This window comes from Coloeus monedula, assembly GCF_965178545.1.
Source record: "Coloeus monedula genome assembly, chromosome: 8".
Taxonomy (NCBI): domain Eukaryota; kingdom Metazoa; phylum Chordata; class Aves; order Passeriformes; family Corvidae; genus Coloeus; species Coloeus monedula.
In genome coordinates this window covers 8,117,914-9,271,346 of record NC_138788.1, presented here as the reverse complement: position 1 = coordinate 9,271,346, position 1,153,433 = coordinate 8,117,914, and the positions used below count along the sequence as shown (strand labels likewise).

Below are 1,153,433 nucleotides of genomic sequence, written 5' to 3'. Positions count from 1 at the left end.
AGTCAGCTGTGTTGAAGGGTGTAAAGAGACAGCAAAACCAAGAGAATGGCTGCCAAGTGGAGGATACAGGACACAAATAAATCTGCTAGGATGAGATGAAATATGAACTAATAATAATTTATTCCAAATGCTGCAGGGGTTACAGTGTGAACCACTTGTAGAGATATTCAGATGAGATGAAATTTGTAGGCTTTCCCCTGTATAATTTTTATAGACACAGCAGAGGTGAAGGAAGGCAAAGCTGTTAGCTACACAGAGAGTACACACAAGGGTTTTGAAGTGCTCACAAAGAAATTCTCCCTAATTAATATATGCTTTACAAGTCTCTTGTAAGTAGATGAGCATGAACAGCTGTAGTTCTTTTTATAGATACAAACTAATCTCTAATACATGTTGGAGTTGAAGGATACAGAGAACAACATGCTGTGGATTCGTAAAGCTCTTCAAGCCATGGAAGTATTCTTTTCATACCCTCTAAAAGTGGAAGGGAATGCAGAAGTGTGGGTATAGTCTTGAAGAATACTGCTTGGGACAAAATCGTGACTGGAGCAAAGGATGTAGCTATTAGTGACACATATCATACACTCCTTGTTAACACATCAAACAGCACGTGTGAGTTAGACCTATTTTCTTGACAGGTTCAGTCTTTCGTGACCCATATGAAACAGGCAGCATTTGCTAATGTTTCTTCCCATCTTTTACTAGGGTCAATGGCCTCCATGACAAAGAAAGAATTACATGTTTCAAGCTTTTAAATATTTTTAAAAGCCTAAGCAATAAGTCATTATAGAACTCCTTAGACTTGAGGAATATCTTTGAACACGCTTCCTGTTTGAAGATGTTTTCTCTCTTCTTTCTCCTTATTGCTAGCTGTATATATTATCAGTTTAATATTGTCCTCTGCTGGGAGACGATACCCTGTTGTGGTAGGTGAAGGAAGAGACTGTAATAGCTCCTTCCATCTCTAATGCCTATGATTTCATGTACACAAAAACACCGTGGATTTTGAATAGTGTGGTTTTTTTGGCAGTTTATTACCAGCCTGAATGCCTCACTTTTTTTCACGATCTAACATTTGTCTACTGCAGAAGTCATTATCACCTTCATTTTTATTTTTAATAACCTTCGTTTTAATAAACCTCAGTTTGACCTAAGTTTCCAGAAGTTTACTTCAAAACAATGCCCCAGACCTTCTGGAACCCACTGATTTTTCCCCTCAAAGTAATAAGCTCATTACATTTCTATTGATTTTATGGCTTTTTCTGATATGACATAGGGAAGAATTGATTTACTTAGGACAAAATGTCTTGCTGGGTTCCCTCCATTTTTGTAGCCAAAGGGAGAACTGCTGGAGGGCCTGTGGGGAAGAGCTGTTTCAATAGCTCTTTGTGCCCTGTTCTTTTGGGCTCAGCCCCACTTTGGACTGACTATACCTCATAATTCTTGTGGTGTAGATTGATAGGAATTGCAAATTAATTTTGTCTGTTTCTTCTTATGCTCTAGAAGAGACACCAAGGAAAAGCTGAAAATCACTATTGATAGAACTCTTTCCCTTCCCTTTCAGTGGAAAGAACTACAATCTCATGGATTTAGTCACTGCAGAAGAAAACCCTCAGCTGTACAAATGCTGCTGTTTAGAGAAGGGGAAAATGAAAATGCCAAAGTGGGGATGGTGTGGATTCCATACATCTTTAAAACAACTATTTTTGGGGAACTAAACCTTCTCCTCCCAATATTTATTTACTCAGAAAAGCACATCAAAGGGTAAACAACTTTGAAGTATCAGAAAGCAGGTGTATTGACTTACCCATAAGACATTTCAGTACAAACATTGCTTTGTATTCTGCATTCTTCTCATGAAACCTGCTAAAGGAAAGTCAGAAGGAGTTTCATAATAATCTCCTATATCTCTGGGGAAGTTAGCTGAGAATGGGTTAAAATCATCTCTTAAACCACTGTTAGAAAAGAAGCTAAGTATGGAAAGGACTACAGCCTTGTCCTGAAGTGTTACTGCTTTCTCTTTCCCTGGTCTCAGAAATTAAAATAAAGATCTGAGACTTCAAATTACTGCTAAAGTGCATTGCCTGTCATTGGATTGTAGAAGAAAATGGGGGGAAATGTGTCATTAATGAGAGAAGGGAGCACCGACTGTGTATTTAAGTTTACATTTGTCGAGAAACTTCACATTAATGAAGAAACTATCTTCAGGAAATAATGTCCATTTCCCCCCAAATTTCTCATCTTTAATTCTATAGTAGCTTTGAAGTTAATACACTAAGTGAACAAAGCCAGTTCTGAATATCATACTTCCCTTCCCTCTCAGGTTAATCCTAGGAGGCTTCTAGGTAAGGTCTGTGTAGTGATGGGAACATATGTGAGCAGAGTAAAATCCAAATAAAAGGAATTTTTTTATGAGCTGCATGAAGAAGAAATATTAAAATTACATGTGACTCAGATCAAGATGTGATCCACTGGAGAGAGTTCTGATGCTGAAAAGATCAGTCCTCGGTTTTTTATCCTTGCTTGTCTTTTGCTGTGTCTTTGTAGGAGCGTTTCAGACCAGTCTAGGAAGTTATTCTGGATTCAGCCAGTCCACAGCTGTTCCAGAGCTGTTGGCAAAGGTGATATTCTGGCTTGCACCACTCACTTAACTGCTGGACTTCTTGTTCTGCTTGTGACTGTTGGACTTAGGGTACAGGAAACCAGAGTTGTATCTAGAAGGCAGCTCTACTCCTTGGACACTGCTGCATGTTATTGTAATACTGGGTATCTGGGCTGAAGATGATCCCTGGTGAGACTCTCTTTTTCTTTGTCCAATACTGTTCAGGCTCTCACTTTTCTAAAGGATGCAAAGATTTACAAGGAATGGACAACACAAACATCTACAAGGAGACCACATTGAATCATCTATAAAAAGGTGGCATATATTTAGATAAGCACTTTGCTGCTCCCCATAGCTGATTCAAAAGCAAATTTAAGTGATGGAGGGAAGAGTAGATCTGAACATTTTTTTAAATATTTCATTAATAACTTATGAAAGAAAACCCCACCTGTTAAACAATTTAATGTACTAAAGCATTAAAGACTTTGCAATTGCTGATTAAGAGCTGGTCTACTTTGAATAAAGACCGCCTAGGCTAATGAAAGCACATTCACCTATGAACAGAAATACTGTGAATATGCTCAGACAGCCTATGAATTCAATCAGGTAAGGAGTTTCTCCAGAAAGAGGGACTGCTTAGGGTCATTGGGCAAGAGTAATGTAAAATGTAGCATTAACAGCATGGGTAGTTTGAAGGGGGAAGCAAACTACATAATGAGGTAAAAATTGAGGGAAAGATTAATTAGCATTTTTGACAATAAGCCATGTTAGCTGTCACTTGCACAGGACCAAAAAATCAGTTAGGATGAGGCTCACAATAGCTCATAAGAATCACTGCTACCAATAGAGACAATGTAAGGTGGTTGTTTTACATTGGGGTTAGTGCTGCAAAGATAGTGCTGCAAAGCCTTGTTTTCACCTGCTGGCTCTTTGCTTTTATTTCCATGTCTGCTGAGAATTAAGGCAAGTTCAATCACTTGTGGGAGTTGTCAAATATTTTTACCCGTATGCTGTAGCTGTGTTAGATGAAGAAGAAACAGACACTAGCACAACATCTTAATGAATAGGTGACATGGTATGTTTCAAAAACTGACCTTGCTTTCCTCCAAGCTGCATGTTTTAGATGTTTCCTGCAACACAAAACAGAGAACATTAAATAGTAAACAACATTGCTTTGTACAGCAGTACTTGCCACAGGACTAAGGCTGTCTCATAGGTACAGCCATCAGAATGGCAGTCTCAGATTAGCATATACATCATAAATACAAAGATGGCACAAAATTAATGCTTCCATGCTCCACTAAGGAAATCACAGACCTCATCAGAGAACTTACTAAATTCAAGAAAATACTCAGGTTCCTGGAAGAAGTTGGACTTCAGAAGAATTCTATAGTGCCTATGTTCTCCTTCTGCTTAGTTTCAGCAATGGTCTACCCTTTGTGGTCATGTTTTCTGCATTGTGCTGGGAGTATTGTATAATTTTTGCACCTCAAAAACAACTTAATTTGTGCTCAGGGACTGGGATTGTCCTTATTTTTTGTTGCCAAATATTAAAATAATAGTTCTTACAGTAGGTGTAGCCATGTACTCTGTGACATTCAATTCCACCATCAATATGTCATCAGCATCTACAGCTGTCTGAAAAATGAACACAGATAAGAAAGACATAAATGGCATATAGCTATGTCATAATATCTGACATGCAAAATGCATAGGGGAAAGAAAGAGGAAAGCAGAGGACTGACTGAAAAGTAGTGATATGTTAAAGACAGCCCTGTTTTTTACATCTTACCACATGTTCATTTGGTAGCAAATGGTGAGACAACAGAAAGATCAACCAAGTAATTTGGACAGTGAAAGACAAATATTACTAAATACACGCTTAAAACCAAACATGAGACAACTCTCCATTCAGATGCTAAGTTCTCTAAAACAGCAGCAGAAATGCAATGAAGACAACTGAATAATGAACCAGGGTGGGAATAAAAAGCTGATGGCCTTTTACAGCCTCTAAGTCATTACTCATTGTGTTAACTCAGGTTATCCGCATCTTCTTGGCAGGAACCTTCATTATTAATTATGATACAATGTGCAGATTTGTTAACTTGCCAGTTGTCAGAGAATTTAGGTATCACACAGTCTATTACCTTCTCACAATTCCCAGAATCCTGGCTTGTCAGTTTGGCTCTTATGTCACTAGTCTGAGTTGTATCTTTTTCTGTTTCATAGGAAATTTGTCTTCTGGCAAGTCTGGAGAACATACTGGGAGTATCAGTTTCTGTTTCAGTACACCCCTAAAAATAATACAGCAAAAACATTTACCCTAGGTCTCTTAGACTGTCATCCAATTTTCCCCAGTTTTACCTAGACAGAAATTGTAAAAGAGACAGGCATTGTATAAAGGACATTTAACAAAAGCTCTGCCATATATGACTTCAGAAAATGTTTGCTTGTAAGAAGCACAAACAAAACTATCAAGTCTGTTGCATCTAAAATTTGGCTTACTTTTTTTTTCCTCCACAGGATGCACTGCAAAATTTGAAAGAAAATAGTGTTTTGTTACAATCTATTGGTGAAACTTCTCCGATGCCTCTCGTAGCTCCAAGGAGATAGTGTTTCCACAGTACTACCAACTTAGGAAGCACAGGTATTTGGAGGAATTAGGGACAAAGTTTCCAAAGTGGCTTGGATGGAAGCAGAAATAAATGGAAGGAAATGTCTCAGGACTGCAGAATCAGTTAGAAATACTTTGTTTCAGGATGGAGTCCTGGGTTTATAAACTTTGTTCCAATTAATGGGAAAACAAAACCCTGTTACTGAGGGAGTCTGTTGGTTTTTAAGAATCAAGACTTGCAGTGTAAGAGACGCAATATAAAAATGTTCCTTTTCTGTTACCCAGTTTTAAAACCTTCCACTTGACTGGAGGCTACCAGCCAGAAGAATTTCATTTTGACTGGGCTGAGAAGTCAAAAGAACAGAGAAGGCAAAGAAATTGAAATGTCATTGTTAAAAACGACTGTCAGAATTTAGTGCTTAGCTGGATTAGATACAATTATTATCCTGACTGTAAAATGAATTGCCAAGAAAATGTAATTTCAGTTATTTGGAAATTTCGTTTAAAATAATTGCAATGAACTAACTAATATACTTATTTAGTTAGTAATATAACTTTGAGTTACAGGAGAGAGCCTGGATGCCAAATACTTGCCCTGTTTTCAGCTGCTGTGTGAAACATTTGTTTCCACTTAGACTGGCAGCAGCAAGCTGTTGGGGTCTTCTGTGAGAAAGATTCTGTAATGGATTTACTGATTTGTCTAAATTTGATGATTAATATGTTTCCAAATACATCCCACTTTCAGAAAGCATTATCTATTTCATTACAATCTTGCTTTCACTAGAGAACTATTTAGTGACTAGCAGTTTCTTCTTTCTGTGTCCAGACTGCAAATCTGTGGTCAGACAAGCACAATTACGATTGCAAGTACAACTGGACTTTTCAACGGAGCTCTGACTGTCCTCCTTTACTTTCTAAAATTCCTGTTGTTCCATCTTTCCACTCTTCCTTCAGTGTCACCAACCATCAAGAAGAAAATTATCTACGTTCTGCTTTTTCACTTCAGCCTTCTGTCTTTAATTTTGCTTTGTCTCTCCACTTTCTCTGGAGCTTTTATAACGAGCGCCATAATGCATTTCATCTAAAGAATCTACCACTTGGAAGGACTCTATATGAAAATGAATTACTTTGCAATTAAAAATGGGTGTATGGGAAGTGGCTCCCTTACTGATTCACTGTCAGAGAGAGAAGACAGTCTCATTTTTCCTTTCTGCAGCCCACTTATCTCAGAAGACTGGCTGGTTACGGTCGCTCGTCTGGAGGAGTGGTAACTGCTGAAAGACCGTGAGTCTTTAGGAGAAATTCTCAGTAGGGGTCGAAGGCAAGGAACATGTGTTGCAATGGCTCTTCTAATGGATAAGAGGGAGAACCAGTCAGATTTTTTCTGTTAGCACAAAAATTCAATCATCAAAACAATGCATTTATTCAGAGAGATGAAGTAATGCTGCATGGACTGGAAAATTACTGGGTACAAAAAGAGTTTTCCAGATATCAGATATCTCATATACAATCACCCTGCAAGATCACTTATTCACAGTGTTCTGCAGAACTGAGATTTATTGCTTGGAAGGGATAAGGGCATTAAAATATAACTCTTGGAACTGAAGGGAGCTATTACAACGATGTTTTATATGCTTTCGGCTTAATCAGGGCAAAAAAACCATTCTGTCCCTTTAAACCGAACCTCGCAGAAGTACTACATAATGAATTATTTTAATCTTCCCCTAAGCAGCTATTCTAGCTCCTCTTACACATCTGTTTGCTGGCTATCTGTAGAGTTGTACAGAATGTGCATTTATATTACTGTATTACTTTGCTCATATGCAGTGTTAGGAAACTGGCCTAGCTTTCCTCTTCCTGCCAGTCTTCCCCATGTAGATGTTCCTGCCCACCTCTTCTCTATCCAGTTCCTCGGTAGTTCTTTGTAAGTGGTGAAACAACAGCCTATCTGTGGCTTTGCTGCCATCCGTCAAATCTCACTGCCTGCATCTGAACTTGGAATGATAATGACCCTCCGTGTTATTACCTGTCAGAGGAAATATTATCTGAAATATGAAAGCCTTGAGAAACATGAGGAGGATGCACAAAATAGGGAAGAGGTGGTTTGGCTTACTGTATTGCCTCTCTCACTGACCTGGTTAATGTAACAAAGTGCTATTTGCAACACTGCCCAATGTCTGCCTCTCCCACAAAGACAGTTAAAAATTTATGGTGCTTTCCTTTGAGATGGAAAGGTTTCCATCTTTTATCATGCAATAGGTAAATACAGATCAGTATCCATAAGCATCTCTAACTACCATCTGCTTAGTAGTTTGTTCCAAGTACAAATTCCGCTGACATTTCTGTGGCATTGAGAAGTGTTCCTGGGGAGGGCAAGGCTGTCCTACAGAGTTAAAATGAGCAGGTGAAGGAGAGTTCAGGTACTAGACTTAAAACTGACAAAGTTACTCTTAGATTTTCTTTTCTGTATAAAACATACCTTGTTTAATAGAGTGAACTTACCTGTATTTGGGGTGAGTGATGGCATAAATGATGGGGTTATGGATGACAGAAGCTTTGGCAATCACAGCTGGTATGGAGTGCATGAAGGGTGTTAGGACATGGGAATACCTAGAGCAATGCAAGCACATCATATATTTACTATTGAGTTCTACATTGTCTATGTAGTTACACAGTGGCAAGACAATGGCTTTATTAAGGCTGTACTCCACAGAGTAAAAGGGGAGTTCGGTACCAAAACAGTGAGAGAACAAATTCTACATCCTTTGCCTTTAAAGATCAACATCAGCCTAACTGCATTTCTGAAAAATAAGGTTTTCTTGGGGCTTCTCTTGCAGCACTTCACTAGTATGACCCAGGATGGTGGTAACTACTGTGTTGTTTTGCCTAGGAACAATGTCAGCCTTTAAGAAGGCTTCACCACCCTGGTGAGGAAGTTTTTCATCATACTGTGGGAATATTTTTGCTCTGTCATAAGGTGGAAATGGTTTGCCAATTGCAATACAGGAATCATTTTGTCAGCTCCCTGAATGTTGAGATGCCATTTCACCTCTAAGGCTTTTCTCTGATAAGGATGTTCTCCATGTGCAATTTTTAACATAGCTTCTCCTGATCATACTTTAAAAGCATTGATTAGAGGTATAAATCGTCACAGATTCTGGATAACACGCAACAGTGTGACCGTACTGAAATTGAGTTTTTGACCCTGAGCTGAGACGGTGCTTTGGTAAGGCTGATGGAGAGTTCAGCTAACAGAAACAAACAATGGCAAAGCCTTGAGTTTAAGCTAATCATTCTTGTGTTTAAGCTAATCATTCCCAGAAAATGAAACCTGTAGACCAACAATATTAGTGAGCATAACTGTGTGCTGGCACACTATTCTCCATTCAAAATATTTTCTAAAGGAATTAAGGTTCTTCCTTCTTTTTTCATATGGTATTGCTCTGTCAGATGAATTATCTTTATTCCAAGTCTATAGCCACAGACTCCACGTCTGCCTCCCATATGTAGCATGCAGTGATTTTATCTGAGTCGATTGCAATAAAATTTCACAGAAGACATCCAGGCTTGGTCTGTTAATCTCTGAAAAATCCCAGAAGGATTGCCTAAAAGACATAGTTCAGAAATGGAAAAAACCTGACTGAAGCTATGTTGCTCCCCAGATATCTTCATAAGCAGAATTTGAAAATACTAATTTATAAGATACTGCAGAGTTATAAAATTGTCCATTTGTTCAGTTTTTTGGGAGTGTGAGGCATGGAGCAGAAGTCAAGTTCAGCAGGTACTTCACCCTCCTAAGGTAGATGCTGAATTGTACATGACAGCCCAACAGTTCTATGTAGCTAAAGTGGTAAACTTAAAGCATCCCCTAATTGATTTTCTTTTAGGTCTGTTGCAGTACTGCAAGGTAGCTGTACTGCATTTCCGTGTCTCCTTGCTCCTCCTCTGTGTCTAACTGGTCACATGTCACCAGTGTTGGATGTCCAGCACCTAAGTTCCCCTTTGACAGGAGATGGGACACTAGGACATGTGTGAAGGATTCATATTTCTGAGTGAGGAACATGTTTCATGGAGAAAATGTTTGTTGCAGTTTGGAATTACTCCTCTGCATACAAAGGGAGAGAATCCACTTCCCTCAGTATTTTTTCTCCTTAAACCTAAGAATTTAGAAGTGTTGTGTTTAGGAAATCACCTTCCTAAGCTGGGTTTGAGATGAGGCCCTGCAGTGGCCTCTTCCTTGGGTGTGTAACAAAAAGCACCTTTGTCTCCCAAAATGTTCCATCATAAATAAATTTGGACTGTGTGTCAGTTTTAGGAACACCTACTTTTTATTTCTGACTTGAAAAATTCAAAGAGGAATGTATTGTACTATCATAGGAATCTTCCACTTGGGGTTTTGCGGGTGACAAGGCTTCCTAAAGCAGATAGTCACACACATTTTAGAGAGGCTAAACTGAAGCACAGGAAAATTCACATGTTAGGGTGGGAGAAATAGCCATGTGGAGCCAAGGCATCTGGATTCCCAATCCATTACTTGTGCCTGGATTGTATCAACTATAGTCTGGTGTCAGGCTATGTGTTTTAATACTGTCATGCTTCTGTTGAAATTACTGTATAAAATGCTGACAATTAAATAGATGAAGAACGTGCTTTGATGATTTATATTTATGATCTTTTATATCTAGCATCAAAAAGCTCCGAATTCATGTATGTACTAATTTTGAACTTGCTTATACATGTAAGGAATTTCAGCAGTTTGATGTAACACAAAAAAATGAATATATTTTTGTAAGTTAAAGAAGTAGAGAAAAAAAGAGAATCAACCCCTGGGAGGATCTTTTTGGGGCCCTTTATTTAGCATTTTGGTGCTAAATAAAGTTAAGATAGTTCAAATATCCTAGCACAGAGAACGCATTCAGAAATCTTCAGCATGGCAGTTTATGTTGCCAGTAATAATATTCTTGTTTTCTTTCTCCTTTTTTTGTTTTAATTTTCTTAAATTCAAACTAAGAAAAAAAACAGTCAGCATGTGCCCCATTTGTTAAATATCATTCCTAAATAGTGAATGTTTTGGACACATTTCAGACATTAAACTTGACAAGTAGCTTTGACTTTCATCTGTCTTTTACAATTTCACATCTTTTGCATTCACTGAATGTTCCTCTGCTGATACATTTATAATTACCCAGCAAAAGCTACCAGAGCAACAACAGAGTATGGTGACCAGGAAATGACAAAAAACAAGATGACGATCAGTGCAATTTTGGCCATCTTCCACTCATTTTTCATCCTCTGATACTGTTTCTGGAACTCTTTATTTCCACGTTTGCATCCAAATGTCTGAACAGACCTAGGGAAAATAAACATACAACAGCAAAAAATGAAGGTAGGGAAATGAGCAAATAGCTTCATGAAGTGGGGAAACAATTACTCTTCTGATACTTTAGGCTAAAATTCCTGCACTTTTATTGTATGTTAATGCAAGTATGTGACCCGTCCTTCACAATTCGATGTACTTCTGTTGCACTAATCAATGGGAAAATCCACATGTGCTTCAGTGAAGAAAATAACCCTGTAGCAAAAGAATTTCCACATAAACCAAGTATTCAAGCCAATTGAATAATGCTGAGTTAAAGACAGTTAGAGGAGTCTTTGCTTTCTTTGGTCCAGTTTTGCTACCTTGCTGTCACTTTGTACTTCTGAACTAAGTGACCAGATCCACTGGGATCTACAGGATTGGTACCTACAGATGGCACATGGAGTGGCAGGCTGCCCTTTACTTTTAAAGCAATCGCTTTTTGTTTCAGAGTCCTGTTGCTAAATTTTTGTTCTCCTTTTCACCCTTTTCTCTTTTTAAAAATTTGTAGTTGAATTTCATCTATTTTTCTGTGAAATATTTATTGATACACTGTCATTAGGTGTTTCTGAGGTCCCTTTTGTATTTATTCTGGTTGGTTAATTTCTGTACTCTTTTTCCGTGTCATTAGATAATATACCGATCAGCTCTGGCCTAAATTCAGGAATGGTTCTTCTAAGAATCACGCTTCTTACCATGTTGACTATTCACAGAATTCTCGTTTGGTTTCCTGTTTCAGTTGTGCATACAAAATAAATGTGAGAAATGCCCCAATTTTCTTCTGTTCTTTCTTTGTTTTAAGAAAACAGTCACTTAAACACAAGGATAAAAAATTGGGACTGTTGGCTACTTACTTGTTGGCCTTCTTGATAGCCTCAAATATAGAGACATAGCTGTATATGATAGCAATCAAAGGAATGAAAAAGACAAAGCAGAAAAGCAGCATTGTGTAGGCACGGACTGATGGTGTGAAAGTCATGTAGTCCCAGGAACAGGAAGTCAGCAAACCCTCAGGAACATATGCACCTAGGAAGAAAGACAGGAGAAGGCATAAAGCATGAAGTGATTGTTATTCTGGGTGCAGAAATTACAGAAGATACTCAGAATAACATGGGATTTAGTCCTAGTCTCTAAAAGGGAAAAAAAAGGTTTAAAAGGATAAACAATTCTTCATGTAAAGCACTTTCCTATTTTCTTTTGTTTCCCTATTGTATTTATGTTTAGTGGTCTAAGGCTTCAGCAAACTGAATAATTTTGCTTCAGTTCTTGAATATTGTTTAAAACTCATCATAGTCAAAGGGAATCTCTCCAAATACTTATTTGGGTCTTGGACCAGACCTATGTAGGTTTTAAGTATCTCCATTTCCTGTCAAATGGCTTTCTTCCTTAGGAGTCAAACCAGTTGCTCTAGGTACCACTTTTCTAAGAACGTGCAGGTAAGAGAAATTTACTGGGCAAAGTATGACAGCTGGTTAGGGGTCAGTAGCTCTGACCGAGGAAGCTGTGACTGGTTGGGAGAGATGGTCCCAAAAGGAATTGCCTTCCCAAGGCCCGGTGTCTTCCCTCAGCTGCTGGCCAGGAGGGCCCTTGCAGAGGCTGTCAGCTCTTTAGTGATTGTCAGCTCATGATTTCAGCTCAGCTCTGCAGGGCTGCCTCTAGGCCACACCAGCAAGAGACGAGAGGCCGTGTAGCTGTTCCACACGAGGCAGCTTTATTGGTCTGTGCTCCGGCGGAGGGGAGCTAGGGACAGGCAGCTCTCTCTACCTTTGCAGGGGCAGAGGGCTAGCTTTATAGGGATACAGGGGGTAGGTGTCAGAGGGTAAAGGCCAATGGGTTACAAAGGATCTTCATAGGGTCTCCCAGAGGATTCTGGGTCTGTCATCTTCTCGCCGTAACTGCAAAGTAGCTGCCTTCCCAGGGGGGGTCCTGCTGGGAGATTGCTCAATCGCCTTGTCTCAGCAGACGCCCCTCCAGGGCAGTGGATGGGCATACCCCACAGCAAAGGAAAAAGATTTACTGTGTGGTCCAAATTATTTTGTCATGAAGTAAAGCTGAGTAGAAGTAAAAAAAAAACCCAAAAAACCAACAAAACATGCATACATAATGTTCTGCCTGAAATAAAATGTATTCTCTTTAAAGGAACTATTTCGAACTGCTAGTAAATGAATTGGCAATAGCAATGTCTTTTTACTTTGTAATTTTAATTTTAGCTGTTTATGCTGATATTTTCTGCTCAGCTCTTAAAAATATTGCACCAGATGTTCTGAAATGCATCTAATTACAGTGTGAGAGTTCATACTGTGGGCACTATTACAATCTAATTACAAGATAATAACACCCTGCAAGCAGTTATTCCACCTTCTTCAACTGAAAATCTATAATCTAAGGCTATACTGTCATTTTGTTATTCTAACAGCTCCTCACTCAACTAAAGACTGCTTCTGTCAGTATTGCAGTTTGCCTGCTTAAACATGCTTCATGTTTGTGGGGGACCAGAACAGCAATAATACGACAGTAACAAAATTCTACTGAAATTCTACTCAGTACTTGAGTTGGTTGTTGCATCCTTTACTAGTCAAACATTTCTATGTTCTCACCTCCGTTGGCAGACACATTCTCTTCTGGAATTAGGGAGCATAATGATGGGCTGGGGTTTTGAATGATGAGTTCATTCTAACTTAGTGACTGGAACTGGTGACTCACAGAAAATAAACTTAATGGTAGTGAGGCAGATTCAAATGAGGAAGAATAACAGAAACTCTCTTTGTCACAAATTGCAACGATCAAGGTGCTGTATGAATGTTCCTGAATGTTCCGATTTCCATGCGTAAAATTCACATTTACAAAAGTATTTTCGTTACTACTAAATGCCATCCTTATTGGAAGCCAGTGACAACACCAATGACTGAATGGAGAATGTGGACAATACCAACTGCAATTTTTCCATCCAGAACACAGTCAAGACTTACTGAAGGTCTACTTGCACAAATGCTCAGACTGTATTCCTCCTTTATGTGAATAAAAAGAAGTAGATTGACACTGCTGTCTTAGCACCTTTGAGGATGAAAATTCATCAGACATAACACAAATACATTTATTTAACTTTTATATTGTTGAATTTGGTTCAATGGAATAGACATGGGATAACGAGCAGGCGCATTCTTCATAAATTTTGGCCATAAATTTATCTACTGTTCTTTATGCAGTTAAGTAATGTACTCAAGGAAAAGCACTATTATATGGCACTGTCATATAATATGCTGCAATGCACACTGCATTCTTTTCTTTTGATTAGAGACCTTCAGTTTCAATATGTATTTCATCTTTTTTTTTTCAAATTGGTTTATTCAACCCTCTTCTGTACCTTTAAGTGGTCTTTAATCCAATACTATGAGGGCAAAAAAGTTTAATTCCATTTCACTTACTCCATCCAAAGAAGGGTGGGAGACTCCAAGCCAAAGAGTACAGCCAGACTCCTACCAGGATTATTAGGGCCTTCTTCTTAGACGTCACTCCAACAGAAGCCAGAGGTTTTGTGATGACAAAATATCTGTCCAAGGCAATCACCGTCAAAGTGATCATAGATGTAATGCCAAAAAGAGCTCCGCAGAAGGCATACAGCTCACAGCCTTGCAATGAAGATGACAGAAGTAGCAGTGAAATTAATCTACCCATGCTAATTAATTTCTAGGAGAGTTCAAGTCTGAACTTATGAACTAATGTCTTCTGGAATTTGTAAAGCAATGAAACTTGAGTTTTCCTGCAGTGATAATGCTACTTCAAAGCTGCTGTCTGTCTTGTTAATTACATTATCCATGGAGATAAACTTCAAAGATTTTGTTTGCTTCAATTGCTGGAGACAGTGATACTTAACATATTGTCACTCACTGATTTCTGATGTTTCTAGTGGGATCATTTCAGCAGTCCATTAATATCTTGTTTAACTCCAGTTTTACTGCAGGTCCCATAGAAGCAGCTGTTTTGCTTAACAATGGGATATAGTTACTTTGGTGTCATGGAACTGTTCATATCTCAAGGGCAGTAAAACTGAAGTAAATATGAATACATTAATGAGTAATTTAGCTGAAGTAAATATTCAGACTATGAATACATTAGTGAGTGATTTAATTGTTCAAACAACCTAATGATTAAAAGCAGTGGTTTGGATTAGTTTTAACATGTATGCAAATGAACACTTAATGGAAGTAAAATAAAATATGCTTTTGGTCATCAGAGATCAAAATAGCAATTTTAGTTCTGTGAGTTTCCTCTCTGTCAGTACCTGTTCAAGAGGCAAAGATTAGTCTTCTTCTTACAACAGTTATATTGGAAGAATGGAAGCACCTTCATTTCACATTTTCTTACTACACAGGAAGTGTTAACATTTCTGTTAACTCTGTGAAAAATCAGGCTTTCCAGGGTTTCTTGCCTCACTTTGCCAGGTGCAAGTCCCAGAGCAGGTTATTCAGAAGGGCTTTTAAGCTGGTGTGCTGAGGGGCAGTGCTTCTTTGTCAGAGGACTCTGACAGTAACCAAGTCATGAGGTGATTGGGGAAGAACACTGGAAAGAAGCTTAGTGCTGTGCCTCATGTTGCCAGTGGTGCCTTTGTATCTGTCTCATGAATGTAATTTTCCTCTCAGGACGGCAGTATATTTGTGTCAACATTGAAACAATGTTGAGAAATGTTCTCAATATTGCAAGAGTACCTGAGGGTAGATGGATTAACTGCCACTATGGTAGGAACATACACAGTGAAATCTTAGAAAGAATATATACAAACCTTTCTCACCAAAAATCCAGTGTTTGTAGAGGCTGTTGGTGAAAAAAACCGGAGACTGTGTAATGGACATCAGGAAGTCACTAATAGCTAGATTGATGATGAGTATGTTGGCTGGAGTTTGAAGGCTCCTACTCCTACAGAGATCAGAAGAAATGTAGCTAAACACTGCTGCACTGTTAATGATGCCATTACTCGTTCCTGTGAGTTCACAAATACCAAGGAACACTACATGGTAAGCTAAAGCAGAGTACTTCTCGTTTCCCTCATGAGGGAACACAAGCAAGGCTCAGTTGTACACTCTTATACTCCTGTACACTTTATAGGATAGTTTTGATAACCAGCTCAGTGACTGGGATAAATCACACTGTTATTTAAATATTCTAACCCAGCATTCTAACCCAGGGCACTGCATGTCCACGATTAACAGGAAATTAAAGTTGATGTACACTATGCATTTCTGGATCTGGGTTGTGTTAAGCAGGAGAAGGAGCATGCATTTTCCACTGCTGATAAGATCAACAGTGACTTCCGAATACAAGGATTAAGCAAACTCACTATGTACCACATCAAGCACCTTGTTTTACATCAGTTCTTCTCTGTGACACTCATTTCACTGGCCCAGACTCTGTCTTTAAAAGAGCAATAAGCAGTGTATTCTGCCTGCTTTTGTTATAGATAGTATTACAGTACACTCTTTTAAAGGATACACATAAAAACTCAACTGAGAGCTCTTCAGTTTGGGGCTCAGTGTAACTATTTAGCTCCTTTCTCAATTTCAGTCTTAGACTTAATTGAAAAATATGTGAATAAATGGTGGTTCTTTGTACTGGTCCAGAATCAATCACTAGGATCACCATCCCCTGTCTGTCAATTTAGAAGCAAGGATATATTATTAGTAGGTGCCTATGGGTTGTGTGTATTTGTTTGTAGTCCACAAAGTTACTGAACACATTTCTGTTTCAGGCAGCTGGTTTTCTTATGGTTTGCCATTACTTAAGGCTGCTTCATAAGCACCTAAACTGTTTTCTGAATTTCTGATGTACTTGTTACTTAGCTATCAGTATCCCTTTCTGTCTTCATATCACCTTCAAATGAAGACAAGCTGTGTCCTCCAGTGGAAGTGTAAGTGCCATAACTGGATTTCCTGTATGGGACCAGCCAAAAAGCTAATCTGGCTCATGTACTTCATCCTCACATATCGGATCTGCATGCCAACACCTTTTCTCTTCTTAAGGCCACTGTCATTCTTTCTTAAGTGTTGGTATCTACTCTGAATCAATGTGCTGAAACCTACTGCTTAATGCACCCCATAAATACAGGCTTGAGACGAAGAATGGCTTTCGTCCACACTCCAGTGATCTAAGTTAGCACAGCCAAATTATCCTATAATTTGTTGCTGTTACTTTGGTTTATTACATTAGTGCCTAAAGACCGATCACACAGTAGAAGCTCACTGGCTTGGACATCATGTCAATGCTCTGTCCCAGTGTGACAAATCAGACACAGAATGAGGAGTGAACAGGAATGGTGAACACATGACATTGTTGTCAGAGATCCAATTTCCCTCAGATATAAAAGTTGGAATATGGCTTTAGCTAAAAGGAAACAAGCCAAGTGTTGGAAAATGTGAAAAAAAAGAAGTGACATGGCCACTAATGAACAGGGGGGAAGAAAGAAACTGACAAGCAAGAAACAGAAGGAAACATCTAAGATAGAGCAGATTTGTGGGATACAGAGGTGCAAACCAGCCCATCAATCCAGTGCAGACACAGCCAGTAGAAAAAAAATTCATTGTAACATTTCTGCTTTGGCCACGTTTCTATTGCTTGGAATATCAGGCAGTTCTCTGCTATTTTGGTAACAATTTTGCTATGGCTGTGGTTAATGGGAAGAAGTCAGAGGGAAATTCCAGGTTGCTACTCTTTTCCTACAGCAGTGTCTCTTGGTGCATTTTACTCTCTCAGTAGTCTGATAGTATTCCTGGACTGTGTTTGCAGAGCACAGGATAGAGTTCAAGTTCATACATTTGAATATTTTAAAAGACTTTCAAAAGAAAGGTACCTGCAGAAAGCGTAGAAGACCAGGAAATTACCCACAGTTCCTGTGATCCCCACTATAAGAATGACAACTCCAATTGTATAATGGGCATGGTCTGGGACATCCACTGTAGGAAAAGCGCGAGGAACATCTTGCGCTGTCATCTTCTGTGGAGCAAACAAGAGGTCATAGGTATATTACCAAACCTTTCTGAATAAGCTGGCATGTGCTTCTCTAGAAGGAGAAATTGTCAAGAATGCAAGAAGACAACAAGCAAAAAAAGTCAGAATAAGTGAATTGCTTTCATATTCCATTTACTGTTGATCATCTTTGGGGGATAAATATGCCATCAACAGTGCAAAGGAGGGTTTGCATGTTTACTGTCGATTTAGAATGCTGGTGACGAAAAGCAACCTATTCTCTCCCAAAAGAAAAATAAGGATATAAAGGAGAAAAAAAGACAGGAAGGGACCCATTTCATTGCATCTGATTTCAGGTAGTTCAGTATTTAACAAGTAAGCTTCCTATAGATTTAATTTCAGGAAAGTTTCTGTACCTGTGAAGTACAATTTCAGTTGTCGTCTGACATCACTGGCTAGACTTTGCTAAGCAAGTAGAAATGTTCTGTGGATAAATAGGCATTTACTCCTTTAGCAGTATGGCTATTTCATTTTTCCCGCTGGATAACACTGAATTGTGAGCTGCCCTCAAGAGCTAATTACCAAAAGCCTGGCAGCTTGAACAAATGTCTTTTGGAAACTAAACTAGGGATCAGAAAAACTAAACCACAAATCCTTTATCCTTATGCCTGGTCTCCACACCAGTTTCGGTCTGCCTGAATCAAGGTATTTTGCTCTCTGTGAAGTATTTAATAAACCACTTGATTGAAGCGTTTGTGTCTTAACCAGTTAACAACTCACCGCAAAATTCAGTAGCCAAGTCTGAAGACTGCAGTGCTGGAAATGGGTATTTTTCGACAATAGAGGCAGACATTACTTCTGAATACATCTGTGGCATTGGGCTGAGGTTATTATAAGCAGTGTGCCAGTATGTGCAATGTGCCAGTAGCAAGAGGTGAACCCAGGAGCCTGGAATTCTGGAAGAGATTGTCTTTGCTTTGTGTGCTGAAGATCTGCCCACAGCAATCCTCAACCACCAGAGTGCACTCCCTGGGTTTCTACATTAGCAGCAATAAAATGCTGGACAAATACTCTGATCTTAGAGAAAGAAAATGTAGCTCTGGCTGTTACTGTAATTGGAGCAGAATGCTAAGTTTGATACACTAACTGAATGACCGTATCATGGCATTTATGGTTCAGGTTCCTGCAGCAAAGTGGAAGTTGGTGTAACATCATTAACATCAATGGGCATCTTGCCCAGGTAGAAATTGCTGTGCTCAACACACTGCCAGTAAACTAACAAAAATAATCCCATACTAATAGCAAGTAGATAGGAAGAGTCTGAGATAAAACTCTTTCAAGTAAATGAGATCAGGCGTTCTTTGGTTTGGGTTGGTTTTATTTCTCCTTAGCCTTTTGGCTAGAACATTTTTAAACTGCTATTCTGCAGAGAGTTAATGATGATTATTAGTGGAATGGAGATTTCTGATGTTTTTTCTGCCTGTAGCTATCCATTTAATCAGAACTGGATCAATGTAATAGAAATGAAGCAACTAAAGGAGCTTGTTTTGGCTACGAAGAACAGATTAAAGTAGCTTTAAGTTGAATTAAATTTGTGGAGGGGGGACTAAGGACAAGGAAAAATTTAAAAGAGAGATAAATACACAGAGAAATCACAAGAGAGGCAAGGTTATTTAGGGGAAAGTAGAAGACTTTAAAAATTACTTATTAATGAAACAAGTTCAGAGTCAATAGAAATGTCAAGTGTGAGAAAAAATAAAGGAATAATATTTATATCGGAGCAGTGATAGGGCATAAATTATAATACTACATATATGATCAAGAAAAGGTGCGTGGCAAAAGGAATAAATTAGCATTTTAGTGTGGACTTCCTGTAGGCCTTGGATTTTTACCAGAGGGTTCAACTCTGGCTGTTCTCTAAGAGATAAAAATCAATTATTAAAAAGAAGTCATTTCACTGTTTTCATCAGAAATACAATTACTAAAGTCAAAGACAGGTACTAGTTGATTGAGAAGGCATTAGATCAGACCTAAGCACTTCAAATCCATCTCTAAGTTGCTTGCATACACACAGCTTCCTTACTAGAAGACAAAAATACATGCCTGTATCAGGTTCAGCTCTGTGTCTTCTATGGGAACTGCACATCAAAAGAAAGGACAGGGAGAAAATGATAGTGCTTTGAGAAAATCAGGTCAGCAGGATAATCAAGAAATCAGATCATTCCCAAAGCTTTTCTCTATTTAGTTTCTCCAGTGCATTAGCCTTGTTTATTCTGTCTTCTATTGTCATCCCACAGTATGAGTACTTGGTTAGCAGGGGAGAATAAAAATCCCCCTGTTGCAATCCATATTGTAGCACTTGTCCTTTGGGAATACTCTGAACAACTATTTCAGTTGCAGTGATAATACACAGCAGTGTTGCCTTGCATGTTTTTCTGTTCAACCTTCTTTCTATAAACACCTCGTAATGAAGATATTGGAACTGGGACTGGCCCTATTTAACATTTTATTGGCAACATGGACAGTGGGATCGAGGGCACTCTAAGCAGCTTTGCTGACGGCACCAAGCTGTGTGGTGCAGTCAACACGGTGGAGAGAAGAGATTCCATCCTGGAGAGGGACTTGGACAGGCTTGAGAGGTGGGACCGTGCAAACCTCATGAAGTTCAACAAGGCCACATGCAAGGTCCTCCATGTGGGTCAGGGCAATCCCAAGCACAAATACAGGCTGGGTGGAAAGGGATTGGGAGCAGCCCTGGGGAGAAGATCTTGGCAGTGTTCATAGGATCATAGAATGGTTTAGGTTGGAAGGGATCTTAAAGATTCTCTAGTTCCAGCACGCCCGCCATGGACAGGGACACCTTCCACTGGAGCAGGTTACTAAGAGCCCCATCCAGCCTGGCCTTGAACACTCCCAGGGATGAGGCATCCACAGCTTCTCTGAGAAATGTGTTCCTGAGCCTCACATCCTCACAGTAAGGAATTTCTTCCTAATACCTAATCTAAACCTGCCCTCTTTCTGTTTGAACACATTACCCCTTGTCCTACCACTAGGTCCCTGTAAGATTTTCCCCTTCAACTTTCTTGTAGTCCCTTTAGGTACTGGAAGGCTGCTCTAAGGTCTCCTCAAAGCCAGCTCTACCCCAGGCTCAACAATCCAACTCTCTCAACCTCTAGTCAAGATAAAAAGCAGGTTTTATAACTTTTTTTGGGTGTGTATGAAAACAGGCCTTTGGCTAGAGCTGTGCAAGAATTTATGTTTTTAATCTCTGAAAGGCATATAATTTATTATTGATTTACGCTATAGTTTTGCAGAATCAATTTGAGAAGTGCCACACTGGTTCAGACAAGTATTCCTGACAAAACACCAGCCTGCCTTTAGCCAGGACTGGACATTTCATAGAGATGCCAAATGTGCATAATGAACAGTGGTGTGAGACTTTAAGTAGTCTTAGTAATTGGTTTGTACCCTAAACCAGAGTTATTATCTCTTGGAAAGGAGAATTTTACTCCTCCATAAATTTTAATCTTCCATATATAGGTTTAATCCTTTGCTAAATCCTATTTTGTCATTTGCCTCAATAGCTGCAGAGTCAAGAAGTTATGAAGTTGCTCTATGTCAGTGTGTTTCCTTCCAGCAAGTTAAAGTGTGTCCTGGTAGAAGCACTAGAGTAGAGGGAAGCAGCTAAGTTTCATGAAGTTTGCCTTCTTAAAATGCTCACTGTTTTCCCTAAAGGAATGTTTGTTTACTACCTACAACGAAACAGCTAAAACAGAACTGTGTTCTCAGTCATCTTTCAGTAAACTTGACTGAGACTTACAAACCTGAGATGCCTTATGGGAGTTTGGAGAAAAGCAAATGTTTTATAGATAAATATGTCTAAATCCTTGCTGCAGCACAATATGGAGCCTTATTATTCTACATTTACAGCCTGCTGCCACACCTGCTTGCAAGGGAGGCAGAATTCTTCCTTGAGGGACAATCAGAGGAACCAGCTTGCTTCTTTAGGAAGAGACAGACTAAGGTTTGGTGCAAGCAGAGAAGGGAGTAAAAATAAATAAGCCACAGGGCAGACTTATTAGGGCACATAGGGCAGAACTTGTATTTCACCATGAAGTTTGTCAAAACCCTCCAAGACACTAATGGAAAGACAGTTGAAAAGGAATTCCTTTGCAGGCCAAACCAAAATCACGATTCTTAAGTGATTTGTCCAGGTAACAAGGAAGCCTAGATCAGATATTAAACCCAGGAATATTTGATGCCTGCATCTGTTTTGTCTTGGGGATCCATTTATCGTACAGTTTCCTAAAAAGAATGCTTTCTAAATAGTTACTTCATAATTAAATAAAAAAACCCCAAATGAACCAAACCAGCTAACCTCTGAATAACTTCTAGTAGAAGATATACCATTTTTGAAAATCCAACACACATCCCCATAGCATGAGAAAAATATTTTTGTATAAGTGATAAAAGGACAACATGCAAAGAATTGAATTCAACTATTATTGAGAAAAAACATCTGTTCTTTTGCAGAGTGAGGGAATAAAATCATATCACTTAATTACCATTCAGTTGGAGGTATTTATTACTGAAGTCCTACTAAAGCTAACAGTGATGATGGCAGGAGCAAGGCCATGCAAGCAAATACTCATGCTAAATATAAATCATACGTGATATAGCCCACTCCTCACAGTCTCACAATGGCAAGAATATAAGATCAGGTTTAGAGTTATGGTTACAGGGAAAGAAGAAATTGTCATAAGGTCATTTGGGCATTTGAATATATTTCAGTGCTGATTCTGATTGATTTAATTGTATGACATCAATTTGAAAGCCAGGAGCAGAAAAACTCTGTCAAGGACACTTTTTCAGCTACTTCTGCCCTGAACATGCAAGATGGATTGTATCTAATTTGGTGTAAAACAAGACAACAAAAGGGAAAAGAAAATAGGGAGTGCTATGTGGTTGCTTCTGTGAATTCATCTAACTTCAAACTGTTACTGGTTTTGCAGAATGTTATAATGGAATAGAGCCCAGTTCCAAAACGTTGCAAGTTTTGGATGTCCGGGATGAACTTTGGCAATATAACAAGTGTCTTTGTTTCCCTACAAACCCAGGTAAGGAAGCCACTTACACAGTATGACTTACACAGCCAATGATAGTGTTAGGCCTTTTACATTACAACAAATTACATAGTTTAGAAAAATTATCTGACCAGAAACACTGTAATTTCCTGGGGTTCCTTGTGTGGTGTTTGTACTGCCTACCTACAAGAGGCCTCAAACAACTGATAGCACTTATTTTCCTTTACAGGTCTTTGCTCTGATTTCTGAGCTTGCCTCTGTGGGCACTTGCTCTGTGACGACAGGCAGCACAGAGAGGAGTGTAATCCCCCCTCAATTATGGTTTCAGCAGGGTGACGCTAACTGCTAAGCCCTCTTTCCAGTAGACAGCAGGGCTTTCCATAGATGATGCTTGTCCTGTTGAGCAATTTGGATAACAGATTTTGTATCCTATCTTCCGGATTTAATCTCAGCCACAAGCAGCACACACTGCTTTCACTCCTGAAACTCTCTTAAGCCAGTCTTTATGTCAAGTTAAAATGTAAAATTTTGGCAATACAGACACTTGTCCTAGGGAAAGGAAAGGGACAACTAATTAGATCTTTCAGTAAAATAAGGACAAGATCAATTTTTAATTTTCCAGTGTAAATCACTTTGTCCCCAGAATGCTTTTCCATTTTGCCATGAGCTCTCCAGTCCCTTTCTCTCTCCCTGCTATGTTCTGCTGTCCTTTCTCATGTGTTATCCATCTAACTTAGTTTTGTAAGTGCCTTGGCTCAGGACACTTCTTTATTTTTCTGTAATATACTGCAGATATCCAGGTTTTATTAAAAAAATAGATTTTAAAAACTTGAAAAATTAGGTTGCTTTGTGTTTTTATTATAAACTTTTAAACAGACTTTTGTAAAAACAGCACATGAACAAAACCTGCAGTCCTAATAATATTCTGAGAGGCAAAGTCAGAAAGAGGACTTCTGAACTCCTTTGGTTCAGGCTTGTGGGGTGGGATAGAGAAAATTTTTAGCAAACCCAAAAAATTCCATCCTGAAGTGTCATCATAACAGATTCTCACCTTCCCACTTCCAAGGAAGATTTCTTTCTCTTTAGTATATAAAAACTCAGAAAGAGCTTTGATAGGACTTACCTGAGAAAATGGTCCAAACAACTTTCTTGGGTAACTGCATGTAACAACTCTTTTAACATTTACATAAGCACTCCACTGCACTTACAGATTATGACAGAAATTATGGGGATTTCCACCCTGAATAACAACACAAGAGAGCATTATGTTTGAACTGTTATAATGTACAAGAACATCTTGTTTTGATAGTTTGCAACATATTTGATGCACTTTGCTGTTAGACATTCCTGCTTGTCTTCTGCCCATGCAACTCTACTGAAAAACAGTGCTTATACAGCCTTTTCTGAATTAAATAAATAGTTAAAGGAATAAAAACAAGATTTAAAAATTTTCATTATGTTGTTCATTTTTGCACTACAGCATTAAATGTGTACACGCTCCTTAATTGTCCATTTACAGTCCTATAAATGCCAGCCTTGCCAGAGATCTACATGCTACAGCTTTAAGTGACAGAAAACACTTACTGTTGGGGGTCTAAGAGGCAGATCCATCAGGGTGTAGGCATTGGCTTCTGAGTCATTCCATGCATTGAAGGACTCCACAGTTTTGGTGCTCTTGGTGTCCTCAGAGGGACAGGAGATCCCCTTCTGAATGGGCTGATTATTCAGGTGCACAAAATCTAAGCAAAAACCAAGAAAGAAGAGCTGTCCTCTGAATTTAAGTCAGCCACTTTACCTTCGTGTGTGTGTGTGTGTGAAGCAGGTTGTTAGATTCCTTGGAATGGTGTGAGATCCAGTGCAGAGTTTCTCACTAGAGCTTCAGATTGCTTCAGTCCATCATCAGCTTAGCAAAGGGCAGCAGCAGCTGCTGCCATTTAAATACAGGAGAGGGCAGAATCCGCACATGCCCAGTTTGAAGCTTGTTCCATCCTGATTCCAGCTTCACTTTAATGACAGTATAAAACTGATGCTCACTTAAAAGTGCTGTTATCTGGTTTTTTGCCTTTGAAAAATTTATGTCTGAATTCTAATGCTATAACCATACTATCTCTGTATGAAGACAAAGAAGTTAAAAGGTGGAGTTCACTCTCTGTCTTAAATATTGGACCTTATGGTTCTTTTTCACCATATTGGTGAATTAGTTTTTTGCAGTCTGCTTTTAAAGAAGATGCATGTGTACAGTTCTGCTGAAATTGTCAGAACTCAAATAGATTCTGATATTTAACAATGTGCTTGTGTGCACTTCTGTCTTGTAGAATTTAGGTCATGGTTGTTTGTTGGTCCACTTCTAAAAATAAACAAAACATACGGCTAAAACCTGACATCATTCTTTTCTGCTCTTTAGTTAAAAAAACCCAAACCAAACCAACCCACACAAATACCCTAGGCAGAAAACAGCAACTATCCACCTGTTTCAAGAATTGCCTGCTTTCTTTTCAGTTGTGTTTATGTAAAGTACACACGAACAGACACTTATTCACACAAATCTGGCTTTACATTCCACTGTGTAAAGAGAGATGAATTGCTGTATTCCCAGTTGAAGGCCCATTACTGTTGTAAAGTGAAGTTTAATTGCAACAGAGAATTAGTCAGTGTGTGACAAAGCTCTTCTAGCAGATACTGCAGCCTGAGTATTACAGAATTTAGGCCTTCCACTCACTGTCAAAATGACCCTGATGCAAACTATTAGCTTCACTGCAGCTGGTATTAAAAATAGATGACGTGAACTGTTCCCGGAAAGCCTTTGTGAGAAGGCTGTGTTAGTAATGGTGGGAACTGCATTCCCCCAGCTCTGCACATGTACCTTTCCTTAAATGAACACCTGCATTACCTAACCATAAATGGAAGGATTGCATTTTTTTGCATGAATGGGAGCTGTGCCTCTAATGAAAGGCACTCACCTATAGCGTTGCATTTCCCTTGATAGTCATTTAAGGAGGGAAGCCATCTTGTTGTCACCAGGCCACTGAACATTACCCAGCACAGATGCTCCTTAGACTCTACAGGCTCTCAAACTGTGACACCTTAAGAATAGTAATTAGCAGGCCCATTATGAAAGGCAGAGAGGTTTCATTGAGTGTCCCTGTCCTGCAGTGTTGGTAGACACAGCCAAGCAAGATTTCAACCAGCTGTGGCAGAACTGCAGAGGTGGCTGATCGACTGACAGGTTTGACCTTTGCCAATGTCTGAGATTCTATGGTCACTTTTTAGAGTGTGCTTTTCCCTTCTCTGTGTGTGACATCAGATACATGAATATCAGGGCAATGGTGGATGTGACATTAATGGTATGAACTTCAAAAGACATCAGTGTGAACTCAAAATCCATCCCAAGCACATACACAGTGCTTGCACTGTAAGGATGTTGCAGCAAACAATGGTGTTGGACATTTTGAGGGACAGAACCTTTTTGGAAGATAATTTTGCATTTTACTACTAAATAGTCAGGAGACGTCATTAGAGAAAGCCACAATATGAAACTGGCAAAGGCTCATACTATCTTCAAATGAAGCTTATCGAGGGAGTAGAGCAGAAAGTACATAAATGATTGATGTGCAGAGAAATGAGACAATGGGAGGTCTCCCATGTGTGAACTCTGTGCTCAAAGGAGTTGCTTACAGTTACATCCTGATCTTGTCAAATTGATAGGACAAAGTTCAAGACATACAATCTTCAAGACAAGCATAAATGCTAGATCAGATATGATCTTTGACTTGACAGTCTCATTTTCTTTGCTTAGATCCTCTTCATTTTCTGCTTTACGTCTTAGTTTTGGACAATGCCAACACACAATCTGTTTACCTACAGCTTGTGCATAAAGTTTTCCTTTTCCTTGAGTCACAGATGACATTTTTCTTCCTTCTTATTTCCTCTCAACAACAAGTCAATGCACTGAAAATATTTCATTTCCAGTTAGCCTGGAAGCATCAACTTTTTTGGCATTTTTAGGAGAGCCCGTAATATATTTAGAAGAGTAATGAAATCACAGAATAAATATAATATTTTTTTAAAGTAAATTAGACATTATAGAAGCTGTCTGTCTTCTTGCTTCATTAGATTTGGTGTTAATGTACATGCCTTTGCAGAGAGATTACTTTGATTAGTTCACCAGTTCCTGAGAGCGTATTATGAATGAATATGCAGTGTAAAGGAGAGAAAGGAAATTTTCCCACTGGGAAGCAGATGCTAGTCCAAAGAGGGCTACTCATTTGGTATCCTTCCTTAGCCTTAGGACTGTGTTTCTGTGAATGCTAGGCACTTGCAAGCTAGGGAATTTATTTCTGAAAATTGGACCCTAACACTCAGATTGATGGCCAGTGGAGATGTTCTCACACGATGGTAGTTGCGTGATCCTTTATTATGGCCAATTGCTAGAGGCGATTTGGCTGCCCTGTTGTATGTGTGATAATGCAGCTTCCATGGAAGAAGAGGAATCATCCTAGAACAGTATAAGGTGTGAAGCATGAGACATCTCATTCTCTGTCCCTAGGGCATGGGGAGTCAGACAGAGACACATAGCAAATCATTCACGAAACTTTTTTCTCTCAGGTTTGCTTTGCTTTACATGCAGTGTTAAACCAGAGAGAACAGTTCGAAGTATTCCATTGAGCAATAATTGTTTTTCTTTATAGCTAAGGCTATTTCACTTGAAGTTATCAAAACATTACACTTGTGGATCTGGAGGGAAATTTGGCCTCTCTCTCTCTCTCTCTCTGTGTCCCTTCTTTATTCTCTACCAAAAGCTTACCTTAGTTGTATCCCTGGGAAGCCTAATGGAGAAAACATATCAGTTTACGACCCAGGTACTTTCTTTCCAAAGGCATCAGCTCATCCTAAAGCTTTCAAACATTTCTGCCACAAGTTTTGTGTGTGAAACATGCAGAAAGTTCACCTGGCTTATGGCCCAGCTCGGAATTGCCCTCCAGTCACTTCTAGAAAAAGGAAAACCTATCCACCATTAATCTCTCAGGATTCTGTCACATTGAACTATGGTGAAAGCAGCCTTCCCACCTTGAGAGTCCTGCCTTTGGCTGGATGCCAGCTACCCACCAAGCTACTCTATCCCTCCCCTCCTCAGCAGGATGAGGGGGTAAAGGACAAAATAGGATGGAAAAAACCTGTGGCTCAAGATAAAGGCAGTTTAATAAAACAAAAGAAAAGGTGTGTGGAAGCAGAGGAAAAGAAAAGACTTATTCTCTACTTCCCATCAGCAGGAGTTGGCCAGCGACTTCCCAGGAAGCAGGGCTTCAGTAGGCACAGCAATTATTCCAGAAGACAAACACTGAAAGAACAAATGCACCCCACCTCTTCCTTTCTCTTAGCTTTTATTGCTGAGCAGACATCGTATGGTATGGAATATCCCTTCTGTCAGCTAGATCAGCTGTCCAGGCTATGGCCCCTGCCAAGGCCTTGCCTGCCCACAGGCAAGAGGGGAGTGTTGGAGAGACAGCATTGCTGCAGTGCCAGCACTGCTCGGCCATAGCCAAAACACTGGGGTGTGAGCAGCACCTTTCTAGGTACCAACACAGCACAGCTCAGGGAGGGCTGCAATGTGGAAAATGAGCTCCAGCTCACCCAGACCCAAGGCAACCTCTTGTTTCTGATAATTTACTTCTGTTCACAGATTTTTATAAATTACAGGCAAAAATAGCAGAAAGACCATGGACTCTTGGACCCTTCCAGGAAACTGAGAAAATTGTCTAACAGAAAAAGGGAAAGATAATGCCTGGGTAAAATTTAATTAAAGTCCAAATGAGTATAAGATTTCTTTCACAATGATGGGAAAAGAACTCATTGTCCTGTTCTTTGGTGGGGAGCTGTGGGTGGAATTAGGTTTTAGCTCATCTACAGGAATACAGAGTGCACTGCAAGAACAGGTACTCTGCTGCCTACAAGATAAACAGACTGTTTTTGGGAAATGCCAGGAGAGTTAAAAGACCAGGGGCATAGTCAGCAAGGCATTAATGACTTTAAGACATCTTTACAAAGGCTCACCTGGGCTTCTTTAAATTATCTGAAAGATCACCTAGGTTTCCAAGGCCAGCATGAGGAAAGAGGAATAGACTACTCAGAAATGGGAAAGGTAAAGTCCCACTTTTCTTTGAGTGCAGACACAGGTCTAGGGTTTGAGTTACCACAAAGGAGGCATGCACAGAACAAAGCTGTTGGGTATTGTTAATAAGTTGAGTGATTTTATTTTTTTCCCCATTGTCATGTGGGGAATGATAGTGACAATTCCTGAAAACATCTTGGGGAAGGCAATTCTCAATGCTCAAAATATGCTCTGCTTGCCCACTAGGCATGCTAGGTAATGGTATAAGTGATGGGATACAGAGAACAACTATTGATTTTTCATTTGAGTGTCCATCCATTTGCAGTACCTGCCTTTCAAAAGGCAATATCACACTGTAAGATCTGAGTCCATAGAAGCCTTCCCTACACACCCTCCCCTGTACAGTGTGAGCCCTGGGTCTCTGGTTTAATATTGCTTCTCAGTGGCTGCAACATCTGAAAACATGTTTCTCTCAGAAGCATTTTTAGGGCCCTATTTTTGTACTGGTACCTGCAACAAATGTATCTGCTTAGATATGCAGGTAAAAACTGTTTGCTCATTTTACACGAAACTCTGGTTTCAACCATCTACGTTCTTTTTTGCCTTTTAACAGCAAAGATCTGTCAGAGGGGAGCTCTCCCACTTCTTAGCTGCTCTCAGAGAGTGCACCGCAATTTTGGCACCCCAAACAACAAGGCAGGGAGAGAATTGTGTAATATATATCTTCTGTGTGCTCTATTAATCATAAAAATTAAATTTAGTTCTTCATGCCTGCAGCAGCTTGGCAAGGGGACAGGAGGCAAGAAGACCCTTTGGAAATAAAATTGTTAAACTGAGTACAAAGTTCTGTGTGGCCTTTCATGGGAGCATACTCTTGGGACTACTCAAAAATCAATAGACAAAATAGAAAACAGTAAATCAAATCAACATGGTTTCTGTTGTGCTGTAGAAGTGAATAATTCACCTCATGGGTAGTTCTAATTTTGTAGGGTAGCCAAGATCTATGGTGAACAGCAAAGGCACAAACTGTAGGGCGCAGCCAGCAAGCTCTAACACTGGGCTGTTCAGCCCCACAGCAGGAGAGGGAGTGTCCCAGGGCTGGGTGAAGTACACAAGGGCCAGACCAGAAAGGATGGTTTAGAAAAGTCCCTTCAAACACAAGTTTTTTTATAATATGCAGCAAAACCAAAATCTTTTCCACTGAGATGAAAAGATTCTATCAGTGACCTCTCCAACAATCTGAATGTAGCCCTGTTAATGGCATTAGGCTGCAACTCTGTGGCAAGGCACAATCCAGAGGCTGCTCTGCCTTAGTTCCTCCAGCTGTATTTCCAGCTTCCTCTTGGGGTTTATGGCTTCAAGGCCAGGTAGCTTGAAAAGGTCAGCCCACTGTTCCTCTTGTTCTTCCCCACAGAATGTGAACACAAAGTAGTTCACAAAGAGCTCTCAAGACCAGCCAAGCTGGATTTGCAGTGCCTCCAAAAAAGCTTCTTAACCCTGATTTATGGACTGAACTCTCAGATTCACCCTTCCCTGTCTCCTATGGCTTACCCTCTGTGCAAGGCCTACCCTTCTCCAAGGAACTCTGGTTAGCCAAACTCTTTTCAAACAATTTCAGCTGGAAGCTTCCCTACTTCCAGTTCCCAAATAAGAGCTCTCACCTTCTCACATCTGTGAACTAAAGCCGATTGTGCTGGTGCAGTTTAGTACCTACTGTAGTCAGGGAGAAATCACATTTAAAAACAATTGAAAAGTTGCTGTATCATTGCAGAAAAAAAGAACCTCCCCATATTTTTGGTCAGATACAAAACTTAAAGAAAACTTCCCTTATTACGCTCTTCCTATTAATAAACCATATCTCTATCACAGACAAGCCAGTCTACAGTGGGCTGAAATGTAGGGTCAGCACATGGTGGTCTCCAAGCTGCTTGGTCATTTTTGCTGAAAACAGGCATTATGAAAGATTTGCTTATGCAGAGATGCAGCAGAATTGTGTGTTTCCCAGCTACAATACCACTCCAATAAGAGGAGGATTACTGACAGAGAAGGGGTAAGAAGTAAAATTGCAGAGAAATCGTATCAAGCATTTTCCCCCTGCTGAAGTGCTAGCTGCCACTAGAGGTGCACACAGTGGCCAGTGGCAGACAGCAGTGCCAGGATTTGGTCAGCAGTGGCAGAGAGCTTATACTGCTTTCAGGAAGAACTACTGGTACCATTTGGTTTCTGATTGTTGGTTTTTTACTCCCATCTGCTTATGTGGTAGTTACTTTTGAAATAGAAAGAACTCTGACTCGAGCCTCTCATGGGAGGGGTTGCAGAAATATGTAAGATGGGGGACAGTCATGGAGACAGATCTCTGATGAATAGACTGAAGAAAAAGGAACAGTATAAAGCAATTTGTACCCACACACAGCAATCAAAATGAAAACACTGACATTTGAGAAATAATAGTTCACAATAACAAGAGGGTAAACAAATCGTGGTGTCATTGAATATTAAAGAACTATCATCTTCCTCCTTAGATAACAGCACTGTTGTCCACAAATGATCTGCAGAGAATACATATGCTGCCCTGATGTCTCTACAATTATTTTTTCTGGCACATACTGTCTTACAACATCCCTGTGAAAAAAATTCTATCATTTCTAGAAATAACATCAGTGGTTATGTATGGGGAAAAAAGCAAACCCCAATTGTCAAGCCACTGGTGAGAGAAAATTCTGTTGCTGCACTAATAAGCAGGTGTCTTAACTCTCAGCAACTCCCAGCCATTGCAGCTGCCCTGTTTTGCTGTTCTAGACTGCACTGTGCTTTCAGGAATTGGGGCAGGATGAGAAGGAAGACCACTCACTAACATCACCAAATTTTCAAAATCTTGTATTTGAATTGTTTCTATAAACAGCCTGCAGACTGAGTGAAAATTAAAATTGCCAGAGAATATTTTAGCTGAGTCGGTACAAGATTTCAGTGTTGTACACAAAACAAAAGGGCCAGCAGTAGCCTGCACCAAATTCTGCTTCAGCTGCTGCAGTGTTCAAGATTTGGGCAGGATTCTATAATGGCCACTGAGAACAGAGACATTATGAGGAGTTTGTCCCAGCTGCAACTTGAAACTTCACACAAAGTCTGAAATCAAAGAGACCTAATGCTTGGGCTAGAGCAGAATCCAGTGCAGATCTACTATCAGAGCTTCTCAGTGTACAGAAGTGTAAAGCCATATGCCAGTTTCTTTATAAACTCTTCTGCCAGGGCTGTCATCCAGCCTGTTATCAATGTGGACTCTGATTTCCCAAGTGTCCACATGAGGCCTCTAAATGAACAGATCCTTCTTTGTTTAGCTCTGTGGTGTTACGTTTATTAATACCTACTCTGCTAAATGCCTCCTCTGGATCCTCAGTGACTTCTAGTTCAGTTGCCATGACATCCTTTTACTCCAACCTTAATTAATGGAAAGTACAGGACAGTTATCACAAAGTTGCAGACAGGATACAAGTGTGCAAGTGAGACTGTGTTCAACTTAGTCTAAGCCCTTTTCATTTTGATCCTATCCTCTCCCAGCTCCTTTCTTTAACTGTTGTTGCCCTGCATCCCTTTCTTTGACATCTCTCCACCTTTCTTTTATCTCAAATCAGATACATATTCTGGTTTTCACTCTTTTTCTCCAGCTTAGCTATCATCTTTCAGACAGCTCTGGCTTGCCAGCTCTCTCATCCTGTCAAGCCAGTGATGCCCATTTCCATCATTCCCTGAACACAGTTTCTGCCATGCATGATTTGCTTGTCTCCATGCAGTTCTGCATGCTGGTGGCAGTGGCAGTGAGAGACATTGATAATAGCTGGGCTGCAGGCAGACACAACCTGCTGGCCATATTGACACCACCAGCATATATTGTCCGATTTTATCTGCCCCTTTCCTACCAGTACGCCTCCATTTCTTGTCTCCTTGTACTTGATAACAAGCTCTTTGGAGCAGAGACTTTTATCCTATTCTGGGATCATGTTTGGACTTGCTTTACATTTCTAAGCATCAGAATAATGCAAATGTAGTGGACTTCCATTTTCTGGCAATGCCATGAATTCGCTTAACAAATACACTCTGCTTAATTTTTTTGGTGATGAACTTGTGAATAATTCAGTATGACTACAAGAAAATACCAGTGTTCTGTTTTAATCAAAATGTGGACAGCTGAAAATGGTTTTCAGAGTTTAAAAAGCAGAAGAGTAAGCCTTCTGAGTAAACAAACATCTCAAAAGCAAACCTGTATGAAGTGATAAACACTGGCACTGATCCTCAAAGTCAAGCTACAATTTCTCACTTTAGTTTTATGATTCTGCCTACTCCCTTCAGAACTAGCATTCCTGCTCATGACTTGCAGATGATGTTGCAAACCACAGAAACATAATTGGGTGATAATTTTGCTGCACAGCAGACAAACATAGACAAACATGTCATCTCTACTTACTGTAAGAATTTTTCACTGAAATAATATCCTGAAATTCATATATGTGATTAGGAAAGCTGGGCACTGCACTCTTCCTGCTCTTTCAGATGGCTACAAATGTGCTTGAAAAAAGAAAACACATTAACAACATACAGCCTTGAATATAGACTTGAGTCCCCAGGACACTTGAGCAATTTTGCACACCACCATAGAGTTTCCTTCTTGTACAAACTGAAAGTTAAGGATGTCACCAGTAGGGAATGACTGACATCCCCCTGTGTAATAAACAGGTGGATTCATGGTGAGGAACATCAGATTTAGACAGGCCTTATCTCACTCCCGAGTGAATGACTCAGCTACTTCTTTTCCTAGGGAGAAAAATTAATGTGCTCTTTTCTAAGCAGAGTTTCAGTAATGGGACTTAAGACCACAGAACAACTCAACAAAAAATGGACATTGAGAGGCATTTCTCCCTGATCACAAAAATATTTTCTTTGTGTGTTTCTACCCCTTTTTGCAGGTTCAGTTACATAATGTAATTTAATAATTATTCTTACTCTCTTTTTCCCCCCACCAAATCAAAACTCTATCCAGACAAAAAGTTAAGCCTTTGCCCTTAATACAGATATATTTTACATACAAATGCATTGCTGCTGCCTTTGACTCAGGAGGTGAAAATGCTACTTTTTTAGTGTTCATTTATAGTAACTAATTGTCAGGGAGAAGAGGTAAACAAAATACAGTCACTTCTGTCTTCACAAATTTAAATGAAGCTCAACACATCCTAACCATGCAATCAGTACAAACTCCTGCTATTATATTCCTGACTATGGACATACTTAAAAGCCCACAAAGTCTCTTTGTTTTCAAATTCATTGACTTGTGGCACAGTTACTTCCTTGGATTTCTTTTAGAGTGAGAGAGCAGGGCTGTTTGTCTCACAGTTCACAGAGAAACATCCTTGGGCAGTAATTGGAACTTGTTACCATCATTAGAAAACTGCAGAGAGCTCAGCCTGCTCTAGTATATTGCAGACAGCAAGTAAATAGTGATAATAGTTGGTTACTCCATGAACAAAAAAACCTCATGGGAGCATTCTTATGTTCAATACCAAAGAAGCTCAGACCTATTTTCTGAGCATGAACAGTGGAGTATGAGAATGGCCATTCTGAGTCAGTCCAAAGGTGTGTCAAATCCCACATCCAGTGACTGAAAGCAGCATGCCAGGAAGGTGTGCAAGAATATGGTGAGATTTCCCTAAAATACTCTTTCAGCCTCAAACAGCATGCAGCTCAGCAAGTCTGTGCTTCTCAACCCATATTTCAGTGATCTAAATCAAACATTGATGGGGCTTTTGTGGGTTCGTAAAAGGATTCAGGATGTAGGTAGGAATGTAGTTTCAATTGTCAGTGTAAAAGTGTGAGAAAAGAAAGGCTGCAGTCTGAACCATGGAGTTATTTTGGTCCAAGCTAAATTGCTCTTTAGCTTGAGCACAAGCACAGAAATCTGAAAGCTAACACGGCCTCTCTCGGAAAGCTTTGTATAATTTAAAACACAGTCATACTACAAAACCAGTTTTCAGCCCAGCTTAGCAATTCTCTTTATGATATGCAAGTACCTTTCAAAAGAGTTGCCAGAATGAACCAGCTGAGACCCAAGCTCACTTTCCTTCCTTTCTTCTAATTATTGGAAAAGAAATTATTCCTCTTAAAATGAATCCTTGCTTCACCAATTTTAATGAAACATTTTATTTTTTTTAATATCCCAGATAGTCTTTTTAAAAGCTCAGCTTTTCAAGGTTTGATGATCAGATCTGAGATTCACATTCCAGAGAAGTGCCTGCAACTGAAGCACCCAGACTATCTGAAGATTAAGGAACATGGTTTTTGTGTAAGAACTAGGTCTAAGAATGGAGAAGCTGAATAGAACTAAAAATCTAGCACAGTAATGCAACATAAACAGTCACTATGCTGGGAATAGTTTCTAATCACTGCTGTTTCTCAAGCTTTCCTTGTACTTTTATGGTGCTTCTGAATTTCTTACTTTTACTGCTTATTAGACATTATAGCAGTAAAAGACTCATCATGATTCACTGAGCATGGAAAAATAATGAAGGGGAGACTATTAAAAAACTGTTCTTCATTCTCCAAGTTTTCTACTGGGACGAGGTTATTAATTTTTGGTAGCCAGTAGAGTTACGGATATATGAGAAGCATCCACTCATAGGGAGATGATTGTTTTAGTACTTTAATGATCATCTGTGCATGTGCATTTTGGAGCCCTGGTTCTAGAACTTCACCTATATATTTATTGTGAGGTCATTTAATGTACTTTTCTGAAAGTACATATGTAGGAGTCAAAGATGCTGGTGATCTTTTGTGCAGGGTACTTATCTAACTAAACTCTGAGGAATAATTTGCAATTTGCTTTCTTAGAATTTTATGAGGCAGAAGATTGACACTGTTTAAATTCAGGATACAACCTATTTATTTACCAAAAGATATAAACTATTCAGTTTATTTAAATTAATTTTAATCTTTTTACTTCACAGAAAGGAAAACTTTTTAAACCACTTGTCTCCAGCTGAGGAACTCTCTGCTCCACTACATACAGAGTGTGTCACTCTGTTTCTTTGCAGAAAAATAAGGGTTATTAGGTGACAGGTCTAACAGAAAACCACCACCCAGACACATGAAACTAAGTACCTTTAAAACTTCTATAACTTCTCTTTTACAATCACCTGCACTTTTATATGAAAGTCCCAAGTCTTAATTTACACAGGCATGTGATGCTTGTGTTTCTGTCCCACAGCTGATGGAGGTGATACATTCTCAAGGCTGAGAATTAACTTGACTGAATCTCGCAGACATTTGATAACCTGGTATTGAGTAAGATTTCCCCAAAATGCCATTTAAGTACTTAAAAACTCCTGACTTTGAAATATGGTGTAGATTATCAGTGCTGACAGCGAAATACGAAGTCAAATTATTATAGCCATGCAACAGAAATAGTGAGGGACTTAAAGTGCAGGTGATGAGCTATACACTCTACTAAAGAGTAAAATGCCTGTAGTCTACAGGGACATAAGCTATCAGGGAGCTGCAGAACAGCACACGTAAAAGAGCCAAAGATAGGTAACTTGTACTGAGCAGAGGTGCTAATGACTAAAGTTTAGGTATTCAACATATAAAGTAATTCAAAAGTGCAAACTAAATGTTATCTAGAAGAACACATAGAGTGTAATAAGTTACTAGTTAAACAGATAAAAGGAGTCAAAGTTCATAGTCTTTGAATTTAAGAGACTGGAGAGCTGGATCTGGGTTTATGGGGCTTGGTCACAAACCCAAAGTGCACTGTATTGCCCTGCATGAATCGTGTGAAATCCAGCACCAAGTTATCCATACACCTGGGCACTACAGAGAATCTGGAACCTGGGAGTGGTGTGATAAGGAGCTGCTTCAATGACTGAAGAGCCTGCACAGTGCCAGCAGCAGCCCGTGATCCCTGGGGAGCAGGAGGAGCCATGGGCACAGTCAGGCTCTGGAAGGAGCAACACACATGAAACACCATCCTCTTAACATTGAAAAAAACACTGCTGCACGTGCATGAGTTTCCCATTTCTGTACTACTTTATACTTTCCAAAGTTTAGAGCAAATTTCTCTTATAGAGAAGATAGATGGAAAGCACCTAACATTTAACAAAGTATTAGAAAAAACATAAAGGGGACAGAAAAGAGCAAAGGAAGGGGTCAGCAAGGAACCGACCAAAGGCAGCAGTAAGGTACCATTCATCTAACAGAGGTGCCAATCCTTTACTCTCTAGGAACAGAAATAAATCTGCTTTCAGCATTAATCAATAATGCCTGAAATCAATAATACATAGCAGACTAATGGAACCGAAAGGTCATTAGTGGCATGGAAAGCTTACTTACTAAAAGCAACCTGCATAAACACTGACATAAGCACTAGTCAGAGAATGGACAACCTTGCCTGTAAACCCAATATTATATCTTCAAGTGATATGAAAAGCAAATTCTGGGGTTTGAGGGGGTTTTTTTTGCATGAAAAGAACTGTCAAAATAAGTCTCTTGATAGGTCCCTTTCAATATTTTTTGCCTGAAGCTTCTAAACTAAAAATATCTTTGTTTCAAAAAGCTTATGAGAGGATATTCAGGGTTTTTTCACGTTACACCAGTGAAAAATATCTAATTGAACTGTTTTTTCTTAAGGGACAACAATTTAGAAACAGTTTACTAAAGCACTAGCACCAGAAGTTAATATGGGAAGTAATGAAATACAGTAACTGTGCCATGTTGCTATCTTCCCCTTTAGCTATGTGAAAAGCAAAATACTTTTATCTATTTTATCTACAAGAAAAGGCTGTTCCATTACAGGAATGTTTTGTTGCAGAGTTTTTCTTACTCTTGACATAGAAAGAAAAGAACTGCAAGTGCTGTTATAAGACTAATAATTCAAAAGTATCTTGTATAAGGAACACTCAGTGACACAAAATATGTTATTCCTAATAATGTTTCTGACATAATATTTATGTGAGAGGATTATAAATTTGTAAAACAAGTCTGTCACAGGAATGATCTGTGCAAAAAAGGGACTCCTCTGAAGAGCAGCTGTACTCAGACGAATGGCCTTTGAATGTCCAAAGCCAATGGAGAAGGTCTCTTGCAGGTTTTGCTCACCAAAAGATTGATATCCCTAATAATGAATAGCACACAAAGAACAAGGGAAGAGGTATCTTTCTCACTGCCACCAGCCACAAAGGAGGAAAACCGAAGACAGTTTTCTGGAAAAAATGAATTCTGAAATTCTGTATCAAATATATTTTTAAAGCAACCAGCAGACATTTGAGACTTCCAAAATTTAATGCAAATGCTGGTCATGTTACTTCCCTCCTCCTTCTAAAGGTTTATTATGGCCCCACTACTAGTTTACTTCCCTTTGTTTTATCCCTTTGGTCCTTTCTTTTTGTGCCTAAAAGTTATCATTTCCTTGAAAGGCAAGTTAAAAACTAAACTATCTGGAAAAAGCAAATTAGGTTAAATCACAGCTAATGCAAATTCTATTAACAAAACTATTTTCAAAAACTAGGCAAGTTATAGATGAAAAGGTATAAAATAAGATTGCAGAAGGTCTGTAAGAACCAGTGTGATAACTTAATATAACTGGGATCACTTAACTTCTATCAAACCTAATAATGTTATAAAGCTTATGGTAACTGAAACTAAAGCATATGCTAACTCATTGTCATAGGTTAGCTAGCTAGCTTGATTTTAATTTTATGTGTGTGGTAGATTAAGGCATAGCCAGTTTTAACAGCCCCTTTGTTGGCCAGGAAAGTAAATATTAATATGCTCATTTCACTAATGAACATAGAGCCTCGCTAAACAAGTGAATAATTAACAGCACTCAATCCCTACAGGTCTGACCAGAGCCCACTTAATGCTGTCCCTGCTCTGCTCCGTGGGGTCCCGCGTGCCCCCACAGACGCACGGGTGGGTTCAGTGCTACAGTCGGTAGCAAAGAGTCGAGAAGGGCATTTGCTTGCGTTCCGCCAGGAGCATTTATTGCTGCTGCACTGTCGAAGGTTGCAGAGGCAAATGTGAACATGATCCCAGAGCTCACAGTTTTATCCGGGGGCGGGGAAAAGCCGGGACTAGGGAACGGGCAGCAATGGGGAACTCTGGGGGAGTGACAAGGGGTCGAAGCTAACAGCCAACCGGGGAATCCAAACTGGGACAGATTAACAGAACAAGCATCCTAGGAGAAGCCTTTTCGGTCACCCTAAAATGAAGTGGTCCTTGTGGTACTAGGGACTTGTCTTACCGAAAACTGTCTGTCCCTTGTAATGTATGTTCACCGGCCACCACACCCACTTGTGTTAGACTAAGGCACACTCTGGTAAAAGCAAAACTTCGAGGTGACTTCTCAGTCCAAAGAGCTCCAGCCACCTCTGAACATATGTTAAATCCCACCACAGCAGACATCGGAGGGGTTGGGTTCTTTCAGGAGTTTGTATACGAAGAGAAGAATAACTTTGTACAGTACTGCACACACACCAATCTGCCAGTGCAGAAGATGGCATCCTAGGGGTTGGAGTCCTGCTGAAAAGAAATTGAGTGTAACTGGAAGAAATTAACAGTAAAATGGCCTCCTAATATTACACTTGTTACTGTTTAAATAGTGTTTTGTGAAAGATTGATAGTTCAAGCAATAGTTCATTTACCCAGCTTACGCTGTTCTTGTTCCACTATGAATATTGCCTTAGTGATGAAGTATTTCTTTTGTCACCTTTTTCACCTTACTCTGTTCTTCTCATACCAATGAACTTTTCTTTTTCCTCTCACCCTTCATTCCTTTCCATTTTCCCAAGTTGTATCTCTCATTCACTCCATTCTCTTATCCTTTTTTTCATTTCAACATCTTTTAGTCTTTGAGGAAGAACAGTTAGTTTTGGAAGAAAATGGAAAAGCACAAAAGTAAGATATTTTTCTTAACAGGGAACCATACCTACAGCAAACTAATATGGGATAGTTATTGCTTGGAACATCAGCCAGTCCCACTCTAATTCTGTGTCCAAGAGCTCTTTGCTCACCCAGCAGGCTAACAAAGACACAGACTTTTTAACAAGACCTTTAAAAAGCTTTCACTTAAATATTTGGTGCAGACTTAGGGGCATTTGTTTTTTTGATAATGAAGGCAGCCTCCTTTGAGGAGAATGACATTACTTAATTATAAGATGAAAACAAGAAAATGTGGCTTTCTTCCCCCAGAGTAAAGACACACTCCTGCATGTTGCTGCATATAATGCACTAGTTGATTTTAATATAATTTGGAAAAGCCTGTGCATATTCTGAAAAATAATCAGCAGTTTGAAAGAAGTCCATGCCCTGTACTATCAGAATATCGTTATACAGAATTTATTTTATAGATACAGCTGTTTTGTTAAATAGATGTTGACCTGGTTATTTGTAAATTAGTTCAAGAACAGCATACTTCCGCTTTTAGAAGCTAGACAAGGAGAGTAGGAATATTTTCTTTAAACCAATAGCGTTAAGGTGAGCTTGTTGAAGTACTATAGAATCTGTTTTACAATCTAATACAGTCTATTGAACACTAAACAATGAAACTAGGATTTGTTCCTTCATTTGATTACACTGTTCCAGCAAATACAATCACAGAAAGATTAACTACCTTCTGATATAAGACACAGGGCCCAGCCAGAGGCAGCTGTTAAAGTTTCCTATCTTCACAAGCAATTAACTGTGTCCAAGTAGTGTCTTATACAGAAGGGATAGGCAAGAGCTTGGTCTGCATGAAGAGAGCTAATTTTGATTTCCTTGAGTACAGTTTCATTTGAATAGCTAGTGATTTTTAATGTGACTGCATTGCCAAGCATAATACCTTTACTTACAACCTATTTTATTACATGACAAAACTACAGGGCCTTTTTTCCATCTTCTGCAGTAGGATACCCAGTGTATATTTTTTGCATTATAGCAAACATCTGGGTTTTTTTAAGTGAAATGATAGCTCCAACTAAGAAAGGCTTTCTGATAATAATACAGCAAAAAGCATTTTAACAAAGACCTCTTTTTCTTGATTATCAGTTGTGATGAAAGACATAAAAGAGCCTTCTGTAAAGAGAGAAAAGCAACCTTCTCTGGTTGAACTTGTCTTTTACCTTAACAGAACCTGTAGAGGTCCAAGTTTCTCAAACCTCTCTCCCTTGGTTCTGCTTGGGAAGTAATGTTTGATATAGTCTCAGTTGTACACCACTTTATTCCACTACTGCCACTTGGTCTAAGCAATTCTCAGTGCTTGAAAAGCGAGTTACACCATGACTCTCCTACTGTTCCTTAATACGAATAGATTATATTACCTGTTAGATTCTGATTAATCACTAAGTAGATCTCTAGGACATTCAATTTTAAGAGAAGCACTTACTCTTTCTGTTACTTCAAGCCACATGTTCTAGTGGACAGAAATTGTTCAGGTATTATGAAAAAGTATCATATGGTTTTTCTAGCCAGCTTATCAATTTGACTACAGCAAGAGGAAAAAGCAGCAAAGCAATTTCTTAGTTATTGGAGAGAAGACTGAACATTCTGACAGTAATGATCAGGAGAGTTAAGACAAAATATCTGAAATGTGAACCACCCATGAGGAGCTCACTTCGTAAGGAAGTTCCTCAGTTGGGAGCTGCAGAAGTGAACAATCTGGGTCATCAGTGACAGACTGAGAACCATTGCTATAACCCACAGCAAGCATCAAATTCCTGCTCTTAACATACTACAGTATTGTCCCATTTAATAGGCAAATTTTAATTAGCAAAGACAGCAGCAGTTAGTCTGTTTGTCAAGGGTTCTGGGGCACTGTCACAAGACTGGAGCTATACAAGAGAGACCAATTAATGAAAAATTAAGTTTGAACATGAATAGCCTTTCCTAAACAGAGCTTTATTGCAAGGGCTCTAACTTTAGCTTAAACAATAGAAATAATTATCAGTTGCCTTTGCTAGAAGCAATTTTTAGATGTAATAAATCAATACAAGATAACATACATCAGTGATTCCTACTTGCTATGTGTCACAAAATTATAAATTGAGAAGACTTGTGCATACTTAGTGAGCCTTGTTACCTTCATCTCAACCCTGAAATTCAGAGTTGTTGACTAACTCAGGGAAAGATTACTTCTCCCAGTCTTGAGAAGCTTAAGGATCATAGCGAATGCTGAGATTTCTAGTTTGGTGCATACCAGGAGGGATGAAATTGTTTATTTACTTATCACTTAATAGCAAATACCCTTGCTTTCAGCTATTACAGAATTAATATTTTATCTCTAGAAAAAAGATTAACACCAATTTGAGTTTCATATAAGAATCACTGCAGTTTATACAACAGTGATTTCTAATGTGAATGAGAGCTTCACATATATAAATAGAAGAATACGTTGCTAATATATTATTGAAAAAATTGAATAGGAGGCTTTAAATGAAAATTGACTTAGTATTTCTAAAAAAAGCTGACTGCAATAGTCTGAACTAGTTTTCAAAGTTCCCTAGGAACAAGGATCACAGGATCAAGGTCTTTTCACATAAAATGTTTTTAGTCATGGATCACCAATGGAAGTATCATTGAATTAAGCGCATTCATAAAAGCCTTACCAAGTTAGTACCACTTATTTATAAATATAAAAGAACGGAAAAAGTACTCAAAGTATGATTTTCAGCAAGTAAAGCTGGTGTTAAAAGGTCTGCATCAGAAAACACTAAGGGGTCAGCACTGGAAATCAAACAGAGCAGCACAACCAGGAGAACAGAGACCTCCACCAGCCAGGGTCCAGCCCCACTTTACCTGAGAAGCTGCCAGGTCGAGGGAGAGCAGCAGGAGTCCAAATCCTTAGGCACACTCCCAAGGACAAGAAGGCAGAACCAATATTAAGCTGAGAAAGTATGTTAGACTATTATTTGCAAGGATAATAAGGGCAAGACATCTCAGGGAACTACTCTAAAGTCAAATGAAGAAGCCAGAGCCAAAGACCAAAAAACACCAAGACACAGCAGGGCTAGAGCTGTGGCCCAGCAGTAGTCCTGCAGAGAAAAAAGAAAAGGAGCATCCAGGGCTGAGCTAAATGAGCTCCTCATCAGGAGGGGTGGGTGGGTGCAGCAGGTGAGGCTGGTCAGGGCAATTAGGGCCTGTTAGTTCACACCAGGTTCTGAGAGTTTGAAAACACTTCTGCTCCCCTGAGAGCAGCTGGTTTGCTAGTGTTTATAGCTCTTCTTTTACCTTTTCTTGCCAGCCGCACTAAGGTAAAAAGTTAAAAAGAAAGCATCTTTTTCAAGATTACAGTGTGATCACGCAAACTTAAATTACATCCCCAAGTATTTCTTTTTGCGTTTTAAATTCACCATGGTTTCTCTTCAAGTTCCTGATGTGAATTATAGTTAAGTGATTTTCAGCCTCTCTTTTGCTCTCTGTAACTTGGACTTTAACAAGCTGTCAGATCAGATAGACATGAGGCCGTTCATGCTTCCCCTTCATTTTATCGACGGAGCAAATGAATGCTGTGAATCAAGTACAAAACAGAGGACATGTCAACACCATACAATAAGCACCATGCAGAGGTGCTAGTTTGGATAGTGGAAGCAGAATGGAGATGTCAGTACAGCACTTCTTCCCAGCTAGTTACTGCTGTTGAGCAGTGCTTTTCAGTAACATTACCTGTTCTAATCGTAGTGCTGCACTTTCTTCCATGACTTCTTTTACCACTTTTAGATTCTTTGCATGGCAAAATAGCATATGGTATAGGACACTAATAATAACAAAGGGAAATGCATGGGGATAATAGTCAAGAATCTGCACCAACTTGTACTCTGGGATGTCCTGATGTTAGATACACAAAGATCTCTGGTATTGGGAAGAACACACACATGTAGTGTGTTCTGCAAGGTGCTTTGGGATAATTTTTAAAATAGCAGTTGGAGGGAGAGACAATTGGCCACATTGATTCAAAGCTCACACTTTAAGGCTCCTGCCATTTTCAGAGCAGTAAACCAAATGGATGCAAGTGAGCACAGGCAGAGAAAAATGTTTTGAGCTGTCACAAGGCTGTGAGGAATGTGATCACATGCTGTGTAGGCACAAGTCATGTGCAGAGCCAGCTGTGCCAATAATCACTTGAAAATTAAATTGTAAGAGCAATGGGGCCTGTGATATCTGTTTGAGACAGTATAATTCCTCAGATATATCCTAGGTCTGTGCAAATACAGTGTTTGCTTAGCTGTGAATTCTCTGAAGCACTGTGTTGTGGTTTTTTTCCTGCTTAAGATGAATGAAGAGGTGTCAGGCCTGAGTGACAAGGCTTAATGATCCAGCTGGCCTCATCTGAGACTCCCACCCACACACTCTGCTTATTAACACCCAGGAGTGCTACTTAAACTCAGGTCTGAGCCTGTACAGCTCCAGTGGCTACATTTCTATGTGATATAGTCTTTTTTTTTTTAGTGCTGGTAATGCTTTACAGCTTGTGGAAATCTCTCTGCTTCTTCTTATTTACTGTCCTTCAGACTGATCCTATAGTTTGTCATTTATGTAATGCGTTGTCATATCGCTTCCTAAAGGTATGGTTCTTCCTTTCTGTGTAATGAGCTAGTTTAGAGAACTGAAAATAAAGTGCAGCAAAAGTGAGTACAGGAAGCTTGTGGAGGCTGAATATGAGTGATGTAACACTCTATTCTGGCTTCTTTAGATATACCTATTAAACTACTTGTGATTTTCTTCCTAGCTGGTTAGGAGTTGGAGGGGTTTGGGCTGCTTTCATTACTTTAGAAAGCAATTTCAAGGCAATTGTTTTAGTGAGGATTTCTACTTTATTTGGTGTTTGATGTAGCCCCTGTTATTAAATCCCTAGAGTATAATAAGGAGAGGGCAATCTATATAGCACTGGATTACTCTGTGAGTGTTTTGACTTTGTCTTACCTTAAAGGTGTTAGAAGATAAAGGTTTGTTATGGTGCACCATGGGCCAAACTGCAACTCAAATGTGACCACTTTAGTTGCATCGGTCAAGTCCTACCATGCTTTATGAGGGAGGCCTGCCATGCCAGATGCTCTTCTCATAAAGCAGGCTACTGAGAAAAGGGAAGTAATAACATTCCCTTTTCCCCAGTGCCACATTTCTCACCGCAGAATGAGCTCTTTTTATTTGCAAGCTGCAAAAGACTGTAAGGGGCAAGAGGTTTCCATTCTAAGAGTGTCAAAAAAGAGGGTTTTCTCCCCTTTAAAACCGCACAGAAGAAAGAAAGAAAAGGTAGGAAGGAAAAAGTACATCCAAGTACTATCCTTGTAGCTTAGAAATTGGATGTGAATTAAGAGTCACGTAAAGCTATTCAGAAAGTCCATAGCAGAAATAGATGCTGCCTGATTCCCAGCTTTGTCTAGAAGTCCTGTCTGTCCTTGCTTGTACAGATGGCTATGTTATACTGGAAAGAAAAAAGGAAATTATTTCTGCCTTATGGCTACTACTAAAGAGGAAGTCAGTGGTAAATTGTGTGTTTGTGGGTGTGAATTTGCTGAGGGATGACCCAGCTGGAGGCAGAACTGCAGCTCCTGGTTATAACTGCCTGGAAGGCTCTGATGCTGCAGCAGGTACAGCCTGGTTAGGTGCAGGCTATGGCAGCAGAGGCTGCCTCAGCAGCATAATTATGCAAAACAGACCAGATGGTTTTGGCACATGGAATCTATTTTTTAACGCTCAGAGATACTAATGGTGATCTTCATAGGTGTTGTTATAGACAATATTTAAAGTGATTTAGTCAACCCTGTCTGATTACCAGATACTCTAGAAAAGGCAAGGAAGGAAAATGGTATCTTCTTCCTGAGACAGAAGAATCTGTTTTCAGTGTAGGATTAGTGTATCAAGTATATTTCTTTTCCATCAGGATAGAGGAGAACCCTGCCGTTGAGCAGGAAAATTACTTTCTTTTTTCCCCCTGTACTTCTACAGTTTTCACAGTGCCTTCTTACAAGTTGTCTGCAGTTTGTTTTAAAATCACTTTTGCCTGACAAGACACTGATTTTTTTTTTTTTTTTGATTTTTTTTTTAACCAATGTTTTGTGTGCTGTTGATATGATGTGTAATCTGCCATGGAGCCATGGTCATAGGAATTAATGTTCAACCTAAATCACCAGTTTTTCCAGTGTGTGAGGCTTGTGTATCTCAAAGGATACTGCTTTGCATTCAGCCTTTGTGCTGTTCTCTACCTTCTTAGAGCCTTTCTTCAACCCTTTAAAGGCCTTGGTGTTTCCCTTGGGCCACAGTCTGTGAATGGTCTGTTTACCTGCTCCCAGAAAGCTTTAAATTCTTCTGCTTCTGTGGTCCCTAGTGCAACACCAATACCTTGGCAGAGCAGTACCTGGCTTCTCTTCTCATGCTTTCAGTCCCTAATACTCTGCGTGAATTAATGTCTCATACTCTGTCATAACTGTATCAGGAGGAACAGTCCTGCTCTGACAGGGAAAAAGATCATATGCAGGAGAGGTGCAGCTTCTTCATCTGGCAGAACTTTACATTGCAGATTGCCATGTTCAGGTTTTTTCCCAAGGAATATAAAAGACAAACAGTAAAACACCTAGGAAGGAATAACAAGTTGCTTATTAACTTTGGCTAGGAGCTTTTATTTTTTTTAAGTGTTTAGGGAAACTGAAGCTAAAAGCAAGCCTCTTGTTCTCATTGCTATTTTAATCTGAAGTAAGAAGTTTTTTGTGTGTAGAAAAACCTTTAGATTCATGTCTATCTTAAATGCTCCCTAATTACTGATGGATTGTAAGCTATCAAGTAAATATTAAATATACACAGGCTTTTATATAAGGATTGACAATTGCAAACAGTGGAAGGGGTAATACTCTGGCGTGTCAAGGCCTGTTTACTGAGTAGCTCTTAGGTACACTTGTACAACAAGCAGAGCCATTCAAGCCTACCCAATAGAAATAATTCTCACTGATATTTGGAGCTGTTATGGGTTTATGACAGGGCCTGCATGGACATTTTCCAAGCCACAAATTATATAACAGAAGAGGTTGGGAGCAGGCAGTGGATCTAGATATTCAAAGTCAGCGTGACACAATGCACTGTTAATAAGTAATTGACTGTGAATGCTATTCTCTACATGAAGATTGACTGTGCTCTCTTTTGGAATATAATTACTTAACTCCTCTCCTGAAACAGAAATCAAATATTTGTGGGAGTCTTCTGGAGATGAAAAAAAACACTCTTTTTTTGGTTAATATAGGAATGGATTGTTATAAAATGTATTTCTTTTTAAGTATAAAGTAATGTTTGAGTAAGTTGCAGTCATATGATGATGAATCCCTGAGGATTGTTGGCTTTTGAGAAGGTGTAAGCTTGATTTAAATTATTGGCTTGTATGAAGCAAAGAAATATGATGGTGTGGTGCTGTGCACTGGGCCAGACTTCTGGTGCTGGGGATTTGCCTGTGAGGACTAAACAAAGCTTTTAGTCTAGTTTATTTATTCATTCACATTTGTGCTTGCTTTCCTTTAAAGGAATTGAACCACACTGCCTTAGAAAAACCAACACTTTCTGCTGATTTATCCCAAGAGCAAGGTTGTATCTAGCTGGGTCAAATCTAAGTACAGTGATGGAGACATAGCATGAGTGCATTGGTGTGCCATCCGTTCTGCTCTTAAACATGTCAGAGAAGCCAAGGGGGAAAATACAGAATTAGGAAAGGAAGAGAATGAATGTGGTAAAGAGAGATGGATGTGGAATGCCAGAGGCACAGTGAGCAGATGAAGAAGACTGAGTGAAGAATGATGATGGGAAAGACTGCATGCTTTCTTTTTGTGTAAGAGTAATGGAGAGGTGTGGGGTTTGCCAGTTCTCACTCCCTGTCTTCAGGATAGTTACAGATATGACTGTGCAGGAGGACTGACACTCGGCAAGATGCTTTGTGTCCTGCCTTCTATATCTGCTGCCTGGCCAAGATAAGTATGCCTGGCTGACCTGGAAGCCTGCAGACCATGTCTGTTGTTGCTGTATTTGATAACTGGTGCTCTTGAACCTATGCAACTACAGATGGACTTTGTCATGCAATCTGAGGATTGTCTGTGCCAGCAGTACTCTGAAGCCTCAAGTGGGACTGCCTAATGTGTGAGTGCCAATCCTCCCCCAGGCCAAGTCCCTGGAGTCCCTGCTCCCTAGGTGCAGGTACATCTTTTGTAGCAAGTGACTGGCTATTAGATAGCCAGGTCTGACAGAAGGAACAATAGATCCCCTGTTGTTAGAGAACAGCAGCTGCACATTTTCCTCAACCAGGCAAAATCAGGAGTATGCCTTACACAGTTCTTTGCAGGACTCCATCACCTTTATGATCAAATCTTCAGAGTTTTGAAAAGGCAAACCATTGCACATTAAAAGGTGAGCATTGATGGATAACCATCACATATTGCTCTGGACTTGCCGCTTTCACCAGCGTTTCCATCTGTGGTAGTCTCTTTGCACTGTGTGAGAGCTGCAAGTTAACTAAATGTCACATTGTATTGTGTTGTGTGATGTGTTGGCAAACTCTGCAGCAGAGTGGCACCAACGGTGCCAATAGTTAAACTGTTCCTAGTGAAGTTCTATTTGCATTCCTTGTGAAGTGCTACTGCAGCTTCTGCAGGATTCAATTTCATTTCTATTTTTGTATCATTTTCCAAGTCTGTAGTTAATATTGACTGACAGGGCCAGCTGAGAATCTTGGGATTTCCTATTACAGATAATTAAGGAAAATACTAATTCATACACAGACAGATGCCTTGTTGTAAATTGCACTGCATGAATATCTTTGCCTTCACTGCTAATTCTGTTTCCTACTGATTACTGAATCTGACTCATTGTATAAGCTGCTAGGGGCATGCAGCAGGTTTCCAGCCAGGAGATGTGTAAAGAAAGCTGGAGAGAAGCTTGGTCTTATGTTTTCTGAAGTGTTGCTTTTATGGGCCAGTTGTCTGAACTGTTCTGTACCTAAGATATGAGAGCTTGTATTTTATGCTTTCTTAATGGAGCTTGGAGGAGGACCTGGAAGAGAGAATTGCATTCATCAAGGACTTTTCCAGTTCACCTTATTTATTTCCAAATTGGTGTTTGGTTTTGTTTTAGGTTAAATTTAAGTGTCCTGTTTTGCTCAAAAGAGAGATTGCCATCAGGGAGCAGTAAGAACAGGCTGCTCTGTAATGTAGGTGAGCCAGGAGCTGAGGATGACAGCAAGGCAGGTGTAGGAAGTGGCCTCACCAATCCCACAGGACTTGTGCAGGAAGAGCAGAGAAGGCCCAGTGGCAGCCACAGCCATCGTGAGACAAGTCTGTAGTGCTGAGTTGTGTCAGGGTCTAATGAGAAAGCTGAGTTGGGGTCCAGATCAGGAGGGCATGTTAATTGTCAGCATAAACATGTAACCAAGTATTTGAACAAGCAAGTAGCTGGTGATAGAACTACAAAGCTATCTTCTTCAACGTCTTGTGGAAGAGATCTGTTTCCTGAGAGACTGGCTGCTTATCTTGTCAGAAAAAAGATCTGATAGTAATCCCTGTTCTCTAGGAAGGAATGTGCTGAAGTCTCCCAAGTCATAACTTGTCAACAAGCAGAATGGTAAATGTTGATTGTAATGTGTCTAAGTACAATGAAACAAGAGTGGAGAGGAAGGAGATCTGTGCTTGTCTTGCACCTTCTCAAGTGTCTCCTGCAGAGGGATATGAGACCAGGTTTGCTGGAGTCACACCACTTTGCTCCCATCTGCCCATACTGGGTACCAGCAGGAGGGACACTTTGGCAGTTCTGGCTTTTCCCATCTTCTACCTGACAAAGTAGTTTGAGTGTGCAGGCTCAGGCAACAAACACCTGCCTGCAGTACAGGTGTGACCCCCCAGTGAGTTAGTAGAGTTGCTACTTTGGTGAAAGACTTTCCAGTTGGAAACAGACCAAACTTTGTCATCAAGGAAACACACAAGTATGGCCTGAAGCAGATCAGAGGTTACCCTTCAGCAGTTCATCCAGATGAATTTGAAGTCCTGTTCTTTCAATGTCCAAGTTACCAATTTGAGGGCGTTCTGGATGAATTAATGCTGCTAGCAACATGCTTAACAGTGACGTCCTTGTGCTGTGGAGAAAAATACAGATTAGATTCTGGGACTTAGTATGAAAGATGGGAAATAAGTACAAAAAACCAGGATGTAAGTTTAATGTGATATGAATGTACTTGGTTGAGGTTGCTGAGAGTCCTTAAAGACAAGGATATGGCAAAGACCAGTAACTGGGTTTGACAGGTTCCATTAAATACCTTCCTTTCTAGCTCTGCTGTGTCTCTACTTTTACCTAATTTTATAAGTTCACATCTCAGCATGGTTAACTCTGATTATGGTCATTGATATCTATTCAGTGAACAGCTTTTTACCAAGCTTTGCTTCCAAGACTCCTAACCCCTAAATGTTAGGGCTTGCTATTAACTAGTGGCAAAACAAAGGCAATCCATGCACCTCCTGATTGCTACTAATTCCTTATATCCTCTCCCTTGGAATACTGCAAGAACAATGTCTAGCCATGCACACTTATTCTGTTGATATGAACAACCCAGTGAGTGCTGAGACTTGTATTTTCTATCCATGCACTCCAGCCATCCCTCAAAGCAGGGTCAGCTCTAAGGTCAGACCAGATTGTTCAGGGCTCTATGCAGGTAGGTCTGGAAACCTTCAAGAATCAGAACTGCACAGTCTCTCTGGGCACCTTGTTTCCCTGCCTGCCTGAAAAGGTTTTTCTGTACCTGCAGTTGGAATTTCTCCTGTTATTACAATTAAGTTAATATTGTAAAACAAGCATGTTGGATTGTGGTTCAGGAGTAAAGTCAGATGCAGAGCACAATGGTGAGAATATACATGGGCCACAAGGGAAATGCTGCTGATGGGAACAGAGGCCAATGTCTGTCAAATCTATTCTAGTCAGGATCCAGGGCCCCTACTCATGGTACTTAATTGCACATGGAGCCCATTGTCTGTAACTCAGCCAGAGTAGAGGCTGCTACAGAAACAGTGCTGTAGCACCAAAAGTACCCTGAAGTAAAAAGTATCTGTAAAAGTTGTACTTGATTAAATTTCCATACCTTGTTTTCCTGAGGAGTTTGACACATTTTTCTCCCCTGCAATCTAGGCATGATTCGTGTCTCTGTCTGCTGCTCATATCTTTGTAGAGCAGCAAAACCAGCATGAAATTGATGTGATCTTCTTTCATTGCTGCCCAAAAGGTTCTGAATAGCAACTGTGGAACAGAGTGGGCTTGTTGACTTCATTCTGCAGCTGCATGAAAAATCTGCCTCTAAGCCTGCAGCTTCAAGAAGACAGCACAGCATCTGTTCACATAAAAGATAGCTTTGAGCTTGTCTTTTTTAAATAATGAGAAATGTAAACTACTGGGTTTGAATGGAAACTTGGAAACAGGTTACTTGGCTTCCCTCATTTGCCAAGGAAAGCTTTCCACTTATCTTTGACAAAGGACTGGATGGATTTTCTTCAATTTCATTTAAATATTTTTGTTCTACATGTGGAGAAATTAACATCTAATTTACTAGAAGCTTCAATCCTTGTATAATGATTATATTTTGTGAATCTCTGTTTAGCCAAGGTACAAATTCTGATTTTTATGGGATGGTTCTTTCTATGTGTACCTTTTTATATGCATTTGCTTGTCACCATGATAGCTTCCTATCAGTTTGTCAACACTATGCACTTCACAGAAGTCGTGGTTAACCCAGGGCCTGAATGCAGAGTGCCAGGGAGTGACATCTGGGCATCTGATTTCCATAGGATCATGCATAGTTCTGCTCTGATAAAGTTTAATGCATCATGTTTAAAAAAACCCCAAAACAACACATTCTTTGAGCAGATCTTGAAGTTGCAACATACTGCAATTTCTCTAGTATCTACCTATTCTAATTATGTACACAGGTTTGTAAACCCATTATTATGGACATGTTTGTAAAATCAATATTGAACTATTGCTTAGCAGGTTTATAGCCTGACTTCTAAAAATGTTTCTACATTTCCTTTAGAAATTGTTGTCTTTATAGTCCAGCTTAGAAGTTTTGTTATTGAGTACTGGGAAAAGCATTTAATTGGCAAATATTCTACCATAAAACCAAATTGCCTTGCTCCTATCTGTCTGCTTTCCAGTAACCTATAACAGTATTCCTGCCTGTGCAAATCTGGCTGATGTGTTCTGTCAGAAGCGATTTTTCAACTTAAACTTTGGTACTCAAAAGAAAAAAAAAAAAAATTCTGTGCTTTCTTTGTTCTGAGATGCCTGGGTTGATACTTTGAGAGTTGAGCTGATTTGGGTGGTGGGTGTTCATTGCCAGGTGGCCTCACCACTCCATAACAGAGCATTTTTGTAGTCTTGGGACAGTTTGCACTGGAGGCTGTCAGACTTAACCAAAATAGACTTTTGGACAGGAAGCTTCAGTTCCTCAAAGGAAGGATTTGCAGGACAAAGAGGTAAAAACTTCATGGTTTGTTCAGCCATATCTGAAAGTACCTCAGTGTTAGAGATGAAACTAAGATGATTCTCAGCCTGCCAGGGGTAGTAAGGGCAAATTTTCCTAATGCATTGGGGATGGCTAGAGCTCTACCAGTCATGGTTATTGCCAGCTGTTTGGCAAGACTGTGGTTTGGAAAACTTGCAGAGGTTATTTCTATGTCAATTGCATAAGGAGTCCCTCAGTCCCAGATTGTCTCAAACAGCAATGTTCATGTCCATACACAGAACTAGTTTACACAATGGAGCCCAATGTAGATAGAGAGATGAGTCTGGTGCCCAGAGCTGTAGTACTGCTTTTCCTTGTTGTGTTGCTTCTGCTTGTCCCAGCTGGCAACTGAGGTGTCTGAGTGTACATCATGCATATTGCATCCATTTTCTGTGGGTAAAGCCTTGCATCAGGTGAGGTTTTATTGGAATTCTGGTCCCAAAACTGTCACTTAGGGAATTTATTGGTATTTATTCTCTTAAAGTGCTGGTTGAAGTTATAGTCAGAACTATCTGTATGACCTGCTAGACTAACACAGCTGTGGCAGACCAGTTCAGCATTACAAACATCAAGGAGGTGTCAGAAGAAAAGCCGTGAGCCCAGTCAGTTGTGCTACTGAGGAGACTTTCATTTTTTGGAATCTGTCCTAAAAGGAATGCACCTGAAACCATATGGAGAGGTATTAAATTATTTACTTTTTGACTATAGTTATATTAATGAAATACTAAGAGTAAAATTGGAAATATGTCCCAGTGTACTCCAGCAAGCCAAAAACGCACTGGCCTATCTTAATCTACAGCTGCCATTACCAAAATGACTTGACAATACCTTCAGAGTGATAAAAATGCAGTTTCAAGTAGTTATTAATCAGAGTCAAAATCCAGTTTTGAAAAATAAATACACTGTTTCATTAACTCTAACACCCAATTGTAGCGTGGTTCATAGCCTGAGCTGCCAAAAATTTATTAGTGATCCTAAGGGCAGGTGCATAAATTAATGCTGCTGCGTGTTCAAGAAACGTTTGGTAACTTCTTTATTTACCAGTAGGTGTCACTGGAGTCCAGCAGAGAGCTATTACTGCTTTAAAACATATTTCTGCTTAACCGAACCTTTATTTCATAGAGGAACATTCAGTATTTGTACATGCTGATGTACATACAATAAAAATGAAGAACTGTGATCAATGCTTTTTCAGCTGTTTTTTCCTATCTTAGCCTCTTAAAACTGTTGGTGGATAATTCAATGGTTTGAGAAAGATTTCTGATTGGTTTTTTCCTCTGCAGCATGCCTGAATCTGGTCCAAGCTGATAATGACCAAAGTGACTATTTTATACAAAGATGACACCACTTAACAGTGCCTGTATGATTACTCAGCCCTTGCCCAATCCTGCATTTGGTGGCGGGGAGAAAATGGAAAATCAAGCCAAAAGACCTAAATACTACTTTTTTCTCTCTTTTTTTGGGACCTGTGTTGAAAATTAGAGTCTGGGAACTGAATGGGACAGGAGGGACTTGTCAGCCACAAAACAGCTCTCTGCAAGACTGAGAAAGCATTTAAGGAGCAAAATTTCCTATACCTTGCATTATAAGACACAGCACTGTGCTGATGAAGACTTCTTAGGATTGAGCTAAAGTAGATTATGGAATGATTTTTTCCTTTTGAATGAACTGTAGTTCTTGTCTGCTGTCTGTTTGCTTGACAGCTGATCAGCAAAAGTATTTTGATTGAGATGAGCTTTCAAGTATGCCTAAATATCTGAAAGGCACAAAAAAGCACCAAGTAGACACTGGCATGTTGTTCAAGCCACTTGGTCATGCACTAAAAGATAAGAGGGGAATTATATTTTGTTTTCCCTCAGCCATGGTACAAGGCTTATTCTTTGAAAAAACCACTGTGGAGACATTTTGAGTCAGTCAAAGCATCTTAGTTTGAGCCTAAACTCTTGCATCAATAAGTCCTCCAATTTCTTTCAAATGTTTACCAAAAAAACAAAAAAAGACTGTGCTGCACAAACATTCATCTCAAAATTTCAAGGTCACATATCCAACAGAGAAGTATAGCATAAGGAGACTGCCTGCAGGCCAGTGTGTTATTAAAATAATAATGTGGTTTTGGACTGTAAATGCACTGCCTGCTCTGTTGCCCTTAGATGTGGCTGATCCAGTAATGAGTCATTTCCATGACATGTCTAAAGAACCAGTCAATGCACAGATGTTTTTAGCCTTTTTTTATCATTAGCTACTTTTCTGAGTGTACTCTGCTGCCACTCATTAACAGGCTCTCTATCATGCTGTGGTGTGATCTTTGCTCATTGCATGGGCCATGGTTGTATCATATGCAGGGAACCTGAAGTGTGAACAGGTTTGCAAAACTGGTACAGTGTAAGGCCCTGGATGTAGCAGGGTCTTGTGCAACAGGCATTGCAGCTTTCTTCGTGGTGCTGCATTGTAATCTGAGTAAAGGTGAAAGTAATTTGTTCAGGGCTGTATTCTGGCAGGAAACTAATGAAGTTACTAACTGATATTTTGTTGCCTCCTACATTCCCATGAGGAAATCTTCATTTAATTTTTTTTTCAATTTTCATTTTATCAGCTTAATTTGCTAGCTAGTACATTAATTCTGTCATGATGTTCAGGGACACGTCCATCCAGACCTCATTAGTTGCACGAGTTTTAATTCTCTGTGGATTTTCTTTTCCAATTGTAGTTGATGTTGCTGTCCTTGGTAGCATTGCTCACAATCCTCAGTGGCCACACATCCTGGTTCTAGTGCACCAACAGATTTGTTGATGTGATATTGCTGGTGTTTAATGGTTTGTAACTGCTGTAGAAGTGCTTCGTTACTGGCCTCTTTCTAAAAAGTAGAAGCAAGTACTTGGAAAATACAAAGGTGAAAACAAAACTTTCATAAATTAAAACTCAAAAGGTAATTTTACAGCATCTGCACATGAGAGCCATATGCAGACCCAATTATCAAAACTAAGAGAACAAAGGCAGACGAAGTGTTGGTCATATACCTGCCCTTTATAAAAGATGAAGGAAGCAAAGTAGCAAAATAAGGAACAGAAATGGCTGCTCCCTATTGCTGGAGGAGGAATAGAATAGGACAATGACAGTTGCACCAATGCGCTTGTTATAAGAACCAATTTCTTGTTGGGTTCCCATGTTTTCTTGCCCCAACGAGCACTGTGTTGGTGCACTTTGGTAGCTTTCCTTAAGGGCTGTTGCTACAAAGATGTGAAACAGTAATATCTTAAAAGTAGACCAAAAAAATTCAGGAAGAAGGAAAGGTTGGTATTCAATCTGGTTGTCCTACAAGGCTGCAAGAGATCTCAGGTATTTGAGAGGGACAGCACCCTTTTATTCCTTATAAAACAATGGGAACTTGCTTTGCTCAAAGGACAGAGGAACCTAGACTTTCTGTGTGGATTTTAAAGTGAGGCTGCATCCTTACTACAAATGCCTTTGTTTTGGTTGTTTTTTTCCTGAATCATGTTGGCACATCATAAAATCTTCAGTGGGAAACAACACAGGTGGTTACTTTCTCAGCAGAGCTTGCTGAGAATATACTGCATAGCAGAATAAAGTTCTGACCTTGATGATTATATCAAGGTGAAAGCTACTTTGTGCTTTCTCACTAGTGTTTCACCACAGGTTTTTCCAGTAGACTTACAGACTGATCACTTAGGGAAAAAAGCTGCACAGAAAACCACTGAGAATTAGCCGTAGGTGAATGACTGCTGTTGGTTCGTCGAGTAAAACGAGTCTTTCCAGAGGCTCTGACATTACAGGGACGATGCTGCCACTCACATGATTGCAACAGATGGGTGTGCAGGCCAGAGAGAAGATGGAGTAGCACAACTTTTTCTGCTGTCTGGGTCTGATTCAGTAATGCCATGATCCAGGGAATTTGTTTTTTTAAATCGTGGAGAACTGGCCCTTTGCTGCACACATATAAGCGTTCCTTTGTTCTGTCCAGCAGAGCTCATTTCAACCTTCCAGTTACTAAACTTAATGCCTTGGCTTGACCTCCACATATGAGGAGGCAGCTACAGAAAATTATTATCCAAAGCTGTATAAAAATCCCTTGTTTGAGTGCCTTTCAGTCCTTCTTCTCAGGGTTCAGCATCAGAAATTAGCGGTACATTATCCATTGGAAATACCTCACTAAGAAAAGCTGTATTCCTGACAGAAATCATACTTTGCTGTACACTGGATTGCAGATCTCTCGTCTTTCCTGCCCCTGTGCATTCTGCTTTAGTGTTTGCTTTGTTGGGTTTGTATGGCAAGGTTTTGGTAGCAGGGGTGGCTTCTGTGAGAAGCTGCCAGAAGCTTCCCTTGTGTCCGATACAGCCAATTCCAGTTGACTGCAAGATGGACCCACCACTGGCCAAGGCTGAGTCCAACAGTGTTGGTGGTAGCACCTCTCGGATAACAGGTTTAAGAAAGGGAAGAAGAGTGCCCAAATGCAGCCGGAGAGAGGAGTAAGAGTATGGGAGAGGTGGGCAGAAGTAAAGAAAATTGGTAACAAAGTTAAGCCTGCAAAGAGAGACGGTGCAGAGAAGGTGTTTAAAGATTTTAGTTTCATTTCTCATTATCCTACTCTGACTTGGTTTGGTAATAAATTTAACTAATCTTCCCAAGTAAATTCTGTTTTGCCTGTGACAGTAATTGGTGAGAGATCTCTTCCTGCGCTTTTCTCAACCCATGAGCCTTTGTCCCCTGCCCAGCTGAGGAGAGCAGTGACAGAGTGGCTTTGGTGAGCACCTGGAATCCACCACCTCTGCGCTGAGCAGCTGCTGCAGCTCTCAGTACAACCCTGCTGTTCTTGCCCAGTCCTGTGTGGCTGCTGGGGGTGGTGTTGCTGCCCTTCCTGCAGCATGTTAACGGCCATACTAAAGTCTAAGTCACTGCTTTTGGAGAAGTTGACTAAAATATGGTAATTAGTTACTTCATGTGTCTCTCTACCCTCCCCTCACCTTTGCTGTGCAAATAGCAAAGAGGAAATTCTCACCCCAGTGAATCGAAATGGCAAAGGCCTGTGTGCTCTCACCCGTGTGTGCCTGTCACATTTGAAGGACAGCAACAGGAGCAGGGTGACATTTTGAAAAGAAAAGCAAAAAGCACCAATATGTTTAGCATTGTAAGTGGTGCTAATTGGGACATGAAAGCACTGCAGCAGCTGTGAGTGCAGCAGGACATCCTCTTCACCCCCCATCCGTTCCCACCTGGACAAGAGGTAAGGAAGGAAATACCATAGGAAGTTCAGAACTTGGAAGGCAAACAGTGACTAGGCTAAGATGCAGAGGAACAGGGAAGAGGCAGAGGAGAAGATAAGAAGTGAACTGAGAGACTTTCACAGTTGTGAGGAGAGCTGTCTGGGCATGAGGAGTAATGGGGAGAGCCTTCCTGTGAGCTACTCTTTCCTTCTTGGGTAGTGCTTCACAGGGAAACAGGGCAGTGGATTATGGTCTTATTCCCTTTTTGTGGGAAAAGGACTGGAGCAAGGGTGTTATATATATTATACTGTTAATTCATGTACCTGACATAAAGGATACCTACTGTCCTTTTAAAACCTGTAGCCTCAAGCTGATATTACCGTCAAATGCTGTGCTTTGTCCATGAGGCAGCACTGAGAAACCTTCCTGACAGCTTCTGGAAGGATATGACTGTCTTCATCAGCCCCAAGTGTATCTGCTGCATGGGAAACCTTGTTTTCCTACTGCATTGCCTCCCTTTTCTTTTGGAAGAAACTGAAACAATTTAAAACATTTTAATGTTTTTGAAAGGCTCTGTACTAGGCTGCAGCTCATTTGGAAAATTCTGTTGTTCCCCCCACACAGGTCCTGGCACAGAACCTCAGAATGAGAACTGAGAGGGTTCTAGAGTGTATTAAGATTAAATGAATCCAAGTAACTGTTCCGTCCCTCCTATATGTTCCTTCTGCTATTATGCTTTTATCTCTTTTATCTGTACAGTTGATGCATTTGAGCTGTGTTTTTCAGGGCTTTCTGACTTTATTATAAATAGCAAAGTTGATGGTTTCTCCTGGGGGGTGTGGGGGGTGGGCAGTAATGGGAAGCTGTAGGATTCACTTTGGCTTTCTCAAAAAACTTTTAAGGTAGAAAACCTACAGTTTGAAGATGGCTGCTTATCTCCCACTGCTGTTCTCATGGAGAAAAATGCCAAACTGGAGTATTTCATGGATTGCTTTTTTTGTGAAAGGATTTGTGTGGTTGGTGTTTTGTTTCGGGGGGGGGGGGGGGGGGGTGTTGTGTGAAGGGAGATTGCAACTATCAGTAATATAATTTCAAGAAGCATAAAATGCCTATTAAATGCCACTCTGAGAATTAAACATACCTACTGCCAAACACAGATGGGATTTGGCTTTTATTTGCTCTGCCATGGTACTTGCATATTTGATGTGAGCCAGATGAAAATGGAAATAGCAAAGCTTAACATGTTAATCACCAAGCTTACTAAGATACAGGGTGTCAAATTTTCAAAGTAGCTGAAGTATGTTGGGGCAGTAGAACTGGCACATCTCTGATGTTCTTGAACACAACGAGGTTTGTTTTTCCGTCATCATCTTAGTAAAAGGCTTCACTACAGACTTCTGCTGGTACCCAAGATAGAACAGGCAGCACACAAATGAGTTTAATTTATCCTCTGTTAGTCATGGGAAATTCCCTCATGACCATGGATCTGCAGTGGTTTGGATTACTCTGTGTGGGGTTTCTGCAAAGACTGGAAATACTGCTGGATATATGAAGCCAGCCCAGGGGTATAAGGTGTGTAAAAGCTTTCAAATGACATCCACTTACTATCATTAGACTGTAAAATTCTCTACATTACTGTGTAAGTGACTTAGGTAGCCCAGGCTTTACACTGGAAACATTTAATTTTAACTCTTCTAACTTCATTTCAAAATAGAAACTATTTCCTAACGTTTTCTTGATGTCACTTCCTTACTCTGGCCATATTCTTAACTTTTTCTGTTTCTCAGGACAAACTTTTATGTTGTAAAGAACTTCTCTGAGCCTCAGTGTTTTGAGCTCTCACAGTAGTGTTTTCCTCTTTGTGTAACAGATCAGTTAGTCACCAAATAAGACCATGCAAACTCAAACAGGTTTAGATATCCATTTTACTCTTAGACTTTAAATGAGCTAATTAGTAGCTCTGATCAAGAATACTCCCAGGAGAACAATATTCTCACTTTCTATAGTCAAATTATGAATTTTAAAGTTTGTCACCTGTTTTTTGGTGGCCCTTCAATAACTGAGTCAGTTAGTGAGATACAGATGAGCTCGTAAACTTTGTCTGAAACACAGCACAAACCTCAACCATATTCCAAATGAAGCTTGTACTTCTCATTGCAAGGCCCAGTTGTTTTTATCTCCGCTTTCTCCAGCAGCACCAGTTGTATACTGGCTTTGGAGAGCCCGTTCACAGCATGTTTGTGCTACAGAAGTAATGCCTGAAAGCTCCAACACATCAGTAGGGATCAGGGAAAGGCCAGATTTACTCTCAGGATCACTAAACAAAACCATAGCCTTGCATCTTCTTACTGAAAGGCAGTGATTTTGCATTGGGTAAAGTAAATATAAAATTAAGAAAAAACCTAGAGGTCCTGAGACAGCTCTAACCTCTTCTGTGCCGTGAAATCAGCCTTTTAGATTTTGTCTTTAATTCTGTTGTTCTGCATTTGGGACTTGTACTGTAAAGCCTCAAATGACAGCTTGAGTATGAGCACGTGTTGCGAAGCCATTTTAGATACCACGGGTGTAGTTTCATTTGACTTTTCTGAGATCCTCACTCCTCTGAAAAATGACCAAACTACATCTGTATGAGGTTGTTTTTAAATGCTTTTCTGGTCATGCATCCTTAATTTTCTATTCTACAAGGATTTTATTAAATACTGCCTACAGAATGTAAAATGTTGGATTTGGTGACTGTTTGATGCCCATATGTATTTGTTGCATGACACAATCTTTGTGGAGCGTTTTTTTAATCTGCACAGTGTGTATCATTAATTAAAGCCTCAAAGGTGTGCATAAATCTAACGCATGTGGGTGGATGTAACAGCTTGTGGAAGTGGGAGCATGTGAAAGCCACAATTTCACAGCGTGCACCGAGTGCGTTCCGCGGGCCCTCTCTGCAGAGCATGTTTCCTCCCTGGAGCGGATGTGAAGGCCGGGCACTGTGCACCCACTGTGAGTACCAGCCAAGCGCGGCCGTGAGCGCGAGGGGCTCGCGTGCCCTGGACGAGGCACCGCAAACTTTTAATGGAGTCCACGCAGGGCTGCTTCAGTGCCTGCTGCCTTCCCGAACTCCCGGGCAGGGTTCTGACCTTCCCCGGCTCCAGCCGGGCCGCTGTGGCCCGGCTGCTCCGAGACCCTTCGACGTGCCCGGGGACCCACCTGGGCCCGAGCGCCATCGGGGTGGGGCCGGTCGGGACTGCCCGCGGCGGGCCCCGCTGGCCACGCCTTCAGAGCCTCCGCGCGGGCCCGGGCGGAGGCGGCCGCGGGGAGGCGGCGGGTCCCTCCAGGCCGGGCTCCCCGTCCCGTCCCGGCTGGGGGCGCCTCGCCGCGGGGACCCGCCCGCCGGCTCCGGGGGCCGTGCCGGGGCCCGCCAGGGCCCGCGCCGCGGCGCAAACTACAACTCCCGCCGGGCACCGCGCGGACGGGCGCAGGCGCGGAGGCGGCGCGGGCGGCTGAGCGAGGCGCGCGGCGATTGGCCGCGGCGGCGGCGGGCGGGGCGCGCGCGGTGACGGCAGGAAGGAGCGGGGGCAAATGGCGGAGAGATGGTCCCGGGGCCCGTCCCGAGCGCGGCGATAATCCCGGCGCGGAGGAAGCGGCGCCGGAGGAGGCGGCGCCGGGGTCCCTGACGCCCGCGACACTCCGGGAGGGTCCCGCTGCCGGAGAGGCGGAGGCGTCCCGCCGGCTAAGCGCCTTTCGCAGGTGGCGCATCGGCGGCCCGAACCCGCGGCCGGAGCCACATCGGCCGGGCCCACGCCCGGCACCCGCCGCCACCGCTGACGCCGAGGTGGGTGCCGGGTAAGGGGGCGGCGGGGGCTCTGCGGGCCGCGGAGCGGGCCCCGCACCCCGCGGGCAGGAGCCGCCGCGGCCACCGGCGCTGTCCCGCCTGGAGGGGCGTGTGGGGCCGCCGCCCCCGGCCCGTCGCGAAGTTGTGGGGCGGGAGTTCGCACGGGGGTGAAGTGCGGGCTGGGGCGGGGGGGTGCGGCTCCGCGGGCTGCATTGCCCGGCCGGGCCGCGGCTGCCCCGGGCACTTGTGTAATGTGGGCCGGTGGTGCGGCGGGGCGGGGGAGGCGGCCGGGCGGGAAGGGAAATGACATCAGGGAGCGGTGGGGTGACCCGGTTCCGCTCGCACCCCCCCGCCGCAGGGGGAGGGAGAAAAAAAGAAACTGTCACCGTGGGATTTCATCAGCTCCTTCTGCCTCCGTGCATTTAACCTATTTTTCTTGTCTTTGATTATGTAAGAGGAGCGGTGTAGAGAGGAGCGATGCGTAGGGGTGGCTGATGGGCTTCCTGGGGAATTACCGGGTTTTTTGTCTCCAGCTGATCCGCCGAGTTAGCGCTGGGAAATGCGGGAGACCTGTGTTTCGGGTTTTTACTTGTATTTACATTGCTTGCACTGCTCCAAATGGTGCAGCACAATGCAGGAGAGGGAGGCAGGGAGTGGAAACAGAGTGAAACTGACCAAGTGTTTTACTTCCCTCTGAGTGAAAAATCAAGAGGAAATTGTAAGTAAAGAGTAAAAATCTTGTTCTGTCCATGCTCTCATGTAAGGAGGCATCTCTTTATGTCTTTAAATTTAATCTCCATCTAAGATACGAGTCTATAGCATGGCATATTTGTATTTTCCTTATACTGGTCTTTTAACCTATGCACATCATACTGAGTATTAATTTGGGTTTTGATATTTTGATTTAAAACTTCTAATGAGATGGTCTTAATTTTAAAATTTATAAATAGGAAAATGGGGTTCTACTTTCTGAAAATGAACTGCTCTTGATTGCAGGAATCTTCTCTTTGGGACTACAAGCCACAAGCCATAATTTAAATCTGTCGTTATCTTTACATAGGCTGGAAATGTGGTGTCAAAAATACTTGGAGAACTTTTTATAATGCTTATTATATTTATTTGAGTCTTGAGGATTTAGTGTAGGAGAATGTGCTGGGGTGAGTGAGGTAGTTTTTTCTTTCCTGTAAATTGTATAGAAACAACATGAGATATTAATACATATTTTACTTTAGCTTCTATCCCTCAAAAACTTGGCCTTTCTGGTCTAAAATATTTTGGTTACTATTACAAATATTTACAAGCATCAGCAAAATAAAACTGGTAATTTAGATTTAGTTTGCTGTTTGCTTTCTAAAGTATGTGTAGATAAAAAATAGAAAATTTGAGCTACCTACAGGGGAGGAATAAAGAAGTTTGGCAGTGATGTGTGTGGGGAAAAGAGGAGATGGGGTTAAAGAACGCTGTCTACTAGGAGCAGCCAGGAGCCCTCTGCATAGTGGGCTTTTGCAGCAGAGTTCTGCTCAGTAGCTAAGCACTTGCCTTTACCTTCCTTTGGCTGGACTGCTGGGGAGAGGAGCCTTTCCCAAAGTGGGTGTTCTGTCCTGTTGCTCTTCTGCATTGCATTACCATCTACCTGGTAAACTTCTAAAGTTCAAATTTGATCATTTTAATTCACTTAAAATTTTCTGCATGGATTTTCTCCCCATTAATTGCTTAGTTTGTATGATAAGTGAAGGTTGGTCTGGTCTAATAGAGGGAGACTATTATTAGTGAGACAGTCTTTCTAGAATGAAGTGATAGAGGGACATTTCTGGAAAGCAGTCCCGCAATTTTGGCAGAAGCAAGACTGGCACTTCAGGTTGAGAGACTGTGACTCTTGAGATGAAAACTAAAATAGGAAAGACAGTATACCACATATTCAGGGGAATAATAATAAAAACAGTTGCATTGAACAAATAGGTCATGAAAAGTTCATTAAAAATTATCTTAACTGCCATTTTTCATATACTTTATATAAAGTTAGTTAACACTTTAAAAGTTAGATTTATTTGGTTCTTTAGCTTAAATAACTCTTTGTCTTTTTAAATACACTTTTTTCCAGGATGGAGAGGAATTTAAGAGAGAAAGATGGGCTTGATTAGATTCAGGCTGACTGTAAGGAATTGCAATTTCCTATCTGTGTTTGGGCCAAAAAGAGAGAAACAGTGGTTCACAAAACAGATATGAGGGTTTGGGGTTTATGTTGTCATTTGTCTGGTAGTTGAAGTATGTGTTTTGGGTAAAAGATCCCCAGGTGGCCTGTCTTCCTTCTTGGTTTAAACAAAAGTAGAAGACACATGCAAGGAGCTCTTAAATGTGTTCCTGTTTAATCTGTTAATTTTAAACTTCTGCTCTTCTGAGCGAGCTATCTGTGAGGTGGCTGTGCTCGTAAGGGCCAGTGAACAGTAATGGCTTACACTGGCCTGCTTAGGGTGTCCTCCATGTTCTTAGAAATCAATTGAGCAGTTCCTCTGTTCCTGCCCCTTGATGAGTCAGATTTACTCCTGGGGGATTGCTGCGTGCCAGTCCTGACCAGGACTGATGCAGATGGCAAAAGCCACATCATGTTATCAAGTAAAACACTTGCTAAGTGAGTCTGAGTGTGAGAGGAGAACATGGGATGGATTTGTCATCATTCTGATTAGTTAGTATTTAAAATATATCTACAGCAACTTGAAATATTCTGGCAGTTTTTGTATTTAACTGGCAAGAGGTTTTTAATGCTGTGCTCTAGGGGGGACCTGCATGTTCATATGTGGTGAAAATACTGCCGAGTTGTTTCGTGAAGTCTCAAGACAGTGCTTTCTATACTTGTAAATATAACATTAAAGCAAAGCAATGCCATTCTTAGCAGACTTCTCCTAAGGATCCATTGTGCCATTGGTTTATAAATGTGCAAGCAACTGAATTTTGATTTATTTTAGTGGATGGTTAATGCAGAAACTTTTGCCGTAATGACAGTCACATGTGAATGAGTGAGTCTGGAAAGAAGCAGATGATGGATCTGTTGCTTGTGTGGAATGTACATGCCTGGTGCTTGTTGGCCCGGTAAAGGGTGGAAGTAACAATCATTTGTACTAGAAGGTTGGTGAATTGATGTTTCTGCTTTCTTTCACAACAGAGAATATGAAACAGGAGCCAAAATGACATCCCGATTTGGAAAGACCTACAGCCGGAAAGGGGGAAATGGCAGTTCCAAGTTTGATGAAGTATTTTCCAACAAACGGACCACCCTTAGTACAAAATGGGGAGAAACCACCTTTATGGCCAAATTAGGACAGAAGAGGCCCAGTGTCAAACCAGATATTTCCGAAGTTCCTAAAAAACCCAAAGTTGAAGATGAAGTAACGGAGGATCCATTTGGATTTGACAGCGATGAAGAATCTCTTCCTGTGTCTTCAAAGAATGTGTCACAGGCTAAAAGCTCCTCTCAGCTGGAACCGGGTGAAGCTGCTCAGTCTGAGGACTTCTCTCCTCTACTTGAAGCAAACAGCAGAATTAATCAGCCAGACAGTGGAGAAAATGTTGCATCCAGTAAGTGCATACCTTTTGACAATACTGTCCCTCTCTTGAAAGAAAAGAGCACAAGCAGAAGTGTGGAAGATGGAGAGTGCAAGGGCAGTAGTGCTAAACTTGTAACTGCAGGTACGTTTGCTCAGCTGTCCATGTACTTCTGTATTCCTCTGATTTTTGCTAATCTCCCTTTAGACTGTGTGTTTTCTAGGGATTGTTAGGTGTTCTAATAAAACTGTGGGGCAATTCTTAATTGTAAACAATTGTAGAGGATACTCTGTTTAACTAAAAGCACTGAGAAGCATTCTGCATTTTACACACAGGTCTGAGGTCTTTGGCTCTGTAATCTGTGTGCCTGCAGATCGAGATACAGGGCTTTAGATTCAGTGCAGTATGTTAGTCCACTTAGTCCAGTTATTCTTTAAAACTGAATAATAATATTCCTTTTCTAAAATTGCTGAGTGCCGTTGTGGTTTTTAAACATGTATTTTGAATAGTGATGAGTTAGTGGTAATAGAATGCTTTAATTTATTGCGGGTGTGTGTTTACTGCCAGGTAGGTGCAGATACAGCTTAGAACATGCTTTGTTTCGTTGTTTGGGTGGAAAAAGTAGGTTTCTGAATTTCAGCTGCACAAACATTTTTTCGTTTATTATTAGCACAACTATATCAATATGTACATAAAAAAACTTCAGACCTGTGAAACTGAATTCTGTCAGACTTCTTTGTGGAGGTGTTTTTGGGCTCTGGAGTGTTTGTAAGGTATCTTAATACTTTTCAGAGGAGAGTTTCCAGGGCCCATAGAGCTGAACATCACTGTAATTTTCTTCAAGTCGTTCTTGGAAAAGATCAGATGTTATATCTCATGAGAGGTTTTTGTATAATGGGCTGATTAAACCACAGCTTCTACAGTTGGGTAGAAGATCACATTAGATGCCTAGATGAAGATGACACCTACTGACTTGCTCTGGGTTATCAAAATCAATTTTAATGAGAAGAACTTACATAACTTTCATTTCTCAAATACAGTAAACCCTAGGATCAGAAACTTGAGTGGAGTTGTTCAGTTGTAATGCAGTAAACAAGAAGATACCAAATGGTAGAAGATGGGCACAGTTCAGTTATTTGTAATACATGTGTTAGGGATGTAATTCAAGAAAACCCAGGAAATGCTTATTTGAGTTGTAGTTTGACAGACACACTGGTGGGATGGGTAGTTGTCTTTTGATCTTATTTTTGCTGCTAAAATATTTCTTGTTTTCATATGATTTTCAGCAGCTGTCTCTAACTATGATTCATCTTCACTCTGGAAATAAAATTTACGGGATTTTAAAGTTTGAATATAGTTTTCATGAGAAGTGGAGTAAGTTCATCCCCCAGTATTTGGTAGGAGAAGAAATAGTAATGAGTTTCCTTGGTTGTTAATGAGAGATTGTAGTAGAACAGGTTTTATAGTGAAATGGTTTCCTTGTAGACAACCTTTGTCAGAACAGTATTTTTCAGGTTGGAAAAGAAAGTGAGAGAGCAGTGGGAAGAAAATGTGAAAGAGCTCTGAAAATTCATAATGCGTGAAAGGCCAAGAGAAACAGACTTCAGCAGTTGCATTGGTACTTCCTGGTTCCAGTCCTGTGGAAAATAATACAATATTTAGCACAGAAAAACTCACTAATTTGATGCTTATTTAAATTCTAGAACTCCTTGCTAGACAATACTATGTGTATCATAAATACACAGCTCTGAACAGAAGGAAGCTGATGCATCTTGGTGGATAAGTCCATCCAGCTTTTTAATGTGGTGGTGGTCTAGGTGCTGAGGGGGAGGTTACTTAAACAACAGTTTACTGAAGGAATTCTATTCCTGCAGGATTCTCTGAATTGTTACTGATTGCAGTTCAGCCAGAAGTACAAGGTGGATCTTGATGTGATGGTTCTGTTCTTTCAGACTCTTACTACATTCTGTTGACACCCAGTCAAATGAAGATAAAAACCCTTTCAGTATCTTTCTTCAGAAGTGAAATTCAGCTGAGAATGCATCTTTGCAGAACGTGCTAGGAGGGTCTTTGGTTTCCTTACCCTTATTTGAAGACTGCAGTCTTGGTGATAGTGTTTCTTTTTGTCAGTTAGTGTAAATAAAACTTGGATGGTTTAAGGTGCTGTTATGCTTGTGTGTAAACTGATCCAAAATAAATAAAAGTTGTCTCGACGTTGCTCGGCACACTGAGCAATTAGAGATAGTGGTATATAGTCAGCCAGTGTAAATGTAGGTACTTCAAAGGCTTCTTTGTTGTAGTGACTGTTGCGTAAAGTTTGATGGGGAGGCTCTTTCAAAGCTGCAGAGAGTTTGATTGATTTGGGGTAGGGTTCTGGAGGAAGAAGGGGCTTGGGAGGAGTGTTATAGTGTATGTACCCACGTCAGCTGCTTACATGTCCTCGCCCTCCCCGTAATAATTTTACCCTTCCTGGTGACTCTTGAACTCTGCCAGGCTTAACCAGATTTGTCCAAAGGGCTTATAGATCCTTGAGACGGCAAGCTTGACTATTCCTGATGAGGAAAGAAAGGGTTGGGGGCTGGGAGGGGAAGCAGGCAGGTAGAAGAATGTTGATATTCCCAATGTAAGGGGGACTGCAATGTGAGCTCAACCTTAACCTGCATAACAGCACTGTATCTCTGGGTGTGGGAAGCTAGGCTGTGTTGGTACTGATGTTGAAGAAAGTGTTTGTTAATTTGTTTTAAAGTGCAGTTTGTTAGTCCTTGTCCTCATACTGCCTAGACAGTGCATGAATGAAGGTCTCAGGACTCCCAGAGAGCGTGAGCCATCATGGTATCTTAATTCTTAACCTAGGTAGGATAATGCTGAGAATTAGACTGAGTTGAAAAATGTGACTTACCACGGCTATGTACAGACTGAGAGGTACAGTTAGTTCTGCTCCAGTTGTACTACCCTGCCTCAGTGGCCATTCCTTTAGGCATTAAAATGAAGATGATGCATTGTCAGTTAATTTTAGCTAATGTTTGGTATTAAAAAGCAGTTGATTTTGGGGTTTGTTTTAGTAGTTGTGCAGCCATGTAACGCAGTTGAGGATCTGTATCTTTTGTTTAAAATGGTAGAACTTACTGGTCTTCCTTTTTTTTTTAATAGCCGTCAGCTAGTGCTTGTACCAATCTCATTGTAAAGGCTTTGAGAAGCTCTTAATGTGGAAAGCTTCTCATAATCTTACCCTAATGTTGCTTGATCAAGACTTAATGCTGTCTGAAGAGTGTCTATGAGTAATCCTGTATGTAGCAGGTAATTTACAGATAGGGGTTTAGGTAAATTTGAAACAATGAAGGACTGTTCAGTATTAATAGTTACTGTTAGTTCATCTTTGTGAAGGTAGGGAGAACTTGGTAGCTGGAAAGTAAGTTGTGTCATTAGAAAAATATCACACTGGTAATTCATATAAAGCAAAAATGCAGCTACCTCATTAGAAAATGAGGTTTTTATGAGAGAGTCTTACAGTAGGGTACGGTGAAAACCTTCAGAACAATATTTGGATTTTAGAAACAGTCTGGTGGGATTATTTTTTTTTCATGACTGTTAGACTTACTCTTCAAGGCATAAACCCAAATAGTATTTCACACTGTATTTATCTGCACACAAGGTTTGATATAAAAGCATGGCCTTCAGAGCAAATTTTCTAAGCTTGCTCTTTTAGAATATTTGTTAGCTTGTAGGTTGAATTTAATTTTTCAGATGAAAATTAATGTCAAAGTTTGATGAATTTTAAGAGTTGGTATGGCATTTCATAATTATATTTGTGTATCACTGTGTTTCACTTTGGATATCTACCTTGCCTACTCTGGATATTTCAGTTTATGGAAATAACTTCTGGCATTGTAGTGCGAGCTTGCATTTTGACTCTGGGTGCTGTGATGATCTGCTGGCTTTTGCTTTTGTGCACGGTGCTGAGCTCTGTAACTCAGGCCTTTGGAGGGTCTGGTCAAAGGGTTTGATGCTCTTCAACAGAGAAGGCATTTGGGTTGATAAATGTTTGTCATCTCTGCGTACCTCATGTTCCTGTTCATGGAGTATGAGAGAATATTCCTTTTCTACATTTATTCTAAGTGAAAATATTAGGTATTTAATCATGCATTAATGGAGAAATATTTCAATTGAGCATGGATTAAGTCTGGTTTGTTTTAGAGCCTATGAATTTATTTCTTGAAAATGTGTTTTGCTTGCTGTGGAGAAATAGAATGGCTTAAAATACCTTTCCAGACTACAGAACAGCGTAGGAATTGTGTCCCTTTCTGCTGTGTTGTGATGTTAAGTACAAATTTTGTGGTTATTGTGTCAGCAGTGACCTCTGAGACTCTTTAAGATTAAAAGAACAAATTATTATTTTTTTCCCCCCCTAACATTTAGGGCAATAATGAAAACAGCTATTCCTCATCTTGCCATTTGTTACTATGTACTGATATTTAAACAGGTTTTGTTCTGGCAGTAGTTTTGCTTTTGGTGCTGTAAGGGAGCATTTGTCTGTTGACTGCTCTTTGATCCTTTTGTTTTTCTGGGTAGTTCTTAATGCCCTCATTTTTCACTTGGGACCAGTGCACTTACAGGTAGCAAATCAAAATGGCAAGTGCAGTTCTTCTTGTGCTTATGCAGGAGCAAAGGGCTGTGGCTGTGCTCAACTGCTTCTTGGCCCAGGATGCAGAATCTAGTTGTGGTTGGTTGCTGGAAAAGCACAGAGAGTGCAGAGTAAATGCAGAAAATGGATGCACTTGAGAAAGGGAGATGGTTTGTCATCGAGTCTTCCTGACATACTATCCTGATAGTACCTTAGTGACTGTGCAAAGCCTCTGCATCCTGATTCTGTGGGTGGGGAGCCCTGTCTTTAGAGTTAAGTTTCAACTTCCCAAATGCAAGTTTGTTACGTAATTGCATTTGGCCACCAGATTCGTCAGAGTATTCCTTTCAAATTGCTCTAAAACTTCTGTTTTGTGTTTAACACTGACATAGACATTTAAGATAATAGTTAGGCTGGAGTAGTATCTTTTTTCCTCTGCAGAGTTTTGGAATGTAAGTTATTTACTTTGTGAGAAAGAATTCCAGTTTAGTCATTTTCTGTCCAAACATGGAGCAGAGTTGGGGGAACCTGAATGAGGTCTGAGCATTTGGCAGTCTTAGGAGACAGCTGGCAGCACCCGTGATTAAAAAGGGCTGCAGCTGTGCTCTGGCTGGGTCAAAGCATTAAGAAACTGATAGCAGAGAAGGGGAAAGGTCTGCCAGAAAATATGTGTGCCCATAGAATTTCAGTGTTACGAGGTTTGTTTGGATGGCAGTAGTTATGATGGGTATGCAGATAGCTGGGGTTTGTCCACAGCTCCTCTCTTCTTTAGTTGCTTTTTGGTAAGTTTTCCCCTTTTGAAGATACTCCTTTCCCCCTGCATACAGAGTTTTCTTACTGTGTCAGTAGCACATGTTCAAACTGGTGTGATTATTGTTTTGGTTTTTTTTCCTCTGATACTTCTGTGGTGGTGGCTTGTTGGTTTTTTTCCTGGGGTGATTTTCAAAAGTCTGAAATGATTGAAATTCTGTTTAACTCTCAGTGTTTATACTTGTTTGCTAAAATGGCAATACAGAAAAAAGACCCCAGTGTTTAGGAAAGAATCTGATCTCTGCAACATATTTTTCCTAATGACAGGGCAGTTCATACTATGTATGTCCATGCACAGAGTACATGAAACTTTTTTCCCTTAATCTGTAATTGTCCTTTCCTATACAACAGTGAATTTTGCGATCCATACTTCTAAAATCATTCTTTCTTCATGGACTTGTACGATGAGCAGTTAGTTTTTAAAAGGTCATACTTTTGACTGCTGCTTAGTTTTCATGTTTAAAAAGCTGAAGTAACTTTGCATTCAAAACAGTTGGTCAGTGCTTGTGGAAGAAAAAACCCTGTAAGGTGCATGCCTCTCAAGTGGGCCAAAGCATGCAGGCAAGCAGAAACCAGTTGGTAAGGAAGCCATTTCAGACTTAAACTGCTGAGGTCTTATTAACTGGACAGAAAATGTTCTTCAAGTTCAAACTTGGCTCATACTGCCTTTTAAGAAACTGCTACTGTATTTATTAAAGGTTTTTGACATACTCATGAGTACTGTCTTAATTCAAACTGACTTAGCCTAAGTATACATTTGTTTTGACAATTTTTAATGCTGCTGTGTTATTATATGCCTTTTTTTTTTTTCCATAGCAGCTCATCCTAGAAAAGTTAGTGATAACAAGTGTTTCTGGTGTGTGTGAGCCCCTCGTGTTGCCCATGACACTTAGTAGTGGTTAATTCCTGGCTTTTTCCTCTTGCTCTGAGCAACAGATGCCCTTCTGAGCTTGGAGCGAGGAGGAATGTGTCTTCATTGGACTTACCACGAGAGGTGAACACATGTCAGACTGACAACTCTTGTACTACGAAGTGCAGCAGTTCTTCTGCCCATTGTGTTTTTCCTCCTGAGGGTTTGCTGGGAAGGCAGTTGTGCTGAGCACACTGTGCTTGGTTTGGCCAGGTACACATGTACAGATTGATAAGAAGGTGGTATTGAGGGATGCAGTGACTTAAGGTACAATGAAAGATGAGAGATACAAGAATATCTAGTGATTGCTAGCCAAAGAACTAGAAGAGGAAGGGGTAAGACAGTATGTTGTTACTTCAAAAACCATCTGTCATACCATTAAAAATACTGCCTGAGATAAAGGCAAGGGATTAGTTCAGTGAATGTTTTCTGAACAAGAGGGAAGGTGGCCATGTCAGCTTTGCATCCCTGTGAAGGGCTTCCACTTCCATTTAAATACAGGGACTCTTTACAAAGTTGTACACTGGCTGTCAAGTGTACCAGCGTGACACAACTTCTCAGAATGCCTCCTGGTCATGCATCTTCCCAGTGGAAAAAAGTATGTGAGGAATAATTTGTATGGCAGAAACAGGGGTGCAGGGTTAGAAGCAATAATGCAGTGGGTAGGGTTCAGCCATTCCCGGGCCCGAGCCACAGCACTGGGGGTGTCATGCCAGCAGCACGTTCTGAAAACATGAAAATCTTGCTAGGCTTGGGCAGTGAAAATAATGGTCTAGTGGAGATGCTGAACAGTGTGTTATCAGACTGACAGGCTGCATCCAGGTGATTTGAGAGAAGGTGTCTAATGTATCTTCTGCTTTATGTTTAGAAGAATAGCTACCTGAAACAAAGATGTGGTGTCACTGAGAACTTAGTCAAGACTGTGTAGGAAACGAATTAATTTTTTTCATATAAATTGCCTTAGAATTTTGATATTTAGGGTGCTGGAAAGGAAACAAGACAAGCAAACGATTCTTAAGGAAAATAGTGCTGTCACAGCAGTAAATTAATTCCCATCACTTTAGGGTTTTCTGTGAATCTTTTTCTGCAAAAGAAGCTGCCACCTAAAACATCTGCAGAGTCATACAATGTCTGTCCCACCTGCATGCAGACTTGTTGGGAATTCATTTTGATTCATAGATAGTAAAGAACCAGAATTACTTAAGAATTTGTAGTCATAGCTATGGATGTGGTTCTACAGTTTTAGCTATTTTAGATATGTCAACGATGAAACTGGTCTTGGGAGTCTAATCTTCTGAGACTCTTATGCTTCCTGCCTTCTGTTCATACCTGCTATCAGGCACTGCTTTTCAAGATGTCATAGGCATCAATGGATACTGACCAATTCAAATAAATTTTGCCCATTTCATAAATAGTGTATTTTATATCCATAGGCTTTTTTTTCTGAGTTTCCAAGTTCTTCAGTCATAGACAGAAAATGGAGCAAAGGAGTTTAGTCTGTAACTTTTCTCCTTACCAATCAAAACATTTCATTTCCAATGCATAATGAAATTTGTTTCCTAATTTGGAAAAAAGCATAACTTCTTTGCAGTTCCTGGTTTTCTGATCAAACCAGAGATGACATTGTATGTGTCTCAGTTGGACTCTCTTCCTGGAAATGAGAGATGTGATGCAAGGACCTGATAAAGATTTCTTTTCCTTTGACCTGGTCAGCTGCAAGGTGCAGAGTGAAGTGATGTAGCTTTATGCTTGAGACCGTTGGTGATGATGTAATGGAGCCATAATAAATATTTCTGAGAGCTCAGGGACATCAGGCAGAGCAGTAGCTCATAATGAGCTTAACAGACTGTTCCCTCCATCCTGTGTCAGTGATCTGTTCATGAGCTGTAGCCTGTTAATTGTGTGTGCCCTCAGTAGCTGCAGGGCTCTGAAGGCCTTGCGTACAATTTTTGTTGGTTTAATCTTACTGCCTTCTTTTTCTTGATGTTTTGTTTTCTTGCCACCACATCTTAGTGTCTATTGGAAGAGAAATCAAGAAGAATGTAAAATTGGCATCATGCCACCTGCCTGCTCTCAAGATTTCATTGCTTCTGATTACCTTTAATATTTGCAGTGAATTATGTGCACTGTGGCCAATACTAAAAGAAACCTAGTTTAAGATTGTAGATTTGTTTTCTGTGAATATTAATCATGTTTCTCTCAGTATTAAAATGAAGGCTTGTACAGCTACTTACGCAGCAGTGAAGGAGCATAAGAGTTCATGCTGCAAAGGCTATGGAAAGGCAGGTGCCTTTTGTTTATAGCTTGGAGGATACTTTGCTTAGCTTTAATTACAAATGCTAGAAATGAGAGAAAACTAACCCAAAGTTCAAGTTAGTAGGGCTAACATGTAACACTGGCAACTGGTCCATGAGTACATAGGAAAAAGTAAGCACTTATTTTGCATATGTGGTATTTTGACCTTGTGGCATGGTTTTTTTAGCATGCCAAGCCTAATATTGATTGTCCTTTTGTGTTTTTCAGTTTCCTACTAACATTTGTGCTATTCAACTGGTTTTGATTAAACTCAGAGTGGTAAAAGAGATCTCAAAGACGCAGTGCTGTTTCAGGTGTCATCTGTGCCCTTGCCTCTGTGTTGCCTGCATGGTGGCAGGGCAGACGAGGTTTTAGCTGGGTCCCTAATCCCTGGGGAGGCAGCAGCGAGGGGCCGAGCCGGCACATGGAGCTGGCACATGTCGCGGTGCGTGATCCGCAGCGGGTGCTCTCCCCTGCCCGGCCACACGGGCCGCTGTTAAGGAGGCTGCGTGAGCTCATGCTTGAGTTGTGGGGCAGCTTTGCCCTGTGAGCCCCGAATCTGTTCAGGATAGAAATTTACAGTAGGAGACATTGTTTTCGCAGCCCAAGATCCTGCTCTGTGCTCCAAATAACTTAAAAATAGCAAATAAGGTTCTGCAGCTCTACCATTGAATTGTTAGCAAAAGCATATAATGTTTGACTGTAGGTAATTAGTGTTAGATTGTTAATGATGATTTGGTTTTTATGGAGCTGAAAATTATGTTTTCAGACTTGGAGCCCAGTAACTTAGTCTTGTAAGTTAAATGGAAATGAAAGAAAAGCGAGACTGGGACTAGGCTGGAGGATAGATGGACTATGGTTGCTTGGTTTTCTTGCCCAGAAGAGTGTTTGATTTCCTAAAGGATTACTTTGTTTTGGGTTCCATTTTGGTATATGCTATGCCTGAAGGATCAGGGTATGAATTGTTAACTCTTACAGCTTCAGTATTTGGTTGAGAGAGTGTTTTATCTTTTCTCCAAACTTCAGTGTTTCCTCGTCAAGTAAGAAGTCTCTGTCAAACTTTATTGTTATAGGTACTTAAAGAAAAAATTAAGTTGAAATGTGAGACATTTTAATGTCAGAATTTTCAGATGTTGAGCTGAAGGATGTAGGTTTCTTATGTCTAAAAAAATTAATTTCTCTTTTTTTTAAAAAAGTGGGTTTTTTCAAGTCTAGAATTGCATTCATCATTTTGTCCATGATCTTGAAAATGAAAAGGAAGGAGGTAGTACCACTGTCTACTTGCAGTAGTCACGAGGCATTTACTGTCTTTGTAGGATGTATAGAGTAACATTTGTTCCGTCTAAGAAGTGAGTGCTTACAGTGTTTTTTAAAAATGAGCTAGGAACAGAATGTTATCTTTATATCCATCTAGTCTAATCTGTATAAGCAGAGACACATACTTGTTAAATGTTTAAAGGTTTGTTACTGAAAAAGCAGTGGGCTTTTGACAGCTCTTACATTCCTGCTGTTTGAATGTTTGCCTATATTGCCTTATGTAAATTGAATATCTTGCATTGTCTGAACTTGAAATTTTGTCTCTAGGGGTAACTTTACCAAGGTTATTTGGAACAATAATTGTCATCACTTAAGTATAGTTTTACAGATTTGGTAATATGCATCTGTGTGTGTGTGAAAACATCTCATTGTGCTTGGTGGAAAGAGTGGGAGTTTTACTTGTTTGTTCTTGTTGTTTTTTTTTTAATTCATCAGCAATGCTGAAGACACCTCTGTCTTGTTAAGTAGCATAAAATAAAGCACGAGGCGTGTATAAAGAGATATGTTTATCGCTTCACGTTTGATACTGACATGCCAGTCATTTAGATTGGTTCTCTTATACTCTGGTAATTAAGTTTTAGAGATTTAAACAGAAAATAAATCATGATTACTGCAGAACATTGTTATGGTTCCTAGGTATATGGTGCTTTTACTTGGGATGGGGAGTTATATGCTGTTGCTGATTTTAAGTTAGTTGGGACACTTATTCTGGTATTTGATCCCCAAAAGAGCCTAACTGCAGTTAAAAATGGGAGGAGATGTTCCATGCTTCTCTTGGACTACAGAATATCTAGTAATTCACAGTTGAACTAACTTTACTCATACTTTTTTTCCTACAGTCATGCCAGCTTCTGCTGTAGTAGTTGCTACCAATAAATACTGTAATTTTCAAAATCAGAGTTATTTGAATTGCTGTTCCTGTACACCTTTGGGCAATTAGGAAGTGATTAGCAGTGCTTTCTGGTATTGAAGGTTTGGGCTGACAGCTATTGACCCACTGATGAGGTGAGAACAGTGGCTTCACAAAGTATCCTTTGAGGAGGTATTCCTCTAAATGTCACGGCTTAGTTTTCCAGTAATGCATTGTGATGATCCAGTTTTAAAGCCAGACTTTCTACCTGGTGTACACTAAACAGTTTAGTGGTTACATTTTCCATCAGCCTTGCTTATTACTGGAGATGGAAAAACCTCCCTGGTGCAGTTGCTAAGACTTTTGAAGTACTGTGTGTTTTTAAAATTTTGGTGCCCCAAAATGAAGGGGGAGGTTAACTGCCACTTTTTTGCTGTTTAGGAGTACCTTGGTGTGCTGTATTAAATTAGGAACTGAAAGGTAAAAATGAGATGCAACGCTTTGCTGATGCTTACGGAATCTTCTCAGACAGCTTCAGGTTTTAAATTTAATTTGCGGTTTTTCACACCTAAGTGTTGTGGTAGTCTTCAGCTTCACAATAATATTAAACATATGGGAGAAAGGAACATACTGTACACTGTCAAACTCCCTCCTTGGTTACAGATTCATTTTGGTTGTTCCTCTTGGATTATCACAAGCATGAGATTGAAATGGGAATAACAGTATTACTTGTATAACAAATTGATATGGAAAAAAACCCCCCGAGATTCCATCACTGAGATGGCAGGGTTAGGGTTCTGTGTTCTTTGAGGAATTTAGTTTTGAGTTTTGCATTTCATGTATTCTGTGAAAAGCTTTTTTTATTTCTACCTGAGTATGTATACTTCTGTGACAGACCTCAGCTGGACTCCCAGAAAACTTAGATGCAGTTTGTCAGGTATTACTTGTTCTGGTTCCCTGAGGAATTTTAGCAAGGATTAAACCAATTTCCTGCAAAACTGGATTTAGTAGCCATTTCTTTTACTAGAATTTTCAGTATCTTAAAGTTCTTCTATAAAACATATGTGCAAGGATGGCATTTAGATGATGCCATTTTTAATTTGAAAACAAGTGAGCCAAAGTCTCTGGAACAGTGCCAATGCTCGTTTCCCTTGTCAGGAGGTTGAAATCTTCTAGTCAGTGCTGTGCAACTTCTGTGCCACTTGGGTAAATGGAAGCTGATGAAATTTAATGTGGTCAGGATTAGTGCTGAAGAGATGCTTAAGCCTTCATTTTACGGATGAGTTTAGGAAGCCTTTGCTGCCTAAAAAATTTGAACCTTTGAGGTTGCATTCTGCCAGTGGAGCCCCTTTTATTACTGTAGCGTTCTGCATGTGTCTTCTATGCATGTTCTCTCCTAGCATTTCTGTTTTCACTTGGCCCTGTCCCAGTTGCTTCTGGGTCTCCAGTTTATCCCATCATGTGCTACTCTTCTATGCACCAGAGTCTTCTGCATTGTCAGACTTATCTTGCTTCTCCTGGCTCAGGCAGCCATTCAATGCCAGTAGTAACGGCAGGCACCTGGGTTCCTGTGCTTGGTGATACTGTCTCAGAAATTTCCAAGAAATTCTTAATTCCTGGAAATAACCCTCTTATATTGCTGGGTATCTCTGTGTGTGTGTGATGTCAACAGCAGAGGATGGCTGATGCAGTCACTATGAAACTCTGGTACCAAATCCACCAAGCTTTTGTTGGTATTCAGGGAAAACAAAGGCAATGGTTTGCCCACCAGTTTAGAGGACAACAGGTGGAAGACTTAGTACTTGCATTACCTCCTGGCATTACTGTTGTGTGGGTGTTGGTTGGCTGGAAACAAAAACTTACAAAAACTGACTTCTTAGAGTGGAGCGTGTTCTGTTGGGCAGTGTAAGATGTGAGTGCAGCTATGGGTTGGAAAAGTGCAAGAATAATTTCTGGCAGCAGCTCTTCTTCAGAGATGCAGAAATTAATTGCAAAAACCTGAATTTCAGAAGTGTTATAATTAAAAATGGTGATGAGAATTGCATTTTCTTTATTTCTTTTGTAAGTCCAAATATTTTCACTTGAAGCAGCAAAATGCAGTGACAGTTGCTGAAGCTGTATGCCTTTTTGTTCAGGGTCCAAGAAGGAAATCATTTTCTTACATAGTGAGAAAATGTGTAGTTGTTCTTTATCTCCAATTATTCAGTGTAAGTCAATTGTGTGTGAAACTTCAGTAATTTGTCTTTTCTGAAAATTTCACCACAGAATTTCTCCTTTTTTATGTAATTTGCCTTGGTAAATAAGTGGTTGTATTTAGGGTTTACCACTGTCTTTTTCATGATGCACATATTTTCAGTGGTGCTTAAAGTTATTTTTTTGGTAGAAATTTCAAGAAGACTTTATTATAGCAAAACCTTTAAACTGGAGGGCTTAAAAAATATAAACCAGGTGGATAAAGACCTCTAATTTTTTTTGTCAATGATCACCGAATATTTTTTGTTGTATTGTGACTTTTCAAAGTTGCCCACATGGGTGACTATTTTTTTAATATTTGATTTTAGTAATAAATACATCTTTTCTTGTAGATAAAATCCAGAACTTGAAAGAAGATAATGGGAACAGTCATGTAATCTATGACAATGCTGAAGAGAGTAATAAAACCAATGCTGAGACTACAGACACTTCTGGATGCAACACCGAAGCCAAGGACTTGCCTGATTCTTGGGACTCCCACGTGGGAAAAACAGCAGACTCTCCGTCAGAAACATCTCAGACCAAGGGGCCACTAAGAACTCACTTGTATGAATGGGAGGATGAAACTGAAAACACCAGAACTGGAGAGTATATATTAGCTTTTGACAATGAACATCTCTCAGAGGTGAAGAGCAAGGATGAGGAGTGTGATAAAGAAGATAGTGAAAATCCAAAGGAAGCCATTAGTGAAGAACTCGTGCAAACTATTCCTAGGCCAAGCAACTGTAGGACATATTGTCGATCCAACAAAGCAAAACTGCAGGGGGCAACAAATTTTGACAAGCTAATGGATGGCACTAGTCAGTCTTTATCCAAAGCAAACAATGAGTCAAATAATGATGGTCTGAACCCAGGAAAAAAAGTTTCTTTAAGTAGTGGGACCAGTTTTAGAGGGACGGTTGGACGGACTAGAGACTACACTGTTCTCCACCCATCTTGCTTGTCAGTTTGCAATGTCACCATCCAGGATACCATGGAGCGCATGGATGAATTCACCACAGCAGCCCCGACTGACCTGGGCGAAGCTGGGCGCTTAAGGAAAAAAGCAGACATTGCTACCACAAAAACTACAACCAGGTTCCGACCAAGCAATACCAAATCCAAGAAGGATGTCAAATTAGAATTTTTTGGGTTTGATGATCAAGACGAGGGAGGGGGAGATGAAGGCGCCTCTAGAAGTTCTGGGAGTTCCAATTACAAAATCAAGTACTTTGGGTTTGATGACTTAAGTGAAAGCGAGGACGAAGATGAAGAGTGGCAGGTAGCAGAAAGAAAGGCAAATAAAAAGCGAAGTAGAGCTGTACCATCTGCTTCACTACAGTCAACCTCTGATGGCAATGAAAACTGTTCCCAGGATAGCCAGCTCAGTACTAATGCAGGTCAGTAGAACTCTTTTGGAATACATACGTGACATTTAATTTTAATTGACTTCGATATTTTGTTCTTTTTGCAGTGTACCTAGGATTTTGTCAAGCAAATTCCACTGGTTTGGAAATCTAACAGTTAAATTCACTTGAAATCTGGCAGTTAAACTCACTTCTCCTGTGGTCCTGTGTGGTGTTTCATGTCTCTCTTGAAGTGTGTTTTATGGCTCTTGATCTCTTGCCAGAGGCAGAGGGTTTTTTTCTTTTCAAACAGAAGATTCATACCTTTTCGGTGTGTTGAGCATACAGTATCTATACCTGGAAGCAGGTATCGTCCCACAGAGCCTCCAGATCAACCCACAATTACAGAGCTGAGTGCACATATTTAAGTAGCTCTGAAGAAACGGGAAATACCTTTTTCTGCTTTTGAATGTGTTTTTAGGCAGTTTGGACCTTTTATCTGAGGATGCAAGACTCGAGGGAGAGGCTGTGGGGACCCGTGGAGTGCCAGTCAGATAACTGGCTTTGGGAGAGCCTCTGATATTTGTATTTCTGCTCTTGTTTTCAGTTTTTAGGTATCTCTCTCCTATGTACAGGTTGGGGAGGTGTGTGTATGTGTACTCACACACATATATATGAGTAAAACTGTACACATGGCAGTTGCTGAGCAAATTCTGGTGGTTAAAATCCTTTGCAAAATGAGACTTGCTTGGTGGTTGGTTGGGTCCTGTTGGTGAGGAATAACTTTAGTGGCAGGTTGCTTTTAGCTCTTTTGCTTTGAAAAAGTCTAATGCCAAAGAATCACTTGTGTTGGAATAAATATTTCAAAACACTGCCACTGTTCTGTGGAACATTTTGGTCCTCCTTTTTGGAGCATGAAGCATGAGAAGTTTTATCTGCTTACTGAAGTTGTTACATTTTAAGACTTGGGCAAGATGTATTTCATTGTGATAGAGAGAGAGGGTTTCAATCTAGCCTCGCAAATGTTGGAGAAGCTCGGCTTTTTTTCCTACAAATAGCTTCTGCTAATATAATCCAGAAATAAAATTTCAGAGGAAAAAATGTTCATTTCTCTGTTCTAATTTTAGCTGTTTCTAAAACCAGAATTTTCTGTAAGCCTTTTGATCAAAAGTGAATGTCACTGCTTGGGGTTTTTTGTGGATTTGAAAGGAACAAATGGATACTGATGCTGTGCGAGAAGATTGTGTTTTCAAACAAAAAAGACCATGATTTGTTTTCATAAAACTTAGTTATGATGAGTCACTTGGGTTCCAGCCTCTTTGGAAAATGGGTTTATCTTACAGGGCTGCTTAAGAAGTACTCTTAGTCCCTGTCTCTAATGAGTCTTTGTTCAGCCATTTATTCCAAGGGAAAAATTTGCTTGTGCAGTTAATGCAGCTGAGATGCTGACCCATCAAATAATCCTTTCAGCTGCTGTCCTCAGAAGTCTCAAAATATCTACACTTTGCATTTGGCACTGCATTCACCAAGTAGGCCTTTATACTCCAAGGTATCACAGGTCGTTTCCCTGAAATATTTTCCTAAGAGATTTCCATGGCACAGGGAAATGTAAATTAATGTTTTGTTTGTTCTTAATGCACTTCTCCACTCAGGTAAGACCTACCTCTCAGTGCCTCTGCTGAGAGGTGCTTCCCCTTTATTTTGCATCTCCTTTCCTCATTTGATTCTTGTTTTGTGCTACTGTAGGCAGGTGAGATTTGACTTGCAGGGATTTTTTTTTTCTGAAATTTGAAAGGGTGATGTCCTGTAGGACAGATTATGAAAACAGGGAGTCTGATGCTGCCCTAAAATCTGTGGGACTCCTTGCTAAAGTTCACACTGTCTTCTCTCAGACCTTTGCAAATTTTGAGCATGATGGTCACTCAGAACAACCATGTTAAGAGTCCTTAAATGTAGTGATGCTGAGCCGGAGAATTTATCAAAACCTTCTGGATCTAAGCCTGAAGTTGCAGTAAAAAGTGTCATTACTCTGAGTATCTTTACATACTGGAAAAATGTGACTTCTGCTTCCATGAAAAATGCCAGCTTTGACTCCAAGCCTGAGAAAAAGCTTTCAGAACACCTTGCATAATGTAACTCTGTCCTGAAATGATCAACAGTACTGAGAGGTGCTAATGCTACCTGAGTTCTGTATGTGCTGTTGTGTTTTTTGTACTAATGAATAAATCCCCAGATAAAAGTCCAGTGTTCTATTCCAGGTTGACAGGTGAAATGCCAGACTGCCCTGGAAGAATTTCAGCCCTGGAAGTTCCTAAGACTGATTTGGGTGTTCCATGCATAAAGAATGTTACATGGCATAGTCAGTTTTTCAAGAAACTTGATGCTTTTGATGCTTTCTGTCACAGCCTTACTTTGCCATAATACTGGTTGGGTTACTTGCCATAATCTAGGTGTATTTTTATGAAACATATTTTAGAATCTTAATTTAAAGCATCTGACAAAGATTCTGTAAAGGAACATTATAAAGACTATTCCTTTCAGTCTAGTAGTTCAGAGAGGGAAAGTAAGTTTAACAATACATACTTAAATGCTTCTGCAAATGAAATTTAAGAAAGCGCAAAGACTACAGGAACAATATTTTTAGTGCAGGAAGAGTTGCAGAACAGATTAATTCGATTTTGGCTAGACCGTCTTCCATTGAAAATCGTTTTCTGTTGCTCACTTCTATGATAGTCTTTTCTGCTGAAGTGGTTAAAAAACACCAAAAAAACCCCAAACAAAAGCCAAGGAATTAAAACCCCCAACTCTGGAAAAGAAAGCTCCACCTTTTAAATTCCTAGATGCTGTTACCACATTTTTCTTTTTAATGAAAATACTTCATAACTTTATTACCCTTAGATTTTTGCTGAAGCATTGAGTTCTAGTAAAAGTTTACTTTTTATTTTGCCATTGCAACCTAAAATTCTCTCAATTGACTCTGTAGCAGCCCAGTGAAGCAAAAGCCCCTTTGGCTTGTGAGCCTCCCAGCTGGATCCTGCTAGAATGCCAGGGGCTAAAAGTACTGGTGAGACTTTCCTAGATTTGAAATTACTTTTGTCATATCAGTTGCCAGAGTACAGGGTGACTCCAGTGAGGAGAAGCTTTTAATACTGGAAGAAAGTGACTGACTTGACTGTAATAATCAATGGGGAGTTGTATCCATGAGAAATCTATATTGCAGCTTAGTCTTTTGCTTTGTAAATCAGTTCTGATATCCAGCTTAACCTTTGTGTCATCTATTCATTTTTCCTTTCAGTGATCAAGATGAGATTCCTATAGTCTTTTTAGGTAATGTAGCTTTTATATATCAGCATTTAGCACTTGGTTCTGGGGAGCCAACGTTCCGTATTTTTTTATGCTTAATTCCTTTGCATCTTCTCAAAAAATGACTCACCTTCATTGGGTAAGTGTTTTAAGCCAGTTAAAACTGCATCAAAGTCCTCAAAGGCAGAGTCCTGTTTGGATTTCAAAATCTTTTGCAGAATTACCCTGAGACACTTTAAAAAAACTATGTTGTTGTTCCCCAGGAAATTTACTGTGGTTGTTGCCTTAGTTGGTCTTTCAACATCTTTCCAATTCTATCCAAGACAGGCAAATTATCTCAAAGATTATAAATGCCTTGAAAATGGTTGGACAGAGGGGAAAAGGCCTCACATGCTCCCATACTGAGAAAAAGGTCAATATGACCAATTTCTCTGCGAGGGGGCAAAAAACCCTCTAAAAACCATACAGGAGAGAGCCAGTGGAAATCAAGCTTCAGTAGGGTCACTGCTTACCAAACTACTCGTGCGTTTGCCTCACTCAGTTAACAGAAGGCTTCTCCCCCGACCCTATTTAGTTTGGATTAAAAGTCTGCTAAGATAATGCATGCAGAGTGCTTTTCAGGTATCTAGAAGGCCTCCAAAAGCATTGCTCAAATAAAAGTATTCCAGGTAATCTTACAAAACTAACAAGTGTTTGATGTGCTAGCAACATCAGAAAATGCAGAATTATCCTATTGTAAGTAGGAGTTGAAATGTTTTTATCAAGAAGTTTCTTTGAATTTAAAATTGCCTAAGTTAAATGGGATAGTTCAGAATCACATAGGAGTAGAATTCAAACAAGGAACCTTAAGATGGTGTTAAAATTGTAGCTTCTTTGATCCAGAGCACTGTTAATCATTATTGAAGGCAATGCCAGGTCCAAGTCTTAGCACAGGGCACAAGTTACTGTCCTCATTTGGTGGGTGAAACATTTTGTGTTTCTAGAGTGACTTGCATATTTGTAATGGCTGTTGTCAAGTAAATTACTTTTTAGCCTTTGATTTACAATAGGAGAGTCCAGTTCTCTTGGTTTGACTTTCTTTGAGAATTGCATTCATGGCCTGACTTCTTCCAGAACACTTCAGGATGTATAAGGTTGCATATCAAAGCAATTTGATTTTAGTCCTTAAATTGCCTTCAGCAAGGACTAAGTTGTCTTTTACATAGGTTTGGAAGTAAGTTTGCTTTATTTAATGGAAATTAGTCTGTAGTATTCTTCTTCAGTTACACTAATTTTATCAAACATCTTTTAAAGTCAGTTGTTTTCAGAGGGGCTGTTGGTGCTGTGTTCTTAGGCTCTTGTGCTCACATGACACAGCTACACTGCAAAGCAGTGGGATGGAATGTGAGAGGCTGGTTCCAGGAGGTGCCTTGCTGCAGGCATCCTGCCAGTCCTGGTGCTGCCAAGCCCGTTGAAATTTACTGCAATTTGGGAAACTCTGGAGCTTTATTTTAAGAATACTTATATTCCTCAGACAAGTTTTGTGTCCTTGGGAGTGCCATTAGAAATTTGGTTGCCTGCTTTGCCTTTGCTTGCCTTCTTACCCAGCTTGGCTGGTCCTGTGTACTGGATGTGAGTGCACTTGGGATTAGAGTAATTTATCCTGCCTGCTTGTGTTTTTGCAGTGCACTTTTCAAACAGTAGCAGCTTCTCAGGAATAGATTGGTTTTCTAAACAGTTTATCAAATGAAACAATGCTTCTCTGTGACTGTCTTTATTTCCATCTTGAAATTTGTGGTAACTTCTGGTTTGTGCCAAATAAACCCTTTCCCTTGTCTCCGAGGGAAAATGCTTCAAACAAAACAACACAAGTTTTAAAAAAAAGAAAAAGGACAAAAATTTGATGACTGTATTGCAGATTTACAGTCCAGGTACTGGAATCAGTGGTAAGGCAAATATCAAATCCATTGAAAGGCCATGTCAGCAGTTCCTTCTAGCTGACTCTTTCCTGAGCTGATGACCGTATTGTTTTCCTGTTTACAGCAGAATTAGCAAATATAAACAGGCTGCCTTCATAAGAAGTGAAGCAAGATCAATTCTTCAGTTCTGTAATTGTAGTGTGTTCTTCTAAATCTCTTAATCTCACCATTTTGAAGAACCCAATCTACTGTTTTATTCATCTACTGCTCAGAGCTGTAGCAGCAAGCCAGCCATAAGTAAGCTCATGTTAAAGGTAACCTGGGATTTACAGGAGTATGGGATGGGAAGCAGTAGCCTGAAGCTTACCCAGTGGGCAAGAGGTGCTGTAATAGTTGTGACTGTGTACCTTGTCATGCTTCTATGCATTACTGCAATCCAGTCAGTAAGCCTGAGCTGCATCCAGGACGGTGCTTGGCATTAAAGCTGGTGTTTCTGATGAAGATTGATTTTTCATGATGTAATTTCAGAAGCTATACATGTGAAATTGTCAGATGCAAGAAATGCTCTAGCAGCTCAACAGCTTTTAAAATGGTTGTTTCATGTCTGTATTTACCTTTAACAGATCTGGAGTTTTCAGAGGATGCATCTGGTGTGCTTGAAGGCAATAAGAAATCCACAAATAAACAAGGTGATAAATCTAAGGAAAACACCAGGAAGATTTTTAGTGGGCCAAAGCGGGTGAGTAATGATGCTGAGACCAATGCAAAGTTCTTATTTTAATACGCTCCTCAGTATTGATGTTTCTTCTTCGATATGCAACGGGGCTTTTGTCCCAGTTTATCTCTGCACTTGAGATCTATATGTTGGCCTTTAATATTATTTCTGGAAAAGTAAAACATTCAAGTGCAAAATTTTTGTATTTATTATTGGAAGTTTCACTTTTCAGGTTCACATTACTATTATGGAGAACCAGACTTGTAATGTAGATCCATTCCCTGGAGATGATTGTTAAAACAAAGCATCAGTAAATGCTGTGTATTTTACTTTGTGGCTTGTTGGTGTTTTGGGGGGGATTCTTTTAGTCTCTTCTTTGTTCTCTCAAGGAATATCTATCATATTACAGAATTGAACTTTGCTTAAAACTTCAAATTAATTGTGCATTGGTATGGTCTTTATGAGGATAAGTGCCTTTATAGCATTTGGTGAGATTTCCCTTTAATTAAAAAAAAAAAAGTAACCTATCCCACCCCAGCCTTCCCAAACTGTGTAATATTCAGTGTGAATTTGCCCTTTCATAGCATGAAAAGAGCTTATTTAAAATGTTGATTTTAGGTTTGGTTTATCTTACCTGTCATTATGGGGAACTCAGTATTTTGAGGCTTTTAAAAATGTGCATACAGCAAAAATAGAGTTTAGCCACCAGGTGAAAGTTTGCAATAGGGGGATCCATGTCATCTCCATTAAATGAAGCTTTTATGACCTGAATGTCCAGGACAACCATTCCAATGCTTAAGGCCTTTTCATGAGCTTTTTGCATAAGTTGTCCCTGTCTCACCATTGTTGCAACGCACAACTGCTCTAGTAGGAGAAGGAGGGAAGTGAGCTTGTATTTCTGCTTTCCCTTTGAGTTCCATAGGTTTTGCAAGACCTGGCAGTTGTATGGTATTATAGAAACTGTCTTTTACATGTCTTCAGAATGTGCTCATCAGTCCAACAGTTCTAAGAAGCTTTTAAAATTATTTTACCTAAGGATTCCTAGTAGTTCCTCGTGAAGATAGCTAATTACTTGTGTTATATGATAGTTTCACTTGAAGTAATTTTTCAAGGTGCCTTTTTTGTTTCGGTCTTCTAGAATCAGAAGATTTATTATCTTCCCAGTTGTGTTGATATATAATGAGTTTTCATTTTAAGAAATAAATCTGTGAGTGGAGAAAGGATGACAAATCTGGTTTAGTTCTCAAAACATTCAGGGGAATATTTTCATGTGGGAGGATACATGACCAGTAGGTCCTGTCAGTTGTGATGCCCTTTGAAAAAGAAGTGTCACTTGTTGCTTTGACTTTGGACAGAATGGGAAGCTCTTGCCTCCAGAGTTCAGAGTTAGATAAGCGAGGAGGGCGTTTTCAAAACTGAAATAGTATTTCTTGAAGATGAAAGTTCCTCAGCTTTTGCTGATTAAATAATCATTTTTAAAAATACAGCTTCTTATCAGTGAACAAGTTACAGTACACTGAGAAACAGAAGTACAGGAAGTGTAAATTTAACTGTAACGTTTTCAGCTGTATTTTTTAACAGCATAAAACAGCTGTGGGTGTTCTGGTAAATACAGAATTTAAAAACTAATTTAAATATTTATATGCTTCAGATATTCTGTAATAGCATTTCATGTGTTTCGTGTTTAATTTTTATTCTTTAAATCCCTGAGATTTTATGTGAAAATTTATATGAAAATGTAATTAATTTTGACTATATATATAGTGAAATTACGGGGGGGGGGGGGGGAGCCTTAGAGCAATATCATATAAGAGAGAGTGGTTTCGACTCTAGAAAATTCTCAGTTGGGAAAAAACTTAATTCAAGTGGGAAAGTTGAGAACGAAGCGGGTTTTTTGACCCTGTAGTGATATAATGGAACTAGAAGTAGATGTTGCTGTAATTGAGATTCAGATTTTAAACTTTAATGTTCTCTAATCATACGGCTGTTACATGGAGTTACTAAGGAAGCTTGTAAAGCTTGTTCTGATGGTAATTAGAGATGCTATAATTATCTTCCTAAAGTATGGGTATAGACTCTTAATCTTAGTTGTATCTTAAGGGAATTTTCATTCTGGGAATAAAAAAAAAAAACAAAAAGAACTAAAGTATTAACCTGATCATAATAACTAAGCAATCTTAAAAAAATCTCTGGAACTTCTTTACTGTCTCAGCACCATTTATTTTTTCTTGTAGGAAATAGCAGATGCAGTATTAAACATTTTCTGTTAGGTGGTGGTATTCAGAGCTGTGACACTGCATCAGACTGAGCTGTCAAGTAAACATCTCTGTTACTCAGGAAGCAACAGGTGCTATCATTAAATTTCAGCACATCCAGAAAGCGCAAGTATTTTTTCCAGTTTGTATTCAGCAGATCTCTCACCCACGTTTGTGGTTTTGAAAACTTGACCATTGTCTCCTAATGCTAAAGTTCAATTCTTGAGACTTTGAGTGTATGTACAGTAAAATATTACCAACGTCATTGACTTAGTGAATAACAGTGTTTATAAACACTGCTTTTATTTACCATAAGGACTGAAATCACTGCCTGGTTGCAGTAGCTGCAGACATTAAGATCGGTGAGTAAAGTCTCAACCAGAGCCATGCTTTTAAGTGAATGAAACCTCTTTATCCTGAGCCTGAGTTACAGGAGGAGTGTTACATTCCATAGCAACATAATTAAGTACTTACAGTGCGTAAATATTGGCATTACTTGAGTTGCAAATCATGGGTGTGAAGTATACATGAGTAACATCTGCAGAAGTTTGTTTGCAGCTGTTTACGATTTTAATTCAACTGGCTGGGTAACTCATGCTCTAGCATGTATGTTCGGGAACTCTGGATACACCCACCTGCTGGCCCCTTTGAGCTTAGTTCCCCTTCTACAGATGAAACTAATTTTCCATTAGCAGGCAAACCCAACAGAGTAGACAAGAAATTTTTTGTTGCTATGGTCCAAATCTACTGAGAGTAAAGACTTGAAAGTAGGGAGCATAAAAATTATTTCCTGAGATTTCTTGCTCCTGCTGCTTTCCCAACAGAGTTTAGCTAGTCAGCAACTGAAGAGAAACAGTTTTCCTAGGAGTACTGTGGCATGGCTTTTTGTGGTCTTATGCAAAATATCCATCTCTAATGGGAACCTGAAAAATGCCAACTTAAAAGTGTGAGATAAGGAGAGCTAGTCTATCCCCAAACTTAACCTTTTGATTTATCAGCCCTAAAAATTAATGATTCTGTGTAGTGTTTTGTGTCAGTTCGGTGTTTGTGTTGTCCAGCATGTTACTAGGGACCACCATCCTCTGAACAGCACATTTTCTGGGATGGCCCCTCTGCTCTTAAAATGTATAATGAGTGATCTGCAGCTCTGTGCTGATCCTAGTTCTGCCTGTGGCCGTAGGAAGTCAGCCTAGACCTGGTGAATAATGATTACCTTTGAATATCTCAAGGTAAGAATTTAGATGGAGTTGCAAATCATAGTTAAAAGGTATGGAGCCTTTCAGCTTGAGGGGCCTGGGACGGAGAAACTATAATCTTTCTGTTACTGCTCTTCAGGACTGCTGAGGCACATGGGAAGACTTAGGGAGCTGCATGAAGGAGACAGAGGAGGTACAGCAGGAAAAAAAGCACTGACTCTCTCAAGTTGGCATGACTGGAAGCAGACTCAGTCTTATGTTTTCTCAAAGTAGCATGAAATTTCAGTTAGATGGCTGCTTTATCAGTATTTTTTTTTCCTCTCTTTTAGAGTAGGTGAATTTTAGAAACAAGTCCTTTTGGAATTAATTTCTTAGATGTTGATATCTTTTGCACTGAGTATATTTCATGAAGCTTCCATGCTACTATAGAATGCAATTTTAGCACCTATAAAACACTGAAATTTTCTTGGAAGTGTGAAATGTGCTTTTTGTGATTGGTAAGATGAGGAAGAAAGTGCTCACTTCGTGGTCAGTCTACGTTGGTGATTCATGGACTACTGATCAAACTAAAAACTAACCTGAAGGCTAATTCATTGCTTAATGACTTATGACTCCAGTTAAAATGGGCATATTTCAATTAAATACTAACTTTTGCAATGAAAATTTACTGTTTATAAATTACTTTAAGCTAGCTCAAATTTTTTTCTTACTCTCTTGTATTGCTCTGCCCAGAGAAATGTCTTTAAATTCACTTGTTGAAATCTTAGCCCTAGAAAACCTGCCTGGTTTGCGACGGTGTACACATTCCCGCATGTACCCAGTGAATGGGAATACATCAGTGGGCTTTTTCTTTTCCTCTCCTTGTGCACACATTGGCTTGTACATACAGGAAAAGGTATGGTAAAACCTCTTTGCCACTAACCTGATTATCTTGGTCTTTCCTTTGGCCCATTCAAATACTGGACCACAGAGTTTCCGGTGTGTGCTGGTTTTGGCTGCAATAGAGTTGATTTTCTTCAGAGGAGCTCTTACAGGGCTGTTTTGGGTTTGTGCTGAGAACAGTATTGGTAGTACAAGGATGTTTTTGTTATTGCTGAGCAGCACTTACACAGAGCCAAGGCCATTTCTGCTCCTCATCCCACCCTGCCTGCCAGGAGACTGGGGGGTGCGCAAGGAGGCTTGGGAAGGGACAGCTGATCCCAGTGACCTAAGGAATATTCCATACCGGATGACATTGTGCTCAGCAATATAAAAAGCTGGAGAAGAAGGAACGGGGCACACACCTTCGGAGTGATGGCCTTTGTCTTCCCAAGTAGCTGTTATACACAATGGAGCCCTGCTTTCCTGGGAATGGCTGAACAGCTGCATGTCCATAAGAAGTGGTGAATGAATTCCTTGTTCTGTTTTGCTTGCATTCATGGTTTTTGCCCTCCCTGTTAAACTGTCTGTCTTTATCTCAACCCTTGTGTTTTCTCACTTCTACCCTTTGGATTCTCTCCCTGGTCCCACTGGGCTTCAGTAAGCAAGGCGCTGGGTGGGGCTTAGTTGCTAGCTGGGTTTAAATCACAACAGTCCTTTGAGGCTCAGTGGGTGTGAGATAGTGACAGATTTGATTGGGATGTGCTAGATCAAATTGATAGCTGCTAGTGCAATTTAGCTTTTAATTGGCAGGTGTCTGCTTGCCATGGGGCTCCCTTGCCTTGCTGTATGGCATGGCCTAGTGCTCGCTAGCAGCTGCTTTTGGCTTTCACTGCTTGCTATGCCTGGGAACATTTTGGTAACAGTACTTTTAACAATGGCATTGCTTGAAAGTTCCTCCACAAGTGTAGACTGCAGTTGCTAGGAAAAGCTGAGGTCCTCTTGCATTGCACATCAAAAACCAGCAACCAAAAATACCCAGTCCCAAACCCAACAAACCCCCATCTAGTATAAGGACTGGTTTTACCTGAAGCAGGCAAAAAATACTGGCAGGAGGACCTGGTTATACTGCTTTTATTCTCCCTTTGCTCAACCAGCTCAGTCCTGTTTCTTCGTGCCTTCAGTTTCCCAATGTTGTGTATTACTATAAAAATAACTCACTAAAAAAAGAAACATTTAACATAAATCTTATTCCAGTTCACTGGGAGACTCTAAACCATTGTATCTACTCAGTTGAGGGAACCCAAGAAGAAAGATTAAGTCATCTTAACCTGGTTAAGTCAACATTGCAACTGAGAAATGCTCACTAAACACAGTGGCGTTAGCAGGATTACTTGCAGCACTTTGATCAAGTGACATTAGTAGTTAGTCATGACAGTAGTGTCGAATACATGAATGAAAGCATTGCTGAATTCAGACATGGCTTAACCAACAGACTTGTGCTGAACTTTGTATCCAAGAGAAAAACTTGAGCCAGTCATAACTGTGTAACTATTTATTGCTTTTCATGTTTTAGTTAAGTTTTAAGAATAACTTCTGTACCCCACAAAGTACAGAAATGCGTGCAAGATTTCCGAGTGTGGACAGGTAAGTTGGAAGGACATGTTAAATCAATACTGTGTAAAGAGCACTTATTTCCAGTTACCAAGTGCTGAACCAGGAAGAAATTTTCTTTTTTTCTGTGTGACTTTAGTCTGATGTGCAACTAGTCCTTAGTTCATTATGTAAATGCATCTTTCTTTTCCTATAGGCAGTTTTTTTTCCATGAGGAGGTCAATTTCCTCATGGAAAATAAAATACTCCTGTTATAAGGTTAGGCACTGTCAGAAGCTCTCAATACCTGAAAATAAAACTTAATGTGTGAATCTTTGTTTCCAATAGGATTCATTGTAATACGTGTTTTAAGGGTATAAGAGATCTTTTACAGGTTGATGGGAGCTTTCTCCACTGGTGTTTCATGCTGACTAGAAGGAGCTATAAATACCAGTTTGAAACAAATGCTGGGTCTAAATAAACCAGAAGTTCAAGATGAAATGCTTATACCTGGTCTTTGAAAGTGTTATGAAATTGGAGAAGTACGAACCCGTGCACGGCCCTGGGCTGGCTGAGTGATCTTAGGGCTAATGTGACAATGACGTGTGCGTGGGAGGGGACAGAAACTAGGCTGCACTGTGGTCTGTATTTTTCCACTTAGCTTGTGTTATACTTTACAGTAGATGTTTATCAAAGGCATCCTGCAAGTAACGTTATTTTTTTTGCTGGCCTGCAAATGAATCAGCATTTCCCCAAATTGGGTTTTTAAAGAGTGTTCTTTCATTTTTAAGTTTTAGAGTATGTGAACTTTAGTCTATCTTAAGTGCACAAACCTATGTGATTTTGCTTAATTACTTTTCTGTAGCTTTTTTAAAATAAATAGTCCTGAAAAAACAGCAGTGAAATCATAATTCAGAAATTTTGCTTTATCAGTCAAGTATATAGCCCTTTCTATACATATAATGGTAGGATCAGAGTAGACTGGCCAGGGCTCATTTTAGAAGTAGCTGCTTGTCTTCATCTCGCATAACCATTAGCTAAAGAGTGTCCTTACTCTAAGGATGAACAGTTGTAATAAAGCATTTTTTTCAGTGATATTATACTGCTGACAACTATGCACATTGAGCTGGTCTTTGCATCCTAAGCTAGGAAGTCAAAATTGCTTGGTTTTGAGAGGAAAGATTATTAGTTGGCGTAAGCTGTTTTGACTCCATTGAGGAGTCAAGCTGAATTTGGGCAATTGAAATATTCTGAGACATCTCAGTTCAGCGCTAAGCCCAGTCGGTCTGTCAGCAGGCTGGCAAACAGTGCTGGGCAGAGCTGACAACCTGTGACTGCCTGTTGCTGCTTCTGCAGTGCATTCCTTTCATTTGCTGGTTGCTGCTTCTGGCAGATTGGCTGCCCAATCCCAAACTGAAGTGGTTTTTGTGGGGATTTTTTTTGTCCAAATATGTTTCGTTGGAATGATAAACAAGAGGTGAGCTGTTCTAACTGCCAGCCAGTTATAAACAGCCTGTGTAGTGTAAGCAATTTTTATATTGCTGGAATAAAAATAAATTTAAAAAAAAGATAAAATACTATAGAAGGTGAGAATAAATCTGTTAAACATCTGATTTGTTTAAAACCAAAGTCTCATATTGATACTATTATTTCACTTAACATTTGCAAAACTGAATTCTTCCATAAGCATATTTATTTAATACTGGCTTCCAAGTGCTTACCATTTAGGGGCTTTTTTTTACTATTATTCATGTAAATAGACTAAAACCAATCCTTACTGTGTAAACTAGTAAGCAGGATACTAGTCAGGACTGGCAGGTTTTTAGATTAGTCACCTAAATGGAAGAATGAGGTACCTGCTGTAATTTTACTGAATTGAGTTGGGGTTTTGCCATCTTGGAGTCAAAGTAAATACCAGGAGTTGGTCTCCTCACTTCAAGATAATCATTTGATGCTGATCAAAATTATTTTCTTCTCACTCCTTCATATTAAACTGTGGTGAAGAGGGTGTTCTGGTAGATGCCAAGCTGAGATCCTTCCACCTGGCGAAACTGCTTCCTCATGTGTCTTGCATATGCAGCTGTTGGGTAGAACTGTGGTAGCAATATTCTTGGACATGCCTGTTTGCTAGGTGGTGTTAACAGCGATGGTAGCAGCTTTGTCTGAGAAGGGTAGGGATGCAAAGTGAACAGGCTAAGTCCTCATAGAGGCAAGAGGAACAAATGAAAAATAAGCATGGAAATCCTTCTCCCCCTGTGCGTACTTGGGCTTTGTGGGAAGTAGAAAAATCAAGTTGAATGGAAAATGTTTAATGTCACAGTGGAAACTTGGCATTTTATACTTCCAGTTCCTACTGGTATTAGCTCTAAGGCAAGAAGCAAAGATGCATTAAGGCATTTTTGAAACTAGATTCTCCCTTGCATCCTCACATTCCCTGCAAAAAAGCTCACACACATCAGTTTTGTAGTTCCAGTAATTAACTTAATGTTTTACTAATTTGGCAATACAGGGTAGCTGTGTAGGATAAATGCTACATTGCACAAGGTCTCAGTCCGTAGGAAGTTCTAAAATGGGAAAAACGCTCAAAGAGATTAAAATATACCAGTTTCATTTGCCAGTGGGAGCTTAATTTATATGCAGATGAATATGCAAAATTGTCTTCACAGCTCCTGTATACTGTATGAGCCTGGTTGGTTCGCTCAGCTCTGTCTGTGACATTCGATAATTGCACGATGTGACGTGCGCACGTCTTGAGGGGGAAATAGGTGGTGTTGAGGGCCCAGTGTCCTTGTTACATGCATTTCAAAATTTTACTTTAAATTAGCTTTGTGTTGACCTGATGAGGGCAATGCCCAGTAACAGCTGGCATGATGTAGGTGCTCTCTGGAGGTGCATCTGAAGTTTGGTCACATTGAGAAGCGATCAGGTCAGTGTCCTCAGACTCAGTGATGCAAACCCCAGTGTTGTAACTGAGGACATCTGGGAGATTTATTTGGACAGTGTTTTATATTGATCCAAATGGAGATGCTGCTGTGGGTGTGTGTACACCCCAGCCGTATGACCTCTGGAATTTCATTGCAGTTACCATTTTTAAGGTTTTCGTGTTAGTAGATTAATAACTTCGGGTAGATTAAGATTAATGGGGGGAGGGGAGGGGGTCACATGTGTCTGTGTTTGCCTGCTTCTCTCTGCCTTTCGCAACCAAGGGAGCAGGAAATTTGTGTGAGCGATTTGTGCTGGGAAGTGTTTGTGCCAGGGCATTCCTTGCAGGCAAGTGCAGGTTTTTCTTTTCCCTTAAGGGAAAGCGTTATGTTTCCAGTATTGTGGTGATATGTCTAAACTATTGTATTCTGTCCCTTTTAATTAGACTTAATACAGGTTTCAGGCCAAATTACTGACCGTAACCATATGGCTTCTGCTTCTGAGCTGACCAGTTTTGAGTACACTCGGCATAAGCAGCATACAGAGCATCATTGGCTATTTCTGTTAATGAATCTTGTTTATCAAATTGTCCTGTTTCTTAAGTTCTGTTTTCACGTTTCACATCAGTGTTGCACCCATCATCTTGTTGTGCTCTGTGGGCCTCCTTTTGAGCTTCAAGGAAAAAAAGCATTTTGCAGTTCTTCAGAAGTTTGATGCAAGAAAAGCTTCAGTGACTTTTTTTTCTCCTGCTCATTGTGTTGTCTGATACTCTTCAACCTTGTCTGACTAACAGCTTGTAGTTGTCTGGCTCTGTGTGTGCATAATGTGTTCTGTGTTTAAATGGAATAGCACCTCACAATTAAGTGATTCATGGCAGCCAGAGGTGATTTATTGGCACTAATCTGCTACTGTGATCCAAATAATGGTGATTCGGTTTAGACTTTGAACACTGGAGAAATGACTTGGTGCTGGTTCTAAACTGCTGTTGGAAACTGCTGTCTTATCTGGAGTCCAGATTAACTTTTTTCTATTCTATACGCATGGCTCAGCCTGTGCTGAATTGATACTCCGTCTTCCTACTTTGAAGTGTGATTTCTTTTTCATTGCTCTGAGTGATGTTCATCCCTTTCCCTTTTCAAAAGGAGCAGTCCATTATGAATATTTCTGTGCTGCATAACATGCCTGTTATGTTTTTCCTGTTCAAAGTGAGACATGCAGGACAGGGTGTACTCTTAATGATGATGAATACAGAGTGGTAAATCATATATTTTGTTTATTGGGGTTTTTTGGAACTTGTAATTTTGACAAGCATCTGGCATACAGTGTTACTGAATGCACTTCAGATATAAACAATTCATTTATCAGGATATCTGTTAAAAATGTTCTTGGGTTTTCTTTTGCCATTGTCTTCTACCTTGGAAAGCATTCTTGCCTGCAGATAGGTGCTCTTTCTCATTTTGCTGGTATTTTCTGTGTGACTCATGTCCCTGGCTCTTATTTTCTGCTATTCTTACATCTATGAATGGCAGGCAGTGCTGCATCAGTATGTGCAGAGTGCCAGCTCTAGAAAATTTCAGCTTTGATGTTTTCAGGGATGGGAGGTTAAGCATGACCCATAGTTGATGCCATTTGGAGATGATATTATAAAAGTGACAGCTCTGTGCATTTTGTAAAATCCATGGCATTAATTCTGGTTTTGTATCTCCACTCATCCCCCCAGAACCACATGCAGAATCCCACAGTACCGTATGCCTTATATCCTCCCTGGAATATTTGCAGTCTTTCAGACATGTATCTCTGTGTAAGCAGGTGTCAGTTCTAGATGTACAAAAAAAGGAAACTCCTCTGCTATTCAGCAGAACCTCTTATAGCTGATTAATATTGCAGAACTTCTTTGCCTTAAGAACACAATTCAAAGGAGCAATGTACTTCCACTTGCATCTCTTCTAAGTTAATCTTGAGAGAAGGAATTATTAAAGAAAAGTCTGCATTATTTGAATAATTGCAAGATTTTCTTGTCTTTAAGAGAAGGTTTCATAAATTACTCATAAATTACTGCTGCTTAAATATCAGTGTTGCTTGTTCTAGAAAGGTTGTTACAACAAGCAATTGAGTTGCCGTTAAAAAACCACCCCAAAACCAAACAAACCAACCTCTTCTCTTTTGTGATCGAGCCCTTCTGAAAAGTCTTTCTTCACTAGCACTCATTTGATCTTTGGTACTTTTCCTGGCTTCAGTTCTGTCACACAGTAATCCAAAGCAAGTCCACACAGTGCTTGCTGGTTGATCAGTATTGGTGCAATTTCTTTGCACTTGTTCTGGAAATTCATCCTAATTCTGTGTTGCAAGGGAAAATGGGAGGGTTGCTTTAAGAAGTGGTTGGAAAGGAGGGATGTATTTGCTGTGTCAAAGTCCATATGAATTGTGAGAGAGGCCCCAAAGTCTCTGCATAATGTGTTAGAAATACGTTCTAATCAGTTCTTCGGGAAGTGGTATTGGATTTTTGCAGGTGTTTTGGTGGATCAGCTGTGTACAGGCAGTGGGAGACTGACTGGATGGCAAATGGTAAGGTGTCTAAGGAAGTGCTACTGGGAAGGTGTGGAATGATGGGCCAATCACGTGCTTAGATCTTTTCTGATCTAGAAGTGGAAGATACTACAAGGAATTGTGGCTAAAACTAACCTTCCATAGGTATTTGAGGTTTTAAGTATTACTATTTCCAGCTACACTTCAGGCTCTGTACAAGAGAGCTGTTAAATGCAGATGTCCTTGTTTCTCAGAACAGGCATTTATTGGTGGCATTACTTGTTTCCTTATGTAAAAAGTAGCCTTTTTTCTCTATTGCACTCATAATGCTGAAGTTGTGAAGTGTCATGTCACAAAACACTTCAGGATGCCCTAGCTTTTGATTTAGTAAGGGAGTAAGGGAAATTGGAGAAGAAAAGCCCATTTTTGACTGTTAAATAGAAAGCATGCCATCTTTGGAAGCCTGTGAGCCCTGGGTATTTAGAAGGAATTTGCTTTTATCTGTTTGCCCTGTTGAACTCTTTCCTACGCATCAGCTGTTGCCCTCTGCTGAGGGAAACACACGAATGCTGTGTGGCCCTTTGGTAGCACTGACACAGCTGTTTGTGTACTTGGGTGGAACTCCCTCCGGAGCACTGAACGTGCTTCCTGTGGGCTGGGCCTCCTTGCCATGTGCGAGCAGCAGAGGTGATGGGAAGAGCCAAGGAGACTGCAGGCACTTGTGTGGTGTGGGCAGCAAGGGCCTGGCCCAGCTGCTGCCTCTCCAAGACAAGCTCAAACCCAGCGAGACTCTGCTCCTGCTGTGCCTGCCAGGGACTGTGTTTGGCTGCTCATGGAGCACATGGCCTGAAGGAAAAGGAACACAAGGTGGGGCACAGGCAGAGGCTTTCAACCCAAACTGGTCTGTGATTCTGGGATAGCCTGTGCTGTGTGGGTTAGTTGACAGAGTGTATTACTTCCTTGAATTATCGCATATACCAGGATAGGGCACTCAAACTTACACCCTCTCTTTCCAGTCTTAAATATGCACTGAGATGAAGTGTGGAGCAATTCAAGAAACAAAAACACTCTGTGGTTCTTTTCCATTGTAGATATCTGTGAAACTTGTATCTTTCTTGATTAAAAAAAAAAAAAAAAAACCAAAAAGCAATCATCTTTCTTTGTAAATTGTCCTTCCTTTGTTCATTGCAGACCCTGAGTCAGATTCCAGGTAAATATTTGCTGCTCTGAAAGGTATAGGAGAAAAGAGTTAACATCTGAACCATTTTTTAACCTTTTTCAGATGGAGATCCATATGACACTTTCTTCCTATTTGTGGGCCCAGATGTCCTCTTGTAACTGTAGTATCCTGAAAATGAAACTGGTTTCTCAGTTTAACGTTTTGAGCTGAACAGATATTGTCTAAAAGAGCTTCCTTGCAAAAACTGATGGAACTTAAGATAATAATTACTCTATACATGTTAATGAATGGTATATGAGCACTGCTCTAGGAACATAATTTAACAATCCAAGTTTCTCATGACCGCATCAAAGCACGCTTTAGGAGGGAAAGAGGCTTTTCTCTTGTGTGGAGACTGGAATGGTTTAGTGCTTTTGGGCTCTGAAAACTCATAGCTGAGGCTTTCATTCTGCTAATATTCCTTGAAATTTTGTTTGGTAGGGCTTTCTGTTGTGAAGAATGGAAAGATGCAACACAGTAGAGTTTTACTCTGCAATAATACTTACAGAATGACTTACAGAATTGGCTTTCTAGCTTTTGACATGCCAGAACCTTGCTGCACTTCATGGAGTGGTGCTCAGTCCCAGCTGGTACTAAGGCTTGCCACATGTAGCCCCTATGTGGGCTGTACTTGAGCTTGTATTTGGGTTAAATAATTGATGTGTTGTATTTTGACAGAAAATGTGTATTTGAAATTATTTTTTCACAATTAAAGTGCTATGTAAGTGCTGTGAGGAAGCAGGTACTTACAGAGTTCACTTGATACGTGGTGTGGTGGGAAATAGTGAAAATTGTAATGCTGTTTTAGTCTAGAATAATATTATGCAAGTAGATTGGTAAACTCAAATGCTAGAAATAGAATTCTGTCTTAGCTTCCTCTGAGGAGTACATGATGTTTTCCAAAAATTCAAGGACAATAAATTTTGATGCATTTTGATTTGCCTTGACACATTTTTGAGCAAGAGGAAAAAAAGTCCTCTTAATTTATTAATATGGATTAAGGCATTTCGTTTGAGTGTTTGTATTCTTCCTAGCATCAAAGTCTATATCAGTTCTGCATTTTGATTCTAAACCAGTCATATTTCTACTGACATGGTGTTTGCTAATATGTTTTTTCCCTCAGAGCTGTCAGTTTTTGTGTATAGGAAGGTTGCAGACCTTTTGCCTTTGAATAAATTTAAGAGATGGAACAATTGAAAAATTCTTTAAATGCATACATATCATGTCTTTTGCCATTTGAGTGGGTCTGTATGTCTTTAAAACCATCAGATGCTTCGAAGTCTGATTTTCTGATACATGTGATATTGAGAACCTGTGTTGCTGGGAATACAGCAGGGAAAATGAGGCTTATTTTCCTTGTTTGGCTACAGCATCACTACAGTAATTTTTGAAGTGTATAGTGACTACTGGTAATTGACTTAAGAAATAATTTTTATTTTTATCTTCTAGTCTCCCACAAAAGCAGTATATAATGCTAGACACTGGAACCAGCCAGAATCAGAGGCTCTGCCAGCACCACCAGCTTTGAAAACTCCCAGTGTCCCAGTAAGTAGACTGTTGTTTTTTCTCAAGTTTACTAAATCTCCTTTCAAGACTTACAGATTTTTTTTTTTTTTTTAACCAAGTTCTTGCTATCTGGTAATGTCACAGTAATTCAGAATGAAGTCCACTTTGTGATGTGAGCCATTGGAATTTGATAGAAAAGAAATTGTCAGTGGAAATACTATAGAATAGGATCTTTCATATCACTTCAATATAGAGTTACAAAAAGATACTTCAAGTTATGTTCCCTAATCTGCTGAAGTTAAGCTTTCTAACAATGGACTCCATTTCGTTTTCTGAGAGAAGTCCCAGGATTAACTTACTAATGACCACAGAGGTCAGCAAATTGCTAATGAAAAAGGAAAAAGTTGAAAAGAGCTATTTCATTTCTTTTTCCTTTCTAATGGAGTAATGGTGATTGCTGACTTGAGTCTTTAGATACTATGAAAGAAACCATTTTCTGTGTACAGTCAGAAATGCTAATGCTGAAAACAGTTCTTGAAGTTTGTTCAAAAGTCAGTGGTTGTTTTGAGACTCAAGGTAATTGTTTTCTAAATCTTGAGACTCTGAGAATCCACAGTCTTTGGCTGTTATTTGTAGAAGTTGTTACTGATTATGCTAAGAGAGCATTGTACATTGTCAATAAATGTAATTTCGTTTGGTGCCTTGCTGATAGTATTTGCCTGAGAACAGAAAATCAGAAAGTAGATAGTTTTGCAGTGATAACTCTTCAGCTTTGTTGTTGTCACCAGTTTGTGGTTGTTTATTTTTTGTTTATTTCTTTTTTTTGGTGGTTGTTTGTTGGTTGGTTGGTTTTTTTAAATTCTACCTCTCTTTGTGGTGTTCTGGTACTTCTTCCTCTTTGATTTGTGGTTGTTTTTGATTGCCTCCTCACAGTAGTCTGAACAGCCTTCTTTGGATGTTAACTGCACTGCCTGGAAAATGCAGATAACTGATTTTAAAATAACCATTTCCACTAGAGTTTGAGGAGAGAGCAGAAATTTCAGCCCTGTGTTTTTCCTTAACCCCTTTCTCAGTTTAAATTATGTACCTCTGAACTGAAGTTTTTCTTGCTTACTGAATCTATTGATACTGATTTTTGTGAAGTACTCAGCTGACGTAAGGGCAGATTTTGTGTGAGTCTTGTCAGACAGACTTTGAATATGGCTTTTTCAAGCTAGGGAAATGTCTGGATCATTCATTCAGACAGTCACTTTTGTATTCTGTCATACTTCCACTTTGTATCTGGAACCATCAGAATATTAATTCAGGAATGTGGTAGAGATTTGGCTGAACAAACCACTGAGGGGAATTTGTATCTGCTGCTCATGTTGTGATGTACATCTGAAGTTCCTTCAGATGCAGTTTTTAACCATGATTTACATGGGTGTGAGACTTAAAAGTTACAAGGTAAATGAGCCTTGATCCAAGTGTTCACTGGTAGTTCCTGCACATATAATCCTGCCTCTTTAATTTCTGTAGAAATGTGTCACCTGAAGGTTGGGAGAAATCTCTCTCAGGTTATGGTGAGAAACTCACAGCGTGCAAACTGCTTATGCCAAGTACTGTCTTGGGGCCTCTCCAAAGCTCCCTTGGAGTTTGGTTTGAAGGGGCAGCCATTAACCAAGACTTGGATGAGATCCTTCAGTGGCTCTCCTGTGTTCACAGACTGATAAGATCAATCCTCCAGTATGTGTTTTAAACTGGTTTTTCAGGGTGGTTAATTACCATTTTGCCACTGGTGCTTAAGTGAGTGGATACCGAAATGCCACACAGTGCTAGAGGCAGAATGTAAGGAATACTTCAGTAATATAGCAGCTTCTTTTGGCTTTAATTTTAATTTAAACTATCAATGTGCAGTGCAGAAGAGGGCTTTCTCTCCAGCTATCCCCAGCAGTAACAGCTCATGCATCTTCTATGCCTGCATATTAATTCTATTTTTTCAGTCACACTTTTAAAAGACTCATTTTTCTGTGTAAGGAAGCTAAGTACATGATGTTACTAAGAGATTCAGGGTGAGTAAATGCCCACTGGCATTGGCACTTGTACATTTAGAATTTGGCATTTGGAGGTCTTTTTCTATGTGCCTTGTTTGCTGTAGTTTGTCTTCATGTCAGATTTTGTGCCAAAGAAGTAATCTAAAGATAAGCTGCACTTTAGCTTTTAGTGGCCTCAAACTAATACAGCAAAGTAGGCTGAGGAGAAACCAGTAATGCTTGCCTGAGTTGTCTGGAAACCTGTCAGTAGTTATTCTAGAGCTGACATCAAGCTCTCTACTCCCTGTAGAACAGGTTTTGCTGTATTCTGTGCTATGGTATGATATTCCTCAAATACTTAACAGCACAAATGGGGATAAGAGAATACTGAGTGTGCTCTACCTGTTTGAGGCCTGCTCTGTGTGGCATTTGTTGTGCTGCTACAAAATGTATATTGGTAGTCTCTTGCCTTCAGGCCAGGTAGAGTTTGGAGTGTGAGGCTGGAGGGGTTGGACAGGAGTGCAGTGTCCCTGGCAGGCAGGGCCAGAACAGCTGGCTCAGAGTCCTGCAGGCCAAGCTGGGCTGAGGCAGGGATGGCTCAGGGCTGTGCTTGGATCCAGACCCAGGTACTTCTTGAGGGCTCCATGGAGCAACCAGCTTGGTCATTCCTGGAAGCTCCAGTGCAGAGGGGTAGGAGACTTCAAAGAGCAACAAATAACTGCCTATAAACACTGAATTTGTTTGGTTTACTTACCCTAAAGCTTAAGGAACCAATATAAAGGACATCTTAGTCTTCTGCTGGTTTTAGTTTCAGAATTCTGCTGGAGCTTTCCTGATACTTAGAGATGGGTTTTTTTTTGTATTGAACACACTGTCACACAGCTTAGGTACATCTTGGTAGTGCAAGGAAAGGACTAAACAGTCCCAAAATGTGAGGTTGACAATTGCACACCTGTACTGTTTCCTGATGTATTTAGTGTATGTTTTCATGCTCAAAACATCTGCCCATTTTAGCACTTTCTTATTAATAGGTAAGGCTATCTTCAAAGGAGGCAATTCATAAAGATGATGGAGTTTTTAAGGCTCCTGCACCACCTCCCAAAGTGATAAAAACTGTGACAATACCTACTCAGCCCTATCAAGAGATAGTAACTGCATTGAAATGTAGGAAAGAAGACAAAGAAGTAAGTATTCTTAACAAATTTTTAAGATAAAGAATTACTAGTAATCCTAACTACTGAAGGAACAGTGTCAAAATGAAATTTGGCTTTCCTATTAAAAATAATATTTTTATCTAAATAGTTGAATGGCCTTTATTAACATCTTAATGTTTCCTTGCACTTAAAACTGAAAACATTTTTAAACTGTACTTGTTAAGATTATAATCAATCCCAAGAGTGACTTACTTAGGTCAAAATATTTGTCTTTTCCAGTTATACACTGTTGTTCAGCATGTAAAGCACTTCAATGATGTAGTGGAATTTGGTGAAAATCAAGAGTTCACAGATGATATTGAGTACTTGTTAAGTGGATTGAAGAGCAATCAGCCCCTAAACACACGTTGCCTTAGGTAAGATATCTTAATATAAAACACTGTACCTATATTTAAGAGATATTGAATTAAATACACATCAGAGAAGTGACCGTGCTTTAAAATGTCATTGACATTTACCTGGCACTTCTGCCATGAAGAATAAAATTTGAAAATAATAATAAAGATTGTATCTTGTGAATAATCAAAAGCAGTATGGCTATGAAGATGAAATAGAAAACTATGCAGTAAGAGACATCCTACTGCAGTAAGAACACACTTGTTATCCTTGCTGTAAATTAAAAAAGTACCTTCTGATAACTTCTCTTTGTTTAGTGCATCTTATGTGTGGTATCTGTTCTGTTTTTAATGCAAATTCAACTCTAAAATAAAATCCCTAAGACTGCAGAGTTTGATCAAAATCTAGAACTAAAGTAACAGTGAGATAGTGTTTAACTCCAACTGCCTGTTCTTCATCTTCTGTTGAGAAATAACATAACTGGCACCCACTAGAAGGACTGAGACCTAAATATTAATTGGAAGCTTCTTTAACTTGTCTTGGATTACTCACTGCAGTCTTAATATTCAAGTTACACATTATTGTGAAGTAAGCAGCAAAAATGTTAGCCTTGCTTTGAAAAAGTTTGAGACTTGATACTGGTGTGAGTTGCCTGTACATGAAAGTATTTATAATAATATTAAATATAATAGCCATGCAATAATACTTTTCATATACCTAAATTTTCCTCTCTGTTCAGTAAAATAAAGTAGTAGAGAAGGAAAAACTTGAATCCTTGGAGAGAGGTGATGGCAGTGCTTTATTTGTGATTTGACTGGCTGAGAAAAAGCTTTCTATGCCTCTCAGATAGCTACTTTAAAATTTATTTGTTCCTCCAAAACTAGCAATGAATATTGTTGCTGGAGTTTAAATACAAGAACTCTATAGTCCAGTTTGTATATACACTATGATAAGAATAAATTACTCCTATGATGACAGTTCAGGAGCATTTTTTCATGCAAGTGTTCCTTATTTGCTCATGTGGCAAACTTACTAAGATTTTAAACTAATTCTTTCCAAATTTATATAATGGAATGTAACTTGTATAAACACAACAAAAATCTTCTCTTTCAGTTAACAAATTAAAAGAAAAGTGTTTTTCCAAAGGAAATTAATGTCTAAGGATAGGAGTAGACATAAAAGACTCAAACAGATAGGTAAGCTCTAACTGGAGCTGTTGTGACTGGAGACAGAAAGACCACTTTTTCTTTTAAACACCTCACTGGGTGAATCTCTTACAGGCAGATTCCTCAGTAATCGTGGAAGACTTGATTGCAGAATCCCTCCCACATTAGTGCACATTTAAAAGCAATACATTTTTAGCAGTTGTTATGTTGCACTGTGCTAGAAATGGCAGACAGCTTACAGAGAAAGCATGGGGAAGGCTGCCGTTTTTAAAATAAACTCTTATGCTAGTCACTCATTAGACTGATAAATTTATCAGATTTTTTCTGAAATCTATTGGGTTTTCATTGATCATAAATGCAGCAGTAAATATAAAAGAAAAATTTTCTGTATAAGTAATGTTACGCATAAGTGTGACTAGTCAGTTAGTTAGATAACCATTAGATAGCAATGGAAGCTCACATTTACAATTTCTGATAATGCCTTGGTCCATAATGAGCTCTCCCATGTCTCTAAATCAGAGCTTTATGCTTCATCCATGGCACTTTCCTTTCAATATAACTATTGGAAATTTTCAGCTTTTTTTTTTTTTTTTTTTTTTTAGAAGCAAATTCAGGCAGCCCTTTAAAATCCTGGTTTTACTGGTTTTAGCCAAGCTTAAAATAAAGCAGACATAGTTTGGTGCTGGTAAGCAACTTGAATAAAACACTGCTCACCAATCACTGTTCGCCAGCTGCAAACCTGCCTTACACAACTTTTAAAAGAAACATTCCAACAGTTTGCCAGGGTCTGAGGCATGTGGTCAGTCATGTGTTGAAGACTTGTGTCTCTGCTGTTCTTGTTACATGTGGTCATTTCAGTTGTTCTAACAGAGAGTTAATTTTCTGCAGTGTAATCAGCTTGGCGACCAAGTGCGCCATGCCCAGCTTCCGCATGCATCTGAGAGCACATGGGATGGTAGCCATGGTTTTCAAAACACTGGATGATTCCCAGCACCATCAGGTATGGATATGTTGTGGAGTTGTGGATTTCATTGAAGTTTGGTGATACCTGTCTGCTGGGTGGGGATTTTGTTCAAGATCAGGCATCCAGTATAGTGTGCACTGGTATGTGTTGTGTGTGTATATATATATAGAGTATAGTGTATATCATGGTGCCTCTGGGATCAGTGGCTCCATTTTAGAAAGCATTCATTAGTGGTATGAAAAATTAGAGCACCTGTGTTCAACTTAAAAATTCCTTATTCCACTGTGTATGTGCTTCTGGGTTTGGAAATTATTTTTTAAAAAATTAGGGATTTTGTAAAAATGGACTGTGCTTTGGATTTTTTTTTTAATGTATTCTTTTAAGCTTTTTTTAAGAATTCTATTGTATTTTAAATTCTTTCAAATATGTTTGAAAGGAATCCTTCTTCCTTATATTTAGAGGTGGCTCTAAGTGCTCGTCTCCAGACTTGCTTGTATGAGAATTACCACCTCTTCTGTAGCTCTTGTAGGGATTTTTTCATGTCTGGTGCCTGTGTCCTTGAGCACTGCTGTAGTTGCAGGTTTAGAATGCTTTGAGCATATATAATGTGCTGTTGGATTCTAGGAAAGGTAAATTTCAGCTATTTATGGTAACATGACCTGGGAGTTAAACTGAAGCAGTTTTATTTTCCTTCTTATTGATGTTACCTCTGTGGGGTATTCCTTGAGATATTTTTACAAAAGCTGAAAAGATGAGATTTTACTTTGAATGGGTAGTAGATATGTATATCAGTTAGGTTTATAATTTTCTAGAATAGCTCTAGAAGAATGACATACAATACAGAATGCAGCTTTGCACCCACAGAAATAGACATTTCAGAGGTGGTATTTGACATCTTACTGTAGGTGGGGGAAAAAAAGCTGTAGTTGGAAGTAACTGATTTAGAATAATAGGTTATCTTCCATTTCCCTCAAAAATTAGCAATGGCTAACTGTAAAACATAGACACTAAGTTCAAGGAGTTCATTATTTTGTGAGCTGTCAAAATAGTGCCAAGTGATACTAGAAATAAATGAAGTACAGTCACTCTATTTAGGACAGTTGCCACCACTGAGTTGCAGGAGATTGGCAGAGGACAGCTACAGTTCCTTGGAAAATGTACAAGCTTGCTGGGTGTATTTTTGGCTGTGTTTTAACAGTTACCATTATTCCTTCATTTTCAAAAGAACTAGCACATACAGTTCAAAAGGAAATTGCATGCTATTATTAGTCTGCAGTAACAAAAAGCATTGATTAAGTTCACTATTTTCAGTATATTTGATGAAATGCTCCCTTTTGTCAAAGAAAAAAAATTGGTAGTTAATGTTTGAATATAGTTACAGTACATTCTTGGTACAGGTTTTACAGTACTGTGAAATTAGTGATCAAACTAGTCTTGATGAATGCTAATGGATATGCCCTAACTACTGACAGTATGTGCTTCAACACAGTCATCTCTGGATAAGCGTGCTGCCTTTCTGTACTACCCTTTCATTCACTAATTATTTCACTGAAATTTTAATTTTTTCCAAGTGAGTAGAAGTTTCTCCACTAAATCTCGTTTCAAAGGAACTCAAGAATAATAAATCACACTCAACTTTGCATGCGTAGCTCAAATCCCCGTAAGATAAATAAGGACTGAGCTAAAAATGCACAATTATTTGGTTAATATTTTCTTCAAGTATTTTGAAGATGGGAAAACTGCCACAATGACATTGTTAATGGAAACAAATACGGGCTTATACTGCATTCATTGTTCTGATACAATGGAATAGACTGTGTGTGTAGGGGACTCTTAACATACCCATAAGGAATATAAAGTAGCAGTTGCAATACTGGCAGTTGGCATTTCTTTAACCAGCAGGGAAAACAAAATAACCAGCTATCTTACTGAGCTATGCCCAAAAATAACCACATGAAAATTACTTGTTCCACCAAATTTTTCTTGTAGACTTGTGTTGAAGCATAAGTTTTTAATTGACTTTGTCTCTTTGGTGGTGCTCTGTAAAGATTTTGAAGTATTATTAATTTTTAAAGTAAAAACTATATTTCTATTATAGCTGTCAGCAATTAAGCACAGAAATGTGGTTTTGTAATGTCTTCAGTGTGTGAATAACTTTAAAAAAGATAAAAGTGCATTATATGTAGTGCTGAACCCTAGAAAATAACCATCTGTTCCCACAAGCTGGAGTATTAATAGAACAAGCAAGAGAAGACAAGGATGAGAGTGGGTGTAAATGGTCTTCCATTTCTGGAGTGTATGTTCAAACTAGGATGTTTTCCTGAATTCTGTAGCAGTATGGAGTGCAAATCCATAGTTAGATATGCCATGAAATTTATGTCTAGAGCAAATTCTATTTATTTTATTTTTTTCTCTTCTCTACATTTGTTTGGAAGCAGAATGTGTTTTATATATCTTGAGGAATAGAATGGGATGGGGGAAGCTCACCCAAAAAGACCACTCCTCTACTGTGTTCTGTAAGGGTGGCATTTGGAAGGATTGATTTGCTTCTTTGGTTGGTTTTTCTGTTCTCTTAGGATACTGATGAAAAATGAGTTGTACCAACAATTTTCCCCTCATTCTGAGCTCAGAATTGTGTGTACGATAGGGCATGAGATAGCTTTCACTCAGTGTGGTTAATTAAACACTTAGGGAAGATCTGTGCAAAAGGCAGAATTGTTTTCAAGATGAAACCAGATGAGGCCCATAGGGAATAGGAGAAACCAGTCTTAGAAAACCTGTATCATTGGTATGAAGCTAAAGCATGTTTGTTCCATGCTGTGAGCACCATTCACATTTGAGGTCCTTACTTTTATATCATCACTATTTTCCTGTTGCACATCAGCATTTGGAGGCTTATTGGCCTGAATCCCTCCTGTGTACGTGCTGTGGCAGGAGCCTGGCTCTTGTTACACAGAGCTGGTCCATCCTTCTTGCTTTTCCAGCAGTCTTCCTGCAGCCTGAAACCCCCTGCATCGTGTCTTGGTCCCTTGTGATCGCGTTTAAGTGTCTTGAAAGCTGCGTGGCAGGTCTGAAGGGAAGTGTTGGCAGAGCTGATGCAGAGGGAGAAAGAGCCATTACTCCCTTCATAGTGGAAAGCTGGTTGGGTTGAAAAGAAGAGAATCTGGAACAGGCAAGGGCTTGGTACAGAGGTTTACAGAATGAGTGTGATTGCCCTTACCAGACTTTGGAGTATCTGTAAAGCATTTCTGAGTAATGATCTAAGAACAGTCTCTGACTTTTGAAATGCCTGAATAATGGCAGCCCAGATGATAAATTCAGCAATTTACCTCTGTTAACTGCTGCCTACTTTCTTGTTGATAGAAACCCCTTTGGGGCCTTGAGCATTTATTTTTAAGCCCGGAAACTCACCTAGATAATGCTGATCGTTAAAAATCAGTTGGTCATAGATGTTGAAGTCCCACATTGGCTGAACAATGATTAGCTAACCTTTGGTTTCTCTGGAATGTGTGTACTCTGTGTCCTGTTTTAATCACTCCCATTCTGGAAGAACCCAATTCTTCAGGGAACCTGACATGTATAGTTTAAGCCAGCTGCAAGTAAATGAAGGGAAAACAATTCCTGTAATTAAAATGATAAAATTACAAGGCTTATTGGAGAAAGTTAATGAAAATTCAGCGTGACCAGTGTATACCCTGTGCAGACAGGTCTCATAGATTCTTTCTCCCTTACCTCTGGCAAGGCTGGAGTAGTGATTAAATGCTGGGGTAGCAATGTTTATAGCTAAGAGTTTGTTGTGGGGTTTTTTGACAACTCTGTTGTCATGTATTCATGAAAGATGTAGATTTGGAAACTCTTGCTTCCTTCCTTCGGTAGTTCATATACATGGTAGTTGGTCACATTAAAGTCTTTATTCACCTGAGGATTTCCTTGACTCAGACAGGAAGGAGTTTTCACATAGCTTTTGATAGACTTGTCAGCTGCTTAATCCTGTTTTGGAAACGCTGATACTGCTTAGTATGACCAGGTATGATTATTACCTACTTCTAAAATAAACAGAGCAGATAATGATTGCTTTGGTGGTTGGCTGAACTCGAAACAAGATGTTAATCTGCTATGACACAGAATGCTGCTCTTTCCTGTTGAGCTGTACAACATTTATATTCCAGAATTAGTTTGTTTCCATGTTTAATTTACCTTACACAGAAACAATTGTGATGGATGCATGCAGCATATTGACTCTTGAGGGTTAAACTCAGTGGGACACACCTCCCACCCCCACCCCCAGCTCCCAACTCCTCCAGTTATTGCCAGAGGTTTCTGACAGTTTTGTGCCGAGCACACCTCTGTTTCCAGTGAACATTGCTCCTCTTTCCTGTAACTTGGAGCTCTGTGCTCAGTGCAAGGGCTGTACTTAGACACCAGGAATGAGTAGCTTTGCTTCAGTGTTGTGTGTCCCTTCCTGACAGTCAACTTCTACCTTGGCTTTTCTGGATCCTTATGAAGGTAGAATTTAATTCCTCCTTCAAGAAGAATTAGGTGTCCTTTAGCCAGTCAGGTGTCCCTCTACACCAATTCTGTGTAAGATATGGATGGTCAGGTTAATAACATTCATGTGTGAAGGACTGATGGGGATGAGGCACAGGGGGAAGCTGGTGTATACTCTGGCTACTTCCAAAAAGCAGAATTCCCCTGGAAATAAAATGTGTTTATTCTGGAAAAGTTTGGATAAATTATTACCTGACAGACCTGTTTGCCAGAATCCAAATTTATGTCCCCAGGCACTCCCCCCCTGCAGACATTGTCCCCATCATCTCTGGATTTTCTGGTGCTGTCACCAGTTCATCCCCTCGAACCAGAATGTTCACCTACCTTGGTGTGTGCCCTGGGCTTTTTCATTTTGTTCCCCTGCCATCTGTCTCTTTTGCAATACTGTGTTACTGGAGTTACTGTTTCTTACTGTGTCTGCAGCACTGAGTCCCTAAAAAGCAGAAATCCCTGCTTTTCTACTAGGGCTTTGTAAATACATTGAGTGCTTTATGTCTCAGTTTTATTTGTTAGAACACATTAGTAACTTGCTAGAAGGAATCTCCATTCAGTAGTGAGTGCTCATGCAAGTGCTAAGACTGGGACCTGTCAGGCATTTTCTTTTTTAAGTCTTTAGCTTGTTTATTAAAAATGGTAACAGGTCTGCCTAAAATGATTAATAAAAGCTGTTTTTTTTCTTTCTCTCCCAACCCAAGAATTTATCCCTTTGTACAGCAGCTCTAATGTACATCCTGAGTAGAGATCGCTTGAACATGGATTTAGACAGAGCTAGTCTAGATCTGATGATACGGCTTCTGGAATTGGAACAAGATGCTTCCTCTGCCAAGCTGCTGAATGAAAAAGACATGAATAAAATTAAGGAAAAAATTCGGAGACTATGTGAAACTGTTCACAACAAACATCTTGATCTTGAAAACATCACGGTGCGTAACATGCTTTTATTGGAAAGCCTTGGCAGTTGTGGAATGCTTAATAAAATGGAACTTGCAAGCATCATCCTTCATCTCATATCCCCAGAAAAGGATTCCTGGTGTTTTATCTGTCTTTGATGTATACTTGACTGCACTGCAAGTGTTTTCTTCTTTAAATTTGAAATTTCCTTTTTCAAAGGTTGTTAGTAGGGTAAAGTTAGGATGTTCTTCAGCTGTATGAGTCTCCATTTGCCCCTGCTAAGGGTAGCTGGTTACAGGGAGCAGTTGCAAACAAGTAACACTGAATAACTGTGTGTTTGAAGACCACACATAGGTTATTTGACTCCATTTCCTTGCCTGAGTTTTGTAAGTACTTTCACAAACAAGTAGGGGTTTGTGCATGGGAATAAGAGTATTGTGTGCTAAATTCAAAATGTCGTGCAGGTTTTCCCATTAAAAAATCATCCTGCAGGAACTGATTTTTCCCTGCCTGAAGTGTTGTGGCAGTTCTGTTGCTTACCATGAATGTGGATGACTTTTTTTCCTTCCTTTCTCAAGCATGCTTGCTCTTTATGAAAATACCTTCATCTGCAGCAGAGTGAACTGGTTCTGTTTTAAAATAAATTTGGCCATGGTTTGATGCTAGCATCAAGCTATCTTAGGAAATAAAAAGAATAAGTGGTGAGGCTTTTTAGAAGAGTGTATTTAAAGAATTGATTGACAGATTGATTAGATGGGGGGCCATAAATGACAAAAATAAGTAATGTGTCTTTGCTTTTGCCATATTTCAGTATAGTGGATGTTAGTATGATCTTGATTTTTTGACATCCTGTAATACATTCTTTGCAAGATCCTTATTAGGGTTTTTTTTGCCATTTTTTGTGTAATGCTTATACCCAGTGGGAGAAGCTTCTGATTTACTGCTTATGAAGTGAGCTTTTCAGAGCTTTGTCTGTGCAAGTGATGCTCCAACTCCTGGCAGTAATCTGCAGTCAGGATTGTGTTCCATATTCAGTTAGACTAAAAGATGATGTGCCTTGTTCAGCTGGCATTTTCTTTTGTACCTTTTGGGACTTTTGTGTCAGCTTAGGAAGAGTTTTGTTGGGGTGTTTTCCCTCCAAGTTCTGGTTATGGAACAGAGAGCTGAATTGGTACCAAGAGTCACTATTCTGTAGCTTTAGCAAGAGGTGAATTTTGGGTGGGGAAGATAATATCCATTACATCACTGTTAACCTTGGTAGTCAGATCATGGTGACAACGAATTATAAGTTTCAATTTTAGGCTTGTTTCTTACAGATATATGAAAGGTGCCAATAGGGAGCTTGAATTAACTTTCTGACCTTGGAAATCTGCAAAGGAAGAATGAATTTGAGATTATGTTCTGCACTTTCAGTTTACAGTCTGAAAATACCACCACGGAATGAAATTTGTTCTCTGGGTGGTGATCAGCTAGGATTTGGTATAATCAGAGTCTTCTTTCAGTGCTGTTTTGGCACTGAAGGCAGCTCACATAGCAGAGTTTGTCAGTGCCAGGATATCTCTTGCACTATAAAATGTAAGACAGCTCCCTTTATTAAGCATGGAACAGCTGGGGCAGGTTCCTCATTGCTAAAGCATCCAGCCACAAAGACCACTGTCTCCTGCTTGAGCTTTTCTCATATTAATAATCTGATCTAGCCTGTTGCTTTTTTATGAACTATAATTCTGTTCTCGTGTTTTCTTAGACACAGATTTTAAAAGGAGAGGATATATCAAAAGGGAGGGACTCAGTCTTGTGAGGATGTTGTTCATGAGTAAAGAGCATTAATATCCTAGGCCATCAGTTTCAGCTGTTTTATTTGAGGGTTTTTCCCTGAGGCAGCTCTGTTTCTTAAATTTATTTTGAGCTGTTGCTGTAAATGCATTGAATACTGTAGTACCTCACAGATGGAAACTGGTTTCCTTCCAGCTGCACCATCTAGAAGCAGAGACTGTATAGTATTTTGAGAATATTTGCAAGCCAAATGAGATGATTAGGTTCTCTTCCGGTTTAAAATAGTAGCAATGGTAAGTTGAGACAATAATGAACTTCATATGTTGAAGATGAAGCTGCTTTCATGTAGATCCCTGTCATGAGATACAATAAATAATCTCTGTTTTGTACCAGATGACAGGCAGAAAATGCAAACAAAAATGCAAATCTTTTGGGGGTAAAGTAAAGCTCTGAGCCTTTTCAGACTGACAATATCCAGTGAGAAACAGGAGGATTGCAGCAGATGTTTTTTATACCTCCAGTTTGTGCCTAACCAGTCACACCTTCGTTTTTTTGAATCTTACGCAGACCAGGCGAAGGTGATCAGTTTGCCTCCAACTTTCCACAGACACCGTTGTGTGTCTGTCTAGACGTTAGGCTGGACTAATTTTTGAATATTCAAAGGTTCTGTTTTCTTTAATGTTAAAATGTAAACCCAGAAACTGAAAAGGAGGTGTGTGCAGGTGGAATTTGTTCTGGGCTTGTTGTGCTGGATTAGAAGAAGATAAAACCTGAAGAACTTGGCCTTCACCTCAGCAAATGGCCCTCACCTGTCAGGGAGCACAGCCCTCTGTAGCTCATGCCTTTGCAGCTACCACCTCACTGTTGCATCATAACAAAAACCTTCAGGAGTGACTTCTCTTTTCAGATGGTAAAAGATGGTATTCTGGTTTTCACTCTCAGCATAAGGCTGAAAGCTTAAGGGAACCATCTTTTGAGCCTTTTGGTGTTAAAATTTTGTAGTAATTGACCAAAAAAATTGAATATAGTGGATTACTTTTCCTCAAAAGCAAAAGGGTTACAAGGTTTCATTGCTTTTATTAACAAAGAAAAAAGAAAATTAATGTTCTTATTAAGTATGTACAAAGATTATATTCTTCTGGACTTATTTGAAGTCTTATTGCCCTTTAGTAGAAAACGAATCACTGTATTTAAAATATTGTGTGGCCTTTGAGCTTTTGTTGTGAAGGTATTTAGGAAGTTAACTGTTGTAGATTTGCTGCTGCTTGTATTCTCTTGATCCCCACAACACTTTGCTGACCCAGATGCTTCCATTTGCCCTGGAGAAATGCTGTTACTGTTATGCTAACAGTGACAGTGTGCTGCAGGGCTTGCTCCTACAACCCAGAAACACCTTTGGGTGGTAACTCTTCTTTATCTGATCTTCGACTCTGTTTTCCTCCTTGGAAATCAAGTAGTTTGAAAGCCAGGAAAGCAGCTGGAGATGCTGGGGGTTGGGGGGAGGGCTTATACTAACACAATGGAGCATTTGCTCAGGCCTGATGAGTACTGTTGTACTTCCATTTGTAGGGAGTGAATTGACCATTACTGTTGTTGAACTTATATATGTGTTCCTTTTTTTTTTTTTCAGAGAAGTGTATCAGTAAATAGAATAAGATTTCCTACAGTGGTTCAGTTTAACTGCTTTATTCTGTAGGTTTAAAATTAAAAGCACAAGATACCTACATTGGAAGCAAATGTGATCTGTGAGCAGCAAAGCCTGTCTATCTGAGAGACTGAGAAGCTGTGTTCACTGGGGATTTTCTTGATTTTTTTTTTTACTGCTTGGCTGATTTGCCATTTCCTTCCTCCACTTGTTTCTTTTGATACGAAGAGAAACAGACGACAGGAGTGTACTTGGGTTTTTAAGCTATTAGTAAAATAAATTTGAAAAGGCAAAGTACCTTTTTTATCAGTACTGTCCTTTTTTTAAGATACACATATTTTCCAGTCTGTTCTTGCTCCCTCTGGTGGTTCTTCTACTCAAAATCTCTACTTTCATTTTTATGGTTTTCATGTGACATATATTTGTATGACTTGATATATTGGCTACAGCTGCAAATGATGATTTCACTAATTCCAGAACCTAACTCTTTCAGACTGGGCATTTGGCAATGGAGACATTACTGTCTCTCACCTCAAAGCGAGCTGGGGACTGGTTTAAAGAAGAACTGCGACTTCTGGGTGGTCTGGATCATATTGTAGATAAAGGTATAGTGGGGATACTGCTTTGACAGCATGAAAAAAGAGTGAACTGTAGTAAGATGTTTGCTTTTTGGAATGTTCATTTCCTGTGGTTAAAAATAGAAATATTATGTATTTTTCTTAGCAGTGTTAAAAATAAAGTACACAATTCAATATGAAGTTACTGAGAAATATTAGTGACTTTAATCTGTTGCATGTGGGATTGAAGTTAGTTTTCATATTAAAACAGAATGTGAATGTAAAGTGTTGCATTATAATGTGTAAATGGCTTAAGCTTGGACAGAATGCTGTTGCATATCTCTGTACAGCACACTTATTCTAGAGTAGACTCTCCTTTATAGTCTTCTAGAATTATTTTCAGACCAGATATTTTTAAACTAAGTATACCAAAGGAAGTAAACCCTTCAAGAAGAAATTGGGGGGGGGGGGTTAGGGGGGACAGTTGATTTCATTATTTTTTCAAAGATGTGTCTCAGTTACTGTGTTTTTGATCAGAATCTCACAGGTAGGAAAAGGGACATTTTTAACTGAATTCTTGACCTGAATAAAGCTTGGTCTTAAATAAACAGAGGGAGAACAAAGGAAGGATTGGAGAGATAAAAGTATTCAATTTGAACACGGTTTCAGGCTTGTAAAGTGTGGGAAGTGTGTGCTTGCCCTATCTCTTTCCTCTTCTAAAAGACTCTCTTAGAGTTAAGGAACACAGTCATGTACTGGACACTGTTTTTGGAAGGAGAAAATAAAATACATGGCTAGGTGATTTGTAACAACAATCTCAAACTTGTAAAGACAAAATTGTAAGGTTTGGTTTTTTTTCATTTACATGGAAAAATGAAAAATTTTGGAGTGCTCATCATGAATTCATGATTGTTTCCTGGCATTGGAGGTGTGCAAAGTGTAAAACAAGGTTGATAGCAACTCTTGAGTAGCTGGTTGGTTTGTACACCTAGCTTTTGAAGACCTCTTACTTATGGAGAAAAACAACTTCTTTTTGTGTTTAGTTAAAGAATGTGTGGATCACCTAAGCAGTGATGAAAACGAAGAGAAGTTGGTTGCTTCGTTATGGGGTGCAGAGAGATGTTTACGGGTCTTAGAAAGTGTGAGTATGAGCAGATCCTTTGCATTTCTGAAAGCTGCTTCTTAAGCAGACCTGTTCTGGTTTACATTCTTTCAGTATGGAGTCACATTATAGCTCTATAATGTTGATTATTTTTTCATAGACTGTACTAACTTTCTGACGCTTATCAGTGTTTCTGTAATGTTTGAAAATTTAATTTACTATTCTGTGTGTGTGTACTGAGTTCCAAGATTATTTTTGGTAAGAACAACTGAATGTAACATGATTCTTTTTCTTAAGTTCCTACAAAAAGCTGCTGTTTATGGATGTTGTTTTTGAGGCATGAGTTTGACTCTCTAATGTGTGTCTAGTAGTAACTGATCATTATGGAAGTGGGATTTTCTTAGAAGCAATAAATCAATTTTAAGAATTGCTACTTTGAACCATCAGCTGGGGAAGTGCTGAAAGAGAAAATTGCCCTGAAAGGCAAACGAGTCCTGTCATCAGTTGAGTGCGTAAATGCAGATGGTAAATATTTGAGAACTTGGAAGAAAATCAAAATACATGGTGGTACTTTTGTAGAGTTTACTTGACAGGAATGGTGAGTGTGTTTATCTGCAATGCCTTGTTTTGCCAAGTTTAGTGTTTGTTCCTGGTTTTACTGTTTCTGTTGTGATACCTGAAGAAAGCAGAAGAGCCTTGTTATGTTCTAGCTGGACATGTCCACACATCAGAAAACAGCTGGGATCAGAGTACAGGTTAATGAATCTTGCTGAACACCTTAAACCCAAATTAGAGGGAAAGTAGCTCCAGTGGTCTCTTGTTTTCTTCACTAAAATAGAAGGACGGACTTAGAGTGTAAATGCAAGCTAAAAACTGAGAAACAAGAACCATTGCTGAAGGGTGACTTGAAAATTGTCTTTACCTGTCTTTCAGCAGTGAGAAAAAAAAATTCAGATTAATTTTCTGCTTTTATATTCAATAGATGGAATTGCCAAGCAACAGTAGAAGAGCCTTGTCTAGTGTTAGAATATTCAAATTTGGATGTACGGGTGTTTGTGATGTAGTAAGATCCTTCGGAACTTGGCAGAGATGACAAAATCAAAACATGCCAAATCATGCAAGTCCAAGAGAAGAACTTCCACTGTTTCTCAAAGTTGATTCCAAATTTCAGTCAAGGGAATCAGAGAAGACCTTGTGTGTTACGGTTGGACGTGTAGTAAGCTCTCAGAAGTGGATTTGATGTCAAGTCCTTAAAATACCACATATATAATTGTATTCTGTGTGCACACTTGGGATACTGTAGTCCCAGAATGTGGATTCAGGGTTCTGCTGTGGCGAAACGTTCTGCTGCATGGTTTCTGTGCTTCATCAGGGAAGATGGGTTTATCTTCAGTGCCACAATTACTTAGAGATGAAAACTCCCAAGGAAATACTGGAAAATGAGAAGTGAAAGTTTACACTGGATAATAGCCAAGAAATGTGGAACTGAATAAAGTGTAGTGGTAGTAAAAGGAAATGCTTCTCTTTCGGGGAAAAAAACCTCCCATTTTTAATACTACTTTCTCCTTCTCTCTTTAGGTAACTGTGCATAATCCAGAAAATCAGAGCTATCTGATAGCATACAAAGACTCACAACTCATAGTCTCCTCAGCTAAGTAAGTTGTTTAAAAAAAAAAAAATCCCGAAAACCCCTAGTTTTGCAAAATACCTCACATGATAAGGAAAAAAAAGAAATGGTTTATGCCGTGGTTTATATTTGGGACGAATAACCCCAAAACTTCCACTGTTGCTTTTCATTGAGTAAAGTTAATGTAGATGGGGGTATGGGCAACTACCTGAGTACTACCAATGTGTAATGCTGCTACTGTTGGGTCTGTAGAAGCTGCAGACTGCGGGTTGAGCTCCTGCTGTACTAAGTAGGAACACAGAAGAAGGTGAAGCGACATTTATTTATTGTGTTTTCATTATGCTTAAGTGTTTACTGGAATGGAGCATAGCAGAATTGACAGTGTAACTAAGAATCAAAATAGTGATATTTTGTTCTGGCATTTCTCCGTGGCAGAGATTCTTGTACAAACACCTCTAACCCATTTATCAATCTGGGTGAGGTCTCATTTGGCTGGCAGAGCCTGTCTGCACCTTGTATTGCTCTTTGTAAGAGAACAAATGCAGCTGAAAGTTTGACTCTGCAGACCTCATTGGAAACATGATTTCACAGTTATAGGTTAGCTATTTGGAGTATTTCTTTAAATTAAAACAAAGCAAGCCACAGTTTAATATGTTATTTAAACCAGTATATATTTCTGACACTTCAGGTTTTGTTTGTAATGGAAATCAGTGTTGTGGTTTAACATGAAACTAATGTTATGCAGTAGAATCGTGCCTGTGGTCTCTTAGTGTTATAAGATTAAGATTTTACTGCTGGGAAGTCATGTGTCATTCCTTACTGAGTGGAAATAGCTCTGAGAACAAGAGAACATGCTGGTAACATTGTCAGAATCATGTTGTATCTTGATGGTCGGAGGATATGAGAGGCTGGGTTTGTAAGAAGAGGAGATATCTTTTCTAAGACCACGTGATGAAGCTGGAAAGGAAAATTAACTAGCCCTTGAAATATCAAGCTGATAAAGCTCTGAGATTTCCAGGTTTTTGTTTTCACAGTTTTCAGTTGAGCTTATAAAAGATTTTGTAGGTGATAAGTTTATCTCTCCCTACAGACTGGGTATCAGAAAAATTCTGCATAAAGCTCTGTGTTTAAGGTTTTTTTCCTTGTGAAACAAGTATAAAGGTGGAATGCTCTGTATGTTGTAAAGATAATTTTGTTCTGCTCCTTCTCCCTGCAGAGCACTGCAGCATTGTGAGGAGTTAATCCAGAGATATAATCGTGCTGAAGACAGTATCTGTTTACCAGACAATAAGCCTCTGCCCCACCAGAATGTAACTAACCACGTGGGTAAAGCAGTGGAAGACTGCATGAGGGCCATCATTGGGGTCTTGCTCAACCTGACAAATGATAATGGTAAACCAGCAAATTTTTTGCATATTCTGTGGTGAAGTGTCAAATATACCATGAGTGTATATATTTTTCTGTATTGATTATGGCTTTTCAAGTCCAGTATAATAAAGCAGTTATGCATGGTAGGTGCCCTGAGTAATTTGTCTTTGTAAGCTGCGTGAAGAATTGCAAGTATGAAAAGTTCAGATGAGGGCTTGGGCTGAGAGGGGCTGGTTTGTCATTAGGGCCAGAAGGTTTTTATTAGGCTGCTTACCATTATGAGTGTGAGTGTTTTCAATATTGAGCCTCTGACCTCTCTTTGTTTGCAGAATGGGGTAGTACAAAAACAGGTGAACAAGATGGTCTGATAGGCACAGCGATGAATTGTGTGCTTCAGGTTCCAAAGTTCCTACCTCAAGAACAGAGATTTGATATTCGGGTGCTGGTAAGTTCTTGTGCTTGTTACATCAACAGAAAATGGTTTGCCTCCTTCTTGTGCATTGAGCTGCTCTGGTTCCTCATTAAGGAATAGTTTCCCCTACAGTTTTCAGTAACCACATGTATACCTAAAGTGAGGTACTTAAAGTTTCTGTCAGGATTTTGTGGGTTTGACGGGTTTTTTCCCTGTATTTGGTGGGAAGAAGTGCACTGCTTGATGAACAAAGAGATTTAGCTAAGTAAGTATGTGAATTACTAATTTTCAAACATCTTTTCAGTTGTGGAAAAATTGAGTTAAAGGCTTTTTCAGATTTACCTCAGCATATATAAAATGGGTCAGAGTGGCCTAAATAGCAACAGTGAAACTGTGTATGTGAAGGATCTCTTAAGAACATAAGCTGAGGGTTGGATACCTGAATCCCTAACCTGTAAATGAATCTTCAGCTCCAAAAATGTTTTAATGTTCAGAATTGGAAAAACAGAGATTCCTGCATAAAAGTTCTCCTGTACAGGCATCTCTGTTTTGCCTTGTATTTCATTAAATCCTGATCCCTGTCTATCAGACTGTTTCATAAGTTGTGTATTCTCAGAAAGATAAGGCCTGAAGATGTTTATCTGAATAGATGTTTTTTGCTAAATTACCTTTTTTTGCAATGTGTGTAATCCTTCTTGACTTTGCAATCTTGCAGGGATTGGGTCTGTTGATCAATCTCGTCGAATACAGTGCCCGGAACAGGCACTGCCTTGTCAATATGGAAACATCGTGTTCTTTTGACTCCTTGTGTACGGCCGAAGGAGACGAAAGCCTAAAGATAACTGGACAGATTGATGCTGTTCAGGCTTTAGTGCAGGTGAGAAGTGTTTTCCTGCAGTAGGTACCATTTCTCACTATCAGACTGGCAGGGTTGGGAAGGGAGAACTCGGCAATGAAAGAGTGCCAGTTTTTCTGTTTAGCATTTGAGGAGTGGAGCAGACGTAGGGGGAAGATTGCTGCTCACAATCCTGATTTCTGCAGTACTGTTCATTACAGAAACAGCCTCCCTGGTAAAATACAGTGATTTACAGACATCCAGTAAAACTTTTCTTCCTATACAATTTATGTATAGTTTTATTGTTCCTAGATTATTTACTTTGACTTCTGTTCTAAATCAGCTGTAAACAACTTTTCTTTTACATGCTTTGCTTCCATAGATTTTTTTGAAGTCCTATGTTTTTGGGAGTTTGAAGCTTTAAGTTAAAAAATAGGATCATCCTTTATAAAAGCAGTAAAATACAGATGTAATGATTATGGATGTGAAACAGCATTCTTAAGTTGACTAGCTTATTAAAAAAAAAAAGAAATCCACCAATAATTTTGGTGACTGAGTTTTACCATGCAAACTAAAATGAAAAAACTGTAAGAAAATTAGACTTCTTGTTTCAGTGGAGGTAATTTTATGGATGCTTTTAACAGTTGTATTTAACTTTGTGAAATAGCTGTCCAGCAGCAGACAAAAAAAATCAATAAAAATAATAATATTAAAAATCTTAATGTATATAGCTTGGCAAAGCAATATTTAAAACTGGTGGTTGTATGGTTTGGAAAACAATTAATGAGGAATAAGTGCACAATATGAGATTCCTGGGTCATTCACATTCTTGCTAAGTCATTTTAAATTACTCCTTCATATTTTTGCTCTAAGAAAACCAAGAGGGGATAGTTAGCATGAAATGAAAATGAAAATTGGTAGAGAACAAAAATGGACAGGAAATTATGGCAGCTTTTAGTCTTCAAGCCATGTCTCAAGGAAAGTGATTAAACATTTATGATGCCCAAGTGGAGCCTGGCAAGTGGTTCAGCACCAGGGAGGGAGGCTTTGCTGCGGAGCACAGCACTAGTGTTGGGCCAGATTATATTTTACTTTGAAGAGGAAAAGCTTATCATTAAGAAAAGTGTTAAAGACTAATTGTATTAAGGGGTAAATTGTGAACAGAAAATAAACTTGTAAGTATTAACTGAATGTGTTCAGGGTTTAGTTTCTAACAAATTCTCCTGGAATTCCCCCATTAGCTGTTCCTGGAGTGTGAGCGAGCGGCACAGCTGGCCGAGAGCCAGACAGACGAGCTGATTAAAGAAGCTCCCACTTCTCAGCATGATAAGAGTGGGGAATGGCAGGAGACAAGTGGGGAGATCCAGTGGGTCTCCACAGAGAAGTCAGACAGTACTGAGGAGAAGGATAAGAAGGAGGAAGATGATGAAGAACTTGATCTTAATAAAGGTACGTTGTCTGGCTGTGATGAGCTCAGAAAAGGCAAAGAACAGTACGATAGAATAAAATCCCACCTTGTCCTCTGCTTCCTGTCTACATCCAGTCTTTTGGGCTGAGATTTCCTCAGTGTATCCCAGGTGAAACTGCTGCAGGCCATAGGTGGGAGCCATTTAGATCTGAAACATGAGAAGCAAAGGAAGTTAGGCTACTTTTTGTTTTTAATAGTACCTTTTATCTGTTTCTTAAAAAAACCCAAAAGAAACAAAATCCCAAACCTTTTTGGGACACTCCATGTACAAAATATTCTGGAAATGATGGCTTTTAGGCTGTTCTCTTGTTCTTCTGGAATAGTCCTTGAAAGTTACCTGCCTTCGTTTTGTTTTCTAGGGTTCTTGTTTCAAGCTACTTTAAGGGTTGGGCTTTTTCCCCTCCTCTCCCTGTTTGCACTTGTGCCTCTTCTGTCCCCACCTGCTTTGTGTCTGTCTTCTCACTTCATCAGTGGTATCTGAGGTACCTGTGTAGTGCCTTGATGTGCTGCATCTTTGGTAGTTTGTTCTGGGAATTTGAGTATCTCTGACCTGTTACATAGTTTGTCTCTGGAAAATGAGTCTGAAACATCATTCCTTCTTGTTCAATCCTCTGATAGTAGATGCAGTGTATTACTTTAATAGTTTTTTTAACCTTATGTTAGTAGGTGTAGTATATTACTTTTTCCAGCTTTGTATCCTTGTGTCTCTTTGTAGCTCCATCAGTTGCTGTCTGCAGTTATTTGTAGTTTTTCCCAAAATGCTGAGTCATCAGCAAAAAATGCTGTGCCTGTTATGCTTAATACAATAAACTACCCTGGGGGGAGTCTTAAAGGCCTGTAGCATCACATGAAACATTTACATTGGTAGTTTGGTGTGTTCAGCATACAGTTTGCACATTGAAATGGCAAATGACAAAATACTGTGCAGCAGAATGAGTTGAAAGTGAATTAAGACCATTTTTTTTGTCAAGAATGTGCTACTGAGTCAGTAAGTGTGGTGTTTCCTGATCTCTGAAATCTCAGTCCAAAAGCTCGTTTTGCTTGAGAAAAAAGTGTTCTGGGAAGTGATAATGAAAGATTGTCTTTGCAGCAGTAAAAGATACCAGCTGCTTAGAGAGTACAATACACTGTTGTCTCTTTTACAGCTCTTCAGCATGCTGGGAAGCACATGGAGGACTGCATTGTGGCCTCATACACAGCCTTGCTTCTAGGCTGTCTCTGCCAGGAGAGTCCAGTAAGGAAATAAGTTGATCTTAAGTCCAGTATAATCTTTAATGAAGTGATAATTTGCTGTATTGAAAGGGGTTTATGAAATTTGGCTTCAGTGTGAACAAGTACATTGGTGAAGCTGCACTGATGTACACAGCTTTGGGAAAAGTTGCCAGAGATATTCCATCCAAAACAAATTCTCTGAACATCACTGTGTTTATCAAAAACAGTTGGAATTGAGTATTTGACCTCTTTTACCTCTCTCCCCTTACTTGTAGTCAGCAGAAGAATTTACTTTGGAAAGGCAGAGGAAAACCGGCTAAGCCTGTTCCTTCTCAGTAGTTTTAGTAAGCAAGTTACCATCAGACTAACTTATTATCAGTCTGCTTTAATTTTTTCTTCCACTGAAGTCACATGAACTTGTGTATGTTCCTATTAGTTCAAGATAATTGTCTCAGATTGGAAATACGTAATAGAAAGCTGAAGTTAAAAATATGGAACTCCAGTGGCTGAGAACTCAATAATATGTTCACATGAAAATGAGTTCAGACCTTCAGGCTTGTCTGAATTTACCATGGTGGCAGAAATGGTCTTCGAGGTGCTGTTCTGTGCCTTTGGACTCATCAGTGTCCGTAACAGTTTTAGTGTTCATAGTGAGACTGACAATAAGATCAGTAATTCTCAACCCTTTGCAGTTGTAAAGGGAATGATCTCATGGGGGGTTTAGTTCTTCTAGGTCCTGGGGAGGTCTGATAGTCCTTTTTTTTTTTTTTTCTTTTTTCTGTTTTTTAGGAAAAAGCCTCAACAAACCAACAGTGAAAAATTATTTTAGCAATTGATTTCTAGAAACATACACACAGTAGAGATATGAGTATCGCTTGAGAGAGACTTAAATCATAAAGATGGTACCAAAAGCCATCTTAATAATGCTGTGAATTTACTTGTCTTAGTGCATCTCACATGCAGAGTATTATAGTTCTGTGTCAGAAAAATATTTCCCAAATGTAAAAAGATTGTTTTGTTTCTTAGATCAATGTGACTACTGTGAGGGAGTACTTACCTGAAGGGGACTTCTCGATAATGACCGAAATGCTCAAAAAATTTCTCAGTTTTATGAACCTTACTGTAAGTAATACATATTTTAAATTGATGTATGTAAATATTTTTGTTATTTTGTTTTCTGTTAATATTTAATGCATTTTTAGAAGCATTAACATTTTTCGGTTTGTGTCTTCATAAGAGCACGGGCAATATTCTGTTTTTTAATACTGAAAGCCCATTTGTCTGTCATTGTATTGTGATTGGTCAGGAAGATACTTCTGAATTGTCTGCCTGAACCTACTTGCTTTTACTGACACATAATTGTAAATACTAAAATTCTGAAAACAGAATAGCTCTCAGATATTTGAAGGAGGTGCTACAAATGCTTGTTTGTTACTTGTGTTTTCTGTTGCATTTCCAGTGTGCTGTTGGAACAACAGGCCAGAAATCTATCTCTAGGGTGATTGAATACTTGGAACACTGCTAGATACTTAACTTCCGCTGCAGGCACTCTAATGCTGGAGCTACCCTTAGACAAAAGAAGAAGTCATGAAAGAAGTCCTTGAAGGATATACCAAGAGCATTCATCTGTGTCATTCGTGTTCGGATTTTTAAGGCTACCTGGTCTCTTAACCATGCATTCAGCATTTTCTAAAAGACAGTTACTACATCAATCTGCAACTATCAAAAATGAGGGGAAAAAGGTTCTGAGGAAAGTAAATAAAGAAACCTTGCTGTTTATGATGCAGTGCAGTATTTAAATATTTTTGGCAGGGTTTACCCTCCCTATCTTTTTTTCTTGCTTTGTTCGTGACAAGTTTCAAGGGGAAAAACTTGCTGCTGATAGTGCAACTGCTGTTTACTGTTGAGCCACTGTTTCATGCCAGCCAGGTGCAAAGGCAGCTTAGCTACTGAGGTATCAAACAAATGTTCTAATAAAGAAGTTCTGGACAGCAGCACCGCTCCTATCTGAGTTTAATTTGCTCTTGCTTTTTTATTACGAGATTATTCCAAAATCATAAAATATAAATTTTTAAATACTTTTGTGATTTTAACTACTGTCTATATTTAAAATTTGTTGGAATCCAAAGAGGCGAGGATTGGATAGTTTATTTTTTATACTGTTTTGATTGAAATTAGGTCACTGAACTATTTGTCAGTTCTAAAACTCCCATGGCCCATGTACTGTAACCAGCTAGACCATAATGCTTTGTAGTTCCAAGAGCATGCAGACCCATAAACACACAAAACCATTGAGGGTACGTTATCCACAAAAGGAATAGTGACTGTAAAAAGTTGTGCCCTGTTTAAAATGCAAATGAAATGAAGAAAGAAAAAAAAAAATTTAAAAAACACTCAATCCCAGGGTAGTTTACACTTCTAATAAGCAAAAACTTTGAAATGCTGTTTTAATTTGTTTCAAGGAAGAACTCAAGGTGTGTTTTATAATGTTGAATACAAAGAATTTGGATGCTTTAGGGGGAAGAATTTTAAAGAAGCTAAAACACCAATGGGGATTAACGGTTCCAGCTGACATAATCTTTCTATTTCATCCTTCTGTAGTATGACAGAGTTGAAATGCATACAACAAAAAGCCTTAAATTGCTGATATAGCTAAGATTTTGTTCAGTCTGAGGTCTAGTTCACAGCAAAGCATTGTGTTTGAGGACTTAAGTGGAACAAAGAATCCCAGAAAATACATGACTTTTTTAACAATTTTTTTCTTGCACTCACTATTCAGACCAACAGAATTGATTATTAATTATTTTTATTAAGGTGGTCTTGAATATTTGCAGACTGTTCTGCGATCTGCTTCGTTGACATTTTTAATACCTTTATAGGTAGTTACATCATGTTACTCCATTGAATTTGTAAAACTTGAAGCCATAAAAATATTAGTTCTATGTATAATGAGGGGGAAATAACAGGAAATCTAACCTGCTTTTAGATCTTGTGTTATCTCCGTGTATAAAGTTAAGAACTTGTGCTTTTGTATCAGTGCCAGCTGTAAATTTTTTTACATACAGTGGCTGCCTTCTATGTCTTCCTATTTTTGATAATGCAGATTGTTGGGAATTCTGTAAGGAAGTAACTGATTAATGGCAAAAATCTTACGTTGGTCATATTTTTTTGCATTTTCTCTCATCACCTTCTAAAACTTAGTGTATCAGTGTAACTTAGAAAAGTTTTTGAGGTTGTATTCCCCTTCCTTAAAAAAAAAAACCAAAACAGTACTGAGAGAGGGAAAAAGGTGTATGTAAATGATCTGCATCAGGAGGAAATTAGTAAATATTTGGCCCATCTAGTTTTCGGATTTTAGAGATTTTCACATACATAATGAGATTTCAAATTGTCTATGTAGTTTCCTGTGGAGAGATGGCAAGAGAAAAGAAGATGCAAATGTGATGATGGGGGAAAGCAGGGACAACTACCTTTCTTTGTTACACTGGTAATTGTTTGGGAATTGATTTACCTCAGTGTTTAACAGGTTTTTTTTAAATGTAACTAATTGTCAAGCACTGACAAATGCAGATTTTTTTTTTTTTTTGAGGGTGGGGGGAGAAATCACCCTGTGAACTGCAGTGCATTTTTGTGTGTTAGACCCTCAAATAACTCTGCATTAAAGGGTACTTGAGGCCAACTTGCAAATTAAAGTTTTAAAGTAACTTTTTTTCCATTGTAAATATTTGTGTAAATACTCTCAATTGGAAATTAGAACAGTAGAGTACTTTTCTGAATCCAATCCTATTTTTATTTTATACAGTATTTCTCAGCTGTGATCTTTGGAGCAAAAGCCAACGGCAGGAAAAATAGTTTGTACCAGTTTCATGAAGTATGTCTTTGGGTTTTTGTAAATAATTTTAACTCAAATAAAATTGCTACTTTCAATACATATCTTGTCTTTTAACATGCAATAAACCACTCCTCTGAGTGATTGCAGAAAGAAGGCAGTGTCAGGTAAATTGCTAAAAAAAAAAGTGGTAAAAAAAAGGGTGAAAAAAGTAATAGTGGAGCATCCTGAAGGTAGTGCTTTGCTTTTCACCTCTGTGTTGGGAGAACAAAATTCAGTGCCTGGAGCTGAGGCTGTGGTCAGTCTAAACAGCCAAGGCTGGAAATTTTCTGGAGATGATGTATTGTGCCTCTTGATGCATTTTGGAGTTCTCTGCACAAGTTGCCATTGATCTTTCAGTAACAACTCTCGGGGCTGTAGTCAGAATAACATAAATGTGATAGAGCACAGGGAAAATGTGCTGATTGTTCTTATGTGCAAAGTTCTTATGGTGAGACTTTTCACATCATGGGGGGTGCTAATGGCTTAAGTGAAAAGGGAGGAAATTTCCATGAGTGGTGCTCTGTTTCTTGATTAATATGAATGATGCTTTAATTTCAGGGTGGATGTTTTCCCATGGATTTTTCCTTAATTGGTGCAACTAGATATGGGTACAATATGCAATAATTCATGAACTGTAAAGCAAGTTGAATGTGATGTGTTATCCCATTGCCACTTTGAACAAGCAGCAGCTGTAAAAGAACGTTACTGGAGTTTGAAACATGGAACAGTGTGTTATTAGTGTGTGGTACTCTAAGAGGCAAATGCAGCTTTATGTAAGCAAATGTTTAAAAAAAATCTGGTAAGAATATTTCCTCCTATTTTGTTGGTAGTTATGTAATGGACGCACTGTGTGTGAATGCTCAGGGGTGACATCAGCATTTTCAGATTAACAGGATAATTGTGAAGCTTCTACAGAAGACTGGGGAGTCCCAGCCTTTCTCATAAATTATTATCCTTTCAATCTGGTTTGAAATGCTTGATTTGCATATGAGGAAGTGATGTGGCCTGATGTGTATGGCACTGATTTATCTCATTTTTCCCTTCTGGACATCACTAAACAGAAGCCAAAGTGTACTTGGTTATCTGGGGCTATAACCAGGCAAGCCCATGTGGCTTTTCCGGTAAAGTTTCTTTCCATGAATGTGGTACTTCTCTTGTTTAAAGAGCATGGAAAACCAAAAATGTGAATTTGAGTTCAAAAGATAAAGAGGACTTAGGTAACTGCTATTCTTCTGCATCAAGCCTGCCCTTAAAGGATGGCCCATTAATTGGCTTTTTGAAGGTAATGAGATTGGAATTTGCCCTGAATTCTGCTAGCCAAGTGTTTTCAAAACCAGGCCACTGTAATTTTTGATGCTGCTGCTTCTCTTCCTCTGTGTAATGTTAATTTGTCTTTGGGTAAAGGACACTACTGGATTCTTTTAGCTGTGTGGAACAGAAGCCTTTCATACATATTCTTTTTTACTTGCCCTAAAGGTCCCCTATCTAAGGGACTGTAATTTATTAAGATGTTTGCAGCATCAGTAGGTTCAGATAGTCTTACTGTAAATAAAAGTGAAACCATTATAAATAATGCAACTGCTAGGAGTCCTTACCCAAGGGTGGATTGGTTTACTAATGCCACAGGATCTTTATTCCAGCTGTGGAAACTGAACTGAATGTGCAGCTATATATGCCCCAGGTTGCCATGTTTGGTACGGTACAACAGCACTGTGGTGCTGCAGAGGGGCTGTAAGGAGCCCTGGGAGCAGCAGCTCTTGGGAGGAAAGGGAGCTGCTCTGGAGAGAGCCTGACATTTAAGAGGCAGACGTGTCACATCTCTCACCTACTGTCTTTACACTGTATCTCCACACTGCCTAACCCGCAACTTGAACTTCGATTCATCACTTTGGAGAAGTAGAGGCCAAAGACTTTCTCTCCACGTGTGGAAAGCCAGATTGCTAAATAATGAAGAATTGTGCAGGCAGTAGTACCTATTTCCAGAATTCTGGTCTGTCTTAGGTGGACCAAAGTTACTTAGAGGAAGGTTCATTGAACTTTTGCAGAGTAAAATCAGGTGATAGCTGAAAGGGGACTCTGCTTAGAGTAAAAGAAAGAATTACAGGAACTTGACTTAGATCCACTGTTTAGTGTGGGAATCCTGACAGTTTTCTGTATTGTAAGACAAGATTAGCTGTGTCTCTGTGTTTGGCTTTTAAAAGTGGGGAGGAAGAGTGTTAACCTGGAGTGTGAAGTGGAGGAACTTAGTTCATTCCACCTGTAAAGCTGACCCTGTGATTATGTCCTAGAACAAGAGTTATTTTGTTTCTCACTGTTTCTGGTACATAAGGCATTAAAATCAAGGTGAAAAGCATTACTGCAGAAGTCTGAATGAGAAAGGGAAGGAAGAAGTTGATTTGTGTCAAATGGTACCATTCAGGAGCTGTGCACACACCTTACCTCTGGGAATGATGCCAAAGTTGTGGAACTGTGGGGTTTTAGTCATGGATGTATTGCTGGGCTCTTACCCCAAATATGTGGCTCCTGAAAGCATTTCTGGGGCAAGAAGTTTTAAAATATGCAGCCAGAGTTGTTTTCTGATCTGCTGTTAAATTTATAGTGTGTTTGAATTGGAAGTACAAACCGCAAGGAAAACTTTGAGTAAGATCACTTTGTGTCACAGCTCTTTGCAGAGGCATGAATTGGAGTTCAAAAGCTTGATATTCAGGTTACTGAGCCTTAAAAAGTAGTTCAGTAATGTGTTATATAAAACTGCTGTGTAACATCTGGTGTCATTTTGCTGGCTCATATTTTAAATTTTTGTCTTCATTTGATAAGGAATTTTAAAGCAAAGCTATTTTACCCAAATTAAAAATATCTAGGTTAAAGTGCTATAATGAAATTACACTTTAGTGGCAGAAATTGAACATTGTAAATTAAATAGAAGTGATGCAGTTATTGTTTGTAGTCTCTTTTGCCCTAGCTATTCTTAAAACCTGGGTATAAATTTTTAATAAGAAAAAAATTCATCTTCCTAGTGGAAAAATCTGACTGGAATTTGTGTGCTGAGTGTATTCATGCATCTCAAACATCCAGTTTCAGACTGGAGCTCTATATTGCAAAACAATGGCTTTTTATTTGTGATATCTTAGATTATGGTGAGAGCCTTACTGAGGATTTTGTGAGAACAAATTTGTAGCTATTTTATCACAGATAATCACAGAAGTTCCCCCTTTTTTATTGTAGGTTATAATGGTTATTCAAGTATAATTTCAAATGTGAGACAAAAGCACACATGCAGGACTTCAAATTGTTTATGTATTCCTGTAGAATATAAATTGAAATTGCTGGGGCAAACCAGTACTCTAGAATGATTTGTTAGTCTATTATACATCCAGTCTAGGACTGTCAAAAAAAAAATTCCCAAAACCTAAAATCATTTTGTTGAGAGAACTAAATTTTGATGTTCCTCACAAGAAGAGACAAATATACATCTATCCAGGTGTTGTTATACAGTGTTAAGAAGTTTATATAAAGATTAAATGCATGGTAATTTTATGTAATATTTGTGATTAGCCTTCAGAAGTTCTCAGGAGAACTGGTGTGTGCTTTTTGATTACCATATATGATGTAGCTTCAGCATTTTTTAAATCTGAAAATCCCATAGGATGGATGTGCTTTGGCTTCTGAACTTTGCTGCCTGGGACCAAGTGAAGCAGCTCTTGAACCACAGGTGTCCACACAATCCTACCCTTCCCTGTACGGATTTTACCTGGTCACCGTTTTCAAAATGCTCAATTCAAAGCCTGCTAGCCTCAGTCAGTCCTGCATTGTGGTGATGGTGTTTAAAGCTGAGCTCAGTCTGTACCTTTTTCTGCAAGAAATCCTCAGCAAGACCAAAAGTGCTCTTGCGTCAGCGAGACCCGGGGACCGGGGGCACAGTGCCAAACCCGTGGCAAGGAGCTGGCGTGTGCACGAGGGGTGGCTGAGGTCACTGGCAGCGGCCGTCTCGGGCTCTGGCTGTTCGCAAACAGCTCAAGCTGTTCACAGAGGAGTCTGAGATGGAAGGGGGGAAGGCACCTGTTCAGGCTGTCTTTGCACCAGGTCTTGCTGACATCAGAACTCCCCCATGTTTCCCAGGCTGATTTCAAAACCCGCCTGGTTGCTGAGCCATTGTGACTTTCATTCCAGTGAGAGCAGCACATGGACCATTGCCATGGACTTTGTCTCATGGGTCTAAGCAAGAAAACCCATGAATTAAGATTTTAGAAATTATACACCCAAAGGCCAGAAGGAGTTCTATGAACCCAGATTTCATTAACCACTCTCATATGTGAAATTCTACTTAGACTTTGTCAGTGTGTGGTTTGACTTCCCAAACCTCTTTGAGAGGCAGAGGTCATCTTCCTTTCAAACAGAATTTTTGGCATATGCAAGACAGGGATACCTGGAAGAGCAGGACTGTTCAGCACGTCTTAGTCGCTGTTCTAATTGATGAGGTTTCCTCAACAGCAGTAAATGTCAAATTATTTCAGGAGCATGTGGAATTGTTGATGTCCTCGAGATAAATTAAGAATTGTAGAGATTCAGACTTGAAAAAGAAAATGATGTTTCGGCGATAGCATGGTAAAAAGTTGTCATCTGCCTGTAACCAACAGTGGGGAAGGAGAATAAATACCCTTGGTTAACAAGCTTTCCCTGGAGGTGAAGTCAGAAACACAGAGGTCTCACAGGATGGAAGAACCATCATGCAAGTTATGGTATCAGAAGCTGGATCAATATCTGGGCCTGGTATGTGGTTGCACAGCCTGTTCTGAAGTGTCAAGTATTTCTTGCAAGAGGAAGGTACTGCTGAAGGCTCTGAGGATCTCCAGATGGGTGAGCAATTAGCCTGTGTCTTGCTTCCCAGATGATATTCCAGGAGTACTGCTTGCTGTCCAGGATTAGGTTGCAGAGCATATCATCTACAAGCAGTTGCCTTGGAGATTCCATACACTGCTGAACCAGAAGCAACTTGTTACAACATTTGAGAATTTGGCAGGATAAGCTGAGGTCAATGTTCTGCTCAAGGTTTGGCAGTGCACGGTGTAACATCTGCGAAGTTTTATCTCAGATTAAAGTTCTTCAGAACAACACTGGCACTCAGCTGCCAGGTGCCTTCCTTGGAAGCTGCTTTGCTTTCTTCTTTGAGTGCAATTGAAAATTGTGGAACATGCCTATGAAATGTCTTTGCATCATTCTCTACTCATCTTCCCCTCTCTCATTTCAATCACTGCTGAAGTAAGATTTTACATGAGAGAAGTCCTTTGCAGGTGTACATCCGCGTTGTTCTTTAGCACCAGGAAGAAACTGATTCTAGACTTTCTCTTCTACTCTGGAAGCTGGTGGGGGGAGAGGAGGAGATGTGAACCATCCTGATCTAAAAAGACTGTTAATCAGGATGCTGAGGTCTGCTTCTATCAGTAAGGTCCAGGCTGCATCATGGCATCTGGCTTATTGCCCACCTTTCCAGTGCCAGTTCCACAGAAACACTGAGCAGACATGACGTTCAGAATCCTGAATTTTCACACCACAGTTGGGACCAGCACTGACTGTGGCACTATGCAGTAGTAGTAGAAAACGAGAGGTTTACTCAGAAGGGAACTCCCCAGCCATGATGCCCAGTTGTAAGAACAGATACCAGAGCAGAACTCTGGTTATTTGAGATGCTGTGAAAGGTGTGAAATTCATAATCTTTTGATGTCAGTGTTTCCGAACAACCATCATAAGCATCATACTGCAAGGAACAAGAGGAAGGTTACAGGTATTTTGCTCTTTTTACTTGCATGAGGAGAGAACCAGGAGCACAGGAACATTAACAACACAGGTTCAAATCTGTCGTGCCAAAACAAGCTCAAGATCCTGAGCTCAAGAGCGACATTTTGCATTAGCAGGTTTCACGCTGATTCCTTCATCTTTGTAGAAACACAGTAGCTGCTGGAGGCATGTTGTGCGTCTGCCTCCTCTGATCACCCCTGCAGCTGGCAATAGCCCCCAGGAATTATCTTGTGGAGTTTCTGTGGCTCTCAAAACACTTGAAGGGTTGTTCCAGAGTCCTGTCTCTGTGACGCTCTGCCCGTGGCAGTGGGGGAGAGCTGAGCTCTGCTTGCTGTGCATGTGTGGGCAAAGGGGGTGAGTGTGTGTGCTGGGCTCCAGAGTGCTTTATGCATGTGAAGAGCTCTGTAAATGCACCTGGAGCCTTTCAAGGGGGATGCTGCAAAGGCAGAGCAGAGTTCACTGCTACTCTGAAGCTGTGATACTGGTTTATGCTGCCCTGGTCACACTGGCTGGGAATTGCTCGTGCTACTGCATAACAGGTACCACTCTGGTCAGACTGCCTGAGTGTTGAGCGGAGATCTTCTGAACATACAGATTGGTGGTAATAAAGTGGGATTTGAGATGAGAATATGAGATTCTATGAAAGGCAAGTGATAAGGTGTTAAATTGTGCCCTGCACAGGGTTAAATGGATTATCAAACATGAGAAAAGCCACCACACCTGCTGGAGTAAACAGGTGACTTTATGAAAGAGATGGTGCATGCATGTAGGATATGTGTAGTGTTTCCTTGCAGCAGTTCTGCTTAAACACAGGATTTACTAAGGAGACATCACCACCCATGTCTGCCAGACATACAATGCTCTGCTCTTACTCTTTGTCACTATTTGCAGAGGATCTGAAGACAGAGAGCACACTGATTAAAAATAGACTTCTTGGAAACTTGTTGGAGGGAGAAGTGTCAGGGAGGTGTCCTATCCAAGCAAGAACTGTGTCAGTATGAAAAGAGCTATCATTATCATGCTCAACTGGTGTGGACCAAGAGCCCTAAGGCTACTCAGCAAGTGACTGTGGTTTGTAACATGTCACTTGCAGCTAGAACTAGTAGAAAGACTGTGATTTCTTAAAGAGCTTCAGCAATAGCCCTACTCACCACAAGCTAGCAAGTTTAACCTCATTCCAAAACAAATTTTAAAAGTTACACACTGTAATAAAACATAGGCAGCTGGTGAGGTACTTGTCTAAATATTGGGGGGAACAAGAGAAACTAAGGATTGCTCTTAAAACTCCAGAGGAGCTTACAAGTAAGCAGGCAGGTGTGACACAGTTAATATAAAACCATGCAAGTGTTTGTTGGAAGAAACTCTGGAGATCATCTAGTCCAGACTTGTGCTCAAAGACACTTCAGGTCAGCCCTGGCTTTCCCCCACCAAGTCCTGAAACATCTAGTGATGGAGATTTCACAGCCTCTCCCAGTAATCCACACCAGGGCTGTGCTTCTCTCCTAGAGAAAAAAAGTAAGATGTACTTGTCAAGTTAAAAAAACCCAAAAACAATAACAAAACCAAACCAAAACAAACAACCCCATCCCCCCAAAAACAACCCCTAAAAAATGCAAACCCAACAAAAGAACCAAAGCTTCCTCGCTCCCCTAAGCTGTGGGTAGAGACAAAAGTCTTCTATTGGACTGATAACCTTCACTCCAAGGCTTTAAAAGAGAAGAGCTGAGCAGAAATAGCAGTCTCATGCCTGCAGGAAAGGAGGACTCTACTTTACCAACGGCTTGGGCCGAGTGCTGCGCTGTTGGTTGGGTTCATCACTGCCCTGACAAGAGGAGGGGCTGGCTGGGAGGGGTGGGGAATGCAGGTGCTCGGCACGCTGCGGTGTTTGGGTGTTTGTGGTACAAATCTGAGTGCCCAGGCTCTACTGAATGACGGCCTGATTGGAAACCCAATGAACTTGTCACTGGTAAGTAATGCACGGGAGGAAAAACAGCTGTGTGCTACAGCAGGTTAAACTGCAAAGTAACTGTTGCCTGCGGGGGCGAGTCTTGACTATTCAACTCCGACAGAGAGCAGAACGACAATTGTAACTTTAGGTGTAATTAGCAAACAAATAGAAGAAAGCAAGAACCATCTTTATATCACAGGCTGCATCCCTGATGTTGCCTTGTTTGGAACTCAGCATGGATTTTAGGAAATAGCGAGAGGCAGATACTTTATCTTCTTTTTTCTGCTTTATACCCTCAATCATCACCAACGTGGAATAGCCAGAAGAGGTTAAATAGCCCAGAAGTCTCCAGCTTGAAGAAATCATGACTGGCGATAGATGACTGGCAACAACAACAAAAAAATCAAATATTATGTGGAAAACATGATTAGAAAATGACTGCTTCTTCCAGTGCTCTCCTTTGTTCTTTTAACAGGGAGTCCAGTGCAATTACCAGGTAAAAGATTTTGAAATAAGCAAAAGGAAGTACACTTTAACACAGCACAGAATTAAACTGTGGAACTTGCTGCCCCACAATCCTGGCAAGAGTTTGCTCTGAATGTTTTGCTGCTGAGCAGTAGCCTTTGCATACCAGTGCATGAGGGAGCAGTGGCAGCTCTCTCTGGTTTCTGCAGAAGCAAGAATCTCCTTTCAAATCTTGCCCCAGGCACCCTGACTGTGCCATTCCATGTGTGTTCTGCAGTGAGCACAGGCAGCACAAGCAGCTTTATTGGAACCTAATTCCTCAGTTACCCAGCAGTGTCCCAGACACCGCTGTGCTTCAGGATTAGCTGGGCTTAAAGAGTCATGGCCCTGGCTGACAATCATGGAGAGGCAGACTGGCCAGGCCTGGCTCCCTCCATGGGGCAGGGAGAGAGTTTCCACCCCACTACTTGGGTGGTGACATGGGTCTTTTCCCATTTCTTCCATACTTCTGGCATGTATTTTCCAGAGCTCACCATATGCCTGTTCATCCCCTTCCCGCTTCTTTTCTAGCTCTAATTTCCCTTCACCTCTCTGCTTTCTCCCAGCCTCCACATGCCTATCACCCCTTCTATAAATAATTTGTATTCTTTTAAAAAATAGTCCAAGTCCCCTCTGAATAATCTGGTACACTCATATTGCATTTCCAAAAATACTTAAATGCCACAGACAGACAGACATGCCTTGGCAGCAAATCTTGCTCCCACTTTGACCCTGGGTAGAGTTCCAGCTTCTGATGGCTGGAGATGGCCTCCGTGCAGCGGTCAGGCATACCCCCTAGGGCAGCGCGGGTCACACGAAACCAGGCTGGTGAGGAACCTCCTTAGGCAGCCTTTCCGCTGCTCCCCGCTTGGTGCACCACGCGTGCCTTTCGGGGGAGCTCAGCTCTTCCCTCAGTGCTGCTTTCCCTGCGGCAGCCTCGCTGACAGCGAGGGATGTGAGATGGATGTGCAGCCCCGGGGCTCAGCGAGGGGCAGCCGGAGCAGCCGGCTCGCTCCCGGGCGCGCTGCCAGGAGCCGGGCTCGGGGCACTCCGAATGCTGACAACAGCAGTTCAGGGCCCTCAAAAGTGGCACCACTGAGCTCAAGCCCTGGGCTGCCACACGCCGCTTGTTCTGAGTCCATCCAAGGATGTGTGAGGGCTCCTGGTTAGGAAAGTCAGGCTTCTTAATTGCACGTGAAAGTGACCCAAATTCAAGGAGCTGCTCACAGAAATGTATACTGCTCTGCTCCGAGGCCAGCTCTGGGTTAATTATTGAGGAGTGGTATTTTTAGTAAGCATTTGCAATAGATTCCGTATGCCTGAAACCTTGTTCCCGTGGAAGTTCATCACAATGTCAGGTATTTCATGAAATTGAACCTTTATTCCATGTAATTAGTAGAAATGTTTCTAAACACCTCTTTGAATTCTTTCCTGCTCCCTCCCCACGGGGAAGGCTAAACAATGGTGTGAGTTCTAGGCATGCTTTCTAACATCACAGAATGGCAAGTTTGGCCAGCATATAAATATAAATGCTTAGAAGGTGGGAGGCAGGAAGAGTTGGTTTACAACAAGATGAAGATTCTTTCAAAGAAATGTATAAATGTTTAAAGTTAAATTCAACAAATAATCTGCTATTCTGCCAATAAGAAAATCTGCACTTTTAAAAACAAATAGAAAAAATAATTGCAACACTTGCAATCTTTCCTAAAAAAGAGAGAAAAATCCTTAAGCAGTGGCAGCTCTTGGTATAATTTGCCTAAATTCATACACTGATTTACATGTAAGAGTACATTACCATGACAACTTATAAATCTTGCTAAATTCTCTTCTTACTACTTCCATTTTTTTTTTCTTGCTGTACTTTCTTCAAGAGAAGTGACCTGTAGTCTGGGATCTCCTCCATACACAAGGTCCTTAATCCTGCATCTGTAACTCTGAGTGCACTCTGACTACTACTGTGACAACACAGAGTAGGTTGAAAGCATGTTACCCTCAAAATCCTGTTAATCAAGGAAGAGAAAACACACTATATATATATACTTACATACAAAGCCAAGAATTTATTATAGCTGAAATCTTAACTTTAAGAATCATTATTAGTCCAGACCTAACTATTTCTATTACAGAAAAAATCCTTCTATACAGAAAGAATTGTAATAATAATAATAATAACAACAATACTGCTAGGTCTCTTATACTCACAGTTCCAGCTTCTTGCCCCTCTTCTGGTGTTGCACTCACCCTGCCACTTCTCAGGGTCCTCAGGTTGCTGCCTTCAGTGTGGTGAAGGGTGGTAGGGGTGCTAAGGCATGGGGGGTCTTTTGGCTGGGAAGGATGTGATGATGGCTGCACCTTTCTCACTCCAGGATTCACCTGGGGCCTTTTTAATGTTTGCCAACAAACTTTCACACCTTGCTGCTTCATCACTGGTTTGCAACCCACAGGATATCCAGATTTGCTATACATGATGTATCTTGCATATGGTGGAAACTTGTTCTTTGTTCTGTTATGCAAGAAAAGGTGATTTTGCCTAACTCTAGGTCTGTGTTTTTAGTGGAAAACAATGGTTGGTTTGTTTGTAGCTGTGGGGTTTCCAATGCAAGCCCGTGCCTCATCTTTTGTCATCTGATGCCTGTACTCCTCCCCACTGCATCCTGTGCCTCCTCCTCTCAAGGTCTCTGCTACCACCCCAAGTCTGTGTTTCTCCACGTGACATCATTATGTTGGTTGTATCTTCTTCTGCACAGAACAATGACTTGTCAGGCCTGTCTGTGCACAACTACTGTGGTACCATACAAGGATAAGCAAAAGTAAAACCAACTCATCCATGACCATGTGCTCTGAAGAAAAAAACCGCTGCTACAGCTAAGCCAAGTTAAAAGAAAACTTGCAGGTGGGTCAGCAAATGTTCTGCCAAAGCAGGCAGGGCGTGACTCAGTGCTGAGGCCTCAGAGCAAAGCACATGGGCTGTTCCCAGCAGTGGCAGTACCTGACACGAGGCTACAGGCCACCAGCAGGCCACTGTCTCATCAGCAGGATGCACAGAGTGCTGCTGTTAATTCTGCTGTGTCACATTCCAGCTCCAGCTGCAGCAGTGCCTGATCAAAATAATGTACAGGTGCAGAGCAGCAACATCTGGGATCTTAATTACTGCTCCTACAATAAAAGAAGCCAGCCTGGTGTTTCAGTCTTGCTCCAAGTTGACTGGGCAGATGCTTGAGTGGAAAAATAGCTTGCTGGTGAGATCAGCCTGTTCAATCCAGGCAAGTGAGAAGAGCGCTTGTTGTTAAAATAGAAGGCAAAATGAGGCAATTCCTCTGCCTGTCAAATAACTGGGTAAATCTTCTCAAAGTCTTTGCTCCACATGCTTTTTTAGATTTGGTTATCTCTGTCCTATGAGAGTAAAATATTCTTGGCAGTAGAAGTGCTGCTCTCACAAGTACCAAGTGCCAAGCTTTTAAAAATTAGTACAACGTAGAGAACATGCTTTATTTTTATAAAAAGGTTGTTGAAACAGCCCAAGTTTCAGACAGGCTTTTTTAAAAAAATAATACTTTGTCTTTTTTCAGGAGCTATGCCTGGTTTTCACTGGAAGCACCATGGGGCTGGGAATCTCTCTGCAGCTACAGCTGTACTATTTCTCTGTATCCAGGGGTGGGAAGCAGTAGTCCTGGCGTGCCTCCAGCCAAGAGGGGCTGAGGCACAGCTTGGCGGGCAGACCACGGTGGTTTGTGCTTGGCCAGAGGCCTCTTGAGTGACTTGGATCAAGTGTCCTTTCACGTTCCCCACCCTGGGGCACTCCAGAAAGTCTGTCCAAGTTAATGAGAGGCAGGCTGCACAAGCTGAAGCTTCATTAAACCTACAGCACGGCTGCTAAGCCCATGCTTTAGTTTAATTCACAAATGGGATTGAGTCAAGTGTTTACCAGCTCTCCCTGACCCCAATCCCCAAAGGCTCGCTGTGTTTGGGCTCTGAGCTTAAATGCCTCTGCAATCCTGCTTCTAGGCCAGGCTGGAAAACAGGACACGCGTGTTTCCCCATGGCAGTGGCAAGACCCCTGCGTGAGGTGAGAGCTCATGGAGGGCCTGTGCCCTGGTTTCAGCTGGGATGGAGTTAATTCCTCCTTTCTGGCTGTTACAGTGCTGTGTTTTGGATTTGGAATGAGAATGGTGTTGATAACACACCGATGTTTTGGGTTTTGCTAAGTCGTGTTTATCCTAAGTCATTGAATTTTTACTTTTTTTTTGTCTCATGCTCTACCAATGAGAAGGTGCACAAAAGAAACTGGGAGGGATGATCCGAACTGGCCAAAGGGATATTCCACACCAGAGAACATCATGCCTGGTATATCCTGGGGGAGTTACCCAGAAGTGGGGGCTGATCTGGGTTTGGGAAGGTTGGCCTGGCATAGGCCAGTGGGCGGTGAGCAATTGAATTGTGCACCACTTGTTTGTTTCCTTTTCATTATCATAATTACTACCATTTATTGTCATTTCTGTATTTTACTTTGTTCTCGACTATTAAACTGTTCTTCTCACAACCTAGGGTTTTACTTTGATTCTCCTCCCCACCCCAGCAGGGTGAGGGGGAGTGAGGGGGTTGAGTGAGCAGCTGTCTGGAGCTTTATTTCCAGCCGGGTTTGACCCACGGCACCCCCGCACCGCGGGGCTCTCTGGCTCCGGGCTTCCTGTGGCAGATGGGGCGGGCAGGAGGAGCCCTCCCCCGCCCTTCCCTTCCCCTCGCACCGCGAGCAGCTCCTCGGAGAGGGAGGGAGCCCAATAACCCGTCAGGGGGAGATGGAAGGAAACGTGCCGAATATTCAGTTTAGGTTGATTTGTGGCTGCTGCTCCCCTGGGTGCGGCTCTGGGAGTTGGGGGTCGTTACCCCACAGCCTGAGGTGCCGCCCGAGCCCTGGGGGGACCTCACCTGGTGATGCCACTCCTGCTCACAAAACCTGTCCTGGACGGCTTCCCTCGGAGTGTCTCCGGGATTCCAGGCTGTGAGCGTGGACGTGGGGCCGCGGAGCGCCTCAGGTGTGCCCCTGAGGGGAGCGCCGAGCCCGCGGCCCGGCCCGGCGCTGAGGGAGGAGCCGTGCCCCGGCCAGCACAGCAGCGGGTGCTGCCCGCAGCCCTCAGGGCTCGGCCCGCTGCAGCCCGACGGCGGCCGGAGGCTTCCAGAACGTTCCTCAGGCAGGTGAGCGGGCTGGGCTCTCGCCACCCCATAGCGCTTGCGGGTCCTGGCCAGTGTTTTTTTTCCCTGTTTTTTTGGGACTGGTGGCAGCCCTGTGCCCACACACGAGCAGGAGGGCGCTGGGCACCCCGTGCGCCTGAGGAGGGCCGTGCTAAACTCACCCTGCGTGACCCTGGCCGGGTGTTTCGCTGCTTGTATTTGCTCTCAGTAACCACCAGGGGGGTGACATGCTGGAATTTTACTTTCCGAATTGCAGAAATGAGGCGTTACGTTCTTTAAAGGTCAGAACTCAGGATAAAACTCTGCAGGTGAAGAAGATGTTTTCTTTTGTGAGCTATCCATGAGATAGCCGCTTGTCTGCTGTTCTCCTGGGCTGTGTTTGGGGCACGCTAGCTGCACTTAGCTGTGAATTTCCTGTGGAAAATTTCCCTCAAGGAAAAAGCAGTGATCTGTTACAGCTGAAACTGTGTAAAAATAGTCGTGAATTCTGGGTTTCCTGATGTGAAGAAAAAAAAAAAATTGTGTATAGTTGAAGTATCCAGTTTCACTAATATTTACAGAAATATGTTTATTTCACTCTTTTATTTGGAAATTTACATTCTCCTTTTTCCTTAGGAGACCAGACAAAATGAGCAAAACATGTTTCTTCATGTTAACATTCACACTCTGAAGGTATTGTGTTGCCTCTGCCCCAGAGTAGGACTGTGGCCCTCCCTATTTCTGTAGAGATTAGAAGAGATTATTTTGGGCATTACTGGACACCCATAGTAGACAGCTAGGAAAGTTACTTGGTGTCACACATTCCTTGGGAGCTTGCCAGCACGTGAATCCATGCCTAATTACATGGTCCATTCACCTGCAGCTCCCTCAATATGAAACACTGTTGTTCCTGTAAGTGTGCATTTCACATGAAAGGACATAAACATCAAACTGGAAACTAAACATGAAATAGACCCTGGGCCCCAGGGATGCACTGGGGTTAAGGAAGGCACACTCCTCACCTCGATGAAAAGGAAACAAAAAAACGAAGATTGAAATGTTACTATTTGGGCCTCTACAAAGATTCTTCATTGCATATGTGCAAATAAAATTATGGAGTACTCACAAAAACCCCAGTTAGTTGCTTTGGCTAGTGATCAGTATGCTTACATCATTTAAGATCTTTGCATAAAACAGAAAATGGCCTAATTTAACACAGCAGAAACTAAGGGGGTGATGGTTGGAGCTTAAGCAATTAATAATTAAGAAGTAGGAGATAGAAGATACTACCTGAGAAGAAAACAGGCTGTGTAATGTAGAAGTGACTGCTGTGCTGCATACACAGGGAAGATGGGGCTTGTACACCGTTTCTGGGCAGCACTCTGTCAAAATGCAGTTGCATTGCAGATGTAAGACTCCAGTGGAAATATGTAAACTGATAGAAAAGGATCACTCTTTTACCTGTTCTCTTTACTCAGTTTTGGAAGCTTAGGAGGTTTTTGACTCTTAAGGAGTCTCACTGTCAAAAGCTCTTTCTAATTTCTGTGGTTACACAACGGCTTAGATGGAATACACACCTTGCTTTGTGGGGTTTTTATTCCTGTCCCTGTCCATTACACAAGGAACCAGAAGGGTTGTAAGTGGCTCCTTGCTAAAGTCCAGGCATGCAGTTTCTATTTTAAATCTCAAGTGTTTGTTTTTTGTGCTACAATACTGCTGACTTTGCTATAGTTATACATAGTTCCTTGCCCTCTGTCCAAGACATTTTTAACTCCCCTGTTCTATTTTAAAGAGAACTGAATTGGAGAAGAAACATGCTTCTAATTCAGTCTTCTTTTTAACTTCAGTGGAGATGGAAATTGAAGTTGCACTTGAGGGGAGAGTAGTAGATGGACCAGAGCTACTTAATATCAGAGTCATAATTCATACTGCTCATATCTCATCTTGGAGTACAAACTGTCCTGCTCTTGAAATGTCAATGCTTTCTTTCCCTATTTAAAACAGGGATTCGATCTTTTCATCTTGGAAAAAGAACTTGGTGTCTTCGTTGATTTCACAGTACAAAATATTCATGCAAGGCCTGACTTCTCAGAGGACTGAGGAGGCAAATGTTAGCACAATAGCAATAATTTAAATCAGAGGTTTTATTTCTGCTGAGTCACTTCATTTTTACCCTGCATATTTTTAGATAATAAAGCAGTTTGTTACTAACTTTTTATATGCACTTACAAGCACAGGAAAGCTTGTGAGTAGGCTGCATTTGGGATATTCAGTTGCAGTTGAGCCAGGTTCCTAATTATAACAGTTTAATTGCTACAATCATGGACTAATCCCAGCTGCTGTGTGAACTTTAGATCGACCCCTCAATAGCCTACTGAATTCAGTAGGAGTTTCTCTTCTAGTGAAAATTATGAAGGTTTAAAAAAGGAGGAGGTCATTGTCTTGTGGATCCATGTGTGCTAATTGTACGGCTTCTGACTGCTTGTCATTGCTCCCTGGCTATACTTGCTTGCCTTCACAGCTTGTTTTCCAGCTGAGAAGTCCCTGTACAGCTCTAGTTCTGCTTCAGAAGAATATATGTCAGATTCTGTGTGAACTCAACAAGGAGCGATTTCGTCAGCTCTGTCATAGGTAAGATGCTGTAGCTGCGCTCTTCCCCTGTTTTTAACTGACATAATAGTGCTGTCAAAATGTTGTTGTGCAAATCAAGCTGCAGTGTGTTTGCAACATCAGTGCTAATGTGGCTGGCCTAGCACTTCCTTCTAATTACAATTTGCATATTTTCAACAGTTGGCTGAGCTGCAGGAGGTGCTGAGATGGGCGAGTCATGTTAGGGAGGCTGGGAAGGAGTTGGAGAGCTGGTTCCAAGCACAGTCTGCAGTGGACCCACAGCGCACAGCCAAACAGATCCAAACTTTCCTGCTGGCACACACAGGAAAGAGGGAGAGAGGGAGGAAGAGGGGACAGTTATGCAGGAGAATGAAAGCTTGCAACAGCAAGGACAAGGCCATGTTCACCTACGTAGACCATGGGATTCTGCTTGGAAACCCAGTCTGCTGGGGGAGGATGGGTTCCATCTGTCAGAGAAGGGGAAGAGCATCATCAGTCACAGGCTTGCCAAGCTGGCAGGCAGGGCTTTAAAGTGTCCATGGGAAGGCACCTTCAGCCCATCCCACTCCTACCAGCTGAATGCCAGGGCCAGCAAGAGATGCCCAGAGCCTGGAGAGGGATCACATGTCAGCAGGGGAGCCCCTGAAGAGCAGCACAAAGGAATTCCAGCCAGTCTAAAGCTTCACTGAGGGCTACATTTAAATGCCTCAATGCAAATGCATGTAGCATTAATTAAGAGGAGTTAGAAATGTGTGCAGATCTACAGGGCTGTAATCCTATTGGAATCATGGAGATGTGTGGGATGGATCCTATGACCGGAGTATTGGAATGAAAGGACACAGGCACTTTGGGAAGGACAAGCAAGGGAGACAAGGAAGGGGTGTTGCCATCTATATTAATGTCCACCTGGAGTGCACGGAATGCTGCCTGGGGATGGATGAGGAGCTGGCTGAGAGCTTATGGGTCAGGATAGTGGCCAGCAAGACTGAGTGGAAGACACAGCCCTGGTCTTCATGTATTCTTTCAAACACGCCAATGTCTGTTGGAGGGACAACACAGCAGAGCACAGGTAATCCAGGAGGTTCCTGGAATGAACTGACGTTAAATTCTTTCTCCAAGTGACAGAGGAGTCAGTGATGAGAGGTGCCGCACTGGTTCTTGTTCTCGCCAACAAGGAGGGGCTGGTGGGGAATGTGAAGCTCCAGGGCAGCCTTGGCTGGAGTGACCATGACATGGTGGAATGGTGAAGTGTTAGGACAGTGAAAAGGGTGCACAGCAAGCTCACTACCCCAGACTTCAGGAGAGCAGACTTTGGCCTCTCCAGGGATCGGCTTGGTAGAATGCCATGGGATAAGGTCCAGGAGGGAAGAGGGTTCCAAAATGATGGTTTATATTCAAGGATCACTTCTTCCCAGCTTAGTTGACACTATGTGGAATCCTGTGACAGAGGCAGTACAGTTTCTTAGCTGCCTACTTACTTGGCTACAGAGATCCTGCAGAAAACTAAAAAGGCCTCTTGGACAGATTATATTAATGACTGAGTTCTGAGATCTGTACTGCAGTACTTCCTGAAAATTTGCTGTGGTATGTATCAGTATATGAGGCAAACACTTTATCAGGCTTATAGCAGACCTCAGAAAGATTCATTGGGAGTGGTAGGGATGGGAAGAAGTAAATACTTACCCATACAGGCTCTACAGTGTTTTTTGTCACACGTGGTACGCAGCAGAAAGAGGAACCAGACATTTTTCTGTGATAACCATAGATTCTGAAATGAGAAACAGCAGGCATGGAAATTCAGCCAATAAAAAGATGGTATATCTGGCTGCTCTGGAGAGCTTTTAAGCCTTTCAGACTTATGTCTTCATAACTGAAGTGTTATCATGCATAGGTGCTGTTTAGCAAAAACGTAACTCAAAGAATTTTCCACTTCAATGACTGATGTTTTGCAACAGGGAATGATGGAGTAGGGAGCACTGACTGATTCCTTTCTGCTTAGCTCAAGAATCTCCAAAAGCTATACATTGTTAAGTGACTCTCTAAATTGTGAACATCTATTACTATTAGGTTTCACAGCAGATTCTTTTCTCCTTTGCTAAGCCCCTCTGAATCTCCAGCAAACAATTTTCATAAATTCTAGGTTGAGATCTTTATCAAAACTTAGTTGGGGAACATGGGACATGACCATTAACTGCACTTCTCAATGCAGTTGTTCTGTTGAAATGAAATGCCTCAGTTCCTTCAGTTTGCACACCTCTCAACCCAAAAGGCAATATCCAGGTTTTATGGTTAATATAAATTACAATGTCCTTCAGAGAGAAGTTGCTGAGATTTTGTTGCAAACACACATTTCCTTTAGCATAAATTCTGTGTGGCCTACAGGTCACAGACCAGTGGCAGCTGCCTTTGGGCAGCTCCTGTGCTTCTCACCTTCCTTATACACACCTACTTCTGGGGAATTCAGGCAGGTGTTCTCTAATGAGATCTTTTGGAACAAGAATGGAGGTGGTGCAGATTTTCTTGTGCTGTCCCTCTCCTACCTTTTACCTCTTGTGTCTGAATTGACAGCTTGGGAGCATAAAATCAAGTGATTGTATGGGGGAAAAGGGATATGGAAATGCTAAATGAGCATTTAGCTGTTCATTTATCATTGGTAACCTGTTTGTTTGGGGCAGACATTGCAAGATTAATTGGCAAAGAAGCCTGAAGCAGAACTGGCTGGCAGGGAGCCCCATATTGCACGGCACCATGGCTCTTTCTGCCTTGCTTGGAAGAAAACATGGTAACTCACATCCACAGCCTTGAAATTAATCCTATTAGACACTCTTTTGAAAAAAACCAAGAGGCGTGCAGCTTTCCACTTGGATTAATCCAGTGTGAATCTATTGTAAAGACAGCCCCTCCCATCATGCCTTGTATTTCCACATGCTCTTGAATGAAAATGAGCTTGAGACTGTTGCAAGTTGCAACTGTTCCAGAAATCTAGGAAGATAGGGAGAGGATGTGACAGCTTGGTCTGTTTTGCTTATTCCATTAACAGACCATCCAGGGAATAGAAGAGTTCGAGAGATGAAAAAGGAGCTGTCACTGTCCTTGATGACCCCTGATGGGTTTCAGCTTTTCATAAGAACAAACCATCCACTCCTGTGGTGAGGGAAATAACCTTTTCCATAACTGAAACACCCCAGGTACTCTTTGTCCAGGCCTGTCCTCTTCCTCAGACCCATTTTAAGGCAGGTGGATATTCATGGGGGTCTCTTCTTGGGTACAGATGTGTTATTATCACCCTTCAGGATGGACACCAGTCTTGCAGTGATTTACTTTTCTTCTCTGCAATAAAACAGAAAAGCCAAGGGTTAAGAAAAAACTTTGGTGCCACTCAGTGGACTGGGAAAGAGAATAACATGAGTGAAACAAGCACCTTTGAAACACACTCCTAAGTTAGAGTAAGCCCCGCAAGAGGAGAAAATACTAAAGGCTAAGAGAAAAATAAGGAGATTGGGAGGGAAAATATTGCTTCAGTATTCCTGCACTGAAGATTAGTAGTGAGACTTAGAGAACCTAATTGCAGCAAAGTCATACACATACTCCACATTTGCAAGCAAGTGAAAAGAAATTATTTCAGGTCAAGGAAAATGATCCCAGACCCTGCTATATCTGGTAGTTTTACTGGCAGCAGAAATATGGTGATTCTTTTACTTTATGTATGCAGGAGAAGTGTTAAGAAGTGGGTGTATCTGCTGGATTTCAATCCATCCTCATTAGCTCTACTCCCATTACAGTCCCAGAAATGTAGGCCTTGGGAAGAGGCAGCGTTTGTGTTTCCTAATGCCCTCTACAGGGTCTCAGAAGTAAAACACCAGCTTAAAATACAGAAATGTGTTGTATTAAACATTATGTAACAGCAGTTTGCACCCTGTAAGGAAGAAGGCTGAAATATGTTAATAAGCAATACACTGCTGAACACTATACTGCTACCTTTCTACAGCTAAGCTGGAAAATTGCACATGTAAGTATCTTATTGATTAAAAGAGCCTTTAAATAACAACAAAACTGCACAGTGATCCCTTCTACTTTCTGTTATCAGTGGATGTGTTGCAAGCCCAACAATAGTCTGCATTTTGTGAGGCTGGAACAGGCTCAGATTGCTGTTCCACTCTTCCTCCTGGCCTGAAAACAGAATTCTGTTTTTTTTAACGTTGCCATTTGAATCTACACAGTTGTTGGGAAATCAACATATTCCTATCTGTTAAACACTGCTTTTTACTGTGAATTTGGCTCCGCTTCTGAAGAGTCAATAACATTTGAATGCATTCCAGTTTCCATTGTAATTCATGCTTGGAAGTTTGGCCAGGCTGGAAACTTGGAGAATAGCTTGGGTTACATGAAAACAAACATTGCAGAGCTGAACACAAGGCCCTTAAAATCAATGGGAGACCTTTTCTTTTGACTGCCCTGGGTCGTGAGGCCAACCATGGTTTGCTCTCTCCTTGGACAAAAGGTTTCAGGCAACTCCTTGCACATTCCCGTTTGTGTCATTCTCAATGAGTCTCTGCTGGGCAGTTACAAGGACAGGGCTTGACTCAGCTCTGCCTCAGCATTCTTACAGGCTGGATCCTTTTTCCCCAGTGTAAGTAGGGCTGCTATTACTCAGTATTACTTACACCAATTTCTGTTAGAGCATCTCTTTAGTGGTTTTTAGCTCAAATAAAACATTTGGTCTGAAATTTTTCATACTGATTTTTTTTTTCCTGAAATAGAAGTATGTGTAGGTTTTTAAAATTATTATTTGTTTGGGTAGTACTTTCTTATTTTGGAACAGAAACTTATACAGTAAGAATGATGCTTCATATCAGGGAAAACCTTTTTACTCTGTAGCCAAATCCAAATGAATTTTCAGTTATCAAAAAATAAACAAATGGGAAGGTCTAAGCAGTATGATGAATGCAATATGTCTGTGGATACTGGGCTTTTTATTGCTAGGTCCAGCTATAATATCAGAAGAGTGTTGAAAATCCACACTGGAATTGGACCTGATGCCTACCCGTGTGCTCTTATGTTTTGGACTTGAATAATGTCTGACTATTTTCAAAACGAAAATTGGTTGGTCGGTGGTTTTCTTAAGGCAGATGTTTCCTTTCTCACATAGATGAGTAATTAACTTGTTTTTAAGTCTCTCATAGCAACTTTGCAATACTTTTTGTATTTTTAGCGAAAGCTGCTCTTGGCATATGGGCAAAAAGGAATAATACCCTTCAAAATAACTGTATCCATCATGTTGCATTATTAAGAGAAGAGGCTGAAAAAATATGATGCTCTTAGACAGTTATGTAGATAAATGGCTTTTGACCCATCACTTCCAGTAATCTATCCTTCTTTTAGGAAAATGGGTAGGTGCAATTTCTCTCTCAAGAAAGATTTAATGCCACAAGAGGCAGGGAAAATATGAACCAGTCTGTTGCTCTTTATTCCCTGGCCAGTTTCAATCCTTAGGCCGCTCTATATTGGCTTCATTATCCTTTTACTGCCAGATATTTATCACAGGATTTATTTTTCCATTGCACTCTTCATGAAACTGTGATAAAGAGCTTATTTTACTACCTTAAAGTCTTCAGAACACACAAGATTAGAATTTGCAAGTATTTAATTCAGGATAATTTCAGAAGAGCAATTACATTTGCAATTGTATTTTGGAAGACAGGATCATTGTGTATATTTTTCTTGTACTGTAATAAGTAAATGTGACACAAATCTTCATTTCCATGATATAACTCCCTTGAGAGTGGTATTGGAGATAGCATTTAAATCAAAGTTCAAAGCTTAGATGTCAGCTATGATGTCAAACTCCTACTGACTTTGAGTGTGCTGTAGATAAATTAACCTGTAAGTTGAATTCCTGAATCTACCCCAGTCTGAGTGGTTTGGGGGTTTTTTATACACTTTTTTGCCTATAATGGTGAAACTAGCTTCTAGACCATTTTCTATGGAATAAGGGACTCTGCAAGTTCTGTTACATTTTCTCCTTTTATTGACACACTGAAGATAGCATGTAGTGACAGCCAGACTCAGCTCCTGCCCTCATCTGCAATCAGGAAGATAATAAGGTGCCTTTAAATGCTTTTCTTTCTTTACCTCTCTTCAAAATAAAAGTGTATCAATAGAGAATACTATAGCAAACTATGCTGGCTTTGTAATTATAATGGCTATCAGTTGAATCAGGTAAGATTAATTCACTGCAATTGCTTCTCTATTGTGTTTTTTTTTAAGGATTTTGCTTCACAAAATGTGTCTTCACATGAATACATTTTAAAGGAAGTATCACAAAGCATTTTGTAGCATAAAATGGGTTTCTCTGATGTGTGGGTGACAGCTGAATGCCAGAGTGGACCATTCAATAATTGCTCACAACTGGGGGAGCCCTGGTGGTCCCACTGGGGTCAATTACAGAGCTCAGGTCATTTGCAGATGAGTGGCTGAGTAAGTGATTAATCAGGCATGGCCACTGATAATGGGGGACCTCTGTGTCTTACAGGAGACTGAGGGCATGCAGTAGGCCTTGTCCTGCTTGATAGCTTTTCCACTGAACTGACTGGACAAACAATTAGACTTCTCTAAGCTTGTTTCCCCTTACATCAATATCAAGTGTGTTTCCCTTGTCTTTCAGTGACCTTACAATTGATGTATTCTCTGTTTGATCATGAGTAGCTGGCCAGGGCCAGGGGGGCAGTTCATTGCAGTCACCTGCTTGTTGGTTTTGTTTGATGATAATTTCTTTAGATTCATTATTACTAATTTCCATTAAATATTTTAAGCTGGGAGATCAGAAGCAGAGTTGAATGTCAGATTTTTTACCTGTAATTAGGAAAAGAGATGGAGAAAAGAAAATTCAAGTTGATCTCATATAAGCTGTAGGATGTAAGATAGAAACTGTGACCCTAAAGTAAGAAGTGTTTTGCTTAGAAAAAGAAAAAAAAGCTTACAAGCACAAGTTGCCATTTCATACCTTGTATTATTTTTGATGCTGCCAGATGAATTTTTTTCCCAGACTACTCAGAGATGCTGAGTTCTATTTAGCCTACAGAAAATCTTGGCTTTAAGAGAAAGTTACTAATCTGATCACTCAGTCATTCACTCCAGAAGGCAGGTAATGATGGAGGTATTCAGTGTGTATTTGTGGTGATTCACTTTGTAATTATAACCTCCTTAGACTGGAATAATTATTTTACCTTCATCCTTTTCTCACCTTTGCTTCTTTCACCTACTGTACGTACAATTTTAACTGACATAGGGCATAATTTTTGAATAAAAATCTTTTAAAAATCTTTCCCTTGAAAACTAGCTTACTTTAGGTTTGCATATTGTTCTACTGCCTAAAACATTATGGGTGATGGTCAATGGGAGTCGTTTGCAGTTGCTGTACAGCTTTCTGAGTCATGATTTTCTAGGCTCAAATGACTGTTCTTTCAGCAGACCTGTTTCTGTAATGCATTTTTTTTTTTTAACCCTGTTGAGTTAAATCAGTAATTTGGACAGTTCATACTGTGTTTTTCTAATAAGGGACTTCCAAATATTCACAGATATACAGATTGTGCTAGAAGGTGTTACTTTGTTGGAGAAAAACACAGCTATGTCTCAAGAGGGGAAACATTTGAATCTTTATAGACCTAGTCATAAACCTGGATATGCAGGTGATTATGGCAGGTGGATATGGCAGCCAGACTGAGTTCAGTGAGTCTGGGCTGAGCTCTGCCAAACTATTTTTAAAACAGATACACAAAGGAATGAAAGGCATCTTCATGTTCTACACTGGGCACACTGTGTGGATGATCCCATGTGAGATCTTCCAGGTTTTCCAGCCCCCCACACCTGGCCACCATTTCACCCTGTGCACTGACACCACAGCTGTTCTTGGTGAGCGCTGTCATGTGAGGGAGCTGAAAGGTGAGTGCAATGGGTTGGCCTTTTCTAATCTTTTATGATTCACCTCACCTGCCTCCTCTGTGTTATTAATCTGAAATGCTCAGTAGAGCTGAGGAATTCAGTATGTTCAGCAGGGTGAATTTGATCCAAAATGCTGCCCTGCTGCGTGATAGGGAATACATTGAAGGGGGTTAATATTCTATTCCAGACAGTTCACAGTTCCCCCTGATTTATGTATGGATATTTAAAACTATCCAATGAAATATTTCCCTTGCTCATTCTTGGCTTCTGCTGATCTTTCAGAGTCAGTTTCCTGGATTCTTCTGTCCTTAGGTGTGAGCTGGGCAGCATAAGACACATAAACATTCTGTTGTTGGTGCTTATGATTACCTTACAAGAGACAGAGAATTTTATGTGTATTCTCCAGGATTCCTTAAAATGTGCTGATCAGAAGATAGGCATGTCCGTAAGCCAGCGCAGTAGAGCAGCTGTGAAATAAAAACACAATAGTACACAAAGCAGACTTATTGTAGGACTGGAGGTTTAGTTTTCAAAAGCCTCTAGAGAACTTTGGAAAATGAATCCTATTGAGAGTCAAAAAGATTTATATGGTTAAATCCTTCAGCCATTTTGGAAAAACTTCTCATAAATGAATTAATATAGAGAAAATCAATGTATTCACTTCTAAAGAAAACAAGTTCAGAAAATACATAGATTTCACATGACAACAGGCAAAACAATCTGAAAAAATTATAGATGATATAAAAAAAGAAAAAGTACTCCAAAGTTCCTTTTAAAATTTATTTTTCAATATATATTTTTGGTGTCTGGAATTTTTTTTTTAAGCATACTTATCCTAACCAATGTCTAAATCTGGATTGATCCTAAGTGTAACTGCTGTGACTTCAGGGGTTCAAATTTTGCTCCTGAAGTTTTAGGGAAATAGATTTGGAGCTGGCTGGAGCATGTAATTCTCCATTATCCTGCAGTGGATGTTGTCTTTGTCACTGCTGCCTTTCATTGAAAGTCTATAACACTGCGTTATATCCAGCACAACCACATAAATCGCTTGCTTGGGAAGATGGTGTTTGCCTGCAATCTGTCAAGCAGAGCCTAGCCCAGATCATTTGCAGTCTGATACATCTGCACCTTAAATCCAAAAATGCAGGGTGGAGCCCCTTAGTCAGATGACAGTTCCACCAGCTCTGCTTCTCACAGGTTCTTTCTGTCAAGGTTCTTTTTCTGTTGGTGTGCTCAGTGATGAAGAGTTGGTGTGCTCATCACTCTGAGTTCAAATGCTGCTGGTCATCCATCCTTATATGTTGTAACTACAGTGCTGAGAGTTCTTCCACAGCTCAGATGTGGAACTATATTGTGCATGTTCTTGGATAAATTTTAAAAGAAAAAAAATCTGGTTTTATTGTTTGTATTCCAAGAAAGCTCTGAAGAAACCCCCAGATTTACATATGTATCTTAGCTTCTCTTTCCATGCTTTCTGAAGGTGTGCAGTGAGATTGCTTCATTATGTTCAAATTTTGTCTCAAATACAAGGGGTTTAATTTAATTTTAAATAAAGGTCAAGATTTCTTATGGATAATGATGCAAGAGAAAAACAGGGAATAGCATTACCTTGGGACCTTCCCAAGCCTTTAGTACTGAGAAAGCTATTCACCATCTCTTTTGAGTTTTAAGACAGAATACCTGGCTATAAAATGTGAAAGGAAATAGGATAATTGCTGTCAGAATCCAGTAATAATTGAAAGAAAGGAAACCTTGAGAAAAAAAATTATGAAAGTAAAAGGCACTTTTAAAATGGGGAAATTACAACAAGGCAGTGAAGTTGTTTAAGACAAGCTGTAGTTACATCAGCCTGGAGCTGAGATATTCTGAGGCCTGGAGGTTGTAGAAGGTCTGCAGCAATTGCAGGCAACAAGAAGAATGGAGGAAAAAAAGCAAAGATGTAAATGCATCACATTGCCTATGTGAGGGCTAAAGCTGAGAAAATAATGTTTTGAATGAGAGAGACACACTAGGACTGCAGAGATACACTAGGACTGCAGAAGGATGTTTCAGTCTCTGTAGCTCAAGGGCTAATTTCACTCTGACTGAGGGAGTGAAGGACCAGAGGGAGGTTGTGGTGTTTGAGAGATTGGTTAGGAACTTTTAGAAAGTGAGGAAACAACAGGAACAGAAATAGTTGGGAAAAGAGAGCATCTCTTTTGAAGGTCTATGAGCTTCCCTTGTGATGGAAGAAAGAATATAGTAGTTTCTGTGCTCAGTCAGAATAGATGGAATTGGCAGTTTGGGAAAAATGAGAACTGGTCAGTGATTAAAGCCACAAGACTGAGACACTCGAGTGTCACAGAAGTACCACTCACTGTATGTGCTCCACAATCTTCATTCTGTCTGAATATTCACTGTGCAAGTAAAATTTTTCTGTAGGACCTGCACAGGTATAAGTCTGTAAGGTCCCACTTTCCTGTACTGAGACACTTACCACAAGCAAAGAGACCAAGGGAAATCACTGGTTTTCACAATGCTGGGGACAGATACAGTTACAGAACAAAATTCTATATGTGGCTGCCTAACTCCACTGTAGGACAAATTTAGAATATAACTTTTCACTGAGGAGATGGAGAACCTCGAATTTGTGAGAGGAAAAGGCTTAAAAATGTGTTCTGGACAATTAATGTGGTGGCACTGTACCCTGAAATGAGATGTTTAATAGAGACAGCAGAGGTATTACCAGTACATATACCAGTATGCCCTTACATGACTGTAGGAAGTGAGAGCCTCTCTGGAGGCATGAATGCTGAGAGTTTGCAGTTCCCTCTGCCACTGGCAGCGTCTGAGACTGACAGAATGTTGCCAACTAATGCCAGCTGATAGTCCTGAGAGACTCTTCAGATCAGGGACCCTGCAGCCAACATAAGGGAACTGCTTTATTTTCACAGTAGCAGCTCTCAGTTTATTTTCATTCTTGCAGAGGGGGTAAAACTACATTAGTTATGCAAAGAAAAAAAGGGGCAAGGAGTTATTTATCTAAAATTCAAATGGGGGATTATCTGCATTACCATCTGATAATGGAGGCGCACAGAATTAAAGACAAAGGTACATGCCTGTGTATGTCAGACCTTTGACTTTCTAATCCTGCCCAATTGCTGCAGTTAGGATCTTAGAGATTATTTTTGTGAGCTATTGCTCAGCAAAAGCAAAACAGATCAACCATAGTTTGTAGAATTAGATCAGCCCTGTCCTGAGGCATCCAGCACAAAATACAAAGCTTCTGGCAAAAATAGAGAGAAATATAACCAGCTTGTCCTCCTTAAATCTAAGTGAAGAAAGTGCATCTGGTGTAGCCATAAAATCAGAAGTGACTTGTTTTAAAAGGAAGGAAAGAATCAATTTGTCATTCTGGAGCTGTTTTTTTGCAGAGCAGAATTGCTGGAGGGATCAGAGTAGTCAGCGGTAGAGAAAGACTATTAAATGAGTCCACTCCTCTGCACTCATGGACGTAATCCCTTGATGCAAATACATGGTTTATTAAGGCTGCAGTGTACTGGCTGTGGGAATCAGACCTCTAATAACATCATCCCTGGAGCTCCGGGGGAATAATGCTGCTTCTCTTTAGAGGTGAGCTGTGGGTGGTTGTGCACCAATGCTGTACACTGGTAAAAGGGAACTCTCCTTGCTGCTAAGGCCATTTGAAAGGAGCTATGAGTGTTCAGGTTAGCTATAGGCATTAAGTGCTTTTCAGATATGTTCACTTGAGACAAGCTTAAATTCTCCCAGCAATATGTTGAATTTCAGATTCCATTCTAGTAAAATTCAGCCTAGAGGGGAAAGTTCCTATGGATGACATACCACAGACAGGTGTGAGAAGATTCAAAAATTCCATGCTGTTCGAATATCCATCAACTAGCTAAATAAAAGACCAAGAGAAGAGACCTAGCAAACCAGACTGAATGCAGGGAAGAGGCTTAGAGAACCAGGTAGCTTTGTATTTGTTATGGTTCATATTTCAGTAAAGACTTTTGTCAAGTTCTCTGTCCTCCTTTCTTCTCCGTGGGATGTAGTGACTAACAGCAGAGTTGGAAACACAGCCATGTCCTACAGATGTCTGTGGTTGTGTCTGGGCCAGAATTTCGTTCCTCCTCCCTGTACTCCAGGCTTTTGCAGCTGCCATGGCTCCCATCCATACTAAAGACACAATGGTAGGAGCACCAGGATACATAAACGGATGGGCTTAAGCTGCTGTGTTTGTGTAATGCAGTGCACATTGAGGGCCTAAGCTCTGAAACCTGGAGACAGCACAATTGCATCAATGTCTAACTAGCATCCAAAGAGTGAGCTTGCACTACACGCCTCATTTTTAACTGAACTGATGTTTTTGTTATCACAAGAGACCCAGTTCATCACAATAGAAGTAATTCATCCTTCACTTGCCTGCCAGATCCTTGGGCCTGCTTCACTTTTTTTCTATTGTAAGAGATGATGTCTTTGCAAAGGCAAATGAAATACAGCTGAGAATGTAATTTTGTTCACTACCTGGTACTTTACAAGCTCAGTGTAGCATAGGACAATACAGAAGAGAAGCCCTGAAATTGGGACTGTTGGTTTTCCCTGTATTTTTGTTGAGGTTTCTGAAAGTTGTATTTCACTACAAGTTTCAGTTTGACTTGCTGCCAGGACCCATAAACCAGGGAAGAAAGCCCCAATCCTCAGAAATCAGCTCCTGCTGAGGATGTTAAATTGGTTATTCAAAAATCAAGACATTTGCTAACTACTTTTTAAAATATCAGTCTTACTATAAAGCCTATTGCTAATTCTTCACCCATGTACATATATACAGTGTCAGAAATTTTGGATCTGAGATAGCACCACTTTACAGTTTGGATGTTTACCTTTTAGAAAATTAGTTACAATCATTTTTCCCCTGCCTAAAATAAATGTGAGTGGAAACATCAAATTAATCATAGGTACAAAGACTGCCTGTAGTGAGGTAGCTCATTAAGCTTTCTTTTCCTGAGCTCCATGTTTCTTTCAGAATTTTAATCGCCATAGTTTTGGGTGGTTTTTGGGGTTTTTTTGGAGTGTGTGTAGTATTCTGCAACAATGAAATGCTTTGCTGGGTCATTTATCATCCTTTGTCTTGAGGAAAGTCTGTACAATTACCTTTGTGCTTGTGTTACACTCTAAACTTTTATAATCCAGGTTGCTAGACTTTGTGCAGGGGAAGATGCACATTAGAGAAGGTGCACCCTTGCTTCTGAAAGCCCATCCTTGTCAGTTATGTAATTACATCCCCTGACACAAAATAAACTGTTTATTTTCCTGGTGCTGATCTCAGGCTTACAGCACCACCTACAAGTTACTTTGAAACTGCAGACGCAGGTTGGTGTCTTCCCATGTTTGTGCACCCTCTGCCATGACGTAGCTGCAGGTGGCCACCCTCCTGCAGCCCCATGACTGCACCAGTGACTTCAGCCCTAGCAATTGGCTGCTAATAAGGATACCGTGGTTCAATGAGTTTGTCTGTCTTGGGAGCCACTGAACTTTGCTCAGTTCTGAAGATTCCCACATCCCCTTTATTCCTCAGCTCTGAATTCTAACTAGTGAGGGAGGAGGAGCCATGGAAGGCACTAAGGGTGGACCATATGCCAAAACTTGGTAAACCGGTGTCAAAGGCAGTGATCAGGTCCAAATAGATTCCGTATGGCAAACAAAAGCATTGTTTCATCACATGGAGATTGACACCAAATCATTTGGGTTTTTTGGTTAATTTTAAAATTGCTCTATCTCAATTTTACAAGTTTGATTACTTAGGTTTCGTGAGGGTGAAATTAGTCACACTCTGGCAGTGGGATAATTGAACTGCACACACCAAATACTATTGAATTGTTGCAATAGCTGTAATGGCTTTGGTGGAGTTTTTTCTTCCCTTTCTCAGAGTACAATATCCCTCATGTACTTTCTTGGCATTATGTGCAGTTCAGGAGATGTTTATCTGTAGTTCTCCTGTCAATTAACCCCTCTCCTTAGTCCAGCTGATAAGTTTTACTCTGTTGGAAATTGTGATGATATACTTCATTCTTTCATTTCTGCTAAAGAATGTATGTTATTTATACTCACAAAAATAAAAGGCACTTACCAATATGGATACACTCTGCAGCTGTTGGAAAAGTTCACACACTGTTATTGCAATACCAAATGAACTCTGCATTCGTGCAGGCTCTTCTTGCTGTTGTTAAGCAGAAGAGGGAGATTATGATGTTCTGTTTTAGGAAAATATTGTTTAAATTGAAAAACTTTCAGCATGTCTCTTAGTTAAACCTATGTTTATGAATTTATCCAGTCTGAATGTTAGTTATGGCTTGTTTGATGTACCTTCATCTAAGGCTTCTTCCACAGTATCTGTGAGACAATCCCATTCAATGTCTCAGACATGAACACAGACAGGAACTTCTTGACAGTGACTGACTCCCGCTGGTAAACTTTGAAAAGTATATTGTTGAGCTGCTATTCTGCAGACACTTATTTTATTTCTCCTCCCCTCACTTCTTCTTTTTAGTTGTCAAATAGTTTTCCGTGGGGATGAGATTCACTCTTCCAGAATTCATAGGCTCCTGGTGCTTCAGAACCACTGAGGTGGGTATGGCACAAGAATGTGGTTTCAGGTGAGGAGAATAAGCAGCAGGAAGAGAAGAAATGTCAAGTTATTATACAGGTTTCATATTAGCTACCATAACAATACAACCAAAACCCAAACCTCCGAGTCTTAGCAAAGAGGCCAAATTGTTTCTAAACTGAGAATAGCTCAAGTTTGGCATAGCATGTCATGTGCTCTCTTGGATTCTGTTAATTTGACAACCAGATTATGAATTTGTAGAAAAGAAAGATTTGTTTTAGTAGTGTGTATTACAGGTTTTTACTGAGCATTTTATTCTATGTTGCATGTAAGAGAGACATAGATTTTTTGAAATACAGTAACAGATGACAACTCCAGTCCAATAATTTAACAAAATCTGTTACCCGACATAAGTGCTTTAGATGTCTGTGGGAACAGCTGTAATAATTACTTAGTTGTTTACCTTGATGTCATGCAGAAAAGAGGGAAGGCCAAATGATAGCAGATGTGGAAGCTTTAATTACAAGGAAATCAAATGAGGGCTTCAAATTTGGGTTTAAGATGCTGGCAAAGCTTTCTGCAGAGGCTCTGCTGAGTCAGTCACGTTTTGGAGGAAGTCTTGTGCTGTCCTTGCACACATTACAGTTTGTTTGAACAGAACATGTTTTTCTGGCAAGACTCTCCTTCCCCCTGTCCTTAATGATTTCAAGAAGAGCAATGGAAGCACTGCTCTGAGGCCTCATTTAGCTCAGCACCTTCTCTGCCCAATTAGCAAATATCCTGTGTCACTGACTGATAATTAGTGTGACAGTAGTTCTTTAACTAATTACAACCTACTGACTCCATCTTGAAGAGTATTAATTCCAGTTATCAGGGTATAATATATGGAAATGCTAACAAGAAGGATTTGCTTGCATTCTGATACAGCTGCCTTTTAAATGAGGACTAAGTGTTGCAGGTCTTGTCCCACTGTTCCTATCTTATCACTGACATTGATATATTCATATTGCTTAAACTGAATCTCTGCATGTGCACCTTGAATGGACACCTCGGCGTCCTTGAGTGGGTTCCTTAGTGTGGGTTTGGATACATAGACCTAATTGGAAGCCTTTGTTTGCAGGTTAAGAAATTAACCTGGATCCCAACTCAAGCCACCAAGCACCTCTGTCCCCTTCAGCAGCTGATTTACCCTGCTTGGTGTCTCAGTTTTCCCTCTGCAGAATGAGGGTAGAATAAATTCACTTGTAAGATGTGCGAAGTGCAAAGGTAATAAACGCTTCAGCAGACAGGACCACAGATCCCAATTTCACAGCCCCCCTAAGTACACTGTGAGGACTCAGCCTTTTTTTTTGATGCAGCAGCACATGATGGTGAATGCTATTGATTTAGTGATCCCACGTGTAGTACAAGCGCTTCAGTTCCGGTGCTTTCATCCCTCCCATTCCAGTGACATGGGATAGTGTTCTGTGTTTAACTGTAGCAATACTAATCTCATAAGCTTGCAGTTAAGATAAGAATTATTATCTTTCTAGAACAGATGAAATGTCTTGGGTATTGAGGGCAAGAAAAGTTGTACCATAACTTTATTTTATTCCTTAATAAGGAGAAAGTGAAATAGAAGGATCTTAGGGCTGAGCTCCATTAAAGCTTATTGGACTACTGCATTTGAAGCAAAGAAATTTTTCTCTTTTTGTTCCAATTTTATCCAAGCATTTGAAAAACTAGGGAGGTTTTTTCTTTTAAGTATTCAGTATCTTCATTTTGCATTTCAGGAAATATATCCTCCTGTTTTTGGTTTTTTAGGTTTTTGTTCCCTGGTTGATGCAAGTCGTCTCCAAAAAGTGTGATTAAATTATCCATTTGAGAACCATCCTCCTGCATGTATAGGAACCTTTTCATCCCTGGAATTACGGCCTTTTAAATTTATTTGTATTACCTTTTTATTCTATACCCACAGCTGCTTCAATTTCTCAACATTGCTTTATAGTCACACCTTTGTCTACCTGAGTGTATTTACCCCTCCAATGCACCCACTCAAATCGCCCACTAAATTAACTCCATACAAAAACTTCAAATAAGCTACAGATAAAAATTCCTGGTTTCAAATATATTTAAACAAACAAACCAACCTCCCTATTGAGAGCCTATGAGAAATCTTGAATTGCTTGCTTTCCTGCAGAGAACAATGTGGCTTGAAAAATAATGTGTGTTTTACTGTTTCTACTCTGCAGACCACGTGTGGGATACAGGCAGAATCTGAGAATCACTGAACATATTCACAGCTCCGTGCACAGGAAATATGCAATCAGACTGTCCATCATTGTGCCATCAGATTCTCCTCTATGGTCACAGATGACTCCAATGGATAGTAAATGCTGGCTTCACAGCTGACTTCTCAATTACAAAAACACTGCTGTCCTTGCATCTAACTGTTCTCACATAATGCAGGCTCCCTCCTCCAGAACTCAATTTCACTGCCACTGAACCAGTGATAAAACCTGAGCACTGACAGAAGAACAATTGGCATTCTTGAAGGTAAACATGGAACCTTATCACTTGGCTTCTGCAGATTGTGATAGGAAAATGAGTGCTGGGTAGTGACAATTCAAGATGAGAGATTGCAACAAAGGGGGAAGAAAAGTCTCTGTACTGATAATGGAACTACTTAATAGTTCTGATTTATACAGGACTTTGTGCTAGTAATCTCCCAAACAAATTGTCACAATTATTTACATCTCCTAACTGCTCAAGCAACACAAGAACTAACAATATTTTTCATTTTTACCTTACATTAGCTTGGATATTTTTACCTAATGGATATAACAGCAGAGAATTTGACAAGGCTAGGCAAGAATTCTAAATTATACTGTATGAAGGGCTTGTATTTAACTCTTCCAGCTGTTTCCTTTGCTCAGCAGGTCACAGGTGTTAAAACTCAAGAATCTGAGTACAAGTTATCTTGCTTTCTAAAGAGGTTGGCCTATCCTTTGCCCCTCAGCTTTTGTTCATAATTTCTGCAGTCCTAGAGAATATATAATATTGATGGTCAGATCTGAGGCACACTGGCAGTGCTAGCTATGATAGTATTTTTTCTGTTTAACAGTATGCCGTGGTTTAGCCTGTCCAGGCACTTGTGCTTGTGCTCTCCCTAGAGCTAATTATGTCAAGTGCAAATTCACTCCTATGCAACTCAGTTTATAGTTTCACATTTGCCTAATAGGACTCCTCATTTCCCTCTACTGCAAAATCTGTGCTCAGCTGGTGTTTAATCCTGTTCCTGCTTGTGTTTTGGCGCCATTTGCAGCTCTGAGAAAAAAAGATAAGAGTAGGTGTGAATCCCTCTCTAGTGCACTGGGAGTTCAAAATCTATTTAGCTCAAGTCCCCTCGAACACTTACTGGTACAGGATTAATATCCTGCCCAGTGACAGGGAATAGAGATCACAGCTGTCTCCTAGTAGGGCTGCCACTCCCTAAGGGACCTGCAGTGAGTAACTCCACTAAAGAAGGCTTCAGGACTGCACCATGTCTGCTAGATTTTACATTATGAAGCTATTTATCATGAAGAGCATTTATTTCTTGGCCAAGGTAGGATCAGGTGGATAAATTATACGATGTGTATCCAGAGCTTAAAACTTCTCTGTAAAATTGAAAAAAGGCAGAGATATTCCTCATGAAGGAAGGAAGAGTGTTAATCGCATTTACAGCTATCACTTCAGGAATGTTGATAAGATGCTGATAGCTAAGATAACAAATTGCATCCCCATGTTGCATTCCAGTTCCACTTGTTGCATATCTACAGCGTGTCCCCGAAGCAGGGTTTCTTTTTTGACCTGCTATTTCTATGAAAAAAGCTAAGGGAGAGTGGAGCATTAAAGCTGTGTCCTCCATTTTTATAAAATATCAACCTTGTGTCGAGGACAGTTGTGTTATTAGCACAGGCTGTATCCTAGACTTGCTTTGCTCTTGCCTGAGTCTTCTGATGTCAGGATGAGCTCCAGGTGCGGCCCTTTAGAACAGAATTGCTGTAACTGAGCCCACCACAGGGTACACGCAAAGACTTCAGTGTTCCTTTGAAACGTCTCAGTATTGTCTTTGCTGTGAGTGGCTGCTGCAAATTAACGTGGTTTAAACCTCCTTGTTTGGCAAATAGAGCAGCGTGAAGAAGTCTGGCTGTAGGAATTGCTAGGTAATGCACTTTGGTTTGTTGCTGCTGTTAGAGGGGAAAGGGACTTCTGACTCGTTCCCTTGAGAAAAGAAATACATTGCTAAGCCTTGAGTTACGGAGGCTTATTTGGCATTTGCCTTAAAGCTATGCCAGCCTCTGGCACAGAGGGGCCTGGATCTTACTTTGAGAAATGTTTTACCTTGTAAAGAAAGTCCAGCATTGACTTCAGGTGGGGTTCAGTTACAAACTTTTGTTAATCGTACTCAGTCTGGAAGGATGGGGAAGTTGGCGTTCCTGTCCAGGGTTGAAAATTTCTTTAATGTTTTGGGGAAAATCTCATCTTGGAATGGGAGCCAGTGCATATAGAAGCTGTGTGCTGCTTTAATTAAATTCTTAAAAAGCTTGTTTACGTTGGTAAAGATATCTTTGAGGTAATAGCTGGCCAATTCATGTCAGGAACATTGGGGACTCTTTCATTCTGTTCTTTATGTCTCCTATATTAAAAAAGCACCATGTTACACTAACGTGACATGAGCTTTGTACTGCATGGATTACAAGGCGCTAACGGGGGAATGCATTGTCCAGTTCTGCTCTTTTGAATGTTCTTTAGGATAGTCCTCAGGTTCACAATTATGTTATATTAAATAACTTTTTGTTTGCTTGTTTAAAAGAATTATGCTTTTATGTAGAGAGTGTATCATCAGAACAGACAATGAAAAAGAATAGACTTCTTTTATGTTCAGCTCTCTCTTTCATGGGGTATTTGTGAGCCTATCTGTACAAGCTTAATAATGCCTTAATCTGTTTTTTTGCATTCACTATGAAATAAGGTTCATAGAAGCTTATGATTGCAACCTTTATTTTGAATCAAGGGGGAGGGGAAAACACACCTGAAAATACTGCTTTGGGATAGTCAGATGCTACATTCTCTCTAGTTATACAGACAAACCCTGTTTAGCTCTTGGCAGTGTGTATGACTATTCCAGCAAATTTAAGGATATAAAATAATCATTATTTCAGATGCCTGACCAGATGAAAATAACTTTTAAGATGCATTGTCACATTGTGAGCCAGTTGAAATGTTACCTGAGTACAGTAAAGAAAAGAGAGCTGGAATACAAGCAGAATTCAAAATTCTCAGGTTGGTGTTCGTTCCCCTCAGAGAAGTGATTACTGCAGCACTGACTAATGGTGGTGAGTTCTGTCCCACTGAGAATATGCAGATAGGTACTGGGATGCTACCAGATTTTGAAGTGTTATCTCCTAGCACAGTAATTCCTATTTCTTCTTTCGCCTAGGATGTCTCTTTTTTTTGGGATGTTTCAGTGCAAAAAATAAAAGGCAGCTGGGAGAATTGAAGTTTTCATGTGGGCCCTAAGTGGGATTACCTGTGATTGGCTTGTCACCACAGGGAATATTCCCAGATGATAGACAAGCAGTGTTGTCCCAGGTAGCACAAAACAATCCTGCTTCACTTGGCTGCTTCTAGACCATCTTTTTCACTGTCATTCTTCCCTTTTTATTTGCAGATGAGATGGGGATTAGGGTCAATAGGGCTTTTCTCAGTTTGTTGTCATGGGCATTTTTTCCTTCCCCTCTCGATGCATTCTTAAACTACTTCTGCATCTATACCCTATAACAGTGAAAATTAAGTCAAAATAGCCACTTGATTTTCTGCTGTTATGAACAGAAGTGTTTGGAAAAATTTCTTACATATGCATGGGACTTTTGTTCCACCTAAATTTCTTTTTGCCTCCCCAGAAAGGGGCAAATGAATTTGAAGTTTGAATTTAATCTTTTCTGTTTTGCTAAATGGAAATTCAGCTTTCACACTCACTCTCCAGCTAGTTAGCACCTTAGAAAATGATGCCATTTTCACTAATGGATTGTTTATTTTGAATCATTCTGAAAGATACACTATCGTTCTTGGATAGAAATGTTCTGCATGGCGGTACATTTAGTGTGAAATATTTGACATTTTAAAATTTGTTTGAAAAGGGAAATGGATTAAAGAGTTAATTTGTTACAGTGTATTTCCATGATGAAAAATTCAGAAGGTCTTGGGCTCCCATTTTCAGGTCAGGAGAGATTTTAACTTTCACAAATCAAAATGAAAAGGATTTCTACATAATGCATGAATGATGTATCACTACAAAGGAAAGTTTTGGTTGTCCTTTCCTAACTAACTTCTCTTTACTGCAGGGGGCAGGAAATAAAGGAATAGGCACACGGGGATGCTTGAAGGATTAATAAAATAGGAGAGAAACTTTTACTTCCACAGTAAATCATCAGTTTGAATCCAGCAAAACCTGTCAGTACTGAGCAGCTGCTTGGTGGTATTTGGTTGTTGCCAGCTCTCTTTATCAAGAGGATGATGACACTGCAGTAGCTTGAGACAAATTGAAAAACTGTTCAGTTTATAAAAATTCTTCATCTGAAGGCCTAGTGAGTGTGTGATATAAACTGTGGAGAGGAATATCATTTTGGACTGAAGGGGCCGCTGTGTAATACAATCCTTGCAATAAACTTAGACTCCATTTCAGCACCAGTTAGGCTGGGTATTTGCCCCCTTTGCTCCATGGAAGGCTGCTCCAGATTTCTCTAATGGCCTTCTTTCCCGTCTGCTCTGGGCTGACTTTCCTGCTTTAGACCCAGGGGCATCTTTGTCCTGCAGGGCAGACGGGATACATCACAACAGTTTGCACCCTGTTTGAATAGAGCAGTCCAGTGTCAGTAGCAAATGCTCTGGTCACTGAAAGACATCGAGCTTTACCCTCTGTGAATAAAATTAATCTATAAGTGGCTCCAGTACTTGGAGTTCCCTTCTGCTTTAGAAAAGCAGAGAAAAAAAGAGCGTTTTTTGTTTTCATCTGAATCAAGCCTATGTAATAGGTGTGACTTAGGAATTTGTTTTGAGTTGTTTGACCTCTGTTTAAGTTTGAAATTAGAGTCTGGACATTTCTCAAAACAAAATCACCCAACAAAGAAAACCTTTATGAAATCAGGAACCATTTAAGAAATCATTTGATGGATTTTAAATTTTATTTTTCTGCTTTGACAACTATTGTCTTAGGGATCATTCCAACTCTGTTTAGAAGAAGTTCAGTTCTAAAGAATAGTTGTAAGATAGCTTTGTGTTTCCCAGGGGTTGGGAATCATGCATGTAATTTTTCAAATTAATGACAAGACTTGGATGGAGTGTGTACTCTTAGAACAAAACTGTCTTGTTAAAAAGCACTGTGTTTAGACAGCTTGCAGCAACAGGAGATTAAATTGCTGGATTTGCCTTTTATATGGCTTGATTGATGAGAAAACTCTGCTGCAGTATTCATTGTTTATCAAATGCCACTCGGCTAGCGGCACTAACAAAAACAAATATTTATTGGGTGCAAGATTAAAAAAATGATATTGCAGAAATATGTGACCAGTTTCTGTAAAGATTTCTATATCTCTGTAGGGGCAAAAAGTTCAGATGTGCTGAAACAGTAATGAGAGGCACTGTGCAGTGTAACCAGGGAGACATCAGGCACTGCTGCCTTCACAGAAAAGAGGTTCTTGTTGGTGATCTCTTACTGAAGGACACTGCAGGAATAACCTGCATGTCTTTATAGAATCAAATGCTTTCCCTAACTGCCTTCTCTTCTGCTCCTACTCCTTTCAAAAATAAGCAACCCCGTCCTTGATGGATGTTCTGTTACTGTCGCTGGTCACATGTAGCTTGCTCTGTGAGGGGTTACACCTGTGTATTACAATTTATATCCACCCAGCTGCAGCACTTTTATCCACAAGTGGCAGTGGAAGCTTATCCATACAATTACCTGGTTTAGGCACTGCATGTGTTGTTTTGATAAGGACGGTGCTGCGGACTGTGTTATCAGAATGAGTAGGAACCTGAAGGTGGATTTTCACAATGGTAACCATTTGGGAAAAACACAGTTCTCATATGGTGACAAGTAAATTATGGACATATTTGATATACTGTCTATACCCCCTATGTGTAGAAGAGGATTGGCTTTTAGGATTTTTGTGTATGTGCATAAGAACAGATTTGGGATTCCATTTGCTCTGTAATTGCACACCATGAATAATTAACAGTTACGACCTGCTTATTTGCAGGGGATCCTCTGTGTGTTTGTAGTTTGGGGTGGGTTTGTTTTTTTTTTTACTTGCTTGTCTAAATATGGTGTTTGTAAAAATGAGTCTCATATTAGCTGTAGGTTAATGTAATGTAAAAGACATGCTGGGCAAACATCCCCTAGCCAGTCTGGAAACAGCTCTGGTCTGTGAAGTGTTGTCTTGGCTAGTTTACATTGTTTCCCAGGGAGTCAGTTTGAACTCTGTTCTTTTATTGGTTTATTATTTTTCAGAATGTAATTTTCAATACATTTGTATTCATGGCAATGGACAGTAAGTAATTTAACACCTGCTATCTACAATCTCTGTCAGCAAATGGCCTTCTCCTAGTGGGATTTATAGTTACTTCATGTTTCAAAAGCGGAGAATTTAAATTCTGTTTGCTGTGCTGTGAGCAGTTATGTTATGTATTTTCTTTCCCTCTTCCTTTTAGTCTGGTCTTAAACTAACACTGCTGCTTTTATTCCAAAATGGAAAGAAAACCCAAATCTTGAAGGTGTTTGTAATTGTTTTATCCTGTCAAGGTGTTTTTCCTCTCTAAAATAGGAAAAGGTGGGAGCGTGGGGAAGAAAATGAAGCAAAAATTAACCCTAGTCCTACTGATGCCTTTTCCTGGTCTTAAAATCTGTGTCTCTGTGTCTCCGTGTCCTCCCCCCCCCCCCCCCAACATTGGGTATAACATTATAGGTGTTACTAATTAGCATATCTATCAAAGATTCCCCAATGAGAGGCTCAAGTGAGCCCCCCTCCCCAAGGAACCTTCCCCTGGATGGTTCTATCTTGGTTTACAGAATATGTTCTGGAGAGGACCTTGGGGTCTGGGGCACACTGATCCCTAGCTATGAAGCTTCTAAAATGTTTAGTTTCTTAGCTTGACAAACAAGTCCAAGAATGTAGGCAAAAAGCACTAGGAATACACAAGTTGTAAAAAGGGATAACAGGGGTATAAAAGAAAAGGCAAAAATCCTCATGGCATCACTACCTTATTTACGGTGAATATTTTGTAGGCTTATTTTCTTAGACTCTACATTGTGTTCTCCTACTCATTTCTGATGAAGAGTTTGTGTGGGGCAAAACTGAGGTGTGAAGATGTAATCCCCAGAGGTAAGGACTGTATATGTGTGTTTGCACAGTCCCTGTTGGGAGATCTGACTTAAGGTCTTTTGCATTGCCTTTCTGTTCTGTTACAACTTCCAGTTGGGGTTTCATTTAAAAAGTGTACAGAAAGTGTAAAATGAGGGGGGAGAATGAGTTGGTTTTTTGTTTTTGTATTTTGCTTGTTTGTGTTTGGGTTTTTTTTGAGTGTTTGGTTTTGGCTGTTTTTAAGAGATGAAGATATATCTCTTATACCTCTCATTTGAAATAAGTGAATGAAGCATTTGTGACTGATTTGTTTGGTTGTTTGAGGGTTTTTGTCCTATTTTTCTAATACCTAGTCTGTAGACAGAGAGTGTATGTTACGCAAGAGGCTTGGAAGCTGCTTAAGGAGGAGCAGCTGTGCTCAGTGCCTCGGTGGAACACTGAGCATAGAGGAGGATTGCAACGGGTGGGATGTTTTACACAGGAGCTGTGGTAACTTGGAGCCTGTGGGGGATAACTGCTTCCGCAGGAGACAGCCTGCAACCTCACAGCAGCAGTTGTATGGAGCAGCTGAGGTGATGGGACTGAGCTGGGGACTCAGGCCATGCATTATTGTCAGGTCTAGTGGAAAAGAAGAGTTTAAAACACCTCAGAGAACTGCATGTCAGAGACATCATGCAGCCAGTCCCTAAGTACACTAGAAAAACTTGGTTTGGATGCTGGAGCCCCCCCCTCCCTTTAAACTGTGATCCTTTGGTAAGGTAGGCCATGGCAGGGAGTTAGTGTTACTTCTGTCCAGGGGAAGGCTGTCTCACAAACAGGAAAGGACCCTGATCTGGGAGTGTGTCAGTCTGGTGCTGTAGTGCACTAAAGCTCACCTCTGAAAGATAAAACCAAACCAACTCCAAACAAACAAATTATTGGATGGTATATACAATAAAGCCCCAGCTCTGCTTTACCTTTGCAGAAGCAAATACAGTTTATGGTTGCTTAAGAAGGGCTTTCTATTACCATATGTTGAATTTTGCAATTTCTCAGCCTTTCTGCTCAGCATCTGTGTGTCTGAGTAGCAGAATCGTTGCTTGGAAACTCAATTGTCTTTTTGCATTTACTGGTAGAAAAGAGTTTTCAATTCCAGTAACTTGATTGTCATGACTTGTACATAGATCTAAAACTCCTTAGCAAAGGCAGTTTCTCTACTGGCAGGATAAATACTGCAGATATACAAGAAGTGCTTAACAGTGTTTTCAGCAGGGGTGAAGTTTTTCCAATGTGTTTGTATTGCTATTGAGATAAAAAATAAGTTGCATGGAAATGAACTTATTGTATATGTGCCAGTATCAATGTGCCATTTCTATGTTTTTTTTCTTGTGGAGTAGAAAACCACCTCTGAGAGTACAGGCTGCCATCTGACTATGAGCTCCTTTGAGCAGTGTGTTATGGACAGTTATTCACAGCTTGGCAAGAAGATTTTCTGTGGGGATTTTTGGTGTGATGGAACACTTCATGAGTTGGGTTCCTTAGGGATTCTTATTTCCAAGGGTTTGGTGTGAAGGAAGTGAGAAGGATATAGTGATCATTGCCTTGTTTTCTGCATTGCTTATTCCCCCCCTCCTCTCTGTTGCTTGAAGTAACATGAATTTCACAAACCTTGCAGGATCAATACTTATACTGCATACTAATGTGTTTTGGAGAACTACAGTGAAGATGTGGAACATGGAATGACTTTCTTTGTTCATAGTGTGGTTTGAGAGAAAAATAACAGCTGCAGTTGACACCTTCAGTTGTGCTCAGGAACACCAGCATCTAAAGGCAGCTCCACCAAAATGAAGAAAGCTTACCAGGGCTTTTGATCTTATTGCCATGTGAGTTTAAATACTGGATCTTAGGCTGTGTGCTCTAAAGCCATAGCAAAGAGTTATTTTTCACTTAGTTTTCAGGAGTTATCACAAGGACTGAAAATTGAGGTAAATGACAGAGTAGGCTATATGAAGTGTTAGATCAATACTTGAAATTGGCACATGTAATGACAGCTTTGAAACTGATGTGCATGTGAGCATGATTGATAAGTGCATTGAGAGCCTTTTAAGAGAAGCTTGGGAATTAATTTTGTTTAAAATGGAAAGAAAACAGTATTGGTACAACACTGTGTACTACACTTTATGGTAAGTGGTACAAATGGAGGTTTCAAAGAGTATTTAAGTGCTTTATGCTATTTGTTATCCTCAAGAGTAGTATTAAAATCAGCATTCTAGGTTACAGAGCTTGTGGGATGTGTTTTCCCTTAGGACAGAGAGGAGATGGGAGCCTTTGTGGTTTGGCTGGTGCTTGGATTCTTTTTTTTTCCCCATCTGTGGGGGTTGTCATTAGCAGTTAAATATATCTGGACTTAAGAAACATCTGTTTAACATGATATGAACATAGGAGTTCATACATTTGTAACTTTAAAAAGTCTGACTCTGCACTAGAAAGTCACCATTTAATCAGTATTTCCCCATCACATCTCTTGTAAAGTTTAGTGACTTTGACTTTATTCTGTGGACCAGAGTGGTCTGAAAGTGTGGGATGATATCAAGGTATTTAATTACCCCAGCTATGCCAGTGCAGTTAGAAGCCAGGCTGTTTGCACTCCTGAGAAAGTGATTTGGCAGTGAACTGGGATTGTAAACAGTAAAAGGAGAACAATGTGCTGCTTCAGTACTTTGCCATAAAGGGCTGTTCTTGTTTTCTTGCAGAATGTAACCACTGAAAAAGAAATGCAGCTCCCCAGTTAGAGCCAGCCCCTAGTTGAGGGCTAGATTATTGTTTTCCATCTGTGGCTTGGATGTTTTCAGCCAAGAAGGGGGAAGAGAGCAACCTCCTTTCCTCCTTTTTAGAATTCTTTCCTTTTTTTGAGGATCTGGGATCTTCAGTATTGGACCCTTAGGCTTCTTTGCTGAGAAGTTATTTATTGTCAGGTAGGAGGTAGGACAACAGTTCTTGCAGAATGTTCTTGCTAGACTTTATTCTTAAAATTGACCTACTGGAGCAGATTTCTTAATCTGGCATGTGTTCCCAAGCTCTTTCCTGTATGAAAACTCTAGCTCTAACTTCTCACCGGACACTTGGAAATTAATTTTTATGACCCAGTGTTGTGTATGTTGGCTATAGATCTTTTGCTCTTTTAAAAATCACTGAAGTAGTGGGCTGAAATTTTGCTTTGGCATAATATGAAAACAAAGATGACCTTCCCTTTTCTGATGCAGTTATTGGTGGAGTTGTTAATCCTGGTGTGGTTTTAATGGCCCCTGTTGTTTGGATCTTCTTAGCAGGCTGACCTAATGTCTGAGCATGTAGCTATGTTGAAATTGGCCTAAATGAGGTTAACTGGAAAGAGGAGAGCTGTTGTTGGCATGAAAGGTGGGCTACAGAGAGGTTTAAAGTAAAACTCTGACTTACTGAGAAGTTCAAGCAGAAAACTGTGAAGTACATTAATTAAATGCTAGTAGTGAGCAGGTGGGGAGCCTATGTCTAAAAAGACGGGGAGTTGTATGGCATTTTAAAGAAAATCTGAACAAGACCTTAGGAAATAAGTTACTTGCTTTTTTATTATTGATTTTTAAAAATATTTTTTCTTTTGCCTTGTTGTGATAATATGTAAAATTAAAAAAAATAATTCAAACAATATCAAAATACCTCCTCCAACCCAGAGGGCTTTTATGCTCATGTGGAGTTTCCTAAATGTGAAGCAGTCCCAGACTCCTGTTGTTGGTGTAAGATGAGGAATGGCAGTGCCACTGGCCAAGGCAGCATGGACATGCTTGGAGGCCTGGCTGAGACAGCCTAAGCACAGCTGTAACTCTGTGCTAGTATCTTCAATGACACAAAAAGAGGCTTCTTGCAAACCTGATGATTTTCAGGATCCGTAAATATTTCCAGTTGGGGCCGACAGATACTGAACTTGAAACATTGTGACATTAAAGATTAATAAAAGACTTTGGATGCCAGTTGGGGAGGATTGTATATTTTTTCTACCTTTGTTATACTACACCTTTATGTCTAGAAAATGTGCAGTTAAATCCTTGACCTTTCATATAAAGCCTTGAAAGATCCTGTGGCACTTTACATGTGAATAATGTGACTGCTGTGAGGGGGTTGGTGTTTGGTAATTGAATCTAAATTGATTTATTCTGTGATGCTGTCTTAAATATGCTGCATACTTCTTGGTAACAAAGAGTAGGAATTTTGTTCTTCTTTTAATTTTTTTTTTAATTAAAAAAATTTAAAAATTTATTCTTTTTTTTAGGCTTCTAGTAGATTCTAGGGTAAGAACTCCTATTTTGTGGAGAAGAATCTGTGTCTGCTAGCATGGTACAAGTATTTTAAAGATGAAACATAGAGAGGCACATGCCATACTCACAGGATATTTTTCTCTTCCATCACACTGGCTTTATCTTGCCATCTTTTGAAGGTGAAGCTCTCTGCCAGCAAGATTGCTTTAGCCTTGAAGGAAATCACACTCTTTGAGAAGCGGCTTGAAGTAGACCTTGTTCTACCCAGCACAAAAATAACAGTATCCTACCCAGAATCAAGTGAGTGTGAAAATGAATTGCCCATGTAAAATTTGTATGAATGGTTCCTTAGGAAATACTTTTCTTCACTTTTCAAATAGCAGCAATAAATATACAGCAAGGAATCTGTTGGAAGATGTTCTGCATTTTACTTTCTCTTCTGAAACATTTCTCCAGGTTGCTAAGATGGTGGAGTTCTTTAGAACAGATTTTTTTTTTTTTTTTTTAGTGATGTCATGTATATTAGTTTTACCACAGAAGATACCGAAGAAGAATTTCTATGATTCTGGATCCAAATGTCACTTTTGTACCACTCCAGTTGTATGGGGTTCTGTTCCTAAGGAGTAGAAAGAAAATAAGCTGCTTTGGAAAGAGTTATTTTGTAGTATGTTAATTGGACAGCAATAAAGTCCTTCCATGCCTTTGCCAGGATAATTGTTTTAGGCACACCATGACTCACAATATTGAACTAAGAAAAGTTGCATTTCCATGTAGGCCTTAGTTTTATGTTGTCTTCAGTGAGGATGGTTCTTAGGCTGCTCGGGGTCAGAACTCAAAAAGACCTATTGTAAGGGGTAAAAATTTTTATCCCATATCTCAAGTAATGGTCTTTCCTCTGTTTAGTAACCACCAAGTATGCATAGTCTGTAAAAGAACACCACTTAAAGAAGAAAGTCTCAGAACTAACCAGGTAATTCTGTTCACCTGGTGGAAATAGTTTGCTCTCTCTTAGATCCAGGATGTATCTTGGGTTTAATCTTGTTCTTCAGTTTTATCCTGGAGCTGGGGCTGCGTAAGTCAATTTTTCCTGTGTTGGAGGCAAAATGTGTGTATTTTCTTAGTATAAGTTAAGTAAGGCTTCCTATAAATTCAGTGTAGGAGCAGGGGAGCACGGCATGAGGAAGTGCCTCTTGGGAGATTTGGTCAAATAGTCAAATACTGACTGTTTCTTCCTAGCATAATTCTGCTCCAAGATGACATCTAAACAGAGAGGGAGCTTAATAGGACGGTATCTCTTCAAAGAGTAGACATAATTTCTCTAGTAACGTGTATTTTTAACAGCACCACCTGGTGACTCCTGTAGCAATATTTCCTCATTAAATTTTAACGGCTGAACTTGTTTCTTTGGGATAGGTGACACAGCTGATTCTCAGTCATATTGGTTTGTCTGTAGTTGGGATTTATGCTTATGTGATAGTGGTCATTGATTTCTCTTTATTTGGGTAGGTTGATCTTATCTTGCTGTCTGTGATTTTCCACAAAGCCACTTGCTGCTGTGAGCTTTCACAGCAGTTAAAACCAGTTGTTACCCAGACATAGTTAAATCAAGGTAATTGCAAATTATTTGAGGAGGAAGAGATCACATCAGTCTTCAGAAAACATACAGATGTCCAGATATGTCTAAGATGCAGCTAACTACTATGTGCTAACTAGCAATCTATTAACTTCAGAGGTTAGATTTTGTTTTCTGTGTCATGTCCTGTGCCCCCAATTTACTTTGTGAAAAGGCTCTATCAAGTTAGCTTTGATGATAATAACCGGTTCACAACAAAGTGAAATCTGACTTGCTTAGTGGAAGCTCAGATATTAGCTAGCTGTCAGACTCTGCTTCTAATATAGATAGGATTCTAATAAAATATTTCAGGCTTATGAAAATAAGAAATAAAATATTTCAGGCAACATGTCTGTCATTTTTATCATATCCCACATGGAATCACTTTATGAGCTTAACCTAATACCAGCTGCAGATTGAAACTGGAACATAAATAGTAAGCTGAACCTGTCATGCAGGGTGATTATCTAGAAGATCATTTTAATACAAGGATGCATAACCACCAAGAAGAAAGCTGAGGGTTCTTGAAAGTATTCTAGGGACAGCAGTGAATGAAGGGTAAGGCTTCTTTTCTGCTTTTCCTTGTAGGCTTTTCTTCTGTTCCCCTGATAAGGCCATGTGTGACATGGCTTGGCAGGGATGACCAGGTCCCAGTGAAGTCCCATCACTGGTCCCCAGAAGGAGGGTCAATGTGGGTTTAGAAAAACCAAGGTAGAAGGTCCCTGATAATTTGTTTGCTCCTAATGAAGCAAGGGGATCACAGGGCAATAATAAGAATAAGAATAAGAACTTCAAAATCTGCAGTTTTGTTGCAGCAGCAGTTTCCCAAGAGGCCAATTGCAAGAGGCAATACTTTGGACTTCAAAGTGATTTAAAAGGCTCTAATTCCCTGGACTTGTTCAGTAGAAGTCACCATGATAAAGTTGATATGAGAAAACACAACAAATCAGTTTTCAGTTGCTTTAAAGATGGGTTTGAACTGTGATTGAAACAGGGTAATCAGGGGAAACCTCTCACATTTGTGATGTAACTTTTCTTTAAAGTAGCCTTAATGTAGCCTGTAGGAGAGGATGGATAGCAGGTGACAGATAAAGACTTCCCCGTGGTTAGAAGGGAGGCTTGCTCTTGGTCTGCAGGACTGATTTATTATTATTCTGTAAGAAGAAGATTGGAGGAGATTGTGCAAATGGCTCTGGCTTTACTTGCACTTAACTGAGATATGTTTAGGAAATTGGCACTAATAGTGCAATATCGTAGTTGTGTGGCTTGCGGATTTTTTGTTTGTTGGGAATTTTGTCAGGAACTTTTTATTTTAAACCTTCAGAGAAGATGACACTTGTAGAGAGCACTTAAGTTGTTCCTAACTCTAGCAATGAATGATTAGCTTGAATTTCTACTGCTAAGTGCAGGGAATTGGTAACTGTGAGTAATTAATGACATGGTCAGCTTGTTGCTTAATTTCAGTTTCTTCTTCTTCTTGTCCTGATACCACGGAGAGGATGAAAGTTAGCATCTGAAAGAGACAAAAAAAGAAGGTGTCAGAGTAAATGTGTCTTGCACATGCACTTAGCCCATGGAAGCCCCTACAGCAGCCCCGTAAATGAAAAATGCTAATTGGATACACAACAGCATCCAAAGTTCTGTGGAGAAATACCTTTGGGCATACCTCTACCCGCTTACCCCCAAACTTCTTTGGACCCCCTATTTGTGTTGCACTATTTCATTCTAATTCAGGTTTTAAACTCTTAATGTTGGGGGCTGTGGGGTGTTCTGGTGCAGTGCTTGGGTGGACATTTAGTAATAAGCGCTTCTTGCTTCCAGTAGAAACAGAAGTGGATATGCAAAGCAGTGGAATAGATGAACAGATTTTCTTCAGGGATGTCTAGAAGTGTGTGGGAATTTCCTCCTTTCTGCTTACTACAAAAAGATGCAAAATGTTTTCCCTCCCCCAGACTGCGTGCTGGATGGTATGAAAACTGAGTTTAAATGTACAATTTGTGGAACGCCTTGCAATTTATTTTGACACGAAGTCGATGTCACTAGCTAGAAAGCAACTTCTTTCAGAACTGAGCTTGTGGGGAGGAATTCCCCAGCAGCGTTCCCACGATGCACGTGGCACTTGTGTTTCTGCTCTCCGGTTACCTTCCATGTCGGTACAGCAGGCACAGGTGGAGCCTTTCAGTCCTCCGCTTTTCCAAAAGAAAGACAATGACTTTTGCAGACAGGGGATGGCACTGTTGCACTGTAGCTTCTCAGCCTTCATCCAAAATGTCTCTATTTATAAAAAGGGCTTGGTATTTACCAGAAAGGGAGCAGATGAACCAGATGCATTGCTGCAGGATTTTCTTGAAATAATTCTGTATAAAAGAACAGATTTGGGTTTCTGAGAAGTTTATATGTTGATAAAACCCCCAGAAGAATGTGTTAACATGCATCTAAATTGGATGTTAGCAGTGGACGCAGTTTAAGGCACTCTTACTTGTTTTAGATTTAAAATGAAACCAGCAAGCACTTGAACTCCTTTCTACCCTTCTTTTATTCTAGAAATTGCAAACTTCTTCTGTCAGAAGCCTTAACAAATTGTTATCTTCTGCAATTCACCCAGAAATTCCTTAGGGCAAGAGGCCAGTTCTGAAGGATGCCTGGTCCACGTGGGCAGACGCCTGTGGTGGGTGTGGAAGCAGCATTCAGCTTGCTTGTCTTGGCTCACCACAGTTGTAGGAACGTGGCAGATGGACCAAAATTATTTCTTTGGAGGGATGGGCTTTTTCCATGTAAGGCAGGACAGATCTTGACCAGCGCCTTCAACTTTGGCTGCTAGATGAGTTCAGTCAGAGCTGTCACTTGAGCACTGACATCATCACATGGCAGTGAGGTATCTAACCCTGCTTCAGTCATGCCACGATCCTCAGATGGAGTCCCATCTGGGATGTGTTGGTAACAACCTCAGTCTTGAGGTGATGAAAGTGTAGGTAACAACGGGGAAGTCTGCGTTCAAAATACAGATGGTAGGAAAAGCTGAGCAGGCTGTTGCTGAAATTAACTCAACAACTCAGTCCCCTTTCTTGGAGGAGCACAGCCACCTCTCTCTGTCTTCTAGCAGTGCTCTGCAACTCCCTTAGTTTTACCCGTAAGGTGGCTGTCTCCTGTTCTCCTGCATCTTTGTTTGAGCAAGGCCTGGGCCATAGTCCAAAGGTAAACCATGCAACTTGGATGAGGTATAGTTGTAAAGCTGATGTGTCTCAGTACACGAGAAACACTGGCATCTGTGCTTCCTCCCCAGGCCCCCTGTCACTGACCAACCCCTTCAAACTGGCAGTATGAAATCTCTAGTGGAGAAAAAAAAAAAAAGGGCCAAGTCCATGACAATTGGCAGGAACATCATCTGAAGCAAAAATATGAAAGCTCTGAAAAATTAAACTACATCAAAGTCTTTATCTTTCACTCAGTTTTTTTTAAAAATTTTTCAATTCCTCCCCCCCCAGAAATGTATAACTGACTTAAATAAGTCTGTGTGATGAGACATCATTGAGTATTTTTGGGAGGAGAGAGGGACAAGACACAGATTAATTTGGTCAGACCATTTCACTGGCACTGCATTTAAAAAAAAGTTTCAATGATGTTTGGTTTCAAAAGAAAAATTTAATATGTTTGCTATACTTAGTTTTGGACAACAGAAAATATATTCAGCTTGTACCCACCTCTCCTCTACCTTCCTGCCAGCTGAGGGAAGAACTGAGAGGGTGACATGCTTTACTGGAGCTTGATTTCTCACTTGAAGGACAAGCCCTATTGCTGCCTGATGAGGTGTGTAGGTGACTCAACTCTGAGGCCTTCCTACTCTGAGGAAGTCAATTTATTTTCTGGACAAGATAAATCAGATTAGAGATAACCTGTATGCTTTTGTGAGAATATCAAAGGCAACCAATCAAGCTAATAATAGCAGCATTATTATAAGACATCTGATTCCCATCCATCACTAGAAAGAGATAATTAGCTAAGAAGTCCCTTGGATTATTCTAAATCCATACCTAGAATACAAGGGTCAAGTGCAGGGAAGGCATATATATGCTAAGAGCAGTTTCACCATCTGTGCTGGAGAGAGGAGATTAAATGTTGGTTGGTTATTTTGCCATACTCTGGTGGTGGCTTGTGAAGTGTGCTCTTTTCAAAACTGTATTCAGCTGGTCTTTCCTGAGGTGCTGGTGGTCACTGCTGGCCAGGAGTTTGATAGTTGTCCTTAGGACTCCTTTAGAAAGAGAATACATAGGTTCAAAGGAAAAGTGCTAAACTTTTTTCTTTCCCCCCTAGCACTCCTTGAATTTTAGTGAGTCAGTAAGTAGCTGGAACAGGCTCAGGGCCAGCAGGGCAGCCAGGGACCTGTCTCAGGTTTCTCATCTACCTGCTGGCCATGCAGGGCCACCACAATCATGTTCATCATGTGTTGGCCTGGTAGTAGCATGAATAGAAACACACTACAAGCGTCCCAGCTTTGTTTCATGCTGGGGCTTCCATGCCAGAAGTAATGTTCTTTCGGGTGCTATTTTGGACAGAGCCCTCTTTGTTCTGTTTGTTTTGGTTTGGTGTTTGAACTTAGAAGAATATTCCTCAAAAAATATGTTGGAACAAAGTGAATTTTTTGCCTTTAAACTTCACCTTATCATGCAATATCTGTCTGTGTGTGTAGTTAGGTGATGACTTCTTCCTGGGAATGGGGGATGGAAAAGATAGAAGCACTATTGGAAAATTATTTCAGTTGAGGTAAATGGATGGTCACCAGTGATGATGATTTAACTTCAAACAGGTAGAGCTAGTCTGGAAAAATCATTAAAATTATATTGTAAACCTAGTAACAATGAAGTAATAGAGGAATAAAGTGAAAGAATTTAGAGGAGAAACAGTTATCTGGATTTGTAATGCCAGGCACTTTTTTATAGGTACTAACACGATTAGAACTAGAGGTATCATTATTTCCATTTCAGAAAGGGCGAAAGAATGCACAGATGCTGAAAGACTTCAAGTTTACTCACTACTGCAGGTCAGGCCTCCTAAAAATATTAGAACATAGCATTACCTAGGAGTTAAAGAAGAACTGAACTTTTTCATTTCCAGAAATAAATTGTTAACCTAGGACTTCAAACTCACCCTATGTGTTAGGAAGTGTTCTATGGAATGTCACACAAAACTCCAAGTGTTCTGCATTAAGAACAGGCCAAGGTACATGATCATGGTGTTCCTCCTGCACCTTATTTTTTTCTTTCTTCTGACAACACTGAAATCTCTCTGGAACATCCTGTCTGAGCCCCAAGTGTCTTCAGCAAGGTTCTGCCTGTCATTCATGATGAGGAATCTCCATGTGAAACTAATTTAGGATATGTGGCACTTATGCTTTAAGAGCTGCTGAAATTGGGCTGAGTCAAAATGTTGATGACCTACCCGGCACTGAAATGAGGCTGATGATGCGTAGTGGTGAAATGCTTATTTCAATACTTAGCTGATGATGCACTATTTATTTTAAGACTATTGAACTGTGAGGTTCTGATAAGGTTTTGAAAGGCAGCTATGAAATGTCCTGATTGTATATCTGCCACCACTAAAGACGAATCAGAACTCTGCAAATATTGCTGGATTCCAGTTGTTTAACATCTCAACTTGGTTCTGAATTGCTGTACCTTAGATATGCATGTGTCTACATGGAGACATACCTGATTATGTAGAATATTCCATGTCAAAAAGTCCTAGTTTGGACTTCAAGGTGTAAACTCTGTCAAAGCTCTGTTTGGATAGGGATTTTGGACATAAACCTCATAAAGTCACTGTTGAAAAATTAACTCCACCTTACTTATTCCTTTACAGAGTGAGAACTCACACCAGTAAGATTAGGTTGTGGATTTATGGATAAATATTCAGAATTTTCCTTCCCAACATCCTTGTGTTAGTGTTGCCTCTAAATGTTGCATTTAAACTACAGGCCTGAAATAATAATATTTTTTCCTCCTCTGAAGGTAAATTCCTTTAAATTACATAATATTTATATGCAGGAAAACAAAATAAGGGACAATTTCTTTGAAGACATTGGGTTTCTAAGCTCTGGGTTTGTGACTATGAAACCTTCTTAGAGTTAGTCTAGGACTCCACAGATTTCCTAGTAGAGAGTTAATGTTTCCCTGGAGAATGCAAGGCTTTGCTGCTGGGCTTCCCTGGACAAGTCCATTCTAGCTGTCTGCCTAGAACATAGTCCAGCACATGGCACACGTGGGTAGAGTCATGCCTTTTTTTTAAAGCATGTGTTTGCCAGACATGCCAGAAGCCTGATTTTTTTTTTTTTTTAAATTATGTTCATTGAATAACAGAGTTTCAACTGAACTTGCTAAAGAGTTTAAAAAAGGCAAATGAAAATCTGCTGGAACTAAGTGCATAAGGAATTGAGCCAGTTTTGGATATGGTTTATGACTAGCAATGGTTATTTGAGAATATAATATACTTTTATCTTACTACTGGGAAACTCAGTTGCCCTTTTTTTTTTTTTTTTAAATTGGGAGATAGTTTTAGATTTTCTTCTGGAAGATTTTTTGCACCAGCTGTATAATATGAAATTAGGGAATGAATTTAGAAATTCTCTGATGTGCTTTGGGAACTGTCTCACAGTGAAGCCTGGTGTGGCACATAAGCCTACTTACCATGTCTAGATCCAAGAGCCATATAAAAGGTTCTCTCTGTTTGGTAGGATCTGTGTGACCACTGTTACGGAAATTGTGCTTCATAACTTGTTAAACAATTCCTGTTGGTGCCTGAAGTATCTAACAGCATGATGTGTTTTAGTTGTTAAACAGTGTATTGCAAATGAAAGATCTGTTTCAAGAAACTGGTTGAGTGATCCTGTTTTCCTCTCTCATTCAGTGACTTGGGCTGCCATGCTGTCTGAAGGTATCAACTGAAACAAATGTCTTCCAATGCAACTGTGATTTAAACTTGTGAAAATAAAGTGTGAGTGATGGTCACATTAGGACTAGTTTTCAGGATGGCTTTTTTTCATAAAACTGTTACAACTTTCAAATAAATAAGGGCTTTCTTTAAGCCACTTTACCATGATCACTCATAATTTGAAAATAAAATACGCATTTTTCACTTCTTAAGATTGGAAATAAGTGCTTCAATTATCTTTTCATTCACCTGAGAGTGTTTGATCTGCAATTAATACTGCCTCCCTGAAAAGAAGGACTTGAGTTGTGTATTAAAGGTCATTGAGTTGTAGACACCGATAATGAAACTGTCTTTGGGAATGATTAAAGAAGCCAAACAATAGTGGCTGTCAGCACTGCTTGGGCTGTTGGATCCCTGCATCCTTTCTCTTTAGAGCAACTGATCAAAGGCAGAATTGACAGCAAAGTCACGTTTTTTGAGACGAGAGGTCTAAGGGATGGCAGGTTCGAAAGTGTAATGTGCAGGGGCTGAGGGAAAGGATGTGTGGGAAGGAAGTGTGTTAACCAGATGGCTCCACTTTACTGTTTTTGGGAGCCCTTGAAGAGAGTGAGGGGGAGATCAAGGCAGCAAGTTCTGCCTGAGCAGGGTTTTCAGCCAAAGGGAGCTCTGTGTGTGCTCTTCGCCTCGCTGGTTCAGCTTGACAAGGCTCAAGGTACACCCTGTAAATAAACTCCCTGCTACTTTCCATCTTTGGAGCACACTACTCTTGAGTTGGACACTGTATGGTGCTAATATGGATCCTCTTTCTTTCTGGAAATGTACAAGCTTTTATTTGCCTTTCCCTTCAGACCAATTAAAAAAAAAAATCTAACTTTCGTAACTGTTTAATTTCAGTGCTTCTGTTGATTAGCACTTCCAGTTCCATGGGAACCACTAAGTATTGCCTACTTGATATCTGTGTGCACCTTGGTGACCTTTAGAACAATTTAATTAAAGTGATGCAAAATTCCTCTGGAGACCTGTCTCTCCAGGCTAACAGTGGATATTATCATCCTCTAGGGCTCCATTTAGGCGGGATCCTGTGACTTTTTAAAGACAAAGCAAATAGGGATTCTAGGCTACTGCAAAAGAACAAAGAGAAAAGTAGGGATGAAAAACTGTTGCATAATCTGTAACATTGCTCTAACAACCTTACCAGTAGTTACTACTAAAATACTTTGTGGTAAATGTTATGTGAGCAGCCTTTAACCTAACAAATGAGAGAAGGGGGGAAAAGAGATATTATTAGCAAGCATAAGATGAATCATGACTATATATTCTCTAAAGTGGTGAAAACAATATCTATTTGTGTTTTAGTTGAACGAGATTTCAGCGTGTGGGTACATTGATTATTTATTTTCTGCAACTTCAGATAACCACCATTAATTTATATGAGTATGAACAAACTTTGAGTAGTGCTATTTGAGTTAATTGCAGGAATTTTAAAAATATTAATTTAGAATTATTGGTGCCATTTTAGTTCTTCATCTCAGATGTTCTTGATATTATTCATTATTCCTCATTACATTTCGTGAACTAAGTGAGGTTGCTGTTATTTGTGATGACATATGGTTAGCTGAATTGCCATGATCTCCTGCTGAACTTGTCTACCATTAGTTTAAGACTCTTGGAATTTCATAAGAATGCGTCACTGACGGCAGATTGACTAGAAAACCAGTATGTTTCCTTTATATGCAGAAATAGGAACTTCTCCATGCCCAACCCAAAAACCACAGTCCATTTGCATTTAGTCTTGATCTTCTGGCTAAATTCCAGTGCTTACTGTATGCCGTGTCTCTGAGAGAAAGGAGAACACCAGTTGGCTTTTTGGGTGCATCACTGAAAATACGGATATTGTGAGTTGTTTGGTTTTCATGAAACAGCTTTTGGTTGTTTCTGTTTTTTGTTTGTTTTGTTGCTCTTCTTGATGGCCTTTCTTAGCCTGAATGAGTCCAGGCTATAAACAGCACATGTTACTCTTGGTGTACGAAAAAAATCAAAGTTTTTGTCAAGACTTTTCAATTTTTCTCAAATATTTACATCAACCTGTCCTAAGCGTAACACAGTGTTTTTGGTAGCAAGGCAGGGATTTCTACTATTTCTCTAGCCTTTGAGGGAGAAGCAAATCCTGTGTTCTGGGATGGAAGGCATTATATTCTTGTTGGTTCAGACATCAAACTGCTTTGTCAAAGTGCTGTAGAGAAATGGCAAAGAAGAGAGTTCCTGTCCTGGGCAGCTGTTGCTTCCAGTTATCTGACAGACTGATGGAGAAACACAATGAGGAGCTGTGGCAACGCAGGGGTGAAGGCTGAGGCAACAGCAGAGACTGCAGAGGTGAAAGCAATTGAAAGTGGGAACAGAAATCTTAGGTTGATCTCCCTAAGAAACTGCCAAAGTATAAATTGTCCCTGACAGTGCTTAGCTGTTTCTTCCTGTGTTTGCTTGCCCTGTGAACAGCTGAGTGTTTAGGGGTTCTGTTGGAGTCAGAAGTCCTAATTAAACCAGTGATATAAACCCCTCCAGCTTTATGCCGATAGGAATACACAGTGTCCCACTTCAAAAAAATCAATCACAATTTCATTTAATTGCATTAAAACCAGAAGATTATGCTCTAAGGGAACCTAAGATCTGGATATTGGGCCATTTGATGACTTAATTAGGAATAGAAGTCAATGCCAGTCAAACTTATTAGAGCTGATACACTCTAATATTGACCTTTATTATGAATGCTTTATTTTCATGGTTAATATGTAAGGAAAATGCATCCTTTAGGTACTGACAAATTTAATGCAGATGTATCTGATTCTAGCTCTCTGTTATAAGAAAGATTTTTTTTTTTCCTTTTTGCCTGTGGCTTTGTTTAATTTTTTAGATAAAAAAGTAGTTGCTATTTTTCCTGTAGTTGTTACAGATCTCTTAGAGCTTCTCTCATGAGATGCCTTCTCTCGTGGAGATCAAAGAACAAAATCACTTCTGTCACATTTGTGGATCATTGCAATATATAATATTGTGTGTGTTGTGCTATTTAAATGACTGATCAAAATCAATTACATGAAAGTATAAATTGCTTTTTAAGTAGATTAGAATAAGAAGATAGGAGTTGCACTATTCAGGATGTGTACCCAACCTGCTTCTTGATATTTAATGGCTCAAATTCTCCTAACCAAAGGCATTAGTATTACATGTTGTATCACTATTAACACTGCTCAACTGCAGCTCCTGGAGTCAGAAATCCTATATGTTAAAAAGAAACCAACAGATGGCATTTTATAAGCCTCGTGTTTCATTGTCCTATAAATAGAGATTATCAAATGCATAATGAGCACCCAGCAAGAATAATATTCCTTCTCTTTTAACTACTTTATTAATCATAAACAAGCAATTAATACCTTTCTTTGCCTCTTGCTGGTAGTTCTGTATGCAATATATCTTGTGTTATTATCAGAAGACAGTGCTCATCTGTGAGTTAACATTTCAAGTGGGACAGAGAGAACACAAGTAGCACCCACTTTTTTTTGGTCTTCTGCTAATCATAGTCCTGTAATGTGCATATACTGGTATTATGATTATACTGTAGTTTTCATTAAGGATGGATTTCAAATGGTTAGAAACCAGAATTTCTTTTTCTAGAAGGGAGGATGGTAACTGGCAATTAGGTATAGCATAAGTCTTAGCTGAAAGGAGGTGAAAGAAATTGCTTTTAAAATAATAATAATGTCAGGTAGACAGAGATTGCTTATGGATGGTAACCAACAGTGAAGGAGAAATGTCAAAAGATGGTTATGGGAGCATTTGCAATGTAGAAAAATCAATCTAAAAGAGCATTACATAAAAACTGTGCCTTTTATTATGATGCTGCCTTAAGACTATTATCCTGTGTCGTGCCGTTATGAGGTTCTTTCTGTTGTAAAGTTGCTCTACCTTCTCTCATATAACTCCCTTAATGCTATTTACTGTCTTTTGTAGAAGGAAAGCAATGTGCTGCTTTTAGTCATGTAAGAAGTAATGAACTAAACCATCTTGTTAAAAGAAAATAGATCAGCAAATCAAAAGTGTGCTTTGAAGAAGAGAAGGTATTACACAGAAAAGAACCCTCATTATTTCGTATATCTCCTTTCGTTGTGCATTCAGAGCCCTGTCAGCTTATATAAGGCCTTGTTGGTGCTACATCCATGAAGAGGTTTTGGTTTTGCATCAGCAGTTCCTAGTGATTCCTTGGCAAAGGTTAATGTCTCCCCAGATTACAGGCCATCTGGGACTTCCTCAGCTCTCAAAAGGACATGGCATTTATTTTGGTTTGTGACATTCTGGGGTTGATATGTACACATGGAGAATCATACTTACTTTGAATATTTCTTTATTCTAGAAAATACGGGCTCTTGTGAGGAAAATTTCTTGCAAACGTACAAAGGGAAGTTTTGTTCTTTAAATAATTGTTTTCCAGTGTTTGCCAGCAGACAATGTCATGAAAGGAATAAAACTGCCTCTTTGTCTTACTGAGGAATGAGACCAGTAGCCTGATAACAGTTTTGTTAATGACTATTCCTCTGTTAGTCAAAATGCATAAAGAATGATCCCAGAGCTGTGATTTGGACCTGTGGCCATGAATGACTTTTTATGGGTGGAACTTGAGCTTACACTACAGTTTTTGGCACAGCCACTCCCCTGCCCCAAGGCCTGCGTTGGGTCTTCAGGTTCCTCCTTCGAGCCAGAGGCTGTGCTGTGGCCATAGAGGACTGGGTTAATCCAACCAGGGACACGGTGTTGGAAAAGGAGTCCACAGCCTGGGCTATCCCTGGGATGAGCCCGCACACTCAGTTCTTGCGCAGTCAATCAGTTTGCTGCCTTTGTCTATGAGTGTGGTCATTAAATTGTAAACAAGGCGTTGACTTTTATATTCCTGTTGTCTTTTTAGAGCAACGAAATACAGAAAGCTGGATTCCGTCCTAATTTACATATCTTTATCAAAGTACTAGAGTTAAAATACTGTTTTGCCGGGGTATTCTTGATAAACTTTTCACTGGTGGGGAAAATGAAAAAGAGCTGGAGAGGTGAAAATCTGAGCTACTTAGCAGTAGCTAAGAACTCAGCCTGGAGAAATTTCATGCATTTCAAACTGGCCAAGATTGACGTCAGACCCATTTGGCTTTGTTTCCTCACCTATACTTTGTCTCTTGAAATCCAAAACAGCATCCTGAGCTGCTGCTTGTGCTGCTTGCCAGCCTGGTTTGTGAACTACAGAGAAGCTAGTGCTGGCTGTGGCTTTGTGTTGAAAAGGAGTTCACTCTTCCTTTAAACTCCCTCTCCCTAGCATTAATCCAAAGCAATTAATTATTTTTCCTGTGAGCTAGAAAGCTTATTCTTCTTGTGTGCTGATTTGGTTATCAGTAGCTGTATTAATTTGGTGATCTGATTCTTTGAACCTATTGGTTTAATTGTAACTGTTCACTCAATATTTGTCATTGCATTATTCCATCTTTAGTTTAGTAAAGCTGTAGAATGAATCAGCTTAGAACAACTATAGTTATTTAAATATTTTTTTCTTGTTCAGCCTTGAAATCAAATCCATAATTGCACACAGTACAGATTTATTCCACTACATTGCAGCAAGATGAGCTCAAGGTTACAGAAACCAACAGATGAGAAATTTGCTTGCCTCTTGTTCTTGTTTTGCCACCAGTGTTCAAGAATTCCTTTTAGACTCCGTCAGTATTCTGAATTTGTTTCCCCTCTATAAGCAATATAAAGTCTGATTGTGTGCTAATGGAAAATCGTTTGAGCTGCTGTGTTGCCACCTTCATCAACAGAAGGGTGTTTTCATCCTGTGCACACACATTCACATGATTCACTCCTAACTGCAGAGAGTGAGAACTTCCGCTCCAGCATTTAGAAGTCTAAACAGAAGAAATCATTCACTCTCCTTTTAAAGTGCATCCTCTGAGGCCATATTAGTTAAAGCACAATAAAATATGGAGCTCAACACTGATGGAATCGAACGGGCTGCTGCCACTGAGGGACAGAGGTGCTGTCAACCCGTGGTGTAGCCGGTTAGCAGGTGGCATGCAGAAAACACTCTCTCAAGCTCTGTAGGGAACAGGGTGGCTTGCAGTTTCTGTCTGCTTAACACTGTTAGACAAATCCAGGGATTGTTCTCCATCTAGTGGCAGTTGGTCCAATGATTGGCCTACAGAGCCAGGGGGTGGAGCCACATAATGGAAACGTCTGGATTTGCGGGTTTTTGCTAGTAACTATCTAGATAAATATGAGTGCATGACTGCCTGATTATCTGTGACTCTGAAGGACCTGGCAGATTTTTATCTCTGCTCCTGTGGTTTTGTAGTCAGGCAGTGAGGTGGATGGGTGGGCAAAAAGAAAAGGAGTGGTATTGCTGATGGAGGGCTTTGGCTTCTGAGCCCAGAAATGCTTCTGCTGAAAACAACACTGAGCCGAGATTATAATGCAAATTTCACCTCAGATTATGACACAAAATCCATGCATCCATATCAACTTCCACTTTGAACAGAGAAAAGGAAAATTCTACATTATTAACATATACCAGGCAGTGCCAAAATTTTGTTGAATTGAGTGTCTTGGGCATGCTGGACTGAAAAGAAAAACATGAATAGGAAAAGATGTCTTTTGAGTCAAGTATTGCACCCAGTAATTACATATGCCTGTCAGGTTAAGGAAACAAAGTTATGAGGTTTGTTTTCTTAAATGGAGGACAAGATGGATAGCTGTGAATGGATAAAATGCACAAAGAAGCAGTGTTTTGCAGGGATATGTCTTGTTATAATTGTTCTTTTCTTTAATAGCTCTTCAATGTGGAATTAGAGGGAGGTAAAGCTCACTAAGAGGTGTCTGGAATGTATTTATTAAGAGGGTTTTTTTATGTGTGTAAGGCAAAGGTGATCAGTAGCTAGTTTGCAGCTAGTCTGAGCTTTCAAAAGAAATCCAGGTAGGTGCCACAGAATGCCAGGAGTAGAGGAGTGACTGAAGCAAAATTGTCCAGCTGCTCTGCATGGTGTAGCAGTGCTGGGAGCAGCTGCATTCTACTGGGTGGGGTAAGGATCCCTGGCAGTGAAACAAGGAACCTGTGCAGAAGTGACAATTTCACTGCGGTGATACCAGGCCAGTCTGGTTTTCTTCTCTTGTTGCGTGGAAATTTTGATTTTGCTCAGTGCAGGGGGAGGGGAGGGGAGAAGTCATTCTGTTGTGTGGACTGTTCCTGAATCAAATGCAGAAGGTTTTTGGGGTTCATGAGGACTATTGCATTTGCTGCTGATCCTCCCGAGCACCTTTCTGTAAGCCCTGTTAATTCAGTTGACACAGAAGAAGGTGGTAGAGCAGTTATGGCTTTTATTCATTTATTTTAACTGGTTTGCACTTAATTAAGGGACATCCATGAATGCAGGTTGGAAAGAGAGGCTTGGAGTAGACAATAGGATGGCAAGCACCGCTCTGCCACCTGTCTCTCCTAAAGGCATTTTACTTGGTGAATTATGGGAACTATGTGAAATGATTAAATAATGGATGCATCTTCACTCAATATTTCTACTGGATTTCTTTAGATCGTGACTGTAAATCTGCTGCTTGAGAGGGAAACCTCTCTCTTAATATGCCCAAGTAGGTGGTGAGGTCAAAGATATCTGAACAAACCGGAGAGGAGGGTAAAATATAATTTATTCATAATGGTAAGTCCATCAAAAGCATAAATGACTAACAACAATTTAGAGATAGTGTTCCAAACAAGGTTCAGAAACAGAATTTTGCTTTATTGTAACACATGACACAAAGATCCCTCTGTACCTGTGATTCTTGTATTTTGGTGCTTTTAAGTCCTGAGTGAAACAAGGAGCTTGTGGTATAAAGGGGAAAGACTGGCTACTCTTGTGTTTTCACCATGTACTCTGTGAGGAAAAGGGTATTTAGCTGCTTGGGTAACAGGTTTTGTGGATCTGCAGATAGACCAGCACAGGGGATGGCATCCATGCACATCCCCGTATTTCTCTAGGAGAAAGCCAGAAATGGAAAATTATGGTTCTTGTGCATTGTTACAAACAACCCACTTTGCAAACGAGATTAAGCTGGCAAACCAGTTAAGATAACCAGGAGGTTTTTACCAGCTTGGGAACACAAAAGCACAATCTGCTCAGAAATCTTGGAGAGGTATTTAAAGGTTATTTTTGGAACAGGGCAGGAACTACCCCAAGGAAACTGGTCAAGTAATGATATGGTGGTGATAAGTCTGGAAGGCTGCTTGAGAGCGTGAAAACTCTGTAATGATTTCATACCCTCCAGTATGTAATTTAAAATGTAGGTGTAAGGATATATTTTGGGTTTGAGGTTTGGGGCTTTTTCCTTGCCCCCTCACCCTGCATAAATTTTTTAATGTAAAGTGTTCTTCCAAGAGTGCTTTTCTTACTTGGTTGTGGACTCTTGCATGACTCAGAGCAGTACATGAAGAATCTTCCTATGTTTCCAGGGAACAGAAATCCCTACCTTACTATGCTCTAAAAGGTCAAATTCAATTTAATAAATTTATCTCTCTGGAAAACAAGCACCTTTTTTTAACTTGTGAAGGGGAAAAAAAGAATTTGCATTTTGAAAACAATAATCCAAAGTATATTATAATTATGTAAGTGTGAATGCTAAAGGCTTCTATTACTGAAACCATGCTGGTGTAAATCCTCAGTACATGTTGAAGTCAGTAGCATTATTTGTAATTCTATTATATAGTCTCTGTAAAAAAAGGAGAGCTGCTGGGAAATGAAATTCAAATTTGGTCTTAAAGTGCTTATCTAAGGGCTGTATCCTGCCAACATTTTAAAAATAAGAGTTGTAATCAATGCCATTGCTTAAAAATCAATGTTGCCTGGTCTAGTCATGTGTGATAATACAGCACTGCAGCAAACAAAGCTATTTCCACTGCAGACTTGCATTCGGATGGATAGCATGTAGCTGTAGTAAAATATATTGCTGTATAGTGCAGCACAGTTTGGACTGGGAGCAAGGTAAAAGTGTATTTAGTGATATTAAGAAGACATTGGAGAGCGTGGGACCTTTAGAAGCTGTTGGTCAGTGAAGTTTCATTAGGGCTCAGTGACAGGGTCTGTGACTCATGGAGGGCTGGATGCTTAAAGTGGTGCCTGTTTTTTATCCTCTCTGCCCTTTTCATATAAACGCTTTACTGCAATATCTACAATTTTTCAGAAGACTAGAAAAAATGTTTGGGCCTTTTTATACTCTTTCTCGGAACTGTTGAGTCAAGTATATAGAGTAATAGTTTAAAGTTCACTTTGAATAAGAATCAGTAAAGAGAGATGTTTTCAGATGTTGTGTACCAGGAACCAAAGTATTTTGGAGCTCTTAAACCAATTTGTACTTTTTCTATAGCTTAAACTTCTACACTATGGCAATAACACCCAAAGGTGCTATGGGGAATGCTGCAAAGTGAGCTGGTCCTGGGTTTCCTATTTCCACTGGCCATACTATAGACTATGGCAAACAGGTCTATGCTACACTTATGTTTTCAGCTGACGCTGTGGGAATGGCAAGGCATAGGTGTTGAAGGGATGAGGCACCACTAAGGTGTGGCTTATGTGACTCAAACCATTGGAAGGGTTGTGAATGCCTGGGTATGTTCATAGAAATAGTTTCTTTGCAGGAAGCAGCATAAAATGCCAACAGAAAATCAACCTGACATAAACAAACTTCTTGACATGGGGAAGCCTGGGTTAGAAAGCTGTTCTTGCACACAAACACCTTCTACAGCCTAAAGTAGAAAGGAAGCAGTGTGCTTTTCTTTTTCTCCTCTCTCCCTTTCTCACCAGGCCATATGGAAATATTTCAAGGTGGTTTTTACTCTTTTTTTTTTTCTTTCTCTCTCTCAAAAGAGGTGTATATTCTTCCCCCGCTCCTCTTCCAATACCTAGTCATCAGGACACCCCTTTCTCATGTGGGAGACCTAGTTCAGGTGCTTACTCCAGCAGAACAGAAAAAATCACTTGAATGTAACTTAGAGGGGAGTATAACCAGCTTGTAGCTCTGGGTGGCTTTGTCTCTAGAGCTTTTCTTATTCATCTCAATATAAGGTATTGTCCCCTGTTTCACGTACCCCTCCCCACCATGGTTAAAAAATTGAAAGGAAAAGAAATCGTTAGACATCTGAAGTCCTGTCACTCAGTCAACAATGGAGCTTGGATACTGAAAATTTGCATCCAGACTCAGTTAAGTGGAATGGGTCGGTCTCAAGTACAATAATGAGCATTTTCTGTTTGAAATTATTTAAAATAAGATAGTTTTTTCCTAATCTCTGTAGGATCTCCAAACTTGAAATTACTTAAAATTACTTGTTTGACCAGCCAAAAATAAACCTACCATGTTTCCCCTATATCTCCTAGAGAAGTAGGACAGCTGACTGAGTGCAGGAACTGAGGAAAGGAACTTGATGTTCTTGTTCACCCTTAAATTGAGAACTGAATACAATGTTCATGCAACAGTCCACTCAATTAGTCATGAAATGAATCGGTGACTGTGGTGGGAATGTAGCCCAGGAATCATGGCTCCTCTGCTCCAATGGCTGGATTGCACTGCCTTTAAAAAAGTATCCCCTTCTTTGAGTAGGAAATTTAAGATATACCATGACACTTTACCCTACTTTCTGGCTTGATTTTTTTTCTTTCTTTTTTTTTCTTTCTGCTAAGGGACAAAAAATACAACAAACAAAGGCTTTGGTAGAATATTTTTTTAAGTCAGGCATACAATGAGAAGCTGGTGTTTCTGCTAAAAAAAAATCTTCATTTCAACCCTTCCTGGAAACATGAGTATGAATTATGAACTCCATTACGGGGAATCTTTTCCCAAAGAGAACACAGATCCCTGGGAGAATATATTCTGTATGTGACTGCCATTAATGCTAATGGGGTCACTGAGGAGGCCAATTCTGTACCTCATTTTTACTAATGGTTGCAGAAACACACTGGAAAACAAACAAACCAACCCCATCCCAAACAAACCCAAGCCACCAACTCCGTGACACAGCATTACAAGACAAAAGAGAGGCCTTACCTACTGGTAGAAGTGACCCACTGTGAGACAGTCACTAAACATAATATAGTTTAGAATGGACTGCTGAGAAAGATCAGGGTTTTTCTTTAAGGTAAAATTACTTTCCCCTTAGAGTACTTTCCATTGTGAGGCTTTTAGAAGGACTCTGCACGCACAAACTCCATCAGTATTTAGTGATGGCAAAGGATTGAATTAGTGCAGTTGAAAAGGTCCCTATTCTTTGCCTGAGATGCAGAAAGGGCAGTGTTCAAGTTTCTGGCTTGTAGCAAAATATTTCTGCTTACATCATTTCCCGGTGGAGTTTGCAGTGAAGTAGGAACAAACACAAGATCAGTTACTGTGTCTTGGCTGGAGGGCAGAACTTTTTAAATGTATGTGTTCAGACTTTTCTGGTTCTCTGCTTCACCATGCAGCAGCATCTACTTTACTGGTTTGTTACTGTCTAGATGGGTAAAGTGAGAAGTAGCTAGCAGGAACGTGACTTCTCCAAAGTCTTCAACCAGCTGAGGTGAACTGCAGGTTAAATTCTAGTAACTTGCTTTTTCCTCTGTCTGGCATAACCACCCTGCAGCTTCAGTCGACTCTAACAAAGCAAGGATATATTTCTGTGGTCAAGTGTTGGGAAGTTTTATAATAGTGGAAGTACTGGGATACGTATTCACAGTGAAGTATCTGTAAACCAGAGGTGTCATTCTTGGCTTGTTACTATGTGTGAGATTGGTCAGTATGTATTTATGAAGGCTGCACATGGAATGACATCAGGGGTTTTTCCTGTTGTGATTTTCCTTTTGGGATGTGTCTGTCTCTTTGGGTTGCTGTGATGGCAGAGGACAGCTGTCCTAGCAATGTCTTATTATCTGTAATAGGCAGCTCACTGAACAGCTTATGAGACTGGACTGTGTGTACTATGTGGATGGATCAATGAGGCATGCAAGATGTTTTTGAATGGAGTTCCCCTGGAGATGGGTTTATATTGGAGAATCTTGTAAATTGTTTTTTTCTCTCAGATGAATGCCAGTGAAGTTGGTTCAAAGATTATCTTTATATGGCTACTATTAAATTATAAACAATTGACAAACACTTTTACTTGGAGAGCCTTCATTCTTAGGAAACTGTGCTGAAACAAAGATGGCAACCATACCTACTTTATTTTCTTAAAAAAAAAAAAAAAAAAGAAGGATCTCTACTCAGGAATACAAACTTACAGACTTTAGCCTTTTCCAGTTAGTATCCAGTGGACATAATGGCAAGGGGCTTGCTTGCTTACAAATGAGGGAGAAAAGTGTTTTCTTTTAACTAGGAGTTACACTCCCACACTTCACAGTAGTAACAAAGGATTCTTTGGTCCATCTGTGTGTTAAGAGTTCTCAATAAAACACATATTGGTGATATTAAAATGTTGTGAATAAAGAGATTCCTTTTCTTCTGAATCAAAGTGTTAATTAGATACAAATGCCAGGATAGTGATTACACTTACCAACACTGATACGACTTGCCTTGCACTACATTAAGAGTGCATTTATGCAACTATAAAAATGTGGGAGGCCGGAAAGGTCTATAAAGACCCTTGTGTATTGAAAAGAAAATGCCCATTAAAGAAAAATAGGGTGTGAAAAGTCACAGTTGGAAGAGAGGAGTAGGGAAGTATATATTAATCTTATCAAGATGCAACAGATATTGAAGTGATGAAATTAAGCAAACATAAGTATGAATTCAATCAAATCTAGGCTGTGTGTACTCTGCTGAATTAAATCAGGTAAAAAATATGGAAATAACAGTGCTTTGCCTTCTTTATGGCATCTTAAAAGACATGTCAATCCAAATAAAGTGTTGACTGTAGCAAAGTTTCAGATTGTTAGTAGGCACACAACAAATTAATCAAGAATGTCAACTGTCCTGCAAAGAACTCTATAATTCAGCAGCCTCTTCTTGCAGACTCTAGTCCATTTACTCCTGCACGATTATCATACTATGCTATCAACCATGAAAAGAGAAAAGGTGGTTTCAATAAGCTAAAGGAAGCTTCAATAAAGCAACTGAAACCTCGGGCTGTCACCACAGGAGAATGACATAATGAATTTTTAAATATAAGCATCCACAAACTTTGGAATTAAGTTAGGCTTGAGGTTTTGCAGTACTGTTTCTGAAGAGAAGCACAGCTGCTGAATTTCATGGCATTTTAGAGTAAGAAATTTTACTTTTTTGTGGGTGTGTTATCAGTAGACATCTTGGCTATTGGGGAAGGAGGGAGATTGTTACCATGTTGTGTATTAGGATATTTTTTGGGTTTTTTCTTTTCATTCTTCCAACTCCACAGAGTGGAGGTATTATCAATTGGAGGTATTATCTGCATCTTTACACCTGATACAGAGGAGGAGTTCCATTTGCTTTCAGAAGGAATAAATCATTGCTACACGTATACAAATAGATATATACACACTTTTATGTGGGGAAGCCTCAGTTTAGCTATAGTAAATGGGTGAAACTTGGGAGAAGACTCAAGAAATGTTTAATCTTAAAGCCTTCCATTTATTCTGAATACAGGCTATGATAAAAGTCTCAGTATTATGGTCTTGCAGAGCTCTTGCTTATGAAGCAGTTTTGTAAATGTGAGGTGCTTTCCAGATCGAGGCATATCCTGCAGCCATAGTTCTGATGATGTCTTTCAAAATGTGCTTCATTCTTGTTATGGCAGCACAGAGGGACAGAGCCCTGGGCACAAGGCTCCGAGTGTGGCACTGCACAAGCCTTTCAGTGCACCTTTCTAGGAAGTTCTATGTTTCTAATTGCGGTGTAGGTTTTGGAGTGTTACTCCAGCCGTTCTCTTGTAGCAAAACCCACTTGGTACAGATTTCATACTATGTTCATTCAGACAACAGAAATAAGCACAGCAATAACTCGTGATGGGTCACGAGTTAAAATCACCACAGCGGTTTGCAAAGGTGGTAAGAGCTGTCTGAGGTGTGCACAGAATCGCATCTGTTGCCACAGAGTTGAACTGTGACCAAGTGGCTGTCACTTGAGCTGGGTTTTTACCTGGCCTATTTCTGTTGAGATGTTATTCTTCTGCAGGCACTATAAATCCAGTGGTACCTTGTGGAATAATGTGTCATGAGTTGCCCCCTACATGATGATGATGGAATATCACAGCAGCTTGTAACATTCTTAATATACAAAGTGTTGGCAAAGGGATTGGCCTTGTGGTGTCAATTGCTGCACCTAAACAATGTACACCCACTGCTAAGTGTCAGCACTCCCCTGACTGCAAACAAGGAATGGGAGGGTTGAAAGGAGAGCTCTCATTTATACCGGGCTTAGAAATGTAGCATTGATAGCTTTTTTTGAAGGAGGGGAAATCATAGAAGAAGTAATTGTTATGAAAACATAATCCAAGCCAAAGTTGTTGGGATTTTTTTTGGTTTAGAAAAAAAGAGTAGAAGGAGAGGAGAAAGGGGAAAAACTTTTGCAAATAACGTGAAAGAAAAGGTAATGCAATCTGAGTTAAAACCAGATGCAATGAAGTTTTGATGTGACATCTTTTTATCTTGCAGAGATGCTACCGAAGCTGCAATCCTCCTTTTTATTGTGGTGGATCCATTTAGGTCTCATTGTACTTTACATGTTACATGTCAGATTTTATAGCATTTGAGATTTCTTCTGTGCATTTTTCTGGTTTGTTTTTGTCTTCTGACTGTAGCCTTCTGTCTGTTTTTGGTGCCTATTTCAGTTGGTCTGTTTTGCTGTATTCTGGTCTCTTGTCTTTTCCCCTCTCCTGCCCTTGGCTGGGACTGGATCCTTTTCTGCATTCAGAGCACTGCTCTTGGATTTCCCAGGAAATTTTGTAACTTGTCCAATCCACTGAGTTTAGAGTTTTAATATTTTATATTACTATTTTACTATTACTAAAATAGCACCCAGAGGCGTCCCAGCTGAGGTCAAGACCTCGCTGTACAAACTAAAGTAGGAGGCAAGCCTGTTCCCAAGTGCTTGGAGTGCAACTATAACTGATGTTTGGATGCCTGCATAAATCGTGGGATTAATAGCTGCATATTTCTACAGGTTTTAGGCTAGGACGCTAAAGCACTTCTCAAACACAAATAAATTTAGCCTCCTTTCCTCTATGAAAGTCAGAGACTTGGTTCTGCAGTAACACTTTCCCCCTCTCTAATTCCCACACATGTACTTGTTACTGACATATATATGACTCTGGTCAATATAGGTGCTTAACTTTTTAAAGAGCCTGTGTAAGTCACTAAGTGCATATTGATTTGAAGCAAATGTAAATTAGAATTAATTTTGACTTGCTAACGTAGTCAAATAAGGAACATTTCTATTGATCTCTGTCCCAGAAGCCAATTATCTGGATTAAGTGTTTTTATTACGTGAAATGCAGAGTATAGTATATATCATTCTGCATTGATCAGTGTGAAATTGTATATTTAAGACAAGGACTGTAAGTAAGAGTAGTTAACAAGTGATTTATTTTTAAAAAGCGTATCTTGTTTTATTTACCCCTGTTCTTCCCTGTTCGAATGCTGTGTTTGTAACTACCACTGAATAGGAGGTCGTTGATGCATGTGGATCAACAGGGATTCTTGTTCATATCATTTCCATTTCAGCTTCCTTCCCTTTCACTTTGCTCCATCTATACTGTGTGTTCCCTCCCCCTTCTGCATCCCCAGCCCCCTTATCTATATTTCCTACTCCTTAGTATTGAGCAGTTCTTGCCGTACTGTGCCCTGCATGAAAAAAATGCTTTCTACATTGAAAAAATACATTGCAGCGATCGCTCCTGCAAGCAAGCAATGCTCAGCATCGGGAGCATTTACTAGCGCACGTACAGGTGATGGTTATTAAAAGTGTGCTGAATACACATGACAGGGATGCTGTAGCCAGTGCCAGAGATACGGGCGCCGCCGGCCCCTTTGTCGCCACTCTGCCGGGGCTCAGCAGGCGGTGGGGGCCCGCTCCTTCCCCGCCGAGCCCCCGGGCTCGCCAGTCCCTTCCCGGGAGCAGGATGAGGCCACGGCGAGCTGTTACCAGGCTTGCGCTTGCAAGACGGCGACCTCCAGGAATCGCTCTGCCTCCCGTTACCCAAAGGCTGACATTATCTGTATGTACCCCTATAGCGGTCCGTGTGCCTCAGCCCCACTGCAAGTTAATAATCTTGGTAACATCCTGCTCTCAACTCATTTTCTTGGCAGTAGTTTTAATTACGTTTCGGGCTCCTGAATGAATTTGTTTTCTCTGGATCCTCGGTATATTGAGACGCTTGTCACGTTTAGGTGCCTGCAATCACTGATGCGTTTGTTTTAGGGGATGAATTAGTCTTCTGAGCCTGAGCATGTCCAATTTATGAATTAGATTTCATTGAAAGCTAGAACAAAACAAAACAAGAAAAGGTTTTGCTGTACCACTTTTCTTCCCTACCACCTCGCCCCCAGCGCAGGGGTAAAAACCTCGCATTTCCATTTCGTTCCTCAAACACGGATCACGTCCCGGGCTCGAGCGTGTGGAAGGAGGAAGGGGCATTCCCCCTACCGCCCGCTTCGGTGCGGTGCCCCCGCGCCGCCCCCCGTCGCTGAAGTTGGAGGAGCGGCAGCGGGCGCAGCCCCGCGCCCTTACCTGCGGGGGCGTCCCGTGGTGCCGGGCCGGGCGGGGGCTGCGGGAGGCCGCGCAGCGCTGGGCACCCTCCGGGCAGGGGCTGCGGCCCCGCGGAACAGCCTGCGCCCCGCAACCGGCAGCTGCCCACTCGCCTCGCATCCCTGCGCTTCGAGCATCGGTCCCCTACCCCTTTCCTCGGGGAGACATACATGATATAGAAAGAGATATATAGATAGATACAATTCTGGCTCTGTCTAATCTATTCCATCGCAGCCAATTGCCCTGCTGTGGCCCCGGCTCGGCGCTCCCCGCAGCGCTGCGCGCTCGCCCCGGCGCGGCCCGTGCGCCCCGCTGCCCGCCCGCCGCGCCGTGCCCCGGCGGCACCGAGCGCCGAGGCTCCGCAGTCACGTGGCGCGGGGGGCGGGCGGCGGCGGCGGGGGGGCCGCTCCGCAGTTCGCGGTCTGCCGGCGCCCCGGCACACACCGAGCGCTGGAGGCTCCGCCGCGCCGCCTGCCAACCCGGGATCTACCTCCGTGATTTTCTAGCCCCGGATTTTTTTTTTTTTTTTTTTTTCCTCCTCCTCCTCATCGCCCGTTTCCCTCAATCTTGGAAAATTCTTGGGGCGCTGGGGGAATTTGGGTTTTTTTTCTAAGAGGGAGGTGTTTGGGCATCTCCCCCCCCCGCGCCCGCTGCCTTGCTCCACCTGCCCTTGCGCCTTTTTTTTTTCTTTCCCCCTGTCTGTCTCTCCACGAAACCCGGGCTGATGTGCTGTGCGAGAGGCTGGAAATGGAAGTGTTGATGCTCTGGCTTTTCCCCTGGATATTTCAGTGCGTTTCGGTGCGGGCGGACTCCATCATCCACATTGGTAAGAGAGGGAGCGGGGGGGAGGGTTGGAAAGGGACGCGGTAGATAAATAAATATATAAAGGAAGCGTCTCGTTTAGCCGCGATAATGACACGGGCAGCGGTGGAACCCAACTCCGCGGAGGGACAGGAGGACGGATGGGAGAAAGACAGCTGTATTCCGCCCCCGATTGTAAAGTTAGGGGCGAAATTCCGCCTGTGCGCCGGGCTGGGAGCGGGCAGGGGACCCGCCGGGGCCGCCGCTGCGGTCTCCCATGTGGCTGGGGAGTCTGTGCTTGGACCTGTTTGCGTGGAAAGGCTTTCTTTCCCCCCACCCCCCGCCTCCTCGCCACCGAAAACAAACAACCGCCCCCATCACCCGAGCAGGAGAGAGGCATAGTCTGAACGTGCTCGCAGGGAAAACTTTCGGGGAGATAATCCCCTGGTTTCCATCCCCTGCCGTAGCAGGTGTCAGCCAAGCCGGAATGCGGGGGGCGGAGAGGGGAACTTGGCTGGGAAAGGGTTAGAAAGGCGAGCTTTGCAGCGGCTCTTGTGTGTGTGTATGTGTCTATGCGCGCAACTGTTGTGGTTTGAATAAGATCTCATTAAAACCCCTGGGCAGCAAGAAGGCTGTATCACCAGTGGGAGGAAGAGGGGGATGAATAAGAGGCAAAAGGAAGGCTGATGTGAACTTTTATGGCTTCTGGGAGCAAGGCATGGTGATGTCCGCGGGAAGCCTGGCAAGCAAAAGCGAGGCTCTGCAGTCACCTTTTGGCTGGTGTTGAAAGGTACCAGCAGGAACGAAAATGACGATGTTTAGGGGTGGAGAGGGGGGAGAGAATCACTTGTAGAGGATGATAGAGGAGGAAACGGGAGTACGGCCGGGAAATGAAAAGCCGTAATTCCCACCAGCCTTTCGGGGAGGATAGGAGATCAGAAAAAGGAGGGGGCCGGGGCAGGAGCCATCCTGGCGAGGGGAGGCTCCACGGAGACGGGAGAAAAGTCCCGTGTCGACCCGAGGCAGGGGAGAGGAGAAGGGAACCAGCCCTGTAGCAAGTTTCCCGGCATGACGGCTCTGGGGCCGGTGAGGAGGAGGCTCCGGTCGTCGCCGCTCGCCTCCGGAGCCTGGGGGCGCAGCCAAGGCAGACAGCATTGCGGAGCCATTAAGGAGACGGGGTCAGCCCTGACCGCAGCGAGGGACTCCGGCCCAGGGGCAGTCCCCAGGGCAGGACAGACCCCCGCGGCACCGGGGCCAGCCCCGCGGGGAGGAAGGGCGGCGGCGGGGCGGCCTTGGGGAAGGGCCGAAGTAGAAGTGTGGGTGAAGGAGCCTCCGCGGGTCTCGCTCTCGGCTCCGCTTCTCTTGCGCGTGGACGGTGTCACCTCGGCTTCTCCCCGCACGAACTTTAGCCCGAGTGCTGTTTGCTAAGTAAGTGCTGGCAGAAAGAGCGGTCCGCTGGGCAGGAGCGGGGAGCTGCTGTGTGCAGAGCTGTGATGCACACGGGCAGTGCACAGAGGCTCAGGCCACGGGCACGCACGGTGTGAATCAGCAGGACTTTTCCAGGCTGGGGAATAACGTTTTTTGCTTGTTTTTTTTTTTTTTTTTGCCAGCTCTAAAGATCTCCCACCGCCGCGTAGAGCAGGGCAGTAAGCCTGGCGTGGGCACACACACGCTCCGTAGAGAGGGATTTTATGTAACACACATCGCCAGATGTTTTCAAGTTAACTGCATAAACAGGACAGTGAAATTAAAGCTTCCAGGTTACTGGACACAAATCCTGGCTTCACGTTCGTGCGTGCTTGTAAGCCTCAATAAAACCGCGGACCGAAAGGCAGCATCCCAGGGAGAGGCGAGCAGCGAGCAAAAAGTTGGTGGAGTTTCCAAGCCTGCTCCTTTTCCCGTCACTGGCGAAGCAAGTCCGTCAGCCCGCCGTGGCTCTGGTTCAGGGCTCCGTAAATGCCGGTGGAGCAGAAGTGGCCGGGAGGAATGCTGCGCTTCCCCGTGCCCGGGACGAGGCCGCCCACGTGTGTGTGGCCCGGCCCCACAGGCGCCCGGTGTCCCCGGGGCTGCGCCACCCGGTACCGTGCGAGCCGGCTGGAGCCGTGCACGTCCCAGAGCCCTGCTACCCACGTAGCGCGGGTCCTGGGGCGGCGGGCGGACGGGCCGAGCCCTCCTCACCCTCTGCCGCCTTCCTCCCATCAGGTGCCATTTTCGAAGGCAATGCTGCCAAGGACGACGAGGTGTTCAAGCAGGCGGTGTCGGATCTGAACCTCAATGACGACATCCTCCAGAGCGAGAAAATAACTTACTCCATCAAGCTCATAGAGGCCAACAACCCCTTCCATGCGGTGCAGGAAGGTGAGCGCCTCGGGCGGCACCCACGGCGTGGGCGGGTTGGGTACGTGGAGGGGACGGGCTGAGGGAGGATCGTCCCGTCCCACCGGCGGGGAGGGAGCGCCGGTGACTGCCCGGACCTGTCCTGGCGCTCGGCTGGAAACTTTTCTTCGGTCGGGGGTTGGCGCTGTCTTACAAGGAAAGGGGAGGGACGGCGCGGTGCAGCAGCGGCGGCGGCGCCGTGCCCGGCCCAACCCAGCCGTGCCCGGCCGTGCGCAGCCCGCGCTGGGGCGGCAGCCGCGCGGCGAAGGAGAGCACAAGGCAGGGAGGGCTCCACAGCGCTCCTGGCTCCGCCAGTGCGGAGGGAAGGCCGGACCACGGTCGCACCGCTGCCCCCGTGCCACCAGCACGGCCACGCGCGGACGCGGCGGGACAGGGCACGCGAAGGGTCCCGCCCGCAGGGAGGGAGGGGGCGATGCGGCACGGAGGGGCCGGGCAGGGGGCTCGACTCTTACGGGAGCGGCCGCGGAAGGCGCGGGGCACAAGCCGTCACCTCTCCCCGAGCATGCGGGGAGGCAGGGCCGGGGCGGCAGCGTGAGCGTGGAGCTCCCTCGGGGGGCTGGGCAGGGGGTGAGGGAGCCGCTTGAAAGCCTTCCCAGAGCTTACAAGATGTGAAAAGTAGCTACGTTGGTAAATCATTCCAATTAGATTTTTTTTTTTTTTTTTTTTTTTGCAAAAGGGAAACGTTTAAATTAATCAGCTTGCCTTTACAAATAAGACTTTAAAAAGATATTATTTGTGATTTAATGAAGCGAAGATTAATTATGGCCTAGGTTATTTAAGAAGCTGTGTTTTTTAGTAGTAATTATTCTAGAAACAGAGAGCTATTTATATATCCAGACTAGAATATTAAAAAAAAAAAGATTAATCACCAGCCTTACCCTTAGTTTTACAGAGCACAGTGAATCTTTCCCAGTATGAAAATTTGCATTAATCCATATGTATTTATGTCTAAGTTGTGTACATGCAAATTATGGCTACAAAATTATACCAAATGTTAATTTTTGTGAACTCAGAACAATTTCTTCTGCTCTATCTTTTCCTCAGACTAGGTGCTAGCTAATATTACCAGGAGAAACAGCAGTATATGTCGTTTCAAGGGCCTCATCCTATTGACAGTAGGATCCTTCTGCTGCTCTGAAAACTTAGCAAGGTGCTATAAAAAAAATCTTTATGAAAATGGGAAGAAAAGGACTTTAAAATGAAACTCCAGCCACATATTCAGACACCAGAGGAAAATAAAAATCTCTAAATAATGGCGGGTTGATTTATTGGCAAAGAATAACTGAACAATTGGATCTTCTTACATTTCCAAAAACTCGGTGTCCTATATTGGAGCTTATTCATATTCATGGTAGTGACAGTAGTTGGCTGGCTGAACAATGGCTTTCAACAATGTCTTTTCTCAGAAGTAAAACTGTATGAAACCATTTTGAATGCCCAGGGATCTGAGCTGACAGTCTGGTGGATGGGGTCCCTTTGCTCAATTTTGTTAAAAACAGGAAAGCATGACCTAGTGAAGGACTTTTCTTGGTCTAGTGATACTATTTTCTAATTGAGTTATTTGCTAACCTTGAAGATTGGGATTGCATTTATGAAGACTACTATGAAAATAAATTTTCTCTGTTGAAATTCTATGTTGTATCCACAGGAAAGAGTCTGGTCAGATTTTTAGCCTTTTTTGTACAGGAGCTTTGTGTTACCTCAGTATATGTAAATAAAGATGTTTTCTACTGTCCCTTCTAAGATACTCTTTCAGGGCTCATATGTCCATTGCAGTTTGAATTGCTCTTTGATGAACTGATACCATACTGGAGAGTTAAGGAAGTGGTTGATGATTCTTCTCAATTCCAAAAAGAACTTGTTCTCTATCACTGCTTCATTAAGGCACGTCAAGGTGTCTTTTGGGAGGACTGCAGAATGATCCTTTCTGCAAGTAAAAGCTTGCCACAATGGGAGACCTAAGAAAAGTGTCAGACTTTGCTCAATTTCCTGACTTGCTTTGTTGGTTCAGGTCAGGTCTTTTTTTTTTTAAGATTTAATTTCCTACTTTTGAAACTGTCATCCACGCAGACAGAATGATCCATGGGATGTACAAGTTGCTGATGTGTTCTTACTGAGCAGTGTCTCATTACCCAGTGTTACTTGGTGTTGTTCTGGCTATTCAAAATCTCATTGTATCTCACTGTATGGATGTCCTGCTCATTTTGGTAAAATATTGCATGTATTAGTCAAAACAACCTGGAGCAAATCCACTGCCCAGACTGCTCACAGAATCTTGCTGCCGCTATGTAAAATTCCTTGACATCCACATTATTCTTCTGCAGCATCTTTCCAAGCAGCGCCATGGAAATCAATGTTACCAGCCTTAGCTTCACAGGGATGGAACTTTTTTTACAAGTAAAAACTAATTTGGAATAAAAACAGACGATTGTGATATCACCACCAGAATAGTTCATGCAAGTAAACCAATCACAAATATTGTATTTATTGGAAGTGTCTTTTGCATGGTTTTGTAAGATGACATTGTAAATTATCCTTAAATACTTTTAAAAGAGTGTTGCAATCAGGGACCTTCATTTCAAGGTATTGTGCTGGTAAAATTGCGGCAAGTCATTATTCCACGTAACAATGTCTAATACACAATGACAAGGCTTTAATTACTGATGGAGATAGTTTTTAGCATGTGTTTTTCCTGGCATTTACTGTGCAGTTGGAGAACATCTGCATGGGTAGGAAGCACAGGAGAGTAGTACCAGTACGGTTTTCTTGGAGGAGCAGTGCATTCACAGAACTGAAGGCCAAAGAGAAGATACCTTGCTTTTCATACAGAGTAGTTTTCAGTGCTGGGATGTGCTGAGAACTGTTGTTAGATTTTGGGGAAAAATAAAAAAGCTCTAGGGACTTTGCTGTAGTGAGATAAGGAAACTATAGCAAGTCTATATAGCAGGATAAGTGGTAGTTTCTGGTGACTGAAATAGGTAAATAAAATTCAGAGATACTTTTTCTTCAAAGACTTGGTGGACACTCATGTTAATGGTTGTGTCAAGTGCCAGAGAACTGCAATTAAAGTATAAATTTTGTTTCCTCCTTTGTCATTCATTTCAATGTTTATTGCATAAACAAGATCCTGTTGTGTCGATAAGTAATGAGATTTTTTTGGCCCCATCAAGCATTCGATACCAAAGTGCAGCAAATGGGTGCAAGGAACTCCAGTGGCAAGGGATGAAGCAGTAAAGAGTGAACAGACCCTGGCTGCATGCATAAAACAGGACTGTGTTGTCTGCCCTTGCAAGCAGTCATTGCATTTTGTAGAATATTGCTTTTATGCATGTGGCAATTACTTGAGGGGAAAATTATTTTCTCACTGACTGTTACAGGAGGCAATTTACATGCGGAATCATTGTTCTTTTCATATGATTTAGAGAAATGGACTCAAATGACAAACATGAAGTTAAACTATATCTTTGCTTCCAAAAGAGTTATGTGCTGAGTTTCAGTTAAGTGCTTGTTTGTGTGTGGTGTGTATTTAAACTAGTACTTTAGTAACCTTTTTGTGATTCAAGGATTCAAATAAGTTCAAAGGTATGAACTTCTATGCTTTCAGTTCAAATTGGGATTTCTGAGCCTGTCATTAGTGTTGAGAAGGGACTGTGTGCATGACATATGGGTGGCAAACAGGTTTGCGGATGGGCTTGAAAATGCAATGGCATGTTTAAACTAAAAAAACCCAAACAAGACTTGTAAGTTTTTAAAATATTGCTTTCAAAGGGGGCATAGTTAGCTGTAGGTCAAAACTGGGACACAAGAAAGCTAATACTTAACATTTGTAGAGCCGTTAGGAGAAGGGATCAAAGGAACCTGTTCCTCAGAAACTGCAAAACTTGAAGCTCCTGTTTCTCAGTGGATGATGCTTACACTATGGAGCTTTCCTGGAGCTGAAACTTGCTGTTCCCTCTGCATAGCAATTTCAAATGAATTGTTTCTAATTTGGGAGGCCTTGTATGTGTGCTTGTTGATGTTAAAATGCTGTCAGTTCTGGAAACCAGAACAAATTTGGAAAATCAGAATGTGGTTTGAGAGCAAGAATGGTGCTCCATAAATGGGTTTATTGTCAGTCCCATACGCACTGCTATGGTTTCAGAGCAACTCAGAGCTGCTGAGTTTTTGGGTGTCTGTGCTGTATACCACTGAGTGAATGCAATCTGTTATTATAGTCTGTAGCACTTGGTAATGATATGTACTTGACATAAAATAGAACCGACAGAATAGACTATTTCAGTTGGAAGTGACCTACAACAATATCTAGTCCAGCTGCCTGAATAATTCAGGGCTGACCAAAAGTTCAAGCATGTTGTTAAGAGCCATGTCCAAATGCCTCAACCACTGACAGGCTTGTGGCATCAAGTACCTCTCCAGAAAGGCTGTTCCAGTGTCTGACCACCTGGGCAGTAAGGAAATGCTTCCTCTTGTCCAGTCTCAACTTCCTGTGGCACAGCTTTGAACCATTCCCACACATCATACCACTGGATCTCAGGGAGAAGAGATCAGCACATGGTTCTTGATCTACCTTGTCTCAGCACATAAATTTAATGTTACAACCACAGTTGCTTTCCAGCAGTTTTATTTGTTGAGAAGGTGTAAGCTGATCAAATAAGATGAAATAGAGAACTGTAGAACCAGACTCAGCAGCTCCATTGCTATTTACAGTTATTAATGAAATATTACATGGACAAATTATTAGGGTTCTTTTTGGGTTTAGTTTCATTTGTTTGTTTTTAATAACCCCATGAAACAAGGCTTTATTGATTTGACTGCACTGGCTTGGGGTACTGGGTGCATAGGTAGAAACTATAGGCTGTACCTAGCTTTTTAAAGTAAAGCATTAAAAAAAATAATCTCATCTGCCAGAATGGCAAAGGATTGGTTTATATTGATGTACTGTCAGTTTTTCTCCAGTGTTTTCTCTTGAGTCTTTCACTGTCAGGTAACTTTACCTTTATCTGCTCTTCTTCCATGCTTGAACACAGATTTCACACTGTTTTCATCGGAGTGCAAGGTCTTGTTTGGAAGTTTTGACAGGTGCACTCTGAACTCTCTGGAAAGCACATATTGTTACATACTTTTTATCCTAGGTTTAATATCAGCTTTCAACACTTTTTAAAAGCCAACCAGAAAGTGTAGGTAGGGATTCCCACCCTTGCTCAGAGAAGCCTTGCTGTGCAAGTACATGTTTTTTCTACTAGTTCTCTGCATTTAAAAGATGTTGCTCAGTGGGGTGAATGGGTTTAACAGTTTTACCTCCTTGGGCCCTCTGAGATCAGACCATGACTTATTAAGGACTGCCACAGTGAAGACATCTGTGACATTGTCATCTCATTGTGCTTGTTTTTGTGCTCTATAGTTGTATGTCTTGGTGTATTATAAGCAAGAGTGTTTGCAGAGCTAAATAAAACAGCAAATTAAAATGTCCGTCTCTTAGTATTCTGGTGTTTTTGTTACGTTGAAAGCAGTAGGAAGGAAAGGAGCTGATAGCCCATGAAGGAGTCCCTTTGGTGCTGAGGATGGCAGCAGGCTGCAGACTATGGCCCAATATCCACTTTTGTTTTGTTGGTTCATCCCTCTTGCTGTTTGTTACTTGGTAGCCAACAGCTGTTCTGTTCTAGTCACAGTTTAATTGCAGGTGCAAAATATTTGGTACTTTTGGAGGCAGTCCCACTTCAGCACATCCCTGGTGCAGTTTAGGTGTTTTCCCAGGCTGTACTGGGGTTAGTTCCACTCCAGCCACGTGCTCTGCCTTTGCAGGGGCTCCCATCAGTTCGTGCTGGGACGAGGCCCAGAGCTCGGTGTGAGACTGTCACACGTCGGGTGCTGCAGGCACTCAGGGGAACAAGGATGTGCTGTGGGGTCACAGCTTAGCATCCCCACAGAGCAAGAGGCTTTCTGTGGAAACACCAGCAGTGTGGATAGGACCTGATCAGAGCACAGGGTCCTGCCCCAGCTTGGCAGAGTCTGGGAGTGGAGAGAAGGCCGTGAGAGGCATCTCAGTCCCTGTTTGCTGTAGGATGACAGGGTATGCCTTATTATTTTCATGCTTTGAAGTTAAAAGACTTAGTTTGAAAGGGTTGTTTTGTTTTTTTTACTTCCTCCATCTGCATAGCAGGTTAAATGCATTTCTTCTTTCTTCTAATTGCTAATATCTTTATTTCCATGTTAGGTGTGGGTGACCCATCTATTTTAAGGGTCTCGTACAGAAAATTAGCTGCAGGTTAGGCTACAGTTCTTTTTCAGTATGTAATGGTCTTTCCCACTGATCCTGCTGCTGATCCTGCTCATTTACCATGCAGCTGCAGTTGGGTTCCTTTTTCTGGGATTTCATTATGGAAAATATGCTACATCATTAACTGGTATGCTAGAAATTATCTGAAACATCAGAAATAAGCAGTGTTCATAAAAATGTTAGTGAACGTGCTTCAGGGTTAAATATTTTCTTTGTGTTTCTCTTATTTATGATTTTTTAAAGAAAAGATTTTTCTGAGCGCTTTGTTTGTCTGTGGCAGCTGTTCTCAGTCATTAATGTGGAGGAGGATCTGTAAATGTGAAATGAGTACACAAAACCTCCTCAGTCTGGTCTAGTTAAAATAATGGCTCAAGAAAAGGATCCTGAACTGTGAAATACAATCTGGATGTATGCATATACATGCATGCCCAAATACCCTGTACAAATAATTTAATTGCTAGACTTACTGTAATGTGTCCAGCAGGGAATATGCCTTGAGCCTTTCTCTCTTCAGAATCTTCCAGCTAGAGGTGATTAGGGGATTGACTATCTAAGTATTACATTTTAATTTACATCTTCATACTTGCTGAATGAGATGAATTTAATATTTTGATGTGATTTATCATGCTAAGGTTGAGCCATACAGTGAAAGTAGTTAAAGTTACACGTTCCTTGAACAGAGGGGATGTCATCATGTTTATTAAAACTGTGGCTTACCACAGTTGTTTACTGGAAGGAGAACAAAACAAAGCCTCAAAGCCAAGTTATACAGCTATAATACTGCCCGACTGTAAGACTACAGCACACCAAGACTGTAGCTGAAACAGTTACTTCAGATGTAACTTTTTGTCATTTCAGAGCAGCCATAGTCAAAGTCTTTTTTTAGGCAAAGATCAAAATGTTTCTCATACTTTTATTAGTAATGAATTTCCTCTGAGGGGAATTCCTGCTGTGTCTTTATTAGTCTCTGTCATCTCATGCTTAGAGGTGTTTTTTCAACTTGCCCCTCAGAAAAAAAATATTACTTAGATTGTTGGAATCATGCTGCTGTGTGAGTCTTGTAATTGTAGGAAATGTAACTTTTTCTTTTAAACCTGCAAATGTCTGTGTTTTTCTGAAAGTGCCCTGCTAGAATAAAATTGGTCCACAGAGCTCTGTTTTTTTTGGTTTTTTCTTAGCAAGAGATTTTTCCATAATTTTCAATTATTTGAGTTGATGATTTTGAAAAATGGTTTACATATTCTCTGTTTCGTTGTTTTTTTTTTTTTTTTTTTGGATGTAATAATACTCACAGTGATTTTTCTTACACACGGAAATTCTGTGTGGTCCTTTCCATTTGGAAACCTGTTGAAAGTGGTCAAGTTTCAGACTGAACAATGACATGTTTTATGCACAGGGCACATCCGAGTCCTGCAGACTTCCTTACACAGAACTGTGTCAGGTCTGAGGTTGAAATCTTGGTGTCATCCTGAGAATCCTTTCCATTTCACTCTTCACTGAGGCCAGGGAGCAGCTGATGCTGATCCTTAGTGTAGCTCCTTTCTTATTAGGATTCTTGTCAAGAAAATTGAAGTGAGATTGTTAAATAGTATACAATATTTTGAGAACCTCATTTTATATCATATGTAGATCTGTAATAATTTCAAAGGCAGATAATAATGATATGCTAATATGCCAGGTTTTCTTTCATTTACATAACTTTAGGGCAATAAATATCTGAAGTGAGAACTATGTTGAAAGGCTTTCTTTTATGTTTTTTCTAATAGCTTTCATTTAATTCTAATTTGGAGACTTGATTGCTGTGTTTGAAAAAGTGTTCAGGCTTGTGGGTTTGGAGTGCTTTTTATAGCCCGAAAGGTGTGTCTTATCAGGAAGAGGCTGTCTGCACTAGCACAGCTTTTGTGAAGTTCCTTTCCTCTGACCCTGTTGTGCTTGTCCATTTTTTTCCCTTCTGCCTATTACGTATTCAGTTATGTAGTAAGAAAACTGGAAAGCACTAACAACTAGTCCTTAAAGGTAGAAAGAACTAAGAAGCATTAATTTCAAGTGTTGTTTGGCTGCATTAAAACACACAGCAGGGTTGCTACTGCTTGACCTTACTGAGAACTATTCCCTTAGCAACCTTTCATAGAGGGAGTAAAAGGACAGTAAGAAAGCAATTTCTCCCCCTCATAGTCAACAGAATCATATCTAAGAAATTAATTTCGCTCATCTAAACACACCAATCTCAAACCAAAAACTCCCAGTGGGGCCAGGGACTCATTAACTATCCTATTCCTCAGTCTAGTCATTTAATCCTCTGCTTTTTAATTTACTTATCTGAGTCTTAGTGATTGTAACTCGTAACGTTGCTGATGGAATACTTTCAATATCCTCGAAATCTCATTGACAATCTGGTTTGTTCTTATTTAGAAATTGAATAAAAGGATTTTCCATAGAACTGAACGTTTCTAAAGTTAATGAGAATTGCCTTTGTCAGTGGGTGAATGACCCTACTTTATACATTACACGATATTTAGGAAACACCAATTATTTGCTGCTTGATAATACTTCCAGTAGAGAAACTGTGTAATGATCTAGAGCATTTCCATAGCCCTTTGTCTTCTTAACTTCTCTGCTCCTATATAAAGGTCAGACTTGGGATGGTGGAAGAAGAAGTTGGCTTATGGGAGACAGAGCCTCTCAGTGTCTTTGCATGTTTGCAAACCCTTGACTTAATTTTACATTGATTTAAAAAATGCTTTAGAACTCCAAGGTAAACTCTGGTGTAAATTGAGCATTACCTTGTGTGAAATATTAGCTGCATTTTAATTGAAAAGTCTGATGATTTGCCCATTTTCTATCCTACTCGAGAGTATTTTTCGAATGAGAACAGTTGTCTGAGAAGCTTAGAGAAAAGGAACTGAGGATGTGATGTCTTCAAGGGTCAAACCATAGAGGGGCCTGGATGTTGAAGTGCACAAAAAATAAAAGGGAGCAACCCAATTATCTGCTTTAAGTTTATTTTTACTGAAACTTTATTTTTCTTTTCTTTGCTTTCAGCTTGCTTTTGCCCTGAAGTTCTTCAGTTACTGTGGAAGTAACAGTGTTTTTGATATAGGTAGGACTTAGTGACCCAAACAGAAATAGAAAAAGCTTGTTCCTCCTATGGTCTGAGCGAGGTGTTTGCACAGTATGGGTCTGGATTTTTAAAGAGGCTGGAGAAGGGTAGAGGTTTCACATCTTAGGCAAGTAATCATTTTGCAAATAATCAGCCTGTGCAAGGCATTTCACTTTCCAAGAGGAGAAAAGGAATTTTTGCTCACAGGACAAGATGGGGAAATATATGGTGTAGCAGAAGTTGAGGTTGACTAAGCCTCAGCTTGTAGAAAGCCACTTGCCCAGGACAGCTTGACATGAGAGTGCCCATATCTGCCTTAAAGAGTTGTATAGTCCACATGAAAAGTTAACTCCTGTTTCAGCACTACCTAGCTTTTGTTTTGCCTTTAAACCGCCCCCCCTGCCCCCTCCCTCCTTCATAAAGGCTTAATGCATTGTTACGTGTTGAGGGCAGTTTACATTTTTGTGACCATGGTGTGTCCTCTTTGCTTTCAAACTGCTGTTCAAAAATATAATGTAATGTCAGATAAACTCAGAGTCATCTGGGCAATGTAATTAGCGATACCTGATTCTTTTAGAATCAAATCTGCAAGCCTCAAAAGCCATTTTTCTGTCTTTGAGTAGGCTTTTTTCGGTAACCCAATATTTTTCTCAGGAAGGTGTCTCTCTGTTATCCATTTGGTTTGTTCTTATTGCCAAGTCAGGGACTGTAGAGTTGCAGTTGGTACCTTTGTGCCTGGAGTTCTTAACTAAAACTCGAGTTTCTCAAAAGCAGTTAGCTGAGGAGACTTTCTTGTCTGTGGTTGCACTTTTCAGAGGCACCTCATCACTTTTAACCATGCCCCATTTTGTATGAACAGCAGGTCCATCATTCTACCTCCTGGTGAGGTTTGTAAATATAATTTTTTTCTTCCAATTCTGATGTCTTTTTTTACCTGTCTTCTATTGTTTGGCAGGATGGTGTTCCCCCATACTTCCCTCTTCCCTGCCACTGCTCAATGCAATAGATTTTGTGGAAATGCTTTTTATGATTTACTGGATTATTTTATTTCAATTGCATTTTAATCATTGTGATGACATCTGTTGGCAGCACTACACAGATGCTTTGTCAGAGTATATTCTAAGGTTTGTAAATGCTTACTTACATCTACATGACAAAACTAAGGTTTTGTCTTTTTCATTTACATTACAAGAAGTGGAATTGCATTATGGAAATGAAAAGTGTCTCTGGAAGACTTTTTGCCATTCAGTGACCAACAGGGGAAGCCTTTAAGTTTCATGTAGCTTCCTCTGTGTTACCTGCTGCAGTGAGCCTTGCATTACAGAATTAAGTCTCTCATACTGCTTTCACTGATATGAAGGGTAATCTTAGTATCTTAAAAACATTTTATTTTAGATTTTAACCTTTAAAGCTGTTTATCACTGACATTATAAGGAAATGGAGAGCACAAATGGACAAGAAGCCACAGCTGCTTCTTCAGGACATCCCAATAGCTCTAGAGAATGGCAAAATATCCAGAATGTAAAAAAGAAATGACAGCAGTGGTCAGTTGTATTTGCTGTAGGGCATTCTGGCAATGCTAATAGCTAAATACATTCAGACTAAAATGGTAGTTTGGTCAAAAACACACTTCCTAAAACTTCTGTGAACCTGAGGCGGATTATGCACTGTCGTAATTTCAAGGTATTTGTGTTTTCTTTCTTGGGTTAATTATCTCCAACGAGATGTTGCACTTTGGGCAGCTCAACATGAAGAAAAGTACTTGGTGGGTATGCAAGAAATAGCTGTTGATCAAAGATGGGAGTTCATGTCCTGCATTCATGGTGGCACTGGGGCTCTAAACAGGATTTTAGTAATCCTGACAACTGGTCTTTGTTGTTGCTGGCCTGCAGGGAGACTATTTGTAATCTGGTGTTTTGACTCTTGCCTTGAGAAGTTGTGGGTGGTTGTGTTGACTCAGTAGAAGCGGCACATCTAAAGGATGCTGTAAGAGGAAGGCTTGGAGCAGGATGTGTGTCATGTTTTGGTTCTGAAATATATTTTCTCAGAAGAATAGATGAATAAGCTGTGACATGGGGTAATTAATAGGGAATCAAATTCTTTTAGATCTCTTGTGTTTGTAAAAAGAGAAAATGTGCTTTAAAATGATGCGTTCTTTTGGGCTTTCAAGGGAGAAAAACTTACAGTCTGGAACTTGTGACAGACTTACAATGTAGGAAGTTGGGTTTCTTTCTTTTTTCTTTTTTTTTTTTTTTTCTAGAAGTAGCATTGCTAAATTGCCCAGGGGTGTAGTTTACCTCTGTACAAAACCTGTGCATGGAGTGTAAGTTAACTGTAAAATTCATACACTGTGAAATGCAGCACAGGAGCCCAGAGAACTACTGAACAAGGCCCTGGAGAAAAATATGTATCTTATATACACACAACACTTTACCTGGCTAAATTCAACTTAAATTCAGTCACGAGATGGTCAAAGGACAGGCAGGAAAAGGTGTTAGCCTGGATTGCTCAGTTTGCTTTCTGGGACAATTAGTGGAACTAATAAGGTAAGATTGCTCTGTCTGAGGTTGAAGAAGAAATAGAAGGAGTTTTTCTGAGTGCAGAACAGCACAGCAACAGTTGGGAAGGCTCTGCTGGCTCCAGTGCCTCTGAAAAGTGCCTTAAGGCAAATTAAAGGTTCACATCTATTTGCCATTTAAATCTGATCCGAACTACTTTGTTGCTGAGGTGAATCAGACTTAGGAAATACAAATAAATATATAGGTTTAGAAAGTTCTGTCGTATCTCCATCTCTTCAGGGCTATTTTGAATGTATAATTTGCAAATATCTTGTCAGATTATCATATTAACTGGGAAATAGTCATATATCCTAGGGCCTTTGGAAAATGCACTTTGAAGCTGAGAATTTTAAGGGGTATTTTCAAGATTTAGCATGTTATTACAATGTTAATAAATAGCTTGAGAATTGAAGAAAAGCTTATGATACTGTTGATAAGATGGAAACTATCTGAGGAAGCTGGACTAAGTCTCCAATAGACATGCATGAGGGAAAATGAAATTGCTCCTGAAAAAAATTAGTGTATATGTGAACTTTGCAATTGTTTTTTTTTTTTTTTTTTTTTTTTTTTTTTTTTTTTTTTTTTTAAATATTTCTGGTGATATTATATGTATTAAAAAAAAAAAAGTCAAGTTATCTTAGCATTTGGTCAGAAAGTTTTCTAACAGGTATTACAAAACCATTTTCTTTATGAAACCATAGAGTCAAATGAAGATATAGTTTGATCTTGGTCTCATAAATTCTAATTTTACAAAGTTCTGTGAGTTTCTTCATGAGAGGTTGTTAATATGAAATGTGCCTGTGAACTTCCCAAAAGATTACTAATTACCTTTGTATCCATATTTGCAACTAATGGTTCATGTGGGAAAAGTGTGGCCATCAATGTAGTAGAGTGTTCACACTGCTTTAGAAAATTGTGCCTACAATGCAATCATCTGAAATAATACTGAGATTTAAGTTAATGATGGGAAATATTTGCTGACAGGACTGGCCTCAAGGCATTCCTTTTCCTTCCTAAATGCTGATAAAATTGCTTGAAATGTTCTAAAGTATATTGATGGTTGTCTCAAGATGGATATATTGGCTTAGAAAAGGATTATGCCATTCTCCTTGTAATTATATTCTCTTTTTGATGAGATTTTAACAGGAAACTAATCTCATTTGTCTTTCTATAGAAAAGTATTTCTATAGAAAGTGAACTTGTTGAGACTACTAGTTATCTTGATACAGAGAAAGGTCAATTGATTTTCTGGATGCAGATCCTGGATTAAGTTTTAAGTTGTGGAAGTTTAACTCTGGTTGCTGGTGAATGAAAATAGTCAGGTGAGGAGAAATGGGAGTCCCAATATATTTTCCAAGCTCTGATCTGTTAAACACAGTAAGGAAGACAAAACTTTGTGACCACTGTGTGTGTCATTGGGATTGGAGTTCCTCTTCCCAGTGCTCACAAAGTGTTATCACATAGTTCATGCCTTCTCCTGACACAAGATGGGCCCAAAAAGGGATCTTCGTCTTGAAAGATAGCTTGAGGTCCGTGGTCGTCTTTAGCTTCATTCCTTATTTTCTTTCCCTGCCTTCTTACTGCTGGCATCCTTTGATCACCGAAGTACCAGAGGAAGTGATGAGAAATTTGGTAAATTAGCCTGGTGCACCTCTTGGTTAATTCCGTTATCACTCCACAGCACTTGCCTAAATCAGAAGTGGGTTAAACAAGATGTGGACTTGTGAAGAAATTTTTCTCCTTGGTGACGTAAGTGGAGAACTGCTGCTTGTTTCATTTTCACTCTCTGCGCTCTGTTGGTTGTGATCTGTTTCTCAGGGTTTTCTGAACTACTTGACATAGAACATTTCTTGATATTGTTGGGGGTTGGTACGATAGCTTGAATTTCATCTGCTCTTCCCTTGAGTGGTGTGATTCTGGCCTTTGGGCTCTTACTGTAGACTTTGAGCTGGCTGTAGAGCAGTTGTTTTCAAATTTTTTCCATTTCCATACCTCTGGAAAAGTTTCTAAGTGCATTGATCATTTAAATCTACTGAAACTTGGTGGTGTTGTTGGTTTTTAGGTTGTTTTTCTTAATTGCCTAGGTTGGTCTGTGACCCACAGGTTGAAACTAGTTGTAGAAGATTTAGGAAATAGTCCTTGGTGTTCACAGGACCCATGTGCTACTTACTCCTTTATTGTATTTTCCTGTGATTGCAGAGAATTGCAGTCAGTGACCCAAATGATCTTTCCAGCTTTGACCCCCTGGCATGGAACATAAGTACAGAATTGTAGAAGGATTTAGGTTGGAAAAGACCTTCAAGATCATTGAGTCCAGCCATAAAATGACAGTATGCTCATTGTCATGAACCTCATGCTTATGTTTATTTTCCTTAAAATAGTCTGATCTTTTCTTATTTTGTAGTACTGAGGGTTTCTCTTATCATTAGCTGGCTACAAAGAGAAGAAAAATTGACTGGCATTCTTGAATGATAAGCCTTTATCTAAGTGCTGACAAGCAGAGGAACGACCCCCTTGAGTTTTCCAGTCTTGTCGTTTTCTGTCGGGAAATACAATGTGAAGGAGGAGAACCCTCTGTCTTTGGAGGTATAAGCCTGAGAAATACCAAATGAAGATAAGAATTCAGGATGTCTGACAACTATAAGCTCAGATATTGGCCTGTTTGCCAAGCATGACTTCCACTGTCATAATGCAGACTAGAAATCTTCAATAGCTGCATTTCAGTGCTTGAAAACTAGTGAGTGATTATTTCATCTTCTGTTTATATCATTCATCAAAGCAGTCTGGGCTGACAAGGCCTGGAAAACTCTCAAGGGTTTGCTGCTGTTAATGCAGTGTGCTACAGTGGGACCTTGTACAACAATGTTGCTGAGTACTTCTAATATCACAGTCTCTATTGTCACTGACTCACTGAATCATAGGAGCTGCCTGTTCCTCCCCATCTGCCTCATTTGAACCGATTGCAGCAAATTCCTTGGAAGTGCTTCCCTCTGTATCTTGCATGTGAACATTTGAAGTTGATTATATTTGTTGCCATTGATAGCAAACAGTAGTTGTTTGATGCTTTATAAAAACTCAGACCATTTGCTTAAAATAGAAAATAGAATTAGTTGTGTGTTTTGATGAACTTATCTGTTTTCAGAAGTATGAATAAATCACTGTATTTGATAATGTTTTACTGCTCTAATTTATTAAATTTATTAGATGCTTCTTCAACTTTCTTCAGTTCCTAGAAGTTTAGTATGAGAACCACAACTTGCTTTCTTTTTGTTCATAGAGATTTGAAAGCATAACTTCACGACCAGCAATAACCATGTGAACTTTTGCCTGGCTTGATCCTCAGCCATGGTAGAGCTGAGGTTTTAGACCACACATAACCTCATGGCAACTCTTGTTTCTAAATAGTGAAAATCCCTGTTCTTTTTTACACGTGGGCTCAGAATTTGTGCACAAAAGAGCTTTCCAGGCCCATGTGTGTTTAGACTTGATCTGTGACCAACACAGTGTAAGTACAGTGAGCATGAACCACATCCAGTCCTAGGGTTACTTCTACCCTGTCATGTAGTAGAGCTTGACACACTCATGGGAGTCTCCTTTGGGATGCATTTCTTCTTTCTTCCCAGGTTAGCTTGGCTCTTCAGCCTCACTGAGTGGGTGTCTTATACAAGAGAACAACTCAACTGGTTTGTTGCTTATGCTTATTGCAGTCACTTGAAGCCTTTTGCAGGTATTTCTGAAGGTCGACACTTGATCCTTCCGCTGCAGCTCTGGGACAAAGGATTGCAAGTGTAGCATCAGCTTTAGTTCTAGCAATGAATTTTGCTGCTCTGTGAGGCTTGCCAGTATTGCCACTGCCCCATGGCAAGGGATGGGATTTGAGATAGGCAGCTGTTGCTGGGGGCAGGGTAGGAGCACCCCTCATATTTTCCATTTTCTCCCAACTGACATTTGGAATAATAGGATCTGCTTACTTGAGTGCACTGCTGGGACTTCACCTGGGGTTTGTCCCTTCATGTTTATTTCCTGTGGCAAAAGCAGATGGCCTTGACCAGAATTCTTGTGGGATCAAAATTCAATTTTGCTTAAACTTTGGCCATGGGGGAATTGAGTCCATGCTTCTGGAAGGTGCAGGCAATGGGAAAATAATTTCACAGATAGAGCTGCCCCACAAACAAAGTTGGAACAATGCTTAGTGTTGTCAAAGTTACATCCCTTTAGCTGAGACACAAGTGATCATCTCACAGATGACAGCATGCCCAGCTGCTGGCTGAAGACAACCAGGACTCTGTCATGGACTAACTGCTTCCAGCTGAGTCACAAGCCTCAGCAGGCTTGACTGATCAGTAAAGACTTGAAGTGGTCCATTGTGAGAGAAAGAACTGCAGTCTGATATGTGCTGTTCAATATAGGCACAAAATACAGGCTATACTGGGGAAGTTATTTTTTGAAAATTGCTCAGTCACCTTTAGAAGAAATAGGCAATAAATGTGCTTGACTGTCTTCATTAAACCCCAAAACATCTGTTACAATACTTTTTATGGTAACTGAAGTAGGTATTAAGTCTGACTGTAAAAGTTATCGATAACACAGCTTTAAAAATTTATTGCCTGTTTTACTAGTCATTGACAAATAATTTCCAGAAGGAGGCTTTAAAGGGTCTGATCTATGGAGTTCAGAGATTTGGGGTTGAGAGTATCTATGTCTTTCAAGGAGAGTATGTTTGCAGATTTATGATTGGTATCAGATGATTTTCCAAGCTCATAGCCAGCTATTGCTAAGAGATGAGGAAGACCTAGCCAAGTATGGACAATGGGAGAAGAAAAACAGAAAATTCCCTGCAGGGGTCTCCCAGGCCCTAATGTCAGCCATGCAGATGAAGCTTGGTATCCCTTCATAGGAATATCTTTAAACTGTAACAAGAGAAAGGTTCTACTAACCCCAGATCACTATACTGCATTTAATAATTTACTGTAGCTTCAGGAAGTGAACCTGGAAACAGGTGTGTCAGGAGATAGGGCAGAACTGGAGCTGCTGGATAGTGCAAGTCATACAGAAAATAAGACGTCCGAACCTACATTTTGTAATCCACAAAAACTGTTACATGTAGCACAGAATGTATTCCACAATGGATTGGAGATCCCTAATGAATTTTTGAGAGCTTTCAGTGGCAAAATGTAACAAAAGTTCTTTGAAAAGGCATGCAAGCAGCTTTGCTCCTTTATCAGCTTCTCAGAAAAATGTAAAACAAAATGCAAACAAAATTAACCCCCCTAACTGCTTATTAAAAATCCATTCAATGAAGTTTGAGAAAGAGTAGTTGGAAAACTCCTTTATTTCATCATTGGTATTTTGAAGGCTGAATAGAGTGCAGTTTTTCTGTTACAGACTTCTTATTAAAAATATTTTCCTGCCTCAGAATGTATAATTTTTGGTGACAATGATGTTTTCTGTTACCTCTGCTCATTCTCCTAGGTAAAATCCAAGGAAGCCCTTGCTGTCAGTACAGATTCTTTTTGTGGTAAAGAAGATTTTTTTGTCTGAAAACTAGGTGGCTAATCAGTCTTGGACAGTGTCAGTAGATGCACAGAACCACTACCTTTTTTTACCATCTGTAGTTCCTATTGTTTCATATAATGAGAATATTTTGGAAAAACTCCTAACTAAATTTCCAGGGAACCGTTAATTCTTTTAGTGTAGTTGGATACCTGACAACAAAGCCTTAATGTCATTTAGAAGACTTAGAAGCAAATGGAATGATTTTGATCTGAGAGCTTTGGTGGACTTTGCCATCCCTGTAGTCGATGGTTGCTGGTGCCAGGGCTCACCGAGGCCCACCTAGAGCTGTCCCAGTGCTGCTGACCCGGCTTCTGTGCAGGCACCCTGGCAGGGAAAAGGAAAAGGAGGCAGCAGAAGAGTGGTGTGGCTGGATCTGCTGCCTGGGCAGCTGGCCAGGGGCTGCTGAGCTTTGCACACAACCATTGGAGATCTCTGCTCTGACTCTGGGCCAGTCACAGAAGGAACCTCACAAACTGCCCTTGGGACTCTTTGGTCTAATGAGGGAGCAGGATATGTTGGATTGCTCATGACTGATCATCTGGTCTCTCTGTCAAAACTTGTTACTGAAGTCTGTGTATGTGGGCAAAATTCCCTTTTAATTTCAGTGAAAAAGCTACAAACTGAGGCAAGCAAGTCCCAAAATCTGGAATTTGAAGCAATCAGCTGGCCTGTATTTCTCCCATTCTGTGAAATTCATATATATCTATATGTGTGTATATATGTCTAAAATAACTGCTCACCATTAGGAAGATTTTGTGCATATTTCCTATAAGGTATGTTTTATGCCAATCCCAGTCATTATAGGAATGAAATGCTTGCAGTTAGGCTGATTGCAGCCCTCCCCCCAGACCTTGAACAGCAGTTTCTTGCGCACTCTGGTATCTCCCTTGCAGGCCCAGTCTCTGCCAGGCTGGTCTTTGATGAGGTGACTCAGCCAGCAGCTGCTGAGGCACAAAGTCCCTGCAGCTCTTGCTGCACTTAACCTTGTGTTTGCATTTGCACTGGAACTCTTCAATCAGGTACCTGCATGACCATCTCAGTGTCCTCATTTCCCGCAGAATATTGAACCCTCCACTTAGTATCTCCTTTCACTCTACACAGGCTTTCACACCACTTGAATCCCAGTAAGAACTGCTGTGATGCCTAACAATGTGTGTCTGGTAACTTACTGTAAAGACAGCTCCTGATGATTTAGTGCAACAGAATGAAGGCATATTTCCATTGAAAGTACTTTTGTTCTTTCCATTTGTTCAGCCAAATGCTTCAGAAATAGCTCTGGTGCTTGGGTTTACCTCTGCAAGCCTGAGTTTTTTGATACTGAACAATTTCTGTTTAGAAATTACTAATTAGCTGGAGACTCAGGATAAAACAAGGAGGTGTCAAATATGGTAAGAATCTCTAGGGAGGTTGCTGTGTACCTGCCCTGTGTGTTTGATTAGGGAGCACTTCTAAAGCATAAGAAAGAGAGAAGCTGTCATTCTTGCCTCTAATGGGAGGCCTCAGAGATGGAGCTGTTAACTGCTCTAGAGACAGCACTGTGGATTTCCCTTTTGAAAGTGTCTTGAGAGATAATTTTCCTTCCCCAGATCCCTGGTGACATGGAGGGCTCAAAAGCATGTGTCTGACTTACAGCCCCTCAAAGTCTTCTTATCCAGAGGAAATCTTCCCAGGAGTCTTCATAAAGATACTTGAAAAGAAAAGTAGATCACTGCTTGCACAGGGCCATAAGATCTCATAAAAAGGAAAAGCTTTGCACAGCAGAGGATTTTCTTTCTCTTCGTATACCCCCTAATGACTGAAATCAGTAAAAAAACCCCCAACTATAGCCTATCACACAGAAATGGAGAGGACTTGGGTTAGACAAAGTTTTTAGCTTTATATAAACCTTCTTTGTGTTTTATATAATAGCTGTGTGTCACTGTGAAGGACTCTAAAAGGGCTTTCATCAAGAGGGATTTAGATGAACACTGAAAGACAAGGTGATACTAGTACTGACTTGTTTCACATGTAGTCTTTGTCATTTTAACAATGTCAAAATTTCTTATAGCCTAGATATTTCAAAAAGGCAGATAGGTACCTGTAAATGGTTCTTCAGGATGTTTATAAGTTTCGGGCTTATAAATTGACGTTTAAAAGCCTCAGTCTTTATCTGAAAAAAAAATGTAGTCACTTTCCAGTAAATCTGTATTTTCTTAAACAGAAATATTTTAGCTATTGTAGACCATTTTATTGCCTATCACTGTATAGATTCTTATCTGGTTGCTCTGTAATAATACAATCTTTCTGCTCTACCTACTTGTAACAAGAATTGTGAGAATTAATTAACAAGTCCTGATAAGAATATTCAGCACACTCTTAAGTATTTTATTCTGAGAGATCTTGCCTGGAAGTGCTTTTCTTTTCCCCATATGTATTAGGATAAAAGGTCAGGAAACAGAGTTGCAGTGTTTGACATGAGGGATGTGTGTTCAGATGGTGGGGTGAGAGTTGGCTGCTGCACCACTTGCAAGAGAGAGTCTCTGAAATTGCTGTTTTTATTGCCTTTTGATGGCTTTGCACCAAGAGTTTTCTGAGCATAGCTTCTCTACTGGTGTCAGACTTTGAAGCTGAAAGTGAAGTTAATAGCATGTTTTGTGACAAAACTGGCAAGCTCCTGTAAAAGCTACAACCACCTGGTTGCGTAGTGGTACCTGTTTTGAGAATATTTTCATCTGTGTCTGGGGTTTTCTGCAGAGCAACCAGTAATAAATTGTTGGTTAATCACAAAAAATAGCAGGACATCAGTTCATATGGATCACTTTTATTTAAAATAACTCTTGGCTTTCCTAGTAATCATGCTTGGTCTTACCATTATTTTTTTCTAGCTTTTCTTCAATTACCAGGGATGAGTTACAGGCCTTTATTTGGTAAACTTACTAAATGACCTAGGTAGAAGGCTCTTGCATGGAATAAGTGATATGATATCGATAAAAGGCTGTTATTTTGTGTGTCTTGAGAGTGGCAGTATCCTGTAATTGGATGAAAACTCCCTGGCCAAGTCCATCAAGCCTTTGAATTCTTTTCTGTGACCTTTCCCAGTCCTTGCTGTTGTCCCTTTGGTTTACATTTGTCCTCAGAGAGCTATGTCAAAGCAGGGTTTGGCCTTGATATCTGCCTGTAATTTTCTAAAGGAAAATAAAAATGAAGACTGCACCATTTCTGTTTACCTTTTAGACTGATCTTCCCTTGCTACATATCTTTGATAGCTGCCAGAATGCATTTCCAGCTTCCTCGAAGATTGAGTTTATCTCCCTTCAGATCTCATTATGTTCTGCAGCTTTACTGCCCTAGGAAGCAAATACATGTATTTCTTCATCATGTTATTGTTTTTCGCCCCTTTACAAACATACTCTCTTCCATTTTTTCCCTTCTCTGAACATGTGGGTAACAGCAGTTTCCAGAACACTTGCTTTGTATTGTGTAAATCATTGCACCACAAACAAGTTCCCTTTTTGGATGTATTGACATCTTTTTTCTTTTTTCTTGTCTGCCTTTACTTTTGGACCTCCAATCTCTTCTATTTCTCCTGCCAGGACACAGTCATCAGATGTTAGTGATGTAGGATGTCTGTTGCCTTAGTACTTTCAGAAAGCTTATGTGAAAAGGAAAAGGACGCAAACCCTCACATTGCTTAGTGATGAGGGGAGTCAGTGTGCAAGGGATCCTTGCACCAGAAGAAAATCCTTGTGTTCCTCACTCAGGAGAAATCTGAGGACTTCACCAGGAGGAAAACACATCCCCCACACCTTTGTATTTCGTCCATGTTCCTCTCAGACTGGATATGCATAAATGTACTTATGTGGCAAGTCAAAGCAGGAGCCATATAAACTGTCTCAGACCACCCAGGTCTCAAAATCACTGCATGTGCATCTTTATTACAGCAATCATGCTTTCAGATTTTATGTACCCTGGTATCCATATTTTCTCCCTCTCTATCTAGGCTGTAATTTCTATTTAAAGTGAAAGAACTGATGCATCACATCTTTAAGATATTTTTTCCCCATCTGTGCATCAGCAAAGCTGTAACTCTAAAGGATACACTTCAAATGAGTGCTGAATTCTTGTATTGTTTGCAGCAACAAACACTACAGTCATAAAAACACTTCCATCATGGGCTCTAGCTTGGCTCTTGCCTCCCACTGGGCACCACAGATTCCCCTTTCATTTCCACTGTTCATCTTTAAACAGCATATCTTATCTGCAGACACAATGGAGAGACTAACTCTTCAGAAATGTGTGCAATAATAATCATTCTTTCTGCAGGCTAGTCAGAGTGGTGGGTGCTTTGGGATCTGTCCTTCTGTAGGAAAATAGTGGCATTTCAAATGAACTTTATTTTAGAGAAGTAAGGTAAGGCAGTGCCCAGGAAGTGAGGGAAGTATTTCATATTAACTTGGCTACGTAAATTTTATAAGTAAACATGAAATGCTCAGTTATTCTCCTGGGTTAAGGTGACAAGACTCTACTGTGTTGAATCAGAAAGAATGATGAGTGTTTGTTTTTACCTTGGGTGTACAGTGGCGAGTATCAAACCAGCACACTGTCAGTCTCCAGTTTGCCCATGAACATGGCACTTGAGCTGGGTAGAGAAAGATGGCCTTTTGGGTCTTCCTGATGTGAGGTTCCCTCTCTTAGCGAGGGTGGGGGTTTCATGCACTGTAGAAGGTGCATTTTCAGTAGATGCATCAGTAAGTGAGAGGTACTTCTGGTGTAGGGAAAGGAAGAAAGCTTTAGTTTACTTTTTGTTTGCTACATTTTTCTGTGAACATTTTGTTAAGTAGGATGAGTTTCCTTAGGTGGGAGGCCGAAGTAGGCACAAAAGCTCTGTTCTTAATTGTGTACTTGGTAGTTGCTTGTTGATGAATTAACTCTGCAGTCTGGACATTTACAGTTGGCTATGGTTCAACTTACCTAACCCAAATGCTTTGGTTCTCTGCATGTGTGTGACAAGTTTCAAGCTTTATGTGTTCCAGTGGCTTGAAGATAGCTAATTTGGAGTCTCTGTTAGTCAAAATGCATATTTGAAGGCATTGTGCATCTGCAGACTAATGTTTTTAGTTGAGGCTCTGGAGTGAGTTTGTTACCATTAAATGAGGGTTGTTTGCAAGGTCTGAAAAATAACAACTCCAGATCCATGCAGCCATTGTCATGTAGCTGCATTACGTGAAATTTATTCTGTTTTTCAGTTTTCTGAAGATTTGTGTTGTTTCTGCAAGGAACAGCTTATAGAATCCAATAGATACAAAAGATCTGTGGGAAATGAAAGTTACTGGGAAAGCATTTTCTCCCTTCTCCTCTGGTTTGATTCTCCTTAGTTTTCTATCTGTGAGGGAAAAATGGGTACCACATTGCCATTACTCTAAAACAATTCCTGCTGCTAAGCAGTGCAAGTTTGATGTGACACAGTCAGTGTTGGGAGCATTATGATCTATATCATACTGTCCCTGAGCGTGCTTCCTTGTATATCTGTCTTGTTTGGGTTTGTTTTATGAACTTCTAGTGTCTTCGGTTTCTAGTTTTTGTATTAAAAACAAAAAATTCTTATTTTTTTTATGATGACAGAGACAAGGATATAATGAAAGTTTCTTTTCACATACTTCTACTAGGTGGTGATCTCTATACTTTTTTTTAATAATTTAACTGAAATTTAAGATTTTTGAAATAATATTAAATCTTCATGATAGTAGTAGTAAGAAGGATAATCAAGTAGGCATCTCCCTTAACCCATGCTATTCTATTGAATACCTCCTTTTGGTTTCCATCAGAGGATCAAGATTTGGTTTTGGAGACCAAAACACAGTGACATTTTCTGACATAATGACTTTTGGAAATATGGGCCTTACATGTGCTTTCGCTGTTTTTGTTTTGTAGGGTATGCAGAAGATCCAAAATCTTGAACTTGTCTACTAAATTTAATTTTCTTCCATTGTTATAATTAGAAATATGGAAATGCATACAAATTTCACATAATGTACAGGAATATCAAAAACCATCTTGTGCAATTGACGTGAACTCTTAGTTAGATACTGGCAGATTTTATACTTGCCAAAAACTGGAGTTTTATGGTGGGAGGAGAAAACAGACAGATTTAGAGTGAAATGCAAGAAATTTTTCACAGAAAGAAGTGGAATTAAAAATGTATTGCTACACTTCTGGCAGTGTCTTCACATAAAATATTTTGACTTTTTGCTTTTGGAAAAGATGCAGTTCAGGGATGAACCCTAACAGTTTTTAGGAAGTTTTTATATCTTTGCCAACTTTCCCGTATCTCCAGCTATAACCAACCATTATATCCCAATTTTTGTCTCTAAGAATTCTCTAAACTAGAAGGAAATATTGTTGAAAGAATAAAAATGTAAAAAATACTTTGCATTAAATATTTGGTATTTAAGAAAAAAAAATGCTTTAAAGAAACATTCTTTTTCCCCCCAGAATTTTGGTTCTCTAGTGGATTTTAATTTATTTTTTTTTATTTTGTTAAGCCTAGCTCCAGCTATAGTTCTAAGAGCTGTAACTGGTAAATAATCACAGGTAAATGAAATATCTCTGCATATTTCTGTACATGCAGGCAGCCTGGCATTCTGATATTCCCTTCAGGGAGGGAGTATGTTGTGAGAAATCGAGTCTGCAAATTATCTGTCATAAAAATGCTTTATTTCTGGCAAAGCTACAAATGGGGTGTCTGTGTTGATGCATGCCCATAGTGTCATTAACCATGTTCCTTAATAGCTATTAATTAGCTTCACTGGAGCTCTGGTAGTCCAGATTAATTACAGTGTGAGGGCCAAGGAGAACTAAGAAGCTCCTTTATTTCACAGCTGCTGAGAGTTGAGTGCCTTCATGCAGTGGAGGCTGCCTTGGGTCATTCTGTAACTCTTCGAGTTGTTTTCCTTGGATCTTTTTACCTGTCACAACTGAAATAACACCTATTTACAGTATCCAAAATTATGACTGGGAGGAAGGGCACTCTCCTCTTCCTTTGCATGCCAGTATGCAGCTTCCAGGACTGCACACAGATACAGTGCAGGTACTGTTATGGGATTTTCCTTAATCCGTGTATTTTTACATCCAATACCCTTTGTTGCAAACTTTGCAAACAAAGTGAGGGCAGAAAAGCAATGTGCTGTTGGCCAATGCCCTGTGAACACAAAACAGGAATTGTAACAGGACAAGTGAGAAGAATCTCTTCCTTTGCTCTTTGATAATTTTGTTTTTCCATGAATTAGAAGGGAGCTCCCATTACACATCAGTCTGCTCAAGGATGACTGTTTTGGTATATTCTGGGGTGGAATCTTCTTTATCAGTTTTAAGAACTAGAAACTTGTGAGTTTTTTTATAGTTCTTCAATAACTATCACAGGATCAGTTCTGTTGATCCAACTCAAAGAAATACCAGATGGATTAGCCATAATTACTGTTCCCAAGTTTTGCTTGGGAAATTCCAGTATTTTCTCAACCTTTGTCTATTTCCAGTTATTATCAAACAGTCCCTCCATAAGATATTAGCCATGTTGAAAGTTAAGTCATATTTTAAAGTTACTGCTGAAGAACAGTTGTTTTTCTCTCATTTTGGAGTATTTAATTATTTTATTCCTTTCTGAATGGGTATTTCTGGTATCTTTGTTTTCTAAATTCCTCCTAGTAGAAGTAGGAGAGAAGGCTTGCCTGTTGTGCAGTCACTGATGTCTCCAATATAAATGGTGTTAGTGGCTTCAAGAGGATATTACAGCATCTCACCAGGAGAGAAAAACTTGCCTGTGACTCCTTACTTGTCTACTGTATTTTCCAAATACATTTTTTGATTCTTACATTGCAGTTGGACTGTGGGTAAAATACAGTTTAGGCTCTTTTGCTTCTTGTCCCTGTGAACCTCTTGCATCCTTTCTCTGAACAAGCATTTCCATGACTGTTGGCTCTTCATCAGGCATTCCATTGTTGATACACTGATGTGTTTAAAACAGACATTTACTGTTTAATTACAAACAGTAGCTACTGCTTGTTTCCTTAATTCTAGTCTGTTGTTCTCTGATTTGTCAAGAACACATCAATCTAGCTTGTTTTATTAATTTTGCAATGTTAGAGTGCTCGTACTACTTTTAATCCTAAATTCCACATCAACATCACTTTGTTGGAAATGTATTCTAAAGCCTGATGGTCTGTGTTGCTTATAAGTTTTGGGTTTTGGTTTTGGTGTTTTGTTGGGTTTTTTTAAAAGGGAAGGGACAGAGCAGAACTGTTTGATATGGTCGTCTTGTAATTTATGCAGTAATAGTGGAACTCAATTACCAGTATAAGCCTAAAACTGGCAGGTGCATTGGTTTAGATAAACAGGGAAGTTAGCCTTTAATCTTGGGCTGCTGTAGGTAAGAAGGAAACACTGTCTTATTCAGGTTGCTTTCTAATTAGGAAGGAGAATGGTTGGATCTGGAGAGAATTGCAGGCTTCCAGCTGTTTAGAAGTGTTACAAAGCTTTTAGCCTGCTGATTCCTAATCCAGGTTTTTATACCATTTACAATCCATATGCTTGAAGAATTTTTGAGCCATTATGAAGAAGACTAGATAAATGAAACTTGGAGAAATCCAGAGCGAATAGGAATTCCAGAAGGAATAGGAATTCCACAATTGAAAGTCTGTTTTTAATGGAATTTGCTGGTTGTCTTTAGAAATCTTTGCTGTTTTCTGTGGTGTTTTGCTCTCTGCAGATTTGTGTTGACTGATCCTTTGGGGGCAAGCTGCTGGGAAGGGGAAAACTGCCTTTCAAAAATATGTTGACTGAGACCTTTAGAGGTGGTTCAGAGTGGAAGCAGAGGAGGGAAGGGGATGTGGAGTTGTGTTAATAAAGTCAACTGCTCTTACATTCTTCAGAATATGCCCTCCCTCTATAGGAGGAATTAAAGGATAGCAGCTGCCTGTGATAGAGGGATATGTTACCTCCTAAAGGCAATGGGCCTATTCATTGTGCTTGGGGATTCTGATGCTAATGATAGGTGAAGTGAATGTGAAGCTTCCGTAGAGGTAGCTAGGAAATTATCAGCTGTGTTCACCATTAGGAAGTTGACTGCCCTTGGCAGAGGTACAGTAATATTTGTATTTAATTTGAAGGATGATGAACTGGTTTTCTACTGTCTGTACAGCGATGAAAGTAGATAAAAGAATGGTTGTGTCTTCAAGCTGTGTTTCTTCTAGTTATGTTTAAACAGAGTGCATTTTGTATTCCAGTGCAAATCATTGATAACATCTACTTTTCCTTGCCATGAAATAAGTCAGGTAATACTGTATTCTTAAAAATTGGTTAAAAATTTGTGTTCTCTTCAAATGGATTACTTCTGTGAGCAGCAGAACTCACTTTGTGTGAGCCTAAGTGTGAGACTTAGGCTTCAACCTCCGTTTGTATGTGACTTACTCTTTCTGGACTTCAATGATACAGAATAAAGCAGTCTTTGACATTTTACTTTTATTATAATAAATTTGGTTTTGCTCTTTCTTAAGTTTTTATGTATTTTTTTCCTGATATCTGAAAGAGCAGTGCATTCATTCTTTTAATATCAATCTAAACATGTAATAGATGCAGGATTAGTCCAGCACTCCAGCTGGACTTTGCGAACCAGTAAGGAGCTAATGGTCTTTGTTGGGACTGCACTCTGCTTTTGTGCACCTGAACACAATTTAAATTTGGTGTTACTTCTGAATAGTTACTCTTCATGGTTTAAAAATCAGCATTGAAAACAACATTTTTTGTGAAATAGATATAAAGCTATCTTTTTAATCCATATATTCACACTGCCTAATGCTTGTGAGAAGTTAACCAGAAAGAAAAACCTGGACCTCAATTTTCTGTTATTTATAAGGAAGAGATTTCGCAGTGTCTTCGTAGCAGATTGTCTTTACGTTGAAGATTCAGAGCCGTTCCACTGTACCTTTTAGCTCAGATAGGATAAGACCTCTTTTGTTCTCATTAGATTTATAATCCCAGAATTACTTTCAGCACAGATTGCTTGATGGAACGAAATCATGCCGACATTAGATAATAGTTGATTTTTACAAAATTGAAGATGTGAATGTGACCAAACTTGAATGTATATCACTCAGAGCCTTTTAAATAATCTATTAACTCTTGGCTTCAGTAACATAAAACGGATATTAAAATGCAGTTTAGTGATTAATCCTTGAGCTTTCCCGTGTTCTTATACAAGGTTTTTTAGTAAAGTTGCGGTCCTAATTCTTTGTACAAAAACACTGTACATCTGTTGCTTAGAGTAGGCATGATATTGAAATACCAAACAGATACATTTCTCCAGCCTTCTGATAGACATTTAAGTGTTTTTGTTCATGAAGTGTGGGTATTATATGGTGGTATTATTTACCATCTTGTTTTATGAGGTACTCCTTATTGCAATGCAATTTCATTAAATACTGATGGATGATTGGGAACTGGAAAGGTGAACCAGTCTTCAATGTGTTTTCCAACTACGGTGATATTTTAGAGGATGATTTTCTACTTGCAGGTTTGTGGTTCTGAGCCTGTGTCTGTCACTATTTTTACTGTGGCAGGTCAGCATTAAAAAGGAGAAAGAGACAAAGGTGAAAATTCTCTTCTACCATGGCAGTACGGTTGTGTGGTGGCCTTCTCTTGTTCTATGTGTTATTCTGTGCAACTATTATGAAGGCAGGTACTTTATAGTATGCTAATATGGAAGAAACGTAGATTTTGCTCCAATAGCACATACTATCTGTAGGATGTCATTTAATCCCAACTGCTCCCAGTCTGTAATTTGGTTGTAGCCGTGACTGGTGCAGAAACAGCTACTTGGCATACCGTGATCTTACTGGGCAGCAAAAATATACAACCAATTGAAAGAACAGCTTGCAGATGTATTGCTGTAAGAAAACAGAATTGCTTCGTGGCAGAAAAAAAGCAGAAAAAATATATGTCTATTTGGGTTGTGCTTCAGTGTGGTGCATGAAACCATGTTACTTTGTCACTTGGAGGATGAGTCTCAGTGAGAGAACAGATGAAATTCAATATGTGCTGGCTTTTAACCAAATTTTAAAATATGATCGGAGGTTGGAATTTTAACATTTCATTATACTTAATGTTGGAGGAACACTGAGTCTTTGTAGTCCTGCTTTTTCAGTGATGCATATTGTGTAGCTGCCATTAACTTGAACATGAGGTGTGCCAATGAACTCTAGAGGTCTTAAAACATCTAATCTGGTCCTCAAAGCCATGTGTAACCCAATGCTTGACACTTGTGAGGCAACGGGTTTTATTTATGGTGATGGACTTGATATAGATTTTCTTATTCTAGGATATGAGTTTTTTATCTGATCTAGGATACTACTGCAAGATACAGTGTGGATTTGGTGATGAGATCCATTAATAACCTGCTATCTACTATTAGGTTTAAGGTAGCTTATCTGTTATAAGACCACTGAGAGAACTTTTGGGTTTAGTATTTTTGTGAATGTGTGTCATTTCACAAACAGGTTCCTCCATACTGGGACCATTTGTGCTGTGTTCAAATGTTACATGTTTTTGTTGAAGTTAAATGGTATTCAAAGAAGAGGGTTTTTTTTTCTCCAAAATTATATGGGTGTAGGGATTTTAAAAATAAGAAACAACATTCTGGGATCTTTCTCATTTTGCATTCTTTGCGTGAAATATTTGACATCTTCCTTGAATTATTTGCATTGGTGAAAACTTGTGTCACAACCCGAAGGAAGCAGCCAGATAAGGAGTGAGTGAGAGCTGGTGATGCTGCTCAGATTCATGGAGGTCTGTGGTATTACTCTTTTTACACTTGTCATAGGCTTAACTGTTTTGTCTGGCACTGTTTAGATATGTCCAAATCACTCTGCAGAATGCAATATCTGAAGAATATTAAACCTTTGTTCTTACATACCGTCCATAGGAGTAAGCCTGCTGGAAGATCTCACATGAATGTAATGAAAAGCCTTATGAGTGTAGTTCTACTGTGATTACTTTTATAAAAGAGGAATTATAAGCCTCTAAGTTCTGCTGAATTCCCTTGTTAACAGCCCCCATAGAGTAGAAAGCTTATTATTTCCTAAGGGAAAACTAATATAAATGATATTGTAATGTGCTATTAACAGGAAGGTGACGGTTTTATTTGCACTATTAGTTTCAGGTTAAAAATAATGGAGACTAAAATATTTCATGTGCACTTGACTATAATTAACCCCTTATGCCTTTCCCCAGTAGTCACGTCATTTAACAAAGCTTCATTTGCAGCAGCTCAGTAACACATCATGTGCTCCTACACATGCAAAGACCACTTCAGTGACTCCCTTCTGCTAAAGGCTGCTCATACTGCAGGGCAACTTGCAGGATTAATTAGTCCCTTTCTGAGTTTCTTATTGCTGTTGCAAATTTTAAACACTAAGACAGTAGGCAATTCTGCGTTCCCAGAGTCTGTTACTACCTTCCTGTTTTAATTCTGTGTTTATGTTAATTGCTGGTTGCTTGGTTTGATCACTATAGCATGGGCACATACAGGACAGTAAACGCTGTTTTTCAGGAGCAAAGTGAATGCAGGTAAAGTTGGATGAAACTGAGCATTAGTCAGGTGGCACTTGGTGCAGAGTTTGTGCCCTGCTTATATCTCATATCCATAGCACTTGGCTGTATCATCACACTGTGGCCTGCCGTTGTCTAAAGCTGAGAAGGAGGGAATGCCCCTTTGTCCTTCACTCATCTGGAACACTCGTGCTGCTGATGGGCTACACAAAGGTTACCAACCCTGCAAGGTGGTCCTGGCCACACCAAGGCTTAAGGGAGCCTGTGGTTGGGTGCTTTGCTGAGTGCCACAAGGCTGGGGTTTTTTGACAATATAGAACAAATAGATCCAGGCAGGATCCAACATGTCGCTGTTAGCCAGAAGAGCTTGAGGTCTAGAATTGTAACTATTCTGACTGGATTTGTGGCAAAGGGAGAAGAAAAGTGTGACTCAGCACCTTGCAGCTTGTTGGAAGTGAAATTGCTTGAATAATCTTTTAACTGCAGATTAATTGCTCAGCTCAAGTGATGCCTACCTCTCTGGTGACTGTTATGGTATCATCAAGTGTGTTTTAAATGTATTGTCATGTGCAGTTGTAAAGTGCTTCCTTAAATGCTCCATTTGCATGTTTTTCTTGCATGTGGTGTACCATCCTGTAGCTTAGATGTGTAAATAATTTTTACTTTATGATTGGTACTTGCTAAAAACTTGAACATGCATATTTGCTGAATTGGATCTGTTGTAGAGATAGATTAATGGAACAGTAGACTGCAAGAGCAACACAGAAACCACAAGGATGACTTGAGAAATGTATGTCTGTATTTTTTCCAGTGTTGGAAACTTGCATTTACACTGGAAAGTTAAACTATTTTTGCATGGTTGAGTAAAAAAAAGTGAGGAAGGAACAGGACATAGTAAGAACACTTAGAATTATTCCTATTTAAATTTTTTTTATTAATGCTGTTTAAGAAACTTCACCTATATATGCTTTTTCCTATTAGTTTTAGTATTAGTTTGGAGAGAACTGTACTCAACTTTTAAATTACAGGAATTGCCAAAAAAAACAAATATTCACAAGTTGGAGGATAATTGAGAAAGTTGCTAAAGTATAGCTGTACACTGAAACTGTATTCTCTTGTTAGCTGTTGAGCTTCTCCTGGCCAGCAGGGTCCACATGAAAAATCTAAAACTATGTTGTGACTGATCTGTCTAGACCAAATGAGATACTAACCCTCCCTTCTGCAGCAGCCATAGTACAATAAACATGTGTGGGATATGCCAAGACTTGCAATCTTTTTTCAGTCTAAAAGATTAAATCTTGTGTGGGGAATGCTGTAGTTTATTTAAGGAGCAATTACTTCAGCTTCTGCCATCTACTTTAGTCAAAAGGAATAATTGATTCCTTTTCTCTTGGTGTGAGTCTTGCTATTCAGAATGACATTTTCAAAATTTTCATAATGCAAATTCTGGATTTCTTCATCATTAAGCTGAAAAGATAACTGCATCTCAGCTGTCTAAGAAAGGTCACAGAGAGTTGAATCACAGATTTCTTTTCATCTCTCTTCCCCAGTCATTTTACAAACACATATCCTCCCCAGTTGAGTAAGGCAGCAGTAGGTGCCCATGCTGCAGTGAGAGGCAGGACCATGCTTTAGAATTCAGGCTTTTGGTCATCTCTACCCTGAAGGGTGACTGCATCCCATAAATTGAAGACTTCTTAACACTATGCACCAATGACTTATTCAGGCCTTGTATGTGAAAAACCTAATGTCTTCTTGCCTGTGCAGTATTTATTCATGAGAACAGATTTGCCTTTAAAAAAAACCCAAACCTGCTAATGCTGTGTGACCTCTGAATTGCAGTAAACATTTAAAAGTGCATTAAAAATCAGGGCAAAACCAGCTTGTGAAATAGAGGTTCTTTCTGTATGTAGTGAAATACTGGTTGACGATGTTGTAAGAAGGTAGTGATGTGAGATGGGTGTTTCTTGCTTTGCTGGTGATGTGTCCTTGTGCATTGCATAGCTGTATTTTTATTGTGTTCATGCTCTTATTTTACTTAAAGAAACATAATGATCACTTTTTCTCAAGTTCTGTGAAAAAAAATTAGGCAGATGCTCTTAAAATAAATTTAAAAGATAGAGATTATGAAATTAAAATTAGAATTAATATCTTGCAAGTTTGTATTGGAAAGGAGTGATGAAGATACAATTCTCTCTCTCTCTCTTGATGGTGACTTTAAATACAGAGGAGTCTGTAACAAAACCAAATTCCTGTTAAATTCAAATTAACATTTCTGCACAGTTTCCATGACACAAGGGCTTTTTTAAAGTTATTGAAGATCAACTTACCTTCAGAAAGGTAACAGTGTGCATCACAACATCAGTAGAAAGCCATAAATCCTACTACCTGGTCAAAACTACTGACTTTGCTGAAGTGTGTTGAACAATTTGAAGAAAACAAGCTTTTCTTGCAAAACAAAGGATATCTATCTTATCAGGTGATTTTCTTCTAAATTTACCTGGAAATCTACAGTGCCAGCTTCTGGCTGCCCTCTGTTGACACAGCAGGTTAGGATGGTTCTAACCCTTTTAATGGGCAAACTTCAGTGGGAATTAAGATCTTTCATTAAGATCTGAAAGATTATAGTGGGGAAATGCCTCTGTTTATCATAAATCAAATAGAATACAACAGCATTTTGCAAGATAAGATTTAGGGTATAATTTATTCAGATGATGAAAGCATGAAACTGAAGGATTAGTTTGGTCACACTCCAAAATCCACAGTACGCTGGAAGAATCCAAGAAGTGTGGTATGTTCATGAAACATGTAAAAGGATTTTTGTACTCTTTGGCTAACAAGTGTGACAGGTGCAGTATGTTCTAATTGCTCAGAATTACGCTGTTTGAGTTCCTCTTTCTTGTTTTATTACTATCAGATGCCAAGCCTCTAAATGCATTCGCACTTCTAGTGATAATAAAACATGAAATTGTCAGTGTTTGTTTTTACGCGTATCCATGCGTGTGAATGTGAATATGTATGTGCATCCTATTAGCTTCGATTGCAGGGTAGGTTCAGAACTGCCAAGTACTGTCTTTTGATTGAGAATTGGATGCATTGTGCAATGTAACAGCATTGCATATGTGCAAAATGTTTATTTTTGCTGACTTCGTATTTACTGTGGAAGTTTGAAACATTTATTCCTTTCCCTTTTTTCTCCAACTGTTTTGATTTTTTTGAGTAATCTAAAAATAAATCATTGCAGGGCTTGTTTTAGGTTTTGCAGATACTGAAACATTATTAGGTACATTTAAGTAATTGATCCAACTTTGATTTCTGCTAAGCTAATAGTTTTTCATCAGTCCTGTCCATTTGCTTTTGAACAGAGGGGTATCTGGATTACAGAAGACTTACCAAGCACTGTTGTAAAAAGTGGGAAGGGCTGCCTGTGACAGCATTAGGTGCTCTAAGGAAAAGCACAGTATTTTACTGACATCTGATTGTTCAGTTACAATAATAGCTTTCATGTCTGCAGCAGTACAGTGCCAAGTCTTGTAGAACATATGCATTGAAAGTGGCTTTATGATAGATGAAATAAACTCTCAGAATCCGTACTCCGTAAGGCTGGATTCCATTAAATGAAATGTGCAATTTATTCAAGACTAACAACTTTCTTTATGCTTTGGAGAGGCTGAAAACAAGAAAAAAGAAAGTGCTAAGATTGCCAGTGTTCACTGACATGGAGGTTGAGTGAGTCCCTCCAAATGAACTCACAGTTCTTTGGAACAGCGCGTTGTTAATGGTCAAAACTATATAAGATTAGGCCTGCAAAAGATTTGGCCTTATGTAATAAAAAGGTGTCAAGTCACTTAGCTGGAGCTAAGAGAATTAAATTAATGAAGGGCTGTGAAATCGGGTCTCCACTGAGTACGGGCATCCACTGATCAATACAGCATGTTAGCAAGCGCTGGGGAGGGATCTGTTTGGAATGCTAATGGCCAGCAGCCCACTGGAAACAACCACCACCAGCTGGGGAGCTGCTCCTGTGTCCTCATGTGCCCGGTGCAGCCCCGGGCCACCGAGCCAAGAGGGCTGGCTGAGCCTCTCCTGACTGCTGCTAAGCTGTGTGCAGGGAATGGCACAGAGGTGGTGATGAGAAGTGGGTTGTTGGCTCGGGTTCATGGTTTCAGTAAGGCCCTTTTCCAAGTGGGGAATGCCTTTGTCTAAATGAGACCTGGAGAATGTTATCTGTATGGTCTCAGCCAGATGTAAGGGGCAATTGCCTCGAGTGGTCAGCAATTGCTGCCAGCCCAAGGTACGGAGGCTTTTACCAGGACTTCTACAGTTTCACATAAAATTTATTTAAAAAAAAAAAGGAAAAAGCGTAAGACTATCTGAAGCCTTATAGCCTGCATGCCATAGGGAAGTACATGTGAATTGAATTATGCAGCTCAAGATTTTCTCCTGTTTTCATACAGTGAAGTAGAATCTGATTATTAAACTGCTTATGCATAATGCTGCTGCAACTGAGGAGTCCCTTGCAGTGACCACTGTGAAAGGATTTCCCAGTTTGTGAAGGGAATCAGAACTCTTGAAAAAGGGGCATGGAATAAACTAAGGGAATGATCTTTTAGAAAGTTCATGCCTGAAAAAGGCATGTCATAGCTATGTGTCTTGCACCAAGTTTGTCAGCCATATTACAGAAGTCTAAAATTAGAGACAGCAGTGTTAATAGTGAAAGTTATAGCCAGCAAGAGTTAGATAGTTTTTTACTGTGTATGTAAAAAAAAAAAGGCTTAGAGGCTTCAGTATCATCACAAAGCATTAATGCCAATTAGCTGCTCAATTATATTGATTGTAAGTAAATTAAGAAATAAGATGACAATGGAAGTGACAAGACACCTGAAAGTTCCAGCAGAGATAAGCAAAAGGAAGATTTTGTATTTGTGGGTTTTTTTGGTGTTGGAGTAACTGGCAGGTTATTTTTTATTTTTGCCAAAGTAGGTGGGAGGAGGAACAAGATTTTTTTGCCTGGGTGATGACAGCTGTGGTTCATAAAGAGCCTGAGGTTCACATTGGAGCATGTCAGTTCAATTGTTCTGAAAAATACGAATAAAAGAATTATCTTCACTGTATTTTTATTGCTCTTGTAGCTAGAGATGAGTACAACAGTCTCTCTTACTTTTAGATCAGTCATCTGTACAGAATGCTGCTTGTTTTAAATTGTTCAAGTTCAGGAACTCTTCAGAAGTGTGTAGGTACTTGTTCTCTAAATATTTCAACATTTTTCATTTTGTACTTTCATGCGAAGCTATTTTTAAAGAACTTGCCAGTGTCTTTGCAGGGAGCAATAATAAAAATAATAGTGAAGAATTACAAGAAGTATCATTCAAATGCAGGTCTGGGAGGCAGAAACTTGTGACATTTAATCTCAGTACTAAAACTAATCCTTCTATGGTATTTGCTTCTCATAGGATTCTCCTAATTTTATTAATACAAGAATTGTTTTTATTGCTGACACTCAGGCAGCAATCTTTAGGTTTTAGCAGTTACTCCTTGTGCCTCACTGGTGCAGTTCCACAGGGACGGGTGTTAGTTTTCTTCACTCAGTCAAGAACATGCTGTGATTGCTGGGGCTTGGTTTCTGGAAAAATCCTGAAGTCTTTGGTCCATCATGCTTATGACTTGAGCTATACACATGCACACACTACCTGTTAACTGTGGGCATGTGTTTTGGTAAGGGTTATTTGGAAGGAGAATGGAAAAGGCTAAATCCAACTTACTTTAATGTCAGTGTCAAGCAAATGCTAGTTCCAACAAATAGTAATCAACAGTAATCAACAAAGGGTTATCCCAGATTTATTCTTTTAAAACCATCTGTGAGGTTAAACAACCAATTGGTTCAAGAGACTGATTGCCTTTATCAGACTATTCCTTAGGAATGGACTGTTGAGATAAATGGTGTTAATTAAATACAAATCCTTTTCTCCATTGTGCAGAAACAGCCTTGCCACTGGTCCCTCTCCTAATCTTGTTATAGCATTCCCCTGATAGGTCTCATTAGATTGTCTTGTTAGCTGATACAGAGTATTTTTTACAGCAGAACAGACAGAAACGTTAATGAGTTATAATGTGTCTCAACCACTAATGTTTTCTTTTCTCTTATTTATTCACTTTTGTTCACTGCCATCATCTACTTCCTTTTGTTCTGTTGCCCAAACAAAAGCCATGTTTGAAAACAGTAATTTATTTACTTTGATTAGTTTTTATTTAATCTGTCATGGTTTATTGGATTTAATTACTTTTAAGTCATTAACTTAAACTGAACGACGTGATGGGGAGAGAAAAGCCCCAAGTGTGTTGTACAGTGGGAATGGGACATGCCATGAGCTAGTTCCTGGTTTGCTTTGATTGAGAATACCATCTATTTTGTCAGGAGAATTTATGAGAGTATTGTCACCTTTAATTGCATATGTGGCATCTTCTCAATTTCTCTCTCTGTGACTTTCTCAGAAAGTCAGCTGCAGAGCAGACTTTCAGTTACTTGAGAGACTCGGAAGACAAAGGCCTCTTGAAAAATGATTGTTTGTAAAAAGGAACATGTGTATAAAGTAGTTTCAGTACTTGGAGTTGTCTATGACTGTGCTAATTGAGTTCACTAGATGGCCTGTGGAAGGTGAGTTTAAGTAAAAGTAGCATGAATGGTACAGTAGTCTTGTTAACAAGAGTTTATGAATTGCTAACCATCAATGACTCAATGAATTTCTCTGATACCTGTGAAACACTTTTGTTGCTCAACTGTTGCTTAGTGCTGTTGGTGTGTAATGTTTCTTTAAAGATTTGTGTCTGGCCTCTGCCTTAAATTAGCACACAAGACAAGGTGCTTGATTGTTGTAGTTGAGGCCTTATTTCAAATGCTCACCTTCACTTTTTGTGAAGGACATCTGGTATATTGTCTGATTAACTGGAGACCAATAGTTTTTTTGACTTTGCAGAATGATTCCAGCACCCTTCAGAGGATAAGGGCCTCACATTTTCCTGTTTCTCAAAAATCACAGTGGCAGAGCTACATGCCATTGTTGAGCTCTTTTCTGTCTGGTACTCGCTCTTTACTTTTCATTCTTCTAAGGTATCCTTTTGCTTTTGAGCCTTGGTTAAAAATTCTGGGGAGTCAGAGTCTGGAGATTTTCTTCTTCCTTCTTAGAAATCTTTCAATGAAGTGAATGTATCCTAAGAAGGTGATGTCAGCTAAATTGATATTCTCCACCAAAGACAGATAGCAATGTTGGGTGTAGCATCAGGTGCACAACTCATCTATTCTGGCTTCCAAATCATCTTCCTTTTTCAAATGTAATTTTATTCTCCTGTCTTTCTTGCTCCATATTATACACATGATGAATCCCCAGCTAGAGCTGGCTCTCTGAGGAGGAGTATAGGTAGAAAATGATGGCACTCTTTAGGCCATTTATTCTTCACTCTTCCATGGAGATGCTTTTATTCCCTTTGGAGCTGCTGCTCTAAGCTTTCTACTACAGCATTTGTAAATACATGCGTGACACTGGCTCAGTGTTCAAAGAGGGAAGGATGAGCGTGTCCTCGGAGAACAGCGTTGGGAGTCTTTGCCAAAGAGCTGTAAGATTTAAGGAGCGGCGGCTGATTGCTTGGCAGATGAAAAGTGGGTGAGCTGATTCAAGTGTGGGTGCTGGCACGAAAGAAGAAATAAAGCTGAGAATAAGTACAGGAAACAAGTGTGCAGGTAGGAGGAACAGGGGAACTGTTTACTCAGCAACCTAATAGCTCTTTCAGCTCAGGCAGAACAGAATCAGTGATATTGGTGATTTTTGCTTAACTGGTCAAGCACCACAAGTTTACTACCCAAGCCTTTTTAAAATATAAAATGTGTATGGGTTTGATGGGTGTATTTTAGCATGAATTATTATGTATGGTTTAATTTCAATTAAGAGTATTCATAAAAGCTTCTATGGGTATGACTAAGTGGTCAACTACTACTACTTCTATTAAATCTGATTTCAGACTAGGCCTTAAATATCAGCTGGCTTCTAGAATGTGTAGTAAGGTTTTTATCTTCTAACAATTTTGGGTTTTTTTGGATAAAGCTTTTATTTTTTATTTGTTCAGACTTTGTGCATGGGTACAAGGAATGGTAAAGTCTTCATTGAGGCAAATACATCATCTCTTTTTAGTATATAGTTTTCAGAGATCCAAGTTCAGCAATATACTGTGCAAAAGAGCACTTGATGAAATGTGCTTGAAACACAAAGAGCTGGTAAAGCTGCTTTTTTGTGTAGTGTAATAAGAACAAAAGACATGACTGATTACTTATATTTGATCCTAAAAGACAAAAAGTCTGTCAGTCTTCAAAGACCTCAAGATACACTTTAACAACAGCCATTCCAGGTTCTGCCTTCTGTAATATGTGTAGTATGGGCCTGCAGTATGAAAATGGTTCCCATTTCCTTGGTGGGCAGAGCCCTGTGGATATTCTATCTATGAACATATGATGAATTATTCTATGGGAAATAACAAATGTTTTCCTCCAGCCCATATTGGATTTTTAACATGCATCTGCTACTTTACCAACAGCTTCCCATATGCTGCCACAAAATAATCACTTGCACATTTTGGTCTTGGAAGCAAATGTTACCTATAGGCCTTGGCTTCTGCCCCGAGTCCCCGAGAATGGTTATAAAATGTTGGCATAATTAATTTTTTATGGGATACAGCTTTTATTTATTTAAATGATGCAGAATGTAATAATATCCAGGTGTCTGAAACTTCTACCGATGCTAACAAGAGAGAATTCACAAGTATTATAGGCTGAATCCTTCAGGAAAGACTGCAGGATCAGTCACCTGCAGGAATATAGTGAGCAGCCCCTGCTGCTATTGAAGCTATGCATGAAGACTGAGCATCTGACCACCTGTAGTTCCTGAGAGCTGGAGAGTGTTTGGCATCTCCTGTAGACACAGGAAAAATCCTTCATCTCACCTTGCAGAAATTCAGTCATTAAATCAAATGGTACTTTCACAGTTAGCTAAGCCCCCATAAAATGTGAGTGGCTAAGTCTTTAATAAACAGTTCTTGCAGTTTTTAAGACCAGTAGGTTAGGAACAGTGTAGAGCCATAGGTTTAGGAATTGAGAGTTACCCAAATTTTAAACAAGTAACACTTGAGAATCTATCTCCCCTTTGCTTGTCTAATTAAGTACCGAGTTCTGTACCTCACTCTGTCAATAGCACTGACAATGTCAGCAATGAAAGGAGAGACAGAACCTGTTTTTGCTTTCCAGTCACTGCCAGGAAGAGACATTAAAGGGCAAACCCAAATTTCTTTTGCAAGGCTCTGATCACAGTGGTAAAGTACTAAATGATCCAATGCAGAGCCAGCATGTTCCTGTGGCTTCTAGACCAGATTCTCTGAGCCTGACCAAACTCCATCTGGGAGAAAATGGAGTGTCTCCTAATGTCCCCTAATTTTGTCAGAGTTTTCTGTATGATTTCCCTCAGAAGTATTATTGCCACTTACAGAGGGAGTAGCTTTAAGCTCTTGGTGTCTGCTGCGAGAAGCCAGACAAGTACGTTTGCTTCCACAGTTAGCCAGAACCTGAATGATTATAGCAAATAGAGGAGACTGGGTGTACAGTCTGCAGTGCAGTGAAAGAGGATGAAGTGTAATGGCTAAAGGAGAAGTGTGTTGGTTCTTCAGATATCAGTGATGAGTAAGTCCAGGGACTTTTACTGCCTGGTTAACAAAAGTGCTTCAATTTGGGAGAGGAGAAGGATTCATATTCTAAATGCTTTTAATCTAAGGGCTAGTAAGAGTTTGATCTTGTCCTATTTTTGCAAGCATTTTAAGAAGTAAAATAAAGACTTATACTAAATAAAATGAAATTACAAAGAGGGGTAAAAAGAGATATTTACATTAGTGGACAGGTTTTTTAACTTTATCAGTTTCCTTTACTCTTTTTGAGTTTATTACCTCATGGATTTGTTCAGTTTCTTTTTTCCCCTGTGATTTTTTTTTTCTTTGTTGGTTTTTCTGTATATTTAATTTATAGCATTACATTTACATAATGAGCATAATTACATCTAATTATATGTCATCTCTCCACTGAAACCTGTAATTACAGTTATGATGTGTAATGACAGCTGTGTTAAATTTAGTGGGGGAAAATACAAAGGAAGACCATAGCAAATTCATCTAAAAATGAAATTATATTGAAAGACAATCCCCCTCCCCCAAACAGGAGTAATTGAATTCAACCAGTTGAATTGGTACTAATCAGACAATAGTATATCAATACAATTGTAATAGTATAATCGCTAGAAATAGTGATTTCAATAGCATTCACTTTGCTTTTTTTTTTTTAACCTGGAGAAAACTTGTTCAGTTTCTTTTTCAGATTCAGAGACTAAATTTTAGGATTTTTCCCTGGCCAATATTTATGCAAGGTTTTGTCTAAGCATTTCACTTATGATGTTCAATTAAGTTAAACCAGAGAATTAAAAAGCTGCACACTGTGTGAGAAGTACAGAAATAGATACAGATTAAAGGAGATCTTTTGTGTCTTAAAATCTTCTACATTTTAAGAAGAAGTAGGGCTTTAGTAGTGGTAAATATTTAATCAACAACACCAAACTTCACTTAAAACCCAGAAATCACTGCCTTTATTATCCAGATGGAAGAAGGCTGTAATCAAAGGCACAGACTGTAATTTTAGAAGTTGATTTTTAATATTGCAAATGCATTATTAATTTTGTAACTGAGAGCCCACTAAAGGGTTAAAAATTTTCTAGTCCTGCTAAAGATGGGATAGGAGATAGATAGACAGATGTACAGCAGCTGTGGGTCTCGACAGAGATTTTTGAATATAATTTTTTGTTTCTGGGCACTGTGTGATTTCCCTCTCAAGAAGGTGAAGGACAGAACTAAGTGACTCACTGAGTTCATGCTGAAGGCTGAATTTCTCACTGAAATGAGCGTCTCTTAGTGGGCTCACAGACTCTGGGGCATCACATGGGCTACTGAAGTACTTGTGTAGCAGCAGAGGCCTTCAGGAGGCCACAGTGCAAAACTTTACACCCCTCTGTCTATGGAGAATCCAAAATATACGCTGTTTTGGGTCATGGTGCGGGGCTTCAAATAAACTTAGGAAAGCTGCTCTGGAAATTCTGGTTAGCAGCCTGTGAAGAGGAACGATAGCGTTTCCAATTCATCTTGGGCATGCTCTGAATACTTAATGGGTGATCCCTTAATTATTCTGGTGACTCATATTTGTATTGTTCTAAGTGATTCATTCTTGGTATGAGATCCAGACCTTTTTATAACAGAAAATATTCAGAGCGGGCTTTCCTGAGGCTTGAGAAGAAAATGCAGTAGGCAAGAGATGGGAAAATCCTGACTTCTGGCACATCAGGATGAGGCCCCCAAAAGGTTCTAACTGTCCTGTGTTGGTAGCTAATCCTTTCAGAAAGCAGCAACAGTTGCTTGCAGTCTTCTAAAGGAAGCTGATCTGGCCCAATGCCACCTTCAAACAACTCGTCTTCTATTGCCTACCGAGAGCCTCTTTTGCCTCATCAGTGCAAGGTCAACGTTTGACCTTGCAGTGAGTTATCTTGTGACAGATAATTTTGTTCACAGTCCATCCTTTCTGCAGTACAGCCTTGTCAATAGCCTCCTCTCTGAAAAAATGCTTCCAGGGATTCATTTTGCAATCACCACCCCATTTATAAATGGGCTTTTTCAGGCAGATGATGGCTGAGCTGAATTCTACCACAGTCAAGCCGCATCACTTGTAACATAAAAGGGAGTTTCCTTGATAGGCTGGATTTCTGGACTTGTTTATTAAAACACAAGAATTAAATGCTCTACTCCAGTTCCACTCACAAGTTCTTTATGCCCTCTCCCTCCTCTCCATTTCAGTCATTCACTGTAGCAGACTCTTTTGCGTAACTGCCAGCAGTACACGTTTTCCAGCTGTACAAATGAAATGGAACCCACTGAGCACAGCTGAATCAGAGGCATGATTAAATATATCACAACCTACCAGGAATAGGAAGAACATGCCATGAAGGCACCGTATATCACAGCCTATGTGGGGGAAAAGAATATGTCAACTGATCTATATGCTAGTGCCATGATAAACTGGTGCTTACCTACATGTGTGCATGTGTAGAGCTTTGTACATACATGGAAGAAAAGTTAAATGCCTGTGAATACCTCTCGAGCTATTGCTCTGAAGTTAGCAAATTACTTGGCTCAAAGTATCTTTCTTGCAAATGAAGTCTGAAAGCTGTTTATGTTTGACTGAAATACTATAATGGAGAACAAATGAATGACACACTTAATTACATCTGTGGAATTCAATAAAATGCACTGCTAGAACATATACATAAGTGTTACAGCAGAGTTTTATTTTCTGAGAAATTAATTGCTTTATTTATTATTCATGAAAACACACAAAATGGTACTTGGTGTATCTGTTATTTTTTGTCCTTAGCATATTTTAATTTTCTCTGAATCAAGATTTGTTGAAAGAACTTTTGTCCATTGATATTTTCAGGACATACTTTCTGAGCAGCCCCAGGTATTTGATATGGTTCTTAGTTTTCTACTTTTTTTTAGGGATCTGCCACTGAGTACGTCTGTACAGCTAAAACATCTTCTTTGGAGTACCTCTGAACTTGTCCTTTGTAACCATGGGATGTGGGATTGATTTCCTTACCTCCATCTGAAATCTCTGAGCTGGGCCAATGACAGGAAAGCCAAAGTAGCAAGACTGCAATTTTTTATTTGTGACATTTTATCTCTGCAGTGACTGTGCAGCAACCCTGAGCCTAAGCAGTTGAAGCAGTTGGGTCTGTCTAGGTTCTTTGGGAAGCAAGTGAATGAGGGTTAGAAGGGACATTTGGGATTTCCTCTTGGCAGCTGTTCATTTCTGTACTCCATGTGCTGATAGACTGTTTCCCAGAACAGTCTCCATGCCGTTTCCCTGCAGATGACTTTACTCATCCCAGTGCAGGCAACAATATAAAGCTGCATTGTTTACACTCAGTGAGGTGTATGTGGGTACCAGGCTACACTGTTGACACATACTACATGAATCTAGGGTGGGGTGTTAATTGAGAAACAGTAAATTGAACATGGTAAGGTTCTAGTCAGAAAGGAGTTAAAGGTAATTCTCAGAAAAAAGCAGGAAGAAGGGCAACATCATGGCCTCAGTGAATTCTTGGAAAGGAAGCAGGCAAGTTGAAAGAAGGATGAGGTTGCAGCAAGTTGTATTTCTTCTTGAATGTAGCTGCATGAAGGGCTCAAGCTGTGGCTGAGAGCCACAGAGAACCAAGCAGACTTGGAGAGAGCTGTGAGTGATGTAGCAGAGGAGAGGAAAAGCCTTGAGGCCCTTGTAAAACACTGTGCTGTCATTCTTGCTGAACCCTGGGCTCCCCAAGATGATGCAGTGTGGACCTTCTGCTTCCCTCTCACAGTAGGAGCTATCACAGGGAACTGTGGTCTTGGAAAGTCACAAGGAAGGATGCATGTTGACTGCGAGGATACAAATAATGTTTTCTGTTCTTTTGTTTCCAAAGCTGCAGATCTGAGGAAGGAGGAAAGCACCAAGGCAGATTCCTTTCTCCTGTCTTCTTTTCTTCCCTTCTCTTCCTGTTACTTGCTGTATCCTAGCAGCCAGACTTCAGGTAGAACAGCTCCAGAGGGAGCAGTAAGATGTGGCCATTTAAATACCAGGGATGTGTTCTGGTTAGGAATGCTTAGTTCAGTGGTAGAAACAGTATCAGAAGGTAAGCTCTGGATGATTTGGTGTTCTCCATCACTGCCCGTTGCTTAATTTAGCCATATGATCTGTTTCAGGACAATGCATGTCAGCCATTGTCTACAAGTGGAAAAGCAAAGAAATATTATTGAACCTGTGTTGTCAGTTCCATTATGAACTCCCAAATAATCTTAATAAAGTTCTTCTTTTATACTTCTCAGTAATAAAGTTGAATTTTCCATGTAATGTTTTTTATTTTATAATAAAACAAAGCTTTTTTACAAATGCTTATCACGATGAAGTTTTCTCAGATGGTTACAGAATATATTTGACATGTTGAGCTCAAAATGGTGTTGATACTATCTAGGAGAAAATCCAAAGTACTTTGAAGCTGATGATGGAGCTTTCAATATGCTCACTGACTGCTAGGACCCTGACAAATATGTTTTCTTTGTGTGAGTTTCAGAAATAGTTAATTAATGTCATTAATGCAATTTAATGTTACCTTTGCTGCCTTTGAATGAAAGCTGATCTGAAATTTGACAGAAATGAAATATCACGAGATAGCTACAGAAAGACCAGGAACCAGTAAAAATGCAATGCCAAGTACATTGTTCATGTGGTTGATTAAAAGGCAATTACAAAATCTGTGGGCAACCAGGAAATTGGAAATGCAAGTTGAAATAGGAGGAATGGGTAGAAAAATCAATGAAACCACATGGAAATTTTTCATGCACCTCTGTGAATTTAAAGTAGGTATGAACGCTTTTGCAATAAGATCTTATGATTTCTGCAAGACTTGCACAAAAAAGTGACAATTTAAATGTTGAGTCTAGAGCAAGGGAATGTTTTCTTTGTCCACCATATGACCACAGTTACCTGTTGCATTTTTAATTACAACTTTGTGCAAAAAGGGTAGTATATTATTGTCAGAGAATAATTATTTATGTGGAAGCAAACTAAGGAACATTTTCAATTCTTTAAGTAAAAGTCACTAAGTACATATGATCCATTTTAAAAATCAATTTTCTTTCATTCCACGTTTCTTGTACTCTAGACAATTGCTTTTTTTGTCATTATGGCTCAGGGTGACTTCAGGCTGACAAATCTTTCAAAATGACAGGGTGCACTTGGTGCTCTGAGGACATAAAATGGGTTCTGTCTATCAGAATCTTTAGAGAATTATATATATGGTGGAAGCCATGTCAGAATTTATCTCAGTCAAAGCTAATATTAAAATCACTGTCAGTTTCCAGGTGCCTCTCCTATCTTGGAAAGTGTTGCAATTGGTTAACATAGTCATGTTTGTTGATGTCAACTTTTGATAGATTGTGTGAGTAAAAGGAGGAAGAAAAATATTTAGTATCCATTGTACCAAACATCCACATTTCAGTGAACTATGGAAAAGTATCTATGGGCAAAGTGTGTGATCTTTTACAGTGTTGCTTGTTACAGCATTGTATATGAAATATAAATGTTCTCTTTGCGTCGTAATTCTTGAGGTGAATTTCCCTGGAGGAAAAGATAACTGTATAGCCATAAACTAGAAAATAGTTTTCTTGATAGATGTACCGAGTTCCATTTGGTAACAAAGACAAGAGAAGATGTGAATAGCAAACTTTTCTTGTCCACAGATATTCCAGCATAAATTTGCTGTAGCCACAGTTGTCAGAGAATTCACCTCATGTGTTAACTCACTTCACCTTTGTGGAATGAGGACCCCTGAATTCAGTTCCAGTACTGACTTGTACACTGATGGGGTCAGAGCCTAAGAAGGGAGGAAGAACATGGGCTTGGAGGAAGTTTTCAAGAGACAGAATGAGAATCAGAAGTATGTTTCATGGAAACTCGAAGCTGCTTCTCAGCTTGTTAGAGGGAATGAACAAATTTCACTTTCCAGTGTGCACAAAAAAGCAGTGTCAACATGAGAATATCTTACACGTGCACAAGCATTGCTCAGGGAGCTCAGGCATCAATGTGACTATGGGTGTAATACCTGGATTTACATCTCTGTCTTTATGCAATTCTTGCTTATGTCAATAAGCTAGCTCTGGTACATGCCAACAAGGAAGAAACTTACTTCTATTACCATATATAGTGTATTGTTTTGAAGACCTCCCTTTTTTGTATACATTAAAATGAATTAAACTCATATAAAAGTTAGAATCTATATTCACAGCAATTACATTCTCAACATCAATTATGTCTATCAACACAGAAGTGGCTTCAGCTAGGGAAGAAATATATTTCCAGCAATACCTGAAACCCATTTTAGGAGATATGTGTTGGGAGTAGGATGTTGTATTTGGAAGGTGTGATTTGATTTCAACGTAGAAGACAGCTAAAGGGACATTAAGTCAGTAAGGATGTGTTTTTACTGTGAAAAGGTTACACTGCATTCATCCCCAGTGACTTTATAGGGCTGCCCATACAGCACTGGTGGAAGGAATGTCTCAGGTTGTTGTGACTGTTGAAGGATAAACTGGTTTTCAATGAACAGGAGTCTTTGAAACTCAGTAGCTGTCAGAGCTGGGAATGGCACTGTGAATCTCCAGCATCCTTGTCAAAAACAGAGAACAGCATTCACTGTGGTGAGGGGTAGCAAGAGGGGAGGGTTGTGCCAATGACGTACTCCAAAATACGTCTGGTCGCCACGCAGGAGCACAAGCACATATCTGCACATCTGGGTACAGTCATACTTCAGAAAGATTATGAGAAATGGCAAAAAATACAGAGATGAAGAATTTTTTCTACATTGAGAGGAATTTTGAGCAAAACTGGAATAGTGATGAGCACGTGAACAGCAGCATTGCATTTTGTGAAAGGATATGTAAGTTTTCTGAGAGTTATATTCTGTGCTGAAGTTAAGTGCACTTTAACATGTCTGCTATAAAAAGCCATCATAATCCAGTTTGTATAATGGGTTCATTGTTAAATGTGAATAGTTATTAGTATAAAAAAAAGTCAGACAATTACCCTGTAGTAAGAACTCTGTACAAAGAGTAGAGTTCTCATTCTTGTTTATTTCCATCATTCACTTGTTCTACTTGGAAAGAATGGCCCTCTCTTTCATGGGAGAAGTGTCCTCTCTTTTTCCTGGGAAGGTATGTGAGCACGATCTATATAAAGAGAGACACCTTCCAGGTGAGCATGTGTAGTTTTGCTACTTTATAAATGTAAGTTCTCGAATATTGAAACATATATTGCCTTAAATTGGTGTGAAATTCCTCCAGTCTTAGAATGGGTAAGGAAGAAAAAAAATGAGCCCAGATATATATCACCAGTGAACTCTGCAGTCTTAATTGGTAAACAATAGAGCTGTAACTATTTTGTTTTGATTATATTCACTAACAGAGTAATTATCATTTTAATTGATATGTATGAACAGGTGCTTACACTGAAAGCAGTTTCAAACTGGGATGCGTTATGCTTGAAAAGTAGCCTGGGTGATTGTTCTCATTAGCCAAACAGATGGCTGGACGGTTGCCTCCCATTTTATGGAGAGAGAATTATAATCTGACAATATTTTACATAGTATGAAATATTTATAAATCAATAAAAGATGAAATTTATGCTCAGTATTAGTGTAGAGTAAACGCAACTGACATGCTGGGGAATGGCATCTCCATGATAAATATCAAGCTACTGTTCTAATTACCTCTTTTGGAGGGTTTACTTTCAAGTGCAATGAGGCTAGAGCATTGGCATGCTCAGGAGTGTGTGGAAGCAGACCTTATTTTAAATGATGGATTTTAGTGTCCTTCTCTGGACACCCTACATCTGCTTCATTCTCATCTATTGCCTGGTTTTAAAAAACCTTAGGGCTTCTTAGGAGAAGTCTTGCTATGCATCTCTGAATGTTAATTTGCTACACTCTGAATGTTGGCTTCTATATTTTAGCCTTGTTGCAAATGAGATTGTGTGGGGATTTCAAAATATTTAATCTGAATTTACTTTTATATTTGAGAATCCTCTTCAATTATACTCTGTACACTTTAAGATAGTTCTCTGCTATGTGGAATAGTTGTGATAGATATATTGTGCTCTCTTGTCTGGATAGCAATGTGGTTTTGATAGTGTTTACTCCAGCATAATTTGAACTTCCTCTCAATTTGTTACTGTTCTTTGCACTGCAAAAAATTCTGATTTGAAAACTTCTATTTTATGTCAAAATGAAAGTTTGTGTGGGACTTTTGCTCCCAAAAAATGGAGAAGGAAGATATAATCTGTAAAAAAAGTGAAGGCAGTCACTTCCAGTTTTGGAGTGACAGAACAGAAACATTAGCGTTGTCTTCCCTATTGTCCTGAGTTTCATAGACACTGGGCTAGTAACTGCTGTTTGGTGTACGTGTTTTCTAGTCTTGGTTCTGAATCCAAAAGTTCTTTTCCACTGAGACTCACTGAACCTTGTAAAGTCTTCTGAGAAATCTGGCTTCCAACCAAAACCAATCAACACCTAAAATAATAAATCTCAGAAATCTGCATATTAATATGCAGAGTTTGCTTGCTACTTTATAGTTTTACAGTTAACAAGGTGTTTTAGCTACAGCTGGTTTGGTGGTGGCCAAGCACCTGTTAAGACTTTCAGGTATGATCTGCTATGCAATGCTGTACCAGAATGAATCTTCTTTATTTGGCACTGTAGTGCTTTCCAGAATGTTGACTGCAGTATCTGAAAGAGAAACAGATGACCAGCTTGAGGGATCAGCAATAGCACTTCACAAACTTCAGAGTTCTTGATTGCATTGCTTTAATAAATTAATAAATGGGAATAACCCTAACCCTAGGGAATTATGATACCCTGGCATAAACAGAAAACTAAGAAAAAGTAATTAATTGCACAAAATATTTTGAAGTTCTGGTAGCAATTTCATTTAACATTCACATGCCGTAAAAGCTCACATATTAAATACCCAATCATGGCTGCAAACCTGGAAATACATTTGGGGGAGGTAGGAGGGCTTTTGCTTAGCACTGGCACCAAAACAAACTTTTAGCCCCTCCTCCTTTTCATACCTCCATAGCCACATGATGAGCCTTTTTGCTTTGTGCTTTATTTCAGCCTTGGGATCCAGATGAAACTGCAGCCACACAAAACGCTATGCTAGCACAAAAGCTCAGAGTGTCATGGACTAGGTGGAATGTTTGGGACTAGAGGAAAGCAGGACTTCTCTTGGTAACAGCAATTGCTTTTGCTGCCTTAAAATATTTAAAACTCCTGCTGTTCCTGGAGTCCTTTGAATACCAGGCTTGGTACTGCCCCAGCTGGGGAGCCCTTCTCTGCAGCACACAGTACCGGGTCAGACACAATGCAGAGTGCTGTCCCTGTGCACCAGGTGTTACTCTGTTAAAGAAGCAGCTGTGAATTTCAGATGCTGCTTAGTTGAATAAAAATGATTTTTAGCACTTCCTTGTTTTCTCCCCTCTATGGGATAATGTCCGGTGTATACAGCTTCCAATTATTATCTGTACCTGAACTTGTGCACTCTATATTCTGGCTGAGTACTTGAAGCTAAGATGCAGAATCTTTTGCTGCAAACTCTAATGCACAATGCATCTAAAACTGCCTCCCCCTTGGTCCTGTGGGGCCAACTGATAAGGCATTTCCTGCTAACCAGTGAAGACATTTTTGGTGCTGAACAGCATTCCTCTTTGTTTGCTAGTGCCAGGGGCTTCAGAACAGTAAATAACATCAGCAGATTTTTTCATGTTTTAGCCATATTGCTCTGTAAGGCAAAGACAAGGCAAAAGGCGAAACTAAAAATGAGTTGTTTCAGTCAAAATATGATGAACACCACACTTCTCTGAAACTCAGTTACAAATCATTCTGTCAACAAACTGAAATCAGTTGGCCTTCCAAAGGTGGTGGTCACCATGGTAACAAAGGATACCAGACACTTCATTTTCCCCAAACCTTTATTCATGTCATAAATGGAGTGGGAGCCTGTCCTTCTTTTACTGAGGGAACAGGAAAAATATTTTCATTGGTGCTTGTTATCTGCTGAAAAATCCTCACAAAGTTGCACACTACTGGACAATATTTGCTGGAACAGGTGCTCCTGCTGCAGATCCTGTTTGCAGAGACTTCACTTGACTACGAGTCGAGGCCCAACTTTGTAAAGCATTGAAATGGTCCATAAAGGCTGATGAATTGCCAGGGGAAGTGAGAGGAGAAGAGAGGGAGAAGGGAAGGTTTGGTACTGCTGGAAGATAAAAGCAGACTTTCTCCAAAGCTAGTTTTCTTTATTTCCCTTGGTGAATTTATCATATTTCAAGGGCCCAGGGCTCATAAACACACACCTGGCTCTTGAGATGCAATTTGTGTATTGAAGCCTCTTGTTGTGAGGTTCCTGCGCAGGAATAGGCAAAGTTGTTTTACTCTTATTGTACACACAGTCCGTTCGTTCTTAATTTAATTTTATAAGCATCACCACGTATTTTGTCTGCAGCTCTGGTAGGCCATCTGGAGCAGTCTTTTTTTCCTTCTTTTACCTTTATTAATTTCACACGGAATAGTAGCCCTTCAATTTATAGTTCAATTATACTAGAGATTGTAATGAACCAGAATGAGTCAGTTCAAAGTGAAAAGGGATCTTGAGAAAAGTTCCACACTCTAGACCATACCTCAGGAAGAAGAACAGGGCTGAGCACTGATTTTGACTGAAATACTTCAGCAGAGTCTTTCACTGCAGTAGGGCACAAAGCTGGAGTAAAAATAGATAAAAAAACCAGTTGCCTCTTTTTTTTCCTCTTCCATTTCTCCCCCATTACTGTTCCCTGTTACTGCTTTATGAAGAGATTTCTTTTCTCAGATCTATTTTGTAAAGCTGTTCTCTGCTTGGCCCCAAGCAATGGCTGGAGACAGTTCCTTGTGGCCTTACTTTATCATGCTACGTATATGTATTTTTGGGAACTATTGTGATGCCGGAAGATTTTGATTAAGAAAACAAGATCTCTAAAAGCACCCAGCTGACTTTCCCTCTTGACTTTCCCTTTCACTAGCTGTTGCCCGTATAGAGTCTATTGTTTAGCCTCAGAAATTTGTATAAACAACGATTTTAATTCCAAGAGTCAGAGATAGTTTTGAAAACCAGCATTGTTTCAAAGTTAGTTTTAGAGATTTTTTTTCTAAATTCATTCTATATGCAGTAGTTTTACTGAAACCAATAGATTTACTACAAAAATAATCTTAAGGTTCTCTTTTATAATGTGATCTTCATAATGGATCCTGTCTTTATTTTTCATAGTGTGATGTAATGGGGTTTTCTTTCTTTCTGTTCTTCTTGCTCTTTTTTATGTGATTCTGTGATGAAACATTGATCTTGAGGTTTCTTGTTTGCTGTGCTTAATTACAATATATACTTTAAATTGAGAGTATGGTATTTCAGCTTAAAAAGAAAAATAAGGGTGTAGATACATAATAACCTGTAAATTGTTATCTATATTAAGAAGAGAAACTAAACATTAAGCAGGAGAAACTTCCATCCACCCAAGGGAAAACACTGGCATAAGAAAGTTGATCACTTAAAAAAGAAGGTCAGGTAATTCCATTCCAATATTTGTCTGAACCACAAAACTCAAAAGTTTGGAATGTAGGAGGGAAAGTGTCCCAACTCTTGTCTGCCATTCTGGGCTTTGCCATCCCTACTGATTGCTCCTTTGGAAGCTTTGGAAGCTGCTCATTTTTGATGGTGCTCGGGGCATTTGGGATGCTTTCAACTCTATGCTTTAGTCCTGTAGTCTCTTTTGCATATGCAGCAAGTAGGCCCTGGTGACCATATTCAGAATTGTAAAAAAGACTCATTGTTGGCCACATACATACCTCAGTGATAGTGAGAGCAGCTTTCATATCCTTAATCTTTAAACTTTTCAGAATACACTGAAATAGTTCCTGCATGCATGTAAATACCCAAATCTGGTGAAGACATCCTTTAGGACTGTCTAGTGGATTAATTTCACTTTAATTTCTGTTTCTAGCATAAATTCAGATACAGCATCTTCAAACTTGTTAATTACTTTAATAATCAAGTAAACTTCTTGGTGAATGTTGTTTCCTGACTGTATTCTTAAATGGTTCTGTCATGATTATTTTCACTTGGAAAAATGACTTCTGCTAATGACATAATATTTCTCGGGGGATTGCTGTTTTAATTTATTAAGATCCCCACTAATTGCTTTCTTTCATATGCTATTCTAGTAGACTGCATTTTGTGGAAAATATACAATGAAATTTGAATATTTTTAAACGAGTTATTTTCTTCTGAGACACATAAAATTACTGACCAAATAGGCTGGGTAGGTCTATGGGTGAGAAACACTGGCACATGATATGGAGCATTTGATTAAAGAGATTTCAGTTTTTAATATATGCTGACTGCCTTAGGGTAAAAGTTTTAAAGGAGGTTAAAGGAAAACATGAGCAAAATGCCCACAACCTGAACAACTATATAAAGGTCAAAACCTATAATGCCGCACCACAAGGAGAAAATTTTGGCATTTTGATAATTTACAGAAGATCATGAAATCAGGAGTCTGGTGAGATGGGTTTTATTAAATGATTTTGTACTGACACAGAATTTAAGGTTTTAGGTATTTAGGAATTTAAGAATTTTAGGCAGATTGTGAAGTTTAAATAAGGAGGCATTATGGGGGGGCAAACATTGGTGGATGCTGAGCAAAGTCTTAGAATTCATCAGGTTCATTAACTGGCAAATACTTGTTTATTGATAGGGACAGTGCAAAAATGGAAATTATTCAAACAGCCTTCAATGTGATCCAGAAAAATCCAACGCTGAGGAAGTTAAGTTGGACGAGAACTGCTAGAGGAACAGGGAAACAAGGGCTTTTAAGAAGACAGACATATAAAACTTCAAAATCTCTTGGGGGACAGTTTAAGGAAAGCAGAAAGTAAGGTGACCTGCTTTCAAATAGATGACATTAACAGCATAATTCAAAATTATCCATGTGTGGAAGAAGGATAGCAGAGGAAGATTATTAAACACTAACTTGACTGAATCATGAACTCCCCACTGGTTTTATGTAGAAAAGAAAATTAGTTAGTTTACTACGAACAGCTATAAAAAAGTAACACAGATTTATGGAGAGGTACTTAGAAAACTGTGGCTCAAAATTAGATGTGTTTAGAAAGAAACATTAAGGATGACAAGAACTACTTCTATGATCAGAGCAGCAAAAGGAAAAGCTTTGGTCTTCTGTATCAACAGAAAGGAGATTTCTCAGGAGGTGGTGTTAAGAAAGCCATTATTCTTAAGGTCTTTTAAAGGCATCAAATATAAATAAGAACAAAATTAATGCTAACAATAAAAGGAAGTGGTAAGTTCCCCGCTTGGGAAAGAACTTTGAATTTAGCACTTTAGTTAAAATAGTTAAAAATGTTTCCACAACAGCCCATGTTCAAGACACAGTGTTTAAAACCTCTTTGAGTGAACCTCAGGGCCAGGAGTAGCTGTCCTGTGAAAGCCCGTGGAGGGTGGGTAACACTGAAAGAAGACACAGGTTTCTTCATCTTTGAAAGAGGCCATGGAGAAGAAGGAGAACAATATTATTAATCTGGGCTATTCAATTCCTACATACATTTCTGACACACAAGAGTAGAAGTAAATTGGACGTCCTGACTTCACATGTTGGAGCAGGACTGCCTTTTGGGATGCATCCTTTTAGAATGGTACAGTGGGTTCTTTCATTGTGGTACCCACCGCTCAAAAATGTGTAACTTCATAGGAAACCTTATCTTTTGTATCACACTTCAGATAAACTTGTTCCTTTCACATCTGTCAAAGTTCTGTCTTTGTCTTTTGGTCTATTGCTGGAAATAGCTTGCAACAACCAAGCAATAAAAAAACCTATTTACAAAGAGGACCCACAAAGCCTTTTGTTCTGTTTATGTCCCTATTTGCCATATAACATAGGACCAGTAAAAAAAATTGTCAGCAGCCTTAAGGAATACTTCAGCTCGATAAAAGAGGTAATAAATACTAACTCTAGGTCTCTGAGGTTTTGGGGGTTTCTGTTTGTTTTGGTTTGTTGGTTTTTTTAAACACTGTAGCACAGAGTCCTTAAAATAGAGGTTAGTTTTCTTCTAACAGTCAGAAGAAATCATTGGTTTGATAGAATCTAAAGGACTGCTGATTCTGAAGTAAAGGTCATTGTTTTACTTTTAGAAGTTAGCAAGAGTAAACCAGCAAGAAATAGGTCTCAAAATGGGCCTTGTAAAATCTGATGACAACTGAGAACTTGATAGGGTGAAATACTTGTGGCTGATTGACTTACAGTGTTTTTGTTTACTTTTTGCTCTCTATTTCCCATGAAAATACAGAGAAATGATCTTGAAACACTTAAAAATTACTTTTCTGTGAAATGTGAAGTTATGTTATGGCTCTGCTTCACATGTGGATGAGAAAGGACACAAGTGAATTTTTGATGGTCAAAGTGGGTGTAACAGCTGCAATTCATAGCAAATGCTTGTTGATGGATACTGTAGGCTAGAGCAAACCCAGGCCAGAGGTCCTGTCTGGGAAAACGAGGAAACAGTTGTCCAGAGTAAAACCTTGTGTCTTGGTAGATGTTATTTTTAATGGTAATTTCTGTAAAATTCAGCAGTTGGAACTAAAACACTTCCAGATCTATGGTTTGTTGACGTGCATTTAGATGGTTGTGCCAAGTAATTTTGTTAAAATTTTAAATTACGTAAGTGCATCCTAATTTTTCCATACTCCCTTTTGTGCTCAATGGGATATGTGGAAGGTTGGTTGACAGCAACATTTGAGCTTAGTTAATTCTGTTTTAGGAAACTGAAAATTCAAGTACAAATATTTTAAACATAAGTGCTAGTCAATGTTAACTTCTTAATAATGAAATACCTGGGGTAAACACCATTAAATTAAACTGTATAAATGTGTAGAACTAGGTATTTAGTATGAATTTAATAGTAATTTGCAAAATAAATCAATTAGGGGCAAATATATTCTTGATATATATTAACCATTGCATGAGAACTAAATGTTTTATAGATGTTTAATGTATTTAATATTTATCTATCATTAACATACTGTGATTAGCATACTGTTAAATCCTGAAGGATAACAAATGGAACCAGTTAAGCTGCACTTCCTTTCTTCCTATTCATTACTGCAGCCCTCCACTGTAACTGGTTTGCATTCATTATTTATGCAATAGATGTTTTTAGCCTTTTTTCTCGTATAGTATCTCTGCTTTTTCCTCTCTGTGGCCTTGTTCTTCACTCCAGATACAGGCTTAGGCCACAAAATGCAGTTTTGCAAATGCCTGTTAAACGTTGTCTCTTTGTACAAACTCTTACTGCTGGTTACTGAATGTATGCATTGCACATTTGCAGTTTTGTATTGGCCTTTCCAGTAAATTGGATGTAGTGACTTCCCAGGTTAGAGCAGAATTACCAATTGGGATATATCCTCTTAGAGGGTGTGCAACTGAAAGTACAGTGGGGAATAAAAAAGGAAAAGAAAGGGGGAGATTAACAAATAAGGCTGTATTTGATAGATTAATGGGATCTCAGAATCTTTTTATTTGAAAGGTAAGAGCCCACTGACAGAAGCTAATTGGCTTTATCTTATTGCAGTAAAAGGTAACATTCCCTGTCCCTATTAACTCAGGAGCTTGGGGGAGGCTGGGAGCCCAAAGTGGCTCTCTCAGCTGGCTCTGTCAGGGTGAGGCACAGCTACATGAGCACTGTGACCCTGCTGATGTGACAGGTAGAGCAGGAGACGTGTCAGCTGCGTCTTCTCTGACACCTCCAGGTCAGCCCAGGGCCTCCGCTGCACTGTGCTTCTCACTTGTGCTTCCCACTAATACCCTGGCAGTGGCAGTGGCAGATGAGTGGGGCACTCTGAGAGCAGCAGTGACACCACAGGGCCCTGAGGAGCAGGCCATATGCCGTGCTGGTGGGCTGCAGTCCCGGCTGCCCGCAGGGGCCGTGTCACTCACCGTGTGACAGCCACCCTGGAAGTGACTGCCTTATGCTGTTCCAATGTGTGAGAACACCGAGCCTCAGGGAGAGTGGTGGGAGCATCCCCCGTGCTTTGTGGCCACTTGAAGACTGGGGCTTGTTTTAGTCAGAGCCCAGGTTAGAAAAAGAAGTAATTAGGAGCATGGGAGGACAGTGATGACTGATGCCAGAAGACACTGCCTGCTCCAGATGGCAATCTGGGAGCTGAGCAGAAGTGGACAGGTGAAGCCTTCAGTTACTGTAAGGAAGAAAATGAGAGTGTGAGGAGGAGGCTGGTGAGACCTTCATCCCAAGGAGAGCAGGAGGTGAGCAGAGCCTGGTTGCTCCTGGGTGCCCATGGCTGTTGCGTGTCCCAGGGATGGGGCACGGTGTGTCACCCCACCTGGGACTCTGCTTAGGCCTGGGTTGCAATGTATAATACACCTGGAGGATATGCAGTCTTGTCCCTTTGATTATCACCAACTTTGCAGAGTTTTGATATTTGGTGTGTTTTTCCTGCCTCTTAATACACCTGCAGCATCGATACATAATTTTGTTTCTCTGACCACTGTCAGCTGTGGGTGATGCAGTTTTATTTCCTCTCTGCCTTTCCTTGTGTCGTCATCCAGCTACAAGGAATTTCATTTTTTTTTCTTTGCATTCTTTAATGAAAACGAATAGATCTTAGCAGATTTGCAAGACTAGGTAGTGCATATATTTAGCTTTTCTGTGTTTGGGATCACCAGGCAATAAAATGAGCTAGTGACAATATTCTCCAGTAGTCATACTACTGTTAGAAGTGTAATTGAGTTCATGATTACATTTGTAACTTTAGATCACATTTGTCACATCACTGAGGAAGCTGCTTACCTGTTCTTGTGTTATAGTAACACTGTAGTAATTGCTGTGCTTTGCATTAGGCTGAAGAGAAAAGGTTCTTTCCATTCTTCTGTCAAGGCCAGAAAGCTTCTGGCCTGCTGGTTCGTCACATTACCTTAGTTTTCACCATGTGCAGTAGCACTCCATTTTCCTGTTTCATGGGGTACCCAGAAATGGTTATTCTGAGGGGATGAGAAAGTAATTTTCATTGTCAATACTGTAGTGTAAGAGATACAACAAGCATTTAACTTCCCATTATCCATTTGGCAGGTAAATCGTTTGTTGTTGAGTTAAGCTGTTTTTTCTGACTGGTTTTGTCTAACTGAAGAAATGGGTGATTTCATGCCAATTCATATTTAAAAATTGATAAAATAAGGCATGATTCTTTAGAGTAAAATGTAAAGTTTGAGCCATGGCTAAAGGAAAATCAAGTGCCTCATTTTTTAGTTTAATTTTACCAACAACAAAGTTTTTATGTTCTTTTAAAACACAGAACTCTTGACAGGAAAAAACTACACAAACAGGCTTTTATTAACTCAGCATAGGGTTGGCTTTGCTCTTTTGTCTTCGATTTCTGAAATTGTTGGCTGTCAGTTTGTCTTATCCTAGGATATTTTTCTGTTTTACAGGAGTGAATGTTTTCGTTGTCTCAGAATCAGAAACTTGTATATGCTGGACTAGTACTGCCAACAGAATGAATGTGTTTAAGACATGAAACTTTTAATTTCTTTGGAGAGAAAGAGCTCCAGCATGTTTTATAGTACATTGCAATTTTGGTTGTAAAACAGTAGCAGAAGACCTGCAACCAGGAATGGCGTATGGCACAGTGAGTAAAGTTGACTCAAATCTGTCTTAGCTCTTGCCAGAATCTTAGGTAATTCTGTTTTGTAGATTGGTGAGACCAGTGTTTACAGAGACAGAGGAATGACATCTGTTTTAGAGATGCTGGAACAAATATGCCACAGAGGATTAAACCAGTCTTTGCCCAAGGTCATGACATAATTTAGTGAAACAAGTTGTGTGTAAATATGATATCTACTACTCATGTGTTGAAATGTGACAAACCATTCCCTATTTTCTTACATTCATTATTATTAGGCCTTCTGTCACTTCAAATTCTTTCTCTATTCTTGTGCTTTTTTCCTTTAGGCTATTTCTCTTATGACAGTTTTATGTCCACTTTTTTCCATATACATTTGTTGCTGTGGTGTCTGAACATCAAAGATTCAGACAAATAGAGCTGATTCAGAAAACCACAAAGAGAAAACCCAATAATTTGGAAATTCTAGGAGTTTAAATTAATTAAGATTAATTTTGAAATGGAAAAAGTATTAATATTCTTTAAGAAAACTGTAATATACTCACCGGAATTTTTTGCTGTCACTTAAAAATGTGTATAATAAACTAAAAGTAAAATTATTAAAATTAACCTTCCCATTTAGACACTAGAAACAGGTTCTTTCATAAAGACTTCAGATTTTAAGATCTTGGCAATCTCAGATGAAAAATTACTGGTGAATTTTCAGAACATAAACTGTGATTCTCCTTGCCCCTTCCTTGAGGCTGCATTGCTGTGCTCATTCTTAGCCAAAGTGCCAAAGCATGGAAGAGAGAGGCCTGTCCCTCTGGGGGGTAAAGGTTGTTGGACCCTTGATGTGGAACAGGTTCCTGGGAAGTGGGCCTCTGTTCCTGCTTTATCACTGCCCTTTCTTATTTTCTTTCACTTTCTTTAATAAATTATGATCTTTGACAGTCTGAGAGAAATAAATTTCTCTTCTTTTGTACTCTGTTATACAGAGTTTTATACATATACTGCTTTTGTACAGAGTTTTGATGTATCACTTTCTCCTTCATTATGTTCTGTGCACCAATGATCCTATTTTTGCTCCGTGACTTGTCTCTACCTGCATTTTATTGTTGTTGACTGGGTATTTTTGGGAAATCTGTTGAAGTCATTGCATTTGTCCTTGTACTGGGATAGTTTTCTGGGACAAGATCACTGTTTGCATATGACATACAATTTTTGCTTGGCAGCGTCTTTTGATGGTGTGGCCATCCAGAGACTGTTGACTTTTATGCTTTGCAAAGGTTGTAGGTTGTTTTATTTCCAAGTTGGATTTGCAATGTAGAAAATAAAATCTTTCTTAATTCTCTGTCTGATATGTCCTTGGTTGTGGAGATTTTCTGTTTGTTTTGGGTTTGTTTGCTTGTTTGCCTTTTTTTTTTTTTTCAGGAGTTCGGTAATCAACTGTTTTGGGGGTTTTTTGTAATGAAATGTCAATGATTTATTTTTCTAGTTTTGATGTTAGTTTTGTGCTTTTTTTATCCATGTGGAAGAAATCTTTCAGACTTAGCAATTTTTATTTATTTAATGATCAATCTGGAAATTAAAGTTAAATGAATAATTCTCTTGGGTATGACCTCAAAATTTAGGTTCAGGTACTTGCATTTAAAACAATATAAAAATGGAGTTTTCAATTTTTACTGCATGCCTGAACTGTATTTTGTCATGTCTCAAGTGTCTGTAACATCTTTCAGATGAGATGATCCTTGTTATGCCTTCAGCACTGAGATTTACTAAGTTTGGGAATTTTTTTATCGTTTGTTTTTCTGAACTTGTTCAGAGGCTCTTTGGAAAGTATGTGGGCTGGGCCAGCATCTTAATGTGCGGTGTGCTTTTTGTTCTGCAGTAATTAATTCCAAATTAATGTAAGAAGGTGCTCTGGAGCTACCTAAGACTCTGCCAGGGAAGGCATTCTGGGGTGAGCTGTGTATTGGATTGGTATTCCTGAACAGGTCAGAACGCTGCTGATACTCCGTGGAGAGCTTCATTTACCAGTGCTTTCCTTTGGAGATTTATAAGGTGACAAAAAATTCCTAGGGAGGAGTGGATGTTACTGAAAGGTTGCAATTAGTAGTTAGTCCCTCAAGCATCTGCAACATGATGTCTGCATGCAGCTGGTTTCCCCTTTGTACACAGACTGAACTCACACTTCCATTAATGAGAATTATGTGCAGGTGTCAAGGGAAGGACAAACCCCTCTATAAACCACTGGAATGAGCCTCCTTATTTCTACACAAGAGTAGAGGGATAAGACTAAAGGATAAGACTCACTCTTTGTTTTACTGGGGACTGTTGCACTAAACTAAAATTCAACAATACATAAGTGAGCTTTATAGCAGAACATCACACGTGCTTATATAGGTGTAGGCCTGCCCTTGCCATCAAATTCCTGATGAAATGCAAGCGAGCAAGCTGTCTCCCAGCTCTTGGAAAAAGGAGAGTACTTCTCTTTGCTCTCTCCTTTGTATCCCCTCAGTCAGAGTTGTGGTGGCTCATTGCAGTCATTGCCTCCTGTCTCATGCTGTGTGGGCAGTAAGCTCTGTGCCACTGCTATGCTGAAGTGCCAGCATCCACAACAGCTCTGCTCTCTATTGGAACAGCTGTGTGACAGTGGCAAAATCATAGCATTTGTGCTCTAAACCCATATAATCATCTGGAAAGTTTGGAGGTTTGACACAAACCCAAAATACTGTAAGCGTTTTCCAGCAAAATGCACCTTCTTTATGCACTGTAGGAAGAATTCCAGTGATGTTACAGTGCTAAAATACCTGTGAGCTTGTAAGTGAAAGTGGGAATATAGCAAGACCAGCAAGGATTTAGTGTTGCTCAGTGTGCTGGCTTCTTGTGACACTGAATGGCCTCTCACAGCTTGATAACTACAAAGCAAGGATAAGAGTCTACATTTTGGCAAGGGTGCCTCTCTTTTGTTATTTTGGTATTTTGTTTGAAAGTAGATGAGGAGAGGAAATGTAATGGAGGAAATATATTTTGGTTTTATTTGCTGCTAAAGCCAAGTGGATGGCAATCAAATGATGTTGATCTCTGGGTTGCAGTTCCAGTGGGTAGAAATAGTGTGTGGGAGGTGAACCTATAGCCACATACATCAGCCAAAAGGCCAGTTTGCTGCTTTATTGATTAGAAGGACATTTCAGCAGTACTGCTGCATTACAGCTGGGTAAGTTGCATTCTGGTGTGCTGACTTTGGTGAAGTTAAAGAACATATTTATGCTCTAGAAAGTAATTTATGACAGATGCAGAGGTTGTGTGGCAGCTTACTTTATGGTCTTCTTTTAGAGAAGACTTATTTTTCAGAGATGATTACGCCTTCTATCTTCTGTTAAGTTTCTTTGTAGTCAGAAGCTCTCAAAGATGTGTTTGGGGCACCAAACCTGAGACATCATAGTAGAATCTTGAATAAACATGTCTGCAACTACTAATTTGAGAAGCATTTGTAGTGAAGCAACAAAATTTCTTCTTTTTATTTCCTTGTACACTTGAAATCCTGCTTGGCAGTAATTGGCTCCAAAGAGAATAGCAATAGTTTTTTATAAAATACCTGAAGAGCTAAACAGCAGTAGCAAGGATAGTCCACCTCTTTCCCCCTTCTCAGCTGCTTGCCTTTGGCTTAAATTACAGGGATTAGTTTAACACTGTAGTTGAAACTGTATCTGCAGAGAACATGAGACTCCTGTAAAGAAATTGTGAAATATACCTTGTTTTCTTTCTCCATACTTCTCCTGCCATCTTGAGTAGCCTTAATCTTTGAACTGTGCCATTGGAAAAACGTAACAAAGACATTTTGCCCCATGATATACTGCCTGTCTTTGCAGTTAATGTGAAAGCTCTCCATGGCATGGTATGAAAATTTTTATCTTGACTGATTGCTTTTTGAAGTATTGTGTATTTCTGTAACCTGGAAAATAATGATGTGGGGATGATAGCTGAAGAGTGGCAGGACTGCTCGCGTTGCTCACTCATGAGGGATGCGTTACGAGAAGCTGATTATGATAGAATTGTGTTGTATGGTATCTGCCACAACTGCAGAATCACTGAATTTTTCAAAAAAATGAGATGTTTAGTTTTCAGCAAATCAAGAATTACTCAGGCAAATGTAGCAGGTGGTGTGCCCTTGACAAACCATTGGTATTAAGGTTATAGTTTCTGGCTCTCTTGCTCTCTGTCTTGGTCATTATGCACAGTAGCTTTTCCCAGTGCTGCTGTGCTGGGCCGGTTCTACTCTGGGATGGGAGCACGTTAGGAACAACCCTTGTGCTGGAGAGGGGTCTAACGATTGTGCATCATAACTTGGACTTGGACTTGGTCTTCAACCCCTCTCTGGAGGTGCTCTTTTATGGGTAGTAAAGAAAATAGTTACTAGAGTTACTTTACAGTATTAAAAATCTCGTAACACATAGTGAGAGCTCCAGTGGTTGCCACTTACTTTTAGTGCAGTTTCCCCATTTGCAAGGCAATTCCATCATCTTTCAGTGTTTTCATTATAAGGAATGAGTTAGAATACAATTATCCGAGGGGGTTTTTTAATGGTTCTGATAGGTGTCCTCATTTCCTGTCCTAAAATTGCAGTAATTAAATAGCTTATCTTCATCTCAGAACTGGCTGAAAATCAGAGAGCGGGGATGTGCTTGCCAGTCTTTACATGTCAGTGTGCAACAGCACTGAGGTGCCAGTGACCTTGTACTCTCCACAGTTAAGTATAGACACTGCCTAATTCTGCTCTTGAGCAGAACCTTACATTCAGCTAACAAAACTGAACCTTTTAAATAGTCTGCTGTTATGATTTTCCCACTGACCTGAGAGACAAGAGTTTTGAAGGTTACAGAGCTATTTCTCAGTTATTTTGCAACATCAGTTCATATGCAGATGGTTGTACTTCAGTGTTACTTCTTGCTGAAAATCCACAGAGAAAGGAAAAAAGTAGAATAAAGTAATTGTTCTGTCAAGGCTAACAATCTTCATTAAAATCTAATCCTTTTAGTGGCTATTTTCCAGATCTTTTAAAAAAGCTCTTAGAAATTGGATTATCAACAACGTGTTATGCAAGTCTTTTATCAATGCTGTTAGCTTGACAATTTCTTCGTCTTTTGATTGACTAGTGCTATTTTTCAGTGGAAAGCCAAATAGTTTGCATAAATTGCAGTTCCATGCGTTGCCTTGAAATCATTGTTTTTAGGTTGATCAATTAAATTTCTTTATTTGGTCTGATTAATATGTGGTTTGATGGTCAGAATTTTGAATTGCTTTGTTGCTCTAATTTTGATTTATTTGTTCTGAATGAAGAAACATGCAGTCAGCCTTGAGACAATGCAATATAAGATGCAATCCATACTATGTTCATCCCAAGCAAACTAATTTTTGAAAACATACATCTGATTCCTTTTGTCACACTTGACCCTCCTTGATGCGGTTGAAACACGGAAAATCCCAGAGAGAAAAACCGTAGTGAAGCGATAGAAGCAGATGAGTTTGCAGTGTGGAAGGAACTATCAGAATGTCAAATTCTGAACAAATTCCTTTATTTCAAAGATATTGAAGAACACAGCTCACAGTAGTTGAACAGTCCTAGTGTTGACTTGGTAACACACCTGATTTTTAATAAAGAAGTCTATGTACTTCATCTGCCAAAAAACCAAATCAACAAAATATTAGTGCAAAAATAATTGCTCTTAGATCTCTTTGTTGTTGTTTACTTATTGCTATTGAGAAATACTCCCCAGTTCTTCAGCTGTTCTGCTATTCATCCTGTTTTAAGTTCCCTCCTGAAGATAAAGTGGGCCATTTCTGCAGTTTCATGTAGGTTATCTGTTGCAATAGAGAGATGAAACAGTTTTTGGAAGTTACAGAAAAACTGAGCAACACAAGCCTGACTTTTCCCTAAGCTGTATTCCTATTTAAGAATTAGTGATCCTGGCTACAAGTGGTTTTTTGTTCTAAGCCTCCTGGAAGGACAGAAGTTGTCACAATATCAGGGGCTTTCACTTACAGCTCCTAATTTTGGTGCATGGATGTTCTGAGTCCACATATTTTTGTTGCCACCGTATCTTTATAAAACCAAACCAATATAGAAATAATACACAGGACTTTTCACAGGGAATTTCAGGGGAAGTTCCTATTCCAGTTTATTGCTTCCACAGTTAATAAAAGTTGAAAAATGAGGTTTCTTTAGAAAAGTTATTGAATAGATGTTTTGTTTGAACACGAATCCCTCCTTTAAATTCAAATAAAAATGGAATTTCTGTCTTGATCAAGTTTGGAACATGCAATAGTTTTTAACATGTTATTCTACTTTCTGAATATAGAACTGGGATAATATCTTTTGGTCAAATAGATGCTCATGCTCTGCAGAGGTCCTCTAACAGAATGCAAGTGCAAGGCTGTACAGATGCTTGATTAACATTTAGCATCCTTTCTGCTAAGTGTGGGCTTTTCTTTTTTTTCAGTAATTGAGGGTTGTATCACCATGTCTGCAGCTCTCTCTTTTTATCAAACTCTCAAATTCCTTCCCAGATCCATTGCTTCCCTCTCCCATCTTCTCCTATCTCTGTACACTTTTCTGACCCCCTTTCTGCCTTTCTCAGTGTGCTGCACTCCAAAGCACATGGCTATACCTATTTCCAGTTTCCTCAAGTGTGCAGCTCCCTCTGCCCAGGACAATCCTGTCTGAGGTGTCCATCCTGTGCCATCTGGATCGTTGCACTCAATACAACATCTTGTCTCCAATGATATTTTCTACACCTGGAAAATATGATAAGTGAATATTTGACTTTATCTCCTAGTGCAAGAATCTGAAGTGCTAAGATATATTTGCTGGTTTGTGGCCACCTGTAAATTATTTCTGTTCATTTATATATAATTAATGTACTTTTGACCTATTAGGGCATCCATAGCTGCAGAGCTAATTAACTAGGAAATTATTTTTGTATGCACACAGGTGCACTCATTTAAATGCCACTGATTTAATTTAATAACACGCTGTGAGTTTGGACACGCTGCCAATTTGATGAAGTTGTTTGTTTCTTCTTTAATTTATTCTTAATAAGTTTCTTTGTCTTTTTTTCCGAATCTCTGAAGTGTTTGAATGATAAATAATTTTCTTTATAATAAAAAGTGGTGCTTTGTTTTTGGTTTTGGGTTTTTTGTTTTTAGATGATGATTAGATGTTTTAAAATAGTAACTATTGTTTAGGGAAAAATTAGTTTCAGTATTTGGACAAGAAGAGAAAGAGAACTGCATCTTTCTCAGGACCAGCACTTAATAGAGAAAATGTTTGCTTTTCAGAATTCTTAGTAAAGACTGAATAGGTAATGGTGATTTAACATTTATTGGAATCGTCTATTTAATTATGCATATATTCAAGGCATATTTTTTCCTATTTTTTGTGAGGGAGACATCAATTGTACTGATGAGAAAATAACATTGCAGCCTGTTACATATCTAGACATGTCACCTAGAACCTGATCTTGAGGCAAAGTATTTCCTGCCAATCTTTCCCGGTCCCAGCACCGTTCCCCAGGTCAGGCATAGTCAGAAAAATTGCCTGGCAAGCTGTGTAAAATAGTGATTGTTGGGATGAATCCCACTGGATGTGCTGCAGGGCTGAAGGACCCGGAGGTTGTGTTTCTTTCCTGTCCTAAAGAAATCAAACCTCACTCATTGGAAGGAAAGGAAAATGACGTTTTGTGTGGATGAGACTGAGATTAAAAAATATCAACCAGCTCTGAGCTAAAATTTTAAGTCAAAAATACAGCCACTGTCCTTCATGTATATATATATTGTTATTTATCAGTATTGTTGTTAGTTTTCTTAGAAGTCAGTTCTGGAGGGTTTAGGGCTTTTAAATTGTTCGGAGGATTAATGCAATGCTCTTAACATCTGAACTAAACACAGTCCATCTAAGCCAGTAATTTGTACAGAAAGATAAAGTGCTTCTCCTTCCAATCAAATTGCAATGAGCTGAATTTCCAGTTGTCTTTCTTAGCAAAGGATTTTGTTGCCTCCTCTCTTCACAGGAGAGCACAATCTCTGTTAGAGCACGATCTTCGCTGTATTGAGTTTCAAAGCTTACACACTGCAAGGCGTATCAGCCAGAGCAATGGCACTTGTTTGTATGAAGGAACAGTCCTTGACATTATCAGAGTAGAAAATCTAGGATGTGGAGGGAAGAAAGTCTTGCCAAAGACCTTTCTCACAGTGACAGAAAACTGAGTTTTTTCGAAAAACACTTTAACAATACTGTACAAGAATCAAAGCACTTTTTTTTTTCCATCTTGAGGGGTGTTTAAAGTGCAAATCATCATAAAACGTATTCATTTTCATAGTTCAAATACACTGTCTTTACAATGTCTTCCTGAAAGAAGTCTCTCAGTTCTTCAGTGTCTGCTAGGTCAAATCTATATCTGAGGCATCTACTGAAAATAGGCAGGAGCTATTCATTCAACTGAGGCACAAACCTTGTCTCATACAGAGCCTGGGTGCTGAAGAGGTGCTCATGCAACTTAAATGGGCCTGGCAGGAGCGTGGCTCCAGGTGGAAATTCCTGCCTTGCTCTGGACTGCCAAATGATGTTACAGCTCTTCCCTCAGTATTAACTCACAGCTCACAGCTCAAATATCTGAACAGCACCAACTCTCATCATTCTCACCAGTAGGGAACAGCCTCCTAATGAAGTCACCAACCCAGAACTATTCCCAGACAGACAGCTTATTCCAAATTCCATCGACATTTTCTACTATCATAATGCTTGTCAAGCTCAGAACAGCTTTGTTTCTTCCCAGTGATCCTTAGACTCTCTCTAACCTTTTTCTATCAGTCATATCAAATCTTAAGTGACAAGATCTAAAGCAAGTTCTTTTATTATACCAATGCTTTTCTCCCTGCTGCTTATTTTTTGGCATACTTTGAAATTTTTTTCACCAATGTTTTTCATTAATTTTGAACAGAAGTAAGAAAAGTCCTTTCGCTAAGAAGGTATTTATGTAAATGTGTAACTAAGATCAGAGTCAGAATTCTTTCTGAACAAGATCTTTTAGTAAAAGGCAAAACTCTAGGAGAGAATTATTGAGTTGTTGCTGTCAAATTATACATATGTTTATGTTCTTTTTATCTTAGCATATATCAGGTATTGCATGATCCTACTTTATGACCACCTGCTACTCATCAATTTCAGTCTCATAATCTCAGCTGAAACTTTTCGTTAGTACTTGTTCTGTTCTTTTAACTATAATGACAATACAGATGACCTTTATTTCATATTCTGAATATTTACTCAACATCTTTCCTGCTTTTTAAATTTATATAATATTTTTGTCATTACTTGGAATACTAGCAGGAGTCACAAAATAATAAACTTTCTTTTCTACATTCTGTAAACCCCATAATGTATATACATTCAATTTATAAACACTTTCAAGGAACTTCTTAGAAGCTGTTCATCAATGACTATTGCTACACTGTTTGTCATGAAGCTAAATTGTCATTTTTTCATTTTATCAGGAATGTGGATGGTTATAAAATTATATGTGCAGATATTTACTATGTATTTTCACATAATTTAGTGTTATTAAGTTCTGATGAACTTAAGGAATGAAAAATGAGCTTGCAGTATATTTTATTAAATTACTTCATAGCTTATGATTTCTGTAATTCAATATTCATAGTAATTGTAAATACCATCCATGACATTTTTTCTTCCTCAGTTTTTTGCATTTTAGATTTACACATAACATGTTTATTTTGGGGATATCTCAACTAATTTAATAAATAAAAGTCTCTTTTGCTGAACTCTAGAGAATGTGGGGTTATATTTTTGCCCATACCTTTCCTGGCTTATTCAAGGCTTTGGAGGAGAGTGCATCAGTTCTTACTGATGAAAAGATTCCCCCAGGAAAACAAAGTGAAAGTTACCTTCACATATAATATGGGAAAGCTCAAAAATCATCTCTTGTTACACTTAAACATATGCTGCCCTATCAAAAATGTTCACTGCTGAATTTTTTGACAACTCTAAGGCAACTCTCATCTGATATTACCTGAAGTCCTCAGAATTCCTTTACCCTTTTCAGACTGGCTAGGGCCTCCCTCTGTATGCAAAATGCTGTTCCAGTTCTCATGTTGTTACTGATTCCTTCTGGTTAATGGACTAGTGACAGGTGTCTGTATTGATTATTTAAACCTGTTAGCAGTCTGCAATACTATTGACCATTCAGAACTATCTGGGGTATTTTTAGGACCTCATGAATATTTGGGCTCATGCTTGAGTACCTCCATCTCTTTTTTTTTTTTTTTTTTAATCAAGGAAGAATTCCTAAGTGTGGTGCTAGGCAGATGTGTTACTGTGTTACTTGAGCTTTGTGGTCTCAAGTGCCACAGGCATATGCCATCACTGTTCTTGCTCAGATCCATTTGTTTCTGAGATCACCAGAGACATCCATGGAATATTTTGGGGAGCATTGACATAAGGAAGTAGATTGTGTGCTCTTCCCCACTCTCTCCATGCCATGAGACCTGAAGCAGACTGTTTGTCATCCAGTGTGCACGACAATGTTTGCCTAATCACCCAGAGATTTACAGTGAAGAAATAAATGTAATTAGTGCTATGTGCTTCAAGAACTTTAAGAGGTTTGAAACTAAACTGTGTCCTGTAGTGATAGTTCTAAGGCAGTGGGCTCTGACACGTTGTTCTTTATGTAAGAAAATTTGTTCAGAAGTAAGAGGTATAAATAGCGTTTTAAAGTGAGACATTACATGATCAAAACATTAAACATTGTGATGCTGACTTCAGTGTTTGAAAGCAAAGGTCTTTCTCCCAATTACTGTGCTTTGCTGATGGTCATCCTTAACCAATAACAGTGGGACAGTATTTTTTCCTTTATGTCTGGAATTCACTACCACAGGAAAGTAATTGAGCTGTTTCAAAAGAAGTCGATGTCTGAGCTTACTTTCTATAATGCTAGAGTGTCCAAATTCCCCCTGGTTCAAAGTGGGCCATTTGAGCCATTGGTGATGGCAGTTACTGAAAGAGAACATGCACAGTATATTTTTGTGGTGTTGGGGCTATAAAAGCTTGTTCTGTGATTTCTGAAAACCTCCAAGGTTGTGGTTGGATTGCTGCCCTGTTGTGCTTCTTGTTACTCACCTTCATTAATGATGCATCCCTGAAGAAAAGGTTGTAACCCTCTAGCCATTGGGTAGTCTGGTAACCACTTGCTTTTCTTCAAAAACCCATCATTGCATTTTTTGCTGAGGAGTCATCAACATTGGCTCAGTTGCTGGGCACATTTCAGATGATGCTCTGTGTAATCTCCTCCAAGTTTTGCTCACATGTCTCAGGCTGGTGTCCAGTGCTGGCAGCTACTCTGCGTGAGACCAAGGCTACAGCAGAAACTGTGTGTGCTGTCACATCAGGCGATGGGATTGTGAAAGGCTGTCCATTCAGTCGTTTCAGAGGCTGGATTTGTTCCCCAGGGAATGAAGATACCTCAGTATCTGACTGCACCAACTGAGATACTGAATGAGTCCAGGTAGTTGTTACCAAACTCTGCTAGTCTGCTTTAGAAGACAGTTTATTGAAAGCCTTACCTCTGGCTAGTCTAACATACTTTCTCTTGGAGTAATCAAAACAAATTAGAAATAACTTCAAAAGGGTAAATGCTAATAATGAGTCACTTTAATTCAATAGCCTCTGCTGTCAGAAAATTACGTAAGTGTTTTAATTCTTTGTATAGTCAGAGAGTTTTAGTTGTCAGTCATGAGTTTGTGTCCAAGGGCAAGCTCTGGGAACATTTTTAGAAAGATTTCTTAGGCATTTCATGCCCACCACAACTAATTTTAATTATCTTTTTTTAAAGAAATAGCTTAGCTTGCAATAAATGCCATGCATATGTGAATACTAACGGTTTATAATTTAGTTCATAAAATGTAGTACAGAATACAGATAAGACACACAGGATGAGGGCTTGAGAAGGCAAATTCCTGTTTTAAAATTACTTTATCTTCTTTTCTGTCTTCTCCTTCTTCTTGACACCTTCTTCTGCTTCAAAAATTGAACTAAAGAAACCACATTTATTTGGAAGTGGACAACTGCCTTCGCCTGCTGTAGAAAGTAAAGCCTGAGGAGATATCAGTCCATGTTCTATCCATGGATACACCTGTTCTACTCTATTCTGAACAATACTGATGTGCTGTTGTGAAAAGCCAAGTACCAATATACAGATACCTGGTTAGCATGCAGTAAACTCTGTAGGGCTGACCACATTCTCTGGTGTGTTTGATTTATTGAAATTTATTCACATTATATGGTGCATTTTTGTTTTATTTATTTAAAAGAAATCCTAACCACTAATTATTGTAAGCCATTTAATATATACACCATGTGGTTAACACAAGCTGTGACTCTCCCCTTGCTTTTGTGAGCTCGGTGCTAATGCAATGCTATTTCTGACTCTGGGTGACAAGCAGTTCTATAAATGGAGATAATTTGTTTTGCCTATTGAGACACTAAGTTGTCTGAGCTAGGACTGTTCCCTACTATAAGCAGTACTTAAAATGAGGTGACTGTAACATCAGCTAGTGTTTCTGGGGACTGTTGCATATTAATGCATGCAATACACATCAACTGCCAAAAATGAAGGATTTTCTTATGCTTTAAGGTCCCTTGCTGTCTAATTTTCTCTCCTCTGCCTTTGTATTTTCCCAAGACATTTGTGATTTCACCTCCTTTCTTCAAATGATTTTGAAAGTTCAGACCTAATGTATTCAGTAGCAAAAAGCCCAAGGCACCAGTGTTGCATAGGCAATCTAATATTCATGTTCTTCTCAAATATTTATTTGTATAGTGCTAATAAATTAGAAGACAGGAATGTGACCTTTCCCTCCCTGTGAGTGAGGACAGCTATCTGACATAGTAGCACCTATATCAGGTCTTAAAAGTGTAATTTCACGGATCAAACACTGTTACTAATTTCTTTCTTGGTGGCCATTCTAGTAGAGGGCTCAGGTTTTTGAACCAGACTTACATATCAGGATTTACGTGTGAGGATTTTGAGGATTTGAGTTTTAGGTGAGTTTTGAACTTTTATAGACAATGCATTTGTCAAGTTCTAAAATTCAGGAATTATATTTTTTATTTGCATGTACATTTTCATCTTGGATCTTGTCAAAAGATACTTTTTCACGTTTAAATCTCTACTGTTAGAGATGCTGTTGTTGCATACTTGATTTGTGAAGGCAAGGACTGATTTTATAATTTAGGGTTGCTTGTAGGATTGTAAGAAGAAATCCAGCAACTCATGGGCATATCCAGCTGTGAAGTAAAGTTTGGATATGTAAAATATCTTGGCTCAAAGAGAAACAGGAGAATTTTCTTTTCAAATCTTCAAAGTAAGTACTGCCAGCTGGAGCTGTTAAGGTGACTACAGACCTCAGGGACTTAAAATGGAGATTCATTCATGAGGGGAAGGCAGGATGCTGGAGTTGAAATCTATCATGGTCACAGATATTTAATAAATGTATGCTTTGTGCTGAATATAAAGTAGAACAAGGCTACTTCTGGTTCTCTGTGGTATATTTGTATTCTATTGTAGTTCTTGCAAACAGATTATAACAAACTGTATTGAAGTTGATGGAAGGACACTGTATTTCAAATGGTTTTGCCAAGGAACTTCAATAATTTAAAAATACCTGTGAACAAAACAAAGTTAATGTAATGAGGGACAGCAAACATTCTCCTCCCAAAAAACCAAAACAATTGGGTCTTCCTTGTTACTCAAAGAGATCGTTAATGCAGCAATTTCTGTTACTTGTAGGTTTAATGAAATGTGGCTGTAGAAATAGATTCAATTCCTGGATTCAGATTGTTTGCTTATTTCTTAAGCTTATTATGCTCAGCTGTTTCTTGCATTTATGTTCCTCTTCCAAATAAGAAAAGTGGGAATTTGAATTCAGTTCTCCTAGGAGCTGTGGGTGCATACATGAATGTCTTCCTTAGCAGTATATCTTTAAGGACCTTAATTTCTTTTCAAGTTATTATTTTTTATTTCATCAAGAACTTCAGTTTAATGAGGCCTTATTGGATATTGCAGAAGTTACAGAATCATGCAAGAATGGAGCAAGTATTCAGTGATCTTTTGGGGCATTTCTAAAACTGGGAAGTTTATACAGCCATAAATAGTAATTGTTCTAACAATGTATTTATTATTTAGATGCAGGGTCTAAAAACCTATATTAATGCAAAAAGTCAGAATATTTTGAGTTTTGTGAGGTTTTGGGAAACAAATTTGAAGCTATACAGGGATTAAGTTCTGCTCTCTTTTCCCTACTGAACTCCTTTTCTCTGCAAAACTGAAACAGGGGCATACAAGGGGCAGAAAGTGGAGTATACAATCGATAATTCTTTCCTTCTTCTTCTGCCCTACTGATTTAGGGGAGAATTTTACCAGATGTCAAGGTTCTGGAGTATGCTGTCAGATTTTGCAGAGATGGTTTGTATGTGCTAGCACCCTGCCAAGAGAGATAGGTGAGCACTGATAGGTATTCTTCCATTGAGTTTCAGTGCCATTGCTATTTTCTTGTATAAGATTCTGACTCAGTTAAATTAACTTCTTCTTAGCAAAAAGTTTTCAGTTTTGGTGACTTGCCTCTCCTGCTCCCTTTGCCTGGTTTGTTTTCTGGGCACCAGTGTATCAGGCAGGCATGCTTCCAGAGCAGCTTTTCACTATTGACTCGCGCTTTCGTTTTTCATTTGAACTCTCCTTCCTATGGCTGAAACTTCAGGGTTCTGTCAAGGCTGGTTCAGAAGCACAGCAGTGCTGGTGAACAAACCTTGGGGCAACCCTGCCAAATACAATTTGCATTGCTGCAGTCTTGTGTGGTTACGAAGTGTTACTGTTTTGACAGTGTCTTAGAGGATATGTTTTTGTTATAAGGATTATGACCAGGTAGTCCCAATTTACCTCCAGATGGTCATATATCTGCCCTCCATATGACATTTCTATTAACATATTTGTTTTTCTATGTGTCTTCAGGTAAAGGATAAATGTCTGTGTGATGGAAGCGCAGCCTAACTTGTCAAAGGCACTCTTTGTAGAGCAGTATGCAACTCAGAGTAAGGTCATTAAAGTACCTCTAAATATTATTTGAGTTATGTTCAGCTCTTTAAATTTATCAAATGAATCTAACAAATGATTTGCATTTAGAATATAAATAGTATATTCATGCTGTTTGAACATAAATAAAAATATTTGGATATAATTTTTCTAGGCCTCCTTTGAAAGGGTTTAGTGTAGCTTGATAGGAAATATTCTTGTGCATGTGGAGTTGTTACTTGGTTTGTGTGTGGGCTTTTTTAAAGCACATTTTATTGTTTCATAACAATATCATGACTTTTTTTTTCCTTTCCCTCAAGTGTGTCATCGGTATCTTATAAAACAAAGCATTGTATGCACACTAGAAAAATGCAAATAGTCACAATGCTTTAAAAACCCAAAGTAACAATAGCGTTTTTGGAGTAGAGACAATTTCCCATTTCTTCAGGATTGCTTAGGGGTGCAGTATTCCCATGCTTACGGCAAAAAATCAGACTTGCTGGTTGAATGGTGAAATCCTCCTACCAAACACATTTTGTACGTAGCAGTGAAGATCTCTTCTGTTTGCCAGCGACCAGCAGTTTCATGGGTTGTTATTCTTCATCTGTCCCTCATTCCATTCTGAGAACATTGGCTTTTTTACCTCTTTTTTTTTTTTTTTTTTTTTAATAAAGAGTAGGTAAATGTTGTATCTCCAATAAAAGATGAGTTTTAGCATGCTTTTATATATATTTCTTCTCCTGATTGGACCAGACAAGCGCTCTGTGTGTGTTGCTGTCCTGGCAAGGAGGTGAGCTCTGAGTGCAGCTGTGGTGCTGCCATTCTGCTCGGCCCCCAACACCAAGCTCTCCCTGGGGGGGAGTGACCGGCACTGCCCCTCCAGAGCACCCTGTCTCACATGGAGAGAGCCTGCTCTGGGAACACAGCACTGGATCTCTTGTCATTTTGCATACTTTCATACCTAAAGTAGTAACTGACCTACTTTTTGGCTTTGATTTAAATCTATTCCTTTCCCCAACAACTCTTTTTCTTTTATCAGTAGTTACTATAAATTCATCAGGCAAATCACAGCAGATGTAATCCCAACTCTTTATCTTTCTTTGGATTGCGTCTGTGTTTTACTGAATCTGGTAATTTGCACTGAAAAAGACAGAAGAGACACTGAAATCTAAGCTTTATTTTCAGTTATTATAATTTTTTACTTCCCTCCCTTCTGCAGAATTCTTGGCAAAGAAAAACCAACAACAAAAGAACTGAAATTGATAGAATATGTCAGAAAACAATAAAGCTTTTAGAAAGGGTAAGTATAATAAGAGTAGGTATAGTTATACCGTTAATGTCTTGGGTACATCCCCTAAAATAATATCCTCGTTTTTGTCTAGAATGTGCTAAGATTAAAAATATTTTTTAGAGAAAATGTAAGATTCTGCAGAAGAATTCATATACCCCTTTCAAGATGAGTGTCCAAACCCTTATTCCTTCTTCCTCAGTGGTGTTTTTAAGAGACAAGCTCACCCCTGACCATGCTGGCTCTCAGTAATGAGAGAGCACGCTTGGAAATGGGACTCAGATCAAAAGGTGGATTTGATTTGTGTGTGTGAATGTACCCTGAGAAAATGGAGGAGGTTGTAGAGCTTCCTGTGACCCAGCAAAGTGCTCTAATCATTAGGACAAAAAGCATCTGTTTCTAGGCACCTCAAAAACCTTCTAAATCACTAAAATATTTTTCAAGACAAAAGTATTAGATGAGTTTCCCAATTTCGTGTTTGTTTGTTTGTTTTTTTCCTTCCAGAAGGTTACTCCAACAGGCCCACAGGAAACAGCTCTTCCAACCTCCTAAATTTAATGTCTGCCGTTCACAGACATGTACATATGTACATACACAAAACTGTAGTTTCAGAAAACATGTTTCTGGTGAACAGTTTATATCCACAACATTGCAAGTGTGTTATTTCCTAGTACTGTATTTCTGATTTTGAGTAGGGAAAGCTTTGTCATTGTTATATTTGTTACTAAATTTTATGAGCAAGTATACAAACCTAGCATGGTAGCAATGCTGTTCTGTCATAAAAAGAAAACACTGTCTCTCTGTTTATATTTACTTAATGCAAATGCTGAATTAGTTTATGCTTAAGAATCTTACATTTAAAGCTGATTTTTATGCTAATAAATAAAATTTTGCTATATATTTCAATATACTGTAATGAAAATAATTCAGTATCTTGTCACCACTGAGCAAGCTGGTCTTAGGAATTTCATTGGCATTTGATTTTCTAACAATAATTTACCTAAACCATAGCAGCAGAAGCTTTGATCCACTGAGTCCATGCTAATTTAGTTTTGAAAGAGCAGATTGTACGATGACGATGATGATGATAGTAAGGAAAGAAACAGATAAAAGATTGACAGATCAGCCTGGCTTGTGTTTCTGGTCTTAAGAATGGGAAATTGTCTCTCCCAGTTTGCCAGAGTACGTGTTCAGTGCCAGGAGGGCTGTGGCTTCCTTCCTGCAGGGCTCCTTTGGCCTAAGCACGTTCCCAGTCCTCTGCACAGCCGCACTGCGGTGATCTCGTCAACTCCACCGCACAAACGCCGTGCACGGCCTCAGCATCGCATCCTGCGAGGGGAGAGGAGACTACTGAAATGTTGCAAATTGCAGACACAGTGAAGAGACTGATTTATAGGCTTGTTGTTCTTGCAGAAGAGACACGAATGCTTAATTTTGAGTTCTGTTTCACATTATGCAAATTGGGAAGGAGATAGGTAGTTTAAGAGATGAGACATTGAAGTTTTTAATCTCCAATTTTTCATTTCTGGTTCTGCATGAGTCAGAGCAATTGTGAAACCTTGTTGTTTGGCCAGCAGTCTGGTTCCCTTTGTGTTTTTTATCCATGTTAGTGGCTTGTCTCTAGTAATTAATATGCAGCTTAGCAATTTCAGCAATGACAAAAGTCAGTTTCAATATGAAATCTACTCTTTCAAAAATGAGGATACCTCTCTAAGCTGACGGCAGTGCAAAACTGGCACTGCAGGAAGCTTGTGCTTCTGCTGTCTTTTTAGGACAAGAGTTTGTTATCCAGAGCTGTTAGGCTGGAATCTTCTGTTGGTTTCTTGCAATAAATAATTAGTGAAATCCGGAGTATGGGAAATTGGATGTATTTATGTTGAAGTCTATTGGTTTCTTTTTTCTTCAATACTTTAAAACCATTTGTCTTGATCCACTGTATTTCTCAAAGGGATAGGTGATTATATTCTACTTCTCAGAGCTGAAGAATATTTGAATTGACGTATAGCAAAGCTTATATAAAAAAGCCCTTTCATGGTGGGAACGAGCCAACTCTGAATGCTCTGGCTTCCTGTAAAGTGACCATGTTTGGTTTTGTGTGTAGAAAAGATTAAAAGAAAGATGTTTCAGAGTGTGAGATGCTTTTTTGCTAAAGATGTCCCTTTAGAAGTTTCTGTCATGGTAACATGAGGTATGGAGACACAGGAAGTCCAGCCTGTACCAGATGGAACACTTTGCTAATTGGTTAATTCTGCTTTAGTGCCTGGCCACCACTTGGCACTGTGGCACAGAGAATTTTACATAGGTCCAGCAGGGAAGCTGCTCCTTTTTATTATCCTGAAATATGGAATTGGCTTTGATGAAATAAACTGGTTTAGAGAGATTTTCTGAAATTTTAGCATGTTCTGAGATCCCCCTCTTTAACCCTGCATATATCTCACCTTATTGAAATTGAAACTGGGTCATTTTTTTTTCAGTAGACTTCAGTGTTCTTTTAGTATTTTTAAGATCATGGCTACTGATTCTGCAAATGAAAAACTGCATTTTCAGTAAATGTGCTAATAATAGGTTTTGCTTATGGCCTGTCATAACTACTGACTAATGGATCTGTGGACAGGATGAGTGCACTCAATTCTCCTAATTCAATAAAGCAAGCATCCTTCTGGATAGTGGGACAAATTTATTCTTGGAATTATTCCATACACTTAAATGCACTTACAGCTGAGCTGAATTTGCACCCTAAGGTCCTATTTGAAGAATGATATTCATAATTTCTTCAATTATATTCACAAAGTACAGAGGCATCTTTTTATTTTTTATTGTCATACTTAAAGACACTGAGAAGTTCATGGTACTGTAGTAATTTCAGGCACTGCAGATCCTTCAATGGGAACTGGGTAGAGGAAAAAAAAGGGGGCATCTTCTTTCTGCAGGTGCTAATTTGCAGCACACATTTTTTGATGGAGATCAGAGTTGCTTAACTAGTTGTTTCCTTAATTTGGCCATTCCTTCTGTGCTTTGGGAACATATATTTTCATTATTTAAAATGAAGACACACGTTTCCCAAAGGCTTTATTAGTAAATATTTGGGACTGGGAATGAAAAACTTTAGAGGAAAAATTTCCTGTAAGAGCAGTGTGTTTCTCAACTACTCAGCATACCTATGATAGGCTCTTCAACATGTCTTCTATGTTATACTTAATGAATATTGATAGAAAATAAAAATCATTAGGGAATGGAAAATGTAAGAGTATAGGAACATGGACCAGGTTAGCTTTGTCGAGAACATGGAGATTGTGATTTGGATTCCATAAATCCTTCTATTTCAGTGCCATTTAGAACACTGCCTTCAGCAGTTACAGAATCAGAACCCAGTTTGGATTGCAAAGGACCTCTGAAACTCATCCAGCCCAACCTTCCTGCAGTAGGCAGGGACAACAAAAGAGATGACAGATCTCTCTCTCCAGCAAGTGTTACTATGAGGAGAGCTAACGGGGGCTTGAAAAAGAGCCTCAGAGAAATTTTAGCATGCCCAAGGAAGTAGTGTGTTGGAGATAACTTAAAAAGGAATAGAATCAAGCATCAAATATTCATATGCTTTTTCTAGACAGACATTTATTATGTTTTGCATTAGGTGCTTTTTTTCGCTCTCAGACATGTAATTTCCATTCTAGTAGATGATTCCACTTACAGTGTATTTATATTTTCTAAAGGCACTTATATTCTGGATTTCTTGAAAATATTTTTGTGTTTTGGTGATCGGGGGAGGAAGCAAAAAACCTCTAGTCCTATGGTGAAGTCAGTTTAAAGATGTAAATAGCAAATTCAAAACAGAAATGAGACACTTAAAGCCACCTTTCACCAAGAATTCCTTTCTGCAGGAAGATATATTTGTTTTTGCATAGGCATATAGATGCACACGTATACATTGTTTGTATTAGGGTACATAAAGAAAGAAAGCATACATCAACTCTGAAGAGCTGACCTAGGCTTGTCTTTCCAGAAATTTCAAAGTGCTCCATATCAGCATGTTAGCCTAGCCAAGTCTTCTCTCTGCTTATTGTTGCCTGATCACTGGCTGAGAGCTTTAGTTGTTCTCTGGAATTTGGGAATCCTCTTTGAGAATCTTCTTGCCAAAGTGGGCACCACAATGCTCACTGGAAATAGGTCATCAAGCAGGTTATTAAGATAACATGCCTAATGCTTTTTGCCTAATACAGACTGGGTTCTGATCAGGAAGTAATCAAAATTCATTTTCCCACCTCAGTCTCCCAATTTATCTGTTTATCTAGTGGAGAGTCTTGCCTATGTTATCTAGAAACATTTAAATTTTAATCAGTTTTGTTTTCTTGGGTGGTGAAATAAAATAGCATCTTGTCTTCTCTCCATGACACCTGCACTTTTTGAATCCAATTAAAATAATTTGAAGGAGTTTCTTCAGAAAAGAGACAGCTGTAGAAGAACATGATAGAAGTGTATAAAACCTTGACTGAAATGGAGAGGGGTCATCTGCTCACTGTTTCTTCTAATGCAAGCACAAGGATTCACCAGGGGAAAGTAGTAGGTGATAAATTTGAAACACATGAGAGAATGTGGCTGTTCTTGCTTCAGATTGCTGTGAAGGTAAAATTTTACATTGATACAGGGAAGTCTGGCAAGGTTAATGAGATAGAAAAGTACAGAGAGTAATTAAATGCATAGAAACCATATCCAGGTCCTAGTCTTGAAAACTGTTGGCTTGAGAATATTAGGTTGAAGCAGGGAACAAGTTCACCCTGTTTTTATTCTCTTCTGTAGGAATCCTTTCATGACCCCTGGTGTGGAGAGGAGCAGACAGGTGAGATAGTAAGAGTATGGGTAGCAGAAAATCATTTCTACCTGTAAGAATGATCAGCTTATTCTTGAACAAACTGGTGACAAAAAAGGCAGATTTATTGCCCATGATTTGGAAGATATTTATAAACTTTAGCAGGTCAAGAATTTAAAATATTTCTCAGATAATAGTGAAGTCAAAAGAAAAATAAATCAGTTGTCTGTAACTTGTAATCTTTTAATTTTTTTTTTTTGGTTGTTCTGCAGCTCTTGGGCATAATATACTCACATTTTTATTCCTCCCAGATACAAAGCAAGCTTTTGCCAAGTAGTTATTTAATGCTTTGCTATCTATACCTTCTATAACTGCTGTTGTGGGAAAAAGCAATGGTAGGTTGAATTAGCTGAAAAATGCCACAAAGCAAATGGTATTCTTAACTGTCTAGGCCAAATCACTGCCAGACTGGAGGAGGATTTTGGTTTAGTGGTGTTGGTGAGATGGTGAACATCTGAGTGGTTCAGAAAAGAGCTTTAGAATGGATTGAGTGTTGGAGTATGAGCGAGGACGCACATTTGGCTCATCATTTGGACTTCCAAGCATGTATTTCAACAGCTGAAATATATAACCATGTTTAGGAAAAGTGCAGTAAAGAACATGGTTCTGTCTATTTTTATTTTGTATCTTGGTTTCAAGTATTATCTCAATGTGAAGGAGAGCACAAATACAAGCAGACAGTTTACACTTGTGTTTCACCCAGCTGTAGCACTGCAGCGTCTTGGAATGATGTCCTGAGCCTGCCACCCATACAGCTGCTTCTTATGTTGTCACCAAATTTGCAGAAATGTGTTATCCCATTCACATATTTTTGTAAGTTGCCCTTCCCTTTGTAACTTAAGGAATATTAAGAGACATCTGGAGGGCTTCACCTTGCTCAAGGAAGAACGAGGAAAGGCTTTGCTGCAAGAAATTCAGTTGTTAGTGCAGAAGGTAATTGAACACTACAAGGTGCTGTGCACAGCCTGAAGAAGGAATATAAACCAAACATGCCCTGAATAGAACCCTGTCCAAGTGCTTGTCTACTGTGAGGTTGTGAAAGAATTGAAATACCAGAGGGAAGAAAGCTTTGAGGAGTAGCTGTTTATCACACATGCTTCTCCTTGCTCCTATTTAGAGCTGCTTGCAGCTACTCTCGTCCGTTTGAGCCATCCAAGACACACAGAGAAGCAGATTGCTTACAGGCTGGTAGAATAATGCTTTTTTTAGCACAGAGAGCACTGTATTATCTCCCTTTTAATGCTGTGCATGTCAGTACCTTGCCCAGCTAATACTGCCAACATGTTTTCCCTGGAAAGCTTTAAACAATATGAAAAAGCACTTTGGGAAAGCTTGTAAAATTCAGTCAATTTGTCACGATGTTTTATAGTTTTATCACCTTAGTCAGTGGAGACTGTGTGCTGCATAGCAAACCAAAAAGGAACAAGCTGGAACCATCCCTGCTTTCCCATGTTCTAAATAGTCTCTGACATTCAAACACCATGTTAAAAGGCTGCCTGATACTGACTGTGGTAGTAGACTAGTCAAAGACTACACAGCAGATAAGCCACTTGGACAGCAAAGTATCTGGAGGTGATTATTCTTATTTCCCTTGTTTTTGTCAGCTGAGATTGTTATTGCTTAGTTGAATCTCTCTAACTTCTTTTAATAGTGAGCAAAACAAGCTAAGTAGAACAAAGCCTCTTATGGATTCCTTTAACAGCATGCAAAACCAAATAAGGAGAGATAATGTAACACCAAGCAAATTATTTGGATAACATTAAAATTGTGTACAATTGGTGCTTTTTATTTTAATAGTAGCTGTTCGATGGATAGGCTCTTGTAGATAGAAGGATGTGGAATATGGAATTGTAGATTATAAGGGCTTCTAGGATATTTTTTAAACATGAGTGTGGTATGTATGTATTTATATGAAATCAGTGTCATTTTGATAGCCTAACAAAGCTACAGAAGTGAACCAAGTGCCAGAGTAATTCTTATCTAGAAGAAACAGTATTGAGGGATATTTTTTCCTATTCTGAAACCATATTGTCAAGGAATATTTGGTTTTATCTGAGTCTCAAGTGGGCTCCTCCTCATGCTTCAGAGTCCCATAAGACCCAAGTGGGAAGTGACTTTTACTGAAAGTCAAGAAGATAAAAAAGAAGGTGTTATTTTGTGACTTGATTTGGATGAAACAGCAATGCCCAGGGGAAGTGTGAGTGTGTAGCAGACTGATCCAAGGATAGGCTTCACAATTCAGTATCTTTTTTTGAAACCATCATGTTTCCTCTATCTTAGCTGTTCAGTAAACACCCCAAACAACTTTTCCATTATTTTTTCCCCAAGAGTGCTAATTTTAAATTAATGTATAGCATGAGATGGTCACAGGATGTTGCACTCTAATTTTGCTGCAGTTGTGGAGCAGCCAGTCTCCTCCAGCTATCTTCCTGTGTTCTGACATCCTCCTGGTGTACTTGTTACAGCAGACCTGGGGCTTCATATCTTACTTTCTTTATTTTCATGTAGACACCACTTGCAAGATATTCTACAAGAGTGGGGTATGCAGACCTTCCTTGCTCCTGACATGGTGCCGAGTCAGTCTCAGCATTCAGGCAGTGCCCTTGCTCTGCCTCGTGTGTAGTTCCACTTGCTGCTGCAGCACTTGGTCCCCTCCCCTGTGGCTTTTCAGAGAGAAAGCCATACCCCTCTGTTTTTTTAACATCCTCTAATCCTTTGTATTTCCACAGAGAAACTCATTCTATTCCAAGGCATGAAATTTGTGCAAAATTGGTACAGCAGGGTCCCGAGGGGTTCATGGCCCCAGAGCAGCCTGCCCCCGATCAGGAGCAGGGCCACAGGAGCTGTGTGAAATACGGCTGTCAATCAGTAATGGATTCCTGATTAACGCTTTTACAAATGACAGGACATGTGCTGTGTTATTTTTGTTGCAGTTTAGTTGCTAACCTTATCTAGAAGTCAAAGTGGGATTCAGCACAGAAATGAGAAATCCTGAGGGTGGGGAAGGATGAAGCAACTACAGAAATTTAATATGAATTGCAGAGGCGGCAGGTCTTCACTTCAAATGCTGCTTGTACTTTATGCTGAATTTATTGTCTGTGTAGAAATTGTGATGGAAAGAAGAAAACAGAATGGAGAGATAATGGTTATCAGGGTTTTAATAATTTTTTTCCCACATGATTATTGATGATGTTTACAGCACAAAAATTAACAGCTCTGAAAAGAAATAATTGATAGGAGCTGTCAGTATAATCATATTATTGTTGGAAGCTTGGTGTGGAATAAGTATGACTTGAAATGAATCAGGAACTGGAGATGAATATGTCAGTGGAAGAAAAAAAATTATAACTGAATGCAATTCTCTAAGTTAAATATTTGTTAGCACTTTACTCCACATGCAGAATACAAATGCAAGGGTGCCAAATCTGAACACTTGCCACATTTCAGCATGTTTAAAATATAATGATTACTGAAGTTATTTAGCATAATGACTAAAATAGTTGCCCAAAGTACTTTATTTATAGCAACATTTGTAATTAGGTGCTTGAACATTTGTTATTTCAGACAGGAATGTCCTGTAGAGCTAAACCATGTGAAATGAATTCTCCAATTAGTGAATTTACATATCATCCTTTTTCTATGAAAAGTAAAATAATTTTCTTCTTTTTGGTGATTTTTGTTACTATTACTTTGTGGTTTTTTTTTTTTAAGGAAACAGTATAACATAACTCATTGCCATATTTAATTCTTAAACTCAGCTATTGTATCCTCAATGAAGAAATATCACAATTATTTTCCATCTGGAACTCCCCAGATATTAGTATTTCATGGGGAATGCTTGACATAATTATGGTCATGAAGATTCTTTTTTTTCTTATAGCTTTCCCTTTCCTCTCTCCCTCCAAAAGAAGAAAAACCCAACAATACCTGGCATAAAAAACTAAGCGTGAAATATTCCTCAAGATGAATCAAGTTCACTCTTTGCAAATTAAATATTATCAAGTCTTTTAGTAAGTTTTGTCTCTCTTTTAGCAATGTTAAAATTAATGTCAATCAGAGATTAAAATTAAAGATGATTGTGCCTGGTGCACAAGGCACATTATGATGAAGGTTATTCAAATGCAGCGGTCTAGAGGATGGTAAAGGTGTTCACGGAACATAAAAGCGGTGCCTAAAACCCTGAATTAAGGTTAGGAAAAACTCCTTTGCCACCATTTTGAGTACCAAGCACATGAAGTGAGTTAGATATTTGGGTATCAAGAAGATTCTCATGACCTTTACTGAGGTAGTTTCTAACTCCATGGAGGGGCTGAAGTTTTTGTATGTGAAGTTCCTCTCAGTCCAGATTTCTGCTGCTGTTCATGCACAGGACATTGAGATGATGGGAAACCTGATCAAATGCTAGATCCCCTGCCTGCTTTAGATCGGACTGCTGGACTCGGGGTCCTTACTTCCTGAGGCCTGTTGTGATCACTGATCCATTCACTTACAAGGGAACATTTATGGCCTTTCTTCTTTTCTGTGTGACCCAGTTGAGATGCTTTGTAGACTCAGTTCGTAGACTCATGGCTCTTGTGATTTGTATTTGTGGGTCCTTCAGCTCCTCTTGCCCAGTCTTGAGGGTGGGTGCTGATCATGGGGCTCTGGGTTGGTGAAGGGACAAGTTTCACACTCCGGCTGTGTCTCTGGGGGACGAATTCTCCGTTTTGGTTGGAAGGCTTGGTTCACTCTTGGTACAACAGGATATCTGATTTTAAAACTCTATACTGTGATATGTGGTAAATGTCTTGCTGATTTAAATGTAGTTTACTACTTTTTTTGGATGAGGCTAACTGCCAAGGAGGAACACCACTATTTCTGGCTTTCCTTTCAAGCTCCCAATATACCTCAAGAGAAATAGGGATTTGTGAAGCCAACTTCTGCCAAAAGTGAAGGAATACAGAATTTGTCATGTGGGACATAAGGAGCAATTGTTATTCTGGGATGTGATTTGTTGGACTGGCTGCTGTGTTAAATTAGTGGGACTGGTAGCGTTCTACTTTTAATAGATTAGGTTTAATAGATTAGTAGATTTTTAGTAATAATGGTAACAGTGCTCAGCATCCTTCATGTCAGTTTTTATGCCTTTATTGAAGGGTGGTATTGGCCCAAGCCAAATTAGGAAGGAAAATAGTATCTGGATAAGCTCAGGTATTTACTACTCTGAAAACAGATCATTCATGCCCCTTAGCACTGATGCTTCAGTACAAAGAGGTGGGTTTGACCTTCTGTTTTCTTAACTGTCAAATACTGTTAGGTACTAACTTATGTTCCTGTTTCCAAAGATGCTTTATTCCTTTTTAAGAAATTCTTGTTGCTCTTACTTTTTTCTGAAGAAGCAGAAGAGGTGGTTTCCTACAGAAGTTCACACTTTGCTGGGAAGCAGGGAAATGCGTGTTTTCTGTTCAAGCAGCTCAAGTGTTTCTACAGCCCCTTAAAAGCATGAGTAAAAGTATGCCTTTTGATCTGAAAATGCCAATTTGTTGAAATGGTACCATCAGGAATAGATACACAGGCCCATAACAGAATTTTGTTAGAAGGAGACTGATTCTGGTATTTAGCCTGCTAGCTCTGTCTAACCGACAATGGCACCTAGGACTACATTGCTCTTTTACTGAACATGGGATTTTAGCTCAGCCCATTTAAGGTTGAATATTTAACTGTCCCTTGGGCAGGGCACTTGCTGGGGTAGGAGACCCTGGTATTCTAAGATGGCCAAAATAAAGTTAATATATAAGTAGGATTGGAACTGGATCAGACTACTGTCTGATCTCTGCATGCCTCTCTGTCTTGTAGTTGGTGAAGACTTTCCTCCTAATGAACAATATTCCGGAAGTGCTTGGAATATAGGATATAGGTCTCTTAACTTATTAATGTGTGAAAGGCTAAAGACTTATGGCTGTGTCATCATGATAATCTGACATCTCTCATCTCTCTTTTGAACCTTTTGATGACACACCAAGGGCAGAATCATGGTACGGAGAACAGGATCAAGATTTTTGCTTGGCCTATATGTTCTAATTGTCAATTTAGAAGAATTTAAACCCCTCCTTTTTTCTCTTTTTTAAAGCTATATCTTAGCAATTTATTTTAAAGGCTGTATCTTGTAGAAGCAACACTATATCCATAATGGAATGTTTTACTAGGCATTTAAAATGTAAAGTGTGAATTCTGTGAAATATTCTTTTAGCTTACAGAATGAATTTAGAAAGAAAAGGAATATTTTAATTCCATTCTTTTTTATTTTCCATGCTTTTCCTGTGTGCTTTCTAATGTACCCAAAAGTTAATCTAGAACATACAGTCAGTCTAAGAAAATACTTTTTATTAAAAATTATTTCACATTTCTCAGAAATGTCACTTTAATTTTAGAGTACAGCTTAACACAGCATGATCACTTTTGAAACATTATAACACAATGCAAACGTGGTTCCAGCCACATGAGTAATTCAACACAGCCTGATGTGTAATTAATGTAGTACTTCACAATGTGAATGCTTTTTAGAAGGAATAAAAATGCAAGTGCAATTTTGCAAGATAATCGACAAGTAAAATGACCTGAAAGGGATGTGGTTTGACTGTTACTCTGGAGCAAACCCTGGCTGTTCTAGGGTTGGTAGTGTGTACCTCACATACTTGCAGACTATCCAGTGGGTGCTGTGGGCAAAGGTAGTGAAGGAATTGATGGCAAAACTGAAAAAGAGAATGACAAATTTCTTTAGTTTGGAAAAGACAGTTGGACATTGTTTGAAGATAACAAAAGAAAAAAGGTTTGCTGAAGTTGGTTATTTATAGCTTAGCAGCTCCAGTATGCTGAGATTTATTTGGAATGTCAGGTAAATAGAAACCCATTTATGCTTTTATCCAATCCTTGGGATTTAGCACATGATTTTGAGAACTATTTAGTAAAAAACTAAAAAAACATACTTGAGTTTTATACAGGGAGAAGAAGGAATCCATCTTCAGAATACAATGTCTTGTTAGCTATTGGTAATTGTTTAGTCTTCTGGTAAAAGGGATTATATCAATTCTCAGCGATATAAAATTTTGAAGTTCAATTTAAAAATTCCCAAACCTAAAAAATTCATCTGAAATTCAACTTCTCCAAAAGGGAAGAAAGTCAGGGCAGCCCAGGAGAAAAGCTGAGTTGTGAGGAGAGGCTGAGGAAAGGAATTATGGATGGTTCCCAGACATTGTAAGAGCCCTGCTCAGACTGGATATTCTTTACTTCTACCTCGTAGTCGTTATGTATCATGTGAAACATGGATGAGACTTGGAGAGGCCTCTGGAAGGGAAAATGCTCACAGTCTTTCTCTAGCCCTGCAAGCCTTGCCTGGAAGGAGCTGCCCAGCTCCTTGCAGCATTGCTGATTTAGTGGACTCTGTGTGAGACTGCTGTGGGAAGAAAAGCAGCAGGGCTGAGCACCACACTAATATGGGAATAACACTGTAAACTTCAGTTCAGGCTTGGGAACTGTTTTTATCCTAAACCTTGACATGCAAATGTTCTTCTCAGTCATTTCCTAGTACCATAAACCAGCTACTTTCAGGGCAGGCTTTTGTTCTCGTGGGTTGCTTCTTCAAATACGGGTAAACACAAGTGTCACATGCAAGCTTGAAAAGCTGGTGTGTCACACTACACATCAAACAGTGTGTTTAGAAGTAGGATAAAGGTGTCTTCTCCACATCTAGCAGCCTAAAAATACACTTAAATAAGACTTTCCTTGTAATAGTGTCAGGAGACTGCTTTTAAGTGCTCAAGGGAATTCTAAGGAAAGGTTGTCTTCGTTATTTGTGGGAGAACATTGGGTAATCCCTAGAACTTCACAAATGATAGCAAATTTAAAAATGGAGGGCACACGGCAGGTACTTGTGTTAATATAGCAAAGCAAGGCCTGTGATGGGAGGGCTGTTCTCACTCTGGCTGACTCAATGACTATGAGCAGCTAATTAGTATTTAGCAATTTAAATATATCAAAAATGCTGGCTTCTAGAGCCACCACGGGATTATAGTGGCTCTGCAAGTTCATCAAAAGACATGTAAACTGGTCAAGAAATAAATGCAAATATGTTTCTATATTTCTGGTTTGTGTTCCCCCAAATGCATGCTTGGAAGCAGGGATTCTGCTCCCTTTCCTGAGGAGTCTTGTCTTATTTCTGTTTGGCAGTCGAGCAGCTACAGTCACTAGCTAACAAATTTCTCCTCTGCTGCAGGGCTGAGGTCAACAAAGCCCAGAGTTTGGCTCATTAGGAAGGCTTAAAGATACAAAGAAGAGAAATGTTCCCCTGTTTTGCTGACTACGGTGCATTTTAATCCTTTGCATTTTCTGTATGCCACATTCCTGGTTTATACTCTCCACACCAGTATGCCCTTTTGTTTGTTTTTCTGAGTGCACCTGTGCCCCTGCAAGGGTCCTGCTGTGCTCATCCCACTCATATTGCTCTGCTGCAAGTGGGAATGGGCTGGGAATATGGTGGGCTCTTGTTACAGGTGCCAAAGCTGCTTATTTTACTCTGCAGCTGGCTGAATACGCAAGTGTTTTGGGAAGCCAGGAGTGCATGGCCATGTAATAGCACTTGGCTGGACAGCAACTACATAAATAGCAACACAAAAGAAGGATTCATAGGCTGAGTCTCTTCAAGGTTGTGTGGTCCAGCAGCTCACCAAGGGTTCTCCTTGCTGTCCAGCCCCAGGTGCTTTCCAGCTGAGGAAGTGCATATGGTTGTTGTCTGCTTTGTGCTCTGTGAATAAATTAACAATCACAGTTGCTTATATGCTTATTCTGACGTCTTCAATACGCGAACAGGCTGAGAGTTTGTGTGTGCATATGTAGTCAGAAGAAAAATCCCTCTAAAGTGAGAAAGATGTTATTTTGGTGGAACATCTGTCTTACTACATTAGCAGTTACACTGACTAGCAAGCCTTAGAAAACCATTTAACTACCTTTAACTCTGTATTTTCATAGTTAGCAAAGGGTACGACTTCTGAATTTTGCTTTATACTATTTATCCCTCCTGTGTCTTGTGTAGAATTTAAATGCATCTCGTTCTCAGTTATTTTCTGGAATGTCTTAATTTAATTCCCATTTGTTCTCCCCCGTGGCCTTCAAAGAAAAGAAAATAGGTGGGGAAGACAAATTGGAAAGTAGGAAAATACTCTGTGTCAGCTTTTCTGATTGTGTCAGGTGCACTGCAGAAAAAATAATCTACTTCATTATCTCCTCCTTCAAGTGGAATACTAATCAATATCAAGGACTGAAAGAACAGTGTTTGACTAATACAGGATGATCCTGAGAGTTCACTTTTATAAGTGATCATTATTTTTTCACAGCAACTTGCAATTAACTATTCTAAATATTTTAAAAATGTTTAAGTCTTAAAGAGCACCATATTACTACTTACACCCTTGAAAAGGAGATGTCACTGAACCGTCCTTTAACTGTCTTCTACTCCGCCTCAAAAAAATAAAGAAGGTATTACATTATCTTTTCAGGATAGATAGAGAAAAAAAAAAGTTTATCATATAATTTGTTAATTTAGAGAGCAGTCTTCTAACAACTTCTAACAACTCTTCTTCCTTCTGCTGTGTTTTCCTTTCTGCACCAAGCTTTTCCTCTGTTTATATTCATTAGTAGATGGGACGTAGAGAATGCATTAGTATTACAACAAGTTACAATGGATGGATCAGGCAACTTCAAAACCAAGGAGTGCAGATATCATCAGGAGTATTTTCTGCTTAAGATAGTGTTTTACCCTGTGAAGAGCATTTGCACTCACTCTGGCCTAGAATCAGTAGAAATCCCCATCTCTAGAAAAAGTAACATACACCACCTTCATTCCTTTTTAATACATTCTGAGCTAAATGTGAGCTTGAGAGATCTGTCCTTCCAATTTCTCTCTTCTGTTTTCAGCAGCAAAGTGATGATAGGAGTAGACTGGGCTGGATCAGGAGATTTAGGCAGGTGACAGCCCACCTTCTTAGACATGTACTAATTGTAAATTTGGTCTCTTGCTTTCAGTATACAAGGATGAGGATTTGTGACAGCTCACTTTCCCCTTTTAGGCACGTTACTGAGAATCGGTGTTTTCAGAGAGCTTAGTATCCAGCATCTGATACTGTGACAAGTGAAGTCAGATAATTAGTGTTGAAATTCTCTGTTGTTTTGTGTCCTTTTTTTTTTTTTCTTTTCTGTTTTGATTTTTTTTTAATGAAAAACTGCCTTCTTTAATCCAGTATTAGGAAAGAAGATCTGAACCCAATTCTAAAACTGCTGATCACACTGTTTCTGTAGCTGGTATCCTGTGGAGGTTCAATGGAGCACCTGTAAATTTTCTGTGGGCCAGTGGCATGTAATTGAATTTTGTAGGTTAATATGCTTTCTGTGATGGACAGTGACTGTCTCTGAAGAGTTTCTCTGGCCAGCAAACAGACCAAAAGACATGCAGTTGTAGACACAGAATATTAGATGTCATCTTGATGCTCAGAATGAAAGCATTTGTCTTTTTGCATGGAGGTTTACATCCCTCTCTAGCTGGCACACCTATGAAGGCCATCAGGAGTAGCTGTAGTGTTTGGTTTTGCCCTCCCTTTATGGATCATTGCTCAGCTGTAGAAGTGCTCCAGGACAACCTTAGACAAGGAAAATGAGGTTTGAGTGATGCCCTTGCTATGTCTGTGTGTCTGTCTGTGCCTGCTTTGCACTTAACAGAGTGGGCAGGCATCTGCTGATGCCCAGACCATAATGCTCTGGCAGGGACCCTCTGGGGAATGTTCACTGCTCTACAGATGATGATGATAAGGAAGTTACTTTAATTCATGATGCCCCTGTTTTTTGGGCTGAGATCCCATTCTGCCCATTCTTTAAAAATGGCCTAAAATTTATACCTTGCATCTTGTCTAGTACAAGTTGCAGCCGTGAAGGTTCTGGGTCTCTTCCTGAACTCTTGAATATCTCTCTCTGTGAGATCACTCTTGAAGAAACAAATACTTCTTTCTTAGGAAATATTGTTCCCTGTATCTGCCCTAGAAGAAGTCTACATCCTTCTTCTCAAAGTATACTTTGCCACAGTTAAGAGGTGTTTATTTTCTCTACTTTCTCTGCTGTAATACCAGCTTCACATGGCTTAATCCTCACTAATGACGGCAGCTTGGCCCTGTGCCATGAGTCCACCTATGTCTGTAGACTTCAACCCTCCACCCCCCCCCAAAAAAAAAAAAATCCCAAACAAAACAAAAAACTGTGAAGAATATTGGAAATCTAGCCAAAAAACCCCGATTTAACTTCCTTGGCAGAGAGCCTGGAAAGAAAGAGAGAACACAGAATCAAAATAAATTACAGGATTCAGAAGTGCATTAAATTAGCCCTAAGAAATTGCTTTCTCTTGGTATTAGTGAGTAGTGGTAATTTGAAACACTTCAGCCCTGGTCACTTTGTTATTTTAAAAGAAATGAAAATAGAGATGTAAGAAAAGAAACCTTGAATAATAGGGCCTGTGGTTGCATTTTCAAGTGGTAACTTAAACTGAGGTGCTTTGGTTAAGATGAGACAACCTAGTGAAGAGTTAATTCTAAGAGATGTGAAAAGAATCATAAGATAATTTAGTCTTGAAGGAATTTCTGGAGATTCTGTTATCAATCCCCTTATTCAGAGCAGGGCCAGTGAAGATAAGGTTGCTCAAGACCTTGTCAAATTAAATTTTGAGTATTTTAAAGGCTGCAGATTTCACAATCCATGTGAGTTTTGGAGGGTGAGGTGCTCATTTCTTAGCATAGATCAGAGAGAGCAGAGGTTTGAATCACAGAGCTGAATTGCTCTTTCTCTTTTTCTTCCTCACACGGTTTTAGGACAGGAGTGCATTTTGGTTTTGCTTTGGTTTGGTTTTGCCCCAGTTAATAAATAATACAACCTGTCTCTATGAAAACAGAGAAATTCAAATTGCAGATGTTCATTGTTTAAATCAGTATTGTCTGGCCATTGTTCAAATGGTCCTGCCATGCTATTTGTCTTCTCTAAAGATTAGGAGTCCCCCCAAAAGACGTTATGTGGGTTCAATATAATGCAATCACTAATGGTCAGTGCACATGGACTTACTCAGCCAGGCAAACCTGATCAGGTTATTCAGCTGCTGTGCTCATCAACTTCAAAAATAATTCCAGCTAGGCATTTGAAGCTCCCCCAGTACAAGCATGAGATCTGTTACAGAGCTCTTCTGGCTGCAACTATCTTTCCACCAGGTTAGGCTGCAACTTCATTTGTTTTGTCCAAAAATTGACCATAAATAGGAAAAATAACTCAGAAAAGACAGTAATTGCTGTAGTTTTCTCCATGCCTCAGTGGGAAAAAAGACTGTATTAACAATAAAAAGTCATTTATGGAGTATGCAGCACAAAGACAATCTCTTCGTTTCCTGTAGGTGAAGATAATCCTGTATTTTTTGTGCAAATGTGTAATCCCAAGGCTAAGTATTTGCTGCAGAAAGGGAAATACTCACCTCAATGCAATAATAAGAAATGAAAGAATATATGAAATTAAATAATGAAAAGTGACAGAATCTTCACTCCTCACAGTTTTTATACAGTCATTAATCATGGATTCATTTAAATATACCAGAATCAAATTCTTCATGCTTGTGCTTTTCTTATCATTAAATGCTTAAATGAAGAGCATTTCTAAGGATGTACCATAAAGGCTTTATAAATATTTATAAACATAAAAGCTTTTATCCCGCTGGAACATGGTAAAGTCCAAGGGGTACAGATTTGAAAAGGACATTCTTTGTTCTTTTCTGTCATATTGAGTTTCTGACTTATTCTTTATTTACTTGTTCATTTATTGATTGATTTATTAATTGTGCCCAATATATATTTCACTGGCTGTGCTAACAGAGGCTCCTTTCAGGATTTGTTTTCCAATATCTATCTCTTTGTCCTCCTAGATGGCTTTATTATGAGGGCTAGAGGAGACAGTCTGTTTTCCAAAAGTTGTCTGGATCAGCATCCTGCTGTCTTAGAATTTAGAGATGTGCTCCATAATGAATGCAGTGACACACTGGAAGAAACACATGAGTGGAGGTTATAATTTTTTGAGCAGAAAGAAATAGTGTAGACATTCCTGTTAGTATTGGGGGAGAGAAATGAGTCTCCAGAGAGTCATTCAAAGAAAGTCTTTGGAAAAGAAAGGCGGCACATTCCCCTGTAGTTCATAGGAAGCAAAAAGAGCTAATCAGTGCTCTGTCACATCAGAGAGGGCAAGTAAATGTCAAGACCTTACTTCAGGAAGGTCACAGGCTGAGGGATCTCTAGTTATTTATCATGGGTATCACTTCAGTGCAAATATGAATTAGATTTGTTGTACTTATTATAGGACAGTTGTTCTACCCTTTTTTTCCCCCTATAAAACATACTATAGTTTCTTTTGGTTTGCTTTTTGGGATTTGTTTTGCACAGAATGTTGCTGGCAATTTTCTCAGCACAGCTAACCTTTGTAACTAGGAAGTATTATCATATGCCAATGTAACCTACAAATGAGTAACTTGAGGGAAAGAAAAACTTCAGTTCGTTTATGTGAAAAATAAATGAGAGATTATTCGCAAAGAGAGATCCAACATAAGTTTAATTGAATATATTTACATTTCGAATGCAAAATATTAGTAACAGTAAATTTAAAGATTTAATGTGCAGTGGTAAGTTGTCTTTCACCAAGAATAATGAGTTGGAGAAATTTGTGGAAAAACAAAGTAGTATTTTTCTGGGATGCTCACAATGCTCCCTGAATTTTTGTGATGTATTTCAATTTGCCTCTGAGGCAGAAAAATCCCATCCTTAGCAAAAAAGTATCCTTATTTTAAAGCTGGGGAACTGAAACACAAGGTAGACTCTGGCTTTCCTAAGGTGCAGGAAGATGTGTGATACAGAGCAGAAAGTGGCAACTTGGTTTCCCGCGTCCTGGGCTGGAAGGCTAACCCCCAAATTTATTTGAACTGCAGTGGAACCTGGTTGGTTGGGTTTAAACAAATGGTCTTAGACTCTGAGAGCAATTTTTATGGCAGAATGAATTTCAGTGCAGTCCACACTGCTCTGCCTCTCATCTCTGTAGGTTATATCCAAGAGTACTGAGCTTTATGGGAAGTTGGTTTCATATTCCCAGTCTAACTAATGTAAGGGTAGTTTTAGGGTCTACCCACTGCACTGCAGTGTGTTGTATAAACCTACCACATTTTGTGGAGTCAGAAAACAGACTTTTGCTTGTCTCCTTAATTTATTAACTTCATGAACTTGATAGTTCAACCAGAATCTCCCGGTTCTGCCACAGATACCTGGATGTGTAACATTGCTCAGGATACTTATTCTCTGTTCCACGCAGTTCTCCTGCTAAACTGAAGGCAATGTTTCCTTGCCCTGGACAGCACCACAATTCATGTCTGTTAAATGCCCACAGCCAGGGAAAAGACAGTCATAAAAATACACCCCTGAGCACCTTAGACCATTTAGGCTTTGCAGCTTTGAAACGGCTCCAACTGCTTTATTGCGATTAAATAGGGAATGACTATTGTACAGTGGCTACATCCTGTCATATCTAGAAATGCAGTTCTGGGAGAGAGCAGGGAAGGATGAAAGCTTGATGTTTCTCTTGTTTATTGTTTTGAAGCAGAAAAATAAGTTTGTTATTATTACTTTAAAAATAATCTCAATTACTGACTTCTAGAGTAAGTGTGCATTATGCCTGTCGCTGATGTGATTTTGCTGAGGTCAAGAACAGTGTTGTCAAATAAATGTATTGAAGAGTTTTCTACCTTTCATTAAATCTTGACTGTTATACTTTGTTGCCTAAAATTATCTGTTTTTTCTGTCACCATAACAGAAGCCATAAAAATTTTGAGAGAGTATAATTAATAACCTTCATGTAACCCAGCTGAATGTGGGTTGGCCAGAAGGCTCTGGGTGTGCACAGACACACATACACACAAACAGATGCACAAATTCCAAGGAGCAAAGTGGTAATAAAGGGATACTCTGGAGCCAGGAATTAAAGTTATGCCACATTTAGTGCCTCTCTGACTTGAAATAACTTAAAATTGGAACTTTTTTGAACGCCTCTGTCCTTACCTCAGTTAGCTAAAAGCTCCGGGAAACAGGATTTGCAGACCACCTTGTTTAAGAACAGAGCAAACAATTATTTTAAAGGATTAGAGAATGGACAAATTTTCTTCCCCTTACATTTTGTTGTGGATAATCTTTCTGGAGTCCAAAACCCTATAGAAGTGATGGAAAAATGATTTATGACTGTATGGCTAAAGTGATTGATGAGAATACAGGATATTTCATGTTCCTGTCATTTTTTAATCCTGACCATGTGATAGGATTATGCTGTGTGACTGTTGCTCAGCAGTCTATGCAAAATAAGGCAGTGCATGTTTTACAAAACATAAAACCTTTGTGAAAAGTTTAATTATGTTTTAGAGCTATTTAGCAATACAAATACTTGTTGTAACACCAATGAATGAGGGAACTTCTTAAAGCCAAACTTAAAGAATTTAAAAATACTAGTCTGAATTTGGAAAGGAACGACTAGTGGATACCTTATGCAAAAAGGCTTACACAATCTCTAGCAACAAAAGCTTAATAAAATAAAGAACTTGGAGAAGAGTTAAAAATAAGAGAGACCTTCTGATGTTGTATGAAGAAGTATTTTCTTGCTCTCTCAAGAGATTGAGTTAGTTCATTCAGGAAGCTTTTTCATGCTTCATCAACAGATCTGTGACATTCATTTTGTTATCAGCTTTCTGTTTTTCTGAGCTCCATTGGCAATGTTACATCTGAAAGCTCCTCATCTTTTATTAGAATTTTTGTGCATTATCCTATGTATTCATTAACACATAATGCAAGATGCAAATGAATCTAATAAATTAGCCCATCACAGAGCACAAAAATAACAGATCTGTCTCACAAGCCTAATGCTTGTAAAGTCTTCCAGCATAGGCACTCAGATCAGACTTCTGTGCTGAGAGTTGTCATGAATTTCCAAGTAGTTGTATAATCAAGCAGACTCAGCAGTAAAGTTTTGATCATGCTTTGTTTGCTTTTTTATTTTTTCTTATTAACTAAAGTCAGACTAAAAAAAAAAAAAAGCTTGTGAGTGAATGTGATCTGCTTTGCCCCATAGCTATTCTTTAAAATTACATACTGTTTGCCTTTTTCATATGTTTCCTTCCCAACCAAGAGTATCATGGAGTTGTAGTTTAGCATGCTTCCTCACAAACTCACCCTGAAGTGATCTGGGTTTTTCTTGTCCCTTGACTGGTATTGGGGAACTTAAAATTTTGGACTCTTATTAATTGATAAAAGCATATTTTGCATTTGTACATCTCTTGCCTTGATTTCAATGTTTGAAAGGAAGAAAAAATTCTTTTAGCTGAATAGTTTTGAGAATAAAATATGTCCCAAACGAGGTCTCTGAACTGGAGTTGAAAGCCTTCTAATTACCCGGGCAAGAGCAGAAATTATGTTTCATGAATCATTCAGAACAAGCATGCTGTTAATCCTCTTCCTGATTATATTTTTTAGTTGGTATGCTGGAAACACCCTCCTTCCTCAGTTCATTTTCTTGGTGATGAGTTTCTGTCTGCTAGAACCAGAGCTGAGCTGCTCCTTCTTCGCTGGCTCTGAAATGTTCGTATTTTTTCATTTGATTCTTTAATCATGGCAAATCTGCAGTTTTTTAATGGAAAGGAAACATGTCATCTTCAATGTTAAAGTGATGCATGATTATATCACTATTGATTTTCAGTGAGCAAACCCCTTAATTTAGCATATTTATATTTGTATGAAGTGCAGTTGAACTTTTGCTGTACTTAATTTGGTGGTAGCCTAATTATACAGTTCAATACAATCTAATAATCCAGGCTGGAGTACAGGACAGTAGAAGATTTTTCTTAGTGATTTAGCTGGCAGCGAACACTAATCTTTGTGGTTGTTATCAGAGAAAGACATCTGAATCTATAGCAGTATTTGTCTTTTCCTGGCACTCAATTCCTGCCTTCTCTGTGTGTCAGGGTTTTGTTTATTGTTTCCGGTTGTTCTGGGCTCCAGACATTCATCTTCATTTCTGTGCTTTTTTCCTTCCCTCCATGACTCAGAGCAATAACTTATTTTCCTTTTAGGTTGGTAAACAACACACTGATGTGTATTCTGAGTGTGATGTAGGACATTGCTGTTAGATCAGAAGCAGTGACTCAGCTTTCTTTAGCCAGCAAGTGGCCAGTTCCTGATTCACTTTCACAAACGTCTGCTTTATAGTGAACAGTGACAAACTTGACAAGTATTTAAGGAACTCCTGAATAAAATCACGTTTCCTTTTATATTCTTTAAAGTCTGATACAGGCCCAACTAGAGGGAGAAAAAGACTGTTTAAAGAGTGACCTTGATAATTTAAAAGAATACATTCTATGATATAAAAGAAATGTGGATGCTACTCCAGTGTGAGAAGATACCTAATAAACTGACTTCATCCTTGGCATAGCTAGTGAGCAGTTAAATCAGTAATACAATTATCTCTCCTTGCTTTATTACTGTACTTCATCTATTTATATAAAAAGTTATGGAAAAATTTCTTGCTTGTTTTGCATGTATGCATATTTTTGTGATTTGTGGTATAGAGTGCTCTTTTAGACTGCACAAAAACAACCTTTACTAATAAACCTGGACCTCTAATTACTACAATACAATTTCCCCCCATTCCTCCTCCCTTCTTTGTCTAGTGACTAAAAAGTGATGAATCCAAGTCATCAGTCATCACCAGCATCAGCCTGTTCCAGTAGCACTTTATATTTCTATTCTGCTGTTTCTGCTGATATGCTTTAGATGAAAGCCTTAATAACAACAGAAATTAAAACAAGGGGGAAGTCACACTGGTTTCTAGAGACAGACAATGTTAATTTATTTCATTATTCCCCCTCGCTTGCTTTCTGAAACAGGAAGACAATAATCCTTCCTTAGCAGGATAGAATCTTGCCTGTCACTGATATCTAGAGAGGCTGGTCTTAAAGCCCTGTATGTTTTAAGATTACAAACAGGATAATGCTTTGAGTATACAACCTTAATACATGAAGATGGGCAGGACTAATAAGATAAGAAAGAATGGGATTTTATGCTTTTAAAATTGCCACTTACTATTCTGCATTTTTATTATTTGGGTTTTTTTACTGCAGGTAAATGCTACTGTGAACTTAAAATAATATGGTTATTATTTTTTGGTAGATAGATATAGTTAGATTTTTTGGTAAAGGAAACATGCTGCTGGTGGCAAACAAATTTAAATGGAAGAAGGACTTTTTTCATTAAAAACAGGGTTTTTATTAAATAAGTATTGGATGCTATGCATGGATTCAAGATACAAGAACTGGTAGAGTCAATGCAACTGAAGTAGGCCAAAGTTGTGCCATTAGCCTGACTTTCTCCTAGTTCTTTTTTAATTCTCTATTAAACAAAGTAATATTTCCTAAAGGGAAAATGGAACTTTTTACTTGGATATGTTTCTAAATCTGTGGCTAGGTTACTTGGTCTTTCTTTCTTTGCAAATGGGCATTGACAAGGAAGTTTCATCAACTAATGTTGGATATGCAGCAGTCTTTATTGATATCTGCTCCTCTTAGAAAAGCTTTTTGTTCATAGGGGAAGAAGGTCATCTGATCTCATCCTTTTGAGACTGTGTTGAAAAGCACCTTAAGAAAACTTTGGTATATCACACCATTTCTGAAGCCTTGTAGCCATTCTGAATTGCTGTTCATACCTGAAAGATTTTCAGAGTTTTGCCATTTGTGCTTCACAGACATTTACCTTTCTGGCTTAGTAAGTGCTTTGTTCATTTTCATACCTCTACAATGACACCACTACTGGACAAAATAGAAAATAAATGAAAAATTGGAAAAAAAAAATTAAAAAAAAAGGTGAAGTGATTAAGCACATCTGTCTGGGTAAGTACAGAAAGGATACTACAGAGTACCTCCAGCTGAACAGTGCCACCACCAGAACAGCTGAACTGTCAAGGAGCATCTTAGGATGTCCTTTTGTGAAGTATTTATCTGTGGAATCCCAACAACAGAAGACTATCACAGGGTATGGGCTGTGTTCTGTTGCAATGAGATTCTACTCACTGCACTACTATAAACATAGCAGTGTCCTAGTGAATTGCAGAAGTCTTAAATATTTAGATTCGGATTTTCAGAACCACCTGTAACTTTTCTGACTACATATTTTATTTTTTCTTCATCCCCTAAAATGAATGAATATGTAAAATAAACCAGCATTGCTTGACTGAAGTTGGTGAATATGTGTATTTTGGGGAATTTAAAAAGCAGTGACCAATTTTGTTTAAAATATTTACATGGATAGTTTGTAATTTACCTGTGGGTTTTCTTCCAGCTTTTGGTTTGTTTGTCTCAGAGTTGTCTTTCTTTTATGTTATTGGCTGTTACACCTTGTGAATTATTTTTACTGGGAAATGCCATTTGTTTTATGTCTGTACAGGGCCTAGCACAAACAGGGCCCAACCTTGCCAAATCTCTGGTTGCAAACAGCAATATTAATAATGAAAAATGGTGCAGGAAAATTGGATTGAGACTGGAGTTTGTATGAAGCATAATAGTGAATGTAATAAAAGAGTCTTTAACATATAAATGGGTTTGAGAAGATAAAGCATAATCAAATTCAACTGCATTTTTTAGTACTTTTCATGTCATGTCTCCCAAGGTGCTTTACAGCACAATAATCATGATTAACTCTGGATTTAATCAGTGAACTAGTGCAGTAATCCACAAAGTGGGACAGTGAGTTAGAAGAGCTTGATGTTGGTGAGGACCCCAGTGACCGCGCTATAATTCATGAGGAGATGTCCGTGAAACCCATCAAGGCCGGGTGTGGCAGAGTACCTGGGGAGACAATTCCATATTTCAGGGAAGCAGTTGGAACAAAGTCCATTTCTTTGACAGCATGGTAATCTGAGGATGGGAGGTTTGGGATGTGTGCTTTGTTTTAGGGTGATGCTGAGAAATCATAAGAGGAATTTATACCACATTTTCTGGTTTGCTTCAGTTTTGCTTTTGTAAATGTTTGTGAGTGCAAATATCTCTCAAACGTGAACTCTGTGAATTGCAAGTACTGGTTTCTTGGCAACCACATCAGGACTTTGCTATTTGCAGCTAGAAAGGAGGGTGCATTTTAAAACAGTCTGCAAATTTAGAGGTTTTGATGGCCTTCATGTTAACAAAGCTCTTATGGCTCGTGTTTAATTTTGCATTCTTAGTCCTCAGACCCCTAAGTGCACTACACCATCGATGTAGTGAGTGCCAAAGCAAATTTGAATCACTTAAGTTTTTTCTGCTTATTAGAAGACAGTCTTTGAAATACAAACTTTCCTATTAAGGATTAAGGATGTTTAAGGTTAAATAAACTACTTGCATAGAGTGTTTCAGATGGATTCTGATGGGCACTCTCCATGTCACCTGGAGATGATGATGAGCTGAGGAGTGTTCCTGTGTACACTCCTTGGGAGAGGAGGAAAAGGTTGTTCAGATATAGAAGGGAACAGCCTGGGAGGGGTAAAGGGTATTTGATGCGGTGATATGACCCATACAATTTCAAGTATAGTTTTCCTCTTCTTTCCACCTCCCTCCTTCATCTTACTGCCTCAAACCTAGGGAAGGTATTTGCTGTCTTGGATCTCTGTGGAGCACAGATAGTGATGAATATCAGGCAGAGTAGGCAATAATCCAGTTGCTAGGGTCCAGATGCCTGATATGCAAGCAGTAGAATTTCAAGTCTTAAATATATTTTTCTTTGCCATTCTATATGATTTACATAAACTGTTCTTAAAATGTAACAGCGTCTATGAAGAATTCATTTTAAGTATTTATTATGGTGAACAAGTAGAATGATTTATGTTAAGATGTTATTTCTGTCTGAGCAATGCAGTTAGTGGCTATGAGAACTGGCTCTGATTTTACAAGATATTGATTCTGCTGAAGTTCAGGTGAAGGAAAGAGAAAGGTCAGTGAAAGGAGGAAAATTAGATATTTTCACTCTCTTTTTGTAGATGTTGGTGCAGGTTCTAGAATGCATGTTCTAAATGTGTGTTGGATCAAGGTTTTAGACTCTGAGCTTTTAGGGTCAGAGAGAGTTTCTAAATTGTACCATGAGGGATTTATACCCTACTTTGGATAAATGTTGTATAGTACTAGTAAAACAGCATAATTGTCATGACTGCATCAAAGTTTCTTATAAAGCTTCTTATTTTGTGGCACTGCAACATAAATGCCACAGCACATTTAAAAAATGTAAATGAATTGACCTTCTTGTACCTTCAGAGAGCAGATAATTTTCCTACAGATAAGGAACCCCCAACAGAAGTTTCTAAGGGAGTTGCCAGGCACTTACAGGGAGGTCACAGCTGGGAACCAGGTTTCATTCTTCATTGCCCTGAACAACCTTTCCTCACTCTACCCTTCTTTGCACTCCTTTACTCCAGTTTTTGGAGTTAGGTCCCTTTGAAGCATGTCTATTTTTATATTTTTAAAAATTTTTCTTTTCTTAGTCTTAATACATTTTTTCCTTCTATGAAATGGGGAGAGCAGTGCTTATATAACTCGAGGGGTTTAGTAGTGTTGTCTGGTTTGAAGATGCAGAACTTCTTGAGCCAGAGAACTGTAACTTTACTTACATATCTGCACAGTGAGGAAGAAATTAATACTCCCTTCATACCTGGAATTCTAATGTCTTCCTGGACTGCTGATGGATGCAGTCACTCCATCCGTTCTTTCTCAAGCTCACTCTGCATGAAGTGAACTTTTACCCATATATTTATTATTTATTAAATAAAAAATTTATTAGTTTTTCTTATTATTTTCAGAATCTCTTGACACAATTTCTAAATTATGTATGCTTATGGGTATGTTAATTTGTGCAGATAAGAAGACAGAACAATAAAGGTTTCAATTTTTAGAGTTAGAATAAAATCTAGCTACACATCACAAACAGCATACCCAGGTGATCTATTGTGCTAAAGCAAATGGTGTTACTTTTTACTACTTCCTCCTGGAAAAGGGCCATGTTTTTGAGATGAAATCCAGCATCTCAAATGAATTTTTTATATTACTTGATGTAGCAGGATTCATTTTCTTCATCATCTAATGGATCATGTTTATTGAATCAGACAAACTCAAGAACCTGAGCTTTCAGATGTGGAGGGCAAAAAATTGCCTGTGTTTGTTTGGCATCATCGATTTATCAAGACTTTCATCTTGTGGAGATACTTATGGGCTGAGTTTCCATCCCTTTGTGAAAGTTCCAGTATCCAGTTCCAGTAAATCTTTAAAACCTAGTATTGAGGAAAATTGATGTTTAGGAAAACCACCAGCAGTATTTTACAGAAATTTTATAGGAATGCTACAAAGTAAATGAGTGGTTATTGTGTTTCTGTACATTATTTTGATTCAGTGACTAAGGAGAATATGACTTCTTGAAGGAAAAAATGGCTTTGATCAAGCTTTAGCAAGGTGGGTAACAAAACGTCTGCAGTTTTGCCTCTCTTAAAGATGTGGATGCTCAGCTCTTTGGGCTAAAGAAAGATCTTTTCTTCTCTTGAGGAGAGATTTTTGCATTGACAGCAGTTCTTCTGGTTGAACTATCTGTCTGGTAGTATGAAGACTGATTGCTCCCATCACCGTAGGACAGAAACCTGCCTATTTTCTCCTGCCCCTCTCCTTTGTGAGCACTGTGGAATATTGCAGCTCCTCAGCAGGAAAACTGACCTTGTTGCACTGAAATCAACTGGGAGAGTTACCACTGACTGCAACAGTGGCCGGGTCAAGCCCAGGGTTAAATTCTTTTTGCTGATATGTTGAATCCAGCAGTGTTTTGTTCCAGGATTTCTGGCAGCTTTACCCCTACCACAGATGGGGCAGGAAGGGGAGGGTACTTGGGGGCTGGCAGGGCAGAGCAGGTGTGGGCTCATCAAGCTGCAATGAGAGGCAGCTGTGAGGGGGCCGGGCAAAGGGAATTGGCAACACCTGGGGTGGAGGTGACCTTGCTGCAGCAGAACACTGAGGGTGCTGCAGAGAGGTGGTCATCTGCCTGCCTTTCTTCCTTCAAACAACAGCTCTCAGGTCAGATTTCTGCATTTTAGGAATTGGTGGTATAGCTAATCTCTGTGGGTAACAAATAAGAGTTGCTTATTTGCTTTATTTTGCATCACTTTTGCTTATTGTGAGCATACTTTTTTTGTATATGTTAGGAGACTTGGTTGGTATTTGTGAGCTAGGTAAGGTATGAATCTTCTCTAGGGCTGTCTCAGAGTGAGAAGATCCATGTGTAGAAAGTATCTGGGCTGGAAAGAGTTAAGTCTAAGTTAGAAGACTGACAAAAATTTATTTATGTTTCAGACCTAGCCCCCTTTGGGCAGGGGATTGTTACTCACCTGGTGTTTAGGTGTGTTGGGTGTCTGTCTGGAAACCATGGACAGGTAACTGTTGTGCCTGCAAAAAGGCAATTCTTTGGAACATGTGTCCAATAATTACACATAATATTTTGAAGTAATATTCACTAGATTTTCATACTGATTGATTTGCTGCAGCGTGGCTTTTGCATTGGCTCTTAATTGTTAGTAAACTAGAATGAAATCAAGCTTTTTGTGTGTGTTACGGAATTCTAGTGCATGGGACAGATTTTGAAGGATGTATACTAGAAACTTCTTTGGATTTGTTTATCTGCTTTTATGCTGGGTGGCAGCTATTACACCCTGTACCCTATGGATTTATTCTCTCCTGCTCATTTTGTGAGACCTTTTGCGCCTGTGAGAAGTGTCTGTAAAAGGCAAGGAGAAAAATCTAACTCTTAATGGTGCTATGGATGTAAGAAACAAATCCAAGTTGCAAGATAATACATTGATATTCATGGGGCTCTTTCTGTAACAATATCCCCTTTGGAAAACTAGAGCATCTATAGTTAGGAGGTCGGTTGGGAAAGCTTGACCATGCAACTGCTAAGCTCTAGTATTAGGAAACTAAGACCAAATGTTTTTAAAGCACCAGCTGAAACTTATTGTGGTTTATAATTAGGTACAGCTCTCTCACTTTTTAACAGACAGTTCATTTTTATTCTGCCTCTTCTAGAGAGTTTTTTCTTACAAATTACAAGGGTTTGAAATGAAACAAGGTGTATGCTCTGGGGCTTTAATTGCTAGCTGTTAGTAAACAGAAGTTTCTTTTCATTAACTTATTGCAGAGGCTTCTGATTAACCGTTCAGGGGTATAGTTTGCTTTTGTTTGGGGGGACTGTTTCACCTTTTGCGAATGCTAATGGCACACTTGGAATTACAAGGATTTATTTCAGAGGCTGCAAAAACTGTGAGATACCTGTCAGCTGAAAGGCAGCCCAGTGTTCCTAAACTACCAGTATGTAAATGAACTCTTAGATTGTATTCTTTGAGCTCTATGAAGTGCTGTAGGGTGCACACTTCCAGCTGTGAAGGATTACTGTCGATCCCACTAGCTCATCTAGAGAGAGGTTTTTATTTTAGCTCCCACTTTGAATGACTGATTCATGTCTTGATGGGGTACATACTTGATTATTTTATTTCGTACTATTCATATGCAGTATTGATTTGTCAACCATAATCTTTCATCACTGTCATGTCTGAAAGCTCTTATGTGGAGTGTCACTAATAATGAGAGTTTATACTGCTGTTACCTGTCCCTGGTGTGGTAGAATGGGTTGCTTTACTCCCAAAAACACATCTCTCCTGAAGGGTGGAAGGAGTGATGTGTGAAATTGTCAGGGATGGTAAGTGTAGCTGTACTGTAGTTGCCTGTTAGGAAGTTTTTTTTTTTTTTTTTTCTCTATTAGACAAGTTTACTGCCATTGAAATCCAACCTTAAGTAGCCTTGGGAAGGGAGAAAGGAGAATCATTAAATTAATGGTGAGTGGTCTGCAGACTGCCCTTGGGAACTCTAGCCAAGCCTTCAGCTCCCAATAAAAGACCCATTTCCACTTCACACCCAGAGCAGAAATTGAGGGATCTCCTCTAGCCCTAAAATAAGGAGACACAAACTCTGCAAGTTGAATCCAGTCTGAGCCAGGGTAAGTAAGGATGACTCAAGTAAGGATGCAGGGCGGATGCAATTGTTCAAACATTACAAGGTGTGTTAGAGACTTCTGCCTTCTCTCTTCACTCCTTCACTCTTGATTTCTGCGGCTTAACATCTTCCCTCATGGATTTATGCAAAATTTCAGGGGTAAGCATCAGGTGTCACCCAGGCATTCCCCAGCCCAACTAGGGCAGTATATTAACAAAGGATTATTGGATATACTACAGCACAAGAGGTTTGAGCTCCCAGAAGCTGTGTCTTGTCCAGAAGCTAAGGCATAACATGCTTGAATAAACAAGTATTTTGTTTTTCCTACAGGTTGTGCCAAGAAATTTTAAAATCAATAATTTTTGATTAAAATTCCAAGTCTTATTTTTAAAAGTAAATCAGACTTTTTCTTCTTACACTTAGTGAGTCAGCCATATATCTATGTTGATAAATTTGCTAGACCTTGCTAAATTTTTCAAGGGTTTACCCATAACAGTCTTAGTACTTTTAAGACTGAGTATATTTGTACTTTTAGTCTTAAGCTGAAGCTGTAAGCTTACTCTTTTAGCCTTCTAGGGGGGAAAAAAAGAAAGTTTTTTTTCTCAAATCAAGTTGAGATTGGTTAGTGACTTTTTGTAGAGATCTTAAAAGCTGAGGCCTGCATGTGAAAGCTGATGTTTACAATGCAAGAATATAAGAAGAATAGAATATGCCTCCAAAGAAGTGTGAGTTCTTGACATAATAGCTTTTTGCAAGTTTATCTTGGACTGATTTTTATGCTTTAGAAGGCGAGACATGGCTCATGCAGTGGAGAGCCAGGTGGAGTGTGTTAGGGGCTGTGTTGCACCTGCCTTTGGACCAGCTGGGACCCAGCCTCTCCTTTGTACTTCTCAGCACAGGTGAAAGCTGTGAGGTTGTTTTATTTCTTGTACTAATGCAGGTGGAGATACTCTGCAGGTTTTCTTGAGGTGACCTTCACCAAAAAAAAAAAAAAAAGATGTCACAACAGGGACTTAAGTGTGTGAGTGTGTAGATGTGAGTTTAAATCACTAGGCTAATTTTGAAACTGGTCCCTGCTCCAGTTAGTACCTTTTGGTTTGTGTCATGAAGCAATTTCAGACTTCACAAACCAGGCTTTTTCAAATTAAATTCAACAGGAAGATGCTCTCCAGGAGTGCTCCTAAAGCTGATAAGGGGCAGTTAGCCCACAGCACTGGATCAGTGCTACTCCCAAGTAAAGCCCTGTAATCCTCTTCTGGGAGTGCTTGGTGATCAGCACCAGCTGGTTCACTGCTTAGAGTGCAAGATCTCCTCACACTGTCTTTAGTTACTTGCTAGTATAGATAAAGCATGGGAATTAATTAGTTTTTCTGTTAAAGGAGGGTGTTTTTCGGACTGAAGTTGAGGGATGGAGGAGAAGTGTGAAGTGTCTATTGAGACGAACTTAAAAGGATCAGAAGTGCTTCTCATTTGAATAAAACTATTTATACTTGGATTTTATTGTTTTAATAAGGATAAATGAAAGTCTTACCTTTCTCACTGTTCACAAAGGACAGGAGATGATTATGACAGCACTACTCCATTAAGACAGTAGTCAATGAAACATGTAGGGCACTTCCCTGAGATGGGAGAAACATCTTTTAATCTCTTCTTTGATGAGACTTAAACATCTGTAAATTCTTTCAGGGACAAGGTAAATGCCAGCTGTGTAAGTGATTGGGGGTGGGTGGTTAGTTTGCTTTCAGCATTTCCCACAGAGGGCTGCCACTTTGCATACAAACGTTTGTGTGTTTTCTAGGCTGAGAAAGTGGAGGAGAATGACTCTAGCTGCTGATAATCAACCCCCAGGTCCCAGTCTGCACTCCACTCCTCTGGTGCAAGATGGGGCAGCTTTAGCAATTTGCATTGCACGTGTCATGTTCTTAGTAGTGAAGATTAATCTGAGTGCCGCTTTTAGGACTGTGTTTAAAAGAATGTTTAAAGAAAGTGATAGTTTGAATTCCGTAAGATTGAGCAAATGCAGATTGGAGGGGGGGAGGGTGAGGCAAGCCCCAAACTCTGTAATTAAGGTTATGGGAATGTATCGCTTTTATCTTCCCTTCTACTGTTCCAATTTTACTCTTCATCACATTTTATGGATTCTTTTTAATCTGTCTCCTGGGTGATATATTTTTTTTTCCTGAGAGCTTGTTGTGCCATTGTGACTGTGGGGGATAGTGTGTCATTTCTCCTTTCCTGCCACTATTTATTCACAAAGATGAATTGTGATTTTTGTGTGCTGTTTCTAGTTTGAGAGCATGCCAAAATTTTTTAGGGTTTGATATGCCTGGTGCCCTTTTGCTGTGGGGCTGGGCGATACCTTTTGCAGTGATGAAGAGCCGTTTGCTGTAGGGGAAACAGGAATCTAACATATTGGAAAAATCACATATACCCATGATATTAGCAGTTTTTGTAGGTCTTTTGTATCTTAAAATAGCATGAAAGCTGTGAAAGGAGCACTAGATGAAAGCACTGTCATTTGAAATATAAAACTACGTATCCTCACCAGAAGTTACAATAAAGTCTTGTCATAAATGATGCATTTTTTTATGCAGAAGTAAAATTATTTTTGGTCTCTTAACATAGGATGCTACCAAATATTAAGGAAGTAAACCAGGGAGTAGTGATTCCTGGGCACATTTATTCAATCTGAATTTCTTTCTTTAAAAGGGTTCTTTCTGGATTTTTATCTTTTTTTTTTTTTTTTAAGGAGAACTTTTTCTTGCATGAGGTAACTGGGCAACTCAAAGCATTTTCAGGGTTATATTTTTTCAGAGGTTGCATAAAGCTGAGTAGCCAAAAGGGGGAATAGTATAACTCATTTTGGCTTTTATCTGTGCACATAATTGGGGATCTTTACGTTTAAGCATATATACACAGTTAAAGAAATGTGAAATTTAAGATGACTGAGAACTTGTAGTGTACACAAAATAGCATAATTGTAAACCAGAAACACATACTGTGATTTATGCTAATTCTAGCTAACAGAAAATTTTCATATTACTTTTACAATTGTATCTTGTTTACCAGGGGAAATCTGCTTGTGCTTTACATGTGTATTTCCTCTTCTCTTGTAGTCTGATTTAATTTCAGCTGAACTTGGCAGGAGGGCTAAATCAAAGAAGAGAGGGCTGTTTTGGGGAGATCCTATTAGGATTCCATGCTGAGAAGGAGGCCCCGTGCTTGGAGCAGGGGCTTCCTTGTTTTTACCACAACAGAATTTCTAGGCAGGGGAACAGTCTCGTTTGCTTCTTGGCCATGGAAGCCCTTGTATTTCCTGAAATAGTTTTATGCTTTAGATTCCAGAATTGGCTCCTGTTAGGACACAAATCCATTGGAAATTGCTCTGACTAGTTTTCCTACTTTCAGAACTATTTGTTTTCCTCCACCCTCGTTTATCCCCCTCACCTTGCTCCTTTAAAACACCAGAACAGTGAAGATCTACTCTTGCTTTCAGAAAAGTAAATTCTAGAAAGTGTGTTTTCTTAAAGCTGTAGGTGGATCACAACACCTGATTTATATAGACAGAATAACCTAAGTTAATTAAGGTTTTTGTTTGATCATCTTGCTAAATTAACTTCAGAACAACTGAACAACGTTACTTGAAGAAATAAACGCTTTGCTTCAAATGTTTTTTCTAGGTTACTTCAAAGTTTGGCGTTGCTGGTGCCAACTTTTTACAACTCTTCTCTATTTAAACTGTGTGTCGGTTTGCATGGAACTAAATGGAGGGGAGAGAATCAATTTGTGGCATTTGATGTTGAATGACATGAGGAAGAACTTTATGTTCAGGGTGGCAGAACCCTGGAACAGCTGCCCAGGGAGGGCATGGAATTCTGTGATTCTGTGATACTAGTTAAACCATGAGCAAAGCGAAGTTTTTCTTTGGAAGGGAAATGTAGTTGGAAGAATAGTTTGCACTTATAATAAAGGTTATTTACTAGTTATTTGGTAGTGGACTGGGTTGAGGAGAAGGAGGTTTTTAACTTTTTTGGAAGCAACTCAAGGAATAAGCATTCCAGTGGTACTGATGTATTATTCAAAGGAGAGAAAGGCTAACCTTCTCATAAAGCAGTGGGAGAGATATTGAGCTCTTTATTGTTTCATGAAGCAATACATGAGGCAGATTACAAATGTTTTGGAGTGCTGGAGTCTTGGATGATGAATTGTTTGATAAAGTACTCATGAGCTGAACAGAGCTGAATGTAGAACATCCAGCTGTTGCATGCTGTGAACTGACGTGCTCAAAGCGCTTGCAACTGTACTTAGAGTTGGTGCAACACCTCAAGTCTTGGACAGTGTTGGAAGCTAAGCTGTAGTGCACTGCCTAACTCCTGTGCTCTTGGGGAGTGAATACTGAGGAATTGATAATTACAGGTTTTCAGCTATGACCGATCTCTGTCAGGAATTGTGGAACGGACCCTACCCAATACTAAAGTTTGCTGGTTGATGTGGTCCAAGGGTTTTTTTGGGTACTACCAGAATTGTGTTTATATTTATATGGTCCCTCAGCAGTTGCTGTGGAAGACCCTTGCTTTGCAAAAAGTTATGCCCTTAGACTAAAGTTCTGAAGAGTGTTTATCATGCTTCAGACAGAACATGCTGATTATCTGAGTGTGTGACTATTACAATTGTATTAATGTCTCTCGATAAGGCAGTGAATAACCTGTGAAATGTGATAGTCACCTTTGGTCAAGGAATGTAAACAATAGAAATTAGGCTTTAAACACATAAACCTATAAAATCATTACCAAAAGGCCCATTTCTGTTCTTTAAACTGAATGAGACGTGTTTTGGCAGATTGAAATCTTCATGTACAATGCCTTCCAGGATAATCCATGTGGTATTTGTCCAGCTGCTGAGCAAAATCATGACCTTGTTTGAAATAAAGAGGAGCCACATGTCTCTGAGCTTAATCTTTGTCTAAGAATCCTTGTGAAGCTTTCTGAGAAAAGGAGAGATGGATAGAAAGAAGGGTGATAAAGGAGGATGAGGAAATGAGCAAGTACTACTGGGCTTTTGCAGCCAAAACTGAAATTTTGAACTTTGCCCCAAACTCAACTCAAAAGTTATCTCTGTCTTTCTCCCCGTTTTCTCTCTTGAATCTGCTGGTAATATGAACTGAAGAGGGAAGAGCTACTTTTTTTGAGCCAAAAGGCGCGGAGATTGGCTTTAGCCAATTTACGTTTGTCAGGCTACTTTGGTTGACCTATGGATTAATGAAACTGAGACAGAGACTTGTTTGGAAAACAGCCCTTGAATTTCTAAATAAAGTTGTCACTGTCATCTGTTCTATATCTGCTTTTTACTGCCCAATTTCCATGTGAGTGGAAGGCTGTGTTTGACTACCCTATGAATATTTTGGCTTTGCAATGATTGTTTTCAGCATGCTTGTTGCTTACCTGGGTATGTCAGGACCTTTGCATGCTTTCTTTGTTGGGTTGGTTGGTTGTTTGTTTTAAACAGTGGTTGTTACATATATTTATCAGACGTTTGGCTTCTGTTCCCATGTTTTTACTTAAAAATATCACTCTAAATTGGAAACATTTTCTTCAAAATCATGTTTTCTAGTAAATGACTGCTCTTCTACCAACACGTATGCTTGTGTGAAAGTTGGTTCAGATTTCCTGCCCTTGCATTTGCCACAAAACTTCATTTCTGTGAATGTTAATGGCTTATCTTTGGAATTAAGAATGCACTTACATTTATATGTAGTGTAAGATTTTTTCAAATGCTGAGTGTTTTCTCTTGTTGGGAAAACCTCTCCTTTAAAACTCCTGTGCTTGATTAGGGTTCTATGACATGGGTTAAGCTATTAAATTTAATTTGAAAATACACCTTCTGACAATTGTCTGCATCTTACTGGAAAATGGTTCTTTAGGTTTTTTTTTTTGAAAGATAAATATAATGCTAAGCTACTACAGCTTTTTTTTTTTTAAAGATAATAATTAGAGTAAGTGCTATTTCATCTATTTAAAAACAAGATACTTTAACTTTCCTTACACTTGTTTAATTGGCCTTTTGAAAAATAGGGATGAATGCTGTACAAAATAGAGGTGAATACCTTAGTAAAAAAAAAGGTTAATAAGATTTTAAAAAACAAGAGGTTTAAATGATAAAAGCATAATTTTCAACTACAAAGATTCATTCTTAAGATAAGTATCTTAAAATGATCTGGAGACTACATGTTATTAATAGTAAAATATTTATTTAAAAAGTTCTAAAGCCTTCTGAGGAAAATGTATGATTAAGTCATAGATCCTAATCTATCTGTGTAGCTTAGAGCTGGTTTGATCAGAGTTGAATCTGTAGCTGTACTTTATTCTTATTAAGCTGTATGAAGTCTATTTATTTGAAGTTCTTCATTGGTATTTGTCCTCTCTTCCCCGTAAATAACCTTAGCCACTTCAAGTATTTTAAATACAAAAGAAAGAGGAGAATTAGAGAGAAACCATTCTAAATATTGGAACAAAGGTATTTTAGGTTTGTGTGGAGGGGGTTTATTGCCCAGTCAGAATTTTCTTCTGCATGATAGCAGCAGTGAGTAGTAATTTATAGCATTAAAATCTATGATGCTAGAGGTTTGACTTTTTTGTGAAATTTCTAATTCTCCGTAAAATTTGCTTACCAATTAAAACCTATTTGTTAAATCAAATGTTTGTTCTAAAGTTGTTTTTTTTAACTGTGTACTTAGAATAAATTATAATTTTGATTTCATATTCTATAACATAGGCTTTACATGGATTCAGAAGTGTCCAAATATATCTTGGAAGATTAAGCACTGACCTACCAAACTAGTTTATTCCCCATTCTTTTATAGAATGAAGGAGTTGAAATATTCTATGTTTTTTTTTCAGTTTGGTTTTTTAATCTGATCATTTTCTTCTTCCCTGCTACGTATAAAGCCTCTCTTCACTAATAACTGGACTCCAAGGGAGGGGAAAATGAAAACTTATAAATTTTAAAACATCTCATAAAAGCAATGTAAACCAGCCTTATGATCTATAAAAATGTTACAGATTGTAAATCACGTATCTGGGGACCTTCCAGAGTGAGATGCAAGCATTGCTGCTTATTGGGCAGTTCCCATCTCTAATTGCATGGGGCTTTATGATGCTGAAACTGTAACCTGTAAATGGAACAATACTGAATGTGGTTTGGTTGTTTGGGGTTTATTTTTTGAGCTGAGAACGTATTTATATTTTTTAAAATCTGGAATCGGACCTGAATGAAACATTGAGGTAAAATATGTTGTCCTGGTTTGAGACAAATTCGGAGGAACGTCCAAAATGAATGTCCTCTGATAGAGGGCAGGTTACAGCCTCCCCTTCCCCATGGGGTTCGGGGAAAATTTTCCTTGGAGGAAAGTGAAAGGAAAAAACCCTATTTATTTAACAAACACAATGCACAATGGGAAAAGAATAACGCTAGATAATAAAACCTATTGCTATGGAGAGAACCTGGTAAATTCTCAGTCCTTTCTTTGGGTGTGGTCTCTCCTCTTTGGAGCTGGGTTGGCCTGGGCCCCCTCTGGGCCTCGGTGGAAAGCTCTGTAAAGTTCCAGTAGAGAAGAAGAAGCTGAAGTCCCAGGAAAAAAAAAAAAAAGAATTAACTCTCTCTCTCTCTCTCTTAAGAAAACAGAGCCAAAAGCTGGCTGAAAAGCAGGGAAAAGGATGCTTCCTCTGCTCTTGCTGCTGTGGAAGCTTGCAGAGGAATAGAGTGACCTTGGAGCACAAACTGCTTTGAAAAGTTCATCTGGCCCTTTTTTTTTTTTTTTTCTTTCTCTCACACCCAGTTTTAAAGACACAGAAAGACACAGAAATCACGTCCAGGCATAGAGCGGCGATAGGGGATGCACATCGTAAAGTCACCCCAAGACATGTGAATCTCTTCAGGGGTTAATTAGATTGTTAGAAATGTTAGGGTGAAATTGCCTCTATTGGATGTCATAGATTCAAAAATATTAGCTGTATATTAACAGAAGATTAAATGCTTCAACTCCATCAGACTTGGGATTCTTGCCTTTTGCACACTTGTGTTGGTTTAATGGAAACTCCTGTTCTCACTTGCAACAACAAAATCTGATGTGCTCTTCACAATTATTAGGTCACTGGCCCTATTTCCTTTTACTTAGGAGGTGTTACTTGTTAATTTTTTGCTTTATTAGTTTTTATTGCCTTATATAAAATGCCCTTGAGTAACCAAAGGGAAAATTGTAACCTGTGAATCCAGATATTGGTTGTAATCTCCCAAGTTTTGTCCGTGAGCTGCCTCAGGCCTCGGGGAATTGCTGCAGGAGAGATGAGATCATTTGCTTGCTGGAATCTTTAGCTCCTCTGTGGAGCGCTGGGTAAAAAGGTGACAGTTCTAATGAGGGTGTTTTTCTGTGGGTTTGTGCTCAGAGCAGCTAAATGCAATCACCCCTTCCAGATATGTCGCAGTAGCCCCTAGAGAGTGAAGTTGGTAAGATTCTGCTGTCAGAGTTGAGATCATTTAGCATCTCAAGATCAGGCATCAGATAACAACCTTTGTGCGGTGTTCACTTGGACAGGATTTAAACTACTAACCTATAGCAATACCAAAGAAAAATAGCCTTTTTTAAGTAGAATTTGTACTGCCAAGGTTCTTTTTAAAGCTTGGCACTTGTGCTGTCACTAGTTGTTTTTGCACTGCGGGCGCAGCATTGATCTTCCCCTTGTGTGTGTGCTACCGGAAGGGAACGAGGCATACGAGATGAGTGGCTGTGCTCTCCAGGAGAGCATCACTGTCTCGTCTTGTGCAGAAAAACTAAAGCTCGGCATGACTAGAGATTATGTGCAACTCAAATCAGTCAACTTTTCTTAGTTTGAAAAGCTCTCATATTTTTCTGAAATCTTTATCTGTGTAAATTGGGTGAGATTCCTGATCATTCATCAGTGGAGTTTATATGGTGATGGAGAATAAATTTTCATTTGACAGGCTTTCATATGACAAACTGAAAAAGATTGTCACTCTGGGGAGTGGTGAGGGAAGTGGGTGGGAGTGAAAGAGGAAGGAGTCTGGATGTATGTGATATTCTATGGTCTTCATCACTGCATGCACTTCACAATGTCATTGTTATCTAAGGTAAAAAGGATACTAAAGAAAAAAGGATTCTTCTCTGTTGTGAACTCTGAAAACACCCATAGGAGGTTCTACTTCCCTCTCAGTACAATAGGAGTAGAGTTTAAAATAATTTAGACAATTGAGTTTCAGTTCAGTTGTTAGAAATTTTTTAGCCCTTGCTTATTAGAGGACTGGAGAGCTATGCAGAATTCACAGGTCTCTCTTTGAATTTCTTTACCAAGAAAACTGTTGTGCTAGGAAGTTTGGGATCTTAACTCAAAACTGCTAATTATCCCAGCCAACTCTGCTGTCCTGTTCCTTTTGCTGAATGTCCGAGTTGTTACCTGTCCAGCTGTGGATGTGCCTCCCCAACCCATGTACTGAAGATGACAGTAACTGGCTGAGAAATTCTCTGGCTGTTTGTTTGGAACTGGGGTTGTTCAGTGGATTGTACTCTCAGCACAGCAATGTGATGTGAGAAGATTGTTGCTTTGCTTTTTTTCTTGTATTTTTAGTTAGAACAAGCATTGGCCATATGTAAGTAGTTTGTATTGAACTGAGTCTTCTGTTGACATCATGCAAAAATAAAGTGCAAGGTTAGTAAGCCAGAGGATTATACAATAGGACTGTGTCTTGATATTATGCTCAGAAAAATTCAGAATTTTCTTCTGTTTGGTTTTTTTTCCTTCTTCTTCTATCATTTATTCAATAGTGGCCTCACTTAGTTTTCATTGCAAGCCTGTTTCTGAATAATTATTCATCACATTTCTGCCCCAAACTCTCTTTTGGTGATGTAATCTATTCCTACAGTGAATCAGCCAGTTATGACTGATTTAGAGTTAAAAACCTTAGGTGATTGGTGGGATAAAAAGCTGATTTCCCCACTGCCAAACATGCTGTTACCTCATATAGAGGATATTGGTTCAAAAATGGCTATTGCAGAACACTTTTCAATGATACACTCCTGTACCAGTCACTTAAATGTGACACAAAAGCTTTTCCTTTAATATAGAATTCATTTTTTAATAGTTTTTGCCTTTTGGAAATAGAGTCTCTATTCTCACCTCCATGCTGGTGATGGTTCAGAAGGAGGAATATACTTTATTTTCATCTCGCAGAGAACGCTGAGGAGTGCTGGGCTGACAAAAGTACCAGTACCTGTATCAGATATTTTTCTCATTGATGTGTCAAAGCTGCATGCCAGGTTGCAAGCATAGGGAGACAGATGAGCCAGAAAGGTTAATTACTTCTCATTTTCTTACCCTTATGTTTATTTCAAATGCTCATCTCTTTCAGTGCCTGAAGGTGGCCAATTAATCTTACGTACTTTTGTTTCTACCCAAAAGAATGGCTGTGGTGTATCTGGCTGTTCTTGACAAAGGTGTGAAGAGTTCTGTAGTGAGGAAGAATACCGAAAAGAATAGAAAACCATTTTGCTTTCAGAAGCCTTTTTGAGGGCTTGTTTAAAGCTAAAACTTGTAGTGAACTTATCATGAAAGTTCTTCCACCAGGAAGATTGTGGGTTATGCTTGAAGAGAACCATGGTCTCTACCTTTCTTCAAAATAGAGTAATTTCATTCCCTGCAAGCTGTATTCAGAAGGAAGGCTTTCAAGTAGAGACCCAACCCCAGGGAGCCAAGTCACCTCCCTTAGTACATTGTCTGTACTTCTCAGCTTCTCTGGTGTTAAATGATTTGCATTGCAGTGGTTTTGTCACTGCAAGCTCTGACTCTTCTCCAGCTGTATGGAACAGGTGAGGGAGCTCTGCTTGTTCTTTCACTATTTATCTTCATAGCTCCATGAAAATAGGATAAATCAGTGTGAGCTTCTCCTGTGGTGCCCTTCAATCTAAAGTAAGACACGTTTGTATGGTTTTTTTTCTCTTATGCTTATTGCCCTCCACTGTGTTTCCTGTCATCTGAAAATATTTTCTTTGAGAACCTGTGCAGAGAATAAAATTGTCTAACAGCAGTTCTTCCTGACTTCTGCAGTCACAGTTAACTGGTTTTTCCATGTCTGCTACACCAGAAACAAAAATAACTTATTAAAACTCATGTAAGAAAAGCTTGCATATATTTTTATTTTTAAATTCCTCATCCTCTTTTTTTAGTTTTATTTTTTTTTTTAATTTTTATTTTTATTTAACAAGTTCCATGCTGCAGAGTGGTGTTAGTGTTGCTCAATATTCAGTTTCACTGACAGGAAGTTGCCTCTTAGCTGGCAAAGAATCAGTAATATATCATAAAATTTATGTTGAAATGATGTCTGCATGAAGTTACCATGCAGAACATAGAATCAGAAGTCCAGGAGGTTTAATTACTAGAAATGCTGTCTGGCAGATAAGGGCAAAGTACTTTACAGGTGGACCTCACAACTCATGCAAAGGGATGTCTCTGTGATCTTCATAATAAAATAATCAGATTTTAAAATATTTGAAGAATTAATCTTTTTTTATATTTTTTAATAGGTGACCTCTTTATTCCTGTTACCTCTTTTCCTTTGCAGTTAAGAGGTGTTATTCAGAGCAATCAATGATAGGCCCTTTAGGACATATCCATGTCCTGAAAAGCACAGTTGTAACAATACTTCACAGTGCTGTACCAGTGGTGTGGTGTTGAGAAGAAAAAAGCAAGAGAAGCAAAATAGTAAAATGTGTTTTTGATCCAACTACATCGTCCTTAACAGGAATTTGAAGCAGTCCTCTGAATGTAACTCAGAGTTTATCTTAAATTCCTTGAAGGGAACTCCCCAGCTAGCTGGTTACTTAGAGAAAGTGTTTTTGGTCAACCAATATGATGAAATTCTGGGAAAATGGATGTTCTGTGAAGCTTTGAATGGCTCTAGTGAAGCCTCTCTGGACTGATAGACCTGTTCCTAAATCTGACAATTGACATTGTGTTGTTTGCTTTTGTACAGAGAAGAAGTGGTTTCAGGTGAGGGAATGCTGAATTGCTAACATGCAAATATCTGGAAAACTTGGCTTACTCTTCTTTGGGTAAGATGGAAGGCTATAGCTCCAAAATTGAGAAATGTTATGGTATGGCTACTCACCTCATAAGATGAGGATGTGCTTTGTAGACTTTTTCATGTTTATCCTGGAGGAAGGACGTGGCGATAGAATGACTGAACTGGGCACATGTGGTTCTCACATAAGCAGCATGCTGGTAGGTTAGGGTCTGTGGAAAGGTCATTGTGAGATATATGTGGTCTAAAAGGATATTTATTTTCAGGATATGACCTGCAAAAAAGTGGAATATTTCCAAATACATTTTTGCCTTCCTTTGCTTCTTGCCTCACTTTTGGAAGGCATTCATTTATGTCCTGCTGTGATGCAGAATATAATGCAACAAGAGAGTTGGAAAAGAGGCTGTCCTCTATAGTATTTGGTTTGATATGTATTTGTCCTTTGTTGTTGCACTCTGAAAGTTTAATCTGCTGAGGCTTTCCATTAATAAATACCATTTATCAGAGTTATAGTATTATGGTAGTGAGAAGTGGTTAGGTAGTTTAGCAAGTAGGAAAAAGACTGCAGTTGTTAGAACTTTTTTGATTGCTTTCCTATTCCAGCCAGGTCATTTCCCTGGACTTGAATTTGATTCATAGCCTTGAAAAAACCTGGATTTTTTTACTTGTTCTCATTCTGCAGTAGAAGTTAGGATTTGAAAAGCAAGACTTCTCATACCCTTAGTCCTGCAGACTTTTGGTTGTTGAAGAACGGATCTGGTCTTTGCTGGACAGGATTTAGAATGGATGTAATGAAGCTGGTGGGGAGTGGTGAAAGATTTCTGTACGAAGTAGAAAAAAAGGAGTAGCAAGAGCATTAACGTGATTTAGGGTATCATCAGCCTCACTGGTAAAGGAGAATGCTAGTCAAATGAATGAAGAATAGGAGCTACTTCAGATCTTGCAAATGAATAAAAGAGGAATGATAGTTTATTAAGGGCCTCTGAGGCTGAAAATGGACACATTTTCATTTTCAGCCTATTACAATTGTGCACGAATTAGCACGCAGAAGTCAGTAGTTATTTATTGTACTTCAGTGCTTTTTACATTGCTGTTTAACACACAATAACTGTTGTATCCAGTTTTAATTAAATATAAAGTCATGCACACTAGGACCGTGATTTACACATTTTTCAGGGTAATGATTCCAAAGTTATTTTTCTGGGCATTTCAAATGTTGGTTGAAAGTAAGATTCAGTGTAATTGTTTGGCTTTCCATAAGAACTGCTTCTAGCCCAGCTCTCTTGACCCATCACTCCTCTCTGTCTTCCCTACCACACACTAAGATTTCTAAGTCTGAAAAAGCAGGATTGAATTGTTACGTTCTACTACTTTGAAACCCTGCCAGCCTGTACTCGGCAATCTCAGAAGAATTAAGAAAAGAGTGGATGGACTCTGTCACATTCATTCACATCATCTTAGCTTGTCATCGGGTCACAGGCTAAAGGAATGATTGCATAACTGCTACGGCAGAGACACAGGCATTGTCATTAAGGAGCCGTGAACCAAACAGGCTGCTCAAATACGCATGTGTGCAGCCCTTGGGACGATGCTAATCATTAACATCTCTGTATGCTGAAGGTCTTAAACTGCACACTGAAGTCACCACGAGGCCACTTTGTTCTTTTTTTGAAGTTCCACTTTAATGGAGTCATAAGGGAAAGTCCTTAGATATAAACATTGATGTGAAACTCTTCAGTGGCACTGTACAGGTTAAAAATGTGCTTTGCAGTAAGGAGGCAATGCTATACTCCTGTTGGAGACACTCTTGCCATGTCTGTACTTACTGTACACTTCCAAGCACACTGACCGAGACCTGAGCCTCCATCCTCATCTGGGAGAGCTCAGCGAGGTGCATTGTTGCTTTTGATGGTGAATTTGGTTTCCTGTACCTTCCGGCCATGCTGATGAGCAGACAAGAAGTCACTCAATACGGTGGGGGGAGCTCTGTGCTCAAGGAAGGTGCACTCCTAATGGCGTGGCATGGAGGCTGAGCTGGAAGCTCTAGGGGCAAAAATGCCCCAAAGGCCTTGCACTGCTTGTTGTCTGGGGTGACCTTGCTTGTTGCATTTGTTCACAAGTTTTCAGGTGTCTGGCTGAATTAGAAGAAACAAAACTGTGGAGATCTGGTGGGAGAAAGGGGAAGGATTCTCTTTGCAACTCTGAACTCTTAATTATTTGCATCTATGCTACTGTGAACTTCCAGATGGCATGTTGCTCTGTTGTTTTCCAGTGCCATGCACCCTTTAGGGAATTTTCCTCAGGAACAAAGAAACATATTTGAATCTGCATTCCATCCTAGTACCCTGCAAATGCCTTGTAAGCAAGACTCCCTTGTCTGGCAAAAAGCGTCTGTGAATTAAGAGCAACTTGGGTTAGGAGTCCACCTGCCAAATTAACTTAGTTTTGTTCAGCAGCCCCAACAGATTTTATTTAGCAAGCAGTCTGTTCCACATTTGGATGATCTGCTGACATCATGTGCCTCCTTCCCCTACATCATCCTGGATGAAAACTGGGGTTTTATGTTGCATTGAACACATACACGCATTCTCTCTAACCTGCTAATGCAAGATGGATTTTGCCTATTTTTGGTAAACCAGCTCTCAACATGTGTATGTATAAGTGCTCATCATAAATACTTTCTTTGAAGAAAGACATAGAACACACACCAGCATTCATATTTACAAATTTAAAAATTTTCAGGCTCTTACTGCAAAATGTTATATGTTATGGAGCAAGTATCCTGCTATTTCAAATATTTTGCGCCTGTGTTTTTTTGTTTAAAATTCCATTCCTTCATCTTTCTTCATGCTTTAATTTTTTCTTCCATTAAGCTTTGCATATGCTTTTTGTACTTGTTTTCTCATATAAGACCTATTCTACCCTGTGTGATATTATAAGTGGTAGTTAAACTGTAGCTAACAGTGATCTTATAAATAGGATTTTTAATTTTTTTAATAGAAAATGAGTAACTGGAATTTTAGTAACAAATGGAATGGGCTGCACAGGGAGATGTTTGAGTCGCCATCCCTGGAGCTGTTTAAGGGAAGACTGGATGTGGTACTTAATGCTGTGGTTTAGTGGTTTAGTTGACATGGTGGTGTTTGGTCATAGGTTGGACTTGATGATCTCAGAGGTCTTTTCCAACTAATTGCTTCTGTGATTCTGTCATGTATTAAAAGAAGTGTGGCAGGTGGGAAGTAGTGACAGGTCCTATCAGCAGGCATCTCTCCATCGATTGCTTTTTAGTTTATGATTTGAAATCAGGGTCTGTAAGAATTTCCATCCCCAGACAGCTACATGTACAACATTTACACTCTTGTCAGCTGGTTGCTCTGCTGTGGTGGAGTTTGTTCCCCAGCCGTAGAGTGCTCTCATTTGAACAAAGGCAGCTCAGATGGGTATAAATGTGCGTTCTCCAACTTCCTCTGATGCAGTCTCCTCTCTGCTTGCATACTTGATGGAAGACTTTGGGGAATAATGTATTTCACACCAGCACAGCTTTTAGTTTGCTTTCGTGGAGTTGGTTCCCATCTTTAAAAGGTCTCAGAGATCAGTATGTTTATTTTGTAACAATGCTTGAAGAAAAGAATTCAGCGTTTGTGAGAGAGGATTTCCAACTCATGTTGTGCCTGAGCAGTGGAATTGTAAAACTGAAACTATTGTCTGACTAGCAAAGGGATAAGTCCAATTTAAAATAGGGGATTTATGCTTGTCCAGCTGTGCATCTACTTTAGGGCTACCAGTACCCTGTCAAGTAGCTGGCTTCTTAATTATTTGAAAGATATTTTCATGGTAGGAATTGCACTGTAACTGTCCTATTTTTCAATATGTGCAAACAGTTTATACCATTTTTATCTTTATTTCCACTGTAAGATAACTTCCATTTAAAACAAACAAACCCTCCATTACTTTTCAAAGTAAGGTCTAGTCATGATGGTGAAAATCCCTCTGTTTGTGTGAAGTTACTTGGAATGTTGCTGGAGTGGAATTGTAATAATATAAGAATTCTTGCTGTTACTGCCAATCCCCTTGAGTTTTAGCAGCCCTACAATGCCCTCAAAAACCAGCTCAGCCCCAGTAGTTCAGGACCCCCTTCCTGGGCGATCTAATTTACTAGGTTAATCTAATGCTCATGTTTGAATCATGTGTGCTATAATGTAGGAGCTGTAGGTGAGAGATTGAAGATCAGGTCTGTCTTCAAAGAAAAATTCCAGAGCCTTTTCTTCTTTCCTGTGCTGGTAAGGAGCAGAAAAAAAAAAAGTACTGTATGAGCAGCAGGTGAGTGTGAAATATCCTCATTTACTGTTCAGGTGGACTTGGTCTGCCAGTGTGGATTTATAATAAATTTCCTGCATGCAGGATATGGTAAGTACACAAAGAATAATTTTTTTTTAGTAGAGTCTGCTGAGAAATATATGTGGAAGTAGAAAAAAGGATCAAATGCTGTTCTCCCTCATCTTCTCTTCTGTGCAGGCTGTCTGAACAACCATACCTTTGGGAAAGGGATAATGTTTCCAAAGTTCTACTCAGTTACTGGGTCAGCCTGTGGTATATTTGGGATGTGGCTTTATTTATTTATTATGCCCGGGTCTGTGGTTCTGATCTCCATTAGGGAAGGAATAGCAAAGCCCTCCTAGCTCAGGAAGTTGAAACTGTGTGGGAGCTGTTGCTTTATACAAGAACTAGCCTATAAAAGAAGGGACAAATGTTTTCTGTACCAGTTTCCATCACCTGTTCTCCTCTTCTCCCTTCTGTGTCCACCCCCTACCACTCTTTATTTTTTTTTTTTTCTGCCAGAAACAGTTTAACTGTGGCTTCATGCCAGTGGGTAATGAATAAAGTGAAAACCCTCAAATGTGTTTGCAAATATATTGGTGAAGGCTGGCTTCAGAGATGCTGTGGTCTCTGTGGGATTTATATTGGTGCCCATGAGATTTGGTCTGGTTAGGTGGCTATTTTTATTTTATGTGGTTTTGTCTGTGGGTTTGTGACCAGGTCCAGAACATTAATTTAAAGGAAACCTTATAACTGGCAATGTAAAATATGACTATTTTTTGAAGGTATAGTTGAAATAGAGAATGAATGAATAGACTTAATATCTTCTGTCAAAAGGATTGTCTTACTCGTTTCATAAGCACTAAACTTACAGAAGGAAGCTGGAAATGTTGCCCAGCCTCACTGGAGCAGCAGTAGCAAGACACAGCATTGAGTGGCTCTAGGTGTGGCCAGGTATTTCCTTCAATTCTAGATGGACACAGCAGCGTGTCCTCACTGGGAATCAGGAGCAGTGAAGGCTTCCCCCTCATTATCAGCTGTTACAGCAGTACACTGTAAGAAGGAATTTTGTTTCTGATCCCTTGCTTCCTGCCATCCGTGCGTTTTTCCACGTGTAACTTCTGTACGATCGCGTGCCAGTGTTGGGGATAAACACTGCTGGTTTTGAGACGTTTTGTGGGGATGAGTAAATTGTGCAGTTTTCATTTGCTGTAGATCACAGAAACCAGACTTGCAGGTGCGTTTCCAGACTTCAGAAACAAGGCAGCAGGTACTTCCCAGCGTCTGCCTTCTATAGACTCGCTGCTCTGTCTGCAAAGCACCCAGGGCACCTGTGGCACTGCATGCAGAACAACTGCGGCATAGAAACCGCTTTGTAAATGAAATTCCATGCCTCACACAGTTGCTTGTACTGAGGAAGAATTAAGGATAGCTAACTAGGAAAGAAAAATTGTTCCTTGTTATATTTGTATGCCCTGCCAAGCAGGGTTCTGCATATAAACAAGCATTACTGTATAATTACAAGATGCATGGAAACTTTGAGAATATATAATGCTGTTCTTTATTGCATCAAAGTATTAGCAGTTTTTTTTGCTATTGCTATCATTCACATAGAACATTTCAATTATTTTTTTTAAAGTTTTATGCATAGTCCAGGGAAGAAGTCTGCTTAGGAACTGCCTGCAGTTCTCAATACTCACCCATTTTATTTTCCCTGTGGTGACTAATGCTTCTGCTTACTTGCTTATACAGTGCTTAAGCAAAGGCCAGAGTTTAATTAAGATTCTAAGTCTTATCTTAATATGCATAATTCCGTAATTATTAAAATTATTTCCTTCCTGCCTCATCTGTTACTGTAATTTACACTTAATAATTTGAGAGGTTGAGAGCTGTTGGCAGAACTTCAGTGTTTACATGGGTTAATTTACTGGTTTATTACTGGTCTGTGAATTGCAGTAGTCAGTTGTATCTATTCTTCTATCATGAATTTATGATCAAAACATAGAAATTAATACCAAATTACAGGCATAGATATTAGAAAATCAATGACATGATACAACATAAATAATAGTATTAGGTTACCAAGTGGCTGGCTAAGCTAACCAGAATTAAATAAAAATACAAAACATGTTATTTTGTATGAAAAGAGGTGGATATTTTTGAAGCCTCATTTATTGTTTTAACCTATATCTTCTGGTTTCATTGGCCACGGGAGAGGGAGAATGTATTGGCCCAAACCTCTCGAAGACTATACTCAATCATTCTTCCCCCCTTTGAATTTCCAGCTGCAGCATCCTTGTTGAGCTGAGTGGATGAGGTAGTCTTCTGGTCTTTGCTCTAGGGGGCACGGTGGTGAAATAACAGTGTGCTGAATGTCTGGATCATAAAGTATGAGCAGACTGTCCCTTTGAAAATTGGGAGCAGCCTTCAATGATCTGTAGAGTTCATGTGATGTTTTTCCATTACTGTTGCTATGCTCCCCTGTACCTGCAACAAAAACCATAATTGAGACCAGCAGAATGCCTTGCCTATAGGTACAGACAAAATAGTCCTATGTACAATTAAAAACGCCAAAACATCCACCTGACATCTTCCCTCCTCCTCCCCTACTCTAAACTACAAGCCAATTCCCCCCCCCGCCCCCCCCCCCCCCCCCCCGGTTTGACTTGGAAGTAATTTAGCTCCATCTGTCAGTGGAGGTCATGTGAATGAGCCTGTGTCAGAACAGGTTGAATCCTTTAATTTGGAAACTGCTACCTAGAAGTACTTAAAAAGAAAAATCAAATACAAATGCTGCACTGTGGTTGTCATACTGGGTTGTAAATGGCACGATGAACCTTTTGGACATTGGACATTCTACCCAACATCTGTTATGGTGATAATTACTTTGGAGGCTTTTTAAAAAACACTGGAGGGTCAACAGTTAGAAATCTTAGGATCCTGCATGTAAATCCGAAATGTAACACTTTCAGTAGCTGTGTGGCCCTAAAGCAGGATACTACTCTGGGGTAGAAAAAGAGACTTGTGTTAAGCAGGTGGTGTGAGGAGGTAAATTTTTCCAACTGTTTGGATTAGAACGATTTGAAATTAAAATCCATATGTTGTAGGTGTTCCCCAGTCACAAGTTTCCCAGTCATTCTGATTATGAGGTGCAAAAAATTTAAACAGTGTCTTGTGAAAATTGTAATGGTTGTTTTTGCTTTTTTTTTTTTTTCCTGATTTTGTGTCTTGGTTGAAGTGTGTGGGCTTGGAGTTTCTAACATACATAGTAGAAATGAGATAATTCAAGCGATTAAAAAAACCACAGGTTTAGTTAGAAATTTTTACAGAGACAAAAGGTGGCATTTGTAGCTTATCTTAACTAAACTTCTGCTTATTGTTTTATAGAATAAAGTAGTATAAGACAGTATTGCTGATGTATGTACGTGATCAGGTGCTGCATTAAAGAATTCAGAAATTTCCATGGTATTACTCTAAGCACAGCAAGGTGGTAGATCCAGTTATAATTCAAATGGAGAAAATGTGCAAAAGCTGCAAAATATCTCAAAACTTTTGGATTCAGATGAAATTAGGAGAGGCAGGAACAAGACTTAGGGTCTGTGCTTTCCAAATCTCTCAAGAAATGTTGATGGGTTGGTGCGATTATTGTAGTAAGGCAGGACATGGAACAATGTTCACTTAAACATGTTTGAAGGTTATGTCATTTTTTGACAGGTACAGCTGCAATGTAGAGATGACCTGCAGGAAGGCAGTGTGGTGACAACCTTCAATGAACTAGGTATTTCCTCAGACTATGAAACTTGTATTTGTTCATGGTAATGGCAGCCTGAAAATACTACCTGCCACTCTTAAGATTTCTGGTAGCATTTCAGCTGTGTTGTCTGAAGCTAACTAAAGGTTAGAGAGAAGAAACCAATTTATGTCCTGTTAATGAGAAGCACAAGAATGATAGTCAATATTTCTTTGAGGTCTGAATTTTAGGGTTATTTATAAAAGCTACAGAATTATTTAAGACTCAAGAGGGTGTCTTTCCAGGCATAATATTCCCTTAGGATTGCTGTAAAATACATGACTTAGGGTTAGTTTTTCAGATTGTTGTGACTTGTTGACATTTGTTTGTTGGGCTATTTTTGGAGAGTGGGCAAGGGACATGTCGTCATGCTGATGCTGTAAGGGTTTTTTTGTTGTTATTTAAATAGTGCTAAGTAAAGCTCTTCTATTTCCATCCACATTTTCAAAACTAGACTGTGAAATGTGCTTTAAGCATCTATATTTTAAAAGGAGTCTCCTGGGTAAAAAAAAGAATACAAGCAGTTTGGTTACCATAGAGATCATGGTGCTCAGTTTGCTCCATACCCTGAGGTGTGTGGAACTTAGGACTGAGCCACTCTTGTAAAGCAATGGGTCTTGGTTCCTTTTGTGCTTGCTGTCCTCGGAGTACAGCAATGCAATTGTTCTGACAGGGAGCTTTTCTTTTCCTTCCCTCCATCCTCAATGCTTATCCATTATGGCCAGGGACTATTGCTTCAGGCTAAAGAACTAAGGGGAAGTTCTGCTGTGGTGATAGGAAAGGCCATTAGAATGCAGAGAAAGGACTTAGGGTTGAAATGGGAGCCAGAGCAGTAAGTGGAAGCTTGTTTGGCTCTTGCAAACAAGACACAGAAGAGGGATCCTAATAGAAGCAGAAGTCATGACATCATCTTGTCTTTTCTGCCTTTGTCATGCTCTTTAACAACCGGTATGATGCCAGTGCCTTTATTAATGGCAGTTTTAAGATCAGCTCTGGGAAGGAAGTTTGCCTGAAGAAGACCATGTGTGTTTCTTCTTTGGTATGGAGAACAATCGTTTGCTGCTTTAGGGCTGTGACTCACTGAGAATGTTATCGGGTGCTTTGTAGGCATGGAATGGGAAGCAAGTTTCCATGAAATCTGCTATGATATGAGTCTGGTCTTTCAGTTCTGTTGCTCTGTAGGAGTTAAGCTAAAACACGGTGGAGTAAATGTGAAGACCCCAGTGGCTTGTCAGGACTTTGCATCAAGCTGTTGAGCGAAGGAGCCTATGAGCTTTCCTACTGACAGTCCTCCCCTAGACAGTGCACGGGTCCTGTCTTGGTTCCATAATTGCTTTCTGTCTTGTTTAAAAACCAAAACGACAACAAAAACCACCTTGCCAAGCAAACCCTAGAGAACACATTGTCTGGTTATGTCCATTTTTGCACTGGGCAGTGAGGGTCAATAGGGCAAGAAGAATGTGATTTCATCCAGTTCAAGTGTTGATGATAGATGCTGAAGAGAGCATCGGAGGAAAAACTTGAGCAAAATTTGGCATGGCAGGACATACTTACCTGGCAAGCTTTTAGAATGACAGATTTACACTGTACTGTGTGGTGTGTCTTGGACCTTTCTTGAATAGACCTGTTGCAAGCCCACCTGTATTTGTTCCAAAAAATGTTCACTGAAGAGTTACCAAATACTTTTTTTTTCATTTCTTTGGTAGTTTACTTTAATTGCTTTTCTGTAGTTCATTCTAATTTCAGGTTAATTGTATACAATTTGATGACAGTGTGCTGTGTCTACCAAATGCAAATTCTCCAAAAACTTCAAGAAGCATTTCATCTTAATGAAAATGCCATTTGGAAGGGAGATGTGTGGTTTTAAAGCAGAGGTCAATTTTGGCAGCTAATGAGTTGGTGTAAATGAAAAGAAATGTCTTCCTGAAGGACTTTTTTAGAAAATAGAAAACCGTGGGTTTTTTTTTTTTCCTCAGTCAGGCCTTGCAGTGACATAGGAATGCAAGATCTTTTTCTTATGGTGGTTTCTGAGAGAGCCTACTTTGGCAAGGCTTCATGAACCTGGCCTTGTTTCTGTTGCAGATGACAAGTGCCCCTTTTCTTATGGCCAAAGCCATGGATAGAGGGGGTGGGGGAATGGAAGGAGCAGAGTAAGCAGAAAGAAAGCTTATGTGTGAGTGCTTTGAATAATCCATGGAGACTGAGTAATTATGTATTGCTTTTAATGAGATGAAGATGATGTTGTAGGTAATGGGATTTTTCTGAAGCAAGAAGAAAATCGATGCTCAAAAGACAAAAATGTAATGTGGAACTGCAGTTCAGTGCTAGCTTTTAGAAAAACCATACAGTTTCAAGTTGAAAACATTTAAGACTTACTCACTTGTCAAGGAAAAATAGTATCAACTGAAAGGGTGATGATTTCCAATTTATCTGTGGGAAATGACCTTGCTGCGTGCTTTTTCCTCTTAAAAGGGAAGATAAATCCCTTTTATTCTACATGGTCCTTTATCCTGTGCTGTTCATTTGTTATTTGCCAAGAAGCAGATAGGATTTGAGCATTGCCTCAGCCAGGACAGAGGGGAAAATGGTTCGTAATTGCCCAAATGGAGTGGAAAAGTTTGTATCCCATTAGCAGTCCTCAAAGACTAAAGCACCATAAAGTGTAATCACTTAAGAATGTGTGTCTATAGTATTAAGCACATTTGAATGAATGCCAATGAACGAGTTCTGAGTGTAGCCAGTTATGAAAGTCAATGGGCAAATCTAAAGTATTTGGTTTAAATTTCAGAAACAAACATCAAATAAAACCTAGTAAAAAATGGGTTTATACAGTTAGTCTGTTCTCTCAGATGGTAAGTAATTTCCTCCTTTGAAGGACCATAAGCAGCACAGTCAGTGAATATCAATGACATTTAACTAGTAGGCTTGTTCGGTAAGAGGTGGTTTGTTGGTTGGTTTTTGTTTTGTTTTTAGTGAAAAATTCTTCTGTAAGAACATTTGGTCTCATGACCAAAAACTGTTGGCAAGTGATTGAGCTGTGTCAGGGAGGTGCCAAATGGGAATTAGGTGTGCAGTTCTCACCGACTTTGAGTGTCTTAACTGCCATTTGTTCTTTTATTAATCTCTCTTTTTGATCTGAAGTGATTGGCTTTTCTCCCTGTTTATCTTTATCTCCTTCTGTGAGGCATGTATGAAGGGGAATGTGTTGTGGGGAAATTCGGGCTGCTCATCAAAAAGAGCATCATCTGTGTGCTGGCAGGTTGTTGGATGTGCCATCATGCTGAATGTGGCTTGCAGACCTGCGGAGTGGGAGAGCACCAGAGCAAGAGTCACCTTCTGGTGACCTTATTATGCCAGTAACCAAAATGAATTGCTCCAATATGTAATAATCAGGTAGAGGCTGGATTCCATGGATTCAGTGCAAGCTCTGTATTGGCTGCCAAGGCATGGTTGCTCTGGCTGATTACCTTGGATGCTATCATGCTCCTGGTATCTACAAGCTTCTTGGCTTAGATCCAAGATAAGAGATCTCAATTTTGTTGCTCTTTCAAAGCTTAAAACGGCTTTTAGCTGCTTCAGAATGGAGGAAAAAGCCTCAACAAAATCAGCTCTTCCCCTCAAAAGAGAAAAACCCAGAAAGAGAAAAACCTCAACAAAATGACAACCAGAAAACTAACAAACCAAAAAAACCCCTCAAACAAGCTAAAAAAACCCAACCCCGAACACTGAACCACAAAAAGCTCTGAAGAGCCATGGAATTTGAATGGGGGAATGATTTGTATTGAAGTTTCAAAAAGACAAAACTGTTTGTGAAGCCTTTTTAGTGCATTTGTAGGAAAACTCCAACATAATGCTAAGCAAATTCACTAAGCTAAACTTTCTACAGGTTGCAAATTTCATCTGATTTGTCATGATGCCTTAGTTTGCTTTGCAAAACTCCTGATCATCAACAGGCGTGAGAAATAAGGGTGGGAGCTGAGCTAGGCTATGCCATAGGTAATACTGAGGATCCATATCTGGGCTGATTTTACTGGTTTTGAATGGTTTTTCAGTGTTTTGCATGTTTGTATGCTCACCATTCCATGTGCAGAACTGGTACAACGAGTGACATAATTTTATTAAGCATCCAAACACTACAAAACCCCAACAGCATAGAAAAATCCTGGTAAACATCTGTTTTGGAAGAGAAAACTGGAAAACAAGAGATAGAACTCACTAAGCAGACTGAATAATAAAAATATTTTCCAAGTCTATTTCTCCTCAGTGCCTTGGATGGCAGGGGGAAGGTTCGTGGGGGGGAAGTGGGATCCTAGAATTAACGATTATATAACAACGCAAACAAGACTGAACCATGGCTGGTTAGGCAATCTGTGCTGTGCAAGTCACTTTTTTTTGCAGGGGTGTTTGTGGAGATGTGTGCAAAGCAAAAACAGTGGGTAGTTTATAAACATTAATTAAACCGTGTGGTGATTTTATAAGTGAATATTGTTCAATAACAATTGAACGATAGGAGTCAATTACACATTTTTTCCAAAGGGCATTTAGTGACACAAGGTAAGCCACTACATAGAGAAATTCCCTCAGTTCTTGACTCATAGCCATAACTCCCAAGGCAGTAATTTCAAATAGTAACCAAGCAGTCTTCTGCTGTTTTAGGGCATGATCACTGCAGTAGCTTCCCCTGTAATTTCTAGGTAATGTGGTTTGAGTACTGTATTTTATAGTTTTCTGTAATATAATAGTACAATTAGCTTAATGCACATATTTCAATATATAATATTAAACTATACAAGGTATCTAATGCTTTGTATACTTTTAAGTGTTATTTTATATAGCGTTAAGCTCAAAATGCTTTTTTTTTAAAGTTAAAATTTATTTCTTAATGTCATTGATGACAAAAAACAGGATAGGGTACCCATAGACCTATAGGGATATCCCAGCACATAAATGAATCCATCTTCCAGCTTGTTTTTCATGTGTGATTCTGGCTTCTCTCAAGCACAGATAAAGACTATGGGAGGTATTTATGCACAAAAAACCAAAAAACTCCAACCACACATTGCTTTAGAAGGCTGGAAAGTCTAGGTAGGATTCTCTTCTTTGTAAGAGCATAATGATATACAGGATATATATGAATGTTGCACTGTTTTTTAAAATTATTATTACTAACTTTAGCAATTCTGAAAATGGAGGAAGAAAGCATGAAATATTTTTAAAATGATTTTAAGCAGCAGAAAAAGTCTTTAGGTTTGAGTGAAACATTTGCTTGGCCCAAGTAATAGTGTCATAATATCAATGTATTAAATCTATGTCAACAGATGTAATGCACTGTAAATGGAATTTTTATTGCTTTAAAATCAGTGAAATATAGGGCTTCAAATCAATAAAAGGGTTAAAAATATCAATGTAGAGGACTAAAAACCAATTAAAAATTGAAATGCTTTGCTAGAAGCATCAGCAATACTTTGCCCTAAAAAATGTGCAGACAGTTTGATTTTTATGAAGGCAAATCTTAAAAACTTCATTTATTGCTCTATTACCAAATCCTGCTGGTACTCCTACATTCTTTTCCTTTTCTGAGTTGAGAGGAAAACCTGAACTGAAAGATCTCACCCAGCCTCAACTTTGTATCCTGTTGAAGTAGGCAGCTATTGTGGAAAAAAACAAAGCTGTTCTGAGTCTTAAAAGGTCTGGAGACTCTACTTGTGCCTTTGATAAAATGGTCTGAGGGTTGATAGGCCCTTGGCAGCTACCTAAGTGTGCACAGCAGCCTTTCCCCTCTAGCTGCTTGGGCTTGATTTTACTGTGTGGAAGTGGAAGTTGTTTTCAGGTTGGGCCTTACCCTACTTCAGAGCTTGATGCTGTGTGGCTCACTTGGCTGCCTCAGGTCTGGAGGGGCTGAGAGTGAGATAACAGAGGGATAAGCAGGTTTGGGCTGACCTGAGGCACGGGTAAGGCAGCTCGGAGCCTGTCCAGGAGCTCGGCGCAAAGCACCCTGCTGCTTGCTCGGAGTTTGGAACTGCAATTTGATTATCTCCTTCAGCCAATCAGAAAATCCTATGGCTGCTGCTCTCCCGAGGTGCTGTATGCTCTAACGAGTTATGTACTGTGCCCACGAAATAGCTGTCTCATAAAGTTTATCTGTGTTTTTGGAAGCACTGAAAAACTGGCGGTGGATAAATTGTCCAGTGTTGCCAAGAGGATAGTTGTGATTTAGAAAGAAAGTAAAACGTGCACTAGAATGAAGTACCTGACTCGGTGGCACAAAAGAGACTTTGGAGCTTTTAAGTTTCTTGTCTAAGGGCTCGGTTTGGTATCTGATGTGCTGCAATGGCTGAACATCAACTCCTACAAAAGTGGCATAAATCCTGTCAGAACGCAGCTCCCTCTGCCAGGATCTAGGACAGGAAGCTCCTGCTGCGCAGAAGCCACAATGAGCAGAGTCTGTTGCTGGCGATGAGAAAGGAACCCACTGAACTCAGACTGAGGAATTACCGCTCTGCTGAACTGGATCCAGGCAAAAGTCTTTGTACCTATAAATTACTTAAAGGCTTTTAAATTTCTGAGGGGGAAAACCCCTTTGGCGTGGGCTTTGGTATTGGGAATAGGATGTGTTTCTCTGATGCTAGAGAAATAGCCTGGAAGTATCAGTCTAACCTATTCTGATGGTTTTTGTTGTGATTTAATGTCTTTCTTGTTCCAGAGTTGTTTGCAGTTTCCTCTAGGGACCCTTACATCTGAGACAAGCACAACAGAACATGTACCGACTTGTGAAGGGCTTTAGGCATTATGAAAGCTTAGTGAGAAAAAAATAGGATAAAAAACCTGCTTTAAGGTTCTATTACTTGGTGGTTTATCTTCAGCTTCAAACCTCTGGTTAATAAGTACTTGAGGGAGGGGAGGAGACAGGGAAGAAGAAACTCTTGTCATGGTAAGTAATTTAGAACTGCTCTAAAAGCTCAGCAACTCTTTGTATTCACTTGACCACTTGTAAATCAGGCCCCTGATCCTAAAGCCACTAAAGCTAGTGAGTAAATTTACTCTAATTAGTTCAGGAGGGTATAGATAAAGTTTATGCAAAGTTTTTCAAGTCTAGACCCATACTGTGTGGCTCATACCTGCTCAAAACTACCCCTTTAAAACTACTTACATGTTTTATCAGAACCAAAATTGGTATAAATCTTATATGGGAACTCAGTCACCAAACCTTACATTAATTTTCCCTCTTCCAAAAAATAGTTGGACAATTGGACAGTGTGTGAAACATCCCTGCATCTCCCATCATTATGGGGTTGTGCTGACAGACCAGGATGATCCCTGGATGCTCTGAGACCTACCACAACTCTGCTCGTGGGCTCCCGAAGCCAGCTTAGTCAGCTGTGCGTGTCATTGCTGATGGGTTTGGCTTATGGCAAAGAGTGACTCTGTGGCCAGTTTCCCAATGTCCCTGCCCTAATCTGAGCCTTATAGTATCATATTAATGGATAAATATGACTCCTGACCTACTTATTTTCAGAATGATTTGGGAAGTGCTGTGGGTTGCGTGATGTACAAATCTAAGATTTAGAGGATTACTGGGGAATATTAAATTGTTGTGGCTGGATCACATTCAGTCTAAGAATAAAGATTTTTTTTTTCTGAAAGTTGATACATCATGTAATTTTTTTCTTAGTCATCACAAGCTTCTCTTTTTTGTATTGCTTTTTAAATACTTGGCTTCTTTGTAGAAGCCAATAAGATACTGACAATTTCAGTCTCAAATTCAAAGGTCCAAGGGTTCATGAAAATCTAATTCATACTAAAGACCAAGACTTTTGTTCCCGATCTGGTGAGCATTATCAGATTCTGCATCACTCAAAAGGAGAGAGGTGCATAGGAATTGCTTGTTAACGTGGCAATTTCTTCCACTGTGTTTTCATTAGGCCACTGGAGAAGGGGGCAAGTACCCATTATTTTAATGCAAGTAGCAGCTGGAGGCCTAGTTATGCTGAGAATTTAACTCTGAGTAACTACTGAGCTTAATCATTTTAGTAAACATTTCCCCGGCATAGGCGGCATCTGTGTCTTTTAAGTGAGTACGGTTTGATACATAGTGGATAACAATGCCATCCAAATAGTTCCTCCCTTTCTAGGTCAGTGCTTTCTTCAGTGTGTTTGTGCTTTGAGAGGCAGTGGCTGTGAAGTGTTTGTTGGGCTCTGTATTACGTTAGTGTCACGTTTTCACTTATGATATGTTAGAGTGTTGTGGATGATGTTGTATCTGCAAAAGCTGTGCTACCAAAGTTGTCAGGCTTCATCTAACAAAGTGTGTGCTCTTCCCTCAGGAGATATCACTCTAATTTTAGACATTTGAAAACAGGGTATAACAGAAGTAGAGATGGGGAAAGAAGGTGAGAACTGGATGTATTAGATCAGTAAACGTTCTGAATTTACTCAGTAAAAGTGGAACGCGTAGAAGGAAAGTACATAAAAGAATGAATGACCTTTGTTAGCTCATCATTACAGCTGTCAGCATAAAAGCAGATCTGGAGGAGATGTGAATCAGGAGAGCAGAGCAGATGGGTATGGTGAGGGTAGCTAAAAAGTGAAACTGGGGACAAGAAGTGGAGGGTTTTTTATGGGAGAAGCGGGTGCTCTGTGGAGTCTGATGTGCCAAATCCCAAGTCCCTGAATATTTGATCATGTTTAACTATGGATCTGGATGAAAGACTGAAAATACATTTAAATATACAGAGAAGCCAAGAAGGTTAAGGCTAAAAAACCAAACTTGTGTGTGAAGAAAAGATAATTAGTACAGAGACCTAGATTAGTGAAAGAATAGAGTAATATAAGGAATGCAGCTTTTCGTAGCTGTGATTTTTTTTTTTTTTTTTTTTTTTTTTTTTTTTTTTTTTTTTTTTTGGTGGGGGAGTGTGTCCTTGTATCTTGAGTGCACAAAATGAGAAGTTCTTGCTAGCCAAATATCTGTGTGATGGGGCCTGGATGAGAGTTTTAACTGTCAGAGCTGAAAGGAAAGGTCACTTCCTAGACACTGTGGTCTTTGTCCTTTTAGTTTTGCTCTTAGGGAAAGCTCTAAATGAGGTAGTACAGGATGAATGTGTGGCCCACGAAGGGTTTACAGTGAAGAACAAACTGTATTAAATTAAAATATGCATAAAAACTAAATTAGACTAGCTTATAAAGTGAGGTTGAAGCCAATTATGGAAATTAAGCATGATGTAATAGTTAATGAAACCAGTGTAGCAAGCACAGTGAAGCTCTGCTGATTGCCAAGAACATCTTGCTTTTACAGTACTTATGTAACCATCAGGAAAGGCCTCAGAGTGTTTTTAATAACAATAAGCCTTTTTAATAACACTTTTTGCTGCTTCTTTTTTTTGCTTTTTTTTCCATGAGATATTTGGTGCTGCAGGTGGGAGTGTGTGTTAAAAGAAATTAATTTGTAATTTTCCCAAGGAGTATTCCAGGTTATACATGGAATTTGAATGTCATTGTGAGCTGCTGTGAATAGCATGTGTGTACTTCATTAACAAGGAAAATTCTGGCTCCTGAGGATTTTTGCTGCCTTTCCTAGCTGAATGGAAGATTTGTGTGGTTGTTTGTCTTGATTTACTTCTGTAGTCAGCAGTCCAAATTTAATTTCATTAGAGGAAAGAAACAGCCAACGAAAACCCAAAGCAATGTAATGTTGTGTTGGTTCTGTGACAGTAGCTGTTTTCCAAATTTTGTGCTCTTAAAAAATGGCATAATGTGGATTTGAGCATTACAGAACTTCATTTGCCAGTTCTCAGAAAACCTCAGCCTTATTGCTTCAACAGAAAAACTAGATTTCACTTCACAAACACTGGTCTGACTAAAGTAATAACCAAATAAGTCTAATGGACAGGAATCTTCATTTTAAAATTGAGATTTCTTTTAGTATAGTGTGATAATAGACGTTTACCTGCTACAGATGGCTTTTTCTTCAGGTTCTAAATGTCTTCTGTGCTTTACAGATGTGTGGTAAAAAGTAAACATATGATAAACTTGCTGGATTGGAAGTTGAGAGGTCACTTCTACTTATTGAGTTGCTTATAAAATCTTAGGTAATTTAGGTTGCGTGTATTAGGTCAACATTAAAACCAGAAAAGTTGGAAGGTTTAGAAATGTTTTCTGAATTATCAAAGCAAACTCCTTGTAGAAATACCAGGATTTGCCAAAATTTTTCCTGAGAAGAGCAACAGTAGAACAGGACATATACTCAGGCACAGGAAAGGGAAGTGCTGGGCTCTGCTGGGCCTAAAGCTCATTACTGGCATCAGCAGGGGGCTTTACTGGCGCTTCAAATCACAAATTATATAGTGGAGTGCTTCTTTTTCAGAATTCTCCATGAGTCCATGCTTTTTCATGTTTAGACTTTTTGTAATACTTGTAACAAAGATCCTCTGTTTTGGTATCTGGAGATTGTTCTTGTGGCTACTCCTGCTTTCCTGAGTGGGGAAGGCTCAAGGAGAGCATATTCCTTCTCTCTTGCATCATGCCATCATCTCTATTTTCCTCCTGCAGCCAACTGTATTTTCCTGAGCTATCCCAGTTTTGCTGGGTGGAAAACAGATCGTCAGAAGTAAATTACTGTGTGGAGCAAAGGCCTCTGCAGATGGCAGAGAGAGTGTATTTAGACAGTGCATTCCCATGAGAGACTCTGTCTCCTCGGTGAATTAAAGAAATCATCTGTTGGCCTTAACCTGAGAAGTTTGATTCAGACCTGCCATCAGTGAATTTTCAGTGATTTTCTCAGAAATACACGATGGATTAAGTAAAAATTTTTGTCTCTAAGCCCCACTTGTTAATTTGCAAAGTATCGTTTCTTAATTGGAAGCTGACCTGGAATGTTGAGAAACTAATATTTTAGAAGGAGAACATGGTCCTTGGAGTTGGTTATCTTGACATCTTTTCTTTTGGGCGTCTGTACTTGCTCAGTACATGTATTATTTCAGGTTGTAGAGAAGAATGTCTAAAGAGGGTTGTTAACAGTTTTGCATCATTAACTAGGGTGTAATCTAAATTTGTGTCAGTATCATGCAATAAGGAGAAGCTGTTACTAAGTCCTTAGAAATTCTTGTCTCTGAGTTATGCACATGGTAGCAAGATGCACCAACTAACTTGTATTTCTGTCATACCAAGATAAATATATTGAGCTTGAATCAAGGCCTGGTTTTGGCTTACTGGAGTTTAAGTGAAGCAGTGTAAGTGGAAAATAACCAAAAGCAGAATGGATAAGGCTATGGTCCAAAGAAGTCCAAGATGCCTCACAGATGTTCACTTAGAAAAGTGAAGTCATACTCAGTTAATTCTCAGTCAGAATTCAGTCCTGGAATTCTGTGGGAGGTTTTTGATAATGGTATTACTGTGTTTGTGATCCTAGGCTAACTCTAATTAATTTTAAAAAATTAATTACATGATTTTCTTTGGTTTCCCCTCCCTCGGCTTAGGTTGTTGCAAAAACGAGTTTATTTTGCAAATGGTTTCTGAGCTTGAGAACACATGAAATAGTGGAGACAATGCAACAGCTCATAGTGTTGTGTCTTTTTCCCTTGTCATCTATTCTGCCTCATAAAGCAAACATCCCAAACAAAGGATTGAATAAAAAAGAGTATAAAAAGAAAGGGAAGTGAAACAAGAATAGGAAAGGAAGCATAAAGCAGATTAATATTTTCCTTTTATTTCAGAGAAAAATTGATTATAAATGAAACACAAACAGGTTTCTAAAACACTAATATCACTCTCCTTTCTATATTGGCTAAACGCAATAGTATTTTGTATCTGCACAGAATCATCAGATACAAAGAACTTGATGTTGCTTGTTTTTATAGCTACGGTAAATATATTTTCTAAAGAATATCATTTGCAGATTTCATTGTAACTTTATGTAACTAATGATCTTTTTTTTGACTGGGACAAAACGCTCATTTTGATTTCAACACCAGTTATACTATTTTCCATCTTAGTTAAGTACTTTGTTGTAAGACTTCCCTTATAAGCCTAGGGTTCTGTCTGTGAGCATATTACAAATGTTACTGCTATCTATTTTCTGGAAGGACAATAAAATATCGTGTGTGTGTCCATTTTCTTGTGTTTGTTACATACCGCTGCAAATTCAGTGTGAAATCACTGCAGAGATAATTCATACCATTCTACAATATCTTGCATTAAACCAGAGACACCCCAGAGACCATAACATTATCTCTGGGATTACAAACTATGCAAATACAGACTTGCCATGCAGGGTTAAGCTAGACCGTGTAATTTCTAAAACAACAAAAAAGAAAACAGGTAAAGTGTGTTTATTTTTCTTTTGTCCATTACAGCCAGATTTTCAGCTACTGCCTCATAATTATTCTGTGGGAGGAAGAAGACTTTTCTCTTTTAGGAAAGGTTGTTGATGAAAAGTGATAAAATGTAAAGCACAATTCAGGCTGAACAAACTTCTCAGTTGTGGAGTATGAGGCATTTAAGGGATATGCATGAAGGAGTTTTTTTTGAGCCAATGAAGGGCATTGTAACAGAACATAAGTAACTGAGTTTATCATAGAAAAATGAAAATTAGCCTAGAAAATTGTACAACCTTGGTTTTTTGCTCAAAAGATCTCTGGTATATTTTGACTGCACTAAAATGAAGAAAGTAACTTTTGCCCTTTGTGATTAGACAAAGGCTCAAATTATCACCACGCCAGAAATTTTCAAAATAATGGGTAAATTAACATTTTGATTTATTGGACTGAAACAAGCACTAGAATCAGAAGTGGCCTGTTTAAGGATGCCCTTTTTATTTGTTCTGAACTTCTTGTCTTTGATTATACACAGTACAACATTTAGAGTTTGAATAGATACAAAAAGCAGTAAGAATTCATTGCTAGTCTATAGAAAGTTTTCTGGAATACTAAATGGTCAGAGAGGGGGAGTAAAAAGTTGATGCAGACTGCCACTTTGTTCCTCCAGATGAACTAGCTGACCTTGGTGACCTTGTTCCTTGTGTGCATGAGATGCATCTCCAAATATTTGCTTTGTTTGTATGTATGTGTACACATATATATTTAAAAAATCCTCTTTATATGTGGCTACGTGCATGTGTATTTGGATGTGTGTATCTATTTAGTTCTTTATACAGTAAATTAGAAGAAAGTGGGTTTTAGTTTTAGGAATGGACTTTCTGGTTTTGGTGAGTTGGTTAAGGGCTGACTTCCTCTTGTGAATTAAACTGCTTACAAAGACAGAAGTTTTGCAGCTTGGTAGTTGAAATTTTAGTCTGTTATCATCTTTGTCCATGTCAGTATTTATACTTGTCAGATATTTGCTGGTTTTGTTCTGATTGTCATTTGACAGATTTGGAAACATTATGTGTGAAATTACTGAGCCTAACTGGGCCAGTATGGAGCATGGTCTAAACTATTTAAGATGAGTGGAAGGACAGTGTCAGTGAATTGCATGGGCTGACCATGGCCAGCTTTCGTCGCCATGTGCTAAATTGTATTGTGGCCAGTAATCACAAGACCTGCATCCCATACGTTGTAAGGGCAGAATACAGGAGCATTCCAGGACAGTTTGACACACAGAACCTGATAGTGGTTCCTCCAGACTCTCCATGATGGAGTCACCAGTGAGTGGGGCTTAGCAGTTCCCTGTCAATTTACTTTTTTTCCTATAGCTGACAGCTACCTAGCATGAGAGCAGCTATGCCAGCAAAGTTCTGATGCTGATTCTGTGGTTTGCCCTAGCATAAATTAGAGCTGGTACATGACCATCTCATTCATGGTGGGGAAAAGCAAGAAAATTACAGGGTTGAAGCAATCAATGGGCAGTGGTTGCTTGCATTTTGTTTGCAGTTCTTTGAGCATCAAAAGGCGTAGAAGCAAGTTGACAGATTGTTAATTCCTTTTCTTACACATAGCACCCATTATAAATATAGAAAAGGAAGGAGGAGGTTTGGGCTCATTCCAGGCAGGATCCCAGTTCCCTCCATTTGGTACATGGGTGGTGTTTCCTCTTCTGGCACTTAGGGATTTGATTGTTTACACAGGTTTGCTTAGCGAGTGCACAATTTAAAAAATGATTTGACAGGAAAACAGACTTGCCTGCATGTGTGCACAGGAACATGGGAATTTATACGTTCTGTATGGATGCAGGGCAGGGACAAGAAACCCAACTGCTGCACTCAAGAGGAACGTGGTCTGTGATGGGAACCTCATGCCCCACACTCAGGCTTTCTCCTGCAGCTCCCCAGTGCGTGGCTCCCTCCCTGCCAGCTGCTGTTTGCTGGGGTGAGCAGGGAGAGGGCTGCAGCTGTGAGATGAAGTTACTCCTCAGGACTGGCAAGAATTAATTAATTCTTGCTGTATGTACTTGGTGTTTGGGGCACTGAAGGCCTGCTGGGGGTGAAAAAGGAGGACAAAGCTCCAGTGTCTTGCTGTGACTTGCTCAGCTGTATTATATATGTGAATTAAATCATGCATTTGTTTTATGTGGTAGTACCAGTGATTTGTGTATGCAGGGCATCTGTATTGCACAGGATGCAGCAGCTGTACTTGCTGTGGTTTTATTGTTGATTGCAATGTAGACTGTTTAGAAAACACTTAGAAATGCAGAATGCAGAGCTAAAAATATTTGGATATCAATCGTATGCTTAGGAGGTTATTTAATTAAGTTCATCAGGAGACTCAATATTGCTCTTCCATGTTGATGAAGATCTGACATCTCTTCAGATTTTGGTGTATACTTAAACAATACTATTTGCCTCCTTTGCATTGTTTTAATGACAGTTCTTCTAAGTAAAATGTGAAAAGAGGGAGAGAAGCTGAATTTGTCTTACGTTCACATAGTTAATCTTATGGTTGCTTAGCTTATGCTTGTTTCTTCACAATAAATCACTTTAAAAGCCAGTTCAAATTTTCCATTTCAGTATTAAGATATAGTGCAGGAAGAGAAGTGAGTACAGCATAAGAGTTGTAAATGGGAGAAGTCATTTTAAAGCCTGCACAGTCTGATGTCATTACAAGTACCACTCACAAACCAGATTGTAAAATCTTTGGGTGTCACCTGTGCTGCTGTTTTAAACTCCACTGGTTGCTCTGTGTAGTCCTCTTGTTGCATAATGTTGGTTGTAGACAGAGTGAAAGAAAAGAAAGGTATTTCAGTATTTTGTGACAGCTGCTTCATTGATTTCAAATTAATTAGGTGAGCACTTTCAGTTGTCTTTTTCTCAATTCTCATTACTCCTTGGCAACACTAATAAAGAAGAATATAAACGACAAATTGAAGACAAAATGACAATCGTACAAAAAATTAAAAACTTTTTCTCTTGTCTTAGTCCTGTGGGAACCAATATTGTGCTCATATAATTTTGTATTAGATGGATGTGGTAATCAGAGTAAGTCAAAGTTGTGGGAAGCAGAGATGAACATAGCACCTTTTGCAATTTGAATTCTGTTTCAACAGAGCTGGGCCTGACACTTGTTCATTCTCATACCCTTTATTCTTTAGCTTTGCCAGCCATGCATCTCCTGCCCGCTGGGTGCTTTCCATACTTCTCTCTTATAGCTTCTGGATTTCTTTCCTTATCTCTTCCTTTCTGTTCCTCACTTACTGCTAATAATTAGCTCTCTTCTGGAAGTTAGAGTGTTAGAGATCCCTGAAACTGATCTGTGTTGATAGTGCAGCTAACAAACAATGGCTGAGCCAGGGCTGTTCCCTAGCCCCAGTGTCAGCATTGCCTGGCAATGTTGTAGCAGCCAAGAATTGCCTGGTTACAGTGGAATGTTTTTCTCTCCTTTTTTTTTTTTTTTTTTCAATCTGAAAAATACTTCTATGTAACCTGAAAAAAATCTTGTTTTTTTTGGTGTTTTTTCTTGTTTTGGTTGTGTTTTTTGATAAAGTTGAGTCAGTAGAACTTTCTTGAAGACTGATAAGAGCAATGTAATTAGATTGCAATTACATGATCTGATTTAACTTCTGCAAAATAACCTTTCAACTGGCAAACAACCCTTGAAATGATTCTGATTCAGTGCATCAAATAAAAGAATAAATCTTGGGCAAAGTTCTTTCAGATTTCTGAGACAGGCAAAAGACTGTTTTATATGAGGGTGTCATTTTTGTGTTGTAGAAATGACAAATGACAACCAGTGATTAGGAAATACTTTATCAGAGTTGGTAGCAATGCATTTAATAAGTAAGGAAACTAGTTTAAAAAATGCCAGTGTACACTGAGGTTTTAGAAGGGATGATAGCTTTTTCTGTGACCAGTAACCTGTACAGTGTTGAGAATTCATTTGAAATGCAAAGCATGGGACAGGCCAAATAACCTGGACATAGAGTATCTGGAAAAATGTGTTGCTTATTACAAAATGTAAAATGATGATAAAAGAAAAAATATATCTTGATATTAAACTAGCTCCTGCATTTCTTTGACTGGAATATGTGTTGGTCTGTGTCGTGGAGGCAGTTTGGTCCAGCTGAGTAAGACTGGCTTCCAAATCATAGCCATTTCCTGAGTTGGCGGCTCAATAATGCTTTCACCAAGCTGTGCTCCCTGTTATTGCTGGCCCTTCTCCTGGGAGCTATGCTTCCTGTACTTAATTAGATGAGAAAAAGATGAGCTGAGCCTCTCTCCCTCACTTCAGGTTCACGTCTGGACGGTCTCAATTCCAGTGCTCAGCAGCACAGCTCACTGAGCTGGCTGCTAACCTGAGAGCCCCCCTTCAGTGAGAGGATCTGTTTTGCCTTTTCATTTTGAGAAGAGAGTAAATTCCAGCTAAAATTCCTGCTTTGTTGCTATCAAACCCAGTGTGACTGGTTTGGGGAAAGAGGAAGTATAATGCTTCCAGTGCCTTGGTCATGCTGGGTATTTTCATGGCTTGGATTTAAAATCTTCCTTTCCTTTCCTGCTCTGAGTTACATCAATATGCAGAAAAAGATATCATGTTCTCTAATTAATGGTGAAATGAGTCCTGGCAAATACAGTCGTCCATGTACCAAGCAGCCAGAAATGGTTTAAAGGTTCCAATACCAAGCAATGTCAGGCTTGCCTGGAAAAGCCAGCTCTAATAGGAGCTAAGCTGGATCAGCTGAGTTCTTGGCTTCTCTAAAATGATCTGCAAAGAGCATTAATTAGTAGCATACCAGCAGGCTGACATTTGAGAATCTTTATTAAAACTCCATTGATGATATTGGTCAGTAACAGTAACACCATCTTGTTGAGGATTTAGGAAAGGTTCTGAGGACAGAGGTTGTAAGTAGGGTGATGTTAAATGGGTCAGCTGCATTTGGTGCCTTCCACCCCACACAGCTGGGAGATGGCAAAAGAATGCAAAAACACTAGCTGTGGCTACTGCTTTTTTTTTTCTTTATCTATGTGTAGTTTTGCTTTTTACATTATAGCAGAATGATCTCACATTAAAAGGAAATCAAAATGCACACACATGAACTATTAGAAGCAGTAAATGATTATTCATCTTTGTTTAGAAAAAATATGTATGTAAGGGTTCCTCACCTTTCTAAGGAGGATGCATGGAACAGCTCATTGCAGGCAGCAAGAAAAGGACCATGTATTTTTACACATGGCTTTTGAATTTAGCAAAATGCTGAGGGAGAGTGGGAGGGAATCAGCCTCATTTGTTATATTTGTTGTATTTGAAACCTTTAACTGTTCCCAGGTGGTTACAGTCAATCCTCAGTAGGAGGACTAGGACCAAGTTCCCCTGTTCCAGTGTCAGAAAGGTCACATGCTAGAATCCGGAAACATGATTCACCTCGTGTGCCAAATGCAGATTTTCTGAAAATAGCCATATGCCAGTTTGTTATGGTGATGTGCACATGCTTGAGCTAGTATGTTGCTTCTGATGCCAAGCGTCTGTCTCAATGAGATGAGTAAAGCAGGGTGTCGGTGCAGCGAGTATAATCCATTCTAATATTAGAACGTGGGGCTGGATCCTGCTGGCCCAGCCACAGTGACTGCAGCTCAGGGTGCTCAGGACCTCTGTGCCCTCTGCAAGCAGCTTTTCCAGCTTCTATTTATTTTATTTCTTTTTCTAGGAAATATGAGTAAAGGACAGCTAATCCCTTCACAAAATACAGTTGCAATATGGTCTAGTGGACAAGCACTGTGTTGAGTGTTTATCTCAATTAATGCACTTCTAGCTTGACAGACAACCCTATCCATTATCATCTGTATGTGGAAAGGGGGTTTGCAAGTGATGAAAGTAATACCATTAAAAACCAAAGAAAACCCCTGCCTCAAACCCCCAGGTTTAACTTATCTGGCCATGTCTGAATTTGAATACCAGGGTTAAAGACTTCTGAAAATGAAGTTGTACAAGGAAGTAGCAGCATTGAAGTGTTGGGGGATAGGTCAGTAGGTAGGTGAGAAGCATTACTTCTCAGGCTCTAGCTTGGTTTGTTATTAGGAAAGGAGTTTGCCTGCATAACTGGCAGTTGGGTATCTCTATCCCACCCCAAACCTTTAGGAAAACCCAGCTCAGAGCCCTGTGTTGACTTTGAAATGGCAAACTGGGTAGGATTAACAGGAGAACGGTTCAGAGCTGGTGCTGCCACCTTTGGGCCAGCTGGAAATATCTCCCTGTGGTGTCATGTATGTCTTCCAAACCACCAGTTGCAAATAAAATTTCAAATTTCTCTAACTGCTAGAGATTTTGAGCACTAGTCTAGTCCAAAACTCTGTTCAGTGCAGGCCTACATATTGGACTCGAATTTAAAATCAAAATTGCACCTATGTCATAGTAAGTATTGGTAATAAAATTTAGGGCGTGCGATTGTAAAAAGCATGAGTGCTCTTTTTAGTCAATATTAAAATCTACGCTCTCTTGCCTATGTTTCATTCAGTTGATATTTACTTCTAATAAATAGATCAGTGTTGATGTTTAATTCAGTAGTGTATTTGCTTAATATTCATTTATTAAAAGATGAGAAAAATCAGAAATTTTTCTTTACAACCCCTTTCTACTCAGCACTTCCTACCTGTCAAATCTGTCTATTTCAGTGCTTTTTACTTTGGTCAGTTTAAAAGCATTAGGGTAGGACAAAGATATTTCTTAACATAATTGAAAAATAAAGATATAGTGTCAAAAATGTGTGGTGCCGTGTCTATGGTACTTATAGGAAACTCATCACCATAGTAACTAAGCCTCTGCTAAATAATTACCAGCAGATTTGTTCTTTTATGTCTTCTACGTATGTCTAGCCTTGACTGTAGTTTTAAATATAAGAATGGTATGTACATACATGTTAGTACACTGCATTTGGGAGATAAGCCAAAGAACTCACCATACAGGGTCCTAATTCTTGCAGAAGTGATTTCTGATTTCTAGGTGTTCATGGCTGCTCTTTTCTCCCAAATGAAAGAACAGTGCAGAACAGTTTTAATAAAAGCTATCTTAGTGCTGCAGCTATCATGGAAAGCCAGACCTCAGGAAAAAAGCATTTTCTACACAGCCCAAGCAATTTCTCGAAAGACATTAGATTTGTGTTTAATAAGCAACTATTTCAAGTAGCAAAGTTCCCTGCCTTGGCTGTTCCTCCTACTCCATCCGCAGCACTTGGGCAGTGCCTTACTCGCAGTAGATCTGTGGTATTGCATTTCACCTGCTTTTTATTTTTCTCTTTCCCTGCTGTATTGTGCAAAGCAAATGTTCTAATTTGGTTTGGAGGATTTGCTGTCCTGCAGGCTGTGTAACCTGTGTGAACAATGAGCAGCGGAGCCAGCTGCAGACTAAGGGGTTTTAGCATCTTCATTCACTTTTTGAGTTACTGATGATCCTTTCTCTGAACTCTTCTCATGCAGGATGACCTCATGTTTGCTTCAGGAGCATTTTGGAGAACACTGAAGTCTTTTACAAAATCTGTGGCTGCTTATGGGGGAAATGGCCTGCTTCTCCTTTGTTTTATTGCCCACAAATGGTGTTTAAGGGGTATATTCCATTCGTAATCTCATTCTTTTGGGAAGGAATCTGCTAGCTTTTCATGCTACCGTAGCAGTGGGATAAACTTAGTTCTCAAAATGTGCTCGGCTTGGACAGCCTGAAGAGATCTACTGATGTGTTCATGCCTTGAACATGGTCTTGCAAAGCAGTGCATTTGGGTTCAATAATGACACATGAAGTATTTGTGCTTCTGGCTGAGCTCAGTTTCATCTTGTTTGTTGGGAGATCAAATGGGTTTATCTGTGGTAGCTAATGCAGCTTGGTGCTTCAAAGAGCTGACAACCAAGTGATCTCTGCCATGTAGGTTGGTTGTTCTTGTGTGTGTATTTGGTGGTGGTTTGGTTTTTTTGGTTGTTGTGTGGGTTTTTTTTTTGTTTGTTTGTTTTATTTTTGTTGTTTTTTTTTTTGTCTGAGGGTTGTTGCTTGTGTTAAACAGGCCATGAACCATTTAGGACCAGACTTCTGAAGCCAGTAGGTGTTATCTGTACTCACAACAACTAATTGAGGTGAGGCACAGATAAGTCCAAGCTTGTAAATTGGTTCTTCCCCTTCAGTTATTTGCATTGAAACCCACCTCTTTCCGTCCTGGTGAGGAACAGCATCCAGATATCTGACAAAGGTAAACATGCACCTTTTTTCTTTTCTTTTTTTTTTTCTTTTTTTTTTTTTTTCAATTTTTTGGTGGGGGAATGAAACTGAGGAAGAGGGGAAGAGGGAAAATGCAGTACGGGAAGAGATCGTTCTTGACTTTTCTCGTGAAATTCTGGCATGAATCCTACAGGTTGTACAGTTTGTGTTTTGTTATGTTTGGGTTTTGGGATTTTTTTTAAGCAAAAAACCTGCACAAACTGTGAATTGGAGCTAGTCATTAGCACATTAAATATTCATCTGTTCGAAGTACAGGCATGAGGTCTCTTAAGACAGTAGCTGGACTGTATGGTCTTGAGCAGAATGCAGGTTACCCTAGAAACTGTAATAGGAGCAAGACCAGTAGCACAGAGGAGCCTGTCATGTGGTATTTTGAATTACCACACATAAGAGCAGTAACTTGGGACCTGTACTATAAAAGTAATTTGTTGCCATAAAATGCGTATTTAAAATTGGATTCTTCTAAATATACTCTGTAATTGTTGAAATGTATGTGTGGACTGGGTTAGGAGATGCAAAAGAGTTCAGAGCAGTTTCTGTTGATATCATACAGGAGCCTTGTATAGATATACAGTTTTAAAGTTGAACTGAGTCAATGAGATGAATATTACGAAACAAACTGTCTCCCAGGGAATCAAAGTTGCAAATTTCAGCACTACCACTCCTTTGAAATGTAGAAACTTAAATATGTTCTCGAACCGGATGTGGAACATTTCTGGAAATAAGAAGGTAGATCCACTCAATGTGTTATGAAATTTGTTAAAATTTGGTTCAGCAGGGCATAAAATGTACATGCACAGATTTCATTAGCTCAACCCATGTTACTTATAGCAGTGATAAGCACTATCTCAATCAGTTACCTAACAATAATCTTCTAAATGGCACTATGTTCAAATTCCAAATATCTTTACTAGTGTAATAAGTGAAAAGAGCTTCTCCTACCTGAAGATGATTCATTTTGGGGAATGTCCTTGAAAAAATCTCCTTGTCTCCTAGCTAAGGATATGCATATTAAGTCTAATCTGCAGTTTTAAATCCTGCCAAAGATGAAGATTTATGATCAAGGTTAGACTAAACCATGGCAATATTGTCTTGATTAGTATAACAGCAAAGTATGTAAGTGAATTTCAGGCTACAGAAAGTACAATTTCTTGTTCATAGTATCTATCCCATTTAATCTGTATTGGAGAAGTCATGGATATAACGTCTCAGTCATTATTACTCTTAGCAGATAATTACTCTTCTACTGACTCATGTCCTCTGACATATGGTTTGCTGCTTCTCAAGCCATTTCTAGACTATTAAATAGTCAAATATCTCTTTTGAGCTAAGCACGTGAACCTTCAACTGTAGCTTGTATTTATGCAGTTGACTTTTTGTCCGTGTCTCTCATTCCTTCTTTTGGCTTGCATTTTCTAGTTGCTTTTCTTTTAAAATGTTGAATGGATTTCTAATTTTTAAATCTAATTGGTTTGGGGGGTCTGAATATTAAAATAAACCCATTTGGTTTTGCATGCTGGGAAATGCTGAGCTATATTTCCAAAAATTAAATCATAACCAGTGTTCTACATGTTAGTAGTCACTAAATAGCAGTAAATAGCCTGACAAAATTTTTCCAGTTTCATCGTAAATCTTTTGTTTTAGTGTGTTTAGTCGGTCATTTGATTCTATATAACATCATTTGGGCAGTTGGGAATATGGCTAAAATTATTGGATATAATCCTGTCTGCGATAACTGAGAGAGATTTTCATCTACGTGTGCTTCAGTTTCCAATTTCAACACCATCCTTTCCATGTATGTTCCACCAAGAGAGAAAATAGTGCACAGTGTTTCAGCTGACTCTTTGACCTCTGCACAGTGTAAAACATGAGGTACATAAGGATTAACAAGGTCTGGTTTGCTTTGAAAATGGAATTATGTTAAATGATTAAGAAAACCTAATCTCTCTGGATTTTGTCAATATATTGTGTAACAATCTGTGTGAGCGAACAGCTACTGAGAAATGTGCTTTTTAATAAAAATGTTGTGTTTTGGATAATATCTAACAAGGGGAGTCTAAGAATTTAGTGGGAATGAAAGCAGCAACAGAGTACAGAATTTCCTCTGGAAAGTCTCTAGAATTAAATCAAGTGGTTGCTGTTTTTTTTTCCTCCAAAACTTGAGGTCCTTTATCCTGAAGAGTGATTCTTACAGATTTTCTACTCTAATGGTCCTGAGCAACCTGCTGTTGCTGATCCTCTTGTGTGTGTGTGGGTGGACTTCCAGCCTCAACCACTGTGTCACTCTCTGGAATTAACTGGCATTCGCCCAAAGGGATAACTTGAGAGGATTGGATTTTGCCCATAATCTCTTTCTTTCACAGTTCAAAGAGGTGAATTGGTCTGCCTTCTGTTTAGGGTGGCCATGAAATTTTGTGCAGTCAAATTTGTCTTTTGATTAACAACATGACTTTAATAGAGGTGACTGTTTGCTTCTGTGCTTTGAATTAGCATTAGAGGAGTCTTTGTTCTTGAGAGTAGGTACCAGGGAACTCTGAAATGAATGGCCCAACTTCTTTAATGCTGGATTTCATTATGCTTAAAAAATAAAACTGTACATGAAAACAAGAATTCATGTCGTTAGCTGAATTCAGTCATTTGTTTGCATGGTTTAAAGTTGCTAGAAAATGCCTTCTGAAGTGTTTAAATCAATCGGCACAATGTGAAGATTTCTAGCAGATTTTTAAAGAGAAGATTGTAGAAAAATAGCTAAAACTTTAAATTTTCTCTGTAATTATTAGGATCTTCACAAAATTTTAAAAATTGAGGTGGGTTTGCCATTGAACATTGACTGACTTAAGGGACCTTTACTTGCTGTTTTCAGATTAATAGCTCTTCCTTGTAACAGCCTTTATTATCATAAGGAACTGATCAAAATTTTTTTAAATGGTCTTTTGTTTGTGAGCTTGTAGTGAGTTCTAAAATTTCCCCATTTTTACCTGAAAATAATAGGACTCGTTATGTCTCAAATTTTGTTACTTACTGCCTGACCTAAGTCATTTGTCTCCATCAAGGTGATCTATGTGCCTATTCTCTATCAGCTCTTCACTACAAAACACGATCTTAATATTTTTTGCAATGTATCTTGCTTTAAATTATGGGAGAGGTAAATTTTATGGCAGAACACAACACCTTTTTGTTGCCAGTTGAAGCTCATTCTAAATCTAGATCTCTATCTGAATTCTGACTTCCATTATATGCTTATTAAAACCATGAAGTTCAGTTATTCATCTGAACCTCTTATTCTGAGTGTTCAGTTTTTCCTTCTCCCCCTTCACCTTGTTTTGTATAAATCTTCTTTCCTGTATCCATATTATTATTATTTTCAAGTGATACAGGAAAAACAATGTGTTTTCTTGTTGAAATAGATAACACGAAAAAGATTCAGCAACTAATGCCATGGGTATTTCCAAGGGCAGAACAGTGCTAATGTAACAATGAACAAATAATAAAATCCACCATAGAGGGATTTCAAGTCTATAAAACAAGTAACTTGTATGAATATGATAATAGACCGATTGGGTACAGAAGTGATTTGCATTGGTACAGCTACGGGTCTGTTCTGAAAAATGTAGCTGGATGTCAATTTGAATATTTTCATGATCTGAAAACATCACTGCCAACTTTTTTCTTTATTCAGAAATTCTTATTCAGGAAGAATAGGAAAGAAAGCTGTGCTCGTACAGATAGATTAGAAATAAAGACAGTGTAAACCAGGCTGTGTAGCTGAATATAAACATCTGGAAAGTGGAAAGTAAATTATAATTTTTCATTTTAATATTCAGAAATTTTAACAGGAGAGTTTTATGCTCAACATAAAGATACGCCACAGGATGGCCTTTCCTCCAAGACTTGTCTTGAGCCTTGTTTAAGTTTAACTTTAGTAGAAGGCAGATGGATGTAAGGCATGAACCCTTGGAACTGAGAAGTTTAACCGTGCTGTCACGTGAAGCAGGTGTTGAAGCACAAATATAATTCTTTTTACCCCTGTGAGACTGTTACTGATTTTTGCTTGAGATGACAGCCTCCTCTCTGCCTCTGTGGCTAGATCAGGTTGCCTGCCTGCAGAGTTTCTCCATAGAGCTGGGTGCTTTTTCTGCATGTGTAGTTACCTAGGAAAGGCGTGTGATGTGTGAATATGTTACGTGAAACTTATGAAATGATTTCTCAACTTGGTTACAGGGGGCACAAAATAATTAAACGTTGTTTTTTAGGAGTGAATTTAGTTTATACTAGAACAAATCCAACAAAAACAATGGGGAAAATATTAAGACTAATTATCCAAAGGGGGAAAAAACCAATTCAGGCTTTGAAGTCAGCCTGAATCATGCCTGCTTTAAAACAAATACTTGAAACAAAGAAAATAATTATTCTTCAATTTTAATTATTTTTCAGCTTGAAAACAAATCTGTATCCTGAAGATATGGATTCATTTTTGGTTACAAACTTGTTTCTGTAGAGTCTTAAGGTAGTTACTTAATCTATAATTTACAGCTTTTATTCAGTAAAGTACCTTGACAATATGCTTTTCTTTTACTTTGTGTGTCATGCTTGATTTTAGGTACAGCTGCTTTAAAATCTAGTAATTCAAACATATTTCAGGCTAACTGAATTCTTACTTCCCAAGAATTAGCCCATTATGAAATTCAATTACTTCAAAAAAATAGATTCCTATCATACGGAACAATTCAGCAATGGAGTTAACACCTCATTCACACCTTAAAGAATTTAAACGCTGACTTAAGGGAATTAAGTGCTGGATTTAAATGCAATCTTCTAGTACCATGTGTTTGGAAACTTGTAGATAAAAGATCAGTTTAATAGAATTGTGGCTCCTCTTGTCTCATATCTAGCAGAGCACGGATGCAGATCACAGTATCTGTTCCATGTGATGCAGCTGTGCAAAACCACAAAGGACAAACACAGTCAAAAAAACACCTTTGAGGGACTAGAGCAGCTGGATGTACACAGTCATGAGCAAAATGAGATCTGAAAGGTAACTGAGAAGGTCACTAACGACATCATTTCAGGAGTATTCTATCAATGTAAAGTAGCTGGAAGGTGCCTTCATACTGTGAATGTTGTGTATGTGTCTGATCTGACTGTCATGTTGTTTCCTGTGTGGAGTCAGGGAGCTTCTGGCAAAAAAGGATGAGAGAAGTTTAGAAACATACTAGCAAGTATTTTATTGACTTTGTATTTCAATGTCACTTTACTGACACAAGTGACTTTTACAGCACTTTTTCTTTTTTGATGCTAAAACTGTATTTGATGTCTAAGGTTTTACAGGTCTTCTGGGGGAAAAATAGTATGGTAGAGTAAACTTAAGTCTGAATTTAGGAGGCAGTAATTTACAGAATTGATAGATATCCTAATCTCACACTTGGGGTTAGTCTGCCTGGCCTGATCTAAGCATGGGACAAATCTGCTGGGTGTGTTGTTGTATTGTTTGCTTTTAATGAAGTCTTTGATACAGAATCTGGTCACAACTGCTGGTATGTAGCAGACTATAAATCTAAACCCTCTTTGCCTTGTGAAGAGTCATAGTTGGCTGCAGACCAGTGATCAAATCCCTGAGCAGGTGAGGAGCACAGGTTGCTCATGAAGAAAGAAGGCATCGCTGTCTGTGGCTGTGCAAGCCTAACAGAGCAGCTGAAGAGAGCTTGGAGATGCAGCAGATGAATAAAGACAAAGTAAACCTGGTTCTCTGAGGGCAGTGTTGGCAGTGGGCTATAGGTTAGGAATGATAAGGTGGGAAAAGAGCTCTTCTTTTTAAGAAAACTGGTTGAAGAACTGAATGTTTATAGACCATCATTGGCAATTCAGATATTTAGAGGTCTGAGTGAAATCTGATTTACTTTCATTAAAAGTTCATGCTGGCAAGGGAAAGGTTGAAACAACTTCTTTTCCAAGGTATCATAGAAAAAATCCTTGAAGATTGCCTTCCTGAATGTAATCATCTGATCAAGCTTATACCAAGAGATTTAATTCCATAAACTTCTTGTTTTTGTGAGAAATATGTGGACTGAGATTACTTTTTGGTGAATCAGTTATTAAACTCCAGCTCCAGGATAGTCTGGCAGAGCAAATGACACAAGACAGTGTCTGTCCTGAATATGTTATTTGTGCCTTATCATGAACAGTGGGCAAATTCTGGCATGTTCCCAGGACTTGCTCAGAAGCCTCTGAAAAAATGTCAGCTCCCACATAGTGAGTTCCTTTACTTATAGGTGTGAACAACACAGGTGCTGGTGTTACCTGTGTGCTGGGCAGCAGAGTAAAGCCAACTGCCCCATGGAATGCAGCACTGCGGGCAGGGAAGCTGTAAGGAGTGCAGGTGTCTGTCAGGCAGCCACAGCTACCAGCCAGGGCTGCCAGGCTCAGTGTTTTCCCTTTCTAGTTTACAGGTGCTAACCTAGTGAGCACTGCATGAGGCACTGGTGTGGCTGGTTGTGTAGTTTTTGAGGTCCCCAAAGTGTCCTAAAGCTCTTGCCAAAATGAAAAGCTAAGTAGTAGCATCGCACTGGTCATGACAAATCCCAGCAGCTATTAGAGGGTTAGCTATGGCTAATGGTATAATTTTATTGAAAGAGGCTGTGTTGGCTAGTACATAATGACTAACTCCCTCTGCACATTTTTAAAAGAATCCTGGAGTCCTTAATTTCTCTTTAAAAGTCTCTAGAGGTAAGCAAAAGAGACCTTGTAAGTACTTACCTGAAAGGCAGCACTTCTAAGCTGTGCAACTTCCCCATGCTGTATAGTGCACCAGCGGGAGTACTTTAAGTGCGGGTTTTTGTAAGGATTTCCACATGTGATTCCCTTCTAGTTCAGCCAGACTTCTGACATCTCTGAGCTGATGTTGTTGATTAAGTGCTTAATACATTCTGTACCCACACTGCTGGTGCTGCTGGGTTCCTAAGCTTGAAGAATTGTGGGTAAAAGGCAACTCACTTGAAAGACTCTCTTCCTGTGATAAACTTCTTTGTATCACACGTACGGTTTTTTGGATAATGGTACTTGCAGGCTTGGCTTACAGTTCAGTCTGCCAACTCAGTGCTCAGAATATGGCACTGAAAGGATGTTCAGTCTGCATTAGCAACAGCAAACCACCAAAATCTTTATATAAGAAATTGACAGCATACTGGAGGGGTTTAAAACCTGTTGGTTTTGCACAAAGAAAGTTTAAGGTGGAGATGTGTGTTCAGAACATGAAGGGTTGAATATTGAATGACCAAACTTTGCTTTAAAAAATGCCATATCTGGGTGATGTGTATGTGTGTGCACCCACTTGTTAGATATTTATTTTGTGGAGAGTGTTCAAGCACCTAAAGCAGTAAAGCTGCACTGCTTTGAATGGAGATATGTTTTATATTATAGATGCTTTGCTGGGAACTTTGTGTGTGCATGATAATAACTTGGTTACTTCTGAAAGCAAAGATTGAAAACAATTGGGCTGAGTGCTTTTGAATGAACCACTATTAGTGGTTTGATACTATTATTGTCTTCTGTCTTCTTAGGCCCTTCAAGGTGAAAAAATTGTCACTATTAACTCTTCCCAGTATGTCACTAAATCTCCTTGAAAACTGGTTAAATGGGTGGTATTTGAAGAAATTGGCTTGTGATTCAGTAATAACTGTTTACTTTATCAATTCCTTTAGTGGTTGCATGTATATGTTAGTTTTAGTCTCCATTGATAATTTGAACCTTAAGGAGACCCTGGAGCCTTGTGTCAGTGTTAATATTAGAATTTTTCTTCTGACGACAGTGGGTGTCAGATTCTGATTTTAGGTGTAAATACTGTAAGGAAGATATATCACTGAAGGGGGTTTTGTGCTCTAATATTAGAGGCTTATGTTCTGAAAATGTGTGTTAGGATTCTGCAGCTCTGGTCTGTTCAGGACCTGTGCTTTGCTGGATCAATGTGTTCTGAGAAATAGTACCTAAGTGATTTTTCATTTTACAAAAAAAAAAAAAAAAAATTAATGAAAATCCTTTTAGTAGCAAATAACAGCTGTTCACATTTAATGTTAAACTGTCTATAAAAGAACTTGCAAACCAGCAGCCATAACAACAGAGCTCCTATACTTGAACAGGAAAACGAAACTTCCAACCTACTAATGTGCTCTTTGCCCTGCTCAGTGGGTCCTTGTTATCTCAGTGGTGCCTGAAATTTATGGTAAAGATAGCCTACTTTTCTTTATTGTGAGCCACACTGTTTGCGAGCTCTACTGAATGCTTTGCTCCCTTTCATGCAGCAGAACTCAAAGGATAAAATGGTACCTCACTATGGCATGCTGGGCAGCTGGGAGTGAGCTTGGGAGAGTTGTGTAAAATGCAGTCTAAACAGGAAGCAGTTGTGTAAAGTGAAGAAAAAGCTGTAATTCTTAAGAGTTTAAGGAACCATCATCTTGCTAGTAACTATAATTCCATCTCCTGTATTGCAGAAACCTGCTAACTTGATTTGGAAGAGGAGTTGGAAAGTGAATTTGCAGATTTTTATGCCTTTTCTTAAGCTGCAAACAAATACACTCTGCTTTTGAGAATGAAATGTGCTGGGGGGCTGCGGGTTTGTCAAGCCAAGTCACTTTTAAGCCTTTTAGCACAGGCCAGACATGAGCTCAGTACAAATGTTGTTTGCCAAGTAATTTCCACATATGCAAATGCTTCTTAATGTGATGTGAAGAAAATAGTTTCATTTTACTTGTTGATTTAGTGTTAGACTTGTTGCTTTGCCATTGCTCATACGTTTTTAGCAGCCAGAGTTTTCAGTTTTTGGTCCAGGGAAAAACCAGATGGAGGATTTGGGAGGACTTGCACCAACACAGTTTGCTCCATTGACTCTAAAAGGCTAATGTTAGACTCTGCTCCCCTTCTGCTATTGTGTAAGGCAGAGCCCAGTTCCTGGCTCCATTTTAGCCTTAGAATGATCAAAAAGGAACAGGTGAGGTTTCACTATCACTGAATTCTAGTGGCTGTCAAAGAGAGGCAAGTCCTTGGCACTTGACTCTTCGCTCGGGATAGTCCCTGTGGAACGAAGCAGAGCATAAGAAAGGAGAATTTAAGGAGCAAGGTCTACATGCACAGAAAAATACAAGGATGGCATCTAAAACTTAGGAGGGTAGTTTTTACTTTCAAGAGGAAGTGATAAGGGCTTTCCAGAGCAAGGAGAGCTGTGCTGCTGTGTTCTAAATTCCCTTCTGCAATTCTGAAAGCATAGAAATGTAATTTTTTAAGGCAATTTCAGTAGTGGAGACAAGAAGGAATTAAATCCTAGATGAGGCTCCTAGCAGAAGCTGGGAACAAGGTAGAGATGAGTTTTGGCAACTTTTCCACAGTTGCTCTTCCAGCAGTAATGGTTACTTATGCTCAGCACCCCTTTTTGGTGGGAATGGCAAATGATTGCTTCTACATCTGGTGTCCCTGAGAGATCTGGCCAGCTGGTAGGGAAGTGCCTCCCCATGGACTGATTGTCTCTGTCCCCTTGGAGACTGAACGTGGGTGCTGCATTCACTGACCAGGGGAACAGGGGATTTCTGTGACTCTGGCTTGCATTTCTCCTGGCTGGAGCAGGGGAAGGCTCACCACACTATTGCACACCACTCTTTGCCAAGAGTGGTCCTGTCAAGCCCTTTCTTTGAAGTCTGATAAGCTTGGGGTGTTGTGGAATTGGGGAATATGGCTGGTAAAAGGTCATGTCCCTGGGCCTTGAGTGTACTTATATCAAAGGATACTTTTAAAGTTGTTGATAATCTGTCAGGCAGCATGATGAGATGCAGAGTAAACCAGAATCTCTTTGATTTCTTCGCTGGTAAGGTTATCTGTATGCATGTTGGTCTTGTTTTTCTGTTCTTAGCCTTGGGCTTTATACAGCTATTGATTTTTTTTTTTTTTTTTCCTGGTTGTTAGAACATTAATGCTTATTCAGGTAAAGATATTTGTTATTTTCCCAAGACAGCCTCACAATTCATTAAGAATGTGATGGGCTCCTGTGTGCTGGTAATGACTGCTTTAATTCCAGCAAACAGGATGCCTTACAAACAGCAGGTTAGATATTCACAGCTAGTTCTGTGGTCCATTACAGCAATTCCTTTTCTTCTTCACTGCAGCTAGCATTAGTATTCAAAAGCTGAAAGCATCTTGGTCGAAAGCTACCTAAATATTTATGGACTATTGCTAGGGTCAGAGTAACAAGGGCAGCAAATGAAATTAAAGATGTACACCATGAAACAAAGCGACTTATCAATCACTCTTTGCCAAGTTGCTTCGGCTGTTTAAAGAAGTTATTTTTCTTAGGAGATTTCTTATAAAAATGAACTTCAGCATAAAATTTTGATCTGTAGTTTCACTTTAATGTCTACATTATTTCTTCCAACAAGATGAGCTGATGGAGAAGACCTTGCACAACAGACAGTGCTGGCTGGTGCATAGCTTGATTCCATAAGAACAGTACTCGACATCTTTTATCTGGGTATGTCAAAGCCTCTGTCCAACTTTAGGTCATAAATACTCCTGAGTGAGTGAGGAGAGGAGAAACTGAGATGCAGCAACTTGAGAAAATTCCTATGCCAAGACTTAAGGATAGAAACCAGGATTTGGGCAGGCTTTACATTTAAACTTTGCAGTCAAACCTCAGGCTGGATGTGTAATCTTGCTGTGCTGAGCAGTGGTCTGAGGTGGTTTTATGTTTTTCTGGAGGGGTGTAAGAACCTCAATAACCTGGCATCTGCATTAAATGAGAAGTGACACTTTATTGTTTTGTGAGAGCATGGCAGAACATACATTTGAAATGGAAATTACCTTGCTTATTCAAATGAAAACCTCTGAGCATAGAAGCCCTGCTTTCATTATTTTGATTAGAAGCTAAGTATTTTGCAATAGCAAGCAGGTAGGAAAAAAGCCAAATTTGAGAGGAGAAAATACTTTTTATTCCTTCAATTTTAAATGTTTTTTTCTTTGAGACGTGTATATTCATAAAAACAAAGTAAAATATGAATTTTTATTCTTATTTTGTTCTGAGATAAATTTAAGTGATTATCTAGCAAGGTCTCCATAATGTGATAGCACAATGTGAACAAATAAAGAGAAAATGAACTGAACAGTAAATGGCTTTAATAAGCAGCATGCCATCTTTTTCTTTTGGATTTTAGCTGGGGATTGCATAAAACAGAGCCCCAGGACCTGACTTAACATTAATGCATTTTCTAGTTTTCTTTCTTGAAGAAAACTAGAAAATGCATTGAAGAGAATAAATCTGGGTATTTTGTTACAAAATAACAATGATAATTTTAAAAAAATTAGATTTATATAAAAAGTGCATGCACATCTGCAGAATTATTTTTTGTTTTAGCTAGGAAAATTCTAAGGTAGATCAAAAGCTGTAAGAACAAGCGTATAATCTCGGTTAAATATTGAAATAGCACTTATTTGCCCAAAGTAGTGTACATGTGTACCAGTGGCAGTTTGGAATCAGCATTTGTGTTTTGCAAATGAAACTTGTCTCTTTTGATGACTCACTACAGCAAAGTTGTGTTGCTAATCACCCAAAAGGGAATTTGGATGCGCTTGGAGAAGATATATCCTTGTTTGTTCTAGTGGAGTGTCTGAACGTTAACATTTGTAAATATTTTGGTTTGCAGTAATTGGTGGTTCTTTTGCTTTCCCGGGAAATAAGACCTTAATGAAGGTGAAAGGAAAAAGAAACCTAAGAAATACATAAAGTGATTTTCATTCTTATTATATAAAGCCAAATGATTAATGGAGAGGATCTGAAATTTATTGTCTCTAGACAAGGTTGCTGTTGTGCGTCCTGTCCTGTCATCCCCATGCCCTGAGGAGCAAAATATCTGCAACTTTATCGAAATCCTCAACAGCTTTTTAGGCTCAGCATCTCCCCAAAATCACATGCAGGAAGGTAAATTTGTGTATTTTCCGGTATTGCTAACTGCACTGTGATTTAAACTGTAACCTTACGCTTAGAATCACAGCAGTTCGGATCCTCGATGTACCAATCACAGTATGCCATTTGGACCACCAAAAAACCCCAACAACAACAACAAAATAAAGATCTTAATATCTTTAGAAATTCAAGTTTTGCTGATTCTTAGCCTGAAAACAATCTTGGCCTGAAGAACAGCTCTATAGCTGAGTCATTAAAGAAAGCTCTGACACATGGGCACTCTGGTCTTATTCTGGCTCATTAATATTGGGCTGATGTTATGCTGCATGACCAGTGTGAAAACACCAAGAACTTCACCAGCTTCAGAGCACCCCCCCTTATTTAGCATTCATAGACATGCCTGTCTAAACATAGTCTTTCTTTTGTATTTTACTTTAACTGTATAATCATTTTCCCCAGTGAGAAGAAAGGTGCACACAGCCACAGATGCCCGAGTGAAATTCTTCTTGTTGCCCTGTGAAAAAATTCTGAAAATTCCCCATCAGTTAAGAATTTTAGATGAAGATATTTACCACTAAGGATCATCAATAATAAATGTTCATGATTTTTTTATTAAAGATTGAACTTGTGACATTTCCTCAACTTTTGAACCTTGTGCAATACCTAATTGGAAATGTCTTTATTTCTCCCACTCAGGATGAAAGACATCTAACATTTCACATCGTTTTATCTCTGTTAGAGGAATCAGTTTGTTTTTCCTGTGAAATTGATGCTTCCTCTGGAGCTTGTCTTTCCCTTACTCCCCATTTACTGGCTGTGGTACTACATGTCTGTCTCAGCCAAGGTGGTGCTGACAGCATCAGTGAAATGTTTCAGTGCAAAGACCAAGTTAACCAACAGCTTTAACTAGCTCTGAATGGCTGCAGGGAGCCAGACACTGAATTACCCCATGGCTCTGGCCACCCTGAGAGGTCTAAAGGCACACTGCAGAAAGTTAAGGGTTAATGCATTTAAGTATTTCATGCAGGACCCTAATTACAGAATATTGGTTTAAAAATAATTCCTGACGATGATGGGGGAGTTGGGCGTGTTGTAGCTCTACAGCAGAGGATACTGACTCTGAGTATCAATCAGACTAGAAGGATGTGGGTGTGGAGTAGATTTCCTTGCTTCATTTTTTAAATTCAAAGAGTAAATGCATTCTAGAATACAGTGCTTCGTGTATTTTAAAATGTATGCATACCCTGTGTTTGGCTCTTTCCCATGGTGTGGGCTGTAGGATGAGCTGTACTTTTCTCACTTCGGTCACTCAGCTTGGACAAACTCTTTTCATAAGAAAGACTCTTGAGCATTTTTTCTGCTGTAGTACAGAGTTCCTAAGTCTCAAATGTATCATGTTTGAAGTCAAAGAGGAGTCCTTAACAGTGGATTCCCAATATTGGGAATAGTGTTATATACTTACACTCTGATATTTGAATTAGCTGTTGTTAGATACTTCCCTAAGGTGTACATAACAAATCTGTGGAAGCTCTATCTATTTATCATTTATTTTTAAAAACTGCCTTGGAAGAATTGTGGTTCGTTCCACGTGTGATAAGCTAAACACAGTTTGGTTCTGTTCCCAACCCCAGGTTTCATTTATTATGAAAACATGTCTGATCTTCCTGAGCTGGTAGATTTGAGGGGGAGAGAAAATGAACATACATGGAATGTCCTGATACGGTACTTGGAAGTACACAATATTTTTCTGCCAGTACAATTGCAGTTTCCATATTATGTCTGTATTTTTCTTAGGTACCCAGTAGAGAGAGGTAGTCAGTGACTGGACAAAAAGGGTTTTTGATGGGTATGCAATTCTTGCATGGTGCTGTCTCCAGAGGGTAGTTTTAAATAGCAGGTGAACAAAGTGTTGTCCGCCCTTTGCCGTATGTAAGATAGCTCTCCTCATTTCCCAGCACTGGTGGGGGCTTTCTCACTGGGAACTGCAGTGTGGACAAGGTCTTGGAGCAGAGACTTGGTTCCTTACAGCAGAAGGCAATGAGATGTGTATGAGACCAGCCTAGCTCATTGTTGCCTTTGCCAGCGATGCAGCCTATGATCAAAGAGGGCAGCAGCAGAGAGGGACAGCTTGCTGCCTGCCCACAGGGAGCCTGTCTGGAAGCAATGTTTCCAGGAACTCTTCAGGAGTTGCCCCTTGGAGTGGCATGTGGGCAGCTCAGCCCCAGGGACTGCACAGCTGCCCTGGTCTCTGTGGTGTATTACTGCTGTAGTTGATTTCTACACCGACTTACTTAAAGAGAAGCAGCTAGAGGCGTCGTCTCCTGGGGATGTGATTTGCATTCTGTGTTTAATTAAAGCATGACAGTTTATGCCAGAGGATTTTAAAATGGGAAATGGAATGCTTTTTGCCAAATATTGGGATTTTGTAGAGACTTGGAAACTCATTAGTGGAGAATTTTATTCCTAAGTTGCAGCCTGTTTTGCAGGGCCCATTGAGTGTGGCTTTGTTTTCTTCTGGGTTTCTCCCTCGCTGAGTTATTTCAGCATCACATTGTATTGGTGAAAATAATCTACTCAGTGACAAAACTGTTTGAGAAACAGGGCACTGACCAAATTGTTTTTCTAGTAAGGCGCTGCTCCCAGGGACTGTTAATGAGAGTGAGAACCTCCTCCACACTAGGTCAGAGGTTTCAATTTGATCACATCAGGCAAATTTTAACCACCCTATAAAGCTGTTAGGTGGCTTGTAAGGAAGGTGGTAGGCATTTCATTCTGCTTGTTAGTTTTTACAGGACATCTGTACAAACCTTGTAACCCTGACAGCTTCAGCGGTAGTCTCAGAAGAGAAGTCAAGTATTAAATAGGAACAATTATGTGGATAACTGTGAGGAAATACTGTGTACAGTAGGTCAGCAATTCATAACAAGGCACAAATATTTATCACCTCACTTTGTGAATGAGGTCACAAACATATCATTTTGGAATCAGCTGTTTGCAAATGAATTCACCCCAAATTTCCATTAGCTTTGATTAGGCATGAAAAGAATATTTTATTTACAAATGCATAGAATTTCAGGGCACCTGAAATTTAATCTTATCTTTTTTTTTTTTTACAAAGGTTTACCAGGGAGTAAACCTGATAGAATTTACTCTTGACTCTTAATTATATGACTAGGTCACAAAACTGAGGGTCACTTTGCCCTTTTTGCTGGTTGTGCTCTAAGATATGGCTGCCCACTCTTCAGCAGGGTACTGCAATGCTGCTCTTTGGGGACAGGCACGGCTGGTCAGGCAGCCCTGTCCATGAGTTATTCATGTGTAGATTTAGAGTTGTTAGAATTATTCAAAATCCTATTCTTTCATCAAAAATTGAGCTGTAAACCATGGAAAGAGACATTTTCATGTGCATGAATTCAACATCTTTAAAGGTCCTTTTTTTGGATGTTGCCAGATAACCTGCACAAAGCCAGAGAAAGCAACAGAATTCACTTTTGGGTGTGAGGGAGCTGGTGATGAGGGTCGGAGATTGGGAAACTATTGGTGAAGTGTTTGTGTGATGGACTTCTCTCAAGATTACCTGCAGATATCCAAAACGTGATGCGCAAAGGTTTGTGTTTTTTGCAGGTAACTCTAGACCGTGTGTATAATTATGCTAACACTGCTCTCTTCTGCCTACCCCGTGGTGTTGAAGGGCTTGCCTTGGAACCAGAGAAGGGAAACAAGTCCCCATTGTGCAGAGTGTTTGGATTAGAGCGATTTATACTCAAGTCCATGCAATCCTAACAAGACATGGGATGCTGGAAGCTAGAGCAGCCTGGATCATATTCATCTCCTGTTTGGTTTCAGATATAATTAGCAGTGGATTCCATTGTGCGATTCATCCTTTTGAGTTGTTGAACCAAGGAAGTGTGAGTTAACAATCCCTAGTGTGCATTATGATCTTGTTTTACTCTGTACGTACTTAGAATTTACAATTTTCAGTCTTTTTCAGTTTAATGATAAATTGTACCTGTTTGAGGCTTGTTTTGCTGCACAAGACCTTCGGAAGATGCCCTTCAGGGTGACATTTCTCTGGAGCGCTGGGAGAAGCTGGATTGGCCCTGCTGACAGAACAAAGGGGAAGGCCACAGGGGGGAAGGCTGCTGATGTTAACTTGTTCCCTTGTAGTTTTTCCATAGCTATAAATACAGAGGAATTGGAGAGTAAATGATGCATTTTGAGTGAATGTTTGCAGTGCTGTCTGCCACATCTCCCTGATGCTTCAGCAGCGCGTACATTCAGATCTAAGTGTCGGCTGGGGTATTCATCTTCCTGTGGACAAGGCACTGGTTCTGCACTTCAGGAGGATTTTAAACTCTGGCTTTGGCAACTTTTTCCTATATATGTAGCTTCTGTTTGGAGACTATGATTTCAGGTGGCCTTGGGAAATAATAGATACAGCAAAGGGCAGGGTTTTTCTTTGTTAACACTCCTTGTTGCAAGGGCTCATTCCTTGTCATTTTAATTCATAGATAGTCTCTTACAAGTCTCAGCAGAGCACAGGAGAAGCTCCTTTCCACTTCCCTGGCTGTGCTGCTGCCTGACAGTTCCCATTCTGCAGCCAGCCCCACTGTGGGAGTTTGCTAAATTGAAGCAGGGACTGCAAAGTATATAGTTAAAACCTAATTTCTAATGACTGATTTCACGCAAAAGGGCCAGAAAGCTAAGATGGCCCATCGTGGAGAAGTCTTTTCTACTCTTAAATACAGATGATTCATGTTAAATTTAATATGGAATTGTTAATTTTTTGACCTAAGGCCTGGAATGGGGGGGAGTTATGGCTTTACCTACCATAATCAGCAAATATTCCTGCTTTTAAGTGAATTTCAGATTGTACCAAGGTAATTAATAACACCAATATAGTTGATTTCTTATTTCTTTCCCATACTAGAATTATCATCCAGTGAATTATATACCTGTGATATCCTGTTGATGCTGAAGTAGTCATTTAATGGCCTACTATGCTCATTCATGGATATCCAGAAATAAAAAATCAAACAGTCTGTTTGAAACAGTCTGTTAAAATGCACTTTCAGCATAATTACTAACACTGGATATGAACTACTCTTTGTGCTATTTCTTGTATTCAGAAGATATGAAAAATGTGGATTTTAATCAGTTTCTGTGGGGGAGGCTTATTAAAAAAGATCTTCAGGGATTAAAGAAGCAGAGCAGAAGAGATTATAGTTGTGTTAATGAAACATCTTATATGAAACGTTTGTGTATTTTTATCAAACATATTGTAACCGATGGGCACGTGCTGACAGAACAATCATCCAGAGAATATGCTTTGCACCACTGGAAATTGGTAAGACCTTTTTTTTCTGTTGTATCTGGTTATATTTCATATTACTGTGTTATATCACAGCCTATTACATAACCTAATGCCCCAACAGAGAGAAAGGGAGTGGGGGACTGAGCACAAGTGTCCATAATGTAGCAGGAATATAACTGAAGGAATTGAGCAGCCCACATATTTTTGTGTGTAACTGCAAATGGTCAGAAAGCCAGGCAGATACAGCAGCCTTTGCAGCTGCAGTGCTAGAAATGTTCAATAGAGAAGAATTGCAAATGAGATATATAGAAAACTGTTGTATGGGCTTTTTAATAGACAATACTCATAGCATCTATTCATCCAAATTTGAATATAGAAAATAAAATTAGATTCAGATTGTAGTTAGTATTTTTCTGAAATTACATTTTGAAACCATGGATTCCGTATTGCAGCTGGTTTTTTTTTTCCAGAATCAGTGGGATTTCTAATAATAATATAAGTAGTTCTAAATTGCCTTTTTAAAATAATGTAGTCTTGTACTTGTGGTTCATCATTTAAAACCTGGCTGCCATATTTATTTAAATGGTTAGGTAAGTACAGGTTAAATACTGCTCACAAAAATAACTCGGGGGTGGTCTGATCCTGTAGGCTGCCGGTGTGAATTAATACTAAACAAATGGCACTTATTATTAATTGCTATATTACTAAATAGTGTTTGAGTGTGGGTTGGGCACTGCCAAGATGTTCTTGCTATTTACATGCTATTTAGATGTTTACATTGCTATTACCGTCACTGAAAATTTTTCCATTATCGATAGAAATAACTTACAAAACTTTTTCTTTTTCTTTAAATCTTTAGTGAGACTTGTAATGTGGCTAGCAACTCATTTACATCTGCAATAGATGTTGAATTCAAATTCAGAAAATCAGTTGGGACATGCAGAGCCCTACTGGGTGAGGTGTATGCTGAAGAGGTCTAATTTGGCTGGGGTGAAGGACACTCATCTTCCACGTGTAGTGACTGTAATGCTGTGGGTGCCTTAGAGTACCCTAAAATCTGGATAGACCCACAAAGCTTTTCAAAACTGTGCAGTGCCTTTTGGCCTGCAAAACTGGGGTGGAAGATAAAGGCAGTTCTACTAAAAATCCATAGTGGGAACATTTTCATTTTGATGAAAAAAAATCTTTAAATTTTACTTCTGAATATATTTATGATTTATTTTTATGATTTATGTTACATTGTTTTTGCTTATTTTTATGATGTACATTTTTGAGAATAATTTAGCTAATATTTCATGTTTGAGATTTTGATTTACCATTTTACTCTACCGTTGTGTAATGCTGTGAAATGAATATGATTTAGCAGTCTTAGACCTTTAGTCTTTTGTGCTGATTTAGAAAATATGATCTCAAGTGTCAGGATTTCATATAGAATGAAAAATATATTTTCAGTCTTATTTCCAATTTACTTGTACCTGCAAAACAGGGGAGGACCTTTTAACATAATGTGAAGGAGATATGGAATTCCAGTGAAAGACAACCTGTCTTGAATTTCTCAAAGATTTAAGTTGAACTCTTGTTCAAGTCTTGAGTGATTGCTAATTGCTTTGAGCTGTGCATCTCTGAGAAAAAGGAACATTTCAGATTATTCCAGGGGAAAGGGGAGTAAAATAACCTTTTTGAGGAGAGGAAAAAAAAAAGTGAGAATTTGGCCAAGAGGAATGAGTTAGGGAGCAAATACTGAAGGAGAAAGTGGGTGAAAAAAAGATGACCAAACCCCCACTCAGGTTGCAGAGGTGAAGACAAAAGAGAGTGATGGAGGAGTGAGAATGTCTTTGATGGGGAGGATCAAACTGTTCTGTGGAAGGACCTGTTGCTTGGTTTTTAGCACCCTTTCCAGGTGAGCTGGTACCACTCTCCCATGGTGTATGTCCAGTTCTGAGCAGGGCTCAGGTGTGGATAAATCTCTCCATGAGCTGTACACGCAGCCCTCTGCAAAGGGAAATGCCCCCATATTCCCTGAGGAGACGGACAGTGCCTTCCACAGTGCTGTGGGACAGTGGTGATGGTGAGTGTGTCACTGTGCTGTGGGACAGTGGTGATGGTGAGTGTGTCACTGTGCTGTGGGACAGTGGTGATGGTGAGTGTGTCACTGTGCTGTGACAGTGGTGATGGTGAGTGTGTCACTGTGCTGTGGGACAGTGGTGATGGTGAGTGTGTCACCGTGCTGTGGGACAGTGGTGATGGTGAGTGTGTCACCGTGGTGTGAGACAGTGACAGTGGTGGTGAGTGTGTCACCGTGGTGTGAGACAGTGGCAGTGGTGGTGACTGTGTCACCTGGGGTTGTTAGGATGGTGCTGGAGGTACAAGGGGGGCTGCACTGGGTGCAGGGAGCTGCGTATGGAAGAACTTGGTGCTGCTGGGCTGGAGAGGGCCATGTAATGGCACTGAGGAGCTCTGCTGTGGGAAACCAGGTGTGATAATTCAGATGTCTGAACAAGGTCTGGAACATTACAGTCAGTATGAAAGGTAGCGTTCAGAGACAACTGATTGTGTCATTTCTGCTTCTGGAACAGAATACATGCCAGCTTCTTAATTTCTTGCTGTTTATTGTCTCATTAACTTTTGTCTCAAGGCTGTGTAATATTTTATTACCTGCTTTTCCAATATTTGTTATAAACACCTACTGAAGCTTCATATTAAAGCAATCTCACTCCTGGAATTCCAGACTAGAGTTCTCAATTCGGATTTACCATAAAAAGCAGCCCGTGAGATAATTATGTTAGAGAGAACTGTAGTCTGCAAAATGTTTTAAAAGCTGGAGTATAATTAATTATAAAGTGACCTCTTAAAGAGAGTAGATTTATTTCTTTAGCATGAATTAATTTCCTGATAGAGATTTTGGATTGCCATCAAAACAGAATTGAGTCTGTCAGTGTCTGTCACTATTACCCCATCTAGCAGTATTTACCAACTTTGATGTGATGGGAACTCTTCTGGGGGAAAAAGGGCTGCTTGGGGGCCAGAGCTTTCCAACCCTTAACTTCCTTTCAGAATGTCACAGTAGTGCTGATAGCTATTGATGTGTCTACCATAATTTACTAGAAACTGTAATGAGATCAACAGCTCCATTCACAGAAGTGGCCGTGTGCCAGTGAGGAGGTGTTAGGCTGGCTCAGTCCAACTTGTACCAAACTGTGATTAAGACTGAGATGATGGAGGCTTGTACTTCTTTGCTACTGCTCTGCTGGGTACCACAGCATTGATCAGCATCCCGTTGTTTTTGTCTTTTTAACTATCTGTGCTGTATCTCTGCAGGAAATGCGTGCTTTTCAATGGATAAACCTTGTTTTTCCTTGTTTTGTTTTTTAAAATACAGCTTTTTTTATATAAGTTAGCTAGACAACAGTTCATTTTGGATACAGCCTGTTTCTCTCTTTAGCCACTGATGGTTCTGACTTAAGCTAATTCAGCTTGTCCTTGGTTGAATACTGAACCTTTCAAAAGTGCTTGGCAATAGCTAGCTGATGTGGATTGCCCTGTGCAGCTGCTGAAGCTAAAGCTTTTGAAAATAATTGTTTTGAGTATACTTTTAATAGGGATTCTCATTGTTTGTTAAACTGTATTTGTTGTAAGTCCCTTAATTGTAATATTACTAATCTGGCTGAATACAGATAGTGCATTATTTCAACATGTTTTTATTTTTATGACTGGTAGTATGTTTACAAAGATTTTTTTGTTGCTAAATCTACCTCTCTAGTCAATCTGCATACCAATGCCAAGTCTATGAAATACGTTTTGTTGTTTTCTTCCTTAATCATCTGTACTTTGAAAATGTAAAGGTATTGTTGGTGAGTGTTTTAAAAGCAGATAAATGGAATTGTATCCTTGAGACAGATCTAGTTTGAAAAGAGCTTTGGATGTTTAATTGGAAGTAGTCAATGAAAGGCCCTTCTGAATGCCAGGAACCTTGTGCTGAACCCTGGTGCATGAGCATTGCAGAGTTGGTGTGTTGTGTTGGAGCTCTCAGAGAAAAAGGCTGCTGGTGGTGTCAAGTTTAGCCTGTTGCTGGTGAGGATGAATGAAGTCTGACATCCTGCTTTGGATTCTGCCCCTCTGCTCAAGTGGGACAGGATCTGAGTGCAGGAATGCTTGCACTGAGCGGAGTGTGCTGTCCAGGAGGCCTCAATCAGGTGGAGTGGTGGCACTTGTACGAGGCTCTGTCCCAGCCACACAGCCCAGGGTGCCCCAAGGAGTGGCTCACCTCTCTCTGTGGCAGTGTAGTAGTGGCTCTTCAGAGAGGACAAGTGACTCCCACCGAGCAGCATGGCAAGAGAAATTCCCAAAGGATTCCCAGCAGTAAAGGCAAAAGAATATCCTATAATAGGTTATTATCTTGGTCTGGTTGTGCTGCCCTTGGGCAGGGGTTGTTGTCCGTTCTTTAGGAGGAATCTATGTTAAAGACCAGTGAGAATGTTATTTTTATTCTTGTGCAAATCTGATTGTGCTGCAGGGAGGAGCCGACACATCACAATGTGCTTTGCATTTCTTTGAGCATGAACTTCTCACAAGGGAGTGATGTCCCACGGGTGGGTCTGAGATGATTCTCTCGCTAAGGGCACTTGAATATAGAGATCAAAAAGAAAGCAGCTCGGGCAGAATGGGACAGAGAACCCAGAGTGCTCTGGACAAAGGCTACTGTATTCTCATAGAAAATTTTTCTTTTTTATTTTTATTGCCACAAAGAGCCAGTAATGCATACCTTGTAATCTGCCTATCTGGGGATTCACTTCACTTAGAGGGACTTGAAGCCTGGTTTGGTTTGCTTTTATGGAAAGCTGGTTGCTTTCAGGAAACAATTATCTTTGGCTTGTGTTCATTATGCAGCTACTCTTAAATATTTTAAAATCCTGGTGTGATTGAGAAAGAAGGGGGTATATATTGATGAAGGTCCTGTGTAGTAGCAGCCAGCCAGTGTCTTTGTCCAGTCGCTGTACCTGTTGCTTTTACAGTGCAAAATACATCCTGAAAAGTAATTGCATATATTTCTATATTTGAATGGATACAGGAGCCTCCAGGTGCAAGCTGTCTGAGGGTGATTCCCCAGCCATTATAACATGCATTTCAGAGCCAAGTATGAGGGAAGCCAGCAGATGAGAACAGCCATCCATAATTTGTCTTGCTTCCACAGATTTCACAGCTTGACCTCAGAAGCAGCCATCGTGTCTGGCTTCGGAAGGAAAAACCCCTACATTCTGTGTGTTTGTTGATTTAAGGACACATTTATTGTCTAGAATTAACATGATGCAGAGCCAAGTGGGTATTGATGCTGATTGCATACAACTCTGATTTGGATTTTGGAGCTATAGACAGTTGCTCAAATTGTATCAAAGGCAACTTAATTGCCCTAGATTGATTTGTGTTTGTGCTGAATCACAATGAGAGGTCAATTTTCTTACATGGGAGATGAGAGTTAAACAAATTCAGCCTCTGCTCACATGGTAATGTTTGCTCCACCTCTAAACCCACAAAGCTATTTCTTTTCAGCTTTGCATGTGTGGTGGTTCTGTATTTTGCAAGCACAGTGTGATGAATGTGTTTTGGCTAGAAAATGGGGAAGTTAAAAGTATGGTGTGAAAGGCATATCAGACTTGATGACCTTTCTGATAGAGTTACAAATCTGCTGAATTAAGGGAATTCAAAAAATGTAATGGATTTGGACTTAAGTAAAGCATTAATAAGGCTTCGTGATAATCTGCTTCATGAAATCTTACTTGAAAATATTGGTTCAAATTTACTGTGATGGAGATACTGCCATATGATGTAAGAGTTGGCAGGGCAAGTGTAAATGAAGAATAATTTTGAATGGATGAAGCTGGAACCTTTGAAAAAGCCTCTGAAAAAGCCTGGGGAATAATGCTGTATGTGTTCTAATGTTTAATATCTTTGTTAGTAGCACAGAAAATGAAGTATGTAAACTAAATTCTGTGGAGGTACTGAACCATGAATATCTGCAATATAGAGGAAAATAGTTAAATAATGCAAAAGACTATTGAGAATTATTAGAAAGAGGATGAAAAATAGGAAAATGAATGTTGAAACACATAATCTGAATCATGGCTGAAGGGAAGAATAATGCATAACAAAATTCAGAACAAAACAGTGGACCTCAGGAAATAGATTTTTCCTTTTCTAGTTAACTCGGATTAATTGAAGGTTGAAAATGCTTTTCTGTGGGGCTTCTCTTTGTTAGGTAAAAAAGCAATCAACTCCCACAAAAAACCACACCCTGCATCCCTAAAATACACAAGAGAGGTGTAGTTATACTCTCCAAAGAGTCTGCTCAAGAGTTCTTGCAGGATTTATCACCTAGCAGACCACTGCTCGGAAGAAAAGTAATGCTATCCATGAAAGTGAGACTTCAAAGATTAAAATGCTGTTTGTAAAACTTATTTAAATCCCCTTGACCAGTTTGTCACTATGAAGCATGTGAGTGGAAAAAAAAAATAGAAACAAGAAAACTGTTATTAAAATAAAACATAAAACCCCAGTCCCAGTAACTCAAGTTAATTTTTAAGCTATTTGTCTGAATAGATACATCTTGAGATTAAAACTGTTTCTATAAGAGCTGTTTGAAAAAAATGGATGTGCATAAAATGCAACCCATGAAGTCTTCCTCTGGCAGTGTGCATGTAATCACATCAAAGGAAATGGCAAGGTCACTGTGTATTAATTCTCTGGGTATTTTATGAAGTTGACCTTTTCTGGTGTTGTATCCTAATTAGTGTAGGCAGACCTGCTGAGCAGTGATTTGAGGAACATGTAACCTTACCTCTGAGGGTTTGGAGGTCTTTGATCATCCTGTGGATGAGAATTTCTCTTCATGTCCCTTCTGAACTATGGGCAAGCTAAGCTTGGCATTTCTCTCACTCACATGGTTTCCGTCTAACTGATGGATGCTGCTGTTACTCTAAGATGAAGGGAATCAGTATTTGAAGTCTGGATACGCATAAATGCAGGTATAGAATGGGAAAATGGTGACTTATGTTTTCAGTAATTCAGATACCTACCTGAACCTAACACCCTGCTTAGGATTTTTATCTTCTGAGGCTATGAACCAACTCTAGTTTCTTTGAACATAAATAATTTCTAATATCTCAGTAAAGAGGAGGAGGAGGAGGAATCATTAAGGAGTAACCAACTTAGTTTTCAGGTAAATTACACGGGAAATGTCTACAATGATGCTGACTAAAGATTTGTAACTTGGGCTGATACTTAAGTATTTACTGTTATTGCAAAGAGCATTTCTGTTTTGTAATCATATTAAGTGCCAGAAACTCATGTTTCTAGGAATGCAGGGTGTGTATCATACTTGCATAACAGAGGTTTATTTTGACATAGTAAACAATGAGTCATTATCTTCTGTGGCTTCTAAACACAAGCTTTTAAGGATTTGTGGCAGATATGAGTGCAGAATATTGATTAATAGCAGTAGTACCACTGTTAGAGTAAGCAGTCTTAAAATACAACTTTTCTTAGTTGTGTGGGCTTTATGGATGATATGAGAAAGTCACTGTGTTGAGAACTACAAGGCTGAGCTGACATCTGTTTCTGGTGCTCCAAGAACTTAAAAAAGGTTCGCCTAGTTCAGAAAAAGAAAGTTTGACAATCTTTCTGTAATGACTCTGAGACAATATTTCTGGTAGTAAGTTGCTCCATACTCATGTAGAAGTCCTTACAAAACAGAGAAACTGAAGTTGGGGAAAACTGAGGCTGGAACAAACCACAGATTCTGAAACAGTAAGAGTGATAAAATGTTGGATCACTGAAGCTGAGCATGTGCTGAATTGAAGCAGCTCTAGACTTGATGTGAGGGTCATTTGATAAAATTTCATAGCAATATGGTACAGAACCTCAGACTTAATGGCTGTAGTGAAATCTACTGGCCTTAAAAATATGAAACTTCATTGTAATTTCTAGCTAGTGAAAGGAAGATGTCAGGTGTTTAAAGGGTGAAGTATTATTATCATTGTTTTTATATTATCATTGTCTCTATTTGATTTTTCCAAGTGGTCAGTGGCAGCTGCCATATTGGCATGGTGGTAACTTTAATGTAGCTTATTTTGGCATATATAAATATTATTGAGTTCAAGATTGTTATTGTGAAGTCTGGAAGGGTATACCATGATCTTTATGTAATAATATCATTAGTTTCTTGCTGGCCATTTCTTCTGACCAGTTGCCTTCAACAGCCAGAGTTTCACCCCTGCCACCCAAGTGTAATTTTAAAGATTTTTCTGCCAGGTGTTTTATGTTTTAAAGGCTGAGAACAATAGCATGTGCCCTTTCCCTAGATCTGATCAAATTTTTGCCTGGTATCATGGCTAAAACTTGTATTTTTGGTTGGAAAAGAGGTGGGCTGAATTGTGCCATCGCTGTGGAGAGCGCAGGAAGAGAGAGGGGTGTGCTTGTGCCAGCTCTGCATTGATAACAGCCCTGTCTAACCCTGGGGCTGCACATGCTGTTCTGGGATAGCTGCTGCTGCCCAGAGCATTCCTCTGAGGACATTTGTGAGCTGCAGTGAGCTGGGAATATCACTAGAGGCCTTTAGTGCACCTGCCCTTTACTGCACCTGACTGTTGCTTTCAGACTTGGCGTGCAAAAATCTCATTTTAAAAACATGCAGATGACCTCCTGTCTGAATATCACCTGCTTTATGTGGTGGATCTAACTGCACACCTAAAGCTAGAAGTTTCTGGAAATGTTGCTGTAAATTTTTATTTGCACAGGTATACATTATGGATTCGATCATAAGATGATTTCTGCTCTGCAGCAGGCAGTGAAGTCTTGCAATTGGAATGACTGAGAATCAAGAAGACTTATTCCTCAAGATACATTACACCCTCATTTTAGTTTTTTTGGTCTTAAGTATGCCCAGTAGCAGAGGGATAATGACTTCTCTTTTGGGGAAAAAACCCAACACCCTCAACTTTATTACATGTATATTTTAAAACAGTAATTTAAAATATGTAATATGTAAGCATTATCAAATATTGTTCATGATGTGTAATCATAAAAAATGATTTAAATATATTTTAAATATTATTCATGCAAGACTTATTCCAGATATTAAAAACTTTCAAATATTGAAATGAAAGATTTTTCAAGCCAAACAAATTTAATCTGGTTTTCAGTGTGTTTCTTGTAATGATTCTGATTTATTCAATAATATGATTCCACTCCTGTTCACTGTAGAGCACTCAACAGTGCATTCATCTTGTAATTGATGCTGTCACTTCCATACCATTTCCCTAAATTAAGAAAAAAATCTTGCATGACTAATTTTTAGTCAACTGTCCCTAGGTTCTTGCAGGGCCCTCAAGGACTGCTCAGCCTGTTAGAGAAGGTGGAGAAAGGAGATGGTGACGCTTGCTGTGCTGCCATCTGTGGAATTTCCAGTCTCCCATCCCTCCACTGGAAAGCCTTCTTGCAAAGAAGGAAAACCACGGACTAGGATTAACATCATCAGGATTTAAAAATGAATGATTTTGTGAATAAACTTTCTAAATACTGATATGAGACAGATTGCTACATATGTCCAAAGACACACAATCAGTTGAAAATGCAGCTGTGTGTTTTCTCAAGTGCAGTCCCGCAGAGCTGTGCATGAGGGTGTTTTATTGCACAGCATCTGGAATCTTTGTGACCCCTGTGTCCTGTGGGCATCACCTATGCAGTCTTCATCCCTCCCTGCATAGGAGCCATAGTTCAGCCTGTCCCTATCTACCTGCTGCTCCTCCAGGTCCTGCTGTCCTGCTTTTTCCTGCAGTTGGATGTGTTGTAACTCTCTGGGCAGGTGTCTCCTGTGAGCAACAGAGCAATAAAGCCTCAGCCTGTTGTCGGTAAGATACCTCTGACAAAGGAAGCCCCTGAAAGAGAGAGGCTGTTTCCATTCTGCCTGCCATCTTACCCTGTTTGAAACAGCATTGAAATAAGTACAGGGATATCATCAGTTTGTGATATGAATCAGGCTGGCCACTGATGGGCAACAAGTGGGTTGAGCCAAGTGCTCTTGAAATGTTATTTTAATAGGGAAAAATAAATGTATATATACAGATCATGGTGCTCAGACTGAGAGTTTAGCTTTCCTAATCTTTTTAATGTGGAGCAATTCAGGCTTCTGAAACAAATGAAGTGTTTCTATAAGTAAAGTATTTTAAACTCCTAAAACCAAGGATGATACACGGTTAAGGTTAAAAGTTGGCTTGGGATACTTTTTATCTGCCAGGCCTCCAGCTGTGCTAGAAAATGAATTTTTGTGGTGCTTGGAAAATGCGTAAGATGTGCAAAAGAGATGTAGTCAAGTGCAGGAAGTTAATGTTATGGAAAAAACCTGAAATTTTCTGTTTCTGATTTTAAGCTGCTTTTTCTATTATCTGTTTACAGCACCAGACACACTTCTGAGAATATCTGCTTTGAGGATTAAATTAACTTCTTGGCATTTTTTGAATTAGGGAACATATAAAGGCCATTTAATAGGAGTGCTTCAATTGATGAGCAGAAATTGAAGACAACAAGATTACATATAGCTCATTCTTCAGATCCTGTTAGCATTGTGCATCTTTCTGATGTTAGGAACAGACTCTTGTTATTTGCTGCTGCAGTGAAATTTTTCACTTATTTGAAACAACATGAAGCTTCTCACTCTTCTTTTCTCTCCTTTAAATTAACTGTGGCTAAAGGAGGATTTATGCTGCATGTACAGATCATTAAAGAGTTTAAGGAAATATTTTTCCGAGGTGATTGGAATTAAGAAAAGCTGTCTTGGTTTCCTATGCCTTATGAAATGAGTATTACTTTTGCAACTGTGTGGTTCTCCTTCAGCACCTGAGTTCAGTTATTTCAGTTTGTAGTTATGCTATTCCTTTCCAGCATTTACTCCAGCATTGCCCAATGCATTGCTGGAGCAAGTCTGGAACAGGGGAGGGCTAATGTAAAAAGAAATCACTCTCCATTTGTGCAAATAATTTGCAGTGGCAACTTCATAAAATTGAATAAAGTACCCAAACAGGATGATGTATGCTAGAAGATGGAATTACCAACTGGAAAACAAAAAAGTTATTGCAGCAGATGAGCAGACCAGAACAAAGGAGCTGGTGATGTAGCAGTGCTCAGTTGGGTGCAAATGAAAAGAACACCCAGACAATCAGAAAACACAAATAGAAAACCTGGCAAGGAAATACTTTCTGGTGCTTCATAATACGCTCTTTGATTTCACTGAGGCAGGTAAAGATGTTCTTGATATTTTCTGAAAAATATGAATTTACATGTAGCGCAGAAAGACTTTTCTGAAGGAACACAGTCATATTTATTTGCAGTTACTAGAAACAGAATTTGACTGTTCTGCTTTCTACAGGATATATATTCTTCTTTCCTAACAAACACATTCATGCCTGCTCTCTGTGGTGTATGTATTTAGTGGTTTTTATTAGATGTGTTCATCCCTGTTGTCCTGTGAGCTCCAGTTTCCCCCCTGGTACAGGTGGATGTATTAAAGGTGTGTGTGAAGATGGCAGAAAAGAATCCTGCACTCAGGTGGGAGTGTGGCTGGGGGCACACCCACGCATTGCCCCGCAGGGCACCAGCCAGAAGGTCGGTGTGACAACCCACGCCCAGCTGCTCCCCACACTGCCCTGCAGGGACCTCAAGGTCAAAATCTCTTGTGCTACACAGCCACTTCCAGTGGGCTGGGGGTACTCTGCATCAGGCTGTGCATTAGTCCTGCAGTCCCTGTGCTGGGTGGGCTTCATAATGACCGACAGAGCAACTTATTTACCCCTGAGCTGAGGGGCTGTTTGTTTGAGCAGTCTGAGAGCAGTGACAGATTCCTGGCTACATGACAACCCCCTGCAACACGTGTTGTGTAGTGGGAAGAGCATGTGATGGTGATCTGCGTGTTAGCTGGTGAGGACATACCTGCGCTTGACTTTAGTTTGGACACTGTCCAATTACCAAATGTGTGTCCTCCTGTTTTTCAGGCTGTCTGCTTTTTATAGATAATAATAATTTGTGGGGAAGTGGGCATAGCAATGGGAAGATGCATCTAGTTCAGTAATTATTTTGATCTGGTATGACTGTTGTTTTTTTTTTTTTTTTTCTGGGCATTTTGTTTTCTTAGCATTGTGGGGCTGTCAAGAAACATTTTCTGCTGCAAGATGCTACGTGTGTGCTTCCACACAGAATATATATGTGTTCACGTACACAATAGTAAATTTGAAAACTGTTATTGCCATTCAGGAAAGAGATGTTGTGTCTATTGTGGATATTGCTCAAAAACCACTACTAGGATTATTGGTGACAGTAAGAAACGACAGATAAATCTTAGGGATTTTTAGGAAAGGAATGGAGAACAAATCAACCTTGTTTTTCAAGTGTACTTCTGTGTCTCAGTTTCTGTGTGCAGATCTGATGATCCTGTCTCTTAAAGGTCACAGTAAAACTGATAAAATCTAGGAGAAAGACAAGAAGAATGGTTAAAGATGTGGAGCTGCCTGTACAGGAGGAGAAACACAATAGATTAGGATTGCTGCATGAAAAGATATGATAATAGTGTAATAGTAGAATATAAAAATGTGGATGGGGGAGAAATAAGGGTAGGGAGTAAGAGTTACCTGCATGTTGTAATATGGGATCTAAAGGGTGTCCAGCAGAAATAGATGTTTTAAAATAAGTCCTTTTTCATGGAAAGCACAGTTAAATTGCAGAGCTTGCTACCACACAGTATGAAGGACAATAAATTATAAAGGACGTAAAATTCAAGAATTTTCATCAAAAATAATTCTTTTGTAGGCTACACCCAATCCAATAAGTGGATTGGAAGCCAGCTCTAACTCAGGTTAATTCTGTTGAGCTGCTGGAACCACTGTCAGTGTACAGACAGGAGGGTCACACAATACATGCTCTGCTTCATGTTAATTCACTAAGGGGAAAAAAGGGAAGGTAATATTGGGATAGGTGGTTTCTTATTGCCTTTTAACATAGTAATGTCTGTGTTCACTGAGTGTGGCTTTTCTGTAGTGCTTGTCTTTTAGTTTTTAGTTGTAAGATCTAAGAGGCAAATACTATTTTATTTTTCTAATTTAAAAAAGTAAAAATGGCACTATTTAGCCATGGTATTTCCTCTGTGTCAAAGAGGGATTAGCAGGGTTTGTTGGACTTAGTTTAGTTTCTTTGTTGGTAATTGTTGACAGTGCCATTGTTTCTCTTGGATATTCATAGCTGGATTGTGGCTGAGTGCACAGCCCACAAAGAATAAGTCAATTATTAGGGGTCACAGAAGAGCATTATGCCAGTCAGTTGACTTGAAAATGTACACGTATGTGCACACATACATATATAAATATTTGAATACAAAGTCCTGTTTTCATTCCGGTTTGGTGTCTCATTCCAGCTCTGAATAGTAGACCTGTTTCCACTGCTGTAAGATAAATTGAGTCTGAATTTCTGCTCTGTGCTCTCAGAGGTTCCAAAGTGGAGAGGGCATTATGACAGTCCAGCAAAGATAATGCAAACAGAAGAGTGTTTTGTCAGGGGTAAGCGAATATTTTTGTGCAAGCTAGTGTGTGGTAGATCAAACAGAGCAGAATCAGCACCGCAGACTCTGAGGCTCCTCTTCAAAGGAACACTTGATGCAGTAGCAAGGCTCTCTATCCATTATTTGCTTGTTAATTTATCCAGTGGTGTACGTGAACCCAGTGATTTTAATTGATGCTTGTGGAGGCAGTAAGTGAAAAATCTGACTGTGAATCTGCTCTTGGGTTCAGAAAAAAATATTTTTGGTTGTTTTTTGTTATTTTTTGTTTTTTATCTCCTTGAAATCTATTCTTAGAAATGCAGTTTAAGTACTTGGTGTTCTTCAGTAGTGTATTGGGGTAGAATACTGAGCTATGTGACATGCATATATCTGCATGTGTTTCACTGAACTACAACAAATATTCCAAACCGAAAATTCGGTACAGTCATGATCCAAGTGAAATATATGGTAAAGGTTCCTCTAAAACCAGTAACAACACTGTAAACGTATAATAAATTATTCACCCTGTTAAAAGGGTTATCTGTACATCTTGAAATTTTGTTTCCATTTAAAGTGTCTTATGAGGACAAAGAAATGAGTCATAAGGATTTGCTGCTGACAATAAGCAGCATGTGGTAATTTTTTACATCTCAGCCATGAGAAGGAAGCCCTCATTTCCACTTTTAAGTAGTAAATCCTATGTGATTTGCATAAAGAGAAATCTGTGCTGGGGTGAATAATGTCACCTTCCATATCAGCTGTATAATGGGGTGAAAACCTTGTTGAAAAGTTCTGTACAGGATTTTGAAATATTTTGGAGGGATTTTTAGCTCATGTGTTCAGCCTGTGAATTCCAGAGCAAGGGTAACTGCAAACTAGATCTAATTCAACACCGGATCATTCCTTTTTTGTGGTATCGTTTCCTTAGGAAGCGGTGTAGGCTTCTAGGGTGGGTTCTGCATCCCTGTTGAATCTTGATTTCAATCATATTTTGCAAGATTTTTGATGGAGGAAACCACTGTAGTATAACAACTGCACTGAGTGCATCAGAAACGTGGGACTTACCCAGACTGTCAGACCTTCTGCCCTACTTTGCATTTGTGAGATGTGCCACTTACGAGCTTGTCTGCCCTGCTCAGTGCACTGTAGCACAGAAAAACCTTCTGTGTGACTTCAAAATGACCTAGCTCATGTACCAGTAGCTCATGCAGCTGTGAACTGCACAGTGTAGACAAAATGTAAAGTCCATTTGCAGGTTGTGTTGGTTCGGCTTTTCATGTCTTTCCAGACATGGCAAGATTTGGTATTACTGAATCTTAAAAAACCCAGGGGTAGCTTTAGAATCAGCTCACTATTCTTTTGGTTTTGTTTATTATCTCTTCAAGGGGCTGGAATGAGATGTATGAGATGTTTTGCTGCAACACTGCAAGTGCAATTTCATTAAAATAGGACAGCTACAATATCTTTCAGATCCTACGAGACAGCTTGTGGCTTTTGCTGAAGCTGCAACATGATTTCCCAAAGCAATACCCAATTAAACACAGGGTTATAAGACAATGTGATCTTCACCAAAGATGGAAACACTTGCTCTAAGGTATACTTTTTTTTTCAGAATGTTCAGACAAAACTATTATAGGTCAATGGGTTACCATATGGAAAAATCATGCTCTGGCAAATGCTCACAGAAGCCAGCAGAATATCTAAGCAGTTCAGGAGAGAGTGGAGGTGGGAAGTTTTTGTAATTGAAAAGCTCTATGGAGGTAGGTGAATACGAATGGTTAGCACAGCAAAAAGCTAAAGCTAAGGACCCATGAGTTCTATACTAGAAATACTGTTCAACATTCTCATCCCTAATCTGGATTTGGGAAGAACAGTTATGTGTGGGTGACACCCATCCAGGCTAGGGAAGGCAGTAAGTCAGTGACCCCAACACGAGTAGGCCAGTGGGCATTGTAATGGCAGCTGCAACTCCCTGCTGAGACTGGCAAAGGTGTGCTCATGGGAAAATAAGGGATTTCACAGCTGCATGGGGGTTTATGGAAGAAAGGGCCCAAGTGTCACTGGAGAGAGATCAGTGGGAATGTGTTAGGAATGCCATGGTTTTTCATTCTCCTTTCTGGTGACTGTGTTTAGTGAAGATATATACAACACACACTTAAGTATTCAAAGGGAAGTGAAAGCTGATTAAAGATGTGGAAAAGAGCAGAGATTTGGAGCTGTTATTAAAAAAAATCATAATTGGAGGAGGGAAAACGGTGATGCAAAGAGAGAGCAAGAGGGACTTTATTTCAACTCCATAGGAGGCAGCGTCAAGGCTTAAAACCAAAAACCAGCAAGAACTTTGTGGAATCAGAGTTAACATATTGGGTGCTTAGAATCTTAGTAGGATTTTTTCTTTTCCCCTTTTTTGGTAAGGATTAGACTCTATACAGATAATTAGAAAATGCACAAGTATACTTGATAGGATTAAGAAATTATAAAGAATTTAAATCCTCGTGCTTCAGCACAAAAGCCAATGAATATGACAATATTCTGAAGAATATTTTCTTATAGGAATTTGGTTTTGTGTATCTCTGCAAAAGATTTTAAAAGCTTTAGAGAGATTGGTGTGGTGTCAGTGACAGATATGGAAGAAACACTGGCCTAGACAAGTCAAGCTAGCTAATATGATAGATTCAATACTGTATTTACCTTCAGTGAAGATGTTGCTTACACAAGTACAAAATTGAACTCTGATAGGGGAACAATTGGGGGATAACAAATGTTCACAAGATGGCCCCAAAATTTTGTCCCAAAAAACCTTCACCCTTACCCTTTCAGTGCAACTGTGACAGATGGCTGCAAACCCCTGTTGTATCATACTTTGTAATAGAAGAGGGCCAATCCTGCACTGCACAAGGGATACATGGACAGTTATTTACATTAGAAGTAGTTTATAGGAATTCAGATTTCTGGACATTTGCTTTTTATAGCATCTGCACTGTTTCACTGTCAGTAGCCAAAGCCACTTTAACATGTGATTCTGCTGTGCAGGGCCTGAAATGACATGACAAGTATGCATTTCTCTTCATGCTGTATTAACCACTCCAACAGAATGCAATTGCATACTTCATGCAAGTACTTCAGGAAGAACACAAATAAAAGAAATAAGCAAATGACCACACAAATGAAGTTAGACCTTGCTATCATTCATTTATCTGTATAAATTATCCATGTGACTCCTTGCCTTCTGTCAAATGTGCAGAGATCAGAAATGGAGTTTCCCAGCTAAATCCAATTGACCTGAAGATAACAAAAGTTTAGTCTCTCCTAATTTGTGTAAGTGGCATAAAGCATTGTGCTTATAGTGGCACTCACTGCACTCTAAACAAACACTGGCATTCTTGGTGAAGGAGAAAGCCTATCACTGCTGGTTAGGGTTTCTGAGTGATGGAAGTTTGGGATTGTGTTTGACAGATTCAGTCCCCATCTTAGCTGGCACATACCCAAGGTGTACAGGAGAGCTTTATGCTGGAGGCTTTGTATAACTTGCCCTTGAGATCTCAGACTTTTCATGGCAAAGAACTGAAGCAAGAAGTTCCCAGCTGACGCTTACCCCAACTGGTGCTTATAGAGGCCAATCAGTTGCCAAATTTTTTTGGCTTTCAGACCCTTGGGAAAAGTGACTGTCTTGTGGGGTGAAGTTGAACATGGGTTTATGAAGTCTCAGGTGAGGGCACTGGTTATTTAGCTGCAGCTGAGACCTGGGATCTCCTGCTCAGGGTGATGGTAAGTGTGAGTCAGAACCAGAGGGCTGGACCTGAGTCCTGTCTTGAGGGAAGTGGGGAGGCAGGAGTGGGAGATGGTGGTGGTGATAGGAGTGGCTGGTGCGTTGAACTTCAGCTGGTTTTCAATTTTTGTATTAAAAAATTGCATTTTTGTGTTCTTTTTTTCCCCCAAGTATTTAGGTTGTAAAATAAAAAAATAATTAAAAAAAAGGCATTACCTGGATTGAAATGTCAAGGTTAGAGTTAATCATTTAACCTTTGTTTTAAAAAAGTTTCCTGTGTTCTTCCTGTGAAACTTCTTGTGGTTGATCTTTTGCTTTGTGGAGCTTTATATTTAAATGACTTTAGCAAAGATCAGTGGGCAAGAACCTTTTTGCTTCAAAATACCTGCCGTTTCTGGATCACATTTGCCTTCCAGTGCATCAGCACATTGTGGGGCACAAATAGGTGTTTTAGCTGCTTGTCTCATGGGACTCTGTGTGCACCCAGGTCCCTGATTAGAAGTCTGTGTCAGCTCCTGGGCCTTGGTGCAGTTCAGCTGGTTGGATTCTGAGCATCTTGTGCTGAATATTAGAAAGGGTATATTCACAAAATGTGAAAGTTGTCTTCCAGTTGATGCAAAACAGAGATAAAAGTGTCTGGGAGCATTGGTAGAAAACAGTGCCTTTCTTTTCATTATGCATTTTTATATGTTCTAAAATTAGTCTACAAATCGAACATTACCTACCTTTCTATTTTGTAGTCTTTTCTGACAGTTTAGCTGAGGTATTTGGTCATTACTCACAAAAAACTTTTTATCCAGTTTTGATGTTCCAAGACAGTCAAGTCCAGTGAGTTACCTGATTAGCAGTGGTCAGTGCAGTTAATCAGATGTATCATTAAACTGGGGAGAAAATGATAGGCACTTTTGCCATTTAGAATCCCCTCTTCCTAACATGAAGAAGTGCACAATGCAGTCTCCTGCATGCACAGAGGGCCAAGAAGATTGGGAAAGTCTTAAGTGAGAAGATGTTGCCTTTTGTTACATTGCACAGAAATGTGTTTTAGACTGGAAGGGACTTGGTGTGGAAGTGAAAATAAAAATGTTTTTCTCTAACCACCCAAGTTCTGTGTGGTGGAGGCCTAAATGTACATAGCAATCACTGTCCTGCTCAGCAGGGTCCAATCCTGCAGCTCACTTTAACACCTGGCTGTGCTTTGCTGTAGCTCAGAGAACAGCGGAAGCAGTTTGTCCCTATAGTGGATGCTGGCCTTGGTCTCCAGGGTGTCCAGCCCGTGTCTGGTATGTGCAGCCACCCTGCACTAGGAGAGAGCTGTGAGGAAGGAGCATCTGATACATGCCTTCATTACATCTAGATGTAATTGTGTAAAGAGTACAAGAAGGAGCCAGATTTCCCCCAAACTTTAACCCTGCTTCAGTATGGGGCTTCATTAACACCTTCTGTTGGTACTGTGGCCAGGGATAACATATTGTGCCTTGGGTTCTACCGCTAAGGAAACCTGTTACCATAGTAAAAAACCTCCATCACTTTACTCTTGTAGAACTGAGAAATGGTTGTCAGTCTAAATATGTATGTATAAAAAATAAGAGCGATCTCCATGGAGTTTCCAAGACTAATGAATGTGCAAGGTCGTTGTCTGCCAGACAGTCTCAAGATGTAGATTTGGACTACATCAAAATATTCTTACCATGTGAAAACGAAGAGCTTCTGTGACAAAAGCCCCCCTGAGAAATCAGCTGACATGTCTATCTAGGAGGCAGTTTTCCTGGTTGTGCAAAATATTTTCAGCCTGTGAGGAAATATATTCATTTGATTTCAAAGTAGTTACTTACTGAGATGACTCAGGTCCAAAATACAAGTGGATCATAGTACTGCATGTATAATAAATGCTGTAGAAAATGCTCAAGAGCTGTGTAGAACTCACCTTAGGTGATGTTGCGAGGGGCAAGGTGTTTTCTAAATCCATGGTCTGTATTTAGACTGTTAGAGATCCTTGAATGAAAAAATGTCTCATGACCTAATGCTCATGAAATTGGATCTTTGGGAAATGGTCGTTTGAAGTAAATTGGAAAGACTGGAGAGCTAACAGTGACCATTGAGTCTGCAGAACCAGGATATGGTGTTAGAGCTCTCATGATGTGTCTAGAGGTTTAACCTCAGAAGGCAATGCCTCACTTTGGAGAGATTTGGGAAACTTTAAAAGCCCACAGTGTCAATTGTGCAGGTTATTATCAGTCAGACAAGAGGGTAGTGTACTGCCAGGCCTGGGTATTGATTCCCTGCAGTCCCGTACCTTATAGTCAGACTGCTTTATGAAAACAATTCAGTGATTATGAGAAAAGAATAGATGGTATGAAGAATGTGACAATTTAGCTGGTGTATATAGCATGTGTTCTGGATGAGACAGTGATTTTATAAAGATGATGTGCAGTAAAAAGAGAAGAAATCAGAGTATAAGAGTCATACAATGACGAGTGAAACAAGCCCCCCTCAGCCCTGCAGGGAATACCACGGTTATTGTCAGGCTGCCCAGGCTCTCAAACTGACACTGCTGTCTATGGCATCCTGCTGTAACTTCATTTTCATCAGTCTGGAATTTGAATGTTTCTCACAGTAAAATTCCCTAATGCTTGGGACAGTGTGAGGATTGCATGAAGGCTCTAGATGCTGTGGCTTTCTAACATTTGAATTTTTTTTACTTGGCTTATGACTTGAGCATGCAACCATAATATGTATACTCAGAAAATCTGTATGATCAAATAATGAATGCCTTCAGTGAGAATCTGGTGACCTATGAACAAACAAACAAAAATTCCTCATTTGTACTGGTACTTCTTATTAGAAATTCATTTTTGTAATAAGCCACTTATAATTTTTTTAACTGGTAAAAAAAATTGATGTTTGAAAGCAGGAGCCTTCTCTGACCTACTCTTTCTGCTTCTATGTTTGAAGTGCCTCTTCTCCTTTCCTTAAACCAATCTCTCTGCGTGCCCAGCTTGGAATTAGGCACTAACTTCTTTGTTATGAGGTTTACCTTGCTAGTTTAAGCATTTTCCTTCCATCTGTGTTTAACTCTCTGCACGAGCACTGGTTATTGGTGTTACAAAGCCCTGTAGAAACAGATTCAGGAAGGTGTGATATTGAATTCCTTACTTGTTCCCACATGATAATGCTTTAGTAACTGTTCCTCTGCCCACAGTGCAGTAGTACTTCTTTGGCCTTCTGCAGAATACATTCAAGTGCAGTGGTAAGAGGACAGGGACAAAATTGTTTTGGTTTTAGTCTGCAACTAAAGAAAGCTACCTGAAGGTGTTATATAATGAGATTATATGAATGCAAACATTAAACATAACAGCCAGTTAAGCTTTCTTAATAATAAAGCCTAAGTAGCACCTAATAAGAAGTGTAATATGATATTTCTGTATAGATCATGCCACAGGGCTTGAGTTATCTTGTATTATTTATCCACTCTGATAATTTTCTATGATGCAGTTACTGAAATCAGGTGCAATTGAAGGAATTGTACAACAGCTGAAAGTAGAGCCTTTAAGTGAAACAGTATCTATTAGTGGAATGTGAGGTGTTTTAAAAGCAGATCTTTTCTACATGGCTTCTTCTAGATTAGTCTGAATTAGTGTCTACCGTAGAGTGTCTTTCATGTGGAGAGAAACCTTAGGTGCAAATTTTAATTAGGCCGATTTTTAAACAATTTTTAATAATAGGGTTTCAAAAAAATATTCTGCATTTGTACTGGTATGAGGTAAGCCTGGTTATCCCCTGTGTAATATCTGTTTATCCCTAGACACAGAGGTTGACATAGTTTAAAAAAAAAAAAAGAAAATATGTCTAGTTGAAAATGGGAACAACTTTCAAGAGGTCAGGTCTCATTTAAACATCAAAACAAGAGGCCTGGTCTTGCAGTAGCTTCTGGCAAAGAAATGTGTAAGTGTTGAGACTTTTTGAAAATCTGCCCTCAGGTTCACAGTGGGAACGATCAGGTGTTAAACGCATTTGAACAAGTGGCTAATTTCATGTATTCAGATGAGAACTCCTGACAATTTGTGAGTTTTGGTGTTTTCCCCTGATTTGTCTCATGCAGAGCTGAAGGGGAGAGATAAATTCAGAGTAATACTCCAATAAGTTAAATTAGCTTTAGTAGATGTTAAAAAAGTTATGTGCAGTGTCTGAAGTTACTCAGTGGCAACTGCTAAAAGGAAAACTGGAGAATGCAGATTGCAGTATTTTAACGCTACCCGGTTTATAGCACTGGATGGTCATGAAGGATTTGAGATCTGCAGGCAAAGTGGTTTTTATATCACGAATACTAGTGCTGAGTGAGGACAGGAACTTTTCCTTAGTAATGAGCAAAAATAATTTTGGCATTTGTTATGTCTTTCATGAGTGAGGAAAGGAGAAAGTGTTCCTTTTAAAGTTGATTTTAGAAAATGACATAGCAGCTTTAGACTGTTGCTAGGCTTGGGATATTTGCATAATCTTTGAATGCAGTTGTAAGTATGTGATACATTGCAGAGATCTTTCAATAGATCAGCCCCTAAAGCTTGTCGATAAATATGTGCTATAAATACATACTGAGTCACAACTAGATTCATAAACACTACAAGTCTTTCAGCAGTTGGCATAAATAAATGAATGCTGTTTAGGTAAGTGGGCTCCTTCACCACGGCTGTGCTTCCCTGTATATGTGATGATTTCTGGTGTCTCCTCTGCCTTATGTAATATCGCTGTCCCCTTTGCTGGTAGAAGTAACAGCTGTGGGAGGGGGGAATCACTGACAGGACAAAAAGGATAAGTTTTAGGGCTGTGCATTTCTGGAGCTGCTTGCTGGAGTACAGAACTTCCTGTCTGTGCATGAGACAATGGTAGCTTTTGTGAACTTACCTTGAGCCTCATAACATTTTATTTCTGGTAACACAGCAGCCCTGATAGCTTTATGTGTGCCCCAGAGTCTTCCTTAGAGCCTGGGGATGTAAAGTGCCACTTAGGAGCGATGTTTGGGGTTATTTGACTGTTGTCTTCAAGTAGGCGTGTTACTGAGCACAATGGCAGATTGGAAAGGAGATCATGCGTCAGTGTTTTGGTTTGCTTAAAATGTCTGCATGAGTGGGAGTGTGCAGCGAGTGGCACGTGCTCCTAATGTGCTGGGGAAACAACAGGAATCTTTTGTAGGTAGTGCAGAAGCAATGTTGAGAGGCTTAGGCTGATGCTCATCCCTCCTGCTTTCAGCTTAAGGCATGGTGCAAAGGGAGGAATTTCAGCCTCCCCCCAAATGAAAGTTTCTCTTGGCCCTATTTGTGCATAGATATCTTTAGATAGGCAAGCAGGGCTAATGTGTTCATTGGTTGTCAATACTGCTCCCAATCCAAAAATGTTCCTCAGTACCAAAGAATGGGAGGTTTTATCAGCTTATCTGGAATTGCCGTGTTTGGCTGCTTTTCGAAGACGGCAGAAGAGTGTTCTCCTTTTGTGTGTGCCCAAACTGAGCCTGAAACACACTGACATCAAAACAGTACTCAGCCTGTACAAGCAAAATGGTCCCAAAGGAGGTGACAAAGTCAGGCATCCCTGCAGAATGTAACAAGGGTGAAAAAAATACTTCTATGTCATTGATTTGTCATGAAAGGCAGGTGAAAAAAGCAGAGGGTGAGAAAGTGCAGCTCATTCTGTGTTGAAGGGCAAAAGAAAACATAACTTTTGAAGAACTTGCAAAGAACAGAGATCAAATATGCAGTGTTCAGAAAAGCAGTTATGTCCTGTGAATAATTGAGATGGTTTGCAGCTAATTCTACCTCAGAACTAGTGCTGAAGGGGAAAAAGAAAAAAAACTCAAAGCTGATTCAGTTCCACCTTAAAATAGTATTGATGCCATTGTGATTAATGGGTAGTTCTGTAAAACCCATACACTATTCAAAATTACCAGAAACGCTTATTCACATTTTTAAACATCATGCCAAACTAAAATTCTGAGAGAAAGTCTTCACAATTGGAGTTACATTTTGTTGAGAAAACAGAAGTACAGTTATTCTGCAGAATTTATGTACCATCAAAGTTCTATTTAGTTGCTTTAAGGATCTTTTTATTATTAATTGAGAAAGACTACGAAAGGTTTGAGTTCTGGGATGTTGCACATCTTTAACTACTCCTAATGCTAAATTATTTTTGTAAATTTTTAAAGAATTTTAAAATACTTTTAATAGCTACATTATGCAGTCTTTCCTGGTGTGCTCTTCCAGATCTACCCAACTGCGAAACCAATAGCAAAAATCAACTGTAAAGCAGTTCTAAAGCTGTTTGTGCTCTCAGAGACTCTTACCTTCTTAGGAGGAGCTAGAGAGCAGTATCAGAGCTGTCTTTTGGAAAAACAAGGTCATCTCTTACCTGTCACTAGTGCTCTCAATTGATGCACTTTTATCAGTGGAATGTGCTTTATGCTGGTTTCATGGCAGTAGCTTTTCCACACAAAATGCAGCATGTGCATTGAAGATTAACCCAAAAACCTTACTTGGAAAGCAACTGGTGCATTTGTTGACCACTTGATGGCATCACTCAGTTATGCAGAAACTAAACTGCGTTGTCAGTAGAGCAGCGTTACTTGTGCTTGGTGTTTTATTTTGACCATCAAAGAGTGAAGGGAGTTATTAATACACTCCCATAAATTAAATGAAAGCCACAACTCTAGTTTTGATCACTGCTTTTATTCTCTGTTGTATGTTACTTACCATTTTGGAATAATTTCTTTGTTTGCATAAATGCAAACAGAAGAGTGGTCTAGACTGCTCCTCTTCCTGCTCCTGGTTAATTTTTCAAGGATGGCAGTTAATGGCTTAGTGGGTTAGTACTGACACAAAGAATGCTGTCATGCACTGAAGTGGCTTTTTGGTTTGCCTTTCCAGGAATATTGCTTTAAGTCTCCAATTGTTGCAGTCAATGTACATGCTAGGGAAAGGATTTATGCAGTTTTGGTGTTCATTATAGGTCCTATAAAGTGAAAGCATTTTGCAGCCTTCGTACCAAAAGTTGTCTGCGTGTGTGCCAGCCAGCAATGACAGTGTACTGAAAATGCTGAACCAAGGGGGTGATGGAGCAAACAAGGCACAGTGGCAATTATGTAGATGTAAAGGACACTTCTGGAAATGTTAGGGGAGCTCTCAGAGTTTATACATGCTGAGAATTGGCCCACAAGACATCAGGTTGTAAAACATAGAGTTGAAAGGAAGTGGAAGATCTAAAAATGGTTTCTCCTGAGCAGTCGATGTCATTGAGCAGTGACGAGGCCCCTGTTAGTGCCCTGAGCAGTGGCCAGAGGGATGGGGCCAGCTGCTCACCCCAGCAGCTTATTCCCTTATTCCTCCTCCTTGAATAATGGGAAAACAATAAAAACACTGCCCAAAAATTGGGGGATGACCTTTAGAAGCGATTTTTCCCAGTGTTTTTGGTAAACATGTCAAAATCTCATGCTTTCCTTGCTTTTGAGATGTTTTTTAGATGCTGCTTTGCCAGAGATATTCTGACATAGTGATTATGTGAACTCTTATGTACACACACTAATGTATGAATGGGCTGGCACACCTCTGTCCTGCCCTTTCTTAGATACAGAAGTAGAGGAGGGAGGGAATATTTATTGTTTTCAAATATTTTATCCAAAAAATGTACACATCTAAGTTGAGGTACTTTGGGGTTTTGGTTGGCTTGATTTTATTTTTTTTTTTATCAAACCACAGAGGAGAAATTGTGAATTTTCTTTCTTGTTCTAAGATGCACTTTGTTTTGATAATGGAGTAGGAAATATCCATCTTCACTACATATAAGGTGGTACAGCAATAAAAGTGCTATATAAAAGATTTTTGCTGTCTACCTTTGTTATCTTTTCTCTGTATTATCAGTCATTATGTGACAACTAACTATAGCTTCATGTAGATTTCATAGTAAAAACAATAAATTCTTTATTTGTAGAAACATAGTGTTATAGTATAGAACATAAAAGTAAGTAAAAGCCTACAGAAATGAAACAAAGAAAAATATATTTATTGCTGAGTATCCAAAGGAAGAACAACTGCATAGCATGTCATTAAGTGCAAATGATGCAAATTCATTATGAATTGCCTTTCTCAGTTAAAGAAAGAAGCTGAAGATTGAGAAACATCATAAAATGTGAAGCAAGAAATAAATGGCTCTTCAGGAAGTCCCATTTAGGGGTTCAGTGAGTGCTTAGATAACTAATTTTAACGCTGTTCTTAATAAACCAATAATAGGAATCTTTGTATAGATCAATATTTTTAATAGAAGCATTCCCAGTGATATAAATGAGATTATTCTATAATTTTTTTCTGCCTGATCAGCTGGTTTTGCACAAAAGCATAAAATTTTAAAGGCCTTTTGAGGCCTAAAGAGCAGTAAAACATAGATAGCTAATAGTCTTATGCCATTTTTCTGTATGGCTGAATTAGCTGTGGGCTTGTGCTTCGACTTCATGGAAGTTTCTCATGTACTACAGCAGAAACATTCAGGTTTTGCTTAGATATGTGTGAAAACACTTCTGTGGTTTGTGTTATTTTGGCTTTACCTGAAAGAATTGTATCATCATCCTCTTGAGTTTGAAATATTGCTTGGTGGATGCAGTCTTTCTCCTTGCATCATTGTCTTTTCTATCTCATTTCAGTGCTCCAACAAACCTCCCAGAAGGACTTTTTCCATTTAATTTGAGAACACCTCTGTGGGTGTGTTTCCCACAGACCTTACATCTTGATTCAAGACACAATTTTCTGAACTGCTATATTTTTATCTCCTAACTTTTGGTTGTTCTAGTGTTTCACCCCAAAATTTTACATGTATCTCTGTTTATATGTATGAATAGGTTAATGAACCAAACTGCTTATTAAATTTAGTACCCACAAATAATAGTTCATTTGTATATAGCACATGACATTCTGCATCTGCTTGCTAGTTCAGTTGGTAGATCTAACTATGCACTCTCAGCAAATGATATTGCAGGCCTTGATAATCTCATGGAATATTAAGATTTAGGTTCCCAAAAATAGGGGTTTTTTCCCCAGAATCTGCTGTGTTCTCTGGACTTCTGTTTTAGTGATAATTTTTTTCCCCTGCTGGTTTTCAAAGATAAATAATGTGAAAAATTAGTTTTGTGCCAGATTGAGACAGTAGTACTGAGGCAAGCATGAAGTCCCTTGTCTCAGCAGGAAGGTGGCTTTCAAACCTAATCACAGACACTTAAGTGCCAATTTAGTTAATCACTTCATTGCAGAGTAATACAGCATGTCTGAAGTTATCTTCCTTCCTTTGAAAATCTTTCCAAGCAGGAAGGCAGCAGCCTCTCAATTTTCAGATGGTGAATTTTTTTTTGAAATGCAAGTCATTTGTGATTTGGATAATTCTCTATTTGCAGTGCAGTAAAGAGTTCCTAAGGATTAGTCAAACTGAAAAAGAAGAAAAAAAGTTCAACTAAAAACTTGAAGAGGATTTATTAAATATGCGAGGGTGTCCAGAGTGGGTAGGATGGTGATGCCCAGAAGTGAGAGACAGAAAGACATTGAAGTTTGAAGAGGCAGTGTGAATGCCAGTAGGAGGATGTATTGTTAGAGCTGAAATTACACTGGCAGCTGCTCTATTGAGAATGGAGAAAACAAAGGAGCAAGTTTCTACCCTTTTCTGATAACAGGAAATCACTGAAAGGGAGACTGAGAGATGGTCACGTTGTCACATTGCCAGGAGCAAGATAGCAGTTTCTCTTGGAGTATTTTAATTCCCAGTGGTTTGGAGAGAGAGGGATTTAATTACAGAGATCTGAGATAAAGCTCTTAATGCAAATATCCCCATGAAGAATGTGCCAAATCAGGACTTTCCCATCTGCACCTGTCTTCAGAAATAGGAAGTACAGGAAGCAGTGGTAGAAATGCAAGACCTGAAGCATGATTGCAGCAAAGTAGAAGTCTTGCATTGTCTCGTGTACCATGAAGACTCCCACTGATGAAAAAGCTTGTATGGATAAGAGTCTGCAAATTAATAGCTTCTTGTCCAGGCTTAACTTTGGTCTTAATAGAATGTGTCTGGAGTTAGAGATGTGGGTCACAGAATGAGAGAGTTTTGTATGTATTGCTATGAAGTGAGAGTCAAATTAGAGGCAATAGATGGAGAAGAAAGCAGTGTCTTGTGAAACACTGTGACAGAAATAATAGTTCAAGATGTAGAATGTCAAGCAGATGTGTAAAGGGGAGTTTCTGAAAACAGACTTCAAAAGAATAGGTTAGGGAAGATACTTCACCGAAACATTGTGAACTGGGTTAATCAATAATTTAGGAAACTTCAATGAAATCCAAGAATAAGCTTGAGAGGTGGTCTGTTCATGGAGGCCAACACTGAACAAGCACCGTGACATGATTTAATTGGCTCAAATAGATTAATGAAGATTTATTCTTTAGGTATGATGTTGTTGTTCATGTTTTCGTCATGCTAGACTGCACATTTCTTACTGTATGATTTGTAGGATGTTGGTATCTTTTTAAAACAAAGTTTGGTGATGAAATAATTCAGTACAATAAACTACTAACTGTTGCTGTTCAAGTAGCAGTCAAATCTGGGGCAGGATTACCAGAACATTTGTGTCTTTTCATCTGTGGAACAAATACTTTAAAAGGATTATTTCTTGAAGCATATCTAAATAAATATATCTGCAAGATAAATAAATATGGAAGCATTTTAGTTACAACAATATTAAATGTATATAACCATAACCATAGTAGCTGAAGATCACTGAAGTTCTCAAGGTGTTTTGATTCCCCTTTCCCTTACGTTAGTAGTCTGATGTGGACCAAAGCATTTCAAATCAAATGTATCCAGCTCCAAGAAAATCAAGATCAGGGTTCTGAAATTTCTATGCAAAGATCACATGCTCTTTTGAATGTTTATGAAACTGCAACTGATAGACAGAATTAGTGGTTTACTCAGTTACAGAGTCAGTGATATTTGATTGTTGCTGCAAATCTACAGCTAGTGTGAAGTTAAACAGAAAATTATACATTTTTCTAAGGTTCGTTTTCTGTGCAAGAAATTGCAGGAATGTGGGGGGAATCCTAAAAAAAAAAAAGTGGTCCACCAGAGTTTTCTCTTGAGATTGTATAAGCCTTGAATGTTCCCTTGATAAGGAATTTTGAGATGCCTTAAGAGCTAATGAGTTTTTTAATGGAGTCTGTTATGTTGTTGTTCCCCATTGTGTTACTCATGTAAAAAGTAATACTTTCCTCCTTTATGTGCTCAAAGCTTATTCTCACCCTTCAGTGCAATACTTGTGGAGAGGTTGAACTTCTTGGAATCCATTGTATTTTTGTATAATGAAAGTCTTCTATTAGAAATGACGTGTTCTGTTTCACGTTCTGTAATCTGACTAAAGAAAGCAATTCAGAAAACATGAAACCTTTTTTTTCCTTAGTCATTCCAGTTTTTATTGCCTGCTATCTCAAAACAGAGAGGCAAGAGGAGAAAACACTTACTAAGTAGCATATGCTTTCAGGCAGAACATAATCAATCGACAAAAATATCAGAATGTGGAAGCATATTGACTAATTCTTCAATCTAACCCATGGACACAAACGATGAAACACTGGGAAAATGCCTCAACTGAAATGGTCTTTGCTGAGATATTTCTGCTGTGTTTGGTGGGCTGTGCTGGGAGATAAGGGGGCCCATTTGCCATGATCTGTCGCCTCTCTGGTCTTTCTGCTGCTAATAAGCAGCAGCTTTTGATTAGTGTCAACCACTGAATGAAGGTATTTCTTGTTACACAACTGGCGATCAGCTCTGTATTGCACAAGTAAGTGGCTCTCCAAATGCAGCCTCCCATCAGAAAGGGCTTTGTTTTTCGTCTCCTTCTGTCTGCTTTGCAAGTAAATTGTTCCTGCTACAGCCCCGTGTGGCTTGCTGCTCTCACCCTTAGTGACAGCAAAGCTTGCTGGCTGGTGATCTCTGCAGGGGTTTATGGCTCAGCTCTGCTGTTCTCTCCCTCTGTTCTCACTTCTCTGTTCCCTCCCCTGCTGTGACTAAATAAATTACCTGTATGACATGTTCAGTTTTCTCTGGCAAGAAGCCTGGGAAATCAAATCTGTTCCCAAACCTGGGTCTCCCATTTGGCAAATATAATGCCTTCCTGCTGTTAAATCAGGTCAGCTCTCAGGAAAAACAAAGAACAATTTCACATAACTATAATCAACACAGAGTAAATTTAGATAATGCAGCTGACATATGTTTATTGTAAAGACCATCAAGGAAATAATTTTAAAAGCTCTTCATCTTTGTTGCATCAGGATACATGTTGAACATTCTGTGCATAGAGAAGATCAAACATTTTCTTTCTGTTATCCCATATCAAAGTGAAATATATCTATTTTCTGTCTGGTCTAAGAAGATTTTTGGTGGAGCAGTTGTGTGAGAAACAGTTATGTATTTAACTATGGAGGCTTTATGTAATTAATATTAATTGATACTTAACTGTTAATTACTATTAATTATTCGTAACCTACTTCCTTTGACTTTCTGGCCTCTGAAAGTGGAGATATACTTGAAAGCGTTTAGAGGAGGAGAAATGTTTTCAATAGATTGTGTTCTCTTTTCTGCCTTTGGCCCGGTGCGTTTCCCCTGCAGCTGAGGCAGCAGGGCAGTGGCAGTGTGGCTGCAGGTCACCTGCTGCCACCAGCCCTGACACGGCGCTGGCAGTCCCGCAGCCCGTGCACCCTCCCTGCGGGGGGAAGCACCAGCACGGGCAGCCTCCCCTCTCCAGCTGCAAGCTGAATGTCCTGCTCAGCTCCCTGCGTGTCCCAGGAGGCTCTGAATTGCACCCCAGAGGCTCTTCTGTTTCTGCACTATTAATGAGCTCGTGCAGACTGCACAGGGCTGTGGAGCATCTCCAGTTCCCTCCTGTCTGGCTTTGCTATGCTGGGCCTCTGTGCTGGGGGAGCAGAGCCATGGGTTTCCTGTGGGCAGGCTGTGCTTGGGCAGGTACTGGTTGGGGTCTGAAACAGCTGCCGAAGCCCTGAACTTGCCCCCAGCCCTCTTCGAAGGCAGAGCAGGCAATTCTAAGTGCCCCTGGGGGACCCTCAGGAATGGTGCCATCCTAACCTACGAGGGTCTCCTGTGCTGAGCTCCCAGGGCCAACTTTGCTTCCCCTTATTCATGAGGGTTAGTAAAACCTGGCATCACTGGCTGCCTTATAGTCTTACATAGTCTTCTCACCACTACTGACTGAATAGCTGCTGAGAGCCCTGGCTGGAAACATTTTCTAACTGCAGCTGAATAGGAGGTTGTCTTATCTGGAGAAGTCCTGGGAAGAACAAGCCATGTGGGATGTCCTGAGCAGCAGAGTGGGCTGCCCAGGCCTCTCCACACTGTGTTTGGAACTCAGCATGAGAATAATGCTTCATTCTCAAAACAGATGGGGTCAAATGTATATGCTGTGTTTTTAAATGGTACATGCTTTTCCAGATCTTTTTAAGGACAGCTGTGGTGTTGCTAATAATTGTTTAGTTATTCATGAGTTGTCTTGGTTCTAAAGAATGCCTTTGTTGTTTTTCTGCATTGCTCTGAGACACCCAGTGAATGTTGTCTTATCAATTTAAAAAGTCCTTCAAAACTCTTGCTGTGTGAGGCGAATCCTTGGGATGGAAGTTGCTTTTTATTGTCTGAAATCTTCATCCAATGTGCCCAACAAGGACTAAGGGGTTAAAGCAGTGAAGTGAGTTCTAAAAAATGGGAATTCAGTTCCTGCGTGCACCAGGAATGACCTGAAGCAAGGGCCATAATCTCCATCCACATCAGCTGCTGTCTCAAGGACTGACAGTAGCTACATTATCTGTCCTCAACTTTGGCATATCAGGAAAGATTGCAGATATTGTCTCCTACTGTAAAGGTACAGGACCTACCTCTGAAAGGCTTCAGCTGATAGTGTAATACAAATCATTTCAGCCCTGTGTTGCTGGCAAGGGCAAAACCTGCCTCGTTCCCTCCTTAGCATCTAGGCTGGCCAAAGGAATTGCTGAGCTCGTTCAAACCCTGCTTTACATCTTGTCTTCCCCAGCCTGCGACCTGATGACCCTGGGGATCTTAGCCTTGGTGACGTCCACGGGCTGCGCGTCGGCCAACGCGCTGCAGTCGCTGACGGACGCCATGCACATCCCGCACCTGTTCGTGCAGCGCAGCACGGGCGGCTCCCCGCGCACGGCCTGCCAGCTCAACCCCAGCCTGGAGGACGAGGAGTACACGCTGGCCGCTCGCCCACCCGTGCGCCTCAACGACGTCATGCTCAAGCTGGTCACCGAGCTGCGCTGGCAGAAGTTCATTGTCTTCTACGACAGCGATTACGGTAAGCAAAGGACAGCGTTTCACACTCTGTTCCGTTCATTTCTTCTCAGCCGGGAGGTGGGGAGGGAAGTAGGAAGGGAAGGGTGGAATATGGCTTGCTGGGTTTTGCACTCGCAAAGGAGAAAGTGTTTCAAGTGGATGCGGGTCTTTGGCTTGAAGGAAAGGTTGCTGTGAAGATTCGTTCTCAGACAAGGTGCAAAGTTGCTTAGCAACACCTACCGAGACAGACAAAGTTTGAATCGTCTCACACTTTCTCAGTAAAATATTAATCAAGTGTTGACATTGATTGGCAGGGGTCACACAGGTGTGTAAGGAAGTTCAGCATGGTCTCTACCTGTTCCAGAAAATTCTTTCTATCAAAGCTGAGTACTTGTTCTCATTAAAAATTAATTTTCACAATAACTATTACTTTTTTCGCATGCTTCCTCACACTGTTCTGTATCTGGACTAAATTTCACAGTGATCTACTTCCTGGCATTAAACCAAAAGGTAGACCCAGCATTTTCACTAAATCTCATGCATTTCCTTCAGCAAAATTCTTACTTTGGGCTGAAACTTGAGGAAAAGGAGTCTCTGCCCAAGCAAATTTGGTAACTGATGATAGGTGTAAATAATAATAAAACCCCAAATCTCTCACTGTGCTAGCCTCTCAGAGGGAAAGGGCACTGTGTATATTTATTTTATATTCCCCCACCCCTGCTCAGCAGATATGAACACTGTTCCATGTGTCTAACTTGTGGTATGTTCAGCACTCTTGTCTTAGGATATAGGATCTGTAATAGGGAAAAAAAATTTTCTGTGGGATGTTTTAAAACCCTGCTAACACCTTTGCTTTAAAATGTGATGCATAATCTTTTGATGTGGTGATTTACCATGAACAGAATATAAAAGTAGGAAACTTAAGGTTAAATCACAGTAGGAAAAATAATCTTATGTGTGTCTATGCATATAGTTTAGATTTTATACAGTCTTCCACCATTGCAAAAAAATCTTTATTTGCATTCTCCTCATATACTATCAGATTTTCAGTGGCAAGTCAGAGAGAAACAGCATCTTTGTTTTTGAAGTTTGGTTAGTCCTGGTTTAAAAATCCCCAAAATCCAACAAAGGAAAAAACAACAATCCTGAGTATAAAAGAGTTCTGAAAGTTTTGGGTGCAGATTTCTGTTCTCAATTGCTAGATAGTTACTTGCTGTTTCTTTAACAGGACCATTGAAGATGATGAGGATGGTTTTAAGTAAGAAATCAACTGTGACTCTAACCTCTTTTTAATGACATAGAATTGTTTTAAGCATGAGAAGACTTCTATGATGCTTGTAGAGCTAATCTGTACTCAAAAATCTAGTAACCCAGTAAATAAACTGCCCTGTAATTACTGTCCTAGGTAATGCTTGAACAGTGAATGCTTTGAAAGCAGAAGTCACAAGGTATGTGGTAGGTTTTCTTTTGGTGGCCTTGTGGTAGTGATGAGAAAGTTGCTCTTTAGCAGGGAATTAGGTTTAAAGAGTCAAAATTATTCTAACAGTTATTTCAAGAATGAAAGAGAAAAAAAATAATCTTATTAGGCTGTCTTAGAAACACCCCAGCTGCTCTGTGTGTAAACTGCTATTGCCTATTTTCCCTGCTAGCCATCCTGCTTACTGAACTATGGTATCCCTTATTCCAGTGATGCATCTGTGTTTCTTTGCCTTCTTTTTTCTTTTTTATTTATTTATTTTTTTTTTGCAAAGGCTTAACATCTCAGCAGCAAATTCTAAAACCCTTAATTCACATACCTCTAAATTCAGTTATGATCAGATTTATCTCTTCCATTTAGCACAGGCTGTATCAGTAAGATGGTAAGGTTATGGAAAATTGCCACAGGCAATTCTGCTTCTTCCAGTGGAGAGCGTGCTATGTGCTGCAGCTGCCCCTGTGGTGTTTGGTCTCCTTTCCTCATGGATGCGCCATCCATCTTAGGCTAATTCCACTAGAATAACTTTTTTCATAAGAATTGAGTGGGAGGGGATTCCATAAAGAAGCCAAGTGAACCTTGCCAGCTCTGGGCAGGGATCAGTGAGTAGAGGATAAATAATCCAGTTCCCAGGATATTGCATGCTGAGCTCCAAAACAGATGCCTGGCTCCCAGGGCATGGCTCTTTCCTCATCATGGAGCTCCCACAGAGCCCTGCTCCTGCTTCTCCAGCTGCACCTCCCTGCTAAATGGGCAGGAGTTCCCTGATGAGGGAGGTGATGTGTTTGTGATTACAGAAAGTTTCCAGCACTGGGCTTTTGTGGTTTTCTGTAATAAGTGGTCCTTCTCTACCTGATCTCTGAAAGTTGTACCATTTCTTTGAGTAGTGTTTTAACTTATTCATTTTTGATCTCTAAAAGCCTTTGGTGTCCTCCTTGTGGAAACTGTCAGATTTTCTGAAGACAAAATAGCATTGCCCAATTTAAAGATGTCCCATGTTTATAGCAAGGCTGTGTTAGATTGAAGCTGGAAATTATTTATTAAAGTTATTACTTGTCCCTTCTCTGACATACATTTTGAATTATAATTTCAGCACTGGGCTTGGCTGTTAGAAACACAGAATAGTTTCTGAACAGCCTAACAAGCCCGTAATATTCTTGTGGTTGCAATAAAATGTGCCTTGTTTTACACGGAAATGACAGATAAAAATGTATGCACAACTTCAGTGAAAGGATATGGTCCTTTACAATAAAATGTGTTAAAGTCTACAACAAGAAATTGAGAGATTCTACTGAAGAGATGTGGAAGTTTTAGTCAAAAGTTGGCTAAGTGGAAGTTGTAGAAGCAGGATGCAAACTGTGGCATTCCACCCAAATGTGAAACCAGCTCTTAGATTTTGTCACTCATGGTGAATGGATAATGGCTTGGTTCTGGACTAGTGACCTTTTAAAGACCTCAGACTTGAGAGTTGCAGCACTCAAACTCTCCTCAATGATTCTCTGTTCTCCTACTGAGCTGTACCAAGAGGGGAAAGGTTGGTTGATAATTATCCATTCAGTTCTCCTGTACTTACATAAGAAAAGATAGGAGTTCATACAGATACTGCATCTTCATGATTTAACCCTTGTTTTCCCACTTCTCTCATTTGTGGTCTGTGTGTAATTTCAGAAGGTGCACAGAAACTTGCTCCCCGTTGACCACACTGGAAGGTTTCTGTTGCTGACATTGACATTCATTTTTTGGGGAAAAAAATCAAGCTGACCCTAAGTTTGTCCATGGCTCTCAAATGGTGTTCTGTGGAACCAGGTCTACACAGCTGTAAAAGAACTTGCAACAGAATTCAGATCTGTTGGTGTCATCCTAAAAAGCTTCAACTCTGCTGATGTGTTTTGAATTGCGTTTTCGTCTACAAGAGCATCTTTTGTGTCTCTACTTATATTGCAACAATGTGTACAGGCCTGTTGGGAAGTTTAATGTTTTATTTTGCTGACCTTCTGGATGTAGAAGCATCAGTAATCAAATTTTCTGACAGAAAAATTGGTAGTGGGGCAAGTTTCATAAAGAATCTTACCAAGCTGTAAAATAACTATAAGTTAAAAGCAGTGGGTGCCACCCACCAGAAGATGAGGTTGGGAAATAAACAGTTGAAACTGTGCTTCTAGGGTGAGCAAATAAACAGATGCGTGGTTAGAGGATGGATTTGAGAAGGGTTTTGGAGGCTGGATGTGAAAATGAAAACAATGAGGAATATTAAGTCGTATTTCTGAAAAGAAATGTGAGTAATAGCTATGTTTTCACTAGATTACCTTACTACTGAAAAACACTTTTTATCTCTGTAGTTAGATTAGGTCCCTCTGCCTTCCTTCATACATGTCTGCATATCCATATTACAAAATGTAAGATAAAAAAGGGGTGGTTTTAGTCCACTTTGTCAATGAAAATAGTATTAGACCTGTGAAAAGTAGCTGCAATATTTTATTCTTAGGTTTTGGTGTCAATAAGTGAGTGTTGTCTGCTGAAGAAAAGTGTTGCATAACAGTTTTACAGAAGAAGCTTTTTAAGAACATCTGACTTTCCAAACCTGTATGTAGAGAGCATGATTCCTACAGGGGAAAAACCCCAAAGCCACAATTTATTGCTTTCCAAATTATTTTGATTTTTTTTTTCTTTTAAGATTAGAGGTCTGTTCTTTTTCATTGATGCTGCATTAACTTTGAATGTTACTTGATCAATCTTGCTACGTGGAAAGAACTTAATTTTCGATATGACTGGTTTTGTGGGAAGTTGTGCTTCCCACAGCAGTTATCTAGCAGTTTTATTTCTGAGTCCTGCCTGCCAAGGGCCTCAGCCCTGATTGTAAATTACAGGAATTGTGCTATTAATAATTTTACAACAAGGTATTGATCCTGGAATGTTCTGTCTTTTGTCAAGATCCCTTTGTGCAGGCTTCTACTTGTGCAGTTATTTAATTTGCAGAGGAATATTGTAATGAAAATTGGGAAATGCATGCATTTCCATGGTCCCCATGGAACACTGCAAATCACTTGTGATGTGAAGCACTGGCTGTCACAATAAAAAAGAAGCAATGCAGAGCACATCAGCCACTTTCACCTCACCTGCTTTAAGTTTTGTTTTATCCGGGTCTGTTTATAACATAAGTTATCTTCTGCTTTCTGTGTCATGATTTCAGCTGTCAGACAGCAACTTCTGCATCACTGGGGCTGCCATATTTCCACTGAGCACACCTTGCTTAATGTAAATAGAGGTAATCTGGCACCTGAGGTGTTGAGCCAACTGCACATGTATTGGTAGGTATTACTGCAGGCCTGGGCCCTAGGGTATATCACCGTGTCCCGCAGCTGTACGGAGGAGGAGGAGAGGAGATCCAGCAGGCAGGAATTGTGCAGCAAGATTGGTTTATTTAATTATTTTACAAACTCTTTTATAGAGTTTTTTCTTCATAGTCTAACTGGACAAAGGATCAGCCACCCCTTGGGGTGATTGGCTAAAATCCTAAAACATCATTGTCAAAATATTTTTCTACTGTACCATAAACAAGACTTTTCAAGGTTGCAGGTGGCTTGGTTGTTTACATAACTCTGCTACCCCTTCTGTGAGAGAGAAAAGTCTCTTATGGACTTAGAAAATAGCAAGAAAATACTTGCTAGCAGCATTTTTGTATCTACAGGTAGGTGCCCATTCAGCACACCTGACATGACCAGGAAGTGTCTGACTTTTCCTGTGTGTGCTGTGTGATAATGTGTTATAAAAATACCTGGTTTTTTTTCCAATTGGTTGGTGCATCCCAGCTGGAACTGTTGCAGAGAAGCTTAAATGAGATTGCTGTTTGAATAGTAAGATACATAGATTTTAAGCAGCCAGCTGCAGAGAAATATAACTTCTTTAGGGTCATCAATCTGCAACAGCAATCTCTTAGGGAGGGAATCCTTGGGCATCTCTGCATTGGTGCTGTTGTATGAGATGATAAAGGGGAGGAATAGACTTGGGCTAAGCACCCTTTCACCCAACAAGGAACACAATCCTCAGAGTATTTATTCTGCACAGTTTCTGCACTACCTACCTATTCAGGCATAACTGCATACCGGATGTCTAGTTTCTAGACTAATATAAAACCTACCTGGAAAAAATGGAGCCTTTCCCGTAAAAAGATTGTGTCTTTTAATGTATGATCATCATTGCAGCTGCAGAGAATGCCAGGAAAGAAAGAATTCAGCCAAGTTCTCAAAGTCTAACAGGGAGTTTGTGATACCACGGGATAGAGAAAAAAAATTGACCTTTTGACTTTTACATTGAATTTAATCTGGAAGCTACTGAAGGAATGGCACTGTGTGTTTCCATACTTATCCTTGAATCACTTTTCTGACTGTAGCAGCACTTAAAGTAATTGGTCTACCTAAATTAAGCATGGATTTTTGTCATTTCTTCTAGTATTTTTTTATTTAGTAGGGCATCACAGTATATAACACCAAATGTAATTAAAGAAAGTAAATTTCACTTCAAGTTATTACTTATACACTACTTCTAGTGCTTTGATTTTTAAGGTATGTGAGTGTGCTAATAGCAGCAGTAAGATTTCCCCCTCTCTAACCCCCCGATAATTCCTAGCATGGTATGGGAGCATGGACAGAGGTTGTTTCCCATAAAAGCTATTAAATGTTTCCAGGACAATGCCTGGTGTGATACACAAATGATCTTGCAGTTATGGTACAGCCTTTATTCTCAATGTGTACTATCACAGCTTACCTGTAAGTTCAGTGGTAGCAAAACCAGTCAGAGATCTCTGGACCAAGAGTTTGGACAGTTTCAGGCATCTGGTCTTGCTCATAAATTCAAGGCAAGTTCAAGAAATAATTCTGACCTTTCAAATAGTTTGAAAAATGTTTTGCAAAGAGGTGATGCAAGTTCTTTTGAAAAATTCAAAATCTCCTGACTGACACTTTCAGAACAGAAGGTTTGCACTCTGGATTCAAAATAGATATTTTTAAAATTACTTGGTATCTTAAAAGATTTCAGAAGTTTCTATCTGGTTGGATGCTCATGAAAAATAGAAATGAAAGGCTTTATTAGAAGCAGTTTTCCACCACTTTTTCGGCTCAGTTATCTGGTCAAAAGTGGTTATTATCCTAAAAGCCCTCACTGTTCATTCTTAACTGTCTCTTTTTCAACTCATTGTTTCATTTTAGTGACCAGTCTTCAGGCTCAATTTTGCAGAAACTAGTGGCTATTGGTGATTCTGTTTTTCCCCCCTTTATATTCTGAAACAGAATAATGCAGCACACGCTGCCTAAAGAAAGGACAGAATTCAGCAGCCTTGAACCAGAGGGGGCAAATTAATTCATTTTGGGCAGAGAGGTCTTTGAAAATTGTAGATGTCATCTGCAGAAGGTCCTAAGTTCTTGACTTTCTTTCCTTGACCAATGGTAGTTTGAATCTCTTGATTTTTGACCCATGGCACGAAGCTAAGCAGTTTGTTCAGGTGCGTGAAAAGGATGAGGAGAAATGTCAGGGTGATTTGGTGTACCTGAGCAGGGAGTTTGAGGAATTCGTTCCAGAAGGGAGTCTCTTTAGTGCACGTTTGCTGGGGACTGAATGTTTATGCATCCATTTAGAAATTGTTCGATAAAAGCATAGCTGGAAATTGAACAGAAAGAAGTAGAAGTTTGTCCTGGAGGATATATGCAGGGCTTCAGGCAGTGGTATCATTCTGAGAAAATATATTCACATATCTCAATTTGCAATGAGCTTTCAATAAGTTCCCAGTCCCTCTTGGCTTTCATGAAAGCAGTAGGGTAGGGGAGAGGATTCATCTATGTGTATACATAAATATGCAAACACACACGTATATAGATAGATTTAGATATAGAAATATAGATATATAGATAAATATTTATGTATGAATTTGAAGAAAAATAGTAAAGGAGCGTGTGTATTTATATATATGCATGTGTATACACTTGTGTGTAAATGTGTACATGAGTCCATATACAGAATCAAGGAAACCTATTTCCTCTGCTCCTTTGTGCCTTTGCCCAGTTCCCCCAGTAATCTTTCCGATGCCGCTATGGACAGGACTCCTTTGGGTTCTTTCCTGTTTGGAGATTGTTTCTTGTTTATTTTACCCAGTTTAGAGTTGACGTGGCTTCCCGTCACGGTTCCGTTTTCCTTACTGGGACAGAAATCCCATTCCTTCTCCTTCTCACATTTCTTGTCTTAAGATCCTGTGTTTTATTTATTTTTTTTTCTTACGGCTAAACCTTTTTGTGGGTTTGCTGGCTTTCTTCAGCACCCTGTCCAAATTGTTTTTAATGTCTAGCTAGCTGTCCACAGCTACACAAATTTCCCCTCCCAGCCAGAGAAGTGCAAAGGGGGCAGAGTTTTGCTCTTTATTCAATTGTGCTATGTGGACCTTTTATGCCTTCTGCATTTACCTCCTGATGTATTTAACGTTTGGATCTGGTGCCCTGGGAGTTATTTCAATCATTTTAGAAGATAATGCATCAGTGGACTGTAAAAATTAAATAAAAAGCAGAGGAAAAAATGCTTCAAAGTTTGGAATTTTCAGAGTCAGAGCCCATTACCAATGTAATCTGAATGTCTGAGTTCTATTGGAGAGTGATTTAATATTCATCATCTTATTATAGCATTTGTTTAAGTGGAAATAATGCATTCTTTTTTGTGTACGAATTGAGTAAATAGGATTAGTCTCACTACTGGGGAACGTTGAGTCCTACAGAGATCCTTTTTAATACTGGATATTTTGTTTTAGTGTCTCTTGGTTTAGTAACCAAGACTCAAATAGACTCTTTCTTACAAAGCTGTACGGGAGAATCACAGAAGGCTCCAAGAAACAGACAAAAATTGAGCTGGGACATCCCTTGCAATAATTTCATTGATTATTCCCTGTGATGGGAGAGCACTAAATGGAAACAGCTACTGTAACGCTATTTGGAGACAATAGTTGAGTTCATCAGTTTGGAATGTCTTGTGGGGTCAGGAACTATTTGACAGTCCCCACTTCATTGAATCATTTAGATTGGAAAAGATCCTTAAGATCATAAAGTCCAAATATTAACCATGTCCCTAAGTGCCATGTCTACCTGTCTTTTAAATATCTCCAGGCATGGTGACTCCACTTACTCCACTGCTTCCCTAGGCAACCTGGTCCAGGGCTTGATGACCCTTTCAGTGAAGAGATTTTTCCCAATATCCAGTCTAAACCTCCCCTCATGCAACTTGAGGCCATTTCCCCTTGTCCTATTACTTGTTACCTGGTAAAAGAGATGGACCTCCACCTGGCTACAACCTACTTTCAGGTATTTGTAGGAAGAGAGAAGTCTCCCCTGAGCCTCTTTTTCTCCAGGCTAAACACTTGTGGCTCCCTCAGATGCTCCTCACAGGACTTATGCTCCAGACTCTTCACGAGCTTTGTTGTCCTGTAAGCACTGCACGATGTCACTCAAAGTTACCTGCTCCATGGTCTTCCCTGGCACCTTCCCAGAACCCTACCTCATCCATCAGCAAGAATCAAACCTTTGGGTGGATAAATCTTCAGCTGTGGCATAGCAGATGAGGAAGGGATTTCAGGATAGCGATTCAGCACTGGTGTGTGTTACGGCTGGCTTGAATTTCATTTGCAAAGTCAGAGTGATTTCCTCTGTTCTGCTTCTGGCCGCCGTTTGTTTATATCAACAGCAAAGTATCTTCCTAGCAAAGCATCCATGGGGAGTCAGGAAAATAAAGAAATGGTGCCATGGAAGAATGGTTGTTATGTTTGTACCAAAAGACCAAGCAATATCCAGTGCCTCAAGTAAAAAAAGCCTTCCTTGCATAACGGGCCATAACCCAGTGATCTCACTTGTCCTAATGCAGCTCCTCAGTAATTCTGAAGGTCATTTTGCTTTGGCCCACTTGTATTAATATATGACATTGCCATTAACAGGAATTAAGACATATCTCATCTTCCAAAAGCCTTATAATAACGTCAAGGGAACTTTCTTAACAAAGGAATAATCCATTAACTAGAACCAACATTTCTCTGTAATCACCTTTATCCTTCAAATGACAGAATCTTTACAGGAAGGCACTGTCATTTGTTTTTGTCATAGAAATAATAATCCCTCCTGCTGTGGAAGAATAATTAAAGGTCAAATTTTGGCATTGTATTCATGAGTCAGCACAGCCTGAGCACCAACACCTAACTGGACACCCCACCAGGCTCTCGTGGTGCAATAGGAATCTTGGCTGAAGGAACAGCAGTGTGTTTTAATCTTCCGTGAAGATTTTCCCTCTTGCTCTGCATTGAGGATGCTTTTCTATGATTCCCTTATGTATGGAAGCATATATGAGTGCATCAAATTATTTAAAAGTAGTCTGGACCCCCCAAAGTGCACTCTCCCAATTTAGCAAGGAGCATTTGGTGACACACTGCTGTATAAAGTAGTATCTGTGGGAGTCTTTGTGGTGCTGTATATCTTTTATTCTCTCCCATCTTGTGCAGCCACATAAGCTTGGACAAGATGTAATTAAGTGAAACAATATATTATGGTACTAAAATAGGAACAACAAGGGCAGCCTTGCAATGGGAAGAGTGGGAGGCAAGGAAAGATGAACATTTCAAATGCTGGATTATTGGCCAATTAATGGGGTTGACTGAGTACTGATGACAGGTGTATTTAAGTCTTCTTTCTCACAAATCCTAATTAAATCATTGGAAAGAAAGATAATTCCACATTATGGTAGAAGAGCCTGCAGCCCCAGAGACAAGTGAGTTTGGCAAGTTCAGCAACCCTCAGTAACCACAGACTAGCTTCAGGGAGATGTGACATTGGTATAATGGCAGTGATGACACTAAGGGTTGGAAGTGCTTTTGGGGGGAATCTCAGACCATCCTCTTCCTCTTCGGATTCCTATTATTTAGCCGGTTCCCTTTGGATCTGGTTTAGACAGAAAATTAACAAATTAGGAGTAAGAGAAGTCTTGAATGTTTTTTGGTTATGCCAGAGAGCAGTAAGTCATTTAGGATCTCTTCAGACAGATGCGTCAGAAAGGTGTTTGATGGTTCATAACATGCTGTGCTTGAAGAAAAACAACCATCCACTTAGTAGAGCTAAAGTTAGCAGCAAGATTTGTCTGCTTCCCTTTTGGGCTTAGCTGTAGTAAAGATGATAGAAGGGCTTTATTTCACTAACTCAGCAACTCCACTGTACTTTATTAAAAAAAAAAATTAACAGTGTAAAAATCAGCTAAAAGCTTCACTTTTGGGGCAAGAAGAGAAAGAACTTTTTTTTAAGACTGAGATCTATTTTCTTGTTTAAGTTAAAGAATCTGGACTTAGCCAGTTTAGATAATAAAGATGAAAAATTTATTACTTTCTTTTTCTCAAATTATGCAAGAGCTGGCGTACCACTAACTTGAAAAATGAGTGGAAAGTCTCCTTGAAATCCAGATACAAATGAGTAATCACAGGAAGTGAATTGGAGAATTTATAGCAACCTGTCTAAAATAATCAGACTCCTGAATTTCAGTCCTGCTGCAGGAAGGTCTGTGTGATGTGAGGAAACGCCTACATGAGGCAGAGCCTGATACCATCCATGCCAGGAGGATGCATGAGGCAGTTTGTGCTCCTGTCCTGCAAAACACGTCCATGTACTAAGTGCTCTATCTCCAGGCTGAATAGAGGGACTGCAAAGGCTAAAAATAACCTCAAACTGAAACACACCAAACTTTGCAGAATGGCTTGTCCACATGGATGCAAAGACTGAATTGTTCAGTATGTGTTGAGTTTTACTTGGTGCAAAAAGTACAGCATCTGTTATTACACTCTGTGTGTGAGGTCATCTGTCAGCCTGCCTGTGTTCTGAATCATGCTGTAAATCAATCTATTATGGCAGAGGCTTTAAGCCTTTTCTACATGTTTAGGAAAAACAGATGATCAAGGCAAGAGAGAGCTCCAAACTCCTGCTGTGCAAAAGGTTGTACTGTGAACTTGATTTTGCAGACTCTTAGCAAAGAATCAACCCAGCAGCAGCAGCTGCTTGCTTAGGTTTGATATCAGGCCTTTCCAAAAGAAAAGGCTCTTACAGAATATCCAAGGGTATTAAAAGCTTTAATCAGGCATTGTTAAACGTGAGGTAATCCAAACATCAGACACAAAGTCACAGGACTAGTGAGTGCTGCTGCTTAGGAAAGAGTTTGTTCCTAATGTTCTGGTGTGTTTAATCCCTTTTGTGTGCTAATTAACCTTCTGTGTTCCATCTTCCTTAGTTGATGTCAGGAAGAGTCATTGTTATTCTCATATTGTACCATGGATTGGAATGGAGTAAACCATCTCTAGAAGAGTTCTAAAAACCTGGGTCTACAGTAGTTATTGTGCTGGTTTAGGATCTGCTAAAAGTATTTTAATTTAATTATAGTTAATGCAAGTTCTAGCTTTCTCTTGTTCACATTTTTAAATTACTCTGAAGGTGGAATTTTCTTTTGCTTGGGACTTCATGAAATTTTTTAATCACTTTGTAGTAAAATCAAACAAATTTGAGACCCTTCTGCTGCAGAGGGGCTGGCAGTGCCACCTGAGGGAAAGGAACATCCTTACAAAACTAATAATCACCTCAGGCAGGGGGGAGTATTTGAGGAGCTCTGACCCTTTTCAGGAGAGAATTACATTTTCATAGCAGGTTTTTAATATTAGTGTATGAAGAAGGATTACCCTTGCTGTCTAGCAAAACAATAGCTAATTAGATATTTGGTTTTTAATAATGATGGAAGTTAGCGTTAGGCAATCGGGACAATCACTTGGGGATTCAGAATGATTGTTTAGAAAACAAAAAAGACTAGTTGAATTTCCTCCTAGTTGTGGTCACTGCTGCTTTTCAAGTATTGCTTCAGCAGAAATCTGTAGAGACACATTTTTTTTTGTCATGGATTTATTAGAAAATGAGGAGGTAAGAATACCTATGGTTTTTTCATGTAAGTGTGAGTGATTTTAGAGATATTTAGATCAACATGCTCCTGAATGTTCTTATTTATGTTACCCATCTAACTAAAAAAAAAAAAAAAAATTTATTAAAAAAATATTGATTTGAGTATTCTCTTTAGCAGAACACACTAGCCAAAATAAGCAGCTAAATGTTTTTTTCCTTAATTACGGTTTAAAGACTGGAAATTGGCAAGCAAAAGGAGACCTGTGAGGATAAATGCAAATAGCTTTGTTTTCCCATATGTCTTGGGTGGGAGGATGGCTGCTTTCTATTTAGCTAATTCTTTATGTGTTAAAGAGATGTGGCGTTAGGGGAAAAATCTTTATTTATTTATTTTAAGGGAAATGAAAGACTCTGATAATGATCTGAAAGATGTATTTTGAACATTTAATGTTTATTTCTGTTAATTACTGTGGTAATTGTATAGAAGTGGTAATGTGTGATGTTAATTCCTAGTTTATTTATTTGAAACATGTTAATGCATCCACAAGCAAGTTTTTCATTAGAAAATCTTGTGTAGGATGTAGCCATGTTGTCAGACACCAGACTCTGCCTACAGCCTGTCTCATGGTGGGGTGTCTCTTACAGAACTTGACTTACTGATATGAAATATCATATGTTTAAAATAAAATAAGCCAAGATAGTCATTAAACTTAAAGACCACAGAAGCCAGCAAGATGCTTAATCTCTATCCTTCGGACATCAATTCCCAAGAAGTATTTGGAGTTTCAGTGTCAGGGAGATGACCAATTTTCATTGGCTTTGAAAGCAATCTCAGTGTTTCATCTACAGATGGTTTTGCCTTTTGAATATGTTTTTACCAAGACCTTTCTAAAAAATGTGACAAAACTTAATTTTACTGAAATTTAAGGGAATCTTCCATATATCAGTTTAATCTGTCTGGTGACTGCAGGCCCTCGCAGAGAAGAATTTATAAATACTCCTTCCAACCACAATTGCATGTACATGTCCTCATCAGTCATAATGAGCCTGATCCCATGTGTCAATCAGGAACTTCAATGCATCTTGTTCTTATCAATTAGAGTAATTTGCACTTGGCCTTCATCAGTCAGGTTTACACTCTTGGCCCATAACCAGTTACCACATGGAGCATGCAAGCAGCATTCACATCCCTCTGGCTTTTCCACAGCTCTTCTGTTCAAAATGTTCAGGTCACAGGATGTATGTGTGCTTTAGATTTGTTTGCTTTTTTAAAAGTGGCAAACATTTATCACAAAGGAAGTTAATGGCTGTGGTGAGGGTTGAGCTGAAGTCTCGCCCCTAATGTTTCTTGTAAAAATGTCAATAACAGAAGCCAACCTAAAATCTAGTTTTTTATACCTTTCATGTGAATCCTTTCAAAAAAGGTGGTGTGCCCCACTTTGTCACCAGTTTTGAAAAGAAACTCTGATTATTGCTTCATAATAGGGGTTGTATTTGTTAGCATTCCTACTGGAGAAGGCACTTCCTCCTCTCTTTGACACCTTGACCAAAAGGGCTTAATTAGGCAAGACATTATTGAACCAATGGGGATTTTTTTCCGACCTACAAGCTTCAGGAAGGGCCTCACTGTACTCACAGGCAATTTTGTTCTCCTTGTATTAAGGGTGAGGAAGTTAGATCAGTATTTATTAAGTCTGGAGTGGCTTCTGTGTTCATTTGTGGTTCATCTGACAGCCGTGCACTTTGCAGTTAGTGTTTCTATTTTAGGTACGGGCTTTGTCTCTCGCCTTGCTTCACACGGCAATGGGGAAATGGAACCATCCCTATTAGAGGTAATTGGTAAAAAGCCATAACTACTGCCACACTACACAGTGAGGTTTATGCACCACTTACTTGCTGAGGCTGCAAGTCAGAGCCTTCGAAATGATTTGCCTTTCTCCCTTCGTGATCACACACTGCTTCTGAGGCTTCACTGGAATGCAAGTTGTGAGGACTGGGTTATGATTCTGTCCTTTGCTTGTGAGCTTTCCCTCACGATATGAAAAGCTGTGGAGTCATTTGGGCAACATTAATTGGGGGGCTAATCAGGAGCTGGTTGTCTTCCTTCCCCTGCAGTCTTCACACTTAGGGACATAGCAGCTGCCTGTACAGTGGCACAGCGGCTAATAAAGCAGAGCCAGCTTTTTGGGAGAGATCTGTTGATTTGGTGTGTCTGTCGTTACAGCTGCCCACCTGCTGCTGAGGCTGATTGGTGATGTAAGGGATAGGAGAAAAATGGGATAAACCCTCACACACACAACACACATGAACATACGTGCTGAGACCATTTTGAGGGGGACAGTTTTTGTTTGTATTCATGTCCTCATGGTGACACCAAGCGTCATCACTTATTGTACTATATATGTGTGTGATATGTATGTTCAAATGTGTATGCCTATGTGCAAATGAAGATCAAAGACAGTCTGTGTTTGTATTGATGAATGTCACCTGGAACCTGTACTTTGAAGTTGAGCTCTAAATACAGAGGTAGCATAAATACCAAAAAAATCTGTAGGAATAGGAGTTTGGTTTGGTACCATTTAGAGACATGAAAAAAGGTGATTTTTTCTGGGGAAAAAAAGTACGAATTTCTTGATGTGTTTGTTTGTGGAGGGTTTTTTTTTGTGGTGTGTTTTGTTTTTTTTTTTTTTTTTTTTTGCAAATCAACGTCTAGCTTTCCAGGCTCCCAAGCAAATCAGTTTTATGAAGCTGGAGGGTAGGAACTAATACACAGCATTCAGGCTTTGTAGGACCATACCTTCATTGAAACTGCACGATTCCTTGTGCTACTTCCTTTGTGTCCACACAGCACAAAGGTGAGCTGTGTATTCATCTTTGCAAGTGCAGATGTTAAAAAACTAGCACAGAACCCACTGGTAATGAGTCCCGCCTGTAGCTGTTAGAGCTATAAAGGTTTTGAAGTTACAACTTTGTTTCCAGGTAACCCCGTTAAGTTTCTTTACCATTTTGCTTTTCAGATTTAATTTGTTGTGTTCAGTCTGTCCTGAAGAGTGAGTGATTTTGGAAAGGTCAGGTTATGTAGGTAATATGATGTTGATTTGTGAAGACCAAGTATGTGGCAGACCCAGAGGAGTTCATGTGTTTGAGTGCTGTGAGCTGACTACCTCTTAGTATTCTCTTGCTTTTCCTTCTCGTTGTCTGGTCTATAAAATGGAAAGTGTAAGATTTCCATCACACCACAGTGTGTGCCAGGCAGTCTGTTGGCTGGGGCTTCCCAAGGTAAAGCTGCCTTTACCATACACTGGACATAGGAAGTGTCTTCTCCCTGCCATCTCCTGGTTCAATCAGCACTGTCATTAATGCATGATACAAACTGGGAAGCACAAGGAAATCCATGTTACCTTAGTTAGCATTCATGCTTAGGCTTTACTGAGAGCTTCTGAGAGCTGAGTCTGATAGATGTGGTGTTGAAAGTTAGCTCCATTAGTGCCATGCATATTATAATTAAAGTCAGACCAGCTGATAAATATTGGAGATGGTTGGCTGTAAATCCTGATGATAGCCAAGGTAAAAGATGTTGTAACTTACATGATACTGAAGCAAAATTGCCTGAAGGACTTGCCTCAAGGACAAATTCAACTTCTTTTTAAGGATTAGCATATCTCCTAAGTTAAATTAAAAGTTAAAAATTAAATGTGATGTTAAGGTGTTTGAAATTGTGAGAGTGTAGAGTATCTTAGTGTGGATTTAATCACACTTTGAAGGACTTCAACCTGAATGTCCATATGTTAAAGAATGAGCACTCGGGAGACCATGAAGAGACATTGCTTTGCTGCACAGATCTTCCTGCTTGAACACTCTTGTTTACTGTTAGAAGCTTAAAGTGATTGATAGTAAAGCCCTCCACAATTTTCCTTCTGTCATGTGCAGTGTTTGATATCACTATTAAGGCAAGTGACAAAAGGTATACAGGCCTGAAGAGACATGAGTGTAATACAGCAGTGAGGCTTTCTATGCTAGTTCCCACTCCCTGAGACATTTTGATAATTGAGAGCTTGTTTCTGCTTTCCAGTGTGTATTAAAATGGCAATAATTGCATAATCTCAGTCTTACTGTTCCATATTAATTTTGAGTTCCCATTGTATTGGTCTCTGTTTCATTGTACCCAGATGCTTGTATGGCAAACATTACGACTGGAAGTTAATTCTGCCTTAGGTAATGCTCTTTTTCTCTAATCTCCTTGTATACTGATGATTGGAAGTTTAATATATTTACACTTAGAGGATTCCTGCATGAAAGTGGTCGTTTTCTTTTGAGAGTGGGATATGTATAGATAGCAAGTGTTTAATTAATCTTCCTATTCTCACGATTAAAGATTTTTGTTTTCCTGAAGATGTCTCTCAGTGAAAGGGGGCAAGAAGGGACACCTTGCAGGGTTCTTATTTTTGTGTCTGTTGATTTTAAGAGTGTATTGGGGTTGGAATTGTTTCATAGCACTATGGAGGATGGTTTATTTATTAGAATCTTCTGAACAGCGTTATCCCTGGACAGTGGGGGATGCATTGGTGCCTGGGGAATGAAAGGTGGGATGCCACTGCTGACAGCGTTCTGCTTCACGCTGCAGTACCAGGGAAAGGTTTGGCACTGGGACAGGTTTGGCTTTGGGCTGTGTCAGAAGGCTCCAGAAGGAGTGCTGGGAGACCCAAATGGCAGGGACCAGGTTATAGAAAAATGGCTCTAGATCTTGGCAAAAAATGGTCCCTTTCCCACAGCTTTTCTCTCCCCTGTCACAGGTCGTTATGAGTTACATGGATTCAGTGCAGATTGGCAGCACAAATGGATGTGTTCTGCTCTCCAGTTTCACAGTGGTAACCATGGCTGGGGTTGGGGATTTGTGCAGGACAGGTCTCTACATTCAGTAATATTTCTTGCAGGTTAGGGCTGGTGAGAAAACAGCTACAATGTATTGCAGAATGATTGAGATCTGGGTCATTTCTATGCTGCAAAATGTCTTTGAAAATTGTTAATATTTTCTTTCACAAAAGGGAGAAATAGTTTATCATAGTAATTGCTGTCCATGAGAAATGCAGGGACACTGGTATCTTCAGATATTAGCATGGAGATGAAATGCCAGAAATGCTGGTTTTATTGGGACAGTATAGACCTGGTGCTGGTAAACATTTGGGGCAGTTGGGCCTATTTGGTCCTGAAGAAAAGAATTTAATACCTTGATCGTGAGTTCAAAATATAAAACTGCTTGTATTTTACTTAATTTTTAATTTATTTGGGAACACTTTGAGTCAGTGTATGCAATAAAGTGTTTCAAAAGATGCAGTTTTCATCTTTAGAGGTAAATATTATTTCTCTTGCATGCTCTCTTTCTGAAAACACTTGGGAAAAAAGGCCAAATAAATTTAATATGCAGATGCTTTTTTTTTTTTTTTTTTTTGGATGTTGACCTTCCCAGAACAGCAATGATTAGTGGTGTTTTGAAGGCAGGCCTCTCACTTTATCTCTAGAGCTTTTCTGTATTTTTGAAATGCTAAATTGAAACATAAATGGAAAATGTTTACTTTTATCTCTGGAATTATTTCCACCTAGTTTTCTGTTGGTTGACAGGCAGGCACTTTTTGTTTCAGTACAGCACAGCTTCAGTCAACACACTGATCTTTATATTAAACAGACACTTTGTGCACACTTTACCAACATTTTGACATCATTTTCCTTCCTTACTTCCTTTTAACCCTTGTAATTTTTGAAGAGCCCTTTCCATATCTCAACCCCTAGGGCCTTATTATGTTTTGCATGTTCTATGCTATTAATAAAATGGTGATAATCTTCAACCTTAGAAAAACAACACTGTTTGGGGACTTGGTTCAGCTAGACTTCTACATCAAGAGCTCATTTATTTTACTCTATTTTTAATGAGAAACTTGCTCTGGAAATTGCTATACAGAAGTATAACATGAGGTATTTATGAAAGATGGCACTAAACCTAGGCACTCTTCCCCTTCTATAGGTTTGTCAGTGTATTTTTGCCTAGTTTGGAATATTTGCTACTTTAAAAAAAAACCCAAAAAACCAAACAAACCCAGAAGAAAATGTGTTTTCTTTGTATGAGCTCAAGTTTTTGTTTCCGGTTTGGACATTTCAGTTTAAATTGTTCTAATCAGTAATTAGTACTGACTGAACAGTAACAAAAAGTGTTCACTACAAAGGATTATTTATTTTATGCCTTTTGTTTTCCAATTTTTACAAAGCATTTTAAAATTGCTTTTGTTCAGAAATGCTCCCAGTTTTCCCATACCTTTATAGAACCAATTCCTATGATTTTCAGTTTTTCAGTTATTTTAAATTCTGTTGACGTTAGGTAGCCACATAGATGTCTTCTAAAAGTGTTTTTGAGGAATTTTTGATTATTTATGTGAACCTACACGTATATGTGAATATATTTATAAGTAATATGATTTGACATGTTTGTTAAACTTTCTCATACTTTTATGTTTATCAGAAACTATAGTTCGTTATTAGGAAAAGCTTGGACAGTACCTGATTTTTCTGGGGTGGTTAAATTTGTTTTATCTGTGGAAACCAACAATTATTGTGGATAAAAGCAGATTCAAAGGTATTCTGAAGAGCTGGGAGAGATTTATTTTTCCTCAATACAGAATCCAAAGTTTTGGACTGAGTCTGTTGACTCATGTACTTGCCTGTAGCAGAGCACTTTACTGAGGCTGTTTAACACCTGCCCATCAGTCTTTGCTGTTAACCTGTTGTCGATGAGATCATTCAGCGGTGGATTCCTTGACAGTTCTCAAATTACAGTTTAAGGAGATGAAATGTATTGCCAGAGAATGAAAGATCACCCAGTATTTTCTCTCTCTAGGGGGTCGCTTCCAGAGGGCTGGAGTGCTCTGCATGTCCTTTGGAAACCTCCGTGTTTCATGTCTGTAACTGATGCGTTGTGTCAGCTCAGATCAGATTGGCGCGGTTGTTTTTCACCTGCTGCATTTGAAAACTGCTGCAAACTGTTTCCACTTAACGCTGTGAAAGGGATCAAGTATTGGTGTATTAAACTGCAGTGATGCCTAATCCCTTTAATGTGCTCACCTCAGTGTTAAAAACAAACAAAACCCCCAAATGTGGTAAGCAAAAAGTAGCAGAGTAAGTATGTGTTGAAAGGGTGTCCCAAAGAGCTGCCTGTGGATGTTGCCTGCACTATGAGATGACTTTATTATTGCCATATCAATAGGGCTGTGTCCTTTCAAGAGTGTAATTCCTTAAAACTGTTTTGGAACTGAGTTCTCTGCTAAATTACTGGTTAGCAGAGGGAAGACTTTGATAAAGAATGAAAACAGATAACACAAATGAGAGAACTTGGTCTGTAGAATATAATATTAGAAGAATACTTGTAAATGGATTGGTTTTTGGCTCTGCCACCTCTTGTGTTGTCTTCTACAATTTGCCTATTTTACCTATCTACTTCTGAGCATTGACATTCACAGTCAAAACTAGTCTGCAAGTACTGTAAAAAATGAGTCAAATCAGAGTTGAGATTTCTAGCAATAATGCATTATAAATACTTTTAATAATTCTGTGGAGCCTCTGTGTGTGTTGCGATTTCCGCACTGAGGCAGAGAGGTGCTTTATGAGTTACACTGTCTGAGAGAAGCCTCAGGAAATCCCAAGATCCTACTCTGTATGTGTATAAATATATTTATTTTCAAATAAGACTCTGGACCTGAATACTGAGGTGCACTGCTGAAGTGTTATTTTTTTTTTTTTTGGAGTGATATGACAGCAATAGCATCCTTTAATTTCATGCCTACGCATCAGTAGATTTTGAGAGAAAACACAGAGTTGCAGAATGGTTTGGATTTGAAGGGACCTCAAAGAACATCCAGTTCCAACCCACTTGCCACCTTCTACTCAGGACAATGCCTGGGATGGGGAGCATCCACAACTTCTCTGGGCAATTTGTTCCAGAGCCTTACATCCTCACAGTAAAGAGTTATTTCCTAGTATCTTACCTAAACCTGCTCTTGGTGTGAAGCCATTCACTCTTGTCCTGTCACTATGTGCCCTTGTAAATACTCTACACGAAGAGGAACTTACAGTTAGGAAACTAATGGCAATCATTTTTTCTGAAGAATACTTTCATTGATTTTCTTCTAGGAAAGGAGTGGTTTCTTATGTACAATCTGAGGGAACTTGACATCACTGAAACACCTTGGCCTTCCAGACCAAAGTCCAGAGTGAGGGGTAGAAAGGGGGAAAGCTCCTCTCACAAGGGTAAAGATACAATGAAAGAAAACATAAAAATAAGTTTGTCCCTCTTTTCCACTTGGAGTACAGAAGAAAATGGAGTAAGCTTAGGGTTTTATGCAAAGTTAGTTTTTGGACAGCCTATACTCAAAAATGATTTCGTTGGAAAAAGTGTGTTCTAGCAGTGGTAATTACTAGTCATTTGCTGAGACTGATTATACTGCAAAGGAGCAGTTTAAAGGCCCAAAAAGAAATAAATGACTCAGAACAAAAAAGTTGTCATCCACCCATGCAATCACCAGAAATAGAGAAAACTTTTACACAATAACAGGTACAATTGTGGGTTAAGGAGCCAGAAGCCAAGGAGCTGTCAGCCTGGAAGGCAGCAGGAGGACAGTCTGCTGTGAGGAGCTGCTCCTGACAAATCCCTCTCTGCCTCCATTCGCAGAAATGAGACAGTGTTAAAATCAGTAAATGCTCAGGTGATTTTAATTATTATATATATGTATTTTAAGACTCAGTAGATGAACTTGTTTGATTTGGTAAGTTAGTTGTAATGCATTTTTTTGAATGGCTGGGAAAGGCTCTATGTTTCTGAAAATGAGCTTTGGAGTAGGATTTTTTTTGTACTGCAGCTTTTGAGGGCACATCCAATTTTTTATGTGATTAGCTCAGATACAAAGAACAACAAAAGCCTTATGGGGTCTCAGTGTCCTGCTTCTTTAGCATGGTTTTCTCCAGCTGGTCTGTCTTGGTCACAGCATAATTGGTAATTGAGTTTATCTCTTGAAAGCTGGTTCACATATGACTGAAAGCTACAGCCGCACCTTTAACTGCAGTGCAGGTAAACTAAGTATGATCACTACAGATCCAGCTGCTTTCACACAGCATTCCTGTAAATTAGACCTGCCAGGTTTGTTCTCACCACTTTCCAGCTCCCAAAATTTCTCTCTGTCACTTGCTTTACTTGTGTGAGAAAGAAGCTTCCCAACACACTGACTCACTTCAGGAGTTCCAACCAACACCCAGAGAATGCTTGAAATGTAAGAGAGATAAGTTGGTCCCATGCATGGCTTGAATATTTATTTATTTGTGAAAGCAAAGTTCAAGGCACAGAAGCTTCTCATGCTAGGAAATGCTTCTCAGGAGATAACTTGAAATCTCAAAGCTGCTGAGTGAGATGGTCTCTAATGGAGAAGTTTGGGCAGAGACAGTTAAGCAGTACCATGATCATCTCCTCCTCAGTGAATGAACTTCGGCTCTTCATGATTTATAAATTGAGTGGAGCCTCAAAGGTTTCAGTGGGAAATATTATTCCTGAAGTTAATGTGTGAGTTTTTCTTAATGCTTGATGGATGAATTTTGTTCCAGCTGGTATCATTAAGCTGAGCAAAAGAAGACATTTATTTCAATTCTCAACACCCCCCTCTGCCCCCCAGTTCATAACTAGAATTTAAATTGGTGTGTTCATGTGATTTAATCCCACAGTATGTGAGGGAAGCAGCTCTTTGCCTATGTCACTTCAAGAAATGATAGAAAAAACCCCAATATATACATTGACATGTATATATAATTCTTAAAAGTTGGTTTGAGGTTGAGTGTGGCAGTTTTGAGTAGCCATCAGCTAAGACAAGTGATACAACTAATTAAATTCTTTCATAGATTAAATTGGTTCCCAACAGCAGCAAAAGTGTCAGGATAGAATGGAATTATTTTCTCCTTTTCAAGATTCTCATTGCTCAGTTTTTAAATTTTAGTTCCTGAACTTGGCAAGCTGAGGAGAATGGCTTATGTTGCAGGGAGCTTCAGGCATTATCAAAACAGTCAAGAACATACAGATCCTGTCACTGGAGTTGGTAAGGAAGAAATGTCATGCACTTGCTGTGTCTACAGGAGTTAGATATGCTCCAGTACTGTAACAGTCCAGACTTGGAACCTCTGCTCTTGACTGTGTGGATTGTGTGCCTGTGTAATAGTGCAATAGTCGCTTAAAAATACTTTCACAGACAAATAAGGGGAGGGAATCATAGAATCAAATGTTAGAGGAAAATTGTTTGTGATCCAAGGATGGTGTTCCACCAGTGTGGAAATGAATGCTCAGGAAAGAACAGTGGTACCTTTTTTAAAATTGATTAAGCTTTTCTCTCTCTGTTGAGCTAGAGGAATAGGTACTGCCTTTCCTTTTGGTCTCTATAGGAAACTGGAAGAACAGGAGGAGGACAACAATATGTCTTGCTTAGCACGCTAAGTTTGAGATATGTCTGTGCTTTGGTTCTTTGTTTCATCTTGCTTGTCTGTTCAGTTTCCATCTGGGTGCTCCCTCATGTTGTTTGAATGTGCAGAAGCATGAGATGTTCTTTTTGGAAGCAGAAGAGCACAGGAGCACTTCTTATCAGCAGAAAAAAATGATCCTGGATCAATCTTTGTCACAACGGTTTGAATAAGGTAGAAAGTCTGGATCAGTCTGTTTGATTCTTTTTTTTTTGTTTTTGTTTGCTTGCACAAGGAATGAGAGCCCCTTTTAATATAGCAGATATCTGGCTGCTGAAAACTTGCAAGTAGGTCCAGTAATGTATTTTGGTTTTACTTTTCTGAAGAACTGTGAATAAAACATGTTTGGCCATGGCCTCTTAAGCAAAACCTTGTAATGCTACAAGCCCAGTGTACCTTCAGTTGTGAAGGTTGCAGTCTGAATTTCTACACCAGCTACGTTCTGTGTTTTCATATTAACTGTCACATTAACAAAAAAGATTATTGGCTACATTTATTGGACACTTAAATCTGCAGACCTTTAGATCTGTATTTTCAACTTCAAAGGTTAGGTGTCAGGTTTTACAGTTGGGGTAACTTGGACAGAATGTTAATCAGCTGCTCTAGAAGCTCTCTCAAGGGTTTCTTAGAGTCCACTGGAGGAGTAGTGGACCTTAGGATGTCATATTTCCCTCTGTGTTCTTTTCTCACACAATTCTCCCTCCTCTTTGTTTTCCAAAACATGTTTTAGATGTAGCTTGCCCTCACTGCCTGTTTTGGTTCATATGCCATGTGAATCCGTGCGATACCTAAATATCCATCAAAAATGTTATTTAATTTGTCCACTCTGTTCATATAGTGGGAGCACCTTTCTGTATTCAGGCAGCCAGAGTTGCTTCACAAGTGAATATGGAATTTAACTTTTGGGTGGATGTTGCTGACCTGCAATCTCTCTAGCTACAGAGTGCTTTTCTTTAAAAAAAAAAAAAAAAAAAAAAAAAAAAAAAAAATCTTTCTGATCAATCCTTTGATAATCCCTATCATTCTCTCTATGGAAGACTGTTCTTATTCTTTGTTAAAAATATAGGATGCACAACGAGAGCAATTCTGATTTTAATTATTGATAACCTCTGGTGCCATTGGCAATCTAATCAAAATACAATAAGAGAGTAAAACTGTGGAAAAACTAGATGAAGTAACTTTCTGTGCATTGCATGAAAAAATAAGGAATGTTAACTTTGATACATACACTAAAAGCTATGGAGACTCCTTAATATGACTAGGATAGACATACACCCCCCCCCCCCCCCCCCCACCCCCAAAGGCCTGGATATTTCATTGTCTTCGGCAAAACTCTCTGGGACTGTTAACCAGTTTAAGAAGAAGCTGCAAAGATTCCATTTTCCGTTTATGTTTTTCTTAAGTGGCTGGTGGTTATCACAGATAGTCCTTGAAGTGTCCTTGGGAAGATTAGCATTGACTTCCCACTGAATGGATAATTATTCTACTGTAGCACATATGAATTCATATAGAGTGGGTGGGCTTGTAGGTGCCTGTGACAAAGAGCTAATGTAATAGCTTCAGGCAGGACGCTTTGTAATTGAATGCAAGAGAGTTCAAATGTGCTGAGGACCATTAATATGTGTGGAACTTCTCTGCTACCTCTCCTGGGTAATGAGGTGTAAATTAAGAGAGATCTGAACAGTCCTGAACAGTTGCTAAGCCATCTTCCTTTACTGAAGATGTTGTTTCAACTGTTGCTTGTTTTCTTTTCTCTTTTGTTTGTTTAGTTTGGTTTGTTTTGTATGATGGAGATTGTAAACTTCTAAGAGTGACTTCTTTCTTTCTGCATCTGTTCTTCCTTTCTTTAATTGGTGTCTTTTGGATGTGGTTGGTTCTTTATTTTTAGGGAGGTGCCTTAGATATCAAAGGGTTTTTAGGAGCCATCTCTGACAGAAAGACAAGAAACTGTGCAGGTGGAAGATCAAATCCCAGTAAGACTGCTGTAAAATGGAAATGTCTTGCACAGATAGACTCACATGCTGACTTCCCATTGCTATCGCGCTTCTGCCCACAAGGAGACAGGCGCAGTGTTTTGATCCAAGTGCGCTGAGAGAAAGGGGCAGGCTTCCTGGGAAGCAGGACAGAATGTACAGAGCAGCTGTCTCAATTAATTCCAAAGATGGTGGGGATTTTTTTCAGTGGCTTCCTTCATCCTATTCTGCAAACTGAAATGTTCTTGTGCTGTGACTTCTGGAGCAAAACAAGTGTTTTATACTGTTTTGCTCCTCAGGAGTGCTAGAGCAGATAGTTAGAGGCTTTACAATATTCTGGTGCTTTTAATTCCAGTTGGGAATACAGTGGAATGGGGTTTGGCATCTCTGGCCCTCCTCTTACAGGTGATAGTTTGAGAAGGAACAGTGCTGGACTTGTGGGCAAAGAAAACCTCCATTGATTTGGCATATAAAGAATCCTACACAGAAAGCAAGAAGAGATTTTTCTGGACAGCCGTGACAGGTGCCTGCATTGTGCTTTGTTTTCTCCCACAACTTATTAATCTTCTCTTCTAAGCACAGCTTCAGCAAAGAGTCAGGTCTGTTCTCTCCTGGTGAGAGGATATTCAGCAAGCTAACAAACTGATTCTACTCTGCCGCTGTCAGGAAGCAAAACTCCTACTGACTTAATTTAAAACAAAAACAAACCACAAAACCAGAACAACAACAAATGGTTGGTATCTCACAGTGCTCCTTCCCTTCTTTGTCTCTTAAGACTCCATGGCACTGCTTCACTGTTTTTCTTCTGAAGAAAGTGACTTCACTTCAGTTTTTGTTGTTACTTTTCCTTTAGACACAAAAGGAAGACAGGCAGTCAACAGCCCTTTGCTGGTGACAACCTGATCTCCTCATGTTCTGCTGTAAATGTACTTAAATGACATCATACTGATGAACTCAGCATATTGGACTCTTCACCATTCAGGAGTTTCTGTCACAAGGGCTTAGATACAATTTCTCACTATTTATAATAGCATCAAAGGGCTTAATTTTTATTTTAATTTTTTTTAACTTCATCTCTGCTAGTTTGTAGCCTATATACAAAGCAAGTATCTTCCGCTGACTAACAGAGGTAAAAGAGAGATAAAGCAATATGTACATATTTTCAAAGCTTATTTAAAATATTTTTAATCTAGATTTAAAAATTAGTAGTTTAGTAACTCTTGGACTTCAAAAGAGAATAGAACTACTGTCTTCCAAACCCCATAAAGCACTCTGAAAGAAAGTCTGTAGCTGTGTAAAATTTGAAAACAAATGAAAAAATATGTTTTCCTTTGATATGGTTTAAATATAAAGACTAAATTGAAGGAGTGCTATTGGAAGACAAATTAAGCAGCACAGCAGAGGTGTTGTGCAAAGAAAGAAAGATCTTGTCAATAAAAGACTGTGCAGTGAATAAGTCTTTGCTTCCTTTTTGGTGCATACCTTGGGAAGTCCTAAAGGAGCATGATAGAGAAGTTTGCAAATATATACTAAGACCAGCTTTCATGGGAATGGGATTAACCTTTAAGAATTCTTTATATCTAAGTACTTTAAACAAAAAAAAAAAGTTTTATTTTTATCATAAAATTAAGTAGTGCTTCAGTCTTACCAGAATATAACCTATTTATTTCTTCTGTGTTTGGGGGGGTTTACCTTGGAAATGAACTTCAAATTTAGCATGCTGTTTCAGAGGTTAAAGCATTATGGTTTTTTTTAGGGACATGGATGGCAAATATCTATTGTCCCTGAGATTAAGGTGATGGAAAAGAGCAAATAATTCTCTTTCTTTGATAAGATTTACCCTCAGGTCTTGGTGTCTAAACCAGTTATTATGCCAGTTTTCTCTTTCTGCTTTTTGCACTGTAATTTAATTATTTGTGTTTTACATTTTTTGCAAACTTAAATGATGGGGTTGATGGAGAAGACAGACTCTCTGACTGCATACAAAGACAGTTTATGGACTAACTATTTCTAGGGGTTTTTTTTAAAGTCGAGGCTTAATCTAACTATTGTCCCAAATTGAGGATGTGGTGGCCCAAATGATCAGAAAACAAAGGCAAATAACTAGAGCAGGAAGGCATATCCAGGGGTGTCAGTGTCTGGTTAAAAAAATTATTTGATAATCCCAACTTTAGACCCAAAAGACGGTAGTTTACATTCTGTCTTGCAAGATATATTGCCACAAATAGAAAAGTAGGCTTGAGTGTCATTGGCATAACTGTGATACAATTACAGTGATAAATTACAGACATGCAAAATCACTGAGAAATGCCAAGGAGTTTTAGTTATCTTTTTTTAATGCCTGTAATTTTTTTTCAGCCCCAGTGATTACTAACATAAGATTACAATATAATATAATTTGGAGGATATTGCACATGTTTGCAAAATGTGTTAACATTGAAACCAGTGTTTATTGAAGTTAGGAACTAGTTCTTGAACTTGAAATCTTTTTTTATGGTATGTTACCATCAGCCTGTCTCATATTTTAACATTAGGATTCTTTGAAAATAAGAAGCAGAGTGCTTTTTTTTACACAGAAACGGAGAACAGGTGAAACCCACCCTGTTCCTTTCTACTTCTGGTATAAATTAGAGTCGGCATCAATTCCTTTGGGGTCAGGATGGCTGCAGTCTGGAGCTGCTAAAGTGATCTGGAATATTTCTTCTGGGCAGGGATCAGCCCCCAAGTCAGTGAGCTTTCCATAGCAGCAGGGTCTTTTGCTCCACAGATGTTTAGGGAACTGTAAATCATTTTTTGTAATCCCATGTGTAGATTATTTGAGTAGGGTGGATAATACCACGGGGCAGGAAACAGAAATACCTATCCTGGCAAACCTGCATTCTCTGTTCATACCTGCATCCAGGAATGAGCACAGGATGCTGCTGCCACTCCTACTAAGACTCCCTCTTTCACTCTTTTCAACACTCTCTTTCTCTTTCATAATTGGTTAGAAAGGACACTTTAACACAAACCTTGAAGGGTGGTGTGTACAAGTGAATATAACGTGCTCTTATGGGTGGATTTGCAAACACAGCACTGAAAATATTTGTGGGACTTTTTCCCCTCTCCTCCTCAACTGTGATTAACCACAATTTAAGAAAAATCCTGCATGTCAGGCATATTTTTCTCTTTGATTAGAAAAGAAGCTAGAATGAATGCTATGTAGTACTGTGTTGATAAAAGTCACCAGGTTAAAAATATTTTGCTAGAAATAAAAGTAATTTAACAAAGCAGTAGTTTGGGTTTTATTCTTGAGTCCTCTGTTGGTCTGTTGTTAACATTTCTCTGTCTTGTCATGCATTTCTCTGCCTGAAAACTGGGACTTTATTGTTCTGTCAGGTGTTCTGGGGTCTTTTGAGCAGGAGCTTTATGTCAATGTTTGGGAAATAAAAATATTTTTATTTATCAGTTAATTTGCATTTCATGTTCGAGATCTCTGTTGCTTTCATGTTACTTATTTAAAAAGAAAATGAATATCCAAATTGAAAGCAGATCAAATACTTCAGTATCCAGCTCCTGCCTTTTTTGACTGGCTTCCTCTTGTGAAAGAATTTCTGGTTTTCAGTATGGCTGTTTTGCTTAAGTGTAGAAATAATAGCTTTTTAAAAAATTTAATTTGCTTGAATGCACATGATTTAGATACCTGGGCTTTAGTGACAGTAGCAGCTTGAAATCCAGATCATTCGCCACCTGTATTGAGATTGACTATGACAAAGTCTGTTGCTTCACAAAGACTGAATTCTGATCCAGACTGCACAATTCCTTTGTGAGTATAGTATAGCACTGCAGATAAATCACTTATAAATTAAACAAAAGCAAAAAGAAAAGTAGACAAACAAAATCAACCTTTCTTCCAAATCTCCCCAAATATTACTCTAAAACTAATATTTTTATTGTTGTCAGGAAAGAGGTTGAGTAAATATAATCAGTATTTCTTCACACTAAACTGCCATCATCAGATGGTGTAGATAAAGTAGAAGTTCATTTTCTAAGGCATCAGGCTTCTCTCAGATGTTTATGACTTCCTTAGATAAGATTGCAGAGAGCCTATTATTCATAATGATAATATGATGAAACTATATCAATTTGAACAAAGTGTGGCTTTTTTCTACATAAACGTGAAAATATTTCTCAAGTGCTTCAGTAACCCTCTACCCCTCTCTTTATTAAATTAAAGAAGGATGAAACTGTTATGTGTGCTTAAGATAGAAATATGCTCTTATGTGTGCAGATATATCGAGCACAGGATACGTCCTTGTGGGTTCCATTTTTCAGTAAACTGGAATGACGATATTAAGCCTTGCTCAGCTCAGCAGAGAAAGTGTGAAGCTGGAAATTAGAGATGATTTTCAGCATACCAAAATTTCAGTGTCTTCCATTGTGCCCTTAGAGCTGTTGCATGTATTAAGTGTATCACGTTAGCTTTTCATATTTTCAGCTTGATCTTGCAATTTGTGAAGGGCACTCAACATTTTGCTGACTGCATGTGATGTCTTTAGTATCTGCTATGTGTATTGGATGGACTTTTAAATATTATGCTGTTTATTTTTGGGGCCATGAGCTGGGTTTTAAAGACTCTTAGACCATATTCCCAGGGTTTTTTTTTCTCTTTTTTTACTGTGAAAGCAGCACAGCTCCTTCAAGGACTGAGACTAAAATCCTAGGGTGAATTTACCATCTATCTAGTAGTACTTGTTGGATTTTTAATCATTTTGTCAGCATTCATTTTTTATGAGTCTACTTTGCTCCATTTCCCACAATTCCTTTGTGCATGTTTGCTCAACCTTTCTTTTTCTGTGTCTTCAAGTAAATGATTTTTCTCTGGCAATATGAGAGGAATAATAGGTACTGATATATTGAAAGGAGTATCTTAGCAGTGAAAAGAGGAGACAAAAGAATAGGATGCTCAGGTGTCTGAACACTGGAAGGAGGGACTTTAAAGGCAATATGTTGGCATCGAATTCCCATCAGATTTGTAACTTTGATGATACAAATTAAATTCATAATTTTTTCTAGTTCTGTCAATGCAGCAGAGAGCTGACCTACCCCAAATAGAAGGCAAAGTGCCCTAGGTTTGAGGCTTTTACCTCAAAGTGAGTATTTGCAGTGAAATCTGGCATGGGGATTTTTTGGCATGCTCAGATGTGAACTGATCTGGTGAGCTTTTCACCAAATACATTTCAGCTCTTGGTTTTAACTCGTGGTGCTGCTGCAACGATACAACCTTATTCAGAGCACTCACTTGCATGGTGTGCTCAAATATGAGGCCTTCAGTAATGTGGGGAGGACATTATTACTTATTACTGTGGGGGAACACAAGAAGGTAGTTAGAAAATCGTCCATGTTCTTTCTGTCATCCCTGCTTTCTCTGGCAATCTGCTCCCACTAACCCTTACAGCAGTCTGGCTTCTTTCTTACCTTCCAGCACTGGTATTTGGAATTGTGGACAGGCAGAGATTTTGGGCAGCTGTTGAGAGCTGGGAAGTGGCAGAAGCTGGCTGGATAGAGCCTGCCTGGAGACAGTCACCCATCTTTTGAGTGCTCAGTTTCTAAATTCCAATTCTAGCTGGTGGCACAGTTTTGGAAAACATCAAGCTGCTTTCTCAGCAATTCTCACCTTTGGGTTGGGACTGAGAAAAAGTCTCTGGTACAGAACAGTGTTGTGAGAACACAGGTAGGGCTTCTGCAAGGAGCTTTGAATCTGCTGCTGAGGCAGGTTCTAAATGTGTTTCATGTCATTTCAAATGTATTATTTATTGACCTAATGTTTTTCTTGTATGCTGCTCTTGTCATTATGGTAAATTCTTTAGAAAATTATTGTATTTCAATTTGGTGCTCCTTGCTTTACCATCATTTGTGCTGTACTAACATAATGACTTGGAGAGGAAAGGCATTTATATTGAGGTTTTGCTTTATTGGACATACTTTCCTGGACTCTAGCTAATATTTTCCTTAAATATTTTTCTAAGTCTTTCAACAACTTAAGTAATACTTTTAAAGAACTTCTACCACACTGTGACCGTGATATTTGGCAAAGAAAGTCCTTTTTGGGAATAAGGAGATTTGAACATTAAAATGTTGTTTCATTGCTTAGTGCCTAATTTTCAACATGCCAGTATTGGACTGAGGAGCTTCAAATACAAATAGCAGTGATAACATGTGGAATAACAACACTCATGGCTGTCTTGGGACTTCTGTGTGTTGAAATGAACTCAAATGATGCAGTTGTTCCTCTGAAATATAAGAATGTTATTGTATTCCAAATGCTGTATTCTAATGTTTTGATCTTTGTCTTATGTTTGAGTAACAGGCTGTAGCACATTGAACTGAATGTGCAGTTCTTTAAATCTCAGTTGCATGTTGTGTTTGTATATTCCTGCCAGTGCATCCTTTTTCCAGCTTTGTTTTGTTGCTTTACTTTGTTAAACAAAACATCACACAAGGAAACTCAGTGTAGAAAAAAGGTAGAAAAATTAACATTATGACTCATACAGTAGCTGTAGTGTAACTTCACAAGAGATATACATTCAAGCATAAATTTAAACTCACATTAACTGTGAAACATGAAATGTTCTGAGGCAACTTCCAGTGCTAGTAATAGCTACTTTATTGCTATTTTGTGTGCTTGAAGTCTCTGCCACTGGGTTATGTCTTTTTATATTAAATATAAATTTTCTGTCATGAAAACTGTAATCGTGTGTGCAATGGATTCTCAGGCAAAATAACTGTGTAATTGCAAACTTGGACGGGAAAAATCCACTGTCATAAAAATACCGGCTAATTTTGAAAATATAAAGGCCTAAATCTGTCTTCTGAGAACTTGTGTTTGTTCAGAGTTTTTTGTCCTCTCTGTAGAAGAATGTTCTTGAACTTTAGGAAGTGATTAATAGTAAATAGGAAATACTTGGAAAACGTTGCAACCTTCCAGGCACTATTTAATAACTGTGGAATATCTTCTTTGAAAGGTGCAGGATGTCACAGAAAGCTGCATTTTTGGATTTGATTTTTTTTTTTTTTAGTTAAAACAAGAGAGCTAGGGGTATTTTTTTGAGGTCTTGGGAAGAAAATAATATTGGGAAGTACATATATATATATATATAGAAAAACAAGAATTAGGCACTTAAAATTCCTTGTATGGTTGCACATTTGTTTTGAAGCTTGGAAACAGTGAGAATTTATGTCTTACCCTTTTTGAAATATATTACAACATTCTTTAAGCTTTGCCCTTTCTGTTCTGTAACCTCTGCTCACTTCCTTCCTTATCTGAGCCTTTTATAAATTCATGTATTTTAAGGCCGGAGAGGATTATCTGATTTGATCTGTCTTGAATATCACTTAGGTTAGCAGACTGATTGAGTTGTAGCAGAGCGCTTGGAGAGTTACCTTAGACAAAGGGTCTCAAATGAAGGAGAAGCTGCATTTTGCCTCAGGGAGATGGTTCTCATGGTGTCACTAGTCTGATTCTCACTTCCTTTTTCTGTCCTGCCTTTTTAGGCCTTGCACTTGGTCCTCTCTTGAAAAGAAAAAAGGCAACCAAACCAAAACCATGAAGTCTTCTTTCGCACCTATTTAATTCCTTCTTTCTGCCTTTTTCTGTTAACCCCTCTACACAACTCTCATCTTTATTTGAAGACATCTTTTATCTTCCTTCTTCCAATAAAGAAAAGGAATTGATAGACAATCCTGCATTTTGGACCTTTCCTTTCTGCTCTGCTTTTGTTCTTTGATGTTTGGGTCCATGTGGTGGCCAAGGCAGAACAGCTGCACTCCTTTTAAAGTCTCCTGGAAGGCATTGTTAAAAATGATGTTTTCATTGAATTGTTTCTGTGTTCATCTGTTTTCATCTGAATCTGGGAGCAGGGCTCGAGGAGAGACAGGCTACTGTGTTGCAGGCTCTTGTAGCTTTAATGCAATGAAAGGGATATTGGCAGAAGCATTTTCATAAAACTCATCACAATGTGATAGGCTTCAAAAACAGTTTGGACATCTTTTACAGGAGCCACTAATTGTGGTTCTTTTACTGCGTGTAAAAGCAAATGAATCATGCAAAGGTCACAAAAGAACATTTTTGGTTCTTAAGCTTATTTCCAACATTATTGCTGAAAATCCACAGAGTTGTCTTCATCCTGGTCTTTGGAATTTGTATGCTGTCACGAATCATTCTGTTCAGGTGGTTGTCTTGTGTTACTTTCATGGCCCTTTTACAATGATATAAATTCTTCTGTGAAACTAAGGAAATGTCCTTTCCTGGGTTGTACAAAAGTATGAGAAGTGATCTTGTTCACAAAGATGTATCAGCAGGGTCTCTAATGATGTCCTACCTTCATTGTAGTGAAGAAAATTACTTCTGAGGAAAAATAAGAATGAAAGCAATGTGTCAGGAAAGGGTGTGGGATGGCTGAATTACTATTTGTAAATATTTAGCAAACTTCCAATAAAGGTGCACAAGAAGAGCCCCAGGAGTAGAATGTATCAAATATACAACTTGATTATGTAAACAGTGAGTTAGTGTAGGACCTATCATGGGGAAAAAAATGGTGAGATATTTCTCCTATCCTTTCTTGTAAGTTCTTTAACATTTTTATTTCTCTTTCTGTTACTGGTTTGTTTTGTTTTTTATTGTCCTGATTTCACTTTTCCCCTTTCCTGCATCAGGTCAGATACAGCAGCTGCTCAGGAATTGCAGCACAAGTGACAGTGGTGTACACAAGTGCTGTACTGTAGGACTTGCTCCAGCACGTCTGCAGCTGGCTTCTTAGAGAAATTGCTTCTTTCTTTCAATATTGCTACTTCCACTGCTATTCACCCTTGATGATCCTCCACGCTGTGTGTGGAAGGCTGGTCACTGAGAGATCTGGTGCTTGCATGTGTGTGATCTTCTCAGGAAATGCTGCTGCATTGCTGCTTGAGAACAAAAGCGCAATCCGGGATAGCGGAAGTTGCTTTTTCACCAAACACATTCTTTTTCCAAGGTGTCCTGGTCCAGACAGACCTGTAAAATTCACACTGCAATGCCACAGCAGACTCTCATCCCAGCTGACTGCTGCATTAGATCTGCTCTGTTAGAGTTTTCCTGTGGAAGCATTTCACTTTGTAGCAGTAATGCTCCTAGTATTTGGCAGATGGTATTTTATGTCCTAGGACTGCCTTCAAATTATTTGGTTTCAACTTTGAAAGTCTTCCTAGCTTGCTAAGAGCACTACAGGTAGAGAAGTGATGCTGTTTCAGTCTGCATGCTGGAAAATGTGAGCAGAGTTGAAAACATGTGGGATAAATTGTGAGCACCTCTGTGAAATATGATCATCATGGAGATGCCTGATAACTGTCGGTGTTGATCTCCTGGGCTGCTGATGTACTGATCTAGCTGAGATCAAGGTAAGTGTTGTACTTGTGAGTTATGTTGCTGTGCACTGAACTGCACAGAATGAAGGAACTGTGCTTTTGAAAGGATAAATGGCTATTACTTTTTTTCTGAGTATCTTATCATTTACATCTGCACACAGTAAAGCATGACTCAAGAATAGTTTGGCTGAATATTAAGCATTCCCCTGCCATGTCCATACTGCTTTTTCAGAAAGTGTTTGTTTGCTTCAATTTTTAAAAAGACTGAATAGGGGATTAGATTATGGTTTGTCACCTGTAGCTTTGAATATAGACTTATGCAGGTATGAGGACTTTCTCGATGCTTTCTTAATTAAATGAGTAATTTCTTAGTAATTTCATAACTCAGGGCAGCAGAAAAGCTAAATAAACATTTGTTTAGAAGTAAATACAAAAGAAACACTGAATTTATTCTGGGGGGGAAGGGGAGAGTTTTTTCTTCTCTTCCTCCTGTTTGAGAATCGTCTGACTTGTCAGGTGACACAGTGAACACTAAAAACCCTGATACTTTTTGTTAAGAGTTAGAACCTGTAAAATACTAGTATATCTACTATAAAATGTTTATTTAAAACCTACTTTAATAAATAACATGAATAGGAAGTGTAGATTTGTTTTGAAAGCATTTTGTTGCAGAGCCTGATAGAAAGAGGTAGCTCTCTGAATTTTTCTCACTGTAATTTTTCTCCCTGTAAGTCCAGTATCTCTTTTAATACATGATTGCATATAATCAAAGTATCAAAGAAATAAATGAAAACTGGCTTTGACAGTGTGTTGTTTCAGCACAAAACTTCTTTGAAGTAATGCTGGAAGCATCACTGCCTGAAGATTACTGAAAGGAAATTGGAGCCTGAGGTTTCCTGGTCAAGTGCAGAAACTGAGGTGATCCTAGTGCTGAGCATCCTTGCCCAGCCTGTTGTGCTAATTGTGTTAGTCCCTTTATGCAATCTGCTAGTGACCAGAGTCCCAGAAAAGAAGCCAGCTGCACCTTCCCGAGAATAGCATCACTATTTCTGGCCTGGCCAACTGAAGCCCAGGGCACAGCTTTAACTGGTGATTGGCCCTGAGCCCAGAGCTTACACAATGTGTTACAATTGCCAATCTCCTCCGGAAGTTTTCTCTGATCTCTGTATTTTCTTAGTTTAAAGCAATACACAGTCTCATTCTCCTGTCTGTATTTTTTACTTGGCCATATAAAGATCAAGCAGGTAGAGTGTTTGGATCTCCATCCAAACTGTAAGACAGTAGTTAGAATCATATGGTGTGTTTTATCCCAAGAAACATGACATTACTTACATATGCACTGGGCCAACAAAATACTCCAGATTTTCTTCTGGTAATAGTAAATATATTACAGAGGAATTAGGTAAAGAAAGAAGCTTGGACAGCAAGAACGTAAATCAACTTACTTAAAATTAAGTGAAAATTAAAAAAAAAAATAAGTGAAGGTGTAATTCTGAGGAAGTAAAGGGGGTAAGTCTCAAATGCTGCTGAACTGAACAGCTCAATAACAATAACAAGGAGGAAGTATGAGAGTTCTTTAAAGCAACAACACACACACAGGTTAACCTGGGTGAATAATCACTTTAGAAGTTCCTGTAGTGGAGGGGCAAGGAGGAGAGAGAAATAGTAATCCAGAGAAGGACAGACTTTAGAAGTCTACCTTGAAAAGAGAGGAAGAATTTAGAGGAGGGGGAGCGTATTTTGGGGGTTATTTTTTAAAGGGTTTTACATACCTTTTTATGCATACAAGAAAAAGAAAATTGTATGAAAACAGATCACATTTCTGAAGGCAATGTGTGCTAAACTAATGTGGGGTCTTTCCTTGGTAAGCCCACTAATTGCTTAGTTACAAGAAATGCAGTGGTTTTTATACATCTGTGTTTTGGCAAAGTTTTCTGTGCGATGTCATGTGGAAAATTGCTGGTTTCAAAGGGGGCTGACACAGGGATGCCAGCAGTGGCTAAAGAGAAAGGGGTAACCTGCTGTGCTGAAAGTGGTATGGATAGGTCAGAGAGCTGAGGGTTCTTTCTGGAACCAGTTTTATTTTCTTTACTGATTTTTGTCATGAAGGGTAGCTTAGTGTGCTTCTATAATGCAGAATGATGTGGGTTAGTGGGTATCTGAACAGGCCCTCACGTTGTGTGGTACCCATTCCTCCCTCAAAACCCAGGCTGAGGCACCTGCCCAGCCTCTGAAACAGTGGCCTCCTCCTAGGGGCTCCTGAGCTCTGTCCTGCTCTGGGTCACTTGTAATTTACTGTGACCTTTGCCATTGCTCTCTACAGAAGAGCCGAACGGGAACCAGGATGGAAAATATGAAACTGACTATTTCTAACAAAAGTGCCTAGGAAGATCCTGATGAACTTTTTCCATCACCTGTTTTGTGAGATGCCTAGAAATGGGCCTTCCATTTTTTCCCTGTGTTGGGATACATGTATTAGAGAGTAAGGAAGTAAGTACTCCAATATATTTTGAAAACGGGGCTATTAATCTCTAATCTTCCTTAAAGGGATGTGTAACAGCTGGTATGCTGATGACAATGGAAAGATAAAAATAAACTGGCTTCATGACAAAAAAATAATGCTGACTGATTTTCTTTTGTGGGGTTGTATTTAACAACTTTTTCTTTTCCATGTAGGAGAATTGTTGCAGGTGCTGCTCGCACAAAACCTGATAGCTATTATTAGAGTAAAAGAGTACTTTCATGTGGGAGAGTTCGTGAAGAATGTAGATTGATGACATCTTTCTCTCAGGAAATTTATAATCAAAAGTGTAATCCCAACCCACAGGATTTTTCCTTCCCTGTACTGCTGATAAACTCCTGTCTTGAAGATGTTATCATGGGAGATTTAGATGACTGCTCTGTGCTTTGTAAGTAGGGGAATGGGCAGCAAGGCATTATTACGATAAATTTTAATGCATTTTAAAAGCAGCCATTTAGGATGGAGTGTTGAGGATTCAGTACAATTCAGGTTGTTATCATCAGAGGAATTGTTTTTGGTCTTTTTAAAGTTCCCTGTCTCGTCAGCAGTGTATTTATAACTGATCTGTGTGTGCTAGCTCGAAGAAAAGCCCAGAGGTCTAGCTGCGGACCCTCTGAGCAGCAGTGGCACACAACAGGGGCAAAGGGGGGATGAGCTCCTCACTGGAGGGAGCTGTCTCCGAGCAGAGTGTGAGAGCACACAGGTGGAGGCCGAGAAGTAGAGAAGGGGACTCCTGGTAGAGGTTCCAGGCAGTGGTTTACTCATGTGAAGGGATGGGGACAAAGAGCCCAGGAGCTGAGGGTTTCCAGGGATTTTATAGTGGGGGTAGGAAAGGCAGGGATAAGGGATACAGGCAATGGGATATGGGATAGGAGGCAGGGTTGAGAGCAAGGGAACCAATGGGAACAACACGTAGGAGGGATTTAGGGAAGGAGCCAACGGGGTGCTGAGTGACGTAGAATTTTCCAGAACTAATACATATTAACTTAAGGGGAATAAATATACGTAGACTTATGCATAAGATAAGGAGGGGGAAAACCAACCCTCCAAAAGTATGCAAACCACTGAATTGGGGAATTGTGGGTTCTCACCCTAACTACAGAGGGAGTTGCTAAATTTCGGTGCCTGACCCCCACAGCTCGGTGTCAGTTGTATCCTCGGGGGTCAGGGTGGCTGCAGCCACTTGCACCAGCACATGTATTGTCCAGCTCTGTGAATTCCTCGTGAGTGTTGTGCTATTTGGTTCCTTCTCCTTCCGTTCCAGCTCCAGGAGTTATAACAGAATGTGATTACTGTGACTCTTGTTTTTTTTTATTTAACATGAGTATCTCCTGTGAGGTATGATTTTTAGGGAGGTGAAAAACTTCAATGCTAGGAAATCTAGCTGTGAGATAAGTTAATTTTGCATGTCTCCCATACCTGTCTGCATTTTTCCAGTAAGTACTATGGGTTTTGGAGTCCTTATTCTTGGATGGTTGTGACTAGAAGTACACTGGACAAAGTCATAAAGCTAAAAACTATAATATTGATATCAGGAAACACAAAAAGAAAAAAATACCTCAGGATATTACTGCCCATGAGTAACCAGAAGGTGGTGTAATATCATAGGTGTTAGGTGAGGTGATCATGTCTTGGAGCCCTGTGTTCCATGGGGAGGGAGGAGAGAAAGCCATAGGCACTTTGCTGCATCCATGGTTAAAAACAGTGAGGCAGGGCCATGCCAGAGAACTAGAGAATTCTCAGGTAGCTGTGCAGTCTTTCTGTAGGTATCTACATTTTTATTAGGTGTATGCTTGGGAGAATGTTCCCCAAAGTGAATATTGACTGCAGCATTTCTGCTTGGCAGCACCCAGTGTACTCCTCTGGTTCTGTAAAACCCACTGGGCAGCTCTGCAGCATCTTCCTGTTTAGAAGCTCCGAAACACAGGTGGTGGTGAAGGCCAGATCAGAAATCATTCACAGGTATGTGGGAAGGCTGGAAGAACTCACACAGGCTTCACTTAGGCCATCATTTAGCCTGGAGCTCTTAGCTCCAACTTTCTTGATGAATGTAAAAACCCTCTGTGTTTCCTTGGTGTTACTGGTGCCCATCCTTTGTTTCTGGCTCACGGTAGCCCAGCCTGTAGACAGTAACGTGCAGTAAAGCCAGTGATGGGCCTTGTGCTAGGCAGGTGTCCATACCTTGGCTAAGCTAGTGCATGTTATAGCCCAGGCTCCTTTCAGCAGCATCCAAATGAGCTGGAGCTGAGATGCTGGCTGGGGGTGAGGGGCAGCAAAGCACTGGGACCCCTGTATGCCTTTGCAGATTCCTCCAAGAGAGTCACCTGCATGGGAAACTTCTGCTTGCTGAGGCTGACAGGTATTTTGTCTGTAATACTCAGTGGAATTACACATAATTAACTCATCCCTCCCTGCCCAGTTTCTGTGGTGAGGTTCAGCAGTGGTTAATCACCATTGCATCGAAGTGATTTTATCAGTTCCATAGATTCTCAGCTGTTAGCGTTAATGTTACCATTCTGTTCATAATCTGCACAATTGAAGCCATTGATTGGCACTGAAACTGAATCATCTATGAGATGACTGTGAGGTGTGGAATAGACTTAGAAATATCTGGAATTATTCCGGAGCAGTCAGCTCTGAGGGGTGAATATGAACTGATTGTGTGTAGATAACTTCAAAGTGGTAAACTTGGGATAAATTTTTGTCAAAATAGATTGGACCGTGACTACCTCAGTGGTGATTTTGAAGAGGATATTAAAAACTTGAAACACGTGATGTGTCTACTCTCTTTGAGGTTTATTTTTTTCTTCCAGTTTTTACAACAGAGAAAGAATTGTAACAACTGTGCATGAGTGAATGAAGGCTATACAGGCAGATGCAGACCAGATGTTAATTTGTCTAGAAACAGTTGTTGTAATATGGTTTAAGTCTATAATGTATAAAACTTTTAAAAAGCCACAGACAGCCTTTTTATGTCAGCTCTGTACAGAGGAAGATAGTCTACACTAAAATGTCCTTTTATACAGAAAGGTCATGGCGATAATGGTGTGGTATAGTTTTTAATGTTTTCCTACATAATTTACTTGTAGGCTCACCCTTTTTGAAAGTTCTCTGTGCTTGGTTATGTCTCTTTTCCTGTGTGGGAGACTAGTGCTGCAGGAGTTGCTCCTTTATTTCTTTTTGTGGAATGGTTGCAATGTGGGTTACAGTGTAGCTGGAGTTGTTTTTTTAGCTTTGGGGAACTCGGGTACTAAAATGTGAGTGGAGCTGAGCACCCCATCAGTGTAAACAAGCCTGAGCAGTTTGTGGGGACAAGCCATAGTCGCCACCTGTGTTTTCAGTTCACATGTCACAGCCCATGCTAATGTCCCAAAAAGCACACCTAAGCCACCATGACAGAGGAAGAACTGCATGCCATGTGTGAGCCCAGATTAGGTGAGCTTGTGATAAAAATGCAGGATTTAACTGTACTCTGGTGCAACCTCAAACGGGCATTTCCAGTGATAAGAGGCTTGTGAATGCCCGGAGGCAGATGAGAGCCTGCTGCACCTACTGCGATTATTTGATTTCTTGCTTGCCTGGGCTCTGGGAGTCTGTAGGCATTTCATCAGTAATAGTAAAACTGCTGAATTCATTAAGAATGAGAAGAGAGCTCTCCTCATGTATCAATGAAATTAAATGTAGAAGAGGGTGTTTAAAAAGTGATAATAGATTTAAACAGTCCCATAATCTGGTAGGAGGCACAGAGCATGACACTATCGCACAGCAAGATCACTGACTTTTGTTGTATGTTCAGATCATTCCTGGAATTAGTGCAATTGAGTTTCCTTCATGCTTCATTTGCTTTCAAGAGTTATATGTTTGTGGAAGTGAATATTAATTGTTGTCCTGAAATTTCATGGAGCACACATTCCTGATCATTATCTATAGTGCACTACAGACTGCTTTTCCCAGAAGTGTCCTTCCTTATTTCTTGAATGTTGTGCTTCTAACATGCTTCACAGTACTCTTTGGTTTCCTTTAGAAAACCAGCTTAAAACAAAGGAGATAGGTGGGTATATTTTTCTTGCAAGCTCACTTTTTTTTCCCATGCCTGGCTAGAATCCTTAGCCAGCCTGTTTCTGTACATTATGTATTCTTCCTCTCTGCTTAATTAAGTATCTCTTGATTGAAAAAGCAGCTGCTCCAACTGAACACCCTGTACAACCTCTCTGCCTTCTCCAGGAAGGACTGGCATCATTTATAAAGCTCCAGTTAAGCTCATAACCAAGCCAATGAAGCAGATAAATAAGGTTCCAACCTTAACTTCCAGTGGTTTTTGAATATTTTTAAAGCCTGGGTAGAAATCTGTGAACTGGATGGAGCCAATGCAGCAGAGTAGCTTCTGGATCAGGAATACACACTGAAAGCTCCTGATGTTTCCACCTGTTTGCCAGGCACGAAATGTTCCCTTCTAGCCCATGCCCAGAATGTCCCTGTCTTCATAGAGCTGGGCATTTGGGCCTTGTCAGCTTAGGCTTGTTTTGGGATCCCAAACCAGTGCTTTCTGAGAGGCACAGCCTCCCTGCTGCCTTGCTGGCAGTGCCAGCCAGGGCTGTGACTTTGGGCTCTGCATTGTTCCACGTTGCCAAAAGGGACAGGGCACACCTGTGGCTGCAGGCCTGGGGCTGGTGTCACGCCCTGGCAAGGAGGAAGCTGAGTGGGCTTTGTACTTGTAGTCGCTCGTCCCTTTTCTCACAATAGAGCTTTGCCTCCTAATGGGCTAAAATGACTGTCTGTGCTTTGTCTCTTCGATCGATGTATCCTGCCTACTTTTCACTGCGGTGGAACAGCTTTGGCACGGGGGACAAGCAATAAAAATGAAGCTTGACAGAGGTGCAAGCAGGCTGAGAAGTTGCTTCCCCCCTGCTGAGATGTGTAGATGTTTCAGTGACTGTACAGTGAATAGACAAACTTATTATTTCTGTAAAGCATTGGTCACTGCACTTTGCAGAAAGCACACCAAAAATAGGGCTTATTCTCGAGAACCTAATTACTTAAAGGCCTGATCTGATACCTGTTGAGGGAAATAAGAAGTTTCCAGGTAAATACCTGGCAGGAGAGAGATCTCATGGCTTCACCCATGTTGTGCACTAATGAGGTGTGTTAGAGGAATGGAATTGCACAGGTATTAAATTTAGATGCATACAAAAAATGATAACAGCTTTTCGCTTGTCTGGCTGATGGCAATGTGGACTCAGTTTCTTTTAGTGTTTGTCTCAGGAAAAATTAAGTGCTGGTGCCTTCCCTGGCTGCTGCATCCTGGTGGGAATGGTGTGGTGCAAGCAGTTACCTGTGCGCCGAAGAGAGGGCACCGTTTACCACGTTCATAATTTATTATTTCCATGGCAACTAGCCACCAGTGTCACTCTCAGAATATTTCCCTAGTATAAACTTTGTATTTCATATACCACCCAAATCAGACTAAGGGAAAGGAACTTGTCTGGCAAAGAAATATAGTTAGGTTTTTATGAGACTGGGATATATCATGTTGAAATCAGTCAAAGGTTTTCTCCAGTCTGTGCATGGATTACATGGATTATTTTATCTGACAATGACATTTATACTGTAAAGGTCAGCAAAAAAAAAGAAAAAGAAAAAGAAATCAATGCGTTTTAAAGGATAAAACTCAGTAGTAAAAGAACCCCACTAAACTGAAACTCATGCTTTAAGAAGCAGATATTGCTATTAATGCCTTTGCTGAAATGCATCTACCAGTTTTTAAGGGCAGAGATTTTTTTCATTAGAATGAAAGGAATTTCTCTAGTGAAGTATATGGAGAGAAAATTCAGTTATATTGACTTTGGAGACAAACAGATGGAACAGGGTTGTGAATTTTAAACATGACTAGAAAATATGCTGCGATTATTAATAATGCTTTAGTCTGTGTGATTTGATTTGTGATAATACATTTTTACATAGTCACAATATATACATTTTGCATTGCAAATTGGGGAGGGTTTTTCTTTATGTAATGTGGTAGTAATTAACCTGTTGCTGGAAAAATGCAAAATGACTAGATGGAAAGTTAGCTTTCTGGTGGACAGCTGTCTGTCTAGCCACTATCACGAAAACTCAGAATGAGTTGTGTTGTCTTTCAGGATTTGGAAGAGACAGGTTAATGTGAATAACTCTCACTTTGCCTTTTTCAGTGTAGGTAGGGCAGTGTGCCTTCTGCATCCACGTGTTGAGTTAAAATCTGCTGGGCTATTTACATAGTGGCTAATACCTCCCAAATCCTGGTTTAGAGAAACCAGTATGGGGCATTAGAGGGAACTAATCTTTTGTCCCAGAAATAAGCCTATCTGAACAAACGGGATAGTTTCCATGCTGTTCCAGCTTCTTTTGCCCTGCCAGTGTCCCCTGCAGGTCTGCTGTAAAACATAGACATCACTGTCAATGAAACATCTTTCATCTCTCCCAAATTGGCTTAAAAGTCATCACAAATTTGCATGAAAGTCACCTCAAGAGAATCAGGAGCCTGGCATGACAGAATTTTTGAGGTCAAAATTAAGAGTATATTGGCAATATTAGTATTATAGGATCCTTTATGTTGTAAAAGACCCTTTAGATCAGCCAGCCCAGCTGTGAGGGGGACCTCTCATAATGTGCTGCCCTTTAGACTGTTCTGACACTGCCACACAGGGCGGCTCCGCCTTCAGCCTGGCAGCAATTTATCCTGTATTATCCACAGATTCTCTGAGCTGACACATGGCTTGTCATGTGGAATGAATATAGAGAAATCTGTGTTTCTTATTCTGAAAACGATTTCAGAAGACAAAGTTTAGCTGATTAGATTATAAAAGTGACCCAGCTGAAAATAGTCAAACATGAATAATGCCAAATTCTCTGTGTATTTGAATTACTTTAAAGTGTCTCCTCTGATTATCAAAAAGCATGGTGGGGGAGTAGTTCTTTTTTTGTGTCTATGATTATTTTGCTCTCTGTCCAGCAGGATTAAACCACCAGACTCAGGGCTAGACATTTCTGCCCTCATGTTGTACATACTTGCAGATGGAGATGTGACAGTTACCTTACTTACCAAAGTGAGTGCTACAGAGGTACCAGAAAGAAGTAAACAGAACAACAGTTGTTCTTTTAAAATCAGATTTGATTCATTAAGCAAGTAGTTATAAAAGTATACAAATGAAATATGACTGCTGGAGGGAAAACCCTTAATTTTTGGTTCCAAGAGGCTCTTTCAGTGAAATAAAATGATTAGCAAAGGACTGCGGGTAGTGATGGGTTAGGTCCTGAACGTTTGGGTGCTGGGAATTCACAAAATGTGCATAGCTTCAAGACAGTCTAGCATTTATTTTTATTTCTGTTAGCTGGGTTATCAGCCAGTCTAGAATGTGCTCCTTTCCTCTTCTTCACTGAACAAGAGCATGTTCTTTCTTCAGGAAGAAATAAGTCTTTAGGTCTCTACCACATAGCGTGAAAATGAGAGGAAAGATGGGTTTGTAGAGGTGGAAACAATGTGTTATATGGTACTTACTCTACTTGAACTTGTTTTCCAACTTTCTTCTTCACCTTTCAGTTCTTCTGCTGTTAAAGAACAGTGAATCATAGAATGGCGACTTTGCTGCACTTTCCTCTGTCATGGGAGAATTTTTTCTGCTTTAGAATCTGATGAAACCCTGAAAGTTTAAATATTTGACAGATTTAATCTTTCCCAGTGAGGGAGCAAGTGGGGATTGAGTCTTCATAACTTAAAAATTTTGTATAAAGTTGGTTCATTTTGAGAGCAAAATAAGTAAATTCATACATTCCCAATAATTTACTTTCTAAGTATACTTAGAAAAATATTATGTTATTCTGAAAGTAATTGGAGAGCACTAATTACCCCTTAGTTTACATTATTAATGACAGTATTTTTTTCCATCACCATCTTAATTTGGATTTCCATGGACCCTTAAATTAGAGAGCGCTTCAAGTGCATGATTAATACCGCTGTTTAATCAAGCTGTGACATGTAGACTGGAGTTTTGTCATTTATGGCTCTGTGAACTGAGTTTCTGTTGAGCTGGTTTTGTATAACCTGTGAAAATATGAAGATAGTAACTCTGTCCTTAAGGATAGCTGGTTGTAGGTGTCTGGAGTGTCTGCAGTGGCCATCTATACCTTCTTTCATCAGGCCACCATGAAACAGGCAGGGGTCCCTTGCAGACCCTGTGTTGTATCTCAAACGTCACGAGACACCTATATGCAGATGTTTGAATTGCTTCTAAAGGACCTGACAATCAAAAGCTTCAGTTAAAGATGGGGAACAGATGGGGATAGTTAATTAGGCTTTATTTTACTGTCGGCTTTTTTTTTGTTTGGTTGTTTTGGTTTTTCTTTTGTGTGGAAATTAATTTTAGAACTACAGAAAATGCTGAATGAGATCCACAAGTAAAATTTCCAAGCAATAACACTATTTGATTCTTAGATGAGATATGACTGCATAATTTCTTTGTTCTTTAGGGTGCTCTGGATTCGTTTAAATTTATGTCCAAGTATCTTCAGAACATGGTTTAAATTTTGGACTCTGAGCCACTCCAGACTTGTTTGTCATTACTCCTGATAAAGTTGGTAGTTACGTTTCAAAGAAGGTACAAGCCATGAGTTTTTCTGTGCCCCTTCTGCTGATGGCTGTGCAAGTGGAAATGTGGCAATCCTAAATAAAAAATCCTGATATCCTGTGCAATAGAATTATTGTATTCCCTTTGAGCAGCATAATAGGGTGCTGACCTCTCTCCACAGAACTTTTTGTGGCTCTCTACACCCTTGATAGGTAGGGAGGAGCATGGAGCTCATGTAAGTCTGGCCCCTGCACTGGGACATGTAGAACAGTTGCAGGCCGTAAGTGAAAGTAAATTCTGCCAGTTCTCAAAGTAGCTTCCACTGGAAATTTAATTGCATGGATCACAGAGAGGAACAGCAGAATATAGGAGGATTCTTTCAAACAGCAAGGGAGAAACGTCATATATTTGCAGCTGTAGAATGTTAAATAGCAAGTGGTTTATTATAGCCATTCAAGTTAGAAAATGACAAACGTGTCAGACATAATGTTAGCTTTTTTCTTTCCTTCTTTTGTCTTTCTCTGTTGTTTTTCAAGGGAATGCTCTATCCTTGCACTGATGTGTGTTCTGTTTAGAACACACAGAGCACAGGGATGCTGGTTGGTTAACTACCTTGTTCAGTCTCAGGGAAAGAAATACAAAGAAAACATCCTTTCTAGTCTGACTTGCTCATCATGCCAAAAAGGAAAGATGTGTTTGGAAATAACTCTTCAAACTAGGAAGGAATACAAAAGAGGGCATTGTCTTTTGAAACTTTTCCAACTTAATACTGCTACAAAGTCATTTTATAGATCACTTGCACACCACAACCCATTTAAATCAAAATGTTGTCCAGCTACAAGAAACAAGGGAATTAATCTTGATCATCAGCTGTTGTGCATTCACTGGTCTGATTTTGACACGGGCTGAACAGGTATCTTGTAAAAATCTGGAGGGGAATAAAAGCCAGGGTAAATGCTTAGCCTCAGGCAAGGACGCTTTATTGGAAGATTTTTATAATACAGCCCAATAAAATTTTATTTTTATTTGGAATTCTTATTATAAACACCATTGTAAGGTATTAAGGAAAGAAAGAATAGGTAACCTACCCATACACTGCTTTTCTATAACCACAATAGAAGGAGAACCTGTGGAGGTAAGAAAATATGCTGCTAGAGGCACACTAAAAAAACCCCAAAAAATCCCAGCCCAACAATATTTTTTGATCACTTATTAAATTAAAAGGAGGGTGAGATGTACTGTGTTGGTTGTATTTAAAAATGTATAGTTGGTATTATTCTGTACCTCTTTTAATAGTGAGGGTAGGCTATGTTAGAGGTCTCTGTTGTCACCATTACATTTGTGGTAATGTGGACATGGATAGAAATAATTGCATTGGAAAGTGGCATACGCTTGCCTACTTGGCAAGATGAGGAACTGTTTTGCTCTTTGCAAGGCGTTCATTTTCTGAAGCGAAGAGATACTGAAAGCAAAGGCCTTTGGAGATGTCTCTTTCCTGCACGTGTCAGAGGAAGGCTTGGTGCTGCACTGCCCACAGAGAGGCAAGTGTGTGAATACATTGTACATTTTCTACAGGGCAACACAGTCTTCACTCTAAGCTCTTCTTGACTGGTTGACTTGGGGAAGAGCCATAAGAAAAACCCCAGTGTTTTCTAGAGTTTTGGGGTGTCTTCAGATAATTTGGCAGTTTCTGGATAAAGCGGTATTGGTGTGAGGTTAAGTGAGATGTGCGTCTGTTCCCTGCCTTTGAGGATGAATGGATTGGAGGAGAAGATACAAATTTGTCTTATAGGTCACCCATGGATGCTTCCAAAGTCAGGTGTCATATGAAGATACAGTGCACTGCTTCCTGCCAGGCCCTGGTCATTAGTAAAATACATTAAAAATAACCTTATTGCACCTGTTGAACCAGATGTCCAATTTTGGCACCTCTAAAGAACAGAGCAGTGGGTATTCCTCAAGTCTTTGAGTGTGATCACAGTTTGCATGGCTCCATCACAATTATAACACTAGGAACTTTTGTGACTGAAAAACTGGAATTCTGAGTACAGTAGGGGTGTGGAAAGTGAAAGTCCTACCTCAATTAGCCACTGCCACCTGTTCCCTTTGGAGCACTGCAAGTATTTGGTGTAGTAACTAGACAGGTAAAGTGTGCTGTGGAGCAAGGTTAGTTCGTTCAAATTGTGTTTAATTTTAAGTACATATTTTTATGCTCACTAAAGAGATCTTCGTGCTGTCAGTCCTGTCACTGTCTCAGTGCTTGCTGTTTCCTCAGCAGTGTGAAGGCTGGTGCAGGCAGCTGTCTAGCTCTGACATCTGTCTTGTTTGCCTGTAAGGCACCGTGCACACCTGGGGTATGAGCTGGGTAATAAATAATGGTAATAACTGTGATTAGAAGCAGTTGTTATGAAATCACAAACCCACTGAATATAGCACAAACTTCCATTTAGGCATTTGCATACACATGTGCAGAAATGTGTGTGAGCAAACACGAGCAATCTGGATGATGTATAATTGGTAGGGTGTGGAGAGGAACACACTGGCTCGAATAAAACAAACCAAAATTTATGACCAGTATTGTTTGTTTAAGCTCTCTAAACACATTTCACAAAATTTGATGTGTGTGTTTTTCAAATGTGCTAAATATTTATGTACTGCTTTCCTAAATACTAAAACATGGCATCAGACAGACTGCGTAGAGATCTAATTTGATGTGAAATGTATGCATCTACCAAGGAAGGTGTTGTTTCATTTTGTGAGGTGGTTCTAAACATAGAAGGTGATTTTATTTGGTTTTGTTCCCTTCTCTGTTCTTGTTTAGCTGTGGGTTTAGCTCTCAGAGGTGAACCAAAATTCTCACCACTGGTTTGACTTTGAAGCAATTAAACTAAAATATCAGTAACATGTAGGGATCTACTTCATGATGCAGTGCTGTGTAAGTAATGCAATAAAGTCTTATTGTATTTTGCTGGTGTCTAAGAGGTTAAGAGCCTTTCAATTTACTTTCAGCTCTGTTTGGTTTTAATATTAAAAACACCTGAGGGTCTGTAAATACATACAGTTGCCTTTGAGTTTTTCCTGCTGATAATTTCTAAGTGTTTTTTGATAATTTTTTTCTTCCTTTTCCTATTTTCTTCGTGTCATTTACATTCAACTTGTTGATAAATACTGGTTTACTGCCTTATGAAAACCTTTGGTTAAGCATATCTATCTTTGATTCATCCAAATAGTGTACAGGAATCTTCTGATAATTAGGCCATTTTATAACAGCTTATAAAGCTTTTTATAGCAGTTTTTACTGCTGAGGTGGATTGCTGGCTCTGCTAACTCTGACTACTTTAAACAACTGGAGTGAATTAGAAAATTCCGTATTCTTCAAATGTCCATGTATCTGGTCTAAGTACTTCTGTTATTTTAGAAATAAGGTGGAAACTCTTTGATGTATGAATGCTTTTAAATTTTCATTTGCAACACTGAGCATTCTATTATGAGCTGGAAAGCTTCTTGTCCTTACAAGGCAGTGGTAAGCACTGATATTTGAAGTACATGGTACAGGTTTAATCATCCATTTGAGTTGTTTTTACTAAAAAAACTCATAAAATAACCTGGAACTAAGTATATGTTGGACCCTTGTCTGAGCTGAGTAAATGAACTTTGTACAAAATGATCCCTGTGGATCAAAACTGAGGCATGGAGAACAGCACAGTAGCTGCTTGTGTTAGAGCATTTTATGCTGTATTTATTCAGGGAGTAAGTGGAAATCTTTAATCTTTGAATGCTGTCGTTTTGGCTTTTCTTAGCTGAGATTTGAGGAGAACTGATCGAAGTCATGACTTTTAAAGCAGTCACTTGAAACTCAGTAGTTTCCTCTAATCTTGTGCTGCAGCCTAGCACAATGCAACAGTTGCCCTTTGACATGGTGGGTTAATGTGAAACTCCGGATCAAGATCGAGACTAAGTGGGTTGAAGCATTAAAATGGGTTGAAATGTGAAAAAAAAAAATTCTCTTACCCTTGTCCAAAGTTTTGGTTAGAGCTAAAATAATGACTGTGTCAAAATACAGGAGTGTAACTACAAGGGACGGAATCAGCAGCAGCAGCAGATTGCAGCTTGCCTCTTAAATCAGATGCAATTGCTTTGCAAATGTCCTTTGCATTATTAATAATTTAAGAGCCAAACTGTGGTTAAATGCTTGGGGAATGCTAGAACCCTTAAATATCCTTTTAGGTGAAATTGTGTGTTATTTGTTTCCCTTGAACTGTCAGTAGTCTCTAATATATGTGTGCTGGTTTGTATCCCAACCTGCCAAGCAGAAGAGGCATTTTGATAAACTCAGTGAGGCTTTGGTCTTTTGAACTGGAGGAGGATGCTGTGTAATGAAATTGATGGATTTTGTCTTTGAAGGAGAGAGTTTTGGCTGCTTTATGCTGCAGCCCTTTGGAGTGGACAAGGTAGACAGTCCAATGCCATTTCCTGTTAGACACCCAGTCGGTCATGGCCTGCCCAGCCTCTGAGCTGGAGAGCTGCTCCTGCTAACAGAGATTCTCATTTTGTACAGTGCAAAAAGGACTTTTCAATTTTGTTTTAATCCAGGTGCACACTGAAACACACTTTGCGTGCTCGGGAAGGTGGGTGACCCGTGTAACCTTATGGACAATGTAATTTGAATCCAGCTGTGAAGGTGTTTTACACAAGACAACATAGATGTTTTGCACAAGACAACATAGACACACAGTCTTGACAAAACACAGGAGCTTCTCTGATTTCCTCAAGTGTATTATTCTTCTTCTTGCGGGGGGCCGCCTGTTAACTTCAAAGGAGAATTGGCACATGTGCATGAAAACAGATCAGGGCAGAGCTTACAAAACTCTATCATTTGTAGCTGTCAGATGGTACGTGCTTGTCTTCTGTTTAAAGTTAGCATTGTTCTTGCATCTGCTCTGCCCAAAATCTAAATGCTGTCAGAGATGCATAGAATATGATCTGTCATGCTAACGCAACCAGTTTCTTTCCTTGAGAAGCAGGTTCATCTTACACTGAGATAATGGTACTAATTTTAGTTCTGTATTTTGGCTTGAGAGTCTGGAATGGGTTGTGGGACAGAGGTGGTTTGGGACATGAGTGAGAGTGAAAATACAAGATGAAGCAGGACCAGGAGGCAAGGTGGGAGGCCAGGAAGCTCTGGAAGGACAGGGGTCATGGTAAGGATGGAATTCAATAAAGAGAGAGGGGCCTATCCTGGTGGGGGCTGGAGAAGGCTCCAGCAACCAAAATCTACAAGGTGAAATGGTGTTTGTCTCCATTGTTCAGTCTTTATCCTCAGATTTCTATGCTGGTGCACCACTGGAAAAGAAAAACTTGATGCTTATTTTTGTAGCTGACCCCCCTGCTCCAAGACAGGAAGATATTATGAGACAACTGCAGAATTGCCTTGATGCATCTATTCTCTGCCTCCCTCAGAGAGATGATCCTCATGGTTCTTCACTGACATTTTTAACTGTCCTACTTTGTTCAGAAGTTTACCCCTGAGTCTCTGACCTAAACTCTTTTATGTGGAAGACTTGCTGCAAGAGACTTTTTCCCCCAGCATCTTCCCAGCCTGGGAAGATCCATCACAAGGTGTGTTCCTTCTAAGACTGAGTGAGCTAGAAAATGCAATTGATTTTTTTTCCCCCCTTTCTTGGCACATTTTGGTAGTTTTTCTTCTGTGAATTCTTTTTGCTACAAGACCTATTGGATACTATTGAAGCTAGTGCTTAACCATAGAATAATTACTTTAGGAGACCACAGCAAACTACATTTAAGCAAGCAAGGAAACTGGAAAGGTGGTTTTGTATCTGGAGACAAGCCCCTCAAATCAAGTTTATTTCCAACAACAAATATTATGCAAATATCCTTCGTAATTTTTTTTTTTTTTTAAATTCACAACTCCTCTCTTACCTGGAGCGAGTGGGTCCTCAGCTGCAAAGTTGCATTCTGGACTTGTGTGTGCATTCTCTGCCATTGCATTTGAAAGAGAATGATCTGGAAGCAAGTGTTAGGCAGACTTCAGAAGTAGAGGTCAGACTGATCTTTCTCGTGTCTGAGAGCTATCCTTGCTCCAATGTACTGTTAGAGCAGTAATTGAATTGATCTCACAGTGAATAATAGGAAGTGAATCATGCTTTTTAATTTTTTTTTAAACTCTCCACCAGCCTGAAAAGAAATTAATCTGGCAGAAGTTGCACGTATTGCCTTTTTCCCTTTCTCCTGAGTTCCTGCCTTCCATGATTACCATGACAGGGCACAAAAATATTAAAAATGAAGGAATCCTTCTGAGTTCCTGTTGGGCATGCTGCCCTTTGGGAGCATGGCAGTCCCACACGGGGAAGTGGAGTGCATCGAGAGGGGAGTGGGTGTGAGCAGTTGTGTGCACAGGTGTGCTGGGACAGGTGTCTGCACAGCACTGCTCCCCTGCTCTTGAAATGATACTGTCCTGGCCAAGGCACTGCCAGGTAGTTCAGTACTGTAGAGAAAAGCAGCTATTTTCCTATTAGGTCTGACCTCATTTTGGGGAAAGAGACAGGGAGAAAAAGGAGATTGATTTAGTCTCTGTGTGTCTGCCATATGCTGAGGGAGCATTAGTCTGCACCTGTGAGGTGACAGAGGTTGAAGGATGTGGAGCCTGAGTTGGTGAAGTGATGGGGGGGAAAGGATGGAAGCTGTAAAACAATTTGTTTAGGAAGCCCATGCAACATGTTTCACTGAGGGGTTAATGTGTTACTTGTTTACTGAATCATTCAGTGTGGTCCTATTTATCTTCAGGACCATGTACTTTAGAGGGTGTTTTTCTAGCACTGCTGAAAAGTGGTTACATGCTCAGAGGCTGTTTCACAGCCAGCAGTAAGAGCTGATGTGGTCAGACAGGTGATGTTAGACTCACATTTTCAAGGCTCTGCCTTCATTTTTAAATGTACAAATCGGTGGAAACTGTAGAGCTAAGTGTTTGTGAGCTATTGTTGAAATTTTCAGGATTGTATGTTTAAGCCAGCTTCATGAGTGCTGGACCAGCATGCTTGAAATAAGCAAACAGGAAGGAATCATCAAATAGAGTGTACTGGGTGCCATGGTGACAAGGATGGCATAATTGCTTCAGTTCAAATCATTAGTTAGTTGCAGAATTCCTGGAGTGAGCAAGGCTTTTCCATATAAATAAAACTTTTAAGGAGGAATAATTCAAAAAGCAACTGTTAAGGGTCCTTTTTAATAAGGCTCCCATCAGTGGTGAGCTCTGTATATTAACTCATAGATTTGTTCTTAAATGATTAGATGTATAAGTGAAACATGGAGCAGAGTGTCTCAGCAGCGACCTTCCTGGGCCAGGATTGCTGATAGGTTCATATTTGATCCTGAAGGAGGGCACTTTGTCTCTTGGAGAGGTCGAGGCTGGTTGTGATGGGCTGTGGCTGCCTAGAGTAACTCAAGAAACAGCAGCTTGGTGTTAATTGTGTCTCACTGATGCTGCTGCTGCTGCTGGGGGTGAGATTTCCTTCCAGGAGTTTGTCAATGCAGGGCCATTTTCAAGAACAATCCACTAGAAATTGCACACTGAGCCAAAGTCAGTAAGGTAATAAGCAGATAATAGGTCTTCCAGGTGGTCCAGTTTACCCTTTCTATTTCCTGTTCTATCTAAAATAGAAAAAAACAATGAAAGAATCATGGTATCTGAGGGAGGGGAGATTAAAGGCATTGAGAGTTTTTTTCCTTAGTGGAGAGATTATCTTTTTGATTCTGTACAGTGTAGTTTCCAAAATGAGGATTTTATTGCTCATATTGCTGTGTTTCATTTCAAGGTGAAGGAGTATAGGTTTTGAAAAGCTAGGATGTCACAGAATCCCTTCATTTGGTGCATTTAATGCAACTTTGATTAGCCAAATAAGATTTGTGCTACCTTCCCACAAACTTCTCTGAGCTGCAGAATTGGAGGCACTCCTATGTGCATCTTTACTGAGTCTACAACTTTCTGAGGGCACGTCTAAGCACCATGGTGGTGAGCTTTGCACTGCAAGAATGGCAAAAGCTAAAGGGTGTACACTGGGCCATATCCCAGATGGTTCAGGCACCTTTCTATTCAGTGCTACAGGTGGGACATGAAATGGTACCCAGTGATAACAGCTGAAATCTCACTCATTCTGCATTAGGGCTGACAGTAGCTTTTGTTCATGTCAAACTGCTGTTGAGTTCCCAGACATTAAATAACTGTTATCAGACTTCCTTGTGAACTTTGTAAAGTCACACAAAAGCACAGTGAGAGAATGCCTGTATATGTACAGATGTGTATAAGTGAAATACATGGGAGGGTATTAATTTTCTTGTTTCACATGCATCTGTAATTAATGATAGTTCTCATAGATTCTGGGTTTTCTGCAAGCAAGGAATGTGACAGAAAAGTGTTTTAGTTTGAGAGGATAAAACTCTAATTTTAGAAATTTCTAATTTTAGAAGTTCCTGAAAACACAGCAAAAGGTACAAGTGGGTAGATATCAGGAACTGTCACATTGGCAGGTGAAATTGATGGTTTTGGTGTAGCACATTCAGGGTAACACTGCAAAAGAGTGGAGTGGAAAATGGAGATGGAACATCATGAGGAAGGACAATGCTCCAAGCTTGAACTAACAGACTATCATTTGTGCTGCTGGGAGTTTTCCTAGGGGTAATACAGCCTAGCAGGAAAATAACCAGCATTTTGTGTGGACTAGAAAAAATGCAGTGGCTGTTAGAAAAGCTTGAAAGAGTACATATTCAACATCAACAATATGAGAATAAATCCCAGTGTTGGCAGGGGACAGTAAAAATACTATGAAGAAAGGAGCAGCTATTTTTTGGCTGACCCAATGTACAGACATTAAAGTCTCCAGGAAAGAGAATGGAACTCTGCTTCTGCAGTTCAGCCAGAGAGAAGGGGATGAAAGGAATACCAAATGGGGAGGGTACTGGAACATGGTAACATGTGAGCAGCTCAGAAATGTTAAGGCTTGTCTGCAGAAAAATGACTTATTAAAACATGCCAATTTGCTTAATTTTATGAGCGTGTATCACTTTGGGCAGAAAATTCTCTTACACTCTTATTCTAGTCAAGATGACAAGCAGAGTTTTCAAACAGTCCTTCCAAAGATGATGGGAGTTTCATGCTCAGGTTGTTGTTTGGTTGGATTCCCTAAACTCCTATTAATATTAATGATTATTGTGTGCAGTAATTGTAGATAGAATTGAAATGGTATTTAGCCCTCTTATTATGTTTGAACTGTGTATTTTGTCTGTTCTCAAATGTCTTGTTTTGAATTAGAAAAGGAAGATGGAAGATGACCTTTATGCAGACAGAGGGTTTGCAGTTTCTTTCTACCTTAAAATATAGTGGTATTCCTCACTGATATCTATACTTGGAATTTGAGGAAAGAAAATGTAGAACATCTAGGTTGGCACCATAATTATCACTGATGTATAGTTTATGAGGGAAAGCAGCAAAGCTGAAATTGGAATTTTAGAACTCTGTTAGGAACTTTGATACCTTACTCTGTCTGGTGAGCTACTGCCAAATAAATATGCAATGGAATATTTTTTTTTTTCTGGATTATAAGATTTGAAGTGAAATAATCATATTTCACTCCTAACTGAATTTTAGTGCTACTTCTGAAGGGAAGGATCAATTTTAAATGCTTTCTTGGATATTCATTTCCTTTAAACTGGAAATTGCTCTAATTAAAGTGAAAACTCTTGACATTGAATTTAAATGTTCATCTTCTGTTTCTTACCATAATTTTGTTTAATAGACGTCCACAGTTTACTAGAGAAAAGCCATTCTGATTCCTCACAGGAAATGATAGGAATTCCTCTATTAAAATTCAGCCTGTGTGGCGAATGAAGGTTAGGCTACTTTGAGATGGTGCTTCATGATTTGTTTCCCACAATTTATTGCATGGAAGTGGAAGACTTCAAATAGATTGCCTGAACTCTATGAGCACACCTTGAAGATTTATTCCAATTATTGAATTTAGATTTACTTTTTGAAAGTGCAAGTATAAAATCATCTATCCTGGTAAATTCTTTGCATCAGGTAGTTGTCTAAAGCACCTTGTCTGTGGTGGCTCTTCAAGACAGCAACTAAGACTGTCAAAATGCTTTCTGGTAGCAAGATACATGGTTGTAGATATAAAAATACTGCTTAAAAAGTCTCTGCAATAGCCTGGCAAATTACCTAATGTGATGTTACTTGTGGATTTTTTAGGATATACATAGTGAAATCTTTCTTTTGCTATAGGCTTACATTAGACTTCAACTGTATTATAGGCCTAACTGGGTCTGATTTTTTAAACTGTATTCTTGTTTGTGAGTATGAGTAGCCTGAAATTCACCCTTCTCAAGCTGAAAAAATGGGCAAATAACTTTGTTCCTGTATAAAATCCATTCCCAGAACCTTTCCTTTCTGAGGCTCCTGCAAAACAGCCACCAATTATATTCTGGTAATTGGTCATTTTTTCTACCTGAATAACTCTTTCACAGCTCAAACTTCTTCCAAGGTCATTTGCTTCCTCTGGTAAAGTGGTATATAACATCTCTTTTGAGTAAGCTTTTAATTCCCAATTTCTAAATGATCACGCTCTCTCGTACAACTTAGGCCATGCAGCTTGGCTTCAGCTGCATCTCTGTGCTGCTTTTCTGTCTTTCTCAGTTTGTTTGCTTTAATTAGTTGTTGTGTAAGGTTTTATTAGTCCTGTGCATTCACTCTCAACTTCTTGTTTGCAGTTTACTAACACAGCCTCCTTCGTGAATAGTCTGAAATGCATGTACTGGACATGGCAGCACGGTTTGCTCTCGAAAGATTGATTGTAACCATTGAATCATAGCTTTGATTTATTGTAGGTCTGGGCAGTGAGTGTGGCTGATGGATCGTGATGGTCATGGCATTTCAGAAGTAAAGTTCAAATTATATTTTAAAAGAATTTTCCCCTCCTTTGAAGCATCACGTTTGTAATCTTCCCATAGAGTTTATGGCAGTAAATGATTATAGTGATTGATTCTTCCAGGATCCTATTAGGCCAGCTTTATTTTGCCAATATAGCTTTTTAATTAGTGGGTTTTTTGATATTTTCAGCAAGAATTGATTTTTGAATAGAATCACTGGTAATATTTCTAATAAGTCACTCTAAAGACTAAGTTCCTTCATGCTGGCAGTAAACAATGTAAGGAAATAGATTTTGTCACAGGGTGCAAATGGTTTTAATCTATCAGTCTGTGAATATTAAAGATTTTTATATTCATTACTTTTATCTTAATAACTGAAATCTAGTTACTATTTAATTTTAAAATTTAGTTGATGGTGCTGTTTTGATTGTCTCTTAGTACTGTGGGGTTGGAATTCCATTCCTTTGGTTAAATTCTGAGGCTGTTCTAAGGCAGGACAGGGATTGAAACAGAAACAAGTGTTGCCCAAAGCAAAATGCAGTGGATGACTTGTGTACAAGTCTGCTGGGATGGAGTCAGCTTTCTTCAGTCCATGCTCTGCTTTACAGTCGCTTATGGGAACACTTGCTGGTGTTCCAGGGCAGATCTGAAACAGGGAAATTCAGGTAAGAGAAAATACTTCTTTCACTTAATTTTTAAGTATCTCTTGAGTACAGCAGAGCACATTGCCCTGGTCCAGGCATAGTAGCTGAAATATTTTTGTAAAATGCATTATAGTACAACAGGAGAAGCCATATTCAGCTTTTAACTGGGCTGTGCAGAGATGTAGTTGGTGGATGAGGCAGAGAAGAGAACTGTAAATGTGTGAATGCCTTTCCTCTTATGTGGTTGGCTTTGAATGGAATCATTAAGGTTGGAAAAGACCTCTAAGATCATTAAGTCCAACCATTAACCAAACACTGCCAGGTCCACAGATGCTTGGATGTTAATGAAGATAAAATGCAAGGGATTTCTGAGCCTCTGAATGTGTTTCTTAATGAACTATTTAAATTAAGTGAATACCGATGCTGTTAATGTAGAATCTGGATAATTTACTCACTTAAAAGCATTTTGTCCTTGCAATAACCATATAAAATAATGCTCTAAATGATTTAGATGGTGAATGGAGGCAGAGACATCCAGAATTAAATTTTAGGGTTTTGTTTTAGAGTAGTGTTAAAAGTATCCAGCAGCTTAAGAGTTTTATTGGGGAATAGGCTGGAAAGTTCTGAAATTGTCACAAGTCACCTCTTTACAACATCAGACCTCTAACTATGTCAATGAAGAGAATCCTGTCAGACCTGCCAGAAGCCAGAGGTGAATAGCTTAAGCATAGGAAGCCTCTAGGATCTCCTCTGGTTTACTTCTAATGCAATTCTAAAGACTAAATCATTTTACTCTTAATTTTTTCTTTCCTCACTTTTCCTTTTTGTTTGGATACGTAATTCCTCTGAGAATGAATCCTCTCTCATGAAGTGCTGACAGGACCTATCATTGGGTGGATGATATGCAAGAAAGGCTGCCACAAAGAAGTAAATTCACGATAACTTGATAATGAAAAATAAGCAAACCCATGAAACCATGAAGAGCATTGGCAAGTTATTTATTCAAATGTGCTGTGGGTATTAAGATTTTTTTTTTTTTTGAAGGTAAAACTAAATGCTAGAATATTGAAAATATTTACTTTTCTTCCAGTAGTTGTTGGGAATTACATATCTAAAATCATAGTTACAGATATTCCTTTGCATCATTTAGGCATTTTTAAGAGTAAAAATGGAGTCTGGAAGTGTTCCCTCTTGTTTTCTGGCTCATGCCCTTCAGGATTATTTTTAAAAATTAATAATCACATGCCTACTTTCACTGGTAATAAACATGCAGAATTTAGTTTTGCAGTGTTACAGTTATTAAAAGTGATTAAGACTTATCACTGTCAGTGATATAAATCATATTTTAATCACAAGTTAAATTTTTGCATTTCCAGGCGTGTTGTTACTGGTGGCCAAAATATCCAACTCTCTCTAACTGTACCTTATCTGTATGTGATGAAAAGACTGAGTGTTCTTATCACTTAAATCATGGCTCTATTGACTTGACAGCATTTTCAAAGTTTTTGCCTACATCTCTTTAATTTCTTTAATTTCTTTTACCGCAGCCCTTGGTTGAGGTTAATATCAGAATGTAATTATTTATATGCATGATAATACAATTCCTTAGATGAGTAATAAAACTGTGTGTATTCATCCAGCGTATCAGATTTAATAAGCATTATCATGATCAAAGTCTGCTAGTACCAAAAGGTTCCTTGCCATTGCTTTCCTAATATTATTGCTTTTGCAGAATAGTTGGAAGATGCTTGCTGGAATGGCCACCTGCAGGGAAGGGCATGTCAGCCTGACAAACACGGGCTGATGAACACAGTTAGCTACAGATTATTCAGGATCAAGACAGCAGGGAGCCGTGAAAAAAAGTAGTCTGCTCCTCTATGGAGAGCTGGCATTTTCTCTCTGTGAGCTGGCCATCCCACCTCTATCCAAGTGGACTCGCTTTGCCTGCTTCTTTCTCCATCTGGAAACGTCAGACCAAGCTGTCTTTTCTGATCTTAGCCCTTGTCAGGCAAATGGAGAGGAAGCAGAGTGGGATATGGAGCTAAGAACTCACACACACTGAGCCTTAGAGTCCGTGTGAGAGGCGGGGTACCAAAGGGACAGGGAAATTTGGAAGTGTGCTATGGAATCTTACCTTCCTAATTCTGCAGCAGCATATAAAAATGGTACTGTTAGACTTGGGAAAAAACCTCTTCTGAATGGATTTGTTCTTGTAAGGAATGATCCTAGCCTGGTCATTATGAGTTCTTAACCCCTTGCACAAGTTTGCTGCTGCTGAGTGGAACACTGGGCCCTCAGGAGCTGATTGTTTGCTTTCCAAGTTACAGCCAGGTCCCATCCTACAAGGCAGTGGTTCTCCAGTCAAGGGGATGCCTTTGCAGAATAAACCCCTCTGCTTCCTCTCCTTCCTTGCTCTCACAGCTCTCTTGCCTTCTCCTGCATCCTGCCATCCCCTGTTGCAGCAGCACTGGGAGGTGTGGGAAAAGCAAAGCTCATGTGCAGCTGACAGGATCTGCAGAGACCTTCAGGGACACGTGAAAGGATTCTGGCACCACTGGTGAAGAATGCTGTAGGGTCACCTGCAGCAAGGGCACTTTTGGGGTAACATGACCTGCAAGAGTGAGACTCTATGAATTAGGAAGGGTTTTGGGGGCTCTCCAGCTCCCTGCCTGGCCAAGTTCCTTACAGGTCAGTGGCCATCCTTGCTGACTTGCAGTGCATGGGAGAGCTCTGCCTGCTGTTCCACTGGGGGGAACAGGCCCTAAGGGCACCACGCTCTGTTTTAGGGACATTTTAAAGGGTGGAGCAGAGTGTTTTTTGGGGGGAAGGGGAGAAGGTGGTAGACCATTAATGATTTTATGGGAGGGAATGACTGAAATGTGAGTGAGGAGCAGCAGTGAGGGTGCTCTGGTGAGAGGTGAGTAGATGGGGACAGTTGAATCCAGAGACCTGCACCGAAAAATTGACATTAAAATTTTATATCTGCAGCTCTGAAGAAAAAGAAACTCTAACTTTCTTAAGTTGCCATTAGTAAATGTGCCCATTGAAACAAAATTATAAAGTTACTGTTTTCCATGTAGCATAAGACATAAAAATTGTATCAGCTGCTGTTAATAAACTTTCAGGATACAATAACTGTCATTTTAAAATCACTTTCAGCTACTTTCAGTAGAGGCGAAAAGAAACCAGGCAACTTTAAAAGGAGCTTGACCCTTGTGTTTGTAACAGTAATCAGATTATATGAAATGTATAATTAGAACACTAATATGAGACATTCAAATTAGTTGAAGTGCAGGCTGCAACAAAAATAGACATCAGACATCTGAGGAGTGTGAGACATCAGACATTTGAGTGTGTATGCAGACCTTTGGAAAGTCTTTAACAAGGAGAAAGCAGTAGTATCTGTCTGAAAACAGAACGATATTCAACCTTGAGTTTTAAATCCCTTCAGTAACACCGGTTCCTTTGATTCTTCAGTCCTATTATTTATGTAGAAAATGCAACAAACAGCTGCTTGTATCTTTAAAGGCTGTGTTTGGAGCTTATTTTAATCTTTCCACTGACAGCGTCACGCTAAAATTGTAAATACAATTTACAGTTAGAAATTAAAAAAAAAAAGCTCAAACCCTTGTCTTACATAAAGAGCCTTACAAAATATGAACTTTCATTTCATTTTTTATCAGCTTTATATATATATGTATATATGTATATAATCCTGTTCAGTTGGCTGAAGGGAGTTGTAAGTCAAAGCGACTATTTATTGCATTGGGAATAAGGGATAGGTTGGATAAAAAAAGGAAGAGTACAAATTAAGATATAAAGCATCAAAGGCAGTGTCAGATAAATATCACCAAAAATAACTTGCAGGAGTGAATTATAAAATCAGAAAAAAGGAAAAGTTTTTGAACAGTTCATTTCGATTATTCTAAATTCCTTTTTGGTTTGTGGGTGGTTTTGAATTTTGTTTGTTCGTTCATTTTTCTTTCTTCAGAACAAGGTCAAAAATGTAAATGAAGTAGCAGGCTTGAGGATACACTTCACTTTGTGTTGGTTCTTTCCTTTCTGTTCTTTAGTAGTTGCTGGAAGAATTTGCCTCAATATTCCCATGGCACTCTTCAGTGTCCAGTTGTTTCATTTTCACAGTCAACCTTGCTATCTCTCTTCACATCTCGTTAGCCCATGGGACTATGCACTTCACTAAATCCACTGCAAATTTCACATGATTCATTCTCTTCTTTTCTAAGTAGGTTTTTTTTACTCACTGTCTCTTCAAATTGTCATCAGTATACTGCAAAGTTCAAGAAGTCTCTTTTTTTCCCTGGTATGTTTATTCTCAATTAACTAGGCTATATTCATTCTAATATTCCTCTTTCAGCTTCTGCAGTTAAACTGTACCACGGCTGCTCAAGGGAAATGTTTTTATTGCTTGTTATTTATTGCTATAGCAATGGAATACTATTACCCCCTCCTGCTTCTTGTGCTGCAGAGATTTAAGCAGATTTTCATGGTTTTGGTCAAACTTATCTTTGTAAGGCTGGGTAAGAGTCCTTATATCTATAGACATATGTTATATACACATACATATTTATAGATACTTTTTTTTACTATATGTATACATACCCATTTTATATATGCATATTTATATATACATTTATGTATATATATGTAAATCTCTCAGCACTTTGGAATCAATAAATCATTGATCACTTCATATAGAGATGAGTGGGGTCTCTGTAAGAGGAGAGTAGGGGTTTATTCCACTCATTAAAGGGCAATTAAAATGGTAGGCTTCAATCACTGAAGTATAAACCAGAAAAATGAAGATCATTTAAATTCAGAAAGCACAGGAAAATGTCTTTTTTTTTTTTTTTTTTTTTTTTTTTTTTTTTTTAAACTTGTAAGGCTTGGTGATAGGGGGGTGAAGGAAAGAATAAATCAGGATACTATTATACTAGAATAAGAAACTGATAAACCGATATTTTTAGTATTAGACTCTTTCTACATAAAAAACAAGAAAAAAACTGGTCCTGCTGTCTAAAGAATGCATTCAGTGACCTTCTAAATCTCAAGAGCTCAACTTCCAGCTCTCTCTTTTTCCGGTGTTAAAGCACATTTTGCTGATCATTCATTCCAGTCTTTTGAGCAAAAGACCTCTGTTCATACAAACACTGAGCACTTGTTTCCAGGGGAAAAAAAATGTTTCTTTTTCATGGAAACAGTAGCTAGTGTAATAAAGCCTCGGAGGTGGCTCGGGCGTGTGGTTTCGAGTACTGTCACTGGATACGCGCAGCGGTGTTTCTGGGGACATGTCAGAAGAAATGAAGTGTGAAACTGTATCTGCAACCTCTTGCTAGAAGGTTTTGAAGTCAGGGTGTTTCCAGCAGTTTACATCGCTGTCTCATTCCCTGAAGTTTACAGCTGTATTGTCTCTGCTGCTGTAGAAGTCAGTGTAGTGCCATGGCAGGAAATGCATCTAAATATGTCACAGAATGTTCTGAGTTGGAAGGGACCTGTGAGAATCATTGAGTCCAACTCTCAGGTGAATGGCTCATATGGGGATGTTTAGGGTGAGAAGGAAAAAGGTGCAGATGACATCTGTTAATGCACTCTGTGACCAAGAGCAACCTCTTGAGAGTGAGAAAAATGATTATATGAATGAATGATCTGAAGAAATGCCTGAACTTGAATGAACCTCATTTTTGCTCAAAGGAGGAAATTAGGAGGATAAAATGACAAAGCAAAAAACCCCCATTCAGTGTTATTTTGCCTTCCAAAGATTTCCAGCTGGCATTCTTAAGTGGCCTTCCAGGCCACATTCTTCTGACAAGAAGTGTCTAATCCTGCTTCCCCCTGCCCCAAGTTATTAATTATAATAACCAAATATATTTCAGATGCAGAAGTGATTGAACATATTATGTAGGAGAAAAGCACGATGATTATCATGATCAATAAACTCAAACCCTAAGACAACTAAAAGAGGCCTTACTTACACTTGGTGCATTAATGAGCTAGTAGAATGAGAACTGTTAGTTCTCATCTCCTCCTTTTATGATTAACTGCAGTATGTGGAAGTTATCTTAAAACTATAAAGGGGAAGAAGTTGATGTGTTGTGTCCCCAGAATAAAAACCTGAGATTGAGTCTGCCTGGAGTGAAGAGCAGAATGAAAGGTAGAAATAAAAATAAAAACCCTGTATGGTTCATCTAGAGTTCAAATAGACTTTCCATGTCTTTATAAAACATCACATAGTTGAATTGTTCCTGTGAACTCAGCAGATTTAGAATTTTTTCCCCCTCAGAAAATGGAATATGTGAAAGTTATGTGAATTTATTAGCTGTAGTTTTAATATTTTTTGTTTTCCTTTCACTGCATTGTAGTGATTGTAATCTCTCCTTAAGGAGGGGTTTCTGTTTTCCCTTTTCCAGCTTCTCCACAAGAACAGAAAAATGAGAAGTCAGTAATACGTTAGTCCTTTCTCTTTACCTGATTGATGGGTTTTGAGATGTCTGGCAGTAACACATTATCTTGTCCTTTCTGGCACGACATCTTGTCCTCTTCCAAGCCATTGCTTTATTTAAAGTAACTGGAATTAGCACAGTGTCTGCTCCTGTGAGCTATGCTCAGATTTGTGGATGTGCCAGCACCCACCAAAGATAGCAGCACCTGCATGGTGTTGCTCAGCCAGAGATGTCCTTCACATCCTTTTCTAATAACATTTCCTCTGGTGACTTTTGGAGTTGCCTGCCTCCTTTCCAGTAAATTAGAAGACATTAGCTAAGGAATTAAGTTAATTAGGGGGAAAAAAGTAAGACCTCTTGAAATATTAACTTTAGGGTATATTGGAATTCCTAAATGGCCTTCAGATTAATGACTGTGATAAGTGGATAAAAGCTTGTCAGATTTTGAGGGAGTTCCTTGGTCTCTGAGTCTTAGAACCAAATTAAAATTTACTGATGCATATAGATCTCTCAATTCATTTATTCATAAATACACATAAAGGAGATGGTACAGTAAGCCCCAACTTCATAAAAATGCAAATAGACCCCCTGCTGCCACTGAAGTAAACAGAGAACCCTGAGTACATCTTGCTCTTCGATGTGAGGGGCTATCTCCTCAGGTGTCTGCTTACCATTATCCTTTTCTACAGCTGAGTATTTAATGAGGAGACACTGTTGTCCTAGGCCTGTAAATATTTCTCTTTGCTGTGGCTCTATAGAAATAAAGTAAAAAGAAGAAAAAAAAGTACACAGTGCCTTCACAAAGGCCACAAATTCCATCATGAACATAAGCTGCTAAACTATCGGAATTCTAGCTTGGAGAGAAGAGTTGCAGAGGTGCATTGATTAAAAAGCTGAGAAGCTTTTTCTTGCTTGGGTATTTTATTGCTGTTTTGAGAAAGAAGGACTTCACATCCAGAAAGGTGTGTGTCCTGTGTGTTTTAGGTGTTTGTCCTGATTATCATCATCATAGCAATAAATTGCAGCGTGTAGTAACTATGTGAGCACTTACTCATATGTTGAGTGATTTTGTACGTGGGAGGAGACTTGGCATTGAGTCTCCTCACACAGAGCAAAATACAGACTTGAATGTTTGTGGGACTAAGGCCTGCAACATCTCATTTTTTGGTTTGTAAAAATGTGCTGATTTTGTTTGCAGTATGATGAGTGGAGAGTCTTCTGACAGTAGTCCTGCTGCAGTGTTCCACCTCAGTGTGACCAGTTGTCTTTTCAGTAATAATTACTCATTATGTTCCCAAAGCATGGAGCTAAGAGAGGGATGCCTGAGGAAGATACAGCTGATGAAAAAAACCAAGAAGTTTTATAATTTTGTTCTCTAGCATGTTGGTTTTGTGTTTTCCCCTCCCTCCCCCACGTTCAGAGTTCTGTTGTTAGGAATGGAGCACTTATATTTGCCATTGTACTACAGTAGTTGTCATAATGGAAATGAATAATTGGCAGTTGATTTTTTTTTTCTGTTTGTTTGTTATTGGCATATTCCTACAAGAGGGAGTAATTTGTGGTCATTATATGTGACATGAACTTAGTTTTTATTTTCAACTCCCTCTTTCTCCTGCCAAGAGATTTGTTATCTCAGTAGGGATCCTTCTCATCTTGCTCTTGTCAGAAAACACTGGAGAACAGAGGTATCTACAATTGATTTTTTATCCCTTTGCATTTTTCTGCAGAGTTTTATGGAGACTATATTGGAAAAAATGGCCTTTAAAAAAAAGTAGAAATTAAAGAAGGATGCATATTTTTTCTCATTTTCCAAATTCAATGTCTATATAAAAATGCACTTTGTGAGTTAAACAGCTATCCAAGGAAATTAAACTTCCAGTACTACCATACTTATTATGGCCTGATGGACATCATGTAAATAAAATAATGATCAGCCAAAGGGTCCTTCTTCCCTGTTTCTGAGCTAAAAATATGCCCACCATTGTCCTTGCCTTGCCAGCACATGAGCAAATACTGGCCAAGTAGTTCAAGATGGGCTTGGCAGGGCAGTGGGCTCTCTACAGCTCAGGCTCCTGGTGAGCTGGTGTCCCTCTGGTGCCTGTGATGTGGTGACACAGAGCCTTAGTCAGAACTGCAGCCAGGTGCCCACCCAGTCAGGGAGGGCTCCTGGGGATGAGGCTCCAGACAAGGGCTGGGCTCAGAGCCCCTGAACCACCTTGTGCTGAATGCTCTGGAGAGGGAGCAACGGAGTGAAACTGGGGCACCTGCCCAAGTGGCAGTGCAGGCGATTGGAGGTAGTACCAAATTAACATCATTAAGGACTTGGTCATGAAAAATGTGAGACTGGCTGAGAAATAGTAACCTAGTAGAGAATTTGTTTCCTCAGTGAAGACTCCATCCCTGGAGGGTGCCAACAGCATTAGAGCTGTCAGCTCTGGCGGCCTCTCTGTGGTTTGTATGCCCAGACACACAACTTTTACTTGAACCTACAGAAATGAGAGAAGGTTTCTTCAATCACAGAATTACAGAATAAGCCGAACTGAAAGCGACCCACAAGAATCATCGAGTCCAACTCCTGGCCCTGCACAGGACACCCCACGAGTCACACTTTGTGCCTGAGAGCATTGTCCAAATGTTTCTTGAACTCAGCCAGCCTTGGAGCTGTGACCACTGCCCTGGGAGCCTGTTCCAGTGCCTGACCACCCTCTGGGTGAAGAACCTTTTCCTGATATCCAGCTTCAACCTCCCCTGGCACAGCTTCAGGCCATTCCCTCAGCTCCTGTCACTGTCACCACAGAGCAGAGATCAGTGCCTGCCCCTCCTCTTCCCCTCACGAGGAAGTTGTGACTGCAGTGAGGTCTCCCCTCAGTCTCCTCCAGGCTGAACAGACCAAGGGGCCTCAGCTGCTCCTCAGGTGGCTTCCCCTCAAGGCCCTTCACCATCCTCTGGACACTCTTTAATAGCTTTAGATCTTATATTTTGATGGCCAAAACTGCATACAGTATTCAAAGTGAGGCCGCACCAATAAAGAGTTGAATTATTATTTGCTGGCATGTAGTTAAGCAGATAAGAGCAACTAGCTCCTGTGACGTGTATTTATATTTTTTTATGCTGTCCAGGTGTTTATAAAGTACGCTGAGATCCTTAGCTGAAAGGAGTTGTATGAACACAAGCAATAATTACTGTCACATATATGAAAGAATAAGGTCTTCCTGCCAGTAGCCTTTCCTCAAGGGGCAATTTAATTTCTTTATCTGCAGTAATTTCATTGCCATCTCTCTTGAGATTGGAATGTGCAGTATTTAAAGCTGATTAAACGGGAGAAACTCACTCTGCAATCCATTAAATCCAAAGGGATGTGCTTCTAACTTCTCTGCTGGACGTTTAGCTATACGTGCAGAGAATGAATCTCTCAAATTCTCAAGTTACTTCTGGTTTTCTCTGAATGAGAAAAGAGAACATTTTCCTCTCTATTTCAGGCATGCTCTTTGCACATTTGGTTTGTTTCAGAATGCTTTTATTTGTATTTGCTTATCCCTAGTTTAGGGTCACTGGTCTTATTTCTGAAGGGTGTTCTTCGAGTGTCAAAATACAATAACCCAAAGTTACCACACAGTAACAGCTACGTTTGTGTGAAAGCTGACACGTGTACAGTCCTAACATCTCAAGTGAGTACTATTAACTCAGATATTCATGAAAAACAATATGGCTTCAGGAAGCTGCATCTCAGCCTTTCAAGGGTAAAAGATATGTTTTCCTAAGGTACTGGTGGATTGATGTTTAGATTTGGTGGTACTCAGTCACAGCAAATATTAAACTCATCAGTTTAATGCAATGATTAAAATTAGCTTATGTGAAAAATATTGCATTTAAACTGAGTCTATACATCAGTAAAAGCATATTTTCTGCCAATACAGGTATTTTTGGTCTCACAAGAAGGTATGGCAGTTGCACTGTGTAGTGTCTTGAAAGGTATTTTAATGTATAAACAGCAGTAGTGAGGTGAGAAGCTGTCACAGCTCATTTCAGAGCTTTACCATTGGGTAAACAGTTGGCAATTATTGCACTTGGAAGAATTGAATGGATGATTTGAATGGAAATGCTGGTTCTTCAGTGAATTCCCTTTTTACATCAATTATAGCATATGTCCATGTTTTTTTCCAACAGTAATGAATTTCCTGAGGTGCTTTTCCTTGTGCTTTTGAATGCCAAGTGTTAAAATCCAGCAGGAGAGACCTGTAGCTGACCTTTCATGCTAAATGTGAAAGGGCTGTTGTAACCTTGAAAAGGCTTTTGTGCTTCTGGGCCTCCTGGGAAGCTCCAGTTACCTTCAGATTGGATCAGCTGTTTCAGGTGTGAAACATCAGTTGTGCAGAGTAACTTAAGTATTTTTAACCTTTTATGATGTGTCTGGAAACATCTGTTTATGCATGCAACACATCTGGCTTTATGGTGCATTCTGTCCCTTTTCCATCTGTTTGGGAGTGGAAATAACCTGCAATTTGGCTCTATTCAGAGTAGTTTTTATCTTTGAAAGTCTGAAAATAGTATTGATGTGGGCAGTATAGAAAATTTCTGCAGCCATTATAGAAACTTCAACCTTTGATATTACAAGGAGTTCAGAGTAGAAGTTTGCACTTGGTTAATCCTCATGCTTGGACTGAAACACACATGGTAGGACTTTCTGTTTCTGTGGAGAGGTGGTCAAATGTCAGCCTGTGATCTCAGTTTAAATGGTGAATCAATATTCTATGCGTTTTTCAAAGTTTAAGTTTCTGATAGCCTGCTTTATTTTTTTCCTGAAATCTCTGATTTCTTCTGATTTCTTGCTTTTCTCTCATGTCTTTGAGAAGGGACTGTGCAGCTTCTAGGCCTGTTTGGTCAGGCAGTGCAAGTGCTGGCATGTTGCTTTGTGTTTGATCCCTGTTAGTAGAACTGTCCAGGAGAGAAAGGGAAAAATGGGAAATGGGAGATCCAGTGGGATTCCAAAAATTCCCAGGTTATTATGCTTGTTGTCAACTGATTTGGATGCTCAAAGTTTACATTTGCTTAAAGGGAAACTGAGCTGTTCTGTGGAGGAGAAAGCTATGGAGAGTTACGTAGACCATTAGTGCATAGAAATACAGAGAAACCACATTTGTCTGAGGAATTCCCCACACTGCAAACTGAATTGTTGGGAGAATATTCAGGGGAAGTATCCACAGTTCCTCCTGGTTTGCACTCTGTTTGTCAGAGACGGGTCACGGAACTCAGCAGAACTTCCTGTCTGGTCTCATTTGGTCCAGCTGTTCTTATCTAAACTGAATAATAGAAAGTATCCAATTTAATTAATGGATTTATTGTACTTGATATTATATCTACTTGCTATAATAATGACTACTGAGTTACTGACTTCATTTCTTTATAAAAAAAAGAAAAGGAAATGGGATATAATTGCAGAGGTGTTACTGTGAACTCTGGCGTATCTAAAAGCATGCAAGAAGCCAAGGATATTTTTTTTAGCAGAAAGTTCTCAAACTAAAACTTAATTAGGAGTGAGGCAACTAAATCAGACATAGTTTGAAATTGTGAGTTCTAATGTTTGTAGAAAAAAATTATCTTAGCAGTGATTGTGGGAATATGGCAGGCAAAGACACCTGAAGAGATGATTTGGGTGAAGTGAGAAATACATGCTTGGAGAGAGATGGTAAGAGCAGAGAAAAAAAGTAGAAAATATATTTTATTAATATCACTTCACATTTGTTCTTGGCTCCAATAAGCATTTATGTTCTAATATTTATGCAGTCATACCTATCGTAACAGATTGTGTTGTTATACTTTCTGGTCTACTCACTCTATTTGAGCAGTTAAAATGATTCTGTGAGTATTTTAGATTGAAAGTTTCAGTGCTTGCTCAAAGTCTTATTCTTCTAGATGATTTGGACAAAATAATTCCCTTTTGGAAGCATAAATAGTAATCTTCTTTCTATTGTTTGAAAAAGTAAAATTTGGTTATTTATTGATTGAAGAATAAGAGAATAAGAGAAATATGTCCACTTCCAGTTTTTTAAAATTCTAGAATATGTTCAGATCCTTCGAGTAGGTTATTATCTGCAGCAAGGACACAAAGATGGTATTCAAAATAATTATTCAGAAAGCTGACAATGCAGCAAGAGTCTAATCATCAGGATGTGTGTCTCTGTTTCTAACACCAGGCATATATTATCCCTTACTTCTAATGCAAACAATTGCAGTTGTGAAAATGAGGGAGAACAGCCAATGTAAAATAAAAAGAATGAAACCCATGAAACTGAAGTGGTTTAGGAAACCTGTTTCAGAGTGCTTATATGTTATCTTTCAAATCAATGGATCCTAGAAATGTGTGTTTTATTCTGTACCAAGAAATGAAATAATAAATGGGAAGTATTCTGTGCAATTTGAAGGGAATCAAAATGACAGTAAAGCATATCTTTGAATGAAAGAGAAGAAATAATCTTTTTTTTCTCTTCTCTTGGAGTTTAAGTATAAAGAACAATGCCTTGAATACCCTTCCTAATTCTTGGAAAAGGTAAATATATTCTTATAAGTGTATAAATGCTAAAACAATGAAACTATCCAAGCCTTCTTGACACTCTTCTCACTACTTTAAATATCGTCAAAATAATGCTCAAATAAAACTGACACTGAGAAAAAAAATGTGTGAAGTATAGAGCCTGCAACCTGCAAATGAGAAAACTCCAAACCTCACCATATCCTGCCTGATCTCATCGTTTTTCACACTTATTTATTTTTCCCTTTTACAAATGTACCAGCGAAAGGATTTGCGTAGGTTATTTGAAAACAGAACTCGGTGACGACACTTAGGCCTCCCAGAATTTGCTTGGATTAGAATGACAGGCTGTGAAATTATGTCCTGGTGCTTCTTTGGCTGTGCTTTCAGCTCCAACTTGGTGCTTCAGTTTGCTTCCAGCTGTTTTCCACCCAAAGTAAAATGTTTCCTGGCCATGTGCTGCCTCTATTTCTGTCAAGTGGGGTTAGGAACTGGTGTTGAAAAGATGATATAGTGCTCTTTACCTCCTGGAAATTCTTTTCTGCAATGAGCCATCCTAAAAGGCCAGCTGTGCCCAGCCACACAGCTGTTTTACACAGAAACAATAGCTTCAAGCTCTTTTGTCAAGGCCAAGAATCAGATCCTGTAAATTCATGAAAGATGAATGCTACAGCAAACTCTGTGAACTTTTTTTGTATAAAAAGGATTATTAGTAATGTAATAAAAATGAAGTGCTTTGTAGGTGACAATAAGCTTTACAGGTAGCTAATGCCACATTTAGTACTATTCTTTTATGTTTGTGTTCCAATCAGCCAGCACAGTAACCAACCTAACCTCCAGCAGGAAGTTATATATTCCATTATTCCTTATAGTACAATAAAGTCCTTTATTTATGGCAAGCACTAGTTTTGTAGTCACAGTGACAGAATTCATATCTTAGCAGTGTATCAAAGCTTTCCTTCCCTCCTTTTAATGGTTATCCCCAAAATTGTCCTGTTCTTCTGTTGTCAGACCTGCACATACGGTTTATCTGTCAGCATTAGGAAGGCTCTCAGACAGAGAGATTCTCTCTCTGGTCAGATGTAGCAGAAGGGGCACAATGTTCATAAGAAATTTACCCTTTTTTTCTTTTCCTCACTTTTTTCTAGTTCTGGTTCCAATCTGCTGATTCCATTTTTGTGGTTGACACCAGAGTATTGTAAACTTACCCAATTACTGTATGGTGTTATGGATCCCTTCTATGAGAGGTGCGTTTTCTCTAGCGTGGTTTTCCTTCTGAAGGGTGTGTTTCATCATCTTCAAGAAACTGATGTTCTCTAAAGGGAAATGTTCAAATATTGCCTCTGAAAGTCCTCATGCTGAGCATGGACAAATCAGGTGGGCAATTAGAAAATGAAATAGGATTATGTGATTTTAAAGCCCGAGTCTGGGCTACAGTCCGAGCAAAAGCAAGTAATTGCAGACTGAAGGCAGAGGTAGCTGTAGGTTGTGTAGCTGCAACAAACTGGTCTGTCCTTTGTCAGGTGTTCCAGACAGAAGTGAGAATTTGGATTGCTTATACTTTCTCTAGGAATTGTGAAATGAATGGGCACAAGGAATTATTTCGTGAGTAATGGTCCAGGATAACTCTCTAGTGTTAGAATCTGAACTTTTTAATAAAAAGTCAATGTTAAGACTACAAGAGACAGGAAACATTTATTTAAACATGTGTTTTAACAGACAAAACTCTTTATAGAGCCCTTTATTTTTATAAAATTGTGTGAACTGTATAAAACTCCTTTTAGCATTGAAGAAAATGAAGGATTGGCAGTCCTAAATTATGCGGAGTGGAAAGAAATTTATAACTTTACCTGTGAGTATTTCTGTTCCAGCTGCTGTGGAGCAAAGCTCTGTTTTTCCTTAATGTTGCATGGACTTGTGATCTTCTAAGTGGAGGAAAAAATAAAAATGAGGGCACTCACTTCCTTGTATGATGTCAGATAAAATAAGACTGAGCCTAATTTGTTATGTCTTATAAACAGATGCTCCTGCATATGGGCATGTGTTTGTGTATTTGTGTACTGATACATTTTAAGAAATGATTGCCCTCTTGGTAATGGTTGTGAATAATTACTTGTGAAAAAGGATTCCATTCTGTAGGCACCTAAAGTTGTTAGTCACCTCCTCAAACAATTCTCTTCAGTTCCCACTTCCACCTTTGAATTCCCATCAAGCCTCCTTCTTTTTCCCAGTGTCAAGTAGGAGCAGGCATGTCGGCATTCAGGAAGATATCATCACACTGTTCTTTTTAATTGCCAACACTGAATAAATTCACATTCACTTATATCTGTGAAAAACTCACAGATTGTGAGTTTTTCACAGATATAAGTTGCACGGTTGAGCTTGGACAATCTCATCCCTCTCAGATTGTGCTTTCTCACCAAGCTGGAAAAATTCAGAATCCTTTCCATTTCTCAAAACAGAAAACAGTTCATGTTCCTTGAGGGAAAGGTTTATAAGGGAGTATAAAATGCCCTTCCAAGTCCAGATAGCCTTACCAAGTATATCAAGTATTTTGCACTGGCCTACAAGAATGTTTCTAACCAGTAGTTCATCAGGTCAGCTGAAAACGTGAGGCAAAACCCCCCAGACCAACGTCAGCTCAGTTAATATTTTGTAAACAGCTTTTCTTGCACAAAAAGACAAGTCGTTACTAAACCATGAGAAAGGGAATTTTCTTACTGCTTGTCAAGCACTGCAGTAATTTTGAAGGACTAAACATCATTAAAAGAAAAATCTTTGTGTTTTGTGTTGCACATATCCGTAAAGTCTGCATAGGTATAGTAAAGAATGCTGTCTAATGAATTTAAATTAAGAAAATCCAAACTTACTTTGACAACTTTAGTGAAATGCTTTAACCTGTAAATGATATCTGTTTGTCACTATCATTATTTCAGCACCCCTGCAATATTTAGCAGTTATACACAGCTAAAGTCCTCTGTCGCTTTCCAGAAATTCCTGCATAACAATAAATCCCTTCCTTTTCACCCTGGCTTGGGATTTTGGATGGTAAGCAAGTCTAAGGTTTATGACAGTGTGACAAAGCTGCTGTGGACTTGTCTAAGTTGAGCAGCAAGAGATCAGCACAGCCCTCGTTGAGTGCGCCTTTCCTGAGGGCGTGGCTGGCTGGACAATCACATCAACTAAACCAAAATTAAAAAGTCAGTAGGGAGGCTGCTTTGCTTGGCACAGCCCAAGATTAGTTTCTACCATTTCTGATGTCTCTCTGCAATTCAGCTGATTTCTGAAGCTGAATTAATCCCATTAACAAGCATTCTCCTGTTTGGATGGAGGTGTGAAGCTCTTGCACTTGTATGTGAGCTAAACTGGTGTGTCTTTACAAGATGTTACTTGTATCAGTTTTCATATGGCAACTTTTAAGGGGGATAAAAAGGACTTCACATGTATATTCTGTGGCCATGAAACACCGTGTTTGGGGATGGTCTACGAGCCCACTCAGGTGGGGCAGCAGGGAGTGCTACTGGGTTCCATCCTCTGACTTTAGCAGTGTCACAATGTACTAGTTTGAAAACAAACCAGTGGGAGGCACCAAGTCAGAATAACAATTTAATGGGGCATTAAAGAAAAGGAAAAAATAAAAGAAAACACTGGTTCAAACTGACAGAGTCCAGATACAACCTGAGTCCCTGTTAGGCAGGGTGGTGGTAGCAGTCTGGTAGAATGGTGGCTGCAGTCCTCTGAAGCAGTGATCCTGTAGAAAAAAGGGTCTGCTCTTCCTCAGAAAGTCCAGTGGTGGCTGTGTAGCTCCTGTCCTCTGGAAATCCAGTGGGAAGGTTCTGTCTGGTGTTCAGAATCTCAGATTATATCCACGATGGGATGCTTGGTTCCTCCCTCTGGGTGGAGCATCTCACAATGGGGTAATGAGTCATGAGGCCAGGTGTTGATTGGGCTCATTAACAGAAGATAGTCCAGAGGGAGTTATCTCTGAGTCATGGGGCAGGACAATGATGGGCCATTAACAGCAAGATAGTCTGGGGGGAGGAGGCAAGGAAACACTGCCCCACCTGATTTCAACAGCTCATGAGGAGGGTAGTGGAATACACTGCAACCCAGGACACACAACATGTTTACTTCAGGATTTAAAAAACCCCCAAAACTACCCACCAGCTGTTACAATGTAGTTTTTAGAGATTGTTAGAGTTACAGTGAAGTTTTCTGAAGAGAAGGTTTCATTGTGGGATCAGTAAATGTGCTCTACCTTACAGAATTCGGCTTCACTCATGAGCTGAAATTTCATGACAGAAGTGTGAGAAATGAATTTGAGAGGCTTCAATACTTTCTTTTTCAGGATAAGTTAGACATGTTTCCCATAAAGTTAAAGGCTTCTAAGGACATGGTACAGCTGTGATTGAGTCACTGCTAATTTTGAGAGCAACCTGGTTCAATATAAGCTTTGACATTTTTCTTGTTCTAAATTTCACTACAAAATAAAAACTCAGATATTTATTACACACAAATGCTGAGAGTCATGAAGACTGAGTACAGTTTGAACAAGCAGATTTTAGCACGAACGTATGAAATGTGTTCCTCAATGTCAAGCGTGGTTAAGAAAATACATTTTTTCAATCATCCTGAGGTTGAGGCGCAGAGTTTAAACTAATATGTTTTGAAGGGGCTTGTTTGCATGATTTCTCTTCTTGAACCACTTGCTGTTTTTATTTTATTTTATTTTATTTTATTTTATTTTATTTTATTTTATTTTTTATTTTTATTTTAACACTATAATATAGTCCAATAGACTGGGGCTTTGTGTATCCTTTTATAAGTTTATGGATAAATAGTAAACATCTGGCTAGGTAGGTTATTTACATAACAGTAGGTTATTGACAGGAAAAAAAAAGGGGAAGTCAAAAGAAGGGCTGTGTATGTTCTGGATATTGTAATTTTTTCTTGGCAAAAGCAGCTGTGTGAGGTTGTGGTAGAAGGAGAGAAGTTTAGGGGTGAGTGATTTATCCCCTGCTTATTTACCTGTTCTTGGATTTCTGCATTTGAATTGTGATGCTGTTGGGGTGGGACTTTGTTGCTTGTGCAGTATTAAACCCCGTATCCTTGAGCCTCTGGGGAGGTTTGCAGAGCCACCCAAATAAATGAACTGGCTCTTCCTAAGAGTCATTGTCAGACCTCAGGGAAAGGTAATTGATGGAGTTTCCCTGTTGGCACTGACTGTGAAAGGGAGCTGTGGAAGATGGCTATGTGGAATACTCTTCTTTAGAGAGCACTGCAGGAATTTTTTTTCCTACCTAATTAGTGCTGCTTTCCTAACTGGTGGAGGTTGATGCAGTGGCTTTTTTCTTTTCTCTTTTTTCTTTATTTTTTTTTTTTTTGTTTTTATTTTCCCCTCCTCCTGTGTTACAGATATACGTGGACTGCAGGGATTTCTCGATCAGGCCTCAAGACTGGGACTTGATGTATCATTACAAAAAGTGGACAGGAACATCAGCAGAGTATTTTCCAACCTTTTTACCACCATGAAAACGGAAGAGCTGAACCGCTATCGGGACACGTTGCGAAGGGCTATCTTACTCCTCAGCCCACGGGGAGCCCAGACTTTTATTAATGAGGTCAGTGCACAGCTTTTTTTTTATTATCAACATTTCAGAAACATGTATTGTGACCCATGTTTTGCCCTTTTGATAGTGCTGGTTGTTTAATGCCAAATAAGATTATCAGACTCTAGTGCCAGGGAATTGAAACATCACATGCTCCATGGAATGGTTGCTTTGTCGTTAATGCAAATGGGGCAGCATGGGCCAGATATTATATCATATAATATACAGCTCAGTGGGGTGTAATTATTTTTGTCTGGTTGTCTTCTGTATCAATAATTTTGGCCTGGATTTCAACCACTGTTAACAAGTGATCAGAAAATCTGCAACAGTCTATTAGAAATGAAATATAATGTGCCTGAGAGAGCTGTCTTTGCTTTGGAAGCCTCCAAATTCATATTAAAAGGGCACATTATTGATGTTTGAAAGTTGAATCAAAGAGATCTTTATGAAAGATGAAGTTGGAATTATATGTTTGTCTTAATTTCTTAGTGGTTTCTCAAAATCAGCGATGCTAATTAGAACAGGGAGGTAGCTGTTGGGCAAACTTTTAATTAATGTTGTGCTCTGGGCTAAGTTTTGGCATTAATTAGTTTTATCCAGCTTTCTTAATATTAAATAATGAATTATTTTACAGTGCTTTATATGTCAGAGTTGAGAATGAGAGTTTGAGCCTCAGTTTAAGTTTGTGTATTCATTAGCTAAGAATTTGGCAATAAAGCAGGGGTTTTAATTTTTTTTTTTTTTTAATTAACCAGGGGATATGACTGAACCAAGAAATTAAAATGTGGGTGGGACCTGTTTCCAATTATCAGTTTTGCTGCATCAAAGCCTGTTAAATTAAAAAAAAATCAACTCAAATTAGCTCATTAGGTTTTTTTTTTAACCATAACAGCATTAGTAAATTATCCACATTTATGTTCATCAGTGATTTTTTTAAATAACAGGGTAAATTTTATCCTAAATAAATGAGGCAAATAAGTAGTTTGGAAAAGACTAAGAACAGGGATAAATTCTCCTCAGGTTTGTGCACACACAGGTATTTCCATGAATGAGGGAGTGGGAGTGTGTGCAGCTCTCCACATCTCAGTCAGTTGCTTTCATAGGAGGCCTCCAGCAGAAATGCACATTGCTTGGCTTTCTAGGAAGTCCTAACAAAGTACCAGGTGTTCAAAGGAAATGTTTTATTCAAACCCCAGCTGGGTGGAAGGTGTGTCCCTTGGGAACACAGGGCTCAAGGATTGTTTGGTGAGTCAGGTGAGGGCTCTGTCAGAACCCTGAGGATTCTCGAGGGTAGAGGCCAGTATTAAACTGTATTAAACTCTTTTACTACTCACTTCACCTTTAAGCACTGTGTATTAAGACTAATGACCCTGATATATTTCCAGCTCCCTGCAGGAGTTTAACAGTGGGCAGAACTGAAAAGAAATTTATTTGGCAATCTTCCTATATTGAATCTTGATTGATTCAGAAAAGCTTTATAAAAGAAAATTTAAATCTTTGAAAAGAATTCTCAAAAGGCTTGCGATACGAGGTGCACAGTGTAGGGGAGATTCTTTCCCAGGCAGAGGCTGAACTTACATTTTGTGGAGAGTTATGGTGACTGCAGTTCTTCAATATCTCAGTCAGTAAGTGCAGCTAATTATCTACAGCACATTTTCAGGGAGTCCAGAATAACAACCTGCAGCTTAAATGAAATACACGTTTTTAATGTATTTTACTGAAATGCATCAATCACTGTGTGTGGCAGTAAGTGCCTTTGATGGGTTTACTCAGTTCCACAGTTGGTATTTCATGCTATAGGTGCCATATAGCTCTATACTGACTGGTGGTGTTATCAATCTTGCTCCGCACCTTGGAAATTGTTTGAGGTTCTTTTCAATTCTGGGGGAAAAAATAGCCCTCTGAAAAAAATATAAGTAGCAACATTAGAAGAAAATGCAAATACTTCATGTTTAGATTTTGAACAGATTTATTTTCTCTTTTCTTTCTTTTTTTTTTTTTAACTCAAATGAGAAGTAAAAGCTGAAGAAGAAAGGTTTTAAAGCTCTGTTTCTGGAAATGGAAAATTTCATGTGAAAGAGGTTTCTTAAGAAGATTTTTAGTTTTGCTGAGTTTATATTTTGTAAGAAGGAAAAAATCTCTGACAAACTTCAACCAGATTTTTATTAAAGTGTGTTGGCTAATAGCATATATTCATAAAAACCAGGTGCTGAACACCAACCCTCTGGTGGAATGCAGAACAAAAACAGGAACAGTTTTTGGATTATGAAACCTGAAACAAACAGTTTTAACAGATTTTTCTTAGCATAAGTCATAGATATCAGCCATTGGAAGCTGGTACAAGATCTATTTTGCCTGGTTTGATACTGCAAGTGATAAATTTTTCCTGCTAAGGCTGCATATCCGGGTTTCAGTCTCCCTTATCATGTCTTGGGTGGGCCAGAGAGATGTCATCTGATTTTGGATGTACAAAGTTAGGGGACTCTGCCATCTCATAAGTGAAAAACTTTTGAATCCTAGAAGAATTCAATTTCTCTAATTTTTGTTTAGGCATAGTTTTCATTTAACTGTCTTAATATCTCAGTGCCTGGTTCTGTCATGTGTCAAAGTTACTGCAGCAGAAATTATTGACATTTCAGAAGTTTCCAAATTTAGTATTTTGCTATGAAACTGCTTTAATTGTAAGAATGGATAGGAGGAGAAGGAAAAAAATCTTTCCAATGGTATTGCTATAAACTTGGAATCATCCTTTATTCAGAACAGGAAAGGTAAATGCATTTGTAAAACATTAACTATCTTTGCATTAAAAGGGCTCTTTGAGACTGAAGCAAACCTAATCTAAAGAGTGTCCCTCCTTAAACAGTTGAGAAAAATGTTCCTTCTCCACCAGCAAAAATCCCAGATACACTTGTTTCAATTGTAACAGGTGTGTGTGTGCCAGGAAAACAATTTTATGTTCTGAAAGCTACGTGATCCTCTTGCAAGGTGATATACAGAAAGAAGAAAAACTAATAATTCAGAAATGGGAAGATTTAGCACTTTTAGCTTTTCTGTTAGTTTCTTTGGCCCAGACACAGGAAGCTGAGACTCAAAAGGTCCCCTCCTTGAGACAGTGAGGTTTCACCTGCCTCTTTCACTTAGCAATGGATATGTTTTTTCAATTGCAAGTAGAGGTATTATTTGTAGGATTGCTTTTATCATTAAGGGCTTTACAGTGAAATGAATAAATGGAAAGAAGTTCAAAGAGGTGACAAAAATGCTAAAAGGATGGGAGAGCATGACGTCTGAGGAGAGGTGTCAGGAACACACTATATACAGCCTGCCGAAGAGAATATAGCTGCCAGGTACTTGAGAGGAAACATGAGCAGAGGAGGAGGAGGAATTATTTAAGGTGATCATGGGTTGTCTAACAGGAAGTAATGACCCAAAGCTAAACAGGGAATGCTTTCTAACAGGGAGGTCAGTCGGAGAGTGGGAGTGCTGGGCAAGAGAGTTCAGGGAGGCATCGTTCTGCAGGGTGTTCAAGAGTTCACTAGACAAAACACTTTGATAAATCAGGCTTGCAGTCAGACCTGAATTGGTGTGCAGGATGATCTAGATGACCCAGGAGCCCTTCTGAAGACCTACCAGGAAACATTTGTTGTGTAAGTTTCGACTTTGTACTTATCATATACAACCTATCTGAAGAGGACGAAAAGATCTTGTAGTTCGATGCTTCTCAAGTTTCCTGTTGCAGATGTGCAGTTCCTGACCTGTGGGGAGGGTTTGGTTTCTTGATTCTTCACAGAACACATGGTTTATTTGGGATATGCATTTTAATAGAATTTGTCTTTATAAATATAGGTGATACCAATTGATTCATGGACTTTAGTCTTCCTTCTTTGCAGTATTTATATACAACTTTTATTTTGAAAACCAGTGAAATGGAGGCTGTATCCCAGTTGCATGTAGTTATTGACTTGAAAAAAGAAGGCATTATCAGCTTTATAAAATCTTTAACTCAGCATTACTTGTATTTTTGGCAGCTTCACTGAAGTGAAAAATGTTTTTGTTGAGGTGGATCTCTGAAAATGCTGTAGTTCCTTGTGAGCCTGCCTTGCCTGTAAGCTAGTGAGCTGACTGCAGGAAGGTTATATGCATATCCCTGCAGCACAGCAGCCTAAAGCAGAACTCTTTGCATGCCTGGGATAGTAAGTAAGTTAAAAAAAACCCCAAAACATAATAAAAGAGACCTGATTAATTCCTTTAAAAATTAATACAAAACTGCTGTATCAGTGCAGCAGGGTTACATGTATCACAGCAATTCCAATTTGAGCTGAAGCTAAAAATTTCCAGTATAACACTAAGGGTGTTAAACAGCTGTAATTTATCTCTGCCCTGTTTATATAATCATCTCCATGGCCTCATTGGAAAGCAAAGACTTCTCTGTTTCTCTTTCACTCTAGTTCCTGCTAAGTGTTCTGACTGATTCTTTAAAATAAATATAGATATCCTGCATTTGGTTTGGGCTTTTGGGATCATTTCACAGTGATTTGTGGCCTTCCTTCAATCCTGGTTGTTGAAGATGCTGAGCTCCTTCCTCCCAGAGCACTCTCAGTTGGCACTTGTTAGAGAACAGTGCTTCAGCCTTTTCCCTTCTGCAGTTGGTGACATGCTGTTGCTTGACTGGAGCTGAATGAATTATTTATGGCATCTTGAACAGTTTGCACCCACAAGCAATTGTACGAAATGGTTTTCCAGGGACATTCACTTCTCAGAATTTAGGAGGAAAAAAGTTCAATATTAATTTTCTGGCACTTAGCACTTCATCTCTCTCTCTCTCTCTTTTTATTATGTTGCAAACATTCAACATATTAGTCCATATCTCTGTTTTATATGCCGTATATAAACATCTCGAAATATTGTTGAATAATTCTGGGAAAAAATATTATGCCTCTTCTGTTTTTAGAAGGCAATTTCTATGTTTAAAGAGCTGCTAGTGATTTGTGAGTGCTGGTAACAGAACTGTAGAAATAATACATTCTTCTTTCAGTAGTTCAAGTTAAATTATGCCCGCCTTATTTTTTTCTAAATCCTCCTCTTGTATTCTATTTCTTCCTTAGAGCTAGAATCTTGTCTGCTATTGTTGACATTTTCAATATGCTAAGACTCTTTGTGCTTAAAGAGAATAATAATTATAATTAAAGCCCAAGCAAACCTCACTGAATTGCTAAAACTTAAGTGAAAACAAAGCCCTTCCATTTTGGGATAAATTGGCTTTGAAGCAAGTTTTTTTCCACTGGGCCAAAGAACCTCCCAAAACACAAACCCTCCTACATTTTGCTTCACTATGACTAATCCAAGGGATGGGGTTACTCACAAAGGGATACCAATCAAATGTGTTTGGAATGCTCAATTACATGGATTTGTAGACACTGTGAAGAGAGAGAAAAACTTGTTGAACAAATGACTACGAATTGCTTACATAGCTTCATTTCAATGGCATTCCTTTTACTGCTGCAGGTAGAAGTGATAATGATTTTAAATTACTTTTTTTTTTAACTCCACTAGAATGTTACACGAGATTTTCAACCTGAATGTTGCAATCATGAGAGACAGGAGGCTTGCATCCAGTTTTGTATGTCTCTAACAATGACTGATAACAGTTTTGTGAGGCTTTATGGGTCAGTTGAGAAGAAATATATGGAAATTGGATACAGGGGCTAGAGGTACACAAAGCCCTTTTGAGTCTAAATACGCTTTACTGGCAGTTTTACCAAGTCTCTTGGTGTCAGCAATGATGTCTGGTCTGAAGGAACCTGATTTCTCAGCTCATGTTCTGAATCTGATGACTGGGCACGTATACATAGAGGATCATGTATTTTTAAATGTCATTAAATCTGTATGTACAGGAACCAGGCATTCCTCCTGCTCCAAATGCTTCATCCTAAGTGCACTTTTGGGTCCTTGTTTCATTGTGGGCGTTCAGTTGCTAAAACGTGACTGATTGCAAAATTTTGCTGCTGTCCATACATAAGGGTGTCAAGTCCAAAGGAAACTGTGCCAAACATCTAGCTGAAAAATTTATTAAAATATCTTAAATTAACATTCATTTGTGTTGTGAGCTTCACTAATTCTTTTAACAAACCAATTTTTTTGACTTTTTTTAAAAATTATTTTTCATGTACTGATCTACAACTCTGAAGAGATTTAACCTCAAGATAGGGAAGATTCTAGCTGTCAGGAGAGGCTGCATTTATGTTTGGGGTTTTTTTGAAGGAACAGGATCTAGTAATGATCTGGAAGCACACAAGTGTTGTACTGGGCCACAGACAATCCATTTCCTTTAGTACTGCCTTTAAAGCACTCAGTGCTGGCTCTTGTAAGAGCTGAGACAGGACAAATATAGTGGGCATTAAAAGAATAAGGGTATCAAAAACTAACCCCACCTCCACCTATTCCTTCATGGATCTGTTTTCCAAATTATTTCACTTCAGGTGACCCCTTGAATACTGTGCAATTTAAAGATAAGGTTCATATGTATATGAATTTTTAGCATAGTGCAAAGTGGAATTGAATACTCTGACATACCTGTGGTCATTATAATACATAAATATATGCAAAATATTTCTCTGAAATACTGCAAATCTTTAGATGATTTCATCATTCTCAGCAAGGATAATTTTCTTCAATTTAGGTATAACCTACCAGAAAGGAGATATTACTAATTAATTATGGATGATTAATTTTAAAATAGGCTCCTGCAGTTGCATTTCATCACTATACCAGTGTTTGCCTATTGTAAGGCACTGGCAGAAGCAGCACAGGTACATGAGAAAATATGTTTGCCTTACAAAAATCAGAAAAAGTAATGGCCATAAAAAAGCTATTGCCATCTCCCAGTTATACTTTTTCATTGTTCAGCTGACTCTTCTCGGGAAGCTTGGCTTTGAGGACTGGAACATACATAGTGTAATTATTCAATATTGAAATTTTGAACTTGCAGCAGCAGCATGCACACACCAGAGGTACATGCTGACTTTGTTCATGTTTCTGAGCACGGGGGCTGACTTGGAGTACAGGACTCTGCACAATCATCGCTCCCCTACAATGCACTTCTAGACCGGGTGTGCTGGATTGAGGAAATCACTGATTCATTTGTTGTCCCAGAAGTCACAGAAGAAGGCCATTAGCCTTAGAAGGGATGAGTAATAATTGCTGATAATAATTTGCACCTGCTTGGCATCTTTTCACAGGAGGTTTTTAGCAATTTTTAGCAGGTGAAATAAAATTATATTTACCCAAGACTTATTTTTAGTTTCAAACTAATTAAAAAATCTATTTAAGCCTTTACTAATTGCTGGCAGCACACAGTTTAGTGCTGTCTGTGTATGAGAGAAGAGCTCAGGTGAGATTTATGTGGGTTTAAGATTAATCCCAAGGAAGGCATCGTAGGACTGGTGCTGTGTTTCTCTTCTGGTTCTGTGCCAGGCAGGCAGCCCCCAGTGTAGGTATGAGGGTGGGCCTTGTTGGAGTAGGAGACAACACTGAATGTTATGCTGTTCCTTCACAGTTCAAAGGGTAGAGTTCCAAAAAAATCCAAAATAGAGGGTCGAGGGAGCTCTCTGCAAATGCAGGGGGAGAAATGTTTGGGAGCCTTGTTCATCAAGGACAAGTGGTTAGATCTGATTAAATTAAGCTTATAACTTGAGACAGTGTGGAAACTGTGCAAGGAGATTTGTCTTTTCCTGAGGCAAAGAGTGTTCCGTGCCAGAGAAATAGTGCCAGGTGTCACTTCATTTACCTCGGTACCTTGGAGGGTGGCAAATACTGCAAACTAGCAAGGGTTTAAGAGTTGTTTGGAAAAGGGAGTGCAGTCCTGTGCTAACAATTATTTTTCCTGGTGCTGTTGTAACTGGTGTGCTTATGCCTGTTGTACTCAAGTGGCTTGTTATGGGTTGGGATGTTGTTTTACTGAGTGCTGTATGAATTTGTGTCCCTAAAGAATTTGCAGTGTGCAAGAAATGGCAGATAGGGACATCTGGGGAGTAAAAGGGATTGATGATGAATGTTGTTCTGCAGCACAAATAGTGTCTTCATTCCAGGATCTTAGAAATGATCATTTTGAAAACAAAAGAAATTAAACTGAACTAAACTAAAGTAAAATAAGGATTTTAAAATATTTGTGGAAATGTTTTCATAAATAAGGGTAGGTGAAGGATGTTGACACCAAGGCCAGAATCTTCATGGTGAATTAGAGATAACCTGAAAGATTGGAATTAAAATTGTGCGATATTGGAAGTGAAGATCTTTAGCATATCTTCGATGTGACAGGTAACAAGGGAGCTGTTGAAGCAATATGAAGAGTTGGGTGAAATGATCAAAGAAAGAGGTTAGAGATCCTCTTTGCACCAGAAGTTTCACTGAGATATGAGAGGAGCTTGTGATTCTTAAGGTCAGAAAGATGAACTTGGAAGTAATCAATACGTAATATCATCGGAGCTGGGAACGGAATTTCTGCATTACAGATGGGTAAAAAGACCTGTTTATTAGAAAGATTATCTCTAAAGAATCCCTGAGATTTTTGGGCTTATCCTGGATGAGAAGTGAGAGTCAAAGATGACTTTTGTGTTATAGTCCACATTGGCAGGTCTGATGTTCTGGCTATCCATTTTGACTGAGAAAAAGGATTTTCTTCCCCTTTAGGGAGAGGGTTGAGAAATCTCTTTATCCACATGAAGCTAGTGAGGATATCTTGAAAGCAAGATCCTCCCTAGTAATTTAGACTGACCAGAATATGAAAAATGCCTCACAGGGAAGTAGATCAAGACTCATCAGCATATGAATGACAGTGGATTTTTTGTGCTAGTTTGCTTGCTGGATGGAGTTAATGTAAAGAAAGAAGATTACAGTGTGAATGATTGTGGGACCCTCCTTGGGAGCTTGAAGAATTTCACAGAAAGTATCCCCTGGAGAGACTGTGCTGGAGTGTCATAGGAGGAAAGCCAGGAATGAGCTACTGGGAAGAGGAGGTTTATCAAGAAGGAATGTGATCAGTTTTATTAAAAACATTTGGCAAGTCCAACGGGAGACAGTAACAATTTTGGAGTGTGGCTAAAAAAGTGAATGTCAGTAGGAACAGTTTTAGTCAAGCGAGCCATGTGTTAAAGGGTCCTCAGGTGGAAGGGAGAGGAAAAACGGGGTGATAAGTTTAGAGACTAGAAAAGAGTGAGAAAGGACAGGTCTAAAACACTTTCTGGTCTCAGGGAAGAGAAACAGGGTGAGAAGAAACTACTTTAAAGGTATGTTGTGAGATCTTCTTATGAGGGCAGCTGTGTGGAAGATGTCTTCAAAGGTTCCAAAGGCTGGAAGGCATTGTACATGTGGAATGGAGAGACAGGCAGTGGGAACACTTTGTGTGGGCTGGGGTTTACATCACCGTTTTTGGGTGGGCACTGTGTGAGCTCCAGTGTGACAAATCAGGAATCAGCTCTGTTTGTCTTTGCAGTTCTCATCAGATGTGCAGCTGCTTTGTGTGCTGTCCTGCAGTCAGAGCTGTATATTGGTAGACAGTGGACATTACATGTTTTGTTGCTGGTTGTTCTTTTATGTGCAGAATTTCTTGAGAGAGAAAAGAGTTTTTCAGGTCTTAGAGCATTTCCTTTGCAGTGTGAGGGCTAAAAGAATAAAAGCGGCTCTGACAGTATCCTTTGTGGGGAAGGACTTTGTGTCCTAAGGATGATTTCTGATAGTTTTAGTTTTTAGTAATACTTTTTTACTGGATAAGTCTTCATGCTGAAAATTGCAGAGAAAGAAATATAATCAGGCTTCTGTACATGATTTGCTGGTTTTGCTATTGTTTTTGTTCACTGGTTTTGTTCAGGGTTTTGTTAAGATATGTTTTCACAGCTTTTATTCAGAGATCAATTTCCAAGGCTTATCTCTTTCTATTGAGACAGGTACCTAATGATTATAGTTACAGAACATTAAATATGGAGGTAGAGGGTCAGTAGTCCCTTTTTTACCAGCTGGGGCATGGGGTTACAGAGAAAGTAGGCAATTTACTGAGTTCACCTGAAACAGAGATTGAAGTTCTAAATGCCAAACCAAGAACTTGCCCAAAAGGTCATCCTTTCATTTGATACTGCCAGGTATGTCTTTGCCACCATTGGCCCCTGGTTGTTTCATTTGGCAGAACTGATTGTCCTGTCACTCCAGTGATCCTTTTGTCAGACATGCAGCCTTTAACCCCTACGTGCTGTGTCAAATATTAAAACTCTCTTTGAATAGTGTGTGTTGGCTTTAGTTTCAGGTAAACAACACAGCTTGCACATACAGGCCTATAGAGCATTTTAAGAGGTGATCAGGGAGCTTTAAAAATCTCTGTTTTATTTATTGAATTGAGTGTTTTCATTTTTAGGGACTTACAGTTTGCTATAGACTATGCACTGTGAAAGAGATCAATTTGTTTGGCACTGACCCATCCATTTAACTTGAAGCAATCAGATTTAAAAGCTTTGCACTTTATTAATGTGTGTGCAATAGCAACTGGGTTCCAAGGACACTCTTTAGGAAAGCACCTTGAGTGATTGATCTTGATATATAATTCATATTTTGCTTCCAGCTTTCCAAAGGAAAAAATCACATTAAAATTATTTTTAGATAATACTGTAAAGGGGAAAAACTTAAGCCTTGATGTATGACAATGACTTTGTGTGTTTAATGGAAGTATATTGACTTGAAAATGTTATAATTTCCCTAAAAAGTTTTTCCATAAAATTATTAAAGAGAATATTTTGGGATATACAGCAACACATTAAAAAGCCCTCCAAACAAAACCTATTACACCACAGTGTTCATTTGCTAAACTGTACCAGCATACAAGGTATTTTAAAAATCAATGTCAGTTCTGAATGCACCTTGATTGAGAGTAAGAACCACCTAGCAAATAGAGCATTTCAGCTGGGATACAGTCATGAATTCTTAATAAAAGTGTGCAGTTCAAGACAGAGTCATCCCTGATGGCTCCCATGAACAGGAAGCACCCTAACACTGGAAGTGCCCCTGTGTAAATAAGGTGGTTATAGCATCCAGGGCAAATAAGCAGTGGAAATGTCCAATTTGAAAAATCTGTGGCATGCAGAAGTGTTAAAAAATAATACCAAGGAGACAAAATGGTAATAAAAGGAGAACCCTAAAACCCCATAAAATTAATTAATAATTAATTACTTAACAGAGCCAATTAATAGCTATTATGTTAATGCTGAGCATGTTTGAGTAAAATATATGTACTTATGTAATAGATACATAAGTATAAAAATATGTATGTACTGTATGTATTTTATATATGCAGACACACACACAACTTGCAGATTATACCATGTCCAGGTCAGTAACTTAAGAAGGAATTTGTGTGTCTGGAAATATGGAAGAACAGAGAGTAAATGTTTGTGTTCAGTGCAGCTGAAAAGGAGAATAAAGATATTGGAGCAGAAATGAACCAGAGAGTGTGAGCTGTTCTGGGTTTTTCTGTTTCAGCTCATTAAGAACATTCGCATTTCTGATGTGCTCTACTGATATTTGCAAATAGTGTTGGCACCTTGCAGCATAAACTGGGTGAAGAACTGTGTCTTTAAAAGCCTTTTGGAATTCAGCATTATTCATGCAGGGGACTTGCAACGCTGACCAAATGGAACAGAAACAGCGTGGAAAAACTACCTCACTGAGGCTCATTGGCCCTGAGTTTTCTGTGAATGATGAAGACACAAAAAGTAAAATTAAAAAAAGGTCAAATCCTTAATATGAGTGAGCAGGAAAAAGCTGTATCCTGGCAAAGCTCAGAGGTCTCTTAGGGAATGTGAGGAATGCTTCAGTGTGAGCGATAACGTCAGCCAGGCTTTGGTCCCAAAACTCTCCATAGTTTAATGGTGACTTGAGCAGAAACAGCTATTTGTGATTTCCACATGAAATTTGTGGAATGCTGCAGTCCCAGGTGATAAGGAAGGCAATCCTGAATGAAATGACTCAGTGGCAGTGTCAAAGCATCAACAAATTTGTGAATAACCTGAGGCTGAACAGTCAATTTTGGCATTTCGAGGCCGGTCCTCCCAGCACCTGCAGCAGAAAGGCCCAGCTGGCTATATGGAATTAGGAGTTACTGAGAAGGTAAAAGGGGGTGCTGAGTTCTATAGTCATTTAAGTAGGAAATCTATGAATGTGTTTATATCAACCTGGCTGTACTGGCCCTTGTGTTGCTGATAGCAGCTGCCTCATATGTCAGGGGAGTAGCAGTCACATTGACGTGGCCACAACATGGTGTGCGTAATCCTTATCTCTAGTCTGGTTTTGCTACTTTGAAAAATGAAATTCAGCTTTTCTAGCCAGAGAATTTATGTCTTTCTCTTGTTCCTTTTATTTCACTCTGCTTTCCAAAGTTTCCCTTTATGATAAATTTAACTCACTACTTGTGATAAATAAAAGAGTTTCAGAGATCCTTACCGTAAATAATAGTGCTGCTGATGTTAAAATGATCTACATAGGCACTTTATGTTTGCATTGTTGCAATTGCTAATCTAAAATTAGAATTAAGAGTATATATAAATCTTTACAGAGAGGTAATGACCCAGTTATGCTGTGTCCAGGAGCTTTGCTTATGTATAAAGTTCAAGTAAATTCTTGTCACTTTGACCAAAAAATTATTACAAAGAAACCTCTCCAAAACCACAAAAACCCACAAGACCTTGCTAAACCACTGAAGCTTTCATGCTGGCTGCTGTAATTAAAAGTAAACGCAGTGAACTGTGTTTTACCACAGCGCTGGTGCTGTGAACACCCTCAGTGGCTGTGGGCAAACAGTTAAATCAAGAGACCGATGGTTCTAGAGCATAATGGCACCTCTCAATTTCCCACTCTGGTATTGATTTGCAAATGCATGACTGTTTGTTTATTGGAATCACCATTACTTCAGCAAAGGGTTCCAGCCAAGATGCAGCAACTTTCCAAGGGCTCTGGATTTCATTGTTTATCACTCAGTTGTGAAAGGATCAGGAGACCTAGCAATGGAGACTTGTAATAAGAAAAAAACAACCCACCAAACCCAGAATAAAAAACTGTGAGCTAGAAAAGTACTTTGGTACTCAAGTTCTTAAGAAGACTAAATGAAGTTTAAAGAATAAGAATACAGCAATGTTTCAATTGTTATAATAAGGACAGTGTAGCATGGGAAATCAGAGCATGTGTGCCACTGCTTTTGCTAATGCTCATTATTTACTTGTTAATATAAGCAGTCCTAAAGCAGTTGCTGATCTTCTAGAACAAGACTTCGGATATGGAGAATCTGTTTGCAGTATATCTACTGCAAATTCATAATTATATGAATATTTCAGGGATAACTTTCTCCTATCACAGGAAAAGTGTGAGGATAAAATCCGGTGATGTTCCTAAGAAATCAGAGGGCAAAGTAAAGAGAATGAGGCAAGCTAGATAGATGGGATAGTTTAGATGACTGGGTGAGTCAGATATTTGTGTCAGTGTCCTGGGTTTGAATTATCTATATAATGAGTGTTTGAGAAAACTTTGAAAGCCTTTTTTGTTAATCAACAAATTCTTCAGTTATCAAGAATGACCAATTTCCATACAGTGTGTTAATGTTAGGAAGCAAATTAATGATTCTGAAGCACTGCCCTTTTCCTGAACCTGCCTATTTGTTGGTGTGCACGTTGTCCCTCAGTGTTGTACTATTCTCCCTTGGTTCTGCACAAGAATGGGGTTTGTCTTTTAAAAAGCTGGGCAGACGAGCATCCTCTGCATGTGAGACAAGAGCAAGAGAGAATGGAGTAGCGGAGTGCCGCGTGTGTCATGCCCTCATTCGAGTAGGGAATTTCCGCTCATCAGCTGAATCTCCTAAAGAATGTCAAATTGTTATTGAGGAAAATCCCATGCAAACTCCCTCCAGGTCTTTTTGTTGCTCTTAACAAGAGTACATGAAATTCTGTAATGCACAAGGGAACTGTATCAAAATGGCTGGGTTTGTGCATTTCCTGCTGCTGTTTATTGGCAGTACAACTTCTGGAAAGGTTAAAGTAGAGCCTATTCATCTAGAATTCTGGCAGCAAAGGTAGCCAGAGTTTTGGTGCCAGTCCCCTCATTTGAGTTTGACCTTGTGTTCCTCTTGGTGCTCTCTGTAAAACTTCTCTGTTCCAACACTCGAAATGTTCTTGGTTTGAGAGGTTTCCAGACCTTGTGATAAAATGGATACTTCCCTTTTGCCCTGTGTCCCCACTCAGTCTTTTTAGTTCCACCGGGGTGTGTCACCAGGCTCCTGGTGTCAATGACCACAGTTAGGCTGAACAAGGTGTAAAATGGCAGTGAATTTCTCAGTGGATCTGTGAAAAGTGGAAATTGCCACTTTGCACCTGTTCTGTTCTAGGCTTTTGAAGTGCTCTCTATTGGTCTCCTTTCTGAGGGCAGCCCTGTTATTTGATGCCAAAATAAGAGCTCTACAGGCACAGGTGAGGGCCATCTGTCTTTTCCTTTTCAAATTGGAGGAATGTCTAGTCAAAGGAGACTTCAGACATCTCTGTGAACAGCCTTCTGCTTCTGTATTGCATTTTTCTTCAAAACGAGCAGATTTTTTTCTGAGAGCAAGAAAGGAGCTGATTTTTTTCTCTTATTCCCTTGAAAGTCTTCTAAATCATTTGGGAGAAAATATTTGGAAAAAATTGACTATGCATCAAAGACAAAATCAGACTTCAGGGGATAGTAGCAAAAGACAAAGTATGGAGTAAAGATGAGATTTCAGAATGTGCTGCTGAGGGCTCTTGACAGTGCTTAAAAAATAAGTTCATAACAGGCTGAAGAGCATCAAGAGGGGTTGCAGAGTCACAGAATTTTGATAGAATTAAGGGAAATGCCATCTGCAGATTCATAATGTTATATTACCATTATATCTCATTTCTTGAGTAGGTCAGCAGGATTAAGTGGAGGCTGTCTAAACAAGGATGAATTTTACCCTTAAGCCCTCAGGGATCAATAGAAATCTGAAACTGCAGAGTCTGAAAATTGAGGGCTACTTGTTTTGTGTCGAAGACATTAACACGAATAGAGAGAGATGAATATTTGGAGACATCCACTGATGTTTAAGAACAAGTGTGTCACGGAGGGAAGGGGTTCAACAAACCTCTTGAATCTTCTTCTTCTCATAATTAGACTATTGCTTGAACTGTTGGTCTTCTATTTTATCTATATTTCTATTATGTAGCTCTATGGCATTGAGAAGGCAAACTTATGATGGAGTGCAAATGATAAGTTTGGATAGAGCATGCAGGGACTTGTATTTGTTTTTTGGGAGTCTTTTTGGTTTGCCTTGCTAGAATCCTGTTTGTATTTAATTTAAATATTTATAAGCAAATAGTGAATTTTAAATGTAATTCAGTGAGAAGGGTTGGAGTTAGCTGCTAGTTCTGCCAGTAAATAGTAAATTCCCTTCAAGATTAGCAAATGAAGTATGATACAGGCTATTAAAAATACTACTAATAGAAATCTGGTTCATTAGCTATGCTGCTAAGGTTACAAATGAGTTTCTTCAAATCTGCACGTAAGTTTTATATACAAGTTTGTATAGAACTGAACTTGTAGTTTTGTGTATTTGCTATTCCTAGATACAATAAAAGTAATGCATATTGACTTTGATTGTAGTTAAATAGTATAAGTATGAATCTATATGCATAGACTATAAGAAAGACTATAAGAAAATCTTTAATTTAGGGGTTTGATGGAGAAATCAGTAATTGCAGCCAATAAAATGCTCTGTCCAATAAAATGTATGAGTTTTGGTAAGGGCAGTATTTTATTTTCCTCTGAAATTTGGGTTCTGCTTTACCTTGTTTGGTCTACAATTATATCCTCCCTGAAGTGATCCCAGTGTTCATCCTTATTTTTCACACTCTGCAGTTCTCAATAGCTGGTTTGGAATAATACATTAACAAAAGTGTAGCAGGAACTTCCATGCTTGCTTTGTCTGACTGGATCTCAAAATTGGTTTGATGATTCTTATTTATAGGATCAAAACCAGTTTTAGCCATGAAAATGCTCCTTTTGAGAAAATGAGATGATTGAAAAATGCTAGGAGCTCTACTTAATGGGATGCCTCTCCTAGAGAAAATTGATAATAAGAATTTAAGTTGATATTAATTTATGAATGATTTAAGTCATACTTAGGATGAGATCACACTTTCTGCCTTTAGATGTCAAAGAAACCAAGCAAGCAACACAAAATTGTCATATCTTTATTGAGCTACCTACAGAATGTGTGCAGAGAGTGCCGAAGTCATTGGACAGATGTTATTTTGCTGTCTTAATTCAGTGTTTTACCACAGTGTTTTTTCCTAAAGAGAAAGTTGATAGCTAGGTTCTACTAAACTGAACTAATCTCTGATTTAACTTTATGGCTTGTTATTTCAACTTGTTCCATGACCCATTAGTTGTCCTGCCTGCCCACAAAGCTCGGCCGGGTCCCGGGAGAAGCAGATCAATAAGGAGTACTTGGATGCAGGGTCATTTACAGATGGAGCTGTCTCACACACATGCAGTTTGGAACATTCTTTTAGGCCTTTCTATCACTTGATTTTTAGTAGGGCTATCATTATTTCATGTTCTTTCAACAATAAAGTGCAATTCAGTTGCTTTATCTCTTTGTCAGCGAATGTCACAGGCTTTGCACTGGTTTGTGGGTTTTTTTTTGATCCAAAGAAATTAAGGAGCTGGATTGTTGACTTAAGCCAGCTTAGCAATGGGTTTGTTTTGTGATGCTAAGCCATGTGGTTATTGTGTGAGAGAAATTAGGTGAAATGGAGCCCTCTATTAATAAAGCAGAACACTATAATTCCATTGGTGCAGTTTACCTTGTTGTGATGAGTTGTTTTTTAGTGCTTTATAGCAAAAGCTTAGGTCATATATCAATTAGAAAATTGGTTAAATCTGACTCCATGACACTTAAAATCAACTCTGTTTGTCAATCAGGGATAAGTGCCATTGGAAAAAAAACTCAAGGAAATCTCAGAGGAGGGAAAATTTAGATGAGATGACTCTAGGACCTCACACAGCAGAGCTACATCACAAAGATTTTTCTGTCGTGGGTAGAAGAAAAGTAATGGTTATGAGGGTGTGAATGGATGAACTCCCAGCACTTGTTTTGGAGCAGAGCATGTCCTTAAGTAATGCTCCTAATTTCTGTGATCAAGTTTTCCTGTGCTGATACCAATGCATCCAGGGCTGTAGGTTCTTGTCCTGGGGTGACTGTATGATACTGTATTCCCTGTCGCCTGCTCTATGCCAGACATGACTCCTGTGCCTTTCTGTGTCTTTAAGCTGGGTCCGAGAGAAAGGGAAGAAGAAAGAGCCGAGCGGTTTTTTGCTCAAGGACACACATTGCCCTGTGTTCTGCTGCTGTGGAGCTGAGGAAAGCACCTTCCTGCTTTTTTCCCAGCTCTCAGCTCCTTTTCTCGGGAGAGACTCTCCATCTCTCTAGGGAGAGAGACAGAGTTAAAACTCTTTGGTTTTTAGTTAGCTTCTTGTTTGTAGCTGAAGCAAGGAGTTTCCTGGGACTTTGGCTTCTTCTTCTTCTCTTCTGGACTGTTCAGCAACACCAGAACATTACCAGGAGGCCCTACATCGTGGTCGGGAGGGGCCCACACCGAACCCCAGCTCTGGAGAGGAGAGAGCCACACCCACAGAAAGGACTTTGAAAATCTTCCCAGGTCTTCTCCACAGTGAGAGGTTTCATTATTTAACTTTTTTTTTTTTTTTTCCCGTGCCTGCATGCACTTTGCTTGTTAAATAAATAGTTTTTTTCACTTTCCTCCAAGGAATTTCTTTTCGAACCTGGTGGGGAAGGGGCTGCTGATATTTGCCTTCTAACAGAGGGATGTTCATTTTGGACGTTCCTTCAAATTTGTCTCAAACCAAGACAGTTCTAAAAATGCATGTTCAGAAAGGGCCCAGGGGAATTCCCAGTGCCACTTTACTCTTCTGTGCTCACTGCAGGCTCAGGGAATTGCTGTAACATCTCTTACCCTTGTGTCACATACTGAAAGCTTGGAGTTTTTTGTCACAACTGGTAGAAATAAAAAATTACTGTAACTGTAACACAGAATTGGGTTCCCTTTGTCCCCCAGACCCTGGACATTTAAAGACTTTGGAGTTTCTGTTTCTATCAGGCCACAGGAAATTCTGCTCCTCTGGCCTCAGGTCTGTATGTTGACATTTACATTACCTCAAATCTGAGACAGACTCTGTACCTTTTGCCAGGCCAGACTGTATTCATTTCCCAGGGCTATGTTTTCATTCCTAAAAATGGAGTTCAAATTAGAGGCCTTGAAAATCCTCCTCTTTTTTCTTCTCATGCTCCCAGACTTCCTTGCTGGTACACTCAGTTTCCTCAGAAAGCGAATTCCCAGCAGTGATGTAGTGGGGACAGTGTTCCTTCCCCAACAATGTGCAAATAAGGTAATCACTTTATATCAGTGTGCTGGTTTTAGGCAAACACTTGCCAGACTGCAGCAAATAAGTTGATATTGACCAAAAGTAATTACCTCCTGAGAGATGGTCAATGTGGCAGGCTGCTCATATGTCTGAAATTACCCCTGCATTCCCTGGAGTGCATAAAGCAATTGCTGAGACCCAAGAAATGAATCATTGTGATCTCAGTCCTTCCTTCCTGGTGGCCTCAGATGTCCTGGGATGGGTGAATTGGCAATGAGTGCTCTGAAGACCTTGCAGCGTAGCCACGGCCTGGCCACACCACATCCCAGAGATGTATCGAGCTGGGAAATGAAATGAAATCAAGCTTTGCTGGTGCCTGGCTCTACATGGGCAGAAGGAAATCAGGAGAACTGTGGAGCAGGTAAATCCCTGTTCTGAAGCTACTGATACTCTTTGAGAGAGGACGTGCAACATTTAGTTTGCAATCAGTTCCAGAATATTTATTATAATTAATTTTTAAATTCTACACATATTTTATGTCTGATTTAGTGTCAGCTATTTTTTTAAAAGCTCATTAAATTCTTGATCTTGATGATTTCTGTAATAAAATTTCAGTTTACTTAATGTCATGTGAGAAAAATGTTCTATTACTGTGCTGTGAGGCAAACAAAACAAAGGCTGCTGTCTCTAGATTCTTTGTTGCTCACAGTATTTCTATTACATCTTCTTTTATTAATCATCTTGCTGAATACAATTGAATCATTTAAATTCTTCCTACTACTTTTCCTTGGCTTTTCAGAATCCCTCTCACTTGGAATTCAAGATCTTTCACTTAATATAGAAGTACTGTGGCTTTGTTTGTGGTGTTCTGCAAACTGACCCCATTGGTGAGCTCTAGAAGAGACATTTCTTTTTGAAATGTACCAAGAAATGGAAGAAAGGGAGGGTAAAGTATGTCTGCAACTTATCTAATCATAAGGTGATGAAGAAGAGTGGGCAACAGTGCAGAAGAATATTACTGGATGGAAATTACCAAATGGAAAGTGTTGTAGCACAGATATGACCTCACATAACTTTATTAAACTCTCATCTAGTTTCAACTGGGAACAGCACGCATTAACCAGCCAAAGACAAATTCAACCTTTCATTAAATACTGTGACTCTGTTTTAAATAACTCTGTAAAGACTGATGGACTCATTCAGATGTACTATTTGTCTTTGGGGCTTCTATCAATGAATCAATGTCCTTTATTTGACTGGCTGACACGTATTTAATTTGGTGTAATATATGATACATGGAAAATGCCTTTCAGTTTGAAACATTAATGACTGATAGTTGCCATCATTCAAATCCTGCCTGTTACAATTTAGTTTTTTTCTATACTCATCAAGTTTACTAATAATGATTAAAGATTTTCTTAGTTACATTGTCTTTGACAACAGTGATGATTAAAGACATGGGCAACTTGTGGTATGGAACAGTTCACTTCTGTCCATCATTGATCTTCCTTTCCATATTATCTGCCAGTTAGACCTAAACAGAAGTGTGGAAGAGCAAGGTTATTCAGCACATTTGAATGAGTTATTGATGAGTAGACATCAGTTAACCCAATAAAATATATATTTTAAAATCTGTAATCAAGGGAAGGATATTTCATGCTTATGGGAATATTGGCATTACATTGGAAATTAGATACTTGCAATTAAGATGAATAATGTATTACATTGTAATAGATAGTACAATGGTAGTACATGGGTTTCAGATATTTAAAACTTACGCTTCATTTGCAGTTTAGGACTTTTTTGTGAATTCTCTATCTGGTTACATAGAGATCCCACCTTTTTATATGTTTTTTTTTGGGTGGGGGAAGAAATATTTCTGTTTCTTAAATATGAAGACTTGAAAAATAAATCAGTACTTAAGAAAAAAACCCCAGATTTTGAGCAGGGAGTACATAATCGATCTGGAGTTTTACTTCAGCACTGTGGGCCCTTGGTAAGTGTTCCTGAGCTGAGCTGTTTGGTGCTTGGCTGGACTGAGCTGCCTTGATTTCAGTTTCCAGCTCTCCAGGCTCGCTCGCTGGCTGACTCTGGACCTCGGCAGGCCATCACTGTGCTGTGTGCCTTAATTTCCACTTAGTAAGAATTCACTTAATGATACTGACCTGCTCCTTAAAATGTATTGAAGATCAAACATATTCCTAAGGGACAACCATGAGCACGGGCTGGTCTTTGCACCTCTATTTAAAAGGAGACCATACAATTAATCTGCACACCAGAAGTTTTCTGGTCGGTTGCTGACACAGGAACAGAGCTTTCTGTCCCAGCCTGTGGCAGAAGGTCTAACTTCAGGAAATTAATTTAACTTGCTTCTGTTTCTTCTGTTCCCATCTGTTAAATAGGGATCATCACCTTCTTTTTAAAGTGGTTTTGAACCTATAAGAAAAAAACATGAGATACAATTTCTTTGTGCCCTAAGCAGCCTAAAGTTGGCAGTGTCGGGGGAGGTTTCGTTAAGGGTTTCAGTTGTACAGGAGTAATTGGGTACAAATATTAAATCTTAGTGTGTAAATGAGCTTCTACACCATATTGCTCTTTTTTTTTTTTTTTTTTTACTTTGTAATGATGAGTTTCAGAATTTACCATCAGTTACAGTTCTAAGCCATCATTAATACTTCTAGTTCAATAGTTTCAGAGTGAGAAAAGTGTAGCTCTCTGGTTAATGATTTATATCCAGTTTCTTGTCTTAAAACGTTATCTTATTTTTGTAAATATGCTTTCTAGTAAAATTGAATAATAAATCAGAATAATTTAAGGGTTATTTATCTGAAGTAATAATGTGCTTAATGCATCTGGATATCATTCATCATTTTCTTACAGATATTTGAGCACTACTTTTCATATATGCATAAACTATGATATATGTATATGAAATAATACTTTAAAATGTATTATATTCTTAAATGTAGTATATGCATATTAAATATACATCCTGCATGTAGTAAACATTCTGTAGGATATCCTGTACTTAAATAATGTGTATTTTTCCACATATTTTTTACTAAATAAAAAAAATGCATTGAGAAGAGCCCTAACCACACAGACTTTAGATTCTTGAGAAGAAAATAGGTAAGGATTAGCAAATACACTGATATATTACCACTTTAGGCATACATATGTGGTAATTATACTGCAGTCTTTGTTCCTTGTGTTTAAATTGACTGAGAGTGAGCTCTTACATCATCATACAAGGACGTGGGTGCGTTCTAGCCATGAATATATTTATTAGACAAAAGTATCTTCTAGATGAGGGTGTAGAAATATTCTCTTTGCCTTGCGTAGGTTTTCAAGCTTGAATTCAGAAATAGGCTCCGGCCTCTTCCCAGGAGTTCACCAGACCTTACTAAATAGTCAAGTAGAGAATAGGATGATGGCTTAATTTTCTGTTATTGTTACCTGGTTCCTTGGTGTCGTGTGTGTGTCTGGGTCTGTCACAAAAGGCTGCATTCAAACCAGTCTGTCTATAGAAGGAATATTCCTCTCTTGAATAGCAAGGTGCTGGGCTGCTTCGTGCACTGAATGTTGACTTGTGTACTTCAGGTGCAGTTCTGACTTTGCCTGTGTAGTACTTTGTATGATATTTAGACATTTCATCTGGTTTTTAAACCCATGGAATCATGCTTGGTTTAAAGCTTGCTTCTTGCTATCTGACTGCAATGAAGTAGCTCCAAATCCTAAGTTATTCTTCCTTCAGTTGTCTTTTAGCTGCAGTCCTGCACAGAGTTTGTCACAGGCTGGACAAAGTCAGGCAGAAGACTTTAGTAGCAAACATGATCTTTACATGGAAGAAGTAAAATGGCTTATATCAAGATAAGACAGAACAATAAAATGAAGGTATTTTGGAGACTAAAACTGAGAAGGAAAACTAGAGCTGGTGATCAAATTGGGATAAAATGCATGACTGAGCTCAAAAATGTGTTTTCAGAGAAATAACAATAATAATAAACACTTCCCTATTGGATCATACCAACATTTCTGGCATTCTGTCTGTGATGGTGGCAGGAGGAGATGTTAGGGGACAATAGGCAAGCCTGGCCATCCTCTACTGTTCAGCGTCTCCTCAACATCCATCTGTTGGATTGGAAATATTAAAGAGAAAAGGCAAAGATACTCTTTTAATATTTATTTATTTATTAGCCTTTTATTTATTAATTTGAGCCTATTGGAAATGTTTGCCTCCACAGACTCCCGTAGCAATAAATTCTAATTTGTGACCCAAGATGTAAAGCCCCTAGGGGTAAGAAAGGATCTGTTAAAAGTGTATGGGTGTATGATCTTAGCTGCCTGATCCTGATGGACCAGGTGACACCTGGCAGAAAGACCTCAGTCAAGTTTTTGGACACAAAAAATTTAGAAATTTTAAAGGTGATGTCAACCTGCAGGGTCAAAGTTGTCTGGGATTTGGGAACAAGTGGATTCAGAAAGTGAAGAATAAAACCCCAGCACAAGTTACTGATGTGGATATAGAATGGATTTCAGCAGTTTTCTGCCAAATACTGAATAAGGGCATGTTCAGCTGTGAAAATTTAAATGAGTTTATCTGTAATTTCGAATAGATCTCACTACATGCTTTGTGAAGACTACATCACATGTTCCTGTTCATTTGTGCTCAGCTATGACTTTTAAAAGCTTGTGACTAACTCAAGATGAGGAAAGGCAAAGAGGCTGATGGGTAAAAAAAGGGCTTGACCTTTGGGATTCTGGTATCTGTGGGAAGATTTCGAAATGCCAACTTTTTTTGATGAATGGAGCTGCAGGTTGTTATCCCCCTCTAAGAAAATTAACAAAACTCTTTTCGAAAATAGTGTCCCACCTTGCTCATTGGTTACCTGGTCAACCTCAAAATAACTTTTTCATTGATTTATAGGACGCAAGCATATTTCCCAGAATTAGTCTTAGCTTTCATTCAGCTTTGCATGGTTCTTTAAAAGACAGTTCTTAGGATGGAGAGGTTCACAGTGTGTAGCTCTTTTGTAATGTTGCAAAGGTAAATATCCTTATCATAGAGCTCAACCTTCTGCCATGAGTAAACTGTGGGGCATTCCTGCTTTAATCCCTGCTTTGTCTTTACTAACCTTTTCACGGTGGTCCTTCTGTGTAGGTTGGTTCTTTGTGGTTATAATTCTTTTGGTTGCTGATGCTTTTGAGGCATATAGTTTTTGTAAAATGGCATGATGTGAGTTAATTAGGCTAGCAAAACCCTTGTGAAGAAAAAAAGGAGAACAAAGGGAGTATAGCGGGAGACTCCTTCGATTGCTATTAGCAGGCTTTGAGGAAAACATATTCATTTGAAGGTTTTAGAAGAAAACCACGAATGTTTTAAATTCAGCTTTAAATTGGGAGTAATACTTGACCAAATTAACATGAAGTGATAAAGAACAAATTTATTTTTTGAAATTAGGGCAATAATTTGATTATATTAAAATACACCTCCCTACACTAGTGAGGCATTTAGAGAATTTGTTCTTATTGCCATTCCTTCTCATAACCAATGCCTAAAATTAAGAAATGTGGGGTTTTTTGGTTCTTCCCCCCCCCCCCCCCCCCATCTACTTCCTCATGATATCCTGTTCTCTCCATCCAACTTTTGAAATGAGAACAATGAAGCCAGCAGTGGGTGATAACTTTCTCACTTTTTGCAGATAAACACATTGCAGGATTGGGATCTGGCTGCTCCCAGCTGTGTTTCAGCTATAGCTGCTTGTCTGCCAATGTTTAACTCGCTGGACTGTAGAGTGTTTTTACATGACTAAAGTAGGACTGGCTGCAAGGAAAAGAAGAGCTTCCATATAGCTGTCCTCTGTCTAAATAATGGACAAAATATTTATTCTATTGGGCTATTTCTAAGTGCTGTGCTGTAGTAAAGATGAGGTAGAGAGGTATGAGTATATCCTGTAGTAGTTAAAGGGAGTTAAGTGCTTTCTTCTATTCCCCTGGTTACTTCTGTGAGAAATTCTTCTGAAGATATATCACACTGATGGTATCCAGTGTCTAGAGCCCTTCCAAATGTACCAGCTTATTCCTTATTTTAGCTTTTTGTAGAATAAATGTGGTTGTAAAGGGACTGATCAGTCACTGAAGTACTGCGATGGGTTAATTTATTGTGGGGACACAACAATGGGGCTCTCTGTCAGTAAGGGGTATTGTTTAGGAGTTCATCCACAGCAGCAGTGAAACAAAAAGACACATTATTTTTCAGGCTGTAAACCTCCTTATTGATATTTCTGTATTTCAGTTGCAGGCTCTGCCCAGAACAGTGTGAAAAAGGACCACTTGGGCTTTTGTTGCATCCCAAGTCTCATGAAAAACTGTAAATCTCTCTGCACAGATATAGGGGAGAATGCAGTACACAAAATGCAGTTGTTGTGTTGTGAGTCTTATCAAGGCATTTTGAATCTGGGTTTGTAGCACTGACACAGCACAGCTGGGTTTTAGTTCAGCTACTTATAAATGGGCTGTCTGGGGTGCAGGTGGTGGCCAAGTTGTCAGCACTGGTTTTAACTGGGCCTGCAAAATGCTCAGCCAAGTTTGGTTTTTTGGGGGGATGGGCGGATAAAAGATAAAAATATTACAGAATATATTATATATATATATATAAATACATATATATTTTATATATATATGTATCTGTATGCTGATAATTTAGGTGATCATGATCAATGCTTCCTTCTTGATTATGCCTTCTTTTGGAGGAATGTTTGCTGTCAGCAGCCTAACAATGACCATGTTCTAGTTCTCTAAGCTTTTTTCCCCTTGGCGATATGTTTCTGCTCCAGAACTGAAGTTTTATTTTGTCTGGAAGGTTATGAGGATAAATGCTGTTTTAAAACCACAGAAACTCATGGGCAGACACAGGCGTGTTTCTCAAACTGTCACAATTGGCTTTAATTTTCATGGAATAGGGGGAATAGAGGAGAGCACACTGAGTTGCCCAGGACTGTTCACTAGACCAGTGGCAGTCACAGAATTAGCTCTCGACTGTTTCATCTCAGCCCAAAGCAATAACTCCTAGATTGCCTTGCCTGGTCAAAGAAACCTTTGCTGATTATCTTAGAGCTCTTGGCAGACTTCAAGGACTTGACAAAAAGGATTTGTTGACTCTTTCCTAGAAGTGGTTTCCATGGCTTTCAGTGGGTATGTTTCTTTTCCTGACGGATCATGAAAGCTGCTACTGAGACAGTATTCTGCAGGCACCAGTGTGTACTCTTTTAAGTCCTCTTTTTGATGCTGATAACAGAATAATCATCTCCTTTACAACCATCCTCTAAAAAACTACCTGGTTCCTACGGCACTCTTGTCAATGGAATTCTACGTTTTCCTGTTGCAAGGGAAGCAAAACATACATGCAGGAGTTACAGACCTAAAAAATGTTAAATACCTCAGTCACTTCAGATCATTTAAGATTGAAATTTAAGATTGAAATAGGGGAGCACAGCAGTAGTTTAATACCATCCTTTCCTGTAGGCTCTGCACAGGCATAGGGACTTCTGTGATAGTTAACTGTGAACAGGGCACTGTCTTACCATGCAATGGATGTGTGGGCGTCTTCATTACGGAAACTCACTCACTTGTTTATGTTCACTTTTGGGTTTATTGAAAGGCTTATGCTGTCACGGAGTTTGTTGAGAGACTGAAATGAGTAAATGGGGAGAATAATGAATATAGTTGAGTTTTTGCAATGTGAAATTTCTCCAGGGATTCAGCTGAATGCCCTTTACTCCAACAAAATATGATGAGTCAGTCCTCGCTTTTTACATCAATTATTTGTTTGATGTACACTGAGCTTTTGAGAGACTGCCTTTGATGTTCAGTGGTAGCTGTGTCAGGTGTGACCCTTGATGCTTCTTCATGGGTGGAAAAAATTCGATTGTTAAAAGATGGACAAAATCCCATTTAAGGTCATTATGTTTCTATTGAATTTTATGTTGTACTTTTGCATGTGGTCATTTGTCTTATAAAAACAACCACACAAGAAAGCTGAACATATTTGCATTTCTTTCTTCCTTCAAGAGTGAACTCTTGACTCTTCCACCTTGCTTTAGTCTCTTCTTTACAAGAAGCAGCAGCTTTATGGGGCTTCATCAACTGACATTAATAAACTGTCTTGAAAGGTTTGGGGACATCACAGATTTTAAGAATTGATTTTTGTATCGCTGAAGTAAATTTGCATTTTGTATTGACCTCAGTAGACCAATATTCCTGGCTGAAGACAGCAACGTTCACAACATTGCATAGTGCCCTGCAAGAGGAAATGGAAACTAGTTTCCATCCATCTGCCTTCCTATTAGATTAATATTTTTAAATGAAGCCATAAATTAAACATTTACCACTATTAAAGTTTTCTGGGTAATAAATCTGTGTCGAAGCACGTTGAACAATGCTGACACTGGTGCTGTGTGTTGTACAAAGACAGCATTACAAATAGTTGCAATTTCAGCCACATAATGAGGTAGCCACAAGCAGAAAAAACCCTCCCTCCTCTCCCTCAAATACTCATTCCATTTCAATATCTCCTTGTAAAAATTATTTTCCCATAATAAAGACCAAACTGCCAACTTTCAAAGCTCAGGGTGAGTATAATTGAAAAGGATACCTAGTTTTAGTAAATGTACCTGTAATTGCCTCCCATCATTTCAGACAGTAGTGGGGGAAATAAAATTAGCTGCAAATAACACATCCAGAGAGTCTGAATGGAAAACAAAAAGATAATAAGCAGTTTCGTGGCATTTAATTTATATCATGGATCTGTAAGCAGAAAAGCAGAAACCAGACAGTGGACAACAGGGTATGAATCCCCTGTTATATTTCGAGGTTGACAGCCCTATCTTGCAACACTCATGTATTTTGGAAAGCTGAAAATAAACATCATAGCTTTAGATCTAGGCATCTTTAGGAGCTCAGACCGTACCCGATTGAGTCTGTCAGGAACAAGACACTGGATGAACAGCTGTCGAGTTCACTTAAAACCTCCCTTCAGTTCCTTCAAGCTGGGGTGCAGTTGAGTTTACTGGTATTTGCAAGCTTGTATGCATAGTGCCCATCACTGCAAAAGTTGGCTTACAGCTGAGTTTAGGTCAAGATATTTTTTTTCAGTGGCCAATTTGTGATCCTCAGTTTTTAAATTACATATTTCTTTAAAGTGTACCTTTCATCTTTACAGATGATTTTCTTCCTCTTATGTTGAGTTGAAGTTATGGTGGTGCAGTAAAATTGTTTTGATGCCACAGCCACGTCAATCACAAGCAGTGATGTGGAAACTGACTGGCTCCACTGCTCAGGTAGTACTTTAATGAGGAATTAGTCTGTAGAGAACCCTTACACACTGAATTTGGATATTTATTTGGATGGAACTTCACCAGGGAGAACTCGGGTACTGTCAGGAAGCTGTATTCAACTGGGACTGAAAGGAGACCTGCTGCACTGGCATGTCTGGTAGATTATGTGTGAGTTCCTATGTGCCATTTCCTACAAATGTTAAGACTTCAGACACAGATACATTGGCTAAATTGCAGTCAGAAACCCTTCAGCCCTAGCACTAACACTTCTAGAACGTTAATTCAAATTTGGTTTTTTTCAGGCTTCTCTCTTCAGCAATTGTTCATTTGTGTGAAGGTCTGGAATACAAAAGCTCTAGAGAATATGAATTCTTATGTCAGAGGAATGATTTGTTAATCTTACCTTTGTAAATGCTCCTGTTCCAGAGAGGGGCTGTCACGGTGTCCTGTGGTGCTGCAGCAACCAGTTGTACCTGGGCTGGTCCTTGTGTCCACCGGTGCAGGCTGAAGTACAGAGAGGAGCAGGGGAGGTAGCTTCAATATTGCATGGCCTGGCATAGCTGAGGTGCCCAAAAGGGCTAATGTCTTCATAAAGAGAAGTTCACATCCAAGGTAAAGCTCTCTACTCCTGTGTCCTCAAACTTTTGGGATATTTTTTGTCAATTTCAAAGTTGACACCTGAAAAATAATCAGCTCAGGGTAGTGGTCCTGTTGCCAAGCAAGCTCAGGGGACGGATATCCAGTGGATATCCAGGGGGTGATACAACAACCAGTGTACCTATTAGGAAATAGGTAAGACCCCCAAAGAAACACTGATTTCCTTGATTGTCTGGAATTGTTTTTATCTTTCTTTGTGAGATACAGTTAGTGTACAAGTACTTGATAAAGTCACAGAGTGCATGTGGTCTACACAGATGACATTTTTATTTTGGGAAACAGCAGTAGAAATAGATTAGTGGTGGCATGAAGCAATTTTAAACACAATGAGAAAATATTCACGTTCAGGTCTGAACAATAAGCTGAAACAAACATCCCACCGCCCCCACAAAAAAAGGTAAATGAAAGGTGGACACTTTCAAAACTGAGAAAAAATGTAGAGGAAGGAGAAGCTGCCTCTAAAATACCATTCCAAGAGATGAAGAAGGGGCTCATTGCAACTGTGAACTGTCAAGAGAAATTTGGCCAAACTACCTGCTTAGTCCATGTAGTTGTAAGGTGAACACGAGATCTGAAACAAAGGATTTGAAAATCTGAAGGATTCAAAGACATTCCTGCTACTTTTCTTCAACTGGCTCAGTTAGTTTAGACACCTTTACCTGGGTGCAGAGAGTATCTGCAGTGATGATATACCTGAATTTGATACCCTCCAGCAGATTCACAGCTAGTTCTAGGACAGAATTATCTCTGTGCATAATAAATATCTCCATAGACATTTTAAGGTTTTCCATCCTCAGTTTGGGAACCAGGAGTGGGATAAGAGCTCTACCAGAGGACTGAAATTAGTGAGGAGAAGAAAAGACAAAAAACCAGATGCACTGAAAAGTCAATAAATGCTTCCAGAGCAATACCCTGGCATGTAGGGAGGCCCTCAGGGCTTAGTACCTGTTGGCTTTTACTGAAAGCAAGTCTCCCTGAAGAACCTTTTCCTACTGCTCTTTCTGAAGAGCTCATGCCATGTTTATAATAATCATAGAGGGGTGAAAAGGTTACACATACTCTGTTATGCAACTGATTTTGCATTCACTGGACTGGATTTGAGTGCGTGAAAAAGTGTGTCTGTGTTTACATTTATACTTGAAGCTTACCTGGGGCATAACCTTTACAGAAAACAAAACATCCCTAAAATGACATTTGTTTCCTCACATTAATTGGAGAGAAAGTTGTGTATAACACGATGCCAGATGCTTGCTACCATCACAAATCACTCCAGAAATAAAAAATGCAGGCATAATTATCTAAGGAAATAATGAAGCTAGAAATTTGGGGGAGTAATTTGTCAGGTAAATGAATCTCAACATGAACTGTATGAGCATGGGCTGACACCTTATTTGTCAGAAAGCTGTTACCTATTGAGGAGGACAACTGCTTCATTGCTGTTTATCTTTGCTTCTCTTCCTGGCTTTGCCTTATGCTCTTCCTTACCCAAAACACCCATCTTGAAGCGGATAGCAAAACTGAATATCCAAAGTGACAGGTGTGAAAAACTCTGGATGCCATTGAAATAAACATTGATGGAGAAAGAAACTCAGACCCTTCTTACTTTACAAAGACTCTGCTTGTAATTGTTGAAGAGGATAACATAGCCAAAGCATACTGCTCTATTTTCTTATTCTTGCTGAAATTTCTCATTAGTAGATTTTTAAAAATGCCAAACCTCGCCTAAACCCTAGTTGTTTGCAGCTTTATTTCAAGTTCAATACAGAGTTGACCATCTCACAGGGGAATTCTTGATCTGTAGCCTGAAAGTCAGATACAGAGTCACTTCAAATTAAATCAAAGAATCTTTTAAAAATTTATTAAAAAAAAAAAAAAATTCTGTCCAAATAAATAGCTGTGTTTTGCCCAAAATAAAATGTTTTCATCTAAGGTAATTCCACACTTCTATTTGTTGTTTTAAACAGTATCCCCTCCCTGCCCACATGAACACACACACACTTTCTAAGATGCTAAACAATCAAAAGGGAGCAAGACTATATAATGAAAGCATGTGGGACTTATCAGTCTAGAAATTTGAACTTGTTGACCTGTTTTAGCCAGATTTGAGGTAGAAGCAGAAACATCACAGTTGCTACTTTCCAACATGTCTTCCAACATAGTAGTGTTGCTAGACCTGGCCCTTTGCTTCCGAAGTTAAAGCCAAACCAATGTATCACTTAAAAAGATAATATTTGCCTTTTAGAATAAATGAACAAATCAATCCGGGGCTGAGGCTACGGTAACATAATGCACTTCCTCTAAGTAGAGCACCAAATACAATTAATCAAAATCTTTATCTCAGATGAATCCAATTACATTGGCTTAAAAATGTAAACTGTTCATTTGTGTCAACCTCTTGGTTTCCAGGAATTCAGACTCCGGGAATAGCAACAACATGTCAGTTAAGCTGCTCAGAAACAGACATATTTGAGTTTTAAGTGACTTCCTGACATTTGCCTCTTATGTAAGTTATTATGTAAATAGAAAAAGGTTATTTTAATGTACTCATGAAGTACACTGTGCATGTCCCTGTGTGTGAGCCATGTTCCCTGGTCCAGCTTCCTTGATAGCTGGTTTTGGTACTTGTTGTGGAAGGGTGCTACTGCTCCTAACATCTTGCTGGGCTTTTCACACTGGTAAGCTGTAGCTTCTTAGTGTATAATTACGTGATGTTGTATCCCAATTGCTTTCAACCAAAGCAAAGGTTGCCCGTCTTGGGTTGGGTTCCTAATTGTGGATGATGCTGCTGCTCTGCTTGTAAATTAGCAGTGGCATTTTCCCCTGATTTCCCTAATAATAGAACAAGTGTGTGTTTATGGACACGCTTTTGCAAGGAGAAAATGTGGATCTGAAACAAAAATGAATCTTTAGATCTGTGGGTCCAAATATTTTTTAATTAAAAAGGGTAAATACACCATTTCTCACTTTCACCAAACCTCAGAAGTCAACGGAGCAAATCTTATGAAACAGATGTGAACAAGTGCAACAGAAATGGTGTGTGTAGAAAGGGGTACAGCACCACTTCTTTGGGAGATTGCAAAGAATAGAAGATGTTTGCAGAATCGAAAAATGTCATTTTGAGCAATAAGAGTATAATGGAAGGTATTCCCTATTATATGGTACTCATTTCTGGAAGCAATGTTTTCAGTTTCTCTTATTAACTACTATAGGCTTATTTGTTAAGATCAAGTGGCAGTATTAAACAATAACTAGAGAGAAATGATGCATACAGTTGTATTTGTGTAGGGTTAAATACAATACTGATGGTAAGTTATTCTCCGTTACTGATGTCATGAGACATAACTTTAGGAATAGCTTCTTTTGATGGTGCAGACAGTCATCATTGAGGAAAAAAAATCAGTCAGGGAAGAATCGTAATTGGGAGAACAAAAGTTTTCAGAATGATTTTGGTAATTAGGTCTAGTTAGAACGAGGATGGGAAGGAGGACAGAATCCACTTCAAAAAAAAAAGGGATAAAGCTGTTGCAAAAGAAAAAAAGTTGGGATGAACTCACCTGGGATCCAAATATTTTGAAACTTTAAAGGATTTCTTTTCTTTTGAGGTTCACTCAAAACAGTCTCTGGTGCATTTTAAAACCACATTGCTAATTGTTTCTCCCACAATGCCTGACAGTCAGACTTTTAAATACTCTTTCCAATTACTGCCACAAACTCCTTTGTATTGTGTCAGTACAATAAAGCAGCTTTACCGCACCTTGCTCTGATGTAGCAAATGATGTTTCTTGCATTTTCTCCTGCCCTGTGTCCTCCATCAGTCACTGAAGTGATGTTTCAGAGAACCTGCCTTCAGGTCAGTGGAGACATATTTCTGCAGAGGCTCTGGGATGTTACCAGGGAAGCCAATATTTGGGATCACTCAGGAATAAGGGGGAAAAGGATTAGCACATCTTTATGTACTCTCCTTCTGCTCTTCCCTCATGTGGAGGCATGAGTATTTCAGGCACAATGTAGGTCTGACTGTAATCCATCACAGCTGCTGTCATTGCACTGGCTGTCTTTGAAGTGAAACTTTCCTGTTAAAATGTTTTGGGAAATGGCTGGTGTGGCATTCCTCGGGGAGCTCCCCACGATGAGGTGGGTTAATGCTGCAGGGAGCAATGAGGGAGCAAGGGCCCACCAGGGCAAGCACAGTCAAAAGGCATAAACCAATCCCTGTTTCACATCTTTCTTAATTGGGTCTTTTGACAATGTGATGAAGACCTGTAAATTGAAGAAAGAAATTAATGATGGTATAGTAAAATAATAAGCCTCATTTCTTCCTGTATTCCCAGGAAACTACTGGTCAACAGTGAAATCTAATCATTGCTATGTTCAAAAATTAAGAGGTCTAATATGTTCTTATCCTCTAATGTGTTCAGGGAAGCCTAGGAGTGAATGTTCATGGAGAATATTGATTAGATTTTGATTCAGCTTACTATTTACTCTTCTGTTGGTTAAGGAGGGCAAGAGCAGCTGTCAGTTCAAACTTCCTATCTGATTTTAGCATCAATTTGTTGCAAAGGCATCTGACACTTAGCTGTGGGTATTCTTTTTTTAAATGTATACTGCAAGAAATGATTAAAATACAGGATTAAATGGGATACAGGGCACTTTGGAGTGGGGGCTTTGGATGTTAGAGACACTTTTGAGTTGGTGTCTAAAAGCAATTGGAGTCTCTTTTGTGCTTACCAAGAAGGGTGTGAGGGAAAAATGACCATTTTGAGCCTAAAAATGCACATGAACACAAAAAATACGAAATGCCTCAGATGCTAGAGTATGCTCTAAATAGTTCTAAAAATATCAGAAGCTGGTTCCTTGAACGTATAGGCCCTCCTCCCTCACATTATATTAGCAAGCACTGTTTTAGCTGATAAAAATATAATCCAATCAAATAAGGTGCAAGATGTCATGCAAGGGATATCTGTTGTTGCCTAGTATGTGCTAACATCTGTTTATCCCATATGGGAAGTTTTACAGCAGTCTATATAGAAACAATTTTGCTAACTGAACATATTTTGTTTCTCCTGACTCTTTATTTATTTTAAGAACTCCTGTTTGGTGTAGCAGCTCTTTCTTTCTCAAGAGCTTCTTCACTTATTATAGTTAATATTCATCTATATTTTGCTTTCATTTGTGAGCTGTTCTCATTCCTACAAAACTTTAACTGTGATGTGCTGCAAAATGGCAACTTCAGGTGAAGAGCAGGCTATGGGGAAAGAGTTGAACATTGGATGGTGTGAATGGCTAACGGCACGGGGCCACTCCAAGGCAGGGATTGGAGGCAGACCATGCAGGGAATGTAAAAGAAGTGAGCTTTGTTTACTCTGTGTCACCTGTCTCAGCACTGTCCTTGACTGTGCTGGCAATAAGAACATTATAAAACTTGTTCAGTGCTGCTGCACCTTGCACAGAAGTTTTCACCCCTAACAAGGCCTTACATTTTGAGCTGCACAGTAGCAGAAGAATCGTAGCACAGAGCCGATCTCATTCGCAGCTGTACTAGTTTGAAAACAAACCAGTGGGAGGCACCACATCAGAATAACAATTTAATGGGGAAATTAAAGAAAAGGAAAAAACCTAAAAGAAAACACTGGTTCAAACTGACAGAGTCAAGATGCAACCTGAGTCCCTGTTAGTCAGGGAGGCGGTAGCAGTCTGGTAGAATGGTGGCTGCAGTCCTCGGAAGCGGTGATCCTGTAGAAAAAAGGGTCTGCTCTTCCTTAGAAGGTCCAGTGGTGGCTGTGTAGCTCCTGTCCTCTGGAAATCCAGTGGAAAGGGCTGTCTCTGGTGTTCAGAGTCTCAGATTATATCCAGGATGGAATGCTTGGTTCCTCCCTCTGGGTGGAGCATCTCACAATGGGGTAATGAGTCATGAGGCCAGGTGTTGATTGGGCTCATTAACAGAAGATAGTCCAGAGGGAGTTATCTCTTGAGTCAGGCAGCAGGACAATGATGGGCCATTAACAGCAAGATAGTCTGGGGGGAGGAGGCAAGGAAACACTGCCCCACCTGATTTCAACAGCTCATGAGGAGGGTAATGGAATACACTGCAACCTAGGACAGTGGCCCGGCCCTGTTTTGTGGTAGGTGTTTGTCTTCGTTAAGAGTAGACAGAAAAGAGGCCTAATAAGGCTGGCAGGAAATAGGAGGGGAGTTCCCAGCAGGCCCCTGACCCGTGGCACTCGGCTCAGGCAGCCACCCCACATTTGCTGTGTCTCAGGCCATCTGCCAAGGTGCGTTGGCTGCCCGCCACGGGGCCACAGCCACGGCAGCAGCTCCTCAGGCTCCTCGCAGCCTGGACAGCTGTGCCGGGGTGCCGAAGGCATCCTGGGGACACAGGGGTGCTGCCCCAACAGGGACTGCTTGTGCCCCACCAGTGCTCTGCTGCTCAGAAGGGTGGCTCATGCTTATGGAGCAGCATTTCCTCCTTTCCTTCGTGCTTCTGTTCATGTTTGCACACATGAAGCCCGTTAGACCTCTGTAGTAATTTTCCACGCACTCATCCAGCTGAATGCTCATGGTTATCATGTATAGATGCTTGTACAAGATGTTTTTCTGTACAATTTCATTCAGGAGCAGACTCTGTAACAAGAAGTTCTATGACTCCATTGAATGTCTGATTCTTTCATTTAAAGAAAAACAGCAAAATGTATTTTTCTTTGGAAAGCCAACCTTTATCCCCTGTTGTCTCTGCATTATAGCATAGAGCTTCAACTTAGGTACAGATGATTCCCTTGTAATCTCTGATCATTTTGCATAATTATTAGAAAACTGAAGCTGACCTTGAAGTGGTGACTGCTGTATTTATAAATGGAAAAAAAAAAATTGATTTTGTAAAAGATTTAAAAATATTTTTTGTGGTGTTAATCTTAAACCCCCCAAAATTACCCTACCAATACTCCATAAACATGAAAATAATGTTCTTTAAAGCCTTGTTAAAGGAATGAATTAATTTGTGTTATTAAAAAACATAACTGGAGCAAAATATATAAAACATACCAGGTAAAAGGTAGGTGCTCTATAATGAAAAGCCAGTTGATGCTTTATTACCTGGTTTGTTTATTGTTTATATTTTAGTTATGTTGCTCCCTAATAGGCTATCCCTTTTGTAAGACCAATTTAATACATAAACAATCATATCTCAAACCTTTAGCTGAGTAATTATATACATTTTAATTTTAGCTGTGGGGAAGTTTTAGGACTGCTCTTTGGCAAAGACTTTCTTTGCTAATTGACTGGAAATGTTATGATGTCAACCCTGAAACAACAGAAAACTAAAGGAAAAAAGAAATGCTAGCTCTTTGGAAAAAGAATTTTTTAATTGAGGTGAGCTTATATCAATTCTATGTAATATAAATGGTAATAACTTTTGTGTGAGTGGGAAGATACTGAAAAGGATGAATAGGAGAGTTGTAGTTTGGTTTAATGAGCTGGGGAATGAACTTCAGGAGAACATTTGTAGCAGAGATGCATACTGGAGTGCTAGTGTTTAGCATTGTTTTTAGTATTCTGCTTATAGCAAATAATCAGGAAGCACTAAAGACTTCCCTACATGGTGTGGGACCAAACCTTGAAATTTCTGCCCGGCTTTTGCTTTGTTATACTCACAGGATACATAGTTTACCTTCTGGATTTCATTGAAGTATTTCAAGTCTTGTTTATCAAATGCTTGTGGCATGATTTGTTTAAAATCCTTCTCTTTATTGGAGTGATAGACTTTGGTAGAATTTTAATAAGATTTAGATCAGCCTCAAAAACTTTAGTAGATTACTTTTTTAATTCTAATATTTGTCCCCGAACTTGTCAGCTAAGCTTCAGTTTCAGTAAGGATTGTGCCGTCTAGGTTGTATTTCCCACCCTATGAAAAGCATCATTTAGAAAAGCTGAGGGTTAAAATGCACTTGCCTCAGTGTTAAGGATATGGAGGTAAGGGCTCACTGCCCTTCTCTGCATCTCTGCACTCTTTTCTTTCACAATTTCATCTGTGAGCTTGCTCCCCTAGTCTGAAAACTTACTGCAGGACCTAATTGATCTGTCTATAACTGCTACCTTTGAAGGCTGCACTGATCAATTTTATAATACTAGAGGATGTTCTTAGCATCTCTGACAGAGTATTTTGCTTTGGGAAAACATCAGAATATCAGCCCAGGGAAAACAGGTATCTCACCTTACAGAATAGTTTGAACATTCTGATATTTGTTAGAGCTTTTTTTTGTGGCAGCAAGTAATGTTTTTCACTACTGCTTTAGTTCCTGCCATAGGTAGAAGATGTGGAACAAATGTACAATGCAGGTCTACCTTTGGGGGAGATACCTGGTGCAGGTCTGGTCTGGGGGACAGACCCCTTCGTGGGGCAGCACCATGAAGGGCTCAGTTCCTGCCTGGTCCATAGTGCATAGGGGTGACTAAAGTGTGGGAGGGAGTGGCATGGAGGAGGAAGGAAGAAGAGAAGTGACTGTAGAATATCCTGAGCTGGAAGGGACCCACAAGGATCATCAAGGCCTACTCCTGACCCTACAGAGGACCAGCCCCAAGGATCACCCAACTACCTGAGAGCATTGTCAAACACTTCTTGTGCACTGTCAGGCTGGTGCTGTGACCACTGCCCTGGGAGCCTATTCCAGTGGTGCCCAACCATGTCCTGGGTGAAGAACCTTTTCCTGACATCCAACCTAAACCACCCCTGGCACAGCTTCAGGCCATTCCCTCAGCTCCTGTCACTGTCACCACAGAGCAGAGATCAGTGCCTGCCCCTCCTCTTCCCCTCACGAGGAAGTTGTGACTGCAGTGAGGTCTCCCCTCAGTCTCCTCCAGGCTGAACAGACCAAAGGACTTCAGCCACTCTTCATAGAGTCTTCCCTCTAGACACTTCACCATTTTTGTTGCCCTCCTTTGGACACTCTCTAAAAGGTTTAAGTCTCTTATATTTTGGTGCCCAAAACTGCTGCCAGCACTGGAGGTGAGGCCGCCCCAGTGCAGAGCAGAGTGGGACAACCCCCTCCTTTGTCCAGCTGTCAGTGCTGGGCTTGATGCACCCCAGGACAGGGTTGGCCCTTCAGGCTGCTGGAACACACTGAGATATGATCCTCATCAACAAGGTTTGGGAGGGAGGGGGCGGCACAAGAAAGGAGTGCACACATGTAAAAACCCCTTGAAGGGAGAGTTCAGCATCATTAGATGATTAAGGAGGGAGAACCTCAAGCTCACGTAGGATTCTGTACAATTGAGAGGAAGGGGCACAGCAGGTCCTGCTGAGGGATGTTTATTTGAGGGAGGGCTGGCTGACAGCAGTGGGAAGTGAAGGATCCGTGCAGAATCAGTGATTAGAGGGAGAATGAGAACTAGAGATCACATAACAGTCTGAACATTCTCTCCACAGGATGTTGGAGGGGCATCCCTGTCAGGGAAAGGGCAGGCAGATGTTGCAGGGGATGGTGGTGTGGGATCTCTGATGTGTGACAGATCTGGTCTGTGATGCAGCGTGTGGCTTCCTGTTTCTTTGTTGTGTTTCCCCTGTTATCTTGTTTCAGGCCTCCCTCCGTATTTTCCAGTAATAGCTCTGTCCTGCAGGGTTCACCGTGAGCATTTGGCTGCTGGTGGCTCACTTGCCTCTGTCCCTAGAAGATCCCTTGCTCTTGTGCCTTTTTGTAAATTGTGCACACCTGTCACAGGGCAGCACAGCAGAGACTGGCCTGGAAGGTCGGTGTTAAATAGTGTCTCTGAAAAAACCATAGGTGGGTGAGGTAGCTGCACTTTTTTCCTCTTTCTGTTTGGCCTCAGACAGTTGCTATCTAATTACTGAACACCTTGTGCACTGAACCATGCAACTGGCCTTTTCAGTGAGCTTGTAATTCAGTCACTGAATCATACTGACCCTCCTTTTTATCCTCTTTCTGATGTATTTATAAACTTGCTACCTGTGCCTGAGACAGCAAAAGTTATTCCATAATCTGGACTTCAAAAATGGTGAGAAAATTCAATTCTCAACGATTTTCTTGTGTTCTCTGTAAAAGTAAAGCTCGTCTACAACTCTGCTTTGTTCTGCTGCATCACAGTAGTATTGCGTAAGAACTGAGGGCCAGATCTGTTTAACAGTCTGATTTAAAACAGAGGTGAACTTTAAAATTTGCTATTTATGTGAAAATGTATAATGCAGGGAGTGGTCCAGCAGAGCAGCACGTGTCAGCATTTAGCTTGCAGGTGTAGGTGCCAGCTCTCTGTCACGCACTGTGTGGTGTGAGATCCGTGAGCTCAGCGCTGTGGCTGCTAAACCCAGGAGCACCAGATAAAATGCTTGGTTTCAGAGCAATGCTTTCAGTCTAAATATGTGACATCTCGTCACTGTGGGTGCTACATAGAAGTGGTTTTCCCCTGTGTGTTAAACCTCGGGATTGTTCATTCCCAACTGCCCTTCTCTGGCTCTTTGCCAGCCACTGATGAGCTTCACGGGCAATTGGAAAGTTCTGTGCTCTTGGAAGTCTTTTCCACCCACTTAGAAGCACGAATGTATCTAAGTGTGTGTTAAAAAACACCCAGTATTGTCAGCCTTGCACTTCTGGGTTTTTAGTAGCAGAGAAACAGGTTAAAACATAGACTTGGAAATTTTCTGGTCAATTGTGGAACACAGCATAAGTACTCCTATTTCAGAAGATCTGACAAAATATCCTTAGGCTAAGGGAGGAATCCTCTAAAACTAGAAGACTGCTTCTATTAACAGATCATTTTGTAAATGCAAAATTGTATCTTTGGAAAAATGCTAACAAATGTGTAGAAAATAGCTGTGAGTCCAAAATACTCCCCTGATTCATTAATTTATGATTATTGTTTTCCTTCTAACAGTGGTTTTCTCCATCATTTGTATTTTCTTCTCCAGTCCCACTATTAGCCTGTGATTAAATTGATTGTACTTTTCTTTCTTGAGCTCTGACAACAAAAAAATTATCTCAACAAAGTATTCAGCAGTGCAAATTTGGGCACTTCATTATTTTGTCTGTAGTAGTTGATCAGAAGATATTGTTTGCTTTTTTATTTTAAAGAAAAATGAAGAACTTCAAATGTTTAAAAGTGCATGTACTCAAACATGAAATGCATAACAGTATTGTACTAATGATATCTGCTGTGGGTTGGACCCTTCAGGAGAAAAATGAGAGAAAGTCACTTACAAGCCCACATCAGATGATGCTCTCTACCCTTTTGACAGCATCCATCCTTTCTCCTATAGGCATCTGCTACTCCCACCTGCAGTTTTCCCTCTTGGGGGACAGGCTCAGCAGTCTGTTCTGGCCTGGGAGATACACAGTGCTGTGTGTTTCTAGTTTTTTGGAAAACCAAAACCTTGGTTTTCCTTGGCTGTCTTGAGCGTCCCTACATGGCATCTTTCTCTGTATAAAGGCATCCTCTAAAGATGGTGCTCAGCATTGACCCTTCTCCCTTCCTGATTTTAATGGAACCTCATTCATCTCCTGGAGACCTGAGAGCTTTCAGTGAGACATTTTCCGACCTTTTGGGATAAACGTGTGCCTCAGTCCACGCTGCCAGCACTGCTCTTTGTCATGGGCTGGAGGGTGTCTGTGATGGGATGCAAGGAAAGGGTTTGTTGGTGTCAGCTGTAAACTGCGAGGCTTGTAAGGGTGCTTTTTGTACCCTTTTAAGATGATAATTCGAGAATCTTTCTAGGGCAGGGAGTCAGAATATCCCCCACTGGCATTAAGGCCTAAGGGCACAAATTAGTTTGACTTTTCTATGAGTAGAGAGGTGTGATGATGGTATCTACTTGCCTTCTGATTTCTGGACATAAAGTCAGGAGCGAAGATGTTACCAACTTTTTTCAGTGCATTTCTGGGTTGCTGGTGGCTTCAAAGTATTGGCACGACTGGCAGGGGGAGCTGCAGACTGCATGGAGGCACAGGCTGGGCTGGGGAGTTGCTGCAGAAGCAGCTGCCTGTGCTGGGGTTTGCAGGCTGGAAAAAGGTGCTTGCAAGGAAACTGAACTCCATCCATATAAAGCAACATCTAGATCTTCATGGCCCTCTCTGGCTTTTGAATTTTTCATTTCCTTCGTTCTTTTGCCTCCTTTGACAGTTCTTTATGGCAGAATTGATGTGTTTTCTCTCTCAGGCTCTGCCATTTTCCTGTGGAGTATGTTGATCCTGATAAAAACATCTGGAGGCAGCTGTTTGGTAGTCAGGTGCAATAGCAGTACCCAAAGAGCAGAGGGAACAGTGGGTCCTGGCTCACGTGAGGACATGACAGAGGCTGTTCTAGAGCACACCAGAGGCTTACAGGGATGAGCTGCTCACCAGTTGCTGGCAGCAAATGGGAGGAATTACCTAATAGCAGGTGAGGTGCTGGGCTCTGAACACATCCACACAAATTTGGGGTTTGTATGAAGAGGTTTGTGAGCATGGAGACTCCGTAATAATCATTCCTGAGGGTGTCACCAGTTCCCTCCCTGGGTCTGATAGGGTGTAGCAAAAGGAATGAAGTGTTTTGGCATTATAATGAAAACTGAGTGATGCTGGATGTGACCTGCTCTCCCTACAGTAATTTTGCTGACAGAGATATATCAAAACTTTTCTTTATAAAATATTCTGTAAAATATAATGGAAATAAGTAGGATGCCTTGAAGGCTTAAAATAGTTTTTTATTTCCAAGGTTTATACTATGAATCACTCCCTTGATTTGCATCCCAATAATCTGATTTATACCCATTTGTTGTTTACTTCTGTTTATGTATAATCTGTTGCCTTATCCTGGTTATCTTCTTTTAGGGCTAAGAGAGGATAATAAAGTTGGGACGCAAAACAAAAAAGCTTAATTCTTTAAAGGCAACATTTTTCATGCATTGCAATGGATACAATAGATTAAAATAATGCAATAAATTATGGCAGCCAAAACATTTGTATTTTTTCACTTTGCATTTAACCATAAAAATTACAACATTCTTAGTTTATTTAATAGTCTCCATTAAAATAGAGATTTTCCCCATGAAGCAGTACTGGACTCTTTAGAAAGGAACCACTAATAATACTCTTTAAGTGATCAATTAATAATAGTCACACTCCAAGACTTTTAAAATCAGTTATTCCTCACAGTTCTGGGTGCTGTGTAGCTAGATAGATTAAGTTTATATAATTATTATGAAATGCTATTAACTGGAGCTGAATAAGTGAAATAAAAGGTTTGATTTTCTAGTAATTGTTTTAGCTTATAAAAGATGAAATTTTAAAAGATACTTTGTGTAAAAAGATTTTAAAAATAATATATTCAACAAAAAATATCCTTCAATCCCAAACAGGGTTTTCAAACTGGATTTTAAGCATTTTTCTTCAGTTTTTTTCATGCAGTCAGACCTGGTACAAGGTGCTGAGGACCATTTGCTTGGCAAATTACAGTGTCCTGACTTTGACTTCTGAAAGAACAATCAAATTAATCCTTTTAATGCACTACATTTTCCATGGATTCTCACAATTTTGTTGGAAATTCTTAGTCCTGGGAATTGTATACCTGGTTGTATACATACCAAATATTTTCTGAGTGCCGTCTTTCTGCCTGTAGAATTTCTACTTTTTTTTTTAGACTGGACAAACTGATTAAGCAAATCTTTGGCAGAACATTGGAAGAGCATTCTGATGGCCTGCATGTGATTCATAGCACAGGAATGTCTGACTCCTTGCACGATATTACTGTCAGGGTGTGGGTTTTTTAATGTTTTTGTGTTTTCAAGGGTTTTTTTAAGGATAAAACAGTTGAGAAAGGATTGTGGCAGGATGTAGAGAGGAGCTAAACCACGTAAGGAGTAATTAATAGGATTACTGGACATAAGACGAACCCATGGACCTATTCAGGGTCCTGGCTGGGCCTTTGAGAGCCTTTTTTCTTTCTGGTCACTTTGGTTCTTGCAGCAGAAGGCTCTCCCTTGCATGTAGCATCAGACCTATGGGACAGGCAGTAGGTACAGCCTCTGAGAAACTTCACACAGACGAGCTGAGGCACCTCCCTCTGCTCCTTGTGGCTGAGGCCCTTTAGGATGGAGAAGGATCCTTCCTCAATGATAGGTTCTGCAGAAAGCCTGAATGATGAACTGTCCATCATCTTGAATTATTTTCCCATTCTGGGAAGAGGCTGTGCTGTACCATTGTGGAAGAATACTGAGAAGGAAGTAAAATGAGAAGGAGGAGAGGGAAAAGTGAGAGGAGACATTTTGCATTAGTGTTATCATTGGAACTATAAAATTACTGAAGGTATTGAGGGTTCTTTCATTTACAGTGCCTTTACAAATACTAAATTCACTTTAAATGGTGTGAGTATTCCCTCACTGAGCCTTTATATGCTGAGTTTCTGCCCAGAGCAGATTTTTATGGTTGTTATAAGTTCTTAATAAAAAAAAGCTTCTGCAAGAAATGTCAGAGATTTAACTAGAACATCATGAATAAAGTTGAGGAGGAAAGTGTGTTGAATAGAAAGCCAATGCTACAAAGCTTATGTTGTGTGGAGTAATTCTTCCAATATTTCTATGGTAATAAAACAATTAAAAATCAGCGCCTCATAAAAAAGTGGGGGGGGCTGTGGTCTTCTGGACAGCTGGAAGACAGAAGTGTGTTTGTGCTACTGATACTCTGCTCAGCACCCACATTGTTCATAAGCTTTAGCAACAGCCCTGTCCTGCTTAGGATTCAGTTCACATTCCTCTGACACATTCTGCAGCCATTGAATCACCTGCAGAGGCAGGAGCCTCGAGTAGTACCAGGATGGAGCAGCCCAGTGACTGAGGTAACATCTGTTTGCTGAAATAATTAAAATAAAAAGATGCTCACAGCCCACCAGTCATCTCCCCAAGAAGTATTGGCAGGTTTCTGTCCCCTTTTGCAGTAAATTGTCATTGCAGATCAAGAAGAGATAAAAGTATGGAATTTGGTGTGTTCTTGCACTCTTTGGGACAAAGGGTAGGTGAACACGCTCCCTATGTTCCAGAAGTGTAACAAGCAGTGATTTTCTATCTAGGTGTCTTGGAGTGACTTTATGATGTGTATCCCATATAGCTATCCTGTGCCCAGAAATTCATTCTTGTGCCTTTCTATGCCTCTAAACTGAGCCTGAGAGGAGGAAGGAAAACTGAGCAAAACTTTTTCAAAGCAGTTTGCAGCTTGTTCAAGGTCACACAGAGAGAGCAATTTTTTTTTTCCCAGCTGTGGCAGAGGAGTGAGGAAGCACCCAGCTCGCTGCTCCCGGGTCAGCTTTTGGCCAGTTGCTCAGTTTCTTTTTCTCCAAAGGGAGACTGAGAGTTGAACTTTTTTTCCTTCCCTGGAATTTCGGATTTTCTCCCTTTTCCACTGGACTGCTTCAATATCAGAGCACATCGGGAGGACTTTCCACCGGGCACAGAGGGCCTGGCCCTGGGCCAAGCCCCAGCTCTGAGGAGACCAAAGGGAGGACTCTGACACTTTCCCAGGTTTTTTCTCCACAGCGAGAGATTTTATGATTTAGCATTATTTTCCTTTTCCTGTGTGTTCATCAAATAAATAGTTTTTATCTCTTTCACTTTCCTTTGAGGAAAATTTCATTTTTCCCTAACCTGATGGGGGAGGGGTGGTGACCTGCCTTCTCTCAGAGGATCTATTTCTAAATTTGGCCAAACTGGTACAGTAGGGATGGCATCAGAGGGGGTTTTATTCAGATTCATTCACATAGTTGACCATAGCTAACTCTTTCATTATTAACAAAGGATGACTACTGTTGGAATTAATAATGCTGTGTCTGATTGCTGAGTTCCACTTTATTGATTTTATTTTGATTGGAGTAAGACTGATTGCCACCTTGGAAAACAAAGTTGTCCTTGAATGACACTATTTAAGTATTACATTCCCCTAAACATTCATTAATCCTCATGCTTTAATTAAACTTAAGTATTACCAGTAAGTGTTGGAGGTGCTAAAATTGAAGCAGCAGTGACTGGACATACCTAAGGGCCCTCTCACTAGAAAATGTCTAAATTGTTGTGGAAGAAAGCAAAAGCACCCAGGGAGGGTTTTGAGGGTTGGGATTTTTTTTTTTTTTTTTTGAGAGATCAGCTACAATAAAATATGACTTTTTTACCTGTCTTTTTTCTTGATGGTTCATGAAACACTTTTTACCGCTTAAAAGGAAAAATCTGTTTTATATATGTATACATGGCTTTTGATTTTGTGTCCTTTAATGACCCTGTGAAAGCTAATGAGCTTTTGGGCAAAGGAGAAATCCAGTTTAGTAGGCTCTTGTTCTAGATCCATAAGGTCTAAGTTCTGTTTGTCTTACCTGTTACATGGTGTTGGAAATAGAATATTTTCTTTCTTGTATTTCCTCTCCTGCCATTTTGCTGCAGCCCTAGAGGTTTTGTTTAATGGGAACCTTGCTAAGTTCACTTACATTTATTTATCATTGTTTTTTTCCTTGTTGTTTTACAGGCCACTGCATTTGTTTTGCATGATATCTGTGTTAACTTCTCTCATAGTTTTGGCATGTCCCACATACCTCTGTCAGTCACTGCAATGCCACTTCTCACTCATCAGTGAAGATCCACTTCCCTTGGCTCTGCCACACTGCTGTCAACCAGCATTCTGCTCATGTGCAGAAAGAGCTAAAAATACCTTTATTTTGTGTGTGTAGAACTTTTTAATCTGTAGATCTAGAGTCATTTAACAGTTCCCATCTCTGTCTCTCAGTGTCATTACAGCAATGCAGAAAAGACAGGCTGAATTCCCAGGGTCACACAGCCAAATTAACAGCAGAATAAAATGCTGGAAGCAATCACATGGCTTGACCTGCTTATGAACATATCTGTGTACAGGCAGGTACCTTAATGTTTTACACAGCTCCTGTTCCCTAGGATGAACAAGACTACTTAATAAGAATGCATTTCCTTCTATCTTTGCACGTATATCATAATAGTAAAGTATTTTGCTAATATTTTCTGCATGACACATCTGTGCCTACTTAAGAATTTATCCATTCTGCAGCAAAATAGCTGCTGTTGAATCAGCAGTTTCCTAATACGATGTAATAATAAAGAATGTAAGAGATTTTGGCAAAAGAATTTGCTTAGTGTATGCTGTTTTATGATTAGAGGTGGCACTTGGGCTTTCAGGTGAAGTGCTTGAAGAATTTAGATAATAAAATACTGTATTTTGTGCACTTTTGCCTCCTAAAAAGTGACATGTACTTGTTAGAAATAAATAGAGAACTTAAACATCTACAAATTTGCTTTGGTCCAATGAATGCTGGAAAAATAGGGAGATGGTGTCTGTTGCCTTTTGTTACTTATCACTGCTCACTCAGGTGAGCAGACTCAAACATTGCACTTCTGGCGCTTAATTTACCAACGGTGCTATCTGTAGAAAGTGTAACAATATCCATAATGAGACAGCCATAATCAGAATTTGATAAAGTTTATTAATGCCTTATCAGGACTTTGGAAGGCTCAGCACACATGTACTCTTCCTGTGCTTTATCTCACTTAATGAAATTTGAAAACAGCCTAAGCTGAGGTGTTTTCCATGGCTCATTTGCTTCTCAGAGCTTTGTCAGGGAGGCATTGGTTAGATAAATCAACAACATGTAATGTAAAAAGAAATGGAGATTTAGTTTTAATTGTATGACTGCAGTAAGGGACGGGTGCAGCATCAGTGTCATGGCTGCAGAGGCAATCCATGTTTATAGAAGTATCCCTGGATAATGGCAATTATCATGGATAAGCTAAAGGACTGTATTTTTTTCCATGAATTCAAGCTGTGAACAACAAAATGCCATGTATTATTTTGTAGTAATAATTGAGACTGAATGGTATCTAAACCACTGTTTAAATCTGATTCTTAAAAGACCTCAGCAGACATAGCTTAGTGTAACTGAGAACAGCTATGGTGGTAATAGGTAAAATCTCATCTAATTTATGACAATTTCTATTGGTAGAACAATTCTGGTACATATAAAAAAGATCAAATTAATTAAGGCTATGAGACAGTATTGTCTTGTGTTACCTTCTTGGGCTCTGCTGGATGATAGTATTTCTAGTGGGAATACCCACTTCCCAGAAAGTGAGCATGGCCTTTGAATAGCACAGGCCGTGAAATTTCTGGGGAGAGTGGATTTGGGTTTGGATCAAATGGACCTGATCAGTTCTAATGTTTTGCTTTCAGATTAAATCCCAGTGTAGACTGAGCCTGCTCTCTCATGCTGAAACACCTACATTTCTGGGAAATTTAATTTCTCTAGTATATTTGAGTCATTTTGGACACATAACGTAGTCTCTCCACCTTGAGCTGGGAGCAAGCTGTGGCATGTTCCTACTGTGGAGTGGAAAGCACTGTAGATGGTCCCAAGGGACATTGCAATTGCACCCTCCAGGTGGGATTATTCTCATGTTACTGAGCTTCTGTTTCCGTCTGCACTAGCTTGGAGCTCCCTGCTCTGATATCCACTGTGCAGCACAGCCTCACCCAGGATTCCCTCTTTGCAAGGCAGGACTCTCAGTATTAAAACATATCATTCACTCAGTATTGAAACACATCACACAAACTTCCCCGTGATTTTCATCTCCTACAAAAAAAATCAATTCAGTCAATTTGTCCTAATACAAGGGTTCCTTATTTTAATTGTTTCCTCTAATGCCTGTCTTTCCTGAGCAGTCACTGGCCAGAGCTGTGGGCAGTTTTAACATTACAGAAGTGCTCTGTAATGCTGCTCCTCCCAGCCACTGCTGGCTGCTCTGCAATGTGAGTTCATCCTTCTTGGGAAACTGGATTAGCCAATACTGCCCAGAGACCAGGATCAGTCCAATGCTGGTTTTGTCAGGAAAGGTTCATTTCTCAGGGCAGTGGGGATTCCACTGTGGGTACTATGCCTGCCAGGTGCCCAGTGCTGCCCCACCACACATATGCCTAAATCCCAAGCAACCCAAATCGTGACTTCTTTAAAACAACACTGTTTCCTTCATGGCTCTGTTCAATATCATCTGTAGATATGGCCCCACCTGTACATCTTTTTCTCCACAAGTGTTTTTTCAGATGTTTGTTAGTCTTTTATGGATTGCTCCTCCCCTTCCTTTTCCACTGACACTGGTGTCTACAGAGTTGTTTTCTCACATATTCCCAGTCCTGTCTCTGGCTGCAATTGTGCAGTTTTTCTTCCCTTCCTAAATCTGTTATCCCAGTGGTGCCACCACCATTGCGGGCGGGCTCAGTCTCGGCATTGGGCTGTGCTTTAAACCTGCAGTTAAGAACAGATATCCACCTGATCTGAATGCTCCACTGACAGCTTAGCTTATCTGCAGCCAGTCTTGAGAGGAATTTCAAGACAAATTATTTTGATTATTAAATCAGTAGGAAGAGGTAAAGTCAGTAATTTTGAAGTATTAATATTAGATACAGCAGTCAATAATCAAATCAAAATTGCTCTTTGCCTTCCAGTCTTCTAGCTTTTTATTTCAAAGTACTATACTTTTCTAAAATCATGATTTGAAAGTAAAACTTGACATTAAATTTGATCAAGTGCATTGACTTTGCAGGAACAAATCGAGTCCAGCCTCAGTAGGTCTGCACAGCTCTGTGGGTGGCACAGAACAGAGGTGCCTCCACCTGATGGAGAAGGAGGAGCCAGAGCAGCAGCCTTTGTCCACATCTTAAAACATAATAGATTTCATCTATTTTCAGGTGTGTTGCCTCACATCTGAAATTGTGTCTTTCCTAATTGCATAACCCAGATTCCATTCCAAAATGGGGCAAACTTTAATTTTTAAAATAACTTTTATAACATTAGAGTGCCATTGTAGAAATAATGTTTTTCATGAACTTAAAGGATTACAATGAAATAGAATACAAAAAACATTTCTTCCTTTTTAGGTGGATAGTGTGACTTATATGAGAAACTGTGGGCAAGGGAACCTAACAATTTTTAACTAACCGTTGAAGTTGGAACATTTCATTACAGTATCATCTTCTCATGGAAAATATTTTTAGTGAGGGCTGACCAAGTTTAACACTTGTGCAACCCAACACAATGGAATGTTAATATTTTCTTATGTAAGTTAACACTTTCTAGAGTAAATAAAACTTAAGCTTTATTTAAAGGATTGCACAATTTCATGCTTTTAAAATGTTTTTAGCTATCTTTTAAAAATATTCTGTCAATCATAAAATGTCAGCTGAAAACATTGCTGAAGAAAAATCTTCATTACTTCTCCAGAACTAGAAGAATCTGAACTCAGGAAACAAAATTGTATTGGTTTGATTGAATTTCATTTATCAGAACTCAAGTCTTATATACACAGTTTGAGTAGTACCTCCTACTTAGGTAACATTTGGAGCAGGTTTCAAGGATATTGTACAGGGTTGGCTGAACAAGAGTAAATCAAATCAGCTTAATCATTGGAGGTTGCTAGGGATGGATTGGCTTCCATTTGTAAACCTTGATGTGTATTTCTTTGGGATAGCTGGAGTAGCTGCCTCTCTCTTTGAGCCCTTGTTGAGCTCTCACCAGATCGGACATGCAACTTCACCAGTGTCACCAGAGGGAAGATACAGCTTCTGATCTGCCACCAAATGCCCCAAAGCTGTGTCCACTCCATCACACTTGTGTGATGAAACTCATGTCAGCTGTGCAGTTAGGGATGTGCTCCCTCTCATTTCTGATGGCTTTGAACCTGGCTTGCTTATCGTTCCCTAATCTTTTGGGAACTGCTGAGTTTGGGTATTTGGGGGATTCTCTTTTTTGGCTCTCCCATTGCTGTTAAATTAATGATAAATAATTCTGATAAGAATGGAAGAAAAAAAAAGTCTCTTTTTTTATTCCCTATTCTCCTTTCATCTGAAGGAAAACCAAAATTTTCCATGCTTTAGTGATTGGGACTAAATGGATTTTATGCAAACTTGTAAACCAAATTTTACCTATAAGCAACATAAGTAGCCAAGCAAAGAGAGAGCATGAACTCTGTCTGGGGACTATTATAAGCTTTAAGGCACAGGCTTTTTCTGATGAAAATCACTTTTAAGAGTTAGCCTAATGCTTTGATTAACTTTGAGGAGTTCAGTAAAATTAGGCGGTTTTGTCTGGGTTTGGGGATTTCTTGAATGTGGTTACTAAATGCTTTCACCTTTAATATAGCCTTTTGCATATTACTGCTTTTAAACATTTGTATGTACACTTACGACTTACAAAAAAAAGAAAAGATCATTTTGCTTGTTAATAATACAGATTCAGGTGCTCATCTTGTGCATTTACACCACTCAGAGAATGTAAAAAGGCTGGTGTCCTGTGGAGATAGTTCTGAAGAAAAGACATGGAGGGAAAATTCTGTGGTATTGTCAGCTTTGAGTGCTTTCCTCTGCCTTCTCCCACGCTGAGCTGAAGTGCTTTCCTGGACATGCTTTGCTGTTGTGCCTTCATCCACCCCTGTACAGCCTAGAAAGGCACTGAGGTAGTGGTTGAATGTAGTGCTGCTGTTCACAAATAACAATTGACCCAACCTTCCTTTTTATTGCTCTGATTGGTGCAAATACATAGTGTTTAACATACTACTTATATAAATTCTTGGTGCACAAGGCTAAGCTATAACAAGCTGATGGTTAACAGGACTGTCTGTATAGATCACCAGTGGTTATTAAATAAGTAAATATTTTATATGTGAGATGATTCTATACTAATTTAGAAGACATCTCTTTTCCTTACTAGACGGGGCTTGTAGAATTATTTGTATTCACTTACAGAAACTGCAGACTGTTGAATTTGAAATGCAATTTAGTTTTTTACCCTGAGACTTTCTCCAGCTTTGTGTTTGGTAGATAGAAGGAAAGGTAATAGGGAAAGCGTTTGAAGAGTGAGAGATAGGGGGCTATAAAATAAAAAGTTGAGACCATTAGGCTGAAAAATAAATTATGGTGGTCCTGCCAGGAACCGTGGAAAAAACTGTAATGACTTTCAAAGGGAGAATTACGAAACCTCCACAGTCTTTCCTATCTAATTTTCATAATGTTTCCAAGTTCTGGATATCTGAAGATTCAGAGGATTGGTTTGAGGTGGTTGAAAGACTTTACATAACAACCGTCTTTAATTAATGTGGGTTAGTCAATTTATTAATTGCAATTTACTCTGTAACAATGGAAACGTTGGAAAATTAGTGGGACGAAGAATGGTGTTTAGTAAGGTAATGAAACCGTTCACTAAGAGTCTTAATTAAGCACCAGACTGTGTGCACTGCCCTTTAGGAGCAAGTCTTTTCAACTTCATTCTTCAAAAGAGGTAATTGCATCTTTCTCAGGCCTGCTGCAATTCTGTAGCAAAAGACCGAAACCATGAATCACAGTAATGCAGCATAAGTGATTCCAAGCTTGTGTTTTTATGGTCTGTGCTCATCTTGCTAAATATGACCCTTCCACTTCACTTGTTCCTGTGTGTCTGTACATTAACATATCTGCAGGTTAATTTAGATTTTCTAACTTCCATGTGCCCAGGTCTGTGCATACCAGGGGTGGCACTGAGTCATTCTCCAGATCTCTCTCCATATCAATGGGTTTATCTGCACCCAGGAAATTATTTAGCTGTTAAAGCCATTTTGCATGTTTCTGCTCCAGTAGAAAATGTTCCTGTGTATTCCACAAAGCTAAGTTGATGCTGAGAATAAATAGCTGCAGTCAATCAGTTGTTCTGAAGCTGAAAGATTTGGCTTTGAAATCTCAGTTAATGTTATGTTATCCAAACAGTGGCTGGTCGAACACTCAGAGCATTACTCATAGCTCTAATATTCAGTCCAAATTTTGGAACATTGGTGGCTAATTTGTTTTCAGACAAATATTGGTGCTGTTTTTCCAGAAACAGAAAGTGAATTTCTAAACACCCAAAGAGAAGCTTGTAGGCTTTTTTAACAATAATTTGTTTATGATTATCCATATCTAAAAATATATTAAAAATGTTAATTAAACAGCCTGCTGAATCTAAGCACATGAGCAAGTGCAATTTGAATGTTGTACAGATTCCCTCCCTGCAATGTGTTTATGAAAGTCTGAAATGAAGTTGCAGTGTATTTTTACTGTTATGGCTTCCTCTAATGTCATCTTTTCTTCATTCACATCTGCTGCTCAACTTTCAGTATTGATTAAATGGCAACACTCTCTTTGCTGTAATCAAATTACTTAGCAAGTCTTGCTAAAATGCATGAAAAATAATTAAAATAAAAAGACCATTTTTAAAATAAAAATGAACAATCAAATAGCTAATGGCATGGTTTTGTGTGAGCACTATTTATCTGTGCATAAGTATGGAACAGAACTTGCAAAATTGCAGTCTAGTATTTTGTATGCATTTATAAATAAGTGTGAAGCAGAGTATTCTATGCAACTCCTCAAAGAAATGCAGATATATTATGCCTTTGTATAATTTTTATCCTCATGGATAGCCATTGACTCTGAGCAGATAGTAATCTCTGGTTTGCGAAGCATTGTCTCCCTTTTATAAAGCAAACTGAAGCAGAATTTAAATCATTTTTCCTGATGTTTTGTATGAATTTGCTTGTACTGGTGGAATTAAGTAAATTCATTACTGTCGTTAGATGTAAAAAATTGATTTCTCTGTTCAAGGCTAAATAGAGCAGCATTTTTCTCTTCACATACTTGAACTTTATCATGCTGGTGAATTGCTCTTTAATAATGCAATCTTCTCCCCCACCCAGCCAGCTTTGTTCCATTACCTCATTTTGTTGCATATTTGAAGGTGTTTTGTGCCAGAATCCTAATGTAATGTTTAAATGTAAGCACACGCAGATCTATGGTCAGGTGAGAGAACTATGCCCATCGGACAAAAACAAGCAAAGGAGAAATTTAACTGTATGGCAAAAACCCCTTTATGGCAGAGATATATTAGGTTGTGAAAGAGTCATCTCAGGGAAATAGTATAAACCAATTCCGAGACTTTTATAACTGGAATTGACAAAACACTAGAAAAAGGTCTGTAGAGTGAAATTTGTGCAGTGTGGAGCACTAGCTGAAATGGGAAAATAGAGCTTTTCAATCTTGAAATTCAATGATTTTGGGATAGTGAGATGAATCACATCTATGGTGTATATATTTCTGATTTCACGTGTTACCAACACTGTCTGAAAATTGACCCATTTAGACACTGCATATCTAACTTGCTTTTCCTGTTATCCCTCGAGAGCTGTCTTGAAAGAAATAGTTTGGATAATGGTAGCCTACTCCATTTGCAACATGTGATGGTGCATTAATGAAAGTATCCTTGAAACAGTCCTGGTATTTATAGACTTCTGGGGTTTATTGTGGGGCTTTTTGTTTGGTTGGTCTTTACTTTTTACAGTACCATTAAGCTGCCTGTTGCAGATCTCTTTCTTGAACTCTACTTTGACTTCCAAGTATGAAAACCTGCTCATTTTTCATAGCTGGAATGGCTCAATCTTAATGAACAACAGATTTTTTTGTAGTGTCTCCCTTACAATTCCAAGTTACACGAGCTTGTTGATCCCCTAGCAATCTTTGTCCAGCAGAGTTTTCTATATTTGTTTCATCTTAGGAAAACGTAAGAACTCAGCAATTGACAAAAAATTATATTTTTCTTAATGAGTTTTAAAGATTCAAATTATTCATTATTCAAATTATTATTATTATTACATACTCAAATTATTTCTGTGGTGTTAGGTGTTGGCTTTTTGTTTGGTTGAGTTTTTCTCAAAAAAGAAGAAATTGAGATTGCTCAGAAACTCCCAGTTTCAGCTCTCCAGAGCCACTGCAGCAGTGATCAAAAGTCATTGCTATCGGCAGGAATTTGACAGGCTTGCTGCTAAATTTACACAAAAATTTTAGGAAGCTGTTGTAGAAGTTGTGAAGTTTCTCTCATCTAAGGTTTGAGATATAAATCCTGTTAAGGCATTTGAGGCAAACTGGATGTGTAATATAAACATAATTTGGTTTAAAAGCCTTTAAAATGGGTGTCCTGAAAGGTGCTTTAAGTCTTTAATGCAAACCTAATTTAGAACATTTTTGTGCTGGTGCTATTTTAGTACAAAAGCCATGGAATTTTGCCTTAAGTTAAAAATTACAAAAAAAAGGACTCATTTGCCTGTTTGCTCTACTTATATTTTCTTTTGATCCCTATAGACTTTTCTTGTGCAGAACTTTCATTTGCTGCACTTGGTTTTATCTGATAGAGATATGGGGTCAAATTCTGATACTACAGATCCAGAAATAGTACTAAAGCCCAAGATAATTTTATTCTGCTGATACTTGGATAACTTAGTAAAACTTGCAACCTGAAAGTGCTTCTCAATTAAAAGTCAGTGGGATTTCAACTTGTAGAAATCATGGTTGAATCAGAACTGAATGGATGGTGGCTAAATTCCCAATATGTTACTCTGAGATGTACACCTTCATTCTGGAAAAGCAGATGTTTTCAGAATCAGACATATTTTATGTACTGGATTAGAAATTAAATCAGGGCTGAAGTTTCATGTGAATGCATCCTGGGAAACAATGTTTTTCTGCTGTGGTTATGCAGTGAAGCAGGATCGAATTTAGTATTTGGGAATGCTTTTCAAAACCTGGAGAGGTTTTGAAGAAAGCTCACTTTGGTATGTTAGCATGTCTTAGTTAGAACTTCCCAAGAGGATGTATCCAGGAATAATCTGTTAAATCAAGGTGGTTTTCCCTCTTCCAAAAATGCTTTGGAAAATTCTCGCTTTTTATTAGATTACAGAATTTAAATGAGGGCTTAAAGTTCACTGTAAAAGATCAATAATTTGTACAAACAAAAATTCCCATGAAGACCCAGAGTTCAATCAGAAATTTCCAGAGAGCCTCAATGCTGATAAGTTTCAGTGCTGGAAAGACAAAACAGTGTTTTGGTAACTGAATTGTTATTTGGTCTTTCCTGAAACTACAATGTCTGTACTTCATGTGAATGGCTGGGACCTCTCGCTACCACTGTAGCAACCTTTGTCTGCTCAAATCCCTCTTTAATATTCTGCAGTAATTTTCATTCTTTATGTTCTTCACAAGTTTGTCTGAGGTGATTGTGGGCTCACAGCAGCAAAGTCCTGAATTGTGTTGTACATCACTTGTATTGTTCACTTCTTGGGTGCTTGTCATAGGAAAATACTGTCTCAAACCATTATGTTGTAGGTACTGTTTCTCAAATGTCACTGCATAATGCTGTGAATTACCTCATCAATTAGTGACTAATTATAACATGTAATTTGGTACATGCATTCAGGTAGAAAAGAGTATGTCTAAAAGTATTATTTCCTTTCTTGAATGCTGTGCTGAACTAATTGTGCCTTGCGAGTGTCGTGTTTAATGGGAAATGATTTGTGAAAGGGCTGCGCTCCTGTTGTCAGATTAGTGGTTTCCATGGAGGGGGGGTGTGCACACATGCAAGTAGTGACAATTTGTAATTTCATATTGATCTTTTCACCATCAGGGACTCTAAATCTTACAGTTATAATGCAAAATTGATGGCTTTGAAAATTAGGCTGTCAGATATAAATGTTTCAAATATTGCCCTTCCCTCAATCACACCCAGAACATTTGTCCAGAAGGTTTTGAAATTGCAACATTTTTCTGCTGTTAAAATGCTTATACAGAACCGTAGAAGTTAAGACTACTTGGCTCTGCCAAAGTAGTGAAACAAAACAAAACAACCTTTTAGATTTCTTTTTAGTTTATTGTGTTAAAGCACATTGCTGAATAATGTAGTTGATATGAAACTTGTGGAAATTGAAAATGTTCAGATTTATTTAATCAGTTACATAATTCCCTGTCAGATACCAATAACTTTTAAGAATGAGAATCCTGTTGATGAAAATTAGAAGATTTGTAGATTTGGACAGCAGAACTAATACTGCACTGGCAGCACTCTGCATCTGTTCCCAGCTTCTGAAAGCAGCAGTTTAAAATGTGCCATCTGTAATCACCAGCTGCTTTAAAAGAGGACAGTGACTGTTTGCTATCAGCTATTAACATGGATCAAGACATTTAAAAGATCTTGTGAGCCAAGTTGGGTGACATTTCCTCGAGTAATACTCTTATTTATTGGGAATGTACTGTAGGTACCAACTGCTTCCTGCACTCTGTCCTGTCTCTCCTACAGCACAAATTCAGTAACATATAATATTTTCTTTGTATTCAGTGACTGGAGACTGCTGAAATAATTAATGCTCATTCCCAGGGGTTTTTTTTTCTGTTTCTGGTCACCTTCCCCTGCATTTCTTGCTGGTCTGTTTATTTTCCTGATGGAGAGAATACGACTCAAGGCATTTCTGCCACCTATGCTTGTTTAACCTCTTTGATTGTTGAGTAGCAATTCTGTCTTTGAACAGATCTGCTGCTGGTGGTGTTAAATTGCTGTAGTTCCTACATGGTTGGGAAACAGGCCAAAACCGTTTTTCTATAATAACAAATAAGGCTAATAATGTGAAAACAGTGTGGTGCTTAACTGGAAGTTTCTCTAGAGGCTTAAATTTCCAGCTTCTGTAGTCAAAGAAGGTCTCCTGAGCTTTTTGGTGACAGAGGTTTGTGAACAGCAGTTTTATGAGACATCAGACCTCAGCAGTTAAAGGTATGTTTAGTTCTCCAAGTCACCTTCGTGATCTCAGCACCAAGTATTTCATTTCTGCAGAATAAACAAATGTGAAAAATCTGCAGCTTCCCACTGGGGTATACAATAGCTTTCTCCAATAAACTGTTTTAATTTCCTGCATTTTAATGAAAGTACATTCTGTGATGGAGATTTTAAAAATTAGCAGACTGTTAAATGGTCAGTGCAGTTGCAACCGTGGTGGGAAATTACTGTTTTGGCTTAACAGAGGCAGGATACCTTTTAAATTCCACTGCCATGTAGAAGAGTGTATCTTCAAAAATGTCATTTATGTGCAAGCATTTTGGAAAGTGATGCATGCATGGCCTATCTGTGTCAAAATGTATGTGGATCTTGTGGCCAATGGTTTGGGGTTTTTTGTCACAATTTTAATTGCTACAGGAATTCATAATAGCTTAAAGAAGAAATAAGCTGAAAGCTGAAGAAGTACATGACAGAGAGGCTAAAGTAGAAGAAATTTATTAGGAAAGATTTTAAAGAGATCAATATTTACATAGTTTCTATTATAAATCTACAAAAATATCTCACATGCAGGAAAATTTGACTCCCACCTAGAGATCTATATCACAGAAATAGTAGGGTTTAAAAATAAATGCATAAAAATTGTTTATGTTTGAGGGTAATGTCTACTGGTATTTGGCTGATGCATGATAGCACAGTGTATCTATGGGAAGTACCTTTCCCCATAGATTAATTCCAATTATAGAGAACACAACTGTGCACCTAAATGGATTGCCTTGATTGAATTTTAAAGTGTAGCACAGTAGTGCCTGCAGCATGGCAGTCAGTAATAGATGCAGTATATATATGTAAATAAAGCTGGATTTATACACCAAGAGATAAACAAAGGGAAAGAGTTATGCTGTAAAGAAATAAAGGAAATTATAAAAATAATTTTGAAAGGAACTCCAGAGTAATATATGAAGCTTTTAAATGACTGGAAGACTGGAGGTCTGGAAAAAAAATTTTGATAGTAAATTTCCTGGACTCTTCATTGGGAGCCTGAGCAGCATAATGCAGTGGTGTGATTGCCTGTCTCTTCATTTTGTAACCCTTCGTTTGGTTTAGGGTTTCTTTAGGGGAATGGGAATTATTAATAGCAGAAAACTCCTGGAGAAAATCAACATTGTTGTAAATATCTAGTGGAGGGTGGTTTGCAGTGACTGCTGAGGGAACATGCATCAGATGAGAAAGTATATATTAAAAATCTGGCATGTTCCACCTGGCTATTTTTAACACACTGCAGAAAGTGTGGCTGATTCCCCTATCTGCTCGCACTTTTCTCTTTGAGCACTGGCTGTCATAGTGCTGTCGCATGCACCACATTTTTAATAGGTTGTCTTTTTCACTCTATACCTCCTCTTATTACTCCATTATGGAGATTATAAAGATATGAAATTGATCTCAAAATAGAATTACTCAGTCCTATTAACTTGCTGGCTAAGAGAGTTGTGTAAGGCAGCTTATTTTCATGTAATTTTGAATTTGGTCCCATATTCATAGGTGTGGGGGCTTTTTAGCTTGGATTGTTTGAGATTGGTTGGCTGATTGTTTTGGGTCAGGTTTTTTTGGATTTTTTTTGTTGTTGTTGTTTCATATGAGACTACTTCTGACTTGGAACCTTTTCCAGTGAAAAATATTGACAACCAGAGAAGTAAACTAGTTCGACTTGTCTTTGCCCTTTCATTTTGGAGAAAGTATTTCCATTTTTTTAGACTCATTTGGAGACCTAGTCTTAGCTGAGGGACAGTGTTTAGTTTTTTTCTGATATTTGGGGTTTGTTTGTTTGTTTTTTCCCACAGAAGTGTTTTGGCAAATCATTTATGCAAAAGGCATTTGGAAAAGTAACAACCATGGTTATAAAGAAAAGTTATATGGATTCTGTTTATCATGGGTTGTGGAAAATAGAAGCTGTTTGCTTGTGTTATGAGTAGTAAGTTCAAATGCCATTGGTTAGCTGCTTGTATTTAGATAAAAACATCTCCGATGGCTTCATTCATTATCATATGTAGAATAAAAACAGTATCTGTGTTTTTTTCAATTCTGTCTCTATATTTATAAAGCTCAAAGAAGTTTTTTTTTTTCCAGGCTGACTTTTGAAATAAATGGTAGCACGAGAATTGTTTCTCCTTAGGTAGACTTGGCTCTTTTCATTTTACTAATTAGCCGCTATTGATTAGTGCAGCATACTGAAAATATATAATGTGTCAAAATCTGAGCAAGCCTCATTTATCTAAACAAACGTTGCTTTTTCTTTAATTTTCATCCAGATTCAGTTTCACTTGTGAAACATTATTTTCTGGCTATAGTTGTGATAGGCTGTACCTGCAGAGGTTTCAAGGCATGTGATACAAACTCATTAATGGCGACGGGATGGACTTTTCTGCTGGCTTTAACAAGATTTAGTTCAGGTACAGAATATACTGAAACTACAGAAAAAATACCTCATTATACCAAGATATAGAACTAGGTTGTGACCTGATTGTGTTTTGAGGCTGTAGAAGTGCTGCTCTGCCTGGGATGGAGCAGCCCTGCAGCAGGGAGGCTGATTCCAAGGCAGGGAGCCTTTCCTTGTCCGAGGGCTGTGGGCAGGGAAGGGCAGTGGCTCCACGCCAGCCTGCATCAGGCAGAGTAGCCCCTTTATGACTATTAATATATAGGCCACTTAGAGCTACTCTTAGAATTGGAGTTTTAAAATTAGAATTTATCTTTAAATGACCAGTAATACTATAATAATAGTAACAAAATCTCTGCAGTGTTTCTTTTGCCCTCTATTTTTCTCCATTATTCACCAGTAGAGAGTTAAAAGCTTTGCTCACTAAAAAGAGCACTTGGTAACTTCTTTGTATGGGATGAATTTTTTACAGTCAAAAAGAATTTACAGTAACAGTGTTCTGAGTTGATTATTGACCACTGCTCTTCACTGGGGAAGGCAGGATCCATAGAAAAGAACCTGTATAGTGCTTGTGATGTTATAAAATACTTTTTAAGTGAGCATAATCTATAAAAGAGTACAGAGCATGAGAATTATTGTGTGTGTCAGCAATTCTTTAAAGTTATTCAAAGGAAAAAATTATACAGCCACCAGCTGAAGTAAGCAGGGACCCCTATTAGTTTAATGTGTATCAGCAACTCAGAAATATTTAGTTATTCTAGAAGATCTGACTTGAAGTCCACCATATTCTGGTGGGTAATACTGCTTGAAACAGAATAAGGTATTAGGTACTTTTATTCCCTTTTAATTTGAATTTAATTAGACAATGATGTTTTAAAACAATGAAGATTGAAGCAACCATGCAGTGGAATTAGGATGGTTATGTTTAAGTGAAATCACTGTTCTGATTTCAGATCTGTGTTAGGCTGCACATGACAAAACTAGAAGCTCAAAACCAATTATGTTGAAAAAGAAAAGGGGGAATCAAAAGAAAGAATCAAAGAAAAGGGGGAATCCTGTCAGTAATGGGACACCTCTGATACAAGAAGTCTGAGTGGGGAGTGTGATGGCCTTCACTGGCTGGATTTAAAAATGAGTGGGGAAAGGAGAATTTTTCCTTTCATGGCCTCATGTATTCCCAGGTCATTAAAGCTGTGATTGCAGTACTTGTGTTTGGGGGACAGCGACCTGAACAAATGAGAAAACCCAAATGAAAACAATCATTTGAGGTGTGTCACCATCCCCTCACACATCTGTAACACCTTTTGTACATGTAATTCCCACCTACACACAGATTCCATTGGGAGGTTCCTCTTTATCCAGATACTCTCCAGGAAAATACTTGTGGGCAATGGGCTTATGAGTAGTTGTCCTGTGTGGATCCACGTTCTCCAGACATGGTGGAGCTGAAGGCTGAGGATGGAGTTGACTGCAGCACTTCAAGATCCTTTGAGCAGTCTCATGGGTTTCTGGATGCAAAGATCTCAATTCCATATCTTTTGTCTTTTCATAAAGATTTAAGGCTAAGGAACAATCTATAAAATGACAAATTATTATGATAGTCTGGAGATTCTTAGGATAACAGTGACTCTTTAAACATTATTTTTCCTACAACTGCGTATTTTCTAACAGTCAACCTGCTGATTGGAGAGACATGCCTATCATCACATATTTGTGTCAGAAGCTTAAAGAGAAGTATCTTTTGGCAAAGTTATAAATGAAAAACAATTATGAAATCCTTGTTTTCCAGGGATGCAAAACCAGACAGTTAATCTTTCAGTATGTGTGGCAGGCAGATTAAAAATATTCAAATCTTGAATTCAAGTACTCATCAGAAAGAAGTATCTTTTTAGTTGCTCAGTTAGTTCTTTTTGTAAATGACTCAGAACAAGTGATAATTCCAACGAATGCTTTAGTTATGTGTATGCTTCCCCATTGTGCAGTATGTGTTATTGTTAATTGAATATTGCCTCAACATCTTGATTGATTCTCCCTACTCTTTAAACCCATTTTAGCAAGTATGTGATAGCATTTTGAATTTTCTGAAAATAGCTAAGTTCAACATAACTCCAGTGTGTGGCGGGGGGGGGGGGGGGGGGGGAAATCTAAGTATTGCATGGTGGAAAAAAGGGAGATGTTGTCTGGGACTATAGGAAGACACAGATCTAGGGTGCATTTCTCTTATAGGAGGCAGAAACTCTTGAGGCCACTTCATTTCTGTGGAGAAAAGAAATCCGCATGGATTTCAGGAGGACAAGGCCATCAGTCCTGGTCAGACATGTTTTTGTCAGCAGAGAGTGTGAATGAAAGCTCTGGGATTCCTGGTGCAGAGACAGGAGCTGAGAAAAATGGGCTTGGTAATTTAGGAGGGAAAAAAACCAAAACAACCTGATGAAAAGAGTCAGGGTAATTTCTATGATAGTAAGAGAAATATAAGATTATTTTTTCTTTTTAATTGTTTCTTCATATTTCTTTGCAGATGCTGCTACCAGCACCATCTTCTTGCTCAAGTTCATTTATTGTATAAAATTCCTTTAGCAGCTTTGTACTGGGTAATTTGTATTAGGGATTATCGAGTGAGTTTCAGCTTTTAGGAGAGAGCCTGATTTATCCCTTTTCTTTTAGAAATCCTATAGTTTGATGGCAATGTTAACTTTTCATTGTGCACATTGTTTTCTGGTACATCTTTATTCTTAGCTCTGGGAGAATGAATGCATAAATAAAAACCACAGTTCCTCTGCTGCTCTGCTGCCATTTTAATCCCTATTTATCTTACTCTAAGATGCCAGAGAGGAAATTTAATGTTGAGTATTGGTTCAATAAATGTCAGGGAGGGTAGGCAGTTTATATCCTCTTTTGCAATAAACATTTGGTTCCCCTGACAAAGACACCATGAGAATATCAGGAGGGGAAACTGGTCTAGTGGCCTCTGCTGCTTTCAGCAGCTGAAAATGTGGAGTGGTCCTGGTGACCAAGCACACAAACCCAAGTCTCCAGCAGTGCTAGATATGCTGTTAGAGATTCTGATGCTTTCCTGATAAAAGTAAATATTTCTTGTTTAAGAAGTTGAACTATGTGAGACTTGGTGTTGGAAAATGTCTGCAGTTTTCCTCTCGTCTGTAACTATTTTGTAAGCATCAACTTTTCATGGATGTGGTCTCTTTGCACGTGTTACTTTTTGTATGCTTTGTTTGCATTAAAATAAAAGACAATTGCATCTCTTACCACTCAGTTAATGAATGGCATGAGACTTATTAAGCTAAACTTGCTTGTGTTAAAATGCAAGGTGGGTGTTAGTTAGGAAAAGGCAGAAATACACAATTAGAATATAACATTGTGCAAATTATCTACGCATTGTTACCATGTCAGGTGAGTTAAGATGACAGGTTAAAGAACTTACTATGCAATTATTTGTTTTATGCACAGTTAGTATGTGTCATGTGTATTTGAGTGAGGAAAATAAGGCAAAAAGGAAATGAAGGAAATTTTTCTAAAATTAAATGTTTATCAGTTATAAGTAGTGAAGTTAAATCTCTTGAGTACAAGATAATTACCATACCTATTGTCCTTTCCTTCTGCATTCATCAGGAAACTTTGGAGTAACTAAGCTTAATTTCCAAGGGAGCTTTGCTAAGGTGATGAAATGCTATCAGAACATCATTGATAGTTGGAAAAACGTAAAAATACTAGCTTTGTAACATTTTTTAGAATCAACTGTTATATCACATACATAATAAATATAAAATGCCTGATGTATAATATTATATCACAGGTGTTTTATATTCATTATCTGTACATACTTTCCTATGCATATCATATACTGGTATTTATTGGTTTATTTTCTTTGCAAATACCTGAGATCTTTACCGGTGAGCTTTTCAAATACATGTAATTAAAAATTCTCCTCAGTTTTGAAACCTAAGATTTCTCATCTTCATAGATCCCCTTGACTGATATATGTAAGAGACTTTCTGTTTCTTTCGGAGCTTTTCTTATGACATTTCTGCTTTTGCTTTAAGCTTATGTTTAAAAACAGGAGAAAAATTCAAGCCTGCAATTTGAATTAAGGATAGAATTAGAAGCACACACTTTGAGAGAGACTTAGAGACAGACTTTCATCGCTAAGTATGGTGAGTCTTTCATGCTGAAGTTCTTTTGAGCACATGGATGCCTCCTGCAGAGAAAAGGTGCAAGAGAAAAGGAGAGGAATGGTGTGACCAGGCATTGACACACGGTCAAGTACAGCCATGGCACTGGCTGGAGATTCCTTCTTGGGCTCTCTTAAGCAGGGTCTGGCAGACTTATACAGCCAAACTGGTTCCAGGACCTGCATTTAGCTGGAGCAGGAATGATGCATCAAAATTGTCCTGAGCAGATGCAAAATTTCAAAGTGAGGAGAAGTGTGAAGGCTGCAGAGTGAGCTGCCCTATGGCCAGAGTCAGGCTGCAGCAGGGCTGTGCCTGCAGACTGTCTTCTGTCTCTGGGGTGCTCTGTATTCACGGGGTGTTCTTGGATTCGGCCTCGAGCTTCCAGCCACCAGCAGCCACATGCTGGAAGTAACGATGCTGTTAAATAGCTATCATGTAAGCATGTCATTCAGGCTGTCACGAGCACGGAGGCCAAGCATGATCATTTCTTTTCCCCTTCCTCTCTCCCAATTAAAGAGCTTGTTATATCTTTCTGATAGTTTAATCATCGAAAATTGTGGCCATGAATCTTGACGAGATGCAAATGAGGGCTGCCATCTGTTGATCAGTGTTTGCACTCCCTGGGCTCAGCGCTGAGTGGAGAGCTGGTGCTGGGTGTGCTTGCTCTGTTTCCCCTGCACATGGGAGCAGTCACACAGGGAATCTGATTCAGAGGCTTGGAATGGGTGCTCCTCTCTTCACCCTCAGAATGAGTTTATTTCAAGCAGCAGGACAAGTTTCCCTACACTCACTGCAGGACAATGAGGGGATGGGATCCAGCCAGCACGGGTTTAGGAAAGGCAGGTCCTGCCTGGCCAACCTGATCTCCTTTCATGAAGCTTTGTTGATGAGGGAAAAGCTGTGGATGTTGTCTACCTGGACTTCAGTAAAGCCATTGGCACTATTTCCCACAACATTCTCCTGGAGAAACTGGCTGCTCGTGGCTTAAACAGGTGACTCTGATGGGCAGAAAGCTGTGTGGATGGTGGAGGCAGCAGTTGTGAATGTGCCTCCTCCAGGCTTGGAGGCAGATCGTTTGATTTCTCCTCAGTCTTTGGAGGTGAGTTACATACTTTAACGTGCTTTGTGTGGAGAAGTGGTTTGGGTTTTTTTTAAACTACAGGCTGATAACATCATTTGGCTCTGTCTGGTCCTTGAGTTGTGAATAATCATTTCCTATCACCTTTTCCAGGCTGTTTAAAATTTTAGAGCGGTTATCCTACATTCCCTCAGTCATATCTTTTTCCAGCTGAAAAGCTGCATTCTATTTAGCCTCTTCTCATGTGGAGGAGTCAATTGACTGACACAGCTGACTTCTTTCAACTTCTTTCACTGAAAAGTCATTGTACTGGAACTATTTTAGGTCATTAAGAAATTTAGAAAGTATCATGTTTTATTTGAAATTACTTAAAATGTTGTGCTCTGCTAACAAAAAGGTTGCAGAAATGCTGTACAGTCCTAAATTTCTGCTTTCCCCCTTACCTCTCTCCGATAAATCCCCAAACCCAAAGACAGCCTCACGTATAGTACTTCAAAAGGGATTCTTATGTACAGTAATTCACTGTGAGGATGTCTGTTCTATCAGGTCTGCTCCTTCCTTCTGGCAGATTCATCTGACCCTTAGTGACGTTTAGCAGAAGTTCTTGCTGCAGGCTGAAGCAGAATAGACCCCCCAATTTCATAGTAAATTGTTTATGGATGAAGCAAAGTTCATGTTTTCTATAATCTACCAGAAAAGGAGTGCTAAATCATCAATTATCTAATATGTGATGATAAGACAATTGATATTTTAGTGGCTCTCTTGTGGTCCAGTTACAGGCTCAGAACAGGCTTGACTCTGAAGCCAGCTCTGAACTTGAAGGATGGATCAGTTTTCTCATGACCCTGGCACACTGGTATATCTGCTGTCTTTTATTCTGGGTTGTATTTGGTTTTTTTTTCATCCCTGATTTGATGTTTAAAAAAGAAGTTGTCTTTTCTTGCTTGAATAATGGTTTTTTACAGTCTGTGGGTTTTGAATTGCATTTATAAACATCAGTGCATAATGAGCTACTTTAGATTTAATTGTAACTATTTTTAAACTCTAATGTGTACTTCTTATTTTAATAGTTGGACTACTCAGCAGCATGAGTTTAAATCTTGAGAGCAGGAACAGAGTTGCCATATATCTGAGCTTATAGATGTTCTCAGGATCTATTTTAGGAGTCTTCTCAACAACAACCTTTCAGGCAGATTCATTTCTGCTCTGCTTTTACTGTCTACCTTGGAGAGAATTTTTGGACAACTTTTAAGTTGTAACCACATAGCTCCTGCTTTCTGCATTTTCTTCTGGTAATAAAGTAAGGCAAGGGAAGCCCAGCTGTAGTGTTCTTCCTGAACTGCAGAGCCAAAAGGTTTTACGCTCCTTTTCTGTTGCAGTGGGCTGGCTCAAAGTCTTTTGCCATGCTCTGTTACAGCTGATCACCCCTGCAGAAGCTGATTCCTTGTGTCTCCAGCAGAACTGGTTTTGACCCTTTCAGAGGGACAAACCTGCTGTGTCTGCTACCATGTGTTTTGGGTTTGGTGTGTCCCTTTGTGACCCACCCTTCCCTGACAGTTTGCGGGTTTTTTTGACACCGGTAAGATACCAAGTCAAGTGGTTTCCTGTCTGGGCTAAGAATTTAGAAGAGGGAATTAACTTTATTATCACCTTTTGGTTTTTCAGAATTTGGATTTTCACAGCATTCCATGTGTGAAAAGTCCCTAGGCTCACATTTCCCACAGTAGACACAGGGTCCAAAGTGCAGATTCTACTGATAAAAGATTAATTCTCTGAGGACTGAGTTGTCCTTTGCTACTGCTCTTCAGTTAAAATAAGGTTCTGTTACAGTGTAGAATATGACCAACTATAATATAATTTAAATTGCTAATTGGAAAAACATTAAATTGAGCATGGTTTCTGGTTAATAATTTTTATGGTCTGGTCTGACATAGCTCCACAGTGACTTGTAAAACAGGATTTCTGTGCAGAATGGCTGTTATTTGTGTTCATTTGGAAGCCAAAATTCTGCTAATACTAAATGCACATGGTTAATAATGGTTTATAAAGATGCCAGAACCCTGATATCAAAAGGACCAGCTGTATTTGAAACACTTAGACTAAATGCTACTTAGGAGCTTATATAACCTACTTTTTCTTTTTCTCCTATTTTGATAAATTGGCTTTGCTGTCAGTTAAGTGGTGAAAACTTGGACAAGGGAGTTTCTTGAATTCGTTAACTTAAAAAATGGTATTTTTAAGAGAATTAAAGTTAGGTTATAGAACAGAAGTCCCCTGAAAAACAGCAGATGCAAATGACAAAGCATCAGAAATTGTAGTGTGGGTTTTTCTTTCCATATGTACTGGGGTAGTGAATCTCTCTAATATATATCCAGACTGATGAGACAGCACAGCTCTTTTGCCCTGAAGTTTGACACTAGAGAAATTATTTACCCCTCAGCATACAATAAATAAACAGTAAATTTATGACAGTGGACTTAAGGTGATGTAGAAGTTGAACTTAATAAGCATCTTAAAGTTTGGCTGTTTATCTAGATGTCTTTGATTTGTTTTCCTTGGAGGAATATCAGTATTTTCCTTTGACTAAAATATAGTGTTTAAGTCCATCATCCTGACATTGTTCCCCTTTTAGCCTTTTACCTAAAAAAACTTACATTGCTTTACCGAAGATAGTTTCATTCTGCATGCATCACATCTTATCTTTCATCAATTGACTCTTTCACTCCTAATTTGTGCCATGAATGGCGATGTGCTGGCACTTTTCTGGTACTGCAGAGACAGTTGGTTGTTCAGTTTTTAAGCAGCACAGAATTGACAAAGTCCAGAGATTTTGATTATGCAACACTTACACAAAATATTCAGCCATGCACAATGACAGTTGTTTGAAGGTGTTATTTCTAATGACACAGAGGTAGGATATGACCTGCCACTATCACAGTGCTGAAGAATAATCAGGCTTCTTCCCATTCAATGTGATGTCATTCTCCAGGCAGTGGTGTTTCTGTAAATGCAGGATGTACTTTTTGACTGATAAAACTGGAGACAATTATAATAACTAATAACACGTCAACATGTGCTGACAGTGTATGCTTTGGATAGCTCAAACTTTTTGAAAAAACCCAAGACCAATAGAAATGTTTTGTGCTTTTTTTTTCTTCATTTTTTTTTTTTAAATTTTAAATTGAACAGTTTGTTTTAAAACAAATCAATATCACTAAATTCTTAGCCATCCAGTACAACATTAGAGAAAACTAAACAGAACATAAACATGCCTAATAAGATTCATTTTCTTTGCCAGATACAAAAATAAGATACAAGTTAAACCAACAGTAGTTCATAGAACTGCATTTATTTCTTGACAGTGTGACTTTTAAATGTCACTGTTCTTTTAAATTCAGTTGAAATCAAAGAATCAAATTTACTTTTTCAATATTATTTTTGCAGTAGGCTGTGAGAATTTACAGCTTGTTTATTCTCTTGCTCCCCTCAATTCTTCAGTCTCTGAATTACATTAGAGCTGTTGAGATTGTGTAATGTTCCAGGCAGGCACATTTTGTTTGCATGCCACAAACAATGAATTTTCTGTATTTGTCCTTGTTCTTGCTTTAATTACCGTGAAAATTTCCATTAAATGGGATTTTATTTTATAAGAATTTAACTCACGTGTGCAACTGAATCCCATTATAGTAACAGCACAAATGTCAAGGGGATAAATACCAGGAGGAGATGAAATCTTATGGAGAAAGCACTCCATTTAAAATAAACCGAAATATATGTCCAAGAGATTTATAAATTACCTGCATAGGTGAAATACTGTACTCTCACATCTAAAAAGTTTTCACTTCCCTTCAGGAGTGTTCACAACATGGAGTTTTTGTTCTCTTTTATTAACACACTTTATGAGAAAACAGAATGTTCAGAAAATAGTTCTTGCAATATTAGAAAGAACCCATTAATTCTTATCTTTATTTGTTCAGTATGTAATTTCCACAGACAATTATTTTTATTAAAACTGATATGAGCTCTGAGCATATTTATACCTCCCATTACTTCTAAGGTTGCAAGTCATCATTGTATTTTGACTCTGTAGGATAAAAATGGAAAAATGGAAATTCTCTGACTAATGAATGTGTGAAAATGTGTGGACTTTTTATGTCCCTCTGGGATTTACATCTTTGCCTTTTATCATTGTCCATAAGAAACTCTAAATTCTGTCACATTTGTTTTCTATACTGGGCTACCAGTGTGAGTGTGTTCTTACACCAGTTTAATACTGACAGTTTTGGCTGATGGACAGATATCTTTTGGTTAACTTGAAAGCACGTTTCTGTCTGATGATAATAGAAAAGAACATTTTATGCAGAGTCTCAGAATGCCTTTACATATTTTTTAGAAAACTCATTGTTGTCAGGAGTTGAGAGAAACTCAACATGAACACCTGCTTAGGGCATAATGTAGACTTATAAAAGACTTAAGTAGCAGTGGTGGGGATGTGCTGCTTTTGTTCATTATTTATTTTTTAAATAAAAACTTGCTGCTTGTTAGAAATCAACAGTAAGAATATTTTACTGAGCCAGAGCTTTGCTCTCTAGGTTTTTTTGTTTGGGTTGGTTTGGTTTGTTGTTGGGTTGTTTGTTTGTTTCTTTATTTACATCAATTACTATATTCTGCTTTTCCCTTCTCATTTTTCCCTTTGTAAATCCAACTTGTAAGAATACAAAAATGTTGGAAGTGTTTTCCAGAAAACTCTAAAGCAGTAGATATAAACAAGTGCTAAGGTCAGAGATTTTACTCTTTGAAGTGCTGGCTGTGTTACAATTGAGGTTGGCAATTACAAGGGGTGCAGTGTTCTGGTTAAGATCACTTGTTGCCATGGCTCTCCCATTGCTCTGATCCGCTGGCATCCCCTCTGTTGCTTGTGGGAGACTCTCAGCTGCCTTGTGAGATCTAACTTCCCATTGATCAGGGTCACTTAAAAGTTGTCCTGGGCTGGTGTTTTGCAAGAATCAAAGTCGCTTAAACAGCACAGAGAAACTGTTATTTGTCCCTTTAAAAGAGGAGATTTTGCACAGTGCAAGAGGCCTAGAAACAAGCAGCACGGGATGGAGTAGTGCTAAAGAATTCTGTATTCTCTGCTTAAATCATCTGTCTGTTAAGATTATTCTGTGCCAAGCTCCTCACATCCCACCTTCCCTCAGAGTTCCTAATTACTCTCAGTGTCCTAAAGTTCACTGCATGACAGAGATTCCTGCCTCTTCAGTGGGGAAGTAGGGGACAGAAACAGCAAATGACTCGTGTGAAATGAATCATGTAGAGCACAGCTGTAGTTTATGGATTTGGGCTGCCTTTTCAATCCCAGACCAGCATTTGTTCCCAGCACAAAGAGGCTTGTGGTCACTATAAACAGGATTTTTACAGACTGCCATATGCTGTGGAGTTCTCCCTGCACTGAAGTGCTCAGCATCTTCAGCACTGAGTACGTTTATAAAATTGTTAATTTGTGCAGAGACTCTTGTGCTACTTATGTTCCCTCCGAGAAGTGGTAGACAGAAATATTTCTATTTCTGTTTTTAGAGTGGTTTTGGTGAGCTTACACTAAAAAGGTCACCTACATATTCCTGCAGTGCCTTGTGCCAAGGAATAGGGTCTCTAGGCACTACCAATGAAAACAAATAGTATTTCCTAATTATAACAGAAACCAAGGATTGTTGGAGGTGGAGTATGAATCACAAGTCTCCAAAGTACAGTAGATGTTATTTAACATTTCCTTTGAAAAAGCCCTTAGAAACATTTATAAGATTGTGCTCTTCACTAGAAAAGACATTTTGCAGAGGTTGAGTGAATGACTGTCTTATTTCACTTCAATAAACTCAATGAAAAAAAAAAAAAGAAAGCCGTCTACATCCTCTCCACAATAAAGATCCATTATATTTCCATTGATCAGGGACATATTTGCATCCTATTTGTAGCCATTTTCTTTCCTGAATGTGTTCTAACCATATTAGGGTGTTTTTCAGTGGTAGCTGTGAGGACATGGTGCAGCTGACAGGTTTGTCCATGTTTCAGATGCTGTGCTAACAGGGGCACCAGCAAGGCAGCTTTTTAATAATCTCTTTCTATCCATGGCTGCAATATTAGCAAATAGTATTGAAGAATGATTCCCATTCTAGCAGGAACTATCTTCTTCCATTTACTCCTGAAACTTCTAGATCCCTGCAGCGCCATTTTTTTTCTCTGTGTTTTTTAACTTGCTAGGCTTATGTTCATTGTTTGTGTTTGCAGCATGATGGTGCTCAGTCTGAACTCACATCTCACTACTCTGAAATGACTATGAGTTGTTTAACCATAAAAGAATTTCAAGTTAGTGTGGGTTGGGGCAGGCAAAGAATTGATAGGTGGTGATGGTGTTGATTTTTATTCTCTGGAGATCCAATTCATGCCAGTTTTTTGCATGATGCTGTTTATGTCAGTGTGGATTTCTCCATTTCAAATATTGTTGCTGAGAGTCAAGTGAAGACGTGTGTTCTCTGACACACATTTGATTGTTGCCTCACTCCCCTTGCAGTCCAGCAAGGAGTGTGTAATTAGAAACCTTCCATACTACAGGTACACATATAGGTGATGTACAGACTAAATAATCCCCTTTCAGAAAAAGCTGCTTTTAATTTTTTTCCTGTTTTCAGAAATCGGAATTGTCTTACTGTGAACTGTACCTGTTGTTAGGCTGAGCTCAGGAGATTATCTGTCTTTTTATTTGGGGGTGTGAAGTATCCACAGTGATGAGCAAGAAATGAAATCTCCTCTGACAGAACAGGAAATACCTCTTCATCAGAGGCTTTATCACTACTGATAATGCAGTGCTTTAATCTCTCCAGATTTAATGAGACTATATATCCTTTATTTTTGTTATTTGTTCTGTTCTTGTGGGAGTTGGTAGTTACGACTTTTGTGATCAGTGTAAATCACACCCTCACTGTGTAGTAAAAATGAATTATATCCAATGAGAATAGCAGTGCAACAAAATGACCCCCACCCATCTAATAGTGCCTGCCTTTGTTCCCAAAGCATTATCTACTTTGGGGTGTGACTGGACAAACATGTGGCTGGACAAACATGTGGCTGGACTTAGAAGTCTTCTGAAGAAGTGGTACAATGCAAATTCTGGTACTTCAGACCTTTTCTTGCCAGAGGATTGGCCTCTGGCTACTCACAACTGACATAAAGTGCAGGATTTGGGGTAAATCAGACAACCTGAGTGTCTGTCTGTCCGTATCACAAATAAGGCCTTTGAGATCTGCTTGGGACAAAACTCTCCTGGTGTGTGTGTCCTGGGGGCTCCCTGGTTTGCATTTGTGTGTCTGTATTTGCATGATTGCCGAGTTCATCCCACGCTTCCTTCAGAATAATGCACTTGGCACTTACACAGAGGTTTTCAACAAAATATCTCAAGGCATTAAAAAAACTTTGAAGAGCAACCTACTAGGGATTAACAGCACTGTGTGCAGCACTAGAGATGTAGGGCAATATTCTGATGTTAACTTTTTCATCAAAGTTGTGTCATTAAATTAAAGCTGAAAATTTGTCAGAGTCTTTTTTTGAAGAATGTCATGCTGGGAAAATAATCAAACAAGTGGTTCTAGCATTTGCTGAACCAAGCCTCTTATTTAAAATCAGTTGTTACATTTTCAGAAAAATAATATTTTTACAAACTTCAGGAAGGAGGGAGGGGAAAGTTGAAATTAAATTTTCATGTGAGATAATAAAGTAATTTAATCAAGGCTCTAGGATATGCACAACACCAAGGAAGTTAATTGAGGCTGTGTGGGGTAGGAATACAATGTACTCCCAAGAAAAGCTTTGTTCCCAACATTTGTAACTTCTCTTTATTATTTTAATCTTTCAGCAGCCCTCTCATAACTAAAATTATTATTCATTTGTATATATCATTCATAGATTTGGGAAAGAGCTAATTCCTTGTGATTTAAAAGTAATGTTTGGAATACGTATTTTGAAAATAGAAATGTTTTATTTATTGTTTTATAGTAAAAAAAAAAATTGTCATTTTCTGATCCAGTGGTTAAGCAGAAAGAAACTAAAAATTCAGGCCTATGCAGTTTGATGCATGTGATGCACAGTAAAAGCCCTCTTAAAAATTACTCCATGAATAATGTTGAATCCCTTCACTTATTTCATATTTGCTGCAGTGAAGTAGTAAAGCATTAAGACCTATCATTCAACTGTGTGAAGGATAATTTTAGATAAATATAACTTTTTGAACATTTGGTAGGAAATATGGGTAGTAAAATTTTGCTGGCAGTTATATATCAGAAGGAATCTTTGCTTGCAAGAATTTGCTAACTATCTTGACTACTAATAGAGACCCTTCAGCAGTAAAAGCAGTAAATTTGAGCTTCCAGCATAGGAAATCTTAGCCTGACGCTAAAGAGCACCTCTCCTATCTCTGCTGGTGCCCTGTGTGACCTCTATAGGACAAGTTATCCTTTTTAAATATACCTGATGTTTATGAGCATGAAAGCATCCTAAGACTCAAAAAAGTAGAAAGAGTCTTTGCCTTTCTCTTTTGTTGTATCCTCATGCTTTTTATTCTTCTTGCTTTCTCTTACTTTTTCCCAGCTCTTGTTTTGGCTCTCATATCTTTGAACAAAGAAATCTGAAATACATTTCAGAACCTCCTAAATATTTGTGATCACTGTTTTTATGTAATGTGGATGCTTTTAGTCCACAGGGACACAAAGTGTAGCTCTGCCTGTTCTGGAATTAGCAAAGCCTTGGCAGGAAAGGGAAACTTCCAATGTTGGTAGTGTTTGAGTTTCCTCTGTTGGAATGAAGCCACTAATCCGTCACAGGAAGGAAAAGATGATATCAAAGTAAATAATTTTTGTAGCATACATTAAAAAGTCCTAGCTTCAACTTTAGTCATGAAGCTGTGTAAATTTTCCTGAGTTTCATGTTTCAGGTGCAATAAAAGTGCTAACATTAATTCTAAATCTGTATATGCTAATAGATACAACAAAATCTTTCTTCCTGTCACTGACAAACGGGGGATTTTGTTTATTGCTAGGCAAAATGTGACATTTTCTCTTTAGAAGATCTATGTTTTGAAAGGTTTGGTTTCGTTTCCTGCATGCTTGGGGCAGAATTTGTGCAAACCCTTGGGAAGAGAAATGTTTCACAGCAGTTTAAAGCCTCATTTGAAGAAATGAGAGGTCTGGTAAGTTTTTGTAGTGTGAGTCTTCTTGAAGTTCTCAGGTGACAATGTGGTATTGGATGGTGAAATTTCACCCCTGGAAATTATTAAAGCATGAGCACTAAAAAAATATAAGGCAAAACTCAAAGAGCAAACACTTACTTGCCTATAAACACTTGAGGCTTCTGAAATGAAACCCAGCAGGCTGAGAACACCTTATGAGGAGTTTAAAAATTGCATATTATGTTATACTTTTATTAAGGAGTTGTATAGGAGTAATGATCTACAGAATAATACAGAGGAAATGCTGGTAAGCTTTTCCCCAGAAGAAACACTGACTTTTACTATGGAGCCAACAGTAGTGAAACCTATTCCTTCCTTTCTCCAGAATCATTGATGATATGATATTGCAGTTTTCAGTCATAAATATGGGTTGAAAAATTTTAACTTTTTTTTCTTGCAATTTGTTTTTTTTTCCTTGAAGTTCTTACAGACTGATGAGGTATCAGCACTGAAAATTCAAATCTGGCAAGAGATGCTAAATAAACAAATACACAAGTGACAAGGAGAAAATGAAAAAGAGGACATTTAAAATAGCTAAATTTTGGCTTAACTCTTTGAAGCCTTCAGTAAAACCTCTTTATTCATAAAGAAAAGAAAATTAATAGTAATTTGTGCCAAAGTGAATGACTGGAATGCCACTACAAAAAGAACAAGGCTACAGGGGTGAAATACTATTCCATTTCAGGTTTTCTGTGGAGTTTGTAGAATCACTGTTTAAAATGTTGTGGCCTGGCCTGGTCTTGTCATCTAGTCTTATGTCTTCAGTTACCACATTTTTATTTTTCAGCCTTTTGAATTAATATTGATATGATTTTGCAATTTATATCAAGTCCAAAAGTTTGTTATAGAGGACTTCTGTAGATTTGTCATTACATCAATTCATCAATAGATGAAACTCAGTACAAGGTATTTTTCAAATGCTTTTCTCACAGTATCTAATGGACACTGGCAGCCAGGAGGGCCAACCCTGTCCTGGGAGCATCAGGCATCACCAGCTGGGCAAGGGAGGGGATTGTCCCACTCTGCTCTGCACTGGGGTGGCCTCACCTCAAGTCCTTGGGCCAGTTTGGGGCACCACAATTTAAGAAGGGTATAAAGGCATTAAAGAGTGTCCAAAGGAGGGCAACAAAGGTGGTGAAGGGCCTTGAGGAGAAGCCGTATGAGGAGCAGCTCAGGTCCTTTGGTCTGGAGGAGACTGAGGGGAGACCTCACTGCAGTCACAACTTCCTCGTGAGGGGAAGAGGAGGGGCAGGCACTGATCTCTGCTCTGTGGTGACAGTGACAGGAGCTGAGGGAATGGCCTGGAGCTGTGCCAGGGGAGGTTGAGGCTGGATATCAGGAAAAGGTTCTTCACCCAGAGGGTGGTCAGGTGCTGGAACAGGCTCCCAGGGCAGTGGTCACAGCTCCAAGGCTGGCTGAGTTCAAGAAGCATTTGGCCAATGCTCTCAGGCACAGGGGGTGATGTGATCCTTGGGGCTGTCCTCTGCAGGGCCAGGGCTTGGATGATTCCTGTGGGTCCTTTCCAATTCAGGATATTCTGTGATTCTCTGATAATTATTCTGATGTCTCTCCTCTTGTCTCATGCTGTACAAATGCCAATATTACGCTGTGGCTAAGCTCAGCACAAATAGAGATGGAAAAGGAATAGGAGGGATTTATTTCACTTTCCAGAGCCCTGCTGTAAGCTGCTTGGTGGACTTTTATTGTTATTTTAATTCACGCATTTTTTGTAGTTAAGTAAAAGTAAGAACTGTATTGAAGCACCACCTCCAACCATTTTACAGTCTATCCCTGTGCATAAAATACAGACATTATTGGTCATTTCAAAATAAAAGAGTATTTCAGAGAAAAGAAAATGCTTTGATGTTTTTTTAAATGCGGTGTTTTGACTTCTCTCTCATTTCAAAAGAACATTTTGTCAAAAGGAGAAAAGCAGCAACATTTTAGGACACAAACAAATCTCTTGGTTTGAATGACTTTTGTCAGTTGACCTAAAATTGAATTTCTCATTATTTTTAAAAACTTTTTTTCAAAAAAACTTTTTTTCAGAACATACCGTTTCAGTTAGTTGAAACTGTTTTATGCATTTTAAACTTGTCTGCCAGAAAACCAAACAAAACCACACCATTATTAACTGAGCTGTAAGCAAAGGAATTTAATTACAGAAATTATAGCAGCATATAACTTTCCTTGCATATAAGGCATATCTGTTTATGTATAAAACCCAGATTTTGCACTAATCACAAAAAAAAAAGTTTGTTTTCATGAGAGAACAAAGCATTTTCAAGTGTCACATAAATAAAATATTTGATGTCCCTAATCATGCATAACATAACCCCCTCTCTGTCTTCCTCAGCAAAATTTTTTCTGAAAAGAAAGGTGATCTTTAATTACTATGAAGGAAGAATCCTACTGTTACATTATACTAGGGATAAATGGGGGAGCTTTTCTTTTTCTTTTGCAATTACTCTTAAAAGAAAAGAGTTTTGAACACAAACCAAGAAACAAAGCACGAGTTTTCATACGAGAGATTTATTACTCATTAAAATTTCCTCTGTAACAGTCTCCTGAAGTGGAAACATCCATATATTTAATTGGTGTATTAGCCAATTATTTTATGGACATATTACATGAGAAAACTATTGTATTAGAGATATGTCACATGGTCCAAGTTGCTCTCAAAATTTTACCATAGATGTTATGAAATCCTCAAATATTTATTTTCTTGCTGGCAGGAAGAGATACTGCACAAGCTGTTAATGGTGTTAGAGAAATTGCACTGTCATAGAGCATCTGAAATCCAGTTTAGCAAGAGGGTATTTTCTTTTGAGGCTTACATGGCATTGTATTACCTGGTAGACTTTAAATGTTAATAACACCATTATCTATGTATATGATTCACTTTTATTTGTTCTGTAATAGGATTTAAAAAAATAGCACTCTAATCCAAGTAGAGCTTTGTGGAGGCATCTGCTTGGAAATCCTTCTGCCTTTACAGAGATGGTCAAGAAAAGGACAGAAAGTGCAGAAAGGCTACAAAGTGGAAGTGAGGGACATGTCTAGAGGGACACAAAAAGAAATAAAGTTTCACAGTTTTCTTCTTAATCTTCTTGTGTTACCCCTTTCAGTGGAATTTTAATGTTGAAGCCTTTTTTAAGGCTCCTTATTTTTTAGCCTTTTAACACTAAAATTTTTATTCCTTAGTTTGGATTAGTATGTATTTTGCATGATTTACAACAATATGATTTATTTCTTTTCCATGAGACTGTTGCATTTTTAATACCTGTTTAACGTTACATTCTTAAGTGGAGGTATTTCAAGTTAGCAAATATAGAGCCTTTGAATTATACAATATGGCACTTTTAAATTCAAATCAGTATTTAATAAGGAGTTTATGTTTTTAAATGTTTATGATTCAGGTTTTCATATTACATGCATTTTTGCATTTTCTGCCGTACTAACACATAAATATGTAAACCCAGGAATTTCAGTTAAAAAGGAGATTTTTGTTCAGGAAAGTACCTAAGTGTGCATTTAGCTGAAAATGAACAGAGAGATATCTTCAAAAACAGGACTGAGAGATAATTAATTCAGAATTAATCATGATTAATTTCTGGATCAAGGGCATGGCTGGTAGTTCTGGTGTGGTTCAGGCAGGAATACATTTCTTCTGTATCCTTTGTAGTGCAGGCGGTCACAAGAAATGAGTTACAGTGAGATTTCCATTGTATGATTCATACCACAGTTGTTCCTTAATGGTGTGATTCACAGCCATGAAAACATGGTGTAATGAAAAGCTGTCCACTTCATGAAATCACAAATTGGACAGCTTTTTTCTTTGGTTTATTTTTTTCCTTTTTAAATTGTATCTTAACTTCAACAGCCAACTCTCAGGATTTAAAGGCTGCTCAAAGATTTCTCTACTGTGCATTGCATAAATATGCAGATACCTGTTCTAAATGGTCTTCACGTTTTGTGCTAATTTTGAGAGACCTTTTGGCCCCTGCATTACAAGTCCCTCTAGAAGTGTCTGGTAGTTGCTTTCTTGCCTTGTGTTAGCACTGCTCCCTTGGTCTTTCCTGGGTCTGCACCGTAGGGGCTGGAATGCAGAGCCATAGGTCCTGTCATTAAAAGTAGAAAAAGAGAAGAGCCATAATGGAAAAGAGTTTGGAAGAACTATACTTACTGCTTCTGCTGGTCATGTTGGACATGTCTTGCTGACTTGACAGTCTTGGTTGGAGCTGTAATAAACAATTATAGCCGTTGTATATAGGGATGGACAAACAAGGGAAATCTACAGTAGTCTGGCCTTCTCTAAACTTATCAGCAAGGTTTCTTCTGTAATCAACAGAGAGACAACTTCAAAGTATCTCTTCATTAGACCTGCCTTTAATAGGCTAAGTCACTCTGGAGCTGCATGCCTGTTTCTTTTGACTTGGCTTTGTAAGTGAGCTGCTTGGGTGAGGCACCTAATTTTACATACCTGGAGTTAGCTAAGTCTCTTAGAAGTGCACACAAGGAAAGACTAATTTTTCTAATGCCAGGCAAAATTGTTGTTGGAAATAAAATGTTGCTCATTACCCCATTTAGCTTTCTTACCCAAACAAAAAGTCATTAGGTGGTGCTGCGTGCTGTACAGATCTCTGTAAGGGACTGGGGCTTACCTAATGACGTGGGATATTCAGGTTTACAGTAATGATCATTTCATGAAAATTGCTTACAAAAAACAAAGTATTGGGGTCACAGTATCTTAGACACTAATAGGACTGCATGAAATGCATAAAAAACCTAATTGGCATCAAGGAAATATCCTTGGCTTTAAAAGAGGTTTAATATTATGAGTCATTAGTGATATTTTCCTGAGCAGTCTTTGAAAACTTCCCCCTTTCTGTTCAAGTGAAAGGACATTATTTTCCTGTGAACTAAAGAACTGGGCAGTTAAGACCAAAAGGCATTTACAGTGTCATTCAAACTGAATGTCATTTGTTATTCTAAACCAATGTTTATGGGTCAGAAATTGGCACTTAATTGTAACTACTTTTAGGGCTTTTTGGATGGACTGGTGAAACCATAAAGAAAAGGAAATGACACAAAAACCCAAAACTAAACAAATGGGAAAGAAACTGGAAAAAACCTAAGCCACTCCATTAGTAGATACAAGTATCATTCTTCTTAGTCCAACACTGACATCTCTGACCTTGGAAAAACACTCCACCTTCCTGTCTTTGCCTGTGTCCTTGGCTCTGCTGTTACTACTCTGAATTTCCACAGTGCACTGTGGAAGTGTGGAACCATTCCAGGATGCCCACAAAACCCTGTGTGTACAGTCTACCAGGAAACTGGTAGCCTTACCTCATGAAGGGACAGCACGGGAGTTTGGAAGCTGTGCTACCCAATAGCAGAAATGTCTGTCCTATCTCAAAGATTTCAACTTGTTTCCCAAAATCCTGTGCCAGCAACAGTAGAGGTTGGTACTCCAAGTATGATGACATTAGTAGGAGAGGGCATTCAGCAACACCATGGCATAGGACCCAGAAGGTTACTGGGTTTTGAACATTGCCTTTTACTGCCTCAGCATTGACTGGACAGAGTGGAAATACTGGGATAGTGCTTGAGTAATTTTGAATATACTGTGCCTTTCAGAATCAGTGAGCTCACTGCAGCTCTACTCGTGAATTGTAAATAGCCCAAGTACCAGAGTACTGATGTACAATGCTAGGGGAACACAGGAAATACTGTACAGAGATTATTATTGAATGAATTTCATTTCTGTTTGTAAACCAGACAACCTACAGGTCCTAGCAAGAAACCATCATACCCAGACTCTACTTACCTTCTCCCTGTATGATTTAAAAATATGTTAAAATGTAGATACTTATTCACAGCACCTGGCTTGGTATAATTTTAGCCAGCAAAGATCTTAATATTACTAGACATGTGCTAAATGATCTCTATTGACCAAGAGTGTTTTCGATTGGAGTCAGATGTGAAGAGGTCAGTATGTTACAGTATGAAACAGTTTTATCATGCTGTTTTTCTGTTCACAAGTGGAATGAAGTCATGTTTTGTCAAAATATTGAAGTCATAAAGATGATTTTTTAGCTCATGATGAATACAGAGATTTGAAGAAAGGCAAGAAATCCCACTTAGAGGAATATTTTTATATAAAAATCAGTAATACACATATATAATTTCTATATTCACTTGTACTTCTGAGTAATGAAACTCTAAATTTTCCATGGTCTTGCAATTGCTATAATGCATCAGTTTCCTAGTAGGAAGCACACAGGTGGTAAATCTTAACCATCTCATAATGTATAAACATTCATAAACCTATTCAAAAGCTGCAGACCAACAAGTCTGAGTGGTTACTTTATCAGAGAAAATGTCATGCAGTTTTTTCCACTTCCAGATGATTCATCCAAACCAAAAAATTTTGCAGGTTGTTTCTTCTTTTTACATCTTTTCCGAAATTAAGCTGTTAGTGATCCTGATAAATTCTGCCATTATATCCTGTATCAACATGTCCTGCCCATCCTGTCACTTTTAGATATCAGACATTACCTTTCTGTATTTACTTAATTGTGGGATGCTCAGCTTTTCTTTAGAGCACATTGGAAGTGCTGGAGGGACTGCGAGCTTTGGGTCAGCTCTGGAGTCATTCAAGTGTGAATTGGCTGTGAGTTTCTGCTGCCAAGTCTGCAGGGGAACACAAAAGGTCTGTTTTCATTTCCTGCTATGAGTAAATTCACAGGGAATTTGTGCATTCCTTTTGGCAAAGAAAGACTTGTTCAGATTGTGTTTAAATATGTAAAAGTCCGCTTCCAGAAGATTTTTCAGGTGTTCTTGATTTTTCTCTGAAGCCTTTCTGTTCAGTAATCCTTATGAGCAACGTTTCCCTGAGAATAGTATTCTAGCTCTGCATTTGAGTACACATATATTGAATGTGTTGGTTTTTTGAAAGGTCCTTTATTACGCATTCTTCTGATTATCTCTTTGCACAAAAATAGCTTTAGATGAATGCTCTTGAAGGAACTGCTATTGGAACACCCAGAACAGAAAACACCCAAACCCCACTGAAAAAGAGACTGCAAATTCATGTCTGAATACAAATTTTGTACCTGAAGAAGCTCACAAGAAGTGTTCATTCTGAAAAGCTGCTCCATAGTTTAGCCCTTTTAAAAATGAACTATTTGGACTTGGTCTTAAAGGCCTTTTCCGTCCTTAACCATTCTACAGCAGCTGGGTAAATGCTGAGGAGAGGGAGGAGGGAGGGAGAGGGTAAAGAAACAATAATTCCAGGCCTTAATAACCTTTTCACCTGTTGTTACTAATTGTTGCAAATGTAATGGATTGTGTTAATTACTTGTTAAAAGCAAGATGTTTCATTGCAATTATATTAACACGCAGCCTGTGTATGTCCCAGGCAGCAAACTTCAGGGGCAGACCTTACCTACGCTCGCTGCTCAGAGGTTCACACCCCAACACTTGCTTTCCTTGTGCAGGATCTGAGCTAACATTTCTGTGTACAGCTAAATCACAGTCTCAGAGTTTTATTAAGCTCCAGACTCACTGGTATTCAGGCAGTGCCTGAATTTTGCAGAAAGGTTTAAACCATTAACCCCCCAAAATTATAGATGGTTTTCTAAACACATTATGCTTTACCCATTAGAAATCACATGCAACTGCCTGCAGAGGAGCTGTGTCCACAAGCAGTTGAGTTTCATGTATTTTAATGATTTGGGATCTTCTTTACTTCAGTCCAGTCTTGTTTTTTGCATGCTGCTCAGAGAGGACCTTGGCTTGTCTGGGTCTTTCCAGTCTTCTGTGTCTCATGATTCTTCTGATCAACCTTCAGATGCTGAGATACAGTTATATGGGGAATTTATGAGGCAAATCGTAACAGGAGTTAGATATTTTTAACTTTTCATGCATACAAATTTCCAGACTGCTTCAGTTGCTAGAGCTGAAGAAATATTTTTTTCTTAATGTTGAGTTTGATTTAAGATTTCTATATTTATATTTCAAATGAGAACTTTCTAGCATGCATCTGTGTCTTGTGTACTTTTTGAGGTTTTGCTCTTAACAGTTTCTGAGTCCTTAGAAAAAATAAATTTTACTCACACAGCACCTTATGATCTAAGAAAGCATTTTTATGCTCTTTTGCTCTGGCCAACCAAGTATTGGGATATTGAATCACCTGCTCAAGGTTACAAATGAAATCTGTGAAGGTCAAGGGATTTAAAGTAATATGTATTAATCTCAGGACAGTTGCTTATTTTTATAAGGTTGTATTTTGCTTAAATAGACAAACATTCACAGTAAAAATACTCCAAGCTACTGCCTCTACAGTCATGATTTTTTTTAAATTTTTTTAGAAGAGATAGATGCTTTCTGATACACTGAATGTAGAAGGTAAATTGAAGACTACCAGTTTAGGTTTAATTTTTTCCTCTGATGAATGCACTGTGCTTTGGAATGGAGCTTCAACTTGCAATTAGTATTTTTAGGCACATTTATGAATGTGCAAATTTACTTTTTTCTCTAAAGTGTAATAATTCAACTGAATTTCCTCCCTGTAACCTGTAGTCTTCATGTGTCAGAAACATGGACTGTTTGGTGAACAAACCACATGTTTTTTCTAAGTACAAGTGACAGGAAGGACCTTTGCAAATACTGATTTAAGTATTTCCTGAAGCTGCTGTGAATCCAGTAACACCTTTATGCTGGACAGGCAAATGGTGAGGGATGTGTGGGCTAAAGCATTTTTAACTATCTCTGAGTTGGCCTGAATACTTTCTAACTTCACAATGTATAATGCTAAAGGGTAGCAAAAGGTAACCTAGCCTTTGTGGTTGTTGCAGGGTGTCTAAATTATTCCACACTTTTAATCAGACTTAGCACAGTGGTAGGGCAAGGGGAGTTAACCAGCCGCTAATCCTTCCGCTGTTCGTTCTCCTAAATCTGTGTAAAATCACTCTTAAAAGAACAAACATTGTATATAGTTGAACAATTTGTATCAGTAATTGCTTTTTCTGAATCTTACCAGTAACCCTGTTAAAGGAAAATAAAAAAAAGCTGAACCACCTCAGAAAGCCCCGATACAGACATTCTTAAATATCTAATTATTTGCTGACCAGTCATTGATAAATTATTACCTGACATGATTGATCCATGGTATATAATTCCCTACACCACCCCTTAATTATTTTATATTTGTCTGTTTTAGAATTGTTAATACTTTGGATTTTTCTGGGCTTTTTGAGATTAGTTAAAAATTGAAATTAGTGGTTTAAACTACCCATCAGTTAACTCCTTTAAGATTCTGTTTTGTCTTTTTTTTATTTATTCATAATACTGAAATATTTTTCATTGCATCTATTTTCTGAGCTTCCACCAGCTAGCAGTTAAAGATTCTTCATTTTATCTATTAGGATTCCTGAGGAAAGAGTGTTTTGAACATGTTGCTGACCTAACACATCCCATTCAGCTTTAGTGAGGTAATGTGTGTACACTTTGTTTGGGTTACAGAAGATTTAGATGCACTGCCAGAAAAGAAATTAAATCACAGTTTTGAAAAGCAGTTTTTGAAAGGATGAATTTGTAATATCAAGTAGACTGAGGAGCTTTTCAGTTTATTTGAACAAGTAAATGAATAGAGGGGAAGAGAGAGAGAAATCTTTGAATTATCATTAGATATGAATCATTTTCTATCTTGTAAAGCCTTTTCTTCATGTATCTCTCTGTGGCTGTCTGTCAATCAGAGTCAGTTTGCTTAAGGACCTGAAAGAGGCTGGAGTTTGCATTGTGTTTGTCAAGGAGTATGAGTGCCCTTCCACTTACCCATGCAGCTTGGATTCTTTCCTTAACGGAAGTGTGCACGTAAGGATAAAAGCAGAAGAAAGCTTGGACCTGTTACATCTGCTGATAACACCTTGGGTAGCAGCCCACACCTTGCATAAAGATCCCCAGGTGTGGTAGGAAGTAAGCCTGGTTTCCATGCAGTATCTCCATAAATTAACAGTCTCTTGGGGAAAAAAGAGGTCCATCCAGGGTTAGCAGTTTGCACAGATTTTTGCTAGCAGTGCGAAACAGCTTGTTTTCCAACCTTGGTAATTGTAAAACCAAGACTTGTGCAGTGATAGGTTGATTTCACCTGGAGATAATATGAAACTTTGGGCAAAATAGAAAAGCCACCACTTGAAGCAGACATGTCACCACAGCATCCTGTTGCCACTTTAGGTTTTTTGAAGGGAAAAGGTCTATCCTGGGACTAGGGAAAAGTGAAACAGAAAGGGGAGGAGCTGCAGCATGTGACAATGCACCAGAAATCAGCTTGTTTCAGGTTGGGGAAGAGGGTGATGAGAAATGTCAAAGGATGTTCGCAGTGTGTTGCTGGAGCATCCCCACCGTATGTGTGCAATGAGAGCATGTGAATACACCAACACTCGAGTGGTGGCTTTTGTCCCACAGCCCCCAGACACACTGAAGGATCATCATGTTAACTCCTGCATTGAAAACCATTCTTGCTCCTGGGGGACCTAAGAAGGCTTGACAAATTATTATAAGAATACAGAGTATATGAGGGAGAACAAAACAAATATTAGAGCTAGTTAGCAAATGATCCGAACTGTTTAAAGCCTCAAATAAAGGAATTTATTTTGAGGAAAATACACAGTCTCAGCTGCTGTGGCTCTTGCAAACCTCTTCCTCTCTGCTTCCACACCCTCTTGTTTTCTTTGGGCAGAGGTGGGGAAAGAACGTTAATGCAAAATTTAGAAAAGCGATACTTTGCCATATGAAAGGAAATTAAAAAATGCAAGGGATTTGAGTTACAGTTGCACAGTTTTATAGGATTTTGTAGAGAAACAATATCTTTGGACAAAAATGGGAGCTTTATTTAGCCATTTAAGATACACCCATATTTATTTCAGTGCCAATGCATCCCGATATATACATTTCTAAAGGACAAGCAAGCAAAATAAATGTCAACCTCCCTGTTACTGCTTTGCTGCTGGGAGTTTGGTATTATGATAGAAGAGTTAAAAGGGATTTGAGGAATGATGAGATCTTGCTTTTACCTTTATAAAAATATATGTGTGTCATAGATTTATATGCAAATGAAGAAATTCTGCTGTGTGACAAAAGGAGAAAATTGTATTGGTGCTTTCTGATTTGAAGAGGTGTTTGATTTATCGTATTTACTGCAGTATATTGTTCCAGCTAATACCATACCTATTCAAAAAGGTATAAAGTCCTTTCAAATTTCTTTACAATGCTTGTGGTCAGCCTTGCATGAAATAGCCATTTGTTCTTCTCATATTAATGCTTGTGCTTTCATGTAGTTCTGAGAATTTCCTATTACTGTAAATTAATTTCACTTCATTAAGTGACTGGGTCACAGGCAAAGGAGTAATAGCAGTCAGAGACATAGGAGATTACTAGTTTGAATAATCATAAATTGGCACCCACCACTTTCTCTCTAATATTGGAAAGAAGCTTCTGGCTGTCAAAGCCATTTGATTGATCAAAAAAGCCTATGAATGTGATATTTAAAGTTAGACAAGATAAAATTATTATCTACACAAACAACATTTTACAGTGTGGAACAATGGATTCTAGTCCCTGTGGGAGATGATGGTAAAGATTCAGTTCTCTGTGTTTCTTTGCTGTTATTTCAGGTCACTTGTGATTATTCAAAGTCATCGACTCAGCAGTCTTACATTATGCATAGAGGGCTCAGTTGTGAAGAGATGACTCTAGAGCATGGAGAGTTTATTATTTAGTTATTAATTTGTCCTCTCATGTAAATGATTATTTCTTCTGCCAAGATGATTATGATAGGGTCTAATAAAAAGACATAATTGTTGCTTTTTTCATATTCTTTTTTCTAAATCTGGCCCCATGTTTGTTGAAAACAACTGAAGAGAGACTCACTAATTTCAGTAGATTTCTGATCAAAGCAGTAATATCTAAAAAAGCTGAGGGGAGTAATTTTTTCAGTATCCAACTCCCCTTACACTGAATAGAAAGAAGGAAGAGGTATTGGAAAGCATCCTCAGTGCAGGTGTTTCAAAAAGGGTTGTAAAACAGCCCCTTGAGGAGCAAACTGGAAACTACACGGTCAGAGAGGCTGAATGTAGTGTACAGCAGCTGTAGGGAGGTGCAAACAAGTTAGCAGGCCCCCAGAGCTGTAGGAATTATGGTGGATATTCCTGCAGCATTTCCTCTGAAACCCTACACAGGGCATGGAAGGGAATTCCTGCTGCTCTCTTCTCAGCCATCCCCACCGCTCCCTCTGTTTAAACATGGGTGAAATTTTCAATTATTGCTCTTTCTGCATCAAACACAGCTCCTGATATCGAGTCTGTCTCCTCAGCCTGGAGTTGTATGTGGCACAAAGACTTTCAGTGCTGCAGTCCTGTCTGGGAGAGAGAGGGAAGGTGATGGGTCTTCTGAAAACACTTTGGTGGTGGCAACACATTGTCAGCTCTGTCAGGGTGGAGGTTGAGGAAAAGCTGACAGGTCTTGCCTTGCTCTGAAAATACCACATGGTATTTATGCATTGTGTGCCTTTGACACACTCAGATGGAAGGAGTGGCGGTGCTTTGTTCTGATTTTCTTCTTGTACCCGTGCTTGCCATAGGATTACTGGAAAAGAAAAGCTTGCTGGAAAGATTGATCAGTAGTTTATCAATGTTTCTATCTTATCTAGACTGTATATGATGTGTATCATGTAACTGAGGGTGGCATAATTACTTGGATAATTCTGCAAACATTTATGTATGTAAATTCAAAAGGGGAATTTGTATCAGCCCAATTAGTCATGCATTTTAAATCCTATTGATTTAAAAAGTATGGTACTGAAAATTTATAGCCATTTTTGAGTTGCTGTCATTTTACTTAAAACATTGAAGGAACTTTGATTTTTGCATCAGACAGATGCTTCTAACATCTTTTTTTTTTTTTCCCAAGGTTCCTCATTTTCTGTGGTAGTAATTCAAGCAGTGATAAAAACAAGACATTTCAGTTTATTTCAGTTATTTCCACAATTATTCATCTGAGAAAGGTTTTGAGCCTTCCTTGGCAAATAGGATGGAATAGAAAGTTCAAGATTGCACGTAGTGGTTTCCCAAGCTGCACAGACATGGAGTTCAAAAGCAGAACTTGAGAAGCATCAGTATATTGAGCAATTCATAATCAGTTACTAAATGAAAGCTCAGGTTTTGTTAACTAATAATGCTCAGTAGTCAGAGAGAAGGATTCAGGACCATGTGAAAGTTGTGAAAGCCGTATGATGTTCTAGTTGTTTTTAAATTACAGGAATGAAACAGTTTAAAATCCATTCTGAGATTATATTTTTTGGTTGCTCTTAACCCACCACAGGTTATATCAGTGGAATTTCAAACAAGAACTGTGTAACAATGCCATGGAGTAGTTTTGGTTGTTGTCACTATTCTGGATTTTTTGAACAAGTAGGGTTTTTCTGGCAAAATTATGGCACTTGGCTTGGCTGAAAGGTGTACCCTGTTGTAGAGGGTATTTGGCAGAGTATGTATGCATAGCTTTTCCTCAACTAAGACTGAGCATCTGTAGTTAGGCTAAATGAGAATTGCAAACTGCAGTGGCTATTTATTTATGTTTACTGAGCCCAAGAAAAGAAATGCCCTCTTCATTTTTTAACTCGGTAGGTAGGTGGAGTAGAAAATAACTTTGTTTGGGTTTTGGAAGCTGGTAAAGCCTTGTTCTGCTTGTTCATTTCTCACAGCGCAGTTTCAGTGGTATAAGGTCACATCTCTGAACAAAAGAAAGTGTGAGGACTGGGGAATCCTGTTATGGACTCCATCCCAAGAACAGTGGCAGTGGTCTCTGGGCAAGAAGGCTTGAGTACGAGGACAACAGTACAGAGCTGTTGGAGTAACCAAAACTGAGTAAATGAAAGTTGATGTTACAAATTCATCTCTTTGAGTATACCTTACTGAGCTGAGTATACCTTATTTAGGCAAGACCCAGAAGGCAAGAGACACGTGGCTCAAAATTCCAGGTTGTCTTCCATTTTAAAAAGAGCAGGAGAGCCAATGGTCTAGAGTTTTCACACAGCTGCAGTAGACTCTTCAATCTGTCTGAGGACACAGGGGGCCAGAGATGCTGTAGAGGGGGAGGAAGAGTTGGATGTTTGTAGAGGTTTATCTACAGCTGGGGGCAAACTGCTCAATCTGTCTCTGGGTTTGGAACGGAGTAAATAGCTGGTGAGAGTTTCAGAATGAAGACAGGCTGTGTACTTTTAATTAATTTGGGAAATAAATCTTTCTGTGGAATAGGAGTACAGAGTAGCTAAGGGAAAGCAAAATAATGGCATAGGAATGTGCTGCAGTCTTCTCACTTGACTGATAGTTTTTCTGTTTCAGCTGTGCAGCACAGACAGGTGAGTCATGTCTTGTGCTTGTTGAGAGGGACAGGAAGGAATCAGCCGACAGAGAGACAGCCAAGACACAGGTTTTAGAGAGAATTGCTGAACAGATTTAATGAAAAGAAACAGGGAACAATGGGAGGTGAGGGAGGGTGATGTCTGAGCATGATACGAGGCTGCTGTGAGAGGCAATTTGCACAGAGCTCAGCCGTGTGCTATCTCCTCTGACACAGCTAACTGAAGGGCTGGAATGTGCTCTCAAAGGCAAGGCACGAGGAAATCTAGTGGGGGAAATGGCTCCTTGCTACTCGTCCCAGAAGTGTCGCCCTGCATGGGAGAGGCATCTCTCTCCCAGAAGCCAACAAATGGTGACATAAAAATGTGGTTATTCAAACTGTTTCAAAAGGACTGCCCTCCTCTGTTTTCCTTTTCCTAAAGCTACAGAAGGGAATGAAGGCATGACACATAGGTAGAACAGAAACAAACTCTGTGCTCTGATAATTTACATTGGATTTCCAGGTAAGTGTACACTTAGACCAATAAATCTTACTTAGATATGGCCAAACTTAAAATCAATGGCCAAGACGTGCCAACGTTTTTTACTTGTTAGCATACCTATTAATACAATCCTGCTGTTCTGTATGATCCCTGAACAGTTGCAACAGTGGTTTTCCTACCCGTGTCAGTGCTAGATTTGCAACATTTTATGCATGAATATATTGTGTATGTATCTATCAAAATGCACATGTATTCTATCAAGTTATGTCAAACTTGAGAAAATTTGCTCACATATTCCCAGGAATTGTGTGATAAATCCAGGAGTCAATTTTTGAGTCTCTGTTCAGTGTGGTGAGAACACAACTTTGTTTAAAATACCCTTTTGGCTTTGGATGTCACTACTGACCTGATTTTCTTACTTCCATTTTCCTTTTTTCTATTTTATGTGCCTGTCCCCAGACAGATGCGGGGGTATGTATATATATATGTGTGTGTGTGTGAGTATATCCACAAAAACCTTTACATACATAAATGTGTATATTTACCCAGGGAAGGGGTAGGCATGGATTATGGATTGACAGTTCTGGCTATGAGCTTCAGATTCATGAAGGAACAATCCTTCTGCCACCTTCCAGTGTTCAATTAACAATCAAGCCACAGACTCAGGAGTAGCTGCAGGAGTGATGCCACAGGGTGGAATTTGCAAGTGAAAACTTGCAGTGATATTCTTATAAGCTAAGCTTTAGTTTTCAGTTTGAATGCTGTAATGGAGAAAGTGGTAAAAGGCACAGATAAACGTGCATAGCCAGAACACATCTCTCAAGCACTTTTCAAGCAGAGATACCAAGTGAGCCAACAGTAAGGATGTGTTTCTGGTCACAGCCTCTGGGACACTATCTCCAGGTGTGTGCTCTTTTTTCCCTCTTCTGGGGCAGAAAGCAGCCGGTTAAGCACATCCTTTGCTGTGACAAACTCTTCTCCTGAAGGCAAGAAATATTCCAGGGTTTTAAAGCAAGGATACTGTTGAGGGTCTTGGACAAGGATGAGTGACTTGAGCTCTTTGTTCTGTTACATGTTGTGGGTGATGTTTACCATGGACTTGATCTCTCTGCCCCAATTTCCAACTGCGAGAAAAGGTCCTGTCATACTGTATTTATGGGATTTTTCCTGCTCTTTTCTATTGAAAACTCTTTCTGTGTCATCTTGGTTTTCTGCAGTGGGAGTGGTATCAGCCTGATTTGTATCAGCCTGATTTGAACATCGTGGTGGGTGGGTTTTCCCCCTCCCAGAACTGTCATACCTACTTTCATCAAGAAAGTAGAGCCCCAGATTTCTTTACTTAGTTTTGGTATGTATTTTTGTGGTAATAGATAATCTTTTATAAGGACCTATTAACTGATTTACTTTACTAAAACATCTGGGCAAACTGGGTCTTAATAGTCTTCTAAATCCATCAGTTCTCAAGGATTTGAAGCAATATTTGTGAAAAAAAAAGACCCCAGAGGATGAAATCTTGCCCACTTTGACTTGAATGGAGCTAATATTCATCCCATATTATTTTATTAATTCTTGAATCATACTTATTTTTGTGCAACTTCTTCAGAGCTGAAGTAATCTGTCTTCTCAGCCCCAAATTCAGAATATAGCAATTCTGCTACATAAATAAATGGACTTTGAAAAATGAGTTCCTTTTCTTTGGCAGTCAAGCTTTAGTAAATAATAAACATTATGGTAGACAATCCTTATCACAATGGTAAAGGATTACTGCTTTTGTACTTAATGCTTTAAAAAATTAGAACACCTTAATCTTTTAAAAACAATTTGGGTTTGGAAAAATAAATTACATTGAAGCTGACAAGATGCCTGCCAAGTTCCAGGAGATGCAATTTGCAACATCTGAGATATTAAACCTTGAATGCCTGAGTTCCTAATAGAAATAGGGCTTTAGTGTTCACTCTTTCAGCTCTGCTTAGTTTATAATATGTAAAGTGCATATTTTTGTGTCTTCCTCATAAAACCCAGGAGGCTGCTGCTGGGTTTCTCTATTGTCTCAGTGGTATGAGATAAGATATGAACTCCTGGCTTGCATGCTTCTGCCCCCTGAGAAGAGAGGCCATAAATATGTATTTTATAATCACTTTCATAAACCGATTGTGCAGTCTTCTGAAATGGAACTGTGTGTTTTGGCCTGCCACTACTGTTGTGATGTGAATATAGAGTCTCCACATAGGGCTAAGAAACCTTTTCATTCTAGGCCAGAATATATCTGTGATAATACTTGCATCCATATGTCTTTCATAGCATGGCCACGTGATTTCAGCAGGTGGGATGCTTTATTTTGTCCTCTTGGAGTACTTAATATAGTACTTGAAATACAGGAAACATATTCTATTATGGTTCTACCACTCAACCATCAAACTTAAACTCTACTCCAACCTGCCAGTGACTACAGAAGTCTCTCTTTGTTGGTATTCATACTTTCTTACTCTATTGACAACATTTCATCTGTTACACATCCATATCTATCTATACCTATCTATCCAGCTATGTCTATATCTATATGTATCTTAAGGTCTAGTTGTTCATGATTGTACAAATTGCTAGGCCACAGATAATGTAATTACACCTCTGGTGTTTTTCAAACTGCTGAAGTTTCAAATAATAGACTTTTCTTTGTTATCTGAGTGCATGACCTTGTTTTTTGTAGTAGTGAATTTCAGCGTAATTATATTATCTGGCTTCAGAAACCATCAATTTTTAAATGTTCTCTAAATACGTTTGTATTTATCATACTTCCTGGTTTGCTATCATAGTTAATTCCTTTGATAGTATTTGTCAGGTTCATTGCTGATATTATTAAATAAGCAACTAAAGCTCTCAAGTTCCAAAGGAGTAACTGCTGGGTAAACTGGATAAATGAAACCTTCAAAATGTAAGGATGGCAAAAAAAATTTGGAATTTCTTAAGGTCTCTGTTGTGACTCTACGAACCTTGACTGTACTTAGCTTCATTTAAATAATGATTGCACTTTCTTACAAGATATATTATTGTTTTTTCTCTCTGACTTCAAGAATTTAGGTTTTATTAAATTCACACCACTCCTGCAGATTATTTTAATAGGTAAGGATTATTCTTCTTTATTCAGCTTCGACTATAAGGCTGCTATCCCAAGTAGTCTTTCTTTACTTCCCTCACGTAACATAGATTCCATGATATCCCTGTTTATTTTTTGTTGTCTGTTATCTTACTAAGTAAGTATCATTCCCTTTCTTATTGATGTTTTTACATCTTGCACTTTGGAAATGGCTGTTAGTATATCCTCATTAAAAATTTTTTATAGTCTTACAAATTAAAAGTGTTTTTAGAGACTGTGAGCCCTGTGTGCTTTCTAATATTTAATTTTCTTCTTGTAGTTTCAGATTTAGTCCCTCAAACCCAACACAGAAGCCTTACCTAAAAGCATCAGCTAAGAAATGTTCACTTAATGAAAATACTTTTCAGTGGTTGCATTTGCTGACTGTTTCTTTCTATCACAAGTCTTATCTGTCTGTTCCTCTTCATTAGCTGCATCCTAGTTCAATTTGCACTGTACATCTATCTCACCCATATATAAATCTTACTTTATCCAGAAGTAACTTTACAGTGACACCTGACCGACCTAAGTGAAGAAAGACTTTTTTTCTTTCTTTATTATTTCTTTTCTGTCTCAAGGCTGTATTTCTTGTCCTAGCTAGCTGACCTCTTCCTTCTGTGCTCTCTGATGGCAGGCCAGTCAATTTGTCCCTCATGCAATTCAACAGTTCCTGGGATTGTGTGAATCACCAATCTTCTTAAGTTTATTTTTCCTTCATGTAGTTTGTGGTTACTTCCTACCTCCCCTGTCCTCTTTCCCCTCTTCTTCATTTATGTTTTTTAATCTTCTCTGTGTTGTCCCCACCACCCACAGGTCTCAGCCCTTGGATTTTATCTTCCTCTGTGCTTGCTGAGTTCTTGTGGTCTCTTTATTTGCTCATCTGTTTGCTCTCTGCAGCATCTCTGTCTCTCTTTGCAGAGAAGAGTATCAGTCCCAGAAGAAGGTACCTGGAACATGTGGTCAAATGCATGGCCTTGCCCAAAAGTTTGGTGTGGCTAAGTAGATTCTGCAAACAGAGAAATTTGACCACAGCACAGACCTTATGGATAAAGCTATCAACTAACAGGCTTGATTGTTGTTTCCATCTCCCACAGATTTTCCCTCAAGGAGGATGGATTTCATGCCAAATTCATTGTTCGGCACTGTTTGTTGTGTTGTTACACAACAGGTTGCTGTCACTTCGTCTTCAGAAAAAGAAATTAACACTTGATGGATGCTTTCATACATTAACCTGAAATTTGAATGGGATATACACTGAGACAATTTTTTGTTTTCTAGTCATAACTTGCCACAAATGTAATTGTTATATTAAAACTCTGTGCATTCCATAATATTTGGGGACTGTTTTTCTTCTCTCTAAGCAAATCATTAGAGGTTTAAAACATAGACTGGTAGTCCTTTACATAAATTATCCTGCATAAATGATGTACCATATAGTGGACTTCGGTTTTTTTTGTCAGTGAGGTGTAGGCTACTTTAATTAAACATAATAGAAATTTTCCTTGTGGATCCTTTCATACCTGCATGGATGGACTGATAGAAATCCGTGCTAAGGATAATATATCACAAGTCAAACCAACTCATATTCTAAAATTAGAAGCTTATCAGTTTCCCTTTTTTCCTCCTCTGGATGTTTGGGAAACTCAGGTACATGGAAATTCTAACAAAAATCCATATTTTGCCTAAATTCTACCTCAGAAACATTGGGGGGAAATTGCAGTACTTAAAATGCTAGAAATTATTTAGTTTCAAGACCAGAATCAAGGCCTAGTCTGAAATGCATGCAGGTGTCCCTTGAGTCAGAAGATAAGCTGTTGCTCCAGACAGTGTAGAAAGGTTTGAGCTCAAAACCCATTTGTCTATAACTTTGCAAACACTGTGTGAGCTTATGTTAGTTAGATGAAGCAGAAATTTTTTCCAAGGATGAAATATGGTTTTTTTTTTTTTAAATTAGTAACTTTGCTATACACTTCTGAATAACTATGTGCAAGCCTTTAGGAAAAGTAATTATGTTTTCCAGTCAAATCTGATCATGCCCCATTACTGTAATGTATATTTTTAATATCATCCTTGCTGCCAAAGATAAAGCTGATGCAGACTGGCAGTAATGAGATCACTGTGGGGCTTCCAGTGTATCTCTGCAAGCTTTCAGAAAGCAGAGGTGCAAAACATGACAGGATTGGACCCAAGTGGTGAATATTTGAACATCTGCTTGAAAGAAAAATCTGTGAACAAAAAGTAAATTTATTTGTGTCTGCTCCCTGTTGGCATGAGCTGCACATGCACACCATGCTGGGTGACTGCTGCCTTCATGTGCCTTTCATAAGCTTGTGAGGCTTTGCATAAAGTCCTTAAGGCTGTGGACATACTGAGGGAGAGGCAGCCCTTCCATACCACCATTGCTGATCCCCAAGTGTTTCCTCCTCCTACAGCATCCTGAAAGTTATCACTTGGCAAATGCACAGCAGGCCTGTATCCTCAGGCAGTCTGAAGGACAGCAAATATTCATTCCTCTTGGCAAGGCTGGTCAGGAAGAGTCTTGTGGTTTGAGATGGTTAAGGTGATCTTTAAGGTGTTCTTTAACACTCACTCAGCCTGTGGTACTGCTTGTGCATGTAAAATGCCCTGTGACTGACAAGAAGGTCCTCAGACCTGTAAGGACTTTGCTTTATTTATGTACTTATTTTGCAATTTAAAGCAGAAGAGTGCTGTAGGCAGAAAAAGACTGTTTTGAAAGGGATTATGTTTCAGGCTGACTATTGCCATCTTTCCTTTAAAACCAGACATGATTTTTAAAAAATTTAAGAGAAGAGATAGAATGTATGTGAATGGATGAAAATATGAATATTGGACAGGGTAGCCTTTGATGTTGATGTACCTTTCCAAGTCCATAGAGTTTAAAACCCCATAACCTACGTAAAACAGTAGCTTTGCAGTATGATCAGCAGCTTTGTGCTAGAGGCAGTAAATCAGTATTCAGCTGTAAGTTCCTGAAAATCAATGTGGTCCCTTCATCCTACTCCTGATTCTTTCATTTCAGAGTTTGTGGTATGTGACTCTCAGAGCTTCAGCTATCGTTCTATCAGGACAAAGCATAAGCCTTTTAGAAGGGAGAATTAGGAATGTGTAAATTGTATTTTCACTCCTTAATTTAATAGCTAGGTCTTTGGTGCTGCGTGCATGTTAGAGAGGTAAGAAGTTTATATCTTTAATGGAATAGTTACCATCTTCTGTTTATACCTGCAAAAAGATCAAACTCTGGAAACCTCTGTGCAAACTCTACATATTTATGTTGAACTTGCAGTGCAAGGTGGAGCTGGAGTTTTAGCTGTTGCTCTGAGCAGAGCTGTGAAAGCCCAGTGAATGGGACTGGTGGTATGCACTGAGTGTTGTATCATGACTGTGGAATGGTGCTCATTACAAGGATGGAGAGCAATTGTCCATGCTTAAAATAGGTTTCTTTGCCTAGGGTCTATGCCTGAAAAAGCACTTTCAACCTTCAGACCAATGTCTAGTCAACCCCCTGTAGGCTTTCCAAACAGAAGACTTAAACTGCTGTATTGTTTCAATGGAAGTTTCTTCTCTTAATGGAAGATAGGAGGAGAATCAAACAAACCAAAAAAAAAGCCAACGTCCAAGCGCTGGGCAATTCTGACGAATTTCAGTTTATTCTTTGGAGTGTGACTCTTTCAAGGGTACAGTTCTCAACAAAACATTACAAAATTCTTTGTAAAAAGTCTCCAAAAAGCTGAGGCTTTTTATTAAAATATGGATATACAAACGTGTTGTTTAAAAAAAAAAAGCGTTTTCGAAGTGAGCAAAATTTAGCTATTCTTTTAATAGCTAATAATTTAATAGCTAGGTCTTCAAATTCAACTTGGCATGTAGCTGTGGTAAAATTTTAAGTACCATATTTCTGGGAGGTTTTGTTCTTTAGTTAACATTAGATTCATGTCTTTGCGGAAATGTTGCTTTCTGACAGCCGTGCAATTATCCAGTGTCACTACCGTGCCATGCAGTTAAATGGTCAACAGTTACCATGTTTATAAACACTGTGTGACATTTGAGCTTTGAAGAGTAAATTCTTACTGAATGCTTTTGGAAGAGTTCCATATACGGTATTTTCATGCATCGTTCAGTGGAATGTGCACTAAATGGAATGGCAGTGGAGATTGACTCTAATAAGCATTACGTATGAAATGGGAATCAGATTAAACAGAAATCCCAGGGCATTACATCGAAATGATTAAGGCTAAAACGATAGGCAGTGCCACATCTATTACAGTAGTTACTCAAGAACAATGCAGCTGTGTAGCCAGAGGAAGTTTCAGCAGTCTTCTCATAATCTTCCTATAGTTTTCTTCACCTCCAGTATTTCTCTTGATTAACATTTACCTTTTATGTAGGTTTCCTTCAGCCTATTTTTTTTGGTGATCACCTATGACCCAAGTAATAGGCAACTAGTGCAGCGCAAACTTTAAATTGTATATGATGGTTTGTGTTGTTATCAAATTACATTGTGCAAAATGTCAGGTACACCTTCTAATTAGCATTCATCAACTCCGGGGGTAGGTGCAAAAAGCGGGTGAAGGTTTGGGTGATATTTACTCTTCTTTGTGTGAAATGCCTTGTTAGCAGCCAAAAATGGAATTCAGTTGTGGACAGTATTTGGGAATTTGCTCAGGGATGTGTTTTATTTTTTCCTCTTTTTTTTTTTTTTCTTTTTTTTTTTCCTTACTTCTTCCCACCCTTCTTTTTTATTTTTCTTCCCCACCCTATTAGGCTGAGTTATTTATCTTGTGAAGGAGCCAAGACAGAGGTCAAGAAAGGACCATCACATATCGTTAGGACAGAGAACATAAATGAAATATTACAGAGTTTATGGGGAGCAGGAACCCTGGAGAGCTGACTCAGACTAATGAGAGCATAGAGATCTCCATGCCCGATTTGGCCTCTCTTTTGTGGGAGATTCAGGCTGAATATGCCAGGTTTATAGGCTTGTATTAATGGAGGAGCCTGGAATGGTTAAAATACCAGTGATAGCATTTCAGTTATTACTTGTGCTTCATCAGGACCATGGAGGGAAGAACAGCTTTTCTCAGCAGTGTGGTTCTGCAGAAGTCTCAGACTTTATGTCCCTGCAGAGAGAGGGCTGTCAGTGATGTGTTTATAGAGTGCCAACCAAGAATGAAGTCATACACATAGAGAAATACCAAAAAGTGTGGATGCTAAAGGCAGGTTATGCTTGTGGTTCATTAATGGCTTGTAGGAAGCTCATATGTTCCAGGGTTCAGAGCTGACAGCTTCTGGTGTAAGTGTAGGGAAATGAACTCCACCACTGACACGAGGTGTGGTGCTCAGGGAAACACAGGTGAGCCTGCTAGGTGCTTTGGAAGAAACATGTGCGCGCACAGTTCTGGGAGTATGTCCAGAAAAAATACAGAATTTCAGGCAAAACTTTTCTATTAAAAGTTCAAATTCTTGGAAAATGACGTTCAGTAAGTAAGGGACAGTCAGAAAATGTTCTGATCTGAAAAACTACATCATGGAAACTCTTTAAGGTCCCATTTTACTGGTTAGAGAAGAAAAATTTCATATTTCACTTTGAAGTGATACTTAGAAATTTTAGTTAGCCTGTGTTAAATAATAAAATAAGCTTAAAGGTTTGATCCAGTTTACTGCAACTGATTTTTTTCTCTTCGAGATTCTTAGTCTGAATTATCTTAGTTTTATGACTTTTTATCTAGAGTTGGGATGTTGTACTGGAAAATTTTGTTTTGATTTCTGTTCTAATGGTACCATTAACAATTAAGCTTTAGAAATAGTATCAGTTTGGAGTGCTCTTTAGTATCCTGAAAGATTTATAATATTTATATAAATAATTTATTTATTGTTGCTAGTAATGCTTACTTTATTTTTAATCTAATAATGCTCCTCTGGAGATACTGAGCCAAGAGGTATTTATTTAAAATACAAAGGAAAGACGGTACTGGGGAAGTACAAAAATCTTAGTTACTGCTACAGAGAAACTGTTTTTCTGTGAACTGCTATTACCTATGCAAGTCACACCTGGACAAGAACCGCACTATTTTAATTGAAGAAATATCTAAATATAAATTGGGTATCTAAGGGATGTAGAATGAACCCATCTGTTCAACCAAAATTGACTTTTTCATATCTGCTATCTTATTTGTATCCAAGATGAATACAAAGCTTCTCAGATAAACAGGTGCACTTTGATATTGTCCAATTAATTACTGTCAGTTGTAATGCAGTAGAAACTTGGTCTGTAGCTCTTCTTTGGGATCAAAACCTGTTCCCTGATTCTTAGGATGCTTTCCTGGACATTTAAATCAAGAACAAAGCTATTTTAAAAAATACAAATCCATCTCTTCCAATGAATCCCAGCAGCTGGACATAAGTTTGACTCATGTTACAAAATGCTATAAAGAAGATAGTGATTTTTTTTTTTTTCTCCCTACTGCAGTTTTTTTGGAGTAGATTTCAAAATGATTCCAAAGAAATTTTCTTATTTTTGAGGGATGAGGGAAAGAAAACACAGTAAGTGAATATTTTCTCCAAAGATGTGAAGGGAAAAGAAAAAAAAGAAAAAGCTGCTTTTGGAAGCAACCTTACTTGGGACAAGAGCTGGAAACAGTTTTCTTTTGAAACCTGTTCAGGGGAAAATGTAAATTGAGCAGGTAATGAATTAATGAGACTGATCCCTTATGAGAGATTTGCAAAGAGCTGAGATTTAGACTTGATTACTTCCCCAAGCCCTCCTTTGCTCACACTTTCAATATGAATAATAATAAAAAAGTTTTTTTCAAAAAAACCTGAAAAATGGGTTTATCTGTCATTGTCATGCTGTTCTCCGGGAAGAACTGAGCTCTTCTGCGGGCTGTTTCCTCAGATACTCCACGGCCAGCAGTTCTGTGCCTGGCTTCTGCTCTCAGTGCTGAGGCAGACATCTGGTGCAGGAGCTCTGGGTGGGAGCCTGAGACCAGAGGCCTGAACTGACAACCCCTGGCATGCCAAAGGGCCCAGGGACTTGTGGCCTGGCCAGCTGAGGGACACTGAGGGACATGGCAGAAGCCAATGACCCCCACACTTCTCCTTCTTTACACTGTGAGGGGATAAAACTCAGGAGTTCCTTTGTTTGTGGTGTCTCCTCAAAGGCACCAGCTCAAGCTGTTGTTATTTAGTTATTGCACCAAGATTAAATTATTTTAAGGATTGGGATGTCTGAGACACTGCTATGGGAAAGCTGGGATCAAGTCAGAAAGGGAAGCTGATCTGTGTGAGTGAGGGGGGTGCAGCTGTGAGGGGGCCTCTGTCCCTCAGGTGGTCACTCAGGTGGTGTGAGTGTGACGGCCACAGGGGCTCCTGGATGCTCAGACAGGGAAGTTTCCTTAGCACAGGCACCCTGGGGCTGGTCTGTCTGGATGGTGGGGGTCTGCAGTGGGGGGTCTTGCAATGGGAGTACATCTGTGGAGGAGGAGCTTTGTAACCAGACCTGGGGGCCGGAGCTGTGGTCTAGGGATGATCTGGTGCCACGGAGCACTCACTGCAATGCAGGTGCATCTGCTCCCTGATGACAGCTGTAATCAGTCATCACTTCATGTCCTGGTTTCAGCTGGGATAGAGTTAATTTTTCTTCCTAGTAGCTGTTCAGTGCTGTGTTTTGTATTCAGTGTGAGAATAATGCTGATAACACACTGATGTTGTAGCTGTTGCTAAGGGGTGCTCACTCCAAATCAAGGACTTTCCAGTTTCCATGCTCTGTCCTTGAGGAGGTGCACAAGGAGCCAGGAGGGAGCATGGCCAGGACACTGACCCAAAGTAGCCAAAGGCACATTTCATAGCATAGAGCATCATGCCCAGTATATAAACCGTGAGAGTTGGCTGGGAACACCGATGGCTGCTCAGGAAAGGCCTGGGCAGGGGTCAGCAGGGAGGGAGCAGCTCTTTTGTGCATCATTGTTGTTCTGGGGTTTATCTTCCTCTGTCTTTTTGTTCTCTCCCTTTTCATTACAGTTACATTTTTTAAGATTGTTGTTGTTGTTGTTGTTATTATTAAACCGTTCTTATCTCAACACACACGTTTTACTTTTTTTTTCCTGATTCTTCTCCCTATCTCACTGGGAGAGGTGAGGGAGGTGAGCAAGTTTATACATGGTACTTAGCTGCTGGCTGTGGTTAAACCATGGCAGTTGCCAAGAGATTTGGTTTTAAGTTCTTTCAGCCTCTCTAAGGACACCCTTTTCAAATTATTTTCTAACCGTGAACTCCCCAGTTTACCCTCTGCTTTGTTTTTCCATTGTGGAAAGCTATGATGCTCCTTATCCTCACCATTAAGTTAAAGGATGTGCAAGTAATAACTTTTGCTACTTTGATATCCCTCCTAGCAAAACAGCCTGGTCATTTATATCATAGATTTCAGGGTGGCAAAAACTGAGACACAACAGGAACATCTCTTTGCCATCTGCAAGACATTTCCTTCTAGGATCCCAGGGTTGGTTACAGGACTTCCAGACATTCCTACTGCCTGTTCCCCTGGGTGCACAGTGAGGAGACACCAGGTTTGTAACTATAACAGTGCTGCATGTAATTCTGAACTCTTCAGCACATCCTGCTGTCACTGGAACACAGCTTGCCCAGGTCTGCTTGAACACCCACAGCATCTCCTCTTAGTTGTGTCTGGCTACTCAGCCCTGCATCCCTTTTTAAGCAGCCTGGATTTTGCTGGGAACAGCAAGGTGCTGACCCTGGCAAAGCAGCCAGGTATTGTGGAAAAGAGCCTTCCGTATTACTGGCCAGCCATTATATGCTTGGAGAGGTTTTCAGTTTCAGACTTTTTTAGAAGGTCAGGAAACGACTGTTTCTGTTCCCCCCTTTTTTTTTTCTCTGCAGAATTATTTCTGAACATAGCAGTATTTATTGCTTATTTTCCTAACTTCTCCTTTTAATCTTGCAACTGCCATTAGATAAAATAATGAACCGAGTTACTTACTCATAAAGGCAATGTAAATATTTGTTTACCACTGTATTTCGATAAAATAATGTTGTCATGGATTACTGGCAGTAAATTATTTTAAGTTACACATTTAAAAGTAAAAAAAACTATATACGTTAAACTATCTTTGATTATTTTTCATGAAGCTTGTTGTTCCTTTCTTTTATTGGTGTTGCTATGAGATCTGAAATACTTGTATTTAGATTTTCAGTGTCTTCTTATTTCATTTCTATTGCAAATGCTTTCTACTGAGAAATTTTAAACAGTTTCCTGCATTCACTGCTCCCCTTCCCATCTTCCAGTTCTGTCCTGATTCTGATAGTATCATTTATATGTTGTCACTTGTCGTGGTCCACCGAGTGAATTACAATTCTCATGTTTGGGTTCTGCATATTACATTTGGCTCTTGAAAGGTAGTTGGGGAGGGAGAAGGGCACAATCTCAAATAAACCTCTTTTTTCCCAAATTTGTGGAAGTTATTTGCTGCTGAGATAAAACAAATGAAAAGTGGATGCTCTTTAATTTCCAGTGTGCTGTTTATCTCAAAAGCAGATTTTCTGTTTGATAGAAATATTATGAAGCATTACTCCCAAGTGTCACCTAGAACCCATCTACATAGAAAGTATGAAAAGAACTGGGACATTTTTCACCCATATTAATAATTTTTCCATACAAAACTAGAACATATTTAAACCCGTGAATCCTTCCCCAATAGATGGCAGCGCTTTTACTCAGCTGCAATGATCTCACAAATTCATAGCCTACTTTCTTTATACAGAGTACATTTATCAAGTAGGATGGAATAGGTCCTTCAAGGATGTTTCGTAGACTTTTTTTTATTTTGAATGGATGGACACAATCTCAAACAAATGGCAAGATCTTGAACAGCTTGAATAATTAAAGATGGGTGACCATAATCTCCCAAGTGCTGATACCTTTTTCCTCTTTAAAGTAAAAAACCTTGGTAAGTTACGAACATGAAATTCTTTCTTATTTTGAGAATTCTCAATAAATTTCCTTATGATAACACAGGTTTTCAGGACCTTGCTTTTCACACTGCTTAACTTTTATGAGCCTCCAGCAATACACTGGTGCTACCAGAAAGTTGAAACCGGAGAGCTGTTTTTCAATAGGGTTTTTTTAAAGATTTTTTAGGATGGCAAGTCTGTAAACATGGTACAAAATCTGAAGCACAAAATGCAAGAAGTTTCACCTCCCTCCCTTCAGCTCTGTAGGAGGAGCGCTGAATGGTCTGGCACTCTGATGACTAAAGATAAACTCTTAGCAGCCTAAATTTAGGCACCTCATTTTAAAAACTTTGGCCCAGAAATGTGAACCCAGAAGAATGAGATATGGTAATTCATTTCAAATTCCCTGGCTCTTGCGTCTCCCCAGACTGAGCATTTATTCATACAAATTGCTCACTGTTGCAGATGAATCACAAAATGTAGCCAGTGCAATAACTCTGCACCTGAGCATTATTTAATTCTGCTTTGCTAATGCTAGAAGCACTTTGCTCTTTCTCTATGTGTTTTAGCACCTGGCTCTTTTGGCTTTGTCTGAATGTGTTTGGGAGGTGAATAGGGAGAAAATGTACACATTTTTGCCCTCCTGTTCATCACTGCTATCTTTCCTAAGAGCTGCTGTTCCTCGATTAGGTGGTCAGCTTAATGTTCCTCCCAGCTTAAAGAAATGCAAGGGAGGCAATTACCAAGGGGACAAGTTTTCAGTGCATGTTTAGGAGAGGATTATTTTGTCAGAAGTGTTATCTCTAGTGGGTCTCATCTGCTTTGACACCAGGTTTTGTTACTTTCCTATAATGCTCTTTATGGTGAAGAGAATTACTATGTTCCATTGGTGGTGATTTTCCTCATTTGATGAGTTTGCAGTTTCTCTTGGGATTTTTGTCTCTTTAAAGGAGTATTTCAGCTTGTGGACATGAGAAATAGGTGGAGGTATGTATGTTGCCCACAATTTTCTCGTATGTTTGTGTGGGCTACACAAATGAGCAAAATTTTACAACACAGTTACTTAGGCAAGTAATTGATACCATTTTTAAGGACACGGTGTAAGCTAAGATTACTGTTAAAGATGCTGGTGTTGGTTACTTAGTGAAGTTCTGCTTCATGTTTTTGAAGGGATCGGATATCCCTTAGCCTGTATTAAGGATGGATCTCTTGTCATTCCACTGCAGCCTTAGAAGTCGTGGGTGTTTATTCTGAGCCAGTCATCTGTAGTCGGTGTCGTAAGAGAAGGTGATTCATCCCATCTGACACTAAATATCTGAGAGGCTTATTATGCAAATGTGTTCTGAAGAGGAAGGTGGTTGATGATGTTCCTGCTCAGCCCAGTGCTACAGTCTACAGAGCCTCTCCGTACTAGTGCAGTAGTTTTTGAAATAGTGTGGAAATTATCCAGGTTAAAACCCAGTAACTCGAAGTATTTTTTTCATCTGTATTTGTTTGGGGTTTTTTTAACTGGGTTCATAGGGCCATTTATAACAGAGAGATAAGAATATCTTTTCAATAAATGGGGTCGTACTGGCGCAGAGGAAAGAAGTGGTTGAAGGCAGGAACATTCAAAACTGTGTAATGAACTGCTTCCTGAAATACATGTGTGCACTGTTTTATTAGGAGAGATGAACACACAGCAATAATTGTTTAACCATGTATTAAGCAGGGCGTTAACAATATCACTGGCAGTGTAGTGTACATCTCTCCATGCTTGCTGTCATTTTATTGGACTATTAAGTGTCTTGAAGTGAACTCATCTATGTCAAACAAAGGGAACTTCTATGTATGTTGCTGGATCCTTCCACTGAGCTTCTCCCTCAGTACTAGTAGTGCAGTCTTCCCCAGTTTTAACTTCCTGGTGGGTTATATGTGTATGGATAAATATTCAAACTGCTGAGATGGGCTGTTTCTTTATAATATATAGTGATTATCCGAGTTCGTACCAGGAAGACAAAAAAAGTGACCATGCGAATCATAACTTTGTCTTGAGCCTTATGTAAATACGAAGAGAGGATGACACACATGGACTTCATTTGAGCATCTCACAGTCATGTTTTGAATTAACTAGGTTAGTTAACAGATAAGCTATCAGAGGCATAGTGAGCCAGAGACAATATATTTTGAGAGGCATATTGAAAAGAAAGCCGAGTAGGATGCATTAGATATATCTCAGATAAGTTAGATCTCATGAACGGCATGTTCTGTGCAATTATTCACCACAGGATCCCTTATGCTGAGGTACCACCCTGCCCCAGTGTGCTTTTGTGGTACATGTAAACAGTCAGGGTACTTTTGGTTTAGGAACTGAAGTCAGAGAAAGGTGGCTACCACCAATTAGTTATGAAGCAGCAGAGGAAGAGATGAAAAGAACTATACTGAAACAATGTCAGTAGCACTGAAAACAATAAAAATTAGCTTTACAGTACATTTTTATATAAGTTCTCTCTGGAATATATTTCCCATGTTTTATTTATTTTTATTATTATGTTTCTTTTTATTTTTGTAGGCTGTGGAAACCAACCTTGCATCAAAGGATAGTCACTGGGTCTATGTAAATGAGGTAAGAAAGTCAAAAGAGAAAGCACAGCTCGCTACATTCACTCATCACCATCTTTTGTTTCATATGTTTTGACACACCAAACTGAGCATACATGTAGCATTTTTGCTTTTTGAATGGCACAAGGTTCAAACTCAGTGGTGTCACTGCTTGTCTGTCGTAGTTGAATTGGCATAGATTGAACACCAGAGGTCAAGAGAAAGCTTCTAGTATACCTCAGAGCAGCTGGGAGACTTCATTTTTACCTTCCTGCTGACACTATTTCATTAGCTATTTAGGAAGCAGAGAATATCTCATAAGAAATCTCAAATACAGGCATCTCCCTGCCAGAAGCTCACCCTCCACTGCTGTGAAAGCCTGCACACAGATGCCAGGAGAGGAAAGAGCACTGAGGCTACTTGCAAGTTTAGTCCATTGAAATATGTATTTACATGCTACACGGGCTTTCTCTAGTGCAGAACTGTGTTGGTGTATTGGCCAAGATCCAGAATAGCTTAAATTCAAAATGTGCTGTTTTCCCTCTGCAGCAAATGGTATCCTGCCCTGCTACAATGATTATTTATTTTACCTTAGTGCCATGATACCCTAATGGGAATCTGTTCAGATTCTCATTTAAAAGACAATGAAATGTTGCACAATATATAGTCATTTATAAATCACTGATAAATGGCAGTATTTTATAAATTTCTGGTTTAAATAATGATTTATTAAAAGATACAAAATATCTAATTTAAAAAGGACAGTGTTCACTGTCTTATTTTTGTATTATAAATGCATAGCTTCTAATTTAACAGCCAATTCCTTTGTTAATTTCTCACTCCTTTCTTTGCACCTAGCTAATAATTTTGGATAGGCAACTTTTAATAGTAACTATAAACTGTATAGAGTGGCATTAGAGAGGCTCTGTAATTAAAGAGGGGTTAGGGAAAGCGAGTCAAACCCCTGCTTGTAAAGGCTTTATAAATTCTTCCTAGTCCTTGTTACATTTAAGTACCTCCTGGTTTGTCATCTGCTGTAATGACCCACTACAAAACGTCAGCAAGATGCCCAGAGAGCCAGTGTTTATATTCACATAAAGATAATGCAGTGCATATTTCCCTAAACATTTACAGAGAGGGAGTGTTTGTGAATTTTTTACTGCTGCTGTTATTGTTCAGATGTTAAACCTCACTTCACGAAGCCTGAGCCTGTAACATCGTGATAAAAGCCCTCGGCACTGATGCGCTAACGTGTGCTCTCACGTACACACACGAACACATCACACAGGGTGTCGGTTCTGCTTCTCTTTTGCAAGCTTTTGTTTTGTCTCCTTTGGGCCTAAAGACTGGGTAGAGAAGCTTGAGAGCAGCGTGTGAATTTAGAGTATAACTTTCTAGTGAAAAATACCAGCGCACACAATTTATGTCTCAAAATGCAATTAAGTCCAAACAGACAATTATAGAAGCTTTATAGACTCATGAAGTTTTGGAGAAATCTTTGCAGGCAAAAGGAAGAGGAAATGTCTTGGCTGTCCTTTCTTTAACACAAGTGTTGGAGTTTGGGCGTGTGCTTAAAGCTGCTGTGAAAAGAAGGTGCATTGAGCATCCCCATGGATGCATCCATAGAAAAATGGAGGTTTCTTAGGGCTTGCTTCTTATTTAAGTGTGCATCCTCCGATGCTAATAAGAAGACAGACTGATCATGCTTTCCATGTACGTGTTTCCTGTTGCTGGTAGTGGGAACTGCATGAACATTTGATGGAAAAGATGATGGTGATTCTAACTGTGATGTGTGGAATGGAATTAACCCTTAATTCCCAGCAGTCAAATCAGCTCTTTTTGATGTGTTTCCACAAGAGTAAAGGTCCATTATGCAAATGGACCAAAACCTTAGTCAGTCCTTTTATTGTCCTGGATAGATTAAGGACCCTACATTTATTTCCCTGTTCACCATGTGACCTAATGATGCTGTTGCAAGGAAACAGAAGTGCAGGGCTGGCTGATTGAAGGGGCAGTAGCAGGAAGAGAACACAGGGACAATTTTTTTTCCACTGAGGTTCCTTGTATGAAGAGCACTGGATTGTAAACAGGCTTTTCAGGCCTTTTGCACTTCAGGGAACCATTTAAGGGCTTTGCACAGTTTGAACTGCTGAGATTCCTGACCCAGAACACCTTACAGTGAGCTCTGTTTCCCACCTCTCATCAAGCCAGTGAGCATCTGAAACTTGGACTTACCTTGCTGTAGTAAGAATGACTATATAGCATGGTATCATTTCAGTAAGAGATTTTATTGTCTTCTTACTTTAATTAAATCTACTTTACTCTCTCTGTACTGACAATCCAATAAACACTTGTGTTTGGTTATTTTTTTTCCTTTGTGCACCTTCCCATATGGTAGAATAGGAGTTAAGTTTCAGAGTTAGAAATATTTTATCACTTTTTCCTCACCTAAGCAAGGCCACCAAGGTTTGGTTGAGCTAATTTAAATGCGTAGGGCTGATAAACTTATTACAGAGCAAATGAACAAATGTGGAACATGAGTTGATCTTGAATTACACAGCTGTACTGACAAAATGCTGTTTGCTGGTTTTCAATAGCCTGGGTCTGTGCTGAGGTAACTGTTCAGGTTGGATGGCATGCTGGTGAGAAAGGACTCGGTCATCTTTAGAAAAAGGCTGGCAAATTGGGAGTTGAATTTATTGTGTGGGGTTAGAAGGTAGAAACGTTACCTGGCAGGTTTTCTAGGACAAGAGAATACACAGGGATTGGTCTTTTCAGACAGTATCATGCCCTCATGTGTGCTCTTCAGAGCCAAAGTCCTAAAAACCCTCCTGGTTTAAAAATACATATTTGTGTGTCCACTTTTCTGGTTTCAAACGTTATGCTTCAAAATTGCAGATCTGTCAAAAGTAGTGGAGATTAGAGGGGGAAAAAAAAGAAATGTATTTCTAACTACCCACCCTCTTTTTGATTCATATTTCATCATCTGCACTTTTGTTTTTATTCATCTAGAATTACTAAATAATCCCTTGCTTTCATTTAGGTAGTGATGCTACCTGAATTCTGGGTTAAACATGCCAGGTAGCTTGTTAAAAGCAAGAATACTTGTGATTCTTGTCTGTGTAAAAGCAAACTCTTCCAAATTATGATTACTCCATGTTTAGCTGTGTCTCCAGAATAGTCCAAAACATTTTATTATCATTGATTGTGTTGGGAACTGCCAATTGCTTGCAGTTTTGACCCAATGGAAGATCTGTTAGAACATATCTGGTGTTCTGTTTGAACCTTTGCTGTTTATACCTTTAATGGTTGAAGTGACCCAGCAGCTTTGATAGCCATCTGCTGCTGCTTCTTTTGGCAAGATTGGCACAGTTGCAGATGGCCCCTATTTTTTGGATGTTTGTTTCCTGGGTTTTTTTCCCCTAGTTTTCTTTATTATTTTTACTTTTCTCTTACTTTTCTTTCTCTTTCATACCTGACATCAAGCATCTCTGCTGGCTCCTCATGACATTTTTTATTCTCCCCTTCTCTTTTTCTGCCTTTTCTGAGAAAATGCTGTGCCTTCCCCAGGGCATGTGTCTGTGGGAGAGGTACAAGAGCAATACTTGAAACTGAATTTGGATGTGGTTGCACCAGGAACAGTGCTCCAGGAGCCTGTGTCTGCTTCTTTACTAGCAGCAGCAGTAGGTCTGGGGGTATAAATAGAATTAGAAACCATATTTTCCTTTTTGTGGGACATTTCATAGTTTTGAAATTGAAATCTCCATTCCAAGGGTAAAGAAAAGATAAATTATTCTGCAAAACTGTAATATGGAACAAAAATATAGTCAAATTAAACACAGGATTTTATTCCTTCTATCAATGTATTTAATTCTGATTCCAGGTTTCTAAACATTCACTGTTTTTATGTGTAAATCAGTAGAAAAGGTAATGAGCTACTCTTCCTGCAAGTGGAATGGTACAGAATTTGGCAGATAATTCGAATGAGTTGTTTCACTACTATGATGTCCTCTTTTAGATTTCTTTTTTAACTATTCAGAAGTTTAATTGAAAGCTGTAAGACAGGGTCAGGCAAAGCCCAAGACTACTCATTGATATAGGAGAACACTTTTTGTGAAGGGCAGGTAAGGATGAAGAGCGTAACATGTCAAAACCATCCATATCTGCTCTGAAGCTGAAGAGAAGGACAAACCTTTGCCTGGAAATATACAGAAGACACTGAGGAAGACTCTTTTTGAAAGAGCATTTTTTTTGGACAAAAATGCCCCAAAGACAAGAAATTAAAGGAAGATTTAAAGTTCCCTGGCAGCTGAAAAAGTAGGGTTGAGATACAGGCAGGGCTTCACAAATTTCCTTTGATTGACGTTATCTGTACGTGCTTAAAAAGTTAAGGCAGTCATCAGTTCAGATTTCATTATGGCTGAGGAAGAATGGGCTAGAAGCCAGAAGATAGTTGGTGTGAAAGTGGTCATGCCATGGCAACATGCACTTTTTGGAGAAGAGGGAGAGGTGGGAAGAGGACAGAAGGGTTAACAGACATCAATACAAAGATTGTCCAACCTCACAGCTTTGGGAAACTGTTAATGCTTTTGGAAAGATAATACAGTAAGCAAAGGGTGGCAAAAGAACTGTGGGATTCTCTGAAGATGAAGGCATAACAAGGTATCCTTATGGTTCCAGTGGCTTATCTTCACAGAACTTGAAATCAGAGATGAATTCTAAAGAAAAAGTGATTGTAAAAAAGGGCTAGGGAAGACTGTAAAGGTGTAACAAAGGGATTATAAAATAATCCCTTTGTGTTGCAAAAGGACTCATACCAGAGACCATGAAAAGTAATAAGAAAAAGTTTAGGTATAGCAGAAGATAAAGAAAAGTGAGAGGTGATTACTTGAAAAATGAGAATTTAATGTTTTTACTTAGTTCCCTGATTCTGACTTTATAGAGACTATTAATTATGACCAGACTTTTAAAAACATATTGCTGGTACTTCCAGATTATTTAGATGAATCTGAGGCATTCCACCAGGTGAGATTTAATACAGAGAAGTGATGAGTGTTTTGCTTGTGGCTACAAAATGGGGTATAGGTGGTGAGCATCTGCAGGAGCAGCTTAGAATGCTTGTGGATAAAATCAGAGTGACAATCAGTCCTGTTGTGGTCCTGCTGAGTTAGCAAATGTAGTCCTCAGATAGGATACCAGAAACATCCATTGTAAGATAAGGGAGGCAATTATTTCGCTCTGTTTGATATCAGCTTGGCTTTGTTGGAACAATATTGCAAGTTTTGGGCAAAACACTTTGAAAAAAAAACAAGACATGCAGAACAATGTTGCAAATGTAGAGGAGAGCACTAAGTGTGATAAAAGCTTGGTAAAATATGACCCTATGAAAAGGCTGAAAAACCTGGGTATAGCAGTACAAATAAAACAAGAATATGATCCCATTTTCACTCTGGAAATATAAAGGAAATACAATTTAATCTTCTGCAGTGGAAACTACATCTAGTATTGGAGAATGGTTTATGATCTGAGAACGTAGAGGAACAACTTCCTTGGTTACCTTCTTCCGTCCCATTATCTCTCTTCATACCTGGTTCTGCTCTTGCTTTTTATTCTTTATTTTTCAGCATCCTACTCACATTATATAAGTCAGCTAAACAATTTCAGTGTCAGTATGCAAGGACAAATACAACAGTGTTTGGAATGCCACTGGGTATTTTCTGATCTGCACCTTCTGTTCTAGGTCTGTCCACACAGCTTTTTTCAATATGGTTATGACAGTGGCAGTTTATGCAAAGAGTCACTGCATATACTTCTTATCAAAGCATTTATTCTGTACTTTTCATGGTAAACAAGAATGTTTGGGATCTGTGACTCATGGTTGATTTCCAGTCATCACAGACCTCCATCCTTCTCTGCCTACCAGTGAATAAGCTGGAATGACTCTTTTTGATTAGGTTCTGTCAGCCAAATCCACCCTTGGGATCACCTCAGCGATTTGACTTAGCCAGGGATGAACTGAGCGTCGTGTTTCTTGATATCAGTCATTTGTAATGGAGGATTATGTGGTAATTGTGTGTGCTTTGGATAGAAGTATGCCTAGTAATGAATTTCTTGCACTTTTAGTGTTTTAAGAATAGATTTAATTGTAAGGTGTAAAAAATAAGTCTGAAAGCTAAAGATCAGAGCTCCTTCTTGATTTTTTGTTTTCATTTGTTGCTTTTGCATTACATTGATTCTCATTGATTCAGATCAATCCACATCAGAGCAGACACAAAGGAACATTTGTCATTAACACAAAATAACTTCTTTTTTAGTTTTAGAATCACCACATTCTTTACCATATGGACTAACAAATGCTGAAATTCAGTATTCGCTTCTAAATTCTCAAACTGCAACCACAGGAATAGTGGGAAGAACTAGTAGAAATTTTGTTATTTTACTGCCTAAAAGATCAGGTAGGCACTAGAAAGGAATGTACTATGGGATAAAGAAGTCCTCGTAGGTTAAGTGCCAGCCCCTGTGGGTATTTCTGATGGCACAATGGTTTAAAAAGTGAGGAGGTGTTCACAGGGACTGCTCAATGGGTGACTGAATTTCTGAATTCCTGTATTTCAACGTACAGTTTAATGCTATGCAGAGAAACTTGAATCTAAGGTTGAAAATGGGCTCTTTGCTTTATTACTTAGAAAAACTTGTGCTGTTATTTGTCCCATTTAAAAGCAAACAAACAAAAATCAAACAGCTTATGCTGCAGCATTGTGGGGTGGACAGCAGAAAGATAAGTAGTGTTTTTAATGGCTCTTGCAAATTCAAAGATGCTTTTTTTACACATAGAATGTGGAAAGCCAGTTGATCTTCGTGTATGAACATGAGCTGAATAACTGGGGCTTTTAAAAATCATCAAAAGCTTTTAGATATATATATAAGCAAAAACAGTCTTAAAAAAAAAAATGTAGGGACCAGTTTGTTATTGGTGGAAATCTTTTTTCAATAAGAAGTTTGAAACAAATAGCTGTAGAAATAGAGTATTATACAAATTCCAAGCCCATAGGAAGGCAAAGTATTCAGTGGTAAGAAGACAACTGAAATTCTTGTAAGCTTTAATTAAAAAATCAAACTAAACTCTGATTAAAACCCAGAAAAAGTTGCTTTTAAATATTTTCTCTTTTCAGTCCTCAATAAGATACTGTTTTGAAAATATTTGAGTCAGTAAGCACAGAGAAACTACTAAAGCAAATGCAGCTGTAATGTATTTGGTTGAATTCTTCCCAGCTATGATGATGCTTGCCAGAAAAGCTCTCTTAGCTGAAAAAGAGAAGGGAGAAGTGAAGTAGGAGGAAAAGTTCTTGGAATTTTTTTTGAAGGAAAAGTAATAAAAAAATTTGGAAATATAGCAAGAGCACACATTTCATCAAAGAAGCCTTAGATAGGAAGTTAGAGTGCTAAGGGACTTGGGGAGCTCTGGGCCACGTGGGAATGACATTGTCCTCATCTCTTGACTACCAGTCAAACATTTTAGACAGCAGTTGACCTTATTCTTCCATTTTGGACAGATGACACCTTCCAAATGATGCTGGTGGTGTTGCCAGCAGATTAATTTATAGATCTTTAGTGGACAGAGAACTTACCCAAGCTCAGCCCAGGTGATCAGTCAGAGCATAGTGCAGAAAAATGGGTATTGATGCTTTTCCTTTTCCCTCTCAGAACATCCACTCAAAGGATCTTTCTTCTAGTCCTTCTCTGGACTCAAGCTCAATTCTTTTTTCTGCTGTTTTTACAGGTCTCTATTCACCACTGTTTCATTGTCTATAGGAGGCAGTTTTCTCTATGAGGGACAAGAAAGTGTCCCATCAACACCCTGGTTCTTACTTTCTATTTCTATCCTGCATCTCCTTTGCTTCTGCCAATATTTGTATTCTTTCCTTTCACCACATCACACATGCCCAGTATATGTCTGCAGGTACTGGTCCTCTTGATTTGAGAATCAAGTGGCTTCTCAGCTGTCATCTGGGCACTTCTTTATAATTTTCATTTATAAAACATTTTTTTTTAAATTGAGAAAAATTGAGCAGAAAATAGAATAGTAATTATCAGATAAAGTCTATCTCAGCAAGCTACTTTTTTCCCCAAGGGCAGCATGTAGGAAGGTGTTAGATAATGAATGATGAGCAGAGTTTTCTTAGAGCATGGCTGTAGAGTCATACTGGGAAAACTCACTTTGGAAGAAAAAAACCCTTATGAATGCAGTGGGTTTTTTTCACTTTTTTGGAAATTTTTTTTCTAGAAATGCCTTTATTATATGCATTTTGGGTGATCAGCAGCTAGGCCCTGTGCAAATTTTTATGGCCTCATTTTTGTTTGGGTAGAGCCAGGACTGGGGTTCTGCTCACTTTTTCTCTTCATATGGAGGTACCTAAGATTATTTTCTTTGTTTCATTTTAAAGCATCTATCTGTGTAATGATATTTATGTTCACTTTGATAACCAGAAGTTAGTAAATCTTTAACACTTCCCCTTGTCTTACTTTTCATTGGAAAAATCCAGACCTTTTAATGAGCATTTATGAATGCAAGTAGGGCAAGCATTTTAAGATATTCTCAAATTATACAAAAATACAGAGTAAAAAATAAGTTAAAAAATGGAGTAGAAATACAAGGAACACAATGTGGAAGTTTCATAAGATTTAGTAAATGACATATTTCAGTGCAAAATGTAGCAATTTGCAATTACACTTTATTCTAATTGTATTCCAGGTACTCTATTACTTGCTTAAGGAAATCTCACTTGTCTCCTTTGGCCACTCTCTTTAACACCACAGAATTTTTATTGATTCATTTATCTCCACAAAAATCTGTGGGTTTTCTTTTTCTGATAAATGCTTGAAAGTTATACATAGACATGAAACTGTACTCCATGTGTACCTGCATCCTGCCCAAAGAAATTTGTAGGGCTTAGAACTGACCTAATTCTAATGCTGTGAAATTACACAGAAAGAGTCTTTGTCAGCTAGGAGCAAGGTCAGAGATGAGCTTGGATGAGTTGTTTTATCAGTGAGTTCCACACTAAAATCAGTGGTGGGGTTTGTTGTTTGCTTTGTCCAGCTTTTACTAACTATCATTTTGTGTGCTTTTTTTTTCCCCCCAAGAGAATTACTTTTTAGTATGGAACAATATTTTGTTAAATCAGAGGATCTCTTACTGTATAAGCACTCACTATGATCTGAGAAAGACATCTGGACACCCAATGCAGAGGCCTTATTTCTAGGACTAGAGCTAATTAATTTTAATTATGACTACATCCCTGCAGAGATTTTGGGGAGCATTGGGTAAAAAGAAGTGAGGTAGTGCTGGATGTGTGGGAGGACAATGAAGATGGGCGTTGGACAGGTGATCGTGCACACTTGTATTAGAATGTTTTCTGGGGTAAGAAAAGTGGATGGGGTCCTTTCTTTAAAAGAATGATCTTTTTATTTACATATATGTGTGTATCTATAGGTGTGTGTGTGTGTCTGTTCATGTGGGATGCAGAGAAGCCAGCAAAATGTAAATGTTGAATAAATCTATCTACAGGGTAAGCTGTGGTGAACCTTCTAGAAAAATAGCTAATTGAATGATGTTTTCTGGATTTTCAACAAGTGTTCATTTATAGATGTAAATAGTGCATTGAGGGGAGTTAGAATAACCCAGAAAACAGTATTAATACTACTGAAATATCCAAATAAATCGCTAGCTTGTCTCCACAGGCATCCTTGTTCTCACTGCTGTTCTGTTTAATCCTCCAGTTTTCTCAGGGATGTGTTCTCTGGAAATATGTTTCAGGTCTTTAAATTATTAATGTCATTAAAATTTATAATTTTCTGTCATTACCTCTAGGAAAATAGAGATTGTAATGTGAAACATAATTGTCTTATTTTGCGATTTGTGTTATGATAGTTGAGCACGACTAAAGTGGATTTAAGTATTCCCCTGAGCAATATGACGTGGTATTGCAGACTAACTGAAGTTCTGTGTGTGCAGATAAATAAACAGATAAACCCCTTCCACAAATGACCAACATTTGTGTTTCTGAGACATCTTTGACAGGCTGTGTATCACCTAGAGGCAACACAAAATGTGTGTGGTGAGAGCAGAACTGAAGGTTTGGGTGATTTGTGATGCTTTTTTTTTCTGTTTTCAGCCATTTGGCCTGAGTGTGCCTACCAAGGGATGCAGTCTAGGAGGTTATGAGTTAAAGCTGTGCCATAAAACTGTCTCTCCCTCAGACTTCAGCTTTGACACGCTGTGTGGTTTTAACAGCCCTCAGCTCCACAGAGGAGAAATCTGGAGGGGTCTGTAGAGCTTGGGGGTCTGCTACACTGTCTCCTTGTAAGGCTGCAGGTGGTGCTACATTTTCTATTAAGCCTCAAAACCTTTGCCTTCTATAAGAATATATTTGTTTTCTGATTTACTGTTTTCATGCCACACCAGTTGGTCTGTCATTAATGCAATGAATTTCACCTTCTGCAAAGTTAAAAATTCACCTTCCTAAAAAAAGATGGGAAATTGGCAAAGAAGCTCTAAATTGAGCCAAGGTACAGTACTAGTCAACCATAACAAGTAATTATTATAACCCCATGGTCATTTCACTCACAGCTTGACAGAGAAAATAGCAAGAAAACAAAATAATTTTTTTTTTCTTGAATGTTAAATGTCCAGGGCCAGGTTCACTTCTGCTGATGACACAAGGTATGGGCCCTGTTGACCAAGTAATTGCAGCAACATGAGTTATTTTCAGCCCCCTGAACTGCAAGGGGCTGAGAGAGCCCTGTGCAGGCTGGACACTGGGCTGGCCCAGCTGTGCAGCCAGGCCAGTCCAGCTGTGCTGGGGACAGGCTGATGTGACTTGCAGATGCTGCTGGTGGCCCTGATGAGGGGCTGGGATGGACAGTAGCTGCCTGGGGGGTGAGTGCAGCAGCAGTGCCTGCCTTTCCTCACAGTGAACCCCTGCCAGGACAAAAAACATCACAAGCTGCACCTTGGTTAGGATTTCAGGATCAGCTGAGCCCCTGATTTTCAAACTGGGGTAAAAAAAGGGGGTTTTGTTTTGTGTGTTTCTTTAAATACAAAATGTGTAAAGCATGGAGTTGAGCTGGCTTCAGTCTCCCTGTAAGAGCAGTAGATGCAGGTTCTGCCCCAGGATGGATTAGAGGGTTGGGGTGTCTGAAGGTCTGCAGGGACACTTTAGAAAGTGTGAAGCCTGGAAAGAAAAGCAGCCTGTCCTTGAGGTCTCCTTATATCTTATCCCACATTATTCTGTGTGCAGAAACTGATGTTCCTAAATGTGTCAAACCTCTCCATAAAGTTTCTCCTATTTTTTATTTTCTAATACAGACAAGCTCAAAAGACTTCCTTGAGTCATTATCAGGATTAGTCTGCAGAAATGATCTATTGTACTAACAGGAAAAGTGCCTTCTTGTACCATTGTTCACAGGTGAAAGAGCCATATTTTCTGAAGACTGTTATGTTTTTCAATTGTTATTTTGTCCTGAGGATATAGTGAGGTTCTAGTCTGTCAAACAAAAATTCTTTCTATATAAATTTCATTTCAAGGCTCTTTTTTTTTTTTTTTTTTAAGAAATTTATTGAGACCATTTTGGTGCTTTCCTTCGAGGAACTTTATCTGCAAAATTGTTGTATTGCCAAGATAGGTGGTACTGTGCTAGGCTGTGTTCTTTGGTTTCAGATGATGTATAAAAAAATAGCATTGTTGTTATTAAACATAAAATAACATTTGGCCTAGACTAAGCATGTGCATCTGTAATATTTTTCTCCTATTGTGTTTTTAAAAACATTTAACCAATAATGAAAGAAATACATAAATTGTCTGGACAAATACATGTTTTTAAATGAGTGTGTCTCCATTCACAGGAAATCACTGATAATGAAATATTAGAGTTGGTGCACAGTGCTCTGGGGAGGATGACAGTTATCCGGCAAATCTTCCCTCTCTCAAGGGACAACAACCAGAGGTGCATGAGGAACAACCACCGTATCTCATCCCTGCTGTGTGATCCACAGGAAGGCTATCTTCAGATGCTGCAGGTCAGTAGCTGTGCACAGCAGAAAAAATCCCATCTTAGGACTTTGCCATGGGACAGTTTTCTTCGGCTGTATTAACTCAGAGGAGGAATCAAATGAGTACAGATAAATCTGAGGATGTAACCTTTGGTCAGCTTTCCTTGAGTTTATCAATTTATTTTATTTTCCAGGACTGAGTGCTTTAGTTGTGATGTTACGTCCATGAAATGGTTACACTAACCCAGAGCTGATTTTGCATATTTCATTGTCTTAAGAATCCTTCTATATTTGAAAAATATTGTGCCATCATAGTCCTGTGGTATTACTGCTTGCTTATTGTATTTATGCTTATTAGACCTCTGTTGTGAAAGAGTTAATCTGGGAGGATAACAGAACTCTGATAGGTATTGGGCTGTAGAGCATTTCATATTTAGGTAATGGACTGAATCAAGCTGATGTATTCAGTCTGTCCCTTTTCAACAGTCTCAGAAGTTTCCAGCAGCAGATAATTGTCTGAGCGTGTGAAATATGCACTGCTAGTTCAAGTGTCGGGGTTTGATAACACATTTGACTCTGGTGTTAGCACCATCTTGACATTTCTTGGCAATTTATCCCAGATGCCAGAATTTTTCTTGCAGTAATTTAAATATTATTTAATAGGTGCTACTTCCAGTGATAGTGTAATAATTTAGAAACACAGGCCTTGGACTTTCAATGGGCCTTGTGTGTTTTGGTTTACTTTAGACACAGTTAAAAATCTCATTTGTATCACTGTTGAAGGTGTTGGATATAGCTGTAAGCTTTAGTGGGACTTAGAATATAAACTTGCTTGATATCTTCTAATTGCAAACTTCGTCTTTAACTGAGATGGGTTGAGTGAGGACACAGTGGTTGAGCCTGTGGGTTGTCCAGTGTGGGTGTGTGTGGTGGAGTGATCGAGAAGGGGCTTGGTTAGGGCTTGGGGAGGGGCTGTCACCAGCCTGGGCTGCCACAGCCTGGTCAGGAGGGTGGTGTGGGGTCAGGGCTCCTGCAAGAGGGAACTCAAGTCCTGGCTTGGAAGAGTTTCTCAAGAACAAGGCGTGAGGCTTACAGGAGCCCAGGGGAGAGGCAGGGAGATGGTCAGGAATGGAGGTGGGTTAAGATGACCCAGGGGGATAGGGTTGTTAATTTTACTTATTTGCACTCTACTAAAAAGTTGTAGCTGCAGAAATTGAAATCCTTTAAGGAACAGATATGAAGAGTTCCTCCTTGAAGAGAAGCTCTGCTGGCTCAGGTTCTGCCCTAGCCATGGCAAAGTTTGGCAATGGCATTTGCCAATCATACCCCCTGTAGTTCTGAATGTGGCTGTATTCTTCCTGCACAGGGGAAAGTCTATGCCTGTCTTGGCTCAGAAAGAAAAGACACTTTTGATCTTTGTTAGTAACTCTGAGGTATGCTGTAATGAGAACAAAGGCCGCTCATTTCAGAGGATCAAAGCAATTTCCAGTATGATGAAAAATTATCTGTGCTGCACCAACAAATCACTCATTGGGGAATAATCTTCCATTACAGCGGGATTTTGAGTATTGCTGCCTGTGCTCATCTGTGCATAATCTAATTCAGAGGCTCATCTGAAGGGCTCTGACAGGCCTCTGAGCAAGTTCTAATTTGCTAAAACTGTAACTGGTCTGCTAGCACCAACAGCCTCATGTCCTATTACTAAATTTCATTGATAAGGACCCTTAGATAAGGACCCTTTTCCTGATGATTCCCAAATGTGGATTTTGGGAAGCAAAACATTCTCAGCTTCTATCTTCCAGAAATATGATACCACCTTAGAAACTGTCTTTGAGAGAATGGTATGGTAATGTTCTGCTTAGCCCATTAGTGCCTTCTCTATGAACTTAAGAGAGAGAGAGAGACAAAGAAGCGCAGAAGTAAAACGTTCACCTTTTGGCAGCTGATGCCATAACTTTCATGTCCAGTTGCATTGGCATGAAAGACAAAGGGAACACGTGAGAGCTCTCTGAATTAGCCGCCCCCAGTATATTTTTAAGTGTCTATAGATTGAACACAGGGTGCTTTTCTCGTGCACAGGTGTCCTGGGGTGACGTTCTGAAGCCGCTTTATTCCTTACCCGTCCGCTCCGTGCCCAAGGCCGCTGTGCCTTTAAGCCGGACCCGGGGCCGGGCGGAGCCAGGGCCGGTGCGGGGCGGTTGAACGGCTCAGCCCAGCGGCCCGGGGGCTCCGGGAGCGCTGTGCTGCTTTTCTGGGATTCCTTTGTGTTCCAGCCAGCTGGGAAAAGGTTCTGTTGGTTTTTTTCTTGTTCTTTTTTCCCTTTCCTTCCCCTTGCCTCACTGCCTCCCTTCCCTCCTCGCCCGTGCGGAGAACCTGCAGGGGCGGCCCCAGCGGGCCCGCGGGGTGGCCCCGGCTGGTCCGAGCCCGCGTGTCTGTTCCCTCTCCGGGGATTTGCTGTATTTTGAGGATTTTTTTCCCCTGTTCTACCCTGTTTTGTTTGGTGTTGATAAACAGTTTGGTTTTTTTCCACTCTCACTTGCTGTGACCCACTTGTCTTACTGGTGGAGGAAAAAGGGAGGCCATTTTCCCTTTGGAGGAGACACTCAGTCCGGAGTTTTTCCTCCTGAAGTTTTGTCTCAAAACCCAAGACAGCAGTTATACCTGAAGTGTATAGCTTCATTTATGTTTTATAGGTTTTGCCAGTATACCTTATGTAACACCTTGTGGACTTACGGCTCATATTAATTTCTGAGTGTGACTGACGTGTTATTAATGGTCCTGTAATTCAGGTACTTGCAATTTTCTGTTTCCTTTTTCTTGTTTAAAAAAAATAGTGGTGACCTTTTGTTGTACAGAAGTACATCACTGAATTACCCCCGTTGCCAGAGGCTGCAGGAGCTCCAAGCTCTGTATCAGGCTGCATGAATCCACCAGAGGCAGTGCCCTGCCTGCCAGCACCGAGTCTTTGTGTTGCTTTGAAGTACTTTGATTAACACCACAGTTTGGAAATCCCTGCCTCATTCTCCCTTGGGCAGTCTCATATTAATAATTGTTTGTTGTCAAGGTAACTTACCAGCTATTGTTGGTTAATTATTTATTTAATGACTTTGAAGAAGAATAAGCTAATCTCTGTCAACCTCTAGCTGTAGTATTTTTCTAGGGGCGAATTTAGCGTTTTTAACAAGCTAGTGAAAGAAGAAACATTTACGTCATGGATTATTAACTTTGTTCTGGCTAAATTAATGAAAATCTTTTTGGAATGATTTTGTTCTCTGTGTCTTTAGTACCATATCCTGGAAAGTTGTTTTTCAGTGGGTGATCATCCCGGTTTGGCATTCTGACAAACCTTTTAAAGATCATGCTGTTCTGCAAGCTCATCCAAAAACTCATCTGTTCTGAATGCTTTGTGGAAATCCAATCTTATTCCATCAACCCACTTGTCAAAATTTTGCTCATGCCCTTATTTCTTGCACATATAATATACTCATCTGGGTTTCTGCTTCAAGTGGAGAAAAAGCTTTATAAAGTTTCCTGTCTTGACCATTTGATTTGACTTCAGAGGACTGCACTGCTCTCTTATTCTTCAGGTAGGATTTTTTGTGTCCATCTCATTTACTTCTGGTAAATGGAAAAGACACAGTTTAGAACTTGCTCTCTTCCACTGACTGTTGGTATCCTGTGGTTTGGGCCATCAGTGTTGTCAGTGTTGACTCATCTGGAGAGAAAGCACTGAACTACTTCAGGATTTATAGTTAAATCTAGTTAGTCCTAGCTAGACCTAGTATGTATCCCCACATGGCATTTGAATGGTAGACAGTGGTATAATTGCTATTAAACTGTAGATTATTTCACAAATGTTCTTACAGACTCAATTTGAAGAAATTTTGCTGTATAACTTGCTTCTTTCCAAAGTATTTCTCTTTAAGTATTCATTTTGATGGCACTCTAGAAACTTGATTTTCAATGAAGGTATTTTTTTCTTTCATCAGGTTAGTCACGATGCATTCATAAATTCAAAATCAGATCTTTTTCTGTTTACATTTTTTTAAGAAAGAATTCTCTTTAGAAATGTAATTCCCATTAACTTGTTTTTGCCCTTGCTTACCATTTATGTATTTGATGAGTTCAATCCATGTTAGATTCTAAAGATATTAAAATATATTACAGGGATACAGTGTATCTGAAATTGTTCAGCATGGTCCAAAATAGATAATAGGATTGAAAAGGCAAAAAGAAAACCCCAACATACTGTGTCACAAAATTAATGAAGTTATTCCTGATTGAGAGTCCAGCCTCTCTACTGAAGAACTACTCCAGGCATTGCTTTGACGTATTTGAGGAGATCTTGAGAAGTGTGGGAGGATATTCATTGAAAGAGCTGATGATCTCCTTGAGTAAAAATTCCATTCTTCAGCAATATGTCCATCAGACATCTGTGTAGGCATCTCTTAGCAGTTGCTCCTACAAAGCTGGGGTTTTATTTCTGATCTATCTTCTGTTCAGGAGTCACTGCAATTTAACTACTGTAAGTGAAGTTATTTTTTTAGCATGTGTTTGACTGCCTAAACTTAAGGGCCTGATCCTGCAGTTTTGTCCAACTAAATGGCCTTATTCTCATTTGACTTGTTAACACTGCTGTTATTACACAACTGTAAAGTGCTACTGAGGGGCAGTAAATATTGATTAAACCCTATTAAAGCATTCACTTTCTCCCATAAAGGATTGATGAGCCACATTTTTCGTTTTCTTTCAACGCAAACCTATATTTGCTTGTCTCTTTAGCAAAGTTTAATTTGGATTTTTGGCCAGATGTTCAGTCACAGTAAAATTGTTTCTGAGTACAACGTGAATGTAAAGTATCCTTGAACTGACTTTACTGCCCATTGCACAGCACAAATCTCTCCCTGAAGCCCAGTGACGTGTGTTTTCTACAAGGTGTGTTAGCAGAAGAACTCATTAAAAACCCCAAAGCACTGCGGGTGTCCCGTGGCTGTGGGGGACCACGCTGGAGGCTAAAACCCCAGGTAGCCTCTGCAGTCATCTTTTCCTCTCTGCCTCTTTTGACTGCTGGGTTTCTCTGTTTGCATAATTATTGCAATGAATTTTTGTTCAGTGCTCAATCAGGAAGCAGACAACAGTGGTGATAAGAAAGCATCAGTATCTCCATTTTTCATTTGTTATTGCCTCTGAAACCTAATTTGTACCTATATTTATTTATAAATGAGGTAGGATAAAATTATGATCTTGTATGCTGTTTTGCAATTCCAGCATTGCCTCTTGTCCTTCTGTTTTACTCTTAGTTGAGTTCAGTTTTCCCTATCAAGGCATTCCTACTAGACTTTCCTTGGATAGTTAGTGTTAGCTGTGCCAAATTCCTGAGATGTTTAGTGAGTGAAGCCAATGCCTCCAGCTAACAAACTTGAGCATTACAGGGTAATCCAGGCCTTGTATTATTGTTGACGTGTTGTTACAAAACATACTGGCAAAGAAAACACTCATAATGATGTTAAGTGCCCATAATAAATAACTGAAGGATAGTGAGCATTCAGAGAATAGAACCTGTAAGAAGGGAAGAGTGTTGTGATATGTGTAACAGTCCTGGTTTGAGGCAAATTCGGAGGAACATCTGAAATGAACGTCCTCTGATAGAAGGCAGGTTACAGCCACCCCTCCTCCACCAGGTTTGGGAAAAAAAAAAATTTCCTTGGAGGAAAGTGAGAGGAAAAAAAACCCTATTTATTTAACAAACACAGTGCACACAGGCACAGGGCGGGGGGAAGAATAATGCTAAATAATAAAACCTCTCACTGCGGAGAAAAACCTCGTAAGATTTTAGTCCTTTCTGTGGCTGTAGTCTCTCTCTCTCCCCTTTGGAGCTGGAGTTCGGCGTGGAGGGCCCCCCCTCCGGGCTGGTGTAAGGTCTCCCAGTGAGGTTCTGATGTTCTGGTGTTCTGAACAGTTCCAGAAGAGAAGAAGAAGAAGCCAAAGTCCCAAGGAAACAAAGACGGTTAACTCTCCGTCTCTCTCTTCTGAGAAAAGGAGCCAAGAGCTGGGAAAAGTAGGAAGGTGCTTTCCTCTGCTCTGTAGCAGCCAGGAACACAGGAGAGTGTACATCTGTGTCCTTGAACACAAAACCACTCCGTTTTTTTGTTCTTCCTTTCTCTTGGACCCAGCTTAAAGACACAGAAAGGCACAGGAATCATGTCTGGGCGTAGATAGGGGATACGCATCATAAAGTCACCCCAAGACAGTAACTATGTAAAAACAGGAGAAAATTAAAAAGGAAAGAAGAGCTGCTTATCAATTAAAAAGAGATCCTGAGAGCGCAGTCATGCCAAGAAATCTTTGGAAAGCTCATCGAGATACTTAAAACTAGAGTGGACAAAACACTAAATAATACACTAGTTAGATTCCTTACTGTCAGAAGGCTTGAATAAATACACAATTGAGGCCTGTTTTTTGGTGGTATTAGTAATTTTAGTAGTTTTATTTCATTTGCCTCAGCGATAATAAATAAATAAATAGCCCCTTGTAAGTTTGAAGCTGACATTTGAGTCTTTAATGTGCATGTTTGTTTTCTGACTGTTTTTCCCATGAATGCCAGACTGTTGGCTGTGATTTCACTCTTCCTGAGCAGCTCATTGTGTATTTATGTATTTATAACATAGTCACTGGTGCACAGTCTCACAGTGGGCTCTGCCCACGAGAGAGGCTGATAGGTGTGGGCAGGGCCAGGAGGAACAGCACCCAGCCCCCAGCCTCCCAAGGCAGCCCTGGGGGCAGTGGTGACAGGGATGTGGTGTGGCACCTGTGTGCCTCCACCCAGCTGGGGCTGCTGCAGGGGGAGGCTGCAGTGCAGGTGTCAGTCTCCAGGAATGCCAGGCCCTATTCCTGGTGCAGGGACCTGCCTGTGAAAGCTGTGCCTAGGCACAGAACCTACAGACACACCTGGCTGAGCTGCAGGAGATGATGGAAAGGGGGAGGAACATCAGGGAGGCTGGGAATGGGTTGGAGAGCAGGCTCCAAGCGCAGTCTGCAGTGGAACCACAGCCAAACAGACCCAAACTTTCCCACTGGCACACCCAGAAGGGAGGGAGGGGGGCCGGTGATGAGGAGAGTGAAAGCTTGCAACAGTAAGAGACTTCCCCCGAGTCTGAGGTGCCCTTGCAGAGCCACTTCACCATTCTGCAGGCTGAAAAGACCTTTCACATCAGGGGAGGGGCTGGAGCTGAGTAAGGTGGCCCCATCTGCTCCATGTGTAACAACTGGCTCAGCTAAGGAAAGGCAACAGGTGAGAGTAGCGGGTGACTTTCTTCTGAGAGACGTGGAGGCATCTGTTTGTTGATTTGACATTGTAGCAGTGATGTGACCGAGAGACTACCAGGCCTCATACAGTCCACTGACCATTATGTGTTGCTGTTGATCCATGTGGGCACCAGTGATACAGCCAGGAGTGGTCTGAGGAGGATCTAGAAGGAAGAGAAAATCAGTCAAAAATGCCAGGAGGCCTGCGTGGATGAACAAGTAGTTCCTGGACAAACTCAAACACTAAAAGGAAGTTTACAGAGGCTGGAACCTGGGTCAGGAAGCTGGTGAGAAATACAGAGATTGTCTGAGCAGCCAGGGATCAGGTTTGGAAAACTAAAGCCCTGGTAGAATTAAGTCTGGCCATGAATGTCAAGGGAAGATCCAAAATCTTTTATATGTACAGTTGGTGATAAAAAGGAAATGAGGGAAAATATGAGCCCTCTCTGAATGGAAATAGGAGATTTGGTTACTCAGGATAAGGAGAAGGCTGAGGTATTCAATGATTTATTTGCCTCAGTCTTTACTGGCAAGTGCTCCAGTCACAAGCTGTGAATGCCCCATCCCTGGTAGTGTCCAAGGCCAGGATGGATGGGGCTTTGAGCAACCTGGTCTAGCAAATGGCATCCCTGCCCACAGCAGGGGGGTTGGAATTAGATGATCTTAAAAGTCCCTTCCAACCCAAGACATTCTGCCATTCTTTGAAACATATTTAAGAAAATGAAACGGGTCAAATTTTCTTCAGTCTCTCCACTCTAACAATGTCCTTGTTAGCACACCATTATACCATAAATAAACCGCTGGTCTTTGCTGCTCCTGATAAGATGCACTCTCGTTAGAGACAAGTGTGTAACTGCACCTGGCAGTACTTGAACTTTGAAAGTTGCCACACAGTTTTAGGGCATGCTGGGGTGTGCATAGCAGTCACCATGATCTCCCTCCTCAGGCAACAGGCATTTCTGGCAGGCTGCACTTGGTCTGAACTCCTCTTCCATCTGCTTCATCCTTGGAGCTGACTGCTGTGGCCACTCACTGAGCGGATTTGGCAGCAGCAGGGTACAGATGCCCAGCTTGGGAATGAGTTTTTGAAGTAGTGGCATCTCAGCGTCAGCTTGCCTTCCAGCTGATCTCTTCAGCATTCTCTGGCAGGACTCCTGGCTCTGCTGGCTGCTCAGGAGTTGGGGTCAGTCTTTGTGGCTTGCTGGCCTTCTTAGAAGAGCACTTGTCTATGATTAGTCCCTGTGAAGGAGCTAAAACCTTTCTTCATATGTAACTTTAAAAGTAAAATCATTCTGGAAAATCTCATGAAATTCACATAGAAACTTCTATGAAATGACATTTAATACTGTGACAGATTTCCATTCTTGAAAATTTCTGCTGTGCTCTACTAGTGTATGGTGGATTTATGTCTCCAGTGCAAAAAAGAGCTTCATAAAGTCTGGAATAATTTCCAGAAGATAAACCAGAACATGCCTAAAATTATTCACTTACAGGGTATATTCTTTAACATATTGGTGAAGCAGTCACCATCATTCTTTTAGCAGATAGATCAAAAACCATTTCAGTACCTCCAGCTCTTACACTGTCAGCAGTGGAGTGAAAGAAGAACTAAAAATTAATGTCACTTCCTCCAAACATGACCGAAACGAAATACTTTGTTATACTCTAGGAATTTTTATTCTATTAAGGGGAATCTCTTCAGGTAGATATATGTCCTTCTATCCTCTGTTCCCCTGTGAATATCCAAATAAGGGAAATAAAAAATGCTCCAGAGCTTTGAAAACCCAAAGTAGCTGAGTATGTTGCCTTGTTTTTCTTCTCTCTTGCTTTGGTACCAATTCTGAAAGCTACCTGAAGACGAATATTTTAAATTCACTGTTTTCTCATGCCTCTGACAGTACTGGTGGAATCAGAGTACAGCTAAACCCTTGGGTATCTCAAAAATTCCCTTTCAGTGGTCATGTCCATACTCCCAGGGAATTTGACAGTTCATTGAAAATTAAAATATGTGTGCAGGTGCAGTAACGAGTGCATACAGGTCATGTCTGCTAATTCAGTTTTCTTTTCACAGCATCACTATTCTGGAGGTTACAGCAAATTCATGTTGCAAATATGATCCAGGACATATGCAGAGATTTTGCTGTACTTAAATGTAATAAAAGAAATTATTATAACCCTGAATCTACTGTGAGATCAGACTAGAATGTTTGTGTCTTAATTTTTTGTTCTTAGTATTACAGATCCAACCTTAGTTGTGGAAATTTTGATGCTGTTTTTTTTCCTAGATTGCATATTTTCTGTTCTAAAATAGAAGTGTTGATTGTGTGAATAAGATGCAACTTACTCTTCCATAGGATATTGACTCTTCAGTGAGTAATGAGTAAAATGTAGTTATGCATGCATGTCATTTTTACTGGAGTAAATAGAGTATGATTATATGAAGGAAGGAATTTTGCTGATTAAAACCCACCATTTACTCATGTTTGAGATGAGGCTTTCAGCAGAAGAGAACCAGAGTGGCAAAATACCAATGGATGAGTGTGTACAACAGAACATGCAGAATATTCTTTCCATGGCAAAAAGTAACTTGCTGCATTCTCTGCTACATTTTCTTCTGCTGTGGTATGAATCTCCAGATGTGGAATAAGGACAAATGTAGTGAGAGACTCCTCTTGTGCAGACCCTGTCTTGCTGTCTCTATCATTCTTTCAAAAGAAATTAATGGAACAATAGTGATGCAAAGTCCATTATAAATCTAACTGAACTATGAGGATTAGGTTGGCAAACACAGGATTGTCTTGTTTTGCTCTGCAGAGGGAGGTAATTTGAGTCGGGTGCAAGGTCAGGCAGGCGAAGATCCTCAGTGCAATTCTCCCAAGCTCTTGGTCAGTCCTATGTGCACAACTGTGGCATCTTCTCCAAGCACATGAAAAGCAGAAAACAGTGTATCCAAGTGCATCTTATATTTTGCCTTAGAGCTCTCTGCTAGCAAACCAAGCACTGTTTTTGGGAATGAGGCTGCAGTTCTCCAGAACTGCGAAAGAGCAGTGCCAAACAGAGAAAACACAAAGCATTTCTGGTCTGTGGGAGTTCCAAGGCAACAGCCACTGAATTGTTAGTTAAAAGTGAATGTGTAAAAACAAATTCAGTTGGGAACAAAGAGGACCACGAAGGCTTAGAAGAAATGGAATTTTTCCTTATGTATGTAGAACCTATTTCTAAGAAAGTGGATTTTGTGCTGTGTGGTTTGGGGTGGTGTATCTTGTGGGATCTGAGGTTTGGTTTGATTTTTTTCTATGAAGAGTTGTTTAACCCAGAAGAAAAGTGTCCTCGTGAATAATAAGGATCTGCTTGGTTGCTTTATTTGAAAGCTGTTTGGAAATATCTGCAGAATAGGGAAACAAATGCAATTGAGCAGAAGAAACTTGGTTGCTGGGACTCTTATTAACTCTTGGACTACTTTTCTTAAAACGAGAGGAAGTATGCCATATAGCTACTTTGGAAACCGTTGTAAAAGGAAAATGTTTAACCGGATAAAATAGCAAATACAGGCAATGTGGAGTGCTTGTTCAGCAAGGCTGGAACGAAAAGAAGGAGAAAAAGATGGCAATGCCAGATGGGAGAGATTCTCCCTGATAGTATCTTCTAGGTTTTGCACTGTTTTCATGTTAAGATCCCTTTTTATGTTTAGTCACTTTAAAAAGTGTGTATTTTGAACATCTTTTTTTCTTTGTATTTTGATTCTTTCAAAATTAATTTTTGCTTATATATCTTTTGTTCAGATTTACTTATACTAGAAGATTTTTCAAAGTGCCTATATTCTCAATTTGTGTCACACTTGAGATGATGGAACATGAAACATTTTGTTTCTGAAGATTAGCATCTTACAGACATCAGAAGTTTACTTCCAGCCAATGATTCAACAGTAATATATGTTTAAGCTTTCAAAGAGTGATGCTTTTATTGGGACACCTAGAGAGTCACATTTGTAGGAAGCATGCAGCTGCATTAACTTCCACCTGTATTCCTTTCCTGGTCTCTAGGCGTTACTTTCTAAGGTGTATTAGAAAAATCAGGAGATAAAGACAAATTATTATTGCTAATAATAATAATAGAAAAATATGTATCTGGACAATGATGTAAAGTGAAGATTTGAGTTCAGTAAAGACTAAATCAAACCCCCTGTGCATAGATTTGATGAAGAGTGCACGTGAACTGTGGAAACAGGCAAAGAGTGTCTATTTTTTTAAATCACTTGTCTCAGCCAACTTCCACTGCTAAAGTTTTACCATTTGAGGTGGATAACACTGCCTGTCAAAGTTCTGATCATGTATTGCTGGACATGTCTTGGTTTGAAAAATTAATACATAGCTCAACATTACTAGTGTGGTGTTCTGTTCTTACTGGAGTCTTTGTCATCAATTGTTTATTTCTGTATCTCTCATGTTAATTGAAGAATAAGGAGGCTAAAATCAATAGCTCCAGAGAAAGCAGCATGTAACCAGTGTCCTGCATATTTGGTGGAGAGATGTTAAGACCAAAATAATACTGTCATTTCTGCTCCCTCTGTTCTTAAACAGTTGCGTATTAGATTTTGCTGTGCCAGAAATTACCAACTGCTCAAATGAATAAAATCCCCCAAGAGCTTAAGTCCATTCTATCTTCCCCTCCTTGCTGAAAGGACTGACAAAGTAGCAACCCTTGTCCTTCACTGACAGATAGCTGTACTCCCTCTGTAGCTTGAGTTTATATGTGGAGTGTGATCTCTCTTTACAGCACTGCATTGCAGTAATGCTCAGGCAGTGCCAGTGTGCCAGAATCCCTTGGCCAGAGGGACCTAGGAGCACAGGCATTTGTCTCAAATGCCTTGACTGTTGAACGTGTCAAACATACCCAGCTTTTAGTTCTTACCTATGTCTTCTTTTGTTCTGTTTGTTTGCTGGTTTTTGTAGTTTCTTTGGAAGGTGCTCACATAAAAAAATGAGGCTTATTCTTATTATTGTTTGCAGGTTTCCAACCTGTACCTGTATGACAGTGTGCTCATGCTGGCCAATGCTTTCCACAGAAAACTGGAGGACAGGAAATGGCACAGCATGGCAAGTCTGAACTGCATGAGGAAATCCACCAAACCTTGGAATGGGGGAAGATCCATGCTAGAGACTATTAAGAAGGTGAGAAAAGACAACCCACCAATGTGTGAGCAATTGGAAGAGTTGCTTCATGTCTACTTGAGCATTTGAAGAGGGTTTTCACTTCTATTCAACTTTTCTTTGATTTATTACAAGCAGGTGATCTACAACAACCAGGGACAATCTACAGCTATTACACAAGCAAATGATTTATGATAAACAAGTTACACACAGTGCAGTGTGAGTCCAGTGGTGTGTGTTCCACTTCTGTTGTTCTCAAAGCTGCCTTCTGTGGAGGAAGTAGGATTAAGAGTAGTCATGGGAATTGATTCATGAATTTTTGCAAGAAAACAATTTAAGGAGCTCGGGGTGGGGGGCAGCCAGTGATGGGGTTTAAGACTTAATGTTCCATTTTCTACACTGAGATAGCTTTGTAAGTTAGCTGATCATTGGTAAGGATCCATTTGTGTACTGTAGCCCAGAGCAGAGCAGAAAGGATCTGATTTGGCTAAGCTGTCACTAACAGTTACATTCTCTTGCACCATGCTGAAATACTCAAATATGGACAGAACTGTGGCTTTGCAGACACATGGAACTTCTTGTATAAAAGTTACTTGATCAAAAGTAACAGTAGAAAAATCCCTAATTTTTTACCATACTAACTTCTGCAATTGTTCAGAAGAAACCCCCTGTTCCCAAATATGCATTGATGAAATCATTTTCCTCTAGTAAAATGATGCAATTTGATCATTCTGACAAGTCCTAATGATGCCATCCTTTGTTGCTAAATTAATTCAAACTTCAGTGTCACGTTAAGCTTCTTTGCTACAAAGCCATAATCAAACTCTGTGATACTTTCACAGAGATGCAATTTTATCTCTACTTCCTGCCTCTCTTGGGAGCACAGCAGGCAGACCCTTTCTTTTGCCTGTGCACTCAAGCCCAGAACTGAGCCTGCTGCCCTCAGTTACACTGGGAGGGCTGTTGTCTCACCATCCCCTAAGGCCCTTCTCTTTTTCTTTAGGGTCTGTTTCTGTGGACAATAATGACCCGATGGCCATAAACACTGGGTGTGTTAGTGCTGAAGTAATTTTCTGAAAAAACTTTAAAAGCTAGTCTTTTGTGTGGTGCTGGGTTTGAGCTACTGAAGAACATGTAATTGCCACATTTAAGTTCACTGTAAACATGATTAAAGCATATTTGGCACACATTTTATGCGGAGGAGTGTTTATGAAGGCAAACTTCTTCTGTTCTAAAATGCCTGAAACTTATTTCCTTAGGGCCATATAACTGGGCTAACTGGTGTGATGGAGTTCAGAGAAGATGGAGCCAACCCCTATGTCCAGTTTGAAATACTGGGCACCAGCTACAGCGAAACATTCGGCAAAGACGTGCGGAGGGTAAAGATATGCTGCTTCCTCCTCTCTTTTGTTTTCCTCTAAATAATATACATCCTGCCTCACAGGAGAAAATGTTATTCTTTAAGAATGAATTAGTGCTATGCTGCAGAAGACATTTACTTTATGAGAAATATTTTCTAATTTATTACACACTTAAATCTTGAAAACTAGTTTTATACTGGTAGGCAGGAATCTTGCAAGTTATTTCCCATGTGCAGTAACGATGCAATGCCATAAGCATCCTGTGAATATAATAGTGAAGAGTGCACAATTTAGCTTATGTATTTTATTGTTAATTAAGATGGGATTACTGTAGTGTAAATATGGAAGATACAACACAATTGGCACTTGTCTTACTAAAGAAGCTAGCTGAGAATATAAATTACATAAACGCACTAGGATGTTTTAAGCATAGCTGCTGCGAGAATTTGAAATAAATAGAAAGCTCTTGAGAAGATAATTTCCAAAACGAACTCTGCTATATCAGGACAGATATTGACCTATCAGTGGTAGGTGATAAAACACGGACAGCCAAGGATTAGAAGGCAGTTAAAGTGGTTCCGTGGGCTTATTAACAAAAATTGTCTTGTTCTGAGAAGGCTACCTTGAACATGCTCATGCAGAGGGGATGCTCCAAAAATACATGAAACTCTCAGTTGAACAGTGAGGTTCTCATAGGAACTCATGCTATAAATAGTTCCTAAACTGCTCAGCTGGTTGAAATACAGACATTACTGTGGTATGATCAATGGGTCCTACATTAAACAGAGCTGAGTGAAGAGGATTTCACAAATAATTAAAACATATGTAATTTCTTACTTTCATTTGGCCATTGGTTTCTGTGATTTGTTTTGATTTGCCTGAATTACAGAAGTGTAAATGGAAAAACAAGCAAAGAACTTGTGTTTATATAATCATCTTTATCAGCTAAACATGAGATTCTTTCAGAGTCTAATTTGGCACAAGGATTCTGGACACTGAGCCAAAGCTGTGCAATATCTATTAGAAATTCAACAGAAGGGAGACAAGTATTTGAAATACATAAAGTTCCAGGAGATATAACTGAAAATTTTCTGTTGCCAGAAATATGTCTCTGAACACTTCAGTTTGGCTAGGCAACCTCTTATACTGTGGTGACCAGAAAAGGCTATTTCTTGGTCCACTTTCATTTCTAGATGATTGAAAATGAGGAAATCTTGAGTTTCAAACATTATGTGAATTATAAAAGACTGTCTTATTGTCTTAATTTTGGAAGAAGTGTTGCCTATTTAATAAAACAAGGTTGGTTTAGGAAGTGTAGGAATCAGTCCTGGTTCTCAGACAGAAGTATGCTCCTCACTTTATGCACAAGTATGCAAGCCAGAAGTATCTGGTGCCGTGTGAGATGCTGTGGACTATCCCACTGTTTCCAGCTGCCCCTCCAGAAAAGCCTGAGTGTCCTGTCAGTGCTGTGTTATCCCTAGAACATGAATGCCATGGGCCGTTTAAGTTTGTGTAGGAACCCAGAGTGCCGAGAATATTTCTCTGCCTGTTTTTAAGGGTTCTTTCCCCCCTGAACAACACTGTTTTAGCTTCAAACCTTGGAAAAAATTACCAACAGTCAGACAAGAACTAGAAAATACAGTGGTGTGAATTAGGTGATAGACTGCTATGTAAGATTGTCACAGGGTGAAAAATTTAGAGGTTTTAGGCTTCTCTTTATAGCAAATAGATAAGAGTAAAAAATACCAAAATGGAGGATTGTCGTTTTTCACTAGACCTTCTTGTCCTTCTACTACTACTCCATATTCTGCAGTAAAAGTGGTTTGAATTGATTGGATAGAAAATTCCTCAGTTCCTAGTCGTGTTACTGAGTAATTGGTAGGAAAATGAAAATAATGTACGTTTTTAGTAACTATTGGTTAAAATATCTTTAAAAGGCTGTGTAAATCTTGATAATTGCTCTCACTCCTACTTTTCCTCCTTCTATGCTGTACCTGGGTCACGCTAGTGGCTCAGTTCCTCTGATAGGACTTAATAAACAACTATCTAGAAGCGTTGAAACTACAGAAGACGTCTCGCTTTATCTCTCCTTGCAAGGACTTTCAGCAAATTTTCTCCCATCAGAAGAGACTCGATTTATGGCATGCTAAAGTGTCAAGTTTGGTCCCATTTTGTTACAGAATTCCCAAGTGACTTTGCTTAAGTCACATAAGTGTTTGATGCTTTGATATTTACTTTTCAGTAAAATTGGCATGAACACCACAGAGCACAGGTTTGAGCCTTACAGGCAAATTGGGATGTGTGAGTGTACATTATTAGGTGTTTTCTAATGTGTGTTTCAAATATGGTACCACAGATAAAAATGCTTTCACTTTGGTATGTGCAGCACACTGACCAAATTGACACATAATCCAAAAGTGTGAGGTGGAGATAGCTAAAATATCGCTCAAAAGTAACCATGAGGCAAAGAAATAAGTAAAATTACTAAATGGGAAAATTACTAAAATGGCTGACCTGATACACTACTGATTACTTTTGATCCTTAATGTGCTACTTTGAGGTGGTGCTACTAGGTGGTTAATGCAGAAGGCTTAACTCTTTGGGTGTTAAATGCAGAACACTATAGAGTTCTGAAAAATTGAAAGGGAAGTATAATTCTAAATGGCTAAAAAGCTAATGGTTGCAGAATACTGCTCTGAGCTAAAATGAGGTTCTGGAAGTTATCCTTTCAGTCTAATATATAGAGAGAATAAAAAGTCAGCAGTATGCTACGGAAGTTTGGAGAAGAACTTGGAAGAGAAGATCCCTCTTAGAGCAAAATTACCATGGAACTACTGGAATTCAATTATTTAGGGAGCCTTACTTTTTATTATTGCAGCAAAAATATGTTACAGCTTAGAAGTACTTTTAAAGGCTCAGAAAGTCATGCTTGTCTTATTTATATTACTTGAGTGAGAGACCAGCTCTGATTTATTGTCAGCTGTTTCCATTTCAGCCTTTGCTCAGGTTTAGCTGTGGAGGCATGTATTTTGGGTAGAAAACAGAGGGCTCTTTCTACATGGTTTTATTTAATTCTGTATGGAGAACATCTGTAGTTATTCATCCCTGTCCAGACCCTACAAAAAATCTTTGCACTTAGGATCAGTGACAGGGTAGGGCAAAAGACTGTAACGTTGAGTGTTGAACCTTAGACGGAATCCAGTCAAAAGCTTTTAACTGGACTTTCAACATTCAGCATCACTTACAAACTTTCTTGGGGATCATTTCTACCAGAAAGATTCCTGGGAGGATGTCCAAGTCAGTAACAAATCTGCAGGGATTTTCAGAGCTGTTTTGCAGGGGCATCTTGACTCTCCAGTTGTCCTGAGATCTGGTCTTTCCACAGACCATTTTTCCTTCCTCTAGCTGTGATTTAGGTATGAGTGCACATAAATACATGTATCTGATTTCTTAGTGTGGGGTCTTTATTCCACAAGTCACTTAGTCTATCTTCTCCTTTCTTACAGAAGTCTAACACCATGTGGTTTTGGTAAAGGCTCACAAAGGCTTCTGTGTATTTTTTGTGTTACCATTTGTTTTTCCTTTAGGTGTACTTTAGTGAAAAGGAAACTTCAGAAAATGCTCTAATTTCTTTGGTTTAAACATAAAAGAACAGGATATGTCCCTTAAGGTATATCACCTTGTTTTACAAAAGGCTTGGGTAATTGCCTTCTATTCACTGTGTACATGTGGAAGTTTAGAAAGCATCGTGTATTCATGCCTAAAATAGAGATTTGTGTGCTGGCTTATCAGGGCATTTGAAAGTTGAAGATTGCTGGAGAAACTGAAAAGACTTAAATGTCTAGTGCTTGATGATTACCACTATGATTTATGTTCCCAGTGTCTGTAAACACCTTCAGAAATAGCAGCCAGAGTATCTGTATATTTTAAGAGAATAAGAAAAATAAGTGGATATAAAGTGATAAGGGAACAGAATAAATCAAAAAGGAAAGACCGAGAATAAAGCTGATGTCCTACTTTCACAGTCCAATGATCAAAAGGGGAAAGGAAAGCAGGGCTACATTAATTCATTCCTTAGCCACCATCTGTATTACTAGTTCTTATTAATGAAAGCCTTGATGGAACTTTCAGAACATCTGGGATGGTTCATACTTCTTATGTTCCTGCACTTGGATGAATTCTGCACAGTGTAAGAGTTGGACTACGCAGCTGGGAAAGCAAAACTAAGGGAGTGGCATTCCTAGCAAGTCACCACCTCACCACAAGCTCTTGAGGTGTAAACATATTTGTTCTTGTTTGACCATGTGTGCAGAGAACACCGTAACAGCTAACATCCCTTGCAGGGATGTGATTAGGCTAAGTTAGATAATGCCTGTAAGGAGCTTTATTATAATCTTCATCTTCATCCTTGGCAGGAAGATCTTCTGTAAGTGTGAAACGATGTGGGTATTTAGCTTATTTTACGATAGGGAACATATTTTTTCTAAAGCAATCTGCATTTCTTTCCCAAGCTGGCTGTAATGAAGGCAGAACTAATGGTTTGCACACATTTTGTATTTCATAAGAAGCATTCTGTTCAAAATGATAATGTTTATGATTGGTTATTCATTTCTGTCAGTTGGTATGTTTAAATTTTTTTTAAATTAGATTTTCTTGAAATATCATCAGCTTTGTAAACAGTTATAGTTGTTTCCTACAACACTTCTGAGGCAGACTGCAGAAGTCACTTTAAGTAGTTTTTGTGATATGTTTCACAGTTGTTGAAACCACATTTTTGAATTTTGATACCGTGATTTATTTGGGATTGTTACTTTTAGACAGAATCTCATTATTATCATGATGACAAATCCTATGCTTCTTATTCATTGCAAAAAGGAACGGTATTTTTAAAGATCTGCAGTATCAAGTGCTTTCACCTCCAAGAATATTGACAAATCCCATCATATGCTGCTAAAAGTTTTATATACACCAAAAGAATTCTCTTATGTGGTTCCTACTGTAATTGAATCAATTTTACTTACATGGAAAAATACATAACTTAATTGCCTGAGTTTAGCTGTAAAACAGATTCCTGCCTCCTGTTTGAGCACTTCATAAACAGGCACCTGGGTGTAGTGTTTTAGTTTAACCTGTTTGGCCAAGGTATCTTTCAGCAGAAATGTAAGAGTGAAGTCGTGGCTACTTTTGACCACAAAAACCCCCCATTAGGGAAGGGCTAATAGTCCTCTCCCTCTGGGTAGAATGCAATTTCCACATTTTTAAATTTGGTTAAACTTTCTGCTTCAGTTGATTGAGTGTCACGGTGGAACAATTTGGAAAAAGAGCATTGAGATTCATCCTATAACCATGTTGTGTCAAACTGAAAAAAGAACTGAAGTATTTTGCTCAGAATAATAAACCCCCTTAAATTTTTAGTTCTGATTTTCTGTACATGATGTATATGAGGAATAAAATTAAATGCATTCCTTGCATATTCCATAAGTTGAATTATTCATGGTGAAAAATACAGTTTAACATATAGGAAATGGCTATGATCAATTTTTAAATCATAGAAGAAAACTAAAGAAGGAACATAATAACCTTGAGCATTTTGTTTTGTTTTTTTTTTTTTTTTTCCTGAAATGAAGTGGGGTCGCTGTTTGCCCAAGTTCTGCAAACTGGGCTTTTTTTTTCTAATTGAAATATACTTCATGTTCTGTATGCTTTCATTGTAAAATTCTAGCTGAATTATTACACTCACTGAAAAGTAGGTAGGCAATTTTAAAAATGTGTTTTCTGTTGCAGATATGTGATACTTAGTTCTTTTAAAATTGTTCTTAATTCCATTTTATGGTTTTTTTGGAAAGCATTGCCCATGGGACTATGCTTGTGTATAAACTGTTACTTGTATTTGCAAATTATGCCAGTGTCAGCACAGAGTCAAAGGGATGTCTTGCAAATTTGAGTTGAAACTTCTCCAAGAGTAAGATCATGCTGGTGTTCCCCTTTGGAAGACTGTCTATATGACATTTTCCCAGTGTGAAGCTTGTGGGTAGATTTTAAAAAGCAGCCATATCTGAGCTAAGAGTGGGGCCAGCACAATTAGGACGCTGCAGAAGTTTCCACAGGCCACATGCACCACTACCTGTATGCTTAGAAATTCTGTTTAATTTATAAGTCACATACCATATCATACCTACCAGGTTATAATGAATTTGGGTATAACATTCTCCTTTTTTCACATATAGGCAATCGTGCATAAATTGTGATAGTAAGAATGCTAAAATCAGCCTTGTAAAAACAGTTGCATCATTAATTTTGGAGTTTTTGCCAAAGCTCCTGCAATTTATTGATGAATCCTAGGAGGGTATTCAGAGTGGGATAACAAGAAAAGCCCCTTTCTGTAGCTCAGCTCATGAAGGATCTGTGCTAAAGTGTGGACACTATGAAAAAAAGGTATTTTCATACAGCAACAGGTCAAGATTTACTGAGCTTAACAAAGAAAAGAAAAGTATTTGAAAAAAACTACACAAATTCTTTTTACCTTTTTTGAAAATCCAAAAATGGAGATTATTTACAATTTTCTTTTTCACAGTATCAATCTTGAACAAAGGCAGTAAGCTCACTACTCCAGAAAAGAGGAACAGTCTGTCTTTTTTAATTTCCTGCATGAGAAATATCTTTGATCCATGATTGTTGTTTAAAATTCACACCTATTCCAGAACTTTCTGTTGAATGTCAGAGTAACATTTTTTTGTATCATGTCTGTTTAACAAAATTGCTTTGAAAGAAAACAATAATAATAATAATAATAGTAATGCCAAAATACTGTTATCTTAACTGTTAGATGGAATAGATGTCATCTTAGCTATTATAAAGACATAAACTAAGGAGATCTAACATCTCTTCATTTGTGGCCTGATTTCAGTGTCGGGGACAGTTGCAAGGACTGGATGTTAAGGGACACCATTCAGGGTGTCTTCTCTGCAGTATTTGAAAAATGTATTTAATTCTTCTAATGGTCGCTGCCTTGTATCATTTTGATAAACTGCAAATACATGTAGGCCAAACATAATTTATGAAGTAATTTATTTCAGCAGTAATATTAAAATCCAGGGTAACTTTGGTGCCTGCCTGTGTATATTGCTCTGATATATTCAATATGTCAAAAAGTGGATCTTTAAATTTAGGTAGTTAATTTATTTGGTCATGCTTCCATTGTAGTTAAGAAAAATGAAAGAACCTTATGGTTTCTCTTTAGTCTTATTAAAATAAACAACATAAATAGAAGTTATCTAGATTTCCCCTTCTATTTGTATTTTTATTTCTGCCATTTCATGCCAGACTATATTGCTGTATGTGAGTAAATACTTCCACATGCACGTTTTAAAAGACAAGTTTAATGACAAGATTTCTTAGTGGTTAGCCCAAATGCGGGACATGAGGAACTTCTGTGGCAAAAAATGCCACAAACTGTCTGGCTTGGTTTGGCTTGGTTCCTTAATTTCATTATGCTTAAAAAAAAGAATAATCCTAATTCCTCAGTTTACCTTTTTGGAAAGACACGTTCAAAAGGGCATCAGTGTTGTGATGAGGGTTCTTTGTCTTTATTAGCTAATTCACTGCAATTACAGTACTTGGCAGAGGTTGCCTGCTGCTGTTCCAGTTTCTCACTGAACTGCCTTGAAGGTGAGGACTTTCTGTTTTCAAACTACACAGGAAACACTGAGTTTTACCTTAAAATAGGTACAATCTATAATGAATGTGAGCCTGTGTCAAGGAAAGAATTCCAAAATATGCCTGGTCCAATACCACAATGTCTCTTGCAGTGGGAGTGGATGAGTTTATGTATTTGGGTAAAATACACAGATGATATGTAATAAAACTTGTTTTGCATTTTGAGACATCATTTTACTGGAATGAAGACAGGCTTACATAACTCAAATGGAATATTCTTTCTGAGCATGCCATAGTACGTCTGTGTTTTTAGTATGTTAATGAGTGTGATGCACAAACATCTGCTTAACTCACAACAGTATCTTTCCTATGAAAAGGTAAATTGCAAACTCCCACAGACTTTACTGATGAGGTCTGAAGAACTTGTGAATATTTGGCTTTATTGGAAAGCAAATGTAATGAGGAGTACAGGAAAAACAAATAATCCAGGGATTCTCTGTGAAGGAGTTAGGAAAGTATCCTGCTGTTCATTATTGACCAAAGCAGGTAGCCAGATACAGGTTTTCTTTTAGGCAAAGAAAGAGCATAAAAATAGTTAAATCTGACACCAGTTATTTGCTTTTCATTTACTTGCCAAGATCAGTTTCCCTGAATAGAAGAAGAATGAGAAGAAAGAGAGCTTGCTTTCCTATGGCAGTAAATTCCTCTCAACTGGAATACCGCCAAAAGGTCCCAAAAGGTTGTGCTTTACTTAGGACAACACTTGCACTTGTTCTTGCTGTGTCTGAAATTCTTGAGCTGTCTTCTGGTCCTGCCTTTCTCCCACCACCACAGAACTATAGGGGAAAAAAAATGGGGAGTCAGATTTTTTCTCCTAGATGCCCTCTGTTCTGGGATACTGTGTCAGTGGTGAAGGTGGCAGTGACACTTTTGTGTTCTGTGGCTGCCTGAGGGACTGGCGAGTCCGCCAGCCTGTTGAGGGAATATCTGGTTTCAGCAGGTTGACCAATATCTCCCTGCATTGCTCATTCTAAAATCTTAAATTTTTCAAATTTTATGCATTGGTATATTTTCTCTGCTCTGAGAGAAGTGGATATGTTTTAAAGGAGTTGAAATAGCACAATCTAGGGATGGTATCTGGCTGATACCAGTTCTTGGGCATTTGTCTGAGTTGTTTTTAAGTAAGGATCGTCATCTAAATATACATGATGTTGGCTAAATGCAAAAACAGGTGTACTTTTAGGTGTACTTTTACAAAGCAGCCTAAAGCTCTCCAAATACTGTGGTTGGCCAGGGAGGTGACTGAAGGTAGCGATGCTTTTGGTTCCTGGAGCCTTACCAGAAAGTAGTCCTAGACAAGTACAACAATCACCAATTGCTTACATGGAAGAAAAAATGATAAAATTTAGTAACTAGGAGCGTGGGTGATATTTAATTGTATAAGAACATTTCAGTTTGAGTAGTTCTAGCACCATCTATAATTTTCTTAAAGCTTTAAGTGCAATTTATTCTGCCATAAGATTAATAATACAGTAAGGCACAAGTTTGCTTTGCAAGCTTGCTGTCTGAGCTGTATTGAATCTAAACTGAGCTCATGTTCTCATTCAAGATGCTATTCAATACCAAGCTACAAGGCCACTGTAGCTATTTACACTTCAGTAGCACCTGGAGGCTGTGGTTTTGTTACACCAAGAGATATCGAGGTAATTAAATGTACAATTATTGTGTAATATATATAAACCATGTGGTTGTGTGTACAGAAATCTGCTACTGCAGTTTTGCCATTCTGACAGGAAAATGCTGTCATAATCTAAGTTTGGAGAACATTCAATATTGACGCTTCTCCAGGGTGTTTGCCAAGATAGGGATGAATATTTCTCTGGATCAGGTGTAAGGTATGACTTTCAGGGTAGGTGTAACAAACAGTGCTGCTCACAGCTCAAACTTGTGGAGAAAGCAGCTCCCTTATGGAATAGAATCTGAAGCTGTGTCTGCTTTTTTCTTTCTTTTCTCCTAAATTTTAAAATAATGGGGAGTGAAGTATTCCATAGTAGGTTTTCCAAACTTTCTCAGTAATACTGAGAGGTAATTGCACTAGAGAAACAAATCTTATTACTTGATGGCTTTTGGGTTTTCTTTCTAGGGTAAGAGAGGGCAAAAGAGAGCACAAAACATTTACTTTATGAGCATGAGGGAAGTGCACTGAGATTTTGTTGTTATTTTTCATTAGCTCTGATTGGTTTCTGAGTGTTCAGTGGAGGACTGTTCCTCAATAGACTCACTGAAAGACCATTCAGCATTCAGGGCTTTCTTCTTTTTTTGAACTCAAATAGGAGCACAGTAACCAGTGAAGCAAAAAACACAGATTTGCTGGCTGAGCTGGCTTAAAATGAAAAAATGAATCTGAATCTAGGGTACAGCCCACAGATTCTGCTGCTCTAGCGTGGCTCTTATTACAGCGCATTTCAGTTCCTTTCTTAATTAAAACAAAATGTCTAGTCTTGTTGGGATCTCAAGAAGAGTTTCTTATGTCAGAGGCTTGCTCTCTGAGTTTGCTTCTCTTCCTCTCATGCATCCCCCCAGTTTCAGACCTAGTTGATAGTTCTCACTTGTGTGTTGTGTCCTGCACCCCATAAACTTCTCTCTGCTGAGGAGAGAAGCCACAATGCCCCACATTTTGGCAAATCTGGGGCGACTCTCTGTGCAGTCTGGCTCTGAAAGACTCGTACCTACTTCTGCTGCCCAGCCACAACTTTTCAATAGAAAACATATTGTCATACTTGAACTGAGAGATTAAATAGATTCCATCCATTCCACAAATCCGTATGTCTCCTGTTTCTATTTTGAATGACAGATGAATTGTTCAAAGATCTGTAGCTAACTAGGGTTTGATTTATTAAAGAAGTAAAGAAAAAGTGTAGAATGCCTAGTGTTAAATCTCAGAAGAAGAAAGGGAGAAGTTTTCATATATGTTTTTGTTTTTTATGTAATGTACTTCTGTGTATTTTTCCTATGGGTGGTATGACAAGATTTTATTACCAATCCTACTGTGTCAGACAGGACTTAACACCATCATAACACTTGCTCCATGATGACTCTTGTTGAATCTTTTTAATTATCCACATACCATGCTCCTGTTCTATTTCTTCCATTCCCAAGCTGCAGTGCAAAACAGTCATTTATTGTAGCCAGTAGAGAAGGCCAAATGGGAAATATGGATTGGATGGCCTTTTGTTAATATATTCTTTTCTTTTTTGGTGAGAGTCAGATTTCATAAGGAAAGGAGCTCAGATTAGACTAGAGAGGCATTTTTCAGAACTAATCAAATTTTTAAGGCAGTAAATAGTTTGAGCTTTCGAATAATTATTGCAATTACATTAGTTTTTTAGTATAATTTATTATGATTTTTCAAGTTCACGGGAGAGAGTTACTGCAGAGCTAGTGAGCTGTTTTAGCAAGCACACTGCAGGCAAAACACAGAACAGCTTGGATTGGAAGGGACCTGTCACTCCATGAGGGTAAAACGTCCCTCTTCAGCTTTCTTGTAGCTGCCTTTAGGTATCAGAAGGTGCTATAAGGTCTCCCTGGATTCTTCTCTAGGCTGGATAACCTCAGCTCTCTTCACTTGTCTTCCTAGAAGAGGTGCTCCAGCCCTCCAGTCATCTTGTTGTCCTCCTCTGGACTTCCAACAGCAAGTCCACATCCTTGTTTTATGTTGGGGACCCCAGAGCTGGATCCTAATATTATCAGGAAACAAATTTCCTTGCTTAAAATCCATCAGTTGCCAAGAACAGGTACGGTACAGCCTGTTTCTTCATAATATACAGCACTTCAGAGAGGATCTTCACCTGCCCACTGCTCCTGCTGCCTGCCAGATTATCATTCTCTTTCTCACAGATTTTGAGCAAAATATTCTTTAAGAACCTGCTCTCATTTTGCTTGTGTCTCTGTACAGGAGGATTTATGGTAGGTCTTTTGAGTATTGATACTGGATTTTGAAGATAAGCTGCCCTTTTTTTGGCAAAGAAATAGAGCTAGCAGGATCTCCTAGAAGGATGACAAGAATTGGAGCAGCAAGGATCTCTTCAGCTTCCTTCTCTCCTGTGTCTCCCAGCTCAGCCTGCCCACATTAATAATCTTCATTGCTCCACAGCAGTTAGGCTACAGCAGAGATTAAATATCCTTTCCTGTAGCTGAATTAACTTTCTAGATGTAGGTGGTATAAAACAGGTACATCCGTGTACCTACTTCCTCTCTGGCTTTAATTATTTCAGAAATGCTATCTATTCTGAATTCATAATAACTGTGGGTATTTCCCTACTTAGAAGTTTAGGATCAGACTACTAGCAAGGCTCTGTAGAGCCTGACCTTCTAGTTGAAGTGAGCTGTTTTAATTCTGGTTTTGAAACACACTCTAGGATGTCTCCCTTTCCTAGCTCTGGCTTTCTTCAGTAGGTATTGCATGGTCCAGTCTGGACAGACAGTGTGTGGGTTAATACTGCTCCAGATGAATGAGAAAAGGAAGGGATTTTTTTCTCCTCCTTTTCTATTAGAAGTAAACTCACCTTAAACCCAAAGCCATTTGTGTGTTTGTGTACAGCCATGATTCTGCCCCCTGTCGTGGCTTCAAATCCTTCCCTGTTCCCCATGCTTCCCGTCACCAAAAACAGGCATTAACGATGTCTCCCAAGACAGAAATTGGGATGGCTGTTAGTTTGATCTATCTTAGTTCCAGAATTTCTTTGCTTTTCTGTAGGCATCTCAAAATCACAGAATCACAGAATGAGCTGAGTTGGAACGGACCTACAAGGATCATGCATTCCAGCTCCTGGCCCTGCACAGGAGCAGCCCCAAGATCACACCATGGACCTGAGAACATTGTCCAAACACTTCTTGGTGCTATGACCACTGCCCCAGGGAGCCTGTTCAGTGCCCAGCCACCTTCTGGGTGAAGAACCTTTTCCTGATATCCAACCTAAGCCTTCCCCAACACAAATTCAGGCCATTCCCTTGGCTCCTGTCACTGTCTCCACAGAGGTCAGTGTCTGCCCCCAGAGCCAGGCAGCAGCACAATGCTCTGTGGGGAGAGCACCAGGAGCACAGGCAGCTAATTTGAGCAATCCCAGAAACCTGGGGATGCAGTGATTCTTGAGGAAGGGACCTCCAGCTGGCCTGCAACTTGAGCAAGCTGACAAAGTCTGTTGGTTTAAATACTGGTTTGATTGACAGCATCTCTGCTGAAATCCACTTCAGGACTAGTTCTGTTGCCTTCCTGATGTATTTGTACTGAAGGATGTCTGGTCTTGGCTGTCTCAGACATTTTTTATGTCACAATGTGCTCAATTGTAAATCCAAATGGTCTCCCTATTTTTGTTGCTGTTAGCCATTTGCATAAACAGGCTGAATCTTTAAATTCTGGGCAAGACTGTAAAGCATGCAAACTCCTATACATGTATTCTGCATCTATAGATTTCACTGTCTCTTAATTTTCTCTGTGGCATATTAAAATCTGATTTTCCTGTCAGTCACTTAAAAAATGACAAATCAACAAAAAGCAATTCTTCTGGGAGCATTTTGAAGGCTTTATATGGACACGTTTTTAAGATGAAAAAAGCACAGCAGTTAAAAGTCATTATTTTACTTTGGTGTGCTGACTAATGCTGTCAAAAATACAATGTTGAGAAACAAGACATGCCCAGTGGAAATGCAGGGATATGAGAAAACCAGAAAGAATTTATGGATACAAGTCATCAATAAACCTGAGAGACAATATCAGCGCTTCCTTTAGCTGATTACAGGCTAGAAACACTGCTATGCTTTACAGACTGTACATTCTATTATAGAACTTAATATTGCTGTGAGGAAGAGGCTTTTTTCTATTATCTGTGCATAATATTTTGCAGACAGTCCTGCAGTGTCCCACCCAGTTCTCTGAGCTGGCACAGCTGCCTGGCTGGAGCACAGACAGGGCTCAGCACTCGCCTTTGCCCGTCAGGGTAACACACCTGGGGCACTCCTGGTGTGCTTACTGCACGGGGAGAGCAGCCTCACCTCTGCTCAGGGGGTCGGCAGACACACTGGGAAACACGGGAAACATGGGCACACCTGGGATGCTTCAGTTTCCTCCAGGATAGGAAATTGCTACATTCCTGTATCATCTATCAAACGATGAGGATTTGATGGATATTTCTGGACAATGTCAAAAAAAAAAAAGGGCAACAGGTTGTCCAGTAATAGTTCAGAAAGAAAAATAGGGCAAATTTGGATTTGAAGAAAATGCAGGCTATCTTAGCACGTGTGCAAATATTTCTTATTTAAATCAGATGGCATCTTTTAAAAATAATAGAAATTTTTCATAGACTTAAGGGATAGTTCATCTTCTAGGTCAACTTTTTTCTTCATTTTCAGAAAGCTAAGAAATATTTTGGCCATCATTTTTATCTTTGCAATTTTCAGTTTCAGGAACTAATTCCATATAGGGATTTTTTGTATGTGCATATATATACATACATTAGCTTCTTTCATGTAAAGGTAAGGCTTTTATGTAAAAAACAAATTAAATTTTACCCCAGTTTCACCAATAGCAAGCAATAATTCCTTCCACTGTAACTGGCAGGCAGCGAGTACAACCAGTGCAAGTGGGGGTTCTGTTTTCAGAAAGGCAGCACATGTAAGGTCATCCAGATAAACACACAGAGCATAGAGCAGTCCTTAGCTTGTTTTTCCCTGCCTGTCGCTTCTCTTTGCAGCCATTCCAAACATCTTTGATTGGCTGTGCATCATTACCAGGCATATATATGCCTCAGCTGAGAGTTTATTAAAACCAGGTATTTTCTATTCATGAATGTGTCTCTGATTCTAGTTTATAAAATCTCCTTTATTAAAACTTACTCTCACTTGGCATTTCTTTTAATTATCTGAGAGAAAATGGACAAACATTTTTTTCTTTTAATTTTTCTTTTGCAAAGACTAAAACATTGAATTCTAGCTAGCTGGACTTTAATGTCTTTCTTCCTACTGCAGCCTTTTGTCTTCATAGTAGTATGGTCTCCCTAAAGTTACTTTCATATGAAGACCATTGTACATCTGCAGATCTTTATTTTTCCTTAGTAGAAAACGAGGCTGCCGTGGAAATGGGTGTTGAATGGATTTTTAAATTCCCTCTGCCTCCAAATGTGTCATTACTTCACTCTATCATTTAATCTCTTTTTATAAATATTTTCTCTTACTGTTTTGTAGTAATCTGCTTAAAAGAACCAAAACCTGTTTATTTGCAATGACAGAGGATGTGCTCTACCTGAACATCTCCCAGCTAGATAATTTCTAATTCTCTTTATAGATGTGTTTGGTAGATAGTGACTTATATTGAATCATAGACTACCTTGAGTTGTAAGGGACCCACTTATATAATTTAAATTATTAATTAAATATAGGGGACCAGCATACAAATGTATAGAAACTACCTTATATACCAAAATTCTTCCAACTGCATCAGTATTGTAGGTTGGTTTTTTATGCATGTTTTAGGGTATATATCTGGAGAATATGGGGGGGGGGGGGGGAGAAAGGACATCTGAGAAGAACAGCTGCCTGGCTCCTTGTGAAAATTACGTGTCTTTAAGGTGACCAAAGTCCAGTGAATGAAGTGCAAATTGATTTGGATCTTATCACAATCTGGCTCTGTCCCTTTCCCAACCTAGGTCATGTTTCCTTTATGTGTATAAAACTCAACATAAACTCTCGTTTAACTTTTTTGCTTGTATTACAGTGCAAATTAGCCCATTTGTGCCTAGCTAGCTTCTCCTTGAAGTTTATTCTCAATTGTGTTGTTTCTCTGAGTTTGAAGCAGATTCTTAGCTCTATCAGTTAATTTGTGATGCAAATTGACTTCTATTGAGATAAATATAAGCTGCTAGTTCCCATCCTCCTGAAAACTCCCTTGACTTTCCCCTTCTCCAACTGTTGTGTACTTTGAAATGATTTACCTGTCATGTTTCAAACTGTTGACATTGTGAAGTAGTTGTTACTATTCACTGCAAAAATTACTGAATATTTGAACATGTGCAAAAAGATGAAGGGCCCTTTAGGATGAAAATCTCTATACTACAGTGATTATGCCGACTGATGAAACTCTCAACTGCATGTGGTTCTTTTTTCTTCAAAACAAGAAATAAATTAAAACATTAAAACTTTCTGATGTGTTTCGAACATCTGATGTTGTTTTTTGAAATAAAATGGTAGACATCTACCTCAATAAGGTTTTAAACAACCTTTCAACTTCAGTACTTTGTTAGATTATGCCCTCAGGAATCTATTCTTATTATAATTATGACCCAGAGGAAATATTCTTGAACAGTAAGATTTTTTCCATGCTAATAGCACAGTAGATGTAATACTGAATTGATGATTGTTTAAAAGCTTTCTGCCAGTATGAGGTAGAATGATCCAGGATCTTTGAAACAAGATGCTAACTTTGGGTTGAATCAAGAACTGTAATAAAGGAGAAATAAATTCTTAGGAAACATGTCGAAAATTAGTAGGTTGAAGATGAAAAGAGTGAAATTATTAATAAGAGTGTTTCTTTCATTACACAACAATAGCTGCCATTTGTGCTGTTGGGAGATCTATGGTTAAAATCAAAGGATCTGTGTTCTCTCAGCGCTGTTCTCTTGTCACCTTCTACTTTAATGGCAGTGAAAAGATGCCATGGGGTCAGTTTCATAAGCAGAAAATGCAGTGTTTTGTTAATGCTCAGGGTAGTTTGATCAATGTTATCAACACCACAGCCATAATAATTATTCTGTATTCTAGAATTCATATTGGACAAAGACTGCAGAGCAGTGGCACTTTCAAATTTGTGTATGTCTTTTTCTCTATTTTTAAAGAGGAGAAAAGTGCATGAATTTCCTCATCAGTTTTTCTACATGAGGAAAATAAATGGTAGAATAACCTATTTACAGACATGACATTTCCATGAGTTCACTTATCAGGTCGAAGTTAGATGTCTCAGAGACATGCTATTATTTTAATAGAGACTACATGCCTAAGTGTTTATCTTCAGTCCTTGTAGTACAGGAATCCAAAATGGAGTCATCATAGTGACCTCTTCTGGTCTTAAAATCAAGTGTAATATCTCCAAAATGTGGTAATGGAACTGTCTTTCACAGCTGGTCTCTGTCATGGGGGGGAAAAAACCCAATGTTTTGGGTTTCAGCTGCCTCTGATTTACCTTGTTTGGGCTTCCTATTTTTCAGCTCAGAATCAGGTCCAAACCTAGCAGTACGGGGAAATATCCAAATATATTTATTTATCTGTTATTTTTTGCCTTAATAAATAGAAAACTCTGTTTCAAAAATAGTTATTCTTTGTCCTAGTGTGAAAACACTTGGAGCTTGGTTTTAGTAGAAATGTTGTTTACATTTTTGTTTTTAATTCAGAATTTTGGGATCTGTTCAGTTCACTTTTTCCTGTTTCATTGTGACAGAACAATCTGAAACACAAGAGTGACAGTGCCTAACACCTGTACATAAATAGTGAAAACAAAATACGAGCTTGCTGACTTCTCCCCTCAGACTTGATCTATGTGTCTTAATTTCATGTTGCAGAATATATATTTAATATCAAAATGCAGGAAGTGAAAAGCTGGTGCAGAACCTTGGTGGTGTTTTATATGCTCTTGGAAAAGTCTGATTGTTTTATGTATTTTGAGCTATGGTTATTTTTCTGTGTGTTGTATCTGCCCTGAATATCTTGCTTTGCAATACGTGTAGAGATCAGGTGGTGCTATACAATTTATATGTGACTGTTCAGAAAGTCAGAAACAACTTACTTGAATACAGCAGTACAACAGAAGTTGATGTCCCTGATGAGATTTAATTCTTTCAGGGCTTCGGCTTTCCTAATCTGATCCTGGCTGCTCAGACAATTTCTCTGTATCCCTCCCAGGCTTCCTGTCCTTGCTTCCGCCCCTCTGTGGGCTTCCTTTTAGTGTTTGAGTTTGTCCAGGAGCTCCTTGTCCATCCACACAGGCCTGATGGTGTTTTTGCCTGGCTTTCTCTTTTTGGATGCATCACTCCTGAGGAGTGATCCTTGAATAGTGACCAGCTTTGCTGGGTCCCTCTTCCCTCCTGGACCTTATCCCATGGCATTCTACCAAGCTGATCCCTGGAGAGGCCAAAGTCTGCTCTCCTGAAGTCTGGGGTAGTGAGCTTGCTGTGCACCCTTTTCACTGTCCTAACACTTCACCATTCCACCATGTCATGGTCACTCCAGCCAAGGCTGCCCTGGAGCTTCACATTCCCCACCAGCCCCTCCTTGTTGGCGAGAACAAGGTCCCCATAAATTGACTTGGGGAATAATTGGAGAGCAGTGTGGGGGAAGATACGGAAGTGACTGAAAAGGGGAGAAGAGAGTTGGAAGAAATTAAAGTTAGAAAACAGAGCATAAGTGGCAAATTGTGTTTTCATCTCAAAATATAATTTCACCTCGTTTTTAACCATAATGACAGCTAATTGAAGGAGTATCTAAAAACATTAACCTGGAAAAGTAAAAAAAGAAAATGCCAAGCATAGTGGTAATAATTACTGGAATAGCCCTTTGATAGACAGGTCTAAAATTAAAGTTTGTCTCATTTATTTAGGTTGTAATAGAATGTTTGTCCTGTGTCTGTTATTAGAGATTAGAAAACATTATTGACTGTTCTTCAACAAGAAAACTGATAGCAGCAATCTCCTGCAAGGGGAAGTCAGACTCCTTTAAACCAGATGATTAACCTTGTCATATTTCTGCTGGTGTAGTGGGTAGCACTGTCAGATGTTTGGATGCTTTTTCTATACAACATCTTCTAATGAACTGAGGAGAGAATTGAGGAGATCAGTGTAGAATAAAAAAGAAAGACCACTAATATTCTTATTTTCCTGTGAGTCTACCCTATGTCTTGAGCAATATGCTGAGCTGGGTAAACATTACATTTAAGACTACATTTGTAAAAATTCTTTTTCCTTTCATATAAAAACCATTGGAAATGTCTCTAGATCTGTAAATTTAAGTGCAGTTTTATTTTGTGCTGTAGTTCCAAACTGTCCTTTTCTATAAATGGAATGTCATGTTGACAGCTTTCATTACATTAAAACAATTTAAGGCTTCTACTGTACTGTAGGAGGTGTAGAGAGACTGATTTGCTGTTCACTTCTCTTAATGGTAATTTAAGAATGACCAAATGAGGCCAATAAAAGGCTTTCAAAAGAAGAAAGCTGTAAATAAGATAATTAATCTCAAAGATACCAGTTTCACAGAGATTTCACTATGATAGTTTGGTAATGTGATCTAGGACATGGATGTCCAGAATATTGTAGCAATAATTTAAGAGCCAGTTCCTGAAGTGTTCCTGTTAGCACATACAGAAAATCAGTAGGAGTACTTAGCAAAGAGATCACTGCTGAAGGGTGAGCTGGAACCTCAGATTTTGTGCAGTTGTGGAAGGGCAGTCAAGTCAAGGGATACTGATCAGATTTTGCCAATTAAAGATCTTGCCTGGAATATTTTCCCAGTAGAATTATGGCTTCTATTCGCTCTGCAGGCTGTGTAATAACAGTTTGCCTAACCATATCTAACCTAGCTTTAAATTAGCTTAGGCATTGCTAGTTTTATTTCCACAACACCATGAAATTCATACAAAGACTGCAAAACCCGCTTGTGTTGCTGCTAAAAACCTAGCGAGTACAGTTCTGTGGATGCAGTAAATACAATGCAGTTATTGTAAACAGGACTGCTATATTAACTGCTCATATTAATGAAATTTTGTGTTCCTTTTGGCATTATGCTAATAAATGGGGGTTAAGTAGGAGAATATCAGCGTTCTACTAAGTATTTAATTGTCTTAAGCACACTAGGTTCCTTCTGAAAAACTTGTCTTTTACCACATCTTGGAGCAGTGGGGCTTGTCTGTCTTACACCTCTTGTGGTGAACTCAAGACTGTTGGGGGGTTTGAAGACAAGAATTCTGATCTGGCTTCATTTTAGGCTTCTTGTGTTCCCATTTTACCTGAGTCATGCTCACAGTCAGAAAGCATAGAAAGCAGTAGCATACCAAATTCAAAGTGAGGGCTGGGTTTTTTTTATCCAATTGATTTTATGTTGCTCATAAGATTCTGACTACCCAAACCAAGGTCTATTTTGTGGGTTTTGTTCTTGTCAGATTTCTCTGTACATCAGAGGAATTATCTAGGCAGCTTATGAAAAAGGCTAATAATGATATCTATTTGTTATGATGTTGAACGCTTCAAGGAAGGGGTCCTGATTCAGCAGGGCCTTTAACCTGAGTCTAGCCTAAACATTTAGAGTGACTGTTGGCGTGTTTAATTTCTTTGCTGAATTGGGACTGAAACTTTGCCCATTGTTAACATCCCCAGTTCTTGCTGACTCCAGTGAGCCCCTCATGCTTGCCTCCGAGGGCAGATGGCTGGTAAGGCCTAAATTCCAGCCTACAGAGAAAATCTGGACTGAATGTGATGATTGTGTCAATCTACAAGTAATTCTCTTGCAAGCTCTCTTTACCATGTATTAGCATTTCTTGGTATCAAAAGATAATACTGTTTGTTTATGAGCATGGGAGAATTTACTGAACTTGTTTATTGTACCATGGATTAAATTATAATGTCAGTGCTACTCTTATAGTTCGAGAGTTAGACATTTTCAAAACTGTCTAACATCTCCAATTTTTAAGAAAAAAAGGGAGAAAATGAACAGAAGTAGTATAATTGTGGCATGTCCACGGTTTTCCTTTGAATATTTATTCTGCAAGAGTAAACTGATATAGTCTAATACAAATCATATTTGCAGATGTTAATGCTTGATATTTTATATTGTGGAGTTCTGCTTACACTGCTGTAGAGAAATTTTTTATGTTAAAATACAGCATCTTTACCAAGTACTAATTTGAAGTTTGTGACCTAATGGTACCTGAATAGTGGTGGAAGGAAGAACCTTGAAGAGGTTCTTTATTAGATATCTCTTCAGAGACACAACTAATAGTATTTTGCCATGACATCTGGAGGGTGTTCTGGGAGGAACAAACAAATACTCCTCTCTTTCTAAAGGATTCTGTTGGGTTACTGAGCTGGTCAGCCTGTCAGGTGCATCAGCAGTAAGTGATGCTTCTGCTGACTGCCATCAAGGAAAGTAAGCTGCGTGTCCCTGCTTGCCTGCCATCTCTTCTGTGCTGTGCAGCTCTGTCTACTCAGCCCTTAGTGCCTCTCCTTTTGTCTTCCTCTGTCCATCTTCCTTCCACCTCCTGGCCTTCTTGCTCATTTTTTTCCTGGGCCTTCCCCTCCTCTTCATGTCAACCTTCTGTGCCACTGCTCTGTGCAATTTAAACTGTGTCCATACAAACATTCATGTTCTCTCTTTTATGTCCGTCCACTATGTAACATCATCAGGTGTAGCAGGTCCCCACAAACCTCCTGTCACCTTTTCTAGCTGTTTTTCTTTTAAAAGCTGTCATTTTCCACTGTTGTTTCTGCAGTAAATTAGTATTAAGTTTGTCGGCCAACCTTTCAAAGCAAGTGGTGTTTGTTTGTTGGGGGGTTTGTTTGTTTTTTTTTTAAATATGCATTTATTTTATTTTACTCCTCACCTGGGAAACTCGTCTTATATCTCTTGATGAAGAATGCTCAATCTTCACTTCTGGGAAGTGACCCAAGTCTAGTGAACTGCACTGTCTTAGAAAAATGCCTCTAATGTTATTTCATAGGTGAAAATGTAGTTGAAATTTTACGCAGTGAACTATTTGATTATCAAGAGTATTCAGAATGAATATTGTAATATGAAACTTTAAAATTATCATGAAGAGTAGACAGGGAACCTGCAGGGGGAAGGCACATAATGTGCAACTAAGATTGAACCTGCAGAGTTGATGGCTTTTGTTCCAGCTGAAGGTGCCACATTTTTTCATTCTCTGCATTTATTCTTGTGTATTAGGGCTTTTTCTGATGTATGGATAGACATGGCCAGATCTTTATGGAGGGGAAATTTGATAAACCCGATAATGTTACTGTTTAGGTTCAGCAAGAAGTCAGATAGGACCCAGAGATGTTGTCACTAAGCTACTCTTGGCACTTGTGTTTCCTCCTATAACTTCGCTTATGTCCCTCTCTTCTTTATCGTATACTTTACCATAGACAAGAGGGTAAGCTGAACTCTGAACAATCTTGTTTTGAGTATCAGTACCTAAAACCTTCTATTTCTCCCAGAAAATGCATTTGATACGTCTTACGTTTTCCAACAAATATTTCCCTTCATAGATCCACGCAGAAAAAAAAGACAGGGTGATAGTTATAAGAGCTTTCTGATTTGTCTCTTTACAATTAGAGATGTGATGGCCTTATAACCATATTACTCTGGCATCTGGAGTCTCCAAAGCTTTTACTCACACTTGCTGGTGACATTGCAGTTGATGTTCACAAACTAACTCATAAACCAGCTAACCTCATACACGAGGCATGAACGGAATGACTGCCAGTGCTTCTCTTTTATTTTGCTAAATTACTTCAGCCAATAAAGAAAAAAAATTATATGCTTTTTGAGCAAATTTTTGTTCTGTTAGGTGGCAGAAGTGTGAAATATGCAGATTTTTTCAGGCTTTGCCCAAAATGTGTTCTGCCATGTCTTTTGATTCAGTTTCAATATCACATGTTATTGAGTGCTGATATCCTAACAGTGACATTTTCCTGGAATGTCACCTCCAGAAGATCTGTGGCCAACATCCTTGATTGCACAAACAAAGCTTGCTTACAGTAAAAAGGACTGAGCCTTGATAGCTGAGAAAACTTAATTAGTCAAGTAGACTGAAAGAGAGCTTTTTAACATGGTGTTTAGAAAAAAAATCACATCAATAAAATCAGCTGTAGTGATAGCTACAGTTGGCAGTTGGCAGTTTTTCATTGAAATGATATTCTGGTGGATAAAGCTGCACAAGAAAAACTTTTATTTTGGTAAAAAGATATTAAATTAAAATTTAGAATTTTTTAACTGGCCTGAAGGGTTTAATTTTGACAAGATAATTTAAAAAACACCACAATATTGACCTGTTTTAATATCTTCTGCCTTGTATTGTGGGTCAGGTTCTCATATATTTCCTGTGCATGGTGGTCCTGAGGGACTGGAGTGCAACTGGAGGAATTTATTCAGTGGGATACACAATATGCTTAACAACTGGTGCAGAGAAAGAAATTGAGAACTAGGATTGCAGTGAATATAGAACAGGGAAATAGGTTTCAATACTGGAATGGATGAGATCTGCAAAGGATTTTTCCAAGGATTCCACTTTGTCAAAACATTTTCCTTGAATTAAAAATGTCTAAACAAAATGTTTTGACACTGCTCAACTTAGATTTTGCTCTGTGGAAAAGCAGCTCATTTTATGAGGAAATCAGACTTCATGGTTTCTCGTATGGTAGCAGTTCTAGATTTTTCTCAAGTCCAGCCATCACACCTCCTTTAACTATATCCATGAATTAGTGTAACGTTTCAGATGAGAGAATTTCTTGGGCTGCTTCTGGAAAGGCAAGCATTCTCCTAGGGGAAGGATTCTATTATAATAGCGGAATTGGTTCTGAAGGGGTTCTAGAACACCCATGTTTTGGGAAGGAGGCAGAAAGAGAAGGCATCAAAGTGATCATTTAAACATTCCTGCTTGCTTTCTTCCCTATTTGAGTGGTCCTGTGCAGCGTCGGTAAATCATTACGCCAGGAGTGCTCTAACTCAGAAGCATTTTACTAGTGAGCTGCTGGAACAAAGGAAGGCTATATTAAAGTATGCATTGGGGATTTTGGTTATTATAAATTGCATTCTTTGAAATCTCATTTAGAACCAGGAACTAAAATGATGTTGGAAGGCTCAAAGGATTAATTCTTCCTGAACAATAGACTGTCACTGATCACTCTGTAAAGTAATTACACTAAATTTAATTATAATACAAGTGCATTGTATGATAGTCATAGTATGCCCAAAAGAGGGTTTGAAAAGGTGCCTCACAAGCATATGGCCTAGTTCTGGGAGCACAGTGGCAAATTACAGATGTTGTAATTGAGTACAACTTAATATCAGGCTTTCTTAATTAAAGGTTTGGGGTTGTATGGGGTGCATTCTGGCTGGCACACTTTGCTTTTCAACATCATCAGCATAATGGAACATATGAACTCTCCCCTTTTTATAGGTTCTGCTAAAAGCCCTTATGACTTCCAGTAGCATTAATGTACTTAAACCAATTCCGGTATCACTCTAGTGGTGAAACCAGGAGTAATCAAATTGTTACAGTAGTGGAAGAACAACTGTTCCTCATTCTGATATTTCAGCTGCAGGAACTGCACATATGTCAATATATCATATGCTGATGATATTTCATAATAATCCACTCATGAAAACCTAAGGCCTCTACTTCACCATTTCAGTCTCCTCTCCTCACTTTTCCATCCATCTTCCTGTTTGATTTGGATTAGTTATGGAAATATTCCCCCTTGAACTATAAAATGAAGCACTGCTCCTGTTTCCAGTTCCACCCTGGTGGCAGGCTGGAGCCTAAGGCACTCCCTAAACTGAAGGAGCCACCTGGGTCACAGCCTTAACAGAACCAGTCCAAATTTAGAGTGGTGTTAAGATGCTTAGCCAGAATGCTTTCTTGGCAGTGACAAAAGCTGTGTAAGTCATACATAAACAAATGAAATGAGTGCCAATGCTTGGGAAGCAGTTCCACAGCTGGAATGGCATGGTGTGCAGTAAGCCTGAGAAGTTTCATGCACATTTTGTGTTAGGGCAAGTATCCTGGGAGAAAGCTGACAAGATCTAGAGCATGGATATCAGGAATTATGAGGCAGGAATGGTGGCAGTTAAAGGTAGATCCTGTCGGTTTGTGTTGCTACATAGAAGGTGTTGATTATGAAGCAACAAAAAGGGTTTGGACCACAGGTCAGCACAAACAAAATGAGTGCAGATCTGTTGAAGTTCCTGAATATATTCACAGCAGGCTTCAATTTAGCTTTGCACTTCTGTGGAAAAAGTTAAACATAGAAAATCTGTGAAGAGCAAGAAAGCCAGTATAATATGCCTTCTTCTTTTCCTTTTTACCTTATTTCTTTCATATGCAGCTACTTTGTTACGTAGGAAGTCTGGTCAAAATATGAGTCTGGTGTTAGTCCTCTTACATCTATTTGGCTTAACAGTGTGATAGCCTGGAACACATTAATAGCGAGTCTGCTGTGGCAATTTATTGAAATTGAAATGATTTGATCATTGAAATGATTATCAGATCCTAAGCCATATCTGCCAGAGACGGGAAGAATGTCAGTTTATTTTATTGAAGAATATTGAATGTGAAATCTTGCATCAGCTGTAGTGTCAGCACTTTGTCCAGCATCCACTAAGTGACCTTTATGTGCCTGTGAAGAAATCTGTGTTGATATGGCGGGCTGTTAGGAGGACAGGGGTGATGTGCTGGTGGCTGTCATTGTTTGATGTGATTGCTGGTCTCTTAGTCTTGTGAGACTCCTTAACCAAAAGGTTCTGACATATTGCTGTGCAGCCCATTATACAAATAAGCTTTGGTTCTCTTTGATTTTCTGTGCGCACATGCAGCCTCTGTAATGTTGCCAGACTAACACAGACCAAAGTCCTTGTGAAAGTCATTAACATCAGATTTATTCACATTAACAGCAAACTCCTGTTTTGAGAGATCTGATACTCTTTCTCCTAACTGATGCAGCACCAATTCAAGACCAGGAGATTTGGCATAAGGAGATAGAAGCATCCCAAAAGAACAAGTAACTAGGTTTAAAAACTATGAAAACTAGTTAGGAGTATTGAGAAAAATATTTTCAGCCCTGTAAGTTTTTTAAAATTGTAGCTCTCTATAGTGACTGTGACATTTAGTACTGAAAGGCAATTTAAACTCAGCCAGATTCTTATGAGGGATAGCTGCACATGCTTCTTTATGCGTACATATATACTTATATATCTGTCTACATATATCATGTATATAATACATATATATTTAATGACAGCTGTGTTTCCTAAAGGAGAGATGAAGAAATGCCATTTTTATGACAGCCCTAGGTGAATGTGGGAAGGGATATATTTTTACAGGAGTACATTTTAGCTGATTCATTTGTGATCTTAGATTTAGCCTGTGTTGCTCAGCAGGGTGAAGGAAAGGTCACCCACTGGGGGAGTATCTCTAATACGCCTTTTAAAGGACCTCCTGAAGAGTTGCATCTTGTCACTCTGGGATGCAGGGTCTGTGACCTGGGTACCCAAACCATCTTTCTTAGCCAGGCTTTTCAATATGTTCTGCATGAGAAACAGTCAAATCTTTCTCCCTTCCTGAATTCTAAAAGTGAGTGTGTACTTGTGCTGGTACCAGCCTGACAGCCCTCAGTGTAGGAGGCCTTCTTCTGCTTCTGAGCAATGAACAGATGTAGTTTTTTTATGGTCTGAGCTGCCAGTTCTGGAAGGACCTCAGCTACTGGAGTTTCTTCCCAGTCCTTGACCGTGACAATTTTGTAGGTCCATCAGAACACAGATTCTCAACTGTCAACTTGGCAGTGCTAATTAGCAGCATTTTATGAACATCTCCTGGGCTGATGTGATGATTGTATTTGTCACCCATTCACTCATCCCTCCCGGCAGCTGCTGCAGTTTGAAGTCTGCAGTGAGGCTCATTGTCAGTCCCTAATGCAGGCCCTGAGAGTTCAGTAATGAGCAAGGTTTCACTCGAGTATCACAAGCTCCTAAGTTGATGGACAGCCAGCAGACTGTAGGGCCTTTGAGCCATCAGTGCTTGTCCCCAGCCTGCTTCAAAGCAGCTGGGTATATTTTGCCATGGAGATGTGGACAAACACACGTAATTATTAACACACTGTTAATTTTGTTTCCTTAAATTAATTTGATTTGTGAGCAAAGTCTGTAGCCTTCAGACATTCTGGGATCTATAAGGCAATTCTATGAGTTACAAAAAAAATCCACATTGGCTGGACCACTTTTATAGGCCTGATGGACTTAATGGAAACAGAAACAGTGGAAATTCAGCAATTGCTGCAAATTCCCATTAACTTTATGAAAAGTTGCAGGCATCAATTACAAACAAATTGTTTTACTGTAGACCTAGTGAGAGGAGGGGGATTACTGCAGGCTCATAGTTCCTTCTTTGTATGTACCACCTTCTGCTTGTGCAAGGGAAGGGATTTAGGAAGAGTTCCCAGCAAATACAATGGAGGGTGTTATCATTTTTTTCTAATAAATGAAAGTGGGTTTTTTTCCCCAAGAAACATTAAATAATTCTACATTTTACTGTGCATATAGTAGGTAAAATTTTATTTTCCATTTCCTAAGTATATATTATCTAAATGTATACAATTTCTGTTGGTGACGTTTGCTTTCTACTTTCCTTGTTCAGCTGTTTCTGCATTTTAATGCTGAAATGCAGTGTTGAAGAATTTTAAGACAACTTTTCTAAGATCATTTTAAAATATAGGCTTAATAATGCACTCAAACATTGCCTTTCCTAAGTCAGTTTTCCAATTTTCCATGGTCTGATTTTTAGTCTATAATTTGGATTGGGTTGGATTATTTGTGATTTTTCTTTCTTTTCCCCTTTCAAAAAATTCGTGGAAGAGCTAGAAAAGATGTAAGAGGAAAAAGGGTGACTAGAGATATCAGATTGCTTCTATATGAAGAGACATACAGGCCACAATTTTTCGGCTCAGTGAGCAGACAAAAGGAGGGAGTGTGTCTAGGTGCTTAGGAAATAAAAGAGATTAAAAGATGAAATGGGAACAATTATTCATTTTTTCTCATAATGGAAACCTAGATGATACTTAATAAAATGAACTGGTAGGCGGCTTACAACCTATAGGAAGAAGTACATTTTTGGAGACTGCCTGCTTATATTTTGAAATTCATTGCCACACAATGTGTGGAAGAGAGAAGTTTAAATGGACTCGGAAGACCTTAGGAAAATGAATGTCTGATGGGTCCACTGAGGAAATAGTCTTTATATTGCATTAAGGAGATATTTCTCACACTTTGAATTTCATGAGAGGGAATACTGATTTTTTCTTTAAATGTATAAATGGCTGGATAACAATCACCATAGCAACGGAAGGAATATCAGGTTAAGGCAGTAAGAAAGGGATTTAATGAATGTAACATGTGTGGTTTTTTCCTGCTCAGATATGTTTGTGGTCATTCTTTGCCATATTTCCGCATCCATATTTCTCTGAGGGCATTGCCCATTTTACCCATAATTCTGTACAAATGCTCTGCTGTTCATTGTTGAAGAACCACCTGCCCTGTAGTGACCAAGAGCCATTTAGAGTGCAGGAATAAATCTTGTAATGTTTTAAGGTAGGGTGATCTTCAAATGAGGTCTGACCACCAGGTCATTCCCAGAGAGCTGCTGCCTTTCCTTCAGCAGAGATTCTGCTGCTTATCTGTGGCCCTCCATGGACCCAAAGTTTCTCTCCCTCCGCTGAGAAGTTTGGACCACGCATAAATCATGTCTTGTTTTCTAATCTGATCAGCTTTGACCTTTCTAGAAGCTTTTCTCAAGACTTGGAAAACAACAACGCATCAGGTGCTATATTAAATAAGCTCTGTAGTAATTACATAAACCTACTAAATTATTGAATCCTCCTAAACAAATGATGTAGGGCACTCTAATAAAGCTTCCTGGAGATCAGTGTTTATTTTTAAAGCTGCAATAAGGAATCTGAAAGGAGAGCCTTTAAGCATTACACATAGTACAAGCTGTATTTCTTACCTGCTTTTATTTCTTACCTTTGACTACTTTGGTGAAATTACCACATCCTTTCTACTGATGGAGTTTTGCTGGTATGTGGAGCTGGGGAAATGTATTTACTACTGTAATCTTTCTTATATACCCTATGTGCACTGTCTGTCACTGTGCAAAATTGCTCAGAAGTTCTGATTGTCCAGTATTTTTTTTAAAAAGCTAAAAATTCTCCTGAATGTTGATTTGAAGCAGGGAAAAATGAAGTAGGGCAATAGGTAGTAAGCAAAAGGTTTGTAGACAGTAACATGGACAAATATTTTTCATGCTTACCACAGCATCTGCATGAAGACTGTGCGAAGATGAGCTAAGTGTATTGTTATATTCCTTGTGAATACTTAGCAACTGGTACATAGTTTATATAAACTATAATATCTGTGGGTCTGGTGTTTGTATATTCTCTGCTAATTGGCTTTGTGAGCAAGCTGATTTTATTTGCCTTACAAAACCTGTTCTATGTATGTAACAAAGCCCAAGGGATAAATATATTTTTGAAAGCTGTCTCAATATAGCTTGTTGTTAATTAAAACCATTAAATGCCTGTCATTACAGAGAAGAAAATTCATGTTTTCCTTGATACTATCTACAGTTCTTCTGTTTCTTGGAGAGGCAATTATCCATTACCTAACACCAAGTTATGGTTTTTTCACTCAGTGGCTTTTGTTTAGAGGAAAAAAATCTGCAATTTGTTGAAGCCATTTTGTGTCACTTTCTATGAGAAGCAAGGATAAATGTGAAGTCATATGGTGAAGATCAAAATAAGGGAAAGTTCAGTAAAAACGGAACTTTTAAGTTTATTACAAGAATTTTCAGTGTTCCATTCATGTGGATGTAGATTCCAGTGCCGATAACCAGAGCTGGTCAAAATTCACTTGAAATCTTTAGCAGGGATTTTTACTGGGGGTTTTTACATGGGGTTTTTACTGATGCCAAGAGAGAGTACTAGCTTGTCTTAACAGCAATTCTGTTAATATATTATTAGAGTTTTTTAGTTGGTTTTTTTTTAAGTACCAATATTTCATCTAAGACTTTGACCTCTTTGTGTTTAAGTTTTGAATTTGGTTTATAAATTACATTTATGAATCCATCTATGAGGATATCTTTTTCTCTAGAACATTGTCCTTGCTATATCAAGGCCACCAAAATATCATGAGGTAATTAGATAATACCAATACTTATTTTTTCAATGAGTTTCTACAAAAAATTGCTCTTGATGTTGTGAAGCGTTTCAAAAGTGTCTGGAGTTTGAGAGAAGAGCAGTTTTCAATATAGGATTGAGAACTGGCTTCATAGGTGATACCCAGGAGTGGGTTGAACTTTGCTTTCATTCTGAGATGACTCAGTGCCTTTAACCAGAATCAGAAAGTGAATTCATGCTGGCCAAGCTTCAGAAGGTGAAAATCACAGCTGGTGAAATCACACCGTGGTCTGTACCTCAGGAGCCAGGCTAGGAAAAGTTTTGTTGTTAGAGCTGCAGAAATATGGATGGGTTTCTTGAATGTGAGACATCAAAAGCATTCAGCTCAGAAAATGTCCAAGAAATCCAGTGAAGAATTGCAAAAAAAAAGAGCAATTTTGACACAACCCATTTTAGTGTGCCGATTAATTCCTACGTGCAGAGCTCTCGCATAAAAGGACTGGAAAAAATAGGTCCTGACAGCTGTCCAGCTGCACAAGCCTCTCTTGCTCTCCCTCCCAAGTAAAATCTCAGAACATCACAACAGGGAGTTATTTGGTTACTACACTCCACAGAGCAGGACAAGAACCTATAGGAAATCAACATGAATTTATATTTGTTGTTAGATCCAACTTTTCGATGATGACTTTGTTTTGTTTACAAGCAGTCTGCTGAGTTCACTATTGCATAAATAACGAGGATAGTTCTGCTCTCAGAAGCTAGTAATTGGCCACAAAAAAGCACTTGGAAGCTTTGAAAACAATCTGTTCTCTGTGTGAAATGGATTTGTTTCCATTTTACCTACACATGATGAGAAATGGTAAAGGGAATTGGTTCAGTTTTGCCCACAAGCAGCTGCTCTTGAGCTACCTGATTTTCAGTAATTTGCCATAGCATTCAGAGTATCCTTGGAGTCCAGGATGTGTTGGATCTCACTGGACAATGACGTTGTCTTTTAAACTGCAGGAAAAAGAAGAGGAGCTTGTTTGTCTTTCAAATAGGTAACCCAGTGGCAATGTTTTTTAGCCAGTTAACTTGTGACATCTGTTGAGGACTTTATACCTGGATTGGTCTAACTTTTATGATTACTTATCAGTTCTAATTTTATGCTTGGAGACTTGGTTGTTCATATCAAAGGGTAATTTACAATGCCCCTGGAAGTGCCTGATTCAGCAGTACCTTGGGTACTCACAGTTAATTTATTTGACCCTTAAAAGAATTGTGGTGATGCACACATGTCTTTTGCTATAGCAATGCTGCCATCTGATTCAGCAACAGCACTGTGGCACATTGTTTGTATCTTAATGCCTTGAAAAGTGACAAAAGTGCAGATGAACAGGGGTGGAAGGTTCCTGCCTGCTTTTCAAGAGAGAAGCCTGTGAGAGTCTAGTAGAAAATACCTCCAATTTGTTTTCAACACCTTCTTCGCCGCATTTTGATTTTATGTCAAGGAAATGAAATACAAAAATTTGGGGACAGAGTAATACTTCCCTGTACTTCATAAAGAAGCCATCAGAGGATAAGATTCTTGTTTATATTGTTTTCATCACTCTCATGATTGCTTCATTTAGTATTACATCTTTCTCAGTGTCTGTGTTGCTGCACTAATAGCATCAGCATGTTGCAGTCACTGCTCCTTCAAAGACTAGTGTTAATTGAAGCAATTTATTCTAGAAGAGCTGAAGATGGCCTATTTATACTTTTATATAATGAATTACAGAATACATTTATCTTGTCATGTCCTTTCAGCTCCTTTTTCTGCCAAGTGTGGTTTTGCTCCCCTGGCCGTGCGTTGCCCAGGCTCAGCACAGTAGAACACAGGTGTTTTCTGTGTTTCATAAGAGGTCAGAGATGCTCACCAGCTATCACAACATGTAAAGAGGAGCAACCCTGACCTGGTATCAATGCTCCTTCATTACCTGCTAGCACAATAATGTCTCATTCTGCCACATAATGGAGCACTATCTTGTTTCAGCAAAAGAGATCATTCTCGTAATTTACGTCCGTCAACGTAATATTAAATGTGATGTATGTGCAATATAAAGTATGTGGTGCTGATCCATTCCCAAGAGGTATAAGAAGTCTGACACTGTGTTAATAAAACCTATAGGGTTACAGAAAACTATTGCTTCAATTCTGCATGAAACTTCTCAGTCACAATTCTGCAGAAAGCAGTATGTGAGAATACCTTGACTTCTTTAATATTAGTAGTAGAAGGCATAATGTGTCTAATTTTCATTTATGTTGTAGAGCTCTATTATATGTAAAATAGCTGGCTTTTAATAGTATGGTCATTACATTTAGTTGAATTGATCTTTGGCTAATGAAAAACATAAGGGAAAATATTTCCTCTCACATCAAAATATTTGATATTCTCTGCAATGAAGGACCATAAAAATAGTAGAGCAAGATACTGCTGAGTTATGGTAGGTGGGGTCAAAATTGTTAGCTGCAGTGAATGGCAGAATTCGTAGAGTAAGACCTGAAAAAATACACAGGCCTCTCGAGAATAAGGATATTAATGCTGAAATAGCTCTACCAAAGCCTCTGTCCTCCGAAATTATCCCCACAGTTTTGGGTTAGCTAATGTAGTTTTCCCCCTTTAGGTTCTCCCTATTTATTATGTATTGTAAATGACATGGAGAGGGAGACTCTATATCCTAGACTCTAGTTATTCTCTAGATAATAGGAGTTAAATACTATAATCGATCTTAAACTGCAAAAATATACTTCTGATACTAATTTGCACTTTGTTTCAATGCAGTGTAATTTTTTGTGTTTTGCATTGGTTTTGAGCTGTTTGAATTAATTTGAAATTTTTATTGCAACTTGTGTAAATTCTCCGCTTGTTACTGTGCAGCTTCTTGCCAAAGTGCATTTTGTTGGCACAACTGGAGATTTGTTTTCTTAAATTCTAAATCAGAGTTTCATGGGACTATCTACACAGTGGGGACTCCGTCAGTGCTGCTTTTCTCTGTTAATTGTGAGCCCATTCCCTCACATGGTTTGAAGGACGTTATGCTGCTTCAAGGGCAGACTTCATGTGCCATCCTAGTCCTAGACATTTGCCATTTGTCTCGCTGGCTGCTCAGGCGAGCAGTGGTGTATATCTGTTTCCTTAGATATGTCAGTTCAGGTCAATTGCTCTTTCCTGCTCCAATCCCTCCTTCAGCGTTCTTGAACTTTCTCTATTTTCTATTCTAGGTCTATGCTCAATTAACTTTATAGAAGTGTGACTCTCGGGACCCAGTGGTGTTACGTAGGCTTGCGAAGTTAACAGTTGTAGGCTGGAACCTCAAATTGCTCCTGTGCGCTTTTGATGGAATTTCTCTCTGGCAGAGTTCTAGGAATGGCTTTGTTTCAGCAGTGGGGAATGGATTTTTCTTTTGGAGATGAAAGCAGCTGATGTTTTCAAGTATTCAGGAATTATGACATTCTTTGAAAAGACTATGCCAATACCTTTTAACTCTGTGGATAATATGCCCCTATACCAGCATTAAAGATGGCAATCTATCCACTCACCTGAGAAATGGCAAACTGAGGACGTCACAGGTTAAATCTTGCATGCTGGGACTTGTATGAAATTGTTCCATATAGGACAAAACCATCCTAATCACCTTTGGCTGGGATCCAGCATTATGTGGAAAAATTGTTTGGATCTGGTATCTCTGGTGAATTCAAAAACCACCAGAGTGTTCTCTGATTTCCTTTATATATGTACTTCCTCAAATCCTAGATGTGCCAAGCCTTTCCCATGAAAAATTGTTTGGCTTAGAAATACGGAAAAAATGCCTGCCCTTTTATCTATTTCTCATTTCACAGTCTGCATTGAGAATGAATAAATGTTTCTAGGAAACAATTTGTATTTCATGTGAAAGGGTCTCTGTAGATTACAAGAGGTTTGCAGCAGTAGTTCTGTTGCCTTATATCTAGTTTGGTTTCTAATTTTCCCATTTCTTACTTATCATTATCTTAAATATTCACAGTTGCATCTTTCATCCTTTTTGTATGAACTGAATCCTCCGTCACAGTAGTAGTTGTCCTGTTCTCCCTTGATATTCTTCCAGCATGCCCAGCTCTTGTTAGACAGATGCTTAACACAGTGTTAAGGCTGTACATCCTTCTCAGCTCTGTTGTGGCTGCTCTGTTCAGCCTGTGCCATGAGATGTGGAGTCCAGGACCACACTGGGGCTTTTGAAGCAGTACCGTTTTACAAGCTCATCATCATTTGCTTCTCACCGTCACCCTGCACAACTTGTTCATGAATTTCTGTGCTTTTTTCTTCAGTTGAAGTATCTCTATTTCCCATTTTTCTGTTCCATAAGTATTCACTTCTACTTATTCAAGATGCGTATTTTTGTGCCATGTCGGAGTTCTTACCACTCCCATTTCTTTTTCTCACTGCACTAGTCTGACATATTTTCAGTACTCCCCAGTTTTGAGATGTCTTTGCATCTTAGCCATTTTAATATTAGTAATTTCCTATCTCCTGTTCCAAAACAGTAAAAAAGTTATTAAGTCAAGATCTTAATATTGACTTGCTCTAAGCTACACAGAACTTTTCTCCTCGTCTTGATACATCATTCTTCATTGTTCCATAGAAGCTAATCTGTAAATCATGTGATATTGTCCTTATTTGGGAAACAAATTGCCCTAGTTGAGGGTTCATAAGACCTCATATCAAATAACACTAAAATTCAGATACAAGCATATTGTCCTCTTCATTTCAGCCACCTATGTACTGAAAAACTGCAGTACTATTGAAGAAGCAGTCAAGTGTTTCCAGAATGACTTGGTAATTTTTAGGTCTTACTGCCTCATGCTCATCCTCCTGTGATTCTCTGGAGAAATTTTATTATCATTGATACAGCATCATAAATTTGCAAAAAAAATTGCACTAAAATGGGAAAAATTGGCATTCTTCTCCCTGAATATCTTGAATTCTTAAAGGCCCATTAAAGCATCAACAGCCATCTATGTCCTTCACTGTCCTGCACACAAAACCAGGGTCCTCTTGGAGAAGCAGCAGTGATGAGGCTCTCTCTCTTCCATTTTTGTAACTTTATGCAGCTTTCCATGATCTCCCTGTCCTTCTCTGACCTTTTATCAAATAGATACAATCCTTATGGTGCCACTTAATGGCAAACTGAGATTCTTGAGCATTGAACAGGATGGCATAAAATTTTCACCCAAAAGATTGGGAGTTTTTGAGACTTGGTTCTTAATCCTCTGCTTCACAGTTTTAACATGTTTTGGAGTGTGGCTATGGGTGCACAAGTATTCCAGTCACACTGCAATTATTTGGAAGCAAGATACATTTTTTAATACAAACAAATGCAAAATATCAGAATAGAATATCCAGATGTAGATGACTGGCTGGTATTTCACTGCAAACAGGGTTGAGTTATGCTGGACCACAGAATGTATCTTAAATCAGTTCATCTGGTGATCTTGTCCACTATCTTATCCCTATATTGACTATAAGCTTGTGTTTTCGAGTAGAAATGTTAGAATATTCCTAATAATTATGTAGCTGTGATGGAAATGAATTGTGTCAGTGTGTGGATTTGCTTGCGAGTAAGAGATTTAATACCTTTTCTGTTTATGAATCCTGTTTTATATTACCGTGGATTACACAAATGCGAAAGAGTTTTTAACTACTACTACTACTACTACTTCAAACTGTTAATCCTACTACTACCTTGTGAATGGCAGCAAATTCTGTAGATTACTGTTATACTGCATTTGAAAAGGAATTGTGGACTTAAATTTGGTTTAGCATTTAAATGAATTTCCTTTTATTCCTTAGAACTGCAACAGAGGAGTGTCCAATTTACTCCATTTTTTTAATGGCCTGCTCCCTTATTTCATGATTGTCTCCTGTAAACGTTAATTTTCTTGTTTATGTGTTGTTTTATTAATCAGGTTCTCTTAAAATCTGCTTTTAGCCATATTGCAAGGCTTGCAAAGGGAATGAGGCACCAACATGTAAAATACATGTACATGGTACAAGGACACCATACTTGACATAAATTCTGTTGACTTCAAGCTTAAGAAACAAGTTGTCATTGAACTGCAATCTGTTTGAGTCCAATTTTAATCTAAAAGCATTTTTAGACTGTGAGTGGCATAGATTAACTTATTTAACTCCATGGACAGAACAGCTTTCGTATTCACAGATAATGTGCTCTGGTTGATGTGGGTGTCTTTGTCTCCTGGTGTGAGATCTGCCTGTCTTGCACTCTTTTCATTTTCCTCTCTCTTAGAAGTTTTTCAGATTTCAAGTCAGAGGTTCCCAAATTTACTTTCTTTGGATAGTGTAACCTTAGTTCCATAGAAGTCACCCAATCAAAGTTTTTGGGTTTTGGTAAAATAGAAGATGTATACTCTGGATAGATGGTAACCATTTCAAACTGTAATATACTTCTGCTGAAAATTATCTTTTTTAATTTCTTATGTGAATCATGTTTTCCCTGAAAAGTAGATCATGTTTAGGATGGTGTCATACTTAAAATGGTGTTAGATAGCAGTGACATGCATTATTTGGACAGTAACTACTGCATCATGAACTAAAATAGTGTAGATAATCACATTCAATACTGTGATAGAAACATTAAACACTTTATTTGCTAATGTCTGTTTTCAACTGAATTTACTAGCAGTTTGGGATAATTTGCATCTCCATTTGGTTGAGCCTGTGACAGACATTTGTTTTGCTTGTGTTTTGAGTAAGTGTCTTTGTTTCATCCTGCATTGCTTGTGGAGGGTGAAAACAATGTTAAAATTGTGATTTTTCTCTCTCCAAACCTTTCCTTGCAGTTCTAGTTGAAAATGCAATAAATATTGACAAAAATTGGAAGCATGTTTTGAATCAGAATTTTCCAACAAATTACTTTTTTGTTGGAATTCCACATTTGTTTCCTCTGGGTAGTCTTTACTGGATGATTTAGCTTCTGCTCTATGGCTAGAACTAGAGGATTCCCAGCAACAGGGCTGTTCTAGAAAGAGAAGCTGGAAGCTTTAAGCTGAAAATCTTTCATAAAGTAGCTGATTTCAAAACTTGAACTCACATAACCAGGTGCCTTGAGATTCAAAAAAAGTCGTACCCAGACTGCTATTAAATACATGTTCCAGAGACCTTTGATTTTTTTTTTTTTTTTAAACACATCCTGCAAGTGCTGATTCTGCAAGCAGTTGTTTCTCATAATCAGATCTAAAAGCCCTTTATCTCCTATCAGCTGATGGCTGTGCTATAACCTTTGGCTCCAGACTTCTGGTAGGAAATTCGTACATATTTCTACAAAGAATGAAACTCTAATGGCCTAACACCATTACTCATGGTGTGTAACAGTGCTGGAAATTAGTTTCTCAGGAGCTGATCATGACAGGTCAGCTGTCACAAATTGATATACATATCTGTAAATACATCAGTCCTATAAACAAAATTCTGTCTGCAAGACGTAGAAGATAAAATTGGCACAGTTCTTAACAAATGAAGTGTTCCAACGCACAAGGATGCACAGGGAAAATCCCTTCGGGAAATGGTTTCCCTTATGTTCCATTTATGATTTTTATCTGTACAGTTTGCTTCTAAGAGACTGGAAAGTTTGTGCCTCCATAGAGAACACTCTGGTGTACTGTTCTGAAGCAAAATATGCTCCTTCTCCTTGCACTTACCCCTGCTGCATGAAAGAAGAATCTTTGCATGCTCCTTTTGAAAAAAAAAGAATAAATTTATGGGTTTGCACTGTCTTGTCTCCAGTATATTTTGGAACCCTTCGAGGTAGTGCAGAATGTGAAACATAGGGTATTCAAGAAGTCTACGGCCCTTATAGGAAATCAGATTTTGAAAGGTGTGGGAGAAGGAATTGATATGTCAGTCCACCAGTGGTAAAGAAATAACGTGAATGATTACATTTCCCATTTTTTAATGACTATTTAATCATCACCTGTAGATTTTGCAAGCCATTTTGACAAAAATATTAATCATATGCCTAGGACAAGGGAAGCAAGGCTTAAACAGTGAGCTTTCTTTACAGATTTGAGACACAACAGATACTACACACACCTACACTGATCTTTGAAGTCTGTTGAACCATGCTGATTTATGTCAAAGGAAAGATCTGTCCATTTGGTTTGGCGGTAGCAAGGGCTGAGGAACATCTGGACATGTTTCGGAACAAGCATCTAAATTCAAATTCCAAAGATACCATGGCTACAGGTATTTATCTGCCTGTGTTGCTACAGCCACTGGATGTGCAGACACTCCTCTGTCACTCTAACCTGCCATCACAGGAGGACAGTGTGCAATCTGAGACATTTTAGCTTCCAGGAGTGTCATTAGAAAGCTGAATATTATTCATTCATTCTCCTCCTCCATCCTCCAGGTCATCTGGATGAGAGGAGGAGTACCTTAAGTCTTTCCTCTCCTGTGTCTCAGCTTTCAAGGTTTAGTGACTATGGAATAATTTTCATCATTTGTGATAGTTGCTGAATATTCACTGAGTGTCTTGTTCTTTTCTAGTTCCCTGTTTATCAGTTTAGTGCAACAAAACAAAAATAAAACTATACAGATCTCTTCCATCACATTTTATTTGTTGATTTGATTTGTGAGGCTTTAGGATAAAACTGAAGTCATAGAAATAAATCATGTAAGACATCTACCCACGGGCGTTTTCATTGAAATAAGTTCTTTCCAACAAGATTTTGACTTGTTACATGAAAATTAGCTTCTGGCAGGAGGAATCCATATTTCACAGATCTTGGACTGTGTTTAGTTTCTACAGGGCATGCCTTCAGCTAACAACATTGCTTCCAAATATGTGAGCATAATATTGGTGTTTAAGAGTAGAGCTGAAAAGAAGAAGAAGAAAACACTTTCTACTTGGTACTATTTATGTCTCTTCTGAGCAAAATGACACTGTGGATTCTGTTTGAAGGCAAAAAGAGTGTCTGGCTGCTGCTGCTGCTGCTCAGGAGCATATTTAGTTTGAATAATCCAAAGGTCACTTGAGATTGACTTTTCTATTGAACCTGCTCTATTGAATTGGACTGTATTTCTCTTCAGAAAATGCAGTAAATTTGATTTTTAAAACGATACATTTAATTGGAAAATAAAATATTTTGATGTAGTGTTCTAGGGAGATATCCTGAAAACGTGCATCTGGGTGCATCTGGGTGCATCTGGGTGCATCTGGTAGATGCTTGAAGTAGTGGTAGATATGAGATAGTTGTTCATCAGGAGCCTGGGAGCTCAAGAGGCTGTTACTGTTTTAGAGATGAGGTAGAAGTAGGGCAATAAAGAAAATAGGACTTAAGATAGGAGATGAAAAAAATACATGTTGAGACAGTTGGACAGCATAGAACCTGTGTCAAGAATTTATGAGTGTAGGTGAGCTAAAACACTGTGGAAACAAGGTTGGTCTTTGATAAACATAGGGAATTATTTGAAAATAGACAGGAATCTGAGCAGAGAGAGAAATCTGGGATAGTGCCCCCACAGGTAATCCTGAGGACTCTCAAGCAATATAAACTTACTGAAGAGACATGTAATCTCAGAACGAACTGAGTGAAATAATATGACAAATAATACAGATAATAGAGCATTTATATTGCATGCATCAATGAAAATACATTCAGGCAAGGTACTTGTTTATGTCTGTCCTCTGAATCGCACTAATTCTGATTCTACACTGAAAACAGCCACACACCTCTCAGCCTCTCTGTATCAGTTCTGGATTGGGTCAAGCTGCTGTTAAATGTTTTGTAAATGCTAAAGTTTGCTGCCTGGCAGTGCTTCAGACTCTCTGTACTTTCTGTTCCAGTTGGCGACGTGGGACTCTGAGAAAGGACTGAACGGCAGCCTCCAAGAGCGACGTCTGGGCAACGACTTACAAGGAGTGACACTCAAAGTGGTGACTGTGTTGGTATGATCCTTTCTGAGTTCAGGAAACAAAATGCTCAAAATAAAAAGGATCTGCCTGAATATTTTGGGCACTTCCCGCAGTGTTTTCCCCTATCATTTTCAGTTCTGTATTTTTAGATGATCAGTTACATAAGCAAAGAAAATCGATGATGGCCTTTTATTATTTTATGTGAAGCTGTGCAGTGTCAGTGATAGAGAGCATTTGTTTGTTTGCTTATGCTGTTTTTCTGCATTGTAATTCCTAGCAGGCATCAAACCAGCACAGGGCCTGAGTGCACAGGGGTGCATTCCAGATACCATGCTCCAGCTTGGATAGGCAGTTTTCAGCATTTCATGGATTTTAAGATCAGATGGGCCAATTATGATAATCTAATCTTGGCTCTTGTACACTGCAGGCTGTAAAATTTAATCAAGTGTTTCCTGCATCAAGCTCATAAATTCCCATTGAGATAAACTATATCTTTTAGAATGGTGTCATCTTTCCAAAAAAATCATTACCCTTTTGGAACTACTCTCTGTAAGACTCTGGAGTGGTAAAGAGTTCCTCTCAGGCAAGTGCTACATTAGGGGCAAATTGGGGCAAATTAGGGCTTGAATGCATTCCTGGCTAAGGTATTGTTATCTGCAGATTGCAGAATATGAGGTCTTTTTTTGTTTGTTTTTAATTCTCTTTTTCTGAATCATGGTACAAATAGGGAGTACCTAAGAGTACATATGTACATGAAAGCACTCCCTCCAGCCCCCAGTTTTCTTTCCTCAATTTATGCTGTTGCTGGTGTGAGAGGTGAGCAGATCCCTTCTGTGACAGTAGCAGGCTAAAAAGGCAGCCAACTGCAGTGGCCATGCCACCAACATCCCTGGGATTCCCCTGCAGACCCATCCCCAGCAGAAAACATACCACAAAATGCTGCATTTCCTTGGTCCCAAAGCAGACTTCTGAAATTAAAATACTCCAGAAACCAGTACCCATGAAGGTTATTCTCTGAATTTTCAAAATTTTAAATGTTCACAAAATTGCTGTGGTTTTAGCTTGTGTTTCAGTATGTTTCCTGGATAAAAGATTAGGCCTTGTATGTAAAAGATGGCTTTCTAAATCTGGGGTTGAATTTCTTCTGGAGTCTGTCTCGTCTCAAGAACTATGGAAAAACCAAGGCTATGAATAGGGCTCAAGTGCTGAGGCAGTGGTGCCTGGTTGGGAAGCTTCACAGTATCCCACATGACCTACAATTTTTGCCTCAGAAGGTTATGAGTGTCTCAAAATTTGCTCCAAGTTGTCCAGAATTAACTCAGAAAACACCCTTTTGCTCAGAGAAGCAAACTAAAAATCTTGTTTCAAGTGTCAGTTAAGATACTGTTTTGTTCTCAGGAAGAACCTTTTGTGATGGTGGCAGAGAACATCCTTGGGCAGCCAAAACGATATAAAGGATTTTCCATTGACGTCCTGGATGCACTGGCCAAGAATTTGGGCTTTAAGTATGAGATATATCAAGCTCCTGATGGCAAATATGGACACCAGCTCCAAAACAGCTCCTGGAATGGCATGATCGGAGAACTCATCAATAAGGTACACAGAGAAGAAGCTGCATTTAAAAAAATTACAAGAGAATGAATTAGGATGAAGGCAGCAGTGCAGAATGCTTCTGAGCTATGGATGGTTTGAGTGTGATATAAACTGCAATTTAAGACCCTGTATACAGGATAGGAACTAGACAATCTCTTGTTTTATTTGCTTCCAGCTGCTCTCAACATAAATTATATTGGTGTAAATCTAAGTGTTTACATTGCTATAAGAGTAGAGGTCATGTTTGTGTGTGTGAGGGAATGACTGTAGAAAATAGAGAAAAAATAAAATATTCTCCATAAAATATTAACTACTAGTATTTTATTTTTGTCATTATGTCTTTAAAACTTTTTCGTAGATGGGACCTTATTTCTGTCATTCTGTGACAATGTATTTGATAATGATGCATGAGTAATGATAATGAGTTTGACACCCAAGCAGGAAAAGTAGCCCCAGTAACGGGGGATCAGAATTTAGACTGATCTCAAGATTATTCATTCATTTAAAACAGAGAGGACCAAATTTCTTAATTAAAGTATGACAAATCCAGGAGTAAGTTAATTGAACTCTGTTTAAGTAAATGGGTAGAGTTTGTAGGTTAGAATCTCCCAGAGAATTAAATAAGTGTATTTTGTTCATGTTCTTGCAATCTGACATGGGACAAGCATTAATCAAGAAGAAGAGTCAAAGGAATTAATATCTCATGTTGCTGCTTTTTGTAGAAAAGCTTACTCTTCTGCAGTGGAGTTATTAGTGAAAGTGAAAGCTTTCTCATTATCTAGTAAGCAGGCGGCTCAGTATCTGTAAGGAGATGTTTAGGAAGAAATAGAAGCAATTAAAGCAATAGCAAACATGTGTGTGATAATGGGATGATCTTGGTTGGCACCAGGGAACATAAAGAATTTTTAACTTATTTTGCATTGACATAAACTGTTTGAATTTCATTGATTTAAAAATAAGGTAAGAAATCCTGTTAAATTTCTTTGGAAATTGCTTTCTTTGAAGCAATAAAGTATCTATTATTGTATTTTTTAGATGGTATTTCTGCTACCATTTGTTCCACAGACTCTAAAGGATTTCAAAGCAAACCTCCCTCATCTAATATTTGCTTTACATTCCCAACACAATTAGAGATAGGAAATGGAATGTATATTCTGGTTTTTTTTAAGAGAACTCTTTTTATTAAGACAGAAAATATTGAAAATCTAATTGAAGCTCTTCAAAAGCTTTGGGAATCTTATTTATTAACTCCTATCTTACCCTTCATCAAGTGTACATACTCTTTAAGGATTATCTACATGCAAAACCTACTTGTTTTAAATATTGAAGTCAAAGCAGTTTCAGGAACAAAGTTGCCTTTGTGCATTCTTCCTGTTACGAGCTTTTTCCATCACTTTATTCATTTTAAAAAATAAACAAAATCTTCTCCCCAGCTGTCATATGAAATCTCTTCATGAATATGGAAAGTTGGCAATTCTGCAGGGAGAAAAACAAACATTAGCTCTTCCCACCCTGCTATCAAATGCACAAGCTAAGTAAATGGTGTTTCTTTATTGCTTACAGTGCACTGGGTTAATATGGTTTGGAGTTTTAGGCCTCCTTTGGAAAAGAAGCGAGGGATAAAGGTTAACAAGCTGCCCTTCTTCCAGAAAGGAGTCAAGGTCATGCTTTCTGTTCAAGAGTACCTTGACAGGTTGTGTTTCATTGCTCTTCTTTAGACCAGTGCAATTAACTAATGTTTTCATGGTGAAAACCGATTCTGTTTTTTTTTTTAGACAATTTATATAAATGCATCTAAATGCGTTAAGTTACAGAATGAAATGCATGGAGTCACTTGGTTCTTAAAAAGCTTCTCCTTAAGGCTCTCGCAGCCCAAACTCCTGGTGGCAGGGAGCGATGTGATGCGTTGTGTTTGCCTTGCAGAGGGCAGACCTGGCCATCTCAGCCATCACCATAACACCCGAACGGGAGAGCGTGGTGGACTTCAGCAAGCGCTACATGGACTATTCCGTGGGGATCTTGATCAAAAAGCCCGAGGAGAAAATCAACATCTTCTCTCTCTTCGCTCCTTTCGACTTCGCGGTGTGGGCCTGCATTGCGGCAGCCATCCCGATTGTTGGGGTGCTGATCTTTGTGCTGAACCGCATCCAGGCAGTGCGGGCGCAGAGCGCGGCCCAGCCGAGCCCCTCGGTGTCCTCCACCCTGCACAGCGCCATCTGGGTGGTGTACGGGGCCTTTGTCCAGCAAGGTACTCACCCCTCCCCTGCACCACGGGCGGCCTCCAGAAAGCTCTGCCTTGGGGGGAGCGGGTCAGGACAGGTCAGTCCTGCCCAGGATGGGCTAAAGGTGAAAGAGAAGGCCCATATGGGGAGGTAATGTGTTTTATTAGCCCAGCTGATCAAAAGTGAGAAAGGTAGTCAAGTTTGGAGGTTTATGTCTTTTTTTATGCCTTTTCTCTCTCGCAGTAACTCCAGAAAAAGCGCTAGCAGGCTTTTCCTCTTTGGGAAAATTGTTACACTAGAGATAAACTCCAGTGCTGCCTGGTACAGAATTGCAACACTTCTCCAGCTCTGAAACTAGCTCCCTTTTAATTGTTTCAATTTAATTTATAAATAGAAATAGAAATGTATATGTTTTTGAACTCACGTGAGACAGTTCATCTCTTGGTTGTTTGAACTGGGTATGTAACTAACTTTACACTCAGGAATCTCTAAGCATAGGACTAATCCTACTGAATTCAGTAGGACTGCTGCCATTAACAAAGTTACTTTTGTAACTAATTGTTTACAAAATCTGCCCATGCAGTTTTGGTGCCATATCTATAATGTTAGTTGTATTCTTGGAAGGCAGGTTGTATTGAATGCTGATATATGGGTAAGTTGTTAACTTTTTTCTTTTTTTTTCATTGTGATTGTAAGTTTCTAAAGCTTCAGCTGGCAAATCCATCCTATTGCTGTGAAACTTGGTCCCTCATCTCATTAAGGTGGCAGCCCTGATGGGTTTAAGTGCAGTAAGATATAATCAGCACAAACATATGCTGAAGTAACTAGGACCAGCTCTATGCTAAGGTTTAGTCTCCAACAATGCTCAAGCATAACTCTTCTTGAAGATGCTGGAAAGAAATCCTTGCATGATTTGAAATCTTGTAAAGAGTAACAAGTAATGACACTAATGCTTCAGTCTTTGCAGATTTAAATACAGCAAAGATAGCACACAAACCATTAGGCATTTCTGTGGGGCTTTTTTTCCAATTCTAAAAGGGTAATTGAAAACAGAGTATTACAATATTCTGAGCACTGTAATGATTTAATTCCTGCATATTCGTTGTGCTTCACCATTCAACTTTATTTAAAACATTTTTCATGTTCTTTAGATTGATCCTCAATAATTCTCAAGGGAAATATTTTGGAAGATGATTTTGTAGAACACTGTCTGGGGCAAGAGGTTGACTGGAGAAAATACTTGCTCATTATCAGCCTTAACAGAAGCAGTGCTTTTCCCACAGTGAAAGGGCAGACTGAAGGGGAAGCAGAGAGGAACTCCAACAAAGTTTAACATTACAGGGCACAGGGGGTGATTGTAAATAGGAGCTGCTGAGAGACCCTACTTTTCTCTGTTTATTTGCAGGGGGTGAATCCACTGTCAATTCTGTGGCGATGCGCATTGTAATGGGAAGCTGGTGGCTCTTCACTCTCATTGTGTGCTCTTCCTACACAGCGAATTTAGCAGCATTTCTCACAGTATCAAGGATGGATAATCCCATAAGGTAAGAGTCTCTTCTTAACACAAAGCTGGAAACCTGGATTTCACAGGAAGGTATTATCCATTTGCACACTCATTCTTGCAAGAAGGAGATAACTCTCTAATAAAATACTCTGCTTATTTGCAGTGGCTGTTTTTCTCTGCTCTCCCCTTCTTCACCTTCACTCCAACAGCGCCCAAGCAGTTTTGATGGGGGGAACAATGGCACTTTAATTCTGTATTTTTCCAGAAGACAGGTCTTCCATGTCCTGCTGGTTGGGTGGTTGTAATTTGTGTGTGTGTAACTTGTTTTTCAGCAAATTTAAAGGCTAAAGGCTTTCACTTTTTTTCTCACAAGACGAGGACAAAATTTTCACCTTCACACTGGTGTGGAGTACTGGGAGGGTCACTGGCCTTTCACACCCAGTGCTGACCAGGTTAGAGCCTGATAGCTCATGTTTGATGTGATGGGGATGGAGTGGAGCAGTGGCAGTGCAACACAGGCTTTCCTCCTAGAAAGTGCTGAGCCAAGGATTTCAGGTGTTAGAGGATGACACAGTTAAGCTGCTGCTCTCATTTGGGATTGCATTGGGAAGACTGGCACTGAATGTTTGTGCTCACTTCCTGAAACAGAAGAATTGTCACTGAGGTGAGGCGGGCACTTGAAAAAATGCTTTTGCCTTCTCTGTGATTTCTGCACAGGAGGACATAAGTGCATTTCTTCTAAACATGAGTTCAACAGAATTTCCAATTTTTAGCTTGTCAATATGTACTTACAGGTAATGTAATGCTTTGTGTGGATATAGCATCATCATCATCATAGTAATAAAACCAGGCAAAACTATTACAGACTTTGATTTTAAATTCACTTTCTGTTAGTTGGACCATAATAAATGGGTCTTAACAGTAAAAGAAATAAGTACTCCAAGTAATTTTTGGAAGCAGGATGAGAAACTATGTAGAATAAAACTAACTGTGTGTGAGACTTGCATGTACTGGGAATAAGGTTAAGCTCAGTGAATAAATTGCTCTTGAAAAGCAGGACACAAGTAGTTATCCAGAAAGCTTGAATAATGATATTCTTAAAAATTTCTGAAGGTTCTATTTCTTTCATTGCAGAAGAAATTTTCTGTTTGGTCTAATCAGCACTTTCCAAAACTCAGCAAAGTTCAGAGGAGGACAAAAGTTGGAGTGTAATTACGTGAGGAATCTGCAAAAAAAAGAGGTTTAAGAGCAGAACTATGAATTTTTAGAGGAGGCCTTTGAGTCTGAGCTGTTACAACATTTACAAGGGGTTTTAATTCCCCTTCTTATTAACATGAAAGGACATTGCTAAGAATCTTGAGGAGGAGAGAAGTTACTTGGTAAAGGAACTGCTTGGGATTGTTTCACAAGTACAGAACTCAGGCACCCTTGTACCGTTAGAGATGGCAGCTGGAGAGTGGTAATTAAATGCCGTTCTATACCTAATGGTAGCTGCCACTTCCCAGGTTCCTTTATCACATCCCCTCATACAAGATGAGGATATAGAAGTCACAAAACAATCTATTGTGGTTTGAAAACATCAGCAGAGTTTCAGGTGCCAAAACATAAATGCCAAAAGAAATTTAAGTTGCCAGAAGTTTCACTGCCTGCATTCCACTTACTTGGCTGTAAGGGCAGGGGTCTCTAGCAGGTGTTGTCAGGCACAATGTGGATTGTTCATATTGCCTGAGGTGTCAAAAGTGGTCCTGGATGCTGTGGCTTAGGCACCCAAATCATTCCTGGGGTGCCTTCGGGGAGAGGAGGTAGGGTAAAGTAGTAGTTTCTCTGAAAACTGTGTTGAACCTTCATCCATCTCTGAGCTATGATGGATATATTTTCATGTCCCCACTCTTTAGGTGAAATAGCTTATAGTATGATTAGTCAGATTTAGAACAAAATTTTTTTCTGAGAAAGGAAATAACTGCCTTACATGAATTAATCGTGGCCTTGTGCCTTGGCTGCCAGTACTAACTGGCTTTACATCATATGATGTTCAGTGGCTGCTTTTGCCTATCTCTGCCCCTCAGCTTGCCCACATTCTGTCTTTCATGAACCCAGAAAGGAATACTTATGTGAAATCCATTTTTGCCACCCAAAGAGGCACAATGAGCTAGAGCGGAATATTTGCTCACCAGCTGAGAACTACCAAATCCATCTGTGTGTACTTCCATTGTTAAGGGAAAACAACCCATATCCTCTCAGTAAATGTGTGCTGTTATCTCTCCTTCCATAGAGAAGTCCTCTGGTGTTCAGTGCTGCTGCCTCCAAATTGTCAGCAGGAGAGAAATAAGTATTATGGTGCTGCAGTAGCTGCCACATAGTTAAGATTTTCATTACAAGACTGATTTTCTTCCCAAGCTCTCTCCAAAATGCCTAATAGAAGTTGTTTCAGTATCAAATTTGGCATGTGTGGTCTGTGACTACTGAAATCACTATGTAAAAAAGTATGTTTGATTGAATAACTGGGTGTCAATCAATCCAGTGATCACTGCCTCCACAATTTCACTGCAAAACAAGTGTGTCATAGAAATCATAAACAATATTTATTAGAAGGGGCTTGATGAGACATTCACTGAAGCAAAGTTGAACTGTTGGAAGGCAGTTTTTTAGAATTATCATGTCAGATGAAAGCCTGCTGATAAGAGAATACTTTTTTTGCTTTTTAAATCTGGCATTGGCAAGTCTCACAAGGCTATTCCACCCTGCAGTGAGTTTCAGAGGCTGTATGTGGCTCATAGAAAGGTGAAATACCAGAGTCAGAGGCATGGCAGAAAGCAGCTTTGATCTGCCACCTGAATTTGTTTCCTGACAGATACTTTGTAAATCCCAAAGAAGGAATTTTTGTCCAGGTGCCTAGATCCCAAGTAAGAAACATGCTTAACTTGGAGAGAAAAACTATTCTCCTTAGATTTTCCCAAAACCTCAAGGGCTTCATGTCAAGTGTGCTAACAAGAAGATGCACTGGCTTTCAGATCTGGCATGGCAATACATGCTTCCTTGCTCCTGTTGTGTTCTGCATGCCCATCATTCATCCTGGTGTGACACAGTGGTGGGAAGGGTCTGAATGTGGAGTTTGAGACCCACATGAAAACCTCTATCCCCTCAGGAGATCAAAGCTAACAGGAAATATGGTGTTCCTTCCTTGGCTACCCTCAATTTTTCACTCGCTAGTGGTTGGTACTTCTGCTCCCTGTTGATCTTTTAATGCTGCTTCTCTAATCCCTTTGTCCAAATTACCTCCTGCACTTCCCATCTTCTCTCTGCCCCACCTCCCAAGCAGGGAACAAAGGCAATGTTGTGGTTATCTCAGGATTTCTGTGTTTCTGGAGGTCCACAGGCAGGGCAGTGAAACATCAAGCAGATTTCCTGGCCCCTTCTGGGCAGAGGAGAGAGATGTTATCCAGTTCAGGATGAAAAAGGGAATGTGAATGTGCTGGTGGCAGCTACTTTGGAGCTCAGGTTAGGGAGCTGTGATCCATGTTCTAACTTTGTAAATGATCAATTCTCAATTTTTTTTTTTTTAATAAGAAATCTAGGTAATGTTTAGTGCCTGTGCTAATCCTCTACAAACTCGTTTAAACCCAAATGATTTGCATTTATTATTCTAATATTTGCCTTCAGTACTGTATGCAACTGAGGAGTCTTCTAATGGGTCAGTGTGCCAGGTAAGGCAGAATTATTACATGCGAGTTTGTTCTTTCTTTTGTCTTACTACATTTTCAAACAGCTCTTGGATCTGCTGTCTGACCTTCCATTTGTAATTATGAGTTTAATTAGCAGTGACTCACATTCCAGCTTCATTTCTTGTTAACAAGCAGACTACATGCAGTTCAATAGCTGTACAGATATTCTGAAACTCAGGTTTAGGAGAGCTTGTCTGACAAGAGGTTAAGAATCATGCAAGAAAAATAGGACATTAAAAAGGTATTCTATTTGCAAATTCAAAAGGATTTAAATTTAAGATTTTATCAAATTGATCCTTAACGTTTCCCCATGCTGTGGATGCCTTGAGAGGCATCTGTATTATATGCATTAACGGACTGCATACAAATGCATAATACATCTGCTTTAAGATCACAGCTGTTGTTTCATGATTTGGGATTATCTTATTTTATTTTAATCCCCCAGTTTCTTGTGTTTTGGTGACAGCTGAAGATTTAGTGCAGCTTAGTTGGGGTGATAGGCTGGCACTTGGAAGACTTGGGTGCACATTCTTTTTCTACCACAAGCTTTGTTTGATGTGTCAAGCTCAGCTTCCTCTCTTTCTTGGTTCTCTTTCTGTATAACACAGTAATAATATTTTCTTATATGGCATGTTGTCAGTTTAGCTGCTTTAAAGATGATGGCCATAAATGACCATATTATAGTAGCACTGCAGGTATCAAAAAAAAAGATTTTCTGGGATGCATACAAAACAGAAGCAATCTCAAAATATTTTAAAATAAATGAGAAGAGTACTTGGAAGATGCCGGCCAGAGGGAAATGAACAAACATTTCATCTGCTGTACTTAAGTGGATTTGATAGGGTTGGTGGCAAGAACCTCACCAGAATCCCTCTGTATTCACAGCAATTTTGTCTTGAAATTCCTCATGTTTGAAAGCAGCCTTTGTCTTGTTAATATCATATGTGGCTTTTTAAATATTTCATTGGATTTTCTTTTCTTATGTTTAATTTGTACTGTGTTTTGCAGTGTCTGTGCAGCACCTCAGGCACATTGGCAGGAGGCATGTATGAATGAGCATGATAAAAAATAATTATTGTGATTATTATTAAAGACCTGTGAGCAAAAGCTTCAATCATTAAATAACTAGATTAGATCCCTCCATAAAAACAAAGGCTAAAAAATAGTGTAAGGCAGAATCAAGTGAATGAGCAAGAACTCAAAACTTTTTTTCCTTTCCAGAACATTCCCTTTCTGGAGCACAGGGGTGAAATTTCCTGGGAGATGCTGGGTGCAGCAGGGCAGCAGTGCTCAGGGCCAGAGCTTGCCAGCATTTGCCTTCAGGCTCTATTCAGGACAAGACACTGGTCTGCTGCCAGTGCTCCAGCTCCCATTGTTTGTCTTTTCATTTCACTCCTATTGATGGTGCTGCCCAGTGGGTGCTGCCGGGAAAGCCACAGAGTCTGGAGCCTTTTGAAAAGCTTTCTGAATGTTGGCATATGCCTTTCAAGCACGGTTTCAAATGGATCCTAATTACTCCTGTAATTGAACAAGCCGGCAAGCATCTAAGTGCAAATATTTCCCAGGGACATTTCTGAGAAAAATGAGAATGCACAGCTGAAAATCAAGCTTGCGTTCCATCTCTCCAGTTGCCATTAAAAAATGTGGCATATATTGGAGATCAATGGCAAACCAAGAGATTTGTGATTCCACACCTCTCCAACTTGACTTTTGAGACACCTGTATCATAGCATCTCTTCATTTGTTCTGGTTCTGAGAAGTTCTGTGACTGAGGTGGGTTGAGGCATTAAAATTCAGATGCATGTACAGTTTAGAGAAGAAAATGGTTTGGATACGACATTAGCAAAATCTACCATCTGTGCAGGTAATAAAACCTTTATTATTTTTTTCTTTTGCTTTGAAAGGATGAAAATCTAGCAAGAATAGCAGCCCTCAGGACAGCCCATCAAAATGTACAAGGATTGGTTTAAATCTGATATTTGATACATAGTCTCTCCTCAGCTCGGATGGAGTCACCTTTTGGGTTAGATTGTCTCATATCAATATAGGTTATTCCCTGGCTGTGTGTAGAGTAGCTGTATGCTTTCTGCATGCATTAAATCCCACTGGCCCCTGACTTACACCTTCCTTGTGGTAGGATGAGGTTTCTTTTTATTACATGGATAGCACCTATGACTTGTTTTGTTAGGTGATATTTTCTGTTTGACTCCTAAGGGATAGACAAAACATAACACAGTAATAGAAGATTTTTGCTCAATAGGATACTTATATTTCTGTTATTTTTCTCTCAAGAAGCTGATTTAATGTCTTATATGAACTGATAATATGATCTAATATAGCAGGATATTAAAAAGGCAAAATAATTATTACTATAGCAAATCAAACAGAAATGGCCTTAAAGCTTCAGATGTCTCCTAATTACTCAATTCATCATCTCTAAAGACAAAAACAGGAGTAAGAAAAAAAACTCTATAGTGAATTCTTATTTGGAAATGATTCTATGTCTGAACAATCATTAAAGATGCTGGCCAGTGGGGTTGTTTTTCCACTTTTCAGGCAGGTATCTTAATGCACAGCAGCTGCCTGCAAACCAAATCAAACCAATCCCAATCAAACCAAATCCCCTGTAAAATAACTTGTATTTTATATAATTTATCTGTACTGATCAGTCATTAGTGTAACAGTGGGCCGTATTATAAAAGTCATGCAGGTTATTCTATGATTCTGTGATTCTGTTACAGGGTAATAACAGTGTTTACAAATTGCCAGAAGGTCTCTCTGAGAGCATTCCTGAAGCCAGAACAAGTAAATTGTATTCACAAAACTACCAATAGTTAGTAAACACTTAATCGCAGTAAGTTAATTCCTGCAAAACCATGAGATGAAGTTGAAAGTCACTTGTTCTCACTTATAAGAAGTTGTACCTGTTTTTTAATTACTGTCAGCTCAGACATGTAGGCTTCCAACTCTGCTAATCTCTTGAAATATTTTGGGAAATGCTTCATTTGTTCATGTAAAGAAACTGTCTTCTCACCTTGCGTAATTCGTCACCAACATCCTCACATGAGCAGGGGTTCTGTTATTTTTGTACCATGATTGTTCAGCATCAGATTTTCTCACCCACCTGACAGCAAAGGTAATTTTTCCAACTTCTGCTCTGGACACTGGAACTTCAGTCAAGGGATGACCAAATCACTTTCTGCAGTGACAAATCATGCAAACTAAATTTACTGGTGTTGTGAGGAAGATTTATTTTTGCTTCTTGATTCTTTTTATCTCATGCATTTGCACAATTCCCATACATTTATAGTATGTAGGGTTAGCTAGTCAAATGGTTGCATTACCCTTTGAAACTTAAAGAGAATGCTTTTGGTTTTCTAGGTCCTGAAAGAGCTCTTGCAGCAGCTCTTGCAGCTGTTTGTAATTTCTTTTAATTGTTCCTCATGTTAAGATAGTTTGCATTTGTGTCTTTGATATGGTATCTTTTAGGAACTGCCAGCCCTTCTGTAGCCTTTATCCTTTAAAGCAACACCCCAAGAGGCTTTCTCCTCGAGTTCTTGACGTTTACAGAGTCTGGTCTTTTGAAATACATTATTTTTATGGTTTTAATCTTGTTTGGATTTTTCTTCTGCCTCAGGATATTGAGCTCCAGCATCTTGCAAACACTTTTAGTCTAAAATAGCCACTCCCCTCATAAATGTCTCCATGACAGAAGATGATTCATTCTCACACCTGACACTCTTAACACATTAAGTGAAACATAGGATGATATTTCATCTGCTGAAAAAAAGTTGTTCTAATACATTCTAAAATATTTATCGACCATCTTGCCATGAAGTGAAAATCTGTAAACTTGCCATTTAAAGAAAAGGCTTTAAAAATTGAATATCTTTATAAAGGGATTTAGAAACTAGTCCTGATGATGTAAAAAAACCCCAAAAACCAAACAAAACCACAAACCAAACCAAACAAAAAGCCCAGCAAAACATTTTTAATCAATGCAGGTTGTGGATGTTTAGGGGAGAAAGGAATTTATTTTCCTTGGGAACTAAGATACTACTGTTTATTGCCATAGGTGCTTTCCTCTCAGTTCTTATGTTGCAAAGTATTTTCTGGAGAGAAAGAAAACTTTACTGGAATAGTACTGTGTTGCTAAGAGAAGGGTTGCATGTGTTCTTTCCGTTTCCTGGGCTCATCTGCCTTACTGAGCAATGTTCTCTTCTTCTGTGCGTGTGCCCCCTGTATAATACAGTACAGGAGTGTTTCCAGACTCTTCTGGAGATGGGGGAGAGAATGGTGTTGCCTCAGAAAAGCTGTTTTGATACAGCTGACAAAGTTTGTTGCATTAAAAGAAATGTAATCACAGGCATTGAAGTTGTTTGCCTTCTAAACCATTAAAACCAGAGAATGTGCCACTGATTTAATTTAATTGATTTAATGAATAGTCATGCCTATCTAGAAAAGAATAGAAAACCATCAGTTAGAATGGGGTGGATGTTAAATACTGTGTTTCTTGCATATGGCAATAATGCAATTTCCAAGCTCATATTTCAAAGTATATAATTAGGCTACCCGAATAAAATAATTAATCTCAATATAATGCACAGCCAGTTGTTTTTGATGTGCTTTTTTGGTGCTTTCTAGTATGAGGTTCAGTATTCAGGGAGACTTGTGTTCAGGGTGAGCAGGAAGAGAGGACAAAGGGTAAGGTGTACCCCTCCAGTAAGGCCTCTCTTCCTGTTTACCTTGCTGTACATCAGGATGAGATGGGAAGTGCACCACACACTGTGTGCTCAGTCTGGGTCCTCTGAGAAACAGCAAGTGTGCATCCAGACTTTAAAATATGCGTATGTAATGCGTGCACTTTAGACATCAGTGATAACTGATGAATGCTGTATGTGCTTTCAGTATTAATGAAGAGCCCTATATTTGGATTTCCCAGGAGTATGCAGCACATGCTCTGGCAATCAAGGTGCCTCTTCAGAGCCCCTCTGTTTTCTTCTCCTCTTTCTGTCAACAGCAGTAGCTTCTGCTTGACTCCCTGTGGTAAGGCAAGGGTGTGAAGCTGTTTTCCAGCATCACATTGTACTTTTGACAGATCTGAATTCATCCAACCCCTCCACCCCAGCTATGAGACTGCTGACATGCAGCAGCTCCTGATAAATCAAAACCTAGTAGAGTTGTGTAGGACCTTATTCCACACTGGGATTTCATGGACTTTAATGATAGCCTAACAGTCATTGTATAAAGTACCACTAACCCCAAGTAAAGACTTTATAAGCCAGCACCAAGAAGCCAAGATTATCTGTTCCCCATTCTATTTAATTAAAAAGCTGCTCTTTGTCATCCGAGCGCAAAACAGAACGGCAGCATTATCAGTACTTAAAACAGCAGTGGAAAAGGAAGAAAGCAATTTCTTCCCTCTACATCTTAATCATTAATCTTCATTAGGATTTTTCGCTTCTGAATGGGAGCGGCAGAAGACATCAGTGTAGGAAACAATTGAAAGTGCATCTGTATATATAATAGGTAGTTTGTTATTTTCATTATAGGTAAAAGCATGTGTCAGTTGCCAGATGTGTTTGATTCAGACAATGTGATTTTCATGCCAACTTTATGATATGTTTGATTTAGGTGAAGTGACTAAAACCTGCTGTTGGGACTGAGGTGCTGTTAAACACCAGCTGCAGTTCTTATTTTAATTAATAATTTAAGGAGTAGAATACCTTTCTTTAATTAACATGTTAACCCTTCAAGCTACTCAGAGAAAGGCCACAGTGGCAAAGTGGTTTAAAAGTAAAGCAAGAAAATACCCAAAGGTAGTCCAAACAGGAGTATTTTTTTCTTCCAAACATGCTCTTGAGATGTTTTCACCTTTTCTTTGCATTTTAATTTCCTGCTTGCTGTTGAATGGAATATGGAGTATGGATAAAGGATCCAGGATTACCCAGATTTTTTAGCGGGTCTGGTTATTCTGGATTTGCAGGATGAACAGCAACTGCTCATAGCTGCACTGAATCCCTTTCCAGACTTTTAACTGAATCAGCCAGTGTTGTACAGATGTGCTGTTGTGCCAAATCTTTCCTTGATCTGTTCTGAAAATCTGCCCAGTCATGTAGCAGTTTAAATGTGGATCTGAGCATACAAATTAAAACTCCAGATTTTGAAAACCTGGGCCTGCATCTGAGAAGAGACTCTAATGTGTTATATGCTCTTGAGTGTCTCTTTGTCAGTCTGATACTTTTCACTGTTAAATTGCAAACATGGTGGACAAACTGGGTAATATCTCAGGGTAGTTAAGTTTCTAGAAATATGGAAAAATGGAGTGATGAAAAGGGGTTCTGTAAACAGCCCTTGTAAATATAAAGGAAAGACTGCCCTCTGACTTCATCCCTTAATTAGACATCAGATGAATTCATATGCCATCATAAACACTCAGCCGTGAGAGAAACTTCATCCAGGGATCACAAGCTATGGGGCCCCAGTGGATCCAGCTTTGAGATGCAAATGCTCAGAAACTAGTTTCCATTGCTACCACTATTAACAGAATTGTTTATTACGCTATTTTATGTTTTTGAAAACATTTCAAGCTAAACAATCATAACTTGTACAGTAAGGACCATTGTGGTTTCTTTACAATGTGATAACAATTCAGAGAACATGGGACATCCAGAAAGAAAAAATAAATTACAAATAAGCACCAAAATAAAAAAGAATGCTAGCTAATGGAAAAAATCAGCAATCTAAGTGACTTATGCTTTTATTGCCTGGAGGAGGTTTGGAGAGGAGAAGGGTTGGAAGTATAGTTAGAAACACTGGACTGGCAAACAGGAGATGTTTAGCTTATTTCTAGCTGCTTAAGAGATTTCTTTATGTGCAGTACTGGAGTAGAGCCAGTGGCAGCTCTAGGCAAAATGAACTTTTAGGATCCAGTGACAAGTCAAGTCACATTCACACAGATCACTGCAGATGATTGGAGTTGCTGAGGTGGTCCTGAGGGCATAATTTAGAAATAGCAATGGATAGGAATACCCAGAGGTCTAATTTTGTTTACAGAAGAACCTGTTTTACTGATTATGATGAGAATCCAGTTTGATTTTTGGATCCAAATTTGAGTCTCACAGCCAGAAATCATGTTAAGTCCTTTTTTGAAAATGGGCATGTTTCCTAAATAAACTGCTGGAAGATACTAAGAACTTACGTGAGCAATGGGACACAGCCTACTTGTATTGGGTTTTGTCCTACATCCTCCACACTTTGACTTCAGCAAAAGTGCTGCAGATTGTTCTGAGATCAGTAAAGCAGATTCAAGTACTGGTAATAGAATGTATTTCTGCTGCATCTCAGACTCTAAGGAAGCACACAAAGCTTCCAAATGTTTTGCCAATACAATGTGTGTAGCTAGTAATTAATGACTACTAAAATCATAAACATGACAGTGTATCATTTATTAATGGTTTGACTGTCTTTGCATTTCAGTGGGTTTACATTCTGTTCCCTTCTTTTAAAACTTAATCATGCAGTAGCTCTGCAGGAGCAGAGTCCCAGTGAAAACAATCTGCAGGGAAGTCATTGCTGTATCAGGAGTTAAGAAAACATTATAGTTTAGTTTACTTGTCTTTCCCTTTGCATTTAGGAACAGAGGCTACTGGAAGTCATTTGAAAGAAATAAAATCTGTTTGGAGGCTGTACAAGTTCAGTGCTTCTAGTCCTATGTGTAAATATGATCTGTCTATTTTGTTTTTCAGTTTTCTTCCTGTTTGTATTTTTGTCTCCAGTCCTGGAAACCTCGAGCCTGTGCTTTTGTGTGCATGACTAGTTTGGCTGGTCTCAGCAGTACTGCTCTACCTGTTGAGTCTGTTAGGTAGCCTACAATGCAAGTTTCTTTGGGGCAGTACGGGAGAGAGGGTCCTAATCCTGCACTGGGTGGGTGACAGAACTGTTGCCATCACACATGGCATGCAGGATGTGTAGCAAACCCCTCCCTCCTGGGGCAGAAATAAAGCTGGCTTTAGCTTCCTTTCCCTAGAACTGAATGTGACATTTTACTTTTGGTTGCACCTAGTATAGGGCAGTGAGTCCCAATCCAGTGAGAGTCTCAGAGATGCCACCACACTGGCAGCAGTGACCATTATGATCATGAAAAAAGCTGCTGCAGTGCCATTACCTGCTGAGGAGTTCAATCACTATTTGTTTTAAGTGTAGTAAGAGTAGGTGGTTGACATGGCAACGTGTTCTGTGACACGTGACAATTGATTGGTTTTGCCACTGGAGAAAATCCCTGCTTCTTTGAAATCCTCTATAGCAGCTGTTCCTGCCCCACCGATGAGGACAAGAGCAGACACAGCCCTGACTGTCTGCACTCTTTGTCTCCTCCTGTGATTTGGAAATGTTCAGTCCTGCTGTGAAGGGCTGCAACTCCACTGATTCAGTGTCATCTAATCTGTCAATACTTATGGCTTCCCTTGTAGAAACTCCCATGTGGCTTCTTCTGGTAAACCTTTAGTTTAAAGTGGATGGTGTTTTTCATGGAGAGCAGTTAAAATGAGTTTCATATGAACTATAAAGCAGTATATATTTGCTGGGGAAGGGCTTGACCCAGAAAAGTGTATACTAAGCATGCAAGTACTGCTGCTGATCTCTACTGGACTCCCTCTGTTGCTAAACTTAAATTTTTTTTAAGAGTATTTGGTGAAGAAACCTGTTGCTCTGCACATTACTGCACTGAGACAGAATTAAGAGCATTTAAAGTGACTTGCAGTGAAGTGGAACAATGCAGAATTTGATCACGTCACTATAGAGAGGTTGACAATTTAAGGATTGATTTAAGAGCCCAGCTTACTTATTCATAATTTCAAAGAAAATCAGGGATGTCCATATTAAAATCATGGACCCAATTCTTCTGAAGTCTAAGGTTATAAGATAAGGAGATAAACTTGTTTTCATTTTAATATTCTCTGTGCTAAGGCTACTGCCATTCTAAGAATACCTTGAACAGTTTTATTGTCCCCACTAAGAATAATCTTTAAAGTAGTCCATCTTTTAGTTGATGTATGTCCAGGTTAACACACATTGTTTAACATTCCTATATGTACCTGGAACAAGCATTGAAAATCTACCAAAATATGTCATAATACTTTTTTTTTTTTTTAAAGCATATTTACTTTTTAGACTTGTAGGTGCTAAAGATAGGTCAATTCTAATGTTACCTCATTGTTCAGCCACTATATCCCCCTTTCTTGTACAACTGAAAGCTCATGAAATATCAGTTGCACTAATGTTTAGAGGCACTAACTGCTGTCTTTTCCATTTCTAAGTGGGCTTGTGCTTTTTTAACTCGCATTTAGCAAGACAGTGAAACTCTTCATGCGAGTTTGTGTCAATGAGACTATCATCCCCTAGTGGTACTTTATATCCATAACAGAGGGAATTTTTGTTTTCTTCCAGCTCTTCAGCCAGTTAAACTGTTCAACTTGGGCAGATTAGCTCTGGAGGATGTCTTTTTGTGAAAGTTTGAACTCCGTTTTGGATGTCTGAAGACAAGCTTTACCCTTCCCACTCATAAATTTTAGTTAAAACTGTAGTTCCAAAGATTGTTCATTTGTGAACAATGGACTGAGGCTCAAATCCTTTGCCTTGCAGATTCATAAGAGGATATAAAAATTAATCAGGACTCAGGTCAGGACTGAGGTTCTGAATGGTAAGATCTGCTCATGTAGACATTGTACTCTTGCAGTACCACTTCAACCTTGATTCTTTTCTCTCTGGGGGCATCTACAAATGAGAATCTGATCTGGCAAGGCTTGCTTGGCTTCCAAGTTCATCTCTCAGTGGGTGGATTGATGTGGTTGACAACAACTAACACCGTTTTCTTATTTGTCCTCATTGTCATGGAAAATTCTTCCTTTGAGGGAGGAGTTCTGAGCAATTTTAGGTCTCAAAATTCTGCACTTTTCTGCAGTTCACAGTAGGCAGAATCCTCTTTCAGCTCATTGCTTTCCACTGGGTATAACTTTATCCAATAAATCTCCTTTCAGATAGGATTTTATATTCTAGGTTTCAGCTCATACGTATTTCTTAGGCTTGCAGTGGTGGTATAAGCTTGTCAAATCAGTTCAGATACTTCTATTTTTACTTTGAAGTTTACTGGGTTTACTGTTTTCCCAGTCCATGGAACACATATTTCCCTCTCACATAATTGTGTGGAGAAAACAGTTCTTGTTAGGAACTGCACTTATATTTAATTCTGTAGATGTAATGAATTCCTAATTTTGGAGAAAAAAGTTTAAAAGAAAATAAATTAGCCTCAAGGCATTTAAAGATGGAAATTTAGATCTTGTACTATATATTTTATGTATACATTTTTAAGGCTTCATTTAGGCAGAGCAGCTTAAAAAGCCTCATCATATCTGGGACACTTTATCTTGATGGCAGCCATCACCTAGAACATTATGCTGCATTGAGCAAAAATCTCAGGGTCACTACCAAAAAAAAAAAAATCCCCCTTTTTTTTTTTCTGAAATGAAAGGAACATGTTTTTCTTTTGAAAAATGCTTTGATCACATCTGATGATCCAGGTACCTCCTGCTGAGTTAATTGATCAGCGGTTACCTCAAAGCACCTGGTGTCAAGTTTAGTCTGTCACTTATTATTCATCCAGAAGTCTTGGGCATATAGCAGTAACAGAGTAAAATAAACCCACACTGGCAGCATATTTTTAGTCTGTATATCTACAGCTACACAAGGCTTTTACAAGTAAGAAAACATCTTCAAAAAGTGTATCTTAACCAGTATTGTTTTTCTGGCAATTACTTCTAGTGGTCTAATTATGAATGCCAATACTGCTATTGCCTGTCTGTGTCTTCTGCAGCGTTTGTTTTATGTCAATAAGTTTCTAACAAACAAAACAAGCAGTGAGCCCAGTTTTCACTTGACTCTGCATGAAGAAATTGCAATTCCACTGGGAATACATATCAGTTGTTGCATTCATCTAGTAAGCATAAATATGGGCATTAAATATTTTGGCTGGTAATACAGGTTTAAAGAAAACATTTTTCTTTACATTGACTGCAGATACATTTACTTAAATCAATTGGTTTACATGTACTTGTCAATTACAGCAATCACACAGTGGATGTATTTATCTACAAATTGAAGTTGTGCTCCTGTAACTGTAAGTGAGGAACATTGGCTTTTTTCTGCTTTACTGGCTTTATCTTTAGTCACACTTACAAAGAGCCTTTAATGGCGTGTGAGATCCAATAACTGAGGTGGTAATGGGGCATCTTCTTATGCTGCACATTCTTGTTGCAAATAATTTTGTATATTAAATGCATGAAATCTTTGCCATAGGAAGGTGAGACAAGAATTTTAGTGGCTAAAGGAGATGGGTCCAGCTAACAGCTGGTTGCAGAAATAAAGCTTAAGAACAATGACAGCAGCTGCCTTTGGAAAATGACAAAATTGTAAGATACAGCCAGTATCTGAAAAGTAGCAGTGAATAATTTTGTCTGGCAAAGGCAAATCTGAGGGAGTTAAAATAACAGTATTTAAAACTTGCCCTTGAGATTGTCTTACTTCACCCTGTAAGAGCAGGAAATATTCATCTCCATTCAATATCGCTTATGTATGTGCCCATGCCCACCATGCCCAAATCTTTAGACCACTTCTCTGGCCATGGAGGTGCTGAGCATCACCTCCACTTGCACTGCAGAAATACAGCACAGAGCTATTTTTTTATACTGGGTAAGAACTGTGGCTGAGACCACTCCCTGTCAGGATAATTTCTGGGATATGTTTTTGGCTAAGTGGTCCAAAACATCCAACAGTGCGCTGCAAGAACTCTTTCAGACACACAATACTCCACATATTCTGTCCCAAGGAAATGCTGCTGGCTGAAGGGGTAGTTACCTTACTCCACACCCAGGCCACAGCTGTGCTTCACTCCCTGCCACCTGTATGCTTGTGTGGTTATTGCAAGTGCTTGTTTTAAATCCCAGATTTGCTCGCTCTGCCCTGTGATGCTTAGAGAATTGCACAAACTGTGCTGCTCGTAAAGCAACATGTACTGTGCTTTTGTGCAGTACCGATTGTCAATAAAATGTAATTTCGCTAAAATAAAAACACTGATTGTCAATAAAGTGCAATTTAGCTAAAACAAAATGCGATTTCTGAGTAAAAGCTTCCATGGCAATAAAGGAAAACAGAAAATACTGATAGTATTAAAATTGCAGGTTTAATTATCTTTCTAACTATCGGAACCCTCATGTTCAAACTTTCAAACAGAATAGCAGTAGGCATTTGTAAAGTTGTTACCAGCTGCAAGCTGTGTTAAAGTATATTAGTTAAACATATTTCTGCTGCTGTGCTTCTACCAAAAATGCTTTCTTACACACACCAAGATCTCTGCACTAAATCTGGTGTGGAAGGGTTGCCACAGGAAACCCTCCTGTGTATATTGAGTACCTTTCTTTGCCCTGTAGGCAGATATGTGTCTTTTAACAGCCAAATCATCTATTCCTGGGATTTAACAATTCCCTAGGATGTGATGAAACTTATTTTAAAAAATAAAGACAGAACTAAATGCAGCATGTAATCATGTAGATCAAGACTGGAAGAAAAAGGGTTCCATAAAATGTACAGGAAACATTTAGGGGAGCAGAATAGACCTTTCAGGATTCTTATAGAAAGAAATAAAATCTGAAAAAATTCTCCCATTTTTCATTAGCATTTTGAATTTCCAGCAACCTCCAGGATGTTTGTGTTGTACTTTATCAATTGCCATATACAGAGCTAGAGAAATAACAGGAGGTTTGGGATTTGGTGGAACTCCTAGAGTTAGCCTAAATCCACAAGTGTGCAATGTATATAGAGAGAAACTGTTCACACAGTCTTACTTAAAGCTGCTTAACAGCTTAAAATGATAAAAAGTCCTTAACACAATTTAAGAACTTAAACCACTTAAACTGTTTGAAGCAGCTTGTGAGTTGGAAGAGTTTGGAGCAAGGGGTGTGCTGAGAGGCAGCCCTGTGGAGCTGCAGCCCGGGGACAGGGCTCCCATGCCAGGAGTCCCAGAAAAGGGTGCCTTTGGGAGCTAAACTTGGGAGGCCTGAGGGTGATGTGAGGGAGAAGAGGGAAGAGTTTGCTACATAATTTTATGTGGCATTGTGTTTATGCCCAGATTGCTTTGCTCTAAATAGTTTAGCAGGGAATCTTACAGGCATGTGAGGTGTCAGCAGTGGCATCTCCCCAGCGAAACAGGGAAGAGGGTGGCAGAAAAATATTGTCTATGACAAGTCTTCAGCTGTGGAAAACAGCTTTAGCTCATGGGCCAAGGGAAGGTTCCTCAGGAGCATTGTGAAAAATCTGCACGAGCTGCAAACCAAAATGTTCTGCTTTTGTGGCTCCAGAAACTGGAGGTGTGGGAGAGGTGGTGACAGTAGGCCTTTCAAATCTATTGATCAGGAAGTTTTTGTTTCAGAAAGGTTGTTTTTGGAAAAAAGAAAGGAGGCGGGGGGCAGGGGTGAGGCAGGGAGAGTTGCTTTAGTTTAACTGATGTCAGGCAGTGTTAGTTGGCTATATCAGAAGCATGTTGTTAATATGTGAAGTCACACATTTATAAAGCAGAAAATAAGCCATTATTTATGAGATCTGGTTTGGTCCCTGCAGCTGTGTGTGGTGGTCAGTGGTCGAATGTGTGTTTGTATATTTGTATGCTCAGATGGAAAAATGGGGGCACTGCACAGAGGTGATACTTGATGGCAAAGGAAGAAGGCATGGGAATGGGAATGAACGTTCTGAGAGGGGGAAAACAGCCAGGATGCTGCTTCTGATGGCAGTGATACCACCTTAAATGTTTTGAAGCTTGGGCTGGTTTTCATTGATGCAGGCAGTGATTTACACCTTTTGGTGCAGAAAAGGCTGTAAAACAGGAGTGAATTACATTCTGTACAATTTGAAAATAAATTGTGCATTCACAGCCACTCAGGGTGAGGCCCATTTACACTTCCAGAGTGGTATATGATGAGTAAATGAAAGTTAGGCCTCTGTGTGAATGAAAAATGCCTGTTCTACCAGAGGCTGTGAAAAGAGAGAGCAAGAGAGACTTAGTGGAAATTGGAAGCAAGATTTTATTTGTTTGTTTAAAACAGTTGTATTGATTTGGAGTCAGAGGACGCACTGGTATAACTGCAAACTAATTCCACTGAATTCTGCAAGGTATTTCTGGTGAAGTTGATGGGGCTGGAAGTTTATATTTATAATCTTGAGTTTTTCCTGTGTTCAGGTAAGTCTTTATCACACTATATTCTTGTGCAGTCATGGTGGCATATTTAACATGAATGTTATCTGTAAAAAAAAATAAATCTTCACTGGGGTGAAACAGAGCTTGGGTGTAGTTAAAATCATATGATCTCAGTACAATTAAATAACTATTTCGTTTTCTTTTATGGTGAGAAATGAAATGGAAATGTTACTTGGTAAGGGTAAGTGTTTTCTGAAGAATGACAGACATAGAAAGAAACCATTTAATTAATGCAATCTTGTTAATGTACTACATAATACTAATTTCTCAATGTCGCTTGAATTTCAGAACATTTCAGGATCTGTCCAAACAAATGGATATATCTTATGGTACAGTCAGGGACTCAGCAGTGTATGAATACTTTAAAGCAAAAGGGACCAACCCTTTGGAGCAGGATAACACATTTGCTGAACTGTGGAGGACTATCAGTAAGAATAATGGGGCAGATAATTGCGTATCAAACCCTTCTGAAGGCATCAGGAAGGTAAGACTGGATCACAGGGCTTTTCATTTAATTTCTGTGTCAATGTTGTTTCTGTGGAGCTAATGTTAAGTCACAGGAAAAAAATTATAGTCATTTAAAAGCCCCCTAAATTCTTATTTAAAGTTCCTTTTAGCATCTCGATGGCAGATAAGATTCGTATTTGGTGTCATTGTTCTGAATTAAATACTTCAGCTCTGCCTAAGTCTTCAGTATGTAAGTCCTTCTTTGGATCTGGTCCTAAGGTTTCTCAGTTTCTTGGGAGCTTTGATAATGCCTTTTTGAATGTAATTCCTTACATTATCCAGTACTGACTCTTGTCCCTTGCTCATTTGAGTTTGTTTTCTTTTTTCTGAGTTCATGATTGGAAACATGAGTAAGAATCAAGGGATTCGCAGAACGTATACTCATTTCTCTTAAAACAGAAATTTAATGCAAGATTTTTCTTTGTTTATTCCAGACTTTGAAAAATGCATTCACATGACGTGTTCTACCAAAATTTTATTTCTCTCAGATAAAACGACACTTTTTTTTTTTCCAGAACAGAGAATTAATGTGGGATTCAAGGACAGGTGTATAACAGCTTAGGATGCTGCATCTTAGTTCTGAGTACTGTGATAAAGAATATTGGCCATTACAAATCCCCTCTCTCTCTCTCATAGCCTGCCTCTCCCCTCTGCTCTCCATCTTGAACCTCAACAAAACCAGACAGTACCTTACATCAAACACACATCCAGGAGTACATTACACAGAAGGGATGCAGGCATGCTGAAAGCCTTGATGTGCTGCTGCTCCTTTAGTGAAAAGTGTCCTCTTTATCTAGCAATTGATTTTTTTCATAAAACAAGCTGTTATTACCATAGTGAATGTTTGATCAGAGACACTCTTGTCAGTGAAACACTGATTTACTAGTTCTTTATGCTTTTGTACATGGGAAATAATAAAATGGTTTGGGCTTGTGTTTCCTTTTTCTACTTTGAATTTTTGAAACCTTTTTTGGAAGAGTCAGAGGGAAAGTATCCAAATCTCCTGTTTTTACAGTGCCATAAAGAGGATGAACACAAGTAATGCAACCCATCCCATTTCCCAATTCAAATTCCTTTAGCAAAAGATTCCCAACTCTTTGCTTGACTTCTGGATAAAATCTTTATGCAAATACTCTCATGTCTTAACATAGGAGTATTCAGTCAAAAGTTTGGGTTCACCCTGCCTTTTTGCCTGTCTCTCAGCTGATCTTCCCCAAAGCCCTCTACCCTCAGCTCCAAAATCCTCTCTCCCATGGGACAAGGTAGAGCTCTGGCAATAGCAAAATCTGCAGTGTATTACTGAAACAGGCGAGCCAGCTCTGCTGCCACAGTCGAGGTCGGTCAGCAGAATAAATAACAAACGCCAGGTTTGGTATAATTCTAACACTGCTGGGTCCCCAGACGGGAGCTCGTGTCGGACAGCACAGCCAAGTTCCTGCCATAAGGCAAAGTCCAGGGCAGTGTCTCTGCCCATGGGAATCCCTTGCAAGGCAGCCCAAGTTAATAATTCCAGAAGTGAGTTTTCAGGAATGGAGGTTTGCAATATGCTGAGCACACCTTTCCAGAGCAGTACCACAGCGTTGTTCTGTGAGCTGCTGTTCGCCATTTCTCAGTTCTGTCGGACCTCCCGGTCCCGGGGGGAAAAGGAACAGCGTACCTCTACAGGAATTCGGCTTGGCTCACAGCAGCAGGACACATCAGAGAGTGCAAATCACATCGGGGTCACCAAATATTACCGCGGGCCTGGGCCCTAGGGCATATCACCGTGTCCCGCAGCCATAGGGAGGAGGAGGAGAGAAGATCCAGCAGGCAGGAATTGTGCAGCAAGATTGGTTTATTTAATTATTTTACAAACTCTTTAATAGACTTTTTTCTTCATAGTCTAATTGGACAAAGGACCAGCCACCCCTTGGGGGTGATTGGCTAAAATCCTAAAACATCCATTGTCAAAATATTTTTCTACTGTACCATAAACAAGACTTTTCAAGGCTGCAGGTGTTTGGTTGTTTACATAACTCTGCTACCTCTTCTGTGAGAGAGAAAAGTCTCTCACAGACTTAGAAAATAGCAAGAAAATCCTTGCTAGCAGCATTTTGTATCCACAGCAGTGGTTGATTTTTTTTTTCTTAATCTTCTCAGCACTTTATTAAAATGAGGCTTCTTTTGAGATGTTTTCGTAGCATTTAGAGGAAAAATAGAGACATTAAGTACTTTTCTACGTACCCTAGCATTTAAGCCAGTAATAAAACAGTTCACCTTAGAAAAATGTAGAGTATTTTACTTTACTTTTTTCTTTTGTAACATTCTCATGGCAGTGGATGCTCTTTATCCATGAAATTGTAAATACTCTTATTCTGTAAGCCTAGTGCATGCTGCCATTTATGATAGCTACATTTGCTAAGCCAGAAATGTAACTGTAGATTGGCAGGCAGTTGAGAATACCAATTATATTGTCTGTATGGAGCTGGCAGCTCCATCCTATCTATGTGATAATAACTTTTCATACTAAGTTTGATTTCAGTGTTGTAGGGTGATTTTTTATAACTAGATCAGCTCATTCAATTAATGTCAACAACAACTAAATTTTACTTCAGTCCCCAAAGATGACCGAGGCCGCTATTTGATTAGACACCTACATAAATTGGGATTAATATTTAATAACATTGTCAACTAAACTATTGTGCTTATAGTTTAAGTGTCACTCTTCCTAGCTCATTGAGTTCTCTGAATAAACAGACAAGTTTTCCATGTCAAGTATTATGGCTAGAAATTCTGTTTTTTTTCTAAAGGAGAATTGATGTCGGCCAAGGCAATAAGAGTTTCCATCCATAAACACATACTGCTGCATGAAAGAGATGTAAATATGACTTAAAAATGTGTTTCGTAGGAAATGGGAACTCTAAACTCTCTAGCATAAAAAGATCCATAAAACATTTTTCTGAATGAGGACTTGCCTGACAGAATGTGAAAAAAGAAAATAATCACTACTGTTCTTTCATCCCTCCTTCTCCTTTCCCTTTCTTCATTCAGTATCACAGTTCAGCTGCAAATGCCAAACAAAGCAATGCCACCTCAGTGCAAAACAGGGAGTGCTGGTTATTTATGCCACAGACAGGTATTTCAGGGGTTTGTCTCCATTCCATTTATCTTTCTCCATTTCATGGAGATTTTCTTACTCCCTTTGACTGTCTGAAAACTAAAGGATGGCAGTGGAAGAAAGTCCTGTGAGCTTTTATGGCATTTGGTTGCCATAGCAGAGGTGTCTCTTCAGACACAGCAGCATCCCTGCAGCCACAGTGACCACCTCCCATGGGCAAGGCACAGCTTTTGCACACTGGGAGAGCCACGGAAAAGGCAGGAATGCACTTCAGTGTCACAGAAGTGACAGGAGGACTCTTCAGAGCCATGGGCTGTGGGGGGAAAGTTGCTTTTGCTGTGTTCCCAAGATAGTTGAAAGTGGTCATTGAAGATGGAAAACCTCCTCCTATTCAGTAGTACCTCTGCACAGCACAGGAGCAGAAACCACACAAACCACCAGTCCATACGCTCTGCTGTTTTGCCACTTTGAGCTGTCTGGGACTACCACAGGTGAGGACTGACTAATGCTGACACAGGAAAGTTTCTACAGGCAGGATCTCAGGATCTCAGATGTTTGCATTACATCCAGTGGCAATCAGTTATTCAGGGTAATTATTGATTACACCAACATACATAATAACCTGTGGTTTTTATTTCCTTTGGGAGCACCCATTTTTGCTTTGAAAGAATGAACTCATATGATCCCCATGTCATGTGATCCTGCATCTGCTGTATATACAGATAGCAGAATTAAACTCATTAATGCATTTTATAATGCCCTGCTTTGGTTGAGATTGTTTGTTCCCCTGTCCAACCAATTTGGTGCCAAAATTTCTCTGAATCGTTTCTTTACTTCCTGTACATCACTTTTGATCAAAAGCGATCAAAACCAAGTAGAGCACAAAATGAGAATGCATCATTGATTTAGGCAATGGCACAGTAAGAATTTATTCCTTCTCTTTTTTGCTTCCTTAATGATCACTGAGCATTAAATCAGAGTGATCTTCTTGAGCAGCCACCTCTCTTCATTCTAATTTTGAGAGTAGAAGTAATTTGAAAGTTCATTTAATATGATTTTTTTAAATCTACTTTGTCCACAATGAATTTTATATTGTGAATTGCAGTTGCTCTCATGGAGCTTCATAAATTTATTCATTTCTTGATCCATCAGCCTTTAAAGCAAAAGCAAATGCTTCCTTAAACCTGAATCTATTGCATCCTACAGTGGTTCCGTAATTATTTTAGTGTTTGGAACATTTCAATAGGATTAAATGGCATGTTTTTCTTTTTATTTGAACTGTGTTGCTTCTCTTAAAGCACTTTTTATAGATAATAAATGTTATCCAAGCGTGTTTTTGAACTACTCCTCTAATGCCAATGTAAAGGTCACTTTTTGATATTTCTGTGGTACCAGCTATATAATGGGATCAGCTGCAGTGGCACTCTCTTCTGACAGCAAATTAATGATGAATTTTGCATTATTCTGGCACTTCTGTCTTTAGTATGATAGCTTCTTCATAGTTTCAGATAAATCACAGATATATCAGTGATCAATCTGGAATCAATTTTTTTTCATGTTATTATTTCTTACCATGCTTTCTTTGAAGCAACATCATTTAGCCATCAGTGAGCCAGGCCTTTTTGAACAAATATTCTTCTATCTCCATCTGCAGTGAAGAGTAACATTATGGGGTTATTTACTGCTTTCCTGGAGTATTATTTTCTTTGTGGTCCTTCTCTTGTCTAGGAAGCAATCTTCTTTGGCCTTTTAATTTTTTTAGGATTCTGAAGAAGAAATATTTTTTTTAATATGAGTTTTGCCCAGAGGGTTCTTTTTTTTTCTATCTGTTTTCTTAAATCTCTTGAACCGAAGATAAATCTGGTGTCCTTGGTGTAAGCCAAAGTAGTTGTTCTGCCTGGGTGGAATAAATGAGTGCTGCTTTGGCTGACTTTCTGATAAGGAGGTTTTTGAAAGTTTAACCAAGTCATTTTTGTTTTGTTGTACAGCATGCCTGTATGCTGAGAGTCAAATATGAAGTACAGTTAGAAGACTGAAGTATAAATATGAACTCACTGTGTTTAATTTCAATCATTTATTCAAGCTATCTCACCTATTCTCAGCTGATGTTTGCCACAGGCCCTTTTGCCATTCTTCTTACCCTGATGGCCTGGAGGTTAAGGGGCAGGCACATATGCACACATGCAGTCTTTTGTTAAAAAAAAAAAAAGAAAGAAAGTTTAAACTACATTTAAAATTAAAGGTTGATTTTTCATGGAAAATAAATGTCAGTTTGATTTTATTTGGTTTTTACTGCTTGCCTAGTGAAGGTATATAAAATGTCAGCATACTTCAAGCACACATGTATGTGTGCACTTATGTGTCTTGTACATATGTTTTTCAAAGTTTGACAGCTTTTCCTTAAATTGAACAAATGATACTGCTTAGCTGTCACAACAGATATTAACAGGGAAGTGAAGGATGCTGAATTTAGACAGCAACTAAACATTTTGTTAAGAGAAAACTTTCCACACAATGAACGCACTAATAGTGTAAGGTCTCCACTCTTCAGGGAAGAAAAATTCACAAGTGGAAGAAGTTTGGAAAGAACTAACTCTTCCCTTAGGAAAAGGGGATCTGTGGAGATTCTGGTTCTGGCAATCAGAGAGGGAGGGGATGCAGTCTTGCACTCGGGATTTCTGGGAGTTGAGACATACGTACAACCAAGAGTTTAAAAGTCAGATTCCTGATTATGCTAAAATGATCAGGCTGTCAGAGAAACAATGCTCTACAGATGTGATGACATTGGATAGAATGATTTATGTCATTAAAAAAATGTAAAATAGATGTGAAGAGATCTGGCAGACTTGGTTTATTGACCATTTACAGTCGCAGGATGTAATTTAGGATAGCAACGCCACAAATGCAAGAGAAATAGACCTTTACAAAAGATCCACTGTCCAGCATCGAAAGTCAGTGTACAAAGCTCTTTTGTATAAAATAACATACAGAAGATTGAGGCTTGAAAAGTAGAATCATTAATGTGATTTTTGTCTTTAGCCAGTGCATTGTAATGGAAGTTGAATATTTGAGGAACATTGTGCTCCCCAAGTATTACTAAGATATAGGCAAGGAATGTATTGTGTTGTCAGGGTTCTTTTCTAAATTGTAAACTTGAAAAGATTATTTACTGACCAGTTCTGAAAGAACAAAAGATAGATACTGCTCTTTAAACTGAACAAACCCAAAAAAACCAAAAAAACCCTCAAACAAAACAACAATACAAAAAAAAAGAAGACAAAAATTCAACCAACCAACAAAAAAAAAAAAAAAAAATACCCAGAGAAATGTAAAACACATTTTACCACAGTGACTAAGGCCAAATCTTTCCTGGGTGTCTGATTGCTATATATCCATTAGGCAGGATTTTTGTTCTCTAATAGCATGGATTTTGAGTAAATTCTATGCACAGTAACAAGTGCTGCTGTTTTTGTTCCCATGAGGACATATTATTAATGCTGACAGTTTCCTGTCTTAGGTAGCAAAATGCTATGTATTATTATTTACCATGGAACACAACGTGCCTGAATAATAAAAATAATATTTTCCAAGGGTTCAGTGTACATACTCATTCAAGTCTTACTAAAGAGAAAGGATATAACATTTTTACTCTGTTTTAACCCAGAAGCAAATGAATTTGTGGATCTTTGATTGCCTCTATGCTGTTAAAAGGGAAGCAGGGAAAGGAGGTGGATTGCAGCAAGTACCTTACAGACAGTCCAGGCAACATAATTTAAATCTTTGTTTTCCTGAATTCTGCCTACTAGAAGATACTTCACCCATTTGATTTTTTGCCATGTGTAAGCAACTGTGAGGGACTTCAGAAAGGTGTGGTTTATATCAAACTATGGTGAAGTAAATTATCTTATTTGCTCAACTGAGGAATCCAGTGTAATGAAAAAATGGATGGAGTCTTTCAAACTTACAGGTGAATTCAAAACTGAGCTTACATAAAAACAGAAAGTGTGCAGAAGGTTTAACTAATTCTGTGCCAGAGCTGTAGCCATTTGCTATGGGAGCTTTGTGAACCAGTAACATAAAGAAATATATACAGGACTTCAGCTACTTTAATCTATTAGGCAGCCAATGGTTACTTTAACCAACAAGATGATATTTTATTTTACTTTACTGAATCCCTATCCAGATATGTTTCTTACATCTTGTGTTAAGTAAGGTGATTTACATTCATTATATACACTGTGTGCAGGCATTGGTTTCAGTCCCAATTAAGGCTGATGTTTAAGGATATATGCATGGGGTGTGTATTAAAAGAAAACAATATTTACCTCAAAACTGAGATAATAGTAGATGCTTGTGAATCTTCTTGCCTGTGAGGAAAAGAGGGAACACTTTCAGCTCAGTGCATGCCTTTTGTTACAGGACTAACATAGCTCTCAGAAGGGCTGTGTTTATTTGGAAGGGAAATTTGTTTATTTACATGTTTATATGAACAAAGCTGCAAAGTTACAATTTTGGTGCCTGTGATGCTCATCACTTAATGCTCATACTAGGCCAGTCTTGTCACATAAATGCATGGAACCACTCACATTCTGTGTCTCCTACAAAACATGCATCAAATTCCATCATCTAAAGCAATAGCTTTCATTTTTAATTAATAACCTGTTCCATAAGCCTTACCTACATTCATAGTTTGCTCTGTTATTCTATGTATTCCTACTAAAAAAAGGAAGATATTTTAGCAAGGTTTGAAGTAGGTGAGGTCCTGCTGGGAGGGAAGAGTGTTAGAAATGTATTAAGATGTTGAAGGTCTGCAGGTAAACTGTGACCTGATGAAATACCACCAAAGAATAATGACAAGATCCGGATTTGTTTGTTGGCTTGGGTTTTGCCCTACCTAGAAATGGAGTTTAGTTTAGACTGTGTTGTGTTCATGCTGTATTTACAGGCAAAGAAAGGAAATTATGCTTTCCTGTGGGATGTGACGGTGGTGGAATATGCTGCGCTGACAGATGATGAATGCTCTGTGACAGTCATTGGAAACAGCATCAGCAGCAAAGGATATGGGATAGCACTCCAGCATGGCAGTCCCTACAGAGATCTTTTCTCCCAGAGGTAAACTGAAGCAAACCTTGTTTTATAGGATTCCTTTCTGCAGCCAGCAACCGTTTGTGGTTCACATTAATTTTGGTGTTTCATTAATAGAGAACAATGAATACATGACAGCAGAGAGGTTATGAGTTCAAGCTCCAGCAAAGCTGCTGCTACTTCTGCTCCATGTGCATCTGGTTTGGGAGGAGGGGAGTGGAGGTGATGTGTGGCCTCACACCTTCAGGCAGCACTGCCTCTGGCAGAGAGGACTGATGTCCTCAGAGCTCTGTGTGAGGTAGAGGGGAGTTTGAAGAGAGATCCTGGATTCATGCCACATTCTGCAGGCTCTGAAGCAATGTGTTGCTCCCTGCAGTAAGCAAGTAGCAATGCCCTGGGTTATCCTTTAGGGGAGAGGGACAGGTCAAAGACTCACAATGGTACAGGGAAACAAGAATTGCTGAGAATTGCATGGGACTGCCAAGACCAGGAGACTATAAAACTATGACATTTAGTGATCTCTGAGCTATCAGCTGGGTGTCTCTTGTCCATGTGAATGTGCACCCTGAAATGAAGACATGCAGTTGTGCAGGCATGTGTGGCCTTAGCAGAAGGTGAGTGGGTGCTCCGCTCCAGGCAGGGAACTGAAGCAAGGTTGCCTCATCTTGCTCTTCCTTTAGAAACAGGAGCAAAACTCCAGCTGCATAACTAGAGACAAAGCTGCCTCAAGAGAAAAGATTGTTAGTAAACAGCTAAAACAGTTATCAAACCAAATCCAAAATGAATCATTCATGCGGAGAAGGGACACTTCACAGGAGACAAAACAATGATTAATTAGCAACTGTTAACACAGTAATTCAGGCATTAAGTAACAGCACTGAAGTAAAATCCTTTTGAATAAACTGCATTTGCTGAAGTAAATGAGTTGGTCGCTGCTTAAACAGATTTGCACTAAGTGGTGCACAAACAGTAGCATGTTTAGCCTCACATATTTTTGGAATTACTGTAGGAGAGCAGCAGTGGAGTGGGTTGAACATTTCACTAGTGGGACCAGCTGCTGCAGCTGAATGTAGCCAGACCAGCCATAACTAACTGGAATGTGGTGATTTCCCTTGGAAATGCTGTTTGCATTGCAGTGTAATTTTTGACAGTCTCTTTTTTTCCCAAAGTTACCCAGTGGAGTGTACCTGCTGCTGTGAGTAGAAAGAAATCTTGGTGTAAGGGAGTTTCAGATAAAGAATACAACACTGGTGGTGCAGGGGGATGGAGTTTTGAACTGTGGGATGGTAGACTTAAGAGTTGTGAAGCATAAGGAAAAGACAAAAAAAACCTGTAAAAAAGTGTCATTGCAAATAATACTTGTCTTTTGAAATTTCTGCAGGATCCTAGAGTTGCAAGAAAGTGGAGATTTGGATGTTCTTAAACAGAAGTGGTGGCCACGGATGGGACGTTGTGACCTGAATAGCCATACCAATGCACAGACAGATGGGAAGGCACTCAAGCTGCACAGTTTTGCAGGCGTTTTCTGCATTTTAGCAATAGGCCTTCTTCTTGCTTGCTTGGTGGCAGCATTGGAGTTGTGGTGGAACAGCAACCGTTGTCATCAAGAAACACCGAAAGAGGTCCATAACTTTTATTCTTATCACAATTAAAAGTAGAAAACACAAAAGAAAGAGAGAGCAAGTGGAAGTTGTGGGATTTTAGGTGCTCTCATGCAATAAATTTGATTTATTTTGATTTGCCATACTAAGCTTTGCATATAACTGTTTGGGTGGTTGTTTCTAAGAAAATAAAAGCAAACAAACGAAAGTGTCTTTTGTGCACATGGAAGGTGCCAAACTGACAGCCCTGGAGACTAAAGTCCTCTATTTATTTGTAGAGCAGATACAGCATGGGCAGCAGCAGTGCAAACTTCCCCTCATTGCCCCACCAATGTGCCTCAACCCTGACCTGGAGAGACCACCTTTAGGGGTAAGAGAGTGGTTCAGAAACACGCCCTCGGCCACTCTGCTGCGAGTGACGGGGGGCCAGTCACGGGCACCCGGCTGTGCCATCTGTGGTGATGTTTTCTCTGATCTGAGCCCCCATCCACTGGCTGGGAGATCCATGTCCATCCTGTGCAGGCTCTGCAGCTGCCAGACATCTGGTAGCTGCTCTCCTTCATGGCTGACCTAGGCTGAGTTTGAAGAGGTACATGAGTAATTAAAAATAAATCAGCTAGTTAATAATTGAATAAGCCATATTGCCATGACACTGTTTAAATGCTTCCTTTCTCTTAAAGTCAGTTTTATGTCTAAAAGTAGGAGCCTCTGAGGAAGCTGACCTTCATATAACATGTTTTATCTAGGAAATTATATCTGAGAATTTCTTGGGTTTGGAGTTTCCATGCACAGCAGCCAGTGATAGTTAGCAATGCTAAGGTAGAATTATCAGGCTATACTCAGATCTGTCTTGCATGAAGTCTGTATTTGTTTAAGTAGATTAAATGTTTAACAAACTAACCTCTTGTAATTTTGGAGACACTGAGGTGTTCGTAGGTGCTTTCATCATCTTAGAATAGATGTTTCTTACAAGCAAATAATAGCAGTGAGCTGCACTACAGTTGGAAAACAGTACATAGCCCATCACTTCTAATCTCTGTTTCTCAAGTTGCAGGAGCACTAGACTGATTGACATACCTGTCACCTGTAAGCAATTTTGGCAAATTGGCAACCTGGTCTAGTGGATGATGTCCCTTCCCATGAGAGAGAGGTTGGAATTGGGGATCTTCAAGGTCCCTTCCAACCCAAACAGTTCCATAACCTATGATTTTGCCCTTCTGCCTTGTAGAAGTTGCTCCTGCTGTAACCCCAAAGGTGTTCCCATGCTAGCGTTGCAAAGGCCTAAAGCCCAGCAGTAGGTGTGAAATCCTGCTGGGCAGGGGCAGAGATGCTTTCCAAAGTGTCCTCATGCTGTGTGCACAAGCACTTACCTGGCCATACTAGGTGGTGTTCCCCTCTCTACGCTCAGGGACTTGCCTTTGTGTATCTTTGTAGAGTGAGATGAGAACACGACCTAAAGGCAGTTTCATGTAGCTAAGGTGAAGTAATCCACTCTTTTATTGCAAGGAGTTTCTGTTACTGAAAAAGGCTTTGTCTTCCTGAGTTTAAATATTTTCTTTTTCACCTGTCCCCTTCATTTCTTTTTTTAATAACTGTAAGAAGGATTATTGCATACCTGTGCCTACCCCATCCCATCTTTTCTCCCTTTCCCATCCTCCTCCTCCTCCCCTTTCCATACAGTGATCAAGGTAGCTCTGTACATCTGTAGTGCTCTTTTGCAGTTTCTTTGACAAAAATAGAATACTTTTGACCTTCTGTGTTTTAAAGGAATCTGAAGTTACCCCTATGGTAGAGCTGTGCTTGGGGAGATCGCTGTGTGGGGGGCTGGGCCTGCCCTTGGAGCACAACTAGGCTGGGTTAGAGGCAAATTAAACTCTGGTTCAGAGCATGGACAGGTTCCAGAAAGATCAGTGATGGGGGTGCTGCCAGGAGAGGGGGAGCAGAGTCAGTGGGAGCCCTGGCACGAGCAGGTGTAAAGGCTGAACGAGGAAGTGCATGTTCCCAGTGAGAGGGCACGGGGCTGGGCCGGGCTGAGCCAGCAGGAGGAAGGTGTACGGAGGGTATGCCAGGCAGCATGGGATGGAATGAGGGGTCCCCTGAAAGGGACAGCTGGGTGCAATGACAGGCAGGCAGCTAGAGGCACCTTTGGATTGATCAGAGCAGCCCGAGGCAAGGGTGGCTGCTGCCCAGAGCCAGGGACAGGCAGGATCCTCAGGAACCCTCTGCCTAGGCCAGTGGCCACATGGCCACATTGCTCCGGCCCCACTGCAGACCAGGGGTTGGGGGCTCTGGTCACAGTGACCCAACATCCGCTCAACTAAATTGGTAAACGAATGTAGCAGTATATCCTGGCAGATTAGTGGCCAGACATTTTATTTTTGTGCTACCAGTGAGGAGGGATTGAAGTGGGATATCTGATAGCTACTGCAATTAAGGTAGGAAACCAAGTTTCAAAAGAGATGGTGAATATAGGTTGAAGGTTTTTGATGTGTTTAGAAGAACCAAGTTTCAAAATTGTGGAAAGGACAGGATCCAGGGCTGAGGGGAGCGTGGAGCCCTGGGTGCTCACACTCTGCTTGAGCCAGGAGCAGTGGCTGAGCCTGGCATAGGGGACCAAAAGCACAAGGAGGATTTGATGTCCAGGAGGAGTGTATTCAGGATATCTCATTTCTAGCACTGTGTGTTACCCAGCATTTCTACAGCAAGAGCCAGAATGACAGAGCTTCAGTACGAGTAGCATACACAGACCATTAAAATCTGCCTCTTAGCTGCATCTGCTACTCCAGCCAAGTCATTAGTTCAATAGCAGCTGCAAACTCAAGTCATGCTGCTGATTTTCTTCTGCTTTTGGGAAGGCTTTGGCAAAACACAAGCGTTGTGATATCACCTAAAAATTGTGGGAACTGGGATGTCTCCCAATTGCTTTCTTCTGTGAAGCAGAGCTTGTGGATGGTCACAGAAAAGGCTGATTTTCTTGCAGTCTAAGATTAGATTTCAGTGTTGCCCGTGAGGCAAAGAGAAGGTGGCAACATTTGGCTTCTGTGCCCCTCACCCTGTCAGGAGCTTTATAAATCCCTTGGAAAAAATTATGGTGGAACCAGAATTGAACGAGGAGTTGTCCTGACTTGTGAAGCCCTTGTGTAGCATTCTCTGTTTGGCATGACCCACTTGGTTGGTTGTATCATGTCAACAATTGCCAACTCAAAAAAAAAGAGAAATGTGGGACAGTGAATGCACAACTACTATGGCAGATTTATGGCAGGGCTGGATGGTGTGCTGCTTGGTGGTGAGAGAGAAAAAGCTTTTTTTAGAGACTCTTCTTTTTTATGTCAAGGGTCTGTGAAGTCTGTGGCCAGAGGAATGTGCACTGCCTTCATTGGCATTGGAGAAATGTTTTCAGCTGACATTAAGGTGGTGGATTTTGCCAGTTTGTTGTCTTTTCTTTTTCCACTTTGTATTCCTTAGGCTTTTGTGGAGGTTAGGCAGAGCCAATACACTGATGTCCAATGACTCGGATGTCTGCATGGTATAAATCACAGATCTTAATTACAATGAGTGTGAGGAATTTAGTGTTAATCATGTACCTGGGAGGAACAGGAAGCCTGTCTTTTGAAACCTGACAACGTAACCTGGACTTTGTGTTAACCTGATCTGCATTTGTAGAGACTTCATAGGAAGAGTTATGTCAGGGGGAGACTGCTTCCAATTAGAATATTTTTTTACATTTTTTGCATATGAAGGAACTCTACCCCACAAGATTAAAAAAAAAAATAGTATTGTTCCTATGCACTAAGTCAATTCATTAAGACAAACCTCCAGGAAAGATGAATTCCCTTTATTTTCCATGTTGCCATTGGTTCACAATTGTATCATTTAAAGAATAGTGAAATTTCTTGCTAGAACAGTGAAGGTTGGGTTGATCTTTTTCAGGATGTTGATACAAGATATTTTTATTCTATTTGAAGGAGATTCGTAAAAATGTTTCTAATGAGTTCTGCTGTACAAATCTTAATGTTACCCCTATTAATTCTTCATTTAATCCTATCAGATCAGATTAACAAAAGAAAGATTAACTCCAGCATCAGAAAAAAATGTACTGCTGCAACATCATGCCACATTCTTCTATTAGGGCTCAAGTTTGCAATCTCTTCACACTGGAAAATATCTGGTAATGTTAAAATTGCCTTATTACTTTCTAATTCAGAAAAACTTACACTAGGCCATCTTTTTCCAAAAAGATATTCTGGAATTTATAATCACCCTCTCGTCATTGTTAGTTCCCAGCCATATGATACACACAGTGAAATTTAGGCAGCTCATACATCTGTCTCTGTGTGTTAAAATCTGGAATTTACACAGCTGCTACTCAGCCTGAAATACTGATACCTAATCTTTTGACTTTGATAAGCTTCAGAAAATTAGAGAGTTGTGATAAATTAGTATTTATTATGGAGTCTTTTTACATGGAGTCACTTTACATCCCTTTTAAATGACTGAGCAATCAGCTAAAGTTATTAAAACCTGGTACCATAAAAATATTGAACTTTTTTGACAATTGCCTCTGAATTTCTGTAACTTTTTGTATGAGTTCTATGCATTTATTTCACAAGATCAGTAAGCCATAATGTAATTTGGATCATTTAACAGCCAAGGGCTTTGCCACATCATCAGATTGTTGGTATCTTTTATCCCCTTTGGAGGAATGAAAGGCAGTTTTCACATCTTTGTTGTCGTTATGATCCAGCGTGGCTGCTTCCTGCAATGGGCTCCCCAGCATCCTCTGTGCTTTATCAGCTGTGTCTTTGTGTGATGTGCTATTCCTCTGAAGATTATTACTTCTGAGATCTCTTCAGAACCATTACAAAGCATTCCTAGTTCATCCACATACTACAAAACAATGGAAACTTGTAAGCAAAGATAAAATATCCTCCTATTCATGGAAAGAAAGTTAAACTCTCATCTTTTTCACTGTGCGTGAGATTAGTCACTAAAAAAAAAAAAATTAATGGGCAACCCCATGTTAAACAAAATTAGTCACTTATACAGGATGATTTTTTGTTTTCTGGGAACTGATACTTGTTGCATCTCTCACAAGAGGTGATATTGGTTCACTTATATTTAATATAGCTCTTGAAAGTGTTAGAATGACCTCAAGAATTCTTGGTTTGATTCTTTCGTTGCACAGATAATAGATATGATTAATCAGAAATCTTTTTTTTCCAAACCAGCTGTGCTATTCCTAGCAATGTGAGTGTTTCAGAAACTGGTCACTGTGTGTTTGGAATTCTGTAGTGCTAGAAGATTTGGGGGTTTCATTGATTAAGGCATAGCATAGTTTTCCACCTCCTGAGTTGCTACTGGTCATTGTCTCATAACTTGTGTCAAATTTATAATTCATTAACAATCACAGTCTTCACAGCTTAGTTTGTGATTTCTTTGCTTTCTCATGCTTCTACAAAATCATTTTATTCAATAGACTCTTCTCACTTTTCTGTCCTTTTTATTTTTAAGTTATTAAAAGGGGGCAGCATTTCAGGTACTGTCCAGAGTGCGAATGGTCTTGCATTCTAGAACAGCGCCTTGTAATTCCTATATCCTGCTACTCCAAGCTTAATGATGTCTTGAATCTCAGAAAGTCTAGACTCTGTGAGCTCCACGAGATAGTGGGAGGTAGCAAAATTGCTCTAAAAATTGTCACAAGTATTTTGGCAGTATGCAAGATGAAAGAAAGGAACCCTGTATCTCTGGCTGGGGCAGCCTCTTGTGATCTGCCTTAAACTCCCCTGTTTCTATGTCCACTGATGTCCCTACCCAGCCTACCTCAAAAATCCATCCTTCCAGCTTTAGCAGTCGTGAAAGTTACCCACTAAGACTCTTTTCTGGTATTAGAAGAGCAGGAATCCCAGTGTACCTTACAAATGGAAATAGGAGCTGGCAGACAAGAGTCCAATGGATCCAAATTTTTCACTGCTAAGAATTGTGGTTTGCACTGTGTTCATCTCACTTTAGCTCTCCAGCCAGATACTATTCCATGGCAATCGAGGCTTCTGTACCTTCAGCATGGTGTCAGCAGTGTTGGTTTTGATTATTAAAGAGTCTCTTGCTTTCACCATTATTTTCACCTTCCTTGTCTTTTTCCTTGTCACTTCATTGACCTTGTGTCCTTTGTGGTGTTACCTTTTTATCTGACAATTTGATTTGCCCCAGGATGGTTCCTTTTGAGAGTGAAAGGAAACACGAGATCATCAAACCGATGTTTTATTTTCCCTTCATTGCATGTTCTCTATATTTTATCTTGTTTTTATTTTAATTTTTTTTTCTGTATTTTAATGACATGTCTGAAATCCTTGTACATTTTTTGCTCAGTTGCATATAAATTATCATTTGTTTGTACCACTGTATTGTATTCTACTTTTCTAAGAATAAATAAAGGTTTTTTTGGGGAAAATAAATCATGCAAGCATTGGCAAAATAATGCATTTTAATGCCATCTAGAAATTCAGTTTCAACCAGCTTTGAATGTAATAAGCTGAGAAACTTCATTTAACTAGCATTTTTAAATCTGCAAAGTGGTGTTAGGAATCAGTCATCCCAGAATGCAAAGTTTAATGTTGTTTGATGATAAAGTATAAGCTGGAAGAATTGGTTAAAGGAAAAACAAAAAAGAGGAAGATATAATATATAATATATAAATTACCTTGTACAGAACTGATAATAAATGGAAGGGCATCTTAACAAACTCCATGTTGGCTTTTTATGTGAGTGAAGAAACAAGATTTTCTCTTTGGAGGTGCCTATAGTAAAGCAGAAATTCTGTAATTCCTGGTCCCTGGCAGGGTGCACATCCAGAATCAAATGAAATCAGTCAGCTCTTGCTATTGATCACCATAGATTTTGCTCAAGGCTGTAATGGATTTAAAAGTGACATGTCATCCACGTGATTTATGTCACTGCACCCAGGCTTTTCTACCCAAAGCAGTGGTGAAGCAATTGAGTTTTGTACCAGCATATTTCCCTAACTGCAAGGAAGGGATTTTTATGTTTGGTTTAATTTTTCTCTGTCATGTAAGAAAACCCTGCTAATGGGATCCTTAGGGATATAATCTGGATTTATTTGGCATGAACCTTAGTGGGGGAGGGGGAAGAAAATTATTCAACAGAAATAAGCTTAAAAAACGAATGTTGCCATGCAGGGAGATCAAAAAGAAATAACCTGTTTAAAGTTTCAGTTTGGTGATGAGTGTAAGTACTTGCTTAATTTGCATTACATTGCCTATCCCAGAGAACTTCTGTGGCTACTCATGAGCTTGGCATGAGCTTATGTATTTTACTGAATTGGAGCCTTAATGTGTCAGATTCTTTTAGATTCTTCACACAATGTTTACAGAGCTAATTTTTGTATGTCTTATCTCAGCCTACGGCGGTATTTTAAAGTTGACTTTTTGAAGGGGGTGTAAAATAACAAAATCAGTAAAAGTTTAAAATAAAAGAAGCATAAAATGTGACTTTTTCTCAAATTTCTTTTGCATTTTTGTGGTTTGTAAAATGCCTTAGGTGTTGATCTGACTAAGCATTTAAGCATGTACATAAAATTAAATAAGAGGTGTATTCTGATCTCACCCAGAGCACCAAAACATTTCCATTCTTTTTAGTGGCAAGGATCAAACTTCAGTTGCTTTGAAACCAACATGTATGAAGCAGATACTGGGAGTTAGTTGTGCATTGAAGTTATTTGCTGAAGATTGACCTTATAATGCAATAATATTACCATGCAATTTATAAACCATTTTGCCAATTGAATTTAAATAATTTTGTAGTACCTGAAATAACTTGTGGTCAATATTAGCAAAATATTAAGGAATCACAGATTCCAATACTGTGGAAAATATTTTTTTTTTTAAATTAATCAATGGCTTGGTTATGATTTTCCATAATTCCAGACACATATTTTTAGGCACATATATAGAAAAGAGCTACTCAAACTCACTCAACATAAGAAGTATTGTATCTTCAGAATTATTCAGCATGCAAGAGTTATCTTTTGGGAAACTGGTGTCCAGATTTTTATGCTGAGCTATTTTAATGATTCGGCTGGTCATGTCTTGTCTTATGTCAAAATAGGAGCTTGGGCAGTTTCTAAAACACAGCCCTGAATGGAGGCGCAGAAACCTTTTCAAAATTCATTTTCTAATTTAAAAAAATGTGCCTAATAGTCAGGAGTAAGGACTTAGTAAGACTTTCCCATAGCTGGAGTGGAGACAAGAGGCTGTGTAAGTCAGCTAACACTGGGCATCAAACAGGTTGTAGAAGCAATTCTTTGTCTCCTGTGCCAACTCTCTTTTACTCCTGGCATAATAGGAAAAAATGGGAACTTTTGAGATTTGGATGTGACTAGACAGGAGCAGTGAAGAAGGAGGCTGTGGAGCAATCTGTTATGCCTGATGCTCCAGTAGAGTAATTCAGTAGTGTTAAAGGATAGCATTGCTCTGGTTTGGGCTCACTAGAGTGAAAAATTACATCCCTTATGGACTAGATTATAATTTTGGTTTAAAAACTGTGTAAAGCAATGTAAAGAAGCCATTAAGTTTTAGTGAGCTTTGGAATAGAACCTTCATGAATTTAACTTTTCCTTCATAAAAGAGTAATCTGTCACCTCACAGTATAACTTTAGATGATGTCAAATTCTTAAAACACCACCCTCTTGAGGGCCATCCTCCTTTGTTGCAATGCTATTTCAGATATAATAAAGAAGAAATAATAAGTATATATTTGCTGAAAAGAGTGAAATATTAATTACATTATTAGCCTCACTATCTTGATCCTTTTTTTTTTCTCCCCACATCTTCCTTTCCCTTTCCATCTGGAGATGGCCAATGATGTGAGGCTGGGCCTCAGAAGCATGGTGAGAATTTATATTAAATATACAGATAATTGGTTTCCTATTGAAAATGCCTGCACAGATGAATCCCTGTTAGTTTTCTCCTCATCTTTACCTTCCCCTGGAACTCCCCTTGCTCCTGCCCTCTGTGTTGTTGGAAATGCCTGTAACTGCAGTCTGTAGTGTGTACACAGTAGAGGTTTCTCTGGTTGCAAGTTCTCCTTTCTCCCAAGTTCCTTTGCAGAGACATTGGCATGCTCATCAACCAGCACTCATTCTGTACTGCATTTTGCTGCTTGTGTTGAGAAATGTTTCTTTGCATTCTCTTATTTTTAACCTCATGAAAACTGTGGAAACATCTGAACCGTGTGAACCGCTCACTCATTCTCTTTGTAGTTGAGTTACCAGCTGGTGAACCAAGGTTGGTAAGGATTTTAAACCTTGAATATCTCAGCATGAGGCTGAATGCCCCCTTTCATACTAAGAAACAAATGAAAATGCTATCACAGCCTCTTTCCTGGCAGGTCTGGTGTGAATTGTGAGGACTAGACTGTGATCTCTGTGATTGCACTTAGTTAATGGATGGTGGTGAATGTGGGAGCAGATCACTGCAAGACACTGTGGGGAGACCTGCTGTCACCTCATGTGTGGTTCTTTTCCTATCAGGACTGTGTCCTGTGTATTTATTCACACAGTGCCAGAGACGGGGATGCAGCTGAAGACAATATAAGACAGAGAGGTTTGGCTGGTTTGAAGTGGTGTGCATTGTCAGCTTCACTGGCCTGCTGGGGAGGTAACTGTCTGGAGCATTCCTAGCAAGGCTCACAGGCAGGACCCGTGGGACATGTCAGAATTAGACCCCTGGTTAGATGTGATTCCAGGTTAGATAAATCCAACCTGGGTAAGGTGCGCAACAGGCGCGTGGGAAGATGTGAACTTCTTCATGAAGGTTCTTGCTACTTGCACTAGTTCTGTAGCAAGTCACTGTTTCTTGTTTGGTGTCTAGGCTTTTAGTAATAATTTATTTGCACCTATTTTCTTTCTGTGGGTAGCTGGAAATAATCTTTGGCAGTGTATTTGAAACAATTTTCTATCACATTAACATCAACTTCCCAGTATTCTGTAATATCTTACTTTTTTTTCAGGTTTACTTAGAAGGAAAAAGAGTGTTACTGTCTCTTCATAAAGGAATTTCTGCTCTCTGGTGAAGGAGGGCATCACCTAGTGAATAAGGTGGCCTCTTGTACACAGTTTTTATGTTTTGTTTCTTTGCAGATGATTCCACATTGAATGAAATTAACATACTGCAAAACTTTCATTTCTTTTATTCTTTCAATTTAGGTAACAGCCAACTGGACCTCACCTGATGTTAGTCTCAGTGCATTCTTCTAACAGCTGGTTTATGGACAATAATTTAGCTAATTGCTGATTTAAAATACATGGTAGAGCTTCCACTTATAAGAGCAGAAGCTTGATTGCAGGATTGGGCCTATTTCTAAAAGCAGTTTTTCAAGTAGACTCTTGAGGTGCATCCCTGCATATTTCTAATAAGATTCTGTTATGGTCAAACCAGCTTCGAGCAGAGCACACTCAGAAACCACTCAGCAAATTTTATGTAACATTAAGTGCTATTTGACTGGGTCAGTTGCCTGTGTTAAATTAATGACAGCAGACATAGATCATCACTGCATCTGTTTACACGTCTCTCTGCATTTCACTGCATTGTTGGCTGCAGAATCTCTGGAATAATGAGCGTCACACACATATTAAAAAGGAGTTATTTGTATTAATGTAACACCATACTCTACTGTCATTTTTTTGCAGCACATCTATTACATATATCATCACTGCTTTTTCTTCTTAAGCAAGCCAATTATGCCTGGTTTTGCCAGTCTGTCAGAGCCTCCTGGAATAAATTAAAATTACAGCTTTGCATATGCGGTAGCTGTAACTGAAAGTAATGATAGTGACCCTGGGTGAATACAGGATTTCAAAATAATCCTAAACAACTGTACATAAGCAGAGCTGCTGCTGCTTTATTTCTCCTTAACAGGCAAATGTTTGAGTTCACGATGTCTTAAACCTCAAAGACTGAAGGTGGTTGCTTGGTGGAGCTGTGGGTTTTGATGCTGAGTAAGAAGAGAATAGTTTGTGGGTACCTGAGCATGGCAACTTTGCTGTTTCAATTTTATTTCTCTGCCTTATTTTTCAGTTTTGCAGTATGTCTGTCTGTGCATGGAAGTGCCTCAGTGTTCCTTCCTCTCTAACTGGGTACAGGTGTGACTTCCAGCTCCTGTGTCTCATGACCTCTGACAGTGTCATTATGAACACAACATATATGAGTCAAGAGGACTTTTATAGGAGCGGGAGAGAAACTAGCATGTTTCCTGGTCAAGGGCGGAAGAGCAAGTGTCTGACACTGTGTTTGTCTCAAATTTTGAAGGCCAGCCCTAATCACAAAATTACCACATTTTTTTAAATAGTTCTTGTACAGAATGAAAATCTAATATTAGCATTTGTGTCTTGGTTTCATTCTCTCACCGAAAGATAATCCTTCATATTGTCACCCAGGACAGGAAACAAACAAACAAACCAGAAATGTGCCCTGATTGATGATTAAGGCTATATTACCTTAACAGCATTGTTTCCTGCATGTCTCCTGAGTCTTACTGAGAACTACTTTAACAGGCTTTACATTCTTGGCACCTGACTGGGAGGTATTGACATATTCAAGATATTCCCTCCCTGTGTGAGCCTGTCTGCCCATGTAGGCTACATTTCTGAAAGTTTAGTCCTTCTGGGGTCAGGGCCATCGATCTTTTTCTTCTCTAGTCTAGTGTGCTTTTATTTGCATGTGCTGGATGCAGATGCAACTTATCACAGTTTTGGCATAGTTTTAACATCACATTTCTGCAGATATTAGACTTTCCAGTTTGGGCATTTGTCTTCCTTTTTGCCTTGCTGGAACTGTTTCATCATCTTGTAGCATTTTTACATCTTCAAGTGGCTTCTCTTGAGCTCTGTGATAAGCTCAGAGAAATCACAAGCAAAAAGCCAGATGCTGCACCTTTTATTAAAGGTGTCTTTAATAAAAATACTTTTCTCAAAAAATTTTTCCCCTGGAAAATCCCCAGTGTTGCAAGCCTGTCAGCTGAGCAGTGTTGCCTTTTAATTAATTGTGTTTAGGGTGATGTAGGCAATTTCTTGAAAACATCAGCCAGTACCTCCTTTCCAACACCATTGAATTTGACCACGTTAACTGACTCCAGACGTCCCAATTAGTTCCATATTCTTTCAATATGACTGCCCATGGGATTTTATTAGAACCCACTGTCAAGAGGCACAGAAAATAAGCTAGAGAAAAAAATATTGATTACTCTGTAAATCATGCTGTTTGCATTTGTATCTTGCTCTAATTTCTCTCTGTGTGATAAGGCCAAACTTGAAAGAGAGTTTCTTGTAGGTGTGGCCATGCAGGTTTAGTTATTTTCAGATCATTCTGGTGAGCATCCTGCAAATCCACTCCAAGCCAGGGTGTGTTCATGCAGTCAGTCATAGGCCACTGAACCTGTTGCCCACAATTGAGTGTTTGGGACATATCAGAAACCTGCCCTTCAAAAGCCCTTCCAGAACTCAAACTCATTGGGGGACGGTGACATTTCACTTGGTATTTATGAATAAGAGAATTTCCTGACCAGGAGCAGTGGTTGGTGAGCTGTTTTCCTCAAGCCTGCAGAGGTTAAGCCTGGGTGTATAATTAATTTTTCCTTACACATTTCTTTCCTTCACTGATTAATTTCTTCAACTGATCTATTTGGAGTACAACATTAATATTGAAAATAGAATTATGAAGCCAGCAAAGGAAAAATATTTTATCTTCTTCTGGCAACACAAGCATATACTTGTCTCCAGCACAGCCATAGATGAGAAGTGAAGCTGAACTGGCATGAAATGGCTGAGATGTGACATATTTATAGTATTAACTAAATTTTGTATATTAAGTGCAAAAAAGAAATTTTAACAAATTACTGATATTTAATGAGAAGCACAGAACTAAAATTAAAGGAGAATGTGGAGCTGACAATGGAGCAAAACACTGTAACTTTTAGGATTTCTTTTTCTGGCTTTATTGCTGTTTAAACTTTTTTCCATTTAGCTTGTTAGTTTTCAGTAACATATGCTATGCTACTGAATTTCCCAGAAGAACAATAAAGGAAACAAAAAGATTAGGTTTACAGAAGTCACAAATTCTGAAAGGTTGTCTTGTCACATAAAGCTATCCAAAACCTTCACTTCTGGAAATCTTAGTATTCATAGCAGTTTTACAGTGTGCAGTGACAAACGAATCTTTTCAAGGGTTTCTGAATTTTATCTTAGTTTTTTTTAAAGTATTTGAAGAATCATTCAGTCACCATTAAGATAGTCTCATGCAAACCTTGACATTTGGTTATTTAGCTGCTCTTTGTCTAATAAGACAAAGAAAAAGGGAAGAACCTTTAAAAATGTGATTTTATAATTCCTCAGAGACGAGTTGTTTTCCATAACCTTTGCAAACATTTTATTTTGACAATGAAAAGAAGGAATAATGTGAATTCCTGGTCTGTCGAAAGCCTTTAAAAAGTTTTCTCTGATCTTAATAAGGCCAGAAAGTTGTCCTTAATACTGAAGGAAGAGAAGTAGGCAAATGAAATCCTCACCCCTACTTCTTAAAGAGATCCCAAGCATCTACTTCTCTACATACTTCATAAAGTGTTCTGTTACAGATAGAATGTGCTGTCTGTTTGCAGGAGCTGGTTTTAATTTTTATTGAGAAGGAAAATTTTAGCACAGTGAAACATGAGTTTGTACTGTGAAACATAAGCAGCTGCAAATGCACCATTTTCTGAGCAATGCTGTCCCGAGGTGGACTGTGCATAGCAGAGGAAAAGACCTGTTAGGCCAGGAGAGGGGAACATTCCAAACAATGTGGTCCATAATAATCCCTGTGGTCTGGACCAGGAGATGTGTATTAAGAGCATCCCAGCTGTGCCTCTTTATGTTTACATTTTAAAAGGGCTCAGCTAAATATGCAACCAGGCTTAATTCATGCTTTGAATTTTATGACCTTTTTTGCACAGATGCTTCAAGTGAAGATCCTGCTTCATTCATAAATTTATTTTCGCTCTGCAAACAATTAATGACTGCTTGTTGCAATTATTGAAACCTCACCTTTCCCTCTGGCTTGGCTTTATCCAAGTCACATTTTACTTGTTCCACTAGCCAAGCAGGATGAATGCACTCAGGATGTACTTGCAATCAAAAAAATTAAAATATAAATAAAATTATGTATATTTTCACTTGAAATGATCTGAAGAAGGCATCAGTATTTGGCAAAAGCTCATAAAAATGCTAATGAGTTATGAACATTTCTCCAAAGCCTCATTTAGGAATATTTACTCTAATATTTGCTCAGTTCTAACCTGAGTTCTCCTTTGTTTTCTTATTTTGTAGTGGAGGCTTGACAAGAATATGAGTCCCAGACACCCAGAATGCCAGCTAGGAGTCTACATCACAGCTAGCAGCCTCGTTTAGAAAAGAAATAGCACAGGATACCTAAAGAGGCATTGCATTATGGGCTTCTGGGGGTTAGCTCCTTAGACACAATATCATCATACATGGTGGTAGCTGAAGTTGTGGACATGCAGAACTTTGCAGCGAGCTTTTGTTGGCAAACAGGTGAGGAAAATGCAGCAGTGAGTAGCTGGACATCTGTTCAAAAGGAACCCACCCAGAGAGGTCAAGCTCTTACTCCCACTGGGGAATAATGCAAGAACTTTTCTCACATTTGCCCCAAGTCTACAATTTTACTTCAAGAAAGAGGAACTGAGGAAATTACGAATTAAATCCGTGTAATCCTCTGGCCACTGTACCATAAATCCTTCATTTTACTAGCTACAGAATTTAGAAAAGAGCCTCTGAGTTATCATCAGCTTAGTGCATTGTCTAATGTATTGGATGAAGGGCTTGACAGGTCAGGTGTGGTTGTTGTCAGGAAGGACTTAATACAGCTGCAGGGGTTATCTGATCAAGTGTTGTGTGATCCCTTCATGTCAAAAAAGTTTATTTTTTATTTTATTATCCACTGATTTTTCTCTAACTCAAAATTATCTGATTAGAGGATTTGGCTGAAAAAGCAAGATTTTTTAAAAAATTATTTGTTTCTTTGGTGAGCAAGATTATATCCCCCAGGTTTCTGGGAGCTTCATTGGGATTTTGGTGGATTTCTGACATAAATTAAATAGGAATTCATTTTCCACTGATTAGCAAAGAATTTGCAACATGCAGCTCAGCTCTGTAATTGTGGAGCAGTTGTATTCCAGGTGAAATCAATATGGATTTAGCCTAAGCTAAGGACACAGGTTTGGACTGTACATCATGTAACACTAATTCATTTCCAAACCCATGGAGGGATCAGCAAATTCAATGGTTCTTGAGTAATGTAAAAGGGGTGTTAAATCACAAGGCTAGAATTGAATCTCTAGTTGACATTGACTGGAATCAAGAACTTTGAAGTTGGCTTGTCAATTTACAGGGGAAAGCAAAGCTGCAGAGCAGAGGATACCATTGGAAAAAGATTGTAATACTCTGTGCTCCACCTGAACACCAGTGGCAAAAGATTAAGAGGAGTGAGTGGCAGTGACACCTTGTACTTCTTCATTCCCTGAGCCTAGATCTGAATCATTAAGGCTGCTGCTGTTGAGTTAAACCAACATTTAAGCACAAGCTGACCTTGGGCATCCAGGGGTTACTGGAACACAAAAGTCTCAGGTAGTCCTGCTCCCTAGGTTGGAGTCTTGCTGTCTGACTAATGTCATTACAGGTTTCTGTTGGACCAGGGAATTGCTCCAGTTCCAGGGTTGTTAGGCTGTTATGCTTTGCTGCTATTCTGCTGTTTGTTACACTTGCATCAAATAACTACAACTGCAGTCACAGCTGGTCCTTATGAAATGTAGAGAAATGATATAATGTAATACCTTTATATTGGCAATACAATGCTAGCTGCTAAAATTCAGTCATACAGCATCCCAGGTGGTTGACTTCACCCTGCCAGTTTTGTTGCTTCACAATTTGAGCGTCTTGAATGCCGTGCTGAGATGATAAACAGCCCACTGTAGGTCTTTGCTACCTCAGGATTTAAAGACAACTCCTTTTGCTGTGTTTCCTCATGGAAGCTAAAATGTGTTGAGTAAGTGGTCCTGGCAGTCAGTTGAAGAGACTGCACTGGGAACCTTAGGAAACACATTCTCAGAAGATGCTGATGCATTTTCTAGAGACCAGCATTGTTTTACGGAGCTCTGACTACAGACAGACTTTTTTCATATGACGTGTCAAGGTGACTGACATCTTATGGTCTCTCATGCAACTGTTCCAAACGCAAATCAAATGTGTGGTCCCCTCCCCAGGGCTCTCAGAGTAGGTGTCTCTCCGGTCTGTTCCAGTAGGTCTGTTCTGTGTCACACAGGTGACACGGGGCTTCCTGATGGGAAGGCAAGAATTCATCACCACTGCAACCCCTGGCCAGTAGATTTCGACACATGAAACAACTGCCCTGAAGTCAGGGCTTTTTTGCTGATGTGTTCTTTAGAAAATGCTCTGCAGATAGATGAGACAGTGGGGAGCTGTCATGTGGTGACAAGGGGCTGAGCTGCCCACTGGAATTTGGAGTCCCAGCTCATTTGTTTGCCTGCCATAGGCTTTTTTCTGAGCTTGTGCAAGGTGAGCCAAGGGCACAAGGGATGTGCTGGTCCCTGGTGCCAGACCCTGTTAGCTGAAGCACAGCCATCAGTTTACCTCCCAGGAGGATGGGATTGACAACATGAGGAGCTCCAGTGGGCTGAGATTGAGCTGGTGTTTTCTTCAGCATTTCCTTCAGCAGGTTTTTCATCTGGAGATGTCAGCGGACCTTGAGGTCGGTGGAGCTTGAGGTTTTGCACAGGCACAGTTGAAATCCAAGTGATGTAGTGAGTGATCAGCAGCTCTGGTCACACAGAGGAGAGGAAGGGGGACCGGACGGGGTTGGAGATTGGGTTTGGACTGATTGTTCTGGTTTCTTCCTCACTAGGACAAAGAAGTGAATCTGGAGCAGGTCCACAGACGCATGAACAGTTTAATTGATGAAGACATAGCCCACAAGCAGATCTCTCCCGCATCCATCGAGATCTCGGCGCTGGAGATCGGTGGCATGCAGCCAGCTCAGACCCTGGAGCCGGTGCGCGAGTACCAGAACACGCAACTTTCTGTCACCACCTTTTTACCAGAACAGACAGCTCATGGTGCCAGCAGGACACTGACAGCTGCCTCGGGCAGCAACCTGCCGCTGCCACTGAGCAGCTCAGCCACCATGCCCTCCATACAGTGCAAACACAGGTCACCCAACGGAGGACTATTCCGGCAGAGCCCCGTGAAAACCCCGATCCCAATGTCATTCCAGTCCGTGCCGGGGGGAGTCATTCCAGAAGCAATGGAGCCCTCACATGGAACATCCATATGACGAAAACAAACAGTAAAAACAACCAGCAGAGATTTTTAATACAAAATTTAAAAGAAACGACAAAAAAAAAAGGAAAAAAAAGGAAACAAACTCTTACGTTTTTCTTGTATATACTTGTAAATAATGAAAGAATGAAGTGGGGTAAAAGTGTATTTTGAATATTCCCAATTTTCGAAGTAAGTAAAAAACAAAACAAAAAACAAACAAAAATGTATGAATGACTTTGTAAATTTTGTTCTATATGAATAAAAAGGCAAACTACTTGTGGTCGTTCTCAAGTGCCAAAGAAGACCTGTTACTGGGACTGAGGGCCATACTTTTCTTTTTTTTTCATGGATTTCAACACTTATTCCCTTACAGGTATGGTTTTTTTAAGAGCAAAAAATTTATCTGTTTCTTGCTAGAAAAATTCACCATGCTCAGATCTCTCCTTTCCCCAGAATCCTGTTTTATAGCCAAAATGACAATTCACTCAGAGAACTTAACAGCTGGTATTAGCATAGCAGTAAAAAATGTTTTAAAGGTGAATTATGACTAAAATCCAACAAACAATAAACAGAGAACGTTTTCCATCTAACAAGGATTTAAACTTCCACACAGTTTCTAAATTTACGCACAGGATTATTGGATTGTGTTTTTACGTGTCTGCTGTGCTGTGTGGCTCTTTTAATTTAACTTTCTGGGTTTTGTTATACATATATATAATATATATTATATATATTATGACATATATTATATATATAAATGCTTTGATGAACAGGTTTTAGGTTAAAGGGAAAGCTTTTAAGAAAAACTGCTCAGCTCTTTTTTTTGTTTCTTGTGTACATGACTGAAAATGGGGAGGAACCAATGGAGTGAGGCAAGGAGGAACTGTAAGGGCAGGAGATAATGGCATTGCAGTGACTGTGCCCTCTGGTGCCATCTCTTTCTTTAAGATTTCACTGAATTTGTTGCATAATGGATGCAGTGCTCCCTGTTGACATCATATCCCTGAATGACAAGACTATAAGCACGGCTCTGCTTTTTTTTTCCATTGATTTTGTAAAGAGGAACATTTTAATGGCCATGTCTATAATCGTGGTACAAATGGCTGTACAAAACCTTTTGTCTGTGAAACACAGAGGACAAAGACAGAGCAACACATGCAGCTAATTTAATGTCTTGTCATGCAAATATTACCAGTGCAATTTCATATGACAGGAAAAAACCAAAACAAAATCTAACACATTGCTTCCTTCCCAAACAGAAGTTTGAATGCCAAACATAATGGATCCCTGTCCCCCCGCCTCCTCTTCATGGACCATCACTCTCTTTCAAGATTGGGATAATTTAGTGTCTTCTCAAATGTATCCCTGGTACTAGGCTGTAATTTCCCTTTGTAGCTGGATTTCTTCACTTTATTAGAACACCGCTATTTGGAAAAGGCTGTAGATCCTGGTGCAGCAAAATCACTGTCTACATTAAGGTGAAAAATTCTGTTTGAACAGAGGTAAAAATGCATTCACATCCCAGGAAAGTCAGCAGGCGATCCGGGTCAGGTTTTTGGATAAACAAACATTCCATTCACTGCTCCTAATTTGATTTGCATAATTACACAACACATATATTTATGGGGTGATTAAAGTCCCCACATTTTTACATTTCCACTTTAAGCAGTAGGGAGGAAAAGTCAAACTGTGACATAAAACCAGCCTTATGGAAGAGCATGCTCAGCCTACTACTTTTTAAATGAGGAATGTTGATGGTGAGCTTACAGAGGGAGTACTCTTACAGGGATTAATTTGTCTCTGTTGTCAAGTTGGTTCCTCATGAAGACAGGGCAATTTTGTAGCTTGGCACAAATTTCACTATTTGCTTCAAACTAATTATAATGAATAATAAAGCTGACTAGATTTATGCTATTTAGAGACTTGGCCCACAAAAACTTTGGATTTTTTTTCTTCTTTTGTCATATTTTTTTCTTTTTTGTTGTCTTAACAAACCTATGGCCACAGGAAAAAAAAATCTTCCATAAATACATGAATTAGTTATGACAGAAATATCTGCACTAAAAGTCTAAGCACACAGAGGAATCTGTAAAGATGCTTTGGCAAAAGAGTGCAAAGATTTGCATTGGAAAAATCTCTCATTTCATGACCAGTTTAAGATTTTAGGAGCAGCAGAGGAACGTGCTGAGGCAGAGGTGCAAGGAGGTGCTTGGGTGGCCACGAGGGTGCAATGTGTTGTGGCACACAAACCTGTTGGAGGCTTCCTGAGCTGCTGCCCAGCTGTTCCTCACAAAACAAAGCATGCTGCTGATTTGCTGCAGCAAAGCCCAGAACAGGGGCTTGAAACCTTCTTTTACTGAGGCACCTTTGCTTTCTCGTTAGACCTTTCTCATATTATGGACTAAAACACTGTACTGAGTAATTTTAACTGACCTGCATTTGTGGAATAAATTGTGAATACAATATATTTGGGGGATTAACTTAAACATTCTTCAGTGTTCTCCTCTTGGCTTAATCTTGCTACATGCTGTAAAGTTTGGGAGTGTGGTATAACTTATGAGCAATGTCAGATCTCCTTTATTCTCATGCACAGAATATTACACACCTGTTTGGCTGCTTTGCAGAGCTGCATCTAAAATGAGCAGGATCTTGAAGAATCAAACCACGCAGCCCTCTCTCAGAGGAGTATTTAAGCATGTGTGTGAGCCCTGTAGGGAGCACCTGCTTTATGCACAGGTGAAGTGGATTGCTGATTGGTGGTGGAATTAAAACACAAATTAAATATGTGCCTAATTTTAAGCAGGTGAATGAGCTCCACAAACTCTGGGACTACTCAGCTGCTTGAAGGTAACCTTACCTCTTGAGTGCTTTGCTGCACCAGGGTCTACACTGCAAAAGTAGGAATCTGCAATGGATCTCTCACTGGCTAGTAATTATTTGTTTATATAAAAGTTAGCAAGTCATAGCTTGGGCCTGTCAGCCCTGACAGGAGGCTGTTAAATCCTTCATGTGCTAGTGGTTTGAGTTTAGATTATTTAAGCAAATCACCAGGTTCTCCTTGAACATAAGCAATGTTTCTTTCCCCATAATTTTCAGTTTTCAAAGTAAATGCAGAATGTATGATTTTCATATCCTGTCTCCTGTTTTATATTTGTATCTTCCTTTTGATGGATCAAAGCATTCACTTTCTATATAATATGTATTCACCACACACATGCATATATATATATATTCATGTGCAATTACTCACAGAAGAAGTGAGAAATATAATTTCCATGTGATGTAAATGAGCATAAGGTGAAAGCTTTTACAGAGCTATGCTTATTTACACCACCTGCAGATTTGACCCTTCACCTTTAATATCTGGCAAGTTGAAATAGAAAAACGGCAGAAGTTTCTGAAAACTTTGAAGACCAAACTGTGCCCTTGATTTTCAAATGGAACTTCCCCTGAGTGTACTTAAAATAGGGAATAACATAGGATCCCAAATATTGCAGCTCCTCCGGGATGTTTACACTGCAAAGGTGATTTTACATGAAATGTACCTTCCTTTTGTTGTGCTCTTTTGATGATGAGCTTTCACAAAAGTGACATCTGTGGCACAGCACTTCTAGTGTGTCTTGTTCTATCAACCCATTAGTTTAGAAATTATTTTCTTACAAAAATGTGACTCAGTTTCTTCTATTTGCTTGCAATCCATGGGGAATCTGCTTTTGATCTGAAGAATGCCTTGCTCTTATTTCTTAGTATGTCATGTTTTCCTATTGCAATGGGAAAAAAAAGAGTAATTGTGCTTTTTAATTTCAGAGTTGAAACTTGATAGAATGTTTTTATGCTGGGTTACAACTACATGTGTGCAATACTTGTCTTGCAAAGTGAAGTTCCCCATATCTGCCTTGCTTTGATAACCATTGCTGCACTGTAGGTGAAGTCTCAGCTAAACAGCTCACTTTTTCTTAGTCTGCTGATAGAATAAACCACTTAAAGCTGGGTTCTCACCTGTGTAAATCAGCTTCCCTCCAGGGAATGGGTCAAGCATACTGAGTTTCAGCAGGTGAAGGTTTAGCTCTTAATACTGGGCTCAAGAGCACTGCTTTCCATAAACTGGTCTTCAGGGGTAGCTCTGAAAAGGAAAACATCTCAAAAATTAACCAGAAAGAGGAACGCTATTAAAATTTTGAGCATGCAACATAGATTACAGTTTAAACTTTATGCTGGGATTGCTTAAAGAAAGAAAATTCTTCCTTAAATCTGTTCAAATTTAGGACTATCTCTTCTCTGAGACAGGTTTAAAGCTGTTGGGTTGGTGACAAGAGGAGCATTCAGAGGAAATCATGTTAGTGGGGCAGTACAGCAACGACAGTGTTCAGACCTTGTTATTTTCTTTTATTTTCCTTTACTGACTTGAACTTATATGTGAGCACCTAAAGAGTGGCATAAATCTTAACACATTTGGGGGACCCTGTTGTACATTTCTCAAAGAAACCACATCCTTTGGCAGCCCTGGGAAAGGCAAGGAGAAAGTCAGAAGAAAACTCTGAAGAAAAGCAAAATTAAAGGTAAAAATTGACATGTGGTGAAGGGGGAGGGAGAAAAGGATGGTTACAACTCATGTTTAGTAAAGCTGTATTACTTGTATGAGAAGCCTCAATTCCATCATACAAGCAGTTGCCTCAGCTAATTATTATTTTTCTTAATTTTTAGGAAACAAATAAAAACAGCATTTGTTCTACCAGAAACAGTTGTTATATTATTTAAGAGTTGAAATTATTTGTGTGGCGGTGCCTGTTTTTTGGCTTGATTGTTGCTCAGCTGGGGAGAATGAGCTTTAATCAGTGCTTTCACCCAAAGCAGCTGTGAGCTGTTTGCTGGGAGACAGTCCCAAGGACTGTTTAGGTCTGCAGCTGGGACAAATCAGCCTCAATCAGCTCCACATAAACCTCTCACTTTGCTGGCTGTAGGGAAGAGTTCAGGCTTTATGCTTTGAGCTGTGTACACCTTTGGGTTCCTAGAGAGGGATGCTGCTTTTTCTGGTGTTGGAGGGATGCAGAACAGACACGTGGGTTCTCCAAGCTTGCAAGGTAACCACTGAGAGAAGCAAGTAATGTATAAAGCTTCAGATTTTTACTGAGCCTTGTTTTCTCCTGAATTTACTCTCAGTCTTAGTAGAGATTTTTTTTTTTTTTTTAATTGGGTTTTTCTTTTAACTGCGTACTTTCAGGGGTACTGCCTAAATTACTTACTTTTATCCCCATTGAAGCTGATAGCTTTCTTTGGAAACAGTTAATGCTGGCAGAAGCTTCACATCACCTTGTAGTAGAGTAGAACTATGAGAAAGTTGTTTTGTTTTGTCTTCTTTAATTTATTGGTTTACAGGTTTCTTTGAAAGATGTCTTATCTTTCAGTAACTAGTTCTGTTGTTGCAGTTATAAAGCTCTGTAGTTTTGAGGAGGTCTGTTTGGCCTCTGTATCACATAAGGAGGGGGAGAAGTCCTCAGAATCATAAATACACACAGTAAGGTAAGGAAAAAGCTTGAACAAAAAAGAAAAAAAAAATCTCTGCTCCTCTTGCCAAAGTTTCAAATGCTTGGATGACTGCCTGGGACAGAATCTGATTTCTGAATAATCTGCTATATGTGACTGTGCTGTGCATTTCTAGGTGGAAACCCCACATTGCAGCTCATTGTGTCCCCAAGTTGTTTTCAAGATAAAGAATTTCGTTTAATTTTTTAACTGTTTTGTTATGGTGCCATAACTGAAACTGTATGGGAGGGGAGATGGAATCTGAGAGTTTAATACCTATAGCTGTGGGTAATTATCAGTCTGCTTTTAGACTCTGATTCTAAAAAGTCACTCAATCATGAAAGGAACCATCCTGGAATTTTTTCTACAATTCTTTTCATCTTGTAAAATGTGTGTATTTGTTTCCTGATGAAATTATGTCCAAAGTGGTTAAGTAGAAGAGTCTGACACTTCAGGTGAGAATTGCAGCTAAAAGAACAAAAGGGATTGATGGAGTTAAAACACATCTCAAATTAATTACGTGCCTAACTGTAAGCAGGTGAGTGAGCTGGCCAAACACCCTGTGGACTACTCAGCTGCTTTAAGTTTACCCTAAGTCTTGGGTGCTTTCCTGCACCAGGGTCTACACTGAACTATAGGTCTATATGCTGTGACGAAGAAAAGAGATCCCAGGTTTATGTAGCTTTTTCTATATATCAACAGCAAAAAAAAAAAAAAAGAAAGACTTTTGTTTAATGTGTTAATGTGTTTTTATATGATTTATATTGAAACAATTCTGTTAAGTTAAATGCTTACCAGAAGCAAAATATTCCAGCCCACCGAAGTGCTGAGATGTGTAATTGTGAGTAGATCTAAGCAGACACTGAAATGTTTGGTGTTCAGTCTGCTGTAGTGGGTATGGTTACAGGTTATCTGCAGCTGCAGGCCGTTTTTCATGTTGGGGCATTACTGAGGATTCCAGAGCAGTGGGTTGGTCCTGGTTGCTGCCCATTGTCCCCAGAAGGGCCGGGGTGTCCTGCTGGGGATGAGGCAGTGGAATGTGTCCGTGTGTGCTGTGGGTTTTGCCCATCCATGAGGATGCTGCTTTGCAGTGCTGGCTCTGTTGCTGCTGCAGGGCAGAGAGCATGTCAGGAGATACTCCTGACAAGGGCTGGCTGTGGGCAGGCTGCTGAAATTTAGCAGTTCCTGCATTTTAGCTGCCACTTAAGAGCTGGCCAGGAAAATGTATTGCAGTGTTTTGCTTGATTCTAAAGCCAGCTTGGATGATGGTGAGAACCAATTTTTTTGGGAGAGTGCTTTGGTTATGAAAGCTTTTAGCTTCCTGTCTAGCAGACACTAAGGTGGCAGTAGAGCCCCCAGCTGTACTCACAGTGGGGTGAGGTGGTATTTAAAGGCAGTGTTTGCTGCAGGCTTCCCAGAGACCTCCTGCCTTCTGCTGTGGGAGCAGGGGAGGGAAGGGACCCCCAGAGCAGCACTGGGATGGGAAACTGCTGGGGAAAGGGAATTGGAGACAACTTTGGGGAGAGCTAGGGGGCTGCAGGTGTCCAGAGAGGAGTGCTGAGGGTGCAGGCCCATTGACAAGGGCTGGTGAGGAAATAAAATGGTGAAAATTCTGTATTGGAGTACAAATGCACCGTGGACTGGGGAACACTCAAGTTGCTGGATGCTGCTGTCGTTATTTACATAAAGGTTTCCTGAAATTCTTGTGATTCTAAATGGTGGAACTTGCTGTCAGACTGGTCCTGGCACATGGAGAGAACAAGTAGTGGCTGTATGGGGCTGTGCAGATCCTATCAGGCTGTTTTAAGTCCGTGCTGTTTGATTTCCCCTCCTGTTCTGTGTCTGTAGGTCGGCTCACACGTCTTTCTGGGCTGTGATTAGTTGTGCAACATTTACCCAAGACTTTGACAGGGGGAATGTGCTTTTACAACACAAGAACAGTTTCTTCTTGTGCATTTGCATTCCTAGCTTTGTCTTGTCATTTATGTCAAAATGTCAAGCAGAGAAACATATGCTTTCAAATGGAGTTTCTGCAAACCATTTGGATCAATAAGCACTGTCTGTCTGCGTATTTGTAACATCTGCCACGGAGGAATATGAAGCTCTATCAATTCAGGGACTTAGTAAACCATATTTTACTCCAGACTGTAGCTTGTTTATGTTCAGTGACAGAAAAGTATCGGTGCTCTGGGCAATGCAGAGGTCTATTGTAAAGCAAATCCTGCTTTTTGGAAAGTAGATGTTTCATCTTCTGCACACAGCAAATGCATGCCATCCTGACAGGCCGGGCCATTAATCCATAGACATGTCATTTCTGGCTCCTGACAGCTCAGTGCAGCTGCTGATCATCCCTGGGCTGCTCTGAAGGCTGGTGCAGTCAATGACTTCAGTTATTCTGAGACAATACCTGCAAAGGTCCCATGGTTTCAGGGAGACCACCTGCCTGAGCACAGAAAGAGGGGTTTGGATTGGAGGCAGTATCTGGCCACAAATCTGTAGGAGCACCAAAGGTGAAGGTTTCCCTGTGCCCTGCCTAGTGGAATTTGGGCATTGAGGTACACCTCTAAGGGCTGGAATATCACATCCAGAAAATGGTGGTGGAAGGCAGTGATAGAAAGATCTCAGAACTAGGGAGAGCCAGTACCAGAATGTGGGACAGGTAAACAGCTTGCTTGGCCCCAGAGCAAAACTTCCACTAGGGCATGGGGATTTTGCCATGGAAAGCCCTCAAGTTGCAAAAGAAGCATCCTTAAGTGCCAGCCTGGATGTGAAACAGTTGGGCAAGTCCCAGACCTTTAGGTATAAAGCTGCTTAGTTCCACAGTATTAAGTGCCATGAAAAGTGTATTAAACCTTTTATTAACAACTCAAACAGCACACAGCGAAAGCATGCAAAAGGGAAAGTGTTAAATTAGACTGTCAATACAATTACTCTTTATCCCGTAATCCCTTTACCTGTGTGGATTGTTGAAGGCAAACCCTTCTCTGCTTTTCAGGGAAGAATTGCAGAAGGTTGCAGAGGTCCTGCGGGGAGAGGGAAGGGAGGGGATTTGGGGAATGCTGTCACACAGGGGTGGAGGCAGAGCTGAGCAGGACTAATGCATGAGCAGGGAGTGAGAGGTACAGCCATGGTGGAGCAGACAAATGTGGCCAGCAGTGAGCCTGGGGGGAGCAAGGCATGAGGCACAGTGCCAGCAGCCAGGAATTACATCTCTCTTGACCTGGGATCTTGGAGGTTTAGTTTGGCTGAGGATGGGCAACAGGAATTGGTTTTACTCTGACACTGAGTCAGCAGCCCCTGTCCGGGTACACTGGTGCCTTTGGCAGGAATAGGCTCAACACCAAACACTTTGGGACTGGTGGGTTCACTTCAGTGGCTGGGACTTTGTTTTTCTGGCTTGACCTCAAACTGTTATAAGAACAAGCATTAAGATAGATTAAAAAAAAAAAATTCATAAACTTTAAGGGAAAATTCTAGTTTATTCCTCACCAATGGGGTGCTTATTTTCTCAAAGACAAAAGCTTCTGTATATGTGGGATTTGATGAACAGCTAAGATAACAATGTATTAAGAAAAGAAATACCAAGAAAAAAAAAAAAATTCCTGCTCTGCTTTTCCTGTGCTTCTGGATGTTTTTTGCACTGGAATACATTATTTGAAATTTTCTAAAGTTGAGATTTGATCAAAGCTTATGCTGGAACTGAGGGTCTCTAGTTTATCTAGTTAGGAATTGTATAGGATTTTGGTTTTAAATGAGATGGTCAATTATATAAACACCAGCAAAAATCAAAATTATTACTCTGATTTGCAAATTAGAAGTATTTGTAGTTGATAAAGAAACATTAAAATTTTGCTTTGCTTTTGTTTTTAGAAGGAGCAGTTAATTGGAAATAATTAGCATTAAATTACCTGGCTTTAGTTATGATGGGCTTATTAAGTCATTATTGAGAGATTGAATGCTGGCACATGTTGATTATGTTTAGATGTCACTTGCCTTTGTTTTTTCAAGCACTAGAAAGAAATAGCTCAAGTCTTCTGACAGCCAAGAAAAAAAAGGTAAAGGTTAGTGCTATGATGGAGTCTAAGGCATTTAAAATCTCCCAACTATTAAGTTTCTATGGGATTTATAAGCTTAACTCTACAGAGCCCCTTGGATAGTTCCTGATCAAAGCAGAAGTCAGCTCAACATTATCAGGTGCATGGATTGAGATTTCCAAGCTGTTTCACTGCTTTGGATTGTTAATTCAAACCCTTACCCCAATATTTATGGAAGGTGGGTTTTTTGGTTTGGGGTTTGTTTGGGTTTTTTTAAAAATTTGATAAGTTTCATTAGTTTGAATGTGTTTTCATCTTAATAATTGGAAAACTTCAGACAAGTTTTGCATCCTTCTGCCAGGAGGCAATACTGAAAAGAGGATTTTAAACCACAATTATTACCCAAAATACCTTAAGTACTTGCCACTTTGCTCTGTCTTTGAGCAGAGCTTCATGCCATGGGGTCTTTGGTCTCTGTTGTGGTTTAATACATAATATAGAAAGAGATGTACCCTGTCAGAATTCACAAATGCACAATATTTCAGATAGACTGAATCTTCAAATGCCTAATGTTTACCTGTGTCCTCTATTAGATATCCTGTATAGCCCACCTTTGTGGGCCACAGAGACCTTAAATCCCATGGAAAAATCCAACTGTTCAAAAGTAAAAGCAGTACAGAAGCTTTTCAGCACTGTAAACAGCTATTATTTCACTCCTAATGCTGTGTGTAGGGGAGAGAAAGTGCATTTCAAGGACTATTAATGCAGAGGCCATGAAATAAACTGCAGTAAATATTGCTTATATTCTATTAATGCTAATGTTGTTTGTACATTTCAGTCCTCTTTAGTTAATTTAGTTCAATAATTTCTGCAGCTCCTCATAGAATAGATTTTTAAAATATTACATTAGTGTATAAACACAAAGGTGATGTTGCTGCTTTCAGTGGGATAAGGAAGGGATAAGTTTTTAAATCTGTGTTTGCTGTACTGTGGCTATTGTTGAAAGTGCACTAATTTTAAAAGCACAGAGAATCGTCCTGTGTAAGTGAATTGATCTGGCTGAAAAATCTAAAGCACTTTTGAGTAATGGGACACATAATAGGCCTGTCAGAAAACCTTGAAATTAAAATGTTTTGTTGTTGTCTTTAGGTAGGTTTTTAGTTTCACTCTCAAGTGTTTGAAATGCCTTTTTTTGATCTTGGCCAGGAAGAGAAAAATGCGCAGTGTTTCTCTGGCTTTCCTTTGCATGTTTGTTTTTAAGGTTGGTATGGTGCATGTGGCATATGAAGATTTGGGGGGATTATAAGGTTGGGATTTTTGTTGTTTGTTTGTGGGTTGTGTAGGTGTTCCTGTTGTTGTAATGAAGAATAATGTCTAAAGAAAATGGCCACCAGGTCTCAGCCTTAACATCATGGAATTATTTTCTGTCTGGCAGGATCTGTCCTCTCTGTGACTCAGTCATAATCAACTCTTACTCAACTTTCTAGAGAACTAAAAGCTTTGATGTACTGCTATGGCTGGTGTAAATGAGGAAAATTTTCTATGAAATGTGATTTAATTATGTCACCTTCAGGCTTGACCCCTCTGCACTGTCACAGGCACAGTTGGCAATTCTCTCAGATGTTCCAACCAGACTAAAATCCCCATCTGGTTATAGCTGAAGGAAAAGCAAAGCAGTGGGAAAGAGAAGCATTCCACTCCTCCCAGCGCTGCTGCTGTCCTGTGTGCCTGCACATCAGGTGTGACTCCTTACTGGGGCTGCTCTATTTGTAAGCAAAATTTGCTGGAGTTGGAGGTCTGCCTTGTGGCCCAGGAAGATGAGATTTCTAACTGGGCTTTTTCTTTTGGTCTTCCCCTGTATTTTGACGATCCCAGTTGTGGTTATCCAAGAGAGCTTATCCATGCTTTCTAACTGCTCCTTCCTTCTCTTTTTGGGATTTGCCTGCATGAAAATCCTTTTCCTTCCTGAAGGAGTGATCTGTTGTACATTTGACATGGCTCCCATGAATGGTGTTTCTTCCACTGGAGTAATTTATTTTTTTCACAGAATAACTTGGGGATTTAGGAATACCTATATTCTTGTTGGCTGATACACTTGTGCGGCTGAGGGCGTGGAAAAATGATGAGGGATGTGTGTGGGGCAATTCAGTAGAAAATTAATAGTAAAATCATTTAAAATTCTAAATTTTGGTCTCTGGGAATAATTCAGTTTAGCCAGTAAAGATTTGCAGCTTTGTCCCTTGAGTACAGTATATCAGCAGTTTTGCATTAAAATGATCATCAGTGTAAGCAAGAGGATTTCTCAGCCTGGCCTGTGCATCTCCTTGAGGTTGGTTTTGGGCAAAGCAGCTGCACCAGAGCTGCTGCAGCAGCAGAGCACAGCCTCGCCTATGGGGTCAGCGCTGGGTGAAGGGTAAACTAAGAAAGTCGTCATGCTCTGAGACGTGGCAATTGCTGCTTTCGTTTCTTTTGATTTTTTTCTTTTTTCCCCTCTTAGTAAGTTACCTCCTCAGCCATCACACAGTCCCCTTCGTTCTGAACACCCCCACTGGCTGAAAAGCTGGGGTGCCTGGGCAGGGGCTTGGCCCTCGCTGGGGCTCTGCAGGGCTCACCGGAGCCTGGGGGCTCGTCCCCCACTGCTCCAGACCAGAACTCTCCTCCCCACCCCTGGGGGAAGAAGCATTTGGGGTCTGATTTCTACCAAGCCTGCGTGTCTCATATTCCTTGAAGCCTCTCTAGGCACTTTGAGTCTGTCTGGAGACCCAGAAGAGAGCACACTTGAGCTGGGGCACCCGGGATTGATCCCAGCTGTGAATGCTTCAGTGGTCAGTCTGATCCAGAGGACAGGCAATCGGTGTCTGCAGAGAGAAGGCTGGTTTGGATCTTCATCTACCACTCATAAAAATCTTGTTGCACACTTCTTTTCTTTTTAGGTTTTATTGTAGGCAGTTATCAGACACTGATGAGATCGCAGGCTGGGTGTATGTCTCTGTGGCTCTTTTCTGTGCTTACATGTGCAGTGTAACTCACTCTTGTTTTCTGTGTGGGTTTGTTTTCTGCTGGGTAGTTCAATTTGCATGTGTGAAATGCCAAAGTTTTAGTTGTGTGACCTTTTTAATTGTTTGGCTTTTACATGTAAATTGGTTCTATGTCAGCCAAATACTACCTTAATTAGAAAACAAAATATGCAGCCTGACACCTAATGTTTCCATTAGCTTGTTTAAATAGTCTGGAGGTTTGGATTTGGGCCAGACTGTTTATTCAGAGTGCATTTTTAATTGGATTATTGGTACATAATAATTGATATCTCACTGATACATTATTAAAATATAGATGTGTTTGGAATTGTTCTGACACATCCCGGTGGAGTTTAATCGAAATATTTACTCTTATACAGCAGTATAGGCCTTTCTTCTTTCAATGCTGAATAATAATCAGAAAAATGGGGTTGTGGTATATTAAATAAATACCTCCCTTTGCCAAAAAATGAATGAATCCTTTACTGCTATTTAAGATGTATCTTTGAGCTGTTTTTATGTATTAAGAAAGCTATTGTTTTCCTCTAGACCTTCAGAATTTATATGAATATTTTTGAAGTATGAAGCTGGAATGAGGACTATTTTTGGCCAGAAAGCTAGGAGATACCTTTTCTTGGAATGCACTTCCTTTGGAAACTGACCACTTGCTTATCCTTACTTCTTTATTTTTGAGTTGTGTAAAGAGATAAGTTGCTAAAAGATTAATCCGTTCTTAATCCAAGAAAAGATCTTTTGCTATCTCTTAACAACCGAGTTACACTAAGAAGCACTTTTGAGAAACAGCTTCTTATGCTTTTTTGAAAATGCACTTTTGTTATGTCAACTGGCTCATCCTTTGTGACCCTTTCAGAAGGCCACAGGGTTTAAGAACTGTGGCTTTTTCCTCCTGAGAAGCCGGCGTGGTGCGTGCGGGGTTCTTGTCCTGCCTCGCACACTTGTTCCTGCACAGGCCCTTCTGCACGGCCTGTGCTGGTGATTTGAGAGGATGGGACTAGAAAAAGAGCCAGACCTGAGTGTTTCCCTGCTCTCAGTCATGGTTTCCCTGCCAGCTTGCAGTGGGGCTGCCTTTCCAGAGCCTGCTGAGCTGTGGGGCTGATGGTGTGCAGAGGCTCCTGGCTCTGCTCCTGCCCAGCTCCTCTTCCCCTCTGCCATGGTGTTGTGCTCCCCTGACTGTCTCTGTCTGGGTCAGTAAAACTCAGCTGGTGGGCCTGAACTCCATGTAGAAATTTTCTGGTGTGGGATAAATGAGTAGCAAACAGTACTGGATGGGGATCCTCCTTACTTGATCCAGCTCTCCATCACTTCTACTTTTCCTGGCTGTAGACACCTCCCACCCCTTAAAGCTTCTGCCCATGGTCAGTTCCTGTCCTAACATTAACTAACCTTGTTAGTGTTTCCTTTGAAAATTTCTGGTCCAAAATACTTGTTGGCTCAGACCTGAGCCAGTGTCTCTGTGAGAAGAGATTTCATAAAGAAGCCACTTGTCTTTGTGTTCTTGTCTGGAAGAATGTAATAATTCCCTGTCACTCAGAGCTGCTCTGTATTTTGGAGAGAGTAATGATATTTCACCACCAATATTATTTTTCTAAGTTCATGATAAAGCTAAAACTGTTTTAAGCAGACATTGGCTTCCAGTAACTGTTATTTGTCCAGCCAGAATCAGATGGATTTGTGGTGATGTCAGTGTTTTTATTTCAAACACCCATATAAAAGTGCCAGCATAGTTGAAGCTCCTGCAGCAGACTTTGGAAGCTCTTCTCCCCAGGGGAATAATGTGTTAAGGATGGAGCCCAAGGGATCAGCAGAGTTGTGTGCTCTCCCCAGTGCAGTATTTAAAGGCCAAAGTCTGAAAGCTTGGGTTGCACAATTGTCAGCTATGACCAGCCTATACAGAGGGGAGAAAATGGGTTTGTTTCATCTGACTTCAGTGCCTGTTCTGTTGGTGGCTATCCGTATGCTTTCAAGAGGAAAGTGCGGTGCGGTGATGAGGAACTTGCTGTCTTACTGCTAGGTGGAGGTTCCCCTCTGGAGTGTGCAGGCAAATGATCTTCTTGGGAGCTGAAATCTGACCCACAGCTCCCTCTGTGCTGCCGAGTCAAGAGTGACCAAGGCAGGGGAAATGGCAAGAAGCTCATCTGTCCCTCACTGGTCATCTTGTGGAAAGCTTCTGTGTCAGATGCTGTTGAAAATCTGGGAAGGCTAGAAAGGGGTTTTGTTGTCCTTTAAGTCTGCTTAAATTTGAAGATTTTCCTCTTCCTACCTTGTATACCTTGCTATCTTCTTAGCTATTGTCACCGACTACAATCCTTTCAATGCCTTCTTTGTTAAACTGAAATCTTATGATTTGTGGGTTCAGGGTAAACCCTCTGTTTCCAGTTCCTAGGTGATATATTTTTTTGTAGCAGTAGCTAATTAGGGGAGTTAAGCCTCTTTAATGATGCCTGTTGCTGAAGACTCACTGCCCTGTCTGAGAAATGGTGATTCTGATGGAAGATGAAATAGTTTTTGTCAAATGTAATGACAAGTTTATTCCAGAATATCAGAATTTTTCCTCTGCAGCATTGCCTCTCTTGCCTACCAAAGTCACCAAATTGTTTTAGTCTGAGGCATGTCTAAAAGGCCTACCCTGCTGTAAGGGTTAATTATGGAGGAGCTGGGCCTGGGGCCTGTCTTCTGCTCTGGATGAAAAACCAAATGCTGCTTTTGTAGCTTGTTAACTGCTGTAATCTGCCTGTTCTGGCCAGGATAAAGAATCATTGCCTCATCTGCCACTTGGTTTGGCTCAGGTTTCCTTCAGCCAGAAACAGTTTATGGCTGTTGCCTTCTCTATCCCAGGGCAGCTCTCTAAAAGCTGTGTCTCTGTATGCTGAGCACTCAGGGGTACAAACCACCTGGTTGCATCTCAAAGCAGGAAAAACCCCTTTCCCTGTTTGAGACGAGAGGTCAGTTACTGTCACTGTGGTTTTTGCAATGCCAATAATCGTTATGGGTGTCACAATTAGAGCATGGCAGAGGTGACCCTCCTGGTCACTGCTAACTCACTGTGGGAGCTGATTGTTGATTGAGAGAGAGATGTATACTAATATAAATATATTTTCAGAGTGATCTTGCTGAAAGGATTTCCATGCTGGCTGTGAAATCTGAGCTTTTATAGGATTCAGAGCTCCAGTCAGGGTACTTCCACAGGCTAGGAACGGTAAGAAAATACAGCTATTCCTGGCATGCTGAGAGCCAGTATTAAGAGTTACCGTGGTTCTTAAACAGGAAAAAAGCCCCAACAATTTCTGTGTAGAATGAGGAAAAATGCCCTGGAGGGTTACACAAATAGAGGTTTCAGAAGGTGAAAGAGTGAAAATATACCAGAGGCATGTTCTGCTCACATATGGCATGGATTCACTTATTCCTCTATCTGTAATAAGTCCAGTGGTCAATTGAATCCAAGGCCTTTTAAGAGCAGGGAATGATTTGGCACCAACATCTCTAATTCAGCTTGGTATTTCTGGCAGGCACTATTTCTTTGCAAGAAACTTTTGTCCTGGAGAAAGGAGGAATTAATACCTAATAATCTGCCTATATTCCCAGATACTATTTATTATTATTACAACATTGCCTGAGCAATTTGGGATTAAAAAGCCTGGGGTTGAGCTGGTGAGGAAACCTGGTCTAGCTGTGAGTGTGGGATTTGCAGGAGTTGAATGGGACCTGTCGGGTCACTGGAGCTGCCTGATGTGAAGGGGCTTCAGCCCCACCAGTGAAAGTCTTGGAACTGGGAGTGTAACTGCCAGGGAGTCTCAGGAATGGTCACACTGGGAGGTTTCCTTAACACTATGGTGACCCAGGTGGGACCCCAGGCCACCAGCTGTGGAGCCTCCCTTCTCCAGACATCCAACTGCTGGCACTGTGTGAGTTCACCTGGCATCTTTGGGGTAAAATTCCCTGAGCAAATCCTGGATTTGAGTGTCCGCTGGTGTAACAATTTTTGTCTGTCTTTATCAATCGCTTATTGCCTCTGGAAGACTCCCAACAATCTCTCTGGAAGTCCCTGTGCCTGTTCTTCAGCCAGGATTTACAGTCCTTGCTAGATTCCCAGCACCAGTGTGCTGTTCCTTAAATGAATCTTAAAGGGCTCATTTCCTTAGTTATATTCCCAATTTTCTTTAATTACACTTCCTGAAGAGAAGCCATTCTATTTTATGTTTAATATGGCTGTCTGCATGGGAAGTGAGAGGTAGATGGAGCTGGGAAAAGTCTATAGTAATTAAGCTTTTTTTGACAGTAATGAAGCTGTGACCATGCCACCATGACATCTGGAAAATAAATTTCTCTAATGGTGTTTTATTTGGTTTTGTTCTTTGAAAGCATTTTATATAAAGTATTTAAATATTTTTAGAAACAATGCTTTTTTATTTTTCCCCAGGTTTTACTTGCTGCAAAATTTCCTTTGGTTATAGCTCCTTTGTCTGAAAAGCTTGAAATTGCTTAGCAGGAGCAAGTCTTTCTGTGAATCCAAAGGGGAATCTACTGTTTGCTCTGAGACTGTGTTTAACCCTTTAATGCAAGTAAGAAGGCAGGTTAAAGGAAAGAGAACTTATCTTTGAGATGCATCAGCTGCAGATTCCTAAGATACATCCTCTCTCTGTGGCTGGGTGATGGAAACAGCAGGTTTTCTTGGTATCTCTGAAATGGCCAATACGATTTCTGTAGTCTCTCCACCAGCACATGCTCTCCCTTAATCTAAGCCCTGACAGATAATGATCAGCAAAATTGCTTTTCAAGGTCGTGGCTCTGGGCAGAGCCTTGTGCCAGAGATAAGCAGCACCTGCCTGGCAGGCAGAGCGATGCCCATGATATCTCAGGAGAGGAGCACCTTCAGCAGCCACGGGGCTGTGACCTGCCTTGGCAAGGCTGGGGGCTCCTGAGGGGGATTGGGTCACTCAAAGGCTGTCTGGGAGCACTTCAGCCCTGTGGCTTTGTTAAGTTGATCTGCATGGAGTAACCCAAGATTTGTCTTAATTTAAAGCCAAAACTTTGACTTATTCCTTTTGAGTTTTATTTTTAAAGTGAGATTCTGAGGGTGGTTTGGTTTTTTTGGGCTTGTTTGGTTTTTTTCTACTCTATGTGAACTACTTGATATTTCAATTCATGGCCAAAATTTTTTTCTATTTAAAGTTTTACAAATCCAGTGAAGAACTTTTAAAATAAATGGTGCCTCTGTGGAGTTTGTCTGTGGATAAGCTGAGTGAGTTTTATCACTGCTGGAAGACTTCCCCACCCCAGTTAAAATGGGGAGCAAATCCTGTTTTCTTTGAATGCATAGTATTGGAAAAAATTTACAAAGGATATTAGTTTATTCCTGTACTGAGAGTTAACAATAGAACTGAAATAAAAGAAACTTTGCTGGAATATTTTCTGCAGCAAAACCTTTGCTTTCAAAAAATCTTCCTTCTAAATGACAAAAATTCTTCATCACTGAGCACAGCTGACCTAGATGGCAAAGGACAGTGGAGTCATTTTTGGCTGCAATGGATTCAATAACTGCTTCCTAATAAATGGAACAGATGCTTGAATAAGAATAGAAAATACCTCAGAATTTAGTTTACTACAGCTTATGGTTTGGGAATCACCTAGGCATGCTCTTTTGGGATGCTGCAAAACCTGGAGCCCCTATCTTCTGGTTACTCTGGAAACCCACAGTGATGTCCCCAACCTTTGCACAGAAAACCTTCTGAAGTGAGCCTAAGCTTCTTTAGGTTCTCCTCTGTTGGGTGAGATGAATACATAATGAACATCTCAGGTTAGTTATTAAAAAGTAAAAGAACTAGAGAGTCACCTGAGGGGCAGTGTTTGTTGTAAGCTCTGACTGCTTCACTTTGCAGTGAGAGACAGACTGCCCAATAAATGGCCAGGAGGTCCTTCAGTGTTAACCATATTATTTTTCCTGGAAAAGGATGGCAAAAAGTGAAGGTGTACCAAGTTCAGCCTCATTCAGAAACTGTCTTAATAGACCTTCATGTACAAGTAGCACATGACAGCATTTTTCAGCCCTAACTCTGGGCAGTAATTTGCTGTCTGGGGCAAGCTGGTGCAAGCTCCAATGATGCTGTAATTTGTATTCACCCGTACTGGGTATTAGTGTCTGCCATAGCAAATGAAGTTCTTGTGGCCTCCTTGGCATCCTCAAGCTAACTTGTCTTCCTTCTGAATGCCTGTCCTGCAAGCAGCAGGGCTAGAGCTGGCAGGCTTGAATAGTTTTTTATAAGCACACCTCCACTTACGTGTGATGGAAAATCAGGTGATGCATAATCAATTTATTTCTCTGGTGCGAAGAAATAATAGGCTGCAACTGGTTACCATTTTCTAATGATCTCTGTGCACTGAAAGAGTCATCAGCTTTGTTCCATGTAATTGCATTCTCTAAATGTGGCTATTTGTGGTAGATTACAGCTTGCAACTACAAGTGCATTTGAGTAGGGAGCTGATGAAGTCCATTGGTTCTCTGTTTAGCCTTACCCAAGCAGCTTTCTTGGTTTTAGTGTGGTGACAGCTGGCTTAACTCCATGGGAGAGGAAAACAATGTCTGAGGTGCTCTTCAATTCCACAAAATATATCCCATTGTCTTGGTCTGGTTTTTCTACTCCTGAAATTATGTAACTACAAAAAGTTCAGTTTCCACTGCTGTGAAATACTCCTTAGAAAACTGCAGAATTAGCAAGGAACTCCATGCAAAATCTCCAAGCATCCTTTCATTATTTACTGCATATTTTATGCAACACTTAAAATAAAGCACAGAAAAAAAGAGTCAGAGCTCTTGTATTAGTATAGCTGGGAAAGGTCTTCTCTGTTGTAGGCTGTATCATGGTAAAGTCAACTCTGATCCTATTTTCAGTGCATCAGGTAACGTATGAACCCAAAGAGCAGAAGTTGCCATTTTTAACCTTTAGTTCTTATGCAGTAGTATAGGCTAGTTAGCTGTTTTTGCCAATTTATTATAAGACTTGAGTCCTAATTCAGTCTTCATGCTAGCTTAATCTTCAGCTCAGTGACTGCCAATTACCAACAGAAACACAGTGATGCTGCTTTAGCAATTATGATCTCAAGGTTAAACAGAAATGAGAAGTGACCGCTCTTGTTTCAAGGTGCCCAGGCCTGAGACCTGTAGAAGTTTCTTCCAAACACTGATCTTATTTCACTGACAAAGAACCCTACCTTTCAAACTTTCCCAAAATCTTAAAGGCTTTCCACCTCTTCTGCTCTAGCTTTCCAGCCCTTGTTAGTATCAGATGTATGTCTGTGGATGGGAAGCATGGGGCTGTTTCACATGGAGTTCTTGGGGAGCCTCTTCCCTCCCTTCAAGCAACCACAGCGTCTGTCTTTCCCCTGTGCATGTGACTGGGTGCAGGCACTCAGTTTATTTAAAATATGGGGAACACAGTGTAAGTGCTGAGCAGGGTGTGCTTCCCCCATGGTCTGGGGCTAACCAGCAGTTACATTTCCTGACCCAGTGGCAGTGCTGGGGAAGTGTGAGCTCCAGAATATGTCCCCACCTGCATCCCTGTGACACCTCACCTGGAAGAGTCTTACACAGAGGAGAAAAGGTACTGGACATCTATTGCCTCTTACAGAAAAAGGGTTCCTTTTTCTCCTCACTAAAAAGTGGAGCTGTCGGATGAAATATCTTTTTGTTTATTTCCACATGCCAAGAGGTGTTGACTCCCTGAAAAGTAGGCCCCTCTCCAGAAGTTCTGTGTTTTGTTCTTTGATTAACAATGACCTTGGCTCACAGTCAGGAGACTTCTCTTTCCTCTGAAAGAGAGGCTAATTTTCTACACCTCTAAAACTCTGAAAAATCATCCTTATTTTTTTGTGCAGGAGCACTTGTATCTCTGAAGGGCAAGCTGCTTGAGAATCCAGAGGAAACTCTACAATTGTCCTCAAAAGGAGGAACTCAAGGACAGTGCGGGGGGAAAAAACAGAGAATGTGCTCCTCAGAGGCCATGCTCAGCAGCACACCATGCACAATCCTAGCTCTTGTGTACCACAGATCCTGTCTCTTAAATCCACAGGCCCTGGCTTCATATCTTAGCTTCAATTTGCTACCAACATATGCAAACTTAGCAAGCAAGTGCAGTTTGCTGTTTAAGAGGCTGTGCTAATAAGTTGCGTGGAAAAGAAATTCCACTAGCAGATGGCAGAGGAGTATTAGGAGTTACACAAAGTCCAGGTGTAGCAGCTAAGTGATGCCTTGCCCTTTGGAGAGAGGACTCGTGCTGTGGGAAGAACAGCTTGCTTTAGTGTCAAAGCTAAGTGGACTTCCCCATCCAGCTCCTTCCCTTCTTTCAAACTGTTGCAGGTACCTTTGTTTTGCCTTTGCCAGGTTCTCATGGCTGTTCAGAGGTGCTCCCTCCCTGTGCAGATGCTGTTTGGGGGAACACCCTGTGGTCCTGGCTGGAGCTGTGCAGCCCTGTGCCAGAGTGGGCAGCTGAGGTCCTCAGGGCTCTGTGCAGTGGCATCCATGCTTGTGCAAGAGAACTTGTCTCAGTAGTTTCTGTTCTCTAATATTTGGTCTTGGTTGAAGTTACAACACGAAAAAAGCAAGTGAAATAGTTTCTTTCTGCTTCCTGATTTCTTAATCCACTCTAAACCACAGTGTGCTGAAATGCCTGGGCTTGCATTCCAGTTTGCTCAGAGGGACTTGGGTGTTTTTGAGGAACTTTAGCTTGTTGTTGACAGGCGTTCAGTGACAAGTGACACTGTGAGAGCTGTCTGTGCCCTGTCCATTGGCCAACCCTACCACCACAGGTGCTGCCATCTTTCTCTAGTCACTGTGGTTTTCCTTGGGCATTGCTCCTTTGCTTGAAGATGGTTTGCCTGGTCAGGAACAAAGGCCTTGATATCAGAGTGGATGGCACCAGTTGCACAGCTGGTGTGCTGGGAGTCACCTGTTACAAGGAGTATCTACTCCAGAAGCTTCCTAAAACACCACGAATATTGTGTGACCTGCTGGTTTTGAGTGGGGTGCTGTGTCAGGAGCTTCCTGTATCTGACTACACAGGTAGTCCTTGTGGATTGTTTTTTGACCAGAGTCTTGTGACAGTGAAGTGTTGTAGAGGTTTGGTGATTTGGAATAATGTAGAGGCTTGTTGTGGTTTTCACATTAAAAAAAAAAAAAAAAAGTTTTATCATTTCCTTGACAAAATAAAATATATATGGACAGCCAGCATCTTGAAAAATGCACAGCAAACCCCATAGAGGGAATCTAGTGAAGTCTTTTCTTTGAAAATATCCTTGGTGAATCATGTTATGTGTCTATCAAATTAGATATTATTTATAGTGAGTGGATGAAGATGTAAAATTAGCCTAGGTCATAAAATCCAAAATTATTAGGAGAAAAAAAAATACTCCTCAAAAATTTGCTTCTAAAAGGTACTGCAGAAATAAATTTCAAAAATTAAGCCATATATTTTCATGCAAGTTATCCTGCAATTTTACAGTGTTAAATCCTTGGTGAAAGTTGGTACTCATCCTTAGTGTGGGAAACAAAGACTGGAGATATTTCTAGTTCACGTTAAACATTGCTATTTCTTTACAGACTGTTAAATGCTGACCATAAATACTGCATATTAGTTCTAATTATTCATATTTCACATCAGTTTTGAAATCAGTGAAACTGTTCTCATATATAATTAAGGAAGAAGGGCTACAGTGTCCTAGGAAGGTAATTCCCAGTGCTGCTGCCTGCCTTGTCTAGCAAAAGCATGAATGAGGCAGCAGCCCCTGACAGACAGGAGTGTATCAAGATAGATTGCCAAATAGATCAAGCAGAACAAGAACTTTGTTTGAGAAATGTTATATTAATGCTTCACTAGACAAGCCTAACTTACTGTAGAATACTAATAAATGAGGCATTATTTATTAAATAAGTGGTGGGTGGGTGTGGATGTGTGCCCATGCCTGTATATTACAGAGAGCATTTATTTTATTTTATAGAAGAGAAACCCCTCTAGTTTTCAGGACCAGGGGTCTCTTTCTAATTGATCACAGTAACTTGTTACAGAGCCACCCAAAGTCACCCCAAATTCTATGAGATGCTTAACTGAGTTATGTTAACTTCCAATGGATTGGAACAAAACTTGGTAAGTTCTCCAAGTCAAAAAACCACAAACAAAGAAACACCCCCTTCCCCCCCCCCCCAAAAAAAAAAAAAAAAACACCAAAAAAACAAAAAAACAACAACACCAAAACCAAGGCAAAAAATCCCAAACCAAAGAAAAAACTCAAAATCTGTCTGGTTTGAAGCTGATCTCCAGTGCTGGTAGTAGCCTCTGGTGTTTCCTCTCCATCCTAGAGAGGGATGCTCCTGTGGTTTGGGGTGTGAAGCATCAACTGGCAAAGGGAGGTACAGGGCTCTTCAACTCCTCAGTGTTGTTCAGACAGCAGGAACTAGATGTAATAACTGGATGCTGCTGTAAGCCCTTCCAAAGGGAGCAGGTCTCCAGTGCTTTGGAGAGCTAACAGGAATAACTTAACATGTTCAAGGCTTCACTTGAAAGACATTCACATGCTGGAACTGGTTTGTCAGCTCCAGCGTGGAGCTGGGCCTGGCAGTGGCTGACCTTGTGATGCTATCCATAGGCGTGCACTGTTGCCAATATTTTCCTTTTGGTAAGGAGCAGCTCCTTGCCAAACATACATCTTTTGACATATATCTTTGATATTCCACAGTGAGTGCATTGGTTCATCAAGTGGATGGGGTTTATAGTGCATTTGTGATGTGCTGCCCTCGCTGTATACGAGGGATTGCCTGAAACATTGGCAGCAGCAGAGGAGACTGGCTAATCCTGGTAATCTCTCTGACTTGTTTGTGCTGTACATATTTATCTATTGTAAATGTATGTTTGATGGGCCAGGAGTTCAGTAAAAGAGAATTGGTATCTAACTTTCTAATACCACAGCTGCTGCCAAATCAGTTCTCAGGCACAGAGGTCTCTCTCTGCAGCCTGAAATGCTGCTGGGAGTGCTGCTCCCCAGCCCTGCTGACATCCAAATGAGCCTCCTCCTCGCAAACAGCGGCTCTGTGCTGAGCTCAGGGTGAATTATTTGTGGTTACACATTGACAGTAAAGCTTAGGGGACGATGTGCACCTTGGGACGGTGGCTTGGTGTTATGTCCAGCTTCAGCTCAGCCTATTTCCCAAGCTGCCAGCAAACTCTATTACCTGAGTTGGCTCAGGCCACCTTTATACCTATTACAGAGATTTACAGCAAACCTGTCTCAGGGAGCGAAGCAGGATTTTATCAGAGACTTTGTGAGTTCCTGCTCACTGCAGTGAGGGCATTGTTGCTGCCAGTCCCGTTATCACCTGATGAATTCCTAACATGTCATTCCCCAGGCTGCAACCACACATGGGCAGGGCTGCTGGAGGTGCCTGAAAAGCCTCTGAGGGAGGTGGAGAAATGGCAGAATTATAGAGCTGGGCTTGACTTGCAAACAAACTCCCACTGAACTAAAAGAAATACATGGATTTTTCACCCCTTGTTTGTTTGAATTCTGTGGAATTGAAATTGGGCATGTGAATGTTTAAAGTTCTGAGAGAGGTCTCCAGAAGTAGTGCTGGAGTTTAAAGAACCCCAGGGATAGGGATGCCATGTTACTTGTAGGTGCCTTTTTGGCAAACAGGCTGGGACTTAAGTCATGTTCTACTCAGCTGTATGTCCTGACTTTTTTTTCAGGGGGTAAGCGCTGGTCTCCATTTGGAATGCTGGCCTGAGAAATACTTTGTTCTCCAGCTGATATTTTCCCACAGAAAGTTTCTTCTTTGATAAATCCTCAGATTGAAAAGGGAAAGAAGAGCAACTCCTTTTTGGGTTTTTTTTGTGGAAGGTTTCTGACCTGCTGTATTTCAGAGGATGTACTACTACGAAGGCTTGGATACCACAGAAGTAAAGCTCCCGCTATTACTTCTCAATGGAGATCCTAAATCCTTTGACACTTGAGAGGTGAATCAAAGCTCAATTGAAGTGAGAGTCTGAGGCTTTTGCTGCTGTGGGATGTAATGTTTCCAAGGCACCTCTCTGGAGGTAGGGAAGCCACATGTAAGCTGTGATGGCTGGAGTTAAAGGCCTTCTCCAAAGCCTGGTGGCTTCAAAAAGTCCCCGATTAGGCCTTATGGCGTGCTTTTCTCTTGGTGGGAAGTTGGAGAGAAGGTCATAAATAACTTGGCTTGGCCTTAGGAGGCTGCTTTGGATTTGGCTCATGTGTGGATGAGTGCTCTTGCTCCTGCAGAATGCTTTCTCCTTTCACAGTGTACCTAGGATGATGAAAATCTGGGTGCCATGTGTATGAAAGGGTGGTGATGAAGACCTCCTGATCCCTGCTCAGAGGTGTGAGTTGATGGGGGATTGAGCACATTTTGGTAGGTTGATGCCGGAAGGCGATGAGCATCTAAAAATCTCCTCTTGGCCTGGAGATGCTCAGAACCTCCAGGGTTTGATTGCAACACATGCTTGGTTTATCTGCATGATGAACACCAGTCTGACTCTGCTGCTTTGTTATTTGCCTGTGCAGTAATGCAGCATAAGCTTTAAGGTTCCCTAAATTCCCTGTGCTCTCAAAGGAGGCACAAAAATTGTGCAGGTGTAAGTTGTGTGCATACCGAATTGCTATTTGGAAAAAAAAACCCACCTGCAGAAATAAGTGTCAGAAAGATATTTGGGTTTTTTAGGCCTTTGGTAAATGCTTTTTTAGTGCTCAGTAATAATAGAAAAATTATACTTTGGGGCTGGAGTAGGTGTTCACCTTTCCTATTGGGGAGGGAAAATAAAACTAAAATCCTCATGAATTGGTAGCTGGTTCAGTTGAGGAAATAGTCAACATGGCACTAATTTGCCCCTGGAGCAGAAATGTCAGGAAAGATTGTGAAAAAGCACTGATGGTAGCAATTATATTGATAACCTACCATTCCCAGAAGTACAGAAATCAATCCTGCACTGACAGGATTCTGACAAATTCCTATGAAAATCAGAAAGCAATCAATATTAATTGTGGGATAGAAATAGTGCTGAGGACTTTCTTGTTTTCATGGTTTCCCCCTTTCTTTATTCTTTTTCATTTTCCTCCAAACAGCATGGTTGAAAACACTGCAAAAGAGAGAAAGTAAAAGAAACATTAAAAGATAAGTGTCATTAGGTTCATGGAGTGGCCACCTGACTAACCTGGCTTTCTTTATACTTAGCTGTATGTAATATTTTAATAGCTTTGACATTTAGGAGTGCTCTCTGTGAGTCCCTTGTTCTGTGCTGAGGAGTGTGGGGGGCCACATTACTGATACTGAGTTTTACACCTTTTTTTCCCCTCTGACAGCTCTACATCAGAGGATTAGAAACAATTTACCTTTTGTCCTGCCATTAGTTAACTAGATGAGTTCATTGCTCTGTTAAAGGGATACCCTCCTACAACTTCACCTGATCCTTTACTCACAGCTGTGTGCCAGGTAGTAATTTTGGTAATTTGGTAGTAAATGAAAAGTTAAGTTTTGATGCTCCACAAATTTGTCTTGCCTCCCCTTATTTTCAGCACTGCTAAAAAAACTTCTCAAACTCTGGTTTCCAGCCCTTTGGTGTGTCACCAGCCATACACTTTGCACTGCATTTCATTTTCCTTTTCACACTGTAGTGGATTTTATTTTAGTTCTAACGCATATGGAAAGGAAACTTTTGGACCTCAAGAGAGCTTTCCAGTTTGAAAGATCAGTGAATTTGTGATTGGGGAAACTGAAATAAAAACAAATTGTTTTCAACGCACTGGATGTGCAGGGTTTTTTTCTTCAGACTTTTGGTTGGCTCCTCTGAAAGGTTTCTTTTTTAACCCAGTTTGTAGTGGCAAGAACTGCAGAATTGTTCTGTGGATCTGTGAGCTGAAGTGGGTCATGCAGGCTTAAAGTGATGGAAATAAGGGAATGAAGCTCCCTGTCCTGTCCGCGTTCTGCTGCTCCCTTGTTACTCGCTGTGCTGAGAACAAGGCAGGTTTGGCAAAAATAGGCAAAGTGAACATGGGCCATCTGAATTCTACCAGATTGGAAGTGATTGCAAAAGATATGAAGGAGATGGCTAAAAGTCCATAAGCTGAAAACAAATCACATGCCATTAACTGAGAACCTGCCACTTTTCAGCACTGTGGGCAAGAAAACCAGAGGCTTTGGAATATACTAGATCGGGAGCATTAAGTTTAACTAGAAACTGCAAAATGAAATGTCTAATAAAATCTCAGAAAAGAAAGAATGCTTTGCTCCTCAAAGCTGTCTCCTCAGAAATGTACACGCACCCAGCTGTCTGGGCAGAGCGCTGACTCTGTATTGCAAATTTTTGTGATGGAGATAGGTGACTGAACTCCTGGAGAGGTCCAGGAAAGACCAATTTATTTGTGCCATGAGTAATAACCCAAGGACCAGGAGGTGTTCTTGGGCTGGGGCTAGAGCAGGAGGGTGTGGGTGGGAGGAAAGTATTCTGTCATCCCTGGAGCATCTGGGACTCAGGGGGTGCCTGTAAGGGGTACAGTACCTTGATGCATAGTTGCAAGAATGCATTTTCTGGGAGCATGTTTAGTTAAAATAACCCTGATATTCAATATCTACTGCCCTCTTCATTTCTTCCTCCTTTGTCTGTCTAATCATTGGAATTTTAAAATAATCCTGACCTGGGTAAGTGGTAGCGTACTGCTCTGAGCGTAGCGCTGAGAAATGCGGATCGCAAACCCCACTTTGTTCTACAGTAAATGGATTTAAAGGACATGTAGCTGCTGTAATTAGAATATTGCAACAGTCTTTGGAAGCCTTAATTAGCACCACCAGATTAGCAGCTCAAAGAAAACTGTAATGCCAGCACCTAACAAGCTTCTTGAGTCAAAGAAAGTTAATCCTGAGTTACTCGCAAGTGACTCTGTATCATGAACGCAGAGCAGGGGAAGGGACTCCTAAGAACCCAAGTAATTGTTCCATTGGCAATGGGATGAAACGAGTTTAGTTTGTTATGTAGAGTATCTTGTGCATGAGAATTGCTCCTCAGGTTAACACACTGGCCTTGTTCTGAAATGTTTTAGACAGAATTGATTGCTGAAATGAATCTGTATTGCAAAATAATGTTTCAAATGAGAAGGTTTTAGTTCTGGGTCTCAGATTAGCATGAACAGCTTGTCTTGGAAACTTCCAGGAATTCAAGATGCCCAACAGATACGTAAACCAAATTCATTTACAGCACTTAGTTTCTAGTTTCTTTAATTTAATTTATCTTCTGAAGAAACAAAAAATATGTTCTCCTTCATTAAAAGGAGCTGTGTTTAGCAGGGTCATAGTATTCCACTCTTTCAACTTAAATATTTTAAAAAACCTAGCAAACAAAACTTGCTGTAAGTGACTCTCTTTGCACAAGTAGCTGAGCTTTAACAAAGTGTTATTTTCTGGTGGAGAAATGTCTCTGTAAAAGCAGCAAATGATGTTCCATAGGAACTGGTGCATTTTGTTTTGGCATCCCAGTGCATTTTTAATACTTTCAGCAATGCAAAATGTGTGTTGAACCAGTCATGCCTGGCATATTCCATGTGAATGTTCCTGTTGTGTAGAACCATAATGCTTGTGTTTTTCTTGTAGTATTTTAACATGCTTTGGCACTCTTTCTGGTTGAGTGCATGACAAAACGTAATCCTTTGTAGCTTGAAGTTCAGAAGTGGAGGTTTTTCTGCCTTCCAAGGTGAGCCAGTGTTGTTCTCTATAGCTGTGAAGACTATCTGGCAGCTGATGGTGGCTGGCTGTAGCACTGGAAACGCAAGAGCAGCTCAGTTTACCTGTTTTGAAAAGACAGCAGCAGCTGGGCTCTGAACTTAAGGACTATTGACTGGCCAAGAAGGTTGCAAACCCTGTTTATAGAAGTCTTTGTATGTGGCAAAGAAATGGCAAACATGCTTTCAGTGTCCCCATGAAATGTGCGATGTCAGCTCACAGAGCATCTTTACGTGGAGAAATGGGGCTCTGATTTCCTCTGAGCACTGGGATTCTTTGCATTGTTTCATGCTTTGTTCTTTTGTGCACTTCCCTAGCCTGGATATTATTGCACCTCTTTTTTTTTTTAACCAGGACTGTTTAAATTCTGGGAAAGTAGCCCTAACATTAGGCAGCACCAACTCCTGCCACAGGCAGTCAGCCGAGTGTAGCATATCTGAAGAACATCTTTTATGCTATGTCTGTATAAAAACCTAGCTCTGGATTTTTTTGAGACTAATGACCTACTCTACTAACAAAAAATTTCACTGGTGCCCATGCTCATCAAATTGTTAAATGAGCTTGTCTGTTAAATGTACTGAGTTTTATTTTCGAACACAGATGTTGCATTTTACTATGTAAGTCTATTACACTCTCTCTGTAAGGCAAGTTTGGCCTTCCTTGACGTCTGAAGCAGAGATAAGTAATCAAAATAGTGCTGAAGAAACAAAAGGGTTTTTCTTTACTTTTTTTTCCTAAACTTTGCTTGCTTGCCTTGTTCTTGTGCACAGAAGCTCTGACATTCTTGACTAACACTAGAAGATTGTCAAATACAGAGGTGTCGCTCTGGTTTGAGGCTGAGGATATGGAATCTTTTATCTTCCTTTGCAAACTCTTTTGCTGTTTGATAACAAACACTGTTTGCCTTGGGTTAAATTTCTGTCAATGACATTTTTCTGGTTTGTGCTTTTGCCAAAGCACTATTTTAGCATTTTATAGGCGGCATTTGATCTCTGGTAATGAGAGGAAAAAAAAAAGGTGAAAATCTGGAACCTGCTGTCTAATCCAATCTCTTGCAGATTCAAATCTGAGTTACAAACTTCCCTCAAACTGAAATTTCTCCAGGCTTTTGCGTTAGACCTTGGGCCCCTCTTAAATAAAGAACCTCCTCTATTTCTGCTAGACCATCTCCATTTAAGTTTTGGAGCAGAGGTATGAAAGCCACTTGACAAATACTTGCCCATCTGTTGACATTGACCTTTCTGTGCTGTAGCAGTATGGGTGGAGTGGTAACATCCTTTGAGAACCACAACATGTGATCTCTCAAGTGTTAATTTTCCTCATTTTGTGCATTTTTGCGTAGCCTTATGATGAAATCTTCCTGCCCAGATCTGGACTAAAGGTTCTTAAATATCTCTTGTTTCCATTTCAAGAAATGGTCATTTACTTTGCTGTCTGAAATGGTCTTTGGAAAAGTCAACCATATGCCTCATTGCTTATAAGAATAATAAATACCGCTGGGCTTTGGCAAATCCTTAGCTGAATGACTCCAAGGTCAATTTTCTTTAATAGACTTAGTCACTTGGTGCATGCTAATTTCTGAGGGAAAAAGAACAAAGGAAATTTCTGAAGGAAAAACCATGTTGAAGATTGACTGTACAGTGGTTTTCATGAGTGTGAAAGATTTCACTATAAATCCAGAGAAGGGCTCTGGGCGCTGTTTGACCTGCCTTGATCTGACCCTTCTCAGAACCCATTCCTGGGCATGGCAGGTGACGGTCAAGTACGTGGAAGTGGGCACTGACCATAATTCTCTCTTTGGGTTCACAGGAGCCAAGTGCCCACCAAGGGCTGCCACTGATTCTGTCAGGTTTGAAACCTGGCCATGGAGGCAAATCAGACCAAGCTCACCCCAGGTGCCTCACCTGTACCTGAGAGCAGGACCTGAGCTCAGTGTTACCCTTCCCTGTCCCCCTTCTGCCTTAGGGGGTCGCTGGGCCTTGCTCTTACTCTTTGGCCATGGCAAATAAGTGTGCCATTTCTGCTCTGTCTCAGCTGTTCCCTCTTTTCTTGACCTGATTAACCCAGTTAAGCCTCACACTTTTACTTTTGCTCACAACTTCTCTTTGAAAAGGAAGAACAAAAGCAAAATGCTTGCTGCTTTTGGCTGGTGGGAGGGAGAGCAGTGACAAATGGCTCTGTTTACTGGGAAAGCTTTCATAAGTTACATTTGATGGTGCTGTCAGGGGTTTTGTCAAGAACAACTTGGAGTTTCAAAGGTGCCTGTGGGACTGATGGTCAGTGGCTGCCAAATGAAATGGAATGGCAGCGAGGCAGGCAGTGCTTCAAAGGGGTCTGTCCTGGGCACAGAGAAGTGAAACTCCAGTAGAGGTGCTCCAGAGGTCCTTCCACTCCGGCCTCGTAAGATAATTAGTGATAAAGATTCAGGAGCTGTCCTTTGTGTTCAAAGTTTTGATTTCCTGTCTAAAGTGATCCTGATAGTGAAACCTAAACCAGGCAGAAGCACTGGCATTGGAAGCAAGGTTTCTGAATGCCTGTGTAGGGTCTGGAAATATTTCCTTGATGTTTTTCTGTTTGAAGAAGCACTCCAGAGGTAGCAGCTTCTGTAGAAGTCAGTGACAGTGGGTCAGTGCTTTTGATACCTGAATGTCATTAGTGCTACAAAACCCCCCTGTGCAGCAGAAGTTTGTCAGTGCATGCAGATTCTTTGGGATATAACTATCTCAGGGGGCTATTTTGATTGCTGAGAGACTGTCCAAGTCCTCTCTGGCCCCTTACCAGTTTACTTTGCTGTGTAAGACCCCAAGATTATGACCTCCTTGAAGGCAGCAACTCCAAGACTTCCAGGTCATCTCTCAGTGTGAGAGGACCCAGACAATCTGTGTGTTGAAGGGGAGACAAGAATCCCAAAACTCTGAAAAAAAGTGTCTGGTGCTCTGGGCTCCTGAGCCATTCAAGGTTCCCACCATTTCCAAACTGGAATAAAGCAAAATATTAAACTTCACCAACTCTCTGGGAATTATCATTCTCTGCACAGCTCCCAGGTATATTTAGAAAATTAATTTCAGACTCTTTTGGTTTCAGCTTTTTCCTCTTTCTTCTTTAGAAGCCCCCAGAGCTGAATTAACTTCCAGCATCTTCAGTGAGAATTCAGCTTCTAGCGCTGCTGTAGCCACAAGCTGAGCACTGTGTGAAATGAACCCCTGGTCTCACAGGGGTCCTCTCCTGGCAGTAGTCATTGTCTCACCTGATGCAGATTGGCTGTTTCAGCTGCAGTCTCATTAGAGATCTATGAATAATGAATGAGCCCAGGAAATGAATTGTCCTTTCCTCCCTATTACAGGATAAGGCCAGGTAGGAATTGAGTGCTTTCAACAGGGCAGAAAGAGCTGCTCTCTAGATAAATAAATTATTTCAGCTTGGAGAGTTGTCGAACCAGAACTTAGGACCAGTACAGAATTCCAACAGCCCCTTGGCACAGGTGCAGGAGTAAAATAAACTGAGGGGGAATCGTGCCCTGCAGCAGGCACACAGAAGCTGCCAAGTTCTCCTGCTATGGTCTGTGCTGGGCAAAGCACATCTTCCTCTTCCTTCCACCTCTGACCCAGGGCCAACAGTGTTGGATCTTTATAATGGTATTGCAAAGAAGGATTTGCTCACTCGTGGAATAACACGGGAGAACTCCATACATATGAAAATTTAACACTAGGTATGACAACGGGGAAGTTCTTTTTTGTAACAAAGGACAGTGTTTTATCTTCCATGGTGTTTCTGGCAGGACTAGTTGCATTTGAAGCAGGAGGTATATCCCATTGCTTTGCAGTAACCTGTCCCATGTAAGTGCAGAGCATTCTCTTGAGGGCTTTTTAGAGGGCAGACACCGACATGACAGCTTTAGACGGCATCAAAAAACATGTGGGTTTATCTTGTCAGCATTGAACTGTGGTGCTCTGAACAGTCTCTGTGTTTCCTATGTACCTCCCCTGGCTACAGAGGAAATTTAGGTACCTGCTTTTGCAACTATGCAACGGATATTGGCTCTGACAGAGTGAAGAAGAATGAAGGAAAAAACCCAACAGCATCTACCCAGTCTGTACAGAAATACCTAATTTCTGTAAAATCTAAAGAAAAGTATAGAAATGGTAATACGTTTCTTCAACCATTTTAATAGATGTAGAGAAACCAGTAAAATTCAAAGATTAAATTTAAACTACAAACATGTCTCAAATTAAAGGCTGTGTCTTTTATAGTCAAGAAGAACGTTGTATACTCAAGACATGCTCATAAAAGGATTCAAAATAAACACTAAAGCATCACTGACTGTAGCAATAACAGGAGCAGTGTGGTTCAAAGGAAGCAAAAAGCTGGGGAAGTCGAAGCTTAGCTGGAACTGCTAAAATAAAGGGGGGAAATCAATGTCAGTAAAGTACAAGGCAAAACAAGGACAATTACATTTGCTGAACTTGTTAAAGTGCCTGTTAGTAATTGTCCTCGTGCTATGTGATACCATGGCAGAGCTCCTGGTGAAACCAGCAGCCTGGCACTGACCAGTGCAGGGATGGTAGCTCAGGGCTGGGCAGTAGTACCATGGCAAAGCAGAGTCCCTCTGCATGGGCTGCATCCAGCACAGATGTGGTTCAACAGCTTAAAAACTACCTAGATGTTAAGCAGGAATATTTCTGTGAGAATGGCAGTTGAGTTTCATCTCAGGGTAGATAGAATTTTGTGCTTGTGAGATGTGGGGAAAATCCATCAGCTGACCCAGGAAGATGCTTGCATTGAGTGTGACCCAATTCTTCCACCCTCGACCAAGGTGGGATCAGTTGGAATTACCACTCATTCGAGATTGAGGCAAATAAATAAACAGTCACCTTGAGAGTAGAAAACCTGCTCTTTCTTCCTGACTCTGCTCTAAAGTGAATAGGTGCAAATGGTTCCAGATGTTGTCTGCACTGGAAGGAGCTTTGATGTTCCTTGATCCATTTTAGGGAAGCAAGGCCTCACGCTGGCAGGTAGCATCAACAATAAAGGTGCTCAGCTGCCTCTTAGGCTACATCTTGTGGATGTTACTCCTGTCTTGGCTAATAGAGAGGTGTTTCTCAGATACCATCGCCCTGCAGGGAACCTGCAGCAGAGGAACAAATTTTTTCCTCGTTATTGTGCATATGGCAAGGCACAGGCAGGGTGGTCTTGTGTAGAGGGGTAAAGGGAGATTTCTTTGTTCCTTGTTTGAACAGGCTGTTATTTCCTGATTGCATTTAATTTTTATAAGCTTTTCAAACTCATTGTGGGCTGTATTTCCTTTTTCTTGACAAGGAGCCTGAGGCTATGTTATTCCTTGTGATAAGTACATTGCTCACTAAGGCTGGAACTGTTTTGTTCCCACCTTTCTGCCATCGTGGCTTGCACAAGCATCAGGGCCAGCTGTGGTGTGGGGGGCTCCTGCTCACCCTGGGCATCCAGGAATCTTCTAGGACTGCACTGGGGGAGAAAAGTCCATGGGGACGGGAGGAATGTGGTGCAGAGCTGGGTGGCTTAACTTCTACTGGAGATCATTTCAGTGAGGAGGAGAGGGCATCGGCTTCAGAGGTGACAGCAGAGCTTTATTAGGGTCCAAGGTGCACTGCACTGTGTCTGGCAATTCAGAAGGTTATTGAGCAAATAAAACCATATCATGAATCTGCCTGCAAAGACAAAGCAGGTGGGAGGACAGCTGGTCAAGGTTTCAGTGATTTTTTTTTTTTTTCTGTCTTCTATGATCTGCCTTACTCCGAGTTGTATGTGTGTCAGAAGTTAATAATTTTAGCTTTTTTGGTTTTTTTTGCAAAGCTCAACAAAAGATGTTTATAATCCTATATATTTGATATTTTCAGCCAACTCAGGGCATGTGGTAAGCACATGCACTACTAAAAGCAGTCACGCTTTCCAGATGCCCAAAAAGTTTATTTGGAGCTAAATGTGATTATGTAGCTATGACAATGCTCACTAGTGCTCGACTACTAGAAATGTAGAGTATATTGGGGATGAGAGATGAAAGCAGAAACATGCCAAGCAGTAATGCCAAGCAGAACAATAAGTGAAGAAATCAATATTTCCCACTTGTGCAGCTCCCACAAAGGGAATGAATGGCAGTGATTTTTCTCAGTTATTGTGAAAAGCATAAAAAATAATTGTTGCTATAGTAAGGAATGTCTTTAAAAGAAGTTATGGGGAAATTTGCAGTGATGGGGAAAAAAAAAACCCCAAACCAAACCAGGCTTCAGGTTACCATTTCAGCCCTGTAGGTGATCTGTAACTGGAATTCATTGGAAAAGAGGTTGCCATGCTATTTGTTCATCTTGCAGATCACCAGCTTGGTCCCCAGCTGAGTCCAAGCTCATTTGTTTCTTTTGATCAAAGCACAAACCCCTTCAGTAAGTTTAATGTAGTGATTAGAGAACATCTACCACCACACAGAGTAGCTAAGCTGCGTGCCCAGCCAATGTCAGAGCTGGTGGTTGGTGTTGGCATCAAGGACCGCTCAACAGTTAAAAATCAAGGGGGTTTGGGTATTTGCTAAATTATATAAGTTTCCTCCTGGGTTTCAGTCATAAATTAGTAGAATATGGAATCCGTATAGTTAAGAACTTACAAGGAGGCACACAAAGTATTCCTGTAGAAGGGCTAATACAGCAGCCTGTCAGAAATCACTGGAAGGGCTTCAGTACAATGAGTGGTCAAAGGCAGCAGATAAGCAGCAGTCAGAAGATGGCAAATAATCCAGTGATTTTGCAAGCAAGTGCATCTCAGAACATGAGTGTAGGACAGATGGTAACATGCATTTCCCTGATGTATGGCTTAGATCCTTTACATGATGGAAAGCTGAAAGAAGGATGGGCACTTAGCATTGCAGGTTGCTTTTGCAAATCTCTGATTTTGTTACAATGCAGCCAGGAGGGTAAGCAGGCAGGACAAGCCACCTCATTCATAGCTTGTTGATCACACACTGAAAATATTTGATGATAGATGTGCGAGTGCAACTGGGGGCTGAGGAAGAATTGCCTAGAGAAATGCTGCAAGACCAAATATTAATCTTCCACAGCTTGTTCTCTTTTGCATTTCCATCTGAGACACATGTTCAAATAGTTTGAAACTTGTCTAGTCAGACTTTAATTCCATGAATTCTGGAAGATGCTCACTGGGTCACATAAATTGTGAGGGGAGAAAAAATGCCCAGGTGAAGATTTCCTAAAGTTTGCTCAGAGAATGAAGAAAACAGCTACATGAGAGTTGTAGAAACCATTTGCTGCTTTTGGCTTTTTCACATTTCAAAGAATACAGGGACTATCTGCACAGACTGTAATAAGACATTTTTGCAGTATGTTTCTTGTCAGATTAAAAGCAAGTTATCCAACATCCTGCCTTGGTCACCCTTGCAACATGAAAGGCATTGCTACCATGTATTCTTTCTCAAAAGAGCCACAGAAACTATTTAGGCTGCTTTTCAAGCTTAAAAAAAAATTAAAAATGGAAAGCACTTGCAATGGAAATTAGTTCCCCCCTCTTCCCCCCCCTTCAGGTTCAGGAAGGGCTATTTGAAAGCGCAGCAATCTTGCACCAGTATTCTTGGCAGAGATAGAGGTGGTCAAAGAAATATCATTCTTCTAAATATTACTGAAGTAGCAGTCTGTATGAATGAATGGTTCTACTAAAAGTCCTATTAAAAAAAAAGAATAAAAAAATGCTTAACTGTACATAAGACCTCATTGTTTTTATGTCAAATACGAGTGTGGGGAAAGGGCTGCTCTGAGCAAGACAAAGGAGAGCAGGAATCCTATTGCTCTTAAGGACAGCTGTCTGCCTACCCTTGCAGGCATCCCTTGCCACGTGCTTCCGAAGGCCCTGGCTAGGAGCAGAGCTGCTGCACACAGCACTGCCATCTGCTCTTCAAGAAACCACAGGACTGGTGGCAGGGATAAAAGGTGCCATTAATTTTCCTTTAAATAGGGTTGTGTCTTTTTGTGTGTGCCTTTTGCAAGGAAGTGACATACGGGCTCCTACTGCCTTTGTCAAGTACAGAAGTGCAATGTAGGGCTCAGGCTCTTGCCCAGGGTTGTTTATGCACAGTGACAGGCTCCAGCAATCCCAGCACTGTGCTAATTTCTGCCAAAATTAACCCAGCCTGATCATGCACAAAATGAAGCCAAATTAGGTCCACTGTGCTTTTCTGCATCCAGTTTTGGGTGTAACTCAGAGCAATAGTTTTGACTTTTTTTTTTTTTTTTTTTTTTTGGCACAAGATTCAAATTTCTGGAAAAGAGCTATTAGTATAAAACCAACCACACTCATGTAGTTGCAGAAGATGCACAGGTTACTGGTGTACCCTCCACAGTAATAAATGGGATAATTAACGAGTGCAGCCACGTGAAGCTGAAGGGAAGGACTTGTCTCTGGGAATGGGTCTCTGAGGTGCTTTGCAAGCTTGGAAGATTATGGCTGGCAGCCATGTCCCCTCTTCTGCTGTTTGGCTAAATGCTCACACCACCCAAGAGTGTGTTTGGTCTATGTCTGCAAAACATGGGCTCTTCAGGCGTGGAAAGGGATCCTGTTGAGAGCTGGCCCCAGCCCAAGCAGTGGAGGTGCTGCTGGTGAGAGTTCCTGGTGGATGCACCCTTGCCTGGGTCTGGCTTTCAACCCTGCAGTGCCACAATTGTGTTATTTGATATCACCTAGAGATTAAAGATGAATTGTGCCAAGACTTGCAAAAATATGTGGTAAGAAAAAGCCTCCCGAAGAGCTTATTTCTAAGTAAGAAAAACTTGTGAAGAATCAGAGAGGACATGGTGAAACAAAGCCTTGCAAAAGGTCTCACAGCAGGGTTGGTGGCAGAGCTGGCAATATGAGCCGGTCAGAAAAGTCAAACTCTTTCCCACTGAATGTTCTCCTTGAAAGCAAATGAAATTACAAGAGCTTTCAAGGAGCTTGTTGGAAGCTAAACCCTTTGCTTTCTCAGCTCTCTGTGGTCTCTCAGCTGTTGGAGAGATATCCAAGTCTTGTTTGGGAACAAAACATCCCAGTCTGTTCCTTAAAATTGTATCAAAAAGTGCACGACAGGAACAGTTAGTGCATCGCTATTTATCAGCAAATCTCCTCAGAGATGTGAGGTGTACTCACTGGACACTCAATGTACTGGCTGCTGTGTTCAGGAAATCACATATGTTAGCTGGCTAAATGCACATTTTTTAATAGATGAGAAAGCATTGTCCGTCAGCTTGCTGGGAACTGACTGGCTGTAATATGAGCGAGATTCCATTTCTAGGGATTTCTGTTGAAAATAGTGAACATAACTGCAAGTTAGCACTAGCCATAAATACAAGTGAGGTAGCAACATACAGTGGTGCCACAGCCAAGGACTTCTCCACGTTTATTAATTGAAGGGGTTAGAGGAAGAAAAGAAAAGTGGCAAAGAAAGAAATGCACGTAAATCCAGGAAATGTGCCTCCATTTACTCCTTTTGTGCCTCCTTTTCTCCTGCCTGGAGGAGACCTTAGTGAGACCTTCTTGCTCTCTAGAACTACCTGAGGTTAAGGTCAGTGTGAGTAACAAGCGACAGGAGTAGAGGAAACGGCCTCATGTTGTGCCAGGGGCCATTTAGATTGGAAATCAGGAAAATTTCTTCTCTGAAAGAGTGGTCAAGCATTGGAGCAGACTGCCCAGGGAAGGGGTGGAATCACAATCCCTATTCATAAGGCAGGTGGATGTGGCGCTTGGGCACATGATTTAACCCCACACAGACCAATAACAGTTGGGCTCAAGGACCTGAGAATTCTTTTCCAACCTTAATGATTCTATATTAGTGAGCAGATTTCATCCACCCAAGCCACATCAGCCTGGGTGCTGGGGTCCTTTGGCCTGGGATTCTTCCCACAGCTCTAAGCTCTGCCTAAGGACCTTGCTAACTACACTTAACTCCTGAGGCTGGGAGAACCCCACTGCTGTGCAGATTCCTCTCCTGCTCTAAGCAGGCCACTCTTTTCAGCATTTCTGCCACCCTACCTCTGCTGAGATCCTGAGAGCTGCAGGAAGGTCTGTGAGAGTGCTCTTGCCTCAGCTCTCCCCTTTGGCAGCCTCGTGCAGTTACCCAGCCAGAGCCTCAGACGCTGTCCAGCCGCCCACCTTGCTCTTAGCCGACCCAGGAGCCCAGGGCATTGCTGCCAGTTCCTGCCCACAGCCTTGCCTGCTGCTGTGCTTCGGTGTGGTTAGGAAGCAGCTGAAATCCCCACTGTGCACACAAGGTGCTCCTGGATATGGAACCTGCTGCTTCTGCTTGGCTCTCCAAAGCTGCTGCCACAGAGCTCCTTCTGCGCAGGGACTCCAGCCTTTGGAGTTTTCAGGAGGCACCATTCCCTGCATGTTACCAAAGGCATGAAGTGACTTAGGCGAGCGTCTGCCTATGTTAAACATTGGTTTAACTTTAAATTTTCTCAGGCATACAGAAACATAGCCCTGTAAAAAAAAGTATGGTACTTCTGTCATGGGCATATTTTAGCTTTTCCTCATTCATCTCCTTTCATGTTTCTTTTTGTCTTTTGAGAAGGTGATTCAAAATCAATAGTTCTGCTTTGAATTTAATCTTGTAAATATATGTCTAGTTTTGCTGATGAAATGTTTGATGAAAGATATTTCTGCTAAGGAAGTCAGTGAAAATGTTCTTCAGGGTGATGTTTCAGGCACATCTTTCAAGCCTTGTGTCAGCTTGTACTGGACTATAAGCCAGTTTTGAATTGAAATCATATTCTGAGTGGAATAAAAGTGGCAATTTTAAAATACTTTTTTTTGTTCTCATTTTCTCTTGAACACACTTTGCAAAGTCTGTTAACCACTTGTGTATCTTCGTAATACGGATCACTTTTCAAGAAGTCTCTGTGTCAGAGCAGAAGAGCTTGTCTGCTATCTGGCTCTTGGAAGATCAAGCAGTAACTTACCCCTTTGCTGAGGAAGAAGTCCCTGGGAATCTCTATTTTCCTTCTGGTGCTCATTCATGTTTCTCAGGGTGTTTCACAGACAGCTGTTCTCAGCCATCTGTTGCGCAGTCTGGGATGCTGCTTGAGCACATATGGATTAAGATATGGTGGTTGGGATTCAGGGCTTTGAGTGCCAGCCTGGTGCTGAGCTCGGGAGCGCTGCCTTCAGCGTGGCCAGCTGGTGGTTCAGAGCTGGGGGTGAGGGATCAATGGATGCAGCAGGCCTGTGTCTGCTTTCCACGAGCTATTGGAGATAATGTGCCTTATCTGGAATAACTCATTGGCCTTTCCAGACTTGAGGCAAACCCTTGACTTAACTGAGTTTAGATTCTGCTGCATGTACGTATATGTGCTCTGTCACAAAGGAACCGCCCTGGGGGGCCATGGCCGAGTGTTGCTCAGTCTGGTTTTCTGGGGAGAGATTTGCATTCAGTTGGGAGGAATGAATAAAGTGCCCCAGATTTGGAGCAGAAGCAAGTAGAGGCTGGTTGTTTGTCTGAAGAAATGTCAGGCAGAGCTGCTGCCTACCATGCCTGTCTCAGCCCCAGGGGCTGGAAAAACCTTTGTGAAGTCTGAAACTGCTGCCCTACACAGGGAATGTATCATGAGTATTTTCAGTACTGTCTCCTGGGAGAATGATTTGTGTTTTCCTGAGTTGCTTTTTTTTTGACAAGGAATGCAGAGATCTCTGAAGGACTGTTCCCAAAACACAGTGCTTAAGACTGACCACAGACCATGATCACAAACCGGATCAGGTTAATCTGCCTGATATTGATTCTCCTTTACCATTACAACTTTTACTTTGGTTACTTAAGTCCTGATCCCTCAGTATCTTTTCCTTTCAAGCAAAGTAGCGGCCGCCCCTGCTGACAGGCAGGACTTTCTTGGAGTTTAGAAAAGTTCAGGGAAGTGTTAAACCTATGAAGAATTACCTTAAAAATCAATGAGCTAGTCAGAATAATTGGCATAAATATAGTCAGTGTTTACAGCCACATCTATGTGCAGAAGTTATTTTGGGTCACCATGGTATAAATAAAAACGGCATAAGTAAAATGTTAATGTTCTTTCTGCGTCCTCCAACTCATTTTCCATCTTTATGGCTGCACGTCAGATCAGTGCAAGTAAAACTGGGAGGGAAAAACAGAGAAGAGCATTTTAGGATTGTGAAACACAGTGGGAATGCTTGGGGTGCAGGCTGCAATGTAGCTTGGCTTTGAATTCTGAGCCCAGAGTGAGTTAGTGCTGAGCTTCCTGCTTTGGTGTCTGGATTACTGCTCAGCTTTGCACTGGATCTGCTAGGCCAGGCTGGGCTTTGCTAAACTATGCTGCAGGTACAACCACACCTGAACAGAGCAAAACAAACAGCAGGCATGGATGAGGCTGCAGAACAAAGCACATAAAAGAAGAAGGTTGTCTGTCCTGCATGTCTTTTTTTTCTATATCATTGAAGTGAGTGGGCTCAGGACTTAGAGGGCAAGACACCATCCCAAATATCAGGTTTTGGAGATAATGCCTAATATTTTGGATGTCCAGATATTCTTAAGTGACATCATATAGTTCTAAACATTTTTTTTTTTAAGTTTAGCTCATTGCTTTTTGGGGGGTGTTTTGTTTTGTGGTTTTCTGGGTGTTTTTGTTGCTGTTGTTTTTGGTTTGATTTGGTTTGGGTTTTTTTTACCTTTGATGGTGGTGTGCATTTTAAAAGCAAGCTCTTTCCATTTGTGTCCCAGCTAGTGTAAACGTTCCTTTCCACAGTTCTCCAGTTCCCTACTGTTCTTCCCTTCCCACTAACAATTTTTGTACCTCTTCCTTTAACTTCTGCTAAAGCTCTGTAACTCGGATTCATGTTGCTTTCCTTCCCCTCCTTCAACAAGTGTAGGTGTAAGTTCCTCCTTTGTAGATGATAAGAGCTTACTGTGACAAGCTGAGCCCTCTTCCCAAGTGCTTCCATCTTTTGTAGTTCAGCACCGTTGGTGCTCTGCTCTGTTCCCCGGTTGTGCAGTTCCCTGTCATTTCACTGTAACTGGAAAGAAAAGGAAATTCCGAAAGCAGTCAACCAACTTGCTTGTGAGGTTGAGGCAAATCTCCACTGACACGTGATGGAGATCAAGAGGCAAAGCACAGGCTAGAAGATGGCAGGCTGGAAAAAAAATCAGGATTAGAGATTACATTTTCAGAAGAGTCTGGTGGGAACAGCCATTATGGAAATAATCTAAATTGCTCCATGTGCCCACAGCTTGGATACTGTGTAGCTCTGGCCTGTGAATCCTCAACTGCCTCCTACTGCTAACATAAAGGACACACATTGGATTTAAATGGTGGTCAGTGAAGATCCATCAAAGTGTACGAATGACTGTCCAGCAGGTTTCAATCCATGCCAGTAAGACACAGAGTACAGCCACGTCAGTTCTTCATAGCAGACTAAATCCTGTAAAATGGCCCCTCCTCCTGTGTTCTTGCTGTCCTGTGCTGTGAACTGAGCATTCCCCATGGGTTTGAAGGGAAGATGTCACTGCTGGCTTTTTAGTCAGCAGCCCAGGTTTTCTAGGGCTGAAATGCCTTGGCTGCCTGGGCGCAGGGAGTGCTTTACCAGGGCTTTTATTCATTCAGCTGCTGGATATGTTGTGCCATTCCTTCATTACCTGTCACATCTGCTAAGTCTTGTTTTGAGGAGCCCCCTTCCGCAGCAGGACCCTGGGATCTCTGGCAAGGAGGATGGAGGTTTTGCTCCATGCAGCAGTCAGGAGAGCAGTGGGAGCATGACACGTGTCTGGCATTTCTTTCCTTTCCCCCACTGACTGTGTATCTTGGAAATCCCTAGGCAAGAGCACAGGAGTCCAGTTGACATCTCAGAGTTTGAAAGATAGTAAGACAAAACATGATAGCTTAAGTAAATTGTGCCTGTAAACTTCTTGGGAAAGAATTACACTGGGGACACAGAACTAGCAATCATCAAGGACTGCTGATGTCTGCACTCTTTCTTTGATATGTTGGTATTTAGAAAGCAGTGGCAAATCACTTCAGAAATCAACATAGGCAAGTAAAGGGTATTACAGTACTGCAACTGATAACTGAAAAAAATCACCAGGAAATATCTTAACATATTTTTGCAAATATGTCAAAATGTGTTCCATGCTGCAGATCCAGCATCAGCAGAAGCTCTGTCATTGGCTGTTACTCTTGCTAGAAGGAAAATCACAGATAAATTAACTGCTGATGTCCACTCTGCAGTTGCAGACCTGGTAGGATCTGAATTAATAATGTCACTGGGTTTATAAGGTCTTTGATTCCTAATTTTACATGTGTGGAAATGGTGGTGTGTGGAGCAAACTGGTGGAGAAGTTGGCAGCCAGGATTAGACTGTGGGCTGGATTCACCTCTGCCTTGCCTGCAAATGCCTAAAAGGTGGTGGAGAGCTGTGGAGAGAGCCTCTGCTGCTGAGGGAAAGAAAGCACTTTCAGAGTTCAAATTGTTTACTTCAGACTGGTCTATCTCAGGTGCTGATAAAGTTCTTACTTTTATTCCTTACTGAAGAAAAAAAAAATGTAGATAACCCATTCAGATGGAAAAACCTATCTTTATCTGTATGTATATTTAATTGCACCCTGTGTGCCCACAGCTTCCCTGAAAACAATGCCAATTATCAGCTCCTGGGGATTTGTGCCTTTGTCTGACATTTCAGCGAGGAAAAAAATACTTGCAAGCATTTAACTCTGTGAGGAATGCTGAACAGGGTCACGTATCAAGAAACATATTTTCTATCACAACTGTGTTGATTAAAAGCAGACTGGTTTGTAAATCTTTGGGGGGGGGAAAAACACCTGTACACTCATCCTTCTTGCTCTTCCTCCCCTCTTGTTGTCCCATAGTTGTGGGGTAAATGAAAATGGAGCAGGATAGATATCCTCATTAACACTCTCCTGACTCATCTTCCTAGGATTTGATTATTTTCAAGTGTCATCAGAAAGTTGGCATTTTTCTGATAAAACTAGTTTAACCTAACATGTCCCTCTCTTCCTTTTGGAATTTTCCATCCATTTGAAAACTGTAATGATTAATGTTCGGAATATACCATATTTGATCCTGGATTTTTGATAAATGCAAGGTTTCTAACTACCTGACCATCCAGAATTTTATCTAGAAGTTTTTCACTTATAGGAAGAGGAAAACTATGATTTTCTAGCATGACAGCACTTTCTTCAGATTCTGGTGAGTTGTGAGTTCTGAGAAAGTAAAAGCTGACAGCAGTAACTTTGAGAGATGTTTTAAATTTTCTGTACCTCTGAGCACAATACAGCATGGCTTATTTTAATTAAAGCCTGGTTTGAAGTTGCAAGGATAGAAGAAATGGTCCCCATAAAATTTTTTAAGACTCTCTAAAAAGTGTCTTATACAGAGTTTTGCCTGTCCTGTAAAATAAGTTGCATATGTAGAATATACGGCAATCCTGTATAAAAAAGGTTTTATTGGCACTTGTAGTAATGACTTTCATAACTTATTCATGAGTTCACTGCTCATGAGTAATTTGGTCAGCCAAAATACAGGCCAATAAAACTTTTATACCTTACTGTCATGTCTTCTGCTCTTGGGGTGAGGAGATAAACAGGGGCATAGCAGAAACACTTTGTAGATCCTCTAAGGGAAAAATTAAAATAGAAACTAAATTCAACTGTGATTAAAAGTGATTAGCTGAAGTGGGGCTCATAAAAACCACCAAAACCAAAGCAAGTGTGTTCTGGTTTTGACCTGATAAAATTGATAGCATGTTTTAAAATGTCTGGGGTTATGTGTAGTTTTGGATCAGAAAGTGGTGCTCGTGACATTTGCTGCATATTCTTGCAGATCTACCCTTATTCTCCCTTCAGGTTTTGTGTTTAGAATGTTGTTTTGGGCTTTTGTTTGTTAGGTTGTCTTTTTCTTTTTTTAGTCCTAGCGGGCGACAGTGGGACGGTTCTATCACTACGATTGTATCACACTGGACTTTTTTATGGCTTCTGAAGGTGTTCAGGAGGGAACACTTTTATGCAGTTGAAGCAGCTAAATAAATCCAAAATCCAGCTGTCTGCACATAGAGGAAGGGATCTCTTATAAATCGAGTTTGACACAATTCCTTATTTTTAGCTCTGTGGTACAGTATCACATGACAAACTGCCCCGAGGGCATCCACTGCTCCCTCAAAAGAGGAGGGCTCCCACCCCCGGAAGGCAGGCTCGTATTTGCCATGCTGCTCAAGAAATATAACAAACTCCTGGCTAACCTCACATTTTACAACCAAGAAAACTTTTTAAGTACCTGAGCTTGGAACTAGTGAATCGATTATCACTTATTTCATTTCTCTACCAGTTTAAACCAGATATTTATCATGCTTGAGCTTGCTTCTCTAACTTTTTTTTGAAAAAGCATCTCGTGTGCATATTCCCCAACCCAGAGCAGGGTGGGTGTCTCCCTTGCCTGCCACTCCCAGACATTTCTTAGGCAGAGGGTCTTCCTTTGACGTGGAGAGCACAATCATGCACCAGGTGCATTTGTAAAGAGAATATCATCCCTTTAGCACCTTGGCAAAGCAGCAAAATTCAGAGGAGTGTGGTACTGCTGACTCAACACGTAAAACTGGGAAAGGGTGCAAAAAGGAAGGGACCCTTTGGCAGAACTGGCAGAAAGGAAAGCTGGTTGCACATGTGCTTTTCCAAAGTGCAAAAGATCTTCCTTCCCCAACAAATAAAGGGAACTTTTCAGGTAAACGGAGGAGGATTTTTTTTGCTTAACGAGCTGAATGGCACTGCCTCTTTTCTTTTGCTATTGAGCAAAACCTGACCTGAAGCTGTTCTCTTGGAGTGCCTGGTATTCACGATACTGGATGCAAGGCCAGGCTGTAGAGGATGCAAAAAGGAGTGGGGTGAGGGTATGGAAATGTGCAGCTGTAAGGAATTTACCAGAAAGTCTGTGAATAGAATTCTGTGATTATGCGGGGTCACCTGACAAGCCTGCAGATTCTGACTGAAGACAAACCTTGCGGTGAATATGCTCTCCATAACAAAACCAGCAAAGACACTTTCCAACTAAAATGCTTTAATGCTATTTCAGTAACCTGGTAGGGTCACCAAAAACGTCTGGCCCAATAAAGCAGGAGTCTAAGCCTTTGTAAGGCTCTCCCACTCTTCAGACTGGCAGTTCCAACTCCTAACAGTGTTGTCCATAGAGCCCTGAGTGCACTTGTGATGAGAGTTGGAGAGATTTGTAAGTTTAAGGCTGTTTTCTGGGTATTCTAGGTGTTGAAAATGGTGTCTGGTATTTACAATCTTGTTAAAGTGGGCTCATTTTATTCAAACAATTTTTCAGTAAAGGAGACCTTGTCACCTGTAGTTCCTTGAATTATTATACAAATACACACACACATCTACTGTTCTTAGTCCTTTTTTTTTTTCCTCACAGAACTATCATTAACCTTTGCAATTTATAGTGGCTCTAGCAGAAACTATGTACATCATGTCCCAATTTTATTGCAATCTGAAGCAGATAAAATTGTGCACCAGGCAGTTTGTGTACATATACACACCACCACATCCCATGAGTTAAAACAGAGATGCAAGCATTATGGGAACTCTTCCTTAAGGCAGTATTTTAAAGGACTGTTTAATTTATTTTCTTTTGATTCTCCCTGCTGAGGAAATGTGTGTATCCCTCACGCCTTGGGTGCAGTTACAGCTACTGCACTTAACAAGGTAGGAAGTCCTATCAATTATATTTTCCACTGCATCCACATGAATGCTGCAACACTCAGACTTCTGCCCCCCGCTGCCAGCACGGGAAGCTGATTGTCAGTCCTCGAAACGTACAAGTGTCATTTGCAGGTTAAAATGATTGGAAATTAATTATGTCTTTCTGGAAGATGGGGGGAGTGGATAAAAATTCCTAGGTTGCATAACTCATGACAGCTCTCTGCTGTCTGCAAGAAAGGTTATTGATTTTTACCTTCTTGTCTTTCCTCCCCACCTCTTCTGAAGGTCAGTAATGAGGATACTACTTTTAGCAGCAAAATGGCTGTCCTGTTAACTTTGTCGCATATGTGAGGTTTTTTTTCTTCCCTCTTCTGAATATTTAAATTTTTTATAAATGGTTGAGGGAAATATCATTTGAATGATAGCTTTGTGACTTGTGGCTCTCTGGGAATGGAGGATGGGGGAGGTGAGTTTTTCTGGAATCTTCTGCTGGTGTTCTGGGCAGAGATCACACACAGGCTTACCTCCAAGCAAACCTCATCCTTTATTTCCCACTGCTCTTTCCTCCTTATTGGCAACAAAACACTTCTCTAAATAATGCAAAGATTAAATCCACAGGCAGAAAATATCTTGTCTCTAATGGCCTCCTATGTGACAGGAAGGAACCATGGACTACTTTTAATTGTGTTACTGGTCATGGTTCTCTTAGCAAAACTCCCTTGTTATAAACAGTTTTTCTTCAAACTGTAGAAAAACCCTAAAGGCTAGGCAGCTGGAGCCTAAGGACTATCAGGACCTACAAACCCCACAAAGTCCTCACTTCTCCTTCAGCTCCTGCTCTGAGAAACCACAAGCCACATTTACAGGACCAGTGTATATCATGTGTTGGATGTACAGCAGTGTGGACGTTAGAGAGTGCATTCAATGAGTAGTTCATCTGCTGTCAGGATATACAGGGTAGGGCATTTCCACAAACACTAATGCTCAGTGAAATGTGGTGTTACTAAATTATTTTTAAAGAAAAATAGCTCAGTTTACTGAAGAATGCCTGGTCCTTTCTGAAAATCAGGCCTAGCTCACTAAGTCATTGCTGAAAAAGAGTACTTGCTTTTTAAACATGCCTTCATGAAAAAAATGCCCTGAGGTGAACATTAAGATACTGGAAAAAATAACAAAATCATTTTTATTGTTGCTCACACTAAGTTATTAAGGATAATTCAGTGGTGCAAGGAGACCAGTTCTGTCAGTGTTTGATATAAACCATGCTAATTTATTAGCAATCACATCTGTGAAGAGAACTGTCCTCTCCCTTCACCCACATGGCTCTGTTTGGCTGTAGTCTGCATACCATGAATCATGGATGGGGTAATAATAAAGTTTGTTATTAACAGCTTCTTACAGAATTGAAGTTTCTCTTCCAGAAATGCTGCAAGTTTGTGCATATCCTTCAGCTGTTACAAATGTTTCTCAGCTGGTGTTTATATCATCAATAGAAGTGACTGCTGGAAAATGTGGAACTTTCCGTAAAAACTTCAGCTGAAAATATTTTTTGTTTTCAGCTGCAAATCAAAAGCTGATATATTCCAGTAGCAAATGAAAAAATATTTTAATTCTGAATTACCACTGTGTTTCCTCTGGGGAGATGATTTAAGTGCCTTGTGCTTGTCTGTGCCATCCTCAGATTCTATATTCAATAACGCATCACGATTTTTCTCTTGTGATGGGACTTGGTGGAGTGTGGTGCTAGAAGTGTGAATGTAATTTAATGACAGATAAAGAAGAGAAAGGAGGGAAAGACACAGTCATTTTCTGTGAAGTATTGGTGGTTTTATTCACATGGAGATATTTTGCTGTTTGTAATTTTGATAAGGAAGTGAACTTACCAAAGCAAGTAATATTTTATCATTATATATATATATATATATATAAGTGCTTAGTTAAAAACTCAATATGAAAAAGCGTTGACCTATCACAGCACCCAAGAACACCAAGCTGTGTAACTACTGTCAGTATGCAGAATGCATCTTTTGGTCTTAATGCATATGCATGAGAAAATTATCCTGTGAGAGGCACACAGTGAAGAAATCTTGATTGCTCTCTGGTGTTATTTATATATTTAAATTAGAATTTTAAAATTAGTATATGCAGAAAACAAAGGGGTTATTTAGGGCTTACTAAAATGTTACGATAATACTCTTATTACTAATAATTAAGGAGCTGAAAATCTGATACAACTTGAGAAAAGTCACTTAATTTAAACCAGTATGAAAAAGTGGAGTGACAGACATTTAAATAAATTTTTTAACACTTTTGGTGTAATGAAGAGGTTGTCTCTTAAGTTGCATTGGCTTGGACAGAAATGCTGTTGCTGTAGGCTGAACCAAAGATGTTTGATCCAGTGTCAGTCTGTATCTGGTTCCAACGCGTTGGACAGAGGAAGCCCTTCCGTGCTGACAACCTTTGTAATTAATGCCAAGAAAACCTGTGTGTGCCATGGGGCTTAGATGGGGATCCAAAATGGGCCCTGAGTCTCCAGGCTGAGTCCTGCTCTGCAAAGCAAGTTCAAAAATGGATATGAATGTAGAAAGCTTCTGCTTTGTCAGACTCCAACAGGAAATCCTTGATTGTCCCTATTTATTGCAGAGCAGTAGCTGCACCGATGTGAACTTTTTTGCTGCTACTTTAACTCTTTCTTCTTCTGCACTTTCTCCTCCCACTCAGATGGATTTAGTCACTTCAGGAGGGTTTCTTTCGAAACCTTTAATCATAATTAAGCAAATTGATTTATATGTAGCACTTGTAATCATATTCAAGTGGATGCAAGAAGGGTTTGGAAAAGACATTCAAAAGTGCTAGTTAACTACAGGCACTGGGTGATGACTTATGCACTGCTGAATAAATCAGTCTCTGACACTGTAAAATCAATTTTGCTTCATGTTGTTCATCAAACAATTATTACAAAGAATCTGATTTCAAAACTATAAAATCAATTCTGGCTCATGTTTTTTCGTAAGGCAATTAATACAATCGATGTGACTTCAAATGTCTGCTGTCACATGAGCCACTGCATTGCCAGCCTTAAAAACACCAAAAAGCCCTTGATGGCCTGAGCTCAGCTGCCAGGTGAGGTAGCACAAGAGGTGGTGTTTTAGCTATTGATGAGGCTAAAGAAGGGGTGTAGCAAATATGAGGTGGCAAGCAAAGTGAGCTTCATTGCTTCTATTCCCACTCCGAGAGGAAGTTTTGCCAAACAGACTCTGCCGTGGGCTCTGTAGCTCCAGGCCCTCCTTGGAGACTTAGCTCATAATTTCTTATTTCTGTACGACCTAGACACTGTTCAAATAGTTTCTGTAGGATGTATTAGCAGAGGTAATATTTGAGGAAAGACAGTATCCTTGCCTTAGGAGCGTGAAATGGATACAAATCAGGAAAAGGAATTCAGAAGAGTTTGTGGATGCTGAATAGAAATGCTTACATAAGGCTGATGGAGGTAAACAAAAAGAATGAAATATTTAATTTTGAGACAGATCTAATTTTGTCTTTCTCAGCCATAGCAGTGACCCATTAACAGACCCTTTCTGTGGGAGGGTAGCATGAAGGATATACGTCTAACAGACTGTAAAGGGAAAATTCATGGAGGCAGAGGACTGAGTGAAGCTTTTTACATGAAACTTTTCCACAAAATATGCAAACTTGACAACAATAAAATATTTTGCTAATACTTTCTGACATCAGTAATTTTGTTTTTCTATTTCTGAAAGATTCAAAACTCTACTCTCAGCATTTAAAAGAATGTATTGACTTATGGGGTTTACTTGACTTTAAATTAGAAAATGTTTTTAGTAATATTTTAAAATACATGAAGTAAAAGGAATAATACAATAGAAAAAACGTAGTATGATACAATGGATTATTTTTTGCAATGGTAAATTCGGCACGGATACAGAGACCATTTTCTTTCACTGTGGTATAGTTGGTTTCAGGTTTTGTAGGTGCCAAATTGACTCTGCCAAATTACATTTGTTGCTCTAGGAACCAATATAATAGTAATAAGTAATCATGAAAATGGAAAAATAAAGTCTCCATGGAAAATGCTGAAAGGAGAGCACTACCATGCCTGTGGCTGTGTAGTGCATGTTGATACCACACCACACAAACCTCACCAAGTAGAGGTTGGTAGGCAGGTGCGTGTCCTAATCGTGGTCCTTACGTGCTGCAGGTGCCATGGCTGGTTCTGGGCTCAGCAGAGGAGATGGCATGGGGAGGCAGGATCAGTTAGGAGGTGTTTGGGCTGCTGGTTTCACCCACAGCAATCACATTAATGTTGGTTTTCTAAGCATTTTGCATGGTGTCACTAAGTCTGTGCTCCCTGCCTCGCAGCTGATTGGGGGTACCCAGGAGCCGCTGTCCTTCTAAAGGTTCTTTATTCCTTTATTTCCCCTGGAGAGAAAAAGAAAGAAAAAGCCATAAAGCAAATCTGTGACTGAAAGCACAGAGGACGCTCCAAAGGCTTTTTCGGCATGATGGCAACATGGCAATGGAAGATTCTTGGACACTGCTGTGGGCTGAGGCTGCTTTCACTAGCTCTTAGGGAGGGTATGGGGGGGACACCAACTGGAAAGCTGGGATAAAGGAGAAGGGAGAAACAGCTCCCCAAATGAGAGAATGCTATGCCAGGTAGAGCTGACACAATGGGCAGGTCAGAACTGCTCTTCCCAGAGGACTGGACTTCAAAGCACAGTTTTAGTGCAATGTGTCCTGGGGTGCATCAGGCACAGCATCTCCAGCTGGGCAAGGAAAGGGATTGTCCTGCTCTGCTCTGCACTGCACTGGGGCAGCCCCACATCGAGTGCTGGGGGCAGTTTTGAAGCACCACAATTTAAGAAGGGTATAAAGGCATTAAAGAGTGTCCAAAGGAGGGCAACAAAAGTGGTGGTGAAGGGCCTTGAGGGGAAGCCGTATGAGGAGCAGCTGAGGCCCCTTGGTCTGTTCAGCCTGGAGGAGACTGAGGGGAGACCTCACTGCAGTCACAACTTCCTCGTGAGGGGAAGAGGAGGGGCAGGCACTGATCTCTGCTCTGTGGTGACAGTGACAGGAGCCGAGGGAATGGCCTGGAGCTGTGCCAGGGGAGGTTGAGGCTGGATATCAGGAAAAGGTTCTTCACCCAGAGGATGAAGGTGTTCTAGGCACTGGAACAGGCTCTTCAGGGCAGTGGTCACAGCAGCAAGGCTGGCTGAGTTCAAGAAGCATTTGGACAATGCTCTTGTGCACAAGGTATGATCCTTGGCACTGGTCCTATGCAGGGCCAGGAGTTGGACTCAATGCTCCTTGTGAGTTCCTTCCAACTCAGTTGATTCTGTGGTTCTCAAACAGCTTTTAGGGACCTGTGCCCTGTGCAGATGCAGGTGGCACATGTAATTTCAGGCTGTGTTCAGCAGAGCTGGGAGCAGGGCTGCTGGCACTGGCGGCTGGGGAGCCCTGTCCTGCACAAGCCCCATTCCCACTGCCTTGGCAGGGAGCTCTGCACAGAGAGCTCGGTGCTCTGGAGAAGCAGGTATGTGTGTTGGCTGATTGAAACTACAGGCAACACGGATTTGCTGCTTTCTTGTATTTAGAAATGTATGTGTTTCTACCTACATTACCTAAACTGCATCTGGTTTGGGGATTCATAGCATGATCTCCCATTGACTGCTGTTCTGGATGTATTTATAGTAAAAACTCCCCAGTAAAATATAAATTAATTATCATTTATATTGCAATATTATCCTTGATCCCCCAAGGCTGCTAGTTCTGCACAAATTTATACTGTAAAAAGTGCTTCATTCTCAAAGAGGTTATTCTTATTATATGTAATTCTGTAAGACGAAGAATGTCTAAAGAGGCATTTTCTCCGTTATTTTCTCACTCTTGTTTCAGATGGGAAACCTGAAATAGAATAATTATTTTTTTCCATGGGTCTCAAAGAATTTTGTACAGGAGACTGGGAATTCAGCCAAAAATACTTCAGATTGTAGACTATATCCATAAACAATCACTTATTTTAACAGTCCACATAGGTATTGATACTGAGTATCTGTAAATGTATACATAAGTAGCAATAAAATGGTGCAGTAGCTGGAGTAAAGAGATTACAGTGTTTTAATCTGCAAGTCTAGAATCTAAAATGTGCTTTCTGGCATTTCACTATTATTAAAGTTCAAGCTAAAAGTTCAAGTTATCTTTCCTGGGTTGAGATCTGTACTCATGAATACATTCTACCTGAAGCTAAAACCTGAGCCCTGCAGAAATAGATTGCATTTCTTAATTTAGCAGTCTTTCAAACTCCTGATATATATGCACAGTACATAGACTATCCTGAATGCATTTGAAAAGGTAACAGCTGGTGATACGGAAAATTTTGGTTTGAGATGCCGCTGTGGTTTTTACTAATTGCCATTAAATGCACTGGAGATCCTGGCTTCAGGGTAGCGTTCTGTTTTGCTGAGGGATGGCAGTCCTGCTGCAGGGAAGCAGGGGAGTCCCTGTCCTGAGCATTCCACCCCATTCAGCAGTGAAAGGGGTCCCAGGGGGCTGTTCTCTGCTTCCAGCTGGCTTTGGGCTGTGGCATCCCCGTATCTCTTGGGTCATGGTTGGTCTAGAAGGCTGCACAAGATGGGGATGGGAAGCTCTGCTTATCTGAGCATTTCAGTTAAAGATAAATAATACCTTTCCTACCTGCTTCCAGCAGCCACAGGAAAGCCTAAAGCCCTGGGTTTCAGTCTAATCATAGCAACATCTGTAATGAAGAATGGGGACAGCCTGTGCTGTAGAAAACTTGGAGCTCAGTCTGTTTTCTACACCACAAGTCAGTGTCTTGCTTGTAGCTGAGCTGATTAAACAGTACCCATCCATTTTAATAGATCCTCAGTAAGAGTTTCAGTGAAATCAGTATGAGTAATAAATTCCAGATATGACTCAGGTGGAGATGTGTCTGTTTCTGTAAGCCAGCGAACTTCTGGCTTACAATTTTTCTTCAAGGGATTTCAAATGTGGACTGTTTATTTTGTTGGCAGGGCAAGGCTATTAAAGACCTGCTCCAGGTTTCAGTTAATGAATTCCTAATTGAAGAGAATCTTGGCATGATGCAAAATGAGGGTTGCAGTAAAGCCCTCTGCTGAAGTTTCTAGCATCCTGGCAGTACTTAATTTCAAATAATACAACCTATTTCATGCTTATACAGTAGTTATCTTTTTACTTTGGGGTTTTCCCCAAGTAACATATGGAGGAAATTATTATTATTATAATTGTGGTATCTGTCAAGAGAAGTTAGAATATGCACAGAAATAAACTATATCCGTCATCGCATTCCTGTGGCCTGAAAGAAAACTCTCAAGCCCCTAATACCAGATAGAAAATAACTGAGGTCATTTATCCTACAGACCTATTGAACAGAAACTCTTGTTTCAGCTAATTTTCCCAAATAAAGCTCTAAATCTGGAGGGCTTTAACATAATCCACTGCAGTAGTGAGTTGGTTTCTAACTTTGAAAAATTGTTAATGAGAAAAAGGGGAACCACCAGGAACGCAACTGATGGTGTTTAAAGTTGTAGGTATTGAAAACTGAATAGCTGAAGGCCTCAGAGACTCCCTGACTCCAACCTGCCAGTGCCAGGGAATCAGTGTCATGAGTGTGCTGGAATTCAAGCACAGCCCTCTCCGTGTGCTGGACTGCAGCCAGCCAGCAGCTGCTGGACAGGAGGGCTCTTGTGCCTTCCAGCCCTTTAGGAAGAGCTGCCATCCTTGGTGTTAGAGACTTGGTTAGGGCTAATTTTAGGAGTTTGATGAACCACGGTTTTCCTTTCATTTGCTCGTAGGAGTTGTAAATTGCTAATGATCTGCAGCAGAAATTAGTTATTGCTAATTATTCCCTTTCAGCCAGAGCTTAAATCTTCTTTTAGCACAGTGTGTGGATGCAGGTTAAATGAAGTCCAAATCCCATTCCATTTTCTGTCCTTGAAATTAAGCAGCAATTCCTGCTTGTTCTTCACATCTAGGCTGGCTCATGCAGGAATGCGCAGGAAGGATGTTTCTCGTGTGTTCAGAGGCAGAGAGGATGTCTGTAAAAAAAAAATTGCCATTTTAAAGCCTAAAATGGGAGTAAGGCATTTCTTTTATCACAGGTTCACTCTTTCTTCTAGGGCTTTGAGCAGAACAGGGTGACACTTATATTTCTTCCAAACACATATACTGAGGGAAATTCTGTTTCTGAGGAGAACAGTGCATCTGACTTCATGTCAGTGAAGGTCACACTAATGTGTCCTATGCAAAATGATGTTTTTTTTCTATGCAGTCTGTGTGGAAACAGTTGAAAAATATAACTTTCAAAATTTAAAAGATGGAAACTGTTTACATAGAATGACTCCAGGATATAACTGGTGTTGAAGTAGTAAGGCCAACTAAATGAACTGTCAAGTAGTCTGTGGTTACTTTACCTAAATGAACATGTGGCTTTAGCCACACAAGAGGGTGACATTGCAGCCATGTATCACCACTGCCGCTCTCATCTGGAGGTGGCTGGATAGGGAAGCACAGAAACAACCCCCAGCAAACCACAGAATTTTCAGGGGACAAAGAGCAGTCAGAGTATGAGGGATTTTTCCCCACCCTGACACAAAGTTGCTGCCACTTGGTGTTGTAGTGAACCCCTTCACTCAGGCTGGTGCATGCTTGCTGGCAGGGTGATGGTCTCCCATGTCTCACCTGGGAACACATCCGCTTTAAAGGCACTTGGGAAGTTTGCTGGCAGAAAAGCAAGTGCCTCAGTTTCTGTGTTTCATCACACACACAACTGCCTGAGTACTGAGCTACACAGTTGTATGTGATGGCAGAGTCCTCTCAGCAGCAAACACAACACTTTCTGGGGCAGGCCAGCACAGCATGCTCTTGTCACACACAGCAGCCCTGGGCTGCTCTCCTTTCACTTAATAGTCCAGAGCTTAGAGGAGTCTGCAAAGGAGATTTGAAGCTCATCTCATCTCTGACTCAGAGCTGTTACTGCAGCTAAAATAAGGCAATGATCTTTGAGACAGGAAGAGTTCAGGTGGTTTTCTTAGTTTGTGGTAGAAGCAGCATGTGATTCAGTGAGTATCTCTGGAGAGGAAAGCTAGGGACACCAAAAGCCCCAGTTTTAGGTGGTGTTATTTTAAAACAGTCCCCCTGCCGAATGTAGCCTCCTGTTGACTTTAAACCATCAGATGAGAAGCTGCTTCTGCTTCTTTCACCTGTACCTGACCTGTCCTCACGCAACTCCTGCGATGTCATTCATTCACTGGTGGGAATTGCGATAACTTTGTCTGCATTGCATTTGAAGCTGCAGGTTAAAAATAATTTCTCCGGCAAATCTCATCCTTTTGACACCAACTACATAGCTAGAATATTCATTTACAGAAAGGGACAGCATTATTATCTGAACAGTGACAGTGAGTGCTGTTAATTCCCACATGCTGCTTGACGGCACAAATCTGTTCTAAAGAATGGTTGTTTCTGTGGAGTCAACTTTTCTTCCCCTCATCGTATATCTGTGTTATAAACCACACAGAAAATGGAGCATGCATTGGTCCTCAGCTTCATCTCTTGTAGTGCGGGAGGTGCAAGAACTAATCTCTTCATCAGAGGGTTGTTGGGGAGAGTAGTGGGCTTTTCCCTGCCCTGTATCACAGAAGGGATGATGGCTTAGGCTGGTGACAATTAGGTGTGTGCTGGACATTTCCTCTGCTCCTCCAGCACCTGCCACTCCTCTAAGAGGACCCCATGTGTTGTCCCTCCTCTGAGCTGAGCTGAAGAGAGACGCTGTACATAACCAGGTACCTTGAGAGCTTATCTGCAGACTTTATTACAACAATTACTAAGGATCATTTGACTGTAAATGCTGGTTCCCTCTTGCTATGAATCAATGTCATTAACCTTAGCAGCATCGACATGTTCTCCCTATGCATTTCAAGCAGTTTAATAAACAAGTGAAGAGTTAAGAGCCTGTTCTGCATGCTCTGATATATTCCTGCCTTGCTGGTTCTGGATAAACACAGTGACACTTCATTGTACTCTGAGATTTATGATGGAACTACAGTGTGGGAGAGAAGGGGAAAGAGAGGCTTTTGCTGAGATGTGCAGTTAAAAAAGCAGGGCTTGACAGAGAAATGGGAGTAACACGAGCTCATCTGAAGAGCAGGTAGCTGACAATGAGCTGACACGTGCTAGGTAAGAATCACTTTCAATTCCTTCTGCCATGTCGCTGGGATTCTCAATGACTTTGGAAAATTCTGAGAACAATCAGTATATTCAAGGGAAAAGAGGAAAACAAAATAAAAAAGTAGATTCATGAAAATTGATTTTTTTGATGTGTATTTTTATGTGATCATAGTTAAGAGTACATGCTTGAATCACGCCAAAGTATAGTTCTGTGTGTTATGAGATCCTTGACTATTTTATGACACTCTTTAATGATTGAAAAGACCCAAAACAAATGGAAAAAACCACCTGAAGAAACAGTGGAATCACCCAGAAATCCAGTTTCTGACAGTGTATAAAATAACTTAGAGGTCTCCTTTTCCTCCCTTTTCCAAGGGGAGGAAATTTTGTTTTAATTATTTCTTAGCCAGCAGTCCCCATCCAATGGTAGAGGCCAAAGAGATTCCCATGAGGCTCTCAGACATTTTCTAGAACAGTATCCCTGTGAACAGTCCAAGCTGAGGAAACGATATTACAAGCAGAGCTGTCACTGCCCAAGATTTCTGCTTGCAACAGGAAGGGTTGGACATCTCTGCCTCGGGGCATTGCAGCCCAGCTGGCAGGTGTGGGGAGGGCAACGTGCAGCCCCTGGGAGTGGGGACTGGACATTGTGGGTCAGTGCCACTTGCCAGCTGACTCTCACAGCAATGACAGGACCTCTGCCAGGCAGCAGAGTCCTGTGACGCCAGCCAGAAATCTGTGAGGACAGAGAACAACTTGCTCTTCATTACCTGGTGACTCCTGGGGGAATCAGGAAACAGATGTGACAAGCACAGCAGAGGACACTGGGCTCCTCCACCCTGCAGCTGGCCGGAGGTGCAGCCAAACTTCCCAGCTCTAATCAGCAGAGAACAGGCACCAGCTCTGGAGCTGTCTAAACCAGGAGGTGTGCAAAATAATGTCCTTCCTAGGAAACGTGAGGCACTTTGCTCAGCCTCTAAGTGGTGGGATCTGAGTCTGCAAGTCCCCAGCAGGGAGCAGCCTTTGTGAACGGACTCCCTCCACGGAGTAGCCATGATGAGGGTGCCCAGATGCCATCTGGAAAACCTGCCTGTTTCAGTGCCTGTGCACCGAGCATCCTGGAGCTTGACAAGACACCAAAGGGCTTGGCAGCTTCATGTTTCCTAATTCCTAACATATGTAGAACTTCAGCTACATCACAATCAATTTGAGCCATTAGTGAGAGTTGGATCCAGGCCTTTGCAGAGCTGACTGGCCTGTATTTTGTGTTTTAGGAATGCAGGGTATTCTGCTGCTTCTGAACAGAGGCTGCAAGGGAATAATCTGCCTCTGGGTGTACCTTCTCAGCCAGCTTTAAGCAGACTTGCTGCTGGGTGAAGCACCCCACATTCTTGTGACTCTTAAGTGCACATGGGGACTCTCAGGAGCCCACTCAGGAGCCAGAACTGTGCAGGCACAAACCCTCTGAAAACTTTCAGGTAGAGAGGTATTTCCAAGCAGACTGGGCTGAAGCACATTCCTTTGTCTCCTTTATCATTTTTCCCCTTTTTAAGTGTGTTCATTCACTTTTGAATGACCTCCTGTTAGCTTCTCTTTCAAGAATGTGAATGTATTTGCACCAGGTTTTGCACAGGCATCTTCACAAAATCACGGCCTTTGAAATCAGCAAATGGGGTCTGGAGCCTTAAACAATCCTCATGTGTGTTAAAGAATTTCAGTTCAATTTAAGTTTTTGAATGATATTTCATATTCTAAATTAACAGATATAAATAATTTTTGAAGTAAATCCTCCTGAGTTTTAGACCTTTCAGCCAGTTTTATTTTACTTAGTCTATATAAATATATATATATATTTTTTAGATGTATTTATAGAATAAGTAGCTCTAACACCTGAGGAGTATTTCAATCAAAAGGAGTAATTTATACAGATTTTCTACTTTAGACTTCATAGAAAAACATAATTTTCTTTACCAATTTGGTGTCTTGTACTACATTTATGTAACTATACACATTGAGTTGGAAGAAAAGAAAAGAACAACAAAACCCCTCTGTGAGGATCTCAATTTTTAGTCAATCTATACTGATTAGCTGTGTTTGGTCAGATGTGTAATATGGCATTGTTCTTCTGCTGCGACTGGATGAATGCACAGATAATCATGATATGAATCATTACATTTGCAAAGCAAAATCCATTTTCTACCATAATGCTCCCTTGAGCATATTTTATAGAGATGAATTGCTGAAAGATACTATTTTTGAGTATGTTGGCCATTTTTAGGTGTCTCCCTTGAACAGCTTTAGAAATTATTTGCACCTGATTTCCAATGGAGCAGAGGCACTGGGGCTGGGAATAGGTGTTGCTCGTTTGAGCTGATGGAATGGAAGGTGATCAGGTCAGAGGAGAGGGCCCATCTGCCCCATCCTACAGTCTGGGCACTGACCTGCTCCCAGAGGAGCTCCCAAAGTGGATGGGAAGGCTGTTTCTGTAGCAATGCCTACCCTTCTGCCAGCAGAGACACAGTGTAGGGAGTGATTTCCTACTGACTTCCTCATGGAGGGGGGAGGTGCTGGGACTGAATAATCCTATTTCCTCAGTGCTTTCTCCCTGAACTGTCTTCAGTTTAGAGGTCCTCTATCATATTTTTGGGGGTAGGTTTACCCTGGTGAGCAGCTGTAAGAGATGGTCCGAAGATCCCTCATCTGCCTCATGATCATTGCCAAGGACAGAGACTGAACACAGCAGTCCTGGCCTGGCTGAGGTGGGATGTCTGCCAAGTGTTGCCTGCGGGTGTGCCCACTGGGAACTGGTACGCATTCCTGAGGAAAATTAGTGCAGGTCACAATGGACTGCGCCGTTCTTGCTGCCCAGGCGGGAAGGACTGCGCTGAAGCGGAAAGGAATGACCTGTCCTGTACCTGTTTCCCAAAGCAATGGGCCCCATAACAATGGCTGTAGATCTCCCCACCATCTTGGGGAGATGTGGAGATACAGTTAGAAAGTAGAAGCAAGAGCACTGCTAAACTCATGTCAGCTAAAACTGCTAGGCTGCAAACCATGGCAGGCAGCACTGCCTGTGAAAGGCGTGCTTGGTATGTACCTGTGATAGTGCTAGCTCCCAGTTCTGCAATGTTATTACAAAACATAGATATGGTCTTGGCCAGTTGCCCCTCGTTTCTGAAAAGGACTATAAAGGGACTTTCTGAAATAACTCAGATTGAGATCTCCCCATGGAAAGAAGACAAATCTATTGGCAGAAGGCCATGAGGACTTTGTCTCATCTGTTGGTAGCTATTAACCCCCCTTTTTCTTCCTCTCTACCCTTTTACTTTGTTTCCTTTATCTTTCTCTCTCTCCCTCTCCTCTATTGCATTACCGTGTTGTGGGCACTTAATGAAGGTGCACTGTTTTGATTAAAACTGAAATCCCTTGTGTGCTTTTGCACTCTGAGATCTATAAATGAAGCATCACAACCCTCACTTGTATTAGCAGATCGTGACAGCAGCCAAGCTGGTGGCCTGAGCAAGCTAAGGTTGGACAAGTTTGCACATGGACAAGAGGATGCAGGAATTTGAGGTGTAAATGGACTTGGACTGGAGCTCCACAAGGATCAGGCCTGTTTCAGATGCTGTCTCTGGCTTCTTGTGTTACAGCAGGGCTTGTGTTGAGGATTAGAGCCTTCCTCCTCCCAGCCTGCCTGGTCTGTCTGTCTGCATGGTCAGAGGTGGCTTTAATAGAAATTACTGAGGTAGAGCATCTGGTGCAACTGGGACCCAGCATCACAAGGTGTTATTAGTCCCCATAGCTATGCATGAATGGCCCAAACAAAGCATGAGTTAATGCAGGGACAGGGACACGCATAAAATTATGGTGCTGATAGCCCTGTGCTGGTAAAGATTAATATCTCCTAGACCTCGTTGAAAGCAGAGAGAAATTCTAGCTCTCGTAAACTATTTGTAATTACAACAGCACCTTATTGCTGTATTTAAAAAAACAAAAAGAGAGATGATAATTAGTTGATATATAGCATCATATAAAATAGATGATGAGTTTGAGGGTTTATGGTGCCTGGAGGAAAGAGATGTGAAAGGGTTTGTCTGTGATTACACATGGTGGTGAAGTCATCACCTCGTGGTTCAGCCCAAAGAACAGTGTCAGGAAACCAAGCACTTGAATTAATACCACAGAAGTGGATTAAGGCTTTTGGAGACCTCAAAGAGAGTCAAATGCCTTAACCACCTATGGATTTAATGCCAAGTAAAGAACTCGTGGGTTTAAAAGAGAATCTTTCTTTGATCAGGGAGCTGGAGAGAGAGTGCAAAGTGAAAACTTTCTTCTCAGCACCCCAAGCTCTGCAGAAATCTAATGGTGAGGGCAGCAGGAGTTTCTCTGGGTGGAGAATGTCCTGGCAGAGAGCAGACCAGCACAATGGAGTCCAAGGCACTCATTAGAATACTCTTCCTCTGCCTTTCATGAAGAACAGCAAAAGGAAAAAATAATTTAAAAACCTCAGAAGCAGAGGTAGCAAATTAAATTACTGTTGGAAGAAAATAGTCACTGGTAGAAGTGTGAAGTGTTGATCTTATGTATTTTTTGCACATTGTAGAGATCCTCAAAGGCTGTCAGCATTTTAATTAAATATGACAGCTTGACAAAAGGAGCAGCTAGGTGTGAAATGCATATACTGCTGGAGGGGAGCTTTCTGTGCAACGGTGACCTGGAATCGGGAAGTCGCTGACTGTGACCTTCGCTGTGCTTTGAGGAGCAGCCAGAGCTGCAGGCAGGGTTGTCAACTGTGCAGTCTCCAAAAGTGACACACCACATTCATTACTGCATGAGTCAGGCATGGTGAGAGCACTGCCACTGCTGCTTGCTGCTGCTCCTGCTCGCTGGCTCAAGCAGAGAAAAGAGCTGACCCTTCCCCTTGACACGCAAGCTTGGTTTCCTCTTGGTGTAATGGACCAACCTGAAAGAGCAATGAGAAACTGCATTTTTCCCCCTTCTTTCTGTTGGGGGAAAAAAAAAATCAATCGTAGTTGTAGGATTCTGACACTTAATCTTATTATTATCATCAGAGACAAGCCGTGACTGTAGCCTGTAACTAAGTTCTTTCTACCATTACATGACTTTTCCATTAACTGCTCCCTCCAGTGAAAGGCTCCCCAGCTCAGTAACACTTTGCTGCATTTCAGGCATCTCTATTATTAATTAATTTGCTATTCACTATAATAGATCCCATCACAATTAATTTATTTAGCACAATATGGATATTTCATGTCTTCTGATTATGCGTCCTTGACGCAAGGATTTCCCTGCTGTTAGGACACAGCACCCTCTGACATCCTGATGCAGCAGATCCTGACCTGTATTCCATCAGCAGCTGCTGAGCTTTAAAGGCCTCTTCCAATGTGACTTAGCCTATGATTCTTTTTGTGACTCTTGGAAGCTGCAAAAACTGCAGCCGGGCAGACCTTGTCAGAGCTGAGCATCCTCTGCCTCATGTAACTCCTGTGCTACCCAGTGTTCAGACCCTTACAGCCACTGCTGTAACTTCCGTGAGCAGTACATTAAATCTACTTTCATGATACATTACACTGCAGAAACGTTATCTTTTGTGTAATTTATGAAGCAAAATTGGTTTTAAATTCAGAGAAAAATCTGGATTGTTCAAGAATAGTAGTTTGTACATTAACTTGTAGCTCAGTTCGGTCACTACTGTGAAAGCTATTTTAGGTAAGAACTTCTATTCAGAGAGGAGTGCACATTCATTTATATCCTGAGAAGGAAGGAGAGGGAGGTCCTCTGTACAGGAAAATTTAATAGTCATTGTACTTAGGTGAATGTAAATTGAGGTCTGCATCGTGGTGCATGCCTCAGAGTAGTTGAAGAGTTCAACAAATCCCTCACAACCACATAGTAATTGATCATTCATTATTATCCCAGTAGATTTCCAGCACTCATTCTGCCACAGTTTGTCACTCTCATATCCTTAAGCATAAACAGTCATCAATGTACAAAGACTTGAAACAAACAGCCTTTGAAAGGACCGAATTAAACATCAGGTATCAGTAACATTATGATTCAGCGATGCTTATTACTGAGCAATAAGTATGTGGTTTTGTTCCCCTACATCAACATATAAACAGGGTGATTGATGACAAAATCAAATGTTTCTATTCTATTCATGCACTAACGCTCATACCTACAGCAGCTTAGGATTCGTTGCTAAAACTCAAAAAGCTGTGCAACAGAGAACTCCTGCTGCGATGCTAGTGCCGTGGAGATGAGGTGGATGGGGATGGGAAATGCACTGGGAGCTTTGCCAGCAGAGTTCAAGGTAAGCTGTGAACTCCACTGGGTGTGGAGACCCTGGAGAAGCTGGGCCAGTGCCACTGGAATCAGCAGGAACACTCACGCAAAGCCTGAGTCAATTCGGCCCATAAAGCCCTGCATCCGTTTCAGAAACTTGTACAGAAGTGAATAACACTGTAAACCCAGCATGGCCAGAACCAAAACAAAATGTGTGTGCAGCAGGGTGATCAATAAATGTGCTGCAACAGGGCTTGGCAACTTAGCTGGTCTTTTTCTGACTTCCTACTCCTGTGAGTTTTTTTGGGGAAAAAACCCACAAAATATCCCTTTTCCCAAACTGAAAGTAGATTCACCCTTCTAGTAAAAAAAATGTGCTATTTCAGCCATGTCAGCTTTCAAACAGCTTCAGGTTATGAATTTACCAGGTTCATTGCATTTTGTACTATTTCCTATGGGTGATTTTGTTGTATACTTCATGCTAAAGCGTTTGTGTAATGTAGGGCTGTGCAGTTGAACTGCCAACCATTATCTAGTAGTGTTAGGGTTTGTAAAATAAACACTACTTATTGCCAGTTGTTGTCATGAGCACAGGTATGGTGTGAGTTACAATTGCTGTCCCCTGTGGTAAAAGGACCCCAGAAATCAATCACAGGCTGTCATTAGCCTGACATGACCTCTAAAAGACATATATCCACCCCCACTGGTGTTTTACTCTTCTGCATCCTCTATTTGCCAGGCTGAAAGCACTTCACCATGCTTTGTGAGGTGGGACTTCCTCTCAGTGGGGAGACAGGAGAAATGAGAGTGGTTAAATCCTCAGACTGAAACTTGACGCATTCCCTTCAACTTTCAACTTCTAAAGGTCGTTTCTGTTCATTCCTGCTGTGAAAGTAAAGCTGAGTCTTTTAGAAACACTGTTTTTAAACTCAAGCATTGTTAATGGAACAGTAATTTTTGAAAATAAAATCTATTCACTTAATCAGAAATTGAAAGAACTTCTGAAATGTTGGCATGTGTGTGTAGACATCTGAAAATACTGTGGTGCTGTCTTCTTAGATAAAATTAAATGGTGGAAAGGAGCCCAATATGCTGTTTACAAAAGGAGAAGAATTGTATTTCTTCTGATCTAATTAAAAGCTACTGCACTGGTAGGTTTTTTGACTGTTGCTTCTGATCCAGAACATAACATACAAAACACATGGGAGAGCTGTAGCATGTGCCAGTCTTTACCCCAGAATTATTTGCAATAACCCCTCCTTTGCCTCCCACATTTCTCCCATGTAGGTTTCCATTTAACTGGAAAACTAAAGCATGTATTTCTAGATGAGCCCTAGCAGTAGAGGTTACACTGGAAAAAATCCAAATCACTTTTTGTGGTTTAGAAAGCTATTTTAAAGCAATGAATTAACCAGCCTTTGCATCACTTTTGCAAACTTTTCCTTACTGCTCAAGATGATAATTTTCTAATTGAATGGTTTTCTGCCAATTAAAAAAAAAAAAAAAAAAAAAGTTCCCAAAAAATTCAGTGATGGGAATGCATCAGATTCAATAAAACTTTGATTTTTTTTGTTTGGTTGGTTTTTCTTTTTGATTTCCCATTTCATTAAGTCTAAACTGGCTTGTACCATGAACTTATTGGTCTAATTAATTCTGGTGGTTTTGATGCCTACAGCACATTTGCTCCCTTTCCAATGTCTTTCCCAGTCACAATTTACCTTCCCAAGCCACCCATCTTCCATTACTCTGAAGCTAAATCATTAAAGAAAGATCATAAAGAATAAAAGTAACTCCCTCGATTCCCTCATTAAAAGTGTCCTCTGGCTTCCCCAAACCACTCAGTGAGGCGGGAGTGAGGCAGCACTACAGCTCGCTCTTTCCCCAAGCCCTGGGGAAGTGTATGGAGAAGGAATCCCATTCCTGGCATCTCCATACAAACTGTGCTTTGGACCTTCACCTCGTAGCTCAGCAGGAAGGACGGACACAGGTGCAAAAACACCAAAATGTGTTTAGTAGCAGCCCACGGGTGATGATCACTGTCCCCTGCACAGTGAGTCCTTGGGGAGCACAGCAGCAACTTAATTGTTGGTGCTGCTCTGGGCCCTGGAATTCAGACAGGAAAACCTCCTCTGGAAGTGATTTGCAGAGCCTGGAGAAGTGCTGCTTAGAGAGAAACTGCTGGCTTCAGTCCTGATCTTTCATGAAACCTCTGTATGAGCAAGGCATTTCCAGGACGCTGAGCAGAGAGCAGAGTCAGATTAATTTTCAAGGACAAGGAGGGAAAAATTTCAGATCTGTATGCCCTCGATGGGTGAACCCAACTCTGTGTAATTTGAGTTTGAGTTCTCTCTTGGTGAGGCCAGAAGTCATTTTCTTTTAAAATATCAGCTAGAGATCACATGAAAACAGGGATGATGGCTTAGAGGCCGCCTCCGTCCTTGGCCCCTGAGCTCCGAGGAGTGCACCTGTGGTGCAGCACATCTCCTCCTGACCTCGAGCTCCTGGTCTGCACTGCAAACCCTGAACACCCTTCCTTAGGGAAATTCCAGCAGGGAGCAACTTCTGCTTTGTCCCTTGGTGATAGGCTTCTCGGATAACTGGGGTGATAAATTTGTGCACCCCTGCAAATGTGCTCCCCAGCAGCCCAGCCTGGCTGCAGCAGCCCCTCCCTGCACAGAGGAAAGATGCAGGATTTACCTGTGTAGCTCCTCCGTGTCCCATTGTTCTTCCCACATACAACAGAATAATTACAACCTCGCCCAAAAATTGAACAGACCAGAGCTTTTGTCCTTATCTCTTCCTGCCTCCCTGTTGTTTCTCTTCCTATTCAGTTGTGTTTGAAAAAGAGTTTTCCTTTAAACATTTCAAAAACCTCCCCATCTTCTCCCCTCATTTTTAATCATTTTTGTTAAACATTATCTTATGAGAATCATCACAAATTAATATTTTAATTTTTTTTTACCCCCGGAAAGATATTCAGATTCAAAAAGAGAGGTCCATTCTGAAAAAAGGCGAAAAGAAACCCTTAAGTGTTTGAAATTTCTGTTCAGATTTGATTTTGGTGGTTGCAGTGCTCTCCTAAGTCAGGGCAACATTCACGCCTGAGGTAGCAATTAAAGATGGAAACCTTAAGTGGAATTCAACTTAGTTCCCAGGGAAAGTCTGACTCTCTTTGAGCAATTCCCCATACTTGGACAAGCGATTTCACAAACACCATTATTCTGGATTGTTTTTCACAGTGGTTGTATGGCTTTTTGCTAAAGTCACCACTGTGTTGCTCATTCAACATTCATTAGGACTTTTTTTTTCTGTCTAAGATTCACTTCTCTCCATCAAACACCCAGTCATTGCAGTGAGGGAGTTGGGGAACGTTCTCCTGAGTGCTGCGCAAAGAAGGATGCAAGCCCATTGCCAAAAAGCACCTTTCAAGCACATCATCTGAAAAATTCTGAAAAACTGAGTACTATTGGCATCCCAGTCACTTTATAAGCAGAAAAATAAGACTGTCCACTGTTTTTGTGGTTTAACTCCAGCCAGCAACTAAGTACCAAGTAGCCTTTTCCCTCACACCCTCCCACCAAATGTGTCCTTAAATGCTGGACACTGCACGCTGCAGGGCAGAGGCATCCTGTGCACCCAATGTGCATTTATTGTTTGTCTCCCAAGGAAGCCACAAGGTATTTGAGATTTAAAGTCCACAGATGTCAGAGGGAGGCAAAAAAAGGAAAAGAAAATCCCTGTCCTGTAGATGGTGAGATCCTGCCAAGGATTTTGTGACAGCACTGACTCAGTGCTTGTTTTCCCACATAGCCAAGCAGGGACTGCTGGGGAGACAGGATGCAGAACTCAGAGTCTGCATTGTTATTTCAGCCTCTGTCCAGGCAATGACACTGATTCCTCCACCTCAGACTTCAGAATAATTTATGGTCTATCATTCCTCCTCAACCCTTATTGTATTCCTTCTTACAGTTTAGCCAAAAATCAGAAGGGCGGACTTTTTACAAAGGACACTGCAGTTCTGAGTTTTGTTTTGTTCCTTTTCATCACTGCACTTCTTTAAATTGTGTATTCACTAAATAGAAATGTCATCTTCTAGGCTTCAAGCAGAGATAAAACTTAGTGCAGAATATTTGAGCTTGCTTTCAGTCGAGTGGGCTAAATAAAAAGCAATCAACATCTATATCTGACTACTGTTCCTAACCAAAAGCAAGCCTTTCAGGGGCTTCAGAGTTGTTAGGTAAAAGCCAAGAGGTGTTCTGTCTTCTCTGACTCTGCACACATCTAGTTTTCTGAAATAGAAATATCAAAATTCCTTATGTGAATTCTCACCTGTCTAAAATCAGCAGCCTGAGATTCAGCTGCTGGACAGCCTGTGACACAATTTGTGTCTGCACACACAGCTCTCTGTTTTCCAGAGAAAAGGAGGCTGAGTGAGCTCAATAACTATCCAGACTTTTAGATGTTTATTCAGAAAGAAGCCTTTGAAATTCATCAGCTGCTATTTGGGATATGAGAGAGACTCCTGCTCTGTAAACTATGGTGCTACACAGGCAGACTTAAAAGCTTTCTTAAAAATCAAATGCTGGAAACTTAGAAACTCCATGAGGGAAAAAGGAAACCTGGGTGAAACTCTCTTTTACATCTTTAATTGCATTCCCTGCAAGAATTTGTTCCCATAATTAAAGGGCACATGATAATTAGCATGAAGAAGCAAGCTACAAGTGAAAAGTCAAGGGAGTTGTGTTAGAGGGGCATATAAGGTTTTTTCATATGCAGTTGGAAAGTCCTTTTTTGAAGCCTTTATTACAGAGTTGTAAAAAATAATCCATAAAAGAAAACAATTTTTCCAGGTAAATGATATCTTAAAAACTATTTCCCACTTTACAGCCCAATGCTTTTCTTTTGTCAAGATAAAAATGTTCAGCACCTTTTGGGGTCCGTAGTTATTTATCCCTTCCAATAGTTAGGAAATGTCAGTAGTGCTCTGAAGGAGATGGAAATGTCAGCAGTGCCATTCTTAGCAGGGATTACACATTTCAATAATTTTTGGTATCTCATCATAGAGTCAAACTGGTATGTGAGCCCCTGCAAACAACCTGGGGGAGATTTCTACAGTCACCACTACCAAAATTCACACACACATAAAACTTCTCAATTTTTGGCCACTAAATCTAATTAAAGTCAGCCTTTTCCTTTTTCCAAACAGATGGGGAAACACCAAAATGTTAAGTACCTTCATTTTCACCACAGGGTTCTTTCAAAGGCTTTAAACTTTTGGATGGCAGCCAGATTTTCAGTTGGGTTTTTCTTCTTGTGTTCAGGCCTTGCAGCTCTGAAGGCACGAGAAAGGAGTTCCATGCAGCTCCCCTTAGCATGCCCTGCTTGCTTTCTCTGCTACTTGGTTAGCAAACTTTGCTTAAAGTAGGTTAATGTTCCACTGCACAGCAGGCTCCAAAACCAAAGCTTGATTTTTACTTTCTCTCTTTTTTTTTTTTTTTTTTTTTTTAAGGCTGTCAGCACTCATTCATCCAAGGACCTATTCCATCTCTCTGTTTACCTACCACAGGACATTTTAAAATCAAAGTCCCAGGCACTGTTTTTAGAATTCAGAGGAGTTGCTTCAATCAACCATTTTGTTTTCCTGCAGTGACAATTGGGATTTATCTAATTGCTAAATAAGGCTTTGCTCGTGCGAATTTGCATGGGGAGTCATCCAAGAAAAACAGGAGGCAGTGGGACTTGCATCAGAAGGCAGGTGTATTTTTGGGTAGTTCTCCTTTAGCATCTCGCCCTCACCATTACACTTGTCTAAACTTTTCAGGCTCTGAAGACTTTGGACTGGGCCCTGGATCAAGTTTCCTGTGATGGAAATGAAGGAAGTCAGGGGTCTGTTTGTGGCAAAGAGAGAGGGGAACACAGAGTGGAGGAGGCTGTTGGTGTGTGTATATAGGATGGCTATATATGTATGTGTGTGCCTGTGTGTGTAAGGGTGTGCATACGTCTTTTCCTTCTTGCCTTTGAAGTCAGAGATATTTAACATTCCCTTTCCTTTCCCTGTATAAACGTGATTCAGTGCAGGCAGGTTCCCTGGCAACCTGGTGGAATCATGGAATGGAATCCTGGAATCATGGAATGGCTTGGGTTGGAAGGGACCTTGACCATCATCTAGTCCCAACCCCCAAATCTGTGTAGGTTTTGTTGCATGTACTTTCTGTTACTTGTCAAAGCCACCTGTGTCCCCAGCAAGTATTTGTGATGTTTAGTATTCTCTAAGAAGTATGTATAGAAGTTAATAACTGGATTTTGGGAAGACAGGACTGTGTCTCAAACTTACCTTTAAGGGGTGGGCTCATTTGTCAAGCAAGGGAGGAAATAACCAGTGCAAAGTGCTCTCCACAGTGTGTCAGGAGCTAGAAATGGAAAACTATTAATGCAAGTGTGTGGCCTGGAGGAATAAATATATTATATGAGCTTCTAAAGTATGATTTAAACTTTGACTTCTAACTTGGAAGGGGGAGAAGGGAGTTTATATTGCTTATGTTGCTTCCAGGTATTCGTCTGATAATGGTAAATATTTCTCTTTCTGTGTCATTGTAGTGAAGAATCACAGGAAGCCTCTTCATTTGGGATAAGAAGAGACTTGATACTTCACATTTTAATATCTCTGCACTTATGAAATACGTTACAACTTGGGGTGCTTCTCCTGAGAAGCTCTAGAAAGCAGCAGGATTGGTTTCAAAGGCAGGAGGAGAGTCAAAAGTACCAGAATTAAAATAGCAATCTGTGTAAGCTGTTTTACAACTTGAGAGTTATGCAAAGCTGTAACTTACCTTGGCCTCGTGCCCCGGACTGCCTGTCTGTAAAGCACTGCCACCCTGCCTTGACACATTTTATAGGACACTTCAGCTTGGAGGGGAATGAACCAGTTGTTAAAGTGCTTCTGCAAGTCCTGTGGACAAGCAGACGGGTGGGACTGTCCTGTGTGTGCGTAGTGAGAAGTCCTGCAGGCTGTTGTGCTCCTGGGGTTTGTACCGTGAGTGAGGGGCTCTCTCTGCTCCCAGGTACGGTGATGTGTGGGGTACAGTAACCACGTGTTCCCTCTGCCTGTGGTGCAGCTGCCCAGGTCACTGCATGACATCACAGATCTTTCTGGAATTGCTGCACTATCTGGTACATTTTCTCATCATAAGTAGCAATAGTTGTATCCTAACAACAGCACCTTCAGCTTAGAAGGGGTGCTCATGTAAAATGAGATAATCAGTTTCAGAAGACAAAAATGGGATCTAAATCCTAATTCCTGTGAATAACAATGAGTAGCTGATGCTCCACATGCTGTGCAGTTTGCAGTGTCTTAATTTTGAGCCTAAATCAGGACTCATTCACACATCTATAGTTTTATGCATACAAAAACCTCCCAGGAGAATCCCACGGGTTCAGAAGCCTGAAGATGTGCAGAAGACAGGCAACAAACCATACCGAGTGTGATCATGTGCAGGCACTTCCCAGAAACTCCCTGGAGACACCTTGTCCTGCCCACTGTCCTCAGTGGCCTGCAGGTGGGAACCTTCCACAGCACTTCTGCTCTTTTATGTCTGATCCCAGATGGATCCCACATTACACGAGGAGGAGGGAAAACGGAAAGCTAATGAGCAGAGGATCTCAAAAGCAAACTGCTTTTTATCTATAAAGGGCTTGATCTGCATTGCACTGACACGTTTCTTGCAATGCAAAGGAGGAACTGATGTGTGAATTAGAGCAATTTATGCACATTTAAAGAACTTCATGATTCTGTAATTAGATGGGCATCTCTACAGAAAGCACATGTCAGCAGCCTAAATAGTAAAGATGAGAAAATGTTGTATTTTATGTTGTTCTCTCTGCGTCTCTTTTAGGTCCGGTGCACTATCCAGCTAAATGTTACTTTTGATTTTGTCCCTGTACAAGGTCCTTAATGCAACGTCATCCTATCAAGATGGCCTTTTTATTATTATTTTGAGGTGTTTGTGTGCATTGGGATAATGCCACTCTATATATAGAATGCTTTTTGCTTTGATTTTAAAATAATTTTATGCTTTTAATGAAATAGTTTTAAAATAGTTTCTTGCTTTCAAAAGAGCAAAATACAGCTGCTCCTAGAATCTGATTAATGCTTGTTATTTCATGATAACTGTAATTAAATTCGGCTAATTACTGCAATATTTATGGAAAACAAGGAACAAAAGCTGTAGTTCAACATTTATGCTGCAGAGTATAGGGGTACAGGCATGATCTAAGACAAGCTGTAGGGCAGGGTGGTGGCTCTGGGGAGACCTCAGAGAGCCCAGACCTTCCCTTTGTATCCTGCTGGGCGATGTGGAGCCAGCACATGCACCCCCTCCCTCATAACATCTTCTTCTTGCTTCCATTTGTCTTCTCTGCTATGAAGGATGTGTCAGCAGAGCAAATCAGTCTCGGAGCTGTGTCACAGAAAGGATTGCTCTGAACTGTGCCTCAGCCTTCAGCTCTGTGGAGATGTCCCTCTGAGTGGACAGCACCAGGGGGATTTACAACCACCTTCGTCTGCCTTTGGTTTAAGATTTAAGGGAAGAACAGAGAAACATAAATTCCCTGGAAACTCCTCTCTAGTGACAGCTTCTGAAACACCGAGCTCTGACAGATGGATATGATGGCAGTTCATGGATATGTTAGTGGTTACAGCAGGGCCATTGCTCTCAGTCCTGAAGCAATGACAAAAACATCTCCAAAACTGGTTATGGTTTTTCTGTTGGTTGGTTGTTTCTTTTTTCCTATGTAGCTGTGCCTGTCCAAACCGGTCATAGGAATTGGTGCAACCAGCTTTCTAAATCATTGCCTAAACCCACCTGTTTTATTCCTGATGGACAACTGCTCTGCTAAAACCAAGTTTTTACTTTGCATGCCCCCCAAACGGTGGCATGGTCGGCACTATGGCAGGCAAGTACTCCACAGCTAGCATGGCTGGAGGAGCACAGCCCAGGGGAGGCTGACTGCAGGCCGATGGACAAAAGTGTTTGGACATCACAACTGACCCACCCTGGTTCTGCTGACAATGTTTGTTGGACTGAGCACCAAGTACAGGTAGCAAAACTGCCTATCTTGAGCACCAAGTCTGTTGCTCAGGGAACAAATATTGCAATAGACTGTTAGGGCAGGAAAACAGAGTGCTCATTTCACAATTGGGATAAATTTAAACAGTGCCCTCTTCCCTACCATAAGCAGCTGTGCTTAAACACTGCTGATACATTTCCCAAGCTCAGAGCTCCAGGGTGTGATTTGTGAGCAAGCCTGTGACCTGGTCTCACCCAAAATACAAGTTTTGTCTGTTCCATGAGTGGTGGATGCATGCTTGGGTTTGAAGTGGGGAAGCACATACAGCTTGTGGCACAAGCCAGAGAGCTGCCTATCCTAAAATCAAGGGTGTGCTCATAAGCACACAGAGGAACAGCACATCCTGCTGGTTACACACCAGGGGAATATCTTGACCTGCAGCAGCAGAGATGCCAGGGAGTGTGGTGCTTGTGTTTCAGTAAGAGGGGATGGAGGACACCTGGTGTGAAGAGGCTGCTGAAGTCGCCTGGGTTGTTGCCATCTGCCAGCCACCAGTTCTTTCTCAGTGGTTTGGTGGAGATCATTCAGTGGTTCAAATGCAACTTCAGCCTTGGGACATCTTGGGTAACTTTCAGTCTTGCAATAGATCTGTGGCACCAGCTGTCCTGGTTGGTGTAGCAGTTGGTGTAGTGTGGGGATTAAATATTAAGAACATTTCACTAGGCTATTTCCTCATTGACAGAAACATCCTTTCTAGAGGAGAAAAAAATAACCCTACCACCAAATATTTTTGATAAATGTGACAGGATTAGAATAGAATATTTCAATTTTTAGTTTCAGTACGAGATGCTTTTTTTCAATGCCCTACTTTCTCAGCCTTTTTTTTCTAATGTTATTTTGTGTGGCTAAGAGAGAAGAGCTTTCTTGTCTTCCTCAAGTTATTTAGAGCTTTTCATTGACTAATGCTTTTTGTCACAAGTGACAGTGAAGGACCTGTTTGGTAATAGAGATCAATGGAGATGAAGGTGACATTTCAGAGCAGAGTTTTAAAACTAATGCATTGCTATTTATCTGACCAGGGCACCTAGGCACACTGGCTCTCAGTCTAAGAGCACCACAACACTCACTGCAACTTGTGTCCCTGCCCTCCTCCTAAAAATGCACATTTCCTGTTTCTGTCACTCTTCTCCAGCCCAGTGCTTTTCAAATTTCTTGCTTATTTTAGAAAACTCTTTGTCAGTCTCTGGCTCTATGAAATTTTTATCAACAGACTTCTCACTCTCTTGGTACCTGTTGGCTGAAGTAGTGCTTTGTCAGCAAGTGATGGGTGACCTGTTTCCCCGGGTTACTGCACCCTGTGGTTTTGGCAGGGACAGAGCCTTTAGTGCTGGGGAGGTCCAAGGCCATGAAGGGTGTTACTTCCTTCTTATTCCCTGATGAGAAAAGTGTGGTGCTGGCATTGAGCAAGCTAAGGAAGTGTGATTTCATGCTTCAGCTCTCTCTCCAATTCCAAATGCACAAAAGGTACTTGTGAGAAGTGCTAAAGTGATAGACAGTGAGGAACTGAAAGCCCCTTTTTGCTTGGAGAAGAGGCACAGTAGGAGCTAATGGTCATCCTATATTATGTACTGGAGCGATCAGCTTTGTGTGTACAACAAATCCAAACACATTTAGGATTTAATCCACACCTTCTTTGCTAAGAAATCCAGGAAGGGTGGCAGCTTTCAACTCTGCAATGGTCTGAGACCACCATACACACAAACAAGTTTCAAAGCAGCAGTCAGTTTAAAGCCCTTCCAGTGTTGACTGGCTTTGAGTAAATATTTACTACTTTGATTCCAATTTCTGCTCTCTCCTTACCTGTAAGCTTTGCCATCTGTACCCAGCAGCACTGCCTTTCATGGCCTGTTTGCTTGACATCCTCCCCACTTAAGTCTAGAATAAGAAGGTCAATTTAGATAAAGCCTAATGCAATTACGTCTCAAACACAATCTCAGTAACTTCTGTACACAAATGAAATGAAAACACGTTAATAACCTTGCATACATCCTGCCCGGCTGTCTCGCCCAGTGTCATGGCAATGCATTTAGTACAGACCAAACAAGAAGAAGACAGATTGCTTTCCCAGAATTCGCTCAGCTAATGGAGAAAAATCCACCCTGATCTAAGCTGGCTCCAGCAGTTTCTCAGAAATATTAATGTCTCAAGCTCTTATGGCTTTAATAAAGTAAAATATAATGTATTACAATGGAAAACAAATTCCCCATTTCTTTTCTTCTGGCACTTGGTGCAGCTGATAGCTACAGTATTTGTTTCAAGCAGAGCATGCCGAGCTAATTATATTTCTTCTAAACACTGTTGATTTCTTGATTGCTAATGTGGTATTTGAGAGTCAGTGATTCTTAAATGTCAGCTTAAGAATCCATCTTTACCAGTCTGAACCCCTAAATGCAGATCTTGTTTTACCAATATTCCCAGTAAAGAATTACTCTACTGCTTGTCTGGCAAGTGAGACAAATAAAAATTTCCAAAGGCTGTATGTTTTTTTCTGCACCACATTTAATTGGTGGGAGCATGGAGACACAGAAACATTTTCATTAATGCTTCATTATTAATCAGTAAAAGATGGATGCAACACTTGAGGGAAGCACTGAATGGTGAATTCCCTAATCAATTTACCATAGCTTCCTTTGCCCTATTAGTGTGAATGTTGCACACTGTGAATGTGCTCCTCCCTTAATGTGCTCTTTATGAAAAGGGAAAAAATCCCTGTAACTGAATAAATCTAAACTGGTTGGTAAACAAACACAAATGATATTATTTTTCTTGATTTTTCTAGGGTTCTGGTGGGCATGGCATTCAAACAGTTTTGGGATGATGAGTCACATAAATATTGCCTCTGTATTTTTGGTAAGTTTCTTTTTCTCTTTATTTTGCTTGTATAACATTTTCTATGTTATTTCTTTTTACATCTTGCAGTATTGCAATGTAACAGTAACTAAGCCTGGGTTTTGATTGGGATACAGATATATTCAGATGTCCTGCAGTGCGGGTCTCCCATCATGAATCCTCCTGGGAGGAGAGCCTTCCTCACTGTTCTTCAGCGGCTCTCATTCCAAAACTTGCACCAGGCAGGCAGCTGAGCAGAGTGCAAGGTCTTGAGCACAGTAGCTGGGACTCTGAGGTGCAAAGCCATATTTGTGTGGGAAAAGGGAAGGGAGTGGAAACCAGTCCCTGATTGCTGGCATGAAAGTACTTAAAAATAAGTTTTGAAATCTGACTATGCAAATTCTTATCCAGTCCTTGCTAGAAATCTACCTGTCTGGGAGTCTGTAAGGACTGGCCATGGGAACAGTATGTGAGTTCAGTTGCTCTTGTGAGCAGAACTCCTGACTTTTGGAACTTTTCAGAAAATACTGAAAAGTATTTTCATAAATTACGTGATTACATAAAGAAATCTTTTCCATTTGCACCACTACCAGCAGTAATGCAGAGACTCCTTTTTACTGCCTTTATTGAATCGAGACCTCTAGGCAATGGCAGACTGATAGGATGTGATGGATGGAGCTGTCATCAGACAGTAAACCAGGGGGATGTTACTCCTTGGGGTCTTGATGTGTGCCAAATCCCACTGCTCCGCCCTCAGTTAGCCAGCACCAGGGCAGATCTGCAGTCTGGGATCAGCCACAGTCTACTGGGGCCAGGCAGGCTGAGCTCTGCCTTGTCAGGAGGTCATGGCCTGAGTTAGGCTTCTCAGTGACCAAAGCAGCTCTCCAGCATCTGGTACCCATTACTGGATGCTGAAGACAGATGAATCTACTCTTCAGTCTCAGTTTATCTCCATCCAGTTTCCTGAAACCTTTAAGTTGTCACCTGGTTGAACCAAACCTCTCAAATGCTGCTGTCCTCCTGATGTGCTTGGTGCTGCATCTCCTCCTGCTGAGTATCTCTGCTTGGGTGCTGTCCAACTTGCTTTATTTTTTTCTCAGCTGATGCATGTAAGCTAATTGGTTTCCTTGTTCATTCCGAGACGTGGGGGAAGTATCCCATCATTCTATTGCTCAGTCAAGTAACATTCAGGCACCACAAGCCAACATCTGCAGACCTGCAACCCCTTTTAAGGCCTTGGATGAAAATACTGGGGAGCACAGTGTCGCGGGTTCGGTTTGTAACTGGGCGGAAACACCAATTTAGTGTAGTGGTTTGGTCCAAAATACTCATTACTGTTTATCTGCTGTGAGATAAGAATTAGGAGAAATGCAAAGCAGGCACCAAACTTGAAAGAATATAAAGAAGTTTATTAACAGACCTAAAAGATGGAGAAAAGAAAAAAATTATACCACCTTCAGAACTCTCCTCCTCCCCCCACCTTCCTCCCTTCTCCCACTGACAATGTGAAAAAACAACCCTTAAGATGTTCAGTCTGTTTACCACTTCCATAATAACCTTGTTTAGTCCATTTAGAAAGAGAAGTCTCTTCTTGCTCATGCTATGAAAACATTATCACAACGAGCCAGCCGCCCACTTCCAAATATTGTTCAGTCCATTTAGGAAGAGGAGTCTCTCTGCCTGCGTGTGAGTCCTTTCCCCCGACTTGCAGCTTTTCCCGCAACTGCTTTCGAGGGTCCACTCTTGAAGTTTTTTGGGGTACAATTTTAAGGTTGAGCCATTCAGAAACAAAAACAGAGGCCCTTCTCCTTCCCTGGGAGCAAAGGGTCTTCTTCATCATCAAGACTATCTCTGGGAGCATCTCTAGGTACTGAGGTTTTCTCCTTTCCCGTTTGGAGCCAAAGTCCTCATCTGGTCCATCTCTCCCTGTCCAAACTTCTCATGAAATTACAGCTGCGTCAGCATCTGCCTATCTCAGCGCAGGTGCTTTTGCTTGTGAGTTGAACACTCCACCCCCCATATCTTCATGAAATTACAACAGGATACTCTGCTATATCATAGCTTCACAACAGAATTTCAGCTTTAAGCATCTCCTCTCTCTCTTCCCTCAGGTTTTCAGCTCTTCACAGCAGTAAAAGGGTTAATCTCACCTCGGCCTTGCAGCTGGAATGTTGAATTTTTCTTATCGCAGTGGAGAGGGGGGAGAGCCGAGCCGCTCCGGCTGCCCACGGCAAGGCAGTGGGGGGGGTTCCATGGCTGGAACAGGTCCATGGCTCCAGGATGGCCGTGGCCCAGCCCGGCCTGGCCCAAGCAGGGCCTGGCCGGGCCCGCTGGCCCCCACACGGGGCCCGCAGCCACCTGTGCCAGCGCCGGAAACGAGAGAGAGCTTGGAGGGGGAGTTTGCCTATTCTTAAATGTGGATCACAGAGGTGTTCACAACTTTAAGTGGCTTAGAGAATTGTCCATATTCAAACTGGCCAGCTGATAGGTTCTATCAGTTCCCAGAGGAAGCTGTAAGCACCCCTTAGCAAGGACGTCCCTTCCGGGACTATGCTTGCTAACCTATGACACACAGAAACTGAGGAATGCAGTTAAATTGAAGATGTGGCACGGTATAGTCTCATCCAGCATGGAATAACACAGACTGAAAAAAAGAAAGTAGCATATCCTTTTTGCTTAGATTTCTCTCTGGTAAAATTTACTTTCTCAGCAATGCAAATCAAATCAGATACATCCATGAGACTGTTTACTTTTTCCACCTCAAACTGGAAGGGCAGCAGGTAAGAACTGGAATATTTATTTTCTGTTTAACTCTCAGGAGCACGTCACAAACCCGGGACCTATCATGATTGAAAAAGCAAGTCATTAGATAATGACAAGGAAACCCCTTTTAATAAAACATCTGTGATAAAATGTGCATGCTAACCAGAATTCTAATAGACCATGAGTCTAACTCCCTAAGCTGTAATTTGGTCATGGGGTAACCTCAAGCATTTTCAGCATTTTTTCAAAAATACTTTAAACAGACTCCATTATAGGGCAAGAGCTTTTGGAGAGAGATGATGTTTTGCTTTGGCATCAAAGGAAATATTTGATAAAACACTCACTATGGTGTGAAACATAAGCACAGTTTCAAGCTACGATGTCTGAGTTCTTTTTTGTTTCAGCCTTCCCCTCCCTCTCCCTCTTCCCCTTTGTGCCAGGTCATCAGCTCTTTCCTTTCACTCCAGTTCCTCTACTACATTTTATTCTTTTCCACTGGCTGAAGAGGGAGCAAGGCTTTGTGTTGTTATTTTGATGCTTCACCAGACGTTACCCTTCTAGGTTTCTTAGTCAGCAAAGTCCCAGACTGTCAACTGTGGGTATCCTCCCATTCCTGTTATCCCAAGAAGCCCTGGTCTCTGGGACTATGCTGATGTTAGCAAATGAGGAGAAGATCTGAAGATGATAGGAGTCGGCATGCAGCTGGTGGTTGAAATCCACCCTGTGCACATTGTAGGAGATATTGCTTTGGGCAGCTTCTAGCCTGGTCCTGTAGAGAGCAAGCAGAGCACACCTTTCAGTTTATCTGAAAGGGGCCTGGTTTGCCTGTCCTGCTCGCTGCTGGAAACCAAAACACAGGGGTGTGGAGTAGCACAAGGGCAGTATGAACTAGAATGTTAACACAGGTTTCCTTTTCCTGGTTTTGCATTTCACTCTCTGTACATTCCATCATCCCTTGGTCTGGTCAAGGAGCAGTTTTTTGTCTCCCAGGACCCATTTGAACTTAATGAGTGTCTTCCTTCCAGAAATGAACTTCCCTGGCTTACCCTTCCTTCTTCTCGCTGCTCAAATTCCAGCAGGAAGAGAAGAAGAAAAGATGCTCTTCCAGCTTGGCACTAGCCAGGAAAGTCCCACAGACCCAGCTCTGGAGCACTTGCCAGCATATATAGGCAATATCTTCACAGGCAGAAGTCCAGGCACAGGACCTTATTGCCATTCCTTTTTCAAAATCATGAAGTGTATCAAATCTCTTGATAAAGTAGCTCTTAAAACCAGTTGCAAGGAACAAATTCCTTTCTTTAAATCTTAAATTTAACCTGATTTTAAAATATTTTTCTTCAATTTAGCCTAAATAAGGGAAGTTCATCCTTGTGTCTAGGAGTTCAGCCATAGAACAAGCCCTGGATGTACAATCTTGGGATAGGAAATAGCAAATGTCCCCACAATTAAGTATCAGTACTCTTTTCCTTGAGCTATTGCACCCTGGGAATCCTCCAAGTGTCATAGCTCTAGAGTTGAACATATTTTTATTAACATTTATGCAGCAATATAAATACATGGGTTTGTTTGGGGATTTTTTTCTGCAGCAAGTCAACACATACAACTTTTCTCTGTTGTAAATCTACCAAAAGTCCTCAGGAGACCTGGACTCACGAGGCTCTAAATCAGAGGTGCTTACAGTAAAAGCTTCTTCATGAACATAACTTGAGTGGCCTGCTCTAGTGATGTCTGTGAAATTGCTTGTACAAAGGGGAAGATTGGAGTGGTTTCACACCTTGACAGTCATTGCAGGCCTCTGTATGAAGCACCTTTTCTACTTGCTTCCTTTTCTTGCAGGCCTTCCTGTGAGGGTATTCTTCTAGCATGGATCCAAACAGATCTTTTACATGTACAAAATCTCAGGTACCCATTTTAGATGTAAACAGCAAGATAAGAAGAGTGTCACAGCTACATGAAAAGACAGAAAAAGGAATAAAACATTAACAATAAACAACAAGAAGAGTCAAGGATCTTTGGGAATTGCATCTTATGTGAAAGTTACAGTGTCATCATCCTTTGTGGGTGATAGTCATACTCAGTTATTTTGCTTTTTGGAACAGTTGTTGACATCTTTTGATGTATGCCATGTAACAATTCTCTTTATATTTCTTTGACTTTTGTTTCCTGGCCACATACTGTACATGTGTACTGTACTGTGAAACAAAGCTCTCAATCCTTGAAAAGAAATTTCCTTTTCTTTCAGTTCTGCTTGTGGAATGGAAGATTTATATGCATTGAACATTGTCTGAACAGCCATTGAGTAAAATTCACCAAGTGAATTTACACCACAGTGTAAAACCTGTAAGTATTCTCTTCATTTGGCTTGCCCATATCCAAAGAAAATGAAGGGACAAATAAAAAGCAAAAACTTTAGCTGGAACCTCCATCTAAATAATGATTTTGTCAAAAAAATAGAATTTCCTGAATCATCGCTTTCAAACAGAGGTGCAGCCATGAGACAGGGGCAAAACCTTTGGGATAAACAGTCTCTAACTCTCTGTGTAACCCAGATACCAATTAGAAATATTACAAAAATCAAAGCCTTAAGAAACACCAAAACCATTTGTTGCTCTATATACTTTTTCATTATAAATGCAGTCCCTTAGCAATTCTCTAGGACAAAACCTGTGCCTTTGTAGTTTAGTGAAAAACTATTAGGAATACGTGAAATGAGTATGGAAAGTTATAGGTGTCCAAGCTGCCCATTCCCTTGGTATTCCTGTGGGGCCCAGGCTCTCTGCCTCTCGACTGATGTTTTCCTCTGCACACTCATATATAAAATCAAGCAGAATTTGGATCTAAAGTACCTTTATTAGTGTTAAATTGGATTATTTAAACTGTTATCCTAACATACTTAATTTGGCATTTGTGTTTTCCTAAGAGCATGGGTTTGGTTTAATTTGTCTCATTTCCTCCTGTTCCCAGCTGTTTCTAATTTTACTATCAATTTCTATACTTTTATGGTGACTTAGATAAATATTGCTAAATTACTGAGATTTCATAAAAGCCAAACAGGTAATGCCATTAACCTCAGCCAGTCAAAAATAATCCTATTAAATTTCCAGTCAAATTGCCTTGTAATGAACGTGCAGTGAAACTCACAAAAATTAACCATTTCACTGCAGATTAGTAAACCACCAAAAAACTGAGTATTCTTCTTCATCCATTGCTGTAACAGCCTGTCACCACAGAGGTGCCAGCAGCCAGTGGATGGTGATACAGGGATCTTCTGGTCTGAGGGCCACACTGGTGGTTTCTAACACTAGAACCTGTGTAAATACACAGTCATATTTGCACTGCTTGTCTCTGGCCACAGGAATGGCTTTTCCAAAAGCCTTGAAGGCCAATGAAATTTTTTTTTTTTGGCTCTTTTATTAGCCTCAATGCATAAATGTTTTCCTACATTTTGCATCTTTCCCGTTCTGAAAAAATCCAAGATTTTGATCAAGATATACCTGCTCTCCTCAAGGCTCTATAAAATTATTGGATTAGGAAATTGAATCAACACAAAGAATTTCCATGTGGAGATTTCTATTAGCAGCTTTGCATTTTTATTAAAGCAGGATAACTCTTAAAGCCTCAGAGGTATTGATGAGCTGAAGGGCTGAAGGAGAAGCTGGTTGGCAATTTCTGCTCTGCAGGGGTTTTCTAGGGGCTGAGCTCTGGCTGATTAATCCTGGATCATGGGAGCTGCATTGCATGGTGGCTGATCCAACTGGTGCCTGTCAGAGCCTCTGAATGATACAATCCCCTACAATCTGGCAAGTTTTGTTTCTTTAGGTCTCTCTTAGGGTTTAGCATCTCTTAGCATAATTGGGAAGAAACACAGCTGATGTTCATAATGTGCAGTTGTCCCCCCAAAGCCCCCAAGGCCCTGGATGATAGCTCAATGCATCAAATGACCTTCATCTTGGATGAAAAATGTGAAATAATTAGCCTGAAGAACAGCATGTCTGAGAAAATGTTCCAAATGCTCCAAATTCCCAAACCTGGCAACTACTGCCTCCTTTTACCAGGAGACCACTCCTGGGTAGGGCACAATTCATGGCTGTGAAAAGCTTTTGGATCCGGGTCTGGGCCTCAGTGAGGGCTTTGCACATCCTTCCCCCCTTCCCAGTGAACTCTCCACTCGTCCTCACCCCAGGCTGAAGGAACAGCTGATAAGGAGCAGGGGACAGGCTCAGATTCCAGGCAGCTGTTCCTGCTCTCTTCAGCCTTTTTTCACCCTGTTCCTAGCGAGGAGCAGCTCAGCCCTGAGCTTTAGCAGCACTGTCTGCATCTCCAGCACCTCTGAAAAAAACCAGGAGAGGAGAAAATACCTGGAAAAATAAATACATTAGGAAAGGAAGTTAAGAGAACTGCCAACAAAAAAATAAATGTACAAGGAAGGAGATGGAGAAAGAGGACTGAAAGCATGAGAGAGAACAAAAACAGATATAAAGAGTAAAAAAAAAAATTAAAGGAGGAAAAACCTCAAACCGACCAAGCAAAAAAAAAAAAAAAACAACAAAACCCACAAAAAAAACAAACCAACCAACCAACCAACCGACCAACCACCCCAAAAAACAAAACAAAACAACAACAAAAAAAAAAAACAAAAACCAAAAACAAACAAACAAAAAACCAAACCAAACAAAAAAACCCCAACAAATAAATGGAAACATGCTGAGGAGGGGTATGAGCTACCCAAAAATTTTTTATTGCACTACTAAGGGAATTCAGCAGAGAAAAAGCATGGGAAATACTGATTCAGGACTCTCTCTTCCCCTAAGCTGTTTATGAAATGGATAATCAATGCCCAGATTGTTTCTTACAATCTTTTCTAGCAAACACATTTTTATTTTGCTTGAATTATACCTCCATTTAACATATCTTCTATTATTATTCTTGTGGTAAGTGCTGTTAGTTGAAGACACTGCTGTGCTTTCCTTGAGCGTGATTTTTGTCTCTCTCTGATTCCTATTCAATATGCCAAACTGCAGCTGCTATTACTAGTGGAGAAATGTGGATTTGGTTAACTGCTGGAAGTAAAGCAGCAAAATCTGCCTGACGGTTGTGCCTGCAGAATGAACACACAAGGCCTCTAAAACATCTCTCTGGGATGGGAGCTACAAGGAAGAGAGCATAGTTCCAATCTATTTAAGTAGGCAAGGATAGTACTTTCAAGGTACACTGCTATCCATTTAAAGTATCCCCACCAGCCTATTAAATAAATCCTTTCTTTTAGTACACAGGGCAAAATGTACAAAACTCTCTTTTCACAACCTACAAATCATGTGCAATATCTCTGCATTCTACAGCTTCCACCATGCCCACAATGTTATTGGAGCCCAGCCTCTGTGTAGTCATTAACCAGCATCCCCCTTATCTTTCACCATGGCTGGAAAAAAACCCACTCAATTAAATTCAGAATTTAATTTACCCGTAGAGAAACGAGCAGCTCCAAGAAATGTTGTGGTTTCCAGAAATCTGCATGTACTTAAAGTATGCAGTTCTTTGGTTTCTTGAGGGCTACATAAACACGACTGAACTGATGAACCTCTGCAACCGAGAAATACTTTTGTTCATAACATGCAAAGGTGATGGAGAGGAGACACCAACAACTTGGCAAAGTGCTGAACAGTCAGCTGGCAAAAATCCCCACCTTTTCACTGCCTTCTGATTTTCATAAAAGTTCAGAATCCTATCTTTGGGTTTACTTCAAGAATGACAGAAGCATTCTGGTTTAATTATTTTTTTCTTTTTTCAGTTTTTAGCCTTAACAAACTTATTGGGCATCGCATTCCTCATTGCATACAGAGAATATGTGTACTTACTCCTCCCAGATTTATGAGTATTTTGAAACTCACACATTTAAACAAGAAAATAAAACCTGTCTGTTATGTGTCTAATGCCACAGGAACTGTCAGGGCCTTAATTCAACCTTAGTTCTGATACAACTCTGAAAAAGCGCCAGGGCCTGGTTTCTTGTAGGAGCTCTCTGCAGCTGAGAGCTGACTTGGGGAAGTGCTCAGAACCAGAAAAGGACAGTGTGACACTGTCTTCCCTGGAGCTGGACTGAGCTCAGGTATTGCCTGCTTTATGTGCTGCTGGTTTTGCTTTCACTACAGCTTCCAGGGTCCCTGCCTGACTTGAGGCTTGCCCTTGCTCCAAGCCCCAAGCAAACCTCCAGGCACGTGTGCCTAATCTAAAGAGACAAGCTTGGGAAGAATTGCTACTACACACTTGAAAATACAAGGCAGGGGAAAGTAAATCTGCTGTTTAAGGTACTATTTGACTCCTAGTTCTACCTGAGGTGATATATGAAGTCTAGGGCAGAGGAGAGAGATGAACCTTAACCTTCCATTCAAGTGCATTTAACCATAAAACTGTCATTTGTCATGGCATGTATGATGAATGCACAAATACAACTGCTTTCCACATTGTTCCTCATGGAGGATTTTACAGCCATGACACTGCACAGGAATCAGCTGGCTTGATTTAGTTCCCTACATCTGCTGTACAGCCTCCTCAGCATTGTGAGGAGCCAGGCCTGAAGGCTGACATGCCTCTTCTGAGACATCATAAGAATGCACGTTTGTGTTTGGAAAGCTTTGTGGTTGGAGGATGTCAGGGCCACTGAGATACAGATCTTTAAACAGCTTTCTGAAAGCTGCTTCTGCAAAGTCTGTCTTTGCAGTATTCAAAAGCTCTCTTAAAAAGGGAGCATCAACACAGGCTGAAGAAATTAAATTAAAGCATGTGCAATAGTAAAAAAGGAAAACCCCAAAACAAAACAGATGCCCTAGAAGGGAGCTGTGCCTCTAAGCTTTGTGAGTTTTAGACAGACTGGATATAAAGCATACTAAAGGTCTCAAAATACTTGGTGCCCTAAGGGATTAGTAGACTTTTGTCAGTAACTGTGTCACATAATTCCTGTAACACCTACAACCTTCCTGCCTTTATCCCAGTGCTGATGTGAACTGAACTTCCTGGAGACAATTAAACATTTTTCTCTCTCTTCACTAGGCCAGTAGCTGAGTTCCTGATGCCTATCCTTGCCTGTCTTCCATATCTACTGTTTAGATGGAGGGGTGCTCCAGAGTGGGTTCTTTCAAGGAATCTGCCCATGCCGTGCAGCTGAATGCTTGCAGCATCCCTCCTGGCTGCACTTGAGAAAGGAGGGAGATATGTCACCATCCTGTGCCTGGGCCAGCCTGGCCTTGGGCAGGGCCATCACTGAGGGGAAGAGACCTGGTGGCCAGGAGAAAGCAGGTCTTGATTTAACTGCCCTGGAAGGGTTTGCTTTTTTTTATTTTCTGGAGCATAGATAGGAATGAGGAGCACTGTATTAAAATGTTAGAACTTTCCAAGAAACCATAATTAAAGGAGCAAACATCAGTCTACTCTTCCCTTTAGGCTGGTACCACATGGTCATTTTGGATTTTATTCTGCTGGTCTATTTTGCTCTAGTGCCCTACCTTCTTTTACATCCAGCAGTATTTTCTTTCAGATGCTGTAGTTTAACACCTTCCCACTTCACATTATGTGGTATTCAAAGCTTTTTACATTATCTTATTGTAACTTCAAAAAAGGCAAGTTATTCTGCATGTCAAAGGAAATAGCTTCCATCTACTGCTGGGGCTGAAGGCAAAGGTTTGTAATCTGTCCTCCACTTTATTAAAAAACATAAGGCATCAACCTTCATGTAGCTCAAATACATTTCCTTATGTGGTGACAAACCATGTCTGATACCGTAGAATGAACTTGATATGAATTTCTATTCAGTGCACTCAGCCTCCTGAATACTACTTAATTCTCCAGTGCTGAGTGATTGAACACACAGATCATGGAAACAGAATGCTTGCTCAGCCTTGCACTGCTTTGCTTTGCTCTCTCGGGGTGTTTTGTCGTGATATTTTTTCCTTCCCATGCCTGAGGATTGAACATTACCTTCCATGACCAAGAAGAATTTAACTCTCAGACCTGCCTTTGGTCCCAGGATTGCACAGCAATTTGTCTTGGCAATAGCTCAGCAAATGTCTCAGCAGCCACCCCAAGCTCTCTTTACATACATAAGTAGAGATGTAGAAAAACTAGAAGCCTTAATGCATCCGAGATTTCTGGTTTGGACTGTCCCCAGGGGCTTTCTGTGGCAGTGGCATGAGGGCTCTTGTGTCACTGCTTAGTCCAGGGTCTCAGTGACACCCATGACTTGGTGACATCCATGTTCCATCTCTTGGCTCTCAGGGATACATGACTTGCTAGTCTTGATATCATTAGGTTTTTGACGTGAAGTACTTAGGGCCAGAGACCTGGGACACGTGCCTCGAGATTTAGAGCAGATATTAAAAAATGAAGGAAACCAAATGATTTTATGTGATTGGGACAGAAGCTGGAGAAGAGTTGGAGGTTAATAAGGGAAAGAGATTTTCTGTTCAAGGACAAGGCTCTTATTTCTCAAGTGAATCCAAGCTATAAGCTTTTCTATAGCAAATCTCCAACTGTGTACATTTATTTCTGAGCTACCTGCCTGGTAGGTTTGGTTTTAGCAGTTACAGCTGGCCTAGAGGAATGTGAGGCATGGACAATTTACAGGGTATCAGTGCCCATGTCTCTTTCAGGTGCTGGGATTGGAGAATTGTTTTATGTTAGAGAGGATAGAATTTCTGCATTCTCTGCCATGCCTTGTGCAGATTAAAGGGAAGATAACCTGTCCAATCATCATTCTACGCTCAAAAGCATAACTGGAATAATCCATGACTGTAGGTTCCGTAAGTCTCAAGGAGATCTGCAGAGGAAACAAATGGCCCACAGTAAAAATGGATAATACTTCACAAAATTGGTACCCGGGAGCCATGTGGCTAAACTAGCAGTAAAAATGACCCATTCTTTTCAACATGAATTTGGTTCTCTGTGTAAGTATAGAAAAGAGATTTTTATGCTGTTTTACCACCTGCTCCTCATCCCTGGGATCTCTGCATTCAGTTTTGATTTATGAGGGAAAGTGGGGGGAATGAGATGAATTTTAACTGGCATATATCAAGATCATAGTGATTTGGGTTTTTTTTTCTCCCAGGGTATATATTTTTTAAAATCTATTTTTGTAAAATAGCAAAATTTTTACTTCTTGTAAAGCCAGAGAATTTTTGGTTACTCCTCTTCCAATGTTTTGTAACTGTGCCTCTGTCAAGCATCACTTTTGCTAAAGAGTAAAAGCAAGTTATTTGATATATGGTGGGACTTGTCAGCAGATAATTTGATCATAGGTCAGCTCAAGTGTTACAGTAATTTCTTTCTTATTTATGTTAATAACTTGTACGAATGTGTACAACTGTGCCCATGGGTGCATTCAATACTCTCAAAAAATGTTAATTTAACTGCTCTGGCATCAGACATGCTGGGCAACAGTGGAGTAATTTTGCTATTGCTCTTCAATATGGGAAAGAGTATGCTGAACCCATTATAAGGTCATTAAAAAATAGGAATAATATTTTGGCAGGTTTAAAAAAAAAAAAAATAGTCTCACCCTTATGGAAAGCGAGGAGCCTCAGTGTGCAATTTGCCCTCAAAACTTAGGTCAATGAACTGCACACTTCAGTCACTGTGGAGCAATAACACCAAAGTCTATTTATCAGTGCCCCCCAGGAGGAAAAAGTAGGAATGTTTTACAGTCAAAGTGTTGCAAATGGGATTCAAGCTCTCCATGTAGGGGGAAAAGAAATTCAGTTATGTGTACTGTGAGTATATTTTCCTGTTTACAGCTGAGAAATTACATGTACAGTTTTTAGAGAGCATCTTTTCTGGACCCAAACTGGTTAAGAGGGATAAAAATGGAGATGAAAAAGGCAAAAGAAATAAATAGAAAACTCTGTTTCTGTGGATGTAACTAGATTAGCTGCCATTGAGTTTAATGACTGATATTTTTAGGCAATCTGGGAAATTTGGATATAATTGACATAAGGACTCAATCAGTGGTTAACACCCCTGGTCTTTGGAGATAAAATTAGGTGCAGGTTCTTTACAGAAAACTTTGTGAAAAAATACTATTGAAAATTCTGCTGAAATGTTTTATCTCTTCTATAAGTTTTATTATAAAGACTTTTTGTTATAAACTCTCTGTTTATTACTAAACCTTTCCTGTACTGTGGTCTTAATGTAAAGCTTATCGTTTAAATTTTCAACTCAAACTGCATGTCAGGGGTAATTATCATTTTCTAGGTCTTGTGAATAGAGATGTCTAGTGAATTGGAAGAGCAGAGTCTTTATAAAGACTTAGTTTTAAATACAAAATCATTGTGTGTTTTCCCAACCCCCCCCCCCCCCTTTTTCTCACAGTAATGAAGTTTTTAATATTTCTCATTAAAAACATCCTGACGGCTAGAAAATACTCTCCCAATCAAGAGGTCAGGAAAATGAGAGAGAAAGAATGAAGAGCTCCTGCCCTGGAGATGCCTCTGTAGATACTAAAAATACAGCAGGCCTCTGGGGTATTTTGTGACTAAAATCTGCTTTTGAACCTTCTTACTGAAAGTCTTGTCTAACTCCAAACTAAATTTGATTTGAAACCATATCAAAGAAAGTATTTTTAAGAAATGTTGTTTTTCCTTCCATCCTTCCGTATCAAGACAATGTGGACTGCATGTCAGAAATGGAAGTCCAGGGTGGAGAATATATAAAAATTACAGAAGTGTCTTTTCTGGAGAATAGTGCCTCTTGTGTTACTCTTTTTTTTTTGGCTGTGAAAATTATGATACAGACTCAGTATTTAAGCAAGCACCTTTGCTGGAGGGTACATATATCATGGGGGTTTTGTCTTTAAAATGAGAAAAGCTTTAAAATTATCCAATTTCAAAATTCTATCATCTTTGAACAAGCTTAGAATTCTAGTTCTCCCTAGTGTCCCTTCCTTTTACTTTTCTTTTTAATATATGTGACACCTATATATATGCTATTCCTTCAAACTCTCTATAGTAAATATATGATATTTTTTACATTAATATTAAATCAAAATCATTTTGGACACTGGCCTTTGCACTGTCCCTCATATGCACCTGGAATTACTTAATTTTTGTAGAGAGAGATATTTTACTTGAAAAATGGCTAAATACAAGAGCATTAAACTATACTAAAAAATAATAAATTCTATTTAGCCTGTTTGTTTAGACAGCTATGCTTCTGAATGGTTTCTTAGCACGGATAGGAGGCTTCCCAAGGCATGAGTTACTGCCCAAGAGGTGTGGATTTTGATCCACAGTTCTGGATGTGCTCCAAATGGCACTGTTTGATCAGAGGAACGAGCTATTATTTATAAGCTGAGTGTAGAGAAGTTTCAGGATGAATGAAACATACTCATCTATTTCAGGGGTGTATAGTTCCTGAGTTACATTTGAAAGAAAAAAACCGAGTTTATACAATAAAGCAGGGCAATTTGTATTTTCACAGTTATAGCTAAGGACTCTTCCATAGTCTTTGAACAAGCAGTTGGGTTTAGTCCTGGCACAGCCCTGGTTGTTGGCTTGCAAAGATCTTGTCCTTGCATTCCACACTTCAGCATTTCTTCCAGCTGGTTCTGGTCCCACAGTCCCTGTGGTTCATCTGGATTTCTGCTTTTCCAGAGGAACCAATGTGCACTTTTTCCTGTGTACTGGTTTGGTGGCTAAAGAAACAGGGCAATTCATGCAGCTGGTGCCCTTGGTGTGACCTGGGGATCCTTGTTCACACAAACCCCTGTTCCAGCTTCCTCAGGCTGGCACAGAATTAGCTAAATAATACCAAAATCCCACAGATTCATTGCAGGACCTAATTCAAGTCTAATTTACTCCTTTATTGATCTTATTTGGTGTAGTTATCTTTAAAAGTCAGGTCCCTATTTTGGATATAAAAACCTCATCCTTCATAGTTTTTCTATCTTTGCTCCTGCTTCTTTATCACCATTTATCTTTATCAGTTTCTGTGGCATTATGTCCAGAACAGTGCACAACAGAGGAACGAATCCAGTCTGTGATGAGAGAGTGAATTCCATCACGCATGGAAAAAATTAACAAAATCATTTGTTCACTCTCAGCATTTCTCACTTTTAATGCTGTATCTTTTAAGATATTGTGTTAAATCTTTATTCTAGCTTTCAGAAACATAGTGTTTTCTCTATTTTTTCTCTTTCTTTTTTTGCAAGACACAGTGTGCAAGATCCATACTATACATATGAGAAGAAGGGTAATGCACACAGAGGGAGTTATCATTCTAAAAGCAGGATGTCTGTCTGTTTGCTCTGTCCAATTAGCATTAACATTATGCTGCTTTAAGTGCTAATGAACGAGAACTGAAATTTCTAATTGTAATGAGACCTTCTACAAGAGGATAGGTAAATAGTGAATATTAAAGGAAAATACAATGTTACCTTACGCCTGAAGTCTGCTTACTATTATCATTGGGCATGTTATTAGTCATCATCATTTATCCACCCACATATTCTCTTTTTCTCGAATGACAGAAAACTACTTCCTCCACTATATGAAGAAAAGACTTGTAGGGCACCTACTCCTGTCCTAGTGCTCTTGCTGTGAGTTAAAACCAGCTAAATGTAGATTCTGTGCTGCCCTGTGCTTTAGGGCCTCAACCAGCTGTGGCTGACGAGTAGGATAGAGCAAAACCCTTACCAACAGCTGACAAGACTGGAGGTTAATTGCAGTCCTTAAAGGAGAACTGTGACTCCTAAATGTCCAGTTCTGGAGTCTTGAAAAAGATCCTCCAAGACTTCTTGCTTTTTACTGTCTCTTCTGCTCTTTTTTTTTAATCTCAGGAGATTGTTGTGGGGTTTGGTGGTTTTAGTTTGGCAGAGTGACATTTTCCTCAGTCCTTTTGGATCTTGCATCAGTCCTGAGGACAGTCTGCTGCAGGATCCAGATTACCCATTGAACAAATAAGCACTAAACTTGATAACATCAAGACAAAGAAACACAGCTTAGCAGAAACTTATGCATGATAATTTTCAATAGAAATCCAGGACAATCAAACAGACTTGATATTGAATTTTAGAGTACCCAGAAATTAGGTGCCTTGACTCTTTACTATTAATAGATCTGTCAGACTTTAAAACATTCAGATGAAGCACCAGTGTTAATTGATAGCTATGTGCTATTTATTCCAGCTCCTCCACTAGAAACATTGGCAGTCTTTGAGAGAAACAGGAAAAGCTCTATTTTTAAGGCAGGACTGTGACAGAGGGTGGTGTGTGTCCAACACAGAGGGACTGGGGCTGTGCATGGCTGATGGCAAGCTGGGACAAAGGTTCAAGCAAGAAGCCTGGGGACAGCTCAGGCTGCATTTTGGGGAGCAAGACTAAGGCAGAAGCAGGAGCTGGAGTTATGGTTTAGTCAGCAAATACTCAGCTTAACTACCAGGGAAGCAAATAGGCCCGGTGCTAGGGCTAAAAGGGGGGAGAGGCACACAGAGCTCAGGGCAAAGCAGTACCACCCCTTCACAGCAGCGTGTGGTGCCAGATCTCGAGCTGCTGTTCAGGGGCACAGTGACAAACCCAGGGCACAGCACAGCCAGGCCTTCTGCAGCTGCCCTCGCTCCTTACGCTTGGAACTTGTAATCAGCAGCCAAAGGTCCCAACAGGCAAATAACATCACTGTAAAGTGCATCAGCTGGCAGATTCCCCAAATAACCTTCTTCACCACAGCTGAGAGGGCAGAAGAATGGATTTCAAGGGTGTTTATTGGATGTATTCATGCTTTCTTCTCCTAGGGTAGTCAACACCTTTAGAAAAATTCAATATTTACACACCGAAAGGGCTTTTTGATGCAAAGCAGCTGTGGTAGTATGAACTAAGCATTCACCTTTTTCTCCTGGCAGTTTAACCTAAAAGTCAAATATTTAAGGCACAGAATGTTGTGTTTGTAATTGTGCAGCCCAGCTAGATGTTTCTACTAGCATAGTACACTGGCTAACAAAACCTCCTGTGAATGAGACCTACAGAATGAATTACCACCTGTGTTCACTGAGCTGATACCTGCCAGAAACGCTGCTCTCTGTGAAGGTATTAGTTGTCATTTTGGGGAAATTAAGTCTCAAGGGCAGGAGCTCGAAGCTCATCTGGTGTTGGTATCTCCCTGTTGAAGGGTATTGAAAAAAAAACTAAAAGGGAAAAAAAAAAATCTCCTCTTATTCATGAGGGATCCAAGAAACTGAAAGAGTTAATGGCTGGATCTGCTGTCCCTGGAATTGCTGGAACAGCTCATTGTTGGTCCAGCTGAGCAGGAGTCAGGTCCTGTGTGACTCATGCAAGATACTGAATGGGCCCAGTATTGTCTAAAATTGATTCTTGCACTACTTCTTCCCTCTGCTCTCGGGCTAAAGGGACGGTTCATTTCTGATGAAATTGCCCTACTTCCCAGCCTGCTCTCAACCACCCCTGGAAGCCCTGCTTCTCTTAGCTTGCTGCCATGTGCTGCAAATCTAATGATTTACAACATTAAAAATTACAGCCTCCATGATTCACGTTGCTGATGCTCTTATATTAATGTCTAATCACTGATACACATTTTACAAAAAGTTGACAAATACGTCAGGTTATTGAGGCTCATTTTAGCTTTGGCTATGGGTGATTTAATACAGAAGGAAATCAGGTTAGGGAAAGCTCTGAATATGTATTTTCCAGGGGGAACAAAAAAAAAAAAAAAGTATTTTCTCGCCTCCTCTCACTGCTTCTCAGTCATCGAGAGAGAAAGAAATGATGAAAATGACACATGAGCTGCTGCAAAGCCTAAAAATAAGACAGCTTTTATTTTATATTTGGAAAGGGAGATTAGTTTGTTCTGTGGCTATTTTTCCTTTTTCTGTTTTTTTAATCTCTAAACAAGGTGGCATTTAAAGTAGACACTCACCACATCAAAAGAGGCAAACAAATTTATTGCATTTTATTGCTGGTGAGGTGGATAATGGGAAAAGATGTGAAAAGTGAGGGAGAGTGTGGGAAGTGGGGGCACTTACAGGGAAATGCATTTGTGTGGGTTGGGTTTAGCAGTTTGAGACAGAGAAGTACTTAGACAAATTGCTTTGCATTTACACAGAATTGAAGAATAGCCCTAGTCTTGAAAGGGATTACATATGAGCCATTCTTGAAGCTGGTATTAGGTAGGCAGGACTGAGGATGCTGCTGGCAGGAGACAATGTGGAAGTGCTAATTAAGGCCAGACCAAATGGGTAACCTTCCAGGTCAGTAACATAAAGGTCCTGAGGTTAAAAAAAGAGGACAACTGACTGCTAAGAGACTTTATTTTTTCTTTTCTAAACTAAAAAACGTAAGTCCTGCTCCTTACAAAGAGTTTTGACATTGGCCTCAGACACAAACTGCAGAAATAAAAAAATAAAAGCCACCGAGTTCATGCTTTGAAGTTCACTAGGATTAGCCACACAAGAGCAAATTCCAGGAAGAGAAGGTAATCAAAATGCAGGCAAGCAATTAGATCTGCATATTAAGTATGAAAATACACAGTGCTGGGTTGCATATTAAGTAAGTGCAGTAACCTTGTGCTTCTGGAGCTGCTCAATGAGGTTACTGTACAAAGGAGCTCATAGGACTCACCTCCTGAGGGGAAAATTGCTTTTCTTTGGCTACACCCACGGATATGATGCTGAAAATGCCCTTTGTGTTCGATCTTATCAGCAAGGGGGCTGGGGACAGTGGGCAGCAGTGAGCCCTGCCCCACCTGGGGAAACCCAGCCACGTGTGGTGGGCATGAGGGGGACCTTGGGCAGGACTGTGTGAGGCACATGGGGCGAGGGGCTGCCCTTGGGGTGCTGCCAGCCAGCCAGGCTGCATGAGACATTCCTGAGCCAGGGGCTTGGAGAGGTGTGCAGGGCAGAAGCTCACACCATGCTTGACTCATGACTCCACTCTGAGCAACAGACAGGGAATTTTAAAATTTTTGTTACTGTAGTGGGCTTTTACTGCTGTAGAAGGAGCCCATTCTAATTTTGGAAACCAGTGCTTCCTGAACAAACTACATTTTATCTGTAATTATTAATAGATTTTTTCCTTCTCTCTGAGGACTGAGATTTTCAAGAGCCTGTGCATTGCATTGGGCCCTCCCTGCTCTCTGCTTTTCCTCACTGGCAGTGACCACAGAGCTGGGAAAAGGTCTGACCATCCAGGCACTCACCCAGGTGTCTTGCTGTTCATCACTGCAGTCACAACTCATGGGTGTCTGAGGTTAGCATTACCTCAGCTGTAAGGTTTCAGCATGGAGCTGCTGCCCTGTGCCCATCTCCTGTCCCTGAAGGTCTGTGCACACTCAGTAAAAGCCAGATGTTGATAACCCCCATATCAGAGGCTTAGATTGTCCAAAGTTCCTAAATGCTTCTGTTGGTTAGGACTCAAAGGCAAGCCATGAACTCCTGGCTTGTTGGTTCAGTAGCTGCTTTCTAAAATCCTGTGGAGTTCCAAGGGAGATTTATCCTCACCTTCTCAAGGGAGATCACTGGTCTGTAGTGAGAAACATGAGCACAACACAAGTTTGAGATCATCTGACAGTTTATGTGACATGGCACACACAGAATAAAATAAATGCCTGTCTTCCTGGTCTTCCTATCCTTAATTTCTCTGTGTACCTCTAATCCTTCCATTTATAAAAGCCTCCTGAAGATGAGGTAACTCACTCATTCAAAGTGGTGGTTTTTGTTGTTTCTTTTTTTCTTTAAGGAGCTTGATATTGCGGGAGGGAAAGAAAGGAATAAGCAAAGGATGGGAAGAATGACCACCTCTAAGGCAAGAAACTTACTATTTCATGAGCCAGACAAAATCATTTTGAATGAGCATCAAACATACTACACAGCCAAGATGTTTTATTGTTCTCTTTGTCCCCTGTCTAAAATAGCATATTTGAGAAACTGTCCCTTTAAATCTACCCTTAAGTGTCCCGCTTCACCAAGCTGAAATTTGCTGTGTTTATCAGCCCTGTGTGTTGGCGTGGGTGTCAGAAATATGCAGGTGATGTCATTTTTCATTCCCTCACTCAGGGTTTAATTGACAATATCATTCCACACCCCTCCTCCCACCCTTCTTCCACCTCTTCAGTTTAAACCTTGTTCTCCTAGGCCTTTTGGGCCAACACTCTTCAAAAATGTGTTACCTTCATCATTTTAAGTTCTCTAAGGCAGGGAATTTTCATGACTCCATTTTTACATCATTCTTGGTATGGAGATGAAAGAAATGTCCAATATGAATTTACTGTAGTAACCCTATCTACCAATAATTTCTTTGGCACCCAAAATGAAGAGAGAGCTCACTATTGATCATAGAATCTGGCCATTAGTATATTTTGAATTATGAAGATTTGTTGCCTTCATTTTATTTTTAATAAAACATATGCCTTCTGAATTATCTCTTCTGAATAAAATTTGGTGTTGGAATGTCTATTTTTATATAGCCATATTAAATAAATCATGGCAATAAGTGCTTGGGTATTTTATCATACCTTTAATCAATTCAGCAAAGATTCCAAGGTAAACAGTTTTCCCTTTCTTCCCCCCAGTAGGATACATCATTACTAGAGGAAGTGCAAATTTAAAAAAGAAGCGGTTGGAAGATACATTAAAAATAAAAAAGGCAGGAACTCAATTGCATTGACAGAAGAAAGGTCTCAGTGGCCTGGCTCCTCTCTTTTCAAAGGATCTTCCTGCTCCTCGCATCTGAGGGGCTCTTCTGGGACGAAAGCCCCAAGACCAGCAATGATCCATGGACTTCACATAGATAAGTGTCCTTGGGACTGTCCTGGGAACCAAAAGTCAAGCTGTGAGGCAAAGCTCTTCCTCTGCTTTCTCTTCAGCCAGGTGAATGGGAACACTGATGTATTCAGCTCTTTTCTTGTCCCCAGCTTCCTCTGACTCATCAGTGGAGATGCAAACAAAACCACCTCCACATTCCAATGGAGCTGTGCCTGGGAGGTAACAGGTAATATCTAAGGCACTGGAGTAACTCGGGACCATAAGCCAGCCCTTTCAAAAGCCAGGCTTTCAGGCTTCTGAAGCTCAGGCAAAGCCACAGCCTAGCCTGTAGTCCTATGGCCTAGCTTAACCTCCCTGATTATGGTTACAGTAAAGATAGTTGCCTGGGATTAGTTACTGAGTCAATTAATGAGATAAAGTAAAAGTGTGAGTGAGAGTGTATTGGATAATTCAGAGGTTGAAAGGCTATATTGAAACACATCTGGTGATAATTAAGTTTAACTGTACAATTTTATCTGGCCAAACATAATTACTTGCAACTAAATGTATGTCATTGCAGCTGATTGACACACACACTGTATAGCCATGGCAAGCAGAGGACAAGGCTTAGGTCAATTGCAGGGAAAAGTTAAAAAGCATCCTTACAGGGAATGGAGCGGGATGAAAAAAAAAGTTATTGGCAATTAACTTCACACAGGGTTTAAGACCCATTTTTAATAAAAAAAGTTTTTTCCCAACCTAGAGCAAGATTTTCTTTTATTTTCTTCTGGACTGTCTGTTCTGTCAAGTTAAATGCAGGTGTACCACAAAGTTATAGTGATTACAGTTTAGTCCTTTATTGTGACTAATGCTATGGAAGGAGTTACTGAAAAGAGGCAGGAAAATGGTGGGTTTAGTGCGGGCATGACAGGAATCAGTAGAAGTGTCTGAGGGAATCCACAGGAGCTGGTGATTTGCCAGTGTTAAACAAATGCTGAAGCTGGTTAGTTTTTGTCTAGAACTGCTGCCCATGTGTCCTGCTTCACATATTGCTATCTTCTCCAAACAACAACAAAAATCTCCTTGAAATGTGATTGGAGTTGACCCTGAGATTAACTCGGTTCAAGCCTGGTGCTAATAATGCCAAGGTTGTAGATTCAATCCCTGTATGGGCCACTCACTTTAGAGCTGAAGGTCCTTATGGGTGCCTTGCAGCTCAGAATATTCTGTGATTCTGTGAATAGTGTTTGTAATCACTGCTACTTCCATTGTCTCACCTCTCCTTGTACTGCTGTACTGACCTATTACTCCAGAAGGGTTGCAGCTGTGCAGCCCTGTGTTTGTGGGTGTCTGGCACAAATAAACTTGAAGACTTGCTCCAGAATTCATCATTGAAGAAAGGAAATTCTTAACTGAAAATTGCTTTTCACTTCATTTTTCCTTGCCAGGAAAGGCTGACTTCCCACAGGCGCCGTAATTCAGCGCGGGCTCTACAAGGATGCCAGTTTTACTGAAAATTCAATCTCTTTACTACAATAGAAGGCCAGCTGAGCTGCCATCCACAACAGCATTCAACTAACCCAGTGCCAATAGTGTGTGATTCATTGATTATTGTCAAATGAACTTTCTCTTCTAACTTCAGAAAAGAATTAGACAGAGATGAAACTCACTGTAAGGGCAGCTGAGCAGACTTAGCTGTAACGATGAAAAGGAACGATTACAACTCTCAGTTGCACCAAGAAGCACTTGGGCCTATGCTGCTTTTACTTAAATATTATTTAGACTTCTGCAATATTGTTTACAGCATATCTCAACAGAAGGTGCCATATGGCAGTAGAGGAGTGGGTGCTAATAAGAGCACATGTGAGACAACTGTGCCTCTGTGGACCCCCTTCCCAGCCATCCCAGTAGCACTCCAAGTTGAGACTTTAGCCTGGAGGCAACTGAAGTTTGCTAAAGACTTTTCCTGGTTTCAGCTCAGGTGTTTGGGTGGCCATCTGACACATTAATAAATTAATGAACTTTAGGATTATTCCCAGCCTGTGTTTTTTAGGAAGATGTATCACCAGGATGCTGTGATACTGTTAATCACTGCAGAGCACCTGAAGGCTTTGGATCTGGGATTTTCACTGCAGGTAATGATGCAGGTCTGTCTGCACTCAGCTCCTCACCCCCTTTTAGGTCACACAGCTGATGCACAGTGATGAGACTGGGCTGGTGGCTGGAATTGCACCCTGGCAAGCCAGCTCCACATGGGAAAGCCTGGGACACTCTGTCCCCAGCCCTTCCTGCAGCACAGGAAACAGCTGGGTTGACACTGCCAGCACTGGCCTTTGCTGCTGCTTAATTTCCCATTTCAATCTCTTGCTTGCTGGCTGTGCCCTCGCCTTCGCTGGGGTCTGTGCTGAAGCACAGCCTTTGTTTTCTGTTCCTCAGAGTCCTCCAGGTGCAGTGCCCAGGTATTGCACACGTGTACCCGAGATACTCCACCCATCAGTCTGACTGAGGAGAGCTCTGTGACCTCTGTGTTTGCCATGGCTTGAAACCATCCTTTAACAATGTTGATCCTGTTGGAGGCTTTTACTGGGTGTATTCTGCACACACACAAATGATGGAAATATTTCATCATTTTTCAAGGAAGGAGGAATTCAGAATGGCAATAAATCAACATCCAATGGAATGGATATTGATTCATTTCCTCACCTTTGGAATGAATACCTCCCCCCCAGCAAAAAGCTATGAAGGGGAAGCCACTGTTCATCTCAAACAAGCAAGGCTCAATAAATCTTGATCCTGCTAAAAGATAGTGCTGAGAGGAGCCCAGCTAAAAACAGCTTAGCATTCCTGCAACCAAACATGACTTTACCTTTCTCTTGTACTGTTGGATCTACTACATGGGCTGTGTTTTTTAATGACAAATTACTTAAATGTGGAACAAAATTCTCATTTTAATAGCAAAACTGTATTCATAATCTTCCCTTTGTGTTATTAATTCAGGGGAATTCCACATTTCTCTCGCTGAATATCTGACTTTGACATACGGCAGCACCACAGGTCAGAGAGTGAGTTAAGAGCTTCCAGCAGAGTATCTCTGGCTCAAGCACTCTGGGAGGGCTGGAATACACAAAGTACTGAGCAAGCCTATGGGTACTTGTTCTGCTCAGGACCTAGGCCTGTCTCAGGAATCTGAGGAGCTGCAATCAGGTGCTTAGTGCTGGGGGAATGTGTCAGTAACTCCCAGACTTGGGCCTCTAGTTCATGCTGGACATATTTTCTCTGAATATTTTACAACCCTTTTAAAATACATTCATTGTGCACAAATTCCTCTTGTATTTGCTTCCCATGAATATTTATAGCGCTGGCAGTGCTGCTGTGCAAAATCTGCACGGAAGGTATTTTAAAGCACTCTGTGGGCCAGTCACACTGGCACTACACCTTCCCACACTCCCCATCAGGCCAAAGTGGCATGAGGTGCCTTGTGGGATCAACTGCAGCACTCTGTGGAGCTGGGAGCCTCTTTGGGCAGCAGAAGTTTCTTCCCAAATGCACAGAAATGTTCTTAACACCTCCACGGGCCCCAGCAGACAGCACCAAGTCTGCCCTTCTGGCTACAGCATCAACATGCAATGGACAAAGGAATGACATTTAGAACTATTGCAGTTGGACAGATCTTGGGATTTGTGGGTGGGTGTGGTGGGAACCACCTCAAAAAGGGCCTTGGAAGCTTTCTTTTGTAATTGCTGTAAGACATTGGCAATGTGTAACTATCTCAACTGTGGCTCAGATTGACACACAGAAAAAATTGTGTCCAGTACTCCACAGTAATTATTTTTTTGCTGCTACTCAGTCTTTTGTTTTTCAGGCAACCTCCTTCCTAATGAGCAATTATGGAATGACCTGCGTGGAAAAAACTGCTGTTATATCAATCCATATACCCATAGAGCATGATGGCACCTCTTCTTCTATGTATGTCATATATAAAAATATCTGCGTGCACAGGATGTGTAGATTTTATAAATACAAAAATAATAACATGCTTTATTTGTGTATATATATTTGAAATATGCATTTTAGACATATAGTCCAACATCTGGAGTCTATAAAAATATACATACTCATATAATCTAAACTCATATAGCAATTACATAATTATATCTAACACACCTAGGGAGTTTCTTCTCATCCATCTTAGGTTCCTCTCTTTTATTTCTCTCCTATATCTTTGTTAAATGTGACCAAAAAGAAATTTGGTATTAATATATTAAGATTAGATTTTTAATTATGTTTTATATAGACATGGACCTATAACATTGTGTGCATACATTGTACATCTCATACATAATGTATTGTAATGTGGATATATACACACATAACTTATCACAGTGTAAGACTGCAATAAAAGTTAATGTGGTCCAATATAATACATCAGAAGATTCTATGCCCTGTGCCACATAAAAACATATATGATAGCACAAGAATGTTTCCTATGTTCTAATGTGCAGCTGTGACATGCAATATAATGTTTATGTTGCATGATCAGTGTAAGCTTCACAATTGCTGTTACCCACCATAATTAAATCATGTTTTATTTTTTAAAATCTCCTTAAAGAAGACCTTTCTGAGAACAAGGATGCCGTTAATTACTTTGTCTAACAGGAGCTTGTTCTGCCTGATTTATCTCATCCATGATAAACAGGTACTGTCATTTCACATTCTCTCCTTATGGAAGTTCTCCTACAGAACCAATCATGTTATCTCTGTAGAACTGTTTCTGCTCTTCATATTTTTGAGATGCAGCCAGCTGAACACGCTATCGAGGGTGAAGGACCACTGCTTTTTCAAATGACATTCTGAACACTTTCTATTAATCTGTATTCCCTTTTTAGCTGTGTTATCACTCTGGTTGCCATCTCACCACCCTTGTACACTGAATAAAATTGTTTATGACTCCAGGTCCACTTCCTCAGTGATCACAGTTAATAGAGATCCAAACAGGGGACGGCCACAGAAGTGTTTCCTGGCTGGTGTTACTCAAGATGAAGCACTGAATATCTGATTGCTCAACACACCGGGGGTGTAGTTTTTTACTGTTCATTTCAGTCTGCTTAAGTGGTGATTGATTTGGAATAAAGATTTTTTTTTTTTTTAGTGCTGCATATTTCATGGGGTTTTGTGGGATTTGCTGTTTTCAAGCTTGATCAAATAATAGTAGCTGCAATAAGAGACTCCTGTCCCTCTCTCTGTGGATTCCCCATCAGGGTTTAGGTGAAAATTCTGTCTTGTTCCTCCCCCACAGTGAGGTGCCAAGACCACTAAGGCCTCTGAGGTGGGAGGGACAGACCCTGCGTGTCTCTGGCACTGAGGCACTGAGAGGTTTCTCTCAGAAGCTCCCAAGAAGAGGCCAAGAGATCCCACAGCACTTCAATTTCCTCTTACTGGCATGCTGAAGGCAAAGGAAGCACTGGCAACAGCTCCAAAGCTGCAGTTGCTAACCACAATGGCAAAATGAAACAAATGCTCCCTGGCAAGGTTAGTACTGCAATAACAATATTATCTTGCATCAAGAAATGGACCTCAGTGTTTACTCCCTCCTCCATGAAATAGATGCCAAAAACACCCCACTCTGTGTTCAGCAGTGCCAGGGACAGGCTTTATCCACCCAATTTCTGCCCATAAACTAATGGACTTATAGAGTGTTTCCATAAAAGAAATCTGCTCGTTTGGTTAAGTTATCCACTTCAGTCTCACAGCATCTCTTTGGCTGCATGACTCGAAGACCCACACCTCTGTGTTGTGAGGGATGTTTCTCTGCAAATGGGGTGTTGTGTATATCTAAGTCTACAGGCTGAAAAGAGAGAAACAATTCAAGTAATGGTTAAAAGGCAAAACACAAGGAAAAAGACCCCTCAATCTATCAGGTTCTAGACTCATTTACATACCTTAGTGGTGCATGGCAGGGGAATTGTCAGTGGTTTGAAGCTAAGAGCTCTTGCAAAAAGTCACAGACACGTTGTGAGGCCTTGATTCCAACCCCATTCTCAGTTTCCATGATTTTGGGCACAGCAAATATTTTGACATTCAGTGCTGAAGAGAAGCTAAAGTACCCCTTCCAGTCAGGGTAAGTATCCTAAATGACCCTTTGCTTACTTACACAGCTCCATCCCAGGTTCAGATCTTCTGCTGTGGGAACACAGGTGGTGAAAAATAAGCTTCCATTTTCTGCACTTCTGCAGAAAGGCTGGCAGACTTTTTGTTATTGCTCATTTTAGAGAGGCCTTTTTTTTGTGGTATTTTTTTTTTTCCCCTTTTTGCAGAGCTTACATTACTGTCAGTTGGAATACTAATGGACATCAACATAAACATCATCCCCAGGGCTGCTCAATGAAACTAAGGCGGATTGTCTTGAAATTAGCTTGACTCATATCTGAAAATTGCCAGTGATTAGCTGATTATGGTTTGAATTGAAGTCAGATTGCTACAAAAAGCCACAAAAAGTCATCTGCAGTTATATTCTAGTAAATGATGCCTCGGATGCCTCAGTTGCTGCCAGTGCTTGCATTAGGGATGAAGGTCTATTACCACATCACATTGATGGTAGTCACTTTAAAATATGTATTCTGCCTGGGGAGAATCAGTCTCCTGGGGAAAATTCTGTCTCTTTACTTTTTAACCTACCCACTGGGAATTAAAGAAAAAAAAATAAAAGAAAAAGAAAAGGAGACACCACAAACAGCAGAACAAATTAAAATATTCTCCCTATGAGAGAAGCTGTTTCCTCCTCTGTAAATACAATTATTATAATTACAGAGTGATTCAATCCTGGTGTCTTACTAGAAATCATTCCTTCTATACTGATAGTAGGTGACATTTAAAATAATTTTAAAGAAATTGAAGGCCAAATGTTAACAATGCTGATGTCAGGTTTATTAAGGAAAATAGAAAGTATTATTTTGTTATAAAGTTCGGTGAACACTTCTGGTTTGATTAAGTTCTATGGATTTTAGGACTTTGATGCAAACAAGATAGGACCTTATCAGTTTCCCTGTCCAAAACTACTAAGACATTCATTTATCACATGTGTCTCCATTTATCAGAGTTGAAATAAACACAGTTCAGCTTCATGGAAATAAGCAACTCCTTTATTTCAAAATAAAGTCACTTTTGAGCTGTGTCTCTGCATGGTTTATAGGCTGCTCTGCTCTCCAGTGCCTCTTTTATTTTTTTCTTCCCAGAGAAAATTCCCTTACAATCTTTACATGTGAAAATGTATTTGAGCTCCAGCCCTTGCTGCATTACCAAGCATATTGCACAGGGAAATACTCAAATAGTACCTACAAGTCAGGAGTCATATTTAATTCCCATAGAAGTGGGCAACAGGATACTGCCATGCCATTTCTAGCAGGTTTTTGATTTAAAATACTCACAATCGGTTCTCATTTCTTTTTAGTGCGTATTTGACTTCCCACCAGAAAAATAAATTCTTACTTGGTATCTCTGATGATGTGAGAGAATGTTAATGATGTCCTGTGCTGGAAACACTTACCTGGGGAGGGGATTAGGGAAATAACAAAGACACTGTCACAGCTGTTAGTGGCAGAAGCCATCATGGACCAAGAGGTGAGCACCAATCGCTCAGAGCCAGCGGCAGTCCCAGCCCCACACACACACCCCAGCTGGGAAGGGCCTCGGCAGCCCCCCGTGCCCCAAACCCTGCTCTGTGCCAGGCAGCAATGGGCACAGAGCAGGTGGCTCAGTGGTTGTCACCCATCACAGGAGTGGGGTGCCTGCACTCCTGGCTGCCATGTGCCATCCACAGCTCTAACACTGCCCAGGAAATAGAAACTGGAAAATGCCAGGCTCCATGTCAGGCTGAATTTTTACAATTTCCAGGCCAGATCCTGAAGAATAGGGTCAAATGTGACATGTGAATATAATTTTCTACGGAAGAGATGAGGGCTACAGGAGAGGTTTCAGGGACCAATACAGGCAGACACTGTTATAAATGACTCAGAGGGGCTTAACAGGGAGGGGATGGATGACATCTGCTCAAGACAGCAAACACAGTTCTCAAAGGAGAGGAGCACGTGTTCAGGACCACAGAAAGAACCGCTTCGTGACTATTAAATGATTAAAAAATAATTTTTAAGGCATAAAAAAAAAGGCAGAGGAAATTCAGTGACAGAAATGAACATGAGAGACCTTTACCCTCAGCCCCCACCCCTCAAACAGCTTTTCATATGAAAAGATTGCCTCTGCATCCTCCCTAATGACCAAGAAAAGCCATACCTCCAAGCCAGCTTTAGGGCAGCTTCAGCACAGTGCTAACAGTCAAACAACAACAGAATAAAGGAAAACTGATATGAGCAATCCTAGGCCAGGCAGAGAGCACAAAGAAAAGCCTTCATAAGGCAATACATAAATCTCTGCTTTGCCTGTATCATGATTACTGCTTGCTGTGCTGCTTTCCTGCCTCTTTATGTCTCATGAAAGGGCATAGAGAAACAAAAGGTGGTGCAAAGGATGAGCGGGTATCAATCAGCTTCTCCGTGATGGACTAAGTTAACAAGACCACTCCAGAGCCTAATGTGTCTGAACATGACTTGGAAGAGGATGATAAAATATGGGCCTTGGGCAAGAGTGTGTGTCAGGAACAGTCACAGCTATCTGTAAAGCAGTGATTAGGAACAACAGAAGGATATGAGCGTATCATTGCTAGTTTCAAAACAAACAAAAGGAAGTGTTTCTTCCCTTAGTGTGAATTTACACTGAGAAAAAGCTCTGCTTTTGAATGGCTGCAGTTAAAAGGCTGCAGAGAATCAAAACCAAACAAGACACAGCCATGGAGAACACCAAAAACCATGGAGGACATGGAAGTCAAAAGACAGCATGTGTGGCTCAGAAATCAGCTGCCATACATCCTTTATGGATGGCAGAGTACCCTGGGGACATCAGTCTGCCCTTGCCTCGTTCTTCAGGTGTTTCCTGGAGATCTGATGAGGGACATGTTGGGCTAATGCAGCCTGGCCAGCAAATGAAGGGGCTTAAAAATATTCAAGTTCCTCTAACTATTAAAGCCTGTTAGCATGGAATCTGTGCTTGATGACACAAAATTTGAGAAGAAATATGTGATGGCTGTGCTGTTACAAGCACAAGGTGGATCACTTAAAAATCAGACTTTATAAATGTGTTCATGCTACTTAACACCTAAAACAGAATTCTAACCTTAGTTATGCAGTATATATTGCTTGTCTGTCTGCTTGAAAACTAGAGTGACTAATTATTTAGGCTTTATGAATAATTTAAATTATCATTAGAATTGCACGTTATATTCAAGAAAATGCAACTGTCTCCCAGTCTTCATTTTTAAATTATTTTTAAAATATTTTTTTTTCTACATGCTCACAAAAGTTTTAAGATGCATGCAAAAAACGCCCCAAAAAACCAAAATCAGAAAACATGTAGCTAGAACATAATCACCTGCCTTTTAAAAAAAACTAAAGGCATGCAACAAAGATAAATCTGACATTCCCAGCCCTTTTGTTCAGCACCATAGTGGCAATAAACTGGTACTTTATTTTATTAGTTCTTAATTTAAAATTTAAGTTCTTGTGTACGGGGTACCCTTACGGCCTTCAGACTTTGCAGATATCTATACCACCTCCCTCCCCCCATAATTAGAATGACAGATAGATGCACAAAATTCACACTTAGCTCCATACAAATCATACAAAAACAAAGAATGCATTACTAAGTTGACTCGCTTCCCCTCGTGACTTTCCTTCATTATCTCATTAAACATCAGAGAAGTGAAAAACGCAGACTGAAAAAACCTCAGGTAATGCAGAAAGGATATTCACTTTTATGGTACTTCCAGAGGTGGAAGCTGGCTCCAGATATTCCTCTGCCCAGCCAGGACACCGTAAACAAATCTCCATGGAAATTCCTAGCCTGTGCAGTACCAGAGTGCTGGACTGGCCCTCACAGGGGTGGCAGTGCTGAGAAAACAGTGACAAATTGTGATCCCCCCCAATACCAGGATCCAACTCACTTCTTCTGTCAGTACCAATCACCTTGCCTTAACTAAACTAGGACAGCAGCCATTTAGAAAGCTTAAATATTTAATTTAGGAACAATAGTAGGTAATTTCAATAATTAAATTCAAAGGAACTGAGACAAGTCCACAAGACCAGAAAGGTTTTGTTCTGTCCGACATCACTGTGTACATTCACTACAGGAGCACTTGAAGTTGTTTGCTAAAGTCACTTCTCCCCACACCCACAAAAATACTTTCAGACTAAAATAATTAGTAATCAAAAAATGGGTCTGATAAGAACACTGTTGATGTCAGTTTAAAAGGATTACATTAACATAAACTACTTATATGTGTTAACTATTTCAATGTGCCTAATTACTATTTCTTAAATAACTGCTACTAAGTAGGTAAATAATATTTAGGATCATGGTCCCTTAGCTGTGAAGCAAAACACCCCAGGTTACATTGGTTGTGCAGAATTTTGAACCTCTGGTGTGAAGCTGGGACATGGAGCTGTCACTTTAGCTACCTGCAGGCCTGAAGGAAAGCTTCTGTGCCCTCATTTCAAATATTGGCTTTCAGATCAAATGTCACAATAAAAGTCCAACAGTGAGGCAAGGCCCTGAACTGCAAGCTAAGTTATCTAATGCATGAAGAGATACTGCACTTTTGATAAAAATCCTACATTAAATCTAACACATTTGCAATAAGCTTAATTTTATATGCTAAATATATTAATTTTTGACAGTCAAAACAGTGTTGTTGGCAGTCCCAGTCCTGTTCACCTCATCTGCATCTGTTTGATTAGGGAAATAGACCTCTAGCATCTATGCTGGATTTTGCGTTTCTCACCTTGATGTAATGCTGTCAGAATTCCCAGGTGGTCTCTCTGGGACTCCACATCCCTCAGATGTCACCCAAGCCTGGCTGTTTCACTGCCTGGGGGAGGCTGTGGGCCTGGTGCACCTCCTGGCACCAGCCTGGTGCTCTCTGTTCCAGCCAGTGCAATCTCATTTCCTGCTGCTGGACAGCTGCAGACTGCAAGTCAATGGAAAAGAGAGGGACACTGCTTATTTCCCTCCTGCTATGGACAGCTCATGAACACTACACCCCAAGCAGCAGCTCTGTCCCCAGACACCTAGCAAAGCTGCCTTGAGAATTATTTCTGTTCTCTTCCCCTATGGAAAAAACCCTTTGTCCCATCAACCTACTAGCAATTGGGTATTTTACTTTGCATTCAGTTATGTTCTCAAAGAAGGAGTGATGAAAGTGCCTTTTGGAGGAACATCAAATGCATTTCTTGATGAATTGCAAACTGGTAAACTACTTGGAAGCTTTAAAAAAGTAAAATCTATTAAGCATTTCAATAAAGTTAATTCTGTAATGCACTGGACATTTTTTCCCTCCAAGGATGGCAAATGTAAAAGATCTCCTGTTACTGACTGGAGCTTGTACTTATCAGGGAATGCTTGTGTTTTCAATTCCATTTTTTATAGGATCTCAAGCCACCAGTTAAACACAGCCCACCAAGCTCTTCAGTGCACATCTAAGTAACTGATAAACTGTTGTCTCTTTGAGTCAAGTACATGGACTTATTTTCCTGGGATTCCTCAAAGAAGGCCACTCATCCTGCAGCCCATTCCTTAACACAGGTGAGCTCACATCTTCCAGGAACCAGCCACAGCCCTGGCGTAAACTGCAGTGCAGACCTGGACTATAAATACTTGTTAAAATTAAAATAGTGTTTGCTATCAGCCTTAAATGCAGAGAAATAAATATGCCTAAGCCTAGTTTAGCTGGAGGATGTGACCTTATCAAGACTAAATGGCTATCAAAAAATTATGAGCAATTTTCTGCCGTAGATGGAGAAATTACACTTTGTCACTTTTCAGCATCTGTTGTGAATAAAATTCAACCTGATATAGAGAGGAACCAGGCAAGAGATTAGGACCTCAGCTTTAACAACTTCTCCCTAAAGGATAACAGCAAATGCTCTTAACCTTACTCAACAAGGTCTTTACACATAATTATAAGATTATTTCCAAAGTATCTACAAAATCAACCATATCCTAATGTTGGCTTCTCCAGCATGAAGCAGAAAAATCCCCCCAAACATAATTTCTGGGATTCCTTGTAGTGCCTGTGACTTTACTGAAAAATGGGAAAAGGTGTCCAACTCCTTGAAATGTTTTTGTGAAACCTCTTTCCCAAAAGACCTTTTTTTTGTCATGCAAGAACACTGACATGTATTTGAATATATTTTCTCATTTACTGCTCTCTGAGATGCCTTGGGAGGGAGTGTTCTAAAACTTTTTTTTTTTAAGCCCATTGAGTTAAAACTGAATAAACACAGAAACTGATAAGCTGTTTCCAGAAGGGGCATGACCCACTGAGTTGCAGAGGTCCCCTATGCTCTCCATGCATTACTGAGGTTAGTTCTGCCCTTCAGAGAAACTTGAATCAAGACAAATTTCAGTCATAATCTCTCCCAGACTTGGCTGCTTTCAGGGTTGTGTGCCAAGGATTAATCTTTCCAGGGAGCATTCCCATTTTCCCCAAACGTATGGCAGGACTGCACACCAGCAGGAAAGAACGCTTCAAGTGTGTCCCTAAAACTGCTGTTTTTGAAGAAGGTGAGGTTTCCATGTGCATTGGGACCAACAATAATCATCCTTATGCATAAGAAGGTACATGAGGAATTTGCTGCACAGTCAGTCAGAACTTTCTTCTCACCAGGTTAAATACTTTCAATTCACATTTGAACCTCCCTTGTTCAGTGGTTCCAAACTGCAATGGCCATAAGTTACAAAAAAAAGCATAACACAGTCAGGTTTATAGGCCCCTGAAGAAGTTCCCCCAACATGTAATTGCACAAAGAAAAAAAAAAAATTATACATTTGGGTAAGCCTCAAACAATAAAAGAGAAAAGGTCACAACAAAATCAATCCATTTTGCAAAAATACTGCCCACAAGAATGGTGTTCTGAAAGCAGTTGCTTTGTGGTCAACATTAATGCCGTTTAACAGCACTTAAATTTCCATTCTACTGGCATACCTAAAGTCAAATAAAAATGATAGAAATTCAAAGCATGTTCAATATTGTTGTGGGCTTTTGTATATTATACGTATATAATTATGTATTTTTCTCCTCAAAGTACAGTAAATTATTTACTGTGAGCCAGAGGAGACACATATCTATCCTATAGACCCTAAGTAGAATCCAGAGAGTAAATCACTAAAAGAACCTCTCTTTGAAGTGGCTGGGTTGTGACTCCCTGGAGACACCAGGTTTTTAGCTCAAACAAAGAGGCACAGAATGCCATGATGTCATTTTTCAACACTTGATCTAAAGTCTCCTAGATCAACTAGACAGTTGTGGGAGGATTGGGCAAACAACCAAACAAAACCTGCAAAAATACTACAAGGCATATGCTAAGCCAGGACAAACCAATTAAGAGCATTTGAAAGCAATTTCAGTTTACACTAATAAAACCTGTGGAGTCCACAAAATCACAAGAACAGCAAGGGAACCTTTAGAAGAGAACACAGTTCTCACTTTTTTTGATGACCATGGAGAAAAAGGGGAAGAATATTCTGTCAAGGTGTACTAGGAGAGAGATGAAAGTACAAAGCTCATTTACATAAACTTTCTATCCAGTCTTTCAAGAGATGCTCTGAACTGCCTCCAGAGGTCCAAGTCTAAAGTAATATTTAAAAAAAAAAAGAGGGAAGATCCTTGAAAAGATGCAACTGCAAAACAATAGACACCTTTTTTTCTTTAAAAGGAATATTTTTACAAAGAAGAAACTGCTTTGTGCAATTCTGCTATTTACTGAAACCTCAAGGCAACAAAGTCAGTACAAATAAACTCTGGAGAGAATTTCCTACTTAACATGTAAGAAGCAGAGATCAATACACTGGGCTAGATAGCAGAGCCTCTGAATCTCTGTCAAGTGGGAAAGAAAAGCCTTTCTGACTGCACTTCTGTGCTCAGGCCATTGTATTATTGGCTTTTTGGATCCATTAAGAAAATGTGTATAACCCCACATATGGTGAAGGAGATGGAAAAGAAGGAAGTAGCAGTTAAAGTATCTTCTCAGAAGTTCATACAAGTGGATAGAGAACTGGCATTAAAGGTTATTTCATTGTTACAGTACCTTCTATTATTTATAATTATTGATTTTTTTTTATGCTTTATATACGGCTGTCAATGCTCTGTTCTCTCATGCACTGTTTTCTCCTGCTTTCACTGGGAAGAAATAACATCCAGATGAACACACCCTGATTAGGTTTTGCTAAACATCTCAAACAGAGCTTCAGCTGAGTTAATTTGAAATTGTTAAGTAGAGCCACATCTACCAGGGCATGCCTGTGCTTTCAGCTTTTGAATAAACCCTTGTTCATGAGGTCTGTGCTTATGATGCTCAAGCCCAAGACACAGTTTAACTCAGTTAAAATAATAACTATACCCAGGAACACAATCATGTCTATGAAATACTGAAATAGCTATTTATACATTATATAATATTGTATTATAGTTATTTATCCATTGATGGAATAATTCAGATGATACATACTGACCAGAGTGAGCATAAGCTCATATGCACGATGTGTGCAAAAAAATAGCTCAAAAATTGTCAGAAATTGGAATGAGAGGAGAAACCCCTCCCAGAGATCCCCAAGTTTTCTCCTTGGCAAGAAAAAGAGACCAGAATGAAGATCCAGCAGATCCCCCCAATCTCACATACGGCATCATGACACACACATTTTTATTGTGAAAAACATTTCCAGTTTAAAGCTATTTTGAAATATTGCATTGATTTAAAGATACTGATCACTTTGTGTAAAAAAAAGTTGAATTAGATGTTTTGTAGGAGCAGCCAGCATATCCCCCAAGTTCACAACTTCAGCAAGCATACTTGAAAAACACTGGTTTAAATCAAACATCACATTTTTTGGATGCAAACTCACACTGTCAATGTTGAGGCTTAAACCAACATGAGTAATAGTAATTACTATCTGAAGGATAACACTGAAGGAGTGATGTGCAAGTTTCATGCAAGAATTTTCCATCAGCTCTTAATTACCAGTTTTGTCAATATAGAGATGAAATTCTTTTATGGTTAAATATTTTTGAGACGTGCATGTGAAAAAATAAAAAAAAAATAATAGCTGTTGCCAGCTAGCTCTAGCTGTACCTTAAGAGTACTTCACAGAACACTTTAAAAGATTTTATGAAAGAAAAAATTAAAAAAAAAAAAAGAAAGAAAGGAAAAAAGAGTGTATGTTCTCATTTTATCTGCTGCCTCTTGATGAACAAATTTGCAAGGAGGAGGAGGAAGAAACATTGGTCTCTGGAGTCCCAGAACACACCAGGGGCTCAGGGAGCCTCCTCCATTGTGGGTGATACCACCTAAAAAAGCCACTTAAGAAGAGGAGAGGAGCTTGCCAGCATTGGGATTACACAGCCAGCTTCAGAGGCAGGGTGCAAAAGCAGAAACTTTTTAAAAGGCTTTGAACTAGATGTATGCTGGAAAGTCCTCCAAATGTGCTGGAGTTCAGTGAGCAGTGGAAGAAGCGATCTTGACTCTGCAGTTAGGATTCTTCACGTGGTGGTCAGAAGAGAACTGGTTTTCAGGCATTCTACTCAGTTCATCTCAACCATGAACCCAATTTAGAGAGTGGTGTTATCCTAATTTTTTCTCTGATCTTACCAAAACCATAGCTCTAAAAATGAGAAAGTGCTGGATGAAGGGCCCACTGCAGTCCTAGTCTTCAAATGAGTTTGAATTTCTGTAGTGTGGAGCGCTGACAATTACAAATTATTTTATAGGAACTGATCATTAAAAGAGAACACTTAAAAAAACCCCCAATTTATTTTAGAGGTTAAAGTGTGACTGGTTGTTTTAATTTGATTGGTAATCTTCAAAGAGGCAACATTTTAATTTAAGGGTCAACTTATTCTGAAAGGCTAACCAATCATGTAATCTAGATTAGTCTCAGTCTAAAGAGGGTGAAGATGGCTATGCATGATTAAAGTATTCAAAGGCACCTTTGTCAGTTCACTGCAAGCTTTTGGGATGCCTTGAACCATACTAAAGGAACACTCATTGAAGCAAATAGTTTGAGGAGAGATCTGTCATATTAGTATGGGTAGGGAATTCTGCTTTATACTAAGAAGCAATTTTAATATAATCATCCCTACGTGATGAGAATTTGTAAAACAGATTAGCAAGGTCTGATTATCTCTACTTAGGAAAAGTTGAAATGTTCCATGTTAAATTTGCAAGTAACTCTATTAGCTTCTTACAACTTTTTTTTCTTGTACTCTCCATAGTTCCTTTTCTACTTATGTCACTTAATAAAGCATAACCATTCACCTAGTTCTGCCTTTAACTAAACACCACAAAATCTTGTATGCTAGAGAAGAATGTTTTATAAGTTACCTTTCATTTGCTTTTCATTACAAAGTCTTCTTAGGTACTTTGCACACAAGTACCCTACTCTAAGGTACTGTAACCCTTTCTCCTTGTTATTTTTTTTACTCAGAAAGTAAGAATTGTCTTGGGGAAAAAAAAAAAAAAGAAAAAGAAGAACGCTCAGAAATTATAAGGTTCCAGAAATAGAACTTGCTTTACCTCTTCACACCCATAAGCTATTGCTGGCAGCACAGCTATCAGCAGATACCTAAGTGTACTAGTTTGAAAACAAACCAGTGGGAGGCACCAAGTCAGAATAACAATTCAATGGAAATTAAAGAAAAGGAAAAAAGTAAAAGAAAACACTGGTTCAAACTGAGAGTCAAGGTACAACCTGAGTCCCTGTTAGGCAGGGTGGTGGTAGCAGTCTGGTAGGATGGTGGCTGCAGTCCTCTGAAGCAGTGATCCTGTAGAAAAAAGGGTCTGCTCTTCCTCAGAAAGTCCAGTGGTGGCTGTGTAGCTCCTGTCCTCTGGAAATCCAGTGGGAAGGGCTGTCTCTGGTGTTCAGAGTCTCAGATTATATCCAGAATGGAATGCTTGGTTCCTCCCTCTGGGTGGAGCATCTCACAATGGGATAATGAGTCATGAGGCCAGGTGTTGATTGGGCCCATTAACAGATGATAGTCCAGAGGGAGTTATCTCTTGAGTCAGGCAGCAGGACAATGATGGGCCATTAACAGCAAGATAGTCTGGGGGGAGGAGGCAAGGAAACACTGCCCCACCTGATTTCAACAGCTCATGAGGAGGGTAATGGAATACACTGCAACCCAGGACACTAAGTGAGTACATACTTTGTCCTCCATCTGTAAGTAACTTTTGTGCCCATTGCCCTGCTTCATATGCAGCGTGTTTCATTTCTGTAGGAACTGATTGAACAATGGTTTCTTCCTATTTTAAGAAACTAATTAAGAAACTTGATCTCAGCCCTCTGGCTTGAAAGTAGGAAAGAATAAACACATGCAGCGGACACTTGCTGGCTGCACAATTACAGCAGTTCAAATCAGACCTCTTGACCAATTAATCTAAGTCCTGGAGCCTCAAAAACTAATTCCAAATCTGCCTCTCTCTCTCATGAACACAGCAGCAAAGGTGTTTGCCAGCCCTGGAACAAATGCCTGCTGTGATACCCAGAGCAGGATCTGTCTGATGCCATGAAAGAGACTGCCAACCTAAGAGGGAAGGAAGGTTTATCTCTGAACAGAAAACACAAGGAAAATATCAGAATGAAGTCACAGCTAGCAAGGCAATAACCTGGAGATTACCTGTAGTCTTCCCTGTAATTACCTGGTTTTTGTTTTCAGGAAAAGAAGAGATGGATAATTTTTGCAGGAGACATGCTTTATATTCGTGGTTAGTTCCAGGAAGCTCATTTTAGAGGCTGACTAAGACAAAATACCAACACTCAGCCCCTGATCCCCCAGGGTGGTTCTCAGGCTTCCCCAATGCAAGCAGAAAACTTTCAGCTCTTTCACAAGAGTGTAGAAATAAAGCAAGCTTTCCATAAATCAGAATAATGTTCTGTATTTACACATTATGCTGACAAAAAACCCATTACCAGAGAAACTTAAATTCAAACAACTCTGACCACCTCAGCTCTTTGCTACCCTCTTCCAGACAGTCTGGCTCTACAGCTTCAGGGGAGAGGGAGTCATGTTTGACCTGAAAACCCTGGTGGTGCAGGCAGAATAAACATGGCCCCATGAAGGGTTGATCAGAGAGGTGCTCAGACCTAATCTTATGCTTAACTAATGAATTTAACTTGTATGAGCATGATATGTGGAAGCTGGGTTCATAGTGGGAGGTGGGAGCTCTCATTAGGCCAAGTCATATCACCTAAAAGCATAGAAAAACTTATAGATGTCCAAACATATAGATGTTATATATGTCCAAAACCTCTTTTTGAGGTAAGTCAAAGACCAAACCAGGCTGATTGACTCCAAACTGAGAGTGCTTTATATGGCTCCTTGCCAATGTTGTGTTTGATGCTGAACCTAATTACTGGTCCATCTGATACGGTTCACTGTAAGTTAGAGGAATTTAAGGTACCAGACACAAATTAAATACTGCAATAATACAAACTCCTTTCCCTAGTGGTCATTTTGGGGACCTCCACACTCAGGTGACAGAGCAAAATCCAGTACAGCAAGCAGTTCATATTAATTAAGGTCATTGATGTAAAAATAACTACAGTTGTACAAGTGAGCTCTTTATGTTAGCAAGATTTATTGTGAGAATTATTAACTCCAACAGGTATTTTATCTGAAGCAATGTCCATGAAATAGGATGACCTTTTATCTATTACCTGTTGGGTTTGCATCACCTATGAGTTCTAGATTGATGAGTTTCCTGCTCAGACCAATTTCATTACATGTTCTATTTATATCACCTTTCTTTCTTCCCTCATCTGACAGGAGAATAGAAAAAATAAACAAACCCACACCAAAAAAACAACACTCAAACCTGACACGTTCATGGCATGCAAATTTGATCAGCTAACTACAGTGATTATCAAATGAACAGTGACTCCGGGCCCTTGGACAGAGGAGGCAAAACTCTGAACCTCCCAACCCAAGAGGTTAACAGTGTTAAATAGTGTATTATTTGTCATAACACATTAATTTAATGCTTGAGGAGATAAGGCTCCAGTGGTCAAAAGTAAAGACATCACAGGGATGCTTGTGGGCATTGAAAAGACTGACAGTAACAGAAAACTTTGGTTTGTGAGACTAGTCAGGGAAAATGGCTAAGCAAGCACTGAAAACATTCAAAACACTTCCTGACTTGCAAGGATATCACAGCCTAGGCTGCCACCTAGGAGTGGCACATAGCAGGTGTCATCAAAACACAGGCCACCTCTTATTTTGGGCCCTCAAGAAACAGCTGGAGTTTCAAAATGCTCAACACCAGGTAGATCCAAAGGGTACCACAATCCCATGGCAAGCAGACCTGAAGGATGGTGAGCCAGATGAATGGCAAGTAGCAGGAAAAGGTTACTTTAAATTACACGGTGGCTGCTAGAGCAGAGAGAGAAACTGTGTCCATTTTGCCATGTTCTCCCCTCAGATTATTGCTCAGGTGCTTTCAAACCTGGTTCCACAACACCTCTCAAAGTCCAGATAAATTATAGAATACAGCAGTCGTACTGTGGTGGAATAATTTTAAACAAAACCAACTATTCCAATTATCCAGTCTCCTAGAATATCTTTATTTCCCCTCTGAGCTCTACAAATCACACCTCTCACTACTTTCCTCTCAGGCTTTCTACTGAAGTACAAAAATTTTCAACTGGAGTATTTTATAGCCCCAAAATTAACTTCTGTTGACTGGTCTCTTAAAAGGCTTCAAACCACAGAAACATTTCTAGACATCTCTATGAAATAATTAATAGTGCTGACATTTGCACCATCATCATTAAACCCTAGGATTAACAGTCAGCTGAAATAACTGAGCATTTTTGTAATTTTTGTAGCTTGACTTAGCATGTTCTATGGGAGAACACACATCAGGCTGAATCCCTCTGGAGAAGCAGCCTCATGATAAAAACAACAAGAATTTATTTTCCTTCTTCATAATGTTTTGCTAAACAGTGAAAAATTATGAAAAAAGCCCACCCACCTAAACATAGAAAAGAGTTAAAAAAACCTAAAAAAGGTCAAATATTTGCAGAGAATTTGAGCAGCACACAAAGTGGCATATGGAGAGAGCTGAGGTACTCAATGATTTTTTTGCCTCGGTCTTCACCAGAACTTCTTCAGCCACAGAGAAGTCATGGATGCCCCATCCCTGGATGTGTTTGAGACCAGGCTGGATGGAGCTCTGAGCATCCTGGTCTAGAGGAAGGTGTCCCTGCCCATGGCAGGGGGGTTGGATCTAGATGGTCTTTAAGGTCCCCTCCAATCCCAACCATTCTAAGAACCGCTGAAGCAATTTGGGAATTCCTACATCATCCCTGTTTGGCCACCTGCTCTGAATAAAACCCCTTCTTACACTGTTTCTCTTCTTTTTTACAGTACTGCTGTCAAGGACACTGTTTATTGTATAATCTGCAGCAAAAGCATCTGGCAATTCTAACCCCAACTACTGGCATTAATCTTAGAATTATTTCCAGGTACAACACCCCAGTGTGGATAGAGCCTGGTGTTTCACACACACCCCTGTATTTAGTCTGCTGTGTCTTTATTTAAGTGATTAAATTAGTGGCTTCGTATTCATACCAACCAATGGCTCATGCTGGCTTTTAACTCACTTCTAACTTTGTGAAGGCCTTTATTTCCACACTATTTCTTTTCTTACTAAGCAGCAAATAGTGATTTTTACCATCCACACTAGTAGTTATGATTTTATGCATTGGTGAAGGCCTGCTTTGTTTTAAACCATACCACTGCTCTGTGAATATAAAACCATAGAGCTTTTGGGATAACTGATTTCTTCTCCTAAAGGGCATCACAACTTCAAAGATTTCTCTCTTCCTAGGCAATGGGTAGAATCTGCATAATTTGTACTTCATGACAAAACAACAGCTCACACTCTGAATTAGTAGTGTTATACTGTGATGCATGTCAGCAATGGCAGTGAAGTGCTGGCTGCTTATTTAACAAAGATAAATTAATTTGTAGCTGTCAGTCATGTTTTCCAGATTTGCTTAGATTTTGAAATTTATTGACAAGCTATAATAACTGACATTTAAATTGTCTGTTCTTGTAGAAGCAAACATGAAGCTTGGACCTAAAATATGACATTTAGTTCTAATCCCTGTTGCAAATAGATCATTTGCTGCTTCTGTAACTCTTCTATTTAAAATGAGTATTCTCAAATGGTCCAGCATCCTTTTAAAGTAGCATTTGAAGATCTTAAATTTACTTCTTCCTGAAATATTTATATCTATTTCTCAAATTCCTTGAAAGCAGTTGATTTTAATCTGTCAGACAAGTGCAAAAGGGTACATCCATCCCTTTCTGTTCCTATACCACTGGCTCCTTCAAATCTTAATTAGCAGGCAGTTTGACAGGGATGAGGGGACCTGGCTGCATCCTGTTTGTTCCCTGTTTGGGAATAGGACTTCCAGCTTCTCGCATGTCACTTCCCCTCTCTGCATGACTGCCCTGGTGCTCACTCACTCGAAGTGATGGGGAGAAAACGGGCAAAACCTCCAGCTTCCTCCACTCCTCCAGCAAGGTGCTCGAGGGCAGGGAGCAGTGCCTTGGGACAATGCTTTATCCCGTGGGAACATTGGATCATAACAGCCCTGAGGGCACATCAGGGACAACTGTTAAACAGCTACAGTGGTGCTGTAAGAATATTCCACAACAAATCTTTAACAGGAAAACAAAACCCCAGCAGACCAAACCCCACAACTCGCAAACCTTTTTTCTTCCTCTTGATGCCAACCACTCCCCTTAAGAGGAACAGCCTGATAACCTGTCCATTGTCTTGTGTGCCCACCTCAGGCCATTGCCTGCTTTCAGAAATGTCACAACCAAAAGGGAAAATTATGTTTCTTTGTTATTTTAAAACAAATGCTTCACTAACTAGACCAATAATCCACATTAGAAGTCCATCCTTCCGTACAGATTCTGCTACAAATCTTCAGACTTGAACAAATACAACAGGTGGTGTGACCAGTCAGAAGGGTTTGGAATTGAGAATTGGCCCAGACAGGCTCAGAGGCTCATTTACTCAAGACTTGAGCCCCTGAACAAAATCTCTGAAAAGGCTGTGAAAGTAAATGAAAAAAAAAATAAAAAACAAAAATCCAAATGTTCTTCCTGGATTTTGAACATTTGAATTTTATCACAACCCCAGACTGTACACACAAAACAAAAGGGAAAAAGTCAGACTAAATTACCCAGGGGAAAAAAACCCCTGAAATTAGAACTGGGAGACAGGGGAAGGCTGATGCCTGACCTGCACAGTGCCACCCCTCCACCTGTCTGAAAAGCCTTTTTGATAGCTCACCCTTTCAATCCCTCTGATTGCAACTGCCAGCACTTAAAATCAGCCACTTGCGTAAATCACTTTTAGCTGATTATTTTAAAGAGGTTCCACTTCAAATAAGGGGTTAAATCCCCTTTCTGTTGCATGATAATGTTTTTCTTCAAGGGGTTTGATTGGCCTGGTGCTCATACATTCAACTCTGTGGAGAAGGACTGGGGCAGTGATTGCAAAAATGACACCCAGCACAGCCCCAGTAAATCTACTATTGTGTCAGAACACAAAGAACGAAACTAGCTCCTGGTTGCCTTAAAACCTAGAAGTAATATTTTCTTTCTTTTATTAGTGGACACAATTTTGAAAAGCAACAACAGCTGATGCTTTAAGTCCTTCACTGGTCCCCTAATGATGACCAACCAGAAAAGGAGAGCATCCTTGGCTTCCCTTCAGGCCTTTTAACTATTCCAGCTGGCCACTAACTGCTCTGTGAAAAGGCCTCTGTGTGACACATTTGTACACAATATGGATCCTGCAGGTTTCCTAGCCCCACAGCACCAGTTAGGCAAGTGTTCCCTTCATGTATTGGCTGTGTCCTGCCTCACAGGCATGTATCTATATATTTTTTCCCTTTTTGCCAGCTTCTCTGAATTCTATTTTTAATATTCAGTTAACTTTGTAGAAAGTAATTATATTCTGCTCATTCTGCACCAGCTGGTATTTACTTCATCCTCCATCAGGCATCAACAGAGCATGGGGCTGCAAGACAGAAACATTACTCTGGCAAGCATAAATATTTCATTTTTCACACCACAAATGCGTTGATGATTTATTAATTAGCCTAAAGGCCTGCTGCTTCTGCATAGCTGAGTAGCAAACTAACTCAGCTATGACGACTGAGAAAGTCTGTGGCTCACATCCCATTGGAAAGCTTTGACCAGCAGCATGCCTGAAGGCTAAAAAACATTTCCAATGGGCCAGCACTAAAATTACCAAGATAAATCTTGGACATCACAACGTTCAGACCAGCTATGGGGAGATGCCTCGTGGAATTCCTAGCAGTAGCAGCGCTGATGCCGGCCTCGTGCCGGCTCTGCCGAGGGAACCTGTCTGGCTGATGTCAAACACATTCTCAGCAGAACTGATACTCTAGAGCAGCCATAACACTCAAGCAAGCCAATAAAAAGCAAAAAACTGAGCAACAGTGTATTATTATTCCTTGGTGTTCATAATTTCAGGTCCAGGCTGGCAACCATATCTGTCTTTTTCCTTTAATTTAAAAAAAAAATATATATCCTGAAATTCTCTGTTACAAATTCAAAGGATCATTCCTATGTCTTAATTTTACTTTCAGAACAGCCAAGACAGTGCCTACTTAATTTTGTTAAAAAATTCAATAATTCAGAAGTTGATTCTAGCAATCTCTGAATTTTAAATTAAAAGCAGAAAAAGGAAAGATAACTATATCAAAATAACTCACACCAGTTTTAAGGCATGCTGAAACACCATTTCAGGTCTGGAAAACATGCCACTGTTCCCATTTCCATTCTGTTTGCCTTCACTTTTAATTAAATTAGAAAGAATAATTCTTAGAAGCACTGTAACAATTAATTGTCTTTGGGCATGGGTAACAGCCTGAATGGGGCTGAAGTGTTTGGCTGGGCAGTGGTTCAAACCAGGGGCTGGCTATGAGTGGCATCCTTAGGAATCAACACAGGGGCACCTCTACCAGGGACCAAATAACTGAGGAAAAATCCCAGGGGAGCCTCAAGGAGCTCAGCAAAGGCAAATGCAAGCCCTGCACCCTCACCTTGGGCAGCTTCAGCAAGGGAGCAGCCAGCAGGTTGGAAGTTAATTATTTCCTACTACTGGGCATCTGGAAGGTTCAATCACACATGTAGTGCCCAAAACACTGTCCTTCCCTAGGAGAGGGGTATTGATACCCCATGGAGGGGGATGGAGCACACAGCTCAGGAGGGGCCCATGGATCTGGGCTTGCTCAGCCTTCAGGCAAGGAGAAGAAAGGGGGACACCTGCCACAGTCTTCAATCAGCTGGAGAGGGATCCAGAGAAGATGGAGCTGACCTTTCTCAGAAGTGGTCAGTGAAAGATCAAAGAAATGTTCATAAATCATGGCTGTCTATAAGGTGAGAGGGGAAAAAAGTCAAACAGAACAGCATGAAAAGGTTAAGCACTACAGAGGTTGTCCAAAATGTCTGTGGAGTCTCCGTCACAGGTGGAGAGTGCAGGGCTGCATGAACCCCTCAGCAAGCTACTGTTCAACCCTCCCAGTAGCCCCTTCTAGCCTAAATTATTCAATGATTTAATGAGTGAAAGAACTTAGTGGCAATTGTTATTTATACAGCCTGCTTAATAATGGATGTTATTTGATGTTTATATCATAGAGCCTTGACCCTATTCCAAAAAGACTTCAGTTTTGTTTCCCTGCAAGGAATTCTCTTGTGTACTCTGAAAAATGATCTGACATACCAAAAACTAGGAACATGTCAGTTCTAAGGTTCTCAAAATGCAGCCTTTGTCCATTTTGGGTTGAAAACATATTTTAAGAGATCAGAAATTTCCATGGAGTTAAGTTCTGCCTGGCAGCTGCTGTGCATGCACACACATCACTTTGACTCTTGCTAAAATAAAGCCTGTGCTTTTCACTATCTACCCCTCCTGCGTTTTACTCAGGCTTTTTGGTAGAATATTTAAAAAAAAAAATCTTGAGATTGGTCCGATTAGCAATTTCCCCTTAGTTTTGTTATTTATCTTCTGCATGGAACCACAGACCCCAGTAGAGACCAGGTAGGCAGCGTAAAATTGTGCAGCAAAGAGCAAAAAATTGATGCCCAAGAGGGGTGGTGTATGACAAGCCAGATACACAGTGGAAGGTTTGGAAAGGGATAAAGAGAGGTACCAAAAACATCAGAGCTGGGAATACAGTCTGTGTCTCTGGGTCTCAGTACAGTGCTGCCTGGTAGAAAAAAAGCTGGTAAGAGGGGGAAAAAAAAAAATCATTTCAAAGTCTCTTGCTGACACAGTCTGCCTGAGGTTAAAGACAGAACAAAGCCAGAGTTAGACTTCTTCCCCAGAGTTATTTTTAAGGTTACTCCTGCTCGCTAGATAAACATCACAAGGTGATACAGGAGAAAAAGCACGGGAGACAAGGATGTCTGCCTCATTCTGTGCTGGCAGCAGGACACAGCTCATGGCAGGACAGTGGGAGCAGCAGCACTGCCACCGCTGGGGAGTCGTGTGCCACCACCTGCCTGCCCTCCCTGCCAGGGTCACGGCAGCACCTGCCTGGCAGTGGGGCTGGCAGGGCTGAGAACCAGCTCAGAACAAGGACTGGGCAGCCAGAAAAGGGCTGGGCAACTAAACCTTGAAAAACAGTGATGAGAGGACTTTGCAAATGGGACAAAAATCAGACAAACCCCTCCTTTTGCAGGATATCCTAAGTGGGTTTTGCCCTCCAGGGGACTCACCACTGCCAGAAAATTCAATGTCCACCAAGATTAGACGCTCAACACTTTCTCTAAAATGTGTCTTGTCCATGTGGTTCTCAATGCTCCCACTCAGGCTGACAGAAGGGTGGGCTGCCCATGACAGAGCATGTCCAGCTGAGCATCAGGAGAACTGCTGGCCTGTGCTTCAATTCCATTAATTTGTGGGAACATGATCTTTAAGACTGTGTTTATTTCCCACTTTTACAGTCCATATTTTGAAGAAAAAAAAATTAAAATTTGGGTGATATATTTTGCTTCACCATAGTGTTAGCATTAATACTCATCTAGAAAGACCCCTCACAGATGTGTTTTAACATAGTAAGAATTGATTTACACCTGGACCCATTTCTCTTTGACATTTTCTAGCAGCTCATGTCAAATACTACTTTTTATGCTTATATTATTTCACTTTATTGTGCATGAATAATAATGCACAAACCTTAATATTCAGTGAATAAATGTAGCTTTACTAAGTTTTTCATTAGCACTACAATGAAGGTGCATACTCAAACACTGGGGATTGAAAATGCTTTTTACATGGACAGCTGTCCTAATGGCCTATGCTTCTCAAACGAGGACAGCACCATCTCAAAAACTTTCCTGGAACAACACTAAAGATTCAATTCCCAAGAAGTTTTGCTTTCCTTTCCTTTTTTTTTTTTTTTCTTTTTAAAATAATCCTGGCAGTTCTATGCAAAATAAGGTGCAGAATACAAGTTATCGTAGGAAAGGAGGTAATGGAAAGTTGCTTGGGTATTTTTTCCTATCTGAAAAATTCCAGACTTTTCATTTCGAGTTGTTGAACAAAAACATCTGAGATCTCACACACATTTAAGCCATCAGCACTCTTCCTGCTAACATTTACTTATAAGACAGAAGGAAATCAGCATAGAAAATAGGTTTGTTTAATTTTAGCCAAAAAAAAAACCAATAAAATATGATAATCTACATCTGAGAAAACTGTCTTTTTATTCACTTCTAGTCAAATCCCTCATCCCATAATGCTTTTTCAAGGGGAAGGTAGCATGGGAATTATCTCCTGAGCACCTTTGCCATTACTGTCAATCCTTTGGTAGCCTTACTACCTCACAATTTTTTGCTTAAGTAAAGAATTCAAAGTTATCAATTGCCAGTGTGCTGACTTTTTTGGGCTGCCTTGAGCATATGCCACTTATTACAATATATAAGGCATTGTAGCTGTGAAATGGAGCACCATAGCAACAAGGGCATGTAGGAGAGGGCTGTTAAACCAGAGGAGTAGGTGTGACAGAAGGCCTGGGGTTTGTCAATAATTCATACTTTATGGCAAGAGGAAGTTGATAAAAGGCATTTAAAAAGAGTTAAATCTATTCTATTTTTGTGATCACATAATACATCCTTCATCAAGATGTGGACTAACACCTCTGATAGAGGGCAAAGGACACACAATTCAGCAGCTGATCCCTTCAATCCCATTTCCATGCTGCTCCACACAAATCAAAATTAAATGCTCTCCTTGAAAGAAAGACACTGTAAGTAGCTTCCCAGAAGAAGGGACAAAAGCCAGCACGAAAGGGACAACACCGTTCAGCACTCCTGGCCTGACCCTGCCTGATTGTTTCAATGCCACCCTCATGATTCACACAAATGTTTGGTCTCTCAAAATGAGGCTGAGGGGCCTGGGAGCACAACAGCGATGTCAACAGTGACTAAATCCTTAAAACCTTTGCCTCTGACATGGCAGAACCTTAAGTCACATTGCTCTGCAGTTGAACAAGGGAGAATTAAAAAGAAAAAAAAAGTTTTATGGAAGGAAAGGCCATTATCCAAATACAAGACTTGCAATATAAAACAAGAACATGAACAACTGGTGTAAACCAAAGGAATCTTACTCAAATATATCACTCTGTTAGCTAGAATTCCTTTTTGCTTTGGTATTTGTTCTGTTTTCAAGTCTTTGGTGCATCCTCTGAATATTTTTACAAGTAATAAAAGCCAATACATTTATTATAAAGTACTATTAAAATATTAAAATATTCTAATCTGCTGTTCCAATCTAGAATAAAAATAATTTATGTCTTGATTATAACTTGCACTGTCAAGCAGCTCAGAACTTTTTAATCTCAGCACTATCTCCTGGTTTACATTAGAGCAGCACAACTATGACCATGTGCTAAGAAAAGGACAAAAACCCACCCTGAAGTGCAATCAGATAGGATAAATACTTCTTTACTCTCAGATTAGGTTGTGAGAACTTTCAACCTCCAAAATTAATACTACTGCATGTAAAACTCCCTAAACCAAGCCTGGTTTGTCCCCTCACATGGAGGTTATTTCCAGGTGTCAGGAAAGCTTCCAGAAAGCAGATTGTGAAGCACCCTATAACTCCAGGTTATTAATGATTTCAAGCAGTATTTCAAAGTTGAAAAATAGCCACTTTAAGGTCTGTAAGAGATAAAGGCATGAGCTTTTACATAGTTCTGGCTCGGGGCTGACAAGGTACAGACAAGGGCTCTGCACACATTCCCTGAGTTTATTTCTGAGATGCAGCTCACCTGGCACACAGGACACTCAGATAACACCCAAATTGCAAATCCCCAAATGACCACTAAACCCACTTGCTATCCATGCAGGAATAGGAAAGAGCCAAGGGATTTTTTTTGGTACAGGAAGCACACAATAATGCTACATGAACCATGCCCCGTTTCCTGTATCTCAAAGGTCAGCAATTTCCTGGGAGTTTTACAGAAACGGGGACTTAGAGAACAAAGGCTGGCACTTTACAAAACCTAGGTGATGGTTGCTGCAGCTGTTTTCTGCAGGTGAATCCTGCCAAATACTCAGTGTGGGGAAAAGGGGAAAGGCTTCAAAGCAAAAAAAGCAGAGAAATCATTTTGGTGTATGCAGAGTCAGCAAAACACTCCATCTATAACCGAGTTTAAAAATGAATTGACCCAAGTGACCCAAGTCAAGAAGAAAGCAGTTTCACTAGTTGTGCTTGCTCAGGAGTTCCCTTTGGGACCAGGGGAGTCCTGCTCCTCTGCAATTACCCAGGGTCTCAACCACATGAAGGGGAACAGACAGTGCATTACCCTGCAGCACCAGCCAGCCTGTATCAGCACAGGGAAGGACACAGCTTTAACACAAAGATTTTGTGGGCTTGTTTTTAAAGTTCTGAATTAAGTTACATTTAGATAGTTCTGGGCTGCACACCAGCCATGCAGGCTTTTAGAAGCAGCATGTTAGAATGCTCTGTGCTGCTGAAAACCTGTTGTTTCAAGTATCTTCTTATTGCCTTGCTTTGCTCTTCTGAAGATGATCTGAACAGCAAATACACTTTTCTTTTTCCTAACAAAGGCCAAGAAGTTCTATTGACAAGGGTTTTGTGAAAGCCTAAGGTTGCAGACACTCCTGAGAGGAGTAATCCATATTGCATTCTTAGTTTTTTATTGTTTACTGTTTTAAAAGCTACAGAAAATTACCTTGAAGAATCAGGAGAGCTTATTATATTATGTTCTGGCAGAATGGAGTACAATTGTCTCCTTCTTTGCAATTTTTTTCCCCAAACAAATGTATTTTCTTCCATTTCTCCTTCCGTATGCATTTACGATGTTTTTCCATAGTATTTCATGTTCAGCAAGACTGATAACTTTCTAGCTATTTTTGTGGCCCCCTTTTATTCACTGCCAAATTTACATTTAGATTATGTATTTTTACCTTTTTATTGGAACAAATGGCAATAAAAGCACATTTGATGCAGTGTTTACATCCAAATATAAATAAGCATCAGTAACTGGTCATGAATTTCTCAAGCCTTACAGCAAGAAATGCAAATGCTGCATTGTTTCACCTAGCTGGCTCAGTCTGTAGGGGGGAGCAGATGGAGACAGATACAAACCTGTGTGCTGGGGTGGTGGGATGTAAAAATCCTGGGTGTTACGAGCCCCACTCCATCCCACAGAACTGCCCTGCCTTTGGAGAAGCAAACCATTCCTCAGCAACCTCACCAGTTCCTACAGAAACAAACATCACCAGTTCCACCAGGAACATAAGCCTTCCTTGTCACAGAGAGTCACAGAGTTCTTGGGAGAGCTGAAATCCTCTGCTCTTCAATGGGTAATGTGGGGGGGACCCATCTGGCTCAGACCTCCAGCTACTGAATGACTCAGCAAACAATAACATGTCTCTTATCCAACAACATGAGAAATGAATGCCTGCCCAAGGTAAAAAGCCAGCTCTGGAAAGCAAAGATCCCAGTCTGTTGATTGTTCCTGACTTTTGGTAACCTTTGACCTCCAGCTACACTCATGCAATCGGTGGAATAGGAATAGAGTGTAGTAACTTCCAGAAGCAGCTATCATTACAAGCCAAATTCTGCCTGGTCACCTTATGTTTTTCACAAGGATACTCAAACTGTTTCCTTGCTAATCATCCAAATGCTCATGCTGGGGAACCCTGAATTCTCAGTTATGTCCTTAACAGCAAATGCTCATTTTTTTCAATAGATTTTTTTATACACTCCCCCCCCACCAGAAAATCCCACACCAGAGAGCTTAAAAACCTACCCTTTAAAAGTTTTCACTGCGTGTAATAGAATCATTCATGCTTTTTTCTTTTTTTACCTTTAGTAATCTCACTTTTGAAGAGGACAACCTAAAAAACGTAAACTTTGCAAAAGCTGAAAAAGATCTCTTCATCTGAGTGTCCTTTTTTTGCTACAGAAAGGGAGAAGGGTTAGCAAAGCTGCAATGTAGCAACAGAGGATGAAAATGGATAAGTGGATAAAAATAAGCAATGAAGGAGCATAGATATCACTTACTGCACACAACATCAAAATAGAAAATGTGTATATTTGTGCCTGTGCCTTGCCAAGGTTTGCTGCGAGGAAAGCATTCAATATTGAAGCACCTCGAGATATAATTCCAAATATCATGTTGAGAAAGCCACACAAAAAAACAAAAAGGTGGGGAGAGAAAGCACCCAAAAGTATAAACATGAAGATTTTCTAATTCAAATACCTCAAAATGGTAATGGCCTGGAGCACCTGGGGGGAAGGTGAGCTGGGAAGAGAAGTGTTATCACTTCTTGAAGGAACTTGGGGTAGGTCTGTTGTTTCCAGCTGCAGAGGCAAAGGTGGCTGGTTTCCCTTCTCCTCCAAAGTCAGGGCAGGTGATGGGCACAGCTCTGCTGGCCTCTGAATTCATTCCAGCACTACCACACAGTCTGCTTCACGTGCCACCTGGCAAATAATCAAATATTGGTCCCACGGGCCTTCTGGCTTGCAGTCAAGGGCTGTGCAAGCAGAGCTTTGCAGAGGGGGCCTGGCAGCCCCAAGGTGAGGGGTCAGGCTGTCAAACCATGTCACACAGCAGTCACAGCTTGTGCCAGGCAAAGCCAGCCCATGCCATCCTCACTGGGAACACAGGGAAGAAGCCATGACACAGGCAGCGCTAAATACTCCGTGGATCCTGGCTTGAACAGCAGCAGAGGAAAAGGAAGCTCCCCAAGGACACCCAGAGGGAACAAGCACAGAACAAGCAACTCCCCCTACGGCCACATTCATAGCAGCAGCTCATTTTGAGGTTTAGCTCTTGCTGTTGAGTGCAGAGCTACCAGAAAGAGCAAATGATACTGAGTTATCTGACCTCTGGGCTGTGGCCTGTGTGGGCTCTGAGGGCCCTGCCAACAGCTGGCTGGAGACACAGCTCACTGCCACCGAGCATTCAGCACCGAGGGGTGAGCAAATCCTAATTCTGACAACCTTCAAGGTGCGCTATTTTCCAGCACTCACTGCTCTGGGAGGAAAGGATTTAAAGCCATTAATTCAAAAAGAGAAAATAATAACATTTTCCAGCAATAGTAGAGTGAAGAAACCACCTTTTCACTGATGTTGATCCTGCACACATCTATTAACTTTACTAAAGGGAAGACACTGATGTTTCAAATAACAGCACAGCATATTTTCTGTCTGTTTGTACTCTAACAGCAGTGGGAATTCCCCTCCATGCCTCACCTTGCAGAGCTCTGGCTGCAAGATGCTCCTAGGGTAATGTGCTGTAGCTTGGGATTTTGGAAATACTGTTCTACTCTCTGAAGGTTGGGGGGGGAAAAAAAAAAAAAAGTGGGATACCATGAGAGAGAAAAATAATGGCAGGTTGGCATGAGGGAATAGGCCATTTTGGCAAAGTTTATCTGCAGCAGATAATTTTTAAATGTAAACCCCATTCAGTGAGAGAAGAAATCAAATAGAAATACACCACAGAACATATTCCCTGGTCTCTCCTCAAGAGAAGGGAAAAGTATATTAGATCCTGTTGGAAAAAAATCAGTAAAAAATAACATAGCTCACATACCACACCTGTGCTCTGTGTGTGTGGCCATTGTACACTGGGTTTTTCAATTGTTTGTCCATTCTTCAGAAAACATTTGCCAAACCACTCATGTGCATAACCAGCTCCCAAACAGGAAATGTGCTCTCAATATGACTAGATGCTTGCAGTTTAGGAAAATGCTTGGGCAATGCAGGTATCTTTCACGACATGCACAGGCTGCTCAAAGCAAAGCTCATACAGAAAATGACCATGGTTTGTCCCAAGCTGTCATTCAGTGAGTAAGCTGGCTGAGACCTGCTGAGAAGGGAAAATGAAGCAGGACACTTTGGAGGGAGCCTGGCACCAGCCAGACAGGCCCTGAGCTCTCAGGCCTCAAACCACTGCTTGTGAGTGCAGGGTGACTTCACACAGCTTTGCAGTTAACCCCACAGTTCAAAAAAAAAAAAATTACTGGCTTGAACTCAACATACCTACAGCTCTGCAGGGCTTCTCTCTAAGAATATCAGATAAAGTACCTCCTACAGCCACCACTCTGCTATTTTTCACTATTTGGTCCCCCTTTCTGACCTTCAGTCAGTAAATTAGAGTTATTTTTCTCCCCACGACTGCATTTCAAGTCCAAGCACGCTACAGAGCTAACACATTTACAGACACTTTCTGAGCTGCAATCTCTCCATTCCTACACTGAGTCCAGTGGGGCTGTGAATAACTCACAGCACACAACACATTAGTGCCCAGACCCCAGTGGACTGGGCATCATGCCCGTTCCTACAGGCAAGGCAGATGGAACGGAGGGTTAGGTGGAAGGGGATCCACTTCAAGGACTCTGGGATGTGGCTGCAGGGTATGAGAAGGGATACAGACCAAGCAGGCTGGATTCCCTAACACAAGTAAGTACCTTCTCCAAGAAACTGCAGTCTGGTCTCTGACCACCCAATTCTTATAATTTCATTCAGTCATTTGCTACTCACTTGATCAGGTTGCTCAAAGCCCTGTCCAACTAGGCCCTGAACACATCCAGGGATGGGGCATCCACAGTTTCTCTGGGCAAAGGGTAGCACAGTGGTGCCACAACAGCAGAGGAGGGCTTCATTCTGTTCCCTGTCCAAGCCTATATCAAGCTTCATGGATGTATAATAAACTGCTTTTTTAATAGACCAACTGGATTTGCTAGAGAAAAATCTTGAAGTTGAGTGACTTAACTCAGATTGCAAAAAAAAAAAGTATTATGCTGTATTTAGAAGGCAAAGCTTTGTTGGATAAAAGAGATAGATGCCAAACTGTTATAGTAAAGCTGCTGGGATGCACAGGAAAATTGGCTCAAATACACGTTTCATTCAGTCCCTGATTTATTGCTGTTTGTTTACATTTCTTCAGCAACTCAAGATGCACTGAAGTAGGAAAAATGTTTAAGAAGATTTGCTGTACTCTTTACTACAGCAGGCTTTCACATGACATGGGCATTACTCTAAGTCAATTATTTTTTGCTTCATTGTCTTTGACTGGGTTGGACTTCTCTGCTCAGTCAATGAAAGCTGTTACAGAGCTGACAAGAAATTTCCCAGCTGAAAAACACTGAGCACCAGTCGAAACTTGCTGAGCAAGTTCCTTACTTCATCAGGAAGCCACTGTGCCTCTTTCACAGCAGAGAGGATTGACTGAGGCATGAGATCTCCAAGAGGCCCGTGGTTGCCTTGGCCTCATACTACATTTGCCTGCTTTTGAGGCATCTCTCCCCAAGTACCAACCATAATTCAAGAGGATTTCCAAATGAACTGTCTTTTCTGGGTTGTTGAAATGTGCTCTCACTTCTCCCTGTGTGTGAAATGAGAGCACCTGGCTTGTTTACTACAGCAAGAAAGCACAAGTCATCACCAGCAATCCTCCTGTAAACAGTGAGATTTGAAGCGGGAGGCACACAAAGGTGACCCATTCAAGGCACACATGGAGGAACAGTAAAGCTGGACATACATAGGCTCAAGAGAGGCTCTCAAAACCCACTCCAAGGAAATTAAATACCTCAGAGCATTTCGCTTTCCAAAGTTTTCCTTGGGGATACAACCTGTCAAGCAATTTGCAGAGTAGAGCCACCCCTAGGAGTCTTCATCATTCAGAAATTATTTACATTAAATATATGCAACTTCCCACTGCAGGTTCAGGGTGTCCAAAGAGATCAAAGCTGGATATGAATCAGGATTGGTACCAGTTCTTAGAGTCTGCTTTCCTGTCTGTTCATCCCTCTGGCCTCAGTCCTTCACATGTAAATGCCACCTGTGCCCCGCTGATTGAAATTAATATAGCCATAAATTCCTTCCAGCTTTATGGCTGATCTGCAAACTTTACTGAACTATGGCACTTGCGTATCTGAGGGGTTTTGTCTACACTTCCAGGAGCTGCAGCCACACTTCCCAGTCTCCATATCTCTGAATTTGGCTTGGACAGAACCACTTCTCTGTACAAGTTAAAAAAGTAGAGTTCCTATGCCCTAAGGTCAGAATTTTGTCAAAGCACAGATTTTTGATATAACTTTCTTAGGCTATAAAACATTCAAGAGGCAGACAGCTCCAGACTACATTTGTTTCAGGAGAATAACTCACAGAAAAGTTACAAAGGTTGCTTTTTTTATATTCAAAACTTGATTTACTCCTGAATGGTCCTTTGTAAGCCATTTATGTTTCCCATTTAAAATAGAGCAGCTACAAATTCTTCTGTTATCTAAGCATGTCAGAAATGAAAATTAGATTGTTTTTTGCATTCCTTTTATCACACCAGCTCGCTTCCATGCCACACATGAAAGCTTGGTCTCTGCTTTCTTCTAGCCAGAAGCATTTAATCCTCTTAATGGGTGACTCACCCGACTTACTTAGTCTGGTCAGATCAGAAATCATCTGCACTGCCAAAGAATTACAAGTATGGAACAACACTGCATGAAATTACCTCAAGGATTTCCATATGGATCTTGCTGTCTACAAGACTATCCTACCTAATAAGCCCAGGGGATTCAGATAATATATTTACAAACCCTACTTTCATTGATTTTTTTTTTTCCTCTTTTCCTCTCCTCATTAAACAAGACAGATACCCAATTTGAAGTCACTGGTTAACAGCTAAAAGCAACTTTTGTAGGCTTTACAGCAAGTAGGAGTGACAAAAACACCTCTTCTATCACTTCCTGTAGGTCAAAAAGATATAACATGATGAACCATCTGCTGCTTGTATAATGGGTAAAGGCTGAAATAACACATCAGAACTAATCTAGTCTTTTCAGGGTTATCTTCATGAGTTTTAAATGTAACCTCCCACTGGCTACATGAAAGAGCTGACTTAGCTCTGGAATAGCTGAAGTCACTCTCTGTACTAACAATCTCATCTGCTTCCATTCTCACCATAACCAACTCATCAGGCAGTGAAAATATAAGTTAAATTACCAAAATTGCCTTCAGACATTTCTCACAAGTCCCCAAAATAAACTAGTATTTTGACAACACAACCAAAGAGGTAAAAATAGGGAAGATGAAACAAGGGTCATATCTTGCAATTGGGATTGCTCACATCTGGGAGAAGCTCTCTGAGAATAACAAGGCAGGGGACTCATCTGCTGCACAGGGGCAGCTGGGGTGTGGATGGTGGGCTGCTGTGAGGAACAAGAAGGGGCTGAAGGCCCCTTGGCTGTGCTGGAGGAAGCTACAAGGCCTTGGCAGGGGCACATGTGGCAAGTTGCACATTGTGGAGCTGGTAAGGGACATCCCAGCCTCCTTCCTACCAGGCTCCCAGAGGGCCAGTTTGACCCAGGAGATAATATAGAGGCTAACACCCATCCCAAACATCACTTAACCAGGCAAATGGGAACAGCCCAGCACCCTGCTGTGAAAACAATCACCTCTGGAGAAGCTGTCCCTGCCCAGCTCAGGGGAAGCTCCCACCAGCTGCTATACATGATTATTCCTTGCCTCTCCTCACACCATGAGGCTCTGCAGAGAATACAAAGTCTGTAGAGAGGAGCGATGGGATTTTCCACGAGGCCTTGTAACACTGATCTGTGCCTTTCAGCTGGTGCAAAAGGCAGAAACATAGGAGATTAAACTCCCACTGTCTCAATCTCGTGAAGGATAAGGGAGAGGGTTTACAAAACAGAGCTGTGATGCAAAAGGATGTATTTAGATGTCCTAGCTTACTCAGTAGTAGAAATTACATTTAATTAAGAAAACAGTAACCACACTCAAATAGCATTAACTTTAAACCAACTAAACCCATTAAACATCTTCAGCCTGATTTCTAAACACTATTATTTAATTACTGTATCTCTTCTGACGTCAATTAAAGCAGAAAATTTAGTCTCTTGAGGCATGTTGAACAAAGGCTCAAACATTAGCATCAGTATCTTCTTGTTATTTCCACAATTATCTTCCTTAATACTAACCACTAAATACAGTTTAGAAGTGGTGCTTTCTTTAAGTCTTAACTTTGAGTTTTTCACTTCATCTGTAATCAAAAATAAAATACAAGAGAATTAGTCCAACAAGACAAAACTAACACAACTTCTCCCATCAATTTGCAAACTAACAAACCAGCTACACTGAAAAGAAAGAGAAAACCCTGCATATGCAAGTGTTGCAAGTCACAGGGGATTTTTTGTTGTTTGGTTTTTTGTTTGGGTTTTGTTTTGTGGGTTTTTTTCCCCTTTTTTTCCTTCTGTGTTTCATCCCCTGTACAACAGCAGTGGCACACTTCGGCTGGAGGCAGCCTGGTAAACACTCCAGCTGTGTCCTGCTAAAAGGAAGAATACTCAGACTGCTCTTTCAGGGGCATTTCTTCTGGTAATTCTTTATTTGCTTCCTCATATTGGTAGGTAGACCTAAAGTAAAAATATTTTAAATATTCTATGTGTTTTTGGTTTTAGCATAAAACAGAGGGATTTCTCAGTGTTTCCATTAAAAACTATTCTCTGAGGTCTTCTATGGTTCCTTGGAACTGAAACTGAGGATAACATTCAGATATTTCAGAGCTTTATGAACTTTCAAAACTGCCAAGTGATAAATGCAGCTCTTTCAACTCTTCATTTTTCTGAAGCCACACATCCCAGAAAACAGACATTAACAGGAAAGCTTGTACAATAAATCATGGCTTAGATTGATAAACACAATATCATTCACAACCCATCAGTGAGCTCTTCAGATCACTGATGCCAGTATAATACAGTTCAGTTGCTGAACGAAGTTTGCCTAAGCTCAGATGGGGTGATCTCACATGCATATAAATTAACAAACCCGTGGCAGTGACACACCTTTTCCAAGGGAAGTCCTTTACAGCTCTATGTGAAAAGTGCCACATGGCAACAGTCCCACTGCAGGGAAAAACAAACAAATAAATAAATAAGTGTTTCCACCTTAACAGAAGAGTATGGCCCTTACAAAAAGCACACCTGACCTATCAAGAAGAATCAAGACAACGATACAAAAAAAAAAGCACTGGAAACCTGGTGTCCCTGTATCACCTTGCTGCAGCCAGGTGGCTGCTGTCACCAGAACTGACAGTGATCCTTGTGCTTGGAGCATGCTCTGAACAGGGCTGTGGCTTTGGACTAAATTCTGCATGCCAAGGGAAGGATGTCTTCTTCCTCACTGTCACTTTAATGTTAGACCCTGTCTTTAAGCTATTTAATCCACCCAGCTAAGGGACATTGATCTGGTGTCACACGCTGACCTCCACATTTTCTCAGTATCCTCTGTGCTTGCCTGCAATTGGATATTTCCCATCCCATTGCAATCCAGAACATCCTTCTGCCTTACCTGGGACTGTCACATGTCCCTCATGAGCCTGCTGTGCCCTAAGGCATTATCCCACCCTTTCATCCCAGGGAGCTGGGGGGTGTCAGGAGGGTTCTGCCCTCAAAGCAGGGACATGTTTTTCAGCAACAACAGTCCCTCACTATTCCTGTCACTGAAAACATTTAAATACTCTTTAAGAGAGTGATATGTTGTCCACAAATCATTGTGTTTTCCCTCGGAGAATACAGAAAGAGCGGTTCAAAGAACACTAAAGCGCAGTTGTGTACTAAGGCTTAAAATACCTAAATCCCCAGCATTTTCCTAACTACCCACACTGACATTAGAAGCTTCTTCCCAGCTCAGTTGGGGTTTCAGGTAAGCATTCTAAATCTTTAGTATTGCTGAATATTACATGTCTTCATAATGGAGGTACGTGCCTATAAATCAGGAGCAATGTGCAATCCAAAGATTTCTGTCACTGAAGTGAAATGTCACAGAAATTAACTTCTTGGGGCATCCCAGGCTTAGCACATGCATCAGCCTCAGCAGAGTCTAAAGTTTGCCACAGCTCAGTCAATCATCCATATACATGGAAACGTGCACCTACCTCATCTGCAAAAACTGGGCTGAGATCATATGCACACCATCCCACCTTCACCCAGACAGCACAGGAACTAAATATACTCCTTTCAAAGTTGAAAGAAACAGGGAAGACCACCATCACATGGTATTCCTTTCCAAGTGTAAGCTCTTTGTTTTACAGAATCCTCTTCTGCTGTCATGTTTGTTCCCAAAGCTGCTTTACCCCACTTGGCCAAAATACCCCCTCTCACTGTATAACCTACTGTTTCCCCTGGGCAGTTTAGGGTCAGCTTTTCTCCTCTCACTCAGCTGAAACACTGATCATGTCTCTCCATGCCTAAGCCACATAACTCAGAATTAATCATTCCACTCTGATAAATGTCATTGACTTCTGCTCATTTCTTCGACACGTTTTCACTTGAGGGCTAAGCAAATGGTAATAGCAAAGGATAGCTTTCTCTGGCAGATAAAGGGCACTTTGGAACTCCAAGGATATTACACAAAAGTGTTCCAATGGAATTGAAGAAAACAGACCAATTAACATACATTTATTTCCGATTTCAATAGCTACTTCCTATCCTCCATTAATTATTTCTTATTTTTACAACCTCAAAAAGAAAAATAATGCAACTTGTTTTTCTAAACACAGTGACAGACCATCTGAAACCCTCCCTGGGCAAAGTCTGTGCTTTCCAGAGTCGGCAGGTGCAGGCAGTGAATGTGACACAAAGCACAGGCTGTGGAATGTGCTGGAGAGCAAGGCCTGACAGCCAAGTGCTGTCTCTCTCCTCGACATCACTGCCCTTCCTCACGGTGTTCACAGGCAGCTCCAGCATGCCCTGCACTGCCCTGACCCCTCTGCAGGTTGCATTTGCACACCTGAGATGCCTTTGCACTAAAGGCACAGCAACAGGCAGTACAGTCTGGATTCATCATCAGGATATGCAAACCACAGCACAGAAGTGAGTTGCTTCAGGATCAATACTGCACTTTCCCAGAAAATTGAAGCAGCAAAGTAAACCTGGCTTTGCTGGCTGCAGCCTTAGTGATGAGCCAGGTCAGGGAATATGAGCAACAGCCCAACAGGTGATGGGAAAGGAGCAATCTGTGCTGAGGGAAAGGAGCAGAAGGGGCTGCTCTGAAAACAGGGAATCTGAGGGATCCAGGGTGGCTGATTCCTAGGGGGAATTGCATTTAATACATTTAAAGTAAATTAAACAGGAGTTTCCTCTTCCTAGAAAACTCTGAATGACCACATCTCAAAAGACACACAAATTTTCCCAGGACAAACTTGGGTGAGGACAGCACATAACCACTCACATAAGGCTGGATTTCTGATGGAGGGCTATCCCCTCACAGCATCATTAAGAAATAAAGCTCAGATATTTTCACCATTTTCCTTGAGCTACTCATCCCTAACCCAAACTAAAATCTATCTGCTACAAAAAAAAGGCACTGCCTACAGATATTGCAATACAACACCAGACAATTTGCTCATGCTTGTGAAAGCAGCACACTCTTGAGTGGGACAGACATTTCAGAGCCACGAAGTTATGAGAACAGCTAAAATATGTGTAAGAACTTCAGCAGGAGCTAGTAACATAACCCTGGGAAATGCTACATGCTCTCAGAACATTATCTCATGGCTCCAATGGAAACTAGACACTCAGACCTCTTCAGAGCCCCTTATCCAGTCAAAGGCCAAATTGAGAATTTTTTATACGTGCTCTGAAGAAGAAATAAGAAAATATTACAGGAGACTACTTTCTTTAAATTAGAAAGACCTCTCACAGGCATTTGCCTGAATCAATATGTGAGTGTACAATAACTGGTCAAGCAATTCCAACAGATCAAAACTGCAAGGAAACCAAAACCATCACAGCAACATCTTAAAGTCTCCTTTTTTTCTTAGGGGAATAATGGTTTTGTTATGGAACTCATACAAGTTTACTTTTAACACAATCTCCTATTCCCCACAGAAAGTAAAATGCCTATTTGAGGATTATATTAAACTGTCTAGTTACTTACATTGGTTGTCTTTCTCCTTTCTCTCCATCCCCCCCAAAAATAATAATAATAAAAAAAAATCTTTCCTATTTAACCTGAACTGTATTTCTGTTCTGAGCAAACTCTGACAAAAATAACCCAACCCCACCACCCTCAAATGCCTATTTACAGCCACATATTTCATAAAGCAAATGAGACAATACCTTTCCTGGCTCAATCTAAGGAGAAATAAGCTTCCTTACAACAAAGAGAAGAAATCCCAATGTAGCAAACTAGAGGGAATGGTGGCTCAGGCATTTATGTCCCTCCTGCCCTCACACCTTGTTACCTCGTCAGGGTTGATTGGTGCTTTGCAGCTGAGCCTAATTAAGGCTCACAAGGCCCAGGTGTGAGGGCAGCCCTGGTGCTCACTGTCCCCTGGGCCCTGGCAGCCTTTACCATCCTGGGGCACGTGTGCTCCATGTTGGATGCTGGGTTATGGAAGTTGCCCTCTCGGAGCAAGTTTTGAGCCTGACCTGCCATCCTTCTCTTACACACAGACAGGGATGGCCTCCTGAAAATGAGGCAGAAGATCATAAAAATGTAGATCTGCTTTAGCACTTAACTGCAATATGGAATTATACTCTCGCCTTAGTTTGTGATTTCAAAAGCAATGCAGTTACTTTACCCTGGGAAGTAGAAAACCTGGAGACTACCAGGTCTCTTAAAAAATTCATGTAGTTTTCATGCCTTTTTCCTTTCTCCATAATTACTAATTATCTTAATGTGTGGTTCTGTTCAGAGTCTGACACTCTGTAAAGTTGATGGGTCTGCATTGAAAACACCAAAAGAAAAGCTACAAGAAAGGAAAATGAAGAAACCTCACGTTGCTTGGCTTCCCCACCTACAGTGCTGAACCCACTGGTATTTTACTTGTTTCTCTTCAATGTGCAACTTCTACATTTTAGGTAACACACCAAAAAAAAAATTATTTTGTTTGGAGGTTTTTTAATATATACTTCTGATTTTTTTTAACTGAAGAATGTGACATTTCTGAACATATGAAGAGGGGAAATACCTCAGCACTAAAAACACAACGGGAACTATTTTAAAGCTTATAATTTCCATGAAACATTTAGATACATTTCAAATCTAAATGAGCTGCTGATGAGAGCTGTTTTTTGTGTTATGTGACAGCAGAATCCAGAGATCCTTGTTCAACCATGACTCTCACTGAAATTTAGGAAAAAATTATCTGAGCCAAGACGGCAGGATTCAGTCCCAGAGATTTCTCTGCAGGCCCTAGGGCAAAATTCATTCTTGATTTAAATCAGACCAGCAGAACTGAAGTCAATAAAATGCCACTGATTTATATCAGCTCTTATTTATTGCTATAAGCTGTAAGCTATAGCACCCATGCTTACTTCCATGCCTCCACTGTAATCGTTTCCCACCATTCATTAGGTGCATATATAAAAGCTGACAGAAAGCACAAGCCAACTGACTGCTCTTTGCAGAGCTCCAAATGTCAGATTTCCCTCATTTGCAAACAAGGTCTTGATCTTACTAATGCTGGTGGAAATAAGGATTCCTATAACTCAGCCCCATGCTGCTCCATTGGGATAAATGAGGTCAAAATCAAGAACTGGAGCTACTGTGAGCATTACTGCTTGCACTGCTTTGAGGTGTGACATGCAGGGAATTTTGGGGCTGGCTCTTCCTGTGTTTTCTCACTGGTAACTCCAGTTCTATTTAATAATGTGAAACCTCTTAGTGACATTTCTAGACAGATTCCCTGTTATTTCCCACTCAGTTGATTTATTTTTTCTCCCTTTTATCATTGTTCTGCAGAGATGCTCAAAACCAATTTGCATCAAAATGCCCTATTACGCCATTATTTATGGAAAATTACAAATCCCTACAGTGTCTGAAGACAGAATGGGGGATGCCTGGCTGTGTTCAAGTGGTTTGCTGGACACCAGTGAGGCAGCTGTGAAGTGAAACCCCTGACAGGCCTTTGGTTCAGTTCTCAGAGTGACCTGATGTTCCCAGGGTAGATTCCTTCTGGGAGGAATGAACGCCTGGGATGGCTTCATGCCACAAGTCACGCAGCCCAAGAGGCCCTGTCTCCTCAACAAAGCTCTCTCAGTACATCCCTAATGCTTCTTCCTTGCACAAAGCTTCAAATCACAAACCCTAGAGGCCTTTATCCTCAAGGACCACGTTGTTATCTCTCATCTGGTATAACCCCCCCCAAGACATGCAAAATATCAGTAGATAACAACTCTGCATGAGTTGTTTTGGTCAACCAAGCCACTCCTCTGAAGCTGAATTCCTGCTGGCATAGATGTAACCACTCTCCTGTGAACATTTAGGTTCCTTCTCTGGAGTCTCCACTGAAACTCAGGCTTAATTCATTATGTCCCTTAATTCATTATGCCCCTATTAATGCCATAAACAACAGCAAAAACTTTCTATCTACAAAGGCAGAGTGGGAATATCTACCCAACTAAGCTGCTTTCTTTCATTATCCTAGTGGGTTGTAACAGTTCAAAGACATACTTTTAACAAGTTGATCATTTATCTTCTACTCTGGCTTCTGTTAATTTTGAAGGAACAAGAAATTGTACAAGTATAGTGTTATGATTCTAATCTTTCTTCCCTTTTTTTTTCCTTTGTTTTGCTTTCAGAGATACTGCTGGAGCTTCATTTAAAACAGGAAGATCTTGTCTTGTATCCCACTGCTGCACAGAAGTGCTCTCAACTACGCATCATGCATTGTGCCATTTAATTTCTTAGGCATTTCCTACTCTAAATAAATGGAACAAAATCCTAACAGTAAATCTGCAACACTTTCAGCCTGAGAGTAGTCTTACTAACCTGATGGAATCATCTTTCACATGGGCTGAAGCACAAATCCTTTGCTCTAAATTAATGAATTATAAATAATCTTCTGAAAATGTCTCTTGTTCCATGCTAGCCGGTTTTTACATGAGCACATCCCATTGAAAGATGGACAGATTGTTTGTAAATGAGTGAGCCAATATGACTGTGAGAGAGATGACTATTCTGGTGACTGAGTGCAGTAAAACATGGGAAGTCTAGGGAAGCCCAAGCTTAGAAAAGTCTTTCCCCCCTTTTAGTCTGAGTAGTTTAGACTGAATCAAAACTACAGCCCTCTAGGGGCATTTCAGTACATGGGGCTTGATTCTGATGAAGTAAATCAGTATAAGGATGACATAATCCAGCATTTTGTACAAGAGCAATTGCCTGCCAGAATGTTGGACCTGACTGAATTTCCACTGGCATTACACTGATTTCATTGACTTTATCATTGATTTCAACTTGACTTGAATCAAGGCATTTATTACAGCCTTGAGATATTATTAAGTTGCTGTGTAAGTTTCCTAAAAGTTAAGAAACTTAAAGAATATCATCTGGGCACAACAGAGCCAGGCTGCTCTTTGTTCTTATTCAGATATGTATCTCATGTTTTAAAGAAAACTTCACTGCTTGCCTTATTCATGTCTTCAGGCTAGGAATATAATGTATTAAGAAGGGTTGAGTTTAATTTGTTGATTTGTTTGAATGTCCATATCAGTACTGCACTAGAGTAAAAACCCCATATATACAATTGTGTGCTCCAGCATCTATATGAAATAACAGTTTTTTATTATTAGTCAGTACCTCTTGTAAATGTCAAAACTTTACAGCTGTCACAGTCAAATTACATGCAGAAACTTCTGGCTGAAATTTTGTAGTTCAGTATTGTTTGTCCCAAACTGAAAGAAATATATGTACTCTTAAAGATCAAATGCTTGAATACCTTCTATTTTGTAGGTTGTGAGACAGCTTCTATTAAAGTTTTTCCCCGATAAGTGTTCTTGATAAAGAAAATAAGATTAAAATGCAGAAGCTTAAATGAGAACACTCATCCAACTGTCCAAATAAGGCATTGTATTTTCAATAGTAATAAATCCATTTTTACCAACCTGTACAACTGTTTTCTAAAACACTTCATATGCATAGTTCTCACTAAAGCAAACAGAACTTGTTCTGAGACACTTCAGAGATAATGTCAAATGAATTTCTCTCTACAAGTTCCTGTACTAATCCAGTAATCACTCCTCAAGGCTTTCTAGCTCTGCTGCCATATGGTTTTCTGTGGGGAGAACATTAGAGTTGCATTTGTTTTGCTCACAGGAGCATCCTTCACTGGAACAGACAAGCATATACTGTCAATAATCATGATGGTTCTGCTCCACTCCCCTCACTGCACAGAGCTGATACCTCTGCTGAGTCACTCACTCAAGGGCTTCCTTCATACAACTCATTTCTTTACAGTTTGTGTTGCATTTTTATTCTTCCCAATTGACGTCTGCATCATCATCTCCTCTAATCACCTTAGCTCTGCAAGGTCCCCCTTGAGTTCCTTAAAATTCTTCTTAGAATTCATAAAGCAAATCAATATGTATGGCTTGGAGATGACTCTGCCACTCTCATCCTTGCAGCACATGGCAGCAATTACATCATTCTAAACAGCTGGTGTAATCTTGAATACTTAATGCACAAAGTCCTGAAAAGGCATGTGGACAATAGCTTGCATTTGAGCAGAAGGAATTAAAAAGAGCAAAACTATTGCAGAAGGGAGTCCATAGGAGAGGAGACAGATGTATCAAAGCAAGGGATACATCAATGTATTTATGAGCATTTGTCTGGGATAAGGAAATTCAGCTGCGAAAAAAGGGACTGCTCCTGAAAAGCAGCAACAGGTGGGCTGCCTACATGGATCAAACTCCTGGAAAACAGGGGGGAAAAGTCACTGGATGTCACTTCTTCTCTGCAGAAATCCAGCTGAGGGAGTACGGTGCTCCATCTGGCAGAAGAGGAGTCAGAGCTACAGAGGGCAAATTTTAACTGTGGCTGAGGCATACATCTAAACATAAAAAGACTTTCATGAGAAAGATGAAATTTAATTTTTCCCTTCTCTTTTCTCTTTACCATTTTTTTTTCCCCTTATTTTTTCTCATGGGAGTGATTTTCTTCATCATTACTTGCCGGTCTGAAAACAGTGAAATATCTAGAGCATTTCAATTTTATCCCTAAGGGTCATGCTATTGCAAAGGGCATTTTACTACTCTGATGTGTAACTTTATTTTGTCATTTGTTTAGCTCTAATTGAGATATGGATCATGTTTAATTTTCTAATTTTCTCTTTTAAATTTTTTTGAACATGCTTGAGGTGAACCAAATGCTCCCCATTTGTCATTTCTTTATTTCTACTCTGCAGTAGAATAAGAATTGGAGGACATCACATCCTCTCTAAGATGCCTTGATCATGCTTTTTTTTTTCTTTGATGTGTTCTGAGTGTGCCCTTTCTTTTGTCATATGTAGTGCTTTCTTGCAGCAACTTTTAACAATTGTGATTGATTTCTTGGCTTTCCTTTTAACCACAGTCTAAAACTTTAGTTTTCCGACCGCCACCATCCTTCAGCTTCTCTACCTTGACATTTTCTCTAAAGATTTTTTTAAATGATTCTCAAGAATCCATGGTTTGATAATTCTTCTCAATGTATCTTTATATACTGTGCTTTAGCTGTATGTAATATTAAAGCACAGAGACAGAAAGCAAAAACTTAATTCAGACTTCTTCCTAAATATTAATTTAAATACTTCTGCCTTTCATATTGCCAGAGACAGTTGCAATTGCCATAAGCACAGAAAGCACATGCTTGGCTTCACCTGAAATGGTACTGCCACATTTCTTATGTCTTCATTCAGCTCCTTCTCTTGAGGAAAACCTGAGGCATGGATCACCAAACTTTATGGTGTCACAAAGAGCACATTGGAACTGTGCAACACCTTTCTGTGCTCACAATACTATTATCAGCATGATACTGAGGATTTGAGGCAGTTACCCAGGCATCTGCACTTATGGAACGTGTAGACACCTGGGTGTAAGCAGGTGGCACTGCTGGGTGTGCCACTTGTCCAGAGGGACACACAGGAACCCCATCTCAGCAAGGCCCAGTGCCTCTGAGTTGCTCAGAAATTAAAACCCTGCAAGGTTTAACAGCATCTCTTTGCAGTACAGTCTTCTGTGTGGAGAAGTCTTCTCAGTTTACAGCAGAAGTCCACCATCAGACGAAACCAGAAATAAAAGACTGCCCAAGACAGCTCTGTGCCCAGTCAGCATTTCATTTCAGTGGTCAACACAAAGGAAGAGCGTATGTGAATTGTTCCTTATCCTTCTTTTTTGGGCAGGGCAAAGTAGCCAGTATATCCATTTTTTTCCAGCATCAAGGGGAGTTGTAAAAACTGTGGTATCACATGAAAATTAGGAAGCAATTGAGAAGCTGGTGGCAAAGGACAGAAGCCACACAACTTTCCCAGTAGAAATTTACGTGCCTGACAGCAACAATCTCAGGAAAACTCTCACAGACAAGTGGAGTGCAAGTCTCCCCACAGCCACACAAATGTTTATGATTTTTCTGGGTTTTTTCTTTTTTTTTTTTTTTAAAGGGACTATGATAAAAATAAGATATTGTTATAACCTGAGGGTTTATCTCATCTTAATTTTCCTCCTGAATCCTTTCCCTGCAGTTTATTTGCATTTTGTGATAGTTCCTGTGAAACAGGATATTGATTTATTCTGATGCACAACTAAAATAGGCACGACAACGAGATGGAGACAAAGAAATTAAATTAAATATGTGAGATAACCCAACCATGCTTTGCAGATGTATAATGTTAAGTTCAATGCACAAGTGCTGGTGATACATTGAATTATAAAACTCCAGAGTTCAATGAAGAATTTGGATGACAGCAGAGATATTGCTTCCGGAAAGCAGTAAGAATGGACTAAGGGAGCAGAGTATCTTCAGTGCAAAGCATCAGTTCCAGAAGAGATAATGGAATGTGGTATTAGTTGGCTGAAGGAATACAACTGGAACTTTGCCTGCTGCTCAGTTTGATTGAAACCCGTAGAGGTGGGTGCATTTAACCAGGTGAGAACTGCCATGAATGAGGTTAAGGCTTTAAAAAATAGAGTGAAGGAGTTAACTGCAGTTGGCAGGGGTGTCTGATGCATGTACAAATGGATCAATGTTCTTTCCCGTCTCTCTCCAACACCATATAAATCTCAATAGCTGTTGGATGAATCAGCAGAAGAGAAGACCTGAAAAATCAGTTTCTCATTGACTTAGGATCTCCAGGACTTAGTTCTTCTTTTTGCCTTTAGTGTTATTCAATATAGACTATTTGAAAATTAATTGGCAGTAAAATTCAATCCTTTTGGAAGTCTGAGCTTGGTTTCAAAGAAAAAAAGGCTCCTTTAAAGCAAACATTTACTCATTCACTTTTCAGCAATTGGTTGCATCTAAAGGTGTGTAAACCCAGCACCCAAAAACTGAGCTGAAACTACCCTCAGGTGTACACATAGAAGGACATTTCTCACTGAAGGCACCACAATATGGAAAGGTAATATTAATTTCTTAACACATCTTTTTCCATAACGTTTTCCTATCTCGGGTGCTATTTCTGTTCATAAATGTGATGATTTCAAGACAACAAAAAGCAGACAGTGTAATGAAGGATCAGTCACCCAAGTGGTGATCCCAACATCATACAGGGATGAAAAGAGCCCTGGACAATTTGCCGGCATTTAAATAAACGTGTAGTTATAAAACTGTGCTGCCCTTCCTCTTCCATGATAAAAAGATGTCTAAAACCACTGGTTAAATTGGAGATGGTTCAGTTATAGAAAAAGGGCAAAGGACAAAGTTGTCAAATTCTTTGGAGACTGATGTGTCCTTGATACCCATGTGGGGCAAACCCACTGGCAGACAAGCTAAAAGAAAGTTTATGATACATTCCTTTCCCCCCATAAAAGTGTGAGTAATTAAAACATATGTGCTTGTTGAAGCCTATAGTTAGGTTTTCTAACTATGTAAAAGCCATTACTCATCAGCTTCCTCTATGTTATGAACTTAGATGTGACTTTAAAATGGTTCTTTTAGAATGTTTTGGCTTTGAATACACTTTATCTGACAAAATTTATGCCCCATAATCCTTAAAAGTTCTAGAGAAGCCCTTCCAGAATGTCTCTCTTATTTTCCAACAGAAGCAGTAAGATGGGCTTCTCTCTCTTCTTTCTGCCACCCAGCATCTCTGATCTCTGTCAGCAGAGGTAGAGTTGCAGCCCCTCCCTAAAAAGGTGACCACTGCACCCTTGTCCACCAGCTGCTGCTCCAGCCCTGAGAAGAGGAAGGTGCTCTCTGCTGATGAAATGGCCTGTTCCTCTCGTCAGATGGGAAAAAGACATGAGGTCTTTCTGGAGAGGAAAAAGAGAACTAGTTCTGCTGGGAAAAAGCTGCAAAAATGTGAGCCCTGAACATGAATCCTTAGGAAAAGGCTAGAATCCAAATTTGGTTCTCTAATTGTAGGGACCATTGGACAAATCTGGATTTAAGGCAACTGGGGGAAGTATGGGGCTCCAGGTGACTCTGTCAACAGAGCTGTTAATAAATGATGACTTTGTCAGATAAGGGACACAGAGACAAGGAACTGCCTGCTGCTCATCTGCACTCTGCTGAGAGAAAAGCATATTTGCACAGACCTTCTCTAACACTTAGGAAAGGGAAAATGTGGGTTTCTGCTGAAAAATGAAATGCTTTCTTTCCAGATCAGCTGCTGATAGCACTCTGTTCCTAGCAATAAGAAAAAGAGGGTTTAAATATTTACAGTATTTCTTATGTTCTGAATGAGGAGTAAGGGGACACGTTCCTTATTCTCCCTTTATCCCACTTGAATTTTGCTTTTCTTCACTATGCTTCTGTCCATTTAAGAAGCAAAAGAAAATTAATACTTCCTCAATTGAAGCAATATGCCGTCCCTGATTTAGTACACACTTGCAAATTGCCTATTTAGTTTTATCTCCTTGCTTTCCTAATTCTCCATTTTGTTTGATCTGCAGTACACAGGAGGCTGGTAGGATTACAGGAAGAAAATGAGCTGCGTAATGCAACCTGAGGAGGGTGTGGCAAAAGGAGACTTACTGGCAAATTGATCCGAAGGGATTATTTTAAAGTCATCTTTTCTAAAGCTCTATTTTAATGGGATTAGACAGATGTCTGATACATATTTGATTTCAGCAACCTTTTAGAGACCCTTGCCTGCCTATGATAACTCTGCTGTAAAGGATGCTGTAGCTATGATATTTGTTTTATTTCAGGGTAAATTCCATGGGAAAGTAGGATATTTTAAAGCTGTGAAAATATGTCAAGAAATCAGAAAATACTGATCATAAGGCTTTATAAATATCCCCTTTCTTCCTTTTTTTTTTTCTTTTTACTCATCATTGCAGCCTACAGTTGCAATATCTAAGGGAGTGCTAAACTTTTCTCATACATGAGACTCACACACTTTATCAGATTTTATGTTTCTTTTAAATCTACAGTAATCTCATTGGCATAATTTATGTTTTAATATAATTAATTTAATTCACTATAGACTCTAGTTATATTTAAACTGACTTAGATATCTTGGTTGAGATCTTAACTCTGGTGAAGACAGAGGCAAAATTACAATCCCTTAATTTCCCATCTCTCCAAGTAATACTTTAATAGTCTCGGCACTTACTCAGGCATTTTTTTCTCAGCTTTCCTCATGCTCTGCATAGAGCCAAAAGATGAAGTGTGGTGTCCTACTGGATAGCTCTCCATGAAGGGCTTGTCTTGCTGGATAGGTCCCCATGACTGCAGTTTGTGGGGACACACAAGGCAGAGCTTCTGACAAGGCAATTGGCAAGGCCCTGAAATTGTTGTTCCCTTCCTTAACTTTGTCACATTCTTTGGATGTTTGCTTCTGCAACAAAGAAGTTTTCCTAAAGTTGCCATTGTTTTACATTAAAATCCAAGGAAAACTGTTTTAAGAGGATTTGAAGGCTACCTAACTCCACCCATTCCGACATGGAGATAACACATCCGTGCCAATCCAACTTAGCTCAGCCCTGGTGCCTTTTTAGACAGCAGTCTGGTCCAGGTAAGGGCTTTCCAAAGGATTTCCCACTAAGAATGTCTGCTCCCACTGGGATGCAGCTACCAAACAGGAACTCAAATTGACTGCAATTAGTCCTGTGTTAGATGTTAATTGGTGGATTTGGCCCCAGGGTTTGCAACAAGGGTCTTGTACCTATTTCACACAAAGAAAAGGAGCCAGGTAACTCAGGGGAGTACTTTTGTTTCTCTCCTTTCTCTTATCCAAATGTACTTTACACTGTTTAGCTAAGCAATCGAGACTGTGGGGATACGAGAAGAAGCGTTTCACAGAGAATTGCAATATTATTGTGCAAAAACAGAGACAAAATAATCCCATTTATTTATTTAAATTTTTGTCTTCCATGTTTTTACACAAGACTGAACTCGAGGTGAAACAAGGGCCCCAGAACAATGGCCTTAATTTACTTCACAAATGAGACATGAGAGCCCCAGCAGCAGAGACAAAACAGGAGATGGGCTGAGGGGAGGTTTCAGTGTAATTAGTTATGCTTAATGTATTTCCAAATTTAGTGTGGGGTTTAGCTCTTCCAGTTCACCTTAAAAAGGTAATGGGGCCCTTCTACGCTGCCAGAAAAGATTTGGCGCTGGCACTGAGGGGCCTCCAGTGCAGATTTACTTGTATCATTAGTAAAGCCATTTCCTTTTACGTGTGAGCCTAATGAAAGTACACTTAATTTGTAATTTTGTGTAATTATAGATCTTGATGAGATAGATGAATGTGAATTCAGTATCATCTTGTGAGTTCATCATTCCTTGTACCATCCATTTCTCAATTATCTCTAATGGTTGTCTTCAAGAGATTTATATCTTGTCATTTTCCTCCTAACCCTTGGAACATGTCCTTGCAGATCTGTACCAGTGATTTCTCCTAAGGAGACCAGCTTGTGACCCACACCAAGTTTCTGAAGGTTAGGCTTCTAAAGTACTTCCAGACTATCTCAAATGGATAGAGGAGAGCCATCCTTCCAGTTCATGGTGTTCCCACTTTGCTTCCCACTTCCAGAACAACAGCCTGGTACTCCAAGAGTGATGCCTTCCCACCTCCTATTTCCGTCCCCTTCCCTTCTTTGAAACCCTGCTCAAGACCAAATAAAACCTCAGTAATACAGAACAATCATTTCCTCATACACTTCTTTTTTTTATATACATTATTACAATTTCCTCAATGTCCTGTGGTGGTTTCCAGGTCTCAGCTTTCTTTTTTCAACTCTCCTCTTTTGTCCTCACTCACAGGTCAATGGCAAAGTGACCTTCACCCTGGGTTCTGGGCTGTATATCACAGCAGCCTTCTGGGTCTCTCCTTGCTCCTCTTATTCATGGTAGTCTTTTTTCCTCATGGTCATTTTTCCTTTTTTTTTTTTTTATTCCTAAACTGCTTAACCTAATCCCAGGGGTGATGCTTACAAGAGGACTATAAGGCCTAGCAGTAAAACAAACATGAGGCATCAGGGGAGGGCCTCCATGCTTTTCAGAATTTGTTGCTGAATTTGTTCAGATTATTTTCTTCAGGAAAGTACATGTATCTGAAAAAAACACATGTTCTGGACAAAGATCTGCAGCTCCTCACCCACAGCTCTCTCATTAGGAAAGTGGCTATCTGAATAATTCAGACATAAATAAAATTTTCAAAAATCCCACATTTCTAACCTCCCTTTCACCCTTTACATGGTCATCTCCCAATACTCAGGGCATGGATTAATTTCCATTTCAGAGCATGGAAAAAATAAGCCCACATATTATGGTATTTTTTTTCTGTGCTCATTCATCTTGCTGACTTTCATGTTGAAAGCCTTCAGGATTAACTGAGAACATTTCTTATTATTTTTTTCCTACTAAGGTGATGGAGGCAGCAGCCTTAGTGGAAACAAATTCTTTTCCATCAGAAGGAGAAGGGTTTATAACACAGCTCTGTTTATCATCCTCCAAAATAAGAAATACTGCAGCTGCTTGGCCTGCCACTTTGAAATGTTCAGAACCAGTCATGCTTTGTCATTACAACACCCACCATTATCTGCTAGACCAGGAAAGTATTTCAGTGTTCTCGTGATAAATATTTTGGTTATGAGTACTGTTCATTTTGCCCTGTAAGATGTAATTGAGTTCCCTTAAACATCCATAAATTGTCAGCTACTCCAGATATCTATCAGCATCCCACATGTTTATAGAAATGCTTGGAGAGTTGTTTCCCTAAATTTAATAAACATAGTTTTATGAAACACCTGAATAAGCACTGTTTAGAGATATGCAGATTTAAACAGGTGAAAAGACAGCAAATAAATGTAAGGCAGATTCTATCTTACAGTGCAAGAAAAGACAGAGGTGACTTTCCATCACCCACTGATCAATCCTTATTGTATTGCAAATGCTAAAGTAGTTTTGTTCAGTTTCATGAGCAATGAGCTGGTTACTCAACTCTACAAAACGCTGAGCAAACATAAAGAGGGACCACTGCCTTTTCCAGGCAGAACTACTTGACAGGAGGGGCCTTGCCCTGTCTCAGAGAAACTGTGATTGATGTAGGAATAACCCCACACCAAAACCCACAGCATCACTCCACACTTGCAGCAGCTCCTAGGAAATAAGGTTTCCCATTCTACTTAAGAATGAGGTGCAAATTATAGTTCTCAGGCTCATAGGGCAAAAAGATTCCCCAAGGGCTCTCATAACTTAACTTTATTGCTAAATGTGTTCATGTTTGGATGGTATTTAGAGGAAGTTCTCATGAGAAGAAATTGTGAGCCCTTCAGTGCCTGATTATCACACATTGGCCCAGGTGGGATCTTGCCCTTGAATATGATCTTACCAATGAATATGAACTTACAAGTGGGCAAAGGCTTGTCATCACACTCTCACCTGCCACAGAAGTTTGGTTTCTAGCTTCAGATGCCTAAATTTAAAAATGCTTGAACAGAAATGAGGCATAGTTCAAAGAGATACAAGTATTGATTATAAGTACGGCTACATAAATTAATAATAACCAGAACAAAATAAAATTAAAGGGAAAGAATAAAAATTTTGGATGATGTTTTCATTACAAGGTAGGATATAAATATCAATATAGTTTTTGTAAAACAGGTATTTACTGCAGTGTTTCTTAGCTTAGTAGTAATTCTTGGATATACCTGGCTGAAAAGTTATCATGGAAAACATTTTGAAAGAGAAAAACTTGAGGCTGGGTCCATGGCTACTACATTTCCATGGTTCTTCTTTGGGCAACCCAATCCAACTTCCTCCCTCTAGCACATCATCTGCTCCTCTCCTCTGCTGCAACCCTGACGATTAAATAGAAGCAGATAAGGAAAAAAAATCTCAAATAATTGCAAAAAGAGGTTGTATAGTTCTTGAGAATTGCTCAGACACTTAGAGCAGTACACAAGACTAGATTTGGGAGCTGGGTAAATCTCCAGCTTCTAAGTGATGTCTCTTTTCTGCAGTAAAATAGCTGCATTTGTGAAGAAACGGGATGAGAAGTGATTTTTTTTCCCTTGAACTGAGAGAAGAACTACTCAAGGAATAAGAAGATCAGCAGAACAAAGAGATTCCATGAATCACAATTTCCTCTGCTTTTTTTTTTTTTCCATTTATAGAGTGAAATTATCAAGCATGCAGATAGCTTACCTATGTAATGTTTCTTTTCATAGGTTTTTTGAGAGAAGGCAATGGAAGAAAAATAAAATAATCACACCCTGCCCGTCGTATCATAACTACACTGTAATGTGGAAGATTTAGAAAGGGGAGCAAAAACTGAAATGTTTAGAAGATTGCAATGCATGGATGTGTATGTACAAAATAAACCCTTGGCTAAGAAGTGATCTTGTTCACTTTTCCTTGTTAAAATCTGGTGCAGACAAGGTGATTTCTAAGTAAAGCAGCAGCAATAATCCTCATCCCCCCAACTGCCACCTGTTTTTCCAGCCATTTGCATAGTAGGAATTTCTTCTACTACAGGATTTTCTGACCTCCCCACAGAGCTCATCATATGGATTTCCCTCATTTTAAATAGCTTTGTTTTAGCCTTACATGCAGTGTTGTTGTCAGTACTGGCACACAGTAGCACCTTAGACTATAACAAGGTGTTAGTTTCTGCTTGTTTCCATCCCTGCCACAGTCACTGGTGGGGATAATTACTGTGCTCCTTCCTCTGTCCCCCTTTCCTTTTGAAACCCATTGCTCCAACTTCTGGCAATGCAGGAAACACTCAGGGTGCCAGCATCACCTCCATTTCGCTGTTGCACTGCTCTGACTCTGTTTCCAGGAGCTGCTTATTCCATCTCTCAGCTGCCCAGGGAAGAGGTTGGAGAGCAGAGGGAGGGATATGGGAACCACAGGAACTCTCTCTGGAGAGGCAGAACTTGTTGGGTCATTTGGCCCCATTTTGTGGGGAAGTCTCACTGCTTCCAGTGATGTGGGTTTCACACTGTTTTGTAACTTTATACCTCAAACGTTACACCTTCCTCAGGTAAAGGCTGGGAAGAGCATTTGAGTTGCCTTAAACTTAATTTCTTTAGTCAAGGATTTAGGAAGGAAGAGAAAACCACCAATGATTGTTTGCATCAGCTGAGTCAGTGAATAAATCCTATTCTAAGATAGGATTTATTCACAAGATAGCCCTCTTTGCTTTGAATCACACTCCTACTCCTTTTTCCCTTCCTTATTTATATAGTGCTTGGGTTTTTCTCTGTCACTGTCTTACCAGAAAGTGAAAAAAAATTTAAAAGCACAGTATAAAAAAGATCAGATACAAAAGTCATGTCTGGCATGAGATATGACATCCTCACTATCCTGAAGTCAGCTTAAACCTGTTTTTCTCTTGAAACAGTGGGCTCTAGAAAAAGCCCTCAAGCCCAATATTACTTTTAACTTTTTTAATTCCCACTTCCTTTAGCACAGATCTGACAAAATGTTCTGCTAGTGCTGAACTCACTATTATTGAATGATTGATTGGCAGATTTCTCCTGTCTGAGATAGTGTGGCTGCTGCTCAGCCTGTGCACCTTCGACTGAAAAAGGACCCATGAATTTAAAGATGCTTTGCTCTCCAAAGAGCCTCTTTATTACCCTGCAGCTCTTCTGACACTTCAGAAATACAAAATCAAGTTTCCACTCCATTCCTTTTTACTGTTTGGAATGGTTGTTTTGTTGCAGTTTGGCTGCACAAAGGATTGAAGTTCAAAAGTAGCACCAACTCTATTAAATGGTAGATAGCTGTTAATCTACACTCTTGGGCACTGGTGTCCCAGAGCACAGAAGTGAGGAAGGTTGGGATGGCAATGGGAGTGAAGTTGGGCTGAAGATAGATCTTTTACACCTCAAATCCTCAATGAAGCCTTGGAAGTGGAACCAAAGGAATGTGTGATTTATCCCAACCTCGAAAAAAGGCTTCATTCATGACAGCTGAATCTGAATTGAATTTTGCTGGGGACTTGGGCTAAAATCTTGTTGTGCTTTCATCTCTTTTCTTCCACATTGCTATTTCCATAAACAATAGTGGCCCCAAAGATGTGAGATAGGAAGATTACCTACGGCACTTCAGAAGAAGATCAACTTCCTTTCTTCTGGAAGAACCATTGAAATGGATGCTTGAGATCCATAGAGACTTTCTTCAAGTCCATTTCCACAGAGAGCCATCCAGAATGCCAGCTGCTGCATTTGTGCCAGAACGTTTAATAGATTTAGCAGTGAAACACATATGAAGAGGTGGCAACTGAGCTTTTCTGAATTCAGCCTAATGCAGACCCATCTGTATGAACTGGACCATTCAGCTTCTGTGTACCCCCTCCAGAAGCAAAGTATGCTACTTCAGTGCTGAGATTATTAATTTATGACTAGCACCTCCCATTTCATAAAATATCAGCTGCCACTTAAAAGTACTTTAAGTAAATATATATTCCACTCATACGTATTCAAATTTTGCTAATGCAGAGCTACTGTCACAGTGGTTAGTTCATCCATTATTTACATTAATAAAAATAAAAAATATTATTCTTCAGCTTCAGCATAGCCTGTATTTAGGTATTTTTAAAAGTTTGGCAAATGTTAGCCCTTACACAGCTCTAAGTCTGGAAAATGTTATCATACCTGTGAAGAATGTGAATACCAAATTTAGTAAGTAATTTCTCAGTATCTGATACTTTCTAGCTTATTGTCCTTCCTGATAACCATTATATTTTATTGACTTTCAAGAAGCAACAAAAAAGTGGAGGTAAAAAATACAAACTAAGGTTGTTTATGTATGACAGAATAAAAGGAAAATCTAAGGGAGGCAGACTACAGCTTAACTGGAGCTTGGCAAGCAAGAGGATCAGTGCTCTTCTGTCCCATGACAATACTTTTATTTTCAAATATCTTGATCAGATGATACAGCACTGAGAAACAACACAGTGTGTGTAGGCAGGCTAATTAGTTCATCAGTGAGATTCATCATTACATCAGTACAGTACCCAAGCTTCTGCTGTTATCTGCCCAAGAAAACTAATTCAGTTAGATGGGGACTTTTTTTTTTTAATTAGGATACAGCTTTCACCTTTGACCTCATACTTGAGAAGTCACATTTTAGAGACCATTGGTGAAGAATATACAATGTTGATTTATGTATATAACAATGCTAATGGTCTTCTCTGGAATTGGGAAGAGAGATCAGAAATGAAAGAATATTTCCAAAGAATGGTTTATGGTGCCATGTTTTTGGTAACTGGAAAAACCCCATCATTTTTCATTTAAATTTTTCCTTGAAAAAAACATGGCTGGACATCATGTTTTGCACTAACTGCAGCTGCAGTTTATTGGTCTCTGATAATATTTTTTGGTTGCAAGCTGTCAAGCTAGACCTTATTTGCTCCTTTCCTAACATTTAATGGAAATACACAATTATTTGCTGTTTTATTCTCCTCTGGCTTTAGTTCTCTGCCGTCTTTGCACAGGTACTTCACCCCCTGACACCCCAAACAGACCTATGACAGGTTGAAAGAATTGCAGTACCCTGCAATGAAAACCATCAGTGTTAACAGACTTAAATCTACTTTTTCTTTTATTTTCTTTACTTATAAAATCTTTTTCAAGAGAATGACTGTATAGCCCATTTCAGTGTTGAGCTCTAAGGTCCTGCACTCCTTTACAGCATGCTCAGAAAGAAAGCACATAGGCCCAAGAAAAGTGATTAGAATGTTCAACCACACAAAAGATTTTGATATAAATATTTGCAAAAGACCAGAGCTAGAAGACTGAAAGAGAAGAGGATAAAAAAGAAATGCCTTAACTTTAAAATTGTGTTTCAATAAAATAAAACTCTGGTTGAACACCGTGTTGGAATGCTGAGGTGCTGTGATAAATGGAGGACTCACTTCTGTTTCACCTGTAGGAAAGGGAAACAAATTCTTTGTAATGCAGTTTATTAAAATGCTGATTTTGACTTTTTGCCTATGATGGGGCAACCTGTAAGAGAAAGTAATAAGGCAGTGAAGCTTTGAATTTTAATATCTCTCTTCCTCTTCTTCCTGCCCTTCATGTTTTTCTCCCCTCCCTTGGCTGACATAGAGTTGGATGACTGTGACTCAAGCACATACAAAATTAAAAGGCTTGTACAAAATTAAAAGGCTTAGCCTTGCCCACTTCTTTATTTACCTGTGTAACTCTATACATAAAACCCTCAATAGTCCCAAGAACAGGTTCTCTGAGAGTACCAGTGGTGTGGCTATGTGACTCCTCCACAAAATTGACTTGAATTGATGATCTTCAGTCATTGTATAGGAAAACCAATTTGAAATAGATTTCAAATTAAATGCATTACACTTGGTGTAATTTCCTGATGTCTATTTCTTCTTAGTGGCTCATGCTTTAGATTACAGGTATAATGTCCCACAGAAGTGGCCTCTAGTGAATTTAGAACAAAATGAAGTAAGAAATATCTTCCAAATGGTGTATTCAGCAGGATATTTAAATTGAAGGAATTGATTTTTTCCAGTCAAATGTCGCACTAAAAGCAAATCCAGGAAGACAATTGCTGTAAAACAACCAACTAAATAAACCAACAAAAAAGCAACCCCGAAGACTCTGGGCAGAAAAAACTTCATTGATATTAATAATATTCAATTTTAGGATCACTGTCTTGGGACTTCAGCACAGGAATGGAGTGTTGTGGCAGAAGTAAAGAAAACAAAAGCGTGTGAAAGAGGAGCATCCCAGGATCTTCTGGTCCTGGCTTAGCCAACGACTTGGTGTACGACCTTGGATAAATCACTTGTCTGATTACATCTCAGGAAATTGCCTGGAAAAGGAGCATAAAGCCTGGCCTCTCTGACAAGCTGCTTGGAACAAACTGAGACATGCTCCTGTGACAGCCCCAATTGACATGTATTTCTTCAGATGGAGGGCTGCCTTGTGGGGGAAGGGGAAGAGTAAAACACAACAGATGTAAAATGCACCTGTATTCATTTACTGCACAAAAGGTTATAGTTCCTGCACATTTAAATAAAACAGTACACAGAATAAGACAGCCAAAGATGGTTTTCTATCTTATTTTCTTCAAATCCTACAAAATAACAATTAGATTTAAGTGGTTGGTAAAAAGTTCAAAATTAAATTGAATTTTATGCCAACATGTTCCTCATGCCAAAAGTCATAATCTGTATGTGGAACAAAATGTTCCTTTCCTCAGATGGACACAAGAAGTGAATATGAACCAGCTGGCACACGAAGCTGCCTGGTTCACCCAATTCAGCTCAGTCCTAACCTGGTCCACACATATCACTGACCTTGCAGGCTCACTCACCCTTATTATGGATGAAGTGTTTGTTTTTGAAAGGAGTTGGGGAACTGATAGAAGAGGAAAGGGCAAAATTGATGCTATGGCTGACTAGCTGCTAAGAGGATTGGGAGTTGTTTTTTGGGGTTTTTTTATTTCAGGTTCTGGAAAACTTAAAATGAAAGAACGCACCACTTATGTAGGTGAGTATATATGAGATTTAAAAGGCCTCCAATAAACACTGTATTCCTGGTGGCTCCTTAAACACTGATACTTTACTTTGTTAAGCTCTGCCTCTTGGAGCAAGCGTGTGTATGCAACTTGGCAGTTGCTAAGGTAACAATCATTTGGGGGAAAACAGGAGAGTAAAACAGACTTATAAAATGTACCAAAAATTAACATGAAATGGCAATGGCTTCTCTAGGCTTACAGCCACTTCCTACATGCTCATGGATACACATATCTAACACAAGTGTTTCCATCTCCCAGGAATTACCTGGTTATGTGTTTGTTTAGAAGATGAACGGCAGTGCCACTTCTTTAAGAAAGAAAAATACGGGTTAATGGAGGAAATGTGCTTTTGACTAAAACCATCGCCATTTAACACACAGGACATTTACACCTGTTCCCTGCCACTGTTTCTTCTCCAAAGGAACGTGCCCCAGCACAGCTTCAGGGGCTGCTGAGGGACCTGTCACCTGCTCTTCCCACCCTTGAGCCTGCCTGTGCTCTGGGGCACAGGATGCACTAAGAGCCAGGGCAGTCTTCTGTTAACTACTTTTTGTGTCATGTTTTTTCCCGAGACCAAGGCAATTTGAGTGTAGTGGATACCAACATCCATATCTGAGACAAGGCACAGGGACTCACACTGCACCCCATATTGCCTTCCCATGAAAAAAATACAGGGTGGTTCAACTAATGAAGATATTCTGCAGCTGCTTCAGTTAGCATTAGGCTACAAAGGATGCTCTTTCTATTTTAAGTAAAATTTTAACTGGAGGATGCTTCCCCGACGTCAACAAATCATCCCTTCACCTCAGAAATATTTTCTTCATATAAGGCATCTGCATCACTTTTTTGTTACATGTGAGACATATAGTGCTGTAGATGATGACAACTGGGAGCTGAACATCTCTTTAAAGTATGAGTAGAAGATCAAATATTTTTAAAAAATAATTAAAAAGAAAGGAAACTCCAGTGCAGGAGTTGCTAACACTTTCTAACAGGAAACATAGTGAGAGCATTTGGGGTGACTGTTCAGCACAGGCTTCTTAAAGGCTCAGTCATTGTTTTCTGATAGGAAAGCAGAAAACAAGGGTGGTCACAGTCACATAAAAAACTCAAATCAGATAAAAGCACAGATGCTGGCAGCATACAAACTAGGAAAACAACACACTCCAAAACAGCACAAATCACTACTCACCATTTAAAAATAAACATGTACAAAGGCCTAGATTTCTCTAAGAAGAGCCACTTAAGCATTCAGTTTTGTGTCAAGAGTCAAGGAAAAGCTAGGAAAAGAAACCTGGGTGATTCCTCTAGCAAAGACCCACCACCCAGAGAAGGAATCCAAGGTACTGAGATAACAGCATGCCTTAAGATAGGCATGATAAATTCCAATAACAATGTTCACTGAGTGCTTTCAGCAGCTCTCAGACTTCAAGTTGAAATTGAGTCAGAATTTTCACGCTGGTGAAAGATCACTTGCATTGCTGTGTATGTTTCAATTTCAGGAAAAGCAGAGGGGAAAATGCAAGTCTTCAGGCTAAACACTTCCCCGATATAAGATTGTACTTGTCCATAATAATAAGCATTACACTAGTTCAGATCTATTTTGTAAATGTCTTTGAACTTGTGTCTATCTGCAGGGTAGGAAAAAAAAAAAAAAAAAGGAAAAAGAACTAGGCAACTTTCAGCATAGAAAGATGGCCATAGCTAAAAAAAGCCTCTGTGAATCCAACTTGTACCCTGAATATCCTGGGGGAATCAAGCTGTGTCTCGTGTTGTCTATCTTGATTCCCTGCCTGCCTGTCTGACCTCTCAAATAGTGATTTCTAAAATGTGAGCCCCACTGGCAGGCTCTGGCTGGGGCTGCCAGGGAGCCAAGTGAGCAGCTCTGCTGTTTGCAGCAGGGACTTGTGCCCTGTGCCCAGTGCATGCGAGGAGGGAAGGGAAGGGAAGGGAAGGGAAGGGAAGGGAAGGGAAGGGAAGGGAAGGGAAGGGAAGGGAAGGGAAGGGAAGGGAAGGGAAGGGAAGGGAAGGGAAGGGAAGGGAAGGGAAGGGAAGGGAAGGGAAGGGAAGGGAAGGGAAGGGAAGGGAAGGGAAGGGAAGGGAAGGGAAGGGAAGGGAAGGGAAGGGAAGGGAAGGGAAGGGAAGGGAAGGGAAGGGAAGGGAAAGGTGGTGCCCACTCTGTTGGGGGAAGGAGGCTGCAGAACTCCATTTTCTTTAGTGTTCCCCCCCTCTGGCACTCAAAGCACCAGCGATGTGCCTTCTGGAGAGAGGCATCAGCAGTGCCAGTTTTCAGGCACCCAGCAGGTTGCCAGAGGGAAGTAATTTGGAGATGCAGCTGGGAAAGATCTGCCCTGAACTTTTTGCCCAAGTTCATGTTTTTAACCTCACAAGCTAGTAAGGTTGGGCTTTTCCTTGTGTTATATGAATGTGAATGAGGCATCTGCCTCATGAAAACAGAAGGACCACTGGCACAAAGAAACCTATCTTACACTGGCATTTCCTCTGTGAGAGTTTTTGTCTTTACTAGGTACCATGTTCAGTGTCCTCTGACCCTTATCTCATAGGGTCTCTCTCTCCCTGGGAATTTACAGCTGCTCCTCATGACAGGCACCAGGCAAAAAAAAAAGTTAACATGGGCCACATAGGGCAAAATACTCGTCTGTGATACACTGATGAGTTTATTACCACACAGCAAATCTCAGAGCAGACAAAAGCTGTCATTCATTACTCCTGTTTTGCCTATAATTTTCTGCATTACATTTTAATACCATTCCTGTCCATGGAAAGAAAAATTACAGGGACCATTCAAGTATGTTCTTATCATCAGCAGAGGGGAAATCTAGGACACGAGCAGGTGCTCCGGAAGGATTTCACTGTATGAATTTACACGAGTGCAAAAGGGGAAAAAACACCGAGTTAAAAGTCAGTGATATTAAACATAAATCAGCTGACTAAAATCTGCAAGACAGATCAGTGTTACAAGACTAATTTAGCAGCCCAAGAAAACTGATGGCAGCAGACAGACGTCACAGCAAGCCTGGGACACAGAGTCCTCAGGATACCTTAGTTTTGGTCCAGGATGTGGCCTGGCAGTTCCTCACCCTCTTAATGATCTCTGAGTCACCATAATCAAATCCAAGTAACTCATTAAAACAGCACTTGGAGAAGGCCAGTGTGCCCAGAGCCACCTGCAGATGGGAATTTATTTAGGCTAAATCAATGTGATTCAGTGAAGTGTGTGCTGGCAGTCTCAGAGGGGACTTTTGAAACTTGCCTACCTCAGATGATTTTTTTCAAACCTACAGCTACTACTTTGGCACAGGCAATAAACAGTCGAGAGTGATTTAATTGTAATCTAAACATAAATTTTATTTTTGGGACAAATAGGTGAATGGCAAGAAGAAAGAGTCACACAGTACAACAGTAATTTAGTATTATTTATGTAACTAACAAAGCTTGTCTTGAGGTTGTGCAGCAGCACCTTACAAGAAAAGTCTACTAGCTGTATTCTGTTTTACTTGAAATCTCTCTGTTGACTTAAGTGGAATTTCTCTTCCATGAGACAAGCAGAAATGGGTGTCCTTCTGAAGGAAAAGATGCACTTGGCTCCTAGCCAGGAACAAGTAATCAATGTTCAAACATCCAGGGTGTCAGGGGAAACAAAGGGTTAGCTGGGCTGAAGGGCCTCAGGGTTGCTGGGCATCCTTTCAGCAGGACTGGTTTTACACCAACATTTGGCAGCTTGCAGTCTGTTTTATGGTGAAAAAATGGGCCCTTACAATACCTCTGGTAGGAGCATAGTGCATGGAAAGAAATGAATCCTGTGCTAAATTCGACCTGAGCCTCTGGCAAGCAAGCCTGACCCTCTTGAAATTATTGAATTCACTAATGGGATCCCTCTGTGTAAAGAAGGAGATAAATATCCAGACCATTTATCAAAATCAGATTATTAAACATTTAAAAGTGACATTAAAGGGGACAATGCACAGACTAATGCCCATATCAGAACTGGCAGCCCCAAAGCGTGTTAGCAGCCCAAATTGCTGGAGCCTCAGACTGGAGGTGCTAATCACAGAGTGCTGGGCTGGGTGTCTGGTGAAAATGAACATCCATTGCCTCAGGCCTTGGGGCTGCACTTTGACTGTTCAACACTACAGAAAAGGACTCAGACAGAAAAACCAAACCAATATTCAGGAGAGCTCTGCACAAAAGCTCAGATCCTTGACACAATCACTTTGTTGTGCTGCCATCCTTATTTTTAGCATATTTGGATAGGATAGACTTTTCCTTTTTATCTCAGCCTGGTGACAGTTAATTAAATAAATGTTTCACTGGATATAAAATTCATATTTTATGTGATGAAGTGATTCAAAGGAAAAACCTGTTTGAACTGCAGCAGGTAGATGGGCGTGGGAGGTGGAAGCCCTTACATAAATAATCCCATAATTTTGTGTATCATCAGTCAGTGTTTTTCATCATCTCTTCAGCTCTCTCTGATACTTCCTCTTCAGATGTCCATTCTGTTTGTTTTGTTAAGTTGACACATGAACAAATCAATCTGTCTGCTACTCTGAGCAGCTAAGCCCTATGCATCTGTGTTCCTGAAAGCTGAGGAAAAAACAAGAGGAAAGAAAATAAATTCCTCATGGAGTGTGGGAAGAAGATTTGTTCCTTTTTTTCTAGCAATTCAGTTAAACCCTGAAGGGCCATTCATTAGGTTTTGATATTGGATTTTGGACCAGAAAGGCTACTAATTGGAAGCACCAAATGCTGTATGATCACTTACGTGCCTTGACCTCGAAAGGGAAATCAAATATATCCTTAGAAATAAATACGAGAAGACACATTCATTGCACCTCTGAGGATAACCACCCACATATTCTGTGGAGCTCTGCCAAGTAACTTAAAGGACAACAGGAGGGTGAAGGAGAACTGGAGCTTTTCTCAAGCCTTCATGACCCAAGCCCTAAAGAAAGGAGTCAATGTGACAGCCTGTGTAGCAGGAGCAGGCAGGAAGATGTTCTTACTAATTGTCTTCCTGTCTTCGTGAAGAACCAGAACAGAACCTGTCTAATTGGCCACCTCTAACCCTGTGGCTAATATGTAAAAAAAGCAGGAAAGAAATGTTATTTCAAGTAATGACTCAATTGCAGCTGTGTGACTTTTATCCTACATCCCAGAGAAACCTGAGTTTTAGCATTTCATGTGGCTGGAAATGGGGAACACAGCAGGGAATCCCTGACCAGGACAGCAGCCAGCGAGAGTGGATTAGCCTTTCCTGGACATCAGTGGCTTTTTTCCTGTGCAGAAAATTCTGATTCCTGGTTTTCATTATAAATTATTTTAATGCATATTAATTAGCAATAACGTGGCAGGTAGCAGAGGAAAATTTGTGTGACAAAAATGCAATAGATTTCAATGATAAGGTAAATGATACTTTCAAAGACTCAAAGATTTTAAGCAAAAGATAAACTTTAGTCAGTTTGTTCTGGAAAATTTAGGCCACCAAACTTCATACAGTCCCTTCTGTAATGAGCTTAATAACTTATAGATAAACTAAAGCATTTATTTTACAGAAAGGCCAATCTTACAGCTGAGAGAAAATGCACTGCATCACTTGGAAAGTTCTGCAATTACAATTATCCTCATTATAAAAATGTGTTCCTCCTCATTATTTAGGTGCTGTTGTTGAAAGCTTAATGGTTCACATGCATTTATACGGGGAGAAAATAAACAGTTTATTATGAAGTATGGAACTATGGCATAACGTTCTCAAAAGTTGGTTCAATTTTAATGAGGCTGCAGAAAACGTAAGTTATGCGTTCATTTTTGTTCTGGAGAGGTGCAGAAACACAGCTCTAAGTGCTGTTCCAACCCAAGCAGACAGGCTGAATTCTCACACAAAACCCTGCACTCTCAGGAGACAAAGATCAAATTTTCATTAAGACCTTTGAATCTTTCTGTTGAAATCCTTGGGCTATAGGCAGATCTAAAACAACCTACTTTGAAACCAAGTATTTAACCTTGGGGGGCTTATTTGATACGAAACACAGCTGCTTTTCAATTTCTAAGTTGACCAAAAACTATGCATTTGAAATCTACCTTGGGCTTTTGAGTTCACATACAGAAGCACTTGAAAATGCAAGTGTAGCTCCAGATTATTTTCCTAGAGGATTGTGTCAGCAGAAGTTTATAAATTCAGGACAGACCCTGAACTTCCACACAATTTGGAAATTCAGTTTTCAGGTCAGCTTTCCTTTATAAATTATCAATATTTACTTGGTAAGAACAATTTTCCACAATGCCAAAAATGAAAATGGAAATGTAACATACAGTTGCAGCAAAACAAAATGGTTTTCATGATGCTGGATTGAAAAAAAATTAAAAATAAAAAACAGATTGAGGCTAAGACAACATTTTGTTTCAGTGCTTCACTTCATATAAATAAATCTGTGCCAGAGGAATAAGATTGCTTAGCATCACTGGAAGCTGAACAGATGCTCATTTCTTTGTGATTCTCAGTCCATCTCTGTGGAACCTAAATTTCAAACTGATACTAAAACCTGCTACTGATAACTCCTTCTTGCCACTCTCCACTTCCCAAGGCTGTTTTGCACTTGGAGCAAGGTTTCTTTGATTAATGCATGGAAATACATTCTTCTAGTTTTCTCAGATTATTTTCAATTTCTGCTTTGTGACTTTACTCCCAGCTGAGATTTTTGCAGGGACAGTTAAATTTCAGCATCATCCCCCCAGTTTTCAGTTGCTGAAATAACCATCTATTCAACATTTGCAGTAAAAGGAAAATGTCAGCAATACTTTTGAGCTCAGAGCACGGCTTAGTGATGCATTTCTATGCTCCTGGACCTCTTTAAACTGTTCCTTGTAGTCTGGGAGGAAAAGTGGGACAGATGTTTGTGAATAGCAGAGAACTGCAACTCCTGCAATTCATGCTTTTTTAAAAAAGGAGTCATATGTGCAAGGTTTAGGCTGAATGAATTCTTGCTGCTGACCCTGGGTATGTTTTCCTTACAATGCCTCTATAATATAAGATACTGATCAAGGTAAGTCAAGAGTCAACATTTACTCAGATTCCAAACCCAAAAGGGCAAAGTAACAAATTGCTGTTGAACAGACTTGGGACACAGTGCTGCCCTGAGTATTGTGATGACTAAAAAAAAAATCCCAAATATAAAACCTGAGGCAATTGTATCAAATTTAGCTATTCTATCATTTCCACCAGTATTTTTCCCCATTTTCATTTTGCTGAAATACAATCCAACAGTGAGCTTGCAATAGACTGGGTTCAGCATTCAAAAACCATGGATGTCAGTTATGGATTTTCTCCTTTCCCTCTTCTGGGACACACAGAGATTCCTCTCAGCTTTCCCTTTCCTCCCAAAATGCCAAGTCAAGAAATAAGATCATACTCAAGATTAATCCCTCATAGACAGAAGTGAAAACTATATGCTTCAAATTAAAATTCACTGCATAAAGTATCAATCATATAAGATGAAAAAACAGGTTCACAGCTTGAAATTTTTTGTTACAGTGGAAACTGAGGCTCCATTTAAAGGTTCTGTTTCAGGATGCTAAGAAAAATATTATGGGGTTTTGTGTTGTATTTTGACAAAAGTTCTGTATATAACAAATAGTGTTCCTAATTTCAAGACAGCAGCTCACTCACAGAACCATCTGTAAGTTCTAAAGATTTCCTTAAAGCCTTTGATGTAGGTTATACCTCAGCAAAGGTCGGCTCTCCCTTTAAGACTATTGAGAAGGTTAATTTGACCAGATGAATCCAGACTTCACCCTGAAACTCAGTTGACATTTTTAGATGAAAAGTGAGTGATGGTAGTAAGGGAAAGAAATCAGTCTCAGCTGTTTCTGTTCAGTCACCAGGGGAAGCAGAACAGCCAGCATGAAAACCCCAAACTCTTCAATCACTATATGAAATGTGGGTTCTGAAGCTCAACAGCTTCAAAGAGTTTGTTTTTCACACTGTAGCAATAGTCCAGTATAGCTTTCAGTAGCCAGTTGGGAGAAAGAGGGAAGGGCAGAGCGTGTCTTTCCCAGCTAAGGCTAAAGCCTGGCTAAGTGGAGTGGAGCAGTCCTCACTCTCTGCACTGAGTTACATGTGAAGGGCACAGAAACAGGAATCTAAAATTCTAAGGACATAAATGTTGGAAATATTCTCTCCTTGGAAGAAGCAAGAGACATAAATCTCCATGTGTACACATGCACACACATATATATGTATAACAGAAATACACACACACATGCAGACATGTAAAGGAGCTCAGATGAAAAATTCCTGAGAAATGCCTGTTCTTCACAAGACAAATAGGAATGTTTAAGTTGCCATTTTCACCTACAGTGCACAATCCACTTTTGCAGCGCTGAGTAATTTTTAAGCAGGCACTCTGCCACTTCAGCAGATGGGTAAGAGCACAGCCATGCCAGCCAACCAGCCTGTCCCTGAAGTTTGGGACTCCCTTGCCAGCTCCCCATCCCAAAATGCTTGAACAATGTGCATTGTTTCACCTCTGGCTAGTGGGGATGTGCCACTACTTGAATATGGAGCATGGGTAAACTTTTAAAATTCCTCAATCAGCACAATAAAATATCTGTTCTGGGAAATAAATCCACCAGGGTTTGGATTTTTTGTGAAAGCAAAACAGGAGAATAAGCTACATGCAGTGTAACATGCTACCTGTGATCTGCCAGAGCGTCCACACTGTTGTTGGGAAGCAGCAGAAATCCTGGAGTTAGGGAAAGGGGCACAAAGTGAGACTGACACAACTGCTGCTTCTCCAGCCACACTTGGAGCTCAGCCAAGGTGTCCCAAAGCCTCTGGGATCTCATCCAGGATTCAGCAGCCTCTGGAGCAGCAGGGTAAGGACAGGATTTGCTATCCCTGCCTTGAGTGTGGCTCAGCCACCATGACCCATCAGCGTGTCTCTGGCCACAGACATCTATCCCTGGGAAACTGCTGAAGAGTTCCTGGCTTCTTCTACAGAGAAGCAGTAAGGATTTTCACTCTATACATTTTTCTCTGCACTGCCTTACTATCAGACCATTTATGTAAGTTCTGCTTCATGTAAAAACAAGTCAGAAAACATCTTTAGATTCGTTATTACTTAATGCTTTCCAAACAGCCACAAGCAATACCAAAAGCTCCAGGTGCAAACATTGAAATTCTAGATATCACACAAGCACAAGAGAGGGGTTTTTTGTGTCTCTCTGATAATGCTGTATCAAAGCACAATAGTCAAAATGATCTGTTATAAATTAGTCACACTGCTTTCACTTCTATTTAGGGCAGAGTTTTCTGTTTCTGTAAATCCTCGCCTGCAAGGCAGTAACCAAGCCACAGGTAACCTGTGGGAACTGAAAACCAGAGGAATTTGCAAAGTGATGGTGTAGATAGCTTTGGAAGTGCTTACCTTAACAAGATTGAAAAGAAAACAGTCAGAGCAGTTTTTCACTGTCAAAGATGCATGTGCTGCAAAATGTGTAGCTAAACGCGTATGCATGCGTAGCCAAATATACATAAAATGATGTATTTTCATTATTGTATTAATATGCTAATAAATTTAGAAGAATGATCTGGAAACGTCATCATTTATCTGTAAGTGTGCTTGCTGTACAAGAGCAGCTAACAACTTTCCTTCAGTCATGGTTGTAATTAAGTAGAACTGCAGTGGCTGAAGGTTCATGCTGGAAGACTGACATGATGTCAGGTTTCATAAGTAATAAGATGTGGAAAATGTCAAATTATTGCTGAGGGAGAAAATGTCAAGGATGCACTTAAAATTAGATTTCCCATGCAAGAATCCCAGTGAAGAAGAGGATGCAGAAGGATGATCATGACCAATGGCCAGGTGCTGGCCTTCAAGACAGCGATGTCTCAGACTCAAGTGCACAGACCTATTTCAGTTCTTCATTGACACCTGCAAACTGTCTTCATTGACACCACAACAATAGGATATAACTTCCTCAAAATACTTTCCTGCAGCTTTTCAGCTGTGTTGCTGTCGTCTGAATTAGCATAGATCTAATTTCTCTGTTTTGTGGGGCTTTTATTCTTTCTTTTTTTTTTCCTTTTTTTTTTTTTGGTAGCCTTTCAGAAGCACTCTTGAATATGAAAGTGCATCATTTACTAAACCAACATAGTCTGAAATCACACGTCATGCCAAGAAACACTTAATGGCTCACAGGGCTGGCATGCCCCAGTTTAGAGAAGTCTTCAGGAAGGTAGGACACACTGCAGTCAGCTCCCTCAATTCTCTGTGATCAAAGTACTTGAAAGTGAGTAGGCAGCTTTTATCAGTAAATGCTTGGTTTTAAATCATAACAGCTATTTAGGTTTCCTTGTCCTTGTTTGTAAATTGCCTAGTTGTTTTTTTTTTTTTTTCCCCAAATGTTCCAGACATCTACCAAGGGAAAAACTCTAAAACTTTATGGTGCATCTGAGTGGATGATTAATCAATCTTTGAACTTCTAACTTGAGTGCTGCACAGGCACAGAAGGTAGCTGTTAGGAAGCATTGAAAGCATGCAGCTTCCTGTCATTCAGTATACATTTCTTCTCTCCCCCTTCCCCAGACCGTTTTAGAACTTCTGCTGCCATATTGCTAGTAAATTCTTTCCATAAAACAATGTTATTTTTATGGCTTAGAGCTATATAAACTATTGAACATTTTCTAAAAAACCACCATATCCACTTGTTTTCAAAACTGTGTTATTTCAACTTTTCTACACTGCTGTATCCAGCTGAATTTCTAAAGGGGAAGCCACGATTTTCTGACAAAAAGCTAACATCAGGAAAGAGAGAACCTGGATTTCCCTGAACTGCAGGGGGACAGTCCCTACACAAGGCAGAGTAAAATATGAGGTATTGTGTTTGTGTCACTGTTCACACTGCACACTTTTTCTGTAGAGTAAAAGCAAAGGAAGGACTTCAGTGATGTCCCAGAAACCCCACAGGAGGTGAGATACAGGTGTCTCACATCTGGAAATCTCTGCACGTGTGCTGAGTGTATCCTGAATTTCAAGAACCACAAACCAACTCTTTTAGAATTGCACTCTCTGAATTGTGTGACATTTGCTGTTCTCAAGACTGGATATATTGCCCTCCATCTGAACATGAAGTGCCACTGGTGATATCACAGACTTGCAGAAATGTTTGGGTTGGAAGGGACCTTAAAGATCTTTTAGTTCCATCCCCCTGCCATGGGCAGGGACACCTTCCACTATCCCAGGTGTTTTGGAGCCCCATCCAACCTGGCCTTGAACAGTCCCAGGGATGGCTCATCTGCAGCTTCTCTGGGCAGCCTTTATGAATGTCATTTGAGGAATTTGAAATTACATTTTGGGTGGCTTTATAAGAGAAAGAACAGAAAGAATAACTGGGTTAGAGAAGGGGCTATGTAATGAAAAGCAAGGCACTGCTCACTATTTTGTTGCAACTAAAATGTGTCTCTGTTACAATTAAATCTTCAGTCTCCCTAGAGAGAGAGGAAAAATGCCTTAGATTCTGCTTCTGTAATCTCTAAATATTCCATTTTAGGCAATATTAACACCAGTTGGGAATTAAATATTAATATTTCTGCATTGAAACTACTGGTATTTTGCACTTAAAATCCAAGTTTTATTATGATTTCAATATTCCATGATAATTTTCTTCATGTAGATTTTAGTGTTTCAAATTTCAGTGAAGCCTCATCTATTTTTCATGTGGGGTAAAAGAGTTTATAACTACACCTTATTCTTTCCTACCTATTATAATTTGAAAAAAATAGTTATCAGTAGTTGAAAATATTATTTCATTTTTTACATCAAGTCAAGGTAGAATTATCTATACTAATGTAAATTTTCCCAGAGAAAGCAGGTGTATTGGTGTGATACTCAGTAGGAGATAATGTGGTTCTTATTACAAAATGTCTGGCTAACAGAGGGTCACTTTTAATTTTAAATACATTTTATTACTTAATTGACTTCCTAAAGATATAGAAAAGAAAAAGATACAGGAAAGAAAAAAAAACCCACCGGGTTACATGGCAAAAATTATATCTATAATGTAATTATTTTTTCTCTAGCATGAAAAATAGAAGATTCTGCTGCTGCCTGGGGCATGCACCTTCTCTATATGCAGCTGAACTGTCTCTGACCTTTTTTTAGGCCTTTAGGTAACGAGTTGAGCAAGTAATGTTTTGCAGCCTACGCTTTGACCTTCCAGTCAGATGGTTTTGGTTACAAACTCATCTTACTGCAGTCTTCAACTTACATCATGTGAAAAATACATCATCATCTGAAATATCCACTGCATACACAGAAAAGCTGAAGAAAATTCAGGTACATCAGAGGAAGTGGTGATATGAGTGATGTTTAGCTGGACACCTTGGAGTCATGGGTGAAACAGCACATCACATCACAGGCTGTAGGCTCACTTTGTCTTGCTTTACCATCAGTGCTTCTTTTTTGCCTCAGTTTATGAACCAGAGAGTCAATCTAATGAATTTTGTAAGACAAAATAGGGTGGCTACTTTAAATTTTAGAGAATTCTGAATTATATTTATTTTTTGGACCAAAAACTTAAAAATGTGCACATCCTGATCAACACACATGATGTGACTCCAGATATTTTTATCTTTAAACTGTGTGTTTATTTATAACTTTTGACTTATTAATCTTAGATTGTCTCTTTGTCTTACTGCAGTCAATTCTTCGCTGCTTTGGAACATATGACTGATCTGTGTGGGATTGTTTTCCCTTCTCTGGAATTATTGGCTTCATTTATCCCTATCATGTCCACTGCCTCTCTTGTTATGAGGTCTGACATTAGGAGATCACAGTAGCTGAAAAAATATATCAGGAAAGTAAAGAGAAAGGGAGGGAGGGAGGGAGGGAGGGAGGGAGGGAGGGAGGGAGGAAGGAAGGAAGGAAGGAAGGAAGGAAGGAAGGAAGGAAGGAAGGAAGGAAGGAAGGAAGGAAGGAAGGAAGGAAGGAAGGAAGGAAGGGAGGGAGGGAGGGAGGGAGGGAGGGAGGGAGGGAGGGAGGGAGGGAGGGAGGGAGGGAGGGAGGGAGGGAGGGAGGGAGGGAGGGAGGAAGGAAGGAAGGAAGGAAGGAAGGAAGGAAGGAAGGAAGGAAGGAAGGAAGGAAGGAAGGAAGGAAGGAAGGAAGGAAGGAAGGAAGGAAGGAAGGAAGGAAGGAAGGAAGGAAGGAAGGAAGGAAGGAAGGAAGGAAGGAAGGAAGGGAGGGAGGGAGGGAGGGAGGAAAGAAGGGAGGGAGGGAGGAAGGGAGGGAGGGAGGGAGGGAGGGAGGGAGGGAGGGAGGGAGGGAGGGAGGGAGGGAGGGAGGGAGGGAGGGAGGAAGGAAGGAAGGAAGGAAGGAAGGAAGGAAGGAAGGAAGGAAGGAAGGAAGGAAGGAAGGAAGGAAGGAAGGAAGGAAGGAAGGAAGGAAGGAAGGAAGGAAGGAAGGAAGGAAGGAAGGAAGGAAGGAAGGAAGGAAGGAAGGAAGGAAGGAAGGAAGGAAGGAAGGAAGGAAGGAAGGAAGGAAGGAAGGAAGGAAGGAAGGAAGGAAGGAAGGAAGGAAGGAAGGAAGGAAGGAAGGAAGGAAGGAAGGAAGGAAGGAAGGAAGGACTCTGCCTTCATTGTAGTTTCACTCAGAATTTTCACTGTGAGGTAAAAACTCCAGATATTTCTACGTGTAACCAGCAATCCTTGTGCTGCAAGTATTACAGTGACAATCTGTGGATTTTCAGGAACTCTTTTCCTGTCAGGTTTCTGGGGCTTTAATGGATCTAATCCACATTAAGATGATGAAACACTAATCCAAGAAGATATACCAAAAGCCAATGAGAACCTTTGACTATTTGACCTTCTGCAGACCACAACTACTACTTCCTTATCACAGATTTTTTCTGATTAGCAGTCTCCTTAACTCTCCAAGTTTAGTGTGCTCGTAGTGCTATGGACTCTAAAGGAATCACAAGATCCCACAATTTACTGATTAAATTATTTACATGCCAAGGATGCCAGCCAAACTGCTGGAGAGAGCACCACTCAATGTCTGCTCGATGCTGTTGAGAGGATGTGAGCAAAGTACAGGTTGTGAACAGAGCTTTGCTGGAGTTCTTCGTAGGGATTAATTTCACTAGGAAAAGATTACAGCAGCTGTTAGCACCGCTTTCTAACAAGAGCCCTTTCTGCTGGAGGATTTGAGGATGTTATTTCTCCCCTCACACAGATGAAAATACTCAGAAGGTTGCTCTTAGGCTGTGTGCCAGCCCTTGCATACCTGAAGAAGGGCTAATCTTACCTACCCGAAAGATAAATGTCTGCCTAAAGCAAGTCTGCCTGCTGTCACACTCCCTGGGGGTATGAAAATCCCTTCTGGGCACCTCCCTTCTGCCACTGACCACAGGATCCTCTGAGGAAGAGGGAAACACTTGTTTTGGGTGAGCTGACTTAGACTTCTATACTGCTAAAGGTGGACATGCATTTCCCCACTGCTGACCACCACTGGTACATGCAAAACCTGGCATGAGTACCCAGAACTGGTATTTTGGTGCTTATCTGCAAAATAAATAACTAATATTCAAAATTAAGAAATATGGTCAATCAAGTATGACCACAGCGCAACACCAGCATGGAAAATAGAGTACAAGATGTCCTTGGAAAAATTCAGCCTTGCTGATACAACCAACAATTGGGATTATACTCTAATCCCTCTATTGTACTTTCTCTGGCCAGAACACCTTCCTGGGCTCTCTTTGGAAATTCATTATCATGGATTTTTTTCCTCTTTTTTTTTTATTTCCTAATGTACCAGTTGGCGAGAGCAGAGTGCAGAACATGAGCTGCAGCATTGCTGATCAAAGTAAGCCAAAATACCTTAGATCAGAGTTTGATCCACAGGTGTAGGTAGGCAAAATATAGAGTGGTTTCAGCAGCTTAAAAGGAACGATGATTAGAAAGTGTTTGAACCTTCAGGTAGCAATGAGAGGTGTTTACTTATTTATTTTTAGCATGGCACTTTTGTCTAAAAAGAAGAAAGCTACAAGGCCCAGTATCTGGAGAGAGAAATGGGGTTGTCAAAGTAAGAAAAGAAGAGTAGCAGGGATGTTTTGGTAACAGTGTATCTAAAAAACCATTTCGACTTCATCTTTTCACTGCGTTTCATGAGTACCGCAGAAATAGAACTCATGGAGATGTAAAGCCCTGAAATTATAAACCCATCTTTATCCAAGATGTTGACTGAGATTCACTCAGGCTTTTCCCAAGACGTTGTTTTCATCTCCAGAGTTCCCTGATTGATGAGCATGTTTGAAGTCCACCTCTTCTCAAATAGCTTCCCAGTAATTGTACCCTTCTGATTTGCTACAGACTTTTCCCTGCCAGATGCTCCTGCTCAAACCCTTCATGGATCTGTTACAGGGAGGTGGAATTGTGGCATATGCTAATCTTACATTATTGTCAACAACAAATCCATCAGAAGTTGATCCGGTAGAATATTATTCAGAAAATATGTTTCCTGATTAATTTCTCTGTTTTGCATTTCACTAATGCAAATTCTCTTCTACTGTGCTTAAACAAAGAACTCTTATACAGATCCAGGACTGGATCAACCCTCAGCATGTTCATCTCCTTCAGATTTCAGTGCAGTTCCTTATTTTGAACTCACTCTGAATGTACTTTACTGTTCAGTAAATATTTATTAAATGGGCTACTTGGATGCAGCAGTGAAATTCAGCAAGTAATAAAATACCTGTAAAAACGTTTTGCTCTTAAATGATTAGCTCATATACCCCAAATGTCCCATGCAGAAAAACAACTACCTGATGGATAGCAGAGATTTTTTTCCTGTTCTTGGTGAGCCATAAATGTTCTTCCACATCCTAGACCATGGAAGGAACTCTGCATGATGATGTTTATGGATATGAAATGTCTAATAGGAGTGAAACATAAACAGACCCCATTAAAATTTTCCTAAGATTTTCTCCCACTATATGAAATCTACTTCATGTTGTGAGATTTAAATTTAATAGAGGCAAAAATTTCACAGAGACAGAACTATTTATTTCTAGGTTATGTATAGTGGTCCAGCAGCTCTTAGTTCCTACTACCTTAAAATTCAGTGGAGCCCCAATTTACAACAGTACCTTAACCTGAATGAGCATCATTTTCAGTGAGAAAGTGCTAAAGGGATTATTTTCATTTGTTCACAGAAAACTGGTTTTCATCCAGAAATAATTTAGTTTGGCTTGCCACCTTTCTGCTCAGCTATCCTCCCTGTATTGCACAGGTCCAGTCATATGAAAAAAATAGATTCAGATATATTGATTTTCCTTCTGATGGCTGACTGTCATCAGGCAGGTGTAAGAATCTCCTACAGAGGCAAATGATTGAGTTTGCACACAACTTCATGCTGTAGTTTTATTTTTCCTTTTTTTTTTTTACCAGCCACGCCAGCTTAACCTGAAGGTGAGCAGAAAACCTGGTGAAACATGAAATATGAAGGTAATTAATTTGGTCTCTGACCAGGCACATAACCTTTGCCATCTCTATGCTAATTTGTGTTGCACTACTTATTTGTGCCTTCCACTCCCAGAAATCCTCTTGCAACTGAAAGGGACACCAATATAAAAAAGCCACTCTCCAGCATGAGGAAGAGAACAACTTGTCTTTACAGAAGAAAGGGCTTATTAACAGTGTTGGGTTGCTATTCTATCTGCATCCTTTTGGAAGAGGTAGAAAGGAAATTACACATTCACCACGCATCTAACCCAGGGACATACTGCCAGTAGCTTTTCCAAAAAGTGTTACTGCTCAAATAAAGCTGATCTATGAGCCTCACAGCTCAGAGAGTTTTACAATGCAGTCAGCATTTTCTCCTTTGTTCCCTTGATTGAGCAGTCATAGATTTAAAACTGAGAGATTTAGCAGACAGCATAAGAAGGAACACAAACCATGTGATTTAGGTATCCAGAGCAGAGCTATACATCCCACCACAAATCATGGATGTCAAAAGGCAAAGACTTTCAGGGTCACACCCCACGTAACCCATAAGGAGACAGCGATGGCTGCAGTGAATGTCCTCAGGGAAAGGGGCTGGGGAGCACAGTCAAAGCCTGCCCACAGCAGCAGCACCCCGAGACCCACAGAGACCCCAGGCAGCTGCACTGCTGCTTTTGCCATGGTCAGTAGATGATAACTGGTCAAATATTGACACATTCATTAACCACAACCCAAAATGCATCGATCTAACCCTGCTGTTAGTCAGATATGACCTGAGGCGGAGTAAATTTGTGGCACTCATGGTAAGTGTTGGGCCAGAGGTTTGAGAGTGATAACTCCATACCCCAGAGGTGCTCAGAAAGTCCTGACACAGATGCTAACAATAAAACAGTAATTTCTTTTCTCTTTAGTAGAAATTAATCTAATTTCAAGTGCCTTTGGTTGTAGTCTCTTCCGAAGACTGACAGATTAGAATGGATTGAAACCAGCCAGGGAGGTTCTTTGTAATTCATAACAAGGTAGACACAGTGATGTGGATTTAGAAATAAAAATCAATCTGAACCATTGCTTGGAAAGGGAAACCGTTCTGAGTACTGAATCAATTACTGACAGCTTTTAACTGCCAGATTTTAAGATTTAAATTGAATATTCCTACTCAAGTCACAAGTGAAAATGAGTGCAGGCACTTTAATCACTAAATGTACTCCTCACCAAAAGTATGATCAATGGAAGGGAGGAGCCAGGACCTTAGTCCTTTTAGGGATTTCATATCAGCACTGAAGTGTTCACCTGGGGAGCCATGAAGGAGAAGTTTAAGGCAAGGTGATCAAATATGGACAGCATATCTCAAGGGTACAGCCACAGTACTGTCTCCACTGCTAGGATGATATAAATGCTTCCTCTTTTTTGTTTTAATTTTTTAAAAATTTATATCCAGTTTCATGTTTGTCTTGTTTGATTGGTGTTTGGTTTCTTGTTGGTTTGTTTTTTTCTTTTTGGTTTTTTTTTTTCTGTCTTTTATTTTGATGAGAACTCAATCCCTCAAACTAAGAGGAAAAAATATCCTGTGAAGATATTGGAGAGTCTTCTTCTGTGACTCAGATCAACAGAGAAAGCTAACTGCTGCTTTTTTATCCGTTTCTGTTTCTGTACTTGCAAGCTGTCATATGTTACACCCTGTGTGACTTACTGCATGTGCCCTTTCCCTGCCACACTGCTTGTCCCTGCCCCTCTCTGCTCCAGCATGTCCTCAGATGCCAAACACAGAAAGAGTGGATCACTGGCAGTTTCCTTGAGAAACACAAATCAGAGAGCACCCTGTCCTTTCACAGCTCGATGCCTGTGTGTCCAGCATTTGGAAATATTTGGCAGCTGGGGAAAAATTCCTGTCCCTTGGAGCAATGTTGCTGAGAGGATGCCCAGCCCAGGAGCTCCCTGCAGGAGAGGATTGTTCTTCATCTTTCTGTAGAGCCACAGCTTTGGTGCCATGTTTGCTTCCACACAGTCCCTTCCTGAGGTGGAATTTGAATGAAGATTTACAATAATTTTGCTGTGTAGTGCCTGCCTGGAAAGCTGGTGCAACCCTGTTACACAGTAACACAGTAGATGGATTCTCACACCGGCCTGTGAGTTTGGGTTCAAAAGCCTCAATTATTGTCCCATATTTGTGGTGGGCTACAAGTGTGAGGAATGCTGCCATGTGTTAGTAACACACCTTCCTTCAGAAGATAAGAAAACCAATGAAAAAGAAAAGTTTGCATTTTAGAAGGTGTGTGGACCTCATTTAAAGACAGAGTGGCTTAAAAGGATCAGACTAATTTCTGGAGACCTATGGAGAGAATGAACTTCATTTGAGAAGCTGCCCTGAGGAGACCAAGCACAGCTGAAGGATCTGCTGCCCTGAGAGGGTGGAATGGAGGGTGGGTCACTGCTGTCAGAGACTGCAGCTCTGAGATGGGACAAAGTGGCACATTGACCAGAAACAGGCAAGGGCCAGAGGCTCACTACAAACACCAGAAACCGTGAATCAGGTTTTGCTGCTCACAAGGGAGTTCCCTCTGCTGTTACAAAGAAACAGTGGCTTTAATAATGAAGTAATTGATATTCTTATTCAGCTAATTGGCCACAATGCTTCTTCCACATCCTCTGCCTTCCATGGAAGTCTTCTGCCTGAGGACTGTGATATCTGATGAGATCTGTGGATTAATAGAGAGAGCAACAGACACTAAGCTATACCTTCAATCAGTTCAGGATCCTGGGGCTGAAAAATATTTATGCAGCAATTGGAGACTAGGAGCACTACTTCCCCTCACCGTGCAGAAAATTTAAGAGACATTGATTACTAAAAAATCTTTGAAGACAAGTATTTACCACAGAGCTGTTACCTCTTGTATAACTTTACAGCCAGCTTAAAAAAAGGAAATAAAAATCTTTCAATAGTTTTGACTTACTGCAAAGTCTATTCAAATAACTAGCTGAGATGGTGATCTTACCAGGGTAAGGAACAATTCTATATGAGGAAGGGCTAAGCAGATTGAGACTTTTCAGTTTGGAGTACAGATAAGTAAGGAAGAAATGACAGAGATCTATAAAATCAATGGAGCAATGGAAAAGTGCACAGAAGACAATTATTCACTTTTCTTCTAATGCAAGGATTAAGAGGAGTTAAGTGAACAGATCATGGATTTTAGAAAGCATATAAAAAAGTTCACACAAAATGCAATTAAAACTGTGGAGCTCATTACCACAGGATGCTGGAGATGCTAAAAGTTTATGTGAGTTCTGGGAATAACATACTGGAAAAAAAACTCCACTGAGATTCCTCTCCATGCAGGCACTCGACACATCTCAAGATTTAAGCTGCGACTCAGAGGAGTTTAGGAGAACATACCTTGGAAATACAACTCTTAGATATCTACTGCTTTCTTCTGCAGGAGGTAAAATGTCTTGCCTTAATATACTTTCACGCTGGCCTGATGCAATCATCTCATGTCATTATGAATAGATTTGCAGCCACAGAGAGCTGCAATGCTGACACACAACCCTGGATATTTTGCTGTGACCAAACCCACTGTGACTGTTGTTGGCTGTGGGATTAAAGCCACACTACTAAACACACAGTTCTAGTAAAGAGCCCACAGCAATACCCTGGTCATCAATGCCTCTCATTTTTCCATCTGTAAAGAACTGAAGGAACTAATTTTATTTTAGCTTTTATAATTATTCAACAGAGTGATTTGAAGGTGGAAAATGAACCCCAGTGACTTGAACTGTAGAAAAGTAGATAGAAAATGGCTCGACTCTGGCTTGGGTGAGACAGAGAGCTCTGAAGGACTAATAAGGAATTGGCCCACCAGGGTTAAAGGTGCTACATATCTCAGTAAAAGTCCACAGGAGAGCCTGCTCGTGCTGGGTGCCAGGAAAGCTCTCGTGGATGCCATGCAGAAACCTGATTTGTGTCACTTGTCCTCTCACATGACTGAATCAAAAGTTTCATGTCCCATACACAACACACTGGGATAGATGTAATTTATGTATTTTACATAGTACAATTCTGACAACATATCATTATATGGTTACAAGTAGTATTTTTCCCCTCGTTGTTTTTTTGACCTTTTTATTTTTCCTTCTTTTAACACAGGAGGCAAAGAGAGGCAAAATTGCTTTGAATCTGCAGAGAGAGTGCTTATCCATGTGTTTGATGGGGTCTCCAGAGTGGCTGTGGCAGCATGTACAACAGCATGGTAATCTTCCTGCCACCTCTGTTAAACAGAAACTGGTTGCTAGGCTGAACTAGATGTGCCCAGCATCTTTTAGTAAGCAACAAAAGATATTTAACCGCTTATTTTATTTTGATTGGCAAAATTTTCAGGAAGTTCACATAAAAACATTCATGGCAGCAATTTTAGCCATCGGTTTGGTATCCCAGTAAACAGCCCATCATCAATTTAAAATTAAAAATAGAGAGGAAGGTGGTGGGGGTGGATAAGTACCTGGATTATTAATGAGCAATTAAACGCAGATTAAAGATGTAGCAACTTAGAGTCCAGTCATGGAAATTTAACTGTCAGATGATGTGGAAGCAGGGAGTTTTGAGGGAATCTGATGAATGCAGGCTCATGGGAAGCTGTCACAATGATGAAACAAGCCCAGTCTGGGCTAATAGATTTATCTATTTCTGCCTGGCAGATTACAATAGGGTTTGGAGCCATTCTGCTGATCAGTGGGCATCTGCAGAAAGCTCATCACACAAAAAGTGTCATTTGAAGTGGATCAAAGGGGAATATTTTTTGGAGCTAGATATCTGGACACATCATCACTTGAAGAAAAGCAGAGAGGGGAAGGCTGCATTTTGGGGTACAACTTGCAGCAGATTGTCAAACCATCTGCAAAGAAGTAGCTAAAATAGCTGATATGCTGCTGTTGTCTGTTCATGAAGAATTCCCACAGGAGATTCCTTCACTTCCCATTTCTCGGGAGACATAGCAGTACTGTAGATCCTAGTGCTGCATATTTTTTGACTGAATGTGAAGATCTTTTGATAAAGCTGAGGTTGAAATAATCAGTACTTCCAAAGCCTCCAACTGAAATGCTGGAGGAATCAGTCAGCTTTTTCAATTTGCTAAAGATAGGTGCTAAGAGAACACTCTTGGAAAGCTGGACAAAGTATTATTAAGCAGATTTTGCATATATGAGAGGGAAAAGTGATGAAAAGATCAGTTTTGTTAAAAAAGAAAAATGTTTTTGAATCAATGCTTTAGTGTAGAAAATGTACAACACTATTAGGGAAAAAAACACCAGAAAAAGCAATTGCCCTTCCCAAGAAATTTAAAATATGAATAAGCAAAATATGTAGTACACTATGAAATAACATGATTCTTATTTTCAAACCAGAAAGTTCAAACTGAGGTACAGCTAAAGGGAGATTGTTGTGTACACATAATACTGAAGAAGTCCATGAAAAAACAAATTTCATGCACAATCCCTAAACAAGGCTCGCATTTCCTTCCTGTGGTACACTTATGGTCATGCTGTCCAGTCAAGAAATAAAATGTCCAAACAATAGAAGGAAGGCATTTGATTCAGATATTGACAGCACCAGGGGTCAAGCACACGATTTTCAGAAGGTGCTAAGCAAACAGATGTGACGTTTCTAACAGCCAGAAGAATGGACAGGTAATTTGTTAACTCCAACTCACCTGCAATGGCTTCTGGCTTTACTTTAACATTAGGAAGCAGAGTTGTCATCTATGAGCCTTTCATTCAGTGAAAAAGGGAAGAGACTTGAAAACACTGTTGTACTGGGAAACGGCAAGAATCATGACACAGATCCAAGGAGAATATGGAATTATTTTATTAATTGCAAGCTAGTTTATATACCTTTGTACGTAAGGGTGGCAGGAGGTCATTGGTCCTTTGACCAGCCACCCCTTAGAAGGATTGGCTGAGGTTCTCTAACACCCATTCAAAATATTTTTTCCCATATACCACAACAAGACTTGGAAAACAAATTGCGGGTGCAGAGATAGAGAATTAGTTTACAAAAATCTCTACACTGTTTTCAGCTAGCTTGCATGAGAAAGGAAAAACTTCACTGAATTGTACAGCAGCTGGAAAATTCCTCTGCCCCTAGCTTTTTAGCATCCACAACTCCAAAAAAAAAAAAAAAGCTGGCTCCCTGGGATAGTACACACCAGTGGCAGCTGATGTAAAGATGTGCATCTGCTGCCCTCCGTGGGAGAAGATGTTTGAAAAAGAGAGAGGCAAAAAAGTAAGATGAATTGTGGTGTCAAGAACAACTCCTCATTCAGCTCTTGATCTCTGTCAGGGAGGGTCTGCAAAGACAGGGAGTCTAAGGATACTTCTGCAAGTACTTCAGGCTAGTACCTGGGTAGATCAGCTTCTTGTCCTCAAATCTGCCTCTCACTTAGAGTGCAAAGTGCCAGTGACAAACAAGAAATCATTTTAGAAACGATGCTTTGTTTTCCTCTTCTGAAGATATAATGATACATGTTCTCCCACATGCTTTTCTGTGCCTGCAACACACCTTCACTTGTAAAAGGGGCTTGTAGTGGGTGGGATGAAATCTCCTTTGCTAGTGTCTTTCAGAGAAAAATTTAGCATCTTATGGCTCACATGGGACCCGAGCCAAAACCTCTTATTAAATTCCATGGGCGTTGGATCACAAGGCTCTAAAAAGTAATAGGAATAAATGGGTTCTCCTGGCTAACCTTTCATTTTTCTTTAAAATAGCATTTCATATGCTTTGCCATTTTATGTGCACACCTTTGGCTTTGGACCAAATGCTAACTAGTGTAAATCAGTCTCACACCACAGGTAGTGGAGCTACACAAGCTAAAAACAAGCCTGGAACTGGCCTGCTGCACATAAGTTGTAGATTTACCTGCTCCTGTATCACACTACTGGTTCCTGTTACTGCTTTGTAAAGTGCTTTGGGAAATGAAGGGAGTAGTAGGAGCTACATTAAATTAGATCCCAGTCTAATACAATCTGACCTGTATTTCACAAGGAAAGAACTTACACTTCTGAAATGCTGAGCAACGATTTTTAGAAAGTATTCAAAGTAAGGTAGTTCTGATGGCTCTATGCTACCCTATTCAGAATCATATGGGAAAAGCTATCGCTGGCATTTTTTTTTTCCTCTCCTCCTAATTACCATTAATGCTAATCAGTAAGTATATGTTAGTTCAATCTCATTGTTACTCCATAATGTTTAGCTGAAAATTACAATAATGAATTCCGGCTTCTTCAGACAAATGTAATAAAATGCTGATTAATATTCCCCAAGGCTATGACAGAATATGATTCAGGCTGATCTAAAAGTGAGAAGTTTGATATCCATCAGGTGCTGAAGCTGACACAGTAAATGTAAGGTGTGACTAGCAACATGCTGAAACAAGGCTCAAGTCCAGTTGCTGTGGCCACCATGGCATGGCCTAAATTGCTTGGCTGAGTATGGACTGGTGGTGTCCTTGTTTTCCCCTTGTTCAGTTCTTGAGCCTCTGTTACTCTTGAAAACTGCCCACGTATTGAAATCCACCCACATCTACTTCTGTATGGAATGAAAAAAGCAAACCTCCCACTTTGTTAAATAAAAAAATCTTTTTTTCCATGCATTTATGTAGGCTGTGCACAGTTAACAAAATAGAATAGAAATTTAGCATAATTCAGAGACGTCCAATGTCCTGTCAATGCACTTACAACTAAAAATTTTGGGTCCTATCCCAGATGTGAGTGCCTGCCCTAGGTGCCATCCCCCCTCTCTTGTGACAGTATCATGGAAAGGGTTTATTAGGAATGACACATGGAAGGATCTTGGCAAGGAGCCAGCAGGCAGGTGTCCACGAGAGGCTGTGACACTCACTTATCCTGAGCAGCTGTGACAAATGGGCCAAGACCACACTGCTGAGCCCTCTTCCAGCTACAGATTTCCCAGAACAAATCTGAAACAAATCTGTTTGCCAGGGCCATGCAACAGGCTGAACCCACAAGAATGTACAGTGCTTTTATAAAAATACACATTTTCTGTTAACATATATATCCAGTCCTGCCAAAATTACACTTCCTATAAGAACAGAGGAAGGTACAAAAGTGGGAGTTCTTGTTCTCACTCTGGCAATAATCCACACAAATTCATGCCCCAGAATTCTTACTTTACATAATCCAGTTTATTCAAACATGTTCCTCTAGTCACATGCTGCCACGACTGCTGCAGTCAAAGGGGTTACATAGATGGGAAAGGGTATAAACCCAGGATGAATTCCACCCTGACCAGCTATCCTCTCACACTGCATTGCACACCTCCACCTCCCCCCTCAGGTTCCATAAACTGAGAAATTAAATTTTAGAAAGGAGTAACACAAGAGATGCACCAAAACCCACCCTTTATTGTTTTACAGCTGCAGATAGATCTTTAAAGTGCAAATGTACATGGAGTTTAATCTCTCAATTTCAAACACTGAAAATTAAACTCCTTTCTATGATTTAAAAAAATTCCAAAGAAAAAAGTCAACATCCACTTCCCCTTAAGCCCAATAAATTGCTGCTAAAACCAAATAACACAAAAACAGGGTAATAAGATTGTCTTAATACTATAGGAGATCTGACTGTGGCCCTCAGCCTTGCCATCCCTCATTCCCCCAAGTAAATGAGAAAAGGACCTTCAGCAACTTTACTGTAATAAAAGAATATTTTTTAGATGTTCAGATGATGCAGGGTTGTGTCACAAAGAAGTGTAAGGTATGGAATACCTTGTGCATGTACATATCTGTGTGTATATGTGCAAATTTCACCAAGCTGAGAAACACTGCCCTATGCATTTTTTTTTCTTTGAAAACAAAACCTTCCTCATCCCTCTCTCCACACCTGTATGTACAAAATGAAGAAAAAACTTATAGCTATCTTTTGTTCAACGGTGTTGCACATCTGGACAATAAAGAGGTGAATTTAGGGAGGGGACAGCTCCCAAACCCACACTTCTGGTATTTTGCAGCAGGCCCTGAAGCAGCTGAACAAAGGCAGTGCAGATTTCATCCACCCTGTCCCATGGCAATCCAGAGGGAACCTGTGGGAAGCAGACATGAGGCTCCATTCCAAGGGAGTGTTGCTTCTATGTATTCTCTTTTTTTTCTTTTCAACCCTAACCACTGAACATTTGCAGGACCTCCTCATTTACAGTCACTCAGAGGCAACTCACAAGAAGTGTTTGTGTGCTGCAGTGCACAAACACTGACTTTGTTGGCAGAATTGCACTGCTCCCCATCCAGTGGGTACCTGAGGCCTATTTTAATATGGATTTCACTCCTGTGTCACCTTACTTGGACCTGTATCACCTCTTAGACTTCATCCAGGAAGGATCAAGTGACACGTGCCAACCTGCTGCCCCCAATCCCATGTGCTCCGAGGTCAACCAAGTGGCAAACAAAAACATGTCTTATAGGGCATGCAAAGGGTGTCACCACGCTTCTGACCTGGGCAAAGAGGCCACTATTTTAGCATTACCCAGTTTCTAGAAGAAGCAAACAAATGACAAACGAAAAACAGGCTGTTGTTGTTTCTAACTGGCAGGGTCATACACAGGATATATACATAGAACTCTTGGCTCTATGTAAAAGCAAACAAACCAGCCCCCCTGTGCTCTCCTTTTTGCAGTGGTGGGTATTTGCAGTGACCTGGAAAGCTGTTGGAGGAGAGGTGTTACTTATTTGAATTCTAGAGCACTGTATTTGCTAACTAAGTAAAAAAAGTAGAAGTTTCACATGTTATCTCAGAACATGTGAAAATAAATCATGCATATATGGGGAAGAGGGCTATCCCTTTGTGCAATCATGAGGCAAACTCCACAATGACAACTGAAGGGACAAGAAATCATAGTTTTCCAGCACAGAATTTATGATTTATTTATAATAAAAAACTGCAGAGTATAGAGGTTTGGGCTTTTTTTCCCTTTTTTTCTTTTTCCTAAAAAAACCCCCAAAAAACCTGTTCAATTGTTTTGACAAATTCCTCTCTGTTGATTTTAAAAACTGTATAGAATATATTTTTCCCCCTTCACTTACAGAAGAAAATTCCTTCCTATTCATTGTACCTTGTACGTCAAAGGAATGGAAAATTTAGAAGGGTGAGACATGTTTGTCCAAAGTACTTGTTACAAAATGCAAACTGTTGAGCCTCTAAATTGTATTAACAGAAGACCTACAATGCTCTATAAAAATGTGTAACCATGCAGAATGTGTGTCTTTCCTGCTTTAGCCCTTCCAGAAACTAAAAAGCACTGAAGTCTCCTGTGTGAGCAGCCTGCCCAGTGCCCACGGACATCCTCTCTAAGCTGTCACCCCACGACGCCACAAGAAGGGAGAGGAAACCACCTGATAAAATATGTATGTATATATACACTGTAAGAGAAAGGCAGAAGACTTTTGTTTTTAAAGAATATCTCAGTTGAGTTTAACACAATGCAAGCTAATAGCAGTGAAAGAAAACTGAAATGTGATTAGAAAGAAATCCCAGAAATAAGGTCCACGGTGTACCCTGCAGCCAAGGGAAGTCTGCTTTATCAGTCAAATAGCACAGGGACAGTAGAGATCTTATCTGTGTTAGAATGATTGTAGAGAGTGATCAACGGAAGGTCAGGAGAAATTTCCACAATAAATATTTGCAATCACTCACTATATCTTTCTGAGGTGTCCAGTAACAAAGTCTGTATTATCTTATCTGGTGATCTTGCTCAAACTTGAGCATAAGAATAGTGGGCAGATGCAATCCAGAGTCGTGACAGAGTAACTGGGAAGAGATTTTGCAAGAGAAAGCTCCAGCTTTGCTAACACTGATCTTCTAGCACTAAAAATTGACCATAGAATTTCACTACCATGAGTTAATTATATTTAGGAGGCAATGATTCAGTAACTACTCAAATAATTTACCTCCTGCCTTCAAGGCTAAGTTCTTAATAACGTAAATAGAAGAAATCTGAGCTGCATTTTCACTTGAATATTTTGACTTGCACTTTGATGTGTGGGAAGATTTGAACCAAGCAGTTGCTAATGTAGTAAATAATGAAAACAGAAGCAAAATTATAAATATGGCTTGGCAACTAAATAAATACAATATTAAAAAAAAAAGGGAAACAAATAAGCAGGGAAAGGCTTTCAAGAGGAAAGAATTATCTTAAAAACACACAAAAGATTCTAGAAGCCTGTGTCACAAAACAGGACCAAAGTCTTAAAGTTTACCCAGGTCTGAAAAGGAAGGCCTGTGTACACAGGGATTGGGTGCTGTTCAGTAGAATAGGCCTGTTTATCAGTTTTGTACCAGACACATTTCTATGCTTTTTATAAGATTATTTACTTAATTAGCAAGTTACTGGTAAAACATGAGAAATTAATGTACTATAAAACATAATGCAATTGAATATCTAGTCAAAGACCTTTTAAAGCCATAGAATTTGGGATGCTGAGGACAAAAAGGAAACCATTAGGAACAGGAATGATCTAAGGTAATAAACTATTTTGTTAAGATTTTGAATCCCTTCACATCTAGTGGAAACTATAGAAATATTAAACACTTTTTCCCCAAAATAACTTTCAGCAAAGTTTCAGTTCAGTGGCTGATAGATAACCGAGGAGGGGTGAAAAAGGAAAAAAACACAGAACTTCAAAAGATTATGAGTTAAGTCTTACCCATCACAGCTTCAACAGAAGGTAATGAGGGAAAGGACCAGTTTCAATAAAGGTCTCTGCTATTACTTCAGATAGATTTCCCCTTTTTGCATATCCTTGAGCCCTGCTTGCAGTGTAAGAAAGAGAAACAGCAAGTTCCTTAAACAAAAGCCTTTTGGTGGGGTAGGGACAGAAGCTGGCTGCACTGCTAAAATATCTATGTATTCCATGTACAGCTGAGTGTGCATAAGGTTAAAGCTGTTGAGACAGAACTCACTCTGACTTACTGATGTGCCCCAAGTCACAGCCAACAGTTATTATCCAATTTTCCAAAAGAAGATGAGCAGAGAGGCAGCATCCACATGGGTATACATGCTCCTTCTGATGGTTGTCTCCACAGGGGTCAGAAACACTGTTGGCTGCCCAGGTACCCAAGCCACATTGCAATATTCACCTCTTATTCCTCAAAAATAGAAATCTGAGGAAAACCAGAAGCTGTTCCTGTGCTAATGCCTGCAGGATGGTGGTGAAGAGTTCATTGAAACTCCTCCTGGGAGGCAGGTGGGATGTAAGGCAGCACCACTGGGTAGGTAGCGATAGAAAGCCATGCTCTGTGCCAGGCCAACAGAGCTTTGAATGAGAGTTTTGGCTGTGCCACAGGCTTGATGCAGCAGTTTGATGGCTTTAGCTGCAACGAGGCAATAGGGCAAGGTGCTTTGAGAAGCATTTTTAGTTAATCTAGTTTGCAGAGAAATATTTAAACTCAATGCCTCCCTGTCTTGTTGGCCGTACTCCCAACACAGCAGAGGCAAGGTGGCAAAAGCTCTGCACTCAGCTCCTGAGGAAACATGTTACAGTATTTAGAGCTATGTTTTCAAGCACTGTTGACAAAATTCCTGGGGGAATTCGGACTCTGCTCAGTCAATGAAGGCTCACTTGACAAATGAGGCTTCCCTGGCCCTATGCACTTCAGCACTGGTTGGTCAATTCTTTGTGCATTCCTTTCCTCCCTCAGCACTGAAGCTTGTGGAAGGTTCCCTGCCCACGGAAGCAGAGTTGGAATCACATGATCTTTAAGGTCCCTTCCAACCCAAACCATTCTATTTTTCTATGATTCAGCAGCAAGTGCTCTCGTACAGATAAAAGGTTTATAGACTTGAGATTAGGCTGGGTCACGCTGTCCTTGCAACTAAACATCAGTCTAAGAGGAAGCACACTTTCCTCCCACAGTGAGCAGAACAGCCTCTAATCAGCCGAAGCATTTCTTCCTCTCTTGTTCAGAAACCTTTAAGAGAGAGTGTTGCTGCCTCCTCCTTTGTGCATTGACTCCAAGAAAAACGCCCCTTCAGGTGAAATTGCTTCTACTTTGAATTTTGTTTCATCTTGCAGGCCCTGAAGTTTAAAATACTGGTTCTACCACTAGTGTGCATTAGGAAATTTAAAATACAATTATGGTTCTTGATCATAAAAACCTCTAAACTGGGGGTTCATAATGTCAATAAAGAATGCCAGCCATACTGATTTGTCATTAGACTCCTGGGATTTCCATTGGTGCAAACTAAGTCCTGAAGAAGTTCCTGCAGTATGTGTATATGAGCCTTTCATCCACCTCCTCTATTTCTAACTCCCTTGTGTTGGCAGGGGGCTTGGTACCCTAAGGGAAAAGCAAGGAAACAAATATCTAATTGAAGCTTCCATACCCCTTCCATACTAAAGGCAGCATCTGCTTCAAGGACAGACATGCTACGCTTCACTGCTGAGTTTTCCCAAATTCTGCTGAACAGCAAAGCATTTTTATTGCCACTCAAAGTAGTGCCTTACAAAAGGCACTGAAGGTTTGGGAAGGAGGGGGAGGGCTTAGGATAGCAGCTTCAAGGCTGAAAAGTTACTCAGTGAGTTTCACCGTGTCTGTCTCCAGACCTCTGGCAACAAAAAATAGATGGATATTGAGCTTCAGAATGTAAAAGATTCAAAGAGTGCCTTAAAGACAGCATCTCAAACTGCCCAGTGTTGTGGAGACTTGGCAAAACTTTCACTGATAATCTCCAGGCAACGCTCCGAGGAAACTTGTCCACCTTGCCACTTCTGTGGAACTCAAGTGAAACTATAATGTGCTCAGCTTATCCTGGCACTTGGACTGCCTCTGAATTTTTACTGATTTATTTTATTGCACACATGCAAAAACGAGGTGGTGAGCCATGCAAAGATAATTTTTTTTCCAACATTCAAGACTCATTTCCATATGAACCTTGCCATCCCCTTTCTGAAAAGCACACCAAGTAGCATCACAGGAGTCTGCTGTCAGGTTTTTTTCTGGTTTAATGGGATCATGATGAGCAAACATTAAATGTTGGCCAACAGCAAGTGGAATGGCTACAGGCCTGAAGTGTAATCACACCCAGTAATTTCCAGGGAAGGCAAATTATTAATTTGTAACTAGCCATTCTTTTCAATTACAGGGTACTTTTCCTGGGAAGCTGTTTTCCCACTGATCTTTCAGCTGCAACATGCCCTCCATTGCCCTGACACATTCAGATACTCTAACAAGCTGGACTTTGTGAAAATGGCAATTACTTTGTGTTGGGGCTGAAGAAAGCCTCAGAGCTGAGAAGAGATGCAGGCCTCCAGAGCAGTAAACATTTACTGAATATACTACATCATCTTCCATCAGCCTGTCATGTGACCTTTAAAGTTCATAATTTACAGCAATGTATTATAAAAGATAACTTCTAATTTGTGTTATCATACTGTTACCGAATTATTACTTTCTTTCAATAACGCATACATTCTTGCCAGCTTGTTAGAAAAGATCTTTTTTTTTAGAGTTTACTGAAACTCGAAAAAATAAAAAAGGTGTTCCACTTCTGAAGAGTTTTGTGATTACTGCAGCTGCATACACCTGTTCTTTGAATAATTCATGTGCCTTCTCAGTACTAAGATCTGAAAGGGAAATATTTCAATATAGAGAGCAGGATATGGGCAGAGTCTAAAGTCAATAGACAACAAAGGGAAACTGATCCTGGGGTGAACACGTTGTCATTTTGTGATGCGTCTGAGGCGGGAACAGACTGGATAAAGAAATAGGAACAGGTCGGAGGCCCGAGCTCTGCCAGGCCAGGGCTCAACTGAGGCTACACAGCACATCAGGTCAGGATGTGGTACAGATGAATTTTAGACTGCCATCAAGCATGATAATCCCGCTGTAACTGCGTTCTGAGGGGAAGCAGGTACACTCTGAGCTGTGTTACTCCAAAAGGAAAAACCATCAGGCCTTACTCTCTTCATGGGTCATTAGGGCAAATGCACTTGAACATCAGGGTAAATTTTGAGGTTCTACTCATTTTCCATAGCCTTCTATTTGCCAGAAGATAACTGTGAAATAGGGGTAAGGAAGCAGCACAGGATACTGTAAGTAAGCATGATCTCAACCACTTGTGCAAATTGGAGAAAAAGGACCCTGGGTTTTGAGATGGGGACCATAACCACATCAAAAAGTGCAACTGCAACAGTGTGAGAGAAATGTGCAAAACCTATTATTCTTCCTCAAAATTACAAGAAAGGAAGGCCTAGACAACCTCCTAGAATGCCTCTTGGATGCCACCATGCAACACATTGGATTGGATTATAAAATTGCCCTGTGACTCCCAGAGATTTGATAAAGCTAGCACTATCACCCTGCATTGACTGATGAGCAGCTCACTTCCCTTGCTGAGCTTGGGCTGTGTTCACAAATCTCAGAGGCAAGGAGTTGCCACAGCACTTGCATAAATTATGACTGACTCATGATATTAATCACTCTGCTGTGTGGTAAATTCATTCTTTTTCACTGCTCCCCCACATCTACCACAGTAGCTTTACAGAAAGCTGTAAGCCTTTCCTAGTCATTTCAGTGTTTGGGGGTTTTAACTCTTTTTTGCCAAGTCCCAAATTCTATAAACAAAACCAAAAGCCATCCTGCAGTGTTTGTTACAGCTGTGAGTTTGTCATCAGGGCGCTGGGATACTTTAAGCAAATTTAGGTTCTAAGAATAGCCCAAAACAATAGTTATCATTTCATCAGGAAATGAAGACTGAATCCTATTAAGCAGTCTTTTAAAGTATGTTCTCCTTCCTCCTCTCACTCTCATCCTCCCAAAATGCCACAACCTGGCTCTTGGCAGGGCTGGAGCACACCGATGTACAGAAGGAAATTATGTGTCTGGATTTCTCTTGTGCAGCACAGATGTTACCTCTTCAGCATGGACATCCCTTTCATAATGGCTAGAAAAGAAGTGTTCATTAGATTTTTTACTCTCATTTCTTTGACAGATATCACCACCATTCCAGATCTGGTCATTTTTGGATTGAGAACACATTTCTCTCCGAGTGTTATTTAATCCTCACAGCTGTGGGTCATTTTTACAGAGGTCAGTTAGAAATCCCATAGGTTCTAAAACCTGTTAAAGATTATAGAGACATAGAAGGCTGGATTGGAATCTGGTCTCCAAGAACCTGTCTATTTTATTGCTTCCAAGGGGCTTGTCAGCTTCCTATTGAGACACAGTTCAGTAATTGCATGGTGAATAAAAATGAGAAGACAGCTTTTTATTAGCACTAAATGATCAGGTTGATTGGCATTAAGGATCTTCTTTATACAATTTCATTGATACAAGCATATGGCGAAAGGCATCTCTATTTTCCAATAACACATTACCACACGTAGTAAAACAATTCACTACCCAGTATTAAGCTATAAGGTTACTGATCATTTGGAATATGCTTCTATTATACCTAATTTCTACTACCCCCACCAAAAAAGTATTTACCCTATTTTTTAAATTTTACTTAAACTTAGCAAAAATTACTTAGAACCATAGATCAAATAATTATAAGATTCTCTGAAAGAAACCTTTCACAGTAAGGCAGTACAGAGGAACTTTAATGGTATTTTAGACAAGCACATTTTAATAATTCCCATTAGATCCTTTCCCATTGCTTATGGAAGCCACAGTAATCCCTCCCCCTCTCATAACAATGAGTCCAATTTGCACCACACTTCTGAGAACCAAGCACAGCCCAGAACAGAGATGCAGCACCAGATGCAATGACAAAAGAAAAGGAATTGCTTCCATGGGATAAAGGGGTCCATAACAGACTGAATTGTAGGATTGTCATTTCAAAACCTTGTTAGTTGCTGACCTAACCTTCCCTAAGAGGATTTTCAGTCACAAAACTTCTACCATTTCCTTCAGGAAACAATTTCCACAATATAACTCTTCTCTCCATAGATTTTTTTCTCTATATAGAGAAGCCTTTTATGTATTTGTAATGTTATGTCTTCCCCACTCCTTCAGCCTTCTTCATGGTCTTTTCTTACCCTTCACTGCCTCATTTTCATTCTCTTCACTTGTTCAAGTATTGTTTTCTAAATCCTGACATTTTCCATTGGTGCCCCTGATATCTCTGTAATGTTTATTTCCTCTGTATCAAGTATCACATCATTCACATGTGACTGAAAGGACTGAGTCCAGAGAGAACAGATGTTTTGCAATGCATTTCTTTATAAGTTTTAGCAAAGTTTGGACTTTAGAAATATTTGCCTGAGGCTTTTTGGGACAATATTCAAAAAAGGAAGGCCAGGAGTTATCTGACCTCTTGCCGAGAACTAAATTAAGGAAAACATGCCTTCAAAGCTTGGCCTGAATCTTCATGATCTTAATTATTCTTTGATGGTTCAAATTTCAGCTGTCCTGGTCAGTCATACAGCCAGGTGGCCAGTTGAAATGAATGCCTGCAGTTCTCAAGAACAGAATGAAACAAAAGGATCAATTAGGATTACCCCTACAAAAACTCCAGAGGCAAATCCCTCAAGGGAACCTCATGTACAGCAGACTGCAGTAGCTCCGTGTGGAAGCACTTCCTTGCCTTTGGCCAGAGATTAACCACAAGATAAACCAATACAAGATACCCCACTGAAAGGAAAAATAATGTCCTGCTTTGCATAAAGCTACACTATATCACTGGAACTACCAGAGAGCTAACAAGAGTTGCACAAAGGCAAAAGATTTATTTGAGCAAAAAAGGCTGAATCCAGAAGTACTCCAGAGGTCACAGAACTTTTCTCATGTTCGCCCACAGATTAACTACTTGGATTAGAACAAAAGAAACCCCCAGTATCCACGGTCTGAAATGCACACCAATTGCGAATTCATTTCCAAGATGTCTTTTTAATTCACTAAGTCTAGATTCCAGGATTTAAAAAAAAAAAATTGATTGAGGAACAGTTTTTCTTCTCACAATATACTTTTTTTTTTACAAAAAAAGAAAACAAAAAACAAAAAAACCCACAAAACACTCGCCCCCACAACCCAAAAAACCTCAACCAAACCCAGTGCTTAGGAATGCATGAAGAGTTATGAGATTTTGGGATTTTAAATCTCTGAAAACAGGGAGGCCACGTGAAGTGCAACTGAAATGTGTCTATTTGGATTTTATGAAGAATGCAATAGATTTGCATGAAAATTACTCTAGGAACTACTACATTTAAGTTTTTATAAAATGGGTGGGAGTTGGAAATGAACATTGCTATTGCATTTAAAAGCTCTCTTCGGGATTTCTTTGACTGCGTCTCTTCCCAACACAACAGTCTAAAAAGACATGAGTAACTCAGAGTTGTAGGAATATTAGCCCTCCTGGCAGGCAGTGTTCCCAAAGCCGAATTTAGACTAAGGTTTTGATTCAAAAGGAAAACTGTCAGCCCTCTTGCTCGCCTCATGTTTAAATGCAGCACTACTCATGAGAAATAGATTAGCATCTAAGGCTCTTTGCTGATTGGCAAAGTGGACAAGTGAAGTCATGTACAGCCCAAACCAAGACATTTTTCTTCATCCCATTTAAGTAGTTCCCATTCGCTAAAGTGTTACCTTTTTGTGAGTCCATCCTTTGTCATTGAACCCCTCAGACTTCCAGAGCTGCACATGCAATCTCCGAGCACCCTGTCAGCTAAGTGTCCTGGCAAAGCCAGAGAAAAGGAGTGAAATCTCCAACCTGCTACTCCTAGCTGTGTTATTGATCTGCTCTCTGAGTGGGTGATAATCCCTCAGCAAGTTGCTGGGTGGAAAAAACCAAATCAAACAAACCACCAATTGAAAAACCCACCACACACACAAAAATGTTGATTAGGAGACTGATTCCTTCTGGACAGAGAGTTATCTGACAGGGCTCTAATTTTCAGGAAAAAACAAAAGAATAATTTCAGTGGAGTGTTGCCTTTTTATTTTAATTGATTATATCAGATGAGAGTCTTTTTTATATCATTTAATTTTCTGTTTTCTCCAAAATCTGAGTTGTAGTTGTATGTTCTCCAGAATTACAGAGTGAGGCATTTATGTGAGAACTCTAAAACCCAGAGAAACAACTGAAGTTAAAAATGGAAAAAAAAAAATCTCAGAAATAGTTGTCCAATTGCTCAAAAAGTGGCAGAATTACAGGAAAACGTGAAATATGGAGACTGAGATATAAGCAACTGTTATGGTATTTCTACCAGCTCTATCATTTGGTGGTATGAGTGCTTCCCTTTAGACTTGTAAAAATCAAGAGGAAAAAAAGGAGAGTAAAGCAGAAAAAAAGAGCTAAAAATAAGAAAAATAAGAAAAAACATAAGACAGGAGAAAGCAAACATTAGTAGGGATAAAAGTGTTGCCTAAGATTATTAGTTGATACTGTTCTGGGGAAAGAGGACTTAAACTTTATGAAAGCTTTACTCTGCTCTTTAATCACTGGTGTAGTGCAACTATGGTAATCATAAGGGCCATAGATAAAGATAAAAGGCAGATTCATTGGAAATCCCTTTGATTTCCAGTCACTTTTCTTTCATTTTCAAGTAAATCATGAGTTGTCGACGGAAACATTTCTGGAGAAAGACACATTTTTGCCCCTGTAAGAATTACCATAGGTTTACACAAAAGAGCCTCAGCCCACAGTCACTCCCAAAAATAAAACCCACCAGTACAAAAAGACCAGAAAGTACAGGTAAGGACAGCTGGACCCAAAACCACAAGTGTGAATTTTCTAACACACCAGAAAATCATTTCTTTTTGTTACTCCTGTCCTGGCAAAGCCCAGGCTGATCCACACCTTCTATCCCTTACACAGCAAATGCATCATTCTCACTCATGCGCTTATGAATATGTTATAAATTGTGACTAAATGTAATTATGTAAATCATAGTCATTTGTTTGCTGTACAGATTAATGTTCTGCTTCATTGGGGTCCCAATATGGAGCAGCAGAAGTTTGAGTTTCGCAGCTGTGCCTCTGTGCGGTGCTGCCTCTCATGTAAAAATTAAAATGAAGATGGAATTTGTCTTTTGCTTAGGTGGAACAAAAAAAATCCATCCCTGTGTTACTTAATACATTATCTATTACTTTCTCCAGGTAGCAGAATCAATCACCTTTCCCAGTGGTGGTAAACTCCCAGGGAATAATTTCATACACCTCCAGCTTTATAACACAATGTCAGCGTATTAATTGGAATCCCCCAAAAAAATGGATTTGCTTTTTTAGTGAAGCTAAGCCTCCTTTGTCAAACTGGGACCTGTCAAGAGGCATGAAAAGTAAAGTTCTGCTACACTGAGAAGATATGTCTAATAAGGATTTATGTAAAATGGGTTTTCCATCCTGTGAAGGGTTTTTCGTAATTAATAGGTTTTCCTATTTTGCATCAGGATTAATCTAAGAGCTTTAAAGGGTGGGAAGAATGTCTAACAAAGAAAAACTCTTCCAAAAAGGAAATACCTGTGTGCTTCATAAACTTGCACGCACGTGTTTCCTTTTAAGACAAATCACAACAGCAATTCTATGTATTTTGGCTTTTTCTCCTCCCTCTTTAGAAAATTGCCTGGAAAGGTCTGCCAGAAGTAGGCTACAACCCTGCTCTCAGGCCAATCCCATGTGAAGCCCCAGATCTGACTGGTGTTCCAAGTCAGGCAGCCCATTTCTCTCCTTTAAACCAGTAGTATTACAAACAGACTGAACACCACTTCATGTTGTTACAATAACATTCATAATAAAGTTATCACTAAGTGTTTATATTCAATATTCTAATTATATCTTTTGAATTATGTATGCCTCTACTGAAGATGGAGGATGCAATATAAATAACTCTGGGGAGGAAGGGTGAAAAACATCTGCCAGACTTAAGGAGACTTAGAAAGGTAGCAGCTATTTTGTTAAAAATGAGACTGAAAGATACACAATTCCCTCACAACAGTTCCTTTCACTGGCAACATCAGTCCTGAGGCTTGCTGCATGATCAACATCACATAGCAATGGAGACAGGAGTAGGCTGCCTACACACTAATGCTTTATTAGTAAAAATCCAATGTTCAGGAAAAGGAAAATTGTCTTTCAAGGCTCTTGCCTCAAGTAACTATGAAACAACCTCTGCTGTTCTGCGTTTCAAGTTCACCGTGTCATCCAGGCCCCTTTGCACAGAACTTCAGTCTTTCATTACTTAATCAATCTTCTGTTAATTACCCTTTTACCCCTAGAACTTGACCCTGACTTTTTACACTGAGTTTCTCAGGTCATCTCTCTCATTCTAAACCCAAAAATTTCTATCTACACAATAGGAAACAAACAAACAAACAAAATCAGATGGTGACCAGCGTGCCTTGAGGGTTCCTCATATAGTCCTAGGTGATGGAGTAACACTTTCACACCTTAGGAACAGGCTGCTTGTAAATTACTCAGAGCTTCTTAGGTGAAATACAGTGCTGAGTTCACAGCTATTACCCTCTCAAGTCTTACTCCTTTGAAGGCATATGTCCAGGGTATTTGAAATCTTTAAGAATGCCACCCACAAGGGGAAGAAATGAGTTAAATTTTTTAACATATTGCTGGCTGATTCATGAGGATTAACACGCATAATCTCACTACATACATACACAGTGAAAATTACAGGAGGGCAATTCATACAACATGTTCTTCTTTTATAATTTAACAGAAAATATCCTTTATCCTTATTTTAATCTTCCCCTACATCACGCTCAGATGTTAATCAGCGTACAGAGAGTCTGCCTCCAGTCAGCCTGGATCCATTTCTCACACTACTTGCACGCCACAGAGAAGCACATTTGTGCAGCCACAGCAGAGCTGACCCACTAGGATGCTCCAGGAGTGCAACCAACTCAAATATTCATAAAGCTGCTAATTTATGGCAAGTGCTTGTCTCCCATCAGGGTGTTGACTACACGCAGATTCCAAGTAATGTGTCTTCTTGCAAAGCAGAACTGGAAGAATTTAATATTTCAGGAAGTAAAAATAGGAAGAGGGAACAATGCCATAGCTTTCCATACTTTCCATAAGGGAAATACTTTTCTATGTTATTATTAATCCTATGTGCATCCAATGATGCTTGAATACTTATTTGTTTAAGTAAAAATACACTGCTGTTTGATTTTTCATCAAACATGTAAAAGTAATTATGCTCTTCAAAAACATGTAGTTGATAATACTATTCTTTGTAAACATTGTTAAATGTCAAATATTTTAAGATATTATACAATAATAGAATTTTTTGTTTGTCACTTCTCATTTCCTAACAAAGAAAACATGCATTTCCTTTTTTTCCACCTGAGTGAAACAAAACAAGGCAAAGAGAGAGAACAAAACTTTTAGCACTAAAGGATCCTTGTGGCAATTAAAGCATTTCTTGTCAAAAGAGTCCAGTTAAAACTCTATTGCAGAACAGTTGCACTCTAAGGGTTGGCCTGAGGGCACGGGTCCCAATCCTTCCCAGGTTATGAGTTAGGAAAGGTGCAATAGATACTGTCAACAAGAGGCAATCTACAGTGAGATCCACTGATGTTCAGGCTACATATTGGAATATATAAACTGATAACAGCATTAAAAGAAAAAAAGTAAAGAAAAAAATCTAATAGCAGCATTTGGCAGATGAGAGAATGCTAAATGTGAAGTGGCCATGCACTACAAGCACTGCACAAGCCAAGCTGTGAGACTGCAAGCCAGGTCTCTGCAAGCTCTCTTGCCAATATGCCTCAGCCCTTCTCTGGAAGACAAATCATATTGATGTTAATTTAATCCTTGGCTCTTTGGCTAAACCTGCTGATATTTTTTACTCCCCATCATAAAACAAATTGTTTTCAGTCCTTTAGATCTAGGTCTGAGACCTGTACTCAAGATCAAAAGAGAAAGGCACCTTTAGAGGAGGCACCTAAGTTCTGGTCACCTGAGGTATAATTGACTGCTTTGGCTTCATGTCAGGCTTGGGATCCTGGTTCTCAGAAACTCAGGATTCCATTTGGAGAATAAGGCCTTCCTGACAGGGAAGGAAAGGTGTCTTTTTAAATTCTGCTAGGCTGCAAGTATCAAGATATTTGTGGCAGTGACACTGGCTAATTTTAGTTATCGAGCTAAATCACTGTCAGCATGAAAAGGCTGCATAGAAATGCTAAGGTGATAAATTACTTCAAGTCACCAAAAAAGTGATCAGTCTGTATGGCCAGAAACTGCTGCAGGGCCCAGAGGCTTCCTGTGGAGTCTATCAGCTCCATAGTTTTTCAATCAAAACTGTTGCTTCCCTGTGTAAAAGCTCCCAGTTCCTCTAACTCCCTTAAGGCTTGGCTTTGTCTCTTTACCAAACTCTCCATGCCAGCTGCAGAGAGCTGTGCTTTAAACAGCTCTGGCAAAAGGCAGCTGGGAATGCTGGTGTCCTACTGCAGGGAGGGTCATGTAGGCACTGCTGAGCAGCCACTGGATGAAGCAGACCTGGCGGGCACCTTGGCAGTAGTACTGGGAGTGTGACAGAGAAAAGCACTCCAAATGGAAACAAACACGAAAATCCCCTCAGAACAGTCAACAGCTCTGCCAAAGCTGGGGGGAGAGAGGGAAGGAACACCAGAAAGAAAAAAAAAAAAGAAAAATAAAAAGAAAAAGAAAAAAAAGAGACAAGAATTTACCAGTGAGAACCATGAGTAGAGAAGGTTAAAGCCCTCAAACAAGGCCTGAAGTCCAGACTTCATGGCAGAGAAAAGGAACATGTAGATTAAAAGATTAGACTTAGAGTGTTTAGGAGCCTAACACATTGTGCTACCATACTTTGGGGACTGCTGACTGTACATACAAAGGAGACAAGGTGGGGGGGGTGGTTTGTTTGGTTTTTTGGGGGGGAGGGGCAGAGAGGGGGAAATGTTTGGCTATTTTGGTTATTTTGGGGCTTTTCAAACATATAGTTGATTTAGAGTTCAGAAAACAATCTTATAAATTTGGGAGCCTACACGAATCCCTACTAAGAAACTTCTCTGTTCTTTCTTCTCAGCCATGAGCACTGGACTCAATTAAGTCCTCACAAAGAGACTGCAGGAAGTCACCTACAAAGCTCGAAGACGTGCAGAAATGGGAGCAGCCCGTGTGGTGAATAACACCACCAGCCTCATACAACATGCTCTTCTTTGAAAATGAAAAGGATTCCAGGGTGGTGCTAAGGGGCAAAAATGGTTGAAAGTACTTGTGGCATCAGATGAGAGTGCTGCCATTGCTTCCTCACACAACACTGCTTCAAAACGCAATGAGCTGGAAAAGACTAGCTAGGAAGAAAGACAAAACAAAACAAACAAAAAAAGAAAAAAAAACAAACAAGCCAACCACAAAACTAAGAGAACTGAGCCTTGAGAAATGACAGAAATGAAACCAAGATAATCCTTTTCTAACAATAACACTGTTGCCCAAGGGCTCCCCTGTCCTGATCTCAGAACACACATACCAGGACACTGCTAAAAACTGTTCTTAATAGGGTGCTTATTTGAAACTACAGGTATTATCTTCAGGTTGGTTGCCTCTAATATCCTACTTAGTTTGTGGATAAAGTATTAGAGCTCAAATAAAGTGACACAAAGCCGTTAACTCAGCTGCTGTGCCATTCAATAGCTCGGATACACAGCATGGGCTGGGTAGACGCAGGCACTGAAGGAAGCAAACTTCCGTGGCTTTGGGGAATTACAGAGCTGCAATTGAGACAGCAAATGATTTTCTAGCAGGAAAATTGAGAAGGTGAAATAAATGTGAGATAAAATAAGTGCATTAGGTACAGAAAAAAGACAAAATCAACTTATAATACGCCAAACCAGAACTGCAATCCACTCCTGTGTGTAATACAGATTCCTCCATTTCCATGCCCAAATCACCTTGCTGTTTACAGAGCACACGGTCTGGACAATTTTGCAGGCACCAGCTTGAAAATAGGAGCTTCTCTGTCCAGAGGTATTTTAGTAGGTGATGAGGGCTCTCTTCAAAGGCAGGCAAGGAAAAGGACAGTGTGAGTCTGACATGTCTCAGCAGGGCAGCTCATTAGGAACAACGGGGGAAGCACTTGATCACAGTGCAGAGAGACCCCGAGTCTGCAGGCGAAACAGCTGAGGCTGATCTCTCTCATGTGGGCCCAGCTGCCACCCCTCAGCCATTCTAAGCCACTTCCCCACTAACTTCTCAACATTTCCCTTCTCCTTTCAACCTTGTTTTTGAACTTCTCAGCATGAGCTGGCCAAACACAAGGGAAGGAGCGCTCAGAAGTCCTCTCTCCCTGCAGTCAGACTTGGAGAAGGTGGCTTTTGTCTCTAAATTGTCCTTTCCCCTTTGCACACAGGTACTTCTGCCAATGCTCCCCTCTGTTTATGTAAAAAGCCCTGTTATTTACTTGCTTATTTATGAGGTGGGGAAGTTAATTTCAGTACAGGTAAATGAACACCTGCAGGAGAGATAGAGGAGAATCATTCAAATTAAATTTACCCATAGCGTAGCAGCTAAATGTGGATTTTATTTATTAAGTTATGAAAAAATATTCATAAACCTATTAATTTAATCCCTAAGATCTTAAAAAATTCGAAATTTTCATAATTCAATATTTTTATCTACTCTTCACCCCTTACATCATAAAATGATCCCTAATGACAGCATTTGCTTTCCTGGCCATCACTACTGAAAACCTGTATTACATGTTCTGTGAAATATCAGGCAATCATTGATATATGCAACCACCTTTTGATGAAATTTCTTCTCCTTTTAAAAAAAAAATCATACTTTCTTATTATTTTCTTTAGTAGCACCTTCACTATTCCAATTGCTATGCTCTCTTCATCATTATTTTCACTTCCTTCCCCTTTTACCAAATTTGACCTGCAAATTTTTACTGACTGAAAGCATTGCAGAAATGCTTTCCAGGAGTTTATAAGTGACTGGGAAGGACACTCAATGGACAGAGCCTGTTAGCAATGAGGTGCAGATGTTTTAGTCATTGCCTGGGCCATGAATTGCCTTCCTCCCATGCAAACAACCATTGCTGTCTACAGGTAAGGATTAGTTTTGGGGTTTTTTTTAAATAGCTGGTTGGGAACGCACAGGATTCTTAAACATGGTTGGGGAGATGATGTCAGAGTACTGAAAATAATAAGGCTGATCTAAAGCTGGGACAGAAAAACAAGGACCTGATTACATTAATTTGAAGTCACCACTGTGGGCATAAGTACAGGATATCCACTTTAGGCACACAGGCAGGGAGGAGGTGTCATTACAAACGAAGCTGTCTATCAATCTTGGGTAGAAGCATCACGGGGCTTTCAGTCTTTGAGCAGGCCTGTGCAGGGAGCACGTGGCCACTAGTGGCATCCAAGGACCCTGTGGTGGCAGCTGTAATTGCAGAGTGTCCTCTCTGCCCAGTGGGTGCTTGTTAATGGTTTCTCAGGACCCCAGCGAGTGCTCTCCTCACCGGCTGCTTCAGCACCTCAGGCCAGTATTTTCATTGTCAGGTGTGGCTGCAGTAATACAAGCAACCCTCAGGTGTCTGACAGGTCACTTGGACAGATGGTTATTCCCTAACTTCACATGAACTCAGCTGCTTTGCTACAGACCTCCAGATATGCCAGCTTCCCATTCCTGCTATGATGTTTCTTTTCAGAGGTTCCGGACCTGTGGCATTTTATTATAACAGGATCTTTGCTGCCTTCCTCCATACAAGCATCTTTCTTTTTGCCATGGCTGGTAATGCTGGGGATCAGGAGAGATGCTTGCAGGTGTTATTGACTACAGCATCATGCTCAGGATGTCAAATTGCATGGGTAAAACTCTGGCCATAAAGGTGAGGTCTGAATGCTCTGCAAAACCAAAAAGTTTTGAGCCTCTCCCCTAGCCTTATTTGCTTGCTTTACTGGGCCATGGGATTATTTTTCTGCCTGCCTGCAGAAGGATGAACTGAAAACCACTGAAATTTTTCAGGAGCACATGCAGATCCACAAACCACAATGAAGATGGAATGGCATCAGGCGGAAATTACCTTGGCCTGAACTCATTACAGGAAATCTTGCCTGCATTGCTGCTTTCAGGACAATTACATAAACCCTCACCCATTTCTTTTGCTATTTCTGACAACATCTTTATACAGAACACTTGCTGTATTTCATTCACTTGTTCCTTTGAGTCTTCCACATTTTATCTTTTGTTCTTGTTGGTTTTATTTCAATCTCTCTGAAACAGTGTAGGAATTGATTGGCCCCTGGAAATTCCTTCCAGAACAATATTGCACCTTAGGCTTCACCTTTGTGGGCTCAAGATCAAACACAGCAATCTCAGCAATGTAAAAGCTGCTGCTATGCTGAGAACACCTTTTTTGTATTTAGTTATATACTTTAACCATACAGCCACACAATGCATACTCCTCCTGCAGCACCCTGACACGTTTCTTACGGACAGTGACAAGAGCTGAGGACAGCAGAGCTGACATCTGCACTCATGAGCCAAATCCCACCAGAGAGGATTTTTGCAACAATACTTCTCCAGCTACGACACCTGATTTTTAACAATCTGTTTTCTAAACGTAGTTATCTTCAGAACATCTTCTCTCTGTTCCAGCTGCTCCTTAGAGACACACCCACATCCTTGTCCCTAATGTGTTATAGAAGTGCTTTGTTTTCTACTTATCTAGAGTAACATCACTGCTGTCTAATCATTCCTAACCTCATTTCTAAGGGCCAGAAAGAACTCTTGCTTCTAATTGCTTTTAACATTCAACCCTTCCTTTGTAGCCATTCAAGTAGTTTTATCCTGCACTTTTCTCAGATCCTGTCATGTGCAAAATCTACATGGTATCATCTCTGGAATGTTTATTTTGCTGAACAGATAGCCCATGAAATGTCATCTACCAAATGGAGTTTTGAAAGCAGTAAATTCTCCCTTTTTTGCCTAGCTGAACCAAATGAAATAGCAGATTCTGAGTTATCTAACCAAGCTTGGAATAAATATATTTTTATGCTTCTGGACAAATGTCATGATTTGATCCAAGCCAGCAACTAAGCATGACCCAGCCCTTCATTCACTCACCCCTGGGTGGGATGAGGAAGAGAATCTGAAGGGTAAAAGGGAGAAAACACATGGGACAGGGCAAGCAAAAGCCATGCATGCAAGCAAAGGAAAACAAGGAATTCATTCCCCACTTCCCATGGGCAGGTAGGGGTTCAGCCATCCCCAGGAAAGCAGGCCTCCATCGTGCACAGTGGTTACTTGAAGAGACAAATAGCATCACTCCAAATATCCCTCCCCCATTCCTTCTTCTTCCTCCAGCTTTGTATGCTGAGCATGATGCCCCACAGTATACAAGATATCCTTTGGGTCACTTGGGGTCAGCTGTCCTGCCTGTGTCCCCTCCCAACTTCTTGTGCACCCCCACCCCTCACTGGTGGGGCAAGGAGCAGAAAAGGCCCTGGCTCTGTATAAGTGATGCTCAGATTTAACAAAAGTGCCTCTGTGTTATCAACACTGCTTCCAGCATAAATCCAGAACAGAGCTTTGTACTGGCTTAAGCGAAGGGAAAACTCTATCCCAGCCAAAGCCAGCACAAAAGAGTCTCCATTTTTTGGGTAAATTGGGTAATTTCAGTCTCTTCCTTTGGAAGATTTTCATGTGTCTGGGTCACATCTATCATTTCTCAAAATAGCCACAAATCACCTCACAAAAATTCCTCTATTTTGTTATCATCCATCACTTTTGGCGTTACTCCTAATGAGAGCCAGTTTTGTGCTTGAAGCTTTTGCAGTGGGCAAGTAGAGTACCCTAAGGAAACACACATCTAGAAAAATCACACTTTTTTTTCCCCCACTGCTTTTTTTTGTGATGCATGTGCCACGCAGCACCTAGCTGGCAACATTTTCACTTGTGCATATCAGTGCTGTTCCCTGCTGTGCAGGGGAAACCACTTCTCTACCACATGTCAAACAGATACTGGTGCTACAAGCTGAATTTTCCCTCTCTTTCACCTCTGCCATGCAGTTTACTTTTGTCTTGACATTAGCTGAGGATTTTACAGACCAGTTAGAAATTTATTTTTATCTCTTTGAGCTTGGCTGAACAACACACCTGGCTTTTCCTGCACCCAGCAGCAGTAGGGTGCCCTGACTTTGGTTGGTTTCCTATTTGCAGGTCTTTGGGATTACCACATATGTCCAAAGCACTTCTTCTAGAACTTGTTTATATCTGCTTTCTTCAGCTATTCTGATGATTTTTTTTCTGGTGTTAAATTTCCCATCAAGATCCCATCCCCCAGTGTACTAATTCTACCTGCAAAAGACATTTTTTATGGCTGTACACTTATTTGTTGTCTTGGATATCCCTTGGCTGCTTCCTCGGGAAAATTGATTTTCCATGAAGCTATTATTCTTTAGAAAAATAAAAATAAGCTCAAGTAATCAACAACTTATCTGGATTTCTCCAGTTCACATGAGACAGCCACAAAGCATCCATGTTCTGTATCTACCTTTTTCCTCCCTTCCAATTAGTTTAGAATTGAGCAGATTTCTTTAGGAGCCAACCCACCTGCCTCACGGCAGGGCCCTTCCACACAGCTCTGTTCTCTGAGTGCTTTTGGTTAAACATCCCCAGCCTTTGCCTTATTTATATGAATGCCACAGTCTCCTTTTCCTTCTCATACTACACTTTTGATTGAGACACCTGCCAGTGATAGAAATTAACAGAGGATAGGATGATCAAAGCTGGCTTTAATTGCAACCTTCCTAAAGGCCTCTGTGTCATCCATGCTGCTCGCTGCCCACCTAGAGAGAGCTCAAGCTGTGAAACCTTTTTATCTGTTAAAGAAGCAAAATACCTGTACAGGGCCTGACACACACCTGAGTAATGTGATATTGAATTTCTGTCATTAGGGTGGCTGACTGGACTGCCTGCAGTCCCCACCCTTGGGCACCTTCAGATGGGAACTTCTGAAGGGAAATCAGCCTGGGCACACAGAGTCTCCCAGTCAGGCTTTGCTAAGTTACTGATGGAGCACTATTGCACTGTCTAAAAACTGAAAAGTAGGTGTGCTTACACATGCAAGTGAAATGGAGACATGAACAATGATCCTGAACAACTGCTCTGGGATGGCAGGAGGTGAATATTCCCATATGTGATAACTGCTCTCAGTGTTTAATGGGTGCACAAGGTCAAAGCACACAACGCCTCGACAAGATATTAAAGGATTAAAAATGAAAAGGTTGAGACATGTCATTTAGAAAAAGAATTTGAATTTATGGGGAACAACCACACAAAATATTAATAAAGTTAGAAGTATCTCCTAAAATTGATGAGCACCTACTGAGATATTTCTGCGACAGAACAAATCACTTTACCTAAAAAATATCCCACATAAAACCATCCAAATATTTCATTGCTGAAAAAACTCAGGGAGCACTTGCTGAGATGTTGCTGTTTAACTTGTGCACCTAAGCTACCAGTCTACACTCTGTCCTCTCAGGGGTGTTTGCCAAGTGGTGATTCAGAACACCTCAGATAAAAGCTGTCTTTTTCACTGACTAACCAGAAAGTTTGAGTTTTACTCTGTAAAAGTTCATCATTAACCACCTTCATGATGACTGTTACTATTAAATTTCTGGTGGATTCATCACTCACATGTCTAACTAACTTAATTTCTCACCCTTTTCCACCTCCAAATGGGCACAGCAGCTTACAAAAAACAGTTACAGCTAGTCACATGAAGATATTTTGTTTTCAACATCTTAATAAAAGTTCCAAAACCAGAAATATTATCTCTGTTTAAGACTCTGAACTTATGTTTTTTCTAGTTTTAATGGAATATTTAGAAAAGAGATTGAAAATATCCTTATTCCTCCTTCTTGCTACTTTATAGTTTTTTTTTAGAGCCCCCCTCCTACCTGGGCCAGCTAACAATTTTCCTCTTAAATGGGACACCATAACTGAGTTTTCAAAGTGAGGAGAAAGCAGCCAAATTGTTTGCTGCCAAAGAAGAGTCATATTCATTGGGAGGTAGATTGTTTTTTAAAGCTAAATGCTCAAATCAAACATTAAACCTTCAATATCTACAGATCTAATCAGAAAAATACAGTTCAACTTCCCCAAGTGTCTTTGCCCGGACTCCAGGAATCACCTAACAGTTCAAATGCAGCATGTTTCATCCAGTTCTGTTACCAGCAAAGAGAGCTTTGTCTTGTTCCTTCCAAATCTACTCCAGATTACTCATTTATCCTCATAAAGCCAAGCAGTCTTAGTTCTACTAAATCAGACAGGACACCAAAGCTATTGCTGCAATTCTATTTTGCTTAAAGGACAAAATATTGCAAAATATTGGCCACAATGCTGCAGCCCAAGTTTTCTCTGGCCATGTCATTATGTGGGAGAGAGACAAGATAAGATAGTAGAAATTTTTCCTAGTATCATATCACCATTAAGATCTTCACTCTCAGCAGGGATTTCTTCACCTCATGGACCACCCTGCTGGAGGAGAGGTTCCTAGGAGCCTTTTTGGAGCAGCAATGGGGGATGCTGACTCCTTAGAGAAAGAAAAGGGAGGCACATCCAAAATTTGTATTTCCAGATCCGATTGGCTGCCTAGCAGTGTTTTATACCTGGCTATATTAACTTCACAGCAACACAGAGACGGCTGGCAAGCAAAACTTCTCGTTACAGTTGACTTCAAAGCTTTTTCAGTGAAATCACAGTTTTTGTGAAGTGCAAGTTGGTGTGACATGCTGAATTAAGACACTTACAATGCACCAGTATTGCTGACTATGGCCTGGCCCTGCTTGTCTGCAGGAAGGGAGGAGGCTGCTGCTCTTGTGCCTTGGGGGCCTCTGCTGCACAGTTGTCCTCCTTCCCAGTGCCATCTGCAGCAGTCAAGCATACACTGCCACAGCCCCTGTGCAGGTGAGGTGGAAGCACTTTGTGCTGTACAAGGGGTTTACAAAGCTGCCCTCGGGGTTGGCTGGATTGCCATTAACCCCATCCTCCTGAGAGCACAGCATGGCCTCTCTGTTACATTACAGCTGAGTCTGCCATGAGAGCCCTCCTGCCAGCCAAAGGGAGCTCAGGGAAAGCTGAAACAGCTCTTTAAATACTAAAGAGATGCTGGATAACATGGAGGGGCCCTGGTGGGGATAGCAACTGCTAAATTTATCTCCCTGCCCACCCCTCAAGCAGCCAGGTGTAAGGGAAACCAAACCATCCATGCTATGCTAGGCACAAAAAGTGTCTAGGAGGAAGAAAGAACAGGTGTGCATTCAGTACTTTTAGTTTTACACCAAAAAGTGGCTTGGTGTCTTTAAAAAGTGATTGCTTAACAAAAACTGATTTTTCTACAAAATTTCACTTTGACATCAGTGAGTAATTGCATGCTTACTTACCTGAATTTGCACATTGCCCCCTCCCAGCCCCATCACAGCACACAACCCTCTTAAAGCTTGATCATTCAGCATTTCAGCAACCAACCCTTACACCAAAACACACAAACCCACCCACGCTCATTGCTATTGCCATAGGAACCTTCATTTTTTGAACCATGAAATATTGAACAACAGGTCATACTCAGCTTTATACTGGACAAAAAAAAAGACAAAACAGCAGGAGCACAGCCCAGCTAGTTAACCAACAGTGTGCTTGTTTCTAGGACTGTGCTTAGGAGAGCCAAGCTCCAGAACATGAGTGCATTATAATTAAGAAAATGAAAGAACTTCCACTTGCAGTCAGGTATTTCATAGCTGGCAATGTATAGCATGTAACTATTGCCACATGTAAACAACTGCATTAAACATTCATTTATTTCTCTGTAGATTGTCTGAAGAACCACTCTGTGTGCCTTGAAAGACCACACAAGGAAACAGTTAATGATCTCATTTTTTGGAGCAGAGTGAAAATTGGGGAGATACAGTCCCCAAGAACTACTGCATCACTATCAGCCAGGAAAGCCAGGGGCAAAACCAGATGGAATTTGTTTAATTAGGTCCAGATCCAGTGAACTATATACATATCTCTAAGCCAGCAAGAGAGCCTATGGACAGCAAACAAGTTAAAATAACTGCCTTGAAAGAGAGCAGAAAGCTAAATATGGCATGGGTTTCAGTTTTTACAAATGATATCTCACAGGTTCAGGATTATCTGCAACCTCAAGCATTTTGCACAATCACTGCTTTCCCTCTTGTCAGAGAATTGCCTAGTTGAAAGTTCTAGAAAACTGTCTTGAAGCTGATTAACATCTCATTTCATTCCTCCTCATTTCTCACTCACTTTTATAGAAAAAAAGTTTCCCTGTAAAGGAATAAAACAGCTACTGGCACTGCAGACTTCAGGAAACTACATATATGAAATTTTAGAGTTAGGAACATTTAAAAATCAGACTAAATTATGATTCAAAGTATTCACACTGGGCAAGGAAAAGCTGCTTGCCACCAGGCAAAGCAGAAACAAGGTATGTTATCAAGTTGTGGGTGACACTTGGGGTTTAGAGATATTTTCTATCTGCACAGCAAGACATTCCTTTCTCCATCTTTTCTTGAGATAAGACACGCATCTGTCAGAACATTACAGCAATGAGAGATAAGATCTCTGCCAGTGCTTATTATTTGACATATTGTATATAAAAAGGAATTCTTGGCCAGAGGGAATTCCCCAAATGTGGTAAACCAGGATAGAGCTCAGCTAAGGGGCAGAGTGCCCTAAGCTGTGAAGAAACTCGCTCAAGAAATGAGTCATGCACAGGGGCAGTGCCACAAGAGAGGCAAGGGATGCAGGAGCAAGCTCACAGGCCAGGCACACAAGCTGATTCACACAGGTGACATAAATTACACTTGACCTGCGATAAAATAATCATTAACTTCCAACTTCCAGTCCAATCTAAAGACCACAATTTCACCTAAGCAGAATGTTTCATCTTAATTGTCCAATAATGGGATGTAAAAACTAATTCTAGAGTAAAAGATTGATATTATAAGATGAGCAGTATAAATAAAGAGCTAAGTAATACTATGTATCTGTCACAGCTTAAGCCACATTTAAAAGGTCAATGTTTTCAGATATGTCTAAACCTTGGGTACTTCCCGAGTCCAGAAATAAAAATGTTATTTTGTTCTTATAAACCAAAAGTTTGAGGTCATAATGTGTTTAGATAACTTGTGTTAACAAGTGAGACTGAGGGGACACAACCATGCTGAAGTTTGCAACAGTTTTGCTCTACAGTGTACTTTAATATTCATTGAACTATTTTCTGGTTTTGTGGCCTGAGGAACAAAGGACTCCTAGCTGATAAAGGCTGACTATCCCTGATCCAAATAATAAATCATAATAGAATTATGGTTGCACGAAGGACAACTTTGATTTTTTTCTCTCCAGGTATTTGCTCACTTTCTTCAGTTTTCTTAAAAAGGTGAACATACCTTTAAAGAAAAAGTGAACAAACTAAGCCAGCCTTATGCTGCAGTAGCTATGACAACAGACTTTGAAATAAGTGTGGAAAAAGCTAGACCTGAATCTTAATTTCATTTAATTATTTTTTTCAGTCTACTCTTCACATTGACTACTTTGCATTTTACTCTGAAATTGTACAGAAACTGGGCTTTCTTACTAACACCAGATGCATAGTATCTTACGTAGCCAATTCTACAGATCTCATTTAGGTTAGAAATGAAATTACTCAGAGAATGAGTAGACAACTCCTATTCAGATGAAAGCCAGACTGCTTTCTGGGGAATGCTTTTCCCAAAGCATTGTGTTCAGTGCAGACTTCATGAAGGAACAATCCCATTGGATCAACCATTACAAAACTGTATCATACCGTCTACTAGAGGTGAGCTTTTCAAAATAAAGACACAGTAGAGAAGGTGAAGTTAAAAGCAGATTTTCAGTGGATTCAGTAACTGGGCTGAAATGAGAAGGAAGATATTTCAGTTCTAACATCTCTTCCTTTTCTCTTTCAGTCCTTCCCATCCTCCTTGGATAGTCTTTTACAGAGGATATCCACAATCATGGACACTACCACCTGCACTAGACAGAAGATTGGTCTCCCTGCCCCTGTCTCCTTTCCCATTCCTCTAAGAAGGAGCAGAAAGCAAATTGTGCCCCTCCCTGCATCAAGCACAGCAGTTTAACAATCAAGAACACTAAAAGAAAAAAAGGATAGAAACTCAGACCATGACCACTAACAGCTCTTCCTAATCCATAAACGTTCCACTGTCCTCTCTATTTTCCTTGAACAATCCAGGTCTTCACAGGGAAGCCAAATTACTTTACAGCTGTGACTATACAGAGCAGGAGTCACTTGAACCTCTTTTGAAGGGACCCATATCACCTGTGCTCCCAAAGCCAGTTCTTGAACTGCTGCCACCCACGAGCTCCCACGCCTGACCAGGCCAGGGACATTATCAGCACCTTCCCTCACTGACCCCACTCAGCTCCTCCAGGGCCAGCAACCCCAAATTCACTGCTGTGGATTGTAGGACACCACTGCAGGGGTTGGCACTGAGGCATGCAGGCATAAAATACAGAAACAGATAGGCATCATGCTACTAATTACTTATTAATTCCCTTAAGAACTGATTGTTGAGTAATGAATCTTCATGATTCTCCCAGAAAGACAAAAATGCATTAAAAGTGTATAAAATAATAAGCCATTCTTTTTCTTCAAGTCTGAGACCTTCACTTTTTTTTTCACTTAACTCCCAGCTTTCTCAGTAAGGTGCCTCCTGCTGCAATGAAAGAATGGTGGAACAAGGACTGGAAGTAAGCAGTCTTAATCTACATTATCCTTTTTACCAGGGCATTGATTTTGAGACTTAGAAGTTTGTACAGGGACCACCTCATGTGTAAGCAGCTACAGATATACTCACAAAAGGAGCTGAAGGCCTTGGTTATCAGACACCTCCACCTGTTGAAGAATACGGGCTGCCCCACAGACAAACACATTAATCTTATTCCCTGATTTATCCTCTTTTCAAGCTGCAGCACTCTCTCACTCTCTTGTAGATGTGGTCCACATTTCCAGTATCTGGGGTGTAAATGAAATGTTGCAGTGTCCCACCTACGACTTGCAGAGTTATGAATAGTTGGGAGGTACTTACAGAGTTCACCTGCAGCTTCCAAGCAGCTGAAGACCATGATCCCAACAAGTCTTTAGTCAGGAGCAGAGATCCAGGTTTCACTGACTGCAACAAATCAAAAAGATATTTGTGTAACCCCTAAGGAAGAAGAGCTGTGACAAGCACTAACCGAGCACAGCTCCAACCCAGAAAGACACCATTTACATTTCATATAGGACTGGAGGTAGCTCAAAAGGGCTTATCCAGGGCACAGCTGCAACCTTTTATTCTAATTACACACCTTGGGAGGGGAGAAGCAGCATTAACTCTTCAGTGACTGACTCAGGAAGGGTGTGATGTTTAGAGCACTCCTTGTTTCTGAGAACTTTTTACCATTACATTTGGAAATGCTGCCAGAGTATTATTCAATCTGCACTGTCCTTGCAGCAAATAATCTTTCTTTTCCACCCTCAACAGGATCAGGATGAAAGAGTCTTGCCATACATTTTGCTCTTTCCTTATGGATTCAGAAAAACTTCTTAACAGCATCTTTGTTTCCACATCCACTACACTCAATGCACAAAGAGTTCACTTGCTTTCTGATGGTGAGCCTTGTAAAGTGCATGCACAGCTACTTTTAGATTTCCCCTCTTTAAATCAGATAGGATTTTTTAAAAAACCTTTTTCCACTGGCTCCAGTGGGCACTACCTGCTAGGGAAGTAAAACAGAGCCACATTTTATACTAGAGTTGATATGGTCCCTCCATTTTTCCTCTCTCCAGCATGCAACTGCATGGAAGACCTTGCTTCAGTCTCTCATGTAGCAAATTTGAAAGTTACTCTGCTTTTTGTAATCATGGAATGAGTCATGGGCACTTGAAGTTCAACAAATCCCCAGAGGCAGCCAGCTTGGTTTATTTTCAGCTCCGATGACCCACAGGAGGAAAATTTTTTTTTTTTTTGAGACATGGGAATTGGATTTTTTCCCTTGTTATATATAAACAATCCTCCTAACATGAGAGAGAAAAAGTTCATATTAAAAGGCAATGTTTATTAAAATATCAGCTTCTCCCTGCTGCAGGAGGATTATTAGCATCACTGACTTCCTTCTCTGTTCCAGCAATCTATTGCCAGCTTTCTCAGAGAGGGACTTGTATGGTTGGTGCTCCCTGACAGCGAGTGTCTGGGAAGTTTATCCTTTTTGTGAGAACAGTGCTGCCAAGAGGGAAAAAAAAGAGGTGCTGAGTTTCTTGACAAAGTGGGTGACAGAAGAACCCCCCTTTACACATGGGGCCACTCAGGTCTTCAGTAGAAACATGAGATTAATTATTTCCTCTCTAAGAATCAGTCTGGTACAGCCTGGAGAAATACCTGCTCAGAAAGAAAGGCATGTTTACTGCTGCATTTCAGACACTGTGCTACTGTGCACAAACACAGAGGCAGAGCCATGGCACTGTTAAAGGGGAAAAGTGGGGGTGATGTGATGGTCATGTCCAGTGACATCTAGCAGTGAAGTGACCCAGAAATGACACACTCAAATGGTGCACAATGAGTATAAATTGTCTCATCTTATGTCTTAAGTATTGCAGAAGGTATTGCTGGAAAAAGTGTTTTGTTTATTGAAGTCTTAATGCACTACTTTTTTTCTTTACTTATTTCTTGAATCCATAAACCCCAAAACAAGTCTGGATTTTCAGTGAAGAGATTTAGAATTCAGGCTACAGAAGCCAATTTATCACTAAGATGCAAAAACTAGTTCTGTCTAAAAAGGGAGACTTTCTTATTTAAGAAAGAGAATCTGAAAAAGAATACCTAATTAAAGTGTTTTCTTTGGGTTTTTTTGAGAGAAAAATGTATGGGAGATGACATGTATTTAGATCTTTAAAAACCTAATCTCTTCCATGAGTTTCATTTGATTTCCATAGTATAAAAACATATCCTTCTCTTGTTTCTCCCAGTTTGTTCTAGAGCAGACACTTAAATAAAAATGTCTTTTTATAAAGCTATCTCTCTATTTTCTTAACCTATTTTTTAATCTATGTTTCTTTACAATGTTTGATGAAAAACCATTGACTGTTTTCCTGAGAGAAAATTGTTCAAAGTTCCCTTTTTAGTTGCTGAATATTAGCAGCACTTCTGTGCACTCTGGCCATTAAGAATGGCTGCCTTATTTTCAACTCCCATTATGCTTCTGCCCATTATCATTCTGGTTGCCACACAAGTGTGATTTTAAAACTCCTGGTGTGACAAAAACAAAGACAATAAAAGATCTGGTGACTTTTAAAGAGTCATTTAAGGATATACAGGTACTTTGAACCATCCCAGACTTCCCTTCTAGGAATTTCTGCCTTCCTTGGATACTCCCTTGCATGGCCAGTTTGTGATAACAAGGTCCCAGGCACGGATCCACATTCCCTCCAGTCATCAGATGACTGACATTTTCTGGGGATTTTAGTTTTAGTTTGGTTTTTTTGGTTTTTTTTGGGTTGGGTTGTTTTTTTTTTTTAAGAGAATCCCTTGACTACTATCAACAGGTAATTTTGTTTCCCCATTCCTTAGGCATTTAGGAGGAGTGTCAGAACCCCTTCTGTACAGAATACTGTTTACAGGTATATCCTTTTCTTTCCCTGAATATTTACAAAGCACACAGCATGAACCTTTTTCAGTCTGATACTTTAAATGGTGTGAGTTGTGGAATAATGGTGAGGTTATAAAGGAAATTGTGGTTTATACTACTGCAACTCAGGCTTCAGACCCACCTGTGCTCTTCTGTAAAAAGCAGAAAACAACTTACATGGGATGGTCAAAGTTTTCTCATCTCAGAACTGGTTTTTTTTCTGAAAACCAACACTAAATGGCCCTGGAGAGCTCCACCAGCCCAGACTTGCACGTTTCAGAGTGCTGTAGACACAAGCCTCAGGTGATTCATAGCGAGTAGAGAAGCTACATACACAAGGAAGGGAAAGAAAGATGTCTTTGAGAGCACCCAGCTGAGTTGTGCTGGCTTTCCACTGCACCAAGTACCCAGTGAGTACTAAACAGAACAGCAACATTTAAACTCTTGGCACAAAACCCCTCAATGTCTTCCTAAGAACAGTTGGGCCATTAGCAGCCGTTCAGTCAGACAGAGCACGGCTGTCTCAGGGCTATTAGGTGGTGGGGAGAGGTTGGTAGCGAGAAAATGTTGTACTGGAGGATCACACTGAGCAATTGCTTGGCTCAGCTGAGAGAGGAAGGCAGCCCTTGCTGCAGGGCTGATGGACGGGTGGAAGCCAAAAGGGAAATCAGCACTTCATAAAAGTTAATGACCAAGGATATACTTCTTATGAGTCCAGACCACAGCAGGATTCAAGTGCAAAGCACTGGACTATTTCCTCTTCCATTGCTCTCTCTTGTTCTGGGCCAGTCTCCCTCTCTTTTTTTGTTATCACTACTGTTAGTTTTTAATAGATGCCTTTGTGAGGAAGCCCTGAACAAAGACACCCTCCATTATTTTCTTCCCTGTCCCTATCAGATCTGACTCAGCTGGGCCATCCTTTTTCTTTTCTGCTTTCCCAAAGGTAATATCTCAAGTGAGATTGAACATTCTCTTCCAGACAGCGCATTTTTGGTAAGAAAATTAATGCATGAAGCCAAACATTGGCAGATCTTAAGTCATTATCCTGCACAGAGAGGGGCACTGGTGCTCTGAGTTCTAGGCATGAAGTATGTATAGACACCTATGCTGGCCAAGACTCACTATGACACAATAACTAACAGTCTAACAATAAAAAATGTAAATAAAACATCTGAATTTCTTTCCAAAAAATAACCTTCTCCTAATCATTTAATTTTCTTTCCTTTTCACCTCCATATTTATCCCTCTATTTTACCTGGCATATTTTAATGCTTGCCTATTCTGTAACCAGCTCTGCAAATATTAATCCCAGTATAAGCAATTTCTGTAAAACTCCTACAAGTGGGCAAGGCATGGGAGATGAGTTACAGTGTTTGTGATCCAACCAGAAGTGCCCATGCCAGCTCCAGCACGATGGTTGTGTCTGCACAACACAGCCCTGAACTCATTAAGTCTTCTCGCTGGTTTGAAAAATTAGAGTTTTATTCCAAACTCTGTCATTCATTCTGTGACCACAGGCTAAATATTTCCTCTTTGTTTTCTGTCTTCCCAGTTGTTAAGGACTCATAAAGATTTTACTCATTTTTAAGGCATTTTGAGCCATATGGGATGGGGTGGGGGGAATCCATAGGCATTCAGGCTCAGTTTTGATGATTATGGTGAGCGGCATAAAACAGGAAGAAACCCAAGCAAAAATTCAATTCTAAGTTTGGTGCTATAAAGAAAGCTCTGGGATACACGAGCAAGAGACAAATCTAAAACCAAAATAATTCCAATAAAGCTTGTAAGATATAGAGTAAATATGAATACACTTTCAGTATTCTGCCTTATCAAAACTGCATTTATGATGGAATAAAAAATTATTGCATTGCTAAAGGAACAGTCATAACTGTAAAGAAAAAAATGTTGAATTATTGTGGCAGACTACACAGCAACAGAGCATTTATGGCTCCACTCAGGGCAGACTGCTCAGTCAGGGTTTTTCTCACATATATTACCATATAAACCTCCTGTGCCACTTGCAGTTTTGCAGAGTTCAGGTGATGGAAGTGTAAGAGGGGGATAACTTTACTTATTGCCGTGGAAACCTCTTTATCATCCATGTCTAGAGTTACTGTCCTTTTACGTGAGTTGGAGAAGTGTTCATTAACTCCCTGACATCTTCTCTTAACCCCAAAGTTTCTTTCTTCACACATGCATGCACACCATTATTATGGGAAGATGTGCTTTTACAAATCGTGCTACCAAGGTTGCTACTATCTACTTGTCATCATTGTGCAGCTCTGACTTATCAGGTGAAAATAAATTATAACAGCACAGGACTGTCCCAAAATTCAAACACATGAATAGTAACCTCTTTGTCTGACTATTTCTGGGATAATGAATAAGCTCAGTGGACTGCAAGTTAAATATTTCATGATAGTTATATGATTAACTCATGAGGTTTTTGCGATTTTATGGGCAATATGATCAGGTCTATCTTTGTCCTTGTCAAGGAGATACATCCTTTTGGTTTCCATCTAAGGTTTCCTTTGCTACAGGTGCAGCAGTAGGATAACTAATCCCAGTCTTGACTGGGAAAGAGAAAAGACTATCCAAGTTTGCTGAGATTTTGAGCTGCTACTCTGCCTTCGAACTTATCCATTTCCATGGCAATACCAAGGGAAAGTACAGCATCTGTGCTGCAAAGCTTGCAGACAGCTTTTGAAATATCAGAATTTTTTGTGGGTACAGATGATATTGAACATATGGTGTTTGAAAGAGTGGCCAACATTGTAAAAGCCTTTGGAATCATCTGATGTTTTATTTTGTGTTTCTCCACCCTCAGCTTTTAAGTCTGTCATATTTTCCTAGTAGCAATATAGTGACCCATTTATGGCAACAGCTGCACATTCAACTTGTTATTGGTGATGTTATTTACCACAGTGAAAAGGAAAGATTCAAGAATACAATGATGACTCTAAATAAAAAAAAACAAGAGGAAAAAAGGGAAAAAAACTAATCAAACAAAAGCAATGCTTATACTTCATTGTATGGCCTGGATTATCTTTCCATGACATGTAAATGCTACTTGGTAGGCACAAGTTGACTCTGCATGCTCATGTTACATGTGCAGCTGAAGCAAAAGTCCTCTCTCATCTATGAGGACAGTGTTCTAGATATTCCAGGCAGAGAGCACAGCAGTTTCTATCAGTGATGTGAAATGTCAGTGTTTTGAGGGAGGCCTGAGTGCTGGAGAGCTGGCCAGAGTAACGACCCATATGATTTGAGCATCGTTCTCCCTTTATTGTTTACCTATGCAAGCTTATATCTACTTTTGCAAAGATTCACACCCAGTCCCTCTAGATGGCCCCTAATCTGCAGGGGAGCCCACCAGTGTATAACTTGCCAAGGACTTTCAGGGCTGCCTGCAGCCAGGTGCTTTCCAGGCTTGCCTGCAGCCAGGGGCCAGTTCAGGGTTTTTTTCCTCAGCAACCCTGGGTTGTCCAATCTTTCCAGGGGTATCATATGCCCCTGTTCCACAAGGAATCCCTCTATAGCAGTGAGCTGGGAAATGCCATGCAGCATGAAGTGACGAATTGCCATCGTTTTTGCCAGGCTTCATAATGCACACTGGCTTCATGTTACGCTGTGTTTACTTGTGCTCGTGTATTCATTTGGTTAGGAAATATCTAAAAAAGTAAAGCCTTAAAAAACAGCTTTGGCTTGTTTCATTCTTTCTTAAATTTTGTGCAGTTTTTCTCAACCTTACATTTAAGTAAAAACTATTGTTTCTCAACTCATGCATTATTCAGTTCCCAACTCTCTCCATGCATCATCTGTCTCACATTGAGGGATTCTAGTTGAGACAATGGCATCATACCACAAATGTGATTTTCTGCTATTAATTCTATGGAAAACCTCCTCTGGAATAGTTTAATTCCCCGGCATTTCCTGGGTATCTCATTATTTGTGAATTCGGGCTTCCAAAGCCTGTCTGTATAAAACAAACCTCCCAAGGCACCAGATTTTAGGTTTGAAAAGTCTATAAACTTCTGCCTTGGGCTGCATTGAAAACATGAGTACTTTGGGGCATCAGACTTTCAGTTTTGACCTAACATGTCATGAGACACTAATCCAAAACTGCATCAAACCAATCATTCAGATGAGTAACTAATAATTTATTCAGAAGCTGGGAAAGAGACATCCTTCATATTTCATATGTGTCTGTCTGTGCTCTGTAACTCAGCAAAGCAGGATGTTAAGCCTGTATATCTTTTTCTAATTGTGCATCTGCACTTCAGGCAGACCAGTTCACAGCAAATATGGGACATGTCTCAGTTTCTCCTCACATCTCTGCAGTTTCAAGTCACCCAAATGAGTTTCCATTTGGGATTGTCTGTAATAGGTGGCAGGAGAATGAGAAACTTCTGCACACTGACAGACTCCCACCGGATGCACACAGACAGAATTAAAGGAAATCCCAGGAACAGACTAAATAATAGCATTCAGAATTCCATCTCTGGAAAAAGATGTAAAAGCTAGTGAAGGATGATGAGATTATTCATTGAAAGCTGTCTTGCAGTCAGCTCATGGGACATCCATACACTGCTGAAGGGAGGTTTTAGTTCATAGTCAGTTATGGCCTTAAAGTGCTTTTTGGTTTATGGTGCTTCTGAAGTGTTTCAGAAAAAAAAAAAGAAAAAGAAAAAAAAAAGCTCAACATACAAAAATGGAGGCTTACAAAACAAAACAAAACAAAACTAAACTAAACTAAACTAAACTAAGTTTTCAAACTGTTACAGAGAGAACAAACCTTCATATTTGGAAGAGATGTCCATGGAAATGTCAAGAACCCAGCCCCATGGGCAAGGGTCTTCAAAACCTTCTACAAGGAAGAAACTCTTCGGTTCCCTGAAACCTGAAGGATGGTTTCTGTACTTCATGCAACCAGGTCAATAAGTGGAGATAAGAAGTCAGTGAGAGGGAATATTTGGCCAACCTTTATATCTTATTTAACTTATCATTGAGTTAATTGATTTGTGAGTGATCCTTCAGGCCGGTTTACATTGCCTGATTGACAGCATTCTGTACCTAAGTCTTAAGCATGAGCTGCACAGGGCATGGTGGTGAAGGCTCTACCACAACCAAGGAAACTTCTTGCAGAGGCAGCCTAGGTTGAAAATTTAGTTCAGAAATGGTGGAAGAACTAGTGAGTGCCACAGTTCCACCTGTATGGTTCTGCCTTCTGTATTCATTCCTTGCCTTTTGGACTGAGACTTCCAATAAGGGTGACAAGAACAAAAATGTTTTCTCTTTTTATCATGAACATCTGCATATTGGGAACTGTTTTGGTGCCTGAAAATCCTCTTTAACAAGACACAAAAAGAACTATCATTTTATTACATATCTGTGCTTGGTAATATGATAATATCAATTTCATCATTTGTAGTCATCAGTTCAAATAGTGTTTGGTTTTGGGGTTTTTTTTGGCAACAAAGGAATCCACCACTAACAAGATTTAGATAAGTAATCGCATGAGATTCCAGGGCTGAAATGCTCAGGATGACACTTTAAACTTGAAACTGGTTTCCATAATGTTAATCTCTTAAATATGGTGCCTGGAGATGGGTGGAGGTGAACAACTCTTGATTTGTATTACAACCCTAGTGGCAGAGATGGCCACAGAAAGAGACGTACTGAGAATGTGGAATAGAGCAATCAGACACACAGGATGAGCTTTACAACACTTTACGTTATTGTTCTGTAATGTGTTTTGTTTTTCTTTCTAGAGAACTTATTTTTTAAAGTCAAGGGTTGAAAAAAAAATAGAAGAAATAATAGGATTATTGCAGCTTTCCCCTGCAACACTTTTGCAGCCAAAATGATACTAAAGGGATTGAAGTAACCTTTGCATTGCTCCATAGCAACACCAATCTTCCCTCCTCCTTTCTGCCAGCCAGGCACTGAGGCTGTCTCAGGCATTGTCTCACCTATTCAATGACACAGCTAGGGAATGAAAAGGGTGAGAAAAACCCTCCAAAAGTAGAGTAGGAAAGATGAAAAATGTTACCAGGGGGAACAGAAGCATTTGGGGAAGTGAGCAGAGACTGAGATTACAGCCTGGACACCTTTACTCATGACAGCCTCACAGGGGTGTGCAGCACCACCTTTTCTTTCTGGCTAAGCCAGCTGGGGAACTTACACCTTAACATTTGTACATTTGATGTCCAGGCCATCCTTTGCCAAGACTGTGGGCTCTTCTCCAACCCATTCCATTTCCCATTTCCATCTTATTCAAGTTACAGTTTAACATGGTAATTAGTTGCCATGTAATGGCTTTTGAGCTGAGAAAATACATGGGTCAAAGATGCTACAAAGCTGGTCAATTTGAATAGAGGGGATATTGCTGCAAACAAGGCATGGGGATCATCCAATCCTCTCCCCTGAACTCCCACAAAACTCAAGGCAGCTAGAAAAAGGCTCCATAACTTCATAACTACAGCATGGAGGCAGTTGGTTGCTGTGTTGCTGTGAAGCAACAGCAAAAGAAAACAAAAGAACATTTCATCTATTCACTTTAAGCATCCCTAACTATGCCTCTGTGGAAACTGCAGCTTGGTTTCATTGTGCTGCTGAAATGAACCCAAGATCTTGTGCGACGTTTCAAATAACGAGAACAATATATTTCCCCATTACTTTACTTACTTTAAGCACATGTGTTTTGTAGTTAATGTAGTTCCTGGTGTTGTGAGAGAGCAATGAAAATGAAATCCATGCTTAATGCACTGAACTTTGACAACAGCAGCTGCAACTCAAAATTAAAATCCACTGCTTTGTTTTGCTCCCAGGGTCTGAACCAGCTTTGAGGAAGTGTTGCAGTGCACTGTGAATGAGGATATCTGAAATGAAAAACGCCTGAATGGCTGCCCAAAGGACAGATCAAATCACCAAAAGCAAACAGTGATGTGCCAGGCTGTTTGCTGAATACTCAGGTGAAATCAGACAAAACCCATAAGCCTTGGAAATTTCAAGACAAAAGAGAGAGACTGAATTTTTATCATCTGCTGAAAGGCACTAATCATGGAGATAAAAGACTCATTTAGACTGGCTGACTTGACCCAAAAGCCAGAGGAAGCATTGAAGGCAATGAGGTTTCTGCCACTGGTCTCAGAGCACTTTAGATCTGGCCAGAAGACATATACACTACAATTTTGGATTAAGTTGTCTTGAGAGGGGTAGTGAATTTTTGGTTTGGGCTTTTTTCGGAGAGGTGGGGCGAGAGCTGTCGTGGTTTGGTTTTTTCTGTCCAGACAGCAGCAGCAATGAACTGAACATTAGTTATTTTTGTCAGTGATCTGATGATGTCCTTTAGGTGTTCAACTGCATTTTATAATGACCCAATACCCAGGTTTTGTTCATTTGTTTTCCCCTTGTGTCATCAAGGACCTGCTTTAGATCTGTGGTTGAAATAGGAATGATGCAGGCCCCAGGCTGCCTGAAGGAGCGTTCTTTAGGATAACCTCTGCTGAGTGCCTGGCAGGAATCAGCCTCAGCTGTGCCTGGCCTGAGCCAGGTGGAACTCTCTCCAGTGATTTTCTTTAAATATCTACTATAGTGACAGTGGGAGAAAAATCCAAGGGAGGGGGGTGTGCAGACACTATGGTCTTAAAAAGATTGTGAATGAGGACTGCAGAGTCACTGGTGCCACACTTGCCTGCTCGCAGGGGATGGCAGCTGTGTCAGCCAGAACTCACCACTTGAAACTGGAGTCTTCCTGCTGCCCATCCTCCACAGAAGAAGCAGTTCCTAGTCGTACAGTGCTCAAGGCAAAAAGTCCATCCTAGAGGTATAAGTGGCACGTAGGCAAATAACAGGGCCCTACTGAGCCTGAAATATGGCATGTAAAGTTAGTCACTTAAAATGAAAGAAAGTGACAAGGTTTACAGCTGAAGTAGGTTCCTATGATGTAAAAGATTATTGATTCTGTTAAATAATAGAGTCACATTACTGAATGAGTTTCTTGTTATATGTTAATGGCAATAATGTAAATATCTTGCAGATCTCTGTGCGCCATTCACCACTCATTTTCAATGAGGAATAGAAGTAGCAGGAGTCAATAGGTCTGACTCTGCAAGCCTGCTTTCTTTTTACAGTTAACTTTCCATGTATTGAAATGCTCTGAATACAGATTGAGTTGCTTTGTTCGATATTTATTATTGTTCCACCTCCGTTGAAATGGGAACAGCTATGGCTTTGATAAATAGATTCAAAGGCAGTCAAAATTCATTGTGCCTCTTCTAAATGCTTCTGTGTCCTCTGCTGGAGCTCTTTTTGATTAACTCTTCCAGCAAGACTTCTGAATCAAAATAGATTTATTTCTTACTTTCATAGAACATCAGTGCAAACCCTTTTTTTGAACCAGACTGTCCTATGTCACATATTTGTCCAATTTTTTGAACAGCCAAAGCTGTTCCTCTTTTCCATGTTGAGAGACATGGTACTCCTTCTTAAATCATGGAGGCCGTGCACATGACAACTGATAGATAATTAAAAATAAAGGTGTCAGAATCTGGCAGTAGAACTTCATTAGCTTTCCAAAGCATACCAAAGAACATTCATTACCACAGTATAAAGTATCATAAATAATTAGTACTAAATCCACACATGCCAAGTGAATGATCAGTATGACTTCATACTGTGATCAACTTGCCTGTTAATTTCATTACTGTGTTCATTTACAAGCTCAATATTTTGCCAATTCTGCCATTCACACTCATTCTCCCAGCATTTGTGTGAAGAGAGAAAAAAACCACTAGCATTGTCTTGCTATTTTCTTAAGTCACAACACCAACTAATTATAAATATTTCACCAAACAATAACAGCACAATCTTGATTTAACTCATCCGCAAGGCACTTGGCTTTTGAAGTAGGATAATATTACAAATTGCAGTTGTAAATTAAGGCAATGTTAAACATAAGGCTGATGCAAACCTTCCGAAAATGCAGGAAGCTGAGCTTAAAGATGTATATTATGTGTATAAAGCTCTTCTTCAAGAATTCATGTTTGTGCCTCTTCCCTCTTCCTTTTATTCATGTCCTCACTGAACGAGGAGTTTTTTCTCCTAAGAGGAGAACTGAGTGCACAGAAAAAGAGCATTGAAATTACTTACTTAGATACACACATAGACATTTTAAGTAAATATGCATTTAAATTTACTTCCAAGATCATCTTTGTCAGCAGCCCAGGATGTGACTCACTGAATAATGAAAGAGGGGCAGCATTAGTTTAAAGTGATTGTTGTGTTTGTTCTATTATTAAGTTTTGATGCCTGGTGCTACAGGGCAGGGCAACACAGCAGGGCTAAGTGGGGAGAGGAGTACCATGAAAATTTAACTGGAGGCATGCACCAAGAACCTGGAAACAGCAGAACACAGACACTCTAAGGCATCAAAGGAATGAACAAAATAATCCACTCCTCCTACTATGCTCATTGTCCTTTCTTCCTGAAAGACACCTCCTGCTTTCACCTTTGCTTCAGGTTTAATCCAGACATCTGTTGAACTACCCTGTTTATTGAAACTTGCTGTTCAATACACCATTACAGTTCAGCTAACTGGAGGGCCTTGATATGGCCCCAGGCCAGAAGAGCAGAGCTGCAGCAGGTGTTCAGGGCACAGGAATGGCTCCCTAGCCCCTGCCCAGGCGTGGGGCATCAAGGACTCCTCTGCGAGCTTCAGCTGCTGCCAATTCGAGTAAGTAGCTAAGAGCAGTCCACCTTGCTGTTGTGCTATTTCCTAAATAATCCACAAGCATAACAGTAACAGGTTCACCCCAGGTGTGATTATCAGTAAGTAATATTCCCACTCCCTTTCTATTTTTTTTTGAAAAAGAGATGTGAATTCACCCAACAGAAATGGGAAATATCAATTAAAATAAAATTCCTGATACAGGAGAGAGAAAAACAGTGAAAGCATTTAAAAAGTGTTGAAAGATTCCAATTAATTTTCCATTAAAGAATTGCTCATTGTTTTGAAATTGTACAGAATGAGAATAGAAGGTTACAAAATTATCACAGCAGCATAATTCAATTTACAAAGATTTTTTTTTTAGATTTTTTTTTACCTTCCTAGCATTTATGGATGGGGAAGAAATGTACACAGTCTAAAATATTTTCAGAGGCTCCACTTGGCTCCATAGTTGAGCAGTTGGCAAGAGGCTGCCTGGTTGTATTTCTCAAGGAAGCACTGAAGTGGCAGAGCCCGACCGATCCCAAGTTTTCACTAGGCTGAGTACAAGACAAGGCTGTTAATGAGCACGCGCTGAATCGAAGGGAAGAGAGACACAGCCACATTCCTGCCACTGGGCAGCACTACCCCGCTGAGGGCAAGCTGGGGCTGCCCCTCCTAGAACAAAGTTCTGCCAGAGCCTGGCACAGTTGCACACGGAAGGCTGCAGCTTTCCTCCCCCAGGAGAAGCAAGAAAATGTTGACAGCAAGAAATGTGGGGAAGGAGCTGGCTCCCAGTCCTGCTGCCTGGGTTTGGACCACCCAGTCTACCTGAGAGGGCATCACGAGCCTTGCAACTGGTTTGGGACGGCGACACCTCACACTTAGAGGGGGAGATGGTGGTCACACCAGAAAGCCAGATGCCTCAAAGCTGACAGGAGTCCTGATGGAGTTTCTGAGTCAGCTAATATAATTCAGCAGATTCCACAGAAGACTAAATAACAGGATTTGGTGTCAGAGAGAGACTGCAGGGAGCTTGGTTGTTGTCTACAGAAATTCATGGGAGATACTGCGTTCCTGTTCAGTAGTTCGTGTTCAGAAAGTGATTTAGCCACTTGTTTTACTCTATTTAAAACAGTCAGCCTGTTAGTCATAAGAGAAAATAGATTACAAAGCCTGAGAAGCTGTCTTTTTTTCTTCACAATGGCTGCAAGCAGGTCCTCCAATACTTAACTGGCCTGGGCAGTTTCCCTCAGCTCTTCTTTGTCCATCTCCACGAGGAGGTATATCATCACAAGAAACCAAATCAAAATTTACTGCCAGATTAAAGGCACTGTGAGATCAGAGCAAGTTGCAAGGAACCACTGTGCATTAGATTAACACTCAGGCGAATGCTGCTTTGAATTCCACTCGTTTCACAGATTATCAGGGAACAATAGTCAAGTTAAAACAAGGCCGTTTCTTCTTAGCAGCCATCACGCTTGGTTGGAACTTGTTCTGTCACTGTCTGCACTAATCAGTCACTTCAAAGTTTGCCTGGCACCCTCTGGGGCTGCCCCCCACACACAGCCTCTCCTTACCCTCTCATTTCAACTTCTTCCCAACTTCTGAGACTGGTGGGAGAGAACTCAGAGGGACAAGTCACCAGATGCAGAGCAGGAACCTCAGAAGCATAAGGCTAAACCCAGGCACGAAGGAACATTTACTTTGTGAACTTGGTAGCTTGCCATCTCTACTTCGTTTCCCAAGGTAGATTTCTCTCTGCTTTTGCATCAACAGAGGCAATAACCTTCAGCTCTGCTCCCTTCCTTTTTTCTCCTCTTATTGTACAATGAAGAAAAACTGACTCAAGGTTAGTGGTAAGAGAGAGCATAGTCTTTAACCATTGCAGTTCTCATGCAGCATTTTGATAACTCCTCTGCTAACAGAGCTGATAGAGAGGAGAATGACAGAGGGGAGGACATTCCCTTCTTGCTCCTTTTCTTCACTACTTTGAAAGTTTTGACTATTTTCACATAACTACAGAGCTAACAAAAATGAGAAGTAAAATGGCTTTTGAAACGTGAAAATTCAATATTAGAAATGTGATGAGAAGACACAAATGTAGCTGTTTGAAAAGGTTTGCTGAACAGAGAACATAGGGCTGTTGAACAGCTCCTGCACAGGAAGAATGAAGAGAGCAAAAGGAGCAGGCTGTGGGGAGACAGAGCAGAGATAGACTGAGATCCTTTTAATTGAAAATTCAATACAGCTTCATTCATTATATATTTTTTATGAAACAGTGGAATGAAAAAGAAAAGGCTTCAATGAAACATGGGGCTTCCAGCTTGCTCAAGAATATCACAAAAGCCCTTATTCTGTTTCCCTTGAAGCCAAGAGAAACATGTCTTTTCTGCTTCAATTTTCAGCTCTTTGAAGCAGAAACTCAGTCTTTTATGTCTCCCTACAGTGCCCAGTGCAATAGGTCTCCTGTCTCAGCAGGGACTTCTAAGTGCTATTGTAATAAAATTGATTAATCATAATTTTTAATAACTCCTTAATATTTCCAGTATCATCCTTGACTAAAAAAATGTATGCAGGCTGAAAAGGCATGAAAGTTTAATTTGGAACACAGTTAAGATAAGTTTTTGCTACCAGAAAATCTAACACCAAAGGTAGTAAAAATGTTGTTCATATCAAGCAGATGAAGAAATAATATTAACAGAGTAACAAAACAGAAATCTGGAGTTTACATCTATTTGTAGCCTAAAAATTACGTGTGAGATGAGTGGGATATGCAGGGATGCTATTTACGACTTCATAAGAGGGAGAGGTGCTGTTACCCAGCTCCATCTGCATGGCAATGAAGGACCACTCAGAGATAGGTGTGTAAATCTTCCTGATGTGATTCCTCCCCACTCTTTTGCAAAGCAGCACTTAATATTGACTCCTGCACTGCTATCACATAACCCCCACGATAAGCACAGAAATGGAAGGGCCAGCTCACATCTCTCACTGGCTCTGGCTCAGGCTGCAAATGTGGGTGGACACTGCTGCATCACTCTGCACTTCAATAAATGTTTTTAAGGCTTATTTTTCATAGCAGGAGCAGGAATGAAAAATAAGGTTCAATTGTACGTGTCGACAGGCTGGGAGAAGTGCCAGTGTGCCATAACCCCAAGTACCAGCCCAGCCCTTCCACTCTGTAAAGTACAATTATAGTAAATTGGTTCAGAGCCTGGCAAACATACCAGAGGCACACGTGTGCCTCTCTGCAAATATGCATATGCAGGACTCACAAACAATCCTGGGGTTTTCTTTTTTTCCCTGGTGAAAAGAAGTTAAAAGCCTTAATGTGAACTATCCTTTTCCCTCGGCTAGGGCAGATTTCTGCCTGAGGGAGTTTCTCTAGGCTTCCCTCCAAGTCAGTGAAGAACACAAATATCACAGAAGGGGCCCATCTCCCCCTGTGGGAAACAGGGGATGCTTGGGCCATTCCCATCTCTCAACTAGCTACAGTCCATCCTAGGCAGCTACCTGAGCCTTACACATCTCACACCTGGCTGGATTAAATGCTGGCTACTTGGATGCCTCATGTCATTTGAGTTGAAGTTTTGTATACCTCCACAGCAAAGAACCACAAATATATCTAAACATGCTAGCTTTGTAAAGAGAGAACTGCCTATTTTAAAGTCCATTTTCTGTGGTGATTAGCAATTTTCCTGGATTTACCAGAAGGATCATTCTGAAGAGTTTAGCTGGACAGAGAACAGTTACCTGGTCTGTTTGAATTTCACAAAAGGAACAAACCCTAAGCCAAGAATTATTCTTGGAAGTGACTCACCAATAGTTAGACTAACTATGTTACATTAATTTCAAACTAATTATACATGACTGGCAACAAAAAGGAGATAAATTATAAATTGCATTTTTAAAAATTATTCCTGAAAGCATATATTTTTTTCATTGAAGACAAAATGTGTATCATGATTTTATTGAAAATCCAGGTCTTGGATGATGTCGGGTCCCATGAATAAGCACAGCAGGTGATCACACAGCTCTCACTGCAACAGAACCCAACTCAGCCTGCTCAAAACCCCAACTCACATGAAAGCCCAGCACTCCTAGCCAGGTAGGCCAGGAAAAAACAGTGATCACATTTATTATTTAAGGAAAGGGATAGCAAAATGATGAGCACATCTTGCAGCAGGTATCTGCAGCCTTAAGGGAGGCAGCAGCATGTCCTGCAGCCCCTCTGGCACCGAGTCTCCGTGCTGCAGCAACTGCTCCACTTTGTCTCACCAAAATACATGAGCAGGCTGGGGAAATCTGCTGGGGCACAGCCACTGCAAGTCATCTTGTTTTCCTGGTACCTTAAATATTTTATCTTAATCCCTAACTAGAATAGATATGTGATGAGCAAGATAAAGCAAACTCCTTAACAACCTGCCTCTCTTTTTTTGGACAAGCAAGCCCTGACTTGCAACACTTGGGGAAAGACAGTCAGCAGTTCCCAAGATGACCCTTCTTTGAAGTGATATCTTTTTTACTTCATTTGTATTCTGGTTTCCAGCTAAACTAAGACTTGCACTGTCGATCTACATGTGTCTGTTCCAGTCCACTCACTAACAATTTCTGGCAATTGGGCAATTTCAAATTCAAATTCGACAGAGGTAACTTTCAAATATATCCAGTCCCTAAAAACATTAGTTAGCAACTGTGTCAAATAGAAGAAAATTACTTACTTTCTGGAGGAAAGTCAGCTACAACTCAGTGCAGATTTATCCTGTAGAAGTTGTGAACGAGCCATGAAGTCTCATAATATTCCCTCAGTAGCCAATAGGGACATTAGCTAAAAAAGCAAGGGGAGAACACAAACTAGGATTAGAAGAGCAAAAGGTATGAACACATAGGAAACCATATGCCACCAGATTATAGAGTATCTTCTTTTTACGGAGCAGTTGTTTAAAATTTTTCATACAAGTCTTCTTATAAATTCTTTTTAAACCATTTTTAAGTGTCAAATAATTTTCTTTACCTGTGTTTCTGGAGTCCTGTTTGCAAAAGGGCCCACTAAAACTTCTGCAGCACTGTAAATACATTTTCTTATTACTTGTTCCAGCCACAGAGCAGCCTTCAGTCTTCAACAAAGAAACCATGGAAACTTCACCAGATGAAGGTTGGTGGATGGAGGAAGCAGTGGTAGACAAATGGTGGGCCAGAATCTGGCTCTGACTGCATCTTTGGGAGCAGTGAAAGCAGGAGGAGTGCTCCCATGTTCCAGCTGCTACAACAGACTGCTGGCCTTGTCACCCACTGTCCAGGCTTGCTGGAATCATGAGCTGGTCTTCAACACTTTTCTGTAACCTCGTGGTTAATTTTCCTGTTATTCCTTTAACCATTAACGTACTTTACCTCCAAAGAAGGACATACTTAATTAGAAAATGAAATTACTCCATCTCCCCTTCTTGCTTTAACTTTATCAACATCTTGACTTCACTTGAAGCTATTCTGCAGTCAGAGCAAGAGGGAAGCAAAGACTCCCAGTCTGAATGCAAGCTTGTCTTATTTAGTCTTTCTTTTTCTAATTTAATTTTTATTTTTGTAATTCTCACATTTCCTCAGGCTATTTAATATGACAGCAGCCTCTTGCCTTGTGTGATACAGGACTTGAACTATTTTCAAAAGCAGCAAACTCAAGGAATAAGAAATAACCTCTACAAAACTTGTCCAGTAGGTTGATTTGATCTAATACTTCAAGACACCTATTATTCCACATTTACTGGACTTCCTCCATCCCCTTCAACACTGTACACTTGCTATCTCTTTTCTTGATAAGGAAACCAACGCGATAACACTAACATGAGTTTTCCTTTCACCCCTGAGATGTGTGTCCTCATAGATTGCATGCAGTGATCCTCTTGATTCATAAGGGTTCCCTGAGTAAATGCTACTATACCTGGCAGCTACAATAGTACTCCCCCACCATACACATTTTTCATACAGATCATGGCCCTTTCCCCAGTTCTTGCTCAAAAGCGTGCTGGGAATGAATGTGTGGAAGTTCCATGACATCTCTCTCAGTGTCTATTGTGTTCTTTTTCCTGTAGCCCATGAAAGGCCACAACAACCACAGCTGATAAAGGACAGAGAGAGAATGTGTTACAGAATAAAGTGACAATGCGACAAATACAGCTCATGGGAGAGAAAGGATGTGCTATTGTGGGAAGGCAAGAGCTCAGTGGGATGCCCAAGGTCAGGCTGCATGGTCAGAAAGGTGATTCCTGGCTTTCTGAGCCATACCAGAGACTCTGCAGAGGAAAGGAGAGAGCAGAGGAACCTGATTGTGTCTGGTCTCAGCGTATCAGCACCCTGGTGTGAAAAGCTGAGTTTTCAGGGCTACCCACTCTAAATGCACACTTCTGTGAGTCCCATCAGAAGAAAAATCACTCAGAGACAGAATGCATATATATCTCCTGAATTACTGAACAGGAAATAAATCAGAAAGTCAAATGGTTCCATCTCAGTTCAGCGTGCCCCATACTTATTTGCTTGTATTAGTATTTTCATTCAAATAAGCCTCCTCTCCAGAAATAAAGCACAGTGCTAGGAAAAATCACTGGTCCTGCAGCTCTGATCAGGGAATGAATGAGACATGACAGTGCTCTTGTAGATGTTCAGACAGCCTGAGCTTGCCTCAGTCATCTTTTCCTGCGGTGGCAACATCCTGCGTGATGCAGTTCTGTGTCATTTCTGACATTGTCATTTCAGATGTTGTAAAATCCTGGAAGCAAGAGAAGGGACCAGGGTAAGAGGGGAGAAAATAGAACAGAAAATAGCATCTGACAACACATATCCAGTCCCTTGTGTCATTGCAAGGTTGGCATGACTTGTCAGGATAGCCAACAACCTGACCAAAACGTGCCTACAGCTGGCATGGCAAACGTGCCAAGCCTTGGAAACCTCTTCATGTCATAAATACCAGAGGGGTCCTGCAGCACTTGGTCAGTTGGTTTAGACTTTCCTTCCACATAGCAACCTTCCCCCTTTCTGAGCAAAACACCCAAGTCTGAGATGAATTTGTTTCTGCTAATCAGTGATAGCAAACTGGACAAGAAAAAGGCAAGTTTAGCACAATTAGCAGCATCTACACAGGCTACATTTCCACAGGTTTCTCAAGAGCTGATTCTCTGGAATCTCCCAGCACGGTTGAGCTGATATTGCAGCCTTCCCTGTAGCAGAGTATGGAATTATTTGGGCACGTGTTTTTGTGTACATTGATAGTAAAAGAGTTTTCTGAGGTCTGTCTTACTGTCAGGCTGATCAGGTTCAAAGAGAAGTTGGCAGGCAGATGAATGGACCTCTAGCATAACTAGAGATGGCAGATTTCTTTAGCAAATCATCATAAAACTAGCTAAAAGCAGATATAAAAAGTTTCTTTCTAAATTATATATGTCACACGAATACTTAGAGCTAACCTGCTAAATCGTCATGACTTTCATGTACATTTTCTCTGCCTCTATGAGACTCAGGCACCTTTTAATGCAAATTCTTTCCATTATCAGATTGATTCCTCAACATTTGGTGGCCTATCATTCTGTCTAATTAGATGGTCAAAAAATATTCCAATTATTCTCTGTTTAATCAACCAAAACCTTTTCATTAGAAAAATATACCCTTTCAGTAGTTTCAACAAATATAAAATGGGATTTTTAAATGGGAATCTGTATGACCATTGGCAAAATTCCATCTCTTTTCCTGCCCTCCCTCCCTCATCTGGGTACTTTGTGTGCTTCAGATCCTGGATTCCAGAGTAGCTGAATGTTGAGATATGGGGAGCAGCATTTCTGAGACACAAATTCAGAAGGACACTGCAGAGCCAATAAAGGGGTTCTAGACATTCCCTGGTGCCAAACTGCTCAGGGGAAGCCAATCTGAAGCCTCCCCATGAGGGGCTTTCACTGTTTCCATCAGTGAAATCATAATTTTCAGTTATGGTGACCCTGCAAGAGACTCACATATGCATTGTGTTTCTTTCAGATGAGATAAATTTGTGGAAAAATTAAAGATGGACTTGCCAAAGCAAAAGGTTTAAAGCAGCTGTACGAATTCTGTGCTGTGGAAAAGGGACTCTTGATTTAGGTAGCCTTCAATTTTGAGTTCCCATTTCCCAGAAGGCATCTACTTTCAGGTGTCAAGGTTTCAGATTCTTTGGAGGTAGTTTTCAGGTCCTCAAATATTGAGCAGCTGCACCGTGAAAGACAAAATCCTCAAGAATCTCCAGGGCTTAGAAGCCTGAAGTGGAAGCAATCAAAAATTACTCCTGCCACTCTGTGATGTCAGCTGCTTCTGCTTTGCAGTTCCAGCAGTAAGAAAAGTGAGAGGGGCTCACTGCTCCTTGGGCGATTAAGAAGAACAAATATAAAATTTTGTCACCCTCAGATAAAAAAAAAATTAGGTCATTCAGTTCTGGTGTGGGGTTTTTTTTTTCTGATGTTCTCCTCAAAAAGGGGAGAGTAGCTTATGGGGAAAATTGGAATGATTTTAGTAAGCAGATCTTTGGGTGTTTGATGTACGAATTAAGAGGTAACGGTGGTTACTAAAAAGAATGCACCACAGAAATAATAAATTACTTACTTTGCATACCACAGGCAGAATGAAAACAAAGAACCACATTATGTTCTCATAAGAGCTAATAAAATTTTTGTTCTTTTGCTTTTAGACTAATTGTACCTGAATTGCATTATTACAAGACCATTACGTGGTCCATTTTCTAAAGCACTTTCTATTTTTTTCCAAGATGATTTTGGGTGCAAAACTGAAAAAGAATTCCAGGCAGAGGGCTCTTCTGCCACCAATTGAAAAAAGAGTCTAGCCTTGCATTGAATGTGTCACACTGGTAAATGTAAATAGTAACTATTAATGAACACGATTATTTGCAAAGCATGAGATCACAGTACTACTAAAAAGTGGTTGTATTTCAAATTCTTTCAATTCTTTAGTTTATTAGCTGTTGAATTATTAGAACTGGTTTACAAGTCCTTTCCTTTAGCAAGCTGAAACTTGCTTGGAAAAAACAACAACAACATCCAAACAAAACAAAACAACAAAAAAACCCCAAAAAGAAATCCAAACTGGGGTTCCAGATGAATTCTGAACTTACAAAGAAATACCAGGTATGGAAAACTCACAAGAAAATTACACAACATGCCATCATTACACCCTTACACTGCCTCGTAATAGAGAAAAAATAAATTAAGCTCTGAATTTAATTTCAGTAGAAATAAACAAGGAATTAAGTATTATTTGTTAATGATTTCTGCCTGTCAGTTCTATGTTTGTACAAAACTACATCACTTTCTTAAATATGTTGTGTTGTTATAGTTCTTGTTTGCAGCTTAGTATGGTTATTTCTACAGCACTGAGAAAGGCAGCAAGGGAAAATTTTACATGTGTCATTGAACACTACTGGATTTCTCCACAAAGCCAGAAGTACAAATAAAGCCTAGTTTAGTGGTGCTCAGGGTGTTTAGGAGATCATTAGAGATCTCAGAGAGACTGACAGCATAAATACATTCCAGTGTCTTTAAAAGGGAGACTTTCCATTTGACTTTAAAGTATTTTACACATCACAAAATTTTGGCTATGACAAAGTAGAAGTAATTTTAAATAGGTTTCAGCTGTTCAATAGTTCTGGTTGTAAGTATTTATCTAGTAGGGAATGGAAAAGAATGAAAGATGCTTTAATTAGCACTGTCAAATAGGTACCAAATTTAACTTGGCAGGAGGGATAAAGTTAACAAATCTCAGCTTTTTGTCTCTCTGTATGATCAGCACTCGTATACCACAGTTATTTGACCTGCTAAGAGATGCATAAAACCACACTGCCAGGCCTCTTTTATTGCAGCTTATTGTCTTGGACACCACGGGAAGAAAGTGTAACAGCAGCAGTGTGGTTTAATTAGGCCAGAACTTGATTAACTCTGCACACTGGGGATGTCTCTCAGAACTCAGTGATGTAGTGCAGGTCCTGCCTTCTGGGGGAAGCTGCCCTGTGCCCTGTGCCCTGTGCCCTGTGCCCTGTGCCCTGTCCTCTTTGTCCTGCTGGCCATGGCCTGGCCTGGCCTCAGCACGGGCAGCCCAGGGGATGGCAGGGGGTTGTCCCTGTGCTCCAGCAGCAGGGAAAGCCTGGCACCCTTCTGGCTGCTCCATTGCAGGACACCTCCCTAATATTGATTCAAAGCCCTGCTGGCCAGGAAATCCAGCTCTCCATGGACAGCTACCTTGAAAGGTAAATACCCAGCTGCAGCAGCAGGGCTGTGACCTGATCTACATCGCCTGGCTTCACCCTGTGAGGATGAGATTGGAAGCAAACACATCGAGTAGTCCTGTTAAAGACCACCATAAACTGTCTTCATAGATTAGACTAGTGACATCATTTTCAAAAACACTGAAAGGAATACCATCATCTTCTTAAAGATAAAAATGCGTGTTTTTCTTTTTTTTTGGTTTTGTGTTTTTGCTAGAAGATACAAGACCTCTTTTAAAGTCAGGTCAGATATGAAGATGTTTCCCAATGAAGGGAGCAGGGGCAGTGATGAGGGAATGTTCGCATCTCATCCAAACATCCCATTTTTCTTTTCCTTCTGATGTTGCCTCTTCCCCTCCCTGTTATAAATATTTCATTTTTATCCCAATTTAAATGATATTTGAAGCAGTTTGTTTTGCAATGCTAAACTGTAATGTTTTGTCTTGCAGGAATGCTGCCTTTTTTCTCAACGAAATTCTGAAGAAATCAACCTGTAGTCACGATGTATTTTATGTGATCAGAAGAACTTTTCCACCTATTTTGATGGAACAGTAATGCTCAGAACATTCAAATCATGCTCTTATTTAACTGTTCCAATATGGTTATAAAAGACTTGCACTGGGGACTTCTGTCTCATACAGTCCCACACTGGCATAGTAACAACTCCAAATGTAATAATGATCATCCTCCTGTGGTCACAGTGCTCTGCCAAAGCCATGGTTTTGAAATGACCATATGCATTCCAAATCAGCAGGTTTATAAACAACATAATAATAACCAGAATGAGGTTTCAGACCGTGCTCAGCTGCCTCGGCGTGATTGCAAAAGGAACATGAGCTCTGCGAAATAAAATCCTGCTCTGATGTGCTTCATTCAGAGAGTTCACTTTGCTCTTCTCCATCCTCCCCTGCCCACACAGACATTCCTCCCCTGCATTGCCCACACTCCTCCCCTCAGGGCATTGCCTCTGTCTTCCCCGTGGAGACATTTACCCACACTCGTTGGTGTTTACTACATTAGAAATGCCCCACGCCTTTGCTATTACGCTGACTGCTCTTGGCAGGCAACATCAACCCACAAACAATGCAGCACAAGTGCCTCCTGCCATCCCTGATGCAGACAGGTTATACTTGGTGTATCGAGTGCCATCTGAACACATCACACCAACATTCAACCAAAAGCCCTGATTAATTAGATTTTGTCTTAGTAGAGTCTTTCATTTCCTTGCACTCTCTCTTTCATGCTTTTATTCTGCGTAGATTTTCCTTTAATTTCTGTGGAATTTTAAAAGAAGCTGCAGAATCTCCTACAGAAAATGCTATATGCAATCACTCGACCCCAAAAGGGTTGTCTTTCCCACTTATTTTTCTTCAGGGCAAGAAAGATGTACTTAAAATACTACATATAATTTAGCCTGAGCCAAATATAGCATGTACTGTGATGTGAGCATTGATTTGTTTTTTCTTTGCCCATCCATTACCTCAATGAACACATCTGGAGAAGGTACAAGACTAAATCAAGTTGTGAAAATTATCTTTGAATTAAACTGAGAGAAAAGAGAATTCACAGCACTGTCACCAGGGCACATATAAGAAACGGAGTTATTATGCTCACCTCCTCTACTGAAACAATGCATTAGAAAGGTCTGGCTTCTTGTAAGTCTTTTAATAAATACATTATTATCAACAGACAAAAAAAAAAGACCCCATGACTATCCACATTATCTACACTTCAGCTGAATTCTGGAGGGCAATGGGAATGGATAAGCTGAGAGACATCTTACATTAAAGGAATTAAAAGCAGCACCTGATAGTGAATGTGTATTTTACAGCTACTTTCTGATCTGCTCCAGAGAGTGCTACTGCTTGAATTCACAGCGTAAGGAAAAATCCAGATTTTACAACCTACCTTGTGATGGGAATGTGATTGCTTTTATAGTCCATATCTCCCTCCTATTACCTGTCAGCTACATCACTGCAGTTTTGTGCACTCCATTCAGAACACCCACCAAAATAACCTACAAATAACTTCACTTTTTGAGGAGGAATAAAAAAATTTCCACTTAGCCGTAGTATGGCTTGTCACTGAAGCCATTATGACATGGGGTTGTTACACTGTACCTCTGCTGGATACAATTTGAAATACCGATTTTTCCAGCTTGGTACCTTATTTCATATATATGTTCACAGGCACACAGTTAAACTCAGGCTTAATGCAATTTGACTAGAAAATCCACTTAAATTGCCCACAGAATAAAAGATTATTTCAGAACAAGGTGTCTAGACAGCACTTCTATTTAATTTTCAGTGAGATTATTCTAAATCCACTTCCAGCACTCTTCCAGGGGATTTCCACCACAAACTTTTGCTGTTTTAAAGGCAGTGTCTACACTGGGGTATTATTCTGATTCTTGATGGCAAGAATCTTCCTGTTTGCCTCACTAATCTGAACCCTGCCATGTCCTTCTGGAGATTATTCCAGCCTGGAAGCGGCTGGGTGGCACAGGAACGAGGAGCATCTCTGCAGCCCCATTGCCAGTCAGCTGCAGGGCGACCAGCAGAGAGAACAACCAGCCCCTTAATCACTGCATGTCACTGGTGACAAACACCACGATGATTTTTATCACACAAGGAGGCCCACATGTGTCTCTTTTAACAGGAAATAACTTGGATGTGAAGCAGCTCAGCATCGGTGCTGTGAGCGGTCACTGACACAGCTGACAGGTCACGCCTGCCTGCGGGACCATCATTAGAAAGCTACCAGGCTCTTACTCTGAGCTCCCCATCAGTAAGGAAACTGATAAACAGAGAACTGTTCTACCCACCCTCACTCTCCCAAGGTCTCTGTTACCCCAAGCACGATGCACGTGTCTCCTTGGAAACCAGCGCACTGCGTCCTGTGCAAATCATCCTCTCCACACCGCATTTGCAGGGCCCAGGTGCCTGCATACAGGACAAATCAAAGATTTAACCTTTGCAGGGCACTTCTAGTGACTGATTTCAAGCAGGAAAAGTCATTAACATATACACATGAGTGCATTTTCTAAATGAAACTTAAGAATACAGCAGCAGTAAGGGACCTAGGAAAGTTTTCTTCAATTTATGAATCTGTCAAGACACGTCACAGAGGAATTGTGAGTATTGTTTTAGTGATCATTTGGGGGCACTATAATTACAATACAAAACCATCTGCTCTTGGGGAGTGCCTAATTACTCTGTGTCAAAACAAGATTATGCTTGGATTTCCTTCATTCTAACCTTAGTATGAATTGATTATCCAGATCATTAAAGAGAAGCAGTGGCCAAGCTTATAAGAAACAGCTTTCTTCATTTGTACTCCTTTAAGTGAGTTGCTGTTTCCTAGGAATTGTCATGGAGTCATCTCTGCTAAATCACTAATTCCTCTGTGCTTGGTTTCTTACCAAACACCTCCTGTGGGCAGCGAGCCCTGCACCAACCCGGCCCAGGAGCCAGCAGCACTGCCAGCGTTCCTCTGACTGGATGGGAAAGCTTAATTTCACTGCTGAGGGGGATGCTTGGGCACTTCTTTATGAAAATTATTATGAAAAGCTCAATTTTAAAAGCAACCCTGTTCATTAAACCTCCAGTTGCCCAAATCTATTCATGGGCAAGCTTAGGTAAACCCTGCCTTTTGACACACTCCCCTAACAACCGGCCTGTAGATTCAGAAAGTTTTTCTTTATCTGCCAATAAGAAATTAGTTTTATTGGATCTTCCCACACCCATAGCTGATGACTTTCAATATACAGCAAAATTTAATGCTTAAATGGGCTACTACAACACACAAGCTACTGAGAGGAAAATAAGAAATTCAGTTCCATTCCTCTCACCTTCTACCTTTCCCTTTTGCCTCCACTGTCTCCTTCTCTTTAGCAGGTCTACACCTACATTTCTTCTTCCACCAGTACAAATAACAATTATTTAGCTATTTCTTTGCTACTTCTATGCATATTTAGTCGGTTTCACCAAGAGAGAAGCACCAAATGGTTAAGAAAGGTTTAATTGTCTTAAATACCATCTCTGGAAAAGTTTCTGTTTGCCTGAGTGGGGATCTGAGTACCAGAGAATGCAATCATTTCTTGTCTTTCAGGCAAATTGGAATCATGACCTGACAAACTCTTCATGCTGCTTGAAGTGTTGAGGGTGCTTAGGGTGGCAAATTCAGCCCAGTCTTCAGCAGTCTTAATCTCTACAGAAAGCATGTGACAAGCACGCATTTTAAATATGCAGTCTGACCTTGCATAAGAGCAAAGGTTAGAGAGGTAAAATGCAATAATTTGAGAGATTTTTCTTCTCAAGGACTGTATGGTCTCTCATAAATCTGTATATACTAATAAGACTCATATATCACTCCCAGTGCACTGTACAGCACAGAATTAACTGTAATTCTTGCTTTTTCTTTTAAAAGAGAATTATTCTATTAAAAGGTGCCAGATTCACAGCAGTAGCAAGTGATAACTTCTGCTTTTCCACACCTAAGAATTTACATAGCATGTAGTGTGTTTTTCATTATAACATTTCATTAGAATCCTTTAGCTTTGACCTGTAAAAAACAGCTCTGAAGGTAAAAAAGTAGTTTTATCTCCACATCTGTTCTTTGCAAAAGTGAGCTAGCAGGAAGGTGCAGCAAGGATGCCAGCTGTGGGAGGAAGACAGCTCCAAGGAAAGGGATTGTTTCTGATATGCAACATCCATGAGCTTGATTAGGCATTTCAAAATCTTTCTAAAAAGTGTTTGTCCTCAAAACCACCTTGAAATATCATGGCCTTCACTCCATGCATATAAGGAGGTTAAAACTTCCCTATTCTTAATTAATTGCCCTGGTAGCTATAAACATGTAACTTTTCTCTGTTGTTTGCTTTAGCTGCTGCTGAGATGAATTTACAGGCCTAATAAAATAGCAAAATGTATTTGTAATGTAAAACTATCACATATGTTTATTTCATCAATTTTTTCTAAAGTAACCTTTCTAAATAATTAAAATATTCTAATATATAATATTCACATTGTGATATAGGATGTATTTGGATTTTATGATAACAAGTAAGAGACATTTGAAATAAACACAGAGTTTTCACAGATTATTCTATGGGTTATTCCATATTAAATCCATAACATGCTGCTCCCCATTGTCTTAGGAGAATGTATCTTATTTTTGCTACTGTCCTTACACACAGAATTCTGAATAAATTAGTGCATTCACACAATTATATTTTCCTCCTGAAGAAAACATCAGAATAATGGTATTTTTTTCTCTCACTCTAGCAATTTCCATCCTCACTCTTAAGTGGAAGACAGGGTTATGCTTCCTACAAGAAGAGCTATTAGCCAGAAGTGGTAGGACCTGCCTTTGCATCTGCTGAGGAGAACATGCACACACACTGAAAACTAACATTCCTGTCTGCCTTGCATAACGACCACTAACAGCTTTATCCAATTAACCTTTGCTTTATCTGCCTTTGTGCTGGTTGTACACACGCAGCCTACACATTTCCAGAGTACTGATAATGATAATGGAATTCCCAAAAAACAAGACCAGCTTGTACAGCGGTGTGCCAAGACACCTGGCAGCACAGGGTGTCAGACACAGCACATGGCTCACTGGGAGGGCAGGGGCTCCCTTGGATGGCCAGGATTCACTCCAACACATGGTGGATGCAGATTTCAGCAGGAGCCACTGCCCCTTCCCAGGAAAGGAGCACACCAGCTGCAGCTCCCCTCCGTTAACATTTACACAGGGATGGCTGCTGGTTGTGTCCCTGGGATGCTCTCTGCCTCAGCTCTGTGCTCTGGTGACCAAAAAGAAGGCATAAAACCCATTTACATATTCCCATCCCCACTGCCATAAATACAGGCTGAGGGGAGAATCTGGGAGCGTCTCCTCAGAATCAGACCATTCGTGCCAGGCAGTGGCAAAGGCAGAAGTGTGTGGAAACGTTAAGTGAATTTATGAGCTGTAAATGGGATTGAATCAAGTGAAATTCCTCTATGACATTTGCCTATTCACTGTGTTGAACTGTTTTGTCATTTCATAATGTATCCGTGCCATACATATAGGCTGTACATGAAGTACATCAGAAACACACACCAGTCCATAGATTATTTTGCAATCCAAGTGGCTTCTGACATCATACTGCTACTAAGTCAAAATAACATGGCTGTTCTGAACTTTCAGACAGCAGCAATATCTATTTTTCTCTCGCTTCTCATTGCATTAAGGCTCTGGGCTGACATTGTGGAATCACTGCAGCCTGGGAACAACGATGCACAAAGCAGAGAAACCAGTGCCCCACGCTGACAGCAAGGGAGAGTACAGGGACAGAGCTGGGCTGCACTGGCAGACAGAACCCTGCCAGTCTGTGTGCTTGGGACACTCACAGACACACAGGTTTGTCCCACAGGACTGGCAGCCCTGGGGGGAGTGAGAAAAAGAAACGGCACCTAACGTAGATCAAGTACTGGGTTTATGATTTTAATTGTGCGTGATTATGATGCACACCAGTAAGGAGGTGATCACCACGGTAGACTGAGAAGATTTTTTAGTTCAGTAGATGACAGCAGCACAGTTCTATTTATTCAACCAGTTTGATTAGATTAACTACTGTAAATCCGAAATAAGAATTCGAAATAACCTTTTATAATACCATGAGCTGAAAGGAGAAATTTGCTCAGGATTGACTCCCCACCTGACCCAGCATATCCCCATATCATCCCTGCTGGGGACAATCTCTCTCTTTTTCTCTCATTCTTTTAATGCTGAGGATGTTCTCTGCCTCTCAAGCTTTGTTTCACTCACCTCTGTAGGTGCTAATGTCAACTTCAGTTCCTCTGAATCTCTCCCTAGACCTTCACAGTACAAATCTTTTGCTTTTGTCTAGATGAAGCCTCTGGAGCTTTCCTCAGAGGCAAGGAGAAGTTGTAGTATGGTGCAGTTCTACTGTTAAACACATTTCAAAAACCATACAAAGAACTCAAGAACACAAAGGAACAACAGGGTATTTCTGCTGCTTGCTTTGCCATCTTGTCAAAGCAGGTCCTGGATGCTGGTCAGAGCCTGACTGACTCTTTGCACAGCAATTTATTTTAAATTGAGCATCATGAGCTAATTCTGTGCATTTATGGATGCACACAGCCATCACAACATGCCTGAGCAGCACAGAGTGGGTGGGAAGGGCTTGCTGGGAGACATCCACGGCACGGGAGGCATCCCAAGCAGGCCAGAAAAACACAGCTGATGCCCATCCTGTCATGGGAACATCCATCTCCTCTCCAATGAATTCATCATGAGCATCAAACTCTCAGTCCCAGGGGTAACTACCTGGAACCCCCAACAAATTCAGACTGAAGGCAAACTCTTGCTTGAAAACAGCCACACTGGAGCAATGAATGGAGTTCTCAAGGCTGCAAACTGAGTCCATGCTAATATCAAGAGGTGATGTTAAATGGAGGGAAGGTTCCTGAGAGGGATGGTGGCTTTTGTTTGGTTCTCAGAACCCTTCACATCCTCTGAAGGATGTTTGAATTGGGAGTACTCAAAGCACACAGGACCTGACCTTTCCTCAAATAGAAGTGTCTCCATATGTGTATAACTTAAATCAGGTTTGGCTGTAGGAATTTTTTAAGAGGCTTCTTTTATTATTTTTTAAAGTTATCATGATTACTAATGGTCTGGATGGAACCTAGGACAAACAAAAGGTTGTCATTGGAAGAAAATCTCAAAAAGTTCTGAAAGGTACATTTTTTTCCACAGTTTTTTCAAGATTAATTTTCCCTGAAAAATTAATCCTAATTTACTCTTGGATCTCTTCATAAATCTGATTTATTAGAAAGTCGTCCAAAATAACTTTCAGTGGTTCATCATCCCTCCCTCAAACAATATAGTAAAACCATTTCAAAAAGAGAGAAAAGCCAGAATTCAGCAGTGGGAGTAGGAGAAAAGTTGGCCAGATGCCCCTTTATTTATTTTCCTATTCACGTTTGTCCTGCTACATATTGAAAATACCTCTCTGTTCAGTTTCCTTCTTTTTGATAGAAGGAAATGTTGAGAAAGAGCTAGAAGCCAGGACCCCTCATTACAAAAAGGTGCACTTTGAGAGTAACACACTGCAGAGACTTCAGGTTTCATGTTTTCCCCTCGTAGGCACTGCACAGACACCTCCCAGCTCCCACGCCCCCCCGGGAAACGCTGCTATCACAAACCTTAGCAGATGGCAGAGCCTCATTCCAGCTGACCCTGCATCTCACATTCTGGTGTCCAACATGACTTCCTGGGGTCCTTCCTGGCCTTCATTTAGGTAGGCTGATGGAGACAGTAAGAATCTGGGCTTAGCTAATGAGTTTTTGAAAAGATTTCATCAGAGAGAAGGAGAAATGAGTGAGTGAGATTTGTTAGCTCTTTTCTGCTTCATGTTACCAAGCTATCCTGTCACAGCTTTTTGACCTAAGGAGGAAGCTCTGCAGTCTTCTTTTATTTTCTCCAGTCATTGTATCAATCATGTCTCGGAAGATTAAAATTTAATAAAGACCAGCGCCTAAAAAAAGAAAACTCTGAATAATAGAGCAAATGGAGCAAAAGACTGAGCTGCCTTTATTCAGGAATAGCATAGGATATGGTACAGATTGCTGACCACAAGGCACATTGAAGGAACAGGGGCCAGCAGATGTGCTACCCAGGGAGTGGCCAGCAGGCACAGGGACAGCAGGGGAAGTCATTACAGAGAGCTGAGCTTTGCTGCCCAGCTCTGAGGACTCAGACAGGGACACCCTGCTCTTTTCAGCCAACTGTGCACATCTGTGACCCTTTATGTTTTTGGACAAGTTGGACTGAATCTATGAAAAACAAATGTCTTCCTCCACTCCCAGCAAGTCAGATGTTCTTGGATATGTGAGCTTTATGCTGATATCCCAAAGCTAATAGCAGCACTCCCCACCAAACTAAGACTCAACAGGTGGAAGCTGAAAGATCCCCTGAAATCTGAAGATAAAAAACTTCATGCCTCAGAAGTCAGTGAAAGATTTCCACGGGAAGAGCAAAAACATGTTCCAGTCTGTTTCTGTTAACAGACATATACTGGCTCTTCCCCACATTTTAATTTCTTTTCCTCTTTTGCAGTATCTCTGCTTCAAAGGCCACTGCTGTGTTCTCTCTGGCAGATGATCAGTTAAATCAATAGATCTTCAAGAGTTTGGGAGGAATTCCCAAAGCAAAGGAAATTTTGTTGTGGATTTGATGGACACTTATTCCATTCATCTTTTCCTTAGCCTTCAGGAGCCCCTGGCTCTTGATACGTGCATAAAATCCTAAATCCATGTAATTCACAACCACTTGTGCACTGTCTCCTGGGTGGGTGGGTGGGGAAGAGGAGGGAGGTCCCTTCAGCCCCTTCTGCAAGCCCCAAGCGTGCTGGAGTGTGGGATTTGATTGCCCTCATTATGGTGTAGCTGCCTCTGATTGCAGCCACAACACCACAAAGGCCTTTGTGAAACCCTGAGTTTGTTCCTGTGATCTCCTGTGGTGGTAAATTATAGTATGAATACACAATGTGGCAGAAAGTAATAATCTTGAGTAATGTAGCTGATCTTACTGCTCTTTTATTTCATTAAGGGTATTCCAGTCAGGCAAGGGACGAGCTCTCAGATCCTGGGAGCAGATGCTCACATCCTAAAGCTCGACCTGCAATACTTACCAGGGAGGCAGAGGCCAGTCTCAGAGTCTGGACCCAAACGAGGAAAGATGTTGTCATTTTTTGGTTCAGAATCATTTCTGCTCGAGAAAAGATGTGTGAAAGAAGACCAGTGCTGGTTTATGGGCTGGGATTTTTATTTTTTATTGAGGGTCACTCCAACAGAGGGTCTATTATAAAACTGTATAGATATATTTAGTGTGTATCCATGGGGTTTCTTTCTTCACCATGTTCAGAGACTCCAGGACGTATTGGATAAATTATTCAAGTTTGATCATCTGTTCTTTACTTGAAAGACTCCAGATTAAAAACTATGATTATGGACAGGTATTAAGGTAATAAGTAATTTTGCTTCAGAAATTGAGTCATCTTCTACATTTTTATATAGATATTTATATATATATATTTATATGTGTGTGTGTATGTACATATATATAACACATATATATTTATATCATAAATATTATATCAGGAAAAATTTGGACTAAATTTGATAATGGAGATGGTAAAATATGAGTTGAAGGAGATCCCAAAGTACTAATGTACTAACGTAATATGTACACACATTACAATTCTGTGACTCCTTTGTGGTAATCTAATCCAAATTGAATTCTGAAAATAATATTAGTTTATACAAAATAGGGAGCCTATATAAATTCATCATAGAAGCAGAAAGCTTTATTCAACTAGCTGATTAAAGGATTTTTTCTTTAATCTAATTTTTATGTGTTACATCCCATTAGTGGGTTCTTAGTGAATACATCATTTCAAATATGTAATACCAAATAAGTCAGCTGCTGGTTTGACAAGCCATTGACTACACACAAGATAAAAAGTAAGTACTGAGAAGAATGAAAAAATTAGCAAAGCTTAAACTCCTTTATGTATAGCTTAGTTATTACAGCAGTACTGAGAAGGAAAACAATAATTATAGTGGCTAATTCCCCTTAGAATAATACAGTTTAGTGAACTAATTTCTCATGTGTGTGCAATATTGCTCTCTACTGGCTGCTGGCTGGATAGGAAGAGGCAAAGTTTTAACCCAAGGAAACTTCATGTGGCCTATCAAACCCTGACTCTCTCATTCCTGAGGGGTTTGATTACACAGCAGCAGCCAGCTGACCTTCAAGGCAGTACTGCCTGCCCAGCTCCCTTACTGCAAACCCAGTGAAAGCCTTTTGGAATATGGGCTACACCAGCTGGGCTTTGTGGTACCTGAGGATTCTACAGAAACAGGAAACAACATCACAGAGTAAGGCAGGGTGACAACACTGCCTGTTCTACATGGTGAGCTCCTCTATTCAGACAGCCTCCTGCAGGGAGGACAGGGAGACCCCTGACTGATAGCCTGGAGTGGCAGTAAAAAATAAAAATTAAAAAAGAAATCTTTGTCAGGGTTTTAAAAGACTACCAAATGCAGTATTTGTTATTGGTGAAAAGCAGTTTAAGGACCAGTCAAAGTCTGACCCTCAAGGTTTACCTAACCTGCCCGAGAGGACACTCAGAGTTCATCCATTGATACCACTTTACTTCAGATTTCTGCAGAGACGTGAAGGAAGGGAGTGAAAGGAGCTGGCAATGTCACAGAAAATTTCATAACATTTTCTTGGTGTCTCTCAGATCGTTTTCTTGGTCATTTAGAGCACTTTGATGTCAAAACCAAAATGAACACTGATAGCAGTGACACACAGCCAAGGTTCACACTTCTTTGTTATTTTCATCAGCCAAAAAAAGCTGTTGATAAAAGCCATCCACTTCCTACTGACTCCATGCTTCAGCAACATACAGCATTCTAAGCTGAACCTGCTACAGAACCAGGCTTCCTCAACTTAAAACAGTCAAAGAGCAGAAATTAAAGATTTTAAAAGGTGGTGGGAGAAAAAAACCCAGAAACTCTCACTGAACATCTCAGAGGGCCTTGGTCTTGACTGAGATGGTGACTGAGGGGACTCCTTTTGCTGTTTGCTGTTTCACAGTGTAACTCCAAAGCTAAGTCGGGAAGGAAATCAGGTGGGCTCCTCCAACTGACAGGTGACTGCGATGGCCTTTCTGAAAAGCTGAAGTTGTGTGTGAAGGAAGAAGACACAGACAAGATCAAAAGTGAATGTCTTGTCTCGGGAGAGAGAGTGAAAATATGGCTGTGGAAGTGGGGGAGCCAGTTCAAGAGAGGACACAGAGGGTATCAGACAAACAGATCCTGTCGGCTGTCTCAGGAGCTTGCACCTCACAGCCTTCAAATGCTGGGCTGATTTGAAGGATGATGTGGCTACGACTTATGAGAACTGAGTGAATGGAAGGGCTGGTAGGAATGAAGGTAACCTTAAAAGAAAAAAAATAGATCATTACAAGTCTGGAAGTCTACAAGCTGTCCTGGATGAACACAAACGTTGTTCACTTCTACTAAAAAGGTCAGGGGACAGCGAAGGGAAATTGAAAGGGGAAAACATGATACATTTCTAATGTTTTAAAAAATAATTTCACTCTGTTCACCTTGCAGAAAGCCAGTTCACTTATCTAAATGCTCATGATGTACTGACTGAAAAAGTTGGGTTAGGAGCTACTATTTAAAATTATTTACCTAATTTCAGACTTTTTCAAATGAATCTAAAGAAATTACAAAAAAATTCAAATTTCCCTAAAACCCATTTTACTTGTGGAGAATATTGCAATATATTCTGCATTTAGCTTAAAATTGGACTGATTCTGCTAGGGTATCTTCCAGCATGCTTGAAATGAATTATGAAAAAGTTCAAGATGTGCACTGGCACCCAGAAATCCTGGCATAGTCCCCTCCTTTTTCTTTCTTATCTCAGAAAAAGCTTTCTCCAAATGAACTCATCTAAAAATGCCATTCTAGGAATCTGAGGGCTTGGTATCCTTCGTGATAATGAAATTATAAAAGTTTTGTCGATTAAAGCTCTATCTATTACAAATTCAGCTGAACAGGAAAGCTGAACCGTTGCACTCCCACTTCAGCCTGTGGTTTCCCAAAACCTGGCAAGAGTCCTCTGGTGCCAAAACTAAGCAACTGAGGTTAATGTGACAGCATTTGTCTCTGCACTACCAGTCTCTGATGAGCCCAAGTTAAGATTTTTAACATAATTTTTTCCACACAGGTTTCACATTTAATTATAGAGTAAGGTCACTGTGTGTTCCAAGAGCAATCATCTTACTGATGTGTTATTCCAAAGCCAGCCTTCATTCAGTGTGACACATGCTGGTTATGCACTGGGAAATGGAGCTATGATGAAGTGAGGCTGGTGAAAAATACACTGGAATCTGAAGTAATGCCAGCTAAGAAAGAGCTTATCTCTACTTTATTATTGTTGTTATTATTATTATTATTATTATATTTAATAAACAAATTTTTATGCCGGCAGAAGAAAGAAACAAATGAGAGCTTTATAGGATAGATATAAAAGCCTAGCATAAAAATGTGTTTTCTGAGTTACAACTGCCTTCCTTTTTGTGCTAAAATAATTTTAAAAAAAGCAGGCTGAAACAAATGGAAACGCTTACAATTATGATGTGAAGAGGAACAAAACCCTCTTAAGGTAGAAGACAAGGGTATATTCCAGGTTATGAGCATCTTTGGTCAGGATCCAGCATTTCGTATAAAGTGCATCATTAGTTCTGGTTAATTCTAGGACCAATTTAAAGATCCATTTAAGGACCTGGCAAATCTTTGTAAAATAAGTAAATATTGCTGATAAACAGTTTTGGACTTGGACTATTTCTGACATCATCTCATCAGCCTTCTTAAAAAGATTTCTCAGTCATGACCCTTGAAGCCGAGGCTGCAGAGGTGGTGAGGATCCCCATCCTGCTGGGGCAGCCCTGAGCGTGGCAGAGCTGGGATTTGTTAAGCAAGTTGTGAGCTGGGACTGAGCATTCCTCGCTGAACTCTTCATTTCACTTCTGCTGGATCCTGACAGCCTGTAACACGTTTATCCCTCTTGCCTAAAAATTACATCTTGGCTTGAGATGGGGCTTTGTGGCATAGTAGAGGGTGGAAATCACCACGATGAGGCTCAATCAAGCATGATTGTGCCTTAAGCCCTGTTACAGTGAGGGCTAAATTTTTTTAAAATTTTCCTGATATATGATAATTGCTGGAAAAAGTGATCAAAATTTTCACATGTTGCAACAGGAACTTGGAGGGTTTCAAAGCTGATTGCTATGCTGGATATATTTTCAGGGTCCTTGCCTCTCTATTTCAAGACAAAAGCTGTCACTGAGGAATGCATTCCTCTTTCAGTATAAACAAATAATCTGTTTCATTTTTCATTTTCCGAATTATATAAAAATGATCTTGAAATACAGAAGATCTCATTGCTATTTCCTAGACTTATGGTTTTCACACCTCTCTGACTCACTGTGGGCTAATACCAAGCCAATGGTATTATGAGCTCTTTAAAGTGTGTCTTTCCTCATTTCTAGTGCCCACCTAGTATGAGTGCATGGATTCTACAGGTCAATCCATCCATGAGTAATTTACATTATTTTATAAGGAACTTATTCCAGGAAAAGTATCAGGAAAAATCCCTGTTCAGAATTTGGGTAGGGTCAATGCTTTGTGAGACCAATATAATGTACATTTCCTTGGTCTCAATTCTTATTCCTATTTTATGTTTCTTATTATAGAAAGACATTGCATAGATTACTTTGTATGTTCTTGCTGCACTCATAGAGACGATTTCTTTAGTATTTTCCATAATACACTTCACATCTGGAGGATATTATTTGCATAACAAGTTTCTTCCAAGACCAGCATCTTAAACTAAATTCCAAGAATATTAACTCATAGCAGAATTTTATAGCAAGCTCCTTGTGACAACTACTCAAAAATAAAATCATTTCCTAAGCAAATATGCCTATTTCTGGGCTGTACCTGGAAACAAAGCTTCTGGGGGCAGAAACAATCTGTTTGGAAGCTGGATGTGTTCCTGTGAGGACACAAATTCAGTGCCAATCTGGTTATACCCTTAATTAATTTGCAGGCTGTATCAGCCAGCCCAATGAAACAGCAGCATCCAAGAGGCTTAAGCTCCCCAGGTTCCAGTAACACACAGCCCTGCAGCCAGATCCGGGAAATCTGCAAGAGCCTCGCAGGCTGTGAGCCCGGGCTGCGAATCACATGGCCTCTGATCCTTTTACTAACTTTGATTCTGACCTGCTCCTCAAATTATTACAAGTTATTTTGGCCCTTCTTCAGCAAAAGAACAAGACAAAGCTAATTTTCTATCATCAAAGCACTTTTCCATCCTGTTTTTGACACAAATTCTTCTTTGCATGTAGCATGACCTGGCACAGCAAGAAAGTCTTCTGACAAAAACATTGCTCTGAGGAAAGCTTTAGAATTTGTTTACCTCATGCATGTCTTTGTATCTTTTCTAATTTCAGTTTTACATTATTATTTCCATTCTCAGGCACTTCCAAGATTGCATGTGATCTGCATATTAAGATTCCAATTCTAGAAACACAAATCCTTTCTTTACGTCTATGGCAAACCAGTATCAGCACTTGCTAGTACTGTCAAGTAATTACCACAAATCAATCTTGCACTTCATTACAAAATCAACAGAAACTAAAAGAATAAAAAAAAAACCACACACACACAAAAACTTCATGGTAACAATCTGAACAATTGAAAAAATACAAAACTTTTTTAAATTTCTAAATTAACAAGGTCATTACAATCTTTTAGTTATAGAGTAGCTTCAGTATGTTAACATATAATCTATTCTATAACAATTCCTATGTCTAAGGCTTCCTTACTTGCATTTCTACAATAACTTTTCTTCAAGATGACAAAGCCCTCAATAAATTGAGGGCTACAGTATTTTCTGGGAAAGTAATAGTAAAAAGAAAGCTATTTAAAATATTGTCACTAAAACTCCAGAGATTCTTTTTATTCAAGTTTGCACGCTAAAATAAATCCAGTATGCCATTTTGTTTTAGTAAGAATAGGTAAACTATCACTTTGTCATAGCCTTGTTGTCAAAAAAATGAATAAATTCTTTCAAACAAAACCAATAATTTAGGGAGAAATTACATCTGTAGGAAACAAACAGAAAAAATTCTCACTGTCATGGGGAGATTTTTCCTTAACTATCTGTTTCAGAGTCCTAGAAAATCCTGGAAAATTCTTGCTGATATTCTGTTGCTAAAAAGTTGCCATGGTGTTGGGTTTTACTGCTGGCTTTCGTTTCCTGCATGAACGTGAAGCATATTAGATTCTCCATATGGGCTATGCTCATTAAACTAGTCAAAGATAACTATAATCTTCCAACAAATTGTTGTAGTATTTTAAAGAACAAGAAGTGACATCGAGAAGCATCCTAAAACCACAGACCTGAGCAATTAAAGCTGATTAGTAACCGTTTCAAATATGCATATGCATGCCAGATTTACGTGTATATGGATTTTGAAAGGTGTTCAGGATTATTCTGCAATAACCAAAATGATAATTGCTGACAAGTAACAGTTTTCCCATGTTTACAGGCACTGCAGACTTTAATAGTGCAACATTTTGGCCTTTTTATGATAGAGGTGATCAAAAGCAAGGAGATATGGAGGGCTGAAAGTTCAAGGCTGTGTTAGCAGCAGTCTGACATCAGACATGTACTCTCCAACTCCAAATCATACTTGTCTTTCCTGTCCTAGCTTTCCCTCTGTACAAAGGGTCTTTTCCCTCATAGTCCAACTCAGCCACAGTCAAACATTTTCTAAGGCTTGATTTTACACCGCCTGCAAGCAGTATTTTTGGATTTCTCAATATCTCCTGGCAATCCTGTTATTTTATCATGCTAACCAAGGCTTTGGTCTCCAGGGGCTACAGACTCACAGTGCACCCTTGAGCCTGGCTGCATTTTGGCATATGGCCTGTCCTAGGGCATTTCAGTGAGCTGTTGCTTTTCCCAGCACTACCTGAGTTCGGAGTATCCGACCTAGTCCAATTCTTGGATATCATTACTGGAAGCCCCAGTAAGGGAGGATGTGATAAACCTGGTTGTGTTTAGTGTGCACTTGTTAAGAGTTTACAGTCACCATAAAAGACAGTGTGAGCTCAAATCTGTCCTGATTTTCACCCAGAGCCTCAGAGCTGCTCATGACACCATGTCACCCGCTGTGGAATACATGTTGCTGCTGCTTCCTGCAGCCTAATTAAGCTTTTCCCCTTGGTGGAAAACCCATCTAGATATCGCAGTGTCCATGCCCGGTTAATTCCTGTAGAAGTTGAAAGAATGGAAACTGTAACAAGAGCACAGATTTTAACCAGTCAGCATACAACCACAATTTTGTTTTCTTGGCTCACTAGCTCACTTGCTTGGTTAAACATGAGTGGCAGCTGCAAATTGACTTGTTGCTAACTGACACATCTGAAGAAACAAACTGAAGCATTTTTACTAATTTCAATAACTTTGAATACTTCCACATGAGAGAAAGGAAACATAAAGGAAGAAAATTTTTCTATCAGCAGCCAAATTGCATAGCCTTGATAGTTTCCAGAATAGACACAGTTTCACGACACCATGAACCGAGCAAATAAACACAAGTCCTTGTTGGAAACGGCGTGTTCGTGCAGTCTGAATTCATTAAGTTCTCCGTGGTAAACTGCGATAATTCTCAATTTTGATGTTGCGGGTACAGAAGAGGCAGAACCCCTTCCCAGACAAAACAATACACATCAACCCCCCTCTGCCAGCCAACAATAAAGGAAATCATAATCAAGCACCACAAAAGAAGCATGTTTTTCTTTCCTAAAAACTATTTCCTTTATTGAGTAGAGAGCTTCAGCTCTGAGAGATTTATGTTCTGTTCTTTTTTCCTTCAACCAAATGTCAGTCATTTCAGATATTTTCAATTCCTGCACAGAAAAGATTCCTCTGACTCCACATTAAACTGAAATGATTGGTTTCTATGGGAGTAACAAAAAATGCAACCATACAAAATAACAGTTGCAATAACCACCTATATTGCTTTCCGTGTATCCAAAGCTTTCTCTTTTGGTACATGCAAAGATTCCTAAAAGGATATTTCCTTGTATGAAGCAGAAATGGCTCATGCAGAATTAGTGGTGGAAGTTTGTGTGTGCGAGTGATCTCCCTCTCTGGGAGATCTTTCATGAAGGTCTCTTGTATTTCTATCAGGACAACAATTTAAAATGACATTCTTTTATTCAAATTGAGGCATTTGTTATTTCCTTTTTGTCCTAACTCCTTTTGAGAAGTTACCAAAATTAGCCCACAGCAGTTTCCAGAAAAACCCAGTCAGAAATCCCTTCATTATTAGTTGCTGGAAAATAATGGTTACATCTTAAAATATAGCCCATAAAATGGCAAAATTTTGGTTAACCACAAACTATAGAAAAGTAGGCCTGCCAATGTCCTCTGTAATTTAACTACTTTAGGTGTCTCCCAAGTGATATCTGCTATTCCATTCCAGATTTTTTTTCTAAACTTCTCCTGAAGCTCTGCAGTGATGGGATTCCAGCTTCTCAACTTGCTTTTACAAGCTCAGGTTTAAAAGCCTGCTCCAACATACTTAGGCATTTACTTTCCTCCATTATTTGTCATCTCAGGGTTGAAAACTCAGTAAACAAGAGAAGTTTCCTGTGGGATCTGGGAGGCTTCTTAATGAGCTAGCTGAAGGCAGGGGTCTTTACAGCCTTCTGGACCTGACCTATTTAATGATTCAACCTGGATTATGGACTTTGCTAGTATTATTTTTCTTGGGATTTTTTCTGCCTGAGGACAGGTAATTGTTTTTACCTTCCTCCTGCAGGAATCCTTAATGCCGACCCCTACTGTGACCAGCTGGCCATCTTTTGATTTTTTTCTCCTAGAGACTGCCTTTACTTGAGGAAAAGCAGCATTTACAGCTGGAATTTTACAAATAAAGACAGAAGTAAGCAATAGCACCATTCTTACATCTTTCTTCCACAGCACAGGAAACTCTGCCCTTCTAACATTTCTAGCCCAGTTGGAAGCAAGAAAAATTAGAGATCTCACAGGAGAAGTTGAGATCAAAATCTTCAAATGGTTGGGTATCTGAAATAGACATCTCTTGAGCCAGCCCAGCAGTGGACATTTTTGAGATTTTCCCATTCATAAGTTCTGACACCTTTTTGAAGCAGCAAAAATCCACCACTGTTCATGCTGCTAACGCAAAAATCCAAATAAGGGGAAGAGATTTGATCTGCAGTTTCTTAACATCTAAATCCCAATTAAGAAGACCACTGTATACAGAACTACATCAGCTTCACTGCTTTCTCTCTCGGCTAATCCAAGTTTAGGTGGACTGAATTTTCCCTTAGATGGAGCTTGTAATATTTTGGGGAAGGAAATCCCTGCATCTATTCTGCTCAGGTTCTTGGCAATTTTGGGGGTCATATTTGAGATTCTCTGAGTCTTGGGGCACGGACAGAATCCAGCTGGAAGTCTCCTGCCTTCTGGTAAATCCAGTGCTGCTCCAGTGTCAGCTCTGCCTGTTTATTAGCAAATGCACTCTTGCCTGCTCTCCAGGCTATCAGATCTGACACAGAGGTGCTTCCTCCACGTAAATCATAATAAATGGTGCCCACACACACAAATACACTTGACCCACTTGTGATAAGTATGTTTCAGAACCAATTATTTATCTCCCTCTAACTTTTATAGTTCGATTTAGCTGAGGAACAAAATGCTGTAGGGGATGAACAGTCTTGAAAGTCTCACTTTATAAATTGCTGTATTATAATTACAGCTCAATTAAAATTCAGTGTTACTCTCTTCATTAATTATCATCTCGAGCCTTACAAATAAGTTGGGAGAGACTGCTGTTCTGTAGAACATGCAGCTATCCCCCGCCTGCTTTGACTTTGAGAAAACTGTGGCTGAGCTCTGTGCTTCGATAATAGAGATTACAGCAGGAAGAACCCATGGTTTGCACTCTCAGCCTCACAACCACTCCACTCCACAATTCACAAGCACTCAAAACTCTCCACTGAACTAAATCAGAGTTCTTGCTTCAGGAAGTATGCAGGTCCTGTGAACAGCAGTGCAATTGGAGGCCATGGGACGAGGATTCACAAAAGCTGGTGATACGGCAGCTAAACCCACAGGAGAACATCAAGGCTGCACAGTCACATTCAGACACTGCATGGACTCATCCTGCTCTTATAAAACAATAACATCTCACTACTTTAACCTTAATTTGCAAAGATGCTTCCCCTTCCTTCCAGGACCTACATAAAGACACAATAAAATCTGCATGGAACTCAAGCTGGATCAGGCCAGTGTTGGCAGGTGATGAGAAGTTCACAAGTCCAGTCTGAAGGGGCAAGAACCCCCGACTTCAGGCTGTGCTTACAAACACAGCAACACAGGAACTCATTGCAATTTAACAATTTAGAAATTGTTAAATTCCCAAGGAAGTCAATGCAATAATTTGTATTATTGTAAATTGTATATTATTGTACACACTTTGTATTTCACAAAGAATGGCTTGCTTCAAATGCTATAGTGCTAGTGCTTGCTTAGGCTATTAATGCCTAAGTATCTCTGACTGCCATGCAGGAACTGTCAGGAATCAGACCAACATGAATCCATTTGTCAGTTATGGCCACTGAAATGTTTCCTAGTACAAAGCAAGTGCCTCCACAGATTGCTGCCCCATGCCACACATATATTTTTTGCTCAACCAAACCTCAATCACCCTGCCTTGCACCAAAAAAATATGGCCACAAATAGAGCAAAAATACCACTTCTCTTATATCCTTCTCATCCCACAACCAGCTCAAATATCATATTGTTTGTCAGGCTCCCCACTTAGACTGATCACCTATTGTGTTACATTGGCGCTTGTACCATCCAAAGTAACTAATTCAGAGTTTATAGATTTCAGTTAGTCCAATGCACTATTCTATCTCTAATTAAATGAGTAAAATCATTGTACATTAGCTCTGTAATATCTTTTTCCTGTAAGTAAAAAATATGAAAGTACCAAGGGCTGTTTCTTTCTGTTAAAACACAACATGGATCTAACCTCTAGTGGGATGTTTTCCAGCAGCTTGACTGTTATTCCAAATTAGTAACCACATCCTTCAGACAGGTGCTGAAAACCCAAAAGGATTCTATTATCATTAGAAGGAATATCTAAGCTATAATAAGAGAACAGTGTGTTACAAAAGGGACTGTAGAAAAAGAACAACTAAACACACGCTAAATTTAAAAGCTGTTTCTGTCTTAATAACATCTACCAATTCCTCTGTTGTGTTTGGAAACTAAAGATCAAAGTATCTCTCACTTGGGCAGGCTGGGAATGGGGATCATGACAACAGGCAAGGAATGAGCTGCTCCAGGCTCAGGCTTACGGGGAAGAGTGGCAGGAATGCAGTGCCAACTTCCACACCACAAACTGAATGGAGCACGGCGGTGAGAATGGGTTTGGACAAGATCCTATGATATCTCACACTTCCCTGAAGGATTCCTATGAGCTTCCTCTTTTCCTTCATGCTGGCCAATACCCAAATGCAGTATTTAATGCTTTCAGACAGTTACTGAACACGAGAACATGGATCTGTATTTGGTATGCTGAGCACACTAATTGCATTTCATTTTTTTCCCCCTCCCTTTTTTTGTTTGCTGCTCTGTACCTATGTTTTAAATATGCTTTCTATCCATAAAAGGGCTAATAGTTATTCTGAATTATACATGATTCCCAGGGACTGACAGACCTTTCTTCTCCAATATGTATATACAAAACAAAAATAAAGCCCAAAAGGAAATGTCAGGGATAATTAGACAAAACAGTGTCATATATACTGACAAAAAAGAGACCCATCACGTAGCATATGTAATGTGATATTCCCAATTATCAAAGTACTCCTTCCTAGTCACAAACTGATTTTCATTCCTTCCTCTCTGGCACTGGAGCAGCAGGGTTTGGAATCTTGCTGCTTTTTCTTTTAACTTTACATTGGTTATATATTTGGGCAACATAAAGGTTGATTTTACATTTCTTTCGGCATGCAGTCAATCAACAAAATCAGCATGTCTTCCAAAAGCAGAGTTAGCTTTCCCTCTTTCCTCAGAGGGTCTGTAAAATGTAATTAATGTTTGCAATGCACTAGAATATTCTTGCATAGAAAGTGCTAAGTTACTGCCAAGTATTTAATGCAGGCAGTGCTGCTTCTGCCCAAGTTCCCAGATGTGACTCAGGGATTCAAAAAGGAGCATTGACACACGAATGAAAAACAGCTGAGGACTTTCAATGCACAATGTGAAAAGAGACCCCAAAACGTCTACCCCAGGACTACTCACCTTTGTAAGAACAAAACTCATCAATCCCTTTCCTTCTGACCTCAGAAGCCTTTAGCCATTAGGAACTGGGTTGCTGAACTTCCTCTGAGCTGCTTGGCTCTGGCCTGAAGAGCTGCACATCCAGCTCCCCAGCACCCAAAAAGCGGACAGGCGCCTGAAATTCAGTTTTCACACGCTGTGTGGCTGAACATACTTTGACTAAACACAATTGTAAAAAGCAGCATCACAGAGACAAGGCAGGGGTGGACTGAACAGCTGAGGGGTTTGGGCAGAAGGGCTGCTCACTCTATGTGGCCTGTTCCAGCAGGTCACGAGCTCTGCAGGCTAAGAGACTCAGTACAAAAGTACCATCACTCATGGTGATTGCTCCAAGTGCTAAATATGACCACCTGGTACACCCTGAAACTTCAAGATTTAAGTGACCTTTTGTATATCACAGAAGTTCTGTTTCCAATCTCAGTTTGAATTAAAGACCACACATGACATGAAAATTATTAACTGTTTTAAAAAATAAAAAAAAATGCATTAACCAGACATGCTTGGAGCCTGGACAAACTAAATTCCATTTGGGATCTGTAGCAGCAACACTTTCATAGTGAAAGCTCAGGATTATCAGGACTAATAAGTTAATAGGTAACACGTCTTGGGCAGTTAACCTTTTCTTTAGGTGCAATATGTGCTCTTTGCAGTAACTGAGTCAAGTAGAGGAAAAAATAGCAGAAGCTATCTACTAGAGGTCACATTTTTAATCAAAAATATTGAAGACATCTGCCCTAAAGCTATCAAGCCTTTCAACTAAAACAAAACTCAAAAGAGTAACAACACAAGGAAGCACTCCCACTGGAGGAGTGCTTTTAATGTCTTTAAATGTCTTAAAAACAACAGCAGAGAATAATGAAAATGCAGAGAACTGAATTTATTGGAAGACTGACGGCATTTTTACCAGCGTGGGGGCAGGGAGTTTGTTGGAAAGATGGTGGTCTTTGTAAACCCTCTGTTAGTGATGGACTTAAAAAGTATTGGATTAAAGCCATTGCTGTAGCGATCTAAGTGAGAAACCTTCGGATAAATGTTTCCATCAGCTGTGTGAGAAGAAAGCCAGCAGCACATCCTGCGCTCAGCGAATTATTGTTTGACCTTGGCCAAAAGGAAAGCAGAGAAGCAAACCCTAGGTGAGAGGGACTTGCTTTGTTGACAGAGCAAGGCACTGCACAGGGCACTCAGCGCTGGAGGCTGCTGCCAACAGAGGGACGGAGCTGCTTGGAAACGCACCCAGAGGAGCTGGAGCTCAGAGCGCGGGCCCTGGGATGCTCTTGGGAGGGGGGGGCTGTTTCTTTCCTCTGGTTCCATCCTCAGAACCCTGCAGCGCCCAGTGCCCAAAGCATGGGCTGAGGCACTCTCTGGCTGCTGTGCTCGAGCCCTGCGGTCCCGCAGAGCTCCCCAGGAGACAGCGAGGCTGCCCGCGATGGGCGCAGTCACTGCTCCTGAAGTTATAACTCACGACTTGACTGTAACAGCCCCAGCCTGGCAGGGCCCATGGCTGATCCCTGGGAGCTAAGCTGCAGAAAGGGCTCATTTCCCAGCAGCGTTTGCAAGGAGACGTGAACAGGGATGCTGCCATTGTTCTCGAGCTTCGACAAATTTAACTGACACACACTACGGAGTGTAATCGTACCCCAGAGACTGAGAAATCCTTCCTGAAAAAGGAGCAAGGGCAATGTTTATACGTGCTTGTGCTTGAAATATAGATATGTAAATGCCATGTTGTTACACTTAGATTCAAATTAGATAAAAAGCAGGGAAGAGTGAAGGAGAAGAATTAAGAGGAGCACCAATAGATTTACTACATCATAAATATGAGCCAATATAAGAATATTTTAACGGTCCTGTACCATTGCATAAAATCATTTACAATTTTTCTGTGTTCAAATAATGCAAGATTTCCTAAGAATTCATGCTATATATTCTATAAAGCAAGAGCAGCGACTATCAAGACCTATTTATTGAGTTTTACATGCAGTACCTCAGCAGTTTGACTGCAGTCCATTCAGATATTTCTTGAGAAGACAAGCTGCTGACTTGTAGGTCAAAAAATGTACAGAAGAAAAGGGGAATTTAATTTTTTTAATGCAATATTCTCTCACTTTCTTATCATGTCATTAAATAGGTACTTTTTGCCCCTCTGGAAAAGTTCCAACAAAGTTTTTTGAGGACTGGTTATGTAAACTGTATTTCTTCAGAAGTGAGTACTTTCTGTGATACTGAAGTATTTTTAAAAAAATTGATGAAACTTACACCTTTTTTTAAAAATTTGCCTACATATCATTAAATGTAAGGCAGTGATATTGTACATCATTGTGAAAGAAATTATAATTTGACAAGTCTGAGCACTTAAAGGTAATCTGGTTTTGACCATCATTTGCCTTTTCATGAGATTACTAAAATGAAAGAGACCATTAAGAACAATGACCCTCTAGGAAACCACTTGCATTTTACCCCAAGTTTTTTGTGCTCCCCAACCTTGCACAAATGGAGAACTTCAATGATGTCACACAGCACAAGAGGAACTTACTAATGCTTCCTTCTAGATTAAAAGGAAAGCACACAGATAACTCCTGTCACCTTCCAGTCAACACTTGGGGACACAAAGAGATGCAAAACATCTTCAAAACTAAGAAATAAAGTTGCAGCTTCGTGCCTAATAATGGGAAGCATGGATTAATGGGAAATCTTACAGGATATATGCACCTGCCTCATATAAAAGTTAGTGAAGTCACAATGCTCTGTGCTTAAAATAGAAAAATTAGATATGTGAGGGGCTGTAAGCAGGAGATGGCATGTACAAAAAACATTAAAACCTGTAAAGGCACCGAAGACTGTAAGAGATGTTTGTTAACCAACCTATAACAAATGAAGGCTTGTTCTAGTGGACACAACTGAGCAGTCACTGCCAGGCTCCCTGTGCCAGGTGACCAGTTCTTGGGGAATGCTTCTCCACAAGGAAGCATAATCATATTCTGCTATGTGTGCCCTCTGTCCACACTGGCTCTGCAGGAAACACGGCAGAAAATGAGTGCTACCTGCATGATGATCTGTAGAGAGCAAATTCCAAAACTGTCAATGGAAGCATTTTCAGAAAATCAGTTGTAAATGAAGCATCAAGCATGACAACAAGAGACAGAATTTTGCTTTTGAGAGCAGGATGATGTGTGGGCGAGCAGTTATAGAACACCTAATATCACCATTTGGGTTATTCCTTTATTCCTTTCTAAATATCCATCAGCTTGGGCAAACACAGCAACACTCTGATAAAGATGTTTTGGAGTGCTGGTAGATTCATAATATTGTTAGAGTGTTTAAGGATTACAGCTATTTCAGAGCAATGAAAGCGATGGTATATTTGACACTGTTTGATGCCATTTTAATTCAAAAATTATGTTTTTAATAAACTTCATGTTAAATTCTCGAACAAGATGTCATTAAAGCAATTGATATATATGATATATAATATATATACTTAATGTATAGCTGCAATATGGGTACAGGTCAGTATTTTGCAAGATCCATGGGGATAGGAATAAAAAGAAGACATTTTATAAGATTCTGTTATTTTGTTTGGTTATAAATCTTCTCTGAAAAAGCTCCAGTAACTTCTAATAGACCTCATGGCTAGACAAGCTATGTGGAGTCAATGACTTCTTCATAATGAGGCCAAAGGAAATGGAAAAATATGTTAACAAAAATTGCCAAGTAAATTTTAATAATGAGAAAATGATGTGTATATGTGCTCTATGATAGGCAGTAATGTAAGAACTTAACTCAATCAGGCAGTGATCTGCAGATGGACCTTACATTCAATTCAAAGATGAAGAGGCTACATTAATCAAAACCATTATCTATTGGAAAAATGTACTCAGTTCGAATAATTCTTACATCTTCACACTGGTCATGTAGCTGCTGCCTCAGTAACAATCTAGCAGAGTGTGCTAAGGTGAACGGAATGTCTGATTTTAGGGGAAATCTGGAAGACAGTAGGGCCATATATAACAAGACATAGGCCTGAACTGCTCCCAAGTTCCTTGTACTCCAAGTTCTACCACACCAGTTGTCTTGCCTGGGAAGCCTGCTGCACATTTCAAAGCTGCATTTCAGTCATCTGCAAGCTCAGGCAGCTGCTTCCCACTGTGCCTGGCTTACATTTCCAAGCCTTCTTTTAAACTTGCAAAAGTTAAAAGAATATGTATGGGGGGTAGAGGGGTGTCACTTAAATAAAAACAAACAGACCCAGAGTTCACGATAACCACCTGCTTTCAAAAGCTTAGGCTGCAAGCAAGGGGAGCTGTGCCTGCTGGGATATATTTTATGTATAGACTAGAAGGGGTGGAATCATTCATTCGTGACTTTCTGATCCAATTCTCCATAAAAATCTAAGAAAGGACCATGAGGTTATTATAATGTGTTTGAGGGACAACCATATTTCCTATGACATCAGATTTGTTTCAAGAGTATTCTCTCCCGAGAAGGAAAGAAACTGCTTTACATTTTTGTTCCTCTCACCCAGCTGAAGAAAAATGCCTGTGATCTGTCCATGTAAAAGAATACTGGCTTAAAAAGAAGATGACTTTGTTATGCCATGAACACTGAAGCATTTATTCCCGTGGTATCTTGTAGCGGGTTGAGTTCGAAACCGGGCAGAAAACACCAATTAAATGTAGTGGTTTTGGTTCAAAATATTCATTACTTACTTATTTTCCTTCTGTGAGATAAGAATTAGGAGAAAAGCAAAGCAGGCACAAACCTTAAACAGTTGCAGTACAATGAAAGAGTTTTATTACTAATAGGATTAAAAGTAAAGAGACAATAACAAAACAAAATTAAAGCAAATCCCCCCCCCCCCCCCCCCCCCCAGCACTTCTCTCCTTTTACCTAGCTCACACAAGGGATAACAGAACATGGGATGTTAGTCAGTGTTCCAGTTCTTGAAAAGTCTCTCTCTTATGCTTAAGGGAAAAAAGGGTTTTTCCTTCAGTTGCACGTGGTTCCCAAACTGCCACTAACAGCAGATCCGCCCGGAAACAAACAATCTGCTGTGCGTAGAACATCTCTCCCATGAAAAATCTCACAGTTCCTTCACACTGCAAAACATGGGCCATCACATGGGGTTATTCATCTTTTTAAGGATAAGTTCTTTTGGCCTGCACACAAAGGCTCTTCTTCGCCACAAGCCTCCAACAGCCTCTTACTACTATATAGCCTGGCATCGGCATTCTTCACAATCTTCACAGGCACACGAAGATACTCCATCCCCCCATGTTCTTCAAATGGATTAAAGAGACAAACAGTTTGTGGTATTACAGTTTCTTACCACGGCATGCAAGAAGGTTTCTTTTAAGCTGCCCGCCAGAATCGTGGCACCGCCCTCTTTTCTCCCGTCGCCATGCTCAGCTCTGTCCCATGTGGCTCACTTCTCTTTCTCTCTGACTGAAGCCGCCATGCTGAAGAGTGTTCTTGTTCAGCCTTTACGGTGGGGAAAGCCTCGCTCCCTCTGTGCTGCTGGCTGCGTGGTGTCTTCTTCAGTTCAGCACGAAGTGTGCTGGCTGCAGACAGGAGGCTCTGCCGGCTCCCGTTGACTCCGCCGGCTCTGCATGGAGAGGAGAGGGACCCGCCGGTCCCCAGAAGCCGCGCTGGATGGGTTTAGCTGTGAGCAGTCCATGGCTGGGTTTAGCTGTGAGCAGTCCATGGCTGGTTTTAGCTGCCTGTGGCTCTGAGGCAGCCCCCCCCCAGCCACCCAGGGTCCGTGCCACAGCGTTGGGAAAGGGGGAAAGGGGCAGTGGCCCCGGCCCGGCCGGGCCCGGCGGGGCCGGGAGGCCCCCGAGCTGCCCCCACCTCCCAGCAAGCGAGCTCCGACCAAAAGGGGAAGTCCCGCCTTTCTGTGCGGTTTAAATATGTAAATTGTGAGAAGCATAATTGGTCTTAAAGACTGTCCATCAACTCAGGGTCAACCCAATACATATCTCAACTCACAAGTTAATTCTTTCCAAACACAAAGTGGAAAGAGCAACAATTCCAGTGCCATGATTCCTTAGCTGCAGGAACTAAGCAGTTCTTCACACAGCTCTGAGAAGCACTGAAATGCATGAAGTCCAGCGTGACATCATGCTGGCACTCATCATGTGACTCAAGGAGTGAAACAGAAATGAGATTTTCAGAACAATTCATGGCCTCCTTTTCCTTACCCTAAGACTGAAGGAAATTACTGGCTGTAAGTGGCACAGGGCAGGATTCAAAGCAGGGACACACCCACAGAGGTGGATGTGTGCTTCTGAGATAAGATGACCCCTCCTGAGCAAAGACTGTCCCACAGGAGCAGACACCAAAGCTCTCTGTATAGAATGGGCTACATTATACCTTGGAAATGTTGATTTTCAGTAGCTATAAATAGAAATCTAGATGGATAGTTGAGATACATGGAGGATGTGCGGGGTTATGGCAGTAAATAACATAGCGGCCCTTGCTCTCTGCAGACAACATCCCTGGGAACTACTGAGTATTAGAGGGGGGGAAAAAAACCAAACCAAGATAAAAGCAAAAATTCACGTGCAGGGAAATTGGGAATGGTTTCCCTGCTGCTTGATCGGTTGTAAATGGAGCATGATTTCACTGGCCTTGCAAATTCATTAATACTAGATTTCCTTATTCTGGAAGGTTTCTGAGATCCATTCACAATATTAATGCAAGCCCTTGCTCTGCTCTCCTTTACTGAGACAGCTGTCTCAGAGGGTATTGTCCACACTGTTTTCCTGATGGGCCCAGCTCAAGAAGGAGAGGAACATTGCTTTTGAGCATTGCTCAGGAGGAATAAAAGTTCCTTTAAACTGACAACCTCACTTCATGGGTGGGAGAATATGAGAAGTTATTTCTGTTCAAATAAGGGCCAAGAAGGAGAAATAATCTCAGAGAAAAACTGCAAATCTGTGATAGTCAAAATGAGTTTAGCATCATGCTTGTGATATGGGAAGTGCACAGCCTTCTTACCTTAAATAAGATTTCCTGTTTCGGCTCTATATTAGATGACATGAATTGCCCTCAGCAAAACAAATTTTTATGGATAGTTGCCATAGGGAAATGTCTAGGAGAATTAAACAGTTCACTGTACTATGGTAGCCTTGCATCAGGCTCTGCTGGCGGCTGCAACGCTGTGCCTTGAGGGACAAAAAGGGGTACGAAGATAAGAAGAAAAGTGAAAGAAGAAAACCGGTAGACAAAAAACAAACAATACAAAACCTAAAACGAGTGCAGCTGGGGACACAGGAGAAGGTCTTAAAGCACTACAGTGGGAACACACTGAAGTGCAGGTTATTGGTGCAGAGACACCAGACAAACCACAAACTCCCTGCATTGTTTCTACGAACTCTGAGGTTTGCAAGCTCCTGTATGACAACTTGAGCTGTGGTTCTATACACTCTTCCCAAGGGATGAGGGACAGTCCTTGCCATGTTTAACTGGCGTCAAAATTCTCCCATCTCAGGCAAAAAAGACATGTCTGACCACAAGGGATGCTGAAGTAACTTCTTATCTTGGCTTCTACCTAACTGTGCTGGTTTAGGAAAAGATGCACTTTCAGCAGAAGGTGAAGGTGAGTGCTAACAGTTTTCAGAAATACTTCCTCTATTTAAAGTGAAATAATTGTGAATTTAGGAGAAAGTTTTTATTAAGATCAGATTTCTCAGTATGTTTTAGAAAGATTTGTTGCTCAATTGTTTACAATAGTACTTGTACTTGCTAGTCCAGATACTTTATACTTAAGCGTTTGTAAAAAAACTTGGTATGGTCTGAATTTAATGTTGACCATAGCTCAAGCAAGAAAACAGACAAGATGCCCTCCTGAAATCCTATTCAATCTAAATTATTCAATTATTCTGTCAGCCATTGAATTGTTCCATTTGATGACATTTAACAGGCATCATCCTTAACTTGGTCATTTAAACATTCGCAGAAGAGGAGAACCGTGTCTGTGTACAGACAGGGCAATACCATCTTTGTCCTGATTACTTGGATGATTAAACTCTCAGTATATCTCACAATTCTTCTTTTAGTGGTAGCCCCTGGACTATTAAGTCTCAGCTATAAAGACTTTGATGCTTTAGGAGAAAATCAGCTTACTTGGCAAATTTCAGGAGTCAGGCACAGTTGTGTGTGAACTTGGGCACAGATGTCTGAGCTCCTGCACTGCTTCATGACACAACACTCCCCAAACATGTTTGAAAAACAAAGCCTCACTGCATCTTACTGCTTTACCAGAAAAAGGCAAACAAAGCAACTGGACATCATACCTTTACGTCTTCTTTGCATGTGTTTCTGGTAGCTTGTCCATCTTTGTATTCTTCTACATTAAAAATTTTCCCAATCTTTAAATGTGTTGGAGACTTCTAATAATTTGACTTCTTACTTTGAGAAGATCTTGCCCTGTGTGACTAACAACTTTATTCTACTCATTTTCTTTATGAGTAGATGAGTGTTCACATCTTTCTGACATAAATTTAGGTTGTCACCCCTTTTTCTGCCCATATGTAATTCCACTACAAATCCATGGACTTCTGTTAGTCTTTCATCTGCAGACTGTCTGAGCAATACACTTCTCCATGTCTGATCTCTTCAGGGCTGTCTGTTTTTTCCTTTGGGGGAGTATGTATATTCCATTGTCAGAACCCAGTGGATTATTCTAGGTACTGCCACCCCTAGAGCTAAAGAAAGAGAAGTAAGTATGCCACAGCTGTGTGTTGAGAAGCCCACATTAGAAGCATAAAAGCCCACTGGGCTTTTTTCCTCCCCCCAGCATATCATCCAACAAAATCAGATCTAGTTTACTGCTGGCTATTTCTAGCTCTTCTTTTTTGGTATTACTATTTCCATGCTCCTCCTTCCCACTGAATATCAGTGCCTCACACTGCATCCCTTGGAGTCAGCGGTGTCTCCTCTGGGAACTGCAGCTGCTGGTTACCACGTGCTGGCCAGGCGGGCACGCACCGCCGAGCACCACTGGCCACCTCCCGTGCTCAGCTCTGAGCGCCACACTCCGAGCCGCCTGAACTGAACAGCTACATCCAGGCCCTCGGAGAAGTCGTAAAGATGAAACCCAAAAATCAATACGAGCGAGTTCTCAGCTGCAGATAAAATAAAATTTTGAGGATGTTCAGGCAGCTGCTGTGTGAACTTTGTCAGGTATCATGGTGTGTAGCACAGCACACGGGAAAATGAACTCTCCAAATGTCTGGAAAACTGCTGTTCCTCACATATCTGGAGAAGTTCTGGGACATGGGGGTCCAGGGGCAGTTCTGTGGGTGCAGAAATAACACATGCCTTTCTTAGTTATGTGGAGAGAATGTCCTGTGAAGGGGTTATGGCTCTCCTAGTGAAGGAACTGGATTTCTTCAGGAGACACAGAATAACCTCCCACACACCACACAGATCAAAGTCCCTGGCCAGCACCAAAGGCAGGGTGGAGGGTGTGGGATGAGAGTGGTGGTTCCTGGAGACAAGCGGCAGAAAGAGATGCAAACAGAAGAGGTAGGCGAGAGCTCAGGCACAGCCCAAGTGAAAACTAGAAATGTGATCTGGAGAATAAAACCAGGATGGGACACTCAATGCTAAGCTGAGAAGGCATGAAGATCTAAAGAAAGGCACGTGCCATTTCCAGACTTTGTGCGTTGTTCCGTGCCAAACAGCTCTGTGCAGAACACATTCCATACCAAGGATTGACCTGGCCTGTGTGAGCAGCTCACAGATGTTCTAGGCTGTGGTTGCTGTTGTGGTGTTCTCATTTTCATGCCTGACATCCATGCCAGCAGAGAGCACTCTGGGAAAAGTCTGGTACCTAATATTCAATGGTATTGGTCTGCACTAAATCCACTTTGGATACAGTGCAACTAGAGCCAGGTGGCTGGGAGAAGCTAATGCTGGAATTTCAGGAGGATGTTACATTTTTTCCTATGTAAACTCTTCCATGTTTCTCAGAAAAGAAACCCAGTTGTAAGTTCATTGGTTTGTTTCACCTGTACCTACCAGGATAACATGCAATTTTCACATTACTTAGAGTGGTGTTATTGACAGAGACCAAACTGCATTCCCAGTGACTGATCTATCCATCGGCAGCAGTTCCAACTGTGCTGCTCTTTTGTGCTTTAAGGTTTTAATCTCTGACTCATGAACAACTTCACTGAGGTGTAGAATAACCTTCAGAGAGGAGTATTTTTCAATCAATAGTGTTTTAGTAGAAAAGCAGGACATGCATGAGTACACTAATTGAAGAACGTGTTTCCTCAGTCTCAGCTCTGTTATTGTATTCTAATCTCCCACCGTTTTTACAATTTAACATTTCTGGTTGATAAAAAGTTCATCATGATACAGAGGATTTATTTAACATATATGAACATTAACTACTAATTTTGGAGGCTATTTGAGCTGTGTGAGATTAACTTGGCGCTATTAACATGTTTGCAATTGCTCTGACTGGGAAGAAACCTTGATGTCCACAAATCACTTGCCACAAAAGAAACTTTAACATCCTTTCCAAACAGAACTTTTTTTGTAATCTAGTGAAAATTTTCTGTTTGAGAGAAGTTCTAAGGTCCCAACTGTATTTAAGTTACTTTTCTTTATCCTAGTTTTCAGTCTACTTGTCTACTTCTCTTTCTTGGTGTCCCTTTTTCCAGGTCTTCTTCTGGGACTAGGTGAGCTTTGTAAAAAGGTATACTAAAATTATGATTTTATTCAATTTTTCTAAGTTGCAGAAGAAACAAAGAAATAGCACCCTTCAGATTTTTTTCCATGTATTGTGAATAATATAGTACCCTTTCCCGGAAGAGAATGAGTATGTCATATTTTTGTTACTCTTTGGGGAAAACCACTGTGTAACAGGAAAGAGGAGACATAATAAAAGGGGGGGAAAAGAAAGACTGAATAGCATGTGCCAAGGGAATTGACTTTTTGTCTCCTCCTTGTCACTGTGATTCAGAGAGGATGATCACTTCTCATCAAGACATCCCTCCTTCTTGGTGTTCTTTGCATACCATGTCTAGTGCAACAAGACATCAAGCCCGACAGGTTCCTTCAAGACTGACTGTAATAAACTTACAAAGCCATATTATCCCATACTTTCCCACATAGACACCAACTTTTTCCTCCCTCTTGGTGCTCGTATAGGCTACAGCAGTGTTTACCCCATTATATTAAAATATAGCAGGCATGAGATCTGTCAAGAACAATTCCTGTCTCCTTGCACTGGAGAAGCTCAGAATGTATTATGGCTTTATGTCTAGCTTTCACTAAAACCTAAAAAATCATATATACACTACCACTGGGAGCTAATGAACTAAGTGCTATCCCAGCTTTACAGATCCAGAAAATGAGATGTCAAGTGTGGGGAAGTACACCTGTAATTGCCTCTAGTGAGAGAGACAGCTGGAGCTCATCACTGCTGTTTCTCCACAAACAGGCTCAGTAAAAAGGCATCTCTGGCTCTCCTGAATTCTCCCAAAGGGCCAACTTTCACTTCAGCTGGTGTAAAATCTCACACTGCTTCACTCTACTTACTAATTTCTTCACAGCTCAACCTTTCTTAACTATATATATATATATATATATAAAACATGCATATCAAATCAATCTAAGGTCACATTAAAAAGAAAGTTCTAAAAGCAGTGGGATGGAAGGGGACTAGGCTGTTCAAGACCTACTGATCAACTCTAAAGTCTCTTGTCAAGACATCCTTTTCCCAATAATACAATTTTACTGCAGTAATTATATTTCTTTTCTTCAGAGGAAGAAAAAAAATACATTCTATTTCTAAAGGAAGAAAAAAGTGTGCACTGTCAAATTCATTCAGGAGGAAAAGTTAAAATAAACAGCTAAGATCACCTGGAACACTGACCTTCCACAAAAATATTTTAAAGGGATAATATCAGATTGCAGCCAAAAACTGGCAAGCATCAGTTTTCATTCCAATCATTAAATATTTTCATGTAATTGGCTACCTGCATGAGATATTGAAAAGTTCTGCTGCTTTACTAGCTTTTCTCATTATTTTCTTCTTCTGTGTGATTACCATGGTACATGGACCCCAATGCCTGAGCGTGGGATCCTCACATCAGCAACAGAGCAGCTCAGTCTCCACCACCTCATATTGTACCAGGGTTAAAGACCCCTCAGAGATTAGAGGAGGCTTTTTCATTTAGACTCAGCAGCCGTGGGAATCCCCCCATTTCCTTGCTTGTCTGAAGTCTGCACCAAGGTATTTTCAGCATTTTGTTTTGCTGACCTACAACCTTAGGTTTACCCCAGATTTTTCAGGATTATTTTTCTTTCTCCTGTCAGAAAGTAAGGGCTCTGTCATTACCCTGATGTATGTGAGAGCACAGCAGCAGCCTATGGACTCCACACCACATGGGAAGAAGTGTCCTTCCAGCTCTGTGTTGCTGAGCTCCCTCAATTCACTGTCCCTATGAGGGTCAGTTTCAACACATGAAAAATTCTTCGGAACAAGAAGAATAAATCACTTTCCCCCTTCATGTTGCCACCCCTTGGTGCTGCCTTCCCTCAGCCCCAGAGGGAACCCAGGGGCACCTGTCAAAGGCAGAAATGACAGCTATCCATCTGCCTCTTTCTCGAGCACCTTTTTCTGGCAGGGTGGTGATAGATTTTTATCATTTAATTAAATCAGTCACTGCCTATTTCTGTTTTCACTGCCAGTAGGCTCAGCAAACACTTCTGAGAACCCAGGATCCTTCTAGAAACTAAATGAAGCACAGGGATACAGTATTCCCTCTTTCACACCAGACAGGTGACTACAAACCAGGGCTATTCCCACGCATTCTGCTCAGGTTTCATACTTTATGATAATCTCGGAATCTAAACATATCTTGAAGCATTTTATATCCCTGAATCACTTTTAATCAGGAAGATACTTTTTTGAATCATTTGCCAAGTTGAAAGAGGGTATAATGTATGGCTAAAAACTAAACTCAAACTCTGGAACTGAAAGTAGAGGACATGAATTCTTGTAACTAGTTCCCCAGTTCTGGCACCATTTGTAGCACAAGTACTTGGTGCTAACTAGTGTGAGAAATGAGACAACTCTTAAAAAGATTAATTTATTGAAAACAGAAAAATTGAAAAATTACAGAAATCAGAAAAATATAAAAATTTGGGATCCTATGGCTCGGTAGATGGTATGCCCCAGGAGCGCAGGGATTTGAGATCTTCTGGCTGAGACAGCACTAGACCTCAGGTAGAGAAAAAAACTTGCAGTGCTGGGTTGACTTAAAAAATTACTAAAAGCCCCTTAAAAGGGGTAAGGCTTTGAATGCCCAGCACCAATGTCTCCCACAGCTAGTCTGGAGAGAGCAAGAGGGGAAGAGAGAAGAGAGCCCGCCTCTCAGCTTCGTCCTTTTTATAGTTTTTGCTCCGCCCCCAATCCGCCCACAGCCCGCCCACAGCCCGCCCACAGCCCGCCCCTTCGGTCCAAGGCGATTGGTGCTTTCCCTTTGATGGATCATCTCTGTCCACCAATGGTTCATCGTTGTCAAGGGGGGTGGTATCAGTTAGAGATAAGGGAATACAATGCCTTCATTAAATTCAGGTATTCAGGTTGCCATGGAACTTGCCTGCAGAGTAATGGCTCTGTAGCTAAAAATAGCTGCTGGCTATTTAGACTGGGTGGGGGGTTTGGCCTTGGAATCAAAATGCAAGTGAAACACCCACAAAAAGTATTAAAATACATCCAACACACCTCAAAACACTTATAAAAGTATACAGTAAACACAGGAAAGGTAACTCTTATGGTGTACCAGTGGTTTGTAGCTTGAAAAGGGGCAAGTTTGTGATTTTTAACTGGGAAAATTTTAACTGGGAAGGGTGCAACTCTATTAATAAACTTTAAACAAATGGAAACACTGATAATGGAACTGGATTTTTGTACCTGGGCTGATGGGTTAATTGTAACATTCAATTTAAAAACAATTAACTCAAAATTAATTATTTAAAGAACTTAATATGCAAAGACCAAGCACAAATAGGGATTTCATGTATGACACTAGTAATTGATACAGTATCTTTTGTCCTTTTAAACCAGAATTCCAGGTTTTTACAACTGCAGAGTGGAGTGGGCTAGTGAAGACAGTGCTATCCTTGCTATCCTTGTTATCCTATCCAACAGCAACCCTGGGGCAGCAATGGTAAAGCTACTCGAGAAGGACTAAGTACATTTTTGTTTCTGAGTGGGTACATGCTCAGAGTTTATACCCTACCATCTAAAAAATGAAAGCCCATACCTGAGGATAGTGGTTTTCAAACAGTGTCTGCTTTTAAGGACCAACACTTCTGTGAAAAGAAAAATGTTGGGGGGGGGGGGGGGGGGGTGGAGAAGCATGTGCAGGGCAGAGGGAAAAAAAAGCAGCAGAAAGACCAACCCAAAAACTCACTTTCTTCCACATTTCTGAGTCAGAAACACACCTCCCAGTAAGGGCTGGTGCCTCCCTCTAACTCTCTGACACTACAGATTCAACCTACCCTTTCTCAGAAAGACAAAGTACCTCATCATGGGTTAGCTTACAGCAGACAGAGATGATCACCTGTTCCACAAATTGCCGATAAACGGCACAGCAGTTTCCTTCACTTATAAATAACAATGTTTTCTCCAAATATTTTGCTGGAATGTCTTCAGTCTATCACCTCTAAGTCTTCAGTTGTCACCCTTTCCCTGAGAATAAGTGGTCACTTCTCTTTATTTGTAGGCAGGTAGATTACCTATATAGTTGCCTGGTCTTCTTGGTTTTCCTCTCACATCTCTTAAGTCTTCCCTTACAGCCCTGACAAAGAATAAAACTGCTAGAAGCTCTCCCTTACTTTAGCAGAGAACATTAAGTAATCTTATTAAATTGCATTTTCCTCTGCAGTATCAGAGGTTTCTATCTACCTTTCTATCTACCCATAAAGCACGGAAAGGAAATTTGTTTTGCAATTCAAAAAATAGCCCAAAAAAAGAGCTCTGAATCTTTTCCCCATCTTGCCAGCAGCCACAAAACCAGCCCATTAAAATCAGCTTCCAGGCAAACTGATGTTTTCCTAACATATGTTCCTCAAAGCTGTGCCAGCTGCAGGGCTCTCTACAGCCAATCGCTGTGTTAATTGAGGTAAGCAGTGAAAACATAAACACCTAAGTTGCAAGAGTTTCTAAGATATTTAAAGCTGGCTTGGATAAGCCATGCTAAACTACCAAGACTGCGGTCTCCTGTTCTTTCATATTTAAAGTAAGTGGTGGTTTTGTTTGCTTGTCACAGCTTGTAGCTGATAGCAGTAACAGAGACACCAAATGTGGCTTCGGTTCCTAAGCTCAGAATGACCTTAGCAGTGTTTAACACAAGACCCAGCTTGAGATATGAACAATATGAATCTTTATCAGCGTCTTCTTTGCCCCAAACTCATTTTGCCATTAATCATTTTAAGCTAAATAGGCATTAACAAACTCAGCAGTCTCACTCAGGACAACTTTCCAGCATTCAATTTTGTTTATGGGACTTCACGTGCTGTTGAAAGAGATTCCATATTTGTCTCATAATTTAATCTAATCAATTGGGTACTGAAAAATTTTTATGCATCTGGGCCCAAGGATGTAAATAATAAAATATATGCATATAAAAAAATCCCTGGAATCCTGTGTCATGCATCTCAGAGAAGAGCCATAGGGGAACCACCCAATTCTGCGAAAAGTAACAAAACACAAAGAATTCTTTACTAAGCTACCTTGAAATGCACAAAGGCAGCACATCTCCAGCCAGTGAGGTGGTTGAAAACCACCATGTCCAGAGCTTTGAGGAGGTGTCAGCACAGAAAGGCCAAGAAGTGATGCATGGTAAGCACAGGGGGACAGACTGGCTGCCCCCATAGAGCCCTGTACCACTCTTCTACCTTGCAGAAGACACTGGAAGGAAGGAAGCACCAAGGAAGATGAAAGAAAATACAAGTGCTCAGTCCTGTCAGAATGTATATACAACTGGGGTTTTAGGCAATTTTGAGGAAAAAGCTTCTATTCTGCTCAAACGCTTATCTTTTTCTGGCAATGAACTGACCCTCTGGTGTGGTATCAGCATGGAAATTTATATAAGCTGGAGAATTTTTTGTCCTCCTGTCTCTTTATGTGCTAGCATTTTATTCTGTCACCTGTTCCTAGATGACAAACCCAAAGGCAGGCTGTATCTTTACAGCAAGCATAAGTTGATTAAAAGAACTAAATCACTTAATGATCATTTTGTGCATGCAAAATACGTTTCTCAAAAAAGCACAGGTCCTCTCTTCTGTCACACTGTTTTTAAATGGGGTCATTGCCTGTGCCTCTTCAAGAATGCAAAAAAGTCCTACAAATCTGAAAAAATCATCTTCTAGAGCCTATGAAATGTGAACTACTGCATTACAAGGTGTAGCCCTCTCCCTTGTAGCTAGCCATTTAAATCCTTATTTGCTATGATCTCTGAGAAGCTGTGTCATTTTGAACTACAAGAATGAGTTATTAACCTGATGAGAGAAGGACATAGACACAAATTACTTTATCTTAGTCCAGCTTTTTTTTTTTGTGGTGGTTGGGTTTTTTTGTCACCCTTTTTTTTTTTTTTTTTTTTAGGAGCCACTCCAGGTCCTAAAGAATATGGTTTTAAATTAGGGTCTTTGACAGCAAAAGCAGAGCACATTTTATAACTCCCAGAGCTACAAGAAACAGCTGTGTACAAGCACGAAACCAGACAGTTTCTGTCTGAATGTGCTCCAGGTCACTGTTGGCCCAGTTCTCAGTTGTATCCCAGCCACTGTTGTGCAATTTCTCTTGTGCAAGGAGGCTGTGAGCCACCTTCTGCAGAGCCCCTCCGGCAATGGGTCAAATGCTGGGCAGCACAAAGCCAACAGAGCTGTCCAGTGCTGTGTCCTCAGCGGTCCAGAGCCTCAGGGAATGCCGGGTTCTGCTGGAGCAGCACTTGGAGTTGTTCATTTGCATGCCAGGAAAAACTGTGTTACTGCAGTCTGCAAGGGATTCTAACTGTTATAAGGAGAAAAGGATTGGGATAAGAGATACAATTATTTCAATGTTTTTTCCAATTCACATGGTCTTCTCTTGGGGAACCATCCCTGTGCCAGAAACTTCACTGGCACAAGAGCTTGGCACAGTGTTTTTGTCCCTAGGCCACTGTACTCATTTGTGCTAATTATAAGGTAAAGGTGGGTTTTCTTTTTTCTCTCCCCTAGTGGATTGCACACTCCGCAGTCAGCTGTTCAACCTAGATTAAAAAATAAATAGATATATAACCTTCAGGCACGTTATTTCTCCTAGACTGCAGAGAAGTGACTCCACAAATATTCACTGTTGTTTCACAGATCACACACATGGGGCAAGAATTGAGTTTCAGTCGTTCTTGCTTTTGGATGAACACTGTTGGTGAAGCAATTAGGGCTACAGACTGCCTGGTGATTACTGAAATTCTGGGGCCTCAATACCAGAGCTACCTGAAAATTAGCAATGTTTACTAGAGAATGTCCATGACATAAAATAAGCTTTTGTATGTTTTTCTGTAAATTTTCCAAGAAGGTTGTCTGCAATCTGAAATGCTTTTGCTGAAACACTATGTCAGATTTTTTCATTTTTAATTCATAGAAAACAAATGTGGAAAGGACACCCTTGTTATGAGGAAAAAAATGCAAACAAATGCCCCCAAATTTTCTAGTACAAGGTAGGTTCCAACAGAAAGTTTTTCAGAAGACTTCTTTAGTTCAGTGGAAAATTCTTCCTCAGATTTTCTTAATGTCTCTGGCCAAGTCACTTCATTTCTCCATCTCAGCAGCACATTTGAAAGTAGGTAAGATAACGATTTTTCATCCATTTTTCTCTGAGTGTTGGCTATAGAGACAACAAGCTATTTTGGGTAGGCATTCTCTTGCTGTTTTCTGCAGGACACTGTGAGTTACCACCTATCCTTCACACTTTCTAGGGACTGTCCTACTATTACCCAAGAGAAATTAGAGTAATTCACATTAACGGAACATTTTCCCCCAAGTATACTCGTGACTTTCTGAAACTATAAGTACATAATTATAGAAGCATGGCTCTATAAGGATTAGTTGCTTGCTCTTTAAATTGAATCAGTGTGTTTCCATAGTACCCTTGATCATGTTCTGATACTTGTATTTGAAAATTTACAAGGAGAATAAGTGAATAAATTGTATTGCAAAGTGTATAAAAGCGAATAACTTGGAATTTTAAACAACGGTCAGCCTTCAGGGACAGAAGTAATAATTCAGTTTCTTAGTTACATCACAGAGGTTCTGTGCCTTATGTATAAACATATTTGTTCAGCTTGCTGGCTGCCAGATGAAAGCCAAGATGGATGGTTTATCATGGCTGACTGAATGTGGCAGAGCTGCACAGATACTAAAAGGTAGCCCTTCTGACAGTGTCTTTGCATCTTATAAAGGCTAATCAGTTTTTAATGTACCGTATCATAGTGAAACAGGACACATTTCTTGTGCTATGCCTATGAAATCAGCATGGTTACCAAGGTGGCCCATGGAATGAGCTTCTCCTGGGAATGTCACATCTCTGGCAAAGGTCTCTTGTCTCATATTGCAGCTTAAGGACTGCAGCTTTCAGTCTAAGCTTGGTTTTTGCCTCTCTGGGTGGACAGCACAGGGTCACTCTGTGAATGGCACAGCAGCAGTGGTGCACTCTGCACGCTTTGTGCTTTAAAGCAATCTAGGATTGCTTAAAGGGACTTTGAGTACCAGGCTGGACATAATGCAACCCAAAGCCTTTTCTTTTTAAATGTCATATCAACAGGTTGTTCAAAATCCCTCTGCTCTCACCAGCACTGACAGCCTCAGTAAAATGAGCTGTGGCATGGGGACATCCTTGTCAGTGTGGTAGGTGACCTTTGGAGCTGAGACTGTTCACTCTCACCCCGAGCAGACACAAGCATGAATGTTCAGCTGCACCTGAACTTTGTTCCTCTTTTGGTAAGGATATTTCACTCTCATGAGGGCTAAAGGGGCTGGCAGGAAGGACGTTTGTCTGTCATGTCAGATACCCACAGAATACAGGACACAGAAATAATCCTACTCAGGTATTATCAATTCTCACTGAAGGAGGGACTGCCAGATGCATGAGAAATAAAGGAGATGCCTTTGAATCCTGCATTCCTGGAGCTGCGCATCAAGGGTTTCCATAGGAAATGGGGAACACAATGAAGTGGATGAAAAGCTGAAAAGTGTTTCTTAAGCATTAAAGAAAGCATGCTTGGCTTCCCTGAGAGCTGGGCATTCTAAACATCCTGTTAGCACAAAGCACTGCAAAAACCAAAGATACAGTGGAGATAAGGTTGCTGTAGTCACAATAGTCTAAGAACATTAGTGATGGAAGGTTTATAAGTAGAGGCAATGTCTGGCATTATGGAGACTTATAAATGCTTATAGTGCCTGCAAACTGCAGTTAGAACAGAATGAGATGGGTCTGCAGAGCATCTAGAAAGCTTTTGCTCAGCCAGAATTTCCCTGGGGTGGTGAGCCTACTACATGCTGCAGTGGGGAAGCAGTGGACATTACAGGCAGGGTGATTTGGTCACTAATGTGAGCTGAGCAAGCTGGGAGAGCCATGCTCTGTTCCCCTCTCTCCTCCTTCCTTGGTAGCTGCAGTCATGGTTCCTACACTGTTGGGGTCCCTCCCCTGCCATGGAGCCCTGGGAGAGGGGCCCTGGGGGGGAGGCACGGGGTTTCCCTGCCCCTGGTCAGTCCCATTTCCCATTGGTTGGTTTGTGTTCCCCTGTGTGGCCAAGGACCCTCGGGTCCCGTGACCGGGGAGTTCCTGAGCCGAGCCCCGGCCATGCGGCTGGAGAAATAAACATCTCTGAAACATCTACCACGAATCTGTCCATATCTACTTCGGTTTCCACGGGACTCCTGGTTTGAAATATACTTTGTTGCACTACACCACTCAAAACTTTCCCCGCATGCAACCTAAGCAGGACTGTCAAATGACAGCTTATCTATGCCACCCTTGTGATTTCTTTCAGCCTGGTTTTAAAAATAGTTTCTGAGCAATTATGTGTCACATAAGAATAAACCTGCATGCTGGTGCATCTTTCCTGTCACCACAAAATAACAGCACTACAGTTTCTACACTTCAGTCCTGTCTTTTTTTTTTTTTTCCTGCAAAGATCAACAGCTTCTGCAGCAAAAGGACACAGTATAATCAGGAAATCATCAGCCTGAAGTAAGTATAAAACTTGCAAAATTATGCACTCTGTGAAGAAACCTGCTGCTTTTTTTAGTATCCAAGCACACATACTGCAAAACTAAATCCTCCTATAAAATAAGTCAACACAATCCTCTTCATACCATCAGGGCTGCACTTACTAATGAGAACTATATATATATATTTTTTTCTTTTCCCCTGTGTAGTAGTTTAGTCTAAAATATTACTATTTACCTTCTGTGAGATAAGAATTAGGAGAAACGCAAAGCAGGCACCAAACTTGAAAGAATATAAAGAAGTTTATTAACAGACCTAAAAGAAGAGAAAAAAAAAAAAAATCATACCACACCTTCAGAATACTTCTCTTCCTCCCCCCCCCACACCCCCTCTTTCTCCCTTCTCCCACTGACAATGTAGAAAGACAGCCCTTGAGATGTTCAGTCTGTTTACCACTTCCATAATAACCTTGTTCAGTCCATTTAGGAAGAGGAGTCTCTCTTGCCCATGCTATGAAAACATTATCACAACGAGCCAGCCGCCCGGGTTGGTTCTCTGTTCGCATGTGAGTCCCTTCCCATGACTTGCAGCTTTTCCCACAACTGCTTTCGAGGGTCCACTCTTGAATCACTGGGGTATAAATTTAAGGTTGAGCCGTTCAGAAACAAAAGTTCTCTTCACCCATCTCTGGGAGCATTTAATCTCTAAGAACAGGGGCCCTTCTCCTTCCCTGGGAGCAAAGGGTCCTCCTCATCTTCATCTTTAGGACTATCTCTGGGAGCATCTCTAGGAACTGAGGTTTTCTCCTTTCCCATTTGGAGCAAAAGTCCTCATCTGGTCCATCTCTCCCTGTCCAAACTTCTCATGAAATTACAGCTGCGTCAGCATCTGCCTATCTCGGCGCAGGTGCTTTTGCTTATGAGTTGAACACTCCACCCCCCATATCTTCATGAAATTACAACAGGATACTCTGATATATCATAGCTTCACAACAGAATCACAGCTTTAAGCATCTCCTCTTTCTTCTCCCTCAGGTTTTCAGCTCTTCACAGCACTAAAAGGGTTAATCTCACCTCGGCCTTGCAGCTGGAATGTCGCTTATCGCTGTTGGTTGCATGATCTCTGCTGGACAGTGGGGCAGCTTCAGCTGAATCTTGGCCGCACTGGAGAGAGGGAGCCGGGCTGCTCCGACTGCCCAGAGCAGGGCTGGGGGGGGGGGGGTGGGGTTCCACGGCTGGAACAGGTCCATGGCTCCAGGATGGCCATGGCCCAACCCAGCCTGGCCTGAGCAGGGCCTGGGCCGGGCCCACTGGCCCCCGCATGGGGCCCGCAGCCACCTGTCCCAGCGCCGGAAACGAGACAGAGAGGCTCTGCCTCAGGGTTGTCTATTCTTAAGTGTGGATCACAGAGATGGTCACAATTTTAAGTGGCTTAAAGAATTGTCCATATTCAAACTGGCCAGCTGATGGGTTCTGTTAGGTCACAGAGGAAGCTGTAAGCACCCCTTTGCAACAACATCACTTCTGGGACTATGCTTGCTAACCTATGACATCCTGAAAAAAAATACTTTGCATATTTCTGATGATCTGGCATAGGTGGGGCTGCTTTTGTAGCTTCTTTTTTTCAAATTCACAGAACCTTTACTGAGCAGGTTTCCAGGCATTTGCACCAACAAGGTGAGCCTCTGAGATGTTCTGCCTTCCTTTCAAAGCTGAGGGACTACCATTTGTATAGAAGTCAGTATCTCCTGCGCACTGCCTGGTCACACCAAATAAAGACAGAGAAAACTCACTCCATCCACTGAAGTGCTAAGAAAAAAGCTGTTGGTTTTCCTGAGGATGTCTCGAGGCAATTGTTTTCCAAATTAGGAGCCCTGTCTTCTCCTCATGCCTTGAAATACTGTTGTACATTGCCTCTCCCAGAGAAGTGATTTGCCATTGCCTGCAGCTACTTCGGACTGTTCCAGAGCTTGTGAAAAAGTTTCTCCATCTGAAACTGAAGGTCCCCATTTGCAGTTAGGTTTGATGGCCCAGCTTCATGGTTCAAGAGCATGTGAGGAGTCCACTGAAGGAAGCTCATGGCCACACAAGGAACTGCAGCATCACTGCACTGCTATCCAGCAGTGACCACTGGATATGTTCCAGTAAAGGAAAACTCAACACCTACATCTCAACCTCTTTGCCATGGCAGTATTTTCCCAGAGTATTCACAGTATCCCACACAGCCATGTTTTAGGCTGGTGAGATTTCTGTTTGTAACTGAAACTTCTCACAGCCAGTGAGTGTGAACTGATTGATCCACCGATAAACTGTGACCAAAGCCTGCACAGGCAACTGCAGATACATGTGGGAAGAAAGCTGACAGAATTTTTGGCAGATACTTTTGCATGGCTCACTGTGCGTGGTGAAGAAGTCAAAAGGGAATGACTTGAAACGACCTCTAAAAGAGAGGGACAGTGGCCAAACAACAGCAGCAAAGCAAAGCTTCAGTGGCAGTGACAAAGGTATCGTTAATACGAAGGGGATTTGACAGGATTTATGGCATACTGTTTCATCATTAGCAGGATTTTTTCCTGGCTTCCTTTAGAGTGATACCTCCAATAACATTGCAGGATGAGTAGGGATAACAGTGAAAAATAACACCAAGGAAAAACCCTTCTGGGATATACGATCAACAAGTCCTATTTTTTTTTTTTCCTTTGGTAGCTCAACCATTATTTGTCTAGTTTTTCAAAGACTTACAACACTAAAAATAAAATCTCTTTCATTTCTAAATTAAATAAATAGACAAAGCTACTGCAGCCTATGAGCTCACCACTGCTGAGCATGTGAGTGTGTGCTGCTTGAACAGAAGGGGGGGTGGTGTTTGTAAAGGCAACAAGAACAATAATACATGCAGAGTGGTTCAAGAAGACGAGTAATTATAAACACTTCCTGCAGAGCACATTAGGCCTGCAGGTTCATAAATGCTTTTTAAATTCCAGATTTTAATCCTTCACCTTGAAACAGTCTGAAAAAAAACCCAAACCAGCAAAACACATATCAAAGCTCAGGAGTAAAAAGTGGGTTTTCTTCTTGAATGGGAGGGACAATTTTGTGACCTTGCACTTCTCAAAACCATTGTCTGTCCTTGTGCACTGATGTTGGTCACAGGCCTGATGTGAGAAATGAGACAACTCTTAAAAAGATTAATTTATTGAAAACAGAAAAATTGAAAAATTACAGAAATTAGAAAAATATAAAAATTTGGGATCCTATGGCTCGGTAGATGGTATGCCCCAGGAGCGCAGGGATTTGAGATCTTCTGGCTGAGACAGCACTAGACCTCAGGTAGAGAAAAAGAACTTGCAGTGCTGGGCTGACTTTTAGCTGGTCCAAAGTCAAAAAAAATTACTAATGGCTTCTTAATAGGAGCAGGCTTTTAACACCCAGCACCGACATCTCCCACAGCTACTCTGGAGAAAGCAAGAGGGGAAAAGAGACCCTGCCTCTCTGCCTCATTCTTTTTATAGTTTTTGCTCCGCCCACAGCCCGCCCACAGCCCACCCCTTCAGTTGTAAGTGATTGGTTCTTTCCCTTTGATGGATCATCTCTGTCCACCGATGGCTCATCGTTGTCAGAGGGGTGGTATTAGTTGAGATAAGGGAGCTACAATGCCTTCATTAAAATTCTGGTATTCAGGTTGCCATGGAGCTTGCCTGCAGAGTAATGGCCATGGCTAAAAATAGCTGCTGGCTATTAGACTGGGGGTTTTGGCCTTGGAATCAGAATGCAAGTGGAAACACCTCAAAAAAGTATTAAAATACACCCAACACACCTCAAAACACTTGTAAAAGTATACAGTAAACACAGGAAAGGTAGCTCTTATGGTGTACCGGTGGTTTGAAGTTTGAAAAGGGCAAGTTAGTGATTTTTAACTGGGGAAATTTTAACTGGGAAGGGTGCAACTCTCTTAATAAACTATTTTGAACAATTGAAAACACTGATAATGGAACTGGATTTTTTGTACCTGGGCTGATGGGTTAATTTTAAGATTCAATTTAAAAATATTTAACTCAAAATTAATTAATTAAAGCACTTAATATGCAAAGACCAAGCACAAATAGGGATTTCATGTGTGACACCTGACATCAGGAGAGAGATCCCAGATAGACAGAGGCATCTGGAGGTTTGTAAGGCCAGACACCCAGCTGGTAAAAACAGTGACCTGGCATTGACTTCACGTGTCACCATGTGGCATGAGAAGAGCTGCTCTCACCAGCTGGTTGGCATCAAGCTATTATTTTGTAAACTTAAGCTGCTCCCAAGGAGTTGTTTACAGAACAACAGTGGATTGTTCACTGATTTCTCAGACACTGAGGAAGCAAAAGGAAAAGGGAAGAAAACAAACCTCAAACTGTCCCAAACAGCCAGAACAGAAACAATCCTCCCCACATCTGCAACACCTGGAAGAGCTGATTGGAACTGCAGATCCCAATTGCAGTGACAACAACACAGCAACATAGATAGTTCTTTGCAAACAGAGATGAAGCAGTGCTATCGATCACTATTATTAGCAGAGTGGATCAGCATAATTTAAACCTTTCCATTAACGCATGAAGATGGGTTTTCAAGATAGGGCATTGGTGCCATTATTAAGCTGAGTAGGAGGTAGAAATGTAATTATGTAAACTAACTGAATTAAGAGGATTGCACAGTTCATTAGGGTCCATTTTTTTTGGTCAACATTTTGGATCACCAGCTGCTATAGAATTTAATTTCCATTAAAAAGCATTAATTGCACCTCTTGTGTGAAAGCAGAGCAGTTGTGTTCGTTGAGCAGCTACTTTAATGCAGGTGTGGAAATAGCCTTCTGCTCCATACCAGTGCTCCCATAGCCAGCCCCTATTCCCTCATTAAGCCTTCGATGGGATAAGATACCTCTGCCAACTCTGCCTACAGTCACACTGGTTGGTAGGAACTTGGATAGTTGATGTCATTAAGGCCTGAAAGCAGCATTTATTCAGTAAAAATGAGTGAAGAGAGCATCCCATTTTGCTAAGTAATTTCAAGGCCCTTCCCAAAGGAGTTTCTCTGTGGCCAGAAAGAAGAAAGTGGAAATAAAGAATGCAGGAGAGACTTGGAAATCTATGGATGAATTTGTATACAGGCAGAGTCTTCATTTCACACATTTCATGTCTCTGGCTTTATTGTCCTTCATGTTACTGTGGGGTAATATGAAAGTAAATATTGCTCTATATCCTATCAAATAAATGTGAACCACCACACCTTTGATCCTCAGCAACAGAAAAATTTCCCATCTGTAAGAGGCCAAGCTGCAGATAAATAAAATAATCTAAACTGGAGACTTTGTTACTTGCATATTACACACGACTCTTGCTTCCTCACAGGGACAACTCTTTGTCGCTGACCACCTTCCTGCAGATGCTGCTGCCCAGGGAATCAGTCACCAGCTGCTCCTGTGCCTCCAGACAGGGTATTCAGCCTACAACAGGCAAATCCCATGCTGCCCCATCCCTGCCAGACTGCCTCTTGGGGTTTTGTTGAGCTTAGAGGTTTTCTTTATTGTTTGAAGGTTTTCCGTGAATACAAGGGATGCTTTTACTACAAATGTTCTGATACATTTTGACTGACAGACTGCCCACTCAAGCTCTTTGCACATGAGGGTTAATGCTGAAGAACTTCATAAAGACACATCTCTGGTATGTAAATGGATATAGGAGTATAAGTGGATATAGTACAATAAAGAGGGTGATCATACTGGCTTTATTTGCTGCAAAGAGGTAAAAAAATCCCTCCTTCTCTTCTCCTCCAAGAGAGGAGAAGCATGTTCATGTAATATTTTTCTATATGCAGGAGAAAAAAAGAAGATTCATATATCCATGTTAAAAGATGGCTGCTTGTGCTGTGTGAGGCTGCTGTGGATGTGTATCTGATTTTTGTACCTAACAGCTTCTGAACAGGCTTTACCTGCAGTAATCATCATGCTCCGTATTTGTTCCTTTTCAAATGAGCATCCTGCGGGTGACTAAGCAAAAAGAACCTGTGGAAACCTCCTCTCACAGCACGTAAATCATCGCCACAACGCTTGTTCTTCCCTTGCTGATGGCATTAATGTGTTGCTTCCATGGATAAATTAGGGACTCAGAGCAACACACCGAGCAGCCCTTGGTGCCCCCTCCCAGGGCGGCCCCGCTTTGGCGCAGGGACTGCTCTGCGCACAGCAGAGTTTACTGCAGTGACTCATTTGTGAAACGTGGATGTGATCCCACAGAAACAATCCTGGTGCAGCCTCCAGCACCAGGATCAATGCCAGACCTAGGGGCTGCTCTTCAATCCCCCCAGGAAATTCAATAAAGTCCCAGCAAACTGTGCACTGCTGTCCCAGGCTCAGCAGGTAGGACAGGTCTGCGCTTCTACTCAGATGAAACACCTCACGTCTGCAACTCTGTTTATTTTCATGGAATTTCTCAAGCTCTCCAGAGAAGCGAGCTGGACTGCACTCTTCTTTCCCAAAGCAGAAGCGAAGAACGGCAGCAGGAGGGGCGAGCTGCTGTCTCTCAAAAAGACCCAAACCTGCCAATCACCCTCTTGTCTCTGTGCCAGGCTGGAACTCGTGGGCCCCAAGCCCGGAGCAGCAAAAGGAGGAACACACATTTCTGCTCAAAGATCCACAGCACCGTGGAGCAGCAAAGCCAGATTTAGGAGCCAGGAGCCACGTGCCACCTTCAGCACGTGAAGTGTCAGGTACCTCAGCCTGGAGCAGCAGCAAAGCGACAGAATCAGGCTTTGAGTGTAACAACTTCTGCCACACGGAGAGGACCGGATTACGAGAGAGGTTGTGAAAGAACTGACTTAAGTACCTGTTCAAAAAGCTCCATGAAGATCTGCCTCAAGGACAAAACCTTCTATGAGTTACCAGGAAGGTTCATTCACCATAGTCTAAGTTCATGTAAAGATCCATCAATAGAGAATCACTATGAGATCCCCAGATTAAAATAAAAGTATACAGGGAGAAAAGACAGAGAAAATTTTAATCATGTGAACAAGCGAAAATCATAAAATGACACAGTGAAACTAAAGAGACAAATACATTTTCAATACAAACCAGAAAATAAATGCTACCAGCCCATACCTAACAGATCTAACAATCTATTTATAATGTCAATTTATAGGGTTGAGCCTTGTTTGGCATTCCTTCAGCCAGGCCCCTGACAGTGTCTGGTCACCCCTGTGTGTGCCTGGCTCTGAGAGGAAGCCAAGCAGAGCCACACCTGGGGCTTGGTCGATGCCATGGGTTGTGCAGAGCAGCGCAGACTTTCAGCACTTTCTGAAAGACTGGGTTTGAAAAGAACATTATTTCTTCACACCAAGTTTCACACTAGCCCCCAGGCCAGATGACGAAAGACTTGACAAAGTCAAATCTGGCTTCTCATATTTATTATTAATATCTGTATTATGATGCTTATAATCTATTATTTTCTTTCTGTCTCAAAAGAATGCAAGTTGCCATACCTCCTAATTTTGGCCTCAAAAGACTCCCAAGAGTCCCCTTACATGTAAAGAAAAACTTTACTTCTGCCAGAGGAAGTTTTTCTACTTTTTTTCTGACCCCATGATAAAAATTCCCGGGGAAAGCATACTTCACTTCAACTTCCAGAGCAACTTTTAAATATAGTTCTGCATTTACCTTTATTACTAATTCAATCTTTCAAAAAGTATTCAGTCCTTGTGGGTTTTTTCTGTACAAGTAACTATTTCTCCAGTTTGCCTGCTTAGGATATATTTTTTTCCAGTGGTATTATGCTTCTTTAGTTAGGTCTTCGTGTAAAGCTTCTCAAATGACTGATGCTAATGCAGCTGTCAAAAGGTTTGAAAATATTTGACTTTCATTTTCACAAGCCCAGATCCATAGTTTTACACATCCCAGATCTATATCTTCATCTCAAACGGCGCAATGAATAATATTTTTACTAGGTTAATCGATACATGCCTCACCTCCAGCAACAGAAATCCACACTGCAGTTAATGAATTCATTTATAGGACTAAAATGAAACAAAGTATTTATGAAGATTCTGACCATTTCTTGACAGCTTTCCATATTTTAGATACATGAAGAGAAAGCAGGCTGGCCTAGAAACAGCATTATTGATATTTTACTTAAACCTTAACATTGCAAACTTGTCCAGTAAATCCAATTTCAGTTAGGGGAGGGAGATCCTTCCTGAATTTTAAGTTCACACAAAGAACAGTCTTGACTATCTCCATACATGTAGAGACATACAATATCTCTAATATCTTATAATATCTATAACCTTTCACCCCCAAAAGTCGTATTTAGGTTCTCAGATCCAGGTAGCCCCACTTCGCTGTCCTTACCTGCCTCCTGAATTTGACTAATACAAAGTTTATGGCACATTTTCCGCTTAATTTTCCACATTGCTTCATTTATTTAACAATAATTTTCTTCCTAACTTGAAGTGTTTAAAATGACCAGATCAGAAGCAAATGCCAAGCCAGTGATCTTGCCTTATTCACCAACTGTAGAAACTCTGAATTTCCTCACTATCCAGTGATTTGATGACACTCCATCTTATATCAACAGCATAAACTTTTGCAAATCTGGCTATAAAATAATATGGGGAGGAGGGGAAATTGCCATTTCCTTCATAAACTTCATCCCTTTTCAGGTATTTTATCAAAAAAGAAGCCTCCTGCATTTGCTGTTCCTTGAAATGTATAAAACTTGTTCATTTTCTTTTTGTCTTCATTTCTTTTGGTAAAATTGCTATAATAAACTTCAAATTTCCTTTTAATCAACCTAGCCCTGTCTTTTTGTGCTTCTAATAGCAACTTTTTGGTCAGGCATCTGTTAAAAGGATCCCTAAGAAGCACAGAGACAACCTGAGTGGATGGAGAAGCAATCCTTGTGCAGACACTCACATGCATCGTGTCCCACAATTGCATGTTCTTCACTTGTTATAAAATCACCTCTCTGTTAATAGATTTTGCTCCAAGTACCTTTTGGGGGTTCAGCCTGTCAAATTTCCCAATTCATCACTATTGCACAGACTGATTTTAATGTCACCTCCAAAATTATCTTTGACTAGCTTTATTTGTTTTCTGTCATCACTGATTTGTTTGGTGGTCTCACGTAAAACTCAGGAATTTATCAAGTTGTTAATACTCCTTTGATCCTGATATTCCCAGCCTGTTGCTACCTGACAATCAGTAACTTATATATATATGTTCCTCTACCTGAATTTATCATACCCACCCAACTCAGACGCTTCAAGTTTTTATGGGCCACCTCTTTGTTGCAAAAGCTAATTTCATATTAAAACCAGTCTCGTACATTTTCCACATTCATTCATTCTTGTTACCTCTCCTTGCATTCTGGGAAGTAAAATACAATTTTATGTCTACTTTTATTGGCTGAACACATATAAAGACCATGAAAGAAAATATTTTTATATAAAACATAACCTATCTAGAGGCCAGAACAGAGATGTCTGCTGTGTTGAGCCCACTGGATAAGATGCACTTGCATTCAGAAGCATCATCATAAAAAAGGCAAGGCTGAACAGACATTATTCATTATTAATCTCCAGTTGATATCAAATACCTTGCAATACCATCAAGCCAAAGGAAAGCATTATCAGCTAACAACCCTGGCTTTGCTTTTGAAAACATCTCATCTCTGTTCTGTTATACTGTACCACCAGGACATGATTAGAAATGCCAGACCATAACAGTTCTGTAAAAATACAATGGCAAGATTCATGGTTCTATCACATTTTTCTTGGAGGAATGACAACTAACCTTGGCACTGGATATTAAATTAATAACATATTCCATTGGGAAGTTTCCCTTTGAAGTGTTGCTGAGTGGATGCCAGGTGTTGAGTGGAAAGGGTGTCAGAGCTCAGGAAAATGAACTGCCAGGGCTGGACCAAGAGCTCAGAGCAGACACAGTTCCAGGCAGAGCCACAAGCTCACGTGTGTGAGGGGCTCTCTGGTTTCATGGTCATTGTGGCTGCTCTTACAGCTCCTCCTCCCCAAGCTCTCTACAGGGATGGAGATGAAAAAGCCTCACATAGTTTCTATTCCGAATCTCTGGCAGTATCAACAAGCTACAGTTCCTCTACTCAGCTCCCCACCATACACATATTAAAATAAAGCCTGTGATTAGCTTCCAGATAAATATACCTTTTTGATAAAAAGCTCACGTATGAAGGGCAAGTTGCAGCAGACTCCTAGAAGCAAGGCTGGTGCACTCAGAAGCAATCAGGACAAGCTACAGCCTTTGTGTGTTTGACTGACATGCTCTCAGACCTCAAAACTGCTGCTGAAAAGAAGCTTTCAAAACTGCTTTTGAAAGTCAAGGCCATAGTCTGCACAGCACATAAACAAACAACTTTTAGATCTTACATTGCCTTAAAATCCCAGGGAAAAATGGAACTCTGAAAGTGAATGTACACTGGTATTGTTCCTCGGCTGTACTGTACTTCCACTATCTAAAAATGTCTGAATACCTCTAAAATGTTTTAAAAGGTAAAATGGCACTGTGATGCATGCAAGAGTGAGACAAAATATCAACTCCAAAAATGCAAAATAAAGGCAAAGCCTTCAATTAGGATCCTGAACTAAATTAAATTGGCTTTGAGGTTCAGAATTCGGCTACCAATGCTTTCCTATTTTTCTCCTTTCTCCAGTTTCTATTATGTGTATTTCAAATGTGCTATCTACCACAATCTCTACAGTAAGATGATTTTATTACTGTCCTTTTATTTCAGCAGTTTAGAATGAGGCAGGGACAGCCACACAACATAAAAATGAGAAGAAAGAAGTCTGTTGTCCTGCCTTCACTGGTGGGTTATAAGAGGCTCTAAGGGAAAAGCTAAGAATCTGACATCCACAATACAAATCCAGAGGGAAAACCAAACTCCAGTATTCTGGTATTACTCTGTTGTGTTTTGGCCAAAGGTTTCAGCTGTGGTTTAGAATTGATTAGGTGTAGTTCAGAGAGAAGTCCCCGAGAATTCTTTATCTCGCACTGGTGAACTCCCTCCACACCAGGGACTCTGCAGGAGCATCTTGCTAATTTTGTGGCACATCTGTTGCCCATGCACAGTATGAGCTCCTCAAACACTGACTTTTCAACATCTGAGAGACATTTTTTTCAACTGAGTCAAAGCCACTTTTCCTCAACTGAGGGGCAAGCTCATGGCAAGACAGGAGTTCTAAGAGAATCTATTTCTGAGTTATCTGAGTGCATACATAGCTCCTGAAGATTTTTTTTAAAGAATGGGAAAAAAAAACTTCTTAAAAGAAATAAAAAGAAGATTTTTATGCTTTGGATCAATGAAAACTGGACAAACAGAATTTCACAAAATGTAGCAGAAAAAAAAACTAAAACAACTTTCTTGAAAAAAAAGTAATAGAATTCAGATAAAGTACTTTAGAAAGTGTTAGTGGGCTGCTAAACTAATGCATTTGGGAAAGTTCTTACTCAAAATCCACTAGTAGAAATTATTGTAGAATTTTTCTTTTCACTAAAAAGGCTGGGTTTTGGCACAAGAAGCTTAGTCTGTACTTTCATTAAACTTATGAGCAAGGAAAATCCTCTGTTGATCAAGGCTCTGGACTTGCTTAAGGAGCTCAGATTCAAGGGCCACCTTTATATCACAACAATTTCTGCAAGTTTTTTCTCAGCCTGGTAACTGAAGTTACACCATAAAATATCAATAAATATCCAGTCACTTTGGTATCTGTGCTTACATACAGTGTATTTTTAGTGACAAAGATAGCTCAAGCTGAACAATAAAACATTATTCAGTTGGAGTGTATCACTGAAAGCCTGTGTTTCTTTTTAATGTAATACTCAGAATACCTTGATAAGAAAAATGCTAGAAAGAATCCTTATTCCAGATATACAACAAAGCCCTCAAACAGGATCCTCCAACTCCCTGCCTGGTGCATGTTTTTCCCAGTTGCTCTTATCAAGACACATCCTCAAAAGTTATTTGGAACTATTCTGAAGAGGGCACAGTAGCAGCAAGGCTGTCATAACAAGGGCAACACCTATGCTTCCCTGGCTATCTGGAATCCCAAATCCAGTATGTATCTTTTTGTGGTTTAGGAGTGAGACCAAGGATTTCAGTTGTGACTTGACAATGAAACACAACAGGACATGATTATCTGAATATTGAATCAGATTTCTGGGGAAGCTGCCTGTCTGAAATCATTGCACTTTTATTAAATTTGACACTACATGTAGAGATAAAATAGTCAGTGACTACACTTCATTACTGTGGTAAAAAAAGACTGCTTTAATATAAAGCCTCCAGACTGTCTAAAGGTTCAGGCTGCATTAATAAAACCTACCATACTGCTTTGCTCCTCGAATAAGCTTTCTGGAATGAATGCACATGGGCAAAGAGGTACCACTCAGCATAGGCTGTAGTAGCACTGTTTGTCGAAGAACAATTCAGCAAACTCAGGCATTATTTGGAGTGAATAGCAAAAGCAGAGTTTAGTCTGAGTGTATCATGGGAATGGTCCATGAGCCAGGCAATGGATGACACATGTTGGCAGGGTTTGTGTCACCTATCCTGTGGTATTTATCCACAAGGGCATACAGCTACACACCAGATTTCAGTATTGCAGCCATCAAAGAGGTTATAGTTCCCTGGCCCTTCCAGGTGTAACATGCACAGACAGGCTGCATACATCACAAAACACAGAATACTTCAATTTCTATAGTCCCAGTAGCAAAGTTCTAGCAAACCATGCCAGACAGTTCTCATCTGGAGAGGCAGTTCAGGTAGTTATTTATTTCCAGTATTATTGCTAGCAGATAGTTTCCAGGCATTATTAAATTCCTACTCCCTAACAACCAATTCCCTATTATTAACATGCATTGACAGCCCACTCACTACCTGTAAATGTACAATGTATTTGGCACAAATCAAGCTTCATTTGCTGCCTGAGAGTATGGATTCAGTTTGATGGACACTATCAAAAACAAACCACAGAACTGCTTGAGGCCAGACAACATGGATAAGCCAGTGCCAGTGAAATTTCATCTAACAGCTGGGGAAGTCAACTGGATGCAATCACTCAATGCTGCACAGTATAACAGGATGGAAGCAATTCTCTGCATTTCTAGCAAATTAGAGAGCATTTTCCAGGCTCACAAAAATTTTCCACTCCATTATCAAACAAATATAAAACGTGATAGTGAAAATTGAGAAGCATGTCTCCATTATTTTTAATATTACAAATACACCTGTTAAGCTGATTATTGATGCACTGACAGTTAAGGCACTGAAGCATTAAACTGAGGGGTCTTTTCAGCTACTCAGGAATACATATGTCAATTTGTTTATCTAGCTCCCAAATCTCAAAGCAGACTCTTCTGACAGTCCCCCTCACTCCCCTGAGACCATTCTGCTCCTGTGTGGGGCTGGGGAGAACTGCCCTGGTTTGTAATATGATGGACCTTCCTTCCTCCAGCCTGGGAAAAGAGGTTTTGAGCACTTTGAGGAGCAGTCGTGAAAATAGAGAGGCCAAAATGTCTGCAAAGAATGTTTATCCTAATTTAGTCATCGAGGAGTTAGGTCTAAACCAGAGAAGAACCGAGACTCTCTAAGTTCTGAGGAAAACACAAAACTTGTAAACTCTGTATTGCACTAATGGTTTTCTCTCTCCTTGATGGAGCCTACAATGCACCCCGTTGGAGAGAATGAGCCCTCTCTTGTTCACTTCCCATATTATTTGCCATCCATGAAGGGAGTTTATATCAGGGAGTAAAACTGGTTAGTGATGATTAGGTAGAAAAAGTAATTAGCAGGAGACAGTCTGATCAGGAAACATGAACTAAAAACTCAGGGAACTGTCAAGTTCCTTGGCCAAGAGAAGCATGGGTAATAAACCTTACACTTAAACATGACTGGCTTTGGGCAGGGGAGTGTTTTGGAATGGAGGAACTGAGAGAGAAAAGTTAATATTGGTACTGGGATTACTGTAATAATAAAGGGAGGGGTTGCAAATGGAGCTCTTAAAGCCTCTTGAGAAAAATCCATTATTCTTTCTTTTTAATTTTGTTTGTAGAAAACAGAAAATTGTCCTAACTTTTCAGCCATGGAAAAAGCCCACAACGTTTTGCTCAAATTTCCAGTAATGTGAACAACCAGTAAGTGACCAATTTTAATGAGACTTCCAAGAGTCATTAGAAAGCTAATGGTTTCTTAGATTATTTCACTTTGTCAGTTGATTACCTTGCTTCGTGTTGGGAGTGCATGTGATTACTGCCTTGCAGGGATCAGCAGCAGCACCTCTTACATCCAAAACAATGGGAAGTGGTGAAAAGTCAGACTTTTCCTGCTTGGCCTGGGCTTTGCCCTCAGCTTGTTCCCAGGCAGGCGGCAGAGCTGGGCTCAGCTGGGCTCTGCATCCCATCTCTCTGCCTCACACTTGTCCTGACTTACTGTGTAACACAAGCAGTAAATGCCTTGGGTGGCTGCTGGGGCTGGCTCAGAGACCTCATTTCCCAGAGCACTCGAGCCCCAAGAGGAGAATAAACACAGTATTGTAGCTGAATTTATTCCCAGTAATACATTTCCGTGTGCTGATCACCACCTCCTGTGGTGTTTAACCCATGCAATGCAGCACTGGTATGTACTCAGTATGAGAATTAATTATTCAGAGTATGTACAACCAATTCTTCTCCCTGAAATTCCATTCCTTGCAAAAATTTTTAAAAAGAGAGAAAAAAATCTTGGAAGTCACACTGATGCCATTTCCAAGGGAGGATTCCTGGATGTCTTTAGGCAATACCACTTATTGTTCAAAAGGCGAAGACCAACCTTTGCCAAAGGCAAAACAAGATGATTTTGAAGATGATTGTGGTCCAGTTACATCAAGTCCCTGTGGAAATAGCTGCATTGTCTTGAAGGCTTTCCAGGTTAAATGCTTTCACATTTATCATGGCAAATGCAGAGTATCATCAAGATATGTGTTTGCAGATCTTGGCAAATACCTAAAAACTGAATCAGCTCTATTATTGCCTTTATTGCTGACATCTGTTTCTCCCTAAAGATGTTTAAGTAACTGCAGCCAACACAGCTGACAGGGAGGGAAGAGATACCAACCAAAAAGGAAAAGCTCCTCTGGGATATTTTTCAGGCCCACTGATAATGAATTTCAAAGACTGCTACTTTCTTATGGCATGTACTTAGACCCTAGGCTGTACTAGACCCACTACTGTAGGATGAATCCCTCCATGACACAACCCTTGTTTTTATACTACAGTAGGGTCACCCTCTCAGTGTTCCCCATGCTAAGGAAGTGTAAGAATACATGTTTATCCGTGGCAGCTGTAGTGATGTCATATTAAGGGTAAGAAGTTTTAGATCAGGAGACATGGTAAAAATAAACATCCTTCCAATCACTTGTGATGAGGAGAGCCCTGAACTGAGGGTTATACTACTTGAAACCAGCCCAGTGAAGCCTCCTCTGAACACAGTTTATTGTGTACATTTGGAATATCCCACCTGGCTTTCTTTTTTCCAGAGAAGGATTTGAAGGTAATAAAGAACACATTCTTCACTCAGACCTATCTTCACGTATTACGAATGGAGAAGTGACAGTGAAAAGCAAAGCTCAGCCAAGTGGAAGGAAGTGGATAAGTTATTTTGTTTATTATATCCATTACAGTTATGCCCAGGGACATGACGAGTGTAGGGCCCTGTTATGCAAAAATCACTGTGCAGCAGAGAGCAAGAGCTGGTGTGAGTTCTGAAGAGTTCACAGCCAAACAGACAAGACAAAAGCCACCACCACAAACACCAAGCACACGGAAGGGCTGGGAACACAGCAGTCCTGGAAAACATCTTCTCAGGGTGACAGAAACAGCTTCATTATTTTCCTATTGTCAAGACTGATTTGGGGTGAAGGCACAAACTACTGGTGGGCAAGGACCAGCAAAGTGGAAAACCAAAGTGGCCAGTCAGTGAGGAGAGGAAGGAGGAGAAAGACAGCAGGTGCAGCAGAGGGCACTGAACTGCACAGGGTCCTGCGAGGTAGCACTTGCACTATGGACTGGAGATAGAAACAGGCATGAAGACACCTGCCAAAATATTTACCAAAACTTCAAAAGAACAAACATCATATTCCAGATTTTGCTACTGTAGCAATGTCATACACTGATTAAAATGATGGGTATCAATTCTACATTAAAACCAGATACTAACAAAAGGCATGGCCGCACTGCCATCTCTTTTGCCATGTGTATCATTTTCCTGTTCACTACTGCACCTCAGAGATGTGAATTCTAAAAATTCCCAGCTCTAGGTTAGGAAATTCCTTCCTGAAACTGAAGGGTTTGGAGTTTTCCTGCAGTCTCAGCCTGTTCTGTAGCATAGAGTACAGACAGATACTTTTAAAAGAAAACCATCAGGCCTTACAGGTGAGCTACAAAATGTCTGTTGCCAACAAAATTCTTTCTAAGAGTATCTTTTGATCACTGATCTAGACACTTTGGAGAAAATATTACTGAAAAATCATTAGACAATGTTAAATATCCTCATTAAACACTACCAAGTTGGTATCATTAAGTTCAAAAAAATTGATCAGATATGTTTGACAGATCTGTAGGAGCAGCAGAAGGACTCCTAGTCATTGAGGCTGAAGGTGGAGCTGCCACAGTGCTGTGGCTTCCTGAAGCGGGGATATTATGACTTTAAATTATTTCAGAGTGGTCTCAGAACTGTGCACAGGAATGACTCTAGAAAAATTGGCAATAAAAAGATAAGTCTTTAATTGCTTAGGTCTTGAGGGAAACAAGAATCAGTTTTGCACACAAGTTTCTGGTAACTTTCCAATTCTTAGAGACAAATTACAATAGCTTAGCAGCAAACAAACAGGTATTGTTTGCTTGTTTATGCCAAACCCAAAAAGAGTAGAAAGACATATGTACAGCAAATAATCTTCATTGCCACCCCCAAACCCACAACAGCTTCTGCTGAAGGTACAGCACTGCAGCTTCAGCAAGGAGTGCATTTAAGGCTTCCTTCCCTGTCTCACACTGGATGCCACGGCCTGACCTCTGTGTCTGCTCTCATCTGCTCTGGGCTTCTCTGTGAGCAGAGCAGCTGCCTGTGCTCTCAGCAGCACCACAAGGTCCAGTTCCTCCATCACCCTCATCTCAGAGCAGCACTGCCTTGAGACCCAGCTGATGCTGTAGTCTGCTCTCCAAAAAAATCTCAGTGAGGTTGCATTCGTTTTTGTGCTTAGCTTTTTTACATACTTTCATCTTTTAAAGTTTGAAGTTCTGCTTATTCTTTCTTTTTCATTTATGTGTATTTGAACTTCAAGTCAAAACTTCTAAGGAGAGGCTAGAAGATGAAGAGGACAAAAATGTGATTTCAAGTCTGGGAATTTCCGAATACATCACATTCTAAAATTATAGATAATTATTTTATTGCTAAATGTATTTTTGTTTTCTCAGAAAACCTTTTTAATTATGGAAAAAAATAAAATAAGTGAGAGAAGAGAAATTTTGGTTACTTCCCCTCCTCTCAGCACACTAATGAAGACAATTGAAGCAAAACTCAGTGTTCTGCATCTTCAGGAGCAAGGCAGTTTCTTTTTTTTTCAGCCATAAATCTTGGTGTCAGTATCCCTGGAGGTTCCATCATTCTTCTCTTTATCCAGAAGTATTTACCTTAGCTTTCAAAGTGTTTGAATTTAAGAAGAAAAGAGCTCATCATTTTGTGTGTAATTTCAGCTGAAACTAATTCCAAAAAGCCCTGGTGATACATGCTAAGCATTCAAGTTGTACAGTACAGCAAAGCCTCTTAAATTTCTGCTCAAGGTACCGACAGAAATTGGTTACTCTGTGGAAGTAGTTTGTCAATAGTAGTGAAGCAGACACATCAGTGAGACGCTTTGGGGAATACAAAAAGGGGAGCCTGGTAACCCAGAGCAGCTTGTTATGGTGGTCCTGCACAAGCTCTAGTATTTGTACCATACAAAATATTCCTTTATCCCTAAATAGGCAGCAAGAATGAACCAGCTTTGCTAGATTTTACCAGATAAGACTTCAAAGTATTAATTAAACTGTTACTTCCAAAAGACATGGAAATTCTATATGAGTATCTTTAAGTTAATTAAAGCAAATGGTCACTATTTTTCTCACCAGGGTAAAATATGGTCACTGTGTTCCCAAATCCACAGGAGATGGGCAATCCTGACTTAGTTTTAATTCTGCTTAGATTTTTTTTTTCTGCCACTCGAACATGAAGTTCAAATTAATAAAAGAAATTCAGCTTCAGAAAGCCATGTTGGCTTTCCCTTGCCTTTCTGCAGCCTGAAGCAGGCTCTGGCTGCTCAGATGTCTCTTGAGCTGGCTACAAGGCTGACAAAACAGTAGTGACAGAGTAAGAGGAGCAGAAGTTAAAGGACTTTCCCTCCCAAAATAATGAAAGATAGCATTGTTAGATCAAAATGTCACTAGGGAAGGGAAGGAGCTGCAGATTCGCTTCTGCTTCAGCACTAATATCAGCAAGAAGACTTGCCCAGTGAAAATTGAATGAATATAGAGTGGTGCCTGGCCAGTGGCCATCGACCAGCTGCACAAAGGCAAAATCATTCCCCTCGTGGTGGCCTGGCTGCTGGGGAACCTCTGACCAGACACCCACTTGCCTGTCTGTAGAACAACTCAGGCAATAATTAACCCTGCAGGCAGCAGCCAGAGTTTGGGCTGGAAAGCACAGAGCAGCAAGGAGGGATTATTAGAGCAACAGGTAGTGGGAAGGGCCTTGCTGATGCTGTGCTTGACTTGCATGTGAAAGCTCTGTGCAGCTCCCTGAGACCAGGCACCCACCTCGCTTAGAGCACACAGCTCCAGAGGAGGAAGTGGAAGATGCTGAGAAAAAAACAGCTCGAAGATCAGGGTTTGTGAATATTTCCATTTTTGCCAAGAGAGGCAGCAGCACTGCCTGCATTTGTCAGCATCTCTGGACAGCCCACAGCAGCACACTCTTCCCTTGCCCAGCCTGCCTGCTCCTGTGGCACAGAGACCACTCCCTGAAGCAGCAGATGGGATTAACAGGGACGAGAACATTTCCTTTAAGACAGGCTGCGCCGTGCACATCATCCCTGTTCTGTGCACATCATCCCTGCGTGGGCTGCACCGTGTGGGCTGCGGAGCCTGACTCCTCATCGAGCTCACCGTGTTCAGCGAGCACACACTCACTCCTGCCTTTTGTTACTCCCCGTGAATGTTAATCACCAGCACCTTGTTTTCAAGTGATGGTCTGCTGCATGAATCACCTGGAAGATGGTTGTAATTCAAGACACACCGCTGCAAACCAGCACAACATAACCTCAATTGTCTGGCTTTCGTGTATTTCTTTCGGGTTATAATATGTCTAATTTCACTTCCCCGAAGTTGCAGAGATAGAAGCAGCGTTCCTCCCTGCAGCAGCCAGTAACTATGGTGACCAACGCCAGTGCGATCAGCACACCTTCTGTTCCAACAGGAGCCCAGAAGCACTGGAGTTAAGAAATTATGTAAATAAAAATAGGACTGAAAAGAAAACCAAAGCGCTGGGAAAACTTTGTCCACGTCTTAGATGCAACACTACGGAATACTTTATTCATTAATGCCTGTCTATGTGTGTCTCTCAGAGTCTTGCAACCCTTCACCTGTTAAAAACACCAGACTAAACCAGCAAAGCATATTTTTGTATGTTTAGATGGGAAGAACAGAACAGATTTATTGCTGCCCCTGTGACACACATGAGCACACTTTGGAACAGCTAGTGGCTGATTCTTCCTTTACAGAGTATTCTTGCAAAAAGTTCCAGATCCAGACGTGTCTGGTACGTGGCACAAATGTGGTAATGGGCAGATGCAGGCCTGGAGGACTCAGCAGATCTGCTGCAAAGTCAAGCAAGGAATGTCCTGATCTGCACTAGGCAGGTTCTGCCAGGGAGGGAAACACAAGGTTTCAGAATGGGCAAAACGCTGCCCCAGCCTTACTCCTTAATTATGCTTTCAGCTGCTCCTGCCTGCTGAGTACTTGGGAGCTTCTGCTGCCAGTGAAAGCAGCCACTTAGAGTTGAAGCATGAGGGGCCAGTCCCAAGCATCTCTCTGGTCCTTGGAGGTGACTTTGCTGCCTGGGAGAGAAATGAGTGTCGGGGTGATGCCCCATCTCATCATCGAGTAGTTTGGGCTGGAAGGCAACTGGAAGATCAGCTCATTCCAACCTCCCTGCCAAGGGCTGGGGCTTCATCTGAATTCTGGCTCTTCTGCTCCCCATTGACACTAAAGGGTAAACTGAAAGGGAGTGATTTACCAAAAGCCTGCATAATAAAAGCTTTGCCAGAATTAAAAGCCAAGTTTTTTTGTCTCCAGTTAAGCAATGAGCTATCATACATAATTCAAAAGCTTTTTTCAGAATATTTCACACATTAATTAGTAGTAGTACTATGAATATTCTTCTAATTTTATCACAGATAGTTTTTTGCTGCTTCCTAACTGTAAAAGAGCTTCTTTAATCTCTGGAATTTATACAATACATTGCATTATTTCTGCCTTTTCCTTTATTCACTTTTTTAAAAATGTGTTTCTGTTTACCCCAAGTCCATAAGAAAGTAATTTGCTATATAGCTGACCGCTGGTTTGCTGTACCATAGAGCTTCACTGGTTGTATTCCAGCCAGAAACAGGGGCAGGGGACAAAGAAAGGCTGATTATAGTGATATTTCAAAGAACAGTGTGCTGGTTTATTCCCAATTAAAGGGTGGAAAGGAAAAGTTATGGGTTTGAAGAGTTAAACAGGGAAGAAATCTTAATTTGCTTTAATGCCTCTGCTCACAGCCAGCAGATCTCAGGGCAGTTGTGTATCCAAACTAATCAAATGGTGGTTTCTGTGTGACAGTCTCTCCGCCCCACTTGACACCCCTCAAGGCTGCTTTCAACTTGCTGAAAGCATTCAGACAAAGTCTGGAGAACCTGAGCCAGGCACAAATTTTTGTTGGTGAGGAGGTAGAGCAAACCCTAGGGCACATTTCATGTTCCTTTTCATGTACTGTCTGAAGGCCTCCTCTTCTCCCTGCCCCCCCAGTGCTGTCCCTTCTGAGTAAACACACAAACAAAACAGAGAGCCCTTCTTTCCACTCTGAAAAAAAACCAAACTGAAACCCACGGCAACTTTGCCTGAACATCCCTTGTACTTCTGAGTACTCAACTCTGCCAACATCTGTTTCCCCTGTCTGTAGTTAAAATGCAAATGCCATTTCCTTTCCTCTCCCTTCTCCTTTCTCTAGACAACTGTGAGACCTGCAACCCATTTTTAGGCAAAGTAAAAGAGCTTTTCCTTGTTGGCTCTCTCCAAAAACAGCAGGGAACAAAGCATTTGTTAATTTTAGATCCCGCAGTTCTACTCAGTGCAGGAGGCTCTCCATCCTGGAAAGATGAAGATTCTCAGATGTAGCTTGAAAAATATTTATTCCACTGCTGGTTTAACCACTTGTTTTCAGAGTGCTGCACTGAAAACCTGCTAATGGAAGAAGCCAAAAGCTGTTAGAAATTTCTGCTTGTCCAAGCACTCAAAGCTGAAATGTATATCCAAGCCTTCTCTGTCTGTCACATGAGGCTCATCTTTTCTTATCCTTGTAACCCCATTATTTCCAGCCTGACAGTTTCCCCCTCTGTGCCCTGGACCCTTCTCCCATCCCCTGAGCCACACTACATAAGTTCCCTCAGGTTAAATCTTTTATTTCCTTTTGTGTTATCTCTAAAGGATCCCACTTCAGGACTAAGCAGCTCTCTGTGATTCTCACCCCCCCCCCCCCCCGCCCAATATGCTCTGTGAGGGTGATTTCCATATCCCAGTCACCACGTAATAAGCAAGGAAGTGACACCCATTGTTGTGGATACAATATTGCTGCTAGCAAGAATTTTCTTGCTTCTTTCTAAGCCCGTGGGATACTTTTCTCTGTCATGAAGAGATCAGCAGAAGTTCTATAAACCATGAACACCTGCGACCTTGTAGAACTGTTTGTGGTACAGTAGAAAAATATTTTGACAATGGGTCAAAATTAGGATTTAGGATTTTAGCCAATCCACCCGGGGGTGGGTGATCCTTGTCCAATTAGACTATGAAGAAAAAAGTCTATAAAAGAGTTTGTAAAATAATGAAATCAATCAATCTTGCTGCACAATTCCTGCCTTGGATCTTCTCTCCTCTCCTCCCTACAGCTGTGGGACATGGTGATATTTGGTACCGTAATACATTGTCACTTCCTGGTGAAGGTGAGCTATAGGATGCCATCCAGCAACAGGTGAAAGGTAGCTTGGAAAACACAAGGTCCCTGGCAAACTTAGATCCCTGGAGAGGGCTGAGGAACTCAGAGAGATGCAGACTGAAAGCCTGGAGAGAGGAATGGCAGAGTTCAATATCTTTGAGGAGAAGGGGAGGCTGAGAAATACCGTGGTCCCCTACGTGTGTGCCACACCTCCCAGGAGTGCTTGGGGGAAATGGTGCTCACAAGACCCCACAACCCGTCAATGTGGACCTTTTATCCCTACCAATGTCTTGAGATGTCACAAAGAGAAGCAAACAACCAAAACTACTTGGATACTTATTAACTAGGGACTGGATTGAAGAGAGAGACCCAAATTAGCGGTTGCTGGAAGATATTTTTGGAATAGGCCCTAAACCAAGAAACCTAAACCAAGTATTTGCCATGAGTTACACTTGTGAGTAGGGGTTTGCTTTTGGGCTGAAGGCATGAGCACAAAAACTGTGTTGTTGGAGCAGAACCATCATCTCTGCTATGTGGGGCCTCTTCCAAAAGAGCACTGAGCACGTTTAACTCCCTGTGTGGGCAGTCTGTAGCTGAAACCAATTATATTACATATGGGATCATAATATGACATGAGGTTTGGCAAGCAGTTGGTACTATAGATCACAGGCACATGAAAATCAAGTAATTAAGATCTATATTTTTGCAAATTTTCACCTTTTTTCAGAGATTGTGAAATATGCTTACATATGCTTCCACCCCAGAAAGTGTCTTAATTTTGAAAGAATCTGACTTTATAGCTCAATATTTTTAATCACTAGTACTTATAACTAGGAGCTATAAAGTAATTTATGAATACTGGAAAATGACACATAAAAGACAAAAAAGATATTTTTCACTAATGCTACTTCTCCCTCCTAAGAGCAGTAAACATCATTAGCAGAAAGTTGATTATTTAAGCAAGAAACCCTTAGCAGTCTCCCACAATAGCTACTAAACCACTCAGCGATCTCTCGTTAATACATTGATATTTTAACAAACTACTTCATTTTGTAGAGGAAACCTGTATTATCTGTATTCTGTTGGACTACAAGCACAATTAAGTTACTCTTTTATGATATGTTTCACCATTAGCATTTTCAAACATCAATAAAATGGAGACATGTAACAAAGGAACTTTTTCTTAATGACTCTTTTAGATATCAAAACATATTTAGTTTGAGTTGAGAGGATATGCTAGAGGCAAGTGTGGCCTGTTCAGAATTGTTTCCATGCTCCATAAATAATTAGCTGTATTCTTTTGATGCTAACACAGAAATAAAGAGGAAAAGCACCAAATTAATGAAGCTACACCAGTATGGCATGAAGTAGAACCCAGCTGCATTTTTAAAGAGATTTTCTCTGAAGTCATAATTTGAAGGCAAAATAAGAAAAAACAACTGCAACAAAAAATATTAGTAATCTCAGTTCCTGCATGGCATTTCTGCCACATCTGAAACCCAGATTGATTTGACCAAGAAATGAACACCAGCATTTGGGGATGCTAAATAGCAGCTTTGTCAGGATGGCTAAGGGAGAGGCTTGGAACATCCTTACTTGACTCGATCTGCTGTCACAGCAATTTGAACTGACGGCAGTTTTGAAATCTGAACAAAACTTTGTACCTTGACAGTACCTGGAAAGTCAACATGCAGTCAGAACAGCTTCATCCAACACTCACAACTGCTCAGATTAAATTAGTTCCTATCCATTACCTTCTATCCTCTAGGTTATCCTTTAACATTATGTTCAAAAAATAAGGTCAGTGGTGAGGTGAGGTATTTCTTAAAGGAAGCTGATGTCCCAAAACAACTCTCAAATGGCACCACTGAGACAGTGTTAGTGATCTAGCACAGCTAGGCAGGATGCTGGTGCATCCATTAACCTCATGGTCTGAATGCTTGTACACCTTAAGACCTGTCTCATCCATTTCCTCTCTTTCCCTCCTTCTCTTTTTTTGCTTTTGTGTATCTCCAGATGTTGAAAATAAACATAAGCTCAGGAAAAAAAAAAAAAAAAAGAAAGAAAGGAAGGAAAAAAAGAAACAACAAAAAGCCGCAAGGAGCAACCTGAAGGCTTTGCTTTTGAGAAAGGAGTGAAATATCTACTGAATGATCACTGCTTCCTAAAGATTTAATTCTGTCCCTACATTTTATATAGCATATTATTGCAAAGTATGAGGCTATGGAGAAAATGTAACAAAGAATAATCTAACCTGATGGAGTTCACCAGCTGACAGTTCAACCTCCATGACAGGCCTGAGAATCTCCTTTCCTTTTTGGGGGAGAATGGAGGAGCAGAAAAGGAAATGGTGCTGTAGTTAAATATATCAGACTAGCCACTGCATGCCAGAGAAAACGTATTATGATTAAAGTCAATGTTTGATTCTCCATTGCACAAAGCAGACTCCACAGAAAGAGGAGAAAATGCCATTTCCTACGAGCTGAAAGAGCCATTACAATTAAGAACTCCTCTGAAGGTAAGGAACAGCATCACCCAATAATGACAAGGTAATTTCCAATGGCAGAGGAAACATGCACTTGATGGGAGCTGGGCAGAGCTCCCCTGGAATGACATGGAGCTGTTTCCAGAGGAGTGCAGACACAGGACCACACAGTCATCCCTTTCAGACTGGGGTTGCACTGACTCCCTGAGAAAAAAAACACGACTCCCTTTTTGTCTTCTGATTTCAGCTATTCTGGTTTTGTTCTGTTCTAGACCCTGTTCATTGCAGTCCCTTGGAGATTTTAACTCTGTGGCACCAGTTCATTGTATCTCCTGCCTGCTGGGATTGGAAGAGGGTCACCTGGTTCTCCCCAGCACACACCTGAGTGATGACACACACAGTCAGACAAGGCTACATGTTTTGACAACTGTGCTATTCACAGCCACGGCTGCCCAGCACAGACATGCACAGCTTCATTTTCATGAGGCAGCTGCAGCTTCTGGGGCCTTAAATCACACTGGGTATCTTTGTTTTGTCTTATCTATCGCTCTGCACGTCCACAAATACCCACTGACTCTGACATACACTTCTAGCAGCCCAGACAACCCTGTTTTCAGTTTTCTGTTGAACAAGATGTCAGCAGATGACAACCCACGCTCCACTGATGTCATTCTGTAATTTAACAACATTAAATATGGGTCAGAGTCTGGCTCCATTGCCATTTTAGTAGACACTTTATTATTTTGTTTTGAATCAACAAGTTAGACTGAGGATAATGGGGATGTACTGTGCCATAATTCATTGCAATGGCTTAAGCATATGCTCATGAAATGGCATCTTGTTGTCTGACACAATTATGTCAGATTTACCATGGCTAGCAAAAGCAGATTTAGTACAAACTATCAGCTGCTGAACTCTACAATCTAATACAACTATGCTAAGAGGCATAGCCAAACACTAGCTTATGATAAACTGCTGGGATTTGCTATTTGCTCCCCCATATCTGTGTGAATAAATCTGTATTATTTTATCAAGTGTACCAGAATTTTCCTGTCTCTGACAGTCTCTGACTTGGCAAATTCATCTCTTTTTTTTTTTTTTTTTTTTTTTTTACTGGGCTATATTACAAAACTTAGTTTCTTTCTGAAGGTGACTCTTTAGAGGAGGCCAGCACAAAATTCATATCATCCTTGCAATAGTTCCCAGTCATTTACTGACCTCTCTGCCCACTTTATAGAGATACTTGCTTGTAATACCTTTAGAACAACCACTCTTGTGCCAGCCCAGAGCTTCCCCTGGAACAGGTTAAAGGGACTATAAATGCTCCTTATAAGGGCCAGCTTCCCATAGCTACTATAGATTTAATCTGCCAATTGACAATTGCTACTAAAAAGCAGGGTTGCCTTTTATTTTATGGATTTGTGTGGGCCCCTTCCAACTCAGGATATTCTGTGATTCTGTGACCCTGTGAAATTCCCTGAATATCCTGGAAGACTTTTCACCTTACACATTCAAGCTGGGAAGGGCCAATACCTGCCAGTTACTGAGTTCAAGAGGAAAAGCAAGCACTTGCTGTGTGAATTCTTGGGACAGTGGTGAGGAGCAGCCTCAGACTCCACGCTGCAGCAATTGAAGTAAACAGAGGAAAGATTGCTCCCTCAGAAAGACAGAAAATCAGGACAGGGTAAGGGAGGTCATAATAAGTCTATTCATTGGATAATTTATAGTGGGCCTCCCTGTAAATTATCTTATTTCTTCTATGTGGAAAAAACCTGACATTTGCTGTCACCAGTTTCCTCCTTCCCCTTGCCAACCCTGTGACCTACAGCAACCCCTGCTGCAGCTTAAACACAGCACGGGTGGTACTTAAACCCAGCAATATCAATAATTATTTACCCATGATATAGAAATAACAAACACTTAGCTGACTTCGATTCTCCATACCACACTTTTAGAAGGCTGTGAAAAAAAAGCCTTTAGTCCTGAAACATAAAGAACGGAGGAATGTGACAATTTGGGAAGCTGGCAGCAGCATGTGGGAGCTGGTGCATCCACCCACCGTGACAGAGCTGTTTGATCGTGCTGGGTCTCACATGCCAACAGCAGCGGCAGATACTGTTGCAGATGCTGCCATGCTGATGTTGTGCCCATAGTCTGCTCTCATTTCATGTCTTGTTTCCTTTGAATTAACAGTTGAGTGGTGTGTGAGATGCCATCCTTCAGGAGTCTTTCGGCAGTCTCCAAGGACTCCTCCTCAGCCGAGCACTTCAGAGGCTGTAAATACAGCTGTTAATTTCCCTGATAAATAACAGAAGGACAAGGAACGGAGAAGAATTTGCACTGCTGTGCCAGCTTCATTACTTAGGAAAATTGTCTTTTTACTCTTCAGAATACAGAACAGAGATTTGCATCCTAAACCCTGCAGGTTTAATTTGCAGCCTCCCTTCCTGCCCTGAGGCTGATCTAGAGCTACCAAACCACTAACAAACAAAGAATTTGGAAATAGCAGGGCTTCTTTTTTTACCTGTCATTTTCCGACTGCTAATTCGAAGAGGTATGTTATGAATTTACACTTTATTACCACCGGCCTTGTTTGGGATCCTGTATTAAATGGTTCACACAGAAAAGTAAAGATCTGCAGATGTATTTTTGTCCTTATATCAGCCCTATAAGAAGAAGAACATGTGTACAAGAACATCCTCCGATATCTTATCTTCCTTCAACTTATTTTGTAACTTCAGTTTCCTTCTCTCCATTAGCACTCTTTGCTTTCAAAGCTGCAGAGCTGCAGAAGCATTTTTTCTTCTGATTTTATCCATTTGAAAAACATCAACTTATATTTTCAGAATCAGCTAATGCAAAGCCCTCTTTTCTGATCTGACAATGCCTTTATTACCAGTACTCTGTAGCTAAAAACCTGTTTATTTGTATGGCAAAAAGAAATTATACTGGCACCAGAGCTGCAAGAATTTTTTTACTGTAGCAATTGTGTAGCTCTTTGAAACAATAATTCTATGGTCTTTAACAATAGTGTTGCAAGTCTGTCTGTGTGTTTATTATTCCACTCTGAAAAAATCAGTGAGAGATGGTTTCTTCTTTCCAACAAAATATTGGAAGAGAAAAAGAAAATAAGTAAATCTCTTTCTTTTGACAATTTTTTTTTTTTAAATGCTTGTTTTAGTGTTTCAGTTATAATTAAATTTTACTTCTTTGAGGATAACATAACCTGTGATACGCCATAAACCCAGAGCACCAAATTAAATTCTACCAGGGTTTCTTTAATATAATACCACATGAATCAAGTAACAGGCAGCACAATTGTTTTCCTACCATACTTGGAAGGTTTTGTAGAACGGAATATATTTAAGTTTTACTTCTTAAATATAATTTGCACTAATGACTAGATCACCCAGTGTGAATTACCAAAGGCTGCAAATTAACAGAGATGAGAAGATATCCAATTATTTTTAAAGCGCTAATGGATTCTAGAATGTAGTGGTTCTGTACTTTAAAGATGATGTGCTGCTTTAACTATTGATAGTAACAATGTAATACAGAATACAGCTCAGCATAACTGTACAGGTAATGATCACCCCCCCATAACCATGGCTGTGCTGGTGACCCTGGCACAGAAAGGATGGGACAGGGAGGGGCATCAGGAGCCTCACCTGCCATGGTAACAAACGAGCAGAAGGCAGAACAAGGGGGTTTCCATTTCATGACAAGGACAGTGAAAGGGACCCAAAGCTACTGCTTAGGAGGTGCCTGTGCTGAAGACAAAGAAATCACAGTTTCCAGAGCTGTTATTCACTCCTTGTGCTATTGCTAAGATTCCTGTAGTACCAGACACTGTCTGTGTCGGGAAGATGTATTAATGCTGCACAATGCACTCCCAGCAGTCTCAACAATATCTCCAAGACACCAGCTCATCTTCTCTGCAACCACCAAAGTGTGATTTTTCTGCTAGGTATGACTCCAATATCTCATAGATAAACATCAACCCAGTCCCAGGCCTTTGCTGCCACTGACTCACCAGGGTTGTCACAGGAGCACCGCTGCAAACAGTATTTACTTAAACATGGGATGAGAGAGCTGGATGGAAGTGGCAAAGGTGCACATACAAGTGGACAGGAATGAATCTTTGAAGTCACATTTATTAAAAATTAATGCTTAGATCGGACAAAAGCAACACTACCCTGAAGTCTCCTTGCTCAGGCTGCAGCAAGGTTCAGACCCTGCTCAAGGTTTGCTGGTGTGCTTGAGCTCCTTCAGTGCAGCACTCACTTTCAACTTGGCTGCTGCTATTGCTAGCCCTCCTCATTTTCAACAAATGCCAACACCTTTAATGCATTTCCAGCCATGTTGGAGTGTGCTCCTAAAATGACTCCAGTTTCCCAAATTGCTCCTGTTGAGGGAAAAATTGCCATTTTTTATTCCTTTGGCAAGCACTGCATCTTATTGTGAGAATAACTGTTTTTACTAGCAAAGAGAAAAAGCCTGATATTATCGGGCCCAAACCTCCTCAGCAGCTCTGGGTCTCTTTCAAACCGCACATGACCATGAGCAGCAGCTGGGAAGTGGCAATTTTCTCCTCACAGAACATGAGCCCCAAGCTGAAACCTCTGCAGGAACATGTGTGCTGGCCTCACACTCTCAGCCATGCAGTACAGCATTACTTGAGGCTTCCTAAGAACTTAGAGATCACCGTATAAAGCCACATCTTTGGCACAAGCAAGGAACTGCAGTTTGCCTACAGATTATAGAAACCATGCTGATTTTACTGGAACTGCTGCAACCTATTTGGCCTGAGAACTGGTTTGCATATTTGCTTTTTTACTTAAACCACTTTTTGCTGGACAAGTCTGTTGGCTGTCAGAAATCACAAACAGGGGTTTATTGAAGATTTTCCCACAGTTCAACTGAAGATATCTGGAAAACACATCATAGCTGCTCTAGATATTGTTTTGATGAAATGGAAGACTAGTGCAGGCTTCTCAACAAGTTACTCTTCCGGTGTGAAGAAATCTACTGAATTATTTTTCTTGTATTTTTTTACAACTGAGATTTATCATTTTCCCAATTCTTTTTTATCCTGGGTTCCTAAAGAGACAATGCTTCTGCAAAACAGCTGGCAGACACCCAGCCTGCAAACCTGGAGAATAATTTAGATCGTGTTTGAAAGAAAAGCAGAACTCTTGAACACTTCACTGTTGTTGTGAATAACAGTGTTTGGCTGGAGGAGAGGGCCCAAGGCAGAGAGAACTTGGCTGCTGCACACAGACTGCTCAGCAGTAACCAGTGAACCAGACTGAATCTCCAGGCAAGCAAGAGCACAGGCTTGCTCTTTTCAGTGAGGATGTTTGAGTACATCAAGGGCCAAGAAGGAATCCTTCTTCAGTCTGATGAAAATCCTCATATCCTGTCACTTCAAGCCTACAGGTTCTCCATCTCAGTCCTTCCTTGCTCTGGGCTGGCTGCTGTTCCTGCACTGAGATCTACTCTGTGAGGATGCCAGCCCTCTACTCTGTTTTTATGTTCTGGTAATTAATTCTGGGCCTCAGCTTTTCCAGCTTTCTTTCAGCATGTCCATGCCAATCATCCTTAACCTTGTGTCTTATTTATACTTGGTTCATTTTTACCTTGTTTGTTCTTTTGCTTCACTGTCCAGTCTTTTCTAAATTCCTGATGGAACCACAGTACTTCTTATGATTGTTTAGTTTCTCTTTCCCTTTCATCAGAGACATCACTGATTTTCTTCTGGCCCAGTCCCTCAGAACAACTGCTGGGATTTCTTTGTTTGGTTTGGTTTAGCATTTTGTACACTTTAATCCCTAAAATGACCTTGGAAACCCAACTTACCAAACACTTCTTAAAATTTTCTTTGTGAGGACTTTTACATCTAGTCCTGCTGTTCTCACTCCTTCCTTTCCTACTCATCTTGTAATCACTGTCACCCAAATGATTCCTGACCACTGAAACTAATCAAACAGTTATTTCCTGCTGATGAGAGACAAGCCTAAATGAGTTACTGGTCTGGAATCCCATCTCCTGACATGCAGAGTTGTCTCTGACACAATATAAGAACGTGGTAAGCCATCAGTAACCTGTCATATTCTATTTCTGACTGCTACCCTGTTAATTAACCTCGTTATCTGGGGTTAATTAACCCCGGAATCCCATTAGCATCATATTCTGCCTCTCAGAAGCTTCTATCAGCTGCTCAGAACCCCTCAGCCTCATCTGTCCAAGGCAATATCACCTTGGCAGCATCCCTTAGCCAAAGTGTTGAGTTAAGCATCGTTATTAAGCACATTATTCTGGCACACATCACAAGCTTTGCAACAGAGCCACTTGTACGAGATGGTTGTGACTCTGCCTGCGAAGGCCAGAGGAGAGCTGTAAAGCTTTTCTTTAAGAGTAGGATGTAACTGCCTGGCAGCTGGGGGGTTAGGGGGATGGAGGGAGAATGACAGCAAAATAAGGAAGAGGAATCTAATAAGGAAGAGCAAATTAATTCTTTGCAGTGGTCTATTTATGCTGGGGGGTGTTAGGGTGTATAGCTTCTTTATATCCACCTGCTTCCCACACATTTCTCCCCACTTCCATTTCAGTGATCCTAACTCCTGCATTTCTGAAGACAAGGCCAGCTTGTAGAATTTCAGAGCTTAACAAGCACACAAACCAAAATATACAGCAGGTACATTTTTGTGGAAATTAAAATTGATGTGTCATATCAAGATCCCATTTCTGCAATCCTGTTCTTTAATGAGTACAAAACTGTTCTGTATTTCCACTTAACAGCAATTTTGTTGTCTTTCCTTTTATGATATGGACAACAATTTAATAACATAATTGTATATGAGAAGTACTTTTTGAAAATAATTGTAGGAAGCTTACAATTTCATTGGAAATGTTATTTTAAATTGATCTCGGTAGTATTTTCAAAAAGTCCTGTAGAGAATGCTGATTGAAATTTATATGTGCAAGTTGTCTGAAGGATCTCAGCAAGAAAGGCAGATTGGGTATTAAAACACTCCAATGTTGATACTTGAGAGTGAGCGGACACTCAGGGGGATTTTGAACAAAGTGAACTGGAAATATTTCAATAATATCCCCAGCCTAACCCAATTTATGATACTGAGATTTTTTTTTTTTTTTACTGTTTGTTTACATTTAAAATGCTAAGAAAATAAATATTTCCATATTTCTTAGCAATTTTCAGTAATTTCTGTTAAGTCAAATGTAATCCTTTAAAATTTGAAGGACAATCTGAAATACTGCCATTTTTTTGGCAGGAAATCTAAGTGCCCTTGCAACACTGATCCTCCCTTCCTGCTTCTGCCCATTTTCTCGTGTTCTTTATGTTGGGTGTTCTTTGGGGCAGGGGCCTGACAGATCATTCCCCTCTACCCCACTAAGGCAGAGCACAAACCTTCCTATGACAGCAGCAGCTGTCTGACACAGACTTTGTGCAGTGACGTTAATGGGAGCTGTGATTTGACTTTACCTGACACTGGGGCAGCCCCTACATGAGGCCAGACCCCAGCAACAGCAGTTTAATGGAAGACACATAATCCTGCGCTGTTTCACTTTAATTAACGAGCACAGCTCAGAGACAATGCAACAACAGAAAATTAACTTAATCTGTTATGGATCTATTATGCTATCAGAGAATTATGCCTGTTAGTACATTGATACAGAAATTTCTCCAGCCATAACAAAATTACAGCCTATTGTTGGGAGAAAAATTATTACCTGCAATAGATTCAGAAAGAAAGTAAAGAATAATGAGGTTTCTAAGTTTACTTCTTATAACCTGTCTAAACGACTGCAAAAATGAACATCTGTGTTGCAAATATTATGACATGTTTAATGATAATTGTATTAGAGCTCAGTCTCAGCATGTGAAAAAGATGTTAGTGTCACTGCACTGGAGTTTTTCCTTCACTCGGAATTCTTAGCTCAGTTACACAGGGGTAAAGCTAAGCTTTTTGCACTGGACACTCTGCTACTTCATTGCTTTATGAAGAACAACAAAATTGTCATATACTTGAAGAATTTCCATTTTAGCATGATTCAAATTTAGCAGTGACCCGCTGATAATCCTTCTTGACTGAATTTATCTGTGTGTGTATCTTGTTCATGATTAACCTGTGCTGGCAGTCCTACAGCATATTCTAAGATGATACAAGGAAAAAATAAAAGATAGCAGATCCAATGATGTTTTGAAAACATCTAGATGCAAGATTTCATCTATTTTACTCAAAAAAAAAAACCCTAAAAAACAGACTGTTGGTCGAATGATCAAAAGTGAATTATTCTCTATTGTATTCAAGAATGAAATACTGATTCTACAAGTACCTTCACCTAATTCTCATTAAAATGTTTTATGATGTCACCTCCTGCCTATAAAAACTGCTACATGTTATTAGGAAAATTATTTTATCAAAGTTACACAGTAAAACAAAAACATACTCTTATAAATATTCTATCCGATTTTTTGCTGCCTTTGCAGATGGTGACAACTTCTTCCCAGAAGACTGACAAACCCAAAATTGAACCACTCTTGAGAGTTACCCCCACAGTCAAAGATTAAGATATATTCAGAAATGCCACATGTGCAGTTTTCTGTTCAACAGCAGTTTCTTCCCACTTTTAATTCCAGTTTTTCTGCCCTGGAAGAGTATGTGTGTACGTATTTACAGGAGAGACAGAAGGTTTTCACATACAGAGACCAAAGAGAGCTAGTTAGCATTTTTTCCCCTGATTTTATGAGTAGATTAAGTTTAACGTTTTGATTTTAATTCTAGCAGCACAGACCACTCCATTGCCTTTTGTGGAACTACCAGGGTATGAAATTACATGTGATTTCAATGAAATACCTTACATATTTATTAAAGGACTGTTTTCACTGATGGTTCAACACCAGCATCTGCACACACCACTCTCAAAGGTTTATTCTTAAACACTTATCCTGTTCCTCAGCCGTAAATAACATTTTCAGCACTCAATCTGTACAGCATTACTTACTGAAGGAAAGTTGTACGGATGTAGTAAAGCTAAATACCTGTTAGGCACACACTCTATGAACACAGGAATGGCTCTCCCACATAACATCTCCACATTGTGCACTTAACCTTGAAATGACAACCCTTTCTGGATCAGTGGGCTCAGTGTCTGGTACCAGGTTAGATCTGGCCTGCTGGGATGCCCTTGCCAGCTGCTGCTGAGCAGCTCCCTTCCGCTCATGCCAACAGCTGAGCTGGTGTGGCACCACAGAAACCTGTCTGGAATGGAGCAGGACAGAGCAGAGCCCACAGGTGTCGAGGTGGGAGGAGGTGGTTCTTGTAGCTGCACTGGAGTCTCCTGAGGGCTGATTTGCTAAGGCCTCCCAAGGAAAATGTTACTGCTAACAAGCACAGTCTGCACTTCATCATTAGCTGGTCACCAGCCACTACTGCCCAGCATTTTAAAGCCTGGCATTCCAGGGATTCCCTGCAGCTCTTCCTGTGCTAGATCCAAAGACCACTGAAGTTAATGCCAATCACCTCTGTTTGTTGCAGCAGACCTACAGGAACAACCTGATCCGTGGGGGGACGAGTGCTGCCTAAATAAATAGACCAACAAATGCTGAGGTAGTTTACCTTCTTCAGCTACACATGTTGAACCCAAGTTTAACCAGGAAGTGCAATATCTTATATAATTGCCACCCAGGATTTTATATAATTACTGACCAGGATTTTGCAGTCTGGGTGATATCTCATTGGATCCTTGCCTTGACTTACACACTATCTTCTTACCCAGTGGGTACCTGGGGATTGAAATTCAGGGTGCAAAGGGCAACTCTTTGCAATTTTCCATTGGGCTTCAGGTACCAAACACTGTTCTTAAGCAACTGCTCTTCAGAGGGGCACGTGCACCATTCCCTTTAGCATACCAGAATATTAAAAAAAAGGGGGGGAAAAAAGTACACTGATTTTTCTTTGAACTTTCAACAGACTGGGGAATGTGATTATTTTTGTACCACATGCCTTGGGATAGCAGTACCAGTCTTCACACTCCCATGAAAAAACAAGGTAGAAGGTCATGAAAAGCAAATTTCTCAATTTCTCAGCCCTCTCCCAATAAAACCACACATTGTGAGATGTACAACCAATGGTCTAACTGTGATTTCATTCATTGTATGGGCCTAGAAACGCCCAGCTGTGGCTCGTTGTTCTTTCACCCATGGTCCTCACAAGGCTACAAAGTTTTGTGCTGTAACGAAATTTACACCAGTTTGAGGCATAGCAGTCAACACCAAAATGGAGAATTTTCCAGCTCACCATTGCAGCCAAGAGACCCAAATCCTGAACTGTTCACAGCTCCTAAGGGATCCAGCAAGTTCTTCACTACTGCAGTTTGGACTGGACTAGATATTCATAAAGGAAACAATACCTAAATGTTTATCCTCTGTGGCTTAGTCAATCACAAAAAACCCGATCAGACCTCAAGAGTCTGGGTTCATGTTCATTCATTAAGTGTAAATATCAGGCCAGAAATCTAGAGAGAAATATGCAGATACCAGCAAAGGCTAGGAACAGCACATTCTTTGAAATGTCAAAGTTCTTACAGATTAATTATGCAGCTATGGAAAACAGGAAAGCTTTGTCTTTGTTTGCTTGAACCTAAGAATAGCTGCTTAAATGACTGAAATAACAAGGAAGTAAGCAGAAGTGGTTACAGGTTATTTTTCTGCACCCCAAAACCTCTAGTAAAAAAGAATTTTAAAATATCTGATCTTCTCCAATAGCTTTCCCTGAAATGAGAAAATTCGTAGGGCAGCGGAACCTAAACCCAGATCTGAACCCAGGTCAAGGACATTTTCCTAAGCTCTAACATCTGTGAAAGTTGGGTGAGTATTAGACAAATCCAGAAATCCACGTGGTTTCACTAACTGACTGCGTTCCATCATCACACGGATTCCATCAGGGTTTTTATTTTTGTTTGCTTGGTTTGCCAGGGGACTGTTTGCATACCTGTTTCCTTGGTGAGAAAGGGAGAGTCAGTTCCATTCACTGTAGGATAGGCATTAGTAAATGAGAGTACGTGGAACAGCACTGGGTGGCTCCTGTACACATGACAAGAGTAAATATCTGCCCCACACTGAGTTCTGCCAGCCCTCCTGATTACCAGAGCAAGAACAGGCTGCTGTCACCCTGGCACTCTGCCATATATCCACAAGGCTTATCATCACTTACATTCAACATAAATACCACCTTTAATACAGAGATTACATTTTATGCACAGCCCATTTTCACTTTAAGAAGGTAAGAGCTGCCGCTGCTTCAGGACCAGGGATTAGCTGGGGCTGATCTCGTCTCTCCTTGCAGTTAACCTACTTCTGGTGTAAATTCTGACATGCAACTGCTGCCTGTTTACAGTGCCAGACAGCCCCAGGGAGGGGAGCATGGAGTATTCCATGTGCTGATGTGGAATGCACCCAGAACACATTCTACTTGGGACCCAAACCATATCTCACTTCCAGGAGCTCTCTATTCATTGCTTTCCATTTGGATTAGTGCAAAGGAATACAGTGCACATGCCCAGGCCACCAGGCACCATACTTTCCCAGCTCCAGCCTATTACATCAGTTTCTGCCAGCTGACTCAAAAGGAAGCTGACATTTGATAGTTAGATTTTCAGGTTAATATGAAATTTGGACAAAAAGCTTTGAATTGCTGATGAGCAGTGGAAATATGGTACTGAATTAGCACTGAATACTGACAGTCTTAGAGGGAAAAGCGGTGGCAGACTGTCTGGTCCCAGGGAAAATTCCAAGCTGAGGAGAAGGCCTTGAAAATGAGGTGAGAAGGATGAATAATGTGCAAGGGTTGGAGAGACAAGCACATTGCTTAGAAGGCAAAAATGAAAGGCAAGAGGCAAACAGGAAAAAATCTTGTTTAGTCTCTGAGGAGAGCACCTCTCCCCATATGTGTTTTTTAAGCACCAGTCTTACAGGTATTTCACTTGCAGAAGGAGTACTTAAACAGCAGAATGTTGAAATACCAAGATGGAGAGCAGTGCAAACATTTGAAGATGTGGGATTACATCACTGAGGCAGCAACTAAGGTGGATTGTTTCATCTCAGCTGTACATTTCAGGGGACTCTGATAAGCATCAAACAAGGCAGAAAGAGGGAAGATTATAGTTTTCCAGACACTCAAAGCACACAGTTTGGCAGAAAAGGAAAGGGACAAATTCTGCCTTCTATCACGCTGATTTATACCTGGAGCAACTCAGCTGAAGTCAGTTTTCTCAATGGAAATTGAACAAGGGATATTGAGACCAAAAAACTGTGCAACTAGTATTTAATGGACAGCTGACTTTCTGGAAATTGGATCTCCAGCAATGGAAACACTTAAGGGCAAGTACTTAACACAAATTTGTTACAGAGAGCAGCAGCTGTGTGAAGATGATAGATCCCCAAACATACTCAAAACCTGTCTGAAACCTAATGCTCAGCTCATTGTCTGGGGACTGTGCTCTGTGCAGTGGTGAATGAGGCTCCAGTTACACACAGGCCCATAAGAACAATGACTCATTTTCAGTGCAAAGAAAAGAAAAATACAAATGTATTATGCAAGAGAGTAGTATGTCAGAAACAACAGTATTGCATACTCAGCAGCTGAGTTGGAAACAACCAATGTATTCAACACTGCTGCTATTTCTCTTGCTACTCTTGCGCTTACTCACATGCCAGGAGTTTCTAAAAAGTCAGCATTTCAGCACACTAACTCAGGAAGAAGTAGGAGCTCCACCAGAGACAGGAAGTGATGGCAGTGATCCCTGTCTCACTGCAGGCTTCATAGGCAGGGCTGCAAAGAAGTGTGACAGATGCAGGATGTGGCACCATACAGCATCTAAAATGAGCTTGGAAATGGTTCATCGTGGACAGACCTGGAGCTCTCCTCTGTCTGTCTGTCTGTCCTGAGGCAAATGACACCTCCTGCCTCCACAGCCAGCTATTATTTAAAATATTACACACCTGGCAGGACATTAATTTACAGGTTTATACAGTAATGACAAAGACCATCACTATGAAAGACGAATTCTATATACTATATCGTTATTTTCCTGTTTGAGGACTTGATACTGGGCAGAAGGAAAAAAATGAAAAAAAAAGAAAAAAAAAAAACAACAACAAAACAGAAACCCCCAAAATCCCCTACATCTGTTAAACATTCTGAGCATACCACATTGAGTAGTAACTTTGCAGTGAATTTGATGCCAAATGGAAAAAAACAGACTCCCCAGTGACCACAGGGCAATAGGAATACACCTCCTTCAGTATTTGGTATCTCTTCATCACCTGTGCTGAATAAATTACATAGGCAAAAACAGCAGGGAAATTGTCTTATTTCATGGTCTACTTAAATCTCCTAACAGCCACGTTTTCTGAAATCCAGACAAAATGCTTAGATCTACCAAACATCTGAGTGTGCTTTTGCTTTAAATGGCAGCTGTGGTGTTATGCAAATGTAGCTCTACATGTAATTAACTTATATTGTGATAAAGCTGTCAGTTATTATTAAAGTCCTAAATAGAATCAGAAAAACATTTTTTCAGTGTACTGTGATTTTCTATATATGATCAAGCCTTGCATGTATATTAGCTGAAACTACAAACAGCATCTAATAAATGGTACAGGAAGTATTGTCTTTGTCTGTGTTCTATTCTTTGGCTGTTGTGTCCTTCCTCTTAATTTGGGGTTTTCACATTAGTTCTAGAGCAATCAGCTTTGACACAGTGGAAATATTATCTCCCTCCTGCTTCATACTTAGAAAACAAATGAAGGTCATTTTGCTGCAGGACTGAACCTCGGTGACCTTCTTTATCACTCGTATTGCACATTTTCCATTACAAGTGCTTCCTGTTTTCCCAAAGAATATTACAGCAACAGAAGCATTTCCCTCCCTTGCGTGTATTGCTTTCAGTGAATCCAGATTAATGTTGAAGGGATTTCTGCTGCTGCACTGAGGGGACACACCAAGCCAGGCACAGGATGCTTCTACTGTTCTTTACACTGCACACAAATCCACTCTCCTCCTCAAAACAGCAGTGCCTGGAAGCCCTCAGACTGGCCTAACTCCATTTCTGAGGGTTTTCCCCTTCGTTTTATCTGGCTTTTCCTGTTTTACCCTTCCTTTCCTTCACTTTATATTCTCCCTCTGTTTTTTACCCTAGGACAACCAGACATTCCTCCCACAAACATCCTTCTATTAACTGCCTGTCATATAAACCCTTAATCTCCTAATTCTGGCCCTGGCTCTGCAATAAGGAGAATCTCTTTAAAGTCCAGGGAAATGCATTCATGTCACCTAGCACAAAATGTCTCCTTCTCTGTATTTGTTTTCCATCAAAATCTTTTCTAGTTGTATCAGGAAGAAAACTCAGGTTTCAAACCAACCATGCACCATTACTATACCAGATTTGTTTACATCCCACTTCTAAATGCCATTGATTCATTGATAACAGGCATCCCATTTTTTTGCTGTTGTTGTTTCAGATGGACATACTGTAAACTTTATGCTGAATGAAGGAAAGTGGAAGAATTAAGAAAGCCTGGGACAATAGTGAAAATAATATAAACAAAGTTTTCTTTTTGTAACAGAATGTGTGTATTTTTTGTGACACGCTGCATCAGAGATCATTTTGCAATTAGAGATTTCCATTGAAATCAAGAAGCATTTGTTAAACAAAAAGGTAGAACTACAGACAACTAAATAAACTCCCACATATATTGAGCTCTACCACTGCATCTCAGTTAATCATGGTGAAATGTGTAAGCTCCCTGAATTAGCATAGTCAGGGTGAACTGAATTTTATTTCAAATCGACTTTCTTTGGGCCTTACTTTTTCTGCAGTTCTTTTTATCAAAGCTCTGCAGTGTACCAGCAGTCAAGTCTGTTGCACAGAGAACATAACTTGATTATTCGTTTGCAAGCTTATTCCCAAATAGATCATTCTAATGGATGAAATCTAAATATGCATCAGACCTGTTGACACCCGCATTTATCAGCTCGGCTCTGTGGACGGCAGCAGACTCCACTGGTCCATGGTTAAACTGCACACTACATTGCCACACCATTTGCTTCTCCAGCTGTTCAGTGTGCCCATTCTAACCAAATTCAGTGCTGAAAGCCTGTGCTGTTACAAAATATCGCTGTACCAGTGCAGACCCAAAATCCCAAGCTCCTTCTCGCAGCCCATCATACACCTGGTGCGCACAGGCCGTGATACACCCAGTGCACCTGTCCAACCTTCCTCACAGCTCCCAGAGCAGCAAATCACAGAAAACTGAAAGAATCCTTATTGAAAACCAAAACAAAACAGCTAATGCTTCATCAGTCCATCCACCTTTCCATATAAACCTCTGCTTTAATTAAAATGAACTCATGGTAGCAGGCCTCAGCCTCATTCAGTGTATCCCTGATATCCCCAATTCATCCAGAGCCTCCAGACAGACACAAACTCCAACAGAGTGAAGAAAACTGCTCTCCAGATTCTGGAAGAGTAAGCCATATTTTTGCCATCTATTTTCCAGAGACAACAAAAGGGAAACTGTTGGAGGTCAGGCTATTCCCAAGTCATGGAGGTGCCTAACGAATGGGGAGGTAAGGAGAGCACAGAGCCTGAGAGCCACTGTGGGTGTGTTTGCTCCTCAAAGCCTTGTGGGTTTGTTTCTCAGGATGATGTTCACGGAGGGCAGAACATTTGCTAGCAAATATCCCAGTCCCAGGAAATGGCAGACAGCATGGCACAAACATGTCACAGTGGCGTGGTGACAGCCCTGTCACCGAACGTGTCAGTGTCATACTGTCTTAGGATGAAAATAAACACATCAGGGCTCACATCTGCTGCTGCCACATTATAGTCACTATATTATGGCATCACACAATGCATATTTATGCTTGTAGCAGGCTTCCTCTGAATAAATAGGAGCATTTCCTATTATGCATCTTGTGGATCAGAGTGCTGAATTTGCTTTTTGCAGCACCTCACCTACTGGATTCCAAACACGCTTGGCCACAGTGCCTGTGTAAAACTATGCTTGTTTGCCTCTAGGTTTCTTCACTTGGCTTGGGAACTATTTATTTTCCTACAACACTCCCCTGGAAGTTATAATGGGAGAGCACTCAGTCAAATGCCAACAACTCCTTGCACAGGTTTTAGGTTTGAGAGACTGGCTGTTGGAGGAGTTCATTATCCCTCAGGACTTTGCCCAGCAGCCCCACTGCAGTGCCTGGCACGTACAGGAATCGCCACATCTTTGGTGTGCCCTTGCACCCAATGAACCCTGAAAATTATTCGGGTTTAGTCCCTCTCTACCCCATTCTCAGTCCTATTTCTCAGGGGTTGAGGAGGAGAGAGAATCTGACATCCCCTGTGGCTTTTCACCTTTTGGACAGTTCATCCAGCCACCAGCCAGCAGTCTACAGATGAGACTGAGGCTACTGCAGAGCGTCCAGCTGGCCCTTTATTTAAAAGTCCCTAAAATATGGACAGTATTTAAAATTGTTTATGATCTGTCATCAGCAAGATCTCCCTCTCCAAGCACCTCCAGCCCTTTCCCTCTCCCTAGGCAGCCTGTGTGGAAGCTCCCAACCCAAACAGGAACCACAGTCACTGCTGCAAGATCAAGCAAGCAATACAGCCCTGTGCAGAAAGCAGTTCCACTGCACAAATTCATATTTTACATCACATCAGGAGAACACAAAAAGGAAAGAAAAAAGGAAAGGGAGAGGACTGCAGTTAGAGCCATTAATGTTTCATGAAACCTCTCACATCCTTGCTACAACTGACAGAATAAAAAAGATACAGTCATTAAAATTCAGATAACAGGATACTGCCTTGGTGTTCTTTATATTAAAATTCTGGGCTGAATTATTGCTTTGCAGAAATATGTGTCTCTCTCTCTATTCTCTTCCATCAGTGTCTCAGGAAAAACCTAATACTTCAGCATCAGCAACAAGAGCCTGTATTGCTCATGTAGTGCAGTTTTCTGCCTTATGGGGAAAGGTTTCTGCTGTATTACAGGAAGGCGACTGTGGAGCAAGATGTGTGTCTGCATTTCAGGATCAATTTTTCCCTTTTGCAAACAATAAATGTAAACACCAACATTGGAGAAAAAGACTGAAATACTCATAGGTAAAGTTTCCCTCTACATCTGCAGGTTCTGGGAGGTGCTCTGCAAAGGAGAAATTTAAGAACCGCAATTGGGACCCACATTTCCACTGTGCTATTCTGCATAGAGTACTGTTTCCAAGGTGACAAAGAGGCAATGTAAATAAAAATCAGAATATCTGAGCAGAACTCGAAACTTTTGAAGCTTTAATTTAATCTAGCTTTTATGAAAATATAAAGGTTTGGTTTGGGTTTGTTTTTACACTATTCCCTTATGAAGTCTAGGAGAAAAAGTAAATGCTTTTTCACCATATTAAAAAAGCTTTACATAACATTCAAATTTAGAAGCGAAAAAGATCATGAACCAAGAAAGGATTTTACAAAACTTACCTGGTGAAAATAGTTTTCAGACTTTGTTGAAAGCAAAGCAACATTAAGTTTTCCCATCCTTACTTTTTGGAGATTTTAGTAATCTCTTTCTTTCTTAAGCACAAGGTTTTGGTAGGAAGAAATGTTATAAAACAGAAGAACAACACACTGTTTACATTCAGCTGGAGCCCATCATTTATCCCACAGATGTAAAGCACAGGCTGATTCATTACCCTCCTGCTAATCATCACACAACCTAGGCTCACACACCTGGCAGTGATGGCTTTTCTAGTCAAGCGTGAGCACTAATGAAGAATGGAAAATTTGTTTCATGAAGAATCAAGTGCACTTTGCCAAAAGATATAGGAGGAAATAATGGGGGAAAAAAAACACCCAGATTGTTCAGAAATTTGCCTTCCTTTATAAAAAGTATATTTGTTAGCCTGTGCAGCCTGCTTTGTTGTAGATACGGGATAGGTACAATTTTTCTTGGCACCAGTGGAAATCCTGAACAGATATCAAAAGGATAAGATCTTCAGTTAGGTTTCCTTGTGCAACTCTAATCGTGTGTTGTCAACACTGAAGAACTTTTATGTGCAACTTTTATGGCCACTGGCTCTAAGAAAAAGCATTTGGAAGTAAGCGTGCACCTTGGCATTGTCTGCATGTCCTACACTGGCAGCTCAAACAATACAGCTTGTTTGTACAGCAGGCAACAAATCCTATAAATAAACTCCAAAATAACAACAAAAGCAAACCATTTGTGTGACTTATGGCTGTTTTTGATGATGAACACGGCACATGTCACTGGTTCAGAACACTTATGAAAACTAATGCCAACCCCTCGATGCATTAAGTTCAGGTAGGAGTGATGAGAAAGGTCTCTCTGATGAAGCCATTTCCCACCCTCAGAAAACACCACACCTTCCCTGCACCTCTGAGCTGGGACCTGGCTCTCATTTAAGTGGGCAGGCAACTGTTTTGCTCTCGATGCTTATTCCAAGGCTGCTTATTAGAAATTTGTTTCCTTCTTTCAAGTATGGTGCAATGTAGCATTAGGGCCATCCTAAAAAAAGCTGGAATGATAAATGTGGCCTCAGATTCATGAAAGCCAATATGAACACAAGCACTTGCAAACACTTAAAGTCTGATTTAAGGTTCAGTACAAAGTGCAACATTTTCTCTATATACCTTCCCCTCCTTTTAAGTGTTTAGATGAGTTCTGAGTCGTAATCAGGGAAATTAATATTCTGTGCAATTCCTATTTCCCTGAAAAGTGTACTTGAAAACATTTTAAAGTGTGTCCCTGAATATATGAGAGCAAAAAATATTTTCCCTTATACTATGCATGTTATGTAGTTTATACTATTAAAAAGGAAACTAAAGTTTGATAGAACATTAAATATTTGAATTATTGAGAATGAAAAGCCTATTATTAAAATAAAAAATTTGCAGGTTTTTTTTAAGAAGTATGGCATAAATACACATTGAAAAAAAACTTGAACTTCTTTTTTACAGTAACCTGACATCTCTAGGTGACTGTCCTCACTCTATAACCAGGCTCATGCACCACACTTGGAATTAGCTTGAAAAAAAACTTTCTGAGACTTCAGAAAGAAACTTTCAGAGTCTTCCCTTATCTTTGAAAAACACTTGTGTTAAGTGGGTGACAATGGGAGTACCTTTCTATTAACTTCTGTAAGATGTGTGAAGAGACACAAAAACACACTCATACACTCTTCCACGCTTTGCCTCTCAAGATTGCACTCATCTTCTGGATTTTTCTTCAAATCTCAGCTCACCCTCTATTTTTGCCAAATGCAATTTTCCAAGAATAAATAATAAAGCTTACTGCTGTGAGCCTTTAAAAAGTAGAACCTAAAAATGTTATATTTGAGGATTCCAGCTACTCGAACACAGACCTATATTAAAATCACAAATTTAAGTCTACACATTGGGATCAAAGAGAGTTTGAATTATCATCACTTCCCTGGAAGTTATATAGAAAAAATAGATTAATTTTTTGTGCCCAGACCAAAGATCTGGGAAGGTCTTCAGGAGTCCCAGTACTCCTCACCTGTCCTGTCAGCACAGGGACAGCATTGGTATTGTCAGCAGGATGTGACAAACCAATGACCAGCAAGGGGCTGAGACGACTGCTATTCACAAAAGCAGGTTTTACCAGTGAAATGAAGTCAATAAATCCATACATACTAATTTCTCTTTTTGACAGGCACGAGTCTTTGCTATCCTTTTATCCTTAGAAGGATAACCCTAACTCTAAAGGGTAGAAAAGGGATTTTGAAGGAATAACCCTTTAAAATTCATCTACTTTTAAAACATGAAAAATTTTTTAACAAGCTGTGCATATTCAGCTGATACTGAAGTAATGCTTAACTAATAATAACAGTAAAGAAATTTCTCTCTGATCATGGGCTACAACAGGACTCATTGTGTTCTGTGTTTTAGAAACAACAAATGCCACTTAGTAAATATGTTTATATGGATCTCAGCCTGCACAGAGGGCACATCCACCAAGAGATGGCCAGGAGGCCACATGGTGTCTGTTCCAGGTGTCTTTCCACATCCAAACTTCCTGGGCATTTCTTCTGCTCAGGCCAAAGTCCGACCAAACTCCAAAGCAGGAACAAAATGAAGAATATAGTTTAGCCTTATATATCTATCTCCTTCTCTCGGTTCAATTTCTACTGATTTTTCTTTTTTATCGATTTAAGGTTTTCATTATGTGACAGGGGGAAATATCAAATAAGTCCAACCCCCTGCCTTTTATTGTGGCACATAAACAAAGCACCAACACTCACTGTGAGACTCAGAAACAGGAGTGGTCACTTCACCAAGTTAATTTTTTCCCTTTGCTTTTCTGTGCCCTAAGACACTAAGAACTGCCTCAGGATTTGACACGGCTTAAGAAATACAAGGTGCCTCCTTTTTGTAGGCATGTGCCTGTCAATACCAACGCAGGCAAGGAAAAGGTGGAAAAGTCCAATCTTTGTGTATGGCCACAGATGATGCTGCTGTTGGGGGAAACAGAGAACGTTAAAGCAAAGAAATTGGAGCTGAACAGGAAGGGAGGGAAATGCAGTGCAGTCCACAAAATATGTTCGCAGTGGAAGCTTGAGACTATACAAATTGTATTTTTAAAGGTCAGAAAAAAACCTCCTTCTTTGCATTTTGTTTCAAATTGAAAGATCACAAGAGACCATCATGGATGTCTTGCAGGAAACAAGCAAGGATCAGCACAATGGTGCATATATGAAGTAGATATTTTCTGACCTCCCACATTTCATAACAATGCTGTAGAAGCTCTGTTAAAAGCATTCCCACCGCATCCCCTTGTATTGCCATGACTTACTCATGGAAAAGAAAAACTAAATATCTCTACAAGTGGTTCCCGCTCTTCTGTCTTCCTAAAAGAAGGTTACAAAACTTCTTGATTACAACAACTACCAAGGAACACATATGATGTTTCTGAAAGTGGCAGTTTGTAAGGGACATATAAAACACTGTTAAAGAACAGAGACATATCCTTGTGTGCTCTGAAAATGCAAGGTTTTGCATGTTGGCTGACTTCTGCAAAGCTTGAGGGTAAATAATTTAATTTGTTTTTCGGATGTTGACTCTTGCTTGTTCAGTAATATGCACAAAATCCTCAGCTTTGGTAAAAATAACATTTCCCAAGCCTTGCCACTAGGCATTGGTGGGAAGCAGAATTAGAAGAACCAGACCAGTAAATTGGTCTCCTGCTTATCTGCAGGCTTTCCTGGGAGGCCAGTGTCACCAAGGACCACATCTGCAGGTGTGTTAGCATGTTTGCAGAACAGCCACAGCTCAGCCCAAGCCACAGCTCTCTCTGGGCTGTTCTTCTGACACTGAGGAGGAAGGGAAAGGCAAAGGACTCCCGCCTCTAGCCCTGGTATAACTAATCCTTTTTCTCATTTTCCTTTCAAGTCAGAAGGACAGCAAGTGGTGACATTTAAATGCCATTCTGCCTACTTATATAGGGTATTTTCCTTCCACACAAGAAGGAAGAAAACATAAATGTGAATAGGCAGGAATTGACAGAGTGTGTTTGAAAGCAGGATGTCTCTATCTCCTAAGTCCTTAAGTCCCTGACTCTGTTCCCTGGTGCTTTCAGATTCCATGGCTTGCTTTTTGAAGGGCTGTGACCACAGCAGCTTTGCTCCCATGGGCCACCCTGCTCTGTGCCATCACTGGCCCACAGCAGTGAGTCAATCCAACCAAAAGTATCATTTGATCTCTCCACTCCTCAGATACGTAGCAGTGTGTGTTTACTTCAGAGACCCCCTAATCAACTCTCCCCAGAAACCCAGCAGTCTGCAAGAGATTTATCTTCCTGTCTCAAGTCCCTGTCTGCCAACTCTAAAGTGCAGCCTGTCCATCTGTGACTCTCACTATTAGCTCATTCAGACAGCCACTTATTTGGAAAAACACATCAAGACACTAGAGACAGGGAAAGAGAAACATACCTTAAAAGAATAAAAAACAAAATAACCAAGCAATGAGTAAATATGACTGAGGTCAACAGCAGAGTAAGTGAAAATGCAAGCTTCACATCCGTTTCCCCAAAGAAAACGGGAAGAAGGAAAAAGAAGTATAATCTATTACAGCAAATATCTAATATCCTCACCTCCTTCAGTGGTAGGAATGTTACAGCATTATCTTTCATGAGGAAAAAATGAAATAAAACCAGCTATTCATTCTTTCTCTAGAGTTTGAAATACCAGCTTTCTTTCACCAGCTAAACATTCACCACTGCTGATTTTCTACGACTGACGCTGCACTTCTAATGAACCATTAAGGGTAACACAGTCAGCAGAACCAACTGCTGCTACAATATTCAGCTGTGCTACTGCTTGGCTAGAGAACAATCAGAAACTTTGATGGAAAGGGTGCTGCACCAAGTCTCTTTGGGGTCTGGCCAAGTCCCTTCAATCTAGTTTGACTAGCCCCTCATTAACAGTCCTTTTATAGCTGTAGTTATTAGAGCTGAGTGGATTAGGGAGGTGATGGTGTATGTTCGTGGAACATAACTGCTGGTCTCTAGCCTCCCTGATAAATTTTAATCACCCAGTCCCAGTGCACTTCCTCTCCAGTCTTCCAATTCTGGATTTATCCCCTAAAATTGCTTTCCTCAAGAATTTTACAGCTAACTAATTGACTTTCTGTTCCTTCTCTTGCACTGTGCATGAATAAGATCTCTTCAGAGTTCTGCTTGCAGCTCTTTCCTTTAATAAAACTACTATATTGTATTCAAAAACCACCTGGATGGAAGGTTCACAGAAACCACAACAATATTTAAAAGAGGAATAATCATCGAACAAATATTGAGCATCTTTATAAGAGCTCAGCTTCATACAAAAATACCTGAGACATATGGCCAAGGAGGACTGGGCTCTGTCATATGCTGAAATGGCAAAGCTTTAAGAAAAATTGCAAGAAATAGATTCTTTTCTCTTTCTTCTTTTCTTTCTTTTTTTTAGTCTTTTCTCCTCTGTTTTAGTATTTGATTATTTGTGGTACCTGTTTCCATAAAATCTTTGGGGGTTTTTCCCCCTCAATTTATTTTACAGATAAAATTTCATTTTGCAAATGTTATAGAAGTTAACATAGACTATTAGAAGAATTTGGATGACAGGTAGATTTGTTATTTTGTGGTTATTGATAAAGAGGTAGGTGTGCAGGATTCCAGGAAGCATCCTGAGGCTTTCCTGCTATGGATAACAGTCTTGTTACAGAGTGGACTTCTGTGAGGAGAAAGGGAATGGAACAGTAAAAGCAAGCCATGCTGTAGGGCCATCTTGTTTCTTCACATGCATCCAGCAACAAAAAGCTATAAAAATACAGATTATTCATTGACAATTACACAGTCATCGTTATGTTTCAGAGCAGAGACAAAGTGAGGCCATTCTTTCTGCCCTTCCAAAACTTATTTCATTGAAAGTCATTTTATATTTTGGACACCACCTCTGCATCCATAAAAGCTGGGCACCACTACCACACTTGGCATCTGACACATTTTGTGTGTGTGTACATGTTTTTATGTAAAGCATAAAAATATTTTTAATCTGGAATATTGTTCTAGTTCTGTGACTACAAAATAGATTTTCCTCATGGATTTTCTCTTGGCATTTTTTTTTTCTTCCACTAATCTCAGAATTACATAAACCCAACATTTTGTGTGACATTTGGGCCTTTTTACATCTTAGCATAATTCAAAAGAAGAAATTTAAACTGCATGCGATGGGAAGGTGAACAACTGAGAAAATGCTCTGCTGCTGCCCCACAGAGGTTCCTACACTGCTGCTTTTTACTCTGAAGGAAGGGCTGAACTAGATCTTACTGACATTTTCTTCTAAGATTGCCATTCAAGATGAGATCTGACACCAATTTTAATTTGGGAGAAAACTGTACCTCTGGCACCAAGTTCTCAGTTCAGAACATCTGTGCAAAGGCTTATGAGCTCTGCAGGGGCACCTGAGTAATTTCTAATGACTATTTAAGTGTCCAGCAGTTTTGCATTACAGCTGTTTTCTCTAAACACCTGAACAGACCATGAGCTTTCCAGGGAACTAGATACTGACAGATCACTTTTTTCTACTACTAATAGTTTGCAGTGCCTCTGGAGTCAGGAAACTTGTCTGCTTACACAGTCAGGCGACAGATTTCTTTTTCAAAGAAAGTGGTCACTGTGAGGCTCAATAAACAAAAAATCTCAAAAATCTCTTCAATATGCAGATACAGCAGAGCTCAGTGACAGAGGAGAGCTTTGCTTGCTGTCAAATGGGAGAATGGGCACTTCCTTGGAAACAAGGCTCTGCTCAGTGCTGGATGGGAGACAGCCTGTTGACCAGAGGTGGGGAAAAATGGGAACAGATTGATGGAGGTATGGACAGGCATGAAGATGTTATCCTTGTCCTCCTGCTTCCCAGTCCCCCCTGCATCAGGCAGGTAAAGAAGGAGCTGTAAATAGTCCAGATAATCTCAAAATGCCTTTGTGCCAGCAAAAAGCATTCAGGTACGTATTTACTTTAAAAAGACAGATCCCCCTCACTCCACACTGCTTCCCCCCACAATATCAGAACGACTTTTAAGCCTTTTTTTCACTGATGTGCTGCTATTTTAGTAACCAATGTATCTACCATAGCAACACATTTCAAGCTTGAATACATATAGTACATTTATTGTTCTTGGAAACACTCTCAAATACACAGTTCAACTACTTGTCTTTCCTATGTCGTATTCACAACAGATGCTTTTCCCCTTGTACAATAATTACTTGTACTGTGTTCCCATTAGGTATGCACCAAGAGAAAAATGATATGATTACTATTTAGTTGCTTTTAGCATGAGTAGCCTGGAGGGTTATATTTTGTGATACATTTCTGATCACTGTACCATGATAAAATGACACAGAACAAGTCCAGAGTTGCACCTAACCATCTACCTATTAACAGAATTTGTCAGGGGTGACCCTGATGTTCAATTACTGCTCTGGAAGTCAACATTGATATCCTGATCCCTTGCTTGCTACAGGGATAAGTAAAATCATAACTGAGATATTTTATGCTATTAAAAGAGTCTCAGGAGGAATTAAAACTACAAAATGGTCTGTCAAAAGCAAATTCTGTCAAATTGGTGTTAGTCAACTTTTTCTGAGCTGTCATTCCCTTGTCAGCAGTCTGAAGGGGCTGCACAGAGTTTCCCAGCTACTGAAGTGCTCCCAGATGTCAAATCCCTCCCTTTCCAGCTCTCTCCAGCTCCTCTAGTTGGGCACATTTTTACCACATCTTTGCTCCCTGTCTCACTGTGAGACCCTACGTGCTAGATGCAGCTATTTAGGATGGGATCTTCTATCATATATCTGTGGTGTGGATCCTGGAGTGGCCCTGCACTGCAATCAGTGCCAGAGCTTCACTAGAAATCGTCCTCAGCTAAAGCCCCATACGAGACCCACTCACACCTTGGCCAGATTTCAATCCGGACACACACTGCATCCCACAGATGAGGGATCTTCAGACCATCTCTTACACATACATAAGAAGCTTCCAGTGAGTGCTTTTACCTCAGCTCATTTGTATAGAGATGTTTCTGCAGTAGCCCATGTATGAGTCATAGCTTACTTTTATCATGAGGGACATACATCAGCGTAAAAAGGGAAGACTTTACTTGACATTGCTGATTTCTGTAAGAGAGAAGAATGAAAGCTAAAAGGTTTCTTTCCTTGCAGAAAAAAAATAATAAATACAAGCACATTTTTGACATATGTCAGAAAGAGCAAATAAAATGAAAACATGTTCTTTTTCCCTAGAATATCTAAGAGAGATTAATGTGTGGAACTCACGGCACAGAGGAGAGAAATTTGAAGGGCTGCTAATGTTAGAAAAAGTTATGGCAATTCAGAGTCCCTGAACACATGGAAGAAAAATAGCAGTGACATCATTCAAATGTGTTGCAAGTTCTTCAGGAAACTTAACTTAGCCTTTCACCCTGGGATGAAAATCTACAGCTTCAGCTAAAACCTTGGCTATGTACTGCGTGGGGCATACACGCTGTGCATGTGTGAAGTTCTGGATAACATGCCCTCCTCTCAGGGAATGGAATCAGTGAGACACATCCACCCTTGTTTCAGAGACAGAGAATGGATAAAAAAGGTGCTCCAGCTCACGAAATATTGCAGACTCCAAAGGAATACCTGTGGATGTCAGAAAGTTCCAAGAAAGGAGGCAGAATCGGGCTCTGAAATCTGAAAGTCATTTTGGCAGCTTGAGAACTCTTAACTTCTACGAACTTCTCCTGAATGCCTGTTCTCCTCATGCAAAACAGGGTAGGTGGTATAATGAAAATCACCTGACACTTTTCCAAGCACCTTGGAAGTGAGCATATCTTTTGATACCACTCAAATAAACCATAAGTTATTTAGCCAGGACCTAGTTATGCTCAGAGGAACAAAAAGCATTTTGAAAATTGGGTGTTGGTTCAGAAAATACAGACAGGTAGGGATAAATAAAGATGAAAAATTTTCATATAACTGCATGTCTCACTCTTTGCAAGTAGAAAAAACACCCCGCAGATTCATCTATTCTAGGGCTACTGTCAATGGCTGCATTACAAAAGGTCACAATTAATTTCCAGAAATATTATTTATACACCTGGCTCCTGTGACACAGCCTCCTCCATAGCATAAGTAATGCTATTTGTGCCCTGAAGCTAAGAACCTGACTGATAAAGGATGTTATGTAGCCCCCATACTGGACACATTGGGTTCAGTGTGCAAACCTGACAGTCTCCAGGCCAGCAATGTGTAATTCAGAGCTCCTCTCTCTCCTCTTTCCTCCCTTGTTCAGCAAAACAGAGCAGACAGTGACAAAGAAGACAGGGGAAGAGCTGCTTGTGTCACTGTATGGAGACACAGGTGGCTCTAGGCACCCTGTGCTGTTTGCCACAGCTCAGCTACGATGTCCTTTTTAAAGACTAGAGGTGAATGTTTCCAAGGCTGGCAAGGCCAGCAAGGTCGGGTGACAGGCTGACCTCTGTGCTGCCACCGAGAGAAGAGCTCAGGTGGTGGCCCTGGTGCCAGCTTCTGCAGCTGTACACTGAATATACCCACTGAGCCTGAACCCTTTTAGTGGCAGTAATTCCAAACAGGAAGTGTGTTAATGGATACTTAAAATACTGCCAAGTCCTTCAAGTATACACTTGGAATACTGGCCAAGATGGGTGGAAAATGCTTCTTTGCCCGAATTTCAGACATGCTGCTTCCATTTTGAGCTTCTAGTGCAGTCTTACCCTCTCTGACCTCTATTTCCTCCAAAATTTTGAAATCATAGATTCAAACCAAGCCAGCTCTAAAAAAATCCAGGGCTGTTTACGCCAGGACTTCCCAGATGAAGCTCCTGCTACCTTTACAAAGTGCATGAGAAGCAGACAGGCACTCACTGGGAGAGACTGGCCTCCCAGTCTTCCCTGTCACTTCTCATCCTAACAAACTACCGTGATGTGACACAGAGAACTTAAAATAACAACTAATTCCATTTAGAGAGAACTCCATTATTCATCACACATTTTCTGGGGTCTGTCCTTTTGTTTTTAATACTGAGGATACTTGCATAAATATTGCAATGTTTATTTCTCGATTAATTTTTTTCTTGGCAGTTTATCCCTGGTATACGTTGATGTAACTAAAGCTGTCAATTAATTTATTAGATTTGTTTAGCTTTTTTTCTTGAAAAAAAATTAATGTTGGGGGATATGCTTGTTATTCAGGAGGATTTGCTAATATTTTCTGTTTGTAATTTTCTGCACACAGTTTTATTAAGTTTTTAGGTTTCAAATGGAAACAACACTAATGTACTTTATCTCGAAGTATAGGTTAATCAGATAATCTTTTCTTTCAATCGAACGGGATGGAAGCAATTCAGTTCTCAAATTATTGCTTTTCAAGAGGAGGACTATGGAATAAGAACAAAAGAACTTTAAAAAACAAATTAACAAAGTCCAACCCTACCTACAAAGCAGGGAGAAAAATAAAAAGAATAGCGTGGTGAGCAAGAGAATCCCTAGAAACAAACTTTTCCTTCACATTTCTTTGATGCCCCAGCCTTGGCTCCCACTGATTTTAGTCAGCAGGCTTTGAGTCACTCTAAAAGTTTCTGAAATAGCTGCACTTGTCATCCTTCCTATTTACCCTGTAAAGTTTATTTTGACCTTTGTATTATAGATCATCTTGGTGTTGGTTTAGCACATTCAGCGTCCTTATCACAAGTCTGCTGCCAGGGTCTGGTGCAGGGGAGTTTACTTTCTCAGGCTGGAATAGATGACGTTTTCAGGCAAACAAACTAAAAAAACCCAAAAGTAAATAGAAATATTCTCTCCAAGTTTTGATCCATCATGTTAAGGTTTATTTTCATTTCCAGATACAAACCCACCATGCTCTGGCAGCAAGGGGAAGGAGGAAACACAGTACTAATGAAAACACCTTATTACAGCATTGTCACAACAAATTTGTCACCAAAGTCTCCCCCAGCCCCCTTGATCTTTCACTGAGTACTATTTCTGCTAAAACTGATTTACTTTTTCATGATATCTATTATTTCTCAAATACAACACTTTCATCTCAGGAACTCCATTAGCCTTAGAAAAGTTGATTTTATTTTTTTTTTTCAGTGTTGTAATAATAAATTTTATTTTATCTGGTCTAGATAGTGGGATTTTACTTTGTTGCAAAGACAATACATTTTTACAGAGTTAATGCTTGTGAAGAATTCCACATTCTCTCAAAGACTTACTCTAGGAAGTAGCTATAGATCCTTGTATTTTCAGTGTTAGCAATGAAGCAGAAAATACCATAATAGCAACAGCTTATTTCTATGTCTATCATTAAAAAATAAATCTCTAATGAAGTCAACAAAAACATTTGATTGGATTCAATAAGGTCTAAGTCCAGCTCTAATCATCTGGCCACCTCTGATGCTCAATACTGCATTTAATACATTTTGCTGTAACAGATACCTGTTGTACATACGAAAGCTGCAACATCATGGGTTTTCAAAAAGCACGTGCAATGCAAAATAAATCTGATCTAACTTACTGCTGCAAAGACCATCCATTTATAGAAATCCATAAATTTGTTTGCAGATTTGTTTTTTCATTAATTCATGTGGTGATTTAAAAAGTAAGAAGTATCCCATTTGCAGATGAGTAACTCGTGACTTTCCCTTAAAAATTAAAGCTCCTCCCAATCTCCATCTACTAAATCCATAATGTTAAGCAAATGCCATCCCAAAGGCACAAAAATGCATGGATGTGCATGTGGATGAAACTTCTATTGACACAAATAAAATTTCAGACATCTAAAGGCAGGATTTAGCCCAGAGTACTCAGTGCGTGACAGCTCATTTATTCTCATGGCAATGAACTGATGAAGGAGAAAGGCTCCTAATGTGACACAGCAAGCTTGAAAAGCAGAAATGGGAATTCAGGAAGCCATTCAATGGTTTTTTAAAGATACTCCTGCAATTCAAGTCTGTGCTCACCATCGTGGTCCCTGCTCCCTCCAGTCTCCAATAAGAGCTGATTTGTCCTTCACCTACAACTGCAGATGTTGGAGGACCTGTTTTTAGGCTGTTAAACTCTTCAATTCACAAGCTGTCTATGCAGACCAGTTTAAAAAAAAAAAAAAAATCCAGAAGAGAACTAGAGAAGCTGCAATAGAAGAAAAGATAAGAGACCAGGAAAGCCCCAATTTCCCAGATCCACACCAAATGATAAACTGTGGAGAAGTACCTTTACTACTCCATTCTTTATTTCTTCACAATTTTATGTTAAATGAATTTATGACAATGAAATAGTTAAGTTAATAGATTATCTATTTTGAATTTTAAATTATGAAGTCTTTCTTCTTTAAATTATAGTGCTTGGGCAACATTCCAGGCAACCTCAGCTTTGGACAGAGAAGCTTTCTGATCTTGCAAGAGTGTTAGGAGGAAGCTTCCAACCATAATCTCAACAGAAGAGACACGCAAAACTCCTTTTCATCCTGTTTCATTTCTTCTCTTTCCTTGTCCACACACGCACAGAACAGGTGTGACAACTGGCCTGGCTTAGTCAAATGAAATAGGAGATAAAACAGGTGATTTGTGGACTTCACCTTATTTAACAACTTGAATCCAACAAGGGCTAACCCCTAACATCACTATTCTAAGTTGCAAGATCTGCTGTCCTTCCTGCAAATTTAAAAACACTGCACTACCACAAACTGGTTAATATGAGCAAAGAACACAGTCCCCATTGTTATTACAACACAGATGTCTCTTCAGAATATTGGTCACAGACTGAGCCTTACCCTAATTTTCTGAGAAAATTAAGCCCGGGAATAAAATGAAGATAAAAAAATAAAATTCAAAGCAGATGCAGTAGAAAAGAACAAAGACAGAAGGAGAAGAAGAGAAGGGAAAGAAAGATTGTCCCAAAATGTCTCTATTTTTTTTTTTTCTATTTAGCAACAAGTAGACACCGTGTACTTTGTCCCAAGATACTGAAGAAAGTGAGGAAGGGTTGAATTATCCAAAAAAACCCAAACCTCACAGTCCAGTTTTGATACCAAAAAGATGAAAAAAGTTTCCTTACTAAGACACGGACATCTTCCTTTTACTTTCTCTGATAATTCTGACCTTAGCAGAACAGTTGAGAAAGCTAATATTTATATTTGATTTTTTTTTTTTTTTTTGCTTTCTGAAGATCTTCCTATTACTGAAAAAGAATCTCATTCTTTGCCAGGAAAGAAAAAGAAAAGACTTAATTAGACTGTATCATTAATTAGTTTTCATGCAAGTCGCAAGGAGGAAGTGGAGAAAGTGAGCTACTGCTAAAAGAAAACTGTAGAGAAACTACAGAATTTTAAAAAGGAGCGTCTCTGTCTTCCAAAACACAATCACAGCTGACAGAAATTCTCACCTCTATTTGCAATCTCATCAGAGACCAAGGACTGAGAAACCACCACAGGAAACTGCTTAATGCCCTGTGTCAAAGTGATTTAGAATGAGCAGAAAGACTGAACTCATGTGAGGATACTTTCACTAGCACCGCTCAATGTTTTTGTGGTGTTCTGGGGAAACTTGGAAGGTTTTGGTCTCTCTTGCTCCCTGAATGGCATTTTTCATCACCAAAAAAAAAAAGTCATGGACAATAAAATCAATGCACTGAAGCATTTCCTGAAAATGCTCAAATATCTCCATCAACTCAAAGACATGCACAGTAAAGCGAGAATTTTTATTTGACAGCTGACCAGCAGGGAAGAACCAAATGGCCAAATTAATGATAAATATCATTCAAGAGCCCAGTTGTTGGGGCAGGCATACAGAAGTATCATATATGTTACAATGTGCAGCCTTAAATTTTGAAGCCTACAGAGAAAGGGGAGTGGGAAGGTTTTTCAGGAAGAAAGGAAAATAAAGAATGTGCCCAAGTGTCGTGTAAAGGCAGTAAGTTGGAGAACATCAGAAATGTGGCACAAAGCAACACTGTCAGGATGATGCTGGGAGCCAAAGACGCAGCGTCGCTCTGAAAAACTCCCCCATCTAGAGGAATTTTAGCCTCATCATCAAGAATGGAAATTCAAGGATATCCTTAGTTCTTCAGCAACACCTTAAGAAGCCAAAAAACACGGAGGAAGAAAAAGAGCAAAGAAGCAAAAAGTTAACTGCTCTGGTTTTATTTCTGTAAGGAACTCAAGATCCCTACTCATACTGGCAGTTATGCCAACACAGTTCTGCATAAGGCCTGGTGCCTTTTTTTTGTCTTTCTCACTCTTTCTCCCTCCCATTCTCTTTTTTTTTTCAAATTGAAAGATGTTCTGGACTTGACACCAAATGTTTCATGCGTCAGGGAAACATGAATAATGCAGTGGAGTACTATGGTAGCATGAACTGTTAGAGAAATCACAGCAGCTGGTCTTCACTGCTTGTCTAGACAAAAATTAGGTCTTAGTACATTCTTGATGGCAACCAGAGGCTTCAGGACAGGTACTGAAATGTGGATTTCACATGCTGTGTTAGTTCTGTCAGCGCATGTTAAATAATCCTGCGTCCCCCATTCCTGTCCCACCCCCCCATGCATCTATCCTTCATGTGTCCAAACTTCTACTACCTTGGCCTTTTCTCCCTAGAACTTTTGCTCCAGAGAGCTGAAACTAAAACATGGAGCAACAGTGGCTGTTGTAGATACCAAGCTATTTTGACAACAGAACCAGAACCCCACATATCAAATACTTGCCAATTAACGTTCACTGCTGTTTGTTTTGTTTGCTTCACCTTCCAGTACTGCTGTCCAGGGATAGGGCCCTTAGCCCTGTGTCATCTTTTCTGATTTTCAAACAAATCTTACAGCCTGTGTTTAAAACTCAATTTTATTTTTCCTCCCCCCTCACTTACTGTCTTTGCCTTTTGAAGCAATGCTTAGCTGATATTCCAGAGAAAGCACCCCCCAGCTCCCAAGCACAGCACCACACAAAGCACACCAGCATTCACTCTGTGAGGCCACAGGCCACTCTTGCATCCTAATTTCTGCTACCTGATACAGGCAAGCCCATCAGCCTGCTAAAGAAGGGAAATTGAAAAATATGAGGCTACTGTGTCAGAAAAATCCTACACGTTAAAGGGCAAAGTATCAGGTGAAGTGCCAGGTGAATTCCCATAATTCAGTTTCCCTCCTGCATTCTGGACTGTTTCATTGGTTCAGTTCTCACCCTAGCAGAGGAGGAATATGTCCTGCAGTTCTTAGCTACACTCAAATCCAAATTTAGGAATAAGGAGAAAAGAAAACAGTGCTGAAGGAAAGTGGCTGAAGTGTAGAGAGCAGCGAGGAGGGTATGAAGATTCTCTCATGTCTATGCCGTCATTTCTGCCTCAATTACAGAAGGTACATCCCAAATAAAATCACATACACTCAGCTCAGACTTCACTTAGGGAATAAGTGTCACCACCAGAAGGGACTGGCAATTCTCCATCAACCCTGAGTCATTTTTCATTGGGTTTGGAGTGACACTGACTTTACATCACATTCATCTGAACCAGGAGCCTCTGCCCTCCCAACTAATCCTCATCATTACACAGAAGAAAGCCCACAGGAAAAAAGAGGAAGGTGAAAACACTACAGCCAAAATTTGTCTTGTAATAGAATAATATTAAGCTTCTGATGGGGCATATTCTCTTACTTTATGGAGTTTAATGATGTCTTTTAAGAGCAATAAATAAATGAGCTGCTTGAAAGCATTCTCAACTTATTATTGCTTTTCTCCTGCTAAGTCTGCTAATTATGGCATTTTTTCATTAACTGAGAATGTAAAGTCCTCAAAACCAACTTTGAGTCAGTTCTCTGAACTGCAGTAGCTCCTGAGAAGTGCAGCACTATCAGAGCGTCCTCGCTTTGCAGTGAATACACTGGCAAAGGGCAGGACTTCTGTGTCTGACTGCGAGTTCCAAGCCTCCACCACCCATCCTTCTAAAAAGGATCGACCTGGGCATTTCAATTTCCACAAGAGCCCTGCAAATAGCATGCAAAGGTATAAGAATGGATCATTAGTCAGATTTCCAGCTACCAGGGGTTATGGCTTATTCTAGGTTTCATCTTATGAGTATTTGAAGCAGTAAAATTCAGAAGTAACTTATCTAAAGAAGCTGCACAGGCAAAGTAAACTACATTATCTGTGTTAATCCCTAATGAGAAAAACTGCCCTGTACAATCACATTAAATATTTAAAGCCACCTCCCCATGATAAATTTGCATCAGGTGCAATGTATTACATGTCACTCCCGAGAGTTTGTCAGCAAAACCCAACAAACGGGTTTGCACTTTCTGGTCTATTCTTAGCCCTCTTGTTTATTTATTCTTACATGTACAAAGATGTCTACAAATCTGAACCCACTCTGTCAACCAGGCTTGTATCTACAGGATACATGCAAAGCTAACTTCAAAATGAATTTTTAATCATTTCTTTTTAAGGCTGAGAACAGAATGGATCAAACATTGAATATGTTGTAATTTTCCAAGCTCTTCTGGTAGGTTTTTCGACTCTGAAGTGAAGAAATAAGATATTTCTCAGCCCTTAGTTTTCCATCTTCAAAAATATGAAATCCTCCTTGAGAGAAAAGTTGTTTTGCTACTGGGTTAAAAAAAAATGTATCCCCCCCAAAAAAAACAACCTAAGTGCAGTTAGTTTTTCTTTTCAGAAATACAAAATACGATACACTATAATCATTACTTTCAGCTGATCTTAAAGCAGCATATGGGCTGCCACTTTCATTTCAGGAATGGGGTAAAGAGACAGGCCACTTTTTTCTGATTTAGTTTATATATTTCCTTTAGAAAGCACAGTGACCACCAGAAGACACATTCTGGACTCCAGATGACTTCTTGAAACCTTGACATTCCAGGTATGAGAAAATGGTCACCTTGCCTTTCATCAGGTTAAGAACTCACAGAACAAGCAAATATCTCCTGACAATTCTTTTCCTGGCATAGTGTGCAAGACAGACTTTGTGTTGCCAAAACTTCCTGTTCTGGAGTGATATTTAGATTATAAGAATATGCACTAATAATAAATTATTTTTCAACTCTTTAGAGATACAGCACAGCTCTGAAAGCACACACAGACACACAGAGTCAGCCACTTATGGATGTTTAAATGAGACACTACCTTGCTTATTTTGTATTTTAATGTTAAATGATGTGCAAAGAAATACCTAATACAGCATAACTTAAAAATATACATCTTCTAAAGTAAACCAAAACAAAGTCTAAATCGTGCCTGTGATAAGATTATTTCAGTTTATGCTCCCTTCAGGCTACTCAACCTGCCTTGTTTATATAAATCTAATTTTTATTTTCTACATATTTAAATTATTTGCAATAGGATACCCTATTATATAAATTGTATTGAATTTGAGGGGAGAAGAAGCTCTGTTCTGGTATTTTATTTCTAAACAAACAAACAAAAGAGTAAGAGAAATATGAGGCTTTTTCAGCCTCCTGAGATTTCTGATAGATTATTTAATGTGTGGTTTTGGGGGTTTTTTTTGTTTGTTTTCCTCTCTAACAAATACACAGAAACACAGAAAAATATCCTACAGGGAACAGTTGATTGAACTGGCCAGACACTGATGATAAAAATGAGTCTACTAACAGGAAACTGGTGAATTTGAAAATGAGGTATTATCAGTGTAGTAATTATGATTTCAAGCAAAAGAAACAAAGAACAATTTCCTTGTGTCTTGGAACCCAGAAGTAAAATATTTAGATAATATAGATTCAAATAAATATTTCCAGTTTTACTGTCACTGTAAAATTTCTGCTTCTTTAGTCTGAAAATACTTCACTGGAACTTGAATACAATAAGAAATGAGAAATTGATGATATTCTTAAGTTTCTCAAAGAGGAAACCGTTATTTTGCATCTCTGAGAGGAGATGGAAAAGAGAAAGAAACACTTGGAAATAACCTATGAAATGCAATCAGTTCAGAAAGACACAGACTCAGGATTGCAGTTAGGAAAGGACAGAGTATTCAGGACAGCAAATTCAGATATTCAAGTTCTTTAATGTTAGAATTCCTTTTTGCAACTCCCCACGATGGAATGCAAATGTTAATACTGGGATTTAATGAAAGAAACCAAAAGCCAGAGAGGAACTTTACAGAATTGCTGATATTTAGATGCTCTTGACTCCTAGCCTCAGGTCACCCACTGTTTTCCAGAAGGCAGGAGAAAAGCAGAGCACAAGCTCCAGAGCCCTGCTCTGTGCCCATTACAGTGATGTTCTAAAGTAGCACAAACAATACCTGACATTAGCAGGGTACTATGCAGCGATGCTCTTCCCAGACTGAGATTTTACAGCTGTGGTACAGGATGCCAAACAATTCCAGTGACACAGAGCCACTCAGGACAATGCCTGGTGGTGACTCCAGCTGTGTGGCTGGCTGCTCTCTCTTCAGAAAGACCTCACCATCTTCATGGGGGCACTCACAGAAAGGCTCTCAAATCAGCAGCAACCTTTCCCTTTCGAAGCAGGGCTGAAGTATTAAAGCAAACACCTGTGACTGGCACCCTCACATCTATCCCAGACTGGGATTTATGACCTTTACAGGATTTCTACTCTAAAAGGATTTGTGGGAACTTTGCTGAGCTCCCACACTCAGTGATGCCTGGGGCAATGCTCTGCTGCTGAGGGACCTCTGTGATGGGGTTTGCCACGCTGAACTGAGCTCTCACCACTCCTGCAGGAAAGAATCTCATCCCCATTACTGACACTGACAGCACAGCTCTAGGAAATTATTCCTTTTGGGATTACAGCTGCGGGAAAGAAGAACTGAAAGTACCCATCTCTAAAGGATGCAGTGGATTGGTGTGCTGCTCACGCTCCCATCAGCAGCCAGCCTCCCTCCCAGTGCCCAGGCTCCACCAGGGGAAACCCGAGGGCTGAATTCACTGAACCCTTGCCATGCAGTGCTTCTTTCACTCCTGCTGGAGTGTCTCTCATCACACAGATGTACAGGAGTGAAAAGAAAACTACAGAAATTCCTAGTACTAGAACCAGAGGAAAACACTCAATCATAGAGAGTCACACTTTTGTCACTGCCTGGTGGTGATGCCCCTTACCTTCTGGCCAAGACTTTCTACAGCATGTGGCAGTAAACAAGTCTGAGTGTGGAGATGCTGATTCATGTATTCCCCACATATGTCTTTTCCTATCAAGCTGAGCTCTGAACAAAACATCTGTGAGAGAATTTTTGTTTTGAGAAGTGTGAAAGAATATAAAAAAACAGTGATTTTTTTTTTTATTGCCAATGTGTGAAGGAAACCGATCTCAAACTCCTCTCCTTTTCTGATAATATACTGCTAGTCAGTGGTCTGAAATAATATGTGCATATTACCCAGGCCAGAACTTAAGTTTTGAGAGATCTGATAACTCTGTTGATAAGTCAAGATTCACGTTCTCCTGTATCTGGCAGACAGGTTCATCCAAGAAGCCTCTCCCCCTCCAGTGTTTGTTACTATCTGAGGAAATAAAAAGACTTGAAAAAAAATTATGGTATTCTTGTCTGAAATGTCTTTATAATGAGGCAGCAGAAGATGTGAGAAAATTTAAGTTTTTTGCTAGTCTAGTCATTTATTTAAAATCAGTGGTGACAGGCCCAGTACAGTATAGAAAAAGACACCAATTAAATATTACTCATTTTCACTTGAGTTTTAAGTGCTGAAGTTTCATAAAGTTTGCACAGCCACTCAGACAGATAAATAATAAAATCCTAGAGATTTTATGGTCTATGGAGCAAGCCCTACTAAAGTAACATTCTTGCCTTATTTGTCCCCATACTTTTTGCAGAACTGAGTATCTTTGTGGGTGGGATGCTGAAAATCTGATACCTTGGGTCTATAACGAGTCTTGAAAGGTGTAACAATTTCTGTGGAATCATTGATTTCTGTAGTTGTTGTTGGTTTTTTACCCCAAACTGAAAAGATTTTAACAGGTGGATTGTCAGATACAATTGTTTCATGAGAATGAGCAGCAATTAGGCTGCATCTTCAAATGGAAAAACTGTTTATAAAGGATCGCACTCTAAGTTCTTTTAACGAACTTTTGTCTCAAAAAAGATCCTTGCTACTGAACTTTCATAAATTTGAAACCATGGGGACAGAAATACTTTCCTCTACCTAATTTCAAATAAAACCTCTAAATGGGATACCGGTCAAAGAACTGGTATCTTGTTTCAGGAAGAACATTTAGGCTAACAACTGGCACAGGGGCAGTAGCACATTCTCGTGTCTCAGGCCTTTCAGGAGTCCACAGGAGAACAGCTTGAATGGTTTCCTGTATGGATTCTGGTGAGCACATGGCAAAACAGATTCCACTCTTCTCAGAGCTCTCCCTGAAGCCAGGCAGTAGAAGGTACATTCTCCAAGCTGCTAGGCAATTATAATATTTCAGTGAGAAATTAAACAAAGAAAAACCAAAAAACCACCCACAAAAACAAACCAAACAAACAAACAGGAAAATTTGGTTAAAACAAGTAATACCTATATTTTTACTTAATCAATTTTTACTTAATCAAAGTACCAGAACAGAAGCAAACTTTTCTGGTACACCTTCATCAGCTGTGGATTACTCATAAGGTCAAACATTTGGAAAGGAGGTTATTTTGAAACCTTGGATTACTGCAGAAGCATAGCCTTATCTAAATTAGTTCTGCCCACACTCTCAGCCAATAAATTTCTCCACCTGTTTACATATTGATTTTTTTCCCATCTTTTATTTATTTCAGCTTTGAAAAGAAAAAAGTCTGTTAAGCAGCTAACACGAAGTATGTGTTCAAAAAGGTTCTCTTTTTTGTTGTTGTCAAACGTCTCTTGAGCTGAATCACCTTACAAAAGTAAATTAAAAGGTTTAAAAGGTTTGTGACTCAGCATAGAATTCTAATTTGACTTATACAACGCATTTTCTCGTTCAAAACACAATGTATTATTTCGGTGTGGTAACACCCTGCTGATCTGGATCAGAACCCTTTAGCTCTCAGCCCTCTTCTGGGATGTAGAAAAAGAATTGCCTAAAAGATCTTTATTCTATTTTTCTACTCCATCCATTTTGCTTCCCTTTTTCTGAAACAAATAAGGCAGTGCAACATATATTTAGCAGCCCCACAGACATGGACAGGGAAATCTGAGGGTTAAGACAACAATCAACAGCAGCTTGTGCGATTTCACAGATGGATAATTAAGCAGTCTATGTTTAATACTTCATGTTCTCTCTGGTTTAAGATGTGGACATATTTGCATTCCTGTGACACTCACGGCCAGGGCACTTAACCTCTGATACCACAATGGAACAGTTCTGCTTCTTGATGCTTCTCAGATGCTCACTAATTACCTCGACTGATTTCACCTTGGGCATTTGATCTCATCCAAAGGTGTGGCTTTTCTGAGAGACCAGCAGTGTTATACAATCAAATGAATACTTAGATAATACTCAGTTGGTCATTTATCAGCTTGTTTACCGCACTTTGTGATTAGTTTTTATTCCTGACGAAGCTGTTGTTTCACAGTTTTCAGAACAAAAAGTAATTGAGTATTTACTGTTCCTTGGAGACTCAGTTCTCCTGAACCAGCTCTGGAGAACCAGTTGGGAGACCCATATCTGCCTAAAAAGGGAAAGCAGACAATCCTTAGTGTGGAATCGATGCATGCTGGGCAAATTTCTGCTTAGAAGCAAGTGCTGAGAGAGCTGTGCAGCAACACAAGCGCAGCCAGCACCTCTGGTTCCTTGGAAAAGGCAAAACCCTTCAGCACAGCCACCTACACCATCGTGTTGTGGTCTCACTTCTGAGTGCATGAATTTAGGCAAAAGTACTAAATGCCAGTACAGTGTGGTCCACAGCTGAGGCACAGCAACTTTGGTACACGAGTACATAAAATAGCCAATTCCAAAAATAAGCACGTGAATACATAAATAAAGGACAAAGCTTACCTAGGAACAGACACCTTCCAGAGGTAAGAAAAGATGCAGATACTATTCAGAAAAAACTAACCCACCCAAATCTCACACAGTGGCTGCCCTACAGTGTGTGTGCTGGTTTTGACTGACCCCCTCAACACCAGAGTTTTGTACAAATAGCCTATTTTTGAGGATTCCCTCCCAGATTTAGAGAAACAGGTTAGCATAGAGACCTGCATTTAATTTAACCCACTGCTCCACTGGTTAGGCTCTGAGGCAAATTGTATGGTTTTGTTTTCTCATATTCAATAAACATCTTCAATAACCAGTGGAGTTTTAGGACTTTGCAAATGGCTTCAAATGCATTAATTGTAAGAGAGACATGTGAGAAACCCTTCCAGTTGTCTTCCATTACCTTGTGTACAAAAATTAGGAGAAACTAGAATAACTTTAGAGCCTGCAGCTATCTTTTGGAAGCACAGAAAGTTTTCTAAAATTGACTTTACATTGTATCGCTGATTGCAAGGCTCTGGCTAACAAGTTCTGCTACAGCTTTAATTCATTGACCTGATAAGGCTCATTGGTTGTCACAGAGCTCTGAAGAGCTGCTTCAAGGTGTTTTCTGGGTACAGATTTCATTTTAGGACAGGATCAAGAGTCAAGAATCTTAGGTCAAAGTATTTAAGCCACTAAATAACGAAGTCAGAGCAGCAGCATCTTAGACCTGCACTGAATGTCGTTATTGGCTACAATAGAAAAATATTCAGCAAAGAGCTCTCTGAGCTGAGTTCCCTGTTGTATTGGGCAACTGGATCAGGCTATGGTATCGTACCTGCCTTTTAGGATGACTGAACTATCCAGCAGCAAGCTTATTGTTTTTGGTCCGGCGCCCACTGCTCCAGCAGGAAACATCACCCTTCTTCTCTGAGGGTTGAGTGTTCCCTGCGCTTTGAGACAACAGCCTTTATCTGGAACTAGAGCAAGCTGCAGGTACACACCCGGCCTCCTGGGGCACCCCAGCTGGCATCCTGGAACTCACTTGCCAGTCTGAGCTCAATGCCCTCCTTCAGAGCTGGTTTCTAACACATGACCAAGTGATTGCAGTCATTCCCTGCCTTCTTTGTTGGGATTTGTTCTGGGTTTTCTTCTACCTTGAATGTATTTCCACATCATCGGCGATTCTGTTCTGGTCTCAGGTTCAGTAATCTCTCCCTTGCTGAAAACAGGCATTTTATTCTGGGGCCACGAGTAACACCTGCAGCCCCCTCCTCTTTTCTACCTATATCACTGATAAGGTTTTTGCCCTTCTTTAGCCACACTGGTGTCCAGGTCAATGTGATGAAATAATTATCACCTTGTCCTGACTTTCTGTGCTGCAGCCTTACTTCCTGGTTAGATTCTTCTGCATTACTTTAACTCATAACTCCTGATTTCTATTTCAGTGATTTCATAACCCTTTTGAACACACAGCCCTTTGCCTGGAAGGCTTTTTCTGTTGTTCCTAAAATAAACTCCAGATGACTTTTCTACCTGTAACTTGAGGACACTGTTAGTATTTAAATGCTTTAGAGTAGCTGACATATTTTCAAAGCTTTTTTGAACTCAAGAGCCTTAATACAATGGGCACTGCCCCAGGTTGTTTAATCATTCCTCTGTTCCTCAACAGTGATGCCACAGAGCCTCAGCTACTTAGCCCTATAATAACAGAGCAATCCCAAAGAGCCCTCACACACCCTTCTTAATCCTCTTAATTTGTTGTTCTTAACCCATGACTAAGGGAGGCACTTGACTGTGTCCAGGCACATCCACCACTGCACAAGCTGAGGTGTTTCTGCACCATGAAATTCCCTCCTCAGCTCCTTCAAAGTTTCTCTGCCATTTCCACACTGCCCTCCCAGGCCATTTTCTCCTCAGTCAGCTCTTTCAATGGCCCCCCAAATATTTTCCTCTTGTCCTAAAATATTTTGCTCCTGCCTCTGAGCTGCCAGCTCACCAAATGCCCATCTCCCACAGAGGCTGACCCTGCTCCCAGTCATCCCTGTTTATGTGCTGCCTTGGTGGGGAGAGCAGGGCAGAACCATTTCAAGGTCCTTTTCTCAGCTCTCTAGTGCAGGGTTGCCAATTCAATCTTACTTATTTACAGACTAATTTTTATGCTTCTGTTCTAATTCTCCTTAACTTGTATAGTTGATAACAATTTTAGTGTAGTTTGTACCTGAAAATTCCTTTACCACCCTCTCCCTAAGCAGTTTCAAGTCCAGAAGTGTCTATTTCAGCCATGCTTTACCATTTTGATTCCATCCCATTACAAGCATTTTCTGTTTCTTCCTGATCTGCACAGGTCCATCAATTTTGAAATTCCCATTAAAACCTTTATTCCACCGTGGGTTTTGCCATCCTAGATATCCACCCTCAGGTTCTGCCCCAGGAGCTCCCATTTCTCCACTTTTCCCCAGGTTCCTGTCACTAGCACAACTGGTATTGCAGGGCTGGCTCACTTATCACACCCATTCTCTTTTCAGTCTTTAGGACCACTCTTTCACCACCTGCATCTCTTATCTTACCACAGTTCTCACTAGTTTTGTCACCTCATTCCTTGTTGTCTACCAGACTATCTCTTATTTCTGCACTTTTTTTTTCCTTTTGCTTGTGTATAGGAAAAAAAAAAACCAACTGGAAGGCATTAATATTTCAAGCACAACTAATACAGAAGTCCCCCTCTCACATCATCTATCCTGCTTCCTGTACTTAGGAGGTTAAATATGGGTTTCAGGTGGTAATAAAAGTAATACACGAGTCAAAATTCAGCTGTGCTTGGCCGCTATTTTACATGCTCCTCTCTAAAACAGGCGTCCTAATTAGAATAAATTAAGTCTACTTATTTTTTTTAATAACAAAGTGCATTTTTGACAGTAATAGTAAAACTACTTGTTATATTTTTTTTCTATGACTCATTTTAAACTTACACTTTACAGCCACTGCCAGGGCCAATGTTAATTGTGCCTTGCACTATATCTTGAACTCTCCTTGAAGCAGTGCAAGTGTTTAAGTAGGCTAGATTTTCTTTTTAACTTGCCTTCTAGCTTCCAAAAAATTTAATAAGGTCACCTAAAAGAGACAAAGGATGTGTGGAACTTTTCTCTCTCATGCTTTTTGAAAGAGATTATTAAATTTCCTTTCCTTCCTGCTATTTCTTCTACCACAAAATACATGCAAGTGTTGTATCTCTTTTCTATTTTGTCTCAGAAAGAGAAGCTGTTACATACCCACAGTGGAGCACAAGTAACATGAGATGGACACAGAGGCCAAGATCCAAAAGGCCTGATGATTTGCTGTTCAAATCATGATCAAACCAATTGTTACCAAAAAAAAAAAAAAAAATTATAAGCATTTTGTAGGAAATTGATATCTGTAAGATTGAGGAGAGCTGTAAAACACAATTTCAGAAATTATATAGTGCTAAACCAAAAACTGCTGAGGAAACTCCCCATGATTTTTGAAGCTCTTGGTGAGATTTCTATACTCAGATGAACTTTGAAAGAAAAACTGGAACATCAAATATTTGTTCTGGAAAGTCTTCAGAGACTACAGCTGAAAAAGGTTTGTCTGTGCCTATTACTACTGTATTTAGAGAAAAGCAGTGGACACAAAAATATGCCCACAAACCTCATATTTTGCTGGTTTTGAGATTTCTGGAAACGCATGTTGTGATGACATTTCCTTCCTTTCAGGAAGAACTAACAAAGGAAAGAGAAAACAGTCAACTCCCTCAAAACAGTTTTTCCTTATAAATTCCCCCACTTTTCCAGATGTGTTTCCTTTTAGCTGATGCAGGCGACCTGCTGACATCCCTCGTTCTTCAATTACCAGTTGATAAAATCACCAAGTCAAGAAGATGAAGTAGGGACCCCTTTTGCATGAGCACAGGGTGTTTTACCTTCCAAAGCCAACCAAATCGTTATCTTCTCACAGTGACAGATTTTGTTGCTAATCCAAGTTATTTGCAGAAATGTAGAGATCAGTGGAAAAGCAAGCAGCAGCCTTTGGGAATAAGGACTTGAAAGAAATGTGTCAGATCCATTACTTGGAAAACATCTAGGCCAGATTAGAAATTTTTCACCTAAAATATTTTTCAGAGGTAAACTGAGTTTTGACTGAACTCATTGAGCAGAACTGCAGAAATATTTGATACCAGTTTGAAATTCATCAGTCATTGAATTGCTTGGTAAACAATATGGAAGGGCTTCCTGGTTTATTCAAGAAATACTGTCTGCAGGGATGAAGAAGAAAGAATTGTCTTTTTCCACTCTAACAACTGGAAAAACCTGTGAAAGGTTAAAGATATTTCATCTTCATTTTGTATATATCCAAGCAAGCTCAACGAAATTAATTTACATAGGAGAGAAACTGTTTTGGTCTAGGATGGTATCCCAAAAGACATTTTAATATAAAAAGGAATACATATGGTATATTACCTGATTTTATTCTTGCTTTAAAGATGATGTGGGTATTGCCAGGAGTCTATACCCCATTAAAAAATAGCAGCAAAAGCATTAGTGATTGTCTGCATGTAACAACATTTTACCATATCAGCCCTTTGCAGAGATTCAAACAAGTATTCGTGTAATTGTCTTTTTGCCCTTTTGTCAGAAATAGTCAAAATTTTGCTCAGCCTTTCTCAGCTCTTATTTTAATGCATTATGCAGCTTCTCCAGGAACAGAACCATAGTTCAGCTCTGACAGTGTGAGTTCACACTGCAGGAAGGCTTCTGTGCCAGGCTTGCTTCAGCCACAATGCAGCCTTTTCCTCCCTGAAGACCTCATATCTGTGAGCACAAATTGGATAGATAAACTCCTTACAGTGGCCATGGCAGAACTTATAAATGCCTGACAAGGACGGATTCCCTGCCACAACACACAAAAATCCCAGCCTGTCACAGCTGTTTTGTTACTTGGGAACTCTTTGGCACAGAAGAACACTGCAGAACAGTCTGCATCTGACACTTCCCCAGGAAACACAGGCCTGGTTTAATTCCATCCAGGTTTCACATGTGAAGCAGGAAAGTTTGATTTATACCACAAAATGTCCTGCGAGTGACAACAGAATAAGAGTGAAGCAGCTTTCATTGGCACAGTGCTGAGGGAGTGTGGAAGGCAGCCACAGGCTGCTTTTTACCAGCAAGAGGAGATATCTGGAAGGAAGTGCAAGTAAACAGGGATCCTTTATTAGGAAAGGCAATTTCATTCAGGATCTATGGGTTATCTATTTACACAAGAGTGTGTATTTCATAAACCAGCTTGTTGTTTTGTGACCAATTACTCCGGGATTTTTATTAGTGCTGTTTTATAAGTACTGCAAAAGGAAAATATTTCAGAATTGAATTACACTCATCCCATTCAGGAAACATTTTTATTTAGAAATATATCTTAGCCTTTTCTACAGGGATTAGTTATAAAACAAAAAATATTTTATGTACCTATTTAGGTGTGGATCAATAAAACTTACTTTCATGGCCATTGTGTTGATGCAGTAGTGACTGCTGAATTTGCCTCACTCTCTCTGCAGTCCTTAACACTTAATTCAGAAAACTCCATCCTGCTTCAAACTGTAATGCTACAAGGTTGGGATTTAAGTGGGCACAGACAATACAGTGAACCCAACACACAGGAAGCTATACTCTGAATGCTGGATTCATTTCATTTAAAATCAAATTATCAAATAAAAAAATGAAAGCACAGTACTACAGCAGCTTCTCTTAAATGGTCTATTTAGAAAAGGTACACCATTTCCCAAGTTGCTTTGTAGCATGTTGGCCTCACTGTTAGTAACCATTCCGAATCACACCAGAAAACAGAACAAAAAATAAATTTGGTGTGGACAATGGGGATTTTTGATTCATTCAACTCCTCAAAGAGCCACACCTGCGTCCTACTCCCAGGGAAAAACAGCAATGTCACTAGAAACCAGCACCCCACTCTACCTAAAAAAAAAGTAATTAAAAAATCACCTTTACAACAGACACTCACAGCTTACTTTGCCTACAGCTCTCACCACGTACATCAACACAGCTCTGTTTAAAGAGAAGAAAAGTAAACTCTTGGAAAAATTCATACATTGCAGCAGTGATGAAGTAGATGTCACAGCCAGGGTACTGCAAATTTTAGTTAAGTAATAAAGGTGAGTGATACTAAAAAAGAGAGACACCAATAACAGCATCAGCAAAGGCAAAACCAACAGAAGAATCCCTGCAGCATCTCAACTTTCCTGTAAATAACTGTGCTAATAAAGGATGCTGAGAGAATAAAATGAGAGAAAATAGAACACTCAAGTCAGAAATATTTCTAAATATTCACTAATATGTTTGAAAAGTTTCCAGAAGATGCCAGTGGCTGTTGGAGCAGGGCAGATCTATTTGCATATTTCTAGTGCAGAGGCAGTCATGTTCATGGCAGATGTTTGTCAGTCACACTTTACATGCCCCAGAAGAGATATACTGCCCAATTAAACAAAAAATTGCCCTGAGGGCAACTCTTGGTCACATCTGGCTAAGAGCAGCTGTGTTGGAACAAAGGTAGGCAAGTTCCCATGTTATGTAAGAGGCATCAACCTCCCCTGAAACACTAAGATGGAAAATTTATTAAATTAATTGTGGTTTGGTTTCCTCTCTCTTCTCCTTGGAAAGATATTAATTCACTTATCAAGCAAGAATTGTCTTCAGGTTGGTGTAGGGGTTTTTCCCTTCCTGATTCAGCCTAATGTACAATGTAAGGCCTGGATTACTAAAGGAAAGTGAATATTTCAGCTGCCTACAAAGGTGACAAAGGAAAGAAAAAAGCAACAAAGGTATGAAGCTAAAACTAGGACAGAGAAAGCAGCCAGGTTAAAAATGAATTTGGTCATTATATTTCCTAAAAAATTCAGAAAGTAACTTTTACTTAGCTGCTACTATTAAATTGAGAATGACAAGAAAGTGGTAGAGTTAAAAACGCAAGTCATAGTCCAATATTTGCAAACAGAGACTTCTGAGCGTTGCACACACCAAGCCTCCATTTCTGCAGGGTGTGAACAGAGCAGGGCTCTGCAGTCAGGAATGCCAGGGCAAGCAAGGGACGCTTGAGGTGTCGTGGACTTCTCTGCTTACTGAAGAATTCATTACAGATGGGTTGCAACAGTCAGAAGTTTTATTACAAAGTGTGAAGCTCTGGCAGTGCTGGCTGTGTGGGCTAAACCAACCTCTTCACCTTTGACAGCCAGAGAATGAGAAATAATTCAAAGCTTCTGCCCCAACTCCTCTCTTGCGCTTGTGTATGAAAAGTCTAGGACTGGAAAAACAATAGGGGCAATTTTTTCCCATCTCCCAGCTGCTTAGTTTAACCAAATTCCTTCTATCCCATTTAGGAGAGGAACAGGACAGTCGTCTTCATATAATTGGTCTAATTGCTGAAGGTTCCCATCTCAAACGTAGAGCGGCTGTAAGATGGGTCATACCTTTGCATATTCTGGAGATTTAGGTTGGAAAAAAGTCCAAAAAATCAATTTCCCTAACAAGATATCTGAAGGCAGATGAGGGGGTCAAAAGACTGGTCAGAAAGGGTCCAGGGAGCACCCCAAGGATTGCTTTAATTGACAGATGTATTTGCTTATGAAAATGCACAGTTTGCTTTTACCGACACACAGTTGTCTTTTCTCGCCATAAGCAGTTACTTGTAAAGAGGCTGAATACAGCAGATGAACTCGTTAGTATCTGTTAATTAAATGCCTGCAGTCACCTCATTTACCACATTTAAAAGTTTAGAAACATGAAGGCAAAACATAAAACTGATGGACAAGGGTAAGTCAGAGAACTGCAATCATAAAGTGCAACAGAAACCAAGACTTCAACCTTTTCTGCTCAAGAGCTGCTTCAGACTGCGGCCAGAAACAAGAAACCAGAGTGCCCTCTAACAGAGGGACGTGAGTCAGGGATTTCAAAAAGTCCCCACAAAATGCCTCTTTTCTTCCTCAAACTTGTCATCAGCTGCTTCCTTCCTCCTACACTCATCTGGAAATCTCATCCCCTTAGTACAACGAAGAGAACAGAAATCTGTGCTTGTATTTTGCCTTTGGCTGGAATGAGAAAAACTCCTGATAGCAGAAACCCCCTAATTTTTAAACATTATAATTTGTAATTATTATGGCTACATGCTAATGCATCCCTAAACATCTAAATGAAAGAGAAATGATTTGAAAAAGACTGGAAGGCAGATGCCACCAGCCTAGCAGGTCAATGAAATCAGCTAGTAATTAAAGTTTGCTGAAGAGCTCATTCTTTCTGATTTCTTTTCAGCAACTTAAAAAGACAACACAGAGGGGGTCCTTCCTTTAAATGCAATGATATTCGTCAAATCCATTTGTAAATATTAGTTCAGTTAAAACAACACATAAGATATAAAATGTAATTAAGTTCTGTATAGATTTCACTTTCATGGAAGACTAAGAACAGCAAGGAAGAAACAATGTTATTCTGTTTCTAGATCTCATAGGAACCACTAATGATTTCAAAAGCCCACGACTCATCAGCTGCAATTAAAAAAATTGCAATAACAGTGACCCCAGAAGAAGACAAAATATAATTGCATAGGCGCCAAACAATACAGAGAGATGAAGCTGGAATACAAATGTTGCTGATTTATGGGATGCCTAAAAAAGAATTATTATTCTCCTGCTAGTGTATTTGTGAGTACCCCCTAACACAGAGGTACAGCAAGGATGGCTGGCCAAAAAACAGCGATTCCAATGCATTGCACATCTCTGATGGAGGATTTCACTTCTGCTTTGGAAAAAGACATCAGTGCAGACTGTTACTGGAGGGAAAGTAAACACGGCCCAGAAGCACGCACCCCGCCAGCAGGTGAACCACGTGCTGCACACAGCCAGCCTTGGGCTTTGGAACATCTCACATTTATTTGTTTATGTATTTATTATTTTTAGTAGTAATGAGCAAGGACATGTTAGCTTGAACAGAACACCTTCCATCAGAAAAAACCAGCTTTGTGCAATTGTCTTAATTGTAGCCCTGATATGCAGCTACTTTGATTAACTGGCACGATGAGAAAAATTTTCAATATTAAAGAATAGAACAGTGGAATTAAAAAAAAGTTTATATGTCACCATCTGGCCATTACTGTCAGCAAAACTTCCTTTCCCATTTTCTACCTCAAAATCTTTGTTTTCAATGTCATCATCTTGTGCCGGTCCAATGTCCTCTTTTCACTTGCTGACTAATCACAGAACAGACTTTGATACTCCTAAGCATTACTTTTTCCATAGTTGGACAAGTTATCTGCATCGTTCTCCTTTCCTCCTCCAGTCTCACATTTGCAGCTTCTTTTCTCAGAGACCTGAGAGCATTGCTGCTGCCTTCCCCAATGGGATGTTTAGAACACATGACCATTTTCTCTTTTCCAGTTAGGCCTCCAGTGAAAAAGATGGATCTCTTTAATACACAGAAAGAGCCAGAAAAGCCATACAAAATGGATACATCCCATTTAGGGTGTTACTTATGAGCAACAACAAAAAAACCCCACCCAGTTAAGCAGTTTTGTGCCCAAAAGAGCTTGGAAAAATGCCTCCTAAAAGTCACTGTCCCTTGTACCTGGCTGCTAAGCTGCCAGCATAATCATCCCCTCAGCAATTTCATTTAAAATGATCCATGTTTACCAAACTCTACTGTTTCAGCAAAGTTGACTTATCCAACCAGAGCAGGTCAGCTGGCAGGGCTAGTCCTGCTTTGGGATGCAATATTGGGCAGCTCACAACTCAGAGAGGACCTGTGATCCAAAACCCACCATCCCTGATCATTTCCTTTGTCCTTCAGCAGTAAGAGTTGAGGCCAGCTGAGCCTACCTGTTTGCAGGTAAACCTGACTTTATTAAAACATTTTCTTCATTCCATGTCTCCCCTCCTATTTACTTGCCATGTTTTCTTAAGCACCAGAGTGCACTGGCTTGGGCTGGAAGTGAAACTAGCCGGCACATTTAAAGAGTAAAATATGAGAGAATAGCTAATGTTCAATTTTTTAAATTTGTTTTGTTCTCCTTCTCTGTTAAATTTGAGACTTGTCTTTCCAGTTTGGCCTGAATAATCTTTATTGCTGGTGGTAACCAAGGAAAGGAAAAAAACCACCTAAGATTGTTTTAAAGATTCTAGACTGTAAATTAGGAGATAAATAAAATCCAATAGTCATACATTATGGAGAGCTGCTTTGAAAAAAACTGAGAGACAAAGCATTTTCTGATCACAGAACTAGATAATAAATCACAAGTCATACAAAGTCTTCACCAAAAGAAATTCTGGGAAAGAAACAATGTATTTTTCCCTATTGATATTTCTTGTGGTTTGGACCTTTGTTTGAATGTTGGTCTTGTCACATTAGACACTGTTAACATTGCAGTGAAAGCTGCTCGGGAAACCAATCTGGTTACTAGCTCATGAAAGGTTTCTTCCCTGACACTTTTCTAAATCTAATAGCTGGATGTGTAAGTGGGTATTTTTAAAAGATGCTTCTAAATTCCTTACTCTCTAAAAGTTTTAAAATCTCAAACTAGACCAGAGAAACTGAAAGCTTTTCCTGCCACTTATAAACAGTATTTTTCAACCAGGCCAAACTTTCTGTGAGCAGAAAAAGTTCTGATGAGTCAAACACCCATGAGATCCTCAATGGCCTTTGTTCTCCTAGTCTGTTTTATACAGCAGATGTACAGATACTGGAGAGATGAGGGGCAAAAAAAAACCCCTAAAACAGATAAACCCACAGTTCCTCGATACCTCAAGGCAGCTATGAAAAGCCACAACTAACACCTACTACCATAAATACTTTTTTGTTTACAGATAAGTACTGCAGTCTATCAGCAGAAAGGCAATCTCACTTTCAAGCCCATGTTCTATTCATCAGCAGCAAAGAAAAAAAAAAAAAAAAACAAAAAACTTACAGTTAGGTTGGTCTTTACAAATCCAGGTCTCCATTTGGGAGACACATTCCAGTTCTTAACCAGATGGCTGGTGCTGTAGTGAAAGCTGAGAGGGGAACTGGGAGAATGAAAAAGGGGATTGCACAAGAAGAGGAGGGATATAATTGTGTTCATCCCCTGCCAGATGCTTATAATGGTTACAGAGGAAAAATAAGAAAGCTTGTGGAACACACATAGAGCAGGAAGGCCACTGATTCTTTACTGGGTCTTGATCAAGAAAGAAAAAATAACCAAAGCAGAAAGATTCAGCTTATTTGAAGTTGGCCATTTTGTTAGCTTTTGCCTGTATTTCCTAGTCAGGAATTACAACAGAAATTTTAGATAGCATTTATGTACTTACTTGCAGGAAAAGCCTCCATAGTTATTTGTATAATGAAAGACACGCTGCTTTTAGATCCAGTTAGATAAATTAATCCTATGAATGAATGGACCTTCTAAATGCACAATAAAAACAAAAAGCCTGATTACAGTGTGTCGGGGTCCCTTCCCCCCTGCCATGTAGCCCTGGGAGAGGGGCCCGGGGGGGGAGGCACGGGGTTTCCCTGCCCCTGGTCAGCCTCGTTCCCCACTGGTTGTTTTGTGTTTCCCCTGCACAGGCAAAGACCCTCGGGTCCCGGGATTGCCTCAGTTCCTGGGCAGATCCCAGCCATGTGGCTGGAGAAATAAACATCTCTGAAATATCTATCAAGAATCAGTCCATAGATATTTCTTTCCACAGGACTCCTGGTTTGATACGTGTGTTGCAGTATCTGCACTGTAACACATGGTAGAGAATTGCGGGCAAGACACCGATCCCTAAGGACAGAAAATTCGTGAGTAAAAACCACTCTAGATCTCTCTCTTCTCACCTTGGTTTGGATATTCTCTCTGGATTTATAGAAGAATCGTGGGAAATGTGGCTCTCTGAGCCACAGAAAAAAATGTATCTAGAAGTTAAAGGAATCCTTGAACAACAAAACAAGAAAGTATTTGTCCTGGGAGACCTAGAACAGTTTTTAACTGGCTGTTCAAAAATTTCTTTTATATTTCTCGAGACTTACTTTTTGATATTAATCCCCCTGGAATTACTGGAATTAATCACGGTTGGTTTTGGCACGAGATCTGGGATGAGATAAGGGATCAAACAAAACATGCACTGGTGATAGAACCTCTCTGTGCATCCCTTATAATCAGCGAAGCTCTTGAGGAGCATTTATACGGTCCCATTACCCCTAAAGCAGAGGATCATACTTATCCCATGGCTGAGGCCGTGCGGCCGCCATCCCGGGAGCGCGTGACTGCAGCCGTGCCGGCGGAGGTGCCTGCGCTGGATGCGCCCGGCCCCCTCGGGAGCCCGTGCCTTATCACGGACCCCATCCCTGTCTCGGGGTCCCCGGCCACGCGGCCGCGAGTGAGGGAGCGATGCCACAGGCGCCGCGGGTGCCATGGGCCACGAGCAGCCAGGAACCGGGCATCGGCGTGGCAGCCCGCTCTGAGCACACGGCTCGGAGAGCCCTGCGGAGGGAGAAGCGGCGGTTCCCACAGCGACACGAGAAGCCGCGCAGCGCCGAGCCGGAACGGGGCCGCACCCAAAGCAGCGTGGAGTTTGCGGAGCGGAACCGCTCACAGGGCACGGAGCCAGCGGCGATGGCAACGCGGGGCCGCGCAGAGCCCAGACAGGCACCGGAGCAGCCACAGCATGGGGGCCCGGCCGAGACGTCGGAGTCGGCGAGGCGGCGGCCACGCGGGACCGGCAGCCACGACGAACACGCAAGCACGTGATAGGAGGAGTTGTAGCCACGAAAGTTACAGGAACTGTGAAATGGTACAATGTAAAATACAACTATGGATTTATAACACGAGATGATACAGGGGGAGATTTATTCATCCATAGAACTGCCATTAAAAGGAATAACCCTAAAAATTACCTGCAAGGTGTAGGAGATGGGGAAGTTGTACAATTTGATATAGTGCAAGGAAAGAAGGGTTTACAAGCAGCAAATGTTACTGGGCCTGGGGGTATTCCCGTCAAAGGCAGCCATTATGCACAAAATTATAAACAATATCCATCCCAGCAGCTTCCCTACCCACAGCCTACTTTCCCCTTTTACCCTCTACCCAGTATGAACCCTTTCCTAAGTTTACCCCATCCCCAGTTTATTCCTAATCCATGGCTTCCCTATACAATTCCCTTTCCCTACAACTCCTCTCCGCTACCGAGGGGGAGATGAAAAGGGGGAGGGAAGAAATTAAACCCTCTCCTGCCTCAGTTTCCCCACAAAGCATGCCCAGAGAGTCCTGTCTCCCTTCTGTCAGCCCTAAGATGTTCCAGAGAATCTGTTTGAACATTTAAAGACTCAGGAGGGTGGCTTGTTTTGTTTTGAAACTGTTCTTGTTATGTTTATCCAGTTGTTTTCAATGTTAAGTTTTAAATCTCTTTTGTTAAAAATAAACGGGTGAGATGTTGGGGTCCCTCCCCTGCCCTGTGGTCCCGGGAGAGGGGCCCTGGGGGGGAGGCACGGGGTTTCCCTGGCCCTGGTCAGCCTCGTTCCCCATTGGTTGTTTTGTGTTTCCCTGCACGGGCAAAGACCCTCGGGTCCCGTGATTGCCGCAGTTCCTGGGCAGATCCCGGCCATGTGGCTGGAGAAATAAACATCTCTGGAACATCTACCATGAATCTATCCATATCTATTTCTTTCCACAGGCCTTGTTTGATTGATATGCATGTTGCAGTATGTGCACTGTAACAGCAGTAGTAGTATTTTAATCCATGAAGGGAAAACCTGAACAAGGTTCCTAACTAGAAAGAAATTATACATTTCCTGATTTTGCATTAGGAACACACACCCCCAACACACCCCCCTTTTTTTTTTACCTATGGAATCATCCTCCAGCTTTAAGAATTTATTGTAAAGTGAATTTTGGAGCAACTTGAGAAGCAAATGCAATAAAAATTTCATTCAATTATGTTTCTGTGTAAAATGTTCCTATTTATTTGAGTTGGCTTCAGATCAGGGTCTTACACTGGGAAGTACAGTGCTATGCACTCTGAAGTAGAGGAGAACTGTGCTCAGGGTACATAAAGAAAGGTGGTACAGAACTACTGAAATCTGCTGGCTTCTCCTTCTTCACTGAAGTGAATTATCCAGCTTCTTCCAGTGTCAGAACAGGGTGTGTCTGTGAGCCCCTTCCAGTCACACAGCCAACACATGTGCCAGTGTCAACGCTCCCCAAAAGCAGCAGCTTTACTGCACAGGTGAACAGAATCCTTTACAGCTTGTGCTGTGTGTAGTGTCCATATACTCCCCATGTGGCCCTTACCCTGCTGACCCAGGGGGTTCTGAGCAGGTCCCTGTCCTTTGGCCCAGAGGACCAGCACTCCCTGGAATAGCTGAAGTGTTTCTAAACTGGCGCAAAAATCCCCTGCTTCATTGTGACCCCAGTGCATCACCCAGGTGGAAAGCACCTGATATGACCAAGAAACAGCCAGGCTCTCCTTAGTCATGTCCTGCTTGTCTGTATTGACCAAAGCTTCTTCCTAGATCCTAATTAATCTCATTTGATAGCTGACACTGAAGTAGGCCAAATGAGTTGTCTCTGAAAGGGAATTTGGGCTAAGAGCACGGGAGCAGAGAAGCAGCTTTCCAGCACTAGGTGAGGTGATTGCCACCCCAGCCCCGAGCTTAACGTCAGATCCCTCATTCTTGTTATGGCTATCATGCTCTGTAACACTGCCAGGTATTTTTGCTACAGATACCTCCTCCTTTCCCTCCTGCTTCTCCTCTCTTTGTGAGAAGATGCAGTGGTGTCCTAGAGTTCAAACGACATGCGGTGCCTTGCCCACATCTTTCCAAAGCAGCATTTACAATTCACTGGTTTGCCCTGCCCTAGCAGTACACCCAATTTGAACCAAAGCTACCTTGTTCAAAACATCTATCAGCTCAGCACTGTATAAAAGGGGAGGGAAAAAAACCTTCTTCCTGATACGCCAGGTAGGAAGTATGTAAAGAACGAGAGCCGTGAGCACAGCACTGGCATATTAAAACTCACAGAAGAGCAGACCTAGATGGCCCTGCTGTAGAGGCTGTGTTGGTACAGGAACCTTTTGGTTTTCCCAAGGCAGACATATTAAATATGATAAGGAATACTGGCTTTCCTATTTGACTTCAGAACAGCAAAAAACATATCCTGAATGCGAGCCAGCACCTTGGCACAATAGAACAGCTGGGTAAATTCTTTTGGCCTACAAAACTTTTACATGGAAAATTCTATTTAAATTGAGGAAAATTTCATATCAGTAAAGAAAATTTTGTATACCACTAACATTTCCAGGGCTCATTTCGCTTCTGTGCCCTGATTAATGTTACAGTGACACTAGCATTAGCCAGAAAAGAAGCACATCAGGCTGGCCAGTGCCCTGCTGGTGCTCCTTCAAGCATTTTGGCACAGAAAGGAGGCTGCCAGCCACACTCCAGCATCACTGGCTGTGGATCAGCAGTGGGGCAGAGCACTACACAGATTCATTCTAAAAGCTCACATCCAGCAGAATACTTCAGATACAGCTCTCATTTAAAGCATAGGAGTAACTTTGCCTAGCAGAGCTCAGCACCAGAAGTGAGGCTGCCCAGACCAGGGTAACCACGGGGAAGCATCTCATTCCCTTTGATGTCCAGGGCAGGGCGTGCCTGCCCCCCTGGTTTAGAAGATAGAAGACTCAATCTACAGTTAATGATGATGTAAGATTTTTCTTTTTCTTCTGCAGCATCTCCAGATGGTCACCCAATGTTACAAAAGCTATGCATCCTGTACTTCGTGTCACTAACTCGGCCCTTCAAATCCTGCTTTTGGTGACTATTTGGAGTTTTGTAGCACATTCTGTAGCTGGAAACCTCACAAACACAGCCTCGTTAAGCTGCATGGCTCCCATTTCAAGGTGTTTACTATTATCCTCATTTTAGAACCCGAGGACATAAAATTCACAGAGACAGTGAGACAGGCCGTAGAGCAAGTCACTGTCAGAGGCAAGACCACCCCACTGGTGTTCCTCCCCCGGTCCCAATGCTCACACAGATAGAGGTGACATACAACAGCCTGAGCACACGCGTGGCTCTGCACAGGGGCCCCACTCTGGAGGCACTGGGGGCACATGAAATGCATGTTTATATACATTACTCCTCCCACCGAACTCAGCAGCACTCCAAGTGCAGGCAGAAAAGTACATTTTAGCAAATGAGCACATGTGGCATTTTCACTGACTCAGAGAGCCAAAATTGCTCCATCAATTCATTTCGTATTTGGCAAGTGAGATAAAGGTTTTCATTCCCCTCAACAGCCTCCCCAACACCCCCACTGCCTCCCAACACCCCTGTAGGTAATTAATCCTAAGAGCTTGGCTACTATCAGAGCTAAAAACTTCCTTTGGAAACCTACAACATTCTTAGCACACTTCAAATCCCACCCACTCAACCATAGCCTTGGCTGTGGACACAACTCTGCATTCATATCACACACACACATTCCCTGTCAGCATTTCCAACCAAAAAAGGACCCACAATGCAACAAGCAATAAAAATACCCACTGAGTACCTTTCAGATTTTCTGTTTGCTCATGTAATCACAGTTATTGTTTCTATAGCTTTTCCCAAAAATATTCCATGTAATGTTAAATAATTATGAGAAAATCTTATTTTATTAGTACAAATTCATAATGAATTTATGACTAACTGGAAATATTTACCAAAGCAGTTGCCTGAACAAAAAGAAAGAAAAACAATCTGTTACAATTACAGCATTTAGAAATGTTTTTTTCTTAGTATTTTATTATAAAATCCAGACAAAGTAATTAATTTAGTATCTTTTTTAAATTAAGTATTTTTAGAGTGATTTTTCAACAGAAGTTTATTTATTAGACAAAGAAAAGTTGCACATATTTAAATTTAATAGAAAATGCACGTCTTAGCCGATGAAACATTTTCATCATTTCAGTCCATTGTTTCATATTTGGGCAACTCAAGAAAATAATTAATGCAGATGTGCTTGCAGAACGCAGCACATGAAATGTAAATGAAAAGAGGGTTTAAGAATAGGTGGGAAATATTCCCCAGAATGGATGAAATGACCTAATGAAAGCCAGAAAATGAGCCATTAAACTCCTAGTCTTTCCCACTGTATCTTTTTAGATTTGAGAAAATGTGCAGAACTTCCCTGATGGGCAGTAAAACTTTCCCAGGATCTTTATTGCTCTGACTGAAATTCCCCACTCGGTGTATCCTCTGCCTTTTTTCCCATTCCGAGACAACTGACTCCTCACCCTCCATACATCACACGGAGATACCTTGCCTGGGCTCGAGGTTGCTAAGTCAGGTGTCTAATTACTGTGTGCCACAATAAATAACTGACTGGGCCTGGCCTCAAGGTGCCAGTTCCACCCTTAGCGGGAAGCTCAGGGATAAGGTAGGCAAAACAAAATATAATCCGAGCTCAGGTTCAATCCCCAGGCTGAGGTTTGATGGAATGTTTATTCAAGCAGCTGGAATAGCAAGCATATGCATGAAAGGCAGTATTTGCCATTTATTGTAGCATCATTTCACACTAGCACAGTCCTGAACACGGAACACTGTACAAACCTTTCAAGCCAAAGTCAGCCTCACATCCCAGTTTCCACGTATGATGTAAGAGGTGTGCACTGCCTCAAACATCTGACACATTTGCTTAAAAGGGTTGACTCAGACCAAGAAATGCATTCAGCAGAGATTGTTTCTTTGCTTGCCCTGGGCTTGATCCCTCCTCTGTTTGTATTCCCCATCTGTTTGTCTGCTACAGATGTAGCAGCCTTCGAGTCTTCTTTTTCAACCTGCTCCATTTTTCATACTTTTGAGATAAAGACATAGTGATAAAAGGTTTTCCTTTTCCCTTCTGCCAAGGCTTTAAGAGAATCTAAACACGCTGTCCTTTGGTGCAGTTACGGGAGCAGGTCTGACTGCAGTGAACGTTAACCAAGAGCTGCAGCATTGCTCTCATCACCCATTCATGTATTCAGATAACTGATTGAATAATACCAGTTTCCCTTTCTATAACACAGATAAAAGCCACAGGCATGGTCTCAGACACTCCTTCTCCACAGGCTTTTGCCCGGCACAGCTGCCAGCCGAGCATTGCTTGGGCAGCCAGGTAGGCACAGTGGCAGCTCAGCTGAAGAGGTAAGGAGGGGAACATGCAGAAGGCTTAGAAAGAAGCAAAGAAAGAAAAAAAAAAAGAAGAAGAGTCCCCCTTCCCCTCTGTGCCTCACAGCACACCCTGCCAACACGGAGTCGGGATCATCTTCTGGCCCCGGTGCTACCACTGGGGCTGGAGGGACCCTCACGCCCCTACAAAAGGTTCTGGAGTGGAGTTCTGGAGCTTGGAAATGTGATTTACCTTATCATCTCTCAACAGACACCTCTTTCAGAAAAATTAGGTGTTTCTTTAACACCCACAAGTGAGCTGTCAATTTACTTTCCACATGATTACACATACTTTCCACTCCAAATACAAATTAAGTAATAAATAAAAAAGTAAGAAACAACCAAGAACTGACAAACCTCTTCATTTCTCCTACTTCCCCGTTTATTTTTCTGCTGGCATTTTGCACTACTGCCTTTAAATGGTTTGTCCAGGGCGTGTTTTTAAATGTTACAAGCAAGAGCGGGTTTGAAAAACAAGAAAGTTGTCCTGTTGGAAAGCTGAAGTGCAATTGGCATACCAATAAATGCCTTGATAGCAACTTCAATACAACTGCACTGATAGGTCTTGTTTGCAGAGCTTCTCTCTCTCACACTCATTTTTCAAAAAACCTTGGGCCCTGCACAGAGGATGAGCCAGGAGTGGCCCCCAGTGTTACAAAAGAGGTGGTTAAAAGGGCAAAGACTGTGCAAAGCAATCACTGATGTTGGAGATACCTAGACTAGTATTCTGGACTATGACTGTGTCTAATCCTCTTAAAACAGGGTAAATATCACCAGCCAAATGACTGTTAAATACTGTGCTCCCAAGGGATTATCTCTACTGATTCCTTTCCTTTTTTGTTGGATCAGAGAAATGGCATCAGAAAGAAAAAATCAAAAGTTGCCTCATCACTCCATGATGAATGTAGTGGGGAAGAGTTATGTCTGCATTTCCAAAAGTTGTGGTTTTATTATACAAGCACAGAAATCTCTGTAAAAAATCTTAATTGCACAGACATTTGAGCCTGCGCCTCTGCCAGCTCATATCCTGGTTTTGCTGCTCTTGGCAAAGACAGGAGAGGAGATGTTCTTGCCATCCACAGTTCATCCTAGGGGTGAGAGTTCCCCCACCGTGCTGCTTCGGGCAGCTACAGGCAGCACAGAAACTGCAGCCACTTTTCTGTACATCTTCTGAAGCACAGCCCATACCAGATGTCCACACTATCCCAGCAGCTTGTTCCCTGTCACACAGCTCAGCCTCTCAGAAAAACCACATCTGCTCTGGCTCAAGCAACATTGAGGTTACCAGGGGATGCTCTAGCATGATGTTGCCTCTCCACAGCCGGGGAACTGCAACAAAGGAATTAACCAGCTCTTTTCATTTCTTCATCATTCTGCCTGGTACAACACAGCTTTGGTGGCAGTGACAAATACATGAACTCTAACCAGGCAATCCTAGAGACAGAAAACTAGAGGGAAAGCAATGGCATTCTTTTTTCACTTGGAAGGAGAGAAGCAAGTTTAAAGTTTGGACTTGGATGCCCATCCCTTGCTGTAATCCAAGCCATGAATCCTTGGTCACATATTCCTGCTGTCCAAACGCTATCAGGCCAGCAAAAAGAGCAGGCACAAGGAGATGGAACATTTCCCGGGATGATGTTTGCTACAGAGGAGTGTTGCAAGGAGCTGAAAATTTGGCACCGGTGGTTTTGAGTAATGTTATTTTCTTAAATAAAGGAGAATGAGTGAAGAGGACTTATTCTGTTAAAGGAACTAAAAACAAAAAATAAAAAAAGTGTCTGAAAAGTATTGTCTTCTCGGGAGGACAGAAAAAAAAGGCTTTTGCTCTATGTGAGGGTGAGGTAGAGAAGGATTTAAACTGACCTGCAAATTTCTTGTTGTGTGTGTTTTTTAATTCTGACTTTTAATATTCCAACTTTTCCTTAAGAAGTAGAATTTCAGGAAAAAATATCTTCAAGAAAGACCTTGAAACCATAGGCAATTTGATCAAGCCCACACGGATAAGCCTAGGGCTTGACTCCTGAGCTCTGGTGAAACCAGCTGAAGTGTTTAAAGCTGTTCCCATACCCTGCTGACCTCCCTGCTCCCTGGCTGACCTCCCGAACGCCTGAAGAAAAGCAACAGAAGTGAATGTGTGCAAACATCTCAGCCATTCCCACTCACAGGCTCTTTAACCAGTGTGATCTCACCTCTCTGGCCTAATTAGCCTGAAGAGTCAATGACAACATGCTTGCAATTATGCAGGAGCTGCTACAGTCATTGCTGAGGTGCTGCATATGCTCCTCTCTACCGACCCTGCTACAGACCTGGCAACTTCTTGCCACAGGGGAGGGAGAACACAGGGCTTGGTAGCAGATTGAGTTGCTTCAGCCAGATTCAGCACTCAGGTCCTTGGTCCTTGTCTGAACCACAAGTGTATGACAGATTATAACACTGAGAGAAGGAGAGAAGACATGGGTTTCATCTGGAGGAGTAGGGGGAAATTTTGCAGAATTAAATTGTCTTTTGCCTTTCCACAGATTTGCTAGGCTTGGCAACGGTTTAACTTTCTGAAGTGCACTGACCACTAATTGTTATTTGCTAGGAAGAGAGAGAATCCCAGAGTATGACTGGAGTCTCTGAGCTCCTTCACTCCAAACACGGCCCTTGCAGCAGTTTATTGCACTGACAGGACAAAGTAAGTGCGTATTGAGGCCAAGTGTCTTCCTGCCCTGTAAGCACCACTACATAAAGGCAATTTTACATGTAGGCAAATCCTCACTGTCCACTAAGAATGGCAAATTCCACCCTGACCCAGTCCACAGTCCCCTACTCTCTCTGTTGGAGCAGGTTCTGCTTAGGCACTCACCGAGGCAGAAGGAAAACGAGAGCATCTCTGCAGCCTGGGGGGTTCAGCTGGGAGAGCACAGCAGGAGGGAAAATGGGGATGTTCTGTAAGGCAGAAAGCCAGTCTGTCTCTGTGACACTGCACAGGGAAAGCTTAGGTGCTGCCCTGGGTAGTTTTACTGGCCTTTCTAGAAGGAAATTTATGTAACCTGTACAGCTGTCTCAAGGATCAGAAGTGCTGCTTAAATGACTTGGTGATTGCTTGGCTAAGGGCTGAAGCTCCAAGCTTTTCTCTGAAGCACTGGCTCCTGCCTGGATGCAGCATTGAAGCGTACACCTTGGTACTGGGCAACTGCTGGCCAGATGCAGTAAACAGAACTCTTCTTTCCACAGTTTATTGGCACAGAAAGTGGTCTATTTTAAATCCACAGGTGTCTTTCAATTCCTTGGGGTTTAATGCCTCTGTTAGCATTAGATCAATCTTTTTTTTTACAATAGACTTTTCAACAATAACTCTATCTTCCCTAAGTTAAGGCTCAGAAAAATTGACAGATCAAGAGATACTGTGCTGGGTGAATGCTGAAACCAAAAGAAAAAAGGGCAGAAAATCTGTACCTGTATCCAGAATGAATTAGATCAGGGGGAACAATGGATTTTTTTTTTTTTTCTTTTTTTTTACTTTGGTGGATGAACATAACTTTTAAAAAAGGTTAGATCAAATACAAATCACTTTATTTATTTTAACTGCTGGGAGTTTTAATTAAGAAAGACAGAACCCTCTCACTAGACTATGATTTTGGTGCTATTCAATTTTCTGAGAGGTTTTGAGTTTTTTTCTTTTTAGGCCAGCTTTTAAGTGAAATTTGAATGCCTTATTGTAATTGGGAGACAATAAGTTCTGTGCAAAAATGGGGAAATGAGAAATTCCTGCATTTCTGGAACACAATGGGACTTTGAAAATAGCAAAGTAAATTTTAAAGATATTTTTGCTTTTCCCTGCTCATTTTGTCCTAAATTCCTGAAGTTGTCACACAGCAGTTTTCCTTGAGAGAGCTGTAGCAGTAGGTTAGTTTCTCTCACTTTGCAGAGCTTTGAGCATGCCTTAAAGTAGTTCAGGGCCCACATTCTAACCTTGTCACAATCCTGACAAATCCTACTTTGTCCAAAATCAGTAGCTTTGATCCAGTTCAAAATGGACTGCTCATTCCATGCCTTTTCAGCCCCATTACCCATAATCCCCATCCTGTGGAGGAGACACGATGAAAACCTAACCTCTTCTTTTCCAAGCTTTTTATTTTCTTGCTGATTTCTCATTTTTTTATGTCCCTTCTGCTTTTGAGGGATCATTTCCAAAAGTTTTCTGGGTCCCTGCTGATGACCAGGATTTGTACATCTCCCAGTTCCTGGCCCTGTTTTGCTCTGTTCTGGTGGAACTCACGTTTCCATTATTTGATTCAATCTATGGTCTGGCCCCCACCTTTCAAAGCTCACATTTCCAGTCTCGTGCATGCTCTACTGCAGCCCTACTCTTCATTCCCTCCAATTGTAAGCAATACTTTTAAAGTTTCAAAGGGGAAAACAGCATGCATTATTCTATAGGCAAACAAAGCAGGAGTTCCACATGGCATAAATCAAAGTGCCGGACTTGTAAAATCTCTTACCACATTCCCAACAACCAGTGTTTCTGTCTAGGAAGTATTATCCAAATATAATTAGAGGAGAAGCTGGCAAAAATATTCCCCAGAATTAAAATCCCCAGTGAAGCTGCACGGCTCCAATGAGGTGCTGGCCTTTTTACAGGGTACTAAGAGAGTTTCCCTAAGTAGTCCCACATCAATGGATTCATATGGAAGGGAATTCATGCCTTAGGTTTTAACTTTCATATTTTTCAAATCCTGTAATACCTAGTGTATAACTCTGAAGCTTCTTGCAGCCTGTTGGCTTCTGCTCTCTCATGCTAGGTAGACCTAACAAAGCCTCTCCAGGCCTGCTCTTCAAGGACACTCAGACAGTCCTAGGCCCAAAGTGTGTAAACCAAAGCCTCTAAAAAGGGGAAGCAAGCTTGGGGAAACTGCATCATTAACTCAATTTTAAACTGGAGAATTAACCCTGGTACACATATGAACCAAGCTTATAAAAGTGTGAAGAACTTGTGACCTGTTGTCCAACTTGGGGTCCACCTTGGGGTCCATCTTGGCAATAGCCTCTGGCTCCCCAGGGTGTAGCTTTGAAGGCCCTTCAAATAAATACCTACCTTTGTTTCCTTATTCTTGTCTAGTCTCTGTTTTTAGGTGGCCTCTCAAGGCATCAGAATCAGCTCAGTAAACCTTCCTTTCTCATAGGCTGGTTAGGGGATTATCAAATGCTTTTGCTTTTCCACGAAGAACTATTCCTGGTTTCCATCATGTGAACTATTTTATATGTAATCTTCGGTATTAATTAAGTTCCAGGTAAGTCAAAACCTTAAGTCAGCCTAACAATCTGATTTCCCTAAAACATGTGTACATCATCATCCTTTATACAAGATAAGACGCACATAAGTATTCTGTGCTCCTTGCTCTGCTTCATTCAGGGCTCCAAGGGAACAGCACTTCGTTCCCTTTTTTTTTTCCTCTTTTTTAAAAAATTTATTCCTTTTTCTGGAGAAGTGTTAAGGGGCCTTAAATCCCCCCCCCCAAAAAAAAAAAAGGAAAAAAGAGTAGAGGAAAAAAAAGACTTTATTTTTCTTCAAAGCTTTTAGCGATCACAAAACTGTCTGGTTTTATCAAAAGTAACACAGCCTGAGAATGCTGGGGCTAAGGCCCAGAAGTCCCTGTGGAGGTCTGCTTATCAAAAAAGGTACAAATATTAGCCTGACACCAAAGAGGAGAGAGGAAAGGGAAAGAACATCAGGGCTTGGGAAAATCAAATTGTGACACTCCATCAAGAGACGGCAGGTGTTCAAACCTCTTTCTACAGGCTATTATTTTAAAAAAGCTCCAAACCCAAAAAGCTCCTAATTCAGATACCTACTTGGCTTTATTCAAGAAAATACGAAGAAAAGAAAGTAAAAGAGCAAAGAACAGGTTTTTTTGGTATTGCTGATCTGTTGAAAAGAATGTCCAAAGGGCCAGAAGGACAGAAAGCTCTCCATCGTAAAAATGCAGTTTATAAGATTATTTCTGAAATACTCTGCATTCATTGAAATTCGCTGAAAGGGATGGCTGTGGCTGCTATTTTGAAATTAAAGATAGATCTGGTCATGATTCATGAGTACCTACATGCACATCCCAGCATAGTTTTGCTTTGTGCACCACCTGTCTTCTGGGTTAAATCACAAGGCAGACTACCTTCCTCCTGATTCCCAAGAAAGATGAGGAATGATGTAGCCATGTTATTAGTGGTGAAATAAAACCTAAATGATCTCCAGGATGTTTCCCAACAAGCGTCCCAAGTATCCCAAAGATGTTACTGGAGGAATTTTTGTTCTAGCTATTAGGAATTTTTATGCTCTTAGGAAAAACTCAGATCAAATAAATCTTGACTATATCTTGCATGAATCACTCAAACATGCTGAGATGGCCTTTCAAGTGCTATTTTTCAGGATGATTTTATTCACTTCATAGCATTTGGTGTGAAATTTCATGCCACAGATAATTTTTCCAAACAGCATTATTGTCACTTTGGGTTGACGACTTTGAAGCTTTCCTTTAGAAAGAGGAGGAAAGCATTTCATGTAATAATAAAGAAAATAAAGCACTTCTATTTGAGGCTAAGTGCAAATCAGTGACTACATGGGTTATTAAAACACATGCTGTCGATTTCCTGTAAACTTCTAGGAGGAACAAGCCTCACATCAGTTTACTTTATTACTCAGCCTTTCTCCTAAATTAAACTGCAGCTATACTTGAACACACACTTCTGCTCAGAACACCAGTTATAAGCAGCATTCAGGACTACAGGTATTCATATAGGTCAGTGCAATTCTACACAAGAATTCCCATTTCTTTATCCAGCTTTTAACAAGTTTCAGATCCACCCAAACCTGAATCCTCACTGAAATTTAGCTCAGCCATTGTAGTAATTTCTTCATGCTATTGACCTGAATATTGAGCTAAACTGATTTACACAAGATTGTCTTTATCCTTGGGTAAATTTGCGTGTTTTGAAATCTGCAACAGACCCTGATATGGTATGTATGGTTTTGGCCCAGCATGAGTAGAGTAAGAAATAAAAATCACAAATACATTGTCATCAGTAATTCACATGTCAGAAACACTTTTATCCATCCCATTTTACTTATAAACTGTACTTGAAATCAGGTTTACAATGGCTGTATTTAGTCAGCTGTCCCATTGCTGGTGAGGTGACTCTGGGATTAGCAGAGCTTTAATGACATTTAGAAGTTTCCTAGAATCTCTGTAGGGCAGCAGTGCTGACAGCCTTAGGCTGAGCACTCCCAGCAGTGCTGTTGGTGGCAGTGGGACAATGCAGTGACATGAGCAGCACTGATATTGTTGATATCATCTGGCCCTGGATTATCTGGGCAATTACACTGGAGAGCTCTTGAACACAGCACTTCCATTTTTCCATAAGCTCTCTTTGGGCATTATTAACTTTTTGCATTTCTTTACAGTAATTAGTTTTCAGTGTCCCATTTCAAACAGAGTATTTATAAATACACCAATACTGCAAAACTCTGCTGCCAAAGAAGTGGAGATTGCCTTCATCTGCATGGCATTCAGCCTGGTTTACTTGCCACATTAGAATACTGCAAATCTGAAATACATCTGTGCTGGAAACAAACATGACGCAGGCACGCAAATCAGCGAGGAGACACAACGTGGACAATTTGTCATCCCTTGTCAAGGAAAGCACAACCTGCTGATAGCATCATGTAGCTATGGCTCTGTTCCCACACTCGTTAATACTGATCTCTGAGCTGCTGCATCACCTGGCAGGACCCAAAGTGCCAGGCAGGCAGGGGCCCACAGATACGTTTCTTTAGAACCAGACTGAGATAGGGAAGGAGAGGCAGCTGCTGACATCATATACAGTTCAAAGCTAGCCCTGAAAGGAGCAGCGTGTATTTTTAATAACCAGGTTCTACTGAGCAATTGAGATTGCTCAAATTCAGGACCAAAACTTTTTTTAGAGCCTTTAACTCCTGGAGCTGCAGCTTGGCAGAGGTGGGTTGGTGGATATTTGGTCAAAGAAGATTTCGGGTTTTTTTCTTGTTTCTGGAGTGGCTGGGAAAATGAGCTTGAAGAGGAACAGGGAACTGAAAGGATAAAGCAGCAATGGCAAGCCTGAATGACAAAGATTTCCTCTGAATCCCAGCCTTCCTGCAAAGGACACCTTCCCAAAAGCACAAAGGAAGATGGCAGATTTTGTGCCAGGTGTGAAGTATATGAGAGCAACATGAAGGACAAAGGGGTTTTTAAGTCTGTGGTCAAGTATACAGTGATCATCTGTCACTGAAAACAATACAGCCTGATAGGAATTAGGACATCAATGAAGCAATTACCTCCATTCACACCAAAAGGTGACTGGATTGTGTGGTGAACCAAAGTGTTTTAATACAAAAGGAGGAGAAACAGAAGTCCATTCATGTCTCTCCCAGACAAATGCACTGCATAAAGCTCTCTCTGTATCATTTGGATGTGTTCTTACAGGTGCATCAGCACTCCCAGTTTTTCATGCCTGGATTTATGGATAGATACTAATCACAGGACGTATTTCAGTTTAGCATTCTCAAATGAGGCCTTCAAAGTAACTCACATTTTTCTTATCTACCATATGATTAGAAGATTCCTTGCATTTTCCTTTGGGGTGATAGCAATACGTGATTGCTGCACTTACATGAAATCAAAGAGCAGCTTTTAAAAGGAGTGTAATGTACATCTGACAAAACCGAAAAGAAGGTTACCTCAAGCCAAGCTGTTTGATTTTCCTGTCTCCTAGCTCACTTTGCTATGTTTCACCAACACCAGATTGTCCTTAACCAGTACGTAAAGAGAAACAACCTTAAAATATTGTCAAGAATATTTGCCAGCACAATCTACTCATCCATCTCCACTACCATAATGAAGATAACAAAGCAGGCTAATTATACTTAATTCCTCTACCTAAGGCATAATACTTTGGCTGAGCAGACTAGTAATAATTTAACAAGCTGTAATAAAAAACAGAGTATCTATCAATATGCATCTGTTAGAGGGGCCCCTACATTAGTGAAGACTTAGTACTTTGTATTCTCAGCACAAAAAAAGTCCAAATATATGTGGGTTCTAAAAGCCCCAATCTAAAGATGAATGTTTTATGTTCATAAAATCAGAGAAGAGGAGAATTGATAAGTGCCATAGTTCATTTAAAGTATTATCATTGTGAGTTTTCATGTATTGATTTTGGCAGAAATAGGATCAAATGTTGCTGTCACTTACGATGCTAAGAAAGTGTTTAGGTAATGCCTGATTAGGTTTTGGTGTGCAAAACAAAACTGCCTGGTTATTCTGAGGGTTATATCCAACCATAGCACAGATCTAATGAAAAAGGGAATGAGTAATATAGCAATAAAACAAGTTTGATCGGGTCATCATTTTGTCACTGAACCAGTGGTTTGTACAAAAACATCCAAGCCGAGAGCTCGGCACTCACCCTGCAACATTCAGTAGCTGCTGGCTTGCATGGTCACAGAGACAAAAAGGGCTTGAGCGAGTCTGGTCTTTGTGTCACTATTATCTGTTTTGACCTTTTTCACAATTTCCATCACTGAAACTAAACTATACTTATGTACACTGAAATCACACTTCGGTGATGTTCAGAAATCATTTCTGTCATGTAGATTGCTTGAGTTTACTTTGCTTTGGATGAGACTGGTAGCTCTGCATGAAGTACTGCTTCAAACTTAGCTTAAAGACAGAAACGCTGTGGCTTCTGTTACCCTCAGTTCAGATTTCCCAAGCAGCTTTAAAAATCACAACACTGAGAGATTTGTTTAAACCAAACACAAATTTTGTGAGAAAATATGGGTTAGAGAAATGCATGTCATTACGTCTGATCATTACAGATGAGCTCTGTCTCTGCCCTGGAGAAACAGAGAGGGGTTAGCAGCTCCCACTGGGGTCTCCATTTCCCAGCCATGGCTCCCACTTCCCAATTCTCAGTGATACCCATAACCTGTCTTCATGGACAAATGGCCTAGAAAATCATAATTCAAAAACCACAGATTTAATGAGGTACAAACTGAAAATGGTGGCCAAGCATTGGATTTTAGGTTCTCAGTCTTTCATATCTGTGGCACTGGCTTTAGCTTCAGTCCATAAGAGAGACAGGGACTATTTTGGAAGCCCCTGTGCCAAACAGATCCCAAACACAGATGTCTGAGTCTCAGAGTGGTGCTCAGCCACAACTTTAGCTCCAGGCCACAACTGTGCTAACAGCTCTGTATTAATGAAGGGAAACTTTCCCAAAGATTAGCACCGCACTTCATCTTCTTTAATAAAATATGTTCTGGAATTATTCATCTGGCACATCATAAAATATCTGGTTTCCTTTAATTATTTTTTAAAATCCGATAGCCAACAGTGAGGCTATGATTTGCAATTTCTCTCTCATTTCTGTAATCATCCATACTGTGACTGAACAAACCTGAACTGGAAAAGGAAACCATGTAAGGAAAACTAAGCAAGGCCAAGAGAGGCACCCCCTCTGAGGCAAGAGCAAAGGGAAGAGAACAAAGAAATGAGTGAGGGAATGGACTAGCTTGTACAGCTGGTTTAACTTACAGAATCAGGCCCAGACACCTCTGCATTGTTTTCAGTGCCATTTTCTCTGGGTTGTCACACTTGGGGGTACAGATACATACAGGTAAACAGTTCCTTTTGCATCCAGAAACAGTGACTCCTGGAGAAGCACAGTTCCAGTGTGCTAAGATGCCTTTTCCAAACAGCTTGGTTGTTCAGTATTGGACTCATACTGTACTTTTCATACTATAGTTTCTCCAAGAAATAGAAAAGTGGGAAAAAAAATTAACAACAAACCCAAGCTTTTGGAGATGTCTCTTTAGCTATGATCAGTCTCAGAACTTAGGAACCAGATTTTCTTTAGCAGTCACCCAGAGGACAATGCAGGGAACTGTTCTTCTATCACTTGCTTTTTTTCACCACTCTTCAATAATGTGCCCCCACAGTATCAAGGACTACTACCTTATACGTAGTAATAGAGTAGGACCTGTGAAATGAAACACGCTTCTCCTGACTGTTGCTGCTAGTTAATAGCAACCAACAGGTTGAGTGGGACTAACGGAGCTTTACAGAGGATTGTGCTTTACAGGAAATTGGGAGCTGCACTGCCCAGCTCCTGCAGGCACACGCAGCCTTTTACCTCCATACGCAGCCCTAGGAAGTGCCTGCTCTGCCTGCCTTCCCCGGCTGCTTCCCCGTGCTCCAGGCTCAGAAGTGGCTCCTCATCACATGGGCCACTTCCTGACCCCTGTGCCTCTCTTTGTAGTTAGAGTCAACAGGCTTTTACCAGCAGGACAATTTAAGGGGCTGCGGAAAACCCTCCTGCCATTCCTTCATGTTTGGTGCTACACTGACATCTTGTGGCCCTTAACCCCGCTGAGACAGTAAACGAGGCCAGCAGATTTCCGAATGTTTCAGCAAGGATGCAGGAACACCAAGTTTGGGAAAACAGCATTGATTTCCCTCTCGATTCCCGTCACTTTGAATTCATATTCCAATGCTTTGTGTCCCCCATTTGGTAACAAACATTTAGGTGAAGTATCTCCAATTGAACAATAATCAAGTTGAAAGTAGTAGCGAACAGACTGTGAAGCTGAACCAGAACTGCATAGGGGGAACCCCTTGTGCAGATGGAAGCTACTTCTCAGGCTGAGGAGAAAGCAGAGTCTACAGATACCTACTATTTTCATATTCTGTTAGCCAGCCCTGTCCTTGGTTTTATAAAACCGACATTTTAAGTTGCTGCCACAGTACCTACACCCTTACTTCAGCTGTAATCAAGAAAATTTCCAAGAACTAAACCATATGGGTGATATGGCACTATTTAGCCACCATAATTAAGATCAATAGTAAGAACAGAAGCAAGAAAACCTATTTGGAAACAATGCCAGTAGTTGTATCCACATATTAAAGCTACCTAAGATTAAATCACATGCCTGTTAAGAGACAGGGCTGTCATACTGTCATAATATACCTAAACGGAGACTTTCCCTTTCTTTGCCTTTATCTTTATGGGGAGCAGAGAAATAAAACCAGACACCATAGAGTTGGGCATAACTCTTTAACCCCAAACAGATTTTTATACAGCTACAAACAAAATATGAAAAGGCCTGGAGCTGAAATGCAGTATGGATGATACAGCAAGTAAAAGGGATTTCAGTATTGTAAAACATGAGAGACCACACTTCAATCCAGATTCACTCCTCTAAGCACTCATCCACCTCAGCTAAAATAGGATCTCTGGTGCTGCTGGGTAGGTCAATGCAGAAACATATTCTTCTGTAGGATAACTGAAGCTCTTCCTTGGATGCACTGAGCTTTGGAGGCATTGATCTTTCCTGTGAGTAATTACTGTGTTATCTAACTAGCTAGATTAAAAGCTACAAGCTGAAGTGTTTCAGAGAAGCATCTAGAACTAAGGTCCCACGCCTTATTTATTAGCAAAGTACTGCAGCTAAAATAAACAGGATACAGTATCACAGCTGAAATAAATGGGATGCTGAATTTTAGGGTAAGGGAGAGGATCTTTACATGCATAGTCAAATAGCTAAATCCAAGTCAATCAATTTCATTTCATTTTATATTCCTATTACTATGCCAGGTAATGTTCCTTTTCTTATCTAGTAAATTATCAGTGTGTAACATTAGACAGATCATCACAGAAGCAATGTGGGAGACACACAGTCACAGGTGCTAAAAGGGCTTCCCTATACAGAAAATAAAGGAAGATCTCACTGAAAAATCCAGCCTATGGGATTCAACTTTTTTTCTTAGAAAAATACTGAAAGAAAACCAAGTATTTTGCAGATTCATCATTGGGTCTGATGAAATCACTGGCAAAAAGAGACATTGCAAGGGGACATCTTCCCCTCCTGCAGGTGTCACTGGCTATAGGAGGGTATACATCCCTGCATAGGAGACTCCTGAGAGCGGGAGCAGAGGAAGAAGGTAAAGAGAGAGAGGACTGACTTGACTGGTGAGCTCCAACTCAGAGCAAGTCCAGGACAGTGACAAAAGATTAGATTAGGTGAGATTAGATAGTTGAGCCTGGTCCCCTTGCTATTGTAGACAACCTAGGAAATAAACTCTCCCCTAAACCAGTCACATTCCTCCCCAAAAGCTACAGTTTGTCTCCACCTTGTCAGAATTCCATCCTTTATAGATCAGAGCTTGCTTGTCTGTTACAGCCCATGTTTATTCACAGGCACCATACCTGCTCTTGGCCTCTGTGCCAGCACACTCCTTTCATCCACACACCTCTCATCTTTCCTGATGTATTTACAGACAGTTTCCATATTGTCTCTCAGCCTTCATTAGGCTCAAATGAACAGACAAAGCCTTTCTAATCTCCTCCTATCAGGGCTGTCAATGCAGCAGACTGTGCCTGTGGTGCTTCAGAGTCCTCTGGTTTGCACTGTGGGTGATCAGAGTTGCAGCCAGGATCCCAGATGATCTCTCCAGTCGTGGCAGCACCTCACTCTCTGCACAGGCAACACTTGTCCCCACACAGGCTGAGGCATCACTCATCCTTCCTAAGGGCTGTACAGGACAAGCAAGTCCAGAGGGCCTCCTTTTCTTTACGCTGCTTGTTTTCACTCTCCATTTCATCCTGATCCTGTTTTTCCAGACCTCAAGATAACTCTGCATGCAGAAATGCCTTCGAAATAATTTGGTTTTCGTATGTTCGGTACTTGTCCTGGGCAGACCTTTGCCTCTTGCAGGTACAGCAGCCTGTCACATCAGATCCCCCTTTGTCACAGCAATGCAAACCTCTCTCACAACACCAGTCAGGAAAGGTTTCCTGTTCCTGAGGCACTGCACACCTACGGCACAACTTCTTCCTGGTGAGCAATGCTGTCACCAGCAAAAGCAACTCAAGCAAAAAAAACACGGTGTCCTAAGTGATTGGGATATTGCAATGACAAAATCAGTGAGAACATGCTGGATGCAAGTGTTTGGGTTTGAGTCAAATATCCCATACCCCAAATTTCTGTATCAAACAGAAAAATGTGCTGTACTAATACTATCTTCTGGATTGAAAGCCATTGAAGCAATCAGAAATATGAGTAGTGATAAGTTGCCACACATCATATTAAAAGAAAAAGTGTCAAGGACTGCCCACACAAAGTTATTCATCATTGTGTTTTAGTTTTGTAGCAGAAATGGCAGAAACTTCATTTGAATTTGTTTTAAGAACAACTAAGTTGAAGATTAATTGTAACTAAGAGGTATTTTCTGGGAGAAATCTTTCATTGGCAGACATATGAGATCAGAATTTGAATTAGTATAGCTTTTTTACCTATGATGCCTATGATAGCCAGAAATAAGGGAAAGAAAATAAAATGTCAGTAGATTGGAGCATTTTCAAGGTTGGAGTTTGAACCACTTCAACACTTCCAGAACTGGAAAGGTGACTGCTTTTCCTTCACTTGTTCCATGAGGTCAGCAGACTTTTGTGGAGCTAAAATACAAATGAATTTACTGAGAAACTGAGCATGGAATAAAGGTGGCAACAAGAACAAGACTTCAGCTACACCAAAAAATTCACTGTCATGCTGTCACACTCTGCTCCTTTTAAACCACTCAGGAAGCTCTGGCAAACTACTCTGTTGGATATAGTCTTAACACAGAGAGAAGTTTCCAGCAGGTTCACGGCAGCCTGAAGCTGCCCTCTCCAATGACACTCAGCCACAGGGAATGCACTGGGGGAGTATAAGCCCACTCCTTATCCCAGGCTGGAAGCCCTTGAAATCTGCCATCAGCAGATGTGAGTTAGAACAAGCTCTCTTCTTGTTAGAGAGAAGCTATAAAGGAAACAGAGAATCTGAGAAGCAGATCTCACTCTGTTGGAGACATCCACTTCTCTCTGCACTCCAAGAAAAAAGCAGACCAGTAAAACTGGCAGGGTGCATAAAAATGGCCCCAGTACTACACTAAACAGGTTGTAGCAGGTGACAAAAGGATTGGTGGCAAAAGTTACAGAAAGAAAATAGTTGAGCTTGATCTTCAAGCCTTACTTTATTTCCAATAGGGATTTAAACAGCAATTCTGCTTTTTAAAAAGCTGCTGGACTGACACATGTTGAGATGCTGTTATCTGACACCAATCAAGTCAACACAGCATAATCAGAGGCAAAACCCACTCCACTTACTCCCCCTTGCCCTCCCACCAGGGCCTGACCCAGGGGAGGTGAGCAATGCAGAAAGCAGACAGCTCTGCCTCCCACACAGCCAGCCCTTGGCCTCCCTCTGACACATCCGTGGTGATGGGAATGTGCCTGAAAATGTGAATTCTCACCCCTGGGCCCAGATACTTGTAAAGAGGAAACATCCTCCTGTCATGTGAAATAAAGATACATACAGAAAGACACACCAAAAAAAAAAAGGCCAAACAGTGAATCCCAGGCTCTTGAGGAAAACCGTGGTGGAGCTACAGCCATTAGAACTTCCCAGGTGAAGACAAGCACTTCCTTAGGAGGGACAGACTCCCAGCATGGGCCACAGCCAGAAGTAGATGAAGTGCAGTCCGATTCTGGGACTTCAAAGCTTTTCAGCTTTGTGACTGTCAAAAAAAGCCAGACTAGAGGAAGAGGTACAGCACGAGAATATTTCGAGTCACAGGGCTGTCAGCACTATCTGAAGTGCTACTGCTCGCAAACCTATCCTCAGTGGCCTGTTATGAATAATGAACAGAAACAGCACTGAATGAACTCATTTGTCACATACATTTAAATGCATCTCTCTATTATTTTGGAGGGAAATAAAAATATTTAGATGAGCACTGTGCCTGTTCAGAACCAGCTCAACACAGGGAGAAACAAATTACTGCAAATAGCTCTTGTGACTCGAGTAGGATGCTTTGGAGAAACCATCTGCATGGCTTCACCCCTCAAAAAATACCCCCTAGTATTTCCTAGGGAAAAAAGATAGAGCTGTGATTCTTTTACCCTGCTCAGTGTGATGTTCTGTGGCACAATGCCTGGATCAGGCATATGAACTCTCATGCTACGTCTTAACAATACAACCAATGCCTAAAATATCTTTTCTTCAGTGATCTATTTTAAAAACAATTTCTTTTGAAAGTTTCCTTATGTACTTTTCTCCCACAGAGGTTTTCTTATAGTTGCATTACTTTTTTAGCTTGATGGAAGCAAACTTCCATGAACATTTTTTGGTAATGCATCCATATCATTCTTATTGCATATTGTTTAGTGATATCAAACTGTATCCTTACAGAACAGGAACCATTTTCTAGTCTAACCTTACTTATGCTATTATAGCAAAACAGACATTTTAAATATAAAAAAATCTCAACTGTGAGATAAAACAGAGCCTCAGACTGAAAGGGAATATCAGTCTTTTTACTTTGAATCATCACGATATTGGAAAGCTGATCCTAGACAGGTGACTAGTAGCACTTTCCAATTTTCAAAAACCCAAAGTCATGTTTAGGCTGGTACAGTGGCCTCCCAGCAGTTTTAAGATGATGCAATGAAGATGAATGCTGTCTGCCAGCACTGTGTCCTGGGCAGCTCCCAGCCAGTGCTACAACATGCACCGTGCTCTGGGAAACACACTGTGAAGCAGCAGGCTGAATGGAGTGTAAGAGACCACAGCTATATTCCTCCAGAGAAAAAACTTGTAGGCATTTTATTTTACACGGAGAAAGCCCTGAGAGGTTTCTGCTCCAGCCACAAGAGCTGCTTGGAGCAACCCACTCCACTTGTGTCATACACACCACTGCACACCAGCACCCTCCCCTGTCCTGCTAAGCAGCACAGAGGAACCTCTCAGGACCTGAGCAGGATGATCATGCCATTTCTTCTTCTTTCATGTATTTATACTACATGCTGGAACAAGGCTAACTCCGTGCCTTTTGGCTGCTGCTCTTTTATTCTCTTGAAGTCAAAATTGACACATGCTGGGTGCACTCACTGTCACAAAACTATTAAAAAACCTTTTCATTTTCCTTTAATACAGAATAATTTGGTTTTCCTATTAATATTCCCACTATTTTGATTTGATGCTATATTGATTCTAATTGTTCCCCAGCTCCCATAAAGATCCAAAGACTGACTGAGCTGGAAGAGAAAATACTTCTCCCCCTCTCACTACAGCTGGATCTACCTCTGGGAGGGTGGCACAAGTGAGACAGGCTCTACCACTGTGCCTGCTGTCTCTGCCATGGATATTCAACTACTGCCCCTCTAGCTGGCAGCTTCTGGCACTCCTGAATAAACCAGGGCTAGCTAAAATAAGACAATACAACTTTTCACTCAGTCCATCAGTCACGTGGTTCTTGGTTGAGTTAGTATTTAATGTTTATTCTAGAAGTTTAATCAGGATAAAATTGGGTAGAGGTAGCAAAGGATTTATAAGATCGAGCCATATTGACTTCTGCCACAGTCATTTTTTAATCAGAAAATAAGCTAGAAAATACCCTGAGCACCCTACATGGCTCCCTCACTTTTTTTTAATTTTGGTTTGGGGTTTTTTGTTTTTCTGGTTTTTTGGGGTTTCTTTTGTTTGTTTGTTTGGTTGGTTTTTTGTGAGAATATTCTTTAATCTATAATAAGGGCAGTTAATTTTGGTTTTTTGAAAAGGGTGACCACTGCCCTGATCCACAGACTCTCATATTTCAAAGACCAGATTCAGCATACATATCCTTAGCATTACAACCAGACAAAACCACCAAGCATTTTGTTTATGGAGGAAATTCTAACCAAAGTAGAAAACGTTACCATTTTTTTCATCAAAGCACAAATGCTTCCATTTTATTCTTTAGATATTTTCCACTTATTTCTTTTTCATACAGCCAGCCTAAGGAACCTGCTAATGACCATGGTGGACATTGTCTCAGACACAGTGACAAGGAGCTCAGGAGGTTCAGGCAGCTGTTGTACAGACACCCAAACCTGTGCTAATGACCAGAAACTCCCTGGGAGTCAGCAGAAGGAAAGAGACAATTTAGAACAGAATTGACTTTCATAAAGACACTTTAGGAGAGAGGACACAGGCCCTGGAAGTGTTTATTTCTTTCTGGTGGCTCTCAAGTGAGACTTTGATCAGTGTGTGTTTGGTCACCTAAATCCAGCCCCTACGGCACTAATCAAACCCATGGACTGTGGGGAAGGAAGAGAACTTGGGGAGTGCCAGAGGGGTTCTTAAGACTAAAAGACTAGTTCCAAATGGCTGCAGTGGATGAGAAAATATTATTTACCTTCAAAAGAAAACTTTTCTACTGCCTGAACCTCATGTAGTACTTTTCCCTGTTTTTCAACCCAGAGTAAGTATAGATTTTCAAAGCTAGAATTAATTTCCCTGGCAGTAGCTATTCAGTGACTTACTCTAGAGTATTTTAGGACTAATCACCACCGTTTTCACATGATGTCAATATTCTGCAATGGAATATGTATGAGGGCAGCTTGACTCTTCTAGAAGTAGCTGCTTTGACTCAAAAGTCTTAACCAGAGAACTAAATTGTTTAAAAAAGGAGAGGTGAAGAAACCTTCTTTTAAAAGTTGCAGAAGGCCATTAAAAATATACAGATTTTAACCTAGACCTGTTCCTAAAAGATCCATAAAGAAAATCAACCCATAACAATTAATTTAATCTTTTTTTTCCTCATCTTATTAATGCAATGACAGTTATGGCACAAAAAATAAATTGTTCAAATCAGAATTGTACCTCACCTGACTGCATCCCTACCAATTAAACAAGCAACAAACTTACTCATTTGACTTCTGTCTCTTCTTCTCACACCTTTGAGCCCATAAACCAACAAGAAGCAAATTTAGGGCTGTGGATTTTCATCCCTTGAATATATGCCCTGTACTTTGTTTTCTAGAAGCAATGCAGCCTGGGGCACATCCTGTTATGCTGTCTCAGGAAAACAAAACCAAAAAAGAAATCAAAACACCAAACAAACAAGACCCCCAAAAGACCACCAACAACTTGCTTTTGAGTGACCAGTTTGAGAGCCAGGAAAAACATTAAGAATGTGCATAAATATTTGAATGAATCAATGCACTCATCTCTGTTTTCCTCAAAGCTGGAGTGCAGCCATCACCTTCCACGGCTAAAAATAGTGTCAGTAGGCAGCTCAGAATGATGAAAACCACCTTCTTTGGTTTTATTTAGTATCTCCTGAGTGAGGGACAATTCATTCTTTTGAGATGTTACAGAGATTTAGTGGAATTATACCAGCATAGAGAAGATAAGAATCCAAGAAAATTACGAAGGATTACGTATCGTTGGTTTGAAAGAAAGCCACTTAAATGACTTTTTCCTCCAGCCTTTCTTACCCCTCTAATTTTAAAGGCATCAGAAACGTTCTCCTGGTCATTGACCATGAAACCCTTAGCCCCCTATTTCAGGAAAATTTCTATTTCCTCTTTAAAGCAGTGATTTCTCTACAAATTCTGTGTGTTTGATTATACCCAAGGTCAGCAGCAAAGTCTAAAAAAGCTGTCAACAGACTAATAAAATCCCCAAATTTTGCTTTCTCCTTTGTAATCACGAAGGGCTCACCTCCACATCCAGTCAGCAAGATAATTGAATAACATGGGTGAAAGAACACAGCCCTGCCAAGCTTCTGGACTGACCTTGAACTCTTTGGTCAGCTCACCATGTACAATGCCTCTTTGTGTAAGTCCCTGAAGAATAAACTCTGAGCAAGCAGATCAATTTCCAGCCATCTTTCTCAAGCATTGCATAGAAAGACTCAACAATTTGAGTTATATATTGCAGTAAAACTGGCCCAAAACAGTAAGAGTTTGAAGTCAGTATTGGTACTGAGTTTGTCAAATCTGAAGTACGTCATCACCTAATGCCTGGACGTGTGTTGTGCTAAGTGTATGTGATTTTATATATATATTTTCTTTTTTTAAGATAATACAATAGATGCATACCTCAGGCAATATATTTTTCTGTGACCCAGTTCTCAAATTTGCTTTATATTTCTCTAAAACTCTTATAGGCCTATATATCATATCATCATTATACTTTCACTCACTTTACTCTGCCAAAATGGTAACTAATACAACTATTATGTACTCATTTATTAAGCATGATTACACACAAGGTAGTTCATCATCCAGGAAGAAATTAGTAGCCAGTTGTTTTCACATTACTGTGCATAGTGATGAGTCTATAGCTGTGGGTCATGCCAGCTGAGGAATGTGGTGCTCTCTATTTCACACTGAGCACTTCTCAGACACCCTCTACAATGGTTAACTTCAAGAACCAAAGGGTCAGTTTTATTTGGAGAAAACAACACAAGTAGCTTACTCCCCAATGCTTTTTTATTTCTTTTTAATGGGAAATTGCATGATTTCCTACCATCATCCAGCTCAAGATTCACAAGGTTGTCTGTTGCCATTTGCTTCTGTTTGGGTTCCTCCCAGGACAGGGTGACAGCAAGGACCAGTAACCCTGAGAACAGAAGCCTTATTATTTTTCAAAACATAACGACCAGAGTTCAAAAGGAGAGAGGCACTTTTAAGATACCCAGGCATAATCTGTGTGCTCCCCTTGAAAGCAAAATCTGTAATTAAAGCTGGCATTTCTGAGCAGCCTGCTAGTGCTGGTCATCTTGCTAACAAACAGAGAGGACATGCTTTGTGACACCGGCACACAATCCGCGGGTACGAGCCGGTGCCGCTCCTGCAGGAAGCACACACGAGGGATGTGTGCATCTGAGACAGCCTAGAGGGAACCCAGCTGAGAGATGTTTGGGAAACAAAACGGGCATGTAGTCACAGCAGAGAAATAGGAGATGAAGCGAGCACTGCTTTGCTTTCCCACAAGCTTTTCCTGTTACTTTGCCTTCCTTCCATTTCCCTCTATATAAATGCAGAGCAGCAAATTTTATTTCATTTTTTTAATATTCTGAAAGTGAGAACTTGGAAAGCAAGATAACAAGAGAGTGACAGACTTGAACATTCAGAGCAAAACCTCTGGATGGGAGATAGAAAATAATTTGGCTCTCCAAAACCCTGTAATAAAGAATTAAGTAGTAAAATGCATCTGATTGTTATGCAGGTCATTTTCTCAGATAGAAGCATGGAGCAAAACCAGCTCACTTTTCCTTTCTTTTTTTTTTTTTTTTCTTTTTAATTTAAATAAGTTTTAAGTAGCATGGATATTATGGCTTTGGAGATCACAGACATATTTCAGGTCTCACATTTTTATTACTCACACTGGGCTGTAAGAAAAAGGATCTTGGGTAATCCGGTCACGTAAATTATTTCATGTTTTATTGAAAACCTCACTATCCCCAAGAAAAGATCTTGAAACAGTCAAAAGGCATACACCATACAGAATCAAATTTATATACAGTTAATTGCTTTGAAGAAGGAAGAACAAGTTGCACCCATTGAGATTCAGAAGTGTGTTACCACTAAGTGTGTTAATCTGTTCTGCTTGGCTTCCCAGCTAGAGAAAGCCAATCAACATCCACAAATCCAGTCCTCTTGGAGAGGTTTTTCAGAACAGATTATAGCACTACACCTCATTTCAAGCATTCATCTGCAAACAAGCAAGAGGAAAGCACCACTGCAATTAACAGGGGTCAGATGGACTACCCCTGGTACAGGAAATGCTTGCTAGAGCATTCTGGTGGCAGTTTGTAGCATGCTGTGACTCACATCCATCTATCCCTTCTTTTCTTCAAAGGGGAACAGAATAAAGGCAGGGTAGATAATGAGAAAATTCTTCTGTATTTGAAGAGAGATTTCTACTAAAGCATTTCTTACCAAGGCCACATAACTAATTTATGCGAAATTAAAAAACAGATGAAGGCAAAACAGAGAGAAGACTCTGTACTTCATAGTATGGAACATTTGCTTGGAAAGAGATGATATGTAAAGACAAGCATGAGGTTCTTCTGTCTGCAGTGAGATCTCTGAATTGTTACTATGACTCAGGAATGATGGATACAGTGGCAAACAAAAGCTGTGATGATGAGTGTGGACTTCATTGAAGGTAATCAGATCCCCCTTAAGAGCTTTCACCAACAAATCATTTTCGGACCACCAGGTATCAGGAGGGAAATCAAATCCCTAAGCAGAGATTCAACAGAAGAAAAGGGAAGATACAGTATTTTGAAAGGGATGACATACAGCATACCCAGATAAACAGCAGAAAAACACAGGAACACAGATGAAGGAAAAAAATATCAGTGTTCAGATCTTAATACAGATAATATTTTTGTGACAAGTAAAGTACTCCTGAAAAAGAAGCAGTTTAGATCCAGCCAGGGGGGATGCTCAGACACATGTTCATCTGCTGTTCCACCTGGTGAGCAGAAACAGGGAGCCAGCTCCCCCAGCAGCCAGGAGCACTGCCAGGCAGAGAAGGCAGAAATCACAGGGCTCCAGAGAGCAAACTCCTGCCTCTGTGCTTGCTCATAACCTATTAATCTGACAGAGATTCTGATTTAAACCCAACTCTGCTGAGAGCAATCCTCCATGGGTCCACTGGCATGAGGAGCCAGAGACAACTATAGTTGTAGCATGGCACAGTATAAATTGTTAGAAGCTGTAACAAACAACAAAATCGGGAGATACAAATAAATGTAGTGGTGGGGAATTAACAGAGCTTTTCTGAAGACAAGCAGCGTCACAAAGATGTGCTGCACTCTGGTTTTAAAGAATCAGTGTACATCAAGAAATTTCAGTGATTTTATACATCCACAATTTGAAAAAAGTCATCAACATGGAGCATTCCTGCTGCAAATGAGGGACAAAGCCCCTACACACACAACTGCAAGCTGTTATTCTGGGCTTCTGAACAAGACTGAGCATGATTATACATTCAATTCTCATGCTGTCAAAGGGCTGATGCTTTTTGTCCAACTTGCTTTTCTTAGTTATTACATTTTTCTAGAACCCACATCCCTGAGGGACAAACCTATGTCAAGTAGTGGTGTACAGGTGAATCAAAACCTACATTAGCCTACATTAGAGAATCCCTTCATCAGCACACCACACCTTCATTGTTTCACCCAAAGCAGGACTGCTTTCTGTGGCTGATTTCCAATTTCATTTAAAACAATCTCACCCAGTGTTACACCTCCTCTTGCCCCTGAAAGGCTCATTTCACCACTTGTTAATGTCTTTCAAAAAGTTTTTCTGGCAGATCATCTCCCTGCTCTCTATGATAAAACTTGTTGTACTAATTTCTCTTCCCCAGCGATGTTTATTCCCTCAAATATTTGCAGAACATTGCCAAGTCACCTTGCAATCACTGCTTGGAGCATTCCTATCTCATCTGCAGCCCTTCTGCACACAGCCAGCCAGTTCTTCCCCCCTCCTTTATAATTGTTCATCTTCTCAGTTAGTTTCTCTGACCTCCCCTTTCACTCTGTTTTATTAATTTTTCAGCACACCCCCACGAGGTAAGTAGAGATTAGCAGCCTCTCTCCATCCCTGCCCACAGTGCAATCACTGTGAGGCCCGGGAGGAGTTGATTCCCTTGGTCCCACATGAGGGGCAGGACCGTGCCTGTGCAAGGCACCTCCTTCCAAGGGATTACACGGTGCATTACAGCACCCAGCAGCACCAATGCTCACATCCAGGCAGCTCTCCATGGCACTTCAGAGCCTCAGTGACCCCTGTGGGCACAGAGGTTTAGAATTCCTCCCAAAACACTTCCCCCAGGATGGGTCACTGAATTCATTCCCTTCATTGCTTTGCTTTCTTCCCTATATTCCTTGTGCTCAGCTGGGAGAAGTTGTTGCACTTCCCCACACACACTTTTTCCTGAACAAAGGTATTATTTATGGTTGAGTGGAAGATAATGGAGTTTTCTGTCTGTGTGGGTATGGCATACCCACTGCAGTGATTTTCTATTTCATTCATATGCTCTGTAGCTTCCCACCTAGTCCTGCAAGAAAATAAAACACATCTGTATTGATAGATACAGATATATCTGGGTTTTGGACAGACCTGGATGTTGCTGGCCTAGATAAGATTACATTCATCCCAATTTATCAGAGTAGTGGTTACACATGCGTAGTGAGGGACTCTATTATCCTGTCTTTAATTTACTCTCAAGGAGTTCATCTCTCACAAAATCCATATAAGAGCCCCCTTTCTCAATTATTTTAGTCAGGGAGGGGAGAGGTCTTTATCTGATCTGATAATGGAGCTATTTGGCTCAGCCCAGCCATTAATCCATCTGACAGCTTTCCTATGAAAAAGCAGAATTTTCATCCCCCACTCCAATTTATTTCATCATCTGTACTTTCTTTTTCCCAGCCCTGGTTGGTGGTAATAATGAGAACTGTCTAGAAAAATATATAAATATGGCACACGTGTATAAATACAGATAAAGCAGGTGGCACAGGTGTGAGAAGAAGGGAATTCTGCCTTTGCAAGAATTTTTAACTTAAGCATTCACTTGCCTTACGGAAACTTAAACCAGTCACCATAATTGAAAATATCCCAACACAAACTCCCATTTTTATCAATAAACAAGCTCCTTATTTTGTTGTGTGTGGAAGGATTGTTTCCTTGGGGGAGCTGATTTTGTTTTATTCTGGTTTTGTGTAGATCCCTATCACAGCAGTTCTCTGGTCTTAAAGAAAAATGCTGTATTGTAATTCCAAAGCAAGATTGACTCATTGTGATGATACTCCAGGTATCATGGAGCAAATCTGGAAAAGAGACAAGCCTGCAATATGGATATTGAGCTTTCCTGTCTGACCTGCTGCTCTGCAATTATCCTTAGCTGACAGCATCTGACAAGGCTTAGAGTTGGACAAGCAGAAATCTCCACGGAGAAGGGGTTTTCTTGGTTGTTTTTCTTTTTAAGTAAGAAAAACTGATACATAAGGCAGCTGCCAAAATAATTTACATTTTACCCAGTATTAATAATATTCACAAAGTATTTTTATTTTAAAAATGCCAAACCTGTTAAACGTTTAGCCAAAATGTACTTTAAATAGAAATAATGTTTTGAAATTAATTCCAAACTCTCTGTTTCTTTTCAAAACTTTGGAAGCAGAAGATAATGTTTTTCAGGTCAAAAACAGCATCTTGTTTCCAAAGTTAGAGTAATTGTACCAACAAACATAGGCAACACTCAGTCAAACACTCAGGCACTCTCACCTACTGCAACTTGGTTCCTGTTTTTACAGGTGGCAGTTCAGAAACATTTCAAATGAGGTCAGGAGAGGAAAGGAAAAAAGGATTTTTCCCATAATGACATCCTAAGACAAATCAGAGTTTGTACTTTTCCTGCTTCTGTATCTACATTTTAGCTCCAAAGTCACTTGAAGATAATTTCCAGGCATGCAATTGAACACTTGCATTTTCACCAAGCCAATTTCTTAGTTGAAAGTGAAAATATGAAAATGGAAAACATCTCAGCCATGCTGGAGCATCTCCTCTGGGTTTTGGGGAATCCTCTCTTTTCTGGTTAGGTTTTTGGCCCTGCTGTACCTCCAGATGATGAGACCTCACTGTGCCGTGGATGAGTAAATGGCATAAACCCACCATACTTGGAGACACCTCAGTGGCCATGCCTGAATATTTAAATAAACCACCCATTTCTACCTCCTGCCAAATCATCACTGCTGCCACTGGCTCGTTCCCACCTCCACTGTCACCACAGCTCCCTACAGGAGAAGTGGCTCATGATACAACCTCAGAAACAGAAATGCCACTATAAACTGCAAAACTTCCCCAACAGCCTGAATATTCTGTCCTCGAGCACTGTGGTTTAGTCATTTTACATCTTCCAAGCCTTTTTATTTTTTTTTTTTTTTATAGAACCTCAACAACGATGTCAGTCTGCTCCCCACCACACTCTCAGCCATTTGAACTGACAGTCTCTCATGTCCTGCTGTGACTGAGCTGCCCTGAAAGTTTACCACACAATTTATACTGCTTCCTACGCAGGACTTGAAGTCTCTACAGGTCTTGAAATGAGGATGGACTTGTATAAGAGAGGCTATATATCAATTTATCAGCAATTTTGTAAAGGCAAACATTTACAAAGATGGAAAATAAAGATACATTCTCAATGACATCTCCTAGGCCCAGCAAACATAGCAAATCCTGGTCCCTTTCAGGTTCATCTGCCCCATGTCTCTCTCATATATAATGTTTCTTCTGCACCCCTTTAGTGGGAAAAGAACAACATGCAAAAAGACGACTTTCATTTGTTTATTTCTACAAACACACTGCCTAAGTGCATTTCAAACTGAAAGCTCACAGAAATCATTGGTGGCATAAAAATGGAACTAAAAGGATTTACATGGCCTGGATAAATTTTAAACTACTTTAAACATTTCCCTGAAGCAAATTTTCTTCCTTCCACAGAGAAGTACTCAAAGAGGGAGACAAGAAAAAACAATTTAATTAACCATTCCAAGGAGTTTCCAGGACAAATTCTTAACTAGCTCCGAGATTTCCTACTTGTAACTCAACTTTCTGTCTGATTGAGCTTCTTTGGGTAAACATGTTTGCATTTTTGTAAAATCTGTTGAAATCAAATGATGAAAATTTACCTTCACAGCTCTTTTACAGGAGGGCATGCTTCTTGCAGTACCTGTTTGTTTCTTCTTGGCTTTGGCAGGATATGTTTTCTAAGAACTGAGCCTTGTGCACCCTGCTCAGCAAAATGGGTGACTAGTAGCACCACTGGATCATGAAAAGGAACGAAATGAAGATTTCTGAGCAAACTTCAGTCTGTCAATGACTGATAGAGTCAGAAAGGTTAAATCACCTCCTGCAGGTCTCACATTCCCAGCTCTGGCAAGGACTGCGTGGGCTATCCCTCTATAATATTCATTTTATCTACCAGCAACATTAATTTTTTTTTTTCATAGTCCCCCAACTGCTCCACGGTCCTGAGGGAGTAAAAACAAACAACAAAACCCCAACTACTTAAACCCCAAAGTATTTGCAAGGCATATATTTTAAAAGCAATTCAGATGCTCAGAAACCTAAGCCTGTATGCAAATTACTTATAAACATTAATGGACTTTAAATGTGTTAGTTACTTATAAAGCACTTCCTCTTTACATAGTTTCTGCTTTCTTTCAAGACTTTGTTCATCAGGCACTTATACCCTGCAACAAACATACTTTTTTACACACTTAGTTCAAATTAAAGATAGCACTATCTGTTACATAAATAAATTGCGTGACAAGCAGGGAGCACAACTAATAGTCCATAACAGATTTTGTCTTTAATCACTAAAGTATATCTCTGGTTTACAGAAGAAAAACTAACAAAATGGTGAAGACTGTGCTGGTGCCAAAACCAGACTGTCCTGCTGTGATGCCCTCACGTTGCATCTCCACAAGAGCCCGAACAACTGTGAGCTTTCAAAGCTTATGGCACACTCCATTTTCTTTCCACTCTGTGGCCTGGACCCTGCAGCACTAAACTCATATCTAACATAAATGCTGCACCAACTACTACAACTGCCTGCAAGTTCTGTCAAGTATAAAACCTAAAAGAAGGATTTTTTTTCTTTTTTCCAGTCTGAAAATTCTTTTTGCTTCTTGGAAACTATTTCCTTCAAAAATCACAACCACCTCAAGGGAACTTTCTAGTAGTTACCACATTTTTGAGCTGCTGTATTACTCATCCTTCCTTTTTGCCTGCCCCCTCACACTGCCTCCCCTTCCCATATCACGCATCATCAAATTTACAGGATGGAAACCATTTAAGATACCAAATTATTGCTGAAGGTGAACAGGACATGAAAGTCAAGTACCATGCTCTGCCTGACTTTTGGGATTCCTCACGAATCGTATTCTGTATTTTACTCATCAAAATGTCATGTTCAAAAAGTTACACAGCCTGAAGAACTGGGGAAACAACAGAAAGGAGAAGGGAAGAAAAGGCTTGACCCTTGTGCTATTGCTCATGCTTGCCTATAAAAAAATTGGAAGAAGATTCCCTAGTCTGACAGCAATCACAGCCATCTTGACAGTGTCTAACACATGAATAATGTGTTGTCAGCTCAAAAAAAAGCCCAAACCTGCTTGTGTCCAAAGGCCATTTTACAGCTGGCGTATGTATCCGACACGAGGGAAAGAGAGATTGCATCATCCCAGATGTGTGACACTCGCTGGGTATGCAGCTGCATGCTGGAGTGACTTCCATGATAAACATGTCACTTCTGCAGAAAACTGCTGGCAGCCAGAATTGTCATTTCTCTAATTCGTTCTTCCCAGTCACTTTGTCCTCCTCATTCCAATGTGCTTTGTAGATCAAGATTCAACACATCTATTGATTTCCTTAGTGCATAAGGTTAAAAATATTTTTAAGTTTCTGACTGAACTGGGTCCACAATACCTTAGCACTTTGATTTTTTCCGTTTCAATAAAATGAATTAAAGTTGAGGAAAGAAAGATGGAGACACGTAAACTTTAGAGGCAAAAGCCTGCTTTTGATCAAATAAAGTACCTTTGAGAATAGTAAGCCCTGCTAATGTGCAGTTTAATACTACTTGGTTATAGCAGTATTTTGTTTGCTCTTGCCTTTAAACAGAAACATAACCCAGTCTGTGCACACCGATTTCTCTTCAGATGCTTGCAGTAGTTAAAGTTTCTAACTGCCCCCGAATATAATCCTCATTACTCATAACAGGACATAATCTTTACAAAGTGAAGGGATTTTTTCCACAGGGTTATAGATAATTTGGGCCAGCACAGCCCATTCTGGGCTATGAACATGTCAGAACATCTCCTACGATTGCTTTCATATGGAATGACACTGTGCCTAGCAGGGAAATGTATCTGCTTACTAATTTCTGTCTTTTTACTGGCCACTCCTGGTAACCACCCAATATATCTGATTGATTTAAGGTTGGTACTTAGAAAAAAAAGAAACAAAACACACATACACAGCTTTCTCCTTTTTTTGTGCTTCTCTTCTAGATCAGTAGAGCTTTGCTGCTCTATTTACGACACGGCCGACACTTCTATGGCACAAAATGGATTTTGCAGAACCCCACTTTTGTGTTTCTGGCTTCCCTGCAGGAGAAGGCAGCAGCACAGGCAGGGTGAGGAGAGGAGAGCTGGGCTGCTGCCTCCTCCCCAGCACAGGCCTGTCCTTGTGACAGTCTGTCCCAGCCATGGCAGCAGCGTGGGGCGGGAGCAGGGACAGACTGCAGAGTGCCACACATTTTGCTCTGCAGCTCTCCACAGGCCGAGATGAAGTGCAGAGCAGCAGCTCTGCCCACAGGGGTGCCTTGTCAAGTCAAATCAGTGCAGGGCCCTGGGCTAGACCTCCACCAGTTATATAAAACACTGTCCATAAGACCTCCTGGCCAGTGCTACAGAACAAGAGCTGGACTCAGAGAGCTGACCACGGGTCCATTTCCTCCGAGACTGTGGGGGCAAGAGATGTACTGCATCCTTCTGATCACTCCCTGGCTTTCCCCAAGTCACTGCCAGAGCAAAACCCTCCTCTTTGCTGCATGCTAACAGGGAAAGCACTGGATGTAAATTGCTAGTGTGACACAAAGGATGTCCTTTTCACTCTTTTCTTCCTATTTTTCTTCCCGTGCTTGCCCCAGAGTGCAAGTCCTGCTTTCCTTTCTGTGGCAACTACATCTGTCAAACCTGTCACATCTTGCATTTATTCAGGCCGGATGCAAAAGCTAAAGCAGGTGCTACAGATGCTTCCTTGATTAGTGTAATGTGTTGATATTGTTTCTTGATATTTCACAAAGGAAAGAGAGAATGAAAGATAAAAAGATAAAGGGAGAACATCGGCAGCATTAGATGAGATAAATGGCTTTAGAGTACCTTGTTCTGCTGTGATGGCTTCCATCAGACATGCCCAGCAAGGTAAAAGAGGCATTTTTTCAAACAGATGGTCTCAAAGTCTTTACAGCATTACAGCTCCAAGTAGCAGCATAGCTCACTGCCACACGCTGGGGAGGAACTGTGCCATGAAGGAGACACACTCAATTTACCTGCCTGCCTTAACAACATCTGAACGCCGGCTCTGCTGAGGTGTTAAACTACACCTGAGCAAAAGGCAGCTGCCAGAGGGACACAGCTGAGGGGACGGACAAGAAATAGAAGCCTTTTGTTAAGGCAATGAATTTGCATTCTGAGGACAGAGCAACAAACCACGTAATCTCTGTGACAAGGTCTATGCCACAGCACAGCTTGTGGACAGTGAGACATTAGATCCATCCATCTTCTCTCCCCGAAAATATGAGGGAGGCAGTCAGCACATGATGGAAATTCACACTGCAGAAAACTGGTTACATCCAAAGTTCTGCAAATAGTATATTGGTTGTGTGCTGCTGCCATACAGAGCCAGGCTGGCAGGCACTTTTGGGGACATATATTGCATTTGCTGGAGAGAAGCCTTTAGTCAGCACAGGAGACTCATTTCCAGCTGTCTAGACAGACAGTAACTCTGAATTTGCAGCTTGCAGTAGGTCTGCCTGCTTCACAAAAGATGGAGTAAATACAGCCCAGGTTTCTGTTCCCTGTATGTAAAATGGAGATAACAAATTATAACACTATCTTTGCCTTTCTCTTTCTTGTCTACTAAATTTGTGGTGCTTTAGAAAGAAAAATAAATGTCTCAACAAAATGGGGTTTTATTTTAAATAGCCAGCTGATGTCCAGCCCCTTTAGATTCCTTTATCTAGAAGCAGAAATCAGTGCATCAGTTGAATGTGGTTTGGGTTGGTGCAGAGCATCTTGAGACAGATCAACTCTCCTGCATTAATGATTCTCTGATACCCTCAGCAGGCTTTGCTATCCTGGTTTATTTTCCTTAAAGAAGCTGTACCTCCGTACCACTGCATCAGAAATGAGCCTTCAAATCAGGTTGACCCCGGGCCACAAAAATAGAAAAAATATTTTCCCTGAAATTTGCCTAAATTGGCATGCTATTTTCCAGCTGCTGTCCCCTACTTGAGCGGAGCTGGCAGACTTATGCATTCATTATGTATTCGCTTAAACTACTTTTACCTAATGATAAAGGAAAATACTAATTCATAAATAACCCCAGGCAGTGGCAGGCCTGAAATGTATACATTACTTACTTATATCTGTGTTCAGCAAGCTGAAAAATGACAGAATGCCCCAGCAGTGCAACCAGGCAAAGCATAAAGCGTTCAGCTGAGCAAGAGGAGAGGCCATGCTGCGCTCCTCGCACAGGCTGGGCTGGCAGGTCCTGGGTATATTCCTGCTGCAGATCAAGGAATCAGCAAAACAAGGAGAAACAGAACCTCCTACCACACCTGGGGGCATGGGGCTGCCACAGAGAACCTGGCAGGTTGTGGCCCCAGATCAGTGTTGCTGCTCACTGGGTGTTGCCTCTCGCCCACCCACCACGTCAGGTATTTCCCCTGCTCTTCTGCTGCAGGAGACAGAATATATAATTTTTCATGGGGCAAGACATGCCAACACTTTAATAGATTGATTTTCTTATCCTTCCTTATGAAGGTAAATCCCAGAGCTGCTGGGCTGGGCCACTTCCAAGTTTTGCAGTCAGGGATTTCCACGGAAAGAGCTGACAATGCAAATGGTTCCTGCTAAGGTTTTTTTCATGACCCCAGTGACCTTTTTATTCTGAGCAGATAGCAGCTTTTATCTCTCTCTCACCATTTGGTTACCATATTTTTATATCGCTGAGTGAACCTCTGATGCTGCTACCTGGGGAGAACAGGCATGAGAAATTCTTTCATACAGATCTGTAAAACACTTCTTTGCCGAGGCAGAGCACCCAGCTAGCCCAGGCTCGGCACTCACATTAAGCACTTCACTCTCACACTGCAGCGTCTCCTTTTAGTCCATTACTGAATGAGTAGAGCCCCTCTCCCGATAAAAAAAAATGTTACACTTCAGTTGTGCTTCAATCACCACAGATTAATACACCTGCTAACCAAACACAGTCATTATTCTAGTCCATTTTCTTCTTAATGAGTCCATCCTCACTTCAACTCCAGCCTAGCACAGGTGGGAATCTGTGAGAGAAGTTAGCAAGAACCCTTTCTCTTACTCCTATTCAAACTAATTCCTTAAAAGAGACCAGCCTAGCAATTATTAGAGTTCATAACCTCTTTCTTAATTACCTACATAAAAATCAAAGCTCTGCAAAACACGGGAAGACTATGAATAAACTGCCTCATGTTTTCCAGAAACACTTGCCTAATTATTAGTATTTTTAAAATGTGATTACACATGAATAATAAAGAGAAAATTCCTTTGCATTTTTTTATTTCCTCTATACAGCATATGGGCAAGCCTCCACTAATCAGATATTCCCTCCAGCAACAATGCAACCCGTTATTTCTGAACTTTTGGTACTTTCATCCTGTAAGCTCTGGAGCAGTGTGACCAAGGAGACAATCAGCTTAAAGGTATTTGGATGCTAATGAACTACAGATGTGCTGTTCAATAGGCTGAGAAGGATAGTAGTGCCTTTAACTCTACATTCGCTTACTCTGCAGCGGAACACCAGAGCTGGGAAATGACAAGGAAGAAAAGAGAAACACGGGAAATAGTGTACACTAATCTCTGGCATCCATGCTTTGCATTTCTCTCTTCCAGGCAAAAGAACAGAATGCCTGGATCCAGGGTTTGGATCCTAAATGAAAGATTAATGATGGTCTCACTTTGGTATTTCTCTGAGGTAACAGCCTCCCATCAGTACCTCCGATTTCTATACAGTAGCACCAAACATATGTTCTCACGTACCCTAATGTCAGGATTACCCTGGCAGAGGGATGAATAAACAAAGGAAAACTAATAGCATGCCCAAAGGGTGTGTGGTGGCCAGAAACCTGCTAAGGCTGACAGAGAATTGCTAAAAGGGACTGTGAACAGGCTGCTTGGGCGTGCTGCCCCAGCTGCCACGGAATGAAGCCCGGGGAAGCAAACATGTATAGTGAGAGGTGTGTATGAAAAAGTCGAGTAAAGAATAGTTCTTAATTGTAAAAGTCAGGCTCCTCAGGTGTAGGAACAACGTTCAGCTGTGAAAATGTTGCCAGAAATCTTCCAAGGGATGTATCTTGTAAGGTCACAGAAAGGCGGTGGGTACTGCAAATTCAAGCGGAAGGAAAAAATTTAACAAAATAATGACAAGGGTCGACTCATTATTTCAGCTTGGATTTTGAGACATGCTGTCTTTCACCATTATTCATGTATTTATTTCCTGACAGATGATGTCAGCACTGCAATTATTTGTGCTGGTGCCAGCATGTAGCTTCTGGGCTGGCCCATCACCCTAAGAAGACTGAGACTGTGGCAACGGTTCTGCTGACTGACCCTTCACAAACAGGACAAGGGACAAAAGGCAGAGCCACAACACTCGACCAAGCTGCAGATTTTGCAAGCTTATCTTCTCATTCTCCCTGCCTGTCTGAGCGTGCCAACTTGAAACTGCTGTAAGCAACACTGCAAGCAAGTGAAACGTTGTTTGCAATTAATCTCTGACAAACACAAACACCATATTACACCAGTGGAATCAAACTTAGATTTCACATTGAGACATCTTTGAAACCAGCCAGCTGGTAATGTGCTTTGATGAGTTACTAACACTTTTGAGAAGACCGATCTTCTGTCAAGAGCAACCATTTCAGAAAAAATGGCTTTTTAAAATATTACCTCTCTCCAAACTAACGTGCAGGGGATTTGTTTAGGTTGCAGAAAGTCAGGCAGGTAATGGCAACTGCACCACTGCTGCTACAGGATTTGTATTGTCCCGTGTCTCTCTGACACCTGCGTTTACTAATTGATAAAGATGTGAGACCACACCGAAGTGCTTGTCTCTCTCCAGTTCACCTAGCAGCTAATAAATGTTTCCAGGATTCCATCCTTTCATTACTGAGTCAATTGAGGGGAAAATAGGTTTTGCTCCTTGAGTCAAAACATCCCTGGAGAATTTGAGGTGCTGTTTCCACCTCCTTAAAGATTGCATCTTCGTTGCATTTTTAAAAGAGGACTGTGAATGCCTCATAGAGAAACTTCCCCAGCTCTTAATTTGCCTAAAGGTAACAGTATGAGCTGTGCAGAACAATTCTGAGAGAAAACAGGAGAAAACCAATAGTTCAGCTAGATTTAGCGGGGGGGAATACCCTTTTAAAATTCAATGGAGAAACACCACTTTCATGTGAGCTTGTATTTCTGGTAAAAAATTCTAGGAAATTGCTTAAAAGCAAATAAAAAAGGATTATCCTATTTCCCTATGACTAATGTTTGTTGCTTTTTCTTCCAGAATCCCCAATCATTTTTGCTTATTTCTCTTTGAACCAGGAGGTTTTTCCACAACTATACAAATGTAGCAATTCTGAGGTAATTTACACTTGGTGCAGATACCTGATTAATCTTAATGATTTAGAATTTAGCCCTTTTGTCTTGTTTCTGCTCTCACATATCACTGACCTGGAGACAGGCATCTTGCATTCCCCGATCACATGCGAGTATGATTCCATACTTACATGGTGAATTCGCTGAAAACTAAAGTAGCTATCTACTCCAATCAGTAAAAAATACCCAGAATCTGGAGCTGCATGTCCAGGGACTGCAAAACTGTTACTCTTCAGAATTGAGACTGAATGTCATGTTACATCATTTGATCTGATTAGCTTTCCTCCCAAGACTTAGTGAGGAATTGTCACAGCTGGATAGATATCCATAAAGTTTATCAAAAAAAGCAAAAGAAATGAGACTACTAAAGAAAAAGTACAGAATCACTTGATTGTTTTCATTCTTTTTTTCTAATTTTCAGAAGATTAAGTTTTAGGATTGCTGCTTTCTTTGTGGATGTTTTAATTCCTTAGCAAAAGAAGTCACAGAGATTTCAGAAAAACAGTAAATAAGCAGGGGAAGGCATTCACATTGTAAAGCAAAACTGTCCCTCTGGACTTCTGAGGAGAGGAAAAACATGGAAGACAAGGATACTGATGTCTGAAACAGGGAAGCCAGAAGAAAACTGAATGAATTCTGATTTCACTGACCGGAACACGTACACAAGGTTGAAAAGGAAGAAGAAGAACTCAAGAGAAATACAAAGAGCCCTGGGAAGCAGAAAGATGAAGCATGTAACCAGAATTATGTGATTGGCAGGCAGCAGGAAGTAAATCAATGGAAAATTGTAAAAACAAGAGTGCTGGTGTTGAAAGATTTTTGGACACTGACAGATATTTCCTCTGGCATGGAGCAAGGCATAATAAACAATAATAAACAATTTTGGATATACAAAACCAAATTTTTCCTATTAAAATAATCTTCTTGGGGCCTTTGGAGACTTCTGCTTTGATCACTACTAAAGTTTGAGAACTCTGATCCTTTTTTAAAGTCCTTCTCCCTGCTTCTCCTATCCATGAGGGAGAGACAGAAAACGTTTCTTAAAAATGAAGTAGGCAGGTAGAAACAGAGCTTTTTCCATGGGATATTGTAGGATTCATGCATTCCCATGAAGAATTTTTCTTGATTGTTTCTCCTCCTAAAAGTACCAGTGGAAAAAAAGATTTCACTAGAGATTAAAAATTAAACTCAGTGTAGCATTTGAGAAAGTCTTTAATGTTGGTGCAAGCTGGGACTTCTAACAACGATCTCAGTCAAGAGTAGCACAGGCAAGAGCTGGACTGTTTTCCCCCAGCTCTCTGAATCTGTCTTTACTGATCATCCTTGCCTCAGGCTGCCCTTCTTGGGTCAGATCCAAGTCTATTCCAAACAGAAAGATCTTCTAAATCTAATTAGGTTTAGGAGGAAACTCCAGGCACTTCAGGCTTGCTTTGTGACACCCTCTCTCCTCCCGTTGCTGGAGTAGGAGATGCTTTGTTGCAACCATTGCTGTGCAATTAATGCCAGACTGCTTTTGTGATATACACTGATAGGGCATTAAACGAAGTGCTCACCTCCTTTCCACTAGGGAATTCAGCCAGGACAACTTGTTTCCTAATGGATATATGCCAAGGGCTGACAAAAGATGTGGATCAGAGTCAAGCATAAATTATTTCCATTGTTCCATTTGCCACCTCAGAGGAATGAGAAATCACCAAGAAACAGCACTCTATCACGCAGCCTGTCTGCAACAGCCAGGGACTGCACTTTAACAAGCCCTGCTCCCAGGAGCTCGAGCTCTCAACAGCTGCTGGCACAAAAATATTGACACCAGCTCACAGAAAGGTCCCTAAAACTTCTGCAAGAGAGATGAAACACTAAGTAGGCATGCCGAGAGAATTAGTCTTTCACTTCCAGTGCACAGTGAGAAGAGAGGAGCATATGAGCCACCCAGTTTGAGCCATTTCCTCTGCCCTTGGAAATAAGGAGCCTTTTTATAGGTGAGCCAGCAACCACCTGACCCATTCTCTTGGACACCTGGGAAGCCCTCAGCGCCCATAGAACTTGATCCACCTCCCCCAAAAAAGTCCTAGCTACACCAACTAGCCTGTTCCATGTTTGGATACACAGGCAGGGGTAGCCCAGCTGCCACAGACACCGATTTACTTTGCTGCTGATACTTTCCAAAGCTTCCATAGATGGATGGCAGTTGTGTGTTCCCAGCTAGATTTTTTAAGTCTCCCGCCAAAATTTCTCCCCCAAACATTTTAATTGTATTAACTGTTGGTTTCCAAAATCCTATACTAGGATTGCTCTCTTGTTCTCTGCCTTTCCATTTAAGGTTTCCAACACAGTACCTTTATATTAAAATAACACAGGTGACTAGCCCACATGTGTGCTACTTTCCTACATGGAAGCGACTCTAAAGCTATTTAAATCCTAAATTCTCAGAAGAGAAGGAGAATTGCCTCTGTTTTTCGCAAAGCTGTTCAACCAAAAAATCGGCTCTGCCGCCTTCAGAGAACAAGGAGACATGGCTGCAATATTTCAGTCTGGAAAGGTTGCTGGTGGAGAAGAGGCTTTTTCCCTAGTTAACCTTCACAGAGAGAGTCAAACTACCGAAAAAAGAACGAACCAAAAACCCAGGCCCGAGGGCTCCCGTTGTTATTAGTCATATCCATCTCATGCTGCTTTCCTATTCCCTTTCTCTAATAAAGCGGTACAATGCCTTCTGGCATGCCAGAGACCTCATGACTGTAGGGAAATCTATTTCCTTACTTCTTCCTGACAGAAAAGCCCTGTGTCCTGGGCAAAGATCCGCTCTCAGGCAGCAAAGCTACAAGACCCTGCTTTCCCAAACCACCCGCGCTGCCATAAAGCTGTAATTAGCACCCACTTGCACTAGAAAGGAGTAATCACACCCCGAGGCAAGAAGGGTGAAGGGTCTTGGGTTTGCTGTTATGCACATCCCCCAAAAATATCTTTTTGTACGAGCATGGTTTTGTTTCAGGTTTTGCACCACTCAGCACTACATGGGGCAAGTGAAATTCTTGTTTGCAGTAGCAAGCAATTAGCAGAGGCCGGGTCATTAGGTAAGGATTCTTGGCAGGGCTTTTTTTTCCTGTAGTGTATGTTTCACTCCTAAGCTAAGGAGGCATCTGTCAGCAATTACATCCAAAGCCATCTAGTGTATACAAACCAATGAAAAAAAGTAACTAAAATGCTTTCAAGGGTGTCTAAAAGGCAAATCTCCATGAGGAGAGAGAATTGAACTGACAGGATGAAAGATGTTAATTGTGGGAACAGCCACCATAGGTTTTGGTAACACCCATGGTAACTTACTTTTACATCCCTCCTCTCCAGTTTTGCATCTGGGAGTTCTCAGAAGGAAATACAGGGGCAGAGTGGAGAGGATTCACTGATAGCTTCACTGGCAGCAAATGGAGAGTCCATCCCTCAAGACGTTTTTCCAGGTACAACTACGTTGTTTCTGTCTCTAGACAATACACCAAGCTCACACATGACCTCACGTTTTCCCTTTCCTACGGTCGGGACAGTGTCCACACAGCGAGAAAAGAAGGCTTCAAAGTGTTTAGTTGCCACTGATTCACTGGTGAGTGAAGGAGCTGGCACCACAGGGGATGCTGATGTCAGGAAAGAGAGGCCTCCTATAATTCAAAAGTGGTTTATGCCAATAAAAACAACTGCTAATTTTCTCTAACAGAGAATTTAAAAAGCAGAACTATAATTTACGTGCATAAAGGTCTCTTATTCAACAAGGCAGCTCATGTCCCCCTGCCCCCCGCGCTGGCTTCAATGCTGTAGGTAACTAAAGCAAACTCTACACGGATGGCACGTGCCTGGAGAGTGTTTTCACACACACACAATGAAGCCCATCCACATGCATACATGTTTGAGCACACAAGAATACGTTTTTAGCACAAAACAAGTTTTGAAAGGGTATCACGGTCCCATTGTGCAGGAAATGAAAGCATATGCCATTGCTTAGGTTCCATTCCTTACTTATCTGTGCATTATGTCCTACCTAATCCTGCAGTGTCCCTTCCCACGTGAGTGATGGGTACGAAAATGAGGGAAGAAACAAAAGTATCAGGCAGAGCCATGCAGGCAGCCTTTGTGCAGCTCCAGTTGCCACGGAGATGCTGTCCACTCTGTGTCCAAATCGGAACAGCTGTCTCATTTGCAAACTGACCTGCGGGCAACCACGAGCACGCTGTGGCCAGTGGTGAAAAGATGAGCAAAACCAGGGAAAAATAATTATGACACCAATAAAAATGCAAAAATAACTCAACCCCCTGCCTTGTTGCTAAAATAAAATATTTGAGCTAGCAAGATACTTCTAATGTAAGCTAATGAAGGACATGGTTCCTTTTCACGGGTGTTGAAAAGGGTGGTTATTGTAATTTCTACTTTGTACGTAAAAAGCCCATCCAAACACTGCTACAGCTCAGTGACTTTCTGGAGAAGACTTATTAAAATTAAGGCTGTGATTGAGAGCAACATTGTGCAACAATCTGCTGGACCTGTGCAGGTACAAGACTGAATTCCTGCCCAGGGTTCCTGTGTGACAAAACCAGGCAAGCCAGAGCTCCCACCACCCCTGAGCTGTTCACACAGCTTATGGCTCTTCCTGCCTCTGCTCTCTCAGGATCGCAGTGGTAAAGTCTAACAGGGACCAGTGTTGACTGCTTTTGCTGACGTTTAAGCTAAATATTGATATCACTGGGAAAAGTCCACCACATCTGATCTGGGTTCAATATTTTAAACAGTGAAGTGATAAAGGGATTTAAGAAGCTGAATAAAACACGTGAAAGGCAAAATGTTTGTGTACTAAAATTTAGCTGTCCCTGTTCATTCCTAGAGTTGCTGTAAGATGGAAATACTACCTTACAAGCACTCCTAACCACATCTTAAAGCTAATGCTCCTAATGTTTTCTATCTTTCAGTCAAACAAGTCAATGCACTTGCCCTTAACTCTCCTGCACCCTTTGCCTGACAGACATACAAGCCTGATCCAGCCTGAGCTTCCTTTCTTCTTTGCCACCAATCAAATTAAAGCTCTTCTATCATTTCAGATATAAATATTCGTATGCACTGGGCAAGACTTCAAAATAATATCTGTGTTTCTGAAATTAAGATAACTAAGCATGCACAAAAACAAAGAGCAAAAGTTATTTTGAAAATAACATCGCACCCTTCTACGCAATGTTGATAATATCTAAGTTAAATAAGCTTTTTCATATGGCACCCTGAAAACTGCATTCAGAATTAGTCAGCTTGATTCTTTTTTCCCTCCACAGGTAATACGTTCTGACTGCAGTGAAGGAGTTTGGGAGGGAGCCTGCCAATTTCAGTGAAGCTACCAGAGGAATTTCAAAGACGAAAGTGGACATTTTGTTCCAGCTTTCTCAGGTTCTATTAGGTGGATTACTCTATGTGAGCACAGGCACACAAACTGTACAAGCACACACAATGCATACTGGCAGCATGTGTTGGGTTCACTTCAGCATAACCAGAAAGAAGAATTTTGATGAATTCACTTATATGATTACATACTCAAAAAAGAATCAGAATTTATATAATGTAATATATATTATATAAACATATGTAATATATATATATATTCTAATTTTCCAGCATTCTTAAACAGGATTTCAGATTCTTTCTTTCTCCAGGTTTTCCTTTCAAACATATTCTTTGGAATTCCTTTATCTCATCACACTAAAACAAGAGTGATGTTTTCTGTATTATCCTACAATAAGCAAACTGACTACATTTAACAGAAAGAAGTAACCATTTTAAAAAATAAAAAGTAAAACCAAAGTCAAAACAGATTTTAATTTCAAAATACTTAGGGTATTATTATATAATGAAGAGCCTGAGGGGAGATGTTTTCCACACATGATGGGAGAGTATCTTGACAGGTTCCCTTAAAATGAGATCCTGTTTTAAATTTACCTCTATCCTTAACAATCGGAATTTTAAGGATCAAAAGCCAAGCAATTTACTAGCAAGTATTCCACCTTCCTATACTTGTTTGCACTCCCAAACTCTACTTTTAATGGATTTAAATGTTATAAAATATTACAAATGTAATAAAGAGGCCAGTGTCTTGGGGTTTTTTTGTTTTGGTTGAGTTTTTTGGGGGAGGTTTATTTTTTTTTTTAAAGCACTTCTTTCCTTCACAAGGTCACTGGTTCACTGGACTAAAACAACAAAGTGGATTAGTAATACTGTGTAATCTCAAAGAGTCTAAAAAAGATCTACTGACCCATGAAACTCACTGGTTTGTGAATCTGCAACTCAGATGCATCTGACAAGAGCAGAAGCAGAGGTGTAGGAGAGAGGAAAAGAGGCTGGCAAATCACGGAACAAGTAGGCCTTTTCTGATGCTTTCTAGTACCAGAGCCTCTTGAGCAGTTGAGCTTAGCTAGAAATTTACTCTCTGGAATGATGTTTTCTGTTCCTGGCATCTCTCTTGGCCTGATTAGTTGTTTTAATTAAATATTGTTGCTGCTTTCAATATTAGCCAAAGCGCTTCAGTTATTTCTGAAAAGAAGGCTAAGCTTTATCCAGGTGTACATTCTGCCTTCAAAAATACCTGCTGTCTCTCTGAAAAACTTCTCCTCTCCCCCCAAACAGGGGAAAGGTTAGTGATCTCCACAAATCTTGATTTTTATTATTAATCAAGCAAAATACTGTTTATAACTGCATAAGCCATTGTTAGCATCCTAGAGTGGTTTGGGTTTCTTTCTGGCTAAATATACTATTATAAACATATATACATACCTGAAAAACCTAATTTAATTCATATTTACCCTGAAGAACCAGCTAGGTGAGTCATTTCTGCCATAAAAAAACCTACTGCCAAACAAAATAAAGGTACAAGAATCTGGAAAGGTAGCAGTACAGGATAACATGCTTACATCTATTTCTGAAAGTCTCACCAAAAGTCAAGTTCAAATTGTTTCTCACATGTGCAGTTCTGCACCCCTGTGAACAATGAGATAAAAGAAAAGAAACCTGTGGACCTGGATAAATGGGAATCAACTATGCTGTAACTTTGAATTGTGGCTCGATTTCAAAAACTGTGTGAGGCCTCAGTGCCTCTTATCTCCTGAAAACTTGCTTGCAGTGTCTAGCAAGCACAAAGCAACCTATGAGCTGTAGATTCAAATAATAAATAACATTCCTCACAAACCAATCACTACACTACACAGCGTGGCACTAAAGGAAGTCTTGCAGCACTTTTGACTGCCTGCTGGCTGGGCAATGGAGAATTTAGTTGCTGGGCAAGATGGAAACCTTGTTGTTTAATGCCTTCCAGCATATTTGACTAAGTGGCAGCAGCAGTTATCCCTCTCAGCTGAATAGAACATAACAGAATGTATTAGGTCCATGAAAACCCCCAAGGGGGAGCTGTTCCTGTGCTGGACAGTGACCTGCAGTGTGACACAGCAGGTACATGTCCTGTTCAGCAGCGCTTTCTGCAGCACCAGTAACATCCAGCAGCTCAGAGCAGAAGCTGTTTCAGTTGCTTGACAGTCCAATACATGCTGGTATCTTCAAGAGTTCCTCAAGAAAGTAGTGTCTTCTTTTTCAGCTAAGCTTAGAAGAGAATCCAGAAAGGGCTGGATAGCAGAAGGTTTCTTTGAAAATAAGAGAATCTGAAATAAACTAATGCCTCGTATTCAGAAACTCCTGTGAAAATAATTCTCAGTAAATACGAGACTGTCACTGCAGGTGATAGACAGAGTAATTGTGTAGAGTACATCAAGTAATGACAACTCAAGACTGAAACTGACTGAATCCTGGCACTTGTCTGGGTCACTTTCTCACTCCCAAGTCTTTTGACCACCATCTGATAGTCAGCCTTCGTGGCATGTCACACCTCCCTATCTAGACCTGCCAACACAACGCAGAGAGAGTGCTTTTAAGGCAGCGAATTACAGACTTTGGAAATTTCGCATTTACAACTAGCAAGATGTCACTGTAGAAAGCAAATAAAGCTTTGTTTTATTTTTTTGCCCATGTAGGAGAGGCAAAGGACAACATCTCCTCTGGTGATATTTCAAACTGCTGTTTGACAGAGTTGTCAGGTTGCACCAAGGACCCATTCTCTGCAAAGGCACGTTCTGGGGATTTCATTGCCCGCCTGTCACTCCGCAGGACAGCGTGTTCCCATGTGTCTAGGTTTCTGTACAAAGCACTGGCTTATCTCAAAGTGAATGCTTAGCTTGGTAGATTTAGGAGGCAGAGAAAGCAAGAGTGCATCACCCTACGTGCTCCATCCATCTCTACCACACACGGTGGAGAGTATGCCGAGTTCTTTTATTTGCTGTGGATCAGAACTATTTCTTGCTAAACCACTGGCATTCTTCACAGGTCCTGTGCTTCAAGAAGTAATGCAGAGGGGAGAGGGGTGTAGCATGAAGGGAAGCAATTTCTCTCTCATTTACTGCCAAATGCACACAGTGCAGGTGTTTGCTGGATGAGCTGTTCCTCAATGAACTGCTCTCCTACAATGCTTAATGGTCTGTAGGGTTTTGAGTGCGTTTTTGTTCTCACTCTTTTTGGACCTTGATTTGAGAAACTCGTCTTACATCGATATATATCTAGGCTCTTTGACTTACCAAGCTTTTTGGTACTCCAGCACTCCCACTATCTGCCTGGGCAGAGAAAAACAGACAAACTCTAGGGGCAGCCTTGTGCCTACGCCAGCAATAACGCACATTATGAAAAGGATGTGTGTGTTCCCAGGAGCAACACCTGCTTGTGACCAACACACCAGTGCTGGCCCACTCTTCCTGTTACATGTGATTCATTTTAGGCACCAGTCCAAGGTAGTCTCCACCTCTGAGACAGTCAGACAAGGTGAAACATCAGATGAAAAGGTACACGTGCATCCCTGGCTACAAAGGTAAACCTTCCCATTCAAAGAAGTCAACATGTGCTATAAATAAGGAAAAACATGCACAACTTCATCAAATATATCTTCTGGAAACACACTTTTTTTCCAGGCCATTTGCTACTTTCCCCTTGCCTTTGACTTTGTGACCAGAATGGGTCAAAGTCCTGAGATACCTGTTGAGGTGGTGGGAGGCTGCTGACACACACAGTGAGTTCAGTTGACAAAAGCCATTAAATTCATGTGTGGGGATTTGCCTCTGAGGACATTTTAATACCTCTATCACAACTTTATTCTCAGCTAAATCTCCTTGGAGCTTTCATTTCATGTCAGACACCAAGAAGGTTCATTTCCAGTAACCTCCAGACATATTTTCTGTTTCTCTAGAGTCCAACTAGAAAAACTTCACCCATGCCATCTCAGTAAGAATCTCAACATTCTTCCAACAACAGCTTCTACAGATACACATTCATCTCCAGGTGGAAGGCAGGGTGACATTTTGGCTCTCCTTCTACATGGCTAAATAACAAATTTAATCCTGCAAAGCCACTTATATACTTAATACATTGAATTATACTTGCCCTTCACCAGCAGCAAAGCACAGAGTAGTTCTGGAGTGAAACAGCACCAGCACTGGGCTGAGCACTCATGAGTTCTGCCCTCCACCTCTGCACCCATTGCCTCCCATCTGTCTTTGTGACCATCCCCAGGATTGCTTGCAAAGGACACTTTCTCATCAAGATAAAGCAACATGATGCTGTCACAGTAGCTGAGACAGTACACTAAGCTCTGCTGGCTGGAGACACAAATCAGTATTTATTAAACAGCAAAAAGGACAACTTGGAGGAGAAAAAAAGCTGTCAAGCACCTTGTAACTCACAGCAGAATGCCAATAAAAGCATTGTAAACATGACTTGATTGTGCTTTCTGAATAGCTCATTATGGTGTCGAAGCTGTGACAAATTTCATATGAATGTTAATTTAAATATTACAATCTATTTAGCATTTGAAGAACCCTTCTTGTGAAGTACTTCTTAGGAAAGGGTGCCGAACGTGACAAAAATATTTGGGGTTATTTAAGCGACTTGTGCTGATGCTTTCACCTCAGCAATGATGCTTTTACCCTTAATGAGAGTAAGGCAAAGCCTTACTCTCACTAAGTAACCAGGATATCCTTCTTGCTTCAAATAAATGTGAGGTTTTGCATAAACTGTGCAAGCAGCAGCCACCCTACACGTAGAGGACAAATCCCCTGCCTACCTATAATGCTATTGCACTACAATCCCCATATGGTGGACTGGAAATTAGTGGGCTGGGAGACCAAACTGCTGTTTCTACCCTTTCACACACTTCAGCAGACTTTTACTTACTACAATAAGAAATTCAAGCTACAGAATAGCTTGATCTGGCTTTCTTTAGCTATATTGTGTAGCAAAGGGCTTTCAGTCAGACTGAACAGAGTTTGGAAAGATTCCCACAAATAAAAACATAGCAAAGCTGGCTATGCTGAGACACAGTGCAAAGGATGTATTTGTATATTATTAATGGGTTTTTTTTTTATATAGGCTCTTTTTCCTTCGCTGTTCTAGAGCAGTGATGGTGACCATTGTTTAGACTGTCCACAAATAATAAAACATGTTGCAGTGCATGTGGCTGTGGCCACTACAGCAGAGCTTTCAGAGGACTGCTAAACAGGCCTCCAGAACACAGAAGTCCCATTCTCACCCTGCGCTTACGGCAAGTTCCCATGTTCCTAGCGGTTCTTACATGTTTTAAGTTTATTGGTTCAGGAGTTCTCCACCCAGTTTTATGCGTAAACTCATGTTTATGTATTTCCCCTAGTTGCTTATGTATTAGTTCTGGAAAGTTTTCCTTTCTTCGATGTCCCATTGGTCTACTCACGTAATTCCCTCCCCTAAGTTATCCCCATTGGTTATTCCCCTGTTATCCACTCCTCCCCCTCAGTCGATGCCCATTGGTTGTTTCCCCTTTGTTCCACCCCTATATATAATGCTGTGCTTGCCTCTTTTTTGTGGTCTTTGTCCCTGGTGCTTCCACAGGCTGCGAATCGTCTGGAGCCTGGACAGCGGCCCTGCTCTCATCCTTTACCGACGCTTTTATGCCACTTTTTTTTGGGGTTCACTCCTTGCAAAGGAGCCAGCTTTCCCTGTTTGCTGCAGCTGACCCCTGCCTGCAGCAGCAGAAGCCCAGGACGTCTGCAGCTGCCCTGCCTTGGGCAGCCCCAACAGTGTCAAAAACATACTACAGTCACTTTTAAGAGAAATTGTGGAGTGCAGGTAAGTGCTTCTGCACTTGTTGGATTTATCCTGTATCATTTCAGCCTGCATTTCTCTTTGGGAACAAATCTTTGTTTCTCTCAAATTCTTGACACACAGTGGTACAAATTCTCCTCACTTCATATTGATTATGGAACAGCACTTACTGAGCTTGCCACCTTTTAGTGACAGTTTTCTTTGGAACACACTGCACAGCAGCGGTGTGCCAGTTAACAGGTATGAACAACTTACAGAAGCAACACTCCCCATTCAGAATGTCTAGATTTACCCATTATTGAAGTCAGGTCCTCTCAGAACTGCCTATAATGAGAGCAGGCTCTGAAATGATGTGCAAGTTTGAAGAAGATAATTAATGTGTGGAATTTTGCCTTTTTTTTTCCCCTCCTCTTGTGAGGAGGTGGTTTGAAGGAGATTTTGAAGCTTTGAAAATTTGGATAAAATTGTGAGCAAATTATAATACTGTAACAGCGGTGCATGCCAAGAAAAATGGCTTTTTGTCTTACCACATCCTCCTCAATCCCAATTTTAATTACCACAGTATGGCACCTGATCCTGCACAGAACCATATAAAAGCCACTCAGGCCAGCTCTTTCCAGACAGAGATAAAAGAGAGGGAGGGAGGAATTAATTAAATCCTTTTCAAATCTTTTCAGTGAGTTTCCTTCTAAAGTCACTGTTCTGGTTTCTGCATAGCTCGTACAATGACATATGGTCATAAATAACAAACAGTTCCTGCCTCCTCCTGTTGTCTCTCTTTTTCCACCCTCTGCAGAATCAAAACAAAACAGGCTTATGATTCTGGTATTATAAGCCAGCAAGTCAGGATCCAGAGCAAACAGGCAGCTGAGCATGTTTTCAATTCCTAGCACAGCGTAGAGCTTTCAAATGAGCTGGTTTATTCAGTCTTGCAGGTCACTGCTGCCAGGGGCTGCTTACTGATTACATCTCAAGCACAGAATGGTGACACAGACCGTAGTTACCAAACCAAGCTAAACCAAACCAAGCTAAACCAAACCAAACTAAAATTTGGTAACCATAGTTACCAAAACATAGTTTCTCTTTTTTTTTTTTTCCATCGCAATATTGTGAATATTCTTCTCTCTCAAGAGGAGTATTTCTGGGATCCCAGGAATAAGAAAGAAGGTTTCCTGTTCAGCTCATAACCCTTCACCACAGGCTGTTCCCACTGTGCATTGAACAGGTCTGACTCGACTGACCTTCCCTCCTTTCAGCACAAGGAAACAAGCAGCAAGGTGAATGCCTGGTGTCTTTGGATCTGGTGACATTTGGCACTGTAAACACAAGCAGAGCCCTTGAGAGGCCATGGTGGGGACGCCTGCCTTTTGCACTAAATGATAAACTCTTCAACCAATGTCTAACACAGCAAAGAGGAAAGGATGGACTGCAGCAGGCCAGCCCCCCCGTGGTGACCACTTGCAGTTTTCCAGCTAAACAGAAGTGATTGTGAGAAAAGCAGCAGATTACACCATCAATGCAACACTGGAGCATGCAGGAGAAATGCTACAGCGTGCAGCCCAGCATGTCAGGACAGGGATAAAAGAGACATCCACTTCCAAGGTGTTTGCTTTCCATTTGAACACCTCTCCATGTCCCTGTCCCACAGCACCTGTGTCAGTGAGCCTGCCCACCTCAGGAACAAAAGACACACTACAGTATGGGGGCCAAAACCTCAGTCCAGAGATCAGCATTGTTGGATTGTTTACTGCCTGTTTGCTGATTTTTCAGACACAGAGTATAGGGCACAGACTACTGCAAGAGGTTTTTTCTCTGGAAAAAAATAATAAAAGAAAAATTCACAATTTAGGTTCCTTTTTGCAAATTTAACCCCAGATGCTCAAGAGAATCTGTAATCCCATTAAAATAAGTAAAGTCTTTTCTTTCATTTTCTTCTGAGGGAAAGTGTAAATGAACCATTTCTTGTCAAACTTCTGTTCTCTTTATTAAAAATGATGATGAGCTTCTGGATGTGATTACTTCAGCTGAAAACAGCCTGGCTGCAAGACAGAAGCTGCCTGAGCACTGAGCAGAGCTATCAATGTTACAACTGGGGTACAGAGTTACAGGAATAATCCTGCAGCACCCACAGAACACACTGAGCCACAGATGCTCCCTGCATTAGAACTAACCAAAATTCAGACCTTCAGCTCCCCAGAAAATTCTAACATCTTGAAATGTGTTTGTGTTTCAAAAGAGAATGAGAATAAACAAGCAAACTCTCACCTACAATTTCCAAATAATTCTGTTTGGATGTGTTAAGCTGTCCAGCTGCAATACCATGAAAATACTGAGCCAGGAACTCAGCTTATTTTACAACACAAGAGAAAAATCCCCTGATTTTTCAGGTAGGATCCTGGAAAGGTTTTGCTTCAAAACAGGCCAGGAGTGGAGAAGCCTGAGTCAGCTACAAAGCTCTTGGCATCTGCCTTATCTGCCTGAGCTCCTCTTAGCATGGTGCTATGCCCAACAGGAGAGGCTGATTCCTCCACGAGCAACACAGAATGTTAAAAGCAAGACTCCTGATGAGAATTATGGTACTGATGCATTGGAAAACCTATGACTTTTGACCAATCACTTCTAAAGGAGCTTTTTAATCATTTACTCAGTCCTTCATAAAAATTGTGCTGGTGAAACCTTCCATGTAAACAAGAGTTTCATAAGAATTAATCAGTTTTCAGCTATCAGTCACTGAATATAAGAAAACAGAGGAACTATAAAAGGCTTTTAAGGCTCCAGGAGATGCAGAGATTAGGTTTAGGTCCACCATTAACAAGAGAAATCCACATTACATCCCAAGTAAGAACAGCAAGAAGGAGTACATACTTTTCCCTAGTGTACCAGGTTCTCATTCAGTGTGGAGGAACTCAAAGCAAGGCCTTTAAAAATTACTTAGAGAACATCAGGAATTTCCTAGAGAGCATTAGGAGGGGAGGTTTGCCACACTGCCACCCTAGAGGTATTAGCAAGGGAAGATTGTTTGCCCCACCTACCCTTTTATCTCCCTACACAGCCCTTCAGTAGTTGCAGTTGTCAGTGATGAATGGACCCTAAAGGAACAGAAAATATGTTAAACCCAGTTTGGTGTTTTGCCAGGTCAGTCCAGATCAACAAAAAAGAGCTGAGGTGTTTGACAATGAGGAAACAATTTTGATTCCACACAAATACTCACAGTGCTTACTAAGAATAGAATAAAAATTGTCTGAGCACTTTGGATAAAGAAATGAGGGTTTCTGTTAACCCTCAAAACTTTCCATCTATTGTGTTCACATCTGGTCCTGCTTCAGGTTTCCTGGGCTCTCTAACTTAGCCCAGCTAAGGAAAGCTCTTCATTGTGACAGACACTCCAATTAGTCAAATATCCACCACTAAACCAACAATGTGGCTGATACATAAATCCCAGTTTTGCTGGAGAGGGTTTTCTTTGCTCTTATTTTATTTTTGTGGGTGATAATTGATACATAAGTTGCTGGAAAGTATCTTTATAAATTGAATTGCACTATGAGTTATAATTAAATAACTATATTTCACTATATTATGTAGAAGGATATTATGTGTGGCACCAGGAGGATGGTAGAAATCAGTAAGCACAAAAGTAGAATCTTGTTCTTATGATTAGTAGACTCTCAAATGGGAAGGGAAAAAAAAATCAATGCAGAGGACAAGGCCTGGATGCTGGGAGAACATGTTTTATTACTAACAAAATTGTGTTTCCACCAAGACACCCAGCAGATTTTGAAAGAGAACATGAACTCTGTGCCAGTCTGGCTAGAGACCACAGCCAAATTTGAAGCCTCTGATGCAGAATAAGCAGGCTTTAATAAGCCAGTGATGCTGTTTAAGCTCTCTGCACATGCTCGAAGAACTTCATTCCTACTGCCACACTTGGCAAAAGCAGCCTCTAGAGAAGGGAGACAGAAGAGAAGGAAACTGAGGAGTAATGTGGAAAAGCTCCTTAGAAATAACCACATCCAACCATGGCTCTCCAGAACGTGTGACTTTTTTGCAGCACGAACACCATAAACATGCATGGATGTTATCACTTCCTACATGGTATTCAAGTATGCAACATGGCAAAGTTCCCAAGCTCTGCTGTGATGGAGACATGTGAAAACAAGTACTTAAATTCCACTCAGAGTGGGGAATCCAGGCAAAAGAGGAAGAGAAAGCTCCAGAGAAAGCCAATGCTCCCTCAAATGAACGATAAGCAGACAGCAGGGTGAACTAGCTTTTACACCTTGCCCCCAACACTCCCAACCAGTTAAACTAACTACAAGCAGGAGAAAGACACCGTCAGGGCAGAATGTCACCTTGAACCCCAAATAATCCTTTAAAGTTATTTCTCCAAGACTTAGCTAAATATTGCTGAAAAAACTGCTAGGTAAAATGTCAGGACTATTCATCACCAGACTCTGCAGCACTGGCAACATCAGAGCTCTGTTGCCATAAAAATGCATCAGGATTTTCTAACCAGATTAGGAGAGGCAGAAGACCAAAGAAAATTTGGAATCCTCCTTGCTTTATGGACCAGAGCAAACATTTCTTTTTAAGAAATCCTCCCTCATTCCTTACTGGTTTGAATCAAATCTGTTGTTCATCTTCTTCAGGCTTTTTTGAACATTCAGTTTATACATACAAAAGGGGAAAATTTCCTTTAGTGAGTCCAAAGAAGTGAAACACTTGTAAATGGACACACTTGGACTGACTTCAACAGAGCTTCACCAGTTTTTATCAGCATAACATTAGATCCTCTCTATTGACTGTTATTAAGGAGAGCATATATTGAGCATGCAAACACTATAACAAAACATACAAGTAACTTCCAAATTGCCAACTATCTCATATTTCTCTTACCTAACAGGGTTTAATCACATTCCCAGTTTTAGAAAAGCTGCAGATTTTAGGCTGTAATTATTCTATCTAGTAAAATGTGGGTGCATGCAAAGTGCCTTCTGGATTGACCACTGATCCATGCTCAGGGAAATGTTGTTCCTTTTGAAGTTAAAATTTGTGTTTCAAGTGGAAAAAATAAAAAAGGTTCATTATTGGAATAAACATGATAAAAATCAGAAACAACCAATTTGTTTGGGAGTGGGGGACTGCTGATCTTTTGTCCCTTGTTAGGTGCTCCTCTCTATGAGGAACTTGCTGGAGCTGATTATTAACTGCATTTGGTATTCTGCCCAATACCTGTATCTATATTCACAGATACATGCCCAATCACAATTCCTAACAGTTTTTCTAACAGATACTGGTAAAAAAGGAGTTCCCACCAGTATCGTGACATTTGATCTCAGCCAGCACCACTGAAACAGAAAAAATTTGATCTAATGTACAAAAGTTGTGTTTTGCTTCATGCTGGCTCCCATGTTTGGAATTTTAAAACCCCACTTCATTGTCTTGGGAAGAGACAGCTTATTGCTAATGCCTTACCCCAGCATAAACATAAGATACCTAAAGTATGCAAACTGTTTACAAGCACCAGCCCACATTTTCATGCTTACATAATAGCCTGGGCAAATTCACAGTGAGAACCTGAAAAAACAACTGTCTAAGGTACACAGCTGAATGGAGATGCAACCTGCAGCTAAAATAATTTTGTCTATTTGAATGGCAGGGCAGAAAAGGAAAGTGCTGGAGAGCAGAGGAAGCTGTTATAAATCACACCTGTGAATTCATTTGGACAAACTTCCATTTATTCCAGATGAAAGGTTTCATCCTGTGTTCTTAAGCTATCTATAACACAGAAGAGCTGTAGGCCTAGAGCTTTATGAGGGAAAAGACCTACTTTAAACATAGATTGGCCCATTGTTACCAGTTAGTTGCCATTAGCATTTTTTTTGGCTTGGAAAGAAAGAAGGCTCTGTCCAGAGATAATGCCCCAACACCTGACCTGAAGGCTACAATGACTCACACAGCTCAATTGCCCTCTTAAAGCAAGAAAAGCAGCACACTCAAAATTCGGCTCTTAATATGAGGCATCTGTTCCTAATCTAAATGTTTTGCTTTACTCTATAATTATGTGTGTGAATGCCTAGTTTGAGATTTGGGTACAGATTGGATACTTTAGAACTAACATATTTGGAAATGTAAGCAATTATTAAAAGTCAAGCAGATGTCCGTTCAGCCCTCCTTCATTTACACTGCAAACACATTGTGTGCTCACACAAATACGGACCCTGAAGATTAAGAATTTAAAAGCTACATAGGGGACGGCTGTGTTCTGAGAAGACAGCACAAAAAAAAAAATCCCTGTTCTGAGTACAAAAGCATGTCCCAGCACTTCTGGCTTTGGGATCCCTATGAACCAGCCATGGGAGAAAGTTAGGAAGGAGTGAGAGGTCCTTGAAGCTCTTTGCCTGCTTGTTCTCTTCATGGAGAGGTACATGACAAAAGTTTTGAAAGCTGAGCCTAAATGAAGGAGGCATTTGCTTTGCTAAACTTTCCAGCACGCTGCCAGCGTAAATGAAGAGGGTTGACTTGTGTCACCCGGGGCCAGGTGAGCAATTGGTCTTGAATTCAAATACTGCCAGTGTTTTGGGACAGGCTAAGCACTAAACTGTTATTATCATGCTGGAATCACAACAGCATTTCAGTGTAATATTCTCTTCAATGATAATTCCGCATATACAACATCTACAACGTGTTAAAAAAAGTCTTTATGACTGGCTTCATCCCATCCCAGCAAACTTATTAATTCCTCCTCTGTTATCTTTGAAAGCATTATAGATTGTGGTGTCCTTTATGGAAAGCACTTAAAGCAATGATCGTTGCATGTAAATTACAGAAATTTCCATGTTTTCCATATTAAAACTACTTGGATTGCCTAAGAAATGTAGGTCTACTGCCATTTTCTTTTGGCAAGAGAAATAATCATATTTGGAGGATAAAGTATATATTCCTTGAGACAGATCCATAATAGTTCAGCTGTGGACTGACAGGTTCCTCTGAGTGATGTGGGCATGAAAAGCCAGTTTATAACATATATTAGCTCTCTCATTGCATCTGTTTATCATCTGTGTTATTTTCCATTTATGAAATTCCTCCAAGGATATTTCTGTTCTCTAAAAATCATTACCAGTGCCCACAGCCTTGTGGGAGACCCTCCTATGAATAGCAACAAAATAAACAAACCATTGTGCGTACAGAATGGAAGACGATATATAAGAAAATATATGCAGTCAGGTGCCAAATGGCTATTAAAAACAAGCATGGGGATAACATCACTTCAAAAATTGTCAGGCAAGAGAAGTCCCTGACAGAATATTTTAACATAGGAGAATGTCTGAAAAAAAATACCAAAAAAATTCCAGAGACTAAAATGAGCTGGTGCTAGCTGGACACTGATGGCTGCATCCTGACTTCAGACAGTATTTGAAAACAAATCCACTTTCACCTGTGAGAATATCAATTGCAAGCCAGAGGGATGTGGGTTGTTTTTTCCCCTTTTTAGGGCTCGTTGAGGTTTGAATAATATTCCATTCATGTGTTAATGCAGCTGGTGACACACACTGTTTTACCAAGAGCTGCCGCACTGGTATTTCTCAGACAAGTACCAGATCCATGCATTCAGAGAAATCTCACTGCCTAATGTTGCTGTCAAAAAAATCCTCTCTTACAAAAGCACTTCTTACATGCCAGCTCTTCTAAACTACACTGGGTTTCATCAGGCACTTCCAATTTATAGCCAGATCACAGAGACTATCAAAGCAGTCACCTTCCAGTCAACAAACCCAATTTGGACTCTCTTTGGAAGGGACTGTGTCAATGAGCTAAGTTTTAAAGAACTGGTTCATTTACACAGCAGTGCAAAAAAAAAAAAAAAATTCCCTACATACATCTGAGACAAGCCACAAAACAGATGAGGTGCCACAAAGAAAGTATGAATGAATGCTGTGAAATTGTACATGAACTGTATGGTAATCAACTTTTTTTGACAAGTCGCAAATTGCAGCAGATATATTTTGTCCCATGGCTCCTGCTGCTGCAAAGCCACAGCCAGAAATACTATCAAGTCTTCAAACTGTTTATAGACATGCAGTAGAAAATCATCTTAGCTAGGCCCAGTGGGTGTTTATGGCAGCTGTAAATTCCCTTCTAACTTGCACAGCTACAATGACTTTTTCTCCCTTCCCTAAAAAGTGAATGAAATTGTCCACTGCTGAGAAGATGCTCAGTTTGTTCTCTCTCCATCTCTACTTGCTTCCAAGGATGTGGAGCCTACCCCTTCTTGGACAGACTTCCACTCTTTCTGGTTTTGACCTTTTTTTGTGCTCTAGAACTGTTTGCTCTTGAAACACATTTCACAATTAATTTCTTTTCCCTTCCTCGCCAATGAGCAGGAACCTGCATTCCTTCCAGGTGTGTCCTTCTCTTCAGAAAATACTTAATTTTGTCCCTCTCCTGGTGCTTCCTTCACCATCATGGAGAAGATGAGCAAAGGACATCTCAAACATGTGGAAGAGCTTTATTAATTTTGACTGGGACTCATGGTGTTCCCTGCCCTCAGTGAGGGTCTCCCAAGTGTACAGACCTCAATAGCCCTTACCTTACCCCAAATAAAATGCCTTAAGCCCACGTGGCCACAGAGCAGTTCTGTTCTTACAGTAAGAGGGTAAGTTGCATGATTTGTCAATCAGGACATCAGCATCCTACTCTCAGAGCAAGCAGGATCAGGTGCATTGCCTTACTCTGGACTCTAAGACTGAAAAGGATCTTTTCGTGGTTATGCCATTCTTGAAACAGAAAGTCAATCACACAAACAAGCTCCTCACATATAATTCAAGACTGTGTTTCACCGAGAGATCCTCTCATAGAAGGCTTTTTATGGGAATGCTTCATTAACCACCCTGTGTGACTGATGGGCATAATTTATTGGCCAAAATGCTGGGCCTAAAAATCACAGTATCACAGATGAATACTCATCATCAAAGAACAGCAAAGGACTTTCAGGGCATCTGGAGCTATAACACTATCCAAGAGAGCCAACCGCACAATTCCAAACTAACAATCATCGCAGTCCTGCTCACTGATTGACTTTCTTCCTTTTGGGGGAGTAGGTCATGGGCTTTAGAGGGAGTAGGGACATGGTTTTATAACCAGCTGTTGACACTGCAGCATTTAACAACTAGGCAAGTCCAGCTGCTGTTCTCTGTTAATAGCAATCGAAGCCAGACTCTTTGTCGGCCTCTAAGTAGAAGTTTAAATCTTCCACAGGGCTTCTTCGAAAAGAGGAGTAAATGACCCTGATGTCTAGACTAACATTAGTTTCATCTATAAAATTCAGGTCATAATGTACAAAGCTGTGTGTGAACTATTGCTAGGAGCATAATGACTGAGTTAATTGCCTATATAATCATTCTCCAATCCAACCAAGTATCCTGAGATAGTCTGAATGGGAAAAGTACCATTAAAAAAACCCTAGGCTAGACTAAACTTTAATTACATGACACCTGCAAATGATAAACTGAGGAACGACTCAGTAAAACACACACATTGTGGAAAAAAAAAAAAGTGCTCTGCTTCTGCCATTAATGCATAAAGGATCAGCCCCTCATGAGTTCATCCTGAAAGCTGCAAATAGTGGAATGTGGCAGATTACGTATGGGAAAATCCTTGGGACATTCACTTGTAGTACAAAGGCGCAGGCCAACCTCCCTCTTCCCCTAATGCCAGTGATAATTTCATACAAGTCCAAGTCATAGAACTTCTCCATTCGTGATGGATCAAGGCAAGGCCTGGACATGCTGATTGCTGCAATAGCCTGGAGAAGGGCTGGATGGCAAAATAATTCTGATTTTTTTTTAAGAAGCAGTATCAAACTCAAGTGTGTTTTGCTAAGACGCAGGAGGGTTGGCAAACCAGATGAACTTGCAGATGATCCTGTTTTATTCATGACTGATACAGGAGACAGCTGTGAAGGTTATGACATTTTCTTTTATAACAGCTACAGTTGGGCTAAAACAAGTAGTAGCTGCAGCACTAATTGACTCAGCCAGTGCATTTCCTATTAAACCTTAAACATTATAAATTCATAAGCAGAACCAGAAATAAACTGTGTGTGGGCGTGAAGGTACATGTAATGGTAAAAAGCTAAGCCTCCATGAAATTATATTAACTTCAGCTGAATGGGAAGATCCAGAGTTAGATTAGAAAACACTTATTTGTTGGCTTTCAAGGAAGTTACTGTTAGCCTGTTTGGCTTTGTCATTACCGTTCTAGCTTTTAATGCAACATGGTTTTATCGCATGCAACACAATGCCATTTCACATCATGTACCTAATAGGATAATGTCAGGCAGGATAACATCACGCCATTGGAAAGGCATCAGGATCACACTGTACTCATCAGACTTTCTCCCTGGCAGACTGTAGAGTTCCCCCCATGATTTAATCCAAAACACTCTCCCTTTGACTTTGACTTGACACGCTGTTTTGAACGGTAAGTAGAGCCAACCACCAGCTCTTAAAGCAAAGCTAGTCTGTGGTTTCAGGGTCCTGTTCTAGTACTTATCTGCTAGAAAAATACTAGCAAAGTGGGCAAAGATAGCGGTAATTACCGTAAGTTAAAGTAGCATTATGCAAAGAGAAAATTATATATATAAAATAGTCCTCAAAGGAAATTCTGTTTGCATAGAACTGGCCCAAATACATCCAGATGACCTCAGTCAGCAAAGAGCCATAGAAAATATGCCTGTGGTCCAAACCTGCCATCTACAGAGATACTTCCCTAGGATGGAGATAACAGCAGGAGCATCAATCCTACTTTTCTAGTGAGGTAAAAAACCCCAAATCAACAGACTTGCCAAGTTGTTTGTCATATCACAGAAGTAAAATCAAGTTAAAGCTCACAATTCCCTGAACCACATCTCATCTATTCAATCAGAGGCTGCGCTGGACAGAAGACTTGGTCATCTTCCCTTGTATGGGATTGATCTGCAGTGGAAGAAAAAGTTTATGTAGCCTAGGTAATAAGATTTTAGGAATCTCCCTGTCAGGAGGTAAATACCATAACTTTCATAGGAGACTAAAGATTCAGTTCACTTACAAACATACAACACAAATGTTCTAGGCACATTCAGAAAAATTAAGGCATCGTCTCTGCCCAAAAAATGTGATGGAAAATTCTGCTGCTGAATTGTTCACACACTAATTCCAATCAGGTGTTTATTGTTTTACTCCACTGAAGTTTCTCCAAATGTTCACCCTTGGCCTTAAAATTGTAGTCCTTTCTGAGTAATTATTAAGAACTGAGATAACTTGCAGATACTTATTTCTCTACCTTATAGCAAACAGACTGTGCCTTTGATAGAAGTTGTTCTCCTCTTACCTTCCAGGAAAAAAAAAAAAAAATCAGCCTTCACAGTGATGATAAAAATAAAAGCCTTAAAGTGTTTGTAAACTGTGCAGCAAGTAAGAATGAAAAATGTTGTCAAAACATTTTTTAAGTTAAAAAAACTTTGTATTCATAGAATTTTTAGAGACTAAATAGAAAAGACATTTAGGAAAAAGTTTAGAGTAAAAAAATCCTCTATAATTCATTTTCCCCAGTTTCTACTTATAACCTCTCCATACAAACTTAGCACTTTATTTCCATTTTCTTTCCTAGAGGGAAAGAATACAGAGAAAGATTTTTCATTCTTGACTGGCTTATCTGTCATTAATGAACACAGTAAGCATGTTAACTATCCAAGCATAGTTACTTCGACTCCAGTTCAACCTTAACAGTCTCTCTGCATTTCACATGATTACAGTCAGCATGAGGGGAGAGGGAAACATTGTTTAAGTGCCCTTACAATGCATTTTCTACTCTGAATATCCTCTGTATATTTCCCCTGGAGTATATAGCCAGGAAAAGATGGTCCTTGAATAGTTACAAAAGAGAGCTAGACCAAGAGAACCACATTCATTCTAATTCACTGCCAAACAGACCTGAATTTGGGCTTGGAAACAACTGTTTAATTATCTTCCTTTAATGATATCTCAGTCAAGAAAAGTAATTAAATGAATACTTTTAAAGTACTTAAAACTTTTTACTGGAATTATTCTGATACAGAATGATGCCCCTCTCAGACCTATGTTATGATATAAAGGATGCTAAAACAGCCAAAAATTACTAATACTAGCAGTTTATAATATCAGAGTGATCACCTCACTGGTGATCAGCTCTCCAGTTAAAAATATTTTTACAGCAGCTGACAGAGCTGACATTGCACTAAGCAGATGAATGATTAAGAGCAAAAATACACTGAATATTCAGTCACTAACCAGCCAAGCACATTGTATCTCCTCTCTTCCACACAGGGAAATCTACTTGGCCCTTCCAGCTGCACTTTGCAAAGTCCACAGCTCCTGACTGTCTCTGTGAAGTTTCATCTGCTACACCATACAGTTCATCCTTTTATGTGCTGCTTCACACAAGACATAGGGTCTCTCCCACGCCTATTGCTTCTGCTGCACCAAAGCACATTAGTGTTTTTATTAGATCATAAACTACTGTCTGAATCTAATGATCTAATCTTACACTTTCAGGTTTGGCATCCCACTGAGAAATGTTGAGCTCTCGTGGTTTTTATCTTACTTCAGCTCTCTGAGTGAAGTCCCACATTTCTTTAGGAACACCTGACTTGTTTTGATTGCAATTCTCCTATAGTGAAGAGCAGGTAACAAATCCTACAAGTCTTAGCACCCACTAGTTCAGTTGTACCAACATCATGAAAATCTCGTAAAATGGTCCCAATCACACTGAGCAGCTGCTGGCAGGGAGTCAACTGCAGCCTTATTCCCTCAGTTTCTGCTCAGAGTGAATTGTTACCATTCTATTTCCCTCTAGGGCTCAGGGCAGATGCCACTGAATAGAAGTTCACAACGAGTTCCTGCTTACCCTGCACAACCCCAGTGTTCACAGAAAGGTACAGGTTGGCACAGCCTTGCACCATCTCTTTACCAACTGTACCACTTGCTTACTACAGGGGAGCTTTGGTGTGACTGAATGAGCTCTGGCTGTGCTTTGTCTTTAATTCTTCACCACCTTTCTGAAGCCCTCAATGACACACATGACATCAAGACTCAGATATTGCATAACGTGCTATTACTGACATGCTGTGAAGTGACTCCAGTGTAACTTCCCACTTCAGTAGCAAAACTCAGCAGAAAAATGCAGCCTATCAATATTCTAAATTAAATGCTCAATGCTTTCATGAATGTACTTACAGGTGCTTGCTCTTCCAAACTTTGAAGCTGGCCTGCTTAAAATCTACTCAGTATGCCTTCCTCCTCTCTCTCCACCCACATTTCTTGTAATCCCGTTCTGTCAGCACAGCAGAGAGGAGACTTGAATCATTAAAGAAATCTCAGTCAAAAGGGCAACTGCAAAACTGCCTTGTCTCCATCCTTCCTCTCATTTCTCCTTCAACCAGATGGACAAACATTCCCTTGTGGGTAGCTTTCCCTTGAGTGTTCGGGCTAAAATCTGCCTCCCATGAAAAGGTCTCACAGCTCCACTGTACCCTGCACCCTCTGCTGTTCCTGAGCACCTCTCTCCTGAGTTTCCAGAGCTGGGCCTATGAGTTTCTGCATAATCTCACTGATTAGGTGCATTAAGTGGGAAATAAGTCCTGTGGCTCCAGCAAAGAGCAGAGTTCAAAAATACTGCATGAGCTGTAACAACATACAGGTTCTTGGCTCCCTACCATCCCTGTTACACACTTGAGTGCAAAAAGAGTGTAATAGACAGTGAAATCTAAATGCATTTGCTACTTCATATCACTAGTGGCACATCTAAGTCCACCACTAAGGTGGGAAGCAATCACAGCCTGAGCACATTTCCTCTCCTCCCAACTTTTTTTTATTACTATTTTTTTTTTTGTTTTTCACAGCTAGAGATTGAAGAGTCTTGAGAGACATGCAGCTAAGGGAAGCTGCCTTTAATACTCTGACATTTCACACAAGCTGAAGAGCTGCTCTGCAAATATTTATTTAAAATGCACTTGCTGGTAAATTCCAGCGGTCCACAGCAGACTCAGGATTTCTTCCATTTACTGATATGATCATAGAAAACAGTTTAAACAGGTAACTAGCTCAGTCTTTAAAAATTTCGTAATGAAATGAAACCAAAGGTTTGGGCCTTTTGCATTCAAGATTGTTACTCACTGGCCATGATAGTGTCTGTAATATCACCACAATCCTTCCTTGGAATTACAGCTGATGGAGTTCTGCACTCTCACGATGTGACTTCAAGGCATAATTCAGGAGTGACTGCTGTGCTGTAAACTAATTTGTGTTTCACTGTGGAGCCACAGATTCATGAGACAAAGCTGGAAACCAGTTGCAATACAAGGATATTTAGAAACCTCCATTACAACAGATTAAAAAGGAACAGTTGGATTCTTAACAAATCTTAATTCCAACATAAGGATTAATTTGCCCACCTGCATGCTTAACCAGCTCTGAAGTGCACACAAGGATGGGTAAATTATCCTTTCCAATGCTTCTGGGTTTCAGATTACACACTGGTGCTGCCAAGAACTGTGTCCTGGCAGCTTTACCATGCTGAGATGGCCAGCACAGGACTCGCTCTGCCTAACAGCTTTCATCTTGAGAGCAGCATTGTAACAGCACTTTGTCTTCCATCTTCACTCACTGACACTGCCATAAATCTATTTATATTCTGTTCTCTCCTAGTCTGTTTCTAACTTTCAAATGCTTTTTCCCCTACTTACTTCACAAGGTCAAAGGAAAAGCTCTTTTAATATGTATTGCCAGTTATCTACCCCAGTTTACTCCAAACAGCTGCTGTACAAGACTTGTACTTGCCCATTTCCATATCTGGCCTCTTTCTTTTGACATCCATGGGACAAATAACAGATGGATCAATTCTAAGGGCAGCCTGTGTGCTGAACTCACTGCTGGGAGGAGCAGGAACAGCTCACTATGCAGAAGGATGACAAGAAGTGGTCATAACAGAAGAGCCATCTCAAAATTGAAGCCAGCACTTGGAATAACTCTTACAGCAAGGAGCCTCAGTCTCACAGAGGCAGGTGACAGAAGAACACCACACTATTCCCCACAGCTGAGCCGTGCCCTAACCCCACTCCTGTACAGGTCACAGCTATAGGTTTAGGAACTCCTGTGAACTGCAGTGCTTCTTTTGCCAGATGGCTTGGAGCAAACAGCACGCCAGCCCTGGGAAGGAACTGTACTATTCCCAGCTCTGCAAGATCCTGGCCTTGACTTCACCCAGTCACTGCAGAGAGGAGACAATGGTGTCCTGCTGCACCGTGTTTTCAATGCTTGCTTGAGTGGGGTGGGTCATTTTGGAGGTGAAGAAGCAGTAGGGAAAGGAGAAGGAAAATTATATTAAAAGTAGGCAGCAATATACAGCTGCTTCAACCAAGGTAACAGAAAACTCGTAGCTTCACTTTGTCTTTAAAATAAGTAATTAGGAACATAACTGCTAGAGAAGCATAACAAGCTTCCCATTTAGCTGGCTATTATTTTCTGCACGTGTACTTTTTTTAACATAACCTAAGCTGGAAAAAGTCACATCCTGTTGTTAATTTACAGAAACTAAGCAGAAGCTCTGTAACAGAGGTTAATTTGGGTTTAAAACAAATGAAGTGCCACAGAATCACATACTGCTGATTAAGCTGACTAAAAGCAGTGCCTGGGACAAAGCCTAATTTTTCCTGACAAATTTTTCATCACTGGACATAGCCTTTTGTGAACTGGGATTATGCCTGTTCCAAGATCTGTCATCCAGGTCTCCAGTGTCAGGAGGGGTCCCTGTGACACATGTGAGGCACAAGGACAACCTCTCAGGATTAATTCCAGCGCCTCTATATTGCAGCTGCCTGCCTTAGAAATGGCTCAGTCCCAAGGGACTCTCTGCCTGACTCTGCCATTGGATGCTGCAAACTCAAAATATCAATGAATGGTAGCAGTATTGAGATTACAGTGTATGCACAGAGGTCTTACTGTCAAAAAAATAAGTATGTCTCTGACAAATGATTCTGCCAAACCTTCAGTCCAAGCAGCAACACGTAAAAATTAACTCTCATGTCTTGCTTTTTAACCTGAAAAATGCCCACAATTTCCTACCATTATTCAAGGAATGGACCATGGAGTTGTTCTGTCCAAACTAAGTTTGCCGCATTTTAGCGCAAGCTTTGTTTCAGGGGAAAGTGAGATGGAGAAGGCTGAAGCATTCAGTGCCTTTTCTGCAATAATGGTGAAGGCTGACACCTTTCCAGCGTGGTGTAATAGGCACTGACACAGGCTCATGCACAGGTCTGTGAGATTTGCAGCTTTCAGGCTACATTCAGTGAGCAAGGCTGGGGAATCAGTGGGGAAGGCAGAAGGTTTGGCCAGGCAATGCTGTGCCCCTCACATAAATAAGTAAAATACTTTCTGAGCAGCATCATTACAGCAGACTTCACTGTGAACCACAGAACTGCGGCCAGTCACTATTATCCCAGCTAATGAAGCAAGAGCAATTACCCCTAACCCCTGTAAAATATATTTAGATCATTAGAACTCCTATACTAATTCAGCTAATTACTTCCCCCATGAGAAACAATTTCTTCTATACCTATACTATATATGTCCTCTATTCTAGTAGCTATGGTCCCTAACACCAAAAATAATGACATTACAGCTTTATTGAAAAAAAAAACAAACAAACAAACAAACTTCACAGTAGGAAAAAAAACCAACTCAACCCAGAAGTCAGTGGTAAAGATAACATTACATTTGACAGAATAGAACTCACTAATCAGCCAGTCTTTCCTCTTCCTGGACTCAGTCCTCTTTCAAGGACTGATGTGCTCATACTGCAGAATTGTAACATTGACCAAAACATTGAGACTCATGTGAGTCATGCCTGAGGAGCCCCAGAGCACTATTAAAGTATCTAATTTCCCATAGGGCAGAGATCACTTTGTGCAAATACATTCAATACCTACCATAACAGACATTTCTTTAAAACCCTACCAAAATATACTTATGCCTAAACAAGTGAAGTTTCATGGACCAAGGCATGTACTTTCACAGAGGCTATATCCGTACTCAATTCCAGCTGAACGAAGGAGGAGCTATAACTGAATGCAACAGTGCTCAGCACCACTGACTACACCATGGGAATCACTGAAATGTCCTGTGTGCCTTCTGTGTCTGTGTGTCCCAGCTGTGTTCCCTCTGCAAGTCCTCAGGGTGTGCCTAGCCAGATCTGCATAAACAAGGCATTCCTACCTCTCAGCATCTCTGCTGCCCTTCTCTGTATTTATTTTCCCTATGCCATTTTTCAAGGAGTGACCAGAACTGCCTGTTGAGTTCACTGGGCAGGGAAAGCCTAGATTTATAGATGGCATAAAGATGTTTTCTATTTTGTTCTCCTTTTTTCCCCTAATAATTTTTATGAGTCTATTTGCCTTTTCAGTGTGACTGAGCACACAAATGATGTCTGCAGTGAACTACACTCAGTGACCTTAAAGAAGGTCCTTCTGAAAGGGAGTAGCTAAGGTAAAACTTACCACAGCATATGCCTTAGAAGTTATTATTCCTGGTATCCTTATTTTACATTTATCAGCACTGGATTTCATCTGCCATCTCATCACCTAGTCATTCAGCACTGAAAAATCATTTTGCAGCTCTTCCTAAGCAGACTTATATTGAACGACCCAGACCTTTTTCTTCAATTGTAAATATTTTTGGTTTAATCCTCAACCTCATTTTTTGCTCAGCTACAAATGCATGGAATGATGTAATTCCCACAACATATTCTCATGGAGTCCTTCTGGTAACTTTACCCCTTGGTCAAAATGACCATTTATCACTGTCTTCTTTTCTGTCTTTCAAAAATGTAACTTGTTTTTTTTTTAGAGACAAGACTACAAGACCCAGGGGGGAAAGAAAAAGGAGAGTGAGGGATAAATTAATGTAATCTGGTACTCGTAAATATACCTTGGCTGGATTTAACTTTACTGCCTCTCTATCCAGAAGCTACACAACAACTGCCTAGGTAATAATTTAGTACACAACACTCCTGGGGATTAGAGTGAAGATGATTAGCTGCAAATTTACTCGAGTCCCTTTAAATAAGTGAATTCCTTTGGGAATTCATTAGCAGTTGGCCTGGTTTTAAATGCCTTAGGGTGACTTTCTTGGTCCTGTCCCTGTGGATTTACACCATTCTTTACTATTTCATGTATTTGACCTGCACTTTTGTCTTCTCATTAATCCCATTTTCATTAAATACATACCCAATATAAGTAGGAATGACAAATGAAAACAGAATATTTCAGTCTTTTTACATACTTGGGCTTGTATTTCCCTTCATTTTCCTTTGACTATATTAATAAAATCTCGCTAGGGTTGTTTACATGTGTTTGGTTGGTTTTTAATTCTCTTTAGTCTTGGCCTTTCTGGCTTTCTCCCTCAGATTTTGCTTCTGAGTAGTTTTAGTTATACATTCTTTTTTTCGTTGGTGTGAGATTCCAATCCAACTTCCATGTTTAGGGCACATCTCCAGGACCACATGCACATCCTGACTACCTGTTCTAGTTCTGACTCTTCTTTGGATCATTTTTTACTCAGATAATTCTTATTCCTTTTTTTTTTTTTTTACAGTAAAAACAGTATACTTTAAACGTCAGAAAAACTATAATGTCAGCATGAAATATGGAAAAGGCATTGCTTTGCATTTAAAATAGGAGCGTAGAAACAAGTGAGACAAAGAAAGAAACTCTGAACCCTTTTCTGTGCTGTTTTTTCTGATGCTTCATTACTTTTTCACTTTATTTCATCCTTACAAACTGTTGTCTGCAAATCTTACTGTGAGGACCTGAGAACTCTCATTTTAAAGAGAACAAAATGGTAAACCTGTTTTTGAAATTGCATGGAGACACTAAGAAAGGATCTCCTCAATTTCTGTGAGGCTGATGAGTGACCTGCTTTGGTATTAACACTGATCCCTGTGGTGGAAAATTTTTACAGTGTTACCATATGGAAGTTCATTAGTTAGGTATTTTTTTAAAAAAATAATTATTTAGTGCTTGCACTGGTAAAAATTCCTTTTTTCCAAGGAAAACAGATTGCAAGCTCAGTCCCAATTAATTCCGTTCTGTCAGACATTTGCCCATTTTTGGTATTTCATTCCAGGTCATGCTGATGCAAAATTCAGAGATGCCAACTGTCCTGCATGAGAGCTGTCAGACAGATTAGCACTGCTGCACTGACACAGCTCCTGCTTTGTCAGGACTGGGAACCAGCGTGTTGAAAAATGAAGCCTCAGCTGATGCGCCTATGGGAAGAGAGCAACTGGCACTATGTGGGGTTTGGTCCTATGGGGAGTCTTGGTGCCCAAAACTGTGCTGTCCAAATTCTATCCCCACTATTCTCTGAAAGAAGGACCAGGATTTATTAGCAGTATAACTCTCCTGAATTCCCCGAGACCAATTTATTCCTCCCCTCTATTAAAGAAGACTACACACGTCCCTTCATTTTCTTCTTTCATGTAATATTTATGAAATCTCTTTTTGCTTGCTCAGTTGAAACTGATTGTGATCCTTTTCTTTTTCCAAATTCTCCCTCCCCTCCGAATTCAGACTACTCACTCTAGCAATCTCAGTTACACATTGCTGTTTCACCTACTGCTTTTGTCACATCTCTGTGCTCATATGCTGACATATTGTGCTTTCTCAGCTGAGCAGTGTCCCAGCTTTTATCTACATCACAGAATGCTCTCCAAGAATTCCTGAATTAAGTCCTGTTGGATTCAGAGCAATTTAGACTTTGCAGCTCTGTCATAAAGGGTAAGATCCTAAAGTTCTTTAAATCTTTCTTGAGATGCTGGAATTCCAGGACTGTTGTTCTGTAAGTAAAATGAGGAAGAAGTCACAGTTCAACAGAACATAATTTTTAGCTCTCAGAGCTTCTTTCCTCATGCTGTGTTAACTTTTCAACAGACTCACAAATTCAGACTGCTGAGGAACTGTGACCCTTGTTTATTCCACCTCAGATCTGGAAATAAAACTAAAAGGATACACTTAAGGAGGATACACTTAAAACAGGCCAGTTATTTTTGACTGGTATCAAGCAGAGTGTGCAGATACTACCATACAATACAAAATCAAGGCCCATTTCACTGTATGGAGAACCTGTTACAGCACACCACTAATCTCTGCTGTAGAATTCACAGGGCAAAACAAATCCTTTTCCCTAACAGTACTTGTATTCCAGTCGAAAAATCTATTTTTAAACCGTTAGCATTAGTGTTTTGGAGCACAGAAACAGAACTTCTAAGAAGAAATGGGAGCTATAACTAAAATACAAGCAAATTATGCTACCAGCTGTATCTGTTCGCAAGTGTTACTTGCCTTAAACGTGGCTTTGAGAAAACATTCCCTAGAAAAAATTAAGAATGTCATTCTGCCACAAGAAATATGCACCATTCCTGGATTACTAATGCTTTATAGCATAGCTACTTGGATCTAGTGGGGTTTTTTTCTGTTCAGACCACTGTTTCTGTTTTGCTTTGTGTAGATATGGCTATTACTATGAAGTTGTTGCTACTGCTGCTATTATGAAGCCCAAAGGGTTCCAGCATCAGATGAAATTTCCCAGGATAATCTCCTGGGCTCCATGAATTACTTTACATGGATTGAATTTTAAATCTCATTTGATAATGTGTGTTTTAGAGAGGAAAAAAGTGCTTTCTGGCTTAAACACAAACCACGACAAGTTAAGTGTGCCTAACAAGATTTGTCCAATTATCCAGTGTGAATAGCTGGAAAGAATTGTTCTGTTCTGCACTGGCAGCTTCAGATGTGGTTGAGAAATGGAAAAGAAAATCCACAAAAAATGATCCATGTTCTTAATGCTCACCAGTTATAGTAAAAACAGCAACTTTTGGGGTTCTCGCCCAGCATCAGGGTATTTTGGAAGACTACTGCTATGCTGTTTAAAGAGTCCTGATTTCCACTTGTGCACTGACATAGCTCTTGCCCTGGTTCAAGTTCTGCTTCATTTAAACACAAGAAAAACTCACCACTAAGAGTTCAGTATGCACAGACTGAAATGTTCAGGTTTCTGTTTTACCTGGAGATCTGTCCCTGGCAGCCTGTGAGTCAGGTTCAAGAAGGCTTCATGCAAAGAGCTCAGTCGGTCACATAACTCTCCCCACTCTCCTCTCTCCAGTGTGTTCTTAGCAGCCACACAGGAGGGTGGGAGGCAACAAAAGTGTGACAATTCCTGTGGCAAATCAGAACTGGATACCCTGCAGTGTCAGTGACAGCAGCAAGGGAAACACAAAGCACATAAATGAATGAAGGTACAGTGCACAAACCAAAGAGGAAAGCTCCTTGGAGTTTTCACCAGAGCAATGTTTCTAGATGTCCTGGGCCTACCAGGTTGCAGTTGGGTAAAAAAGACAAACAATATGGTTCAGTTTCAGCACTAAAGGATGCTCACCCTTCCTGCAGTTGGCATGTTGTGACTTCCTGTAATGGTTTCAATACCACTGATCAGAAACACATTCACTACAAATTTTAAGTCCCTCTTTAACCTCAACCTAAACTGAGTGATACTTATTTCAAAATGAAACTGAACATAACGCTGGAAGATTATGATAAAGAAAGCAGCCATAAAAATGTTAGATTGACTAAGGACACACTCCTTCTATGGAATTAGGTCTTGTCAGCCTACAGAATGAGAAGGCTTCAGTTCTCCCACTGCCATAGGGAGTCCTGCAGGCACTGGTCAGATCCTGCTCTGACTAATACCTGGAAAATGGTGAGGCAGTTTGACAAAATGCCTCTGCCGAGGTATTCACCATTTACATAACTAACAGAGCTCATTTTTCTGTCCACAAACCAATCACGAGCAAAAACCATTGCTAATAAATTTGATACTGAGTTATTCCACCAACCACCAATACAGACAAAGATTTGCAGAAGCAATCCACTGCAACTAATACATCAGACAACATCTATTTGTGCTATCTGTACTCCATTTTTCACACTGATCACCTGAGCTGCCACTGCTTCTGCTTCCTAACTGGCTGGCTGTAGTTTTCTAAACAGAGCGCAAGCAACACGCTGCAGCCATCTCATTCCTTCCCCAGGCACTCTCACAAGCACTTAGTCTCATAGTTCTTAAAGACTTTCAGTTGCTGTGAGCATTCTTCCACACTTGGAAATTATGTATGTCTGTTCCTGGCTACTCAGTGGAAGAAAACATCGACAAAACTGAATTGAAGGTGCTGGTATTATGCCAATGAATGCCTGACAATATTTCACTGAAGAAGGCACCCAGGGCTGTATGCTGTGTAGGCTGCCTTCTCTCAGCTCACTCCTGACACTGAAAAAATTTAAACAAAAGCCTTAACTCTCCCTCACATGCAACTATGAGGAGTATTAAACAGGTAGACATCTAGGCCAAATTCACATTAGGCATAAAGTACACTTCATGGAAATGTTAAAATACTTCCAAAACTGCAAGATCCATGTGTCCATACAAGAGCTGCATCACTACAAAGCCCTGAACATAGGAACAACAACACTCCCTGCCCTCCTGCTGCCTTTTTCCTTCCATCACTAGCCCACACAGCTGCCCAGTGCTGTGCAGATTCTGGGAGAGAGTTTACTCGTGTCTCACCATCAGGTGCTCTCCATAACCTCTTCCCAGGCAGGTCTGTGTTCAGTGCTACAGCCTCAGTAAAATAGGGGGTGGATTTTATATGTGTCAAATACTGTTAGATAATCTCATTCTTCTCTTCATTCCAGTAATCAGAAAAGCAAACAAACAAACAATCAGCCCAAATGCAATGCAGAACACTTTGTTGAACAGCTCTGAGAGGCCAGCTCAGCAGGTAAAGTGAATAGTACATTCTGAGGACAAGGATTCAACAGCAGGTTTTAGTTCAGTGTAGCACAGCACTAAATTATGATCTCCAAATGTATTTACATTTTTCTATCCTGTTTTCCATAAACACAACCCAGTACAAACACATACCCCCCTTCTCTCAGACTAAAGCTCTTTCTCCAACTAAGCTGATTCTTTCATGATGGATTTTCTCTCTGGGTCAAGACCTATCCTTAAAAAAAACCTCAAACAATCCTGACTAAATAAAGCACTATTGCTGGCACTTTTGGTACTAATGTCAACAGAAAAAGGCATAAAAGGACGCATATGACAAGGAAGGAAGATGTTCCTGATGCAATAATTTTAGTTCCCTGAAATTAGGACTGGAGGAGATCACACACTCCCTGTTCACTGGGCTGATCTAAAATTAACACAGTGGACTTCACTCCTTTTAAATTTTTAAGGGTACTTGAGAGTTGAACTTCCCAATGTGTAAAAACACAATTGTTTAATAATTGAAGGCTTCAGACTAAATCAAAATTTTGAGCCAGCAGAGCTGTATTAGTTTATACCAACAAAAATCCTTTCTGAAATTACAGCTCCGAGGGTGTTTGAGCACTGTCAATATCACCAGCTGGTACCAGTGAGCTGTGGAGGAGCACTCAAGTGCAGTGCAGTTATTTCCATCCAAAGGAAATCACAGGACTGTGAACAGTGTTACTCATGTGCCTGCCTCTGTGGGACCTTCACACTGCAGGGGCACTAGAACCAGGAACAAAACACCTTGTAAGAACCAGACAAGTTCACATATCACCAAAGATGAGTAAAATATATTTAATCCTTCTTCTATATAGTTTCATTATATAGAGCCTGAATTCTTTGCACTACAGTTCTGGCACTGGGCAGTCAGTATGAAATTATGTAACCAAAATGCATCAGAAGTGAATACCTGAGATTTATCTCACATCTCAATCCTTACTCTGACATAGCACTTGTGACCTTCTCATTATGTTGTGCTTGTGCATATCTAAGTGTAACAGAAAGGGTGAATAATAAAAAAAGACTGCTCAGTGAAACAAAATTAGTGCCCACATACACCAGGAAAGGGCACAGGGCAATAGCAGTTTTAATTCCCTGTTTAGGAAATGCAGCAGTGCATGGAATGTATCACTAGCAGCTTACAGTAAAACATTTTATTCTCTGTCAAGATAAAGGTGAGTGCTAATGACTGTGACTAAATCTTGACAGGCAAATGATCCCTTCTCCTTGTAAGAGCCTGTCATGTAATGAGCAATCAGAACAGCTGAGCAGCAATTACATACATTGCACTAAAAGCATTTCTGATGGACTAGAGGGTATTGAAGCAGAAACATGATGTAATTATTTTCCCTTACCTTCACATTGGACATGCAATTCCCATGGGTTTTTTCTGTTTGGGTTTTGGGTTTGTTTTGTTTTTAATTAAATCAAAACCCAGAAGCCTTAAAAGATTTTTTTTTTCTTTCTTTTAACTTTAGGTGTTCTTTCCTGCTTTGAATTTAACACTTATTTAGCTTAAGACAGAAGGCAGGTGTTACATAGTACATATTTTCTTGTGTGCTTTTAGGGCAAGCCCTGGAAGCATGGAGAATGATGCAGGCTTCTGTGCAATCAGGATCTGATGTGGAAGGAGCAACCAAGTGCCAGTACACATAGCAATGCCAAATGCTTTTGATTAAGCTAAATCAAAGTGTGAGAAACGTCCATGTTGTTCTAACATGTTCTCTGAAAATTTGTGGGAAGAAGGAAAGAAAAAAAATTCCAAGGTGGAACAGGAATTTGGACATTTATTCAAGCTGATAGTGTTCTGAATTTCCAATGAGGGAATGAAGCAACGGGCAGAACAAGATTCTTGAAGCATAGATAATGTTCAGTCTCCAGACTGACTAATCTTTCTAGATCAACAAGTCCTTCTAGTACTATAGATGTGCTGCTCTATTTATGAGCACAAATCCAGTTTTCAAGTAACCTAAATTAATACAAAAAGATAATGCTTCAGTATCAATTAAGATGCTATTTTACATATGGAGATAGATTTATCTAAACCATGCTCAAAACTAACACAAGAGAAGGTGGCTTATAAGTTCTTTGAATCTGCTGCCTGAATGCTGTTTATACATATATATATGGGTTTTTTTTACCACAGTGACAAATTCCAAAAATCCACCTGAGCACTCCAATCTGCACTCACCATCAGCAAGATACTACCCTTGAATAAAAATTTATGCTACATTCACATAGAGAGCTTACAAATATATAACACTCCTGCATAAGTCCAATTTCTGAATTCTGGCCCTCAAACACCGCAGCAGAACTTAAAACAATATATAAAGTGAACAGAGTCACAATGTCTGCTGGTTTCCTATAGCTCTGATGTGCTTCTCTGGTACATGATTAATTCAAGTTCTATAAAGGTTTAGGAAGGCTCTCTGGAATCATTACAAATCCCAATTTGTGCTGCACACTATTGCCAAATGTCATAACTTTACATCATGGCTGTCTGTTTCCACGCAGCATTCCCACTCCTTCAAAAATATTCCCTGTCCTCTCTAATTCTTTAACAACCTTGCTACTCACCCTACACCTCACAGAAGCTGCTGCTTCCCCGAGCATTCCAAGATTTGGGAAGATACAGCTTTTCACTTGGAATAAAGAGGATTTGGGTTTTTTGTATTTCAGCATGTGCTTCTGTTCACATAATTTCTAATCTTTCACTTCTTGAGGGAAGCATTCATAAAAATCAAATCTGCTGATTTTCATCATGGGTGCATCGAGTGTGATTTCAGTGTCTAATATTTCAATACAATAAGAATACATACATCAGTGTACATATAAAAATCCCGTAACTGTACATTTTTCCCAACTTTCCTTCTGTGCTGCAGAATTACACCTATATATTTCTTTTACAGAAATGATAAAAATGTATTTTGCAACAGGAACAGCTGCAAGTCCACCAGCTCTGTGATAACTTGACTGTTGGTCAATTTATATGGTCCCATATATTTTTTCCTAGACTTGAAAATCTCTTGTCTCTTATGGAGGTTAAAACTGGTAGTGGAAAAGGTAAAGTGAAGAACTTAATCTCTAGCTTTCCATGGAAGAGCAGCTGTGAGAGGATTATTCATCAAACAGTAAAACTCACAGAGGCTGTCATGTTATGGATGCCTCCCCCTGTGCATATTCGTCAAAATCAAAGTTTTGGCAATTTCATCAAAATTTTGCTCCTTTAATCTAGAAATAAAAGTTTTCTTGGGGTGTTGTTTCATTTTGATTTTAATAGATAGAATCTACTTATACATAAAATTTTCTAGCATTGAGCTCAATTGCTACCACGGCACATAATTAAACAGGTTAAAAAATAGGGAAACAGATGAATTAAGCAAGTTTCTCCAAAGCCCAAACCACAAGTTCTATTGTTCTAACAAATTCAGTTTTGCCTTTCTCTGAACTCCTGTACTACACTTATGTGTTGGGGTTTTTTTTTTTTCTGTAGGACATTGTTTAAAAAAAAATTAAAAATTAGGTATTCAAGCACACTTTTGCATGTTTCTGTAAAACATTAAATGCTAATTACAGTACATCTAGAGCACTGCACTCTGCTGACCTGATGAAATGAACCACAGAATTAATTGGGACCACTTTGCTGATCTTTTCTCCATCAGATAAAGATTATTTGACCCAAACAATTTTTACCTGCCAATTAGAGCACTTTTCTGGATTTAGATTTCGCTGCTATTAAAGTCAAGAGGATTCATAACTTTTTCCCTCAATACGATTAAGCCATTTTTTAATCTTTTCAGAGTAACACAATCACTTGCAATCATCAGAAAGAGAAAAGGAAATTGAGAGATAATGACAGGAAGAAGAGGCAAAGGGAGAAAGTACTGTGATCCATATGGCACCAAAGCAGATTTGATACTAATTAATAAGGCTTTATCTGTAATCTGTTTAACTCCCCATTCTGCAAATTGCCCAAGTAATTTGTTTTGATCTCTAATTCTGTGCTTACTAAGTCATTTTTTTATTTCTTCTGGTCTCCAAAATTAATAATCTATATTGCAGGAGAGAGTGTTTTTTGAAGAAAAAGATAGGGGCCCACTATTGCAAGCAGCAAAGAATCCAGGAGTACTTCCCAACTTTGGGGTCTTAATTTCCTGTCAAAAGGTGGTTATCTGCTGCCCAGAACATCTAGTTTCCATTGGAAAACCTGGACAGGGAAACAGAGTCCTTCAGAGGGCTCCAGTCAATATGACCATGGAGGCAGGACAAAGGGTGAACTGTCCGACCACAGCACACGCATGGCCTTACTTCACCAAATCTGTGAAGAACCAGGGCCCTCCAAGGCTCTTAGAAGGGCAAAACAGCCTGAGATAGGAGATAAAATAAGGTCTAAGGAGTCATCAGAGTCTGCTTAGTTTTATTCCATTACCAGAGACAAGAAAACAGAACAGTAAGAAATAGCAACTCTTGTTCTCTCTATTGTTTTGGTTGTTTGTTTTGTTGTTTTTTTTTTTTTTGGGGGGGGGGGAGTTTTGTTTGTTTGGGTTTTTTTGGTTTTTTTTGTTTTGTTTTGGGGTTTTGTTTGTTTGGGGTTTTTTTGCTTTGTTTTGGGGTTTTGTTTGTTTGGGGTTTTTTTTGTTTTGTTTTGGGGTTTTGTTTGTTTGGGGGTTTTTTTGCTTTGTTTTGGGGTTTTGTTTGTTTGGGGTTTTGTTTTGTCTTTTTTTGAGAGGGAGGGAGCCAGGAAGGAAAGAGGGGTGCACCTTTCCAAGCATGCCTAGTGCAATTTGGCAGCACAGACAGTCAACACATTGTACTGGCCTTGAAACAACAGGCAAAGAGAACCACAACTCTAAACGGCACAAAGCTGAGGATTTAAGGGACTCTTGAAGTGTGATGGCATTTCTGCAGGGAGATAAAGATGCAGGCTCCTGTAGAGCACCATCAATCTGCACTTCTGATGGGAAGCATGAATTAGAGGGTGTGAATCACTTTTCTACTGACACATACCCAATGAACAATCAAAACATTTCATAGAAAACATGAGCCTGAAAATCTAAAGATCTTCTTGTGTGCCTGCCGTGAGTAATAATCCATACAGTTAGCAGATACATGCTTCCTGCTCACACATACCTCACGCAGTCCTCATGGCTATTGCAGTCTCTAAATCTAAGTCTCCTGCACTAAATAACCATCATTACTTCCCTCAGAGATAACAGGCAGCTCAGAAGCACCAAAGCTTTTGTTGCTGGAACTTTGCCACAGGTGCCATAAAAGAACTGCACACAATGCATTACTTATGAATGCCAACATTCCTTTATCTGTTCTGGTGTATTTATTTTTGTACTTGGAGCAATAGCTCCAAGGAAGAGATGATTAATTTTAAGTTATAGTGAAGGACTGTTTATGATATACAAGCCAACTCTGTAGTAGTGAAACTAGCCCCAAAACCTGTTTATTGAAAATGGTATTTAATAATGCATTTAGCTCCCTGCTATCTCATCAGTTCCAAACAGGTTTTAGAAAGGTATCTCTCTTAATTTTTTCCCCTTCTGACCAATGCTGCTCTTGTACCAACATAATCACAGTCCTCATCAATACTTTCAGTGAAGCAGCAGAAGCAAGCACCTCTCCCCTCCTGTTGTTTTGCTGTCTGTACTGCTCACATATCTTTCACAGTTAAGCAACTCATTACTGCAAACTTTGAGGGACTTATTACTGCAAACTTTTGCTGACAGTTAGAATACAGCAAGGCTTGCAGTAGTGTTTGGTGTGACTGATCTGAGCCACAAGAGCTGAAGCATTGAATAGCAAGCAGTGATCCCAGGAAGACAAAGCAGCCTTGACACTTCAAGGCTGGACTTCAATATTTCCCATTGGGACTCTGAGGAGCTTTTAGTCTTGGGCTTGAATGGTTGCCTAGCACAGATGGTTTTCCAACTTCCTCAGAATTATCTGGTTCCAGATGCTCTCTTGCTTGCTAAGGATCCAGACTATGCTTAATGCTTCATGCAAAATAGCAGTTTCCATAATGATCACCCTTCAGTTTTAAAGGCAAACAATGAGATAATGATTTGGAATCAAACCCACAACACTTCTCTTAGACTGTCCCTTCACTGTTACAAGTTGGCAGCTCTGGGAACAATTTGACAGGAAAGAGCTTGACCAAGGGATCCATGTGTTATGGCAGCTCATGTGTGACCACAGGAACAGGAATACACCAATTCAAGCCAGCAGGGAGATTGCTGTGGGTTTGTCCCCCACTGCCCTGGAAGGCAGGCAAAACGAAGCAGAGGTGACTGATTCACTGTCACATTACCTGGCTCTCAGTCATCCAGTCACAGCTCTGAGTCACTGCTGCTGAGCCTTCATTTACCAAAAACAAGAGATACAAGATGTGAAAGGGGTGTAATTTGAGGGTCTCATTTTCATGTGGCCTGTACTAATACAGTAGATTTCAGAAGTAGGTTTAATTAGAAGAGTAAAGTCAATTTAGGAGAAGCTGTAAACTGTTTGAGCACTGCAGTCAATTGAACAAAGTTCTACGTATTTTTTTAACAATATAAAGGGTTTGATAAAAAGAGAGAGAAACAACCTCCAGACCTGAAAGTTGACAGTGAATAGTTAAAATCAATTAGCTGGGGTGGCTCCTCTCTTTAAAATGTTATAGGTCCAGAAATGGAGATGGCCAGTGCCTTTGAGGAATGTAAAATATGCCACAGGATTAAAATGTGATGCCAAAATTTCCTTTCCCACATGTTTTTTCCTCCTCAGCAGCTAATACATACTGCTCATTTTATTTACTATTGTACACAGAGGATTAGTTCTGCATTTGATTGTCCCATTTGGTGTAAAGATAATAGATTTATATTTCATTATATCTTGGCTATCTGGCTCTACAGAGAGTAGTTTTGCTAAATTCTATTGCATCTACAGTTTAATGGCTTTAATAAAAAAATTTTTAAAAGGCAAGCTAAGTAGTCTTATTTACTTTTTTTTTAAGAGCAAGAACTAGAACCAAACCTCCTCCTCCTGGCACCAACTTAACACAGCTAATCCAACCCTTTTTTGGTATTTTCAGCCTTTTAGAAATCAACACCTATTCCAGCTTCTTTCCTTCTTAAAACAAGTGAAAAGAATGTTGGCATATGGCTGAATAAAGACAACCACTACAGTAAGGACTTCCTTCCTGTGCCCAGGGAAATCTTACTGGCAAATTTGGATCACTGAAGAATCTCTTCACAGAAAGAGACTGAAGCTTTAGCAAAAGTGTGGTGACTACAGCCAGCAGAACACTATTCTGCCACAGAAAATGGATCCAATTTGGGGTCAATACAATTTCAAGAAGTTTTCAAATGTCCACAATACTTGCATCTTTTTCAAGCTCTTTCCTGGAGATTGCTATTAGGCCTCACGCTCGGTGTAAACCTACCCACCTCCCCTTGTACAAATTGCTTAGCTCACAACTCACCCAACCTCATTTGGCTAAAAATGGACATAAAAAGCTTTTGCCTTCCATTAGGCACAGCAAAATCACCAGCCCTGCAGTCAGCTAATGCAGTGATGGGCCAGGAAGGTGATAGAGATTATAAAAGACAGACAACATTACCAAGCCAGATACAATGAATATAAGCATACAGGATCTAAGAAAGACAAAATCCCAGGAAAATAGACATTTCATATAAATTCTCTAGTGATACCATGAAAAATACTGAGAAATGGCAGCACCTCTAAAAATTATTAGAAGCAGCATCATGTAGGTAGCATTGTTTTATTCTTACAGTAGCAAGCACACCATTTAAATAATATTTGTCATTTATACAATGCCACAGCACAAGTGCTGCTATTCAATTCACAGAAAGATATAGTGCAGAAACAACTTTTTCCTTCACTTCAATATTGTCTACATAATGTCAAACATTTCCTACTGTCCCCATTGAGCAGCAAATACACACAAAAAGCCTCCCATCCTAAGTTGAGTGTGACTCTGTAAATATCACTTGGAATTTTTTTCATACTATTCAAGCCATGAAGACTGATCACACTCCATTTCTTTTAAATTATTTCTACAAGGCACCTTTTTTTTTTTAAGAAGTAATGGAAAAATAACACATTTATGCCCCACTGCAGCACACTATCCAACTTAATGTCTACTTATTGTGAAGATCCAGGTGCCTCTGAGCCTAACGTTAAGAAAAAAAATAATCTGACATTTTTTAAAAATGTGTCAGTTCTCAAGCAATTGCATGTGTATCAAACTCCATTTCTATTACATAACTAGAAAGCAAGTAGTTAATAAACCTTTCCACATAGACCTGGATATTACCTTTGAAAGAGTAAGCAACTACAAGAAACATCCCATACTTGGCTTTCAGGAGTGTCTAAATACCTGTGACCATAATTTTAAAGCCACAACATTTAAAAAAAGAACTAAAACCCCCCAACTGTTATCCATATGAAGACAGAGTGTACAAAAGTTTCTCACCATGCCTGGATTTCAGAGGTTTTCACAAGCAAGTGGTCAAATGCCAGGCACAACCTCTCAGAAGGTTTCTCTGCCCTCACCTGGGATGCAAAGCTTCCTCTGAAAGTGAGTCCCTTCAAGTGAGCTTCATTACTCACTTCACTGCAAGACCACTGCATTGACAAGATATTCCAAACATTCTATGGAAGTGAACTGTTTCATCACTAAACATTTTCTGGACACGACTTTGCAGAGGAGAGGTTGCTCTCGTATTGAGGACACAGAGTCTAAAGCATTCCTGTGATAGCTGAGGAGCTGCACTGTGTTGTAGGAGTGCTGCACTGGCAAATACCAGCCAGCCAAGGGGCTCACCTCAGAAAATACTTGCAGTGATTTTCTGAAATGCTAGATTTGAAAGAGGACCATAACAATGAGTACATATAGCCTGAGGCTCACTTTATCTGAAGTCCTGTTTCAGCAAGGGCCATTGATGTTCTGTCATATTCAAGGCACGGACATAACATTATCTGCAGCAGTGGGGGACTTTTTTATAAGCAGTTTTAGTGCTCACTGACAGGGTACCTTAGCTGAAGTGCAGTTCCACTGCACAGCTCAGTGAGCACAGATACTCTCATCACCTCCATGTATTGCTTGTGCTTAAGCAGCAAAGAGTTCCTCAGGTCCATTATTTGTCACAACCATGTGCCTCTTCTGAGAAGAGTCCTCTAGGAAGGCAGCTTGTGGCTTTAGGAGCAAGGAAGTGCATTATCTCACCCTGAAAAGGTGGGCCTGTGGATATGCTTCTGCTTTTGTTTCCAGCCACCTGGGAATATTAGAAAGTTATTTTGCCTGCAAACAGATCTGTCTAATATTCCAGCCAGCCTCTGCCTTTAAGCTGTTGTTTGCTGCTTATTGGATAACATAGCAGGATGACACCTGGCAGAGCAGTGAGTGCTTTCACCAGTCTTCAGGATTCCTTCCCTCTTTCCAAAAGCACCAAAGCTTAATGTTACCAGTATTCCTCCTATTCCTTTCCAAGTACTCCTACTGCTTTGCCGACAGATGAAATATCCTGATGAACTCATTCTCATCTCCACTTAAGGACAATAAAAGCTTTACTTAAGCATTTAGTCAGAAGTCTACCACAAGTATTACAATGTACACTGCCAACACCAGTAGAATAATAGAGTTAAAAAAAAAAAAAAAAAAGCAACCAGAAGTAAGAAATTCTTTTATTGCAGACAATAGCAGAGACAGCTCAAGCCTGCAACCACAATTTTCCCCCAATCACAATTACTTCAATGATTTCACCTCAGCCTATCTCTCTGCCCTTCCCACTGTCACTCAGTAAGAATGACGTGCACTTGCACAACTAAAACCAATCTCAAGTAGCAAACCTAAGCATTTACCTGCCTCTTGTTTTATACAATTTGCAGGACTGAAACAAAAGAGCAGCTCTCGTTCAGTCTGGTCGTCTCGAACACAATTTTAACTGGAAGTTTTACAGGACACCTAAAAGGTCCCCTCTCACACCTTGGAGAGATGAAACAGCTGCAAAAGTACAGATATGACTAGTAACAGTTCATGGACCACAGAGCTGAATAGACTGACATACCTCTTTTTTCTGAAACAAAACTATAATAGAAACAAAACATTTATTCTCACATCTTTGGAAAGTAGCATCAACCTTCTCTACAGAAATTAAAAAACAGTAAGGATTTCTTTTTATTCAAGATCTCTTCTCTTTCAGCTAGCTAAGACCTCTGGAGAAACATTAGATGAATAAATAATTATCCAATAGAAAGCCTGCTTATGGAAATTAGATAACTTTATAGAAACTTTTATGACAGCAGATTTGCACTTCAACAGAAGCATCCTGACTTTGATGTATTTAGGTAAGCTGTATTTATTAGTTTCTTGTGTTTGTCATTTAAATGAAACAACAGTTTTAGCCACTTAAACTCTTTCTGAGGGAGGGTTTTCAGAAGCCCTTGACATAAGCCTACTTTCCTTTTGCTGTACCAAATATAAACTTTACTCTAATGTGTAAGAGTAGCTGAATATGGCTAAAAATATCAAAGAGTGTGTGACTGGCCATAAATCAATTAAAATCCATCTAATTATAGAGCTCTCAAAATAAAAATTTAACAGTTCAGTAAGTATTGTTAAGAGACTGTTTTAAGTGTGAATGACAAAGTGATTGCTTAATGAACATCTATTTTAAAATGTTGTCAAAATGCTATCCATAAAATTGTTACCATGAAGACTACAGGTGACTAAAAAGTGGAGTGGCAAACAATGAAGCATCACAAAGAGACTGCAGTCAGGCAGCCTCTGACCCACGAATGACAGGGGCACAACTCAACACAGAGACACAAGGAGGGCAGGGATGAAGTTTAACATGAGAACAAAACATGGACAAAGTGGGTTTTTTATGCCTCATCCCTGGCTTTGCAGCCCTTAATCTGACACTAAAGAGGAGAAGAGCAGGATGGAAAGGAGCAAAGTTTACCATCAAGGCTACTGATCTACTGTGCAGTGCTGTCCCCAAGTCCACTGGAATATCAAGCTGTCACTGATCCCAAGAGGATGTAATCAAATGGAGACAGAGAGAACAGATGGCATCACAATCTCCATCATGTTTTGCCAAACTTTAATCACGGTATGAAACTCGCATCCCTGCTACCAATTTTTTTCACATCTTCCTCCCTTTAGTTCCCTCTTTGCCTGCTTTCAAAAGGCTCTACACCCAAGACTGTATCTTTTGAAATACTGCTGCAGACCTGTGACCAAAACCACAGATATAACAAATCTTTAAATACCTCAGATGGTGATACAGGTTTCCAATGTCTTGAAGTTTCTGATAACAGCAACTATTTGTGCCTATCTTTCTTCAGCAGTGAAGGTGCAGCTAAGGGCAGAATTTTCATAGCCAATTTACATGTATCAGACATTCAAAAATTGAAAACTGAGCACAGACTGTGACAGCTTGAAAGAGCTACACACTCTAAAGCAACGAAACACTGAGATGTAAAGAAGTATTTCCATTTTGTACTTGTCTACAGAAAAGGTCTTGTTGGAATGCTGCATAGAGTTCTGATGCACAGCTTTTAATAAGAATGTGGAAGAATTGAAAATATTTATAAAGCAACAAAACCATAATAATTACTTAAGATTTTGAATGGAAAATCTCCAAGTGTTGTTTATCCTAGAGGTGTGGCTAGGGGAGGGTTTCATCATGGTGTAACAGGAATCTGCAGGGACAGCAGAATCTGATGGCAGAGAAAACTCTTCAGTGTCATAATGAAAGAGAGAACAAGGCTGCAATACCTGAACCTAAAGACAGGCATATTCAGATAAGAAGTAAGAGATACATTTGTTATGGTAAGGTTCATTAATAGGTTACCCAGAATTCTCCATCTCTGCACACTTTGAAATCACAATTGAATAGGTTTAAACACAGCACCTGGTCTAATTCAAACAAAGGTATTGGATTGAAAACCAGCATGCAGGAAAGGTCAGTGCTCACAAAATAATCACTGTAGTAATTTACAGCCTTAATTTATACAAATCTGTGGCTTATTTCTCACCTTAATTCTGAGACATGGTCAGAAGAGTTACAAACTAAATTGGCTCTTTTACATTCAGTCACATGGCCATATGTCCCTATGCTTTCTATGCCAAAAATGCAGTCATTTGCCTAAAAATCTGATTTCTAACTGTACATGCAAGCTAAATTACCCTGCTTGCTGTGTGTGCTCCTTCTAATTAACATCATAGAACATAAATTATACCTATAAGAAAGAAGCATATATCAAGTCAAAAGAAAACAAGGGTAAATTAAAACAGGGACATAACAACATTTTGTAAAGGCCATTCTTCATTAACCTGGGAAAAAAAAAAGGGCCAAAATAACTGAGAAACACAGTTTTCCATAATATTTTGAGACATATAAAAGTTTGCCTTAATATCCTATTTTGTAGCGAAGACTTAGGGGGTCTTTGGCATTAAAAAAAAAAAAATCTTGTGAAAGATGAATAATGGAATAAGAAAATACATCCAGTGATTGTTACTCTAGACTCTGCCTACAGATTTGCATCACAATTTTAGAAAAGATTGTAAAAGGAATATCAACCATGATTTTTCTAGTTTCTTTTTCAACTCCCAGCACTGTACTTGTTCTGAACACTACAGAGTGAATTAAATTAGGCTTCCCTCCACACCCACTCACACTGAATTGCAGCCTTTTCTTTGTCTACATGCAGACAAGGTCAACGTAGACTAAGATCCACTTCAAACCTGTACAGCCCAAAAGCAGGTGAAAAAACCCAAAATGACAAAAGATGCAGATGTATTTAGCCATTTTCAGGTTCATAAGAAATGAAGGTAAATTTAAAGGTTAAAAAGGCTGAATTAAGTCACTATTTTGGACTTCAAAACCTAAACCATGCTGGAAACCGACTGAGCCAGAGAAAGGATGAATACAGACAAAGCCAGGAACTGGGAATCTGAACACATATTTCAAAGGCTACCTTGTGGCTTTAGCAAGCCATCAGCATTCTGGTTTATGCTGTCACCCCCACAGCATTCTGCATCCTTCTATTGGTACTTTCAATTTAGCAAGCTAAAGCAGAACTCAAAAAAACACATTATAACAAAATATCCTGGTGAGACAAGTATTTATATAGGCACAGCTTCCAAGTATGGATGAAGTTAAATTAATTAAATGTAACACTGATACAATTCTCTGTGTGAGACAATCTGTTTGTGACTCAAGTTCCTTTGCACTGAGGCAGTTCTGGGGCATTTTGATGTTACTACTGGAACATGACAAAACAGTATTTTATCTATTATCCCACACATGGCAGAACCTTGATATCTGCAGGAACAGTTTGCATCCCATGCTTTTCCAACTATTTGCAATCTGCCTTTTTGTGTTCATTAGTGGAACACTTACCTTTCAGTCAGGCATCTTCCTAATACAAAGATTTAACAATAAACATAAGCCTCACTGAATTCACTTGGAACAGTGAAAAGGCAAGGAAAAAATACAAACATTTCCAACACTCAAAATCCAGCAGCATGTCAAAAACTGTAACAAAGTGGTTTCTCTTCAAAAATTGACTTCTCTTATGACTTTAGCTCATGTAAGTCACAAAGCAGTACCTTGTTTGAGCTGATGTCAGTCAGCCTCTGGTTGACTCGTCCATACACTGCTTTCTTCCCACCTACAAAAAAAAACAAAACAAAAAAAAAAGACAGTTCTTTAAAACCATTTCCCCCATGACCTGTCAGAAATATGCTTAGCTAACATTAGGAACCACAGTAACTTTTTTTCCCCCCCACAGCCTTTGCACTGTTGAGAACACCAATATCTATACTTTAAAAGCCTGCAAATAAAGCAAGAGTGAAAGAAACCTGGAAAAAGTTTCCTGGTGAACAATCTGAGGAAAGGAAAAGTTTAAAAAGCCTTGCACAGTGCTTCTAAAATAATGCAAGCATGCATTGCCGTTCCTTTCCTGTCCAGAAGGATTTAGGGATATACTAGAACACCAGCCAGAGAAGCAGAACTTTTTATTTAGGCACAGCATTTTAATTGTGTTAACAAAACCAGGCAGATGTATAGTCTGAAACAAATTTTTGTACTGTAGGGTATCAGAAGCTCTTTAAAAATTAATCTGTTCTCTTTTGAAATAACTGCTGTCCCAAAAGGTCAGTAACTAACTGCATATTATTGTCACTACTAACTTTAATGAAACCAGATTTTCTCTAAGTAGCACCAATAAGCACTAATTGGCTCAATCCACAGAGATAAGAGCAAAATGCACCTCATCTTAACTTTGCAGTGGGGCAACACATTGATTATTCCAAAAGTTCACCTCTTTTCCAAACTTACAAAAGCAAGTAACTGAAGCCAGAGTCTCTAAACAAGATGAAATGTCTAAACACACACAGTGAAAAACAAAGAATAGAAAATGTTGAAGATGAATTGTGCTGCTGACGTGATTATAGTTGTAGTTTGCAGAGAGAAGCAACAGACTAGATCAGTTCTTTCCTTCCTTTCCCTACTTCTTCTCTAGCCTTTCTTAAATACCAAATAATCTAGAAGAAAAGGCCTAAAACTTCAATTTAGAAAGCTCTGGAAGACTTTTTCGCATCCGTTTTGGTCAAATCCTTCAGAAGGTTACATCTGCATTATGCTCTCCTCAGTCTTATGAACTAAGTACAGATGTCTTACTCCTGCCATGGCTGTTCAATGTGGAACATTGCTACTACAGAGTATCCAGGTTTCACCTCCAGCTGAGTAATAGATGCTGTGATTAGGAGAAGATGGGCCTGAGAAGCGAGTAACCGGAGTAGAGTGACCCTAACAAAGAAAACAGAAATTCTGCTTGTCCTGACTGGCTGCTTTGAGGTCTCTGACTGATCCAACAAAACTGGAGACATTCAGTTTTGGAAAAGGAGACAAAACCTCCCACTAACTCAGTGTAATCTGGTTAGAAAACAAAGACCAGAGAAGAACATTATCCTCTGCCTTATGGTGGGTGCTGCTGCTGCTGAAGTCCCTGAGAAATGGGGCCTTCCAGCAATGCTAATGCTCTTCTGTGAATGCCAGGCAGAATCGATTTTTCAGTTGATCTAGAATTCAAAAATTTGCCCAGTGTGGTGAAAAAAAAGAAAATCATACTTCTCTGCAGCATTTTTCAGAGGAGCAGACAGCTCTATCACAGCAATGTCTTCAAGCAAGCAGGCAGGAAAAGCTGAATTCCCAATCAGTATGTTCACACAAATCAGTTCTGAAATTCAGCTCCTACTGACAGAGCCAAAGGACACAAGACATTCACTGCATGAACAGAGAATAAATAACTACTTGGACCATCAGCAAGAAGCCACAGAAATAAAAACTAGCCTTCTGTAAGCGAGATCTTCACAAACCAGTAACAGCCAGTACCACAGAACAGTTTTGGCAAATGCAGCTGGGAGAAGGGAGTGTCAATCCTCACAAGCAGGAGTAAAATTTTCGCTATAGCCTTTTCTGTAAAAGTTTTCAAGCATCTTGCATTGTTCTCGTCCACCTGCAACTATTGCTGAAATTAATTTTCTGCTTTGGAGAGACTACCATGGGACCAAACTTCGCTTGTTACACCTGAAGTGAAGGTGATACACCTGAATACTTTTAAATTCCTGTATTCCTTGTGGAGATTTCTATCCTTTTCTCATAAATTTCCTGACAAGCCCAGAGACCTGCCAACACACTATTTTATGCTCTGGCACAGCTAATAATTTAGAGCAGCTTTAGAACACGTAATACATTTTTCTGCCACTGGAATTCTGTTGTTACAGAATAGAGACACAGCTTCATTTTTTTTTCATTTGAGCAAACAGGTTCAGACATCTTTGAATAAGCAGCAACCTCAACTCTCAAATTCTAGAAGAGAATGAGCTTGCAACAGGCAGATTCTTTGAACTGAGCTGATTGTGTTACTATTTTTATTGGCAAAACAAGATTAGTAGATGGAGGCCATTAGCAGATTTAAAAGATGTGGCTTTTAGAGATTCAAAACTGTGTTGCATAAATTTCCTCTCAATTAACTCTTATCATGTTGGAGGTGAGATCTACCCTACAAAATACAAGACAGCTTAGTTGTGCAAACAAAAGATAATATTAAATGACGAATGACTGAGGTTTGGAGGCATCGTTGCTAGTCCTATTTAATACTTTTAATAATGATCAGGAAGATAGTAAACAGCATGGTAATGAAAACTCCAGATTAGAGGGATTAGAAACATGAGCAGAAATTGCCAACAAAATGAAATTTGCAAAGTCATAGGCTAAGACATCTGGAACAAAATAATCCAAAAAGCTGGTCTGCACATCTTCTGTATTAAGGAAAGCTGGAACTTGATAACGTCATAAAAATATATGTGTTTATATATGTATGTATTCCTGTATAGAGACAGATAGGTTCATAATGTGTGTGTTTATATAGATATATGGACCATATACAGGCAGAAATCCTCTGATTAGAAGAAAACTCATGGGACTATCAGAAAACTACTGTTTTCTGATAGAAAAACACGACCACTTTCAAAAAAATAATTTTGAACTTTTCCAAAACTGATTTTGTCCCTTGACAAAAATTTATTTAATATTTAGTTTGCCTTTAATATCAAAGGAAAGTAACGTTGTGCTATCAGTTTCATAATACAAATGAAACTTCATTCCTGAGTTTGTGCCACATGGTCCAGTTTGTGTCAGTTAAGTTTCCAGGCTCGAGCAGCTATGTGGTTATTAGTGAGTTAATTTTTAGGAATATAACTAGAAAAATAGCTACGATTATGAGTTCAGAGGAAAACAATGAAAAGGATAAAAACCCCACAGCAGTTTGCTAGATTAAAAGAATCTGGACACATCTATGACAACTACAGGATAACCTCAAAGGGAGGACCAGCTTTTGGCTGTATTAAGGGACTCCCAGCACCAGAAAATCGTAAAACAACTATTTCCCAAGACTAATTAAAGCACGGAGAAATTTAAAAAAAAAAAAAAAAAATCTATTTCGCTGTTTGATATTCTTGACTAAAAAAATACTGTCCCAAGTGAAGCTGCAACATTTCCAAGCATGAGTCAGCCAACACAGAGTGAATGTTTAAGCCAGGCTGTCTGCCACTAGCACTTTAGCTGATTGATTTCATAGCTCTGTCCATTATTAAATGAATTCTTGCAAAGGCATTCATCTACTTATTGACTCCCATCTCCTTAATAAAATAATATTTGTCTGCCTACTGAAATGTCTTGGCTCTTCGGTACTTAAAATACACATTAGTCCCATTAGCACTCTAAAGTAAAGCCTAATTTATTCCTAAATGCAAAGACAGAAATACACATACTAGAGTCATAAACAGCCTAAGAAGGATCTAAGATAAACACAGAGCAATTTCAAGTATTGCATATATGCAGAGACGCCAACGTAAAACTTGCACTGCCTCCAGCATCTGAGTACAAGCAGCTTTTTCTCTCCCCATCCCTGCAGTAGTTCTGGAAGCTCAATTTTAACAGTTTTACACTTCCTGCTTTTTTATTCACCTATTATAAGCACAACTGAAAAGGTGAAGGGAGTCAGAAACAGGAATCCTGTAAATTTGTGCAGACTCCAACTCATTGACACACTGGCATGGTGATAAAAACAGGAGCAAAGTAATTTAATTCCGTGGCCTAAGCAAAGGCATACTAAAAGCTCACAAATAAAACACAGAAAAGCAAATTTGAAACAAGAACTGTTATCCACATCTGTCAGGTTTTGCAGTCAAAGCAACACAGAGGTCACACAGCTTTTCAGAGAAGAGTCCATCCAAAAAAAGAAAACGCCAAATCACATGGACTCATCTTTACATATTGAAACAAAGCATTGCTTATACGCAGCCAGTTGCCCTTCCTTCTGAAATGTGGCTCTGCACCTGACTACTGGGACATGCTCTAATTCACCTCCAGGGAGCTCAGACTGACATCAAGGGTGTTGGTCTAGCTGGGGAGTCAAGTCACTCAGCCCCAGTCCCTGCAGTGCCGAGCATCCTGAATTCTCACCCTTAATTCCCCCTCACTGTTTTAGTTATTTGCCATGAGCTCATGATTAATCAAGGAAGAGTAGTAAGTTCCATAGGACAAGACCTCCTGCTGCCCTAGAACAACTGCAGGCAGACTCTTCATGTGCCTAAGTGGGAAAAAGTTAATCAGGAGATAAAATACAGAGTTCTGTTTCAAACAGCATTTTATGCCAAAGAAAAGAGCACAACAAGGGATTTCTGTACTTGTAAATGACATGATTTAAACTGACAAAACAAAAATATTAAAGAGAAGGAACACTAACTCAAGAAACAAAACTATCTGTAAGCAGTATTCAGGGAACAAATCCCTGAATCCCTGTTCAGATGAGGGTCACTTGAATTATTGTGGCATGAAAGCACAACTCCTGTAAGAGTTTGGGGGGGGGGGGGGGGGGAGGGGGGAACAAAATCAGAAAAAACAATCATAGAAACCTGATGTTTGTAGTGTATTACAGAACCTGTGAGTGCAATGCTGGATTCAGAAAGGAAATCCAGCTCTGAGTTGTATATGCTGGCAACACAAGACAAATCTGAAATAGTGAAAGGCTGGCCAAGAGAGGCTGCTCAGGCTCAGATAATCAGCAATAAACAGATACTCCCACCATATTGTAAAAGTCTTTTCAATAGAGGGAAGAAAACCCAAAAACCCCCAACATTGAGACTGTAGAGATTGTAATTCAGATTATAAAAAACTGCATTTATCAGGAACGTCAGTAACACCAGTGATAATCATCTGCTTTCTCTTTTCCTCTGCTATTTCTGTTGCTAGCTTATCAGTACAGCTTCAACTACAGTGCCAAATCTTTTAGATGCTCTGGCTTTTGTCATCTAGTGCTCACCAACTACTAGACCTGAGGTTCCTAAACGGTCTCAGTTTGAGTCCTTGGAAAAATCCAGGCCAGGAACCAAGCAATAAAATCACAGTGGGAGATAAACTTCTGGAAACCCAAAGGTGACACTCAAAGATTTCCAGAGAAACCAAATTAAAGTTCCATTTTCTGTGGCTTAGTGGATTTTCATCTCCTGAACAAAAAGTTATAGGTAAAAAAATATTTACTTTTCATGCAGGTTCTGTGGTAAGTGCATTGCAAAGGGACCCAAGTCCATGCCCTATGTATGTTGCAGTTCAAAACACATGAAGTTGTGCATTGCAGTTTGCACACTTCCTAGGTGTATCTTTTATCCTATTTTAAATCCCTTCCACATTCAATAGCAAATCAAGGGCACAGCATTGTCCTGTCCCTTCCTAAGCCCAGTCCTTTTAAGACAAAAAGGGAAGTGAATATGTGTCAAAGCCACATGGCTTCTCACCTACAGCCAAGTGATTTATTTCCTCAAGAAAAATGGAGCAGACAGGAAAGGATGATCTATTGCCGTGTGCTCCTGCAAGCTGTTCCAGCAGTGCCCCAAGCAGCACTGACCTGTACTTGGTCACACCAGGTTTGTTATCCCTGCCCTCAGATATGAGCTACATCTCCATAAAGAGTATTCCTGGGATACAGGAGGCCCTCTGACACAGAGGGGAGAGGAAGTGCACCTGCTGTTCTTGCCCATCTGCAGGGCAGAGAACTGGACCAGCTAAACCCCACCACTGAAATAAAGCTGGCATTGCAGTACAATGAGGAAAGCTTTTGACCCCAGATACACCAAGCATGGGAGGAACATTGTCTCCTTGCTTTCCAGCAGCAGAGAGTACATTAGGCTTGAATCTTACCCAAAAATTTGAAAGTAGTCTCTGAATTATACAAAATCACTCTACAAGTGTTTAAGAGGACCAGATGAGATGTGATGACACACCTAACATCTGAACACAAGATATTTGCTTACTTCTAAGAGTCAAGCTAATTCACGTGTCAGTTGTCCCTGTAAAGTTGCTCCCTTCCCATAAAAGATGAGGTTGCACAGAAAACATCCACACATTAAGATCTTTGTCCCTGGAAATAATTCACACGACTATCCAAATTCTTCAACGAGACCAGTCAAAAAAAGTATCTCATTTTCCCAGAAATTCCTGCAGTGATAGGTGGGGTGTTCCCTCCCACTCCCCCAAGTTTTACTGTATGAGAACTAATATAAAAACTAAATTGAAGAGAGCTAGTGGGAGGATAAGTTGTGGCAATGACAGGCAGGTGCACATCATCTCCAGCAAGCTCAGCACAAACAGCTTGATCAAGGCTGCTCACCAACCCATTGATACTCTGTCAAAACAGGTATCTGCACCCCAATAACAAGGCAAAGTCTTTTATGAATGGGATCTATCTGTAAGACCCTGCACAGAGGCCCTGATGTAGCTCTTCTCTGCACAGAGATTTATGAGAGCAGATTTGTGACTATTGATTTACTGTAACCTTTTGATCCCGGGCTGTGATCCCAATAGCTCTCAGAAAGGCAGGAGTGAGGCCCTGCTGCCAGCTGCAGGTGGGCTTTAAGCAATCTCTCTCTGGTGCAGGCCAGTGCATCAGGATGGCACAACAGATGGAGATGTCTCGAGTCCTGTGCTGAGCAAAGAAGTGGAAGATGTTGCCATGGAGTAGATTTGCAGAGAGAAGTGAAAGCCGTTGATACCTGTAGTCTCTATGCACTTTGGGAAAAGAGTTCTGTCCTACTCAAATTCCAGAACAGAAGTTCTGCCCAAAAACCCCCATCCATTTCAGTACAAGTTTCCTGCATATTGCTCTATCCTGTTGTGTTGTAGGACAAAGCTGAATAGCTATTATGACTCAGGTTCATAAATCTCTGGCCATAATTACACAGAATTACTAGGCATGAGGACTACAGCAGGTTGGGGTGAGGAGTGGGGAAAAGTCTAAACTAAACTGTAGAAGCTTTTTTGTGGACACTCCATTTAGTAATTTGAAAAGTAAGTAGAGATCAAGCTGTGTTGAGAACTAATGCTTGGTTATCTAATTTGGAAGAGGGCTGTAACCCTTCCCCTGCAAGGAAAGCAAGTGTTCTACTATGAGGTGACTAGAAGTCCTTCAGAGACATCCTGCTTGAATCACGCAGCAGCAGATGACACGTTTAACCAGAAACTCACTGAAGTCATCTCATCATTCCTTCAAAAAATTCAGACCTCTGTCTGCTAAGTGACTCAGCACTTTTTCAGAATGAAAGAGGTTGTAGGAAGTTACCTGCAATCAATTCTCCAGGAACATCCACTTACGAGACACTCACCAGCTTTCTGTGACAAGAACAACTTAACCTTGAGCAGCACATGTTTCATTTGTGACATGAGAACTATAGAAGCATTTCTGCTTTGCCACAAGAAGGAAGCAGTTCTGACAGACATTCATCCTTATATGTATGAGGCTTTCAGCTACCTGACAAAACATCCAGAAGTTGACTGAGTTCAGCTCATTGAATTTTACCCACAGCCTTGCACGTATTCAAGTATGACTGGTTATCACTGTTTGTTCCACTTCCATTCTTCCCTTCATTGAGTATCAGGCACCAGGCAGTTGTAAGACAACATACAGCTGGTACTTTATACACAGGGACACATTCTCACAAGTGTAAATTGGCATAGCAGTCTCATTTGAGAGCCTAATGAATGCAGGCAAGCTGGAAGGCTGGCCTAGAACCCCCAAAGTAATTGAAATACAGGAGAGTTCTTGGAAATTAAAGGTTTCTAGAGAAAATAAAGCATTTTCTTACATACTAGAACTCAGTCCTTTATTCCCTGGGATTTAGCACCTCCTCAGCTCACCTTCTTTTTAATGTTTATAGGTACCCTCTCAGCTACAGTGAGCACTATCAATGAAGCAGGGGTAAACCACAGAGCAGCAAAAAGTCAGGGAGGTTGCATCTGAATGTTTTGCAGTTCCATCTGCTGCAACACTAAATCGATCAAAAGAAATGGATTTTCTGTGTTCTGTGGGATTTGGCTATTGTTCATCCTTTATCTGTAAGCCATTATTAACTACCAATTGACCCACATTAATATTTTCTGAGGTTTTTTTCTGATTTTTAAGAAGAGTTTCTGTGTTTTCCCCATTCTCTTAATCCAGCACCCCTCAGCTTTCCATGAACTCTTAGAAAGGCCGGTAAGAAAATAAAGCAGAAGGGGAAAAAATAGATGATACTGAGATTGATTAGGCCAATGAGTTCCACAGACTTCTCCCTGCCTGGGCAGAGAAAAATGGTATAATACCAGGATCTCAACAACTCTGGGTCACAAAGATGGGCCTGGAACAGCTGAAAGTAAAAAATATGAGGAGTGTCTATTGGATAGGCACAGTGGCCTATGGATTTCTTTAAGTATCACTGTCAGAAAAACATGCTGTAGGAATCAGCTACAAATCTCTAGTCCAAGATTGAAAAAACAGGCACTTAATCATCAGCAAAACCAAGTTTCCCAGCTAAGAAAGCACATGCATTCCTGTGCAAGTTGTTCCTTGCATCTTTCTGCCAAGCCTGCTAATTACCAGCTGAGAGCAGACCATGCCAGTGGGGGATGTACAGCAATTACCAGAGGTTGGGCTCCTCTCAGTTTCCTATCACCAAGGTCTCTGCCTTTCTTCCTTTATTTCACCCTACCTAACTACCCTGCTCTAATTTATAGCTTTGCAGTAGCAACACTGTAGTTAAAACAGAAATGGCACTTCCACTCTAAACCTCTATTTTATTCCTTTCATTTGAGTTCATTACTTCAGTTACCATAAAAAAAAAAAAGCGCTTTCTGGCAATCTCTGTCATCCACCTCCTCCTCAGCAAAAAATATTTGTCATGCCCCAAGGACACCAAAGGGCTGATCCTGTGCTCTCTCTCCTTCCTAGCCTGCAGATTTGTCTTCAGTGACAGCTTCTGGAGGTAAAACCCCACAAGGATAGTGCCACACTGTCTGCCTAGGAGAGAATTTGAGTTTTCAAAGAATGTAAAAGAACATGCTCTTGCCCTATATACATGGAAGAAGGAAAGAGGAAGGGCTTTGACCTCTGCCCTGACAGCAATTTACTTCCCTGCTTCTATTTTGAGGTTTCTTTGATCCCCAGAGGACCTGTCTGCAAATTTTACAAGAGATATGCATCAAAAGTCAGTATGTATGACAGTTACATGAGAAGTCACAGAGCCAACAATCTTGGACTGCACTTGCTGTGCAGGCTCCTCAGAGGGCAACAGGGCACCCTCAGTCACAGCACTAAAGAAATCAAAACAAGGCTGAGAGCTGCAAGTTCCTCAAGTCCCTTCATTGATTTGATTAAAGAGCACTGAAGGACAGAGGCAAGGCAGAGCAAGCTTTATTTCTATAAAACCCCATGGTCTGTCAAGAGGCTTATAGGAGCAATAAAGCAAGGGCTGTTTGAAACTTCACAAAGGATAATTGCCCCACCACGAGTTGAGGTGATGGGAATTTGTCAATTTTATTAACAGGCTTTATTTTTCATAAGCATTAAATCCTATTTCACAGCTTCCCCAGTATCATTTTAGATACCAAACCCACATTTTCTTATTAACCTAAGACTTCCAAAAGTGAGCAGAAGCTTACTTTGAGCCAACAATCCATAAAATTATTCTGCACATTTGTGTGCATGCAGACATATGTGGAATACTGCAAACTATCCTGCCCAGTGGAGAAAGAAATTGTTGCACAGACAAATTTCAAACTAGAAATAAATAATTTAAAAAGAGGTGGAAAATGCCAGCTCTTCAAATATTTCCCAAAGTTTTTGGGGGGTTTTGGGGTTTTTCTTGATGATATGAAGTAAGAATGGGTGTAAATCTTGGGGTCAAACCCTAGTGGTGAATACAAGGCATTCAGCCAGTGGTGACCCCACTACCTAGTACGTAAAACAGTTATTTCCTTTTCCAGGCTGCATTTCACATTCAGCCTGTAGGACTAAAAAAATTTCTGCTTCTCAGTGTTAGCTGATTATCTCCCTGACAGATTCTGAATTATCCTCTGACGCATCTGGTAATGGCCATTCTGTGGGATAGAATGCAAGATTATATGGGCTATTGGGAAAATGAAGCAATTGTAAAGAAGCAGAAGTACCATGAAAGCTTTTTGGTAGGGCTTGGCTCACACATGCTTTTTCAGAGTGCAAGGGAAAAACAACAACAGCATGTTCTACCAATTATTTCTGCCCATTTCTCCACTTACTTTTATTTTCATTTATGACAATTTAAAAATCTCATTGTTATACAACTGGCTTGAGAGGATAAAAATGGGTCAGATAAGAGGATTTTAAAATTTGCTGACTACTGCATCCATTCAGTGAGTGCTGTGCATAAAATGGATATACCATGTAAAAATCAATAAAAATTACAACATAACGGGGATGCCCATTAACAACTTAAATTGTAGACTATGTTTTGCAACTCTTAACAGATATTGTTGGGGCACCTTTTTCTTCTTGTTCTTGGGATTTTGAAGGGCAAAAGTAAACATGAATGCAATTACATAAATCTCAGATTTTGCAATCAGAGCTTCCCAGACCGCCCTTTGTCCATCCCATATGATGGAGCCTCTGGCATCTCCAAATTAAAAGGAAACACTGCTTTTCTTCAGCTTTAGCAGGGTGTACAAAGCAGCTTTAATCAACTCTGTGTCTTTTGGCTATAAGAATGGAAGTGGGACATTGATCTTCCTGTCCTCTTCAGCAGAGGAAATAATCTTTCCATGGGGACTTGATTAAAACACATTTCAATCACAGAAAGTTCTGTGGAGTTGAAGAAATATTTCAGAGTGCATTTTTAGGATCTTTTGTAAAAATAACCTTCTCTTTCAACTACATTAAAAAAAAAAACCAAACCCAAACCACTTCTTCCTACTACACCCCAAGGAAAGTTTCTGAGATGTGTAGCTTGGGTGAGATACAAGAGAAGCAGCAGCTCTCTCACTGCTGCCTGTCCTTATGGTAACTGTGACATTGCAGTGACAGGAACATTCCGGCAGCCCAGAATCTTCTGCAGTTCAAAGGTCTCTGGGTTTTGTTCTAAAACAGGTTTTAACAACTGGAAGAAAGAGGCAGTCTCAAACTCTTAAAAACCTGCAGAAAAACACCCATCAAGCCAAAAAAGGGAAAAAAAAAATTTCAAAATCACACTTACAATTCTTAGGGAAACTACCACAAAATGTCCCTAATTCTAGTGAGAATCTATTACTTCTGCTATTAGAGTGGCTCAGTCAGACTAGTTTATTGCTGATAGAAGCAGAACACGACAGCAAAAACAGAGTAGAGAAGGAAAAACACTTCTGATTGGATTCACTGCTAGTGGTATCTCTGCTAGGTAAGAATCAGCATAAAACAGTCTAATTTACTGAATGCAATTGGCCTGCAATGAATGATTTTTCCATGGCAGACTTCAGCTCCAGCATAGTATTAAGGTTCTCATACCCTTGAGTGTCTGAACTGGATCTTCACTAGAAAGTAAAATACTAGTTTACCTCTGCTGCAAGATACTGGGAAGGGATCAAAAGTAAAGAAACAACATGGAAAATGAAGAAAGGAAAATTAGGAAGAATTCTATCTGTATCCTGAAATAGCAAAGACCTAATAAATATCTATGAAAGGAACCCAATAGCCAACCTGAAACCTGCGACATCCAAAGAGTCAAAGGTCCTTAACATAAAAGGGAAGCCCACTGTGGGCAAACATTAGGTTGCAAACTCAGCAGCACCAGGCACTTAAGGTGTTTAACAAGCCCCCCTGGAGCAGAGATGGCATTGCAGCTACAGGCAGGAACCTTATGTATCATGTCAGTCCTGCAGCTGTGCTGCCCAGCAATTTTATTAACTGTTTTCTTAACAGACTTTAACGTTCTCCTGGGATACACCACATTTATAGACAAGTTTCTCCTGCTTCAGATTTGGCTTGACCTGCTCATATTTACAAGCTCCTTTTATTCCCCTCTCTGCACTGCAGCCCACTGTTTCTAAATTACCAAGGTAACAAGATTCTTTAATATTCACAGTTTTGTTCCACCAGTTGTTAGAGTCTGCTTTTCACTCCTGCTGTCAGTCTCTTGGCCTTCTTACTAGCACTCCTATTTCCATCTTCTCTCCTGTAACAAATAATTTTTTTATAAATATCAAACAGGAAAAAAAGCAAGAAAAATTATATCATCCACCCAGCAGAAGTCTCCTGAATAACAAGTCTCACAGGTAACTGCAGCCCAACAAAATCCCTCACTGCCCAGTCAAAGATCTGCTGAAACAGCACCAGACAAGGAGAACTGGCTCCAGACCAAGCTATCACCAAAACCTCCATGGGGATCCACCAACTCGGACTACTGCCACATGGTTGAATTTTGCATTAGTAAAGATTGGAAAGAAGAAAGAAAACCCACCCAAACCCACTAAAAAATTCATGCTTTGGCTCTAGTAAACAATCGTGTTCCAAGTGACTTAGGTATGCAGGGCAACGGGGCTGTCACCCTGTGGCCCAAGGTATTCCTTCCATGACTTTGGGTGGGAGCAAAGGAGGGAAGGAAGTTTTTCCTCAGAGAAGAGACCTCAGACACTTGTAAGGAAACAATCCTGCAGGACTGGAAGAACATCTCAGCTTAGTACTGGTTTTGTTCATGTAATTGCAACAAAGTCTGGGACATCCCCTGATGAGCACTGCTATCAGAGCTCACAAAGGAGCTTTCCACGAAGGGAAAAAAGAAAAAAAAAAAAAAGGAAGAATTCCTTCTCTGAAACCAAACACCCTTTTCTGATCCTTTGATCAAAGGCCACAGACTTCTCATTTGAAACCCCTAGTAAAACAACACCAAATATCAAGAAAATAATAGAAAAAAGGTATCTACAGCTTTTCACTGAATATAAAGTTAAAAATAAATCATTCTAGCCCTTTCCCTTCCTTGCCAATACCATTTATAATGCTAATGTGTCCCTATTTCCTGACTGACTTCTTTAAGGAGGAAAAAACAAGGAATGTACACATTCAAGTAATAGGATGTCTTTGTCAGTTCATTCAAAATCTGCATTTCTATTAAACAGCCAGGCCTTTTCCTTCATGCCACTGAAATGCCTGATTTTACTCAAACTGCTACTGTCTGCACTCAAATAAGTGATAATTCTCTTCCCTTTCAAGAACTGTGCCTAGTGGCTCACAAGGGACTTGGTTACGTGGCAAAAGCAGTGGTGTGACAATACTATAATGTATGCCAGGTCGCTATTCAAAACCTTGCAGATAATTCCCCCATCATTTCCACGTTCCTACGTAAGCATGCTATAATCTTTCTCCTCCTACATAAAGCTGTAAAACAAAAAAAGATTACTGTAATCTTTTTCTTCCCATGTCACACAAACAGTGTAATCTCCTGGCTGTGTCAGAAGAAAATTTTTATCTGTAAACACCAAATCAAACTTGAGAACGAGTTGCTGCAGCCATCATTGTATTGGTAAATGCTTATGTAAACAACTGTCCTATGTTGCAGTGTATTCCATTACCCTCCTCATGAGCCCTTGAAATCAGGTGGGGCAGTGTTTCCTTGCCTCCTCCCCCCAGACTATCTTGCTGTTAATGGCCCATCATTGTCCTGCCCCATGACTCAGAGATAACTCCCTCCGGACTATCTTCTGTTAATGAGCCCAATCAACACCTGGCCTTATGACTCATTACCCCGTTGTGAGCTGCTCCACCCAGAGGGAGGAACCAAGCATTCCATCCTGGATATAATCTGAGACTCTGAACATCAGACAGAACCTTCCCACTGGATTTCCAGAGGACAGGAGCTACACAGCCACCACTGGACCTTCTGAGGAAGAACAGACCCTTTTCTACAGGATCACCACCTCAGGAGGACTGCAGCCACCATTCTACCAGACTGCTACAACAGGGACTCAGGTTGTATCTTGACTCTGTCAGTTTGAACCAGTGTTCTCTTTTTTTTTTTTCCCCTTTTCTTTAATTTCCCCATTAAATTGTTATTCTGACTTGGTGCCTCCCACTGGTTTGTTTTCAAACTAGTACAGCAACTTGTATATATTTAAGCACATTAATGGAAGACTAAAGTTCTAGGCTGCAATTCAGCCTTTGGTTTGTTGCGTTTATCAGCGACACAGAAGAATGCTCCCTTTTATGGAATTTAGGAATTTATTAAGTCTGGTACACTGCTGCCTGACACACCTGGGCATCTGTGCAGTTCTCAACTTGAGAGGTGTCTGAGCATTTGAATTCTTTCAGAGCCCCTTGTGGAGATATTTAAATGACCTGAACATACCAAAGCAAACAGCAAATCAAGTAAATGGGGCAAGAGGAGGCTGCCCAGCACCCCATCAGCACCACAGGTGGAAAATCAAGAATTAGATACTTAGAGAAATAGGAAAATAGAGAATTAGACTGGAATTAGAGACAAGACATGGGTCAGCAGGCAGCACAGGCCCTCAGCTGAACTCCAGACTCAACTGGAGGCCTCAGAGAAGGCTGAACCTTTGGCCTTGGACCTTTTTTCCTACTATTAAATGGAGCCAGTGCATCTCAGAAGCATTATTATGAATTAAACCCAAGGCTGCAGGGGTGGTTCAAGGGTCAGGCCGCAACAAGAGGAGGTGGTTACATAACACAGTGCATAACATGTCCTTGTTCATGATCTCAGAACCCAAAGTGGAGTAAGAGATACTCACTTTCAGGGCAATGGTAAGATTGGAGCTCAAGACACTGAAAGCTTCGTGAGAAACTAACTCAGGCTTCACAAAGCAAAGTAGTGGCCTGCATAAACAGGTCTCAGCACTGCAGAAATTTTGGGTGTTCTGCCCACGTACCTTCACCCTGGGGATATTAACCTCAGTGAGCTAAAGTACTAACTAGACTAGAAAAATCAAAAAGTGTTTCCCCTGCTTTCTAGTTTGATGTTGTTCCACTATATCTCTTTTATCATTAAAAATACCAGTGAGTCCAAATAGCTATGGCAGTGCCAAGGAAGCTGGGAACTGGGACAGAGGGGCTGTCAGAGCATGAGCTTTTGTTGGATGTGAGGTGGTACCTGGACTTGGAAACATTCATGTGGGAGAGGTGCATTTGCAAACTCCTCACAATTATTAGAAGGTGCAGGTCTGCAGAGAGCCTTCATCTTTCTCCAGTCTTCTACTTCATCATGACTAATCTTGAAGAAATATAAACACCTGTCTTAGGACTTTCTTTGGTAAAAAAGGTTATCAAGTTTCAACAGAAGTTTTGCAGTCCAAGTGCACTTCTCACATCAGACTGGAGGCAGACAGTCAAGCAAGGAAAGAGACAAATCAGCTGAGTGGAGAACGCCTTCCAAAGCACAGCAGAGGAAGAAATAGTGTCTCAAATGAAATTCCAAAGCCTAGAAATAATAAATATAGGCCTAATAAATTTACACATAAGCTCCATTTCCCACCAACCACTGCAGCCTCACTTTATTTTTCAACAGAGGTGAGAATTGTCCATATAACACTCCACTTCCACAATGGGCACAATGTTGGGGTCAAAAAAATCCCCAATTTGTAACTGTAACAAGGGATAACAACTGTGTTACAACCACTGAAAGAGTGGAGGACTGTCTGTATGCAAAGGACATGGCAAGTTAAAGATTTTCACAATATACAGGATCATGAGGAGGAATAAAAGCAGAGAAAATACATCTGGGTTTCAGCACGTAGCACTAAATCCAATAAACAACAGTCTGATGGTATGGAATTCAATTTCTATTAGCAAAAGAGGCAAAGAAAAGGGTACTACACTGAACTGGGACTACTACAGGAGAGAATTCCTAGACAATGGACCATTTCCAGCTAATATGAGAGTTTTAAATGCCATCTAGTGTCAGTAAAATGCAGAATAAGCTGGCAGTCAATCATGACCCAATAAAATAGTAGGTGCTTTGCTACTAGCTTCAGCAAGGTACGGATTTTATCCATGGAATGATGATGTCTAATAGGACTACACTAAAAGATACAGATGTTTTCAGAACTGAAAACATTAAAATGCACTCAGCAAAAGTACACCCCAGACACTGCACACTCAAGCTCAGGTTGAGCTTTTAAAGCAGCTTTACCGCAAGGATTGTAACCAAGCTTTTTTGCATGGCTTCTTCCCTAGGTATGACCATATTTCTTATAAAGACAAGATCTAAATTTGCACCAGCCTTCTCCTTCCTCCACCTAGACCAATACTGTGGATCCCAAAGGGAGATCCAGCAGTCCAGGGATCACATGGAAGTCATGAGGTATTCAACTGGGTCCCCATATTGCAACGTGCACTGTCAAATCAATTAAATGCAACAAAGTCAGATGACTCCATCAGGAAAAGTAAAACACACTTCATAAATCTGGTCCAGTGGTAGTACTCACTGAAAGGTACTGGGAATCCAAGTTTTGGGGATGCTTCTAGATTGTGATTTCCAGCTTTTTTGAAAGGTGAGGTTTTAGTTTCTTTAAGCAGTCTTTGCTTGTATTTATAATGAAGCTGCATGCATTTCTCTTCCCCAGGAGAAGGTGAGGGAGTGCAAACAGTAGATCTGAGTGCTTGTGGGTCAGAGTCCTTCAAGATGACAGGTTCAACACACCTACCTATAAACAGTGAGCTAAAACAGAGCATGGAGAAGAACAGCAAGCTCATCTTCTGTCCTAGGGCTTTGATCATTGTCACAGAAGACCATCTATTTTTTGCTGGTTTGTTTTCAGGAATTTACACTTATTATTTTTTTCAAAAGTTTCTCTTCAAATACTTCAAACTGAAAAGCTCTCCTTTATGCAATTCATCATCCTTACTCTCAGCTCAAGGGCAAGCTTCTTTAAACAGACTGCTGCTGACTGGGTTTGAGACAACCGATTTAAAAAAAAAAAGGTTCATTCATTATTCAGATACATTTTTCAGATGGCAAGGCTTCTGATCCTTTCCTCTGGCTCTGTACAACCTTTTTTTCCTGGGCTGGAATATGTGCTGCAGAGGGTGCAAGACAAGCACCTGGGCTGTTTTGCTCCAGGAAAAGAGAACAAAATTGATTGTGTTGAAGAAGAGATGCTTCTTACATACTTATCAGAATATAATTCTGTGTTAAACAGATGCTAACTAGCTAATTCCACTCAACTTCAGTACAATTATGGCAACAAGTAGTGTGGCAGTTCTGGAAGTGAAGTTTTGTTTCCTCTGTAAGGTGACACACAAGCATCCCAAACTATCGAACAGTTTTGATGAAATTTGCTCCTTGGGCAGCAGATTTTGAAGGGGAAAAAAAAAATCTGCTTTTGGATAAAAGAATCCTATTCATCTCTTACAAAGTGTTTTTATTTTCTCTCCAGGCAGACCTGTGTAATGGGTTTTATAGTGTCAGTGCGTACCATTCAAACAAATCCTAGTTGAGTAAATGGTATTTCCACCTTTATTTTTATGATCCAAAAAAAGATTAATGGGTGTATCTGCCTTCTTTTTCCCCTACTCTCTCAGTTTCTCAGCCCCTCTCTAAGTTTAAGCAGGTTGTGTAAAAAGAAAGATCTTTCCTGGTAGGTAGTTTTCAGCATCTCAACTAATTACATTTAATTTTGAGTTTTCTAATGAACATTCTTTGTTAAGACAGAGCACTCAAATTAACAGTCTGCCATGACCACATCTTTTGTTACTTCTTATGTTATTTTTGAGGTATTGCTGCTAGTACCAAGCCAAAAGAACATGAATACAGTTTCACCTATGATCTAGGAGCCACCAAAGTTAACAGGAGTCCATAGTCCCAACACACACATTTCGAAAGGTGCAGGTTTGCTTTTCTCACTGTTCACAGCAATGCACCAGCAGCCTCCTTTTGTGAGCCAACCAGGAAAAAGGAGTGTTTGAAACCTCTGCCAGGAAGAAAGGGCATTTAAGTTGAGGATAAGTCACCTGTAATGGTAAGAGGGTCACACCTATCCTACTGGGAGCAGGAACACAAGCTTCACACGTTCCTTGAAGTACAGGCTGAGAAACTGGGGGTTCCTAATGCCATCAACACCATCTCCACTCCATGCTTTACATCAATAAAAGTACTTCTTTTAAAGCACTGTGTCTTACACAGCCAATTTACAGTGCAGCTAGAGCAGAGCAGACATCCAGGTGATAACACTTCTTAAATTCTCAAGAAGCAACCTCTGCTAAAGCAAAATGATCAACAGTTGAGCTACTTAAGAGCTAGTGCTCTTTCCCCACTCAGAACAGCTCCATTTTAGTGATTTTGAGAACTGCACTGGTATCTCATTGTCATATATCACATACTATAAGGAAAAGAGCTAACTGAAAACACAAACTCACTCACTGGCAAATTGCATTTCTGTACAAATTCCTCATGGAAAGCGAGTACTTTAGGAAACAAATTGAAACAACAGAAAACTCAAGATCCCAGCAGAATCCAGCTCCATCCATCTCAGCTAACACAACAGAAAAAGGGCTCCTTTCCTAAGGTGGATCAGGATGTCACAGGTTAGGAAGAACGATGAAGTGGGAAGGCTCTTTAAAGCCCTGTTTGTTCTCATCATGTCCTTTCAAAGCAGAGGAGAGTGTGTGAGCACAGTGCCTGCTGTGAGGCTGTCTCACATCAGCAGCAGGCAATGGGAAATGGCACTCGCCTCTCACCTCACCTCCAGCCTCAGACTGGCACCAAATGTGACCTGAATGGGCCCAGAAATTTGCCCCTGAACACCATCTCCCGTCTCCAGCTGGAGAATTACCACCCTTGTCAGCATTTTAATTACCTCCAGCAGCTCACAACAGGATTTCTCCCCTCCCCAATCATTCCTGACAAGCCACAAGCAAAACTTGAGATCCTCCAATAGACACAGAAGTTACCCCAACAATGCAAGCATAAGATTGATTGCTCAAAGCTACACTGAAGGTAATTAACTGGAGAAATTAAGCATTTGCTGCAAGCAGGAGTGTTTCTCCAAAGTTTTCTGAGGGGAAGATTTTTTTCCTAGGATAGTGAAGAGACCGTGAGATGCTGTGACAACTTTACCTCATTTTGGGTGACTTCTTGGTCAAAAGGACTCACAGCAACATCTTTCAAGTACCCAGGAAACTCAGCATGGGACACAGGGGGGGTGAAAATCTGGTCTGCAAGAGGAGTAGGGGGAGAAATGAAGGACTTCTTACCTCCTGCAATGCAGTGAGCTGACAGAGCAACACAGTTTTGGGACTCTCTCTTACAGTACAAGCTGTACTGTAAGAGTTATAAAATTAACAGCAGTTATGTATTTATTTGATGTATATTTGTGAAGCACCAAGTTCTCAATATGAAAAGGCACATATCAGAGAGCACAGCTGAGGCAATGCAGACAGCAGCAGTAAGGCAACAGAAGTTCTGTTTCAACTCTCTTGCTTCATCTAATATAGAAAAAAACCCCCATACAGATTAAACATTTTGAAGACAAATTGTAGGTGGGAAAGCAAGGAGGGATTATTTCTATTTATTTTTGACTAATCAAAACACTTTTGCAGGGGAATTGGAAAGCCTTATTTTGATTTTTACTTCTCCAGTCTGTATCAATATATCTAAAGACAAAACATTCAAATCACAGCCAAAAGAAAATAAAGCACCATTTGGGAAACATTGAAATAGAATGTTCTAACATCAGATTGGTTTTATTTCTTCTATTCTAAAATTATATACCAGTGAATCACCACAGTTTCACATAATGCATTTCACTGTAGACAGGTCTGCACAGACTGAGCCCAGATTCCATGCAAGACTCTCTAACAAAAAAATAAGTCACAGAGTTCATGTCTGTCTGGATTTCTTTCTTTCCTTAAAGCACAGAAAAAAACCCCCAAACAACAACAAAAACTCACAAAACCCAATCAAAAAACAAAACCACAAAAACAACAACAAAACACCACGCCACCAGGAAAACCCAACAAACCGAACAAAACAAACCATCAAACACAACAACTTTGTAATGTTCCATCTGGCACATTTCTCTCCCCAGAAGCAACGTTTTGCACAGAAGAGCTGCAAGACTGCATATTTAGCATCTGAAACAGGAGAGGAATAACCTTTCTGTTCAATACCGTAACAAAAAGCGAGATTGCTGTTGGCTTCAGTAGCGCTTGGAACACTTCATACAAAGTTATCAGCAACTCTTCTAGTGACAACTTTTCAAAGGACTCCAAACTTACTCAAAACCACACTCCTGCCCATCCTCCCAGCCACGGGACAGCAACATTGCTTTAAACAAATGCCAGTAACCCAGCTGAGCAAACAATAGCCAAGAGCTACCTGCTCTGCTGTACAGGTTGCAGCACATAATCATCTATCTTCCCTCTGCTGAAAGCATCACCATGATTACAGAGAACTCATTTAAGGTATTTGAATTACAACAAGATGTTATACATCAAAGTAATCAAAGTCAGTTTAGGTAATTAAGTTGACACAGAATGGATCATTTCCCAAAGAAACATTTCATTTGCATGTAATAGAGCTATTTTAAGTTAATTTTGACATTACATCATGATAAAAACAATTGTTGACATTTACAACATTTCAATGACAATGCATTGTGATGAATTAATTTTTTTCATAGGCAGTAAATATAATTTCATTTCATACAGACAAAAGCACCAAAATGCTACCCACACAGCTATTCTCACTGCTCTGTGCAAGATGCATTGGTTGTTTGAGCAAATATGCCATAGGACACAACCTTCAGGAGCTTGAGAAGTTAATAAGGTGGCATTTTGAAAGATAGAGCTCTACACAGCTGCACATGCAGGGGAACTAAATTCAGACAAACACCACCATCATCCGTCATTTGACAGAAATGCTTCCTTTGTTCCTTCTGAGTTAACTTGGAAAAAAAAAATAGTATAAACCACATATATTCTTTAGTGCAGATGCAAAGTCCAAAAAGCCAGATCCATTGCAGGGTAGCAAATATGAAAGAGGAGAGGCACCCACATCAGCCATCAGCTGTCTCAGGAAACCCCAGGCAGTAAGAACGAGCTCAGGACAGAGAAGGGGAAAAGGGAAAGTGGTCCCTGTGGATCACTGGCACTTCCTCTTGTCCTGGCCACCCTCACCTGGCCCAACACAGAGACAAGGCTGCCAAGTGTCAGTCACAGGACTGAGAGCTTCTGCCTTTGTATTCAGAAGTGTCACAGTAAAAGGCAGCCAGAAGAAATCTATACTGGAACTTGATGGGACACACTCCTTTTCTGCCCTTTTCCTTTTGGAGTTTCTTTCAGAAGAGGAAAGGTGCACTGGGTGTGTTTGTAAACTTAACTACAGAGAGAGCAAGACATTCCATCTTCCCACAAGACTTCCAGGAACACACATCCCTTACCTTTCTGTGCTGCAGCATGAAAGCATAACTGAACCAAGTAAGCCTTGGGCTGAAACACAACTCCTGAAATATTTTCATTTATACCAGTTAATGAGGAGCCTTATCGAGGTTTATGCCCATAGATTTCTCTCCTTCCCTCAGAAGCTCCCTTTCCTATATGTTCATTAATTTACTTTTTATATTAAACTCTTGTCACAGTTATAACATGCACCAAGTGGTTTCAAGGTTGAAACAAAATCCTTGTTCTACAGAGCATGTGGGAAAATAACATCCTGCTTGCATGGCAAAAGAAAATTACATTCTCTCCTGCAAGACTTTCAGACTACTCTGTCTTAAAGCTCTAGTCAACTTCACAAAGGAAGAAATCTTAATTTACATGGAGAAATGTAAATCAACGTGTAGGCAGGTATGTATATAGATATACATAGATTAAACCATAGCAAGGAACAACTTTCAGACAGGACGTCTGCTGGGTAAGAAGGGCTTGTGAACTATCTGGTTTTACTGTGTTTAACTCAATTCTGTAAATATTTATACCTCCATTTCAACAAATTAATTTGCTAGTGAGGAATAGCATAACTTCAATGAAATTGGGTATTTGGTTATCCAAAGTGTCTGTGCTAAAGGCAGTCCCAATCTGTGAGAAAATGTCCAAGTTCCCACACACAGGCAGAACCCCCCATGTTTACAGATCACTTGACAAGCTGCCAAACACTTTAGAGATTTTTCTAATGATTTATCATTCTATTTAGACATTTAATTGGCATAACAAAAGCAAGCCATCACTCACCATGCTTATCAAATGTCAGCTTGTGCCTTGTTGCAATTGATATCTAATCAACAGACAATCACATGTTGTTGGATACCAATTAAATGTCTGAACAGTTCTTTCAACATTATTATCCTAATAAGATGGTAATTGTGTGCTCAACGTTTCAGCAACATTTGAGATAACACCCTGCAGACCATATCTGTCTCCTTTATCCTTGTGGAAGCTCAGTAGCTGTTAGACATCAATATTTAATTACTAATAAATGCTTTAATACATCTTAAAGCCACTTATGATTGTTATAAATAACAAGATGAGTTTGCTTTAAAAGCTTCTAATTTACACTTTAGGAAATTGAACTTACATGAAATATATACAATGGTTGGCTTTGGCTGACAAATTCCTTCCCAAATAAGAGAAGAGTCAGTAGCTCCTATTGTTGTACATAAAGAGACACAAGTTGTGCAATTCTACAGCATCTGCTTTCAGTGTAAATCTGAAGAAATAAAGGACATAAATTCTGTCATGAAGGAATGAAAAGTTTCTAACAATATCAATGGTATCAAGAGGAACAAGGTGCACAAACCCCCTAAGGGAGAAGGGTCTCTTCCCTACCCTGGATGAAATACCTCACCCAGAGCTATTCACTATTCTTCCACAATGTCGCCCTCCTCCCCACTAACTTCTCAGCATGTACCATTTTGCATCTACATCAAAATGAAATGAAAGTAAAATGAAGCTAATAAATATGATGCTTTGGGGTTTTTTAACAAACCCCAGTAACTCCTTCCCCACCACACAGATCTACAGTCTCAAATACAAGACATGAAATCATAAGAACTTGGGACAAACTCTTTGGGCCCAGAGTTCTCTCAATTCAAACTACCCAGCTCCCTGCTTTACCTCTTAACCTGGCTGATATTCAGCAGTGATTAGTATTGGAATAGCAGCAAGGCTCATTATGGATCACAGAAAATATCTTCAGACAAGTGTGATAGGACATCAGGAAAGAAGCCAAGTATTGAGCTAATTTAATGGAAATTCCAAACACAAAGTAAAGGAACAGGTCTGAATATCTGCACTGAGAAGGCCTTAGGTGTGACTGTTGTTCCTTGTCCTGCATTTAAGTCTGAAATGCAACCGCTGTGTAAGCCACTCTCCTCCAGATAAGAAAGTCTGATTTGAAGTGCATCCTGCATCTTTTGAAAGGGCTTGTTCAGATGAACAGATGGAGTTTTCTAGGAGGAGAAAGGTTTAGCAGCTCTCAACTTTGAAGGAGTCTTCCTGTACCTTCAAGACTCAAGTGTCCAAATAGCAACCCAGAGTAACCTCTCCTGCTTCACAACTGAAATGGTTTGAAAAATATACAATCAAAAAAGGTGCTTAGACTGAAAGGGAAGAGGGAACAAAATTATAACACCTTTGAATTAAAAAACTCACTATTTTGACTAGAAAAAGAGTGGGACACATGCTTGTTTACAGAATGCATTTTTACACCTCCTTGCAGGGCTGAGTAACTCCATGTCAGAGGTTTTTCTATGGAGAAGAAAACTTGTGGCAAAACTGCTTTCTTAAGGATGCATTCCCTCTCTGCCTTATACAAAAAAAAAAAAATTAAAGAATTCTTTTTGTTCATAGCCTTTCCCATTTGGTGCCATTAACAGCACCTGCATAGCTGCAGGATGAATTGCCATTTTAGTAGAGTGCTACAGTTCAGATCCTTGACTTAGTCCAACAAGACTATTAGGAGGTGATTAATGGACCATTTGCTTGAAAGACAGGAGGACAAATGGTTGATTTATCCTCATCCCAGCTGGCCACCTATTTCCTCAAGCAATCATGGAATTACTACAGCCATGAAGGCAGCAGCCACTATTTCTTCTACAGGCTGGAATTTTAATTGAGAAGGGAACTCTCAGAGCCATTGGGAAGGAAAGCAGTGAGCACCACAGGCCCTTTGATAAATGACTGCACAAGTCACCTGAAACAGCTGAGCAGAGACCAGTTCCCTCACCAGTCACAACTGCCCCGAAGCACCTAAAGGCCCAAAAGGTGTTTTTAGGAATGACAAAGTAAATAGTACCCAGGACCACAGAGATGGACGAGGTGCAACAAAGCCAACTTCTTTGGCTTCCAGACATAACATAGAGCTCATTACCATCCCTTAAAAGGGGGTTGAAACATCTGATAGCTGTGAAGAGATTTTGCCTGGGAAGTCATGCAAAGACATTTTTGACTGAATGCATTTTGGCATATGACTGTTACAAATGTGGCCAGTGAACACGTGCTCACGTGCAACAAGTGTGCATGCTGAAGTCGCTTTTGTACAAAAGCTGGTGGAAAGCAAATCTGAAACTAAGATCCAAGGAATGTTCTCAGCTCCAAGCTGCTTCTCAGAAGTTGGAAGTTCAGACCATAATGATGTGATGGCTCCTTAATGGCTTGACACTGCTATAGAAATTCCTGACTAATTCTAAACTTCTAAAAGCAGCACTAACATTTTATAACAACTGCCCAGGCAGAGGGCAAGAGAACAAGCATGAACTACATCTCCTCTATCTATAACAGTCCTCAGAGCTGCTGGAGAACTCCATTTGGGAAAAGCAGACTGCTTCAGTCCTCCACCCTGCCTGACTACTTGAACCAGTGATTTAAGGCAAAAGGCTGATGCATTTTACTGTCACTCAGAGGCATCCAGACCCTAAGGCAGAACATTTCTCAAATAAAAAGACTGAAAGATTTTGGAGGCTAAAACCTAAGTTCTTTAAAACTGTCTATGCATATTTCCCTGTTAATCATGCTAATTAAGTTCTGACACTGCTACTTAAACCTGTGTGATTTGCCTGAAACAATAAAAGCAATTAAAATTTTTCTGTACACTAGATTGAAATAAAAAGTTTTTACAAAAAGTAGGTTTTGTTCCTGTAAACGTCACAGGGTTAATAGGAAATATCTAGGTTATAAAAACACAGCTTTCTTTTTAAAAGCAAGCAGCCACCATAGATTCAAGTCTTATCACCCACCACATCTATAACCAGGACAACTGAGTTCTCGTCATTCCCTTTGTTTCCTAAACATATCTAAAATTGAATTGCTTCATGGGGCCTTTCATGGGGTGGCCTAAAGGTGGTTACGAAATGCTAGATCTTGCATTAAATGTTTCATAAACACAAGATCCTTACCCTATTATTAAAAATATTTAGGGCTTTTCTTCCCGTTTGTACAAAGCCATACTGACAACTGTTGAGCCCCATCAGATGTGGAAGGAAGAACACAAACACCAAGTTAGACTTCAAGTTCATCACTTCTTATTCAGTTCCCTGGTCCATCAAATCATTTCAGGATATCTTTAACCAGCAGAGAAGTCCCAAGACAAAATCAACATTAAGGAAACAATTGTTTACCCATGTGAGACCTAGGGCTCAGGTTGTACTGCAACCTCCCATCTCCCCTGCCTTTGTAAAGACTTTACCTTCCAGTCCCTCACCCATTCCTGGCACACACATGTTTTTCAATTAGTTAGCTGTGAAGGTGCTGGTGCAGAACCAAATTTTCCTTTCACCACACTCATTCACAACAGAAATTCACCATCTGGTGGCATAAAGCAGACAATCCCACAGGGCACAGCACACAAAAGGCAGGAGTGTCTGCAGCTCTTCAGACTCAGGACTGGACAAATTGCCATGGCTCAGCACCACAGCCCTCTGGAGTGTAAAACAGGTTTGTGTCCCCATTCAGCTGGGCAGCACACCTGGATTTCCTCCAGCTCCTTAATTTCATCCAATGTATCTGCTCACTTCTCCAAATACTGTGTGCTGTGCGGAACTGCCAGAACAAAGTGTTCCTGGAAAGAGCTGAAGGTTTTGGGCTTGTCATTGGGTGGGGGGAGTTGGGTTTGAGGTTTTGGTGTTTGCAGTTTGATTTCAGGGTTTTGTTTAGGTTTGTTTCATTCTAAGAATTTTAAAACCAAAAACAACAAAGCAAATCCATCTTTTTTCTTCCCCCACTGCCCGCCACAACATGCCAGCAGCAGCTATCTCTGCAGGACAGAAGATGTGCACCCCACCCTGGGAGAACCAGGCTGCACTTTGAAAGAACTTGGCTGCTTTTACAATAGTAGCTTCCACTTTTATGGAAGAAGCAGGACACAGACTGGAATGTGCTCTATCCTTGCCACTGCAACACTCCAGCCAGCATTTCATTATGCTTAAGTATGACAAGTGACATTGTACAGCTGCCTTTTCCTGGGACTTTCACAAAAACCAAAACTATCTCAATAAGCTCTCCCAGCAGACAAAACTGAAAACTATTAAATTGTACCAGAATAATACAGCTTGTAGGTATTGCATTGGGAGCAATAACCTGCATCTTACTGTACATTTTCCTCCACATGCAGGGCTTAGTAGAGATCACTGAAAAATCTGGTTAAAATGGAGCCTGTTATTTTTGGCACCTGAAGTTACCTGTTGCAGGATATTGCTGTGAATATTAGAGCCATTTGGCCAGTCACAGAAACAAACAAACAAATGTTTTCAGCCACTCCATAACAAGACCAAGGGACAGGATATCTCCTGAATCCAATTACTAATTTCAATTAAATCTGACAACAAGATCTGACAAGGTTAAATACTTAAACATTTAATGGAACTACAGCCAGCAAAGGAGGTAATTCCTAATAATTACCTCCTGAAAGGCTGTAATGTGAGCTCAATTCATGATAGGCAGATCTTGGACTCCGTGCAAGGAAGAGACATTACTGAAACTCCAAACAAAACATGTTTTAGTTGTTACTAGAAAACTTGAACCACAATATATATTCAATATGGAAATCTGACTTTAGTTCTGCTGACAGTAGAGCTGCTTAATCAGCTGTGTCTGCAGAACACTGATTAACCCTTTCATCTTTGTCTCCTATATTACATATATCATTCCAGATAAAATTACTGCCTTGAAATGCAATATTTTTCTGTATTATTTTTCCTGCTTCAACAAAAGTGCAGCATTGGTGAGGTGAAATTTCCAAATTTCAGAGGATTTGTTTTGTAGTCAGCATTTATTTCCATGCATTCATTAACAACTAGGGGATCAAACAGAGAAAAGAAGGAAGTCACCTTACTCCATTTCACATCTCTGTGTTTGGTGGAACAGCCAAGGTTACATCTGCCCATCTTATAACCTACTGTTGGGTGAAAAACTTCTGATTTTATCAGTCTTGAGGGAATCTGGCTGGAGCTGATTTCTCTTTCTGTGGTTGGCCAGAAAACTTGCTAAATGGTGGCATAAAGAGTCCATAGGCTGTGCCAGCCACGAGAGGAAGCACCTCAATCAGACTGAGCTCAGTTTTATTTCTTTGGCCTTTTTTTTTTTTAGCAACAGCCAACAAAAGCTATGCTCAAACTATCAGTCACCTGCATTATTGTATTGTGCTTGTAAATATGTGATTTACAGCAGGGAAAAAAGCTTCGTTTATTGCTATGTACATGAGTAACGTAACAGCCATAAAGTGAGTGCACATCCCACGTCAGCACACTGGCATATAACAGCATTTCCAGGTTTCCAACAGAAACCTTTCTTAGTTATTACTTCCTTCTCAGGAATGCATCATGATACACTGACTCTTCATTATTAAATCTGCTTTCAAATACTACAGCTGTTACAACCTTTTTGGAGGAAAGTATTAAAGACTAAAGTGAATTGCACACTTCCCTCACAAAGACATGGTCCAGTCTTTGGATCACTTATTTAAAACAAAAAAAAAAGTTTCCCCATCAAAAAGCAAGTAAAAATAAAGGAGGTAGCAAGAAGGAAGGAGACAACTACTGGTGTGAGAAATAACCCAAGCTAAATCAGGA

The 1,153,433-nt window shown here is 40.0% G+C and overlaps 3 protein-coding genes across 7 annotated transcripts in view; 2 read left to right on the top strand and 1 right to left on the bottom strand.

Annotated features, from left to right (window-relative positions):
- WAPL (WAPL cohesin release factor) overlaps window positions 1-126,260 on the top strand; it is a 137,712-nt gene extending 11,452 nt beyond the window's left edge. Inside the window, exons 1-19 of one of the 5 annotated variants that reach the window (XM_082286059.1) lie at window positions 61,023-61,291; window positions 64,452-64,864; window positions 78,220-79,266; window positions 85,037-85,152; window positions 99,147-99,242; window positions 102,247-102,399; window positions 102,649-102,785; window positions 104,820-104,931; window positions 110,139-110,366; window positions 114,246-114,357; window positions 115,353-115,450; window positions 116,990-117,066; window positions 118,255-118,430; window positions 118,736-118,851; window positions 119,534-119,695; window positions 120,895-121,102; window positions 122,267-122,355; window positions 123,360-123,455; window positions 123,793-126,260. In XM_082286059.1, the coding sequence (XP_082142185.1) occupies window positions 64,474-64,864; window positions 78,220-79,266; window positions 85,037-85,152; window positions 99,147-99,242; window positions 102,247-102,399; window positions 102,649-102,785; window positions 104,820-104,931; window positions 110,139-110,366; window positions 114,246-114,357; window positions 115,353-115,450; window positions 116,990-117,066; window positions 118,255-118,430; window positions 118,736-118,851; window positions 119,534-119,695; window positions 120,895-121,102; window positions 122,267-122,355; window positions 123,360-123,455; window positions 123,793-123,858 (3,480 nt within the window). In that variant the 5' untranslated portion in view covers window positions 61,023-61,291; window positions 64,452-64,473 and the 3' untranslated portion in view covers window positions 123,859-126,260. Of the gene's footprint in view, window positions 1-61,022; window positions 61,292-61,906; window positions 62,010-64,451; window positions 64,976-78,219; window positions 79,267-85,036; window positions 85,153-99,146; window positions 99,243-102,246; window positions 102,400-102,648; window positions 102,786-104,819; window positions 104,932-110,138; window positions 110,367-114,245; window positions 114,358-115,352; window positions 115,451-116,989; window positions 117,067-118,254; window positions 118,431-118,735; window positions 118,852-119,533; window positions 119,696-120,894; window positions 121,103-122,266; window positions 122,356-123,359; window positions 123,456-123,792 lie in introns of those variants that run through there. The other 4 variants (XM_082286056.1, XM_082286058.1, XM_082286057.1 and 1 more) reach the window with 4 other exon arrangements.
- On the bottom strand, window positions 2,648-25,646 carry OPN4 (opsin 4; the record flags this gene model as incomplete). Its single annotated transcript, XM_082285816.1, has 14 exons — window positions 2,648-2,839; window positions 3,697-3,732; window positions 4,172-4,240; window positions 4,750-4,896; window positions 6,385-6,565; window positions 7,719-7,826; window positions 10,402-10,566; window positions 11,427-11,598; window positions 13,998-14,201; window positions 15,353-15,486; window positions 17,414-17,556; window positions 23,737-23,811; window positions 24,198-24,352; window positions 25,574-25,646. 14 exons carry the CDS (start codon window positions 25,644-25,646, stop codon window positions 2,648-2,650), a joined length of 1,854 nt encoding a protein of 617 aa, XP_082141942.1.
- A 70,205-nt stretch (window positions 126,261-196,465) lies between the features above and the next one.
- On the top strand, window positions 196,466-688,363 carry GRID1 (glutamate ionotropic receptor delta type subunit 1; the record flags this gene model as incomplete). Its single annotated transcript, XM_082285773.1, has 16 exons — window positions 196,466-196,544; window positions 198,722-198,877; window positions 392,368-392,652; window positions 468,046-468,251; window positions 571,861-571,914; window positions 583,795-583,968; window positions 596,256-596,417; window positions 597,656-597,775; window positions 637,254-637,355; window positions 638,721-638,918; window positions 640,839-641,163; window positions 642,543-642,681; window positions 660,954-661,149; window positions 669,215-669,381; window positions 670,736-670,976; window positions 687,935-688,363. The coding sequence occupies 16 exons, from the start codon at window positions 196,466-196,468 to the stop codon at window positions 688,361-688,363; spliced, it is 3,033 nt and encodes a 1,010-aa protein (XP_082141899.1).
- Window positions 688,364-1,153,433: the final 465,070 nt, after the last annotated feature.